The 1,153,433-nt window shown below is 40.5% G+C and overlaps 5 protein-coding genes across 24 annotated transcripts; 2 read left to right on the top strand and 3 right to left on the bottom strand.

Annotated features, from left to right (window-relative positions):
• The first annotated feature begins 184,090 nt into the window (after positions 1-184,090).
• On the top strand, positions 184,091-317,665 carry slc7a11 (solute carrier family 7 member 11). The gene is made up of 12 exons (XM_052045151.1): positions 184,091-184,698; positions 200,167-200,293; positions 215,043-215,158; positions 233,486-233,611; positions 235,303-235,402; positions 239,993-240,037; positions 269,159-269,282; positions 277,341-277,444; positions 283,286-283,382; positions 286,546-286,695; positions 290,882-291,059; positions 315,271-317,665. Exons 1-12 carry the CDS (start codon positions 184,416-184,418, stop codon positions 315,333-315,335), a joined length of 1,515 nt encoding a protein of 504 aa, XP_051901111.1. The 5' UTR covers positions 184,091-184,415; the 3' UTR covers positions 315,336-317,665.
• A 144,189-nt stretch (positions 317,666-461,854) lies between these two features.
• Positions 461,855-925,034, top strand: LOC127567504 (nocturnin-like). 11 transcript variants are annotated; one of them, XM_052010476.1, is made up of 6 exons: positions 875,014-875,082; positions 894,613-894,758; positions 900,720-900,840; positions 902,011-902,128; positions 920,809-921,084; positions 922,480-925,034. In XM_052010476.1, coding segments are annotated over exons 4-6 (1,101 nt in total). In that variant the 5' UTR covers positions 875,014-875,082; positions 894,613-894,758; positions 900,720-900,840; positions 902,011-902,127; the 3' UTR covers positions 923,304-925,034. The 11 variants fall into 11 exon arrangements, with proteins under 11 accessions (XP_051866432.1, XP_051866439.1, XP_051866437.1 ...); XM_052010479.1 differs by lacking the exons at positions 875,014-875,082; positions 894,613-894,758 and adding an exon at positions 461,876-461,892; XM_052010477.1 differs by lacking the exon at positions 894,613-894,758 and having other exon boundaries at positions 875,002-875,082.
• An 8,159-nt stretch (positions 925,035-933,193) lies between these two features.
• On the bottom strand, positions 933,194-1,038,423 carry LOC127567011 (ETS-related transcription factor Elf-2-like). 10 transcript variants are annotated; one of them, XM_052009639.1, is made up of 10 exons: positions 1,037,360-1,037,839; positions 1,012,611-1,012,660; positions 995,497-995,853; positions 988,226-988,391; positions 966,252-966,365; positions 953,779-953,952; positions 951,916-952,002; positions 947,544-947,736; positions 944,504-944,881; positions 933,194-935,789 (listed from the first exon to the last, which is right to left on the bottom strand). In XM_052009639.1, exons 3-10 carry the CDS (start codon positions 995,572-995,574, stop codon positions 935,153-935,155), a joined length of 1,827 nt encoding a protein of 608 aa, XP_051865599.1. In that variant the 5' UTR covers positions 995,575-995,853; positions 1,012,611-1,012,660; positions 1,037,360-1,037,839; the 3' UTR covers positions 933,194-935,152. The 10 variants fall into 10 exon arrangements, with proteins under 10 accessions (XP_051865599.1, XP_051865607.1, XP_051865623.1 ...); XM_052009647.1 differs by lacking the exons at positions 1,012,611-1,012,660; positions 1,037,360-1,037,839 and adding an exon at positions 1,038,154-1,038,423; XM_052009663.1 differs by lacking the exon at positions 1,012,611-1,012,660 and having other exon boundaries at positions 933,194-935,786; positions 1,037,360-1,037,848.
• A 33,228-nt stretch (positions 1,038,424-1,071,651) lies between these two features.
• mgarpa (mitochondria localized glutamic acid rich protein a) lies at positions 1,071,652-1,101,607 on the bottom strand. Its single transcript, XM_052039792.1, has 6 exons — positions 1,101,265-1,101,607; positions 1,091,791-1,091,894; positions 1,090,835-1,090,940; positions 1,081,620-1,081,787; positions 1,077,246-1,077,449; positions 1,071,652-1,075,466 (listed from the first exon to the last, which is right to left on the bottom strand). Exons 1-5 carry the CDS (start codon positions 1,101,353-1,101,355, stop codon positions 1,077,268-1,077,270), a joined length of 651 nt encoding a protein of 216 aa, XP_051895752.1. The 5' UTR covers positions 1,101,356-1,101,607; the 3' UTR covers positions 1,071,652-1,075,466; positions 1,077,246-1,077,267.
• Positions 1,101,608-1,104,846: 3,239 nt separating this feature from the next.
• Positions 1,104,847-1,140,046, bottom strand: ndufc1 (NADH:ubiquinone oxidoreductase subunit C1). The gene is made up of 6 exons (XM_052040905.1): positions 1,139,916-1,140,046; positions 1,124,415-1,124,661; positions 1,118,302-1,118,692; positions 1,111,516-1,111,619; positions 1,107,363-1,107,447; positions 1,104,847-1,105,096 (listed from the first exon to the last, which is right to left on the bottom strand). The coding sequence occupies exons 1-5, from the start codon at positions 1,140,044-1,140,046 to the stop codon at positions 1,107,388-1,107,390; spliced, it is 933 nt and encodes a 310-aa protein (XP_051896865.1). The 3' UTR covers positions 1,104,847-1,105,096; positions 1,107,363-1,107,387.
• Positions 1,140,047-1,153,433: the final 13,387 nt, after the last annotated feature.

Genomic DNA, 1,153,433 nt, shown 5'->3' with positions numbered 1-1,153,433 from the left:
GATAATGTAATATCCCTTCAGGTCCTGCTTTGCAGGTCCATCTGCACTGGTTGTAGCACATAAATTAATGAATTTCTGATCCACTTACTGAAATGGATTGCTACAGCATTTCTCCATTTCCTGATGGCTGACACTTTGATTAAAGAGCTCTGATTTCTAGGCAAAATACATTTTCTTGCAATGATCTCAACTTTGTAAACAACATTGTACAGTTGACCTTGGCATACCATACGAGGACTTGAAATTCCTTTCACATTGCTCAATGATGTTAGGGATTCTCATCTCTGGAAGAGATTAGTGTAGACACCTCCTGCCAGGATCTTCTTACAGTGACCCTGGTGAGTCTCCTGCTCCCCAGGTCCTCACCACCTCCCTGGCAGGTATTTGTTGACCAGGGCTTGAACGTCCCTTTGAGTGTAAATGGGAGCTGTATCCTTGCAATCTCCATGACATCAAAAACTCTGTTGTTGATATGTGGCTGCACTGGGGAGTGTGCTAAAGATCTGACACTCTGCCTTTTATATTGGGCAGCAAATTATCTTGAGCTGCTCCTGTCTCACCAAGAATCATGCAAGTCACATTTTAGATCTTGTTTCTCAGTGTAAACCACCCTTATGCAATTTCATATCAAATTTTAGTCAATTTCTTGACTTCTTCCCTGGAGACTTGATTTGCCATTAGCATTAAATGCTACTACGTTTGACCATATCAAAAGTAGGTGCAGTTCAATTTTGAGGTAACATTGTCTTAATACAAGGATATGACATTTTTTAATGAAGAGCAAAGTACAAAATTCAAAATAATCCCATTTTAATAATCCCCATTGTATTTATTTTGACAAAACTTTAAAAATAGTTTCTCATTCTGCAGTACTCCTCTAGGTGACATTAATAGTCATGAGCACCTCAGTATGATGTTTCTAGCAGAAGATCCATAGGCACACCAATGGAAACTCAGAACTGGACAGAAGAAAATAATTAAAGCAGACCTTGGTGTAGGGATGTTCCCAGCAGTGAGGGCAAACCAAGAATGACTAAAAGGCACTGACCTGAGACCACTCTACTCTCAACAACAACATCGTCTTACTTCATCATCAAACAACCCAGCTCAATTTGTGAAAGGGTTGCAATGTCTGAGATTTGATTGTGTGAATGTTTTTAAGTTATGCTGCAGGATGCTGTTGCTTTTGGTACAAACTTTATAATCTCATCCTGCAGTACTCCTCCAGGTAACATGGACAGTCAGGAACACCTGAGTGCAAAGCAACATCAATGCAGAGACAGTCCTGACTTGGTACTGCTAATTTGAACACGTAAGCTACACTTTCCAAGACAAATAAGTTTGCTCGCTTATAGCTAAAATCATCAGTACATTGACACACTCTAATACTTAAATCCTGGACTTCATAGTACACTTTCAGAGGGGAACGATCAGGATGTCACAAGTAAATGGACCTCCTATTTTTATTATGGTTGCTTCTCACTGGGATCTTTCATTATATTCTCTTTCTGATGTGGCTGTATATTAATAGTTATAGAGCATGAAGAGTCCATGCATTTTTGAATATGGGGTCTTTAGTTGTCATAGCGCTATTCATTTCCTCATAGTTAAGACAAAGCAGTCCTATTGTGCAGTGATTTGATCCACACCACTGATGGAAAGACTCTTTATTAAGGCCTCTGATCAGGTCCACAAAAGAAATTTGGCCCTTTAACAGCCTGTCAGGGCAGCTTATAATTAAAATCTGATTAAGCTAACCCTGAACTGCACTCCTGATAAATTAAAAATGGCTTAATACTGCTCTTGGAGGCTATAGGATAACTATAATTACTTGTCGGTTTATTATTGCTCTGAGTTAGTCAGTCTAATGGTTCTTAAGATGTGCTGTACTGCAATGTGATATAGAAACAGCAGATGTTTTTTTTACCTAGGGATTTGTTCAAGAATTTCATATCTAGCTAACAAAGACTCAACCTGCAATTCAAATTAGTAAGGTCATTTTGACCGACTCAGAGATCAGCTGTATAAATGCATGAGGCAACCACAGAAAGATATGTTCATTGTCACTATTAGTGCATTTCTACTTTTATTTCCTAATGATGCATTCTCTGACTTGACCATATTGAATCATTTGAATATCACATTTCAGTCCCATCTCAGCCTCCCTGTTCATCTTCCAGCTCAATTTGTCAAAACCGTGAAGCTAGGCTATTTCTTTGTAGCTGGTACATTGCTTCTTGCCTTTCACCTCTATGTGTCAGATTCTGAGACCCTTCAATCTCTTCTCCCTTGTAGCTCATTATGCTTGCTGAATTTTCACTGGTTTTAGTCTTTTTAAGGGTGACTTTCTCTGGCAGGTCATGGTGATCAGGTACAGTCAGCCACAGCGTGGGAGATAACAGCGTGGGAGCAGGCTTGTCAATGTGGGACTCATCAACTCAAAATGACCTGCAGTAATAAAGGTCAATTTTGGGTGGCCAGTCTTACTCAAGGGATGGTTTCTTCAGGAAGTCAGTTACAGAAATATTTGCGATGGCAGCAGCAATACCAAGGCAAAATCTTTTTATTTTCAAAAATAGTTGCCTTAACAGTAATGTATGGTATTTATTTTGCATTGCATGACAATGGGCTACAATGCACAAATATATAAATTCAATGTCCTGAAGCTTTTTTTCTTATCATAATTTGTCCTTATTTATTTCTCTTGGCAGCACTGATATCCACTTAATTGATAAGAGTCCCCAGCAATAGCATTGTCTCAGAACAATGTCTCTTGGGAAATCACAGGACTGCAGAACAGCAAGTTGTCCTCAATGCATTTAAATGGATGGATGATCAAGGATTGTGAACCCACATTTTCCTGATCAGCGCAGGGAATGAGCACAGTTGCCTGCTAGAAACACTGGATCAGCAATGGGGTGTGGTAGATTTTACTCTCAAGTTGGCAGCAACATGATATCATTTCTAAGTAGTTTGTTACCATGAGTTGATCTGTAGAGGGAGCTTAATTATCTTTGTCTTAGGTGACCCCTCAGGATCTAGGTTTACTTGTTGTGCTAGGTGTAAGTTCTTGATCTTCAAATGGGCTCTGCCTAGGTACGGAAAGCATGGTGAATTTCATCATTGATGTCTGCCTTCACTGAGAGGTGTCTCCCAGAAAATCAGAAGCCTGATCTTGTCCTATATTATAGGAGCCATCACAGCTGAACATATCTGACCCTCATTGGATATGAGAATGCCTGCATTGCCAACACATGGTGATTAGAAATAGGAACCCCTCACTGATGTTTCTTTTCACTAAGATGCTGAACCAAATAAAAATGATCCTGCAGAGATCAGTTAGCTAGGTACACACTGGGTTTGTGCTACATCAAGCTCAATACCACACCAAGTAATGTACTTACACATCAAAAAGGTAGTCAAAGTAGATTTTCTCCTCCAGCAGTGATAGAAAACCGAGGACAGTGGAACAGCTGCCATTATGCATCCTGCCAAGATTATTCCCAGTGTCATGTGCCAGCCAGGGAATAGGAGGATAGGGCAAATGAATGTGACTGAAGAACTGGTACAAGCAGGAGGGCTTCAGCTATTTAGACCACTGGGATCTCTTCCAGAACAGACGTGATCAATACAAGAGGTACGGGTTACATCTGAACTGGAGGGGGACCAAAATCCTTGAGGGAGATTTACTTGAGCTACTCAGAAGGGTTTACACTAGTCTATTAGAGAGGTTGGACCCAAAGTAGCAGTGTAACAGATGAGAAAGTTGAGCAAGTATAGAGGTTAAAACAAGCAAGTCCAGTACAAAGACCAGGCAGGGGCAGGACAGAGAGCATGGAAGATCTGATAGGTTAACCTGCATTTACGCTAATGCGTGAAGTCTCACAAGTAAGGCAGATGAACTCAGAGTGTGGATTAATACATGGGACTGTGATATGATAGCTATTACAGAAACATGGTTGAAGGATGGGCAGGACTGGCACTTCATTGTTCTGGGTCTCAATGCTTCTGGCATGACAGAGGTGGAGGTGGAGGTAGGAGAGAAAGGGGAATTGCACTATTGATCAGGACAAACATCATTTTAGAGAGATATGTCCCGGGAGGAAGTAAGTGCTTGATGTGTCAGTAGGGGACCACTTTGGGAGTGTGACCATAATTATATTAGTTTCAAAATAGTTATGGAAAAAGATCCAACTGGTCCTCAAGTTAAAGTCTTAAACAAGGCTGTTTGCTGGTAAAGGGACACCTGGCAAGTGGAAAGTTTTTAAAAATAAGATAGGAAGAGTTCAGGCCGGCAGGTTCCTGTTACAGTAAAGGGCAAGGCTGGCAAGATAAGGGAATCTTCACTGAAGAGAGATATTGAGGGTCTGGTCTGGAAAAAGGAAGCATATGTCAGAGGTAGGCAGCTGAAATCAAACGAGTCCCTGGAGGAGCACAAGGGATGTACTAGAACACTGAAGAAGAAAATGAGGATGGCAAAATGAAGCCTTTGAGATATCCCTGGCAGACAAGATAAAGGAGAATCCTAAAAAATTCTATATGTTAAGCTCAAAAGGGTAGCTAGGGAGAGAGTAGATCCCTTTAAGGATCAGTGTGGTAATCTATGTGTGGAACCATGGGAAAGGGGGGGAGGCCTTAAATGAATATTTCTCATCTGTATTTACCATGGAGAAGGACATGGAAGCAAATGAGTTCAGAGGAGGGAACAGTGATATCCTGGAGCACATCGACATTACAAAAGGAGGTGGTATTGGAGGTCTTGAAATGCATAGGTAGATAAATCCCAGGACCTGAGAAGGTGTATCAGGGATATTATGGAAAGCAGGGGAGGAAATTGCTGAGGCCTTGGCAGAGATTTTAGTATCTTTGTTAGCCACAGGCAAGTTACCAGAAGACTGGAGAAGAGCTGATGTTGTACCCTTTTTTAAGAAAAGCAGCACGGATAAACAGGGCAGCTACTGGCTTGTGAGATTTACATTTGTGGTGGGAAATTTATTGGAAGGGATTCTGAGAGACAGGATTTATTTACGTTTGGAAAGGCAATGACTGAATAGGGATTGTCAGTATGGCTTTGTGAATGGGAAATCATGTCTCAAGAATTTGAGGGTTTTGTTTTGAAGAAGTGACCAAGAGGATCAATGAGGGCAGGGTAGTAGATGTTGTCTGCATGGACTTTAGCAAGGCCTTTGTCAAGGTTCTGCAGGGTAAGCTGGTCTGGAAGGTTAGAACACATGGGATCCAGGATGAACTAGCAAACTGGATACAAAACAGGTTTGGTGGTTGGAAGCAAAGAGTGGTAGTGAAGATGGTGGTGTGCCACAGGGATCAGTGCTGGATCCTCTGTTGTATGTCATATATATTAATGATTTTGTGAGAATGCAGGTGGCATGATTAGTAAGTTTGCAGATGATACCAAAATTGATGGTATAGTGGACAGTGAGGAAAGTTGTCTAATGTTACAATGGGAAATAGATCAACTGGGAAAGTGGGCAAGGAGATTGCAGGTGGAATTTTACTCAGACAAGTGTGAAGCTATGCATTTTGGGAAGTTAAGCCAGGGCAGGACATACACAATAAATGGCATGGCCCTGGGGAGTGTTGTTGAACAGAGCGACGTTGGGGTACAAGTACATAGTCCTTGAAAGTGCCAAGGCAGACAAGGTGATGAGGAAAGTGCATGGTGTGCTTGCCTTCATCACCTGAGCAGGGCTTGAGATACAAGGAGAGATTGGATAGGCTTGGTCAATTTTCACTGGAGCGAAAAAGGTCGAGAAGTGACAAGATAGATTATGAGAAGCATTGACAGGGTAGATTGCCAATGTCTGACTCCCATGGTAGTGGGGTCTAAAACTAGAAGGCAGAAGCTGAGAGGGGGGAGGTTTAAAGGGGATCCAAGGGGTAATTTATTTTCCACACAAAGAGAAGTTGGTATCTGGAATAAGCTGCCAGAGGTGCTGGAGGCAGGAACAGTAACAACATTTAAGAGGCATCTGGACAAGTCCACGAATGCAAGGCATAGAGAACTGTGGAATTATTGCAGGTGAGTGGGATGAGTATAGAAAAACATGATGGCAGGTGTAGATGCAGTGGACCAAAGGGCCCATTTCTATGCTGTACAACTCAATGATACGAAGTGAAAATCTACCCAGTTTTAGCATACCACATCTAAGCTGCATTGAAGATATAGCTTGATACAATCTCTATTTCATGTCTGAAAGCAATAAACTAAACTAAAATTCTGTCATTTGTGGGGTTAATATGAAAAAAGTCAGCTTATTATCTATTTATTGACATCACATTGGCAACATTTTAAGGTTGAGGTACAAACATATGATTTTGTTGCTCAGCACCCCAGTAACCACCGTTTTTAAAAGATTAACAAACAAAGGAATTCATCTCCAAGAAATTTCCTTGTAAATGGGATTGCACTTAATTGGATCCCTCTAATTTTAGATTAATACAACTTCCCTAGGTTCACCAAGAGAGAAAACATGATTTGACAATTTGTGTGCCGAGAAGGTCTGAAATTATATCCACACTGCTTCTGTCAGGGACACAGCTGAGATGTCCATCATAGGACTCGAGTCTTTCTGATCCTGGTGTTACTATTCACCAAGTAAACCAGTGACATTGTGCCCATCACTGAAAACTCTATGAATTTGGTGGCAAAATGAAAGCAAAAGATGCTTCTGTTAACATTTTATTTACAGTTAACAAGTGATTGATATAGATCAGGTTCTTATCCTAAAAAGAGAGAAAATTTGGGGTTCCCATAGCCATAACGAAACACACTGAAGATGGCTTAGAATGTTTAGCCAGAGAGACACAGCTTCATCTGTTTGTTATTTGTGAACAGATCAGTACGTATCAAAGAATGGGCAATAATGTCAATGATAGCACAGTGTATTTATCCGCATTTAATGTTATTCTGCTATCCATTGGCAACATTATCCAGAAGGATGGTGCAAGTTTCTATATGAACATAGTTACTCTAATTTTCCATCAATATTCCTAATTCCACAAAACCTTCTGTGTTGTTAAACACTTTTTCTGATGAAGAGTGGTGCACATTTAGACCATAAGATGGAGGAACAAAATTAGGCTATTCAGCTCATTGAGTCTGCTCTGCCATTCGATCAAGGCTAATTTATTTTTTCCTCTCAGCCCCATTTTCCTGCCTTCTCCCCATAACCTTTGACACCCTTACTAGTCAAGAACCCATCAACCTCTGCTATAAATCTAATTAAACTCGGATTAAGGAGTAGGATTGCCACCTGAGGTGCAATGACTGGTGGGAACAGACATTCATTTTCCCAGAACACACTATGCAAAAGATGCATTTCACTGTGTGTTTTGATGTACATGTGACTAATAAAGATATCTTCTCTTATCAAAGGATTTATGGATTGATGGCTTTCCAAAATATACAACAGTGACATACATTTCTCACCAACTTTTACAGATGCATCATAGAAAGCATCCCATCCTACCTGGATGTATCACAGCTTGGTACGGCAACTGCTCTGCCCAGGACCGCAAGAAACTGGAGAGTTGTGGACACAGCCCAGCACATTACGGACACCAGCCTTCCCTCCTTGGACTCTGTCTTTACCTCTCGTTGTCTTGGTGAAGCAGCCAACATAGTCAAAGACCCCACCCACCCGGGACATTCTCTCTTCTCTCCTCTTCCATTGGGTAGAAGGTACAGGAGCCTGAAGGCATGTACCACCAGACTTAAGGACAGCTTCTACTCCACTGTGATAAGACTATTGAACAGTTCCCTTATACAATGAGATGGACTCTGACCTCACGATCTACCTTGTTGTGACCTTGCACCTTATTGCACTGCACTTCCTCTGTAGCTGTGACACTTTACTCCGTACTGTTATTGTTTTTACCTGTACTACATCAATGCACTCTGTACTGACTCAATGTAACTGCACTGTGTAATGGATTGACCTGTACGATCGGTTTGTAGGACAAGCTTTTCACTGTACCTCTGTACAAGTGACAATAATAAACCAATACCAATACCAATTGAACCAGCCTGCAACAAAACTGCATATCCAAATAGGAAGAAGTGTCAGAGTGCTGATTCCTGTAGTGAGGAGCATTTGCAGAAAGCGTCTCAGCATATGACTGGCTGTGCACTGAGGTGTTATTTCTGAGACCATATCTTCACATTCAAAACATCAGTTATTTCATTCAAATGCAAATGCTGCAATACTATGATACATTTCAATTCACATTTCCCAGGGGCACATATCACTTTAATTTGAGGGTGTCAAACGCAACAAAATTCCTTGAAGGAGAATAAAGGGCATGCAGCTCTCTAAAGATACCATACTTATGCTGCAGCAAAACACGATGACTCTTCTGCACAAATCATGTTCCCTGACAGAGAACAGGCACAATGAAACATGAGGACAAACCACAGTCTTCATTCAGTAATATATGCACAATATTAGACTGATGCTTGACTTGAGCACTGGTAGAGCAGGAAGCTGATGATGCACAGCTTCTACCTACAGCAGAGCAAACCAGACAACTCCAAGAGAAGAGAGATGTGTCGTGGTCACACAGCCAGTTTTAGGCACTATTATTTCCCATCAAACAAATAAATGATTACAGAACCTTTTGTATACCTTGTGGTGAAAACTAAAATTGTAATTATGTATTGCTAGCTTTACTTTTAGGCAATTGACATTATCTTTTAGCACAGTGAAAGAACAACAGAAATACTCAAATTAATTAGACCACATCATGTTGGCAATTCTACCACCAAGAAGTGCAATATTACTTCCACCCTCACTGACTATAACTGCTGGCAAGAGTCAGCATGAGCATATATAGCCCACTGTCTACCCCTAAAGCTATATATCAAGACCAATAAAGCCTTTTGATTTTAGAGCTGTATTTATGCTGCCCAATGATAACATGTTTGGAATTAGCTTTGTTAAATATTCAAAATATGCTGCAGCAACAGGGGATCATCTACAAAAACCATAATACTAATAAAATTGTCATTGATTATCAAGAATCTTGTTTAATATCTAAAGTACAAAAGAAAGAGTATGGAATTGCAAATGTATTATTTAGAATGCTGAAAATAATTTTATTGCAGTGCGACGGCAGTGTTATATTTACTACTGTTATTGGTAGAGATGTATTCTCTTGTAACGTAGACCAGGTCAGCTATAGTTTGTCTATCTGTAATATTAATTCTTTTCTCACCATCTGATCTGCTGTGCATTTCCAACAGGTTTGACCTACATTTCACAGCTTTTACATGCCTTTTATCCATTTTCTCTTTTTTACTTCACTGTCAATTAGACAGCTTCATCAATAGCTTATCACCACAGCAATCCTGGCCCCACCTTTTCAGCAATATTACCTTTGTCCAGTTCATACCCCTTAGCTTTCTCTACAGCTTGATACTAACAGGTTTTCTCACTCTCTGTTCTGATGAAGGTTTTTCAACCAGAACTATTGATTTATGTTTCTTTTTTCATAGATGCTGCTTGATCTCATGAGTGTTTCCAGTTTTTTCCATATTTATTTCAAATTCCCAATATCTGCAGTTGTTTTTGTTAATTCTTTTCTCATATTTTTGAGTTTCACCTGTGCCCTGGATTTGGTGCTCCATAGTTGAAACAAAGCCACTTTATAATCCCTTCAAAGTTCACAAGTCTCAATTCTACTTTGAGTGCACTGTGCATAGCTATCACATAAACTATTTTTTGAACAAAATTAACTGCATTAATGTATAATTAATTAACTTTGTTCTACTTTTGATTAAGTTAAATATAAAGAGGACAGAACCTTGATTGCTCACAATTATTGCATGTGGAATGATTATTTTTTGTTGTTCAGGGAATCAAAAATGTATTAATAGTAAAAGCATAAAGGAAAGAGCTTTTCACAAAGCTTTAAAAGAAACATTTAAGATGTAATCAGATAAAACAAGAATCTGAACAAAGATGCAGAAATGAGATTACAATGTATAATTTCAATAAGAGAGCTAGCATAGCAGTATCAGCCAAATTTCCTTCTGCAACAAAGCTTCTATTGATCCTATGGGCCAGATTTTAACTACTGAAGGACCAATTGTGATCATGCACATAAAATCGCTTTTACTGCACATTGCCTGCACAGCTATCTGGACCTGTTAATGTAGGTATAGCCAACCACTCTTCCTACAGATATTGCTGCCATTGTTTCTTTCAAGCATGCTTTATAGCTCAGAATATTGGCATCAGACAGCATCTCACTTCCCTTTGAATTGTACCCTGAGATTTTTCATATATACTTTAACATGCAACATCTAACCAGTAATAAACACCTCAAACAATGAAACACTCAATCAGCATTAGATTGAACTGTTTGTCTGGGCTTTTTTCGTAAATCAGAGTGGAACTTTTTACCTGAGGAAGGAATGTTGTAATGAAAAGTGGTCCAGTTTCTCATAACTGAATTAATGTTCTTTGCACATTTCAGTAGCCTTGAAATCTTACAGAAATGGCCTAAAAAGGACATTTCCCTGCGTATAAATTAGGTCACATCTCAGTGCCTTTTTCACCCACCCCCTAGCCCTCATTTGACTGAATCCCACCCAACCACCAATCACGGGTCTACCACTCCCTGCTCATCAACATCTAACCCCTGCTCAGTCCTCATCCCTATCAGAGAAGGTAAAACTGATTCAGACACCTACGGCCTCAGGCAGGTTCAAAAGCAAACAACAGTCTTTGTCAAGTTGCGCAGCAACCGATTAACTAGTCTTCAGGCTCGTTGATAAATTTTGAGGCCATTTTCTACTGATAGCCTGATTTATGACTAATATATGTCTAACATTAATGCTTTGTTTTTGTTGTCCAAGTCCTTATTTATTAATGCTTACTGCTCCTTGTTCTCATGGAAAAGACAATTTCCCTAGTCAATAGATAAGTTGCAGAAACCAACTTTTTCAGCTTTCCACAGTGATTGCTTTACCTTAGGATTTCTGGAGCTTCCTGTGGGAACACAGTGTAGAGACACTCTAAGCCAAGATGCTTTTAACTTCCCATCTTGCCTTCGACATGATCCCTTTACTGGCTGCCTTAAGCTGGGTTGCCATGTGAAGTTTGCTTCTAATGACATTTCCCCCAGCTCCAACTGATTTATAAAGGCCAGCCAACTATACAAATTCTCAAGATGCTTAATTTACAAGCCTGTGGATCTGTTCCACCATGCAATAAATCATGGCTGATCGTTTACCTCAGCATCATTTTCCTGCAAACAGCATTTCTCTTGATTTCATTAATATATAAAATCTATCAAAGGTCTCAACAGATTTGTCAAACATGATTTCCCTATCATCTATACAGTACAAGTTGACTCTGCCCAGTCCTTATTTCTCTTTATACTTCCATGTTTTCTCTCTGGTTCCTTTCATAAATAGTGGAGTTATAATTTCTACAATTCAATATAGGAACACCATTCCAGAACGCATGGAACTTTGGGAGATGTCAACTAGTGCATGTACTGCCTGTGTAGGAACCTCCTTTAGAACCTTAGGACATCATATCCTGAGGATTTATTGCTGACAGTTCCATTAATTACTAAAGCTAATTTCTTTGAGTTTCTTATTCATTCTAGAACCGTTGTTATTATTGTTTCCAGGAGACTTTCTGTGATTTTTTTCTATAAAGACAGACACAAATATTTAATTTCTCTGCTGTATCCTTATTCCCCAGAATAATTTCTCCAGTCTCATTCTGTCAGGGGCCTGCATTAACTTTGGCTAATCTTTTCCTTTCTTATTGTCTATTTTTAAGTTTTTCCACAAAACTGCTCTGATATTCTACTTTCATGTTCCTTTCCCAATATTTTGGTTCTCATTTGCAAAATTCTGAAATGTTTCCAATCCTCAGATTTTTCAACACCATTGTAAGCCTTTTCCTCTGATCAAAAACTATCTTTAACTTTTCTTAATGGCGATGGCTGGACTACTTTTCTGTGTTTGTTTGCCTGAAGGGGAATACATATTGCTTGTAAACCATGAATTAATTATTTAAATGCTTGCCATTGTTTGTTTACTTTCATACATTTCAATGTAGTTTCTTAATCTGAGGTTGCCAGTTCAAGCCAAATGCCTTCATACTTTGTTTTTTTTCCCCGATTTAAGACTCTAGTTTCAGTTTGAACTAAATTACTTCCAGTATTTTTATAAAATTCTTGTCATATTATGACAATATTTCCTAAAGACTCTTAAATGACCAGATTATCAATCAACCCACTTTCATTATGCAACACAAGCTATACAAAAAAGGCAATTCCCTCACTAGTTCCTCAACATACTGATCTAGAAAACTCTCTCTTATACACTCTATGAATTCATTTTCCATTGTATTATTGTTAATTTGGTTTGGCCAGTCTATACATAGGTTATATCCTGCATGATTGTTGTATTGTTCTTGTTACATGCACATTATTTATACTTAATTTGCATTACCATTACTGTTTGGAGGCATATCTGCAACTTCCACCATTTTGTCAATCTCTTCCAAAAGTTATGCTTATCATGGAATATTTAATTCACAATCTTGGCCACCTTTCAACCATATCTCTGTATTGGCTATTAGAGCATACTCATTTATTTCTATTTGTGCCATTAATTCAACTTTATTACAAATGGTGTATACATTCAGATAAAGAGCCTTTAGATTTGTCTTTTTTAACCACATTTGTATTTTCTGTCCCTTCCTGACAGGCTCTTGGTATCATTATTCATTTTGTTACCCTGTACAATTGCTTATCCTTTCTCTTTAATTTTCTAAATTTCTCTTCACCAGAGGCCTACCGTTTAGTTTAAAGCTTCATCTCCACGGACCTATCCTTTGACTCACTAGAACACTGGTCCCAGCCCAATCAAGTGAAGCCCATCCCATCAGAACACCTTCCAATTTCTCCCACACTGATACATTCTTTTAAATCTCCATTCTGATTTACCCTAATGACATGTAGCTCAGATTATAATCCACAGATTATTTGTTTTTTTTCTCCCCCCCTTCAATTTGGATTACAGATGCTCAAACCCCTTTAGCAATGCTGGTTATCCAATTACCCAAGAGACTTGTTTCCAATTTGTATCACCACAATTTGAAACTTCATTTTAAGTGAATTTAACTGTAAAACTGTTTTAGCTAGGACCACACCTCTCTTTCACTGACAAATAATGGAAGGTGTGATTTTCTCTGTCATCTAATAATATCAGGTTGAAGGATAAGCCTTAACCAGAGAATGGAAAAGTTCATTGATTGCACCGTAATGAGCTGAACCTTTTGCTGGAAGTGAATCTGGGATTAAATTATTAATGAGCATATTTGTGCGTATACATAGAACAGTACAGCACAATACAGGCCCTTCAGCCCAAAATGTTGTTTCCTTTAAACCTCACCTCAGACTATCTAGACCCCTCCTCCCACATATCCCTCTACTTGAAATTCCTCCATAAGCTTATCTAGTACATACTTGTTTTTTTTTGTATGTAGAAGTGTACAGATAAAAATACCTTGTATTTAATCATAGATTAAAACACATTAAAAAATCTTTAATGCACACCACCATAATAGCTAACAGTTTGCCATTAAGATATCTTGCAGAACTTCACTGAATTCCCCAATGCATCAGAAATACCTGCTTAATTAATGACTATGTAATTAGTTCAGTAGAATTAAATATGACATTTTCTTAATCATACTGGAGTTCATCTTTGATTTATGATAGCAGTGACTAAAGAACTGTTGGTCCTTAATATCCTATCAGTGAAAGCATATGATCTACCTCAAATGAATCAGGTCTGCAGTGAGTAAAAGAACAAAGGTAAATTGCAGCAATTGAAATTTACTGCAGAAATTGTAACCTAACTGCTTCCTAGGGATGGAAGTATTTATTTTATTATGAAAGAGAAGTCTAAAAATGGTAATATAAACAATTTGATCCAGCCAGTAACTTTACTGTATTTGTAAATCAATTTACAGTCAAGTATAGCATATACCATCTCTGGTAATACAAAAACAGGTCTGTCCCTTCACACAAGTGTAAATTCAGCTGTATTTTATAGAAACAGACCAGTGACTGTCACAACGGCAAGCAAAGAACAAGTTTGCAGAGAACCCAAATGCAGCACACTGGTACAAGACTGGAGTCAGGATGCTTCCTCAGAACCAAACACAGATGACAACCAGAAGGAATCTTGCCTCAGGGCTCCAAGGTGGAGTCCAACACAGAAACTAGATGTCCTAAAAGGAACAGTGAAACCAGGACAGCTTTAAGCAGCCAGGAACCAAAGTATGCCCAAAAATTGACCACTACTCTAGCAACTAGTACTAGTGGAACTAGGGTTCTTATGCTAGTCTCCTGATGGGGCTCAGGTGTGTGTCATTATGTGATTATTAGTGCATGGAATCCATGTGCTGCACAATGAGGCACCATCAATGGAGCCGAATCGAGGGCCAGCAGAACCATGACAGTGACAGACACTGTTTAAAATGAGGATCACTCAAAATTCACATCAGAGTAAATATCTTCTGTAATTGCAAGACAAAAGTGGGTGTTATTTGATTGGCAACATATTTTTCATCTTGGTTTCTTTTTCAATGACTTAGAATAGCAAATGAGGTGATATGTGTTATGGTTTGCCAATTTGCTATCATCTGTTCTTTTGTCTGATGATAAAAGTTAAAGCTACCTCTGTCATAATTGAATCAAGAATTCAATTAATGTCAATAAAGTACAAACATCAGGATTTTGTTCAGCAGGATCTTGCACACTACTGAGAAATAGTATTGAACTAAGGCTTGCTAATATATTTTGTAGAAGGTAAATCTTGCTATTAATTTTGATAGAATACCTTTGAGGAAATAGCAAAGTGCACAGAATGCTAAATAGTGGTAGCATGAGGGTTGTGGAAAAAAAATAAAGTGACACAGTGATTGAGGGAATGCAATAGAATTGGTTAGAAAGCCGCTTCTGAAACAGAGAGCAGAGTTGATCAGTAACTAGCTAGAAGAATGTAAATTGAATTAAAATCATTTAGCAAATAATTGTGTTATCTTATTCTTTATTACAAGAGAATTTGAGTACAAGAGGAAATATATCATATCATAATTACACAGGCTCTGGTGAGGCTGTACCTGAATATTTCTGTACAAGTCGATTCACCCTAATCAAAGAAAGATGTACTTGCAACAGAGGAACACAGCAGAGGTTCACCAGATTAAAACCTGGGATGGGATAATTACCCCAAGAGGAGAGATAAAACAGACTAGAGTTCAGAAGAATGAGAGTAATTTCACTGAAAGAAACAAACTTCTTTTGAAGGGCTTGACAAGGTTAACACAGGTTTGATATTTCTGCTGGTTTAGGTGAAGGAAACCAGGGTAACCCTCTCAAATTCACAGGCCGGCCATTCAGGAGAGTGATGACAAGAAATTCCTTCATCAAGGGGATAATGAATAGTTTGGAATTCTTTGCAAAGATGGCTGGGAGACTCAATTCTTTACCAAAGATGGCTGGAGAGACTCAGTCACTTTTAGGTATTAAGAGAATCAGGGGATGTTGTTTTAATGCAGGAAAATGCTGCTGGGGTAAAATTCAACTATGATTCCTGAATGGCAGAGTGGGCACACAGACAGTAGAGGGACACTTTTTATTATTTATTCTTTGTTTCAGATCTGAGCATTGGAGGCAAGTTCAGCATTTGTTGCCCATTCCTAATTACACTTAAAAGTGGTGAACCACTTTATTGAACCACTGCAGTCCTTCTGATAAGGGTACTCCCATATTGCCGTTGGCTAGTAAGATCCATGATTTAGACCCAGCGGCTATAAAAAACTGGTAGTGTATTTCCAAGTCAAGATGGTGGGGAACCTGCAGGCAGTGATGTGCTTGAAGCCTTATTGTTGGTAGTGGTGACAGGTTTGGGAGATCCTATTGGAGTAGCCAAGGTGAGTAATGTGCTTTTTGCAGATTGTACACACTTCTACTAGTGTACACTGATGATGAATGTTTAAGGAGGTTGCTGGGGAATCATCAAGTTGTTTGCTGTGTTAGATAGTGTTGAACATATTGAGTGCTATTGGAGCTACACACATCCAGGCAACGGAAGTATTCCATCACACTCCTGACTTGTTGCTTTGTAAATGTGGAAAGACTTTGTGGTATCAGGAAGTGAGTCATTTGCCTCAGCACATCCAGCCTCTGACCTGCTTTAATGGCCATGGTATTTACGTGGCTGGTCCAGATGAACTTCTGTTTAAAGGCAATGCTCAGGATATTGATGGTAAGGGACTGGATGATTGTAATGCAGTTGATTGTCAAAGGTGGTTGATTAGACCCTCTTGTTGGAGATGGTGATTGCCTGACACCTTTGTAGCATAAATGTCAAAGTCAAAGTGGAGTTTATTGTCATATGCACAAGTGCATGTATGCACAGGTGCAATGACAGACTTACTTGCTGCAGCATCACAGGCACACAGCATCAGATACACAGCATTCACAGGAAAAACAGAAATTATACATAATTTTTACAAGAAAGACCCCAATTAGAAAATAAAACAAAGTCCATTGTAGTTCAAAGTGATCATAGTGTTGCTATTCTGAGGTAGTGACTCGGGTTGTGCAGGTTGGTTCAAGAACTGAATGATTGCAGGGAAGTAGCTGTTCTTGAACCTGGTGGTGTGAGACTTCAGGCTTCTGTACCTCCTGCCCAATGGTAGCTGCAAGAAGATGGCATGGCCCAGATGGTGGGATCTTTGATGACAGATTTTGCCTTCTTGAGACAATGCCTCATGTAGATCCTACTGATGGTGGGGAGGGATATGCCTGTGATGTATCGGGCTGAGTCTAGTGCTCTCTGCATCTTCATACATTCCTGTGCAATTGAATTGCCTTACTAAATGTATGAATGTTATTTGTTACTTAATAGTCAACTCTGGATGTTGTCTAGGACTTGGTGCATGCAACATGGTCAGTTTCATTTCCTAAAATGTTGTGAATGGAATTTAGTATTATGGCATCATCTGAGAACATTCCCATCTCTGACTTTATGATGCAAGGAAGGGCATTGATGAAGTAACTGAAGATGAGCCTGGAACATTTCCTTAAGGAACCCCTCCAGTGATGTCCTGTGGCTGGGATAATTGACAAACAGCCAAACCCATCTTCCTTTGTGCAAGTACTTTCATCTTGATGTCCATAATTTTCAGTGTTATCAGACCTCTTTGACCTGAAACGTTAACTTTGTTTTTTTCTCTCCACAGATGCTACCTGACTTGCTGAGTATTTCCAGCATTTTCTGCTTTTATTTTTAATTTAAACTTATTTTGTTTTGGGATGAGAGAAGTTATTTCCTGGAATTGATTTTTTTCCCTTTCTTAAAGGCTAACAGTATCACATCCATTTTCAGTAGAATAGATGTTAATCTGTTCCTTTGTAGTGGCTAGCTACACTACTATAGAATAAAAGCATGGAGTCTGTTGCTTGGAGTGAGAAGTCGATTGCTTGACAGGGGTGTGGTGCGCCTTTTAATACCGAAACTCTTCCCGCGCTTCAGTTCCCCCGCTGACGTCACGCGCAGGTCACCTGACCTTCCCGCACGCGGGCTTTCCTAGTCCAACGATAGAGAAGAAGGAGGGCCCCGTGCCATCTTGGGTCGGGGGCTCCGACAACGCTCGCGATCTCGGAAGCCGGTTTGATACCGGTAAGGTGAGTCGCCACACCTTAAACATCATTGTTGTTTTGATTGGTGCACTGAAATTAGCCACTAGGGGGTGTGCAAATGTAACCATGATGGCTTGCTCATCATTCCTGTGGTGAAAATGCCTGATCTCCTCCTCCTTTTGAGGCAGTCCCTCAGGATCAAGGATGACTTGTATGTTTTGGTTCTGAGGTGAATAATGAGGCCAATGTGGCAACCACAGAATCTTCTGGGGTTGCCTGAAGAACAGGCAGGTGGTTAGTTTGTAAGGTGATGTGCTCTTTCTGCTCTTTATAGAGGGTTTCTGTGTTTTCCTGACACAGGGGCTCAAGATTCTCAATACACCTTGAGCAGCCATGGGATTCACATTTTTCGAGGAGGCTTTGAGTGCATCCTTGAGTGTTTTCCTCTGTCCACCTCCTCATTTCTTCCTGTGACAGCACTCATAGAGTATCTTTTTTGTTGGAGTCTCTGTCAGGTATGTGAACAATGTGGCCTGGCCAATGAAAGTGGCTGAGTGTAACGACAGACTCAGGCTGGAAGAAGACACTGACATGGTTTCACTAATCCATCCAGTAAATTTAAAAAACAATTGCAGAGACAATGTTGGTGATATCTTTCAAGTGCCTTCTATAGGTAGTCCAGGTCTCAGAAGCTTATAGGAAGGCAGGGATCAATGGTGCCTGGTAGATCATAAGTTTTTTTGCCACATCTGAGGTCTTGATCCTTATCTTCAAACACCCTTTTCCTCAAAGACTTTCCTTGCACGGCAAAGGCAGTAGTAAGTTTCATCATCAAAGTCTACCTTCAACTGAAAGTTGGCTCCTGAGATACAGGAAGTGATCCACATTTTCCAGTGTCTCAGAGTGACTCAGAGGGAAGTGTCACATGTCAGTGGCAGGTCGGTAGAGGATGCGGATGTTGAGTTTGAGGCCCATTCTCCTGTATACCTCTGTGAATGAGTCAACAGTGGCTTGGAGCATGGCCTCTGAGTACACACAAACATAAGTATCATCTGCATACTACAGCTCAACTATTGTGGAGTGGATGACCTCGGTTCTAGAGTGTAGTCAATGTCAGTCAAACAGCTTCCCACCAGCTCTGCTGATGAGTTTCACTCCCATGAGAAGTTTGTTGGTGAGATGCAAAAGATCAAATCATCATCTTACTGCTGCAATAGGATTGAATCAAGAAAATTTAGGATTTAAAAAATAATCTCACATTAATATTTTGCCTTGAAGCTTTAATGTGCTCTACTGCCATGTAAAGACATCCTGAGCCTAGGACTAGAGGGCACAGCCTCAGAATAGAAGGACGTCCCTTTAGAACAGAGATGAGGAGGAATTTCTTAGGCAATGAATTCCCAGAGGGTGGTGAATCTGTGGAATTCATTGCCACAGATGCCTGTGGAGGCCAAGTCATTGGGTATATTTAAAGTGGAAATTAATAGGTTCTTGATTAATATGGGCATCAAAGGTTATGGGGAGAAGACAAGAGAATGGGGTTGAGAGGGAAAAGTAAATCAGCCATGATCAAATGGCTCAGAGGGCTGAATGGCCTAATTCTGCTCCTATATCTTATGGTCCTATGCTGCAGGTATCAACATCTAATTGAAATTAATATATAAAAATATTTCTATGCATAAGATTATTTGGTAACCAAATTATAAAAAGAAATATTATTGTAGTTTTCAGCTTTTATGCTGAAGTCTATAGAACTGCTAATGTAGAATTTGACACTGATATCAGATGTTCACAGACTTTTTGACATGAGCAAATATGTAGAGGACAGTATAGGAATGCTTATCTGAACGGGCATTTCCAATGAGGTTGACACCTAATTCTACTCGCTTGGTTTAAGCTGAACAAAAAGTCTTGTCCAATTTAAAAAGATAAAATGCTGATAAGAGTTGGACTTGGAGCATCCATTGAAAGACAAATAAGATAACATTTCAGATCAATCTCCTTTCATTAGAACTACAGAAAAAAAGTTAAGACGAAATGGCCTGATAGTTCTGGAAAAACACCACCAAGATCAACACTCCTGTCTATGTGTGTTTGAATGGGACAGTCCTAAACTTGCTGACATTTATTAACCAGAGTTTTCCTGACTATGTCCTGATGATAGACTCCTCATGGAACCAGGTGATGAAGTGCAAAGCTTAGGCAATTCACCAGCACTTATGGAAAGAATCTGCCCATCAACCTGTGCCACATTAAAATTGGTGTAGGAACAGCATCTCCATTCATTTGTGTCATTGTTCATTCCATTTCCTAATTTTGCAACAGTTTTTAAACTTCAGGAAGCATTTCATTGGCTGTAAAGCATTTGAATTGACATGAAATTAAATAACTATAAGCCTTGCTTTGTTCTTTTATTTTGTCAAAACAATAACAATACAATACCACAAGGAATGCAAAAATATCTTATCTTGACATTTGTACTTATAACACGCCTACTTTCCCCAGTGTAAGCTATAATGTTTGCCCAGGCCCCCTCTATAGCACTTAGTTGACAAGCTCAGAAATTACTTCAGGTACTTGAAGAATGATTAACAGTGGACTTGGCAGCAGAGACCAAAGTAAACATAGGAACCAACAATCTTCCAGAATATTAAATATTTTAAATTGCACTTGACTATTTTTTTTGTAAATAGTCTTCAATCACTCCAGCTATTAATCATTCTAAGAGTAAATAAGTATTTCCTGATTCCTGTAGCCTACATGGTTTTATACTTCTGCACCCAGTCTGATTCCATCCTTCAATAAAGAAGCAAATCTGGCTTATTTTCTTTACTCGGCTTTACTAGCCAGACACATTTCCTTGTGAGTCACATCCAACAGAACAACCTTTGTTGATATTTAAAATTTATTCCAAATGTGTATGAGAGGCAGAGCTCTGTTCTTTTCTTTGTAGTTACAGTTTATAATTTCTAACAGATATTTCAGCTGTGAAAACTAAAACTTCTAATTTTCCTAAGTGAGTGTTTCTATGCTGGGAGGCTTTCTTTGTTACATTACAGCCTGTAATATTAGCATTGTTCCAGCTCACAGATTAAGTAACCAGAACCAGACTGGTGACTCATATCAGTTCCTACTGATCTTGCATTATCTTTGGATTAAAATATGTGACTTTCAGTTTTTATGCATATAAATATTGTCACACTGTTTTCAAGATGAAAAAGTGATACCATGGTGACAGACAGATTGTCTCCTAGCTATATGCTTGCTGGCATTTATCAATTTGCATTACTTGACAGCACACAACTATCTGTATATCAGAGTGAACCACAGATAACAAGACCAAAAGTACAAGATCTATTGCAAAATCTTATGTTAATTATGTTCTTGACATATAAAACAAAAATAAAATTGCAATTTTATCTCTCTCAAATATGTTAAGGCACTTCAAGGAAATTTAGTTTAACACAAATTAAAACAGCATGGCAATGTCGCAACAATGTCATTAGTTCCAAGTGATTTTAATCCCACAATAAAAAAGAAACACATAAGCACTGATATTTTTCAAAAGACCATTACAACAAAGTTGCATTACCCATTTTAAAATACATCTTGACAATAAACTACAATGTTGTGTTTAATTCATGGACACAACAGCCCCTATGCTATTGCATGCAGCTTTGTTCCAGAGCAATTCAGTTGGTAAATTAAAGATTTTTGTCACATTAGTGACATTTCCACTTAGTCTTACAGTGATATAATGGCAGACAGATCACCTCATTAAAGAGATCCTAGATATGTTAGATTAATCCAAGTAATATTTAAATATGTCTGTATTTAATTTGCAAATTATTATATACTTTCCTACCTGCAAATAGACTGATAAGTACTCGTGTAGTTTTTTAGAACCATTAATTAATAAGTCACAAACACTGCCGCACAAAACACTGGCTTCTCTGGTGAGAAGCCACAACATAGCAGACTTAATTTCTCCACAATGAGACAATCTACAGTCTGAACAGGATAGAGGACTGTCAAACTTTATCATATTTTTTAAAACAGGAGGTTGTTCTCATTTTAAAGAGTGATTAAATAGCAATAATGGACTTTCCACATACTGTCTTGGTGAGCAGAAGATAAACCAGCAGACTGATGGACTCAGCCTTCATCCTCATCCTTCAATCAGCTGGGCTATATCCTCTGTTAAACAGCAGTACCACACATTCATCTTTCATTGCCCTATTATATCTTTATTGGGAGTAAATGGCTGACCTCTGTATCCCTCAGCCTGCAACCAATAGAATTTCGTCAGGGAAAGATAAAGCAACAGACTGAGTTCACTTGTGCCTGTCACTTTTATTAAAATATTATCCCTGAGTTATGTTAAATTGGCAAAAAATGTACTCGCTGCTTAGGCAATGAAAATAAATTCCGATCACAACTTATGTCCGCTGTACATTAATTACTCATGCAGCAATGGTGGAAGACTGTGGATAAGGGAAATTGGTGGTTGGTTGAGAGCTCCACATCTTCTTTTAGAAGTTCTTTTAAATTAATCTTATGAACTCTATTTATTAAATTCTGACTGAGGTTTGAGATTGTGAATATTCAGGGGTCTATGGGATTGGATATTTCTGCTCCTCTATAAGATTCTTAGTAGGTTATCATGTCGGTGGAAATATAGGCGGCACGGTAGCGTAGCGATTAGCGCAACGCTATTACAGCGCCAGCAATCGGGGTTAAATTCCGGTCGCTGTCTGTAAGGAGTTTGTGCATTCTCCCGTGTTTGCGTGTGTTTCCTCCGGGTGCTTCGGTTTCCTCCCACATTCTAAAGATGTACAGGTAGGTTAATTTGGGGGTTTAAAATGGGCAGCGCAGACTCGTTGGGCCGGAAGGGCCTGTTATCACGCTGTAAGTAAAATTTTAAAAATTTATAGTGGATGAGATTTCCACAAAAAAAACGTCAGAGCAGACATTGATACTGTCCTACAGTAACTCACAAGGATATCGTCATTACATAAAGATAGCAGATGTCAACGCCATTTACAGTGCTCCTGAGAAGTTACCTCAAGTCAAGTCAAGTCGAGATTACTACTGTGTGCACAAGTACGGTGAGGTTACAGGTACATTGCAGCAGCATTACAGGCACGTAGTTATAGACAACACACAGAATATAAATTATACAAGACAATGAAGAGAGAGCAAAAAACAACTATGCAAAAACAAGACCTTAGTTCAAAAAAATTGAACCTTGCTGGGGTGTGCAAAAACATTGGAGCTACACCTTGCAACTTCATTAAGGTGATCACTCCATTGTCATGAAAACCAAAGGAGGTACTTGTGCTCTTGATTGAGCAATCTGAAGCAGAGTTCCTAGCAGCAGCCAAGCATTCATAATATTAGTTGCCATTAGGTTATAACACTATGGGTCTGTAGTATTTATATATGACTTCCACACCTTTTACATTGGATATTAGGCTGAGGTTCACAGACTTAATTGCACTTTGACAGAATTCCTCAGGTGTACCATCTGTCAAACGGATTATCATTTTTTCATTACTAGTAATCAGATTAAACAAGAAACACAGCTAGACATGTCCTGGAATCTGTAACTTCTCAGGATGATTTAACCAATGATTATTTGAAGTCTGATTCTTGAGACACCTTCCTTCCATTGAACCAGAAATTATCTCAAGACACTACAAATCTGTTTAACTTACTTACTGCAACCCAAGATTGTCCTCAATTACCAACTGCCTTTGTCAAAAAATAATATTTGTTTATATTCTTGTTTCTTGGATTGCAGTTTAATGTGGTTTAGCCATTATTGTTTTTCGTATATTAAATATCATTTAAATTTCTAGTCTCCACAGAATTTTGCCCTGCATTTAATTTCTTGTTAAGAATGTTTAAAATAATTTATTTTCCTTCAGGCCTTGCATACAGCTGCTCCTTGCCTAGTTTTAGGAATCATGATACCTTCTTACTTGAGCTGCTTTTTGTGTTGTCACCAGAGAGGGAGAGGTTTGAGCTGTTGGAGAGGTGAAGGTTGTGGGGAATGAGTAGGCGTTCTGCATGAGTATTGGTTGATCGGCAGAAGAAACACTAAAACTAGCTGCAGTATATGGTTTCTCTGTTTTACTACAATACAAAGTTTTGGTCAAATTCACCAAGGTTCAGGAACTCCAACACACAATGCTGTTTATTCCAACAAGCAATATCACAAACCAAAGAGCAGTAACCCACCTGACACTATTTAAAGAGATAGCTGCCTTAAAACAACAACTTCTCTTTTATAGCCAATACTACATTGATTTCTTGTGACATTTCAGATAATGCCCAAAATTGCAAAAAAGATTTGAATAAGATCTTATCCAAATCAATGTACAATCTTTATGATGGAATAGCGATTATTTGTTTCAATGTTGTTGTTCTTTGTTCTGTAGCCTATTATAATTACCTAGAAAAAATAACTCCTGTTACTTCAACAAATTTCCTCTTTAATAATGTGTAAAATGTCTCAGACAGACATCCTACTGATAGACAAAGGAAATTAGCAGGAATGACGAATACTGTTGTTCACACAACTCATAGAAGCTCTATGAATTAATCAGTGAACTGAATCTTCCCCATATGTTATAAATCTTTGTATCAAACCAAGACAACAAACTTATTATTGTTGCAGAATTTATGTCTGGCTGTTTCTGATGAAAGTCTCACACGCATGCTTGTATTGTGCTGGGTATTGACTGTAGTTCCACCAAGAACTGTCATTATTTCCCAGCACAAGTAGCACAGAGTTTTGGGACTCATGCACAGATGTGGAAATGTTGAAATTCCTGCCAGCGAATTCCCAGCTGTCAGTCACACAAAGTCCAATGGCAGAGCAGGAGCTTCCTGAGATTCATCGGCACTTAGGGTAGGGAAGCTGCTCTTGATCCAGTGCCTGCACATTACTGTAACCTTTTCACTCAACACAGTCTAGGTGCAGTAGTCTCAGCAAGTTAAACTAGTATGCACTAATTGTTTTCGGTTTACATTCTTTTTCTGTCATCCTGACCTCACATGCTTCATCCAGGGCCTCCTTCACAGCAAGAGGCTCCTATAGGAAAACAGAGATCAGAGAACAATTGCTCTAATTATGTTACATCCGGCACACCCATTATTCCCAGGGATCAGTTTAGAAACTGGCACTCCTTGTGGGCCAGATAACAAGCTAAAGGTGGCTACACCTGGGAAACTGCCAAAGCCTGAAGGCAACAGCGATTAGCAATGGACAAAAACAGAAAAGAAGGATTGACTCTTCTATCGGTTTGGCAAAGTATTAGAAAACACGCCTCTATGGATGAGATTGATCCTTATCCATCCTGTGTTGCATGGCAGCAGCACTCTTCTGTCTTACCTAAATAATTTTATCACTTTTTTAGTGAAATATAACCAATATCTCAATGCAGGATTTGCATAAGTTACATTGGTGGAAGCCCACACTACCTCAGGGTTCAGAGATAATGGATCAAATAGACAGGTGAATTGAAAGTACTGGAATCCTTTGCAATCTGTCCTCATACAGATCACCACTATTGATTAATTCCAGTAAACCCACCACCACCCACCCAAGAATCACAAGAGTACAGCATGTCTGCACCCCATGCACCCTTCCTTTATGGAGAGGAGGTCTGCCAGTATTACCAGGCTTACTGTGAGGACCATTTTGTAATCACTGAGCTATAGTCTCAGCCCTGACATCTCTGGCAGCAGGTGTTGTGGTCCTCCTTCCGTGATTGCTTTTTCCTTCTCTCATTGATTTTTCAACTGCACAAGGAAGGTCATAAAGATTTTAGCAGCAGAGTTCTTCTCCTTCTCTGTGGGTGGAGAACAGCAGAAGAAGCATGAAGGAGATTTTCCAGCAAAGGAGAATTCCCAATGGTCTAAAGAGTCATTGATCGCACCCATACTGAATTTAAGAGTCCATACTAGAAGTGAAGTAGGGATCCAGCTCTCAGTGTACAGCTCACTGTACTTATAGCCAGATGATAACAATAGCTAACAATTAATATCTGGGGAAAGAGCTGATATCTTACAATCTGTTCTCACCCATAGTATTAACCCAAATGGTGGTAACTTGGGGAGAACAGATATCTTCTATCCTGCTCTTGCCCAAATGAAGCCCATACACAAGAGAGAGGTAGAAATATATTGAAAGCCATGTTGCCACATGCAAGATGATTAATTGAACAAACTGTGCCCAGAAACAATCTGTTCACTGCCTGGACCAGTTAAGAGATGTGTTGTTGGACAGCATAGAGCAGGTGATCCAACCTTTTCTAGTCTGTTGCATATTCCATAATTTGCAGATAATATTGTTGGGGGAGCAGAAAGTGGTGGAGAAGAAGGAAAAGGTCAAGGGAGGATGAGGTGGAAAATGACAATGGGAGCACTTTTCTGGCTGAATTGCCAGGAATGATCTATTAACATCACTCTTATAGTGAAGAGAAGCCTAAGTAGAATATGCCAGAGGTAGTAAAAAGACCTGGGCAACCTTTAGAAATGGGATGAGAAGTGGCAAGCAGCATTAATCCCACCTAAATGCCACTCTCTTGCTATCTCCAACAAGAGAGAAAGCAATTACCACAGTCCACATTATCAAAATTTATCAAAAATGTCACGGAAAAGATAGTATTTGCAACTATAACAACAGACTAGAGGGTGGATATCAGGTAACTCAGCTCCTCCTTATATCTTCATTCCTCTCTTTTGTGTGTAGGCATCACATGGTATGTGGGGCTGAGTGTTGAGAGGACATCCCTCATCTCCTCTGACTCCTAAAACCTTTCTGCTGTCAACCAGGCAAAACTCTGGAACGTGATCGAATTCTCACCACGTATGGGGATGAACACAGCTCCTACAAAGCTCATGAAGATTAATACCATACAGGATAATCCAGCTTGCTTGATTTATTTCCCATCCACCATCCTGATCTCCCTTTCCAACAACTGGTGGTACACAATAATCCCATTTATAAACAACACTGCAGCAACTCATCAGAATATTTAACAAATCAAAAACTTCTCATGATTTTTCACAAGAAAGTTCAACAAAAGTTCAATCAACAGAAAGTTCACACAACCTCTACAAAGGGGAATGATTATGACAGCAAATATTCAGAAAAAGAAAAGTAACACCTCTCTGTTCCTTCTCTGCAGCTGGGTCAAAATCCTGGAACTCTCAGCCTGTGAGTAGTTGATAAACCCTACAAATAGCATTGATAGAGTGAGAGGGGAGTGGATGCTGTTGGTTGGGAGTGGTGGGGATTGGATTGTTTCTCCTGCTGAATCCAGCTTCAGCAATATATGTTGAAGGGAGGATTTTGACTTGATTACAAACCTGCAAAATGCACCACCATTGTCAATTTTTTTAGCAAGTGTTCTGTGAAGTCCTGTTAATGCTCTCGCCAACATAATGTTGAACACCATCCATTCTCTAAGTGTCTGCATGCACTATTAATGCCACATGGTACCCAAAGAGCACCCATGCACAAAATAATTGGCATTGCCATTTTGAATTCTGAGCTAATCCATGTGTAAATCCATTGCATTGACATAAAATTATCCTGTCATTTGTCAAGAATGGAGCAACCATGCAGAGGATAAGTTTAGAACAATGGACAAAAGATAGAGCAGACTTGTTTTCCTGAGAAACTACAGTCTTGTCTGTAGTCACTTGATGAATTTGCTGTAGGAAATACGGAGGTTTGATAAAAATAAATTTACTCTAAAACTGTGCGGAATACTATCAAGGGTATGCTTGGCATCATTGTTTCTCATTCTCGTGTACATCCCGGTAATCTTTTGATGATGATACCAGCAGACATAAGGTGACTTAATCAGCGCTGGCAGATATGGACAGAATGAACAAACTTTGTTGTGATGTAAAGACCAAGTCAACAACTGTGTTGAGAAATGTACATCACAATGTTGCTCACTCATCTCCAATTCCAATACATATGTCTAGTATGGCAATCAAAATTGATTTACAAGTAGAAACAAAAAAAAAACTTGATAGAGTTGGTTGTAAAAACTGTCAGAAGGATTTTCAAAAGGTAGTAACTGAAAATTGCTACAGGAAGCAATGTCCATGCTCTTCAAAGTGTAAATCCACTCAGTAATCATTCTGTGTTCATACTTTGTTCCTTTACTCATAGCCATTAAAATTACGAGACTGGCTAAGATTGGCTCAAACCAATGACAACAAATCCCATGTAGACAGTTCTCCATGAGATAGTAACTGACCCAGCATCACAAGGTACATCAGGCATTGTCAAATTTCTTGTATATCAGGAACATTGCAGTTGTCAATATTTTGTATCATTTCAATAAAACTTGTTTAGAATTTCTGTTTAGGGTATTAATGTCACAATTTTATGTCACACTTTTCCCACTGTGGTTTTTCTTGTGGCTCTTATCACTTCTACGTAATGTATGATGAACCTTGTTTTTTTTTGTTGTTCAGCACCACTTAGTTTCTGTCCTCTAAAACCCACATCCAGGTAACCATGTATTCTCCGACCAAGCTATCTGTTCTGTGTTTCATCTCACATGCAAAGATGTTGAAACAGTCTATGTTGTTACAGTAATAATAATGTTCAGGTGTTTAATTACTGCAATAGTAGCAGTGCACAACCAAAGCAGCACAATTATGCATCCGAGATTTTCTGAAAAATATCTAGTAGTATGAAATTTGGAAAGATTGGAGATTTATGCAAGTTTTGTTTTGAGCCATTGTGCTGTTAATAACAAAGCAGCTTTTCATAGATGCTTACATAAAATTTGTTTTAATTTCTAATTCAATCATGAAATAATCTTGAAATGTAGCATATCCACATTACAAACTCCATTTCCTTAAGAACCTGTAGGTATTGATGTTTACAACATTGCACCAGTTGAAAATACCCTTAATAGCTATGGAAAAGCACAAAGCCCACAAGCTTAAAAGGTATTTTAATTTAAATATGTTATTTTATATTTTGTATGAAACTCTGCAAAGCATGAAGTACATTAATTTCATTGATCTGAATAGTCAGAACATATTTGCTTTTCTGTAGCAAGTTATGTTATTTGAACCCTTCAATTATACCATTGAATACCTTCAGGTATTCAGTAAACTCTGTACATTGAATGCCGAATATGGGCAAACTGATTGAATCTGCAGTTAGTCAGCCATGCTCTGGTCAAATAGAATCACCCTATCCACATTGTAATTCAGCCTCTGGAATCAAGAATTCTTTTGTTTCATAACAAAGTGGATGATGTAATCAATGAATCATACAGAACTTTTAATTTGAAAAAGCTGGAAGCTAATATGACTAATCCAATTGGCTCATGACAGGATGTGTTATTAGAATGTGATACAATAGATTTAACATTTGAAGTAAACAATTTTCTAAGTGTGGTAGTAAGTTTGCTTATAGTTCTAGACAAGCAACTCTGCATAACCATTAGTAAATATGTCATAAAATATAAGGTTAAATAAACATGGAGCTCTGAATTAATTTGAATCCTTTGTTTTCTCAGGAAAAATGATACTGCCTTTCTGTTGTTTTGCTGTTTTCCACAACTTGGCAAGACTTTAATCTCTTCAAATAATGAACTTTACCTCAGCCATTTGATGATAATGAATAATGCCATAATGTAATTGCAGCATCACATTGACTTTAAAACATTGTTAATAATGGAAGATTTTCCATTCAAAGTAAAATGTAGGTTGAATGGAGGTGTTTGAGGATCATGTGACAGTAACAAATGGTAGATTGGGATGTCACTGTGTGTTGTGTATTACCACTGCTGACATATGTGAATGGGTCATGTGAAATATATTGAAAGATAAAAATTGAACATGCAAAATTCCTTCCCTGTGGCTGGAAGCAATACAAAGATGGACCAAAATATTTCCATCAGGATTCTGACTGTGGAGAAATCATCTGAAAAATTGGGGTGCTGTTGGCAGATCTATTTTGGGGGTTTGTATATTAAGTAATACAGAGTGGTGGTTTTTCCTTCCTCGTTTGGCACCTTCTTAGTATGTCTCCAATAGGCTATTTAGAATCTATGCTTGATGGGGGCAAACGTATCCATTTTAAATCAACTCAAAAAAGCCCGGAAAAGAAGAGGGTGCAGGCAAATCTGGAAATGTATTGATTAGCTCATAGTTTATTTGGAGAGCAGCAGAGTCAGGCTGTTTTTTTCCAACAGTGCTCTTTCCAGAGTTCACAATCTGCAGCTGAACACCAGTGTAAACACTCCTACATTTGGAGCAGGTGCCACTGATGCATATTTACTGTACATGTATGATACCTGACCATACACCCTTTGACAAGCTGAAATTCAAATGCATAGTTATAATGAAGTGCGTGGGCAAAGGAAATGATTTTTCCAGAAACAATTGTTAAAATTGTTGAATAAATCCTGGCTCGTCTTCATAGAAATCCAAACCCTATGTAAGACCATAAGATATAGGAGAAGAATTGGGTCATTCAGCCCATTGAGTCTGCTCCACCATTCAATCATGGCTGATTTTATTTCCAACCCCATTCTCCCGTCTCCTCCCCGTAGCCCTTAACCCCCTTACCAATCAAGAACCTATCAATCTCTGCTTTAAATACACCCTTATATGTTGGAAAAGAGTTGCGGTTAAAGTTGTTTTGTTTTAGTTCAAGAGTTGTCATTGTAAGAGGGATGAAGAGCTCATAATAGAAAAGGAAGCAAAAGATTGACTCGCATAACACAGTTTAATCTAAAAATTTATAAAATGTTGTCTAATTCCCTGAAGTAACACATTCAGGAATATAGTACAATTATGCTAAACTTGTAAATATGAGCTTTGCCAATCAAAATATACCATCGGTTTTCTTATATTTGAAGGTCCAAATATACCATAAACCTTTCCTTCTCTTAGAATTTGTGAAAGAATTTGATTTGATTCGTAGATCCTCTATAAATGTATATTGACTGTTCTTCTACTATGAATATGCATTTGTTGTCAAAATCACTTCTGTCACTCCTGTGGTGGTCGGAGTGTCTCACTTTTGTGAGTTGACTCACTTTGATATGTTTATTTGTATGATATCAGAAGCCAGAATGTATAAAAAGAAAGCCTGTTATTTCTAAACTAGATCTCCAACCATTTGAACGCATCTATCTTCAATTTCTCATGAAAAGCAGATGGTACAACAGTAGACGAAGTTAGGGATAGTTTAAGTCAGGAAGTTGCTTTAGTTTACATTAACATAAATTTACAAGCCGATATTTATAATCATATTCAGTTTGTTTCAGCACATCAGCAGATTGTCTTGTGTGACTTAAAACAGGCTAATTCTTCTGTACTACAGTACCTAGAGTATGCTTTTTGTAGAGAGATTCTTTCTTGGAACTTCCAATGCAAGATTCAAACATTTCTTAGATTTTTGAAACTTTTAAGAAAACATTCAAGATTTGAAATGTAGCTCACTGTCTATCCTTGGCAAAATCAACATTTTTGTTTTCTAACATTCAGGAGGCAGTGATCCATTACTGCTGGGAAAAGGATTTGTTATAGTGATTCTGTCTTGAGCAAACCCCACCATGCAATGCTCCCTTGGAGCTGCAAAGTATTTGGGAGAAGGCACATTGAAGGCATGTTTGGTATTTTGTCTGGGAAATTTGATTATAAGTATTTAAGTAAAGGGCATTTCCAATCAATCACCCAGCATTTGAAATATAGGAATATCTAACCATCTGGAGAACGATTGCAGTGACTACATCAATTTTCATATTTATTATGATGTAGAAGGAGACGATTGATGGTGGAGCTCACATAAGGTTTATGAGCAGGTTCGTTTATGACTAGGTTCATTATTTGCCCCACTCTATTTCCCTGTAATCTATTCACTCGCACGTGCCCATCAATTCCCCCCAGGTGCCCCTACCACCCAACTACATTAGGGTAATTTACAGTCACCAATTAACCCGACCAACCAGTCCATCTTTGGGATGTGGGATGAACTTGGAGCCCCTGTTGGGATGCCCACACAGTCACAGGGAGAATTCAAGGTCAGGATTGAAACCCGGTCATTAGAGCTGTGTGGAAGCAACACTAACTGCTGTGGCGCCTTTGAACCACTAATAATGAGCCAACACAATATAGTCCCAAAGTCAGAGGGCAGATACCATCTTACAGAAACTAATGATTTTGCCTCATTAAAACATTATGTCCTGACATGATTCTTTACCAGTATTAAGTTATCTTCCTACAGAACATCACATCCAACAGGAACAGTAAAATCTCATACATAAAATTGCTACAGAAGACTACCTGGAAAAATCAACGTGAGCAAAGAATAAACCTACTCAATGCACGTAAACATTATGTGGGCTGCTCCATTAATGAGAGATCCCAACACAGGGAGGAACATTGCATTCTGGAATCTTACAACACAGAAAAAGTCATTCAACCCATACTGGCTCTTTGATGAAATGTTCAATTAAGTCTAACATTCACAGATGTTTAAAAGTTATTAAATAAAACATGCTACTAAGTTTAAACAAAAGTTCTATTATTTAAAAAATTACAAAAACTTACAAATACTTAAAACAATCAAATACATTTAAATTCCCAATTGATTGATAATAAAACCAAATTACCCAAAACCTACCTTTGTCTCACAGGTGTTTCGAGCCAATAATGTTCTTCAGTGATCCTCATCCATTAATTGATAATAAATCAAGGTTCATCACAGATTCAGCTATATTCTTAAATGTAGGACAAATTTCTCTGACTACTGCAATATTGTGTATATCAATTATATGTTCATTATGCTACACTGTCAGTAAGAAGGCATTTGCTTTTGTTTTGGTGTCAGTACTAAGACTGACAAGACAAGTTGAAATTAACAAGCGTGAGATGAGTGGGACACTTAGAAATATAACAGGTCCTCATACTATTCCCATGTTTTAAAAGCATTCTCAGTAGATGACAAGATGTATTGTAATTCAGATACAGACTGAATATGAGTTGTCACAGTCTTCAGGAGCCTATAAAGTGTAGTTGAATTGAAGGACGATATTGCAAATGTGCCTGCCGTGGATTAAAATATTGACTGAAAAATGTCAATAGGTAGTGTGGCATAAATTTGATACAGTTTGCATATTGTATGGAACATTCATTAGGGTTGAATGATAACAACTAATCAAAATTCAGTTCATTAATCAGACAAGGACCAAACTTTAGGCTTGAATAAACTTAGACATCTTTTAAGATCAGTAAAATTGACAGATGTTTAATGCAAATTGATCCTCCTACAAAAATAATGCAAGTAAATGTCACTAAACCAATCATTTGGGACTTGTGCTACATTTATGTGGGGTCAGCTTGCAAAGTGCACAACACATTTATTTGGAAGAATGGAACATTTTGAGCTGTGCCATGTGGAGATGTAATTAAATTTAGTGCTCTCACCAGTAAAAGTGTGAACAATTTCTGAAAAAAATGTAAAACAAATACCAACACTGATGTAATGATGTTTAACTCTATGTGTAGCAAATGATCCCACACAAATGCAGGCACATTGTGCATAGGAAGAATAAAATAGAAATGTTAATTTGAGTCCCATATGGATTGAGGTAATGTAAATTATTTGGCCAAAAAGGAAGTGACAGTTATTAAACAAATATTTTGTTCCTGCTTTGATAAAAGTCACAGAAAACACTATAGATAGTGAAGAACTGCAGATCTAGAGGCAATGAGAAGCTAAAAGAAATAAGCACTAGTTAAAAAAATGTATTGAAGAAATTAATGGGACTGAAAGCTGATAGATCTCCAGAACCTGATGATCAGCTTCCCAAGGTTTTGAAAAAGAAATGGCAATGGAGATAATGGATGTACTGGTTGTTATCTTCCAGAATTCAACAGATTCCAGAATGGCTCTCATAGATTTGAAGATAACAAATGTAACCTCATATTTAAGAAAGAAGGAAGAAAGAAAATGGGGACTTCAGACCAGTTAGCCTAACATTACTCATAGGGAGAACACTAGACTCTATTACTACTGAAGTGTTAAGAGTGTTCTTTAAAAATAATAATAGGATTGGACAGAGTGAACATGGATTTATGAAAGAGTAATCATGGTTGAGAAATCTGAGGTTGCACCAAACAGAATAGATAAGGGAGAACCAGTAGATGTATTTATTTGGGCTTCCAGAAGGCCTTTGATAAGGTGAAACACATGAGGTTATTAAACAAAATTAGAGCTCATGGGATTGTGGGTAATATACTGCCATGGACTGGTCAATGAACAGCAGACAGAGAGCATGAATAAACTGGACATTCTCAAATTGGGACACTGTGATGTAGTGGAGTACTATAGGGATTGATACTGGGCACCAGATGTTCGCAGCCTATATCATCAGTTTGAATGAAGGCATGGAGAATAACATATACAATTTGTTGATGACAGGTGGTTGTGTGGGCTGTGAAGAGATGCAGAGAGACTTTCGGAAGATATAGACAGGCTAAGTGAATGAGTGAGAACATGGCAAATGGAATGTATTGTGGAAAGTTGTGACATTATCCACAGTGGTAAAAAAAAATAGAAAAGCAGAGTATCTGAATGGGGAAAGATTCACAGGAATTAATATTCAAAGAGACATATGTGTCCTGTTCACAAAGCGCTTAAGAGTTAACAAGTGGGAAAGCTGGAAATATGTTGGTCTTTATTACAGAGGGATCTCAGCTCAAGAGTAAAGGCATCTCACTGAAATTATACAGAGTCCTGGTAAGACTATGTCAGAAATATTGTGTATAGGTCTGATCGCTCTACCCAAGGAAGGCGAGAGTTGTGATAAAGTGAATAGGATTGGGCATTTTATGAGGGATAGTTTCTTGAATTTAGAAGACTGAGAGATGATCTTATTGAATCATAAAATATTTTTGTGGGGCTTCACAGGGTAGATGCAGGGATGATATTTCCTCTGGCTGGAGTGTGCAGAACCAAGGGTTGGAGTTTCAAAGTAAAGGAATCAATCATTTAGGACTCAGATCAGAAGGGAATTTCTTCACACAGAGTGCAGAGAATATTTGCAATTCTCTGCCCATGAAAGCTGTAGAGACTCAACCACTGAGTTTATTCAAGACAAAGTGAGATAGATTTTTGGATATTATGGGATATGTTATTAATGCAGGACAGTGGTACTGAGGTTAAAGATCAACCAGTCTTCCTTGTGAACAGCTGAATAGACACACGGGGCTGAATGGCCTACTCCTGATTCTATTTCTTATGTTCATATTTGCAATATTCTGCATTACATATTGGAATATTTCACAGGCCAAAAGCAGAATAGCCCAGATAAGAGTTAACACCATTTAAAATCATATCTGCTTCTTGCACATTATTTTCTGTATTCATTCCAAATGGACTATGTCCCAGATAAGAGTGAATTATCTTTTAAGCATGTTTCCAAGTTCTGTTTCTAAGGTTGGACTGTAGGTAAAGACTGTAATTGTTCACTATTTCACAGATTTCATGGTAGCTTACAGAGTTACAATGCTCTTGCTTATAACTTCCTGCATTTAAAAGATGTCAAGGTAGATTGGCTTTGGTCACAGTTGGCAACCCAGGCAAAAATTGCTCTCAAAATTAACCCGTTTTCCAATTTGAACTGATAATTTGTTTCTATTCAAATTCAGTTACAAACATGATACAATTATGTAAACTTGTAAACCTCAGGATACAGCTATTATTTAGAGCGTGGCGACTCACCTTCGACGCAAGCGAACTGGCTCCGAAGTTGGCCCGCATGTCGGCAGTCAGCCCAGCCACAAAATGGCTCTTGGCCTCCTTCTCCAACAGCAAAGGGAGAAAGCTCGCGCATGGGAAGGAGTTTGGTTGGCGCACCTCTGATGTCATCGCCGCGCGTTGAGCGCAGGAACTTAACTGTTTAAAAGCCAGCGTGGCAAGGTTCGAATAAACCAGTCTCGAGTTCAACCCACCGACTACGCATTGTTATTCCTAGCTCAATGCATAGCGCTTCACTACAAGAGTATATTTAGGAACAGTAACCAAATGCAGATTTATTAGTATGAATAGGTATTTTCCATGATCTTCAAGTAACTGAGTTCAGATGAAGGGGCTCAACTCAAAATATCGACTGTCCCATTTCCCTCCGCAGATGCTACCTGACCCATTGAGTTCCTCCAGCACTTTGTATGTTGCTCCAGATTCCAGCATTAGCCATCTCTTGCATCTGTGTATGATAAAGTTTTTTCTAATTATTGATTATTCTTTAAGGTACAGTCATTAGTTTCTTGGTGAACTAAATATAAATTAATACTTAAAATAATTTAAAATTTGCCTATTAGTGAAATTGTATTTCTCCTTTGTCACTAGATGTGTGCAAGAGCAGTGGTGGTCTGGAGAATGATCACTTTTGTAAATGAGAACACCTTCCAGAAATCAACCCAAAAATTGCAAAAGATCAACTTGCTTTGCACTTGCTTTTGGTTTCTTGATATTTTTCACAGGATTTAAATGAATTTCACTGGAAAGACTCGTGCAACTTAATGTAAGCTTAACATCTTGTTTGGAGATTATTAATTTTGAAATTTAAATATGGTTCTGAGAACTTTCTTACCCTATTATTGACCAGCCTTGGGTAGGATCCCCCTCTTGACTGCAGTACCTAGAGCTTCATGATGAGAGTGTCTGCTGAACCTTCTTGAACTTTATCAGCTAGCCTGCCTCAGATGGATGTTCCAGGATCATAGAGAATAAATCTTGCCATTTAAGGTCCCAAACACCAGAAGTATTGCTTCATGGATAATGCATTGTTTGTTAATTGACATTCAGCAGTTCCTGGGCAATGCACAATGTTCTTTCAAATGTTAAAGGATCCCTCCAAAAGAAATCTAACATTAATTTTCACAAAACTAAAACTTCTGGAAGTACCTAGCAATTTAGACAGACATAGAAAAAGAAAGCAGCCCATTGATAATTCAAGTCTTGAGACCCATCAGGACTGGGAGATACTTTACAAAGACTGACACTTATAAATGGAGTTGATAGATATTGAGAAATTATTTCATTGAGCTGGAGAGTCTGGGATAAGGGGTCATGGCATCAGGATAAGTAGCCGACCATTTTGGATGGAGAGAAGAAAGACAAAAATCATCATTTTAAGAATGTGAATTTTTGGAGTTTTCTGCTCCAGGGCCCATGAATGTTCAGGCAAGGAAATCAATAGTGGTTCCAACAATAAAACAGTTGTACAAGACGTTGGTGAGGCCGCACTTGGAACACTATGTACAGTTTTGGTCACTGTGTTATAAGAAAGATGTCATTAAGCTGGAAAGAGTGCAGAAAAGATTTACAAGAATGTTGCCAGGACTTGAGGGCCCAAGAAAGGGAGAGGTGGGGCAGACAGAGATTTTATTCCTTGGAATATAGGGGACTGAGGGATGAATTTATAGAGGTGTATAAAATCATGTGGGGCATAGATAGGGTGAATGTACACAGTATTTTTCCCAGCGAAAAGGGACCAAAAACCAGAGGACATAGGTTTAAGGTGAGAGGAGAAAAATTTAAAAGGGACCTGAGGGGCAACTTCTTCACGCAGAGGGTGGTACATATATAGAATGAGATGACAGAGAAAATAGTTGAGGCAGGTAAATTAACAACATTTAAAAGATGTTTGGATAAGTACATGGGTAGGAAAGATTTAGCGGGATGTAGGCCAAATGCAGGCAAATGAAACTAGCTTAGGTGGGCATCTTGGTTGGCATGAACGAGTTAGGCTAAGGGGCCTGTTTCAATGCTATATTGCCCTATGACTCAATGACTTTCTAATAAGGGAATCAGAGGGTATGGGGATGGGCTAGGAACATGAAGCTGAGATAAAGGATCCAACCAAATCTTACTGAATGACAGAGCAGGCTCAAAAAGATGAATGATAAATGTTTAGAGGTGGGGGGAAGTGATATCACACAGGAAAAGAAACAGAATGGCCTAGTAGTGCTTGAATGTGCTTTAGTGATGAAAGAAGGAAATATTGTAGTGTGAATCAAAAACGATGGATAAAGAGAGAAAAACAGATAAAGGTGTAAATGAGACAAAAGGCAAAGGAGCTGAAGACTGGATAGAATAATACCCACTCAGTAGCAGGAATCGGGTGCTGTTACACCATGCAATGGCATACTCAAGACTGAAACTGTCCTGGGAGTCTCACCGCTGTGACCATCTAGTCCATTCATTCGAATAAATCTGCACTTGTAGTTCAGAGAATACTGCTCTCCTGAGCCAATCAATAACTGTCCCTAAAGCATGCACTCATACTTCTCAGATGTAGATTTCTCTCGTTCCACCTCATTTACATGGCACCAAGGTCTCTCTGGATAAATTTTCCATCTGACTGACATCATTCTAGAATTCCTTGTTCAATGGTGAAAGTTTCCTTGATATGTAACTTAAGATTTCTCGATTCATGTCAAAGAGTAACCTATTAAGCCTTTATCCTTGATTTACATGGCCATCGTCATCAATCTTTCTAACCCTCCAATCTAACATGTACTATTACTTTTTGCTCCCTGTACCTCAACCTCGCTGCCCCCCCCCCACCAGCCCCCATTTTTCCATTGTGTAGGTAAGGAGTATCATCTGGGAGCAGTTGATGAGAATGTGGAGAATTAAAAAAATGGGATTAACGTTGGATTAGTGTAATTGATTGGTTAATGGTTGGCTAAAGGGCCTGTCTCTGTGCTGTATCTCTCTATGACTTTATCAAGCTGAAAACTTAACTCTTAACTGCTGAATGTTTCCAATATTTTTGTTTATTTGAGGTATGTTGGATTGATGCTTCACTCATTTTAGTTCATGAATGAATTGTTTGTGTTAGCTTCAGAATGTTAAGTAATCTGGAGAAACTCCATGATAATGGGTAGGCTTTCACTGAAGGCTGACTGGTGGGTCCACAGAGAACAGATTGCTCCTTGCACTATGCACACTGCTGCACAAACATGTGGAATATGCTAGAGGTCAGATGTGGGTGTATCAGACTTCACTCTATCCCTGGATTCACAACTGAGTCCAGTAGTGTTACATAATGGCCTTAGCTGAGGGATCAGATGCACTTTGTGTCTGGCTGCTCAGGTTTTGCCAGTTGGAGCTAACACATCTCACACAGAATGGGGCCACCAATCTTCATTAAAAAAGTAAATGAAAATAATTTTTAAATTTTATTTAATCTTAATTATTATTAATGTTTCAATTAATTGATGTTAGATAGTTGTGTTTTAAGTGAGTTTATTAGTTAGCACATTTTTAATTCTTCTTAAGCATCTCTGATCATTGGAGACATTTGGAAAAAGTGTAAAGTCCTCACAATAGTCATTGTCAAAAAGCGATCAGAGCAATCTTTGGGCAGGACCTCAGTTTGTGTTGCCTGAGTGCTGGTCGCTGTTTATGGCCTTCACTGCCTCAGGGAACGGCCATGGCAAATTGACCTCAATGTGCCTGGGATTGTGCATTTGCAAAAAATCACTGTTGATCAAAGAGATAGTGCGGCAAATTGTACTCAACACATTGATTGGAATGCCCCTTCCCATAGTTAGTTCTGTATAAACATTTGTATTGTGTTTTTCCTAATTCATGTATTTTCAATTTGAGAATGTCAGGAATAAACCTGTAATTATTGCAGAGTAAGGAAATTATTGAGTGAAGTATGAAAATGGGTCTCCAATGTATCTTATCAATTCAGCCAGAGGGCCAAGTCATTTGTAAATCTTGCAAGGGTGCAAAGAGTTAACATCAGACCTGAAAGCCCAATGTTATTATATTTAAATAATTATACTAAGTACATGTATTTATTAGCTTAATTGATAACAATGTTGGAAAATCACTGTAAGTTTTAGCAATATTCAAATTTCACATTCTGATCATTTTAATAGTGATCAGATTTCCTTTGGGTTTCAATATGGCTGAAATAAATAATGTTCATTAAGGTAATTGTAGTTAACTTAGTTAGGCTTATGATCCTTGATTTCTGATGTATTAAATCTGTAAAAAAGGGGTTTTAAATAAATCATTTTAGCCTAGGTAAAACTATGGTAGTTGTTTCATTAGTTAAGGTATTAATACCAATCTCTTTAGCAGCTTATAAAGCCCACCAGATCAAAGTGTGACCTGAATTTACATGTTCTAAATTGAAATTATGTATTAGATTTTGAAGTTTTCTTGCAGTGGACTAGACAATTTCTTATTGTATACATAATTAATGGTGCTCAGCTGAGAAATATGGAACAAGAGGCCATTCCTCTTATTGGAGTTTGCATTAAATCAGTAGCCTTTTTTAAAACTTTGTATGAATTAATAGATTTTGTAAAGCAAGCTGTGATTTTGGGGAAAGAAATTAAAATAAATTACTGAACTTTTATTTCAAGCTTCAGGATAGGACATGGAATTATAGCAGAGGCTCTTCGTACCACAATTATCTCTGCCAACCATGATGCCAAGTTAAGATAATCCCATCTGTTGCCTGTTCATGTGCCTGTCTAAATGCCTCTTAAATGTTGCTATTGTGTCTGCTTCCACCACTTCCTCTTGCAGTGGATTCCAGGCACCTACCATTCTCTGTGTAAAAAAAACTTACTTTGCACTTCTTGTTTAAACTTTTCCCCTCCCGCCTTAAAGCTATGCCCTCTAACATTTGACATTTCTATGCTGGAAGAAAGACTAACTATCTACCCTATCTATGCCTCTCATAATTTTATGTACATCTATCAGGTCCCCCATCAGCCTCCAAAGAAAACAATCCAAGGTTATAGCTGACACTTTCTAATCCAGGCAACATCCTGGTGAACCTCTTCTGCACCCTCACAAATACCTCCACATCCTACCTGTAAAGCGGCTATCAGAACAGGGCGCAATACTCCAGGTGTGGTCTAACCAAAGTTTTTGTACAGCTGCAACATGACTTCCCTACTTTTATACTCAACATCCAGACTGAAGTAGGCAAGCATGCTATGCAACTTCTTTACCGCCCTATCCACTTGTGTTGCCATTTTCAGGGAGCTATGGACTTGTATCCCAAGATCCCTCTGTACATCAATGCTCCAAGGGTAGCTATCAGAAAAAAACTTTAATTTAATATTGGCATCTTTTGATCCCAATTTATAGCGGCTGTTTTCACTACTTTGTTTACTGCAATTTTGAATCTTTGACTATTAGTTTCAATGACTGATTTCTTTTAGTTGTTTACAGTTCTTAATAACTTAGTGATATGAATCATCTTCATGTATATAGCAAGATTATTAAGACTATGTACGCAACTTTGTAGATATCTTTCACCCATGTTGAAAAAAAACAAAGCTGGGGTTATTTTTTGGCTTACTTGCAGGCGCCTCGTTGATCTGACAAAGGCATAGAATAATCAATACCAAAAAGAACACAAAGTGTGAGAACATAGCCTGATCCAAGGTAATGAAATGAAATTGAGTTCAATACTGTTCATGACAAATATCCATAGTGTACAAAAAGGCCATGACCTCTCACCATTTGAGCGGCGACAATGTGAGAGAGATTTATGTTTGGTGCAATATCTTGTGTACTTTGATACAAAATAGGTTTTCATCATGTAGCTCATATTCCATTGTACATAAACTTTATCCACAAGTACTATTGAACTTGAACAAAGTCTGTCACACAAAGTACCAGAAGTGTGCATGTTTTGGGAATTCTGTTTTTTAAAGATGTAGAATGATAATGGTTATTCATATTTTTGTATATAATACTATGGCAATTAGGAGGGCAGTTTAGCTATCTCATAGCTAGTCTGTTTGGATTTGGTAACTGCTTACAATACCACTGAAGGTATTGGTTCATTTCCGTAGATTCTGGGTTAATTCTTTGGTTCTCAATACCTTTCATCCTGTTTTTATGGAATAATTTGGCTCATAATGTAATTTCTTTAAAAAATTTACATTATTTAGTTTCATTCAGTTGAAATCCTTATGGCCAAAATAAATATTGTGACCGATTGATCTCAAAACTGACATTACAAGCTTTTTTGTTTGTTTAGGGTATCGGGACCAAGGTGGATAAATGTCATTGAGATGCAGATCAGCCATGAACCAACTGAACTGAACAGGGAGGCAAATGGCTTATTGCTATTCTGAAATTCTATGGGAAAGCTCAAAAGCAAATACTTGTAATGCACATTTTTAAGATGAACAGACCAATGAACTTGAGTATCTGCAAACCTGATATGGACACCAGCTAGAATCCTCTCCCATTCACTTTGGCAGACCTCCCAGCATCAGATGGAGATGTTATATTTGGCACCATTCTAATGTCACTAGTGAGAAATCCCAGTTGGTTGCCGCTGCAGAGGAGCTCATACAATCTACAGTCCAAAGCCACACCACAATTTCCTGATGTAATCTGCAAACAAATGTTAAAGTTTGTAGATCCATTGACCTTCTTTATCAGGAAGTTGAAAGGAATAAATCAAATAAACGCAAAGAGGTTTTCACTAGAAGATTCAGATCTGAGTCTAGGCTTCGGCACCCAGGTGAATTTCATATCTGCCAGCTAATATCCCCCTGCATCCCAACCAGCCAGTGGATCTCAGCCTCGACTCAAGGAAAAAATTGACCAGGAATTGCTCAGCACCTGCCACTCCACCTCTCCCTTCAACCTTCCAATTCCCGAATGCAGAGAATGAAATTTAGGCAAACAGAAAGGTTTTCAGCAAATATAGTCCTCAGTTAATCTAAGACCTGTTACGTACCAGCAACAACAGAAACACAACGCGTCATGTTTAAATGTTAGAATCTATTTATTAATAACTACTTGTAATAATAAGAGAAATAAAAACATTAGATATCTGACATTGACCCCAAAATAAACCCAAAGTGTGTGTGTGGCAAGTTCCCAAACCCCAAGTCTAGGAACAGTTCTCAAAGTTCAGTTCAGCAAGTCACGGAGTAGAACGATGAGCAAAGGCTTTTGAAAACCACATTAGGATGTACAGAGAATGTAGAGAGAAGGTGTTTACTAATTCCACAAGTTCCACGATGGAACCAGTACGACACCTCAATCACCGAAGATCTCCATTGCTTTGTTCCGAAGTATCTGCCGCACCGAGGGCACTCGATACATGGCCACCCACAGATATACCTGCTTTCCAGTACAGGTTAACAACAAAGTGGACTCCACAGATTTCTCCAAAGATCCATACATGGATTTTAAAGTGACAGTCACAATGATTGTTCTTCATCCATAGATACAGAGACCGACAGTCAGTACTACCAGCTCTCTCTTTCTCTGTCTCCATCTGTCTGTGCAATTGCCAGCACGTTCCAGCTATAGTCATTTTTTATTCACTTGCAGTAGTCAGATAAAGCCACACACACTACCACTCAGGCATCTTAAAGGGACACTCATCAAGTAGCAACCTGGGCTTGTAATAGACCAAACTAAGATCTCATTTAATTCTGTGGTCCTCCCTCATGAAACATAGTCAGATTACACACAGATGTTGGGGCTAATGTGCTCTGATATCCTGTTGCTCATGATGTGGTTCATCCATCAGCAGTTTATGTCAAAGATGTAAGATTAAGTATAGGTTCTAAATACCTTGTAACTATTTCTAATGGGATTCAGGCGACTGTGCTGAATCTTGAATCTTGAATCTTGCCAGGGGTTATAGCTGCAGCTATTTCTCGATTTGCAAAAGGGATGTGTTCCTGTAAAATATTTCATTAAGCAAAATCTCATCAATTGAAAAGTGTGGACAATGCACTATGGGTAGCTCAGCAAAGTGTACTTCAATGATTGAAAGGTGGTGTGGCATTCATAATGGCAAAATATAGAATCACATGTTGAAGATGTGCACCAATGAGTCAATGCTGCTATACCAAAAACTTGTAAATAGAACATTTATAAATCAAGCGATACTTGTATTGAGGTAAGAATCCGTGATGCCAAGCAATCGTTTTGTCAGGATTTAATGGCTTTGTTAGCTTCTTCTGATTTTATACTTGAAGGACCTAGTCAAGACCCTTGTCTCAACACAAGGATGTATTTCATTTGCAAAAGCTAGAAATGTATAGTTTCACCTAAAATAGCACCTACCTGTGAATATCAGAGCAGGGCAAAATGTACTTTCAGCCTAGTGACCTAAGAACGCAAGAACTAGGAGTAGGAATGGGTCATTTGTCCCTTTGGGGATGCTCCACCATTAACCAAACTCTTGGTTAATCTCCTCCCTCAACACCATTTTCCTGCACAATCCTCATATCCTTTGATTAACAATATCCAGAAATCTATCAATCCCTACTTTGAATTAACATTCATTATGAGCCTCCACATCCCTCTGAGTTTGAGAGTTCCAAAGAATCATCACCTCTCCATGAACAAATTTCTCTTAATTTCCATCCAAAATGGCCAGCCACTTGTTCTGAGACTGGGGCCCCTAATTTTGGACACCTCAGACAGGGGAAACATCCTTTCAGCATCCAGCCCACAGAACTCCGTAAGAATTCTGGAAGTTTCAATGAGATCATGCATTCTTCTAAAATCTACGCAGTATAGCCCTAGACTATTGAATCTCCCTTCATGCAGCAAACCTCCACTCTTGGAACCAGTCTAGTGAGCCTTCACTGTGCTCAAATGCAAGCATATTCAAGGTAATAAAATAAGGAAACAAAACTGGACAAAATACTCCAGGTGCAATAATTCCATTCCTCTCAAGCCATCTCTGCTTCAGGCAAGTAAGTTTTTCAGGTGTCAAGTACTACAACCAACAATGCAAGCCATATGTCAATGTTTCTTTGTTCACAGAACATGAATGCTGCTGGCAACACCTGCATTTACTTTGTATCCCTAATTGTCCCTGAACTAAGCAGGAACTTAAAAATCAGCTACATAGATGGATCTGAAGCATTTGTAATAAGGTGGACAAATGAACAGAGCAAATAGATGTAAATAAATATATTTGCAGTTCTGGAGACATGGCTGCAGACTGATCAAGACTGGGAGCTGAATATCCAAGGGCATTTGATATTTAGAAAGGACAGACAAATAAGAAAAGGAGAGGGAATGGGGTTATTGAGAAAGGATATTGATTCAGAGTTAGTAAGAAAGGATGTAGGTTCAGAAAAGCAAGATGTAGCATCAGTCTGAGTGGAGCTAAGAAGCACCAAGTGGCAGAAAGCATTGGTGGGAATTGTCTATGGACCTTCAAACAGTGGTGGTAATCTAGGGACAGCCTCAAATGGGAAATTGGAGATGCATGTAACAAGAGTACTACAGTAATCATGGGTGACTTTAATCTACATACAGATGGGCAAAAACAAACTAGAGAAAATTTTGTGATGGATGAATCCCTAGATTGTGTCCAAGATGAGTTTTTTTAGACCAACAGGTTGAGAAACAGGTGGGGAACAGGCTATCCTAGACTGCACACTGTGCAATAAGAAAGAGTTAATTAATAATCCCGTGGAGGATCCTTGAGGAAAGAGTGATCATAATGTGATAGAATTCTTCATTGAGATAGAATGCGAAGTAGTTCAAATCCAAAACTGGGGTCCTAAGTTTAAAATAAAGGGGAATAAGGGACGCTGACCACCCGGGACATGCCCTTTTCACATTACTACCATTGGGGAGGAGATACAGGATCCTGACGACCCACACTCAACGATTCAGGAACAGCTTCTTCTGCTTCACCATCGAATTTTACTGTGTGTTTCGATGTACATGTGACTAATAAATAAATATCTTATCTTAGCTTTCTGAATGGTCCATGAACCCATGAACACTACCTCGTTATTCTTCTATTGCACTATTTATTTGTTTTTGTAACTTAAAGTAATTTTTATGTCTTTATGACTTTCACTGTACTGCTGCCACAAAACAACAAATTTCACAACATATGTCAGTGATAATAAAGCTGATTCTGATTCTAAAGGTATGAGGAATGAGATAGCTATGCTAGGTCGGGGAGCTTCATTAAAAGGGATGAGAAAAGCATTTAAGGAACAAACACTGGAACTGCAACAATTATACATTCCTTTCTGGAACAAAGTTACAAAAAGTAACAGGCCTGAGTTCAGAATACAGTTAAAAAAGGATCAAGGGTTTGATTGATAGGAAAAATAGACTATGAAAGTAAACTTACAATGAGCATAAAACTACTTTGTAAAACCTAAATGGGTGTAAAATAAAAAGATTAGTGAAGACAAATGTCGATTCCTTGCGGTTAGATATGAGAAAATTTATAATGAAGATCAAAGAAATGACAGAGAAATTAAGCACATTGGTTCTATCTTCACAGAAGATGATACAGGAAACTTCCCAGGAATGCAAGGAAGTAAGAGTCTAATAAAAAGGAAGAATTAAAGAAAATTAATGTTAGTAAGGAAAATAATGCTGAAGTAATTAACAGCACTGAAGGCCAATAAGTCCCCAGGCCTGATAGTCTGCGTGCCAGATTACCAAATGAGGAAGCCATTTAAATATTGAATGAATTTGTCATCATCTTCCAAATTCTGCAGATCAAAGGGTGACAAATTTAGCCTCACCATTTATAGAAGGAGGAAAAGAACAAACAAGGAACTACATCAGTAATACTCAGGGTTCGATTATGAAGGATGTGAAAACAGGACACCGAAACTATCAACGGGATTAGACAAGGTCAACATGAATAAATGAAAAGGAAATCACATCTGACAAACTCACTGGAGTTTTTTTTTGAGAATGTAATTGTTAGGATAGGCAGAGGAGACCCAGTGTTTTATTAGGTGTGAGATTAAAGCTATTGAGACTGGGAGTAATATTTACATCAGTCATTGAAAGCAGGTATCCAGATGGAGCTAACAGTTAAGAGGGTAAATCGTGTGGTACTTTATTGCATGAAGTTTTGAATACAGGAGCTTGGGTGTCTTGCTACAATTATACAGGGCCTTGGTGAGGCACAGCTGGAGTATTGTATGGGGAGGCTTGATTTTCTTGCCTAAGAAAGGATCTACTTGCTATAGAAGTAGTGCAGCAAAGGTTTACCATAGTGATTTCTGAGATAGCAGGACTGTAATACGTGGAGATATTCAGGACATCACAGTGACACTGCAGATGTTTCACAACTCCAGTGATCTGGGTTCAATTCTGACCTCCAGTGCTCTTGTGTGGAGTTTGCACATTTTTGCTGTGACCAGGTACTGTATGTTTCTCCTGAATACTCCAGTTTCCTCCCACATCCCAAAGACATGCTGATTGTTGGGTTAATCAGCAACTGTAATGTGCCCCTAGTGTAGTATGGTGGTATGAAAGTCAGTATTCTGCTAATGGGCATGTGAAAGAGATTTGGTTACAAGGAAAATAAGCAGGGCAAAGACATTGATGGGATTATTCTGAGAACTGGCATAGATTCAATGGGATCAATGAACTTCTCCTACAATGGTAAGGAAATATATGATTTAAAAAAGTCAACTAGACCTGTATTCACCAGAGGTCAGAAGAATGAGATGCATCTCATTGAAATATACAAAATTTTGACATGCCTATTCAGACTGGATGTGAGGAAGATGTTCCTCTGGCTGGGTGCTCCACACCAGGGGGGTCACAGTCTTAGAAGACATTTAGAACTGAGATGAGGAGAAATTTCTTCACGCAGAGGCTGGTGAACCTGTGGAAATCTCTACCATGGAAAGTGGTAAAGAACAAGTCACTGAATGTAACTCAGAAGCAGGTTGATAGATTTCTGGGCAGGAAGGACATCAAGCGGTATTAAATTAGATTAAATTAGTTTATTGTCACAATCACCAGGGTGCAATGAAATTCCTCGTTCGCATGAATCTCACATAGTAAACTGCATAAATGGTCATAATAAATACAAAAGTAAATACAACAATGAGCACAAAACAGGAGAACGGTACAAAGATTGTTGTGGGAGAGCAGGAATATGGTATAGAGATGGACAGTCAGCCATAATTGTATTGAATGGCAAGCAGACTCACAGAGTTAAACAGCCTACTCCCACTCTTATTTTCTATGTTTCTATTCTCATAAGTTTGCGAGAACTTATAATGCAGGAACTGTTAGCTCGACCAAAAATATCCAATTTTACAGAAGTTTGCTGTGTTTATTATTTTTCCCAGTGGTCTGTGTGTTTTTCACCCTGTTCTTTGACTTTTTTCTCTTTCTCTGCACTTCAATGGGCACCAAGTCCCTCACACGGAATGATATGGTGTTCAGCTCAACTGATTCACAAAGGTGTTTGTGCTCTATGTCTTTCCTCCAACCTGACTTCCCATCAGCATATCAAGAAGAATTGATGGAAAGGGAAATAGTTATGCCCAGAATTTCATTGCTGGGTGGTGGCACTAAATCTATTGTAGTTGCCAAGCCCCTTATTCTATTTCTGAAGTTCAGCTTCCTAAAGTTAATAGAAACAGAGGAGAACATCTCCACAGGTATCATCTAACCTGTTTGGTATTTCCAGCATCTTATGTTTAGATTTTAGATTTCCAGCATCCACAGTTTTATATTGCACTTTCTCCCTTATTTATCTAACTTCCTCTTAAATGCATCTATGAAACAGCTTCAAACATAACATTGAACGATGAGTTAACATGTAAGACAAGATTTGTATTGGAGTAAAACAAGCAACACCTAACGTGTTTAAACAGCAGCTGTGTTATAATCCCTGCTGGTCTGCAGCCTGGTAATTTCATAATTTCCATTCTCCACAAAATTGTTCATGTTGGTTTCACCTTTCTTACACACTGGTGAGCCAGCAATGTGGATTGTACCTGTAAAAACAGCATAGATAACAATGATATCCACCTTCATTACGGTGATGTTCAATTCATACCAAGACATAATGGATTGAAAGGCTGAGATTATATAATCAGTTCTGAGAATTAAGACACTTAAGTTTACCATCATCATTTCACTTCCCAGATAAATCAGTGCCTCTATTCACATTGAAGGGATGTTATTTTTATAACTAATCTTTCTCATAAACGTTAATCATATTCTATCTTATTTTAACTATCATAAGGGGCAATAATATATGTTAAACTCCAAGCTATGTGCAGGATTACTAATGTTATATGTTTGCAACACAATATCATAGCTCTATTGTTTATATTTTGCAAATGCATCATTTTTATTGGGACGCAATGCACCCATCTCTGCTCATTTCTATGCAAGCTTGTGAAACATAACATAATACATGCCATTTATGTTTGAATTGATAGATTTGCAGTCAAAGACAAACAATGAACACTTTAACAATAGATTAATTATCTCACGTTCACCTTTGCAAAGGTTAAGCTGTTAGCGGTTCAGCAAAATAGGTCAGTTTAATGCCTCATTACTCACTATTAAAACCCGTATAGAATGCATTTATTTACAGAGCATCCCAATTAGACTCAAAAGCCTGTTTGCAACACAGTCTTGCTCAAGGACAGCCAACAGGCTCAAAGAAGTTTAGTATTTATAATCATAACATACCTGTCTTTTCCTTCTCTTCCCTCATTCAAGGGTTTTGTCATCAGAATTCTTGCTGGGTGGCAGGTACTCTGAATATTTCCCAGCACACAGAACAAATTTTAGAAATTGCTGTCACTGGATACACTGAAAATAGTTGAAATGATATGTTCCAATATTGACCTGGTTGACATCCATTTTAAAGACTTAAATGGTTGCAACGATAACCAAATTAGCTGTACACAGATAATTGTCACTCTGTTTGGGATTTTGGATCACTATTAAACCACCAGGATCAATTTTGTTTTACATTATTGAAATGAGTTTTCTCCCAAGACAAACAAAAAACAATTCTGTCTCACTTAGGTCTTACATAAAATTATAGAAACAATTTTCAGAAGTGAACTTGTCTGTAGTTCGTGTGAATGCAGTAGAGAAAGATACTGGCTGTCCGTTTCCTTGATATTTTTTAAAGAAATGACATCCCAAGCTGAATATAGACTGTCTTACAATATGGTTTTTTTGAAACTTTCAAGAAACAAAACCACCTGAAAAAAAATCCACTTGAAGACCTATTAGTTAAACTGAAACAAAAAGGAATTCAAATTGCACTTCGTGAACGGGTAGAAAATTGACTGAGAGCACCACTGTATAATTTTGGCATTGTCCTGTATACCTTTTGAAGCCAACCTGAGCCAGTCTCAAGAGCTTTCTGGGGAAATTCCAGAACTTCACTCCCCTTTGTGGCAATATTTTGCTGACATCATTCTTGGATGCTTGAGCTCCAACTTGATGATTTTGTCTCCTAGTTCTGGATTCTTTAGTTGCAAAGTGGCTGCATTTGTATGTAACTGCACATTCAAAAGGACAATATATCTTGATTAAGTAGGTCAGGAATTACAAAATGATCTGGGCATATCTGCTAAGATCAATAGGAAAAGTTTGAAAACACATGAAAAGGAGTTGAATATTCAGTCACCAAACCTGCATTGTCATTCATTTAGATCACATATGAATATGTACCTTAACTCAATGTAGCCACCTAGCCAACAGTTTTTAGAGCAATGCATTGAAGAACCAACCAGGGAGCAAATTTAGATCTCGTATTATGTAATGAGGCAGAATTAATTAATGATCTCAAAATGAAGGATTTTTGAAAAAAGAATTATCATAGCATTGTAGAATTTCAGATTAAATTTGAGGATGAGAAATTTGGGTCTGCAATTTGTGTCCTAAACTCAAATAAAGGCAATGGCTACGGTACAAGGATAGAGTTGGCTAAGGTGAACTGGGGAAATATTTGGATGATTTATGAGCTAGAAAACTGCTTGGGATAGACAGGTTGTGGGCAGTTTCAGTGGATGCCAAATTGGATGCTGCTGTAACCATTGAATACCCAGAGCTACTTAATATATTTCTTAGGACAAAGGAGAAATCTAGATGCAGTAACTTCACTGGCCTGCCATCCAGCAATCATGTCAGTAAAAGGCACACTCTGTTTATGGACTTGCACACATAGTTCTTTGAGGATGCTTGGAAAGGAAGAACATCTTGTAACCCTTTTTTTGGGTGCTGCATCTTAGGGAGATTTGAAGTGCATGCTTGACGGGAGATAAGGAACATTGTCAATGACAGCAACAGATGCACCAACACCTAGCAGTGATTTAGCAAGAAATTCTAAAACATCTCCAGATCTCACCACTCTTACCACTGTCCAGTGGCCATTTTTCCCCCATAGTTGTGAAGTTGAATATGTTGTTCTTTGCACCTTAGAACTAATCAAGATGATGGAAAGTCAATCATGTTTCACCTGTATTATTTGAATATTGAATTTGAAAGTTCTAACAAATATTAGAAAACAGAGAAATTAGTCATTTGGATCAAGCATTGGAGTATCCTTCTATCTCTTCTTTTCCAACTCCTTATAAATATGACATTCTCTTGCATCCCTCATTGTGTGGTTAGCTGGCTCCTCTTCAATTGCACACCCTTTGATAGCACATTCTAGATTCTTAGCACTCTCTGAATAAAGACATTTCTTCTGAATTATCTATTTGATTTCTTAATTTCTGTCTTACATAAATCATAGATTCATAGAAAAGCAGAGAAACAGGCCCTATAGCCCATTATGTCCTTGATGACCATTAAGTAACTATCAATACTAATCTCATTTACCAGCCGTTAGTCCGTATCCTTTAATGCCTCAAGCAAGTGTACCTATCTCCACCGCCAGCTTAGCAGTGCATTCAAGACTCCAACCACCCTCTTGATGAAAGAGTTCTTCCTCAGATCCCCTCTAAATGTTTTACCTCTTACCCTCAACCTATGCCCTCTAGATCTAGATACCACTGTTTACTATCCACCCTGTTATGCCCCTCATAAGTTTGTGTATGTCTATCGGGTCCTCCCTCAGCCTCTTCAGCTCCAAAAAAATAAACGCAGCCTATCTAGTCCCTCCTCATAACTGAAACACAATCTCCCAGGCAACATTCTGCTGAATCTCCTTTGCACCATCTCCAGTGCAATCACTTTTTTCCCCACAATCTGGTGACCAAAACTATACACAGCACTCTAGATGTGGTCTGCCGAAAGGTCTCGACCCAAAACATCGACTATCCATTTCCCTTCACAGATGTTGCCTGACCCATTGAGTTCTTCCAGCAGCTTGTTTTTTGCTCAAGATTCCAGCATCTGCAGACTCTTGTGTCTCTATTTTACTGCCCTTTGCTTATAGGTCTACCTACATTTGGGCTCAAAAGTTTCTCCTGGTTGCACTTTAAAAATTTAACCCTATTAAATTGATCCCAGTTAACACTGGGGAAGTTGAAATCCCTTACGAGTTTAACATTATTTCTCTCACATCTCTCAGTGATTTGCCTACATATTTGTTCCTCTATCTGCTGCTCACTAAAGATTCCATACCCTGGAATGTTGAGTTTCTAGTTCTGTCCTTCTTTGAACCATGTCTCTTTGATAGTATGGAATGTGTCTCTGTGACTCTAAATTCATCTGTCTTACTACTCAGACTCCTTTCATTAAAATAGATGCAATTTAGCCTTCCATTCTACCCATGTGCCTTGTCATGCCATGTCTGCTCTGTCTACCAGAATGACTTAGTTTTCCTTCAATATATGACTCCACATTTCCCTCAATTGTGCATATACTCTGTATCCTCTGTGTCAAATTAGCTTAACTTCCCTGTAGGGATATTGGACTCATTCCAGTTCAGTGCAACCCATCCTGTTTTTACAGGTCCTACCTTCTCCAGAAATTGTCCCAGGGACCCAGAAGTCTAATGCCCTGCCAGCTACATAATCCTTTTAGCCTCACATACGTTTGACCTATTCTCCTACTCCATACACACTGGCAATGTGGCACCAGAAGTGAAAAAGAGCCTTCGAATTCCTGCTCTGTAATCTGCAACCTATCTCCCTAAATTCATTGTTGCAGGATCTCAGCCATCTTTTTACCTATGCAATTAAATGTGGACCATGACTTATGACTGTTTACTCTCCTCTTTTTGAATGCCCTGCAACCATTTTATGACATCCTTCACCCTGGCACAGGGGAGGCAACACCATCCTGGATTCTTGTCTGCAGCTGGAGAAGCACTTGTCTATTTCCCTCAGTATCAAGCCTCCTACCATAGTTTCCCTTGGACTCCCCCCTTGTGCAGCTGAGCCACCCAGGGTGCAGTGATCTTGGCTCTAGCTGGGCTCCTCAGAGATACATTCACCCCCACCATTTTCCAATGTGGTTAGATGGTTTAGCAGAGATTTGCACTCTTAGGGCTCCCACCTTCCCAAGCTCATTTCCTCTGCCTTATGGTCACCCATTCTACTTTGACTGCCTTACCATAAACTGTGGAGTGGCTGTCTCTAAAAATGGGCTATGCATGTAACTTTCAGCCTTGCAGATGCACTATAGTGCCTCCGGTTTGTGCTCAAGTTCCCAAACCCGGCACACAGGTAAGCTAAACAAGAGGCACTGAATTCATTTCCCATCAAGAATCTCAGTCACATTGCGTGCTTATGCTATAAAACAAAGCAAATTAGGAAGGAGAAAGTACATGTTAATTTACTTGCTAAACATTGACATAATACTAATTAAAGATTGTAAATATACAAAAGGCTAAAGCAGAAGCTGAAAGTACTACACATAAACAGTTTATAACATGAAAAAGCAAATTTCATTTACTCTAAAATCCATTGCATTTTGAAATTTTTTATGTAATGCAATTGTAATCTACATATACAAAATTATTTTCTGCGTGTAACTTAATACAACATTTTCAGCAAGACTAATCTGTAAAAATTTTAAAACCTCACCAAATCAACCAATGTCTCTTGACCCTGGAGGCAAAGGCTCCAGAAAACATAATCCTATGAAGGAGGGCATGACCACTGACAGCAGCCTTGGAATATCCAGAATAGACTTTGCATGCATGTAATACCCAAAGTTGTCAACTCCATGGTCTAAACAGGTTCATGGCTGAATACCAATAGTTTCAGTGTCCACATAATCTGGTCATTTATGTTTGGTGATATGAAAATGAGTTTTAGCAGAACCTTAAACAAAAAATTAACTTTCCAAAACCAGCCCAATTTTGAGCACAATTTCTACTTGTTTTGTTCATTGTGCTCAAAGTGGAAGCACTTGGGAAAATTATTTTGGAAAAAAGCTCTTGGAAAAAGTATTTGTAAAATTGTTAACTTCATTGAATTACATTAACTGTCTGACAACTGAGGACAAGTTTAGCCATTAAGGCATTGTGGAAATCTATGGGCCATCAATGAATATGCTTGGTGGAGCACCCTTGAACTGGCTTGGTACTTCAAGGATCGTGGGGCCTGTAAACTCTGCTGATATGGCCTCCCTTCCTGCTTGGAATTGTCACTTGTAGTCTGTGCCTGTACTAAGCCAGACTGGATGTGAAGGCCCATTTCATTGGCACTCCGCACCCTCCAGAAACCAGACAGAGACTTACAGAAAAATATAGAGACAATTAAAATTCAAGCAAATGAATTTTAAAAAAAAAACAAAACTGGTTAAAAATGTGAAAAACAAAGATAACTCAGAACACTGGGAGCAGCACAGAAATGAACACTACTGACTCACAGTTCCATGGACTTTGGTGTGAATCTGAATCTAGGAGGTATCTTTGTGAACTTTGTTCTTTCTTTCTGTGACTCCCGTGAGTGCTGCTTTCCTCCCACATCCAAAGATTTAATGGTTGTTAGTTAATATATTACTGTAAATTTCCCCCAGTGTAGGGGGATGACAGCAGAATCAGGGAGGCAACTGATGGGGATGCAAGAGGAGAAATGGGGTTATCGCAGATGGATGCTTGCTGGTCGCTGTGGATGTGCGACCAGCAAGCACCCATGCTGTATGACTCTATCATTTATAAATATGTATAAACATTAAAATAAAGCAAAATATTTCAGAAATGTAACTTTCCTTTCCCTTTGCCTCTTGAATTTTTGCCCTATAATTTCCATTGCATTCATTGAGGTCCCAGATCATTTGCCAGGTTTGTCCTGGCTCTGAATTTAGAATGTCGAACATAGAACACTGCAGCACACTACAGGCCCTTTGGCCCACAATGTTGTGCAAACATTTTATCCTGCTCTAAGATATAGCTAACCCTTCCCTCCCACATAGCCGCCCATTTCTCTATCATTCATGTGTCTATCTAGTAGTCTCTTAAATATCCCTAATGTATCTACCCCCACAACCTCTGCCGGCAGTGCGTTCCACGCACCCACCACTTTCTGTGTAAAAAACTTACCCCTGACATCCCCCTTATATCTTCCTCCAATCACCTTAAAATTATGTCCCCTCGTATTAGCCATTGTCACCCTGGGAAAAAGTCTCTGACTGTCCACTCAACCTGTGCCTCTTATCATCTTGTACACCTCTATCAAGTCACCTCCCGTCCGCCTTTGCTCCAAAGAGAAAAGCCCTAACTCACTCAACCTATCCTCATAAGACATGCTCTCCAGTCCAGGCAGCATCCAGGTAAATCTACTTTGCACCCTCTCTAAAGCTTCCACATCCTTCCTATAATGAGGTGACCAGAACTCCAAGTGTGGTCTAACCAGAGTTCTATAGAGCTGCAACATCACCTCGCGGCTCTTGAACTCAGTACCCCGACTAATGAAGGCCAACACACCATAGATCTTTTTAACAACCCTTCTTAACAATTTGAGAGGTGGCTTTCCACTATAACGTCTGGAGAACACCAAGCAAAACTTTTGCCTTTTACAGTACATACACAAAAGTTCAGGACTCACTACCACCTCAAGGGCAGCGCATCAGTGGTTCCAATTAGAACTGATGATAAAAGTCAGCCCAATATGTTCTACATTTAGCACAAGGTGCTCATATTTCTATTTCATATTTTACAATAACATAAAAGGAGGCCATTCAGCCCACTGGGTCCAACCTGGCTCAGAATAATCCCCATCACCACTTATTTCCTTGTAACGTATTCTCTCTCACCTATCATTGAAAATGTCCCTGGTTCCCCTACTGTCCTTCTACACTAGAAATAATTTACAGTAGTCAGTTAACCTACTAACCCACATGTCTTTGGGATATGGAAAGAAACTAGAGCACCCAGGGGGAGCCCTTCCATCACAGGGAGAATGTGCATACTCTACACAGACAGCAGCAGAAGTCAGGATCCAATCCAGTTTGCTCGAGTTGTGAGGCAGCAGCACTAACTTCTAAACCATTGTTCTGCCCCAAGCCAGACCGGCTTCAATGTTTGCAGATACCTCATTCACCATTTGAGGCACCGCATAGACTGCTGGACTAGAGAGGGAAAGTAGCTCAGAATCTTGCTCCTGTGCAACGTTCCACCACGTAGGATAGATAGTTTCACGCACAGCTGTCAGATTGTCTGGTAACATCTTGTGGTTGAAATTTGTCCTGGACTGATGGCACAAGACACAATATGATAGCCTTAGATAGGCACTAAATACTAGTTCTGAAAGTCAGTTGCCTTAATTCTGTTTAATGGAATGAATTTCTAACCCCGATTGTCCATATGATTGATAACTGCATGTAATAATTGTCAGAGTTGAAATTTGACTTTCTAGACATTCCATTTGGGTTGAAGATTGTTTGCTTCCACTCCAGTTCTATGGATTTTGAGATAACTGATAAAGCAAATGTTGGTGCTGCAGGCACTGTCAGAGGTGTTTGAGGAGGTGGTTGACAGAATGGGTAGTTAGTATAGGTGGTAGTGTACACTTTTTGCCATTTTCTCTGTGCTCCGTATATTACCAAGTTAAGTTTATTGTCATTTGTACAAGTACGGTGAAGTACATGTACAATGAAAACTTGCTTGCAGCATTATCACAGACATGTAGATTCAGACAACACACAGAACATAAATTTTACATAAATTATGCAAGACAGTGAAGAAAAACACTGTGCAAAACAAGATACTTGTGCAAAATAAAACACAATCATAAACAAGCCCATGGTAGTGCAAGAGGTGGTCCGTAGTGCCAAAGAAGAGACTCAAGGCTCTCTGCGTCATCCTGGATGCTTTTTCTCTATTTTGAATGGACACAGGCCATAGATTCTTACAAGTCAGTGAGGATGTTAATTTTTCTCAAGGAGGCAGTGAGGACACCTGCAAATCATCCCCGTCATCCTCCTAAAAATATATCTTGCCACAATGAAGCTCAAAATAGAGTGGATGTTTCAGGAATTGGTGTCCGGTATGCAAGCAATATTCCTCACCTATTGGTGATTCTTCATCAGCAACCAGTTTTGCATCTATTTCTATTACAACTTTAAATTAAGAATCAAATTGGTGATTGTAAAGCAGGGCACTAGTTCACTGTCAGTCCATTTTACATTATCACCAAAATACTCTTCCATACAGTCATATAACATAGAAATAGGCCTTCCAGCCTACCAGATCTATGCTGGCCATTAGGAACACATTATTCTCCCCACATTTTCATCAGCACCACCCAGATGCATCAATCACCTACACTCTACAGGGAATGTTACTATGGTCAGCTAAATGAGCAACGCGCACATCTTTGAGATTTGGGACAAAAGCAGAGAACCTGCAGAAACCCACACAGTTGAAGGGAAAATGTGCAAGCTCTGCACATCAGAGGTCAGAATTAAACCCAGGTCCTTGGAGTTGCAAGGCAGGAGCTCTACTGGCTGCATTACTTGCTGCCTTTGCTCAAGATCTAAAGAGAGAAGGCCAAAAAACTAAAGACACAAATATCAAAAGTTAGTCTGCTTACGTTACTACCTGTTTCAACTGATTGAAGAAAGCTGTCTTTAAAGGTGGTTCTCACATAATGCTGACAAAATTGATCTTGGAATCTAGAAATAAAAAAGAATATATGGAAATAATGTGCTGCAAAAGACTTTATGTCTAGATAAGCTGCCCGCATCAGCCATTATATCACTGTCACAGACAATGCAGGTTGAGTGATTCATGCCCAGCTATAAAATTGCAGAGTAGCTGAATGTAGTAAAAAAATTAACAAAGATTACCTTTAAAGCCAAGTCCAAAAATGATTAAAGATGTTTAGAGTTTGTCAAAATTGCACAGTCTGTCCTGCATGCCCCTCCCACTGGGTCCCCTCCCCCCATTGTTCCCATCTGCCCATCCCATCTCCCTTATTTGGTTCCTCTTCACCTTCCTTTCTTATCAGATTCCATCATCTGCAGCCCTTTATTGCCTCCACTATCACCTCCCAGCCTCTGCCTCCACCCTTTCCTCCCCCACCTGACTCCATCTGCCGATCAACTCTTCCTCATCTGGATCCACCTATCGCTTGCCAGCTCTTGTCTCACCCCTCCCCCTCACCTCTTTATACTGGCTGTCTCCCCTCTAGTCTTTCAATCCAGATGAAGGATCTTGACCTGAAGCATTGACTGTTTATTTTCCCCTACAGATGCTGCCTGACCCGTTGAGTTCCTCCAGCAGCTCTTTCTTTGATCCTAATGATATTTGCTCTCATTAATTTTCTTAATTGATCTCAAGGTGTTTGTACCTTTCCGCTGACTCTATGAAGTGAGCAGAGCAGGCCTTCCATGTGTGATCCTTCCGTAATTACCCTGAAACGAGGAGGTGATTTTTATTCAACAACTTTGGTGGGTCTAAAGTCACAGACCAGTTAAGGATGGTAGATTTCCCCTCTTAACTGACATTAATGAGCTAGATAAGTTTATACAAACATCCAGTGGTTTCATGGTTACTGTAACCAAGTCCAACTTTTAAATTCCAAACTTTGGTTGAATTTCATTTTCCCAGATATTGTGATGGAATTTCAACTTGCATCTCTGGATCGATGATCTGATAGTTTAGTAACTTTGAGAAGTTTGCTCTGTTTCTCTCTCTACTGATGCTCTCTTACTTGTCAAGTATTTCCAGTAGTTTGTATTTTTTTTAGATTTCCAGCAGCTGCAGTATTTAGCTTTTCAAATCCTTTTCTTATATGTTCCGTGGGCTGATGATGATGGTTCTGCTGATTGTCTTACTCTATGTAAATCAATACAGTAAGAATAGCACTCATGGCAAGCATTGATGGCTCTTTAGCATGAATAAGACAAAATGATCAGGAAAAAGTCATCTTCAAGCTTTAATTTCCTTTGGAAACCTACAATGCACAATTGAACATGTCCCTATGATGTGAATTACTACAGTACAATAAATATTGCTTTCAACACCCCTCTGAACTAGATTCAGAATGAGTAGGAATTCTATTTCCTGTTGAAATTGCACTCAGACCATAATGTTATCAGAGAGCCCCATCTTGCAGTATTCCATAGATGCCTGTGGCTTCTTTGCTGTCAATGAATACTTGTGGTTAAATTGACAATGCATGGGAATCAAACATGAATAAGGTGAAATGTATACCTATTTTTATTGTACATCTGTTCCATCGTGGCATTGTGTAGTTGAAATTCCTTCAAGAATAAAAGTGTTTTCAATTGTAGGGTTGTCAGTCGTTTACCAACTGTCCAACAACACTCATCTGATCCTTCATACATGAATATAATCAAGCTGGCAATTTCTCCTGACGGAAGTCACGTCAAAGCCAAGCTCGATACAGCTTTAATTAATGTCAAAGGACAGGCAACTTCAATATAGGTCACTGCATCTCTTTTGGATTTTCTCCCTCCGTATCTTAAGGCTCTGAGGCCGATTACAGCAAGTCTAAAGATGGCAGGCTGAGATCTGAAAATTCAACAAAGACTCAATATCAAACTTGTATTCTTGTACAAGTCTTGCATATTTACACCTACTTAGGGTTTCACTGAGGTTAATACACACAGAAAATAATTCATGTTTGATAAGAAGAGTATTCCCACCCCATCTCCAATTTACAGTGCAGCAATTCCACATCAATAAGTGGAGTAATGCAGGAGTCTGCAACAGATTACCAGAAGCCATAAAATGACTGTCAGAACACAGAGAAAAAGTTTAGAGTTCTAGTTGTGTTCACACAAAACTAACCATGATGGCAATTATGGTTCACTTCATCAGACTTAATGACTAAGGGCTATTTGAAACTACACAAAAATTGGTTCCAGGTGATGATTTTGTTGCTGCCTGACATATCCAATAGCCATACACAAGATTAGCTCTGCAACACATCCAGTTGAACAAATATCCTCAGCATTTAGGAAATGCAGTGGCTGAGTACAAAAGCATCCTTTGTAGGCATTGATTGAATGGTATTCCTTTTAAATTTATGGGATCAATGTTTTACAAAATAAACTCTGCTCAGCATCTCCCATGATTAGTTTTAAAGCCGGGCACACAGAGAGCTTGAATACCAGCCCAAAAATTTAGTTGAAGTTTAAGAAGGATATATTTTGTTTATTGAATCATACAACAGCTGGCTCAGAAACAAAGATAAAACAGGAATAACAGGCATGCATAATATATTTCAACCTTATTAAAATTAAACACATATGTCCTCTAACTACTCTACATACACTGACTGCGTTTGACACAGACAACATTTTGAGAGCCCAATCTGCCAATTGCAGATAAAGCTCAGCTCAGAGTATGCTTCTCCCCATGCCCCCACCCCCTTCCCCGTTAATGCGTGAGTTCTCCACTCCCTTCACCCTGGATGCTTCAGGTTCCAAAACCTGCCCCAATCCCGTTGCTGCCCCTCTGAGCCAAAGTAGAGAAGCAGAACTCTGTCCAGTGAAAAGGCATGCATGGTAGTATAGCAGTTAGCATAACGCTTTACAGCGCCAGCGACCCGGGATCAATTCCGGCCGCTGTCTGTAAGGAGTCTGTACATTCTCTTCATGGCTGTGTGAGTTTCCTCCGGGTGCTCCGGTTTCCTCCCACATTCCAAAGACATACGGGTTAGGAAGTTGTGGGCATGCTATGTTGGCGCCGGAAGGGTGGCGACACTTGCGGGCTGCCCGCAGAACACTCTATGCAAAGATGCATTTCACTGTGTGTTTCAATGTACATGTGACTAATAAAGAAATCTTAAATTCAAAAATTTCTTCCCTGTTGTGTATGGCTACCCAATCACTTTGGTTCATTGCTGCATTTTAGGATTGATCTCCAATGAGATTCTGAAATTGGGAATAGAGTGGCAACCTGAAGCTGCAAGGAGCATGTACAGGGACAAAAACAGAAAATGCTGGGAACACTGAGCAGGTCAGGCAGCATCTGTGGAAGAAGTAATAGTTAACATTTCAGGTCTGGGACTATTCGGTTTGGTGGTGGGTCAAGTCGAGTTTATTGTTATGTGCATAAGAACAGTGAGGTACCAGTACAATGAAAAACTTGCTAGCAGCAGCATCACAGGCACGTAGATTCAGGCAACACATAAAACATAAATTTCCAGCATGTATTCTAATGAAGCTCCACCCTGGGAATTGAAAATGATCAAATCCACCTTGTGGTCATGCCCAGAATGAGCTGATGGCTCCATAAGGAATAGCAGTGCATTCTAAATCTTTGCATTTGGCCCCTCAACTCCATCAGCCATGACTGATTCACATAGAGTGGCCCCATTCACCTCAATGACATCACAAAACTTAATTGAAAAAGTTTAGTTTGGCTAAGTTGCTTGTTTATTTACTTTATTTCTCTGTACTCTGCATATTTATGTTTTAATTAATTAAAAATTAGTCAAATATATTTTAAATAAATAGACTTGTTTAATTCTTCCAATTATTTATATCAATTATCAGGATTTATAAACAACAAAACCATTTTGTGTTTTTCTTTTCAATCTATCTATGGGCAGGGCCTTATTCCGACCAACAAGTGACCTAATTGCCACTAGGGGCCCACTGCACATTGCAGAAGGGCTGACATGGCAATTCTGGCTTCAACTTGAGGCCCTTCGTTCACTGTGACAATTAGCCGTCTTATCACCATGTCCTTCCTGATAAATTCACTGAAAGGCTCAATGCAATACACAAAGACAATGGAGAGAAGCAAGCCTTGACTGACTCCAGGGTTGATCAGGAAATATTCTGTTCCAACCTATTAATTAGAACTGTGCTACTGATGTCTGTCTAGACAAGTTCATCCAATTATAGATTCCCTTTACTAATCCCATTGTGCAGAGCATGTCCACCATATACCTGTACAATATTCTATCAATGGTCTTCACTTAGTCCAAGTTGACTTGGTAAGTGTTCAGACCCCTCATCCCACATGTAGGCAATCATATCCCTGACTAGTACAAGGCATTCAGTGACCTTCCTGTCAGATATGTCGCAGATCTGGTCCAGGTGAATCATTAACTTAACTGGTGATGGCTTTCAACAAAATCATATATCCACATCTAACAGTGAAATGGTTTGCCAATTCTGATCTCTGCAAAATTTTAGTCCATATATAGGACTACTTTGGGTGGTGACAATAGTGAGTTGGCCAAGAATCCTACCCCTTCCAGTGGAATTGAAGGAATTTAGGATGGTCATATAATTTTACTTACAAACTATGTCCCAGAACATTCTCTTTAATTACAGTCTATGACAATGTTTGAGGCTTTTGATCAGCTATCGACAATGCACTCAGTGAGAAAGTATGATTTCATAAAGTAAGATTGTGGGAATTTTGTTATGGTGCTGTCTAAATCATTTGTATGGGAAGCGTTGTCCTTTCAATGCTTCTTGTGATTCTTCTGGGTTGTAGCAGGAATACAGCCAAAGTTCTGGAGAGTACATTTTAAATTAGGACAAAGAGTGAAAACTCCCTGTGCAACCTCGTTGTAGCTGTGACCTGCTATGGTTCTTGAGCATAAACATCATTTAGCCATACCCACAGAGATGGTATCCAGAGTGCTTTATATGTAACCACAGCAAGACTGACTCACAGTGGCTCCACAAAATGTAAATATGTTATGAAGTATAAATAATAAACCAGTGAACAATTATAGAAACTGCTGCTTTCAGTGCAGTCCCATTTTTTAGTTTAAGATTTAACTCTCACTGGGGGATCTAGTTTGGCAAGAAAAGAGAAAAAAATGCTTCAAAGGAGTTTTATTCCTGGTGCACAACAAGAGCTGGTGATCAAAGCTAGTGTATTTTTTTCAAGGGATTATTCAAGTCACATTATTTAATAATCTGTTTACAGCTATTGCAGGCAGGGGACATGATAGGCGAGAAGCAACACAAGCACCACTGGTACTCTGAACGGTAACCTTGGAAAAGTCAAGTAGTGATGCATTTTCTTTTCTTAAATCAATACCATTGTTCATGTCAGGGGACAAAATAGATAAACACAAAATCAGAACAACGTCCAACTTTCCAGCCTGTCTGTAAATTGGCTCGAATCATTAATAATTTATTCTGTGTACTCACAGCCTATAAACTAAATGACTTGAATAACAAAGAAACAAATTATGTCCTACACTTTGCTGATTACCACTGACATTCTGGGATGGACAAATGGCTTCAGGGTTTGACTGCACTGCCTGAAGCAGGGCTCAGCGGCCAAACTACTGTTTGTAGATTGCGGCTCAAAATGCAGAGATTTTAAAACTATCAAAGGGGAAAAAAAATGAAATTCCAAGAAGGAGTTCTTGAATCTGCAGGTTGAGCATTGAGTTTTGTCTTTTTGAAAGTCCATACCAGGAACTTGGGAGCATGCCCTCATTAGGACATAAGAAAATAGGAGGAGCATTAAAAGCCACTTAACCCCTCAAGCCTGCCCTACCATTCAATATGAATGTGGGTGATCTGCCCCAGGTCTCATCTGCTCTTCTGTGCTCATTCCTCATAGCCTTTAATTCCCTGATATTTCAAAAATGTATCTCCTTCCTCTTTTAACACCTTCAATGACTTGTGGGGTATTCCTGAGGTTCACCCCTCTGAGCTAGAGAATTCCAGAGATTTATCACCCTCTGAGAGAAGAGGTTCTTAACATATTAGTTTTAAATTACTGCCTTCTAATCTTGTAAATATCATAACCTACTGGATGGAAAATCATGTCTGATTTACCTTCCTGAGATGGTTTCTTTGGTTGAGATTAATTCAGTGTGCCTCAGCCATGGCTTGTATGGCTCAGCTACCCATTGGATTTTGTAAATTAAACTATTGGAGGAGCATTGTCTAAATTGTAAGACTTCTGAACTCACTTGAAAATTGTTTTTGTTTTGAACCAGACACCTTAACTCAGTTAAAGCTGATTCACACTCAAGCTCACTCCTTCATCCAAACAGTTCTAACAATGGAATTGTGCCATGATAATGCCAGTGTCTAGCTGGATGGCCACTCAAATTCACATCTATCATGAAATAATAATATAACTGTGATGAAAAAATAAAGAAAAAAATAAATGAAGGAACAGAAGAAGAGTGCGTGGCTGAGAAATTGTTACGTGCTATGGCATTAAATCAGTATGTTGCATCACCAAAATGCTATTTGTGAAAGTTGCATCTTGACCCGAAATGTCAACTGTTTTTTTCCCTCCATAGATGATGCCTGACCTGCTGAGTTCCTCCAGCATTTTGTGTGTGTTGCATAAAGAGAAAGAACTCCATTTGTGAGGTTCACAGACTCCTTCTTCTTAACCCACCACTTGAGAACAACGTTATCTTGATTCTGCTCTGGTCTTGTGGGTGCAGATGCATGGAGAGATCTTGGGGTCCAAGTCCATAGCTCCCTGAAAGTGGCTGCACAAGTCGATAGGGTGGTAAAGAAGGTGTATGGTATGTTTGCCTTTATTAGTCAAGGCATTGAGTTCAAGAGTCAGGAGGTTATTTTGCAGCTTTATAAAACTCTGGTTAGGCCACATCTGGAGAATTGCATTCAATTCTAGTCACCCCATTATAGGAAGGATGTGGAAGCTTTGGAGATGATTCAGAAGAGGTTTACCAGAAGGCTGCCTGGATTAGAGGGCATGTGCTATAAGGAGAGGTTGGAGAAACTTGCCTTGTTTCCTTCGGAGTGGCAGAGGCTAAGGTGAAACTCGATAGAATTTATAAAATGATGAGAGGCATTGATATCTTTTACCGGCATTGATAGCCGGTATCTTTTTCCCAGGGTCGAAATGTCTAACACTAGAGGGCATGCATTTCAGGAGAGAGCGGGAAAGTTCGGAGGAGATATATGGGGCAAGTTTTTTTGCACAGAGAATAGTGGGTGTTGGAATGCACTGCCAGAGGTGCTGGTGAAGGCAGTTTAAAAAGAGGCATTTAAGAAGCTCTTAGATACCCACATGACTATGCAGAGAATGGACAGATATGGGCCATGTTCAGGCAAAAGGGATTAGTGTAATTTGGCATCATTAGCTTAATTAATTTGGCACAACATCGTGGACCAAAAGGCCTGTTTCTGTGCTGTAATGTTCTATGTTCTACGATGAGGCCAATGTGAGGACTGCAGACTCTTTCACAGATGGGGCAGGAGGTGCCTAATGGTTGGACAAGTATGAAATTTGTGAGGCGGCGTGCTTTTTATACCAATTATACCAGACTTCTATGTGCTCCCAATGTATGGATGCAAGATTATCAATGCCTTCCCAAATCTTCCTTCTCCATTTTGACTGATTATGGATCAAGGATTCCCAGGAGTCAGTGCGGATGATGTATTTTTTTCAAAGGGGCTTGCGCATGTTATTGAATGATTTCCTCTGTCCACCTGGTAATCTATTCATGTGACAGACATCAGAACATAATGTGTGTTTTGAGACACTAATGTCAGGCATGCGAGTGACATAACCTACCCAGAGGAGTCAACTGAGTGTAATTAGGACTTCAGTGCTGGGGATGTTGGCCTCAGAAAGAATGCTTCACTTCCCCTTCCAGTGGATTTGGAGGATTTTGCAGAGGTACTTGCTATGGGTAGTCCAAGTCTCTGAAGTATATAGTTGGGTGGGGTTCATTACTGCCCAGGAGACCATGAGTTTTGTGCCAGGTTTCAGTCCTTGATCTTTAGACACCCTCTTCCTCAGAAAGCCACTGGAGGTACTGATCTGCTGAAGCTGATGTGGGATTGCATCATCAATATCTGCTTTCACTGAGAAGTGGATGCTGAGATTTGGGAATTGGTCCATATTTTCCAGGGTTTCACCATGTTTCTTTATTGTCAGAGGGTGGTGTTATACAGGAGAGAGGGTTGGTAGAGCATGTTGAGTGTAAAGTCCATCCTCTTGTATGCTTCAGAGAGCAAGTCAATGGTGACTTGGAGTGTGGCCTTCGAGCATGAACAAATGCAAGTGTCTGCATACTGTAGCTCAATCACTGAGCTCTAGACAACTTTGGTTCTCCAGTTTTGCATTAGTTGTGCAGATTAGCTTCACTCTGGAAGGAAGCTTGTTCACAGAAAACACCACACTGAAATTGACATTGATGGTTTCAGTTTGATTTTACCTGTTGAAGCTTCTCACAGTTCACAGTATGTAGCACTGCAGGTGTAACCTCTGAAACTAGCTATTAAATGGACAAACTACATTATAAGCAACACTCTTCCAGCTACTGTTGTGTGTTACTACTGAATGAATATTTGCTGAAGTGATGGGAATAGGGTAGGAGGTTACAGAGTCATCAAGTAACAGAGTCATACCACAGAGAAACAGGCCTTTCTGTCTACCATGTCCATGCTGCCTATCAGGTACCACTATATTAGTCCCATTTACAAGAAATGGTCTGTAGCCTTCCATGTGTTGGTGATTCAAGTGCTTGTCGAGGTACTTATTAAATGTTGTGAGAGTAACCGATTCCACCAGCCACCTAGGCAGCGCACTTCAGTTTCCAACCACCCTCTAGGTAAAAAAGTTCTTCTTTAGATCCCTTCTAAACCTTTTATCCTTAACTGAAACCTATGTCCTCTAGTTTTAGATGCCACTGCAAATGAGAAGTTTCCTATTATCTACCCAATCTATGCTGCTCATAATTTTGTGCACCCCTATCAGCTCTCCCTCAGTCTCCTCCACTCCAAAGGAAACAAACCCAAACTATCCAGTCTCTCATTATAACTGAAACGCTCCATCCCAGGCAGCATCCCGGCGAATCTCCTCTGCACCCTCTCTAGTGCAATCATGCCCTTCCTTCATGTGCTGACTCAGAACCATGCACAGTACTCCAGCTGTGGCCTAATCAATGTTTTATAATATAAACTCCCTGCTCTTATTACCAACTAATCAAAGCAAGTATCCCATATGATTTCTTCACCACCTTACCTGCCACCTTCTGGGACCCTTGGACTTGTACACTGAGGTCTCTCTGTTCCTCAATACTCCTCAAGGCCCTACTATTCATTGTGTCTGTTCATCTCTTATAAATCCTCCCAAAGTGCAACATCTCACACTTAGCAGGATTAAATTCCATCTACCATTGCTCTTGCTCAGCTTACCAACAAATCAATATTATGCTATATCCTATGATTCTTATTTACACTTTCAACAACACCACCAATTTTCATGTCATATGCAAAATTACTAATCATACCTCCTGCATTCACATTCAAATTATTAATATGTATAACAAACAGGAAAGGTTCCAGCACTGATACCTGTGGTACTTCATTGGTCACCGGCTTCCAATCATAAAATCAACCCTCCATCATCTGGCTCCTATTAGTAAACCAATTTTGGATCCAATTTGCCAACTTGTCCTGGATACCATAGGCTCTAACTTTTGGGCCAAGCTCCCACGTGACACTTTGTCAAAGACCTTACTGAAATGACCTCAGAAGGTCAGAGGGATGTGGACGGGCTGATGAACACTAGCAGGATGTGTGGAATTTTTTGTATCTGGAGGGTTGTCTTAAAAACCTCCAGGGCTATAAACAGGTGTTCCTGACAAGATGTTGTCGGGCAACCTCTATGAGAATGTATTTAGGCCTGCACTCTGGGGAAGTTGCAATGCAGGCAAATGACTATGCCCAATCTACCTGCTCCTGTGGATTGAAGAAAAAGTTAATCCTTGACTATGGAGTTAGGTGGCCTCCCCAACTCAGCCAAGCAGCAAACTTTGAGATGTGGCAGACATCAGTAACAGCATCCTGGGGTGATTCTGAGGCAAGGAAGGTGATTTTCACTGCCAAAAAAAAGCAGTCTGTCTCACATTTAAGCTTGAATTTGAGGTCACAGGAGGTCACAAAACAAAGCAGCTGAATAATTGGCCCTCTAAAAAGCAAAGTTACAAGAGAAATGAGATTAGTAAAACCATAGAGATGTATAAGAATTGTCATTTTTCAGACCAATGAAGTCGAAAATCTCACTGCAGGTGTATTTTGTATGTTGTACTTCTGTTGAGATTTTTTGGTCCGTAAAACATTCTTGAGAGAATGAAAATTCCACCCAAAAATTAAGGAGATTTATTTCCTGACAGGCCATAAAGTCCCCAGGAGTGTGCATAAAATTGTTCTACTCCAGTTAACTCTACTTTAAGGAATACATCTTTTTGGAGTTTTGTGAACAAATTTCTAGGCCTGTGCCTTATTTACATTGATAATCAACTGGGTCAGTCAGACTATCCAAGGGTTCACAGACATAATGGACTAATAACTCGAGAATGCCAGTCTGGTAACGTTACAATGGTGATTTTGTTCCCAAGTTCACAAGATAATTGTGGACGAAGAAACATGTTCAGCTTTGTTCGCCTGTTCACATTATTCTCTGCTACATAAAATTACTCCTTAAACAAATCCAGAATGTTGCTCATGCTCATTCTGCCCAGAAGTTCATTTCGACTATTGATCACATTCTGCATGAAGAAGGACTTGGTTACTTAGGCCCATGTTACTTCTTATGAGTTTGAATATCTACCCACTTGTTTCTATATAAAGTGAATTGGAACAGATTTGTATCTTAGTTTTTGCATGTCTCTGTGTCAGAGGCTGGTAGGTGCAAGTCCAACATTGGAAAGTTAAATCTATAACCGAGTGCTTCACTGCCATACCGAGGGAGTACAGTAATGCTGGAAGTGCCTTTTTTGGATGGCCATTAAAATGAGGCTCCATGTGCCCCCACGGGTAACTGGAAAAGACACCACAGCACAGTGAAGACAAGGGTAGTTCTCCCAAATATTTATCCATGTATCAACAGACTATCTGGCATTAGCTCGTTGCTATTTATGGGATTTTGCATTCAAATTGCCTGCTACATTTCTTACACTTTATGGCATTGATGTGGTCATTGAAGGTGTTTAGTTTTCTGTAAAATCACCTGACAGACATCTCTTTTCCAGACTGCAAAGCACATCTTTCCCTGATCCTCACAGCTCAGGTCCCTGTCACTAGGGATCAAGCTTGTTACTTTGCACTATCTCCAGCATCTGCATCTTTCCATTGTTCCTTGGCAACCTGAATTCGGCAATAGAATGGTATGGTTTAATCCCCACTTCCACGAGACATAGGGTGGGATTTCCTCTTACCACTGGACTTACTTTGTTGCCTAAAACCCTGTCATACCCACAATGCATTTTCCTAACTTTGGGTTCATTAGGCATGCAGGGGGAGCTCATATTTAGATTCCCAACACAGAGGCAGACCTTTTAATGTGGCCTCCATTTGTGAACAAAGTTTTATGCACCTTTCACCCATTAACTCTTCTGATTTATTACGTTGAGTTTAAATGTTATTGGGCACTGGTGTCCCCTTTTGAAATACGATTTCTATTGGTACCCAGTTAAGCATTGCTTTCCCTTGGGAATCCTCTTTGTCAGGAGTTGCATGCAAGTTGGTTTCTCTTCCCTAATCTGCATTCAGCCATATTTTCTTTAAAATATATTTTTGCCCATGCAATCCTTTCAGCTGAATGACCTAGTTTGTTGCATACTTATGAATGTTAAACCTACACACAATTTCCAAAGCTTTACTGAATGAAGTGCTCTCACAATGAAATATTGCACCAATCTGCCACCAGCCTCGTATTAATCTGAAACTGATATTGATGGATCCTATGAGATTCTATTTGAGTACTCGAGAGCTATCAAACTCTGGTCAACAGGGAGTCTTCAGAGTCTTACAGTCCTTGAAATCCTTCAGCAAAGCACCTAAGCCTGCCAACCAGATAGTCTTCTTTATTTAATGTTACAACAAATTTCAGTGGAGCAGCAGCTGAGGGGAGGTGGAGGAGAAAAGAGAGGGGTGGTGAGGGAATAAACAAACTTGCTTTTGGGAAGGTAATGGTTACCCAAGGCCTCCTGCTGAAACATGTGGACTTTGAGTGAGGAAAGGATTAAATTTCATTGTGATAAACTCCACAGACAAATAGACGTTCTGTCCTTGTCTGCTTTGCTTGTACAAGAGGTATTGATCATTTGAGTGAGGCACAGAGTGGTTTCCTTCTTTATAACTGTACACCAGCTGGGGGCAGAATCTTCAGGATTGTCAAATGTGCCTCTTCATTAAGTACACTGCGTTCTTATACAATGTCCATTATATTAATAACAGAGTCATTTACTATACAATCATACAACCTAACATATTATTACTAGCAATCTTACCTGCAGTCACTATAAATAGCAACCAAGACCAAATTTGGCACAATGCCAAGGGTATGGTGAATTGACATTGGGATTGAATATTGTAAATTAACAATTAAATAAATTGCATCAAGGACTGAGGGTCAGAAAAGAATAATTCATTTTAATGAGTTATTCATAGGCTTATACATAAATGACAAATTGAGAATTGTGGTGCCTGACTTTAATCAAGAGAAGTGCAATACAGTAAATAAACTGTAGCATGATGTCAAACCAAATTCACCAAAGACAAATAAATTAAAAGTGGTGTTGGTGTCTTTGATAATAAATGTATTGTAAAATGTCGGAACTGTGGTAAATAAATCATTTGGAGGTGTTAGTCCATCTAACTCTCAAAGCCCACGGTTATAGATTTTACCTTGCAGCCTGATTCATCTTGGACTTCCTATCACCAGAAGTTTTCTGGAAATTCAGCTGCATGTAGAAATGGATTTTTTGCCACATTTTAGAAAAGGTCCAGTGATACGTCACCCAACAGGGAATTGTGGAGATGCTTGTTATGACTTGTCATAGTGGTGAAACAAAGCTCACCTTACTTTCTCAATGAAAAATGTAACGCAAACATATTTGTCAGCTTATCCTTCCTGCGCGTCTTCTTGTTTATTTACATTTTTGTGTTTAAGAGTCCTAAGGTCATACAACACAGAAACAGGCCCATTGGCCATGGCAACCCCCTTGGCCAACCACACTAATCCCATTTCCCCACATTGGATACATATCCTTCTGTGCCTTGTCTATTGAAGTGCCTGTCTAAATGTCTCTTAATCGTAGTGATTGTATCTGACTCCACCACTTCCTCTGACAATAAATTCCAAATATCAACCACTTTCTGCATAAAAAAACTTTCCCCTCAGATCTCCTTTAAAACTCCTTCCTCTCCCCTTAAATCTATGCATTCCTGTTTTTGATAAACCTGCAATAGGAAAAAAAGATTCTGTCTATCTATCCTATCTCTGCCTCTTGTAATTCTATATGCCTCTATCAGGTCACTCCTCAGTCTCCTTTGGTTCAGGGAAAACAAGCCCAACTTATCCAACTCTCCACACAACTAAAGTCCTCCACTCCAGGCAATATCCTAGTGAATCTTCTCTGTGCTCTCTCCAGAGCAACATATTCTTCCTACAGTGTGGTGACCAGAACTGCACACAAAACTCCAAGTGCAGTCTAATCAGTGTTTTGTAATGTTGCAACATAACATCCTGATATTTATATACTATGCTCTGACCTATGAAGGAAAGAATGCCATATGCCTTCTTCACCATCCTCTCTACCTGTGTTGCCATTTTCAAGGAACTATGTTCTTGAACCCCCAAAGCCCTGCTGTTCATCAATATTTCTTAGCACCCTACCATTTACTCTATATATTTGACTTCTCAAAGTGCACTTGTATTTGTTGGGATTAAATTCCATCTGCTAATGCTCTGCCCAACTTTCAATCTGATCTATATCCCCGCTTAGCCTTAAACAACCTTTCTCACTAACCACGACACCATCAATTTTTGTGTAATCCACAAACGTATGAATCATTCCTCCTGTAGTCATGTGTAAGTCATTAATATGGATCACAAACAACAATGGTCTCAGTTTGTGGCACACCACTGGTCAGAGACTTCCAATCAGCAAAGCAACTTTTCACCACCACCCTCTGTCTTCTGTCATGAAGCTGAGGAAAGCAAATGACCAGATCTAAAATCTCTAAGAGGAGAAAATATATTGTGTTGGGAATGTTTGTGCAATGCCATTTCTTTAGTGTTATATGATTAATATAGACATTTCCTGGAATGAATATGATGATGACAATTTCTGTGTAATTTTTCAATCATTCTGGAAATTCAGCCAGGAACTTTCAAGAATTAACTACACTTAAGAGATAAGATATAAGATAAAATATCTTTATTAGTCACATGTACATCGAGACACACAGTGAAATGCATCTTTTGCGTAGAGTGTTCTGGGGGCAGCCCGCAACTGTCACCACGCTTCTGGTGCCAACATAGCATGCCCACAACTTCCTAACCCATGTGTCTTTGGAATGTGGGAGGAAACCAGAGCACCCAGAGGAAACCCACGCAGACACAGGGAGAACTTACAAACTCTTTACAGGCAGTGGCCGGAATTGAACCTGGGTTGCTGGTGCTGTAATAGCGTTACGCTAACCGCTACACTACCATGCCTGTCCTTCTGTGTTTCCATTACCAGATGTGCTTGTAACGATGCCATGTAATACCAATTTTCAGTGTTTTAGGTGACATTCTAAAGCTGCCCTGTCATTGCTCACTCATGAACTAAAGAAGTTTTCATTGCAATGCATGCTTTGTACCTGTGTAATAGAAAGGGCTGCTCACATCTTCTGCAATTTCCAGCACAGTTCCCTGGAAGATAGCGATTCATTCTAAAACCTATTACTAATCACCAGTGGGACTTCTATTCACCTACCCTGTAATGTCAGAACTTGGGAGCTACTTTCTTTGGGCACCTGTTTAGTTTTATTATTTGGTTTTGAAACTGGAGCACAGGCATCATAGATCTCAGAGGAATGGACAGGTTTGCTGAGAGAAGAGGCAAAGAAGGCTTACTCTGCAGACTTTATATCCCTACCTCCTTCTCCCCAAGATCACGGGGACTCACACTCCTTTCTCAAGCTCAATGAGGAACAATGTGTTCTGTGGCTAGCTTTAACAAAATCGGTTATTCCAGACATCTGTGATCTCCTGTGGACTCAGCAAAAGGTTTGTACTTGTTCCTAGACTTCCCGGCCAACCAAGGCCAAAGTCACACTCAGCTTCCTAACCTCAGGTTCATTGTAGGCCATGCAGGTGACCTCCCAGTTTGTTGCTCATCAGTGAGATTATTAATGCTCCATTCTTTCAGAGAAGTGACTTTCTTTCACATAGAAGCTGAGGGAAAATGGGCATACAAATTTGTCCACTTGTCAGATCCTCAGGGGTTCAGGGCATCATAAGCTCCACTTATGTGGTGCTTCTGACCCTCATTCCAAATCCAGAGCTCTCCATGACCTGCAAACTTTGACACTCCCTCAATGTTCAGACTGTGGTCAACTATGAGAGAAAGAGCTTCATGATGTATGGGAGTTTGTATAACTCCTTCCTTCTGTTTACAATCTGTTAGGGGACACATTGCACTGATGATGGATATTGGGACAAAGGATTTATCTCCTGCTAACCTGTTTTCTACACATTCTCCAGGAACTTCAACTGAGTTACTCTATAATGAAAACCACAGCACATACCACAAGCTTAGTGGAGACTAGTTCCGGGTCTTCGAATTAGTCTACACCTCTCTTGAGATCCCTCCCCCTTCAGGAAAACCTTCCAGTATTCAGCAAATAGAGTTCCCTTCTTCATCATCATCACTGAACAACTTAGCAAAGAGATGGGCAGATTTATTTCCCAAAGATCTTCCATAAGAGAAGGAGAGAAAGGAAGAAGATGAGGAGGAAGAGGAAAGGAGCATGGAGGTGAAGGATGTTGAGGCTTTGGAAAGGGTGTGATTACAGGAAGGATGTGGAGGCTTTCGAGAAGGTCCAGAAGAGGTTTACCAGGGTGCTACCATGTGGTGACGTTGGACAAACTTTTATTGTTTTCTCTGGAACATTGGAGGCTGAGGGGAGACCTGATAGAAGTTTATAAAATTATAAGATGCATAGCTAGGGTTGACAGTCAGAATCTTTTCTTCTAGAGCAGAAATGTCAAATACTAGAAGACATGCTCTTAAGGTGAGAGGGCAAGTTTTTACACAGAGTGTGGTAAGTGCCTGGAGTGGGCTGGCAGGGGTAGTGATGGAGGCAGATACGATAGTGGCATTTAAGGGCCTTTTATATAGATATATGCATATGCAGGGAATGGAGGGATATGGGTCATGTGCAGGGAGAAAAGACTTAGTTTAATTTGGCATCGTGTTCAGTGCAGACTTCGTCAACTGAAGGACCTGTTCCTGTTCTATGTCGTATGCTCTATGAAGAGAAGGAGAGGAAGGAGAACAGAACCATCAAGAACCCCACCTCCTGCAGATACCAGCAGAAAGTACAAATGGCTCAGGAGGTAGGAGGGAAACCCAATCTGCACACACTGTCAAGGACATTGTATTAGCACTCAGGTTCTCATGATATATATAGTACAAGCAGTTCCAGCCCTCTTAGACATCTGCCAAAACAACTGTCATCTTTTGTCATTTATTGCATCCAGTGCTCCTGGTGCAGCCTCTTCTGCATCGGTGAGACCCGACGCAAATTGGGTGACCACTTTGCCGAGCACCTTCGCTCCGTCTGCCGCAACAGCCAGGATCTCCCGGTGTCCAGCAACTTCAATTCCACTTCCCATTCCCATACTGAAATGCCTATTCACGGCCTGCTCTACTGCTACATTGAGACCAGATGCAGGTTGGAGGATCAACACCTCATATTCTGGCTTTGTAGTCTCCAACCTGACAGCATCAACATCGATTTCTTTAACTACCAGTAACCCCTCCCTTCTGTTTTCCCCTTTTTACCCCCTGCTTTGTTTTCCCTCATTCCTGTGGCCCCCTTATGCCTCTTCTTTCCCCTCCCCTGCCCTCATAACCTGCCCATCACCTCCCTTTCATTCCTCACCTCCTTCCCTTTATTCCAAGGTCTATTGTCCTCTCCTATCAGATTCCTTCTTCTTCAGCCCTTTGTCTCTTCCACCTATCACCTCTCAGCTTCTTACATCATTCTCTTTCATCCCCCCGTCCCCCACCAACCTACCTTCCCCCTCTCACATGGACTCACCTATCACCTGCCAACTTGTGATCTTCCCCTTCCCTCCACCTTTTTATTCTGGCTTCTGCCCTCTTCCTTTCCAGTCCTGATGAAGGGTCTCGACCCGAAACATCAACTGTTTATTTCCCTCCATGGATGCTGCCTGACCTGCTGAGTTCCTCCAGCATTTTGTGTGTTTTCTTCCAGGTTCCAGTGTCAACAGAATCTCTTGTCCCAATTGTCATCTTTGATCCCGAATAAGAGGCTTGAGACATTTCTCTAAGAATTGGTAAGATTCTTTGATTCTCTATCAGTAGTTGACACGGAAGCACAAATTGCTGAATGATATTTTTAAGAAGGCAGAATGTATACAACCTAAATTCAAGATTTATCATTTCTTGTGCATGGCCTCTTTTACCAAACTCAAGATCATTGTGTCAGGCACAGATAACGCAAGTAGGTACACAATGGTTCCTTCACCTCATTACTATTTCAATGTATTATTTTTCCATTTGTGTTGGCTGCAGAGGTGGAATATCATACCTGCTGTTAATGAAATCATTCTGTGGACAACAAACAGTTCCTTTCATTAAGTGTCCTAGTAGGCTTCAGTAATTGACTGCTTAAAGAAGCTTTTAATCAATTGGCTTGACTGATGTGTTGCCAGGGTTGATTTAACAGGTCAAGTGCCAGTTAATATGATGTGTTGTAATGGTACTCATTAACTGTCTTGTTGATCCTTTTTAGAGTACAGGACTTAATCTCAATAACAACATGGAAATATGTAACATCAGAGGCAAATTCCTATGGCATTGATATATTGGCATCCTTTTTTAGAATTACACTTTCTGAGAGATAGCCAAATGAGCTCTTGCTCCAAGGCAGTCAAGGGAAATTAAAACAGAACCATGTGATCATTAAGGCTGCCTTTAAAGGTGGTTTTTCAATGGCTCTGGTGGTACAGAGGCACTGCTGACACTGATATCTGAGTGTCTTACTGTTGTCTAAGGAGCAGGCCCCATTTACAGAACTGTACTGGGATTGAAGTCATTGTGGTCCTGGATCATGTCTGTGAGGATTTGACCTCTGTAAACATATTTTCCAATGGTAAGGGGCCCCGAAAAGGAGACATGAGAGGAGACATAGCATGGATTTGCTCTTTATGAATGGCATGCTGAGACTAAACTTCATGTAATTCATGCTTCTGTATTAATTGTGGCTAAGACTGTTTCAACATTAATATATTGAGTTATTATTGCTGTAAGTGACCATTCCTAATGCATGCCTCTGTGTCCATCATGACAGAGGCTGAAGGTCAGGGATAGAAGCTTGCATTTCCCTCAAGTGTATTTAACCTTCTATCCCCTGATGGAATGGGAGACAATTATGTTTCCTCTCCTTAATGAGCACTGTGATTACATCAGCTACTGTGCAATCTTCAAGGCTGAGATACAGCATTATCTCTCATTATGTTGAAAGCAGACGACTTAGTGCCTGTGCTTCAATGATTAATCATCTCTCTCCAAGTTGCAAGGCATAAATCTATTGCTTTCGACTTGGACATGTTCTACAATGTATATTAGTCCACTCTGTTAAGTATATCTGAGCGCTGTTCTGCACAATACCTTTGGTTCACACGGAATTTAAAGCTTAAGCAAAAATGAGAACAAAATAAAACTTAATAATTGAACAAAATAGGCCATTCATTTAGGAGAATTTAGCAAAAATATAATAGTTAAGTAAAACTTATTGCAGAACTAACAAAATACTGGAGGAACTCAGTGGGCCAGGCAGCATCTGTGGAAGGAAATGGACAGTTGACTATTTGGCTCAAGACCCTGAGTCCAGTTGAAGGGTCTCAACCCTAAAAATCAACTGTCCACTTCCCTCCTCAGATGCTGCCTAACCCACTGAGTCCCTCCAGCATTTTGTTTGTTGCTCCAGATTCCAGCACCTGCAGTCTCTTGTGTTTCCAGAACTTTTTTGCACAATGACTATTATTTTGTAAACCCTTGTGCTGCCCCATTGTGCTAGTCTTCCATGTCAGTTCCAGAGCTCTGCCACTATGTTGCAGCATTTGGCAAAAAAAACATGCCCACACTGTTGTACCAGGATCATAACCAGAGATCTATAAAAATACAATGTTGTTTGAAGAATGAGTGGAGATCTGATTGAAACAAATAAAACTCGAAGGGAGTATGGCAGGGTAGATGATAAAACTAGTGGGAGAGTCATGAAAGAGGGTACGTAGTTACAAGATAAGGGGGTAATCACTGAAAACTGAGGTGTGTAGGAATTCCATCCTGCAGAGGGTGGTGAATCTCTGGAATTCTTGACCCCAGTGGGTTGTGGAGGCTCAAACAGTTAAGGTATTTAAAGATGAGATAGTCAATTTTTAAACTGCCGATTTTTGGGAACTGACACAGAAGAAGAAGCCTGTGACAGATCATTGATGATCAAAATGAATGGCATTTCAGGCTTAAGGGCCCAAATGGCCTATTCCTGCATTGATTTTCTTGTGTTCTTGTGTTAATGTCACTCCTTGGAGCAAATGAATTTCCCATACCATTCTCTTAACCAGAATTAATGAGTAAAGCCAATTATACTGCTTGTTGATTAGAACAACAGTGAAAAATCTGTGAAACTTATTGATTTAGCAAGCAAATCAGGATTGAGAAACATTGCACAGTGATATGAGATGACAAAGTATAATGTTGTAGAGCAATAAGACAAATGTTTGAATTGTTGAGAAACTGAGTCAGCATTGTACTTAACTAAGTGACTATTCTTTGTGTGCAAGCCCAGTCAAATAAGTCAGAATCTCAAACACTTAGTTATGCTTAAAAGTAATTCCGGCACAAATATCTGAGAGCTATGATTCCCAAGAAGCAAAGCTGCCTTTTAATTAAAACAATAAGAGAAATTACTTCTATATGTTTTCAGATGATGCAAAACTAAGTAGCAGTGTGATCTGTAAAGCAAATTCTGAGAGATTTCAAAAAGATATAGACAAGCTAAGTGAATGAATAATGTAAAGGCAGAAGGAATATAACGTAGAACAAAATGAGGCCATCTATTTTGGTAGAAAAGAAACAGAAAAGTGGTATAGTTTTTAAATGATGAGGGATTAAAAGGTGTTGGTGTTCAGAGGGACTTGGATATCTTTGCACATGAATCTCTGAAAGCAATTAGGAAGGCAAACAGTATGTTGGTCTTTGTTGCAAGATGATTTGAGTCTAAAAGTAGAGACATATTGATCTAATTATATAAACCATTGTAAGACCGCACTGGGTACATTGTGCACAGGTCTGGCCTCTCTACCTCAGACCATACTTAACATAAAGGGAATGCTGTGAAATGATTACCAGTCTATTATATGAGAAGTGATTAATCAGATTAGGTCTGTAATCTTTACAGTAGAAGTAGTGATAGTCTCATGAAATATACAAAACTCTTACTGGGTTTATAAAAGGGAAGATATGGGGTGTCTAGAAACAGGGGGTCATGTTCTCAAAATAAGGGAATGAGCCATCCAAGACAGACAGGAGAAGAAAAAATTGGTTATAGAGAGGGCAGTGAATCTTTGGAATTATCTACCCAAGGGAGCTGTGGAGGATTCTTCGGTGAGTATGTTCAAGATGGATTTTTAACGATAAAGAGAATCAAGGGATATGGAATTTGTGCAGGAAAGTGGCACTGAGGTAAAAGATCAGTCATGACCTTATTGAAGGCAGAGTAGCCCACTTCTGCTTTTACTTCTTATGTTCTTACTTTCAGAGTCTCTGAAGCCTGGCTGCATTTCATTGTAATCCCCAATTCATTACAGCCAATATAGCTTGTCTACTTAAAAATGTTTAGGACTCCCAAAAAGCTGTAAGATGTGGCAAGTGCACATCTTTTTGATGTATCCCTATTTTCCCATCTTCTTTCCATGTCTATGCTCTGTCCAGAAATACATCTGCTTGTCTTCTAAACCCTTTAATACCATATGCTTCAAAAACATTCTCTGGAAACTTTTACAAAAATCTATTACTATCTGTGTCTTTTATTAAAATTATGCCTGACTTCCTTTGATCCGTTTTATTTTTAATGTACCTCTTGCCATGTGCCATCATAATGACTACTTGTCTGGATCAACTTTGGCAATTCACTTCATCAGTTTGAAAATATTAGTTAACTTGCTGCACAATCCCTTCTTTACCAAAGCAAAAGTGTGCATTGTGACAACAACAGAAAATAACATATTTTGAGAAAACCTAAGGTATTAAACATTCATGGTTTAAACCCTCCAGAGAACCAACTAAATCTGGCAGGGATTGTGCTTCAGTATGGAGAGCCTCCTTAATGCTTACAGGTATTCTTTCTTCATTACAGCTATTGGACAAGATTTATTTAAACCATACATTACGAAGCAGGCTTCCAGGCAGAGAGCATTGAATTACACAAGAGAACCTCAAAACATCATATAGAAAAGCTCTGTGGATTCAATTTACCATTGACAAGGAAGTGGAAAATAGAATATGAGAATGATTCAATGCGAGACATTAAAATCAGACTGTGAAAAATGTTATAGCTACGCATTAGGGAAAAGATAAGCAGAAGTTAAAATGGCTCCCATACAGATTGAGATTTGAGAAATTACATCATGGAATAAGGAAATGGCAGAGAAGTTAAACTATTACTTTGTGTCTCCTCAACTAAATTCACAAAAAAATCTTCCAGACATAAAGGGAAACAATTAGTGTAGAAAGAATGAGGAGCTCAAAATACAAGCATTAGTAAAAATAAATGTATTGGAGACATTAATGGGACTGAAATCAGTTGAATCTCCAGGATCTGATGACTTGCTTTCAAAGGTGCTGAAGGAGGTGGAGGTATGCTAGTAATCTACTTAGTGCTAGACTACAGGCTGCTGATTTGTTATAGCAGTCTTGGTCCTCCAGTATGAACACTCACAGGTATATGTCCTCCTGTTTTTCAAAAAGGCAACTGCTTGGGCTGCACACTGCCATGCCAAGAATCTGCTATGCCACTGCCATCTTCCAAACTGCACATTGCTGTGCCAAGAAACCATTGCAAATACTCAATGAATCACCCTGCAGCTCAGAATGGAAAGGTTGCTTGGGAGGGCTGGTGTTGGACATGTTGGGGGCAAGTGGTACAGTTGTTCATCTTTGAGATATGGATTTAAGGAATGCAATCCAGAGATCCAATTTCAAATCCCACCATGGAATTCCACATGGAAATTTAGTTCAGATTAATCATCTGGAATTTGGAAAAGCAACAACTAGCCTCAGCAATAATCATCACAAAAACCACCAGAATGCTGCCAAAATTAATCTGGTTTACTAGTGCCATTTATCAGTAGAAATCTGCCATCCTTACCTGTTCTGGCCTATATGTGACTCCAGACCCATCCCCTGTAGTTGACTCTTATATCCCCTCTGAAATAGCCTCCCAAGCCACTCAGTTGTAGGTGACTCACCACCTTCTTAAGGCCAATTAGAGATGTGCAATAAGTTTGCAGTGATGCTATAAATATAAGATTTAAGGAAAGCTAGTAGAAGAGATGAGGGGAATCCCACTTGTGTAGTGTATTTGTCTTTGGATCTTCAGAAGGTCTTTCTAAAGGACACACAAACAAAGGGAATTAAATATAGTTAGAACATATGGGATTGGCTGGAATATATTGTCATTGATTGAGGATAGGTTAATGGATAAGAAAAAGAACGTAGGAATAAATGGGTTAACTTAAAGCTGTGAGCTTGTGAGTAGTTGTTTGCAATAATGATTTGGGTGAGGGAACAAAGTATAATATATTCCAAGTTTGCTCTTGATACACACTTAGGTGGTGATGTGGGTTTTGAGGAGGATATAGAGAAGAATCACAAGGATATGGACAGGCTCAGTGAATGGGTTAGAACATAACAGATGGAATACAATGTGAAAAAATGACAGATAGAATAACTATAAATCTAATATATTTTTTAAATGGCAAAATTTTGAAGGGTGTTGAAGTTCAGAGGAACTTCTGTTTCCTTGTCCATGAAACACAGAAAATCAATATTCACGTACCGCAAACAATCAGGAAAGGGAATGGTCTTTATTGTAAGGGGATTTGTGTTTAAGAGTAAAGACATTTTACTGGAATTATACTTGGAATAATGTGTGGAGATCTGTTCTAAGGAAGGATTACACTTGCAACAGAGAACATACAACAGAGGTTCTGCAGACTGAAACCTGGGATGGGGTTATCCTATGAGGATAGTTTAAATAGTCCAGGCTAAACTCTCTAGAGATTATAAAAATGATGAGTGATCTCATTGAAGCAAAATATTCTTTCAGGGATTGACAGGATAGATGCAGAGATGACGTTGCACTGTCCTGAATGGTGGCCATTCAGAAATGAAACAAGCAGAAAATTATTTCACTCAGAGGGTAGTGAATCTTTGAAATTCTTAACCCAAAAAGGCTCTGATAGCTCAATCATTGAGCATATTCAAAAGATTGCTAGATAGTTGGTTCCCTTAAACCAAAAGGTCTAAGTTTACTATGGAAAATAGAGCTGAGGTGAACTATCAGCCATGATCTTATTCAACAATAGAACAGGTGAGAAGGGCCAAACAGCTGAAATCCTGCTACGATTTCTTATGTTCTTATGTCCATAGACTGAAGCTGACAGAATTTTATATGAGAATATTGCTCTGCTTTCCAAATAAATTAATGCTTCAAATAGTTACAGAAACTAGAACTGACTAATTCCAGAAGCCACAAATTCTGTCTTCATTGTCAAGGAAACCATAAGCAGACCCAATTTTTAAAATGTAAGTAGGCAAAAGAAACAAAATGAGAAGTATTTACAGTTAAAGTAAGCATTTAATAATATTGCAGATTTGCAAGCTACTGTCTTGGTGATGTATTACATTTTGTGCAATTCTGCAACTGCATAGAAATGGAATGCCTAATTATAAGAAATTTAATTTAAATGTTAAAATATGGTGAAATGTATTTCATGAACAAATGTGTTTACCTTGATTATGGAAAAGGTTTGCTCATAAATGGGTGTTAACCATAAGCTCTTACTGAGAATGCTTGCAAAATGGAATTGAAACAATTCTGCAAACGTAATAGCATGGGTTACCAATGCATTTCCAATAAGATGAGTTTCCACCACAATGCAGTTTAATATTTCACTATAAAGGTTTGCTTATGCCAGGGAAATTTTTAATATTATGTTATTGAAGTTGACACCAAACTCAAACAATTTCAAATTTATAGATGACCATGCTAAACTTTCTTCCCACCACTATTTAGCCAAGGCTAATACTTATTTCTGATCCTTTCTTGAACTCCTGCAGTTTGCCTCATGGAAGTACGCACACAGTATTGATAAGTAAAGAGTTGGATCCAGCAATAATGATGGAATGTTGGTACATTTCCAAGTCAACATAAGTGCTCATTTTAATGGGATGGTATTCCTACATGTCCTTTCAACTTGTCTTTCTAGATAGTGGAGATTTTAGCTCAATATGTGCTGTTGAAGAAGTCCTGGCAAGTTGCTGCAGTGTATTTTATAGAAGCTTCACAATTCAGCCACAGTGAACTGATGCGGGAAGGAAGTGAATAGATGAGATGCCAATCATGTGGGTTGTTTTGTCCTGGGTGGTGCCAAGATTGTGGAGTGTTGTTGGAATTGTGTTCATGGATGCCTTGGAGATGGAATAATGGCATCAGGGATTCAAAATATTCAAATTAAATTGAATAATTCGAATATGATTAAAAATGGGCCCCACTCATTTGATTTCAAACTTTTAGATGAACAAAATTATTAAGGTTTTGTCCTATCCTAAATGGACGTAGTATCCTGGCATTACATCACAAATAACACATTTCAAAATTGCACACACGGTAAGATATTAATGTAATTCTTGCAATAATTTATGGATTAGCAATGAAACAGCACAAAATGCACCATTTGGATAATGATATAACAATTTTATAAGTTTGGCCTTGGATGATTGTGGCTGTAATCAACTTAGTTCGTGATGAGTAACAAAAGAAATAGATTAAAGCCCTATCCTCATTTTAATTACATGTCCTCAATGCAGAGGGTTTCCTTGTATATAAAATTCAGCAAGTCAGGCAGGATCTGTGGAAGAGAAAAAAAGTTAATATGTCAGGTCAAGAACCCTTCGAACTGAAACTTTGGCTCTATTTCGCTTTCCACAGATACTAACCATCTTGTTGAGCATTTCCAACACTCACTGTTTTTCTTCCAGATTTCTTGTATCTGCAGACACAAGGGACTGCAGATGCTGGAGTAAAAAACAACCTGCTGGAGGAACTCAGTAGGTCGAGCAGCATCTGTAGGGGGAAAGGAATTGGTGATGTTCCGGCCTGAATTGTCGACAATTCCTCGCCCTACCACAGATGCCACTCAATCGGCTGAGTTCCTGCAGCAGCTTGTTTTTTTTGCTTCTTGTATCTGCAATTTGATTTTCCTAAAATTTTGTTTGCAGTTTGAAATTCCTAAAAAGAAACACAAACTTTCTACCTGATATAGTTGGCAATTGCACAATCAATTATTTTTTTCCATATTTTTGTTTCTATTCAAACTCCTATTTTCATACAGCTTCTCTTGTTGCAGTGAATGATAGTTTAGGAGTTCAAGGATGGTGAAGATTAACAAAGAATATGATGACCTGTAAATACTTCACTGTGTCTTTGATCAGCACCAAAGCTCTCGAGCTACTTTATATACTACAGGCATACCAGAGTCAAATTGCACAACAGTCTTAGAACAGGCAAGATGGCCAAGTCCTTGAGACGCTCAGGTCCCATTGCCATTCTATTGTTGAACAGCTCTGAGAAGGTGATAACCTGCCTGTTGCTTAGCTGAACCGACCAACATTTTGTTGACAGGGGTGGTGAAAAAATGCACATCCCATGTTGGTGTTCTCCACCACCACATGACTTGTGCACTTGTGTTGAGGTGAACAGCAGGTGGGAAATTCCATCATCCAGTGTCAAAATCTCCATTAGAACTAATTAAAATATCTTAACAAGAATTAAATCTTAGCTAATGTAAGGAAAATGTTAATAAGCAAGGGGTTTGTCATAAGAGAATGTTTTAGTGGCAACATGGTTTGCAAAAATAAGTGAAGGATTTATACCTTTTTCATTTGATGTTAGTGCTAATTTTGGAAAGGGGTGGCACAATCGCTCAGTAGTTAGTGCTATGACCTCACAGCTCTGGGGACCAGGTTTGATCCTGACCTCGGGATCTGTGCAGAGTTCGCACATTCTCTGTGACTGAGCACCTCCTGATTTCCTTTCATCTCCAGAAATGTTGTTGCTAGTTTAATTGGCCACCAGAAATGATCCCTTAGTGTAGATTAATGACAAAAGAAGTCAAGCGGGAGTTGATGGGCATGTGACTGAGAGAGTAAGTTGCAGGGGAACATGGAAAAAAGGAAGTGGAGGACGGGACAAATAGAATTGCAAATACAGTATAGTGCTGAGGGATTACTGCACTGTTGAATGTGCTGTCTTTATAACGGGAAGCTAAATGGAGGCTTCTTTTGAACACAAAAATATTCTATGTCATGATTCATAGGTAATCAGGGGAATTCTGATGACTGGATTTGTAATTATCCCTCAAACAACATAACCAATAAAATGACCATTCATTTGATTGTGGTTGCTGGGATCTTGCTGTGTGCAAAATGGCTGCTGTGTTTTCTTGAAGAACAACCATGACTACAGTTCAAGATTAATTCACAGGTTGCCAAGCATCTCGAGTAGCCATACAACATGAAAGTTGCTAATAAGTGCTTTTAACAAATCAATCAGTCAGCTGTCCACAGATGCAAGTGCCATTGACAATGGATATGTGTGATGAATGAGATATTTTCTGAGATCCCGGGGCTGAATTTTTAACCTGAAGTATCTCTGAAATGTTAGTTTCAAGTCACTGAGGTTGTAGGCAGCAATCCTTTCCATTATTTAGCCAACAGCTTAGTACTTGTCTCAACAATAGTTATTTCAAACATTACTTCATATTCAAAAGTCACAATGCACATTCTCAAGTATTTTAGACCGTGATGAGAAGGTGGCCCCTTGCATTACTTGAGAATGAGGAAATTGGTTGTATTCACTTGAAACTTCACACTTTTTATTTATGAATTTAATAAACTGTGATCTTAACAGATTAATGGTTCAAACTTATATCTTGATACAATGTTACCTCAATCCACATTATGGGAAGTAATTTCATTGAGACATATAGGACATTGTTATAATCTTTGAATCATGCTATTATTTATCTAGATATTGAGTGAATTTTAAATCATAAGGAACATGTGATTCACTTTCAGGTGACCATTGAGATTCAACCAACAAGATTCTTCAGTATAAACATTCATAAGTTGTTGATCTTTGAAAATATGTTGTAATCGACTGTTTTATGTACCTTCTGTGGACTTTGCTTAGGCCCCACTAGAGTGTGAAATATCGAAGGAAAGACACGTTATTGAATATTGCAGGGAGTCTCAATATCATGAAGCAAAAAGCAAATCCTTACAGCAAATCCAAAGAAATTAGGCCCTGTGGTCTCTTTTATAAGAATGGGGGGGGGGTGCAATTTAAGTAAGTAAAAAATATAACATTAATTCAATCATCCTTGATTACATCAATTCATGTCTAATTTATGGGAAATATGTACTTTTGGATTAACTAGGAATCATTTTTGATTTTGCTTAGACTCTTATCACATGAGGATCCTTTCATCCAGTAGACTGCAAAACACTATCATAAGCCAGACCAACCAGGAATCACTGCGGTGTCTAATCTTTTGCACTGCCCACTGCCCAAATCCTTAATGACATCACCCTCTGTAAGTGTGACAATGAAGAGATGCAGTTTAGAAAATGTTCATTCCAACCAACTAGGACCACAAGGCTTGGAGAATGCAGAGCATGCCATCGGATTACTGGTGAGCCATTATTACTTTCTGGGAAAATAAAACCTGGAATGTACATAAGATTCCAAAAGTTAACTTTCAACTGTACAATACAAATGAAGGTTTTTAAAAGTCTATAAGAAATTTCTTTGAACAATGCCTTCCTAGCACTGTCATTAGGATTCATTAAGACCATTAGTGCTCATTGAGAAGAGACCTGTTTTACATTGCTAACAATCATATAATACTGGATCTTTCTCACCTCACACGATTATTGGCCAAATTCCAGCAGTAACAGCTGTGACTAAAAGCCTAGCTACATGAAGTGATTATTACCCTTTATTGGAAGGTCAGCACTGGTCATTTTACTGCTCTTACAAGCAATGTTTCAAACCCATGAAAATTCACAATTAGAATGCGCATGAGAAATCACAGGTTATGTGGAATTAGTCAGCACAAGACTGTTAGTGATGTATGTCCACAAGACAGTATAAGTGCTGCAATGTATACCGCTATTTGTCATGTTGTAATCCCTCCCATAAATAGCAATATGAGTTTCACTGCACTTAAGCAGAGCTTGAAGCAGTAAATTCACATTATTGCAACAGTTCTGGAATGATTTTGGTTAGTCATTAGACTCACTCCACAGGTCACAAAGCTACTAAATGTGCCACAAAGAATAGGGAAAATGAGGCAATTATGAAAGTCACAATGTAAAGCACATCCACAACAAAGTTAGACCAGTTAAAATTATTAATTCCATGACCACAACACCCCCCCATGACTTCCTTGTTAAATAGAAGGAAGCATATATTTAGAGAAGAAAATATACTCCTAAACAGAGAGATATTCAAGTGTGTGACTTACTGCTGAGAATTAGTGACTGAGGTATCAGATTTCACCTTCTTTTAGTGCGTAAAACATGAGCTACATAAGAGTGTGTGTGACCACTTGGATTCCCCCAAAAATATTCCAAAATTGGATGAAGTACATTAAAATTAGTGCTATGGTGTTTTGCAACCAGTTATTGCACCAAAACAAGACCTATGGTTCCCATTGGAATTGTACGCAGAGCGAGCAGCTGGCACCACATTGCCACACTGACTGCTGGGAATGAGGTCGAAGGAACTCTCTCAGACCAGCTGCAGAAAAGGCTACCATCAAGATGACGGAGAACATAAAGGAGGTGAGACCTATCATTTTCAGTGTATGCGGCCACCATCTCACGTGATTCAATGCCCCAATCAAGTCCCATGGTATGTGGCCCCCATGCTTGTGCAAGCTGATCATTGGACGCCTTTTCTTTCATGCCAATCCACTGCAGCATTTGTTTTATTTTTGTGTGACTGATAAATGAAAATTGTAAGTTCATTCAACAATTTATGTCAGTCATTATAGAAATTGTAGCTGCACATACAATGACATCATTAGGTGTGTGAATGATGCTAGGGAAGTGTCAGCTGTGCTAAGCTGATTCATAGTCAGTAACCTCCAAACCAATTTCCCAAGGAGTGCAAGTTGACCTGAAAATGATTACCAGTGCTATCTAAACTGAAGGGAAATAGCTCTTACGTCCACTTTGTGCATAGAAATATGTGCACAAATGGTTCAATTTCTCGGCTATAATTCCCTGATGATGTTTTATAAGTTTTTAACTCTACTATCTGGTTAGAAATCTGGCAGAGCAGATCATTATCCCTTTGTAAGGCCCACAGAATTCTAATTCCGCCCTATTTCAATGCAATAAAAATCTATAGTACAAGATGAGGGTCAATTCACTCTGCCAGATTACTATCAAAGTAATGATGATAGAAATCCAGCCTCTAGGTACAGATAGATAAAGCATAAAAAAAGAACAACAGGCATCTTGGGTTTTATAAATATGAACAGAGAAGATGAAATGAGTTTGAGCAGCAGTACAAATCTGGTGATAGCGCATTAAATTTTATTTTGCATTGGCTTTAGGAGCCCATAGAGTACTTGAGTAAAATGCAAAGTTTGAATAAAACAGTAGAGCATTGCTTGCAGTTATGCTTACTCCACTTTAGAAAAGACATTGAAGTTATCGAGACTCTTCAGTGTAGAATCACAGGAAAATTTCAGGGCTGGGCAAAAGTGGTTATGAAAAAACATGTTGAGATCTGATGCAGCATAAAGCCTCAGAGGATATTAATTAAAAGCTTTAAAAGTTAAAAAGGAATATTAGCACAATGTATACAGAAAAACTGGTTTGTCTGGTTGGGATATCCTTGAAGAGCAGGTCATCAATTTCAAATTGTTGCTCAAAGAATATGAGAGAAGTCTCACAAAAGTGTTTTTATGCAGAGGATTTTAAAGCACATGGATTATTTGCAGTAGGCCATATGGAATCTTTTAAAGGAAATTTGGTAAATATTTGAAGGAAAGAAACAGAGAGAGACAGAGACAGAGCTATTAGCAGATAATCAGACAATAGCATTTATGGATAACTCCTATATATATAAGAAAGTGGACAAAATCAAGCAGGTCAGGCAGCATCTATGGAAAGAGAAACAGAATTAATGTTTCAGGTCAAAAAGCTTTCCTCAGAACTGTGAAAGAGAGAAAACAAGAGACTGTAATGTTAATCCTCCCAGAATGGTTAAGAATGGGGCTGAATCATCAACAGCACAAAATAAACCAAAACCTACCTACATGCTGCTTTTGCTTTATTTCATCCTGATGGCCCACAGGGAGAGGTAGGACATTTTATTATTAAGTTTAAATCAGACTCTAATGTTGCATTTAAAAGTTTATTTTAAATACACTGCCGGTGTGCTGGTCTCCTCGGGACTGGGAAATCTGCCAATGCATGGGAGTCTAGAATTAGTGTCTTCATAAGTTAGCTTCTTATCCAGCATGTCTTCAGAACTAGGAAGATCAGAATTAGAACCAGAGAAAATTGACATAATGGAAGGAAGTTATTTGGTCCACTAGGCCTATGTCAGTTGAGAAAGTGCTCCACAGCTCAACGGTAGATTAGAACTTGATCCCAGCCCTACAATGTCTTGGCACTTCAAATACACATGGAAGTATTAGTTAAGTGTGATGAAGGTTTCTCCTTCTATCAATCTTTAGACTAAATGAGTTCCAGACCCCTACCATCCTGTAAGCAAAAAAGTTTTCTTCATGTCCTCTCTAATGTTTCTGTCAATTATTTTAGATCTATGCTGCTTGGTTCTTGACCCATCTGCTAAAGGATACAGCTCCTTCTTATTTACTTTATTTAGCACCCTCATAGTGTCATACAGTTAAGTCTCCTCTCCTCTCTGTTTGAATGGAAACAAGCCAAACTTAACCAGTCTTTTCTCACAGCTATCATTTTCCACTTGCAAGGGAGTCCAGAACTGGTATCTTCATAAGTTAACTTTTTGTTTTCTGCATACTACTGTGTACAGCAAAACTTTCACCTTCTGCAGTTAGATCTGCAAATGAAGCCGCAGACTTTGGCCTGGTGTTGCTTCTTTGGCTCAAAACATTCTAATGAAGTGTTATTTTCAATAACCTACTTAGCAAAAACTTAGCCTCTGATTATCTGAGTGTATTCTGCCACTGAGCATTTCCAGTGGGAACAACTCAACCCAATTGAAGATAGCTACTTGTCAATTTCAGGACTGTGTCCTTGTAAAACCTACTCCTGATATTTACCAAAGTGGCTGGTCCCATTTGATTGAATAATGTAACAAATGTTTAGAAATACAACATTTAATCAGTCCTCTCAAGTCCAATGAATCCCTTCACTTGTTTTCATTGTCACCAGTTCTCACACTGTTCTTCAGCATCCAAATATTTTCACTTCAGAGTATCACACCCTGTCAGCTATGTCATGAGGTTGTGGGTTCAAGTCCAACTCTAGAGCTAATATTTCCTTGTAACACGAAGGGAGTGCTGTATTGTCAGAAGTGCTCTCTTTGGGTGAAATCTTAAACCAAAGTTTTGCCTTCCCTCACGGTCCTATTTCAAAAAGAGCAGTGGAGTTATCCCTGGTATCCTAGCTAACTTGAGATGAATATTGGATTGGGTCCCTGTTTTATAATGCATTACTGCTCTGTTCAGAAGCATATATGATTTTGATCGGTCAAACCCATTGCACATTTTCACTATAACCTTTCTATCTTTGACCTCATTTGCTATTCCAGTGAAGCTCAAAGAAAATTTAAGCAGTACTAGGACAAATTTCATGAGTTTTTGTCCTTAATGTGTATTTAGTTCATTGGTAATTCTGGGATCTACACTATAGGCTGGAAAGAGATTGCATTATTTATTTCCCATTTGCAAACAGATGGTGCCCTTGTGTTTTTTTTCCTTGCAATTGAGGATAAATTTTACAAAAATACAATCTTGGCATGGAACCTTATCCACTTGAAGTAAATATTTAGAGTTTTATGTGCACACCATCCACAATTTTCCACGCATAAAATTAATGAATTGGAGATATTCAGAAACATGCAAATGACTACAATGAATGGATAAAAAATAATAGAGTGATTTGCATGGATTTTACTGATTTGAACTCTTGTACAATATTTGGATACACTGCCAACTTTAAAATCTTGGAATTTTTCCACTCCATGTTTTTTTTCATTATTCTTCACAGCTTCAATAAGTTAAATTGAACCACAGAAAAACTAAGAGTGAATGAGAGAGAGGGAAAGAAACTGAAAAAAAGAAGCACTGAATCATGGAATAACACAACTTAGGAGAGCATTCAAGCCATCAAATCCATGACTTGTTTTACAGTCATTTAGGATCACTTGGTCCATCCACTGTCAATTGTGAGTATTAAGTGTGTGCATTAATTTAGGTGTCTAATGGTTTCACCAAAAACAGACAGGTTGAATCATGTAAAGGAAATCAGGGTCCCATTATATTATTCAGACGTTGATGTTACTTTACCACGGAGAATCCCAGCACGTACAGGCAACCCCTGTATCGTGGCCAGTCCACAGGAAATTCGCCTTTATGAAATTCACAGATCACTACCTAAGAGTCCAAGACACGGAAAAAAATTCACTCTTATGGAATTTATGCGAGGAAAATATTAAATAAATAAACACAAAATATGAGAGAAACAAGTGTTGCCTAATTTTATTTTCTTCAACTTTCATTTCTTGATGCATGTGCAGATAATGTGGTTGTTTTTTTAGCACAGTAGTTTCATTTTGTTGTGAGTTACATCATTAAACTATCTTACCTATATTTGAGCAACAAGCAATCTGCTGGAAGAACTCAGTGGGTCAAGCATCATCTGCGGGACTAAAGGAACTGTCAACGTTTCCGGTAGAAACCCTGCATCAGGACTGAGAGTGGAGAGGGGAGATGGCCAGTATAAACAGGAGAAGAGGAGTGGTGAGACAGGAGCCTGAGGTGATTGGTGGACTGAGGAGCGGTGAAAGATGATAGGAAGGTTGTACCAAGTAGGGGAGGGAAGGGGGGTGGAGTTGGGAGACAGTGGCAAGTGAATGATAAATGGAGGCAGACAAAGAGAAAAATTGAAACAAAACATGAGAGGCAGATGGAGTGAGTTGGGTAGAGGGGACTGTGAAGGTTGGAGATAGCTGCTGGAGGGAGATAAGCAAGAACATCCATTACCTATATTTGATATGCATTTAAAAATGTATGTCTTTATTCAAACTGAAGGTTGTGGAGACACCTACCTCCACCCTCTTCTCCACCCACTGGGTCCATCTGCCCTTTCTTCACTCTCTCTTTATCTGTCACCACCTATCACCATCACCTTCCAGCCTTCAGTGAGTTTTTTGCTCCAGATTACAACATCTGCAGTCGCTTGTGTCTTCAAATGCAACTGATGGCCACTTAAGAGATTTGATTTGAAAACTGACAAGGCCTCCCACTGTGAACCAGCAGCTGTGGTACTGTCACAGCTGTTGAGAGAAAAAACATCGTGTAGGAACACCTCTATTTATAACATAGGATTCAATGGGAAATATGGTTTTGCATAACAGAAAATTGCAATACAGTTTTCTAGGAACACAATGTCTCCGTAATGTGGGGGAGGGGAGGGGTCACCTGTTCTGTACTAGACATGCATGTTAACATCTATTTAAGGGGTTGTTGAAATCAGTGCTGGCAACAATAAAAAATGTTAATTTGTGTATGTTTGGTATGACCTTGACTGTGTTTTACACACATCACAGTATCTTTAAACATTTTTTTCCCAGGCCACACAACCCAGGTGTCTTGTTATAGACCCCAATACTCTGAATGGACAGTCATATTTCCCAGTCCTCCCATTAACATTGGAAACTAGTAGGCATTTCAATGATCAAGTTGTCTCTGCCTCTTTCATGTGACATCAGATGGGCATTTCATTATTCGTTGTATCTCTATTGGTGTCCAATGCAAACTAAGATGTGGCTAGGAAAAACATGAAAATAGACACAATGACTACTGTATTTAACCCTGTAGTTTATTTATTGGATGCAGACCAGTGCTGAATTGTTCCCAGTAGTGCATGCTATTTATGCATGTCATTCACTGGTGAGGGCATTAGCACAAGCACCACTAATACCTGATGGAAGTATGCAGATTCGGCAGATTGTGATGTTAATTAGTGTTCTACTGATTTGGTACCATGCTGCCACTTTGAAGCTTAACACTACATCTGGCACTCGCTTGTAACCTCACACAGCAGAACACACATTCAACAGCTCATCAGCATCATTTAAAAGGATCGTCGACTACGTTCTCATTTGTTTTATTGATTTCTATAGCAGATCCATGCTCCATAGAGCCATTGACACTCCAGTGACAGTACCTTAGCAGTCCCAGTAATCTGTTGAAGAACAGATTGTCGAATGAATGTAACACTCCATTGATAAATGCCTACACAAATTAATAAATGCTCACTAGTCTGCATGTATCACGGCCCTGATGACAGCTTTCTGAGCTTCCTCAACAGCACTCAAAGATTTGGTGGCTAATGTTTCAGCTGCAAAGGAAGCTGACACTTCGGTATCATGGTTAGGTTGGCAGGTTCTGAAACTGTCTTGATCATGAATTCACATTGAGGAAAATGGGTTTCATGTAAAAATTAGAACTGGACTCCACCTGCACTGAGACTCATTGATATTTCACACATGCTTTCAGGCAGACATGCCAATGGATGAAACATATCATTGTGCAAATCCATTTCTCCACAGGGCATCCCATTAAAGTCCTCAGCTGGAGCAGAACCTGTGTGCAACCTTGACATCCATGGAGCTGGCGGCTAAGCTATCAATCAGCATTGATGCAAAAGTCGACTGGAGGTAAAAGATCAACCATGATATTCAATGGTGGAGTACGCTGACAGGAGCATATGGCCAATCCTGCTTCTAATTCTTATGTTCTCATAAGAATGTCCAGATTAGGTTGATTGAGGGATAGGTACTGGTCGGAACACCCTGTGTAAATTTGAAATAATATCTTGGGATCTTCTCCATTCATCTAAGTGGCCGATTGAAACTGCAGTCTAGTATTTGAGAAACAGTACCTTCCACAATAATCACTGGATTGGCATCCTATATTTTTGAACTCATTTTTCTAATGTGGGCTTAACCTCAAAATCTACAAGCACAGATATAAAGGTTCAGCCAACTAAGCAATGGCTAACATATCGTTAACCATCTCATCTACAAGACAATTACTTTTAAAGACCAAAGTATTGGGCTGGGTTGCACTGTCAGCCAGCCATTGGGTTGCAGTGAAACGCTGGCTAGCTGCAGTGCATGTGTCAGCATGTTCTCACATTCTCTGTCAGGCACTGCAGCAGGGAAGTATAACACACATTGGTAGTCAGATGGCCAAATATCTGTCCTTCAGTTCAGAACAGTTTTCTGATCCTGCTGAGCTTGGGGATAGATACACTTCATATCTAGTTCTTCAGTGTTTATACCAGCCATAACTCGTATATAAGGGATGGTTATTTATAAGTGACACATATAAAGTAAAGGAAGCTACATTGCTTGTTTTATTTTATTTTAAATAATATTAATGTTTATAACTATTTTACATAAATTGAATGCATTTTAAATAGGTACGTTTTTAAAATTTTTAATATCCTTTTTAATCATGTGTGGTTCCACTGTTTCTAAATATTTCATCGTCAGAGACAAGTAAAAAGAGTGGAAAGGGTCTTTTGATGACATGAGTTGAAGGCCATCAGGGTACTCCATGTAAATGGAATCAGTTAGTGCTGCCTGAAGCCTGCTCTCTGCTCATGGATCACCCTGCCTTGCAGAATTGTTGTAGCAGAAAGACCTTGAGGACAGCAGTAGCCATGGGGCAGTGAATAATAAATGCAACCACAGGCATCCCACAGGGGATGAACATGTCCCACAACTGGGTGAAGGGTGATCTGGAACGTCATTTCAACATTGGACCACAGCTTTACAAACATGGGGCTTTTTTTTCTGTGTTTGGACCCCCATTGGGTGTCGGTGAGGGTATGATGGTATCACCCTCACTTCTGATTCATATGATTGCATGTTTATAGCCCTGCTCCAGAATTTTGGAGAAAAGAACCTAGACTGACATTCCAATACAACACTGACTGAGGGCTGCATGACTACCCTTTGGATGAAATGTTAAACCAAGGTCTCGCCACTTCTTTCAGGTGGCATGAAAGGTCCCATGACATGGATTCAAAGAACAAAGGATTTACCTCTGGTTTCCTGGCCAATATTTATCCTTCAATCAATGTCACTCAGAAAAGCAGATCATGGCAGATCATCTGGTCATTTTCATATTGTTGCTTGTGGGAACTTGTTGAGCATGAATTGGATACCATGTTTCCCACATCAAACTGTGCCTATGTTGCAAATACTTCACTGGCTGTAAAACGTGTTGCAATGTTCTGAACCATGAAGGGTAGTAAGTAAATGCAAAGCTTCCCTTCTCTTCTGTCAGAAGTTTTCAAGACCTGATTTTGTTTGATGTTGTCTGGAACTCTTTATCTTATAGTGAGGAAAAAGTTAAACAGATTGCTTGGTTTTCCAGATGGAATATTGCTGTTAATTGCTCTTTATATCACAGGAATGTTAACATTTCACTTTTGTCTGGGAAAGAAATTATGTCAATTTAGATGCAGTGAGTACTCAATTCATAAATTAAAACTTAAATCTTACGCTCTTAATATATTGGCCAGCTCAGCTATAAAATTAAGAACAAAAGCAGAAAGTTTTAATTCGTTGATAGTGAGATGTAGAGAAGGGACCTTGTCCTTTTTAGTAGTTTGGAGGTTTATATGGAGTGGTTTGAAATTGTACTATTCCATACAAAAGGGACATGTTAGAAATGAACTTAGGAACAAGGCAGGAATAAAAGCTTTTTTCATTTCATTGAAAAGAAAAAAGCCTTGGATCTGGAAAGTTGAGGAGTGTGTGTCAAATAAAGAGAGTTAGCTTGAATTTACAGCCATAGTGACAGAGAAATCAGCATTGTATGATCATTATAGCTCTGAAAATGTAGAAGGAGTGAAAAAATTGAAAATAGAGTTCATTGGAACTGGTACTTTAGAACTTAACCAAGCTCTTCCTGCAAATTCAAGTTCAAAATTCAAAACAATTCAAAATTCAAGTTCAAAACATACCTGGGAACTCTGGCTTACAACTCGTAGGATTTTTATCATAAATGTTGCTGTTAAGTATGTGTTTGGCTATTGTGCATTATAATTATTGTACACAAAAAATCTGTGACATCTGATATCTGACATTCAGTACTAAGAACCAGATATAATCTTTGAAAAGCAAATTATAAAAGGAACATCTATTCTCCAACAGTGACCAAAATAAGAAGACATTTCACCATGATAACAAAATTCCTTTACAATATTTTCAAATTCTTTTGGATATGGCTAATTAACTATTGTGATGTTTTGTATTCATTTAGTTCTTCACAAAATGTTAATGTCTACATGACAAGAATGTACCAGTGGATCACACAGAACTTCTTGGCAACCCTTTCAATAAACCTAGATTTCCAGTTACTTTGACATACCATTTTTTAAAAATTACTTACCACCCTTCTCAAATCTAGAGCTGAGTTATAGCATTCTATATTTGGTGTACAATGACCAGCAATTTTTATTAAGAAAAGCAAATGGGAGCTCCAGTTGGCTGCTCAAATCTCTAGGTCAAGAATTGCCTCCTCCCCTGCACTTATAGATCAGTGATTTTATTGCCTGTAATTGCCCATAAGAAATTTACTGATGTGAAAAGCTGACCAAACTGTCTTGGAAAGTTAATTAAAAGCAGAAATTTAAGAAAAAGTCAATGAAATATCAGTGATGATATTTTATCATTGCATGTGAAATGGCTATAGTCAAATGCAGATCCACAGTACTAACATTACATAGTAAGAGGAATGTCAAATTCTTTGCAGAAATAGTACAGTAAAACTCTGATAATGCGTCATCCAATTGTTCAGAAATCCTAATGTTTCAACATCCAGCTCACTGGTTGCTGGTTCCTGCACTCCCCTTAAACTCACTGAGGCCCCACTTCCAATGCTCCCTTTAAACTCACCAGGACCCCAGTTTGTAAGGAGTTTGTACGTTCTCCCCATGTCTGCATGGCTTTCCTCTGGGTACTCTGGTTTCCTCCCACATTCCAAAGACATACGGGTTAGGAAGTTGTGGGCATGCTATATTGGCACCGGAAGTGTGGCAACTCTTGCGGGCTGGTCCCCAGAACACTCTACGCAAAAAAGATGCATTTCACTGTGTTTTTCGATGTACATGTGACTAATATCTTATCTTATCTTATCCCGCATGCCCACTGAACTCACTGGGACCCTATTTCCCACACTCCCTTTAAACTTAACATCTTCACTAGAAAATTGATTATACTACTCTACAACTCTACAAATGTGAATTACAAGTATATTAAGGTATGAATAGGAGTAGCATCCAATAGTCCAGAAAATCTGCCAGTCCAGCACCACCAAAGTCTCAAGGATGCTGGATTATCAGAACTATATATTACTGCAATGAGGCAGGTTGGTTAGTGCTCACAATATTAAATCATTTTAACTTTGGGAGATAGAGTCAGTAAAAAAAAATGCATTAATACTGCAATTTGCATGTCCCTTTCAACGAAGTCCTTTGAAGCACAGCCACTATTGTAAAGTAGGTAATATTCAGTTCGCAGCCCTTTAAGTAACACACCTGATTTTCCTTTCCAATTGAAGTTAATGGAAGGCGAAATCAAGCAAGGTGTATGAGAGCCAATTTAATACTGCCTGCTTAACAGTATTATCTGTAGGTTCAATTACTCCCATACCAATAGCAAATCCAGTATAGAAACATAGCAAATGCATCATTGAATAGAAATAATAGGTTTTTGTTCCAAAAAAAATTGAATAATCATCAAGTTGTTCAATTTGTCTTAAAATCAAAACATTTAAATTGGTCTTAATACACATAATTAATTAAACTTTACAAGGCAAATGTGTTTGAAAAAATGCCCATAAATTTTGAAAATGGCATTGTTTATAGAATTACAGATTTCTTGGGAATTCAAAACAAATGTACAGAAATATCATTGTAGTAAATCAATATGTTTATTTTTACTCTACTGTCTATTCAAGAACATTAAGTGACGATGCATATGAAACAGGGAGAAAATTATTTATAATTCAGACGTGGAAGGAAAGGCATTTTTGTTATTTACAGTTGCTCATTTACATAATATATTCAGCTATGGGGACTGGTTTAATGCAGTACTTCTGTAGGCAGGATAAATTATGGAGTGCTGCTGTATTGGGTCCCAAATAAAATTTTAGATAAATTTGCCCGCAGAAGCAATAAAAAACAGGTAGAAACATTGTCAGCAGACCAGCTGTGGTCCAGTATTAGAACACATGGTATTGCTGTTTCTACCTTTGTCCAGTAGACATTTGCTATAATTTTTTATCATTATATACTAACTTAACTATAGACACAACTTAATGGTTATTACCTTGCTTTGGTCTTTAACTGAGTTAATGCAATGTAGGCACATTTGGTAATGGAAAAATGGAGCACCTTTTAAATATTTACACATCTGTCATTTCATTTTTATTTATAGTATTGAGGGCAATGGGAAAGTTGCATCCAAAGGGTGTTCTTAGTCCACTCAGGTCTGGTGAAATACCTTGCTGCTTACTGATTGACAAAATACCCATCAGGAGTTTTGTTTTCTCTCACATGTTTCAGACATAAGCTGTTATTGGTCCTGAGAAGTTTCTCCTTAACCTTGCCCCTTTATAAACCATCAAACCTTTCTCAGTCCTTAAAAGGCAGAGCTTTTTACCACAACCTTGTGTATTTCCAAACTGTTGATTGGATGCACTGTGGTGATAAATGTCAGATGAAGAGCACTCCTTTGAGATTTTTATTTGAGTATCAAGGTTTTTCTGTTAAGGCAAGGCCAATGTGTTCTTACTGCCTTTCCATTGAATTCCGGAACATTCACCACTAACTTTTCTAAGAGTGTCTTTGAGTACCGTTCCGGCACTGTAATGGGTTGTCAGCAAGTAGAGGCATCAACAATTCTAGAGTGGAGTGAGAGCTTTAAGCAAAAAACAGTCTGCTGGGGGAACTTAGCAGGTCAAGCAGCACCTATGGGAGGAAAGGAATTGCCGACATTTTGGGTCGAAACCCTGCATCAGGAGAGCTTTAAGTTAGGCATACAAAGTCAGTCATAATGCATACACATCCTGGAAATGGGTCCCAAAAGGTAAAGTGGGATTTTCATTTTAACAAAGTGTGCAAAGTGCATTATACTGAATAAATCTCTTGCAATCACGGTGCATTTAGCGGTCTCAACACAATATTTTAAATCCATCCTCCAAGATTAATTAGTTGAAACTTATGTTGATAAAGCACTTAGGGCTTCCAAGTGAGCCAAAATAAATAAATATTCATAATATGCTTTGGTGGCTTCAACGACAAATTATTTTGTTGTTTGGTGCCCTCACAAAACAGCGGCAAGCAAACCAAAGTCAAACTTGTCAGCATAATCCTTGTGCTGCAAAATAAGGTTGCAGTATTAAAATACATTTAAATTTTAAAACATTTTACTGTCAAAATGAGTCAGACACATCCATTTTAATCGAGTTTAGTAATCAATTATTTACAAGTTTTGTTTGTGAAGCTAGTCTTAGCTCTGATTTTTAATTCAACGCTCAAATACTTTTCATGTATTTTCACTGTGGCACTTGAAGTCCTCCGGAAGATGTGACAGCTGCTTAAGGGATCGTTGCACAGTTGGAAATAAAGGTTCTTCAGACCATTTTGGAGAGCCAACTCCATTCAGCTTTTCTTTGACAAATTGAAAATACCCATTTATTTTTGTTGTTGTGCAGATTTTATGGCTAAAGATGTAAACAATTCACACAAACAACAATGGCATTTCTTGTACATATTTTTATGCAATTGAACTGATCATCTCTTGAAATAATGTCGTCTTTTGTGTGAGTGATAAAGAGAAACTCTAATGAAGGCCATGCGTTAGTGAGAACAATATTTCTTAGTGATGAAACTCCAAATACGAAAAGAACAATTCCTTGGAACATTTTTTAAAAATTGATACTGTTTAATACTTAATATTCAGGTGTATACAAACAATATTTCAGTTTTTGTTAACAAGTTATAATGGACAAGATTGCATCAAAGACTGACAGGCAGTTCTGCAGAGAAATGCCAGCCAGCTGAGGTCCATTTCTAGATTTCTGCACCTGTGCATTGCATCGTGGAAGGAAAACAAAATGTACTGGAGGTCAGGTGATGGTGCACCTGACCTCCCACTCAGCCTCTGAACTCGACTCTGAAATCCAGCACTGGCTCCATAATGCACAGAACTGAAGGACGGGATACATTTTGTAACTGGTCCTTTCACTTCATACCAGCCAAAGCAGATGCATCTAGCCTGTCTCCAGTCACCTGAAAGGGATCACCAACCTTCTGCAGAAAGGTAAGTGAACAAAGGCAATTTTTATTTTAATTAATGACAATGTACTTGTTAATTTACATAAGTTGAATGTGCTATCAAATGAATGCAATATTTTTTTAATTCCTTCACTGAAATGTTTATTTTTTTATTATTCAATGTTTCTTCAATTGTTTCTAATGCATCTGATCATCAGAGATACATAGAAAGTGTAAAAGTTGACCAGCAGCACTTTCTATGTACAGTATCTCTGATGATCAGATGCATTAGAAACAACTGAAGATATCAGAAAGCTCTTAGGACCCTCTGTGGGCAGAACCTGGTTACTACTTACCACTTGTTCGACCACATGGAATGGCTGCAACATTGAGACCAGCAAAGTGCTGGGAGCCACATGACCGCAAAGATTAAGTGCAAGCAGGGATATCCCGGGAGAGGCGAATACATGGGGCAGAGCAGATGCAACACAATCTGGAATATAAATTCCAAAAAGTCATTAAAACATTAATGTTAATTCAACAAAAACAGCACAAAAACACATAAAGAATTAGAGCTTAACGCTCCGTCCACGTGGATTTGTGCGGGGTGTGGGTAGTGAGTAAATAACCATGAGAGCTGGCTATCTAGAATGAGAGATCTAGGGCAAAGATCGGAAGTGGGCAGCTGGATAGGCACTGATATGGATGGTGTGGATTTTGCCTCTTTGGTTTAACATGCTCTTGAGGATCATTGGTTCAGCTATGGTGGACAACATTTGCCAGGGTGCAGATAACTTCACTGCAGCTGGAGCAGGCCAGATTGGCAAAGAAAATATCAAGCAAAGCCTAATATTTTCAAGGGCATAACAACTCAGATGTGCTTAATCTGCTTTTATCACCACAGAAATCAGGGCACTCCCAGCATATGATAACTAACACATCCAGCCCTCCTTAGCTATATAATTAATCATCAATACAATGTTATTTCTGCATTTCATTCTTAAAGGTATATCTTGCAAAGCTCTCCTTTCCCCCTCGAATCTCATCCTAAAGAGGATGTAACAACGAATACAAGGATCAATGTTTGACCTGTTGTGCTTCTGATTTTCATTTCATTTCATTAATATTCATTGGCTTAAGGCTGAGAATGCTACAAATTGATCATTAAGGAATATTTGCTCCCATTGAATGAGTCCCTGATAGAAGTGGATGTTGCAAACATTTACCTTTCAGTGTTCATTGTGACTCACTGTAAATACGTGAGGTAATCTCAAAGACAGAATCATTGCAGAGACAAAAAGGGGGCTGAGCTGGACTGGGAAATTTGGCAGGAACAGCACCAGCCAGTATGCATGATCATTTTTCAACCTCACTAAAGCCTTTGTCTTCATCAATTGGAATGACTTTCTCAAATTTAGCAGAAATCTACCGAAATTCATTTCCATTTTATGATTGCTCCATGATGATGTGCAAGCCATGATCCAAACTGATGGGTTTACAACAGAGACAATTTCAGTGAAGATCAGTTTCAGTCAAGTCTGTATCATTGCCCCACACATTTCTTGCACAAATGTTGCACCTCAGCTCCAAAAGTAGTGGAGCTAATCTTCAGAACTAATGGAAAACTGTTTAATCTACGATGACTACATTCCAAAACCAAGATTACCAGACATTCAGAAGTTGAGCTGCAGAATGCAGATGATGCTTGTGTTTGCACATGCTTGGAAATTGAACTCCTAGCCATCGTTAACAAATTCACAGAAGCATATGAGAAAATGGGCCTTATGTTCAGCATCCTGAAGATAATAGTGCCCTACCAACCTTCACCTACTGCCCTCCATAAATAAAGGTTCATAGTGAGACCCTGGAAAACATAAATCACTTCACATACCTCAGGAGCCACTTCTTGGAGAAGGCAGACATCAATAATGAACTTCACCACTGCCTACAATGGGTCAGTACAGCTTTTGGCTTTTGAAGGAAAGGATACTTAATGATTAAGTCTTCAAATCTGGTACAAAATTAATGATCTACGTGACAGAAGTGACCCCTGTGTTCCTAACTGAACTGACAAAATCTTGAAAGTCATTTGGTTTTTGGTTGCCTCATTTTCTTATATGGTTTGATGTCAAACTTTGTTAATGCTTCCGAGAAGATATACTATGAATTCAAGGTTTGCTGTTGCCATTTTTTTCTGCATTGGGCAACCTTTCCCTACTTAAATTCTAACAAATAAACATCTAAACTCTTCTATTCGCCCTATGACTACTGAGGCAGCATTAAAATCAGCCCTATCAATACCACAATGTGCCCGAAATTTTTTCAGTGTCTTATTCAAATATGTCCATGCCATTCATGGGTTACAAGTACATATATTTTTCCATCTTTGTCTGCATTCAATTTATTGGCTTCATTCTGATTGGCTACACATTTTTGAGCTCTCTTTGTACTTTCTGTCCTGCATTTTCTTCATCCACTGTCCTACCTTGTGTCCATTGTCATAATTTACAAATTGAATCAATTTACAGTGGGGATCTAAGTCAACTCATTGATGGAAATTAAAAATCAATGGCTGTTTTACAAATGATGGCTGGGACAATGATTGTTGAGTAAAATCCCTGATATAAAACCTCTACTTGGTACAGAGAGTCTTACATCGTTTCAACAGTTGCATTTGGGGTGAGGGAGACATGAGATAGTGGAATAATGCATTCTGTTAACATATGTTGGTATAAAATGGGGGCCTTGGATTTTTGCAAAGTAGTTAAGCCACGTACATATGATTGTAGAGAATTGAATGGAACAGACATTTAAAAATATTTTCTGTTTCTATCTGGCTTAAGACTTGATAAGCGTCAGCATTTCAGATATCGTAAGTAACTCCTAATTAGGTTCTGCCTGGTCGAGGCTGGTTCTATCTTCCAATTGATCCCCAATAAATCTGCTTGGAAATGAAAGTCAATTGAAATACAAAAGACAACATCATTCAAGCCTTTTTTTTTAAATAGTCTCTTAGGATCAAGGATGGTTTGCTTTCATTCTAGTTCTGTGGTTCTGGAGGTGGCTGATGAGGTCTTTATGGGATCTGCAGACATTGTAATTTGGGAAGTAGTGCTCTCCTTCTGTCATTTTTGTTCAGCTTCCATGTGCTCCCAGCGAATAGTCTCAGGATTCTTGGGGTTGTCCCTTACATTCCTTCTCCATTTTGATTGATCACAAGCCAGGAATTTGGTGAGGAATCTTTGAGAAATGTTTTATCTGTCCTCCTGGATATCTCTTGCTGTGATGGAGCTTGGAATTGTCATGCGATGAAGATCATGTCCATTGTATGATTTGATGGATGGAATTCACACTGCAATTCAGGGAGCAGTCACTGGAAGGAGAAGATTGAGGAGGACCCTCATGATGACCCCTTGGCAGGCAGCAGAGAGACCCCTTTAACACAATTCTTCAATACCATTATGTGCACTGAAATATGCCCCACTGCAGTTGACAATCTCAAAATCTACATTACAATCCAAATGATCAGTTTGTTAGAACTTTAACAGCTGTATCTTTCATTGTATCTCTGTTGTTATCAGGTCCATGTTTTTCTCAAAAGTTTCACAAATCACGAGGAGCATTGAACCCATAGCCACATTGATCTTGGCCCTTAAGATTTTGGTCACACCATCCTTCGTCATAAAGTAATTAGTACAGAAGTGAACAATTTTTACTTGACTACTGAATGTTATGGTGCATAACTCTGTGGCTCTTTCACGGAAAACTCACACGGTTTTGAAATAAAATCCTTCCTCATTCATGGGGAGGAAAATTCAGTTGTATACCTTCGTTTTGTTTAGTAATTCTCAATAAGAATCAATTAATGCTGAACACAACTGCGGCCCTTTCCAGGCCGAAGGGTGCCTGTCCAGACATGCACCCAGATTCATTTCTGGTTGTGAATCGCACCTGCACTGATGACGTCATTTACCCAAAAGTGTAGGATGTCCAGGAAACTAGATCACATCTTTCCAAAGTCTGCCTGTCATTAGGCACTTCTGGAACAAGCAACACAACTTAAAGGACTTTCCAAGAGCACGTCCCAGCTGGGAATCCAACTTAAGTGGAACCACTTTAATGTAATTGATATCCAGGCTCTTCCCAGGCTTTCCTCCATCTCTACACACCTCTCAACCACTATAAGAACTTCAACTCTCCTCCATTACAAAATAATCCTCACCTACCAAACAGCCCAAGACACCCTCTCCACTAATCTACCCAATTCCACGACCTCTTTTGACTCCGTTTGAACAACTAAATCTGCCCCAATATCATGAAAATCAGCAGATTTCCAATACAAGATCCCTCACCTTCAGACTCCAAATAAGCTTCTGATCCTCAACTACTGACCCGGTCTCCCCCATGCTTCCCCAGATGCCACACCATTCCCTAAGACTTTCCTTCACTTACACAATGTGCAGCACCTGTAGACAAGTGTGCGATGTCCAAGAACTGAAACCTCAGCTCTTACTGGAGAGTCACAAACAAGAGAACATGCCTGCAAAGTAAGGGGTTGGCCATTTAGAACTGAGATACATAAATATTTCTTTTCTCAGAAGGTAGTAAGTCTCTGGAATTTGCTCCCTCCAAAGGTGGCGGAGGCCAGGATATCAGATATATTTAAGATAGAGGTAGATAACTATTTGAAAGATTGAGGAATTAGGAGCTATGGGGAATTGGCACAGAAGAGGAGTTGAGGCCAGCATAGATCAGCCATAATCATTTTGAATAATGGGGCAGGCGTGAGAGACTTGGTGCCCTACCCCTATTTTCTTGTGTTCTTATGTATTGAATTTTGCTGATATGGGCCCAAATTCATGCCACAATATTTCTCATGCCTCCCTGGTGTGAGTACATTTCCATCTGATTTTATGTGTGGAGACATCTTTGGATACACATGTACCCATGTGGATTTTTTAATGGGGCCTGATAAAGAACACTGCTTGTCAGTTATTAGCTGGTTTCCTTTGTGAAATTAAAGAAATGCAAAGTAATATCCACCATTTACATATTGCAGCAGTGTACAACTCACTGGAAGATTTGACAGATTAGTTTCTGTTGTTGTTTTTAGTGGCAAAAAAATTCAAAACAACAGTCATTTTGAAGTTACTGATCATTGCTTTGCTTTCAGTTATTCCAGGAACAGGCTGATATGGCAAGTAAGATACTTGCTACAAATGTGCCAGACAACCACTATCTCGAACAAGATTATAACCACCTACCCCTAATATTCAATGGAATTACAATCACTGAGTGCCCACTATCAATACTAGAAGATTAGACAAGATCTGGTAGACTACATCAGATTAGAAACTTAACTCAATGAACCACAGGAATACTGGTCAGAAGCTGGATAACCTGTGACAAGTGACTGACTTCCTGACACTTCAATGTCCTTCTACCATCTACAAGGCACAAACCAGGAGCATGAATAAGTACTCTCCATTTGCTTGGATGAGAGCAGCTTTAAAAGACCTCGGGAAGCTACAGGAGAAAGTGACCCACCTAACTGGTACCCCATTCACCACTCTGAACCTTTATTCCCTCCATCACCAGGGCATCGTGGCTACTGTATGGGATATCTTCAACTGCAGTTATTCTCCTGGCCCATGTGACACCACTTCCCAAACCTGTGACCTTTACCATCAATAAATAAGAGAGAATGGGATTTATGGGATTGCTCTGAGAGCTGGCATGGACTTGATGGACTGAATGGCCACATTTCATGTTGTAAGAGAGTAAGAAGGATAATGTCAGCAGACATATGTGAACACCATCCTGGCTTGTAAATATATCATTGTTCCTTCATCCTTGGTGGGGTCCTGGAACTATTTCCCAGCAGCATTGTGGGAATACTTTCACCAGATTGTCTGCAGCAGTTCAGGAAGGTGACTCACCAATATCTTCTGAGGGCTATTAAGGATGGGTAACAAATGTTGTCTTTGCCAGCAATGCCTACATCCTGAAAAACTTGCAAATGAGATAAAAGCTAAATGTAAATACCCTCACAAAACAGTTTCCACATGCAAATCTCCTTAGACGTGTTCAGGGATCATTGCCTTGACCTATAAGCATAAGAGCAGCAATGCTTCAAGCACTTAATGTCAAAGCAACTCCGCACTTCGTGTTTCTGCTTCCAAGTGGCTCTCTGGAGAACCATAAGCACTCTAGAGGCTTGGCTGTCTTTTAAGTAAATTGATAAACCAAGGCCACGGCTGCCTTCAAAATAAAATTGAGATGGTTCAGTAAGAACATGAAGCGCATCAATTATCTGTTATGCCTTCTACATTACTACAGTACTTATTCATCAATGAAGTACTTCATTCACTGTATAGTGCCTTTGTATATACTCAGTTGGTGAAAAGTTGTACATAAGTGCAAGTCTGTTCCTTTCTTTCCCTCATTTCTAATTTGGTTGATGCCTGATTCATAAGGGAACAAGAAGCTGCAGAGTCTATTTTCTGTCCAGGGATCCCACCAAAATTAAAGAGCTCTACTATGCCTGCGGCAGAAAAATATCTCCAAATTCATTTGACAATTATCTAGCTCGAGATCCAGGTTTGGACCCCAGTGGGTGCTCCTCTGTCACCAAGAATACAAGAAAATAGGGGTAGGTCCAAGATGTGACCTAATTCCGAATCCTTCCTGTGCATCCTTGCCATACTTACAGTAGGAATGTACTAGAGGTGACTGGAGATTTTTGGTACAGCAGACTCTATGTTGATATCAATTAGTGAGAAATAGTCACCTCAATGCTGGAAAAGTTATTCATAAATAGAATCAAGATATTTTGGTCTCACTGTATTAAACATAGAGTTCAATGTGTAGCTTCACTTCATAGATTTCAGAGGTAACTTTCAGTGTGCACTATGTCAGGTAATCATTTAATATAATGTTGAGAATGTTACATTTGACCTCAGCTATTGCCATGTCAGGAAAGGGACAGGCAACCAGAGTCTTCATTTCTGTTGATAGACAGGTGCTGTAAAATGCATGTTTGAAATGGCAATGCCAATGAGGTTCTGATTGTGCATGGAAGTTACCTGATCAAAAGGCATATCAATATTCACCATAACCCATTAAGAAGACCCCTTGGGGTCAAGGCAGTGGAGGGTAATCAGTGCTTACTGAATGACTCTCTATTAGCGTCGCTGTAAAAGAAGCTGAATAAGTAGGGAGATCAAGTCATGTCCTCCTAAGTCCCACTATACACATGCAACATATCCACACATGAAAAAAGATGATATAATGTACATGATAATAGATTTACAACATATGTAATTGTATCATGAATATAATGAATGCTTCAGTACAGTTTACCCAAAACAGGTGCTGGCAAGTTGAATAAAGCATTAGGTTGCAGCAAGTATACCTGGCACACATATCTGGTGACGATTTATGGCAGGCCTTCTCTCTGAAGCAATAAATGGCTCTGATCTGAAAGATGAGAAACATCCTTTCAGCAAATAGGTTTTACTGTTCAGCTGAATTGGTAAAGATAAATTAATCCTTGGAACTCAACATTGGAGGAATATTCTGTGCATTAAGTTAGCCGTTATGCTTTAAATTGCTTGTGACTTTCCCTAGCTTGTGTCACTTTACATTAGTTAGATTTTTCTGGTCTAGTTTTTTTCTTAATCGTATGTTGAAAATGCACACACTGTATAAACATGTTCAGAATTAAATAATCGATTGTGTTCAAGCCCCTCTGCCTTTCTACACTCATTTTGAATGTCATGCATGGATTTGTAGAGGTTATGGTGGATGGGATTCATACAAGCATATTAAATGTGTCTCGATGGGAACCATTGTTGGAAGATCAGCATGTATAATCCAATGACTACATTTAATTCACAAATAAGCAGTTTGGAAGCACGGGACATTACACATAATAACATATGTCACTGCACACTTTAAGTTGGCACAGACATTATAAAATAATAATATGTTAAAAATGCTCCAAAATATTTTTCTCTATTTTGCAAACCACTTTTTTGCAATATATAACTTCTTAATCTGTCATTTAACATGGTAAATGTAATTTTTTTAAACATTATGTTGTTTTCTCTATTTTTTGCATACATATTGAATGTATTTAAATCCAGCTGTTTTAACTTTCTTAATGTGAATACCGTTTTAGTTAAAATAAAACAGGTGTTATTTACACATGGCATTATATTTAAAAAATAAAAATAGAAAAATCCTAGGGTGTATTTTTTTTCCCTTGGACTTGAACATAAGGGTGGAGTACAGATAAGAATATTAGACATGGTGGATCAGGGACCCACCAGATGTTCCACCATTTAATGTTCTCTGATTATCGTTGACAAGTTGATAACTTTCAAAATGGATTGGATGAATAGCTTCTTCTGTGCTGTAAGCCTCTATGACACTCTATGCCAGAGGAGTTCAGTGGGTCACGCAGCATCTGTAGTGGCAAATTATTTTACTGACATTGATGTTTCAGGTCGAGACCCTGCATGAGTCCTGGTGAGTTTCAACCCAAACCGTCAACCATTCCTTCGCCTCCACAGATGCTGTTTGACCTGCTGAGCTCCTCCAGCAGTTGCTTTTGCACCAGATTCTTGAATCTGTAGTCTCTCATGTCTCCTATGACACTCGATGGTCTGTGCTCCTGTGAACTTTATGCTCTTCGTCCTTATAAGCACCGTTTGCATTTTGCTTTTTCTCTTTCCCAGCTTTCTATTGCATTGAAATCAAGAGACACATAGTGCCTTGGTTCTGGCAATCAGCCTTTCTTTCAGAGGATCTCAGTACTGTGAGAAGTGTTATCCTATCTAACCTGCTGCAATGTATCAGCTTTTTAAACTTGAATTTCATATAAGCTAATCATTGCTTTTTGATCAAGCTCTCCCACCTACTTCTCTCTGACTCCTTTTGATTTTGCGATGTACACTGCTATGTGTCTTTTATCTTTTTCTCTTGCTATGAAAGAGCAGTCTCAGAGGAGTGAGGACAGTGGGAATATGGCTCTCAGCCAAACCTTAAACAATCGGTGGTGCATGGTCCATGAGCATCATCCTGCCCGATATCAGTGAACAGCTTTTCCCATGAAATGTCACACTGCCATTTTTTGTTTGGCTGATCAGCCACAAAATTAATGATGGAGAAAAGTTATGTTTAAAGTATTTTACTGACATTGATTTTCTGTTTTTATGGTTTTCTGCAGGCTTGATAAGTTGCACATCTCTGTTTTTCTGCATTCATATTCCTTTTTACCACAAATGTTTCCTCATCTCCTCTCTTGAAACTATTAACTGTTTGCTGGATTACTGTTCCTCCAGCAGTGGGCACATCTATTATCTCACAAAGTGATCATTATCCATGTCAGAGCTTTGGCAGACTTGGTAAGATCTTTAGAAGCCAACTTGACCACAGGAACATTCAAATTAATATCAATCCTGATCTCACTTCGACACTGGTTACTAATAACCTGGAGGGATTGACTGATAAGGCTGTATGGGTAGAATTTAGGAATAAGAAAGGGGTGGTTACTTTGATGGGGTTATACGATGGGCCTCCCTACAGTCAACGGGAATTATAAGAATAGATATGTAGGCAGCTCACACAAGGGTTGTAGTAGTAGGGGATTTTAAATTTCCCAATATTGACTGGGATTGTCTAAACGCAAGGGGATGGGGAGGAATTCATAAAATGCATTCATGGAACTTCTGGACAATGTGCACAAGGTAAGCTTCCTTCGCCCGCTCTGGCATCAGGTGATATCAATGTTCAAGCTCTGCCACTGTGCGTACTTCAGTCTTCGCCTCCGGGAAGAAGGGCTTATTCATTGCAATCTCCTTGAGCTGCTGCAAAGTGTCGATGAGGGTGGCGCTGAACAGCAGTTCTGAAGCAGTCTGTAGAGAGTCCTGCTAAGCAGGGACTGTACTTGATCTTATCTTTTATGAGAACAGACATGTGATTGAAGTGATTGAAGGTAAAAGGAACCCTTTGGGAACAGTGACCATTGTTTGGTAAGCTTCAAGATAGTCATGGAAAAAGATACAGTTGGTCCTTGACTTCGGATCCCCAACTGGGGTGGTGAATTTCAATAGTGTAAGACAGGACCTGCAAAAGCTGGATTGGGAGAAGCTGTTGGAGGGGAAAACATCTGATGAGTTAAAAATGAGAAAATAAGAGTTCTGAGTCAGCATGTCCCTGTTAGGTAAGAGGCAAAGCTGGTAAGTTTATGGAACCTTGGTTGACAAAGAAAATTGAAGGTTTGATCAGGGAAAAGAAGGAAGCATATGTCAGGTATAGGAAATTGGTTTCATACAAGTCACTTGAGATTCATAGGGGATATAGGAGAAAACTTAAGAAAAAAAATTATGAGGTCATATCAGGACAATGACATGACCTTGGCAAGCAGGATGAAGGCAAACCCTAAAACCTTTTAAGAGTATATTATAAGCAAGGGGTTAACTAAGGAATATCATGGAGCCAGTGGATATGAGCAAGATTGTAAATGAATACTTCTTTATCTGTGTTCACCGGGGAGAAGGAATGACAGACAAGGTTTAATATGAAGACAGAGTGAAAACCTTGATGTGGCATGAAGTACAAGTTTGGCTACAGAGACCAATGGAAATAATTGGTGAATACACAGTCAGAACAAAGAGCAGCAAAATGGTGCAATTTCAGGTTCTTTTCTCAGGCTGAGTATTGTAGGGTTGTTCAGTGTGTAGGAAAGCAGATGTGAGCATTCAGGCAAAAGCTTTTAATGAAGTTGACTTAAATAAAAACAAGAAATTCTGAAAACAATCAGCCAGTAACTGTGGAAATGGAAACAGAGTTAATGCTTCAGCTTGAAAACCATTCATCAGAACTGTCTATGGATGGCACAGTAGTAATTGGTAGAGCTCTGCTTCCCAGCTCCAGTGATGATCCAGGTTCATTGCTGACTTCGGTGTGCATGTTCTCTCTGTGACTTCCTGGATTTCCCCTGGGTGCTCTGGTTCCCTTCCACATCCCAAAGGCGTGTAGTTGTTCGATTAATTGTCTACTGTAAATTACTGTAAATTATTCTGAGTACGTACACGAAATGTAGAATATGGGGAGAGTTGATGAAAATGTGGGGCAAAATGTTTAAGGAGAAAATTGGTGGAAGGATGGGATTACTCTAAAAGACAGCATGGACTCAATGGGTCAAAATGACCCCTGCTATATCACAAGATGAAATATGGAAATATGGAATATGCTGTGCAACCGTCTGGAGCTGTGAGATAAAGAACAAATCAGGCTAAGGGTGCAGCGATTGAATACAGGCAGCTCTCCTTCTGAAAGCATGTATGGTAACCAAGGTGCAGGCAGTGATACACCTGTATCATTGCAGGTTCAACTTGATGACAGTCCATTTGACAAAGAATGTGCGGTTATGGCTGAAAAAAGAATGGAAATGCAAGACCTCTCTAGGAGAAGGTAGAGAGTAGTTGGACAAAGGATGCATACTAAGGAATGTCATGCAACATAGAGGCAAGGGCTGTGGTAATGAATGGGAATGTGGTATCTCAGAAGTAGGTTTGCAATGAGAAGGTAAAGGCATAAATTCAGAGATATAAAAAGCATGCTGAGGGCATTCTTCAAGAAACCTGGATTCATAGTGCTGACAGTGTGAGTGTTAGAGGGTAAGGGCTGTGCACATGTCTACATTACCATTAATCACCAAGTCAAGCAAGCATTGTATCATGTTGCTAGTGAAATACTGGGACAGAAGGTATTGATCACAGTTGCACCAGGGGAGGTAAACATATTGAGAAATTTATATGAAAGCAAATTAACATGCTGGTCAGAGAATTAGACAGGGTGTGGAGTCCCACAGGAAAAGATTTTCTGAGTCCAGAGTCCAGTGGAAAACTATCCATTTTGAGCAGCTACAGTCAAAGGCGTTACTCCCACAGTGACTTGTCTATTTCAGAACAGTGAGACTATTCACACACTTCAATGGCAGGCATTTCAGAGGATGAATCTCTGGTCTGTTTGAGAGAGCCATTTCACAGGAGATTGCGGATTACTGGAGTTCCAAAACAAAGTGAGAAACAAAAGGTTTAGCTTAAGGTGCTGAAATGAGGCAATATAGATTGAGTCTGGCTAAACTGATAAGAATAGAGAAGTTGCAACTGTGCGAGTTCTGGGGAAGAGTTCAGTGTCCGCAAGCCCCCTTCTGCTTCCAGAATTGCTGAATGGATGGAATCAAGTGCAGATTGAGTGTGCTGCTTCAAGACTGGACTTACCAAATGAAAGCAGATGGCAACTACAAATCCCCGAAGATCCTCTGTTGGATGTTACAGCTGATATGAACTTATTAATGTTGACCCAATACAGTGTAAACAGATGGTGATTCAGAATATGTAGTACAGCGCATTCAAAGTTATAAAGACAATCATGCTGAGACAATCACTGAAGGATGAGAGACCAGGTGTATATGAAGACTTCCTGGAACAATGACCCACTGCAATCACCACTGCCTGGAGTGGATACTCCAAGAATGTCAAGTGTATTTGCAGCGTAGAGTTCAGTAAATGAAGAGACCAGGAGATTGAGTGAAATAATGGTTTGTTTAACTGCAGCTGCATATTAATGTAAATGGTTAACTAATTGTATAAATTCAAGAGTGTTAACAGTTGATGGCTTGCATGGATTTGCTTTTTAGTATAAATGGCAAGCAATCTGGTAAACCTTGATACATTTTTGTGGCAGAACCTTGTTTAGTTAGGAGTCACTGTCTTCAATGAGAGATGTTCTGTTCATAGCTGTTTATGCTTATTTACTCATGCAAGCGGCAACACAAAGAAATCTACAGACACTACAATGAGGTGATGAAGGACACTCTAAAAATGTAAGTCTTTTTCCTTCTTTGATATGAAACTCATTTCATTTCTAGGTATCCAATTTCTTTTATAGTAAAACTGCAGGAACAAAATAACAGTTATTAATCTTTGACTACAAAATTGCATCAACCAATGTGAATGGAGGCTTATCAATCCTTGCAGGAAAACAGACCTCAAATTAAATATAATTTTCAAGGAAGGTAAAAAAAACTCCGCTAAACAGAGAAACGAGAACTCTTTCACTGTTCGTAATATTGCCTGTATTCACTGCACTTCTGAGTTAGGCCATTGCCTTTTTCACTCATTGGGAGTGCTAACTCATTTAGCTTTGCTAATACAAAGGCAGTCGGGACAATTGCAGTATTGCTGTCCAGATTAACTAACTTAGTGCAGTTTAAATATCAAAATCAGTACGGTTTTCCTTCTATAATTCAAAACCTTGGTACCATGACTCACTAAAGACATCATTTGGAGTCAAGCTATTTATTGATCTTACAATATAAAACATTTCAGATAGGCAGTAATTATTCTCATCATTCTTTTTCAATGATATTCAATAAAGCAAGTAGTGCTCTTTCCTCACAGTGTACAATACATTGCAGCCAGCTGAGCAGAACTTTTGAGCACATTCATGTAGCTACAAACACCCATGTGGGGCTAATGTCCATCTGTTGGAAACTATTTGTTTCTTTTCTATTGCTTTCCTCAAAAAAAAACAATTTTTACCTCTAAATACTGATATGAATCTAAGGCAGAAAATGTCGACCATTAGGGAGGTAGACTAGAAAAAAAATCATCAAATGCAAAGCCTAAATCAATGCCAATTTTCCATCAAACACAGCACATGGCAGTGATGCACAGAACATTGATGTTCATTGCTGCTCGTTCATTTCCTGAGCAGCATCTTACCTGTATTAAATAAAAGTCACAAGCCAAAAGCACCTTCTTTCATATTCATGTGTTCAGCCATTCAATGTATTTATTGTTGTTTGATGCTAGAAGATAGATCCACAATATTGATAAAGCCCTTGAGAGTTGTCCTGACTCCAAATGTGTGTTCAGTTTAATAGTTTTGTCAAACTAACTGAGGAATAAAGGATTGAGCCTATGGACTTTGGGCCTCAGTCAGGGTGTTGGTGAAATCAAGTTCAGGGAATTGGTGGAAAGGCAAGGGCCAAGGTCAATTGGGGTGCTCTGGGGTGAACAGGGAGTCAGGAATTTATCCTGTGCTAGTCAGAAGGTCGGGGTTGGGAATGGCCATGAGGGAGCATGGAACTATGGTAGTAAGGCATAAGGAAGGAGATAAATAATGGAACCTACCTGAATGGGGACCCAGTACAGAGAAGCAAAATCTAGTGCTTTGGGAGTGACGAACAATGGTTGTTCCTCAGAACAACACGCATTCATCTCCCTTGTTGTCCCGAGTGAAAGAGTCCCAAATGTGGGGATGTGGTTTCAAGATAAGAGGCCGGTCATTTCAAACCAAGGTACGTGGAAACTTTTTCACGCAGAGGGTAGTGAATCACTGGAATTCTTTTCCCTGGAGAGTGATGGAGGTCAGGTGATTAGAAGTATTTAAAGTGGAGGTAGATATATTTTTGAAAGATCGGGGGATTGAGTGTGGTAGGCATCTGGCACAGAGGAGGAATTGAAGCCTGGGGTAGATCAACTATTATCATATTGAATGGCGGTGCAGGCTTGAGGAGCCAGGTGTCCCACTCCTGCTCCTATTTCCTTGCGCCCTTGTGGTATAGCAGCATTTTTAAGGACTATGATACAAGACAGCTGCATCTGATGTGCAAGTGAAATTTGAAAATGGAAGGGTTCGGTTGAACTTCCAAAGCACTGTGATTTGACGTGGAAACAAGTATTCTGCTCTCATAAAAATTTGATTTCTGAATGCCTAACTCTGAAACAAATAGTTCTACATGTCTGAATTTCTAGGCACTTTCTTTTGCATAAGCATTTTACAGTCATCCTGCAAAACACCGAGTTCATTAACTTCAGGTCATGATAACTGCTCCCAGTTTTTTTGGACAGCAGCTGTTCATAATCTTTCTACTGTCAGTAATGATTGACATTTACATCTCCTGTCAACCCTTCTTTCTCTTACATTTTTTTTGTTAATGGCAGAATTGACATAATTGGCAAAAAATCTAAGGGAGAAATGAGAAGATTTTTTTTTATCTAGCAAGTTGTTACAATCTGCAACTCTGCTTGAAAGGAGGCAGATTCAATGGCAACATGTGAAAGAGAACTGGATATATGCATGTACTTAATAAGGAGAAATCCTCAGGAGTAAGGGGAGAGAGCAGTGACTGAGACTAATTAGATAGCTCTTTCGCAGAATCCCCAAAAGCTCACTGGACCTCCTGTGTTGTAATGTGTTACAATTCTTTGAGTGGAAATATGTTGATGTAGTAATGATATTCTGACATACAATTGCCATTGCAGACTGCAGAAGGGATCAATGCTTATATTTAAATAATTTGGCCCAAGACATAAGAAACTTTGAATTGTGGTGGATATAAATACATGGAACATAAGGAATAGGAGTGGGAGTAAACCATTCCTCCCCTTGAGCCTTCTCCAACATTCAACAAGTTCACGGGTGACTGTCTTCCTCAACATCTTGTTCCTGCCTTATCCCCAGACCTGATTCCTCCAATACCCAGAAATCTATTGATTTGTTGTGAATGCAATCATTGACTGAGACTACAGCCTTCCAGAGCAGTGAATTCCAAAGATATATTGCCCTCTGAGCAACAAAATTTAATTTCATTCCTAAGTGGCTACTCCTTTTGAGACTGTGAGCGTGAATGCCTTTAAGAATGGAGTGAATTATGCAGCAGGACTTTGATGAATTGTTCCAGATATTGCTGTTCAGTTGAGATGCCCTGTTCTCGCTCTACCTCTGTTTATTTGCTTATCCAAGCAACAAGACAAAGGATCCTAAAAGTACCACTGAAACTTAAGAACAGGATTAAACTTTTTATCACTTTGGGTCTGTTCTGTCAGACAATAAAGTTATGATATATCTAATTCTGTGACCCAACTCCTGAGCCCTTCATCACATTTTTAATATCATAAACAAAAACCCATCAAGCTCAGATTTAAAATTACCAATTGACCAACTTCAGCTATCTTTTGTGGAAAAGAGTTTCAAAGTCCTACCACCTTCTGCTTGTAGAAGTGTACCAAATTCACTTCTGAAAAACCTGGCAATAATTTTTAGACCCTAGACTCTGGTCCTAGACTTCAATCACTTAAAATAGCCACTCTCCATCTATCAATTCCCCTTAATACATTGAAAATTTGAATCAAATTACCACCTATTTACTTGTTACAGCAAAAAGGAGGACATTCAGCCCATCAGGTCCATGCCAGCTCCAAGCAGAGCATTCTCATCAGTCCCACTCCTTTTTCCCCTTCCAGCCCTGCAACTTATTCTCTCTCACACACCTATCAACTTCTTTTTGATTTGTTAGTGACAAACCTATGATGAGGGTCATCATATCTGTGGGATCTGCATACTACTGAGGTCAGCCCCAGAACCAATCTCGAATTGTTTCAGTGTGAGAATATGTACGGATATTTTCCTACAGATACATCTCCTATACCATCTGTACCATCTGGGTGTGAGCAATGGCATCCCATTGTCTTATTCAGTTTCACACACAGTTTGTTTTGGTAGACGTTGTGTTGCCTTTTGTAGCCTAGGTCCACTATTCTAAATTATTCTGATAGAAGTAGTGCATCTATATTTTATGTAGTTTTGTTAACCAATATCATTTGTAGAACGGAAAGACCTAGGAGTACAAGTATATAGTTTCCTGAAAGTGGCATCACAGGTAGGTAGGGTTGTGAAGAAGGCATTTGGCATACTGACCTTCATCATTCAGTACTTTGAGTATATAAGTTGGGACATTATGTTGCAATTGTACAAGATGTTGGTGAGGCCGCACCTGGAGTATTGTATACAGTTTTGGTTGCCCTGTTATAGGAAAGACATCAATAAACTGGAAAGAGTGCAAAGGTTTATGAGAATGTTGTCAGGACTCGAGGGCCTGAGTTATTGGGAGAGGTTAGACAGGCTAGGACTTTATTCCTTGGACCATAGGAGACTTAGGGGTAACCTTATAGAGATATATAAAATCATGTGGGGCACAGATACGGTAAATACACACAGTCTTTTTCCCAGAGTAGGGGAGTCCAAATCTAGAAGGCATGGGTTTAAAGTGAGAGGGGAAAGGTTTAAAAGGGACCTGAAGGGTGAACTTTTTCATTGCAGAGGGTGGTGCGTATATGGAACAAGCTGCCAGAGCAAGTGGTTGATGCAGGAACCATAACAACATTCAAAAGGCATTTTGGACAGGTAAATGGATAGGGAAGGCTTAGAGGGATGTGGCCAAATGGAGGCAAATGGGACTAGCTGAGTTGGGCCGAAGGGCCTGTTTATGTTCTGTTTTACTCCATGACTCTATTTCCTTTTGGGTAGTTAAATATTTTACCACATTTATAAAGCATGCTAATACTTTTAGAACAGTATAGGGCATATATATGTTTACTTGGAGGTGTACTGGGTACATGGGAAAGGGTCTCAGTGGCAGCAGCATTTTTAGTTATCCACGGGAAGTCCATTCTCCTGGATAATTATTCCCATGGATAATGAGAACCTATTATAGTCTCAGCATGAAATCCATTAACATTGGGTGGCACAGCGGTTCAGCCAGGAGAGCCACTGCCTCACAGACCCTGTACCCGGGTTCAATCCTTATCTCTGGGACTGTCTGTGTGGAGTTTGCACATTCTCTCTGTAACTGCATGGGTTTCCTCCAAGTGCACCGGTTTCTTCCCACATCCCACAAATGTGAGGTTTGTAGGTAAATTGGTCATTGCAAATTGCCCCTGATGTGTTTATGTGTGATAGAATCTGGGGAGAGTCAATGGGAATGTGGGGAGAATGAAATGGATTAAGGCAGGATTGGTTTAAAAATGGGTGCTTGATGGTTAATTCGGACTCAGAGGGCAGGAGGGCCTATTTCCATGCTTTATCTCTCTATGACTCTTTCAGGTAAATGGTCAATGTGTGGCGCACTGGCAACATTTTGGTTTTGAGACCATTGTTGTAAAATTCACCAAAGCCTAAGCCACAATGTATCAGAGTGGGACTTAAATTGTTTTTACCCTGTACTACCTCAATGCACCTTGTACTACCTCAATAAACTGTGTAATGAATTGATCTGTATGAATGGTATGCAAGGCTGTATCTCAGTACAAGTGACAATAATAAACCAATTCCAATACCAATACCAATACCAAAAAGTGAGTAAGGCCTTTCTTTACTTACCTAAGGGAAAAACAGATAAATACAGGACCTGGGCTGGGTAATCTGGGTCATGGGAGAGTGAAGTCCAGTGGTTGGGGGGAGGGGTGGCACAGTGGGGTGGATGGGGTGTTGTTGCATTTGAGGTCCAGGATAAACACACCATCAGATGATCAAGGCTTATAAGGACAATTGTGCTGAAAGACTGGGGCCTCAGAGGAGGTTATGCTTGAAAAATAAGGAGACTGTGAGGGATTGTCATGTGGGACGATCAGAGTTTGTGATCATTAGGTTGGGTTCTGGAAGAGGAGTTGCATTGGAAGATCTGGAACCTGGAAGGTGCTTGTGCCTTTGGACAGGGACCTGGTTGTGCGCAGGTAATGGGGAGGTGATGCAATAAAGGAGCAGGTCTGGGAGAATTGTCACATTGAAAGCTTAGGGCCTGGGATCATCTTACAGGTAATCAGGAGAGGAGTTGAATTGTTTGGGAGGATATAGGTATGAGGGGTGTGGGTCACTCAGATATCTCGGTCTTGAGGGTTGTCTAATCAGGATATGAGAGGGGTGGTGTTACATTGGAGGATTGGTGGCCCACATTGGCGGATTGGGGTGTGGGTTAGGTGGTCATCTGAGAGTCATGAACCTGGGAGGGATAATGGAAGCCATTTCAGATTTGGGAGAACACATTTCCATAGAAATGCTGTCATTGAACATTGGACAGAGAATGACCTCAATCTTGCTCACATCTGACAAGGAAATAATCAAAGTCCACGATCACTTTTCTGGAGTGTGCAGTTTGACCAGAAATTCCATTCTGGAAAAATCGACTTTCAATTGCAAAGCACTGAATAAGCAGCCCTATGCGTGCATATTTTTTTGGGATTTGTTCTATTACTTCTCAGCTTAAGATAGAAGACCTTACATTTTTCCACTCTTTGTTCAGGATGGGCTTAATGAATAAGGCAGACAAGCTGTAACCACCTGCCAATTGTCCTCAGGGAAGTCACCAGAACTGCAGTTTTGTAATCTAGGATGCTGCATAACCAATTGTTGATCTCAGGTAGGTGTTCAAAGATAAAGAAAGTTGGGGTGGGAAAGGGAGTGAGAAAGGGATGGAACTCAGACAGGGAAGGTGACAGAATGAGGGAAGGCCCAGGCTGGTGATCAAGGAAGATGACCTCAGTGGTGGCCATCACCAGCAACTGGTTTAATGTGAGGTTGGGTCACCTCCATAAACAGGGCAGTATTTTCACAACATACCATTTTGATGATGGCATCTAACAGACACTGAGTGACTGCCAATTTGGCTACATGAACATCACTTTTCATCCCTGGTCCTGCAAGCAAGCAAAACAGACATTACAACCCCTAATTTGCAAATGCAAAGCAAAGAGCTCCTATTTTCATTTCCACTACACTGGAGGCTTAATTGGACGTACATGCCTTAAAAATAAATTTGGTGCCATTGAACTTCTTACCTCAAATATCTCCAGCATAGAACCTGAGAAATATTAATTAAAAGCAGATGCAGGGAATCTGAAATAAAAACGGAAAAAACTGGAGAGAGGAAGAGAATTCAGATCAATGACCTTTCATAAAAGGATTGAGCTGAAACATTTAACTTTATTTATCTCCCTCTTCAGATGCTACCTGACCTGCTGAGTATTTTCAGCGATTTCTGTTTTTTTTAAAATTTTTTTTACATTGTAAATTAAATGTCAGTGACATCTAGTGGCAGACCTTTTATTTTATATCTTTGGATAAGGGTAAACAATATGCCAAATTTGCTGGAGCGGGGCATCTCACGATGTGCACTATTACTTCTCCTGCACCCTCTGCACAGAAGTGTTTTGCCCTGTAAGATGCTAACTGCATTGGACAGATAGTGAATAATAGAATTAACCATACGTCTCCTCAATCAATGAGTTTTAAGGATTGGGAATAAAAAAAAACAGAGGAGTGAAAAGTGGGTGACACAAAAGCAAAATGAGTACAGAAATGAAGAAAGGGGGGAAATGGATTAAGAAGGAGGAAAAAGCAACAGGAAAGAAAGTAAGAAAATGATTAAAAAGTGAACAAAAATAACTTTTAAAGTTTGCAACTACCATTGAATACCTCGAAGAATGAGCCATCTTATTTTAATTGAGTGCTTTCTGGCAGGGCAGGTTGATTAGTGACTGTTACCAATTTTCACAAAAGAGTATTTACAATAGTAATTATCTTACTTAACTTTCCATGACAGGTTTAAATGGCAATTAATATGCAAATACATCAAATCAGAGGGAGGTTAAAGGTAAGAAGATGTTTTCGTAAAATTAGTGGTGGAGTGGTACAAACTCTCCAGCTACTTTCAACCAATTGCAATTCACAGAGTATGTCTTTCTTGCTTCAAGTTGCTTTGTGTATTAACACTGGCATGAACTGTGGAAATCCAACAGCTCAATTATCTTTAGTAATTGTGTTTTCCTTTATTTAAAAGTCATGCTGTTAATAAGCATTTATATTTAATTGGAGTGGTTGCTACTAATGATACTTCTTGTTTCTGAATCCAAAGAAAAATAATTAGAATTTAGGAAATCAGTTGTATTTTAAAGCAACCTGACCTCATTAAGACTAAATGTCTGATTGGAGGAAGATATCTGATCTAATTAAGCTGAATAATATTTTAAGTGGCTTTCTTTAATTCTCCACCCTTTTATTTTCAATAGGTCAACATATTGCATCCTTCCCCTTAGTTCTACTCTGAACTACAAAGATGCTAAAACCTTCTGGGGGTAAATGATAGGCATTTACCATTGAGTTAGTAGAATGGCTATTTATTGCCTGTAGTCCATTAAGCTACCAAGTTGCAGTTTGGTTAAAATTATGTTATTTTGCCTATTTTGCTACAGATGCAGTACTTATCCTTCATTTGTGAGTTTGTCATAACAATGAAAATTACTTAAATGGGTTCCTTCAGAAGTAATTTTCCTCCATCTGGTGAATGGAAAAAAAATCTATGCTTAATTCCATCATAATTGGAATAAGCATGAATGACAAAGCTTCAATGTCAATGATGTAGGAGTGACAGACCATCAGCCCAGAATTTGATCACATCCACCCTAACCTTCCAACCTACAACTGCCCTTGGATGCTGGTGTTTAAGTTGTGGGTTCAAACTAAAATGGTTATGGGCACAATAACAGTTTAAAATGGAATACAGACGCCAAAGAATTTCATTAAGTTTTGTTTCCTTTGAAGAAATTATGATTTTGAGTTGACCTGGTTGGATTTTTCAGAATTATGAAGACTTGTAAATCAATCCAAAGAATTTGTTTACTATATGATTTACTTTTGGCAAAATAAAACAATTATACTGGCAGTTTCTTGTCAATAGAAATGCTCTTGAGGCTGATGATGTCACCAATCAAAATGACTGAGTGATCACTTTGTGTATGTGGCATGATTACAGCACAGTGCTTTATGGAAGATCCTGTCTAATGTCATTAGAATTCTTATGAACATTGACATTTAAGAGCTGCTGGAAAATGTAAAGTGGTTACTTGGAGGTCAAAGTGGCCACCAATGGCAGCCAGTCTCAACTCTTTGTAAAGACCTGAGAACAGATGAGAGAGAAATACATTAAAGAACCTGCTTAGGCAAGACATTGGCATGTGGGCCAGAGAATACCCAAAATTAAGAGGCAGATAATGAATGCATCTGGCACGTCTGGTTCACCCTGAAAAATAAGTTAATCTGCTGCTCACATATGTATCAGTTAAGTTCCTGATGCATCAGTTGCATGGCCACACCTTTTACCTTCTTTCTTACTGAAAGCATATAATGGCTGACAAATATGTCAGCATTGTTGTATCACAATCTACAGTAAATTGCACTGCAAGTGAAAATCCAGTAACTCATTGGAGTTACGTTTTATTTTAAGAGGATATACGCAGATGTACTAGTAACTTTACGTGGAATGTTTTTGGTCTGTGGGACAGCCAGTCCTTATTGCCTCTCCCCAGTTAGGTACTGGAATGGCACAAGAGTATGCGAGAGTGGCTGCTTCCCTCTCAGATTTGACCCCACAGTTACTCATCCAATATTTTGTGATTCTGTGAGTGGGATTAGTTGGATTGCTCTTATACAGAGTCAATACAGCTTCAAAAGGCCAAACGATTTCCTTCCATGCTGGAACCTTTCTGTGAATCTGTTTCTTCATCATTAGGTCACGATTGGTGGTAAAACACTGCACATAACAATAAAAATGTGTCAGTAAAACAAAGGGCTGTGCAATAAGCTAACTCTACATTTTCCACACAGCTTCTAGAAAGGAGGAAATTGAAGGATGAGTTGCCTTTTTCTTCGTCCACATTTTCTTACTTTCTTGGGTGTAATAGTTCCCTGCAAGTAAAACTTGTACTAAAATTATTCCATTCTTGCCTGTTATTACGGAAATGAGGAAAATACATCAGGTTGTCTCTTATTGTATTGCTGTTTACTTCAAATAGATCCCGTCATTTTGCTGCATTATGTATGGTAGACTTTAAGCAGGTTTCAGCATTAATTCAGTAATGTTGCCATTGATTTACATCATCCAGGTATAATCATTTTCCAGTTTGACTACAGTGGTAATCTGCTGACAATTTGTTTATCTCTCCAGCCAAGTTAAGGCTTAAATCATGCAAATGAATATGTTCAGCGACCTGAAAATGAGCTATTTGACCTTTGTCAATTCCCTCCACTACTTCCACTGGCAGTAAACACTCAGATATAATAGGAAACAAGGTGACTCAATATAGCTTCTCATTCAAGAGACAAAAAAAAATGTTATCCACTCTCCCTGAAAGGTCAGTGAGTGGCATGCACCAGGGAGAGTGATAACCTATAAAATGATTATAGATTTACAAAGCAATGGTAATAAATGTGGCAAGAATCTCTATGACATAACCGGCTTTATGAAAGGTACAATGAATATTGTGTCAACTGGACACATAATCCAGCAAAATGTGTGAAATTTAGTTACTTGAATACCAACATAAATGCAAATCTACCATAACCTCTATCCACCATCATTTTTGTCACACTTCTAACAACAATCAGAATCCCCAAGGATGCGGTCATTTAGCATTTCAAGAAAAAGCTTTCCTTTGTTGGCTATTTATAATTTTGTTTCAAATACTGGATGGCAGAAATATTCCCCATGGATATATCGATGCTAATGTAGCTTTTATAAAAAATACTGCAAGTTTGCGTTTTCTACGTTGTATTTACTTACCCTGCTTTAAATAATTGGTATAGAATGACTCATGCACCACCTCTACAAATAATTAATGGGCAAATCTGACCAAAATAAACCATGGATATAAGATATTTCACATTTTTTGTGTGTTTTGGACGTTTCACTCTAAGCCACCTTTTAAGTACCTACTTCATATACTATTTGATGAATATTTAGTCACAAATTGCATATCTATGTTTTGCAAACTATCAATCTCCTGTGATTTATGTGACCATAGGCACTCATTAATATTCCTTACGATGTTATTTCAGAGGAATAATTGGATTTCCAAACAATTTATTTTAAGTAACCAAACAGAATTACATTAGGGAGATAAATTAAAAGGTTGTCGATAAATACAAATTAAAATTGCAAACTGTCCAACTTTTGGAACTTGGTCTGGCTTGTGTCAAAGAACATCGAGTTTGTGTGTGTCTAATGAAGTGACTTGCCAGCTAAAATAAGACCATATAATTCCAAAACTTTCCAGTAAGTGAAACAGTCCTGTGGGATCAGTTCACAGTATATTATCAAATATCCATAAGTCACCAGATGCAGAAATATTTGGAAGTTCTTCAGTGACAGAAGGTACTTAAATTACTTGGTTCCTTTACACAGTAAATACTCTGATTTGCTTTATTGACTAAATAAATAAATGAGGCACATCAAGGTTTATGAAAAAAATATTACCTGGGGCAACTTCTTGGTGTCATGGGTTAAATGCTGGTCTGCCACTCTGTGGTCTAAGGTCGAATCCCCTGATATATATGTTAAGGTTCATAGTAACTTTAACAGCCAGAGGCAGTTCAATCCATGCTGGGCTGTAGTGCTGCAGCAGATAGCCAAGCTTAATGACAGCTCCTTTTGTGAAGTACAGGCACCTTATTCATGTCCATGAAGGAAAGTGCTCTTTGACAGCCTTCTGCAGGTTTGGCCTCGCATGCAATGACCTCTGCCTCGGTCTCCATCTCTGCCTCGTCCTACAACGCCTCTTCTCCTCCTGCTCCTCTCTTTTCAGAGTTGGTGTTTCTCTCCCGTCTTCCTTGTTGCTCCACTCATTTTCCAGCCACAAAGACCACCAAGAGGCCACCATGATTGTAGTGCAACTGTAGGAAGCACTAGCAAAAACTTTTCATTGGTCATAGTTAAGGTGCATTACTCAAAGTTAAAAGATGTCCACCTGTTAACCTGGAATCCTTGTTAATGATATCCACCCACCCAAAGTGTTCTCCAATCAGTGCATACAAAGCAAGTACTAAGGATCAAATTTCTAGGCTGCATTCTTTGTGTGGGGTTACAGTTATGTTACGGACTCAGTGAAAGTCCCTTTAAGATAGAGAGTGTGTGTGTATGTGTGTGTGGGGCGTGCTTACGTCAATAGAAGATAAAGGACGTAATGACGTTGTTGAAGAGGTCAGAAGAAGAAGAAGAGAGAGAGAGAAGGGAGAGAGACACCAGCCTGCTTGTTTTTCTCTATCGATGGATGAGAAACAATAACTGTGTTTACCACTGAAATCCATGTATGGAAAAGTTGGAAGTAATCCGGTGGAGTTCACTTTGTTGCTGACCTGTAGAAGGAAACAGGTATTTGTATGTGGACGACCACGGTTCAGATGCTTTTCGGGGTGAGGAAGTCACTACCGAGTAAACACTGAAGAGTCGTTTGGGTTCCATCGTGGAACATTTGGATTTCATATGTACTCTCTCTATGTTTTTCTACATCTACATCTTATCTTCAGACAACGGTGGTTGTTGAAGAAGCCCTTGCTCATATTTCACCTTATGGCTTGCGGAACTGAACTTTAAGAACCATTCAGGAACTGGGAGTTTTGGACTTTGTCACACACACACACGAAGAGTTTAGTTTTGGGGTTAACGTTCGAGGTTTAACATTTTTTGAATTCTAACATACTAACATTTTTACTTTTATTTTACGTATTATCATAAGTAGTGATTAATAAAATAGTTTTTAACACTAAATCATGCTCAGTGTGTTTCTTTTGTTGCTGGTTTGTGACAAAATTGGGGGCTCGTCCGGGATAGTTCCCAAGGTTAACGAGTGTCGTCTGGGATTGTACCCCAGATTGACGAGATTTGTTCGAGATTCAATCCAAAGATTTTTGAGGGAGGTCTGATAAATTCTTTTTAATTGGCTTGTGTGTGTGGAAACCAGCAGCAATGGATATTAAGGCATTTTTGGAGTCACCAACCCAAAAGGGATTGGAGGTGGCGAAAAAGGATGATTTGATAAAGATTGCTACAAGGCTAAACCTTACAGAAGTAAAGCAGTCTATGAGAAAGGCAGATATTCAGAGATTGATAGCTGGCCATTATGTGGAAAAGAAGGTGTTTGAGAAGGAAGTGTTAAAACAGTTTCCTGGCAGTGAAATAGCAATTTCTGAGGCACAGGTGCAGCTGGCAAAGATAGAAGCTGAACGAGAACAAACCCAGTTAAAGATAGAGGCTGAACGAGAGCAAAAGAGATTAGATGCCGAACAAAAGAGATTAGAAGCTGAACGAGAGCAAACCCAGTTAAAGATAGAGGCCGAACAAAAGCTAACTCAGATGAAGATAGAGGCTGATCTAGCAATGAAGCAGATGGAGCTGGATAACGAGGAGAAAAAGAGGCAGCATGAGTTACAAATGAAGCGTAGGAGTTCGGAATCTGATTCTGATGATGATTTTTCAGCCAGCAGGGAGGTTCGATTAGTCCCTCCGTTTGAAGAAGATCAGGTTGATCAGTATTTCCAACATTTTGAAAAGGTTGCTGTGAGTTCAAACTGGCCAAGGAAAGGATGGGCTCTTATGGTACAGAGTGTGATTAAAGGTAAAGCTCAAAAAGCTTATTCTGCTTTGTCTGTTGAGGATGCAGCTGATTATACCAAGGTAAAACAAGCTATATTGAAGGCCTATGAATTGGTCCCTGAGGCTTATAGACAAAAATTCAGAGACTTGAGGAAATCTGCAGATCAGACTTATATGGAATTTGCCAATGGAAAGAGAATATGTTTTGAACGATGGTGCCTGGCTAAAAATGTAGATGGGGATTACGATAAATTGACAGAATTGATACTGGTGGAAGACTTTAAAAGATGTGTTCCAGCTGAATTAACAACATATTTAAATGAAAAGGCAGTGGAAACTTTACAAGAAACTGCTAGGTTGGCAGATGATTATGCTTTAACCCATAAATCCAAATGGGGACAACCTAAAACCTTTCAAAGGAGTTACAAAGACAATCCAGGGAAACCAGAGATTAAATTAGGAGGTAATCAAAAAGGAAAAGATGAAAAGAAGCCAGGGCTGGAGAAACCTGTTGAGCGTACTTGTTATTACTGTAGGAAACCTGGCCATGTGATATCTAATTGTGCCCTTTTGAAGAAAAAGAAGGAAGCTGGGCCCAATGCTTGCTTTCAGGCAATTAAAAATCAAAAAGGTTTAGGAGATGCTGTTAAAGATCAGTCCTTGCAAGAGGTAAAAGCGGAAAAGTTGGAGGAGGTGAGAAAAGAATTCCGTTCATATGTATCAGAGGGTTTTGTTTCACTGAATGATGAGTCACCCCAGGTGCCAGTGAAAATTCTTAGAGATACTGGGGCTAGTCAATCTCTCTTGCTGGACAGTGTTTTAAATTTTGGTGAAGAAAGTGACACTGGTGAAGTAAATCTAGTACGAGGCGTTACAGGTGAGACCATGTCTGTCCCTTTTCACAGGGTGATTTTAAAGTCAAAGTTCGTAGAAGGACCAGTCGAGATAGGGATAAGACCTAGTTTGCCAGTGGAAGGAGTTTCTTTGTTATTGGGAAATGACCTTGCAAATGGAGAAAGTGATCCTGTGGTACGGTTAACAACCAAACCAAGGATTGATGAGTCTGAGGATGATTCAGATGTTTACCCATCATGTGCGGTGACTCGAGCTAGAGCTAGAGAATTAGCCAAGACAGACAGTCCGGTGCAGTCTGATGTGGTTCCTTGTGACAGTCCTAAACAGGAAGAAAATTTTGATGCCTTATCTGAGACTTTTCTGTCTTCACTGGAGGATCAACATCCTTATAGTGAGCCTGAATTTAAAGATTTGTCTTTGTCGAGGAAGGATTTTATGGTGGAACAGACAAAGGACCCTGAGTTGACAGAATTGAAAGAAAAAGCACTCTCATGTGAGGAGATTGAAAAGGTGCCAACTGGATACTATGTCAAAAATGGAGTGTTAATGAGGAAATGGAGACCTCCTCATGTTCCTGTTAATGAGGAATGGGAAGTTATTCATCAGGTTGTTGTTCCAAAAGTTTATAGGGATGAGATTTTAAACCTGGCCCATAGTATGCCTTTGGGTGGTCATTTTGGTGTGAATAAAACTGTGGGGAAGATCTTGAAACAATTCTATTGGCCTGGTTTGAGAAAAGATGTGGTGATGTTTTGTCGAACCTGCCACACATGTCAGATGGTAGGTAAACCAAATCAAAAACCCCCTGTGGCTCCTTTGAAACCAATTCCTGCTTTTGGTGAACCCTTTTCGAAGGTGATTGTGGACTGTGTTGGCCCCTTACCAAAGTCTAAGACTGGAAATCAGTATTTGTTAACCATCATGTGTGCCACTTCTAGATTTCCAGAGGCAATACCCCTTAGAAATATTAAGGCCAAGACGGTGTCAAAGGCTCTTGTAAATTTTTTTACCTTGTTTGGTTTGCCAAAAGAAATCCAATCTGATCAAGGTAGTAATTTTATGTCAAAAATTTTTCAACAAATAGTCTATGAGCTGGGAGCAAAGCAGATTGTATCATCTGCATATCACCCAGAATCTCAAGGAGCTCTGGAGAGATTTCATTCTACTCTCAAAAATATGCTGAAGACTTATTGCTTTGAAAACACCAAGGATTGGGACGAAGGTATCCATTTACTTTTGTTTGCCGTTAGAGAATCGATCCAGGAGTCAATCGGATTTAGTCCGTTTGAGCTTGTGTTTGGACATAGGGTGAGAGGACCTTTGGAGTTGTTAAGAGAGCAATGGGTTAATGAGGAAGTTCACTTGAGTCTGTTGGACTATGTCCAAAAATTTAAAACTCGGTTGGAGAGAGTCTGCCAGCTAGCGAGAGAGAATCTGAAAACAAGCCAGATAAGAATGAAGACATATTTTGATAGACGTGCTCGGCCTAGAACATTCGCAGTGGGGCAAAAGGTGTTGGTATTTTTCCCTAGCCAAAATAATCCCTTGCAAGCTCGTTTTTCTGGACCCTATGTTATTGAATCTCAAGTGACTGATCTAACATATATAATCAAAACACCAGATAGACGCAAGAAAACACAACTCTGTCATGTAAACATGCTAAAACCTTATTCTGAGAGGGATTCAGTTGTGGCTTTGGTGGATGATGCAAAGGTTGTTTCTAGAATGCCTGATGTTGATGTTGAGGAAGGCCAATTTAGACCAAATATTGTTCCATCGAAACTGAAAAACCAAAATATCCTGGAGAACCTTGAAACGAAGTTGGACCATTTACAAGTTTCACAAAAACAACAGATGAGAGAATTAATTTTAAAATTTAAAAATCTGTTCCCAGATGTTCCAAACAGAACATCGATAATTACCCATGATGTTGATGTTGGGGATGCAAAACCAATCAAACAACACCCATATCGAATGAATGTGGAAAAAAGTAAACTTGTTGATCAGGAAATCAAATACATGTTGGAAAATGATATTATTAGACATTCTACTTCAAATTGGAGTTCGCCCTGTGTTATTGTACCTAAACCTGATGGAACTGTTAGATTTTGCACAGATTACAGGAAAGTGAATGCTGTAACAAAGTCAGATGCTTACCCTATTCCTAGGGTGGATGATTGCATAGACAGAGTGGGAAAGGCAAAATTTCTTACAAAGATTGACCTATTAAAAGGGTACTGGTGTGTTCCATTAACAGATAGAGGAAGGGAGATTTCAGCCTTTGTAACCCCTTCTGGATTGTATGAATACAATGTTTTGCCATTTGGAATGAAAAATGCTCCGGCAACATTTCAAAGAATGATTAATTCAGTGATTCATGGGTTAAAACATACAGATGCCTACATTGACGACTTAGTGACTGGGAATGATACTTGGGAAGATCACATCTCTGCGTTAGAAAGGTTGTTTGAAAGACTTTCCAAGGCTAACCTTACAGTTAACTTGGCTAAAAGTGAATTTGGCCATGCCACTGTGACGTATCTTGGTTATGTTGTAGGTCAAGGCAAGCAAGCTCCTGTTCAGGCAAAAGTTCAAGCAATATCTGAGTTCCCTATTCCCACAGGTACGAGGACTGTTAGAAGATTTTTGGGAATGGTTGGATATTATCGAAAATTTTGTAAAAGTTTTGCTGATATTGCTCTTCCCCTAACTAATCTTCTGAAGAAGGGAGTAAAGTTTGTTTGGACAGATTCTTGTCAAGAAGCATTTGAGAAGCTGAAAGCCATTTTATGCTACCATCCTGTGCTCAGAACACCTGACTTTGAAAAGCCATTTTCATTAGCAGTAGATGCCAGTGATGAAGCTGCAGGAGCTGTGTTGTTGCAGAAGGGTGACCTTGATGATATTGACCATCCTGTAGCTTACTTTTCAAAGAAATTTAATGAGCATCAAAAGAATTATTCCACCATAGAGAAAGAATTACTGTCGCTTGTTTTAGCCTTGCAACATTTCAGTGTATATGTTTGCACCGCTCAGAAACCATTGACTGTGTATACAGATCATAACCCATTGGTGTTTCTGAGCCGAGTCAAAAACAAAAACAGAAGGCTGTTAAACTGGAGTTTAATTTTGCAAGAGTTTGATCTCATGATAACTCACATTAAAGGCAAAGATAATGTGATTGCTGATTGTCTTTCCCGATGTTAAATGGGAAACATGTATCTGTACTAATCTGATAGTCTGTAGTTGTGTAGCATGATAATTATTAACATTACTAACTGTATGCGCGGTTAAAATTTTCTTGGGAAATTTTTTTTTAGGTGGGAGGTGTTACGGACTCAGTGAAAGTCCCTTTAAGATAGAGAGTGTGTGTGTATGTGTGTGTGGGGCGTGCTTACGTCAATAGAAGATAAAGGACGTAATGACGTTGTTGAAGAGGTCAGAAGAAGAAGAAGAGAGAGAGAGAAGGGAGAGAGACACCAGCCTGCTTGTTTTTCTCTATCGATGGATGAGAAACAATAACTGTGTTTACCACTGAAATCCATGTATGGAAAAGTTGGAAGTAATCCGGTGGAGTTCACTTTGTTGCTGACCTGTAGAAGGAAACAGGTATTTGTATGTGGACGACCACGGTTCGGATGCTTTTCGGGGTGAGGAAGTCACTACCGAGTAAACACTGAAGAGTCGTTTGGGTTCCATCGTGGAACATTTGGATTTCGTATGTACTCTCTCTATGTTTTTCTACATCTACATCTTATCTTCAGACAACGGTGGTTGTTGAAGAAGCCCTTGCTCATATTTCACCTTATGGCTTGCGGAACTGAACTTTAAGAACCATTCAGGAACTGGGAGTTTTGGACTTTGTCACACACACACACGAAGAGTTTAGTTTTGGGGTTAACGTTCGAGGTTTAACATTTTTTGAATTCTAACATACGAACATTTTTACTTTTATTTTACGTATTATCATAAGTAGTGATTAATAAAATAGTTTTTAACACTAAATCATGCTCAGTGTGTTTCTTTTGTTGCTGGTTTGTGACAGTTATAGCCGCTGCTTATTCCCAATTAACTCCTTTCATTCAATCCTCTCAGAAGAACTATGACTGGGATGGCCCTCCTGGTTCAATTGTTTTTCTTTTGCAAGTTTCTTCTCTGGTTTTCCCATTAAAATAGTTTAGGAATAGTTGTGCAAGCAGTTGATTCCCACTTCCACCTTGCCCATAATGCTACTTTGCACATGCAGCATTGCAGGATATCTTTGACTATTTCCAATAGTGTAAAACTGTTGAGGGAAAATCAATGGTCCATGATACCGTCCTCCCGATTTTTATTTCCAGTGACTTCAATCTGTAAAGACTGATTTGCCAGCCATTATTTCACACACGTCCTCGTGTTAGTAAATAACATGACCCATCACTCACCAATAATCTGAGTGAATCTGTTAATTCTGAAGCTGCTGGTTGTTGGGCTAGGCCCTGAAGTTGTGAACAGCACCTTCTTGCACTCCTACTAAGGAATTAAAGAGCTTTAATTGACTAATGTTGCACTGGTAAATATGGCTGCACTGAAGCTTTTGAGTCAATCTTAACTCCATTGTATTATCTCACATATAATATGTTAAATAATTGCTAATGAGCCGCCATGCACTCAGAGATGCTTCATGATAGGAATGTGTAATCAACTTTCAGACAGTGGACAAAGTTTTCAGATGAAGTTCTTATGTTTAAATAATTTGCATTTAAAATATAAAGTAATATCAATATCAGATTCCTTACTATTCAGTTATTCTACCTTTCATATATGAAGGTCATTGTTAAATTCACTGAAGAGTTTATTTAACTATTCCTCACCCTAGGGACAAAAGCCTTTACTGTGTTTTATCCCTGGACTTATGATGATTTATGTTGATATGATACCGAAAGAGTATTAATGGAATTGATGTTTACTGCATGTTAATAAGGGACATGGATTCTCAAACTTACTGAATACAGTTCTCAAATATTTTCTCCCTCTTTCAAACTTTCTTCAAAATGTAACTCTTTGATGAAGCTTTTATGCTTCTCAGTATTATATCTATCCTGGAGATTACAAAAGGCTCAGGTGCAGCCCTTAAGAAGCAGAAGCTTCATTTCATAGGTGATTTTGTTTTGGTGAGGATTATCCTATGTGCACAAATAGATTCGGGAGTAGTGCCTGATGGCTGGAAAATTGCAAACGTTACACCTTTATTCCAAAAAGGATGCAGGGATAAAACCACAAACTACAGAGTACTTAGTTTTATTATGGTAATGGGGAAAGTTCCAGATTAATGATCAGGGGCAAAATTACCAGTCACTTGACAGAAATGGATTGAATAGTGGAAACCAGCATCGAATTGTTCAAGCCAAATTTTTTTGTAACTGGCTTGTTAAGATTTTTTGATGAAGTAACAGAAAGGTCCAAAGAGGGGAATGATTTGATCCAGTAAAAATGGACTTCCAAATGGCATATGAAAAGTGCCACATAATAAGCTTGTCATCAAAATTGAATGCCAATGAATAAAAGAGCTGTGTCAGCACAGAAAGAAAATTGACCTAGTAACAGGAAACAATGTAGTAACAAATGGTAGTTTTTCAGATAGAAAGTGTATTGTGCAGTTCTTTCTAGATTAGTACGAGGACCACCGTTTTTCATAACTTATATGAATGACTTGTATGTACAAGCATGACTTCCAAAATTGCAGGTGGCACAAAACTTGGAACTGGGAGGAGGATAGGAATGGACTTCAAGGAGAAGTGGTAAGCCAGTAGACTGGGTGGATAGGTGGCAGATGAAATTTAATGTTGATAATTGTGAATGATTGCAAGTTGCCAGGAAGAATGAGAGGCAATGTAGAATAAAAGGCATAATGCTGAAAGAGTTACAAGAACAGAGAGAGCTAAGGTATATTTACAAAGTTCATTGAAAGTGGCAGAAGCACAAAAGTGATAAAAGCACACAGGATTCTGGGTTTTATAAACACATTACACAGGATAGATGAGCAAGGGAATCAGAATGAAACTATTTTAAAACACTGGTTGGGCCACAACTGGATAATTGTGAGCAGCTCTGGGCATCATGCTTCAGTGATGATGTGAAGGCTTTGGTAAGGTTACTGATGGTATTTACCAATCTGAATCCAGGGATGAGGGATTTATGATATGGAGATAGAGTGGAGAAGTGGAGATTGCTTACCCTGGAACAGAGGAAGCTGCGATGAGAACTGATAGAGATTTCTCAAATCTTGAAGGCTGTAGACAGAGTGGACAGAAATAACCTGTTCTATTGACAGTGAGGTCAAGAACAAGGGGATATAGAATGATAGTGATTGGCAAGAGACTCAATTGTCACATGAGAATTTTTAGGTATGTACTGTGAGTGGTTAAGGTTAGAGCTTGAATGCACTGCCAGGGATAGTGGAAGCAATTCAATTGTGACATTCAAAAGGGAGCTGGATAAGGAAAGATCTTCCAGAACCATGGAGAGAGAGGAGATCAATGGGACCAGTTGAATTGCGCTCATATTGAATCAACATAAACTCAACAAGCCAAATAACCTCTTCCATGCTGTAACCACTCTGAAAGTCTGTGAAAAGTTGACTGATTGTTGCTTTTGTAAAACTTTCAGCTTTATCTGAAAATGTTTTAACATAGGAAGGTTGCAATCATCTAGTAAAAGTTCCAACAGCATCCAGTGAAAGTGCTGACTGAGTTAGTGGAGTTGCTAAACAACATTGTGCCTGACTACAAATGAAGAAGCAGCATTCTAGTCTGAGAAAAGATGAAGCTAAATGGTCAAGATTGTGCCCCAAAAAAGGTAAGCATGTGGCAGAGATCATAGTATGCGCTCCTGATGATGCTGTGCTGGCGGCATATCAGACATTGTGCATCCTCATCACCTTGAATCAAGTGTGCAGGTGTTAGAGGTATTTAATGTCTACAAGGCAGTCAGCATCTGAAAGGGAGAGTTGCATTTGACTGTAAGGTAAGATAAGATATGATATCTTTATTAGTCACATGTACATCGAAACACACAGTGAAATACGTCGCTTGCGTAGCTTCCGGCGCCAACATAGCATGCCCACAACTTCCCAACCTGTACGTCTTTGGAATGTGGGAGGAAACCGGAGCACCCAGAGGAAACCCACGCAGACACGGGGAGAACGTACAAACTCCTTACAGACAGTGGCCAGATTTGAACCCGCGTCGCTGGCACTGTAAAGCGTTACGCTAACCACTACACTACTGTGTCTGCCAGGCAACAGGGAACAATTTATAACAAGAGAAATGCCTGATGGAACTGTAGACTGCTTTCTAGGGATCTCCAGTGCTATTTTGGACTTCTTGGATTCAATCAATATGTTTGAGAAAATTGTTTTATTTTAGTTTGCAGCAAAGAAAAAGCGGTATGTACTGTTAAACTAAACACAGACTTCAGATCCCTTCTGCTATTGAAGACTCTGATGATAGCAAATGTAAGAGTCTTCAATAGCCCTTGACACCACACATGACCACAGTTCAAAGGGGAAGTCCGCTCAATTACTCCAAGAAATAAACAGTTCCTAAGAGAAAGCAAAACAGTGTTCTCACATCCCTTCTGCCTTTGTAGACCCCTGGTAACAATAGCTTTAAGATGATCTTCTCTGCTTATGGCCCTTGGCACCACTCACAACCCCAGTCCAAAGGGGAAGTCCACCCAGTCAGTGGAAAATCTCCTTTTATACACATGATCAAACCAATTCCTGTCATATAATAAGTATTTCCTGTCACACGACAGGTTAATATAATAACCAGCTTTAATCAAACTGCTTACCATATTGATATATTCACCATTAGCACACTAGTGGTTTTTACTACGTTAGTATCACAGTCACCTATCAATTTAGTACCTTAAAAGCAGATATTGCACAAATAGTGTTTTTCAATTTGCTCATACTTGGCTAAAGTTGCAACCTCCCAATACTCTGAAAAGAACTACTCCACACAACCATTACTCTGTTGTGAACAGTCCACTATTATTTTTAAGGAACATGATATGTTTTTCAGTTTTCACAGTATGGTCAACAGCTATAATTGCAAATGTTAGCCTTGAACGTAAATCCAGTGTTGTATTTCCTTCTGCAAAATATGCGCATCTCAATTAAAGGATCGTGGCTGCTTCACAGATATGGTATCCTGATGTGTGAGGATACTTCAATGGTTTTATAGAAAGCAAGGAATTGTGTGAATAAAGCATCTAACATATTTTCTAAACATCCCAAGTGCTGAACACATAACTGCTAATTTTAAATTGCACCCATTATTGTGGTGTGAGCAAATACAGCAGATGATTTGCAATGACCAAGATCCAAATTAATTCATATTAGAGCTGCCAGTTAAGGAATAAATCTTGTCAGGGCAATAGGAAAACACACCTAATATTTTTCCAACACACACAAAACACGGGAGGAACTCAGCAGGTCAGGCAGCATCTATAGAGGGAAATGAACAGTTGACATTTTGGATCAAGATGAAGGGTCTCAGCCTAAAAGGTCGACTGTTATTTCCCTCCATAGATGCTACCCTAACCTGCTGAGTTCCTTCAGCATTTTGTGCTTGTTGCTCCAGATTCCAGCATCTGTAGAATCTCTTGTATCTCTGATATTCTTCCAATTGTGTCATGTGATCCTCTAGCTCCAAAAGGCAGCACTCCCTCACTTCTGCACTGTCAAGCCAACATAGAATACTTGCATTTCTGGAAGCTGATTTCTGTATTAAAGACTATTACTGAGTAAGGTTGGGACAAGATCAACTGGTCATGTGAACATTAGTGAATTGCAGACCATGCCTTTTCATTGATGCTATGTGAATGATCAAGAAGAGCTCTGATGCTCCTATAAGTTTTTGTGTGACTCTTTGCATTCCTTGCCATCCAGTGAAAATTGTACAACTGATGCTCCCTTTCACAGGAAACATGCTGAATTCATTGCCTCTTGAAAACAAAGGAGTCTCTTGTATATTTGTTGTATAACGAAAGATTATTGTAAGAAGAGAAATTAAAGAGACACATCTCATATCCTTAGACGGGCATTCTTCCCTGCACAATCTCAGTCCTGATGCAGGGTCACCACCCAAAACACCGACCATCCTTTCACCTCCATGGATGCTGCTCCACCCGCTGAGTTTTTCCAGCAGTGTGTTTTTTGCAAGAGATGTGGATTTGGTGCAGGAATGTGATACTGAGCTACAAAATCAGCTAAGATATTATTGAATGGCAGAAAAAGCACTGTGGGGTCAAATGGCCTACACCTTGTTCTATTTCTTTTGTTTCTATGTGCACGCTGAAGACTATTTAATGTGGCAGAACTAATCCTGGGGTGGCTTGGAGAACGCTGGCAGCATGAAAGTGTCAAGTGGTAGTAACCATGACGACGGTGGAGAAATCATGTCTGATCCAGGAAAAGTGTGCAGATCATTGCATAAAGGCAAAACTATGAAGCAGGTATTGCTTAAAGTAACAGTAGCATATACAGGGCTCTGTCATGTGAATGATATCAGGTGTAGCCAAGGCACTTCAGAGGTCAGTATGCGACACTTATTGGTCCCACATAAAATCTACTTTCTCATTTCAATTATGTAAGTACCTCAAAATGGGTTTCCTTTTTCCACAGTGCCACATCAAAGAGAGACAAAATGAAAAATAATGAAGAAAAGTATTGCAAAATAAAAATACAGCAATGCAAAGAAATGTCTTCTGGGGTAATGCATGGATCGAAATGTAATCTAAAGAAAATCAGGGCCGCAGAAGAAAACCAAGTGGAACAAAAATGTCTCACCTCTGCTCAAAAGGATCCCTGGAGCATGTGTGTTCAAAACCAATCGTTTTTCAATGGATAATGGCAAAGTTGTAGCCAAAGACTGAGCTCAAATATGTAAAAGGGGATGTAGAAAGAACGGTTCATATATTTTGATGAACCTGTTCATACCCAAAGTCAGCCCCTCTATAAAATCATTAGGATATCGGGAATGCTGGTCCAGGGGATAAATTTACAAATAAAAACAGAAGATGCCAGAAATATCCAGCAGGTCAGTCAGCAGACAGACAGGTGAGAAGGATACAGAGTTAATGTTTCAGGTCAATGACTAGAACTGGATAAGCTTCTCAACGTAAGAGTGATTTTGGTCACTTGAAAGTGGTGGTGGGGGTGTCTGATTTGAGCCTCAGTTAAAGGAAGAATCCACTCTAGTGTTGGATGGAGGGATAGAGGGATTCGGTGTCCATGATGGAATGAAACTGGAAACTGACAGAGGGCATCAGGTGTAAGTGGGAGGAGAATGGACAAGGGAAGAAAGGACAAAGTTAAGGCAGGAAGAAGTAAATCCCATGGGACGAAGACACGTTGATATTATGGGTCTACCAGCACTGTACTGCTGTGGCTCTTGGGGAAGAGGTAGAAGTGGGCTATGAGAGGTCAGTAGGCTCTTTTAGTTTTTTTAAGGCAGTTCCTCTAGATCAAAAATGACCTGCATTCACTCAGCTCTTGTATATTCTGAGGCGACTGATGAGACCAATCCAGGAACTGCAGACTCTTCCATGAAGGACTCAGCAGCTGCCTGACAGAGGGAGTAGCTGGATACTTTATGGGAAGGTATGCTCCTTCCATAAGGCTGCTGTGTGCTCTCAATGTGTGCACTTGCAATTCTCAAAACCCTCCTGAATGTTCCTTTTCCATTTTGAGCAGTTATGGGCTCTTGAGATATGGGAATTGGCACATGGCTTCCAGGGTCTTGCTGCGAACCTTTATTGTCGAAGAACAGTATGGTGCAGTCATGGCAGGTTTGTAGTGGACCTTTGTCTTTTGGGTATTGAGTATAAGGCCCACGCTTTCATATGCTTCAGTGAATGAGCTGATGAATGCTTGGAGCTCAGCCTCTAAGCATGCACAAATGCAAGTGTCATTTGTATTCTGCAGCTCAGCTACTGAGGTTTGAGTATCCTTGGTGCTGGTGTTCAGTTGCTGTAAGTTGAACAGTTTCCTATTAGGTCCAAAGATTATCTCCTCACCTGCAGGAAGTTTTTGGAGGTGAGGTACAACGTTGCAGTGAGTGGTGTCGGGGCAATGATGCAGTCTCTCCTCATGAAACCTGTTGGTTAATGTCACAGATTGCATGACTTTGTGGACTAAACATAAGGTGGAGATGAGCTTCAATGAACAGCTGAATTTGGGGAGCTTTCCACAGTCCTTCCCAATTGATAGAGTCAAAGCCTTCAGTGAAGTTCAAAAGGAAAATGTGTGGCGCTATTCCCTGCACTTTTCTTGGAGTTATCAAGGGTGAAAGTCATGTCCATTGTGTCTCCAGATGAAGAAAAGCAATATTGTAATTTGAGGAGCAGTTTTTTAACCACTGAGAGGAGACCATTGAGAAGGACCCTGGTGGTTTGGAAGGTAGCAAGGAGACCCCTCTGTAATTACCATAGTCGGATGTCTCCTTTCTTGAACAAGGTTATGATTATGGTATCCCTGGAGGTCCCATGGTATATCCTCCTTTCCCTGATACAGATGTTGAGACTGTGGATTTGTGACTATCGCTCTACACTGCCAGGTTTCAGAATTTCAGCGAGAGTGCCATCAGCTGCCAAGGTCATTTTTTTTTAAATTGGGTTATGGCCTCCTTGACCTCTGTCAGTCAGGAATGGCATCAAGTCTGGATCATATACTGTAGATAGCTATGGGATGAAGTCCAGAGCAATCACACCAAGGACAGAGTCTGTGGTTGAGGAGTTTCAAAATCCTGCTTTTTAGTGGGCGTTGTCTGCCTCTGTCCCTGATGAATTCAACCCTGTTCTTGGCTCTCAGTGACTATGAGGCTAGAGCTATTAGAGGGAAGATCTCCTGAGTAAATGTGAATTTCTGAGACAATGGCTTGATACTCAGTGGCAAAGTCATGGTCCAGAGGGAGGTATGAGGAGATGCTGGAGAGTTGGTGATCAGCCTTTATGAGATTGTGGTCAGTTCACCAATAACAACCTTGTTGGTAGGTCTGATGAAAACGTCAGGATTGGTCTGTATTGAGTGGAGAACCGTAAGTTCAGAGGCGGGTCGATCAGTGAAAAAACAGAGACGGTCTATGTCACTTTGGCAATTAGTGATCTTTTGATCCAGAAACGATAAGAGACCTCCAAATTTATTACACTTATTGGATTTGCAGTGCAGTGAAGGGACACTTGGAGAATGGAACCTGCAAATTCAAAATGAAATCTGTGTCATTTTAATGAAGCAAACACTTTCATGATACTGTTATAAAGATGTTTGCTCAGGAAGGAAAGACGTAAGTCAATTTAGTTTTTATTTAAATTCATTACCTTCCTGAGGTCCTGAGGTGAATCCTCACTTAAAACAGTTGGTCAGCAAGAATTGCTCCCAATTTATATGCAGATTATTTACAGTTTAGGGAGTAGACAGTACAGTTGGGAGCAGGCAGTTTATTGGTGGGAGCAGACTGTTGATTTATTTGCCACAAAGCAAAAAAAAATCCTTAAATTTCCTTTTACTATGGAGAGCACCTGACCCTTTGGATGTATTTACCACTGACTCTGCTTCAATGGAGAGGGTTCTTTGAGTGCAATGATTTGACAATTTTAAGGTTCGAAGGATACTACCCTGGTGATGTAACCCACATGATTTTCTGCCCATTAAAATGGAAAGTGAATTGAGTGAGGCCTGTTAGTTGATGTCCTCTGGTTCTCCCTTTATTTAAGAACAATGACAGGAAATGTTTATATTTTCATTGTATACCCTGTATAATCCATCCTCCAACACCTTAGCAAAGATGCATAGGGACAAGTAGATGTCATCAGTAATCGACATTATTGTGGCCAAAATAATAGAAAACGCATCAGATTCTGTATAATCATTATCTGTGCATCACATCAGTACACCTACACCAGTTAGTATTCTTCAGCATTTATTGTTATCCCTTAGTCCACTCCAGCAATGACATAAGTATATAATGGGGCTTAATAATGCAGAATCAGACCTGAAAGAATCATGAAACAGATCTGTAGTATTGAAGAATATTTACTGCTGAACAGTGTATGAATGCTTGAAACCCTACATTATCCCAACGAAAGAACATAAGAAATAGGAGCAGAGAAAGTAGGCTATCAGGTCCTTTGATCCCACTCCAATATTCATTAAGATCCTGGCTGTTCTTCAACCTCTACTGCACTACCACCATTTCATTTTATTCATTTAATGACTGGAAATCTATTGATCTGTTTGGAATGAAGATAATGGCTAAGCCCTCATAGCCCTCCTGGGTAGAGATTTCCAAAAGTTCTCTACCCCCCACATGAAGATATTTTACCCAGTCTCAGTCTTAAATGGCCTCTGAGACTGTGTTCATTCTTTAATATTTCTAGCAGGTTTAGTTTATCTTCTTTTCTAATGCCAGACAGAAAATATTTCTTTAATTCTTCAGCCATTTCCTTACTTCCTATTATAAATTCTCCTATCTCCATCTATAACGTGCTCACACTTGTCCTCACCAGTCTTTTCTTTGTTTAGGCAAACATAAAAGCTTGCACCATCCTTCTTCTTAATGTTTCTTGCTTTTCCAGTTTGCTGGAAAACTCTTATTTTCCAGCTTCCCTTGATTTATCAATTTCTTGGTCCTTTTTTACTGATTTCTAAAATACTCCCAATCCTTAGGCCTACTGCCATTTCTGACAGCTTTATAAGCCTCTGCTTTGGATTTAGCACTGTCTTTGAGTTTTCCTGTCAGCCATGGATAAATCACTCTCCTAAGTAATATTTTTGCAACTTAGGCATTGCTTCTGTAAATATTAACCATCACCTGCCTACCATCATACCTCTCAATGTATTCTTCCAATCAACCACAGACAATATTCCTTTCATTCCTTCATAGATTGTTTACATTTAAAACTGTAGTTTTTCATTGAACTACATCACTTTCATACTCAATGTCAAGTTTATTATATTACGATCACCCTTCCCCAAAGGTCCCTTGAGAGCAAGATTATCAATTAACCTTTTCTCATGGCACAAAACAAAATCCAAAATCATCTCTCCCCAGTTGGTTCCTCAACATATCAATCTAGAAAAGCGGTGCATATACATTCCATGGATTCATCTTCCACTTTATTACAGCAAATTTGATTTGTCCATCCTATAAGTGAATTAAACTCTCCTATGTTTACTCATTAGCCTATTAAATGCACCTCTAATTTCCTGATTTATCGCAGACTCAATATTAGAACTGCTATTTGGTAGCCTGTAAATATTTCCTATTGATATTCCTGCCCTTTTCTATTTCTTTGCTCAAACCAAATTGATCCCAGTTCTACACTGTGACCTGTGAAGCCAAGATAATTTCTCACCACTGCACTCTCATTGATAAAACTACACCACTCACTTTTCTGTGTTTCCTGTTCTTAAAAGTAAATGCCCTGGAATATTTAGTTTCCAGCTTTTGTCACCCTCAGCCACATTTCTGTAATGCCAATTAGTTTTTTTCTATTTGTAATATTAATTCATCTACCTTGTTACAAATGTGGTGAGCATTCAGATACAGTGCCCTTAATTCTGTCATTTTCTGTCCTTTGACTCCCTTGGTTGGTTTACTTTGATGTTGCCATCTATGGAAAAGCAATAATCATTAGCAAGTAACAGAACAAGCACACAACAATTTAAATGGAAAATGTCACTATAGATCCAGCAAAATGAGAAGCTATACATAAATGTCCCTCAGTTGGCAACATTAGACACAGCTGCAGAACAAATCTTGCTCCTTTCAAAACAATGTCAGGCTCTTTCTGTAAACAAGAACAGTTTCTTCAAGAAGGCAACTGACAATAGTTAAAACATTAAAGATAAAGCTGTCTGGAATTTCTCCCAAAGTAAAAAAAATCCTTACATATCAATTTAACATCACAATGCATCAACAAATGGTAAAGCTGCTGCCACAGAAGTTATTCAGTGTTGCTAGTTGATGTTATCATACTGGTTTCTGCAACAGTAGATAAGACTGACCACAGCAAGATGGCGACTGGCATCTAAGCCATCATTCTTGGCCTAAATGCTTTCTGCTACAGTCGATAGCAATCCATCCTAACACCATTTCACCACACTCCTTCTCCTTCTTTGCCACTATCCCAGGATGTCAACCTAATATCAGCTTAAGTAATGTTCAAGCCTCACTGGTTACAATTGGCATTTCTAATGTCTCAGTAGCTAATATCAGACTCCCTGGACAAAGGCAATACATGGTGTATGACACAATAATGGTTACGTTGTTGCTTTAGTAGTCAGAAAATTATTAATTTGGAGGGTTGAGTTTGAATACCACTGCATGGCAGAATTTAAACGTAAATAACAAAACAAATCTCTCAAAGTGATCATGAAACTAGCATCTGGTACACCACTATTCTTTAAGGAACCTTACTTAGTCTGCTCTTTATGTGAACCACAGCAATGTTGCTGATTCTCACCTGCCTTCTTAAATAGCCAAAAAAAATACACATTCAAAGTCAAGGGCCATTAGGGATGGATAATAAATGTTGGACTAGCTGCAAAAACACACACACACAGTGTGATTGACTAAGTAATAAAAATAAAAATTAGCTTCCCTTTCAACCTGAACAATGCCTAATTTATCATTCCAATCACCATAAGAGCAGCAGGGGATTAAGGTTCCGCCACTGAACTGACGGTCTTTCATCAAACGTCCAATCTTTCATCAAACATCCACTCTTTCATCAAATGAAAAAGGGATTGCCCTTGAAGAAATCACAAAAAATGTATCCAATGGCAGGCGTGGGAATGTGACTACAGGGATTTGTTCCAATTACATTTTAGAAAGTGAAATAGCAGATGGAAAGCAAAATGAGAGCATTTTGTGGATTTAAGACATACCTCCCTGAAAATAGTTAACTGAAGTAAACTGGCTCAGGGGAATGGGTACGTCAATTAAATCCCTGGTTTGCATGAGTCATGCCACTAACCAGAAACATTAAAGCAAAGTGACAGAAAAAGGAAGAAATTGCAGATGGAAGAGCCACGATGAAGGAATTCAGAAAAAGTTCCAAGGCTTATCTGAAGATTTGAAGAGCAAACTGAACTCTGGCCTGCAACATAGCAAGCCAAATGCACAGTTCATTAAAATAAAAGAGGCAAAATACAAAGTTAAGCATATCTTGAACAGCTGAGATTGTTGAAGCATGTGTTCGGCTATAGGAAGAGACTGATTTGCACTTCCAGATTTCCAAATTCCAGTTCATTTTTTCCATGTGCTATTAATTCTCCTGAAACTTGGTGCTCAAAGGGGTAATAAGTCAAGTATGAAGTGACATCTGTTTTAGATTGGGTTCCGAGGGCTTTACCTGCATTTAAACATGTTCAAAGCGCTGCTAATCTGGTATTGTTTTATCAGTCTGTAATGCCATATAACGCTCTGCAAATGGTTGCTTTGCTGAATGCCCTGAATGCCATTTTTTTCTTTGAGTGAAATTAACCTCTGAAATTGTTCAGAGTTTCCAATCTAAGTTGGCTTCCTTCTGGAGAGGCATTACAATTTAGCTACAATGTCACAAGAAGTAGAAAACGTGCAAAGGACGCTTGAAATGTTCATGTTCACTGATGTAGCAAATGACTTCCCGTGTTATTCAAAAAATGATAGAATCCATATTACTCAATTGAATGATTCTTCACATTCAATATAGAAGTATTAATTTCAGGTAACTATATAACAAATATATTAAAATACTCAGAAACATGCATCCTTTCAAAGCATCTATGATTTCTCTCAGGATTCACTCATATTAGCATTGCAAGATCAAATTTTACCTTCCAGAAATACTAGGAAAACACAAGAGTTGGTAATCCTATGCTGGACAACCTTCACTTAACTTTGCATTCCCTGTGAAAGATGAAGTTATGCACTCAGTCGTTATGCCATTGATATCACCTTCCTAACATTCCGGCCTTTCTACTCCCCTCTCCTTCCTTAAAACACTCCAGAAGACTGACATATTTTTTACATTTCTCATGGCATAGAGCATTCAGCTCCTTGAGTCTATGCCAGCTCTTACAGCATCCCATCTCCCCATCTGTTCTCCTGCAACCATTCTCTGTCACATGCCCTTCAACTCCATCCTGATTATCTTAGCTCCCACCTACACTCGGGACATTTTACAGAAGCCAATCAAGTTACCAGCCTTTGGGTTGTGGGAATAAATTGGAGTGCCTATTGTTAAGAACCAGCAACAAAAGAAACACACCAAGTCATGTATAAGTGTTAAAAACTATTTTATTAACAACTACTTATGATAATAAGAAAAATAAAAGTAAAAATGTTAGAATGTTAGAAGTAAAAATGTTAGATCTTAAACATTAACCTCAAAAACTAAACTCGAAGTGTGTGTGTGGCAAATTCCCAAAGTCCAAGTCCAGGAATAGTTCTCAAAGTTCAGTTCAGCAAGACCTAAGGTGAAACGTGAGCAAAGGCTTCTGCAAAAGCACCATTGACTGAAGACTAGACGTAGAGAGAAAATAGAGAGTAATTACGAAATCCAAATGTTCCACGATGGAACCCATATGACACCTCAGTGTCTACTCAGCAGTGACTACTCCACCGCTTTGTTCCGAAGCATCTGCCACCTCGAAAGGCACTCGAATCGTGGCCATCCACACAAGTACCTGTTTCCTTCTACAGGTTACCGACAAAGTGGACTCCACTGGATTATTCCAAAAATCCATACATGGATTGTAGTGACAGACACAGTTATTGTTTTCCATCCATCGACAGAGAGACCAGTCTCTTTCTCTCTCTCTCTCTCTCTCCACTCTCTCTTCTGATTGATTCCGACTGACTGCTCCAAGAACGTCATTACGTTCTTATCTTCTGTTGTCGTCATCACGACACACACACAAACACACACACACACACACACACACACACACACACACACACACACACACACACACACACACACACACACACTACTGTGCTCTATCTTAAAGGGACATCCACCAATAGTAACCTAATCTGTAACACTATAGAAAACCCATACAATTGCAAGGAGAATGTGAAAACTCCACACAGACACCACTGGAGATCAGGATTAAATTTGGATCACTGGAGCTCTGAGGCAGCAGCACTACCTGTGTGCCACTCCTTTGATCAGACTTTGGGCATCTATCCTACAATCACTAACTATGTCTCAGAGACAATTTTAATTTGGTAATTCTCCTGTGAAATATTCTTCACCACTTTTAAGAGTGCTATGTAACTAGAAGTAGTAATTGCCTACAAGGCTGCGATGGGGAATATTGCACTGATTAATCATTATTTATTCCACAGACACACAAGTAACCAGTGTGCTCTTTGGTAAAACCTACAAGTCTGTCAATTCTGACACAGACAGCATCTACAATTCGAACAGCAGAAAGGTTTCTGCTTTTCCAGGTTTATCAAGTAAGTACTTTTACTTGTGACAACTTGCACCCTCTAGGAAGGTCACTATGTATAGAAATCAAAAGAGGTTTTTATTTGTTTAAAATATAGATAATATATGTGGACTTAGGATTGTGCATATTAGTGCCTATCCAAGAGTAAATCCTGTGGCATTGAATGAATAGGAGAGAAGACACAATGGGTGGCCCGAGATGACATATCCAATATATATGTCTGCACAGACGCATCATTATGCCTCCATATAATGTACATATTGGGGTTGCAATTTTGTCTTCTGGAATGTTTCAGCATCCATTCAATGTGGTGTCTAACCATTGTCTAACCCCATCATCCTCCTTCAGATTCCAACCACCCTCTTGATTAAAAAAGCATTCCTCCTCAGAGGGGGCCTAAGGAAGAATCTGCAGTCAGTCCAAAGTGACACAACTTCTGGTAACTGATCAGATCATCCCTCCCTGTCTGCAGTGGCCTGACCAGCTGTTATTAGTTGTAATTGGAGCTTCCCCTTTGATCTTACACTGAGTTTTGCACTCCCTCCTCTCCTGGCCGAAGCACACAGGAATTCTGGCCAGACTACTCCTTGCTTTTCTGTCTGGTATCTAAATCAGCTTTTAGATACAATTTTACTATGTTACAGAGTCACAACTTGAATTATGTTCCAGATGGTAAAACACTATTTCAGTGGTTATAAGATGGTAGCACTTATTTTTGTCATTAAAAGGGAATTACATATTTACAGTATAGTGAGGTTCCATTGTTGGTGGGAAGATACAACTACCATGATTGCTTTTTCCTTTTGATGTACTGTCTTTATGTTGTTTGTTGCAATTACCTGAGCTAACTGCATTATTGAAACATGTAAACAAACAGTTCTTGAGTCACAGTGGAGTTTCTATTGGACTGGTTTGGTATTTGTTTGCATATTGAAGTGCTTGCTTTATTTTTTTGAATGAATCAGCTTTTGACCATTAAAATTTCCCAAAATTTTTGGGCGTGGAACCAAACGTTTGGAGCCCTTGTTGTTACTGCCTTGTGAATTTCTCAATTTTGTGGACAGTCAAACAGCTGTGGACTGTCAAGATACTGTTAACCATCAGCAAATATATGACCTCTGTCTTGTTCTTCTTACAACTTGTACATTGATTGAAGCCATTGGTTCTCTTGTGGCATGCTTAGATATTGAAATTCTAGTTAATTTCTGGGTATGTAGCCACCGTGTCTTAATTATACAGCGACTAGGCCCTGTTAATGTAGGTTCAGTTTGTGACTCTTCTTGGTGGAGATATAGTTGCACATGACAATGCAACTATTGAGTGTGTTACAAAGTAGTTGAGAGAATCACATACTTATAAACATTCTGGTCTTCACCACTACTGGGACTGGCAATTATATGGATGGCATTCCAGTCTAATGTGTGAAGACTCTAATCTCGACACTTCTCTGTAAAGAATCGAGATAAAAGCATCTTATTGAACTGAATGATTCCTTTGTGTGTGCTGAGAAATCCTCATGAGCACAGCTACTAATGATAACGCTATCACTGTGATACCCCTCATTAACCCTGCACCTTTGGGATGGACTGACTAATTCAAGAAGAAACTCCTTTTCAAGGTGAGGAAGTCATTACTTACTCTATGTTGCTCGATTACTGAGGCACACACAGCCAATGAACGCTGTAGCCTTCAAAGGGAGCTGGTCTACTATCATGGTCGGCTCTCTACCAGCTTGCTTCAGGTTTCCCTGTGGACAAGGGTTCAGGTGAAGTTTACTGCAGCTGAAAGTTACACAGAATCCCATCAACATGGGATGTTGACAATTGAATACAATTGAATACATGAGAGTAGCCCACCATTTCTCTGTATCAACTGCTGAGAATGGGGCATTTATGGTAGAGTGATCAAGAAAATTTCCTGGCAATCAAATTGATCTTGACCCTGCATAAAAGGAGGGCCTTCCATTGTCATTGTCTCCTCCTCCCCTGCCACATTTTCCACCTCCTCATCCTCCTCCTCCTCTTCCAACTACTTCCAGAGTGACTCAGGCAAAAGTTCAGCGCTCTTGATGAAGAAATTATGTAGTAGCAGCAGGCAATGACAAAAATATTCAACCTTCTCTGGAGAGTACTGAATGGTTCTTGTGGAGCAGTGTAGGCATCAAAGTCTCATTGTGAGGATCCCATTGTCATTCTCCACTTGATTTCTGTTGCTACCTTGACAATCACTTTAACAGCTTTCTGCTGCACTTACTGGAACATGGACAACTGTGCAAACTCACAGGATACATGACTTTGACCATGAGAAGTTTCCTCTCATGGTTGACAGCAACTTGTATGCTCAGGGAGTTGCAGGTCTTATGATTCATGTAGATGGCAATTTCTAAGGTGGAGTCCAAATCATCAACTGAGTGCAACCTGATTATCTCTACTCAAGGAAGAAGAGACTGACTCCCTTTTCATTGAGTAGTGAGCATTATTTTTTTTAACTATTCCAAGATAACTTTTATTCATAATAAAAGACAAACTATATACAATTATAAAACAGTGCAAGCCTTTACATTCTTGTACAGATCATTCATTAGTGTTACCATTTTATACAAAAAAAGCACCAATGCCACACATGTGGCTCCCTGGGGGCTACCCAGTCCTGTATTTACAATATTTAGGGGTTTTCCAAAATGTTGCAGTGCAGAGTAAACTGTGAAATATGGTGTAGATCAGCCACTACTGCCCAGAACGATTTGAAAACTAATAAAGTCAGGGTGACAGTGACATTGGTGAATATTATAATATTGTTAATGCACAGAAGAAGCCGTTGTGTTCATTGACCTGCAGTGATTCATTGAAGTGCAATCCTATTCACCTTATTTCTCTGTTATTTCTCTATTGCTCTCTAATTTTTATTTCTCAATTGGCTATCCAATTTTCTTTTGAAATCCTTGACTGATTGTGATTGGTATTGGTTTATTATTGTCACTTGTACTAAGGTACAGTGAAAAACTTGTCTTGCATACCGTTCGTACAGATCAATTCATTACACAGTGCATTGAGGAAGTACAGGGTTAAAACAATAACAGAATACAGAGTAAAGTGTCACAGCTACAAGGAAGTGCATTGCAGGTAGACAATAAGATGCAAGGTCATAACAAGGTAGATTGTGAGATCAAGAGTCCATCTCATCATATGTTATCACAGTGGGATAGAAGCTGTCCATGAGCCTGGTGGTATGTGCTCTCGGGCTCCTGTATCTACTGCCTGATAGAAGAGGGGAGAAGAGAGCATGACCCAGGTGGGTGAGATCTTTGATTATGCTGGCTGCTTCACCAAGGCAGCAAGATGTATAGACAGAGTCCATGGAGGGGAGGCTGGTTTCTGTGATGTGCTGGACTGTGTCCACAACTCTCTGCAGTTTCTTGCAGTCCTGGGTAGAGCAGTTGCCATACCAAGCCGTGGTGCATCCAGATAGGATACTTCCTATGGTGCATCGATAGAATTTGGTTAGTGTCAAAGGGGAAATGCCGAATTTCCACCACCTTACAGCGGTGGATTCCAAATCATAATTACACACTGAGCAAAAGAAAGTCTTTCCCTCTATCCACTCTACATCTTTCAGCTAAAATTTTAAATCTGTGCCATTGATCCTTGAACCATTTACCAATGGGAACAGCTCCCTTCTCTTTAAGGAGTATAACTAGTTATGGTCTTGTCCATCTATAGCCAGTCTCCACCGGGCAAAGTGGACCAGGCCCCATGTCACCTGTCTATAGGCCACAGATCTCTGTCACCACTGATCAGAAAACAACCTCTGGATGCATTGCTGCTCAGAAAGCTGGAACCAGAAAGTGGTTTCCTGAAATCTCTTGGGCTCAAGGTTCAAGGATGAGTCCTTCTTTCCAGGTAACTATGCCCTGTCTCCAATGCTGGTCCTGCAATTCAACCTAATGCAATCCACCCAGCAAGACCTCAGAAGTACCCATGCCAATGAGGTTGTAAGTGGAGAAGAAGCAGTCTATCTCACCATTGTGCTTGAAAACATATGTGGTATGATCCAATTCTGAGATTTTTTAAAAAAATTTACCTGTACCTAAACAGCTTAATTTTGGCATTTTGTAATTTTATTTGATTTCATTTATCATGGACCTCCATTTGTGCATGATTTCAATCACAATTCACAGAAGGTATGTCAATGCATGACTGATGCAACTTGTAAGACTGAATTGGACTTCTATGATGCCTGTGGCCAAGGCTTGCATAGTCTACAAAAGTCATGCTAATTATCAAGCAATGGTCATTTGCTGCACGTTCTGTCAATTTGTTATACCTAGCACATTCTGCAAAAGGAATAAGATTTGAACATCAGGAAGGAGGGCCTCTGCAAGTTTTTAATTTCAGTGAGGCCCTGCTCCTCAGAGACTCTCTCCCTGTCCTTTCTGGACAGTTTGCCCCACACTTTCCCCGTCTCCCCTGAAACTCCACATTAATATTAATATTTATTTACATGTGCTTGGCAAGTTTTACTTTCATTTGTGTAAACATTCTCTGTCTTATAACTAAAGCTATGGAAACCGTTACCATTCTGCAAGTTCCTGAAGACATGCCATTTTGATTGTACACCCACAACACAGTTTCAGAGCTCAAAAGTCCTTAGGAAATTAATTTGTAAGTGATTTACTCATCAATTTCTTCAGGCACTAAATTTCTTCAGAATTTTGATCCATTCTATTTGGATGTTCACCAGAATATTTGGTAACTAATCCTCACACCTATGTGCTTAGAATTACCAAAAGGTTGTTCAGATACCCATAGGATTCACTGGAGTCTTTCAGCTGAGGAAATCTGCCACCCTTACCTGATGTGTGTGTATCTAGACTCACAGCAATGGGCTTGCCTCTGAAATGGCCTCAGGGCAATTAGGGATGGGCAATAAATGCTGGCCTTGCCAGTGTTGCCTCACACCCTGAAAACTGAATAGAATAAAATAAATGCTCGTGTAAGATCTTTCATCAGAATCATGAGATGTACATATTGAGCATCGCAGGTCAGATATTGAGATAACGGGGAACTTCAAACCATCACAATCAAGAGCATATTCTACTTTGGGAGCATAATAGCTGATGTCCATTAAGCTTAGGAAGTGGTTGAATGGATGAGTCTGACTGAGCCAAAAAACAGTGGTGTTCCCTGGAAGTCAGAATTATGACTCACTGCTGTTCATAATATATATGTTAATAACTTGGATTTGTGTGTTTGGAGTGCTGAGGTTGAAAAACATCATGTAGTCTGGAGCCATGGATATAACATGCCTTTATGCATCATAAGCAAACACACAAAGGAAAGCAAATGGAAATAACTCCTCACGATTCAAGTACATTGACTTTGATAATTGAGATACGATGACGATACATGACAGACATCAAATGTGACCATAACCATGTTTGGTGTACCTAGAGGGCAAAGTGACCAGGCTGGAACCTCCCCTGGTCCATGCATGAGTTGGAGGGACAGGGCCCATCCATTCTATTATTTCCCTCTATTTATATTTCAATAATGCAAAATACCTTAATTCCAAGATGTCCATGTCTAATGCCTGGTTCAGTGGTGCCAAACATCTTCACTGGTTTTAATGCCTGGACCTTTCATCCATTGTTTCCCTGTATTGATGGCTGTTCTCAGCTACCTGGTATATTTCCCACTTCTCTATAGTACATTAATGTCCCTTTACATGACCTTTTTGGCAGAGTCAGGTCATTCTCAATGTTGTCATGGTTTGCAAAACATCAATTTCTACCTATACTGACACAGATTGGAGCTGAAAATTACATTCTTATTTGAAGTAGGACCACGTCATGCCAGTTGTGGCCTACCTCACTATCGACCAGACTGGACAGCTTCTGAATCATAGCAGGCTGGTCAAACTCCTCCCAAACTGCACAAGGTATGCTTAAGCTAACAGTGTGTTCTCTCCAGCATTTAGCTGTTAAGATATTTCAATCCATGGGTCTCTGAGTAAGGACACCACTGGTGACAATCTATCACTGCAATCATCATTATAGCAATGACTAGTCACCTGAGATAAGCTGGGCATTAGCAAAGAGACTGCTCACACAAGCACTTTAGAAACACTGCATCTGAATTGCATCCAAGCTGTCATGATAAAGATATGTGACCTATTAAAGGAATTCCTTCAGCCATGCTCTCTTGCTTGGGACTGTTCTCTTCATGAAGGTCAAAGGCACATTGACTCTGAACTTGCTCGTCACCTTCTTCCAAGCAGCTGCAGAAGATCTCTACCCTGTCTCCCAATGTGTGATTCAGTGCAGCATCAGGGAGGTCCCTCGGGCAGAGCATTCATGAAGAGATCATTTCTTGTATTTTGATTTCAGAGAGGACCAGACAACATCTTGGGCATTGGGATTTTCCAGCATTGCTGGCTTCCTATGAGTGCAGACAGCAATTGACTGCATTTGTGTCTGGATCAGGGTTCTCGGGAAGAATGCAGACCTCTTCCTCAATTTGAAAGGTTTCCATTCTTTCAATGCACAGCTTGTTGAGGATCCTGAGAGGAATTTTCTCATGGTGAATGCCATGTTTCTAGTAATCCTCCTGCCTCCTTCATCCTGAGGGAAACAGCACTGCCAGATGTCTTCATCAACCAGTGCTGTTCAAGGTGATGCTCCTGGGGGATAAGGGCTACTATCTACTTCCCTGGGTCCTCACAATGCACTTTCCAACCACAGCTGCTAAGCACAAATGAAACAAGAATCACACAAGTACCAGGACAATAGTAGAAAATGCTATTGGTCATCTTAAGATGCGATCTCCTTGCTGTATCAGTTCAGGATTGTCCTGCTGTACATGACTAGCAGAGGCAAGGGTTTGACCATTGTGTTCTTCATACTGCACAATCTAGTAAACCATCCAAAGTAGCCCATCTCAGCGGAAGAGCAGCAAGGAGACCCAGAGCCTGATAAGCAGATTTATTATCACTGACATATGATGTGAAATTTGTTGTTTTGTGACAGCTGTACCAGACATAAAATCTATTAATTATAAAAATAAATAAATAGTGCAGAAGAAAAGGAGGTAGCGTTCATGGATTGTTCAGGAGCAGTCAGAGCAGGAGGACCAGGAGGGAGAATGCCACCAGGGAGGCGTTCTTGCTCAGCATCCACAACCTTAGCTCCCAGCTGGGTGGAGGAAGGAAACATGGTCAGCACAAGTGAGAAGGAACTTCCTCAGAGATGTTTTTCCTAAATAGTCTGTAAAATGACAGCTCTCATTGCAAGCCAATTGACCCTCTCACCACTCCAATCATTACCACCAACGTGGTATATCAATAACCAAGCAGGGGATCTCAGATGATGAATAAAAATTCTTTGCATCCTGCTGTGCAGATTCACCTGCACTGAATATAGCGCAAAAATAAAACAATCCCAGTTCTAATTACCTAAAAGGTGACTGCTTGCTTAAAGAACTTGGATCTTTGCATAAAGTGCCTTTACAAGTGAGGATCTTCACTCCTCGGATGTAGTCAATGATGTGTGCATCACCATGACAAATACTGTGGCTGCATGAAATTTCTTTCTGCATTACAATTCTCATTCCTTGGGATTCTCACTCCTGGAAGAGACCATATAGCAAACTCCTGTCAGACTCTTCATATGGGGAACCTTCCCTTTGGCATGTACCTTTTAACCAAGATTTCCATCTCTCTGTAAACGAATGTAGGGGCTGTCTCCCTCTCCTCTGCAGTTTCTGTGCCTCTATGAAAGCCATAGTGTGAAATTGCTGCTGTCTGGCTGCCTTGAAGACCTGAATCCCTTCTCTGGTTGCTGCACAGCATTGTGTCCAGTTTTTCATTAAACCGAGTGTGGTGCCATCAGGAATTGTACAAGTCCCATTTTAGCATTTGTTTCTTAGTATACACCATCTTTTCATTTCACTTGTATTTTGGGCAATTTTGATTTTTTTTTTGCAGAAAACCCAGTTTGCCATTTGTGCAATATCCAATCATGCTCTGGTGCACCAAAAATAGGTGAAATTCAATTCATAAACAATCATTAACTTGTTAGAGGATATTCAGTGATTTGTTAGTTGCTCTGCTTATTATGTTTTTAAACAAAGCAACAGAGATTTGCATACACTGATGAAATATCTACAGCATATAAGATCAATTTCAATGAATTTAAGATATCTTTATTAGTCACATGTACATCGAAACACACAGTGAAATGCATCTTTTGTATAGAGTGTTCTGGGGACAGCCCACAAGTGTTGCCACACTTCCGGCGCCAACATAGCATGCCCACAACTTCCTAACCCATACATCTTTGGAATGTGGGAGGAAACTGGAGCACCCAGAGGAAAGCCATGCAGACACAGGAAGAACGTACAAACTCCTTACAGACAGCGGCTGGAATTGAACCCAGATTGCTGGTGCTGTAATAGCATTATGCTAACCGCTACACTCGATTGAATACAGTCAATGCAGAAAGTGTTAGTTCAACTGTCACACTGATCAACTGTCCTGATGCAGGGTCACGACCCAAAATGTTGATGTACACCTTTTGCTGCCATACATGCTGCTTGACCTAAGTTATTCCAGTGTTCTGTTTTTGTCATGCAAGGTATTTCCTTTCACTGTAGTCCCTCTTAAGGTGGACTAGTTTGGGAGAGGACACCATTATCCCTTTCCCATTGCTGCAGAAAAACAGTGTGTACTTTACAGGGTATTGATGGCATTCATTGATATTACCTTATGTGACTGACTGCAACTTCAAGATTTCCACATAGTTTTCAATAGGTTCTTAATAGGTTTGAAATCATCTGAATCTGATCTGGCTAAGGCAATGGCTTTATCTGGCTGTTGTTTCTTCTCTTTTTTGGGGGTGAAGCTTTTTTTGGCTGTCTGATGTGATACCCTTAAGATGCAGAAGACTCTTTGGTTACACATGGCCCTGTCACTGGGGAGTTCTCCCTGCAGTCTCTGGAAATTCCTGTTAGGAGAATCACCAAAGACGCACACAGGTTTTATGACTGATGACAATGGTGAACTAGTGCTCAGCTACCAATGCTCATGTTGTTTGATAATCGTTTCCTGCCACTTCCCCTGTAGCATATTCCAATCAGATGTTCTGCAGACGTTGGTACAAATTAGCTATTAAAAGGTTTAGCCTAAATGATAGGCTTAATCAGTAATATCATCATTGAAGTGAATTCAGCCAACCAGCTGGTTGCCTGAATTTAGCAGCATTGTAATAATAAGAGCTGCACCGTGAAAGGGGCCATCTTTTGGGTGAGATTTTGATTCAGGCCCCTTCTGCCCTTTGATGTGGATGCAAAAGATTCCACCACACTTTTCAAAGAGCAATAGGACAGAGAGGTTCTCCTGACCTTCTGTCCATTATTAATCTAATCATCAACATCGCTAAACAGATTACCTGCTCTTCGTCACAATGGGGCTTTTGGTAGTTTTTTTTACACTCTGAGACTGTAACTTCCCTTCAAAATTATTTCATTTGTTGTAAACCCGTTGTAAACATCTTGAGGTTTTGAATGACATGATATAAATATAATAGGGCCATTCATTTTTTATTATAGCTAATAAAAAATAGAAGGTAGTGTAGCGGTGAGCATAACACTATTACAGCACCAGGGACCTGGGTTCAATTCCATCCACTGTCTGTAAGGAGTTTGTACGTCCTCCCCGTGTCTGTGTGGGTTTCCTCCGGGTGCTCCGATTTTCTCCCACATTCCAAAGGGTTAAGAAGTTGTGGGCGTGCTATGTTGGCTCCGGAAGCATGACGATACTTGCGGGCTGCCCCCAGAACACTTTACACAAAAGATGTATTTCCCTTATCTTATATGCATCATGGTCAAGCATTACCATGCCCTCTCATAACTGATGGCTTTACATGTACTTTTACAGTGAATGTCAAAGGAATTAGTATAAGTACCTTGAAATTGAAACCAAGGAAAGCGAAGATGCTTGAGTGACGAATGAATGCTTGAAGCACACTGACATTTCATTTGCGAACACCAAAACTTCAGTTTTATGGTAAGAAAGAAATATCTGTCAAGGCTTCCGGCCATGGTGTTATCTTGAACTCACATAACCGCAGCAGTTATTATTGCCAGATTTTCAATCTTCAAGACATAGACTGCTACACGAGCAAACTCTATTTTTTTTGTATGTTTCTGTAAGGTGGTGTTTAACTGCTCGCCTGCAAACCTAGCAATATTGTGGTTCTCAATTAATCCTAGCCCAATCATTATGTTCCAGGCAGTACATTAAATGTGTGCCCACCACTGCTTTAATTGATTATTGCATACAACTTGCGCTGTTTGCTGGCTACAGGCATAAGGAGGAAATATGATAAATGTGAGTTAGTTGTGAGTCTGCATCTCTGAAAGGAAAACTGTACTGCAACTATAAGAAGTACCAAGAGGCTTCCAGAATATACATCTGAACTGTGATTCTTGAAGAACATATGAGCATAAGAAGATTAAAAAATAATAGAAGTAGGAGTAGGTCATTCAGCCCCTCGTGCCTACTCTTGTCTTTCAATAGGCTGATCTTTCACCTCGGTGACACTTTTCTGCACAAGCTCCATGACCCCTTAATAATCAAAATTCTATCAAGTAATGAGTGAATATGCAAGAGAGCAAACACCATGGTTTTCCGACAATGGAGGTCTGGGTGCAAGGTGGTTACAGAGAGAAAGGTGCATCCTGCATCTGCAGGAGGACAAGGGGATCCTAGACCATGTGCTCAGAAGTTGATGCAAGAATTGATGGCAGAGGTCATAGCCAGGAGTTTTGTTTCAGGTGAAGTGCGGTGCAAGAAGATATTTAAAAATATGACATGAATTATTAAGGTGAGAGTGTTCAGCTTCAAATAGCATGTTCTGCCAATTCATACCATACCTTATTCTGTGGTATTCAGTACCATCCCCACTGTCCACCTACCTAAAATTTCTGCCAATCACCACTCACTCCTTCAGCTTGTATGCTTTACCTCACCCTTCTAAAATCAGTACCTTTGCAAGCCTTTCACCTGCACTTCAAACAGTGCAACGTTGGCTCTGATTCATCCAGACAGCCCATCACCCAAGCATATTGCATAACCCTCAATGAAGCTCTTCCCTCCTCTTTTCAAGAAAAGGTGAAGCTAAACAGAAGGCAGCAGTCATAAACTAAAGCAGGTCAAGTTCTGTCTGCAGGTTTTAACTCTCAAGGAATAGTCAGTGCTAGCCATCATGTTTATGGGTATCACTGAGGCTATAGCCAGAAGAGAGGTCAATGGTCAGAGCCAGCCAACCCTAACATATAGCTGAAGGTCTATTTGCATCTGGCTCTTCCCTTCAGCACTTAACGTCTCTGCGGTGAAACTAGTAACGGAGTAGATTGCACTGCCATGGACTTTGTTGTTTCAACATACACACGGAAGTCCTGGATATAATGAGCTACTGAAAGCTGATGGTTCCAAATGGAACTGTGATCTGCTGCACAATTTGGCCCAATAAATTTTACAGCTCCCTAATATTTTCCCGCAGGAGCTCACAACTTTGTTTACTCATATCATTAATAATCAGATGGAAAATGGCCTTGGGACTTTTGCCAAACCCTCTCAGAATGTTCTGCAATCACTTAATGGCATCCTTGACCTTAGTAGCAGAGAGGCAATGTACCAACCTGAATTATTAACGTGACAATAAAAATGCCTTTCTCCCCAATTAATTACTGCTTTTCTAGTGTACCTGCTTCTGGCTCTGCAACTTTACCACTCCTTATGCTTCACCAGTATTTGGAGCTAAATACTCATTAAAGATGAACAGGTTGTCTGACAGTCAATCATCCTACTCTTGTGTGTATATCATTAAGCTGTGGAGAAGTACTCTCCATGTCGCTCTGAGACATGTGCAACCATTGGAGTGATGTGAGTCACTTGTCCAGCTAAATCCTCTTCCCATACATGTGGTTGCCTGGAGCACAAGCAGGATATGGAATCCCCAAATGATATTGGATAAGATGCCCTGTCAAGTTACCAGTTATTGTTGTGTCCTTTCTTCCTTCCTCTTTCCCTTCTTATTTAATTAGTTTATTTAATTATGTTTTTATTCAATATTTTATTCTTTAAAAATAGTTTGTTAATTTAGTTTGCCAATAGTTTAATAGTAATAGGTGCCATTTTTGGCCCCAAATAAGTGATAAAATAAAAAGCTGTGAAAATGGCAAACAAACTGCCTATTTGTGACAACATCCCTTGATCGCCTCTGCTTTTCTTTGTAGCCAGATGTCCAATGGTGCTGTCTACTTATCTGCTCTCCTCCAGTCCCCAGTCAGATTCACTCCTCAGTCAATGCTCTTTACTACCTGCTCCACCTTCCAATCAAGTTCACTCCTGCATCTGCTCTAGCCAGAACTTCACCCAACAGAACCTGGCATTTTGTATTTTAGAGGCTACAGAGTAGGGTGCTACATGTGCTTAACTACCTGTACTTAATTCACTAAGTGAATGTGCACATATCTGTTTACCAATGATGTCCTATGCATTTCCCATTGGAAATGTGGGTAAGCTTCTCATCACCCATTTTTGATTATTAGGCAGCCAAATAGCATCAAAATTGGTCATGTCTTCTTCTTTTAAGTCTACAGGCAATGACCAACCAGATGGATTTGTGTTCTTCTATAACAGACAAATGATTGACGTTGAATGTGTACTCTGCATTGACACCGGAATTAATATTTACTCACTTAGTTTAGAACTCTTTAGTCCATCAAGTTATCCTATTACCATGGACTTGCCTCTCATTGTGCTTTTTTTTAACACTCATGTCTTGTTTTGCATAGTCTTTTTCTTCACTGTCTTGTATAATTTATTTCTAATTTATGCTCTGTGTGTTGTCCAAATCTTCGTGCCTGTGGTGCTGATGCAAACAATGTTTTCATTATACCTGTATCTTATTGTACTTGTGCATATGACAATAAACTCGGCTTGACTTAGCTTAGCTTGACTTGACCTTAAATATATTCAGTGAAACTCTCCGAAACCTTGTTGATATAATCTATTTTGTGGCGGGATTAATCCAGTTTAATTAATAGGACAATATTTGCAGAAAGTAAACAGCCTATGATCAGTACATAGAATAATTAATGTGCAAACCAACTGGATGAGAAAGGGATACCTGGTGAACCTACTGGACAACTTGTGTTGCTTTATCATCAGCCTTATGAAAATCACATTTCCCTCTTCACCTTTCTATGAGTAGTCCACATTTTAATTGTCCTTTCAACTCCTTGCAGAAATTTACCTCTAGTAATTAATAGTGAAAACGTTGTTTTAACATTGTGATAACTATTTTTATCAAAGTTTGATTGGCAATCAACCCCTTTGTCACAGAAAGTAATGAATTTAAAAGTACAGGGGCTCATTGCTTCAGGTAGTAAAATATCATTGGAGATTTAAAACATGTCTGATTTTAATTTATTTCTCTTTCTCTTGATGCATTTTTTTGTTCTTTCTGTACTTTTTCTACTTCTGCTTAATCCAATTATTTTCCTCTCTTACCTGGTTTTCTTTCTTTGTCAGTAGAGCTTCTGCCTCACCAGTGCCAGAGACCTGGCTACAATCTTAACCACAGGTGCTGTCTGTGTGGAATGTGCAGGTTCTACTCGTAACCTTATGAGTTTCCTCTGGGTTCTCTGATTTCCTCCCATATCCCAAAGACTTGTGGAGTGTTATGTTAATTAGCCACTATAAATCGTCTTTGGTGCGTAGGTCAAAGGTAGAATCTTTGGGGAGCTGATAGGCAACTGGGGAGAACAAGAAATGGGATTAATATAGGATTGGTGTAAATGGGTGGTTGGTGGTTGGGACAGACTCGGTGGGTTGACGTACCTGTTTCTATGCTTTATCTATGAATGTATTATTTGACTTTGAATTGGTGTGTGGTAATTCATGCTCCTTAATCAATCTACTGCTTGTTTCCCTACCCTTAATTATTACTGGTTTAAGCAATAACATTGCTGATCCATTCCTCACCATGATTCCAAATGTTCACAAAGAAAAACTTAAAGGGCAAACAAATATAAATTCAAATCTCATTAAAAGTCTATCTATTAGGCTAACAAAGTCCAGTTTGATAATCTTATCAAAAGTGGCACCAAACTGTACAAGTAGGTATTGTATGTGTCAGTAAAATCTAAATATCCTCAAGTCTTGAATGGTAGCTCTTTCGCAAGTGAATGTTTTCACCTTTGCATGCTTTTTGACCTCTTGACAACACAGAATAAGTGAAGATAGCTGAAAAAGTCTTCTACGTTCTTGGGATGTTCTTGCAGCTTCATTTATAGTGACAGCTCATTCTCCCCTTTCCTTATCCACTCACCAACCCCACCATACCCATTACTACCATTCCCCCCTTTCTTCTGTCTTACCCCTACCAGGAGGGAGACGTGAACTGGGGTGGTGCTTTAGCCAGGGCAGTGTCCCAGGATCTTATCGAGTGCCTGGAGGGGGCTATATGCACTTACACCAGGATGAACAATTAGTGCAGTCTTCTGGGAAATAATTTGCTGACATTGGTTTATGATAAGAAACCTTCTGATGGCGAGCAACATAAATTTGGACATGTGATTCTAATGGCAAACCGGATGTCTAAAAAATTATGGGCAGCCCACATGTAATTTTCTGGTATCTGTTCTCACAATGTTAATTTCCTTGCTGTGATAACAACAGGAAATAAGCAATATTGTTGAGACACAGCTGGAGCATCTCCTGTACCTCAGATGTAAATAGAGAAACATGGCTTTAAATGTGAGCAATTCTCCTGTAGCTGCTTTAATAATAATCTCAATTCCAGTGAGGCTGCTCACACAGGACAAAGTTTTCTTCAACAGGACTGCAAATCAAAGAAGCAGTGGATTCAGCCAACGTGCCTGACACAATGCAGATTTTAATTAATGGAAAATCAAGAGGGAGCTCCTGGAAATGACAGTGAAAGAAAAAGAGACAAACAAAAGTGAACTGCCATTATGTGCCTTGGTGTCAAATGTATGGGTAAGTTGCATGATCCCACTGAGAGAGTATTAACACTAGAAATGCAGTCCTGCTATCTTTGTAGAGCAGTGACATGAATGGTTGCATCTTTCTGATTTCCCATCAGTTTATATGGATGATTATAACCTTAAAAGAAGATGGATTTCCTCCAGCAGCTGGGAGTAACATATACAGCTTAAGGATTGAAGTGCAAATTCTTAATAGCTACCCACCCACTGATCCAAAGTTGATCCAAATTTTCTGGGGTTGTGTAAAGGACTTTTAACTCCTTTGGCACAAGGAAAGCAGAAAAGTTAAACTGTGATCCCATTCCTTAACTCTATCCAGTTCAGTGGATAATACATCTTTAATAAGTCAGATGAGAACAGAAAGGGATTAGACTATATGTCTCCTTCTCAGCATAAAGAAACTAACCACTTTGGCAATACTAGGACTAAAGCAGTCGACAATGTGTCACCTCTCATGGGAGAGAAGCAAAAAAGGCTGACCAGGAGAAAAGACTTATTCATGCGAATTTTACAACGGAAAACCCAAATTCGGCATTATTGTTTACTTTTGAATGGGGGGGTCCCAGAAGTCTGTGCTGTACACTTTATAACTTAAAACTTAGATTCAAAAGCTCAATGCACACTGATCAAGTACTACTGAGCTAAGAGTTGCAGAGGACAGCTCTCATTCATTAAATGAGTTGGAACAAGTATGAAAGAACATGGAAGAGCAGATGATGTGTGATATAGCTGTGCAGCAATATTCATTGGAAAGAAAAAATAATGACTAATATAAGTGTTCTACGAACATGAAATAATGTTGAAAGAATTGTGGTAAACAATGAGGAAATGTCATGGATTCTTGTAATCTGGAATAAAAATAGAAAATTCTGGGGATGTCCAGCAGATCAAGAAGTACTTGTGAATTTAACTGTTTAGGTCTATGATCTTTAAATTAATTCGGATGAAGGGCCAGTAACCTGTATGTTGGCTTTGATAATATCGGATTACCAGGAAGATGCTGGAGATGGCAGTGGGAGCAAAGCAATTGGGTCATTGGAATTGGAAGTTTAGTAGGTGGGAAATTCAGAAGCATGGATTTCCCAGAGACCCTGTGGAAATAATAAGGAAGGTGTTAGGGAGAAACAGTGATTGTCAAAATATTACGTTTAAAACCAGTAGCCGTTAATACAAACAAGCACCAGTGTTTGTGAACTATTTCAAAATGTAAACTACAACCGGTAATCATTCTTGAAATTAAAAGAACAGTTTTGTACACTATCTGCAGAATATATGCTACTGGCTCACAGCAGGAGGTTGCTTAAGAGATACTGTATGTTTTGTAAACCAACATGACCGTGAGACATTCTTGTATGCATTGTCCAAATGTACAGAGACTGAGGCTCTGTTAATCGGCCTACATCAAAACTGGCATTAGACATCTTCAGCTAAGCAGTCACTAATTGGGGTATCTGTGCAGCCAGAGAATCAGCCCTCACAACACTAATTTTGAGTGCCTGGGGTCTCTGTCCTCAGAAGCTTTTAAATCATCCATGCGAATTACTTTATCCCAACAAAGGTGTTTTATGACCTTGTCAGTTAAGATATGCTCTCATTGTAAATGTCTAATTTGATGGAACCAATTGCCTGCACACAAGACATTGAAGTAAGCTATGCAAGTATAACCAATGAAATTGTGTTCAATCCCTTGCTGTTTTTAGACGATAAAATCTCCATGTACTTTGAGTATAGGAAGATTCTTCCAGAATGCCTACATCTTGTACTGAGTAAAGACCTTCTATACATGCAGCTCTGTTCTCTGTATGGCTCATTCAAATTCACAACAGAGGGAATTTGTCTCTGAGGGAAGAGCAGATCACAACCATAGGATAGTTATATTATCAAGGTGCCAGTTAGATCACTGAGGGTCAGATCATTGCCAATGCATGCCAGATAATGGGGAGAGGTCAGGATGATTAGTCAGGGGGGTGTTCAAATGGTCACAAGGAGGTCAAATTGTGGGGATAGGCTGATTTGAGAGGGCTGGTCAGACACTGAGGCAAGTTCTTGCACTATTTTATAACCTTTATGACAGACTTCAATGTGATCTTTATTTTGGTTTTCCATCACCATGTCCTTTCCTCCAGCTTTCTGAAAGACTTAAAAATATACTGAAGACATTGATCCCTTCCATCTCGCTTCCTAAATGTTAATCAGCCTGAGTGACAAAGTGAAGGGACAAAGGCCATAGGGGAAATCCTTCTTGGGGCCCACCTATTGTGATTTTTAAGAAGGCCTTAATTTAGGTAGATTTTCTGCTCAAAACAGACAGGAGCTTAATAAATATTTGAAATAATGATACTTTGAGCTGATTAAAAAGTGGAAGTCATCACGTTGTAAGTCAGCACTGCCTCTCCTCACTCCAAAGCCACTTCTACCCCATAAAATCCTGGATGTATAAAGGGCAGGAAGTGGCCATTTATGATGATCTATAAAGGGACACTCACCTGCGGTAATTTAAATTTTACAAGTGCTTGTCAGGGATCTTAGTTGCATTTCCTTTTTCTATAAACTATTCAGTTTCTACTTGTAATGTCTAGACAGCCCTCAAGAAGTTTGATCCTGCTAGTTCCTCCTTTCTGAAAATGGCAATTGTTTGGGTCATTTAAGCACTTTCACAATACCCATGAAGGCCCTGAATTTTTTTAAAGCAGAAGCTCAGTCTTTGACTTATTTATGTTAGGACTGTCATTTTATCGGTAACTAAAATAATGCAAATTAACATATATATTTTTCATATATTAATCATGCATATTAACTTTTTGTAAAGTGGCTTAAAAATTAAAAGTAATAATCACTGCTCTACTTACCACCCCCATGTTGGAAGGAAAAGACACACACTCGCAGTCAACATTGAGGTGACTTCTAGCTTCAAATTCTTCTGATAAGGATTACTTCACTGCGGATTAGTAAATTCCACATGCCTCTGACTCTTAGTGTCATCTGGGCAGCAGGAGACTCTGAGGAGAGATGGGTGAAGCAATAAAGAGAGAGAGGGAGGGAAATATACAGAGGCAGGACATAGCAAAGATGTGATATCGCCTGGGCATGGGGATCACACATAATAGGCTCAGCTCTTTTGATCTTATTCACAAGAACACAGGAAAATCAGAGCAGGAGTAGGCCACTAGGCCTCTCAAGCCTGCCCCACCATTCAATGTGATCATGACTGATGGATGCTAGCCTCAACTCCTCCTCTGTGCCAGTTCCTTATAACCCTTAATTCTTCGATCTTTCAAATATTTATCTATTTCCACCTTAAGTGTATCTAATGATCTGGCTGAGAATTCCAAAAATTTACTACCTTGTGAGAGAAGAAATTTCTAGCACCTTACTTTTAAATGACTGGCCTCTTATCTTGTAAATATATTCCCCTGTTTGTGACTCTCCCACAAGTGGAAACGTCCCAACATCTACCTACCTTGACTATACCTCTTCCTACCTGTCACTTGTAGGGATGCTATTCCTTTCTCTCAGTTCGTCTGCCTCTGCCGCATCTGTTCTCATGATGAGGCTTTCCATTCCAGGACATCTGAGCTGTCCTCTTTTTTCAGTAAATGGGGTTTCCCTTCCACCACCATCAACGCAGCCCTCACCCACATCTCCTCTATTTTCTGCACATCTGCCCTCACCCTATTTCTAAGTCCCCCCCCCCCCACCTCCCCGGCATAACAGGGACAGGGTTCCTCTTGTCCTCACCCACCACCCCACCAGCTTCCGCATCCAACACATCAATCTCCACAACTTACACCATCTCCAACGGGATCCCACTGCCAGGCACATCTAAACCTCCTCCCACCACTGCTTTCCACAGGGATTGCTCTCTCCGCGACTCCCTTGTCCACTCATCCCTCCTCACCGATCACCCTCCTGGCACTTATCCCTACAACTGTGCAAAGTGCTACACCTGTCCCCACACCTCCTCCCTCACCACCATTAGGGGCCCTAGACAGTCCTTCCAGGTGAGGGAGCACGTCACCTGTGAATCTGAGGGTGTCATTTATTGCATCCAGTGCTCCTGGTGCAGCCTCCTCTACATTGGTGAGACCTGGCTCAGATTGGGTGACTGCTTCGTCAAGCGTATTCACTCCATCCGCTGCAACAGGCAGGATCTCCTGGTGGCCAGCCACTTCAATTCCACTTCTCATTCCCATACTGACATGTCTATCTACAGTCTCCTCTACTGCCACGTTGAGGCCAGATGCAGGTTTTTTTTAAACTTTATTTATACAGCGTGGCAACATGTCCTTCCAGCCCAATGAGCCCACGCCGCCCAATTACACCCACGTTAACCTACTAACCCGTATGTCTTTGCAATGTGGGAGGAAACCGGAGCATCCAGAGGAAACCCAGGCAGTCACGTGGAGAATGTACAAACTCCTTACAGACAGCGGCAGGAATTGAACTCCGATCGCTGGAGCTGTAATAGTGTTACGCTAACCACTATGGTACCGTGTTGCCCTTAATTGGTTGGAGGAGCAACACCTCATATCCCACCTTGGTAGTCTCTAACCTGATGGCCTCAACAACAATTTGTTACTTCCGGTAACCACTCCCCTCCGTTTTCCCCTTTTCCCCCTCCTTTGTTTTCCTTCATTCCTGTGGCCCCCTCACCCCTTCTTTTTCTCCTCCCCCACCCTCATGACCTGCCCATCACCTCCCTCTGGTTCCCCACCTCCTTCCCTTTATTCCATGGTCCACTGTCCTCTCCTATCAGATTCCTTCTTCTTCAGCCCTTTGCCTCTTCCACCTATCACCTCTCAGCTTCTCACATCATTCCCTTTCATCTCCCTCCCCCAGCAACCTACCGTCCCCCTCTCACCTGGACTCACCTATCACCAGCCAGCTTGTGGTCCTCCCACTACCCCAATTTCTTTTTTATTCTTGCTTCTGCCTTCTTTCTTTCCAGTCCTGATGAAGGGTCTCAACCTGAAATATTGACTGTTTATTTCCCTCCAGAGATGCTGCCTGGCCGGCTGAGTTCCTCCAGCATTTTGTGTGTGTTGCTCCAAGGTCTACCTTGTCAAGCCTCCTTAGGATCTTCTATGTTTGATCAGGTCACCCCTCATTCTTCTAAACTCCAAGGAATACAGATCCAAGCTGTCTATCCTCTCTTGATAAGGCAACCTTTTATCCCAGAAATTAGCCTGATGAATCTCCTATGAACTGCCTCCAATATTACTATTAGGGCAGGCATGGTAGTGTAGCGGTTAGCATAACACTATTACAGCACCAGCGATTAGGGTTCAATTCCGTCCACTGTTTGTAAGGAGTTTGTACGTCCTCCCCGTGTCTGTGTGGGTTTCCTCCAGGTGCTCCGGTTTCCTCCCACGTTCCAAAGACATATGGGTTAGGAAGTTGTGGGCATGCTATGTCGGCGCCGGAAGCGTTGAAACACTTTCCGGGCTGCCCCCAGAACACTCTATGCAAAAGATGCATTTTACTGTGTGTTTCGATGTACACGTGACTAATAAAGATATCTTAACTTATATCCTTTGTTAGGTAAGGAGATCAAAACTGTGTACAATATTCCAGGTCCAGACCAACACCCTATACAACTGTAGTAAAACTTGCTTATTTTTAAACTCCAACCCCTTTGCAATGAAGGCCAAAATGTTGTGTAACTTCCTAACCATTTCTTGGGCCTTCCTACTAACCTTTTTGATTCATGCACCAGAACTTCACTCATTTGCAGTCTCTCTCCATTTAGATAATAATCTGCCTTTCAATTCCTCTTATTGAAGTGCATGACCTCATTCTTCCATACATTAAATTACATTAGCCAGGCTTTTGCCCAGTCACTCAGTTTGTCTATATCCCATAACAGAATCATTATGTCCTCATCACAACATGCTCACCTACCTTATTTTTGTATCATTGGCAAACTTGGAAACCTTGCAGTCCTGATGAAGGGCCTCGACCCGAAACATCAACTGTTTATTTCTCTCCATAGATGCTGCCTGACCTGCTGTGTTCCTGCAGCATTTTGTGTGTGTTGCTCCAGATTCCAGCATCTGCAGCATCTCTTGTGGCTCAACCTTGCATATCATTCTCTTCTTCAGGGCATTAATGTAAATAATGTAATAATGTAATGTAGCTTCAAGTTCCCGGGCGCCAACATCTCGGAGGATCTATCCTGGGCCCAACACATTGATGCAATCACGAGGCTTTACTTTTTTAGGGGTTTGAGGAGAATCGGTACGTCACCAAAGACTCTTAAAAATTTCTATAGATGTATGGTGGAGAGCATTCTGACTGGTTGCATCACAGCCTGGCATGGAGGCTCCAATGTGCAGAATCGCAAGAGGCTGCAGAGGGTTGTAGACTCAGCCAGCTCCATCACGGGCACAACTCTCCTCAACATCAAGGACGTCTTCAAGTGGCGGTGCATCAAGAAGGTGGCATCCATTGCTAAGGACCCTCACCATCCGGGACATGCCCTCTTCTCATTGCTATCATTCGGAGGAGGTACAGGAGCCTGAAGACCCACACTCAATGATCCAGAAACTGCTTCTTCTCCTCTACCATCAGATTTCTGAATGGTCCATGAACCCATGAAAACTACCATGTTACTCCTTCTTTGTGTACTATTTACTTACTTCTGTAATTTGTAGTAATTTTATGTCTTTGCACTGTACTGCTGCAGCAAAATAACAAATGTCATGCCATTTAAGTGAGTGATAATAAATCTGATTCTGAAACAGTAAATAATTGAAGGCCAAGAAGTAATCCCTGGAATACTCATTAAATCCTTCCAGCCTGAAATAGACCCATTTGTTCCAATTCTCTGTTTTCAATGTGACAGCCACCTAGGAGGGCAGAACAGAAATCCAGGATGATTCTGCAATACCTGGAGTGGGAAAAACCCCTTTCACTGTCTGCAGCTCTATTCTGGAACTAATCCATCGTGACATGCATCCCTTATGACACCCTCACACTGATTCCACTTCCCCTCAACTGGGCTCACACATCAATAATGTGGGAAAGCGAGATGTGACCAAACCCGGTCTGGACCAAAATGCTGACCTGGATACACACTTGGACCCAGACACAGACCCAGACCTACCTACTAGACTTCTCAGTCATCTCGCAGGCTCCTTGTGCCTCTCTCCTTGCTTCATCTCATCCAAAAAAATCTCATTTTGTTTTGTAGGCCTAGCAATGAGTACAACCAAGTTATCTGATAATGGGCCATGTATTTCTCAATGGTGGGGAGAGGAATCAGGGATATTAAAGTAAGCATTATTGGAGGAACAGGGAGAACTGAGGGTTGTAGGATTTTCAGGATTTGTAGAGATCTGCAAGGTCAATCATGTGGAAGGAATTGAACACAAGAATTTAATTACATCATTAGATGTTATAAAGGTAAATCATTTTCTACTGAAACATTCAATTTGAAAAGTAAAACACTTGACATAGGACTGTTTGATAATACTATTGTTTAAAATTGTGATGAAAATTGTAATTATTCTTTTAACCACACAATTAATGACAAGTTCCAATCACTTGACAGCCTGAATTTTTGCCACCCTCAGTTTCTAAATCAAGTAAACTTGGTGCTGTCAGGTTGGAGGGAGTAAATATCTCTGTAGTCTCAGAAATGAGACTAAAACATTAGTGGAGGAATATCTCTGTAGACTTTTCCAATTGTCTACTATAATTGTAACAAGATTGGCAGAAACTCCGGAAAAAGGCAAAAAAACAATTGTTAGCTCTGTTTCTCCAAGAGGAATGCCTGTGGAAAATCCATTTTTAGTTCTCGAGTCCCCACCTTCTATGAATGAGGATTATTGTAAGTATGCAATTGTTGAATTTACTCCAACATAAAGAGAAATCAAAGAGCTAATTCCACCATTACCCATGTATAATTTTAAATATGCCTTTTGACAAAGGGGCTTTGACCTGAAACATTAACTCTTTTTCCCTTCCCACAGATGCAGCCTGACCTGCTGAGTATTTCCAGCATTTTTTGCTTTTTAATTTAGATTTGCAGCATCCGCAGTTTTTTTGATTCCCATAATCTTAATTGTAGTTATAGAAATCACACAATTTTTATTTCCTTTGAAATCTAACCTGATGTCTCATAATGTTTTCCTAGTATCTTCAAGTTAATGGCAGGCTTTATAGTTATATTGTTTGTTGTCTTAAGGTTGTGTTGTTCCAGGCATGCTTGATAATAGTTTATTAGGTCTCATAAAAACATATCAGCATTTTGACCAATTGTAGGGATAAATTTAATGTGTTGCAGCAGTTTACTGGAGAGCATCTAAACATTCTTTAACTTTACTCTGTTGCAAAAGGTTCTATGGCTGAACTTCAGACAATGTTTTTCTCATTTAACTTTAAAGTGGGCAACTTATTATTCATATTTCGTTGTTCTTTTTGGAGTGTAATCATTTGTAGCCAGGTTGGAAAATTGAATGTGCTGCTCTAAGTGGGTCAAGGCAAAAGCTGACATTGGTCCTTCAGACTGTTTCAATTATATTTCACATCAGTTGATGCTTGAGTGCAATATGGGAGCCTACAATAGAAAGTCCAAGATGAAGAAGGGTTAGGCTCAAACTGTCATTACAGCAGAACAAAATGGTCATCAGCAAAGTTTCTGTTGCAAATATTGTACAGAAAGAATAACACAACAATCTCGTGTTCTGGTTTGTAAAGTACCTTTAAATGAACATTCATATTGGATGGAATACAGGTAACTTTTACTTCCAACTATTCAATTATTGATGGTGGTTATTTTTATACCTTTGAGTTTGGACTGTTGTGGTTTAGGTGGCTCTCCTTTTGATTAATTGTTCAAAAGTAAATAGAAACCTTTTAAGAACATTTTCATTGTGCTTTTGACCCAACAAATTGATTCACAAGAGTACAATGTCGGTGCCCAAGAAGAGTAGGGTGACCGTAATGAAGTGCTTCGAGAGGTTGGTTATGGTTAGAATTAGCTCTTGCCTAAGCAAGGACCTGGACCCGCTGCAGTTTGCATACCACCACCACAGGTCTACAGCAGACGCAATCTCACTGGCTCTCCACTCTGCTTTGGAGCGGCTGGACAACTGCAAAACATATGGCAAGCTGCTGTTTATCAATTAAAGCTTGGTGTTCAACACCATCATCCCCTCAGTACTAATCACCAAGCTTCAAGACCTGGGCCTCTGTACCTCCCCTTGCAACTGGGTCCTTGACTTCCTTATCGGGAGACCACAGTCATTGCAGATCGATAATAACCTCCTCCTCGCTGACAATCAATGCAGAGACACCACAAGAATTCGTGCTTAGCCCACTGCTCTGCTGTCTCTGCACTCACGACTGTGTGGCTCAGCACAGTTCGAAAGCCATCTATAAATTCACCGATGACACCACTATTGTTGGTAGAATCTCAGATGGCGATGAAGAGGTGTACAGGAGTGAGACAGATTGGTTGGTTGAGAGGGTTCGCAACAGCTTTGCACTCAACATCAGCAAGACCAAGGAATTTATTGTGGACTTCAGGAAGGGGAAGTCGGGAGAACACACACACCAATCCTCATTGAAGGGTCAGCGGTGGAAAGGGTGAGCAGCTTCGAGTTCCTGGGTGTCAACATCTCGGAGGATCTATTCTGGGCCCAACACATTAATGCAATCATGAAGAAGGCACGCCAGCAGATCTCCTTCATTAGGAGTGTGAGGAGATTCGGTATGTCACCAAACACTCTGACAAATTGCTATAAATGTATAGTAGAGAGCATTCTGACTGGTTGCATCACAGCTTGGGATAGAGCCTCAGGATAGGATCACAGGAGGCTGCAGAGGGTTATAGACTCGCCAGCCCCATTATGGCATAACCCTCCCCACCATCATCTTCAGGCAGCAGAACCTCAAGAAGGTGGTGTCCATCACTAAGGACCCTCACCATCTGCGACATGCCTTTTCTCATTACTACCATCGGGGAGGAGATACAAGAGCCTAAAGACCCTCACTCAATGATTCAGAAACAGCATCACCTCTTCCGCCATCAGATTTCTGAATGCTCCATGAACCCATGAACACTAACTCATTATTCATTTTGTCTAGCACTATTTATTTATTTTTGTAATTTATCATAATTTTTTGCTTTGCACTGTACTACTACCGCAGAACAACAAGTTTCACGTCATCTGTGACAATAAACCTGATTCTGACAATCAGGCAACAATTGAGGTTTGGGAAGGGAAATCTGGATGGTAGTCCCTGAATGGCTGAAGACGTGACAACCAATGGTAGAGCAAAGAAAGCTGGGGACAGACTGTAAGGCAGTATTGGCACAATATAGCATTCTTGGAGATTTTGTGGCGTAGAGCGCAGAAACAGGAAGCTGCAGGACTTCAGGGGGATTGAAAAGGAAGATGAGAAATATGAGGAGCCACTGAAGGGCAGTGAGCATAGGGGTCCTGGGGAAATAGAATCCCAGTCATGGTAGGAATACTGGATGAATTCAAGTTTATGGAAGGTAGAAGAGGAAAGAAAAGGATTGATGGGAACATTAGCTACAGAGGGCTGAAGCAGAATGAACAGATAACGGAAGTGGAGGTAGGTAGTCTATATAATGGAGAAAATATTCTATTAGTTCAGGGTTATATTGAATAGTGAGTTTCTGAAACCTCTGATTCAGCCTAAGACAGCGGTCAGTGAGGGGAATGGGCCCAATGACAAGAAATAGTGTTGTGGCTGGTGATAAAGGTGAAGACTTTGGTCTTCTTGATGTGAAATTGGGAGGACATTCCTGCTCACCCAGAGCTGAATGTCAGCCAAGTAAGCTGACAGCATAGAAAGTGAAGAAGTTGAGCTGGTTATCTGTAGAGAGCATGCAAACCATGTACAATGAAAAGTTTGATGGACTGAGCATAGATTTTTAGGAGACTGCAGTGGTGACATTCCAGGGCAGGAGGAGAAGCCATCGTTGGTGATTACCTGGATACCATGGGGAGGTAAGAATAGAACCGAGTGACAAGACTCCTGCTCAATCTGAGAACGGAGAAGGATGGTCAGCTGAACAACGTCAAAGGCTGCAGACAGATCCAGAAGCATGAAAGATTGTCCAGCAGGGTAACAGTCACAAAGAATGTCATCTTTCATTTGAAATAGAACTGTGAAAGGGCTAGAAAACAGATGGGAAAGGTAGAAATATTATGCCGATGGAAAGGTGGGCACTTTGTAGGAGGTGACAATGCAATGAAGGACACTGAAGAAGAAAGGGAGGTTAGAGATGGAGTGAAAACAAGCGCTCAGTGAACAAGGTGAATGTTTTAAAGATGCAAGTTGATTAGGAGAGATTCAAAATATAGCAGGATGTCCAAGGGAGAGTGAACTTCTTGTAATAACAAAAAAAGGTAAACGTTACAAATGTACACACCTAACATGAAGTCTTCATTATAACTCAGAAACAAGGGGTATAGTGCCTTCTATTTCTTAATATATACTGCCGATGGGCAAAAACATTTTGTGTTTGACTCTTTATGCTATAAGTTCAGATGCAAATCTTCTATCAACGTTTTATAAAAACATATTTGTGTAATCCAGTCTAATTCCAAGTTGGCATGGTCCTCCAAAGAGGAAGGTACAAAATAAATTAACATTTATTTAGTATCACTTGAATATTCAGAACATCCAAAAGTCCTTTGAAACCTATAAGTTAATTTGAAATGTTTTCTTTCTAAACACGTAGCTCACAGTCACCACATGGCAAGAACCCACACAGACCATAGTGATAACTAAATGGCTGAACCTTTTTATAATGACATTCTTGGGAGATAAATTTCAAAAAGGATGCTGGGGGAGCCCCGTCACTCATTTTTGAAAAATTTAACATATAGTCTTTTATATCCACTGAGCAGGCCTTTGCTTAATATCTCATTCAACAGGTAGGACCTCTGGAAAAGCTGCACTCCTTCAGAACAATGCTGAAGTATCAGCCAATGTTAAATGCGCCAGTGTTTGGACTGCTGCTTAAATGCAACACTTTCTGACTCAAGAAATGGGAGCATAGCTGTCACAAAGCTTCAACAAGTTTATCATTGGAGGGGAATTAAACTGGCAATCCTACCAAGAACAATATGAGCCATATAGAATATTATCTGATATTTTAATTTGGATAAGTGCGAGATGTTGCATTTTGGGAAGACAAATCAGGGTAGGACATTCACAGTCAAGGGTAGGGCTTTGGGGAATTTTGCAGAACAGAGGGATCTAGGAGTACAAGCACATGGTTCTCTGAAAGTGGCAACACAGGTAGACAGGGTGGTGAAGAAGGCATTTGGCATGCCGGCCTTCATCAGTCAGGGCACTGAGTACAGAAGTTGGGATGTTATGTTGCAATTGTACAAGATGTTGGTGAGGCCGCATTTAGAATATTGTGTTCAGTTTTGGTCACACTAGTATAGGAAAGGTGTCAGTAAGCTGGAAAGAGTACAGAGGAGATTTACAAGGATGTTGTCGGGACTCGAGGGACTGAGTTATGGAGAGGGGTTGAGCAGGTTGGGACTGTTTTCATTGGAGCTAAGGAGAATGAGTAGTAATCTTATAGAGGTGCATAAAATCATGATGGGCATAGATAGGGTCAATGCACAGAGTCTTTTTCCCAGGGTTGGGGTATCAAGGAACTAGAAGTCATAGGTTTAAGGTAAGATGGTAGAGAAGTAGGAACCTGACGGGCAACTTTTTCACCCAGAAGGTGGTCAGTACATGGAATGAGCTGCCAGAGGAAGTGGTCGAGGCAGGTACATTCACAATGTATAAAAGATACTTTGACAGGTACATGGATAAGAAAGGTTTTGAGGGATATGGGCCAAATGTGGGCAAATGGGATGAACTTTGATTGGAATCTTGGTCGGCATGGACCAGTTGGGCCGAAGGACCCATTTCTGAGCTCTGTGACTCTATGACTTTATGAGTATCGGTGGTGTAGAAATGGAAAATGTTACCCAAATGTCAGTGAGAAAAGATGAGATAAGCTATCTTTATTAGTCACACGTACATTGAAACACACAGTGAAATGCATCTTTTGCGTAGATTATTCTGGGAGCAGCCTGCAAGTGTCGCCACGTTTCCAGCGCCAACATAGCATGCCCACAACTTCCTAACCTGTACATCTTTGGAATGTGGGAGGAAACTGGAGCACCCGGAAGAAACCCACGCAGACACGGGGAGAAAGTACAAACTCCTTACAGACAGTGGCCAGAATTGAACCCGGGTCGCTGGCGCTGTAAACCATTATGCTAACTGCTACACTACAGTGCCTGCATATTGTTGTTCAGAGGTTCCTGCTAAGGCACACCTTGGGCCAGACTATAGAATCTTTAGATTCTGTTTCTATTATAGAAACATTCCCACTCCAGAAACTCAAGGTGACTCTGCAGGAGTGAAAGTGAATTATCCCATTTGTAAGCTCTCTGGCTAATGCTGATTAGTGGCTTTGCCACTCTGCAACATAGTTTTCTTTGATGTTAGGGGATATCTAAATTTAAATTTTTTAATTTTATTTACAGCGTGGTAACAGGCCCTTCCGGCCCAACGAGTCCATGCTGCCCATTTTAAACCCAAATTAACCTACCCGTACGTCTTTTTTGGAATGTGGGAGGAAACTGGAGCACCCAGAGGAAACCCACACAGACATGGGAGAACATACAAACTCCTTACAGACAGCGATGGGAATCGAACCCCGATCGCTGTCGCTGTAATAGCGTCGTGCTAACCGCTACGCTACTGTGCCTATGATAAAGATGCTATATCTGTAAAACATCTTGTTGGCTTGGGTCACTGGGGTGAGATGTCACCCAATCCCCAGGCAGACATGTTGGGGTGATACTAATTTAAGTAGAGCCAAAGAGTAATTGTTTACATTTGACACCAAGCTTTGGGAAAAGCCTTGACAAAATGGAATTTAGCAAACAATAAACTGCTGGAGGAACTCAGCAGGTCAGGCAGCATCTGTAGAGGCAGAGGGATGAGATTGGGACTGAGAGTATACAGGGGAGATAGCCAAGTATAAAGCGGTGAGAGTGAGGGGTGAGGCAGGGGCTGGCAGGTGATAGGTGGAACAAGGTGAGGAAGGGGAGGGGTGGACTTGGGAGACAGAGGCTGATGGGTAATAGGTGGAAACAGATCGGAGAGATAAAACAGGAGCAGGTGGACTTAGTGGGAGGAGGGAAGGGTGGAGTACAGGCAGAAGCTGGAAGGTGATAGGTGGATACAAAAGAGGTTGCAGATACCAGAGTCTGATAAGTAAGGAAGGTGACATGAGGGCGGGTGGAACCATTTGGGAGAGGGAAATGAAACTGGGTAACAAGGGGGATATGGACAGTTGGAAAACAGGAGGTGAGAGAAGCTGTGTGGATCGGAAGGAGAGAGACAGGAATATAGGGGGTGGGAGGGGGTGTAGTTTACTTGAAATTTTATAAATCCAGTGTTCCTACCATTGGGTTGTAGGTTACCCAGGTGGGGTATGGGGTGTTGTTCTAGTGTGTGTTGGCCTCACCCTGGCAGCAAAGAAGGACGAAGACAGAGAGATTGGTGTGGGAATGGGAGGAGGAGTTTAAGCAGCTTGCACCTGTAAGCTCAAGATAGCCACTGCAGACAGAGGGAAGGTGCTCTGCCAAATGGTTGCCTGGTCCATGTCTGGTCTTGCCAGTGCAGAGGAGGCCACACTGAGAACACTGAACGCAGTATAGACAACGTTGGAGGAGGTGCATGTGAATCTTAGGCTGACCCGAAAGGGCTAATTAGGTTCCTAGAAGATGGTGAGGAAGGAGGTGTAGGGACAAACCTTGCACCTCCGATGGTTGCAGGGGAAAGTGTCGGGGGATGGGAAGGGGTGGGTGGGGAGGGATGACCAATCCACAGGGTTACAGAGAGAGTGGTCCTGATGAAAGCAGAGATGGGTGAGTGGGGAAGGTGTGACTGGTGGTCAGTCCTCTTTTACAACTGGTGGAAATTATGAAGGATGATATGCTGGATATGGAGGTTGGTTGGGTGAAAGGTGAGGACCAAGGAAACTCTATCTCTGTTCTGTCTGGGGGAAGGGGGTGGTCAAGCTGAAGTCCAGAAAATGGAGGAAATATGTGAGAGTGCACAATCAACTACAGTGAAGGGGAAGCCACATTTCCTGAGAAAGGAGAACATTTCAGAGGTCCTGGAATAAAAGGTCTCATCTTGAGAACAGGTGTAGCAGAGATAGAGAAACTGAGAGAAAGGGATGGTGTCCTTATAGGAGATGGGGCCGGAGGAGCTGTTGTTGAGGTAGCTGTGGGAGTCAGTGGGTTTATACTAAAGGTCATAGATAGTTTGTCTCCAGAGATGGAGACAGAGAGATCCAGAAAAGGGAGAGAGGTGTCAGAAATGGTCCAAGTGAATGTGAGAACGAGAGGGAAGTTAGTATCGAACGTGAGAGGAATGAAAAGAGAAGTTGTTCAGAGTAAAAACATTTGTCAGGCAGGTGAGCATGTAACTGGAGGGGTGCTGGTTGGATCTTTGTTCCAGAACAAAGCAGAGGGCGCTAAGGCCTTCCTGATGGGGGATGGAGATACATAAAGACTGGGCATCCAAGGTGAGATGAGGAAGTGGGGGACAGGGAACTGAAAGTTCTCAAAATGGAGGACAATATGTGAGGTGTGTCTGATGTAGGTGGGAAGGGACTAGACAAGGGGAAGCATCATTAATGAAAAGTTAGTTTCTTCAGAAAAAAATATTTTCTTCAAAGTTTTTACAATCTTGTGACCACATTGGTACTACCTGACTTGACCTGGAAATTTTAAAATTATTACCATGGGGCTTAAATCAGAAATTTTAACTTCCCTAAATTAATATATATCACCTGGTTTAGTTGAAAAATAATTGAAAAAAATAGTTCTTTCAACAGAATAATTTCAGGTTAGGTCTTCAATGGAGCAAATATCAGGAGGGGATTACAATGAATGGCTGATCCCCTTAGCAGTCATTTAATTCAGCCAATGATGAGTATCTACCCTATTTTATATCAAGTCAGTGGTGATGTTCTGAACTATGTTCTGTTTGGATCCCCAGGAGGGGAGTTAAGTCAGCCTGGGATGATTGTGCTGATAAAGTTTGACATGAAAATGATGGAATTCCAGAATATTCTTTTATCTCTTTTTAATTGCTCTCTGCAGTTCTCAAGTTACCTGCCTGAGGGGTTTATGACTCCATAAATGTTAGCCAATTATCAACAGCAGTTGCAGGAGGCACCTGTGCTACAGGACAAGACAAGACATGCCATAAGCAGGTATTCCAGATAATAAATGGTTTTCATCTGCCCAGTTGGTTTGGCATTTCATTCCAAATTATTGAAATGAATATTTCTTTTAGAAAAATTAATATCTTGGGATTAGATGGCCTCCAAAGAATTTTGTGTTACATAAGAGTGCTGCATTTACCCCTATTACTAACCTTGGGAACACCCCCATCTCTATTGTTAGGTTCACAAGCTGTTTTATATTAGACACTATTCCACAACGTCAGCGAAGATAAATACCAACATGGACGTTTTAATCCTAACAAATTTTGTGCTATATTTTCTGTGTAATGTTATGTAAATTAGAAGCACAAACACAGGTGAAGCACATTTAAGGAGAAGCATTATGCAGATGTGATGAAGAAAGCAAAAGAGGGATGCGGGGGAAGATGATAAGAAGTAATTAGAGAAAGATCAAATGACTACAGCTTTTAAGAAGAAGTCATGGAACAAATGAGGCCTTCCGCTCCGACACACAAGAGATTTGATGGCTCCCAGATTTTGCAGCTTTCATGAAGCCAGACGCAGACATCAATGAAAGGATTAAAGATAGACAGGATGATGATGAAAGCAAGTGCAGCAAATGTAGTTATACCAACAGAAAATAAAATTGGGCCAGTCATAACAGGCAGTGAATTCCAGGAATGCCCATGGAAAAATCGAGAGATAGTTTCAATGTAAAGTATCATTATGAGGCAAATTGCCCAGAGCAAAAGCACAGAGCCTTTGAAACGGCACATGAATGATTCTGAGGAAGGGGATGCAGATAATGGTTGAATATAAACAGAGTGTATTGGGTCACATGGGGTTTTAATCCTGTGATGAATGTATTAGTCGCGGATTCCTTTAAGGTCATGTAGTTTAACAGTATGCAGGATAGATAAGTTATAATGTTACAGGTTGTGTAATGCAGTAATAATGGACAAGGTTAAGAAATATAAAGGTTCTTCAAGTTCTGGGTTGAAGGTGGCAATACATTAAGGTTACTCAGTAGGTTGGTAATTTTGTGCAAAAAAGAGTAAGCTAATTTATAAGTACAGATGTTAATTTATAATGAGGTATCAATGTTTTTTGGTAAGACCATGAGAAAAGCAAAGATCTACCACAATGAGGCAACTATTCTGGGGATATCTGTTGATCCAGAGTTTAGACAACCAAGGCGTTATTACATTGCTTTAATAAAGCATGTTCCGCATGCATCACCTTATCTGCAAGCATTAATTATATCAGATAAGGTTAAGAGAGAAAAAAATAATCTTGCCTTACAACTATTAGCAACTTGCTCATCCTACATGTCAGCATTTAAAAATCTTATTGAACACTGTAGGTGTGGTTAATACAGAGAATATCAGTCAATAGAAGAAATCAGTGACAAATCTGCTGTAACAGGACAGCAGCATGTCTGAATGTAAGTGCTCAGGAAATATATATGTTACATGCATAAATCCTACATGGACCCTCACTTTTATTGCCGGTTTTCAGAAGAGTCATAGATTTGGTGGTTAAGGATTTTTTACTGTCTTTCAGTGATCTGCGATCTATTACAAGTGAAGCTCCAGCCACGTTCCTGACCCTGGATTCCTCTGCTCTGCCTTCTCTTCTTATCTGCTGGCAGGAGATTGTGTGGTGAAGGGACCTTCAGGATAGTGTCATGGAAGAGGTGATTGCAAGTCCAGAACAATGAATGCTGAACATTCTTACTATGGCTTTAGGGGTTGAACAGGCAAATTTTCAAATGATTACTGGAGGCTATTCAAACAGCTGAACAAACTGTTCCTCATTGAGGTTCCCCTTCCCTCCTCCACAACGATTTCATTCCTGCCTCTCAGCACTAACAAGCTAAGCTGGTTCAAGTCGACTGATTTTCCAACATAGAACCAGCAAGTCACACACCTGGCACTTGCAGCTTCCTGGAAACAAGTTAACGAGGACAACTTTAGTGCACACTATTATAATGGAAAAGGGGATGCTGCAGCTTTTGGGATATGCTCATGTGCAATTAAATGCAGGAAGTCAGAAGCTGCTGTCAGAGATTTCCTGTTCCTCCATAGGATGCAGTACTGCAATCTTCTCTAGTGTAATCTGCAGAACTGATGAGAACTCCAGACACAAGAGAGACTGCAGATGCTGTTCATTTCTCTCCATAGATGCTGCCTGACCTGCTGAGTTCCTCCAGCATTTGTGTGTGTTGATGAGAACTCCAGTTATTTATGAACTATCCTCATAGTGAAAGGGGCTAAAGTGTTATGCTTTGTTGCTTGAGGTGTAAATGAGTTTATAATGATGTCCAATGCCACAACTTTGATATAACAACCTCTGATACATTGAAAACTAACTTTGTATGTCCAGATTGTTATTGCCTCAAATATTTTATTGCCTCATTATTTTTTCAATATTCAACATACTCTGACATAAAAGTTGTTTTATTTTTAAAACTATGACAATATTTACTATTTTAACGTACCTTCATCACATATTTATGTTCCAGTATTTTTTTACAGCCTGTAAAATCCAAATAAGTTGAATTAAAAATTATGCTTTATACTTCCTGGTTGGCTCCCTGTGAGGACTCTGTAATGTGTTTGGCTGCTCAGTTGGTTTGATAACATCACTTATTGCTGGACACCAGAGATTCCCCAAGGATAGCACAACAATATAGATATTGTGAACAGCTATCTTCATGGTCAGCAGAAGTGCCCTTACTTTGCCATTGATTGCAAATCTGAGCCTACATCTGTGTGTAATACTGTAGATGCCTGTGTAAGACTGTATACCACTGGATGATTCAGCATTTTTGAAGCGGCATGATTCTGCTGAGTTGATGCATTGTTGGAAAAACATTAGTACTACACTTGATAATACCCCAAAAACTAGGGTTAGTGAATTTGCATAATGTGGATGTGATGCCATGCCACTGAATGAATGTGTTTGCTTTTTGAATGCTTGCCTCTGTTTATTGTGTAACAATAAGTGTTCTCGTGTATAGACGTGAGTGTTTAACTGTGGCTGTTTATAAGGTGATTGGATAGCTGTGTGTGTGTGTGTGTGTGTGTGTGTGTGTGTGTGTGTGTGTGTGTGTGTGTGTGTGTGTGCTTGTGCACACACATCTGAGCGTATGTGGACGAAAGGTCCAATGCCAACTTGTTCTTGCTGTACAACACCACCCTCCAACAATACAGGTTTGCAGTGAGACCCCAGTAAATGTAGACAACTTCCCATACCCAGGAACCAGCTCTCAGCAAAGGCATCTATCAATGTTGAAATTCACAATGCCTTCAATGCACACTTTGATCAATTGAGGAAAAATGTACTTGAAGATCAAGATAACAAACTTAGCACCAAGCTTACAGATCCACCAGGTAGCAATGACCCCTGCCCTCCTATATGCTTCTGAAAACTGGACTACCTCAGCTGTGCACCTCAAAGCTCTGGAAAGATACCACTAATCTCTTCAAAATCCTTCAAATCCACTCTAAGGATAAGTGGGCCAAAGTCAATGCCCTCTCTCATGCCGACATCCCTAGCACTGAGACCCAAATTACCGCCAATTGACATCCTTGGGCATGTCATTTGCATGTCTGACACCAGATTCCTAAAGCATTCTTCTCTGAATTCTGTTATGGGAAGTTATTACCTGATGGACATAGGAAAAGATTCAAGCTGGTGCTCAAAACCTCTGAAAAAAATACAACATTCCCACTGACTCTTGAGAATCCCTGGACTATGGTCACGCAAAATGGAGAAGGAGCATTCAGGATGGTACTGAAATCCTCAAATCCATGTATCAGGAGCACAAAGAAGACAGATACAGTAGAGACTGTAGATGCTGTAAACTGAAGCAAAAGTAAACTGCTGGAGGAACTCAGCAGGTCAGGCAGCATCTGTGAAGGCAAAGGGATGGTCAATGTTTCGGGCCACTCTGGGTGCAAGGTCTTGACCTGAAACATCAGGCATCACTTTGCTCCACAGATGCTGCCTGACATGCCGAGTTCCTCCAGCAGATTGATTTTGGAGCACAAAGAAGCCCTGCATAAATGGTGGAAGAAGCTAATCACCCCACAAGCTACATACCCATTAAACATGTCCTGCCCCATCTGTGGAAGAAACTGCAGTTCCCATTTAAGCCTTGCTATCCACCTCAGACCCCACAAACACAGAGTGGATGCCAGTCACCCTCGATTGTGAGAGACTGTCCAGGAAGAAGAGGATGTGTGAAATGATACATGACATATTTTGAGACAATAAACAACAATATGAAGCATCTGTAATATTATAAACAACCTTGAAGTGTAACCCTCCCCCCCCCAATATTGGCTATTGGCTATGTGGGAGGGAAGAGTTAGATAGATCTTAGAGCAGGATAAAATGTCAGCACAACTTTGTGGGCCGAAGGGCCTGTACTATGCTGTGTTCTATGTTCTATGTCAGACAAAAGAAAGGATAGTGAGCCCAAGGAAAAGGAAAATTGATCAAAATCTTGGTCAAAGAGTCTGTCTTTAAGGAAGGAACCTCAAGGAGGAGATTTGTAGAGGGCTTTTGGAGAGAGTGGGAAGTGATGGGGTTAAAGGAAAAGGTGCACAAAAATGACAGACTTGTAGGAACATAAAAATATGTGAGGGGGGAGGGGGAGGAGGGCGATTTTGAAACTGGAGTAAGTTATATCACAGGGAAAGTCAAGGGCTTGAAAAGATTTAAACAAGAGAATGAAAATTTTAAATTGGAGTTGGCAGGAGACTGAGAGCTAATGTAGGTCAATGAGAATTTGGAAATGCATGAGCAAGATTTGATGTGGGATAGCACGTGGGCAGCAGGATTTTGGAAGCAGTCCAGTTTATATAAGACAGAGATATGGGAAGAAAGGCTGGGCAAAACAAAGAATAATGTTGCTTGGAAGTAGTGCAAAAGGAAGTCATTTTGCCTTGAAGTAGTGCTAAGGGATTAGATGAGGCAGAATTTGTTAAGTGTGTCCAGGGAAGTTTTCTGAAGCAGTATGTAGATGGCCCTATGACAGAAGGGGCTAATCTCAACCTCCTCTTAGGAATGAGGCTGGAAAAGTGATTGAGTGACCATAATTTTATTACTGTCAAGATAGCCAGGGAATTTGTCATAAATGAATACTTCTCATCTTTATTTACCACAGAGAAAGACATGGAAGCTAGCGAGGTCAGAGAAGGGAACAGTGATATTCTGGAGCAAATCAACATTATGAAGAAGGTGTTTGAAGTCCTGAAATGCATAAATGTGGATAAATCCCTGGGATACCAGGTTTTCCCTAGGATGTTATGGGAAGCAAGGAAGGAGATTGCTGAGGCACTGCAAAGATTTTTGTAACTTCATTAGCCATGGGTGAGATACAAGAAGACTGGAGGAGAGCTAACACTTGCCTTTATTTAACAAGGATGGCAGGGATAAGAAGGAAACTATGGGCCAATGAGTTTTACATCAGTGGTGAGGGTGGGAAAGTTATTGGAAGGGATTCTGAGAGATGGGTCTTATTTGGATTTTGAAAAGGCAAGGACTGATTAGGGATAGTCAACATGGCTATGTGCATAGGAAATCATGCCTCATAAAGTGAATGGATTTTTGAAGAGGAGACCAAGAGGATGATGAGAGCAGGGCGGTAGACGTTGTCTACATGGACTTTAGCAAGGCCTTTGACAATGTCTCACATGATGAGCTGGTTTGGAAGGTAAGATCAGACGGGATCCAGAATGAACTAGCCAATTGGATATAAAATTAGTTTGGTGGTAAGAAGAAAAGAGTGGTAGTGGAGGGTTGCTCTTCAAATTGGAGGCCTGTGACTAGTGGTGTGCAATAGGGATCAGCACTGCATCCTCTGTTGCCTGATACATATGCATATTTATGATTTGGACAACAATGTAGCAGGCATGATTACTGAGCAGGTCAGACCAAAACTGATTGCATAGTGGACAGTGAAGAAGGTTGTCTAAGGTTACAACAGGATATAGATCAACTAGGAAATTGGGCAAAGGAATGGCAGATGGCATTTAATTCAAAGAAATGCATGGTGGGAAGTTAAACCAGGGCAGAACATACACAGTGAATGGCAGGGTGTTGGGGAGTGCTGTAGAACAGAGACACCTAGGGGCACAAATACATGTTTCCCTGAAAGTGGCAACACAGGTAGACAAGGTGGTTAAGAAGGCGTATGGCATGCTTGCCTTAACCAGTTAAGGCACTAAGTATCAGTGCTGGGTGTCATATTACAGTCGTACAAAACATTGGTTAGGCCACACTTGAAATATTGTGTTCAGTTCTGGTCACCACATTACAGGTAAGATATGATTAAGCTGGAGAGGGTACAGAAAGGTTCACAAGGGTGTTTGCCCAATTTGGAGTGTTTGCATTATAAGGAGAGGTTAGACAGGCTGGGTCTATTTTCCCTGGAACAAAGGAGGCTGAGAGATTACATAATACAGGTATATAAAATTATGAGAGGCATAGATAGGGTGAATAGCCAGAGACTGTTTTCCATGGTCTGGTGTCTAAAACTAGAGGGCATTGGTTTAAGGTGAGAGGGAAGAGGTTTAAAGGGGATCTGTGAGGTAAAGTTTTCACACAAAGAGTAATTGGCATCTGGAATGTGTTGCCAGAGGAGGTGATGCAGGCAGGAACAGTAACAACATTTAAGAGACATTTGGGCAGTTGCTTGAATTGAGGAAGGCATAAAGGGAAATGGAATTAAGGCAGGCATGAGATGGTCAGCATAGACGCGGTGGGCCAAAGAACCTGCTTCTATGCTTTGCAACTCTCTCATCCACTTCCACAGCAGAAGTGCTGCACCCAGTTGTACTTTATTGTGCACCTGAGTTATCATACCTACATAATCGTCCGTGAGACGATTTCGGACAGTTTATCCTGTGTGTGATAGTAATCCCGAGGGTCATAGTTCAAAAATAAAAAGAAATAAAATCTTTATAAACCGGAAACTTGTATCATTTTCTTAGAAAAAGGAATACCAGAAATATATAACCGTCAACATCTGCAAAGAACTAGAATAAGCACGGGGTAGGTTCTGATGACTAAACTATATTTGAAATTCTACTTGTATTACCTTACAAACGTGTGTGCGTGAGAGAGAGAGAGGGGGCGTGGGATTAAGTATACCTGTGTGAGAAAGAAAAAGGGGTAGAGATTTGGAGGAGTGCGAAGTGGGCGGGAGCATGTAATGGGGGCAGTCCAGATAGCCCAAGTAGCGTGGGCACAATAAAGTTCGGAGTCATTGTAACTCTTTGCCTTTTGGCTGATGCAACATATCCTGAATGGTGACATCAACCAAGTGTTTGTTTGCCCGGGAGCAAGCGGAAGCCAAAGTGTAGTTCTCAGGAGGCACACACAGATAACTGTACACATCGGCTGAGACATATACACACTTTGAGATGTACAGGCACTGAAACACGCATGCACATAGACGAACACACACAGGACGCGCAGATAATCAACATTAAAATGAACAACGTTAGCAAAAAGTCAATTTAAACCACGCACACCTGCCTTCACTGTCGTCCAGTATATCCAGTGTAAAAGGAGTTGCAGTGGGATCAGCGTTCAAGAGACCACAGAAGAGCCCGTTCGGTGAGTCAAGGTTGTTGAAAGATGTCCAATACTCCAATATCCACCGTCTGCAGCGGAGAGCACTTTAACCCGGACACCTGTGGATATGTGCCATCAAACACGGACTCACGACAACCAAGTAAAAGTGCTCAGGGAAAAGTGGTTTTAAAGAAGAAGGTGAATCTGTTGAGAGGTATATCGATTATAATCGGGACGATCATCGGCGCCGGTATCTTCATCTCTCCGAAGGGGATATTGCAGCACACCGGGACGGTGGGCATGGCCCTAGTAATGTGGACTGCGTGCGGTATCTTGTCGCTGTTCGGTGAGTCCTGCTCCTCTGTCCGAACTTTACAGCGCTTACCCTAAACTTCCTCGCTTGCTCTCGTTTGTTGACTCGAGAGGGCACGATCAGCATCACTACGCTGAGATGCGATAGGAAGATTCTGTAACACCAGAGCCCCCGAAAGTTTCGGTGTTTGAACTAACTGTGAACATTGTGCCGCGGTAGAGCGAACTGCAAAGCATTAGGCGCGAGGAATCTTTTGTTGTAAACCTGTGGCTCTCAACACTATAAAATAGGAAGAAAGTTAAATGTCTCTACGTAAAAATAAACATATCCGACAATAGGGCTGAATAGAATTCCAGTGATAAGGGCGCCAATCAAAGTAGTGCATTGTGTTCAGATTCTTAATCTGTATGCATTGTGCCACGATAAGTACTTCCATCACACAGTTTACCCGGGCTTGAAGATGCTGGCACTGTTTTGAGAGCTCAGCGGTGAGTGACATGTGCCTCAATGCCCAGCCTCCACACTGAGTTTCAGAACGCCAATTCCACTTACAATCACGCACCCAATTTTGCCCCATCACCGAAGGTGACTCGTGGTCTTGCTCCTAGGTCTATACTCCTCAGGCGTGAATCTTGCCGAGACTGGTATAGCTCCGCTCATGCAGCACATTATTGTCATACCTGGTGCTGAATGAGCCACAGGAGACAGGGATGTGTGCCCATAATTTGTCCTGTAATTTCGGGACCAAAGTTGTATCCATTGCCAAACCACCATGCACCCACCTCACTTTCTACCTAGTCTCCCCCAGCCAAGCCACTAAGAACTGTTTGACAATTTAGGAGGAAGCAGACATACAATCAAATTTTGTGAATCAACTTCGCAAACTTTTCCTGGCTTGACTCTACTGGTCGACTGTCGTTATTCTAATTGAGGTGACGGGTGAGCTCTAAGATTTATTGTCTGACTGAGTTTGCAAGTTTTTGTAAACATAATAATCAGTTGCAATCAAAAACATTCATTGACACATATTTCCAGACAATGCTGATCATGAAGATATTGCATGGTATAATCATCAATGCAAAAAGTAGTTATAATAGCTACCATTGGTCTTTATACAAACAGCAGCAAAATCAAGATGAACTGACTGGGTTGGGTAGGATTGCTGGCCAGGGTGACCAATTTTATTTTGAATCCTTTTGATTGCTTTTGTGAAGGCTTTGGTCAGCAGGAGTATGTGCATACTTGTGACCTGTTGAGAAAGGGAAGCACTGATTTGTGGGAAGGGATGTTGTTTAAAGTTTAATGTAGGTTTGACTGTTTGTCCACTGTAAATGCTGAAAGAACTGAAGGAAACTCAGAAAAAGTATTGCCCCATCATTTTTACTGCTTTTATATCTAACTGAGTGAGGTAGTTGTAACGTAGGAAACCCAGCAGTCAAATTAGGCATAACAAGATCCCATAAACAGCCGTACAATAATGATCATGGTGGAGACATAAGAGACTGCAGATGCTGGAATCTGGAGCAACAAACACCTGCTGGAAGAACTCAGTGGGTCGAACAGCATCTGTGGGAGGAAAGGAATTCCCCATCCCCCATTAGGAAGGTCTTAAAGCCCTCTGCTTCTTTCAGCAAAGATCCAACCAGTTTCCCTCTACCTGGCTGAACTTGTGCTTACCCTGAACAACTTCTCTTTTGACTCCTCTCAATTTCTACAAAAAGTCAGTCCTGATGTAGGGGTCCATCCTGAAATGTTGACAATTCCTTTCCTCCCACAGATGCTACTCTACCCACTGAGTTCTTCCAGCAGATTGAATAATGATCAAAGTTTCTGATTTTGACCTGGGCATTAGTAACTCTTTAATAACTAGTTCAAGTTGTGATGATGGTAGAGCTTAAACAATGAAGGAATAACTTGTGTGCTAGGGTGTCTGGAGGTTTTGAGAGATGTTACATAAGTAGTCACATGGCTTTGTAGAATAGTCAGCATGGCTTTGTCAAGGGCAGGTCCTGCCTTACGAGCTTGATTGAATTTTTTGAGGATGTGAGTCACATCGATGAAGGGAGAGTAGTAGATGTAGTGTATATGGATTTCAGCAAGGCATTTGATAAGGTACCCCATGCAAGGCTTATTGAGAAAGTAAGGAGGCATGGGATCCAAGGGGACATTGCAATGTGGATCCAGAACTGGCTGGCCCACAGAAGGCAAAGAGTAGTTGTTGAAGGGTTGTATCCTGCATGGAGGTCAGTGACCAGTGGTGTACCTCAGGGATCTGTTCTGGGACCCTTACTCTTTGTGATTTTTATAAACGACCTGGATGAGGAAGTGGAGGGATGGGTTAGTAAGTTTGCAGATGACACAAAGGTTGGAGGTGCTGTGGATAGTATAGAGGGCTGTCAGAGGTTACAGCGGGACATAGATAAGATGCAAAGTTGAGCTGAGAAGTGGCAGATGCAGTTCAACCCAGATAAGTGTGAAGTGGTTCATTTTGGTAGGTCAAATATGATAGCAGAATATAGTATTAATGGTAGGACTCTTGGCAGTGTGGAGGATCAGAGGGATCTTGGGGTCCAAGTCCATAGGACACTCAAAGCAGCTGCACAGGTTGACTCTGTGGTTAAGATGGCATATGGTGTATTGTCCTTCATCAATCGTGGAATTGAATTTAGGAGCTGAGAGGTATTGTTGCAGCTAAATAGGACCCTGGTCAGACCCCACAGTTCTGGTCACCTCACTACAGGAAGGATGTGAAAACCATAGAGAGGGTGCAGAGGAGATTTACAAGGATGCTGCCCAGAATGTGGAGCATGCCTTATGAAAGCAGGTTGAGGGAACTCGGCCTTTTCTCCTTGGAGCAATGGAGGATGAGGGGGGACCTGATAGAGGTATATAAGATGATGAGAGGCATTGATCAGGTAGATAGTCAGAGGCTTTTCCCCAGGGCTGAAATGGTGGCCACAAGAGGACATAGGTTTAAGGTTCTGAGGAGTAGGTATAGAGGAGATGTCGGGGGTAAGTTTTTTACTCAGAAAGTGGTGAGTGTGTGGAATGGGCTGCCGGCAATGGTGGTGGAAACTGATACGATAGGGTCTTTTCAGAGACTTTTGGATAGGTACATGGAGCCAAGAAAAATAGAGGGCTATGGGTAAGCCTAGTAATTTCTGAGATAGGGACATGTTCGGCACAGTTTTGTGGGCTGAAGGGCCTGAATTGTGCTCTAAGTTTTCTATGTTCTATGTTCCATAAATGCATTTTTTCCCTTTCCCATCAATCAGTTACCTCAGCACATTTGGATAAAATGGGAAATGCAGCTGTGTGCAGTTAAACGAAAATTGTATCTCTCATTGTGCAATATAAATAAGACATTTTAAGACATTTAAATAAATAATTTAATATCTTCAAATGTCTTGTGCATGTTTAAATCAGTTTGTTTCCATTATATTCTGCAGTTTCATGCCAATGATCCTGAATGTGTCAAATCACATTGCGTATTTGTTTTATACATCATATTTAATTAGGTTTTTTCATTGTTGTGTCGACCCAGCTAACTTAAATCAAAAGGTGTAGGAGTTTTAAATGTGCCTCAACAATAATTTTCAATTGGAATTCGAGTTTTGTCTGTAACAGAATGCATCCTGGTTTTTGCTTTAATTTTAATAGTGTGCCAATTTTCTTCACACTATGAATATTTGCTGGGGAAGAAAGTATGATGGGAACAAGGTCACCGTGATAACTCGAGGACTTGCTACCAGTCAAGGATAGTGCCAAAGGACATTCTGTACCAATGTTATTTCCAGAACCAACTAACTTTGTGGTGCTTTTGTCTTTAATTGTGATACCAGCCAATCCAAAGCAATTTTCCAATATCATTTGCAAGACTACCCAGTTTCTCTCTTACCTGATCCATATTCAATTCTATGGGTTAACCAATGCATTCAGCACTTTAGAACTTATGCAATTAATGTTTGCAGTTAAAATCTCCATACTTGTTCTTTCACAATAATCAAATGTTTTACCCTCATTATGTTACTGAAGAGGTTGAATTTAGATGTGAATGGCAGATGCACATCTAAATACACAAGAGAGAAAAAGGATGGTTATTAGGAAGTGCCTGCATTAATAATGTCTGTGCTCTACAATACATTGGATCTGAACTTGCATTGGGGACCATTTGGCTTTTCAATGTTCATGTCTGAATTGATTGTGATATCTATCTAAATGAATAGTATCAGTAGCAGTTCCTGTTAAGACAGTAAATTATTAATTTACCATTAGGCATAATCAACAGTCCACTGGGATTGTGAGCAAAATAGTCTTGCATTTTTGTAGTTGGAGACATGTAAAAAATTGAACATCATCTCTTTAAAGGAATTAGGAGCAACAAAACAAACATTTACATCTGAGTAAATTATGTTTTGTCTGCTGAAAATAATTACCATGGCTTCTACCTCATGTTTGGAAGACACCAATATTTTGTAGTGTCACTCATTTAATGCTCCTGAAGCAGCATATTATGCTTCTTTACAATCTCAATGTATCCTAATCAATCAGAGCTAATCACAAACAATGAAGTACTTCTGCATCTTAGAAAATATGATAGCCAATTTAGGCACAGCAAGTTCCAAGGAACAGCAATATGGACACTTTATCCCAAGCACAGTATTTCCAACAGTCCACCACCCTCTCAGTAATGCACTGAAGTTTCAGCCTAGATATTTGTGCTCAAGGCTCAAAAGTGGAATGTGAACCTGTAATATTCTGATTCCAAGGTCAGAGTGTTACAAATTGAACCACGACAGTATGAAGTGTGTCTTTCAACGGCGATGGATTTCAAGGCAAGAATCCAACTGAGCGTCTTAGCTGCGCAACAAAATTGAAAAAGTAAAGCTGGGAGGTAGTTGCTGCCCAGCTCACAGGTATGAATCACTGGCTGTCATCCAAGAGTTCTTTTTTAATATAGCGACAAATCTCATGTGATGTTATTCATCATGAGTCAGCAGTTTCACTTTCATAACAGGGTGTGACAGAGGAAGTATTCACAGGAAATGTTGGAACTGCATGCAGTTTTACCAGATGAACTGTTTTAGTTTTCTTAATGGTGGGATAAACATTGCCCTGAATACTGAGAATAACTCCCCTAATCCTTTTCAAAGCCATGTCAATGTCGTCATTTATATCTACCTGAGATAGCACACAGGACTTCGGCTTAACACCTCATTCAGAAAACAGCATCTGTGCTCATTCTGCACTTTCTCAGTACTGGGTTGAAGTATTAACCTAGATTTTGAGCTCAAGACTCTGACGTGGAGCTTGAAACTATAATCTTCTGGCTCTGAAGTGAGAGGTTTCCAAACGAGCCACCGAAGTATATGTACTTTCAATGATAAGACTCCAAAACTGTAAAGGTTGTAATTTGTTGGCTTCTGCATCTCAAGTATGTGTCAGCAACTGTCATTGCGAGTTTTGTTTTGTGTATGCAAATGAATCTCCAGCCATGTTACTTAACGTGAATCAGGAGATTATCAATTTGGATGACAAAATATGACAGAGGAAGTAGTCAAAGAAAACATGGTTTAGGTCATTTAATATAATGCAGATATATGTATTCTTCAATTTATAAGGAAGCTTTGTGAGTTGTCCCTTGGTAATATTTGAAAGCAAGAGCAAACTATTAATGTGTATGTGGTGACTGCCTTTTTATAGGACATAGAACAGTACAGCACAGGAACAGGCCCTTCAGCCCACAATGTCTGTGCTGAACGTGATGCCAAATTAAACTAATCCCTTCTACGTGTACATGATCCATATCACTCCATTCCCTGCATATTAATGTGTTTCTCTAAAAGCCTTTGAAATGCCACAATCATATCTGCTACCACCACTACCCCTGGCAGCATGTTCCAGGCACCAAGCACTCTCTGTTTAAAAAAAACTTTCCCCGCACGTCTCCTTTAAATTTTCTCCCTCTCACCTTAAATGTATGTCCTCTAGTATTTGATATTTCTAGCCTTGGAAAAAGATTCTACCTGTTTACCCTATCAATACCTCTCATAATTTTATAAACTTCTATCAGGTCTCCCCTTAACATCTGAAGCTCCAGAGAAAATAATCCAAATTTATCCAACCTCTACTTGTAGTTCATGCCCTCTAATCCAGATAGCATCCTGGATAAACCTCTTTTGTACCTTTTCCAAAGCCTCCACATCCTTCCTGTAATGAGGTGACCAGAGTAGCACGCAATACTCCCAAGTGTGGCCAAAGTTTTATTTTATTTATAACATGCACACTGAAGTAATTCGGAGCATTGAAACTACTGGAAATTAGGGTGTTAGTGTGAAATTAATGTATTTATGGATGTTGAATTGGATTAGAATTCATCCTTAAGTACAATAACTCATATTCCCTTAAGATGTGTTTCCAGCAAACTAGTTGTCTCAGTGACCTCATTGCAATCTACTTTATAGCTTTGTTCAGCTTACAAAACAGTTAATGATTTAGATCTTCTGTTATTTTTTGTGGGTAATTCAGAGAAATGCTTTGGTTATATATTGTATCTGGCAAGATGCAAATTCTGTGGGGTGGCCATTTCAACCTAAGGAATTGGTCTATTTTTCCAAATGATTAATATCTTTTTGAATTATTAAAAAGATATGCTCTTGGAATCACCATTTTGAAACAATGTATAGTGGTTATTCTGAAACTGGAGCTGATTTTGTGAACAACGTCATGGATTTAACTTCAGGTATCTCCAGCTGCAACTCTGCTATTGCAAGGTAGGGCCTTGTTTAATGTTCTTCCATTATAACTTCCAATTTACCCTTTATTGTCTTACTGTAGGGAGTCCAATTCTATCAAGTCTATGTTTGCCTCATCTTATACGTTCCTTTACATTAGAGGCTCAGATGGCAGCATGCTGTGGCAAAGGGGTGGATTGCTTGTAAATAGGAAAGGGAAAAAAGAGATTAGATCTGATCAAACACACTGTCATGGCAAAAAACTTGTTTCTTGTGGTAGCTAAGTTTGCATGTAAGCAGGGCCCTGGGAAGAACAGAGGCCTAAGGGTACAAGTACATAGTTCCCTGATAGTGGGAACACAGGTAGATGTGAAGAAGACATATGGCATACTTGCCTTCATTGGACGGGGAATTGAGTACAAGAGTTGGGACGTCATCTTACAGCTGTACCAGATACTGGTGAGACAACACCTGCTATAGTGTGTGCATTTCTGGTCACCATACTATAGGAAAGAGGTGATTAAGCTGAAGAGGGTGCAGAAAGAGTTTGCAATGATGTTGTCAGGCTTGAGTTAAAAGGAGAGACTGGATAGGCTGGAGTGAAGGAGCATGAGGGGTGACCTTGCAGAGGTTTATAAAATCAAAAGGGGCATAGATAAAGTGGATGACCACAGTCTTTTTCCCAAAGCAAGGGAGTCTAAAACTAGAGGGCATAGGATTAAGGTGATAGGGTAAAGATTTAAAGGGGACTGAGGGGCAAGCTTTTCACACAGAGGATGGTGGCTACTTGGAACAAGCTGCCAGAGGAAGTGGTAGAGATGGGTACAACTACGATGCTAAAAAGAAATTTGGACAGGTTCATGAAGGGGAAAGACTTAGAGGGATATGGGCCTAATGCAGGCAAATGGGACTAGCTCAGAAAGGCACCTTGATCAGCATGGATATGTAGGGCTGAATGTCCTCTTCCCATGCTGTTTAACTCTATGACTTTAATAGATCACAATTAAGTAGAGCAATTGCACAGGAAGTGGTTCGCTTTAAATGCCAGCAGACAAGGTTGTTAAAGAAAGAACTTGTAATAACATTGTAATCTATACTACCTTAGGATGTCCCAAAATGTTTCACGGCCAAAGAATTATGTTTTAATTGTAATGTAGAGAAACACAGCAGCCAATTTTTACACAGCAAGGTCCTGCAAACACCAATGAGATTAATGAACAGAAAATGGAGAGAGGTTACAGGTTCAAATGGGACTGGGAAATTAATTATATCGGATTGGACCATGTTAAGTGTACAAAAGTTGTGCAATTCAATGAGTAACTTATGTACAGTACACCCTTGCATTATGGAGGGGTTGTGTTCCTGGAAAACTGTCTGCATTGTGATTTTATCAAATCGTCGACAAAAATTGACAAAATCTGTTGTTTTTTTCGCATGTTGTGTTTAGTTAGTTACTTTTTCTCACATAAATTCCATTAGAGTAAATTTTTATTCCTTATATCACTTTTGGTAGCTGATTTTGAATTCCGTTAGGGTGAATTTTCTTTACCCAAACTGCCGTGGTGTGGGGGTACACTGTAGTACAAGCCATTTGCCATGCAAAAAACAAAATTAATGCTGACTCCTGAAACATTTACTTTGTTTCTCTTGTGATTGATGCAGACTGACCAGCTTTGTCTCTCAGTATCTCTCACTAAGATACTGGAAAATAATCAGCAATGCAAACTAAAAATAAAGTTACTTTATTAATTAAAAGTGTACATTCTTACCGTGGCATACTCTACAGAGGTAGACAGACTCTGTGGCATGGTCCATACTAAACAATGCACCAACAACATAGAGAGCAGTTCTTAAAATGAACAGTATCCACCTTTGAAGTTTTATGTTTCAGTGCATTGGTTGAGGGATAAATATTGGCCAGGACATTTGAAAAACATTGGAGAACTTCTCTCCTGTTCCTTGAACCATGGCATGGGATCTTTTATGCCCATCTGTGAGGGCAATTTATTATTATTTCTACTGAAGGATACCTCCTCCAAATCACATCACACCCTCTGTGTTACACTGGAGTGTCAGCCTAGATGACATTTTGAAGTAAAACTGAAGGAAAGCAGGGGAAAAAAACCAAACAAGCAAGAAACAAACTAATTTGCATATGCATTGCATCTTCGAACATTGCAGGAGATCCCAGAGGTGCTTTAGAGATAATAAACATTTTCTGTAGCACTGTAGAGTAAGGAAATGCAATCATTAATGTGTGCATCACAAGATCCTACAAGCAGCAATGTGATGGTAGCTGAGGTGTCAGTATTGGCTAGAACATGAGAAGATCTTCCTTGTTGTTCTTTATCCATTTGACCTTGACAAAATGCCTCATACAAATGACAGCACCTCTGGCAACCCAGTATTCTCTCTGAACATAAAGCAGTGAATATTTTCACAATGTCAAGATATGCCAAAGGATCCTGACAATTTTATTCACATTAGCAAGGCTTGAAGTGGCTATAAGTAAGCAGAAATCAGCATAAACATTCAGAAAGGAAAACAACTACCTATATCATATATTTCCTCCTTAAATATGAAAATATTAGATTTGGATCATTTAACCATCATTCATGCCATAGGAGTATGCAGGAGAATTTCAATCTGGCCACTTTTGAACGTGTCCTTAGTCTTACTGGAGGAGAGTGGAAGAAGAAATTAATGCAAATTTGTTTTGCATGGGCCTGCATGTAAGTTGTATTTTAATTGAGAGAATTCAGGCATGAGTCACTTCAGACGTTCCACTACAATATGCATATATCTCAGTGCTTTACTTCACAGCGTGGCATAACAGTCCATGCAGAGACGGAATCATGATGTTTCACAATGGACAAATTGGGAAAAAATGTTGTTGTGTTTAAGAGCAGAAGGAACATTTTCCTTCCTGCTCCACTTGATCAAACACAAGTAGAGTGAGGTGGAGGTGCAGTGAGGAGAGGGTGGTGGGAAAGAAGGTGATGGGGTAGTGGCTGGGAGGTTGATGAGACAGGTTTCCCACATGGATGCTCACTTGAACAAAAGGTTTGAAGAAGAATTGGGTCCTTTGTGATTGTACATAAACTTACACTCAAAAATCCACAACCTTTTACAAAGTGTCACATGGGCTCCACCTGTTTCTGTTCCAAGTACAAAAAAAAACCTTCTTAAGTAGTAATGGCAGAAAATTGCTCAGAGCTGCTCTTGTGCTATTGTTTCAGCTGAGGTGAAACAGAGCCTCCTTTTACATATTAACATTCACATTGCTGTCAGCAGATATCTTGTTGCACTTGTTATTAAATGACAGTGGCATAGAATTAGTGGCTTGGAGGTTTTTCCAAACTTAAATTACCAATTCAATAAACTGCTTAATTTGAAAACAAGTACATAAAGTGGAATGTTTGCTGCAATCTCAGAGAGGGCATCTCAGATCATAAAATATTTATTTTTCTTCCCCTATTTCTTGAAGTGGGATTGTAGTACTGGTGAACCCTACTATAGGTCCTCCCTAGCTTACGAACACCCAACTTATGTACAGCCCGTACATATGAAAATGCATTTGGGAGATGGGCAGTCTGGATTCTCCAGCTGCTGTGGTGCTTCAGGCATATTCTGCTGTGAGGGAACTCAGTTTGCAGCTGCATTTCCAACTTGTGAACTGTTTGGGTTACGTACAATGCACAGGAATGGAACCCTGTCATAACCTGGGGACAACTTGTCGTCACCCCTGCTGCATCACTACAGGTTTCCCTATGCTGGATCGAATGTCAAATGCCCCATGAATTTTATTTTGCTCACACCAGGAGAACATCAGCTACATACATTAAATAAGCTCAATAACACAATTAGCTCTAAACTTTTTCTTATGACAACAAAATCGAGAAAATGCTTTGGTAAAACAAACATGGCAAAATCAATGGAAATTAGCACTTGGAAGGATATAAAACAGCTAACAAATTATCATTATCACTCATTTCATGCCGTCACACCAAGTCGTGATCTATCTCATTTTACTTGATTGCTTTGCTTTGCCACTCTGAATTAGACTTGAAAAATAAAATGAATGATCCTAGTTCCTCTTAGTTATTCAGTTATAGATTGTTGGCATCACTGACATGGTCAGAAGTCAGTGCCCATCCTTAATTGTGCTTGAGAATGTGGTAGTAAGGCTTCTGAAGAAGGATGTGCATTTCTAACATAGACCTGTACTTTGAACATAGAACTGTCTCCTAATGGAGATAATGTGTTCTGTTTAGTTTTGTATTTATGACATTTGCATTTTTTCCAATAAATTGGCTGGTAAATTTGGAGAATTGGAGGGGAGAGAAAAGTGAACCCACCCCGCCTTTTTGTTTCCATTATTCATTGCCTCCACTGAGCCAAGTTGGGAGTAAGTTTTATGCAATGTCTAATCTTCAATCAGACTTTTAGTGTTTTGATGCTGGTCATTGTTGTGTTTTAGCTCTGTTTTTTGTGCCAATCATTTTTCCCTCATGGATTGCTTCCCACTCACTCCCAGGTTTAACTTATGCTTATTTTTCCGTAACCTTTTGACAAGATTCCTCAAGATCCCAGATTACAAGAAAGTAAAATCTGACTGAGTATGGCAGGAAACAAAGGGTAATTGTTGATGGGAGTTTTTGAGACCAGAAGGCTGTTGTCTGCAGGGTTCCACAGCTCAGTCTTCTGTTCCTTGCTACTTCTTATGTATGTTAATTATCTCAGTCTACATGTAGGAGGCAAGAGCGCCAAGTGGTTTACAATGGGAGAAAAGTTGCAAAAGACATCGGTGATCTGGCCAGTTGAGCAAAACAATGATAAATGGAATTTAATTGAGAGAAATGTGGAACTGTAAGATAATGTTTTTTGGGAGTTATAACATGGCAAGCGAAGACACAAAGGCTATTGAACATTGTGGAGGAACGGGGCACTTGGATTGTATGATCCTTAAAGATAGCAGGAGAGATCAATGACATGACTACAAAGTATAAGGCATACTGTCCTTTAACTGAGGCACAGGAGATTTTGGTGGAAAGCTGTTTGACACTGGTTGGGGCATATCTTGAGTTCTGCGCATAGTCCTGGTCACCTCATTTATAGGAAAAATGTAATCGCACAGGAGAGAGTGCAGAGGAAGCTATAAAACTGTAGTTGTGAGGAAAGATTGGATAAGCTAGGGTTTTTTGGAAAACGATGAGGGAAGACATATAATATTATGAGAAGACAAGTTGGAAAATGTACAAATGGATCAAAAATCAGGGGTCAGGGATTTAATGTATTTATAAAAGGATTACAATGGGATGAGGAAACTCTTTTCACCCAGAGAGTGGTAGGGACCTGGAACTCACTGCCTGGAGGAGTGGTGGAGTCAGAAACTCTCATCACATTTAAGCAATACTTGGATAAGTATTTAAAGAGCCATGGCCTGGTGGTTGTGAATGAAACACTACAAGGTGAGATTAGGTTAGGTTGCTCTTTTTCGACAGCACATTGCCTATAGAATATCATAAATTTCTATGATCCAATGAAATACGACATGCATAAGAAATGGATACTGCCATCTACCACCTTGGTTGAACACCTTCAACTGAGCAGTACCTTATGATAAAAAAAAATAAACTTTTCTGGCAAAACAAATTCTTATTAAATTGCTTTGATTTTCCATATGATCTTGATGGCTTGGATTTTGCAGAACAACCAGTGTGTAACTTCCTGCATTTTCACAACTCCCAACTGAATGTGCAGATTCTGAACTTACAGGCTGAGCTCACTCACACTTCGCTAGCTGTGTCTTCTGCTACATGCCATATGGAGTCCAACACTGGGACAGAAGTTTGCTGGAATTTTCTATTATTTAAGTAGAGGAAACTGCTCATGGACCCGGATCTGGATACATGACTTTATTCATTTGAATAGAAAATTTGTAGTTGCAAAGATGGAAGTACTTCCCCTGTCTTATTGAACTATTTGAGTTCAAAATAACATTTTGAATTAAGTGGACATATTTTTAAATGTTTTTAGATTATTTATATTTTTTCAGTTCATTTTGTCAATTTTTCAAAATTGCTTACTTATTATAGTTTTTTGAATGGTTCTGAATGTCCACTAGAAACCTTGATAACTTTGATAGGTGGCAAAGCTGGAGCCAGGGCTTCACCGTCAGTCAAAGATTTCTTTTGGGGTTCCATGGGCGGGTCTTGTTCTGGTCCACCCACATGATCTCTTGTTATGTTGTGCCTGTTGCTCAGCTCCAGCCAGCAAGATTACCTCTGGATGCAGACAAGGTAAGTTCATGATATTGACACGTTCCAACAAGTTTGTCAGCAGGGCTCACTCAGCAAAATTCAGGAGGGCAATTGAAAGCCTTAGTACTTTGAAAATACATCGTGAATCAACAAAAACCATTTCCATTACTGTAGAAAACTAGGTGCACACGGTAAAGCTTCTGATTCATTATGAGCCCATTTTATATGGCTGGTGTTGAAAAATTAACACCCTCCATATATTTTGAATTTTACAATACATTACCGACCAGATTGTTAGTTTTGTGGCTCATTACCCATTAATGTCGAGAAATGAAATCTAGTAAAATTCATCAGCCATCATAAATATTTGCAGAATCTGTGTATACAATTAGTAATACATTCCAATGGTGTTGCACCAGTATTCATTAGTGTGTCAGAAACCTGGATGTCATTTTTAGTTTTGGCTTCTGTCGGGGATACCTGGCAGAGCAGATCAGCCACTCATTATAGAACCTGACCAACTTTCATTACATTCATTTGAATTGAACAAAAATTGAGGTTATTTTTCAATAGCTTCTTCTATCAAAATGTGAAGTGGCTGTTGTAAGTACTGACATACTCTAACACAGCACACTCATAATGCAGCTGGCAAAAGTGTTTTCTCTCAGACACCAAGTATTATTCATTAATTAAAGTCTATCAATTTATGAATGTTTTGACTGCAATTTTATTTCCAATTTTCATCCCTCCATCTGTGTGTCTTAACAATGAATTTCAGTTAGTTATTTTACCATACAACATTATGGTCAAGTCTATTTCTATACCTACCCCAATATCCACAAGCCTATATATTTCCAGCAAGAATCACTGGATTGTGGCTTGGAATGATCATGATAAGTTAAATGTTGGAATGTGTTAAAGGGTCTGGAATATTACATTGTGAAATGTATCACCTTAGCTAATGGGAGCATTTTTGCCCCTGAATTTGTAGATAATGAGTTTAAGTCCCATTTCAGAACATGAGCTCATAATCTAGGCTGACACTGTAATGCAATATTGACTGGGCAATGGACTGCTGAAAGGATGCATGGCATATTAAATACAGGTCATCAGATGGACACAATAGATGCCATGGCACATTTTTGGATGAAGAGACTTTCCTGAGTCAATGCCCAACCCTCAACAAAAACAGATGAACTTTGTTCATCTCATTATTGTTCATGGGCATTTGCTGTGCACACATGGGCTGCAGGTAATTAATTAGAAAAAAGCCCTCTGAAAATTCCAGAGAATGAAAACAGTGCTGTTTTAATGCAAAATACGATGCGTTCTTGCAATAGTACAAGGTCCATTTCTGTATGCAACTGACTCCTGATGTCTGTCAGATGATATTAAAAATAAAATTAAATCCTTCCGCTTTTAGAAATTTTTTAAAAATGTGTAATGCGTATATTTTAGTGTAAAATTTAAGTCTGAAGATGCAGTCCCTGATGTTCCAATGGGAGAACTCTAGAAAAATTGCGAATGAATTGTGAATTGTGAATCTTGGGCCAAACATGGGCAAATGGGACAAACTTACTGGGCATCTTGGTTGGCATGAATGAGTTGGGCCAAAGGGCCTGTTTCCATACTGTATTACTCCATGACTCTATGTCTCGAATAGTGGCAAGTAGGCACTTATATTGCTTTGTAGGAGCTTGTACTACTCACATTTGACATAATGGGAGGATATCAAAGCCCCTTGAAAAATGCCTGGATCACAATGCTTTCTTAGGGCAGAAATATGTCTGATAATCCAGTGCAATGTTTTTTTCAGAAATAATGCTGTATATCTTTAAGTGCTATGTGAATTTGCACCCTCTCAGAGAAAGTAGAAATGAATTCTTGTTAAGCTGGTCAAGTGTAGCGGACTTGATTCTTACTTATACAGAAGGAGACCACTAGACCGACTGGGTTCTTGCCACTGTCAGCGGAACAACCCCATCAGCCCCATTCCTCATCTCTTATTTCCCTGCAACATGTTCTCTCTCACATGCCTATCAAATTTCCTTTGATCCTTTTCCCACATACTTGCATTAAGAGGTAATTTACAGTAGCCAATTAATGTACCAGCATGTCTTTAGTATGATGGAGGAAACCTGAGCACCCAGAGGTAACCCAGAGAGAGAACGTGCAAACTCCACAGAGACAGTACCCACAGTCAGGATTGAACCCAGGTCCTGGAGCTGTGAGGTAGCAGTGCTCCTCTGTTAAGCTATGACCCCGTCCCAACATCCAGCTAAACCCTAACTCACCTGTACTCCACCCCACTTCCAAGCATGGCAGAAATGTTGGAAGTTACTTTCATTGGAGAGACTAAGTAGTTTTAAGATCATTTTGTCTTCGTAACAAAGTACCAAATACCAGAAATGAATTTTTATTCATTTATAAATGTAATAAGGACGACTTGCTGGGAAGTCACTTAGTTTTTATCCCTCTTTTATCTGCTCTTTTTCTGTTGTCAGGAGCACTGTCATATGCTGAACTTGGAACAAGTATAAATAAATCGGGTGCCCATTACACGTACATCCTGGAAGCGTTTGGTCCACTGCCTGCTTTTGTTAGAGTCTGGGTGGAACTGATCATCATACGGTGAGTAGATTTCCAAAGTCTTAATGCCTACAGGCAGGGGAATTCCCATCTGTGTATCAACATGCTCTGTTGTTGCCTGTGTTTTCTTATGATGAAAAATACCCACATTTGATTGGAAATCTGAACCCATGACATGGAGACAGATTTCAAAGGTCCGTGATCACTTCAATGATTGACCTTTCATTTGAAAAAATGGCAGCAACAATATGAAGAATGGCTTTTTCTACTTTCTTCTTGATTTCTTGAATACATAATAATGTATAAATCTACTTTTGTACATTTCTGATTATGACAGTAAGAAATTATATGGTACCTTTACACAATTTCAAATATGCACTTTGGCCGTGATATTCCACATGATTCTCCTGTTTCTTGCTACCAACAGATTGATATAAGCACAGTTGAATTTCAAGGCCTTTGTTCAATAACACTGCTCATTTAAAGCTTATCTAGCTTCAGTCGCCTTTCAACTACAAGACTTTCAAAATGCTCTGGTTGATTTGCTGGATTATTGACCTATCCTTCCCACATCCGAGACAAGGTGCAAAGATTGTGGCATTAAGGTTAGAATCTAGATCACTACAATATAAATCTCAAAATATATCTCAACATTTCTAAGGCAAGTGGATGAGGCTTTGTCACATGCTGCAGAAGATGCCATTGAGGGAGGTGAACAAGGGTACTGAGGTCTAATGTCAGGTGGTCTGAAGGGACACAGTGCTATGATATGCTCCAAAGTCTTTCACACCAGATTGGGTGGGAATGTGAGGGAAGGCCAAAGGTTTATAGGTCCTTCCTCAATTTCATTGTTTACAAGCATCAGTAACAAGAAGATCCTAATCAAAGCAGCTTGGGACACAGCCATTGGTCCAGGAGGTTTACTGATGACCCTTACAGTTCTCCTTGCACTATTGATGCTAGGTCATGCTCTAGATTTTCTCCAGGGCTATTTATTGTCCTGGACAGGATATAGGGATGATCCCTAGGCCTGATAAGAGCAGGGTGACTGGTCAGAGGATCGGACAGACTTAAAAAGCAGCAGTGAATGATCAAAAGATTAATCGGGAAAAGTTGCCAGAAATATAAATACAGATAAGAACAATTACCACAGGTATATAAATAAAAGAAGAGTTAACAAAGTGAGTGTTAGATCTGTTGAAAGTGAGTGTGAGAAATTAATAATAGAAAAAAAGAAATGGCAAAAGAGTGAATGATATCTGGAACTCGCTGCCAGAGGAAGTGATGGAATCGGATACAATCACTATGTTCAAGGGAGATTTAGACAGGTACTTAAATAGGCAAGGCTTAGAAGGATATAGACCTAATCCAGGAAATAGGATTAATGTAAATGGACAAAAAGGTAGGCATGGACATGGTGGGCTGAAGGGCCCATTTCTGTGCTGTACAAATGTAGTTACTTTATTCAGAAAGGAAGACAGAAAGCAAGAAACTACCATTAGTTGAACATCTGTCATGGGGTAAATGTTAGATGGTATTACTGAAGTTCAAGAAAAAAGTGAAGGGCCCATAAACTATTCCGATGTGAGCTGGTGGTGTAGAGACATCAGATGTCCATTGTGAAGATGAGTCAAAATGGACGAGGAAACTGGAAACAGTAAAATTGGTGGAGGGCATCAGAAGTGTCACAGATCAAAGTGGGATGGGGTTGGATAAGGGGATAAAGAACAGAGTCAAGATAAGAAGAGATAAGCTGTGGAAGAAGAGCAGGCTGAACAATGGATCTGAACAGACAGCCCTGCTTACGATCATTTGGGCAGTCTGGACAGATCCATTGTTCAGCCTGTTCTTCTTCCACAGAACAGATATAGGCTGTGCAGTGTTTAGGCTGTGCAGTGTTTGGGCTGTGCAGTGTTTGGGGAATAAGAGGCTGGAAGCTATGAACCAAGGATCTCCTGAGGAAATGAGGTCAGTGAGTGTCTAGGAATAATAACCTGACATTCATTGGTGGGGACATGAGCAAGCATCTGAGAACTGATGTTCAGCTTGTGCAAGGTGGAAAACAAACCACAACAGAACTGTCCCTGTCAGCAAATAGAAACCATAAAGGGTGAGCATGGTTAAAGAGACAGATGGAAATCCTTTCAGTAAGAGGAGCAGAACTTCTTCAAGGTGGGCAGTCCTAGAAGGGAAATGGAAATGCATATCAATGAACTGTAGATGCTGGAATCCTGAAATAAAACCAAAGTGCTAGAAGTACTGAACAGGTCAGGCAGCATCAGTGAGAGCCAAAACAGAGTTGACATCATGGGTCAAGGACCCTTTATTAATATTGGAAAAGCAAGAAAACAAGTAGGTTTTAAGAGGGGGGAGGATGCAGAGAATAGAGGAAATGTATGTGATCGTATCCATGAGAGGGTGAAAACCAACAGTTGGAACAGAAAAGAAAAATGAAACAAGTTAAAACAGAAAGGTACAACCATAGCTGAGGAGAGAAATAAAAGGGGTTACCTTAAATTGTAAAAATCAATAATAGTGCCAATGGCTATAACAGTATCAGGTGAAAGATGAGGTGCTGTTCCTCAAACTTACACTGGGCATTTTTGGAGCAATGTAGGAGGCCAAAGGCTGAGGTCAGAGTGAGGGTAGGACAGAAATTAAAGTGAGATGAGACTGGAAGCTGGCAGTCACCCTTGGAGATTGAACAACGACCTTCTGCAAAGCAGTCACCCAGTGTGTATTCATCTTCTCCAGTGTGGAGGAGACCACGTCATGAGCATTGAAGGCAGGACACTAAATTGGAAAAAGTGCAGGTGAATTACTGCTTCACTTGGAAGGTTTATTTGGTTCCCTGGATTGTGGGAAAGGAAGAGGTAACAAAGTGTTACATCTCCCATGGTTTCATTGGGAAAGTGCTGTGAGAAAGAGGAGAGTTTGGTGGAGACAGAAAAGGGAGCAAGGAGTGACAGAAGGGACAGTTCCTGTCGAGTGCTAAAAGGGAAGGAAAGGGGATGATGTCTGGCAGTAGAACCCTATTGGACATAGTATAAATTATGGAAATTAGATAACCAGGTCTATTTAAATCATAAATTATTATTATGACAGGGCATAAAAGTAGGGCAGATAGTAAATGAATTTGAGATCCTGATTTCAAACACATTCACCACTCAATGACATCACAACCATGTTCAACAAATATTACCAGAAACAAACATCTTTTTCACTCCCTTATTGTAGATTTACCTGCTGGGAATTTGTTATATATTTCCAGTTTCTGTACAAAATCTAATCACTTTGGTTCAACCTGTAAGGACATTGAATAACAACAATTAATAACCTAGTTGCAGATTAAGCTTAGAATTACATTAGTTTTCCAAAACAAAGTAAAGTGTTTTCTTTCAAATGCATTTGGATAATGACAAATAAAAACAGCAAACCACAGCAATGGAGGTATGTTCCAGAATGTGATAGTATATTTTTTGATTTGCATTAAAAATTAAGCTTTAATATATTCAGGAGTTGTTCTCTGGTTTACTTTAATATATTAATATTGCTATAATATATTAATATAGCTAAAATGGGTTGATAACAAAAATAAATATTGTTAACAGGAATAACCAGATTTCAAAAAAGTGAAAAGGATTTTCAAATGCTACACTAAAATATTAACTAGTTTCTTTGATATGCAGTAGTTATTTTAAAAACATAAAAGCACAGAAAACAGAAAAGGAACAGGCCCTTTGGTCCGTAAAGCCTGATTCATCACCCAGGTCTATAGCCAATTCATTAGCTTTCTTTACGTCAGAACACCAAGCTCTAGAAATGGATTTACCTATGAAACCATATGTTAAAACGGCACTGTGAAGACATCTCCCACCAGCTGTTCACACATGATTTTCCAGTGCACACCTCATGCAAGGATTCATTAAATTCATTTTTTGGGATGCAGTATTGCCCATCCCTAATTGCCTTTGAGAAGGTGATGGTCAGCCACATTATTTAACTACTGTAGTCATTTTGATGAAGTTCCTTTCACAATCTGGTTGGGTAGGGAGTTCTAAGATTTAGACACCACAATTATGAAGGAGCAGAGGTATATTTCCAAACCACAATGGTATTTAATTTGGAAGGAAACTGCATGTGGTTGTGTCCCCATACACATGCAGTTCTTGCTCGTCTCAGCAAACAAGTCATAAGTTTAGGAGGTGCAGTCAGCGTAGACTAGGTGAGTAACTGCAGTGCATCTTGTAGATGGCACACTCTTCTATCATAGTGCTATGGTGTTGAAGGAAATGAATGTTCAGGGTAGTGGACGGGGTGCCAGACAAGTGTTTGCTCAGTCCCGGATAATGTTGAGAATCATGAGTGTTGTTGGATCTGCAAGGCATCACTGCAGCCACTGGAGTGTTTTCCTCTTTTGATTTTAATTTTACTACTGCTTCTTTTTCCAAAACACTGTCAAATACTACATTCATGTCAAAGGCAGTCACTCTCAACGCACCTCTGAACTCCAGGTCTTTGGTCTGTGTTTGGATGAAGGTTGTGAAGAGGTCTGGAGCGGAGTGGTTTTGGTGAAACCCAATCCAGGTGCCTATTGGTGAATAAGTTCCACTTGATAACACTCTCAACAACACTGTCTATCACTTTGCTGATGATTGAGAGGAGAACAATTAGGCAGACAGAACATTTTGGGCAATTTTTCACAATGTCAGGTAGTTGCCAGAGTTGCAGCTGGACTGGAACAGCTTGCTTGCACTACAACTATGATATTATTTGGCCTAATAACCATTGATATATCAGTGCTTTCAGCCATTTCTTGATATCACATGAAGTGTAGAGTTGGCTGAAGTCAGTGGGGATTACAGAAGGAAGCTGAGCTGATCATCCATATCATACTTCTGACTGAACATAGCCACAAATACTTCAGCCTTGCCTTTAGTACTCACATGTTAGAAGAGGTAACATTTGTCTGAGTGTCTAATGCCACCCATAACTAGGTAGCAGGACTGGAGAGCTTTGATCTGATCCACTGGTTGTAGGAGAGCTTAGCTCTGTCTGTTGTTTTGTTTGTCCTGGGTTTCAGTTTCACCAGGTTGTCACCTCATTTTTGTATGGCATTTTTGCATGTCATTTTTATTTGCACTCCTCATTGAACCAAAGTTAATTGTAACAAAAGAGTCATAGAGTATTACAGCATGGAAACAGGCCCTTCAACCCAACTCATCCCTGCCAACCAAGGTGCTTACCTAAGCTAGTCCCATTTGCCTGTGTTTGGTCCATATTCCTCTAACCATTTCCTATCCATTTACGTAGACAAATTTCTTTTAAATGTTGTTATCCTACCTGCCTCAACTACTTTCTCTTAGCTCATGCCATAAATGCATCACCTTCCGTGTGAAGAAGTTGCCCCTCAGGTCCCTTTTAAATCTTTCCCCTTTCACCTTTAACCTATGCCCTCTAATTTTTTGTTCTCTTTTCCTGGGAGACTCTGTGCATTTATCCTATCTATGCCCTTCATGATTTTATACACCTCTGTAAGGTCACCTCTCATTGTCCTATGCTTCATTAAATAAAGTCCTAGCCTGTTCAACCTCTCCCTATAACTCAGTCCCTCAAGTCCTGGCAATGTCCTCGTAAATCTTTTCTGCACTCTTTCCAACTTAATGGCATCTTTTCTAGCGCAGGGTGACCAAAACTGAACACAATATTCCAAATGCAGACTCACCAATGTCTTCTACAACTGCAACATAACATCCCAAGTTCTATACTCATTGCCCTGACTGATGAAGGCCAGTGTGTCAAAAGCCTTCTTCACCACTCCGTCCACCTGTGACCCCACTTTCAGGGAACAACATACTTGTACTCCTAGGTCCATGTTTTCCACAACACTCCCCAGGGCCCAACTGTTCACAGTGAAACTCCTACATTGGTTTGTCTTCCCAAAATGTAACACCTCGCACTTATCCGAACTAAACTCCATTTGCCATTCCTTGGCTCACTTCCTCAGCTGATCAAGATCCAGCTGTAATTCTTGATAATCATCTTCACTGTCTACAATACCACCTATTGTAGTATCATCTGCAAACTTACTAACCATGCTTGCACATTCCCATCCAAATTATTTATATAAATCACAAACAACAAAAGACCCAGCTCATATCCCTCAGAATGATACAGTTAGTGATGTTCATTTCCATTGCTGATGAAGGTCTACAGCACCTCATGCATGCATAATTTTGAGCTATCGTCTATCCTTTATCCATTCCAGTTTGTGCAATGGGTGGTGCTGTTCAACTTAATGGAGGGTACCTGGCAGGAAAGTGGGTCTTCATCTCCACAAGGACAGTGGGTGGTCACCTGTTACCAATGTTGTCATGGGTAGTTGTATTTCCAACTGGTAAATTGGTGAGCTCAAGGTCAGGTTGTATCCCTTATGTTTATTTGGGTACTTGCTGCCATAAACCCAGTCTGGCAGCTCGTTCTACAATGGTAGTGCCACCAAGCCACCGTTGGTGATGGAGTTCCCCACCCAGAGTAAATTCTGTGCCCTTGTTTCTCCCTGTGCTTCTCCCATGTGTTACTTAACATGAAGGAGTACAGGTTTGTCTTCTAAGAATGGATGATGAATAGGAGGAGATTTTCTTTCTCTTATTTGATCTGAAGTCAGTGTTGTGGACTTCCTTCTATATACCAGGAATATTCCTTCCCAATCTATATACCTTCTCTGATATGTTCTTCTGGTGGGACAGGATACGTATATGTAAGGATTGTGATGGAGGAGTTGGCACATCAACTGCAGGTACAATTATATTGTGATGTGGGACTGCTCTTCCTGTTTTGCCATCTCTAAATTTGGCGCCAGGTGGTCTGTCCATTTTTTCTCCTTTTTGCTGTTTTAACCTTTATAAAGGGTTATAAAGGCTATAAAGGTAACCTTTATAAATGGCTTGCTGGGCATTTCAGTGATCAGTTACAAATCAACCACATTACATTGAGCTGGAGTCACAAATAGAACACATCAGGTAGAGATGGTAGATTTCTTCCCCGCAAGACTTTCATGTGTGGACTTTTAAAAATAATATGATAGTTTCATATTCATCACATTCATTGCTAAGACAAGATTCTTTAAAAATTAAACTGAATTTAAATTCTACAGCTGCCATAGTGGGATTTGAACCCCCCTCTCTGGATTACTAATCCAGTAATATAATCACTGTACCATCATGCTTAAGCAGCTCCTTCTGCAATTATTTTGCATTAGCACATATTAACTACGGGTAATTCCAGGAACTGGATTCCAATTGAAAATAACCTGCAGTAATTGAGGTCATGGTGCATGTTTTAAAGATAAGATAATCAGTGTTTCCAACCACTGATGGAAGTCATTGTGACATTTATAAAGAGCTGTTTGGGGAAATGCTAAGAGAGACATTGAGAGCAGGCACCCAGCTTCACTGATGCAGACTTTGAAATCCTGGTCCGAGAGGCGGAGCTAAGAAAAGACATGCCGCATGCAGCATCAGTTTCCACATGTACTCTGATGGCCTCCAGCTCTACCTCATCACAACTTCTCTTGAGCCCTCGTTCATTCTCAATTATCAGAATGTTCTTCAGTTAAGCATTGGAAAGACTAAGTCATTGCTTTTGGTTCTTGTTACAAACTCCATTCCATAGTCACAGACTGTATCCCTCTCCCTTGCAACTTCCAGAGACTGAACCAGGCTGTTGGCAATCTTGGTGTTATATCTGGCCTTAAATCTGCTTCAGACCACATATCCATAGAATCATATCCATATCCATCGATTGCCCATTTCCACCTGTACTATCATGCTCTGAGCAGTTGAAACATATGCATCAATTGCCTATTTCCATCAGTTGAAACACCCAGCCATGTCTTTGCTACCTCCATTCATGGCTATTCCAGGTCTGTCTGTCTGTCTAACCATGCTAAACTCTGTGCAAACTTGTGATTGTTTGGTGTTCTGATCCTTGCGATTTAATTCAAACCAAATCCTCCTCACCCATTATCCTTGTGTGCACTGACCTGCGCTGGCTCCTGGTTAAACATCCTGACCTTAAAAATCCACTCTTGTTTGAAACTCTTCCCATGTCTTTTCTACTTCCAATCTCAGTAACCTCCTCCAGTCCTACAGTTCTCAAAGATACATGGACTTCCCCAAGTCTGGCCTTTTGTGCTTTCCCAATTTGAATCACTTTACCACAGGGACAATGCCTTCAATTGCCATTGGCTCTGTGTTCTGGGATTCCCTCCCCAAAATTCTCCGTTCTTTTTCCTGTTGCAAATTACTTTATTTGACGAGTTTTTGGCTCTAATATCTAACCTTCCTACTATTTCCTTAAGTGGCTTTGTTCAGTGATATTCCTTTGAAGTACTGAAGATCTTTTGTGCAAGTTCAAATTGTTATGCATTTGTTACAAGTGAGCCTTTACTAAAGCAACTTATAGAAGGAGACGTATTTGTCAAGTCGTCAGCATGATTTCCCAATTTTCCTGTTTCTGAGCATTTTCTCTTCATCAAAATGTTGTTTTTATATAAGTAAGAAATAGACAGAGTCCTTGAACCTGCCCCACCATGCAATAATATCACAACTTATCTGATTATCGACTCAACTTTTCTTTACTGCTCATTTCTAAAACCTTGATTAGTTAGTAGTTCATAAATTAATAAATTATTAACTTAGGATCACTCAAAACATTTAGTTGCTTGGTCAACTTTAAAGTTTAACTGCAGTGATTCCATACATCATACTGATGATTAAGAAAATCAATCAACTGGATAATTAATATCTTGAGCAGCAATGACCTCAGCAACCTGATACAGATGAAGTGAGTGTTCAGGTGTTGCATCATAATACCCTACAATATTGACCAAGTATGTGTTCATTCCATTGTTCTACATGACAATGTACCATTACATATTTGTACAAGTAAATTGTCCTGTGCTTTGATCAATATATTTCAAAAAGCTATTTCAACCAGCAAATTTGATTTCTCAAAAAATATGCAGAACTGTCAAATCTGTTCGTTGTCAAAGCAACAAGCATTTAATTGCTCAACATGATCTGGGTAATTAGCTCAAATTTGTGTTCAAGCTCGTACAAGAACAAGTTGAACGCGGGGATTACTCTTGGTCAGGCAAGGTGCTACCAATTGCTGGCTATGGAAATAGCAATTGTAAAATTATATTGTTAATCCCAAACATTATTCTTGGGAAGTATCAGTACTTAAATGAAATAACCAGGTTTCAATGGTATACCTATTCCAGATAGTACATTGTGGCCTCTTTAGCGTTACCTGCCTCGAAAGTACTGGGAGGTAGTCAAAGATAAGACAAAGGTACTTTGTCAAAGAACTCACAATGTACAAAACAGCATTTCTTACAGCAGATTTGTCTACCGGGAGCTTCTTGAAGGGCCTACAGGACCAGGAAGAATTTCTAGCATTCTTTTCACTTAAACTTGTGGAGGCTTGTCACATGCTGGAGTCCTTAAAATCATATCAATCTGTATTGCACATGTTACATTACCTGACTCTCCAACTCATTCTCAGCTAATTGATGTCAGTGCAAGATAAACACTTATTTTAACAAAATTGATATTAAACCTAGTCTCATAAACAGTAACCATGAAACTACTGAATTACTGTAAAAATCTCTTGTTCATTTACATCCTTCAATAAAGGACATCTGCCATCCTGACCTGGTTGGCAAATATATGACTCCAGACTCACCAATGTGATTGATTCCAAATGCTTCACAAAGGGGAGGAAGGAGACATGAGTCACTGGACAAGGGAGAGGTGGTAGGTGAATGGGAAGAGGAGAGAGGCAGCCTGAATCATTGATGGCTGTGGAACTTGCACTGGTTTGTGTGGACTGCCCCCGCTGTGACCACACAGATTTCTGCCAGGTGCTCTGGTTTCCTCCCTCATCTCAAAGACATGTTGATTGGTTGATTGCCTGCTGTAAGTTACTCATTGTGTGGGTAGATGGCAGAAGAATTAGAGGTGGCGGGGATGTTGTAGGGTATATGGGAGAAAATAGGTTGCAGAAAGATAAGTGGGGAAATGGCATTGATGGATATGGTCTAAGAATTGTTAATGATGGACCAAATGGCCTCCTTCTGTGTTTTAAGGAAACATGAGTATACAAGAACATAAGTTTCCATGGAACCTACACACACACACACACACACACACACACACACACACACACACACACACACACACACACACACACACACACACACACACACAGAGTGTATGGACAGAAGAGTCAGTTTCCTTCCCTTCAAGCTGCTTTAACCTTTGTGAAGACCAAAGAGTTGACTGGCCCACAACAAAGTAGAGCCAGTTTCCTCAATATGCAGAAACAACAGTTTCTGGTTGTCATATCAGGTGGTAGCAAATGTCAGGAGACTTGAGGTAAAAGACCTGCAGGTGGTCATGCATTACCAGTGGATGTCAACATTGCTATCACCCCTAAATGGGGCATGTAAGCAGGGACACAAGCTCTCCTAACAATTATCTGGAAAAGATATGTAAACCATGAGGTTATGGGTGCATGTACACGTATTCATTAGGAACTTTAAGAGTGCATATGCCTTCTCACCAAAAGCCAGCAATTTTAAATTCTTGTACCTGCCCTACAGTGCTAGGTGTGTGATGTACACATGAGTAGTGTACCTCTGTAGTTGGACAAGGTGGAATAAACAAGATGTTCATGTTTCATTATATTCCTGGCAGTCCATATGATTGGAATAAGAACATATACATGCATTAAAAATTGATGATGAAGATGTAAAGAGCAGACATCACTTGGAAAAAATCTTTGTGCAAAGCAATTAAATGTATCTGTTAGCCAACAGGGCTGGTAACCACACAGTTGAAGGCACTCGTGATATGTTGAGTATAGAGGACCAGCAAAGGGGGGCACAGGGGAGAATGCCAGCTAAAACTCTCACAAGAAGGAAGAGCAAGGCTTGAGAGGCTGCTGAAGGGTACTTTGGAGAAGGACAGACACAGTTCTTTCACAGAAGAGCAAAGCTAAACACATACAGTGCAGTTACCAGAACAATTTGGAGTGAGTGTATGGGTAACAGTGAATGACTTTAGGCCAGATGAAATGTCAAGCACATCCCAACTGACAGTAAGTAGAACTACTTGTAACTGATTGCACCAGTCGACCAACTTTAATGGCCAAAAATTGGCTCAGAAAATTGAAGCTTGACTGGAAAGGGGTGTTAAACATGGATGCTGCAAAATCATGCTTATTGTAGGTACTTGTACGGTCCTTACCCTGCCGCAGGGGTTAGTCTTGGTGTCTTTGTAGTACTCAAAGAGAAGCCTCATTCATAAATACAAAGCATGTTAAGTCAGATCCCAATGACGTTTTAGCCAAGGAAAGGAAGAGAAGAAAGCTGCTGTTTTATTGTGCCCACTTTTGTCTGAAAATTGAACTAATTATGGCATGGGTCTGAGTTTCTGGACTCTGCTCTCTCGACACACCTGATCCCATTCCCCACTCTGCTTTCTCCACACACCTGGTCCAATTCCCCATTCCTCTCTCTCCAGACACCCGGCCCCACTCCCCACTCTGCGATGTCCACACACCCGGCCCCACTCCCCACTCTGCGGTGTCCACACACCCGGCCCCACTCCCCAGTCCTCACTCCACAGACCCAGCCCCACTCCCCATTCCTCTCTCTCCCCACAGCCGGCCCCATTCCCCACTCTGCTCTGTCTGCACTCCCAGCTGCTTTCTACACAGCTCTCCATCTGCATGTTTGGACCTTCTCTCAGTCACACTCCATCCCCACAACTGCCCAGGTTCTCGGCCATACTCTGGCCCATTCCTCCTTTGGGAGCCACACCTAGGGTCTAAGACAGCAATTACTGACCCGGGGGCCTTGCAATGAAGGCCACTGATCTAAGTTATCAGTGTAGCTTCTAAACACTTGAGACTCCTGTACTGATTCCTCTGGCATCCTGCTAGTTACAGCTTGCCAAAATGAAAATGATCCATTAATCCCCATTCTCTGTTTCCTTTTCGATGCCATTTCGCTAAGTTGCTTCTTTAATGGGCTTCCAGACACTCCAGGCATTTGTTTTGGCACAGAAGGAAAACATCCGCTTCTTTGGAAGCCAGTGTCAGTCTAGAGATTGCCAGAGCTTTGTGTGATATTGGCAGCACACCTTTAGATGGAACAAGGCAAATCCTGGCAACATAAACAAGTTGTCCTCCATTTTCCCAAGATTATTCAAGATACATACCTCTGGCCTTAATACATTCACCTAAGTTACTGGTTGCCGGCTGGTGCTCAAGTTTCCAGTAACATTGTTGTATTGAGTTTGAACTAGGAAGAATGCCAAGTCTTCACCTGCTGCTGTGGCATTTTTCTGCAGTGGGATCAATCATTTCTTTTTAATTTTATCAGATAAATGAGAAATGACAGGTTCCCAATGAACTGCTTTTTCAGTAATTTCCCAATCTTTTGGGGAATTTTAATTTTCAAACATCATCCCTCTTAAATATTTAGTTGTAATGTTACATAAAAGTTAGTTTGTTTCACGTCACAGTATATATTATACAATAAAATCTGGTACAGATTAGGTGCTCAGGAACCAGGCAGACTTATCAGCTTGCACACTTTCTTTTATGTCTCTGAAATCACATTTACTTTTAAAAGATTGAGAGAATGGATTGTGCTCTAACAGGGGATATGGTTGGAGGATTTCATTTATTCTTTCAGGCAAACACTAAGACCTCACTCAGCTCGAGTAAGAAGGACCCACCCTGTCAGACCCCTCTTACATAGTTGGGCTCTCAATGCCACTGTACACAGGCCTTCAGGTGGCTGCTATCCATCCCCTTCAGGGGCATGTGTTTTGGCCAGAATATCTGGAAAAGAATGGAGTACTCTTTGCCAAGCTTCATTTGAACAGTTGCATAACACAGTACTGCTGCTGGAAGATTACCAAGTCAATGCCACATGCACTTTGGTTTGCCTGGAACCTACTAGTCTGTCAGTGTCAGGAGCCTTTGCAACTGAATGTTGCAGATTCCACATTCTGAGGTTAAGGACAACATGCTAAGGAATGCACTGAAACTCAGTGTCATTGTGGCATAGGCTCAGGGGGGAACGGCTACACTTTAGGATCCTTCTGCCACTGCACATTAAGAGGCTGAGCACTATATAAAAACCTTTTTGGACTTACTGCTCACGTGAAAGAAAATCTGAATTCATGCTGACATAATGTAAATGTAAGCAAATGGAACAAGGTGTCTCATGCTGTAAATGGGGACATTTGAATGTTCTGTATTTGCAATTTACTTTTGTTCATTTGGCGAGAGATCCTCTCCCTGTCAGATACTTCATGCGTGGTCACTGCACACTGCTCTCAAGCCAAATCTGGTAGGGTATCCATCGCGCAGCTCCTTTTGGTCTGTGCACTTGCCAAAGTCTGGAAAGGGATGAAGCGATTGTTTTCAGAATGTATCCCAAACAGCTGAATAACATGGGGCTCTTGAGTGTCAAGGGCTGTTCCTGGGGACAGACACTGAGACAAATAACAACTGCTGCTGGAAGGTCATCAGCTCATTGAAAGACATATTCTGGTCTGCCTGAAACCTGCTGGTCTTCCAGTGCATGATGATTTCCATGACTGAATGTTATAGACTGGCATATTCCGAGCTCCAGAACTACATGCTAGGAGATGTACTGAACTTCGGTGCAATGGCCATGAAGGCTGTATGAGGAAAGGCCGCAGTTTAAAGCCTTTCTACCTTGTGCAATGAGGGGTTAGAATCTTTGCAAAAATCCTTTGGACTTATGGAATGCATGTAAAGGAAGAAATACATTTCAGGCATATATTATTAATCTTCAAAGTAAAAGGACTGATATAATAATATGCCATGTACAATGAATGGTGAAAAATGAATGTATTGAGTGAGTGATTTGCACATTTTGTGAATAAAGTACCCTCAGGCAAAAAAATTTCTTCCAAATAAAGTAACCATGGAAGTTAATTAATATAGCTCGTAATTTTTGACATAATCATGGAGCTAGCATTCCTCATTTGTTTCTTTCCTGTTCAAGGGAGGAGTATGAAGGGGCAGGGTGTTTGAAAAAAAAAAGAGGTTTAATTGATCCTGGAGAAAAACAGTTATCACCCATTGAAAGGGAGATGAACTCTGGAGGTGGAGGACAAAAATACTTCTGAAAAATTTCACAAGAGGTTCTGAGGAAGCCTAATCTCTGAGACTTGGTTTAGGTAGTGAATATGAGGAGCAGGATGATCCTCCATCTGCCATAATGTTCTCCGTGCACCATCTCCATTGTACCAAGGAGACGAAATCAGACACAATGCAATGGAATTTCAAAATGCACATTCCCGTTAGTCAGCCTTTTCTGCCGGGCTCTCCTACAGAGAATTAAAAGACAGTTTGATTTCCCTTTGCTGGCTCAAGATAAAGATCGCAAAAGAAAAGTTTTAGAGAGTCCTTCCTCAGAACAATTGATGAGTTGGATATAATCAATGATGTGATAAGAATTTGCTAATGCACCAGGGTCTTTCTTTGTTTGTCCATCTTTATTTAATTCTATTAACTCTATGTTACCTCATATTTGATAATGTACTTCACTTTCAAGCAATCTTCTGTTCAAGAATTTCTGAACAAACAGCCATAGTACAAAAAGATCTTTTGATTGTTTTCAGGGTTAAGTTTTATTTGAGAAACCAACAATAATGTTATCCCATTGCTTTCCATATAGACCTGCCGCCACTGCTGTTATATCCTTGGCTTTTGGACAGTACATATTGCAGCCATTATTTATGCCATGTGGAGTCCCAGAACTTGCAGTCAAGATCACCACCACCATTGGAATCAGTAAGTTTCTTGCATTGTCATCTCTGAAGCTACATTTTTGTTTCTATTCTATAGCTTCTTTCAAGGACCAATATATCTAAACTGTCCAAGGACTAATTTCCATCTCCTAAGCACTTGATATGAGATGCTAACTTGCCAATAGAGATGGAAAAATCAGTTATAAAATACTGCTGCTTAAATTCCACCTCACTTATTCTTCTGGCCATGCCAGGGTTGGATACTAAAGCTCTAGCTGATGCAGGTGAAAGCTTCATTTAGCAATGTGCAAGGAAAAATGGAAAAGCATTTGGCTATTTTCAAATGGTAGGTACATAATCTATCCATTTGAACAGGAAAACTTGGGGTCAACCATCTGACATCGATTGAAAATAGTATGGGCTGGTCCATAAAGCAGGACCCAACTTAAACCAGTCCTGTTCCCAGCAGATGTGTTGCATTATGATTATATTTAACCACAGACACCTGAAGAATCCTGTCAGGTTGTCAGGATGGAAATTTGGGAAAATGGTAAAAGGCAATGTAAACTAGAGGGCAGAATTTTAAAAGGGTCCAGGAATAGAGAGTGCTGGGGGTTTTTGTGCATAAATCATTGTAAGTGGTAGGGCAGGTTGAGAAAATGTTTAAAACAGCATATGGTATCTGGGGTTTTATAAGTAGATGCATATAATACAAAGGCAAAGAAGTCGCGATGAACCATTATGAAACATTTGTTTGGCAAATCTAAATGGAGTATATAGAAAGACATTGTTGCCATTGCCAGCAGAGTCTAAGTGACTGGCAAAAGAATCAGGAATGGCATGAGGAAAAACTTTTTTGCATTGCGAGTGGTTAGGATCTGGACTGTAATTCCAGAGGGGGTAATGGATGCAGGTTCGAAGGGGAATTGGATAAGCACTAGAAAAGAAAACAATTGCAGGGCTATGGGGAGGTTATGGGTGACTGAGACCAGCTAGGTTGCTTTTGCATTGAGACATCATGGACTCAATGGACAGAATGGCTTCCTTCCCTGATGTATCCTTCTTGTAATTCTGTGATTTAAGTGAAAGTCACAAGCTTGTGGTTAATTCCAGTCTATTTCACTCCTCCTTATTAGGGGTCTTTCACCTACACTTATATTAATAGCAGTGACAACAACAATTCCTGAATCATCATCAGTGAAAACTCTGGTAATCAAAAGGAAAGCTTCAAGCAAAGGGAAAAACTTGACTTTATACATTGTAGTATCTTTCATGAAACAAATATTCTATCGCAATTTACAGTCAACAAAGTACTTTTGAATTGTAGTCACTGCTGTAATGATGGAAATGTGGTTGCTAATTTGGCGATGATTGACTAATAGTAAAAGGATGGGGCCAAAGAGCACACTTGTGTGATAACTGGCAAATGAACTGGAGTGGCCGTGGGGTGGACTGGTGGTACAGAGAGATGAAGGGATTTTTTAATATGGTAAATTGCTGCAATCTGGATTACACTAAATGACCATTACTTTTAGGTCAGCCTTAGTCCATTGGTTCTGTGGTCACTTCATTTAAATTGAATTATACTTAACAGGCAAAAACTAAAGGTTGCTTTTATTTCAATAAAAAGAATACCGAGCCTATTAGGAAGAGAATGGAAAATGCCTTTGTTTCTTTTCAAGTTAAAGACTGGATCATGCTGACAGCTAGCCAACAGTTACAAAGAGAAACACCAGCAATCCTCGTGCCACAGTGTAGAAGTATAGAAAGCGCTTCATCCACACCTGACTTCTGGCTCTGCAGCTGGACTCACAATGGTTCAGAGAATGATAGATGCAACCAAGCTTCCATCCATAAAGGACATAAAGTTCTGAGGGGCCTGCTTTTTTAATTTTGACCACTTCCTCCTTGTTTTTCTCCCTTTGTAGAGTGATCTTCAGGAAGACATTCCTTCCAAGTGTCAGAAAAACCCTGTGTGCCCTCTCTGACAAATCTGACATAATTCAGCATAATAGTTACAGCTTTCAAAGGCTTTCCCATGCTGCTGCCACAATCTCTAACCATCCTTGGGCTTTTAAATGCTGCTCTGTAGAGATGAAATCCAAAGCGAATTTTGTAAAGCAAAATGATCCATTTTAAGATCTGGGACAAGATTTTGCTCAATCTGACCCCCAAATTCTTCATAAGCAATCCAATAAAGATACCCTGAAAACTTCCAGCTCTGAGACAAGAGCTAATAAATGAGTTAACCTGTTATTATTTAGTAAATAATTAGCAAAGGTCTGAGCATCAAGCCTTGAAAAAACTTAAACAAGGAATAACAGAATGTTCTATAGTTATTCTTCCATGTCACTCACTAAAGTCACTCCAGATATGCTATTTCCATTAAAATAAACACTGAAAATATACAGCATCTGGGAGAAGAAAAACACAAGTCAATGCTTTGGGTGTAGATATTGCATAATTAGTTTGTTCACATCATGATTTTGTGAAAGTAAATCTTTCCCCTTCATTTCCAATTCCATTTTTTGTTCTATTCTTTCCCCCAATTCCAGTTCTAAGATTCAGGAAGTGATGATGTCAGGCTCTTAGCCTGCCATAATCATCATCAAAGGGACCTGCCATCCTTTGGGAAGAGGTATGAGAAGAATGGGCAAAGCTAAACCCTATTAGATTCAGCATTTGTTGGGCAGGCTTCGTCGATTTATTGAATTTTTGATTTGAGTTATAAGGTTGTGGCTTTAAGTTCTGTTCCAGACGCACAAGTACGAAACTTACTGTCAGAGGACAGTTTCAGAAGTGTGGCTTTTTACCTGAAATGCTAAATTGAGGTCTTGTCTGACCACTCTGATCTTATGGCACTGCTTTGAAGATCAGAACTGTTCTTCAGATCCAGACCAAGATTTAACCCTCAATAAATGTAACTATTAAATAGTGAAGGACTGTGGATACTGGAAATCTGAAATAATAACAAAAAAACTGGAAACATTCTCTTAATCATCATAACCTATCAAATACATTCTTATTGTTCTCTCCACTGGCAATTCCCCCTTCCCCACTCAACCTTTTTCAGTCTTTTAAGACATTTGATCATTTAATTTCTAAGTTTTCTCTGATCTGATGGAAGCTCTTTGTCTCTGTTTTTCTCTCCAAAATGATGCCTGGCCTGATGAGTATTATTTTCTGTTTTTCTTTTATAACTAATTAAGTTATTATAACATTGCTCTTTGTGAGATCTTGCTCTGCATGAATTAGCTGCTGTGTTTCCACTAGTATAAAACTGACTGCACTTCTAAGGTACTTTCATAGCTATAAAGTGCTTGGTATACTCAGAGGTCTTTGAGCCCACAGCCATATATATTTTATCTTTCTTTATAACAACTAAAAATGTGGAACAGATTATTGCTTCTGCACTTTCTTTCATTAAATCAGTTCAGTTTACATTATAAAATTTGTGAAGTGTTAAGTAACATACTTGTGGATTCCCTGAACAGTGAACACTATCAATCTTTTGCTCTTGTAATGTATGCCAGAGGCTAAATAATTTACTAAAGTGAAGAGATTTAAAGGCCTTGTTTCAGAGGCTTGTACTATTCCAAAACTATGGCCTACAAATTGGTTAACGTTACTGTAATGTAACCAAAGGTGGACTTTGGATAATGCTGGAGATCAGGTAGGTTCTACTTCCAATAATAGTTCCATAACATGGTAGCTTCAAGTAAGGGTGTATATTCTAATTTTAACAGCTTGGAACTCAAAACACATTTACTTTTTCTGTTTGTGATGGCATCACTTTGTGCTCTGACTATGTGACTTATTTACATAACATTGTGCAAATACCAAAATTGCATCCATATTTCAGGTGAAAACAGAGATCTTAATGCAGCAAGTGGCAAGCATATACTTCCTTTGCTGAATGTCGGTGCTGCTTTTTTGTTGAAGGCAGAGGAGATTTCCAGGGCACATGTCTCAAACTGCCATCATTTTCATGAGGCCTGGCAGAATCTGTGGACAGAAAATCTAAGCCAATATTTCAGGTCCAGAACTGGGAAAGAGAGATAAAAAATCTTCCAGGGAAAGTGGTGGGAGAAATGGATAGGGTAAACGGAATATCTGTGATAGGGTGAGACTAGTTAGAGGCCCCATTATTTTATGCCATGCCTCAGCAAATGCATTATCTTGAGCTCTCTTTGCAATTACATCAACTCACTCTATCTCAAAGCTTTCATGGTCTGCAGTTCTACTTTATTCTCTGACGCATTCATTCCTGCAACAGACAACATTTTTTCTTTCCTTCCTTTACCTCCAGCTGCTCCATTAACCCATTTGACCCGGTCTCATTGTTTCACAGATATTCCCTTTATCCTATCCATTCCTCTCACTCTTCAACTTAAAATTACCTTTTTATTTCTCCTGTGGTGAGGGGACTCTGACCTGAAGCATTAACTCTTTCCACAGATGTTGCCCGACCTGCTGAGTGTTTTGAGCATTTTCTGGTTTTATTTCAGATTTCCAGCATCTGTGACTTTTTGATTGTTAATCATCTTCACCAGTTGGACCAAGTGTCAAGAAAAGTTATTCGATATACAGTATATCTTCTTTGTCTCTGCCACAATACTCTAGGCCTAGAAATTTAGTTTTGCATGAAAACGTGCATTTAGATGGAGTTGTGTAGGAGATCTTCGCTTGCTTGTCCCTGTGCTGTTTGCATGAATTTTTTATGCTTATTAGGAGTTGCCAATGGCAACCCTTTTCTCACCAATACACACTAATTGCAAATAATTTCATGAGTCCCATTGAAACCAATCTGCATTAAATAAATTTATGTCTGCACCTCTTGAAAGAAAGGTAATCACTGTGTGTACCCTTTGGTGCATATCATTGTGTACCTTGGATGAATAGATTGATGATGTAGGCACAGAAGCAGGCACTTGCTTCACCAAAGAGGATATAGAGATGCTGGTGTAAGAAGTCGATCAAATAAAAGATGCTCAACATGCTTTGGGGCCCAGCAGATGATTAAAGTTGGAGGTGAAGTATCGGTGAAATGATCCATTCCAGAGTGCAGTCCCATGGACCTGAATCCTGTGCAAGAAAAAAAAATGTGATGTCTCACATACATGGTCAAGGTCAGTGTGAGCAATAAGAAAGCTCATCTGCCAGAAGCTGCACAACTGTACACTACTCCATGTATCTTACATTTAACTCTGACATAATAACAATTGCTAGTAATTACCATTCACATGCTCCAACATACTCTCCAAGACTTACAACCACTACAATACTCATACGCACATCTCATATCCTAAATGCATTTAAAGCATTGTGCACTTATCACAATTGATTATACTCGCCAACACTTTTAACCCCAAGGAGAAGGAAATGCACTACTGCCACTTATACAACAGACTAAAGGTTTGCCCTACTATGCCCAACGCTTAATCTTATTAATGACTCAAAAGTGTTTGTAACTGGCTGGCACAGAGCACTTGCCAAATGGAGCATCAGGGATAAAATAGCACCCTCAATTCTAAACTTCATTCCATATATCAACGGGTCACACCGCATGGAAACAGGTACTTCAGCCCACTGAGTCCACACCAACTATCAAGCACCCAAAACACTAATCCCACTCTATTCTCCCCACGTTCCCATCCACTCCCTCCAGATTTTACCCCTACCATGGGGCAATTCACCGTGGCCAATTAACCCACCAACCTGCACATCTTTGGGCTGTGGGAGGAAACTGGAGCACATGAAGGAAACCCACATGGTCACAGGGAGAATCTGTAAACTTCACATAGACAGCAGCAGAGGTCAGGATTGAACGTAGGTCCCTCAAGCTGCAAGGTAGCGACTCTACTACTTTAGCACTGTGCCATTTGTTCTTCATTGGCAATCCCTTTTGCCTTTTAGGTGCATATGGTTGAAAGATACCTCTTTTCCAGCCCCTACCGTGACCATACAACAGAACTTTCTATAGTTCAGACACCCCAAAAGATCACACTGACAAGCCATACCATATGAGTACATAGTGTCAGATGTGGAAAAAGATACCAAGTCACTCTACTGGATCTTGTATCAACCAGCTCAGAATCTGTCACCACACCAATGAGAGGATGATTAGTAGGTACAAATTAATGTGCAAAAGTCAAAGGGTGGAGGTAAGTGCTGACTCTCCCCCTGTAGTACAAGATTACCCACCAGCTCTGTCCTGGAACAGTTCATAGCTCATGACTGTTGTGATGCACATCCAGATGCTTGGGACATTGTCAGGTTGCTTGAAACTAAAAGCATTGTGGGAGAGCCTTTACCTGAAGGACTGCAGCAATCCAATAAGGTAACTCCTCACCACCTTTCCAAAGGCAATTAGGAATGGGCAATGAATGATGCCCTAATCCCATAAATACATTTTAAAATGTGTGCACAGATCTTGGCAGCATTCGGCACAGCTTGATAGCAGATATTGTCCAGATCTTGCTGGACCTAACCCACTGCCTGGAGTCACAGCCCATGGTTGCTGCCCACCAAAACTGTTCCAGATGTGGAGAGCTAATCTTGAATTAGAGTATCTCCACCTGTTTAGGACTTATTCCCATTGAATGGCTTATGAAGCCAATGGTTCCTTTCAAAACTGCTGACTATGGCCAGGAAGATCCACCCTAATATGTTGCAGGGATGGAGGAGGTAACATTGGGTGGATGGTGGGGGGGGGGGGGGGGGGGGGGGGGGGGGGGGTGGGTGGTGGGAGAAGGTAAAGCTCAGAAAGAAAGGAGTTGAGCACAAGACAAGAATTTTAAATTCAAGGCAAATCTTAGTGGTGAATCACAGCACAAATTCATCAACAATTTGCATTTTACCCTGAGAATACGAATTATTCAGTCATTTTATATCTGCCTAAATTTTCTGGATGACATTCTTTATCTTTTAGGAATTCTGATAACAGTGAAGATCAAACTTACTAATAAATTGAACGTACGGGATTTGTATCAAAGAAAATCCAACACCACTGTTAATGTATAATAATGTTTATTTTAGCGACTATTTCTTTTGCACATCTTTGCATTTAATTTCACACCTCAGAGGTTATTGGTGTGTTAAGTATAGCCATATTTACTTTATTCTTAAGAAAACTTCATGAATCCAGGGAACTGCTTAACAGCTGTCATTCACCCTCTCACATTTGCACAGAGATAAAGCACAGGCAGTACCCAGGTTACATAAGGATTCTGTTCCTGAGAACTGTCCATAAGCCGATTTCACCATAAATCAGAAACATCTGTATTCTATAACCACCTATAGCCTGTCACTGTACACACACTTGCCATAATTCGTTCAGTTCATTGAATAATCACCCCAATATTACCCACAATTGAACTAATGGAGTATATACTGTATCCAATCATTAATGAATACCATGAAATATTTTATTATTATTATCATTATTACCAGCTTGAAAAATGTTTTAAAAATGTATGGGAGAATTTGCATAAAGTCAGATTTCCATAAGTCAGGCCATCATAACCTGGGGAGCCCCTGTATAATGCTTCCATCTCACAAGGTGATTCGTTCATCTTCCGAACTTCAAAGTAGTCATTTCCTTTAACGTAACCTATTTTTTTTTCAAATTAACATGTCGTAGTTATTGCCTGAGGACTGCCAAATAGGCTAACAGATCAAGATTAATATTATGGCAAGAGATTTACTTGTAAATAAAAGGTGGATTCAACTTAGATAAGGAGCTTTTTGAAACATTGCAAAATTGTGGACAACTGCAGTCCCGAGTGGTTCCGCACACAGAGCTGCACTCGATGTGTTCTCTAAATGTTAGTGGAGAAATGAAGATATCAATGTGAGAGAATGTTCTAATTTTATTGTAACAAGAGGTTTTGCAGGTTCAGTTTTAGTAAGATTGTAGGCTTCTGTTGTTCTTTAAAATTAATTGTAGAAAAATAGATGACAAAAAAACTTTAGGGAACTGAAAAATGTAACTACAGGCCACCCAGGTAATGAACTGGTTCCATTTTTACATATATCTCTAAGTCAATTTTATCCATAGTCATAGAGTCATACAGCATAGAAACAGGCCCTTCGGCCTAATTGGTCCATGGCGACCAAGATGCCCCATCCAAGCTAGTCTCATTCGCCAGCATTTGGCCCAGAACCTTCCAAACTTTTTTAATTCATGTCCCTGTCCAACTGTCTTTTCGAAGTTGTTATTGTACCTGCCTCAACCACTCCCCCGGCAGCTCATTCCACATAGATACCACCCTTTATGTAAAAAAAATTGCCCCTCAAGTTCCTATTAAATCTTTCCTCTCTGACATTAAACCTATGCCCTGTAGTTCTTGATTCCCCAACCCTGGGAAAAAAAACTGAGTGCATTCAGCTATCTATGCCCTTCATGATTTTATACACCTCTATAAGATCACCTCTCAGTCTCCTAGGCTCCAAGGAATAAAGTCCTAGCCTGTCCAGCCTCTCCCTATAACTCAGTCCCTCAAGTCCAAACAACAGCCTTGTAAATCTTTTCTGCACTCTTGCCAGTTTAATAACATCTTTCCTATAGCAAGGTGACCAAAACTGAATACCATACTCCAAGTGAGGCCTCACCAGTGTCCTGTACAACCACACTATGACCTCCCAACTTTTATACTCAATGCACTGACTTATGAAGGCCAGCATGCGAAAAGCCTTCTTCACCATCCGATCTACCTGTGACTCCACTTTCAGGGAACTATTTGTTTGTACTCCAAGGTCCCTCTGTTCTACATCTCTCCAAGGTCCTGCCATTCACTGTGAAACTCTTACCTGGATTTGACTTTCCAAAATGGACCACCTCGCATTTATCCAAATTAAACTCCATTTACCATTCCTTGGCCCACTTACTCAGCTAATCAAGATCCCCCTGTAATTTTTGATAAACTTCTTCATTGTGCACTATAACCACCCATTTTAGTGTCATCTGCAAACTTACTAACCATGCCTTGTACATTCTTATCCAAATTGTTGATATAGATGACAACCAACAATGGGCCCAGCACCGATCCCTGAGGCACACCACTGTTCACAGGTCTCCAGTCCAAGAAACAATCTTCTACCATCACTCTCTGCTTTCTACCATCAAGCCAATTGTGTATCCAATTAGCTAGTTCTCCCTGGATTCCATGCAATCTAACTTTCCAGAGCAGCCTACTGTGTGGAACCTTATCAAAGGCCTTGCTGAACTCCACATTGACCACATCTACCACCCTGCCCTCATTGACTTTCGTGGTCACATCATCAAAAAACTCAATAGGTCAGAAAATACACAAAAATCACTCATTATGGTAACCATACTTCCACAGTACTGTCATGAATGGTATCAGAAGCACAAATGACTGATTTGAAAGAACAATTACTAAAAGTGGAGAGAAACTAGTTCTGCTGTTCATAGGAAGGAATATACAGTATGTACATACGTCGGACTTTTGAATTTACTAATATTATGGGAGCTCGTACACTCACATGGGTGTTTGTAACCCAGGGACAACCTGTATCTTTCTTCAATAAATGATTTTCCTTTTAAACAGGAATATTCATATGATTTTCCTCTTAAAAACAAACAACTTTGGAAGGAAGACAGGTAAAAATGTAAGGGACACAAAACTAAAATCTATTTGGTTGCGAATTAGCATGTTTTATTGTCAAGATTCATAAATTAGTGATCAAGAACTGTTCTCCGTTTTCTTCTGATTGCAACTGGCTGTAGATGTGCTTGTCTTCATGGTCACTTCTGCTTTCTTCTTCAAAGAGAATCTTAAATTAAAAGGGATGGGTAATTAGTGACTGATTCAGACTTCTCCATTTTATGTTATCATCGAACATCTAAAAAGTTTCCTTGATTTGGAGCCTGAACTCACAACTTTCCAGCTTAAAGGTAATACTGTCTTCAGTGAACTGTAGCTATTGTGGTACATGAAAACTGTACGGAGTTAAACAAAATAGATGATCCTGAATTCGCTTCAGCTGTAGAAAAAGAGGATGTATTTATTATACAGTGTCTATTCTAACTTCCTTTTGATTTGTAAAGCTGAATGTGTTCAGGTAAGATTGAATCACAGTAATATACCCATCTGAATCCCCACACAATACTGCATTAGGAGCAGCTTGGAATATTGAAGTACAATGAGATCTACAAATCAATTCAACAAGGATTGTCACCAATGTTTCAATTCCCTGTATGACTTCTAATGTTCATTACAGTTGAGGGCACCAGCAGTGAACAATTGACCCTCGGACTGTAATGACGACAGACACTGCATTCTAGATGAGCAGCCTTACCGTCATGGTGCACAACTGTTCCTGCAGAAAAATTGCTAGTGTGTACACTTTATACAAGCAAAGTGTCGGTCAAATAACACAGTTCAGTTATCAGGTACTGAGCGTAATGTAGCTGTGCAGAAGCAATGGAATAGGAAGCATTCATTTAATATGATAAAATGCTGAGCTCTCAACTTCCCTTCCTGCCTTTCATGCTAACAGGCTTTGTGAATGGTTTCTCCGTTCCATTCCCTTGTTTATCAGAACAATCATCTCACTCCTCAAAAAATCCACCTTGAGGTGATACACCATCTTTAACCCTGCATAAGCTTGAGTTCATCCAAAGTTTTGCTTCTATCCTAATATGCTAAGTCCAGGTCACCATCATCACCACATCTCCTTGCTTACTTTGACTTGCAGTCCACCAGTGCTTCAGTTTTAAAATGTTCACCTTTGCATTCAAATCCCTCCTCAGCTATGCCCCTTGAAATTTCTGTAACTATTTGCCAAATAGTATAGGTTTTGGAGAAAATTAACTTCCTTCGGACTTAGCCATTCCCACCCTCCTTATCCTGCTTCTGTCTTCAGCTATCAAGGTTCTGATCTCTTTAAATCTCTTAATCTCCTTGCTGCCTACCTCACTTTGTTATTGGAAAACAATCTCCAAAACATACCATGAAAACATTTTGAAGACTACTGCCCTCAAAATGTTTCTAAATGGAGGAGCAACCACATAAAAATATATATTGTCAATTATATATTTTAGCATAATAATGTGTAAAATCATTTAATCACTTTTGCAATATGGAGTAGATATTGATTGTTGGAACACGTGATTGATGATATAAAATGGATGGGATCAAAAAATCCCTTTTATGGGACATTGACATGTGAATGGATTTGGGAATCCCATAGACGTTGCATCTAATATTTTGTTGAATAACTCACAATATTTTTAAGCATGGTATTTAAAAAAAAGTGGAATAAGGTTGGCAATTAAAAATTATCTTATTCGTCTCAGCATTTCTAAGCTGGAATCCAGAATCCTGACCTTGATTGTAAACAAATATTTTAGAAAGTAGATATAAGTAAGTATCATATGAAGGCAGACTGAATACTAGTCGAATTGCCTTACAGCACTTGATGCAAATTCCATTGTGAAGTTTGTGGGACTTTAGTTCAGGAAGAATCAGTGACCTCAGGAGGGGAGAGAAGGGACAGGACTTTGAAGAGCTTTTTTATGCTCTTGTACTATATACATAATAAAGCTCCAGAAATATCATACATTTTCAAGACTTCCCATTTTAACTCCAGGAGGAAACCAGTGGAAACATCAGGAAGTAATCTAAGCTGCCATCCTTTGCCCTTGTTTGTCATTTCCCTAGAAGTCTTCCAGTTTCATGTTGGAATTATGAAACGAAACTAACTCATTGTGCACACGTGGAGATGCAAGAGACTGCAGATGCTGTAATCTGGAGCAAAAAACAAACAGCTGGAGGAACACAGTGGGTCAAGCAGCACCTATGGATGCAGGGTCTCGACCTGAATGTCTATGTTGCCTCCACAGATGCTGCCTGACCCACTAAGTTACTCCAGCAGTTTTTAACTCATTGGGTAATCTGGGGATCTAATAGTTTCAAAATTATCATAGAGTACTGGGTTGGATTGTACTCATCTTTAGCTGGGAGTTCCCTTGATGTCTGCAGACTCTATTATGCTCAGTCTTCAGCTTGTCCCTGACACAAAAGTCTAAGATGAATTGGGGATCAGATGCCACTGTGCCTGACTTCCTGCAGTGCTGTTAAACTCACAACTGAATCCAATGATGGAGTACAGACATACTGAGTAGAGTGGCTGGGTGCACTTTACATGAGGGATGGCTGGTGCAAGATGTGAGACATCATTCATTTGAAAGGAGTCACTTATCCTGAGTAAGGAGGTTCATGCAAATGAATGGTTCACTTATGTTACTTTATCGTAATATTTGAATTAATTTCTTGTACTTCAGCATATTTTTAACTTTTATGCCTTTTAAATTATATTTATTTCTTTGAATTATTCATACTGTATATACTGTATATTGAATATTTTTAAATGCATCAGAGGTATTTATAAAATAGTTCAAAGGTCTTTGACATTTGTAATCTGTCAACAGGCCATCAGGGCATAGCAGTGCCATTACCTTAGGATCCACCGCCTGAGGCTCAGTCACTGCTTATGGCCACATTCACCTCACTGGTTGTCTCTGGAGCTCAGTTAGCACTCCATATCTTTGGCAAATTCAAAGCCAGAAAATACTGGATAGAGAACCAGCGTTAACATTTCAGGTTGACGAACCTTCTTCAGAAATTTCCAGCATTATGTTTTTATTCTCAGATTTCTAGCCTCTGCAATTTTATTTTGATTTTCTTTAACAGGTTAGTGCAGGCAGGTGTGGTCCAAGGATAAGTGGGCAATGGTCTGGTCCAGGAAAATCTGGGCAAAGTGTAGGGGTTTCTGAAATAACAGCAATTGCGCTGCTAACATAGTTTGAAATATTCCTCACACTTTATAATTTGCTTAATAGATTAATGGAAGTTTTAATCACTTTCTCACTGACAACGTGCTTTTCTTTAAACTGATGTATTTTCCAATATTTCTTATCATTAACAAAAGTACAGTCAAGAAAATATTGTGCAGAGTACATCATGTAAAATTGAAATATTTGCCTGAAGTCCTGTCTCACATTACTTTAGCTGATTTATTTTAAGCAGTATAAGTTAAAGGAATTTCAGACCAATGTACTAAATATCAATACAATTTTTTTCCAGTGCTGTAATTTTGAGATCTATGTTACAAATTAATCTTTACCTGCATGCAGGAAGTTACAGAAAAGCAGATAAATTACTGGAGCCAAATTTAGTGAGACTGTACTTTTGCAAGCATTTTGATGAATGGGGGTTCTCAAGCAAGGAAACAAAATTACAGCATGAAGCTTGTGTCCTAAAGCGAGGTGTGTCATGTTTCTCCTCACTGATTTACACAGGGTGTCTGGAGGACAACTCAACACCAGGCAACACGTGTGTGAATTTTTTCACAAATCCAAAAGAGTTATAACTCGCAGAGAATGAAGTATAGCTTCTTTTTGTACAAGCAGAAGTCACCACATTTGGCTCTTGGTTGTGATTCCGGCTTACTCTTGTCACCTCTGCATTGCTTGAATCATATCTCTGGCTAAGATATTCATTATCTTTTTTGTCACCTCTTCAATTTTGCACTGAATTATTTGCTGCTCATGGAGGTCAGAAAGGTCAATGCTTGTTGACAGGCTTTTCTGCTTTTCGATCCAGTTCTTGGCTTTAAACAGTCCCTTCCTTGAAATAATAAAATGCAGGATAAATGTACTTGTATGAAATCTCATTAATTTCTCTTAATCCCACCTTAATATAAATTTAAACGTGTAATATCATTAAAATATATTCTGTGGTGTTTGTGGTGTGAATGTAATTTAAAGGCAACTTGTGCTGAGTTACTCTTCTTTACTGTGCATTTCTAACTTCTGAAAATTTGGTTGAAATGTTGAATTGGTTCATCATTCATTATATGTCAGAATCTGGTTGTCAAGTGAGAGGGGAGATTTCCTTGAAAGTGTAATCTGGACATGAACTTGAGAAAGGGGGGAAAGGGATCTGTCCTTGAATCAATTTATTCAGTGTGTGCTCAGTTCCAATAGAGTTGATTGAACTCTCTCTTCACGGGACCCTGGTATTTGTATGGAAGTACCAACATATCCAGTGTGACTCCAGACATATATGCATAGAAAGTAATGAATTCATCCACTACACTTAGCATTAATGTTAATGTGAAAATGCAATCAGATATGTGATTTGATCATCACAGAGCTTTTCTTTAACATACTCTGCTAGAATAAGTCTGTCAGCAACTTATAGCAATGTCCTATGGAGTCATAGAGCACTACAACACTGAAGCAGGCTCTTCGGCCTATCTAGTCCATGCTGCCTGATCTTCTGCCTAGTCCCATCTACCTGCACCAGACCATATCCCTCCAAACTCCTCCTATCCATGTACCTATCCAAACTTCTCTTAAATGTTACATTTGAACCTGCATCTACCACTTCCACTGGCAGCTCAGTCTACACTTGCACCACCATCTGAGTGAAGAAATTTTCCCTCAGATTCCCCTTAAATATTTCACCTATCACCCTAAACCTCAGTCCTCTAGTTCTAGTCTCACCCAAACTTAGGGAAAAAAACCTACATGCCTTCATCCTATCTATACCCTTCATAATTTTGTTTACTTCTATAAAGATCTCCCCTCATTATTCTGCAGTCCAGGGAATAAAGTCCTAACCTATTCAACCTTTCCCTATAACTCAGATCCTCAAGTCCCGGCAACATCCGTGTAAATTTCCTCTGCATTCTTTCAAGCTTATTGATATCTTTCCTGTAGGTGGGTGACCAGAACTGCACACAATACTCCAAATTTGGCCTCACCAACGTCTTGTACAGCTTCAGCATAACATCCCAACTTCCTGTACTCAATGCCCTGTTTATGAAGGCCAAGGTGCCAAAAGCTCTCTTTATGACCCCCACTTTCAAGGAACTATGGATCTGTGTTCCCAAGTCGCTTTGTTCTACTGCACATCTTCGAGCCCTACCATTCACAGGGTAAGTCTTACCCTGGTTTGTCCTCCCAAAGTGCAGCACCTCACACTTGTCTGCATTAAATTCCATCTGCCATTTTACAGCCCATTTACCTAGCTGGTCAAGATCATGCTGCAAACTTTGATAGCCTTCCTCGCTGTCCACTACACCCCTGTCCTGGCATCATCCACAAATTTGCTAAACCAGTTTACCACATTATCATCTAAATCATCCATATCGATGATTAACAACAACAGACCCAGCACTGATCCCTGCAGCACACCACTAGACACAGATCTCCAGTAAGAGAGACAACCATCTACTACCACTCTCTGGCTTCTCCCGCTAAGCCAATGTTGAATCCAGTTGACTACTTCACCCTGAATGCCAAGCGACTTAACCTTCTGCACCAGCCTCCTATGTGGGACTTTGTCAAATGCCTTGCTAAAGTCCAGGTAGACAAGGTCCACCCCCTTTCCCTCATCAACCTTCTTGGTAACCTCCTCAAAAATTTCTATAAGATCGGTTAGACGTGACCTACCACACACAAAGCCATGTTGACTGTCCCTAATCGGGCCCTGTCTATCCAAATACTTATATATCCTGTCCCTTAGAATACCTTCAATAATTTACCCATGACTGATGTAGGCTCGCTGACCTATAATTTCCTGGCTTATTCTTAGAGGCTTTCTTGAACAATGGAACAACATTAGCTATCCTCCAGTCCTCCGGCACCTCATCTGTGGCTAAGGATAATTTAAATATCTCTGTCAGGGCCCCTACAATTTCTGCACTAGCCTTGCACAAGGTCCGAGGGGATACCTTGTCAGGCCCTGGGGATTTATCCACCTTAATTCACCTCAAGACAGCCAGCACCTCCTCTTCCATAATCAGAATACGGTCCATGACCTCACTACTCTTTTACCTCAGTTCTATAGTCTCTGTGTCTGTCTTCAGAGTAAATACAGATACAAAAAATTCATTTAAGATCTATTTCCACTCCATGCATAGATGAACACGCTGATCTTCAAGACGACCAATTTTGCTCTTAATATAGCTATAGAAACCCTTGGGATTCTCTTTCACCCTGTCAGCCAGAGCAACCTCATGTCCTCTTTTTGTCCTCCTGATTTTTCTCTTGTGTTTTCTTGCATTTCTTATACTTCTCAAGTGCCTCTTTTGATCCTAACTGCCTATACCTGATATGCACCACCTTCTTTTTCTTTATCAGGGCCTCAATATCCCTCAGTAACCAAAGATCCTTAAACCTGCTAGCCTTGCCTTTTATTTTAACAGGAACATACACATTTTTTACTCTCAATATTTCTCTTTTGAAAGCCTCCCACTTCCAAGCATCTCTTTGCCAGAAACCAGCCTATCTCAATCCACACCTGCCTGATCCCTTCTGATGCCATCAAAATTGGCCTTACTCCAATTCAGAATCTCAACCTGAGGACCAGTCCTATCCTTCTCCATAATTATCTTGAAACTAATGGAATTATGATCACTAGATCCAAAGTGTTCCCTGCACACACTTCTGTCACCTGCCCTGTCTCATTCCCCAAGAAGAGATCCAGTATTGCATTCTGTCTAGTTGGGACCTCAACGTGTTGATTAATGAAACTTTCCTGAACACATTTGACATACACTGTCCCATCCAATCCCTTTACAGTATGGGAGTCCCAGTCAATATGTGGAAAGTTAAAATCACCAGAAAATCACAACCTTATTTTTCTTGCAACTGTCTGCTATCTCCCTACAAATTCTACTTGGGCAAAGTCTGAAAGGTCCAAGTTGTATCTACATCCATTGAACAATTCAAGGCTGACACACTTCTGAAGTGCACAAAAGATATTCAAGCACATTTCCTTGTCCTGGTGTGCTGTAGAAAACATTGATCTACAACTGGATTCTATTTATAGGATCTTCAGTCTTCTGATATCCACCCTCTAAAGGATAACTGTGTCATTTCTGTACTGTATCACACATTGAGAAAAATCATAACCACATGGTTTCCTGGTTAAAAATGCAACAATCACCAGATTCTTTCTAATCCAGCATTTTATTTTTTATTTCACCCTTTGGTACCATTCCCTTGCTTCAGAAACTTGTGGACTAATGAGTTGAACTAAGCTGATGTCATATTGAGATCAACAAATAATAAAATCTTGATGACACATAGTACAGAATTCATTGACAGTGCTGGGGTGGTTGGGTAGAACATGGGAGCTCAGGCCAGAGTGCCAGGGGACTGGAAATTAAGGTGCTCACAGCCTTTAAAGGACAACTACCACTTGTGGATTCTTTTTGGATAAGGAAGAATGGGTACTAAACAAGGATGTAGCACCAGGATGGTGAAAGAGTCCCTAGGCAGGTGGGGAGTCGTATTTTAATGATGCTGTCTATTCACCATCCATTCTCTCTCTGGACCAACCATAAGGTTTCTCAGAGCCTTAGTGATCCTTGTACCTTATTATGCACTGTCTCCCAATATCCATTGCCCATACCAGCCACACTGAAAGGGTATTACCTTCTGCTTCATATCCATGACTACCCTAAACTTATACATTTTTGCAATGCAGTCTCAGGTTTGCCTATATGTAGAAATCCTAGTGGCATGAATGGGTGCAGAGGACAACATAATCTGCTCTCTGTGTTTCTCTAAACTCTTTCTTCCCCGTGACACTTGAGAATTAAATGCTGTCTGGACACCACAAAAAGGAACACTGAGGCTTGGGTTCAAACCCTTTTATCCTTTTGTAGGGAAGTCCTTCTCCAGAAAGCTTAGTAATACTTACAATAAGATGAGGGATTTTAAATTGGTGGAATGCTACGTCTTTAGCAAATAACTTTGGTATTAGCCATTTCCTTTTGATGAAATTCTTCTTTCCCACATTATTTGTCCAATCCATTTTCTTCAGAAGTAGCAAATCACCTGCCACCAGGTTTTGTACTGATACCAGATCTGTGTCCAGCTTCTCAGAGATACATCAGCCCTGCTCTGGATAACTCACCCTTTGATTCAGCACTCCCTTGCTGTGAGACTATATTTAGTGTGTACCTTATTCTCAGCCCCAGCCTAGCAATATTTTCCCAAAATCAGCAAACCTGCATGTGAGAAAAATCACAATAACAATAGGCAGTTTCTGCATTCATTCCACATTGGTTCCAAATGGAAAGCAATTATAGCAAAGAATGTTGAGAGAGATGGATTTCTTTATTCATGTTGTCAATAGTTTAATCCTTTATTATGTATCAGCTGCTTTGAGGCCATTATGCTCCTCAGTCTGACAATAATGTGAAGAAAATTGTCGAGAGCTGGTTTTGAGCCAGTTGCTTGTCAGTGGTACCCTTCAATGTGACATTTTGCAGTGTGTTGTTACCTGAGGTAACAGTGTTCATTTTGTTTTGTCTTGTTTTCCAGCTGTGATAATGTACATTAACAGCATAAGTGTCAGCTGGACTGCGCGGCTACAGATCTTTCTGACATTCTGCAAACTTGCTGCCATTTTAATAATCGTCATCCCTGGAATGATGCAGTTATTCAAAGGTAAGCAGGCACAAAACACTTCACTGTTTTTAATAAGCTACAGTGCAACAGATTATAACAGAATGACAAAAGAGAAATAATATTTCTCTGTTGGTTTTTTTACTGTTGTTATGTTTGTTTTCTGTAATGAAAAAAATTTATTAGTTTTCCATATTTTATAGACAATAGACAATAGGAACAGAAGTAGACCATTTGGCCCTTCGAGTCTGCACCGCCATTTTGAGATCATGGCTGATCCTCAACAATCAATATCCTGTTCCTGCCTTGTCCCCATATCCCTTGATTCCCCTATCTATAAGAAACCTATCTAGCTCCTTCTTGAAAGTGCCCAGAGAATTGGCCTCCACTGCTCTCTGAGGCAGTGCATTCCACAAATTCACAACCATCTGGGAGAAGAAGTTTTTCCTCACCTCTGTCCTAAATGGCCTAGCCCTTATTCTTAAATCATGCCCCCTGGGCCTGGACTTCCCCAACATCTGGAACATATTTCCTGTCTCTATCTTGTCCAATCCCTTAATAATCCTGTATGTTTCAATCAGATCCCCTCTCAGTCTTCTCAATTCCAGCATGTACAATCCCAGTCTTTACTTTTATCTTGTATTGAAAAATGCTACTGCTTTGTGATGGGAATTCATGACAAGAAATCCCAGACTTCACTGCCCTCACTCAGCACTCTGATTCCCCACTCTCTCACTTATTGGATCTAGAAGATCAAACGTGTTGACCAAGAGCATCCTGAACCTGATCAGTGAGACTCCATGTGTGAGCAAGATATCATGAAACAAAATATTACTATGGGAACATCTAAGCACCACACGGGAAGACAGACTTGGACTTTGATTATTATCTCATTCAGATGTTAGCATCTCCAACAATTTGCTTCATCGTTGTCCTGCAGTGTCAGGTAGGCTGTGTACTCAGGTCCCTGGAGTAAGGCCTGAATCCACAACCTTATAGTTCAGAGGTAAATGTAAGGTGTGGCTGACAGCTTTTTTCTATCCCTCTGCACAGTTTCCCTTGTTACGAGGTCAGCTTCTAGATTCTTAGACGTAATGCAAAAAGTATATAAATTAGCCAAGAGGTCAGGGTTAATCCTGATACATTTACATAGAATACATCATGCTTCCAGACCCTTCAGCCAATCTGGACCATGCCAGTGCAAATGTTCCACAGGAGTCATCTTCTTTCCCTCTTCAATCTCCAACTTTAAATCCTATTCAATGTAACTTTCCATTCCTTTCTCCCTCATGTGTTTATCCTACCACTTTAAATGTATCTTTTTGACTAAAACTGTTCCATATTGTTATATTTTTTGACATTCTTATTATCCTTTGAAAACTCTCTTTTGTGTTAATTAGTAATGATGCCGAGTTTTCACACCTTTGAATGTAGTGAAGAGGATGGTAACTGCACCTCATCAATAATTGATTCTTGGACTCTAATTCCAGTGAAGGATAACACTGGAAGATTCTTTTTAATTATCAGTCAAACACTTCCTTCCCACACCTTTTGACTAATCTCATGGGTCTGTTCATGATCACTCCAAGTTTATTCATCTGATAAATCAATTTGAAGAAAGTATTTCATCAATAAGGACAGATAAGTTTGTTTAGTTAATCAAATTACTTGTTTCTGCCAGCCTCTGTAATAACATGATGCTTCTGCTTATTTCCCTTTCTCTCAAACCACAGGGGAAACACAACATTTTTCTCAACCCTTTCAACAAAAAGAAGTTAGTCTTATGGGACTTCCCCTCGCTTTTTATTCTGGAATGTATGCGTATGCAGGATGGTAAGTGCTCTCTCAGACATGAAAGTGCAAGGAAGGAAAGTGGCCCTAGCAGAAAATGTTCTTATAAAGGCTCTTATTAAAAGACAGGTGGTCCTTAATTTATGCATGTGATAAAATCAACAGCAATCTACCACTTTAAACCACAAAAGCAACTGTGTGGAATTATTTTGAGGACTTCTTTTTCACTCAAAACATAAAGATCAGCACAAAATCATGCAGTCAGTGTAGTATCCTGATGGGTCAGTCTGGACCAGAAACTTGTATCATATATCCAAACCATATCATACACGTACACAAACATTTCACAGTCCACTGAATACTTATTAGATACTAGCTATTTGCTTATCAGATTGCCTTGCAAACATTACACAGAGGAGTTCTGGTAATGTTAGAACAGAGGTTGTTTCAGAAATTGCCTACTTTCCACATCCTTTTGTCAAAAGAACTTGGTGCCTGGAATACTGTACTCCCTTTCTTTATGGGAACTTGGAAAAAGCAGAGCGCGACGGTAGGAAGAGAGCATACTACTGGGCTGTTTCAATGCTTCCACACCCACAATCAGGTGTCCTGCTTGCAGCGATTGCATCGTTGAAAAATGTCATGGCTGCAACCAACTCCTTAGCAAGCACTTGAAACCATGGAACTGATCTTTAAATACCAACATGTAGAAAGTGTCTTCTCAAATCAGACCCATTGCTTCATTTTTGGCCTGCTGTTAATTAGCTCAGTATCATTCCAATGGGATTGATCACTTCGATTTTAACTCATCAATCTTTTGAATATAAACTAGGCAGATTTCAAACCCCCTACTCTTTAAATGGAAGGGGTTTGGGAAGAATAAGATGTCAGAATTGAGCAATTTGATACTGCTTCTTTTAGAAATCCAAAACGAGGCCCCTGTGTAAAATAGGTGGGGCATAATAACCATTCAAAGTGACATCATTAGTCCTGCAATGCATGCATGACACTGGGTTGGGAGACAGCCATGTTGTCAGATGTCCACCAGCAGATCCAAGGCTGGGACCTGCCAACTACCTAAAAGTACTAAAACTTCTGCTCATGAAGCAGGAGTGCTACACAAGAAAGCTTTCAATAACCTCCCACTCCAATCAGGGCCCCAGTTACTCAACCTTACTGGGCCCAGCACCAATTATATTCTCAGTGACTGCTAAGGACCTCAACCTACATATTATTCCTATCCACTGTTCAAGTAATCATTCCGAATCCAAACGGCCAATTCACCATGGATCCCATGCATCTCAATCTTAATCGACTGAGTTAGTAAGACACGACTTGCCCAACACAAAGCCATGCTGACTGTCCCTAATTAGGCCATGGTTTTCCAAATGCTCACAAATCCTATCCCTAAGAATCCTCTCCAGTAACTTCCCGACCACTGATGTGAGACTCACTGGTCTGTAGTTTCCAGGATTATTCCTGTTTCCCTTCTTGAATAATGGAACAACATTAGCTACTCACCAATCCTCCGGGACCTCACCTGTGGCTAGAGAGCATACAGAGATATTGGTCAAGGCCCCAGCAATCTCATCTCTTGCCTCTCTCAATAACCTGGGATATATCCCATCAGGCCCTGGGGACCTATCCACCTTAAAGCTCTTTAAGAGACCCAACAATACCTCCTTCTTTATCTTGAAATGCCCCAGCAAATTAGTATGCTCCACACTGATCTCCCTATCCTTCGTCCTTCTCCTTGGTAAATACTGGTGCAAAGTACTCATTTAGGACCTCACCCACATCCTCCGCCTCCAAGCACATGTTCCCTCCTTTATACTTTAGTGGTCCTACCCGCTCCCTCGTTATCTTCTTGCTCTTGATGTGTTGATGTGTGTCTAGGATATGTTGGGATCCTCTTCAATTCTACTTGCCAAGGACTTTTTATGGCCCCTCCTGGCTTTCCTCATTCTCTTCTCGAGTTCTTTTCTGGCTTCTTTATAATCCTCAAGGGCTCGGTTTGATCTTAGCATCCGAAGCTTTACATATGTTTCCTTTTTCTTCTTGACTAAATTCACCACCTCTCTTGACATCCAAGGTTCCCTGACCTTGCCATCTCTGTCCTTCCTTCTTACTGGAACATACCTGTCCTGTACTCCGTGCAGTTGTTCTTTAAATGCCATCCACGTGTCAGATGTGGACTTGCCCAAAAACAGCTATTCCCAATTAACTCTCCTGAGTTCCTGCCCAATGCTCTCATAATTTGCCCTGCTTCAATTTAATACTCTCTCGCAAGGTCCATACTTATCATTATCGCTAGCTATCTTAAAACTTAAGGAGTTGTGATCACTGTTCCCTAACTGTTCTCCCACTGAAAGGTCAGTCACCTGGCCAGGCTCGTTGCCCAACACCAGGTCCGGTACAGCCCCTCCTCTTTTTAGACTATCTACATATTGATTTAAGATACCTTCTTGGATGCAACTAACAAATTCTGCCCCATCTAAATCTCTTGCACTCAGGAGGTCCCAGTTTCTTTAGGGAAGTTGAAGTCCCCCACAACAACAACCCTATTGTTTTTAACACCTTTCACTAATCTGCCTGCATATGTGTTCCTCAATGTCCTGGTTGCTACTGGGGAGTCTGTAGTATAATCAATGTCCCAGTGGCTATTGGGAGATCTGTAGTATAATCAGATTAAGATTTTGAAACCTTCAGAATTTCTTGATATATTTCTGGAAATTAGTGGAATCAAACATTAGCACAGGAAAGTGGTGCTGAGATAAAATATCAGCCATGAACCTATTGAATGGCAGAGCAGGCAAAAGGAACCAAAGAGCTTCACCTTGCTTTATTCATGAAGTGCTCACGTTCTTCTGTGGTGATGGGCTCCTCACATTCTCCATTAATATCTGGACCATGGCACCTACTATTTAATTCCCTGTTTGATATTACTGTGAAATTAGTTTCTATAGTTTCAATAAATCTTGCCAGTACACAGCAACCACACAGACAAAGGCAATTATGTAAAACCTCTGACATAGAAAAGCATCCCTAGAAGTGGTGTTATCAGACCACGTTCACACAAAGCCACAGGAAATGTTATTGGGACAGTGGTCAAGAGGATACCTCAGTGAGTGATGCCAGTTCCTCTTTTGGCTTGCATCTGGTTCATGGCAATCTTAGGTTTTACACAACCTGAATCTTTCTTCAGTGTTTCTCCGGAAGATCAGTAAGTGCTACCATCCACAATTAGGATGATTTGTTATCTTACTCCTGTTTGATAATGAGTAATGCATGCCTATCTGTTACAAGGACTGTTTCGTGGAGCAGGAACATTCCCCCAGGCGACACAGTAAACTGTGTTCACTGTGCTGAATGCTCCAGTTGCTGAGCCCTACCCCACCCAGCTTGACTCTGTAGCAATGATGATAGGCTTCCTGTCATTACAAATCTTGCTTGAAGTTTAAGGCAGGGAGTGTGTGAAATAGTCATGCTTTCACTTGGGTGAGGTGGGGTCACTGACTCTGGCAGGAGAATGGAATAACTTTTCTTAGGAAAGGACGGTATGAAAAAGATGTGTAGGAATGCAGAGGGAGCAAAAAACAAACTGCTGGAGGAACTCAGCGGGTCAGGCAACATCTGCAGAGGGAAATGGACAGTCGACGTTTTGGGTCAAGACCAGTCATCTGAAACGCAGTGGGAGGGCAGTTCGGCATCAGTTACTGCTCCATTAACACTTGGACAAAGGGAAAAGGTCTGAGAGTGAATCAATCTGAAGTATTTAGATTCTTCTGCATGGAATAATGTCGGACAACTCCCAATCCCACCCTGGATAAAACTACTCCACCATTTCTTCTGTTCCTTGTGAGAAATATTTACCACTTTCTCCTTCAATGATACCCCATGTAAAATCCAGGGGAATGCAGGAGCTGAAGCTGAGTCTTGATGCCCCAATAACTGAAAACATTTTAGCCCACTTTGTTGTAGTGGCAAGAGAAGGATAAGTCTGATAAAAAAAAGCAACAATAAGCAGTGCTTGATAGATGATATTTTTCAAAGACTGGCTATTTATCTCCATGGGATACTATTTCTTGAAGGCTTTTACATCTTAGGGAAACTGATTGTTGGCATTCCAAAATGTCATATAGATTTACTGCATATAACAGAAAGAAATGAATCACTAAGGAATGAGACGTGGAGGAATGAATTGCTGCCAGCGCAAATTGCAACTACAATAACAACTTGCCTTGTATGGCATCCTTAATGTACAAAAACATATAAGGTGCTTCGGAAAGGTGCAGTCAGAAATATGTGCAGTAGAAGAAGCCACCAGGAGGGGTCTGGGCATAGGGGTAGATGGTGAGTTCTGGAGGACTGGAAGGTTGTATCACATGGTAGGGGAGGTAGGTAGTAAGATAGAGGAAAGATCAGGAATTACAGAGTGTGGGGCCATAACAGCTAAAGGCATGACTGCCAAAGATGGTACAAAGGATGGACAATTGGATGATATGAAGTGAATTAAATATAATACTATAAAAGTAAACATTTTAATGGTAATACTAACAGTTTTGCTCACCTCCATGTATCCAAGAAGAGTTAAACAATCATGTTGTATATTTTTTCTGCTGTTTCATCCAGGTTTTACATGAATTTTGTCACAGAAGAAGTAGAAAATCCTGAAAAGTAAGTCTTTGAAATGGATTTTGAAATTGTTTAAAACAATTCTCTTTAGTAAAGGGCTGAAAACTATTTCAAATGCTTTAGAAAAATATCTTGCTACACTTGCGCTGAAACTTGATAAATCATGCTGGGCCAACGCAGTGAGGGGTGAAGAAAACTGAAAAAATTACATTGCCTAACACAGCATGAGAAAAAGCTTCTAAAGCCATAATTACTTCTAAGGGAGAAAAAAAATACATCAGTCTATAAAGTATTGAATGGTAGAGTGGATTAGCACATTGCAGGGGATATTGTAATTTCTACCAGAATATGTCTGCTGACCCTCCCCATGCTCACTGCTGACGTTGATGATTGGATGCCCAAATGATTTTGATTCTAGGGCCACAGCTTACTGGGCAAGGTGTGGGAAGGTAAAGGAAATCCTGAGAATATCAATGTGACTGGGCCAAAGTTCCTTTACAGAGTCAGAGTTGTACTGCTTGATCCTCCAGTCCCACCAAAAAAAGCATAAGCAGTTCCTGGGCCATCTTACGAGCCACCTGTATTGGCTCCCTTAAGAACTAGTTAAGCTGCCTGGTACAAATGGGCTGTGCATGTGCAGCACACAGCAGGTGCATTTCAGATCCAATACTTCAACTTTTAGCTCGCCATGACTGCTGTACATCACATAACCCTGTTCATTTGAATAGGGTCACCAACCTTGAATAAAAAGATGCAGGTAAGTGATTTATTTTTCTTTATTTCACTCTAGCTTTAACTGAATTCTTGTATTTTAAGCTGGTTTATTTTTGTTGTTAATTTTAGAATTGATTATACTTATTTGAATTATCTTAAATGCTTTTGAGGTCTAGAGACATTGAAAAGCAGTTAAAGAGCCCTTTGTTAAGCTGTAAAAAGGCTGTCATGGCATTTTGGACACAGGGTCCCAGAATCCTCCACTTGAGGCCTAATCTCCACTTGTGGCTCATTCTGCTTTGGAATGGAGACCAAGCTTCTGGATCATTCGATCCCAGAGAATTGTAAAAAGTTAGGTGTGGCCACAAGAGTACTGGAGGGGTGAGTTCAAGGGATGGCAGGCCAGATCAGACACTACCTGTCCCATTGTTGAAATGCTTATACCCTCCAAGGCAAAGCTGGAGGGGAAATTTATTCAGACCAGAAAGGCCCAATGTCCTTGATCAAGCCTGAGAAGCTCTAGGCTCAAGGCTCCTTTGAAAGTGGGCCCCAACTATATAGCCCTGGTGGATCCCAATATTCTGAGGGAGCAAATTGTTTTTTACTTGACCAGCTTGGATAGTTGTGAGCCAACACTGGCCTACCAGTAGTTACTGGAAATTGGAAGAAGTGAATGGCCAAGAATGGTGATGTAATAAGTGCAATTCTGCAACTTAACTCTCAACTCCACAATAAAGTAAATTATAAATGGCACATTTACCATTCTGTACGTGGCCTCCAGAAGTATTTTAGGAACATCTGGTTGGGTTGTAGAAGGAATTTGAGAAACCACAGGTGCCTGTACAACACAGTTTCTAGACAGTTTCATACTAGGAGGCTTTAAGCAGTCATTAGGCCGTTATTAGCATTATAAGCTTATCTCTTACATGGGACACGGTAGTGTAGCGGTTAGCATAACGCTATTACTGCGCCAGCGACCCGAGTTCAATTCTGCCGCTGTCTGTAAGGAGTTTGTACGTTCTTCCCGCGCCTGCATGTGTTTTCTCTGGGTGCTCCGGTTTCCTCCCACATTCCAAAGGTTAGGAGCTATGGGCATGCTATGTTGGCGCCGGAAGAGTGGCGACACTTGTGGGCTGCCCCCAGCACATTCTCAGTAATGCAAAAAGATGCACTTCACTGTGTTTCAATGTACATGTGATTAATAAATAAATATCTTAAAAGATATCTTAAATATCTTATCTTTATATCACTTCAGGGAAACAGAGTGTATCCCTGAAAATTGCTGTTATGTACTCAACGAAAGGGGAAAGTCTTACATCTTTCACTCCCATTTATTTAATCAGAGGCGATTTATGTCACTCAGGTCACTAATACAAAGAACTTCCAAATGCTTCCAAAAATTGAATATGGTAGCTGAGTGTGTCATCATTATTAAAAATAGCTTTTCAAAGCACTGAGATCTGTATGATCAGTGTGGATGATATTAAGCTATTGAGAGCTTCAAGTTCTCTGGTGTAAATATCACCAAAAATTTGTCCTGATCCAGCCATGTGGATGCTATGGCCAAGAAGCACACCAACACCTCTACTTCCTCAGAAGGCTAAGGAAATTTGGCATGTCCCCAATGACTCTCACCAATTTTTACAATTGCATCATAGAAAACATCTTATCTGGATGCATCACAGTTTGGTATGGCAACTGCTCTGCCAAGACCACGAGAAATTGCAGAGAGTCATGAACACAACCCAGTCCATCACACAAACCAGCCTCCCCTCCATTGCCTCCATCTACACTTCCCACTGCATCAGGAAAGCAGCCAACGTAATCAAGGACCCCTCTCACCCCTGTCATTCTCTCTTCTCCACTTGCTTGTCAGGCAAAAGATACAAAAACTTGAGAGCACGTATGAGCAGACTCAAAGACCATTGTCAGACTGTTGAATGAACCTCTCATATGGTAAAAGATGAACTCTTGAACTTTTGATCTCCCAATCTACCTCATTGTGGCCCTTGCACTTTATTAGTCTACCTGCACTCCACTTTCTCTGTAACACTATATTCTGCATTCTTTTTTTACTACATCAACATAATTATGTATGGAGTGATCTGTCTGGCTGGCACGCAAAGCAAAAGCTTTTCATTGTATCTCAGTACATGTGACAATAACAAAGCAATCTAATATTGGTTGTACTGCTTTTCAAGCCCTCAATTCACAATTGTGCTGGATTGACTTTTTCAGAAATTTTGAAGTCAGTTTGCAATGGGAACATACGGCCCAAAAAAATTGCATTATTATTAATGGAAAATCACAGATTGTGCCATCCTGAGCAAGTCTGGGTCAATTAATTAGATTTTCAGTTCATTAGGTTTACGGCGCAGGCCATTTCAAACCTCATTTGTACAAGACGTTGGTGAGACCATATTTGGAATATTGTGTTCATTTTTGGTCACCCTGTTATGGGAAACATGCCATTAAGCTGAAAAGAGTGTACAGGAGATTTACGAGGATGTTGTTGGGACTTGGGGGACTGAGGTATGGAGAGAGGTTGAGCAGGTTTGGATTTTTATCATTGGAGTGTAGGAGAATAAGGGGTGATCTTACAGAGGTGTATAAAATCAAGAGGGGCATAGAGAGGGTCAATGCGCACAAGTTTTTTCTCAGGGTTGGGGAAGCAAGAACTAGATGACTTAGGTTTAAGGTGAGGGGGGAGCAATTTAATAGGAACCTGAGGGGAAATTTTTTCACCCAGAGGGTGGTCAGTATATGGAATGAGCTGCCGGAGGAAGTGGTTGAGGCAGGTACATTAACAACATCTCGTAAACGGTACTTGGAAAAATGCATGGATAGGAAAGGTTTAGAAGATATGGGCCAAACACGGGTAAATGGGACTAGCTGAGATGGGAATCTTGGTCAGCATAGACCAGTTGGGCCGAAGGGCCCATTTCATGCTGTATCTATTGCTGGATATAAACTACCTCTGATAACATGGGATGGTCCAATGTTAAAATGCCCATATAAATATACCCAGAAGTACTAACTGAAACTTTAGTCTAAATCTGCTGGTTCAAGGCCAAATATTAATGTTAGAAGGCATTGGTCTGGAAATTCACTTGCATCGTGAAACCTTTTTATGCACTGAGCGATCGAATTTCACTGAAGCACAATCACTAACTGTAATTGAGTACTTTTACTAATGCAACTGCACACATGTTTAAATTGTAGTGGGGTCCTCAGTGTGTCAGATGCTTTCGGCATCATGCAGGTGTCAGACCCTCAAGAGCCCTCCGCGCGGAGCCACTTCGATGTGTGTGAACACCCATTGAAGAATTTCTAATCAGTTAAGTCTTACTTAGTCAAGGAAAAGAGTTATGTTGCGTGAAATAATAAGTGTTTGTCAGAGTGGGGAAGTAGCCAATTGGGGCATAGTTGAGAGGGCATTGCCCTGAATCTTTATCTGTGTGTCCTGCATCCATGAATGTTTAGCACTCACACAAGATAAGGAAAAAAATGGAAAACCAGTCATTTCCTTAGATTTCCTCATGACTGACAAAATGAAAGTGGAACCAAATTAAGACTCTTCCTTATAACAGTTGAAGATAGAATTAAAATATAACCCTTCAGTCTATCTGACTCACTCTGACAATGTAAATACAGGATGGTGACACAGCAGTTAGGGCTGCTGCCTCACAGCATCAGGGACCTGAGTGTGATCCTGACAGTGGGTGCTGTCTTCATGGATTTTGTGTGTTGAGCTTGTGGGTTTCCTTCAGGGTTCTCCCCACATCCCAAGGATGTGCTGATGGGCTCATTGACTTCCCCTTCAAGGAGGTAAATGGCAGAAGAATCAAAGGGGAGTTGATAGGCAGGTGAGAAGGAATAGACTGCAGAGAGGGGCAAAAGAACTACTATATCTGCTTTGGAACAATTATATTTGCTAAATAAACACTAATTGTTCTCTAAAATCTTAAGTGTTTCAAAAAAAATCTTTAACTTTATTTGTTAACGTCCCATTACTTATATTGATTTATTGTTTTATTTTTTGAAACAAAAACCTTCTAAATCAAGGGACAAAGTTATCACCAATGTACCCATGAACTTACAATAGTGAGAATGTTAATTTTGTCTCGAGCAAGTATAGAGGAAGGAATCTAATTCTGCAGCAAATGCTTCAATAGATTAAAATCCTTATATATCCATCTTACATTTATCTCACTGACAACAATGCAAGACAGTTTCAAAGATTATTTTGAATTACAGAATGACATCTGTAAATATTTGCTTAATCAAGGAGTGTAATATTTAAGAATTTTGTATAAGTAGACAGATGTTATATGTCAGTCTAGACTCTACAAAGTAGTTTCAATAATTCCTTGTTCATTCTGATTATTCATTTTACATGTTAGCAGGCACTATACAGGCTTTGAACTTATTTCACAATTCCTGTTATGCTTAATTTGATTATTAAAATAAGGTAGAAAAGTAAGTCTAAAAAGTGCCATTCGCTATTTGTCTAATAGTATACATTTACCATATTATGGCAAAACAATTAAAGAATAATTTATGGAATGTTTACATTTACTTGGAATTCAGCAAATTCTTCAGTATTCAGCAACTATGTAACAAATTACTAACTTAACTTACATTGAGATTTTTTTAAGGCAATTTAATTAGCCTGAAAATCTCTATGTATTCTTGGGTAGTTGCAATACCTTGCAGCTAACTTTTACCTTCACTTTTAAGTTAGATCTATTTGATTTAGAACATGTGTGAATCCCAAGGTGATTTTCAGATTGCATTCAATGCTCTGACTAAAATTCATTTGAATAATTACTCATAACTCTATATGCAGACTCAGACAAGGCTAGGAAATGCACACGTGGTGGAGAGCAATTTTGCAAGTGAGTGAACTCGAAAGGGATGGGGTCATTTAAAAGGGAAATCTCACAGTTGACAAGACAAATATTCTGGACAGTTTTCAGGAATCTCAAAATGTGGCACAACTTGATAGCAGTTTTTGCCAAGCTTGAAAGCACAGGGGACTGAAAACCATTCATCTAGGGATAGTTGAGATTCAGGGAGACTGGAGTGACAGAGCCAGTCAGCGTTCATTTGGTTAGATTGCTGCAGAGGTCATGGTAATGCTTCATATGGTGCTTGTAAGATGTAAGATGGTACCACTGGGTGGGCAGCGTCTACACTGATCAATATTGCAGCATGTTTATAATGAGGTGCAGCCAAATTTCAGGCCAAATCTAAACATTACACTCCCCATTTATCCCAGCCATATTTCCATAGCTATCCTTGTATCATATGCATTTCAGTCAGAACATAAGCTACCCATTCGAGATATATACACAGGATCTTGGTGGAATCTGAATGCCTTTTGTCAGTTGAAGAAGGAAAGACTGAGATTTATATGGTGTCTTTCAAAACCGCTGGATGTCCCAATATACTTTACAGCCAACTAAGTACTTTTGAAATATTAACATTTGCAGGAAATGCTATGTATATGGAATATGTACAAAACACAGGAGAATCATAGAATGATATAACATAGAAATGAGGTCAGTCAGCCTATCAGGCCTAAGCCAGAATTCTCATCCCAGAGTGTACCTCACCTCATTGTTTCTGGTAGTTGCACAGTAGCCATTGAACTAACATTTTCAATAACCATTTTCTTTGAGGTGCGACAGTATTCCTGGTTTACCAGTATCTGCTATCTGGACACTTCTTGGCACTTCCCAAACCCACTTGACCAAAGACCTGCTTGGCCACGGTCTGTGCTGCCCAAAGTGTGAGGGGTTCCTGAAATTTTTGCCTAGTGCTCTGATCCTTCCAAAATTACAGTCTCTCAATCCAACTGACTTGATCCAATCAATGCCCGTGATCCCTGGTGAACACCCATGGCTCATAACTATAGGAGTAACTGGATCCGTATTTCTTCACCAGTGACTTAATAGCTCAGCTGCCCCAGGGGATAGAAAACAACGGTGAAAGTGGAGTGTTGCTTTTGCAAATGATAGATGTGGCCAGTTGTGTGCCATATTGGAACCCTTGCTCTTTGTTATATACATTAACATTCCGGATGAGAATGTTAGGCACATGATTAGAAAGACACAAAGATTGTTAGTGTTGTGGATGGTGAAGAGGATAGCCTTCAGTTGTAGAGTGATATTGATCAGTTGGTAAGATGGACAGAGCAATGGCAGAAGGCTGAGGGGATATCTGATTGAGGTACACCAGGCTTTGAGGGACATAGGGTAGACAATGAAAAACATTTCCCCTCAGCAGAAGTATCCATATCCTGAAAGCACTGCTTTAAGATAAAGGACAAGAGATTTAAAAGGGATTCAGAAGGGAAATCTGGAAGACACTGCTTGGGGTGATGGAGGCAGGTAGTCTCGCAAGAATTAAGTGTTTAGCTGGGCACTTGAAACACCATGGCATAGAGGATAGGTGCCAAGTGCTGGAAAATAGGATAAGGGTACCTGATGGACACAGTGAGCTGAAAGGCTTTTTCTCTGCTGTGATTTTATAACACAGGGGATCTTTCCTGCAAATGTGCTCAAAAGAAAGGAAGTGGTTGAAGTATTTCAAGTGTACATCCTGGTATATGGAGTAGTGGGGCTTAGAGAGATATGGGCCAAACACAGGAAATTGGGACCAGCTGGGTGGGTACTGTGATCGGTATGGACTGGTTGGGCTGTAGGACATGTATCAATGCTGTGTTGCTCTGTGACTCTATTCCTGCTTCCACCTCTTCATTATCCAGTCCTACAGTGTTCATGTTTACATGTTAACCCAGAAGGACTATTCCACACCCTTGCCTATTTGTATCAGAAACAGAGAGTAACATCTTCATGACCACTTACTTTCTTCAGGGACTTTACTGCATGTAATGTGCCCTACATTGTGACAATTGTATCGCTGGCCCATTTGAACAGACATTCTGAAGATGTGGCTCCCTTGCCTTTTACTTCCTCATAATCTACAGCCTTTCCACCTTTGGTACCCCAATGACGAACTGGTTTCCTACTGAACTCACCTGCAGCATCCTCATGACTTATTCTTGAAGATGAGTTGGCCAATTTTGTGGGTTTTTTCCCTGCCTGCATCTCAGAATGATGTCCTGAGCAAAATCTCCTGCTTTATTTTGTGCTATTTCCACCTTGGCGGCTATTCTACCAGCTTCTTCAAACACTGAGTGCAGCGTCTTAAATAGTTTTACTTAAATTCTCTGATTCAACAGTCCCACATTAAATTATTCCACAAGTTCCAATCTAAAAAGATGTGGAAAACACAGCTTTTTGCCAGTGCCTTTGGCCTGAACATATATTCCCTGGCTACTTCGTGTGATGCCTCGTTGAACATGGCAAAAATTGTAACTCTTGAAAATCTCTGTTCACACTGGATTACTATGTTCTTTGAGAGTTTTCATTATGTCCTTATGTGAGACCACATCTGTCGCTGGTGGTGCTGGTAGATTCATCAACAGTATGTATGTCTCTGACCCTACCACGAGCAACAATATTGCCTTCCCTTTCTTCTGTATGGCTGTGTTTCCTTGTGTCCTCCCACAAGATTTCAACAATATCACTTGCCTTCAGGAACATTTCCACTCATTCTACATACAGGGCAAATGGCTAACTCCACTCGTACTTGTCGAGGTCACCAAAGTATCTGACAATATCTGCTGCTGCCTTCACAAAGCTCTACATCGAAAACCCTGTTCTCAATCTTCTTCAAATTAGGTCACTGACCTGCTTCTCCCTCCAACAAATCAAAATTATTGCCATTGTAATGTTTATAGTCTTTTATTTTGCCACTTAAAATGACAAATAACAGAAGTTGAGCAATCAACAAAACATCCTTTATTGAAGGCAAGGAATCTCAGCTAATAGCGGCATCTGGCACAGCGACATAGCAAAAGTCATACCGCAAGATATATTGAGTTCTTAAAGGTAGATTTATATTCATATATATGACATGGGCATTCACATCTCAAAGTTATGCCACGGAAAGCCTAACGGCAGAGTGAAGTACTTTCAACCCTTTATTTATTTAAGTTGGTATGGTTTCTGCGAAGAGGACAAAAAGCACTATTTGGACAACCTGGGCAGTCTAGGGTTTACCTGCAAATTCCTCTCAGTTGACCCCATCAAAGGGGATATCAGCAAATTCATCAGTGCGATCTTGACCTTTTATGCTGTCTTTGTAGTGTTTGCAGATTATTTCTGTGGCTGTGTGGATTTCTTATGGATACTTCTCTTTTTTCTCACATCTCAATGAGTGCTGGTGGGTTAATCGGCTACTGTAAGTTACTCTTTAGTAAAGTTTAAAGCCAAAAAATGAATCAAAGTGATGTTGATGGGTATGTCTGTGAGAGAATAATTTGCAAGGCTCATGGGAAATAAGAAAGGTAAAGGAATTAGTTACTCTCCTGGGAGTTCACATAGATCCAATGGGCTGACTGGCTTCCTTCAGTATTGTTATAAGTAAAAGCAAAATGGGACAGTATCCTTCTCTGTCCCTCTTTCTATGTTCTACTGTGGTATATCTACCAAGGATAATAACCTTCAGTACCTACACCAAGCCAAAGGAAATTGCCACAGGTCCAAAGCTTGGGGCAATCCAGCAGGATGCCTTCCTACAGAGAGCTATTCCCCCAGTTCTGTCTGTAAAGAAGTAGAAATGGGGGAAGAGAAAAAAAGGACTGCAGATGCTGGAATCCAGACGAAAAACATTATGATGCTGGAGGAACTCAGCAGGCCAGGCAGCAGCCGTGGTCAACATTTCAGGTCAGGACCCTCCTTCAGAACTGAAGATATGAAAAGGGGAAGCCCGATATATCAGAGGGAAAAGCAGAGCAGTGATAGGTGGACAAAAGAGGGGAGGCAGGATGGGGACAAGGTAGTGCTAGGTAGATGCCGGTAAGAGATAGTGATAGAAATGGGGGAAATCAGATACCAAAGGCAACCAGTCCATTTTTCAAGTTTTCTTTTCTAATATGCGCTCGTACAAAGCAATTACTTATCTATCTGTGATAAGTGCTGTTTTATATTTTTATGTGAAATGTCGGTTCCTCATTCCACCTGATCTTCAGAGCAGTGCTTAAATAGGATTTCTTTGTGTGTAGTGATCAGAATTCATCCCTTTCCCTGAAACAATTGATAGCCAGGCTTTCTGCAATAAACTGCAGCTCCCAAACCTATAACTGTTAGTAAGTCAGTTTAATTGGCCATGTGTTAAATACTGGAAAATGTAGAACATTCCTGCATCGCAACAGGTTTCAGTTTAACCACGAATGGGATCCACATAAAGCCAAGGACACTTCCTCTCAAAGTTTTTGGCAAGGTGGAATATTTCAAGTGACAGAAGAAGGCAACACTGAAACTAATAATCTCGCCTTTGTTTCAAAAGGAGTTCTTAATTAACTGCCAAATTCTTAAATAATCTAACTGATTTCTGCAAGATAACATTCACTTTGAGTAATATTGTTGCTCATTGTACATAGATTGTAGCAACTTTACCTCTGATCATATCTTTGGATTACTGTGCCACATTTTAGAGGTAAAGAAAACCATCAATTGGAAAAATATTTTAATACGAAAAATTTGCTTTCAAAACATTTACAAGGCGCTTAATTACAGTGTCAAATTACTCCTTACATTTCACTGCTGCTAATTTTCTCCATTTAATTATTTGAATTTCTTTTTCAGAACACTTTTAGTGAGGGTGGGTTGCCATAGCACACTTCTTCATGCTGGGAATTCAGAGAAAATTATGCTTTCAAGGGTGATATTTGTCAAAGCTGTGCTTAAATAAGGATTATATCTCAGAAGACAACTTTTACACAGAAACTACAAGATCTAATATCAAAATAGCTTCCAAGCTTACACAGATGGAATAAATAAGTGAGCACTGAGTGTTAAAATTTCTGAAATATGAAATATTCACGGCAGTTAAATTGAGCTGTATGGCACAATGATAGGGATTGGTTCACTGCTCATTTAGTCTGACTGTTGATCACTTTGGGTTTCAACCTCATCAGTAATGCATTTACTTAGGGCCTATAATGTAGTATAAACATCTCATGATGCTCTCCCTCAGCATTACCATATAAAATTTGACATTGAGTCACAAAAAATCAGTTAAGACAGTTGACTAAAAGCTTAGTTGAAAGAGTCGGTTTTAAGGAATGATTGAAAAAAGAGACGGAGATTTACAAAGGTAACTTCAGACCCTGCACTTGAGCAACAAAAGATGACCGGAGTAAAACTGTGGATACACAAGAGGCCAGAACTGCGTCACAGAGTCATAGAATCATTGAGTCACAGATGGATACAGCATAGAAACAGGCCCTTCTGTCCATTCAGACTGCACAGATCATCAACCACCCATTTGTACTAATTCTACATTAATTCCTTTTTTTTTGTCATTTTCTCCACATTCTCATCAACTCCCCCAGATTCAACTACTCAGTCATACACAGTTAGGGGCAGTTTTACTTTGGCCAAGTAACCTACCAACCTGTATGTCTCTGGGATATGGGAAAAAACTGGAGTAGCCAAAGGAAACCCACAGGAGAACGTGCAAACTCCACACAGACAGCGCCTGAGATCAGGATGAAATTCAGGTCTCTGAGGCAGCAGGTCTACTAACAGCACCACTCTGCTACCCTATAACTAGCATAGCAGTCTTGGAGGGAGGGGACGTGGGGTGATTGCAGGGGGAGTTTGTAGGGCTGGAGGGTGTTACAGGAACAGGCTGTATGGGGGAATCTGAACCCAAGGACTAAAATTTTAAAATCAAAACTATGCCAGACAATATCCAGTGCAGTTCAGTATATTGATCTTGCTGATGAATTTAAGTATAATAATTTATGACAAGATTAATAAAATAAAAAAACATTGTTCACAGGCTAACATCCATGAGCAAAGTATATCATGGATTAGATGGAGAATTTACTACACTTTACATAACCTCAACAATGGTCTCTATGCCATTTCATTTTTTCCGTATTTGTTCCCAGCGCAGATGATTGTCTTTTTGCAGATAAGCAATAATACATAGTGGGAGTAATACCAACTGAGGAAAGTAGATATAGTTCTCTTTCTCATAGGGATTCTTTGCACTTATTAAAATCATGAACCTTAGACAAAGAAAATGAAATTGCTTCTTATTGTAGAGAGCCAGAAACATGAGAAGCAACACCTAAAAGTGATAAAACTCACTGATCCGCCAAGAGAGCCCATATAATTCTGATACATAATAGAAAAGTCCTCTTGAAGAATAAAGCTACCTTTGCTATGTCCTCAAATTTGCTTTAACTTCCAACTTTCCAATCCTTGCTTAAAATTACATCTGAAGGAGTGTGACAGCATTGCATTAATGTAATAGAACAGCAAATATTTTGCTGCAGGAGGAACAATGTCATCACATGCATCTCTGATGGCAAAGTTGCATTGGGGTCATAAGGGTGATTCACAATAAGAAATGTTGGGTCAAATTTCATGATTAGCATGAGTTGACCATGAATTGGTGCTAAAGCAACTTGTTCCAGACCAATCAAGTCTTAAAAAAACTGTGCTATATGATTCAATTACTAGGCACTGACTTTCTTTTCATTATTCTAATACTGTCATAATGCACAAAATCCATTAGAAATTAAAAAAGAATAAAAATGATTCCAATTTAATTTTAATATTTTCTTCTTCCATTTGGATTCTCAGATGAATTTATTGGGAATTCAATTCAACTTTGAGTGCCCTTGCTTTGTGGTAATGGGTTCAGTAGTTTACCAGCCCATTAATTTATGCAGTGTAGTAGGCTTCATTATAAAGGGGTCAGCTCCTACGCATCCAAAATATCTGGCTGATTCAGACTACACATTCCTTTTAATACTAAAATCCAGACTTTCACTCTGATAGACCTTATGAACACAAATAATAGAATCAGTGTTGGTCACGTCTCTCAAGCCTCTCCACCATTCAATGAGATCAAGACGGCCTCAAGTCTACTTTTCTGCCCAGTCTCCATATCCCTTGATTTCCTGACTATTCAGAAATATATCTTCAACTACTGAGCTTCCATATCTCTATGAGAAAAGGAATGCCAAAGATTTACAATCATGAGCGGAGAAGTTTCTCCCATCTCTTAAATGGCTTACACTTTTGGCTGAAAAAAACAATCTGCTGGAGGAATTCAGCAGGTCAAGCAGCATCTGTGGGGGGAAAGGAATTGTCAATGTTTCAGGTCAAAACCATGCACCAGTCCTGGTGTTCTTTCCATTGATACTACTGACCTGATCAGTGTTTCTAGCATTTTCCATTTTTACTTCAACTGAATTCAGTACTGTGGGGAAAAGTTGCTTCGGGAGAAGAAATTGCAACTGAAAATTCTCCTACCCCAGAGAAACTTAGACAGCAATTACTAAAATCAAATCTCTATCTTTTGAGGAACCTATTTATTCTAGCTTAAGAAGTCTTGTGCAAGTGCACCATTCGAGGCTTTGAGTACAAAATGCCCTCCTAAGTGATAAACCCATGCATTTGTTTACAGCCAGCAGCTTCTGTGGTAAGTCAAAATTTGCAAAGTTCCTATCCATTGACACCCATCTCAAATATTGCAGTGCAATTTAGAATATTGCAACCTACGAGCCTTCAGGTGCAACGTTTGGGTTTCTAGCAACAGATTTTCTTCAGGAAAAAAAGATTTATGTTACCTTTTTCTTCAACTATCTTCCAGTTTCACAACGTAGATTTTTTTTAAAGATTGACCTTCCCCTTTAAGTTGACAAAATTGTTTCTACTTCCATTCATGTGATAGTTGGACATACAATTTTGCTCTTCTACCCTGTAATTACTTACTTCAAATATGTGTACAATTTAAGGCAGATGGTGTATCTACCTTTCTAATAAAAAAGCCACAAGATCCAGCTTTGAAGCCGAAACAGCCATGCTCAGATCTCCTGAGATGGCAAATCATCATATTTGGCTGGGTGTTAGGTGAGGTGCCATGCTGTTGTGAGAGAGGAAAGTTGGCAGAGGGTCCCAACTTGGATTGCAGTCTAGTGAGGAATTGGCCCCGTCATCGCACAATACTCTCAATGTGAGTCCTCATCTGGGAGTCAAGGACAAAATTGAAAATGCCTTTCTTTTCAATGTTTTTGTACAGCTCGATTTTTAATAAACAAAAGGCTTGATTTTTTTTCTCTTTGACTTTTTGCTGTGTTGAAATGTCACACTAGTGAATCTGTTCTCCAAAAGACTGGACTCAGGCCAGACAATCTCAGCAGAAACAAAACATTATTGTATAATTTTCAATCAAAGACACAGTGCTTAGTGAATTCTTTTGTAACAGTGTGCTATGTTTTGATTTGCAAAAAACACTTCTTTGCAACGAGAATTCAACTCTTTGTGCTGCAGAAGATTTGTGACCCTTCAACATCTTGGTCACTGTGGCAGTCATGCCTGCCAGATTTCCTTGCTCAGTACATCCGACAGACAATCCGGCATTTTCCCAAATTACAGAGTCTGTTGGATTGAAATTTCATAATTAGTTAAGATGTAAATGAGATAGTTTAGTAGAAGTGATTGAAGAAATAGTCTAGCCCACCTAATTGCGCATCAGAGTTACTTGTTGTCTTCTTTTACTAATTCCATGAATTTAACTTGCTCTTTGGAGCAGGAAGGAAGACAAGGCAATGGAAGAAGAACTTGCATCCATACAGATCATTTTACAATGTCCAAAGACCCTTTACAGACAATGGACTAAATTTTGAAATATTGTCATGCTCCCAAAGCATCAATGTGATAATGACCAGATAAACTGTTAGAGTGATGTGGTTTGAAGGAGGATTAAACAACTTTAATAGTCCTATGACTTCTCCCAATCTGGGGAAAAAAAATCATAGGACCATTAAAATTATAAAATAGCAATATTTTTTAAACTGAACAAGGTGATTGGAGACAGCTGGTTATGTGAAGAAAGCTTCTAAGTTATAAGGCTGGTCCCACTTTCTCTGATTTTCAGTTTGGTTTGCGAGGTTTCACCATGACCGGCTCATGGGTATATATAGGAACTCCCACTCCGTGCAACCGTTTGGTGAGATCGGTTTCCCAGAGTGGGATCTCCTGCTTATTAACCTTAATTAAATCTGTACTGTAGTGCTGGCTTAGAGAATGCTCCATGGGATATGTTACTATGTAAACATAAATTGTGGTTGTTGTGGGATTAAGTGATTCTGCCTTCAAATTTTATAGAGAAATCTCAGTTCTGATAAATCTGTGCCTCTCCTACTCAAGCCTTCTCCCAAGTTACATTTGGAATATATTGAAAAGGCCATGGATTTTTGGCCACATGTCTGATCTTAGATGTCAAAACATGGCATGTCTAAAGGACAAGAGCATATTCACTCTACCCAAAGAATGAATTTGCACATTTTTTAATTGTTACAGATTCTGCTGTACAGTATCAACATTAGTCATGCAAGCTCTGTAGCTAGCTGATTTGTAAAACATAAATTCGAGGTTTCCTAGAAAATCTCACAACTATTCACCAAATAACTCATTTCATTTGTCAACTTGTTAATTTAATGTCGTGTTTATGTATTCAACACAACATAAGCTGAATTTGCAGCACTTTACTCATTCAGCTTCTGTCTGTGACCACTGTTGAGGTATCAGTTCAAGCCAAATACAGATGCCAGCTCTGAGGCTCAGTTTCCAGCAGAGTTGTTTGTACAGACCTACTGAGTAACCCAGATGGTGTCAAAACTGTGGCCAACCAAGCCAGATCTGAAGATTTCAAAGACCCAATTAATCTTATTTTATTTCTTTAGAAGGTCTTATTGTATCTGCAGCTGCACAATAATGAAGGGTTCTGTTGAGATTGACCAAGCAAACTAAAATGTTAATCTTTGCTATTTGAAGCTTTTGGAGTCTTTATCAAGACTGTTTCCTCACCCTCAATGTTCAGATACTGAACCTAAAGACTGAAACCAAAACAAAAGTGCTGGAAAGACTTAGGGAATGAAAGAAAATTAATGATTTTAACTGTAGTCAGGGTGAGAGGTTAAAGCATTAGAGATGGGAAATTGTCCAGTTATGACATTTACCAGTTACAATTTTTTTTAACAGTGCGTTTGAATGCATGTGTGGAAAGGTTGGAAATTTAATTAACATGTTTTAATCAGGCTCCCACAGTGCAATTGGAAGCATTCTTTATAATTCACAGCTGCTGCATGGGTTTCTCAACGGGTTAGGAAACCTGGCAATGAAAGTAAGTAAATAAGATAAGTAAATATCACAGTTTCTGCTTGAGCAATATCCAGTAAAGAAGTTCTGTGAAATACAAAAAGACTTGCATAATATAGTCCCATTGACATCCCAAAGCAGTTCACTAATAGCGAACCACTCCTAAATTAATCTGGAATAGGACATGAATCAAAAAACTTTTGGAAAATTCTAATGCAATCCCTTAAGGCAATTGAAAGCATCTCAAGAGACTGCACTATCCATGTTCAACATTAACAAGTACCTAACTGTTCCACGAGGTAATGTCCATCATGCCAAAAATGGTTGAGGTTTTATTTAAAGAGATTTAACAAAACTGTGTGTAATACAAACAACTTAATGTCTTTGAAGCATAAAAGTAAATGAAGTAAATATTTTTTTAACAGAACAAACATCTACAGTTGGACATTTTTAGATGGATACTGCATGGGACTATCTCAGCCTTATTCTGTCACACATTTCCTTTAAATTTATCATGGAACAATTCCAGCATGGAATTCATGAAATTTAAGTGAAAAATAATGCATTATTTACACATTCAAAAAATATTTACTTATATTGAAAAGAAAACAGAACAGCTAGACTGGCAGACAAATCAGTTCCAGAATCTCAAATATACACTTTGGAATAATGAAGAAGAGAAGATATGAAACTTCAAAAAGAAAAATTAGGTTATTGTCAACAGAGATTCTGCTAGTTTACATATAATCCTAATCAAAGGCATTTTCATTTAGATAGTGATTTGGGTCAAAAGATTGTTTGAAATATTAGGTATAACTGAAGTGGGAAAAGATGTCGGATTCACAAAGACAATAGGATAAACTGACAGCACAGACAGCTTGCAGAAACAGGACAGAAGATAAACAAAAGATAAGAATTTATAGCAAGCATTCCACAGAGCATGTACAGTAAGATCTGGAGGTGACAATTAGTATGCATTAACATAAGACAAAATGAGTTGCTACAATTTGTCCAGGGATCTTAAAATTGATTAATGCTTTTCTGTTAATGTGAAAATGTAATGTTCACTAAATGGAAATTGGCTGCCACATTTGCCTGTATAACAAAAATGACTACACTTCAGAAAACTAGTTGAGGTGCTTTGGGACATTAGTGCCACATGAAAAGCATTATATCGATCTTTCTCCTTTCAAAAGATGAATTAAAGTCTTTTATAAAATCAAGGAGCATAAATTCATAGAAAAATGTTAGAAATAAACAACAAAGCCATCAACACCTGTATAAGTTTGCATTAGCTGTCATTCCCATTTTCAGATGGTGACAGATTGCTGTCATTTGCTGTTATTTTAATTTTTATTTTCAGCATTTTTGGTTTTATTTTATATACATATGTTTGAACTCAGATTGTAGGAATCACTGAATTCTCACAGCTTCTTGACCTAAATTTGCCAGTTAGACCACCAGTCAAATTCTGTGGGTGTGAGGTAAATTGACCCAATGTCGGCTGCACCAATTGAGCGTGGCTTGGATATCAGTTTCAATGTTTGAGATGAATTGCCTGTGCACCTCCAGCAGAGAGACAGAAGGCTTGAATATATGCAGATAAAATCAAAAGAAATGAAGTCCTCGCGTTGTTTTCAATTGTTTGACAACTCTCAGTTTTCATCCTGTCCCCAAATTTGGAGCTGCAAATCATTATAACTGCTTCCATTCATTATGAAAGGGCTCTGCTGTCAGGCAAAGCTGGCTGGAGCTTTTGAGGAGAAATTTCAATCAGTTTTTGTACATTAATGGAACTCCAGTATTACTGTGGGCCCAGCACACATGCTGCCTATGGCTCAACCTCATAGCACAAGCTTGATTCCAATGCTATAAATCAGTCAGCTCCTACACTCACTTTTCTGTGACACAGCCGCATATGCTCTGCCTGCAGCCCACCTATTAAACACGTGTGTGCCAAAATCATTGTCTTCTTATTCCTCAATAGCAAGGAAAAGTGATTCAGAACCACTAGTTTCAGATCTAACATTCAATGAGATAGCTTCAGCACCTCACTGTTGGAATGTTCTCTTTCTCTCAAAGCAGAGCAAGAAGGGAAGTGCCCAATTCCAGTTAAAATACCTGTGATTTTCAAGCTATAGACAGAGGAGCTGGTCAGTTAAGAGCTACAGTTAGAAGAGAGGCAGGCTGCAATGGTATCCATTGCGGTAGTAGAACATCAAGAATCAATTTAAACTAATAAACCGCTTACAACTGAACCACTGGAAAAAATAGATGAGATTCAGAATTACATTGAAATCATGAAAGAGGATTTTACTTTATCTGTATTAAAAATAAAGGCCTGAAATTCCACTGTGGCCACACTGGGATTGCACTCTCTGATGCCATCTAACATTGACTGGCAGCCGGGGTCCCAGGATCACCAGAAGAAGGCAGACAGGGGAAGTGCCGCTCTGGTTATACGTTGTACAATGCCAGAGAAATGAACTATTGTATCCAATAGTTATGGTCTCTCTAGTTTCCCTGGAAGTCTAGAAGTTCAAGTGGAAGATTGGATTATCCCTCAAAGAATTTCACAACCATCATAATCTTGAAAAACCTGCAGATCAGGATCTCCTGGGAGGTGTGCAGTGGTTTAGATCATCAAATTTGTAAGTTCCTTCTCCAGAAAAAGGGGACATGTCACCATTATTTTGTGTGTTGTAACATTCATTTCCAATGAGAAATCTTTGGTAGAAGAAAGTCACAGTCTTACTGCAAGTGCCACAATGTGCACAGTTTTCCTTCTGGGTCTGTTGGGCATCTGAGGCATTAATGCACAGAAGAACTTGATCACGAATATTGGCATCAAATGCTGTGCATTGCATGCCACTATGGCTCACAGAGAGCTTAGCCTTCTCAGATGTAAACAGGTCTTCACAGTACTTGTGAGTCCTGCTTCAGCAGATTTTAAAGGAGACTTGCATGAACAGGACCCAGGCTGTTGAGTCCATCAGCAGAACCCATCTCAGGTATGTCCCCTTTACATTACTTACCAACCTGTTGCAATTGCTCCATCAGAAATTCCCCACCACATCCCCAAGCCAAACATGAGCTGGCATCCTCAAACCCCCAAATCCCCAAAATGCAAGTTAATATAAAGTAACATACCATTATGTATTTTGTTGGTATGTCATGTTTTCAGGAGGAAATAAAGGAATTTATTTGAATCTTATATCCTTCACCCTAATCCAGATTCATCTGCAAAGGGGTTGCAGTTGGATGATGGTGCCTCACCCTTCCCTTAAAAATCTGATAAGGTAATAGATGCATACCCATTCACCTAATAGTGGTAACAGTGAATACACATGCCTTTCAAAAGCTGGCACATCTAATGTCCTGCACATGCCCCTGCCTTGGACTTTGAAATCTAATGTGGAAGCTGTAAGATTCAAACAGTGGTGTAAGTTCTGTACCACTGGGAACACTATCATTTCAGGTCTACCAGTGCTACACACAGACACGTACACACAGACACACACAGTCACACACACACACACACACACAGAGTCACACACACACACACACACACACACAGAGTCACACACACACACAGTCACTCACACACACACACACACACACACACAGTCACTCATATACACACAAAGTCACTCTCACACACACACAGTCTCTCACACACACACAGTCAGATCCATTTGATTGCCTCAGTTGACAATTTCAGCATGACAAAATGTGGTGACTTAGAAGGCTTATTTATGAATGTAAAGGTAATGCCTATTTCAGCCATGAACACTGAACCATAGTTCATTCTTCATTCTCAATATGCTGCACAGTGCACCCTTGACAAATGGACAGTTACTAGTGCAATTTACAGATCATGGTCTTTTAGGTAGGGTATTGCATTCTCCAGTCTACTAAACTAAATAACCATTTGTTGATTTTGCCCATGAGGCTACAAAGGAAATTCAAATGTACCAGGGATATTGGACAAAGGTATATGTGCTGAGGGAGTTCTAGTGAAGAATAATATACAAAAAGCGTACCTATGAACTACAGTGGCAGACAAATGGCTTTTAGCAAAGGCCCTTCACACATTGAGGAACAATATAATTGTTCTTTCCCCTTGAATAACATTGAAGATGATTTAATCAATTGTTTATTTTTCTGGTTAAAGCAAAATTTATCTGTGGAAATCGCAAGGGAGGGGGTTTACCCTGTTAAGTTCCTGCAATCTAATAAATCACCACAATTATCTTCTCTTACATGTTACTGGACATTCTGTCTCTAAATATTTGACTGAGTAAATTTCTCAACTTGGGAATAACCAGTGAACTAGCATCTCCAGGTTACACATTCAAATGATTACATAATGCCCAAGGTGTTAACTGAATTAATACTTGCTTGTTGTCAGGAGAGTTCTAGTTTAAATGGTCATATATATTGGACTAGCAAGCAGATGAATTCTGTCCATATCCAAATGTTCACCTGCTAGGCTGGAACCACAAGGGCCTGAACAACAATTATAAGAATAGAGAGTTCCCACCAGTGACAATGGCATTCTAATTTTGATTATATTATGACCTGATGATTTTATTGTAAATGGGCTAGACTTTATGATGTTTCCTTTATATAAAATGCACAACATTACAAATTGTTTGATACACCTGTGATTAAACTGACTCTCAAGATTAGCATTGGTTTAATCAAGGAATCTCCCCAGCTTTAGTCCAACTATCTGAAAAGCAAGATAAAAGGGATCCATTATATTCAAAAACAGAACTGCTGGAAGAATTCATCTAGTAAAGTAGCCTATGTGGAAAGAGAAGCCAATCAATGTTTCGGGTCAGGGACCCTTCCTGTCCCCTGAACTCATTGACCTATTCTTCCTTAAAGCAGGTATCATGTTTGCAATTGTCACAAACTGAACAGCAGACCTAAGATCAACTCAAGAATTTTGCAAATAATACTTTGCTCTCCATTGTTTGTCTTTAATTAGATTCATTGTTAATTGTTTTTTACTTTCAAAAGTGCTTCTACGATGCTTTTTGTTTCTTGAGTGTACCAGTTATGTTAACTCTTGGAGTGACTCAAATAGAACAGATACAAAGTACAACTATAATAGGCAATAGAAGTATGGATATTTAAGAATACTGTAACATAGCCAATGTAAACAGGGAGTTCTGCTGGTATCCTACTGCAATTAGCACCCATGATAACAGCTTAACCAGTTAATTTATCTCACTGCTGCTTGAAGATGTTATTTTCATAGAGTAGCAGTCTAGGTCAGAACTCAATACACCTTGGAAAAAGAATTCACTCTTTGTGATGCAGCTTCAGTTGTTCCAGCTTGTACTTATATAACACTTTTATGCTCCAAGTTGCTTTAGCACTAGCAATTAGGTGTAAGTGTGAAACTGGAGTGGTGACAGATGGCAACTTTCAAGAAGAATACTGAAGCAGTTTTAAAAGAAAACTCTGAAAGATCGGATGGATTTGGGGAAAGAATTACAGACCGAAGGCTGTGCAACTGATGGAATGGCAGAGAGAAAAAAGACTTCAATAAAGGATAAGGCTGGAGAATCATGCAATGTTGTGGTGCTGAGATTGTAAAGACTGGGGAAAGCAAGGCCAGGGAGAGCTTAATTTTTGAGGATTTCAATGCATTAAGTTTCAAAGCAAGGTTGTGAGCATAAACAATCCAACCATTTTTATTAACTTTATGTGCAACTTTGAAATTCATTCTATATAATTGCTGTAATGGGATAGTAGTGCAGATTTTCTTGTTCCTATACCTGATACTCATTGGATTCATTATGCAAGGTCAATAGAGGAAAATAGGTTGGGGCCTCTAAGGAGCTTGCCTTGGTTTCTATCAGCATAAATGCTAGTAAACTGTGTAGACTCTTGTATGGATACTGGTTCTTCCCACCATAGTCCATGTGTTGCAACCAGGCAAACAAGAATAGAATTCATTTCTTAATATTTGTAACTTCAGTTTGAAATCCATACATCCTTACTTCCATACTTCCTTTTGACATTGAAGGAGGCCATTCAGCCAGTAGAGTTGGTTCAGGTTAAACTCAGAAACTCACATAGCTCAAATCTTAATAGAAATATCAGCAACAACAAATTGTGCACTGGCCTTTTAATGGAAGAAAATGTCCCAAAGATCTTTTAAAAATCAATTAAAAGGCAACAGTCACCAAGTCCAAAGATCAATTGGTTGACAAAAGTGACCTTCAGAAGATCTCCAAAGGCGGTGATTAAAAGGAAGAACTCAGCTAGTCAAGAAACCTCTGTCTAAAGAGAAATCAATCAATGTTTCAGGTCAGTGACCCATCCTGTCCCTTGAACTCACTGACCTGTCCTTCCCTGGATCAGGTACTTTGTTTGTAATTATCACAAACTGAACAACAGGCAGTTGAAAAAAGGTTTATCATTGGAGTAGAACAACATTGTCTCCATTTCCAGCCCCTTAGCACTCAGCAAAAAAATCAAGCCCAGCTTACCATTGGGACTTTTGATGGCACACAAAACCTTTTCCAGCATAAATCTTCCCCAAATTATGTCAACAATAATGCAATGCTCAAAATTCATCTCCAGTGTGATTTTCAAACCCAATGGTCTGAAAAATTACATTTATTTACTCATAGAGGAACCAACTTTTACGAACCCTATTTCCCTTGAAATGCAACAGAGAGCTGATTCATTCTCGCAATCATCGACCTCCATTCCAGCACTCACAGACATGTACTCTATTTGCACTTGAAGAAAGGACATCGTCTCATGCTGCATGTTCCTGTGCCATGGACCTGGCATGAAGCCCTGCCCTACCCACTGCTGTGTGCCGTTGTGACAGGAACTGAGAGTGAATCCCTTCCCTTTATTGGTACCCTCGCAGCAATGAACCACCCTCAGCTCAATGTGGAGTGGCTGCCTGTGAGGGCTGGTGTTGGAGAGGCGGAGCAGGAGATGATACATGGGGCTCAGGGCTGCAACCAAGCCAGCATGGTGTATTGGGGCCATTTCTGGGAACTGGTAGCACTGAGTCCATGTTTTGACAGAACGCTTGAATCCTACAGTCTCTCTCATCACCACCTGTTGATCATCTCCTGTTGAACATGATGGAAGTTGGAGTCTTAACTTCTCTTTGATTGGCTGCATGGTTCTGCCCAGCCTGTCTTCCACAGCAGCACCCAGCAGGAAAGAAGGCAGAGATTCACCCTAGGCTTCCGGCGCAGTAGTGCTGTCAGTAACACAGCTCTCTCTCTCTCTCTCTCTCTCTCTCTCTCTCTCTCTCTCTCTCTCTCTCTCTCTCTCTCTCTCTCTATCTCTATCTCTCTCTCTCTCTCTCTCTCTCTCTCTCTCGAAACACTGAACACAAACCAAAACACCAAAGTATCTGAAAGGTTAGTGCTCACTGCACTCTTTGTCCTCACTGAGATTTGTGACCTTGTGCAACTTGAAATCCAGGCTCATCGGTGTACCTGCCGAGACATCTGGGTCATGGTCACTTTCAGCTTCTTAGCTTTTGGGTCATTCCAGTTTGCTGATGGTCTCTGCCACAGTTTGATGGTTCCTGCTGAATTAGAGAGGTCATGGAAACTCCATACACAAGGTAGGAGGGAAGGCTTAGATTGATCGTGGGGTAGGGTAGGTCTATATAGGTCGGCCATACTGTGCTGTATTGTTCTATGTATGATTGAAGACTTCATCTACTTTTCCTTCATCCCACACAGTAGGCACTTGCCTGCATTAAAGGTTTCCACAATGTGCAGGCCTTCGTAGACTTTTGTGGAAATCTATCTGGCAATTACTGCCATCTAACTCCCTGGGAGCACACTTCCACCTTTGTCTCATCATTACAGCTTCCACTCTTTAAGCAGCAGTATTCTCTATTAGCTGGGAGAGCACCGCTTGTATTATGTTGCCTCTTGAGGTTGCAACTGCTAACCCACAGAATCTATTTGAAGATCTCACCAGCAGATGCAAGGTCTTCACATATTTTCAGTGGGTTAGTATAGGCTGAAACTGATGCAATGCAGGGTTATTTGGGGAAGCTTGATAACTCTATCCTGGGAACGTTGAAATTGAGAATTGCAAAGTTAATGGGACATTTGAAGACAACAGGGGGCTAACAAACAACTGTGTTTTTCATGCCATTAAAACAGAACAGCAATTTCTAGGCCATGGTGTGTACATAGTTTTCAAGGATTAGGATCAAGGCAACTGAGAGCTCTGGGCATCCGTAAGTGGAGATGCATGGAAGACTGGAGGAGTAGGTGAGATGGATTATTTGAAAAGGATGTGGGGTTGAAGGATATTGCAAAACTATGGTAAGCAAAGCCAGGGAAGATTTATAGACAGAAATACAAGGATTTTAAATCTGATAGAACAGAGCACCTGGAGCAGTGTAGATTGTGGTAATCAAGGAGAAAGACAATACAGTATTGGATGCTTGAATTGGTTTTGAATGAATTGCAACTTATGGAAGGTGGAAGAGAGATTAAGGCTGGTTTTCAGAAGCATGTCAGCTTGGATAAGCAGAGAGAGCCAGGTGACATTTATGTTACCAAAGTGTCAAAAAATGACCATCTCCAACATGAGAGTCCAACCACATACCATTGACATTCAATGACCTTGCTATAATTGAGACACCCACCATTAACATTGTTAAGATCACCATTGACCAGAAATTCAACTGAACCAGTCATGTGAATATTATGGTTACGAGAAGTCAAAGGCTGGGTATCCTCTGGCGAGTAACTCACCTCCTAGCATACCAAAGCTTCTGCTCCATCTACAGAGCACAAGTCAGGAACACAATGGAATACATTTCTGGATGAGTGCAGCTCCAAGAATACACAAGAAAACCAACACAATCCAGGACAAAGCAGTTTGTTTAGTTAGTAATCCATTAACCATCCTAACCATTCATTCCCTATCCCCCGCCCAACCCACCTCACCCCACCCCTCCACCCTGCTCGGCACACTGCATTTAGCCAGCCAGACTACTCTAAGATCACCTGCCAAACCTGTGAGCTCTATCACCATGAAGAACAAAGGCTTTAGGTACCTAGGAACACCACCATCTTCTCCAAGTCAAACACCATCCTGATTTGGAAATATATCACCATTCCCTCATCATTGCTGATCCTAAATCTCAAAACTTCCTGCCCAACAGGTAGAGAAGGACCTACACCAGAAGGACTACAGCAGTTCAAGAAGCTGGCTCACAAAGGCATTAGGGATGGGTTCTTCTGCCCACTGTATCTATGCCAACCATAATATTCCCATTTCCTGCATTAATTCCATTTCCCTTTATGCCTTGCTCATTCAAATACTCATCCAGATGCCTCTTAAATGTTGTTACAAATCCTGACTCTACCACCTCCTCTAGCAGCTCATTCCAGCTCATTGTGTGAAAAACTAAACCCTCAGATCCCCTTTCAACCTACTCCCTCTCACCTTAAACCTATACCCTCTAGTTTTAAGTACTCTACCATGGGAAACAGACTCTGGCTTCCAACCCTATCTATGTCTCTCATAATTTTACATACCTCGATCATGTCACCTCTCAGCCTCCTTCACTCCAAGGAAAACAGACTTAGCCTATGCAGTCTCTCCTGATAACTCAAGCCCTCTAATCCATGTAGCATCCTTGTGAATCTTTTCTGCACCTTCTCCAGCTTAATCACGACTTTCCCATAGCTTGGTGACCAGAACTGCATGTAAAACTCAAAGTGTGGCCTAACATGACGTAACATGATTTCCTAACTCTTCTACTTGATGCCTCCACCGATGAAGGCAGGCATGCCCTACACCTTCCTCACCACCCTGACTACTTGTGTTGCCACTTTCAGGGAACTATGTACTTGAATCCCTATGTTTCTCTGTTCAACAACACTTCCCAGTACCTTCACTGTATGTGTCCTGCCCTGGTTTAACTTTCCAAACTGCATCACATCGCACTTGTCCAAGTTAATTTCCATCTGCAGTTTCCTTGCCCACTTTTCCTGTTGATCTATATCCTGTTGTGGTCTTTGACAGCCTTCTTCACTGTCCACCACGCCACCAATTTTGGTGTCATCTGCTTACTTACTGATCACACCACCTACATTCTCATCCAAATCATTGATATACATGACAAACAACAAAGGGCCCAGAACCGATCCCTGCACCACTCCACTGGTCGTGGGCTTCCAATCTGAAAAACAACCTTCAACTACCACTCTTTGCTTCCTACCACCTTAAGCCAATCTTGCATCCAGTTTGCTAACTCACCCTGGATCCCACGTTTTCTAACCTTTTATCATAAATAATGCCTTGAAGAATTATGGTTTGGGCCTGATTCAAAATACATCAGTTTGGTTTCAGGCCACCTTTAATCAGGCCCTGCTATAAGTTGCAGGAAACCCACTCTTCTGAGTTTCCACTGTGGTAAGTTTCCCTTTCCCCTCATGTTTATTACTATGGTCCATTTTAGAGCTGACCTTACCCAAAAGGACAAGCATGGCTTGTCTCTTTGCTGGCAGTCAAGAAGAAAAGGCAAAATGTGGTAGCTACTTGAAATCCAAAACAAAAATATAGAGCTGTAAACACTCAGCAGATTTGTCAGTATCTGTGAGGAAAACAAAAATGTTAAAAGTTCAAGAGGGATATTTCCTCATCTCTTTTACTCTCCCTTGTTCTATCCCAAGCTGTGCAACTGTAACTTCCTCTGGCATTTTAACAGGCACTTCAGTACAAAACTGTTCACTTTGATTAACATTAATGGAAGGGATGGTGTGTTTTTCCTTCAAACAGAAGCCCGAACAATAGATTTGATCAGAGTTTGTACTTGTGACGTATTGTGATTGTGCCTGATACATTTGCAATGAAATTTTAAAGAGCTGGCTGTCATGACAACCTTGAATATAATTATCTATATATGCCACAGAATAATTCATGCAGTGGGAGTGTTTGTTGCAACTTAATTGTTGACATTTAGATAATGAAGAATTCATTTGGAGCTTGGAAAATACAGTTATTGAATTGGAACCATATGTGATTAATTGTCAATTAGTTAAGGCTCTACGGGGAATATTGTACACCTTGTCATCTTTTGCCAGCAGGTCTATGTGTGCCCTTTAGATTTCACAGACTGAAAATCTACAGCTGTTTCTTTTTCTGCATCTTCCCAGCAGGCAGCTAACCACACAATTCAGCCTTAACCTTTGTGATGGATTATGGAGTAAGATCTTGGGAGAAATATAATTGGACTAGAGACCATAGGAATTAGTGATAGGCTGGTAACTGTCATTTTCTGATGGTAGGGGAGCAGCGGAGAGAAGTTTCATTCTCTGCTACCATCCTTTATTGAGGAGTTATGTCAGGGGTAGGGGTTTAGGCTGCCACAGTGTCCTGCTTAGTGTTTTTTTATAAGACCGCAAGATTTCTCACCAACTGAGAGCTTTGCAAAGGCACCAACCCTTACCTACACTGAAGAGCTGACCCCATAAGTTATCTGAGAAGCAAAGAGTGACATTATCATTTTAGCTTCAGTGTGATGATTTTGTTTGAATCACCCTGATTGTCAAAGTGATGGTCATTTATGTGTGTCTGCAGTCATGCCGCAGTAATCCTGCGTATGCATCGCAAACTACATATGACTTGGGACAAGGTCTGGAGCTCTGTGGAACTCTTCCATGAATAGGCCTCTTTTGTAGATGCGAAAATAAAAGACGTCAGAAATCATGCATGCCCTTTGCATTCAGCCCTCAGCTTTATGCCAGGGCTGGCTGACATACAGACAACAACTGTGTGTTAACCAACCACTGTATAGTAGACGATGAACCAACATTCTTAAATATATATTTTTCTTTTTAATATTATTTTTAATTAGTTAAATCTATTTAAATTATGTACAGTATCTGATCATCAAACACATTTGAAAATAGTTCACAGGCCTTTGATGGGACCAAATGGTTGAAGGTTGACAGGGTTTTCCAGGGACAGAGGTCTGAGGTCTGAGGTCTGAGGTCTTATCACTACTTTGCTTTCTGCGATGTCCCTCAGCTGTAGGGGGTTATCTTAATTGACCTGTGCATCCAGAAACATTTAAATCCAATGGAACAATTGAATCCTGGCAGGGGCTTGGTTCTGGGTCAATCTAGCCAACTAATTTGAACTTCAGAATTGTGCATTATTTGTCACTTATGGAAATCTTTAAGCTGAACATCTAAAGTCTTTACAGTTTGAGTGGCAATTCTGATGTCCAGTCACTGAAATATTGTGCACTATCGAAACAATGTTGCAGCATATGCCTACATTAAATAAAAGATGGAATTTGCTGAAATGGATTGCCAATTACTCAGGATAATAGATCTCAGTTGTACCTCATTCACTGAGGGAACGGTTGTTCCATGGGAATCATCATCCACTGGGATACACAGAGAAGCAATGTTATATTTTGTGTTGGAGAAAACTCTAATCAGGTCACTTCAGTGGGACATACATCTTTGGAGTATTGAGCTAGCCGAACAAGGAAGTCAATTTACTCATTGTCTCCTAGCAAAATACAAGCCAACAGAAGGAAATAAATTAGCATGCTGGATACTGCTACTGGTAAACAAGCATTTGATTAAACTAAACCTATCAATAACATGATAAAATCATTGTTTATAAATATCCATGACAATGATGGCAATGCAGGGCAACAGATATAACTGAATAAAACCAAACACACATAATGATTACAGAGCAATAGAATGCATGTATTGTACAATTGAATAAGCTTAAAGTATACAAAGTCATAAAAATGAAAATACAAATGAGCAAAATTATGAGTGTACAATTGAAATCACATAATGATTATGTAAATGAACAAATAATATGATTATGGAACAACTGAACACACTAATTACAGCATTTCTGAAAACTATAATTATAATACAATTGAAGAAAAAATAATAATGATAGGACAGAACAATCATTCCAATATAAAACAAGATCATGAATACAATATAATCAACATGAATTAATTACAGTTAGCTATTGTGTGCAGGATATTAAATTATATGCATTATTAAAATACTGGCTTCTGCAAAAAATAACTCAGTGCGACAATGTTTGCTTGAGAAAGCATATTCCTTACATAATAAGACTTCAGAGTATTCAGTTAAAAATATGTCAAACTGTATTTTTCTTCCAGAAATATACCTCTTGCTATCTGCATTTCAATGATGGTTGTCACAGTTGGCTATGTATTAACGAATGTAGCCTATTTTACCGTAATGAGTCCCGAAGAGCTTTTGGCCTCTGAAGCAGTAGCTGTGGTAAGTAATACAAACATTAACTAATTAAATTTATGCAAAAAGAAACAAAGATATTTTCAAATACAAGGTCCATTACAGTTACAAATGGCTGCAAATAAATTGCATTGTCTGTACTCACCTGAAGTTCTGCTTAAGCAGATACACGTGGAAGCCTGGCTCACTAAAATGGGGCTTTATTTGAAAACATCATTGATATGTATTTTCTTGTATTTTACCAAAAGTACCATGTGAAAAAATAGAAGGGAATATGAAGTGTTGGTTTATTGACAGTAGGGTTGACAAGATTTGGAAGATCAAAACCTGTGTCCATTGCAATAGAAAATCCATGAAATTCAGTTTTGGTTAACAAAGCTGGAGGGAGTCATACATCGAACTGGATATCTCAATGGTTGATGCCCAGTGTGATGTTGGAGTACCTTCAGCTATTGCTGAACTTTAAACACAAAGTCTTCAGCCCAATATCTTGTCCAATCCTACCACTGCAGACAGCAAGTACAAAGGATATCGCAGCATGCAATAAAGTTGGTGAGAATTCTTGCAGCCTGATAAGAAAACAGTAAGCAGGACATTGTGGCAGCCTAAACCCCTACCCCTGACATAAGTCCTCAATAAGGGATAGTAGCAGAGAATGAGCCTTCTCTCTGCTGCTTCATGACCCTGTAACTTACATGCAATTAAAACACTGTTCGGGCATTTGGAATGAAGAGTAGGTCAGTTTGGAGAAAAAAAATTGCAGGCTGATAGGCTCCACTTATGTCCCAGGGATCCTCAAATATTTTCCTTTGACCTTATGTCTGTGTTCCTACCACTCCCAATAACCCTAAAATCTTCCTGGCATGCTTCATATAGTGGTCCTACTCTACAATTATGCACTGAGGGGTTTTTTCTACTAAGATCAATTCCTAGACTTTGAACAATCTGCAGAACCTATGTGGTGTCTGTATGGTTATAAAGCAACCTTTCCGAGCTCCCATATCCAAGACTGTCATTATTAAAGAGCAGTGCCAAGTTGAAGAAAACCAAAAGAAAAATCACCACAGTAGTCTTTGTAGACAATTGATTTCAGAGTGCTCTGCTGATATTCAGACAACTGCTCACTCCAGCAGAAAAATGTACAGACAGGCTAAAAGAGAGAAGGGGAATACATTTTAACCTTTTGCCTCACCTACCAAAACAATTCTGTTCAACTATTTCATTTGTATTTTATTTTGGTAGGAAGATTTTTTTTGCATGTATGCATGAATGCTGTACTCATCAAAGTGAAAGATGTGAATTTGTACCTAGTGTCAGCATTGAAAATCCCCAGGTCAGGTACATTGTGGATTAGAAACAGAATAAATTTCCTCATCCCTGCTCTATGTATGAATTTTAGCTGCAATCTGAAGAAGCACCTAATGGATCAACATGACCTTTTCCATTTTTCATATTACTTATCCCTATACACTCCCAAACTGAGATTGCTAGTTACAGGCTGCTGAAATGCAAACCATTTTGATTGTGCTCTCAGGCATACTTGAGATTACTTTTAAACTGCCCAGATATTGCCATTGTCGAACTGAAACATTATCAATTATGGCTCAATTGGTAACACCCATACTTCTGGCTCAGGAAGTTTCTGATTCAAGCCCGACTCCAGAAATCCAGCACTGAAATCCAATGCAGTATTGAGGGAGTGGTGCACTGTTATCCCATGGCATTATTTTGAAGAAGAGCTTGAGATTCATCCCTGGTGTCCTGGTCAATGTTCATCCCTCACTCAACATTGCTGATAAACAGATTATCTGGTCTTTGTCACACAGCTTGATTCTTGTACTTTCCACAGCATGCAAATTGCAGCACTGTCAATGTTTTACATCCAATGAAGAATCTGTAGTTTGGGATCTCCAAAAAGGCATTGTGCAAATTCATATCACCGTTTCCCTTAAAACGAATTTGGCATATTTGTTGCACTCCTCGAGTAGACTGACACTTGATCACAGAAAAGTTGGGCCATTTGACCACCCGCTCAGAGAAGAACTTTAATATTCTGTGGTGCAGTTGACAAGGTTCCAACTCAAAAATATTAACTTCTCAATTTATGATGAGGTAATATGTCTACTTTGGATGAGCACATTCTTGTGAAACTAACACTTTGTCCTTGCTAAGTGGGATCTCCATGAGGGAAAAGAAAATATTCTATATAAATAGAATATTGGTAGGTTCACAGGTTAATTGACTGCCGTAAATTTGTCCCAGTTTGTAGGTGAGTGGCAGCATCTGGGGGAGTTGATAGGAATGTGGGGAAAATAAAATGAGATTCCAGTAAATGTAATGGTCAGCACAGACTCAATAGGCTGAAGAGTTTGTTTCCATCCTGTATGACTCTGAGGTGCTGATTCTAAATATCATGAGGTGAATGTTCTGTAGATAACTTCCAAATACAGAATTTGTTGCACTTACGAAGAACGTTGGAATAAATCGCTTGGAAGTTCATCGTATAATGTTGGATGGCACAATTGTGCTGCAGATAATGCTGGTGTCTCACAGCTCCAGCGACTCAGGTTTGAGTCTGACATCTGGTGCTGTCTGTCTGGAGTTTGCTGATTCTCCCAGTGTGATCCTGTGAGTTTCCCCCAGGTACTCTGGATTTCTTCCACATCCCAAAGAATTTCTGGTTGTTCAGTCCCGGTGGACTGGAAGACAGCAAATGTCACACCACTGTTTAAAAAAGGATGTAGGCAAAAGGAGGATAACTATAGGCTAGTTAGCTTAATATCTACAGTTGGGAAAATGATTGAAGCTATCATTACGGAAGAAATAGCGAGACATCTGGATAGAAGTGGTTCCTTCAGGCAGACACAGCATGGATTCAAGAAGGGCAGGTCCTGTCTGACAAATTTACTGGAATTCTTTGAAGATATGAGGAGCGCAGTGGATAAAGGGGAACAGGTGGTGTTGTATACTTGGATTTCCAGAAGGCGTTTGATAAGGTGCCACATAAAAGACTTACCCATAAGATAAGGATGCATGGAATTGGAAGTAATGTATTGGCATGGATAGAGGATTGGTTAACTAATAGAAGGCAGAGAGTTAGGATAAATGGGTATTTCTCTGGTCGGCAATCAGTGGTGAGCAGGGTGCCTCGGGTCGGTGCTAGGTCTGCAACTGTTCACGATATGCATTAACGATTTGGAAGAGGGAACTGATGGTAGCATATCTAAGTTTGCTGATGACACTAGATTGAGTGGAAAAGCACATTGTGCAGAGGATGTGGAGAGTCTGCAGAGAGATAGAGATACATTAAGTGAGTGGGCAAGGGTCTGGCAGATGGAGTATGACGTTGGCAAATGTGAGGTCATCCATATCAGATAAAAGATCAGATTATTATTTAAATGGTGAAAGATTGCAACATGCTGTTGTGCAGAGGGACTTGGGAGTGCTTGTGCATGAATCGCAAAAGGTTGGTTTGAAGGTGCAACAGGTTATCAAGAAGGCAAATGGAATGTTGGCCTTCATTGCCAGAGGGATGAACTTAAGAGCAGGGAGGTTATGCTACAACTGTATGGGGTACTGGTGAGGCCACACTTGGACTCCTTATTTGAGGAAAGGTATAGTGGCTTTGGAGGCGGTGCAGAGGAGGTTCACTGGGTTGATTCCGGAGATGAGGGGGTTAGCCTATGAAGAGAGATTGAGTCTCCTGGGACTATACTCACTGGAATTCAGAAGAATGAGAAGGGATCTTATAGAAACATATAAAATTATGAAAGGGATAGATAAGATAGAAGCAGAAAAGTTGGTAGGTGAGACTAGAACTAGGGGACATAGTCTCGAGATTCAGGGGAGTAGATTTAGGGCAGAGATGAGGAGGAACTGCTTTTCCCAGAGAATAGTGAATCTGTGGAATTCTTTGCCCAGGGAAGCAGCAGAGGCTACCTCATTAAATATATTTAAGACATAGTTAGATGGTTGTATAGTAGGGGAGTTAAGGGTTATGAGGAAAAGGCAGGTAGGTGGATCTGAGTCCACAGCCAAATCAGCCATGATCTTATTGAATGGCGGAGCAGGCTCGATGGGCCAGATGTCCTCCTCCTTCTTATGTCCTTATGTTAATTGACGAGTGTAAATTGTCCCTGGTGTCGGTTAGTGGTAAGAGAATCAGGGGTATGTTCATGGGCGTGTGTAAGGGAAATAAGACAGAGAATGGGACTGATGGGAATGCTCTGAGAGCCAGCATAGATTCACTAGGCCAAGTGGCTTCCATCTATGTTGTAAGGAGATTTCTCAACTAATTAGGCCTTCTTTCCCCACTGAATCAATTTCTTGCAGTGCCTAACAGACTTTTACGAAGGTGTTTACATACTTATAACAGGGATTGCCAGCTTTGAGTAAAGCCTATCAAATTTGTCAGTGTGGTTCAAGTATTAAAATGAGCAGCCAACAGACAAATCTCATCAGTGGTCTAAAGCTTTTGGCCGCTGAGTAGCTGAACAAACAGATTGAAATCAGCTTTGATCTTTAGTTCATGTTGAGCTGGATGATTTCAGCCATGACTCTTTGGTTCACTTGACCACGGTGCTTCAGGGAATTCAGTCAAGTTTCTCAGTCCTACCTACCCTTGTTTTTGAATGCATAATGGGCATCATGTAAAAGGAAGAGCATGTTTTGCTGTGAATATTATTGAATAGACAGTAAACACTTATTTTCAAGTATCATACATGAAAAATGGTACTGTGTGAGATATCAGAGGGGTATTCTGTCCCATGGGACCATGGGACCTATTATTACCTTTAGAAGAGGGAGGGGAAGGGAGATAACCTACAAAAGAAATATAGTGGCCTAACATTTATAAAGATAAAGGTAAGCTAATTGGTCCATGGTTTATGTGATTATTTCAATGTTTTATTAACTTATAAGATGTAAAGACCAGTATTTTTTACCCATTCATACCTGCTCTCACAAAGTTGGTGATGAGCTAGCTTTTTGAACCAGAACTGAACAGAGCCTCTTTGAGGATATTCTGATAGTGCTGTTGGTTAAGGCACCCTATCTGCTTATTCTCAGTGATCAACAAACAGATGAAAGGTGTTGCCAACAACAATATCAAACAGCACCTACTCACCACTTCCCTGTTTGTGATGCTCAGTTCGAGAAAAGCTTGGGCATGCAGATTTCATTACAGACTTGGTCAAAAAATGGGCAAAAGAACTGAATCCCAGGGGTGAGGTGAGAGTGAATCCCATTGGCACAGTGACAATGTTCAACTTATTGTGGCATAAAGATGCCCAAGTAAGAAACTGAAGTCAGTGGGAAGCAGAGGAATCTCTTCCAGAGTCTTACATAATACAAAGGAAGTTCACTGTGTTCATTGGAAGATATTCATTTAAGCTCCAGGATGTCAGTTTAGGAATACAACGCAACAGTGTCCTTGGCTCAATCCTCTTCACTTGCTTCACAAGATCACAAGACAAGGGAGCAGAAGTAGGCCATTCGGCCCATCGAGTCTGCTCAAAGGAAAAGGGAAAAAAGAAAAAGAAATGAGAAATTGGGGGGTGGGGGGGGCAGGTGCAAAAATAAAAAACACACACTATTCTAACCCCAGTCTCCAGCTTTATTCCCATATCCCTTGATACCCCGACTATTTAGATATATGTCTATCTGTTCCTTAAATGCCTCCAATGATCTGGCCTCCACTGCTGTACCTGGCAAGGAATTCTACAAATTCACCACCCTCTGGCTAAAGAAATTTCTCCTCATCTCTGTTTTAAACCTGTACCCTCTAATTCTAAGATTGTGCCCTCTGGTCCTGGACTCACCCATCAAGGGAAACAGCCTAGCCACATCTACTCTGTCCAGTCCTTTCAACATTTTAACTGTCTCTATGAGGTCCCCTCTCATTCTTCTGTACTCCAGTGAGTACAGCCCAAGAGCCGACAAACGCTCATCATACGTAAGCCCTTTCATTCCGGGAATCATCCTCGTAAATCTCCTCTGAACCCTCTCCAACATCAGCACATCCTTCCTAAGATATGGGGCCCAAAACTGTGCACAGTATTCCAAATGAGGCCTCACTAGTGCCCCGTAGATCCTCATCAACACTTCCTTACTTTTATACACTATACCTCTTGAAATGAATGCCAACATAGCATTCGCTTTCTTTACCACCGATCCGACCTGGTGGTTAACCTTTAAGGTATCCTGCACAAGTACCCCCAAGTCCCTTTGTACTTCTGTACTTTGAATTTTCTCTCCTTCTAGATAATAATCTGCCCTTTTATTTCTGTTCCCAAAGTGTACAACTGCACATTTCTCAACATTGAATCTCATCTGCCATTTCCTTGCCCATTCTCCTAAACTATCTAGGTCTCTCTGCAACCTTCCTGTCTCCTCAATACTCCCTACTCCTCCACCTATCTTGGTGTCATCCGCAAACTTAGCCACAAAACCATTTACTCCATCATCCAAATCGTTAATGTACAAGGTGAAAAGAAGCGGCCCCAACACCGACCCCTGCAGAACACCACTAGTAACCGGTAGCCAACCAGAACAAGATCCTTTTATTCCCATCCTTAGCTTCCTGCCAATGTTCCACCCATTCTGTTATCCTACCTGTAATTCCATGACCTCTCATCTTATTAATCAGTCTCTTATGCTTTGTAATGACTTTCCCGTACTGATAAGGCCAGCAATGGGGATGTTTGATGATGATTGCCCAATGTTCAGTTCCATTTGCAATTCTTCAGATAATGAAGCATTCCATGTCTGGATGAAACAAGACCCGGGCAACAGTGAAGCATAGGGCAATAAATGCCAAATAACACTGGCACCACACAAGTGCCAAGCAAGGATCATCTTCAACAAGAGCGAGTCTAATCACTTACACTTGATATTCAATGGCATTACTGTCATCAAATTTCCCATTGTCAACATCCTGGAGGGTTCTATTGCCCAGAAACTGAACTGAATGAATTATTATAATACCGTGGCTAAAAGGAACAAGTTGGAGGGCCATTAGGAGGTGAGTAGCTCGCTTCTTGATTCCCCAGAACCTTTCCACAAGGTACAAGCAAGGAGTCTGATAGAATACTCTCCACTTTGTTCTACATAATACTATTGAAGCCGGACATCATGCAGAACAAAAAAACTTGTTTGATTGGCAACACCGCCACACCTCCACCCCTCCCCCACCCCGCCACAACCTATAAGACACAATGCAGCAACTTGCCAAGAATTCTTAACCAGGAACTATACTGCCTGAGCCACATCATCACGGAGTCAAAATCCTGCCTCACAGCATTGGGGTTCAATCTTGTGGGTCGTGAGAATCTTCTCAAGGAGAATTATGGTTGTATAGTAAATCCTGGTCTTGCAACTGATGCCAATTTCTGCAAAAGAACACAGAACGGTGTATATTTGTTATGAGCATTCAGCTGCTAATTGTTACTTGTTGAGACTGCACGCTTATTGCACCCCTCAGATCAGTTTATTAACTTTTATTTAGGTTTAAGCTTTTCTTTTGCTTCTAAACTTTTTATGGTTCCTTCACAAGATGTGGAAGAGCAGAGGGGTAGGAATTCCTATCTTTCCTGCTTTTCATCTCAGGAATAGGGATTATTAAAATACTCATTGCCCACCCATGTACTGGCTCAACTGATATCCACACCCCACTAAAGCATGAGTGAACAAAGAAGTCCCCTCCCCACCCCCAACCTCTCCCACCCCCAGTATTCTAAAATGACTCACACAGCCTGAAGTGAGTCACAGAAGACTGATTACAAAATCAAAATTGATTCATCTTTGGGGAAGATAGAGACACTGCATTAAAGGTGTTCAGTCACTCGGGCTTTGACCATTTTTTAGGGGGGTTACACTTGTGTCCTGCCAGAGTTCCTGTGGGAGATTGGAGGCTTCTGCAAACAATTTCAAGACCACTATGTTTTATCTTACATTTTGTTTGCATTTCATTTTTTTCTTCTTTCTCATTATATGAAAACAAAATAATTCAATTGCCACTGTGATTGTTAGCATAATTAAAGTAATTAACTGTGCAAAATTGATTTTAACAGCAGTCTGATTGATTAGACCTTTGCAGAGCATCTGATGGGCAAATTTTCTGTGGCAGTGCCAATTTTTGTGGCTCTTTCCTGCTTTGGCTCGATGAATGGAGGTGTCTTTGCAGTTGCCAGGTAAGAACTTAGTCATTTTTCTTTAGCTTGATAGCACCAATGAATCCCACTAACATGGGAATGAGGACATTTTTATGTTCGCAAACACATGTCCCACTTCACAAAACATATAATGCATCCTTTAAGATAACAGGGATCAATGCATGTTGTACAGTAACATAGCTGGAAAATAATGAGCCAGATTGGGTGACTGAGATCCCCACTCCTAGAATCAGTGCAGATGATGACTCCATCTCCCCCCACCCTGCTCATTCTCAGCTGGTTCAAACGCAGATGCCGCCATGTTAGCCTGAAGCATTCCAAACTCCAGCACCATGGTCTTAGGGGCAGCAGGTCCTCTATGGGCATTGTAAGGAAACCCTGCCTTGAAATAAGAGTCATAGAGTCAAAGAGTAATACAGCACGGAAACAGGCCCTTCATTCCCAACTCGTCAGTGCCGTCCAAGATGCCCATCTAAACTCTATTTCAAGGCAGGGGTTCCTTACAATGTCAATAGAGAACCTGCTGCCACTAAGACCACGGTGCTGGAGTTTGGAATGCTTCAGGCTAGCACGACGGCCATCTGCATTTGCCCAGATTTGGCCAGTATCCTTCTAAACCTTTCCTATTCATGTATCTATCCAAGTGTCTTTTAAATGTTGTTAATGTACCTGCCTCAACCACTTCCTCTTTTTTTTTATTCAAAATAAATCTTATTCATAATAAAAGACAAACTATATACAATTACAAAACAGTGCAAGCCTTTACATTCTTGTACAGATCATTCATTAGTGTTACCTTTTTATATATATAAAAAAAACAGCACCGATGCCACACGTGGCTCCCTGGAAGCTACCAGGCCCCATATTTATAATATTTCGGGGCTTCCTCGCCTGTCCCTGCCCCTCCCTCTCCAGTGGCAGAAGAACCCTAAACTGTAGCCCTTCCCCATCAAGCCTGCGTTGGCTGCACCCAGCTTCAGTGCGTCCCTCAGCACGTACTCCTGCAGCCTGGAATGTGCCAGCCGGCAGCATTCCCCTACGGACATCTCGCAGTGCTGGAAGACCAACAAATTTCGGGCAGACCAAAGAACGTCTTTCACCGAGTTGATGACCTTCCAGCAGCAGTTGATGTCAGTCTCTGTGTGTGTCCCTGGGAACAGCCCGTAGATCAGAGAATCCTCTGTTACGCTGCTGCTGGGGATGAACCGTGACAAGGACCACTGCATCTTTCGCCACACCCTCCTCGCAAACCTGCAGCCTGCAAAGAGGTTGGCGACCGTCTCGTCCCCAGCGCAGTCCTCCCGGGGGCAGCACGCGCTGGGAGTGAGGTTCCAACCATACAGGAAGGATCTGACTGGCGTTTCATTCTCTATACGCACCACCCTCTGCGTGAAGAAGTTGCCAGTCAGGTCCTCTTTAAATCTCTCCCCTCTCACCTTAAACTTATGCCGTCTAGTTTTTGATTCCCTTTCACTGGGAAAAAGACTGTGTGCTTTCACTCTGTCTATGTCCCTCATGATTTTATACACCTCTGTAAGGTTGCCCCTCAGTCTACTGCACTCCATGGGTTAAAGACCTAGCCTGCCCATCCTCTCCCAATAACTCAGACCCTTGAGTGCTGGCAACATTCTCGTAATTCTTCTTTACACTCTTTCCAGCTTAATGATGTCATTCCTATAACAGGGTAATGAAAATTGAACACATGATTCCAGGTGTGGCCTCACCACCATCTTGAAAACCTGAAAACAGCGTTGCTGGCTGTAAAAGCTCTGAGTGATTTTTCATCATTTTTAAAAGACGTCATTTCACAACTGAAATAAATAATTGAAAACACTAAAAGCCTTTATAAATAAACAGTTAAAACATATAAGGATAAGTAATTGAAAACATTAAAGCAAATATTCACTTTTGTTTTCTAACCTACAGAATTACAAACCTCATTGAAATCAATGGTGTTTTCAGTCCTTTAGCTGATCCAACCCGGAGGGGATTCTCCAACGTAATGGTAGAGGCTAAAATGCCAGGCAAAGCTTCAGCAAAAAATCATGATTAAATTGATTAGCATGATGATCAAAACTAAATGGCTCACAGTTTGTGTTTAAATTGTAATATTCGCTGTCTATTATGAGCCCAATAACAGTTAATTGCAATGTTTCCGCACTGCCAGTGCTGGTCGATTTGTTTTTAAAGCAGTGGTTCCATTGAACACCAAGGTCATAACATTTTAAGCAAATACTGGGCTTGAACTTCTTGCCAAAAACTGACAGTTCTGTTCCAAACCACTGGAAGTTAGCAATTCTAACATCAATAAGTCCAGGACCTCCACACATGTACTGTCAAACACAGAGTCTTGGACTTCATTGGAAAGCCAAATCTGTCAGTTTTGTTTTGGAGTCTGTCAGTAACTCCAAGGCTTCCAGATCCAGGGCCCCCACACGTGTACTACCTTGGGCTTACTGATAGATTCTGAAACCAAACCAACAGATTTGATTTTCCCATGAAGTCCAAGACTCCATGTTTGACGGTACATGTGTGCAGCTCCTGGACTTATCTATATTTAAGTAGCTAATTTCCAGCAGTTTCAGACAAACCCTTTGTGTTATTATGTAGTTATAATAAAGAACTACAGTTCCCAGTAGGCAATGCAAGGGGGTCACATGGGGGAACAGGAAGTGGCTGTAAAACGAGAGGGAAAGCAAGCCAGTCTGCTGTTGTTGGTCAATAAAATGTACAGATGTTAAACCCACGCGAAAGTTTGTCTCTTGATGAAGAACAAACATAACACCCTTACCCCCTGAACTCATGTAAAACACCATTCTGAGATAAGGTATTGTACCCTCTCCCATGTTATGATGATTCCCCACTCCTGCTTGAATTTTGCCATCTATGTACAGGCTGTCCCTGGGTTAAGAATGTCCGACTTATGGGCATCATTACATACAAACATGCTCCCATATTATTATCAAATACATATGTTTGTTACCCAAGGACAGCCTGTAACAAGCCCAATGTGGGTTATGTTCCAATTCTATCTCTATCTGCATGTGGAATTATCTGATAAGCTATGCCTTTCAGTTACGGCAGTTGTCAAGTTCAGGAAGCTTTAACAGAAGGAAACAATTAACAGGGACCTATGCTTTATTACATCATGACCTTGCGCAAACTTCTAATAAACTCGGTCTTGAATTTTTTTAAAGAACAATTTGGTAATGTGATGATGTGTTCACATTATTGACCTCTCTTGAAAGCATAATTTATATATTGAATACTTTAGAATAAAAATCTATATTAAAATCAGGGAACCATGATTCCAGGGAGCCGAGGCTAACTTGTCCTCAGCACACTGAGTCAGGAGATAGGGATAAAGGGAACTTGGTGACTTCTCTTAAAACTAGACTAGATATGAAGATGCTGGGTGGTCTGGTTTTCTCATTGTAACAATATATAGAATGAACAAGATAAGAAGTTTTGGAAGGGTAAACACAAATAAAATCTTACTTTGTTACATAGTTCCGTTTTATACTGATAAGTAATGATCAACCTGTTGGTTTATAGTCACACTGCCAATTTAAAAATAAGTACGAGTTTGGCAAATGGCATACTTGTAAATTTATTACTGTCACCATGTTTCGTAGATTGCTTGCAGTTTTGATGTGAAATTTAATTTTTCTGAACAAGGATGAAGAAAAGCCCATCCAATAGCTAAAGGTTTCAAATAGTGTTTAATCTTTCAATGCTCATGAGTTGTACTTGCACTGGGCCAAATTATTATGCAAAGGTATGCAAATGTGTTCCTATAATGGTACAATCTAGATTCTGAGTGAGTATCCAAGCAATTTTACAACAGATTTTTGTGCTGACTCCATAATAATCTAATGCATATTAGACAGTAAAGTATTCAGACTAGTTAAATATACAGTCAGTGCAAGGGTGATACGGTGATATAACCATCATTTTGCTGAGAAAGAATTTAAAATTTCAATGACAAGTCCATGTCGTTTCATTGTCGGTAGTTTATTATTCTTTAATTTATTAATTTATTATTCAGACTAGTTGAATATACAGTCAGTGCAAGGGTGATACGGTGATATAACCATCATTTTGCTGAGAAAGAATTTAAAATTTCAATGACAAGTCCATGTCGTTTCATTGTCGGCAGTTTATTTTAGTAAAGGTTAATTTCCTTCAAGATGAATCAGTTTGTGTATGGAGGTCCTAGACTTGGAAGCTTTGGACATGCTGACAGACTCCAAAACCAAACTAACAGATTTGGCTTTCCCATGGAGTCCAGGACTCTGTACTTGACATACTTGGATGTTCTGGACTTACTGATGTTAAAATAACTAAATAGTTTAATTGTAGATTAACATTTTAGAGAACATAGACTTATCAATTGCATTGTCCCCGAACTAAAATAAAAAAGTAACATATATTATCTTGTTTACATTTTTATGAATTAAATTATCATTAAGCACATATAGACAACGGTTGACATTAAATGACAATAACCCCAGCTACTTCTCTGTGAAAAATGTATCTACCGCTTCACAAATTTTCTAATTCGACTTGTAATAAAAGGATGAACAGCCTGTTATTGTAGTGCAGAATCTGTTATACAAGGAACCATTACTTACCAAGAATAATGAATTGAAACCAAGGAATCAATTTTTATATTTCAGTGCATGTGATTTATCTGCATATCAATTACCTCACCTAGCTAACAATCTAAAGCTAACAAACTATTTCTTCATAAGCATCTTCACGGTATGTTTTTGTTTTGGCCTCCTGACCTCAGAGTTCTCATACAGAAAGGAAACCTATTTCCTAGCCTGTGCTAAACTGGCACATCTCAGCCAGGGTTATCTTTTATCCTAATCATTTGTTTGCGGGATGTGGGCATTATGACCATCCTTGGACCAAAGAGTTTACTAGACCATTTCAGAAAACAGTTAAGGATCAGCAACATCAGTGGCTCCGAAGTTTCAATGAGGCTTGACACTTAAGGATGGAACATTTCTGTTCCTGAAGGGAAAAAGAACAAATCCAGTAGTTTTACCACTACTAATCCTAGCATTTTGATTCCAAATTTACTTGGTTGTTTAAATTTAAATCCTCAACTACCATGGTGGAATGCAAACTCACGTTGCCAAATCAATAATTAATAACTCTGGATCCTCGTCCAGGAATTTAATCTCCCATAGGAATACAATTAGCCTCCAATCCCATTTTAAAATCAGTCTTAAAAATGTAACCAGGTACTTTAAATAACCTTCTGAATTAAAACCTGAAAAGTTTCACTACTGCGCTTCTGAATTCCTTTTCCTCCTGAGATCCAGGTCAGATTCTCATCCATATTAATCTGACCGAATAAAATTTGCTATTAAATCCATTGCACTTTGAACATCTGCTATTTTTATGCTCATACAGACATGTGAGAAAACCTCTTCTTTTAATAACATCTGATAATGTTATAGAAATAGCTGTAGAACTAAAGTGAAATCAATTGTTCTTCCGAGTGGAGGCAGTCAAATTACGTTAGAATTTTTCCTGTTGTACAAAATAAAATTCTTCATTTGAGTAGGTGAAAAAAATATGATCAAATGTGATTTTATTGCAGTCTGAGTCATTTGTTGTATTTTATCCAGAATTTAGTGAGGTAGCTGAGGTGAAGAAGATTGCAAGTGACTTATTTAATATATAAAATCTGAGGTGAAATGATAGTTTTAAAAAGAGATCTTAGATTATCACTGATTTCCAACAAACTGCATGAACTCATGGATATTACATTGCATCTTCCGTTTAATGGCAAGCCTGCAAGAAACCTGTTTCATAATCTGTTTTATCTCTTCCACCAAATAGAATGTTTTTTGTTGCTTCACGAGAAGGTCACCTTCCAGAAATTCTGTCCATGATCCATGTTCGTAAACACACACCTGTTCCCGCTGTTATTGTGTTGGTAAGAAAAGATCTACAGTACATATTTAACTGCATATTCAATACCTAATATTGGTGCATAAATTTCATGTCCTGCCTGGGTATTAACTTTCTCTTTGGAATAGTGGATTATCGTTTTTTACTGAATTCTCGCATATTTTGTCATTTGATTAGACAAGGTTAAGCAAGAGAGAAAAAAAATTGGAAATCTTACCTAACTAAGTTGCTTGCAATGGGGAAAAGTCCATATTCAGCAACTGTAGGACAATACCATTGGCTTTTATAATTTTTTAATAATCAGAGAGAGGGATAAATCTAAAGAGGAACAGAAGAAGTCTGTTGTGGTCTGACTCAAAATAGCTGATCTCTTGATGGGTATCATCAACAGTCGGTTTGCTTAGTTATGGCAATGCTTCTTGTCGGAGAAACCCAATGAAACCTCTCTCCAGGAGGATTTCACTGTCTTAAATAGTACTAGGAACCTTAGGGGGAATACTAAGCTATATTATGTAAACGCATGATGGGATTCTGAGAGAACACTAATTTACATTAGCTGTATTTATAGGCATTATTGTTTGGAGTAAAGTGCTATTTAACTCTGAGAACGTCTTTTACTATTTTCACAATGCTTCATTTTATTTGTGTATGCAAAAGTTGAAATTAAGTATTAACTTAAAACAAAAGATGTTGGAAACTCTTAATCAGTAGTCGGCATCTCTGGAGAGAGGAATAGTTAATGTTTCAGGGTGATGAACTTTCATCAAAATTTGTGTAATTCGAAATTACATAAATGCCCATTCTTACAGATTTGAGAACAATTCTAAACAATCGCCCAATAAACCAATAAAATCAATCTACACTAAACTCTCTTCTGCGACAGTTGATTCCCTCCCCCTGGACATTTGAATTTTCGGGAAACACCTTTCATAGGTTTGAAATACTCCAAGCAATGGGTTAATAATTTTTAAAAAAACCAATTCAAGTTTTGAAATCCTCTTAATTCCATCAATATGGTGTTGTTTTATGCTTTAATATTTATTGATTCAAGTAAAATTTAGTAAAATATGAAAATACAGGTGTCAATATGTAATGCTTTGAAATATAGACTCCATATTCTAACACATTTAATTTTATTGGATGAATATACCAGTGTGTTTGTGACACCAGCATACAAATTGCAGCCTCTTCCAATCAACATTTTTTGACAAAAGTACTCAGGAATTTATACAGCAGGTTTTATAATAACTTATATTGTAAGAATATGAACAAGATATGGTGTGATGGGTCAGATGATCATCTATCACTTCTGTGCCTAATTTGAACATAATCTGGATTGAAATGCTTTGGTCTCAGCTGGCTGAAATTGAAGTGAGATAGTGTCAACCTAGTTCTGAGAAGACCTAAATTTGTAGAAAATTCTTGTATCAGGAACCGATACCAATACCAATAGTAGGAAACACTTTTTCACACAAAGATATTTGATATAGGAACCTGATTTTCCAAAAGGCTGCAGATAATTGGAGCTTTCAAGATCGTGATAAAATCTGTCAAGTAGGAGTATTGGGGGATATGGAGTGGTGTGTATTAGTCAGGATTTAACTGTATTGTGGAGCAAACTCAAGAGGCTGAATGACCTGTACCTGATACTCCAAGGTTCCTTGATGTCACAGAATTTTTGCTACAAGAACGAAAGTGTGGCACAATGATGCAGCAGACAATGATGTGGCAAAGGAGCTTCAGGTGTCTGGTTGAGCAACATAGAACCGTACAGCACAGGAACAGGCCCTTTGGCTCACAATGTCTGTGCAACCATGATACCAACATAAGGTAGGTGCAAGCAAAGAGATAGTGATAGAGCAAAGGAGACGCCAAACAAATTGTGGATATCCTCTGATGAAGAGGGACATAAAGGGCTTAATGGTTGACTTCATATTGACCAAACATGCATAACTCGATATAATTCAGTAATGCAGACTTTCAGCATCTGCAGTATTCTGCTTTTGAAAGTGAATTTCAGTTGTTGATGACGACTCAACAGGAAATGGAACAATCAAACCTTTCTTTATTATCGGGAATTGTCAAGAAGCCACAAGATTATGGTTGTGCTGGAAGCCCCATCCTTAAATTGTTCTTCTATATACCAGTATCCTTGTAAAATGTTGAAAAGAAAACATTTTGCAAACTGAAGCAATTCTAAATAAAAGTGTTTATTCTTACTCATGATAGAGTAAGCTACATGGCATATGCTAGTTGGTAGGATAATTACCCCTGCTGCAGGTAGGTGGCAGGAGAATCAGGGCAGAGTTGCCGAGCATGTGAGAGAGAATGGATTATAGGAGTAAGTAGAAGAATGGAATTGTTGGAATTGCTCTGAGAGCTGACATGGACTCGATGGGCCAACTGACCTCCTTCTATGTTGTATGAAAACATGAAAGTGGAATAGCAGACTGACCAGAGTGTAGAAATTCCAGTGAATAATTTGAAGGTTGTAAATGCTACTAACTGATGGTTCTCTCCTCTTCCTGAATTAATGACATAGTTTTCCACAACTGGATAGTTGGCCTTGTTTTTATATATGCTCTGGAGATCAGAAACTCACCTTCTGACAACCCTTTTCAGGAAATGTCTGCCTGCAGTTTTCCAATGTGCACTGGGGTTAGGGGGCTTTGCTGCAGCCAATGTACTTAAAAAATCAAGGTCTCTGAGTTAGACTTCTTTGCCTATTATTTGGTTGAAGTGGACACTTAAGATGTGGTAATATGATTGCTTTTCACAATAGGTAGTCAGGCATTCAGGGAGAACTGACCTCTTGGGGAAGAAAGATTCAAAAAACCTATTAACAGTTGGATGTCATCCTTAGAAAAACAGGGCTCATGAGTGAATGATGAGAAGGAGAGTTAGAAGTAAACAATGCAATCAATTATTTACTCAATCCTCAGAACTTATGATGTGTACTGCTGAACAACTCTCGACACCTCAACTTCTACAAGCTGAGTATACAATTCGTGTTTGTATTTTACATTGGATATATTTTTGCTAAGCAGTTTTTTGGCATGAATGGACAATAGGAATGTATTAGCACCAGAATAAGATCTTGCAATAAATATATTAATGTACGTCTTATTTCACTTTACATCCCACTAAATCTATTTGAACCATTATTTTTTTAATTCCATCTCTTACAGTATCCTCTGACGGTCTTCATGTTGTTTATAAGTGATATCTACAGTCTGTTAAACTTTCTGAGCTTTGCTCGATGGCTCTTCATTGGGCTGGCAGTGGCTGGTCTGATCTACATGCGGCACAAGCGTCCTGACATGCCACGCCCATTTAAGGTAATGTTCACCATATGTAAGTACTGCAGGTTGGCACTTAGCTGCAGATCATTAAAGGCTGAAAATTCAAATGTCTTGCCTTCCTTGTCCTTTCATATTTAAAATGTGACGTACAGCTTTGTGTAATGTTTCTGTTTAGTTCCCTTAAAATTTCAAAAATTGTGTGGTATTGTTGCTGAACAGCTATTAATTTGTTGACATACTTGTTTGAAGATCCCAACAATTGCAAAGAAAATACACTGGACACAATTTTATAACCTAGTTTAGCATATTTTCATTGGGGTTTTTTCCCAGTTCACTACCCTCTTCTGCTTCACCTTTGCTCTTGTACAGGTTTTCCTCAGGATCATCTACATGAATGAGTCTTCGAATATTGAATAATTGGAGATAAAATTGATGAAATCTATGTAATCCTTAATTGACACTCACAAATACCAGCAGAAGTCAATGGGTTGTGATGATCACATGGTTCATCTTTGCATTCTCCATGCTCAAAATGCATTAAGCAACATTTAACTGCCACCTCAGCTGATGTCACTTAACTCAGCCTTCTTCATCTTCTGGCAAAAAAAACTGTTCACAAATGTATAGAGCCAAAGTATGTTTCTTAACAATAGAGCAGAGATTTCCATCATACTGGACCAAGCTGTTTCGTAAGTTTTTTAACTTGCACAATTTGTTCCTGCTTTAGAGTCTTATATCACAACGACTAAATTACGCAAGTCAGAATCAACATTATTCCTGTAATATTACTCTGTTATATAAATAAGAACAAAATAAAACACTTTGATCGCCATTATTGTTATCCTCTTCTCCATCTCTCTTTTCCATTCCCTCACTAACCTGCATTATTTTCAACCAAATCTAACTTTATTTTTTATTTAGCTTCTTTCTAATTTAAAAGTGAATTTTAAACATTATGTTCTTCTCTTTTTTTATACATCTTGGCAATGAAATAATTTACACATTTTTTTTAATTGTGTATGTCAAGTACTAAAGATCAGAAGCAGTTATATTAAGTAAACTCAGTGCCAGAATTGTTAAAAGAATCAGTCGTGGAAACAGACTGATTTATAGCTTTCCGAAGGGAATTGGAGAAGCATTTTGAGGGAATAGAGTTTGCATGGCTGAAGAGAAATAGCAGGCAAATGGTACCGACAAGCTTGCTCTTCAAGGAACCAGCAAAACCTAATGGAGTAAATGGCCTTCTTCTAAGTCATAATAATTCTATCATTCTGTTACATTTAAGAGGGTGTGCAACAATAAATGTTAAGTGGAACATATTGAAATGGCTTAGAATCGGATAATCATATCACTGTTTCATTGCGACCTCATAATAGTAGAGACAGAACCTAATAAGCCACCTCATAACACTTGAAGTAATATCACCAAATATTATTTTGCAAGAGTATTTATTTTAAGCACAAATTAGTGCGTGCTCACAGTCCAATTAATTTTACAGATTCCTTTTCCTGCCAGAAATTTATCTCACTGAGATGTTTCAGGAGTAAGTCTGTTGACAGAAGACAATTCCTTCAATCAAATAATTCTTATTATATTTTTGAGTGGAAAGAAAAATAGAAAAATCAATTTTCTAAACATAATGTGAAATGCCTATTATTTCCAGTTGACATTTTTTTGGTATGTAGGTGAGGTAATGAAAGTCTTGTGGTCAATGCCAGGGAATAAGTGGAGAAAAACTACATTTGGAACAAGTTTATCTAAACACAAGAGTGTTGATGGTGTTTGACCTGGTGACCATGAACGATGGCGGCCTCATTCCTTCCAGAGCCCTAAGTAAAGCTCAGTGAAACTATTATTGGGATAATCAGTCATTCCAATGAACAAAAGCAGCATTCATCCGGGGCCACACACTTTTCACATACCTAAGATTGACAGAATTCCTAGGAAAACATTCTTTTCCCAAAACGACCTCATGAAATAGCAGAGGACCAATTTGCCTGATTGCAGTAAGAGTCTACGTATTTTTTTAAAAATTCAAATGTCACTCATTTACAATTTGCGTGTCTGAACTTTGCCCTGTGATTGTGAGCACAGCTGAAACCTCACAAAAGCTCCCTTCACATTACACTAAAATGATCAATGTTTGAGGTCATTTACTATTGCTACCACAGACTGGTTATGAATCTGGAATATTAGGTATCTAGGAATAAATTGCAAGGAAGGAGGATGTCAAGCAGTTCGGATGACATCATGAACTTTGAGTGCAAAATTCAGGGAGTTTATTGCTCTTGTATGAACCACAAGATGTATTATTTTATCAAGTTAGCCTCATTTACCTATTCTTTACTGACTACATGTTGTATTTCCCTCTGATCCCACCATTGGGAGGGTGCTACCACAATGTGAGCCACATTATGGACAATACCCTCAGGTCCCATTGTACATTTTCACTGTATGTTTACTTGTGTTAAAAATCAGTTGAAAGCATGGTGTATCAAGATCGACAAGTTTAAAACTATGGTTTGGCCTCAAAGTGTCAAACAACAAAGAGAGAAATATGGATGATGACTGCATTTGGGTCAGCTGGAATTTGGGACGGAACCCAGATACATCAAGACTGCATCTTTTCAGCTCCATTACAAACCAATGTATTTTTAGAGTCTATAACTTCCCAGTACTCAACACTGTTAAACTCATAAGCGGTAATATAAATAAGCTGCCATTCTGGATGTACCAACACATTGGAGCAATTTATATAAATATCAAACACAACATAATAGAAGACATAAGTTAATTAAATTACCATTATCCCTACAGAACATTGCACCTACTAAAAACAGAGGCAAAAGTCTACCCTCAACTGAAGTTCATGCAGTTTGCTGGAGTTATGTGGATAAAGAGCTGCTCCTAGCATTTAAATTACATTGAGTCCATGATTCCCTACAGGTTCGGGAACATTAGTAATGGGAAAACTGATGTTTATCCCTATATTAGTGCTCCCTGCCGCAAAAATTCTGAGACCTTTAGCCTTAGTTACATATGTTTCTGTCTCCTGCTTTCTCATGTACTACCTCACCACCTTTTCCATCTCATTCACATTCCCTGTATTTCACACTTTTTTATCATATGACTTTCTTCAGGAGCACAAACTCATCCATGTGGAAGAGTCAGCTCACAACATAAATGGGTATTGCACCTCACTTCAGAAATTCGGTTGTGTTGACATCACTGGAGCATGATTTTAGATGTGGTGCCTTATTGTATGTAGAGAGCATGTGGCCAAAGAAGATTTTATAACCTTTGAGGTTCATGATCAATTTCCCATTCTCACTTGCACACAAGCTACATTTTGATTTTGTGAGTTCGCGTAAAATAGGTGTTAGTTTAAATCATTGAAGTACTAACTTTAAAATTAAGAATGAGAAATTGAGGTGCTGACTCACTGTTGTGCAAAGTCAAAATCTGCTTTATACTTCCCGACCACACAGTTTCTTTCTCCCCTTCCGTCACTTGCCCACTGTCTTATTAAAGGCCTTTATTTCTGTTTCATGTCTCGTGGTGTTAAACGTTTGGGCCATGGATGCAGAACTGTATGCAAACACAAAGTGAAGAATAGGTTTACTTACAGTTGTGAGCTGGCATGGTGATTATTTCCTCTCAACCTTTCCCTCATCTTACCCTTCTCTCAACATTATAAAAGCTCTTTCAAGTTATTTAATTCACTTCTATATCACTCACACTCTTCCACTACACCACTCACAGATTATCTCTTTGTGCCTTCCTCCTCTATTCAATTAATTTCTCCTCTTTTCACTCATTAACTCTTGCATTTTACATAGCCCGATTGGAAAAAAAAATTGGCAATTTGTCATCTTAAAAGCAAAGAATAAATAGAACTATACAAAGTTAAAAATAAAGTCACAAGGATCTCACTCCTAAATTCCTCATATTTGATCCAAGTCACCAAAAATCCAAGCTCGCTAAATAATTGCTTAAAATGATCTGCATAGTACCATAACAATAATGATGAAACAGCTGAGATTTTACAAATACTCTCCTTAATATCTGGTTAGATGAAAGGTCAGTATTCATTTTCAGTTCCTGAGTAATAATCTAAAAAGAGCTTTTTTTAACACACCTCATTTTCCTTCCACTGGAACTCATAATAATTTGAACTTATTAACACCAAATGTGTTTCAATAACTTATCTTTGCTGTTGCAGGTGCCTCTGTTCATCCCAGTTTTCTTTGCCTTAACCTGTCTTTTCATCGTTGCACTGTCACTCTACTCTGACCCCATCAATACTGGCATTGGATTTGCCATCACTCTGACTGGTATCCCTGCCTACTATCTGTTTGTGGTGTGGGACAGCAAGCCAAAGTGGTTCAGAAGACTGATGGGTAAGTGAAGGATTGAGCTCATTACTCTAATGCACATGATAAACCTTTGTGTCTATTTTGTTTTCACCAAATTGCTTCTTTCATGTGGGCAATTTCACTGTAGAATAACAGCAATAATTTTACTTTTAGGTTTTGAAGCTAAATAATTGTGTCAGAGTGTTACACTACAATACCTTTTTCATTTGTGGATCAGGCAATGAGTTGCTACATGTTCCAAAGACTGCTTTTGAACACCAGTCCATCACACATGTCCATCAAGTATCAACATCTGCCCATGTCGATGTGCATAGTTGAGAATCCATAATATGCTGTCTGACCTGCTAAGATTCTCCAGTATTTTCTAATTTTATTTCAGAATTGACCCTTGCTATAAACTGTCAACCACAGTTTTGGATTTCCAGCTATGACTGAACAGGTGTGGACTGTGAAAGGTTCCTTCCTGTAAAGATACTACCTTGAAAGACACAGGTGATACCCAGCCTTGTGTCATGATGTAAACTGCACATACTGAAAGTCATAGATTAAAAACTGAACATGATAGAGATTTACCAACAATCACAAAGACAGTTTAATATTTCAGGTGGGGTTAGTCACCAGAACTAGTTCATCATGTCCTCTTCTTTCAGATATTCACCTGTGCACTTTCAGTTATTAGGTATTTCTGTTCACTGACACAATGATCGATAATTCATAAGTATTAAACAAAAAGCAATTTTCACATCTGTGCAATATTGAGCTGCCACTGCCACCTACTTGATATGAGCAGCTCACTCAAGCAAAAATACTAAATCAACCGAAATCAAAAATATTTAATTGACTTAAAATTTGGTTCAGTTGTGGATACAGTACAAAAATTGGTGGAGTTGTGGAAAGCGGAGAAGATTGTCTAAAGGATATATCGGGATATAGATCAGTTGGAGATATGGGCAGAGAAATGCAGATGGAGTGTGAGGGAAGTCAAATGTACTTTGGGAGGTCAAATGTAAGAGAGTAGTGTACAATAAATTGCGGGACCCTTAGGAACATTGATGTAAAGATAGATCTTGAGGTCCAACTCCATAGCTCCCTGAAAGTGGCAACAGAAGCAGGTAGGATGATAGAGAAGGCATACCGCATGCGAACCTTCATCATTCAGGGCATTGAGTACAAAAGTCAGGAAGTTATGTTGCAGCTGTACAAAACTTCAATAAGGCCACATTTGGAGCATTGTGTGACTTCCGGCTGCTGCATTACAGGAAGGATGTGGAGGCTTTGGAGACAGTGCAGAAGTGGTTCACGCAAACGTTGCCTGAAATTTACTGAAAACTCATAATATAAAATCAGCAGATAATAAAATTTATTCAGATAAACAGTGACTGTTATAATGAATATCTATCAGTTTTACTTTAGAATTTAAGTGATTATCACAAAGTCTTAAAAATACTTTCTGTTATTATTCCCATGAGTAACTGAAAATTCCAAAGTATTAAATACACAAACAAAATTTACACATTTGGACTATTGTAATTAAATTGTCTGTTACCTTGTGTGTGCTCAATATCTTCCAAAAGTCTTGAAAATATCTTTATCTAGTGCAGTGACCTTATGAAAGAAAAGTGATTTATGCAGTTTTATCAGGTAGAGTTTACGTAATTTCCTCAAAATGAATCAGTACTGTTTCGAAGGCTCTAGCCTTGGCACATTCTGCAAGATAGCCTTTCTTCAAATAATTTTGAAGAAACAACCAGCAAGGTTCAGAATGTTTTACTATGACAAAATTTATATTTCTTGAATAAATAATCCATTGATGTTGAATGTGTGAACAAAAACAAAAGGCAGTGATGTGGTGAAACACATGCCTTCAAATTCAGTCCCAATCAATAGCACTTGACAGTGTATTGCAGCATCAGCACGTTGTGCACTGCCCTGAAATTCATGCCATTTAAATCAATAGAATGAATTTCTGATGCAGAGCATGGCAAGTTGATGCAACTGACCAGGGATGGATTTCGAGGCATTCACCTTTTGATTTATTTACCTTAAACTTTAAACAAACTCATTCAACTCACAGAGGGAGAGAGAGAGAGAGAGAGAGAGAGAGAGAGAGAGAAAGAAATACCATGTAGGACTTTTGATCGAATGCCCAGTACTGGTTATCAGCCAATGAAATACTTTAATATACAATCATAGTTGTAATATAGGCAATCATCAAGAGTTATTTTCTACTCAGCCATGTCCTGCAAAGAGCAAAACGATAAATGCCCAAAAAGTTGATGAATAATCGTTGATAAAGCCAATCTGAGGTCTTTCCTGTTGTGCTTTAAAAATCCTATATAATTTTTTTTCAATCACTTGAAAGAATAGTTCCAAGTGTTACACAAAAGGCAACATCTCTGACATGATAACAAGGTGAAATGCTGCTACTGAGTCATGGGCCATGAAGGGAGAATTTGGGATGGTGGTGGTAGGAAATGTAGGAAAAAGGGAGAAGAAATAGGAAAGGTCGACTTTTGCTTTTCCCTCTGCTCTAACATATTAACAGGTGCCCCAGTTGACTCAGGATTGAGCCTCATTTAATCAAAGCTGATGAGCTGACAATATTAACTGTACAATTCAATATCACCTTGGCTTTCAAAAGAAACAGGAAATCTTCTGTATAGAGACTGAAGCAGCACTTAAAAAGGAGGAAATAAAGTCTGGAGATGAATGGATCAAAAGAACCAGAAAAACACAACAAAAAGCAAGGAGCTGAAGTTATGTGAACACTTGCATTTAAAAATCCTCAAAATAATGAAAGAAATTTAATTGCCCATTCTACTTACTCACTTAAAATTTGAAGAAAGGAGACACAAGCTGAACTGTTAATAGTTAATCTTTCATAGAACTGTATCATTCATACTATAATATTCAAAACAATATTGAATGCAAGACATCTGTAGTTTATATTCCGCGTATAATCAAGCAACCTCGATGAAACTGTGATAATAAATGCCAAGCCAAGTGTTAATCCAGATGACTAAAATAAATATAAAAAACAACAAAAGGACACAATAAAAATAATAGTAGTCATAAAGGGAAAACAAACAAGTCTCAAGGTTATATGAAGGCTAACAATTTTTATAACTATATCACAGCCTGCATTTTACAGTAGTAATGAAGGAAAAGCAGTGGTGTTTACTGTTGTTCTTTGAAAGTGGTAGCAACATAAAATAATTTTTCAAAACCTTTTAAAAGGCTTGTTAATCTAAAAAGACATTTTAACTCAATCTTCTCAATTCTTAATTGAAAAAAAACTACTTAAGGTCTTTCCAAGATTTTTTTTAAACATTCTCTCCAATGGCTTGTTAATTTAGATTTTTTAATGTTTTAAAAGTTTCTGTGAGTTGTTAGAATTTCAAATACTTCAAAATCTGGGTATATATCTTCCACCCTGCTCAGATTTCTTCTGACTCTCTGAGTGCAGCTCATCTTGACCATATCCATTTTAATGGCTTCACATAAGCAATATAGAAAGAGAAGTCATGGAATAATCTGGCAGCAGTTCATTCAAGTTAAGTGCACACTTTTAATTGAGATCAACAGTGAGCATTATTGGCTTGCTGCCCACTGCAAAATCCAGGTCTACATTAAAAGATTAACATGGAGATTAAAGGCAGATGATAATGTATTAGTTCGTAAGACATTGGCAGATATGTTAAATAGTACTTTGTGTCTATTTTTACGATCAAGGTAGAAGATAAGGTACCAATGATAAGAAGACTAAAATTGAATCAGAGAGGAACTTAATCATTATAGGTAACAAAACAACAAAAATAAGATGGATAATTTCCCAGACCTGATGCATTCCATCCCACAATATAAAAATAAAAAAACCTTTCAAAGTGAGGAGCTGTCCTATTCAACTGTAACCATTCCATTCTTAAGAGGGGTGCAAGAAAGAAATCATGAAACTACAAAGGTTTCAGTTAAATGTCAGTAGTGGGGAATCCACAAGAACCTGTCATTAGACTTACAACAGATAGTTTGAATAAATTTAAGCCAATTAGAGAATACCGATATGGCTTTATAAAGGGCCATGTACAAAAAAATACATTAAAGTTTGTGAAATTGGAATTGGTTTATTATTGTCACATGTACCGAGATACAGTGAAAAACTTGCCTTGCATACAGTTTATACAGATCAATTCATTACACAGTGCATTGAGGTAGTACAAGGGAAAACAATAACAGAATGCAGAATAAAGTGTAACAGTTACAGAAAAAGTGCAGTGCAGACAGACAATAAGGTGCAAGGTCATAACAAGGAAGATTATGAGGTCAAGAGTCCATCTTATTGTAATAGGGAACCATTCAATAGTCTTATAACAGCGGGATAGAAGCTGTCCTTGGGCCTGGTGGTATGTGCTTTCAGGCTTTTGAATCTTCTGCCTGATGGGAGAATGGAGAAGAGACAGTCTCCCGGGTGGGTGGGGTCTTTGATTATGCTGGCTCCTTTACCAAGGCAGCGAGAAGTGTAGACAGAGTCCATGGAGGGGAGGCTGACTTCCGTGATGTGTTGAGCTGTGTCCACAAATCTCTTCAGTTTTTTCCAGCCACAGGCAGAGCAGTTGCCATACCAAGCCATGATGCATCCAGATAGGATGCTTTCTATGGTGGATCTATAAAAATTAGTGAGAGTCAAAGGGGACATGCCAAATTTCTTTAGCCTCCTGAGGAAGTAGAGGCGCTGGTGAGCTTTCTTGGCCGTGGCATCTACATGGTTGAACCAGGACAGGCTATTGGTAATGTTCACTCCTAGGAACCTGAAGCTCTCAACCCTCTTGACCTCAGCACCATTGATGTAGACAGGAGCATGTGCACCGCCCCCCTTCCTGAAGTCAGTGACCAGCCCTTTTGTTTTGCTGACACTGAGGGAAAGGTTGTTGCCATTACACCATGTTATTAAGCTCTCTGTCTCCTTCCTATACTCCGACTCATCATTATTTGCAATACGGCCCACTATGGTGATATCATCTACAAACTTGTAGATGGAGTTAGAGCAGAATCTGGCCACACAGTCGTGAGTGTATAGGGAGTAGAACAGGGATCTGAGGATGCAGCCTTTTGGGGCACTAGTGTTGAGAATAATCGTAGTGGAGGTGTTACTGCCTATCCTCACTGATTGCAGTCTGTTGGTCAGGAAGTCAAAGATCCAATTGCAAAGGGAGGTGTTGAGTCCCAGGTCTTGGAGTTTGGTGATCTGTTTACTTGGAATTATAGTATTGAAGGCAAAGCTGTAGTCAATAAACAATAGCCTAACATAGGTGTCTTTACTGTCCAGAGGCTCCAGAGATGAGTGTAGCGCCAGGGAGATGGCGTCCACTTTAGACCTGTTTCCGAGGTAGGTGAATTACAGTGGGTCGAGGTTGTCTGGGAAGCTGGAGTTAATACATGCCATGACCAGCTTCTCGAAGCACTTCATGATGGTGGATGTCAGAGCCACTGGGAGGTAGTCATTGGGCATTAAGGCATGGGATGATAGTGGTCTTCTTAAGGCAGGTGGTGAAGCAGGGAGAGGTTAAAAATATCTGCAAATACCTCCGCCAGCTGATCTGCACGGGATCTGAGGACACAGCCAGGGACACCATCTGGGCCAGATGCTTTCCGCGGGTTCACTCTCCGGAAGATTAATCTTATAAGACGATGGGTTCAGGTGCATTGGAGGCTGTCAGAGTGGGTGGTGACATTCCAGTCTCCTTCGGTTCAAAATGTGCATGGGATGTGTTAAGCTCATTGGGAAGGGATGTGCTGTTGTCGGCGATGCTGCCCAACTTTGTTTTGCAGCCCATTATAGCATGTAAGCCCTGCCATAACTGACGGCTTCTCTGGGACTCTGTTTTGAACTGGTATTGTCTCTTGGCATCTCTGATAGCTTTACGGAGGTCGTATCTCAATTTCTTGTAAAGGTCAGGGTCACCTGATTTGAATGCTGCAGTCCTAGAGACTTCAGTAGGGAGTGGACCTCCTGGTTCATCCATGGTTTCTGGTTCAGGAACACTCAGATTGTCCTCTTTGGTACACAGTCCTCAACACACTTGCTGATAAAGGAGTATTAATAAGCTAGATATGGGAGTGTCTGTGCGTGATATTGACCAATAAGATTCTAAGGCAGATAATATCTTTAAGACCGACAATGCACGAAATTAGAAATAGTCTTTGACTTGGCTTGAAAATTAGCTGGCAGATGGAAAAGAGGCAGAAGGATAGAAATCTGTTCTTGGTCACTTACATTAAATTGATATGTATCGCAACATCTCCACAGTCTATTTCAGAAGTTCAGTTCTTTTGAAGTCAAATGAACCAAATTTCAGAAGCAGTGTGCACAACAAACATCAGCCTAGAAATGCAGATGCATCCTGCTGCTTACTAAGTGCTGCACATGTAAGTATTGAGCAATGTTTTTTTAAGATCAGTGTTGAGGAATTTGCCCTGATGGGTGCTCACCTTTGAGATTTAAAGGGAATCTCTCTGCAAAGGACAATGCTTCGTACTGGGGTCTTGAATCGGGTATGCCCCCTATAATTTACTTATTTACCTTCACACCACAACTCTTCACTATTCCCATCCCTATACCCCACCAGCTCATAGCTCTCGGGCAGCCTCCACACCCTCCAGTCTCCTGAACACCAGACAGCAATCCATGATCCCTCTCAATCACTTGACCCCAATCTGATGATCCCTCTTGTCTCCCCAGACTTTGATGTGATGACACTCTACATCCAAAGGTTAGGTCTGTCACCCCACAATGCCCTGAACCCCATCCTACTCTGGGATTTATCTACTATCTTCTATCACATACTCAACAATTCATTAGCCTGCCCCAGTAAGTGGAAGTTGCAAACATCACCTGGTGATCCAGACGCCAAATCATTGGGAATTCTGAATGGTTGGATTGCAGATTATCAGAGCTTTACTGTATTTCTTAAATACTGTAGGCCACCAGTACTGGCAAAGATGTATACCGCCATGATCTATAACATCATGGTACAGAATATCTTTCAATCTACCACTCCCATCAAACCAGGGGCCAACCGGGTAAAGAATGTAGTAGAGTTTGGTTGGAACCATGGTGAGCATATCCACAGAAAAGGCACTGGCCTGCCAGTGGATGCTAAATAGCAGAACTGCCATACTTCTGACAAAACTAAGTTGTACCATAGCGAATGGACCAGACTCAGGATTGGCAAATCTGCTACAGAAGAATCCAGAATTGTTGTAGAAAATTAAAGACTAATGGGAGGAAGAGGATCCATGCACGTTCACACTTTCAATGATGGTGGAGCCTAGTCCATTAGACCAGGAGGCAAAGCAGTTTAGAAGGAAACCATGCAGAGCTTCTTCCTCTCCACTCACATCACACATGCAGCCGTCAACAGTCCCATCTTCATTATACTATGTCATTTCACCTCCCAACCCCAGCCTGAAGGAAAAAAGAGAAAGATACAAAGAGATTTGCTAATGAAACAGTGAGTAAGATTTCAGGGATGGTTAATAGTGAATAAGCCAGGCACCAGTTCCAGTTTTTATTGCAGTCCCAGAGCACTTAGCACATCCTCACTGAACATTAAATAGGTCTACTTTGGTAAAAGAGACATATTACAGAGCAACTAATATTTTATGACTGATTATGCCTGCTGAAGAAACAACATTCATTTGATTCTACCTGTGCTCCCATGGTCTGCAGTTACAATAAAGACACATTTTCCAACCTGACATTTAATCCATTGATACAAATCACCTCAGAGACACATTGCTGTAAGCTTGTTCTTCTCATGTGGGTCTAGTACAGTTAACACAGCATCACTCATACTGGAACAGTGCCTTTCTATTAAATTTTACCCCTCTTACTGCTAGAACATTTATTCAATAGCTGAGGAAATTTCTAATCAATTGATTGACTGCCTTCCATTCCATAGATAATTTAGTAGCAGTGACAGCTGAAGAGGAGGTAGTGAACTGTGCAACTGCACTTGTACATTTGCATGTAAAACACTCTTTGCTCAGGTGCAGCAGCACCCAACAGACTCAGGGCTCTCAGAAAGAAAAAACTGCCATCCAATGAAATAAATTCTGATCTGCAACTTGATACTATTTACCTGTCTTTTCCTCATTTCTTTTACCACCTCCATTTAATTAAAATATACTTTTGCTCACAATAATTATGCAGCATGCTGATTTTACACCATATGTTTCACCCATATGATTCCTTATGCCGTGCACTGTTAATAGAGAATTCTGGCCTGACTCTATTGACATAGGTCTTATTTACAGCAGGCACAAAGTCAGTAAGGTACTGGGGAATTGGGATAGATATCATATAAGTAAATTGCAAATTAGGATATGCACTTGACCTTTACAGTAACTCACAATGATAGATACACAGCTGTTGAGAAACCCATTAAGTTCCTGGAATCATAAACATCACAAGTTTTAGCTTTTCAGTTTGACTTCCTTCTATCCTTTTCAAATGGTTCGCCCTATTTTAATATTACTCCTTTCTCAGTATTCTTTTACATTCTTCCTTTTCAAATACTTGTCGAAGATCTATTTAACTCAAATTATAGTTTGAGTTGAATAGATATCAGACAAGTATTTCCATGCTCTAGTAATCTTCCATGTGAAAAATGCTTCTTTGTTTTAGAAACATCAAAGTCACAGTCACCTGTAACTGATCTATCAATCTCTAAAAACTAGTTAACTTTTCAATATTTTTCAAAATTTAAATTCTCGTCTTTCTATTCTTGGAAAATATTACCCCATTTTTCAAGCATTTCTTCATAGCAATAACCCTTAATCATTCTTTGTACCCCTTCCATGGGTCCACTTAGCTTCCAATGTTGAGACAGAGAGAACTGGTTTTCTATTATAGCTTAGTTAGAACAATGTATAGGTTCAGCGTAACCTTCTTGCATATATGTTTAATTAGAAAATGAGTAAAGCACAGTTAGCTTTTTTTGATGTCTTTCTTGCTTCACCTTTAAAGATCATTCTTTTATAGCTCATTTAAGGGGGAGGATAAGCAACCAGAAGTCGTAGCACACATTGGTACCAATGACATAGGTAGGAAAAGGGATGAGGTCGTGAAGAAGGAATATAGGGAGTTAGGAAGGAAGCTAAAAAGCAGGACCTCAAGGGTGGTAATCTCTAGATTGCTGCCTGTGCCATGTGCAGCGAGGGTACGAATAGGAAGATATGGCAGACGAATGTGTGGCTGAAGAGTTGGTGCAGGGGGCAGGGTTTCAGATTTATGGATCACTGGGATCTCTTCTGGGGAAGGTATGACCTGTACAAAAGGGACGGGTTACACCTGAACTCAAGAGGGACCAATGTCCTTGTGGGCAGGTTTGCTACAACTGTTGGGGAGGGTTTAAACTAGGTTGGCAGGGGGATGGGAACCAGAGTGTCAGGTCAGAAAATGGAGCGGTTGGTGTAAAGGTAGATGCATTGTGCTGCGAGACTGTGAGAAGGATAGGCAGGGGATGGAGTATAAACACAGTCAGTTGGATGGGTTGAAATGTGTTTACTTTAATGCAAGAAGAATTAAAAATAAGACTTATGAACTTAGAGCATGGATCAGTATTTGGAATTATGGCGTTATGGCCATTACAGAGACTTGGCTGTCGCAGCGGCAAAATTGGCTGCTTGATGGTTTTCGGGATTCAGATGTTTCAAAAGGGATAGGGAGGGAGGTAAAAGAGACTGGGGGTGGCATTGCTAATCAGGGATAACATCATAGCAGCAGAAAGGGAGGACGTGATGGAGGGATCATCTACTGAGTCAGTGTGCGTAGAAGTCAGAAACAGGAAGGAAGCATCACTCTATCAGCAGTATTCTATAGGCCCCCCAGTAGCCACCAGGACACTGAGGAGCAGATAAGTAGGCAGATTTATGAAAGGTGCAAAAATAACAGGGTTGTTGTCTTGGGAGACTTCAACTTCTCTAATATTGATTGGCACCTCCTTAGTACAAAAGGTTTAGATGGAACAAAATTAATTAGGTGTGTCCAGGAAAGATTCCTGACACAGTATGTGGACAGGCCGACTAGAGGAGACACCATACTGGATCGAGTACTAAGCAATGAACCTGGTCAGGTGACAGATCTCTTGGTCAGTGAGTATTTCAGAGATAGCGACCACAACTCCCTGACCTTTAGCAAAGCCATGGCAGGGATAAGAGCAGACGATATGGGAAAGTTTTTAACTGAGGGAGGGCTAATTACAACGGCATTAGGCAGGAACTTGGGAGCGTAAATTGAGAACAGAAGTTCTCAGGGAAATGCACAGAAGAAATGTGGAGGCTATTTAGGGAACACTTGCATGGGGTTCTGGGTAGGTTTGTCCTACTGAGACAAGGAAAGGATAGTAGGGTAAAGGAACCATAGTTGACAAGAGAGGTGAAGCATAGTCAAGAGGAAGAAGGAAGCATAAGGTTTAGGAAGCAAAGATCAGGCAGGGCTCTTGAGAATCATAAGGTAGCCAGGAAGGAACTTACAAAGGGACTTAGGAGAGCTGGAAGGGGACATGAGAAAGCCTTGGCGAGTAGAATTAAGGAAAACCCCAAGGTGTTCTACATGTACGTAAAGAACAGGAGGATGACCATAGTGAGGATAGAACCGCTCAGAGATAAAGGGGGAAACGTGTGCCTGGAGGCGGATGAGGTAGGGGAGGTCCTTAGTGAATACTTTGCTTCAGTGTTCACAAGAGAGAGGGACTTTGACGAATGTGAGGTCAGCGTAAAACAGGCAAATGTGCTGGAGCAGGTTGAGGTAGCTAAAGAGGTCGCAAGTGTTCTGAAAAACACTGGGATAGATAAGTCCCTGTGTTGTCTCGAAATTAAGTTCTCACTTCTGTCTGCTGTAAAGTAACACAGTGCCATGAGGTCACTTCGATAAAATGCGTTTATTAGCAGTGCACCGCTAAGGAGAGGTCTCTTCAGCACTCGTTAAGAGTTGCTTCCCGAGTTCTCCCCATACAAAGGAGCAGACAGAAATTTATACAGATATTGTCACGCACACTTAATGCATGCGGCGCCGTGAGTTTCGGTCAAGCCACAGAGATCCCGAGACGGACATCGCACTTATTGTCCAGCATAATTGAGTTATAATCAAGAAATTCAAAGACAGGTATCACCCCTCATTGTTTAGGACAAGCTTCCACCTCATTGTTTATTGCACCCAGTACTCCTATTGTCTAGCATTATGGGACTGACCAAGGTCCCGGACAAAGTAATTAACACCTTATCCATTGAGTCAGCAGCTTGCGTGCTGTTGCTTGAGAGGTATTTTTTCTATCAGCTATAGGTATGGTTACGGTTTTTAACCCTTTACTTCCTCATTCCCTCCTTTTTGTCATTACATGATAACCTAGAGTGGCACCGAGAACAGGGCTGAGAGTTTATTAATAAGGACCTTGCAACAGGTATTTAGACAGGCCAGCACCACACAGCATACTATTATAATAACGATTAGCCCCACTGCTCCATGCAACAGGTATGATGCCCACGATCCTCCTAGAAGCCACCCCAACCAACCCGTTCCTCCTGTAGTTCCCTGCCTAAAGCTATCCACTTGCTTCTGAATGTCCTGAATGGCATGGGAAATGTTGTAGGACTCATCTCTCACATTGGTGACACATTTGTCCCCTACTATAGCACCTACTCCTCCTTGCTGAGCCAACTGGTAGTCCACAGCATACCGGGTCTGCTGGGCATAAAGTCAAAGCTCCGCCAGTTCCCGGTTCATTGCCTTCAGGCCCTTCATAGTACTGTTACCCAGCGCGGCCAGTCCACAGACAAGGTCGTTCCGGTTTTTTGCGGCTATAGTTCCTGCCGAACCCCCCAGAAAGAGAGTGCTCAGAAATCCATAGCCTAATGACGATAAGGGAGATCCCAACGTAATAGGATCCCTCCAGTCCTCACAGAACTCCTCACTAACTGACTGCACCACAAGTCTTCGTCAGACATGAGCCTTCTGGGGGCAGGGGACTGTGACCGGCCCGATCGTTCCCATTGCAAACCAGACTGGCAGAGTTGGGGTGGCGATAGTGAAAGTACCATTAAAAAGGAACACATACCCTTCCTTAGCCCGGTAACAGGTTACATTACCCGATTTCTGTGGACTGGGCATTTGAGAATACCAAGAGATTCCAACAACATTTGTCCCATGCTCTCTTAGATAGTTCTCCCTGGTTAGCCATTCTAAAGAGACATTAGACAATTTCACATGGGTTCCGTTCCCTTCCCCACAAACCCATCGCTCCCCTGCAAGTCACATAACACACCTAGTGGCAGCGCACTCACACCTAAACCATGCCCCCTTAAATCCACATTTTCTCTCTGTACAATTAGTGGTGGCACATGATATCGTGTGTTGTACGATGGCTATCCCACAACCCCATCCTTTACCGGTGAAACAGCGGGAGAAGGACTGGTGGTTGGCTGTGCTACTGGGACCTGTTACTGTTCCTTGCAAGCATTTACCCGGCAGCACCTTCCCGTAAGTTCCCGTCTGCCCAATACACTTTGTTTTTGAGTGTTCATACTTTAAGAGCGCCCTGGGGCTCCAGCTTGGTGTGGCTACAAAAAGGCCTTCCACTGATTCTGCCAAGGGGTAACAAATGGTGCAATTCCCACGTAGCTGCACGTGTACTTTGTAAAACAAATTATCCTCTAATGCCCACGCAAGAGTACTAGTAATGGTAAGGAGTCCAAATCTAAGAAATATCATCTTTCTTCCGGCGGCCATCGTTTACAGTCACTCAGATGAATCCAGCATTCCTGACCCTGTACTTTCACGGCTGTAGGAGTTTGGAGTAGTATCTGGAGGGGCCCTTCCACCAAGGTCTGAGTTTAGGGCACTCCCAATCTCGTATCAATACCGAATCTCCGATTACCAGGTCAGGCAGTTCCGCATTCTGTCCTTCTAGTGGTTTAAAGGCACTCTCCATCTGTGAATGAAGAAACTTTAAAGACGACGTAAGTTGTCTGAAATACCTTTGTAGTTCATCCCCCATGATATTAAGGTCAACCTGAGTGGGGGGCTGGGGGGCTGGGTGTCAGCGTCCCATGGGGTTCTTCCCGGACGTCCATAGACGATTTCGGCAGCCGATAACCCAGTGGCCGAGTGGGGGGTAATTCTCATGTGGTATGATGCTAAGGGGAGAACTTTCAGCCAATTTAGACCCGTCTCTGATACTAATTTAGTTAGTTTATTCTTCAGGGTGCTGTTAGCTCATTCTACTATACCCGCTAACTGAGGGTGGTAAGTGTAGTGGAACTGCTGTTCGATATGCAGTGCCTCACACAATTCCTTATTTATTTTCCCTATGAAGTGGGGACCATTGTCTGAACTTATCTGTCGGGGTACCCCAAACCTTGGTATAACCTCCATAAGCAATAACTTCACCACTGTTGAGGCCTTATTGTTAGTGGTTGGAAAAGCTTCAATCCATCTACTAAATACATCAACAATAACAAGACAGTACTTATAACAATGTACATGCTGTAATTCAATAAAGTCGAGTTGTATACATTCAAAAGGACCACCTGGCAAGGGGGTTTTTCCGGGGGTGCACCTCACCCCTTTCCCAGCATTGGTTTGTTGGCATATCAAACACAATCGTATTTTGCCTTGTGCTGCTTCCTCCAATCTGGGATGCCACCAGGTAAGTAGTAAAATGTTACTCATTCCCTCCTTGCCAAGGTGGGTGTCAGAATGTAGGCAGTCAATAAGCACTGGTAACAAAGAATCAGGTATACATACTTGACCGACTGGAGTAATCCAGAGACCGTGTGGCGCAGAGTGCGTACACCCGTGCGCCTTCCACATTTGTTTTTCTGAGTCAGGGGCATCCCCCTGTAAGTGCTGCACAGTGACCATGTCTGGGGTGCCCTGCATTGTTATCTTTGGCTTGCGAGCAACTGCCTGTTCTTCCGCAGTCAAAACAATTTTAGACCCCTGGTGTGCTGCCAATTTAGCCTCTGTGTCTGCCCTGTTATTGCCCTGTGTTACTAGGGAGGCATCTGAAAAGTGAGCCGAGCATTTAATGATGGCCAATTTGTTAGGGAGGAGGACGGCCTGAAGGAGGTTCTTTGCATAAGCCGCATTCTGTATGGGGCTACCTGTAGAGGTCAAAAATCCCCTGTGCACCCAGAGTTGGCCAAAATCATAGGCAACTCCAAAAGCATAGCGGGAATCAGTGAAGATGTTAGCTACTTTGTCCTTGGCTAAAATACAAGCACTGGTCAGGGCAAAGAGTTCCGCTTTTTGGGCAGAGACTGGGGCCTGCAAAGATGCAGACTCCACAACATGGGAGTCGTTTACTAATGCATAGCCGCAAAGGCAGGTTCCCTGTTCGGAAACAGAAGAACTACCGTCGGCATACAAGTTTAAGTCTGCTGACTGGAAGGCCTTATCCGAAAGGTCCGGACGGGGTGCAGTCAAAAAGTGGTTACACATTAAACAGTCATGTGGTGGATCTGCAAGATCCACCGGTGGGGCCTCTAGAAAGGTGGCAGGGTTAATGGTGGTGCAGTAGGCAAAAGTGAGGAGTGGGTTATTCAGGAGCGCTACCTCATATCTGTTTAAAAGGGCCTGGGTAAGGTGTTGTGTCTGATGAGAGGTTAGGAGTGCCGTTACGGTATGGGAGGAATAAACAACTACTGACTGTTGCAGGGTTATATTGGAGGCTGCTGTTACTAGGGAATAGATGGCTGGAAGCATCTGTGAGCATGGCGGGAGCCCCTAAGAAACTGGGTCCAGCCGAGTGGAGTAATATGCCACCGGTCTTCTTCTATCCCCATGGGTTTGAGTAAGGACGGCTGTAGCGCAGTCTTCCAGGACATTCACAAAAAGCTGAAATGGGCAGTCATATAGAGGGTGTCCCAGGGCCAGGGCGCTGGCAAGGGCCTGTTTGAGCTTATCAAAGGACTCCTTTTGTTCCTCCGTAAGTTCAAAAGGTCCCATGGACTGGCTTGAAGTCAGGGGTGTGAGGTGCTTAGTAAGGAGGGCCACGTTAGGTAGCCACTGCCTGCAGAAATTTACTAAACCTAAGAAGGCGCGCATACCCTTCGGGGTAGCTGGCGGTCAGGTAGCAATGATGGGTACAATACAGTCAGGAGTGAGCCGGCGCTCTGTAGCACTTAAGAGGGTGCCCATAAATTTCACCTGACGCTGGGTTCGTTTTACTTTCTGTGGAGGTATTACATATCCCCAAGAGTGGAGTGCGTTAAGTAGTCTATTGGTTTCCAGCGATGTTGGCGGGCTCTGAGGGGCTTGCCATTAAAAGGTCATCGACATACTGGACAATGGTGGATTTGTCAGAAAGTTGCAACCCTTGGAGTTGTTTATGCAAAACTTGGGAAAAAATAGTCGAGGAGTGTATAAAACCTTGCGGGAGGCACGTCCAGGTGTATTGCTGACCTTGGAAGGTGAAAACAAACAGGTACTGTGAGTCGGGAGATGGGGGAATTGCAAAAAATGTATGCTGGAGGTCCACAATAGTAAAAATACAGGAGTCGGCAGGGATGCTGCTGAGAATGGTGGCTGGGTTCAGGACCACGGGATGTAGTGGCTCCCCTATCCCATTGACCTTACACAGGTCTTGTACAAGGCGCCATTCCATCTGTCCAGGTTTGGGGATGGGTAAAATGGGGGTGTTGCAAGGTGATTGGCAAGGAATCAGAATGGCCTGTTTGCTGAATGAATCTATTAAATGGGTTATTCCGTCAACTGCCTCTGTCCGAAGGGGTTACTGTGGGATGGAAGGCAGTTGTGCTCCCGGTCTTATACGGATTTGGACTGGGGTCACTGGGGTGAATCCTACCTCAGCTTTCGACGCAGCCCATAAATCAGGGGTTGGCTAATCCAAAGGGAGTTGGTGGGGCTGATGGTGGCGTAAACAGCCTGTCACCGAGAAAGGGGTGAGGTAATAAGTCAGGGCCCCTTCTTGCAGAGTCTGGGGAACCCCGTAAAGGCCTGTGTCTGCCTGTACCTCAAGCCGGTGGGCTAGGAATCCCAGCTCCTTCGGTTTATGACCCTCATTAATTGACAGGGTAATGTGAGGGGACATCAAGCCTGACTGATTCCACAATTCATTAGGCATTGAACTAAAAGTGCTGCCCCCTCCTTACCCACTACTTCCCCTAAAATAGTAACAGTCACCATGCTACCCAGGTAGGGAGCATACAACCCTTCTAGCGCTCTTGAGACCCCTGTGGGGTCATAAGCTAGCGTCACATGTGGGTCAGTGGTTTTCAAGGGTGGGTCAAAATCTCCGTTCGTGAAGTCCACTGTCCACCACTGAAGAGGCTGGTGAATCCAGAGGATCCTATGGGGTTTAGGGCCAGTAATGGTAATTCCTTCATCCAGGCATTGTCTTTTGAGTCAGAGGAAGCAGAGCAGGTCCCTCCCGGCCAAGTTAACCCCTAGGTTTGGGATTACTGCGAATTGGATCAGACATTCCCGATCTCCAAATTTCACTTGTAAAGGTTCAGTTAAGGGGAAGGATCTTTCCTGTCCCTCCAGCCCGCTCAATGGAACTGAGGCAGTGGACAGTTTAAAATCATGCTGGGCGATACAAGGAGCTTCGAGGGTCGAGGTATTTGCCCCTGTCTCTATCATAAAGGGGATCGGCTTTCCCTCAGCTAAGAAGTTGACAATGGGCTCATCGTCTGGGTTATCGGTGAGGTTAGGGTACATGGAATGGCTACTCTCCACAGCTAATCAGGCAGAAAACAGGTTGTTAGTTGAAAAAGGTTGTCATCTACCAGGGGATCTAGTCTGCCGATGGCGGTAGTGGGGGCAGTCCCGCCGCCACTGGTCAGGTGCCCCACAAAGGTAGCATCCTGTCTACCTAACACTCGCTGGTGCAGGTTGTTGAGGTCCCCGGGTCCTGGGTAATTACGAGAGGGTGGTGGTGGCTCACAAGGGGGCCCGTACACTGGGGCTCTTGCTTCGTTGGGGTACAGTGGATATCCTTTACCAGGCCGGTCAACCCCTCCTGGAACCCAAAACCGCCATTCAACTTGATATCCCGTATTATCGGAGTAGGGAGGTCGGGGCCGAGGGGGTCTCTGGACCATTTCCTATTTTACCTTTGTGACTTTAGAATCGCGACCATTACTCCAGAAGTGGACTGGGGCCCTCCCCATGGCTTGTCGTGTATGGTCAGGCCAATTCGTGTTATTAGTGCGGATAGCTGACGCCGCTCCCTCAGGAATACATTGTAATAGGAGGGCGTTAAACTGGGGGGAGGCATTGCCTCTGTTGTAGGCATCGTCCCCTGCATAGGTACCGTAAAGTGAACAGAAATGGTCCCAAAAATCCGAGCCGTCCTCACCCTGTTTCGGTCAGCATTCTAAAACCTTAGTTATGTCAATAGGCTGTTGGAGGGTTTTGCGAAGGGCAGTTCTAATGGTGGTCACCTGGTCCTGAGGCCAGACGGCCACCTCAAAGGCTGTCCAGTCCGCATAGTTTCCCAGGTGTTCTTTCCACCTTTCCGCCTCATTAGTTGTAAGGGCCATGCAACAAAGACTGAAAAGGTCTTGGGGGGTGGCCTGGTACATCTGAATTGTTCCGATCATATAATCTATGAAATCCTCGGGGTTGGTTTTACGGTTGGGTGCCTGACTCATGATTAGGCACATCTCCTGAGGCTTCCAAGGGGTGTAGATTTGGATCGTGGGATTAGCACTTGTTTGGGTTGGATCGGGATCGGGAACACTCTTGTTGGGGAATTATTTTTTAACCTTGGCTCCCTTTGCCTTATTCAACATAGGTGGTGGGCCGGGATCTTTAGGGTCGTCATAATCAGGGGTAGAATCGGAGTCATAATCGGTGTCTGTCTGAGAATCTACTAAAGGTCTGTCCCCTACCAAAAAGTTCTGTCGCTTGTCTGTGGCCTTAGAGCCATTCGTATGCGGTCTTTCTCTCCGTCTAAGCTGATTCCTGGTTTGGGACACAATAGTGCCATGGAATTGTCCTTGGGACAGGACTTGGCTAGCAGTCGTTGGTGGTGAGGGCGGAACAGTTTGTGGACTAATTGCATTATATGCGGGCGGCAGTGAAACGGGGCTGTGGGTCGGACCATCTAATCTTCCTCATTTTCATTCATATCATTACTTTGGAACAACAGGGGCACACCAGACATGTCGGGAGGTACCTCCACTTTATCCTTATTTCTTTTATTTTTATTCCTATGTTTTTCCTTATTCTCCTGATCTACCCCTTCTCTCTCCCTTCTGTTCCTCTCAGCATCGTGGTCTCCGCACTGAGACACCAGGACTTCCCAACTCTTAGGATTTCCCTTTTCATCACACACACACTAATTCCCCTTCTGCGTGCATTATGTTCCCAACTATTCTGTTTAGATTTATTTGTTAGGTCTTTGGCTGTTTTTCTCCAAGTAGACATTAATATTTTCCATTTTTCCCCCATATTCCACTCCCAAATCACCCTTTCTGCTTTTAGGCACTTATCCACATCCCAAGTTCCCCCCAGTGGCCATATTTCATTTCCCAATTTTTTATTGAGGCATGCCGATAATTTACAGAAGTTACTCTCATTCTTCGGATTGTCTTTACATAACTTAGATAGTGGGGTTTTGGACCCAGACTTATCGAGAGTTTGTCCCATTTTGTTTTCTTCCCAATCGTACGGTACAAATCGCTGTGATTATCTATAAGATCGGTCACTTTCCTTCACCCACTTCAGGTTCCTGACCTTTCCGTGGGGGATTTCCCCTCTTAAGAACTGGTCTAAGGCAGGGTGGTCGTACCAGAGAACCGATCTCAAAACTTAGAGCACAAATCCTTGAAATTCACAAACTTAAAACCCAAACCTGGGGACTCGAACCCCAAACCCAAAACTGGGGACTCGAACCCCGAACACAAAATTAACTTAACTGGGGACTCGAACCTCTCTTACTTGTGGCACTTGGACAGGTTTGCGAGGAGTCCGTCAGAGGATATTCAACAAGCAAAGCGATCAATCAGGTGTCCAACTCCCTGAGAGGGATCAAGGTGAATCGTACCTTGTGGGCCCTTCCGTCTCATGTAGTCGTTATCCCTGTCGATCGCTCACACCGCTTCCGAAACCTCGTCTTGGACTCCTGGCTGGCTCGCCAAATTGTTGTCTCGAAATTAAGTTCTCACTTCTGTCTGCTGTAAAGTAACACAGTGCCACGAGGTCGCTTGGATAAAACACATTTATTAGCAGTGCACCACTTAGGAGAGGTCTCTTCAGCACTCGTTAAGAGTCGCTTCCCAAGTTCTCCCCGTACAAAGGAGCAGACAGAAATTTATACAGATATTGTCACGCACACTTAATGCATGCGGCGCCGCGAGTTTCGGTCAAGCCACAGAGATCCCGAGACAGACATCACACCTATTGTCCAGCATAATTCAAGAAATTCAAAGATAGGTATCACCCCTCATCGTTTAGGACAAGCTTCCCACTTGTTGTTTATTGCACCCAGTACTCCTATTGTCTAGCATAACGGGACTGAAACCAAGGTCCCAGACAAAGTAATTAACACCTTATCCATTGAGTCAGCAGTTTGCGTGCTGTTGCCTGCGAGGTATTTTTTCTATCAGCTTTAAGTATGGTTACAGTTTTTAACCCTTTACTTCCTCACCTGGGGCCGGACAGAATATACCCCAGGTTACTACTGGAGGTGAGGGAAGAGATTGCTGGGGCATTGACGATGATATTTGTGTCCTCCCTGGCCAGAGGAGTGGTACCAGAGGATTGGAGGATGGCAAATGTTATTCTGTTGTTCAAGAAAGGTAATAAAGGATAATCCTGGGAATTATAGACCAGTGAGTCTTATGTCAGTGGTGGGCAAGCTATTGGAGAGGATTCTTAGGGACAGGATCTACGAGCATTTGGAGAAGCATAGTCTTATTCGGGATAGTCAGCATGGGTTTCTGAGGGGCAGGTTGTGCCTCACGAGCCTAACTGAGTTTTTTGAGGAGGTGACAAAACAAATTGATAAGATAAGATAACGTAAGATATGTTTATTAGTCAAATGTACATCGAAACACACAGTGAAATGCATCTTTTTGCGTAGAGTGTTCTGAGGGCAGCCCGCAAGTGTCACCACGATTCCGGTGCCAACATAGCATGCCCACAACTTCTTAACCCGTCTGTCTTTGGAATGTAAAAGGAAACCAGAGCACCCGGAGGAAACCCAAGCTGACATGGGGAGAACGTCCAAACTCCTTGCAGACAGAGGCCAGAATTGAACCTGGGTCGCTGGCACTATAATAGCATTACGCTAACCACTACACTACCATGTATACCGGTGTATACCGATGGATGTGGTGTATATGGACTTTAGTAAGGCATTCGACAAGGTTCCCCATGGTAGGCTCATCCAGAAAGTCATGAGGTACGGGATCCATGGAGACTTGGCTGCATGGATTCGGAATTGGCTTGCCCACAGAAGGCAGAGGGTGGTAGTAAATGGAGAGTATTCTGCCTGGAGGATGGTGACTTGTGGTGTTTCACAGGGATCTGTCTGGGACCCCTGCTCTTTATGATTTTTATAAATGACTTGAGTAAGTAAGTGGAGGGATGGGTTGGTAAGTTTGCAGGTGACACAAAGGTTGGAGGTGTTGTGGATAGTGAAGAAGGTTGTTAGAGGTTACAATTGGATATAGACAGGATGCAGAGTTGGGTAGGGAAGTGGCAAATGGAGTTCAATCTGGAAAAGTGTGAAGTGATACACTTGGGAAGAACAAACTTGAAGGTGGAGTATAAGGTTAATGGTAGGATTCTTAGCAGTGTGGAGGAACAGAGGAATCTTGGGGTCCAAGTCCATAGATCCCTCAAAGTTGCCACGCAAGTTGATTAGGTGGTTAAGAAGGCATCTGGTGTGCTGGCCTTTATTAGTTGGAAGATTGAGTTCAAGAGCCACAAGGTAATGTTGCAGGTCTGTAAAACTCTGGTTAGACCACACTTAGAGTATTGTGTTCAGTTCTGGTTCCCTCATTATAAGAAGGACGTGGAAGCTTTGGAAAGAGTGCAGAGGAGATTTATCAGGATGCTGCCTGGATTAGAGAACATGTTTTATGAGGAAAGGTTGAACGAGCTAGGGCATTTCTCTTTGGAGCGACGCAGGATGAGAGGCGACTTGATAGAGGTGTATAAGATTATGAGGGGCATAGACAGAGTGGATAGCCAGCACCTATTCCGCAGGGTGGCAGTGGCCAATACCAGGGGACATCAATTTAAGGCCAAAGGAGGAAAGTTTAGGGGAGATGTCAGGGATAGGTTTTTTACACAGAAAGTGGTGGGTGCCTGGAATGCACTCCCGGGGGATGGTGGTAGAGGCTGACACAATAGGGACATTTAAAAGACTCTTAGATAGGCACATGGAAGAAAGTAAAATGGAGGGTTATGAGCTGTGTAGGAGAGAAGGATTAGATTGATCAGGGTACCGGTGTTTATATAGGTTGGCACAACATCGTGGGCAACAGGGCCTGTACTGTGCTGTACTGTTCTATGTTCTATGTTCTGTTTCTTGCACTTTACAGAGCCTTAGTACTAAAGGTATAATTACTTCCACTGATTTTTGTCAGGGAATGAATTTTTCCATTTTCCTGCCTTCACCTCCATCTGCCTTCAATATCCCACACCAACTTGGCTGAATCTTTCTGCTTTATTTCTCTCAACATGACTTCTGAATTGTTTGATAGAAACCAGGTTTGATTTTGTTTTCCCTGTGTGTCTGCGCAAATTATTTTGCAAAATGGAAAACAGAAAAGGCTCTTGCAGAATTCCTTTGAGCATACTGTTACCAATGTCTTACCAACCTGAAAAACTTGAATGACACCCTATGTCTTCTACCTATCGCTACATCTATTTGGTCATGTCATGACTTTAATGTCATGCCTTTTAATTTTATATTGATTCTGCTGCATGAAGCTTATCAAGCATCCTCAGAAAATGCACTTATACAAGATCTATTGAATTCCTTTTATCTCTTCCGTTCGTAAATATGTTAATAGAATCTTACAAAGGGCACGGAAACTACTGAGTTTATTGTACCTGTGTCAATTTGTTGAAAAAATCCATCCATAATCCCACAATTGTTTTCTCTTTCATAAGTAAATACAATTGCCTTTTCAAATTTATGATTGAATCTGCATTGACAATCTTATCAGAAGTGTGTTCCAGATCATAGCAACTCTATTATGACACATTTCCCCTCATCCTCCGCTCTACCTTTGTTCTCAAATTTCCAATAGAATTAGTCTTGATGGTATAAAATGGTGATATTGGATCAGCTACATTGATGAAAATGTAAGTTTGGCAAAACACTGCAATATCATCCAACTTGCACAATTCTCCAAACTCAGAAGTATCCTCCCTATTCCTCCCAATCTCCCTATGTATCTGTGTGGGCCATTCTTAGGTATTCTTAGGCCATTTCTTCCATCAGACAAGCTTCTTCTGATATTTGATGCCCCCAGTTCTTCATCAAATAATCTGAACTAAGTCTCCTTTCATGCTATCAAAGTAGGTTAATTTCCAGTCCCATTAAAATTAACATATACTTCAGTTTGTCTTTGCTTATTTTCAAAGTGAATGTAATTAGAGTTAGGTCACTATTTCCTACATGTTGTCCTACTTGCAGCTTGCTTACGTGTCCTACTTCATTACCTAGAACGAGATCTGGCACTGCATCTGTCCTTGTTTTACATTTTTAATGTAATGTTTAATGTAATATTGTTTCACATTTTCTTCCATTCCTCTATTTAAATATAGATTAATTTATAGGATGTGTTCTTTACAACTGCCAACAAATCTCACCTGCAATTTCTCTTCCACTGTCAAGGCTGAGCTCTGTTCCCATAATGGGAACAGATAGTTTTTTTTTATTCTATCCAGATCAATGAGAGTCAGCTTATAGGTATCATTGAGGACGTACAATGTGGATGTACTAGTGCCAGCAGACTAGAAAAGAATATGGATTTGAAATTTTAACTATACCGTTACTGAACTGTCCATGAATCACACTAATCATAGGAATTCATTATTATCTAACCACTAAAATATTTATTTCATTGCAATATTTCATAATTTATCATAAAATAATTAGCACTGTGAAGGCTTGCTTCTATATGAGCTGCCTGCACTGTCTGTGCGTCATTCATGTGTGAGAAAATTATGGAAGTGGGGTCATATACACCAGTGCGCATGTATGGGCTTCTCCAGGTGTAGAGGACCCGAATGGAAAATCATGACTTTATAATCTAAGTCTTGCTTTTTTTATTAAATATTTTTTACAGAGGAATTTTTTTACTTAGAGCACATAAACGAGGTTAGAATCAGTAAATTACTAGGAACTTACACAGGTTAATATATTGGCATAAAAAATGGATGGCTTAGTAGAAGCAGCAGCCAAATGGATGGTAGTTTATCACAGGAAACTGAGCCAATCAATAATAAATTATAAAAGTGAAAGGCAAACACATTCTTTACACAACATTTCTTGTAATTGTTCCAAGAGAAATTAACAATTAAGAGTATTCAATCATGTGAAGTGAATGTTTGCTTAAAGTCAGATGTTCACAAGTTATATCCATTCATATTATTTGCAATCGCCTGTACTTTTGAGAGATCATCTCTGATAAGATGTATTAAAGTTACCAAAAATGGCAAGCTGATGGATGATGGTGGTGCCATTCTAGTTCAGTGGTCAATGTTTAGAAAATAATCATATATTTGATCCAAGCTATTCCTGAGAGGGGATCCAATTCCTCTTCCAGATGAAGTTGGAAAAATATTGCATTCCTTAACATGGTCATATTCCCAATTTAATGTGATCCACGTGCAAATAAGATAACAGATCACTGGCTCATTTATAATTGATGAAAATTTGCACTGCATTGTATTAATAGCTGACCACAAGGGTGACAAAATGTCCTGATTCCCAGGAATAAAACCGAAAATACTGGAAATGTGGAATATAGAGAAATACATGTTAACATAAAGAAATATGGTAAAGTAGCTTGGCAGTATCATCCTTCTCATGAAAGTCCAGGTCTGAAATGTTAACTGCAATTCAGTTGAAGATACTGATTGCTGTGCATATTTAAAATTACTGTGCTTTTATTTCACAGTCACAGCACTTTTATTCCTGGGGGACAAAATGTTTGCAGATTTGTAATCTTTTGTTTTCTGTTACAGGTTCAGTGACCAAGACACTCCAGATCATTCTGGAGGTTGTGCCATCTGAACAACATAAAGACTGAGTTCCCTTGGTGACATGGGCTGCAGAGTGTTTAGAATACGGAGACTGCAAACTTCAAAGAAATGTCAGCCATTTCAACAAAGCCATTCAAACAGAATTCTAAATTCTTCCCAAAGTTTCATCAAATTATTGGGTCATTCTGTGGCCCCAAAATCCTGTGCAGGACAGTCTCTTGCCAGTTGTGAACAGTTCTTTGTGCCATTTCTCTCAGGAGTGGGTTGGGGGGTATTGCTAATCTTACAGCACAGTTATGGAAAGAGACCAAAAGAACCAACCCATTGCACCCATCCACAATCCCCAGCTCATACAGTACAACAGGTACTGCGTAATTGGTCTACTTTTCTATAGTTAATGCCCTTTGCCTATATTCATAATAATGGGCTGAAAACCTGTATTTATTAATATGATATCCTTTTTGTAGAAGCATAAAGTCAAAGTTTGTACATAAAGCAGTGCAGCAATGCTGGAAACATGGATGTGCTTATTGTACTGTTAGTAAACATGGAGACCATGTGATCACATACTATTGATACTTCTCTGAAGGCCTCACTAAGACATGCATAGCTGTGTCTCAGAAACTGATTATATTTATGATGAGCTGCTGGAATTTACTGTGATTATCAGAATCTATTTTTTAAGATTTGTCTTAAGGAAACTTTAAAATTCCTATATTTCATATTTCAGCTCAATTTGCTTTCTGTGGGGACATCAGTTATTTCAGAAGAAATTGCACTTTCTGGCCCTGAAGTTCTGGCATTACCAGTCCCCAGTGATATTTAAGGCAGGAAACACACAGGAGCCCAAACGGAAATGGGCAAACGATTGGAAACAGGCATTTGTACCATTTTCCTGGGAGTTCCTCCAGCTTCCCACTAGAAAAGTCCTCTCAGAAATGCAGGACATATTTGTTTCCTTGTTAAGCGCACAAATTGCCATTAGAACTTTCTGGCCTTCAAACTGCACTGTGAGTCACAGTTGTACAAGCAATGATGGGTCCACTGGAAAGACCTGCCTTTGCTGCTTGAGTGAAACTGATCCTCTACGGTAGCAGATGGTGTGACTCCAAACAGTGGCCTGCTTTACACTCTGTTCAGATTTACTTCTGTCGACTTCAAAAACTTTAACCAAATGGACTAAGTGTTTTAATCGTATTATCTCTTAATATAATTTCAAGGCTGTGACGTATAATTTGTTTCTCCAGATTTTTAAGAATAAAGGGAGTTCTACTCCCGATGTCTCGGCTCTGACCCAGTTCCTTCCCCTCTCTTCCCCCAAACATTTATACTTTACTAATAGCCCAGCTACAGTCTTGTTCTATCCTTTGGCTTCCCACTGGTTGTCCTAGGCAGTGTGTTCTCCTGAATCTTCTTTCACTCTCTTTTTGCAAACTGTCATGTCATCTTATGCTTGCTAGGAAAAAAATACAAAACTAACCTCAGTAAGGGCTGATAACTAGGTAACAGAATGCAGTAGGAATTTGGGGATGGTAGTGCGAGGTGCTAAGAAGTAGGTAGCAATTGCTTCACTAATTGTAGTGAGAAAATAGACAAGTATTGCAATTGAATATATTCATGCCTTTTTATAAAATAAGGTAGGCCAGGAATATTACCATTCAGAGATAAGTGATACACTAATAGACAACTTGTGAAACATAGAAAGCAGATAAGTGAGGAAAAATTAACATGGCTTTGAATGAAACAAAAATTGTCAACATCAAAATGAGTATTTGGCAAACGATAAGGCATTCTGCTGCTAGGACTGGACTTTTTTTTAGTATCACATGACTACAAGTTTTCTTTGAAAAATTAACACTGTTGGTGATCTTTTTGTCAAAAGTGGATTATTATTGTATTGGATAAAACTTCTTTATTACATTTAGCTGTTTATATAAAGTTGTACCTAATGTTGTACAAAATCACAGAAATATCATAGAGCACCACAATAATTACAAAGACAATTGAGGAAGGTTTTAATTTAAATTATGGTGAGGTACATGAGAACAACCTCAGGAATTATATTGAAGAGATGCAGCTTGCCTGATGTTTTATTTTCAATTCATGGTGAAGAGATTGCACCAAATGTTTTTTGCAATCAAAATATATAACTTATTTTCCATCTTTTGTAAAAACTTTAACAGGAATTTCTGATCAGAGCAGTAAGAAGATTATTTTACACAAATGCAAATATTGATTTGTTTTGAATAAAGGGTACAACAATGTATTTACAGATGTTTCCTCACTTCTGTCATGTGTTATAGAAAAATACTGCAATGATTTCCCAAAGACGGGGAGAGGAGAATGGGATGAATTAAATAAACTAATTAATTCAAGTAACAATTCTTTTGTTTCTGTTAATTAAAAAATAACATTCAAATATTTCTAGTACCCAGTGGCTACTATATTGGAGATACAACCACTTCTTCAATTTCTCCAAGAGCAGGAATAACCCTACAGAGAAGTCCTTCAATCTGCTCATTGGGTGAAGAGATATTACATAGAAGATGAAGCACATTCAATCCACAACATTTGCTTGTGTTCATCCTGTATTCAAAAATATTTCCACCTGTTTTAAATATGCATAATTGTTGGAAGATGCTTCCAAAAATTTATGTTGCAGACTTTTCAGATAGTGTAACACTTCACGTTCCAGAAAGAATAGTAAGACTCTGGAAACAGTGCACAGGAGACTCATGAAAAGGATTTCCAAAGAATACAGGATTTAGAGAGACTCAGGACACGGATTGTTCGTACAGCACAGAGATTAAGGGAAAGCATAAAAGACGTATTCAAAGACATGCAGTATTTTGATGGAGTAGTAATGAGAAACTTCTGCTGGAAGGAGGATCATAAACCAAACGGCACAGACTTATGAAAATTGACAAAAGATTGAGAGATGAGAAGAACTTTTTCAAATGCAGGAAGTTACTATGATTTGGAAGGCACTGTCTGAAAGTGTGAGAGAGGTAGATTCAGTAGTAACTTCAAAAGGCAAATGAATCGTTATTTTAAAAGTGAAAAATTTAAAGGCTATGACAAAAAAGCAAGCGAGTGGGACTAATTATATTCTTTAAAAATGCAGACACAGTGAGCATCTGGTATTATACAAAATCTTTGACAAATGACCTTATTATGGCTAACTTGTAATCTGTAGCCTATGAAAGCTCAGAGTGGATTTTCACAATAATGAAGCAATGTTGCAGTGATTCTAACAACATATCTCAAGATGCCCACAGGTCCCAAAATGGTCAAGTGATCCTGCCATCATGAACAAGTTTATTCAATAATTCATCACCCTCATTATGCACGAGAGCTTTCAACTTCTGTCCTATGCCAGGTAGGAAGCCTTAGTGCAGAGAACCCCAAGCAAGTCAGATCATAAAATCTTTCAACTGAAAATGTCATAATGGTAAACTGGTTTATTATTGTTGCATGTACTGAGATACAGTGAAGAACTTTGATTTGCATGCCATCCATACAGATCATTTCATTACATCAGTGCGTTGAAGTAGTACAAGGTAATACAATAACAGAATGCAGAATAAAGTGTTACAATTACAGAGAAAGTGCAGTGCAGACAGACAATCAGGTGCAAGGGCATAACGAGGTAGATTGTGAGGTCAAAGGTCCACCTTGTCATACTAGGGGAATTTTCAATAGTCTTATAACAGCGGGATAGAAGCTGTCCTTGAGCCTAGTGGTATCATGCTTTCACGCATTTGTATCTTCTGCCTGATATGAGGGGGGAGATGAGAGAATATCCAGGGTGGGTGGGGTTTTTGATTATGTTGGCTGTTTTACCGAGGCAATGAGAAGTATAAACAGAGTCCATGGAGGGGAGGCTGGTTTCTGTGATGTGCTGAGCTGTGTCCACAGCTCTCTGCAGTCTCTTGTGGTCACAGGCAGAGCAGTTGCCATACCAAGCTATGATACATCCAGATAGGATGCTTTCTATGGTGCATCGGTAAAAGTTGGTGAGGGTCAATGGAAACCTGCCAAATTTCTTTAATCTCCTCAGGAAGTAGAGACACTGGTGAGCTTTCTTGGCCATGGTGACTATGTGGTTGGACCAGGACAGGCTATTGGTGATGTTCACTCCCAGGAACTTGAAGCTTTCAACCCTCTCGACCTCTCGACCTAATGGAAGATAAGAGTGAGAAAATGAATGGTGCCCAGCAATAGAGAACTGAACAGCTTTTTCTGTGCATTGTGGAGTAGCGCAAAGGAACTTATTTTAATAGCTGTAATGCTATCAAAAACATTGGTATTAATTAGAGCATTTCCATTAATAACTACTTGGCAAAGTGTACAAATTAAAAGTCATCCTAACATAAATTGCAACGCATTTTGGAAATAGATCTGGCAAAGGTGAGTAAGAAATTTGGGATTTTTTTTTCATTCAGCATTTCACTCTGCACAGTTTGAGCAATTCTGTTCGAGGAGGCTGTCTCATGGTGTTGCAAACGGAGGCAGAACTGGCAGGATTCAGGCTCCTCAGGGGGTTTGTCACATGGATATAGAACATAGAATATAGAACAGTACAGCACAGGAACAGGACCTTTGGCCCACAGTGATGTGCCAAACTAATTAAGCTAATGACGCCTAATTAAACTTATCCCCTCTGCCTGCACATCGTCCATATCCCTCTATTCTCTGCATAGTCATGTGCTTCTCTGAGAGCCTCTTAAGTGTTTCTGTAGTATCTGCCTCCACCACCATCCCTGGCAATGCATTTCAGGCACCCACCACTCTGTGTGAAAAAATTGCCCTGTACATCTCCTTCGAACTTATCCCCTCTCACCTTAAATGCATGCCCTCTAGTATAAGACATTTTGACTCTGGGATAAAGATACCGTCTGCCTACTCTGTCAATGCCTCTCATAAACTTCTATCAGATCTCCCCTCAGCTTCAGCTGCTCCAAAGAAGACAACCGTAGTTTGTCCAACCTCTCCTTATAGCACGTGCCCTCTAATCCAGGCAGCTTCCTGGCAAATCTCTTCTGCGCCCTCTCCAAAGCCTGCATATCCTTCCTGTAATGGAGCAACCAAAATTGAATGCAATGCTCCAGATGCAGCCTAACCAGAGTTTTATAAAGCTGTAATATAACTTCCTGACTTTTGAACTCAGTGCCTCAATAAATAAAGGCAAACGTGCCATATACCTTCTTTACCACCTTATCAACTTGTGCAGCCACTTTCATGGAACTATGGACTTGGATCCCAAGTTCATTCTGTACATCAATGCTGTTAAGGGTCCTGCCATCAACTATGTACTTTCCCCTTACATTTGATCTCCCAAAGTGCAAGGCCATTCCTTTGCCCATATCTGCAACTGATCTACATCCCATGTATCCTTTGGCAGTCTTCTACACTATCCACAATACCACCAATCTTTGTGTCATTGCAAAATTACTAACCCACCCATTCACATTTCATCCACGGGTCAAGTGTATACATATGTATGTGCGTGTGTGTGTGTGTGTGTGTGTATTTATGTGTGGGTATATATGCATATATATATAAAATATATATATATAGTCACATAAATACACACACACACACACACACACACACACACACACACACACACACACAGATATACATACATATATACAACAAAGGTCCCAGTATATGGATCCCTGTGGAACACCACTAGTCACGAACCTCCAGCCAGAATAAGACCTATTGACCACTACACCCACTACCCTCTGTCTTCTATGGGCAATTCAAGTCACCATGGATACCATGCATCTTAATCTCCTGGATGAGCCTACCATGACCTTATCGAATACCTTACTAAAATCCATGCAACAACATCCAATAATTCCACATGCTTCAACGACCAATGAGAACCCTCAATGGAAATTCAGAACACAAGCTAGAGTCCTGTGGATTCCTTGGGAAGGTTGGAAGGACATTCTTACTCTTCCTGGCCACAAAGAATAGGAACAGTTCAAGAAGGAGTTTATCTCAAAACATCTTGTTAACTCTTTGAGTTTGGACCAAAGGAAGATCTATCCTACTGTTTCTGAAATGTGAAAATGTAAGAACCTCAGCGGAGCAACAAGATATAAAGATCCACATGTAGAAATCAGTAAAACCTTTTACCAGGTCCAAAACTAATGCAGTGGGATGTTGATTTTTATCTCAATGGGACTGGAATGCAAAGGGGTACAAGTTATATTGTAGTTATAAAACTTGGTTCAACTCCAACTGGAGTTTTACAGACTCAATCTCTCCTCATAGGCTAACCTCCTCATCTCCAGAATCAACTTGGTGAACCTCATCTGCACCACCTCCAAAGCCAGTATATCTTTCCTCAAGTAAGGAGACCAGAACTGCACGCAGTACTCCAGGTGCGGCCTCACCAGTACCTTGTACAGTTGCAGCAAACCAACCTTCTGCGATTCATGCACAAGCACTCCCGAGTCCCTCTGCAGTCTTTCACCATTTAAATAATAATCTGATCTTCTATTTTTCCTTCCAAAGTTATAGACCTTGCATTTACCAACATTGTACTCCATCTGCCAGGCCCACTCACTTAACCTATCTATATCTCCCCGCAGACTCTCCGCATCCTCTACTACATCTGTTTCTTGGTTTATTGCCTGTGCCACTGTAATGTTATTATTTGGTGGCCTATAGACAACTCCCACCAGTTATTTTCTCCCTTTACTATTCTTAAGGGCAGGCACGGTAGTGTAGCGGTTAGCGTAACACTATTACAGCACCAGAGACCTGGGTACAATTCCGGCCACCGTCTGTAAGGAGTTTGTACGTTCTCCCTGTGACTGTGTGGGTTCCCTCTGGGTGCTCCGGTTTCCTCCCACATTCCAAAGACATACGGGTTTGGAAGTTGTGGGCATGCTATGTTGGTGCTGGAAGTGTGGCGACACTTGCGGGCTGCCCCCAGAACACTCTACACAAAAGGTGTATTTCACTGTGTGTTTCAATGTACATGTGACAAATAAAGATGTCTTGTCTTGTTGTCTTGGTTATGTAAGATACACAGCACAAACACATGCCACTCAGCCCAACCAATCCATGACAGAGTTTATGCTCGACTCATGTCTTCTCCCATTTTTCATCAGCTAATTCTGCCAATGTTAACCTCTGCTCCCTTTTCTATCATATGTTTCTCTATCCTCCCTTTAAATGCATCTATGTAACTTACTTTTCCCTTCATCATCTTGTATAATTTATGTATAAGTTATATTCTACTATTGTCTGAACACTACTGCATGTGACACTACTACAAACAAGGTTGTCATTGTACCTGTTCCTCACCGTACTTGTGCACATGACAATAAACTCAACTTGACTTGACTTGACTTGATTTGCTCCAACTACTTCCTGTGATGCACATCTCATATACTCACTGTTCTTTGGGTAAAAAATTTCTTTTGAAGTTCCCCATTGGATTCTTGATGACCATTTAGTGGTGGCCTCTAGTTATACTTTTCCCCATAAGTGAAAGAAATCTTTCTGTTTCCACTCGATTGAAGCCCTTCATAATTTTAAAGACGTCTATTAGTTCATCTATCTGCTTTCATTTTACAAGGGAAAAGGCACTCAGTCCTTTTACCTTTTCCTGATACGTACACCTTTCCATCTCTAGAATCATCATTTAAATCTTCTCCAATGCATCTATGTACTTCTAATAAGATGGTTACTAAACCTGAATGTAGAACTATAGGTGTGGACCATGGTTCCTGAAAGGTTTGGCATAAACTTCCCCCTTTCCAATTCTATCCTTCTAAAAATAAACGTAGGGTTTGGATTTGCTTCTTTTTATGTTCTTGCTAATCTGTAGTACCACCTTCAGTGATCTGTGTATCAATAATATTCATAATATGCCTTTGTTTCTCGACCCCTTGAAGCCTCATATCTTCCACATTCTTCCTGCTAAAATGTACTACCTTGCATTTATCTGTGTTGAAATTCACTTCCCAAGTATTTGCCATTCTGCTGGTTTATTACGGTCCTCCTGTAATTAATTCCAGTGTTCACCATCACTTCTAATTTTGAATCATCCACAAATGTGGACATTGTATTTTTGATTCCAGAGTCTAAGAACCATGAAGGGGCAGGAAAATTTAAAGGTCCACACATAGAAATCATTAAAACCAATTAGCAGAATTAGTGTAAAATGTGAATGATTCTGGCCCCAGATCAGTTCCTTGTGAACTTCACTACTCATCTTTTTCCATTTCTAAAAGCTTCCTTTCATTCCCACTACCTTTTGTCCTGAAGACAATTTGTAACCCATTCTGATACTTGTCCCTGTCTCCACATTCCCTGACATAACCATATCAAGGGGAAACCTCATCAAAGACTTTTTGAAAATCCAGAGAAATTACTTCTACTGCATTACTGCTTTTTGTTACCTCTTGAAAAAGGTTCAATCAGATTGGTCAAGCACGATTTTCCCTTTGGAAATCCATGATGATTATTCATTATTATTGTTTTCTAAACCTGCTTCGATTCTTACCTTTAAGAGAGATTCTGTTATTTTTTCTGCTGATTTTATTAACCAACTGATCTATAATTCCCTGGACATATTCAATCCCACTTCTTAAATACAGACATTACATTAGCTGCCTGCTGGTCCTCTCATACTACACCTTTTTCCTAATGAATTATTAAATATGTGAAGTAATGGCTCTGCTATCTCTTGTGGTTCGTGCTGCACCTCAAGAAGCATATATTGGCCTTGCAGTCAGTACAGATTCATCAGGGGCCAACAGGATTAAATTATGAAAACTGGTTGCATGAATTAGATTTGACTTCCCCTGAGTTTAGAAGTTGAGAGTTGCTCCAACAGAGTTGTTTAAAATTTTTAAAATTAATAACTTATTTACAAGTAAAGATATTTCCTCTGGTAATAAAGGCCAGAGCAGGGAGGCATAATTTTAAAGTTATATTATTACTCAGTTCAGTGGTGATTTTCTTCACAAAAAAGGACCAAGAAAATATAGAGATCCCATCGCCAGAAAAATATTGAGTCTGATCTGCTGAAAATTTCAAAACTGAAATTAGTAGAGATTTTGAATGGCAAAGATGTTAAAGGTTACAAAACCAAGGCAGGGAGAATTCTAAGATATATATCACCCATTCATTGAAGGATGAAAGAAATGAAAGCACTCTGACTGGTTGCATCATGGCCTGGTACGGAAACTCCAATGCACAGGAATGCAAGAGGGTACAGGGAGTAGCGGACTCAGCCAGTTCCATTACAGCTCTCCCCACTACTGAGAACATCTACAAGAGGGAATGTCTCAGGAAGGCGACATCCATCATTAGGGACCCCCACTATCCGGGCCATGTCCTCTTCTCAATGTTGCCATTGTTGGTATTGGTATTGGTTTATTATCGTCACTTGTAAGATAAGATAAGACAAGATCTTTATTAGTCACATGTACATCGAAATACACAGTGAAATACATCTTTTTGTGTGGAGAGTGTACTGAGGTAGAGTGAAAAACTTGTCTTGCATACTGTTCGTACAGATCAATTCATTATACAGTGCAGATACATTGAGTTAGTACAGAGTGCATTAAGGTAGTACAGGTAAAGAAAAAACAATAACAGAGTACGGAGTGAAGTGTCACAGCTACAGGGAAGTGCAGTGCAAGTAGACAATAAGGTGCAAGGTCACAACAAGGTAGATTGTGAGGTCAAGAGTCCATCTCATCGTATAAAGGAACCGTTCAATAGACTTATCACAGTGGGATAGAAGCTGTCCTTGAGCCTGGTGGTATGTGTCCTCAGGTATCTTCTGCCTGATGGGAGAGGAGAGAAGAGAGAATGACCTGGGTGGGTGAAGCTGGCTGCTTCACCAAGGCAGCGAGAGGTATAGACAGAGTTCATGGAGGGAAATAGGCAGGAGGTACAGGAGCTTGAAGACAAAAACCTCAAGGTTCAACAGCAGCTTCTTCACCACTACCACCAGGTTCTTGAATCTACCTGAAAAAACTTAACACTACTTTGGATGACATTTTTTTTCCTCAACTTGCACTAATGTTATGTTTATTTTGTTTATTTTGTCATATAAGTTATGTATAATTTATGTTAGTTTGTTTATGTTAACTTACCTTTGTCATGTTTATAATGTACTGTACTATTGCTGCAAAAAGCTAGTTTTCATGGCATTTCTACCCTGTGAACGTATGCCTATGACAGTAAACTTGAACTTGTACTTGGGTAGAGCAGTCAAATGTGTCACTGGCCTATTCTTGTTTCTCTGCCCCTTCCTAATCACTTACTAAACTGGACTTATTCTCACCAGTGTTGCACCTTCTGGCAAATTTGGCTGACAATATCAAAGTGTCCTAATTTAGGCCTTCAAGCCAACTTCCGAATTAGATCTCCCCCAAAAAAAACAAAAGCACCAGTTTATTCCATACAAGCATCCACACCATGCAACACTAACTTTCTATTAAGTCCAAGTGTGCCTAATACTTGAGTACTGCTCCTCTGGTGAAACTTACAATTATCTGCAGAGGATACAGGGAAAGAAAACTGTGGTTTGATGATGGATACATCTTTCCATTTTAACTCTTCCCTCTTGCTTTCAATAACCCTGTCACCATTGAGGTTTTTCTTAGTCTCTCTTTCATCATTGATATTATATTCAGTGTATTTTGTTCTAAAGTGCAACTCTGTCTCTCTTCTTATTGATCTATAAAATCATGATTCAGTGAACATCACCTGATCTCCCAGGACCTCCCCACTTCATACAGAAATGAGAAATGGGCATTTAGCCTTTTAAGCCTGCTGGCAGTCAATAGGATTATGGCTGATTCCTGACAATTCCATTTTACTGCTCAATCCACATATCCCTTGATTCCCTTCGAATGCAAAAAAACCTATCAGCATTGGCTTTGAATGAGTGCAGCTGCGAAGAATGAAAACCCATTCTTTAGAGAATTCTACAGGTTTATAACCTTCCAAGTACAGTCGCGAAGTGAAAGGTCATCAGGTACCTTTGATCATCAAGATGTGAACGCTACATCCCCTGCCCTGGCCCTCCACATCAGTGGCATTGTTTGGGGTGACAAAAGTGACTAAAACAAAGCCACAGGAAACTTCGGGACAAGATCAGGAACCTGCCATATGTCAGCCCTTGGCCTATTTTAATCCTCAACTGGACCTTCCAATGCAAGATTGTGCCAGAAGGATTTACTGGCCCTTTTAGTTACTCTTGTTTCCCTGTGTGCAATGTCATGGGAACATGACAATATATTGTTTTATATATGTGTGTATATTGCATAAAAAATAACTCTTTGAAAAGATTAAGGCTGATTTTTGTATTCATAGTTAATTCCCTGGTCAGCCGGGAACTGTTCATTTTCCCAGACAGACTGCTAATTGTGTCTAATTAGCAGGTGGTGTGAAAACAAAGGCAAAAGCTTTGGAAGTCAACAGAATCCAAATTGCCCTGGGCATAGACTCGCAATGGTACTAATTTTGCTGGCAAAATCAACAATCGATTTTAACTCTAAATGCTGCATTTATATTGTGGGTTCTTCACATTATGGTCGTGCGACAGCAGCTGCAGTTCCTGGTGCTGCAACTACCATTTCTTTCGCATGTCTGAGCAGTTGCTACAGCACCTGATGCTTAGTTCTCTTGCCAGTTTTCTCTTTGTATATTCCAATCCAGAAATTGAGCAAAAACTGAGCAAGATCAAACTGCAGACACTGAAATGCAAACAACTCAAAAGCTGGTCTTTAACATGCAATGATTTATAATTTTTTTTGATTAAAGATTTCCAGGCCTTTTATGGGGATCTTGGGATATCCCACTTTGCAAATTGATCATTCTTTTTGAAAACACTTTCCAACCTAGTCTACAATTATCATAGAATTGCAATGAAGGAGAGTGAGGTGATTCGGCCCATCAAGTTTGTGTCAGCTCCTAGAAATGCTATCCCCTCAATCCTATTTCCCTACTTTGTACAAGTTGTTACACAGGGCATATGAGATGTATGTGCTTCATACAACAACTGTAAATGTATTTAATATTTATGACGATCAATTGTATTGTAAGGGGAAATTAAAAGTATCTTTGTGTTGGCAGATGAAGCAAAAATTTTAAAAAAACAATCTAATTCCATGAATGACTGAAGTCTCAGGCAGTAAGCAAGCAAAGATAGAATGTACAGTCATGTAAAGAGGATTATACTAAATGGACAAACAGTTTTTTTCAACATTCCTGATTCTTATGTCCACTGAATTCAATGCTTTCACATTATCACCTGTGCTACCCTACAGTATTAAGTCAAGCTCTACACCCAATGAGACAAATCAGCATAAAATTATTTTTGACACAATGATGCATCACTGCAACTATTTTAAGATTAACATTTCTGTTGGTTACATTGCCCAAGTGGGTATGAAACACTAGGTTTGCATGTTCACTAAAATGACTAATGTGACAGCTAAAAGATTAACCTGACCACAAACTGGCTAAATAGAGAGACTGCGAGACATAAATCTTTTCCATGTCTAGTGCAGTAGTAATTGCTTGCAAAGTCAAGTGCTTTATGGTTGCTCGTAGGTACATGGCCAATGTGACAGTGAGAAGTATACACCCTAAAATAAAAACATGAGATGGTGAAATAGTCAGCAGGTCAGGGAGTAGAGTTATAGAGTCATAGAGTCATAGAGCAAGACAGCACTGAAACAGGTCCTTCAGCCCGACATGTCCAAGCCGATGAAGATGCCCATCTAAGCTAGTCCTACTTGCCTCCATTTGGCCCATATCCCTCTAACCCTTTCCTATCCATGTACCTGTTCAAGTGTCTTTTAAATGTTGTTATTGTATCTGTCTCAACTACTTCCTCTGGCAGCTCGTTCCATATACGCACCACCCTCTGCGTGGAGAAGTTGTCCCTCAGGTCACTTTCAAATCTTTCCCCTCTTACCTTAAACCTATGCCCTCTAGTTCTTGACTCCCATTTCCTGGGAAAAAGACTGTGTGCATTCACTCTATCTGTGCCCCTCATGATCTTATACACCTCTATCAGTCTCCTAAGCTCCAAGGAATAAAGTTCTAGCCTGCCCAACCTCTCCCTATAACTCAGTCCCTTGAGTCCTGGCAACATTCTCATAAGTCTTCTTTGCCCTCTTTCCAACTTAACGACATCTTTTCCATAGCGGTAACCAAAACTGCACACAGTACTCCAATTGCGGCTTCACCAACGTCTCGTACAACTTCAACATAATGTCCCAACTCCTGTACTCATTGCCCTGACTGATGAAGGCCAGCATGCCAAGCGCCTTCTTCACCACCCCGTCTATCTATAACACCACTTTCAAGAAACCATGTACTTGTACTCGTACGTCCCTCTGTTTGACAACACTCCCCAGGGTCCTGCCATTTACTGTGAAAGTCCTACTATGGTTAGCCGAATTGAAATCCATTTGCTATTCCTCGGCCCACTTACCCAGGTAATCAAGATCCCCCTGTAATTTTTGATAAACCTCTTCACCGTCTATGATACCACCTATTTTAATGTCATCTGCAAACTTAGTAACCATTCCTTATACATTCTCATCCAAACCATTTACTATATGTAAAAAATGAACAACAATGGACATGTGCTCATGGACAAATGAAACAGACTTTTACTGACAAAGTAAGAGATAAAAAAGGTTTAACATTGCAGAGAAAAGAGGAAGGCAGAGAGACAAAAAGTTCACAAGAAGAAAAAGGATGACACAAACGGTGTGATTAAAGCTGTGTTGATGGTGATATAAACAGGAGATAAATAAAATCTGAACTTGTCAGCAAAGAGAGGGAAATTTGCGTGCTATTTTTTTCATTCGTTTTTAAGGATCTGGTTATCACTGGCAAGGCCAGCATTTATTGCTCATCCCTAATTGCCCTTGAATTGAATGGTTTGCTAAGTCATTTAAGAGGCAACCACATTGGTTGGATCTGGAGTCACATGAAGGGCCAAACTGGGTAAGAACAACTGTTACATACCAGCAACAAAAGAAACACACCGAGTCATGTATAAGTGTTAAAACTATTTTATTAATAACTACTTATGATAATAAGAAAAATTAAAGTAAAAATGTTAGAATGTTAGAAGTAAAAATGTTAGATCTTAAACATTAACCCCAGAAACTAAACTCAAAGTGTGTGTGTGTGGCAAATTGCCAAACTCCAAGTCCAGGAATAGTTCTCAAAGTTCAGTTCAGCAAGCCGTAAGGTGAAACGTGAGCAAAAGCTTCTTCAACAACCACCGTTGACTGAAGGCAAAATGTAGTGAGAAAATAGAGAGTAATTACGAAATCCAGATGTTCCACTTTGGAACTCATACGACACCTCAGTGTCTACTCAGCGGTGACTACTCCACCGCTTTGTTCCGAAGCATCTGCCACCCCAAAAGGCACTCGAATCGTAGCCGTCCGCACAAGTACCTGTTTCCTTCTACAGGTTAATGACAAAGTGGACTCCACTGTTTTGTTCCGAAGTATCTGCCACCCCGAGAGGCATTCGAATCGTGGCCGTCCACACAAATACCTGTTTCCCACTACAGGTTAATGACAAAGTGGACTTCACTGGATTATTCCAAAAATCCATATGTGGATTGTAGTAACAGACACAGTTACTGTTTTTCATCCATCGATAAAGACTAGCAGGCTGGTCTCTCTCTCCCCCTCTCTCTCTCTCTGTCTCTCTCTCCTCCTCTGACTGACTCCAACTGTCTGCTCCAAAAACGTCATTATGTCCTTATCTTCTGTTGTCGTCATCATGCCACACACACACACACACACACACACACACACACACACACACACACACACACACACACACACACACACACACACACACCACTGTGCTCTATCTTAAAGGGACATGCACCAATAGTAACCTAGTCCGTAACACAACAGGTTTCCTCCCCTGAAGGGCATTAGAGAACTGAATGCTCTTTTTATAGTAATCCAGTAGTTTTTTTGCAATCATCATTGCCAAGCCTGGTTGATTTTTGTTTTCCCAAATTTAAGATAATGAATTGAATTTAAAGTGCACAGCTGCTTCGATAAGATTTGAACGTGGGTCTCTGGAATGTTAGTCCAGGCCTCTGATTTACTAGTCCAGAACATAGAACATAGAACATTACAGTACAGTACAGGCCCTTCAGCCCACGATGTTGTGCCGACGTCTTATCCTGCTCTAAGGTCTATCTAACCCTTCCCTCCAACAGAGCCCTCCATTTTTCTAATATTCATGTGCCTATCTAAGAGTCTCTTAAATGTCCCTAATGTACCTGCCTCCACTACTTCTGTTGGCAGTGCATTCCACACACCCACCACTCTCTGTATATAAAACTTACCTTTGACATCCCCCCATGTCTTCCTCCAATCACCTTAAAATTATGCCCCCTTATGTTAGCCATTGTCGCCCTGGGAAAATGTCTTTGACTGTCCACTTGATGTATGCTTCTTATCATCTTGTGCACCTCTATCAAGTCACCTCTCATCCTCCTTCACTCCAAAGAGAAAAACCCCAGCTCACTATCCTAATAAGAGACATTCTCCAATCCAGGCAGCATCCTGGTAAATCTCCTCTGCACCGTCTCTGAAGCTTCCACATCCTTGCTATAATGAGGCGAACAGAACTGAACACAATACTCTGGTCTAACCAGAGTTTTATAGAGCTGCAGCATTTCCACACAGCTCTTTCACTCAATACCCGGACTAATGAAGGCCAACACACTATACACCTTGTTAACAACCCTATCAACCTGTGGGGCAACCTTGAAGGATCTATGGATGTCAACCACAAGATCCCTCTGTTCCTCCACACTGCTAAGAATCCTGCCATTAACCTTGTATTCTGCCTTCAAATTCAATCTTCCGAAGTGTATCACTTCACACTCTTCCGGGTTGAACTCCATCTGCCACTTCTCAGCCCAGCTCTGTCCTGTTGTAACCTACAGCAACCTTCTACACTATCCACAACACCACCAACCTTTGAGCCATCTGCAAACTTACTAACTGACCCTTCCACATCCTCATCCAAGTCATTTATAAAAATCACAAAGAGCAGGGGTCCCAGACAGATCCCTGTGGAACACCACTGGTTACTTACATCCAGGCAGAAAATGCTCCATCTGATCATTTAACTATTTCATTGCCCTAATCTGGGATACAAGAGAAGAATAACTGCTTATCTCAAGGTCAATGTATAGTCTGGAAGGTTGCAAGGTGCCTAGTCAGATGGTGAGGTCAAGTTCCCTGAGGTTATGATGTGGATTGGGACAGTGTTAGAGACCAAAAACTAAGAGGTCAAAGTAGTGTCGAATGGAAGGTAAATGTAACAGACAACAAGAAGCTCAGGGTCATCCTTATGGGCTGTACAAAGGTGTTCTACAAAACAGGACTATTCAGTTACAAAATCATACTAACCAGTTGTTAAGTTGCACAGGAAGATGGCAGATAGAATTTTACTCTGAAAAAATGTGAGGTGTTATATTTCGAGCAGATGAAAAAGGCTAGGATTTTCACAATTGTTGGACCTGAGGAAATACAAAGCAAATTGGTATTGTATCGGTATTGCTTTATTATTGTCACTTGTACCGAGGTAGTGAAAAACTTGCCTTGCATACCATTGGTAGAGATCAATTCATTACACAGTACAATAAAATGAATTGGAAAATGTTGCGGGACTCTAACAGAAGCCAAGGTAAGAAATTGCTGTGACAGAATTTTTTATATCTTCTCTGGCCATAGAAGATGTGACGGATAATTGGAGTACACCAAATGTCCCATCATTCAAGAAAGACAGCAGAGTTAAGTCAAGTAATTATAGGCCAGTGAGTCAAACATCAGTGGTACATACATTATGAAAAAGTTGGAGGGACAGGATAAATTTGCACATGGAGAAGCAAGGATTGATGAAGTATCATCAGCAAGGCTTTGTTAAGGGGAGGTCCTGTCTGATTAATTGAGATTTCTGAGGTGATTAAATCTGTCAGTGGTGGCAGTATGGTTAATGTAGCCTATGTGGTCTTTAGTAAGTCCTTTGACAAGACCCCGCATGGGAAGCTAGTCCAATAAGTAAGGGCCCATAGTATTCAGGACAATTTGGTAAATTGGAGTGAAAATTGACTTGGTGATAGGACCCAGAGGAGATGATGGAGACTTGTTCTTTTGTGATTGGAAGCCTGTACCCAATCATGTTCCACATGGATTAATTCTGGGTCCCTTGCTCTTTGTTATCCACATTAATGATTTGGATGTGAACGTAGGAGGTATGATTAGTAAATCTGCAGATGACACAAAAATTAGTGTTCTTGTTGATAGTAAGGAGGGTAGTCTTCAGCTACAGAATAGCATCAATCAGTTATAATATTGATTGGCTGCAAAACAATATATTTCCCAACATATGTCAATGATGATAAACCTGATTCTGATTCTGATTCAGAAGATGAGTTGAGAAACGGCATCTGGGAATTTAATCCTGAAAAATATGAGGTGTTACATTTTGCGCAGACAAATAAGGCTGGGATATATACAATGAATGTTAGGACCCTAGGAAGTATGGAGGAACAGAAGAATCTTGCTCACATGTCCAAAGATCCCTGAATGCAGCAGCACATGTAGATAAGCTGGCTAAAGAAAGTATAAGGGATACTTGCTTTCATTGGCCTGCTTATAGAGTACAAGTGCAGGGAGATTATGGTAGAACAACATAACTCATTGGTTAGGGCATAGCTGAAATGCCTTATGCAATATGGTTTGCCATATTATAGGAAGAATGTGATTCTACTGCAGAGGTGCAGAGGAGACTCTGTGATGGAATATTCCAGTCATGAGGAGAGGCTGGAACAGATGGGTTAGTTTTCTTTGGAGTAGAGGAAACTGAGGGGGAACCTGACTGAGGCATACAAAATTCTGTGGGGCATGGAAAGACTATATAGAGAGAAACACTTCCCTTTTAGCAGAGGATAAAGGTTTAATGTAATAGACAGGTGTATGATTATCCGAAGGGCTTATTTCTGTGCTTCCTGTTACTGTGAATTGTTGCTTCACCTTGTACCCTGGACAGTGGAAAGAGTGGAGTTAAAATGTAGATGTTGCATTTCCTACAGTTACACAAGTAGCTGCCATAAGAAAGGGAGTGTGTACTGGTGGAAGTAGAAGAGTAAATGTCCTCCCTAAGGTCAACCTGTCCTTGCACCACTGAGCTTATTTCTTTCTACCTCTGAACTCCTTTCATTCAGACTCTTCTCACCTACATCTGCAATGTTTTAATGCCCTCCAGTAATTTAATAGATTTCAGTTTTCTGGTACCAACCAGCTCATTTTTAACCATAGATGCTCAATGCCTCCATTCCACACCAGGATAACCTGAGGGCTTTTCATTTCTTCCTTGAATAGAGACCCAACCAGAACCCCTCCACCACTCTCTTTCAGCTGCCTGAACTTGTTCTCACATTGAACAACTTCTCCTTTAACTCCAGTCACATTCTCCAGATAAATGGTAACCAGATGGATCCTAGCTCTATGTGTCTCCCTGTTTCAGAACTACTCAGGCTCTCCCCTTCACTCTTTTTGCATTACATTAATTAATATAGGGTTGTTGCGTTCCACTTTCAAATATAGCTCAAAAGCTTCATCACTTTTCCTGCATCTGGAGTATTTTGCTTATGAAGTGTCAAACTTGTGCTGATTTTTATCTGACATATTTTACCTTAAAAATGTGTGAAATGCTATCTGATAGGAGCAATGGTTTCCTTTTCCATGCTATTAAATACATTGACACCATAATGGGCTCAGTCCTGCAGAAAAAATTCATTGCTTCACTCATTCAACTCATGTGCTTGACAATGAACGTTGATTTACTCTTCAACTGTGGCAAGAATCACAGCTTTATCTGATTGTTTTTTCTCTAGACAAGCACAAGAACAATTCTGTGCTCGGGGAAAAAACTGAGAAATGTACTGGGACAAAAGTAAACTTGAATAGTTTAGATCCTCAGTTCACTGTGACCAGCATTAAATTGTTAAATCATATCCGTAAGTAACAACTATCCCACACAATTTCACCACAATTACAACAACTGCTGGTGAAACATACCAGCATTATAAGTACTCTATAGTTTTGTTAACATACTCTGAGATACCAAGGCCAAAACTGCAAGGACTTTTCTCCAAATAAATGGGTAATTTTACCAAGAAGCAATCTCTTTAAAAAAACTACAGTTCCAAGAAGTGATACATGCTTGATCACCATGGTGTGAAGAAGAATAACATGCTAAGCAATTAATAATTATCTTTCACACAAAATTTTACAGTGGAAATGTAAGGCCCATGTATTATGTTCATTGGTCCACTCCAGAGTAAATGGTATACAACCACAGTACAAAATGCAAGCTGAAGCTTATGATCAGCTTAAGCTGCAAAAAGCATCACTAAACAGTGGCTAATGAATAATACAACAAATAAATAAATAAATAAATACTGAACTTAAAAATAAAAAATAAACATACAAAATCTTTTTTTTAAATTGTCATGTCACTTTTGATTCTGTTGCTGATCACCTTCATTCTGGGTCCCTTGACTCTTGACCCATTCATCAGTAGGAATCATTCTTTTTCGAGTTTGACTAGACCCTTCATGATTTTAAATGTCTTCATCAGAATCCACTTTCAACATCCTCTGTTCCAAGAAGGACAACCCCAGCTTCTCCAGCCTATCTAAATAAATAGAGCTCCTCATCTCTCAAATGATTTTAGTAAATACCTTCTATATCCTCTTGAAACCTTTTATATCTTTCCTAAAATATGACACCTAGAGAAAACTTGGGAGAAAACATTCCAAGTTTGCCCAACCTCTCCTTATAGCTAATACTCTCCAACCCAAGCAGCATCCTGGTGAAAGTCTGTTGTACCTTCTCCAAAGCCTCCACTTCCTTCTTGTAATGGGTCAACCAGAACTGCACACAATACTCCAAATGTGGCCTAAACAAAGTTTTATATAGCTGCAACATGACTTCCTAACTCTTATACTCAATGTCGTGACTGATGAAGGCAAGCATGCCTTCTTTATCACCTTATTCACTTGTGTTGTCACTTTCAGGGAGGTATTGACTTGGACCCCAACAGCCATCTGTACATCAATGCTCCTGAGGGTCCTGCCATTTACTGTATACTTTCCTCTTACATTTGACCTTGCAAAGTGCAACACCTCTCTTTCCACCCATATCTGCAGCTGATTTTGTACCCTGCTGTTTCCTTTGACAACCCTCTTCACGATCCACAACTCCACCAGTCTTTGAGTCATCTGCAAACTTACTAATTAGCCCATCTACATTTTCATCCAAGTCATTTATATATATCACAAACAACAGATGTCCCAGAACTGATCTCTGCAGAACATCACTGGTCACAGACCACCAGTCAGAATAACACCCCTCAACCGCTACCCTCTGTCTTTTTTGGCTAAGGCAATTTTGAATCCAATCTACCAAATGACCATGGATCCCATGCTTCTTAATCTTATGGATCAGCCAACCATGAGGGACATTGTCAAATGCCTTACTAAAGGGGAGATTTAATATACATGTAGATGTTCCAAATTATGAGGTTTTGATAATGTAAGTAAACTGATAGTGTAAGGTTCTGAAACAAGAGGACAAAGGCTTAAACCAACTGACTAAAGATCTTGAGGAGAAATTAGGAGATTTCTTTCAATACCGCAATTCTACATGGTTGAAACAAATTCAGCACAGCATAATAAAAAAAAATTTCCATCCATTGTGTCTGTACCTTCTCATACCAGTTATAAGTGAGTGCAGTCGTTAAAAAAATGAGGTGAAATTACAGAGAATGGAACAGGACCTACAGCCTTTCCATTGCAGGTAAGTGCAATAAATCATCCAGTCTTAGCTTTAAAAAGCACACAGCAATGATAAAATAGTTTGAACGCCACTTTACCGTTCAACTTACTCCATTTCTCGTCTCAAATGGTGGCAGGAAGGATTCACAAAGACTGTTAAAACTGTTTTAGGGATCCTTGCAGTAGAGCACAAGAATAACAACCTAATGCCAATATTATATAAGTAGCTGATTAGGCTTCACCTGGTATATTGATTCCATTTCTGGATACCAAGCTGAAGGAAGCATGTCAAAGTATTGGAGTGCACACAGAGGAGATTTACTGGAATGATTTTCCTGGGATAAGGAATTTCAGTTTTGTAAAGAAATTGGAGAGTTAGAATTATTCCTGCAGGAGACAAAATTATGGGAATTGGAGTGAATAAGGAGGAACTGTTTCCAGTTGCAGAACAGGAGTAATCAGAAGACAGACTTACAGAAATTATCAGAAGACCCGGAGGGAATATTTTGAAGTAATGCACTTCTCAAATTGGTGGTGAAAGTTTCAATAGTAACTTTCAAAAGAGAATTGGACAAATGTTTAACAGTGGAAAAAACTTGCAGTGAACTGGAGGAAGAGGAGATACTGAGGCTCATTGGATCGGTCTTTCAAAAAGACAGCACAAGCTTTCTTTGTTTTATCAGATTCTGTGATTTAACAAATATTCATTGTCAATGCATATTCAGGATGTGCTTTCAAATTGCTTTATGTTTGAATTCATTTTTCAAATGTAGGAGCAGATACATGGACTTTGGTGTACCATTTTCTCTAATAACCTATCCATTGAATGTTCCCATGGTTTCTCTTTGTTCATTCCATTTGAAGGAGGGATACCAGAAAAATGATGCCAGGTTGTTTCATAGAAGTCTTAGGCCAATTGCTATCATTTTCCCAATTGTACACCTTGTCTTAGCTCTGTACTTGGTTGATATTGTTCACTTGGTGCAAGAGGTAATAGAAACTCAAGGGAGACACAAGAGTCCTGATGCATTTTCTTGACCCGAGACAACAACAATTCCTTTCCCCCAATAGATGCTGCTCGATCCAGTTTCCTCCAGCAGTTTATTTTTTGCTAATAATTTGCTAATTGCTATTAAGCTTATTGGAATGTATATTATTAAGGCAACCTGCCCAGTATTTCAGTTTTTGCTGGGCTCAGTTATCAAATGCTCTGGGTGCAAAGCCAAAAATCTCCTCTGATGACTTGCTTTTCAAGAAAATCCAATTCATCAGCCTTGACTTTTGCTTCAGTAACCATTCTTGGGGCCATGGAATCTGTTGCCCTATTAAAAATGATCAAACCATTCCAGTGTAACTCACTTATTTCCTGACCTGGTTTATGTTTCATTGACCACAATCCCACTGGAGTTATGGCAAGGTGGTCAGCAATTCCAGAACGACTAAAGTGCAAGCAATATTACCTTCAGTGAGATCACTGTGTACTGCAATTTACCAACAATGTGTTTTCCTTCAGAGACGGTGCATGAGTGTATTTGCAGGATATGAGTGTGTCATGCCTGAAATGGATCCTGGCTATAACAGAAAGGTGCTGCAAATTTTCTGACCAGTTCACTGAATTTATTATGGGATAATTTCAAAGGTTACCAGCAACTGCAAAATTCCTGACCCATACACTGAATTAGTGATGGGATGATTGCAAAGGTTACCAGCATCTAATGGCTTCCCTCAACAGGTGTCAGATCAGCCTGAGGCCTAAGTAAAGTGGACTAACGAGAACAAAAAAATCTTAAAATCCCTACTTCTCTCTTTTGGCTATAGTTCATAGCATCAGATTATTTCAGCAGACACACCGCCAGCAAGCAGATACAAAAAGCAAAGGAGGCAGGAGTCTCCCCCCACCCTCCTTTTTTTTGTTCAGGCACAGGTCCAGATGTGAAAATTTTAAAAAAACGTCAGACCCTGGAAATCTGAAATATAAACAGAAAATACTGGGAACACGCAGCAGGTCAGGTAGCATCTACAGAGAAAGAAAAACAGAGTTCATGTTTCAGGTCAAAGACCCTTCATCAGAACTGGAAAAGTGAGAAAACAAGTGTTGTAAGTTGCAGAGACTGGGGTGAAATTTTAAAGTTATTCTTGGGTAGGAAGTGTGATGGCTTGGGGCAGCCCAGGATACCTTACAGTAGCAGCAGTGTGACAACAAAGATCAGCATGATGGATATTGATCCTATTTCCTTGTACAGAGGGAGTGGCAGGAGGTGCCAGGTGGATTCTGAGCCAGCAACAAGAACCATGCTCCCGAGTATCTCTGCATGGGCCTGGCCCATTACACATAGTTTTGGCAAGAACATTAACTGTAACTTAAGTCACAATTAACTGTGCTTTTTTTATTATTTACAGCATGGTAACAGGCCCTTCCGGCCCAATGAGTCCGTGCCACCCATTTTAAACTCAATTAACCTACCTGTATGTCTTTGCAATGTGGGAGGAAACCGGAGCACCCGGAGGAAACCTACGCAGACACGGGAGAACGTACAAACTCCTTACAGACAGTGACGGGAATCGAACCCTGATCGCTGGCGCTGTAATAGCGTTGCACTAACCGCTACATTTTTTCCATGTCTCTGGGTTTTTGGTAAATTCCCCAGAATAAAATTGCAGTAATTTATCTCAAATTAAATTTAACTCATTAGAGATTATATCTATTCATCTGTCAAATGGCTCCAAGGTTTTTGTTGACATGTTAATTTCTAGCCCTCTATATTAGTTAGATAATTGCACTGGAATTTTTTTTTTGCAATTGATTACATTTGTTGGATTGGGCTGTTTTAAGTAGTTTTTTTTAACATGTATAGTGTTTAATACACCTCAAGTGGCTGCACAAAGAATGGCTGCTTCCTAGTTTATTGGTTCGTCCATCAGGTGAATATGTGTTTACTCATTGGTTGGCTTTGCTACAGGTATCTAATAGGTTTTCTGATTGGACTACTGTTTGCTAAGGAGTACCTCTTATCTCAGGTATAAAAGGTTAGTCACCCTCTTGCCTCCATCTCTCTCTTGCTTATCTTTCTTGCTCTCTTACCTCGCTTCCCACCCCCCCCACCCCTGGCCCTAGCTCATCTTTAGTTCCTGTTGTCTCGGCTCATCTCCCAGTAGTAAAGCTAGTGCCATGTGCTCTGTGACTGTTTCTTTGTTTTAAACTTTTCCAATAAAACTTTGTGAAGCACCAAGTTGTTTTCAACCCATTCTTGGACTCCTGAAAGAACCTGAGGATTCAAAAATAACCGTGTCTGACACATCAACAGCTTTTCGTTTTTGCTATTGTTCAATAGTTAACCATATTAGAATCTGGGGGTGTGTCCTGCAAGGCTACTCTGTGAAGGCAGTTTTCACTGTCTTTATCTGCGACCAGCACACATGGTTGGGTTACAATAAAGGATTGGCAAGTGTTAAAATTTGTAAATCCAAAATGGGATATTGCTGCAAGTATTTGGGCTAGACTGCCCTGATAAGGTCAAGTATTGAATTGCAACAATTGACTTGTCAGATGTGTCACTGCACAAGGCAGGTTAGATATACATTATAAGACTAAAAGAAGGCACATCTTAAGAGAAAGACGTGAGGGATTTAAAAGGACACCAGGGGCAGCTTCTTCATGCAAAGAATGATGCGTACTTGGAATGAGCTGCCACAGATAGTGGTTGAAACAGGCACATTAGCAACATTTAAAAGTCATTTACATAAGTACTTAAAGAGGAGAGGCTTAGGGCTATGGGCCAAATGCAGATGGGACTTGCTCGCTGGGCAACACAGTCGACATGGACCAGTTGGGCCGAAGGGTTTGTTTCTGTGCTGTGTTCTGACTCTAATTAGTATTTAGTCAACATTTCCAAGACTTTTCCCCCTGTGAACTGAACCAGATGTTCAAAGTTTAGTTGAACTAAATGTATGGCTGGCATCCACATTCTACAGTTTACATTTAGGAATTTGGATATGTAGCACTGTTTTATTCAGAATTACTCATCTGAAAATCAACATTTTTGTTGGAGTGCTTCGGGATTGAAGTCTAAAATTCTCTCAAGCACCTCAGGGTGAAAATCACCTTTGTTTCTCCAGTGTGATGTGCCAGACAGGGGGACAAAGACATTGCTGATGTCTGGAGTCAAGGATCCTCAATCTGAACCAAGAAGGTGAAAAGGCAAACATGCGGACAAAGTTGACATGAAGAGAACTGAGGGAATGTCCGTGATAGGGTGTAGACCAAAATTGTCAAAAAAACAATTATTCTAAAAAACTAGTGGTTAGAACAAAGTGATACAGATACAACTTGAAACAATTGAAACAGAAAGGTTTCAGCCATATCAGTGAAGAGTTTTCCTGAAATTGTAAAACTTAAGACCCCAGGGTTGTAATGGTCCTTGTCAGAGGGTAAGATAATGTTCCTTGTACTGGGATCATTGGAGCGACATAGGAGGCCAGTGACAGTGAGTTGAGAGTGAGAGTAGATGGACAATTAAAGTGATTGGTACTTAAGCAACAAGAACAGGAAAAGAACAAGGTTGCTCTTCAAAAGTCTGTTAATCTCACCAGCATTAAAACTTCCATTAAATCATCCAACTACTGGTATTAAAGTATTCATTACCTTGATAATTTTGGCCTGCAGCCTGTCACAGATACTCTATTCTTTCCAACTTCTCTTTGCAATTTAGGTCACACTTGTCTTCTCACTTTTCCAGTTCTGATGAAAGGTCCTTGACCCAAAACATCAACACTGTTTCTTTGCTCACTGATGTTGCCTGACCTGTTAAGCACTTACAGCATTCTCTGTTTCTGAAAAGAAATATTTTATCTTCTACAGCTATCTGCATATGTGCACTCAAAACTGTCTCCTTTCCACCCAAATAATGGTGAAGGCTGCCTGCCTCTATTATTTTGACAACATGATCAGGTGCGTTAAGCCTCCAGACTCTGATGTAAAAATAATTTTAAAAGTATTTTGTTTGCCATAATAAAAATAATTGAGTATGAAGGAAAATTATTTCAGTAATTTCTGCCTGTGAGCTGCCTTCCTGTCCAGCACTATGGGGGAATCATCTTGCCAGTTTTCCACAAAAGCAGCATTATGCATTTATTTGAATATGCGTGAGTTTATAAATCAGGCCTGGGGCAATCAATGCCTTTCATGCAGCCCTCTCTATGGTTTCTCAAGCTCCTTGTTGACATGAGCTGTTGACAAGGCTGCAAGAGTCAGTGTTAATTCGATGATGCTTGCATGAAATTATTCCCCAAATTGCTGTTAAACTGAAACTGAGTAACTCAGATACATTTAGAAGCATGAGACTTTGATTGTGTTAAATCTGTAGTTCTATTTTACTCCTCACACTCAAATTCAAATTTGGCTTATGTAGAGAGTCTGATCTTAACTTTAAAGAGGAAAACTCAATGCAAGGGAAATTGACACTTTCCCAGAGTCAATATTTATTCTGCACAGAAAGGCAGAATATCAACAAAGTGTGTGCTCCTTATTCCTCTCCCTCTTCACAGCATTATCCTGTTCTATACAGAGAGCTAGTACTCATTTGAGCATTACACTTCCAAAATAAATGATGTGTGTCTGCTAGGGTTATAAAGTATAAACTCAGACAATGTCTCTTTCTGTGGGAGGATGTCCGAGATGCCTGTCATACTTGTGTGGACATGGACACATAAAATTATGAAGGGAGATGTCACTTATTAAGATGCTGCTTCTTGACGTAGGGCACTTCATCTCCATGCCCCACACAAAGAAACCCGAGACTTGTTAATTCAAAGTAGGTGGAGTCAGGGTGCAGTAATCAAAACTACTTGGTCGAGGTGGCTTAACATAAATTGCATCACTGAATGGGAGCTATTTATTTGTCATGGGCTTGACTATACACAAGGTTGAAGAAATAATCCACATCATAAAAAGGATAGTAATTCAACTAATGAAAGAAAAGCATATTTTGAAGTAAATAACCCTTTGCATTATATAATTTTAGAAAAACAGCCCTGCATTGTTCAAACATATGAAAACATTGTGATTCTACCATAACATTGCTGTGTTGCAGCGATGGGAAAAAGGCTACTGAACATAAAGATCTGGCTTGACTTGATAGACTGAATCCAGGACAAATTACTCAAGTAATATTACAATGCAAGCTGGCATGGTGATGTCAATACTGAGACTGAATATCTGAAGTGGAAAACTGTTCCAATTTGCAACCTGGACAAAGATTAATTCAACAAGTGTTACAAATAGAACATAAAGATTAAAAAGAAAATGTAAATATAATACTTTATATTATAGTATTATGATGCTGAATATTGATGGACTCAAGATTTCTAGTACTCACAGAATGAGAACTACATAACAATATGGCAGGAGAATCAGTAACCAGAAGACACAAATTGAGTGTAATTGGCAAAAGAGCCAATAGTAAGATAAGAAGATTTGATAACACAACATGTTATTAGGATCTGGAATGCAGAACCTGATGCATTCAATGGTAGCTTTAGTATGGTAATGATAACAATGCTAGATGCAAACTCAATGGTAACTTTCAAAAGAAAACTAAGTAAACACTTGAAAAGGGGAAAAAAAGGTGTAGAGCTATGAGAAATCTTACAGGTGAATGGAACAGACTGAACAGCTCTTTCGAAGAGACAGCATGGGCTTATTATCAGATGAATACCTTGTGTAGAGTTTGATTCTTTGGTACTTGGTGTATATATTGGATCAGCATGTTCCCTGGTTGCTGCGTAGTTTTCCGTAAGTATGATTTAAAAGTCACCTTAAAATATTAATTAATAAATGAACTTTGCTGAACAGGTCCATTTTGGGTGGATAGGCAAAATACTCCATTGCAGAGCAGTTTTTAAGAAAATCAAAGTATTAATCACAATCTGGGTTTAATTCATCTACATGTCCAATATTTATATTCCATGTTCTTCCTCTTCTGTAAGCTTCCTCCGATCTTTCCATACAACAGGTTCCTTCCGATCGTGTACCTATTTCCCACAACATCTTCAATATACGTGACAAAGGAGCTGAAAAAAAACAGTCCTCCAGAGCATTGTAAAGCCTTGATTTAACCCTTTAAGATTTGTCTGAATGTGTTCTGTTCAATATATCCCAGCATTCTTTTAGAGATATTTGGTTGTTTCACCATCTTATCTGTCCAATATTTGGCATTAACAAAGTTAATTTAATACTTTGATTTTCTTAAAAACTGCTCTGCGATGGAGTATTTTGCCTATCCACAGACTTGGGAAAACTTGTGCTGCATGGTTCACCTTTAAAATAGTTGTTCTGTTGTTCATTCAATTCCCACCTGTCACACTTAGATAGCAAATGTGGCCACTTGGCTGAGGCAGGACCTTCATTTGTAAATGTACTTCAGAGTCCTACAATACCACAAAGATCCTGAGTGTATTTTAGTACTGTCATGAATGATTTGTTCATCACGGGTATTCTGCTCAGTAATACCTGATGGAGAAAGAGAGGGATGCAGTACATCAGAAACATGTCTTAATGAGTACAGAGGAAGCAGAACTGTCCCACAAGGAAAACCTGGGCCTCTGTGTACCCATCTCAAACAGTTCCTATTCTCTCAATAGCTCATTTTAATGGCAGGGAGTGTCTCCAACATCCCGTGATTTTAGCTAACCTGGTCAAAAATCTCCTTGCACTGGTTACCAGACTGCAAAAATAACCTAGCATGGGACTTAAACTACTGACACCAGGCAGATTTGAATCTTGCAGCTCCATCCTCCACTTTCTGTTCAGAACTCACTCACAGTAAAACTACCCAAGACATCAATACTGGCCAATTCTCCACTGAATATAATGTGACTCACATCCTGAATACAGTGCAATATTATCCTTTTGGGTTCCTACACAAGAAGAACATCTCAGAGCTGTTTTCAGGTGCTTTCTTACATTTAAAATTCATAATTACAATACATGTCGCCATAATTTACAACTTCATGGCTTGTTGCATGCCTGAATTTGTAGCACAGCTGTGTGTGTATAAGTGTTGATTTAAAAATTTTATGCAGCAAATAAAATGTTAATGGAATTATTGATATGCTGAATATTGAATTGATGGGTCTCTGAACTGTAACTGCTGTATTAATGTGTTCTTGTAGATTTGCTCTTTGCATTTACCTTTGGTGCACTGCAATCTATGAAACCTGATTTGAATTTACAACAAGACCTTTCATGTCATAAATATTAATAAAACAAGTTTGTTTTTAACTTAGTTTCTGTTGCTAAGACACAACGATAACCAGAACAAATTTTGTTTTAAAACTACAAAAAGATCCCAGGGCATTGGTGCTGGACTGGAATCAAACAAAAGCCCACAAATCAAATTGGTCCCTATACTCCATTAAGAAGAAAAACCTGCTTTTATATAGCACCATTAATAGTGCTTACAGTGTATCACACCCAATGAAGTTTTTCTTATTGTGCAGTCAATGCAGCAAAGTGAGAACACAGCAGACCATCTGCACAAAACTTGAAGCTCCCAGAGACAGAATTGTGACATTGGGCCAAAATGCTATTGCTCAGAAGAAAACCATTGGCTAAGTGTTCTTCATGGATCTTCGTGTTCCTGACTTCTGCATCTGCACATTGCAGCCGGGAAGTAGACAATGCACTGTCACATCAGTGCACTAGTTCTGCCATTGAACTCAGCAGTGGCCACAAGCTGCATTAGATTCAAGAGGCTATATGAGGACACTGTAGGACCATGGATCACATGAAGGTGGGATTTGCTGGAAATCAATTGTGTGATATAGGCTACTTTCGGCTAGAGGCTATAGTGTTTATTTTAGTGATTGACTTGGGGAAAATATTGGCCAGGACATTAAGAATAACTGCCCTGCATCTACTCGAAAAATCTCCCTCAGTACAGCACTGGAATGTTAGACTAAATTTTCGCAAGGATGCCTCCAGAGGGAGTCATGACCCACAGCCATCTGATTCAGAGTCAACAGTATTATCAATTGATCCACAGTTGAAACACATGCAATCAGCAAGCAGCAATAATTCCCAGAACTCTCGTAGTCCATGTAGTGGACTCTGCCCAATACATTATGGGCACATCCTTCCCCACTATTGGTAGTATCTACAGGAGGCGCTGCCTCAAGAAGGCAACATCCATCATCGAAGATCCCCACCATCCAGGCCATGCCATCTTTTTGCAGCTACCATCGGGCAGGAGGTACAGAACCCCAAAGTCCCACACCAACAGCTACTTCCCTTCAACCATGCGGTTCTTGAACCAACCGGCAAATCCCCGATCACTACAGTTTAGCAACACTATAAACACTTTGATCACTTTGCATTAAAATGGATTTTTTTGTTCTAATTGTGTTCTTTCTTGTAAAAATTGTGTATAATTTATGTTTAATTTATGTTTTCCTTGTGAATGCTGCTTATATGATGTTCTGTGCCTGTGATGCTGCTGCAAGTAAGTTTTTCATTATACCTGTGCATACATGTACTTGCGCACATGACAATAAACTTGACTTAGACTTTGAACTTCACAGAAAACATTCCTATATTAAACCAATACAAACCACTACCAGTCAGTTTTCAGTGACTCATCCAGACAGAAGTTAAAAAAGAAAGTTAATCCAATTGCTGTTATTATGTAAGGGTGGTGTTGAAGGGGAATTGTAATCATCTTGACAAATTGGTGATTAAAAAAATAACTGAATGGATATGATGTTCGATAAACTTTGAAGCAATTGCTAGTCTGTGGTGTAGAAGTCTGGACAACCATTAGTTTAGCCACAATTAAGTGGCTGGAGAGAGTGACATTTTGAGGTATATTGGCACTGATGAGAAGCGGTTCCATAATATTATCAAAGCTAAACACAATTCTGGAGACATAAAATCTCATCTTTCAAGGTGCCTTTACTTAAGCTGGAGGCAGGCTGCCATATCATCACTTTATCAGCCTCATCAAGAGACCAAAATGTCATTCTTACACTTAGGTCAAATCTGGAACCAGCAAATATGATTTGTAAGAACTGCACATGCATAATTTTATATTGTATGGCTCCGATTTAAGACTGTTAGCCCTGGTGCTCCAAACAAGGTGAACTAAATGCACTAATTCAAGTAGAACTGATTTTGCACCATAATCGGATTATACAGTGTACAAAGGTCAGTTTTCCAGGCAACAACACTGCTTGCAGAGAATTACATGGAGGGAAGAGGTGGTTCATTTAATGCTCTGATGGATTTAGGGGTGAACTCAGTGAGAATTTAAACCAGGAAGAATTTTCCACCCATTCCTGCAGATCCACCCTGTTCCCAAATCCATGAGATATATTAGGTACATTCCACCTGTACAGTGGGTGCCTGGCAGTATTTCGACTGACAATGGGGAGCCTTCCAGGCTGAGGGTAGAAAATTCTCAATTGTGCTGCTGCAAGGAGCCACTGGAGCAATAGAGAAAGGTAATGAAGGAGTTAAAATGCCCCCAAAATGGTAGCAAGACTCCCACTGAAGACCTTGGTCATGATCAAAACCTTCAGAAGCGAAATGCCAGGCTTGAGTGGAGAGAATGGAAAGTGACAACAAGGATTAAGGTGGGCTTTGGGTCTTTAACGACTTAGTCCTTAGGACTACCACCTACTTCTACATGGCAGAGGATATAAATGGGATGAATAAAATGTACACCAATGGAACCTGGACATTAACCCCACTCCACCAATATTTCAATTTACAATAGGGAGGGAAGTGCTTTTTACATCATTTGGATGTGCCATTTGTTGGAACAGTAACAAGTCAGCAGAAGAACTGAAAACATAAGAAACCATCGTCCCTTAGAAGTTAGACTCAACATTATGAATTAAGGCCTTCTCTGTAATTATGTGCAATGAATATTCCAGCATGCTTTGAACAGAGAACTTATTAAGGCTTTGATTAAAGCTCATGTTCTCATTAACATTCTATTCCCTGCTCCAGCATAAAATAAGTTACAGTGGCCATTACAACTGCTGTCTGGCAGGTCTCCTTCCAGATTGATTTTTAAGCTACTGGTGTATAAGCTTTGTTTGTTATGGTATTATTATATGGTGTACTATTGACATAGGTTTCGGGGCAGCCAAGAAAACAGAACAACATCAAATCCAGTGGAATCCAATGAACTTCTATAATGGGGTTCCTCTAATGTGTGCAATGAATGATTTTCTCTATGCTATTTCACACATCAAAGGGGTGTAGCTGGGCAGGTTCCAAGGTTTCTCTGAGACATTCACCCCAGACTAACAGCAGGTCAGCCCAATGGCTCTTGCAACTGCAAACCCTTCTAAAGAACACAAGGTGGAGAGGGACTCTTATATTCCAGCCCAAAAGGAGAAATAACCTTCTGGAGATAGCCAGCCAATTTCTTTTGGAGTTGTGCTGATCTGTGTTTGAGGCATCATTATTTTAAAGTAAATGTAGGTCAGGTGCTATTAAAGTAACTTGGAGTGGGTTTATAGTGTATAGTGTGGCCCCTGTCTCAGTCGTGCACCCATAGATAAATAATGTTTTCATTGGTTTACATTTATTTAGGTCTGTCGTCATTATTGATTTGTCAAAGTGTGTTTTCTTTTCCAGTTTTGAATGTAACCTGAGAGAGAAATAAGGGAACTGAAGCCTTATTTGGTCTTAGGTAGGAGTAACACATTGAAAACTTCAATACCTGTGGTGATACTTATGGAGTAAGAGTAAATATCTGAAGTATACAGAACATTGTTTTCATTTTCAGTGAATATATACATATATAAGGCAATCTCCAGTTATGTTGTATGCGGTCAGTCATAACTACTTTAGATCTTTTGGTTTGTAGAAGAATATGAAAAAGGGGGAAGTGGAAGAGTGGGAAGGAGAGGAGAGGAAGGAAAACATTGGAGGCTGCATGGGGGGGCAGTGAAAGAAGGAGAGGAGAAGGGGAGAAAAAAACATATTCAGTGGACGGGAGGGAAAAGAGATAGAGGAAAGAGATATTGGAAACTGGAGGGGAGATGGAAAGGTGTAGGAGAGGAAAGGCGAGGGTGCAGGAGGGGAATAAAAGGGAAGAGAAGAAGGGACCAAGGGAGAAGAGGTCAGCAGAGTTGAGGAGAATGAGGCATGTAACAGCCAACCTTTAGAGAAGGAAGTGCAGTGAGCTGAGGGGCAGGTCAGTTAGGAATTAGGGGAACACAGCAAAAATTGCTCAGTGTGTTAGGATCATAATCCTGACCTTTTGGCTGAATCAATGAGAGGTCTCATAATTCTGATTGGTGGATAAGGTCAGATTTCTGCCTGGATTGGATTGTTAAGTAATTGGTGATGTTTGAGGGCCAAATGCTCTTGAGGTAGGCTCGTGCTCAGTGGTTGTGGTGCACTACAAGTATAAATCCTGAAATCTTGGTTTTAAGACTCCAGTGAGGTCAAAGCTAGTGGAAAACTCACTTTATGCCTTTGTCAGGTTTTGAGAGTTGCTAAGGACACATTTGGAAAAGCTAGTTAAGTTGTAGATAGATGCATAAATAGAGGCATATTATTCAGCAAGGAAAAATCAATGCATTGGCCGAGAATTTACCATCAACATCGAGTGACTAATGGCACTGCCCTAAAAGGATTCAGAACTACTTAGCACACTTCCCCCAGTGGGAACTTGCATTCAGAAGCTGCCTACATATATTGTGCCAATAGTCAGTGCATTGACAGTATCTGGCAAGTACTGACTCACATGGCCCCAACAAATATCAGCCACAGTGGCTGAAAATACTTTGAATGCAGTTATGGCAGGCCCTCTCGTTTACCCACTCTATTGTCAAAAGGTGTCACAGACCTTGATTTCAAAATCTATATCTATCAAAAATATTAAAAAATATTTTAAAAGTCTACAACATAAAACACTTAAGAAACCTATAATCATTTAAATAAACTCAAGTGAAATAAATCTAAATTAATTGATATCTACCTTACTTTTTTGCAGTCATTCTCCTTGAAATGAATGGAGAAGCAGTTCCCATGTATGCAAATACCTGCAGTTAAGTAGGGAACGTTTACCCCCAAAGATCCATGCCATTATATTCCTCATTGATTCAAGTGGGAAGGAAACACATGGCCTTGGCTTACTGACTTACTGAAGGGTACCAACCTGATGTATGGGATTCATACAGGCCTGTGGAATCTTCACATGAATCAAGGACTAATCTTTTGATATCTGACTGGCGCAGGTTCATCAGTGCAGATGAGTGCTAGTTTTCTTGTCAGCTCACTAAATGCCTGCATCTTCACACTGTCTGTCATTCAAGGTGCTGCTTAAGGAGCTCTCACTAGCTACTGCTGGCATGATTAATAGCACAGTCAATCAGAAAGGTTCAAAGTTTTTAACCATTTTGACAGCCAAAGGACATGACTTAGACCACTGTTTAGTGGGCAGAGCTTGTTTATTGCTCTCCCTATTGCTTCTCCAACCCACCCTTCTCCTGTAATCATGCCACTAACATCCACATTGGACAGAAGCTCAACTTGATTGAGCAAGTAAATGCTGTGGATACTAGAACAAATTAAAGGCTGAATGTTATGTTCACATACCAAACTCCCCAGATCTTCCCACCACCCACAGAAATGTCAAGCGTGCGATGGAATGTTATCTTCTTGTCTGGATGGATTTAGTTCAGCCTTACTAAAGAAGCTTACTATATCAGTACATCAGCTACCAGCCTGTTGAGGTTGCTGAGTGTACCATGATGAACAGAAGTAATACAGCAGTGTCCAAGGCTATTCAAGCAGCACCACCCAAACTTGCAAACTCCATCACCTAGAAGGACAAGGGCAGCATATGCATGGAAGTGCCATCATCTCCATGTTCCCCTCCATCCTGACAGAGATGCATATTGCCAACACTTCATCACTACTGGGTGAAGATGCAAAAACAAGTTAACTAGGAGAATGAGGCCACATTGATGGCAGCAGTTCAAAAGGAGGCCCTCCTACCATTTCATCAAATCATTGAGAAATAAGTGCTACTTGGTCAGCAATGTTGCCACCCTGAAAATGAACTTTTTTTATATGTCCAACATTTATTATTTCATATTTTCAATTTAATATTGTTTTTGCACAGCCTAAACTGCAACTTAGAATTATTTAATTTCCCACCATGATAATGATATTAATAGAGAGTATAATAGTGACTATTAGGAAAAGTGAAGAGTATGAAAAGTGATCATTTATGAATAGGAATAACTATTGAGAATCACTCTCAAATCTGAATGCATTATGGTAACACATAACCATAGTGTGCTATTGTTTTTATATTGGGGACTTAGATTACAAATTATACAACTCTGTATATTAAGTATTATATGTTACATATTTATCTTTGACAGTGACAGCAGCTTTCTCCAATATGGTTCTGATGAATTGTTGTGGGGTGAATTGTTTACATTCTATTTCCACGTTCTCTGGTTAATCACAAACTCATACCATGTAATTCTTTCATTCAGAGATTCCTACACATTACTCACTAAACAAGCCTTAAATAAACCAATGAGGCCTGGACCGTGTGAAAGTGTAAGAGGTTAAATTAATTGACGCAGAGATTATGAAACCAAACCACAGATTTAAAAAAACTTTAAAGTTCAATGTGGTATTATATTTTCTCTCTTCCTTTCAGCTCTGTGTTGCTGATCCATACTGTGTGATGCTAATCCTTACCATAGGTATTCAAGTGTTTAAAGACTAAATTTATTAGCCAAAACATAACCCTGATCACTGGGACTTTGAATCCCAGCACAGTATGGAGCGAAGGAAACAGTCCTAACTTTACAACCTAGCGCATTCTGTTCAATATGTTGAGACAGCTGTGCAAATACTAAAACTAGGCCAATTTAATGACCAGGGTTGTGTTATTTATTTACTATACAATTAAATCACCTTAGGCCCACAGCAGTGAGTTACACTTAAAGACAGACATCTTTAATCAATTTACAAGGTTTGCCCATATTTGCAAAATCTAGTCAAGTCAGAAAACTTTTGTGGTATAGTGGCCATATTGGCACTCTGTGTGCAGGTAGAGAAGTAGCAAAGCAAGAGTACTTGTAAAGGTAATCAATTTTTACAGACACCTCTCTGGCAACTTATTTTCCTGAGTGCCTGTTGCACAAAGAAGCTGCCCGCTGCATGCCTCTTCAGAAGCCTATGCAGGCTCCGCTGCCCCCTTGGGAGGACTCTGCACCACTTTCCTCATCATTCTTTTAATCAGTTTTCAATGCATCTTAATGTTTCAATGCTAACAGATATGACAAGGTCCTGGTGCTTCAGTGAAAACAGCGATAATCAAAACAGAGATGAAATGAGGAGCCTTTCACTTAAGTAATATGTGAAAGTCAGTGTGACACCAAAGGCTTTAAAATGGATTTCAATCCCTCAGAGCCAGTACTATGCACATGAGACCAAATCTATTTCTTAATATTGTACAGGGGCCCAGAAATGTTTCTGTGGTATTTATTTAGTGTTTAAGTGGCCTTAGCAATCTCCCTGTTACCGAAAGCTCTTAAAAACAAATTTCAAAACTTGTTAGCACTTGCTTCAAAACAGTGCTAATGGGCTCCCTTGTGTAACCCTGCTCTCTCAGGAGCAGAGGGCATTAGGAGTTGAATTTCTCCCATTGGTAGCGCCTTTCCTCACAACTTTGTCTTCAGGAAGGAACTCTTAAATGGTCAGAGCATAATACAAGAACTCTTTCAGCTGGTGGAGAATGTTGGCAAGTGATTGATGGGGAGGTGGTGAGGTGAGGGGTGGTGATGGCTAAGTCCTCCCAATGGAACAGAGGACCTTGGATAAGGTTATGGAGAACAATGCACAGAGAAGGCAGTCTCATTTGTATGGACACTTGTGAAAAATACCTTGAAGGACATGATGTTCTCAAAGTTTTGGAGCACTGCATTGCAATCAAATCTCCTTTCACAAGTTGAATGCAAAAGTCAGATTTATCAAAAATTGAAGGTTCCCCACTTTGCCAATGGACCTTATTTGTCTTTTACAAGCTGCATTGAGCAGCAAAGTATTAGGGAAATGAGCAATTGAGTTTTTTGAGGAAATCTCAGGTAGGGTGGATAAGGGAGAGGTTGTGGATGTTGTGTATTTAGACTTTCAAAAGGCCTTCGACAAGGTGCTGCACAAGAGGCTGATTAATAAGATGAGAGCTCATGGGATTACAGGTAGGATATTGGAATGTGTGGAGCATTGGCTGGTAGGCAGAAAGCAAAGGGTGGGAATAAAGGGATCCTGTTCTGGTTGGCTACTGGTTACTAGTGGTGTTCTGCAGGGGTCGGTGTTAGGCTGATTCTTTTTACTTTGTATATTAATGATTTGGATGATGGAGTAAATGGTTTTGTGACTAAGTTTGCTGATGACACCAAGATAGGTGGAGGAGTAGGGAGTATTGAAGAAATAGGAAGGTTGCAGAGAGACTTAGATAGTTTAGGAGAATGGGCAAAGAAATGGCAGATGCGATTCAATGTTGAGAAATGTGCAGTTGTACACATTGGAAAAAGAAATAAACGGGCAGATTATTATCTAGGTGGGGAGAAAATTCAAAGTACAGAAGTACAAAGAGCCTTGGGGGTACTCGTGCAGGTTAACCACCAGGTCGGATCGGTGGTAAAGAAAGTGAATGCTATGTTAGCATTCATCTTGAGAGGTATAAAGTATAAAAGTAAGGAAGTGTTAATGAGGCTCAATGGGGCACTGGTGAGACCTCATTTGGAGTACTGTGCGCAGTTTTGGGCCCCTTATCTTAGAAAGGATGTACTGATGTTGGTGAGGGTTCAGAAAAGATTTACGAGGATGATTCTCGGAATGAAAGGGCTTACTTATGATGAGTGTTTGTCAGCTCTTGGACTGTACTCACTGGAGTACAGAAGAATGAGAGGGGACCTTATAGAAACATTTAGAATGTTGAAAGGACTGGACAGAGTAGATGTGGTTAAGCTGTTTCCCTTGGTGGGTGAGTCCAGGACTAGAGGTCACAATCTTAGAATTAGAGGGTACCGGTTTAAAACAGAAATGAAGAGAAATTTCTTTAGCCAGAGGGTAGTGAAATTATGGAATTCTTTGCCACATACAGCTGTGGAGGCCCAATCATTGTGGGTGTTTAAAGAGGAGATTGATAGGTATCTAATTAGTCAAGGTATCAAGGGATATGGGGATAAGGCCAGAAATTGGGGCTAGATAGGAATAGTATTAGTTTAGCTCATGGAGCAGACTCGATGGGCCGAATGGCTTACTTCTGCTCTTTTGTCTTGTGATCTTGTGATATCCTTCAGTAACATAATTCTGTTTTGGTTCCCCTCATTGATTGGGAGCATTGCAATACCTTTGGGAATGTGAACAAAGTAGCAAGGGATGGTGTTATCAAAGTAGGAGTAAAGCACACGTAGAGTTTGAGCACTGGCGTTTCCATCCACCCATTATATCCGTGCACACCTACACGCCCATCATGTGTCTCTGGTGTACGCATGCTCACTGGAGGTGTGCAATTGATCCACAAAAGATGTACCCATTGGGTCTCCTTGCTTTCAGTTCAAAACACATTCAATGCACGACGAATCGGTGGAATGGTTCACACATACTCCTTGGATAAGACCTGAAAAACCTTAACACTACCTCGGACTTTTTATTTCTCTCTCAATCTTGCACTAGTGTCGTTATGTTTAGTTTGTTGTTTAATTTGCATAGGTGTATGTATAATTTATGTTAAATTAAGTTTGTGTTAACTGATGTTTGTCCTTGTATTGTAATATACTGTGCTACTGCTGCAAAGAGTTAAATTTCATGGCATTTATACCCTGTGTATGTATGCCTATGACAACAATAAACTACAGTCTGAGCTATGTATTAGAGTGGGTTTGATCTCAATGCTAGTCTTTCCTTCCGGGTACACATTCCTCATCAGTTATGTTATACAATGCTCCATTATGCATATCGTCCATTCTTTTCATCTTTGCACCGATCCATGGGAAATCCATTTGAGTTTCCTCATCACTTGATTCCAAAAGTTTGGGCAGCAGCATCATGATGGCCACAGCAAGGATGGCCTTTTCATCTCGGCTTGTGATCCCTGCAAGCTGAAACAAAGGGAAGAGAGGACCTGGTCATAGTGAGGTAATTAGATTGTAGCTGCACAGTTCATCGCCGGTATGGACTAAATGCTCCTGCAAATAATGGTTATTCAGATTAATTTCTGTTTTAAACTCACACCATTTCTACTTCTATAAAATTGTGCATGGCAGCTTGGTGGTGTCTGTTGTTGGCCAGTCACCCATTGAATAATAATGCATAAACCTACTGCTAATAATACTATCCTTTCCATATATCAATACAAGCACAAGTGTCACTTGTCATATGGTCCTATGCCTCTTGGGGAAAATCCCATCTCTTCAGGGCTGAGTCAGACGAGGACTCTCTCCCCCATGTGAGGTATCGGTTTATTGATATTGAAGTACCCACTGAGTTCTAGATCTTGTACTGTCTGTTGGGCCTGCATTCCCTGATGCAGCTCCTTCAAATGTTGAAGTAGCTGAGTCACATGCTGTTTAATCTGATCTCGGTGAGGACCCACATCATCCCCACCTTTTCTGTCACATTCACACATGTATTTGTGTCTTTTGTCATCAACATCTCAGAGGCGCTCTTACCAACACTTCCCTTGCCCTGGGAGCTATCAACTATGGTTCTAAATCTCCTTCCTTCCTACTTTTACTAATTGCTTCACACTTTCAGATACTTGCATAATTCCGTCAATTATTATTTCTTCTTAGTCCTCATTTGTGTCTGTTCTAAAACCTTTTATTTGAATAGTTTTCTCTCTCACGTTATTCAAAAATTGCTCAGCTTAATGCAACATGTGGAAACTCACTGAGCATTAACAGAGCATTCACACATTTTAAACAAAATATGACTTAAGATAAACACAAAGCAGTGTCAAACACAGTCACTCACTCACATCAAGGAAAGCTCTCAAACCTTTAAGGCTTTAATACAAAAGAATGTTGGAAGGCATTGATCAAAATTGTGTCCAAAGATATACAAACATACTCCTCACACACTTCAACCAAAAGTGCAGCAGCCTCAGATTCCTTGTAGAAGGTCAAAAATCAGTTCCATTTCATTGGTTAAAATACAACACCTGCATCTAAAATTTTAATCAGTAATTTACTTCAAAATTCCTTCTTAAGACTTGATTTACAAAGCCAGAGAGATCACCTAACCAACAGTCAAGACCACAAATGGATAACAACATGTAACTGATGCTGAAGACAAACTGTGGATACCTTTTAAAGACATGCTCCTACACAACGATTTAACCAAGCAAACATTCAAACACATTTTCAGACACTGATTTCCATGATTCTTTACTTGACCTCTCGTCTGACACAAATATATCCTATCAGCTGTACCGAATTAGTATCTTTTTTTATATGTTTCTACCAGAATTCAGTATTCCTGTTTGACTTTTACAGTGGTCATCTCCTTCAGGAGAACCTGTTCCCACCTGGGAGTGAAGTATGATCACGCAATGGTTCCTTAGAATTCAGCCAAGACAAGATTGTCCTCACCTCACTATCCAGGGCAGGCAGAACTATCTGACTGGACAGGACTGCATCCATTTGCCAATCTGACATTGGTTAGGAAAATCAGAACTCAGCCTCTGTCTTTCTCATCCCTTTCCTCCTCCTGCCACTGCTCCTTCAGTTTCTGGGGAAGATTGTAGGTATTTCAACCTAACAATCACCTTATCGATTTTTCTTTGCTGGATGATATGCCAGGAAGCACTCTGGTCCCCACTCTAGCTCTATCTTATTCCTGACCATACTCTGGCACAGAGTAGCTCACCAGGGGACCACTGCCTATTCCAACTAGTGTGGGTGCTACCTCCCCTGACGTACTGGTGGTAGGTGACCAGAGGACCACTGGCTATTCCACCCAATGTGACTGGTAGCCCCCCAGATGCACCAGCAGTAGTTCACAACAAGACCACTGTTCAACACGACTGACAATTCATCCCTCTGACTCACTCTCCGCGGCCATCACCGAACATCTACCAGATCACATTAGCTACTACATGATAAGCTTTTCATGTTACCAGATCACAATTAGTCACAACATAGCACCTTCCATAGCATGCTGACATATCTGACGGTGGAACTAATTTGAGTTCCTCTTACTTTTTGACAGTTGATTTGGACCGTATGAGGGGAAGATGGATTACCATCTTTACTCATCCCATAACTGGGAATATCACCATACTCACATTACACATATGTGTGAATCCATCCTGACCACAGATACTGCCAACCATGCCAAACTATTAGTGGAAAACAGAGACTGAAGCATCACACAGGATCCAGGTCCATTTCAAGTGCCAAAGGAACCGTCAAAAACCTTAGGCAACCAACTCCACAGAACAAAAGGAAAAAATCCATTGTTATACTTTTTTTATTTCTTCCTAGTGGATTACAAACCAGTACTATTAACAATTGATTACATACAGTATATACATACCCAACCAGATGTTTTACAAATATCAGGGGATGGTTCAGCTAATGAACAGCTAATAGACAGATATTGTGCCTCTCCCTGATGTGAACAGGTACGCTGTTCTCTGTCCCTGAATAAGAATGATAACCCTATATTCTAAGAACCTTGTTTATCCACTTTAAACTGCCTCAGTTCTGATAAGGAAGGCCTAGTTGGTCATTTCTCTCTGTGACACCATAGAAATAGAAAGTGGTCAAGTCCCACAATGCCTAGTCAGTTCTCCATTTTGTTATGTCATATATGACTATCTTCCATTTTGTAACATCCATTTCTGCATTACACCTTGACTAACTCTTGCAATGCAACTTTCACCTTGACCATCTCTAACAAAAGTATTTTAAGTGGCCTGCTTCATTAAACAATGCAGATAAGGATCCCAGAGTGAAAAGTGGGATTGATTACAACTTCTATTGTGAAAGCATTTCCCTCTGTTTGGTACTTGAGATTTGGTTGGTATAAAGTTCAGGGACATTATGTTGTAATTTTACAAAACATTGGACAGGATGTTGTGTTGCAACTCTGCAACTTCACAAAACACTGCACTTGGAGTATTATGTGCAGTTCTGGTTGCCACACTATAGAAAGGATATGATGGTGCTAGAAAGAGTACAGAAGAGATTCCCCAGGTTGTTGCCTGAATTGGAGGGCATTGGTTATGGGGAGAGATTGGATAGGCTAGGCTTGATTTTCCTGGAGTGAAGGAGGCTAAGGAGTGACTTTATATACTTAAGATTTGAGAGGCATATATAGGTATCAAAAACAAGAGGCATAGGTTCAAGGTGAGAGGAAGGACTCTTAAAGGTGATCTAAGGGGTAAGATTTTTACACAGAGAGTGGTTGATACCTGGAACCCACTGCCAGAGGAGGTAGTAGTCATCTTTTCTCTTCTGTTCTTACTTTGGTGCTATGCAAAATGAGTTTGGGGCAGACTTAAGATGCGGACAACTCCTGATGTCCTGATGCAGGGTTTTGACCCAAAACGTTGACAATTTCTGTCCCTCTACAGATGCTTCTTGACCTGCTGATTTCCTCCAGCAGATTATTTGGCAGACTCAATCCAGTTCTCCAGAGCCCAAGCCCATATTACAGAACTTTCCCCAGGTTGGAACTTGATCTTCACATTTCATTCCACATTGCATGGGCATTTTACACCGCTGAAGGGAACTCTCTGGATGTTGTAAGATTGTTCACTAGCAAATAGGTGCTACTCAGCCAGTGTGTTATGTTTGGCTCTGTGGGAGTACAAAAGGTGAGATTTCCATGGTAGCTTCTTGAGACAAAGGGAAGCAAACTGTATTTGCACTTCCACTGGAACACAAGCACTTTTGGGATCCAAAATGAACAAGATTCAAATTTTCAGCATTAATCTTTTAATCTATTGCACATTCACAAAAAGCCCTCAAATATTGAAAACAGCACGCAGCAGATTGAACAGACGTTTCAGTGGACAATGTGACAAAAGAGACGGAAATGCTTCAGTACTTTCAGTACTCATTGTTCACCTTTCTTCAATACTCTTCACTCTTCCCACATTATCTCTGTGTTAAAATACATGATCTGGTACCATAGTTCTTGAATAAATTGTAGAACTCCTTACATCTCTCACCCAAAATGTATAAAAAGCCAAGCTGATATGAGGTAATCATTACCCAGTAATATACCTCATCATTGTCTCCTCTTATTTTCTAACTCTAGTAGTGTCCATCTCATGGAACTTGGTTAGTAAAACACTTAAAAAGCCTGTATGATGTGATTGCTATAGACATCTTCCCACATTTCATTTGAGCTATGCACAAGTCAGCGTAGGAGGTAGATTTATCCAGGTGGTAATTTTTGTACATCATATAGCCCCCGATACAGGAACTGCTTAAAGCTGAGAACAACATAAAGAAAACACAGGGGAATTCAGCAAAACTTTGATGCCATTTACTTGCTTGTTAAATGATTTGTACTTGCCTGCTGCAGAATTAGCGGTGACAGAATGATCTGTCTCTGCTATTGCTTTCTTGTTATACAGAAACCATATAAATCATACAGCTATGTGAAACATTTTCCACATTGACATTTCCAGTCTCATCGACTTCCCAATAAGATTTGAATCCCTAGATGTTTTGGAATCATTAATAATATTGTCATTTTTATCTCCCACAGAAACAAGAGCAGAATTACGTGTCAAATCAGATAGAATGCTCAGTTTTCTTGCAAGAATTGTGAGGTGAAAAAATTATTAAGCAAACATTTGCAACTGAATATGCTGAATCTAAGCCAAATATTTGCATGTACTGGTGAGTTACAATAAAAACCTGCATGAATTGATTTTCAATAATAAACAGAAAGATCCATTGGCTTTGCCAACACCAAATCCTTCAAGGGGTTCATTCAAAAACATTGCTTGCTTCAGCACTGATGATTGACATTTTCTGCAATCAGTTATGTCCATATTGTAAATCAAAAGTACTTGATTTTTTTGTTTCCTCTGCATACAGGTTTAAAGCCCCTAGAGGGCTACATATGACAGCTTCAGTGATAAAATCTCTGTTGTTTCATTGGCCTAGTATAGTTTGCTGAAGAAATGACTTGGTTCAAATGCAGACAGGGACACAAATGCATATTGTCTGCTTGCACTAGGTCATTCCATCAGGGAAGAAGAACATTACCGAGAGGTCACATACAATAGTGAATTAGAGCTTCCACAGAGGGTCTAAACTTTTTAATGTGGTCATTATCTACCATACACAGGCTGATGAATCTTTAAAGACCCCCAGATTAGAATATTGTTCTTTGCTGATTGGATTACTATACACTGGAGACCCCTAGTTTAGATAAGAAAGCTTAAATAAATACATAAACCAATTTTGTGCAAAATCCACACAAGTCTCCATTGGATGCAGACTTTGCCTATGTTTTCATGAGTGTTGGCAGCCCCCTTACTTTAAAGGACATGAAGGGGGAGATGCTGAATTGATGATCCAGACTGCCAATAGAAAAGTAGGAAAAATCATTGAATGTGTCATAATGTCAGAAGAAAATTGTAAATTTGAGCAGATTTGATGATAAAATGTTCCCTAAAGTGCATTTAGATGTTGTCCCTATTTAACCTTAACTTACTTCTTTATCAGCATCAAATGCATTACATCATGTCATGTTTACTGACACAGTTTTCTGACTGATGAGTAGGAAAACAAATGATCTAAGGGTTTTAATTCACTTACACTTAAATTACATGGGGAAATTGGCTTCATAAAGTTGTTCAGAGGTTTGGTATGCCAAAAAATTTAGTATTTATTTCTGTTAAAGGCTACAAGACTTGCTTGTAAGATTTTTTTTCCAAAATTGACTTAAGACAATGATACTCATACAAAGAATTCATGTACAATGAACAAGAATTCATTGGACTTTTTGTATGATAGAAAAGAATTAACACAGGACAGAAACTGGCTGAGTATCTTACCTAAGGAAGACAGTTGATCAGATCCATTACAGAAGAATCAAGGGTAAAATGAGGGATTATGGGCACGGATTGTGTGTGGTTAGTCTGAAGACAGAGGGGAAAAAAATCAGGTACCAGACGTACTGTAATTCCTTTTGTTAATTTCTGCCTATATTGTCCACACATTGTCCACACCCAACTCTATCCCACCACTCTCTCTCAACCTTTCCACCCTCCACAAATTGCATGAATAGTTGCCAATTTTCCAGTACCGAGGAAACAGAGATTTCCTGAATGAATTAAGCCTGTATTTATAGTCATTGGAAAAATCTCTGCTCCCTGGCCACTGACTTCACTCCCTAGCAGCTATTTGAGGATAAATCAGATGATATGTAATGTTGATGCCATTTGTGACCCTGAGGTTGCCTCATTTTTTTTATATTCATTTTCAGAATCTGACCATTGCTACCTAGACCTGTATGTATTGTCCATCTCGAAATGTCTTTGAGAAGGTAGCGCCATGCCGGTTTCTTGAACCACTGCTGACCTTCTGGTGAACATATTCCCACAATGCTGTTGAGTATGGAGTTCCAGGACGCAGACCCTGCCGTGATGAAAGATTAGTGATTTTGTAAGTAGTACACACTCGAGCCATTGTGTGCCGGTGATAGAGGGAAGAAATGTTTAGTGTGATAGATGATGTACAAATCTAGTGGGCTGCTTTGTCCTGGATGGTATCAAGCTCTGTAACAGTTTTTTCCACTGCACATACACAGGCAAATGGTGGACATTCTGTAAACGCACCTGACACATGCTTTGTTAGTGGTGGCAAGGCCTTGGGGTGTCAGGATGTGAGTCACTCAAAGCTGCACTCCTTCCTGACTTGGGAATATGTTGGATTCCTTCATCATCACTGGGCCTAAATTCTGGAACTCCCTACCCTATGACACGAGAGAAACAAAAGACTACAGATGCTGGAATCTAGATGAAACACAATGATGCTGGAGGAACTCAGCAGGCCAGGCAGCATCCATAGAGAAAAGCAGGCGGTCAACGTTTTGGGCCTCCTCTACATTGGTGAGACCAAAGACAGACTAGGTGACCATTTCGCAGAACGCCTGCACTCTGTCTGTAACCGCGACCTGCATCTTCCCATTGCCAGTCATTTCAACTCCCCCTCCCACACTGTCACTGATATGTCAGTCCTCAGCCTCCTCCGCTGCCAGGAGAATTCCAAGTGCAAACCAGAGGAACAGCACCTCATTTTCCGTCTTGGAACATTGCAGCCCAATGGCATGAATATTGAATTATCCCACTTTAGGTAATCCCCACCCCCCCTTCCCCACAAACCCCCCCACCCGCCCCCCCACCATGCTTCTTCTCTTCTTTCCTTTCCTAGCCTCTTTTAATTTCTCTCTTTTTTTCTCTTCTTACTTTTGACCCTTCCCCCCAGCAGATCTGCTCTCCCCTACTCCCCCATACCTGCCTATCACTATCCCTTACCTGCATCTACCTATCACCACTTTGTGCCCACCCCGTCTCCCCTCTTTTGTCCACCTATCACTGCTCTGCTTTTCCCTCCTATATATTGGGCTTCTCCTTTTCCTATCTTCAGTCCTGAAGAAGGGTCCTGACCCGAAACATTGACCGCCTGCTTTTCTCTATGGATGCTGCCTGGCCTGCTGAGTTCCTCCAGCATCATCATGTTGCATTTACCCTATTACGCAGTGAGAACTGTGGGTGGATCTTCAGCAAAGTTATTGCAGGAGTTCGAATGATGCCTGACCATCTTCTTAGCAGCAATTAGAAATCAACAATAAATTGTGAATGAATAAAAGATTATTCAGCCATAATGGCAATAGTCTGACCTTGTGCAACAACACACAGGTATTGGGTAGATTTATCATGTACTACAATGAGTGATAGTCATACAGCCCTGTGGCTCACCGTGTCCATGTTGGCTATCAAGCACCATTCTGCACTAATTCCACATGAATCCCATTTTGTTCTCCCCAGATTTCCTTCAACTCCTCCAAGAATCTACCACTTGTCTACACACTAGGGGCAATTTGTCATGACAATAAACCTACCAACTTACACATCTTTCAGATGTGGAAGAAAACTGGAACACTTGGAGGAAAGCCAGATGGTCACAGGGACAACATGCAAACTACACGAAGAACAGGACCAGAGGCCAGGATGGAACCCGGCACACTGGAACTGTGAGGCAGCAGCTCTGCTTGCTGTGCTATTTGCTAAGCTATCTGCTATTTAGTACTGGTTGGATCACCAGAGCACTAACGATGAGTACTTTCCACATTTGTGCAAGGTGGGTGCTGGACTTCTCATGCTCCTTGATTTAGTCCATGGGCTTTATGGAAGACCTGTCAAAGACACAAGCATTTCGTTGTGAATGCCCATCAGACTTGTTCCATAGGCTGCCCTGACTCCTTAGGCCCAGTGATGATAAGGTATCCATAAGCTGCCCTGGTCCTCTGACTCTCCTTTGCAGAGCTAGCACCTATCCTGCCCTTCTCCTCTGCTCTGGCTGTGGGGCATTCATGCTGGTGACATAGCAAGTGCAGTAGCTGCCCCAAGAAAAACTCCAATCTGTTTCTTGGCTGCTGGCTGGAAGTATTAAATCAAATGATGGGTCTGATCATTTTCCGTTTCATCTTGATTATCTACCGCCAGGTGTTGGGGTTGCAATTCTTGTTTATTTGAAAAGAGGAAGGCACAAAGTTGATTGTGTATCAGCAAGGAAAGTTGGGAAGCCTTCACCATCTGAAGATTGTTAATCAGAAGTGATTGTGAGGTGACAGGCAAGGAAGATGTGAGATGAAGGCTAGTGATGTAGTGCCATCATATAGAGTTCATGGTCATCCCAGGCAACAGACTCACTCATGACCATCTTACAACAGTAAAATGCATTGCCTGATAGGGCGGTGGAGGCAAATTCATTGGGGGCTTTTAAGCAGGGATTGGATGGGCACATGAATGAGAGGAAAATAGAGGGATATGGGCATTCTGCAGGTAGGAGGGAATAGCTATGTTGGCACAACATTGTGGGCCGAAGGGCCTATTCTGTGCTGTACTGTTCTATGTTCCATGTTCTATGACTGCTGTTTCCTTCTCTTTCCTTATCTCTCTGTTGCCATTTAGCTGCTCCTGCCTCCTGCTCTGCATCACCATGTCCTACAAAAGAGACAAAGAAATGTGCCAGTGTGTGCAGTTGAGCATATGTTCAGCATGTGATTCAGTGACTGTTGGTAGATTGTTGATTAGATGGGATGCATAGAGCAGTCTATGAAGCTGGTACTGCCATTGGCATATACATAGAACATAGAACATATGCAATTGGCATATACATTTTTAACTGATCTTAACATATGTTGTAAAGTCATTGAAATTTTTTAAACATCAGATTTAGGAGAGGGGTTGAGGCTTGGAATAGAAGGAGGTCCTGGTGGAAACTAAACACTACCATTACATAATTGGGTTAAATTAACTCTTTTCTGTGGTATATGTTCTATGAAATTCTATGCAAAGTATTGTAAAATGCATAAATGTCCTTACCAGTATGTAACCAGCATTGAGAAATCATTAATAGCATTGAACCTCTGTAAGAGGAGTCCTTGTTATATTAATAGCTTGCAAGTTATAAGCAAAATAAAACTTTTCACAGTTGAATGTAATGCTGACCTTCATTATATGTGGAACAGAAAGTAGGTTCCGCTTATTCTTTTTCTTGTAATTAATATCAGTATTGCCAGTCTTCTTGCAATCAAAATTATGCTTCTAATACTTCTAGTAGTATTTCTGCCCTTCTCCACTTACTTTCCCCGGGGAAAAGCTGTTCTACTGGGGTAGCCCACAGATTTCCAGTGATGAATTGGAAAAAGTGCAAAGGTTTCCATTGAGCCAGATCGTAGCTGAGGATTAAAGCAGAAATATTGTCAAAACCCTGAGTAGCCTGAATTTTCTCCTTCAAAGGACACTTTCTCCCTCTATCTTTTGTTGCACACTCTGGGTTGTGAAATATCTCTGTGTGGACTGCTGTGAGTTTCAGAGCAAGCTTCTGATTTAGTTTTGGAAGAGGAAAAACGGTATTGCAGATCTCATTTATCTCTCACTAAAGCTCCGAAAACTTACAAGCATCTGTGCTGCTACAATATTTTCATTCTGCAAATCTTTCTAACACAAACCATTCATTATCAGTTAACACAGTGATGACAGTCTATCACACTTCCAATTTGTCAATTAGTAGATATTTATGACTATCTTCATTATTGTTCCTGGCTCAAATATATAAAGCTCGAAGGTATCTGGGAAGATTGTAATAAATCAGTCTTAATACTGCTCTTATCTTGATCCATGTCATTTCCAATGTTTTTTCTTTAAGTAAGAACAGAGGAATGTTTATGGAATTCAGAATAAGACCAACAACCTTGTCCATTTTCCCATCAGCCAAATTCAGCTTTCATGCATTCAGTTAATCATTGAACCCAGTCAGAAAGTTCACTCAATATATCTGAGGTGTAACTCACTTGCCAACAATATTGCTCTTTGAGTAAAAAGCTCCCTTTTACTCTCTTTTATTATTTTTACCTTGTATTGAAGTTTGCACTGCAGTAACTCAGTAAACCTGGTTTGTGTTCCTCGATTCTCTTTCTGCAGCTCCCTGACGTTTCCCCTTCTGTAATTCCTGACCAAAATGCTGTCGAATGGATATATTTGGGTTGGTGTTTTCCACAGTCAAATATAAATAATGTAAGCTATTGTGAGGGTCATAGTGCATAGTGGCTTTATCTTTTTCCTTCCTCAAGAACACCAATATGAATGCAAAAAAAAGTATCTTGAGAAATAAAACACCCCATCCAACAAAGCTTACATTATAAGATATAGTGCATCATATTGTTGTACAGCTAATCGTGTCTTATTTTCTATGACTGAGCAATGGGGTGGGTGGAATAAAAATCAAAGAGTGATTCTAGCCTAAAACTTATTGCCTTTATGGACCCTGACTTCAAAATAATTAGAAGGAAAATTGTTTGGTCAGATTCTGCATTTCCCCACAACCAAATATAAAATATATATGTAGCTAAAAACAAAGCTCTGGAAGAGCTCAGCACGTCAAGCTGCATCTATGGAGGCAAAGAGACAGTCAACATTGACTATCCCTTTGCCTACACAGATGCTGTTTGACCCATTGAGTTTCTCCAGCAGTTTGTTTTTTGCTCCAGGTTCCAGCATCTACAGTCTCTTGTGTTTCAATAATAGGTATATTTGTTAGAATCTGAAGGAAGGTAGATGAGGGGCAATTAATTTACACGCTGTCCTGTTCGAATCCATGAACTTGTAGTGCCTGAACTGCAGCAAATAGTGGTCAGTGACCATGTCTCATATGGTCAGATACAGGCTGGACAATTTGGTTGTCAGTTTGCCAATCTTCCTCAGTTCTCCCATTTTATTTCTTATCTTCTTCTGTTGATCTAGTAACACCGACAGACCTAATTAACTTTCCAGCTCATATTTATCTCTTTGCTACTCATGGGATGTTTTTTCGGTTCATTTGCTGTACCTGACACTGCATTTACAATACCACCAGTCTTTCAATCTCCATTCTGTCAAGAAACCAAAACGTGACTGCAAATTTTGATTCAGTTTCCTCTTTAAAAGTGAGCAGTGGACACTGGCTAACTGCATTTCTAATCTTGTATTCAGTGCTCACCCTGTGTCTAAGCCGACTTCTAATGTATTTTGGAATTAAGAATTTGATAGGGTCGGTGTACATGGGAAATACATGTTAATTGAAAAGAGATTAAATGAATAAAGGAACATTAACATGCACTGAGGTCATTAAAAGTGGTGACACGAGTAAATAAGGTCATAAAAATGAAGTGTTGGTTGACAAAAATAAATTGGACCTTACCAAGGTTGAATGTCATGTTCAGTTTTGGATTGTCCATTATAGGGGAAACATTAAAGCAAAAGGTAAAGGTACAATGATAATAAACATAGAGCTGATGGGCTGCCACTAGGAAGGGTGTTGGGAAAATTCTTTTACACAGCTTTGAAGGACAAGGGTTAAGTTGAAAAGTATTCAAAAAACTGATAAGGAAATACTGAAAAGAGGGTGAGTAGGACAAGAAATTCTGTGCTGCAAACCATAAAGAAGCTGATTTTTTTTAGGAAAGGGAATCACCTAGTTAAGTGTAAGGAATACAAAAGGATAATGCAAGCAAGCAAGCAAAACTAAATTTAATAACTCATTGATCAAGCAACGATCAATATTGCTGTGCAATAGAATTCTATGATTCTATTATTAGAATTGTAATTACCAAGAGCTAAGCTCATTTAATAACACATTTAGTTTCTGTAATAAAATATATATGGAATCCCAAACTGATGTCAATATATATTCCTATATCTGTGTATGATGCATTTGTAATCAGATCTCTAAGCTAGGTTTCCACATTATGTATACCCATTTGCAGTATTTAGTATTGCACATAAAGTATCACAGAATCATTAATCAGAGAAAGAGGCTGCAACCCATTGTACTTTATCTTTGATTAACAATCAAAGCAGCTCCTCTGTCCATAGAGTTTCAGTTCATTCCTTTCAGGCATGTACCCAATTCCTGTTTGAAATTGACTGTTGAATCTGAAACCAACATCTTTTCTGGCAGCGGGGAAAATAAATCTCTTCATTTCATCCCTTATTGTTTTGCCAGCTAACTGAAACCTGCAAACTTCAGCTCAGGGCCCCCTGCCAAAAGGAACAGTTTTCCTCAATTTATTCTATGAAAACCTTCTAATGTTTTTGAAAGCAATTATTAAACATCACTAGAACATTTGTTTTAAAGAGGACAATCCCAGCTTCTCTTGCTAATTATTTCAAAAATAAATTTTATTCATAAAAGAATACAAAGAAAAGTGCAAAAACAGTATATGGCTTTCTTTATGTTCATAGTGTTGTTCAGTTTATACATTCATTGTGTTACCAGGTCTATACATTGGTAGTGTTAGCACATTCTATATACAAGACATCATTGCCACTCATGTGACTTCCTTGGTCAATACAAACTTGTTTGAGTTTGAGAGGCCTTTAGCCAGGGCTTAGCCCTTCAATGTCTAGTGGCAGCAGGACCTTAGACTGCAGTCCTTCCCCACAAAGCTTTTGCACTGGCTACACAAAGCTTTGCTGCATTACATAACGTGTACTCCTGCAGCCTAGAATGTGCCAGGCAGCAGCATTTCCTTTTGGACATCTCATTGTCTTGTCTTTTCACAAAACCAATCCTACATGCCCTGTAGTATTCTAACAAATCTCCCCTGCACTCTTTCTAAGACCTTGACACCTTTCTTAACAGAATTCAGCATAATAATCTACCTGAGGCCTAACCGGAAATTTATAAAGATTTAACTGAGTTTCCTTCCTTTAGCATTTCATGACCCTCTTTATAAATCCAAGGATAGCCTGTGTATGTTTCAACAGCTTAATTGACTTGTATAGTCATCATCAAATACTTCAAAGGTAGCATAGTAACACAACTGGTAGAGCTGCTGCCTCACAGCTCCAGCAACCCGGGTTCAACCCTGACCTTGGGTGCTCTGGTTTCCTCCCACATCCCAAAGACATGCAAATTGGAAGGAAGATGGCCAATGTAAATTGGCCCTTGTCTATATAGGTGAATGGTAGAATCTCAGGGGAGCTGATGGGAATGTAGGAAGAATAAAAGATGAGTATAGGATCAATGTAGGTTGGTGCTTGGTGACCAATGTGGACTTAGTGGGTCTGTTTCTGTGCTGTACGAATTTATGATTCTATTACTTGTGTAAATAAAACTCCAAAGTTTTGCAACTCCTTGAAAATAGCGCTGGTTTATACTGATACTTCTCATTCTAATTCTCATTAATTCAGAATGAGGAGAAATCTGGGGCAGGGATCCAAGGAATACTGGAGGGCTTGGGTGGGGGGAGGGGAGTGGGTTTGGGATGGGGTTGGGAGGATGTATCCCATCTCCTTCCGGCCCACAATGATTCTAGATAACGTTTTTGCTCCCAAACTTCTTTTGGTCACTTCTGGCCTCTTCATGGATCGCCACAATGGTTTAGATGTCAGTATCAGGCCCTAGTTGAGATTCTGAATGTCGAGGATAAAAAATGTTGCAGTGATACAAATAGAGCACATAATGCATGACTTTAAGATTTAAATTAGGCAGAATCAATGCAATTAACAGGCATGGAATATTTTAAACAGGCTGAAACAATAATTTTGTTGATCAAGGAGTCTTAAAATTAACATGTTGCTTCTCTACCATCACCAAAATCAGTAATGACATTATAGTCCAAATCCCATTCCCTAAACCCAGGACTAACTAGATTGATTAGGATTGCCTAAGGTCATTTGTTACAAGACTCATACAAACAGCCAGCTGTGGAGACATATTCCCATTGAACTTGGCTGGGCCACAAAGCCAGATGCTGGTATGAAAGGACAGTCACCACATAAGCATTCAATAGTAAAGCAGTTCCACAGCTTGTCCCCTGTATCATGATTTTGTTAATCACAATTAGTCTTTCACAATTCTGACCAGGAAAAAATAATAAAAGTGAAACAGTAAAGATCAAAGCCAATAAAATCAAAATGTACATACCAATGTTAAAATGTAAAATAGAGGCCTTTTTAGAATGATCCTGGTATAGTGAAATGTAATGTCAGAACCCTAATGCACATAACACTATGGGAATTGCGAAGCACAATGGCTGTATGCAGAATCCGTTTGTGTTTGTCATGAGCACTATATGTTCCACTCTATGGCCCATAAGGTAGGCATAACATCAAATCCCACATTGCACTAAAGAAGACTTTTGGCCCTAGCCCAGTATTTTATAATGTTCTTATGCTGGCTGCTGCTAGCATGAAATTATGTTCTCATCCATTACATCTATCAATATGACACCTTTGGTTACAGGCATAAGTCAGGCTTTCTTCCACAGTTACAATGAAAAGTTTTTTTAAAATCTCAAGTCGGGCTCTGGACTGAGCCAGAAATTCTGTGCTTAAGAATGAATAAACAGGCCATGGAAAGTTTAAAGGAGCATGGAATTTCCTTTTAATAAAAAAAGAATCATGCTGGAGCCACACAGGACTGTTCGCACAGAGGTAAGAGCTGAGATTTAGAGCAACATATAGAAGCAATTATTTTGAAACCTGTTTTATGTCTGAAGTAATTTTATTAGCAACACCCAGGCTCCCTACTCCCCATCCTCTGGGCATTACACAGGATTGGAATTTTCCTTTTTCTTCAGGGGGTACAACAAACAGAGATATGCTCCATGTGTTCTTCATTGCATGCCAATTATCAGAAAGAGTACGTTATACAAAGTCCTGCAAGTTGCTTTAGGCATTAAGGTTAATGCCCTTTTATAAAACTTGTCTCACCTATCATAACATCTGCCATTAATTAAAATTTCCATCAGTTTGCTGCTGATATCAATGGCATTATGTTCTGTCAACAGACAGGATAAGGAGGGAGGTGGCAGGTTGACAGGAATTTTAATAGCTCGGCAGAAATTTGTCCTTACTTGCTTTTGTTAATATAAGATGAGCAGTCTTCCAAAATGTGGTTTAATTGACCATAATCCATTAACTTAGGCACATCTAAATAGGACAGAATATTTTTAAAGCATTGACAAGGACAGGATCAATTTATTGTACTAATTGTAATAAGAGTGTTTGTGGTGCAGAATTTTTTTTCAGGTGACACTGAACATGAAGGTTTACTTAAAATAAACATAGACAAAGTGTAATGAAAGTTCTAATGAAAGGTTATTGGTCTGAAATGTTAACTCTGTTTCTCTCTTCACAGATGCTGTCTGACAAGCTGATTATTTCTTGCATGCTGCTTTTATTTCGGATTAGATACCTTATTAATATTTTGTCATGGAGATCTGAAATGCATATAAATATCAAACATGCTTGTTGCACTAGCAAACATGCATGCATGTATATGTCTAAATGTACAAGTATGTGGGTAACAATAGCACCTTCACCCACCTTCTTAAATATATCAAATACTGTTCCATCTTCTGTGGGAATGCAACAGAGGGTACTCACAGTGACAATTCCATGAAGGGATTTCACCCAGATTTCAATCATCACATCAGCTGATTTGTTAGATTTTCCCAAATTAATTTAGTTCACATTTTCTAAATCATGTGGTTCCTGATCATAACAAAAAAGAATGGGTGGTAGCTAGCTTATTAACAACCATCAGTAACATGTTAACACACAGGCAGAATGAAATCTAAAGCAAGGCCATTTGTGAAATTAGCATTTCTTTCAGTTCCTGAGGGTGAAAGATTGGCTCTGACTTAGTTGAAAATGTTGTCCGTTTCCCATGGAGATTGACAAAAATTTACCCAAGCAACTTTGGTATTTCCATACACAGGTTGAAAATTGTGACAGAGACACTAGAGATTGCAGATGCTGGAGACAAACAAGGAGCTAGAGGAACTCAAGGGTCAGGCAGCACCTGTGCAGGGAAATGGACAGTCCATGTTTTGGGTCGAGACCCTTCATCTGGTTCACAGTACGCAGTTCACAGTAATTTTGTCAATGCTATTCAGTACTGGCCTTTCCACAAAGGGTTGCAAAGATGCATCAGCTCCCATCGTTGGTGGCAGGGAAACCACTCAAACTAGCCCGCTCCAATTGGTCCTGGTTTGCGACAGCTTTTCAGCTCAATTCTATGAAAAAAGAAGGCTGTGAGGGTCCAAGTAAGAAGATAAAACCTTTCTATTAAATTCTCAATCTTTTTAATTTCTTTCAATAGTTTTTAAGTTATTTTGATATTGAAACATTATAAACAACTTTTAAAATATATTAATTGTTTTCAATAGTCTCTGAATATCAGAAACATTGACTATTACTCACAGTCAGCTTAGGCAGGGTGCTTAGCCTTGCAGTTTTACGTCTTCTTCAGCTGTTTTGTGGGGTGAGCTTGCTCTATGCCTTCCACATTACATGATGGTCTTATGCCACGGAAGGCTATGCCAGTGCAGTTGACAGAACCAAATCCTCCCTACAAATCCCTGATGAGAAAACCACAAGCCAAGTCTGCTTTGTGACGGGGGGGGGGGTTAAAGAGCATGGGCAGTTCACCATAACCACAAGTTCTGGATTGTTCCATTACCAGCTGCTTCTGAATAACCAAGGAGGAACCAAGCCTGCTGTTGGCTTCACCTTATGTCATTGGGACTGGTTTTGGTGTTGGACCTGGAGTTTTGTGTGAAGAAATGAGGTACTTCTGTTAAAATGGCCATAAAATGGCCAGCTGGCACTCCTGGACCAACTGGATAAGTATGCATCAGGAAATCATGGGCACATTCACAGTTTCCTGAGATTCCATCTCCACACACGCCATTCCACACTGGAAGATTTGCAAGGCACAATCACCCAATGAATTCCATACCTTTGCATTTTCTACAACAGCATTCAATATACTGAAATATCATTTGTCACTTCTTTACTATTGGCCCACGATATCCACTAATCATTGGGATTTGACTTCACCTCCACCATCTTGCCTCCTCTAACAAGCACACACTGATAAGTTTCTGATCTGCATACTTTTAAACTCAGATGACTTATATTCTCTTACCCATTCCACAAGTTGATCACAGTGCCCAAGCAAAGGCCAATAAAATATTTTCATTCTTCAGAATTTACATTCTGATGTTTACAATCCAGAATTCAGAGTGGGAAAAGGTCCTTTGTGTTGGAGGGTAAGGAGAGAAATCTATTGTAAATATAATGGATTTTCAGTCTAAATTTAATTTGCATCCTGCCCTATGATGATAAGCAACTTAACTAAACTTACAGCTCCCACCCTTCAGCTGTATTCTTTCTGCAGTGTCACCAAACAAAACCTGAGACCCTGTGGCCCATGCTGCCACCTAGAGCTTTTAGATTTTAATATTTTGCATTGCAGTCATTTTACAGTGTACAATGCTTCTAACTAACTCTATCCTGTACAACCTTCACAATTGTGGAATGATTTTGCTGATTCTTGGAAATATTTTTTTCAAAAATCTGAATTGGTTCCATGTGCTTTGAGCATGTCAACATTGCTAGTGGCACAATTAAGGGGGAATCTTCTGAAGAACTAATAATGGCAGGGCTAATGTGTTTCCATCCTTTGTTTTTATGTATTACCTGGGAAAACATATGGTGCAGATAATAAAGAAAGCAAAATATCTAAGGGAATTGGCTTTGGTGATTACTTGAACATTTACCAGAGGCCAGGTATCCTGCACTGAGAGAGTCATGTTCCAACTCTCCAAAGTTTACCACCATCAACAAGACAGATAAGCAGTTTGATGGAATACTTTCCACTTGCCTTGATGAATGCAGCTTCAACATGTTTAAAGAAGCTCAACACCAATATCCTGATGTCCTGATGAAGGGAGTCGGCCCAAAACGTAAACTGTTCATTTCCCTCTATTGATGCTGCCTGACCTGCTGAGTTCCTCCAGCATTTTGTGTGTGTTACTCCAGATTCCCAGCATCTGCAGTCTCTCTTGTGTCAATACTAATCTTGCTTAATTGGGACCAGCCCACCATCCTAAGCATTAATTTCCTCTACCCTTGGAGCACTGCAGAGCAGTGTGTGACATCCACAAAATGTACTCCAGTTACTTGGCAAGGCCACCGTGACAATTCCTCTTAACCCTAAACCTCTACCACCAAGAAGGCCAAGGACAATATATGAGAACATCACCACCTACGAGTCACACAACATTCTGACTTGGAAATATATCATTGTTCTTTCATTGTCACTGTAATAAGTCCTGAAACTTCCTCTCCCACAGCAGTGGGTGGGCACCTTCAGCAGATGGACTGCAGCAGTTCAAAAAGTTAAATCAATATTACCTTCCCAATGGTAACTAGAGATATGTAATGAGTTCTGGCTTTGCTGGTAAGGCCCTCTTTATGCAATTGAATATAAAAATTGGCAAGGAGAGCCTGTACCAGTCTATCAAAGAAAGAAAGGCTTACATTTATATTGTGTTTGTCTCAACCTCAGAATCTCTGAAAGCCCTTTACAACCAATGATGTACCTATGAAGTGCAGTTAAAACAGTCCAGATCACGCTTCCTACTCCTCCAACTCACCCCATCCTGCTGTGTTTTCCCTGCTTTTAATTTGTGTGCCCCAGTGAGATGAATTGAGCTTGAGACCTCGTCTGCCACGAACTTCCTGCCAGAAGGAACATGTCATGAGAGGCAACCAAGCCTCAAGCAGTGGATCCTGGGGCTCTGCTGCTGGGTTCCCTGACAGCTCACTCTGAGATCTCTGACAACAGACATACAAAAACATTTCAAATAGATTTAGATAATTAAAAAATTTGAAAATAATTTAAAACAGAAAGTAAATGAAAACCTACTAAAACATTTTGAACAAAATTAATTATCAACAAAAGATAGAGTAAAACTAATTAAAAAAGAACACTTATCTGCACTTAACTTTTCCAACTCCATTCAAATGAATGGGGTTGTGCTGCCTTCACCAGGCATCCCTGGAATAAACCTGAGGCACTGGATGGAAAGTACATCTGGTTCCTCGGCTCAGGACGATTGTGCTCCACCCTTGGACTCAGTGTAGAGCAGAACAGATTCGCTGCCATATGACCTCCAGCTCACTTCTGACTTCCACATTGCCATGGCTCCACCGGCTAAAGGTGAGTACTTTTAGGCCCATTGTTTGAGGAATAAACGTTGGCGAACACATGTGGAAAATTATGGACTAGACATAGATTTCCTGTAATTTAATGCATTATCTCATTTCTTAATGCATAAATGTAGATCAATGTGCATTATGGGTTCATAAAGCATAAAGATATTTCATGGAAAACCCAGATAAATAAGTGATAGAATATTTTTGATGAAAGTGGCAAAGCTCTGAGTGACAACATTAAGAGACAGTTTGACAGACATGAGAAGCAGTCTCTGACTGTTCATTGCTGGCAGTCTTTGTGGACGTTTTGAATTGATGCAGAATGCTGAGGTGCAGCTGTAACAGCTTAACTATTAGTAAGCCTTGGGGCAGTGCTGTGGTCATGATCCCGAGGAACTCTTAACAACCCTCCATCAGCTCTCTACAAGGAAATGACTCTGAGGCATGCACATTTTATTAAGTCCACTGATCTGCAAGGCCTGAACTAGACTGATTTCAAGCTTGGAAACTGCGAGTCATCTTACCTCTGCAGTCTGATGACAGTGCTACATTGTCCAGTCAACAGATATATGGTTTGAGGAACACCTGCTCATGAAATTTCTGTAGGGTACAATGGAGGGAATGTGTGTTCTCCAATCTCTTACTGCAACTTTAGCAGATAGCAGCAACCCTCAGAGCAATGACATATACAGCCATTTCACTATTGCTTAGATTTTGTGCTTGTTACTGACCTGAGAAAAGTAGTTTGCAAATAGTTAGCCTTCTTTGTGGCATGGATTTCAACCTTTACAACACTGGATCTGTCTGGAGGTCTCTGGGATCAGCCAAAATGATATCATCAAGTACACTGAGCAACCAATCACATTGAATAACGCTTAGAGTAAGCAGATTTGTAAGTAAAAAAACAGTTGTTAACTAATATTCTTAAAAAGTTAGACACAAAATAAAGATTGGAAATGCAAACTAAAGCAAAACGTAAGCTGAAATTTCATTAAAAAACTTTGAACTTATATTTTTTTTATCTGCAACTAGTATGAAACGTTGAAATATCTATCCAAGGATTATAACTCACATGCATGAATGGATGCTATGGTAATGGTGCTATTTAAATACTACATTTTTGGCAATAAGGACAGATCTTTTGCCTGCCCTTGGACCGTATGATTATTAGTTGGTATAGCTAGGATATTAGGCAATGCACCAGTTATATTTAAACTATCAGTATTGATTTTCTGATGTTTGTGAAACAAATCTGAATGTCATTATTTTTACTTTGTGTTATCAGTGCATCTTCAGTGAGATTCTATTGATCTCCAGTTATTTAATATGAGTTATTCCCACTACTAGTTTCTCTCCCTTGAATCCCAAGCCTTTTATTTCCCCTCTGGATCCAGAGTCATAGAGTCAAAGAATCATACAGCGCAGAATCAGGCCCTTTGGCTCACCATCCTCACCTATCTATACCAATCCCATTTGTCTGCATTAGGTCCGTAGTCTTCTAAGTCTTTGTGATTCAAGTACTTGTCTCGATGCTTCTTAAATGTCATGTGAGTATCTGCGTCCACCACCTCTTCAGGTTATGCATTCCAGACCCCAACCACTCTGCATGAAAAAAAATCCCTCTGAGATCTGCTCTAAACTTCCTACCTCTCATCTTAAACCTATGCCCTCTTGTCTTAGATGGTCCCACCATAGGAAAAAGATTTCACATACCTCTCTTGATTTCCCTTCCTTGTCTGCTGCTGGGTGATCTCCTGCTTCCTTAAATTTCTTTCATAACAGCAGTAGGATTAAAACATGGGACAATAACATTTAAGTTAGTTTACTCTGAAATCAGGGTCTTAAATCTAAACAAAACAAACATTGAACATATGAGGCTGGTGATGTCTATTGAATATTGTGAAACTACATTGAAATGTATGATGGTAAGTGAGCAATGGTTAATATTTAAATACATTGTTTACAACAAATAGCTATTCCTGTCAGACAGAAAAACCCAGCAGGGAAAGTGATCCATCCATGACTAATAATAGAAGTTAAAGATATCAGCAGATCTCAGGAAAAGTTTTACGTAATGTTGCCAAAATGAACAGGAAGCCTGATGAATAGGAAAATTTCAATGGAGAACCAAGAATTTGATAAGGATAGGGAAAATACAAGAGGAGTCTAGCGATGAACATTAATTGAAATTGCAAATGATTTATTGTTGTCACGTGTACCAAGATACAATGAAAAGCCTTTTTTGCGTGCCATCCAGCCAGATCATTCTACACATAAGTACATCCAAAACAAATGAAAAACCTTTATGTGTATGCACAAGGGAAAATACTTACAAATGTTAATGTGGGATAGGTGAAATTATATTGCGGAATAAGGAAATGGCAGAGAAATTAAACAAATCTTTAGTGTTTGTTTTTATGGAAGCACAGAAAAGTTCCTGAAAATAATGAGGAATATCAGGTCTAGACTGAATGAAGAGCTGAAAGAAATTAATGTAGGTTTGAAAAAAATTGGACAGATCTGGGCCTGAAAGCTGATAAATCCCTTGGACCTGATGAGCTGCATCCCAAGGTATTGAAAAAAGATGGTTATGGAGATAACAGATACACTGGCAGTCAGCTTCCAAAATTCCATAGAATCTAGAAATGCTCCAACAGATTGAAAGAACACAAGAAAATATGAGCAGAAGTGGACCACTAGGCCCCTCAAGCCTGCACTGCCATTCAATATGATCATGGCTGATCTATGCTGGCCTCAACTCCTCTTCTGTGCCAGATCCTTACAACCCCCACTTCCTCAATCTTTCAGATAGTTATCTATCTCCACCTTACATATATCTATTGATCTGGACTCCACCACCCTCAGGTACAGGGATTTCCCAGAGATCCACTAACCTCTGAGAGATGAAATGTCCGTGTACCTCAGTTTTAAATGACCGCTCCTTCTTTTGTAGCTATGTCTCCTTGTTTAGGACTCTCCCACTGGTGGAAACATCTCAACATCTGCCCCATCAAGCCCGCTTAGGATATCATATGTTTGATTAAGGTCACCCCTCATTCGTCTGAACTCCAAGGATTACAAACCTAAACTGTCTAGCCTCTCTTGATGGGTTAACCCTCTAAAACCAGGAATTTGCCTGGTGAATCTCCTTTGCACTGCCTCCAATGCTCCTGTATCCTTTTTTAGGTAAGGGGACCAAATCTGCGCACAGTATTCAAGGTGTGGCAACACCCTGAACAACTGTGACAAAAACCTCCCCATTCTTAAGCACCAACCAGTTTACAATGAAGACCAACAAGCTGCCTTCTCAACTACGTCTGGCTAATTTCTTAACATTGACAAACTTGGAAACCTTACATTTCATTCCCTCCTCCAGATCAGTAATGTAAGTAGGAAGCAAACGAGGGCCAAGAACCCATTCCAGGGGTCCTCCAGACAGATAAGGACTCATTTATTCTAACTGTCTGTTTTCTATGTTACAGCCAGTTTCCAATCTATGTTAACACACTTGGGTTCTTAACTTATGCATTTAGCCTTTTATGTGGCACCTTCTCAAATGTTTTTTAGAAATCTGAATACACTACACCTACAGGTTCTCCTTTGTCAACTGTACCTGTCACATCTTCAAAGAGTTCTAGCAAATTTGTCAAATATGAGTTAACTTTCATAAAACCATATTGACTAGATTTGATTATATGTAGTTTCCCTGAATAATGGCTATTTCCTCTTTGATTATTGACCCTGGTGTCTTACCAACTATAAAGATTAAACTAATTGGTCTATAGTTTCCCACCTTCTGTGTTCCTCCCTTTATGGACAAGGGAGTCACACTGACTGTTTTCCAATCTTCTGGTATGCTGCCAGAATTTAACAAGTTTTGAAAAATTTCAGCCAATGGGTCCACTAACTCTGCAGCCAAATCCTTTCAAACCCTTGCATGCAGCCCTTCAATCCTGGTGATTTGTCTGCCCTTAGCGCAGGTGCGTGACATCAGCAGGTAGCGCGTGGGCAGTTTAAAAAGCATGTGAAAAAAAAAGCTTCGGAGGTTTCGTTGGTTTCATTTCGGCAGGCTTCAAGACTTCAGAACAGCTAAGTATTTTTTATAATTCTCATCAGAAATAGTGGAGCAGGACTGCACAGGCTCGTGACGTCAGCAGGTAGCGCAAGGGCCGTTTAAAAAGTGGACAGTCATATCCAGCGGGCAGCGTTCGGAGCAGGCAGCGGAGTGAGAGGGAGCAGAGTGATTGGGCTTTGGCTCAACGGGCTTAGGCGTTAAAGGGGTGAGAAAAGGTAGGTGACTTGAGTAAAGGAAGGAGTACGAGTGCAGTTTTCTGTGTTCGGTGTCAGATGTGGGAGTTTCCAGAGTCTTCCTGCCTCCGGGAAGGCTACATCTGCACCTGGTGTGTCGAGCTGCATCTCCTAAGGGACCGGGTTAGGGAACTGGAGATGCAGCTCGATGACCTTCGTCTGGTCAGGGAGGATGAGGAAGTGATAGAAAGGAGTTATAGGCAGGTGGTCACACCGGGACGACGGGAATCAGGCAAGTGGATCACAGTCAGGAAGGGGAAGGGGAATAGTCAGGTACTAGAGAGTACCCCTGTGGCTGTACCCCTTGACAATAAGTACTCCTGCTTGAGACAGCCTACGTGGGGGAAGAGACAGTGGCAGTCTCTCTGGCACAGAGTCCAGCCCTGTGGCTCAGAAGGGTAGGGAATGAGAGAGGAGGGCAGTAGTCATAGGAGACTCAAAAGTTAGATGGGCAGACAGGCGATTCTGTGGACGCAGGAACGAAACTTGGAAGGTAGTTTGCCTCCCAGGTGCCAGGGTCTGGGATGTTTCAGATCACGTCCAAGGTATCCTGCAAAGGGAGACAGAACAGCCAGAGGTCGTGGTACATATTGGTACCAACGACATAAGTAGGAAAAGGGATGAGGTCCTGAAAAAAGACTATAAGGAGTTAGGAAGGAAGTTGAGAAGCAGGACCTCAAAGGTGCTAATTTCAGGATTACTGCCTGTGCCACGTGACAGTGAGTATAGGAATAGAATGAGGTTAAATGCGTGGCTGATGGATTGGAGTAAGGGGCAGGGATTCAGATTTCTGGATCATTGGGGCCTCTTTTGGGGCAGGTATGAACTGTACAAAGAGGACGGGTTGCACTTGAATCCCAGGGGGACCAATATCCTGGCAGGGAGGTTTGCTAAGGCTACTGGGGGGAGTTTAAACTAGAATTGTTGGGGGGTGGGATTCGAACTGGAGAGACTGGGGAAGAGGTGTTTGGCTCTCAAATAGAGAAAGCTAGTAGTAGGTACGAGAGGGAGGATAGGCAGGTGATAGAGAAGGGACGTGCTCAGACGGGTTTGAGATGTGTCTATTTTAACGCAAGGAGTATTGTGAACAAGGCGGATGAGCTTAGAGCTTGGATAAGTACTTGGAGCTACGACGTGGTGGCCATTACAGAGACTTGGATGGCTCAGGGACTGGAATGGTTATTTCAAATGCCGGTGTTAGATGTTCCAGAAGGGACAGGGAGGGAAGCAAAAGAGGTGGGGGAGTGGCACTGTTGATCAGAGATAGTGTCACAGCTGCAGAAAAGGTGGACGTCATGGAGGGACTGTCTACAGAATCTCTGTGGGTGGAGGTTAGAAATAGGAAGGGTTCATAGGCCGCCCAATAGTAACAGGGATATCGAGGAGCAGATAGGGAAGCAGATCCTAGAAAGGTGTAAGAATAACGGAGTTGTTGTGATGGGAGATTTTAACTTCCCAAACATTGATTGGCATCTCCATACAGTGAGGGGTTTAGATGGGGTGGAGTTTGTTAAGTGTGTTCAGGAAGGATTCTTGACACAATATGTAGATAAGCCTACAAGAGGAGAGGCTGTGCTTGATTTGGTATTGGGAAATGAACCTGGTCAGGTGTCAGATCTCTCAGTGGGAGAGCATTTTGGAGATAGTGATCATAATTCTATCTCCTTTACAATAGCATTGGAGAGAGATAGAAACAGACAGACTAGAAAGGCGTTTACTTGGAGTAAAGGGAATTATGAGGCTCTCAGGCAGGAAATTGGAAACTTAAATTGGGAACAGATGTTCTCAGGGAAAAGTACGGAAGAAGTATGGAAAATATTCAGGGGATATTTATATGGAGTTCTGCATAGGCATGTTCCAATGAGACAGGGGAGTAACTAGAGGATACAGGAACCGTGGTGTACAAAGGCTATAATAAATCTAGTCAAAAGGAAGGAAAAGCTTACAAAAGGTACAGAGAGCTAGGAAATGTTAGAGATCTGGAAGAGTATAAGGCTAACAGGAAGGAGCTTAAGAAGGAAATTAGGAGAGCCAGAAGGGGACATGAGAAGGCCTTGGTGGGCAGGATTAAGGAAAGCCCAAGGCATTCTACACGTATGTGAAGAGCAAGAGGATAAGATGCGAAAGAATAGGGCCTATCAAGTGCAGCAGTGGGAAAGTGTGTATGGATCCGGAAGAAATAGCAGAGGTACTTAATGAATACTTTACATCAGTATTCACTACGGAAAAGGATCTGGGTGATTGTAGTGAGGACTTGCAGAAGGCTGAAAAGCTTGAGCACATAGATATTAGGAAAGAGGAGGTGCTGAAACTTTTGGAGAGCATCAAGTTGGATAAGTCACCAGTACCAGATGAGATGTACCCCAGGCTGCTGTGGGAGGTGAGGGAGGAGATTGCAGAGCCTCTGACGATGATCTTTGCATCATCGACGGAGATGGGAGAGGTTCCAGACGATTTGAGGGTTGCAGATGTTGTTCCCTTATTCAAGAAATGGAGTGGAGATAGCTCAGGAAATTATAGACCAGTGAGTCTTACCTCAGTGGTTGGTAAGCTAATGGAGAAGATCCTGAGAGGCAGGATTTATGAACATTTGGGGAGGTATAATATGATTAGGAATAGTCAGCATGGCTTTGTCAAGGGCAGGTCCTGCCTTACAAGCCTGATTGAATTTTTTGAGGACGTGACTAAACACATCGATGAAGGGAGAGCAGTAGATGTAGTGTATATGGATTTCAGCAAGGCATTTGATAAGGTACCCCATGCAAGGCTTATTGAAAAAGTAAGGAGGCATGGGATCCAAGGGGACATTGCAATGTTGATCCAGAACTGGCTGGCCTACAGAAGGCAAAGAGTAGTTGTTGAAGGGTTGTATTCTGCATGGAGGTGGGTGACCAGTGGTGTACCTCAGGGATCTGTACTGGGACCCTTACTCTTTGTGATTTTTATAAACAACCTGGATGAGGAAGTGGAGGGATGGGTAAGTAAGTCTGCAGATGACACAAAGGTTGGAGGTGTTGTGGATAGTATAGAGGGCTGTCGGAGGTTACAGCGGGACATAGATAGGATGCAAAGTTGAGCTGAGAAGTGGCAGATGCAGTTCAACCCAGATAAGTGTGAAGTGGTTCATTTTGGTAGGTCAAATATGATGGCAGAATATAGTATTAATGGTAGGACTCTTGGTAGTGTGGAGAATCAGAGGGATCTTGGAGTCTGAGTCCATAGGACGCTCAAAGCAGCTGCATAGGTTGACTCTGTGATTAAGATGGCATATGGTGTATTGTCCTTCATCAATCGGGGAATTGAATTTAGGAGTTGAGAGGTATTGTTGCAGCTAAATAGGACCCTGGTCAGACCCCACTTGGGGTACCGTGCCCAGTTCTGGTTACCTCACTACAGTAAGGATGTGGAAGACATAGAATGGGTGCAGAGGAGATTTACAAGGATGCTGCTTGGAATGTGGAGCATGCCTTATGAAAGCAGGTTGAGGGAACTCGGCCTTTTCTCCTTGGAGTGATGGAGGATGAGGGGGGACCTGATAGAGGTATATAAGATGATGAGAGGCATTGATCGGGTAGATAGTCAAAGGCTTTTCCCCAGGGCTGAAATGGTGGCCACAAGAGGACATAGGTTTAAGGTGCTGGGGAGTAGGTATAGAGGAAATGATATGGGTAAATTTTTTACTCAGAGAGTGGTGAGTGCGTGGAATGGGCTGCCGGCAACAGTGGTGGAGGCGGATACGAGAGGGTCTTTTAAGAGACTTTTGGACAGGTACATGGAGCTGAGAAAAATAGAGGACTATGGGTAAGTCTAGTAATTTCTAAGGTAGGGACATGTTCGGCACAGCTTTGTGGGCCAAAGGGCCTGAATTGTGCTGTAGGTTTTCTATGTTTCTATGTTTAGCCCCTTGATTTTCTCTAAAGTTTTGTGATTGGGATTTTTACAAGTTCCTCCCTATTATTTGGAATTAGCCCATCTGTTTTATTTTTGGGATATTTGCAATATCTTCCAAGGTGAAGACTGATGCAAAAAATTGATTTAACACATATGCCATTTCTTTGTTTCCTGTTATTAATTCATGAGCCCTTGTTCTCCAGAGGTCCTGCATGGACCTCAGCCACCTTCTTTCTATTTATATATCCATAGAAACTCTTTCTGTTTGTTTTGATATTACACACACATTTCATCTCAAAATCAATTTTCTACTTTCTTATGAACTTCTTAATCTTTCACTGCTGGATCATAAAACCTTCCCAGTTGTCTGACCTGCCACTAGCCCTAGCCATTTTGAATACCCTACTTTTCAATCTAAAATTATCCTTAAACTCCTTTTTTACCACAAATTCTGCTGCTTTCTCATGGAACCTCTCTTTCTAATTGGGATAAATTCCAGCTGTTTGAATATTTGCCACTGCCCTGACCTGTCTCTTACCTTATTTTTCCAGTGCCCCTTAAACAACTCCCTCTTCATACCAATGTTATTGCTCTTATTTAAATTGAAGACAGTGGTTACAGTCCTGTGTTGTTCACCCTCAAGCTGCAGCTGAAATTCTCTCATGTTGTGGTTACCAACTCCTTGGGGATCTCTATACACAAGAGCTCTTTTTAATCCTTCCTCATTACTCATGACCACATCTAGAATAGCCTGTTCCCAAGTAGGTTCTATACTGTTCTAAGAAGCAAACCCTGACACATTCCACAAATTCTTTTCCTTTGAAAGAGGAGACAGAAGAGACTGCAGATACCGGAATCTGGAACAAAAAAATAAACTGTTGGAAGAACTCAGCGGGTCCTGTGGAGGCAAAGGAACACTCAATGTTTTGGGTCAAGACCCTGCATCAGGACTGAGAGTGTAGAGGGAAGCTAGCCAGTATGTAGAAGTGAAAGGGAGGGGTGAGACAGAGGCTGGTAGGTGATAGGTAAAGAGGGGAGTAGGGGGGCAATGGGCTGTGAAGCCAGGTGGAAGAGGGGGAAGAGGAGTGTTGAGACAAGCGGCTGGTAGGTGATAGGTGGAAACATAAGGAATGAAAAAAAAGGTAGATGGAGCCAAATGAGAGAGGGGAAGAAGAAGGGTAGAGACAGAGCAACAAACAATCTGCTGGAGGGACTTAGCGGGTTGAGCTGTTTCTGTGGGAGGAAAGGAATTGTCGACGTTTTGGATTGAGAATTCCTTTCTACCCACAGATGCTGATTGACCCATGGAGTTCCTCCAGCAGATTGTTTGTTCCTCCATATTCCGGCATCTGCAGTCTCGTGCGTCTCCAGATTCGAGACAGAGACGGATAAATGATAGGTGGAACCAGATAATGGAAGGATATGGAGCAGATGGAACCAGGTTGGAATATTTGGAATATTGTGAGCAATTTTGGGCCCCACATCTAAGGAAAGGTGGACTGGCCCTGGAGAAGGTCCAGAGGATGTTCACAAGAATGATCCTAGGAATGAAAGGCTTAATGTATGAGGAGCATTTGATGTCTCTGGGCCTGTACATGATGGTGTTCAAGGAGGATCTCATCCCCTGGAAGGCATGGATAGAGTGGATATAGAGAGGATGTTTCCATTATTAGGAGAGTCTAGGATCTGAGGGTGCAGCCTCAGCATAAAGGGATGCCCCTTTAAAACTGAGATGAGGAGGAATTTCTTCAGCGAGAGGGTGGTGAATCTGTGGAATGCATTGCCACAGAGGGCTATGGAGGCCAAGTCATTGGGTGGTATTCAAGGCAGAGATTGATAGGTTCTGATTGGTAAGGAGATTAAGGATTACAGGGAGAAGGCGAGAGGATGGGGTTGCAAACAAAATCAGCCATGATTGAATGGTAGAGCAGGCTTGATGGGTCAAATGGCCCAACTCTGCTCCTATGGTCTTATGGGTTGGGGACGTTAGTGAGTCCAGTTAATGGAGAAGATCAGCAATATCATTCACAGATGGGTGAAGTCATTGATACAGTGTTCACACCTTCTTCACTTTCCCTATGGGAAGCAATTGTAAATCTTTAGTATCCACAAAGGTAACCTTGCAGTCCTCTTCACACAATGTAATGGGTTCTTGAACCATTTCTATCAATGTGTATGTGGTCGTGGAGCAGCAACACATGATGATGTTAATGGATGCCTTAGGGGCATAGTACCTTCACAATACCCCGGGCTTTCTGGCACTTCTCTTGAATGAGCATAATGCAAAGTAATTTGAATGGTATGTAATAAAAGACGGCATCCAATCTTCTGTGCTAGTAGTTCAGGGGCATCCAAAAGTGGGAAGTGGGCTTAGGTTGTCTTATGGTCAGATTGGTGGATTTATGATCGCCTTAAATGTGGAACAGAGCCACCAAGCTTTCAAGGTTATTGTTCACTGATGAATGTTGTGCAACTCACCGATCTGCAGAGATGAAGCCATTGAGAATTGGAAGAGGTGGTATTTTATCCAGAATAACTCAAACATTTAAGACAATGAGGGAAAGGAGAGCTGTGACACAGATCCACCCCCACAGAAACACTTTTGCAGCCAAGAAGAGTTATAAAGCAGACTATGTTAAAGTGCACCCATCATCTTCTTGCCAAATTCATCAAAACCACAATAGTCCTGTTCACATGTGAAGAATGCTTGGTCTACCTTTGTAAGCATTACCCCTGAACTAAATTCCAAAAGCAATATACTTCAGATTTACATATTTCCTTATGGCATAGAATGAGAGCATTGGGCACGGCAAGGTTATGTCAGCTCACAAAGTTATTTCATTTGCATTCCCTCAACTCATTTTCCTTGTAACCTATTCTCCCACATTCCTATTGATTCCTCCATGCACCTACACAGTGGGGACAAGTTATAGTGGCCAATTAGCTGCATGTCTTTGGAATGTGAGAGAAAATCAGAGAAGCAGAAGTAATCCACAAATTCACTAGTAGAATGTCCAAACTCCACACGGACAGCACCATGCAACAGGATTGAACCCAGGTCACTGGAGCTGTGAGACAACAGATCTATTAGCTGCACCACTGTGCCACAGGAAATCTGAAATAGAAACAGAAAGGACTGAAAATATTCAGCAGGTCAGGCAGTGTCTGTGGTGAGAGAAATAAAGTTAATCTTTCAGTTGAGAAAGAGAAAGGTCATTAGTCTGAAATATTTACTCTTTTTTTCTTTCCCCACAATGCTTCCTGACCAACTGTGTATTTTCAGAATTTTTTTATGTCCCCTGTCTTAACTTAATTCCCATCTTTGTCCATCCAAAAATCAGCTGGCCCCTTTTCTGTATCCACAGTAGAAAAACCTTTGGTACAAATTGGAGTAAAGAGTAATATAATTAAAGTTAGTGATGGAATAGTTTACATTTGCATGTGCCTTATTTAGTCATTCATCAAATACATATTCTAGAACCCCATCTAGTGGTTCATGCCTGCATTTTCCCAATGTAAATTGTTTACCAGTCCAGATTAGCATGAAAAAAAGGCAAACCTTTTCTTTCATGTCCTTGTGACATCAGTGGATTCAAAAAGATTTTACAGCCAGTGATGTGTAGTCACAGCTGTAAGGTCAGAGATATGCAAAGTCAATTTGCAATTAGACTAGTTAACAATTAAATCAATAACAGTTTCGTTTGGTTTAGGTGTTGTTTAAGAAGCATGAGTGGAAAATATCACAGGGCTTCTCTGGACAAAATTGAGAAATCTTTTATTTTGATTTGGTTTAAAAGCTTACCTAAACAAATGCATTTACGTAGAGCCTTTTCAACAACTTAAGGCACCCGAAGTGCTTTGCAAGAATGAAGAATTTCTGAACAGCAATCACTTTTGTAAAGCTGCTAATGTGGATACAGTAAGTTCCTCAAACAACAGTAAAAATGAATAAATATTCTGTTTTGGTGATGTCGATTGAGGATTAGTGTTGGCCAGACATTTGGATGAACTCACTTATTCTCCTTCAATGAAATGCCAGCTAAAAAATTTACACTTATGTGAGAGCTGAAAACATTACACTTTTGATTGTGCAGAATATTATCCTTTATTAAAACTGTACCATATTGGAAAGGCTGCCACCACTAAAGGATATGTCTAAGATCCCTCAGAAATTGGGACATACTCTTTGGTAGATGGTAATTCCAAAAAGGCATCATGTTTAACAGCATTGGTAAAGGTGGTGGATTCTTGCATAGTTCTGCTGAACTCTATATTCTACATTGCACCTCTAAGTGGTGAATATTAAGGGTCTGGAGAACAGCAGAGGAGAAAGGGCATTAGATAGGCTTGTCCAGCTGGTGTTCCCTTATTCACAGACATCAGATCATGACCTTTCTTAAACCAGGTTTCTGATACCTTTGAGGAGATAGTTTCTTGTCCTTGTAATGTTGGGAATGCCCAAGAGCATGAACGTGAACATGAAAACTCACCAAAGTAAAACAAAGAAACAAAACTGTGCACAATGCAGAATTCATTTTCAAAAGCAGTTAACTAATTGTAATGGATGTTAAAAAAGTACTTGAGTCCTGCTGGAACATTCACAGTTGTAATGGTGATGGAACAGTGATTTGCATGGTTAAGGCAATACAATATGTTCAATTAATGGATGAGGTATGTGACTTCAGTCCAATCTTGTAACTAACAAATTGTCTTTCATTGTATTTTTAAGTGTAGAAATTGCTGCTGGTGATATTAGCAAATGAAAGCTTAATGTGTTCACCTGTCATTACTTTGTTATCTTAATGGAGGTGTGTTCATCTAGTTATTTAAATGGATTAAATTTCTGCTAAAATAGTGAATGGAGTAATGGTTATATTAATGTAGTAAGCACTTGTTAACATGGTAAATGCTTATTTTCTCATTTATATAGCCTTGTAATCCCATTCCACATGTCCATTATTATTAAGCCTTTGCTGAAGAGAAGTGTAGACTTTCCAAAAGGATATGTGCCTAGAGTACAAAATTGTCATGATGTAACATTACTATAAAAGTTCAGGAATTTTTATTCAAAGAAGCAGAGTGTGGAACATTATTTCAGTGTGGTAATAGGGACATGGATTCGAAGGTGTTGAGGTGCTACTGTCAGATAAAATAGGGGAAGTTTTGTCTTGAATTTTTATCTCTGTCATCGTCACCAGGGAGTGCACGATACCATCACCGAGACTTCCATTGCCCTGGTCTCTCATCTCTCACCTGAATGTGCGTGCATGCATTTTTCAGTGTTATGCACTTCTGAGCTCGCCTCAAGGGTGGGAAAGCAGCTATTTCAAGGGCATGCAAGAAGTCGTGACAGATCATATACAACAAGAATGAACATGAAACCTGACTTGTTTTATAAAACAGAAAAAAATCTGCTATATCTCACTGCTGTGAATTTATACAACATACCAAAAATGTTTCTATGGAGAACCTCACGGTGCTTTAATTAAACTCTTGCATTCATTAATCTTTGGATGGAGTACTTATATGATTCTGACCTTCTTGTTTAGGTGCAATCTTCATTTTTCATGACTGTACAAGTATAACACTATATTCTCAGAGCCTGAAGAATTCTGCCTGCAGAAGGAAGGGAACAGCATGTCACTTGCAAAAACAAGGTCCTGCATACTCTAAGGACTAGGCTTGGAAGCTGAATATTAAAACCAGAGGAATACCGTGATCGTACATCTCCACACTGGAAATGCATTCCCCAGAGAGTGCTGTCTGGAAGCTGTATCTCTTACGGCGCATGAAGATTGAAAGCCCATAGCTCCATGAAGCCAAGGGGGCAGGAGAAATGCTCCAATAGTCAACTGCAAATATAATAATAACATTATTTTGAAGGACATTATCATCATTACTAGACCTAATAACTGTCTGCGGCCCAAGAATGAACATAATGTTCCAGCAAAATGGTAACTATTTCTACTATCATCAATCTAAGCTCAGTTTTTTAAAGCAATCTTCATGGTTTGTTTCTAATTTTCTGTTTTCCTTCAGTAATGTGTTTGCAATTGCCCCTTGAGCTAGTTGTGCCTGATAGTAAAGCAGCGCAGCATGGTGTTGGGGTGTCACACCACTGAACGGTGGGATGTGTGCCCATGTACACAAACCTTTGTGTGACAAGTTGCCCTTGGGCAATTTCTCCAAATGGAACGGAGTGGGAAGTCAGGGAAGAAGTCACAAGTAAAACTCAAAGGAGAAGTAGCTAGCGGTAATAGTAATTTTGCTTAAATTGTTTCTCTTGTTCTGTCCAATGACCCATGATTGTGGACCTGCATCCAATGGGAAGGGAGGTTCTAGGTTCATTCCTTGGTCTCTATCAGCTTAGTTGATCATAAATGAGGCTAGGAGAGAGCACTAGACTGGACATCACTACATTGCCCTCCTAAGTAAAGCAAATTGGAAGCCTGCACACTGGTTGGATTTGCAAGTGCATCAGAAAAACAATGGGAAGCTATGGAACTGACGCTACAAATCTGAATGCTTAACAAAGTCATGACTCTGTAGTGCATTCTGCATATTGTGAACCTTTGGATCACACACTGCCATGCAGATAACTCGTATACATTCTAAAGATATTAAGCATATTGCAGAGACATTAATCATGCGTAACCTAGGCTTGATGCTGCTGCTGTCACACTGTATTATGCTTATGCCATAAACAAAATGTTGGCCACACACAAAGAAGTACGCTCTACTGCAAGGAAACTGCCCCACAAGATTTTAGGGCATATACCAATATTCACATCATTGTTGAGGATTCTATTGCAGAAATCATCAAGCCATAGAGTCATATAGCATGGAAACAGGCCCTTCAGCCCAACTCGTCCATGCTGACCATGATGTTTATCTGAGCTAGTCCCATTTGCCTACGTTTTGCCTATATCCCTTTAAGCCTTTTCTATCCATGTAACTGTCCAAATGTCTTTTAAACATTGCTATTGTACCCACTGCCCCCTGTGTGAAAAAGTTGCACCTCATGCCCTTTATAAATCTTTCCCGTCATCTTAAAGTTATGCCCTCTAGTTTTAGACTCCCCTACCATGAGGAAGAGACTGTGACCATCAACCTTATCTATGCCTTTATGATTGCTTAAACTTCTATCAGGTCACCCCTCAACCTCTGACATTCCAAGGAAAAATGTCATGGCCTATCCAGCCTCTCCTTATAACTCAAACTCTCCAGTCCCGTCAACATCCTCGTGATTCTTTTATTCAGCCTTTTCAGCTTAATGACAGCCTTCCTATAGCTGAATGACCAGAACTGCACACAGTACTCCAAGTGTAGTCTCACCAACGACTTGTACAGTTGTAACATTACATCCCAACCCCTGTACTCAATGCCCAGGCTAATGAAAGCAAGTGTGCCAAATGCTTTCTTCACCGTCCTGTCTCCATTTTCAGGGAACTATATACCTGTACCCCTACATCTCTCTGTTCTACAATGCTCTCCAGAGCTCAGCCAGTCAGTTGTAATGATGGAAAAGATTTCTATTTGCTCAGGTGAGGCCTTCTATATTTTTCTGGGCCACCAAGGCTGCAGTCCATTTCTGCAGGTGACTCCTCTGCCACCACAATTTATGAACCACGATCAGAGAAGTAGGGTGGCTGCTTCCTTGTCTATCTCAGCACAATTCCAATCAATCCAGCCAGCATTGGATGAAGCTGAACACCACCACTTTAAGAGGTCCAGCAGCCAAAGAATCGCACAATGCAGACTTGTTCAGAGTTAATATGTTCAACCATACTAAAGATCATGTTGCTTGCCAACATGAAGCTTTATACAACAAGTGCCAATGAAAAGCATTCCTCACTGGTACCAGAGAAAACTGCCTTGAATTCTCCATTTTAACACATATTTAACCATGTATTTCTAGGCCAGCACTTGAAGAAAGGATTCTTCTTTGGTTACAGAACAAGATTTGGGAGAAATTGCAGGGAGTCAAGCCAGTCTTTGTGTTTAGCAGTGATGCCATCAGACTGGATGACTGTAAATATTACATTCTTATTTAAAGGAGGGCACTAATCTCTAAATTGATTGTCATTTGGGAAACCGTGGACTAATAAATGAAAGTCAGCAAAGATTAATTAAAGGCAAATCGTGTTTGTTTAATTTGATTGAGTTCTTTGATAAAGTAATGGGGAGAATTGATAAAGTGCAGTTAATGGACTTTCAAAACTGTCTGGAAAAGTAACACGATGATAGACTTGTTAGCAAAATGATAGCTTGTGGGAATAAAATTAACTATGGTAGTATGATTACAAAATGGTCAGAAAGCAAAGTATGGTTGCCTTTTAGACTGGAGAGTATACAGTGGTGTTCCCTCGAGATCACTATTAGTTTCTCAGCTCTGTTTAGTCTTCATTAATCATAGATTCAGAGCAATAGAAGGTGCCCTTCATCCCATTCACTTCATGATGGCCATAAATAGAGCTACTTGGATTAACGTCACATTATGGTTCTTCATCTACAGCATATCCCTTTAGGCTACAGCATATCAAACCCTCATTCGGTTCTTTATAAGTGTGGTAAGGGTTTTAGCTCCCATCATCTTTTCATCCTGTGAGTTGTAGACTCCACCATTGGTGAGGTGAAAACATTTTTTTCAACTCTCATACATGATTTGGGGATACAGGACACAATTTGAAAGTCTGTAAATGTCGCAAAACTTGGAAATGTAGAAAACAGGAGAATAACAACATCATTTGGAAGAACACAGACAAATGAGCAGATTTGTAGAAATGTAATGAATGGAAGTGATAGATTTTGATAAGAGGAATAACTCAAGGTAGAATGAACTAAATGATATAACTTTAAAGGATATGCTGGAGAATAGAGAGTTGTGTGTGCCAAATCTTTAGAGGTAGTTTGGCAAGTTGAAAAAGCTGCTAATAAAGAATATATAATCTTCTGCTATTTTAAAAGAGGAATAGAGTAAGAAAAAGCCAGGAAGTTAAGTTAACCCTTTATGAAATAAACAACCAGAAGCTAGTTTGACTCTTTGTAAAACACTGGGTAGGGATCAACTGGAGTCCAGGGTGGACATTTCTGCATACCAGACTTTAGTAAGGGCATCAAGACTGGGAGAAAGTACAGCAGAGATTTACTAGCTAACAGGGATAAGTCATGTGGAGAGGCAGGGAGAAGCTGAATTCTGTTCAAGATCATGAATAGTTTTGATGAGGTAAAGAGGGAGAAATTATTTCAATTGCAGAAAGATAAATAATCAGCAAAGACAAATTTAAAGCGATTGGCAAAAATCCAGGGACATATTTTGCACTACAATTTGCGTTTTGGAATGCATTGTCTCAAAAACTGGTGAAGCAGATTCAATAGCAATATTCAGAAGAGGATGCTGTCTATAATCAGACCAATTGCTTCTGATCACTTGAGTGATGTAGTACTACAAAGTAAGCACAAGAGCCAATATTTATGATTAATTCAAATGAATTGGTATGGCCTTAAAAGGCATTCTTGGGAAAAGCACGTAAAAGAATTTTATTTGTGACTGAGCTCCAGATAGTTTAGTAACAGTTCAGGAAATAGAGACATTAAAATGGCATTAGACTGGACAGAAAGTTTTTGGAAACAATACTGAAAGAGCGGTGGATATTGAAGGCCTTCAGTGTTGCAGTGCCAAGTAAAATAGTGAAGTATTATCCATCTTCATTTGGTACGCTGATCTCTATAACGAATTCTTTAATCAATACTTCTGCTAAGCAAGCTTTCATAGCCATTTTGTGTCTAACAGGTAGCACTGGGGCTGAAAACTTGTGGGCTTTGAATCTTGGCAGCCAGTGACCAATGGTCAAGCTGGAGTTTTCATTAGAAAGTCTCCGAATCAAAATTTGGAAACTGTTTGCTACCTACAGAAATACCTGGGGTGTCAACTTTTTCAAACCCTTCCCAATACTCCAAAGGGTTGTGAAGAGTCCATCCATAGATGTCAGTTACTAAGCCCTTTATTGTCCATGGGACTGATGATATAACCTTCGAGAAAAGACGTTCAACCATTTTTAGAAGTCCAGGCTGTTTCCTTGCGGTTCAGAAATTTTCTTCTTCCAACAGGAGAGAGAAATTCAACCTATTACCCACCAGAGAAAAACATAGGTTCTCCTATAGATTTCCCAGTATAAGATGCCTCCACCTTCCTCCTTTGAAACTCACATTCTAACATGGTTGGCCTTTCAATGAACCAGGATTGTTATTCTTTGCTCATAGATTTTTAACATTAGTTTAATTTAAATGAACTAACTTAGAGTACATAAAAGGCAATAACTGGAGCTTGGGAGCTGATAGTTCCCATTCTCTGATAACCTCAGTTACACTATATACTGGGAAATCACACTGATTCTGGAGAAAGAAGGGCACCTATGATGCACTTTAGAGACTGGATGGCTGTCCCATATTAATTAGTGACCTTGCATCTGAACCCTCAAATCCCAATAGGATAACTACTGGAAATCACCTCTGAGTGCAATCCCAGCATAAATATCTTGACTGCAGTTTGTGGAAATTGAGCCCCCAGTGTTATTTTGCTGCACCATCTGGGCTCTGACTTTTGTCTATGCTTTTCACAGTAGGGATCCAACAGAATGATTGAGAAATCATGTTGCTATTGTCACTACAAAATGAAATCACATTTATACTATATACTGTCGTCATTATTTCAGATGAATGTGACATTAAGTAACAAAGAGAGGATCCATAGTGAAAGATATTCATCCCAATTCTAACTCCTTACTAGTTAAGAGTACATTATTCAACCAGGAGCCTCAGTGGGTTCATTCAAAGCTGGAAGATTATGCATAATGTCAAAATGGTTTGCATGTCAGAAATACTTTTAATCATATGGGGATAGTCAATGATTAAGCTGTCTTATGGAATACAGCTGAATTTGGTTGAACTGCATATTATAGATGACACACACCATAGTAAAATTTTGCTGTCTTTTCTCTTGATAGTATGCCAACAATCCACTCTAGAGGAATCTCAACTATCACACAAGAAGACTAATTACTGATCACTAGAGATTGTATCAAAATGCAATTATGCCAGTATCCATATCAGAGGTAAGCAAATATCAGAAATTAATGCCCCCAGAATTTTTAGTTTTGGAGTGAGGTTTGCAGGATAAGCAGTGATACGTGCAGTGAGTGATAAAGATCAGGTACACTCTCCTGCAAATGGCAATTGATGCTTAGTCAGTTCTTAATTTTAAAGCCAAAGCTGGAAGATTTTGTTTCATCAACAGTATTGAGAACATGGGGAAAAGATTAGTTTTTGGAAGTAGCTCACATGACAGCCATGGTTAAAAGGCTAAACAGCTGACCTTCTGTTCCTATGTTTATCTCAGCAAGATGCACAATTAGCTTATACTGGTTTGAATCAAGGACATTGCCCTTCAGAATCATTTCAGTAGTTGAACCTCATCAGCTAGCTTTGAAGTGAAGGATGATGCATACATAAACAAGTGAAGAATCATCATTTGTATCCACATGCAATAGAGTGAAAGGCGGGAAGTTGACCATTCAAAGAGCTAAACCAAGATTTAGTTATCTGGAGAATGAATTACCCCAGTTTAAGCCTAATATAGGACTTGAATACCCATTGCAATCAGCAAATGCAGTCGAATCTTCAGCGAAGCTGCAAGAATGCACAGTACAAACCTGGCACCAAGGTTTATAGTCCATAACAATTTCAAAACTGGCTTCAAGATGAAAATAGATTCAAATAACTTTGAATTAGGAAATCAGGAACTATTTTGCAATGTAATTTCCTATGTTCACATCTCTGCCACCAGAATACTTATAGCAAGAAACACCTATTTTTATAAATGCAGAGTAGAAAAATACAGTTCTCTCTTACCAAATTAGTAGGATTTTTTCTCTTTCGGTATTGTTTCCCTCAATATTGCGTTGGCCCAGTCATTTACTGTCTACCTTTAATTGTCTTCCACACTAATGAGTTACAGAGTCATCCACACTGGTTGATCTGGAAGCAAATCTAGGCCAGACAAGGTAAGGGTAGATGTCTTTCCCTGAAGGACGTTAGTGAAACAGATGGGTTTTATGACAATTTAGTAATTTCACAGTTACCATTACTGATACTAAATTTTTATTCCCAATATATTTAATTACAAGAATTTAAATTCCCCAGCTGCCGTGGTTCATTTGAAATTATGCTTCCCAATTAGTAGTCTACGCTTCTGGATACGAGCTCAGTAATGATTGTGTTAGCCTACCCAATGCAGTTATGTCTTAATACAGGGCCCATGAGGTTACCAGGTAGAGAGGCCAGTAGTGGGATGGTGATCAGTGATTGGAGCGTGGGGTCTGGCTGAGGATCAGATGTCGGCAATCAGCGGTACTGGTGGGGAATTGTCAGTAAGCCAAGTGCATATAACCAGCAGGAAGGGGTTGCCTGTCAGTGGAGTGGTGTGTCAGTTTGGATTGGGTATTGGGGGAATGTGGTGTGTCAGTTGATTGGATCTTGAGTCAGATCCCAATGTTGGGCTAAATTCTAAATATGACCTAATTTCTCCAGCAACACACTGAACAAATGGACTCAAACTGTCTTTACAAGTGCAGCAGAAATTCACTTGCACTTCTTCCAATATAGCATACTGTTTTAGAGAAGCCAGGCCCATTTTGCAGAATACGTATACTCAGTCCAGTTCCCTCCCACTTTAATCCTTCATCATATTCCCATCTATCTGTCTGTGGCCTCCTGCACTGTTATAACGAGACACAAATGTTAGCATGAGGAGCAGTACTTCATCTTCTGTCTGGGCACGTTGTTGCATTGCAGACTGAATATTGCATTCTACAACTTCAAGTAACTTGCCTTCTCTCTTTATATCAGAACTGGCCATTTCTGCTGTATATCATGCATCTGTGATATTGTGTCTCAGATTTTCTCTCCATTAGAGCAGTGTGACCTGCACGGCATGTCTTGCAGACCTGCACGGCATGTCTTGCAACCCTGCACTTTGCAACTTTTATACCCCTTTGTGTTCTCATTCTCTAATCACCCTCATTTCATAGCTTTTGTTCATCTCTCTCTCTCTAACTATTGGTATTGGTATTGGTTTATTATTGTCACTTGTACCGAGGTACAGTGAAAAACTTGTCTTGCATGCCGATCGTACAGGTCAATTCATTACACATTGCAGTTACATTGAGTTAGTACAGAGTCCATTGATGTAGTACAGGTAAAAACAATAACAGTACAGAGTAAACTGCCTCCATTAATCCATCAGCTAGGTGATCCCTTCAACATCCCCACAGCAACTCTGCCTCACCTTATCATAGATATTCCTCTTATCCTATCCATCCTTCCATACTTTCTCTGCAACTAAAAACTAGATTGTTTACTCCCTTTCCCAGTTCTGATGAACGGTCTTCAACCTTAAATATTAACTCTGGTTTTCTTTCCACAGATGCTGCCTAACCTGTTGAGTATTTCCAGTGGTGTCTGGTTTTATTTCAGAATTCCAGTATCTGCATTTTGTTGTAGATTTTTCACTTATAACTTCAAGCTTTGACAATCAAAGTCAAAGTCAAGTTTATTGTCATATGCACAGGTGCAATGAAAAACTTACTTGCAGCAATATCACAGGCACAGTGTATCAGATAAGTAGTATTCACAAGAAAAACACAAATTAAACATAAAGCATACACAACTTTTACAAGAACACAATTAGAACAAAAAAAAATCAAAATCATAAGTGTTGCTACACTGTAGTGATTAGGGTTGTGCTGGTTGGATTAAGAATCGAATGGTTGAAGAGAAGTAGCTGTTCTTGAACCTGGTGATGTGGGACTTCAGGTTTCTGTACCTCCTGCCTGATTGTAGCTGTGAGAAGATGGCATGGTCCGGATGGTGAGGATCTTTGATGAGAGATGTTGCCTTCTTGAGGTAGCACTTCATGTAGATACTACCGATGGTGGGGAAGGATGTGCCCGTGATGTATTGGGCTGCATGATTTTAATTCTGTCAATTTATTTTAGGGGGTTCTTTCTTTAGCCAAGAAGCACCAATTAGCTGAGTGGGAATATTAAGTTTTTCCGTGCCTTACCTCTGAAAAATGACCTAAAAACCAACATAGGGCATAAAGCACCCAGGGATTTATCATGGATTATCACATTGACCACAATCTCAGCAAGCATTCTGAAAGACACAGATAAGGCACGTTATTTCATTACACATTTCATTCAGTACATGTCTGAAGTTATCAACAAGGCAAAAGGCAGCTGTATGAAAAGTATCAAAATGAGTCAGAATGAAGGTTTATCTGTCTATCATGCAAATATAAAATACAAGATAGCAATCTGTTTAGATAAATCTCTAAGTGGCCACCACAGGAGCTTGTTGTCCAGAACTTGATGGCAGTGATGAGCTGTCTTCTTAAGTGTAGAGATTTTAGGGCACCCTCTGCTCTTGACTTGCTGGGTAAGGTTTGTATCCAAAATGACGAGACCATGCATAGTTTTAGGCCTTACACAAGGTGATGTGATCGTGTGCACAGCCCTGCCTGTGAAATGGTTGAAAAACTCTGGCACTAAACCCTGCCCCCAGGCTGAGAAAGCTGGCAAGGACTGGCAGTGCTTCTGAATGTTTTTGTTGATTAAAATTCAACTGAACAATGCTAACAAATTAAACATATTGTAATTTGTATGTTTTATAACACAGAAGTGCTTAAAAACATTTTAAGATATTAAAATATAGAGGCAAGCTTAATTAATAAAAACAGAAAATGCTGGAAATACTTCAATGTTTTTTTTCCTTTAGCAATGAAGCCAAGAGTGAATATTATTCTTTTTCCACACCATACCTTACAGTATTTTCTGCTTTCTAATTTCAGATTTCTAGTAACTGCAGTTCATTGTATTTTAACTACTATGGGAATATAAATTACATATTTACCTTCTCCCCATCTCTCTCCATACAAATGAATAGGCTTGCAGATGCTGCACCAGATCTAACATGGCATAGGTTCAGTGAGCAGATTCTCCAGCATAAGTGCTGGGAATTCAGTAATTTCATGCTCCTCTGATTGGAACATGCCTGGAAATTATCAATGGTGCTCGGTCAAGAAATCCTGGTCTTCTTCAGTCACATGTGACACCCACTCCCGTGGTGGGTAAATGCTGGCAGTTCAGTGCTGAATTGCTTGCATTCCCAGTGTTGGGAGAAGGCTGTTTTGCAACAACGAGAGCACCAGCATTGTATTCTTCAGATGCCTGCCTCCTACTGGTGGTTTCTGCCATTTGCCAGTCTTTCACAGCCAAAACCCTGGATAAAGCTCATAAGACATTTGCAGTTCTAAACAACAAGCAATTATCATTTACAAACTCACTCACGATGCTATGCAAATCTCTTAGCCCCCAACAGCCCAAGCATCTGCAGGAGGCCCATAAACCTTGTAAAGCTGCATGGAATCAAATTTCTGAAAAGGGGAACATAAGAATGCTTCCACTGCCCTTCCATTTCCACCCTGACTTACTGCATTTCCTGCGTTGGGATTCTCACAAAGTGCAGGTCAAGCATCTGGAAAGGATCATTCCCTAATCCAGTAATCCCAACAGGTGGAAGAGCAGGATCCCAGTGGCACTCTAGCTGGAACACCTCTGTGCCGTTAGGGATCGCATAGTGGTGAAGGTAGGAGAGCAGCTGCTTCACAGCTCCAGCAACCCGGCTACTGAGCTCTAATGCTGACTGTGTGGATTTTACATGTCTTCCCTGTGATTGTCTGGGTTTCCTCTGGGTGCTCTGGTTTCCTCCCACATTCCAAAGACTTTTCAGCTGGTAGGTTAATTGCCCACTGTAAATTGCCCCTCTGCAGAGGTAAGATAAGATAAGATATCTTTACCAGTCACATGTACATCAAAACACAGAGTGAAGTACATCTTTTGTGTAGTGTTCTGGGGGCAGCCCATAAGTGCCGCCATGCTTCCAGTGCCAACATATCATGCCCACAACTTCCTAACCCGTACGTCTTTGGAATGTGGGAGGAAACCGGAGCACCCAGAGGAAACCCACACAGACATGGGGAGAAGAGTTGATGGGAATGTGGGGAGAATACAATGGGACCAGTGTAGGGTGTGTGAAGGCATACTTGGTGGTTGGCACTGACTCTGTGGACTGAAGGACATGTTTCTGTGCTGTGTGACCCTATGAATGGTAGTGATTAGAGACCTGGAATTGGTAGAAATATCCTAAAGGTCAGGACAAAGTCTCCCACTGAAGATCTCAACTGAGACTCAAACCTTTGACAGCTTTGTGTTTGAGGACATGGACTGTCACGAGGCCATCAGAGGGAACGAAGACTGCTACAAGGTAAAGCCCTGTATTTGGATTCCGGGTTTTCACTGCTATAATTCAAGTGCCTTCATTTAAAGAACAAAACTCAATGCCAAGGAAATTTCCTGGGAATGACAATTTTGAACTCTTCCATACCTGTGTTTTTAATCATAGTGTTGGACTGGAAACACACCGATGAAGTCCAATATTTAAATTCTACTCTTCAGCCTTCGCCTACAATGCTACCAAATATCTGCCCCTCCACCCTCTCACCTGTGAATCCCTCAGTGGCACTGGTTCTGATTGTTCCAGTCCAGTTGAAGGGTAAGCCAATTGTGATTTTCCACATAGTGACCCCTGAAAGCAGTGACAAGAGAAGAAGGAAGAAGAAATATCTACCAAGAACATTGTCCACTCTCTGCCCACTGCCTCTTCCAGTGCATTGGATTGAAATGACCATCTACTGGTCAGTGTTGTGGAGGGAAATCCTGCTTGAGACAGTCAATCAGACTATCATTCATTGTTATTATTTTGCTCGATTCTCCACTGTGAGCCTTTTTGATTTCAGAAAAGACTTTCTGTGTAATCTAAAATGCCTCAGCGAGCAAATTGCATCACATATCTTGTCAAAGTTTGCATTAACTTGAATAAATACAGTTTGGCAATCAATGTAAATCAGATTTGAGCATTTAGACCAGGAACTACTTAAAAATTTAAGTGACTTGAGAATTCTCTTGTTTCTCTTATGGCCTTGGAATTGTAATGCAGTCTCATTTGCAGCATGATGCATTGTGATTGTTCCAATCATGACCCCCTGCCGGCAAACTTGTCAAGCTTCTGAACTGGTATAACATGTTTTTTTCTTGCATGCTGCAGAATCTATGAAGGAAAATATGTTGTCTAACATAGAAGTCAGATGGGCGTTCAGAGAGGCCATGTAGTCTGTTGGGGCCTGGGTTGGTCAGGCTGGTGAGTCCAGCCAGCCATCAGAATGGGTTGGAGCAAAGTCGAAGATCTAGGTGATCGGAAGGTCAGGTGATTGTGGCCACAGGGGGATGGGAGCCATGAGGGGAAGTTGAGGTTCCAGTGCATTGGGGCACCAGTGGGGTTTGGACACAGCAACTTAACATCTGTACCAATGGGATTTCCTGTCACAACGGTCCCCACTCTACATCACCTCTCCTTTCCCACCTTATCTATGCCATCAGGTTACTGCAAGGTTGTGTTATCAGGGATTTGATAGATCAGAGGTTTGGAGCCTCAGAGGATTCCAACGTCAGTGGCACTGAGGTCAGAACTATCAGGGCATCAAGTAATCAGATTGGGACTATCAGAACCATGAGCTCTGGGATGGTCTGAATGATCAGGGAATCATGATCAGGAAACACAAGAGATTGCAGATGCTGGCATCTGGAGCAAAATACAAACTGCTGGAGGGACTCAGCAAGTCAGGCAGCACCTGTGGAGGCAATTGGACAGTTGACCTTTTGGGTTGAGACCCTTCATCTGGACTGGAACAATCAGGACCAACGCAACTCAGGAATTCACAGGTGCGAGGGTGGAGGGGCAGATATTTGGTAGCATTGTGGGCGAAGGCTAAAGAGGAGAATTTAAATATTGGACTTCATCGGTGCGTTTCTAATCCAATACTGTGATTAAAGTCACAGCTGTGGAAGAGTTCAGAATTGTCATTCCCAGGTAATTTCCTTGGCATTGAGTTTTGTTCATGAAATGAAGTCACTTGAATTGCAAGTTTGGCTTTCAGCAGGATCTACCCAGTAAAACTTCTGATGTGACTGGCCATTATTGGATTTCATTCTACCTAAAGTGTATTTTCAATCACATGAAATAAGCAGTGCAAGGCAATCTAATTTCTTGGCTATTGTATGGTGCCACATGTTGCATTTATATTACAAGGGCAAGTTCATAATCTTGTACTCTCATTGGTGAGCTGTACTTATAGAGTCTTCTTTCATATAGCAAGGGTAAGCATGGGGTTAAGTGGTGCATGGTGAAGGTAAATGCCAGGTAGATCTAATAAGTGGATTGCTTCATGACAGGCAAGTTCAGGGCAGAAGTCTACAATGCGATGCGTAGATTGCACCTGTTTCGTGAGTCTGCGATTCCACATTATGTTTAATAAATAGACACACCTTACTGGTACTGAATGAATGCAATTTAACACAGCCCAGTGTTTACCTTACAGGTGGTAACCTGGAAGCTTGATGGTGTATGAATCAGAGATGGATCTATAACATTCCATCTCCAGTCCCTGGGCCTGCTTTCTCTGGAAATAAAAGTACTTGGAAGAACTACTTTGTGTGGTTATAACATGGAGATGAAACAATTCCACTTCACATCAGCATTAAGTTTCAACATATATATTCAGCCTTAAGATCTGACCTAACTTGATGTCTTCATTATGGTGGTTAATTTTTACAGGGATCTGTTGCTGTAACTTTAGCAGAAATTCAACAGGAACTCTGAGAGAAGCTTTGTTTTGATTATGGGTATTTTGGTGTTTACATTGTTTCTCCAAATATCTCACAGGAGAATCACTGGAGCAATTCCAGACAGGCATTTTTTTTAGTGTAATCCTAAGTGACACCATTTTGCATTGTTGTTATCATTTACCGTGAAAATGAAGTCTCAGTTATTTTTGTGAGATTTGGTGTTTTCTGTTCAAACAAGTGCTCATTCTCATGTTTATATGTATATAGGTCTCCAAAGAACTGCTTCACAATGATTTGCCTAATTCTATGATTCACTACACCATTCCCTTACAGTCTTGGATGCACCTCTGCAAGTGATGCCAAGAGGTGTATTTGAAGGATAAGGAGACCCTAGGGCATGATGAGCCTTCACTGTTTGCAAATTTCCCAGTAGCCAGCTCAGAGGAAACATAGGCAACAGCCTGGGGTTAACTCAATCATGCCTACTCTCTCCAGAGAAAGGTGGTTATGAGGGCTAGGGGAGACTAAAAAGTGTAACATAAAATTGATTTTTGTATTGCTCTTTTAAAATAAGCAATTACAAATTAAAATATTTATTAAATACATGTGAGAATGAATGCTTTATTGTGCCAGATGTTTGACAGTTGCTTCACAAATGTTTAATGATACAGCTGGTTATGCAATGCTTCAGTGCTGTGAGACCTTACAAAACAAAATGAAGCCTGCAAAATAGGTCTGGGAGGGAGGACCGCTACTGTGTACAGATTATTCTCTCAGTCAAAAGACAGAAGTGATTTTTCAAGATTGAACTACTGAGCAATTGTTAAGAGATCTGTAAAACATCAACCAAGGTTAAAGTAGTTTATAAGCATAATTTGAATTGGGAGATTGCATAACAGCTTGAAATATATTCCTTCCTTATAAAAAAATACTGCTGTGAATACGTTTTCCAAGATTATTTGTTCATTTTTCAGGCATTAATAATTAAATGCTAACAATATTTGTTGTTTAACTATATTCAGGTAACCTTGATAATTCTGTTGAGGTGGGAAAGGAAAGTAGATGTAGAGTGGGGGCCATTGTGACAGGAAATCCCATTGGTACAGATGTTGCAGAGATCCTCCATTTAGGGGCAAGAGATCATTTGAGCATTTTGCTTTTTTCCCTGTTTGTCCAAGTCCACCACCATCCAAACCGAGAAGGTAGAAACAGAGCTAACATTTCAGGTTGATGACCTCCATCAATCTGAATAATTTCTCTCTCAGAAGTTGCCTGACCTATTGAGAACTTCCAGCATTTTCTGTTTTTATTTCAATTTTCCAGAATCTGCAGTTTCTTGAGCTTTGTTTATTGGAAAGATGGACATGGGGGGTAAGAACAGCATAGGAAGAGACTATGGCTGGGAATGAAGTCACTTTTGGTTGGTGGGGAGATCACTGGTGTAATGCAGTGCCAACCTGGGAAATGGGGAGGAGGTGTGTGGAGAAGTAGAAATTTCAGATGTTTTTCTTTGTGATTGAGAGATAAATATTGACTGGATGCTGAGGAAGACTGGTTTGCCCTTCTTTATAATAGTGCCAAGGGATCTCATACATCTGGAGGGTAAGTGTAGCCTCAGTTTAATGCCTTTCCTGAAAACTTTCACCTCCAACTTTACAGCACTTAAGGTATTTCATACACCAGTGCAGTGCCCACCTAACTTTTTGTCCTTGAGTTTCTGGAGTATGACTTAGCTGGAATTATACTGAATTATAGAGTTGCATAGTTAATTATTCTGAAACATACACCCACATTTTTTAATTGAAACTCACAAGACTGGATAAATTCAAAAATATTTTGGGATTTAGGGTTTATCTGGATCCAGCAGCTTTATTCAGCTTTCAGATATTCGCTTGATATGCAGTTATTGGTTACAAGCATCATGGTTCAATGAAATACTTACTTAAGGGAATGATGTAGTTTAGAACCTAACTGGTGTGTTGAAACTTATGAAGTGTCGAAGCATCTGCAGCTGGCTAACCATGATGGAGTGAGAGCAATTTGCCCCTTGTTGTGTTGTGATCAACTGTATACCCTGAAGTGATGTTTCATGCAAGTCTTTCAAGGGAATTAACATGCTTTCATTTTACAATTAATTATTAAAATATAAAGAGTTAATTTTGCAGTAGTGAAAACTGGTACAAGATACATATGGTGAACTAGTGGCCTGTTATTGGAATTATTGAATGCTTGCCACCTTTCCTTGAAGGAAGGTGTACGAAGTATACATACATTAACTCTTCCTTTGTAGGTCTCTCACATCTTGGGAATACTGAAACAAATGCAGTGCATTCTTGTTGACTTCCACAATCAGTATGTATGAAATTGCACAAGCTATATTGTGGAATTGTGAAGGAAATTTCACCATGGGGTGTCAAATATGTGCTGTTATGAAATGTAATTTATTTCTCTGGGTATGAAGAACATGAACAGGAACAGAATACAAAAATAGTAAGTGAAAACCCTCAGTATATTGGTGTCTGCTTTCATTTAATTCCAAACATGCAAATAAAATATAGTTTTGATTACTAGTCAAAATATAACAATGTCTTCCTTACCTTGTTATCTTCTCTTAATTACTGGTGAAAATTATTTCAATAACAAGGTAATAAGAAAGAGTGCAGAAGGCAAAGATATGATGGTAAAGACAGTGGTAGATAGAAGAGTGGATGGAGGAGCTGAGAGCTGTAAGTAGCTGGAGAACAGATTGAGATTGAAATTTAAAAGGCACTGTAGGAGAGACAGGATAGAAAGATTGAGACCCAGAAAGAGCAGTACTGATATAGACCAGGATCAAAAAATGCTAGTTTGGAAAACCAGGGACAAAACTAATATCAAAGATTTGGGAACTATACTCCATTAAACAGGACTCAGAAATAACAGGGTGGTCAAAAGGTAACCACATCAGAAAAGCAGAGGATTAAATCAAGGTATGTGTCTCTTTCCTCTTCAGTTTTCATCACTAGATTCAATGATGTATGGGAAGTAGTATGGAGGGCCTAAAAGCACACGGCATTATTGAAATTAATGCAGTGTGAATACATTGCCTGTTGAAATTTGTGCCGAATGTTAGTTTTACCAGCTTTTCATGAATTATAAACATTGTATAACATTTACACGAACACAATAAATTAAGAAAACTTTCATTTTTGACAGTCAACCTTTGACTAATCAGCAGCTGAATTATTAACCAACTCCAAAGAAAGAGATGCAATTATTTTCTCCAGTCTTAACCTATTGTCTCATTTGGAGTTTCTGTCTTATTAATTGTTCTGATGATGCAAGACACAGAATACATAAAACTAGCAATACATCTGTGATTTGATTTAAAGATAAAAGAACTGCCAGCAGATAATCTAAAGCAAGCAGTAAAAAACAACCTGAACACAGCTTCAAATAGTTTTTGATCTACAGAATAATTTCCTTTTAACTTTTTTTTGTTTTTCCCTTCTTTATTTTTCTTTAATAGCAACTTTTGCCATATCACTTTATTATGGATCAATGCAAGAATCTATATATACTTCTACTTGCAGAGTCATTGGGCTGAGGTGGGGGGGGGGGGGGGAAGCGGGTCAAGTTACCACGGTGATAATAATTTAACATTGGATCTAAGGTTCCACTGTCAACCTTTAGACTCCCAGCAATCCAGAGAATTTCATCATTTTTTGGCCAGTCCTTCTTTATTTTAAGGTTTTCAGATTGTGCACTTGTTGCTAAAGCATTTAAAATTTTCAGTTTTCTCCATTCTCTTTTCTCTTCCATTCTCTGCCTTTTATTTTTTCTGCCATTGTTTATATCAAACATCTATTAATCAACTCAGTATTTAGAACATGTGAGGGAAATGTTCAAAATCTTATATTAACCTTGTCTTCTCCAGGGTGCTGGAGCTGGGGCATTTTAAATTTGGGGCTGGGGCATTTTAAAATTGGGATGACTGAAAATTAATTCTTGAGGTACTTTATGCCAAATTCCTGAGGATTTTGATATAAGGGTAAGTCTGATAAGCACATTCAGCCTCTCGATACATAGAAACAGGCATGATTTTGTAATATTAACTATATTCACCTTTTGTGAATAAATTGTCATTTCTACAGCTCAAGCTACCTAATCATCTCAAAATAATATGAATTATTCATAGCACATCAAAGGCTAATCTAAACTAAGGTCAAATGGAGTGATTTGTATATTTTACAATAATTGGTTATGCAGTGGGTTTCATTTAAACTTTAATTAATATATAATACAACTTATGTGACCATAATTTATCTGTAACATATGACACACATTTATTGTAAATGTCGTACATATATATATTCCTGAAACATTTGAAACATTTTCCTTGCAAATACTTTGATAAGAGCTTCAAAATCCAGCAAAACTGAATTGGTGGGAACCAATTAATCAAAAGCAAAAGAAATGACCAGAAACAGTCAATAGGAATGCACTGCAGACTGTAGAAAATGCCCAAACTTAAACTTGGCGATTAATAAAAAATAAACCAACAAAATAACATGTGTCACTTTTTTAAAAATCTGGTTAATTTTTTGAAATGCTGAATAATTTAAAATTCTGGGCAGAGAGATGGGCAAATTACATGTAACATATCTTTTTTGATTTAATTGAGTCAATTTACCTATATTTAATTGTTTCAGTGTTCCAATGTTTTTCATTATTTTTAATCACTGTAGTGGTATCTTTGTTATCATGTCTTGAATGTTTGTGAAGATCAGTAAGCTTTCAAGCCATTTGCCAATTTTGACAGATGATTCAGCCTCAGGATAAGCTTAACCGGTTCTCAAAGCACTCCAGTAGGACTGACAGTTGGTGAGATGTTGCACAGCTTAGCTCAGATTTGTCATAGAGTCATAAAGTCATTGAGCAAAACAGCATGGATACAGGCCCTTTGGCTCAACGAGTCCATGCTGACCACGGTGTCCACCCAGCTAGTCCCAATTTCCTGCATTCATCCTTATCCCCTAAGCCCTGCCCCTTCATGTACCTATCCAAGTCCTTCTTAAATGATACTATTGTACCTGTCTCAACCACTTCCTCTGGCAACTCATTCATATACTCACCACACTCAGCATGAAAAAGTTGCCCCTCAGGTCCATTTTAAATCTTTCCGCTTTCACCCTAAATCTATGCCGCCTAGTTTTGGACTCTCCTACCCTGGGGAAAAGACTGCTACTATCCACCTTATCTACACCCCTCATGATTTTATAAACATCTATAAGATCACCCGTCATTCTCCTACGCTCCAAGGAATAAAAACCTAGTCTGGCCAACCTTTCCCTATTACTCAGGCCCTCCAGTCCTGGCAACATCCTCATAAATCTTTTCTGAGCTCTTTCCAGTTTAAACAGGTCCTTCCTATAACACGATGACCAAAACTGTACACAGTACTCCAAGTACGTCCTCATCAACGATTTATACAACTACAACATAATGTCCCAACTCCTATACTCAGTGCCCTGACTGATGCAGGCCAACGTGGTAAATGCTTTTTTCACCACCCTGTCTACCTGTGATGCCACTTTCAATGAACTATGCACTTGTACTCCTAGGTCTTCTGTTCCATTACATGCCCTAGTGCCCTACCTTTCATAGTATAAGTCCTACACTGGTCTGACTTTCCAAAATGCATCACCTCAAACTTATTTCTATTGAAATCCATTTGCCACTCCTCGACCCGCTTCCCTAACTGATCAAGATCCCCCTGCAATCAATGATAATTTTCTTCATGATCAACAACACCTCCTAATTTTGTGTCATCTACAAACTTACTGATCAAGCCTTGTGCATTCACATCCAGATCATTTATATAAATAAAGAATATCAAGGGTCCCAGCACCAATCCCTGTGGCACACCACTAGTCACTGGCCTCCATTTTGAGAAACATCCTTCAACCACCACCCTCTGCTTCCTACCTCCCAGCCAATTTTGAATCCAGCAAACTAGCTCTCCCTGGATTCCATGGGACCTAACCTCCCAGACCAGCTGACCATGCGGGACCTTGTTGAAGACTTTGCTAAAGTCCAAATAGACAACATCCACTGCCCTCCCTTCATCTTCCTTTTTGGTTACCTCTTCAAAAAGCTCCAATAGGTTCATCAAGCATGACTTTCCACTCACAAAGACATGCTGACTCCTCCTAATCAGACTCTGTCTATCCAAGACTTTGAAGAAAACATTGGTCTTCTTCGTTATAAGTTGCACTAGGAAACTTGTGCCAAGTAAAGACAGATTTACCAGGCAGATGACCAGTGACATCGTGCACAAGAAAATTCTGAGCCAATATTTTAGTTTTGTTTTGTGGAAGTTTGACTTGAGTATAAGTTGAAATGTAAATTGGAAGATAATTTGAGTAGTTTTCCAAATAAAAGTAGCAGCTGAAATTATTTTACTTTCCAGTCCTAAAACAGAGAGAAAATATAACAGAAGAACAGAGTCACCACAGAAAGTGGGGTGGGGGGGTCATTAGGGAAGGGAGAGAAAGAGAGGGGGGGACAGAAGGAGAGAGAGAGAGATGATTTGAAAGTGACATCGGACATCCAACAAAGACATATGAACAGAAATATCGCAATAAAATATTGATTATTATATATCCTGCTGTATTTTTGTGTCAATTACTACAAAGGCAAAATACCCTGGTTCACCCGTGACGTAAAAGAGGTTAAAAAGGCTGCATGTCAACTGAGAAACAAAAAGCCTCAGGAGTGCAAAACTCCTTCTGAAGTTCAAAAGCTTGGTGTAGAGGAACTGCAGGCACATATTCACAAGCTCAACTCTCACATTTAGGAAAAGGAGACTATATTGGGGGTGCTCAGAGGTGCAGGAATTTTGGCCAGCTTGAGGAAAGGAATTAAATCCAGTTGTGGACATTTCAGAGGGGACTTCCTGTTGTCTGCCCCAGGGAAAGTCAGCACCAGGGTCCATCTCCTCTTCTCATTGACCAGTCTGGTGCTCTCCAAATCACAGTATGGATTTCATCCAGCTAGACACACAATGGATATGATTTTCACCATGCAGTAGATCCAAGGGAAATGTAGGGAGCAGCATCAACTACTATACATGGACTCCTTGACTTCATAAAAGCATTTGACTCTGTCATTCAAGAGGGGTTGTGGACCATTCTTCTCAAATTTGACTGCCATAGAAATTTATCTCCATCTGCTTTATAATGCCATGCAAGTTGTGATCATAACCAGTGGGGCCATAACCAACCCAATCTCAGGGCAGAATGGCGTCAAGAAAGACTGGATTATCAATCCCTTACATTTCTCAGTCATTCTCATTGCAATCATCAGTGTATTTTCATCATTTCCTGCTGGGAAGAAGCTAATTTTCAAGACAAATGAAAATCTGTTCAACTGATGTCGTCTCCACTCCAGGACCAAGGTCACCGACTTCAATCGTGGAGATGCAGTGTGCAAACAATGCTTATTTATGCATACATTTGGAAGCTGAAGTCCAAGCCATCAATGTCTTAATCATTGAAGTAGATGAAAGAATGAGCCTTACACTTTGCACCTATCAAACAAAAGTCTAGCATTAACCTGCTCCTACAGCACAACACCACTCTCTGACAATTAAAGTCCATAATGGGACTCTGGTAAACTTAAACCACTTCCCTTATCTCAGCAGTCACCTCTCAGTGAAAGTAGATGGCAATTGTAGCTGAGTCAAGATGTCAAGTATCCCATCAGGCTTTGAAAGGACACTCTGACTGGAAAGAGATGCTGGGAACTACAGAAGAAAGAACACAGTGAAGAAAAGAAGTCCCGACTCACAAATTTTCACCACCAATCCATCAATCAGACAAAGAGTTTAACAATGAATTCATTAGGTTTAAAAGAAGACAGAAAACAAAAGGAATTGTATTAGATGAGTTTTGTTGCCAGTCAGACCAGGAGAGAAGTTCTAACATCCATGCTGCTCTTTTCATAATCAGTAAAGTGTACATTAATGATATATTGGTCTAAGAAAATGCACTGTCTCCAGCTCTTTCCTTGAGACCACTTCAGATGATATGATGGGTCCCCTGATTAGACTGCAAATAGGGGCCCACATCATTAGGGGCTCACATAGTGTTTTGTATGAAACAATTTCCAATATAAATGGAGACTGAAGGAAAGGAAAGGGGGATTAAGGTTTCTGAGGGAATGTTTATCCCAATCTTCCATCCCTTGCTTTAACGTACTATTGAAGCAATAGAAAACATCATTCATGGTCTATCAGTTATTGGTTGAATTCTTCCCTCATTCACAGTATGTTATAACATCAGGAAAGCACAGAAAGTTTCTTTCATAGTACCTACCTAAGAGTCAGCAGAAGTTGTAAGCAGCAGAATAAACAAATATTTTATTCTGTTCTACAGAGCTTCGCAGAGGGAAGAACATTACTGACAGGACACATGTACCAATTCATGAACAGAATCACAAGCCTGTGTTTTGCAAGGATTCATCTGAAGAATGTACTAAAGGTAGATATCTACTGTTATGGAGCACACAGATAATGGTCAGGTGTCCTCAGCTGTAGCCATTCTATAATTGTTTGGAAGTTGGGTAACTTTTGGAAAATCAAGAAAAGCCCTTGAAATTTATCCCTCGTCGCATGCACCCCACACACACACAGAAACACACACACACACACACACACACACACACACACACACACACACACACACACACACACACACACACACGGAGAGAGTTGCATTATGCATGGTTGTTTGTTTCTGAAATTCAGTTCAATTAACTTTTGGAAAAGTTCAATGCTAAAATGTGACCAAGGACTAATTTCTACAGTATAATCCTGTTACACTACTGTGTCATCTTCGATAAAATAGTGAAGCAATTTTCTGAATAAATACAGTCAGTGAACAGATAATTAGCATTCTGAAGCCATGGTGATTAGACAGCATAACAATTCAAGCAATGCTGCAATAGTTTTTAACTTGTGTTCACAGTAAAATAGGCAATTTCCATAAACAGATTGAGCCTCTCATGCATGAATTGTGCCATAGGACTAGCAATTATCTTATCATGAAGAAAGCAATATAGACTAGATCAATTTGTGAGATTTAACATCCTTTTTTGGAAGGATTTCATATAAGGCAAATATCCACATGATTGAAGCAAATGTTAATGCTTTTGCTGTTTCTTTCATTTTCAAGGACATTTTTGGAAATCTGAATTCAGTGGCAAAATGTCATGGCCAAAAATAGTGCATGTCCTTTTCAACACATTCTGACTTTCCTCACCTGCGTCTTGTTCTTTACTTTCAAATCCATGATCATGATCTTTGTTTAAGGGAACTGTTGTCCCTTTAAATAATGTTGTACTTCATCAGGACGCCAAAGAAATTTGGCAGGTCCTCACTGACCCTCACCAATTTTTATAGATACACCATAGAAAGCCTCCTATCTGGATGCATCACAGTTTGATATGGAAACTGTTCTGCCCAGGACCGCAAAAAACTGCAGAGTTGTGGGCACAGCTCACAGAAACCAGCCTCCCCTCCATGGACTCTGTCTACACTTCTTGATGGCTTGGTAAAGCAGCCAACATTATCAAAAACGCCACCCATCCTGGACATTCTCTCTTCTCCCCCCACCCCCACCCCATCGAGCAGAAGATACAAAAGCCTGAAAGCAGGTACCACCAGGCTTAATGACAACTTCTATCCCACTGTTATAAGACTATTGAACTGTTCCCAGTATGATAAGTTAGACTCTTGACCTCACAATCTACCTCATTATGGCCTTGCATCTTATTATCTGCCTGAACTGCACTTTCTCTGTAACTGTAACACTTTATTCTGCATTCTGTCATTGTTTTCCCTTGTACTATCTCAATGCACTGGTGTGATAAAATGATCTGTATGGAAGGCATAAAAAAACAAAGTTTTGCACTGAACCTCAGTACATCTGACAATAATAAACCAATTTACCAATTTGCTTTTGTTAGAAATGTATCACATTGACCTTACTTATTAACAGAAGGCAAAACTGATCATTCAAAGTCATGATATAAATCCCCAATGAGTGAGTCTTCCCATTAGTAAACTTGTCAAAGAGATACCAACATGTAGAACAGCATTGGATGCAAAAACAGAATGTAATAAAACTAAGCTCTCTTGATGAAAAAGAAGTGAACTTCCCTCAGATATCTCATGTATGGATCCCAGTAGTTACATTGCTACAACCCAACATAGAACTATCCTTCAAGCCCTTCCAGCTGAGTGAAAGGAGTCACCAGATCAGCAACCATTTCTCGTCATTAATACACCATAAACTGTCATACAAAATGGAGATGACTGCAGTCACGGCTGGTGTGATATTGAGTGCTGGGTGAATTGTGTAAGGTCTGGTGAAATTGGTTTCCATTTTATTTCTTATCTACTTTATTAAATAGGAGTCCTAATGAGAAACCTCATTTAGATATTCACATAAATATTGCAATAGCTATCACAATTGCAAATAAATGATTGTGGGTAGGATTCTTTAGCAGTAGGTTGAGAGTTCTTCAGAACAGGCATACGAAAGCCAACACATAGACTTCCCTTAACAACCCCATGATTGGTCTCATCGATTGACCTTTCTAAATAATGATTTACACTTTCCCTCTGAATTCTTTTCAACACCAAAGTTAGCCTAAAGGTGTTATAATTACTCTGCCTTTCCCTTTCACCCATGTTCCCAGTCCTCCAGTACTCTGATGCCCTACCTGTAACCATTCTAGATGGGAAAGCAATGGTGAGAGCTCTTTTATTTCCTTCTTTTCTTCATAGCCTGGAATATTTTTCAACTGGGCCAGCCATTTCAACTGTTTTTAGAGATATTGGACTCCTTAATATTTCCTCTATAACTACACTTACTCCATCCCATACTTCAATTTCCTCCTCCTGAAATACACTGCCTGCATCATCCCCCACTTTAGTTAAAACTGACATAACATTTTCATTAAGGATTATATGTTCAACTTTTGCAAAAACTGCTTTTTATCTCAATAGGCTCTAGGTTTCACTTGTTCTGTATGTATTTTTAAAACATCTTTGAATTTCCTTGATTTTACTTACAATATTTCCTCTCCTTGGTATCATGCTCTCCTTTTATTCTTACCCCTCTGATTTTCATATTCATCTAGGCCTTTAATAGTCTTGGTTTCACAGTATCTGGATTAAGCTTCCCTTTGTTTTACCCTATCTTGCATTCTCCTTGACATCCAGAGGCTCCAGATTTGGGCATTGCACCCTTTTCACTTGGGGGAACATTACTCTTCTGAATCCTCAGTAACACTGCCTTTGTTTTTTTTCATTGTTTTGACATGAATTTACCACCAAGTAGCTACTTCCAGCCAGTTTTTGCTATATTACTTCTCGCCGAACTCTGTCTCAGTCCCATTCAGACACTTTCATTACTAAGAGAATTCAACAGCTGTTGAGGCTGGATGCTACTCTTCCTGCTCCATTGAAATGGCCATTACTTTCATGCTACAAGAACATGTAGCATCTCCACTGGGCACACTTGGATTTTTAGGCAAGGAGACTTGAAATTCATTGTCATTACTACTAGTGTTATTACTACGAATATCACTCTACAATTAAAATTACAGCCCTATTACTATTATATTTGCTACCGCAATTCTCAGAAATATGCCCACATATTTATCCCCCTTTGAAAGTTTGGGATCTGTAGTAGAGTCCAGACAGAACAATTTCCCTCTTTTTCTTCTTCTTTTCACCTTATATGGTCTCACTTGATGACCCTATTGGAACATCATTCCTTCTCACAGCAGTCGTTGTTTATTTAAACAATAATTTATATCCATTCATCTTCAATTCCTGCTTTTTCTTTATCTCTCTACCTCACCTGGAAATCCTGTAACCAGGAGCTAGCTTTGTGCCCTCATGTAAACCAGAGAGCTTAAAGACAATTTGAAAAGAAATCTCTTAATTCCTCCTTGATATGCAAGAATATTTATAATGCTACACTGCCACATTAATACGTTTACTTGTTTATTCACCAGAATTAATTTTAGGAGTGTGAACAATGCTTATCATCTTTTTCATTCATATTATATCACTTCAGTAATGGCTTTGCATGCTGTCGCTCTTGAGAGCAGAAGATATACGCCCGAAGAATTTAATACATTGCTTGGATTGAACCACTACAAAAGAAGAATTTATTAATCACAACATATGTAGGATTATTTTCAACACGTGATCATGTATGGTAATACAGCAATATCTTGATGAGTAGATAAATTCAGCTGAAAAATTAAGAAACAAAATAATTTGTGTTGGGCGTGGGGATGGGGTAGGGTCTCAATTTTGTTTGTGAATGGTCAAACTTATCCACCCATGTTTCTGGCGGTCTCAATGCTCAGAAGATTTACAGGCTTATAGTACAATCACTGCTGTAGATCTTCCCATGAGCCGTATTCTTCACTTTAAATGCACTGCCGTTCACAGTAACATGCTCACCTCAAGGCAGTAGCCAATACACCAGCTCTAAGTAAAAATTTTCATTAGAAAAATCAAAGTTATTCTCTAATTTTTTTATGTGATGTTCACACAACATGCTAGAATTCCGTCAGTATATAAATCAGAATAAGGGCTTGCATCCTTTACAACTGATAAACAACATTTCACAATAATCAAAAAACTGCAGCCGCTGGAAATCTGAAAACAGAAAATGCTGGAAACACTCAGGAGGTCAGGTCTCATCTGTGGGAAGAGAAATAAAGTTAATGTTTCAAACACCTTTCGTCAGAACTGAGAAAGAGAGAAAATAGGTGAGTTTTAAAATGAAGAGGAAGGGGAAGGGGATGGATATGACAATGAAAATGTCTCAGGTAGACTCAGGGTTGCCATGGATATAAACTGATTATGATGTAAGCTGGTTAATGGGTTGATGAGAGCAGCTATAGAGAAATAACATGAACAAAGAAACTTAAAAGTTGTCAATGAGGGCAGTGAGAGGGGAAAAAGATCATAGACAAAGGAAAAGGCTGTGAAATGCAGAGTTCAGGAAATGCCCAGCAGGTCAGATCATGATACGGAAGGGAGAAGAACTGATCCACCATTACATGTGGATAACCTATGGCAGAACTTGCCAATTCTGAAACAAACAGAAACCAAAATGCCTGAAGCTGTTGAAATCAATACTGAGTTGGAAGCCAACAACTTATCCAGACGGAGGATGAGATAATGTTCCTCAAGCTTATGTTTGGTCCTGTTATCACTTGCAGGAAGCCACAGACAGGTAGTTAGAGTGGTAGTGGGATGTAAAATTAAAGTGGCAGGCAACAAGAAACAGGATTGGCCCAGCGAATGAATCCAGGAGCTCCACAAAGCAGTCACCCAATCTGTGTCTGGTTTCTCCAGTGTAGAAGAGACCACATCGTGAGCGTAGGACACTAGATTGGAAGAAATACAAGTGAATTGCTGCTTCACCTGGAAGGACTATTTGCATCCCTGGATGGTAAGAAGGACTGATGTAAAAGGACAGGTGTTGCATCTCCTGCAGTTGCATGAGGAAGTGCTGTGAGAAGGGGAATGTTTGGTGAAGGTGGAAGAATGGAGCAGGGAGTCACGAGGGAATAGTCAGTTTGAAATGCTGACAGGGAAGGAAAGGGGAAAATGTGTCTGCTGGTGGAATCTCATTCTACCATCTTCAATGTGAGTTAAACTGTGCTCCAAAAGAAAGGAAATACGTTGGATTTAACAATTGTGTAATTAATGGATTTTACACCAGCACGAGTGCTAGTTGTCACAGCTGTATTTTTAAATGACTTTAAGCCAACATTTTCTGTCTTTTCGGATGAACCTAAAAGTTCCTAACAATGGAGAGGAGTTCTCCCAGTATTCTGGCATAACTGCCTCCCTTACTGTCCTCTGTCAAAAGTACATTAACTGGTCATTTACTTGTGTAACCTTGCTCTGTGCAAACTGGATATTTCAATTTCTTACATCGTACTGGCAGTGCATCAATGGTGAATTAGTTTGGTATATTTGGAAAATATGATGAGGGTTACATACATAAATGACCTTTGAATTCCAGTACCTGGAAGAACAAGCACTAGGAAACATGAACACTCCCAAGTTTCTCATAAATCATCCTGACTTGGAAAAATATCATAATTTCTTCAAATCCTCAGGTCGAAGGCTAAGAACGCCCTACTAACAGTACAATGGGAATCCCCCCATCTTGAAAGGGGTAATGGTTCAAAAGGTAGCTCATCACCACATTCTCGAGGGGTAATGGTAATGAACAATAAATACTTGCCTTGTTAATAACACCCACAGCCCGAGTACAAAAATAGTAAAAGTTATTTTTTTAACTTTAAATAATGTTGTTTTAAGTAATTAACCAATCAGTATTTTCATCTCCTCTTAACTCTTTTACTTACAATATGGCAATGCATATTCTTTACATTTTACCAAAATGCATCATCTGAAATATCATACTTATTTTCCCATTTCTCACTCCATGGAGGGAAATCACATAATTTATGTACTGTCATAACTAAGACATGGGTCAAAATAATCTGCTGTGGTTTATTTTGCATAGAATTGTTCCAGCATCATAAATTGTAATGGAGACAAATCTGTGCATTTCAGGAACCCCATGAGTAGCACAGTCTTCACCATCTGTTATTCTCTGTATGCAACAGACCATTTTGTAACACTGCAGTTTGAATCAGATGCTCCTGTAAACCTTCGGTTCTGAATGTTGCAGTGATTCAAAATTACTGACATCACTGCCCCCAATAATTATAGGGGGATTGCAGGGGAGTGCATTAATTGTGGACAAGCCAAGAAATGCCAAAGGCACAGAGGTCCTGCCAACCAGAATTTCATTGAATGGTGGAAATAAATAAAAGGTCAGGCAGCATCTGTGGAAAGAGAAACAGAGTTAACATTTCAGATCCATAAGCAATCATCAGAAAAGTTAGGAATTGTTTTAAATGGCAGAAAAAGGAGAGAGATAAAGAACAAAGGACACCTTTGTTAGGATGGACACCAGAAGAGAATTAATAAAGCAAATGTACTTGTCTTCTAACTTCTCCCAGTTCTAATGAAAGGTCATTGACTTGAAACATGAATTTTGTTTGTCCTCCCACAAATACTCACTGACCTGCTGAGTTATTCCAGAATTTTCTGTTTTTATTTCAGATTTCTGGTATCTCTGGTTTTCACTTTCCTGTAATATTTTCTTCTGTTGCCTGTGGGTTGCCAGCTGGAAAACAACAGAAAAGACATTACTGGAAAGTCACTGACAGGAAGACAAAGCCAAGTCAATCTACAGTAATGGGAAAAGGTATGGGGATGGTTTGAGGTTTTGCTGGTAAGTCAGAGAATGGCAAGGGAGGAAACAAGAGATTGTCTAATGCAGTTGAAGAAGGGAATAGAGTGGTTTAAATGTTTGCTTAAGGGGGTGAATTAGCATTACTACTCTCCTTGGTCAACTTGGAAGGTGATTAAAAAAACACACAAAACCTTTGGACCCAGCAGTTCCCACCTTCGTTTAAAAACAGCAAGATGCTGGAGGAACTGAGCAGGCCAGGCAGCATCCTCAGAGAAAAACAGACGGTCAACGTTTTGGGTCAGGGCCCTTCTTCAGGACTGAAGATAGGAAGAGGGAAAGCCCAATATATAGGGGGGAGAAACAGAGCAGTGATAGGTGGACAAAAGAGGGGAGGTGGGGTGGGCACCAAGTGGAGATAGGTAGATGTAGGTAAGAGATAGTGATAGGCAGGTGTGGGGGAGGAGGGGAGAGCGGATCCCCCGGGGGATGGGTCAAAGGTATGGAGGCAGGTGCCCCATAGGGGGAGGGGAGGAGAGACAAAAATAGAAATAAGTGAGGAAAGAAAAGGGAGACAGGCTAGTAAAGGGAAGAAATGAAAAGAAGAGCTATGGTGGGGTGGGGGGGTTGGTTTACTTAAAGTGGGAGAATTAGATGTTCATGCCATTAGGCTGGGAGGTCCCAAGACAGACAATGAGGTGCTGTTCCTCCAGTTTGAGTTTGGACTTCTCCTGGCAGTAAAGGAGGCCAAGGACTGACATATCAGTGATGGAGTGGGAAGGGGAGTTGAAGTGATTGGCACCAGGGAGATATAGATCATGGTTACGGATGGAGCGTGGGTGTTCTACGGAATGGTCACCTAGTCAGCATTTGGTCTCGCCAGTATAGAGGAGACCACACTTGGAGCTTGCCAATGTAGAGGAGGCTACCTCGCCAATGTAGAGGAGACCACCAGTATGTAATGCAGAGAAGCCCTCGATTTTCATCTCTCTAATACAGATGGCTGTGTCTTCCACTATCAAGGCAACAAGCTATGGAATTTCCTTCCTGGCCCTTTCTGCCGTGCTATCTCTCCTTATGCTTATCAGCTCTAAAGAATGTAAATGTTGCTTGGTGTCAAACTTCATTAAAGTTGAGGTACAAATGCAAGTCCCTGTGTTGTTTTTTTTTGCATTCACCTTTTCGGTATTTTAATATCTGATAAATAACTTTGACATATCTGATCAGAAATCCCAAATTTAATTATCAAGTATCAAAAGCTTTATCAGAGCACATGAGCAAAGTAATCCAATCCTGTTTGGAAGGAAGGTTGCAAAGCATTTAACATTGCTATTTCTCTTTAAGTTTTCCATGATGTGATCATTTTGGTAGGGTGGGTTATGAATATGCGTGAAAGTGTAAGATGCCCAATCTTTAACCAGCTGCCAGTTTTACATATCTCCTGACTTTAATTCCATTGGCTTTGCTTTTGTCCAATTTACAGTCTCCCACAATGTTGAGATATACCTCTGAGTCTTGCACTATGTGTAAAGATCTGAGATCTCTCCTGGGTCACTTTAATATGTGCTGTATTATAAACAGAAGAAGGCTTCAGGCCTCTATGTTCAGTAATATGGAGCTGTGATGCTCCAATAGTATTATTAGTCCCAAATGTCCTTCAGTATTTCTTATCAGATAGGTAAACTGTGATGTCAATAACAATGAGCCTGTCTTTACAACAGATCATTTCAGCAGCTGACCAATAAAAGCCAACATCGTTCACACACTGGGAAGCCTGACTATTAAACCTGGACCATGTTAGAGAATGATTATCCTTTGTGTAAACAGGCAATGTCAACTCCAACAGCAAATCCAGCATCTAAAAATGTGATATAATAACTGGACTTTCTCAAGGTGCCATGACATTGACAAATTATTAGCTAGTGGTGGAGAAGGGATGTCTGTCAGATCCATTACTTCTGCTAGAAACCTGAATTTCAGAAAATGACTGGCACCTCGTTGGCTGCCATTTCCAATAAATGTAAATGCTGGTTGTTTACTGTGTCATTCACTTGTATGAGTCAGTCACTCTTCTATCTCCAGATCATCATTTGTTTGTGTGTCATTGCATTTCTGTAACTTTCAAGCGAAAAATCCTATCAATTATCAGTACCTTAACATGAAATACCGGCAAATATTGGGAGTTTCTACTGTAATCCCAATAATACATACCAGATTAATCATCAATAATTTTCACTGCAGCTTCCCTCTGCAGTTGTTCTGATTAAAAGTACATATTATATATATCAATAATTTTCACTGCAGCTTCCCTCTGCAGTTGTTCTGATTAAAAGTACATATTATATATACCCACAGAATTTTAAAAGAGTGCTGCATATAATTTGTTTTATTTAGCATTCCTTGTTGATTAATGATCCTCAGAACTGCCCTGAAATTTGCAGAGGTAGCCTATTCATTAAAGAGCATGAGTACTTCCATTGCAATTTGAGCTAACTGTCTACAACATCCATCAAGAAACAGCACATTGCAGGTGTTAGATGTAGAAATGGTGTCCTGTACATCTAAAGTCATAAAACTTAAACACTTTTTTTAAAATCCATCTACAAAGTGATTATTATGCTAATTTTCAAACTCTTGAGCAAGGTATGACTCCCGTGATTCCCATTTTGACTCAAATTTCTGCTTGAGAGAATCATTATTGCAGATTGAGTGATCTGTGCTTGGACCATGGGGAATTATGGCATAAGTTTTAGTTTTGGGGTTCTTTTGGGTAATTGTGTAAAGCAGGTATTATCTATTCAGTCTCTACTAAACAATCCTTGCATTGAAGTGTGTAGAATTGAAAATCAAACAGTTGTCTAATAAATGGATGAACTGATATCTGCACAAATATCCAGTGACAAAATTATCGCCAGTGTTCTTCCACAGTGCACAGTCAGCACAACAGTTCATGTTATTTCCGGTTCTTCTATATTTGTTACATTGTGCATTTAAAAATAATACATTATGTGTTATAATTGGAGCTTGCTAATAGGAATCAGATTCGATGGAGATAATCCATGCATGTTATTATCAAAATATCATATTCCATCCATGTGAGAGAATTGTCCATGATAAGAATAGTTGTATATGAGGAGACTGTCAATTGCTAACAGTAATAAGTAATTACCAAAGCCTCACTGAACTCCTCTCAATCAACTATAGTAAAAAAATGTGCAAAACACTTTTGCGTTTCTAGAACCTATTTCCAAAATCCTGCCTCCAACCCTCTTGAGAGAACTGAAACCCCTGCAATAACCCTCATTGCTAAATATAATTGGAACAGATGGAAAGTAGAAGAGAAATAAAGAAGCAATAGCATTAGTCACCCAATGAATAAATAATTATTTAATCAACTCATTTCAACTTTCTGGTGAGAATAATTTCCGGAATCAATAGTGATTTCTACATGAGGTAGAGCTATTAAAATAGGGTCCTGGTAACAATAATTACATGGGCAATAAAAGTCACAATGAACAGTCGAAATTTATCTTTGTCTTTTTATTAGCAAAACAGACTGAGGAGGCTTGATCCCTCCTGGAGTAAATGAATGCTCTTCTGTTACTATTGTGCTGGTTAATTATGAGAGAATGAATTGCCAAACTCAGAGTTGGCTCAAGTCTTTAATCAAGTTTCGACACCTTGCCCTGCTCTTATATTAAGATGGAGTGCTTGCTGTTTAAGTGAAGTTATGTACTCTTGTTGGTCCCATTTCCACCTGTGGAAATCCCAAGGTGATTAATTGCTGATTTTTGTTTTGAATATGTAAAGACAATTTAGGCATAGCTGCCTGTTATTTTTGATATATATACACTATATATGTATTGATTTATGTTTGTATGAATTAATAGATATACACATTTAGACCACCCTAGATAAATTATAAATGTAAGGTTGTTAAATGTGATGAGAAGCAAATGCTGTAGTTGTAGAAAGATTTGATAGCCTGAAAATAGGTGTGAGGATTATGATGCAGGATTAACATGTGCCCATGGTTCTTATGCAGGCAACACTCTAACTTCATGCTGTGTGATAATTAGTATGATTGCAACTTACCCAGTATTAACCATGCTGTTGTGTGGTTACATGTCTCATCAGGGGTCCCAAAGCATATTGGAACCAAAGTAGCTTTATACTGGCCAAAAATAGACAGTGAGGATTTGAATTTTGCACCCAATATGTTTGCTTGAAATCATGCAGTCCGTATCTGTTAACGTCACCCTCTGAATTAAGTACCAAATCAATATATTTCATTTTCCTAGTTACCCTTTTCTGAGCTTTATGCAAAAGAATTCACCCTCGGGTCTTTTGCATCATTCATTTTAACAAATTAGTACTTGAAAACATTTCCTTCTGCTACAGTAAATTATCAACAAAAGACTGCCACGGACTTTGCAATAATCTTGATCTTTCTATGAAAGATTTAATATATATATTGAGCTTCTATACAAGGCTTGTACTTAATAATTCATATTGTTGACATAATTGTTAATTGTAACAATCAATTGTGGTAATGTCACCTTGTGTACAATTTTTCAGAATTGAACTCACTCCCCATTTTCCTATTTGATGATCCACTATGGATTGTCCAGGATGTTATACAACACAGTTTGTTTATGTATTGCAGAGATAAAAATTCAGAAAGCATGGAATGGTGAGGGAGACAATGGTAATGGATCAGAGTTTTATCTGGTGGGATCAGAGCTGTCAATTCTCTGACAGGCATTTCAACATGGAGAAAGCCTTGCAAGGATTCATTTATAAGCAAATTAATTCTTGGCATGATTGTGGAATTTCACAGCTAGGTTAGAAATAAAGACAAGGAAAATAAAATGCATGAAGTTAGTGAAGTGATTGGAAATGAATAGCAAGGTTCTGAGCTGGGTTGCTTCTGTTTGTAAAGGGTTTAAAAACTGGATTAAGAGAGGAGTTTCAAAATTTCCAGGAATATTAAAGCAAAAGGCATTGCAAATGATGTTGATCAAAGGAAAATGCAAGGAAATATTGAGAGGAGAGTAAGATAGGCAAAAAAAGTGGCAGGCATGATTAATTGATAGTAAACATAGGATGCTTCATTTTGATTAAATAAAATTTATACTTATATCGAAGGAAGACAGGGCAGTATGTAAAAGCAGAGGGATTTCATCTTGCAAGGCATTAAAAGAAGCATCTCAAATGGATATGACCGCAACAAAGCTAATAGAATACTGATAAAAGGTATTACATATCAAAATGAAATAGCAATTATAAGGCTATGTATAACCTTAGCAAAAATGCAGTTCAAGGACTGACCTAAATTACATAACTCTGGAAGTACAATGACATAGTGGACAACATAGATTCCCTTGGATGCTGCAGAAAAGAAGAAATAGAAGTATCGTCTGAAATGTAGGAACTGTTTCCATTAGGGCAAGGAAACTATGTTGTAATTTGATAGAAGTGTTTAAAATTATGAAGGCATAAAACAGAGCTGATGGAGACAAACTGTTTACAGCAACTAAATAATATGGAATGAGTGGACAAAGACCTTGATAAAATCTAAAATATTTTGGTTAGAAAGCAGGAGAAGCATTTTTTATATAAGGTGACTTGTGGCTTTATAAGGTGCCTTGTGGAATTCGCAGAGTGTTTGATGGAGGAGATACATTAATGTTTAAGGACAAGATAAATAAGTGTTTGTACGAAAGTGGATAAAGGGATATGAGAACAGTGCGTGCACGAGGGATTAGATAAATGCATGGATGAATTGGGCCAGACATTCTGCTTTAGTGCTATAATTTCTACAAAATACTATGCAGTTTGCAAATTTATAATTAGTGTCAAATCTTATGACAAAGAATCACCACAAAACTATTTTGAAAACAATAGCACTAAGGAAGCCCAACACCTGGAATAAAGGCTGAAAGCACACTAAAGTAATAGGCACAATTCTAAATCCAACACAGGCTGAAGAAAATCCACGGTGCATTTTTTAAATTTCATTCTTAAATTTGGATTGCACAATGACACAACCAGCAGAGCTGCTGTCTCACAGCTCTAACAACCCAAGTTCAATCCTGACCTCTGGTTCTGTCTGTGTGGAGTTTGCAAATTCTCCATGTGACTGCAGGGGTTTCCTCCGGGTGCTCTGGTTTCCTCCCACATCTCAAAAATGTGTGGGTTAATAGGCTAATCAGATACTGTAATTGGCCCTTGGTGTGCAGGTAAATGAAAGAATCTGGGGGAGTCAATAGTATTGAGAAGAGAATAAAAGTTCAAGGGAGATATCAGAGGGATGTTTTTCACCCAGAGCATGGTTGGTGCATGGAATGCGCTGCCTGGGGTATTGGTGGAGGCAGGTACGTTGGTTGAGTTCAAGAGACTGTTAGATAAGCATATGGAGGAATTTAAACTAGGGGGATATGTAGGAGGAAGGGGTTAGATAGTCTTAGGAGTGGTTTAAAGGTCAGCACAACATGGTGGGCCGAAGGGCCTGTATTATGCTGTATTGTTCTAAGGTTAAAAAGAAGTGGATTAGTGTACGATTGGTGTGAATGGATGCATGATAGTCATGGTGGACTCAAAGGGCCGAAGGGCCTGTTTCCGTGCTGTAAAACTCTCTAACTCTCTAACACACTATGACTAAAATTATAGAGACGAAGAAAATTATACTTACATTTATCTGGATTATCTATCTTTAGAACTGATCTAATATGACTGGCCTATAATACCGAGAGAGGTTGTGTATTAACATATATAGTCTTCCCAGAAGCAGCTTTTTTTTGCCTTGAATGGAAATAATAATATCTCGTCAAATTTGAGTTTATTGTCATGGGCATACATACCTAGGTATAAGTGCCATGAAAATGAGCTTTTTGCAGCAGCAGCGCAGTACATAACAAACATAAGTTAACATAAACTTAAATTAACATAAAAATACACAACTCACATGACATAATGGTAGTAGTGCAAGTTGGGAGAGAGAAAAAGAAATCATTTGAGGTAGTGTAAGGGTTTTACAGGTTGGATCAAGAACCTGATGGCAGTGGGGAAGAAGCTGTTGTTGAAAGCATTAACATATATCAATATAAATCCAAGAATGAGAAATTAATTCTGTGGTATTTAAGACAAATGAACTGAGTACTAGTATCACAAACACCAAAAGGCAGCAATCCTCAATCAACAACAACTGAATAATTATGATGTGAAAAATATTTAAGATATGTTGGGAAGCAGTATTTGTATTACAGAGGTAACAGCATTGGTATATTGAATAGATGTTACATTTATATGGAGGAAAGACATTCAACCAAACAAAATAAGGCCAGATGGCACTCCTAAAGCAACACGGATTCCTTTCTGTTTACTAAATTTAAAAAAAACATTTACAAGCCTTCTGATCCATCAGGCAATACTTTGAATCAACTCCACTGACGGTTCCAAAATGGACTTTGACACTGTGACTGAGGTAAAAAGAAATATTAAATATTTGGATTATGCAACATTAGCTCAGCTGACCCAGCGGTGATGAAATGAAAAGCAGTCAACAGATAATTGCTTACATTATTGAATCAGTCTCTTGTTGAACTTTTGCATTGAAATGCAGCAGTCATTATCAACCCATCTCATCTTCAAATGTATAATACAATCAAAGTTCACAGTGTTAAAAGGATTTCTGCAAGCTTTGGCTTTTAACTGAATAACCACTTGTCATCATTCAGGATAAAGCTATTAACATTGCAGCTCTTTTGGCAAAAGGCATACTGTTCACCAGATCATTCCACTTTTAGGGGAAATGAAGAGATGTAGATCAAAGAGATTTTATCATTATAAATGTTACTCAAAGCTACCCAGTTCTAATGAAGACCAGACTTTAACCTTCATGGGTCACATCACTGTTTCCTGCAGGTCCTGCAGAACTATAATATTAACAAACATAGTAAATATTAACCCAGCAGGAGTAGCCATCATTAATTTAAGGCATAATAAATATGTTGAAGGTGATACCTGGGCATCATCATGTACTAATTACATTAAAAATTGTAGGTTCTTGAATAAATCCAGTTTAATGAAAAAGGCTGACAGAACACTAGAGCACAAAAACACAAGAAAATAGGAGCAGGAGTCGGCCACTTGGTTCCTCAAGCCTGCCCGCCATTCAATATGATCATGGCTGATCTATGCTGACCTCTACCTCTCTTCTGCACCATTTCCCCATAACTCTCAATTCCTCGATATTTCAAATAGTTATCTATCTCCACCTTACATATATCTAGTTTTCTGTCCTCCACTACCCTCAGAGGTAGAGAATTCCAGCGAGTTCTCACTACTTTCTGAGAGGAGAAGTTTCTATGCACCTCAGATATGAATGACGGTCTCCTTATTTTGTAGCTATGTTTCCTTGTTCATGACTCTACCACTCGTGAAAACATCTCAACATTTATCCTGCCAAGCCCCCTTTGGATTTTATATGTTTGAATAAGGTCAACTTTCACTCTTTTGAACTACAAGGACTACAAATCCAAACTGTCTCACCTTTCTTAATAGGATAATCTTCTCATCCCAGGAATTAGTCTGATGAATCTCCTTTGGATTGCTTCCAGTACTACCTGCCATGGGAGTTCACTTCAGCTATCCTGACGGCAGTCTACATTCCACCACAAGCAGACGTGAAGCCTGCACTCAATGAACTATACTTTGTGATCAACAGCCTTGAAATGGGATACCCTGAGGCCCTGTTCATCATTGCCGGTGAATTCAACCAAGCCAACTTCAAGAATGTGTTCAAGTTCCAAGGTGTAAATATCACCAACAATTTGTCCTGGTCCAACCACATAGATGCCATGGCCAAGAAAACACACCAGTCCCTCTACTTCTTCAGGAGGCTAAGGAAATTCGGCATGTCCCCGCTGACCCTCACCAATTTTTATAGAGGGACCATAGAAAGCATCCTATCTGGATGCGTCGTGACTTGGTATGGCAACTGCTCTGCCCAAGACCACAAGAAACTGCAGAGAGTTAACACAACTCACCACATCATGAAAACCAGCCTCCCCTCCATGACCTACACTTCTCAATGCCTCAGTAAAGCAGCCAACATAATCAAAGACCACTCCCACCCCAGGCATTCTTTCTTCTCCCCCCTCCCATCATGCAGAAAATATAAAAGCCTGAAAGCACGTACCACTAGGTTCATGGACAGCTTCTATCCCATTGTTATATGACTACTGAACGGACCTCTTGTATGATAAGATGGACTCTTGACCTCACAATCTACCTTGTCATGGCCTTGAACCTTATTATTGGCCTGCACTGAACTTTCTCTGTAACTTTAACACTATATTCTGCATTCTGTTATTGCTTTTCCCTTGTACTACCTCAATGTACTGATGTGATGAAATGATCTGTATGCATGGCATGCAAAACCAAGTTTTTCACTGTACCTCAGTGCATGTGACAATAATAATAATAAACCAAATAAACCACTACTATATCCTTTTCTCAGGGAGGGAAACAAACCAATGCACAGTATACCAGGTGTGGCCTCACCAACACCCTGTACAACTGTAAAAAAACTACCCTATCCTTCAACCCCTTTGCAATAAAAACCAACATGCCGTTTGTCTTCTTAACTACTTGTTGGACCTGCCTGCTAACTTTTTGTGATTCATTCTTTAGAATACCTTGATCCCTTTGAATTTCACTCATTTTCAGTCTGTCTCCATTTAGAAAACAAATCCGCCTTTAGATTCCCCTTACTGAAGTGCATGAGCTCACACTTCCCCACACTTGTCAATTTTTTACCCAGTCACTCAATCTATCCATATCCCATTGTAGAATCACAACATGCATTTCCACCAATTTTCATGGAATAGAAGAGTACCTTTATCATGATGAACTATTATTACCTCGAAATTTTGTTAACTGAACTTCCTGAGAGATCAAGTAAAATTCATTGTGTTGATATAGATACAAATACTTTCAAGCATTATTACAGCAAAGGGACACAAATAGTTTCAATTGAGGTAGACATTCTTCAGAGTTATGTCTCCCACAATTAAAACCTTTTGTGCTAACTTTAGCTCAGTTGATTCCATTGAAGGTGTGCAGAAAAGTGCCTTTTGGAATCCAACTACCTATTTTGTTTTCTTGTGTGATTTTGATTGCACCTTATTTGCTCTTTGCTTCCTTTAGGCTTCTCACATTTGAAAGAAACATCTCTGAAATTCCAATACTTTTTAGGTATTTTTATCCCAAAGTTCTCAAAGAATGCAGACCTTGTGGAAAAAAAATTTAAAGGTGAGAATTTGACTTAACAAAGTTTTATGGTATTTGCATAAAATACATCAATTATAGAAAAAGGTCCTAAAATACATCATATGTTGTACATTGAACTTTCATGTTATTATGGAAAGCCATCACAAAGGTTATTCCAGTATTACAATAATACTCTACAAACATTTTGACTGTGAAATAATTGACTGGTGTAATAATGCTTGAAAATATTTGTATCTGTATCAATACAATGTATTTTACTTAAACTCTCAGGAATTTCAGTTTACAAATTCAGCAGGCAATTTTTTAATATCCTTGTACAAAATTCCTCTATCAACCATTATAACTGTGCAGGATCGAAAGAGGCTGCAGAGGGTTGTCGACTCAGCCAGCTCCATCACGGGCACAACCCTCCCCGCCATCGGGGACATCTTCAAGAGGCCATGACTCAAGAAGGCAGCATCCATCATTAAGGAACCTCACCACCCGAGACATGCCCTCTTCACATTACTACCACCAGGGAAGAGGTACAGGAGCCTGTAGACCCACATTCATCATTCCAGGAACAGCTTCTTCCCTTCTGTTATCAGATTTCTGAATGGTCCACGAACCCATGAACAGTACCTTGTTATTCCTCTTTTGCACTATTTATTTATTTTTGTAAATTATAGTAATTTTTATGTCTATATGTCTTGCACTGTACTGCTGCCACAAAACAACAAATTTCATGACATATTTCAGTGATAATAAACCTGATTTTGATTCTAACACAGGCATTAATGCATTTATTTTAAGTGGGCCATTAATGTCCAGGGTAAAGATATAACATGTTCATCTGCTAATATCACCAACACTAAAATCTAGGTTACAAGCATTTAAGTGGTAGCTGATAGTTTTATCTGGCATCATTTGAAGTGACAGGTTGAAGTATGCACTGTGGCACTCAACAGAATCAATGAGGTGTTAAGTCTACACTCCACAAGCATAACAATTTTTTTAATCAATATATTTTCATTCATTAATGTACAACCCAGCATCTGAGGTTTTTAGCAACTGCCTCATGGAGACTATTACTGCTATCAACCTTTCTATTTCTAAAATTTAAAATTCAGATTCTCAGGGATTTGAAATCAATCTCCAGACTACAACCATAACTGTAAAGTATGCTTGTTAAAAGAACATGGGTAAATGCAATATGTAGTATGTATATACACCTTTAAGAACTATCTACACTAAGTGATATGATTTTTGATATATTGTTGTTCAACCAAAGATGTTTGCTTAGAAACTCTGTTACTTGCTTTACTGATCAGTAATATCGAAGAACCCACAAACACAACAGTATGTGAAACAGGCAGACAATCTGCTGGCCCCAGCCTCACTCCCAATGATCCTGGCACTGCCTACTAGTAGTGCAGTGATGCAGCTAATCGAGCTGCTGCCTCACAGCTCCAGTGACCTGGGTTCAGTCCTGGCCTCCGGTGCTTTCTCTGTGTGGATATTGTACATTCTCCCTGTGACCTGTGGGTTTCCTTCGGGCACTCCAGTTTCTTCCCATGTTCCAAAGTTGTATGGCTTAGCAGCTTAACTGGCCACTATCAATTGTCCCTCGTATGTAGAGGAGTTAGAGAATATGGGGGAAATTGATGGGGATGTGGGGAGAATAAAGATGGGATTAGTGCAGGATGAGTGCAAATGGGTGCTTGATGGCTGGTGAGGGCTCAGTTGACTGAAGTTCCTGTTTCCATGCTGTATGACTCTCTTTTGAATACTTGTGTCCAATGATCTATTTCACTTCAGGTTCCAATTTGTTGATGGTTGGTTGCGTTTCCTTTCTTCTCCCAACCTCTCTCCAATCTTTAGCCTCGAATTTGAACCTTTTTCATGAAGATATTTTATTCACAAATTGTGTTTAAAATGGATTTCTGTGAGTTAAATTGCACAAGCAATCATTTCCAGGTCAATTAGTATCAATCGGGAAAGTGGCCCAGGAACTTCTGTGTTCAATTCCCTTGGTGTGGTTGACGTTTACCCAGCATTAGTCATGCAGCTAATGATAACATTAGGTGCTCAGCAGCCATTTCCATGATTACTGAATGAAATGAATGCATAAATGTACATTTTATGATCTACATTTACTAGGTCCATGAAAATAAAGGAGCAATCCCTCCAATAGATTAACAAAGGGAAGTGAATTAAAGGGCCCCTGATGTGACACTGATTTCTCACTCATAGCCTCTGCCATGCTCACTTTTTATTGTTCAGTATATACGCAGAAGCAATACTGTACATCTCAACAAGCACAGCATTTCAATGTTAAACACCTCAGTGCAGGCTGTCTGATAAACTGATCAGCCCACACCATACAATGGTGTGTGAACCCCTCACCCCCAGTGCATTGGATAGTATTAGGGATGACAGTATACACTGAAGACTGCCTCCCACCCTCCAGTGCTCCAGATTTTCCCTTGCCTTCATGGCTCCTTTGCAGCAATTGCTGCAAAATGACATGAAGTGGACGTGGGCTGAAGATCAAGGAAAGGCTTATGTGCATTTCAAAGAATTGCTAGTCTGCTGATGTTCTAGTCCAATGCTCGACAGACAGCTAATCTTGTCTTGTGATGCATCAGCATACAGAGTTTGTCCCATCGGGTGGAAGATGGTTCTGAAAAAAATGAAGTTTATTTCCAGAATGCTGACAGTGGCACAAAGAAAGTACTCTCAGCTGGATAAAGAGGTTTAGCTGTCTTGTTTGGAGTGCAGTAGTTCCATAAGGACATTTATGGATATTACTTCACCATTTACACAGATCACAAATCTCTGATTTCCCTGGAATATGAAATGAAACCAGTATCTCAAGTGGTTTCCCCTCAAGATGGGCTTTGACTTTAAAAGCATATGAATATATTATTGTTTTCAAGGAAGGGAAATACCATGAAAATGGAAATGCTGTTCGTTGTCTTCTGGTTGCTAAGACAACTGCTGATGATGGATCCTCTGGCCAAGGCCTATGAGGACTGTCCAAACAGACAGTGGAAAGTAAATGATCCTATACTACCTCAAATTGAAGTCAAATGGTCTCCAAGAATGAGATCCCAAACGTATTTGAAAGATTTTGTTAAATAATGTTGAATAGGCTTGCGACTAAGGCCATGTGGTAATGCACATAATATCCGTGACAATGTATATAATTCAAGTACGTAGTTATCCTCCAAACCAGCAAGAATTAGGGTGATTTTAGCTGCTCATCTTGTGTCACTGTTTTGTTCTTTGACATTTTAGTTGATCTGTGGAAGGTCGCACAGAGCGTCAGAGTCGTACAGTATAGAAACAGGCCTTTCAGCCTGATGCATCTATACTAACTGAGATGCCTATCTGCATTAATTCCATCTTCCTGCATTTGGCCCATATCCCTCTATTCTTTTCCTGTGGAAAGGAATTCCTGCAGCTACAACCTCCTCTGGCAGCTTGTTCCATATACCCACCACACTCTGTGAAAAACTTATCCTTCAGATCTCCTTAAAATATTTCCCCTTTCACCTTAAACTATGTCCTCTAGTTTTAAATTCTCCTTCCCTTGGAAAAAGACTGTGACAATCTACCCTATTTATGTGCCTCATAATCTTATAAACTTCAGTAAGGTCACCTCTCAGCCTCCTGCACTCTAGTAAGAACAATCCCAGTCTATCCAATCTCTCCTTGTAATTAAAGTCTTCCATTCCGAGCAACATCCTGGTGAATCTCTTCTGCACTCTTTCTAGCACCACCACATTCTTTCTATAGTGTGGTGATCAGAAATGCACACATTATTCCAAGTCTAGCAGTGTCTTGTACAGCTGCAGCATGATGTCCCAATTCTTATACCCAATACTCCTGCTTATGAAGGTAAACAAGCTAAATGCTTTCTTCATTACTCTTTCCACTTGTGTCAGAATTTTCAGGGAGCTATGAGTTTGCACGCCAAGGTCTCTCTGTAAATCAACGCTTCTAACGTCCCTGTCTACTGCCCTACCTTCATCAATTTTCTTAGTAACCTCCAAAAACTCAATCAGATTTGTGAGGAAGGATTTCATATACGTAAAACCTTGCTGACTCCCCCTAATCAGTCTCTGCCTTTATAAGTGATCATATATCCTATCCCTAAGGATTTTTTCCAACAGTTTTCCTATTAGTGATGAAAGGGTTACTAGCCTGTAGTTTCCTGGCTTATCCCTGCTGCCCTTCTTGAACATGGGAACAACATTAATGACCCTCCAGTTTTCTGGTACTTCACCCATGACTAAAGGGTATGCAAAAATCGCTGTCAGAGCCTCAGCTATCTTGTCCCTTGCTTCCCATACCACCCTGGGATAGATTTCATCAGGTCCTGGGGATTTGTCCACCTTAATGTGTATCAATATCTCTAAAACTTCCTCTTTCCTGATACATACATGTTCCAGACTATCAGTGTACACCTCTCCTGACTCTCCATCCTCTCTATCTTTATCCCCAGTTAATGCTGATGTGAAGTATTCATTCACAACACCACACATATCCTTGGCTCCAACAAAAACTTCCCTTTTGGCCCCTGAGGAGGTCTACTCTTTCTTTAGCTAACCTTTTGTTTCTAATATATTTATAAAAGGTTTTGGAATTCATTTAATTCTGTTGCCAGGGTCATTTCATATCCCCTTTTTGCCCTCTTAACTGCTTTCTTAAGGTCTCTGGTATATCTTCTATAAATCTCAAAGGACTCACTTAATAACAATTTCCTATATATGACATACACTTCCTTCTTTTTCCTGATCAAGCTCTCCATTTTCTTTGTTAACCAAGATTCACTAATCTTACTATTTTTGCATCTTAACCTCACAGGGACAAGCTGGCTTTGAACTCTTACTATTTTGCTTTTAAATGCCTCCCACTTTCCGGATGTTGATTTTCCCACTAACAGCTGCTCCCAATCTACTTTTGCCAGGTACTGGCTTATACAATTGAAGCCAGCCCTCTCCCCAATTTAATACAGAACTCTGGGTCCAACCTTATCCTTTTACACAACTACTTTAAGGCCTACCGAATTATGTTCACAAAGGGTTCCTCCTCATTCCCTAAAATAAGGTTGTGTACAGCTCTCTCCTGGGTAGGACTCTCTGCATACTTCATTATAAAGCCTTCCTGGATGCATTTAACAAATTCCACCCCATCTTGGCCCCTTTCACTGAGGCAATCTCAGTCAATATTGGGAAAGTTAAATTCACTCACTGCTACAAACCTTTTGCTTTTACACCCTACTGCTATTTTCCTACACATTTGTTCTTCCAAATCCCACCCCTTTATTATTTCTAATTCCAATCCATATAGCCTCATTTTCTGATCCTTCCAGAATATCCTCCCTAAGTGCTGCTGTAATGTTCTCCCTGATATGTAGTGCAACATATTCTCCGCTTTTGAAACCCCACTCCCCATGTCATGCCTGAAAATATTATACCCAGGAATATTGAGCTACGATTCCTCCCTTTCCCTCAGCCACGTTTTTGTGATTGCCACAATATCAACATCCCATGTGCTGATCCAAGCTCTCAGTTCACCTGTTTTACCTGTAAATCTCCCTGCATTAAAGTAAACACATTTAAGCCTATCAGCTCTCTCAAGCTCCGCAGCCATCTCTGGCTACACTACCCACTGTAGTTGCCTGCTCTATTTACTACATATGCTTCTCTCTCTGCTCCTGCCACACTGTCATTTTGGGTCCCACCCCCATCCCCCCACCCCTCCATGTCACTAGTTTAAACCATCCTGAGTCACACTGGTAAACCTGCCTGCCAGGATATTGGACCCCCTCCAGTTAAGGAGCAACCCATCCCTTTGTACAGGTCACCCTGCCCCAGAAGAGAATCCAATTATCCAAATACCTGAAGCCCTGCCCCTTGCACCAGTTGTGTTTGCAGACATACACTAAGCAGACTTTACGAAAATAAATAAACTTCCTGAAGGACTAAACTCATCCCCCACCTTTTTTGCACACCAAGGTGTAACACTGCCTCCTCTCTTCCCAGCTTCTTGTGCGTGCCTCATTTTAATACTGGCAGCCCTACCTCACTTGCCCAGACATGAACTCCCACACGACTTGTTAAAACATTCTATCTCCCTTTCAACAGGTTCCTTAGCACTTACAGCTTTGCCCAGGCATTTGGTCTACCCGTGTCAGTCAGTAGTGAATGCAGTTTGATATCACTCCTCTGATAAATAGCGCAGTAAAGGTGCCACATAAACACAAGCTGTAATGTTAGCTGGCTGCTCCTTTGTAAAAGGAATGTTAGCGTGTGGCTGTTATAAAAGGCCATGCAGCTGTATGAAGCCACTGCATACAGTATTCTTGCTGTGAGCAAGCAGCAGCAAGTTGTGAACGAGATAGGGGGGTGGTCATATTGGAGAAAGTGGCCGCTGTGCAAAATGAGAAGGCGCACAGCAGAGGAGTGAAATGCTTTTTTGTACCACCAGGTGAAAGTGAAATGCCATTAGTTTCCATTGTGAGGGAAGCAGCAGGCCAACATGTGATTAGAGTGAAGAGAGTTAATGCAATGTCCCATTGTCACTGGAGCAGAAGCATGTTGAGATGGGGAGGGGATTGCTTGGAATGCTGGGAGTGGGGTGTGGGAGGGCTGGGAGCACAGGCTGTGGATATTGGAATGAAATGAGTGATGTGACCAGGCACAATCCAGACAGCAATTCATAATTCTTTGCTTCCAAGTCCAGGTGTTTGAGGTAGTTCTGGTGCTGAATCCATGTCTTGGGGGCGATGGTCCATGTATTTGCCACCTCTCCATCCTAATCTACTGCAAAGTCTGCGCTATCATTCACAAGAAAAAAGGCATCCAAGAGAAAGTCTGCATTCCTAGCTTATTCCATGGAGAAAGCACCACTGAGCTGCCAAATTCCGATGCTTCTGACTGTGACATTCCGTGGCTCAGAACATCAAACATTTCAGTAATAACTCCAGGAGAGTGAAAGGGCACTTCTCTTTAAGAAGTGCAAACATGCGTTAAATTAGCTTCTGGCTCAGGCCAGTACAGTTCTCCAGTTGGACAGCCAGCCTCCCCATCTCGGATGGAAACACTTGAGCATACCAAAAATTAAATATAATCCAACATGAACAGTGTGAATATAGTTTCAGACTTTATGATATCCAAACGCCCCAGTCTCCTGAATAAAAGCTGCCCTAAGTCAATATGTGATGGACACTCTTCAAGCAAATGTGCATTTTCAAGGACATTGTAACAATCTGAAAAGCTTCCAACCCTCCTTTATCAAAGATACTAATGGCCTCTTTCAATTTCGTAAAGAAGACTTGCAATATCTGGGGGGTCCCATCCTCCCCCCTCACATGAGCAGATACACACAGTCCTTACTGTTATTCAGTATAAAATTTCACTAATCATCACACAAAAGAAAGATGGGGAGGCATGAACTGTGTATAATGGGATCACGAATGGAGTAGCTCATGATAATCATAGCTCAAGGGTCAGCCTACAGGACCATAAATGCCTCAATGACTAGCTCGACATGTTGAAAGTTGGAGGAAGTCAGACTACTTTATATCTACCAAAAAATTGAGGGCTTGAGGGAAATGAAAACATTTTGTTCTCATCACCTGAGGGAACAAAATCAGTTCTCAACAATTTTCATCCAAAGTTTCTTGCCAGCAAGCAGTTTGTTGCTGCTCCTTCTAAAAGTCAAAATATTTACTCTTGTGTAAACCTCAAGAAATTAATGTTTTAACTTGTTTCTTTATGAAATTAAAATCAGTACTGAGATAAAGATGATACCACTGTTGTGGTAATTAATAAAACTTTCAAAATGCATATGTATTTAGGAGATGCCCGTGATCAGAGACAAATCAAGCAACAGAGGGCAGCAATCCAGGCAATAATGCCTTAATTGTCCCTGCACCAGCTCAGCTGGAGATTATTGCAGAGTCAATAAGAGAGTATGTGACTCACAGTGCGTTTCTTCCTTATTTGGCCAGAAAATCCAGCACCTTCATGTCACAGATGGGAAGATCCTTTGCTCACCCAAAACAACATTGTACTCTCCTAAATCCCTTGCAGAAGAGTCAGTACAATTTTTAAAGGATGATAAATTACTAGAGGCGTCCTGTTTTCTTCACTGCCTTGAACATCATTGGGTCTGGTCAGTGTGCACGTGGAGGCAGATGTGCTCCAATCCATCTTGGCCTACCAGGTTCCCAGGAGTGCATCATAGGGATCTCTTCTTCTGGGCTAGGTATGACCTGCACAAAGAGGACAGGTTACACCTGAACTGGGGAGGGACCAATGTCCTTGCGGGCAGGTTTGCTAGAGCTGTTGGGGAGGGTTTAAACTGACTTGGCAGGGAACAGGAACCGGAGTGTCAGATTAGAAGATGGATCATTCAGTGTAGAAGTAGTTGCGATGTGTACAGAGAATGTGAGGAAAGAAAGGCAGGGGATAGGGAGTAAATGCAGTCAGTTAGATGGGTTGAAATGTGCTTACTTTAATTCGAGAAGTGTTAAGAATAAGGGCGATGAACTTAGAGCATGATTCAGTATATAGAGTTACGATATTGTGACCAATACAGAGACTTGGCTACCACAAGGGCAGGATTGGCTGCTTGAGGTTCTGGGGTAGGGGGGGAGGTATAAGGGGTGGGGGGTGGCATTGCTAATCAGGGATAGTGTCACAGCTATAGGAAGGGAGGACATCATAGAAGGATCATCTATTGAGTCAGTGTGGGTGGAAGTCAGAAACAGAAAGGGAGCAATCACTCTATTGGGAGTATTCTATAGGCCCCCCAGTAGCCACCGGGACACCGAGGAGCAGATAAATAGGCAGATTTTGGAAAGGTGCAAAAATAACAGGGTTGTTGTCATGGGTGATTTCAAATTCCCTAATATTGATTGGCACCTCCTTAGTGCAAAAGGTTCAGATGGGGCAGAATTTGTTAGGTGTGTACATAGTATGTAGACAGGCCGACTAGAGGAGAGGCCATGCTGGATCTGGTATTAGTCAATGAACCTAGTCAGGTGACAGACCTCTCAGTGGACAAGCATTTCGGGGATAGTGACCACAACTCCCTGACCTTTAGCATAGCCATCAACAAAGATAGGAGCAGACATTATGGGAAAGTACTTAATTGGGGGAGGGCAAATTACGATGGTATTAAGCAGGAACTTGGGAGTGTAAATTGGGAACAAATGATCTCTGGTAAATGCACCACAGAAACGTGGAGAATGTTTAGGGACAATTTACATGAGGTTCTAGATAGGTTTGTCCTGCTGAGGCAAGGAAAGGATGAGGGCGAAGGGACCATAGTTAACAAGAGAGGTGGAAGGTGTAGTCAAGAGGAAGAAGGAAGTATATTTAAGGTTTAGGAAGCAAAAATCAGATAGGGCTCTTGAGAGCTATAAGGTAGCCAGGAAGGAGCTTAAGAAGGGACTTAGGAGAGCTAGAAGGGGACATGAGAAGACCTTGGCAAGTAGGGTTAAGGAAACCTCTGAGGCATTCTACATGTATATGAGGAACAAGAGGATGACTAGGGTAAGGGTGGGACTGCTCAGGGATAAGGGGGGAAAAATGTGTCTGGAGGTGAAGAAGGTAGGGGACATCCTAAATGAATAGTTTGCTTCAGTGAGAGGGACTTAGAAAAATGTAAGATTAGCATAGAACAGGAAAATGTGTTGGAGCATGTCGAGGTTAAGAAAGAAGCAGTGTTGGAGCTCCTAAAAAGCATTAAGATAGATAAATCCCGGGGTCGGACAGAAAATCTCCCAGGTTACTATGGGAAGCGAGGGAAGAGATTACTGGAGTGTTAACTATGTTCTTTGAGTCCTTGCTGGCCATAGGAGTGGTACCAGAAGATTGGAGGATGGCAAATATTGTTCCATTGTTCAAGAAAGGTAAAAGGGATAATCCCAGGAATTATAGACCAGTGACTCTTACATCAGTGAAGGGCAAACTATTGGAGAGGATTCTTAGGGACAGGACTTATGAGCATTTGGAGAAACATAGTCTTATTAGGGATAGTCAACATGGCTTTGTGAAGGGCTGGTTGTGCCTCACGAGCCTAGTAGATTTTTTTTGAGGAAGTGACAAGACAAACTAATGAAGGTAGTGCGGTGGATGTGGTATACTGTATATGGATTTCAGCAAGGCATTTGACAGTGTTCCCCATGGTAGGCTCACCCAGAAAGTCATGAGGCATGGGATCCATGGAAAATTGGCTGTGTGGATTCGAAATTGGCTTGCCCACAGAAGACAGAGTGTGGTTGTAGAAGGGGAGTATTTGACCTGGAGGTCAATGACTAGTGGTGTTCCACAGGGATCTGTACTGGGACCCCTGCTGTTTGTGATTTTTATAAATGACTTGGATGAAGAAGTGGAAGGATGGGTTAGTAAGTTTGCAGATGACACAAAGGTTGGTGGTGTAGTAGATAGTGCAGAAGGTTGTCGTAGGTTACAATGGAATTTAGACAGGATGCAGAGCTGGGTGTAGAAATGGCAGATGGAGTTCAATCCAGAGAAGTGCGAAGTGATACACTTTGGAAGATAGAACTTGAATGCAGAATACATGGTTAATGGCAGGATTCTTAGCAGTGTGGAAGAACAGAGAGGTCTTGGGGTCAAAGTACCTAGATCCCTCAAAGTTACCACAGAAGTTGATAGGGTGGTTAAGAAGGCATATGGTGTGCTGGCCTTCATTAGCTGGGGGATTAAGTTCAAGAGCCGAGAGGTAATGTTGCAGCTCTATAAGACTTTGGTTAGACCACAATTGGAATATTGTGTTCAGTTCTGGTCGCCACATTATAGGAAGGACGTGGAAGCTTTAGAGAGGGTGCAGAGGAGATTTACAAGGATGCTAGCTGGATTGGAGAGCATGTCTTATGAGGAGAGGCTGAACAAGTTTGGGTTTTTCTCCTTGGAGTGACAGAGGATGAGAGGTGACTTGATATAAGTACATAAGACAATGAGAGGCATAGACAGAGTGGACACCCAGCATCTTTTCTCCAGGGCAGTAACAGCCAATACTAGAGGTCACCCGTTTAAGGTGTGTGGAGGAAAGTTCAGTGGAGATGTCAGAGATAGGTTTTTTTCTCTTTTTCAATCTTTTTATTAGTCTCCAAATTAATACAGATTAATATATAACATCAATGATTGTACAAGTAATACAATGAGATCAAGAGAACAATCATGACATAGATAATCATAAAGAATAATAAAATATAAAAAAACTTTAGATCTCACGATCTCTTAATATATGAATATAGTATAAAAGAAAAGAAAAAGATTTATTGTGTATATAAAATAAAATAAAAAAAAATCCACACATCAATAAAAAATTGTAAATAATATATCAAACCAAACTAAAAGAAAATTTCAAAAAAAAAGACAAAAAAAAGAAAAAAAAAACTGGACTGAAATTTCTCAATAGAAACAGAGCAATATTATGTCATTGTGGCGACTCACCGTCTAGTCGGGCGAACCGGCTCGGCAGTCGGGTCGCGCGGCGTCGGAGCGACGAGGCCCAAGATGGCGGCGGGCCTCGTCTTTCCGAGCGACGGGGAGAACCCGCGCGCATGAAAGTCCTGATGACGTAGGACTTACGTCATTGCCGGTTTTTTTGGGCGGGAGTTTTTCTCCCTTAAAGGGCCCGCACAAGGCGGGAAAATAAACCAGTTCTGTTTGGCAATCCTCCGAGTAGAGTCTTGTTTTATTCCGCGGTAGCAACCGCTACATTGGTGACCCCGACGGTCCAAACGGCTTTTGGACCCGCGAAATGGACGACAGTGCAGCAGCCAACGCAGTGGCCCTCAAGCTGCCCACCTTTTGGACACTTCGGCCCAGCGTCTGGTTTGACCAGGCTGAAGCGCAATTCCACCTTCGGCAGATCACCTCCGACTCCACGAAGTACTACCATGTGGTTAGCTCTCTGGACCAGGAGACAGCCGCCCAGGTTGGAGACTTCATCCAGTCGCCTCCGGAGGAAGATAAGTACCCGGCTTTCAAAGATCTTTTGATCCGGACCTTCGGCCTCTCCCGTCGTGAGCGCGCCGCCCGCCTGCTTCATCTGGATGGCCTGGGGGACAGATCCCCATCCGCCCTAATGAATGAGATGCTGGCATTGGCCGAGGGACACAAGCCATGCCTGATGTTCGAACAGGCCTTCCTCGAACAGCTCCCCGATGACATCCACTTGTTGTTAGCTGATGCCGACTTCAGCAACCCCCGTGAGGTGGCCGCCCAGGCAGATGTCCTGTGGAGGGCCAAGCGCGAGAGCGGTTCGTCCGTCAGTCAAATCACCAGGCCGCGAGCCCAACGCCTGCCTCGCCCGGCCCCAGCAACCGAGCAGCCACGCCCCAGGAACGCAGACGACGACACGGGTGACCAGCTGTGCTTCTACCATCAGAGGTGGGGTGCGGAGGCCCGTCGATGCCGCCCACCCTGCAAGTTTCAGGGAAACGCCAGGGCCAGCCGCCGCTGATGGCTACGGCGGCTGGCCGCCGACAGAGCCTCCTCTTCGTTCAGGACAAGAAATCTGGACGGCATTTCCTCGTTGATACTGGAGCGGAGGTCAGTATTTTGCCCCCGACAGGCCGCGACACTCGTGACAGGCCACCAGGTCCTCTACTCAATGCCGCCAACGGTACAACGATATGGTCTTTCGGCACCCGTACCCTTCAATTACACTTTGGCGGCAGCCGTTTTACCTGGACCTTTACCCTTGCCACCGTCGCCCGACCACTCCTAGGCGCCGATTTCCTTCAGGCCCACAACCTGTTAGTCGACCTGCGAAGGAAGCGGTTAGTCCACTCTAGCACTCTCCGGACCTATCCCCTGGGAGAAATCAGCCCACCAGCCCCGCGCCTGGACTCCATTACCCTTTCTGGCGACGATTTCGCCAAGCTCCTAGCCGAATTCCCATCGATTTTGGCACCTTCGTTTACAAATTCTCGGCCCACACATGGGGTACGACACCACATCATTACCACAGGGCCACCCCTTCATGCCCGAGCACGATGATTACCTCCAGACAAGCTCCGCCTGGCAAAGGAAGAGTTCCATCACATGGAGGAGCTGGGGATTGTTCGCAGGTCAGACAGCCCCTGGGCCTCCCCCCTGCACATGGTCCCCAAAGCCACCGGAGGGTGGAGGCCCTGCGGCGACTACCGCAGGCTGAATGACGCCACCACCCCGGACCGCTATCCCATCCCTCACATCCAGGACTTCGCAGTGAACTTACACGGGGCCCGCATCTTTTCCAAAGTGGACCTCGTTAGGGGATACCACCAAATCCCGGTCCATCCGGATGACGTCCCCAAAACTGCGATTATCACCCCATTCGGCCTGTTCGAATTCCTTCGGATGCCGTTCGGCCTTAAGAACGCCGCGCAGACCTTCCAGCGGCTGATGGACGCGGTAGGCCGAGACCTGGACTTCGTGTTCATTTACTTGGACGACATACTGATCGCCAGCCGTAACCGCCAGGAACACCTTTCCCACCTCCGCCAGCTGTATTCCCGCCTCCGCGATTTCGGCCTCACGATCAACCCGTCCAAGTGCCAATTCGGACTTGACTCTATCGATTTCCTCGGCCACAAAATCACCAGCGACGGGGCAACACCCCTACCCGCCAAGGTGGATGCTATCCGCCATTTTGCCCGCCCCGACACAGTCAAAGGCCTACAGGAATTCCTTGGGATGGTCAACTTTTACCATCGTTTCATCCCTGCAGCAGCCCATATCATGCGCCCTCTGTTCTCGCTGCTGGCTGGTAAGGGCAAGGACATCACCTGGACTGACGAGGCTGCGGCTGCTTTCGTTAAGGCCAAAGACACCCTGGCAGACGCCACGATGCTGGTACACCCTAGGACTGACGTCCCGACTGCCCTCACGGTAGACGCGTCCAACACCGCGGTGGGTGGGGTACTGGAACAGCTACTCGAAGGCCGCTGGCAACCCTTGGCATTTTTCAGCAAACACCTTAGACCGCCCGAACTGAAGTACAGCGCTTTTGATTGGGAACTTCTAGCGCTGTATCTGGCGGTCCGGCATTTCCGATACTTTCTAGAAGGCAGGCCTTTCACCGCTTTCACCGATCATAAGCCTCTGTCCTTTGCCTTCTCCAAAGTCTCCGATCCCTGGTCAGCTCGTCAGCAGAGACATTTATCCTACATTTCCGAGTTCACAACTGACATCCAACATGTCTCCGGAAAGGATAATGTCGTTGCTGATGCACTTTCCAGACCAACCATCCACAACCTATCCTTGGGTGTCGACTACACGGCCCTGGCTGACGCACAGCAAGCCGACGACGAACTGCCCAGCTACAGAACCGCAGTCTCGGGTCTGCAGCTCCAAGATTTCTTGGTTGGTCCAGGTCAGCGGACCCTACTTTGCGACGTTGCGACTGGTCAGCCCCGCCCTATAGTCCCTGCAGCCTGGCGGAGACGCGTTTTTGACTCGGTACATGGGTTGGCGCACCCATCCATCAGATCTACTGTCCGACTGGTCGCCAGCAAGTTTGTCTGGCATGGCCTGCGCAAACAGGTCAGTGAGTGGGCCAGGACTTGTCTGCACTGCCAGACGTCAAAAATCCAGCGACACACCAAGGTCCCACCACAGCAGTTCGAGCCTACCCGTAGGAGGTTCGACCACATACACGTCGACCTCGTGGGCCCTCTGCCGGTTTCAAGAGGAGCCCGGTACCTCCTTACCATCGTGGACCGGTTCACGAGGTGGCCTGAGGCAACCCCCCTGACTGACATCACAACTGATTCCTGCGCCCGAGCGCTGCTCACAACTTGGGTCTCACGTTTTGGCGTTCCGGCCCACATCACTTCAGACAGAGGCACCCAATTCACTTCCAGTCTCTGGGCTGCATTAGCGAACCTGCTAGGGACGCAGCTGCACACCACCACAGCCTACCATCCTCAATCAAACGGGTTGGTGGAACGTTTTCACCGCCATCTAAAGTCGGCCTTGATGGCCCGCCTGAAGGGTCCTAACTGGGTTGACGAGCTGCCTTGGGTCCTGCTCGGCATACGCACTGCCCCCAAAGAAGACCTCCGCACTTCGTCAGCTGAGCTTGTATACGGGGCGCCACTAGTTGTCCCCGGGGATTTCATACCTGCCCTTCAGGACCAAGGGGAACAACCCCCAGCAGTTCTACAAAGACTGCGCGAGAAGCTCGGCGCCTTGGCCCCGATTCCCACCTCATGGCACGGTCAAGCCCCATCCTGCCAGCCCAAGGAACTACGGGACTGTAAGTTTGTTTTCGTTCGCAGGGGCACACCTCGGGCGCCATTGCAACGACCATATGAGGGACCGTTCCGAGTCATACGGAATAACGGATCCACTTTTATTTTGGACATTGGAGGCAGGGAACAGGTTTTCACGGCGGACCGCCTCAAACCGGCCCATTTGGATCTGCAACAGCCTGTCGAGGTTGCCACGCCACGACGCAGAGGCCGCCCCCCTAAGCGGCAGCTGGCACAGCCCACGGACCTTGGGGACTGTCTCGCCGGTTCTGGGGGGGGTTGTGTGGCGACTCACCGTCTAGTCGGGCGAACCGGCTCGGCAGTCGGGTCGCGCGGCGTCGGAGCGACGAGGCCCAAGATGGCGGCGGGCCTCGTCTTTCCGAGCAACGGGGAGAACCCGCGCGCGGGAAAGTCCTGATGACGTAGGACTTACGTCATTGCCGGTTTTTTTGGGCGGGAGTTTTTCTCCCTTAAAGGGCCCGCACAAGGCGGGAAAATAAACCAGTTCTGTTTGGCAATCCTCCGAGTAGAGTCTTGTTTTATTCCGCGGTAGCAACCGCTACATCATCAACTCCGTTCCTCTAAATTGAAAAGTTATTGAAAAGGGATCTATATCATATGAAAGTATTGAATAAATGGACTCCAAATATCTTCAAATTTAAGTGAAGGATCAACAGTGCCACTCCTAATTTTTTCCAAGTTTAAACATGATATAGTTTGAGAGAACCATTGAAAAGTAGTAGGGGGTATTGGATCCTTCCATTTAAGCAAAATGGATCGTTTGGCCATTAATGTGACAAAGGCAATCATACGGTTAGCGGAAGCAGATAAATGGCCAGACTCTATCCTTGGTAATCCAAAAATTGCAGTGATAGGGTGAGGTTGTAAATCAATATTCAATATAGTTGAAATAATGTTAAAAATGTCTTTCCAATATTTTTCCAAAAGAGGACAGGACCAAAACATATGTGTCAGAGAAGCCACATTCAATTTACATCTGCCACATATAGGATTTATATGGTGATAAAAACGGGCTAGCTTATCTTTTGACATACGGGTCCTGTGAACTACCTTAAACTGTATCAACGAGTGTCTGGCACACATTGAAGATGTATTAACTAAATGAAGAATTTTCTTTCATGTCTCTGTAGGTAAGGTTTTTTACACAGAGAGTAGCGGGTGCCTGGAATGCTCTGCTGGGGGTGGGGGTAGGTGCCGATACAATAGGGTCATTTACGAGACTATTAGAAAGGCACATGGATGAAAGAAAAATAGAGGGTTATGGGAGGTGAAGTAGAGAGGGGGATAGTTTCAATATGCATAAGGTTAATATAGGTCAGCACAACATCGTGGGCCAAAGGGCCTGCACTGTGCTGTACTGTTCTATGTTCAATGTTCCGTGAGTTCTGGGCCCAGCTCCCAGAAGACTGGTTTTGCCTGCTGGCCTCTAAGGTGCCACCAGCCTCACATAATACTCTTTGCAAATGTAACCCTAAAGGCACCCAAGAAAACTTCTGTCAAGTAAGACCCGGAAATAGCTTCCATTTCTCCCACCAGCACCTCACCCAATCAACAATATGTATGCCAGCATTACCTCACACCTCTATGGATTTCAAAATCTGCTCGCTTTGGAGAATTCCTCCTCTGCCTAAGGCAAGCAAGCTCATAGTGAACAGAAATTATTTGTTCCATTACATGATCAAACATGATACTGACACTGGGCATGATGTAAACATTAGCTTAGAGACAGGACCTGCATGTGTTGAGCACTATGCACAAGTAGGATAAACCACAGAGGGTGGTATCACACACAGGTTCTGCCTCAGAAAATTCAGATGAAGACTTTAGTGCGGGTGCCTACAGAAGCAAGCCAGTGAGGATACACAATGAGATACTCAAGTCAGTGACTGACCTCCCAATGAGAAAGCTTTGCTCCAAACCTGCAAAGGTCTTTGTGCAGAGGTTGGAGCACATCCTTTTTAGCAGTGAGGTAGCACACATGCCCACTTCAATGCAAGCGATGCAAGTTATCATACTAGGTCCAACAGTCAGTACCTTAGCATCCTTCAGCATAATCAGAAGCTACTTAATATCTGGGTGTTGCAGGGGAGACTGTTCTTATCACAGGCATCACTGTTGAATGAGACCCTTAGGGTATTACAACTGTCCATCAATCTGTTTTTAACAAATCAGAATTCCCGATGGTTGACAATTGAATTAGGAATCAGAGGCCTCCTCTCCTCTTTCATCCTTGCATGCCAGTTCCTTTTCTGTTACCAGAATACTGCTGCTCCTAATGAGAGGATTCAGTTCGAAGTTTTGGCCTTTGAGTCCCAGAGTTGCTTGAGGTCAGCCTTCTCGGCCATTTATAGCTTCCATTGCTGAGAGTCAGCAGCTTTTCGCCAGTTTTTCTCCAGTTTGTATCAGCAATGCACAAAGTATGAGCCAATGGCACACAGAAGGCAGGCACTAAGGAGATGCACAAGGGTGAAAGTTGATGGATTTATTTTGTTTAGTCTGCGGTGAATGTAAATAGGAAAACTTCTTGAGTTGCATGTGTGATGTGATTCAATGTTTCCATTGAAGAGATATTGATTGTCAGGTAAATTGAATCCCACAGCAGATGTGGTCATCAAAAAATTTCGGATGATTTCCAAAAAGGATGAAGACATGTTCCTCCACTTTCCTGCTTTCTTTCTTACCTTTTTCTGTCTCCTCTTCTCTTCCTCATCCGCATTCTCTCCCCTTTCCATCTCCTTCTGCTGTGGCTCAGCGGCTGGAGGTGGCTGAGTTCACATTTTGGAGACTGCAGATACTGGAATCTGGAGCAACACAAAAAACACTGGAGGAACTCAGCGGGTCAGGAGGCATCCTTCTTTACTTGATAATGAGGTCACATTTTTATTTGATAATGCAGAATGAAACAAAAGCCACTCCAAACCTGGAGATCCTTTTGGGATTATTTTGGAGTGTGCCTGTAGCTCTGTCCAAGCAGTGGAACCACTGCTTCAGGATATTTATTGCATGCTTCCAGTGTGGTGAAGGCCAGATTATTAGATATGTTTGAGGTGGAGATAGATAAATATTTGAAAGATTACGGGTTATGGGAAACTGGCACAGAAGTGGAGTTGAGGCCTACATAGATCAGTCATGATCATATTGAATAGCAGGGCAGGTTTGAGGTGCCTGGTGGCCCACTCCTGTTCCCATTTTCTTGTGTTCTTGTGTTTTCTATGATGATACAAGTGGTAACGTGTCTCTCACTATATGCCCACTCATTCTTGGTTCCAGATGGGGGTAACAGTATTGTAGCCATGAAAGTAAGTCCTGTCACCAAACATCCAGTCCCAATTCTTGGATAAAGCAGAGAAAATGTCCACGGTGTTTCACCCACACCCCACTAACCAACACCACCTCTCTATCCTCATGACATCCACTGCAACTCTTAAATTTCATTCCCCAGTTTTGACCTTCGATGGCAAAGGTATCCTTCATTATTTTTGAAACTCACACACAGTCCTCCTCATTGCCCTTCACCCTATTAATGATAGTCAGCCAAAAACTGGACCCACAGCTGGTTCCACTTCACAACCCTGGCAGGCTTTTCAACTGATGATCCTGCCACCAACATTCACCAAGTAAATAAATAACATTGTGCTAACCAATGGAGTGATCTATGAATTCTGTTTATAAGCATGAGAAAAAGAACAAGAATCCAATGTTTTTCATCACTATTCTTTCACTTTGGAAGCATGAATGCCTTTTATGTATGACTTAGTAATAGAGTGCTTCACCCATGTGGCACCCACCCAGGAATGGATCAGAAGGATGACAGCTGTGTCCCACTGCCAGACTGTAGTAACTTAGGTGACCATTGGCATTTGTGAACTCATATGACAATTGGCTCAATGGTGTGGAGGCATCCTGCTCCCTGTTTACAGACTCTTGCACATCAAGTCAGGAACTCTCAAAGGATTTGTGACTTCTCAGTTTCTCCTTGAGGTTTTTTTCAAGAATCTCATTCTCAGAAGAGGAAGAAAGAGTTAGCAGTGCTACAACAAAGGATGTACGTATGTTTGGAGAAGCCCTTCCTTTCCCAGCAGAGCCCAGGGGAACATGCCCGTGCTCTCTGAAGTCAAAGCATCAGAAAGCTTTGATTTTCAGCGTATGTGGTGCAGAACTGTGTTACATGCTCCAGGAAGCTCTGAAGTTATTGAGTCATGTAGGCTGATGTTTTATTGTTTACGAGATGTGTGAATTGTTGGCTAGGCCAGAATTTCATCCACATCCCCGGTTGTTGATGAATTGAATGACTTGATAACTCATTTCAGTGTGCATTTAAGTGAATGCCACATTGATGTAAGTCTGGATTCACCTGTGGGACACACAAGATAAGGACAGAGCTTTTCGTTCCCTGGTGGACATTTGCAATACAGGTGTTTTTTTTATGTCAACCTGGCAATTTTTTGGTCACCATTATTGATTCTAGCTTTTTATTCCAGGTGTATTTATTTAATTGCCTTCAAACTTCCCAGCTGCTGTGGTGGGATTTGAACTCAACCGTCCAAGCCAATGTGTACCAAACCAGTCATTTGGTGAGGGGTGTGTGTCCACTGATAGCTTGGTTACTTGATGACAATGTCAGTCATTCTGAGAAATAAGGCAAATTTCATCGACCAGGTGATCAATGCCAGCACCTGCCTTCATCCTTGGAGACAGAAGATGACCCCATTCACCAGAACCGAGAGGCTATAGGGCTAGAACTTGCAAGTGTGAATTGGAATGACATTTTTGAAGGGAAATGTACTATGGAGATGTAGTCGTTGTTTAGGGATCTCTTGCAGGATGTTAGGGATAAATTTGTCCCGGTGAGGCAGAGAAGGAATGGCAGGGTGAAGGAACCATGGGTGACAAGAGAGGTGGAACAACTAGTTAGGAAGAAGGCGGCATCATACATAAGGTTTAGGAAGCAAGGATCAGAGAAGTCTTTTGCTGAATATAAGGTAGCAAGGAAGGAACTTAAGAAGGAGCTGAGGAGAGCAAGAAGGGGACATGAAAAGGCCTTGGCGAGTAGGACTAAGGAAAATCCCAAGGCTTTTTTTCACTTACGTGAAGAGCAGAAGGATGACGAGAGTGAAGGTAGGACCGATTAGAGACAAAGGTGGGAAGATGTGCCTGGAAGCTGTGGAATTGGGTGAGGTCTTCAATGAATACTTCTCTTCAGTATTCACCAAGGAGAGGGGACTTGATGACGCTGAGGACAGTGTTGGAAAGGTTAATGTTCTGGAGCATGTAGATATCAAGAGGGAGGATGTGTTGGAGCTGTTAGAAAATATTAGGACAGATAAGTCCCAAGGGCCTGATGGAATATTCCCCAGGCTGCTTCGTGAGGCGAGGGAAGAGATTGCTGGACCGTTGGCTAGGATCTTTGAGTCCTCGTTGTCCACGGGAATGGTACAGGAGGATTGGAGGGTGGCAAATGTTGTCCCTATATTCAAAAAAGGAAGTAGGGATAACCCAGGAAATTATAGACCAGTGAGCCTTACGTCTGTGGTGGGCAAGCTGTTGGAAAAGATTCTTAGAGATAGGATCTATGGACATTTAGAGAATCATGGTCTGATCAGAGACAGCCAGCATGGCTTTGTGAAGGGCAGATCATGTCTCACAAGCCTGATAGGGTTCTTTGAGGAGGTGACCAGGAAGATTGATGAAGGTAGTGTGGTAGGTGTGGTCTACATGGATTTTAGTAAGGCATTTGACAAGGTTCCACATGGGAGGCTTCTTCAGAAGGTCAGAAGGCATGGGATCCAGGGAAGCTTGGCCGTGTGGATTTAGAATTGGCTTGCCTGTAGAAAGCAGAGGGTTGTGGTGGAGGGAGTGCATTCAGATTGGAGGGCTGTGACTAACAGTGTCCCACAAGGATCGGTTCTGGGACCTCTACTTTTCGTGATTTTTATTAATGACTTGGATGAGGAGGTAGAAGGGTGGGTTGGCAAGTTTGCAGACGACACAAAGGTTGGTGGTGTTGTGGATGGTGTGGAGGACTGTCGAAAATTGCAGAGGGACATTGATAGGATGCAGAGCTGGGCTGAGAGGTGGCAGATGGAGTTCAATCTGGAGAAGTGTGAGGTGGTACACTTTGGAAGGACAAACTTCAAGGCAGAGTACAAAGTTAATGGCAGGATTCTGGGTAGTGTGGAGGAGCAGAAGGATCTGGGGGTTCATATCCACAGATCCCTGAAAGTTGCCTCACAGGTGGATAGGGTAGTTAAGAAAGATTATAGGATGTTAGCATTCATAAGTCGTGGGATCGAGTTTAAGAGCCATGAGGTAATGATGCAGCTCTACAAAACTCTGGTTAGACCAAACTTAGAGTACTATGTCCAGTTCTGGTCGCCTCATTATAGGAAGGATGTGGAAGCATTGGACAGGGTGCAGAGGAGATTTACCAGGATGCTGCCTGGTTTAGAGAGGATGCATTATGAGGAGAGACTAAAGGAGCTAGGGCTTTACTCTTTGGAGAGAAGGAGGATGAGAGGAGACATGACAGAGGTATACAAAATATTAGGAGGAATAGATAGAGTAGACAGCCAGCGCCTCTTTCCCAGGGCACCAATGCATGGCTTTAAAGTAATGGGTGGGAAGTTCAAGGGAGATATCAGAGGGAGGTTTTTTTACCCAGAGAGTGGTTGGGGCATGGAATGCGCTGCCTGGGGTAGTGATGGAGGCAGGTACATTAGTCAAATTTAAGAGATTGCTAGATAAGCATGTGGAGGAATTTAAAATAGAGGGATATGTGAGAGGAAGGGGTTAGATAGTCGTAGGCGAGGTTTAAAGGTCAGCACAACATTGTGGGCTGAAGGGCCTGTATTGTGCTGTACTTTCTATGATTCTATGATTCTATGAAGGAAGGAAATGGAATAATAACCCCTCAATAAGAACACCCCTTCTACTTTCATCATTTCTGTGTAACCCTTTGTTGAATGTTTGCTGCCTGTTCTTCAGGTGAAATTATTTCATCAAAGGCAGTAAGTCCATCTTCAACACAAGTAGCCTGCTTTCTGTTTAATACTTTGCTTAGTTGCTGAGAAACACCTTCGTGGATATATGCAGCATGTTTTTGTTTTGCATTTAGTATAAGAAACTAAAGGAAGTGTGGCAATAAGCTACTATTGTTTCATCCATTACATCCTAACGAGGATATGTGCAATTTCTCTGACTTTTAATCAGAGATGGATTGCTATGTGCGTATGAAGAGAGAAAAACACAAGTGTGCTATCAAAGGAGGAACAAGCTATCTTACATGTGCATAAAGTGTCACATTTAATTCATCCCTCTTAATGGGGTTATTAAACATTTTCTGCCACTGAATCTGAATTGTTGGAATGGTGCTTATTGCTGCTGCCTCCTCTTGTCATGTTTTGCTTGTTTTCATCTTCAGATCATTCTTTCCATGATGGGAAAGTAGGTCATCATTGCTACACGAGCTGTTCAATGATCTCGTCATCAGAACCGCATGGCCTTTGACACTTGTACCAGCACTCTGAATGGTTTGATGCTACTTTTCAATATCATCCTATAAGTTATTCCCTTATAATGTGAGGGCCTACAAAATGTTCAGATGTCTACTAAGCTGTTCTCCCAGGCTTGTCGGTCACTGCTTCTCTCATTGTCTCTCGCAAGGCCCTTCAACGGGATTCTGGAATTTTCAGAAATTAAAGATTAATTTTCTGGGCACGATTTCCCAGGAAGAAAAGTGATGGGACATAAATTATTTTTGGACTTACTTTGAACCCTTTAATTTAATAGTTATAGAATTCTTAAAGATAGTAAAAGGCCATTTGCCTCTCAGTGAAGAATCATCCAATTGGTTTGAGTGTCAGCACCCTTTCCAATTAGCCTGAGGATGGTTGTGCTGAATGAACAAGAGGAGTGTGAGGCCAGGAATGTTCTGTGACAATTTCTTCAGGAATATTCCCAGGAGAGTTGGCATCCCAACACTTTAAAGTTTTCTCTTTCATATTTATTATCTGGCCAGGATGACTCGGGAGACCATCCTATGTAGTGCCAACAAATTGGGAACAAGATGAGATCTCTGCACATAATTCTGATCTCCAACAAAATGTGATTCCTTCCACGCACTGGCTGAACATTACAATCATTTCCATGGAACAAGGAAAATCAGAAAAATTTCCTCTGACAATTTAAAATGCATCAGCTGGAAAGGACATGATCTTTTTATATGTTTAAAGGCTCTTTGTTATGAAATGAGGGAAGAAATGAAACTGAACACCATTCTCTCATCATTCATTTTTAACTGATTAAAACATTCTGAGCAATAATATAAGTGCACTTCCTGCTGCTCCTCTAACGTCAACATAATTAAATTAAAACCATTTCTCTATGGAAGGCTGTCTGCTGTATGTTTTATTTGTGGCATCCCTGTGGATACATAAATTCACCTTTGTGATTCCAGAGGGCACAGTCTGTTTCAATGTGCTCCATTGCTTCAGATTAAATTACCCAAGCACTTTCATTTTTCACTGTCACAGTGGGAACAATAAAGTTCCAGCAGGTCAAAACACAATGGGACATCTGAGGACCCAAAATCCACTTCATAAATGCAGTGTCATTTGACAAAAAGAAGAAAAACACAGAACAAAAAGGAAGCAGACTGTTACAGCAGACTGTGTGATGAAGGGGGAGGGGTGGTGGGAGGGCAGGTTTTGCATGAGTAATGGCTCTGGGAATAAGTAGCCAAACTACACAAAAGAGTCACCAAAGAAAAAGAAATCTGCAGTCTTTACGATTACTTTCTGCAAAAGATAACTAATTATCCCCAAATTCATAACAAATCCCCATATAGTTAACTGTGTTCAATTTCAACAAGGTGAAAATGAACCAGTTTGACAAAAAGCATAACCAATACTGGCAGTTCCCAGCACAGGAAAGCAGAGCAATAATCCTGTCACTGATGGTGGCTGCATTGTTCTTCATGTATCTTTGTGTTGTAAGGCACAACATAGGTTGTAAGGCACAACCTATGATAACATAGGTGAGAAAAGGTGTTTCTGCATTGGCTTTTTACACCTTTTCCAGTAGAGTCAAACATTCAGCCTGGATTTAATGCAGGATCTTTTTTTTCAGATGAAAGCTGGCTCCATTTCCATTTCAAGACAAATATTCAAGGTTAATTATTGAACCAGCACCAACCTACTTTGTGCCTAATTTTATGTTAAAACATGGAAATTATAGGCCATGGTATCACATCGTGATTGATTAAATATTCATTGCCAATTATTGTTCTGTTTACTGTCCAGTGTTTTTATTAGAACAGTTTATAATGATGAAAGTAGGTAATAACAGATGAGATGAAGACAAAATAGATTGCAGATACTGAATTTCGCTTCAATGAAAGAAGTGCTACTTTAGTATCGATATATTCCAAATAATCAAGTCAATCTTTGTGTGATAAATCAATGAGAAGTGTAAAGTTTTGACATTATGTCAAATGTGAATGGGATATATTTATTGTAACACTGTTTCTATATTTATATTCAATTGAAGCAGTGAGTTAGAAAGTTTTGATTTTGATGTACTGGGGGTTTGAGGATTGGGAAGGAGCTGAGCTTTCTAAAATTCTAAAACATTGACCTCAATCATGACTGCTCCGAGATTCTTGAGCATGTGGTGGCAAAAGTTTCGAAAGCTGTACAGTTTTAACTCCAGAGTGCACGTCTTTTTCTTTACCAGGGCTTCACACATGAGCCAGCCTGATTGAGACAGGCGTAGAATATTGCAGAGGAGGAAGTATTCTGCTGCTATGTTAGAAATCACAGTGGAAAGCAGCAGTAGTAGATACAGCATGACGTGAAGTGCCACTGAGTGATTGTGGGTGATCAGAAACTGACCAGGGAAAGAGAAAGTGAGTGAACTTGGTGATTGTGACCATGAATGGATCAGGGGAGGGGGTAGGAAGGTGACTGGTGGATGCTGGTGGCATGGAGCGGTTTGATCAATAACAGCAGGGTTAGCTCTATAAGGCATGGGGATGCAATGGTGGGATCAAGTTAGTTTTAGGAAGCAGGATGTCCATAAGCAGTGCCGCAAGAGGTCTCCAACAGAGTGACCCTCATTTCCTCATAGCTTCTGGATTTCTCCAGGCACAGAACACACAGTCAATTAAATCTGGAAGACAGATGAAATATTTGGAACGCAACCTCAATGAAATATTTACATTTCTAGAACCGGTATCTTCTCCCACTGACCCATGTTTACAACGGGCCAGTGATTGTACCACAACTAGCTCTGCAGGAGTTCTGATTAAGATAACTGGGAAATGAAAAAAGAGTGAACTGCTTATTATGTGATAAAACACCTTAACGTGAGTTTGGGAGACTCTCTCAAGTAATTTTAATGTAAACTAAGATAGTAAGATACCCATTACTAAGTCGCTAAGATACCTTTCCCTTTCTCTCTACCCATCGGTGCTTTCAGCTGAACCCTGTGGGGGTGGAGGAGGAGGTCAATCCACTGATAATCCAATGTGCCACAGTATATGGGACTGACCAGATTACCCTTCTTGAGTGCAGCACACTTGTACTTTGAAGATAAAATCTTGCAATCCTTATTTAATTGTAGTTCCACATCCCCCTTTGATCTGAGACTGAGTTTCACACACCTCCTCACCTCCTAGTTTGAACAGGTAAACTTATATCTCTCTCCCTCCCCCTTATCTGGCATCTGAATCAGTTGTTTGATACAATTTTTAACATGTTACAAAGTCAATTCTGAGTTACATTCCAGCTGGTCAAACACAATTTGAATATTTACAATGGGGTTATTTCACTTCATTTCTATCACATCAGAAAACAGTTTCAGTGGCTTTCAGCACTCTTTCTAAGCCCTTTTAGTTTACTCAGTTTTTGACTATTAATATGTCTGATAGTTCTAGGCAGAACTCCAGACATGGAACCTCCCTTCTAGGATAGTATTGTGAATATTATTGTGCTGGGGACTGTCAAAAACCACAGAGGGTTAGATGCATATCTCACTCTCTCTCACTATCTCTGACTGGCTTTGCAGCTTATACCTTCACAGAGCCTTGGTTGTCTCAGGGCATACTGGCATATTAAACTGGTCAATTTCTGCATTTGTGGGCTCTTGTATTGTTCAGCCACCCAGCCCCATTAATGTAGACACAGGTAACAACTTACCATTCTTTCATTTGTCCAATGAGAAAATTATTTTAAAAAGCCTGGAGCATTATGTCACTAAGACCTAGTTTTGGATGTGCAATGATGCAAAACAAACAATATAAGTTTGAGGTCAAAGCAGTAATTTAGAGAAACATTCAGTGAGACTATTTTACAATGGTTAGGTTCTGCATTGGATGTCCTCAGCTATAGAAAGAGAAGTAATGCACATATATAACACTTTTCATGATCTTAAGGCATTTTAACCAAGTTATACAATTTTCTATAAGCAGTTCCTGCTGTAACCTGGGAAATATAGGAGTCACTGAGGTTTTTGAACTCAGTATAAGAAGCAACCACTGAAGTAACTTGGACTGATTAAAGCCACAACTTAACATAATCCCTTTAGTCTGCCTACTTTCCAGTGAGTTCTCAAAAATGCTCCTCCTATCTGTACTCTTAAAAGATCAAAAATTAGCTTGCTAGAAATGGAGCTTCAAAGTGACATGCAGTTAAGAATATAACCCAGATGTACTGGCTGATGACTGTAGTGCATTGTTTTTCTATAGTCTTCCCTTTTCTATACAAGACAAATCAACATTTAAAGTCAAAGTCGAGCCTATTGTCATATGCACAAATACATGTATGCACAGGTGCAACGAAAAGCTTACTTGCAGCAGCATCACACGCACATAGCATCAGATACACAATATTCACAAAAAACATAAATTAAGCATAAATTATACACAATTTTTACAAGAAATAACACAAGTAGAACTAAAGAAAACAAAGTCCATTGTAGTGCAAAGTGGTCAAAGTGGTCATCGTGTTGCTATACTGAGGTAGTGATTAGGGTTGTGCAGGTTGGTTCAAGAACCGAATGATTGAAGAGAAGTTGCTGTTCTTGAACCTGGTGATGTGGAACTTCAGACTTCTGTACCTCCTGCCTGATGGTAGGTCCAAGAAGATGGCTTGGCCTGGACGGTGAGGATCTTTGATGATAGATGTTGCAGTAAAGGAAGAGATGGCCTTTCAAGGTCCTGATGGACACGTGTTATTAACCAAATCCTGATTAGAATCATAAAATATAGAAAGTGGACATTATGCCCATTGTGTGTGTTGGTTCCTCAGAACAGGTTTCCAGTTAGTCCAAGTTAATAATAGAAGACAAAAAAAGTCAAAAGACAAAAAAAAGGTTTAGAATGCCTGCACAAAAACAAACATAAAGTGTGGTGAATAAGGATGATAAGATGCAACAGCAAATAGCCATGTGGGATTCTGTTGGGGTAGCTGTGAAAACTGAAAATTACACAAGATAGGGCAGGAATGGGCACTAAATATTTCAGGATACAAAGTGTTTCAAAAAAAATAAGGAAAGAAAGAAGTGACAGTAATAATAAGGGAAAATACTATAGTAATAGAGCCTGAAGATGTCTTTGAGAGGTCAAGCAAGGAATTCATTTGATTAAGCTTGAAACATAAGGAGAGAGCAATCATACTACTGAAGATACTCTGTGGATGACCATTTAATGAGAGGTAGATAAAGGAGCACTTCGCAAAAATAGTTAAGAATTGTTGAGTGGTGATTTTGAGTGATTTCAGTCACTGCAGTATTGATTGGAACTGTATTAAAGGGCAAAGAAAGGGAAAACTTTCTGAAATATGTTCGAAGATCTCTTTTGTTGACATCAATAGGTTTCAACCCAGTGACGAATGAGGCATTATTGGATCTGGTTCCAAAAAAAGAGATAGACCAAGTGCCAGTGGGAGAATACAAGAAGTGGTGACCATTGGATCTTAAGGTTTAGATTAATAGTAGAAAGAGGCAATAACTTCTAAATTGGTGTACGGCTAAATTCAAAGGAACGAGAAGGGACCTGTCTAGGAACAACATATTGGGAGATAAAACCATTGTGGACAAATGGGTGACCTTTAAAGAACATATGTTTCAGATATAGGCTAAGTACATTCTTGCAAGGGGAAATGGGAAGGGAACCAAAGCCAGGTCTCTTTGACTAAAGTGAGAAAGAAAAGAGATCATAACAACAAAAAGAAAGTTGCATGGCTCATGACAAATGCATAATTACTTTGAGGACTTGGTTGAATATGGTAAACTGAGAGGGGAAGTCCAAACCAAAATAAGATGAGCAAAGTGAGAGGATGAGAAGAGAATAACAATTAAGATGAAAGGGAGTCCAAAAGTATATTTGTACTGGGTGCTATTTACATGCATTTCTTCCTTTAAACTTTTTAGATCTCTGATCATCTTTAAAATCCCTGAAATCAACATTGTTGCTTAAGTGAGTGGCATTATCTTAAGCCTTAATTCTGCGAGTTATGTACTTGCTTCATAAAAGAGCAACAAAATACATCAATCTCAGTCGGGAACTCAACAAATAGTGCATAGGTGAACAGTACATCATTTGTTCATATGTGAGCTGTTTGGGAATGATGAAATGGAAACACTTACTTCGCCTTCTACAATAATCTCTCTGAAATTAATTTCTGAAGTTTGACAATTCTGTAGTTTATAAATACACCCTGTGAATTGCAGTCAAAAAGCAACAGTATTGAGACATCTTGAAAGTAAATACTAGATGTCCAGATACCAGATCCTGCTTTTTATAATTTATGCTTTTGACATATGGTAACAAGATGGATAAACATTATCCAGGGCAAGCATTAATTTGTTGCTGAACAGATATTTGTTCAGTTAATTTAGAGGCAGGAGGGATCACATCTGCAGTTTATTTCCATGAGTGCCTCTTCACTGCGTGGCTTTCATAAATGTTTCCTCCTCAGTTGAATTTTCCCATTTCCTTAGAAGGTAACCAAGACTAAACACATGCTTTTAGTGCTATTACTGGTACTTTTCATCTGTATTGTTTATAGACTCACATATGCAACCCTTCAAAACAAATGCTCAAACCAAGTCATTTATCCCTCTATAAATGGTAGAATTGACTTTTTAACACAAAATTCCATTCTCCCATTCCAGTAAACTTCAGAGACAACAGGAAAAGATAAATCATAAAACTCAGAAATCCTACACATCATAATTAAGACTAGGATGCATTCACAGCAGGTCTGTCAAATCTGAAAAAGAAAAAAATGAATAGTGAGGGATCTTTCATTTGAGTTCCAATAAAGCATCTCTCATCCTCTGCTGCACCATCACCTTCAGTTGCTTGAGCTCTAAACTTTGGAACTCACTGACTAAACCTCTCCATTTTTCCTACTTTAGGATACTCTTTAAAACTTACCTCATTAATCAAGCTTTCAATTCCTTGTCACCTCCATGTTTAACTTACTATCACTTTAATGCAATTATGCTTCCTTCAAGCTATATTAATGTTGCTATAGAAATAAAGTTTTTGTTATTTTAAAGTGTTACAATACAACATTAATAGTTACTCTCTTTTAGATGCTGACTAATTTAAATTCCCTCCAACTTCAGATAGTTATTTTCTTGTTATTTCTGTTGTTTACGTTCTCCTTTTTGTTAGAGTTGCCACAATCAATGAAAAGGACAGGCAGCTGATCCACTCCCAGGTGTCTGCTATTGCCACTCAGGAAAATGTACTCCTCTGTTTTCCCTTCCATCAACGTGGGAAACTGATGCCCACATTTATCACCTGTTGCTGACAGCCCATTCAGATTGTGAATTCTTCAGATGAGAAACAAGAGGCAGAAAATGCCCCACACCCCGACAATCCCCTGTACATTGTCAAGATGATAATACATACCTGTTAGTGCACTTATTTATGAAATGCAACATCTGTTAATCTATAGTTTAACAAATATGCTTTATTAAACAAAAATACTCATTCAATTTTGTTTCTTTTTGATTTAAATAATCCCCAGGAATCATACTGTGAAATTTTTTTTTAATGTACTAAAGTTGTACAAGACTTCTTTCAGGGAAAACCTTTTTGCTATCAGTTGCTGTTAGCATATATTTCTGTTTCTTTATACAATGTAAGTAGAGTAATGTCATTGTTGACATCACTGCACTTTTAAATTAATCAGCTAATGCACAAAGCATATGATGCAAAATAACACAGCAGTAGAAGAACTTTTATGACCCTCCTACCCAACCCTAGCAATGGATTCAAGAAACCAGTATGATATTAAAAACTTCATGTAAGATTGATTGCCATCCCTTAGGACTCATGTAATCTTATGAGGCCCACAAACAACAGAAACTAATTTATATCATGAAGGGATTCATGATGGGCAATTTCTAATGCAAAACGCGTAACAGTTATAGGGAACCTTTTTTTAACATACACCCTGGGTGTAGTATTAAATCACAGCAAACAGAATTAGGTCAAAATCCTCCTTAGGCAGGTATCATTCTCCAAAAGGTAACACGTTCTGTGGAAATAACGGTAAACACAACGTGTAGGTCAGGAGTCGAGATCCGAGCAATGCTCATGGCCAGAAACTTTGCAAGAGAATGACAAGAATAATCTGGTGCTCTAATTTTCATACCAAATACATATTCAAAAGTTTATCTTGCTCCTGGAAAAACCACCCTTCCAGGACCCAATAATGAGTTTGATGAATTCTGAGTTTTAAAGGAGATGAGAAGACTCCCAAAGCATTCGTACTGAGTGCAAAAATAAGTGAGATATAACTTATTTAAGTATTATTATTGCTCAGGAGGCTAATTAAGATTCTGTGACTGACTGCCGATTAGGACATCACAGCAAAGACAGACAGCTAGGCTGGTATCATCTGATAGATATAAACAGTTGCATTTTTTTGCCTTCCTTTCCTTAGGCAAGTCTTTTTTCTGACCTTCTTTATATACATGTCCTAACATGTCTGCTTCCTCCCTGAAGCAAAGCAATTATTGTTGTTTGCTGAATATAAAATTTGAAAACAAATATGCCAACATTTGAAACTACTGAGTAAGAAGGTAAAAAAAAATAACAGATTTTTCAAGAAAGATATTCATGGTGACTTTGTCTTGTGGATTTCAATGCCAGACAAGGAAATCATTGAATTATTTTTGCCCCATATTCAATATTAAATTTCACTGAGCAAACATGAAATAGTGCAATTATGATTGCTCAACATACATTGAGTGAATAATGGTTAACAACCATCTGACAACACAAGCTATTGTTCAAAATTGGCAATACTTTCTCAGGCAGGTTGATGAATCAGCTCCCAGCATATTTTGATCTGACCTCCTTTGGGTGGACCCACAATCAGGTTTATAGTAATAGATGAATAAAAAAAGACATTGCTCATGAGTTTGCTCATGATCCCAATAATACTATGATAATATGGATGGTTCTATCCATATCCCCCAAAGAGGAAAATCTTTAGTGTAATGCTATTACAGTGCCAACCACCCGGGTTCAATCCTGCCTCTATCCATAAGGAGTTTGTATGTTCTCTCTGTGTCTGCGTGGGTTTCCTCCTGGTGCTCCGCTTTCCTCCCTCATCCCAAAGACGTACAGGTTAGGAGCTGTGGGGATGTTATGTTGGCGCCGGAAGCGTGGCGACACTTGCGGGCTGGCCCCAACATGTTCCCAGTAAAGCAACAAGACACATTTCACTGTGTGTTTCAATATACATGTGACCAATAAATAAATATTAGTTAATCTTATCTTGAATGATATACAGATTGCAGTGTATCTCAGGTCTGTGCGTCATACATTACAATCTGCAAGAAGTCTTTGGTAGGTGTAATGGTGATAGTCTTGAAGTATCATCCCACAGAAGTATTTCAATTACATCTTAAGTGTTTCATAATTACATTTACCAATTTTTCTTCCAAGAAATTGTATTTAAAATTGGGATCTTCTTTAGAAACATTATTTTATGAGAAACAAGGGACCAATAAAGCTTTGCAATATTTTATCAATTGCCAAACATCTGTTTTAAGGCAGCAGATTTCAGTTGATCAGAGTCAAGGACCAAAGGAACAAACTGAATTTGCATAAAGTAAGGATTGATTGTGCATTTTCTGTGAGAGGTTCTCAACAGTCAAATGGGCATATCAGAAATTCATGTGTGAACAAATAATTCAGACAAATATCAGAAGAATGTGACTATACATGCACAATGTGACTACTTTTCTATAAAAGTGCTCTCATTAAGGAAGGCCTCCTGTGGGAATGCTTTAACAGAATTATCCCTCCTCTGTCAACAGGAATTTTTCATGTTTGCCTTTGGTTTTTGCATGAAGAATTATCCCATAATTCATGATTGACATAATCTTAAGCCTCAAACAAAGCCAAGTGATAGAGGCAGGTACAATTACAATGTTTAAAAGATGCTTGGATAGGGATATGGAGAGGAAAGGTTCAGAGAGATATATGCCAAACACAGGCAAACGTGATTAGTGTAGGTAGGCATCTTAGTCAGCATGTACAAGGTGGGTCGAGGGACTTGTTTCTGAGCTGCATAACTCTAAGAATTTAAAATTGCCTTATTGGTTCTAAAGGAAATTCCTTGTCAAAAGCGTTCCAGCTTTGATCCAGTTCTGCATTGGGCTGAGCTGAAAGGAAACTGGCTTGTTAGATTTATTCCTGGAAGCCAATTATGTGACTTTTAATCATGTGACTTTTGATCCCAGTTTGCTGATGTTATTGCTAAGGTTAGGTTAGGGGGTCTTTGCTCATGGTTTTGTATTAGCAGTTGTCACAGTTCTGTTAGTAAGAAGCTTAGACTAAACCTTTGTTTGTAAAATGTATGGGTATACTGCTCGAAAATAACAAGGTCCTGGAAAATAACTTGCATGGGAGACCTGGTGAAGAGGTTGCCTTTCAGTCCAAGGGGGAAAACAGAACTCACGTCAACAAGAGTTGCTAAATGAGGAAAACTTCAACAACAGTGATGGAGCCAGGTCTAGGAATAAATCAAATCATTGAGTCCTCAGAATCTATGAGTCTAAAAGTAGGGCTATTTGAGTCAACAAGCAAATATTTCAGAATTTCCTGTTACTATGAACTTATATATTGCTATTGCTTATGAACATAGCTCTTTCTTGGCTAAGTGTTCTTCTGATTTTGCAGCCGTGAATCATAGCCAATACTTTATAAATAGAAAAAAAACAGCAAGGCAACCACAGTACCCTGTGTTGCTGAATCTGCTCTGTGGTTTGAGAGGAGTGAGCATCTGTACTCCCGTGGGAGAGAAGAGCAAACTTTGGCAGCCATTGGGCAATCAGTTCTCAATGCTGTGTGATTCCCAAACAATCCAGGAAGGTTGGCAAACTTACCTCTGACTTGAGCCTCTGCAATTAGATCCCAGATATTTCATGAGAACCTCAAAGCCTTAGTTAAAAAGAAATTGGCAAAAAACTTCGTGTGGAAGTTCTTGTCATCTGTTCAGGAAAAGCAAGTGAAAATCAGAACCCATCAGCTTTTGATGGCTACTGAACAGATAACATTGGCAATTTTAACTCCCTTCTGTACCCTTTATATCAGGGTGTCAGGATTTAAATTTCCCACACAAAATAAATTTCATTGACAAGTATTCTCCACTAATTATGTAAAATAGATCTGTGAGTTACTGACGTTATATTAGTTGAAATAACTTAGCTTTATAACTTTCACCTATTTTTTTCTGACGGGTCAGTTCAGCAAATCACATGGAAAAGTTGTTTAAAAGTTTTTCACTCTGCTTGTCTAGCTTAATTTGAATGATCAGCTGATATTTAGAGTCCTCGTGAGTTTATGTCCCTGAACCTTCCATTTTCTGTTCTGGCAGACAGAGACAGAATGGGTAGGAAGTGACTCCAGGCAGTGGAATAGAAAATATAGCAACAAGGGAACGATCAAGCCAGTAGAGTGGAAAATCAACCAAAGAGGGAATAATTGAAGATAACAGGTTATTTGAAGAGGCAACCTGCACATCAATTTAAATCTCCCAGCTGCATTGTGAAACTTTCTTGCAAATACCACATGCACCCATTCTAACAGACAACTGAATGATTTTTTAAAGGACGATAATATAATGCAACATGCCATTCGTGTTCACAGGTTTAAATTAAATAAGCCTCAAGGGCAATTTTCCAACTCCTGGTTTCTGGCATGGAACCTCACCTGCAGGAATTTGTTATTAGAAATTCAGGCACAAGCTGATGTGATTTTATGACCAATTGGTCAGGAAATTGTGTAAAACACATGCCTGGATTTCCAAAACCTTTGACAGCTAGTGAAGTTTCCTGTGCAATGTTGGAAAATGACTACACCTACATTCAATTACAACTGTAGGATTCATTTTTTAAATGTGATGTCAAATAATAATTTGTAATGTTCCTTTTTAAATATGAAATGATGACAAATCGAACAATCTCACTGCTCTGTTGGGAAGTCTGAGGTATAAAAAGTATTTGCATTCTTAAATTAGAATTTCTGAAAACATGATTTTTAAGGTGAAGCCATTTTTAAAAAAACTAATTATTATTTCAAAAATTGCCAATACTTTATGTTAAATAAATGATAAATGTTAAATAAACAAATTTAAAAAACCCAACCAAAGGATTAAGCCAATAATTTAACATACTGTAGCGGTTGCTACCGCGGAATAAAACAAGACTCTACTCGGAGGATTGCCAAACAGAACTGGTTTTTTTTCCCGCCTTGTGCGGGCCCTTTAAGGGAGAAAAACTCCCGCCCAAAAAAAAAACCGGCAATGATGTAAGTCCTACATCATCAGGACTTTCCCGCGCGCGGGTTCTCCCTGTCGCTCGGAAAGACGAGGCCCGCCGCCATCTTGGGCCTCGTCGCTCCGACGCCGCGCGACCCGACTGCCGAGCCGGTTCGCCCGACTAGACGGTGAGTCGCCACAATACAGCAATAGTTAAAGTGTAAATAATATTTGAATGTCAATTATTGCAGTATCCCTAATCTCCTCTTCCAAGGAAAGCAGTGAGTCTGTAAGAGAAATTGTAAGAATCCAATGGAACAGAACCAAATAGCCACCAAGTAGTTACATCTCAAGTGGTAAAGAAAGGAATCCATAACCTGGAGCTTACCTCTACTGAGTAAGGAAAACAGTGTATATTGTCCACAATAAAGGCACAATATATAGAATTATATAAACTGACCAGAGCTGACCCCTCCCCAATAACTAGCTCTTATGAATAACTTATAATTGTAAACTGCCGAATAGCACCAATAGAATCCAAAGTACCCTTATCATATTGCCATCCCATCCTCCACCTTAAGTATTTGCATTCTGCTCCCTACCACTGTGACAGCACTATATATCATCTTCAAAATGCACAGCAGTCATCGAGTTTATAGTCATGTGCACAAGTACGATGAGGTACAGGTACAATGACAATCTTGCTTGCAGCAGCATCACAGGCAAGTACCTCACAAACCTATGACTGCCATCTAAAAGGGTACATGGAACAACCATCACCTACAGTTTCCCCTTCAAGTCATACAGCACTTTTATTTGGAAATACATCTGTGATGATGGAGTGACAATATAAGATTTTGGCCTTTTCCAAAGACTACAGGTTACCCAGAAGGATAAGAAACAACTCAGTTTATCAGTTCATAGATAAATGAGAGTTGCCTTCAATATCAGGACAATATATGCACAGACTCTGTGACAGATGAAACAGGAAAGATACCAAGCAGTGGGCCAAATCACTTTTGGCAGCCCCTTACTTTACTCCCTATACATTCATGACTATGTGGCCAAACTCTGTTCTAACTCCATTTACAAGTTTCCAGATGACACCACCATAATGGGGCAGATCTCAAACAATAACGAGACAGAGTAGAGGAAGGAGATAGAGAGCTCAGTGGCAAGCTATCAAGACAACAACCTTTCCTTCAATGTCAGCAAAACAAAACAGCTGGTCATTGACTTCAGGAAGTGGGATGGAGTACATGTCCCTGTCTGTATCAATGGTGTTGAGGTGGTGACTAAGAGCTTTAAACTCCTAGGTGTAAACATCACCATCAACCTGTCCTGGTCCAGCCACGTAGACACTATGGCCAAGAAAGCACACCAATGCCTATATTTCCTCAGAAGGCTAAGGGTTTCAACATGTTCCCGATAACTCTCACCAAATTTTACAGATGCACCATAGAATCAGCTGCATCTAACCACATATCCAGCTGCATCACAACTTGGTATGGCAACTGCCCTGCCCACGACCACAACAAATTGCAGAGTTCTGAGCACAGCCCAGTCCATCATGCAAACCAGCCTCCCCTCCATTGACTCTGTGCACACTTCCCACTGCCTCGGGAAAGCAGCCAATATAGTAAAAGACCCCTCCCACACCAGTTATTCTCTCTGCTCCCCCCTCCCATCAGCAGAAGATACAAAAGTTTGACAACAGATACCACCAGGCTCAAGGACAGCCTCTACCTCACTGTTATAAGACTCCTGAACAGACCTTTTATATATTAAAGCTGAACTATTGATCTCCCAATCTATCTCATTATGTCCCTTGCACTTTATCTGTCTACCTGCACTGCACATCCCCTTTAACTTTTGCAACATTATATTCTGCGTTCTGTTTTTTTTTCTCTTTTGTACTACCTCAATATACCTATGTATGTAATGATCTGTCTAGATGGCATGCAAAGAAAACTGTATCTCGGTACATGTGACAATAGTAAAGCAATCACCAATTACCAGTAGTAGTTTTCTTCTTAGTCATTTTCATGAGTTGTTCAAGATGTTAAGCCAAGGTTCACATGCATCTACCTGAAGAAGCTGTCCCTCTTCTCTTCCTTTTTCTCCTAGATTGTGTTCTGCACTGTCCACCTTCTTGGTTAAATTTAGGACAGGATAACCCCAAAATCAATTGTTGATTGAGATGCACCCCTCAACGTACTTATTCAATATAAAGACAGATAGAAGGATGAATTTCTCTCAGCTGTGGGACCCGCCCCAAAAATGTTATCTGCTTATTTAGTTGTCTGAATAATTTCTGAAGACCAGTTAATTTAACAGAAAGGCTTCAGCTCCAAAACTTTATCAATCCTGCTGTGTCTTCTAGTCCAGTCCATGATCACTGATAACATCTGCTAAGAATTAGCATGGTACCTTCCAAAGCAATGTTGACATTACTTACATTACTGATCAACACAGATTGTACTCTGTGTGTGGGGAAATGTGTGGAAGAGTATTGACTTCTTCATAAACCATGAACACTAAACGGGCATCTAATGTATTTGCAAGTTCAATTGATTATAAACGGATTCATCTTTTTTTGCTATAATGCTAGTTCTCACACTGGTTCTGAACACCCCACCCAACAGTAGTGTGGGAGTATCTTCACTGGAAGCAGTACATCAGTTCAAGAACCTCCTCCAGGATAATGAGGCAATAAATAGCTGACCTTGCCCACAATACGCACTTCCCAGAAATATTTTAAAAAATCATGGATATGATCTGTTTGATGGTAAGTGGGTGTGATGGTTACTGACACTCCAAATAACTGCAGCATGACTCTGCATTGTAACAGCTCCAAGACTGCACAAAGCAATTTGTTTCCCTCAGTATTATGCTTTTTAGTGAAAGGCAATGGTTATGGTCAGGAAGATGACATAGTTTCCTCTTTTTGAATCCAAAAACAACATCATGTGCTCCCAGGGCAGGTGATCTTTTCTTTTATTCATTTCATGAAATGCAGACTTTATTGTCTTTTATTGCCCATTGCCATTTACTCTTGCAGAGGTATAAGTGAGCCACCTTCCTGAAGAACTGCAGCCCTCTTAGTGGTGATACCCCCATAGGTGAAGAGTTCAAGGTTCCAGGTCCAGCACTGATGAAAGATAATACTGCCTTTATAATCCATGCTGCAGCCTCACAGCTATTGTGATCTGGGTTTAATTCTGACCTCTGGTATTGTCTGTGTGGAGTTTGCATGTTCTCCCTGTGACTGTACAAGTTTACTTTGGTTGCCTAACAAATTCTAAAGATGTGTGGGCTCATAGGTCAAATGGCCACTGTAACTTTCTCCTAGTGTGTCAGTGAGTGGAAGAATCTGGGGAAAGTTGATGGGGATGTGGGGAGTATGCAATGGAATTAACGTAGGACGAAAGTAAGTGGGTGTTTGACGGTCGCCACAAACTTGGTGGTCTGAAGGGCTTGTTTCCGTGCTGTGTGACTCCATTTGGAGATTATCCCTACAGCAGTTCTATGATTTTTTCCATTCCCAGATACTTTCTGAGGGACGGTACAAATTCTGCTGAGTGACAGACACTTTGGTAGTTGGTTTTGCACTCACTACCAATTCAGCTGAGACTACTCAAACCCTGTTTTCTGCTAATCTCTTACAGAAAAGATATTAAAAACAACCTCCTCTTTGTTTAGCCTGCCTACATTGCAAATTCAGCTCATGACATATTTTCCGGGTTTAAACAGCTGCAATTAATTTTCTAGTTACGTCCAAATTCCAGTCAAAGTCCTGTTCTTCTGGGAAACCAGCAGTTTCTTTACCCACCTCAACCCTCCACCCCCACCCCCAATCAGAGAGGTCACCAAAATTATCCTAAAGGGGGAAAGGCTTAAAACACCAATCCCAATGAGTCAGAAGATTGTAGAGTTAGGTTTCTCTGGGATTAGACTTTAACTTCAGAGGATCACAGTAAACAAAATGTAGTGCTGTGGTCTTTCGTTCTTTTTTAAATGTTTAACCCTTTCAACTGACCTCCATTGGTCTGATTAGATTGTCTTTGTCTTGAGGTAATGTAGAAATTGATTAAGTATTTGTACAATTGTATGGTGTCTGAAAGCAACCTTAAGTTTACAAGCATAATCCACAAAACAGAACAAAAAACAATGTACTGGGGACAACTTGCAGTGATGGAGTAATTGGTAATTGGTTTATTGTTATCAGATGTAGCTTTGTTTTGCATGCCATCCAGACAGATCATGATAAACATATGTACATCGATATAGTACAAATAGTATCATGTCACAGTTACAGAGAGAGTGCAGTGCAGGTAGACAAGTAAAGTGCAAGGGCCACGACAAGGTAGATTGGCAGATCAAGAGTTCATCTTTATCATACAAGAGTTCCATTCAACAGTCTTATAACAACAGGGAAGAAGCTGTCCTTGAGCCTGGTGATATGAGTTTTCAAGCTTTTACATTCTCTGCCTGATGGGAGGGTGGAGAAGAGAAAATAACCAGGGTGGGAAGGGTCTTTGATTGTGTTGACTGCTTTTCTGAGGTAGAGGGAAATGTAGACAGAGTCAACAGAGAGGATGCTGGTTCTTGTGATAGACTGGGCTGCGTTCACAACTCTGTGTAATATCTTGTGCTCTAAGGCATCCTATCTGGATGCATCACAGCTTAGTATGGCAAGTTGCCACACCAAGGTCTGATGCATCCAGATAGGATGCTTTCTATAGTGCATCTGTAAAAATTGGTGAGAATCATCGGGAACATAGAGCCATGCCGAAATCCTTAGCCTTTTGAGGAAGTAGAGGCACTGGTATGCTTTCTTGGCCATAGGGTCTATGTGTTTGGACCAGAACAAATTGTTGGTGATACTTATACCTACGAACTTGAAGTTCTCAACCATCTCCACCCCAGCATCATTGATACATACAGACAGGGGCGTGTACTCCATCCCACTTCTTGAAGTCCTTGACCAGCTCTTTTGTTTTGCTGATATTGAAGGAAAGGTTGATGTTTTGACACCATGTTACTTGGTTCTCTATCTCCATCCTGTACTCTGTCTCATGTTGTTTGAGATCTGGCCCTTTACAGTGATGTCATCTGCAAACTTGCCACGCAGTTGTGAGTGTGTAGGGAGTAAAGGGTTGGGGATGCAGCCTTGCCAGGCACCAGCGTTGTGGACAATCGTGGTGGAGGTGTTTCTGCATATCTTTACTGATTGCAGTCTAAAATTGATTGCGGAGTAAAATACCTACAATTTTACTCACCCCCTGCTTGAAGTCATTGGAAGTGAAAATCAAGAGAGATAACAGGCTATGTCTTATCACCCATCTACACCAAATCCATATGGTAAGAGTATACTCTGTATTTCCTTCTAATTGTTATAATTTCCTGAGATTTGAGGAATATTCTAAAATCTGCCTACAGTCTATAAAGGAGCTGTGGGACCTGCACCAAAACTGTTATCTTCTTAAGTTATCTGACTAATTTCTGAAGACCAGTTAATTTAACAAAGTTATGAAAGGCTCCAGCTCCAAAGATTTATCAATCCTGTTGTGTTTTCTAGTCTAGTCCATGTTTACCGATAACTTCAGCTAAGAATTTTCATGGTATCTTGTAATGAAATGTTGACATTGATAGCTGGTCAACACAGATAGTACTCTCTGCGTGGGGAAGTGTGTGAAAAAGAATTGGCTGCTTCATAAATCATAATCTTAAGATGTAAACCATCTTCATATTCAAGTGCAGGTTCATTGTAAGCCACATTGCATGTCGGGAGTCTGGAGTTTTTAAATCAATATTTAGAGCATTTCTTTCTGAAGTTCCTTTGGTCTTTCTGTGAAAACTAATGGCCATGCTGAAGATGTTACCTCGGGTTCTGCAAATCAATTCTCCCAGAATATAAATGCATATGAACCTCATTGAGAATTTCAGCAGTTAGATGACAACATGATGAGCTGCAAGTGTGCAGAAGAAGACAAATATTGAACTACTGTAATGTGCCTTTGATAGAAACACTTATCCATTAACAACCTGGCCTTGAGTAAACATTTTAATAAATGGTAGCAGGCTTAAACTCTGGACATAATGGATATATTTTATGTGACTAACTGTGCAAAACAGGGAATTTGATCAGTAAATATAATGACCTGTCAACAGATGGTGAATCAATGGGCAATTTGCCAGCCAATCATAATTTTTGTTTTCCACTAACAACCTTGGATAAACAATTATGTAGCATTTTTAACTCAGCCAGACATTCCAAGGTGGTTCAAAACTGACTGTTGGACCCAAGTATAAATAGGAGGAGGGAGATTAAGGGAGGTGGCTAAAAAGATGAGATTTAAAGTGGCAGTGAAGGATGTAGCAAAATAGGAGAGGAAATTAAATGCAACAGGTGAGAACAAGATAGTCCAAGGCCATGAGTGACAGAACGGAGGGAGTGGAGAACCAACAAGTGAGTAGAGTGAAGAGAATAGGGAGGGATTTATGTATGAGAAGTGGACATATTAAAGTTTATTAAAGTTTTGGAGGGAATTGGAAGGTGAGAATAAAGAGAAGCCAATGGTGGTGAACAAAGGTAGCAATCAATGGTCAAATATAACAACAGGATTCTGAGAGAAGATGCAGGAGACCTCAGATGCTGGAATCTGGAGCAAAAAAAAACTGCTGAGGAACTCAGCAGATCAGGTAGCATCTGTGAAGGCAAAGCGATGGTTGATACGTCAGGTCATGACCCTGCATCAAGACAGTGTAGAAGGGAGACAGCCAGTTTACAGGTGAGAGGGAGAGGTGAGACAGAGTCTGGTAGGTGATTGGTGGAACCAGCTGAGGTAGAGCATGATGGGCAGATGGTACTAGGTGGAAGATGGGAGGGGGGAGTCCATCCCATCTCCATTGAGTCTAATCATGAAGGAAGCGAGTCAGTCACTCTGCAATCTTGAAAAGCCTTTGATAACCATGATATTTTCTAATCTAGGTGGGGTTCTTCCAGTGTCTGCCCTAAACCAGCCAGCCTCAATTCTCACCTCAGTTATGCTGATAAGGAGTTTGTTTTCTGCCTACCTCAAATAGCTGGCACACGGATGAAGATGAGATCCTCTTATCAGAGTGGGCTAACTACAATTTACCACTTCTGAGCATATCATTGAATGGATATTTGCCCACTCGGCATAGCGATTGGAAATTAACCTGGGAGGCATTACCTCATCTTTCCCACCACATATGAACAACTTTTCAAACTTTATGGTTGGAGTTAGAGTAATATAGTCCAGAGTTATACAGCATGAAACCAGGCCCTTTGGCCCAACTCATCCATGCTGACCAAATTGTGTATCTGAGCTTGTCCCATTTGCCTTTGTTTGACTCAATCCCTCCACATTCCGGGCAATGCAAGGACATCAACTTCGTTTTTTTTTATTTTGAAGACAAAAGAGACTGCAGGTGCTGGAATCTAGAACAAAAAACAGAACGCTGAAAGAACTCAATGGGTCAAGCAGCATCTGTGGAAGCAAAAGGTGAAAGTTGATGTTTCAGTTCGAGACCCTGCATCATTTTTATTTTGCACTACACAGAAACTAACCCATTTTTCTGAGAAGGTAAAGCAAAACAGACACTGAGAAGGTTTTAGGTTGAAAATAGATTGTTTTGGACTTGGATGTGGGCTTAAAGGCCACTCTCGGCTTTAGCTGGTGCTTGGAGCTGCTGGGAGCAACCAGTGTGACTCCAGGTTTGCCAGCATTCAGCAGCTGAACAAATATGCATTGAGACATATTTGGGCAATTTAATCTTGGGTTAACAAATTTGAACATAGGATCAAACAGTCTTTGAACCAGCAAGCAAAAACATTCTTTCAGCCAATTAACAGGGAAAATACAATTGCATTTAGCTAACAGTAAATACCAAATCTTATGTACTATTCTGTTCAGGAGCTATAGATCATATTAAATCTATATCAAGTAACTTAAATTGGTCAGACAGAAGCATCCTTTCTTGTTAATAATTGTCAGGACATATTAGCTAATCATTGATCTAGGTAGAATCATCATGAATAAATACTGAAAAACTTTGTGTAGACTGGTGCTAGTTACAATATGTACAACAAAACCGATTTATGTTTTATCATGTTAATTATGTTCAATCTGGAAATTGATATAAATGCAGCATTCATATAGAGAAAATATTATTTTCTGTTCAAGTTGGCACAAGTACAGTGCTCACAATGATATCAATGGCATTTGGATCAATGAAATAAAAGCAAAGCACCACCTGGCAGAACATTCTGGATACTTGATGAGCTCAGGATCTTCACCACCAGTTGTCTCCTCTTTACTACAGTCCTACAGTCCTCCGCAGTGATCACGCGGTATTCATTTTCTTCTTCATACCCCATCAATCCTCATCAACCACAACCATCCACTGCTTGAACAGTCTTTCAGTTCTGCTTATTTCCTCCAGTTGACAGGTTTTCCCTTGAGAACCCAAATGAGTCTCTAACTGTGCTGGTCTCACTTGCAGTAATTATCATGATCACCAAAGCAATTAGCCAAGAACTGCAAGCAACGCCAGTCGATCAAAAGCAGGGTTGCAGTCTAACTGTCTTTTCATGTCTGTAATTTAAGACTATCAATCCTTTCTCAATTTATTTTGCTGTATGATTTTACACAATCCCCTTCTATTATTCTATTGGTAACCACTACTTGATAAAATAATGAAAATATGTAGTAAGAAAACAACACTTAATATTTACTGAGCAACTATAAGTTATCGGAATCTGGATATCAAAGCAACAGCAAAATATGAGAAAGCAATATGAGAAGAGAAATTATACATGGTATGGAAACACATACTAAAATAAGATTTTCATGCACACGTCATACAAGGCATTGTGTGTGTGAGCAGTGCACTTCCTGCAACATTAGTCTGTTTACACACAGCAACCTTGATAATTTCAGGAATCATGTCCAATGTGTGAACTTACCCGTGTGGGTCCCACCATGGCTGGGGATCTTCCAGTTCTCATCTGCCACTGCTGCAGGAATTAATGGAACCAAGACAGAAAGGAGAAAGGATCCCATTTCTGCAAAAGTCAAATGGACTTTGTAATATTGGAGTGGACACCCAAGGAGAAGTTTGGAGCATTTTGGGTCCCCTTCCCAGATAGAGTAGAAGACCAAAGAGCTAAAAGATTTGTTCTATCAGTGTATCAAGAAAGAAATCTTCCACGGAAAATTGTGTGGCAGCATTTCAGTTATGGACATCCCTTTTAAAGAGCAGTTGAATAGCATCCATTACTTCCATGTGTTCTGAATTCCCTGGTCAAGGCTTGCAATTTTCCTTTACTTCACATACTCATCCCATGTCAATTAATGTTGCTATTATATACTCATTAACCTCCATGTTTAGGCACATCATATGCAAGAAAGTCTACAATTCATGGTTGCATTATATGTTTTGCACACTGACAAGTGCTGATGAATCTTAGTGTTCAATGTGAACTTCAGTTCACCCTTACAGTGAATAAAAATATATGCTAGGCAATTGATTTTCTGGACCAGCAGGTAGAAGACTTTTTTTTTTAAGATCCTAGAAAATTTTGTATGTATTACAGAAGTATTTTTGAAGAATATGACCGAACACGTTTACAATGATTGTGACATAATGATTACTGCAGCACTTAAGATAATATTACATATCAATAGCTAGTAGCACTCTAGACACTGAGATGATCTCCCAGTGGGAGGTAAAGGACCTAGAAGAGACCAAGAGATATATTGAAGAGGTTTTGAATCTCTCCTTATGGTTCAGATTGAAATATAAAATACTCAAAAATCAGTAACATCAATCATCTCCATTATTTTTCATATCACACCAACAAGACCTTAAAAATGCCATGGCTTTGAAACATGATTTGCATTAGTAGAATGACCTAGAGCTGTATACTTTAATCTTATCCATATGCATACTTTTATCTTATTTTGGTCCTTAATCAGCTTCAACTTGCACATTGCCTTATATTTCCTGTATCATTATAGACTGCCTAAACAGTTCCTGGTCCCCAGTAATTTCATTAAATTATTAAAAAGACTTTAAAAAGCTTTGCTTCTCTGATAAATGTTAGCAGATCTATAGCTGCTCAGGATGATAAGTTTTTTTGGTAATAAGTTGATAAAGGAATCAAAGATACTGCAATGAGGTTCAAACTAGGTTCCAATGTTCCTCTAACTTGTATACTGTGTCAGTTAGCCAACACTCAGTTTTACCTCCTTTCTCTCACCATTCTTTTCATTTCACCATTGAAGATCTAGCATCCAAACCAAACATCATGCCATGATATTTCTGAAATGTTCGCAGTTTGAAACAATTTCATGCTCATCCAGTTGTTCCACAGAATTCATTTTCACTATTGCAATGTTAACCTTCATGTCGCCCTTCTATACCAATAACTCCCCCACTACCCCTCCCCCCCCCCACACACACATGCACACACAGAAATTTAGAAAATATACATAGCACTGGAAGCATCTCTTTAATTTGCAACACATTGTACGAACATTAGGCAGATGTTTTTTTATTAATGCCATCACCAAAGTGATGTAATGTACTTTTAAAATCTCTAATGGCACATTGTTAAAGTGCACTGTGGGTATTTAGCAAACTACTTTTCAGTTTAGACTTCAACTTTTCAATAATTGTCTCTATTTCTAAAATATATTCTCCATTAAATATAATGGACTCAATAGGAGTCTTGTGCTCCCAGTGTGAATGGCTTTAAGTAATCAGGGAAGGAAGTTATAAGAAATCAAAAAGCAAATGAGAGCATAGGACATACCAAACTAATGAGAGATGATAAATGGATTAGGAATAATTAGTAGCATCATGGGAAAATAGTATAAAAAGATAATTAAACATAAACTGGGATGAACATCTATTGGAACACAAACTATCAATGCAGCAAAGTAGACCTATCCATAATAAACCAGGGTAACTTAGGGAATGATAACGGGAGGAATCAATTATTATATTGAGATAGTGAAAATCAGTATCAGGAATTAAGCATTACAGAGTACAATATACTAAGAAAATATAAGAGAGGAATGCTGAAAGGAGGAGTAGATGGACTTATTAGAGATAACATAATTGCAGCAGGAAAAAGTGATGCACTTACCATTAAGACAGAATCCTGTGGTTACTGAAAAATTATAACAAAGGATCAATGAAAATTATAGGGGTAGTTTACAGTCCACCTAATGGTGGGAAGGAGATTGAGGAAGAAACATACAAACAATTAAAAGAAATTCCCAAATAATTATCAGGGATGTTATCCATTCTAAAAATAAGAAGCAAAAGGGATGATAGAATAAAGTTCCTAAAATGTGCACAGGACCTCTTTCTAACCCATGTAAAAAGCCAAGCAAGGGAAGGTTTGGAATCACATAAATCAGAATATTTTACCTTTAAGATAATAATTAAGCACATCAGTTTTCATAAAACTCTGGCAATAACCTGGATAAGAACTGATTTTGAGGGATTAAATGTAGAATCTAAGGAGGAAATTAAATAGACAACAATGCTAGGAAGCATATGTAGAACAGTAAAATGGGAAATATTTTAAGTGATTCTCAACAAAATCCAAGAAAAGATACTCTATTAGATAAACAAGAATAAACAAAGGACAAATGAAACACCAAAAAAATCCATCCTCAGCAGTTCAGCAAACAATTCAGTAGCAGCTTCACATTACATGCTATTGAAATCCATGGATGCAACTTTTGAAAGTGGAGTACATGAGAACTATATTATGCTAACAATTGAATTTCTATCTCTATGGATGAATAAAGGCAAAAGGGAAAAATTACAAGAAGTGACAAAAACCAGCCACATATATAATAGGCATGACAGCAGATAGTATAAAAAGGTGAGGAAAGAAGTCAAATCGGGATGGAAAACTGACATTAACTTATCAAAGAACATTAAACAAGACAGTGCAATATTCTAGAAGCACATAAATAAAAAAGTAAAGATGGGATGGGATTAGGAGAGAACTCAAATCACACTCAGTAAAATTGAAATGGCAAAAATATTGGCCCAGATTTTCCTGGCAAATGCTGGAACTGTCCTAAGTAACTGTCAAAGAATACAGGTCTCCAGCAAAAGTATTTGAGAAAGTAGAAGCCCCAAATTTCCTGAGCAATCCCCACCTCTGTTATTCCTACTGCACTTCATGCATTTCAATGGAGAGGAACAGCTGCAAGAGAGAGGCAATTTGCAAGTAATTTAGTTGATTGAATAAAATTGAATGTAATTAATTATTTTTCTGTTTCTGCTATTTTTCTGTTCTCATCTTTTTATTCCATAAAACTTTAAATAGCATATTTTAAAATATGGTTTTAAAATAGGTTTTGTGTATTTGTGAACTTCAGAGATATTTACAAGTTTTTCAAATTTTTGACAGCTTTGACAGCTGCCACGCCTGGGTCCAACTACCAAAGCATTTCAGTGGGTGGGCCACGCTATTTACAAATGAAGAAAGTCGCTGGCAAAGAGGAAGCATGAAATTAAGCAATCAAGGGATACAAAACAACATAATAACTTACTCCAAGGGACAATTAGCCATATGACAATTGTTCATGCTTTCTAATGACTGGTTCTAGAGCAATAGGGGAAAGGTTCATGACTAGTTAACAGGAAAACAACTAGACACACGAGTTAAGGCCTATTGTAAAATTCTAAAACAAAATGCTGCGCTGTTGAAAATAGGCTTACGCAGTGTAGTGCAATGCGGCAAACATTGCTGCAATTATGGAAGGCTATACTGGAGTACTATGAGCAGTTTTGGTTCCCTTCCTTGTCATGGATGAAGTGAAACAAAAGTTTATCAGACTGATTCCTGGGTTGATGGAATTGTCATCCGAGGAGAGATTGGGTTGACTGGACCTGTATTCACTAGAATTCAGGAAAATGAGAGATCTCATTAAAACATACAAAATTCTGGCAGGAAGGATAGTTCCCTGGTTGTGGATCTGGACTGAGAGGTTACAGTTTCAAGATCTGAGATGAGACTTTTAGGACTGAGATAAGGAGAAATTTCTTTTCTCAGAGGATAGAGAACCTTTGGAATTCTCTCCTACTGAAACCTGTAGAGGTCAAGTCACTGAATCTATCTAAGGATATAGATAGATTGATTCTGAGACACAAAGGGTATAAAGGGGCATGGGAAGATTGTGAGTACGTGGTATTGAGATAGACAAAAGGCCATGATCATATTAAATAGCCTATGTCTCTATTTCTGGACATCTAAAAGCCCTTTAGGAAATTTGATCCTTGATTTTTTGGGAGGATTTTCACTTGTGCTAGCACCTTTATCCTGGTTCATACTTATTCACCAAACAATGGGTTTTACTAACATTTCTCCTGAAATGTGCTATGTAAACAGTTAGCATTCACCCTCTATTTGTCCCCACTGAGATCTTGGACCTCCTGTGACCTCAAAGGCACTTATGGGCTGGTCTGCTTTGTGCATGGAGTCATCCTTAGCACCCTAATCTCTAGATTATTCCAGGCCACAGCTCAGAATTTGGTATTCATTATTACTTCAGGAAACTTACTCAAACTTTATATCAAGTATCTTCCAAATTCAATGGAAGGATAAATGAAGCAATGTCAGAGATTACCAAGTGGACAGAGAAAACAATTCAACAATGAGTTCAAATCTTTTTGAAAAAATGGAACATCCCCACTGCCTCAAAGATGTTCTCAAAGCCTCCTTCAAAAGATATGTTACATCAACAGCAACCCATGAGTATCTCTGTCCCAAGATTGCTCATATTGCAAAGAGGCATATGGGAAAGCACTGAGGACGTTGACCATTTTCAATAGGAACATGTAAATGAAAACCACAGAAGAAAGCAATACTCCAAACAAACCATCCACTCATCCAATGAAGTTCCATCTGCCTTACCTGTGGCAAAGTCTGCAGATACCACATAGGACTCATTAGTCACCTCAGAACCCACAGAATTATACTGGAAGCAAATCATTCTTGACCCCAAGAGGCTGCTGAGAAGGAAAAATTATCTAAACCAAAAATCAGCTAAATCTATTTATTGATTTACAGAATGATCATTGTAAGCTCTAACAAACTCGTTCTAATTATACCAATAATTCTTACGGTCATGGAATTGATTTGCTTTGAAGTTGGTTGCACCACACAACGAATCAAATTTCTGTTTTAAACCTAGCAATAATAATGCTTGCTGCTTTGACTTTCCACTGATATCCTTAGCTATTCATATATGCAAATAACATTTTCTCGATCATTCCACATTTCCAGCTGCGTGTGAATGCAACAAGTAAAGTTCCTCAAGAACAAAAGTTGGGGCTGGAATCAAACAAGTCTGCCTTGGGCTCTGTGCCAGAACTTAAAACAAAATGTAAAATGGTGTCTAAATTACTGTGGTTTTCACAATGTTATTTTGTGCTATTATACTTAAAAACTGCATAGTTTTTGTTTGCTTCTGGCAAGGAGAAAAATGATATCAGTTGTGCACCAATTCTGGTTGTTGATATGGTAGTACATTTAGTTTCAGTAAAGTTTGCAATAAACCGATTGTGGCTGCCATGAATTTACAGTAGACACTATTTTAAATCATGGCAGACTAAATTTGTCTACTTCGGTCTTTACTGGGAAAAAAACATGTTTTGTGTCAAAATCTGGGATGTGTATGGTAGCATCTGACAACTCAAAGTATCATAGCGGTTAGCGTGATGCTATTACAGCGCCAGCGATCGGGGTTCGATTCCCATCACTGTCTGTAAGGAGTTTGTACGTTCTCCAATGTCTGCGTGGGTTTCCTCCGGGTGCTCCAGTTTCCTCCCACATTGCAAAGACGTACGGGTAGGTTAATTTGGATTTAAAATGGGCGGCACAGACTCGTTGGGCCGGAAGGGCCTGTAACCATGCTGTAAATAAAATTTTTAAAAAATTTAAAGTAGCTTGAAGTGGTTTTTTTTCTTAAAACATCTTCTCTTTCAAATGTTTGCGATTTGACCTTTGAAGATTTACTGAGATCTCTGCTTCAGACTATACTGTGTCAAAGGTAATGTGTTGTAATACAACATTAAGTCAAGTCACCTGTTATATAAATCATTGGCACAGACCAGGAGCACAGTTACTAAAGTGCAATGCAAGCCTAAAGCAGCAACTACCTGAATTAGAATCTGCATTCTCATAAAAACAAGATCTATCAATTGGTTTGCGTTTCTTAGCAACCTCAATATTGCTATAATACAAATGTTATAGCTTCCCCCTGCCCCTCAGCAAACACAGAAAAGAAATGAAGGGTATAGCACTTGAATGCAAACCCACTTTCTGACGGCTATAGTGACACACTCATTAAAACTTGCTTTCACTTCCAAGGTTTCTATTTTATGCTGAAGGTCCTCTTCAAATTTGTTCCCGATTCTCATAAATTTGAAGAAATGTGCAAGCATCAACAGGAAGAAATTATTCATTCATAATTGAAACTGTAGTCTGTTAACTTCCGATGCCATAGAAAGACATGAGAGAGCCTCCATACTTGCCCATGTTTGGCCTGAAGGCATGAGATTTAACAACTTCAAAGTCACAGCCATTCAGTAGATTACTGTAGTATCCATACCATTGATAAGCTTCTAGTTGAGGGACAGCACATTCTGGGACATTGGCTGAGAGGTATATAGATTCCACCATGTAGGAACATAATGCAACAGCTTGCTTTTGTAAAGTATCTTTTAATCTATTCCATTTATTCATTCATGTGATGAGACAAATATTTATTGCCCATCTCTAATTTTCCCTGAGAAGGAGGTTGATAATGCCTTCTTAACCCGCTGCAGTTCTGAAGGGAACAGTACTTGCAAAATGCCAATAGGTAGAGAGCTGCAGGATTATGAAGGGGAACTTGGAATGACAAATGTGTGCTCTATCTTCATCAGGGATACCCATTATCTTTGTTCTTTTAGGTGATAGACATTATTGATGTTGTATGAGCCTTAGAAAGTTGCAACAGTGCATTTATAAATGCTACACACTGTAGCAATGGCACAATTATGCTGGAGAAAGGGGATAATTAAGCTGGTGGATGGAGTTACAGGTGAGCAGTATGCCTTTTTCTAGATGTAAGACTGTTGCAATTGAATTCATCAGATGTGTAACCTCAGATTGGTGCCCTGTATATGGTGGAGTGGCTTTCAAGAGTCAGGAGGTAAGCCCTATGCTACACAACACCAAATCTCTGACCACCTCTATAGCCTTGCTATGACCAAGTTAGGTTTCTGAAGAATCCTGCCTTCACCTCTCTCATCCCAACCATGCCAAGTTGTTGACAGTGGAGGATTTGGCAATGACATTGCCATTAAATGGTCAAGATGTAAATGGAACTAAACACTGTGCAACACTCAGTGAACATCCCTACTTTAGATCTTATGATAGAGGGAAGCTCATTAATGATCGTGGAAATGATACTGGCCTAAGAGCCTTTAATAACAAGGTCCTGGGACTGAGGTGTTTGGCCTCCACAACCACCACCATTTTTCTTTGTATTTAGTCTGACACCAACCAGCAGAAAGCTTTCACTATGGTTCTCCTTCAAGAATAATGCAATTTTGGGGGATAAATTAGGGTTTTATGTGGACAGGACATTTGAGCAAATTTCCAATTTTTCCAGTTAAGTGCCAGTGTTATAGCTGTACTAGAATAGTTTGGTAAAAGGTGAAATTAGTTCAAAAAACATGTCATCAGTACTACAGCTGAGATATTACCCAGGCCTGCAACCTTTGCTGCATTCAGTGCTCACAGCCATTTCTTGAATCACTTGAAGTGGACTGAATTAGCTGAAGATGGTTTCTACAATAGTGAGAACTTCAGGATATGTCCATCAATATAATTTTTAAAATTTGTTCCCATTCTGTGGACAATCCAGGCATGGCTCATACTTAGTGTATCCTGATAAGCAGCTTCCATTTCCATCACACTCATATTTTAATGTATCAAGACTGTCCAGGGCACTTTACTGAACTGTTAAGGACATTTCAGCCTGAGTCATGTAAGCAGCCAAAAAATGCCTTCACCTTGAATCAGAGCTATCCACATGGCTATGTTTTATTTACTACTACCGTAAAAAGCCAAGGATAAAGATTTAAAAATCTTTCAGCTGCTTTGGAATTAGTTTGAAATGGCAACAAACTCAAATCTGTTATTCATATTTTCATCATTGAATTCTCTTAAACCAAAGTCTTCATCATCAGAATCCCAAATGAAACAGTTTTAATACATGGTCAATGGTTGCTAGAGCCTCACACTTTCCACTACAGGCATCTGATGTCCATTTTGCAATAGTTTAGTTGTGTCCTCCTTTAGCAAATCTTCTTCAGAGATTCTTCCTCCCTTGTGGAAAGAAGTGGGACATTATAGTATGTCATATTAATTAAATCTACACAAGATAATGTTCCAAATCACACAGTCATATAGTCTCACTGACCAATAGATGTATAATTTAGATCTCTTACTGTTCAAAGGTTCTAAAAGCTAGTTTTAGATTTCTTTGTTAATTTATATATGATCTGGCTTCAGTCAGGGTATACCTTAATAAGTCTGTTTCATGTTTTCACCACAACACTTTGTTTCCTGGCAGAGAGCTCACATGCCCTCAAAAGCATCCGCTGAGTTCAATCACAAGCACACAAGGGTTTATTATTCTCAGCACATTGGATGAGGAGATTTGCCCTTAAGCTGAAGACTGTCAAAGGACCCCCAGGAGGGCCGTGGTGTGCCAGACCCCTTGATATAGCAGACGGCCACACCACAAGGGAACAGCAAAAAAAAACTTCAAAAGGTTAAAGTGCCGGTGGGTTCTTTTTAAGATTAAAAAGTGATGAGTTAATACTGTCAAGATCAAGGAAGTAACAGTGCAGACAGATCAGTTCAAAATGACTGTGTTAGCTGCAGGATTCCTGTAAGTGAAATAATACAGACACTGTTCACTGAAGGAACATAGTGCAATCTTACTTAATCAGTGTAAAGGTCTTCATTTAACATAAACTGCAGATTTCATCCATGGACAATGTCCTTCTACTGTTCCACTGAAGGTTATTCTGCCTGGGTACTAAAGGATCCATTGTGGCTGTAAAATCAAGTCAATTAAAGGGTAACTAATGTACAGCATGGATAACTCAGAGGTTAGTTCAAAAGCACACTTATACTTTGTCACAGAGCCAGAGTATTAGATGTTTGTCAAAAGAAGATAAATTGCTTTATAGTAAAGGTGCTTTCATGGCAACCTGCCTGTGGACAGCATTGTTAAAGCAGTGTATCATGCAATTATCAGACAGCACACCTATTCCTGCACACTACAGAAAATGTTCATCCAGTGTCATTCCAATGAAAAAGGGATTTATGGCAAACAATGATGTCAGAAGATGTTTTCAAACAGCTGAGAAAATTCCTGAGATAATCATAATCACTTCAATTATTGTTGGAAATTAATAGTTACATCTCCCCCCCCCCCCAAATTTACATATTTGATCTGTGCTCGATGTCACAAGTTACATCTCACTTAGTGGCACTAACCTGTCACTATGAAGTTACTTTGCTCCTAGAATACAAAAAGAACAATTTGCTTTTTACTTAGTATTTCCATAGTCTCAGAATGCTTCAAAGAGATTTCCAGCAATGAAGTTCTTTTCAAATGTGGTCACTGTCCTAAGGTAGGGAATGTAAATAAAATTGAGTCTCATGGCTTTGTCATGCATCCTCTATATTGTAAAGTGTTACAGAAATCTGTTTTCATCTTCCCTTTTCACTTATTCCTATAAGATGGTTTCTTGGGAGATGGTCACAATTCTATACATGCAGGTGGAGATTATCCTTGTGAGTTTTGACATTTGAGTCTTGGCAGGCAATTTAAAAAGAGGGAGAGAAAACAGGGAGCTACCAATCCATTAGCCTAATGTCAATAGGAGAGAAAATGCTGGAATCTATAATGAAAAATCTAATAACAGAATACCTTGAAAAGAACAATAAGATTAAGCAGAGTCAGCATGGATTTATGAAAGGAAAATCATGTTTGACTAATCTACTGGAGTTCTTGGGGGATGTGACTTGTAAGGGGGAACCAGTGGTTGTGGTGTATTTAGATTTTCACATCAGGTCCCATATAGGAGGTTGGTCAACAAGGCTGGTGCACACAGGGTTAGGAGTAATGTACTGGAGTGAATTGAAGAGTGAAATAAACAGAGGGATTGGTGATTGGGCCTCAGCTGTTCATGATCTATTTCAAGAATTTTCATGGGGGAGTAAATGTCATATTTCCAAGTTTGCTGATAATACCAAATTAGTTGGAATTGTAAGTAGGGACCAGTGCACAAAGAGGTTTCAAGGAGACATTGAAAAACCTGAGTGAGCAGGCATGAATATGATGGATGCAACATAATGTGGAAAAATATGAAGTTGTCCACTTTGCTGCACAAACCAGAAAAGCAAAGTATGTTTTGAATGAGAAATTGGGAAACGATATTCAAAGGAATCTGCATGGAGATGCATTCAGAACAGATTGATGGATCTCTGGATATTCAGAAAATCAAATGATATGGGGATAATGTAGGAAAATGGTGCTGAGGTAAAAAAAAAATCAGCCATGATCTTGATGAAGAGAAGAACAAGTTCAAAGGGTTAACTCCATCTATTTCCTATTTTCTTGTTTTATTTGGCTGGAAGTAGTAAAAAAAAAAAATTCAACTTCAAGCATTTCCTCACTCTAGGTCCATATAAGCATGCTTATAACGAGGACCACTGGGTAACAGTTCAAGTATTATTGTCATGCTTTTTAACATCTTCAGGCTATCTCTAGTGTTTTACACCTACTAAGGTGAAAGCTAGTTGCTGCAATATGCCAGTTAAATCACATCCAGGTATTTTTGACCAGAAGATATTGCAGAATAAAATTTGTATTTTAGTACTATGGCTTCACTGAGAAGCCAACCAGAGCCTCAATTTACAACCTAATTCAAAAGGTAGTTGTCTTTTATACTTCCACAGTCCTGTACAAAGCCAAAGAACATGAGGCTTCAGTGATTCTACTGGTGAGCTAGTTGGTTCTCACAATAAGCTGGCACAGATATTCTGATTGAGTGAAAATTAACTGGTTTATTGAATTCAATTTAGCTGCTATCATAGAACAATGAGGGCTCTACATCTGAGTTACAAGTTCCATTACCAATACATCATTCCTACCATATCCCTGATGACTATTGGTATCTTCATATACAAGTACTTAACTGAAAGTGTGTGAACATTGCCAACTCCACAGCATGATCAAAGTTCTTCTGAGCTTTTCCCATCCCATTGCTCAGTGGAACTTCAGGTATTTATATTGTTAAATATTGTCTGTGGGTCAGGATGTTTGCATGGTGTCATGGTAAGGGCTTCAATTTACTATTCCATTAGAACAATAGTACCAGAATCCATTCTAGCTATTACTCCAGTAAACTTTTCCTGAACTGTTTCCAATGCATTTACAAACTTCCTTGAACAAAGGCCAATGTGAACAAACATTAACAAACATTCAACAGGAGCAAAAATAGGCCACTTGCTCCTTTGAGACTACTCTTATTTAGTAAGATCATGCTGATCTGAATGCAACTTCAATGCTAGTCCCACCTACACAGTAACTTTTCAACCACTTGTTTATCAAATGTCTATCTTCCTCTGCATAGAAAATATTCAACTCTTGGGAAAGAAGGTTCCAAAGGCACATGACCTTCTGAGCAAAATAAAAAAGACACCTTATCCCCATCTTAAATGGGTGCCCTTTATCTTCAAAGAGTGATTCTAGTTCTAGATTCTCCCATTACAGGAAATATCTCCACATCCACCTTGAAAAGACTTCAGAATATTATGTTACAATCAAGACACCTCATTCTTCAAACTCTAGCAGTTGCAAACTTAAGTCTGTCCAAACTTTCCTCAATGCAACCCATGTGTTTCAGATCTTAATCCAGTAAATTGCTTCCAACACATTAATAAGACCATAAAATATAGGAGCAGAATTAGGCCATTTAGCCCATTGAGTCTTCTCCACCATTGAATCATGGCAGATTTTTTAAAAACCCATTCTCCCACCTTCTCCCCATAACCCTTAACCCCCAAACCAATCAATCTGTCTTAAATACACCTAGTGACTTGGCCACCACAGCCATCTGTAGCAACAAATTCACAGATTCACCACACTCTGGCTGAAGAAATTCCTCCTCATCTCAGAGAATAAAGGGATATCCTTTATTCTGAGGCTGTGCCTCAGATCCTAGACTCTCCTAATGAAAACATCCTCTCCACATCCACTATCCAGGGCTTTCAGTATCCAGCAGGTTTCAATGAAATTTCCCCACCCCATCCTTCTGAACTCCATAGAGTACATGTCAATTCATCAAATGCTCCTCATTCTTGAGAGCTTTCTCCAAAGCCAGCACATCCTTCCTTTGAAATGGGGCCCAAAATTGGGCACAATATTTCAAATACAGTCTGACCATTAACTTATAAAGCCTCAGCATTACATGCTTGTTTTTATATTCAAGTCCTCTTGAAGTGAATGCTAACATGACATTTGTTTTCTTTACTACCATCTCAACCTGCAAGTTAACCTTGAATCCTGAACTAAGACTCCCAAGTCCCTTCACACCTGATTTAGAAAATAATCTTTATTCTTCCTACCAAAGTGGATAACCCCAGATTTCCCTATGTTGTATTCAATCTGCTACTTTTCCCACTAACCTGTCCAAGTCCTTCTGCAGACTCCCTGCCTCTCTGTGATACTACCTGTTCCTCCACCTGCAAACAAATAGTCTGTAAACTTGGCCACAATGCTATCAATTCCTTCATCAGATCATTAATGTATAAAATGAAAAGTTGTGGTCCCACCACTGACCTCTGTGGAACTCCACCAGTCACCAGCAGCCATCCTGAAAAGGACTCCTTTATCCCTAGTCTGACTTCTGCCAGAGAGCCATTCTTCTATCCATGCAAGTGCCTTGCCTCCAACATCATGGACTTATCTTGTTTAGCAGCCTTGTGTATGGTATCTTCTTTAAATATGGACACCAGTACTGTGGTTTCACCAATGTCTGAAATATAATGTCCTTACTTTCATATTCAATTCCCCTAGCAGTAAACAAAACCATTCTGTTGGCTTTTCTACATTCTTGCTTATGTAGAGCTTGTGATTCATGAAACAAACTTATACCATCATACCTCATTCAAATCCTCACATTCTGAGCACCACTCATTAACCTTTGTTGTTATCTTTATACAGTTTCATGCCTTTTTCAATTATTTCACTTATCAAATACAATAAACTTTTGGCTCCTACTGGAGATGATTACATTTCTCCTCATCTGAGATCCAGTCTAAGGCAGCTGAAGTATCTCTTAAGTTGTTGTGATTCAAAGCACATAGAAAGTAAAAGTACTGTGATCAATAGTTTTCCACTAGCAGTTAAGAAAGCAGTTAGAACCATAGAACACTACAGCACAAAAACAGGCCATTCAGCTCTTCTAGTCTGTGCCAAAACATTATTCCACTAGACCCACTTACCTGCACCCAGTCCATAACCCTCCAGACCTCTCCCATCCATGTATCTATACAATTTATTCTTAAAACTCGAGTGAGCCCACATTTACTACAGATGGCAGCCCATTCTATACTCCCACTTTGAGTGAAGTTCCCCCTAAACCTTCCCCCTAAAGCCATGTCCTCATACTTATCTCTTCTAATCTAGGTGGAAAGAGCCTGCTCACACTAACTGTCTATACCCCTCAATTTTGTAAACCTCTATCAAATCTCCACTCATTCTTCTACACACCAAGGAATGAAGTCCTAACCTGTTCAATCTTTCCCTGTAACTCAACTCCTGAAGACCCAGCAACATTCTAGTAAATCTTCTCTGCACTCTTTCAATCTTACAAATATCCTTCCTATAGTTAGGTGACCAGAACTGCACACAATACTCCAAATTTGGCCTCACCGATGTCTTATACAACCTCACCATAACATCCCAACTCCTATACTCAGTACTTTGATTTATGAATGCCAAGATGCCAAAAGCCTTCTTTACAACCTTTTCTACCTGTGACACCACTTTCAGGGAATTACGTATCAGAACTCCCAGATCCCTTTGTTCCTCCACACTCCTCAATGCCCTACCATTTACTGTGTATGTTCTACTTTGATTTGCTCTTTCAAAATGCAACACCTCACTTGCCTGCATTAAATTCCATCTGCCATTTTCTGGCCCATTCTTCCAGTTGGTTCAGATCCCTCTGCAAGCTTTGAAAGCCTTCCTCGCTGTCCACTACACCTCCAATCTTAGTGTCATCAGCAAACTTGCTGATCCAATTTACCACCTTATCATCTAGATCATTGATATAGACAACAAACAACAATGGTCCCAGCACAGATCCAAGGCACACCACTAGTTACAGGCCTCCAGTCTGAGAAAATCATCCACTACCACTGTCTTCTCCCACAGAGAATTTCAAATCCAGTTTACAACCTTTCCAATGGATACCTAGTGTCTGAACCTTCTGAACTAACCTCCCATGTGGGACCTTGTTAAAGGCCTTACTAAAGTCCATGTAGACAACATCCACTGTCACTATGTTGATGTTGAACAAAGAGCAAGCTCAGATAACCCAAATGCAGCACACTGGTACAAGACTGAAGTCAGGATCCTTTCTCAGAACCAAACACAGGTAGCAACTGGAAGGAATCTTGCCTCAGAGATGGAGTCCCAACACAGAAACTGGATATCCTAAGAGGAACAGTGAAACCAGGACTGCTCTAGAGCTGACAACCTTAAGCAGCCAGGAGACAAAGTATACCCAAAGGTTAACCAATACTCTGACAACTAGTACTAGAGAAACCCAGGTACTTATGCTAGGCACCTGATGGGGCTCAGGTGTGTGTCATCATGCAATTAGTCATGCAGGGAATCCATGTGCTGCCCAACAAGGCATCATCAATGGAGCCGAATCGCGGCCAGTACTCGGAACCATGACATTCACAGTCTTTCCTTCATCTACTTTCTTGGTAACCTCCTCAAAAAACTCTACAAGATTCACTAAACACGATCTACCATGCACAAAGCCATGCTGACTATCCTTAATCAGCCCTTGGTTGTCCAAATACTTGTATATCCGATCTCTCAGAACACCTTTCAATAATTTACCCACTACTGATGTCAGGTTCACTGGCCTGTGATTACCTGGTTTACTTTTAGATCCTTTTTTAAACAACGGAACAACATGAGCTACCCTCCAGTCCTCCAGCACCACACCTGTGGCTAAGGACATTTTAAGTATATCTGCCAGGGCCCCTGCAATTTCTACACTATCAGTTGTGATAAGAGTATCTTTTGCAGTTCATCTGTGAGTTTTTATCAGCACCTTCAATTCTGATTATATTTATTTTAAATAGCACTTGTGAATTTTCTGCCATTTATGCATATAAAGATTATATGATGCAACACACACAAAAAGTGCTGAAGAAACTCAGCAGGTCAGGCAGCGTCTATGGAGAGAAATAAACAGTCGACGCTTCGGGTCGAGGACCTTCATCAGGACATATGACATCAGGGCAAGATCATGTGATCATGTGACATTTCAGATGAGTACACTTTCCTCTCAAAAGGGAAGAAAAGACTAATAGTTTCCAAATAAGCATCACTTACTTTTAATCTTAAATATTATAACTTAATATCAAAATGTCCAAGTGTGTGTCCAAAATACAGGGGTATCTTGCAACATTCTGGACTAGCTGCATCAGTCAACTATTTCCACCATGATTCTGCTGGGATCTTGCATTGCTTTCAATTGAGAGCTTCAGAGAGTCCAGAAGACCCTCGAACATGATTTTAAACTTAAAACTGTGTTGACTTATCAATTAATTTGAATGATTATTGTTTATTAACAAACAATCCCCTCTCCCAATGGGGCTGTGTAAGACCAGACTGATACACTTGAATCAATGAACTGTGCAACCAAGTTTTGGCAAACTGAATACTCTGCTTGCACCAAAACCCACTCAAGTTAGAAATCTCTATCCCTCCCCTCCATCTCCCATCTCCTCCCTATTAACTAGTTTCTAGTTCTGAGGAAATTCCTGCCCAACTGCTATTCATAATGTTGAGGGTCTAAATGCAAAGTGTTATGATCCTCAGATAATGACCTGAAAATGAGAGCAAAATTCCACAGGTAAAATAAAAATGGAAGATGTTGGAAATACTCAACCATTCAGGCAGCTTCTGCGGACAGAGTTTTGACCAGGAAAGCCAAACTGAATTTGCATGAGAAAGAGAACAATATATTAGATGGAAAAAGATGTCCAGAGATTTCCTGGTCTGGGGAGAGAGGCAAAGAATCAGAATTGTCACTTTACTCATATCCATTCTAAAATCTATATGGTGATACAGATAGATTCAGACTTACCTGTTATTTCTCCCTTGCCCTTTCCTGTTGTTAAGTGCCCCATTTATGACCATTGCCCAGGTTTATATATGAGAAGCAACCAGGAAAATAAGCACTGATCCTGCATACCTATCCCAGAGGAAAGGCAGAGGCAGAAAAGCTGACAGAAAAGGATAAAAATTAAATTAAAATGCAAGACAAAGTTGCTTTACATTTCAGAGTGAAGAAGATCAGAGTCTAGCTTTCACAAAAGATGCTGGGCTTCTGTCGAGTGTCAGATTCTCTGCACTATTCTCTTAATCCAGTCTATGACTTTTCCAAGCATCTTAGTGTAAACACAGTAGTAGAATGGAGAACGGCTCCATCCCTCTCCAGAGAAACAACGTAAATATTTGCTCTTGGCCATTTCCAACATTTCTAAAACCCTAGAGAGTTGAAACTTGATAGTGTACACTTAAAACACTTTGAATAAGCACATAGAGCAATTCAAAGCATTCATTATACATTTGGGGAGTCTTTCCTCCTATAAATTGATTCCAAAGTTCACATTGGTACTGCCCCCCATGTGAGGGTAGAGAGCCAGGAGGCATAGAATGGAAGTGATGAACAAAAGGAGAAAAAGAGACATGCGAAAAAATGTGTTTACACTGTGACTGGTTGGGATCTGAAATGCACTGACAAGGAGGTTAGTAGAGATAGACTTAATCATGGCATTCAAAAGGGAACTAGATGAGTACCTAAAAGGAGAACAGTTTCACAGCTGTGAGGAGAAGCGAGGAGAATCAGACTATCTTGCACAGAGCTGGCACAGACTCAATGAGCTGAATGGCCTCTATTCCTGTTGTAAACCTTCTGTATTTCTGTAATTCTGTGAATGAGCATAAGTGCCATACTTAGATTTATGGAAACAGTAATATTCATGCACATTGCAATGATGCAACAGTCATCTTAAAGTTCAAATATCATTTTGAACTTCAAATGAAAAACCACCTTCACCACTGGAGCATTTGTCATGCTGATCATATCCCCTGCATTTGCTAAATCATTTTGTATCAGAAAGTCACAGTCATTGATCTTTATTATGATTTTATATATATATATAATTAAATTTCACTCTTTATTTTCTTTTATAGACTGACATTACCTGTGAAGAACTGACAGTTATAATTGAATTTTCACTTTAGTTTTCCTACCAAATTTTAATTGAGATTCAAGGCTCCTTCACATATTAGTTCCCAGATCTTATTTCAGATGTGCCAGTAATATTTTCTTCTGATCAGACAGCTATGGTATAAATGTCAGCATTCTCAATATAATTATACCACTACCTAAACTCCCAGCATTAAACCAATTGTAGGGGCACATATTTGGAACATTTCCCAGTGCTTCACAAGCTATCCTTGTGTTGAAGCTCACACTTCTGCTTGTGTAGCATGCAATTGCATTAGTTTATACAGATAGTAATCTGTCCATTAGCCTAAACTAGAATCCAGTTTACCAACACAGCTGTTGCAAGTGGCATGATACTGGCTGCTGCAAGGACTGATATTAAAACTTCAAGAGGTCACCAATAGTTTATAATACGTTATGACATACGATGTTTTTTTCTTGACATTGATTTTTTTTATTGTAAATGAAACACAATAAAACCCTAACAAATGAATAAAAACAACAAAATAAAAAAGTCAACATATCCTAATCTCCAGGCTGGGAAAATGCATTGATGTGAAAGGATCCTCTGATCCAACGTCAGGTCTGGCTGGAGTGGGATTAGAGGAACAGATTCCCCGATGTCATGCTGGAGGATCCCAGCACATCCCAGCTCTGCCATGGAGTCAACAATGGAGCAGAGTGACAGTGATGAGCATCTGTCACTCAGCGCATGCCAGTGTAACAGCAGGTCTGTGTCAGCCCATGACTTATTAGGGAGTGGCTAAACGCCACTTTAGGAATGATCAGCATGGCCCATTGTTTAATTCTCACCGCAGCAGCTCAACAAAAGGTGGATAATCCTGTTTAACTGTTCCACATGCAGTTGCATGGATTGGATTCCTGTGGTTTTAGTTCACATAATTTTAACTCAGTATATATGGGTGAATTAAATTAAGACAAATGAGGAGACTCCAACAGCTAATGAAAATCAAAAAATAGCTGCAGACTCTGGAAATCTGAAATAAAAACTCATATTCAAATTCCCTCATATTAAGTTTCTAATAAGCTGTCCACACACAGTTAACATAAATATACTGTGATCTTCAGGTAGAAAAAAATAGGTGGAATATTTTTTAAATGCTGGGAGATTGAAAGGTTTTGGTCTTCACAGGGACCTGTGCATTCTTGTTTACAAATTGTTGAAAGTTAACATAATGGTGCAGCAAGAAAATTGGAAGGCAAATGATATGTTGGCCTTTATTTCAAAAGGATTTGAGCATAAGAATGGGGACGCATTTGTCCAATTATATAGAGAGCTGGGAAACTGCATCTAGAAAATTAGGTACAGATCTGGTCTCCCTATCAAAGGAAGGATATACTTTTGAAAGAGATTGTGCAGTGAAAGGTCACCAGAACTGATTCCTGGGTAGTCAGGTTTGTTTTATGAATGAATATTAAGCAGACTGGACCCATAGTCTCTTAAGTTAAAAGGAAAGAGAGATGATCTCACTGAAACATACAAAATTCTTACGGGGTTTGACAGAGGAGATGCAGAGTTGATGTTCCCTTTGGCTTGGCTGTCTAGAACTAAGCATCACTGTCTCTTCAAAAGGGGCATATCATTCAGGACAGAACTGGGAAGACACAGAGGACAGTGAATCTTTGGAATTCTCTACCCAAGAGGGCTGTGGATGCTCAGTCACAGTGACAACAGAGTTCAACAGATTTGTAGGGATTAGTGCAGGGAAATCGTCCTGAGGTAAAAGATCAACCATGATTTTATGAAATGACAGAGAGGACATGAGGGCCAAATGTCCTACTTCTTCTTTCATTTCTTTACATTCTTACATTCCAAGGACCCATCACCCATCATGTTTGCATTTCACAAGTTATCTCAAGATATAGACTTGTAGCTAGACAATTTGAAATACCTTCTGCAGCTACTTACTGAAAGAGATCTTGTCTGCTGTCCGTGTGCATGAAAGTTTATATTACTCATTTAGCAAGCAGTACAATGCTAATTTAACTTAGGAACTCCCTGCATGTCCATTATAACTTTAACGACCCCCATTAATTGTTGAACTCTACTAATTAAATAATGGAAGCTCGCTAGATCTATCATTGGACTAATTAATAGCCTTATAAAGGTTCCAGATACAAAAACAGACCCGATAATGTTACAGACTGGGGAATCTAGACCTTGGGGATAAGGCCAAAAATTCAGCGACAGGCCTTTGGATTTAAGTTAGAAAAAGATTCAAAAGTTAAAGTATGGAAGAAATTTTGACACACATGTAACTGATTGTAAGTCAAACAGTAATTTTAAATCTGTCATTAATTGTTTTTAATGATAAAGAATATGGGATAAAAGGAATTAGCTCACAGATCAACTGCAGACTCACTGGGTGCTAAAACAACTACTAAATTGGTCAAGAATGAATAAAGGGTGTTCAACATCTATCTACTCACATGGCCTTTTGTATTGTGAATCTTTCTAATCGAGACCCTCTAAAATCTGTCAGCAAAAAAAAATCAACACTAATGCTCAGCAACCAGACTGAAGAATACTCACATGAAGGAAAGAAATTTAACCTCAAAAAACTGGCAGTTTTGGATCAGGTAGGAAGCAAAAATATTAAAAAATCTCGGTCCAAATCCTAATCTGTAACTAACCTGCCCAATTCCAGTCTTAACAGAGACAGTACTTGGACTGAATAACCAATGCACATGTTGGAAGAGAGATCATGATTTAAATATAATAATAAGGCTGCATTAACCACTATTTTAATTTTGACCTTTTCAGATGGATTTTGTGATCCTTGGGAAGTCTAAAAGCTGAAATTATTGAGTGAGAATTATTGAATCCAGGATGTAAATAACTTTCTGCTTCCTTAACCCTTCTTCTCTTTCCCCTCTCCTCATGACTCTCATGACTGAACATCTTGCCCCTCTTCAAAAACCCCGACCTCTGATCTTGCCCAAACCCAGCCTCCAAAGATTCTTGGTTTCTGATTTCCTATAAAGTCATAGAGTCGATGCTCCAGACTCCAATCACTACCTGAAGTTGACCTCCAAAGCCTCCAAACCTGTCCCAAGTTTTTTGACACATCTGTGTAACCTCTGCAATTGTAGTCTGGTACTAAAGGCAAAGCTACACGAAAGACAACCTACTCCCTGATCTGCAGCCTGGAACTGCAGACAAAATAACATGGTAATTAGGCCCTGCTGATTAATTTGGCAGGACCAGCGCAGAACCTATTCCTCCAGAGCCCTTTGCAGTCTCCCCACACTCTTTCATGCAGAATCTAATTCAGAAAGTATGAAGGATGAAATATAAATGAGATTTAAACCATATTCAGAAAGCAAGATAGAGAATGAGAAAGACAGGTGGAATTGTGAGAGACAAAAGGAACAAAAAAAGTAGAATAAATCTATTTTAAATTTCCAGCACTAATTAACATTGGAGGATAGAGACACCACACTGGAAAATTAAATGTTCAGGGTGAGAAAGGCTATCTGACATTAAAAGTTAAAAATTAACTTACTTTTGAATGCAGCAACCTTAACTTTTTCTGCCACTGGTTAGTGGGGATTGAGCAAATTGATTGTATTGCCAGTGCTATCAGCATTGAAAGTTATAGAAGAAGTATGTCTGGAAACAACTTCTGCATGTCAATGTTTAACAGTTTGACTTGGGCACCAGAGCATGGTATGTGATCTGTTCAATTATAACTGCAAGGACTGAAGATTTCAGTATTATTACTTTCACAAAATTGGAACCAATAAAGCAAAGAAGAAATAATCATTATCTCCCCATGTGAAGAATAGGAGGATGACTAGAGTGAGGGTAAGACCGATCAGGGATAAAAGAGGAAACAGGTGCTTGGAGTCTGAAGAGATAGAGAAGGTCCTTAATGAGTACTTTGCTTTAGTATTCGCCAGTGAGAGAAACCTTGACGTTTGTGAGGATGACGTACAACAGACTGATATGCTAGGGCATGTCAATGTGAGGAACGAGGATGTGCTGGAACTTTTGAAAAACATTAGGATAGGTAAGTCACCAGGGCTATACAGGATATATCCGAAGTTATTACAGGTAGCTAGGGAAGAGATTGCTGCATTTTTTGCGATGATCTCTGCGTCCTCACTGGCCACAGAAGTAGTGCCAGATGATTAGAGGGTGGCAAATGTTGCTCCTTTGTTTAAGAAAGGGAGTAGGGATGACCCTGGGAATTACAGTCCAATGGGTCTTACTTCAGTGGTGGGCAAATTACTGGAGAAGATTCTTAGAGACAGAATTTATGGGCATTTGGAGAAGCACAGGCTGATAAGGGACAGTCAACATGGCTTTGTGAGGGGCAGGTCGTGCCTTACAAGCCTAATTGAATTCTTTGAGGATGTGACAAAACACATTGATGAAGGTAAAGCAGTGGATGTGGTGTACATGGATTTTAGTAAGGCATTTGATAAGGTTCCTCATGGAAGGCTTATTCAGAAAGTCAGGAGGCATGGGATCCAGGAAAACTTGGCTGGTGTGGATTCAGAATTGGCTCACCCATAGAAGACAGAAGGTGGTGGTAGATGGAGCATATTCTTCCTGGAGGTTGGTGACCAGTGGTGTTCCGCAGGGATCTGTTCTGGGACCCCTGCTCTTTGTGATTTTTATAAATGACTTGGATAAGGATGTGGAAGGGCAGGTTAGTAAGTTTGCAGATGATACAAAGGTTGGTAGTGTTGTGGATAGAGTAGAAGGTTGCTGTAGATTACAAAAAAACATTGGTAGGATGCAGAGCTGGGCTGAGAAGTGGCAGATGAAGTTCAACCTGGAAAAGTGTGAAGTGATACACTTCGGGAGATTAAATTCGAAGGCAGAACACAAGGTTAATGGCAGGACTCTCAGCAGTGTGGAGGAACAGACTCCACATCCATAGATCCCTCAAGGTTGCCACAAAGGTCGATAGGGTTGTTAGGAAGGCGTATAGAGTGTTGTCCTTCATTAGTCGAGGTATTGAGTTCAAGAGCCTTGAGGTAATGCTGCAGCTCTATAAAACTCTGGCCAGACCACACTTGGAGTATTGTGTTCAGTTCTGGTCGCCTCATTATAAGAAGGATGTGGAAGCTTTAGAGAGGGTGCAGAGGAGATTTGCCAGGATGTTGCCTGGATTGGAGATCATGTCTTATGAGGATAGGTTGAGTGAGCTAGGGCTTTTCTCTTTGGAGAGAAGGAGGATGAGAGGTGACTTGATAGAGGTGTTCAAGATGATAAGAGGCATAGATCGAATGGGCAGTCAGAGACTTTTTCCCAGGGTGAAAATGGTTAACAGAAAGGGGTACAATTTTAAGGTGATTGGAGGAAGACATAAGGGGGATGTCAGAGGTAAGTTTTTACACAGAGAATGGTGGGTGTGTGGAACACACTGCCGGCAGAGGTTGTGGATGCAGATACATTAGGGACATTTAAGAGACTCTTAGATAGCCGCATGAATGATGGAGAAATGAAGGGCTATGTGGGAGGGAAGGGTTAGACAGATTTTAGAGCAGGATAAAATGTCGGCAGAACATCGTGGGCCGAAGGGCCTGTACTGTGCTGTAATGTTCTGTGCTCTATGTTCATTCTTACAGCCCAGTACCTGAGTAACATAAAGACAAAAGATACTGGAACATGGAACAAAAAAAAGAATGCTGGAAGAACTCATCAGCTCAAGCAGCATCTGTGGAGGCAAATGGTATATGTCAACACTCTGCCCACAATACCCAACTCAAGCTTACAGTGCATGTCATTTTAACTCTCTTTCCCACTCCCACACTGACATATCTGTCCTTAGCCTTCTCCATCGCTACAGAGAGGCTAAACACAAATTGGAAGAAGCACATCTCATATTCCACTTGAGTAGATTGCAACCCAATGTTATGAACAATGAATTTTCCAGTTTCAGGTAAACCACACCCTCAGTTTTTATTCCTAGGTACACTTACCTGCACACCTAGTTTTCTCCGCGTTTTGTTCCCATTCCCACCCACCCACCACCACATCTGCTTCCATTTGCCCATCATCCCCTCTCCATCTGGTTCCATCTGTCACCTCTTAACCTCTGTCCCAACTCTCTCTGCTATATACTAGCATTCTTTCCTCTTTGCTCTCAGTCTTGATGTAGGGTCGCAGCTTGAAATATTGACATGCACCTTTTGCCTCCACAGATGCTGCTTGACCCCCTGAGTTCTTCCAGCATTAGTAACATATTTTGAACAACAATTTTAGTTAAGCTTGAAGGTTTGCTGTATCCTTCCATTGTTGTTTGTAAGGTGGGACTTGCTCAGTTTAGACAAGGGAGAGAGGAATGTGGGTGATGGTTGTGGTTGCTAGCAGTGGCATGGACATCCCAACAAATAATGATTTAATGTATTCTGGACACATTCATATGAGCCTGTATGTATGTGTGTCTGTTTAACATGGTCCTCCAAAAGTGATTAAACTTAAATCCCTGCACCTAAGATACCAATCAGAAAAAAAAAACAAAATTTAAACCCCAGTTTGGGTCTTTGAACCTCCATATAGGAGATAGATTTCTACCACTAAGCCACTGATAATTTTAAGCTTCACTCGTTCATAGAAAACATAAGTTTCATGCCAAAACTGACTTACTGCACTGAACATGAATTAATAAAAATGGGAAAGTACCTGTTTTGTAGTTTATCCAAAACAACTTGACCCTATTAACATATAGTACATCTCAGCTGTGCACAGAACCATGTGATCTGTAGCATAACAAAGCATCCAAGCATCAAAAGTGTGTCAAAAGGAAAACAATTTGCTTCTGAACTTTATAATGACTGATATCATCTGTTGCTCACTTGTGAGGATTGCTCTTTACACTAAAATCCTGAGCAGCAATTTTAATAAATTGCTGGAGATAAACACTGGGCAACACATAGTAATTGTACAGATATCTTGCGTTTCTTATAACACTGTGGAGCACTGAAGAAGAATCTCTTCCTTATTAAAACAAGCTCTTTCAGAACTATGATAAACCTGACAGCTGTGTGCTAAGGGTTTCTAACCTAATGCTCACCACATTTTTAACTGTGATACCACTCAGCAGTTTGTTGACAGGGTTTATCTTCCAGTGTCTAGCTAACATTGCAGAAATTTAACTGGATGGCAGGACTACTGTGCTGACCAGTTCACTGGAAGGCAAAGCCCGACTCTCAGAGGGAATATCTTTTTTGTTGTTGTTGCTGTAGCAATGGGACCCCAGAATTGAAAAAGTAGAGAAAACAAATCCATTTTAAGACCAGTTGCTCCCAACTACGACAAGAATCATTGCTGTGAAAACTGAAATTTTGTAACATGCTTTTCAAACTAAAGATTGGGTGCTCAAAAAGGTGATTTTCTCAGCTTATTTCCCATGAAATGTGACAAATGAATAAAGGTTAGACAAAAATGATAAGAAGCAGCAAGATATTCTCTTTTATTGGGGTATCTTTTCCATTTGCTCTATGGTACTAATTCCACTGAAAACCAGAGGTCTGATTAAATCACTCCACTCCAAGAGACCGACCCTATGGCATGTTACATAATGCACCTCAACGTGTTTTCAGGAAAATGAAAATTTCAAGGGATGATACAAAGTGACATTGTTAGATGAAAACTGCCAGAGATTACAGAGCAAATGTGGCTGTCAGAATCTGTTATAAAATTCAGGCAGTTAATATATATTAAAAAAAACTGTGTCTTTCTTTTGGTTCCTATGCTTTTCTGAATTTTGTACAAGTACTTTTATTGAAACAGTACTGCTCAAATAATCAGGAGAAGTTGCTGGGGAAAGTTATTGAAATCCTTTCAATGTCAAAGATCTGATTTAATATTATGAGAAATTTAATCAGCATTCTAGGTGTTTCAGCAGTCATCTCATTTCAACTCTGTGTGTTAATCTCCCTCTCAGTACTGAGCTCAGCGACTGCCAAGTCAGTAATAATGTCATCAGTATTCCCTATCTGGACAAAATATCCAAGAAATAAAAATGAAAGCTGCTGATTATTTAACTGAATTGTGAGAGAGGTGTTCATGGTGTTGGGCCCTCTGATATTTTCCAAAGAAAACTTGTGAAGTAGTTTAACCAATGTCATATTAAAGGACATAAAGGGAATAAAGGGACAAGAGGAGTGCTGGAAAATAGTGTTGAGGTAGAACATTCAAGGTGTGATGGCCTACTTCTACCCCGGTTTCTTATGCTCTTGGTCTTTCAGATATTAACAGTAATTCTCAGGCAAGTATCGTAACCAATCCAGACTAGTCAGTAAGAACCAAATCAATTCAAAATGATGTAATTCCTGTTACCTTTGTTTTGCAGATTATGACATTTTTAAAGGATTCAAAAACATAAATAAATTGGTAAATTGGTTCATTTTTGTCACATGTAATGAGGTACAGTGAGAAACTTGTCTTGCATACCGGCCATACAGATCAATTCATTACCACAGTGCATTGAGGTAGTACGAAGTAAAATAATAAGTGCAGAATAAAATGTTACAGTACAGAAGTATGAATATTAACATAAAGAAAACACATATAAATGTTGTACTTGTCATGTGGTCTCAGAGATTTCACCCTTTCTGAATTACTACAAATAAAAACAGGATGTGATGTTTGCTGTGATGCAAAAACCAGAGGGTGGAAATTCGTTCTAGTTGTATGCACTGAATGCACAATGTAGTACAGTATGTACATGGAACTCTGCTTCTGAAATGCTGTGCCTCTGATTACAAGGCAACTGAATTTCAGAAGCAGGGTTTACACATTACTGTTTTGAGTGCTTACCATACAGGGTATGGTAGTGGCACAGAAATTGAGTTACCAGCACTAGTGATCCAGAGACTTAGACTAACAATATAGAGACCTGAGTTAAGATTCTATCATCTCATCCGGTTAATTGAATGGATTTATTGAAACAAAAATTTAGTCATGAGTAATGATGACCACAAAGCTACCAGATTGTTGTAAAAACATTATATTTACCATGCCCTTCAGAGAAGGAAATCTCTCATCCTTATCTTCCCATGACTCCAGACTCCATCAGCGTGATTGACTCTGAAATAGCCCATAGATCCTGTTGAAGAGGATGAAAAAGGAAGTGGGTTAGTTGGGCTTTGGATATTTGATGTGGCTCGTGCACAGACATGGACGTTGATTCTTGTTGCCTTCGATATTGCAGCACAACCACTTGTGCAGCATGGTATTGGATTTTGTCATTTCTTGCCCATCATTTAGCTCCTGATGAATTGTCTGATGCTTAATTATTGGATCTGGATTGTTGCCTTACATAGTATATACATCCAATCCACAAACATTGCTGCTTCTAGATGCTTGCTATTGTACTTATGTAAGCATTTATCATTAAATTGCATTGTTAATATTCCCAATCAATTTTGCCATGTCAAATATTGTATCACCTGAAGCTTTGACCACTTGTGTGAGAATTTGTAAAATCTCTCAATTGTGTTGCCAATTTGTAAACTGAAGGTAAGTAAGCAGTGGGCTATCTCCATCTGCCCACCTATTACTTTATCAAGGTGCTCTGCTCAGTTCACTTACATCCTATCCATTTAGCACAGATAAAACTCAATGGCCAAATCATTGTGTCCATGGGTGGTGGTTCCAAAGGAAACCAGTCATCCAGCTACTCCCAGATAAATAACTCCTGGGCTTTACACATTCCTTCCATCATGAGGAATTTGCCTCTGTGATGCATGCCAATCAGACCAAACAATGGATCGCAGCCTTGTTTATTTGAATGGGTTTCCTGACTTGCTGATTAGGAGGAAAAGCATGTTAACATATTTGGTTTTTACTCATCTTAATATTTTTAATAATTTCTTGGTGTTTTAATGTATTTATTTTTTAATTTTTAAAAAAAATTATATTTTAAAATTATTAATTTGAATTTTAATACTTAATAAATGTCCCAGAATTTTGGTTAGAAATTTGGGCGAAGAAATGGCAGATGGAGTTTAATTTGGGCAAGTGTTAGGTGGTGCATTTTGGGAGGCCGGCTGCAAAAGGAAAGTATACAGTAAAAGGCAGGAACCTTGGGAGCACTGATACACAGAGGCATCTTAAGGAGCAAGTCCATAGCTCCCTAACAGTGGCAACACAAGAGAAAAGGATAATAAAGAAGGCTTACGGCATGCTTGCCTTCATCAGTTGGAGAACTGAGTGTAAAAGATGGCAAGTCATGTCGCAGCTGTATAAAACTTTGGTTAGACCATATTTGGAGTATTAGTTACAATGAGAGGTTGGACAAACTTGAATTGTTTTTGCTGGAGCGTCAGAGGCTGAAGGTTGACTTACTAGAAGTTTATAAAATTATACGGGACATAGATAAGGTAGATAATCAAAGTTTTTTTTCCCAGGATGAAAATGTCAAATACTAGAGGGCATAGGTTTAAGGTGAGAGGGGAAAAGTTTAAAGAAGATTTATGAGACAAGTTTTTTTTATACAAAGGGTGTTAGGTGCCTAGAACATGCTACCAGGGGAAGTGGTACAAGTAGGTATGATGGCAATCTTTAAGAAGCATTTAGACAGACACATGAACAGACAGGGAAAAGAGGTGTATAGACCTTGTGCTGACAGATGGGATGAGTTTAGATTGGCATCATGGTCGGTGCAGACATCGTGGCCAAAGGCCTGTTCCTGTGTTGTACTATTCTAATATCAGGCATTTAAAAATCATTAAAAGTGCCCAGATGTGACAGGATATGGTGTTCCACCCCAACCTCACTGTCAAAGGCTGTGAGAACATTTTAAGGGAAGCTTATGGTGCATATAACTGTAAGGATATCTTTAACATTTAATGTACTTGGTGATCAGCGTTTACTACCACCAACAAAGGATGCTCATTTGGTCGTTTAACATCTGTTATCTGCCTTTTTGAGCAGCAACACTAAAGAGCCTAAAGAAACTAGAATGTGAGACAAGTTGCCACTGAAGCCTAGTTATGCCTGATCGCCCAACTCCGTGAGGACAGGGTCAGTTCATTGGCCCTCCACATCTGGACCAGGTAAGTGCAGGTGGGAAGTCCAGGAGCACTGAGTCCTGTCAGTATACCAAATCCAACTTGATTCAGCTCAGTCACATATATATAGCAACATCAGGGGCAGCACCACACCTCGGAATCAGAGGCACACCATTTCAGTTCCCAGTGCAGAGATCTGAGCAACAAAATCCAACCTCACATCCTGGTTCAATATTGAAGGAGGGCTGCACAGTCTGAAGTACTGTCTTTCAGCTGGAATGTTAAAGCAGAATATTAAAGGTTGCCATCTGACTTATCTGACCGGTGTTAAAATCCCCTGGCTCTGTTTTAAATAAGAGCAAAGGAGCTGTCTCAGTGTCCTCTCTAACTTTAATCTCTCCGCAAACTCAGCTAAAATCAGTTCTCTGATTGATTGATTTCTGTTATTGGTGTTTACAAGAGCTTGTGTGCAAGATGGCAGCTACATTTCCTGTTACAAATTGACCACACTACAAAATATGCACTGTCATCAGAAAAATACTTTGTGATGAGCAGAGGTCATGAAAGGTGTTGTATAAACACCATTCTTCTTTCTTTTACAGCAAAGTCCCAGTTACACACTATCAGAGCAGCATTGACTGGGAGGTGCAGGTTCTGGCTTTTTCTCTTCACCTTACTACCATTGGGGAGGAGGTACAGGAGCCTGAAGACCCACACTCAACGATTCAGGAACAGCTTCTTCCCCTCTGCCATCAGATTTCTGAACCATCCATGAACCTATGAACACTACCTTGTTATTCCTCTTTTGCACTATTTACTTATTTTTGTGACTTACAGTAATTTTTATGTCTTTATGTCTTGCACTGTACTGCTGCCACAAAACAACATATTTCACGATATGTGAATGATATTAAACCTGATTCTGATTCTTTTGTGGACAAGGAGGGAAAACTGCAGAGATGAGTCACACTGCCTGCCCAAAGACCAGAGCTAGCAGCCTGCAGCAAGTCCTCTTTCAGTCCTCACACAGTGCAGCCAGGCTAAGAAAAGTAACTACTGTTGGCCTGACATGGTTAATCCACTCTCCTGGGCCCAGACTGCAATGTAAAGACGTGGTGACTTGTTCTCCCTGCACCAGGGATGCTGTGAACAGACAAACGAAAATGAGGTGATATAGACCAGAAGAAAATATAGTATTGCCTAAGGCAAGTAAATACAATTACAAGTTTGAAATTTGATTTGATAAATCAAGTTTGAAACCTGAAAGTTTGGAAATTTGATTTGGTAAATTACTGAACCTGTGAATTGTGTGAACTGCTTTATGAAGTTTCCCATGTATCAAGCCACAGTATAAAAAGCAGCAGATTTTTGAAGATATTGTAATCATATCATATTTCAGTAACACAATTCAAGTGGAAGGTGAAAGAAATTAATTAGAGAGGAGGTACTGAATGTTCATGAGCTTCAACTTGTTGGGGACTCTGTGACTGGAACCATGCTTTCAGTTAGGCTGGTTGGTCTCTGCTGGGTTATATTTACTGTTACTATTGCATTAAGTTTAGCTTTAGATAAAATGCTAACAGGGTGAATTGCTGTCATCTTTGTGAAAAAGTCACAGTTGAACAATTTTAAATGTTATTTAATCTGCAAGTGTTTAAACTGAATAAAAAAAACATGTGAAATTGCCACCTTAGATGATTCCACTGTCGCCTTTGATGTCTAGTATTGATGAAAGCAGGATGACCTAACAGCATTCAGCCTCAAGCACAACTTAATGAAACAGTGGAAATAACTATAGTCCAGCAGAGAACCTTAATAAACCAAAAAACCCATTGTGCCAAAAACCCATCAACAAACAAAATAGGTGATGAAGAAACCCAAAATAACATCAAACTTAGATTATTAAAACTTTAGGATTGATTAAAGGGAGTAACATTGAGGATGGTAAGGAATTCCATAATTTTCTATGAAGGGAATATTTAAGAGCAGAAGTCATATAACTAAGAGATGAATTGTGATTTTATTAGCTGTAAGACTCTCAGAAAGAGGAAGATCAATCAAGATGATAGATTTTGCAAACAAAAGTAATATTAATTATAGTTTGCCTGAGGAAAGTTGGCAATGTAGAAGACCACAGGAATTTGGAAGTTTAGGTTCACAACAGATTTAAAAAACAGCCTCAAATGGACATGGCTATAAAATAAAGCAGAGGGAAAACCAAGTTTTATGACAAAATGTGTAGAATTTTACGGTCAAAGAATCTCAGTGGAGCTTTATAAAAACTCACGAAGACCGTGGCTAATGTACTGAATGTTCAGAGCACAACATTATAGGAAGAATATTGAACCAGCTGAAAAGGCAAAGTGCAGATTCACAAGGATGCTGCCTGGCATGATGAAATACAAGAAAGAATTGCAGCAGATGTTAACATAACCAAAGAGTTTATGGGGTAAATTGAAAGTTGTTTAAGTGTAAATTAAATGCAGACAGACATAATATATAAAATGAGGAGTAATTGGTAAAAGATTCAGGGCAGAGAACAGGAGAACTTCTTTTACGTGTGATTTGTAACATTGTGGAATTACAACACTCGAGTTAATGGCTGAAGTAGAGGCCACATCAAGCCTTGTACATCAGCTGATGGGTGGTCAGTGGAAAAAAGGATAAGGAAATTCAGAGAAACAGCAGACAGGTAGGATTAAATCCCTTGCATATTTTGGGTACTGGTGAAGTTACTGGACCAATATCTTAGAGGCTTAGACCACTGATTTAGAAACATCAAAGCAACTGGGGAATTTAAATTCAAGTAATTAAATAAATCCTTAATTAAAATAAGTATCAGCAATGGTAAAGAAAACTACTGGATTGTTGTAAAAACCTATCTGGTTCTCTACTTTCCATCAAGGAAGGAAATCTGTCATCCCTTACACAGTTTGAATCATATGTGATACCCTATCCACCAATGGGCTTGACTCCAAGTTTCCTTCTCAGGTCTGAGGCAAGTAGGGATGGACAATAAGTGCTAGCATTTCTGATGACTTCCACATCCTGTGAACAGATAAAAATGTTATGGTCGGACCAAACAGCCTGATTCAGTTTTGCAATGTCTATCTAAAGGTCATATTTACACCCTTGCATGAGAAAGAAATGAATAACACTATCCTGATACAATTAAAGATAAGAAAGATTAGGGAACAAGAAAATGAAAGAAGAGTAAATGGAGCATTAGCTACAATATAGCAGGTAAATGTTATGAGAATGCATTATTTATTGTAACCTAATGAAGAACGCTCCTCAGTGTTGTTAGTTATGCTTCAGTAAATGGTGCTCTGGTTAACAGGTTGTGAGTGTGCTGCACTACGGCAGGGGTTTTCTCCTAAAGCTCAGCCTGCCCTCTGAGATGAATGCATTAGATTTCATGCTTCTCCTTTCATAAAGATCATTTTTCCTTAGTATCCCTCTACTAATCTCACCAAAAAAAGGAATTATTGGGTTGCTATTTTCATGCAAAAATTGCCTATTACATTTCCAACATTGCAACTCAATTATCCGTAAAACATTTGTGTATATTCTGAGGACATGCAAGAGTTACTAAAACTGTAAGCAAAACATAGAATTGCAGTCAGAATGGGAAATATGACAAGGCTGTAAAGTTCAACTGATGTGGTAAAGTATAAATGCAAACCTTGAATGTTTTGCAAGTATTACTTAATATCTTTATATAACATGCTTCCATCATCTGCAGTCTAGAAATCAGAAGAGATATGAGAGGGAGGATATCGTCATCATTCAAAAAGCACAGTCCTGAAACTGGGCAAGGCCTCAGTCACAGCCAGTTGAATTAAGAACAGCACTACATACTCTGTGGGGGTGAGGTAGTGCAATTGGTTGGATATGATACACTGACCACCTTGATTGTTGTCATTGAACTTCTTGCTGAATCACATCTAGGGCCTTATTATTTGGCTTTAGATATTCATATCCTAAACTGGCCTCTCCGAATGTGGGCTTGGAGAAACTTGTGGCCTTCTGTGGATAGAGGACCTCTCTAATCTTTTCCACCTTCACAATTAATCCTTCTAGTATAGCACTGTAAGGAAATAAAGCCCATCTTCAACTTCATGGGTTTATATGGTGCAGATTAGATGGCCATTTCAATATCAATATGCACAATGGATATCCATCCAATTTCAAGTACCTAAAGAATTTTTAAATTTTTTTAAAAAATTTTAAGTTATAGTTACAGCGTGGTAACAGGCCCTTCCGGCCCAACGAGTCCGCGCCGCCCATTTTAAACCCAAATTAACCTACCCGTACGTCTTTGGAATGTGGGACGAAACCAGAGCACCCGGAGGAAACCCACGCAGACACAGCAGAACGTAAAAACTCCTTACAGGCAGCGACAGGAATCGAACCCCGATCGCTGGTGCTGTAATGGCGTCGCACTAACCGCTACGTTACCATGCCGGCCAACACATAGCCACAGAGCTACAGTCCATATGGAGGATAAATCATGCCTCTGCACCTCTTAAATCACTTCATCTCACCACAAGTTTCCATGAAGCAGCCTCTCTTGAGAAGGTCATGTTTTAAACATTTTAATGTTTCTATGTTTCCTTTGCTAGGTGACTCTGGGGATGATATAATAGTGCAGCTAGTAGTGCCACTGCCTCCCAGCTCCAGCAACCTCGGTTCAATCTTGACCTCCGGTGTTTGCACATTCTCCCTGTGACCATATGGATTCCCCCAGATGCTCTGGTTTCATCCCATATCCCAAAGACATGAGGGTTGGTAGGTTAATTGCCCACTGTAAATTGCTCCTAGTGTAGATGGATGGTAAAATCTGAGGAGAGCTGATGAGGAGAATAGGTAATAAGGAAAATTAGTGGGGGATTGTTCTGCATGCTGGCATTGACGATGGGTCAATTGTGATGAGGAGGCGTACAGGAGTGTGGTAGGTTGGCTGGTTGAGTGGTATCGCAACAACAACCTTGCACTCAGCGTAGCAAGACCTAGGAATTTATTGTGGACTTCAGGAAGGGGAAGTCGGAGGAACACACACCAGTCTTCATTGAGGGGTCAGCAGTGGAAAAGATGAGCATCTTCAAGTTCCTGAGCGTCAACATCTCAGAGGATCTATTTTGGGCCCAACACTTTTATACAACCACGAAGAAGGTACACCAGCAGCTCTACTTCATTAGGAGTTTGAGGAGATTTGGTATATCACCAAAGACCCTTGCAAATTTCTACAAATGTACGGTGGAGAGCATTCTGACTGGTTGCATTACTGCCTAGTATTAAGGCTCCAATACACAGGATCGAAAGATGGTGCAGAGGGTTGTAGACTCAGTCTACCATCTAGGACAATGTGTAATGACTTGTAACAAGCCTGTTGACTCAACTTCAGAAACATCACAATTCAGTCTTTGAAACCAATATAGCTGGAATAACTGTGATATTGCATGTTAACAGGCACTCTCACAATGTTTTAAGTTCTAAAGAAGTTAGATATTTCCACAGGTCCCACTGAAAACGTGATGGGCTGAAAAAGGAAAGATATTGATGAGCTTTGTTGAAGAGTGATGAGAAATTCCAGTTTTAATGAAACTTCAGGATGAGACTGGACATTCAGGGCACTGGCTTTGCAGACACAGGAGACTGCAGATGCTGGAATCTGGAGCAACACAAAAAGTACTGAAGGAACTCAACGGGTCAGGCAGCATCTATGGAGGGAAACGGACAGGCGACGTTTCAGGCTGAGACCCTTCATCTGGACTGGATTTACAGGTTCTGGGTCGAGGCAGTGTCAAGAGAGGGGTTAGCATTCCTTGGCAGTGGTTTGAATTACTTGGATTGGATGAAATTGTGACTGTCAGGAATTAATTTCCATAATTTGCACACATATTGTATCAAACAACAGAAGTTAAAACATTTGTATTCTGTAAGCCAAAAATCCAATGCAGCCACCAGGCATTTGCACCTCTAAGAACTGTATCCAAAGCATGCAAAAAACTAACAAAATCCTAAAGGTAAATTAAATTCTGTTCAACAAATTCAGGTAAAATTAAATCAAATACACTTGGAATGTCTGAAAATTGACCTACGTGGGCTTGCAGATGAAATAGAAGATTATATTTGATGTTAACTTGGCAGCTATACTGTCTGGGCATTCACTGTGCAGAAGCTAGGCCTGTAAGCAGAAAAGCATACTGTTAAGACAATGGGCCAGAATATATTGAATTTTAGCCAGCACTTCTGTGGAGAAGTGTTGGCTAACAGCAGTGAATGAGTCAGCACATTCTTGACTTCTGCACCTGTAAATGCAAGGTCAAGAAAGAATTGGAGATTAGCTGCTGTGCATCAGATGTACATGCAGATATATGAACAAACAAACTAGGAGCAGGAATAAGCCATTTGGCTCTGAAGCCTTCTCTATCATCTAATAAAGTCATGGTTGATCAGACCATAAACTTAAGTCTGAATTCCCATCTTCCCTCAGTAATATTTCACCCAATCTGCATATCCAGTGCTTATCTACCAGAGCCTTGGAAATATTTAGCTCCCATTGCACAATGAAAAAGAGGGTTCCAAAAACTAATGAGAGGGAAAAAAGTTGTCTCCCCCTCCACTGCTGGACTCTGCATCTAAGAGTGAGGCACAAATGTTCTGAGCTGAAGAGACAAAAGTTAGTTACATTCAATTCCTCAGTTCTATGTTACACTATGCACGATGTACTACCTCAGTACTTTTGAACAGTTTTCAAGTGACTGAAATCATTAGAGTCATTTACAGCTTGTTCAAAGGCCTTTGAAAGCAACAAGCAACAAGGGACTACAGCAACAGGGACTCAGCATCTGCCACCTGGGACTACTCCATCTCATGAGATGGATGTGGCAACCAGACTTCAAGAACAATTAGACCTATCGGGCTGCAAGATGGGAAAAGATCAATGTGGGGAAGGAAAGGGTTGTGTGCTCACCTGCAGAAGGCCAGAGTGAGCCCATTCAGAGCAATACCATGAAGAGGCGCTAGTACCAGTAGAAAATACGAGAAAACAGTTTCAAATTGTTATCTCATCAGCATGATCTATCAAGTGTCATTGGCATGAGGAGTTTCTACCTTGTAAGTTAAACTTCATAAAATTAAAACAGATAATGCTGGAAATTCTCATTGAGTCAGGCTGCACTTGTGCAGAAGAAACATTCTAAACCCACAAAAGAACATGTTCAGCACAATTAGAAACAGTGGATGCATGCTTACAATGTAGAACACAGCCATTTGTATCTGATGCAGTGTCAGGACTCAAAACATCAACCATCTCTTTGCCTCCACAGATGCTGCTTGACCAGCTGAGCTCCTCCAGCAGTTTGTTATTTGCATCTATGTTTGTGCTAGATGCTCGTTAGAGCAAATGCTCCCTGCAATGTTTAGAATTTCAGCAAATACATGGTTAAGTAATCCAGCATTCAACATTGTCCCCTTAGTTTTTCTATTTATACTCTATCAAAGCATGCAAATTTCAATGGCTAAGATGTTATATTATTTCCTTTGAGCCTTCACTGCTTGAGTGGAAATATTCCAAAATCTCAAGGCTCACTTTGTAGCTAAAGCTTTTCTATGCATCATTATTCCATTGGGCCTGCATTACCATGGTTGTTGTGTCCTTTCCATAATGAAATGTCAAAGTTTGCACAAACAATTCACAACCGATGTCTGATTGTAGCCTAGTTTCTTCTGTCCAATTTGTCACGATTAAAAAAAACCTGCAACAGTACAGCTTTTATATTGTTTCATCTGCAAAGCACTCTGTCTCTTTATTCTTCTCTTCACTGTCTTGTATAACTTATGCATATTTTGTATTCTGTGTGTTGTCTGTACCTACGTGTCTGTGATGTTGCTGCAAGCAAGTTTTTCATTGTACCTGTACTTCACCGTACTTGTGTACATGACGATAAACTCGACTTGACTTGAACCAGATCCCTGAATTCACTCGTTCAGCACTGTGCGGACTAAGTATGCTGAGACTAAAGTAAGCATTAGTCCAGAGAAATGAATAAGCCTTCTAAATACTCTAGAGAACAGTTAAGATCAAACTGCATTGTCACAAATAACCAGGCAAGATAAGTTGGCCGAACACTTTTTTCTAATTGGTGTGAGTTGAGCCAGGTGGATCTTATAGTTTCACGATCTCCATTAATGATACAACCTATTTATTCCAGATTCTGTTAACTTTTGCTTGATAATGTTCTTTCTTTGCAAAGTATTCAATCTCTATTGATAAGACTATGGTGCTAATATTCTTTGCAAGAAGAAATACCTTGACTGCATTTAGCCCATCAAATTCCTTTATCGTCTAAAGACATCAGGCAAATCACAATTCAACTGTCAAGGGAATACAAGCCAAGGCTTTATTATCATTCATCGTATTTTAATACTTTAAGCAAAGGCCTAATTGTGGTGAATCTGTCCAATACTTACTCCAAGGCCAATATGCCCTACCTTAGGTCTGTGCCTCTAAGATTAGTGCAGATTGAGTTGGACCAAATCCCTGTACAATTGATGCAACATTTCTTCTCTTGTGAGCTGTAGTCAGTTTGAATAAGGCCCAACATCCTGCTCGACACTTCTTTACCTTTTGTCCCTGTGCACTAAATTTTCATGATTTATAAACTAGAAAAGCAACTCCCTTTATCCTGCTTTGGCTCTTGTTCTTTCACATTTAGAAAATATACTGATTTTTCTTTCATGATTCTGCAAAGGATGATCTCATATCTTCCCTTCATGAACCTCACACCTTCACCAATCATTTAATTTATCTATGTCCTGTTGTAACTGCCAGCTTTTATCTGCACATTTCACTGTGTCTAAACATAGTGTCATCTGCTAGCTTCAACATACTAGCCATTGTTATATACAGTTAACTGAAGTCCCAGTATGCACTCATAAGTGGCTTGAGACTGCGTGAAGTATAAACATTTGGATGATCTCTGTGGAACTGAAACCTGCTGCATCGGCTGCTGCCCCATGGCGGTATCAGTGCCATCTGACACCGAGGTATACACTACATTCAGAAAGGAAATGGTACACTCCTGGCTCCACATAAACTGCTGCGAGGGGTTGGGGACAGATATTCCCATGCTCCATGATATCCTGCACCAACATTTCCACATGCATTCAACCCAGCCTTCCAATGTATGATCCCCTTTTGTGGCCCTCATCCAGGCACTGCAGGGCAATATTGATTTTGAAGACTCTCCCTCCATGGAGATGTTGTCCCAGAATCCCTGTCTCTCCAGCCTAAATGTAGCCTTTAGTGCTGTTCATATATCCATGTGAGACAATCTAATCTGTTCAACACTCACAGTGTCAGAATCTGAGCTGGTACTAGACGTCCTCACAATATCTTCCTCCTTCTTCGCAATATAATGGTGCTCCTTCTTTGGATATCTACTGAGTCACTATAATGATAAGGACAAAAAGAAGACTGTGTTAAAGGCAAGCACAGTTGGGTGGATTGGCCAAAACACATGTCAGAACCTACAGACAGAACATTCTTAGTTCTGAGCGAAAGAGGCATGATAAAATTCCAGTAAATATTTGCATAAATTTTATACACATTAAGTTCTCAGTTCCAGCAGATCATGTCCTAAGTTACCCCATTGTATTGAAAAAGCACCTCCTGCTCCAGTCCTGTGAGCTTTTCACAGATTCGCTGCAAGCTATAGCTAAGATGGAGGACCTCTGGCTCATCAACTCTGTAACAGCTCTACATAAGAGCAATCTAACCCATTCTCTCTCTCCCCCAGTCCCAGCGGCCTGCAAATTCCTACCTTTCAGAAACTCCTCTACCTCATTTTTGATCATGGCATTGAATCTGCCCCCTCCACTATCTGGGGGCAGTGTATTCCAGATCCCCCCAACTCACTGTGTAAAAAAGATCTTCCTCATGTCACTTACAGTTCCTTTGTCAACCACCTTCATTCTATGTGTGTTGGTTCCTGACCCCTTGGCCAATGCATACAATTTCTCTCTATTTACTCTGTCTGTAGCTTTCATAATTTTAAGTATCTCTCTCATATTCTCTTGCAACGTCCTCAATTCTAAAGAGAAAATCCTCATCTTACCCAATGTATCCCCTAACTAAAGTCCCTCATCTCTTTGAAACCTTCTTTAAAGTCTTTGGCATTTTCCTGAAGTATGGCATCCAGACCTGGACACAATTCTCCAATTGTGGCAGTATAGATGTTTTATAAAAGTTCATTGCTGATTATTGTCTTTTGATTTGTGCCAATAACAGAAGTTAAATAGACTGGCATCTAATTATTGGGTTCATCCCTGCATCCTTCTTTTGAACAAAAATATAATATTTGCAATTTACCAGTCTTCAAGCATCATGTTGAACCAATAGATAGTTGAAAGATTATCTGGACTTTCCTATTTCATTTTCCTATTTCATTTTCTTCAGCAACCAAGAATGCATCCCATCTGAACCTTATTATTTATCCACTTTAAATGCAGCTTACCTTTCTCATAACACTACTATCAATTTTTAGCCCACCCAGAATTTCAACTACATCTTCCTTCACTGAGATTCCAACAGAAATTTATTCCTTCTAAGAGCTGGGGAAATGTGTACATTTTCATGGTAGGCTCATCCAGAAAGACATGAGGCATGAGATCCATGGAAACTTGACCATGTGGATTCAGAATTGGCTTGCCCACAGAAGGTAGAGGGTGGTAGTAGATGGAGTTTATTCTGCCTGGAGGTCGGTGACTAGTGGTGTTCCACAGGGATCTGTTCTGGGACCCCTGCTCTTTGTGATTTTTATAAATCACTTGGATGAGGAAGTGGAGGGGTGGGTTAGTAAGTCTGCAGATGACACGAAGGTGGGAGGTGTTGTGGATAGTGCAGAAGGTTGTCATAGGTTACAATGGGATATAGACAGGATGCAGAGTTGGGTAGAGAAATGACAGATGGAGTTCAATCCAGAAAAGTATGAAGTGATACACTTTGGAAAATCAAACTTGAAGGCAGAGTACAAGGTTAATGACAGGATTCTTAACAGTGTGGAGGAACAGAGGGATCTTGGGGTTCAAGTACCTAGATCCTTCAAAGTTGTGGTGGTTAAGAAGGCATATGGTGCACTGGCCTTCATTAATTGGGGGATTGAGTTCAAGAGTCATGAGGTAATGTTGCAGCTCTATAAAACTCTGGTTAGACCACACTTAGAGTATTTTGTTCAGTTCTGGTCACCTCATTATAGGAAAGATGTGGAAGCTTTAGAGAAGGTGAAGAGGAGATTTACCAGGATGTTGCCTGGATTAGAGAACATGTCTTATGAGGAAAGGTTGAGTGAGCTTGGGCTTTTCTCTTAGGAGTGACACAGGATGAGAGGTGACTTGATAGAGGTGTATAAGATTATGAGGGGCATAGATAGAGTGGATAGCCAGCCCCACTTTCCCAGGGCCAATACCAGAGGATATTCATTTAAGGTGAGAGGAGGAAAGTTTAGGGGAGATGTCAGAAGTAGGTCTTTCATACAGAGAGTAGTGGGTGCCTGGAACACGCTGCCGGGGGGGGGGTGGTGGTAGAGGCTGATACAATAGGGACATTTAAGAGACTCTCGGGCAGGCACATGGATGTAAGAAAAATGGAGGGTTATGGGCTGTGTAGGAGGGAAGGTTTAGATTGATCATGGAGTAGGTATATATAAGTCTGCCCAACATCGTGGGCTGAAGGGCCTGTACTGTGCTGTACTGTTCTATGTTCTACTTAGCATTTCAGCCATGCCCTCTACCTTTGTGAGTAGATTTCCTTTTCGGTCTCTGAGCAGCCCACACTTTCCTCCTACAACCCTATTCACCAATAGAATAATTTTGGATTCATTTTTATATTTGCTGCCAGTTTTTCTCCTATGCCTTTCTTTCTTTTCCCCTTTGCTACTGAATTTCTTATAGTTATCCTTGTGTTAGTAGCCTGGCATCTTTATTCTCTGCTGTTTTATCCTCTATCTTTTTGGATATCCAGGGAGCTCTTGTTTTAATTTCCCCAGCTTCACTTATGGGAATATATAACTCTACATCCATTAATGTCGGGGCTATGAGCTCTTCACTTGCCAGAATATTCCCCTAATTGTAGGCACAGAAATCCCTCAACTTCCACAGGGATTGCTTTGGATGGTGAGAAAAGAAGTCAGAAGCTAGTCAATTTCCTTCCTCTAAGGATGCAGTAAATAAAAAAACAAACCACACTTGCTTTCAAAACTAAGACATACAAGCTGAAGCTTCCATGCCATTCATCGATTCCAATTATTGCCAGTTGGAAAAGCTCAGGTGCTCTAGAGAGATTCACCACCCCCCCCCCACCTCTATTTTAACTAGCATGCCTATTAAAAGATTTCTTTCCACTGACCCAATCAAAAAAACTGTTAAATATTACTGGTCCTCAAGATAAGATATCTTTATTAGTCACACGTACATCAAAACACACAGTGAAATGCATCTTTTGCCTAGAGTGTTCCGGGGGCAGCCCACAAGCATTGCCACTCCTCCCGCGCCAACATAGCATGTCCACAACTTCCTAACCCGTACGTCTTTGGAATGTGGGAGGAAACCAGAGCACCTGGAGGAAACCTACACAGCCAAGGGGAGAATGTACAAACTCCTTACAGACAGTGGCCGGAATTGAACCTGGGTCACTGGCGCTGTAATAGCGTTACGCTAGCCGCTACACTACCGTGCTTGCCCTTACTCCCGTGCTAGCGTGCTTAAAGATCTGTGTTCAAAAGACAGTCTCCAAATGCAATTCTTTCCCTTCTTTGCAGTGATTGAAATACTTGCTAAGCAAGAAGTTAACTTAAATTGAAGCCCATGTATTGGTATTGGTTTATTATTGTCACTTGTACCAAGGTACAGTGAAAAGCTTGTCTTACAAACCGATCGTACAGGTCAAATCATTACACAGTGCAGTTACATTGAGTTAGTACAAAGTTCATTGATGTAGCACAGGTAAAAACAGTGACAGTACAGAGTAAAGTGTCACAGCTACAGAGAAAGTGCAGTGCAATAAGGTGCAAGGTCACAACGAGGTAGATCGTGAGGTCAGAGTCCATCTCATTGTATAAGGGAACCGTTCAATAGTCTTATCACAGTGGGGTAGAAGCTGTCCTTAAGTCTGGTGGTACGTGCCCTCAGGCACCTGTATCTTCTACCCGATGGAAGAGGAGAGAAGAGAGAACGTCCGTGTTGTAGCAAAGATTCATTAAGTATATATTCACTCACGTGGGGAGAGCTGAAGCTAGACTGTAGCGAAAACATCTCTACCTTCCATTGTTCAACGCAGGATCAGGAAGTTACCTCTCCAATTTAACAGTGAATGAAAATCAAAAACCTGCAGATGCTGGAAATCTGAAATGAAACAGAAACGATGGAAATACTCAGCAGGTCAGACAGCATCTGTGGAAAGAGAAGCAGAGATGGTGTTTCAGGTCTGAGACAAAGACAATTCTTATGAAGGAGCTTGGACCTGAAACACTAACTCAGCATCAATGGAAAGAGAAACTGAGTTAATGTTTCAAGTCTGAGCTCCTTCATAAGAATTGTCTTTGTCTCAGACCAGAAACACCATCTCTGCTTCTCTTTCCACAGATGCTGTCTGACCTGCTGAGTGCTTCTTTCATTTTCTGTTTTTACCTCTCCGATTACTGCTGCTTGTGTTGCTGTCTTTTGTAAGCACGGTAGCATGGTAGTAAGGCAAGCATGGTAGTGTAGCGGTTAGGGTAACACTATTACAGCACCAGCAACCCGGGTTCAATTCTGGCCACTGTCTGTAAGGAGTTTGTACCTTGTCTGCGTGACTGCTTCCTTCATTTTCTGTTTTTACATCTCCAATTGTTGCTGTTGGTGCAAGTAAATTATTCAGCAAAACAAAGGGCAAAATTACTTTCAGATGGAATAACATGCTTCTCAATGTTGAAATATTGTGAGTCTTTGTGAAGTAAGCTTTGAATTGTGTCTCTTATGAAGAAACACTGAAGCAGCATTGAGTGTAAAAGGGCAGCTGAAAAGATGGCTATCATAGTGGGCTGTGTCTGTGTGAGTGGGCCCATGTGTGTGGGTCTGCATGTGTTGATTTATGTGTGTACACAGTATATGTATACATGCTGGGAAATATTTCCGTTGCTGAGAATGGGTAAAGCAATGAAAAGAATAAAAGTCAGTTAAACCAATAGCTGCCAAAGAGTTATGGAGATCTGTGTGTATGATTTGAGGTCTGACGGGAATGCGGTTTGGTTATGTTTGAAGGAGCCTAAGTGAGGTACAGTTCAAAGTGTCTGTGCACCTACTATGAGCATGTAAGGTCAAGGAATTCTTTGCAATGTGGCTCCTGAATCCAGGGAGACTCATTCCTGGAGCTGATCTCTGCTTCCACCTCCCAACACACTCGAACTATATCTCCATTCTGCAGATGCTCCTGGCATCCTTCAAGGAGAGGACATGGTTCCTGTGATCCACTTCATCAACTAAGATTTGGAGATAAGAATCTGAAAAGCTGGGGCCATGCTCCCTGTCCAGTAGAAGCTGCTTGTAGCTGAATCAGCACTTATGAACAAACTTCTAGTAATGCTGTGACTTGGTGGAGATGCCTCCATGACATAGATGCGTGCAGGACAGTGTCAGTAGTTGTGCAGTGTTGAGGCCATAATCGCAAATTTAGTGCTCCGATTTGGGAGCAATCTAATTTCCAGGCAAAGGATTTCTGATGGAAATCCTTTTCTGTTTGCAAATGGAGTTTCTGCCAAAGTTATGACATTTAAGCAGGAGATTCATCTGAAAAGTTTGATCTAATTTAGAATTTTGTCTTTGAAAAAATAGTATTAGTGTCAACATATATTAATAGTCAAACACATGGATGCTGTCATGGTAAAGAATGCTTGGTGCACATTTCTCACTACCAAACTGTTTCAATATTTTACATTCAGTTGGTGTAGCAATGTAATTGCTACATTATTCTCTTGATATATTAGCTAATACCAAGAGGAGACCCAGGAACATATGTTTTAGCCTTCTTGTTCCCACTATTCAATTAAAAATATTGAAGTACAATATATACCATAATAGTAAAAGCTACAACCAGAAAGGTAGCTGTTTTCCTCAAAAGGTAAAATATAATGAAGACAGAAAATATAAAGTGCTAACGCGCAACATTGGAGAGAATTTTCTTTGACAGCAATCAAATTTTTCCCTTGAGTGAGATGTTCTCAGTGTACAATATGTCAATTATCAGTCCTGTGTATTTTATTATATTATGCAAGCCATTATGGCAGCAAATTTTAGATTCTCACTGTCAGTGAATAGCATTGCTATTGGTGAACACATGTTGGAAATTGAAATTATGATGTTGCAATTCTACCTCCACCCCTTTATGCCACTGTTGAAGCTCAATGGCAGGAACAGTGCTTTGCAAATAATTTCCCTACACTACTCAATCACAATAAAACTCACATCATTTCCATTTGCATCACATCTGCAAAAGAGCACAACTCACTATTTTGCCAGTCAGTTCATTTCCTCTAAATTTCTTTTGTCAGATAATTATCTCATTTTTTTATTATTGCATGGAATAAGAAAAATGACCAAGTGCTTTATAAAACAGGCACATATTTAAATTTTGTCAATAAATCTCGAAATCGAAGCACTTGTGGTTTATGACATAATTTGACCTCCTTGTAACACAATCCTAGTCATCATTTATTCGCTGTGGAATACCTATTCAATGTGTCTGCTGCTGTGCTGAATATTGAGTCTGCATTTTGATGAATCTAATGCTGGTTTTATTATTGCAAGGAACCTAGGAAAGGATATGCACACCATGCCCAGATGTTCTTCAAGTATATATATATTTTAATTTTGTGGCATTAATGCAATAAATGAATATCTGACAACAAAAACAAGAGAAAGAGAATAGAAAGAGAATAAGTAAGTAGCCAGACATGATGTGAATGAGTTTTATTAGGATAAAGTTAATGATTTCAGACACTAATTTTACCGATTCACATTCAGTATCTGTACACAATTAGATCTTTCTGAATTAGTTTGGTGGGCATGAGTGTAACCAAAATGGCTCAATCTAAAGAAAACAATTTCACACCACCTCAGGTGTAGATTGTTAAAAAGATTGAGGTGAATTACTTTGTGCCTGAGATGCTTATAAATGAAACTGATTCAGATTAATGAAAAACAATGACATAAAAAAATCTCCTTTAACCACTTAAATAAGGGTGTCCAAATCCTCCCCCCACCCCCCCCACCCCATTACATGAGGTCCCCTGGTATCCAGAAAATGCATTCAGTCTTGAACCTCAGAAGTGAAAGTAGCATCAAGTCTTCAAAGTAATGAGCCATCGCCTAAGGGGCTGCTAAGATTGTCCAAACGTTGGTAGTGTTCCGAATTTAAACTTGAGGCTCCATTGTATAATCAGTTAGTGGGAAAAGTAAGATTTCTTTCTATTCAGCAGATTAGAGCACAAAGCTATTTTCCAGTCATTTTGCAGAGGAATAACATTTACTTCCTAGCAACAATGAAATTTGAAAGCTACAGATTTTCTGAAAATACAAAAGTAAAATGATCTGTGCTCATTTTTGGTGCTTTATGATTGGGGACAGAGAAAGACATAGAGACCCTGTGCATCTCATTAACCAGTCAAACGTTTCACTTTTTGATCCTTCTTTGAAACAGCATGCTAATATAAGATCTAATCCTGTGATCTAGCACTCTCAGTGGGGAGTCCTGCTTGCAAAGCATGCATTGTGGGAAATTGTGAACACATAGCCTGTCATTTGGCAACTATTAGTGTTAATGGAACAAAAATTGCAGGCTGCATACCCATAAGTTCCCAATATGCACTCCTTTAGAGCTCAGCATGAAGGAAACAATTTTATACCTCACAGTTCTGTATCATTTATTTCCTACAATTTTTATGTTGGCTCTAATTTTTATTTATTGAACTTTTAATTACATCATTAACTATACCCTGGAAATGTTTTTTTTGTGGACCACAAAAAGGCCATAGTTGATAAACACTTTTAAACACATGGAACTGTGCTTATTTTGAAGAATGTTATCAAAATTTGAGTGGATAATTGTCTCTCCTTATGCCTCTAGTGCATTATCCATCACATCATTGCAGCCTCATCTATTAACAAAGCAGACAAATCATCTTTAAGATCTGACAGCACCGTTTCTTTAAGTACTGCAATTACCACACCATTTTGAATCACTATCAATGCTCATGCTTTGCTTTTCTGTGGTTTAGCCTTAAAACTGCTTTTCTACGCTTATAATTGTGCACAGTTATAACTGGTTTAAAATGGTGATAGTAGATTTCTGTTTACTCACCCTGCAGAATTTTCCTTTCCATTTAAATAGAGTTGTTGAAAATACTGTAAGGCAGCCAAGAAGAAAGCTTAAGATGTTATTCCACAATTCTACGATTGTGATTTGTGTTAACTGACCCCCCCCCCCACCTGTGCAAATTTCTTTGAAAGGGCAATCATATTGTACTCAATGAGTTCGTTCACCATTTTTCATTTCTGACTGCTAAGGCAAAAACCTCTTCTCTGTCAGTTAAAGGTAATTAGTTTGCCAATCACAATTCATTGTCTAACATGTTCATTCCTCCAAATTGCACATCACCCACCACAAGTGAGACAAACTGGCAAATTCACTGACAGAGGCACATGAATCACAGGCACTGGAAATGAAACAAAAAAACACACTGGCTTATTAACTGGTGTCCTGAGGTTAGGCCAAAATCATGCAATGCTTAACACTGACAGTGTCTACACAGAGATATAAGATGTGTTCTAATTTCCATTTCTGAAGTACCTCAGCCTGACATGCACAGACATTCACCAGAAGGTACAAAATTAGTAAAAGAAATGAAGCATTAAGATTGCATAAGGAATATATTTCTGGACTTTGTCCTGTCTACTGTTAGCCCACGTGAGGAGGACGGGCACGTGATTTTTTTTTGTCCTGAGGAAGTCCCAAGTAAAGCCTCCTTCTGCAGTATGATTTATACCAGTCTCTGCATTAACAGCTACTGAGGGCTAAGATACAGCAGCACAACTGACTTTATAAGCATAGTCTGAGGAAGTCACACTCTTGACAATCAGAGAGATTCCTTGACTGATTTCCCTGTATACACTCCCAGGATCTGAGGATCTGCTCTGGGAATGTGCTTAATTGGTGTATAAATCAATAAAATAATATAAACCTAGCATTGATTCACAGCAATAATCTTATCTTAGAAATCCTGTGGCAGTTGTAATTTACTTCTGTTCCACTCCCAAGGTTTATAACATAATCTGAAATTATTCAACAAAATTATTGTCCTGTATTCTCTCTGAAGAATTCAGTATTCAGGTTCTAATTGCACAGTACTCATAAAACTCTCAAAAGTGGTGATTTTTTTTTACTTTGTCATTGCAAGTCTTCTTGCCACAAACTGGTACAAAAATCAGTATTGACGCGAGAAGATGAGAACATTTGTGAAGCACTAAGCTGGACTGCACCATGTAAAAGAAACACAAATAAACCAGGATTAATGAAAGGTTGCATCTGTCTCTTTAAATTACACTTTTGACAGTCTGCACCAATCTTTTGCTTGGCTCAGAATGTACCCTATACGTCCTCAGGTGGGGTTGGGGGGGGAGATTTGTTGGAATTTGTCTTTGGTTGCTATAGCTAAATGCAAGTTTTGGCCATTGCTCGTAATCACCTCTTGAAGTCAATGAGAAAGGTTTAAGCAAAGACCAAGTTGAAGAAAGGATGGGTGCCCTTTTCCAACCACCAGCCACCAGGGAAAACAGTCCCAGCCTATCCAGTCTCTCTTTATAACTCAAGCCCTCCAGTCCTGCCCACATCAAAGTGAATCTTTAATGCACCCTCTCTAGTTTGATCATATCCTTCCAATAGCATTGGCAACCAGCACTGCACACCATATTCCAGGTGCAGTCTCATCAACGTCTGGTACAGCTGTAACGTGACATCCCACTCTCTTACTCAGTGTCCCGACCAATCAAAGCAAGTGTGCTATATGTCTTCTTCACCACCCTGTCTAACTGTGTCACCACTTCCAGGGAATAACGTCCTTGCACCCCAGGTTTCTCTTTTCTACAACACTCCCCATGGCCCTGTCATTCACTGTATTTGTCCTGCCCTGGTTTAACTTTCCAAAATGCATTAATTTGCATCCGTCTGAATTAATTCCACCTGCCATTTACTTACCCATGTTTCCATTTGATCTAGCTCCTGTTGTAACCTTAGTAGGCACTTTGAACAATATTCAGGGATAGATATTGAGTGGATCTGGCACATCATGAATGTAAGGGTACATTCACAACGTCTGTCCTGACCTACCAGCAAGAATGTCAGAGACAATCTGAGGGTGGTGGGCAGTCCCAGTTAGGAAATATCGTTCAGTTCATCTGCTCTCAGGAAACCAAATGTGCCCTTTCTCTCGGTAAAACTTTGAAGACTTTTTCCATTCTCATCTTTTGAGTTCATGCTGAAATCTACAAATAATGAGGAGGGCACGGTTTCCTCAGAGGAGCAGACGGTTTCCTCGGAAGAGCGGGGAGCAGTAAGGAGGACTGCAAGTGCCTCCCTCTAAGATTTCAAGGACTTTCTCTTAAAGGAACAAATCCTTTCCCTAACTCAGTTATGGTACCTCAAAATGATCCTCCTCCAGGTGAAAGATAGGTTTTCCATGTCTCTGATCTGCAAAGTGTGGGTTCAGATGGTCCATGTAAAATTAGTCTTTGACAGCAAGTGCATTTTCCAATTATCAGTCAATGAAGTGAAACAAATGTTTATTTTCAATTACAATTTTATTACTAATTTATTCATTTGCTAAGCAGTGGCATAGAGGAGGCCAGAACCCACACTCAGCACACATACATGAGAACACGGATCAGAATTGGATCCTGAAGTTACCTAATATGTTTTTTTCAATTATTCAGATAATAGCATTTCAGCTACATTAACTTATTTTATGATGGAATCGCTTCCTCATCTAGTGTGAGTTTTGTGCCTTGCACTAATGCATTAGTGTTACTTGAGGCAGCACTTTGATAACCAAAAAATCCTAATTGGATTTCAATGCTTGCTGCATACTTTATTAACAAATCTGGTTTAATTTGTCAAAACTACTGAAAATTACCAAAATTCTATCCATTTTTTTCCATTGCTGCATTCTACTTTGATATCATTTGCATATTTGATCAACTAACATTCTTGGTCCCAATATCAAATCCAGGGGTATCACACACAATACTTCTCCTGGATGATTTAACTGTTCTACCAATTATCTCCCTCCCTTCCACTAACTGCTTAAACATTCCTGTAGAAAGGAAATAACAAGACAATACTTGAGTTAAACATTTCAATGACTGGCCTCTCAAGCAGGACAACTAATGGAAAAATAGATCTGTTGAGGCTTTTCCTGAATGACTCCAGCTAATACTTTGAGAGGCGCTGGAATGGGTAGGATTATTCACCTGGGCAAAAAATGAAAGCATGCTAGGCCTTTCTAGTGACAGACAGTGAACTCTATTTTAAACATAGAAATAATCTACCTGTCCAGTTTTCTCAATGGTTTGATCTGGAGGTTTTTAACATGTGGGTACTGTGTCTTCATACATGTTTTATATCAGGTGTCCACTTCGATTTGGTTGCTTGTCTGTACCTGAAACAGTATCTATGTTCCAACAAAAAGCTACTCCAAGGCTAATTTCACCCTCCTAACCACTCTCAAGGTCAAGATCAACTAACTAGACCAAGGACTGAAACCCAAGATATCGATTGTTTTCATAGCTTATTCACTTGCCTGATCTTAATTCATATCCAACTTATATACCTTCAAGTGAAACATTAAAGAATTTAACAGGCCTCTATTTACAGGGTAGTTGAAACCTCTAATATTGATTGGGTGATGGATTAATATTGTACAGTGTCATTCCGACAAGAATAGATAACACCACTACCTTCAAAACCCTAACTTCATCGGTTGGCAAGATGCAGAATTACAGGAAAATGATCTGCTGATTAAATTAAAAATTGCCCAATAACATTATTCAAGGGCTGGATTTTAACAAAGTAGCCTAATTAGCAGACTGCACAAAAGTTAATACTGATCAGCAACTTAGGGCTAGATTTCCTCAGACTGTTGTGGAATGCAAAAAAAATTGCAAAACAAGTGAAAGTTACAACCAGAACTAAAGAAAGTCAAAAGTTGGACTATTTTTCTTTTCAAGTCCCTCTTTATTTAAAAATTAAAATTTGGCCAAGCCAATCCTCATTCACTTAAATTAGGTACAGCAGACCAGAAACGTCTTTACTACCTCTTAATGCCATTAAAACAGCATTGCAAGTCACTCTCATGCTATTTTTAATAGTCCCAAAAGTTACAGTCTTCAGATGTTGTTTCAGTTTTGGTGCATGCTACCCCAATAACCCATACAAGATCTTGTTTATACCAGCACCGGGCCTCGTAACTGTGACTTCAGCACCCATCCCTTAAAGGAACACTACATAATACATCTAGTACTCTTTCAGTGTCTGAGGAATGATGATCCTTAAAGAATGGATGCTGTGATGTTGGGAGAAGGAAGGGAGGGTGCTCAAAGGGACTTGGAGAGGCTACTGAAGAACAGCAACCTCAGTAAACATGCTTTTTAAACAAGGAGGGGTAAGAAGATCCTCAGGTCTACAGTCAGATGTTTTCTATGCAGACTTTGCCTGTTACTAGCACTGAAGGAAAAGTAGGTGAAGTCTTCTCTGCTTGAATGTGGAGCCCAAGTGATGCCAATGAGCAGCAAATTGTGAGATGTGGCAGAGATCAGCAGCAGCAGCCTGGAATGATCCTAATGCCAGGAGGCTGAGCATGAATGTCACTTTGATCTTCCCAGACACATGTGCAAGTCTGACTTCACAGTCTCACAAGGTCACAGGTCTCTGGACAAAGAATGTAGGTTGAGTGTTGGTCTTTTATATTACACCATTTCAGAGGAAGAACTCTCATAGAACGTAGAACAGTACAGCACAGGAACAGGCCCTTCGGCCCACAATGTCTGATGCCAAATTTAAAATGCACATGGTCCATATCCTTCAATTCCCTGTCTGTTCATGTGTCTGTCTAATTGCCTCTTAAACATTGTTATTGCATACACTTCTACCACTTCCCCTGGCAGCACCTTCCAGGCACCTACCACTCTCTGTGTAAAAAAACCTGCATTGTAAATCTCCTTTAAACTTTCCCCCTCTCACCTTAAAGCTATGCCGTCTATTATTTGACATTTCTACCCTGGGAAAGAGACTCTAACTATCTATCCTGTCCATGCCTCCCATAATTTTATATACCTCTATCAGGTCACCCTTCAGACTCTGATGCTCCAGAGAAAACAGCCCAAGTTTGTCCAATTTCTGCTTATAGCTAATACTTTCTAATCCAAGCAACATCCTGGTGAACCTCTTCTGCGCCTTCTCCAAAGCCTCCACACCCTGCTTGTAATACAGTGACGAATATTCTAAATGTGTGTAGTTTTAAACAGCTCAATGTGACTTCATGACTTTCATACTCAACACCCAAACTGTTGAAGGCAAGTACACTGCATGCCTTCTTTACCACCTTATCTGCTTATGTTGTCACTTTCAGGGAGCTATGGACTTGTACCTCAAGATCCATTTATCAATAAGGCTTAAAATCATGTTGGAGACCATTTTCAGGCATTGCAGTATTGTTGTCATCATTTAGGGGAGTTATAAACTGAAGAAAGAGTTTCTAGTGGTAATGAAAACCCCACTGGAAAGTCAGGGTTCAAATTTCCCACCGGACACTTAGATGCATGGAAGTAAGTGTAATATTGCTCTACTCCAGATAAGGCTATTTTCAACAACTTTTATTCAGAGTTGTGTGAAGTAATTTTCTAAGCCGGCATCTTTAAGGAAATAGAATCTTTCTTTTCATATGTATTGCAATCAAATTAATGAAAAGGATCAGAAACTAAAAGAATAGATTTTGCACTCATCTGCAAATTCTGTGGCACTTGTGATTGACCAATGTGAGAGCTTCTTACAAATACCTAAGAGGGACTACAGAAGCTGTAGTCTGTACCAAAGGAACAAACTGCTGGAGGAACTCAACAATTCAAGCAGCATCTGTGGAGGTAAAGGGATAGTCAATGTTTTGGATCGAGACCCTCCCTCAGGACTATCCCTTTGCCTCTGCAGATGTTGCTTGGCTCATTGAATTCCTCCAGCAGTTTGGTTTTTGCTCACAATATCTCGGGATCTCTTTAATGGATTTCCCCTTTTTTAATTTCTTTCTGAAACAAGTTGAAGGGCATCTTTGCTGCTCAGGAATAATTTTTGTCATCATTGCCATTGGGCAGAAGATACAAAACCCTGAAACCACCAGGCTCAAAGATAGCTTCTGTCCCACTGTTATAAGACTATTGAATGGTCCCCTAATATGATAGATGGACTCTTGACCTCACAATCTACCTCATTATGACCTTTCACCTTATTGTCTGCCTACACTGTACTTCCTCTGTAGCTGTAACACTTATTTCTGCATTCTATTATTGTTTTCCCTTGTTCTACCTCAATGTACTGTTGTAATGAAATGATCTGTATGGAAGACATGCAAAACAAGTTTTTCACTGTACCTCAGTACATGTGACAATAAAAATAAACCAATTCCAAAATTGTCCTTTGACATAAAGAAAAATTTGAGGCAGAATTGTGTGGTAGTGAAACAGTTGAAAACAACCATTATAGAACAGAAGGATAGACAGATTTCAGTTGGAATTAACATTTGGAGGCTGTCACATACAAGGATAGGTAATGGTCTACAAAGTTCTCTGAGAATGCTAAGAAATTACCAGCAAGTAACTGATAATGGAAGATGACTATAGGAATGTAACATCCAATAAAACTAGGGGTGAACTATTGATACGATATCATCGTATTAGAGGAGGACATAAGGGGTAAGAAGGAAATGGATCTTGGAAACAGGGTTTCAACTCCTTACCAAATCCTGGAACTTGATATGTGAGAACCTAGGACCAACACACTCAGAAGACAGAGACCCAAGTCTGAGACTCAGAGAATAAAGGAACCAGAAGTGCAGGACTAATCACCTCATGCCTTAACAGGTAGCATACAATGCAAGTTGTGAGTGCTTGTACTTTGTCTTTGCAAATAAGTATTTGAATAAAGCTAAGTTTATCTTTTACCAGTTGTCAGTAGTGTCTCTAATATCATTATTAGGCACAATTTCAAGTATCACTAACAAAATTTAAAAACAATAATAATAAAAAAGAACTTTGAAATATTCTCAGGAAATTATCTTCCACACAGTTAATTTTCAAGGCTAGAGAGGTATTTAACAACAGCTATGATTCTGAATGCCATTAGAAGCTCAGTAACACCTTATAAAATAAGACATAATATTTTAAAGATATTTTACAATGAAAATAGTTTAATAAAGGTTTAAGTTATCATCAATTTAGTGACTTCTAAATGGTTTCCATCTGCAAGCATTTCAATAGGAATCCAGGAGCAGAAGCTGGTTGGAACCAAGGGTAATGTCTTGTCTTTCCACTATTTAACTGTGCATGCATGTCTCCGGACTTGCTATCAATTTCACAGTGTAATGTCAATGAATGCTGACAGCTTCACCATCACTACAACCATAAAATCTGATTCATAGTATTCATCTCAGGGAGGAGAAAGAAATTTAATAAAATTGAAAAAGAATAGAATTGCTATAAACACTAGAAGTATAATTGAGTCTGACTGTGCCTAATATTTTTAGTGTAACATTGCAGCTGCTCAGAATTGGTGTAAATGCAGGAAATTCACATTTTCCAGTGTTTTGGCCAGGGTGTGAACTGCATAAGTGAGTAGAAAATAGTTTCATAGAGATTTCACTGAATTACAGCTATATACTCCGGAAACAAGCATAGCATAAAAAAGAGGTGTTAGTAATTTATCCTTAATTTTCCTTATTCATTTGGGTTGATATTTCACATCATGGTCTTAAGTTTTTGCACTTACGTTGGCGCAAATTTCCAGAAAAATCTGGACCAAGGATCCCATTAGATTTTATAACTTTTTCACCAAAAGGTAAGAAGGGAACGTATCAGTAAGTTTCAGATTGCTTGCTTCCAATTACACTGACTGTGGCCGCACACAAAAGAATAAATAAAACAAACATTTTATGCTTGCTCGTAGAACGAACTATATATTCACCCAACCTCTCAAAGCAATTCATCTTAAAAGGAAAGTGTTTTCAAAATAATGAGCAGGAAATCCCAAGCTAAGATTGAACATGGTTAATTAAAGTACATTTAATGTGGTCATTCTACAGCCTAACATTTGTAATTCTGAAGTTACAGAAACAATCAAGCAAATTACAAAACATTAAGCAAAGTCTAAAAGAAAATCAATGTAAAATGAATACCTAACTTGTATAAATGTGACTAGCAGCAGTTGCAGCTTTTGATTTCCCTTGCGATTTTTTATGTGCGATTGCATTTTGAATCAATTCTGTTTAATGCATTCTTCAATTCATTGTACTTAATGGCTTTGCTGTGCAAGTATGCCCCTCTCTTCCCACTCATGTCCTGAATGTTGAACCATTAGCTAAAAGTACTTACCTGAAATCCTTAATCATCACCAGATACTGTGTATTAAAGAGGAATTAGTTGAATCCAACTATTAATGGTTATTGATGAGGTACCAGAATCAAAAACGTCAGGCAGCTCTGAAAGTTTTAGGTGTGTACTGCAATTAGAAACAGAAGCAATTAAGAAGGCTTTAATTTTTCACAAGAAAATAATAATGATGGTGAATGTAACTAGTTAACTTGTTAATACAAAATACTTTTAATTAATTCAATCCCCGTACTTTATATGATTCTTGCACATTATTGATTCAGCAGTGCCCGATTAAACATTTGAAGGACTATATCCACATGTTCTGAATATCTAATGTAGTCTCAAGCTTGGTATTGAAGACATTCAAAGATTCACAATTTCAATATTTATAGGAAATGATAATGATTTTGCAAAAAAAAATCAAATATTGCATCTTTGTTCATTTGATCTTACTTTTCAGCCTGTAGTTTCAAAGGCGCTGTTCTATATAGGAGTGTATATCTGAGTGAATCATCATTCATCGTGACTTTCATTTATTGTACTACTATTAACATAAGTGCGCTAATCCTGACAATGCTGTTAAACCAATCACTTTAACATCACACAGTCATTAACACTGTCATTCCAATCTCAGACTGTCTGTAATGAAGTTGCATTATAACTACAATGCCAGTAACTATCACACAAATCTCAGTAAAACAATCATTCCAGTCTCATAGTTCCAAGAATACAGTCACTGTACTTTTCAGTTCCATTCGCACAGAGCTAGAAATTGTATTGTGTAGCATTATATTTCTGTGGGTTACACTATGGCAGATTCCAAAGAGTCAATCTGGTCACTTGTATGTCCAATACCATCTGCACAGAGGCTACTGCATTTGTACCATGACATCAAAAGGCATGGAGCACTCATTTTGACATGACTTGGGTGAAATTTCACCAGTCATATAAGCCCTGTGAATGCAGCAGTCCATGCACACAAACAAATTTTAACCAATGGGTTATTGCCCATTTTGGAAATACTAAAAGGGCTTGATCTTATCTAGGTTGTTTAAGTGAGTCTAACATGTTCATCTTCCAAATATGTTCTGGACTAATTTCTCAGTGCTCATATCGCTCTGCACCTCCTCCGCTCTGTGCTTTTATCCTCAAGAATTCTATCGAGTCCACAATGACCTCCATTTTCATGATATACTTGGACCCCAATCAAAGACTTGACTAACCCTCTTCTTGTACCCTCAACCACCCTAATTACTTCCAGAGCAACTACCCCACAATAAAATTCTCTCATCTCATCTGGTCTTCCCCAGCCCAAAGGACCTACGTCCCCATGATCCTCTCCCTATCCACCTCAATGTTACAACATGATCTTCCCTACACTCTCCCTCTCTGAACATAAATCCTTCGTAAACTGCACCATCTGCAAAGGTGAGAAATCAGTAAAGCACATTAAGTTGACACCTTTGCCATTTTGCCTAACACAATATAGCTGACAGCCTTGGGTAAAATGCTGTGGAACACTCATGTAGTACTGCATTAATATTTAATTACAATTTTTTGTTCATTGTCCTTTCAATTTCCCATCCTGCAATCCAATTCCTTCATGATCCCACCCCCATCCCTACAGCACCCGAATCCCAACCATCCCTTTAACTCTCTTCTCCTAATCTGTCCTGTCTTCAGCCCCATCCTACCCTCACGATCTCATTCCACTCCCAAATTCACTTCCTCTGTGACAGTAATTGCGTCCATCCTCCTCGTCTTCCTCGGACCCAAAAATTATCTGATTCATTATGGGCTCAAACCTATTTCAGGTGCTCTGGATGTGAGGAACACAGCACACAGAATTGTTAATTTAACCTTTAACCTTCCCCTTGCCCCTGAAAAAATACAGGAAGAGGTTTTCAGTCTGAGTTTCATCCCTAGAGATTCCAGCAACCGTGCCAATTACTTCATGAATTCTTTGGATTATTAATTTAAACACATTAAAATATGTACAGTGAGAAGTTATTAATGTCAAACCAAACATTAGTAAATAATAAATATATTACATACACTTCTTTCAATTATGCAACATATCTTAAGGATGGATTTAACCTAAAAAAAGATACTTTTTTTGTAAACACAATCTTGCATTTTAAGCTCAGTTACTCCAAGATTTTATGCTATAAATCTCCCAGGGATTGAAAATACGTATCACTATGTTCACAGCGGAAAATGCTATTTTTCTATCAATAATTGGAACAATCTATATAGATGTAAAACTTGGGTTTAAACACAGGGTTCATAGAGTTCAACTAAAATAAAGTAGCTGCCAGCAAATACTATTATGTTCTGTTAACTGATGCAAAGACAATTACCCATCTGAGTGTTTGTTTAAAATGAATATCCTATTTATGTTTAACAGCAAAAAGAAAAAAATTAGTTTTTCAAAAACCAGAGGTACAATCCACCAGTCTTCAGGGAAAAGAATTTTCTCTTTTCCCTCCTGGATCTTCTCTGATATTTTTTGGCTCTTGTTTAAATATTTCCTTCGTTCCCGAGAATGAAAATTTGCTTTGTCTACTCTTTCCTCTTTTTTTGTCTCTAGAGTCCAACTACAGCTTCATTCTACTGGAGAGTAAGTTTACCAGATATCATTGGTGCTATAACATCCTAGAATGGTAGTTATAGTGGTTAAGTCACAGGACTAGCAGTCAGAGTTCCAGCCCATTGTAGCAGAGATGAGTTTCAATCCCACCAAGAGATCTGGGGAATGTATTTATTTCTTTAGAACAAAAAGCTGGTTGCAGTAATGTATCCATTTAACTATGAATTGTCATAAAAACCCATTTAATTTACTGATGTCCTTCAGGGAAGGTAATTTGCCAACCTTACTCAGACTTGCTTATTTGCGACTCCAGAATCTCCAATGCAATCAGTCCTTAATTGCCTCACCTTTTCCAAGATATAGGAATAGACAACAAATACCAGCATTGTCGGTGACATACACTTTAATTCTCCATCCCTCTGTAATGTTAATGTCTGTGGCCTCCTGTTCTGTTTCAGTGAGGGCCAACATATACTTGAGGGATATCACGTCATCTTCTCTCTGGGCATACAACAGCCAATCAGTCTCAACATCAAATTCAACAATTTTAGATAACTTGCTTTCTCTGTTTTTATCAGAACTGGCCAATTCTGCTGTAAGGTGATCCACCTGAGATATTAACCATTTTTTCTTCTCCATGGTCTCTGTTTAATATACTGGCCATTTCGTTTTGATTTTGGATTCAACAGCTCTGACCTGCATTTCACATCTTTACATATCCTGCTGTTTGTTTTCATTCTCTCTCTCTTTCTATTTGCCCTTGTAAACCGTTAAGCAGCTCCATAAACAATGGAATGACCTTGGAAACTGTGACTTCACTCAGTCAGAGCTGTTGAATCCGAAATCAAAAGGAAATGGCCAGTATATCATCAGAGATATTCCCTTTGCTCTCTGCAACTTCAAACTGATGTTTTTATCTCAGTTTTCCAAATCTGATGAAGGACCTTTGAACTGAAATGTTAACTACGTTTCTTTCTCCATGGATACTGAGTATTTCCAGCTTTTTCTATAAGGAAATAATGACTGCATTTTTTTTAAATTAAAACAGAAAATGCTGCAAACACTCAGCAGGTCAGGTAACATCTGTAGAAAAAGAAAGTGAGTTAATGTTCCAGATCTAAGACCCTTTATCGGAACAGCATTTTGTGCAGATTTCCAGCACCTGCAGCATTTGATTTTCATTTTCAGGTTGGTGAGATAATTAGTGGTAAACAAATTCTACACCTGAAATTGAAAAACTACAGATTCAAGAAATCTGAAATATAAACACTCAGCAGTTCAGGCAGCATCTGTTGAAAGAAAAACTGAGTTAATATTTCAGGTCAAAGATCAAAAACTCTCCTTTGGAACCCTGAAGGTTCCTAACATTTTCTGTATTTTTTTTAACTTCAAATTCTGAATTTGCACCTTTGCAGTGACCCTTGACCTGTATCAAACCTTCATGTGAGAGCACACCTGCTCAGATCATAATGAAACATCATTAGATTTAATCTTATTGGCTAATCCAAGGCTTCAAGTAAGTTGACAATGATCCCAAGTTTCAAGCAGAACAATCTTACAAAATTGGCAAAAAAAATTTCAGTAAAGTTGCCCTCCAACAAAGGACAAATATTATCTAAAATCACGCTCAAACAAAGTGAACCAATGTTTATTAGAAGTAAACATGGGGCAAAATTATCACAAGGAGTTATGAAAATGTTCAGAGGAAAATTTGATAGAACTCATAATTTTACATAGATAAAGCCTTAAGTCAGAGGGGAAGAAAAGGAAAAGTATCACATGTTCTTGATGGTGAATAAACCAGCCAGGATAGTCATCAGGAGACCTCTGAAAAAGAAGATCCATTTTATGGTTGTAACAGTAAAAGATGAAACTATGAAATGTCAGGAGATATAGAACAAATGGGATATCACAAATACACTAAAACTGATTCCAGGCAATTGTAGAGTTGCTCAATGACTAATTTCTATCAATCTATGCTCCTGCACACAATGTTTATATACAGAGGGAGCCTAAACAGCCATGTGACTCTCATTAACAAAATCAAAGGGCTAATGTTAATTTTAGGGTGAAATATCTAAAAAAAAATCCTGGAATCATTGTAAGCTGAAACCTATTTCAGGTAACCCCCATGTGCAAGAAACAGCACATGGACCTCCTACTTCTACACTCTGCCCCTTAAAAAACAAGAAGAGAGTTTCTGGGCTGAATTCCTTCCCTCGAGATTCTAGATGGCAAACTAATTTTCTCATGATTTAATTTGACAATTAATTTAAGCATTTTGAAATTTTTACACTATAGATCTATTAATGACAAATTAAACATATGCCAATGTATTAAAGAGTAAGTATATGATGAGCAGTTCTTTCAGATTTTGTCAACCTTTATGAAATCCCTGAGAAATTTAAGTCAAGGATAGATTGAACCCAAGAATATATCTTTTAATGAAAAACTTTCATTTTCAACTCAAGTCACACCCAAAATTTTACACCATAAATCTCACGGGAATAGAAAATGTATGTTACAGAAATATTAGCAGTGGATTTTTTCTCTTTCTCTGTCAGTATTTGCACAATTTATATGGACAGCAAACTAGGATTAAACAAGGGTTCACCTAGTTCAAATGAAATAAAGCAACAGCCAGTAAATACCGTACGTTCTCATAATTGTTGTGAAGATCATTACCAATCTGTGTCTTTGTTTAAATTGGGTATCCTGTTGATCTTTAATTGCAAAATCCATAGCAGTGTATGAGAAACTACAGTGCTTTTCAACTCCATAACAAAATATAACCAATGTCTTTAGACCACTGAATCAAAAGGATAGATCACTAGACAAATGCAATGGCAAATTTGGTTTACGTAGCTCAAATTGGTCTTATAATTTCATAACATCATCAGAATGATTAGTCTGGAAAAAAACTTCAGTTTAATCTGTATTTGGAAAGATATAAGTGAGTTTTAAGAATTGTAAAGCAAAAGAAAAAACAGGCAGATGCTGGAAATCTGAAATTAAAACAGAAAATGCTGGAAATGTTCAGCAGATCAGGCAGCAAATGTGGAGAGAAAAACAGTTTCAAGTCAATGATCCTTCATCAGAACTGGTTCAACAATGTGAAAGGTCACCAATCTGAAATGTCATCTCCCCATATCTCCACAGGTGTTGCCTGATCTGCTGAGCAGTTCCAGCACATCGTTTCTATGATTGCTAATTTTAGGAGGCTAAAAATTTATTCAATGCATTTCACATAATCTCACAAATGGAATAGCTAAAACAGCCACTGTTGTCTTGATGGAATAAAACTGTCTGCCTGCAGAAATACTTCTGGATAATGTTCATTTGTAACAGTATTGTTTTTTCTGGTAGTAACTCCCAGTTTAATTTAATTTAATTTAATTAAAGCAGAATCACATCAATAGCAACCATTACAAGTTACTCCAATGAATTAGTGGCCAATGATTAAATTTTAATTTGAAACATGAATTAAACTTGTTATTAATAGTTCATTTTGACTTGCATTAACCAATGTGGCATTTTTCCCATCTTTTCTGTCAATAATGTGTGCATTTAAGGACTATGGAAAAATGGAAGCAAACAAGAAAGAACTAAAGTAAGGAAGGGAGGAAAGAGGCAAGGAATGCACAGACTAATGTCCTGAACAGTGGTAGCAGCATGCGATAGTCAGACCTGGAATTGATTCCACAACCTATGGATCAGATCAGTCCTGTCACATTCAGCCATGAATTGGACACACACAATGAAAAGTAGGGCTTTACTCAAGAAATTGCTGGTTGAGAACATAAATAAATTATTTTTGAAAATTCTTTCAGTGTAAATTTTTTAGTGTGTTATTAGGAATAGATTTAATATTTCATCACATGTTCTCATACATAAGTATTTCAAATAGTGAAAAAATGTTGTTTTAATTAATTATTCACTTACTTTCTAAAAAAAACATCCCGATGTTTTAGATACCCAATTTTAAGAATGAGATATGTAAGTGAGAAATAATTGTTCATAGGGTCAGCTTTTGGGTGGAATGGCATAACATTTGCAAGCACACTCAAAGAATATCCTGACAATTTTATCATTTGTCCATTGAAGGAAATCAGGAAACTCTGGCTGCTTCCATCTATGGTAACTGGGTAGACAAAGGTATCAGTTTGTGACCAGAGCAGTCAACATTGGCAGCACCACCAATTGCTTGTTTAACTGGATTTAGTCAATTTACTAAATACATATGTTGCTGTGCAGTTAGTACAAAGGACAAACTCCAAGATTCTTCCAGCACCCCAGGGCATCAAGCATTTCATGTTTCCTCTCAACTTCAGGAATTTGACCCGTAGGTAAACAGGACATGATGTGCTTATCACATATGTAAGTGATTTTTTGATAAAGTAATATCAAGAAGGAATGGTTGTCCTGGGAAAGGAGAAAGCATCAAGGTAGCACTTGCAATGTTTTCTGCAATGGGAAAATGGTTGATAAAGCTGCTTCAAATTGCTCATTGCAGCAAGAGGGATTTAAATGCTTGGTGATAAATTATACTTCTGTGGATTTAGCTTTTTCCCTTGGTGTTCCTTTATAACACTTCTATATCAATTCCTACCTATTTTAGTTTAACATAACCATTAGCCAATTTAAAATAAACTGATTAATAACCTATTTAAATATAACAGACAACAATTTATATAAATCCATTAACTAATGGAAAAATTAAACTCGAATGGTTATGACAGAACATCATTTTTTAGCAAAGGCTAATAGTCTTGTGGAGAACATTGATGAAAGTGTGAATTTATTAACTTTAACTAGTACTCTTATTGCTTAAATATGACTACAGTGAATCTGGGCATTTCCCAGAGGAGGAGGAAATGAGCTTAGAGCCTAGACTGAATGCTTGTAGTGTGCTTCACAAAATGTAACGTGTCAGGTGAAAGCACAATGTATAATGTATTAACGGTTTAAATTACTAGAATCCAATCACAAAATTTCTTGCTATTGTCAGAGATTGGTTATCCATCTATTATTAATCGTGGAATTGCAGTCTGGGACATTCCAAGTTCATGTTCAGGCATGTCAGTTTGTTCCAGATCTCCTTGTCATATATCAATGAATTGGTCCCAACACACAAGAGGGCACATTAATCCTTTGCACACAGGTATGAGCCTACTGCTTAATAATTCAGTAACACCTGACACTCCAGCCTTGGGTGCTATTGAATAGCCCTGCATACTTTGCTTTGCTCCATCATTGCAGATCAGGGAAAAGGAGAATAGTAATTAATTGTGGGAACTCTGCCAAAAATGAGATGAGGGTTGAAGGGGAGAGGTTTCAGATGTTCATGGTCATGGATTGAAGCCTGGAGGTGGCTGGAAGGTTTGTGGATCAGGACCAGGTTGGTTTGTACCCACTGGAGTTTAGAAGGGTTATTGAAATATATAAGATCCTGAAGGGTCTTAACCAGGTGGATGTTTCCTCTGGTGACGGAATGAGAGGTCATTGTTTACAAATAAGGGGACATACATTTAAGATAAGATAAGATATCTTTATTAGTCATATGTACATTGAAACACACAGTGAAGTGCAGCTTTTGCGTAGAGTGTTCTGGGGGCAGCCCGCAGGTGTTGCCACACTTCCGGCGCCAACATAGCATGCCCACAACTTCCTAACCTGTACGTCTTTGAAATGGAACACCCTGAGGAAACCCACACAGACACATGGAGAACATACAAACTCCTTACAGACAGCGGCTGGAAATGAACCTGGGTCACTGGCGCTGTAATAGTGTTACACTAACCGCTACACTGCCATGCCTGCCCATGACACAGATGAGGCCTTTTTTTTCTCTCTCTTAGAGGGTTGTGTGTCTTTGGAACTCTCTTGCTCAAAGGGGTGTGAAAGCAATGTCTTTGAATATTTTTAAGGCTTCGAGGCTTGAATCTTAATAAGCAAGGAGGTAACAGTTTACCAGGGATAGAAGTGAATGCAGACTTGAGATTACAATCAGATTAATCATGATCTTATTAAATGACAAAACGGGCTTAAGGGGTCAAGGGGCTACTCCTGCTCAAAACTCACATATCCATCTGTTAATAATTTCATAGATCTAAATTCTTACAACTGCAGTGGAATTGATTTTGGAGATATCCACGATGTTTGAAAAATTATGATGTGCATAGCAATAACCTTAAACACCCTTGGCATACCAGCTGGAATTCATTTTTTTGAATCTTCCATAAGACCTATACCTGTCATGCAGTGGCAGGTCACTCATTCCAAGGGGGTAGAGTTGCAGAAGTCCTGCCGACTGGGCATCAGCTTGAAGACTCACATTTCAGTTGGTCCTATAAGATGGTTGGGTATTCACTTAAGTCACACATCACAAGTGAGCAAGAGCAGATAGTGAAGACAGAAGCATGAGTAGAAAGATTGTGTCAGAGAGCTGTGGACACTCCATCCTCTGTTCGAGGAGATGGCTCACTGTAGTTCAGTGGTTATTGGCAAGCAGATTGCATCCAGAGTAGCAGCAGAGAATTTTGGACAAGTGGGCAGGCATTTCAACCACACTATGCATACACGATGATTTATCTCTACTCACTTGAGGTGTCTTTGGTAGGTAGTCTAAGTCTCAGAAGCATTTAGAAGAGTATATGGTAGACCATGTGCTCTGTGCTGGCTCTGAGATCTTGATCTTCAAACACTCTTGTCCTCAAACATCCAGAGGCTGTGCCAACACAGTGAAAGTAATGGTACATTATCAAATAGAGCCATTAACTTATTGGAATTGATAACCTATCTCTGCTGGCAGAACTGTACACACATAGCCTTCTGTGCTCCAGTTAAATATGGAAGTCGATGTACAGAGCCATTGTTCCAATTTCAGCACATTAATACCCCCACCTGCTCACAAACTCATGTCCTCACAAGAGTTAAGATTTAGTCCATTTAATGTGTTCAACTGACAGGTTGATTTGCATTGAAGACCAATATATTTAAAGTTATTTTCTACAAATTAAATTTTCAAAAAAAATAAGACGGATTTTATAAATTGCATGCTAGCAGGTTTTTTTCCCAGTGTTTCAACTTGTCCTGTGCCCATTTTGTCTCTTTGAAGTTATGAGAGAAGAATGGAAATATCAGAAAAACTGTGTGTAGTGAACAGCAAATCAATGTATACATTTAGCATTCAGAGACCATTCTTGAATCATGTCCAGTTCAAACATCAAATATGATGATTTATTATTTTCTAACTTCCAGAGCAAGATAATTAAGCCACTAACATTAAATCTATTGTGTACTGTTGCCTTTATTTACTGAGCTATTCACTGTTTTGCAATAGTTTACAGCCTGGGTCCATCCTTAATGCTATTCTAGTTTGATATTATGTAATCCAGATTGCAGAGGAGCACGTGGTCTCATCATAAGACAAAGAAACAATGATATTAGGCTGAATCTTAACCACTTCCTCTGCCCAACAAATCCTGAAAAAGATAGGTGGATTGGGATTGGGTGAGATGTAAGGGCTTTAAAACACTCACATTCAAGCCCAAGCTGCTCTAAATCACATACCTCTGATGTAATGGAACCACAACAAGAGGCAGGCAGCCAGCCATTTCCAGGGAGAGGTGTTTACTGATTAAAGATATAAAACTGGTGACCTCTTGCATCCCACTTCTCCCCCACTACATGCCCTGCCCCCACCCCACTACCCCCCCCCACACACTCACACACACACACACACACACACACACACACACACACACACACACACACACACCACACACACACACACACGTCAAGATTGATTGACACTGCATCTGAAGATGACTTGTATATTGGGCACATTCCAGATTGTGCAAAGTCAGGACTCGATGCTAGGAGTTTCTGAGTCACCTATTACACAACGGCATTTATTTGGAACAAAATTACAGAAGTGTAACCTTGATACATCAGGTTTTGTGCTGTCATAGCATTCAGTATCAGAATGTGAATCCGACTCTGATTCAGAGGCAACACATCACTGTGTCTTACAGATTAATCATTGGACTTGCAAGGTATTGAGCTGCAGAGCAGGAATGAATGCCAAAGAAGACCAGGTTGTTGCTGAGAAGTTACCATTGCCAAGCAGTGCTCCCTCAGGTGCATTAGACTTGGACTAGCTTGGGAGCACCTTAGATAGTTTCTCAAATGGGATGAACAAGGTTGTTCTGGCTATAGAGCTGTCTCCATGTGCAATCAATGCTTTTCCTTGATAAGTTAAAAAATGTCACAAACCGAATCAGGAAAATTCAAGTCTCATTCTCAGTTCTTCTGAGATGGAGTGCCTAGCTGTCACTGAATTCTCCATCAGATGATGTTTAAGAAAGAATGAAACCCACTAAAGAAAAATAGTGTGAATGACAAACGATTTAAAGTCATAACATTTTTGCTGCTAGCCGGTAACTGAAATGTTTGAGGCTGTAATGTGACCCTGCTTTGTAAGTTTGTTTCTTCATTCACAGATCTTTTTGTGATTAATCTTGTGAGCCAAACTACCCCGTTGGCAAAGGAACCATATATCCAATTCTTCTTCATCATTTTAATATAAATGTCAGAGTTGTTATTTAATGGAAACTACATTTCTTTGCTGCAGGTCACTAAATAAATGCAGTACCTAAAAGGCGACTATTGCATTATTGATACAATTGGATTGTAAGTCAGGCTGTGTTCATTTCCATTCTTTTTCACAAAGAATATCTGTGACAGAGATCGACACCGTTTCACATTTACTGCATTGCAGGGTCAGTCTTCAGTAAGATAAATATACATTAAGCACAGTAGAACTGTTTAAAAACACTTAATGCAGGAACAGCCTCCAGTGAGGTCTCTCTGCTGGAATCTGTACCCTTTCCCCAGTACACTTCAAAATTAATAACACCATGAAAGTCAACAGCACTAGAGTATTACAAATGAATATATTGGAAAAAGGTTTGAGTATTGTGCTATGGCGGGATTGGTTTCCTTCCCCATGGGATGAATGCATACTATTTCGATTTTATGAGTTTCAGAGCCACTTTCAGCACTTTCCAAAAGAATCGTTGTCATTGACATTCCATCCTCAGAGAAACCAAAGGCCATCCTGATGATCTTCTCTACACTGCAATTTGGACGCTCTGAGACTCCCTTTCAAACTGGGAAAATGAGAACTTGCAGAGATTAAGATGGCATAAGACATCTACAATTCCCAAGGCCGTAAGCATGGTGACTACAGCTGTGGAGCAATATCTCCTGCCCTCAGACATTATGGTGAATAACTAAGGACTGCATTGAGTCAGCTCCCGTTTAAAATTCATTTGCACAGATTCAGGGGAGGGAGGAGGTGGTGTATTGGTGTTGGTGGTATGGCATTTAGCCTTGAAGTTTATATGGAAGCAATAATGTTTTGTGGATCATTGTCCATTCAAAATTATCTCTGTGAAGACTGTTCAGAATTAACTACAATACTTCAGTCACTTCAGTTGTCACAGTCCAATTAAACAAAAAAAACATTTTATTTTTGAAAAGATTGACGCATGGTTAAAGAGCATTTTCTTTTGAAGTTTGGGTAATCTATTTGGGATTTAAATATGCCTCAGTGATATCTCAGGCCAGAATAAGTGAGTCATTGAATTTTTTTGGTACTATTGGCAAGAGAAGCATCTAGTTTCATTACAATCCACTAACAGGTCAATAATCAAGTAAAGATCATTCTATTACTACTTTAGAATATGAGCAAATTATTTACAGTGTATTGATGTAATACAAAATGACGATGGCCAGAATCCTACAAAACTGTCTGAATAATTCCACAGGTAATCACTTTTTGTGGTTCCCTTCAATATGAAATGTACTGTTAATGGACAAGAGGATATAGTTTGTGTTCCCAGTCAATGGGCAATTTATCAATGTGGTGATGAAATTATTTTTCTCAGAACTCCATACCCTCATAGATTAAGATTGTGCCAGGTCCATTGTTTATTGCTGTGAGTGTGGTTTAAAGAACAACATGGCATCTGATGCAATTTAATTGAATGTGCCGCTGTACGTAATCACAACAATGGGTCAGAGTACAGGAAGGAGATGGAGAGCTTAGTGACATGGTGTCATGATAACAACCTTTCCCTTGATGTCAGCAAAACAAAAGAGCTGGTCATTGACTTCAGGAAGGGGGACGGTGCACATGCTCCTGTTTACATCAATGGTGCTGAGGTCGAGAGGGTTGAGAGCTTTAAGTTCTGAGAAGTGAACGTCACCAATAGCCTGTCCTGGTCCAACCACGTAGACACCATAGCCAAGAAAGCTCACCAGCACCCCTGCTTCCTCAGGAGGCTAAAGAAATTTGGCATGTTCCCATTGACTCTCACCAATTTTTATTGATGCACCATAGGAAGCATCCTATCTGGATGCACCACGGCTTGGTATGGCAACTGCTCTGCCAGTGACCACAAGAAACTGCAGAGGGTTGTGGACACAGCTCAGTATATCATGGAAACCAGCCTCCCCGCCATGGACTCTGTCTACACTTCCCTCTGCCTCAGTAAAGCAGCCAGCATAATCAAAGACGCCACCCATCCTGGACATTCTCTCTTCTCATCCCTCCCATTGGGCAGAAGATACAACATCTTGAAAGCATGTACCACCAGGCTCAAGGACAGCTTCTATCCCGCTTGTTATAAGACTATTGAACGGTTCCCTAGTACGATAAGATGGACCCTTGACCTCAGAATCTCCTTCGTTATGACCTTGCACCTTATTGTCTACCTGCACTGCACTTTCTCTGTAACTGTAACACTTTATTCTGCACTCTGTTATTGTTTTACCCTGTACTACCTCAATGCACTGGGTAATGAATTGATCCATGTGAACTGTATGCAAGACAAGTTTTTCACTGTACCTCAGTACATGTGACAATAATAAACCAATTTACCAATTTTATTTACAATTTATTTACCACCCACCAAAAGTATTCAGGTCCTGACATCAGTTTGCAACACAGTTTTGATATTAACACACCCAGCACTCAAGGTTCCAGTTTATGACTTGTCTTAATCTCAAACTGATGAATGTGCCTTAAGGAGCACTCAGAACAACTCACCTACACAATTCAACTAACTCCTGATTAGTTCCTGGTTGAATTCTTCTGGCTTTTGGCTCAATTGTACAAGTGTCTGATACCTCACCCAGCAATATCAAGGCTCAAAACTTGTGGATGTGTTAACTTAAGATGTTCTGCACAGACTGTTACCAAGTATGGATGCATTATCGGGCAATTGTCTTATAATTAAGCGTCTTTGGAAAATAAATATGGAGTACATAGAGCTGGACAACCCACTGAACAAGAAAAAAGACAAGGAGAGTCTCCAATGCAAGACTATTCCTACTCATGATTCCTGCTCAATTCTCCTACTGAGCCTAAACAAGGACCACACTATCTGCACTTTAAGGACATTCTCACTGAAACGTGCTGCAACCACAACTGCACCCTTAGAGCAGGGCAAGGACTACATTTCCAGTCAACAGAGACATATAAATATATACATATGAGGCATGCTACCTCAAGACATGTGACAGAACTGACAATGAGTTTGGCAAAATAATCTCTCCACCATGTGGGTCAGTCTAGAGGAGGTGTTAAAGTATATGGGTCTTGCAACATTCAACACAGCTTCCCTATCATAAGGGCCAACTCTTCCCCATAGACGTTTATCAATCATCTAAGAAGAATAAGGGAGTGACAAGAGGAGGGAGATCATTCTGCCTCCTGTGACAAATCTAAAGAAAGAGAAGCAATCAAAAATAAAATCAATTCTGCCAAGAAACACTTCAATTCAGGGTTTATGCAGGATATAGTACCATACCTCAGTGTATTATTTGGCACCATTCAATGACAAGACAAAAAGAGAAGAAAGTTCTGGGGGATACTAGGACCAATCCCAAATTGGAATTATCCAAGCAACTTTTGCATACTCGATTCTCTCAGTCTAAAATTTGCAGGAGAATATCTTTGTCTGAAATAGTATACTGCCTTTTGAGAAAAACAGTTCTCTATAAAGTAAACTGAGAGCTGGTAAATTGAAGGAAGCCATGTAGGGAAGCCCTGGTACTATTGTGCAGCTCATAGTGCATGTTATTACATTCTCATAGAGCACCGAGGGCAATGAGCAATGGATCACATGAGGCTTAGCCATTGCAAGTAATAGCTGGGATTGGCAGGAATGATCATAAAGTATGCTGAAACTGAAAATTGATTTCTGTGATTCTGACAGAACTTTTGGAATGCTTTTGTTTGGGTGTTTTATCTGAAGAGAACTGATTTAATTCTAACTGCCCACAGAAATGTGATGATTTAGAATATTGTTTTCCTCCACTTACAATGAAGACTTTCAAAGACCTAGCTTGAGAATCCCGATGACACTCCTTTGAGAATCGGAGGAAGCTAAAGAAAGGGAGGGTTAAGCAGCAGAAGTAAAGGATATTCCTGTTTGATGCAAGTTTCTTCCCAAGAATTCACATAGAGTCTATGAAAATGTTAATGCCATTCTGAATTAGAAAGCCTATGTTTCATAAAAGGGGTAACATTAGCAGTCATCCCAATTATAATATAGTGCCTACATGCCACAATAATCTCTTGGTAGGTGATAAGGACCATTTTTTTGTTACATCATCATTTCAAGCGGGGACAATGTGCCACATCAAGTCGATTCCAAGAAAGCTGGGGAAGGCACCTTAACAATAGCCTAAAGGAAGACAAAGTCATACTTTTTTATAATATAAATTAAAAATATAAAATTCTGGAAACACTCAACTGGCCAGGCAACATCTGTGGAAAAAGAAAGAGTCTTCAACCTGAAAATATAATTGCTAAGTGTTTCCAACATTTTCTGTTTTTATTTTGGGTTTCCAACATTGCACTTTTTTTATATTCATTTCTCATAACATATTTGATAGCCACATACATTTTGAGTCTTTCAATGAAAAGAATCGTATTATTAAGGCTTGTGGGAGGTAGTTATCACTGCCCATGCCTTGAACAATAAGTCACCCAATAGTTGCCAGAATTACAAGTGAGGAATTTTACAATGAGGCCCATGCTTTTCAGAATGTTTATCATTCATTCTGATTTTAAGAATAGCTTTTGTTATCTTGATAGGTCTGGAAGAAATCCACAGATTCTGCCTCATACATTATTGCTTTCTCTTGTCCTGGAGACAGAAAAAAACGGAAGAAAGCTGCACAAAGGACTTCTCAGTAATTGCTGTAGTTATCAGAGCTCAAGATTTGATTTAACAACATATACATTCGTCACCACTGGCATAAATCCTTCTCATTATCCACAAATAATGAGAAATCTTTTGATATTGTTGCATCCTATAACATCAAATTAAACATAGAAACATGGAAAACAGGAGTAGGAATTAACATTCAGCCCTTCAAATGTACTTCATCATTCAATACCATCATCACTGATCACCTATCTCAGTATCAAATTCCTGTGCTCCCCTCATTCCTTTAATGCCTTTTGCAACAAGAAATGTATCTATCTCCTTAAAAGTATTCAACACCTTGGCCTCTACAGCCCTCTATGAGAGCAAGTTCTACACCCTCTGAGTGAATTCATCACCCTCTGAGTGAAGTTTTTCCTCATCTCAGCCATAAATGTCTTGCCCTGTAACCTTAGACTGTGACTTCTTGTCTAAGACACCTCAGCAAGGGAAATGGCTCCTTTCCATTGTTAGGGATTCAGGAGTTATGGAACTATGTGAATAGAAGCCTGACGTCCCACACCACCAGGTTCAAGAACAGCAACTTCCCTTCAACCATTTGGTTCTTGAACCAATTGGCAAAACCCTAATCGCCACTACAGTTTAGCAACACTATGATCACTCTGATCACTTAGCATGGAAATGGACTTTTTTTTGTTCTAGTTGTGGGTTTTTTCTTGTAAAAGTTGTGTATAATTTATGTTTTTCTTGTGAATGCTGCTTATATGATGCTACGTGCCTGTGGTGCTGCTGCAAGTCAGTTTTTCATTGCACATGTACATACATGTCCTTCTGCATATGACAATAAACTCCTCGACTTCAACACACTACTGACCCATGGAAGGAGCTGTCTGCTCAAGAGATATAGTTTGTAAAGTGAAGCGAAACGTCAGCCAAATGTAAGACAACAGAGGTATTTAATTGGCCTACATCAAACCAGGAAACTATGCATAAGTTATTTTGCACCATTGTGACTGAATTCATGGAAGCTTGCAGACCAAACTGATGTTGTCACTTTGCACATCAAACATGGTCACAGGCATATTTTCTCTATCAATAGTTGGGATATTTGTGTACTCAGAGAGTCAGCCCTCACATTAGTTTTGGGTGTCTGGGTTCTCTGTCATCTGCTGTTTTAAGACTTCTTTTGTGAATAACTTTGTCCCAACAAAGGTGTTTGAACATTCAGAGGTGTCTCCCATTGTAGATATGCAACTCAATGGAAGCATCGTCTGACTCAAAATATTGAAGTAAACAATGTTGGAGGGAACTGGAGATGCAGCTGGATGACCCTTGGCTCCTACGGGAGAACGAGGAGTTCATACATAAGAGCCACAGTGAGGGAGTCACTCCTAAGATGCAGGAGGCTGTTAGCTGGGTGACCGTCAGGAGAAGGAAGGAGAATAGGCAGGTATTGCAGAGTACCCCTATGGCTGTTCCCCTCAGTAACAGGTATACCCCTTTGGATACTGTTGGGGGGGGGGGGGACAACCTACCCGGGGAAAGCTGCAGTGACCAGGTCTCTGGCACTGAGCTTGGTTATGTGGCACAGAAGGGAAGGGTGGAGAAGAGGAGAGTGGTAGTGATAGTGGATTCCACAGTAAGGGGAGCAGACAGGAGATTCTGTGGACGTGAAAGAAACTCCCAGATGGTATGTTGCCTCCCGGGTGCCAGGCTCAGGGACGTCTCGGATCAGGTCCACGGCATTCTGAAGGGGTAGGGCAAACAGCCAGAATTCATGGTACATATTGGTACCAATGACATAGGTAGGAAAAGAGATATTGGTACCAATGACATAGGTAGGAAAGGTCCTGAAGAGAGAATATAGGGAGGTAGGGAGGAAGCTGAAAAGCAGGACCTCAAGGTTAGCAATCTCTGGATTGCTGCCTGTGCCACAGGCCAGTGAGGGTAAGAATAGAATGATTTGGCAGATGAATGCGTGGCTGAGGAGTTGGTGCAGGGGGCAGGGTTTCAGATTTGTGGATCATTGGGATCTCTTCTGGGGAAGGTACGACCTGTACACCTGAACTGGAGGGGACCAATATTCTTGCAGGCAGGTTTGCTAGAGCTGTTGGGGAGGGATTAAATTAGTTTGGCAAGGAGATTGGAACCAGATTGATAGGTCAGAGGTTGCTGCATTTAGTGTACAAGTAGATGCAGAGTATAGAAAGACTGTGAGGAAGGATAGGCTGTTGAAAAGGCGAAATTGCAATCAGTTGAATGGGCTGAAGTGCGTCTACTTTAATGCAAGGAGTATCAGGAACAAGGGTGATGAACTTAGAGTATGGGTAAGTACATGGAACTATGACGTGATGGCCAGTACAGAGACTTGACTGTCGCAAGGGCAGGAATGGCTTTTCTGGAGTTTGGATGTTTCAAAAGGGGCAGGGACAGAGCTAAGAGAGGTGGGAGAGTGGCTTTGCTGATAAGGGATAGTATCACAGCTGTGGAAAGGGAGGTTATCCTGGAGGGATCGTCCACTGAGTCAGTGTGGATGGAAGTTCGAAACAGAAAGGGAGCAATCACTCTATTGGTGGTATTCGACAGAACTCCCAATAGCAGCAGAGACACTTAGGAGTAGATCAGGAGGCAGATTTTGGAAAGGTGCAAAAATAACAGGGTTGTTGTCATGGGTGATTTCAACTTCCCTAATATTGATTGGCACCTCCTTAGTGTACAGGGGATAGATGGGGCAGAGTTTGTTAGTTGTGTACAGGAAGGATTCCTGACACAGTATGTGGACAGGCCGACTAGAGAAGAGGCCATATTGGACCTGGTACTAGGCAATGAGCCTGATCAGGTTTCAGATCTCTCAGTGGGAGAGTATTTTGGAGCCAGTTACCATAATTCCTTGACCTTTGCCGTAGCCTTGGAGAGGGATAGGAGCAGATGATATGGGAAAGTATTTAACTGGGGGAGGGGGAATTATGACGTTATTAGGCAGGAACTTGGGAGCGTAAATTGGGAACAGATGTTCTTGGGGAAGTGCAGAACGGAAATGTGGAGGTTGTTTAGGGAGGACTTGCGTGGAATTCCGGATAGGTTTGTCCAGTTGAGGCAGGGTAAGGATGGCAGAGTGAAGGAACCGTTGTTGACAAGAGACGTAGAATATCTTGTCAAGAGGAAGAATAAACTTACCTAAGGTTTAGAAAGCAAGGATCATACAGGGCTCTGGAGAGTTACAGGGTAGCCAGGAGGGAGCTTAAGAATGTATTTAGGAGAGCTAGAAGGGGGCATGAGAAAGCCTTGGTTAATAGGATTAAGGAAAACCTCAAGGCATTCTACACATATGTGAAGAATAGGAGAATGACTAGAGTAAGGGTAGGACCAATCAAGGATAAAAGAGAAAACATGTGCCTGGAGTCGGAAGAGGTAGGGGAGGTCTTTAATGAGTACTTTGCTTCAGTACTCACCAGCGAGGGAGACCTTGATGTTTGTGAGGATGGTGTACAACAGGCTGATACACTAGGGCATGTCGACGTGAGGAAAGAGGATGTGCTGGAACTTTTGAAAAACGTTAGGATAGTTGAGTCACCAGGGCTGGACGGGATACATCCAAGGTTATTATGGGAAGTGAGGGAAGAGATTGCTGTGCCTTTGGCAATGATCTTTGCATCCTCACTGGTCACAGGAGTAGTACCAGATGATTAGATGGTGGCAAATGTTGTTCTTTTGTTTAAGAAAGGGAGTAGAGATAACCCTGGGAGTTACAGACCAGTGAGTCTTACTTCAATGGTGGGCAAATTACTGGAGAAGATTCTTAGAGACAGGATTCATGGGCATTTGGACAAGCATAGGCTGATTAGGGACAGCCAGCATGGTTTTGTGAGGGGCAGGTCATGCTTCACAAGCCTGTTTGAATTCTTTGAGGATGTGACAAAACACATTGATGAAGGTAGAGCAGTGGATGTGGTGTACATGGATTTTAGTAAGGCATTTGATAAGGTTCCTCATGGAAGGCTTATTCAGAAAGTCAGGAGGTATGGGATCCAGGGAAACTTGGCTGTGTGGATTCAGAATTGGCTCATCCATAGAAGACAGAGGGTGGTGGTAGATGGAGCGTATTCTGCCTGGAGGTTGGTGACCAGTGGTATTCTGCAGGGATCTGTTCTGGAACCCCTGCTCTTTGTGATTTTTATAAATGTGGAAGGGATGAGGATGTGGAAGGGTCAGTTAGTAAGTTTGCAGATGACATGAAGGTTGGTGGTGTTGTAGATAGAGTAGAAGGTTGCTATAGATTACAACAGGACATTGATAGGATGCAGAGCTGGGCTGAGAAATGGCAGAGTGAGTTCAACCTGGAAAAGTGTGAAGTGATACACTTTGGAAGATCAAACTTGAAGGCAGAATACAAGGTTAATGGCAGGACTCTTAGCAGTGTGGAGGAACAGAAGGATCTTGTGGTCCACGTCGATAGATCCCTCAAGGTTGCCATGCAGATTGATAGGGTTGATAAGAAGGCATATGGTGTGTTGGCCTTCATTAGTCAGGGTATGTAGCCCAGGGCTGCATGCTCAGTCCACTGTTGTTCATACTGCTGACCCATGACTGTTCTGCCAACTCAAGCTCCAACCATATCATCAAGTTTGCTGATGATACAACAGTGGTGGGCCTCATCAGCAGGAACAATGAAACAGCTTACAGAGAGGAGGTGGAGAGGCTGGCGGATTGGTTCTCAGTCAACAATCTCTCCTTGAATGTGGACAAAACAAGGGAGTTGATTGTAGATTTTAGAAAGGCCCAGGCTGACCACTCACCCCTGTGCATTAATGGCATCATTGTACAGAGAGTCAGCTGTTATAAGTTCTTGGGAATACATATAGCAGACGACCTGTCCTGGTTGATCAACACCTCCTCGCTCGCCAAGAAGGCACAGCTGTGTCTCCACTTTTTACAGTAGCTGAGGAGAGCAAACCTGCTCTCCCCCACCCTCATCACATTCTACAAGAGTACCATTGAGAGTGTCCTGACCAGCTGCATCTCTGCCTGGTACAGTAACTGTAACATCTCTGACTGTAAGACTTTGCAGAGAATTGTGAGTACAGCTGGAAAGATCATTGGAGTACCTCTTCCCTCCATCCTGGATATCTTCAACACACAATGCACTCGCAAGGCCTGCAGAATCATAGATGACCCTTCTCATCCCTCCTATGACCTATTTGTCCCACTGCCGTCTGGCAAGCGGTACCAGAGCATCCGGGCCGGAACTACTAGACTGTACAACCTGGAGGCGTTTCAGACAAATCCCGCGTCAAAATCCCTGGTTTGCACAACGGCGTATAAGAACATTGGCTGCTGCTGAACATGTTTATACATTTAGTGCAACACACTGAGTTCTGTATTTTCTTCGTCCAACTCGGTTTTGCACTAACCCTGCACTAATTTTGTATTCTGTATATACCGTTTTTTGCACTATTTGTACTTGCACAATTTTTTTGTCTGCGTTTATTGTATGTCCTCTGTTCTATGTATGTCCTCTGTTCCATGTATGTCCTCTGTTGTGTGAGTCTGGGGTAAAAGACATTTTGTTCCTCCATGTGTTTTTACAGCATGTGGGTGAATGACAATAAGCTATAACTTGAACTTGTATTGAGTTCAAGAGCCACAGGGTAATGCTGCAGCTCTATAAAACTCTGGTTAGACCACACCTAGAGTATTGTGTTCAGTTCTGCTCGCCTCATTATAGCAAGGATGTGGAAGCTTTAGAGAGGGTGCAGAGGAGGATGTTGCCTGGATTGGAGAGCATGTCTTATGAGGATAGGTTGAGCAAGCTAGGGTTTTTCTCTTTGGAGCAAAGGAGGATGAGATGTTACTTGATAGAGGTGTACAAGATGATGAGGCATAGGTCGAGTGGACATTCAGAGACTTTTTCCCAGGGCGGAAATGGCTAACATGAGGGGGCATAATTTTAAGGTGATTGGAGGAAAGTATGGGGGGATGACAGAGGTAAGTTTTTTTACACAGAGAGTGATGGGTGTGTGGAATGCACAGCCAGCAGAGGTTGTGGGGGCAGATACGTTAGGGACATTTAAGAGACTCCAATAGGCACATGAATGATCAAAAAATGGAGGGCTATGTAGGAGGGAAGGGTTAGATATCTCTTAGAGCAAGATAAAATGTTGGCACAACATTGTGGACCAAAGGGCCTGTACTATGCTGTAATGTTCTATGTCATTGTAGCGATTGAAATTGTAGTGAATCACCTATTGTAAACTTTGTTCTTCAGGGTATAAACATCTGATGTACTTTGAGTTTGGGAGACTCTACCAAGGGGGTCTCCAGGAGAATGCCTGCTTGTCGTGGTGAATAAAGATCATTTATATCAACTGGCTTCAGTGTCTCCAGTGACTCAGTTCACAGTCACATCACCCACATCCAGTCTGTCTAGATCTGTCAGACAATTATATCCCCTCTCATTCTTCTAACCTCTTACCTTAGGTCAAGCTTCTTTGGTCCTATATAACCCTCCAATACCTCTGCAAGAATGCACCTTTTCATTTCTCGGTTACAACCTGAAATAAATACACGTTCTTCTTCAGTTCAATCTTAGCAAAATTTCTTCTTCTCTTTTTAGTCTGCTTCTTCTAGTCTTTTAACCTTATGCTTCTTTCTAACATTTGAGCACTATTCCTTGCTACAACCTGAGTTCCTGTATCATCAAAAAGTTGAAAATCAAAAATCAACTGCATAAACTGGAAATCTAAAATAAAAACAGAAAAAGCTGGAATTATTCAGCTGGTCAGGTGAAGGGTCTTTGACTTGAAATGTTATCTCTGTTTCTCTTCCCACAAGTGTGGCCTGACCTGCTGTGTATTTACAGCATCTTCTGCTTTCATCATAAGAAAAGTTGTTGGCTGTAACAGGATCATGAGACTCTCCTCTGCTGGAGAGAGCAAAACATTCCTGCATCACCTGAACTTCTTCTCCAACTGCTTAAAGAAGTCTCTTCTTGCTTGCTGCTCCAAGAGTCAATCAGTGCATTCAACACTATCAATAGATTTTTTGTTCAGCAAAGGAATGTGAGGTTCTGGGAATGATTGGGAAAGTGAACTTGGGACAAAATATCGGTCATAATGTTGAATGGTGGATCAGGCTCAAGAGGTCATATTGGCCTGCTATTAAACAAGGTCTGCTGTCTCTGCAATATCTATGGCTTATTGAATTAGTCAACCTTCCAGAAAGCTTTTGCAACATGTCAGAGATTATCATAAAGCATCCATCACTAAGGACCATCTGGGACATGCCCTCTTCTCATTACTACCATTGGGGAGGAGGTACAGGAGCCTGAAGACCCACACTCAATGATTCTGGAACAGCTTCTTCCCCTCTGCCATTAGATTTCTGAATGTCCCATGAACCCATGAACACTACCTTGCTATTCCTTTTTTATTGCACTATTTATTTAGTTTTGTAATTTGCATAATCTTATGTCTTTGCACTGTACTGTTGCTGCAAAACAACAAATTTCAAGTCATACAAGTCAGTGGTAATAAATTTGATTCTGATTCTAATTCTGATTCTGATTCTATGGAGGACACCATCACTAATTTGGGTGAGTTGCTGGCACATGGCATGAACATTCTGATCAACATTTTCCACTCTTTTGAACCTGATTCTGATTCTGATTCTGAACCACATAGTGTATGCTTACCTCAATGCTGCTGGTCCTGGATTATTACTTAGACTTTTTCTCTGCCTTAAACAAGTTGAGTGACTAAATATATAGGATTTAAAGGCTAACTAAAATCTTCTTTCTGTCGAGTAAATAGGAACTTTTGGTGACTGCTTGGCTCCCAACAATCTTCAAGCCTCGTTACTGCAGCTGTTCCACAATGTGAGGAAAGCTGCAAGTGTTGGCGAGGCCACAGGCAGCAGAATGAAGGTGTTGCCTCAGAGACATTCAGAAACAGCTCAAAAATGATAGTAACTTTAAACAGTAAAAATTAATAAACACTTAAGAAGCAATAAATTTATTTAAAACCACATTCAACTTATATAAACTAATTTAAATATTAATATTTACTAAAATAAAGTAAAAAACATCAAATCACTTACCTTCACTTTTTGTGAAGGTTGGTGGTCTCACTCTAATGAATGTGACATTGTATGAAATAGTGCTGTTGTAAAGTTGAGGGGCCAGATACAGAGACACCAGCATCTGATCTACAACATGTTCCACATTTCTGTGTTTCGGTGTGAAGGTGCGGAAGTATGGAATACACTGTCGTCCACACAGCAGATAGCCAGCATTTCTCTATGGAACCAGTGGCTAGCCATTAGCATGATCAATTCCAATCTCTCTCTGCTTGACAGCACATTCCGACCCTTGTGATCTGTTGAACACATGCACACTCTTGGTGCTAAAAAGCCAAATCTCCCCGTGTTGCTGCTTCTCAGTCATAAATTGTTAGAGGTTGTTAATCATAAAAACCTCAACAGGCCTTAAATGAGTCCTAGCAGGTTTGGACATCTCACGCTGAGTGTGAGAATGTGCCATGACCTCGTGTAGAAGCAGAAGGTAGGCACTAAAGGCTCATTATCGTGAAAAATGGTGTGCGGACATTTTTGTAAGCCAATAACTGATAAATCATTTTGGAATTTTACTTGCAATGTCTTCTTGTAATAGCTGATGATGTTGGAACAATAGAAAATGTGGCGATTAATGTTGATTGTTAGGCATTTGCAGTTTACTGGAGAGTTGAAGGACTGACATCAATTGAAATGCCCTTCAATGAACTGCAATCAAAGAATTCTGAGCGTAGAAAACAACTGGATCTCTTCCATTTCTTCTCCAGTCTCTATGACAACAATGTCATGAGCTTCACCATGCTGAAGGTCCAATGCTGGCTCCATATGTTGTCTCTGTTGTGGGAAAACACTCACCTTGCCCCTGCTTCAGAATCATTAATGGAGCGTCCCTTTGTTTCCACTGAGAATCACAACTAGTCTGTGAATCTGACTATAGTATAGTTCAGCTGACAAGCATAGGTTTCTGAGAGGAATCATGAGTACTTATTTTGCCTCAAACCAGTTACTCTCTTGCTGACTAACTGGAGCATCCTCACAAAGTAAAAGATTCATAACAAATCCTAAGAAAAAGGACATAAAATGCTCTCCTGGTGACCAAACACCAGTGGTTTGTCAACGGAATGAAAGCCCTGATAGTCCATATAGGCAGATATCTAATAGGAAGTTAATCACGGACTGAACTTGGGGAAACTTGCAAACTGTCCAAAATCTGGTACATACTGCAGCATCCTATGCCTTTAAAGCAAGTAATTTCATCATTTTCTCTACCAAACGTCGTTGGATGTAAGCATGTTCAGTGAACTGACTGTTATTACTTACATCACTCCATGCAGCCCTGCAGGTACCAGAGGCAAAAAAAAAGTGGAAGTTTGACTCAATAGGAATGCTTTACCACCTATGGTAGTTCACTTCAGGTCAAGATAAAAAGGCAACACAACTCTGTGATTGCCTCTCTGGAGAGGTCAAATCTCCTGATACAATATTCCTTAGAGAGCTTCCAGAATGTTGCCCTTGTACTATAGACTTTGTTAGAAGAAATCCTTCTTATTGATGTCTTGAGTGCTCAGCTTTTACCTGTTTCTAAAGCCTCCTCTCCTTTTGCTGGAATGAAGAATAAAAAGATCATTTCCAAAACCCAAAGTAATACAAATAAAATATGATCCCATCTTTTCCATCCTATTGAAAAATCAAAAAAAAACTGCAGATGCTGGAAATCTGAAAAATCAGAAAATGCTGGAAATACTTAGCAGGTCAGACAGCATCTGTGGAAAGAGAAACAGAGTTAAAATCTCAGTAAAATGTGGCCTTGACAATCTCTTTGACTGGCACCAAGTCATCAGCAAAAATCTACAATTAAAAAGTGCTCTGCTTAAAATCGTTATCTCCACATAAGACAGATGTGACTTTCTGCTTTGATGTGTAGGACACAATAGTGCAGTCCAGCTCTGACAAAAGCATGGAACATCCCTGCAATCATGCATTGCCTGAATGATTGACTTTGCCCCCCAGCAATTGATGGCCCATAACCAGACTGAAATGGCTACTAGCTAGGAACGTCTGCTATCAATTACTTCCAAAAATGGTGCTAAATAGGATCAAAAATAGGATCTGTTTTTCAGTCTGCATGTGGTTTTCTCACTGGAGGCGAGAATGGAGAAAGCATATCCAATTAGTAGTTGATGGCCTGATTCTATTTTGTGAATAATAATTGCATCTACTCCACAGCTGGAATACAAAACATTTGTAATAGTTTTGCCAGTCACAATGGAAAAGGAAAGATATATTTCTAAATACTCTTCTGCAAAGCTTATATGCCCTCCCCGGTTCTTTGCCCCAAAACCAAGATTTCCCTTTGTGTAATAACTTGTGAAGGGGACTCAATGGAAACTGTGATTACACCAAGAACAAAGCTTGGCCACATTAGTTGTCTCTCTTAAGCCCAACACTGCCACCATTTCCTGGGCAGATCTCTGCCCACTCTTGGCAATGCTGGATCCCAGTTTAATGATTTTGGGCTACAGAAATGCACACACAGAAGTGTATGATCATACTGAAGGAAAAGATTCTGCAAGCCCTCTGGCATAGTGACAACGCAATGGTCAGTGCCCAGTCAAATTGCAGTGCTTGTACCAGTCCCTCCTCAGCAGTACTAACAGACTAACAGTCTTATACAAGCAATCTGCTAGAGGAACTCAGCAGGTGGAGCAGAATCTGTGGGGTGGGGGGGGGGGGTTGGTAAAGAATTGTCGATGTTTCGGGTTGAAACCCTGCATCGGCACTGAGAGTGGAGAGGGAAATAGCAATGTCTACAACCTGCCATTATCACTACTCTAATCATGGAACCTCTTTCTCTGCTTCCCTCACACTAAATTATTGTCCTGTTACTCCTCCAATTAAGCAACATCCCAAACCAAACACCATTATGGTGTCTGGACTTCTTAGAGATGCCACAATCATAAGCAAGCTATAAAGAGAACATCCTTTATTGATGTGAGCAATGTATCAACGTCATATTATGTGGTACACTCAGTTCTTAACAACACATTACACTTTAATCCACTAAGCTGTATATTTATATAACCAATACATACGGAGGAGAATCTAGTTCTGCAGACGGTTACAAGTCATAGATACAGACCATGGAAGCATTAGGATAAAACTGAATTGTAACTGAACTGAATTTGTTAACAGCCTCACATTTTGCTGAAGCAATTAAAGATTGGATAAGATTTCTCCACTGGGGACTCTGAATGTTGCTGACTAGGTCCTAAGTAAATTTATAGCAGGTGTATTAATCAAAAAAGGGAGTAAAATTCTAAATTTGTAGCTCTTTCTTATAAAATGTTAATTGCTAAGGTGGGATTGAATCAAAAGAATCATGGCAACTTTCTTTTTCAATCTTTTTATTAATTTTCAAATTAATACAGAATAATACATATAACATCGGTAATTATACACGTAATACAAAGAGATCGGGAGGACAATCATGACATATATAGACATAAAGAATAAAAAAAAGATATATTGTAAGCCCCACGGTTTCTTAGTAAATGAATATATTACAAAAAAAATCAAAACGAGAAAGAAAAAGATTTATTATATAAAAAAAACCAAATTGAAAAAAAGATTATGAGTAATAAAACGAAACAAACTAGAAATAAATTTCAGAAGAAAAAAAACTGGACTGACATTTCTCGATAAACAAAAAGCATTATTATGTCATCAACTCCGCTCCTCTCAGGTCAAATATTATTGAAAAGGGATCTATATCATATGAAAATATTGAATGAATGGACTCCAAACTTCCTCAAATTTAAGCGAAGAATCCACAGTGCCACTCCTAATTTTTTCTAAGTTTAAACATGACATAGTTTGAGAAAACCATTGAAAAGTCGTGGGAGGTACTAGATCCTTCCATTTAAACAAAATGGATCGCTTGCTCATTAATGTAACAAAGGCAATCAGACAACAAGCAGCAGCAGATAAGTGGCCAGATTCCATTATTGGTAGCCCAAAAATTGCAGTGATTGGGTGAGGTTGTAAATCAGTATTCAATACAGTTGAAATAATATTAAAAATGTCTTTCCAATATTTTTCCAAAAGAGGACAGGACCAGAACATATGTGTCAGGGAAGCCACCTCCGAATTACATCTCTCACATATAGGATTTATATGGTGATAAAAACGGGTTAACTTGTCCTTCGACATATGGGTCCTGTGAACCACCTTAAATTGTATCAAAGAGTGTCTGGCACACATTGAAGATGTATTAACTAATTGAAGAATTTTCTTCCATGTCTCTGTGGGTAAAAGTATCTGGAGTTCTCTTTCCCATTCATTCTTAATTTTATCAAGTGTCTCTGGACGTATTTTCATAATTAGATCATAAATTATTGCTATCAAGCCCTTCTGATAGGGATTAAAACCTAAAATTTTTTCTATAATTTCAATTTTATATGGAGTCGGGAAAGAAGGTATAGTAACTTTTTAAAAATTTCTAATCTGTAAGTATCAAAAAAAGTGTGATCTAGGCAAATTGTATTTATTACACAACTGTTCGAAAGATAAAAAACAGTTATCAATGAATAAATCTTGAAAAAATGTTATTCCCTTCATTTTCCATAAAGAAAAAGCTGAATCAATTCTGGATGGTTGAAAGAAAAAATTAGATTGAATGGGGCTTCATAAGCTAAATTTATTCAATCCAAAGAATTTACGGAATTGAAACCATATTCGTATAGTGTGTTTAACAGTTGGGTTAGTTATATGTTTACTCAATTTAGTAAGTGCAAAAGGGAGTGGGGCTCCTAAAATAGAAACTAATGAAAATCCTTGCACTGATTCATACTCAAGGTATACCCATTTGGGACATTGAATTACATCTAAATCTTGAGCCCAAAAAATTAAATATTTGATATTAATTGCCCAGTAATATAATCTAAGGTTAGGCAAAGTCATGCCACCATCCTTTTTCAATTTTTGTAAATATTTCTTACTTAACCTTGGGTTTTTATTCTGCCATATATATGAAAGAATTTTTGAATCAGTAGTGTCAAAAAAGGACTTCGGGATGAAAGTTGGAATCGCCTGAAATAGATATAAAAATTTTGGTAAAATATTCATCTTAACCACATTAATTCAGCCTATCAATGATAGGGATAATGGGGACCATTTCATAAATAATTGTTTAACATGATCAATTAAAGGTAGCAAGTTAACTTTAAACAGGTCCTTATGCTTCTTGGTAATTTTACCGCCCAAATACATAAAATGGTCTGTTACTAATCTAAATGGTAATTGCCTATAAATTGGGGTTTGCATATTTAATGGAAAGAGTTCACTCTTATTAAGATTTAATCTATAACCAGAAAAAAACACTAAGCTGAGCAAGCAGTGATAATACTGCAGGGATGGATTCCTCCGGGTTAGAAATATAAAGTAACAAGTCATCTGCATATAGAGATACCTTATGAATTCATAAGGTATCTCTATATGCAGATGGCAACTTTCATCACATCATTTGGAAGATATCAGCCTTGTCACTTTTAATGTACAGTTAGTCTTCAGAGGATTAAGCTAGCTGTCATCTGCATTATTATTAGAACATAGAACACTACAGCACAGTACAGGCCCTTCAGCCCACAATGTTGTGCTGACATCTTATCCTGCTCTAAGGTCTATCTAACCCTTCCCTCACACATAGCCCTCCATTTTTCTATCATTCATGAGCCCTCCCTGATTTTACACATTGTCCGGGAGTGTTGGTTTACATTGGGGGAGGAGATCCATTTAACTTAACTGTAGCAAGTGACATCAGCTTTAGATCCTTTTGTTTTAACTAGCAGAAATAACCTGCTCACAAATTGTATTCCTCGATTTACAAAAGGACTGCTTTCCTGGAAAATACTTTGAAAATTCAAAAATTGAAAAGGTTTTCCCATTGTAAAAACTCTGGTTGCATTCCAGAACTTAAAAATACAACAACATAAGTATTTGAAATAATAAAATCTCATTTTGTTAAGAATTAAATCTGAAATCTCACTACCTCGGTAAAGCAGCAAACATAATCAAAGACCCCTCCCACTCTGGACATTCTCTCTTCTCACGCCTCCCATCGGGCAGAAGATACAAAAGCTTGAAAGTACATACAAGCAGACTCAAGGACAGCTTCTATCCCGCTGTTATAAGACTATTGAACAGACCTCTTGAACAATTAAGGTAGACTCTTAACCTCACAATCTACCTCATCATGGCCTTGAATCTTATTGTCTGTTTGCACTGCACTTTCTCTGTAACTGTAACACTATATTCTGCATTCTGCTATTTCTTTTCCCTTGTACTACCTTGATGTATTGATGTGATGAAAAGGTCTGTATGGATGGCATGCAAAACAAAGTTTTTCACTGTACCTCGGTTCATGTGTCAATAATAAACCAATTTACAATTTACCAATTAAATAACAACATACATGATATGTCTTTACAGAGTACTCACCAAGTGAAACATATGAGATCCTGAGCAGAATTGACAGGGTAAGTGAGGAGAGAATGGCTCCTCTTTTGGGAGAATCTGGAACTAGAGATGATTGTCACAAAATATGTGCCTCCCAAGTAAGAGAGGGTTGAGGCAATTTTTTTCCTCCCAGAAGGAAAAGAGTTGTTGGAAGTTTTCTCCTCAAGGGCCAGTGGAAGCAGAACCTTCTTTGAGTCAGATTCTTGAAAAGTAAGGGGTTGGAGTAGGCAGGGATGTCAGGCTCAAGTTGCAATCAAATCACCTATGATCTTATTAAATGATGGAATAGGCTTGAGGGACCAAGTTGTCTACTCCTACTCCTAATTCACATCTTTGTTTTTCTGTGGTGGTGATTGATTTAGATGTCAAAGTAGTGGTGGGTGAGGTGAGAGGCAGAGTTATCATTGGTGTTTGGATAATGGTGGTGGAGATGGTGAATCTGAGCTTGTGGGAGTTTGTGACATTAATGGTGAAGGTTCTACCTGTGACTATTCCTGTATACCTGATGAAAGAGGCTTAAAGGACGTGTCAATGGAAGTGGAAATCTGGACAACTCTCTTCATCTGATTAAGTTCCTTATAGCAAAACATGTCTTTTTCTATCTTGCAGCCACATCTAATTCTGCTTCCCATATTGGGATCAATCTCCTTGAAGGCAGCTAATATTTTCTCAATGTGGATGAATACCTCTGAAAGCCTTTTCATAATGAGCCCTTTTGACAATGGTGGCTATGCTATATTAGTGGTTCCTTCTTCCTTTTGTGTCTACTGTTACTCAGGTTGTAACAGATCCTCATTTGTGAGCTCTTTGCCACAAGATTCCAACAATTCTTCTACATCTTACTGGTCTATTTCATCAAACCCAAGCTCATTTGCCAACTTGACATATCTTCTAGGAGAATTTTCAAGTTCGTAAGCCTATGGGATTCATGTACATAGTCAGGTCATATTTGTTTCTATATGCCATTCATTGTTACTTGGGATAGGTCATCCAAGAGGCAGTGATGTAGTCTGTCGCTATTTTGATATTGTACCCCAGATTTCTTTACTGGGTTTGTCACTGCTACTCAGCTCCAAAATGATATGCTTCATTACTACGCACCTTACATACTTCCAAATGTTGCCAAAACAAAACTTTTTTCCTGGCTCATCATCAAACTCAGAGGCACATGCTGTTGATTCTGATTTTCTAACCAGATGCTTAACCCATTTTTTCATTCCCCCCCTCAACATTATAACACCTCTGCCCTTCATAACACTTCGTACAATTCTGGGATAATGTATTGTGCACTAACTTTTCATGGTCACTTTCATGGATGCTTCAAGATTTAACAAAAGGCTGATGTTCAACATCCAGTTTGGTTTAATGCATATAATATGCTGTGATTTCTCAGAGGAGGTGCAATTCTCAGAAATGTAGGTTTTTTTGAAGCCACTGTAAAAAAAAATGTACAGAATAAATTAGGATGAATCCTGAAAACAGGCAGAGCTCTGTGTCCTCAGCAATGTCAACAAAGACAAAATGATGGAAGAGGAAATACAAAATGCATTATGGATGGAGATTGGTGTACTTTTCATTATAGTGAATCAGAATCAGGTTTATTATCACTGACAATGTCGTGAAATTTGTTGTTTTGCAGCAACAGTACAAATCAAGAACACATAACCTAGAGAGTCAATGACATTATAGCAAAAGTTTATAATTAAACATTTGTAATTTGAGGAACACCAGTATTTCTTTCTTTTTCAATATTTTTATTAATTCCAAATAGAAAATAAAAAGTACATGAAACAAAAGAAAAGACAAAATGTTACAAAATACATTGTATTGAATCACACTTAAAATCACAATACTTCATAATGATAAACAGAAATGATAACTAATTAATATTACTAAATTGGAATAATTTTATTTTAAAAAATCTAACCCCACTTCCAAAACCAAAGCTGTTTGGTAAGAAAAAAGACAAAAAAAAAATCCTAAAGACATAATTGTATTGGCCAATATCTGTACTTTAAGCACCAAATCAGTGGTTTTAAAAGTAGTTCAAAAAAGGTCCCCATAATATTTGAAAGTTCAGAATAGATCCAGAAATAGAACAAAGGATCTTCTCTAAATTTAGATATGACATAACATCCCGTAACCATTGAACATGAGTGGGGGGAGTAACTTCCTTCCATTTAAACAACACAGCCCTCCTGGCTATAAGAAAAATAAAGGCCAATATGTGTAAGTCGGAAGTGTCCAGAATTATATCTTTTTCTCCAACAATCCCAAATAATGCAGTTAAAGGATTTGGCTTAAAAGTTATTTTAAAAAGCACAGAAAACTTTTGAAATACCTCTATCCAGTATTTTTCCAGACTTGGAGATGACCAAAACATATGAATTAAAGAAGCCTCTCCATTATTACATTTATCACAATAAGGAGATATATCTGAATAGAAACGCGATAACTTGGCTTTGGACAGGTGAGCTCTATGGACCACTATAAATTGAAGGAGGGAGTGACGTACACATAATGATGAAGTATTAACCAATTTAAAAATTTTATTCCAAGTTTCCTCAGAAATTGAAATCTGCAGATCATGTTCCCAAGCATTTTTACTTTTGTCTTAAGGAACCTTATCCGTTCCTGATAACCTGCCATAAATCTTGGATATTGAACCATCATAAAAAGGCTTCAAATTAAAAATTACATCTAGTAAGTTCTTGTCAGGACTTATAGGGAACGTATGTACTTGAGATCGGAGAAAATCTCTAATTTGCAAATATCAAAAAAAGTGAGTTTTTGGTAAATTATATTTAGCTGACAATTGTTCAAATGTTGCTAAATTTCCTCCAACAAATAGATCCTGAAAACAAGTAATACCCAATCTATCCCATTCTTTAAAAACTACGTCAGTCATGGAAGGTTTAAAAAAACAAATAGCAAAAATGGGACTAGACAAAGAAAATCTCAATAAACCAAAATATTTTCTAAATTGTAACCAAATTCTCAAAGCACGTTTAACTACAAGATTACCAGTTAATTTATTTATTGATAAAGAAAGTGAAGAGCCAAGCAAAGAAATAATAGAACATTTTTTAACAGAATTAGCTTCCAAAGAAACCCATACTGGACAGGCCTCATGATTAATATAATGTAACCAAAATGTAAGATTTCGTATATTGACTGCCCAGTAATAAAACCTAAAGTTGAGTAAGGCAAAGCCTCCATTATTTTTAGTTTTCTGAAAGTGAACTTTATTTAATCTAGGATGTTTATTTTTCCATATGTAAGAACATATAATTGAGTCAATTAAATAATTGAGTAAAATATTCATTTTAGTAGAATTAATGTGGCCAATCAACAATGTAGAGAGGGGTGACCAGTTTGATAAGACCCTTTTTACATAATTCAGTAAAGCAAGAAATTTCTCTTTAAATAAATATTTATAATTTTCAGTAATTGTTATACCCAAATAAGTAAAATGATTTCTTACAATTTTAAAAGGAAGGTTAATATCGAATGACATCAGATTGTTCAAAGGGAAAAGTTCGCTCTTGTGTAAATTCAACTTATATCCTGAGAATCGGCTAAAACGGGAAAGTAGAGAAAGCATAGAAGGTAATGAAGTCTTGACATTAGAAATGAAGAGCAGTAAATCATCAGCACAGAGTGAAACTTTGTGGGTAATACCTCTCCTAAAGATACCGGCAATACCGGCCAATATTTCAAACAACTTTTCATAAACTATAGGTTTCCTATACATTTCTAGCAGATTGCTCTGAGCCTAAAACTTCTAATAGTCCAGGAACCACACCTCCCCAAGAGATCCCATAGCCGAGGCTACAGAGACTACCGACCCAGATTGGACCGAGAGCAGGAATGGATGCAGAATTACCTGAGGCTAATCCAGGAGAGATGGCAGTTTTAGGAGAAGTGGGTGGAGAAAGAGACATAGAGAAAGAGAAAGGGAGAGAAAGAGAGGTTGTGGGAAGGGAGAAAGAATTGGGGGAAGAGAGAGTGAAATGGGAGGAGAGAATAAGGATAAGAGTGAGTGGGAGGAGAGAGAGATGGGGGTTGGAGGAGAGAGAATAGATGGGGAGAGGACAGAGGGAGTAGGCAGTAGCAAGTGAGAAAGTGGGGATTGGCAAGAGAGAGTATGGGGTTTCCTGATGCCATAATAACTTTAACTTTATGGATGAATCACAAAAAGTGAAGTCTCAATGATCAGAAATCTTTGGAAAGGCACATTTAACAGCAGTATGTTACAGTCAACCTGCAACACAGAGAAACAGTGTTTGAACTTGTATAAATGGAGATTTTTCATTCAAAACTGAATAATTATGAATCAGGCTCAGATGGACAACTATCCAAGATGACAGTGGTGGGAGAGTTAGGAAAATGACTAGGACGGAGGAGGTTACAATCAACCCCAGGGAAGAATTATTTTGAAATTTATCCCTAAACCTAAAATAACAAGGTTATATTTGAAAGAAGAATGACCGATTAACAAGTCTCTTCCATACATTGGATCCCTATTGGCAACCATAGCAATGATGGCACTGTGGATAATGACAAGGAGCCTATGACGAAGACCCCTGCTGGGGTGATTTACCTGCCTTGTAGAGAATGGCCATAACTCATCTGTCATGGAATATTTCAAGAAAGGAAAATTTAAATATTCACTGAACTTGAAACTAACAGCATTCAAGTTTCATAGCCCCATCTAGTGCCCAACACATTCTCTGGATTTTGAGTTCTTTCTCTGCTCAAGACCTAACAGTCTTAGTGGGAGCTCCAAATACCTGTTTCTTTTTCATTTTCGTTTACTGACCATATCTTAACATAAAGCAGATCTCATTAGTCCTTAGGTCTTGGATCTATTATACTATACCTATATTGGCATTTAATCTGGCAAAATTAAATTTTAATATTCTCATCTATTTTTTTAAATCCCATTCATCCATACATCTGTGACCTGCATACTTACAAAGCTCTAAGATCTTGTTTTCCCAAGTCTATCATTGGCTTGCCTAAGCCCTATGTTCTGAAATCCCTTCTCTAGGCATCTCTATCTTGCTCACCTCCTTTTTGAACAACATTAAACCTATCTTTTGTGGTCAAAATTTTGATCATCATCCTACAATCTCCTTATCTGCTTGTGTGTCAAATTTTATTTGACTATATTCCTGTGAAATAGATTGGGTGCTTTTATTTTACATCAAAGATTTTACTTGATCTAATAAAGCTAGCAAAGCAAATGAACACAAAGTACCATGAGGCAATGAAGATGGAGCAAACAAGGTTTTAAAGTATGTTAATTAGGTTTAATTATTTTATATGATTGTTTTGTAATGCAATCAATGCAATCAAAGAATCATAGAAGTTAATAATACAGAACACAACGCACAAGAATACAAGAAGGAATCTACTCGGCTCATTATGGCTATGCCAGCCAACTGTACAACTGTTAACTAGGATCTAAGTTACTCCCAGATCCTATCCCTTGGTCTATAGCCTTGTAGGTTGTGGCTCTAGGGGCTCGTGGTATCTTTTAAATGTGATTAAGGTTTCTGCCTCTCCCATCTTTCAGGTACTGAGTTACTTATAGAGTCATAGAATCATACAGCATAAGAGGAGGACCTTCAGCCTACTGAATCTGTACCAACAATCAAGCACCCATTTGCACTAACCCTATCCTGATCCCATTTTATGTTCCTCACATTCTCCTCAACTGCCGACAGGTTCTACCGCTCACCTACACACTAGGTGCAATATACAGTTGCTGATAAACCTACCAATCCACACATCTTTGGGATGTTGAAGAAAATTAGAACACCTGCAAGAAACACATGCTATCACAGGAAGAACATGCAAACTCCACATAGACAGTATGGGAGGTCAGAATTGAACTTGGATTGCTGGAGCTATGCAAGTACTCCACTATTTGTACCACCAGATCCTTCCTGAGTATTGGGTGAAACATTTTTCCTCAATTCCCTTTGATTCCTTCTACCAATTAAATTAAATGTATGTTCCCTGATTATCAGCTTCTGTGCCAAGGGAAATAGGCGCTTCCTGTTCAGTGGGTTTTGACGTCTTGCAATTTTATACAACTAAATTAAACCTATCTTCATTCTCCTTTGTTCTAAAGGAAATAACCCTCACCTAGTTTGTCTTTCTTTGCAACCATAATTTTCAGCCATGGTATCATCCTTATAAATCTTCACTGTCCCTTATCAGATGCTATTGCATCCTTCCTGTAATATGGTACCCAGAACTGTACATAGTACTCTAGTTGTGGCCTAATCAGAATCAGAATCAGGTTTATTATCACTAACTAGTGATTTATACAGTTCTGGAATAGTCTCCCTATTCATGTACTATATCTCTCAAACAATAAAGACAAGTACCCAAAACCTTTCTTAAATACCATATCTACCTGTCCTGCTACTTTCAGGGAACTATAAACATGCACAACAAGATTCCTCTGGACTTCTACAGATCTTAGTATCCTACCATACATCATGTATTCCTTTCTTTAAATGTATAACTTCATAATTTTCTGAATTGAGTACCATTTTCTACTTATGTGCCAACATAACAAATCCATTGACAAATTGTTGGAGTCTAAAACATTCTTCCTCACTATCAACTCCCCTGCCAATGTTGGTATTTCCTCCCAAGCTTCATTTAAGAGACTGAGATAGATTTTATCTAGGTCTCGCATTTTATCCACTTGTAAAGATGCTTGACCTCTTAATATGTCCTCTCTGTATATGTTTATTATTTCTAAAGATTATCTTTTTTCTCCCCAATATATCATTCCTCTCTTCTTTGAAGACAGACACAAAGTATCTCCATGTTTTCCACATCCATATACAGGCTACTGTTTGGCATTTAATAGGTCCTATTCTTTCCTTTATGTCCTTCTTTCCTTTCATATATTTATAGAAAGGATTTTAACTACCAATAATTTCTCACATACCCACTCTTTGCTTTATTAATTTCTTTTTAAATGTACTTTCTATGATAGTCTTGGCTTTCCATAGTGTTAAGCTCTCAATGTTTATCATGAGCTTCTTTTTTTTTTGTCATGTTAGATGTGAAAGTTTCATGACATCCATGGGACTCTAGATTTTGAAGTTCCCATTTTCTTTTGTTGGGAACACATTTGCTTTGATGCTTCACTATCTCCTTGAATGCTTCCCACCACATTGAAATTGATTTACTTTTAAGAAGCTGTTTCCAGTTTACTTTTGCTAAATCTTATCTAATTCTGGCAAAATGACTCATGCTCCAGTTTGAAACTTTTACTCTTGAACTGTCTCTGTCCTTTCTCATAACTTTGCAAAATTTAAACTGCAAACTTGGTTCGTAGATGAATTCTTGACCTCACAATCTACCTTATCGTGGCCTTGCACCTATTGTCTACCTGCACTGCACTTTCTCTGTAACTGGAATTTAACATTATATTCTCCATTCTGTAATTGTTTTCCCTTGTGCCACCTCAATGTACTTATGTTTTGAAATGATCTGGATGGATGGCTTGCAAAACTAAGTTTTTCACTGCATCTCAGTACATGTGACCAGGATAAACCAAACAGTGGTTCAGAATAATTACTGGTTATTCAGAGGAGGCATATATTTAGTTCAATAAGTTTAAGTAATTATTTGCTGGATGTTCATCAATTTGCAGAATCTTAGACATACGTAGGCCCTGATGGTAAGTTTAATGCATCTTCATCCCCAAGTACAGATGTATTTGACTGGGCTATAGTCACAGAATGTAGCCCAATCAAGCAGCAATACTGCTAACCCAATTTACTGACCCTCACACACTTCAAATGCAGTTAGTCTTTCTTTGGGAGAATAGAATTTAACTTTACATCAATTGTTCTGTTAAGTAAAGCTCAATTTTTCCCAAATTGCCTAATTAATCAAAATCTAGATAGAAGGCCATTTATATTTTTCCACATTGAACTACATAAAACTGAATCACTTAAATGAATAAATGCTCACAGTTCACATTACAAATAACCTTTTGGCTCAGTGCAACTTGTAATATTACACTGTTTTTTTTTCCTACTGATTAGGGGAGGTAGAAAATGGAATAAATCTGAATATAAATACCTATAGATTTAAGTTTAATTTAATGTAATTTTGAACCAAATTTAATAATTTGTTTTAAATACCAATTTGTGCATACTCCACCAAGTTTCTCTTGCCCCAAATCTCCTATTAAAGATATCCTGGGATTACTTGGTAAGGGATTGAAATGAATTCAAACCCAAGCTATTTATTATGTGGTGGCATATTGGCACATTCCATGCCCCTATAACAACATGCCAGGTAGTGATACAAGCTGTTGGAAGAACTGTCAGGACAGCTTTACTCATTTCCATAAAGCTTATTTTTTTCTTCTCCAACGTCAAGACGTATAAAGACAAATTAGCATGCCAACAATGATTTAATGGACAAATCCACTTTAATTAAAATTTCTGAATTAACTCAAAGGTCACTAAGCATTACAGCAGAGAATTCTGTCCAACCAAGAAAACCTGCTGGACCTGCTGACTGATTTATTGGGACTGTTTTTTTTACCATTTTCTCTCTCTCTTACTAATGCCGGCACAGCAGGTTTGCTGCATCAACTCCGATTTCACAACAAAACCAATTAAAGCCCCTGGATTATTTTTGCCTCCTGATACACATTTGAAATATTAGGTATTATTCTTTCACGCTCAAACACAATAATAGTTAGACTGGGACTCCACTTCAATTGGAAGGCATTTAGATTTTACCTCACCGTATTCTAAAGTGTTCATCATCTACCAAATTCATAGCAAGACACACAAAGTCTCGTCTATAGTGTGGAACCCTAACCTAAAAATTAGACATTTACTGAGTATGGTGAACAGGAAGCACCCACACTTTTTGTTTGTTTGCAGGGTGTGGCCTTTGAAAGCAAGGCCTATATTTATTGCCCACACCGAGATGCTCCTGAGTAGCTTGCTAAGTCATTTGAGAGGACAATTAAGAGTCAACCACATTGCCATCGGTCTGGATTCACTTACAGACCAGACTAGGTAAGGGCAATAGATTTCCTTCCTGAAAGGACATTAACGAACCAAATGGGTTTTTACTGCAATCTTGTGGTTTCATGAGAACCATTGTATTCTTTTTATTCCAAATTTATTTAATTACTTGAATTTAAATTCCCCAGCTCCCATTGTGGGATTTGAACTTACATTTCCAGATCAATAGTCTGAGCCTTTGGATTCCAGTCAAGCAACTCAGTCACTGTGCTATCACATTCTACTTCCAGCTGGAAGAACAGCCCCACAACTGGGATTTGATAGGAGATTACACTGGGGGCAGGAGTACACACAAGTAACATTCAAAGTGAAGGATAATTTATTTAAATTAGGGTTGTGCTTCTTCCAAGATCTTTGTAAAATTTTGGAGGAATAGATAACACTCACCAGAAAATTGCCTTTACAACAGAGCTATTTAAAGGGATCATGTAGTTCTTGCAGGTTAGTTGCATGATTACCACTTCTGCCTTGGCTGATGGGCAGTATATTTTTTTAGCGAGCAACAGGCCTGTGGAATCTTCACATTTTCTGCATAGAAAGTGATTTCTCATCACTTCAGAAATTATTTGGCTGTAGACATTGATGGTCTCATTGGCTTTATCAGGCATAGAGGAAGAGGCAGAGCAGCAAGGAAACAAACTGCTGGTAGATGGAAGGAAGAGATTGCATGGAAGACCACTCTTACAGAAGATCTTCAGGGAGCAACTTCCATCCACAGCTCTGCTCAGAATCTATACTTAAAATGCCTTAAACACAAGAGATGTTGGAATTTGGAGCAACACACAAAGTGATGGAGGGATCAAGATGCCTCATCTTCACCAAAGGGGATGTTATTGCATCAACCCTATTATTAGACTTCTCTTCATGTTGCTGTTGGGTTGAGGAGATAGGCTCCAGCTATTGTTCCTCATTGAGCTTCCTTTCCCCACTCTATGTTTGACTTTCCTAAAGAGCTCTCTACCTCAGAGGTGAGGAGGCACTAGCAATTCCCTTCTTCGGATGACCACCTATACCAAGGCTCCCAAAGTCACATCAGGGGGACCTAACTGCAGCTCTTCTGCTTAAGTCACTCAGTTTCAATCTGCTGGTTGCAGCTGTGAGAAGTACTGGTTGCAAATTTCTCACACTCTTCCACCCACAACACACAAGTGTGCTGCTAATAGGTAGCATAGGTAACACTGGCTGCACACCTATGTCATATGAAATGAGTCCCAACTCCATGCCTACCTATTTACATCATGATTTGCTTGCACTGGCCACTGTCAATAAAATATCATACATGGAGTATGTTCATCTTTACCTTCTGGGCAGTTCTGGGCGGAATGGATGGCCTGAACATGGTAGAACCCAGTTGATTTTTATCCAAAGTGAAATGTAAGTATGGTGGGTTCTCAGACAGGCAATCAATCAATTTTGACAGCCTGTCCCCGAGCCAGTGAAGGTGAAAATTACCCCCACTGTTATCTCTTCATCTATTATTAGAAATAGAGTTTACTTGCAAAACATTTTGTCACAAAACAAGAAGGCAAATAAGTGCTACGTTTAACAGATATACTATATTTTCTTTGGTATTCACACCAGAATAATGCAAGGCACCATTAATCCTCTTAATACTGCACCATTAAATATTAATCTTATGTTGCTTAGCAGCAAAAATATAAACATCATGGACAATAGTTATTCACCTGAAGGCAAATAAATAGTCGAATAATGTGCTTAATATTTTTCATGTTGTTTTTCACAATTTATTTTACAGGCAATAAAGCTCGTCAACAATTTGATTTGGCTGGTGGTAAGAAATATCACATTTGTGTATAATTTGTCCATTAGGGCAAAATCATGAAGATATTCACATACCGTCTAGCAGCTATGAGAGGATCCTATATTCTAGAGAGAAATTTCTGTTCTCTGCTCACTCTTCATCCTTGCTTCCAAGTTCCCCCTCCAAATTACACACTGCCCTGACTAGGAGGTATATCACTCCAATTCTTCATCCAAAATCCAGGAAAAACCACTTCCAAACAGCACTGCAGGTGTGCCTTGAACATGTATACAACAGCAATTCACAAAAGTCACTCAATATCAATCTTTTGAGGGAAGTTAAGGACAATCAATAAACATTGGCCTTGCCAGAACTTGTGCATTTTAAGTGGATATTTTTAAAAGTCTGTTGCATTCAAAGTGTGACAGACCAAGCACACGCAAGTTGACACACTCAACTATAAGTGGAAGAGTCACATCATTTCTTCTAACACCAGTCTTCTTTCCTGAAATGGTGCAGTGAAAGGCATTTCTTTTCCTCACGAAGTTGTTACTTTAGCACTTGAAGCCCGATCATCTTGTTCTGGAGAGAAAACAAGTTACTATTTCTGAATGAATTTAATAAATGCTGCAAACATGTTTACTCTGTGCTTCCCTACTTTGCACCATTCTTTTCTTAGAACCATAGAACACTACAGCACAGAAAACAGGCCATTCGACCCTTCTAGTCTGTGCCGAAATATTATTCTGCTAGTTCCACTTACCTGCACCCAGTCCATAACCCTCCAGACCTCTCCCGTCCATGTATCTATCCAATTTATTCTTAAAACTTAAAAGTGAGCCTGCATTTACTACATCAGATGGCAGCCCGTTCCCCCTAATGTTCCCCCTAAACCTTTCCCCTTTCACCCTAAAGCCATGTCCTCTCATACTTATCTCTCCTAATCTAGGTGGAAAGAGACTACTCGCATTAACTCTGTCTGTGCCCCTCAATTTTTTAAACCTCTATCAAATCTCCACTCATTCTTCTGAACTCTAAGGAATAAAGTCCTAACCTGTTCAGTCTTTCCCTGTAACTCAACTCCTGAAGACCCAGCAACATTCTAGTAAATCTTCTCTGCACTCTTTCAATCTTACAAATATCCTTCCTATAGTTAGGTGACCAGAACTGCACACAATACTCCAAATTTGGCCTCACCAATGTCTTATGCAACCTCATCATAACATCCCAACTCCTATACTCAATACTTTAATTTATGAATGCCAGGATGCCAAAAGCCTTCTTTACAACCCTGTCTACTTGTGATGCCACTTTCAGGGAATTATGTATCTGAACTCCCAGATCCCTTTGTTCCTCTGCACTCCTCAGTGCCCTAACATTTACTGTGTATGTCCTACCTTGATTTGTCCTTCCAAAATGCAACACCTCACACTTGCCTGCATTAAATTCCATCTGCCATTTTCTGGCCCATTCTTCCAGTTGGTTCAGATCCCTCTGCAAGCTTTGAAAGCCTTCCTCGCTGTCCACTACACCTCCAATCTTAGTGTCATCAGCAAACTTGCTGATCCAATTTACCACCTTATCATCTAGATCATTGATATAGACAACAAACAACAATGGCCCCAGCACAGATCCCTGAGGCACACCACTAGTCACAGGCCTCCAGTCTGAGAAACAATCATCTACTACCACACTCTGTCTTCTCCCACACAGCCAATTTCGAATCCAGTTTACAACTTTTCCATGGATACCTAGTGACTGAACCTTCTGAACTAACCTCCCATGTGGGACCTTGTCAAAGGCCTTACTAAAGTCCATGTAGACAACATCCACAGCCTTACCTTCATCTACTTTCTTGGTAACCTCCTCAAAAAACTCTACAAGATCCGTTAAACACAATCTACCATGCACAAAGCCATGCTGACTATCCTTAATCAGGCCTTGGCTGTCCAAATACTTGTATATCCGATCTCTCAGAACACCTTCCAATAATTTACCTACTACTGATGTCAGGCTCACCTGGTTTACTTTTAGAGCCTTTTTTAAACAACCGAACAACATGAGCTACCTTCCAGTCCTCTGGCACCACACCCGTGGCTAAGGACATTTTAAATATATCTGCCAGGGCCCCTGCAATTTCTACACTAGTCTCTCTCAAGGTCCGAGGAAATATCTTGTCAGGCCCGGGGGATTTATCTACCTTTATTCGCTGTAAAGCAGCAAGCACCTCTTCCTTTTTAATTTCTATATGTTCCATGATCCTACTGCTTGTTTCCCTTCCTTCCATATCTTCTATGCCCATTTCCTGAGTAAATACTGATGCAAAAAAACTGTTTAAGATCTCCCCCATCTCTTGAGGTTCCACACGTAGACGTCCACTCTGATCTTCTAGGGGACCAATTTTGTCCCTTACTATCCTTTTACTCTTCATATACTTGTAAAAACCCTTTGGGTTTACCTTCACATCATCTGCCAAAGCAGCCTCATGTCATCTTTTTGCCTTCCTGATTACCTTTTTTAGTATTTTCTTACATTTTCTATACTCTTCAGGTACTTCATTTGTTCCTAGTTGCCTATACCTGCTATACACCTACCTCTTTTTCTTAACCAGAGCACCAATATCTTTTGGAAACCAAGGTTCCCTATGCTTGTTAACTTTGCCTTTAATCCTGGCAGGAATATGCAAACTCTGCACTCTCAAAATTTCACCTTTGAAGGCCTTCCACTTACTAAACACATCCTTGCCAGAAAGCAATTTATCCCAATCCACTTTTCCTAGATCTTTTCTCATTTCCACAAAATTGGCCTTTCTCCAATTTAGAACCTCAACTCGAGGACCAGACCTATCCTTATCCATAATTAACTTGTAACTAATGACATTATGGTTGCTGGACCCAAAATGCTCACCTATGCATACTTCTGTCACCTGACCTGTCTGGTTCCCTAACAGGAGATCAAGTATTGCATTCTCTCTCATTGGTACTTCTATATGTTGATTTAGAAAACTTTCCTGAACACATTTGACAAATTCTAAGCCATCCAGCCCTTTCACAGTGTGGGAGTCCCAGTCAATATGTGGAAAGTTAAAATCCCCCACTATGACTACTTTCTGTTTCTTACGTCAGTCTGCTATCTCACTACAGATTTGTTCCTCCAGTTCTCTCTGACTATTGGGCGGTCTATAATACAACCCTATTAGTGTGGCCACACCTTCCCTGTTCCTCAGCTCCACCCATATGGCCTCTGTAGACGAGCCCTCTGGGCTGTCCTGTCTCCACACAGCTGTGATATTTTCCCTGACTAGTAATGCCACTCCTCCCCCTTGCATCCCTCCCCATCTATCACGTCTGAAACAACGGAATCCCAGAGCATTAAACTGCCAGTCCTGCCCCTCCTGCAACCAGGTCTCACTAATAGCAATAACGTCGTAATCCCACGTGCCAATCCACGCCCTAAACTCATCTGCCTTACCTACAATACTTCTTGTATTGAAATAGATGCACCTGAGAACATTTCTATCACGTACAAACCTTTGATTTCTGTCGATACCTGCAGTCCTCGCATGACCTTTATCCTCCTCCACCTCACTATCTGCTCTAACACTCTGGTTCCCCTCCCCCTGCAAATCTAGTTTAAACCCCCCAGAGCAGCACTAGCAAACCTACCTGCAAGTATGTTAGTCCTCCTCCAGTTCAGGTGCAAACCATCCTGTCGGAACAGGTCCCACCTTCCCTGGAACAAGGCCCAATTGTCTAGGAACATGAAGCCCTGCCTCCTGCACCATCTCCTTAGCCACGTATTTAGCTGCATGATCCTCCTATTTCTAGTCTCACTAGCACGTGGCATGGGTAGCAGTCCTGAGTTTGCAACCTTGGAGGTCCTGTCCTTCAACTTTGCACCTAGTTCTTTGCAGGACCTCCTCCTCCTTCCTGTCCACGTCATTGGTCCCTACATGGACCACGACATCTGGCTGTTCACCCTCCCTCCTAAGAATATCAAGAACTCGATCCAAGATATCGCAGACCCTGGCACCAGGGAGGCAACAGACCATCCGGGATTCTCGATCTCTCCCACAGAACCTCCTATCTGTCCCCCTAACTATCGAATCCCCTATCACTACTGCTCTCCTCTTTTCCCTCCTTCCTTTCTGAGCTGAGGGTACCACCTCAGTGCCAGAGATGTGACCACTACAACTTGTCCCCAGTAGGTCGTCCCCACCAGCAGTATCCAAAATGGTATACTTATTGTTGATGGGAACGGCCACAGGGGTGCTCTGCTCTTTCTGTCTATACCCCTTCCCTTCCTAACAGTCACCCAGCTACCTTCGTCCTGACTTTTAGGGGTGACTATCTCCCTGAAACTCCTGTCCATGTCTGCCTCTGCCTCACGAATGATCCAAAGTTCATCCAGCTCCAGCTCCAGTTCCCTAACTCGGTTTGTCAGGAGCTGTAGCTGGATGAACCCTTTACAGGTGTAGTCATCAGGGACGAGTGTGCTGTCCCTGACTTCCCACATACTGCAAACGAAGCACACAACTGCCCTAACTGCTGCCATCACTACCTACTTCTAAGTATTTAAAATAAAGGAACTTACCCGGCCTTACCTCTCTGGTGCAAGCTCTTCCTCTGCCTCCGCTCGCCGAAGCCTCTTGAGCCAAAGCCTCAAGCTCCACTCCTACCCCGAGCCACTCAAACACTGGCCGCTCCTCTTCAGTTACCCCTCCTTATATTTGTCCCTGTCAATACACCCGTACCTGCTAGAGACCCGCTGCTCCAACAGCTCCCGGGCCGATCCTGTAAGGGAAAAGCCCGGGCAAAAACTGTTCAAATAATCAGCCCCTACCTGCTAGAGACATGCTGCTCCAACAGCTCCCGGTCCGATCCTTAATCGCAGTAAGTAAGGGGGTCTTACTTATTGATTGGTAGGTAACTTGCTAAGGTAAATTGGCCCCAAGTGTAGATTGGTGGTTGGAGAATCGGGTTTAGTTCATAGGTATGTGAAAGAGAATAGGTTACAGGGAAAACATGCAGAAATGGAATTGATGAGATTGCTCTGAGAGAAGACATAGATTTGAAGGGCCAAAGGGCTTCTTTTTATGTTGTAAGATAAAAATGATAAATAGGAGAATCTATATCAATTATATAGTATATATTAAAAACCAATGCATGGTAACACCATTCCACTTTAAATTTCCATGAAAGCTTCTACAGCAGTCTGTGTCCCTGAGAAAAGAATTTTAAAAGCATCAACATCTGCATTCAGTCTCTGTTATACTGGAGGTTGAATTGCTCACCTTATGCCTAATTATAGTGTAAACTAATTGATAGAGATTGATTGCCATCATTAGTCCAACAACTCCACTTGTGTTGTATCTGCTGCTATGTGGATGGTTTTGCTGTTGCTATTGGGAGGGTGAAAGCTTCAGCACAGAGAAGTGACCACCAACTTTGTGAAATTATGTCACCCCTCCCCAGGGAACTGATCTGATTGACAGACAAGATACTCACTTTACCAAGGAGAACAGCAGCCTCGCTCTTTACAAGAGAAATTGCACAACTAGCCAAAGCAACAGCATCCATTTGTCCCATTCTTTAGTGTCAGTGCCAGTGCACTCAGTTTCCTTTATTCAGTGCTAGCTTTGGTCTCTGCCATGTACTAAATCTGATACAAAACATTAATTTGAATTAGCTTCTGAAAACTGGGCATTTTACTCCACTCTCCAACCATCTGGTAACTCTGAAAAAAAATACTATCAATGAAACAAAATATTTTATTAAACACTGCTTCTGTGATTTTTACCTTGTTTGTTTCTTCACGGTGCTTTGTTTCCTCAGAGAAATAATTATGTAAGGTCAATGTTAGTTCATTAATCACCTTAAGAGAAGAAAATCAGGGTCTCATAACAACTCCGCACCCATTCGGACCCAAGATCCACTCCTGATATCTCACAAACAGAAGTGTAAGTACAATTTTACTGCCACCCAGACCTACTGTTTGAAAACCCTAAAAGGTAATACTAATGACATCACCAAAAATCACACCCGCCACACTCCCAGCAGAAAGTCTTTGTCAGTTTTTAATATAAGATAAGGTTTCTTTATTAGTCACATGTACTTTGAAACACACAGTGAAATGCATCTTTTGCATAGAGTATTCTGGGGGCAGCCCGCAAGTGTCACCACACTTCCGGCACCAACATAGCATGCCCACAACTTCCTAACCCGTACATCTTTGGAATGTGGGAGGAAACTGGAGCACCCGGAAGAAAACAACACAGACACACGGAGAACATACAGACTCCTTACAGACAGTGGCTGGAATTGAACCTGGGTCACTGGCACTGTAATAGGATTACGCTAACCCAATTGGGGAAGCTGGAATTTGCTAGATGCCAGAAGACTCAGAAGGTTGTAAAATGGAGGATATCACAGAGGTAAGCCGGAGGTGTCACAGAGGTAAGACAATGGAGGGATTTCAAAATAAGGATGAGAATTGTTAAGTGGTTGTCAGATGATCATGGATCAAAGCGTAACCCATAGATTAGCCTTCTTTATTCTTAGAAAGAAGAGCTCCCATGGGCATTTAGATGAGAACTTAAGGAAGCACTTCAGAAAACTTAAGTGGGTAAGAAAAATCAATCAAAAATATAATCCATATGAGAAATAAAGGTTGAGAGTTATTTGATGGAAGTGTTCAAAATCCATCAAGGGTCTCAACAAACTGAATAAAAACAAACTGTTTAGGCTCAGAGGGGAAAGATTAAATAAATCCCTGGTTCATTTACTAATGTAATTACTTAGTGATGCTATAAAATATACCATTGAAAGTAATATGCCAGTACAGTAATAATTTAATAATGTAATGTAATAATGTAATATTTTCTCAAAGCAAGATGACATGATCTAGTGTTCACTGCCTGAAAGGCTGTTGGAAGCAGATTCCGTCATAGTTTTGAGTAGATACTTAGGAAACAAGGAGTAGGGAAATGAGAATGACGAGGCTGGTCTTGTGGAGAGACAGTCTCAGTAAGCCAAATGGTCTCCTTGTACCCTGTAATAATTCTTAATATTTACTGATACTCCCTCAGGTCAGCCAGGAGCTGGAATTTGCTTCCACATCTAACAGTCTAACTTCATTTACCAGCTGCACGTGACATAGTTACAAACATACAACTTCATTGGTTCAGTTATTTTGGCTAGGTGTGTCCAACTATGGATTCAGTTCTTCTCTTTTCGCAGCTACATCCCACCCTCCCTGTCTACGCACAAACACACATGCATATTTGAAAAACCATGTGAAATTTCCCCCGTACCTTGAACTCTAAATAATGGCAACTAAACTGTTTGGCACCTAATTTCTGACTAATTAGCTGGGCTCCAAATAAAGAATACACACCATGAACTAATTCAATTTAATAATATTTCTTTCTGAGTTCAGCCGAGATATAATTTTTTAAAAAATCAAGTTTGTTTCTTACAGCATTATAATTAATTTGGATATTCTTGAATCTGTTGAAACATTATTGTTTTGTTATTTTTATTGTATTTTACAGCTAACAGCATGTGTTTTATATATATTTTTTACTGAACTTACTATTTCCAATGATCTGTGTATTACATGAATACAGGCTCTTTCACTAAGCTTGAATACGTTTTTCATTTTTTTACAAAGGCTGATTACTAAGGCAGGGATAAACAACACAGTCTTAGGCAGTGGCTCAAATTAACTCTTAATTGTGCTGTGTTTATTTTATTTGAGTTTGGTGTTTGATCAAATAAATTAGACCTTTGGTATAATGATAAATACTTAAATTAACTGGTAAAGCACAAAGGAAGTTTTGGCTTGTAAAGCGTACATCTGTGTAACCTAATTACAGCGATTGTTAAAGGTTTCAATGAATGTAAATTGTGTCTGGTTCACACGGCAGCAATGCACACTGCATGGTGGGACAGGGCTTTTCGGGTCACGCTTGCTTTGGCTCACATTCACATTCACACAGTTATTAGCATAGGCTCCATCTGGTCCATAGTACCTGCAGCCAGACACACCATAAAGTAGCAGAATAAAGAGGGGCCAGGCAGATGAACAGAAGTGACTAACACAGCTAAAAGTGTGGCCTGTAAAAGCAGAAGAGGGATTTGTTTTCTTGTTGGAACTTATTCAGTACAAGTGAATAAACAGTGTGCCTGAATTGAATGGAATACTCAGTGCCACTGTAAAGGAGTTGACACAGAGGGATGCCACTGATTTACTCCCTCATAATGTATTGTTGTAATGCAGACCACTTCTAACATACAGATCACAACAAAAACATTGATTTTAATTGTGTCTTCTTATACCTACGATTGAAAATAATGAAGGCAAAAATTCTTTCTGTTTTTGTGTTGTATTTATATCAAAAGTCCAGAAACTGGGTTGATCCAGATTTGATTAAGTGCACAAAATCAATTTTACCCAGAGAACGATGTACTAACAATTATTTTTGGGTGAGATCGCAACCATTGTGATGATAGACTGGATACTTCTGATTGCAATCCATGCTGACGCATTTGTTTTTCCAAGCATCAAATGCACAACTAATAACCTCACCACTCATCAATGCACACTTCCATGCTTCTCAGCATTAGTTGGAACTAAAATCTGCAACTGCAACCATTTTAGAACGGTCTCAGAAAGCTAGGAGCACAACCTGCAAGTTTGTTGCTTTTCTCGCTGTTAAAAGGGGCGTCCTGATGGCACTAGGAGAGCTGACTGGACAGTTTCAGAACTCCCTCTAAGCTTCTCTTGGACTTGCCAAAGTCTGCAGAGTTTCTTAAACAAGTAGAGAGTGTTTACGCCAGGATTTAGCCACTGAGCTACAATCGCATTTGGTGTTTCAGTAATGACATGGCTGGACTGCTCTCTCTGTAGAGTCCAAGGTCACATTAACTCTTTCCAAGCAACAACAGCAATATCTGTCATGTCTTCCAATATGATGCTCACCACAGCATCAGAGAGGTTACCCAAAACAAAAACAGAAAATACTTGAAATACTCAGCAGGTCAGGCCACATCTGTGGGACGACAAACAGAGGCAACGTTTCAGGTCGGAGACCCTTTGCCACAACTGTAAAGGATACAAACGAATCTCGTAAAGCTGCAGGGTTTGTTGGGGAGGAGGATATCTCTGATAGGGTAAAACCAGGGTGACCATAAGGATAGGTTGTAAACAAGGTTATCTGGCCACTGAGTGAATGAGAAAAGTGAGAGAATGAGAACATAGACAAAAGACCATAGATAAAAGAATGTGGGAGTGGTAGAATAAAGAGCAGCAGGTCAGGTGAGGCTTGTCCTCAACTCCCAGAGAGAGAGAAAAAAGCAAGTTGAACTAATATTGCACATGGACTACTGATACAGACTGTGAAATCAAGTTACCTGAAATTGTAGAATTCAGTGTTAAGTCCAGAAGGTCTTACATGCCCAGACTGAAAATGAGGTGTTGTTCCTCAAGTTTGCTTTGGGCTGCTCTGTGACTGTACAGGAGGCCACAGACTGATAGATTAGAATGGGAGTGCAATGGGGAATTAAAGATGCAGGGATCAGGAAGCTCATGGTCACCCCTGCAGACTGAACCCAGGTGCCCGAAACTTGTCGGTCTTACAGCACAGCGAGATGTCGGTAGGGGAATGCTGCAGCATGGCACATTCCAGGCTGCAGGACTACATGCTGAGGGATGCACGAAAGCTCAGTGCAATCAATGCCCAGTCTCCATGGGGAAGGACCACAGTATAGGATCCTTCTGCTACCGCACATGGAGGGGCGGATTTAGGCGGGGAAGCCCCTCGAACAATGAAAGTGGTATCACCTCAGGGAGCCACCTGAGTGGCAATGGTGTTCCGTTTGCTTATGTTTTTTTCTTTAAAAGTTTACATTACTGAATGTAACCAACATGAATGTAAAAGTTTTTTTGCACTGTTTCTTCCTTTCTATATATATTTTTGTTATGAATAAGGTCTATTTTTTAAATTAAAAAAAGGCTGAATGCAGGTACTCCACAAAGTGATCACCCAGTCTGTGTTTGGTTTCTCCGGTGTAGAGGACACAACATCGGGAACGTTGAATGCAGCACACTAGATTGGAAGAGTACAAGCGAATTACCTGGAAAAACTGTTTGGTTCCCTGCATGATGGGAAGGGAAGAGGTGAAAGGACAAGTGTTGTAGGGGCAAGTGCCATAAGAAGGGGGTGGTGTGGGGGGGGGGGGCTGCGGGCACTGATGGGAACAGAAGAATGGACCAGGGAGTCTTGAAGGGAATGATCCCTATGAAATGCTGCAAAGCGAGAAGAAGAGATAATGTGTCTGGTGGTGGAATCTCTTTGAAGATAGCAAAAATTGATCTGTTGAATACAGAGGCTGGTCGGGTGGAAGGTGAGGACCAAAGGAACTATGTGCTTGTTTTGTCCTGGAGGGTAGGGGATGTCAGCAGAGGATGAGATACAGTTAAGGGCTTTGTTAACAATGGCAGAGTTAAAGCCACAGTTCAGGAAGAAATAAGACATTTCAGAGGCACCAATACGGAAAGTCTCATCGTCAGAGCAAATACAATGGAGAATGGAAGAGTCTCTACAGGAAGCAGGTTGGGACAAAAAGTAGTTGAGATAAAAAAGTGGGCTTATAATGGATGTTATTAGCTAGCCTATCTCAGCAAGGTTAGCCACCCACTGTATCTGTGGAGTCATTATTTCAGCTATTTTGATTTCACTGAGAGTTAGGTGGTATATTGGACAGTGGGATTTGCCACCAGTTCAGGCAACTATTGATTGCAGTCATGTATCCAATGGGGGAGGGCACAGGGGCTGGGAAAGGTGGGGCAGAAGGGTGGTCCCATTAAAATCTTGGACTTTTTCATCATCAGCAAACATTTCCACTCTCTTAGTGTTCGGTTGGGTATGGATGTTCAGAAGAATTCCCTGATGATCAATGCCATGTTTCTGGGAAGTGCACACGACTGTTTTATCCTCATGGAGTCTGCACTACTGGACAATTTCAGTAGCATCACTGTCTTAGAGATGGATCCCAGGAAATAAAGGATGTCCTCTGTTTCTCACAACAATTTGTATTCATGCAGCTGATACAATGAGAGCTATTCAAATACCAGAATCATTTGTGGAAAATATTACTGGTCTTCTAAAGATTGAATGTCATTGCCTGCCCTAGTCCAGGGGCACTCTTGATGGAGGTCTACAAGATGATAAGAGGCATAGATCGAGTGGACAGTCAGAGACTTTTTCCCAGGGCAACAATGGCTAACACGAGGGGGCATAATTTTAAGGTGATTGGAGGAAGGTATAAGGGGGATGTCAGTTTTTTAAAAAGAGAGTGGTGGGTGCGTGGAACGCACTGCCAGCAGAGATTGTGGGAGCAGGTACATTAGAGACATTTAAGAGACTCTTAGATAGCCACATGAATGATAGAAAAATGGAGGGCTATGTGGGAGGGAAGGGTTAGATAGATCTTAGAACAGGATAAAATGTCGGCACAATATTGTGGGCTGAAGGGCCTGCACTGTGCTGTAATGTTCTATGTATGCTTAGCAGCTGCAAAGGCTTCATTGTTGTGTGCTGCACAAACTAGCCAACCAATGGCATATGCTGGAGGGAAACCAGTGCGTAGAGCCAGAATCTGAGGAACAGAGCCCAAAGAGCAGCAAGAGCAAGAGGAGCAGGAAGGCTACCAGGAAAAGTCTCAGCTAAATAGCAACAGCCTCATCCCAGCAATATGGAGGAGGCATGAATGCAAGGGATATGAAGGGGCTCTCTCACAAAGAGACCCTTCCTATAAATGGCATGTTAAGTGAGAGCTGTAAATGCAGACCAAATGAGCATCCACATGCTCCCATCCTTAACGTCAATATAGTTCACCAGTAAGCAGCAGGGGGAATCTTGGGGGCTCGCAATATTTCCCCACACCTTCCTCTGTAGGAATGAGGTCTACAAAATCTCTGTTTCCTGATGAGTTGCATCAAGTTTAAGAACTCTGAGCTCAGTACAAAATGTACTTTTCTTGTCTCAGCTACTTCTTGTTCAAATTCTTGACCCCTTTGGACTGTAGCTCAACACCAATGTCAGCATTGTACCTGGGAGATTTGAAGATAATTACAGATCAGACAAGTGGTGATGTACTGAGCGGATAAAATTTCAAGCCAATGAAGTCCTAAATTATGTTACACGAGACATCCCACATGGGACTCCATTTGAAGTTCATTTTAAACCACTGCACCAATTGACCATTTTAAGGTATACAACAGGGCACAACTGAAAAAATGTCAGCAGAAGAAGGGCAATGTTCAGTTCACAAAATTTGGATCCGAATGTTGTAAAGTCATGCTTTTCTGCATATGCAATCACTTTTCACTAACGTTTTTGTACCTGTTCCTGTTACCCTCAATGCATTGTATGAGGAGGAGCTCCTGGAGAAGAAGCACCATTGAGATATCTAATACCGGCAACCTCCTTCATACTTCACTGCCTTTCTTAAGAGTCATTGCCTCAGAGATGGCCAAGGTAAGTATTGTGAGAGTAAAACAATGCAGCAAGATCTGTGAGACTGTAATCTACCTGTTTAAGAGCAGTGTTCTGATTATTTTGGATGGGGGATGAAATGTACAAGGGGCAGAGGAGAGCTCATTTCCTCCATCCCATGTCTTTTTTCCCATAGGAGCAATCTGTTCATGTATGACATCTCCTTAGTCATATAGGAGAGCTATCTCTTGACGTGCAGCATTCCTACGCTGCTATGAACCTTATGATATTTATGGGTTGTATGTCTGTGCCTGCTGGAGCAGAAATTTACTCAACCAAGGCACCTCTCACAAGTGGCATCACTTTGGTCAGTGACGGAATTAAACAGCTCCCTTGTGGCATTTTGCTGCTCATTTAGAGCTCCAAGCTGCTCCTATGTGACAGAGTGCAAACATCTAGCTGAATCAAGGTGAAACTGCATAGAAGCAGGAAGACGTTGTGTGGCCTGTGTCTGTGCCTCATGCACCTGAGCCAACAGACACTGTGACAGGATTGTCACCAATTGCCAGCAAAGAAATATGCTTGACTTCCAGAGAGCATATCAAGATCTCTTTTCTCTTCACCCCTCCTGTGGGAGGTTGGAGATGGACTTCTCCATGCTTGTTGTTATCTCTCACATTCATTCAGGCATGCCTGACAACTCACAAGTTATATTGCGTGCATTGGGATCTGATTTGTCATGGTTCATGACAAGGTCCATGGTTCATGAGTCATGGTTCCCCACACCAGTTACCCTGCACCTACTCTCAGACTTCAGCCTGTTAGAACCTGGCCTATTTCCCTTAAGTCTCTCTAAACTATTAGAGGCATAGAGTCATAGAGCACTACAGCATAGAAACAGGCCCTCCGACCCATCTAGTCCAAGCCAGCCTGGTTTTCTGCCTAGTCCCATCTACCTGCACACGGACCATAGCCTTCCATACCGCTCTCATCCATGCACCTATCCAAACTTCTCTTAAATGTTACATTCCAAAGACATATGGGTTAGGAAGTTGTGGGCATGCTGTGTTGGTGCCGGAAGTGTGCTGACACTTGCTGGCTGCCCCCAGAACACTCTACGCAAAAGATGCATTTCATTGTGTGTTTCGACGTACATGTGACTAATGAAGATGTCTTGTATTAAAAAAAATTGAACCCGCATCTCCCACTTCTGCTGGCAGCTCGTTCCACACTCACACCATCCCTCTGATTTGAAGTAGTTCCTCCTCAGGTTCCCCTTAAATATTTCACCTTTCACCCTAAACCTATGACCTCTAGTTCTAATCTCACTCAACCTGAGGGGAAAAAGCCTGTTCATTTCACATGGTGAAAGTCACAGAGGTGAAGCTATGGGTTATCAGGTGCATGGTACACTGTGGCTATCATTTTTTCATCATCCACCTCACCCTCCCTCCAGTTTTCCATCCTGCTCATTTTGCTGGGTTTCCTCATGTTTTGGGAATAGGAAACAAGGGCCTCTCCCGGTATCCTGCACAGAGCAAAGAAAAGTTTGTTGTATTTGTAAGTTGTGCCCAAAACATATTTATGATGATGTAGAGATAATACAGAGGATGTCTCCTGTTGATAAAATCAAAGATAATGTAGTTATCACAATGAACTATTGATAGTGAGCTTACCTGGCAGATTCTGTATAGGCAGTAGATGAGGAGTTGTCTATGCTTAATGACCTCTCTATCAATCAGGAGGAAGATTGTCTCCTCAAAGCTGGTGATGCACAAATGTATTAGTGCACCTCTCCTATGCTGGTCAAATCCCTCCTATTCCTTGCTGTCTTTGTCTAGATGGAGGAGGTGAAGGATACTGAACAACCCTTTATTATTATTGTCCCTTTGTCAATAATTTGTCCCCTTGCCCCAAAGTTGAAGTCAAAGTCAAGTTTATTGTCATATGCACAAGTACATGTATGCACAGGTGCAATGAAAAACTTGCTTACAGCGGCATCAGAGGCACATAGCATCAGATACACAACATTCACAAGAAAAACATAAATTAAGCATAAATTATATAGAATTTTTACAAGAAAGAACATAATTAGAACAAAAAAAGTGACATCTGTTTGAGAGATAGAGAGGGTGGAATATCAATGGTGGATTGAGGGTGGTGTAGCAGAGCATGAAGTGATTGGGGGTGTGGATGAAGTAATAGATTGGATGACATTTAACATGTTGCATTTGTCCATCTGTCTGAATAAGTGTTTGTAGATTAACAGATAAATGGAAAGTGGCATTTTTAATGGTGTGCAAATAACCTTGGCATATATTGTGAGATCACTAAATTTCTTTCAGCATTTCTACTTGGTCTAATGATTCTTACTCCTGGAGGAGACAATTTGAGCCACCTCCTGCCAGTCTCTTTAATGGTGTCCATGCTAGGATTCCTAATTCCCCCCCAACCAGCACATGACACTTCCCACATGACACGTCATGGCACACATCAACTCCAGCCTCCCAGACAATCTTGACCCACTACAACTCGCCTATCGCCGAAACAGGTCTACAGCGGATGCCATCTCCCTGGTCCTACACTCAGCTCTGGAGCATCTGGACAGTAAAGGCACCTACGTTAGACTATTGTTTATTGACTACAGCTCTGCCTTCAATACAATAATCCCAAGCAAGCTTGTCACCAAACTCCGAGACCTAGGACTCAACACCTCCCTCTGTAACTGGATCCTTGACTTTCTAACCAACAGACCGCAATCAATGAGGATAGGCAGAAATACCCCTGCACGATTATTCACAACACTGGTGCCCCACAAGGCTGCATCCTCAGCCCTCTACTCTACTCCCTATACAGTCTTGACTGTGTAGCCAGATTCTGCTCTAACTCCATCTACAAGTTTGCAGATGATACCACCATGGTAGGCCGTATCTCAAAAAGCGATGAGTGGGAGTACAGGAAGGAGAGAGAGAGTTTAGTGGAATGGTGTCATGACAACAACCTTTCCCTCAATGTCAGCAAAACAAAACAGCTGGTCATTGACTTCAGGAAAGGGGGCAGTGTAGATGCACCTGTCTACATCAATGGTGCTGAGGTTGAGATGGTTGACAGCTTCAAGTTCCTGGGAGTGAACATCACCAACAGCCTGTCCTGGTCAAATCACGGTGATGCCACAGCCAAGAAAGCTCACCAGCGTCTCTACTTCCTCAGGAGGCTAAAGAAATTTGGTTTGTCCCCTTTGACTCTCACCAACTTTTACCGATGCACCATAGAAAGCATCCTATCTGGATGTGTCATGGCTTGGTACGGCAACTGCTCTGCCCAGGACCGCAAGAAACTGCAGAGAGTTGTGGACACAGCCCAGAGCATCACGGACACCAGCCTCCCCTCCTTGGACTCTGTCTTTACCTCTCATTGTCTTGGTGAAGCAGCCAACATAATCAAAGACCCCACCCACCTGAGACATTCTCTCTTCTCTCTTCTTCCATCGGGTAGAAGATACAGGAGTCTGAGGGCATGTACCACCAGACTTAAGGACAGCTTCTACTCCACAGTGATAAGACTATCGAACAGTTTCCTTATATGATGAGATGGACTATGACCTCATAATCTACTTTGTTGTGACCTTGCACCTTATTGCACTGCACTTTCTCTGTAGCTGTGACACTTTACTCCATACTGTTATTGTTTTTACCTGTACTATAGCAATGGACTCTGTACTAAATCAATGTAACTGCACTGTGTAATGAATTGACCTGTACGATCGGTTTGTAAGACAAGTTTTTCACTGTACCGTGGTACAAGTGACAATAATAAACCAAAACCAATACCAATACCTTTCATCATGCATTTCATTTACTAGGATTTCTGCTGCATATCCCTTTCAGAAAATTTTGAGTCTCTCTCTCTCTCTCTTTCCCCTGCAGTTTCTCTGTGCTCCATAACAACCAAAGTGTGTGTTGCTTCTGTCTGACTGTCATGGGGAGTGTGTCTTTAAGAGCCATTGAAACCCACCCCCCCCCACAACCCCGCCCATAACTAATGACAACAAAGTATCGGCAAATGCAGTGGATCAAGTGTGGGCATGTGGGGAGTCTCACAGGTTCTGTTACAGTGTTCCTTTCTGGCCAATTTGGAAGTGTTTGTGAAGAAGCCTCAAATAGAGCCATAGAGTCATTGAGCCATGCAGCACGCAAACTGGCCCTTCTTGCAACTGGTCCATGCTGACCAAGATGCCCATCTAAGCTAGTCCCATTTGCCAGCATTTGGCCCATATCCCTCGAAATACAATTACAATTTCATGCACCAGAAATAGGTGAAACTACTTTCTGGGAACTAGAGGATTTTTCTCCCTTATGAATTTTTAAGAACAAATTGACAGATTAAATCCCAAGGCTTTATTTCAAAAAAAAGGCAGGGCAACTATTCCCATTGTTCTGACTAGTCATCTGAAAGTGTTGAATTCATTGTTGAATCCAACAATTTCAGAAAGCCATCCTTTCCAATTTGTGTTACTGGTGTAAGAGAGTGAATGCTCAGTGGGGTCGACACCATTGTTGGGGTTGAAGGTGGCAGGATTATCATTTTGGATTAATAACTTCTCATGGTTGAGGATTTATCAGCCTGGACTCTCTTTCTTTCTCTTTAAGGACACTGACTGGCCTGTTCAGTATTGCCTGAATTTTCCATTTTTGTTTCAGATTTCCAGTATCTGCCATTGTTTTGCCTTTCAATGTTTGGCCAGTTCTGTTGTAACTCAGTAACTCCACCTGTTGGGCCTTCCCAGAATTCTTCTCTATTTCAGGTTTCCAACAAATCGAGTTCTATATCTCACAGTTCCAGCAGATTTTTTTCCTTTTTCTATTTATACGTCCATCAAACCAATTTGTTTCCATTAAAAAGCTTTCATCGCCTTTTCCTAATCTGCATCAATCTGTGTCACCCATCTTGTGGACACGCCTGAAAACTCACAAGTTATATTGTGTGCATCTGGATCTGCTTTGGCATGAATCATGGTTCCCCACAGCTGTTACCCTACACTAGGTCCCAGACTGCAACCTGCTAGAGCCTGCGGTTCTTTCCAATTGATTTTTCCATTCCTCCCTCTTCTCCGCAAGTTTAAACATGCCTTTTTTTTCTAACTGTTTCCCAGTTCTAAGTAAAGATCACCTACCTGAAATGTTGGCTTTGTTTCTCTCTCCACAGATGCTGCCTGTCCTGTTGAGTATTTCTAGCATTTTCTGTTTTTATTTCAGATTTCCAGCATCTGCGGTTTTCGCATTTCAAGAGTAGGGACAGTTTGATTTCTGACTGGCAGAATATGATAAGCTGATGATGTTGGACTTGAGTCTCATCTTATTACATATAACTTAGTTGAAGGAGTAAGGAGCTCTACATCTACAACTGTAAATGACTCCAAGGTGGAGAAGAATAGGAGCAATAATCAAACTTTAAAGAAGGAAATCATTTCCCTCAATTTGTGAATTTATTTAGAAGTGGAATTAAATGGCATCTTTTTTTAAGAAAATCCACCCACTTTCTTTGCTTTGTGAGTTTTCCAGTTAATCTCCATTCATGCATATTATCTCTTGGAACCTTCAGGTACAGGTTTTCATATGCAATGTAATACTGCAATCCTTTATGTATAAAGTATCTGATTATTTTATCGAACCCTTTATATGTATTTAATGTCATCTGCAGCTTGCAACACACACACACACACACAAACTGCCTTGTTTTATCTATGATGGCACAGCAGTTTCCATATTTATATTGAATACATTAGAAGACAAGCAGAACTGCTGTGCAACATCAATTTTAGGGTTCCAGCGACAGACAGCGTTAGCACCATATTCACGGTGTTTTTCATTATTTTGCAGTACTCTAAAACTGTGTCATACTTTAAAGATCTAGTCAGAGGTGAGGCAGAATCTCTGCACTCTGTCACTAGAAAAGGACGTGGGCTGGAAGAACTTTATTAATGCAGTATGCAGAGTGGCTTCTCAGTGACACACTGTGACATCTGTATAATCAACTCAAAGGTGAAACAGCAGCAGCACAGCATAACAAGATCTGGAAGACAAAAAGTAGTTTTATTATTATGACTGCATTTATTATTATTTTTACATCTTTTAATATCCCACACCTTGCAGAATCGTCAGTCCCATTGTACTGTCACAATTTTAGTTTAGGTGCATGGTGAAATATATGTAAATTAGCCTACAGGAACATGTAATAAAAATAGATTTTCAGCACTCAAGGCTGTGCTTAGAAGTAATGTTAGTGCAATGCAAACAGCATAAATCAAGTATTGTTATATATCAAGATAAGAAATAAATACTGTCTCAATGTTAAAGAAATTGCTTTCCATTATACCTCTAAGAACCACTTCATTGATGAATTTACAGTTGGTGATATTGAAATGCTTTTCATTTGCATAAACTAAAAGAATTTACCTTGGTATAATGCCATCTTCTACCTTCACAATCCAATGAAGCAGCTTGATTTATACTTCTTCTACCTTCTTGGTCTAGCATCAATGTAAGCATGACTTTGGCAACAGAGAAGACAATAAAAAAATCCAAAATACAACTGAAGAGAGAGTTTCTCTGGGCATTACAACCTCTTCCCATTGAGGGAGGGGAGAGGCAATCACATTGCAGGCTACAAGTAAGGCAATTTTCATTTAATGGCTTGTACATGCCTCTTTAAGCACCCTAAAAGCCATTCCATTGATTTTATAATTGTCAGCAAGTTGAATATCAACCCAAATTCTGTAATAGAATTATAGAATTGTCATAGTGCAGAAAGAGTTTGTTCAGCCCCTTGCGTCTATCCTGGCTCCTGGTACAGCTGTCTTATCTATCCCAACTCTTCTGAGAATTGTTCTCTCTCAAATGCCTATCAAATTCCCTTTTGAAAGTACTGACTAATTCTGCTTCTACCGCCCCAATAGGCAGTGTTCCAGAACTACTATCTGAATAAACATGTTCTTCCTCACATCTGCCTTGCATCTTTTTCATAGCACTTTAACTCTTCTTGGACCTGATAATAAGGATACTTTTCCTCTATTTACCGGGCCTAAACCAGCCATTCAAATCTCTTTTCAATTTTCTTTTCTTCAAGTGAAACAACTCCAGTTTCTCATCTAACCTTGTAGCTGAAATTCTTCATCCCTGGAACCCTTATAGTAATTGTTTAATTATCCTGTCTAGGACCTTTACATCCTTCTTAAATTGAAGCCTCTAAAATTTGACCTAACCAATATTTTATATGGGTGTGATCTAACTTCCCTGCTTCTGAACTCTCGGCCCCCATGTCTTATTCCTATGATGTTGTTATCTTTACTAACCGTTCCCTCAACATGTCCTGCCACTTTCAAAGACTTATGCACATGTACATCCAGGTTCCTTCTCCCTCCACAACCTTTGAAACGGTACCATTTAGACTTTGCCCTTCTTATTCTCACTTCATATTAATCTGTACTAAATTCTATCTGCCACTTGTCTGCCTGTTCAGCCCTATCTATATCTTTGTGCAGTCTATCACTATCTTTCTCACTGATGCCACACTTTCACATATTTCTTCACCTGCAAAATTAGGAATGTAGCCATTCACACCCATACATAAGAGAGTAATAACGCAACACAAGAAGTAATGGTTCTGACACTAACACTTGGGAACACCACTATCTTCCAACCTCCAGTCTGAAAGACAATCATTTACCACTATTCTCTAAAAGGCAGAAAAGGTTTTCCTTCCCAAGTTGCTTTGGCTCTGTAACTTCAAAGTGCCCAATTTTGCCATCAATCTTTTTGAGTGGGACGAACGCATTCAATATATTTTATTGAGGAAATTTCACAAATACTTAACAGATCGGGCAGCATTTACAGAGAAAGGAACAGAGTTGATGTTGATGTTGATATTCATGATCTTTCATCCTAACCAGAAATGAAACAGGTTTTAAATCACAGAGAAAGAAGAGAGAAGGAAAGACGAGAGTTGTGACTGAGTGGGTATCAGGAGACATTAAATGATCCAAGTGATGGTGGTGCTGGCTGAAGCAGGTTAGTGAATAATGATGTGCCAAAGGTTAGTGAATAATGATGTGAACATCTTGAAGTGGTGTCAACTGAAGAAGAGAAAATCACAGAAAAAGAGTGAAAAAAAATACTGGATAAATGACTGGAATGGCTGATTATGTGAAATTGTTCAACTGTTTGTTGAGTCCTGAAGCAGAACTGGAAGGTGAGATGCTGTTCCTCAAGTTGACATTAAGCTCTATTGGAACTGTGTAGAAGGCCAAACACAGAGAGGTCAGTGTGGGTGTGGGATGGAAAACTGAAGTGATAGGTAACTGGAAACTTATTATCACCTTGACTGAACAGAGGTGCTCTACAAAGCAGTCACCAAATTTACGTCTGGTTTTCTCACGAGTTGAAATTATGAAGACAGGGTACAGTATAATGAACAAGAAGAGGCATTAAGTAAATCATTGTTTCACCTGGAAGGAATGTTTTGGACCTTGGAAGCCAGGAAGGAAGAAGGTAAAAGGCCAGTTTTGCATTTCCTGCTGTTGCATGTGAAGGTGCTCTGAGGAGAGGAATGGGTATTGGTGATCAAAGCTCTGTAGAGCTCCCTATGAAATGCTGGTGGCAGTAAAAGCTATTGTGGTGAAAGGTAAGGACAAGGGGGAACCCTACCTTTGCTCTGATTGAGAGGAGATAATAACAGTAGAAGTGTGGGAGGTGGAACAGACATGGTTGAAGTGAGATATGGTGGAGGGAAAACCATTGCTGAAGAGAAAGGAAGACAGATTGGAAGCATTGATGTGAATAGTGGCACTGAAGCTGTTCTGTTGCATAACTGAGATAATGGAAGAAATATTAGGTAAGTAGACAATGGATACATACGGTTTCCTATTATTGGGCCTGAGTCTTTTGTTGGTTCACGTCTATAAGCATAACTTTAATGCACTACAAATGAAAACAGCAATGCATCTACAAAAGACTTGCAGGGATGTTTAAGCGACCTTGATGAGAGCTGCAAGAAATCAATAATACAAGCTCCTTAGGTTATTTGAATGTTTATTGAGGTGTTATATAATTTACAAGATATTAAAACAGTTGTTTCTTCTTTATACCACATTTATTGTGCAGCAGGTTTTGTTTGAACTTGTTTTAATTATTTCAGTCATACAAAGTGTTGATTAGGCCCAAAGGAACCACTTTGTGCACCATTGTGCTTTGCAAAAAGGAACCAGATGTTGATCAATCAACCCTTTGAGGGCCACCGAAGGAAGTTCATGCCATAAAAGGATTTACAAGTTGCTTCTATGCAATTTAGATATTTCAAAGATAGTTCTATTAGTGAGCCCAGTAGTGCTGTATTGGCTGAGTATTAAATGCAAGTATTGGCAGGAGGCCAATTTTCTTTTCCTTTTTTTTTGCAAACAATAATTTCACAGTCTGATCTGAATCATCAGCAAAAGGCATCTAAAAGCTGGGAAGCACTTTCCACAAAAATTGGATGCAAATTGACTCCAACACCTCCTATTAATTGGCTATATTGTCATTGTTAGGGATACTGGATCAGGTCACATCTGTATCAAGGAAAGACTTCTATAAAGATCAAGTTATACTTTGAGAAAACCTATCATGGTAAATTTGCAATTTAATCTACCCTCTTGGAACCGGCACATACACTGGTCAAAAAACTTAGGTTAAAATATGGGAGGATGAATCTAAATTGAAAGCACATATTATCACATACTTCCTTAATATTGGTGATGATTACCCTCAGGTCTATGTTTATATAGTTTTATTCATGGTTTTACTATGTAGGGTCCTTTCCTCTCTTGTCTGTGCTACGTCCCCTCCCATTCTTCTCCCACCCTAGCTTCCTGGATTGGAGTTGGGGAAGGGGCAACGTAGCACAGACTATGACAAAGTTATTAACCTCTATCAGTAGCAGTCTGGCAGCCATAATTCAAGCAATTTTGCTAAGTTAAAACATTTTTGCACCATGTCTTTGGGGCATGCATTTAAAGTGAGAGGGGGTAGGTTCAGAACAGACATGAGGGGTAAGTTTTTTACTCAGAGAGTGGGGGATGCCTGGAATGCATTGCCTGATAGGGTGGTGGAGGCAAATTCATTGGGGGCTTTAGCGAGGGGCTTGGATGGGCACATGAATGAGAGGAAAATGGAGGGATATTGGCATTCTGCAGGTAGGAGGGATTAGATGTGTCAGCACAACATTGTGGGCCTGTTCTGTGCTATACTGTTCTATGTTCTATGTTCTTTGAGGAGAAAAACAAACACTTTGAAAAGCCCATTCAAAAGTCTATGGGTTCCATGTTGTTTTACTAGAATTAGATGCAGGGATCTCATACAAAAAAATCAGATACAAGCTCAAAACAATTGGAGCCAAACAACATCAAAGAAATACTAAGATAATAAGGAGTCAAATTTTGATGAGTTGGAGTGAGAGGTTCTGAATTCAGGTGGCTACCTGGACCAACTTTGGAGGGAAACTTATAAGATAATAATAAAACAGGGAAAATGCTGGAAGTACTCAGTTGGTTATCTGCGGGAAAGTGAAACAGAGTTAATGTTTTAGTTCAGTTTTATTTCAGATTTCCAAGATCCACAGTACTTTGCTGTTGGAGAAGGCAAGCCTGGAAGTTCATCTCTGTAATATTCAATAATCTGGGAATGCACAAATGGATATCACGTTAATGTGGCACTAACATCTTATGTACATTTGTATGAGTCAACATCAGTCATAATGGGATAAAATCTGTGATACAAGAAATTCATGCCTTCTAGTGATGTATTATGGCACTTAGTTTACACAAATGATGTCAATAATAATTTAAAGTGCAAGGTTAATTTCTGAAGAGACTTTCTAACACATTGATTTGAATCAGAACTGGCACTGTTCTCTTGCAATCAAAAACAACTCATAATAACACAGAAAGCTGCAACTGAACAAGTTAGGCACATCTCTCTTACAGTCATAGGCAGGGTGCTAAACAATCTCAACTGATCCAAACTGGAACGCCTAATGGTTTCAGCAAGTTCATCCCAAAATCAAGTGGCATCCAAAGGGATTCCATTATCTACAAGGCAAAAGTCAGGAATGTGATGGAATACTCTCCACATGCCTGGATCAGTGCATATCCAACAACTGTCAAGGAGCTTAGCACACTTCCCACATTAAACACTATGGTCAGTCTTTTGCCCACTCACTCAATCTATCTATATCCTTTTTGCGGAATCACAGTATCCTCATTACAACATGCCTTTTCATCTATTTTCATATCATCAGCAAATTTGGAAATCTTACATACTTTTCCTTCCTCCAGGTCATTAATGCTAATAGTGAACAATTGCAGGTCAAGAATTAATCCCTGCAATATTCCACTAATTATCTCCTTTCAGTCTGAAAACACCCCCCAGTTGTTCCAAGTCTCTGTTTTCTATAAGAAAATCAGTTTTCAATCCATTCTAATACATTTCCTCTGATACCCTGGACTTTCAGTTTATTCACCAGCCTCTTATGAGGCACCTTGTCAAATGTTGTTTGGAAATCTAATTACACTGCATCTACAGGTTCCCCTCTATCAACTCTCCCTGTCAAGTCCTCTAAGAATTCAAGCAAATTTGTCAAACATGATTCACCTTTCATAAAACCATGTTGACTAGGTTTGGTTATATTCATCTTTCCTAAATGATTAGCTATTTCCTCTTTGATTATTGACTCCAGCAACTTGCCAATAATAGCTGTTAAACTAACCAGGCTCTAGTTCCCTGCCATCTGCCTTTCTTCTTTTTTAACAAATGAGTTACATGGGCTGTTTTCAAATCTTCTGGTAACCTCCCAGAATTTAGCAATTTATGAAGATTTTCATCCAATGAGTCCACTATATCTGCAACCACTTCCTTTAAAACCCCAGTGTTCAGTCTGTTGGGTCTTGTTTGCCTTTCGCTCCTGAGTTTCTCCAGTACTTTATACCTTCTAATTGCGATTTTTTGTAAATTCTACCATTTTATTTGAAATTCTTCGACCTTTAAAACATCACCCAACCCTGTCACCTTCTCAGTTCATCTCCTGCTGCAACATTCATCCATGATTCTGAACATGCTTATTCCAATATTCTCCCTGCTTCTACCCTACATTGATTGTGTTCATACAAAACTCCTCCGCCAATATCTAAGCTCACATCAAGTCTCATCTTATCTCACTTGTATTGGTTGACCTGCACTAACTTCTCTGTAGCCTCTGTTTTAAATCTGTCATTTCTGTATTCAAGCTCATCCATGAAGCTAACCCCTAGTGTCTCCCCAGTCACAATCTCCGCAACTGTTTCCTGCTATACAAGCCATTTTGAACATCTTCATTCTTCCAATACAAAAGCATACAATGCTGAAAACACTCAACAGATCAGGCAGCATCTGAGGAAGAAGAAAGAAAAAGAAGTTGCCTGATTTGCTGATTCTTTATAGCATTTTCTGTGTTTTGTTTCAGATTTCCAACATCTGCATTTTTTAAAATTTAATTTCCTCCTCTAATTCTGGCCAGTTGTGACGACTTGATATTAATCACTCCATCATTGGCAGCTGTGCATTCAACTTGCTTGGATTCTGTGCGAAGTATAGTCATAGAGTTAAACAGGCCTTTCGACCCAACGCCTCCATGTCAACCAAGATATCTATCCAAGCTAGTCCTATTTGCCTGCATTTGGCCCAAATTCCTCTAAACCTTTTCTATCCATGTACCTGTCTAAGGGTCTTTTAAAAAAACCTCTACAGCTTTCTCTGGTAGTTCGTTCCATAAATCCACCAAGCTCCATGTGAAAAAGTTTCCTTTCAGGTCTGTTGTAAATCTTTTCCCTCTCACATTAAATCTATGTTTTCTAGTTTTAGACCTCCCTATCCTGGGAAAAAGGCTGTGACCATCAACCTAATCAATGCCCCTCAAGATTTTATGCAGTGAATATTCTTCTGCATACTGCATACTTATACCTTATCACGGTATAAAGGTGTTAGTGTATCAATTACTGAAGATCATCAATAAGAGGGCATTTTGCAACAAGCTGATTATCTTCTCTTTCATCATTAGGCTGATGTGGTACAGTTGGAATTTAGGTTTCAGTGCTGAAGGGAGCAAAGCAATTTACAATGGCTAACTGCATTTCAAAATGATACAGATACAATATTCTTTATATTCAAAGATCTAATATTCAAAGACAATATTCAAAGACCTAAAAACTGCACCTGATGAAACAATGAATCAAGGAAGGGGTGGGAACATTGCATTGCACCAAATAAGATATAAGATATCTTTATTAGTCACATGTACATCGAAACACAAAGCGAAATGCATCTTTTGTGTAGAGTGTTCTGGGGGGCAGCCCGCAAGTGTTGCCATGCTTCCAGCGCCAACATAGCATGCCCACAACTTCCTAACTCGTACGTCTTTGGAATGTGGGAGGATACCAGAGCACCCAGAGGAAACCCACACAGACACGGGGAGAACATACAAACTCCTTACAGACAGTGGCCGGAACTAAACCCAGGTCTCTGGCGTTGTAAAGCATTATGCTAACCAAAATATTTGTGCACTTCATGATTTAATATCAAGAAAGATCATTTATGAAGGAAAATCTTGGAGTTGTTGTAAATTCCATGGAGCTTGCAACTCCTTCTGAGTCCTCTGTGAGTCTGTCATGTGAGAACTGGCAGGTGCCCAACTATGTGTAATGCATGCCTAGATGCTACTTCTGGAATATTGATCTGCCTGGCCTGGGCTGCAAGTGGCAAAGGGCACCTATGCAGGAACAACACACTGCAGTATTTTTGAGGCTAGCTTCAGTATTACAATCGTGCCCCCACTTAAAGCCCACTCAACTCCCTAACCCTACCCAACTACAATTCTGCCACCCAGCACCTCTTCCAACCTGAACATTATTCAACCCAGTTCTCCTCAGCCACTAATCAGATGCCCAACACTACTTCCACCACAGACTTCTTTGGCTGACCCTCACCATGAACCAGTGAGGGCTTATTCAGTAATACACAAGAAAGTCCTTTCACAAGGAAGTCCTTATACACAAGGAAGTTCATTTGCCATGAAGGGCCCATTCAGGAATGCACAAGGAAGACCTATGACAATTTAAGGCCTGTTAAATAACACACAAGGAAGGCCTTTCACTGTTCAGTAACACAAATGGAAGACCTAATATGGTTCAGTTCAGTCGTGTACATGCCACAGGCACTGAATTTTGCAGAGTCATGCCCTGCAGAAAACACTTATCGTTCCATGATGCATTGCCTAATTAATATCCCTTAAGTAGTGTCATCTAATTTATTGTCTTAATTATTTCTGAATGAAAGAAGTACAGGCCTATACCAAAATAATTCAAGTGATAGTTGTGATTCAAAATAATTAATTATGAAGAACTTTTTTATCTGAGTCATGATTTATTGCTTAGTTTTATTGGGATACATAAAATAGGAGACACAACAGAATGCAGATGCTGAAATCTGGAGCAACAAACAATCTGCTGGAATCCTGATGCAGGGTTTTGACCCAAAACAACAACAGTTCCTTTGCTCCCACAGATGCTGCTTGACCCATTGAGCTCTTCCAGCAGATTGTTTGCTGCTACATAAAATAGGACTTTATCTGGAGTTCGGCTTTGTAATTCCTTCATACTTCGACCCCTGCACACACAATGTTTAGATTAATGTGATCAGGAAGTTGTGATTTTCTTAATTATTATAACTTTGAATTGGAAATTAATAATTTCAGTAAACATAATAGATTTAAAGGTACCTTATTAAATAGGTTTGATGGGATTAGGACTTCTAATTGGTGTGTGGGGCCCAACTAAAGGGATTACTGCAAGGCTCTCGCCTTCCACTGAGAAGACTCAAGGCAATCTGCTGTCCCTTCTTAAAGGATAACTTCTACCTTCCAAGTGTAGTCTTGTGAGGTGGATAGCAAGAACAGCAATCCTCAAGGAACCAGTACACTAGTAGCACTATTATGGATGGGGGAAGAGATTTCCCAGTAAGTGCAACATTAAAACAGTATAACCCAATATATGGCCCCAAGAAAATTATATCTCAAGAGGATTTGACATGAGATACTGTTTTATCATCATCATCTTGTAAAATGTAGGAATCCCAGTCCTGACTTTTGTACAGGGCTCAGCGAAGTAAACATCACCCCAGCTCCACCACTGTCTTTCATTGTAATCAGAGGTATGCCTGAACAAAATAGCCAAGCTACCTCTCCTTTATCCAAAATCATTTTCACCTTTTTATCCCACCTATTGCAATAAAGAGAATTCTTATAACCCAAATGACTAGCAAATGTTACACTACTGGGCTGGCACGGTAGTGCAGTGGTTAGCGTAACGCTTTACAGCGCCAGCAACCCGGGTTCAATTCCGGCTGCTGTCTGTAAGGAGTTTGTATGTTCTCCCCGCGTCTGAGTGAGTTTCCTCCGGGTGCTCCAGTTTCCTCCCACATTCCAAAGACGTACAGGTTAGGAAGTTGTGGGCATGCTATGTTGGTGCCAGAAGTGTGGCGACACTTGCGGGCTGCCCCCAGAACACTCTACACAAAAGATGCATTTCACTGTGCGTTGCGATGTACATGTGACTAATAAAGATATCTTATTTTATATTATCTTAAGGAACTTGGTAATTTCCCTGCTGTTCTCAGCTTTGGTACATCTTGAAACAGGAATGGGGGTGTAGTAATCATGGGAGTTTCCACTGTTCACCATCTGTTTCATAATGTTTACAATCTAAATTTCGTTTTACGTTTCCATGTTCACTCAAAGGAACAGATAGGCCTACTGTTGGTATATGTGCCTTCTGATGGAATAGAGCTCATTCTATTGTAAAACCAGCATTGATGTCCTTGCTCCTGGTAACAGCTGTGCACCACTGTAATAGTTTTGGCAGGAACACCAAAGGCTGTAAAGGAGATATGTTCTCTGTCACATTTACTTTGAAAGCTAACATTTAATAGTGCAAAATTTCCTGACATGTAATGGTGTACCAATCCTCTACAGCATTGGGAGAGTTCTTGTAAAACTGCAGCAAATAAAAATACTAGATTGTGAGCATCTGTCAGACCAAATAATTCAAACGTACTTAGCCACTGGCTTCATGTTCACACTAATACTGCCATGTCTAACATTACTAATCAAACCAGCATGAACTCTGCACAGCTTTGTGTGGTGGGTAATCCTAGATTGGATAGCACAATGTCGCAGCTGTATTAAAACCTACCCTCGTTTTATTTTGGAGAGTGGTGGGTGGCGGGTGGGTGTGGGGTGTGAAAGTGAAATGGGAGTGTGAAGTGAAGGAAGGAGAGAGTTCTGGTAATTAAAAGGAAATTCTGATAGCTATCAAAGGTCAAAGTCCTGTTTGGCCTGTATCCAAAGCAGGACACCCAAGGCACAAAGACAATTCTTTCTAACCCATAACATTTCTCACTCCACACAATTCTTACTTGGGGCACCAGGGACAAAATTAACATAATCACTAGTTCGAATAGTACCAATAGAGGTTATTTGCTGCACAAGAGGGATGTGGATAAGGTCACATGGCAGGTATTGAATAGAGGCTTTTATCTTCCCCATCCATGTCATGAAACAAAGGTATTAAGGTGCAACACCCAAGATGCTGGAGGAACTCAACAGCTCAGGCAGCACCTGTGGAGGGAAAAGGACAGCTGACATTCCTTCATCAGTCCAAATGAAGGGTCTCGACCTGAAACGTTGAATGTCCATTTCCCACCATGGATGCTGCCTAACACACTGAGTTCCTCCAGCAGTTTGTGTGTTGCTCCAGATTCCAGCATCTGCAGTCTCTTGTATCTCCAAAGGTATTGTTGGATTCGACTGTTTTAATTAGTTTTTAACATGTATAGTGTTTAATACACCTCCAGTGGCTGCACAAGGAATGGCCACTAGCTAGCTTATTGGTTCGTCCATCAGGCGAATATGTGGTTTTTTCATTGGTTGCTTTGGCCACAAGTATCTAATAGGTTTCCTGACTGGACTATTGTTAGCTAAGGAGCATCTCTTATCCCAGGTATAAAAGGTGTCACTTTTTGTTAATCTCTCTCTTGCTCTTCCTCTCCCCTGGCCTGAGCTTTTCTTCGTTCCCTTTGCCTCGGCTCAACAAAGCTAGTGCCATGTGCTCTATGACTGTTTCTTTGTTTTAAACTTTCCAATAAAACTTTGTGAAGCTCCAAGTTGTTTCAACTCATTCCTGGACTCCCGAAAGAACCTGTGGATTCGAAAATAACCGGATCCGACAGTATCAAGGTAACAAATAATAGTAAGAGGCCAGTAACCATGAAATAGAAAAAAATCTGATGAAGGGTCATTGACCTGAAACTATAACTCAGTTTTTCTATCTCCACAGATGCTACCTGGCCTGTTGCATATTTCTGCCATTTTCTGTTATGTCATAGAGATATTCTCCTTAGAGTGTTGGGGGTAGAGGGGAGACCTGATAGAGGTTTTTTTTAAGTTATGAGAGGCATTCATAGGGTAGGCAGCCAGAATCTTTTCCCCAGGGTAGAAATGTCAAACACCAGTGGACATGTTTGTCAGGTTAGAGGGAGGATGTTTAAGTGCGATGTGAGGGGCAAGTTTTTTTACGCAGAGAGTGGTAGGTGGCTGGAATGGGTTACCAGGGGTAGTCGTGGAAGCAGGCAGTTTGGTTGATTTTAAGAGGCATTTAGATAAACACATGAATATGAAGGGAATGGAAGGATATGGATGATACACAGGAGGAGGACATTTAGTATAAATTGGCATCACGATCGGCACAACATTGTGGGCCGAAAGGCCTGTCCGGTGCTGTACTGTTCTATGTTCTTATAGAAACAGGCTTCCCTGGACCAGATACAGCAGAATTAAGGAGAGAAGGTAGCTAAAAAAAATGGTAGATAAAGGCGAAGAATGTAAAAATGTCTGAAAATGATTAATAAACCAGATTAATTTGTTGGGCAAGGTCTCAAATTCTTTAGGAGTCATTATTCAGTGCTGGTAAGAGGTTTTTTTTATTCTCTGTCTCAAGTCAGGTGGAATGAGCCAGAAGCCCAGAAACAACAAATATGTCAAATCATTAAATGATGCCTGAATAAGACATCAGACTGGCCTGGAGAGCTGAACTTCAAAACCAGAAAAATAATCAGTGAAGCCAACTGATGAGCACTGCAAATAGCTGCCAGTTTAAATTGATGTAGCCTCCTATTGAACAGATTCACGAGATGGAAAGGATTCACTATGTTTTTCCAGTGTAGCGGCAAAAAAATATTTACATTACTACTTTTAGTAAATGTGATGGGAATTATATTAACTTCTGTTTTTCACCTTTATCTCTCTGATTTCTGCATTCAAAATCCATCTTCTCAAAAATGTTCCTGATCATCCAACCCTGGGTTTAGCTATACATAAAATAAATTGCTACATTATCATTTAAAAATAAATCTTCCTGATTTATTTTTGTTACTCGTTTCCTTCACTTGCGTCCTCACATATTTATCTACAAGATTGAGCTACCATGCCACCCTATAATTGACCTTAAAAGTTGTGAGAGCTGAACTTCAAAACCAGAAAAATAATGAGGGAAGCCAACTGATGAGCATTAATCCACCCAATGACCTCATCTGCATCTCTGTAGTGTAGCAACTAACCACTATTTAGTGTTATTCAGACTCCACCCCCCAGCTCACCTCAGCCAATGCCTGCATCCCATTTGTCTCTCTAAGCTCCAGACCATACTGCATTAGAAAATTCCAGACATGACATTTTCAGAGAGGCAGCCTACTGATGAACCCAGAAATGGAGCAAAGATCCATCAGTTATGGAAGAATTAATTGCCTGGGATATTGGGAATGAAATGCTCATCCTCTTCAAGGTAAACGATGTCAATGCTGGAGAGCAGAGGTCAACGTCAATAAGACACACTTTCATCTCCAGGGACCTAGGTTCAGTCCTGAACTCAGGTGCTGTTCATATGGAGTGTGTGTGTTCTCTGTTTGGATTTCCCCTGGGTACTCCTCCCACATCCCAAAAATATGCTGGTAGGTTAAATGGCAATTCTAAATTGCCCCTCGTATAGTTGGGTGGTAGGAGAATCATGGGGGAGTTGATGTGTATGTGAGAGAGAACAGATTGCTGAGAAAAAAAGTGGGGAAATGAGATTGATGAGGTTGCTCTAAAAGCTGCATAGACTCGATGGACTGAACGCCCTCCTTCCATGTAATGAAGAAAAATAAATCCTAGGGATGGGTCATAAAATTCCTCGGAGCCACTCACACTCAATTGGTATTATTTCACCTGAAATCCTATTCACTTTATTTGTTTTTTCCACTGCAGTTCCAGCAGAGTAATGAGAACAAACTGGATGCATTTTCCAAGGAAATTCTCAGTCAATGACTCTCACTAAAGCCCTCCTACTGGGCCGATATTAATTTTTCCTCTTGCATCCGTTAAAAAGTTGCACCTTTCAATGAGGACTATTTGAGACTGGTCACATAAATTTTACATGGCAATATTATGGTGGACAATGAGAAGAGATTTTGATCCTATTGATCTGAGTTATATTGATAAACCAACATTGAAAAGGTTGTATTCCAGTGATCTGGCATTACTTATGAGCCTATTCTCTGCATTCATTTATTCAAGCGTGAAGATAGCATTGGCTGGAGCTGGGAGGCATCCTAAGGTACTAACATTCACCAGGCTGGAGCTTCCACTAACATTACTGGGTAAAATCTAATGGAGTATGAGGATGAATTCAGTCTCACCAACTGTGGCGAATTGCCCTCATTGAGACCGCCAACACTTCACTGTTTTCAGAAGTAGCCATGTGAATAGATGAAGGATCTCGACCCGAAAGATCAACTGTCCATTTCCCTCTGCAGATATTGCCTGACCCACTGAGTTCCTCCAGCAGCTCGTTTTTTTGTCCCAATGTGGATGTTGGCCATCAACTCTAAGGAGGAGTGGGTAAAGGGCCCAAGGTAAATGAATGTAGGTCCTTTGAGCTGATGGATGCCTCTTTTGCACTAGAAATCCTACCAGGATCTTACTGGTACACAGTGAATGACTTCAGCCAAGGGAAATGCATTAAAGCCAGGGCAGATTGAAGGAGTAAGCAGAATCATGCAACAAAAGAAGCTTACAGCTCAGGAGGCCCAGCACCTCTACCTTGAACCTTTGGAAGACCCAATGAATTTGTCCAAAAGTTTGGCCTTTTTCAGACTTGCTGTATTAAAATGTCTCCACATTTTCCCTCTGAAGTTTCACCTGAATATTTTAGATATCCCTTACAGTATTTCTAATCATCCTGATGGTGGAAAGAGTTTTCCATTATCTACTCTCTCAAAACCTTTCATAACTTGGAACATGTCTACTAAATCTCCTCCAACTTCCTCTGTTCTAAGAAGAGCAATACCAGCTTCTCAAAAAACACATTCCCTCATGTCTGACAGCATCCTAGGTGACCTTCTCTGCATTCTCTCCCAGGCAAGTCCTGCCCTAGCAGAACTTCACCCAAAAGCAGCAAATTCAGCACACTGGGTGAAGAGCAGCCACATGTTGATTCCTTTGTCTATATATAAATGGCAGGTACACAGATGCATCCAAGGCACCCACTTGCTGAAGACGACCCATCCTATCATCCTGTCTGACAAGGCATTAGGAAGCTATCCACCCGGAAAGATTATTTTCTGCTTCGACTGACAGAGGTTATTAATATTTGTTTTCACAGACAAATAACCTTTCTGATTGCAAACCAAACCTCTCTCAACGAGGCTCAACTCCTTCCAAGGAAGAGGCTGGTTTGCCTTCTTTCACCATGCCTACCAATTGCCAAGAATCCATTGTGTCAGAGGGAGGTCAGAGATACTGTAGCTCCTGAAGCCTAGGCTTCTTCCACATTGATGGCTTGGGGTGGCTCCTACTCCAATAGATAGCTTGCGAGTACTGACTTAAGGCTACACACCAGGATTAACACGGATGCACCAGAAGAATCAAGGAGCTTAGCCTCTGTTGACTTATGGGCCAAAGTAGCCCCATCCTATTTTCAGGCAAAGAAGCAGATCAGTGAAAATATGTAACTCATTCAGTTAAGTCCACCACAATTTAAGATTCAATAGAACACAGGTAGATTTGTACCACAAGGTGACATTCTGAAGACTTCTGAGGAAAACAAAACTACGATGATTCAAGTAGTATGCACCATATTAACTGCTTATGGATGATGCTGTAAATGGATCAAATGTAAATCATTCACTCTATTGTGATAAAATATTCCATAAGCAACAGAATGAAAACACTTTTGTCTTAAAGTTTTGCCTCAATGGAAGCAGGTTGCAAATGCAATGTGAATGAACAACTCATCTACATAATTCTTGATTCTTTTACATGTTTTACCATACAATTTATTGTTATTTATCCCTCATTCCACTCCTTTTTTACTTAAACTGCTGTGTGTGATTGAAAGGATGTTCAAATGTCCTCCTTGCAGATATCTATCATCTTTCACAGTATGTGAAGGGAAGAATGCAATGGGTTCAAAATTGTACACTGCCTGAAGGACCTGTTAAAGCAAAGCAGCACGCCAGGTGGAGGTGGAGGAGTTAGGTGTTTGGCATTGTAGTCCAAACTGCATCCTCACTGAGGATGACAGACCATGTCTTCTTTCATTTAAAGGACACAAAGACCATTCGTTCACAAGTTCCCTCTCCTATGGAGCTCATGGAGGAAATCAGTTGGAAAAAGGAGCTATGGAAGATTAGGGTGGTGAGGATAGAGACTCGGTGAGTGGAGAGAATAACGTGTAGAGAGGATACTGGGTATGGGAATTTGTAGAGATGATCAGACAGTGGGGAGGGAAGGGAAGAAAGGATCTGACAATAAGATTGGGGGCTTGTGAGAGATTGGTGCGGGACAATTTTAGGGTGATGTTTGGAGGCTGGTTAGATGGGAGATAGAATTTATCGTTGAGACAAATGGGATGCCAGACTCAGTGTAGGGCTAATTGGGGAAGAGGTATGAGTAGACAATTACAGGGTCTGAGAACATCAGCAGCAAAATGAGGCACTGCAATGATGGTGGAAGCAACCAGTAAGAAAACCAGTTACAGCAGAACCTACTTGGAGAAAGGTGAATGTCTCAAACTCCCTCCATCCCACTCCCACCCCAGTGCCCCAGCTCAATACAGCCTCCATTAAATGATTCCAAAGTAGGTCTCAAACTGTTGGCCCTGGCTTTGGTGTGCAGGCCTGCACCTCACCTGCATGCCTCATCTGGACAAAACAAATGTACGCTGCGTACCATGTGACAGTGCAGGTCTTGCCTGGTAATCTCTACATAAAGCAAAAATCTGTAGGTGAGCCACTGGCTTCCTAAGTATCAAATCACGTTCAACCATTCGGTTCTTAATAAAACTCCTTTGCACTTCACACGAGAATTTTGAGATGTGAGATAGAATTTCTAGAGCAATTTTTCTTTTGTTTTCTTTTACTGAGAGTAATGTGAAGTACATTGCTTTCTTGGAGTGCACTTTCCCAGAAATAGGGAATCGTAGATACATGTTTAGTTACAAGGAATATATGTTTTAAAATACTTTTCATGTTCCTGTATACTCTTATTTTTAAGTCTGCAATCCTTAGGTCTAGACACCCCAGTGAGGGCAAACATCATTGCTGCATCTGCCCTCTCAAGCCCGATAAGAATTTTGTATGTTTTGATGAGGTCACACCTCATTCTTATAAACTCTAGGAAATATGCTGTTCATCTGCTTAAGCTCATCTCAAGGGACATTCCCCCATCCCAGGAATCAATCGAGTGTACCTACAGTATGTTGCACTTCTCAATCACAAGTATATGCTTCCTTGGGTAGGCAGACTAGACTTGTACACAATATCCCCAAATCCAGTCTTGCTAAGATCCTCTTTAAATGCAGTAAGAAATAATTACTTTTGTAATCAAATCTTCCTGCAATAAAGGTTAACATACAGTTTGCCTTCGTAATTGCATGCTGTACCTGCATTCTAACATTTGTCAATACAAAGGTACAAAGACATCCAGGTCCCTTTGAACATCAATACTTATCAATCTCTAACCATTTAAAAATACTCTGCTTTACTATTTTTTCAACCAAAGTGGATGACCTCACGTTTTTCCTTGCTATATTCCATCTGCCCTGTCCTCACACAGCCACTTAGCCAGTCTATATCGTCTTGAAGCCTCCCTTCATTCTCCTCACACCTCACACTGGCAGCCAGCTTTGTATCATTAGCTGTTACCATTACTGTTTGGTACAGTTACAAAAAGTAATAAGGTATTTCAAAGCTGTCATTTAAAAGTTTTCCTTCTCCTTATCTTCTCCTCACCAAGTTTCTCCTCTTGAGTTAAATGGACATTAATTTTTTTCAGTACAAAGTCACCAGGGGTGAAAAGTTTAATTTTAACCTCGTGTTTCATTTTTCCTTTTCATTGGCCAAACATTAGCACACAGTCTGTTCAAAATATCCTTCAGGGAAGGAAATCTACCATCCTTACCCAGTGTGGTTTATGTGAGACTGCAATATGATTGACTCTTGACTCCCCTCCTAAAAGCGCTAGCAAGCCGTTCAATTCAGGGACAATTAGAGATGGGCCATAAATGCTGACCTAGCCAGTGACCCCCACATTCCATGAATGAATAAAAATGGTGCAAAAAGTTTCAAAAATATATTTAAAATAATGCTTATTTTTTTGCAGACAAAGCACAAAACTGCAACATCAAAAGGTAACTGGTTTGTATACACTGAAGAATAAAATGCAAAATGCATGTAACATTTTGAATGCGCATTGCCAGCTTATTGAAAAAGCACATGGGAAATCACTTAATTATTCTTTGGAATTCCCTACAAACATAGGCATGGAAAACAAAGTCTCTAGGAGAAAATTATACTCATCATTACAATATGATCTGCTGAATAACAATAGGCTCAGTTAAAAAGAGGTGCTAAAATAGCAGGTTTTAAAAACAAAATTTCTGAATGGTTATAGGTTCATTTATTTGATACAGTATAGTCTAAATTCATTTAAAATTATCTTAAACTGCTAACATTTCACTCTTTCCCCTACACTTGCAGCAGCTAGTGTCTTACATATGAGTCATCAGTAAAGAACAATAGCATGTCACAGCTAATTGCAGTCAATGATATCAGTTAATTTGAATCCAATTGAAGTTTCCAGTGATACAAACATCGATGACTTACTTTTGTCTCACTGCGTGCCTCCAGAACAGCTGCCACGTTCTGCACAATAACATCTTACGTTTAGACAAAGCTAATGAGGCGAGCAGAACAAACCGTTGCCAAAGAAACCATGCCAGCATAGGACAGTGGGCATCATTCTTCTCATTGTCCATCTGAAAGGGGCTTGTCACTTCCTGTCCTTCTCCCTATGTGGACAAAATTGGCTGACCCTCCCAGGTCCTGACCTCAACCAGCAGCCAGATGTCTAGCAGCTTCAGAGGCCTAAGCAAAGATGTGGTCACACGAATGATGAGGTCAAAAGTCAATACTTTTCACAAGTTGCTGTTGGAAGGGAGAGACAGGAGTTTATTTCACTTTTTTTCTTAACATATTACCATTTAGGATGCAATAATAATAGAAATTTCAGAAATGATAACCCTTATCTTTATACTATCTAAAATTTAATCCCAAAATATCCAGTGCTCAAAGTTTTTATTCAGAATTGATATTCTTGCTGCACAGGCCAAATTGTGTGACACACACTTCGAAAGCTGCATTACGTTACTGTTTATTACCATAGTGCTTTGTAGACTATCATTTGCAAATACATTTACAATGCGAGCTTTCAAGATTGTATAGGAATGCTAACAATAGAGAAAGAAAGAATGAGAGAAGCTTTTTGTGTGTTTGGTAGAGCTACCCCTCAGCTTTTTACTGGATGGAGGTGAAAATTTGTTCCTGAATAGGGAATGTATATACAGAATAATGGATAGGCAGAGACACGTAATGAAGGTTGTTTTTGGTGGCTTGCAGCAAACATGCAGATAAAATGAGATAGTCTCAGTACAGTCTTAAACTTAGTATGAGGTCCATGTAAGTGAAAAGGAAAACTTGGAATCTAAAATAAACAAAACAGTTGATAAATTGATCAGCATTGTTACGTTCAACCTTGATACTTTCTCTCAGCGACTAGTTAACCTACTCTGCATTTCCAGCACTTCTTTGCTTCTTCAGATGACATACAGCAGTTTGTTTTCGAAAATACTGATTAACATAATCAAGATTTTCTCCTTCCCAAAGCACGTAGTCCCAAATGGGGATTTTAAAAATCTGGGAGGGCAAGTGTCATATTTCAGAATTGCTAACCATATTTTTCTACGCAAGGAGGATTTTGGATCTGAGATGTGTTTAAGTATTGTGTTTGAAACAAAGTGAATTGGCACGGGTTTTAAAAATCGACATCCACAGACTGCAGGCATGAAAGCCATCTGTTGAAACCAGATGGGCCAGTATGTGAAATGCAATAGCTTACCGTCTAGTTCAGAAATGGAGTTCTGGAAGTGATGGACACCAATTTGAGGGACAAGGTCCAGAATCTTTGAGTGGAATAGGGGATTGAAGGTGGGTGCAGTATGTTAGGGCACAAGGATCAAGCAAGTGTTTGTTATTTGAGGAGGGAAGTAATAAAGGCAGGTTTAAAAGCTATCCAGACAATACCAGAAGAGAGGAGAATCATGATTAAAACCAGCTACAGTGAAAGCCAAAAACAGTTTAGCAGTTTGCCGGGAATAAGTCTGATGGACAAAGATAGCTGGAGAGGACAGGGAGGAAATAAGAAGTGATAGGTGCAAGAACGGGGCTAGGGCAAGGGAACCTCAAGGGAGTTTGACAGTGAAGGAAGGTAAAGAACCAATGAGATAGATGAGCAGATGCTCTCAGTATTAACTGCAAAAGAGGTCCTGATCTCTGCACTTGTTAAGGGTGAAGGGGCACTGGAGAGGCCTTTAGGTCAGCTGTTTGTGGTGGAGAACGAATTACTTTGCATTCCAGTACTTTCTCATAGATACAATATATACATTTTCTTTATTTGGACTCAATAATTAGATATTAATGTAAAGGTAATGTTTCTTTAAAATGTGCATTCCAAGGGATACATAAAGATAGTGCAGATTTATTGACATAGCTACTCTTGAAGTACTGGGGAGCAGAAAACATTGGGGGTGAAATGGTCTACAGGGTACAGCAAAACAGGTGATGGCAAATTAACAACACATTTTACATTGGAAAATTGACTAGGTTATAATACTTAATGTCTCATTAAGGACCCCCAGTGCAATTGGTATCAATAGTGATCAGTGAAAAATACTCAAGTGGATAGATTCATATTGGGCACAAAGGAAGAAGTCTGTGTTTGTTGCAAGTCACATCATCTCCACCTCAAACACTGTTGTAAGACTTCTTAATGGCAGAATCATAGGCCCACCCATTCATGTTCATGTCTGTCGTCACCTAACGACAGAGAGCAAAAGAGGAAAGTAGCAGAGAACTGTCCATGTCCATAGCTGCTAAAGCACTCAGGAAGGTTGACACCATCAAGGTAAAGTAATTAGCTTAGTAAATATTTCATTTAAACTACTGTTTCCACCAATAGGATCCACAGGTGCATCTCCCAAATCCACAAACAACCTCTATCATCCTGAAGGACAAGGTGATTGGGTGGATGGGACCTAAATTTCTCCTTAACTCACACAGTCTCCTGGCCTTGACAAATCCATCATCACTGTTGTGCTGAAATGCTGCAATTCTCTTGCTGAGGAAATTGAAGCACAGAATGCACATTCGCAGTTCAAAAACGTGGCCCATCAATATTTCCTCCAGGGCTACTAGAGATGGTTGCAAGTGCAGGTTTTTGCCAGTGGCACTATATCGCAGTAAAGAATGTATGTTAAAGAAAATCATGTCTCTGGGCTTAGGGCTCCACTCTAATTCTATACAATACACAGACTATTCCAGACCGGGCTAAAACCAGCTGAAGGAGAGAAGCATGACATGTTATTTTTGATTTGATACTTTTGGCAGGGTGCCTTTTCCCTCAGTAGCACAAATTGGTAATTTGGCCTAGCACTGAATATAAATTTCTGTCTAATAGCGGTTGAAAATCTGCACAGCAGTCACTCATATTCCCAAAACACGGTCCTGCAGGGAAGATCCTGCACTGAGGAAGCAAAGTCATGCCTGAAATTAACAGGCAGTGAGTCTGTAACTTCCCACCTTCACCTCGATCTCATGGAAATCACCCAAAGCTGCAGGAAACCTATGCCCTCCTCTATCCCAGGGCCCCTCACTTCCCTCTCTCAAATTCTGACCTCTTGAAGCTGTTAAATATTTAGGACTTTAAGCCATTTTGCACCTTGGTATTGCCATACATAAAAATATCACTCTCAACAAAGTCCAATTATTCAAATATTTTCTTTTATTCTTTCATTAGTATTTTGTACATAACTGTAAAAGTTAAATAACTATTTGGAGTAGTGAAGAAACACCTATCCTTTAGCAAAACAGCACTGCAATGTTTCTATTTTTTTCAGTTGTGTTTTGCTTTTGACAATACATGTAAAACTGCAAATGAATGTTTAACATCACGTGTAAATGTATGGAGGAACATTTTAATGAAGTCCATCAATGTGTGGAACATTGCAGATAGCAGCCATGAATCTCCACCTACAACCCAAAGGAAAATAAGCAAGGCTCATAGTTTCAGTCAGAATGGGAAATCAGAGCCAAAAAGCATGAAATGGCAGTAATGGAATTTATGATCAATTATTATGCTGTTTCCTCAGGATAAAATACTTAAGATCAAGCACTATAGAATAGAATTTTTCTTTTCACTGTGTCTACGATTAGAACATTGTGATGACTTTTATTATACTATTCCTGTCTGGGGAAAAGAACGTGAGCAAAATTGATTTGGTTTAAAAAAAACTAAAGTTACAACTTCACCGTATCAAGAACAAGATCAGAATTCACCAGTGGCAACGTGCCAACACACCTGTATTAATAAAGTATTACGATGTGAAGCAAGGAATGATGTACAGAGTTGATGCTGGAATATACAGGAGTACGGTGCCAGCTGGGAGGAATAGCAATATATGCAGACACTGGAAAAGAATTAAGCACTAAACAGAGAACCTGGAGGAAGTGGCTTGAGATTCCTTTCCCAGTTTCTAGGTTGCTTCTCATTAGCATAAGTGTGGCAAGCGACCAGCATGGAGCAAGGTCAACACATGTGGTTTGTACATTAGGGGGCAGGGCCTTGGCTCCCAAGAACCTGCAGCAGTTTGAAGGAAAGAGATTTGGCTTTATAGACAAATCACAGAAGGAGGAGCATAAGGCTGCTAGAACAAATTTTAAAAAAGGAACAAATTGATGAAAGAACATTATGAAAAGCCTGCAACAGAGGCATGGGAGCATTTTTCCAAGTCCTGGCTACAGCACAGAAAGAAAGTTAAAGGGCGTGTTATTCATTCAGGCCAGTGACAGCCCAAGGAAAGTAGGTAGCTCATTTTATATTGAAGATGATTTTCTTTTTCATTGATGTTAACAGCCTACAACTTTACAAGGAAATCATTTCCCTTTACTGGTGTAAAACAAATTCACTCCTCCTGAACTCCCCAGGTGCCGATACATTACTCATTGACAAGACAGAAGCCCACCTTCACTTCTGCACAACTGTCTTCTCTTCCACTTTGTTTGTCTTGCATAGGTCCTTTCTGCTTGAATCACACACAATGTTCTCTATGGTCATATCACAAGCACATCCACATGTTAAACACTAACCCAATCTTTACCACAGTAGGCTCACTGGAGCAAGGTCCATGCCACCTCCTCAGAGCCACCTAACCACCCTCACCACATACCTGCCCAAGAGGAGGATCCATCATGCAAGCCTGGAAGATGAGCAGTTGGAGAAGAATGAAGAATCGTCCATAAATTGCTGCAGCCATCACTGGCAGCTCAGAGAGTGGCATTGTGTGCTACTTAGGACTTACGATAGACTCTTTCTCAAAGACCCAGAAGCCAGACCAGATAGAAGACACAATAGGTGCCATCTTGCTAGTGAGTGTGATGGTTTCTTAATTCTGGTACAGAGTAGCCAGATAAGAACCTTGCAGGGCTAGGCTAGAGGAGGTTGATGAGTGCAGCAAACAATTGCTGGAGGCAATAACTAGCCTTCCCGAAAACTATTGAGCCAAGGCTGGAGGAAAAGAAGAGAGAGCCTTCAGCTTGGATTATGACTTGATTGAGAGTCTGGAATCATCCTCACAGAGGCATGGGAGCATTTTTCCAAGTCCTAGCTACAGCACAGAAAGAAAGTTAAAGGGTGTATTATTCATTCAAGCCAGTGACAGCCCAAGGAAAATAGTAACCACTCCCACCAACTGACGAATATCATGCAATAGCTTGTATCTGAGAACATAACTCCCACAGAGTCAAAGAAATATCCATACCTTGTCAAACATCTTCCTTGGAATAGCAAACAGATTCCTAGGAATGAACAACAGTGCAATAATAAAGCTTCAAACATTCGTTTTTGTTCTTCTAAAGCTTTCTGTTGAATGACAATGCTGCAGTAGAAACTGAGGTAAATGACATGGTGACTCTTGACTTGTTGATTGATAGCACCTTGCAGAGAGCCTCAGCTACACAGAGATTTGTCTCCTGGCCCCGATCCCACATCCACCAGTCCGCCATTTCCCCTGTTGTTACTATTGGTCAGGCAACTCAGACTGAGCATCCATGGTAAGATTGGAATAAATCAAAGGAAGTTGACAGAACTGTATGACATTGATATGAAAACCTTAGTTTTCCACGAAAGCCAACAGAGACCTCTGAGCCATGGCCAAAAATCTCCAAAAATCACTTAAAAGGAGTGACTTGCGTACCCTGACAATCTTGAGGAGCACTGTGGCTGAAGGCTCAGGAAAGGACTCAACTCCCCTACTTTCTGCCCAGTCTCCAGGTCCCAACAAAGCCAGGCCCAGCTCCTAAATGAGGACCCACCAGGTCTGTACACTAAGGACCAAACTGGGTCTAGGCAGGTCTCTCTGGCACTAACTACAATTTCATATTAAATGCTGTCACAGACAATAGGCTGTAAGATTATCTGAATTATCATCCCTGCCTCAGCGTTTCTCACAAATTTTACTCTTGTAGAGACAGGCAAAATGTTCCAGGTAAATGCAATGCTGTGATAGACAGTGACGTTTGAGGGTGGGCAAGGAGAAAAAGTATCTGGCTTCCTGATCTACAGGATGGGAAAATATATGCCCTCAAAGATTAAAATTGTAACTGCTAGCTTTTAGAAGAACAGATTTTGGTTTTATGTATATGTATCTGTATTGCCAACAGCACCTTGAGTGTTTAATGATCAGATTTCAGAAATGGGCATCATTTCCCCCCACCACCATCTGGATCCAGTTCCACCTATCACCTACCAACCTCTGTCCCAGCCCTCCCTCACACTGCCATACATTGGCAGCCTTTCCTCTTCTCTCTCAGTCCTGATGCAGGTTCTTGAGTTCTTCCAGCATTCTGTTTTTTGTTCCACATTCCAGCATCTGTGGGCTTTTTTGTCTTCAGAAATGGTAACCAGGAAATTCTCTTTTTTAATTAATTTTATGCAATATCCATAGTTTGGCCCATTGAGCTTGTAGTGCTCCTGTTATACAATGGGATTTGTTATGATCCTGCTCACCGCATCCCCCACCCACAAATCTACCTATAACAATCTCACTCTCAACCTGTCATTTACTCATTGTTGTTGTAAGACAATGTTGGTAACCTTAGTCAATGAGGACTGATGATAATGTGACCAGTCTACCTGAACTTCAACTAAGCTTTTGACAAGGTCCCACATTTTAGGCTGGTCAATAATGTAAAGTCCATGGGATCCAAGGGAGAGTGGCAATTGGATCCAAATCTACCTCAGTGGCAGGAAGCAAAGAATGATAGTTGATGGGTAGTTTTCTGACTGGAACACTGCTACAAGCAGGCTCAGTACGCAGTCCCTTGCTTTTTGTATTATACAGTGGCAAGCAAAAGTTTAGGCTCCCCTGGTCAAAATTTCTGTTACTGTGAATAGTTAAGTGAGTAGAAGATGAACTGATCTCCAAAAGTCATAAAGTTAAAGACGAAACATTCTTTTCAACATTTTAAGCAAGATTAGTGTATTATTTTTGTTTTGTACAATTTTAGAGTGAAAAAAGGAAAGGAGCACCATGCAGAAGTTTGGGCACCCCAAGAGATTTGAGCTCTCAGATAACTTTTACCAAGGTCTCAGACCTTCTTTAGCTTGGTAGGGCTATGGCTTGTTCACAGTCATTGTGAGGAAAGGCCAGGTGATGCAAATTTCAAAGCTTTATAAATACCCTGACTCCTCAAACCTTGTCCCAATAATCAGCAGCCATGGGCTCCTCTAAGCAGCTGCCTAGCACTCTGAAAATTAAAATAAATGCCCACAAAGCAGGAGAAGGCTATAAGAAGATAGCAAAGCATTTTCAGGTAGCCATTTCCTCAGTTCCTGATGTAATTAAGAAATGGCAGTTAACAGGAACGGCAGAGGTCAAGTTGAGGTCTGGAAGACCAAGAAAACTTACCGAGAGAACTGCTCGTAGGATTGCTAGAAAGGCAAAGCAAAACCCCCGTTTGACTGCAAAAGACCTTCAGGAAGATTTAGCAGCCTCTGGAGTGGTGGTGCACTGTTCTACTGTGCAGTGACACCTGCACAAATATGACCTTCATGGAAGAGTCATCAGAAGAAAACCTTTCCTGCGTCTTCACCACAAAATTCAGCGTCAGGAGTTTGCAAAGGAACATCTAAACAAGCCTGATGCATTTTGGAAACAAGTCCTGTGGACTGATGAAGTTAAAATAGAACTCTTTGGCTGCAATGAGCAAAGGTATGTTTGGAGAAAAAAGGGTGCAGAATTTCATGAAAAGAACACCTCTCCAACTGTTAAGCATGGGGGTGGATCGATCATGCTTTGGGCTTGTGTTGCAGCCAGTGGCACGGGGAACATTTCACTGGTAGAGGGAAGAATGAATTCAATTAAATACCAGCAAATTCTGGAAGCAAACATCACACCGTCTGCAAAAAAGCTGAAGCTGAAAAGAGGATGGCTTCTACAACAGGATGACGATCCTAAACACACCTCAAAATCCACAATGGACTACCTCAAGAGGCACAAGCTGAAGGTTTTGCCATGGCCCTCACAGTCCCCCAACCTAAACATCGTCAAAAATCTGTGGATAGACCTCAAAAGAGCAGTGCATGCAAGACGGCCCAAGAATCTCACAGAACTAGAAGGCTTTTGCAAGGAAGGATGGGCGAAAATCCCCCAAACAAGAATTGAAAGACTCTTAGCTGGCTACAGAAAGCGTTTACAAGCTGTGATACTTGCCAAAGGGGATGTTACTAAGTACTGACCATGAAGAGTGCCCAAACTTTTGCTTCAGGCCCTTCTTCTTTTTTGTTATTTTTAAACTGTAAAAGATAGAAATAAAAAAGTAATCCTGCTTAAAATATTAAAGAAATGTGTCATCTTTAACTTCATGCCTTTTGGAAATCAGGTCATCTTTTACTCGCTTAGCTATTCACAGTAACAGGAAATTTGACCAGGGGTGCCCAAACTTTTGCATGCCACTGCATATCAGTTTTAAATGTAGGGGGCAGAATAAAGAAGTTGGCAGATGCCATAAAAATTAGCTGTGTGGTTGATAGAGGGAAGGAAAGCTTTAGATGTAGGAAGATACAGATGTCTGCTCAGTGGGGGTAGAAAAGAGATAAATCGCAGTTAATCAAGTGTGAGGAGCAGTAAAACAAAGGAATGGGCAATAACTGGGAAGGTATTGAGTGACCTGGGGAACAAGAGGGGCTTTGGAGTGTATGTTCACAGATCTTTAAGGGCAGCAGGACAGGTCAATAAGGTGGTAAAAAAGGCATATGGTATCCTTTCCTTCTTTCAGTAGAAATGTTTACAATCTTAGTTAGACCACAGCTTGAGTACTGTTCTGGTAACCATATTGTCAGCAAGATGTGATTCCACCTGACAAAATGCAGAGGAGGGCTAGAAGGATGTATTGACCATGAGATTACTAGTGCAGACAATTAGTCATGAGATGACTCATCAGGTATACTTGTACGTACATAGTTCCAATTTGCTTACACTGTTTAAAGCCAGAAACCTTCGTATATTTTAACTATTATAGTCTTAGTTATGCTTTCTTAAACTGATGATAATTGATTACATTTTATATGTGCATAATTTGCAAGATGATAACAGGTTACCATGTCATTTCATTATGTTACCCTTTCAAATAATATTCACAATACTGTTATATTCAGTCATCTTCTCAACCTCTGGTTCAGGGCTAGGAGGTACCTGGGACTAATTTGCTTGGGTACCATAGACTCTAATTGACTTCAATATTGGCAAACGCGGGGTCACAAACTGTTGAGCTGATTCATTCTTCTTTCGCACAAGGTGCCATCTCGGAAAAAGAGTTTGAACATGTTCTATGGTGACCCTATGGATGTAAGAGGCTTTGAATTAATTCTCAAGATTGGATAAGCTAGGACAGCTTTCTTTACAACAGGGAAGGCTGAGAGAAGCCAACTGACCTGAAAAAATGATGGTAGAGTAAATAGGACTGAGCTCGTTCCTTCAACAGATGGGTCAAAAACTCAGGACATATAGATTTAAAGCAATTGGTAGAAGGATTAGAGGGAAGGTGAGCATTTTTTCCACAGAAGCTGGTAGGCATCTGGAACTCACTGACTGAAAGGATAATAGAAACAAAAATCCTTGTCACATTTAAAGATCACTAGAATGAACTATGGTGTGGAAGGTATGGTTAGGCTGTGTAATTTTTTTTCTGATTGGCACTCATAAGATGGGCCAAATGACCTCCTTCTGTGTGGTGAATTTTCTATCCTTCCAATACTTCCAGCCCATGCTGAGATCACCCAGTATGGGAGGGGCCATCATGATCCATAGCCTCTCAGGGGCATTACAGGGAAGCATTTAGACTGCCCTCCTCACATTCTGAGCAGACATCCAAGCACCAAGCTAAACAAGAGCAATTATCTGGTAGTCACCAACAGTTAGGTCCTAGGGTGGAACAATTAGCCTTTATTTCCTCCATTAGAAAAGGTTGTAAGGATTGAGTGTTAATGAAAAACTTCTTGACGCCTCCTCAATCATGGGAAGTATAGGTACAGTGCTGCAGGTTCTCATGATGGAAATCATCCGTTGAAGCACTACAGTAGAACTCCAGTAATCCATTATCCGATCTTTTGAAAATCCCGATGTGTTGGAATCTGGCTCAGCAGGTGATGTTTGCACATTTCACTTACCCGGACCCCAGTTCCCATGCTCTCTTCCAGTCACATGGTCCTCAGTTACTACATTCCCAGACATTCATGGAGGCCACAGTTTCAACACTCCCCAACCACTCACTGATGCCTCAGTCCCTGCACTCCCCAACCACTCACTGATGCCTCAGTCCCTGCACTCCCCAACCACTCACTGGTGCCTCAGTCCCTGCACTCCCCAACCACTCACTGGTGCCTCAGTTCCTGCAATCCCCAACCACTCACTGGTGCCTCAGTCCCTGCACTCCCCAACCACTCATTGGTGCCTCAGTCCCTGCACTCCCCAACCACTCACTGGTGCCTCAGTCCCTGCACTCCCCAACCATTCACTGATGCCTCAGTCCCTGCACTCCCCAACCACTCACTGGTGCCTCAGTCCCTGCACTCCCCAGCCACTCACTGGTGCCTCAGTCCCTGCACTCCCCAACCACTCACTGGTGCCTCAGTCCCTGCACTCCCCAACCACTCACTGGTGCCTCAGTCCCTGCACTCCCCAACCACTCACTGGTGCCTCAGTCCCTGCACTCCCCAACCACTCACTGGTGCCTCAGTCCCTGCACTCCCCAACCACTCACTGGTGCCTCAGTCCCTGCACTCCCCAACCACTCACTGGTGCCTCAGTCCCTGCACTCCCCAACCACTCACTGGTGCCTCAGTCCCTGCACTCCCCAACCACTCACTGGTGCCTCAGTCCCTGCACTCCCCAACCACTCACTGGTGCCTCAGTCCCTGCACTCCCCAACCACTCACTGGTGCCTCAGTCCCTGCACTCCCCAACCACTCACTGAGGCCTCAGTCCCTGCACTCCCCAACCATTCACTGATGCCTCAGTCCCTGCACTCCCCAACCACTCACTGGTGCCTCAGTCCCTGCACTCCCCAACCACTCACTGGTGCCTCAGTCCCTGCACTCCCCAACCACTCACTGGTGCCTCAGTCCCTGCACTCCCCAACCACTCACTGGTGCCTCAGTCCCTGCACTCCCCAACCACTCACTGGTGCCTCAGTCCCTGCACTCCCCAACCACTCACTGGTGCCTCAGTCCCTGCACTCCCCAACCACTCACTGATGCCTCAGTCCCTGCACTCCCCAACCACTCACTGATGCCTCAGTCCCTGCACTCCCCAACCACTCACTGGTGCCTCAGTCCCTGCACTCCCCAACCACTCACTGGTGCCTCAGTCCCTGCACTCCCCAACCACTCACTGAGGCCTCAGTCCCTGCACTCCCCAACCACTCACTGGTGCCTCAATCCCTGCACTCCCCAACCATTCACCGGTGCCTCATTTCCAGCAGTCCCCAACCACTCACTGGTGCCCTGGTTCCTGCAATCCCATCCATTCACGGAGGCCCTGTTCCTGAGCTCACTTTAAGTCACCTGGTTCTGTTGGCCGCCCTTCCTTGAAATTTATCTTGTTCTGTTGCCCACACTCCCATGAAAGTTACCAGGTTCACTGAAATGTTTCTGTGTGACATCTTTTAAATACATGAATTGGAACTGTATTGGAGCTACGGTTTGGTAGATCTTCTGCTCTGGCACCACCAGAGTCCCAAGTGTACTGGATTACCAGATCTCTAACCAGATGGTGCTAAGCAACCTCCCAGCTGTAAGCTGTTTACTTACAACCCTATAGATTCCTCAACCTTTTCATCTTCTATGCTCCTGTCCTCCTAGTCCTCAACCTCCTCTTCTTTAATGTCCATTCCTCATCATCCTCTATTTATTTGACCTTCTGCAAGATAACGATGGTAACGGCGAGTGTCTCATCATTCACAGACTGTGGACCATACAATAAGTCAGCAGGAATCTGGAGCCTGTCCATTTCTCCTCTAGGAGTCAGTACTATTCTTCCTAGCCTTATTTCCTCCTTCCATTCCTTCTTCAGACCAAGAAGGCTCCTAACAAGATCCTCACGACCAGGTAATCTGGTACCTTCTTTAAAATCTCTAAAAAGGTCTAGCAGGTTGTTCGCGATAGTCTTGAGGTGAAGTTGTTAGAACATTTCCAAAACAAGAATTGATAGTGATGACTGGCATTGTTGAAAATCTCCCAATGTTCTGCAAGAAAATCCTTGCCAAATGCAATGTTATCAGTCAATTTCCAGGAGCTAGTGAACAGTGAAAACTTAGCATGATTCTTGGAATATTCACCAAAGACCTGTTTACTCCTACTGCTATTGGAAGAAGTTGTTAACTGCAATGTTTTAAAGCAAAATGGCAGGAAAGCTTACTACTGAGAATTGAGGGACAATTCATTTGGGGTGAGTAGTCATAATACATGCTTAAATTAATTGACCAAAATGACATCTTACACTAAAGGAGAAGTAATCCAGTACAGCAGCTCAAGACCCACCTTGACCAATGTGGCAGCTCTTAAGAGTATAAAATATCATAGAACATAGAATATTACAGCACAGTACAAGCCCTTCGGCCCACAATGTTGTGCCGACATTTTATCCTGCTCTAAGATCTATCTAACCCTTACCTCCCACATAGCCCTCCATTTCTCTATCATTCATGTGTCTGTCTAAGAGTCTCTTAAGTGTCCCTACTGTATCTGCCCCAACAACCTCTGTCGACAGTACGTTCCATGCACCCACCATTCTCTGTGTAAAAAAACTTACCTCTGACATCCCCCTTATATCTTCCTCCAATCACCTTAAAATTATACCCCCTCATGTTAGCCATTGTCACCCTGGGAAAAAGTCTCTGACTGTCCATTCAATCTATGTCTCTTATCATCTTGTACACCTCTATCAAGTCACCTCTCATCCTCCTTCTCTCCAAAGAGAAAAGCCCTAGCTCACTGAACCTATCCTCATAAGACATGATCACTCATCCAGGTAGCATCCTGGTAAATCTCCTCTGTACCCTCTCTAAAGATTCCACATCCTTCCCATAATGAGGCAACCAGAACTGAAAACAATACTCCAAGTGTGGTCTAACCAGAGTTCTATAGAGCTGCAACATTACCTCATGGTTCTTGAACTCAATACTCCGACTAATAAAGGCCAACACACCATAGGCCTTCTTAACAACCCTATCAACCTGCACGGAAACCTTGAGGGATCTATGGACGTGGACCCCAAGATCCCTCTGTTCCTCCACACTGCTAAGAGTCCTGCCATTAACCTTGTATTCTGCCTTCAAATTCGATCTCCCGAAGAGTATCACTTCACACTTTTTAGGGTTGAACTCCATCTGCCACTCCTCAGCCCAGCTCTGCATTCTATCAATATCCTGTCGTAATCTACAGCAACCCTCTATACTATCCACAACACCACCAACCTTTGTATCATCAGCAAACTTACTCACCCACCCTTCCACATCCTCATCCAAGTCACTTATAAAAATTACAAAGAGCAGGGGTTCCAGAACAGATCCTTGTGGAACACCATTGGTCACCGACCTCCAGGCAGAATACGCTCCATCTATCACCACCCTCTGTCTTCTACGAGCGAGCCAATTCTGAATCCCCACTGCTAAGTTTCCCTGGATCCCATATCTCCAAACTTTCTGAATGAGCCTTCCATGAGGAACCTTATCAAAAGCCTTACTAAAATCCATGTTCACCACATCCACTGCTCTACCTTCATCAATGTGCTTTGTCACATCCTCAAAGAATTCAATCAGGCTCGTGAGGCACAACTTGCCCCTCGCAAAGCCATGCTGACTGTTCCTAATCAGCCTATGCTTCTCCAAATGCCCATAAATCCTGTCTCTAAGAATCTTCTCCAGTAATTTGCCCATCACTGAAGTAAGACTCACTGGTCTGTAATTCCCAGGGTTATCCCTACTCCCTTTCTTAAACAAAGGAACATTTGCCACCCTCCAATCATCTGGCACTACTCCTGTGGCCAGTGAGGATGCAAAGATCATCGCCAAAGGCGCAGCAATCTCTTCCCTCGCTTCCCATAATAACCTTGGATATATCGCGTCCAGCCCTGGTGGCTTATCTATCCTAAAGTTTTTCAAAAGTTCCAGCACATCCTCTTTTCTCACGTCAATATGCCCTAGCATATCAGCCATCCTCACAAATGTCAAGGTCTCTCTCTCTCTCTCTGGTGAATACTGAAGCAAAGTATTCATTAAGGACCTCCCCTACCTCTTCAGAATCCAGGCACATGTTTCCTCTTTCATCCCTGATCGGTCCTACCTTCACTTTAGTCATCCTCCTATTCTTCACATACGTGTAGAATGCCCTGGGGTTTTCCTTGATCCTATTTGCCAAGGACTTCTCATGCCCCCTTCTAGCTCTCCTAAGAATTCTTAAGCTCCCTCCTGGCTACCTTGTAACTCTCCAGAGCCCCGTCTGTTCCATGCTTTCTGAACTTCAGGTAAGGTTCTTTCTTCCTCTTGACAAGATATTCTGCATTTCTTGTCAACCATGGTTCCTTCACTCTACCATCCTTACCCTGCCTCGATGGGACAAACCTATCCAGAACTCCATGCAAGTACTCCCTAAACAACCTCCACATTTCTACTGTGCACTTCCTCAAGAACATCTGTTCCTAATTTACGCTTCCAAGTTCCTACCTAATAGCATCATAATTCCCCCTCCTCCAGTTAAATACTTTCCCATATCGTCTGCTCCTATCCCTCTCCAAGGCTATAGTAAAGGTCAAGGAGTAATGGTCACTATCTCCAAAATGCTCTCCCATTGAGAGATCTGAAACCTGATCAGGTTCATTGCCTAGTACCAGGTCTACAATAGTCTCTCCTCTAGTCGGCCTGTCCACATACTGTGTCAGTAATCCTTCAACACACCCAGCAAACTCCACCCCATCTATCCACTTTACACTAAAGAGGTGCCAATCAATATTAGGGAAGTTGAAATCACCCATGACAACAACCCTGTTATTTTTGCACCTCCCCAAAATCTGCCTCCTGATCTGCTCCTCAGCTCTTCTGCTGCTATTGGAGGTTCTGTAGAATACTCCCAATAGAATGATTGCTCCCTTCCTGTTTCTGACTTCCACCCACACTGACTTAATAGACAATCCCTACATGACATCCTCCCTTTCTACAGCTGTGACTCTGTCCCTAACCAGCAAAGCCACTCCCCCACCTATTTTACCTCCATCCCTGTCCCTTTTGAAACATCTAAACCCCAGAATATCCAGCAGCCATTCCTGCCCTTATGACAGCCAAGTCTCTGTATTGGCCACCACATCATAGTTCCACCTGCTTACCCATGCTCTAAGTTCATCAGCCTTGTTCCTGATACTTCTCACATTAAAGTAGACACACCTCAGCCAATCCAACTGACTGCAATTTTGCCCTTTCAAATGCCTATCCTTCCTCACAGTCTTTCTACACCCTGCAGCTAATTGTACATTAAATGCACCAACCCCTGACCTACCACTCTGGTTCCCATCCCCCTGCCAAACTAGTTTAAACCCTCCCCAACAGTTCCAGCAAACCTGCCTACAAGAATATGCAAGGATAATAGCTCCTGTAGGTTTCAGGACCTGGACCAATGGGTATGAACATGATCTAAATTTAACAGCATTATGATTACTATTTGAGAAGACAAGATAATGGTATAATTTGCAAGGTGACCTGAGCTTAACATGTTACGTATTCATTAAAAATAACCAGTTATCATTAGGTTAGTTGGCCTATAAAAGATACAATGCATAAAAACTCAGTGGGATTTGAACTTTGGACTTCAACCAGTGTAAATAGATTGGATCCACATGTCTTTATGTACTCCTGAGGAGTTCTCTCATGAGCAATTGCACTAGTAATATCATGGTAACTGCATAATTGTAGATTGTGGCAGATGAATAAAATGCATTAAATAGGCATGGTATTATTTCTTGTATTTCAAGTTTGCCTAAAATGTTCTGGGCATATGTCATCCTTTAAATATACTGTGCATATTTTGTAAATGAGGAGGGAAAACCAACAAAACTGTTCCAGAGAAGTTTGCAGACTTAACTCTTATAATTCTGCTTCATGAGTTCAGTCACAAACTCACCAGCCACATGAGCACACCAATCTGTTGTGGCTTTGAGCTGCAGTTGTTCTGCCAGTGCTCAACTTCAAAGCACCTTCTTATTCTTTGTCTCTCCTTCTCTCTCCATTTTCAGGTGAATTAGAAAACTCGGACATTAGTCCCAACTGATTCATGATGAAAACTTGGATAATGATGCACCATCAGCTATTCTACTCTGTCAAGCTCCAGCAAAGAAATTGGACTCCTTGTCATTCAGAGCCTACAAGCACTTTGACAAACTTTAGGATCAAACAATTCACCAGCTTTTACAAGAAAATTGTCTTCAAAAGCTCCATTACCATTAACTGAAGAGAAGCTGTGAATCCTTTTAGCATTTGAAGTCAAACCACAACTACTTGCTGGATTTGAGGATTCTATTAAAATTAAGCTGTTTTTTTATGTGGAGAGGAATTAACAGTCATATTACTAAAAACATATTATACAGTCATGTATTAAAACCTTACAAGTGAAACTAGTAAATGGTTTCAAGTAGTTTCATAAAGATTTTTAAAACTGGATTACTCACCTATAGTGGACCGGATACTTTTGTTCAAAATTCTCAATTTTTGTGAAAAACCTACTTTCACTCTGTTAGCAGAACTGCACCAGGTTATCATACTTAGAATATCTTTTTTTTCCAATTCATATATTCTAAAATGCTGCCTAATTGTGTTGGTTCAAACATGGGTTTATTTATGTGACTTTGTAAATGGGTTTGAGATAAACTCTGCACCATCAAATCAAATAAAATCTCAGTTTTGTCAATTGTGCCTAAAAGGAAACTTTATCTCTGGTTTGTATGAATGATGGTAACAAACAAATATATAAAATCAGGTCTTCTTAATCCTCTTAACCTCCTTTAGTAGAAGTTCCAACTGTCTTCGTGACCCAACAACTTTATTTACAGTGATGTTTTGCAGGTAATAACATTTCCCTTTTTAACAAAACCTTCCTGCAAGATATTAGTTCAACAATACATTCTTTTTCTGTTTGTCTTCATTTTTACATTAAGTATATTGCACAATCAGTTTGCAGAATAGCATTCTGGAAGAATTAATGAGGGGTGCTATTGTACTTGACAAAGTAAGAAGTGCAATATGCCCTACATGGGGCCTTTTGTGCAATCTTTTGTTGTTAGCTGCCACTGAAAATGATATATATTGTTCTATAGAGAGCAGATTCATTTACTGTCTGTGATAAACTATACTACTCAATTGACAATCAGCCATGATGATCATGATTCAGCTTCTTAACCAGCAGGAAAATGTCATTGTGACTTCCATATGATATATTTAGATATGCAGAATAGGAAGTTACAACATAATGGTGCAGAAATTGTATCGATCAGCTGTTATTAGAGGAGATATTGGCCAGAACCCACAGATGTACAGCTGATGGGTTCATCAACAACCATGGGCTATCTACAGTGCACTCATCCACACCTTCCAACATGAAGTGGGAAACATGCTGGAGGTCAGATATGCTCACATCTGACCTCCCACTCCACTCCTAGAGTCAGCATTGAGTCTGGGAACACCCTGTAAGTTGGTGATCTGAGGGGTTCGATATAAGTTACAGCTTCATGGCAGGCATAGCTGGCACATCCAGTGAGGCTTCATTCATTTGGCCATCATTACAAAGGTAAGATAAGGAAGGTTTGTTTATTTTTCTTTAGTTGACTGGATATTTGTGTGTTAATTAATAAATATCAGTTTAATGTGTTCCTAAGTAAAATTATTTTTCTAATTTATTTTATTTAATAATTCCTACTTTTTTTCCCCGATTGTTTCCAAGTGTCTCTGATGCTCAGAGATGTGGCAAGAGTGGAATTGCCTTCTAACAGCACATGCTATCAGAAGACAGTTTGCCTCATGGAACTGCGAAGGTAGCAAGGCCTCAACACTATGAGGAACAGCAAGGCTTAATTTAATCAAGGAGCTGGAACAGGAAACAATAGGAGGTCATTGGCTGGGTCCAGCACAATCCAACCCATTGCTGTGCATGATAACTATTGTGGTATGCAATGAAGAGTCCAATGATTCAGGGATCAGCACAAACCCCTTAGCCAAAGGCAGACTCCAAATCCTCTTGCTCAACAGACAGTTAGACGTGCTCTCAGTCAATAGATGTTGTTGACTTCAATCTGTTATAAGGGGCACTTTGAACTGGTGAAGTAGTTCACTCATTGGAAGGAAAAAGTGACAAACAGAATGGTTTTTTTATTGCATTGTTGGATGACAGTGAATAACACAATCACTGGCTGTGGAGAAACAGCAACACAACACAACTGAATATTGGCCTCCAGCACTTCATTATTAACATGGTTCTGTTATGAACACACACTTCATACACAGCTGAACTTTCATGTCCAGTAGCTGCAAAACAATTTTTCCCAAGCAAGTTAGATCGAGAAAAGCAAATGGCAATATCACAGTAAACGTTGAGATCACGTTGCTTTTGTATAGCTGAAGCATAACCATACCATCAACAGCTCAATTCACACTCACTAATCTACACTGATGCCGATAAAACAACCATGTTTTCTCTTCTTCAACTACAAAATGTGAAAATATCAGGACTGAAATGCCAGCTAGAATAGTGGGCATTGCAGCTACTAAGTGGCTGAAATCTGGAGTCAAACACAAATGTACCATCCTGATTAACAATTATCTTAATTCCATATTATGGAAGAGAGCTCACGAGTCTTCACCCTACCCTTCCCCACATTAAAGGAGCTTTTCTGAGGAAAGACCTGGGTCATCATGAGATATTTTTCATTAGGACTCAACTGGAATTTTAGCAAGGCTTTTCACCGTCCCTCAAAGCAAACTGGTCAGCAAAATGAAAGTTTCATAGAGTCCAAGGGAAAGTAACAAGTTGGATTCTAAATTGATTCAACAGAAATAAGCAAAGGGTAAGTTTCAACAGTTGTCTTTGTCATTGGAGGCCTGTTTTCAGTGGAATTTTCCAGGTTCAGTACCAGATTGCATCACTTTTAGGGTACATATCATTGATTTAGACAAATATAGGCAACACTTTTAAGAAGGTTCTAGATGATATAATTTAATGCAGGCAAATGGGATTAATATAGATGGACAGGAAGGTTAGCATGGACATGGTGGGCCAAAGGGTCCCTTCTATGCTGTACAAAAATTAACCATGTCACTGACAGTGTGGAAGAAACCTGCATATGCCAAGAAGTGGATTTGAAGGACCTATTCCCCACAGGTCAAAAACAAGGGGAAAAGAGTTAAATTAATTGATTGGGGCTTTATGCAGATGTTGAGCACTTTTTCCACCCAGAAGTTGGTTGGTGTCTGAGAGTGTGATATATGCAAAACTCTCTGTACATTTAGATGAACATTTGAAAATGCTGTTCAATATTAACTATGAATGATTTAATGCACTTTGTAAATATATGTTTGCATTTCTTTCTTTGTAACTGCTTAAATAGTACCAAAAGAAGTTGTAATTCAGTTTCTGTAGTTCATTCGAATTCATAATGTTAGTGGATATCCTGCCAACTAAAGTACAGGTTAGCCTTTGACTCTCTAACATCAACAAGATTCCCAGCTGGATGCCAGCACAATAGCTTGTATGGTGAAAGACACAATAAAACAAGATTCATTCTTATTCTGAAAATACTCCTCGTCACATTTTGAATGGAGGATGACTAACTGTAGATCCAATTATTGGCCAGTCATGTTTCTGTAATCTCCTAGGACAGAAATGCCATTAACTGCAAGTGTCTTCAGAATAGGAGAGCAGATTCTCGGTCACTCTTCTGACAATAGCCCCTGTTTTCTTTCATTTTCAGGTACCTGCTTAGCAGCAGTTTGAACATACCTCCTGCTGCTAGCATTCTGTGCCTAATACATTTCCCTAAAAAGGTTCAGGGATGGTCTGGCAGGCCTTCACTGACTGATGTAACAACAGTGATCGAATATCTGAAACAGCAGCTTAATATTTGTGTCCTGCAATTCAAAGGCACCAAAACATTTAGCAAAGCAATCCAATGGTAAAACTGCTCAGCCATAATGCTTTCTTATTTTCTATTGATCTCCTCAAGCATGATAACTTTAATAACTAAAATGCTTTTTGTACGTTTGTGTGTGTGTTGGTATGAAAGTGAGTGCGTGATTGTTTCAAATTATAGGTTTCACACTAACTCCATGCTCCATTGCTTGGTGTGTTACTTTAACCCTGCTGTGTGGGATAAATTTACAATAGATGCAGCTGTTCACAACTGACAACGCATATAGCACTCTGGGCAATTCTGAGCAGCTGATTATGTTCAAAAGCAACACACAAGATGCTGGGAGAACTCAGTGGGTCAGGCAACATCTATGGACGGAAATGGACAGTCCAAGATGAAGGGTCCAGATGAAGGGTCTCAACCCAAAATGTTGACTGCCCAGTTCCCTCCAGAGATGCTGCCTGACCCACTAAGTTCCTCTAGCTGTGTGTAGCTCCAGATTCCAGTGTCTGTAGTCTATTGTGTCTCCATGTCCAAAAACAATCTGAAACCACATGGGCTGAAATATATGTCATTCCTCCATCAGCATCAAGCCAAATGAACAAACCTAGTCCAGTGAGATAGGTACATTCCTGCTGATGAGTTTACACCTCTGCAGTCCTGAAATGGAAGGCAGGAATTGTGGTGAGCAACTACTGATGGGAGAAAGACTCCATATAATATTGGTGAATTACAACACATGAGTGAAGAGATTAAAGGATGAAGTGTATACTAACCAGCCAAAAGTGTCACATGGATAATCTGTCTTAGCCTCTACCTGAGATTCCCACAACTTATGTTCAGGCCAATTTTCAGGTCATTTTATTCACTCTTCTCGCTGTAATTATTAGCTTAAAAGAGATCTCCACAGTGCTCTTCCCAACGAGAACCTGCTTGACAATGCTCATTTTGTTTTTTGCCAAACCACTCAGTTCTAGACTTCTTTACAACCTCGATCCAAACGCATTCAATCCAAGAAGAAAATACAGCATACCTATCACAAAAAAAACAACAGGAAATATTCAGCAGATCTGACCAAAGCTCATCAACCTGGAAGACTTAACTGTTTCCCTGTCCACTTTAATTCCAGAGTTGAGGAAGAAGCAGCTGCTTTTGATATCAAGGGGATATTTGGCCAGGTGCAACAACAAGAAGCTGATGGGTTGTGGCTCCAATAACATTAGACTCAATGCCCACCTGTTATGAGAAAGGTTCTTTTGGATCTCAAAGGTAGAGGTATCTGGACACACAGTCTTTGTACTTTAAAAAGGAGAATTTTATTTACAAAGACAGAGGCGGGCACAGAATGGGAAGGAACAAATGCACACTTGCACTCGGGTGATCACGAAACATGAGGGGAGTGGCAACAAGGGTGAAGTGCACACACACGCACAACGAACTAGTACAAATGATCAGGGAACGAACAAATACATTGTCTGAACCCCCTGAAACTGGACAAACACTGGCTCTAGGCTACTGGGAATCTACTTAGGATGCTCCTAGACCCCTGTGGAAGTGTACCCTCTCACCTGTGGTCTCAACCCCGGCAGCAATCGGAAAAGAGAAAGATCTGCCCACGTGTACCATCTTTTATAGGGCTGGAGCTGGGTGGAGCCCGCTCAGGTAATTCAAACAAGCCAATGATTCAGGGTCAAGAACAAAGGTGTGTTACAAAGCCAATCCTTAGGTGTGCTCTTAATGGCTGGGGTGGAGCCGAACCCTTGATTGACAGTGGTGTCGCTTCCAACCCAATGGGCAATGCTATCATCCAACCATGGGGGTTAGTAGTGTTGTCACTGTCATCTGACAGCCATGGCCTTTCATACTACACCACCATAAATGTATTATAGCTGCAATGCATGGTATCTACACAATGAACTGTAGTAACAGGCTAAACATTGGTCATCTACATTCCTCATCCAGTAGGTCAGAGTTAGTGGCATAAGAACATCAGAAAAGCATACACCATCCTGATATGGAAGCCGGAAATCAGTCTTCTGCCATACTCAGAGCAAAGTTATGGGAGGAAAGCGAGAGCTCCAAAGAAATGCAGCAATAGAATGCAAGGAAAATGCACAATAGGTAAAGCACTCGTTCAGCTAGTTCATTAGTAATTCAAAGTTGAATTCTAACCATTTACTCAGTTTGATTTTGTTTGGCTTTTGAGTATTTTTGATACATGGTACTTATTTTTAAATTGACTCATTTTGAATGTGGACCCTGAATGTATTTTCACTTACCCATTGGTTATTTTCTAGTACTTTTTATTAACAATCACTGTGTGTCCTTCTGTACGAAAGGTGTAGGTGGTGTCAAAGTGAGATTAAAATGAATTCCAGTGAGATGCCTGCAGCAATAATAAGGAAGATTATTATACTGAACAGTAGACAGGGACAAAATGCACCCAAGTACCATTACCACCAAATCTTTCAGCCAATAATCCTGGAATTGTATAACATCTACACATTAATATATAAGAAAATTGGCTGGGGTTGTAAGAGTTCAAAAGCTCTCCACAAGTGTGAAGGCATGGTCAAAGAAACCTGAGGAAATGACTAGTCTTGTGATGCTTCAGGGATGTTGGAAATCTGTTTTAGTGATGTGTCCTCCTACAATAATAAGCAGCAACAAATTTGATTGACTAAAGCCCACAGCTAATCTATCCAGAATGTGGAAGAAGTAGAAGATAAACACAGCAGTCAACTTCATGAGTGCCCCCATTAGTATTGAAATAGAATTATACAGAATTTATTCAATAACAATGTGTGTCAGGCTAACTTTATAGAACAACCTGTAAATTTTGAAGGATGCCATTTTATCTACAATCATCACACAAATGATTGGCATCTGATAGCATCAAAGCAACTTTGGAACAGCAACCATTTTAACTCTGCACTACAATCTACTCCAATCCAAAGCAGTATGGAAGTTTCAGAAAGAGATTATATCAGAATACTACACTTATACAAGAAATATATACAAAAATGCCCGAATATATAAACAAAAACTGAACAGTGCACCAACTTTTCCAAGTCATTGTGAGATTATAATTGTCATTTTAAAAATGACCAGAGTTAAGAAGGCAGATTAGGACAAGTTATTTTGCTCAATGTTTTCATGAAAGAAAGCTTTATGTGTGGCACACTGTGAGTTACCATGAGAAAGGCAATTATCTAAGGTCCTAAGACAGAGATTCAAAATTGTACCAGTTAGAGCAGGCCACCAGTTTAAGCATGGCATACATTCCATGGGGTGAAAACAGGTAATAAATGGGCAGTATACTCATAAAACTGTCCTGTTTGAAAGAATAACTTTCAGAATCAGAATCAGATTTATTATCACTGAGTTAAATGATGCGAAATTTGTTGTTTTGTGGCAGCTGTACAGTGCAAAGACAGAATTACTATAAATTACAAAAACAAATAAACAGTGCAAAAAGGAGGGATCACGAGGTAGCATTCATAGGTTCATAAACTGATGACAGAGGAGAAGAAGCTGTTTCTGAATCATTAAGTGTGGGTCTTCAGGCTCTTGGACCTCCTCCCAATGGTAGTAACAAGAAGATGGCATGACCCGGATGGAGAGGGTCCTCAGTGATGGATGCTGCCTTCTTGAGGCACCGCCCCTTGAAGATGTCCTCGGTGGGGAGAGTTGTGCCCTTGATGAAGCTGGCTGAGTCTACAACCTTCCGCAGTCTCCTGTGATCCTGTGTATTGGAGGTTCCAAATCAGGCTGTGATGCAACCTGTCATAACGGTCTTCACTGTACATCTACAGAAACATGTAAGAGTCATAGACTCATAGAGAAATACCTTTGGTGACATTCCAAATCTCCACAAACTCCTAACGAAATAAAGCCGCTGATGTGCCTTCTTCATGATTGCATCAATGTGTTGAGCCCAGGATAGATCCTCTGAGATGTTGATGCCCAGGAACTTGAAGCTGCTCACCCTTTCCATCGCTGACCCCTCAATGAGGACTGGTGTGTGTTCTCCCATTTTCCCCTTCCTGAAGTCCACAATCAATTCCTTAGTCTTGCAGACATTGAGTGCCAAGTTGTTGTTGCAACACCACTCAACCAGCCAATCTATCTCACTCCTGTATGTATTAAAATTATCATTTTAATACATAATTTAGGCCTTATTTGCTGATTAACATTGCTTGAACTTGCCTAGACATACTTAAATGGACATCTGCAGGTTTAGCTCTCAAGCATTAATTAGAAGCAATTTTCATGTGTGCATTTCAAATGTGGAATTTCTACAGCTACTTTCACCAAAGTATTGGTATTGGTTTATTATTGTCACTTGTACCGAGGTACAGTGAAAAACTTGTCTTGCATACCGATTGTACAGGTCAATTCATTACCCAGTGCAGTTACATTGAGTTAGCACAGAGCGCATTGAGGTAGTACAGGTAAAAACAATAACAGTACAGAGTAAAGTGTCACAGCTACAGAGAAAGTGCAGGTAGACAATAAGGTGCAAGGTCACAAGGTAGATTGTGAGGTCAGAGTCCATCTCATCGTATAAGGGAACCGTTCAATAGTCTTATCACAGTGGGATAGAAGCTGTCCTTAAGCCTGGTGGTATGTGCCCTCAGGCTCCTGTATCTTCTACCTGATGGAAGAGGAGAGAAGAGAGAATGACCTGGGTGGGTGGGGTCTTTGATTATGCTGGCTGCTTCGCCAAGACAGCGAGAGGTAAAGACAGGGTCCAAAAAGGGGAGGCTGTTTTCCATGATGCGCTGGGCTGTATCCACAACTCTCTGCAGTTTCTTGCGGTCCTGGGAAGAGCAGTTCCCTACCAAGCCCTGATGCATCCCGATAGGATGATTTCTATGGTGCATTGATAAAAATTGGTGAGTGTCAAAGGGGACATACCAAATTTCTTTAGCCATGAAGTTACAGCTTTTGAGATGGCCCAGTGATTAAGAGAGAGAATACACAGACATTGACATATGGCATTGGAGGTCCTGGTAGAGGGGTGCACAACAACATATATTTCTTTTCTGCTGGGTGTATCTTCTGGGACATTGGTTATGCCTTACCCGGGATGTGAAATACAGATTTTGATGCCAAAGTTTCTGCAAGTTATCCAAACCTCAGGGAAAAATAGCAGTGGAAAACTGATGCAACTCACTAGAGAAAACATGCAAGTGATTGAAGAATGGCCATTTCTCATTTGTTGTGAATCCCAGTAGAGTTTACTGTAAACCATGGCTGCTCTATTGTGTGCAATTCTGGCACCCCATTACACAAAGGATGTGGAGGCTTTGAAATGAGTGTAGAAGAGGTTTACCAGGATGCTGCCTGGATAAGAAGGAATGAGCTATAAGGAGAGGTTGGACAAAGTTGTGTTGTTTTCTCTAAAGTGTCAGAAGCTGAGGGGAGACCGAAAAGAAGTTTATAAAATTATGAGAGGCATGGATAGGGTAGACAGTCAGAATCTTTCTGCCAGGGTGGAAATGTCAGATACTAGAGGACATGCAGTTAAGGTGAGATGGGGAAAGTTTAAAGCAGATGTGCAGGGCAAGTTTTTTTTTTACACAGAGAGTGATAGGTGCCCAGAATAGGCTGCCAGGGGTAGTGTTGGAGGCAGACATGATAGTGACATTTAAGAGGGTTTTAGATAGAATATGCAGGGAATGGAGGGATATGGATCGTGTGCAGGCAGAAGAGATTTATTTTAATTTGGCATCATGTTCAGCGTAGGCATCATATTCAGAGCAGACACAGTGGGCTAAAGAGCCTGTTCCTATGCTGTGCTGTACTGTTCTATGTTCTATGTTCCAACATCCTAGTCTGGCAGCCATTTAACTACCATTTTATAGCATCAATCATTTGGGATGCTCAAGGCAAGGTTAACATTATGAGCTTGCAGACAGGGAACTTGCATGGGGCATTTGGGTGAACAATTCTGCCAACAGAGAGAAGCTGCAGAAAGTTTGAGGGAGAATATAATTATGTTTCCAATATGCCTCCAGGCCAGGAATGTAAACATATAATTAGCCCTTAACTGGTTACTTTTGCTAAAGTACAGACCCCACGGATGCAGAAGCTGATCAACTATTTAATAAAACTTATTTAAGCTTAAAAACACTTTGTTACACTGTTCCTAAATTATTGTCCCCAACAAGCCATAGAGGTTAACATGATTTGTCCCCATCCCTACAGCATGACATCAAATAAACCTTCAGAGAAAAAGCATAACAGCCTATTTTCAGCCATTCCACCTATCTCCCACTGAAGCTACAACAATTTTTTAAAAAATATCTGAAAGTGAGTGCCAGAAATATGAAATGAAGGTGGAAGATTCCTGAAAACACTCAGTAGGTGAAGCAGAATCTCTTGAGAAATATAATCCATGGTTCAGCTTGATAACCTATTGTCAGAAAAAAATGTTAGCCCAGAATTTTCTTAGAGTGGCAAGTTTCTTCTTGCCCAACTATTAAACTCATTCTTACCTTGAGCTGTTTTCCAAAAGGACCTTCGCCAACATACTTGACTCTGATCTGATCAGTGAGTCATTACAGAGTTTTCAGAAATGCTTTAATAGCTAATGAGGCAAGTATCCACTCCAAGTTAGCAAACAAGTTAGTAAGTTAGCATCCAAGTTAGTAAATGGCTTAATATATCACAAACATTAAAGAATCAAAAAGAATTCTGATTCAAACAAACTGGTAGATTGTTCTTAAGTTATTTAATAAAATCAATTAAAAACACAAGAATAGCAGAAAACACTAAAAAACAATTTAAAAAATTAAATTAACTCAATTCAAAAAATGTAAAATTACCCCTCTTCCTCACAGTCATTTTGCTTTATTGAAATGAATGGAATCATTGAATCTGTTCCAGAATTTGTGGACTTGCCGCAGTCATTATTCTCATGGAAGTTCAAGACTTCCACATTTGCACACGCTTGTAAATGAGATTTGAACTTACACAAAGTTACAAAGTGCCGGTTGTACTGTGTGGAAAATTTGGACCACTATGTTGCTTGGGTGCAGTGACCTTTGACTTCTGAGTAAAATGGCACCAAAATTTCTGCCTGCATTTTTCATGCTTAGAGGCTTTGAATTTAATAACAATAGTTTGGGAGTCAAAATGTCAAAATTTCACCCAAAGCAAGAATGAAAGTGTGAAATATCTCAAATAAATAATGACTAGTGCATGCTCAACTTTTTAAACAGATTTTCCACTGCAGTTGTCAAGGAAGAGGATTGTGTTATTATTCCTGATCTCACGGACGAGATAGCAGAGACATTAGGTATGTATAAGATATTAGTGTTGGAAGAGTTATTATAAATACAGAAATTCAAGCACTGAGAGTTGATAAAGCACTGGGATCTGAAGTAGAAGCAATATTCAAGTGCTGATTGATAACCAGGGCCTTACCTGACTACTGGTTGTTGGCATTTCATCTACCAGTATTTAAATCAGGATAGATGAAGAGCCAACCTAATAGTATGGGCGGTCACCAAACAACTAGAGAAGTTAGGGATGTACTCAATATACCTAGTATAAGTAAGAAAAAATGAAAACCCATTTTGCTTTGCAAGTATGATACTAGCCATCAATCACCCACTGATGGAAACTCAACAGGAAGTTATATTTCTGATTACTCATGTAGAGTACAAAACAAGGAAGTTAGGCCAAGTTTTTATAAAACACTCACTAAACTTCAGTTGGAATTTTGTTTATAATTCCAAACTCCATACTTTAAGAATGGTGTCAAAAGTATATTAAAATGGCATCAGAAATTAGGAATATTGGTTGTGCAGAGAGATTGGAAAAGATGAGATTGTTCTCTTTAGATCAGAGAAGGTTAAGAGAAGATTAAAGAGAGGTGCTCAAAATCACAAAGAGATTTGATGACATGAATAAGGGAAATCTGCTACTGTTGGCAGCAAGGGCCAGTTACCAAAGGAAACAGATTTAACGTGACAGCAAAGGAGCCAGAGGAGATGCAGGAAACATATTTTAGTGAGGAAATGTGGAAATATGGAAACATGACAAGTCATAGTCTGGAATGCACAGCCTGCAAGCTGGTGGAAGAGGATTCAATAATAACATTCAAAAGAGCAAAGTGTAAATATTTGAAGTGGAAAAAAATGAGAGGCTATAGGGAGGGAGCAGGAATAATTCCAAAGAGCCTGCAAGGACAGAATATTTGCTTTTTTTTTATTCTATAGTTCTATGGAAGTAGAACTGGATACAAGCTAAGGCTTCCTGATACTGAGATTTTACTAGTGTCTCAGCAGATGCAGGAAGAAAGCAGATCTCTTGTTTTGGTCCATGTCACTACCACCATCACAAGAACAAAGCCAAGCGGAGTAAGGTTTACCCGCTCCACAAACAGGAAGCTGTGCTCAGGTTTAGTCCAATTTTTGCTCTCGTCTGCAGCTATATACAGAAGAGTAGTTAAAGATAAGTGTCAGGATATTGATTAGATTATTTAATGCCTTGTTATAATCGATTGTTTAATGCACTAAATAAGCAGCCCTGCAAACTATTCACCACTACAGCAGAGACCATGGGCCCTGCTAGCCCTATTTACTGCAATCCACTTCCCCCTAATCTGACCTCAGTTTTTTCCTGCAGCAGCAGCTTTAGAAGATTAGGAGCTTCACTCTGACCACTTCAGCTCTCCAGCTAATGACAACAGAAAAATCCAAATATAAATAAACCCAAGAAGCATTTTGAGACATGTAGCTCCTTCCCCAGAGGTATAGCACTTATGACAGCAGGAACTAAAAGCTGTTGGCAGGGCAACAGTCATTGATGGCCCTCTGAAGAATCATCCATGACCCTGAGCTAGACTGCATACAGCAGAATTAGTCAAGTGAAGACTGATGGCAGGTGATTTGGTACCCCACATAATACATAAAGCAAAATGACAAGGGAAGTAGGAATGTCTCAGCAGTCAGGTTAACGATTTTCAAATGGAATTCATCAATGTGAATAAATAGAACTGAGAAAAATATTTTCCTGGCATTCTTCAATTTATTTGTTTCAATTTATCTTCTGTTCAACACATGTCTCTATATTTGGATATTATACTTAGAACTGATTTAGAGCTACATTGTATCTCATCATCAGACTGTTGAAAATAATATCAGTTTGCACACTAATTATCCCTCTTACTCAATTCCACTTCAAAATCAAATCTAACATTATTTAGCACTGCAGCATTTCACATTTGAAATGTAATGCCTATTTCATTATAATGAGGGGATTGACCAAATTTGGTTGCTAATTATACACATGTAATTGAATAAATACTGCTAGCCCAGTGTAAATTCTGACCCACGAACAGATCCACACACATTTCAATCCCAGAAATAATCTGGTTTCAATAAGATGATGCAAAATTGTTCATGAGACCTCTGCTCCAGAGTATGGTCTCAGTGAACAATGTTTAAGGTTACTGCCCATCCAAAAGGAATGTTGTGGCGTGGGCTCATTCAGCCATTGGTGCACCCATTCTATTAAACAGTTGCATGTTGACCCATCTATTTCATTGTATTCTCAAGCTCCACTACAGTGGCTGCTCATCCATCCATGAAGCTCCAGCCCAATAGCCATTTCAAGGAAATTGTAATTTAACTCTGTCTAAGTAAACTGACAGGTAATCATTTCCTATCTGTTGCTTTGTAGGAGGGCAGCAAAGAATTGGAAGAGGCATACAGTGCCAGACTGCCTTGACCTCTAAAACAATTGCAGCTCTCAGCAACAACCTTGCTCTTCTGTGAGCCATTACCATGAACCATGTTCAGAAGGCGAGCCTGCCTCCAACAGTGACAGAAGAAAAACTGGCCATCAGCAACCTTGTGCGAGTGTGTGGATGTGGAGTCCACGGGTGCTTGCTGTTCATTGTGCAGTTAGTAAATTTCATGAATCACAGTGACAGTTAATTGAAATGGCAGCAATGCAGAATGCACTACTGGAACATGGGGATGCACCTGGAAAGTACTTACCAGAGTGTCATGCATTCTCCCTCTGTGCTTCTCCTCCAAACTCACATTAAAACATTCTGCATTTATATAGCAACTTTCAAAATTTAAGATCTCTCAAGGTACAGTACAGCCAATGAAGCACTAATGAATTGTAAAAGCTGTTCTAATATAGGAATATGGCAGCTAACCTGTCCACAACAAGGTTCTACAATATGGTGAAGATGAACAGATAATCTGTATTAATGGTGTTGACTGAGGAAGAAATATTGACCAGTACAACAGGGAGGAATTCTCTCTTCTTCCTTGAAATAATGCCATATTCTCTTCTGCATCCACTTCAGAGAGCAGATAGAGCCTTAGTTTGATATCACAGAGAAGTGATGACACTTTCAGCAGTGCAGCACTCCCATAGCACTGCACTGGAATGTCAGCCTGAACCAGATGCTCAAGTCTCACGATGAGAACTGGAGCTACAATATTCTAATGCAGGTGAAAGCATCTGGTGGAGTCAATGCTGAAACACTATGATGATACACCGAGATGTTACAATGTAAGGTTGAGCAAAGCAGGAGAGATCTTACACTGACAATTTTTTTTAAGATCAACATGTTTCTCCTTTGCGTTCTCTTTGCATCTGACCAAAACTGAGATAGTGTCCATCTTGTTTTCCTGCTTCCAGCCAGGATTTTCTCATACCGCTCTTCAGAGAAAAATACCTCTCTGCTTCAAAAGAACACTATTCTTCTCTCCAGTACCTCCTGCGGTAGAACCTCCCATGTTGTACCGTGGAACCTTGCAATGCATCAAACTGATCTTTGTTGTGATCACTTTACAGCTCAGTAGCAGTGTAACTTTAAGGTTGCCTGCAGGTACGGTAGTGTAGTGGTTGGCATAATGCTATTGTAGCACCACATTCTCCCCGTGACTGCGTGGGTTTCCTCCAGGTGCTCCAGTTTCCTCCCACATTCCAATGGCATACGGGTTAGGAAGTTGTGGGCATGCTATGTTGGTGCTGGAAGCGTGGTGACATTTACGGGCAGCCCCCAGAACACGCTACACAAAAAATGCATTTCACTGTGTGTTTCGAGGTACATGTGAGTAATAAAAAAACCTTAATCTTAATCTTAAAAGCCACTGGTAGCAAACAAATACCTCTCTCTTTCACATTATCTTCCATATTACAGCAGATCTGGCAAACTTAAGAGCAGTGTTCCCTCACTAAAACTGCATAGTCATCCCTTGTTGCCTCGTTGTTAGGGTGGTTTGTGAACCTCAAGTCTGTGCATTGGGAGCACACAGAAGCACTGCACAAACTGCAGAAGGGCACTATACTAACTACTCACCAACCCATCCAGTCAGACACCTCCTGTTCCAACAATTCCCACATTGGTCTCACCAGTCAGTTCAGAATCCACAAAATCAGAATGAAAACCAGTCTTCCTCAATCGCAAAGGCCTGCTTTAGAAGAATGTACCATGAATATATTTTGTTAATTTACCATTGCTTTTTTTGCCAATGTGATCAGCCTATTTCTGGCCCTTTCACAGATCAAGGCGTGGCTCAGGGATCTGGCATTCACCCTGCTAGTCATCCCTGACTGACGTGATGCCTCCCACTTTTGAAGCTGTTAAAATTTCCCTGATATGAAATGAGACTTTACACTGTCCAGAAGTTCAAAGTGCTGTCCGACAGATAAGTTTTCTGTGTGTGTGGCCAGAACAACTACAGCTTTCTTAATGTTCTTTGGTGCTAGATACACAAGGTAAATGACTGTTAAAACACCTCAGATGTGCAAAAATAGCACCATCAGAGGTAATTTAAGATTGGACAGATTCCCAGCATTAACACCAGTATAGCTGTGAAAGACTGCTGCTAATGGATTTTGCACTGAGGAATGTTAGCATTAATAAATAGGGATATTAGCATTCTGAGGACTCTGAGCAAAACATACCTATCTGCTGCAGAAAACCTATTATGTTGAGAAAAATTGCTGGTAGATAAGGATTTTAAAAAAAGCTAACAGAAATAACAGTTAATGAACTCTAAATAATGCGCATGGACAATTTATACAGATAACTTCATCTGGGGGCGGACACTGCTGAAAGATTGTTCCATGGTTCTATAAAGGTCACCGTTTGATGGAATACAATAGGATGACAGGATTACGGTTTAGCCAAGCCTCCATTATATCACAAACAGATGAATGCTGACAAATCCGACATACATCTTCCAAGTGTTCTTAATTTTTCTTATACCAACCCACAAAAAAATGCTAAAACATTAAAGTTTTTTTTGATCAATGACAACCACATTTTTCCAGCTCTTCTGTAATAAATCGGTTTCCAAAGTTTGATGCCTTTTTAGATGGGCTAGTTCACCTCAAGATCTAAGGGCGACGCAGGGGTGCATCCGGTAGAGCCAATGCCTCCCAGTTCCAGCACCAACGTTCAATCCTGACTTCCTGTGCCATCTGTGTGGAGTTTGCACATTCTCCCTATGACCATGTGGGTTTCCTCTCAGTAACCCACTTTCCTCCCACATCTCAAAATTTACAGCTTGGTAATTTAATGTAACTTGCTGCGAGGTGAGTGGTGGAGTCTGGGGGGTGGGGGAGTTGATGGGAATGTTGGGACCATTGATGCAAAAATGGGTGCTTGGTCAGTGAGGACTTGGTAAACCTGTTTCTATGCTGTATCTCTCTATCTTGTTACTTTTTTTCCAAAATCTCCATGTCGTTTACCTGATTATTTTGAACAGGGAAGGTATCTCTTTTGAGCAGCACCCAGATATGTATGATGTCCATTGAAATGCCTCAGCTACATCTTGCAAGGGACAAACCAATTCTTCTGTGTTTAACACCTTAACAAGCAGTGTTAAATAAAATTAGGATGCATAAACCAGATCAGTTTTAGCTTACAAAATCAATATCAAAGCTATGATAACACCCAGTGGCTGCTGTAGTTAAATGGTGAAAGAAAATCTCACTGGTCAACATTCAGGCTGTACTCAATTTCCCAGCGTACTATGAGGTGAATTCTGACCTTCATGGCGTCTATGCGGTGCTCCTGTATTCTGCTAGTGACTCTATCAAGTGCTCCAGTTTCCTCCCACATCCCAAAGATATACTGACAGGTTAAATGACTTTTGTTAATTAACCTTTAGTGCAAGTAAGGGGTCAAAGAACAAAAGGAATTGATGGATATGTGACAGAAAAAAGGTGCAAGTCACAGGGAAATAAGGAAAGGGGAATGGGACTGCTGGGAGCCAGCATGGATATGATGGGCTGAGTGTCCTCCACTGTGTCATAGTAAGCAACAATTATACTTCTACAACCAATACAACATATTTTACATGTATATAATGATTACTTAGATCATTGTTATGTTACAATTCACACCTTTAAACTCTTGCCATCTTCAACCATCCTGCAGGGGGTGATCTGTGCAGTCGTGTTGACTCCTGTGGGGAAGTCACTCCATCTGAGTCCACCATCAAAGAACATGTAGGTCATGCACTAGGTGAGACACCCACACTTCAGCAGAACCGGTGAAGAGGTAGTGGGGTTTTCACTAAGTGATCCACACATCATGAGTCTACAGGATCCTGAGCTCTACTAATTTGGACACAGATGCTACAATCCATGAGGGTTTGTGGTGAGGTGGTGCAGAGAAGTGGGGGCTGGGCTCAAAGAACTTTCACCTCCCATCCATTGCCCCACCACAGTCCCTGCTTCAAATATTGTTTCTTACCCCAATGATCAAAACTTGCCCTGGATAGGAGCACGTAGAACAATTCTTGGCTAGACCCTAGCTGGCCCTGAAGCCCAGAGGACACCAGCCAAGGACATCTCAGCTATCATCAGGTCCACACATATGCCTTTGGATGCAAATAACATGTCTGGATACCACTTCTTACACGTGACCTGCGAATTGTACAGGTGATTCACTTGGAAGCAGGCTTTCCAGATGCGTGTAGGCCAACATCAGCATTTCTCAAAGATGACCTGCCTGAGTAAGATTCAGGCAATGGAGCCCATTGCCGGGAGATCCTTAGGTAAAATACTTATCATCTTGCAGCTCTCCCTTGAGTACCCAAGCACCCCCATCCCTTAGTAATACCCCAAACTTTTCAACAGCTACCCCAACCCTTATCCAGCCTCCTTTCACCAACCTCCAACATGAATAACCTCCACAGAAAGCTCTATCAACCCCTCTCCCCTCAGCCAACCCTGCAGTTTTGAGGTCCAGTATTGCCAAACACTAGCCCATGGATCACCTCCCCAACCATTGTAAACCCCAGTCTCCACCCACATATCCTTGAGGTATCAAACTTCCACAAATTCCTCAACATCCTCCCTGCACCACTCCCCACCATTCCAAATCGTTCTCCCCCTCATTCGCTTTCCTGACCCCTGACTCCAACCTGCGTCCCTCACAATAAAGCAGTCTTCCCAGCCTTACTGGGCAGCAAAGTGTTAATGCATTACAACATCACTTTCCTCCTCTTCCTTGGAACCATCAGAAGAGGCACTTGGTCCTCCTACAGTACCAATCACCAACTGACATCACCAGTTGTAATGTTGTGCAGCACATGACAAACATTCTGCCAGTGGGTCCTCCAGATCTACCCAGACACTGAAGGGCACTTTCACTATGTCAATGGTTCATCCAGCGACACATTTGATTGATATATGGCTTACATTAGATCTCTCCTGTGCCTCATCTCTTGTGCCTTTCATGGTGGTATTATCATCCACGTTTTAAAGAGGGCTGTCCCTTGACTCTGAGTAGCCAGCCAGTGGATCTGTATTGCAGGGCAAGGAGAAAGCAAGAATAGACAGCATTGGTTGAAAGCATAATGCCAGATGCCCAAAGATCCTTATTTGATTGCATGGCAGCTGCATATTGGAATGGAAAGTCTTGTGGTTGATGAATATGCCTGGCTGATCCAGGATGCTTTAAATTGCATGTAGTCAATAATGCCCTAAAGCTGTAAGAACATCTCTAAAGCTGGAAATCCGAGTGCATGTTCACTGCAATTGGTGTCACAGCAGGGAAAGAGACATAATGGATTGGTCTGGTCAACAATCCATCAGTCATTTTTTTCAACATTTGTGGCCCTAGATTTCAGAATATTACTATGTCCCTGGCGGAAACCTGGCAAAATCCAGGGATGTAGAACCTGACACCGGACCTGAACCTGGTATTCTGACATGTTAAGGAAGCTTGAACTCTGACTGCGGATCATGTGCACTGAGTGTGACATCCTGCTAGCTGCACTGTGCTGCCAATGCCCTACTCCCTGAAGTTTTGCAGGATTGTGAGCAGCAGGCTCCTGCTCCTGCTGGTGTTGCTACTCCCTCTGCTCCTGCAGACAGTGTTGCAAATCCTGTTCTTGTTGCTGGGCTGCTCCTGGTCCTGCTGATGAATTTTGCTCTCCGTCCAAGGCCTAAGTTAACACAGCATAATCGGCACCAGTGCCGATCTAATAGACTTGAGCTCCAAAGTGAAATCAGACTTATACTCCAAAGTTGTCAAAGTAACATCCAGAATTTGTCAAAGCAAAGTGTCTACATAAATACTTTGAACAAGGCCTTTCATAAAAGTAGGCAAGAAAGCAGCTGTGAAATGTCAGTTCATTGGCATAGTTCCTGTCATGTCTTCAGCTCCCAACTGTGTTCTTGCATTGCATTCACTGACATGCTATAGAGAGCCTGGGAAACCCCTGCATCCAGAGCTGAATTGCAAAAGCCATGCTAATATTGCTATAACAGAGTAATTAACATACTGTGATTGACAACTCACCTCTCTCCGGGGGATGGCTCACTCACAGCCTACCATGCTACCGTTAAATGCATAAAATGACATGCTCGAGCAGCTTTCTGATGCTCTGAGTTGTCCAGTTTTAATAATGGACCCCACCCATTCTGAAAAGCTGCAAATTAAATTTTAGTCCTCACTGATTTCTGCCTTCTGTTCAAAGTGATGGCTTAGTTTCATCTTCTTTGCTTAGTCAATGTTTTCTCTGCTTTGTCAAAGATACCTTTAAAAGTTGCTGCAATTTCCTCTTCATTCATCAGAAAGTTATGCCAGGAGTCACTTCATAACCTGTAGTTCTGAGGTGACAGGGCTATTGCTGTTGTGTGCAACCAGCAGCAAACAAGATGACCTCACTCCTCCATACATTGTTCTGCAACATTACTGACCAGAAAGTTGACAGAAGAACCACGTCATTTAATGGATATTATTGTCAACCTGGCTTCAATCACTTAGAAATCCTCGGTACTGTGCAAGTAGCCAGTTTAGATTTGTAGGAATAACATTTTCACAAGGCAAACAGGTCAACATGATGTCAAAGTTTTTAAGGGTTTTCCCAAAATCTCCAGAAAAAACAACTCAAGGAATATTTTAAATATTCCCATTGGACAGAAGGATAATTTCATAATTTGTGAGACCCTGAAACAAATATTACCAACCTGACATTTAATGAAATACTTCTTAGAGATGCTATAAATGTCACTGCTTTTATAGTACCATGGTAAATTAGAGGGTCCCTAAGCACAGATGAAGTACCAATCATTTATTTTATGCAGGTTTTGCTCTTTCCCCTATGGGATCAGGGAAATTATTAGATATTAGCATTCAGAATGAAAGGAAGTACCTTTAGTGCCACCACCTCTGCAACCACAAAATATTGACTGAATTTTCACTGCACTTTCCTTGGAAATTGACTGGTCTTCTCATTTTAATTACATTATACTAAAGGCAATTCTAATGCCTCGGAACTCACTGGAGACCTTAAGAATATACTGTGGGAGATTGTAATTTCCCTGCTTTGTATTCTGAGGGAAGAAAGTAGAATTTCAATATTTGAACAGGGAAGTCTAAGAAAGAGCACGTTCTTTGTAGCACACCAACATTAATTCCTATTTTAGCTGAAAAAAACACAGAAATTGCCTAGTTGAGAAATAGAGCATATTTTTCACATTTTCCCTAAATGCCTGGTTAGATGCAGCAGACAATGTTGTTAGCACTAATTTTCCAGTCAGTACTTAAGGGACCATAAAAACATATCAAGATGTAATAGCATAGATTTGCTTAACATTTAAGGAATAAGAACACTGTGGTATATGCATGCGGTTGCATTCCACAGATCTTTCAACAGCCAGCACAATATTTTTCAGGACTCCAAAAATAATTTCCAGTCCAAGTAATCAACTATTCGATCAAAAAGGCAGGCCTGCACAGTCAATGTTAATAAATAGGAGTGCATCTTATCAATGAATGTGAACTAAAGCAAAGCTCTAATGAGTGTGAAAGATCCCATCACTCATGCATGCTGCAGATACAACCCATCAGTCAGTATACTGTAGGCACAAGTGAATGATGGGGTTTTACATGAAAGAACTGCAGTAACTCTCCATCACTGATGAAATATTACATTCCTCCAAAGTGCATTGACAAATAATTGCTGTATGAACTGAATTTAAACTTGCATATCGCTCTGCTCAATGCTTGCATACATCAGATAGACAATGCTTCATTTCTTGGAAGTAAATGTATAGAAAAGGCCTCACCACTTCTTCCCATTTTGCTTCATTTGGCACTCACGCATATTCACATTTCCATGCTGCCTGTTCATTTTTACTGGAACAATAAGACAACTGTGAGGTTAATATATTAATAAACTCAAATGTTAAGCCTTGAACCTGAGAGAACTTCAGCTATTAAAATTGAATTTCTTTCACCTGATATTAATTTTTACAAACAAAAAGTAGACAAGTAAATAGAGAAGCAAGGTGCATACAGAATTATGACATATTTTGGCTTAACTTTTCCACTGGCAACTATTTATTCCAGTAACATTAATTGAGTGGTCAGTGATGATATGGACAGGAGTCTCATACTTGTGGAACCTCACTAAATTTGTATCCAATCTACTTCCCAAGGGAGTGCTCACCTCAAGCATGTGATGTGGATATTCAGTGTTGACAGACAGCAGCTAGTAAACAGAAGGTTTGATCGGAACAGCACAGCAATGGTAAATATAACTCCAAAAAACTGCAAATGCGGGAAATATAAAAAGAACAGAAGGGCAAGGGTTTCTGATGGAGGGCTTTCAGCGTGATAGGTTAGCTCTGTTTCTCTTTTCTCAGATGTTGCCAGACCTGATCAGTGCTTCCGGCATTTTCTGATCTTTGTTATGTTAACTATATTCCAGCCATTCCCAAATTATCATTATTTTTCTCCTGAGCCTCTGTGACAATCGCACTGAAATTATTTATTTATCACAAGTGAGATTCCAATGGTGCTTGTGAAAAAGAGGACCAATAGAGAGAGATGTGTTCTGCGTTCACCCACTGACACCAATGCACTGACAAGGTGTTAAAAAAAGGGACATTGCTTTACTTTGACAGATAATGTCTGCGTGCAGTACATCCCAATTCCATTCTCAAAGGTGGAAATACTTGATGTATCATGAAGATATACGACTGCCATGATTTTTAATTTCCTCAAATGCATGTCAATCATTTCAAGATTTTCATAATAATGCAGGTAAAAAAGGATGTTGGAGAGATCAAATGCCAGAACAGCCTGACTGGCATGACCTGGCCAGACAGCACTGACCATTTATCCTGGACCTGGCTTCTCTATCTAACACTGGCAATGGAAATATGCCTTCCTAGGGCTTTGTTCAACAAAGGGGAAAATGCTGACCTGATCTGTGCTGATTGATGTAAAGTCTCCTTAAATTACTATACAGCAGAGGTCTGTCAAATGATGGTTACTTTCGGTCTGAAACTTGGCCATATCTCCTTGGAGACATGCAGCAAATTTATGGGAAGACAACTGTGGAATGACACAGAGAGCCAACCTCCTCACATGTACCTTTCACAGCATCATTGCTATAAAGAAGTGGTTAATCCTTAATATTACCTTCTCGCCTTTGACTGTTAAATAATTTTAAGTTAAAAGGATGGTTTAAGTTAAAAGGTATTCCAGTCAGGGACCTTTTCTGATAACAAGTTATTCCACAGACACAGAACAAGCAAGGACTATTTTTGATGATAAGAGTTTAGACAGAGGCAATGAAACGACTTTATTAACCTTGGCCTTTAAATGCTACATACATCTGGAAAGTTTCGGTTTGTGAGTCAAGCTATAGAAGTTATTCATGTAAAACCTGAAGTCCAGCTAAATGATGTTATACTTTGAAACATATGGATTCACACATTGGCAGAATAGAAATGGATGTTAGAGTAGCAATGTCAAATTTTTGATGCTGTGGCGACTCACCGTCTAGTCGGGCGAACCGGCTCGGCAGTCGGGTCGCGCGGTGTCGGAGCAACGAGGCCCAAGATGGCGGCGGTCCTCGTCTTTCCGAGCAACGGGGAGAACCCGCGCGCGGGAAAGTCCTGATGACGTAGGACTTACGTCATTGCCGGTTTTTTGGGCGGGAGTTTTCTCCCTTAAAGGGCCCGCGCAAGGCGGGAAAATAAACCAGTTCTGTTTGGCAATCCTCCGAGTGAGTCTTGTTTTATTCCGCGGTAGCAACCGCTACATTGGTGACCCCGACGGTCCAAACGGCTTTTGGACCCGCGAAATGGACGACAGCGCAGCAGCCAACGCAGTGGCCCTCAAGCTGCCCACCTTTTGGACACTTCGGCCTAGCGTCTGGTTTGACCAGGCCGAAGCGCAATTCCACCTTCGGCAGATCACCTCCGACTCCACGAAGTACTACCATGTGGTTAGCTCTCTGGACCAAGAGACAGCTGCCCAGGTTGGAGACTTCATCCAGTCGCCTCCGGAGGAAGATAAGTACCCGGCTTTCAAAGACCTTTTGATCTGGAACTTCGGCCTCTCCCATCGTGAGCGCGCCGCCCGCCTGCTTCATCTGGACGGCCTGGGGGACAGATCCCCATCCGCCCTAATGAATGAGATGCTGGCATTGGCCGAGGGACACAAGCCATGCCTGATGTTCGAACAGGCCTTCCTCGAACAGCTCCCCGATGACATCCACTTATTGTTAGCTGACGCCGACTTCAGCAACCCCCGTGAGGTGACCGCCCGGGCAGATGTCCTGTGGAGGGCCAAGCGCGAGAGCGGTTCGTCCGTCAGTCAAATCACCAGGCCGCGAGCCCAACGCCCGCCTCGCCCGGCCCCAGCAACCGAGCAGCCACGCCCCAGGAACGCAGACGACGACACGGGTGACCAGCTGTGCTTCTACCATCAGAGGTGGGGTGCAGAGGCCCGTTGATGCCGCCCACCCTGCAAGTTTCAGGGAAACGCCAGGGCCAGCCGCCGCTGATGGCTACGGCGGCTGGCCGCCGACAGAGCCTCCTCTTCATTCAGGACAAGAAATCTGGACGGCGTTTCCTCGTTGATACTGGAGCGGAGGTCAGTATTTTGCCCCCGACAGGCCACGACACTCGTGACAGGCCACCAGGTCCTCTACTCAATGCCGCCAACGGTACAACGATACGGTCTTTCGGCACCCGTACCCTTCAATTACACTTTGGCAGCAGCCGTTTTACCTGGACCTTTACCCTTGCCACCGTCGCCCGACCACTCCTAGGAGCCGATTTCCTTCGGGCCCACAACCTGTTAGTCAACCTGTGAAGGAAGCGGTTAGTTCACTCTAGCACTCTCCGGACCTATCCCCTGGGAGAAATCAGCCCACCAGCCCCGCGCCTGGACTCCATTTCCCTTTCTGGCAACGATTTCGCCAAGCTCCTAGCCAAATTCCCATCGATTTTGGCACCTTCGTTTACAAATTCTAGGCCCACACATGGGGTACGACACCACATCATTACCACAGGGCCACCCCTTCATGCCCGAGCACGGCGATTACCTCCAGACAAGCTCCGCCTGGCAAAGGAAGAGTTCTGTCACATGGAGGAGCTGGGGATTGTTCGCAGGTCAGACAGCCCCTGGGCCTCCCCCCTGCACATGGTCCCCAAAGCCACCGGAGGGTGGAGGCCCTGCAGCGACTACCGCAGGCTGAATGACGCCACCACCCCGGACTGCTATCCCATCCCTCACATCCAGGACTTCGCAGCGAACTTACACGGGGCCCGCATCTTTTCCAAAGTGGACCTCGTTAGGGGATACCACCAAATCCCGGTCCATCCGGATGACGTCCCCAAAACTGCGATTATCACCCCATTCGGCCTGTTCGAATTCCTTCGGATGCCGTTCGGCCTTAAGAACGCCACGCAGACCTTCCAGCGGCTGATGGACGCGGTAGGCCGAGACCTGGACTTGGTGTTCATTTACTTGGACGACATACTGATCGCCAGCCGTAACCGCCAGGAACACCTTTCCCACCTCCGCCAGCTGTATTCCCGCCTCCGCGATTTCGGCCTCACGATCAACCCGTCCAAGTGCCAATTCAGACTTGACTCTATCGATTTCCTCGGCCACAAAATCACCAGCGACGGGGCAACACCCCTACCTGCCAAGGTGGATGCTATCCGCCATTTTGCCCGCCCCGACACAGTCAAAGGCCTACAGGAATTCCTTGGGATGGTCAACTTTTACCATCGTTTCATCCCTGCAGCAGCCCGTATCATGCGCCCTCTGTTCTCGCTGCTGGCTGGTAAGGGCAAGGACATCATCTGGACTGACGAGGCTGCGGCTGCTTTCGTTAAGGCCAAAGACGCCCTGGCAGATGCCACGATGCTGGTACACCCCAGGACTGACGTCCCGACTGCCCTCATGGTAGACGCGTCCACCACCGCGGTGGGTGGGGTACTGGAACAGCTACGCGAAGGCCGCTGGCAACCCTTGGCATTTTTCAGCAAACACCTTAGACCGCCCGAACTGAAGTACAGCGCTTTTGATCGGGAACTTCTAGCGCTGTATCTGGCGGTCTGGCATTTCCGATACTTTCTAGAAGGCAGGCCTTTCACTGCTTTCACCGATCATAAGCCTCTGTCCTTTGCCTTCTCCAAAGTCTCCGATCCCTGGTCAGCTCATCAGCAGAGACAATTATCCTACATTTCCGAGTTCACAACTGACATCCAACATGTCTCCGGAAAGTATAATGTTGTTGCTGATGCACTTTCCAGACCAACCATCCACAACCTATCCTTGGGTGTCGACTACATGGCCCTGGCTGACGCACAGCAAGCCGACGACGAACTGCCCAGCTACAGAACTGCAGTCTCGGGTCTACAGCTCCGAGATTTCTTGGTTGGTCCAGGTCAGCGGACCCTACTTTGCGACGTTGCGACTGGTCAGCCCCGCCCTATAGTCCCTGCAGCCTGGCGGAGACGCGTTTTTGACTCGGTACATGGGTTGGCGCACCCGTCCATCAGATCTACTGTCCGACTGGTCGCCAGCAAGTTTGTCTGGCATGGCCTGCGCAAACAGGTCAGTGAGTGGGCCAGGACTTGTCCGCACTGCCAGACGTCAAAAATCCGGCGACACACCAAGGTCCCACCACAGCAGTTCGAGCCTACCCGTAGGAGGTTCGACCACATACACGTCGACCTCGTGGGCCCTCTGCTGGTTTCAAGAGGAGCCCGGTACCTCCTTACTATCGTGGACCGGTTCACGAGGTGGCCTGAGGCAACCCCCCTGACTGACATCACAACTGATTCCTGCGCCCGAGTGCTGCTCACAACTTGGGTCTCACGTTTTGGCGTTCCGGCCCACATCACTTCAGACAGAGGCACCCAATTCACTTCCAGTCTCTGGGCTGCATTAGCGAACCTGCTAGGGACGCAGCTGCACACCACCACGGCCTACCATCCTCAATCAAACGGTTGGTGGAACGTTTTCACCGCCATCTAAAATCGGCCTTGATGGCCCGCCTGAAGGGTCCTAACTGGGTTGACGAGCTACCTTGGGTCCTGCTCGGCATACGCACTGCCCCCAAAGAAGACCTCCACACTTCGTCAGCTGAGCTTGTATACGGGGCGCCACTAGTTGTCCCCGGGGATTTCATACCTGCCCTTCGGGACCAAGGGGAACAACCCCCAGCAGTCCTACAAAGACTGCGCGAGAAGCTTGGCGCCTTGGCCCCGATTCCCACCTCATGGCACGGTCAAGCCCCATCCTGCCAGCCCAAGGAACTACGGGACTGTAAGTTGGTTTTCGTTCGCAGGGGCACACCTTGGGCGCCATTGCAACGACCATATGAGGGACCGTTCCGAGTCATACGGAATAACGGATCCACTTTTATTTTGGACATTGGAGGCAGGGAACAGGTTTTCACGGCGGACCGCCTCAAACCGGCCCATTTGGATCTGCAACAGCCTGTCGAGGTTGCCACGCCGCGACGCAGAGGCCACCCCCCTAAGCGGCAGCTGGCACAGCCCACGGACCTTGGGGACTGTCTCGCCGGTTCTGGGGGGGGGTTGTGTGGCGACTCACCGTCTAGTCGGGTGAACCGGCTCGGCAGTCGGGTCGCGCAGTGTCGGAGCGACGAGGCCCAAGATGGCGGCGGGCCTCGTCTTTCCGAGCGACGGGGAGAACCCGCGCGCGGGAAAGTCCTGATGACGTAGGACTTACGTCATTGCCGGTTTTTTGGGCGGGAGTTTTCTCCCTTAAAGGGCCCGTGCAAGGCGGGAAAATAAACCAGTTCTGTTTGGCAATCCTCCGAGTGAGTCTTGTTTTACTCCGCGGTAGCAACCGCTACAATGCTTTTATTTAGCCATTACCCTTCAGCTTGAAATCTAAGGTATGATTAAATCTCCAGCAATTTATTTGTATCACATGAACATATTTGTAGTAGTTTGCAATAACTGTTGCAATAATAATTATAACAGATTATAATATTAATAATTAGATATTTATCCTATTGATAGTTTAATTCCTCTGAAAACGAATGAATGCCTTTGATCCCTATTATCTTGAGTAATAATCTCTACATTTATAACCAAGGGCATCCATTCCCAAACATTTTGTGCTCAATAACCACCAAAAGACATTAGTCACTAAATTCCTCCAGCATTCATCTGCAGATATTTCATTTTGTACTGTCTCATTTTTTGGTCAATAGCAAAGAAAACTAATGGTTAGGACACTTTTTGAAGGTGCCTAAAGGCTTTCAGAATTTTGTTGGCCTATCATGAGATTTCCCTTTAAGTGTACCCACCTCTTTATAATTGATTTGTACAATATTTTCTCTCTCATCACTTGTTTCCCTCTGAGACTTTAAAACTGTGTTTCATTTCTGCTTGATCTTATGTTTTATTTCAGAGCATCATGATTAATTAATTTTATTTTTTGTTAGGTGGGGGGCAGTTGCTACTGTGATCAAAGCTGATTTTGATCAATGAGACCATTTCCCAAAGTCTTGCTTTTTAAAGCTTTCTTTCTCACTCCACAAATGTAACTCTTTTAATTAGCCATTTTGATAAAATTGCATTCTGAACTGTCTAACTTGATTATTGTAGTTTTTAGATTAACCTACTTCATTCTTGCTACTCTTTCCTAATTCTGTTGTTTAGCAGCAGTCAAAATTAAAAAGACCTGGTGACTTCCCAAACAGTGTCCAGAAATTTCCCAAAAGTGACATCACAAGTAGACAGGATGATAAAGAACGCATTTGGCATTTGGTATGCTGGCCTCCATCAGTCAGGGCATTGAGTATTTTATGTTGGGACATTATGTTGCAGTTATATAAAATGTTGATGATGCTGCACCTGGAGTATTGTGTACAGTAGCAGGAAGATTTACAAAAATGTTGCCAGGACTCGAGGGCCTGAGTAATAAAGAGAGGCCCTCAAGTCCTGGCTAGGACTTTATTCCTTGCAGCATAGGAGACTGAGGGATGACCTTATAGAGATGCATAAATTTATGAGGTGCACAGATAGGGTGAATGTGCACAGTCTTTTGCCCAGGGAAAGAGAATCAAAAACTAGAGGACATAGGTTTAAGGTGAGAGGGGAAAAATTTAAAAGGGACCTGAGGGGCAACTTCTTCGTGCAGAGGGTGGTGAGTATATGGAACGAGCTTCCAGAGGAAGTGGTTGAGGCAGGCACAATAACAACATTTAAAAGACGCTTGGAAGCACTTTCAATCAATTGTAATGAAGTGCTTTGAAGGGTTGGTTATAGCGCAAATCAACTCCTGCCTCAGAGATGACCTGGATCCGCTTCAATTTGCCTACCGCCACAACAGGTCAAAAGCAGATGCAATTTCTTTGACTTTACACTTTACTCTGGATCATCTGAACAACAAGAACTTGTACATCAAGCTGCTGTTCATCGACTACAGCTCAGTGTTCAACACAATCACCCCATCCAAACTAATCATCAAGCCTCAAGACCTGGGACTCTGTACCTCCCTCTGCAACTGGATCCTCAACTTCCTCATCGGCAGACGTCAATCAGTGAGGATTGGTAACAACATCTCCTCCTCGCTGATCATTAACACAGGTGCACCTCAAGGCTGGTTGCTTAGCCCCCTCCTCTACTCTCTATACACAATGTGACTGTGTGGCTAAGCACAGCTTCAATGCCATCTTCAAATTCGCCGACAACACTGCTGTTGTTGGATGAATCACAGGTGGTGAAGAGTCAACTTACCAGAGCGAGGTAGGACACCTGGTTGAGTGATGCTGCAACAACAACCTCTCGCTCAACGTCAGCAAAACTAAAGAGCTCATTGTTGACTTCAGGAAAGGGAAGCAGGGCGAACATGCGCCAGTCTACACTGGGCGATCAGCGGTGGAGAAAGTCAGCAGCTTTAAATTCCTGGGTATTAACATATCGGTTGACCTGTCCTGGGCCCAGCACATAAATGCAACCATAAGGAAAGTGTACCACATCTTTACTTTCTTAGGAGGTTAAGGAGATTCGGCTTGTCACCAAACACTCAAACTAACTTCTACAGATGTACTGTTGAAATTATCCTGACTAGTTGTATTATAGTCTGGTACAGCAATTCAAATGCACTGGAACACAAGAAGCTGCAGAGACAAGTGGACTCTGCCCAATACATCAGAGGCACATCCCTCCCCACCATCGGTAGTATCTACAGGAGGCGCTGCCTCAAGAAGGTAATATCATCAAAGATCCCCACTATCCAGACCATACCACCTTCTCACAGCTGCCACTGGGCAGGAGGTACAGAAGCCTGAAGTCCCACACCACCAGGTTCAAGAACAGTTACTTCCCTTCAACCATTTGGCAACTGGCATAACCGCAATCACTAAAGTTTAGCAACACTATGACCACTTTGATCACTATGTGCTAAAATTACTTTGTTTTATTTAGTTCCAATTATGTTCTTTCTTGTAAAAGTTGTGTTTAATTTATATTTTTCTTGTGAATGCTGCTTACATGATGCTATGTGCCTGTGATGCTGCTGCAAGTAAGTTTTTCATTGCACCTGTGCATATATATACTTGTGCATATGACAATAAACATAATTTTGACTTTGACTTTGAATGGTACATGGATAGGAAAGATTTTGAGGGATATGGTCCAAATGTAGGCAAATGGGACTAGCTTAGATGTGCATCTTGGTCAGCATGGACGAGTTGGGCCGAAGAGCCTGTATCCGTCATGTGTTACTCTGTGACTCGAAATGATTAATTAAGAGAGTTACGTACTGCTGATGCAGAACATTCCTCTTCCCTGGACCTTTTGACCAGGACATCTGACATTGAATTCAAGAAATTTTGTCCCCTTACTCAGTCAATGAACCGTCAGCAATGTTCTACTATCAGCTGAGCACTCCACACGTTTAGCATAAACTGATGTGTGGAACCCACATGAAAGTTGCAGCTCTTCAGCAATTATGCATTAATAATTTTCAAAAAAATGTGAGTGTGAAGGTGACTTTTTTTTCAAACAGGTGTCTCAAACATTTGCATCATGTATGCCACTCAGCATTAGGTGATATCTTGTGAGCAAAGACTGTTAAAAATTCATAGTAAATTGTAACAGATGACATTCACTGAATAACTTAGGTACTAAAGGCGGCCAAGTCAATGTTATGAGCTGAAATGTCAGTTTAGTTCATATTAGAAGACCTCATCTTGGTAAAGGAGTTGAAGCCAAGAACAGCAGTCCAGATGATAATCAGTCAGCTGCTTGTCATTTAAATTACATGTTGATGCACATTAAAGAAGCTGGACAGCATTTTTGTGGCTAGAACTCATCCTCACACCTTCTTCTAATAAGTAAATAAGTAAATAAGGCACCGTTGTGAATATGGAGCAGTATTTTAAAGGATATTCATTGCTTCATTTTTACTTGCTGCTGAAGTTATAAAGGCAACTTCTGATAGACTTCAGGAAATTTTCTGGGACACTTTGACAAGTCTTTATTGTTACACAAGTAAGATTCATTCCAAAAATTTTCTAAGAACTTGTTCTTAAATGTGTGAGTGCTGTGCTATCAATACCTTGGGAGACTGTGCAGGAATCACCAGGAGAAAGGCAAGGACTAACCATTGATATCAGGTGAGCAGTCCCTTTGATATGGAAGAGAAATGGTAGGCAGACATGAAAACAGGCAAAAGTGTATGAGCTGTTCCCAGATGAGAGGGACAGAGTGGTTAGGAAGATGAAGTGACATCCTTCAGCATTCTTCCCCCACAGCAGATGCTGAATACTACTCTGGACCTCCAGCATTGTTTGCAAGAACCTTGTTGCCCCGCCTCTTGTTATGTAGAGGGGCAGGCATGGAAGTGTAGCGGATAACGTAACGCTATTACAGCGCCACTGACCTGGGTTCAATTCTAGGTACTGTCTGTAAGGAGCTTGTACGTTCTCCCCGTGTCTGCGTGGGTTTGTTCCGGGTGCTCCAGTTTCCTCCCGCATTCCAAAGGCGTACGGGTTAGGAAATTGTGGGCATGCTATGTTGGGGCTGGAAGCACGGCAACACTTGCGGGCTGCCCCGAGAACACTCTACGCAAAAGATGCATTTCACTGTGTGTTTCAATGTACATGTGACTAATAAAGATATCTTATCTTATCCTGAACCATCCTGCAAAGTGCTGATGTATAGTTAGTAGAGCATTTCACGCATGCATTGGAAGTTGGTGGGCGGACCCTGCATATATTGTGCAGTGAAAGTTGCAGCTTATCAGCACTTAAGCTTTGAGTTTGTTGGTTTCCAGGTTGACACATCCAGGCAAGTTCAGCTTATGGTAAGCACCCATTTGTACCAAAATGTGTTCCAAATCTGGTCCTTCAAATAGATACTGCACCCATTTAGTGCCAGTTTTAACCCTCTGGCCAGTGACTGCAAAAATATTTTAAGGAAAGAATCTATGAAGGAACAGGAAGAGACTGAACCAGATGAAAACCCTGAAAACCTTTAAATAAATTATGCAGATCATGAAATGCACTACTCCTGAGGAAGCAGTACAGAGAGGTATGCCAACTGTTGTATTCCAACTTTATGATAACTTAGGATTTATGAGACCAATAATATAAACAGCTGATTGCAGGAACTTTAAAAGGCAACAGTGAGTTGCCAAAATGTGCCAATGTAATCATCAGTTTACCTTCAGCTTTCCTTATAGGTGACAGTTCAAATGATTGTCAGCACAGCAGATCAGAATATCCAGCATCAGCAATTACAATTATACTGGGTTTTTGACCACAAACCAGGATTTATGGACAGTCAGTTTCAAGAAGGAGCACCAGATGTTCTGCGCACCAGATGTTCTGCACACCATGATGGGGAAGGTAAAGAAAGCACTAGGTGTTTATGGCTCAAGTTTTCTTTGCCTAGGATGCTTCAGTAGGAATGTTTAGGCACTGTTGATTCTAAAAACAGCTGCTTGAACAGAAGTGGCATGATTTCTTCGTATACTGGGTTCACAAAGTCATAAACGTATTATTAAATTTTGTCATTTTGATGCACTGCAGAAATTGTTCCCTGATGATTGCATTGGAAAGTCTTTGATATTTTTCTTCACGAAGGTTATACATGGGCTGTTTGACATTAAATCTTCTATGGCTGAGGTACCAGCAAGATTTGGGACTGTAGTGGCTTCACAGTGGCTCACAACATGGAAGCCATCAAAAGGAACTGTCTGACAGCATTTAACTGAACTTACAAGACGCATCTTTTCCTTTCGCTGGCAGGTAAGTGTGCCTCTTGAGAGGAGACCCATTGGCAGTAGCCTGCGGGGACTGGCATAGAAACAAAGAAAGTGACTGAAATATCAGCACAAGTTCTGTGCTAACAATCTTGACACTTGGGCAGTAAAGCCATGTTTTAGTGCATTGAACAGCCTGGTGCATTCCTGATTACACGAAAGATAATAGCTTGGCTGAAAGGCGTGAATTGAGTGGCAAGTGAAACACTGATGTGGGATGAATGATTACATTACAAATTTAATTTTTCATTTTCATATTCCCAGTGGCAAAGCCTTACCTGGCAGGAGCACACATTGGAAATTTGGGCAAGCATCACTCACAGCTACCAGATCATTATTTTAAACGATTGAAAGATCATGCATAAGGCATACAAGTTTCAGAAATGCACTCCCACATGGAAATTATCAGTTGCAGGTCCTTCCCTGTTACTTTCAGGAAAGAGAAGACTCTGGCAGAGGCACTCAATCAGACTCATTCCCCTTGCCTTTGTATACAATCTTTTAAGATTATGGAGCATGATTTTGTGTGTGTCTTTGACATGAGATCTTGTGAAAGCAAGCAATGAAAACTTACTTGGCCAACAGTGTGCTCCCAGCTGGAGTTTGCTTCATATGCATCTTTCTTTGCTGGAGAGTGGCTGGTGTTCATGAAAAAAAATACATTAGCAGCTCATGCTTTATCCAAGTGAGCTCCAGCTCCACTGTACTAAAAGAAAGAGTAAGGTCAAGGAATTCTAATGTGCCAAAAAGGCTCCCTTCTTGGGCATTGAGACAGGAAGTCCACAACACTTCCAGTCATGGGTCTATGCTGTAAGTTTCAGTTGCACTCATAGTACAAGGACTTGGGTACAAATGTACGGATGTTTCATTTTGGGAATGAGAATGTGTCATCTGATATTCTGGTCCACCTTAGGCCTGTTGGGCCAATCCTATGGTCAGCACGGTGAGGTCAGGGAAAGCGCAAAGGATCAGAGCCTCGTGCTGGTCAGAGGGTGGCAGTGGGGAAGTAAGGACTGGGGATTGGACTGTGGTCAGTCAACAGGGTGGAGAGAAGAATTGAGGATTAGCTAATGAGGTAGGTGGCCAGAGCTGGAGATGGTGATTGAGCTGGAATTGGTCTCCATCAGAGCCTTCAAAAAAGAGTGGAATTGAAATATCAGTGGCTCAGGAACCAAGTTTTGGGAATCAGGTGTGATACCATGGACACTGTACATGGTGGTGGTTAGTGCAGTGCAGGGACTTGAATGTTTTCAGAAGGTTGAAAAGTAGGTAAAAGGCTTAACTGAGGTCCCAGTCCTACATAGCACTGGGTGTGCCCAATGTCCAAGTTTGCCCACACTACTCCAAGAGGCATGTTGAATGGGGAATGATATAGAACAAACACAGACAGTACAGCACAGGAACAGGGCCTTCAGCCCATGATGTTGTGCCAAATCAATTACATTAGTAATAAAATGCCCAATTAAACTAATCCCTTCTGCCTGCACAGTGTCCATATCCTACCACTTCCCACACATTCACATGCCTATCTAAGAGCCTCTTGAATGCCCCATCATATTTGCCTCCGCCACCACCCCAGGCAGCACATTCCAGGCACCCACCACTCTATGTGTAAAAAAAACTTGCCCTGCACATCTCCTTTGAACTTACCCCCTCTCACCTTAAATGCATGCCATCTGGTATTAGACACTTCAACGCTGGGAAAAAGGTACTGGCTGTCTACTCTATCTGTGCCTCTCATAATTTTATAAACGTCTATTAGATCTCCCCTCAGACTTCTGCCGCTCCAGAGAAAACAACCCAAGTTTGTCCAACCTCTCCTTATTGCACATGCCCTTTAATCCAGGCAACATCCTGGTAAACCTCTTCTGCCCCCTCTCCAAAGCCTCAACATCCTTTCTATAATGGGGCAACCAGAAGGAAACATGGGACATCATCCCATGTGTCCTTCACCAGGGAATCGTGCAATTTTATTTCTAGTTGCATGCAGTTACTCACACCCTTTCATGACTTCTGGGCATACCAAGTCGCTTTACAGCCAATGAACTACTTAAGTTTTGACGATGGAGGTTATGTCTGACAGATGGAGCAATGAGTGAATGTGAATGGTCAGGAAGGTCAGAAAATAATAGCAGGGTGATCAGCAGCAACCTCTGAAATAGAGCTACCGTCATCCATTGAGACTTGAATAACTTCACCTCTATAGTTTAATAGCTGGGTTGTTTTGAATTATTTCAAAGTTGGAGAAGTTGGGAAGGTTGAACATGCACATTATGGATATTGTAACTGCTTGTTAAAGTTGCCAACAAATTGATTTGCTGCTTTTGTTATTTCTGCATCACCATACTGGCAGAGAAAGAACAGTACCTTTAGGCAATGTTAACACCTTTCAAAAGCAATTTAACAATATCAGCATTGCTTGTCTTTTTACACCCTGTCCTTTTCAGTGATTTTTTTGCATCGTGATGAAAAGAAATGTGGTTGTTTGGACAAGCAGAATCTTACATTGCACTTGCCACATTTGTTACAATTGCAAGCCCTAATTATTCTATTTCCCAGTTTCCACTTTCAGTATCAATCTTAAGTATATTTTAATTCTGAAAGATACAAGGAATGAATCAACAATTGTACTGTTAGTAAACAGGAATGTGATACTCCAATCCCAATGGGTATAAATAAGCACCAATTTCCATTTGAAAGGATATTTGTGCTAAAATGTCAGAGGCGAAAATAGTTACAATATGTAAAGGTACTATTTTCCAGGTCATTTTTAAGCAAGTTCACAAATGTAATACAGTATTGATGTCATAAGTTAGAGTACAGTTCAATTTGCTGAATCTGGATGTCTGCCAGGCTCATAATTTGAATGTAAATGATAGGCCAACTGTTTCTCCAGAGAAAGAAAAGAAAATCCAAGGGAGTTATTTTCACTTTGTATTTTATGTCAAACCCAAGGCTCTGAATATGGTCCTGAACCACTGATATCTTGGGCCTTGGGGCTGAGGAATCAGGAATGACATCAAGAGTGCTGTATGTGGTAATGGTCTGTGCAGTGCAGGGAGTTGAAGGCTCTGATGCAGTCTGAATATGGTCCAGGCAACTAAGAGCGATGCAGAAGAAGAAACGCAATGCTCAGGGGTAAGTTTATAAGATTGTGAGGCATAGATAGACAGCTGGTATCATTTTTCCCAGGGTGAAAATGTCTAATACTAGAGGGCATGCATTTAAGGTAAATTCATAGGAGATGTGGGGGTGTGGGGGTGCCTGGAATGCACTGCCAGGGGTGGTAGTGGAGGTAAATATGATAGAACCATTTAAGATGCTCTTAGATAGGCATATGTATGTGTAGAGAATGAAGGGAAATGGACATTCTGAAGGTAGAAGGATTAATTTAGTTAGGCGTTTAATTACTGGATTAATTAGTTCGGCATAACATTGTGGACGGAAGTGCCTGTTCCTGAGCTTGTACTGTTCTATGTCTATGTCTATGTGTACATTCAGCCAGTGCTAGACAAAATGCATGATAGTTTAACCCAGCATGATGGAGTTCCCATCCACTTATGGTAGGTTTGCCAATGATAAGGGGAAAGGTCGGTCAAGTCATTTCATTTTTAGAGAACTACTTTGAGCGTAAAGGACTGAAGAGCAAATTACGTGTTTAATTGTGGATTATTGCTATTTTAATGTTGATCACTCCAAAACATCTGAGTGTTACGTGATGAGCTGAATCGAAAGTTCATCGAGGAGAAATTCATGAATATTTATGGTGATTCAGAATGGTTATACCCATTCCAGCAGGGAGCTGTTAATTCAAACCAATTGCACAATTTACAGCTGTAATGTAATGGGGTTCAACGTTGCTTTCACTTCAATGATTCATTGTGTTGATCATGCACATGGCGAATTTTGATTTTATTTGACTTTTGCAAAAAAATTTCCTTATTGAAATTCAAATGTTTTTCATACTTTTTTTTAACAAAATACCTTGCAGATGTGAAATCTGCATTGGCAGCAAAATAAAAAATAGAAAAATACTGATTGACTTCATCTGAACAGCATTCTGGTTACATTTATAGATTTCAGCTGGGGATGGTTTTCACTCTGGGCCTGGACTAAAAGAGTGTTTTTAATTCTTAAGTGTCCATGGTATGCTTGCTACAATCCATATGGACTACTGCACCCCCATGTAATATAAAATTCCGTCTACAAACCTTCCCTTTCATTTGCATTTAGTCATTACAGTGTATATATCTTTGTCCTAAGGCTTATGTTCCTGGACCTGTATGCTGCAAGGTTTGCACATAGCTGATAGAAGGTCAATCCAGCTCCATTAAATTCTCTATTGCTATCCCCAAGTAGTTATGTAAAGTGGATAGTCCTTGCCAAAGTGCTGGGTAAGAACAGCTAAGTTCTCAAAGCACATTAAAAGTGGAGGTGACTTTTTTCAACAAAATGATCCTTAAGGCAGCAAATCCTTGCAAAAGAATGGCTTGCAAATAACCCAACCATTCCAGAATGGTGTGCATACTGGCACTGAATGCAAGTGTGATTAGCCCTTTAAATAACATTACCTGTGAGCATCACCATCAGTAAAATTTGGTTCTTCTGTGAGTGAACAGTGTCTGTTGACTTTCAAACCAATGTGATTGGAAAATCTTGCTCCTGGTGAATTTTGGGTTTTGCAGTGACCATTGACATCCGTTGGGTGTGTCTGATATTGGAAAAACAGTGCTAACAAACAAGAAAATGTTACCCAAAAATAGGCAGATTGTATCAGAGACTGATGCAAAATTCTTCACAATGTGCTGATGTCATCTTCAAATAAGCAACATAATTTTTTGGCAATGTGCAAATGAATTTCTAAGATTCATAACCCAGAGATTATTGGATCCAGGTTTGCTGATGATACAAAGCTGGACAGGACACTGAGCTAGATGAAAAAATGCAAGTCTGCAAATGGGTGTTAACAAATTAAGCTGGTAGATAACGAGGTTCAATGAAGTATAATGTGGAAAAGTTATGGTGTTATGCACATCAATAGCAAAAATAGAAAAATACTTTTTAATTGTTGAACACTGGTAAATAGTGGTTTACAAAGGGATTGTAGCTTACAAATTTGTGACATGCCATAAACGAACATGCAAATGAGGCAAGAATTAAGGCAATTAGTGGGTTTACTGGAGGATTGCTGTACAGGAGCAAGGGAGTTTTGCTGAGATTCTGTAGACCTTGGTGTAACTTATTTTGAGGTAATACCTCAGAGGGTTGTGAATGCTCAGTCACTGAGTACACTCAAGGCTGAGATTAATAATATCTTAGACACTAGTAGAGTCATGAGATGAGAAAGTAAATGTGACACAGGATCAGCCATGATCTTACTGACTGCCAAAGGACAATGTGACTGACTCGCATTTCTATTTCTTGAGTTTTTATGTTCTTATAGGAATAAAACTCAAAAACGTTCAATTACTCACTTTTGGTGTTCATTCAGCCACAATAGTACAGTGCATACTATATTATCACAATCAGTATTTAAAAGGAGGTTTTGCAGGCAGTATTCTAAGGTGAACTCCTTTTTTGTTTCTGTGGAAATAATAGAAGGGCCTGATAACAATCCAAAAGAAAATAGCAGCTCATAGCATGCAGAGTAATTCACTTCACTTGGTGCCTGTATCAGCACAGATGTATTTACAAGGGGACTTAGATAGTCTGTTTGAGGAAGGACTGAGCAGAAGCATGTGCGCTGTGGAACATACTGTTTACCATTATCCTTACAGTTCTCCACAAATCACACTTCATTCAGATAGTGCATGGTCACAATGGAGCACATAACACCTCCAGAGGCTTCTGCAGTCACAATCCTAATACAAAATTATTCACACATTAGGACTATTTATCATGGCTTCTTACATTGCTGGTATGAAAACCTTGGATTCTGATAGGCTTTACAGTCAATATGCTGATGAATTGAGGGATATTTTATGCAGAATTTTACAAACCAGAAGCCTGCTCACATACAGGTGGGTGAACATGGAAATGCAGCACCCAACAGCGGAGTAGACTCAAATGAACTCATTGTCACTCAGAACAATGACTTATCTATTGTAGTTGCCTTGCCCCACAGGATTTTCAAAAATTCCAGAAAGCCACTGTTGCAATGGAAAAGGCCAGTCCATAAACCAGCACAAGGTGACACAGATCCAATTTGATCCTAAGAGACTTCCAATGATATCCAGCAGCCAATAACCTCTATTTACATCTACTTGTGGAAACACAGATAGGAAAAGCATGAGATTAGATTCAAGAATTAAAACCTAACCAAGGGACTTGACCTGGCTAAGATCAGTTGATATGTAGATTTATCATCTCAAGGAAAATAAAATAAGGTTATTTAATTGGTGTAACATAAGATAGTAGCAAGTTAAAGAGTGAGCACCCATAGTAGTTGAGATAATGCCTAGGCACTTTTAGTAAAGGCACTCTTGTTGACTACAAACTGGACATGGCCTTGTTTGGTGAATTAACTGAATTTGGCACCATGGTTTGAATCTATGATAGCAAGCCTCCTCATGCTGAAAAAGCATTTTATTAAAATTATCTTTCAAACCTTTATGAATATCCTGCTCTGGACAGACCTGCATATAGCTCTCTTCCTCCTTCTATTCCAAGAATGGCAAAATTGTACATCATGCAGCACGCAGGATTCTTCATCATTTTGGCAGGCTAATATATTATACCTGACCTGACCAAGCAATGGCAACACTTCAGGATATCAACTTGCATGCTACAGCTTCTGCTTTTAGCCAGTGGCCCTGCCTGTTACAAGAGAGTCATATGCTAGTCATTAAATCAGTTCTTCTCCCTTCACAATGCTATCCAATTTCTTGACTATCTCCAACATTCTCCTATACTTCAAATTTCTATCAATTGCACTGTTTTGTACCTCAGACCTTCAGCACTTGCTTTCTCATCTGTTCTTATCAATTCTTTTCTGCTTACACCTTCCCCAGACAGACCAACTGCTATTAACAGGTCTTCGCCAGCCTCCCTCAACTGGCACCACCACCACATGTGTCATTCAGTCTCTCTTGGTCTCCATCCCATCGTACTCATTCCCTTTGTTGTCTCCATCCCTCTCCCTTCTCTGCAACTTAAAGCATTTTTAATTTCCATCTTTTCCTAATCCTGATAAAGGATCATCAACTTAAACCATTAACTGCTTTTCTCTCTCTACAAATGCAGCCTGACCTGCTAAGTCTCTCCAGAATTTTCTGTTTTTTTTTGTGTGATACACTAAGGGCTTGTTTTCATCTCATAGAAATCACCTCTGTTTCATTTCTCCTTCAAGTAACCACAGTGTAAGGAATTTTCCTAACAACAGAAATAGTGCTGTCTAGAAAATAGATATTTAATAATTGCAATTTGCAATGGAATGGAAACCTTTGTAAGACATAAAAGCATAAGAGTCCAAATAATTTAGCAGATGTCACAAGTAATAGCCTAAACTTTGGGGAAACTTCCTAAGTGAAAAAAATACAATACCCTTTTGTTTGCAGTTAGTTTTCTTTGGAGATTATGTTGGCTTTAATAAACAATATCTCTCTCTTAAAGTTCCAGCAAGTTTACTCAGAAGTCCCACAAAAAGGAGATGGGCTTTCTTAACATGGCAATGTCAAGGCCTTATAATATAATCAGCACTACAAATTATATTTAATAATTCATGGGTAGAAGGATCAATCCCTCAAAATTATGTCCAGAAGATGTCCCTCATATGTATTTTTGGCATAGGAGATGCCAGAGAGAAACCTGTAGACCATTCGGTTTAATGCTCGGTTCACATCTGGATTTCATCTCCTTTGCTTGCTTCTTTAGAGCAATGAAAGAAACTACCAACAAGATTCCCAACTCTTGGAAAGAGCGGGATATTTTGACTCCCTTTCACCAGTTACTATATTCTAATTGTTTTGGTGAAGGTTTAGTTTAGTCCCTTCTTTCTCTTCCTTGCCCCATTCCCACCTTACTGTGACATCCATCTTTTCCTGCCTCAGGAATTTAAAGGCCTTAATTTCAAAATGAATAATCTTCTGGAAAAAATGTATGCACCAGCAGCAAAGAATACAATCATGCTTTTTTGTCAGGAAGTACTCTGTGTTGGCCAATGTTTAATGTCAGTAATTTTTATCTGTACCTAGCATTTTCCAAAGTGAATACTTCAGAAACCCAACCACATGTCAAATTGTACTGAACTTTGGTACACATAAGGCAAGGCTTTTTATTGGAGAGGCGTTTTGTGGTAGTTCTCCAGAAACATAGTTTATCCAAGGGTTCTGGTTAATTTAACTCATCACAATTTTGAATGGATTCTTATCAGCAAGAAAACAGCTTGTTATTATTTAAACAGACTTGTATTTTTAAGATGGAAAAATATTTAACCTACAAAAGCTACTTTTATGAGTTACACTGCTATATATTTTGAAAGTACACAATACCTATAATGAATCAAAATCAACCCAATATATTTTTTATTCCCATTATTTGCTACTAATTAAATGTCAGTTCTTCATCAATCTTCAATGAATATGGCATTGTAGTTACTCACATAGTGTAGATTCTAATAAAAATAGCAAGCCAAAGCAAACCAGGCCACTGGACCTGCTTGGAAGGAATGATGGAGCAGTCCCGTATTTTGGGAAAGAAGACATACATATAATGAGGAAGAAACATTGGAATGTGATCTCAGGCCTTGCATCTTAATGGCCTGGGTTCTGACCCGCCATTTTTTATGCTTGTGCACGCTTTGTAACTGGGTTGCTTTAAAACTCAGATTTGATGAGTAACAAATCAAGCATACTTTGGTGGTGCTACATTTTTTGTAACATGATCTTTTTTGGTTCGTAATTGGCCATACCATTCTGTTTATTTCTCGCTCATTTCCAAAAGCCAATTTTCTCGACATCTAATCTTTTCCCATAATGTTTACTCTTGTAAAGTACACATGCTCAATGGTTCTTAACCTCTGGTTAAACTCCATTGCAGAATGTACAAACTTACATACATGAGGCAAGAGGAACTCAAAAAACAAAGTATGTATAATTCATCAAAGGCTCTTCACTGTGTCTGAAACATTCTCAGAATATTGTTGCAACCCAGAGAGCAGTTAGTCACAAGACATAATCAATAAAGGAGTAACAATCTTTGTCACAATCAGCATTACATATACCAGACCTCCTTTATTTTTAATTTTCTTCTACTTTTTGTATTTTAGTTCTTCAATACATCATTGAAAATGTTTATCAAATGTCTCGTTTTTCTATTTCATTGTAATATCCTCACCAATTATTTTCCCCTCATGAAAATGTGTCAAATCTTAATGCTAACTATTGGCTCCTTAAAAGCTGTCCATTGCTCATTTCATTTTACCTGACAACCTTTGTTCCCAGTTGACCTGCACCTATATGCCCCCACAATCTATTGAAATTGGCCTTCACCCAATTGAATATTTTCACATCTTGTCATCTTGCTACCTTGTGCTCCTTGACAACACCTCTAAATGCAACCACTTTTTTCTGCATGCTTTCCCTCAGAAGTATTGCTTCCTTCCTTGCACAGCAGGAAACACATTAATTAAAAAAGCTTTCTTTCTCAAGGTTCATAAATCCTTTCCCCTTAGAGAAGTCAGGAGTGGAAAGGGTGAGCAGCTTCAAGTTCCTGGGCGTCAACACCTGAAAGGATCCATCCTGGGCCCAACCTATTGATGCAATCACGAAGAAGGCATGCCAGCGGCTCTACTTCATTAGGCATTTGAGGAAATTTGGTATGTCACCGAAGACTCTTACAGATTTCGATAGATGTACAGTGGAGAGCATTCTGACTGGTTGTATCACAGCCTGATTTGGAGCCTCCAATGCACAGGGTCACAAGGGATTGCAGAGAGTTATAGATTCAGCCAGCTCCATCATGGACACAACCCTCCCCACCATCAAGGACATCTTCAAGAGGCGGTGCATCAAGAAGGCAGCATCCATCATTAAGGACCCTCACCATCTAAGACATGCCCTCTTCTCATTACTATCATCAGAGAGGAGCTACAGGAGCCCAAAGACCCAAATTCTATGATTCAGGAACAGCTTCATCCCTTCCGCGATCAGATTTCTGAACGATCCATGAACTCATGAACACCACCTCATCATTCCTTTTTTGTGTTATTTATTTATTTTTGTAATTTATAGATTTTTATGTCTTTGCATTGTACATTGCTACAGCAAAACAACAAATTTCACATCACATGTCAGTAATAATTCTGATTCTTTCTCCATCAGCATATCTACTAGATAATTGATATCGCTGTTGTAACTAGTCCATAATTCTAGCACCTTTCTAATATGTTCCTGCTAATTTCATGCTTTCACTACCTCCTTCTATTTGGAGGCCTCTAGCATATTCCCAGCAGCAAATGATTCCTCTATCATTCCTTAATTCAAATCATGCAGATTCCTGTCTTTAAACTGACAAGCACATCATTCCTTTTCAGTGGTGTAAGTGCGATTCACTCTTCCACCTTTTTCTCCTTCTTACCTTTATTGAATACTTTGCAGCAGGAATACTAAAATCCTAATCTTCCCTTTATTTTGAGCAGGGCTTCATTACTAATATTATGTCGTAATCTCCAGTGGCAATTTGTGCCACCCTTATTCCCTGGATTGTACATTTGCTCACCTGAACTTCAATGCCCACCTACTCGATCATAGTTCCCTCCTATTTCTGAAAGACCCTTTATTTTTTCAGCAGACTTTAACATATTTACCTGCCAATATCCAAGACAATTAGCTTTGATTTCTCTGGTCAGCAAAGTACCTTTTTACCTCCTATAATGATGATACCTGCAAATCAACCCACAACTTCAGGACAAAATTGCCAGTGATTGTCAAGTGCTGTCCTCATTTGTTATGGCAATGACTTATTCAAAGCAAGTCCTGCAATATCAGGCAATCTGCTACCCATACATATGGATCAAAACAATAACCGATGCATTTGTCTCCATGGACAGCACCTTCATTTTCTTTCACATTGAACAGCAGGATTTCTCCAGCAATATCAATGAACACTCATAAAGCTGCAAGCACTTCTCCCAGAATAAAATCATTATATACTATTCTGAAGTAGCTAAGTGTATTCATCTTAGCAAATATTTCTTCACAAGTTCTGGGGAAAGAAGAGGAACATCACAAGAAGAAGGTAAAGCAGGTGTGTTTTTGTTGCTGATTATCTGTCCCTAAACCACCCAACATGTTTACCGATCTGAACATTTAAAACTTGAACCCATTGAATCAAAACCTGAGAAGAAGCAGTAAATGAATTTTGCACACTTCTCCACTAGACGTGCAGGCAGTCATTTTAACCATTTGCAATCAAGATGCAGTGGTTGCACGGACTTTACAAGGGACTTCTTCAAAGCACCAGCAGGAAACATCCTTCAAATCAACAAACTGCTACACCCACAACATAATTCTACCTTGCAGGTAGAAGCTTCACCAGGACACCAGGAAAAGCAAGTGGTTACATGAAACTGTTCCTGCTGCTCAATGTTTACCTCGATTCCAGAACAGAATTCATGGACACAAGGTTCTTCCAACTGCCCCACCTCATTCATGAACAGGAAAGTGTTTTGCTTATTTGATATATATCAGGTCTAGTGTGGACAAGGCAGAATACACAACAGACTGTCTACTTAACTGCAAATAAATCCCTAGCTCTGAGCCAACAAACTTTCTATTTAAACATTGCACTAGAACAATCTACAAGAGGCTCTACAACCTGGGAGAAACAGAACTCATGATGCAAACTAGAGGAACATTCACCAAAAAAGCAAGTGAATAGGAAGAGAGTTTACATACAATCAGTGAACGAGCATGTAACCGAGTAATTGAGTCAGTGGGAGAAGAAGCAAGAGAAAAGGAAAGTACATGAAAGTGCTAGCCTCCTCCTTGGGAAAATCCTTTGAACACTCATACTGGATTTTTTTTCTTACTAAGAGGCAAGGATCACAGTTTAAGCATCCAATCCATCAACCCCTACTCTCTAGCCCCACCACTTTAGTCTCCTGACTGCAAGTGCTGGTGAGGAAAGGAATAGAAGGGAGACTAGACACTGAATGTGCAATCTGCCAGATGGTCTATGGTACCCAAGTGCCCAGACCAGCAAGCATTTAACTGACCCAGTGATTGTGCTAACAATCTGCTTGGTGTTTGTTGCTTGTCACATGTAATAGAGAACAAGAGGAAATGTATCGTCATGGTTGCAATCCAGCATGCTCTTTTAATACTTGGGCCTAACTATGCACTTGGGGAATATGTAAACATTTCCTACAGTCCTGGGCATTATACCTCTGTGATAGTGCATTGATCCTACCAAAAAATGTTGTTTGAGATGCATCTTAAGCCAACAATGAAAAAACACATTGTCAACAGTACTTATCTAGACTGCTTTCTTAAGAGCAGTAAATGTTTCCTTCATCTGTTCCCAGATTCAAAACAATCTTTGGATTCTTTGGATCATCTTTGCTCAGACTACTGATTTAGACTGGAGGGTACTGTCCACCCACCCCTAGCACCAATCCCTATGACACCCCACTAGTTAATCGCCCAACCTGAAAAATGATCCATTTATTTCTCTCTCTGTTCTCTCTTTGTTAACCAATCCACAGGTCACACCAGCACATTAACCCAAATATTGCACACTTTACTTCCATTTATTAATCTCTTGTGCAATATCTCCTCACAGGCCTTCAGATGGTCTAAATACAAAACAACAACTGGTTTGTCCTTATCTCTTCTACTAGTCGCAATTTCAAGCAAAAGCCTAATAATTTGTCAAACATGGTTTCTCTTTCATAACTCTGTGCTGATTCTGCCCAATCCCATTATTATTTTGAAAGGGCACTTCTATCACTGTGGTCTCTTCTATAATAATAGATTCCAGCAGTTTCCCTGCTATTGATGTCAGGCTAACTGGTTTATTGTTCCCGATAATCACTAGATCCCTTTTCTTAAAAAGTGAGCTACATTTGCAACCTTCTAATCTCTGGGAACCATCCTAAATTCTATGGAACTTCGGAAAGAGACAACCAGTGCATCCATTATCTCCATAGCCACCTGCCTCAAACATTAGGTCACAGGTTACTAGGTCCCGAGGATTTAATGCCTGTCAGTTCCATTAATTTCCATTAACAGTAATATTTTATTATTGCTAATCCCTTTGACCTCCCCTTCCATTCTAGACCTTTAGTTCTCCACTATTTCCAAGAGGTTTTCCGTGTCTTCTTCTGTGAAGACCAAGAAAAAAATATTTGTTTGACCAGAGCAGACAAATGCAAAAAAACATTATTTTATCTCATTGGGGATGAGAGGAGAGGATTGTACCACACCATGAACTCTCAACTGATCCTGCAGGACATCCTGGATGCATTACAAGCACATTACACTTAACCTTGAAATGAAATACATCACCATGATCATTATTTTTAACCAAGAGAAGGTAACATCCTTTGATAATTTTATAACAAACTGTTAGCATATAATTCTAACTTTACAGATTTGAAGCATTCCCTTGCAGAGGTCAGATTACTCAGTATCCATCTTGGTGTGTGTTGAGAATCAGCCTGGACCCAGGAAATCATAAAGGATCTAAAAGAGGTGCAACTAACCTGTTGATGCAGGTGGTTTGCCAGATCCAAACAGAGTAAACATTTTCAATGTACTGGAAGCAAATAATGGGTTCTGCTCTGTAGAGCTTGATGAGGAGAGCTCATATCTAACTTGTTTTAACACACCATTTGGTAGATACCTTTCAAGAAGAACGTCTTTTGAAATTAACACAATGCAAGTGGAATTTTAATGAAGACTGGAAGCTGCACTTGAAGATCTCACAGGCTAAATACCATAGCAAATCACATTGGAGAAGGAAGAACAGTGAAAGAGCTGGAAGCTATGAGCCCAGTGACTGGAAGCTATAAGCCAATGACAAATTGATGCAGGGAGAAGAGACTGAAGAAGAATGAGCAAAAATCAGTTAAAATGAAGGAAGTCTCCTTTATAGTCACGATCACCAGAGAGTCTCTGAAGCCAGACCCAGCCAAAGTCCCTACACCACCTCTCTCACCACTATCCAGGGTCCTGGTGAGTGCATTCACATGCAAATCCTCCAGCCTTATTATTGCTTCAGTTGTTCCTGATGTGGCTTCCTCTACGTCTGTGAGACCAGATGCAAACTGGGTGATCGCTTCACTGAGTACGTGCGCTCTGTCCACCGTGGCTGTCTGGATCTCCCGGTTACTAGCCATTGTAATTCTCCTCCCCATTCCCATACCAACATGTCTGTCCTCAGCCTCCTCTACTGCCAGGGTGAGATCAAATGCAAGCCAGAGGAATAGCACCTCATATTCCGCCTGGGTAGTCTACAACCTGATGGCATGAGCATTAAATTCTCCAACTTCCAGTAAACTGATCCCTCTCTGTCCCTTTTCACTCTCCTCCTGATCTACTCAGTTCTTCCTACATTCAGGCCAGCCCCTATCATCGTGTTTCTTTCCCCTCCTCCACCCTCTCTACCTGTCCATTGCCCACACACTCCTCGCACTGGTTCCTCCCTACTCTTACTATTCCCATCTGCCATCCCCACCTCCATCCCTTGATTCCATGTTCCACCTTCCTCTCCTATCAGATTCCATCATCTTCAGCTCTCTGTCGCTTCCTTCCACCTATCACCTCCCAGCTTCTGGCATTATTTCCACTCTCTCCTCCTCCATCCACCTACCACCCACCTCACCTGGATCCACCTATCACCAGTCAGCTCCTGCTCCACCCCTTCCCTCCACCTTTTTATCCTGGCTGCCTCTCCTCTATATTTCATTCCAGATGAGGGGTCTCAACCTGAAACGTCAACTGTCCATTTCCCTCCACAGAGCCTGACCCATCGAGTTCCTCCAGCTTTTTGTGTGTTGTTCCAGATTCCAGCATCTGCAGTCTCTCGTGTCTCCAGCCAAGGTCAAGGGAGTAAAGGAGGTGCCAGCCACCCTGGCTGTTGCAAGAGTACAACAGTTTCTGGAGTTCATCAGCTACCTGAGCAAGTTCCTACCCCATCTGAGTGGGATGTTTCAGCCACTCTGATAGTTTGCCAAGACAGATGTGAAATTCGGTTGATTCAACATTCATGAGTGAGCAGTCAAACAAGCAAAGGAGATAGTTACAACAGAACTTTCTTGTGATAGGCTGATGGCAAGAAGTAGCTGAAATTACAGAGAGCCACCTCAAAAATGGATCAGAGCAATGACCTTCAGGAGGGTCAGGCAGTAGCATGTACAAGCAGAATTCTGACAAGCTTTGCAGATGCAAAATTAAGAAGGAGCTATTTGCTGTGATCTTTGGACTGGAGAAGATTCACATACAGGAGAACTGTTGATGTGCATATGCACAGTGATCACAAGTCACTCAAGATCTGTGCTGTTAAGCACCTCCCAAAGAATGTTTGCGAGAATGCAGACATACAAGGCAATGATTTGGCACTGTCCAGGTAAAGACATATATGAGGCTAATATATTTTCCAGACCTACTCAAGGGTACAAGATATCGCAAGGCTACGGAGCTTGAGACAATCAAAATAGTCACAGATATTCCCTGTACCAGTCATTGCTGCAGCAGCTTGACGAGGCTAACAGATAGATGACACAACACCTAAGACAACAGATTCACACAGGATGGAAAGATACACAGTGTGAAACCTGTTCTCAAACCACACTTCCATGTGAGAAATGAACTGGACACTTAAGATGACTTGATCCTCAGAAGAAAAAAATGTATTTGCTCCCAAACTAAGGGGGAATGATGCCATCAAATATGTTCACTGCTCACATCCAGGAATGATTGTCTTCATGGCCCTAGAGGAAGTTTCTACTGGGCGGAGTTGGATGGGGAGATCAGGGACCATCAAGTGCCAGACAAACACTGTGTAAAAGTCAAGGCAGTTCTGTTTCACTCACAGAGGAAAGTATAGATCTGGGAAGGTTTGATTATTTTTCACAGTTTTGAGTGACAAACTTCATAAAGAACACCCATTCCCAAGGTCAGAGGACAGTTTGCCAGACATGCTGTCATTGAAGTGGTGATCAGAGATAATGGGTCTCAGTACACCGCAGATAATATTGTAAAGTTCTCATAGGACTGGCAGTTGTAGGAAGTTGTAGGAAGTTGTGGGCATGCTATGTTGGCGCTGGAAATGTGGCAACACTTGTGGGCTGCCCCCAGAACACTCTATGCAAAAGACGAATTTTGTTGTGTGTTTCGATGTACATGTGACTAATAAAGATATCTTATCTTATCAGACATCTCCCCACATTTCATAGTGTGACAGAGAGGCAAAGAATGCTGCAAAGATGGCCAAGGAATTACTGAAGACAAAGTCATCACAGTCAGACCCCTACCTGAGCATTCTAATCTTCCACAACACCCCGATCCCAGCAGTTCTGTGCAGAAATTTGTGAGTAGACAAATGAGAACACTATGCCCAGCAAAAAGATGGCTAGAACCAGAATTGCAAAGTGTAGCAAGACACTGGAGACAGCCAAAAGAAGACAGACACATGACCACAACAGATCTGCCAAAACCCTTCCACCTTAAGAGTGTGAAACACAATGGGAATGAAGTCCACATCCGATGAATGCCAGATGTGACTCCACCCACACCAAACCCCAGATCAAATAAGTTCTTGACAGAGGAGAGTGTGCCACATCAATGGAACAGATCCCATCTCAAGAAGACACCAAGGAAACTTGCGTGATGGAAGAAGATATGGAAATACCAAAGGATGCACCACTCACCTACAGAGTGGGAACACCACAACTAGAAAACAATCCCTGGGAGACCTGCAGTCAGTTCAAACCAGATCTGGAAGGAGTCTGTTGACCCAAACATCTGGAGGACTTTAATGCACATAGAGACTGGACAGTTATTTTGAATGTTTGACACAAGAAAGACCACAATTGCTGGAAATCTGGAGCAACGCACACAAAATGCTGGAGGAACTCAGCAGGTCAGGCAGCATCTATGAAGGGAAATGAACAGTTGATGTTTCAGGCCAAGACCCTTCATGACCCTTCGGGACCCTTCAAAGACATTCACAAACATTCAATCATGATTAAGGGTCTCGACCCAATATGTTGTCTGTTCATTTCCCTCCATAGATGCTGCCTGACCCGTTGAATTTCTCCAGCATTTGTGTGCATTATTTTGAATGTGTGTTTATTCTTATGTTTTTCTTTAAAGACATTAATGGTTAATAATCATTGTTCTTTTAAAGTTATACCACTTTAAATATTGTGTCATGTGATCGTTGTCTGGGTTGTGACATTGTTTAGTATCCACCTGCCACTGTGGAGAAAACTACAGCAAGAATGCCATCTTGACAGGCTTTAACCTCCTATCAGTGGGGAAGTGTATCTCCCTGAGAGAACCTGTAGCTCCCAGCATCACATCCAGGGCATTATAGTTAAATGTGACATTTCTTCAAGCAAAGACTATACAGCTTTTGCATTTCTTTTCTCAGAAGGCCGTGAATGCTCAATTGTTGGTTTTATTCAAGACAGAGAATGTTAGATTTTTCTACACTGAGGGATTCCAAGGGTGTGTAGATAGGTCAGGTAAGTGGAATTGAGGTGCAAGATGAACTGTGATTTTACTGTATGGGAGGGTAGGACAGAGCAGACTTGTGGCCTAATCCTATTCCTATTTTCTATGGGACAATCCTCTGCCATGAGGCAAACAGAACTGCTGGCAGGTATGCATGTAATTGGGCAATTCCTGAGCAGAGTAATAATGCAGATTCCCTCTCAGTAGAGTTTGAGCTGGGGTCATCCATGTTGCCTTGTTGGGTACTTTGTGTCTAACCTGGCCAATGTAGAAAAGGCCCATTGAAGTGAATGGAAAAAAAAAGATTTAATTATATTTTATTTAATTAAGTTTGTTTGAATATCTTATTGTTTCTAATTTGTTTTTGTGTGTATGCTTTTAGTCTTTTCATATATTTTTTCTTAACAATTCTATTTTTCTTAATATTATTTTTATGATTTAACAGGTCCTGAGTGTCAAAGACATTCACAAACATTGAATCTCATGGCAGCTTTGATGGCTTGTGAGCTTAGTAGGGCCTAAACAGTTCTGGTCACTTGCACTGGGTCTTGACAATAAGCTGAGAGCTGGCTATTATTGGAAGTCTGTATACAGGTACACATCGGAGGAAAGGGCACAGGAAACCAGAGACCTCACGACAGTAGAAAATCTATCCCAAATGTTCTTTGGTTACACCCACTGCAAAGTATCACCTAGATTTGATGCATGTGTCGATCAAAAGATCACTTTCTGTGGTTGGAGACACAGGAGAATGCAGATGCTGGAACCTGGAGCAAAAAGCAAACTTCTGGAAGAACTCGGCAGGTCAAGCAGCATCTGTGGAGGCAAGGGGCTGGTTGACATTTCAGGTCGATACCCTGTATCAGGACTGATACATTTTCTGTGCTTTTTTGATTTGCAATCACATTAAACCAAATGATGGTATAGTTAAGTACTTCATCCAATCAAAGTTCCCTGCCAACGCTGCACCCTCCGTCCATTCTACTTTCACAGCTTCCCAAACAGTAATTTTCTTTCAAAAAATGATACATTTTCAATGCAGAGAATAATATCTACATAAATTTTCAGAGAAACTTGAAATATTTTAGATTTATCTGCACAACAAAATATCATGAAGTAGAAAACAGTGCTCTTTTAGAAAGGATTTTGTGCTAATATTTATATTTTTCAAATTCATTGCATGTACTTTTTTCATTTAATTGGAACTCAATGAGATTGACACAATCCTTATCAAAAATTACATCCATGTAAAACATAATTACTAAAATTGCTCATCATTGATTTGAATGGGATTATGTCTTTATTAACACAGTTCCTCGTGGGTTCTCTGTTAAATGATTGAAACATCTGGAGCAGAAGTGCAAAAGATGCAAAATAGCTAAGGATTAATTAATAAACACCCAATAACAGGGATGTAACAAGGCTTGAAACCAATAGCTTCAGTTTTTTTTACCAGTTCCTGCTCTGCACGTATTTTGTAAACAATGGGCAAAGTAATCGGATCATGCTGAAAAATAATGCATTTTTAGGGAGTGGACACCCTGTCAAAGCAATAGCCAATATAAGTTTTGTTGGATGAAGACTTGGATAGTTAGTAAAATAATAAACACGTTTTCATTCAGAGTATAACTAGCAGAGTAGACATTTGGGGATGTCAGTCCCTGTGGAACTTTACACCAGTCAGCCAAATCAGGCTCCAACAATCCAGCTGAAACTATGGATTAATCAAGCATAGAATACCTGAAATTTAGTTGAAGGGAGAATTCCCAAACCCACCTGTGGCCCCTGTACTCATTGTCAATAACTTGCAAATTTGTAATTTATTAGTGAATGACTTAAGAGCTCTGGCCATTGGAGAGACGGGGGTTAATTTCCTGAAGTGAGGAGGCAAATTCTGTTACCTCTGCGGAATGGTGCTGGCAGAGGTCAGCTAGAATCACGAGTCATCTTTCTGCTTTTGATTGGTACAAATGGGTGCTCTGCAGCTGCTCCGCTGGGACTCCCAAGAGAAAGGAAGAAGGCAAGGGAGGAGGAGGAGAGCTGGGAAAGCTGCCAGAAGAGATGAGAACAGGAAGGGGAAAGGCTCTGACCAGATGGACTACCCCGGAAGAGCCATTGGGGAGCATATGTCCAAACTATATCGATCCAAGGGGCCTTAGATTTTGCCAGATACCATCTAAAGGACCCCAACACCCAATGTGCAACTGTATCAGAACCACACAAGATTTTATTTTCTAAACATTCAATAAAACATAACCAAAAAATAGTTACACCAGCCACACAGAGAACTCACGCATTGTATTTGTCTTACTATATTCAACCATATGCATTATATTGCAACCACCACAATAAGTCACTGCTGGGCTGTGCTCCATATAGATGGTTCTTCACTCCAGTCAATGCTCCACTCACAACAGCCAAACAGTCTTGTTATGATGGACTTCCAGCCATTCGTAATGTTGCTAAAATGCCATTGATGTATTTAAGCAAAAAGGGTATACAGCATGGCGTAAAAACAAAAAATGCGAGTAATAGTCAACAGGTAAGGCAGCATCGGTGGCAAGAAAAACAAAATCAATATTTCATCTCAACAGCCTTTCATCAAAATAGAGCGTGAAACATAGGGTACTACTTGAGACTAGTAATGTAATAAGTTTTCATGATATCTTTACTGACCTTTTACTACAGGTGTGAAGTCATTGAACTTTGCAGCATTACATCCATGTTATTGGACCTTCATTACTGGTACTGGCCTGAAGTGTGACCTCCTCTGCCTGCCATTTGACTACTGAGCTTGAGCGTCTTCTAGGTCCCTTGGGATAGAGTACCTCCTCTCCACCTTATTCACCAGGGCATTCAGAGCACTGTTGGAAGATTGAGCTGCCCGATGATTGCTGTGCTCTCCCAACCTTCCAATGTCTATGGAATGGGTTCCATCTTCGGTTACAAGAAATTCAGACCTTCCCTGGTAAATCAGCACCAGCTCCCTTCAAACAGTGCTCATCAATCAAAAGTTTGAACTCCATGGATGTATGGAAAAGCAATAAATTTATGCATGTAGCATTGCCTGGACATTAGAAATTACTGTAATGAACAGAGAAATATAATGAATAGGTGTGGGTTAATTACACTTTTTTCAGCACTGCCCTCATAATGATTTATGAATATTCTCAATTGCCAGTGTAATTATTCCTTGGTTATAGAATACGATTTATACAGGATAGAAATTTGTCCTCAATCACATGCTAAATGCATGATAAACAAGTGCATGTGCTTTATACCTTGTTCTGAAATTTGGTTTCACTGAAGTAAATAGAACCTAATTTTGGAAGCAGAATACAATGCACATATGTGAACATATATTTAATGTTGAATGCATCCAACCAAGAACTATGTCCCACCCTGCAAACATTAAATAGAATATGGGATGTTTTTCTATAATACTAGAACGTCATTTTTTATTAAATAAACCAACTGAATCCCTCAAGAAAGCTTGTGCTTAGGAAGTACTCCAATGTATTAAGTAAAAAGAGGATTTTTTAATCTTCCCTGTAACTCCGGCAGAGTATATTCCTGGTGGTTTTAATGCATGATCACTGACTCCATCCAGTTAAACAATCTCTGAAGTGAGGAGGCAAGTTTCCCATCTTCAAGATTTGTATAACTGATAGATAAAAGAATCAAAGAAAATGAAAAATAAAATTATTTTAATGACCTCTGCTTTTTCTCATTCATAGAGACATCCAAGAGACTAACTTTCAAATGGCCAAGGCTCCATAACAAACTTGGTGGGATGGCAACCCATTGTGACAAAATGTTTCCTGCATTTGCCTACCTAACCCAGGCATATAACGTCAAATTCATTTATTATTTGCAAATTGTGAAAGTGGTGAAAATAGCTGGAAAAGTGAAAGCCACATGGAAGTGGGGTGTGGTAGTTTATTGTTTGCAAATCACTTGTTTCTGCGTGAAATGTTAGATGAGTGTGTTATATTAGTAAAGCTCTTTGCATAGCCATGCAAAGCTTGTATTGCAGTTATTAACTCAATTTCGCTATTTTGTTACTTTACATATTTTATTAATTTTATTCAATGTTATATGGTTAGTCTGCTACTTCGTTGCAATTAATAACTGACTTAAATATTTTGGTTTTCACTTTTCATTAATTTTGGGCATGCTGTTTGAGTTTTAGTCAGTATTGGCAAAATCAGACAATTTTAGTTATTAGTAAACTTCCACAAGAAATGCATTAACTTTCAGTCTCTAGAAAGTACAGTAAAATCAAAACTTCCCAAGTTCTACCTTTTTGTTCCCACCATGGCCCTCAATGCCTTTGCTTCCTGAATAATTCTATCTCTTAAATGCCTCAATTAGCTTTACGGTTATGATCTATCACAATGGAGCCTACATCCTCACAACCCATTGCCCAAAGATTTTCCTGGACCTAGTCCAAATTTGAAGATTTTGTCCTTTTTTTGTATAAACTGCTAAGGTTGCTGTTATGGTCTGGTTAGGAAAAAAACAGGTTTGAATTTGTATGAAACAAGATATCTGCTTTGAATACATATATAAGTAACTGTTCAACAAAACTTCAGAATATTTTTTTGATTAGCCTGTCCTGTGAATGAAAGCCAGGGTCACAGTCTGAGGTAAGTTGATTAGAAGGATTCATAGATGGAGTTGAGTTCCTACAGTCTACAAAACAAAACTCTGAAATACTGCTGTAAGTGATTTTAGAAGGTCTGCTGAAAGGCATGAGATGAAATAGTAGAGTTTGATTGACAGAATGGTGTAATGAATAAATATGAATGCCTTTATTTAACTCAGGAGGACCCAGGAGTACAGCTTTATCTATGCTTCTGTCTTCTCTATCACTCTTGTTATAAGATAGGTAAGAGTAGTTATAGTAAATCAATTTGTTTGCAGGTGTTACTGCTTATGAAATGCATACTTATCTGATTTAAACTTTGTTGTGAGGAACGTAATAAAGTAGGCTTAGCTATGTAGTCTGTAAAAAAATTCTAGGCCAACTCAGTCCTGCTAGATGATGTTGGCATTTTTCTGTGTTTTGGCATCTGGTTTTGTTATTCAATTATACTCTAAACTCTGCGGAAGTTTGCACCCTTAAAAAACTCAGACAGTAAAGACACAGAAGCCCATTATATAATGATATTTCAAACCTAAAGCATGAACTTTCAAACTGGGGTCCTGTGGGCTTTGGGAGTTTTCAAAAGGCAATATTTATACATGTGAATCCTGAACATGCTGCTTTAATTTTAATATAGTTTGGTAGAACAAAGGTCAGTTAAAATGCAAATATATTATGAGTAGTTTATATGGGCAATTAATTTATGATAAGATGCAATAAATTGTAGAAATATAAAGCAATTTGAACAGTTCACATTTCTCTGCTCACTGTGTTAAACTGGGCATATATCCTGTTTGCAGCCATCAGGCTAGGCTTCAATGAACCCACAAGGTCAGGTATTTATATATTATAAGACAAGTAAATAGAGAGGTGTAACTGATATCTTTTACTGGCTTTGTTTAGCAATCTTACAACAATACAATCATTTAAATCATCATACAGAATAAAGTTTATTGTTATTCTCAATGATCAATGGTTTGAACATGAATGTTTGAAATATATTCACTAAACACTTCCATAAGAACTTAAGAAATAGGAAGAAAAGTAGGCCAGCCAGCCCTTTGAGCCAGCTCTGCTATTCATCAAGATCATGTCTGATCCGCTGTCTTCGCTCCATTTTCCTGCACTTTCCCCATATCACTTGATTCCTTTAATATCCAGAAAAGGAAGATCCCGAGGGGTCTTGACAGATGGGGGTGGGGGGTGCAGAATGAGGTCACCATTTAAAAATAGGAAGTTGCGAATTTTTGACAGAGATGAGATAAATTTGGTTCTCTCAGAGAGTTGTGAGTCTCTCAAACTCTCTTCCTCAAAGGGCAATAGAAGCAAAATCTTTGAATATTTTTTTAAGGCAGAGATAGATAGAGTCTGGATAAGCTAGGAGATGGAAGGTTACTACAGGTTGGCTAGAGGCAGAATTGAGATCACAAGTAGATCAACCATGATCTTATTGATTGGCAAAGCCAGCTTGAGGAGCCAAATCTTCTTCCCCCACCCCTAATTGATGTGTATGCATCTATAAATCTCTATTTTAAGCTACTGATAGATTTTGGAATATATAAAAAGTATCAAATATCATTGGGTACAGGCCTCCAAATAAAGCCTTAAAATGATATTCTGAAATTTATCAGGACTTTAGTCATTTTCATGGTTTCGATTAATTCTAACAATTTCCACTAAGAATGTCAAGTATTTTCCACATTATTCTCCCCCAGTGAAGAACACTTTTTACTGCATGTTGGTGTTGTTTCCATTTCCAATAAATTTCTAGTGGCCTCTGTGAATGAGTTTTTCCAGTTATCATTGACGGTGCTCTGTGCAAATCCTAGATAAAAGCAGTCTCACTTGAAAAATTATATCGAATTATACAATAAAATGGAATGTCACTACCCGCCCCAACAGCCCCCAGTGCACAGGTACCCATAGTCAGATGTCAGCTCGGTCTTCCAGAGAGTGAACCCACGGAAAGCATCTGGCCCAGATGGAGTCCCCGACCGTGTCCTTAGATCCTGTGCAAATCAGCTGGTGAAGGTATTTGCAGACATTTTTAACCTCTCCCTACTTCAATCTGAGGTTCCCACCTGCTTTAGGAAGACAACTATCCAAATAAAAATAAGGTAACATGCCTGAATGACTCTTGCCCAATGGCTCTGACATCCATCATCATTGAAGTGCTTCGAGAGGCTGGTCATGGCTTGCATTAACTCCAGCCTCCCAGGCAAACTCAACTCACTGCAATTTGCCTACCGCTGAAACAGGGCCATCTCCCTGGCCCTACACTCATCTCTGGAGCATCTAGATAGTAAAGGCAACTATGTCAGACTACTATTTATTGACTACAGCTCCGCCTTCAATACCATAATTCCAAACAAACTCATCTCCAGATTCCTAGACCTGGGACTCAACACTTCCCTTTGCAACTGGATCCTTGCCTTCCTGACCCAAAGTAAGGATAGGTAGCAACACCTCCGCCATGATTATCAATGTTGATGTCCCACAAGGCTGCATCTTCAGCCCCCTTCTCTACTCCCTATACACTCATGACTGTGTGGCCAGATCCTGCTCTAACTCCATCCACAAGTTTGCAGATGATATCACCGTAGTGGGCTGAGCATCAAATAACAATGAGTCAGAGTACAGGAAGGAGATAGAGAGCCTAGTGACATGGTGTCATGACAACAACCTTTCCCTCAATGTCAGCAAAACAAAAGAGCTGGTCATTGACTTCAGGAAGCAGGACATTGCACATGACCAATGAAGCTCACCAGCAGCTCTACTTCCTCAGGAGGCTAAAGAAATTTGGCATGTCCCCATTGACCCTCACCAACTTTTATAGATGCACCATAGAAAACACTGTATTGTGGAGGTCGTGGCTGTCACATGACAACACTGCCCCCACCTGGTCGGATGACAGCACTGCCCCTATCTGGTCGGAAGACACACCACTGTCAATCAAGGCCCGGTTCCACAACACCCATCAAGTGCACACCTGACAATTGGTCTCTTAAGCACTTTTGTACCTGGCATACTCGGGCGATTGGCCTGTTTGAACTACCTGGGCTGGACCACCCAGCCCTCCAGCAGTATAAAGGGTGCCACATGCTTGGTTCTGCCTCTTTGTTGTCTCCGAGGGATGCCGAGGTAAGCTGTGCACTGCTTAAGAGAAACTAGTTGGAATATCCCTCTAGCATAGAGCCGTGCTTGCACTGAGATCAAGGGGTGGCAGGCATCGTATTGTTTCTTCCTTGATGGGTTTGTACCCAGTTTGGTGTGTGTGTGTGTGTTGCCCCCATTATCTTTTCCCGTGTTTGTCTTTGTAAATAAAATCCTTCCTTGCCAGACTGTGTTCAGAGTCCTTTACTTTTGAGACCTTTCGAATCTGTCTCACAACAAGCATCCTACCCGGATGCATCACAATTTGGTACGGCAACTGCTCTGCCCAAGACCGCAAGGAACTGCAGAGAGTTGTGGACACAGCTCAGCACATCACAGAAACCAGCCTCTCCTCCATGGACTCTGTCTGCAATTCTCACTGACTTGGTAAAGCAGCCAACATAATCAAAGACTCCTCCCACCCTGCACATTCTCTCTTCTGCCCCCCTCCCATCAAGCAGAAGATACAAAAGTCTGAAAGCATGTACCACCAGGCTCAAGGACAGCTTCTATCCTGCTGTTATAAAACTATTGGACAGACCTCTTGTATGATAAAATGGTCTCTTGACCTACAATCTACCTCATCATGCCCTTGCACTTTATTGTCTGCCTGCACCACACTTTCTCTGTAACTGTAACACTATTCTGCATTCTGTTATTACTTTTCCCTTGTACGACCTCAATGCACTGATGTGATGAAATGATCTGTATGGATGGCATGCAAAACAAAGTCTTTCTCTGTACCTCGATACATGTGACAATTAATACCAATCACCAATAAACAACTAACTAGAAGGAACCTCAGGGTTAAAAATAAAATTCAATCACTTCAATGGCATATCCACAAGGTGAAATTCACCTTCAAAAATAAGATGTGTGCACTAGAAACTTGCACTGAAGTGGTGCAGCCCTGTAAACCCATGCTAGTTCCTCGCTGGGCTTTTGATGGAAGTGGGGGAATTTTTTTATAAGCTGAACATGGAAGAAATAATGCACCAGAGTGAGGCAGAGCCCAGTCATTGAGCATGGTTCCTCCTCTTCTTGGATAGGCAACCAAACACCGTAGCGCTGGAAACGGGTTCCCAAGGGAAGCATTAGAGCAATCATGACTCCCACCCCTAAAGAAAACTGAAACCTACCTGGAATGCAAGGGTGAGTCTAGTAGCTAAATTAAGAATAGTATCTCTAGCTCATGCTGAAGCAGGTCTTCAGCCTTCCATTAAGGGCAGCTTTTAAATTCAAGGTCCACACCACTACCTCAGCCTTCAATATTGCAAGAAACACATCCAATGTTCTCTGCAGGCTAACTGACTTCACTGCTCTTGCTTCCATTTGTAGGCATATCATGTGGATGAAAGCCAGCAACTTAGTTTCACGTGGTATCCTATATGTGTGTTGGAGTGCCAATCACAGCTTGCCATCAATTTTGCACATCTATTCAATCAATTTAATTGCACCATGCATAAATAAAGCATGCACTACACTGTTCAATTATTAGGCCTGGAAATCAATCTAATATGGGCTAAATTCTCAGGTAAAATACTTTTGAAACATTGCCCCCTATTAATGACTGATAAGTATCATTAAACAGTGAATATTCAACATTTTGGTTCTATAGATAATCCCATTACTAGGTGCATACACAAAAATTCATTTGCAGCCATTTACACTAAAACTGTATGTATAACAGTGACATTACATTGTATTCTACTACTACACATTGAAGTCAATGGAACTAACTTTTTGAATGGAAGAACAACATGTCCTGTACCACATGCTGAGCTGGTGCAATTCAGGAAATCTAACATCCTTCAAAAATAGTAAACATTCATATGTAGTAGTGCCTACAAGTTATACTCTGGTTCTGAAATTCAGTTCCATAGAATTTATTAGGACCAAATTTCAGAGAGTGGCTTAACATGCTGATAGACATGCATGTTTAAAGCTTCTGGTGGAGGGTAAAGTTCTCCTCCAAAGATTTCTGTGATTATTCTTTTAATTCTGTGCCATTTGGATAACCAGCTTAATCCTTGATCAGCCATTATGTTTTTGTACAGTTCCATCTCACATTTCCATTGAGCAGACTTGCACATCCCTCCAGAAATACTCTTAAGCTTTTTACACCCGTGTATTTAAAGCATGCCAAAATATTTCAGGGACTTAATAACAACCAATTTGCTTTCTACGTATGACAAGCTGAAAAGCATTTTGGCTGAGATTCATCATTTTAGTAAAGCCATAAGAGTGAGACTGAAGAAGATGGGTTTATATGTATATATGAATGATTGAGACAAAAGATGCAACACTAGAAAGGTCAAGCTTGTAATAGAAATAGTATAACATCAAGTGTTTGAACCCATGAAGGGGACAGAGCTGAAGTACAAATTTTCAAACCATATAGATAATGACAGACACACTTGTCAAGTCATGCACATCTTCTATGAGCACACACTTTGTTGTTGCAAACTAATACATTTCTTTATGAGTTCAGCAAATACTGATTGGATTGATTGAAAGAAAGTCAGTGTCTGTCACCCGCGTTTTTAAAGAACATCATACTTGGTTATAAAAGTAACGAGTCCTCTCCACCCTTCTGTATGATAAAGTAGCTGGTAAGAAATGAAATATATATGCAATATATACCCATAAGATTTGCAAATGATAGAAATATATCAGAGGCTATTGCAGGAATTTAAATTTATTCACTTTTGGAGGAACATTTTAAAAGCATGTTACGCTCAAATGAACATAAATGTGCTTTCTTAACATGCTTAAGGATCATCAGAAGGGATGTTTCCCCCTTATTGGCACCCATCGTCATCTTCTCTGACGATATCCAAGCTTTTTGATAATGCAAAAAGAAACTTGGAGTCAATTACTATCTATCAATTGAACACCTTACCTTGAATGTGATGATGTATGAAGGTAATCTTAATGCATTGCATCAGCTTACAAGGGTTGCAAATATATTTATACATACTTGAGTTTAATATTCAAATTGACCACAAAGACTCATGAGCTTGTGCACATCTGACCAGAGGGATTAAATTCAAGTTTTCCATTACTCTCAGTCCCCATTTATCTTAAAATTGGAATATCTATGGAGCACAGTGGGAACAGAATGATCAGAGATCAAAAACATTAACTGTTTTATTTGACTATAGCTTTGTTGAACTGTTAGAAACATAAAAAATAGAAAAATATGGTATGCATCCAAAAGAATACTTAATTACTAGTATAAAGCAGCCTTCCCTATGATAGTCTAACGTTTGTAAATAAAGTGAACAAGGACTGATTAGTGATATTGCCCGGTGTGAAGGGCAAATTCTGTAAAGCCACTGGCTTCTCTCTGCAGATTACAGACCACTTGATAGCAGTGGTCCTTCTTTTCCTCAACACAAGATCAGCATTTCTATTTCACCGGCAATACACAAAACGTTGTGTGGCTCTTTCAGCTACATTCAATGCAAGAAAAAGATCAAGAGTAGACTGAACTCTTGAAGAGCATTCAACAATTTTATTGAACCGGTTCAACTCCTGCCATTTCCTCACAATAAAACTCATGAAGCATTTGAGGACTGAAGACTGTTTTTTACTGTTGGCATTGAAGAAATTATTAATTAGGAAATACTTCGCTGTGTATGGTAAAGTCAAAAATGTGGTTAGAGTTTCACTGCAGAGGAAACCTATCCTTGTCATTTTTATATGTTTCCTCATTTTGAAAAAGGGAATTAGATCTTTACCTAAAAAGGAAAAATGTGCAAGAACATGTAAGGAAGGCCAAGAGAGTGGAACTAATTGGACAGCTCTTTGCATGATTCTATGAATATGAGTGACAAACAGTGTGATTCATTGCTACTCCTTCCAATGTAAATTGAATCGAGGCTTCACCAATGCACTAAAAATATCATACAAGCCCAACTGTTCGAGGACCCAATGTATTATGTGATACATGTTCAGTTCTTACAAAAGTTCTCCTTCGTCCAGACAGCCTTTAACTGATTTCCCTCAAGTTCTCCTGTAAGTTACACACAGCCTGCCAGGAAATATTTCATCTTTCTTTCACCAATATTGGAATTCCTCATCTACTAACACAACAGGATTTCTTTCATTATGAGGACCGCAGTGGTTTAATGCTTCCTGCCTCAAGGACAATTAGAGATAGACAATGCTAGACAATGCAATAAAATGCTAGACTTGCCAATGATATTCATATCCTGTGAAAGTATATTAAAAAAAGGAAACAAGTGAATTTGTAGCCTCTAAATCTTTAATACCATACCACCCAACCAACCACTCCATCCCACAAAACATTGTCTTCCCTGCTAATTAACTACTTGTTGGTTAACGTGCTTATTGCTAACCAACAACTACTTCTTACTCATTTTAGCTTAGCAGCTGATAAAGACAAAGAGTTATACAGCATAGAACAGGCCCTTCAGCCCACTGCATCTATGCTGACCATCATGCCTATCCATACTAATCCCACTTGCCTGCATTAATTCCATATCCTTTATGCCCTGCTTATTGAAGTACAAGGTGCCTCTTAAGTGTTGTTACTGTTCCTGCCTCCACCTCCTCCTCTGGTAGTTCATTCCAGATACCAAGTAGTCTTCGATTGAAAAATTTACCCTTCAGATCTCCTTTAAACTTCCTCCTTTGTACCTTAAACCTATGCTCTCTAGTTTTTGACATCCCTACTGTGGGAAATAGACTCTGGCTAGCTACCCTATCTATGCTTCTGTGGATTGGACTCGGGATTTAAAGTATCCAGGTCCCTAACTTTTATTCCATTTACTGAAAGTCCACCACAGCTTAACATTATTCTATAGGCAGATGGTGATGCAAGTAGACTTTCTTTCAGCTTAAGGTAGTCATGACATCCTGGAGCAATGGAAATTCAGAACCATGTTCATCCTTAATGTTAGTCTTGAGGATCTGATACCCAAAATAGGCAGATCCATGATGCCGTTGGAAACTTTAGATAATTAACTAGCTGCCTAGAGTTGGTAAGCCAAAGAGTTAGATCTGTTTGAGTTTGACATTGTTCATATTCAGCTGGAATTACTCCGTCTAAGCCAAGATCCTAATTTACAGGTTGGTACTGGCTGAACATGAAAGAGAAAACATACTGGGATCTGAGCAGGTACAAAGAACATAGGGCAGCACAGCACATGAACAAGCCCTTCAGACCACGATGTCTGTGCCGACCATGATGCCAATTTAAACTATTCCCATCTGCCTGTACATGGTCTTTATCCCTTCATCCCCTGCCTGTTCATGTGCCTATCCGAATGCTTCTTAAACTTTGCTATCGTTTCTGCTTCTACCATCTCCCCTTGCAGCATGTTCCAGGCACCTACCACTCTCTGCGTAAAAAAAACTCGTAAATCTCCCAACTTTCCCCACTCACCTTAAATCTATGCCCTCTCATATTTGACACTTCTACCCTGGGGAAAAGACTCTGACCTTCTCTATGCCTCTTTTAATTTTATATTCTTCTATCAGGTTGCCCCTCAGCCTCCAATGCTCCTGAGAAATCAATCCAAGTTTGTCCAGCCTCTCTTTATAGCTAATACTCTCTAATACAGGCAACTTTCTGGTGAATTTCTGCACCTCTCCAAAGCCTCCACAACCTCCCAGTAATGCGGTGACCAGAACTGCACACAATACTCCAAATGCAGCCTAACCATCATTTTATTTAGCTGCAATATGACATCCCAAATTTTATACTCAATGACCCTACTGATAAAGGCGTTGAGTATAAAAGTTGGGAAATCATATTGCAGCTATATAAAACGTCTCCTTTTCCACCCAATCTACTTGTGTTACCACTTTCAGGGAACTATAGACTTGCACCCCAACATCCCTCTACAATCTAAAGGATCTTGACATTTACTGTACACTTTCCTCTTGCATTTGACTTCCCACAGTGCAAAACCTCACACTTGTCCGGATTAAACTCCAACTGCCATTTCTCTGTCCATATGTCCAACTGATCTATATCCTCCTGTATCCTACGTTTACATCCAAATCATTTATATATATCACAAACAATAGAGGTCCCAGCACTGATCTGCAGAACACCACTGGTCATGGACTTCCAGTCAGAATAACACCCCACCACCAGTACCCTCAGTCTTCTATGACCAAGCCAATTTTGAATCCAATCTACCAAGTATCCATGGATCCAGTGTGCCTTAATCTTCTGGATCAGCCTACCTGTAGGGACAAAATAAATTTTGTGATTTGTTTTTAGCTGATGAATTCAAAAGGAAACTTGTGAAGACTTGGCCCACTGCTAACCCGTGTCTATACTTTCTGGATAGAAGGGCATGAGATATGCTCCATAGGGATGGTTGCAAATTATAGTGCCAGTGACCCTGGTTCAATTCTTGCTGCTGTCTGTAAGGAGTTTGTACGTTTCCCCGTATCTGCGCAGGTTTCCTCTGGGTGCTCCGGTTTCCTCCCACATTCCAAAGATGTACAGGTTAGGAAGTTGTGGGCATGCTATGTTGGCGCCAGAAGTGTGGCGACACTTGCGGGCTGCCCCCAGAACACTCTACACAAAAGATGCATTTCACTGTGTGTTTCAATGTACATGTGACTAATAAAGACATCTTATCTTAAACTCTAGTTTCAGATTTCTTTGACAGCAGACAATTACCTGATCAATAAAAATCATGAGGATTTTTCCACTGAAGTTGCACATACCGAGCACTTGCATCTGTGTGTGAGATAACATGATAACTGGTTAAAGAATAAACTTCTGGGATCAGACTTTGTCTTGCATTGGCCTTAAGTCTTAAGGAAAGTCGTTTTTTTGGAACTTGACAGCTATGTAAACAAAGTTGTCATACTGCCAAAATTCAAGACCATATGACAATGCTATTTAGACTACTCAAACTTGGTGAGCTTTTTTCTGCTGTAATTTAGATTGAATTGTGGGGTGAATTGGATGGCACAATCAAGCTGCTCCACAGCTCCAGTGACCCAGGTTCAATCCTGATCTCTGGTGCTGTCCATGTAGAGTTTGCACATTCTCCCGGTGACTGTGAGGGTTTCCTCTGAGTAGTCCAATGTCTTCCCACACCCCAAGGATGTGCAGATTGATAAATTTGTTGGTCATTATAAATTGGCCCTAGTATGTAGGTGAGTGGTAGGATCTGGGAGGAGTTGATGACAATGTGGAGAGAATAGGTTGCACTGTGAAAATTAATTCGAAGTGGACCCATGGGCCAAAATCACCTACTTCTATATCATAGGGGAATATAATATTGTAAATATGGTATATGGTTGATTAAACAGGCTTCAGAGCAAACTTATTAAAATGAGTCACTTTATCGAGATTTCAAAGAAATCATGAATTAGGCATACTCAAAATCCCTTCATCCCATAGCAAGTTATTTACACATCTGTCAAGACTCATCACATACTCACTGCTCTGAACGTGGAAAGCATTTGCGAGTTTTGGATGTCAGCCCAAGTATATGGCTCACCCCTTGGTGCGTCAGGACCCTGTGACATAACACCTGAAACCCTCCATGTCCTGATTTCCACATTATCAACATTTTATTCACCACATAAACTAAATTTTGTAACAGTACTGGAGGTATATCATAAATTATCACTGGCATGAGTGAGTAGCCTTCAGGACGAACAATACAGGAATACTAATCACTTCCAACAGGCCTCCTACTCACTATACTCATGTCAAGGAGGCATTGCTGTTGGTTCAGATGGAGATTATGGACTCACAGTAAGTTTCTTTTTGAACACAGAAATACCTTAATAAGAGCTCAGACGCCAACTTTTACCATCCACTGTGTTTCCCAATAGGTTACATTTCAATCTTGATTTACAAAGAAACTATGAAACTGAATTGCAGACTTGCTTAAAACTGATACTTGCACAGCAGGAGGCAGTTCTTTCAAGTCTCACTGAAAATGGTTGCAATCTAGATAATGCATCCTTCAGCTACCCTGGGGCCCTTTCTCTTTTGTAAGGCTGCCTATAGAGAACCAGCTTCAGTCACTTCTGCCATGCTCTGTATGCGTCAATGAAATCTTAAACTCTGCAAGTAAATAAAGTTAAATAAAACAGAATGTGGAGTTGTTTATATTGTTTAGTTTTAAAACACTTACCTTTTTTATTTTTGTTTTAAATAACTTGTCATTGCCTGGTAGTCACAACATTGCCTCTAGAACTCGGGGAGAAACAGGCACAGCTCCTGGTTGACTATGCACTGAAGCTTCAAAATCCCCTGAGCTCATGTGCTGAGCCCCTCAGTTGCATATGTCAAGGGGTAAACACCCGTTTCAGGCAACCACCAGGAACCCTGAAATATGGCCTGATCCAATATCAAGATGGACATCCTTTGGGCTTGGGACACAGGTCTCCTAAGTTGGCCTTTATTGCTCCCATTTAAATCCCATGAATAATTTTTGATACATAAACTGGACTAGGCAGGTTAGTCTGCATCCATTGTGTTATTCTCTCTGCTTTTTGACATGACTGGAGAATACAATGGGCATATTATGCAATAGCTTATTACAATTGGAGGTTAATTTATAAACCTAGACATGCTATTTTATACAAATCAGAAAATAAAGACACGGGAACTAAAAATGAATGCTGCATTCTAGCCAAAAATACATGTTGGGAAAGAGCCCAGTTGTAATTACGATCTCTCAAAATAAGAACAATAATTTAGAACTAATCTGTGCTCAACTCTGGATGGTTTTGTGTTGTGGAGCTGTAGCTGCTTAGGAACAAAGACGACATGACTAAATTTCTTAAAAGATTCTTACAGCAGGCAGAGAACAAAGACTTTGCTCTTATCAGACTGGACAAGATTTAAAGACCTGTCTCAGAGGTATTGTTAGTGGCACACAATCTTCTTGTATATGAGACAAAATCAAAAAGTGTTAAGGTATCTATTCAAATATTTCAAATGCAATTGGAAAGTGTGATATGTTATGAATCTCTTTTGGCTATTACAGTGTCATCAGAGAAAATTTCGCTTAAACTGTCAAAGTCATCACAATCTTTAAAGGTCCAATTATAACAAACAACTAAAATGTTACAAATCACTTAGTATAGTCTGGAGCTTACATGCAAAGTTACACCCATTAATATTCCCTTTTCTCCTATTTGCACCTCAATTACCTATTGATGGGTAAAATAAACAGAAGGTGGTGGCTTGGTGGTGGCTTGGTGGTGGCTTGATTTGGGCTTCAAAAAAAACACCAAACTCATATGAATTTTAAGTATGAAAACTGGAGTCCAAACTACTTAATCATGGACACTGCAGGGAGAATATTACTATAAAATATCACATTAGGTGACATGACAGGCAATATATGTTTGGTACACATGAAACGGCTTTCCCAATTTTTGATTCCGTCAAAGTCTGTGGGAATAACAATATTTAACAGGAATCCAAACTGGTGTAATCTGTTTTATACTATTACCCAAAATCAAAATATGTTTCAGAACTTGCAATTATGGAAGTTTTGAAGCTTTGAGCTTTTTAATGCAAATTATACCAATACCATAAAAAAAATGCATCCAAAAAACAGAAAATACAGATTGGAACATAAAAATTTATCCTTGGTTGCTTGCACCAAATGACCTTGTATAATAGTAGCTACAGCATGTTATAATTTTCTGAAATTCAGTTCCATTAAAATCTATACAGAGCCACAACTATATATCTATGTGTACCATATGAAAGTGAGGTCAAATTTCAACAGCCAGGTCTCGATGAGTAACCACAAAATAAAATGGTTCAAAAATCATGATAAAATACCAGAAAAATGATTTTGTTTCTCACTTTTTAAAATTTTGGGTTTAATTTTACACCCATTTTAAACCCTTATACTTGCAGAAAATTCATGCATAATGTTTATTAGCCTGAGACCGGAATCTATATAATGAATCAAGTTGTGTTTTCAAGCTGGGATCAATAGATAGACATGAAAAAGTCAAGATATTTCAGTAGTTAAGTATTTAGATGTGTGACATCCTTACTTTGAAGTTTCCTTAATAATAGCCTAGACATAGAAAAGATAATTGAACTGAGATATTATGTGCATCAGCCTATCTACAGAGCACTAAGTATGTAAGTTAAAATGCTGTACCAAAACTAGTGATGGCTCTGTGATGCCCCTAAGCTTGATGAAGTAAATAATTTGAAGAAAAACAAGGTTTTGTACTTGTCAGCCTGGAATAGAGTTTATTGAATATCTTTGTCTGCATGACACCCCATGATAAAAACAGAAAATGTTCGGAATGGGCACCAGATCAGGCAGCATCTGCATTCAAAGATCTTCTATCCAAACTGAAAGGAGAAGGAATTGCAGGAGGTACTGCATTTAGGAAGTGCAGAACCAGGCAAGAATGAGTAGGAAAAAGGGAGGTGGTGGAGGGTGGGAGGGATTAAATGGCACAAAAAAATGTTGCAAGACAGAAGTTTTTGTCAATTATATGGCCATAGAAAAAACAGTTCAGTCCAGGCAAACCACCACATCCAAGAAGCATACAGAAAATCTGAATGGCTAGGCTAGATTGCAGCAACCAACAGGTGGGTTTAGGGCTAGATATTAAAATTATCAAAGCCTCAAACACAGCTGCATCTGTTCCTCTTGAACCTGACCATGTCTGAGCTTAGCAGTGAAGAGGTGGGAGAGGAGGCAAAGCTCAAACAGTCTACAAGCTCTCAGGAGGTGGGTTAGTGAGTTAAGTATTTCAATGAAGCTGGCAGCTTCTGATTCAATCTGATTTGCAGGTCTAAGTGTGGCCAGCTGAGCTTTATGAAACCAGAACAGAGATGAGGATAACTTCAGGGAGAATGCAAGTGTCTCTAAATTAATGCTGTGAAGAGTAGAAGCAGGAGTGTTTCTTCCAGTGTTCACCCCATCAGAGTCTCCTACCTCCACCATTACCATTCATGCTCCCCACACACAGAGCCAGGGACTGTAACTTCCTTGGACCAGACACATTCACTCAGGTGTTGCTTGACTTGGTGCCCGTTTCCAGAATGCTCTGTTTCATTTTCAGAGTGTTATGAAGAGTAAGGTATGCAATCAACCTGAATCTAAGTTGGCATCAATAATACCCTGTTAGTACAAATTTTCCTAAGATTCTTTCCTTCACTCCATAAAGGTCAGAACCTCCAGATCCAAGGATTGGTCCCACCCTGTAATCAGTCTTCCTGGGTTTGGAATACCCTTCCTACATCTCTTATCACGGCATCATGGGTTAGACCTCCTTTGTTGTCTGACCTGCTCATGATCCTGCCTGCCCACCAGGAAGCCAAGCTAATAAATCAAAGTGATTTCTGCGCAGGGAACCTTTTACGGACCTATACTGTAAAGTGAAAAACCCAGAGTATGAGGTGAAGCACAGAATTCAAGGTCCACTGACATAATTTGTTCTTGTTAATTAGGCCATTAATTCTGCTTCTCTCTCCATGGATGCTGCTTGGCTTGAGTTTCTGTTAATATTGTAGATTCCCAACATCTGCTATTGCAAGATAGGCTGCAAGATTTTGTGTCTGCCATATCAGTCCACAAAGTTACATGTGGGTCACTTAGTTTCAGGAAAAAGATCCATTTGTGCCATTCTGCTCATGCCTGAAGCAGCTGTACATTCTCGTCTTAATTTCCCATTGTTCCTCAAGTCTTTCAACTGTGAAGTCTCTTCAAGGTATGCCAACTTTGAAGTTTTCCTCCTCCCTCCGAAGCATGGTTTTGACCTGATATGTTGATGATTCCTTTCCTCCCACAGATGCTGCTCATCTGCTGAGTTCCTCCAGCAGATTGTTTGTTGCTTCAAATTCCAGCATCTGCAGTCTCTTGTGTCTTCAATGTTTTTTATTCAAATATTCATCTTATTCCAACCTAAATATCATAATTGACTGTTTCAATACCATACCATGCAGGATCTAGTCAAATAATGCTTTATATGAAAGAATGCCATCAAACAGAACCCAGACATACAGGAAAACAAGAAACCTCATGCCACTGTTTCTACCAACACCCCGCCCCACACAAACACACACACACACACACACACACACACACACACACACACACACACACACACACACACACACACACACACACACACACACAACCATATGCCCATTAAATCAAGTTTCTTATATTTCTTTTGATATTGATGATATATGGCATTACTCAAAGAGCTCAGTGCATGAAAGCAAGCCTGGTGTTTGGCCATTTGATTTTGGAAGTATAAAGTCTGCTGTCATTTAATAGAAAAATTCAGAAGTATGAATGATATAGGTTGGGAGAAATGGTTTTCATTCCAGAAAGACCAGTAACCAGAGACCATTGATTTATCATTATTGCCAAACTAGCTAGATGGAAGACAAGGAGATTTTGTTCTACAAGTGGTGAGATTTTATGCTGCTCTGAAACATATGGCCAGAAAAGATAGTGGATAGGGTTTTCAATAGATATGGAAAAAAATTGCAGTGGCATGGGGAAAGATCAAACCAAGTTTGGGACCAATTAGATGGCTCCTTCAAAGAGCTAACACAGATACCATGACATAAGTAGCCACTTTCTATTCTCAAGCATTGTATTATTCTGTGATAATATATGACTCCAGTGAAAATTGTTCATTTTTGCTCCCTTTTTACTAATTCGCAATGCAGATAGGTTTTCCTCATACAATATTTTAATGCAAAGAATCTGTCTAAGAAGAGGATTTAAGTGAAGAAGATGGAGTGAACATAACGAACCCCACCATTTAAGTTGGACAGGTAAATCAGGAGCACTCCATTGCATCTGATGCTGCCTGTCTGATGTAATAAGAAATTTTTCCCCAAGCATCATTTACCACTGTGCCCTTTCAATCTTTTCAAAATTCTAAGCAATTCTATTTTGTTCTTTCTTAATCTTCTTTCTTCCATTAAAAACAGCCCAACTTTTTTCAAGTTTCTTATTAAATTGTAAACTTTTATCCCTGATGTCGTCCATTAGAATCTTCACTCCCTCAGTCATGGATCCAGCATCAAATTACATGTAATACTCCAGCTTCGGTCTAATTTGAATCTGCAGTTTCATCACCTCCATTTTTATTTTTATATTCAGTGTCATTGTAAAGAAAAGCCAGGATCCTATCTTTCCCTGACAATGATTTGTTTTTAGCGGCAATGCAAAGACTGCTTTACTCTCACTTTCTTTTCCACTGAGAATTTTAACAGTTAGGTTGCATTTCCATTTCTGTTTTCCTTTCTATATATATTGCTTCATATTTATGAACGTTCAGTTACATACACCAATTCTCCTAACATCTATGCTGCAGTCCTTACCAGAGTTTCCCAGTCCCCCTGTTTAGGTATCTTGACAACTAGAGTAAATTGTGTAACTTCACACACATTGCTCATATCATTCTGCCCTGTTAGTTTGCATGAGATTGCACAATCCTGTGAATCTGAAAGCTGTGTCCTCTGCCATTTGCACTTTAAGTCATCTATGAGGAACATTGGATCAATAAAGCCTGTTAAAATATTTCTTGCCGTCATCCCCCTTCCTCTTAATTTGAGAAACTGCATTTACCAAATTGATGGATTTATTCCAAGGCAGCTCTTCTAGGTCTTGGGTTCACAGATTTGGCTTATTCCCAAAAATAGCATTTTAATTTGTCAGCACAGCACTTTAGGATCATGACGTGGTTTCCTTGAGTTTTTTGGAGTCTCATATTTTACACGTATTACTGCCAGCGTTAAAATCACCAGATCCATTTATAAAGATCAAGTGGCTAATTTCTGGTTCATTAAGCTAATTAATTTGGATTATCACAGTATGTACTTGATTGGGTAGATAAATTTACTGTTGATGATTTCAGTAGAGAGAAGGCTGTATATTCAGCGTCAGCATTATTGTGGGATGTCTCTATTAATGTAGTCAATTTAATGCTCAAATGCTATTTAAAACGGCAATTGTGTAATCTAGTCTATAACATTGAGTAATATGGTGTAGGTAGGGACAGCATAGGTCAAATGACCTGCAATAATTTGCACTTGATTCAGCAATTTCCCAAATATTCCAGGTCTCTGAATCAATTTATCTGTGTGTGCATGCTCAAAACACTACAATGTCAAAGATATGCATGGGAATTAACTGGGTCCAAACTGGAACATTTTTTCAAACCGATTTGTAAATCGGGCCACAAGTTTCAACCTGTGAAAGATGAATTGAGAAATCATATCAAGAAGATTATCCATGTACAAAGAATGGGAAAGTAACAGAAAGAACCTCTAGTAGTATAAAGTAAAAATCCAGGAACTGTTCAAAACAATCAGATCCCATGACCTGCAGAGTTTTTCTGGAGAGGTGGTGAGTTAATAACAGACCCCTTCTGTAAATATTTTATAATTTATTTGTCTTTTACATTAACTGCATTTTCAAAGTATTTGCTAATCTTCATTTCTACCATTCCCTGGTCTTAGCCTTTAACCCGGGGATGTTTGCAACCTCCGCATGGAATTACCAATATTAACACCAGGAGCCCAGATACCACATCTTCAAGGTTTGGTAACTGCTCCTGTGCCAGTACTAATATATGTCCTGGTTGTCTAATTTGTGTATTGAAGGCAAAAATAGTTTTTGACTATAATTTTGCCCATTCTCTAGTACTGTTACCTTTTGGTACCTTCTGATTCCAGTGTTGTACTGGTTGGCCTCCCATTCTCCCCTGTGAGATTCAGATAATTTAAAATACTACTATTGATAACCCAACCCACAGTTAGATGCACTCATTCATAATCTTCATGTCTATTGATCTATACTGCCTCCCAGACCCCAACAGCTCCAATATAAAATCTTATCCAAGTCCTTTCAAGTCCTCGCCCTCCCATCACTGGAACACTGGACTCTTCCACCGCTGATCTCTTATGCTCTGTTTACACAAACAATGAAGACTGTGCTGAAGTCCAGCTATGCTTGATAAACATCAGAACTCTTTCAGAAGAAGACAGATACATCAGGTTGGGAAAGTGCATTTGATGCAGTAAGTTTGCACCAGGAAATCCTTTGATAAGAGGACAACATAAGAAAATGTTAGCGATTAAGGAATTAAGGGGAAGATAAAAAGATGGATTAAAATAATTAGATGGGAAAAATAAAGAATAGGTCAGTTTTTCTGGAGTTGTTGAACTGAGACATCAGTGTCACAAAAGGTTCAGTTCTGGGGCCACACCCATTTACTGTTCTGTACTCGAGTTAAAGAGCTAGATCTTCCTGATATAATAATTCAATTCATCTTTTCCTGGTTTAAACTTTTGCTCCCCTTTTCTTTCATGGATGTAGGACTAGAGGGAATGATGTAAACATTTGAAGGTCATATCAAAATCGAAGTTAGTTATTTCCTGGGAAGACCAAATGAAGACACAAATTGATATTGATGATACTGGGAGATGGTCTAAAATTTAGCAGATGAGATTCAATGTCAGATGGTGTGAAGTGGTGCATTTAGTAACAACAAGATACAAGTGATTTTATATACTGAAAGAATGTAGCTCAGTGCCACAAGGACAGGATATAGGACCATAGGATTGATGGACGTTAAAAGTATACTTCATGTCGATAAAGCTATAACAAAAAGCTAACACAATGCTAGTTTTAATCTCAAGAAAAGTGGCAAATAAAAATCCAGAGAGTGTGATAAGTCTACATAAAACCTCCTTAAGAGCTCAGTTAGGACATTCTGTGCAGGAATTGACTCCAGTCTATTGAGGCTTCAGAAAGGGAACAATTTGGATTAACTAGGATGCTGCTTCGCATGAAAAAAATACAAACCTGAAGAAAGATTTGTAAAATTGGGTCTTCTTTCTTCAGAACAGTACAGATGATGGGCTGATATAATGGAATATTTAAAATTTGGGAAAATGGGACAGGAGAGAAAGAGGGGAAGAGTCATCACAGATAGTTGAGTAGACACAAATGAGAGCTTAAATGATTAGATTAAATGAAAAATGAAGAAATAAAGGAAAATACAAAGATTTAAGGTAAATATTGGTCCATTATTGGATGGGACTGGAGAACTAATGATGGGAAATAAGGAAATGGCAGAGACTTTGTCTCTGTGTTCACGGTAGAAAATTGAGTGGAGGTCACTTAATTCTACTTCTCTTGGTTATTTTGTTGACACTTTAGCATTTCTTTTTACACTACTTCAGACTGCACTACTATCTTTGCACCGTTCTGTTGTATTTTGTACTGTTCTGTTGTTTTGTGCTCATTGCTATATTTATTGTTGTATTTAATATTACCGTGTGTAGTGTTTACTCTGTGAGCTTCACATGAGCAAGGAATTTCATTGCACCCTGGCGTATATGACAATAAGCTAATCTGAATCGGAATCTGATACTGACTAGCTAACTAACAGAAAAGTCTGTAACTAGCAGGTGCTGTAGAGAGAAGAATTAAGAGACCTCCACTCAAGCCATATATGACCCCAATATCAAGAAATCTTCCCTTGCATGGTAACGATATATGTCTTCCAGAAATCTAAATGCACTGCATTCACTGGTTCCTCTTCACCCACCCTGCTTATTACACCTTCAAGGAACTAATAAATTTCTCAAACACAATTTGTCTTTCATAAAAAACAATGTTGACTCCATCTCATTATATTATGATGCTCACCGCAGTCTGTAAGGAGTTTGCACATTCTCCCCATGTCTGCTTGGGTTTCCTCCGGGTGCTCCAGTTTCCTCCCACTTTCCAACGACGTATGGGTTAGGAAGTTGTGGGCATGCTACGTTGGCGCTGGAAGCGCGGCGACACTTGCTGGCTGCCCCCAGAACATTCCATGCAAAGATGCATTTCACTGTGTATTTCGATGTACATGTGACTAATCTTATCTTATCTTATCTTAATAATGGATTCCAGATATCAAGCTAACAGGCTTATAGTTTCTCACTTTCTGCATTCAGGAAAGGAGGGAAACCATAAGCTTGTTAGCCTAATATCTGTTATATGTGCAGTTTTCCAAACCACTGAAAGGTTTCCAGTATCCAGCAAACTTTGAAAGATTAGGGCCACTCCTTCAACTGTCTCTGCAGCTACTTCTATTAAGATCTAGGACACAGGCTTTAAAAGGCCTTATCAGTTTTGGGGGATTACCAGTCTTTAGTCCTGATAGTTCACCTAGTAACTCTTCTCTGCTGTAGAGAAAAGTGCTGGGGCTACAAGTGTTCACAATCTGTATTAATGACATAGATGAAGCAACTGATCATAATGTAACAAAGTTTGCTGATGATACAGAGGGAGATATGAAAACAAGTTGTGAAGAAGACAGTAAATCTGCAAAGACAGGGAGCGGTTAAGAAGTAGCAAGCATATGGCTGGTACAATGGACTGTGGAGAAATGCAATGTAAGCTACTTTGGTAACAAGAATAGTAAAATCAAAATATTTTTATATGGAGAGAGTACAGAAAGCTGCATAAAAATTTGGTCTCCTCATTTAAGAAGTAAGTTCAGAGAAGATTCATTAGGTTGATTACTGTGATGGAGGAAAACTGCAACTGTCCATTTCCCACCGGACCCTGCTTGCTCAACCTGAATCTGATGGAACACAACTATATACTTCAGTCATGGGTTGGATTCAGCTTGGCAGTGGTCAAGTTGGGTTTGGGTCAAGTTTTATTTTTATGTCCAAGTAGATCTCTACCATAGTGCCTTGTGAGGGGGGAACATCAATATCCTGAACCCACACACCAGCTTACCAAAGGTGTAGTGGTTTACTGGCACCCAGACTGCTCCGCCATTGTTTCAAACTCCAGACCTGGAGCTAACCTGCCCAAGTCTGTGCCTACTTCTCTCATTTTCCTCCACAGATTCAGCTCTCTGTGCAATGTGAGCAGGACTCTGCTCATTATGAAGGGTGTGGGTGAGGGGAGAGTGAGGCAGGAAATGCTACAGCTCCTGCTGTAGAACAATGAGTTCCAACATGCTGTATCTCTGCTCCTGTAGGAAGATTATATCTGCACACACACAGAATCTCTCTGCTTGCAGCATCTCTCTGTAGAGAGCAGTTAGCTGCCCACGTGTAGCAGCCCTTTGCTCTTGTAGGACTACAAGCTGGTCATGAGTACAAAGCCTGCGTCAATTAAGAGCAGCAATCTGCTGTCTAAATAGCTGCTTAATGAGAACAGCAATGGTCTCAAGAGTGGCACCTCTCGGATCACTGAGGACATGAAGCTGTTCCCTGAAGGCATGTTGTTGTTTATTCAGAGCTTCAAGCTGCTCTTGTGTGACAGTGGCCCGACCTCCAGCTGGATCAGGGTGAGATGGAATGGAAGTAGCCATTCCCTGTCAAGCCTTCGTATGTAGCTGTCAACTGAATCAATTTCATGCAGTTTTTCTGTGGGATTTGGTGGGGAGGTAGTGCCAAGTGTAGCTCATGTTCAGATCACCAAAAAAGGGTGAATCCAATATCTATGCACATATTCCTTAAAGGTGATTGGAAGTCAGCCTTGTAAAGGAATCAATCACAGAAATATTATCTAGAAACTAGATTGCCTCGTATAATATATAATCTAATTTCAGTATTAAAACAAACGTAATTGAAAATCCGGCATTTCAAACCACTTGGATGAGTCCATGATTTTATTTCTAGCTCCTCCCTGCCTCTGACAAGTAAACATCTGGAGTACCATTGATGCGTACAGAATCTTCTGATGGCAATCAATAGATGCCACTTCTGAAGTTTACATTCACATATGCATGTGTGTGCTGTCCCTGAGGCACTCTTGTAGAGTTATACAGCAAGGAAACAGGCCCTTCAGCCCAACTCATTCATGCTGAGCAAGTTGTTTGCCTACGTTTTGCCACATATCCCTCTAAACCTTTCCTATCCATGCACTTGTCTCAATGTTGTTTAAACATTGCAATTGTACCTACCTCTATCACTTCCTCTGGCAGCTCGGTCCACATACCCACCACCCTCTGTGTGAAAATGTTGCCCTTTAAATCTTTCCCCTCTCACCTTAAATCTATTTGCCCTAGTTTTAGGCTCCACTACCCTGGGAAAAAGACAGTGAACATTCAGTTTATCTATTCCCCTCATGATTTTATAAACCTCTATCAGGTCACCCTCAGCCTCCTATGCTCCAGGGAAAAAAGCCCCAGCCTATCCAGTTTCTCCTTATAACTCAAGCCCTCCAGCCCCGTAACATCCTCGTGAATCGTTCCTGCACCCTTTCCAGCTTAATGGCACCCTTCCTATAGCTATGCGACCAGAACTGCACATAATACTCTCACCAATGTCTTGTACAGTTGTAACATGAAGACATGAAGCTGTTCCCTGGGGAACAGACTAGAAGTAGACTTTCCCATCACCTAAGCAGATTCCATGGGAACCAAGCTCAAGTGGGACTCCATCATGGCTGTGTGATTTACCATGCATTCTCCAGTTCTAAAGCAAAGTGCCATTGTCATTAATTCACTCATTTTGACACAGAGCATCAAGTGGACACAACTGTTCATTGTGACTGTCTTCAATAGAACTGCCATCATGGTGCAATGTACAAAAAACAACTATGTAACACAGTCTTTAAGACAACCTGAAGGTGGTATTCTCCTTAGCATCTGTCCGATATACACAAAGTAGGTATTTAACAGGCTCTTCCTTGTGCTCCTCCCAACCAGGATTGGCCACCACAACAGCACACCACCCAAAGCACATGACACTCACTCAATCTCTCCCCATCCACTGATCTGCCAAAGTAACCTGACATTCCTACCTACCAATCTGTCCACCTGATCCACCAACCCTCTAACCATCAACCACCACCCCTCTAACTCCCCCAACCTCCCAATTAGCAAGCCCACCCTCACTAATTCCTGGCAGCTGATTCTTACTCCAACCCTTCGATCCATTAATTGGCCCTAAATACCCTTGCAACACCTAAATCTGTCCACTTTCCCCTGGCACTGCTGTGCTACTGAATTTCCCAGTGAAAGACCTTCATGTACAATGTTGTCAGGCTTGCCATCATATAACTGCTTGGCATTCCTTTACAAGTGCCAATCCATTCCTAGACAAAGGTTCTTTGATGAAAGAGTGTGCAGATTGCAAAAGAATCAACTTCTATTCAGAGTGCTTGTAAAAGAGCAATTTAACAAAGTACAAGAAGAAAGCAGAGGAGAGGAATTAAATTATGTAGCACATATAGAGAAAAATATGGCATTAATCAGAAAGCCCAGTAAGCTTGTTTGTACATTGCATCATCCTAAAATTCACAGCAGGAGTCACAGGCTATTTACTTTATCCTGCAAGCATTCCATTTAAGGTAAAGGTTTCATTATAGGGTGAAAGTGGATTATGTCCAGCACTTTAGCATGAATTAGTAACCACACATTAATTCAATCACCTCTGTTCCATTGAGACAGATAAATTTTGATTTCCTGTATCCCAAGCTGAAGTTCAAATAACATGAGAGGGGTTTATTGGACAGCAGCTCTTCACTTCCTTTTCAAACCATCTGCGGAGAGACTGGAAATTCTGAAGGAGTTATAGGCCAGACCCGGGTAACGAACAGCTTCTGTTTTTACAGACGTCCATGAGTCAATTTTGTCTGTAAGTCGGAAAATACACAAAAATCACTCAATGTGGTAACAAAACCCCCATAGTATTGTAATGAATGGCATCAAAAACACATACAACTGATAAAAAAGAACAATTACTAAAAGTGGAGAGAGAAAGGAAACTAGTTCAGCTGTTCATAAGAACGAATGTAGGTACATGCGTCGAGCTTTCAAATTTAATAATATTATGGGAGCTTGTTCTTATGTAGGGGTGTCCATAAGTCAGGCATTCTTAACCCAGGGACGTTCTCAAATTCTGAAATATTCTCAAGTTCTCAAATATTAGTTTCACTTCACAGAGTTGAAACAAAGTTAACCAGAAGCTAATCTAAAATTTGTTATACAGATTTTTCACTATTGCTAAGGTATTGCTTTTAATAAACTTCACTTGCTGTTGATATCCTAACCGGAAAGCTTGAGTGTTTATTTACTTGTTTCCAAAGAAAAAAAACAGAAATGCATACGAATTACCATAACAAGGGTATTGCTTTTACCTCCTGGCCTTATGTGCCAAAAGGTTTCATTTCTCTTCAATGTGGAGAAAGATTAAGCTCATGGGAGTGCTCTTTGATATGAAGCATGAAAAAATATCCAATGAAAATGTGACAATTTCCAGTCTTGAGGGAACAATTATTTATATAGCATTTGCATGCAGAGCTGGGAAACTCCTGTGGTCATCTTTTCACATTTCTTTCCTTTTCAACTGTAAGCATTTTGAGAATTCAAAGAATAACAGGCAACTACCTGATCTTGTAATTGAATACTACTTGGAAAACTTTTTGGTTTACTTTGGGCAGAACATTATGCAATGGGACCAAATCTCTGCATCTATGCTGTCAAGCTCCTTTACAATTTTGTGTGCTTCAGTGAGATTTCTCATCCTTCTGGACTTACAAGAGTATACACTTCATTTTTCCTCATGCCATCACCCCAAGAGTCAATCTGGTGAACTTTCACTGCATCCTCTCCTTTGCAAGTACATCTCCCTTGTGTTGGGAGACCAGACCAGCACAAAATAGTGATGTGCCCTCGCCAAAGCCCAATCTATTCGAATAGAACCTGCAACTCTTGCACTCAAATCCTCTTATGATTATGCTAATTCTTCTGTTTTGCCTTCTTAATGGCCTGCTGTACCAGTACGTTAATGTTCAGTGATTCACGTGCAAGGCCAGCTTGGTCTTTCTGAACAGGCACATCTTTCATTCTCTTACTGTATAAAAAAATACACCTCTTATTTTTTTCTACTAAAATTTTATTTCTATATTTGCTCACAGCATAGGAACTTATTGACTCTATGCCTGCTCACAGAACTGTTCCATTATCATTCCCCCTCCAATTTTCCCTCTATCTTATTTTCATCAACACCACCAAGATTCTACCATTCACCTAGACTGGGGGCAATTTACACTGGCCAATTAACTTATCAATCCACAACTCTATTTTGGGATGTGGGAGGAAAACAGAGCATCATGAGGAAACTCATACAGTCACTGGGAGAATGTGCAAACTCCACACAGACAGCAGCTGATGTCAAGACATAGGTCACTGGAGTTGTGAGGCAGCAGCTCTACTACCTGCACCAATGTGATACATCTTACCAAGTGGCCAAGTGGATGACCTAACATTTTTCTACATAATATTCCATCTGCCATGTCATGGTTCATTCATTTAACCTGCTTTAATATCTCCCTGGAACCCCTCTGTATCCTCCTTCTAGCCCACATTGGCACCCAGCTTTGCACCATCAGCAAACTTGGATATCATCCAAATTGCTGAGAGGGAGAGGGAGGTAGGTAATTGTGAATAAGCTGACTGATGTTGCAAAGAGCTAGCAACGTGGACTCAACAGGCTGAATGGCCTCCTTCCATGCTGTCACCATTCTGTGACTGGCAACTTTCAGGCTGCCAATTGACCTAGAGATTTACGTTTCCCCTTCAGCAAGCTACTACTGTCAAAGTTGCTGAGCAAAGCAGCTGTAATTTTCCTGAACAAAAATACAGATATTTCTGAGTGAAAGCCACCTGACATGGTGCAAGGAGCTGATGTGTAAATATTAAAGATATGTTTGCTTAGACCCTTATTGACAATGTACTGTGAATTTTTAACCATTCCTGAGACCATCATGATGGAGATGGCACTGTTCTAACACCACTAATATTAAATCACATGGTGGGCTTTGGACTTTACTGGGAAGACCAGCACTTACTGCCCTCCCTAATTGCTCTTGAGGAGGTGGTGGTGAGTCACTTTCTTGAACCACTGCAGTCCTGCTAATCACATAGCCAGGTCGGTTGGAGGGTTCCAGGATTTAGACCCAGACGCAACGAAGGAACGGTGATACATATCTGAATCAGATTAGTACGTGACTTAGAGAGGACCTACAGGTAATGGTGTTCCCTAGCAAAATGCTGGTTATAACTTCAGAGCATCTTATAGTTGGTAGAGCAGGCAGCCAGCAAGCATCAATGGTAGAGGCAACAAATATTTCAAGTGGTGGATAGGGTGCCAGTTGAGCAGGAAACTTTGTCCTGGATGGTGTCAAACCTGTTGAGTGTGCAACCACCAGGCACAGAGAACATTTTGGATTACTTAATTAACTGAACTAAAACTCCATAACTGCGATGGTGGAATTTGAACACATATTTCTGAAAATGCTGGTCTATGACTTTTGACATTGTACATTTTCCAAAACATTTCTTCCACAAAGTCTCTTTTCTTTCATTCTATGGATCCTTTGGGTCCTGATGTCACTAATCCATTCATACAGAAAACACCCATGATCCTGTCAGCTATTAAATTTAATTAACTTCCTGAGCTGCTGCAAATTGTCTTAACTGTACTGTCACGGTACAATGCAAATTGGCTTGTGAAGAGTTAAAATGAGAAATAATTAATATTGTTTTGTAATTTGCCATAATGTATCAGGTAAGTTTCAAACTTATTTTAAGTAACCAATTCTCTCTGGAATTGGGAAATGGGACAGTTAATGCATTTTAACTCAAGTGTGGCAGTGGCAATAAAGCCACACTAAGAGTCACTTATAGTGCATAAGGGATTCAATGTAGCAGAACATGGTGCACTTAATTAGTTTGGATCCACCCACTGAAATGGGTCTAATTGACATTTCAGTCCACTAGCTGTAAGCATAGTGCTGAATGAATTCCATATTTATAAAGCCTATGACGTTACAACTGTCATGTGTGTTTTAAAGCAAAGAATGCTATTTTCCACTTGCTACGATGTTACTACAAGCTTTACTGTCAGTTAAGAAGACAGGAGCCTTAATATTATGAGTAGTGTTAACCCATTGATAGGTAGTGGCATTATTCATTTCTTAGTAGGTGACATTGTCTCCATAGGTTTTTGGTCAGAGAGAATCATTGATAAAATTATTGATAAATTCATTGCTAACATCTAACATTTGAATGACTCCCATCCAGAGTTGGTATTAATTTTAAAAAGTTAAGCAAAATTTTAGTATGTGCACTCTGAGATAGCAGTGTATGAACTTGGAAGTGAAACTAGAACATACTGGGTACTGATATATTCTACAAAGCAACAAAGTATTGTTATAGGTTAATTGTTAAACATGGATATTCAGGTTTGAAGTTAAGAGATTTACTTATAGAAACTACAATCTGGCAGTAAATACAAAAGCAGATAATAAAGAAAAGCCAAATTGTACCATAATTGTTACTGTTGGTACAGAGATCAATTTTACAGAATGACATAATGCATGAATGGCCATTCATATGTTCTTTGAATAGAGGAAAAGATCATTACTTTTCAGAAAATGGAAGAGTCGTGAATCAGTATCATACTAACAGCAACCGCAACAAGGGAATGACAAAGTATCAATTTAACCTAAGATAGAACTAACGCAGAAAATTCTGCTCCAGAATAAGACAGAACATTGTTTATATCGTACATACAAAATACATCACATTATGACCTTCTTTTACATGGTCATTTAAATAACATTTGCTCCGATTTTGTTTTCAACTATGCATACTCACGAGGAGGGGAATTTGTAAGACTGAGTAGAAGGAGGACCAATTGTGTTATTGCTTATGACACTGGTATTTATAACACAGTGCAGTTGCCACCTGCCCTTCAGCTATGTCTCTTGGCAGACTTGCTACTCGACAATCAAGAGAAAACCATTAGGAAGCCAGCAAACCTGGAGCAAGTGAAAGGGCTATCAACTCTATTATATTTTCTTTTTCTGAAAGAAAATACCTGGGCCTCAACTGGTGATTGGCCTTTGTGACATGATTGAAATCAAAAATCCATCATGTGGTTTAATTTGCTCTGTGCATTAGAGCTAGTGCATGGTTTATTGTACAAGAAAGGGTATAACTTTGTGATTTGGCAATAACTGAGTGATCATTATATTTTCCCCACACTTCTAAACCTGCTTCTTACTGATATTAATTCTTATAATATTGGATTGGTTGTTACCATTTATTTGCTTGTTAATTTCCTTTAAAACATTAAATAAGGTGGAACATGCATATGATTTTCTCGATTGGAACATCAGTTTAATTTACTCCATTTAAACCAAGAGTTAAAACTCTGAACCAAGCCAGTGAATTTTCAGACCAGGAACTGATCAGGATAATTGGTTAAAGCTGGAATTTTTCACTAAATTCTGTAGTATCGAGTTAATCATTGGTTGAAACCCAAGAGAAAAAGGAACATAAATACTTAGAAGTGTGGCCTTGGAGTTTTGAGAGTGAAGGACAAAAATTCTTTTGAGTAAGATGAATGTGAAAGTCATTTGTCACAGTGAAAAAATGAGATTATTCTTACAGAAGCAAGGATCACAGTCACCTCCACAAACCTCACTATTCCCACTGCAAGGGTTGACTTCCCAGCATGTGATCTCCATAATACCCTATTCTGCACAACTAATGGTTTTATCTGCTTCATGTCACAACCATTTAAAGGTGACACTGGTTGATGGTTCCCTCCTTCTCCTGAGGAAGGACAGATGTATTGCTTGAGATACAATTTTGCAGAGGCAAGTAAAGGATGCATAGGTAGAATATAACAAAATGAAATATGGAACATCTTCCTAGTTCATTACAAAAAGCCAGAGTGATTGTTTTTAAGTAGTCCTAACTGCGCCAAAAAGTGGTTGATGTGCAATCTTTCTTTGGTTGTTAATAAACATGCCTCTACTTTCTAGTTATGTTGGGCCAAAGTATGCTTGACTTGATTCTCCGCCAGTGGTGTTCCCACACCTGCTTTGTATGCATGCATAGGTCCAATTGTCCTGAGCTTCCCAATCTTGCAGTTGGGAGGCCTCAAAAGTCTCTCTGTTCAGCTGTGAGGCAATCAGGCCTTGCACAGGGTGGCGTCTAAGGTAATAGAAGTCGTAAATATTTTAACATGTCTCTGAGAAGCATTAAAATCACATTAAATGTATTTAAAAATTAAAAGACCATTTTATTTTAAAAATGAAGGACATATTAAAACACTAATAACTAATTAAAAACCAAAACAAGATAAGTAAAATAAATAACTGAACAACTAATATTCTTTCCTAATATTCTTCAAGTTCTAAGTTCAGTTGTGTTTTTTTCAAATGAAATGTGATCCCAATCCTTTGCCTGACGTGGCCAGTGTAGGATTGCAGAGGCTGATTCCCCACATTAATGCTGGCAAATCCCAGCACAATCCAGCTCCCCCACTGGACTACACAGAGTTCAGTGATGGAGTGGAGGGACAGGTGTGACATTACCATTGCTCAGCTTGTCCTGATCCTTTGGTGGGGCTGTGTAAGGCTGAGATGTACTAACCAACAAGCAACTGAATGCTGGCAGTTCCTTTTGAAACTGCTAGCCACAGCCAAGTTATTCAAGCCAAACATAGTAATTAGCTGCCTTTTATTCTCCTGCTATTACAGAAAATCTGTCTAGATTTTGGCCATTGATGAAACTACTCAGACAAATATTGCTGTATCTATTCTCATCTTGAATAAGCATTTCTGCCAATCTCAGGTAATTACTGCTTGTATAATATAATATTAAATATTTAGTAATCATCACAATATACAACTGTATGGCACTTTAATTGCTTAGTGTTACACTTTGACCAGCAATCATTTTGCATCATGAGTATTTTTAAATTTTTTTTAAACTTTCTACTTAGCTAAAACCTGACCTTCCAATTCAGTGGGAAATTTAACTATTCACTCATTCTTCCCTTTACAAGCTACTGGTCTTTCTCAGTAAAACATTACTCTCTCTGGCTTATAGCTTCCGAAGTTGTTTCAGTTTTCGCACTATCCATGTTATTCACAAGTCTAATGTACCCGCTTTCTACAAACCCACGGCGTGAACATTGAATTCTCCAATTTCAGGTAAGCTGCTCCCTCTCTGTCCTTCGTCTCTCTCTCTCTCCTCCTGATCTATCCAGTTCTTCATCACCCTGTTTCTTTCCCCTCCTCCTACTCTTCCCATCTGCCTACCCCATCAACATTTGATTCCATGTTCCACCTTCCTTTCCTGTCAGATTTCATCATCTACAGTCCTTTGTCACCTCCACCTACCACCCCCCGGCCTCTGTTGCTATTTCCATTCTTAGCTCCTCCATCTGCCTATCACCTCTCCTCACCTGGATCCATCTATCGCTTGCCAGCTCTTGCTCCACCCCTTCCCCTCTTTATACTGGCTGTCTCCCTCCAGTTTTCAGTCCAGATTAAGGGCCTCAACCCAAAACATCGACTGTCCATTTCCCTCCATAGATGCTGCCTGACTCACCGAGTTCCTCCAGCACTTTGTGTCTTCCTCCAGCATCTTGTTTGTTGCTCCATATTCCAGCAGCTGCAGTCTCTTGTACAACCACTTTTGTACTTGGCTGACTTAGTTCTTTTCCACCTGTCAATATTCCTGGATCCTTAGACTTTAAACAGAGCTCTCACAGCTCTTCTATTGCCAAAAATACCATCCAGTAGGAGTCTACTCAGAATCATAGCAGGACTCTACTATGCACAAATTAGCCGCCACATTTTTTATTTTACAAATACAATCAATAATATTTAATTTGTTGTAAAATTTTGGAGACACCCTGATGTTATGAAGTGTGCTCTAAAAATACCTTTTTTTTCTCTAATTTTGTTTAAACTTGTACACCTACTTCTGTGTCTGAAAACAGGAAAGAGGCCATACAGATGGCTAAATGTGAGAGTCAGTTGGGTGGCAAAATACTGAATAACATAGAAATTAATTATAAAATGCTTGAAATAGAACATATGGCTGCAAATTTGGAGCCATCATTTCACAATGAAGTACTTTGAAGTATCAGTGAGGGTGGCAATGAACCAGACAGTGTTCAGTTATGGAATCCTTAATGAAGAAGTTTATTACACAGTATTGAGTACTATAAAAGCAAAATGCACAGATCTAAATTAACTAAGTATGTCCTGCAGGTTGGGATCCTCTTTTGTTACTGGTGCATATTGGAAGACCACAGGCACAGCCTTATGATTTCCCACAAGTGCTGGCAGTGGGTAATATTCCATGCTGCTAGATAAATTGACTGAATTAGCCTACATGTAGCAAAGCTCTATGTGGGAAATTTCAACATGAAGACATTTAAAAATACATTACCTTGACAATTTTTTAAAATATCTGGCCTTACCTATCAGTAATTAGAAATGTTTTATCACAACATTTAACTATCAAATGCTAACAGACCAGTTGTTCTTTGCCAGACAGCAACTCTTACAATTGAAAACTGACCTTACCATCCTCAGTTCATTTTCGTCTTGGTCACCTGTCTTGCAATCTCACCCAGCATCTACACTCCCATGGTCTTGAATACAGGCATGGTCATCACCAATCCCACCCTTGTATCCTTCACAACCCCACATTCCCTTGATCCCACTCTGATCCCCCTTCTAGAGAAATAAAAGACTGCAGATGCTGGAATCTAGATGAAAAACACTATGATGCTGGAGAAACTCAGTAGGCCAGGCAGCCTCCGTGGGTTCCTCTAGCATCATAGTGTTTCTGATCCCCTTTCTGCCTATCGGACCTGCAATAAACTCTCCTCCAGTCCCTTACAACAATTTCAAACCCTCATTTGTCTTTGTCCTTCTATTTGCCTTGATATCAACAGGTGACCTGCTGAATCAGTTTTGCATTTTGTGTCTGTGCCTATTCTGGTTATTTTTACTAACATGGACAACACCTTTACCCTTTCAGATCCAAGGCTATACATTTGAACTTACGTGATGTAAATAAAAGAAATTGGGTTATTATTGTCACTTGTACAGAGGCACGGTTTTGCATGCCATACAGATCATTTCATCACATCAGTACATCGAGGTAGTACAAGGGAAAAGCAATATCAGAATGCAGAATAAAGTGTTACAGTTATAGAGAAAGTACAATGCAGGCAGACAATAAGGTGCAAGGCCATGACCAGGTAGATTGTGACATCAAGAGTCCATCTTATCATACTAGGAGACCATTCAATAGTCTTATTACAACAGGATAGAAGCTGTCCTTGAGCCTGGTGGTACGTGCTTTCAGGCTTTTACATCTTCTCTCTGATGGGAGAGGGGAGAAGAGAGAATGTCCGGGGTGGGTGGTGTCTTTGATTATGTTGTCTGTTTTACTGAAGCAGTGAGAAGTGTAGACAGAGTTCATGGAGGGGAGCCTGGTTTCCATGATGTGCTGAGCTGTGTCCACAACCCTCTGCAGTTTCTTACAGTCTTGGGCGCACAGTTGCTGTACCATGCCGTGACGCATCCAGATAGGACACTAATAAAAACTGGTGAGTGTCAAAGGGGACGTGCCAAATTTCTTCAGTTTTCTGATGAAGTAGAGATTCTGGTGCACTTTCTTGGCCATGATGTCTATGTGACTTGACCAGTACAGGCTATTGGTGATGTTTACTCCCAAGAACTTGAAACTCTCAACCTTACCACCATTGGTGTAAACAGGAGCATGCGCGCTACCCCACTTCCTGAAGTCAATGACAAGCTCTTTTGTTTTGCTAACATTGAGGGACAGATTGTTATCATGACACCAATCTCTCTATCTCCTTCCTATACTCCAAGTCATCGTTATTTGAGATTTGGCCCCCTATGGTGGTATCATCTGCAAACTTGTAGATGGAGTTAGAGCAGAATCTGGCCACATAGTCATGAGTGTTTGGGAGTAGAGTATGAGGCTGAGGATGCAGCATTGTGAGACACCACTGTTGAGGATAATCGGGGAGGAAGTGTTGCTGCCTATCCTTACTGATTGAGGTCCGTTGATCAGGAAGTCAAGGTGTTGAGTTCCAGGTCTAAGAGTTTAGAGTTGAGTTTGTTTGGGATTATGGTACTGAAAGCAGAGCTGTAGTCAATGAATAGTAGTCTGGCGTAGGAGTCTTTATTATCCAGATGTTCCAGAGATAAGTGTAGGGCCAGGTAGATAGCATCTACCGTGGACTTGTTTCAGAGTCAAGATCGCCTGGGAGGCTGGAGTTAATGTCTGCCATGACCAGCCTCTCGAAGCACTTCATGATGGTGGATGTCAGAGCCAATGGCCGATAGTCATTAAGGCACATTACCTTATTTTTCTTTGGTACTGGGTTGATAGTGGTCTTCTTGAAGCCGGTGGAAACCTCAGATTGAAGTAGCAAGAGGTTAAAGATGTCTGCAAATACCCCCGTCAGTTGATCTGCGCAAGGTTTAAGGACAAGGCCAGGGACTCCATGCGGGGAAGATGCCTTCCACGGGTTCATCCTCCAGAAGAATGAGCTGATGTGCAGATGGTTTTATCATGTGTCATCCCATGCAATAAACCACAGTACAATCATTCATCTAACTTCTTAGTATCTTCAGATGAGAATTGAAGAAAAATAAGCTCACCATGTTAGTTTATTACCAATGCATTCATTCAGAAACATCCTGCAGATCTTTTCATGCAGCGAGTTGAATTCCTTATTATATTTAATGGTGAAATCTGAAATCGATTAATTTTACAAAGGCTCCCTCCCAACTACCATGGAGTCTGGAATTTTTAATGGAAATGTCTGCAGGGATAGAATGTGCCATTTTCTTTTTATAACATGTACTGATGTTTTTCCTGGAGTTCCCGAAAGTCCTAAAGATTTGGCCACTCAAGAGTTAATTGGACAAAATACCTTTGGGGTTTTAAAGGAGTTTTAAAGAATTGCTGATGATGAATAATTCAAAGCCTCAAGAACTGATGAAGAATAATAATGTTCTTTCTCAGTGTGTAGGCTGTATTTTCATGTATGGCAGCTGATAAAACAGCTGAAAGTGTTTTTCCTTTGCACAGGCGACATAAATCTGACAGCTGATCATTCGGTTCTCCACAAAAGGAAAGCAATAATAAGAGAAATTAATGTACTTAATGGTGCCATAGTCTGCAGGAAACAGTATTACTCTATCAGGCATTGGGTTTATTGACCTTACAATAGCTAAAGATATTATGCTATGCTAATGAATCTATTGTAGCTAGAACACTTTGATATTTAACATGATGCATGTAGGTTACATTTTTACTGATGTTAAAATACTAAATATGTTAATATTAATAGTTCCATCAGTAAAATACAGTAAAGACCATGCTGCAGATTAAGCTAAGTAAGCTGTTAGTATAGATGTGTAAAGAAAATAATGTCAGATCCGATTAGAATAGCACCAATGACACTTTTTAAAGGTAGAGGTGGATATTTTTAGATTTCTTGTTTCTCTACGCCACGTGTCATTATCTATTCATAAGCAGGAAATAGTGACCTTACCCAGCCCTCTGCCATTTCTACTTTTATAGCCAACAGGTAGGTGGTATGTGAGAGCCGTCCAAGGTGACACTTCCTCAAAACTACCTTCCCTTTTCCTGTGTTATGCACTAGGCTCATGGAATGAGAATTCCTTGTATGCAAATTCATAAATGTGAATGCAGGTCTTACCAGTGTGGAGCTTAAGTGTGCAGACCCCAGAATTCCACAGGCAGTGATCTCAAAAAGTATTTCAGAGTCATGCCCAGCAGTCCTTTCCATTGAAATTTGTGAGGCACTCCATTCAGATAGGTCAGGGAATTTTTCAAGTCTACCTTTGGTACCCACCTGGTTCAATGACCTGCTATGGGAGCTAATCACCAAGGATAACTCATCCATTTTTTTAATTATTTGTTCCAGTGCACTTGTCAAGCCTTAGTCACACTGGTGATGCCCATCTGCATTTCTCATGAGAAAACCAATAATACTTAGGTCTCTATAGAGGCCAATACTAAACCACCATCCTTGTATCTATTTCCCTCTGTAATGAGGACCATAAATCCCATTCCCGTCTCTGGCCAATCATTTACCTTGTAATGAAAGCCAGAACCACCACTACAAATCATGGATCATTCCCAATCACAGTTATGGAGGACATTATTGACGCCACTGAGAAAGTTAAGACCAAATGCACCATTGTGCTGCCACTAATTTGTCACTATTTGCACCAAAGTGCATACACTTTGCTGAAAGATTGGTGCTCTGAAGAAACAATGTTGAAAAATTATTTTCACCCACAGAGAATCAATCCTCAGGCAATGGCAGTAAGGATAGAAACAGTATAGGTTTGAGTTCTTTGGTTAGGTTTCTCCATTTGTGGGAGTTATGCAAACGTTAGTTGTTAGCACTATCAAAGCTATTTAACTATACAGAGCTTAGTAAACCTAATGCAGAGTGAACCAAATGGCACACGCACAAATGACCAAGTCCTAAGAAATATGAAGAATTTTCCCCCTCAGACTGATTGATTAATATAGAGTACATACACATCAAGCAGATGAGCCTGAATTTTTGATCTCTCATTCCTTAAAGGTCAAACTAGGTTTTTACCTACTGGACCAAAACCAAATAAACTCATCTCACAAGTCATTGTGCATGAGACAAAGGCTGCTGGATGAATTTCTACTGGGGCACATCACCTTTCCAAAAATATTTACATTGCTGCAGCCAGAGAGCTACAGCAATAAATTATATTGAAGTATCCTGAAGTAGGTATGGAAACATGTTACAATGCAAGGATTACAATGCACCAAAGGCCGGGACAAGAGAGTGGATAAAAGTTTAATGAAAAAGACAAGTTTTAAGGAATGTCTTAAAAAAGGAAAGATGCTGGAGAGGTTTGGGCAGGGAATTTCTGAGATTAGGACCTAAATTATTGAAGCCCAGCAGTCATTAGTGAGGGGAAGGAAGTCAGGGATGCACAAAAGTCCAAACAAGAAAGAAACAGCATTAGCCTTGACCTTGAAAACAGGCCCTAATAAAATGAGGCAAGCACTCTACAAAGCTACTTAGAGAGAACAGTGTCAGTTGTGATTGATTCAGCTCTGATGTAACACAGGGCCAGCTTTTTAAGTGTTATTTGGATGAGACCTTTGCATTTTGAGGGGGTGGATGGGCTGTTCACTTTATGGTTATCCACCACTGACACCATAACCTCCATTCCTGCAAAAAGAAGCTGAGTGTGCACTCCCAAACACATTTTCTCCCTCCGTCTCTCTCTCCCCCACACCTCCCTTTCTCTCTCCCTTGTATCCAACTGAGATATGATTTAATATCCTATCAAAATGGTGGCATCTCCATTACTGCATCACTCCCTCTCTTAATTTTTTGTCTTCAGATCTCAGAGGCAAGATTACAAGGGCCTGAGCAACAGCTGATGACCAGTAATTTTCCCCTGGAGTGTGGCCAGTTTTGTGGGCAAGTCCTGCTCCTAGAAATATAGATTCTTCAGCTGAGCTGAAATTCCACATCTTTCCCACCAGATACGTCAACATCAGGGAAATTGAGCTGAGAAAATTGAACAGAAATTCCTGGCCTAAGTGTTCAAGAAAATATTGAAAATCATCTAGAATAAGAAAGGATTAGAAGAATTTTACATAAAATTACAGCAAAATTTCGTTAATCTAGCATGCTTGGGACTTTAGAGGTTCCGGACTTGCAGAATTTCCAGATTTTTGGATGTTATTCCAATTAATGCTCCAATGCACTTTTAATTTACTTCTTTTAGATTTTACACAGCAGTGTAATGAGTTTCAAGGGAGTTAGGGAATCAACGCCTGGTGAGCCAGATGCCAAACCATTGGGACTTCTAAACATTCAGGTAATGAGTTTTACTGTATAAACTGATGCAAATTGGTTCACTAACATGCAAATAGCAAATCTCAATAAGGAGTATGGAATATTGATTGAATTATTAAACAATTATTAAATGTATTCATCTAATGCAAGCTTATTTTCATTAAAACTGATGTTGTACTGGAAGGTCCCAACAACAGATGATGGGATTATGCTGAAACAAGTCATTTTGCTAGATTTGGAACATTGCAAACTTTCAGGAGTTTAGGCGAGCTGACTCTGTCTTAGAAATGGTCAACACACTCCAAAGCTGTGCTAGCTTTCTGAAAGGCCAAGCCTATAAATTTGTTCAATTGAGGAAGTTGCCTCCTCTGTTCTTGCCTTGGCCCCTCCAGGGTTTTACTTGATGAAGTTGCTGCCAGAAACAAAGGCCACAGTAATCTTTAATGTAAGACCTGGACCTCCAACCTGACCTTTGCACTGGACTTTCACTGTAAGTCTTTTGAGACACACCAGAAAGATATCAATATTTCAACCCCTGAAATCAACAGAAGTAAGATCATTCCTTCAGAGGATAAGGAAGGGAAAAGATATGATCCAAACGATGGGCTTCATGGCATAGGATGATGTTACCAATACAAATAAGAACCAAACTGTACCCTCATTAATCGCTAAACTCCTGGATGTGTGGCCCATTATTGGTTTCAAACTCTGAATTTACCCAATAATTACTGACACATAGGAAGTGATAAGGAAGCTCAAACCAAAAACTGCTTTCACTACTGGGATTAGGTGTTATCACTTCCAGGCAAGCTGCCAAGTCAAACTCTGTTGAATTGTGGAAGCTGTTGTCTGCAGAAGGCAAGAAAACGTTTGCTGTTATACTTCTTAAAGCTGCAGTGCACAGCATAGCAAAATCTTCTCTTCCAGTTCACTCAAACACCTCTGACATAGCAATAGACGGAAGGTCAGACTGGTTCTCTCAACTTCCTACCAGATGAATGCTAAACCTTAACACTCCAAGCTCACTAACTAAAAATCATCTGTCTTTCTATATAATTTGACCACCCTCTATAAACACAGCTATGGAACAAATCCTATGATTAACTAAATCTACCATCTATCGGCCTGCAATAAATGCGATAAAAACAAAAATTGCTAAAAATACTCAGCAGGCCAGGCAACGTCTGCACACTTAGAATTCACAACTAGGAAAAGTTAGCAAATGAACATGCTTTAAGTTGCAGAGAAAGGGAAGGGTTGGAGAGAATAAAGAGAATGTCTATGAGAGGGCGGAGAGAAAAGAGAAACTGAATGGCACATTAGGTGCTGGCTGAGAGAGGGTGGTGAGCAGCATGTTCATTGTATCTGTCTGGAGGAGATGCAACTGAAGATGACGGAGATCAGGGAAGAATTGAATTCAATACTGGAAGGGGACCACTGCAGTGAGTCAAGATGGAAGATGAGATGCCGTCACCCAATGTAAACTCAAGGAACATTTCAATTTCTAACTAGTATGTTAGAGTCCTCACATGGACCATTGAATTCCATTGATGAAAGGTCATCAATCTGTAAAATTAACCCATTTTGTATTTTCTCCACAGATGCTGTCTAATCTGTTGAGTATTCCATTATTTCCTTTTACTTCAGATTTCCAGCAACTGTAGTGTTCTGTATCTCACAGTTTCAGCATTGTTTCTCTCTCCCCTCTATCCTCCATCATCTCCTGCTATTTATATCTCCTCCAGACAGATCAACCTGTGATTCACAAGCCTTCATTGCTCTCTCTCAGCCAGCACCGGTACCCCTTGTGTCATCAGTCTCTCTCAGGTTCCATCCAATGACAAATATTCCCTTTGTTCTCTCCACCCCTCCTCCTCTTCTGCAATTTAAAACATGAACAAATTCTAACTCTTTCTTGTTCTGACAGGTCCTTAACCTAAAGCATTACTTCTGCTTCTTTTTCCATGTTACTGCCTGGCCTGCTGAGTATTTCCAATTTTTTTCTGTTTTTATTTCTATTTCTGTCATCTGCATTTTTCTTTGCTTTTTAGCATTTTTTTAGTGCAGCTTGGAAGAGCTGAGAACCACTCCAGGCAATACAGCTTCAATAGTCAGTAATGAAGAGGTGTTTGAAACTTCATCCACATCACCTGAAATTAGTAGCAATAGATTAACAGCATTTGCTGCCATGCATAGGTTCAGCATATTGTCTCAGCAAACACTGTAGGGCTAGTCAGCATACAATTTGTCGGACCCATTTCCAGAGTAGCATGGTGGAGATTGGAATAGACAAGATCATTCCCTGAAACACAGGAAATATATGGGTGCTAATCTTGGGTCAGAGCCAATGGTGATCAGATGAATGGACTTTTGGACAATTGCACATGTATAGAGAGGTGAAAACAAATTAAAATTAACAAAATATTCTCTCTATTCTCTGCCCCCACATTCCCTGCGTTGTTTCTGAGGCATTACCTGTGGTGGTCTTCTGGGCCATGGTTTTGATGCTGTAGATCAGTATTTCCATGGGGTAGTTACAACACATAGAGATGACTTTTCCAATCAACTGCTGAAGAAACACCATTTATGCCATTTACGGTGTATCCAGGGAGGAATCTGCTGGAAATACCCTGTCTATTTCTATGAAAGGAGTTCCATCAATTTCCAAAGTAAGTTGCCTTTCCTTCCAATGGATCTGGTGCTCAGCCAGAGTAAGATGTTTGATTTTAGTGCCTGTTCTGTGCTGATTTGGTTGTCCTCATCATTTCTGTACTGTTTTTTGTAAACTCATTTGACTAAGATTTGAAAATGTAAACTGTAAATTGACAGGTCCAAGGTTGGGGGTGAGGGAAAATGGCTCGTACAATACATTAATGGTCAAAAATTTGGAAGTTTCAGACATTTGAAACTTGCCTTAGAAATTTTTTTTTAAAAATGATCATAGATTCATTGTTATCAGCAAGATAGGTAGCTAAAGATCCAAAGCAAATTTAATCAAGTACAGCATTGGGGGTGGAGAATTTGTATTATTTTAACAATTAAAGTTTCATTTGTAAAGCAAGTACACTAAAATCAATAATGCAATATTGTTTTTCTATGGATCGAAACTCTTACTGAGATTTCAGGACTGCAAAATGGCTGAAAATAACTTCAAAGCACAATCATAAATCTCTTCTTTTTATAAATATTGAATTCTTTATAGGCTTGTAGTTATTTGGTAGCAACCTCAACGGTATCTCATCTGCTAATAAATTTTACTATTTATACCTTCACATGTGTGAAAAGCTTCAAACTTAGGGATCGGTTCTGGGACCTCTACTTTTTGTGATATTTATTAATGACTTAGATGAGGGGGTGGAAGGCTGGGTTAGCAAGTTTGCAGATGACACAAAGATCGGTGGTGTTGTGGATAGTGTGGAGGGCTGTCGAAGCTTACAAAGGGATATTGATAGGATGCAGAGCTGGGCTGAGAAGTGGCAGATGGAGTTCAATCCAGAGAAGTGTGAGGTAGTAGACTTTGGAAGGACAAACTCCAAGGCAGAGTACAAGGTAAATGGCAGGATCCTGGGCAGTTAGAGGAGCAGAGGGATCTGGGGGTTCATATCCACAGATCGCTGAAAGTCGCCTCACAGGTAGATATTGTAGTTAAGAAAGCTTATGGGATGTTAGCTTTCATAAGTCGTGGGATCGAGTTTAAGAGCCGCGAAGTAACGATGCAGCTTTACAAAACTCTGGTTAGGCCACACTTAGAGTACTGTGTCCATTTCTGGTCACCTCATTATAGGAAGGATGTGGAGGTGTTGGAAAGGGTGAAGAGGAGATTTACCAGGATGCTGCCTGGATTAGAGAGTATGGATTATGAGGAGAGACTAAAGGAGCTAGGGCTTTACTCATTGGAGAGAAGGAGGATGAGGGGAGACATGATAGAGGTATACAAGATATTGAAAGGAATAGATAGAGTGGACAGCCAGCACCTCTTTTCCAGGGCACCAATGCTCAAAACAAGAGGACATGGCTTTAAGGTAATGAGTGGGAAGTTCAAGGGAGATGACAGAGGGAGGTTTTTCACCCAGAGAGTGGTTGGTGCATGGAATGCGCTGCCAGGGGTGGTGGTGGAGGCTGATATGTTGGTCAAGTTCAAGAGATTGTTAGGTAAGCATATGGAGGAATTTAAGATAGAGGGATATGTGGGAGGAAGGGGTTAGATAGTCTTAAGAGTGGTTTGAAGGGCGGCACAACATGGTGGGCCAAAGGGCCTGTATTGTGCTGTATTGTTCTATGGTTCTATGGTTAAAGCGACCAGCCATAAAAATGCCAAAATTCAACAGAGCTGTATTGGATGGGGGAGATGGTGGGTGTAGGAAGTGGGTAAACAAGCCATCCCAGCAGGAAAATCACTTTTTATTTATTTATATTTCCCTTATTTCTTTCTTCTAGCTTTAAACACTGGTTGTTTGGTTTTCTTGGGCCTCAGGATGTGAGGTAATGACTGCGGCATGAAGCAGGTGTTACCAGCACTTCTTGTGAACTAGAACTGCTCTTTCGTAACCCATGAAAAATACCCATTAACCTTCCAAGCAACTAATCCTCTATCCCCCAGGTCATGATCTGATGTCTTCCTAATATCTCCAATACCAGTAATCTCTCCCTCATTGAATCATAAAGTCATTCACCATAGAAGCAAGCCCTTGGCCCCACCAAATCCATGATGACTATCGAGCACCCATTTACACCAATCCCTTGCTAATCTCACTTTATTCTCCCCACATTCCCATCACCTCCCCTCATATTCTACCACTCATCTACATGCTATGGATAATTTACCTATCAACCAGAGCACCTGATACCACAGGGAGAATGTGCAAGAACCACACAGACAGGATCCAAGGTCAGGATTGAACCCAGGCTGCTGGTGAGGTGAGACAGTAGCTCTACTAGCTAGGCCACTGTTCCTGATGTACGTATCTCCTCTGCAGGACCCCTACCAATTTATCTCCTCATGTCCATATTCCTGCAAATCCCCATCAATGGCCCCTTACCCTAATCAATCCAGCAACCCCACCATCATTATTCTCCTTCAGCCCCGATTACTTCTCCCTCAGTTCTCTCCATCCTCTGAATATGGCAGCCAATGGCACCCTCCTCAGGAAATGTAATCCAGAGAGAGTAATCCACAGAGAGATAGTCAGAGAGAATGATGTCTCAAATTATTGAGGGGATGAAAGCAGGTTCAGAAAACTGTTATATCAGGCTCGATGAACCTTTGCATCATTGTGCATGTGTGTCTTTGAGTGTGTGCATGTCTCCAAGTGTGCGTGCACGTGTGAGGACATGATTACTGGAGCACTCAGTCATTTTTCAGCTTCTAATTTACTCAAGTATTGAAAGTCCTTCTTTGCCAACCATCTTTAGTGTTTTGAATTGCGTATTTTTTCTATGCCAAAAATCTTGGCAATGCAGTTGTAAGACTCAGAGTGGGAGCTTTGAGGCTGTATCACTGAAAACATAAGCAGCAAATCAGAAATAATTGCCACCTGTGTTTTAGACCATCAAGCTCCTCAAATACAATTTGTACCTAAGAAGTGGAAGAGTAGTATCCAACTGTGAAGATGAGTGAAACACAGAAACAGCTATTAAACTAAGATTTTTTTCTTACATTGTTGTCCTATTACTTGTAATTCATAAAGACATTCATAAAGAGACAAGGTAGGTCAACTGAGCAACTAAGGCAGCATTTCAATTGAAATAACTACACTTCAATCACTACACAAGATTGATGAGGGTAGGGCAGTTGTCTACATGGACTCTAGTAAAGCATTTGATGAGGTCCTCCATGATAGATCGGTCCAGAAAATTAAGTCTATGGTGAGTTGGTAAGTTGCATACAACATTGGCTTGGTCATAGAAGGCAGTGAGAGGGGTATAATTCTGACTGGAAGTCTGTGCTCAGTGGTGTTCCACAAGGATCGGTGCTGGGACCTCTGTTGGATGAAAATGTTGGTGGTCTGATCAGTAAGTTTGTAGATGATATAAAAATTGGTGGAATTGTGAATAATAAGGAAGGTTTTCAAAGGATACTTCGGGATATGGATCTGTTGGAAATTTGGGCAGAAAAATGGCAGAAGGAGTCAAGTGTAAGGTGATGCACTTTGGGAAGTCAAATACAAGAGGAAAGTATGCAGTAAAAGGCAGGACCCTCAGGATCATTAATGTATGGAGAGATCTTGAGGTCCAAGTTCATAGCTCCCTGAAAGTGGCAACACAAGTGGATAGGGTGGTAAAGAAGGGTTACAACATGGTTACCTTCATCAATCGTATATAAAACTTTGTTTAGGCCACATTTGGAGTATTGTGTGCAGTCGTTGTTGCCACATTACAGGAAGGATGTGGAAGCTTTGGAGAGGGTGCAGAAGTGGTTCAGTAGGATACTGTCTGAATTAGAGTGCATTAGCTATAAGGAGAGGTTCAACAAACTTAGATTGTTTTCTCTGTAGCGTCAGATGCTAAGGGACAACCTGATGGACATATATAAAATTATGAGACACATAGTGTAGATAGTCATAGCCTTTTCCGCAGGGTGGAAATGTCAAATGCTAGAGGGCGTAGGTTTAAAGGTGAGAGGGGGAAAGGTTAGCGCAGATGTGTGAGGCAAGTTGTTTTGTTTTTATGCAGCGAGTGGTAGGAGCCTGGAATGCACTACAAGGGGAAGTGGTAGAAACAGATACAATAGCACTGTTAAAGGGGCATTTAGACAGACACATGAACAGGCAGGGAATAAAGGAAACCAGACCATGTGCAGGCAGATGGGGTTAGTTAGATTGGCGCAGACATGGAGAACTGAAAGGTCTGTTCCTGTGCTGTACTGTTCTCTGTTTGATGTTCTATGTTCTACCTTCAAACTTGGGCTGCTTATTGATGCAAGACACAAATACAAGTAGTTAAGGGATATGCATTATAATTTTTACTAGTATGGGCTAGGTGATGATGTATAATTGTAGATTCCAACTGAGCTTCAATCATTATCCTGTCAGAAGAAAAGTGTTCTTCACCATTGTAACTTCACTCTGTCATTTTCACTTTCACCTCTATGAGATGTGATAATACTGGAAGGTACCATCCTATAATTTATTCTGTTTAAGTAACTTCAAACTATAAAAACTGTTGGGCAAGTAGTATTTTTGGAAAACTGCATTTGGCATCAATTATCACAGCAAAATTCAGCATCAAAATGTTTAACCCATGTTAATTTCCAACAGACTACATTGACTAGCAAAGAGTGAAAGGTGACAAACACAAAGAGAGCCACCTGGATCTAAAACGTGGGATTCTAACTTTGCTTGTTGCCTGAATGAATCAGAGAGGAATTTCCCAGAGTTTCCCTGAAACATCCACGTTCTTCCTCTGTTGTTTTGCATCTCTATTAAATTATTCTGAGGCCTATTCCACATTGTCCATGCAGATGCTGACATATCACAGTTATGCAGTGCAGTGTACAATGGAACAGAGAAGAGTTGTGCTTGGTGAAGCGCAAGGATGCTACAAAGAGGAAGACAGCAGATAAAGTGGATGGATAATTTCTGCAGCAGGCTTGGGATGCAGTTGGTGATGGATCAACATGAAGAGTAGTCCACTGAATCACCGGAAGCTGGCAGTCACTTCATGACACCTGACCTGATTAGCAATAGCACATCAAGGGGAATGGGTCAACAGTGTAAGTGCCTACGGAGGGATTGATGGGCCTAAATAGCTTTTTTTAGTGTTTTCTTTTCATGTTTGATTGCCAGTAAGATTCACATTTAAGCATAGCAATACAAGCACTCTGCAGGTTATGGCAGGGTTCCTAAGAACTGTTCATAACCTGAACAGTTCATAAGTCAGAAATGAACAAAAACTGTGTGTGGGAAAGGATCATAGAAGCAGCTGTGATGGGAGAATGAGCAGGCGTGGGAAGAGCGGCCGCTGATTGACCTCACTGACAGTGAGTGAGCGAGAGAGCCTGCTCAGCGCTCCCAGCTCTGCTCGGCTCCACCCAGCCCCTGATTGTTGTGGCTCAGGCTGGGGGTGGATGGGGAGTGAAGGCACATGGAAATGCCCCATTCCCACCCTGCAGGAGATGCCTGCAGCCCCACAGCAGCCAGAAAATCCATCACCGTCCATCCCGCCGGTCTCCCAAACTTTCAATCATATGTAGGGGCTGTCCACAAGTCAGGCATTCGTAACCTGGGGAGGTCTTGTAGTGGCTTTAGAAACCAAAGGTGTGCTAAAAGTCTTGGATACAATGGCAGCTTCTTCACCGAATTCTTAAGGTGACAGAAAGAATCAATTCCTTTGGATAAAGAAAATTCTTGTATCTCTTGGAGGTGGACATGATGAGCTGCTGTGGGACCCAACTGAAGCCTAAGTGGGAAGGAAGAGAGAGGATCAGGACAAGAGGATTTAAGGATTTAGTTCAGCCCCTTCTATCGCCAAAGATTCTGAACTAAGAATATTTAATAAAGCTCTTTGCTTCGCTTCTTCTGGCTACATTGCTGCAACCTGCCAGGTTTGGAACAGGACTCTCTTGGTCAGCAGAGATAAACCAATAGTTATTTTAAACGAGTCATGCCTGTCGTACATTGAACAATGTGAGTTAGTTCCTGCTGATCATAACTTATTATTTTACCGTGTGGGCCCCCATTTGTACTGCTATAAAGATCGTATGCAGCACGTTTAGCACAGGATTCTCCTGGTCGGTGGAGATGAACCAATGGTTATTTAATATGAGCCCATGGTGGCGGAAAATCATGCCTGTCACGCATTGAACCTTTTGAGTTTGCTCCTGCTGATCATAACTTATTTTACGATGTGGCGCACCATTTGTGCTACTATAAAAGTCATGCTACAGCACTGATCACAGTTAAATCAGGCCCTCACTTATCTGCAAAAGGAGCCTCAACGAAATCAAACTTGCCCAAGGTATCTCCCAGGAAGAAAGGTGTGGCCTCAGGCTAACAAGTGGAACTGTCATAAAGTCACAGAGTAATAGAGTCTTACAGCATGGAAACAGGCCCTTCGGCCCACCATGCTGACCATCAAGTATCCATCTATATTAATCCCAATTACCAGAACTTAGTTTGGTATCTTCTATGCAACTCAATGCTTGTCTAGACATTTCTTAAATGTTGTGAGTGTACCTGTCTCCACCATCACCTCAGGTAGTGCATTCCAGATTCCAACAACCCTCTGGTCAAAACAAATTCTTCCTCAAGCTTTTATCCCCTACCCTAAGTCCATGCCCTCTAGGTTTAGACAGCTCTACTCTGGGAAAAAGTTTCCCATCTACCCTATCTATTCTTTTCATAATTTTATATACTTCTGTCAAGTCCTCCCTCAAGCCTCCTCTGCTCCAAGGAAAACAAACTCAGACTATCCATTCTCTTGTCTGTCTTTGTCCTTTCCCACACCAAAGCTTCTTGGGTGATTGGAGATTACAATTGACTTGATGATTCAATGATCTCAGTCAAAAAGAAAGGGCACAGAGACTCTTCTGGGTATAGATAAGAACACAGATGTTCTACCAAGAAAAACTCAGTTTTCAAGCATAAAGAAAAGAAATAGTGGTGGAAACCTTCTTTCTGCTCAAAAGGACTCCTCCAAGTGACACACCTTTGCTTGCACTTGCAAGAGCAAGTGTAGATCAAAGGCACCTCGCCTTTCTCCAGCTTCACCATCAATTTTCAAGGATACTTGAAGCAACCATAATTGGCCCCTGGATTCCCTCAGATTAGAGGATCCAAGACCTAGAGGCTTGGTTCTAGAAGCTCTGTCTTCTATTTTCCAAGAGCAGTCAGAAAGCCCCCTGGCATCAGCTTGCTCCACTCCTTCTCAAACCTATAGTTATGTACATGCTCCCTCTCCACTTCAACATGAAAGGCATTGAGAGGTGGCATTCATAGAATAGAGTATGATCACTTCATGCAAGTTACGCAGCTCCCCAAACTAGGAAACTGATCCAATCCAGAGAAAGACAGAGAGGGAGGGACAGGCAGGGGAATCAATGCTGCAATGTGTTAAAAAGCAACAAACCTTGCAAGAAATGCGCTGAAGAGAACAAGCATGTAGAGGTTATGAGGCATTTATGCCGGCTGACTCCAGGAATATAAAATTCATCAACCAACAAATCTGCTCAGAGACCGAAGAAGCTTTGTTCATGAATATATTTAAGTTTTGTTAAGACTTTTTTCACATTTCAAGAACAGAGAGCTTAACTTGTCAATAATGTGACTGCAGATTTGTCAATGCAATCCCTGGTAATTGAAGCAACTCTGCATCAGAGATCTAATTGCATGTCATGTTTTTTAAAATAATAATAAATGGCAAGTATTAGAGTGCTATAATAATTGCATTTCACAGTTTGCTGCAAATGATTGCAAATTCATTGGCAACCGGCAAGCCACCACCTATCTGCCAAAACATTACAAACTGAGGCCAGAAGAATAAAGCAAGGCAATATATACAAGAATGCCTCAGGAAGTGACTGCACTTTGTAGAGTGAGCGGCAAAGGAAACTAACTTTTTGCCTTTTTGATGATTTATAATTGACTACACTTGGAGGGAGACTAGACTGGATAAGGAAGTTTAACAACAATTTTTAACCCTACCCACCTAACACAATTGGTTAAAATGATGAAGGTGATTCACCTTCAGCTTCGCCGAGTTTCAAGTGAGCCTGATTTTAACCTGCTCAGAAGCCAGTGAGGTCCTGCTTTAAGTATGCAGATAGGGGTCCAATTACGTCATTGGTCTCCGAAAGCAACTCTAACACTGACCGGATTGAGGCACATGCTCCATCCTTCCTGCCAAGTGAAGACAATGAAAAGAAGACTAGATATGAAAAGAGGTCATTTAACCTGTTTGTGCACCCATGAGAAATGTCCTAGACAATCCTGGCCCTGGGCTTCTCCCCTCCAAACTCTTCTTGATGGCAGGCCTTCACAACAGCAAGGACCTCCTACAGACTAAACATTCCTTCTGCTTTTCAGTCAACTGTCACTTTCTTCCATTTGGGACAGGCAACTGACTATTATGTTGATGAAACCTGCCAACTAAAGTTGCCTGGGCCTGTTTATGTTGCATATGGAATGCCATGAGCATTAGGTCTAATAGTCCATATTGATGAGCGATGAAGGGAAAGGTTAAAGAGAAACACAAATGTAATAGAGCATAGAACATTACAGCACAGTACAGGCCCTTCGGCCCACGATGTTGTGCCGACCTATTAACCTTCTGAGATCAAACTAACCATTCCTTCCTACATATCCCTCCATTTTTCAATCATCGATGTGTCTATCTAAGAGTCTCTTAAATATCCCCAATGTATCTGCTTCTACCTGCACCCCCAGCAGCTCGTTCCATGCATCCACCACTCCCTGTGGGAAAAACTTACCTCTGATATCCACCCCTCCCCGTACTTTCCTCCAATCACCTTAAAATTATGCCCCCTCACGTTAGCCATTTCCTCCCTGGGGAAAAGTCTCTGGCTGTCCATTCGATCTATGCCTCTTATCATCTTGTACACCCCTGACAGGTCACTTCTCATGCTCCTTCGCTCCAAAGAGAAAAGCCCTAGCTCGCTCAACCTATCCTGATAAGACATACTCTGCAATCCAAGTAGCATCCTGGTAAATCTTCTCTGCACCCTTTCTATAGCTTCCACATCCTTCCTATAGTGAGGCAACCAGAACTGAACACAATATTCTAAGTGTGGTCTAGCCAGGGTTTTATAGAGGTGCAACATTTTCTCGTGGCTCTTGAACTCAATCCCCTGGCTAATGAAGGCCAACACTCCATATGCCTTCCTAACGACCCTATCAATGGACTTGGACCCCTAGATCCCTCTGTTCCTCCACTCTGCTAAGAATCCTGCCATTAACCTTGTATTCTGCCTTCAAATTTGACCTTCCAAAGTGAATCACTTCACACTCTTCCGGGTTGAACTCCATAGCAGGGAAAGAAACTGTGAAAAAGGATCAAGTTTAATACAAAAAGATAAATAAATTGCAAGGAAGGAGAAAGAGCGAACAAAGAGAAAGAAAAAGGCAGAAAGGAAAAAGAGGGAACATTCATCGGAGTTAGATTTAGGAAGTTTTGGAAGGGTGTGATTTGCTGGAGTGGATGCAAAGGCAATTCATCAGGATGTTGCCTAGACTGAAGGACTTTAGTTGTAAGGAGAAACTAGATAGGATGAATTTGTTTTCCCTGGAGCTAAGGAGGTTGAGGGGATGACCTGACAGAGGTATACAAAATTATGAGAGTGTAGCGGCCCATACACACAGGACTCGAACTGCCATCGGCGGCCGCAGGCGGACGCGCAGGAGCGCGTCGTGATCGAACCGCGGGGTGGGCCTTCCAGCAGGAACCTTATGTCACATCCACCTCACGTGGACCAGAGAGGCTCTTGGGTACTTTGGCCCGCACGTTTTGTCTGAGGGAGTAAAGTGTGCTTTAAATTCAACCTCCTCGTCTCCGAGCTTTTCCTTCGGAAACGTGCCGCGTCCGGCTACATTTGGTGACCCCGACGCTTCCATATGGCATCTGGAACCCGCGACATGCATTCCAACGACTTGCACAACGCAGTCACACTCAAGCTCCCGACTTTCTGGGCCACGCAGCCCCATGTTTGGTTTGAGCAGGCTGAGGCCCAGTTCAGTCTCAGAAACATTACAGCCGACGCCACACGGTACTACTACGTGGTCAGCATGCTCGACCAGGACACGGCAGGCCGGATTATTGACTTCCTGCACCAGCCACCAATAGAGGACAGGTACACTAAGATCAAGGCGCTCCTAACCCATACTTTCGGACTCTCCCGCCACGAGTGAGCCGCTCGTCTCCTGCGCATAGACAGCCTGGGCGACCGCAAGCCATCCAAGCTGATGAACGATATGCTTGCGCTCGTGGACGGCCATAAGCCGTGCCTTCTATTCGAACAGTTGTTCCTCGAGCAACTGCCAGAGGACATTCATTTCCTCCTCGCGGGTGAGGATTTCAGCGACCCACACAGGCTCGCAGCCAGGGCAGACATTCTGTGGCAGAGTAAACAGCGGGGAGCGGCCTCCATCTGCCTAACCACGACCACACAGCTCAAGGCCAAGACCCCACAACCGAAGCCGCTGAGACTCACAGGGGACAAGGACGAGGGTTCGGACCACTGGTGTTTTTATCACTAGAGATGGGGTTCGAACGCGCGCCGCTGCCGCCCACCATGTGCCTTCCCAGGAAACGCCGGGGCCGGCCGTTGCTAGTGGCTTCGACGGCTGGCCATCATGACAGCCTCCTATTCCTCTGGGACTGACACTCCGGGCGACATTTCCTGGTAGACACCAGGGCCAAAATCAGCGTTCTTCCCCCCTCCAACATGGACACCCGTAACGCCACCCCAGGTCCCAATCTCACTGCTGCCAACGGCACCACCATCCGAACGTATGGCTCACGAACCATCCTGCTACATTTCAGGCCCAGCCGTTTCACTTGGACCTTCACAGTGGCAGCGGTATCACGGCCATTACTGGGGGCGGATTTCCTACGGGCCAACCGACTTCTGGTCGACCTGAAGGGCCGGCGTTTGGTCCATGCCGAGACGTTCCAGACCTTCCAGCTCGGGGAAGCCCAGCTACCGGCCCTCCACCTAGACTCTGTCACACTCTCGGGTGACAACTTCACCAGGGTGCTGGCAGATTTCCCCTCCATCATCACCCCGCAGTTCTCCACAACCGATGCCAAGCACAGCGTGCAGAACCACATTCCTACACAAGGACCACCGCTGCACGCCCAAGCCCGTAGGCTCCCACCCGACAAGCTCCATCTCGCCAAGGAGGAGTTCCGGAAGATGGAGAAGATGGGGATCATCCGCCACTCGGACAGCCCATGGGTATCTCCGCTGCACATGGTGCCCAAGTCCTCAGGAGGTCGGAGGCCCTGCGGGGACTACAGAAGGCTCAGTGATGCCACATATCCAGGATTTCACAGCGAACCTACACGGGGTGACCATCTTTTTGAAAATCGATCTGGTCCGGGGGTACCATCAGATCCCCGTGCACCCCAATGATGTGCCCAAGACAGCCCTTATCACCCCCTTCGGGTTGTTCGAATTCCTGAGGATGCCTTTCGGCCTCAAGAACACCACCCAGACTTTCCAGAGGCTCATGGACTCGGTGGGGCGAGGCCTGGATTTCATCTTCATCTACTTGGGCGATATCCTGGTGGCCAGCAAGTCACACCAAGAGCACGTGGCACATTTGCCCTAACTCTGCCAATGCCTGAGCGACCACAGACTGGCAATCAACCCGGCGAAGTTCCAGTTCGGGCGGACGGAGGTCGACTTCTTGGGCCACAGATTCAACTGGTGTGGCACCGCCCCTCTACTGGACAAGGTCCAGGCTATCCTCCAGTTTCCCAAACCCAGCACGGTCAGGGGCCTGCAGGAATTCGTGGGGATGGTAAACTTCTACCATCGTTTCGTGCCGGTGGCAGCACACATCATGAGGCCCTTGTTTGGTCTAATGGCCAGCAAGGCCAAAGAGGTGGCATGGGAAGCAGAGTCCACGGAGGCTTTTGAGTGGGTTAAAGAGGCAGTGGCCAAGGCGACCCTCCTGGTACACCCTAGAGTCGATGTACCCACGGCACTCACAGTCGACGTTTCTGACACAGCGATCGGCGGAGTCCTGGAGCAGCTCGTCGAGGGCCAGTGGCGACCACTCGCCTTTTTCAGCCGACACCTGCAACCGCCAGAGGTTAAGTACAGCGCTTTCAACAAGGAGTTGTTAGCGCTCTACCTGGCTATCCGGCACTTCCGGTATTTCCTCGAAGGAAGGGATTTCACCATGTGTACAGACCACAAGCCCCTCACCTTCGCCCTTGCCAAGGTATCAGACTCATGGTCAGCTCGGCAGCAGAGGCACCTCTCCTTTATTTCTGAATTCACCACAGACGTCCGCCACATGGCAAGGAAGAACAACGTGGTCGCCGACACGCTGTCCCACCCCCACATTCACTCAGCGACCACCTCGTCCCCAGGGATCAACTACACGGCACTGGCGAAGGCACAACAGGCGGACACCAAGATCCCGGCTTCCCGCACTGCCATTTCGGGACTCCAGTTGGAGGACGTCCCTGTCGGCCTGACAGCGGCTCGGCTCCTGTGCAACACGTCTACCTGCAAACCCTGGCCTATGGTACCAGCAGCATGGAGGCGTTGGGTGTTTATCACACTACGTGGCCTGGCCCACCCGTCCATCCGGGCGTCCATCAAATTGGTAGCAGACAAAATTGTCTAGCATGGTTTGCACAAGCAGGTCAGGCACTGAGCCAGGACCTGCGTACACTGCCAGACCGCCAAAGTCCAGCAGCACGTGAAGGCCCCCCTCCAGCAGTTCCAGCCTACGCTCGGGAGGTTTCAACACATCCATGTGGACATTGTTGGCCCCCTGCCTGTCTCCTGGGGCACCAGGTATATCTTTACCATGGTCGACAGGTTCACCAGATGGCCGGAGGCCGTGCCGCTGGCAGACACGTCCACCGAATCTTGTGCCAAGACGCTCATCGCAAACTGGATCCCCAGGTTCGGACTCCCAGCAGACATCACCTCCGACAGAGGGGCACAGTTCACGTCAGGTTTGTGGACAGCACTGGCGCAGTTCCTGAGCACCTGGTTACATCACACCACGGCGTACCACCCACAGTCCAACGGTTTGGTCAAGCGGTTCCACAGGCACCTCAAGTCAGCCCTGATGGCGTGCCTCAGAGGGCCCAACTGGACAGACGAGCTCCCCTGGGTCTTACTGGGCATCCACACAGCCCCCAGGGAGGACCCGGGCACCTCTTCGGCAGAGTTGGTCTAAGGCACCCCCCTGACAGTCCCGGGTGAGTTCGTGCCAGAGGCCCGAGGTCCAGCAGGGATGCCGGCAGAGGTGCTGACAAAGCTGCAGGACAAGATAGGGACCCTGGCACCGGTTCCGACCTCCAGACGTGGCACTACGCCGTCCTTTATCCCTAAGGACCTCCGGGATTGCGAGTATATTTTCATTCGCAGGAGCATGCACAAGTCACCCCTACAGTGGCCGTACAAAGGACCCTTCAAAGTGATCCAGCACAACGGGTCTATGTGTGTCGTGGAGGTGGGTGGCCGTGAGGAGACTTTTACAGTGGATAGCCTCAAACCAGCGCATTTGGACATTGAGCAACCGGTGAGGGTACCCGCACCACGCCAGTGAGGCAGGCCACCCAAGCGGGACACACAGACTGGGGGCCCCACGCCCCCGATGGATGTTTCTGGGGGGAGTGGTGTAGCAGCCCATACACACGGGACTCGAACCACCATCGGTGGCCACGGGCGGACCCACAGGAGCACATCGTGAATGAACCGCGAGGCAGGTCTTCCGGCTGGAACCTTATGTCACATCTGCCCACGTGGACCGGAGAGGCTCTCAGGTACTTTGGCGCACACGTTTTGTCTGAGGGAGTAAAGTGTGCTTTGAATTCAACCTCCTCGTCTCAGAGTCTTTCCTTCGGAAACGCGCCGAGTCCGGCTACAAGAGGATAAAACAAGAGGGCATAGGTTTAAGATGAGAGGGAGGAGGCTCAGAGGGGATCAGAGGGGAAAGGCTTTTCAGACAGAAGGTTGTTGATATCTGGAGCATGCTGTCAGAGGAGGTGGTGGAAGCAGATGCAATGACAAGAGGCATCTAGACAGGCACTTGAATAGGCAAAATATAGAAGACTACTGACCTAATGCAGGCAAATAGGATTAGTAGTTATAATGTTCAATATGGATGTGGTGGTGTGAAGGGCCTATTTCTGTGCAGGAGAAGTTAAAGTGTGAATGGTGTTGTTTTTGGGAAGTGTACCAGAATGCTCTATCCAATAGACATAAAATCAGCAATCCCTTCCAATGAGATAAGAAACAATGCAAGTGTTTTCATGAGATTATAGGAACCTTTAGTTGAAAACAAGCCCACTGTTCACACAGTTCTTTATATCGCCCAATTGCACAATACAGCAATAATTGAGCTGTTGACTAATCATAGCAAATAATTACTAACAAATGGTTTACAGTGGGGACAGATACATAATAAAAACTCCAGAAATGGAGAGTTATAGATCCTATTTATTTGTTTCCTCCCAACTAAGCCACACTTATCAAGTTACTCATATGTCGTAACCAAAACTTATTATCTGAAAGAAATAATTCAAATCTGCATTTAAGACTGTCAGTATAACTTTGCCCCATCAAATTAATTGGCTTCCAATGCTAACAGAATGTTTCCAGAGATAAGGGACTTTAGTTGTGTGGAGACACTGAGGAAGCTAAGGTTGGTCTTCTCAGAATACAAAAGCTTAAGGCCTAATAGAAATAAGGTATTCAAAATTTGATGAAGGAAATATGGAGAATCTATTCCGCAAAGCTGGTTCAGTAACCACAGGTCACAGATGTAAAATAATTTGCAAAAGAACTTAAGGGAAATGGGGACAATTTTCACCCCACACAGTGTTTTTATGATCTCGAACACAGTATCTGATGGACTGCATATAAACTTAAAGAAAGCAGCTGGGCTTTGCAGTATCTGTAAGCTCTTTTGTGTTGCTGCTTTCAAAGGCAAATAGTAGAAGAAGAGCTATCAACAGAACATCTTTTATTGAAGGCAATAACTCTAAACAAACCAGCAGTGTCTGATACCACAATGTATCAGTCATACTGTGAGCTGAACTTATTTCTTAAAGACACACTTAAATACGCAATAGACATACATTTGGAGAAGACTAATTTTCAGAATCATGGAGAAAAAGTTGGGATTAAATGGAACAACTCCTTTAAAAATCCGCGTGAGTACATGTGACCCATTTCTGTCCTTTAAACCTTTATAATTCTTTAAACAGAAAAAGGGATGTCAAAACCAGCACAGAATCCAGCCAATGAGAAATTTTTAAAGACTTCTAAGAGCAATTCACTGCTTGCTGAAGTGAGACATCACCATTTAACTGCTCTTTTTCTGGGCCTTCAAAACTATGACTGAACCATTAATCATGTTATCAATAGTTTCTTTATGATATGAATTATCAGCCCTAAATGGTAGCAGAGAGATGATGCAATAATGGCATACGTCAAGCAATCTCACGATATCCAATTTATTTCAGCGGGAGGCTTCTGCTGAAGTTGCATTTTCTAAAAACTTGTTCAGCAGTAATGGCACAACCAATTATTGAATAATTTGTGGTCCATCAGAACGCATGACACATCTCCTCTTTGCCATAAATGATTGGCCTATTTACAAACTAACATTAATAAGTGCTATTAATTCACCATTATTTTTCCCACAGTTTCTTTCTCAATCAATGATGATGCTTTTAAAACATGATGTGCATTGTCATCATTCAGTCAAAGCACATTGTGTTTAGTTTGGTCATGGTTGTTGCCAAAATCCCAATAGAAGGCATTATTATTGCAGAAAGGCATCTTTGATCAATTAGCATAGAATGTTCCAGAATCATACCCAGATTAATCTTTCTTCTTCATCAGCATTTCACCAAGTTGTCTTCAGTTCTCACCACAATAGCACAGCCACAGTTTAAGATACAGATTTCTTGCTGGATCTCATCCAGGGAGGAACTTCTTTATGGTGTCATTATAACAAAAACTTCTTCCAAAATCTATGCCAAGAACTTACTACAGAATGAGCTTCAGAAAAAAAATATTGCATTGGCCATTAAGGTTTCAAAGCTTTGTCTCATTAACTCCCAGAAGACAGGCTATTTGACAATTCCCAATATAGAGTCTGAACTAGCAACAACATTAAACTGTGTAGAAGAGGGTAGCTATTTTCAGTTGATTGAAGTAAAATTAGGTTCCATGCTTCTGCCTAGGCACTTTGTATCCTTCTGGACTTAACACTGAATTTTCCTAGAGACACAAGATACTACAGATGCTGGAATCTGGAGCAACAGACAAGATGCTGGAGGAAATCAGCAGGTCAGGCAGCATCTGTGGAGGGAAATGGACAGTCGACATTTCAGGTCGAGACCCTTCACCTAAACTGAAAGACAGTGGGGAGATAACCTGTATAAAGAGGTGAAAGGAAGGGATGGAGCAAGAGCTGGCGAGCGATAAGTAGATCCAGGTGAGGAGGGGTGATAGATAAATGGAGGATGGAAGAATGGAAATAGCGAAGGAAGCTGGGAGGTGATAGGTGGAGGCGACAAAATGCTGCAGATGATGGAGTCTAATAGGTAAGGAAGGTGGAGCATGGAATCAAGGGAGAAGGGGTGGGCAGATGGGAATATGGGGGGACCCAGTGGAAACTCATTGCTCATCGAGTTTCCCTACTTCAGGTAAACTGCTCTCTTCTTGTATTCCATTACCATACTAAATGCCCCTTTCTCACCTGTTCTATAAAATGCCTCCCTAACAGTCAGTAACTGTGCTCCTTATCACCTCATCCATCTTAACCAATCTCCATATAAACTTCTTTCTATCTTATACCTCAATCCCCTCTCCAAGCTCTCTTTTGAAAACTGTAACCCCTGCACTCTTCCCCCATTTCAGAGGAAGGGTTCCTGACCCGAAACATCAACTGATTTCTCTTTCCACAGATGCTGCTTGACTGGCTGAGTTCTTCCAGCATTTCTGCTTTTGTTTCAGATTCCAGCATCTGTGTTTTTTTGTTTTCCAGGTCCTATGATGAACACTTCACTAGCACAGTGGTGTAGCGGTTAGCGTAATGCTATTACAGCGCCAGCAACCCAGGTTCAATTCCCACCGCTGTCTGTAAGGACTTTGTACATTCTCCCTGCGTCTGCGTGAGTTTCCTCCAGGTGCTCCGGTTTCCTCCCACATTCCAAAGATGTAGAGGTTAGGAAGTTGTGGGCATGCTATGTTGGCACCGGAAACGTAGCGGACTGCTGCCAGAACATTCTACGCAAAGATGTATTTCACTGTGTGTTTCGATGTACATGTGACTAATAAAGAAATCTTATCTTACTGCTCTACTGATAAAGGTGAGAACTTCCTCAGTATCTTTAGTGTGAATTCATAACTGGTTCATGGCTACAGTGATATATTCTGTTCTGACTCTTGTTGTCTGATATGGTGATGTTCAAGCATCATCACCTAACAATTGTGGCTGATGGGTCCATTTCATGTAGTTGCTTAGATAAGTGCAATCTTCTGCCAGCTTGTTTTGTGAAGGGTCTGAACTGATGTGACAAGTCTCCGGTCTTTTGTCCCAGTTGAGTTTTGCCCTGCAGCTGTTGGTTGTTTTGGATTGTCAGATTACGTTTGCCTCAGTTTCTCCAAATCATCCAAATTGCCCTCCTATTTGCTTCAACATCCATATTGAATTTATTTTCATGACATAGTTGCTTTTATGAACAGTAAATAACATGCAAGAAAATAACTCATCAGGATCCTGTGGACATGGCCTCCATTCTTAAAAAGACTTATATAATCCTTATAAATCTGATCTTGCATAACTTTGCAGGATAACCCAGGAGTCTATATTTTAATGTGTAGATGTGAAGACACACACACAGTTGTAATGATTTAAAATATCTGTTACCTGCTGCTCTAAATTGCTGATAACAGTCATTTTATTCCCTCAGGCTTTATTATCAAGCATTCTTCAATTTTAGTCTTATAATTATATATAATATCCCAATGCCCAAGAAAGGCAAAGGAGGAAGGTGCAAGGTCCAAATCAATCCTGCAATGCAAGGCTACATATTCAGGTCTCCCAAATAACATTTCAAGCTATGTAGTCAGTCACATCTTTAGCTTTCACAACTCAATTATGCTGATGCAAATTATCAATTCAGCAGGAGAGCACTTGCACTCCACCTCCATATCAGATAATGATTAAACTGAACAAGACAAATTCAACACTTTTATTACAGTGACATGTATAACTGTTTTATTATCACAATATACAACTTCATTATAAAACAAAATGCTTGGCTGAATAAATCGTTCACCCTGTCTCCTGCCAGCTCATTCCTCACCCCTCCATACTGACCATCTCCCCTCTACTCTTTCAGTCCAGATGAAGGGTCTCAACCCAAAAAGTTGACTGTTCATTTCCCTACACTGAAGCTGCCAGACCCATTGAGTTCCTCTAGCCATTTGTTTTTCGCTCCAGATTCCAGCATCTGCAGTCTATTATATCTCCAAAATCTTCACCCATTGTCTCATACTGGCTGTTTGTTGGCCAATATATACTTCAAAAGGAATATAAAAGCTTTCGAACAGGTGCAGAAAAGATTTACCAAATGATACCAGGGATGAAGGACTTTCCTTATGTGGAAAGACTCACGCAACTGTAACACTGTGGGAGAATTTGTCTCCTTGAATTGAGGACATCCCAACTATCTCACTTAGGATTCTTGTCCAATTTGGCCTGCAAGTTACAGACTCATTCGATAATCAAGTCAGAGAGTGTAATGAGTGTTACAAAGATATCCAGAGTCAATACACAAAGTTAATAGGTACACAGAAAGACTGGCTTTTATGGTTCCTGCTTTCAAGTTCCCTGGAGCACAGTCTTTGTTCATTTGTTGCAACATTCTGCTAACCTTAGTCTGTTTTCAGCCTCTATATACCCTTCTGGTCCCACATTCCTCTCCAACTGCCTTTGGGAGGTTAGTGCCCTGCCATACAAGGCCATGGATTGTAGTGGCTGAAGATGGTTAGCTAGTAGTCATCTTTTGCTCACCCACACCTTCCTGAAGGCTCAGCATTCACAACACACCAATATATTGTCAGTCCTTCAAATTAGCACAATCATACATTGGCCATTTTAGTGAAGATTTTCCATTAGGCCTTGTGTTTACAGTTTGAATCTTAACACGTTAAGAATGAACACAAAATCACAATTACCAGATTAATATTAAACAACATATTTGAATCTAACAGTCTTAACACTGGGGAAGTTGGAATTGTTCTCCTTGGAACAGAGGAAATTACAAGGACATCTAATAGAAATATTTAAAATTTTGAATGGTACTGACAGAGAGAAACTGTTCTAATTGGTGAAACAGTCAAGAGCAAAGAGACGTAGAATGAAGGTGATTGGCAAAAGAACCAGAAAAGTGATAAGGATTTTTGATTTTGTCTGTGAGTGGTTAAGGACTAGAATGCATTTGTGAGGGTGGTAGTGGAAGATTATTGAAAAAAGGCATCAGGATAAGTATCTGAAAGGAAAAAAATTTGCAGGACTATTGGACAAGGGTAGGGGTGTTAGAGTATCTGGATTCCTCTTATAGTATATTAAGCTGATATGAACTCAACGGGCTGAATGGCCTCCTTCCATGTTGTAATCTTTCTGTGATTCTATACTTATACCAAAATTTAATTCCACTGTTCAGCACAATAACTATTGCCCCTTCAAAAGAGAAAAAATGCATAGCAACTCACTAATCAGCCACCTTCCTATAGCTACTGATGTTGCAAATTAGTCTTGTCAGCATGCAAAAGATATTTTCACATATATTTACATTAACAATGGAAAAGGAATCAAACATCCATAGCTAAAAGGACAACTGCAAATATTGAAACTGGCAAAAAAAACAAATATGAACATACCAAATATGTATAAATATAATTTGTTAATTTCAAAGTACCCGTCATTTATTGAGATTTATTGTATTAAATTTTCCAGTCATAGAGAACTACTAGCAAACTACAGTTGCTTCACTGACTCTTACATCAGTGTATAATGTTAAAGTCCCCAGTTATTGAACTATATTATCACAATCCTTTCACTCTGGATTCTACAGTACCAGCTGGGAACTCTGGCAGGGATCCTACATTTTCACCATGCATTTACAATATCCGTCTTCTTAAAACTGCCTTAGTACCAGAATGACATCTCATACTATAGCTAAAAATGTCTAAAGATCACCTCTGTGTCAATAACATTACTAACCACTACTGCATATATTTTTAGTTTTATAAATGAGGTATGCTTTGTGATTCAGGGTGTCAGATAAGCCAACCTCCTGAATCAAACAGATGAATGAAAAATCAATGAAATATTTTATTTCTCTTCAATGTTACATTCACATTCTCTAAAAGAATTAATATATCCTCTTATTTTACCTTCACACTTTCTTTCACTTTGCATTGCAAAAGTGGTTTTCCCTCAAATGTTGAAAAGTAATAACTTGAAGATTCATGCATGTGGAAATGTAGTTGATTGGTGAGTTACCATGTATTTGTTTCTATTGAAGGGAGATTGTTAATTCACTGAGAAATGGGATTATTTTTTTTAATAAGTACATTTGGTTTGTAAACATTCATGTGGCAAGACAGGTAAAAGATCAGCCCAGAACAAGCATTTTGCTTTCTGATGTTTGTCTACAGGTTACCATTAGATAACTAGTACAGGCTACTACCCTAAGTGAACTGCCACACGACATGCATTATAATCCTCTGGTAGGATCTCTGTCAAAGAGGACAACATCCAATCAGTGACCATTTCCCATCTCAAAGACTTCAGGCATCATTTTCAGGGAATCCCGCTGTGTTTTTTTTGAAATTCATATCAAGTGGGATGGGACCAATATTGAAGATATACTGAAACAAAGGGTTGTATTTCCCCAACATTGCTAAATAGAGTGTTAATCTTTGACAGTGGCAAAGCTGCCTTTTCTCTTTTTCACTCTACCTGCAGTACCTGAACTTGTGTCTCTGTACCTAGCCTGCATTAATGCACACAAATATATTTGTTTCAAAGAGACCACCACCTAATGCATACAAATTTACCTTAGGTTGCTGCATGAAGCATGTATTATATTCCCCTTGCTGATCTTAGCAGTGAGCTGTCCTTTAGTATTAAAGCAATACAAATTAAATATTCAACAGAGACAAAATGTCCAGGATTGCACTTAATGCTTGAAGCAAGGTGAAGGATGACCACCTGGATGACAGTGAAAAACGTTATGATGGATGCCTGGTGACATGAACTGCATTACAAAGGGTTTAAATAAGAGACAGACTTATGGAAATGCAAATGGATTACACAGGACCTTCACAAAAGGGGTCAAAGGCACTTCGGTTTCATTCACTTGTCTGCCCTGGTCCATCTCAAGAAGATTGCTAGACCCTCCCCTCAATACTGGCAGATCCTGGCAAGCCATTGATACAGCACAAATCCTACGATCTTCTCCCAGTCACACCGATTCCTGGGCTTTACCCAATGGTGCCAGATTTCCTCTCCATAGTATTATTCTCCCACTGCTCTCAGACCTCAGGATCCCATCAAAATCCTAGTGGGTCCGTGACATCTCATCCCAGTTCCTCGAGATGCCAAGTCAACATTGCAATGTTCCCAGATACAAGGTCAGACCTGAAAGCTGAATAAGTAGAGATCTTTAATAAAGTTGATCATTTATATCCTTAATCTCTTCCAACCCCTGAGCATTTCTCTTTACCCATTCTGAATGTTGAACACCTAGTCCACCCAATTAGTATTCTCCTTCATTTCATACTGTGTGTTCCATTGCTGGTTAGTTTAATTTGAAAATTATCTGGGTATAAATAGAAAATCATTTTCATAAAAGAAATTATTCCCAGATTGTATGTGTCAAACTACTTCTAAATTAAAAAATAAAGACTAATCAAAAAAAAATCAAAACTACATGTTGTTTATATTAACAGCAAACATCAATGTCCAGACCTTAAGGTGCTTAGATGGCTCATTTCACCAAGTGCCCAAGAGATGTAGGGTTTCATTGGAATTACAACAGTACCATCTAGTGGAAATACAATAGAATTGGTCAATCCCTCTCAAATAGTCTGATAATTTTCTTGTCCTTGTTAAATCTCTCTCATTCCAACTCATTTCTAGCACGAGAGGAATGCAAACAGAAGTGGTGAAAAGCTTAAGAATGAGAGCACATTCCAAAGAACCATAGAAAAATACAGCACAATACAGGCCCTTCGGCCCACCATGTTGTGCCGACCTTCTAACCACACCTCAGACTATCTAACCCCTTCCTCCCACATATTTTAAATTCCTCCATATGCTTCTCTAACAATCTCTTGAACTTGACCAACGTATCAGCCTCCACCACCACCCCAGGCAGCGCATTCCATTCCCTGTGATAAAAACAGAAAATGTCAGGAACACTCAAGGTCAGATAACATATGTGAAAAGAGAAAAAGAGTTAATGTTTCAGGTCCAAAACTCTTCAAAGACAAAACCCTTTCCACAGATGCGTTTCAGTTTTCCAGCATCCGCAGATTTTTTTTTCATTTACATGCTCTGTGATATTGTTTACAAATGCTTGAGAAAACTTCAACAATGGAGTTCCATGTACATTACTGATGTCACTGCTTTGTTTGTCTTCTTGAAGATCTTTCTGTGATCACCTCAGGGATTCTTCATCCTTTGAGCTAACATGGTGAAAGTCAGCCATGGACTCAATAAACTGATATCATGTTGTTTTTAATGATGAAGTACCCTTTGCTTTCCAAGTAATGAACATTCAAGTATTGCTGTGGCTTGTCAGTCTGTAAACCGAACACTTAGCAGCCCTCGCAAGAACTATCTCCCTCTTTCTCCTCATAAATTACTCTGCATCGCCATTCCTCACTATAACACTCATTCCCTCTCGGGATTAACATCACTCTCTTATCACCTCAGAAAGCTTAAGTAAAGGAAGAGAGGAGTAAAGGCCCCAACACTAAGTGAAAGTCTGTTCTGATAGAGCTAACAATTGTTTCTTCAAAAACCTGTCAAAATGTCCAATTTCAATTTGCTTTTTTACTTCCACACTTCAATTCCAACAAGTATGTACGTGATCAGCACCTGCTAACTCAATCTCAACTCAATGATTTTAAGGAATAATGCAAAAATGGAGAAACTCCAAGTTTTAGAGGATTTGACCAATACTGGGATCCAATCCCACTTCCCATGACTTACTGCCACAGTTGCTAATTCACTTACATTCTGCCGTATACAACTGCTCAGCACACACACCCAATCTTACTCCATTGCATTGAACCACAAGCTCATTTAAGTTCCAACAGTACAGTTCCTTCACTCTCTATTCCCTCAACATTTCAATTTCCTTTCTGCTACTGCCGCCCAACCCAGTCTTGAGAAATGTGATGCAACCATCTGATACTCACCATCACTGAATCTGTTCAATCCATCAGGTAAATGCATGACCTTCAGTCACTCACAGGTCTATTCTTTTGCTAGTTATGGAAGAGAGTGCAAGGGTTAAAGAAGGTGGAGAGGACAGGAGAAAATCCACTGAAAATGGTGTAGCTCGCAGGTGCAGAGAAGGAAGCCATGGAAAAAGAATGACACATCTGTGAATCAGAAATGGAGATTCTATTAATCACTAGTGTCTAAAAACATTCATTATGCATACTGTCTATTGGCTTTATTTCATTAGTGACAGAACTTTGAGAAGTTTGGGTATGGTAATTCTCAAGAAACTGGCTTTGCCAGAACTAATTCTTATATTTTGCAGTGCAAAACAACAGCCTGATAATGATGCCTCAGAGACCTCAGTCCTTCAGAGGTTGCGATGTCACCAGCAATGCAACAGAAGAAATCCACACATTTCAAAGGGTCCACTCAATTAGTGACTCAAAATTGTTAAGCAAGGATGAGGCAGTCACTGGAGGTTGTGACAGTTGTGGAGAGTCCGTATTTTGAGACACAGCGCTCAACTAGGAACAGATCTTGTACACTGATGAAAGGAAAATAGTAGAGGCAATCTTGTGAGGAACGGACAAAAGTACAATACATACTCTTTATGATAGCAGAGAGACCAAATGCAAACAATAATGGATTGGTAGTTCAGCTAACTGCAAGAATGTCTGCTATTGCAACAGGAACCAACATATGTGATCGAGTGGAAAATGTACAGTGAAAGGATGCTTGGCTGAAGGAATGTCTTGTGCAAAGAGTGAAAGAATTGTAGTGGTAATGGGAACATGCCAGATGATTTCATTTTATTATTTCTCTGGCACAGGCCACCAACTAAGCTTTTAAGCTATTGAGATATCCCAAGCAGATTTATGCAAACCTGTTCCGATGATGAATGGCCCAGTTTCCTATTGCTCATCATTTTCGACATCCTTCTTGCCCTAATTGTGAGATTAGATTAGTTAGATTAGTTTATTATCATATACACCAGGGTGCAATGAAATTCCTTGCTTATATAAAACTCACAGTAAATAGTATACATGGTAATAATAAATCTAACATTAAATACAATGACGAGAGCAAAGCAACAGAATGGTGCAAAGGTTATCGTGCAGTCTGAAGTAGTGCAAATAGAAATGGTGAATTGATAATAATGTAATAACCAAGAGAGGTAGAATTTAGAGTATGAGAATGTGGCAGCACCACCGAGAAGGGGGAATATGAAAGAGGTGATTGCTTCGGAAGTCTGATAGCTGTGGGGAAGAATCTGTTCTTAAGTCTGGATGTCTGGGCTTTCAAGCTCATTTATCTTCTCCCAGAAGGGAGAAGAGAGAAAAGGGAATGGCCAGAGTGGCTAGCATCCTTGACGATCCTGCTAACCTTCCTGAAGCAATGCACCGTGAAGGTGGACTGGTTGGGAGGAAGTGACAAACCTGTGATGGACTGGCCTGTGTTTACCACTCTCCGCAGCTTCTGCCGGTCAGGAGCAGAGCAATTGCCATTCCAGGCTGAGATGCAACCTGTCAGGGTACTTTCTATAGTGCATCTGTAGAAATTCAAGAGAATCCTTGTTAACATGCCAAATCTTCTCAGAAGCTAAGAAAGTAAAAACATTGATGTGCCTTCTTGATCACCGGATCAGTGTGAAGGGACCTAGTGAGGTTGCAGGTGATATGGATCCCAAGGAACTTGTAGCTGTCAATCATTTCTATTGCAGCTCCATTGAGGACAGGGTTGTGTTCAACACCGACCCCCACCCCACCCCCACCCCCACCCCCACCACCCCCCAACTCCTACCTCATTGATCATTGGTGCAATCTCACTCATCTTCCAGCTCTAGTCCCCTCTGGTACAGAGTACAGTGTAAGATATACCACACCACTATCTAGAAGCCCTTGCTGAGTACTGAAGGACACCTCCTTGAGAAGCTTGTTCAGGTATCTGATGCATTATCCTCAATGCACTGATTGCTTCTCTGATGATATACTCTTCTTTATGCAGGTCGAACTTTTGTGTACTTGGACCTCATTGGTGGACTCCTTGCAGGAGTCACGAGCCAATTGCGTTCAGAGTATCCAAATGAGCCATTCCTTGATTCCACTTCTTGACATAAATAAATGAGAATGTCGAGGTACCACAGTACAAGAGCAATGTGATGGTCTCTGTGAATTTGCTCCATACTTGCATGAATTTCTTCTTGTGGTTCCATACCAGGTGCACATTGATGGAATAAAATTCTTAGTGATTAATAAAAACATTTTTTCATCTGGTGGTCCATGTGTATGCACGCATGGACCACCAGATGAACCATATGCCTCTGGGCACACAGGGAAACAAAACAAGCAACTCCACATGTTGGCTATTGTCATCACAAGGCAAGTTTAGAAAGCTAATCTTGTTGTTCTTTTGAAAACAAACAGATTAATAACCAGTCTTTGATGTCAGTGCGCAGTTGACTGGGAGATCCTTGCGATATCTCTGGTGATGCATACAGGAACGATCCAGAGGCAAAGAAAAGGAAAACAGTGGTGATTTTCACCACAATGGACAATGCCTGACCACCAAGTCCAACAGGAAATGTTAGTCTTGGAAGAAGCTGAAGTTTTTTGCATCATTCTGAAATTCTTGAATATTAGCCCATCTACAGACCCTTTTATGTGGTCAGTGCTTCCTGAGATCAAGGTCTCCCTGTTCTCCTCTCTGCCATTTTCCATAATGTTGTCCACCCTGTTCTTCAAATCTATATTGTCCACGTTTGTGTTGTTCATCTCCTTCCATTGTCCACATCTCCTGCATCATTTATTTTCTTGAGCACCTCTTCCTTCTCTAGATATCCATGCTGCTAATGTGCTTGGGGATTTTCTTCCTTATCTGTTTACTTGCTGAATGTTGCCATCCTACTATGGTCTATCTGAAACCCTGAACATGTTCTGTGATCACAACAATTCAAAACAAATTATTTACCACTGGGACCTGAGAGATTAGTTGTGAGCATTGAAACTTTAATCAGCACTCCAAGTTCAGATCCTTATGGAACAAACAGGTCACACAAACACAGCTAACCATGGTTCCATAAAAGAAATAGGCATATAGGGGCTGAGAGGTCAGATTGGAGAATTTTCTATTTTTGCTTTTCTACCTCGTGTCTACTCTCATTTGTTTTTGCATTTAAAATTCCTCCCATTGTGTGAGAAAACTAGAGCAAAATTTGTAAAGTGCCACATCAGATAAAACAAAAATCACCAATAATCTTGTTCACATTCTATTTACTTATATTTCAGCAAACCAACAACAGTACAACACAGGAGCAGGCCCTTCAGCCCACAATGTTGTGCCAAAATAATTAAGCTAATGATAGCTAATCCCTTCTGCCTGCACGTTGTCCATATCCCTCCATTCTCTGCATATTCCTGTGCCTATCTAAAAGCCTCTTAAATGTATCTGCCTCCACCTCCACCCCAGGCAGCCCATTCCAGGCACCCACCACTCTCCGTGTAAAAAAACCTGCCCCACATTATCTCCTTGAACTTTCCTCCTCACACCTTAAATGCATACCCTCTAGTATTAGACATTTCAACCTGGAAAAAAGATACCAGCTGTCTACTCTGTCTATGGCTCCCATAATTTTATAAACTTCTATCAGGTCCTCAACCTCCTCTGCTCCAGAGAAAACAACCCTAGTTTGTCCAACCTCTCCTTATAGCACAGACCCTCTAGTCCAGGCAGGATCCTGGTAAACCTCTTCTGCACCCTTTCCATAACCCCCACATCCTTCCGATTATGGAACAACCAGAACTAATGTTCTACTACTCAAAATATAAATGATATCTTCTGTGCTTTTCTTTAACCTGTCCTGCAGCTTGTTAAAAGTATAAGCAGAGTATCTAAATCACCTAATGAATTTTACTGATTAAAAGTTAAATATCCATGAGGGAGGAAACAGGAGTGTAAAACAATCATACAGTGGTTACTACATACCCCTGTCAATAGACCTTCCAGCTTTCAAATCCAGATGCCACTGCTGCATTGAGAGTACTATCCCTCTCTGCTTATGGAAGATATGAACTGTGTTGCTTCTTCAGAAACATTTTTTACAGTGAAATGCTTGTATCAAATTCACTATTAATCATCTATCAGTCCTCTTAAGTTATGGTGGGGCTAGAATACCAGAGTGAAAAGGGATAAGTAACAACTGTCAATTAAAAATAATGCTCTTTTATGAGATGATTTGGCATCACCCAACAATGGCAAAATCAAGTAATTTCAGTTATAAACTATTGACAATTTGGTTCTTTTACCCATTAGTAAAAATATTAGATCCATTCACAGAAATAAACGTAAATCTAAGTTTTAATTGTATGCATGTCTGGCTAGCAGTTCCATGAATTTAAGCAACACGCGGATTAAAAATTACCCATTTCATTATCCACTGAAGAATATTTCTCTACCACCCCCCCATAAAACTATCTGAACCCAACAGAATGGGGGCAGATACAGCACAGAAGCCTTAAACTCTAAAATGCTGAAGATTCTCCATAGGTCAGAAAGTACCTGCAGAGAGAGTAACAGAGCTGAATGGAATAGTGGCACAGAGATCCAGGTTTGATTCTGACCTTAGGTGCTGTCTGTGTGGATTTTGCACATCCTCCCTCTTTCAAGAATTGATATTTAAACCAGTAACATTGCTACTGTTTTACTTGTTAAATGAATACATTTGTTTGGTGCCTTATTGGTGAGGTAGATAAATCCTTGATAAACAAGAGAATGAAAGTTTACCTTGAATAGTTAATCACGTGGATTGAGATTACAAAAGCATTGATCCTGTTGAATGACAGAGCAGGTTTTGAGGGTTCAGGTGGTTTACTCCTGCTCGTTATTTATATGTACGTAGTTTATACCCTATTTATTCTGCAGGCATCACTCACATTGTCATCATTTACTGCCCTCACTAAATGGCCTACTAGCTTGCTTTAGAGGACCTTCAAGAATCAACCATTCTGGTGTGGAATGCAGGGTAAGCTAACACCAGCAAGTTTTCTTCCCTAAAGATTTAGTGAACCAGTTGGCATCTTACAACAATCCAATAGTTCTACAATAACTTTAGAACAGGCATAGCCCTATCAGTCCCTCAATGCTGTTCCAACATTTTATTAGATCATGGCTGGTCTTTATCTTAACTGTAATCACCTTATTTCTGTAACCTTTAACAAAAATCTATCTCAATTGTCAAATTTTCCATTTACCTACCTTCAACAGATGTTTGATTCCAACTGTTCTTTGTATGATGAAGCGTATTCCAATGTCAACCTGCTTCTAATTGTAAGGTTCTTCTGGACTCCTCTACCAGAGGAAGCTGTTTGTCTCCATCAATTCCTTTATGCATCATAAACACCCTAATTAACATCCCATCACCCTTGTTAATCTTTTATATTACTTTCAAATAGCTTTCCTTAATTAAATTTAAATTCTCAAAGTACCAGAGTGGAGGGTATTTGAACTTGTGTTTTCTGGATTATCAGTCTCTTGAGTTGCAAAGCAGTAACACAACCGTGATGCCAACATCTCATGCTTTAAAAAATGACATAATAGGCTGAGGAATCCAAAATTCAATGAATAAGATTCACCGAGTTGTCTTTAGCAGTGCTACAAATTGCCTAATTTTTGAACTAGTAAAGCCAGAAACAGAGGAGCAAGAGCTTGCATAACATGCTGTTCCTGAGAAACTCCAGATACATTACACTATTAATATATTTCACAAGTCTATAACTTTTGTTAATTTATGAAGTTTCCCACCGGTACTAATTACAAGTAATTTGAAAATGGTCCTTTGATATTTTAAGTGAAGTATTTCCATTACATCAGCGCAATACATTTTGTATTTTTGTTTTCCCACCATGCTTGTAGTATTATAATTAGTAACAAAGCTTAGCCTTACATTCTTCAAAGGTTTAACCTTTTGTAAGCATGAAGCAAAAATGATAAAGAGTCTTGCTTGGAAACATCTGGGTTGTCTTTTGGCCAAAAGATTGCTGGATAAAACTAAATATTAGATTCTGCCAAACTTCAAACAAAACCTCAAATTAATTGTGATGTGTGACAAGAGTCTCTGAGTCTAAACAACGTTCAATCCTCAGCCAAGCGTACAGCCCCTCGAGCTGCAGCTCAGTGGAGATTTCAAGTTGTTGGTAGAATCTTTGGAATATGCAGCATATGTACTCCTTAACCCAGACTTAATTTCCGTGTTCCAATTCTACATAATTGGAAATTCCCTAAGGATCACTTTCCAATTCATCATTTTTCCAAGAATAACAACAGTGCTGTATGTATGATTCTTGGCAGTCCATTGCATTCTTTATAGAACAGCATTTATTTTATGTCTCATATTTCCATATGACATTGAAGGGGACCTTGTGGCCTTGTGGTATATGCCAGCTCTGAGAGCAATTCCATCAATCCTATTCTTTACTCATTTCTCTATAACCTATTCTCTTTCGCTTCCCCATCAACTCCTGACCCAACATACTAGGGATAGTTTACAGTGGCAAATTAACCTACCAACTAGCATGTTTTTGGTATGTGGAAGGAAACCAGAGCACCAGAGGAAACCCATATGGTCACAGGGAGAACGTGCAAACTCCGCACAGACAGCAGCAGAGAATGGAAACTGGTCACTAGAGCTGTAAGGGAGCACTGCTCCTTGCTGTACCATTTTGCTATTTTCATGCTGTGACTGTGACTTGCTTAGTAATAGCACAGAGAGTGAGATAAACTAGGACTGTGTTAAAATCAGAATGGAATTAAACTGTAATCCACGTTATATCTGTCCTCATCAATTTTGCGCTCAAGGTTTCTGATTAGTGTTTATTTATCTTTTAGTTATTAAAGATTTTGTGGAAAAACTTGGATGATGTCTTTGCGGAAACCTTATTGATTGCACCTGACTGGATCACTATGACATGGGATCGTAGAGAGAAATTCTTTATCAGTCATTCAGAAATGCAAATGTCACTAAATCATTAAAGCCCTTAAGTGAACAAACCTGCATTTATGTAGCACTTTTCATGACCTCCAGATGCCTCAAGCTGTTCATGTGAAATATTATTGAAGTATGGATCCTGTTGCAATGTAGGCAAACACAAGCAAAACCACGTACAGCAAAGTTCCACAAAATGGAACAAGCTGAATGAGCATTTGAACCAAAAAAAAGCGGAGGATGGAAAATTGAAACAAATACAAAAAAGGCAGAAACCACTCAAAGGCAACATCGGTGAGGAAAGCAAAAGAGTCAGTGTTTTAGGCTGTGGACCCTGCATCAGCATTGGAAAGGTGAGGAAACAATCCACTTTTATATTGCTGAGGGGGTAAGGGTGGAAAAAACAGAGAGAATGACTGTGGTAAGGTGCAGGTAAAAGTTGGTCAAGGCAACAATTTAATGACCAAAGAGAAAAAAGAAACAAATTGAAAAAGAAAAGTATAACCACAATGTGGTGAGGAAAATAAAAGGTGGTTACTCAAAATTGTTAAATTCAGCATTAAGTCCAGAGGGCTGCAATATGCCCAGTGGAAGATGAGGTGCTGTTCTTTGAGCTTACAAAGGAGACCATTGGAGTTATATAGCAGGTTGAACACATACAGCTCAGAGTGGGTATAGAACCGAGAATTAAAATGACTGGTGACTGGAAGCTCAGGGTCACCCTTGAAAACTGAACAGAGGTGCTCAGCAAAGCAGTCACTCAATCTGCTTAAAGTTTCTTCAAGGTAGAGAACACCACATTGTGAATACCAAGTGCAACGCATTGAATTGGAAGGAGTGAAAATGTGTTACTGCTTCACCTAGAAGAACTGTTTGCATCCTTGACTGGTCTTGGAAGTGATCTTGTAGATGTGGGGTTCTGATGTGCCTGCTGTGATTATTCTTGTGGTGGAGGTTGTGGGTTTGGGAGGTGCTGTTGAAGAAGCCTATGTGAGAAATTACAGCACATTTTGTCAATGATGCACACTACAGCCATTGTGTGCCATGGTAAAGGGCATGAATGTTTAGAGTGATTGATAAGATGTCAATCAAAAGTTCTGCTTTGTCTTAGACATGCACCTTGAAAGTTGTTGAAGTGAGCAGTATTGCATAACAGTCCTGGTTTGTGCTTTACGGATGAAGGAAAGGCCCTGGGGTGTCAGAATGTGAGTCACTCACCACAGGATGCCTAGATTCTGATTCACTCTTCTGACCACATTTTAGTGACTGGTCCAGTTGGCTTTCCATACAGTGGTGACTTCCAGGATATTGATGGTGGGGTCTTGGTGATGATAATGTCATTCAATGTCAAGAGATGCAGGTATGCCAATTAGACTCTTCCTTGTTGCAGATGTAAATTGCTAAGCACTTTTATGGTCTGAATATCACTTACCACTTATAAGCACATGCCTAAGTATTGTCTATGTCTTGCTGCATGCTGGCATGGGCTGCTCCATTGCTGAGGAGTTGCAAATGAAATTGAATATTGTGATTTATCAGTGAAAATCCCCGTTTTTGACCTCATGATGGAAGGAAGGTCATTGAGGAAGCAGCTGACCATGGACTAGGTCACTACCCTGAGGAACTCCTGCAGTCTAATCCTTATGTTAGAGTGATTGCTCTCAACCACCATTATCCTTTGTACAAGGTATGACTCCAACCATTGGAGTGTTTTCCCTTTGGTGCCCAGTGACTTCAGTTTTACACATGATCAAATGCTGCCTTGATGTCAAGCTGATATCATCTCATATCTGGAATTCAGTTCTTTGATCCATGGATGCACCAATGCTATACTGAGGTGTAGAGCAGAGCAGTCCTGCCAAATCCCAAAATGGGCATTGGTGACCAGATTATTAGTGAATAAATGCTACTTAAGCGCACTGTCAATAACACCATGTATCACTTTTCTAATGGTTGAGAGTAGAATAATAAGGCAGTAATTAGCCAGACTGAATTTGTCCTGCTTTTTGTGAATGGGATATATCTGGGCAATTTTCTACATTGTCAGGTAGATGCCAATACTGTAATTTTATTAGAACAGCTTGCCTAAAGGCACAGCTATCTTTGGAACACCGTTTTTCAGTACTGCAGCTGGGAGATGTCTGGTCCCATAGTCTTTGCTGTATTCATTGCACTCAGCATTCTTGATGGCACGTGGAGTGAGTCACATTAGCTGTGATGGTGAGGATCTTAACAGGAAGCTAAGATGAATCATCTATTTAATACTTGTGGCTGAACGAGACTGTGAATGGTTCTATCTTATTTATAGGATTCACATGCTGCAACTCGCCATCATTGGGGATAAGGCTCCCTTCCCCTGTTAGCTGTTTAATTGCCCACCATGATTCACAACTAACTGTGACAAAACTACAGGTCTTTGATATGATCAAGTGGTTGTGAGATCATTTACCTTATCCAATGCAAGCTGTTTTTTCTGTTTGCCATGCATGATGTAGCTTCATTAGATTGGTACTTCTTCATTTTTGAGTATGCTTGGTTCAGCTCCTGACATGCCCTTCTCCTGCCTTGACATTAATAGTAAAAAGAGAGAAATACTGGGCTATGAAGTTACAGATTGTGGCAGTGTACATTTTCTGCTTCTGCTTATGGTTGACAGTACTTCATGAACTGTCAGACCTGTCCTGAGTCTGTCCCATTGTCAAGCTACACAATACAATGGAAGATACACTAGGTGTCAAGTTGGGACTTTGTCTCAAGATAGATTGTGCCGTGGTCACTTTGAACAATACTATCATGGGCAGATGTAGTTGCCACAAGAAGGTTGACTAGGACAAGTTTATCCCACATATTCATCTATTCACTACCTGCTGTAGGCTTAGTTTGGCTGCTATGTCCTCTAGGACTTGGTCATCTCAATCACTAATGGTGCCATAAAACCATTTTGCTGATGAATGTTGAAGTTCCCCCATTCTGAGTACATGCCCCCACCCTTGCTACTCTTAGTGCTTCTTCCAAGTGCTATTCAACATGGAGGAACACATATACTTCTGGAAGTAAATGTATGCTTAATCCCACACTGACAAGTAAAATAAAAGAATTTATCTTTAATCAGTCCACCTGTCCTTTAAATATCAAATACATATCACAGGTTGGCAAGAACAGCTGCAGACATACTCAAAGTCAACCAGATTTCAGATCCATATTCCTTTGCCCCTTTACCCTATTCTGGCCCAAAACTTCCAGAAATAATTAGGACAATTTTACCTCATTTATTAATAAGGATCATTAGCCTCATTAACAGTTGCCAATGTGGGTCACATGACATGGAGGTGGGTGCATATCTCCCGGGAAAGAATGTGGAATAAGGTTTGATATATCCCACCAGAGACAGTAATGCAAAGGATTTTTGATTAGTTCTGGGAAATTGAGTTGTTAATTTCCTTTTACTGCTGCAGGCAGATAAATAAAAGTGTTTTTTTCTGATGCTGCATTTACATAAATAAAGGCACTTTGGTATTGCTGTCCATCTGTTGAGAGATGGGTCAAATATAGATTAAAGCAATCTTCATTTCCTTCTTTATCAAACATCTCTGCAATAGTCCCTGATGATGGAACAATAGAGCTAAACATTTAAATTCACTTTTATTTAGATGCCCTCTAGAAAAAAATAATTAATGATACAGTCATCTAGTTACTGTTTCTACTGAGAATTCAGTAGAATAATTTCAGACACATTAAATTAAAAAAGTGCAGCTGTTGCAGCTATTAACAATACATTAAGTGGAATTTTGCATAGATTATAATGGTTTGGCTAACAGGACTCACTGTTATTATGGAGTAAATCAGGCAGCAACTTCTGCTATCCCACATATGGAGTCAAACATGGAAATCCAGATGTCCTTGCCAAGAAACTCAAGACCAAATTCAACGCTATGGCATAACGTTGCAGTATTTGTCAAGTGATTCCCATCAGAGATAATGGAATATGTTAGAGCTGGTGTATTCAGAATTCTCCATCCCACTCAAAATCTGACCTACCTGTCTGTGGCCTGCTGCCCTGTTACAATGAGGAACAATACCTCATCTACCATCTGGGCACTTTGCAGCATTTTGGACTTGATATCAAATTTCCATCTTCAGGTAACTTGCTTTTTTTCCTTTCTGTATAAGAACCGGCTATATCTGCCAATCATTCATCTGTAATTTTGGCTCAGTTTTTCCCTCTCCGTTAGTATAGCCTAACCTCCTGACACATTCAATAACCCTGTTATTAGAAACAAATTACACAGACAAAGAAACATAATATGCATCGAACTGCCGCATTAACTTATTAGTCTCATCCTATCACAGATATTGCCTTTGTTCTATTCAACTCTCCCCCACCTTCTTGCAAATGAAAACTGAGTTTGTTTTTTTTCAACAGAATCAAAAAAAAATGCAGATGCTGTAAATCTGAAGTAAAACAGAAAATGCTGAAACACTTAGCGGGCCGTTGACATCTGTTGTTCTGATGAATAGTCTCATACCTGAAATTTCAACTCTATTTCTCTTTCCACAACTGCTGCCTGACCCGCTGAGTGTTTCCAATATCTTCTTTCTTTATTTCAAATTTCCAGCATCTGCATCTTTTTTTTAATTTCAAGTGATAATTATTGTCTACCCCCACAGCCCTTGATCCTGAATATTTCATTCTAGAAGTTTAGTCTCATTCCTTCAGAAGGTAAATGGTGTAGTAGATATTTCAAAAAAATTAAGAAGTTAACATAATTTCTTTTTAACTTTTACAGTCTTTCTCTTTAACCTCTCTTTCTTAAGCTTTTCTGTATTTGCAAATCTTTATTTTATGATTTATACATAATTTAAATCTAATTTACACAATACAAAATACAAAAGCCTGATGCAAAAGCCTGTGAGCACATACTACCAGGCTCAAGGACAGCTTCTTATAAGACTATTGAACAGTCCCCTGGTATAATAAGATGGACTCTTGACCTCACAGTCTACCTCGTTATGGCCTTGCAGCTTATTGTGTAGTTGCACTACACTTTCTCTGTCACTGTAACACTTTATTCTGCATTGTTATCATTTTCCCTTGTACTAACTCAATGCACTGTTGCAATGAAATGATCTGTACAGATGGCATGCAAAACAAAGTTCTTCACTGTACTTCAGTACATGTGACAATAATAAACCAATTTACCAAATAAGCTAATTTATATTTATTGTTTCATACTTCATGGTTTTAAGCTCTGTAGAACAGAAATTTGTCCTCAGTCATTGGTGTCGCATGTAACAGAGAGTATCCACTGCATTATTTCCAAAATGTAGTTCTGAACTTTAGAAGTAGAGGATAAAACAGAGCCATTATTTTGTTATGCATTTAGTGCAAGCAACTAGGCACACTTTTCTATTCTTGTGTATTTCCTTGAAGACTTCTCAGTCTGACTGGTCAAAAAGCCTTGCTGCTTGCTGACTTGGTCACTTGCCTTGCAAACTCTATAGAGAGGGCTGTGCCAAATAAAATGACTGAGTAGAGCAAGCTTCTGCCCAAAGCCTGAACAATTTTGTGGGAACCAGTCAGCATAATGAGAATCCAGTACTGTTTCTACGTCACTGAATGGAAGAAATAACAACATTATAAAATATAAAGACTAGGGCCAGAGATTTCACAAATCAGCTTCCACTGCATCGCAGTAACTTCATGAGAGTCATTATGGAACACTGATTTTATACGTATAAATAAGGCATCTGTTACACATATTCTGAAAGATACAACAGCAGATTGGAAATAACTCTAAGGAAATTCTTGGTCCAACTCTTGTATTTCATACTTTGACATAGAGAAAGGCCATTTGGGCCATGGAATCCATGCCAGCTCACAGAGAAATCCCATTATCCCACTTAATTCCCTGTTATCCATTCTCTTTCATGTGTTTATCAACTCCACACTGACTCCTATGCTAGGAGCAATTTACAGTAATCATTTAACCTACCAACTTGCATTTCTTTGGGACATGGGAGGAAACGTGAGCACCAAGGAAGGGACTCTGTACGGTCATAACAAGCTTCACCCAGATAGAACCAGAGGTCAGGATTACACCTGGGTCTACCTGCTGAATGACCATGCACCTCTCAAATCCCATAGTCTTCTGCTGGTGCACTGGGAGAATCTGGAAAACTCCAACTCAGTTCAAGGGTCCAAATGTTCCTTTTCAGATTTCCCTCCTACCTCTTTCAAAGCCTAACAATCTCCACATGCATCAAGTGGGAGGTAGATAGTTTTCAACAGTACTGGAGAACATGGGGGTTTTGCAGCATCAAGAAAAAGAATGATCAATTCTTTGGGAAGCAGTGTCTTAGGTTAATCTAGAGCAGAGGCCCTGCTCTTTGAAAGCATTGCAATAGAGGTAATAATGTTTTTTATGTGAAACATTTTTGTAAGTCAAAATGAATAAATCACAGTTACATCTCTTGAATTCCCTTCCCACTACAACCAAAGAAAGCAAAACAAGCCAGCTGTTGCATCATTTTGTAGGCTGCATAGACTTGCTTAGACTTTTCTTGAATCAGGTCACTCAGCCCAATAGGTCTTAACAGGTGTTCATGCTCCACATGAGCTTTTCCCCACCATACTTCATCTCAGCTCATCATCGTAGAAAATGCATTATGGCTAGTTGGTTCAACTAATCTAAGTGATAGCAAGTTCCTTGGTTTCAGAAGTCCCTGACAAAAGAGGGTTTTTTTTCCCAAATCATATATCAAATTATTAGTGACAATTTTGTATTTGTGGAATCTAATTTTGGACTCTCCACACATGAAAATATTAAGATAGAAATTTGCCCTCAGCTGTATGTGCTATATGCATGATTTAATAATGAATGTGCATTTTGCAGATCTGGTATCATTCTTCTAATTTTTGTTTGCATCTTTTTCAATACATCCACTTTCTGTAGTATGGAAATCACAAGAGTGCGTAACTGTCTAAGTATGATCCAGAGAAAATTCTGAATAAAATTAACAACCCCAGTGCATTGTTGCCTTGCTTCATAGTTTCGTTAACATATTTCACTACTATCAATGATTTGTGACCCTTTTGCAGCTCTGCCCCATTTAGATACTAATTTTCTAAGGAATAAAATGCCCCACTTATTCCTGCTGACAAAATGTGTCACCATACACTGTGCTGTATTGAAATTAATTTCCATTTATACCCCCACTCTGCACGTCTCCAAACATCTTCTTGTCATACACAGTATTAACAATACCTGTCCAAATTGATCTATACATTTTGATATTCTGCTTAAAAGAAATCCAAAGTATTTATGTAAATAATGAGCTACATTGGTCCTAGCATCAAACCTGGTGAAATGTCATTTCCTATCTTCCATTAAAAGAAATTATAGCCACTATCCCCTGTTTTCTACTTAAAAGACTACTTGTTATCCATTCTGCTAATGGTCCCCTGACTACATATGCTCTCACCTTAGTCATGGAGGTAATATGTTGCATTTTATCAAAGCCCTTTTGAACATTCAAGATGAAATACAGCCCCGGTATTATCCTTATCTATATTTTCAGCTACTACTTCAAAGAATTTGACAGGATTGGTCAAACAGCATGTCTTTGGGATGTGGGAGGAAGCTGGAGCACCTTCCTTTTGAAATCCATGTCATCTATACTTTCTTATATTTTCAGTTGTCGGATATTTTTCTGTTGTATCTTTGAGTAGAGGTTCTAATATCTTTCCTACCACCAAGGTTAAAGCTAAGTGGTTCATAGTTCCCTGGATTTGTTATCTATTGCTTTTTGAATATAGGAATAATACTAGTTATATGCCAGCCCTCTAGCATTTCTATTTCTATTGAATTGCCAGATATCTAATAATTCTTCTGTTATCTTTTCTGCAAGCAATCTTCCCTAGCCCACAGTTTTATCCTCTTTTCAGTTGTCTAGTTTATCAATTATTCTCCTCCTACCTATCTCTAATATCTTCATATCTTTTTTATTTCTTCTACTAGAATTGCTTTTTTCTAAAAAAAAGAGTTGAAGCATTATCAAAGCACAGTTTGTTTAATTAAAATTTCTCTCTTACTCACTGTCTCAAGTGAAATAAGTCACTCAGGGACAGTTTTCATATGTATCTTCGAACCTGAAGTATTAAGAAAGTACACAGAGGAAAAGAAATGTTCTGTCGGCAACCGTAATTCTCCATTTTTAAGTATTTTCTATAAAAACAATAGCTCCAGGTATTCACAGGAAAACAGAACTTATGCAAGTGTGAAGAAAACTCAGCAAGGCCAGGGAAACAGGGGTCCTGTCAAATGTAAAACAGAGGACTTTTTTTCTCACACTGCAATCAACCAAATTGAAAGGCAGATTAGACGCAAGGCTGTGCACAGTCTGAGGCTGCAAGCAGCAACTTTAGGAACGAGCCCTGAACAGCAGGCTGTGTTTCAGGTGGGGAGGTCTCTGATCATGGCAGGGTGAGGGAGAAACCATAGGCAGCAGAGGGAAGCCGAAAGCCCCTATGAGTAATCCTAAACCAGCAGCTCTCAACTCCTTATTCTTGTGCTCCCCAAGATTTGGAAAAACCCAGCCAATAGGATATTTCCACAGAGGGGAGCTTCCTAAGGAAGGACACTTGCATACCCCGCTGCCACAAGCATTAAAACAGGTTAGAGATTGGTATTTTAGGATTTAAACCACACTGTCCTCCACCAATCCACCCCAACTTCTCTCTCCTACTTGTTTCCCACTCCTATTGTTGAAAATGTTAATATCAAAGCCAATATTTGTATTGAATTCTAGCTACAAAAAGGCTTACAATGTCTTTATTGACTGTTTTAATAGACTTCTATAGCTCCAATCACCCTAACTCTGACGTGTGTCTGCAGAATGTTTTTCAGCCTCAAGAAAAAGGCAACATCTCTGACATGCCCCCAGGGCGCAACCTCCCACTGATCCTGCATACTCCAGCAGGGCCAATGATAAAGGTGATGGGCAGGCACAATCCTTGTGTCGTGACAATGCCAAACATCTTCTGGTGATGTAACCTGCAATCTCCCATCCAGAGCACCAGTTTATTCCCATGATTACTTACAGCTCCAAGGGCAAATTCAGACATATTCAGGAATGAAATCATTAAAGGAAAACTGTGTGTTGGTTCAAAGGGATGGGCATAATTAAATATGACTTCTGCAAGGAGTTGACAACAACTCAGAATATTTCTAAAGAGCCTTAAAGGACATTTCAATTAGTTATAAATCCTTGTCAAAAGACATCAGCCTATGAAGTGGCAGGCAAGATGGCCAGAGAGGAACCTGAATATGCGGGAATGAGTCTGCAGAAAAACAGCAACATTACTGTGCATTTCACCTCCCCAATACTGGTTGCTGCCTGAAAATGATTTTGACTGCTTTCTCCTGGCATTAACATTGTAAACTATCCAGTCAAATGCCTCAGTAATGAGAGGGTTTGCTGAATCCTTCAGGCCGGGGTGGGTGTTTGATTGTTTGTCATTGACTCATTCCCTTTCACCTCGAATTTCCCTCGACCAGTTTCATCTGCTTCAGTTATCAGCCTAGTAGATTCCATTTTATGGTTCTGAGCTTCAGATTTTACCTTTTTCAGTGTCAATATTTCATTATTACATAATCAAACCATTCAAAGAACTTGCATGATGCTTTCAACACTAAAATGCACAGAATCCTTTTGATATTTGGTTAGTTGGCTAATTGGGACTGTTGGAAAATTGAGCTGCTGGAGGAATTCAAGCAAGTCAGGCAACATCTGATGAGGAAAACAGACAGTCAACATATAGTGTCAAGACCCTTCATCTGGACTGAAAGAGTAGACAAGAGATAACCAGCATAAAGAGGTGAGAGAGGCGGATGAGGGAAGAGCTGGCAAGTGATAGGTGGATGCAGGTGAGGAGGGGTATTAGTAGTTGAGACATTCATGCAGGTGCATCCTCGTCCATCCAAGATTTCAGAAAGCACATCTGCTGGGAATTTCCTTGCTTTCTGTTCTTCTTAATATTAGGTTTAACCGCAGCAGCTTATCAACAGGAGCTACTAAAATATACACAAAAAGGGTTTCCACTGATTTTCCACCAAAATTACTGGCGTCAACTGGGAGGGCATTTGGGGAAATTTAGACAGAAGGAGTAAAGTTAAACATCCACTTTGTTCACAAAGAAAATGGATTGTTAGTCCTATTCAATGTGATGCCATGTAATAAAAATAATTTCAGCACTCAGTAGCTTATTGAACAATTTCCTAGTTCAAGACATATAATGTAGTTGCTTTCCCCAGGCTGACTCAGAGATGAGATTGTCACCACTGAGTCAGGAAGTTCAAGGCCCACTCTAAAGACTGAAGTAAATCATGTCAGCTGATGGACCAATGTTGCACTGTTGGAGGGGTCTTCCTTCAGATAAGATTATAAATCAAAGTCCTGTCTACCCTGTCATGTAAGTGTAAAATATTCCACATTCTGTTTCAAAAAAGAGCAGAGGAGTTCTTCCAGCATCCGAGCTGATCTACAGTCCTCAAGTATCCCCATCAAAATTAGTTTGTCTGGTCATTGCCTCATTGCTATTTATGGAACCTTGCTGTATACAATTTGGCTGTTGCAGTTCCCTGCTTTACAAAAGGATAAGATAAGATGAAAAGAAAAGAAAAGAAGATAAGATAGTGAAATGCATCTTTTGCGTAGAATATTCTGGGGGCAGCCCGCAAGTGTCACCACGTTTCTGGTGCCAACATAGCATGCCCACAACTTCCTAACCTGTACGTCTTTTGGAATGTGGGAGGAAACTGCAGCCCCCGGGGGAAACCCATGCAGACACGGGGAGAACGTACCATCTCCTCACAGACACTGGTGGGAATTGGACCCGGGTAGCTGGTGCTGTAATAACATTACGCTAACCACTACACTACCGTGCCTGCCCAAAATGACCACCGTAAAGGAACCTGGGGTATGCAAAGGCCATGAAAGGCACTACATATGTTACATATGTTCAGTTTTTTTTTCTTTGTTCCTTTATGCTTATAGCCAAGTCTTCAATCTGCTTTATATTTATTTTCACCTTCCCGTCATCGCCACCTCCTCTCAGTCTTCTGTCTCTTTCACACTCTTAAGTACTTCATTATTCATCCTGTTTCACACAGCATATATTTTGCTTCCTAGCTCATTTTTCCAACCTCTCCTGCATAAACACCCTCTGTTCCATAGCACAGCTCACTTTATCTTTTGTTTCTCAGTTATGTTGGAAGAATATAATTTCTTTGCGCTCGCATGTTTCAATCTGGTATTTTAGCTCCGTGTTTGATATTATTTTTCAACAGCTTTTGGGCTGTTGCCCAGAAGTTGGTAGTTTTAACTGAGGCAATATCTTGACCTTCATACTCATGCAAAGCAAACTAAATAAAAACCAACAACATTAGGTAGCCCAGTAGCCTAAATGGTTGAGTGCTTAATGCCCAAGGAGGAGGTCATAAGGTTTAATCCCAAGCTGATCCAATGCTCAAGTTTAGCTGTGTCAGTTGGGTGATCTTTGTTCATTCATGGTTGGATTGGTAGATAGAGCACCAGTAAGCGTGGCATTCTGCCTTTGGCAAAAATAAAATCCTTGACCTTTCCAGGACCTATATAAATAATTGACTTCTGACTCTTACTGAATAATAATAGTTGTACAGCAAATTCATTGGAAGTTGGAATTCTGGTCTTATTCTTCTGCAAATGAAAATTCACCATCAATTCATTGTGAGGGGAAAGTTTGTTTTAGAAAATAGTTTCTTTAGAAATAACAGAAATGTTTGCTCTTTCCAATCTAAAACCAGAATAATTGCACATCAGAGTCAATAGCAATGAGAAAATACCCTCTCACAAATGCCCTTTCATGGTGTGTTGAATGGTTTAATCAAAATTTAGTCAGCCTAGCACAAAACAGCATTAGTTCATAGTTACCAAGTATGTGTAGATTCCATTTTATTCCCAAACTAAATGTTTGACCTTGTTGTGCAGATGTTGTTATATTATTTAATTCCATTTTAAATTTCTATTCATTCTTCAGTCCCAGAGAATGTCAGCAGGCTGTCTGACTGCAGAGTGCATCACCACCAAGAAATACTTTTTTCCTGACCATTCAGGTCATCCTTCTCGCCTGGGATCATTAGGTAATGGTCAAGAACAAGAATCCTGAAAAACAGCACTTGTTTAAAAATAAAGCATGAAAATGCAGGAATCACCTGAAGGTCAGCAGTATCTTTTCAGACGATAGATGTTAGACATTTCAGTTATAGAAACTGTGCCAAAACTGCAAAAGATCAGCACCCAAGAGGATTTCTTCCCTCTTTCTAGCCCACATGCCATGAGGCAATTTTAAAATCTCCACCTTCATTACACCAGTTGAAATGAGTTAACTCAACATAGATTGTCCTGATTTGTTTTGTTTAAATACAAAGCACATATTCAATATCTACCAAGCTATTAGATATTACATTGAAACATTGTCATTGTAGTTTACTTTCAAGATAATATACACCATCTTTCTTCTCTATTCCTCTTCCAGGATTATAGAATTTCCACCTAAAATGCAAATAAAAATCCAGATGTAAGATTTCTAAGGAAAAGTCATGGTCCAAGTTTCTGATCCACCTTCATTTGAAGATTGGCCAATGTTTTATAATTTAATTGTTTACATTTTCTCTTCCACTTAAAATGTTTGTTGATATACTTAAGAGACGTAATGCAACTGAAAATAAGTTTATCGAAAAATAAGCGCTTTTAATAGTACTGACTAGCTCAACATCTATGTATGACCCAATTTTAGATGACTTTAAAATATCTGTACAGACTTAGTTTCATCGATGTATACCAGTTATTTTTAAACAAATACATAATTTAATATTTAGTAATCTTTTATATGCATAATAATGCCCCATAACAAAACAAAATCCTCACTCTATGAGCACCTTCAGAAATCCACAAAATGAACGGAGGTAGTGAAAACTTGCCAAAGTTCCTTAGACTAATAACCTTACTGCATAATTTCCCAACATGCAGATTCTATTTTATTCTCAAGTTGAATGGTTGATCTTGCCGAGCAGATGTTGTTAACATACTGGCTGGGATAGAGGCAATGACGGATCAACAGAAATCAGCAAAGCTGTTCACAAAGACACACACCGTTCTAGGTTTTTATTTTCAGCCGTCACCTCTTCTGAACATATCCCCGTTAAAGTCATTTAAAACAAGCCTCATTAGTGAAGGAAAATAATTCTGAAGAACAATAATAACTTGATTGCTTCTCTATCCTTAATCCAATGTTTTCAGCACTCCTGTGAGTTCCCCAACAGAACAGATCTGCAAGGGTTGTAGGAAGTGGGCACTTCACAAACACAGATTTAGATCAGTGTGTATGACATTTTGAGAGAGCATCCTTAGGCTATTTCTGAACCTTTTCAATCTTGCTTGCTTTGTTGTCTACCTTATTGGGTCATTATTGGGATATTGCCATTTTCTGCTGCAAACCATTTACTGGTATAGTCAAACTGCAGCAAAGGGTTCTATCCCCACCTGTAAATCCCTTCACATCTATAACTATACTCCAAGATGTATAAAGTTTTGTGTGAAAAAAGAAACGAGAGGTTTTGAGGTGCAACACTGCTACTGAGACTTGGGCGCCACATGGTCGAAGCTGACCTTCTGCACCAGCACAGTATGTCAATAGCTGTGAAGTTCAAATCCACACTTTGGAAAAATTCAAGCCTACCATTGCAGGTATCAACAAACACAGCCAATCAACTAATACAAGGGCCCAACATTCATTTGCTGAGGTGAGCTGTAGTCTTATTTCTGTTGGAGAATTACTGGCAACTTGAGGAGGCCATACTATTTTACACAATTACAGACCAACAATTGCCAAGGGAGTTAGAGAATGTGCACTCATGACCACAATGTTTCTTTGCTCATCAATGGTACTGCTCCCATCCCCACCAATTGCGACACCCCTCATCCCCTCCCCTCCCCAAAATACAAACAGCAAATGCTCATGGCCTAACTTCTACCCTCAAATCCTGATCACTAACATCTGGCATAATCTCCAGCACACTGTAGCCACTAATTCTCTCCCCAAGCTGCCCAATTGTTCCTTTCTAGACAGTAGTTTTCACACTTTATTCATTTAGTTGCGTATCGGGTACGTCTTTACTAACCCAGCAACATCTTCCCGACAGAGCTCCTTACCGTTCGTTAAATCTAATGAGATGGTTCATGCAGATGGCCAACTGATGGCTTCGGGTCGTAATGAGCTAAGGCCCGATACTCTGGGTATTTGACCCATCAGTTTTACACCAGCAGCAGTTGGCATATCTAGCACAGACACCATTGATTTCAATGTGATCACCAACCTTCATTAAATAGGTAACATCATGTGATTTGCTTTCTTATCCTTTATCTTAATTTTTTTTTAATTTTATTTACAGCGTGGTAACAGGCTCTTTCAGCCCAATGAGTCCGTGTCGCCCATTTTAAACTCCAAATTAACCTACCCATACGTCTTTAGAATGTGGGAGGAAACCGGAGCACCCGGAGGAAACCCACGCAGACAAAGGAGAACGTACAAATTCCTTACAGACAGCGACGGGAATCGAACCCCGATCACTGGCTCTGTAATGGCGTCACGCTAACCGCTACGCTACCATGCCACCCCTCAATTTCCAATGAATTTACACAAGCTGGGTACGTTTTAAACACAAGAGGTTCTGCAGATGCTGGAATCTGGAGCAACACACACAAAATGCTGGAGGAACTCAGCAGGTCATTTCTATGGAGAGAAATAAACAGTCAACGTTTCGGGTCGAGACCCTTCATCAGGACTGGAAAGGAAGAGGGCAGAAGTCGGAATAAGAAGGTTGGGGGAGGGGTAGAAGTACATGCAGGTAGGTGATAGGTGAGTTCAGGTGAGGGGGGAAGGTAGGATGGTAGGGGTGGGGGGGAGAAGTAAGAAGCTGAGAGGTGATAGGTAGGCCTAAATTATTCCTAGAGTAACCTCATTATCCCTGACAGTCTATCACCTTATTTTTTTTCCCTGAGTAATCATAAGGCTTCTGCCTCAACTATTTTATACGGATGCTTATAATTATATTAACCTCTTTTAGCACATAAAAGAAATGTTTGAAAATAATTCTAAATTTTCCTTAACAAGTTTGAATCCAGCATCCTGCATCCTATTCCCACAATCTAGCTTGAAGTAACGTTCCAGAATTACACTTCCCATATGGGTTATAATTGGATTAACCACTTTAAGTTCACTTTCCAAGGCTAAAACATCTGAAAGATAGAGATCTGTCACATTAAGTTTCTCCAGCAAATAAGTTGTTAAATGATTTAATGGCTGGATGGGGAAAATTTATATCTTCTTTCTTTTAATACACTTTTTGAGATGCAACATCACTGACAAGGCCAACATTTGTTGCCCATCCCTGACTGCTCTTGAGAAGGTGGTGTGGAACAGCCTTCCTGAATTTCTGTAGTCCTATTTTTCAAGGTGTTCCCACAATGCTCCTCAGTAGGAAGATCAAAGATTTGGACCCAGCAACAATGAAGAAATGGCAATATACTTTCAAGTCAAGTTAGTATGTGAATTGGTTGTCATGTTCTGTCCACCTACTGCTCTTATCCTTCTTGGTGGTAGAGATTGTGGGTGTGGGAGGTATCCTGGAGTGGCCAAGGTAGTAATTACTGTGCAGTTTGAAGCCACAATGCACTGATGATGGGGAAAATGAAGATGTAGAGTGGTGGTTACAGTCCCTCCCAACAGGCTGTTTTATCCTGAATGGTATCAAGCTTCTTGAATGCTGTTGGAGCTACACCTATCCAGGTCATTGGAAAGTATTGCATCACACTCCCGACTTGTGCCTTGTGAATGGTGTCAGTAGGTGAGTCGCTTCATGCAGGATTTCTCCTGCTCATGCAGCCAAAATATGCATATGGTTGGTCCAGCTGAGTTTCTGCTTGATGGTGTCCCCCAACCCTCAATGAACTTTAGGTTCTCTCTTATTTTACACATTCATTGCTTGGCACTTCTGTGGCATGAATGTTACTTGCCACATATCAGCCTATGCCTGAATGTTATCACGGTCTTGCTGCATGCTGGCATAAGCTGCTTCATTTGCTGAGGAATTGCAAATAGAATTCTCAGCAAGCTGATGATGAAGTAACCTGAGGTAGTCGGGTTTAGGACACTGCCCTGCAGTAATGTCCTGGGGCTGGGATTATTGACTTCCAACAACCACAGCCACCTTTCTTTGTATGAGCTATGACTAAAATCATTGGACTGTGTCCCCCTTGATATGCTTTGGTTTCAGTTTTATCAGGGTTCCTTAATGCCACACTCTGTCAAATATTACCTTGATGATAAGGGCAGTCACTCTCACCTCACCCCTGGAGTGCTTTGGTTCTTTTAGTTCTAACTGCTGCAGCAATTCTGAGTCCTTACCCTAGTAACAGATTGAGCCCCATAAATCTACAAGTTGTGGACTCACAACTCATGCCCAAGTCCGAGGTTTGCTTTATTCATATGGCTGGGTGTTGGCATTTCCCTATGAAATGACCATCCACACCAGGAAGATTCAGCCGTATATAATGTCTGTTACCTTTCTGAGAGTAAATAGAACATAGAATATAGAACATTACAGCACAGTACAGGCCCTTTGGCCCACAATGTTTTGCTGACATTTTATCCGGCTCTAATTTCTATCTAACCCTTCCCTCCCACATAGCCCACCAATACTATACTTTTCTTCCTTAAATTAGTGTGCTCTACACTGTAGTTAAAAAAAATTGTATCTTATAACGCATTCCATAAAGCAATACTTGTTCAACTCCTCATATTTAGACATGTGATGCACATGATTTTCAGACCGCTTCCATTTTCAGACCTTTAATTGAATAGACGATTGAAATGTCAGGCTCAGAGGAGCACAAATTTATGGTTTCATTTGTCAGTGTGAAGGATTCATGCCCTGACACAAAGTTCAAAAAACCACTCCATGGATGTACTACATTCGGGAATGGGCCACAATTCACGTGTAGTATTAATGTACAAATATTTGATGCATTTATGTGATATTACCTCATTCACTAGCTAAAATAAATAATTAATCTTACTAGATATTGGAGATGCAGTATTTATTGGCTCAGCTACCCATTACATATCATTTCACAATGGAACTGAAAATAGGCAGAGATTTAGAATGGGCCACTGATCCAATATTACTTAATTTACACAACCATAAAGGACAACAATATTTACAGTGTGTGAAAGGAATCATTGCTTGTGCCATGGACTGCCAACTCTAGTAATTTAGCAAGCAGAGGTGCTGTCCGTGTTAAAACGATGTCACTTATAAGCTGCCAATGACTGTGCAGTGGAGAGGAGGCTGTGAAACTGTGAACCTGTGTTACGAAGAGGCGGCTGTATTTAGTGTGATGGTGTTGTGCCATTGGCTGTGTTAGGGAAATGGAGCTGGTTGTGAAATATTGGACTGTCATTGGGTGTGTTGCAAAGAGCTGCCTCTGACTGCGTGAGAGTGGGGCATTATTTATGTGTTACAGTACGAGCTACATGAAGGAAAGGCAGCACCTATCATCTAATGGAGTGACTTATGGAGAGGTAGAACTGATGATTTGATATAGATGAATTGCAGAAAAAACAAACACCAGTTGTGCATTAAAGAGGTATTATACTTATAACCTGTTTTTCAATAACTTGTTTCATTTTGTTCATGTTTTGCATTAATCTCACCCAGCTGATTAACTGATCAATGTTCAATATTTCTCAATTGCTTTGTCTTCATTCAGAGTAGGTTGTGGCAAACCCTGAACAACATCTTGCAATACTTTGCATTTATGACTTTCATTGTGTTATTTTATAGATGTGTTACATCCAAAACAATTCTAACAAGATACAGCTGCTTAGAGCCCTTCTTAACAATAAGGTGCACGTACATCAATTCCTCACATCCATTCATACCCCATCATTACCCTTCCCACAGCACTAGCTCTTTCCCTTTGTCAATAGTCCGATTAATCAGCTCCTCAATACACCCAAAGGTATCTGCCATTGAATCATCGGGGGAATGGATATATAAGAATATCTTATATTGTATAGATGACACGACCTTGCATTCATCCCATGCATATCAGAAAAATGGCTGACACATTGCCCATCAATAAAAATGTACAGCCACTCTGGCTGCAAGGCTCAGGCAACAGTGTGGCAGTCCTTGAAAATATATCCATAGATGTACAAATATCAATCACCAGCACATTTTCAACAATCAGACCTTGTCTGCAAGCCAAAAATATTAGAAAAGGTTGTAGTATGAAGACAAAAGAGACTACAGATGCTGGAATCTGGAACAAAAAAAAAACAGGACACTGAAAGAACTCAGTGAGTCAAGCAGAATCTGTGGAGGTAATAGGTGAAGTCAAAGTTTTGGATCAAGACCCTGCATCAGGGTTGTATACATTACATCTTTATAATAAATGAATGTGCTGTGGTAACTAAAATTATTAAATTCACTAAAATAATTAACCATATGGAAAATAGGTCAGATGGGATCCAAGTTCCTGTAAAATAAGGACATCTCTGCCATTTCCAGTTAACCTGTGATAAGGGTGTTCCTGACTGAAAAGATGTTCTGATGCTTGAAGAGCAGACTTATAAGCAAGTATGAATGAGGGTTACAAACAAAGATTGTGTTGATATGATGTTGCTAACAGTGCTGCCAAGAAACATAAAATGAGATAAGGAAGAAAAATAGACCCCCAGATGTCTGACCTTATGCTCCAAAGATGTATAAAAATATCATGGGAACTTTTTGCTGCAAGCTTATTGCAAAAAACAACAAAATAGAACAAATTGCATTTATGTAGTGCTTGCAATGACCTCAGCATGCACTTAAAATCACATAAATGGATACAGCACAAAAGGAAGTCATTCACCCTATTAGCTCTGTATGGACTCAACATAAGAGCAATCCAGCTAGTCTTATTCCCCCATTCTCTCCCCTTGGCCTTGCATTTTCTTTCCTTCCAAATACTTAGCCAGCTTCCTTTAGCATGTTACATTTGATCTGCCTCCACTTCAATGCCCAGCAATGCGTTCTGGACCCTTAACTACTTGCCATGTAAAAATGTTTTCCCTCATATCCCTTGGTTTTTGACCCCACTGCCAATGGAAGGATTAAGAACCAGGGAACATAAGATGAAGATTGGTGATTGAACAGTTTATCTCTATCTACTTCATCTTTAGCCTTCATGATTTTAAATACCTCCATCAGATACCCTGCAACTTCCACTGTACCAAGAAGTACAACCTCGTTTTTTCTAGTCATTCCAAATAATTGAAATCCTTCATCTCTGGAATCATTTTGGTAGATCTTTTCTGCACCCTCTGTACAGGATGGTGCCTGGAAATGGACAGAGAAATCCAGTTGCAATGAAGCTCGTGTTTTGTAAGGGTACATCCAACTTGAAGTCTTTGCTATTGTACTTTCAAAGTTACAAGGATTCCAAATGCTTTATTAAACATTGTCTTAACTTGCCCTGCCAGTTTCAACAAAGCTTATATATCCCCAGATCTTCCTGTTTTGCTTTGCTTTTTAGAATTGTACCTCCTAGTTTTCATTCTACCTATAAAAAAATGTAACATATTGCATTTCTCAGCATTAAATTTCATCTGCCCATCCCATCTGTCAATATCTCTTTCAAGCCTATTACCATATTGCACAATTCACCAGGTCTCCAGGCTTTATGTTACGTGGTTGGACGCACAGGGTACAATTAGCATACATTATTAAAAGCTGTGATCCTGGGAAATTCCACTGTACTTCCCTTCAGTCTGATAAACAATCTTTCACTATTAAGGTAAGATTTCTTTATTAGTCACATGTACATTGAAACACACAATGAAATGCATCTTTGCTTAGAACGCTCCAGGGGCAGCCTGCAAGTGTTGCCATGCTTCTGGTGCCAACATAGCATGCCCACAACTTCCTAACCCATACATCTTTGGAATGTGGGAGGAAACTGGAGCACCCGGAGGAAACCCATGCAGACACAGGGAGACCATACAAACTCCTTACAGACAGGGGCTGGAATTGAACCCAGGTTGCTGGCACTGTAATAGCATTTCGCTAACCACTACATTACCGTTCCTGCCAACACACGACCATGCCTGCCCAGTTACTTAGCTAATGTTTTATCCATGTCGCCTTAATTCCATGGCTTTAATCTTGGAATACTAGAATGAAGAACCACTGAAGTGTAGTTACTGTTATTATGTAGGAAATGCAGCAAACAATTGAGTTTGCCCATTCCAGGAAAATCATGCAGCCAGTTAGATACCATCATATCCAATATGTGTATGGACCACTCCAGTCCTATGAGAAATTGTGCTTCCAAATACTAAGGCCTAACTTTACAAAGTATTCAGTTGTGAGAACCACACCTCAGGAAAGTTATGTTAACCTTAGAGGTGGGTACAATGTGGACTTGATCGAATGATACTTGGGTTTAAAGGGATAAATTGTGAAAACATGTTTGTGTCCCCTGTGTTTAGAAAACTATTATGGGATTTAATCAAGGTTTTCAAATATTATGCTGTAGATACAAACAAAGCATTTCCTCTGTGGCCATCCTTAATGACAAGATGTAATCTTAAAATTAGAGTTACATTTATTGGAATGAAACCATAAAACATTCTTGCACACAAGCAGAGGTGGAAATTCTTTTTTCCAAAGATTTATGGATACTGGGAAATTGAAATTCTCAATGCTGATATTAGTGGGTTTGTGTTGGACAAAGTATTAAGGGAATTGAGCTAAGGCAGGCATAAAAGTGCATTACTAGGAATTTCCCAAGGGAGAAGGCTTGAATGGAATAACCAGGAGAAAATAGAACAAGAAAATAGTACAAGAGAAGTTTAGAGGTGAGGGGAAGAATGATCCTCGACAGTGGGCCATATCTGTCCAGGGTATTCAGGGTACGGTTCTCCTGCTTCATTTGCATGCAAGGCACAACGTACGGGATGTATGTCCCTGGATCCATCAATGTAAAGGTTTGCAACATCTCACAGTTTTCCATCCACCACATCAAGTAGGTCATTAAGGTTCCCCATTTAAAAAAAATAATTATATCCCTTCCTGTTTTGTTGAAGGAGCAAGTGGTAAGAACGACCTAATGGTTTTGCTCTGATTGGAGGCTGCCATTGACATCATGCACATCACTTTACAGCCACACTACAACATTTCATATGCATGAAATCTGGAGGAATATCAAGAGGTATGGACAAATGTTAAAACATTTTTTGTTCACTATCCACATTATGTGTGTGCTCATACATTATAAATATATATCATACCTTTACATAAACTACATTTTCAGAAAGAGTCATGTATTCACTTTATTTAAGATTTAACTCATTCACAGGTTTTCTCCTCAAAGAAATGCGCATCATTTTTATTTTATACACAGTCGTGCCTGTAATAGAACCACTAGCTCACAGCACCAGAGACCTGGGTTCAATCCTGACCTCAAGTGCTGTATGCATGGAATTTGCACATTCTCCTTGTGACCACGTTGGCAACCTCTGTGCACTCTGGTTTCCTCCCACATCCCAAAGACATGCGGGTTGGTAGGAAAATTGGCCATTCTAAATTGCCCCTAGGGTGCAGATGATTACAAAGTACATGTTTGTCAGATCTTGCAACAGTACTAATATCATTGCAATATTTACTGAAGAAACAAAAAAGTGGAATTGCACCAAGAACAGAAAGTGTTGCAAGACTTACATAAAATCTTACATCAATTGAATCTTTGCTAATTCACTACAATGCAACATGCACATTTATGTATTTACGCTCATGTGTGATGCTTTGTATTTTAGAAAAGGAGGTGTAATCAGTCATGTAATGCATAATGGTGAAGTAAAACAACTGTGTTACGTTGACAAAGAATGCAAGGAGAGCAACAGAAAATAGGAGCAAGAGTCAACCATCAGGCCCTTCAAGCCTGCCCCACCATTTATTATGCTCATGACTGATCTATGCTGGCCTCAATTCCTCTTCTGTTTCATCTCTCCATACCTCTCTATTCCTCGGTCTATCAAATACTTATCCACTCCACTTTAAATGCTTCTAATGATCCAGCTTCCACCTCCTGCCAGGGCAGAAAATTCCAGAATTCGCCGCCTCAGTGAGAAGAAATTTCCATGTACCTGTCTTAAATGACCAGCCCCTTGTCTTGTAGTTATGTCCCCTTGTTCGAGATTCTCCCACTAGTGAAAACATCCCAAAATTTTACCCTGTCCTGAAGCCCCTTGAAGATCTTATATGTTTGAATATGGTTACCCTTCATTCTTCTAACTCCAAGGAATACCGGCTCATATTATTTAGTGTTTCTTGGTCTCTGGTTTATGTAGTGTCTCTTTAATGTCTTCTTTGGACTGCCTTGAATGCTACTATATCCTTTTTTAGGTAAGGAGACCAAACCTGTATGCAGTATTCTAGGTTGTCTTCACCAACACCCTGCACAATTGCAACAAAACCTTCCTATTTTTAAACTCCAATCCCTTTGCAATGAAGACCAAAATGTTGTTTATCTTCTTTGCTACTTGTTGGACCTGCCAGCTAGCTTTTCGTGCTAGTGAGAGACACAATGTTCAAAGCTGAGAAAGCATCATCAGAGATAGTTTTTTGGAGTGAAAAAGTTCATCACCTCCGATTGGGTAGACCTCTCACTAAGGTCACAGATCATAAATCCTTATGAGTGATTTGTGGTTCTACATTAGCAATATCAACAATAAATGTTATACAAATACATAAGTCAGCTTTGCTCTTTTCTTGTACATAAATAGAGGGGAAATTCTTTTTTCCTAAGATTTATGGATACTAGGAAATTGATGGATACTGGGAAATTCTTTGCTCATTCATAATGAATGCAGGATTAAATATAAAAGTTCAAAACAAAATGCAGTTTTGGTGTATTATCGAGACTACCAAATGAGAATCCAGATTTAAGAAGTGAAAGCATTCATGTCTACATATTAAAATCAGCAGATGACCCTGGTTACAACAATGAGAGGACACAAAAAGGTATCATTATAAAAGAAGCATATGGAAGCACTTTAAACAGGATGACTGAATCAGACATATATCCAGATAAGTGAGAGACCGCACTGTAACAAACAATACAAGTTGTCAATGGAACAAGGTTGTGTCAAGTTGGGACACAGGATTGTCTTACCAAGTGTGCTGAGCAGGTTAATTTTGGAAGAGTGTCACATTGAGTATTCTGGTATCTTGAGCAGGAAAACACTTGGAGAAGTTTTCTTTCTTGACCTGGATTCAATAAAGGTCCTGAGGAGCTTAATGAATAATTATAGTACCTGTTATGATTGTAAAGCCAAGCCAGTGAGAACACCTACACAGAGTTGGAAATGACCAGTGAGATTTTCCCAAAGACATTAATCATTTGAGAACAACTTTAATAACTTTAGTTTTTTTTTCCTTTTGGCAATCTGCTCATTGCTGCCAAGGCCAGAATTTATTGCACATTGCTAATTGCCCTTTGAGTAGGTGATGACAGTGATTGACCTGCTAAGCCATTTCAGAGCCAAAACATGGGATGGGTCTGGAGCCAAATAGAGCAGACCTGCTAAGGGCAGCTGATCTCCTACCCTGAAGGACGTAACAGCAATCTAATAGTTCTTGAGATCATGATTACTCAGACTAATTGTTGTTCTTCTTCTTCTTCCAAATTATTAACTGAATTTAAGTTCCTTATGTGTCATGGTGAGACTTAAACACTCTAGATTGGTGCTGGCCTCTTGGTTGCTCGTCTGGTAACTGTTTTACCGCCACCATTCTCTTATGCAATGACTAGGAAGATCCCCACGATCTGGGCCATGCCATCTTCTCGCAGCTACCCTCGGGCAGGAGGTTCAGAAGCCTGAAGTCCCACACCACCAGGTTCAAGAACAGCTACTTCCCTTCAACCATTCAGTTCTTGAACCAACTGGCAAAACCCATATCACTACAGTTTAGCAACACTATGACCACTTTGCACTAAAATGTACTTTGTTTTTTTTGTTCTAATTGTGTTGTCTTGTAAAAATTATATATCGTTTATGTTAAATTAAACATGTTTTTCTTCTGAATGCTGCTTATATGATGCTATGTGCCTGTGATGCTGCTGCAAGTAAGTTTTTCATTGCACCTGTGCATACATGTACTTGTGCATATGACAATAAACTCAACTTTGACTTTGACTTTGACTTTGAAATAGATCAAAGTCAACTGTACTACAACTAATCATATTGTTGAAGAATTGAGAACCATTTTCTCATGTCAAATGTGACCAGAAGAATTAGTTTTGGATAGCAGTCCTCAGTTTTGTTTATTTTTATTTGAACACTTTGTGAAATAAAATGGTATTGAACATGATTATTTTACCATATCATCCAGTATCAACTGGTCTGGCTGAGAGATCAGTGAAGGTTATCAAAGAAGCATTGAATAATGTGAAGAGCTGAATCAGTCTTTCTTTTCAGAAAGGATAAAGCACTCTAGGGTCTATTTGCAGAAGAGTCATTGGATGTATTATGTATATGTATAATGTATGAGAACATGCAGAGTGTAGGTAGAGAATGGAACATGTTTTAGTAGTTCTCTGTGTCCCTTCATGTCTCTCCATATACTCTGCATAAGGAAAATGTACAAACATGACCATGTGGATGAATTGAGACCTTCTTGAGTTGGTGAATAGAAAACTGTTGCCAACACCTCCAACTCCACCATGGAAGAAGCCAGGGGCATACACTGTCATTGCCCTGCACATAGGTTACAGCTGTGGCTGCAGCTAGTGATGGATTTTAGGTCTAGTGGATATGCAGACATCTCATGTTCTGTTCCTTGCCCTCCTGAACAAGATCAGGGGGCAATCATTTAAAATGAGGTGCACTGGAACCTCTTCTTGCAGAGGGTGGTGAAGATCTCTACCCTGGAGAGTTGTGGAAGCTGAATCATTGGGGATATTTAAAAAGGAAGTGGATAAATTTTTGGAAGATCAGGGAAATGAGAGCTATCGAGAACTGGAACAGATCTGCTGTGATTGGGTTTAATGGTGGGACAGGCGAGAGGCTGAGTGGCCTACTCCAGCTCCTATTTTCTTATGTTCTTTGTTCCTAGGCAAAAGAACCATGCCATGAATGGCCCGATTCTGAGAATCCTTCTGCCTCCCACTCTTTCTCCCTCTTTCAGCAGCTTGCCCTTCTCGACATTTCTCCTGCTTAATCCATTCAAGCCTTCTCCCTAGGGACATGTCTACAAATGCAACCTTATGCCTGCATTAGCTCAATTCCCTTGAAACCTTTGTTCAACACAAATCTACTAGTATCAGTGTAGGTAATTTCAGTTTCCCAGTATCTATAAATCTTTGGAAAAGTGAACTCTCAATTTCCATTTCCATTTGTGCGCAAAAGTGTTTTGGATTTCATTCCAATAAACCTAACTCTAATTTTGAGGTTACGTCCTGTCTTTAAGGACAGTCACAAGGGAAATATTTTGTATATATCTACAGTGTAGGATTTGAAAACCTTGATAAGGTCCTTTAAACCCAGGTATCATTCTGGAAAATCCACAATGTACTTATTCTCAGGTCAATACAGATTTCCTGAGGAGCAGTTCACAAAACCAAATACATTATAAAGTTGCCTGAGCTGCATTATTAGAACGCCTCAGCATTTGAAGACACTGCACCAGGACTGGTGTTATTAGTGCTACAAATATTGGGCATGATAGTATCTGATAGGTTGTGTTCTCAGCCATACTACCTGACTATACTGGCCTGGATAAACTCAACTACTTACTGCATTCCCTGCATTACAACAGTATTTCAAAGTACTTCACTGGCTTTTGTTCCAAGATCGAATTCATTCAAATCAGGGGACTGTAGTTAGCATGGTTAGAACATTGGCTAGGTAATAAGAAAGAGAATATTGTGACAGATTGATTTTCAGACTGGAGGGAACTGTACAGTGGAGTTCCCCAGAACCACGTTTTTTCTTAATATGCTGAACTGGGGTGTTCAGGGCACAACTTCCAATGCTACAGATAACACAAAAATTAGAAACGTGGGAATTGTGTGGTAATAGACCTCAAGCAGATGTAAACAGACAAGTAGTTTGGGTGGATAAATGGCAGATACTGAGAAATATGATGTTATATTTTAGTTGGAAGAATGAAAAGAAGCAATGTAAACTAGAAGGCACAATTCTATAGAGTACCAGAACAAAGAAATCTGCTGGAATGCAGAGTTCATAGATTACTGAAAGTGTCTGAGTAAGTTTTTGTAGTGTTTAAAAAAAATAGGTGACCCTGGTCCTTAAAGGAGATTACAGTTCAATAACAGGAAAGTCATGAACTTTATTTGAGTCTGGTTTGGCTAATAGTCTTTGTCCATTTCCATGGTATTTGTACTTCTACATGTCTGTGTTAGTGCAATGTTGTCCTGATGGTTGCTGCATAGCTGGCTGATGGCAAGAGATTTTAGAATGCTTTGGTAGACAGATTTGAGGTGCTCTGGCTGGGACACATGGGAACAACTTTCCGTAGCCAGTTAATGTCTGCTTTATCCAGACATGTCACAGTGTATCCTACAACAGAGAGAGCAGTACATCGCCTGTTTGAGTGGTTTGTCTATTGCAGTTGAACAGCCGTCATGGTTTGTAGGCTCTGATGCAAGTGTGTGACTTGCAATAGAGTTGTGTGCGTGAGGGCCCAGTGAACCATTTAAATGTTAAATATGGGCTGTGAGTCACAGAGACTTTTAGTAAATAAAAAATGGGAAGGGGAGCTGATAGCAGGGGAGGGGGGTGTGGCAGGCAATTGCAATGAATTGAATATTCCACAAGGCCAGTGATAGATCTACAAGGATACTTTCATATGCTATCCTTATATTAGGTCATCATACTTCTTCTGTACTGCATTCAGTTTCTCAAAGCTGGAGTTTAGGATTGTAGTCCACAGCTGCCTGCATACTCTCCCTTCTGAGCATTTGCCTAGAAGGCCTTGTGACTCCTTGTGGACGCAGCATATCTTTCCTACTTCTTCCAGCAAGGCTTTTTTGCAACCATCTGAAAGTCTTCAACCTGTCAGCTCATGTTGTGTCATTCTCCATTTGTTCCTGACATCAGATTCAACTTCTGCATGATAACAGTCCAATTGATTTGCACTTCCCCTTTCAGAATTATAAACTATCTTTGACTGGAACTAGCCCTTATCATTTTGGAGTCATAGTCATAGAGACATACAGAGTCATACAGCACAGAATAGTCTACCATGTCCATGCCGACTTTTTACCCACATTAGGTCCATAGCCTTCTATGCCTTGGCAATTCAAGGGCTTGTCTTCTCAAACTTCATGTAAGTATCTGCCTCCACCCTCTCTTTGGTCAACACATTCCAGACTCCAATGTGTGAAAGCATTCCCTCTCAGATCCTCTCTAACCTCCTGACATCACATTAAACCTATGCCCTCTTGTCTTAGACACCCCAACATGGGAAAAATACTTTTACTATTTATCACCCTCATAATTTTTTATACATCCATCAGATTACCCTTCAGCCTCCTCCACTCCAGGGAAAACAAATCCAACCTACCTCTTTGGAACTAAAATGCTCCAATCTAAGCAACATCCTGGTGAATCTCCTGTGAACTCTCTTCAATGCAATCACTTCCTTCCTGTAGTGTGGTGACCAGAATTGCACAAGTGCAGCCTAACCAGTGCTTCATAAAGTTGTAATATGATGTCTCACCTCTTATTTTCTGTGTTGATCCTTTGTTGTTGCAACCAGCCAATCAAGAGCACAATTATCGCTGATGGACTCCAAAGTTATTGAAACAGACAGCAAAAAGTTTGTGTGCCATCTGCACAGTAATCATCACCCATGGGTTAATCATGTATCACCATCTCTGCACCTGTTTATAGAAATTACTGAATGTTGCACCCAGTGCAGTTTAAACAGGCCACATGACAATAAACTACAGGTGACTACACATTTTTGTGATACAAAATGGGAGGAATGGTGACAACCAATTTTGTTATGGCTACAAATACATCATCCTTGAAAGTGTTGAGACAGGTAGACAAGGCGGTGAAGAAGGCATGTGGCATGCTTGCTTTCATGGGATGGGGCACTGTCCAAGAGCTGGGACATTGTGTCACAGCAGTACATGATGTTGGTGAGAGCGCTACTGAAATATTGTCTGCAATTCTGGTTGCCATACTATAGGAAGGATGCGATTAAGCTAGAGAGGGTGCAGAAAACATTCATAAGGATGTTTCTAGAACTGGAAGACTTGAGTTATGAGGATAGACTGGATAAGCTGGGATTATTTTCCCTGGAGCGAGGGAGGCTGAGGAGTGAACTTACACAACTTCATAAAATCATGAGTGACACACATAAGATAGATTGTCACAGTCTTTTACCCAGGATAGGGGAATCTAAAACCAGAGGGCACAGGTTTAAGGTGAGAAGGAAAAGATTTAAAGAGGACCTAAGAGGCACATTTTTTTACTCGGAGGGTGGTGGGTGTATGGAACGAGCTTCCAGAATGGCAGAGACAGGTATGATTAAAATATTTAAAAGGCATTTGGACAAGAGACCCCAGGGACTATGTTTTGAACTGAAAAGTTTGACAGCTCAGCAGCACAAAGGGGATGGAAGCAAGTCGTCCACCAAATAATCTTGGGGAGTGGGGGGGGGGGGCTGTAAAATACAAACTGAAGGGGTTAAAGAAGGTCCAGCAAGCCAATCATACTCAAGGACTCAAAGAAAGGCAGGAAGAAAGACACCACTCACAATCTAAATTTAAAAAGACATCAATCTCTGGAGGATGCAGGGGCACCCCCCAGCTTCTTATACAACATTTCATTGCTTTAATGCACAGTTTGTAAAGAATAGAAAACAAAATACCAGCTAAAATGTTGGCTCCAAAGCAGTGAATAGAGTATTCACACATCTAACAGTTCCAACCCAAAGCGACAATAGAGATCAAGAAACAAACTGCTGGAGGAACTCAGCGGATCAAACAGCATCTGTGGAGGGAAATAGACAGTCAACGTTTCAGGTTGAGACGCTTCATCTGGACTGAACAATAGGTATCTTTGAAAACTGATTTGCATGCCCAAAGAGCCAACTGCCTGAGATATGTTTTGTTAGAGCTAAAGAGGATTCTCCACAATTATAAGTGTGCTATCACCCCATTAACGAGGTAAAATTGATCTCATTGAAACATGTGCTCCAAGCTTCAATGTTTTACATTGCGTTGCAACTAAAGCAGTAAAGTAGCATAAAATATAAGATAAAGTAAGATTTCTTTATTAGTCACATGTACATCGAAACACACAGTGAAAAGCATCTTTTGCGTAGAGTGTTCTGGGGGCAGCCCTCAATTGTCGCCACACTTCCGGCACCAACATAGCATGCCCACAACTTCCTAACCTGTACATCTTTAAAATGTGGGAGGAAACCGGAGCACCCGGAGGAAACCCACACAGACACGGGGAGAACGTACAAACTCCTTACAGACAGTGGCCGGAATTGAACCTGGGTCCCTGGCACTGTAAAGCGTTACGCTAACCACTACACTATCGTGCCTGCCCATAGATGAAGTACCTGAGAAATCTTATGTGAAAGCAGACCTATTCCTGATTAGCAACTAAATCTTAAATAAAAACTGTAAATGCTGGAAATATTCAGCAGGTCAGATCACCTTTGAGAGGAGGCAAGGCTAGGGGCAGAACGTAGCCTTCTCTCTCCACAGATACTGCCTGATCTGCTGAGTATCTCTTGCATTTTCTGTTTTTGTTTCAGATTCCCAGCATCTGCAGTTGTTTGTTTTTCAAATAGAAGTCTTATGTTGGTCCAAGATGTTTTATCAAGGGTCAAGGTTGAAATAATACTTGAAGAGGAGCCAGTTGACCCAATTATATTCTTCCATCGACCACGCATTGCTACTTTGTGTTTTACCTTTCATCACCTCAGTTTATTTGTTGCCTTCTCTGACTAATGCTGTCACCTCTACTGTCTGTCGTTTTCACATCCTTTGTAATCACCTCAACCGACATTGTCACCTCAGCTCCGTCCTGTATCCCCTTGGTACCTCATTATTCACCCTACTTCACACATCATCTCATTTACTCTTTAACCTTTCCTCTCACCTATATTACTCTGCAACATGCTTCATATCTCAGTTCACTCTTCAGCCCTTTCAAAGAAGTGCCATTTGAAAAGTAACTCATGCTTGAAACATCCTTCTGACCTTTCTTCCTCTTTGCTGACTGCTTTAAAATCATGATGTGTTACCATTGGCAGCATCCACATTGACCCTGCACCCTTCTTTGCATTTCAATAGCTCTATTATATGTACGTAAGGTGATAATTAAGTAAAACAGTGGGGTTCCATAAACAGGAAGGAAAAATTGATGAGCTTTTTTTTGGAGAACCACAGGTACACAACCAAATACTGGAAATGACTCTTCTACAAAGACACAGTGGTAGATTTCCGTCTTCACTACCCGACTGTTAATACCAGACAAGGCAGCCACAGTTTGACATGAAAGAATGCACAGTAGTCTCAGGATCCTGCTGATTTTTTTTTTTGCTTTGAAATGAATGGAAGTAAAATCTGTCAGCTTCTTACACAACATTTCATTGTTTTAATGCACAGTTTGCAAAGAATAGAAAAACAGTACAACTATTAATGGTAAGTCATCATCGTTACTCAGGTAGACAAATGCTGTCTGGTATGATAACAAAAAATACTGGAAATACTCAACAGGTCAGGCAACAGCTGGGCAGAAAGAAACGTTGAGTAATTCACATCTATGACATTTCATAAGAAATGAGAAAAGCAAAAGAGAAAAAAATTTTAAGATACTGAAAAAAGTGGAAGGGAGGAGAGAAAATTCACAAGCGACACACAAATGCTGGAAGAACTCAAGCAGATCAGGCAGCATCTATGGAAGGAAATGGACAGTCAACATTTCAGGTCGAGATCCTTCCTCAGGACTGGAGAGAAAGAGAGGAGATAGCCAGTATAAAAGGGTGGGCGGAGGGGTAGAGTGAGAGCTGGAAGTGATAGATGGATTCAGGTGAGAGAGGAAAGATAGCAGGTGAGGGAGGGGAGAGTGAGAATAATGTAAGAAGCTGGGAGGTGATAGATGGAAGTGACAAAGGGCTAAAGAAGATGGAATCTGATAGGAGAGGACAGTGGACCATGGAATAAAGGTAAGGAGGTGAGGAGGGGGACTGGAGGGAGGAATGTATGGATGATGGGCAGATCAAGAGGATGGAGGAAGGGAAGAGAAGGGATATTGGGGCCGGTGGGATAAGGGAAAATAAAGGGGTGAAAAGGGACTGGTTACTGGAAGTTGGTGAAATCAATGTTCATGCTGTCAGGTTGGAGACTACCAAGGCGGAATATGAGGTGCTGTTCCTCTAATCACCGTCTGGCCTCAACTTGTCAGTAGAGAAGGCCATGGACAGACATGTTAGTGTGGGAATGGGAAGTGGAATTAAAATGGCTGGCCACCAGGAGATCTTGGCTGTTATGTCAGACACAGCAAAGGTGTTCGTTGAAGCGATTCCCCAATCTGCGTCAGGTCTTATCGATATAGAGGAGGCCACACCAGGAGCACCAGACACCAATATTGACACAAAATTTCACAAGTTCTGATGAAAGCTTATCAGCCTAAAATATTAGCTAATTCTGTCATCAGAGATGTTGCCTGACCAGTGGAGCATATCCAGGTTCTGTAGAACAACTCCAGGGGAATTTGAGCAATATCAGGCTCTGCTGTTGGAGTATCATAGATCCACCTATGAAGCAGAGTGATGGACATGACTGAACACCAACAGTTCTCAGCAGAACAGCTGGTTGGAGCCAGCATGATTTGCTCCACTGGAAACCAAATAGAACTGTAAATGATGGAATCTAAAACAAAAGCAAAATGCTGGGAGAACTCAGCCAGTCAAACAGCATCTGAGGAGAGAGAACTGGTGAAGACTCCTCGATCTGAAAAATTAACTGGTTTATCTCTCCATAGATACTGCACGGCAGGCTGAGTTCTGTTTTAATTTGTTCCATTGTTCAACTGACTGGGACCTACTTATGTGAAAAGAGTAATTCAGGAATGTAACAACACTTGCTCCCTTGTGTTCCAAATTGGATATTCAGAACTTTTGAATAATTCTCCAATCTGATACATTTTCTTCTGCTTATAAATACATATATGGAAACAATGCTAAGATAATGGGGGACTAAAAGTCCCTGTTGTAAATGACTAACATATTGACCAATATTAATAAAATCTACTTAGCCCTTGGTCATTAACATCAATTGTATGTAAATTGCTAAGACTCCAGCACTGATCCTCGAAGTACCCACTAACAACAGCCTGCTGACCTGAAAATTATCCATATAAATCTATTTTCTTGTTTTCTGTCAGTTGACCAATGTAGACAGGCTGGGACGGTTTTCCCCGGAGCCGAAGAGGCCGAGGAGTGATCTTGTAGAGGTTTATAAAATTGTGAGAGGCATAGATAGGGTGGATGGTTATTGTCTTTTTCCCTCTCAGTAGGGGAGTCTAAAACCAGAGGGCATAGGTTTAAGGTGAAAAGGGAAAGGTTTAAAGGGGACCTGAGGGGCAAGTTTTTCACACAAGAGGATGCTGGGTATGTGGAATGAGCTGCCAGAGGAAGTAGTAGAGGCATGTACAATTACAATTACAACATTTAAAAGGCATTATCTATGTGTGCTGCCACCTTCAAAGATCTTTGGTCAAGTACACCAAGGTCATTCTGTTCCTCAGTACTCGCTAAGACTCTACCATTCATGGTGTATGTCCTAGCCTCATTAGTATTCGCCAAAATGCATCACCTCACATTTATCTGGATTAAACTCCATCTGCCATTTCTCAGCCCATTTCACCAACACGTTGACATCGCCCTGAAGCCTAAGACTACCCTACACACTATCAACAATTGCATCAATCTTCGTGTCATCTGGAAATTTACTGATTGCGCCTCCTACATTCACATCCAAATCATCCGCATATATTACAAATACCACTAGTCACAGGCATCCAATCACAAAAAACCCCTATCATCACCCTCTGTCTTATATCACCAAACCAATTTTGGATCCAATTTACCAACATGCCCTGAACCCCATGGGCCCTAACCTTTAGGATCAGTTTCCCTTGTGGGACCTTGTCATATGCCTTACTGAAGTCTATGTAAATCACACCTGTTGCACTGCCATCATCAATACACTTTGTTACTTCTTAAAAAAATTAATTCAGATTCAGCAGACAGGATCTGCCCTTGACAAAGCCATGCTGGCTATCTCTCATTAGACCTTGCCTTTCTAAGTGATCATTAATCCTGTCCCTCAGAACTTTTTCCTATTGCTTCTGTACTACTGATGTTAGGCTCACAGGTCTGCAATTGCCAGGCTTTTTCCTGCTGCTCTTCTTGAAAAAGGGAACCACTGTTGCCATCCTACAGTCATTTAGTACCTCACTTGTGGCCAGTGAAGATTTAAAAATCTTAGTCAGAGCCCCAGCAATCTTTTCCCTTGCCTCCCATAGCAACCTGGATAAATCTCATCCAGCCTGGAGATTTATCCAACTTTAAGCCACTAAGTCATCACCTCTTTATATTTGGAGACCTGTATTAGAATTTCACCTTCCGCTTCACTGAATCCTCCAACTATAAAGTCCATTTCCTTTATGAATACCAATGCAAGGTATCCATTTAATTCCTCACTTATACCTTCTGGCTCCATGCACAAATTTCCACTATTGTCCCTAATGGGTCCTACTCCTTCCCTGATTATTCTTTTTTCTTTTACCCTTAATATACTTATAAACTGTCCTCCAATTTACCTTAATCCTGTCTGCCAGTGATATTTTGCCTCTTTGCCTTCCTAATTTATTTTTAAGCACCTCCCTACACTTTTCATACCTTGACGGGCCTCCCCTGTCTTTAGTTCTCTCTATCTGCCATATGTTTCCTTTTTTCTCTTTATCCAACCCCCAACTTTCCTTTATCTACTAATTAATTTAGTAAATATAATTTCACTTTCATAAAGGGCATATTATCTCTGCCCTAATCATGTTATGGTTAAGGCCTAATCACATTGTTTCCATTAAAGTGAACATCAGGAGGGAGGGCATAAACAGTCACTATTATATGCCTTATTTAGCACTCACATCAAAGGCAAATCTCTGCTCTATTGTCTCATTGTAAATGGTTTTATAATGAGGGCACAGGAACTGCACAATGTTTCTGAGAGATAATAATGTGGTGCCTATCAGAAAAAGGGTACACATTCCCCTAAAGCTTTGTGGTTTAAGAAATAGCTAAGCCTATTTGTACAATTGGCAAATTGAAATTAAGTTCAGTGTTTGGTTCACCCACAATATTCAAGAAACTTTCTTTATCCCAAATGTCTTTTTCCCTCTTACATACATGGACTCATCCAGGGCACCTTTGCATAGACTTCCAGTCCTCAAGCACAACTCTGAACATGGTAAGTTGTTGCTGTAATTGACATTATATTTGTGCATAAACCTTCTATCACACACAAAGGTAAATTCCACAGTCCTACAGGTGTAGCTCGATTGGTTGCAGTCTGGGTTCAAGCTTGGAAGTTCTGGGGTCAATCTTTCCTCTCGTAAATTTGACACAAAAATCTAGCTTGAATATCCAGTGAAGTATTGAGGGAATGCTTCAATGGTGAAGATCCTACGTTTTTGATAAGGTACTAACCATCATTAAACTATCTGAGTGATCATCTGCCCTTTCAAGTGCATGTAAAAGAAATAATATGATACTATTTCAAAGAACAGGTATCCCTCAAGCCTGGTGTCCCAACAAATAGTTATCCCTCAGTCAATATTTCAAGAACCGTTGGTGCTTTTGAGAGCTAGCTTTGCACAAATTTCTCATGTATCAACTACATTTAAACCTACTTCATTATATATTTCTGGATGTCCTGAAAAAGACATTTGAAGTGATATACACAGAGAAAAAAGCATTACATTTATGCATTTGAAGGAAACACAATTTACACACCAGACCATTGATTGTTCAAGCCTCAATCTCCTCATAAGTCTGTGGATTCACACATGTTTTTCCTAAATACTTACAAGTACAGGTAACCAGTAGATAGTAATCCACCAAATTCTTGTATTTGCTTCCCACTTCTTAACCCAAGGACATTTTGGTTGATTGTAAGCTATTTCACAGACCAAGGATCAAACTTGAAACTTCCCAATTCATGTCAGTCTGTTGACACCACCACTCTACCTTTTATCAGAATTGGGAAAAATTAAAAATAAAACAAGTTTTAAGTTGCAAAAAATACGGAAAGGTAGAAGAGAACAAAGGAAAGACTGTGACAGGCTGGAGACAAGGAAATATTGAATAATCCAGGTGGTGATGGTGGTAACCAAAAGAGGTGAAAAAAGTTAGTGAATAAATAAAGGTCAATCTGGAGGAGGTGTAAATAGAAGATCAGAAGAAGGTTAATGTGATATAAAATAGCAGAAGAGGATAAAGAAAATAAAGTCATCAGCTGAAACATTTGGCTTTGCATCCCATGATACTGCTGATGCTACCTGATCTACGCAGTACTTCCAGCATTTTCTATTTTTATTTTGTATTTACAATACCTGGAGTACTTTGTTCATGAAGTCCTTTTATCGTTGAGTCTCTTGTTGTCAAGCAAGGCTTTTTTTAAACTGATTGCACAATTTTTTTAAACTGTCTGTCAATGTCTACCATCCGCAATAGAACTACAATTTTTTCATTTAACCACTTATAGAACTACAATTTCTTGCAGTTTAACCACTTAAATAGAATTCAGTAACAATCCATTGTATGCAGGGAAATTGACCAGAGGGACACAACAGTTCACAGGTCACAATGTTGTCAGTGACCTTCAGATCTAATATGTTTCAGTGGGAATGTACCCAATTTACAAACAGTGAACAGTTTCACCAATCCAAACCATCCCATGCTGTCTGAAATTCTTTCACCTGACAGAGAAACTTTTTTACTATCCTTTTGAGCTCCTCTATCAAGAAGTCCAATAATTTTATTGGTTACCCCTGGCCTAGATTTTCATGTTAGGTTTCATTCAGTTCTGAACATCTGACTGGACATAACAAAGATCAACATAACCTTCAGCATAGCACAGTGCTCTTGTGTTGTGGAGTTTGCACCTACCTTCAGTCCTTGTGTAGCAATGGCAATGTAAAGGAGCATTACAAAGCCATGTGAGAAATCCCAGCCCCTAGTGATTTCTGAGCCCTTCCATTGTTCTACGTTCCGAGTTAAGCAGTAGTCTGTTGGAATGACCATGGAAATGATCTCCACCCTCTCACTAATGTGACCACATTCTCGTAAAATCCAAAGGACAGTGCAAACTATCCAGTGACAAAAACATTCTGTGTGCATGGACAGAGACAGGGGTAACTTAATGCTGACTCTGACAATAAAGTTCAGGAATCTTTTACTGATGGACACAAGTTTAATGACTTCCACAGAATATTCAGGACCCCCTTGCCGGCTCACTGGTACCCAAAGGTCCCATCCCAAAAATTATCAGCAAGTTTATTATGATTCAAGAACTCTATTGCAGTTTCTCTAAAGATCTAAAAAGTTCATTGCTTATTTACAATAAGGCAGATTTCTCATCTTTACACCCATCCCAATGTATCTGCCTTAACATGAAAGCATTAGGAAGTCCATAGCATACAGACCACAACTTTCTGTTCATTGATTTGAAGGTACATTGCCAAGGAGATGAGTCAATCTTCTTTCAATAGAAAGTAATGAAGTTTTATCAGAAGAAATCTATATTGTGATTACTTAGGTAAAACATAATCACATACAAGATATATATTCTTTTAAATATAGATTAAAAAAGGCTTATAAATTCATTAGCACAAAAATCTTTATCAGCTTTAAAAAATTCCATTTGCTTTCTTTCACATAAGCTGATTTGCTGCAAACTTGTACAAGTGCTATAAAAAGGAAATTGGAGAAATATTGTATATAGATCCAAAAACAAATAATACTGCATTGCAAGCAGCTAGTTCATTTTCAGTATAGAGATCCTGCTGCTCTGATCATAACGTTAGGAATCAAGTTCTTGTTTGTGATGAGCACTTCTCAGCTCTGGTCCTTTTTACTTCTCTCTGTATCAAGTAATAAGAAGCAAAGGTAGACTGAATAGGAAAGCAGAAACATCTGATGCCTTCCCATTGAAAAATAAATTTTGTGAAAGTAATGCAAGGTCTGTTCATCCTGTGCAAAAATCTGCTTGAATTGTACATTCACTGACAAAACAAATGGTGTATTATCAATACTTGAACAATGTACAGCTCAATTTTTTTCCATAACATGACTTAATACCTTTGAAAAAGCTCCACATGGATTTTCCTGACCGGGTACAATTTGTGACTTAGTGCAGAGTTTCAGACAGAATTTTCATCAAACAAAAGAATCATGAACTGTTGCTTAACCACATGAGAAGTGACATTGAAAACAAAATTTACTTTAGATCAACCAGTTGAATAAAAATGGTATCTTTATAAAACGACTGGGTAGCTTAACTTCAGTTGAGCAGAACAAGACAGTACAAAGGATCACTGGTTAGCATTCTTCATTCATTAATTTTTAAAGATATGTGTAATCTACTGTAACACCTCAGTTCTAGTTCAGTATCCTGTGTTATTCATGAAAGGTGAAACTGTATCGATTTCCTGAACACGTGTGGATCTAGGCAGCAATGTACCTCATAAATGCAGCCTTATTGAAACTGAAGGTACACATCAAACACAGAGGATCTAAGGTAGCTGGTCAACATCAAGGTTGTAACCAGCCCTGATCCGTATTGAATGATGACAAGTCAGTTCAGCTGAACAGAGACTGAAGTGGTTGACAGAACAGGGAGGTAAAGAGAGGTCAAGTGAGTGCAAAAAGAAGGTCACATATGCAGTTTAGCGCAGGGCAAGGGATGGACAGGGTACAGGAGGGAGGATATAGAATGAACATATTCATTTGTAAATATGTTTATAAAACAGTGAGAATCAATTGACCACCTGGACTATCTCTTAAACTCTTAAGAGGCAATAAATTTCAATGCCCAGTAATAAAATGCATCAAAGGCCCGGTCTAGATGAAGGGTCTCGACCTGAAACGTCAACTGTCCATTTCCCTCCACCAATGTTGCCTGACGTGCTGATTTCCTCCAGTAGTTTGTTTATGGTCCACCACACAGGGTGTGTGGCTGTATGTTCTCTATAAAAGCCATGACAACTAGAAACTTGGTGGAAAAATCTGTGAGCTGTTTTCTAGCCTGCATGTGAATAAACCACTTGCACTTTGACACTGGACTGCTGGCAGTTTCTTAACACTGTCAGTTTAGTTCAACAGCATGAAACGACAGGGAAACGGCTACCAGCCATCTCATTTGTGCAGGAGCAAGGACATGGGAAAGCAGAGGAGGAAAGGTGGGGGTGGATCAGGGGCTATCCTTGCCAGGGGAGGTTTAAAACTTCCTTATCACACTTGGCCCATATTTTCCCACACAGAGCTGAGATTACTCAGGAGAGCTAGCAGGGAAGTCACAGAGAATGAATAAATAGAGTGGTGAGAACCACCTGGAGGAAGCTGGCAGTGGCTTTGATCCAGAATGTGTTTTTGATGCCAGGAAAAACTTAATGGATTTGCTCAAAACCAAGAAAAGAAAAAGCAATCAGGGCCCACAAGCAAAGTGAAAAATACACTGAAGAGACATTTCTTTGGACCCTGTCCCTGACTCTTCTCCCTGCTAGCTTGTGTTAGCAGGTTGGATGCAATGGTTTCCTCATTCATGTCCATGATTAAAATTACCATCAGACCAAGTGTAATCTGCACATTTGGGGGAGGATCCTGTCACCTTTTGATCCTGTCACCCTTCCCACCTGATCAGAAGAGCAAATTAAAACTGAACACAGTACGAAGGGAGCAAGAAGCTCTGATAAATCCCTTATTGCCCCTAATCATGCTAACACATTACTCAGATCCCGCTTTAAATGTCAAGTCGCTTCAGTACACTCACCTGCTATATGCACCATGTTCTGACAGCACTTAACATGTGTTCCCACATTGCTCTCATACTTGCTCTGCTGCTTTGCTGTTCAAATGCAGTTACGTTCACAGATGCACAGTTGTGTACTGTTACATTCTGCTGAGCAAATTAACTGAGCATTCTCCAGGGGAGCATATCTGCCATCCAAGGTTTGCACTGCTCCATGGTTATAATCAATCTGATCCCTATTAAGCCAGCTCTCTGTTGTGTCTACAGCACAGTCTTTAAGCTAAAGTGGATTGAGCATTGGTCCGGACAAATTCTCATTTAATTTCAAGGGGCGTACAATGGCTTCTATATCGGCCCTATAGGGAAAAAAGGTGTTTTTGGAAAAGTTTGAAACTCATTAGGAGTAGCATCTTCTACGGTGCAAATCTCTGCAGAAAAGCTTGACTAAAATGTAGCAGTTGAGTAGACAGTGAGTTCACTGAAGATCTGTCCGGGCCACTTTTTATTGTTGCAAATTGGGTGCCTCTTAATGTGAAAAACTCAGAGGTTAGTTTTAATGTAACAGGAAGCTGTCAGCAATGGATCAGCAGTCATTTTATACCACACTTGTTTTCCTCTTCATGAACTTCAACCACAAATTACAATTGGTCTCATGGCTCTGTTCATAATAATAAACAATTCCTCTGATTTCTGTCTTTTCTTGAGCAGATGGTGTTATGTTTTGATCCTAACTTGATAAAAAGGTCCCTCTCCGTCCAAGTTGTGTCTCCCATCCTAAGCTGAGCCTCTTATGTTTATATTGTATATTTACAGCCAGTAGAATTTGTCAGAGGATATCCCAAGCTGGTTTCATTTGCCTCCTGACCTTTTATCTTAAAGGAAAATTTCCTTAGATTTGAAGTGACTGTGAATATCGCAAATCATGCTACTGAGAGCATTTTCTCAGAGGCAAATAGTGGAGTTTAGAACATAGAACATAGAACACTACAGCACAGTACAGGCCCTTCGGCCCACAATGTTGTGCTGACATTTTATCCTGCTCTAAGATCTATCTAACCCTTCCCTCCCACATAGCTCCCCCATCTCTCTATCATTCATGTTGTTGAGCCTTTCTAGCTTTCTAGCCTTTAGCCTTCTAGCTTCTTCCCGGATCACAGTAGGATACTGCAGCGGTGTACCTGTGGTCAAATACCTCTCAAACCTCAAATGAATAGTATATCCTTTCTCTTCATGATGTCATGGAGTTGACATTAGGCATTAATGCCCATATCTAGTTATCCTTGGACTCGCAATATTCCCTCCCTCCATCATCAATATTTTTCCAACTTATCCTTACCAAACCAATCCCATCACACTCCCACATTTCACCCCCCACCAACCCCTCATTTTTCTTCAGGCAGATATTTCTGGTTCCCAATACATACAACATCTTAGCATTTGCAAATCTTTCAATTATGAAGGGGATCTCACCCATATCTTACAACTCACAGCAGAATTATACAACCGTAATGCCTTAACAACGGATTAGAGGAGATCTATTTGCTTTCATTTCTTTACACATGGACAATGCATTTGATCAAAAGCATCTTTTGCACTGTTTGCATACAATTCCTGGTGAAATCCTGCCTGTTGGAAAATTGGACTGGGCATTTTCTGGGGTAATTCAACCCAATGCCAATGTGATTTCCATGTCATATTTTGCACTCATAGTGACACTCACAGTGCATTCTATTCAGTTAATGGCAGAAATTGTTTAAAAAATCCAAGATTTATGACCTATATCATTAATGTCATTAGTACACTGTTCAACAAGGAATACATCACACCAGTCATAGTAAAACCTGGCATCAACTATATATTTTATAAAGCAATCACTGTTTCAACTGCTTTATATTACTATCCACAACATGGAATGAGAGGAACTTATTCCCAGGTTTACCCAACCTAATCAGGAATACTCTTTATTTTCACTCAACCCCATGGCAGCCAGCTTGGCACAGATAGGTGGTACCACATGTCACTGCACAAGTGTCATTGCTCCTGTGAGTCAAGCAAAAGGGTTTATTGTCTCTCAAAACATGCAAATAACACTAATGCTTTCTTAAAGTAAGGATGTCCCAATTACCCATCTTTTATTGGTTGACTTCAAATTTGTTGTTTGTGCTAACGTTAGCACACCAGAAGTGTGTCCCATCCCATTTCTAGGCATGAGACCTTAGTGCAAAGCAAAATAGCTCAGATACTGACAAATTTGAAATAAAAATGGGAAATGCTGGAAACTGCAACTGATCAGAAAGAAACCAAGTTAATGTATTGCTGAGTTAATGTCATTTACCTAAAACACAGTCTGAAGGTAATCCAAAGCCTTCCAGACCCATCATTGAGTTCAGTGTTTACAGATTATAATAATGACAACAATTTTTCAAACATATATTGGATTTACACCTCCTCTGGACCCACTTTCTGTTTTCTTACTTGTCCCATTATCTCATCTCATTATGCCATCCCTTTTGACATTGGAATCACTTCTGCTTTCCACATCTCACAAAGCTTCCTTTTGTTCTATCCTTGCTCCTGTATTGCTGAAGTGCTGTCAGCCCCACAACACTTTTTGAGTTCCTACAAAGGATCACTAACCTGAACCATTGTCTCTGCCTGATCTGCTGAATATTTCCATCATTTTCTGTTTGCATTTCAGATTTCCAGAAATATGACTTTTATATCAGCACAGATCAGAGCCTGTTGACTCAATGCCACTCTCTGCATTATGTCTACCATTGGACTATTTGGACAACATCTCATATAAAGTTTGCAAAGCTTTCCTTTTCTTTTAAAAAAGAAGGCAATAAACTATGCTTATTCAAAAACAGGACTTTCCTTCAGCTGTGAATTCTATAGTGTTAGAAATGTATCCCTGGCACATGCTCTGACAAGCAATATGGCTGCTGTACTTTATCACTGAAATTCACTTCAAGAAAATCAAATTGCAGAAATGAAGCTCAACGTCCAAATGCTACTGTGTTGTGGATTTAGTCTAAACAAATAAGAACAGATTTCGGGTTTTTTTTGTTCCTAGATTGTCCTGGATGTTTCAGAACCAGAACGGAAAAAGCCAGCTCTGGATATGTACAAATATACATAAGCAACAACAAATCTGCGCTTAACATAGCTAAGGGAGTTGCTGCACACAATGAGGTTCTGTGCACTAATCGCCATTCAAGTCAAAAAAAGCAACTGCAAGACAGAAACTGACACAACAAGGCTGGCTGCTGATAATTCTCGGGTTAATTTATAATTACAGTCCTTGGTCACTCATCAGCTACGTAAGTAATTTCTCAAGGCAGATACTAATTGCAAACATCTGCAAATTACCAGTGGGAGCTAGTTGGATAGGAACAAACTAGAAATTAAAGTAATTATATGAACAAAGTGATATCAGGCAACAAAAAATTTCTCATGGACAACAAGACACTCTCAATTAATCCTGGGCTCTACAGCTGAGCACTCAATCATCTCTTTTCTACATACTTAAGGGAATTTATTAAGTAAATGCAACCTTGAAATAGAAAGGAGCTAATACAAAAAAGCAGCTTGTGTGCAAAGTTTTTGTTAAATTTGAAAAACATACGTCAGAGCCAGGAATTCACAAATAAAGATGAAGGGTATTTTACCTGTATTATCATAAAGTAATTAAGTCATCAAATCATGTTGTGCTGCATGATTTTTACCAGTGCTAAGTGGTTTCCTACTGCACACATTCATTGGTATACTTTGACATAATTGTGCTTTTGTGCTTCAAATTTATGCAAGATAAAGTCACATAGTATTTTGATCTTAAATTGGAGCAGATTTTGCTATATTTGAATTGACCTCCAAGTTTGCAGTTTTGAAGCTTATAATTTAATTATCATTTTTTATAACTTAAGTAAAAAAAGTGAAAAAAACTTTCCTCCCCCCACCCTCGTCCTTTCAATCAGGACTGCATACAGGTCTTGCTCAGGCAATTTTCATTTCCCCCCACCCCTGCTGGGAAAACAAGGTCATATGTCTCTACTTGTTATTGAATTGAAATTTGTATTTGGAATCCAACAGCTTGCTCTAAACACACTAGGGGCAATTTTCAGTTCCAGCACTTGACAAATGGAGTGATTGCAGTGGCTGTGAGTATAGTGAGAGGCCCAAACCATTTCCACAGCTGAGGAGCCTTTGAAATTGATCAACAAGCTACTGGTGTCAAAACCACAGCGTGGAAGCTTGATGTCTGTGGCTTGGTGGGACAAAGGACAAGAAATCCATCATCTCTGCAGAGACAAGCTTAAAGTACTCAGTAGGACAGGGAGGCAGCTGTGAGGTGAGAGGCCATGAGTCAGAACATTATTGTGGTGCCAGGACAAATTGTAATGATGCTGTGTGGCAATAATCAGATACTCTATTTTCAGTCAGATTAATTAAGGGATAAGTATTGGTCAGCACTTCCCTGCTCTTCTTCAAAATATTGTCACAGGATCTTTACTCCTACCTGAGGGAGCAGGAAGAACCTTAAATGAATATCTCACCCAAAAGGTAACAGCTCCAACAGTGCTGCACTCCCTTGGGGCCTCAGCCTAGACATTTGTCCTTAAGTCCCTGGTAGGATTTGAACCCCAAACCATCTGATCTCAAGGTAAGAGTGTACTACCAACTGCAGTACCGTCAGCAAGTTCAACTCAGCTGACTACCTATCATGACTTTTATCTAAAGATAAAAGCACCAAAGCAATAGCAGCACCATTTCCAGATGTCCAGCAGTTACAAGCTTTCATGAGAGGTCCCTTTATGAGTTCCAACAGCAGCAGACTAATCCTTGCTACAGAGATGATCCAGGCACAAAGTCTGATTTCTTTTAAAACCTGCCCTGCTTCTCTATTAAATTCATTTTCTCAGGCCTGCCTCTTCTAAGATGTTACCTAAATAATCAACATTGTTCTCTTGTAGTCTGTGGGCATAAGAAGTTGAGAACTTCACCACTGGGTCCTTCACCACTGGGTCCTTACGTTGACGTGCAGAGCTGTCAAATAATATCACTCCTGACTTCTGGTTGACACTCCCATGAAATAGTTCTTTCTGTGGATCCTCAATTCAATTCTTCCCAAAATCTCAGGTTACCAGTCACCATATTTACTGAGTTCTGGTGAATGGTCAATAACCCAAAACATTTTCTCTCCATCTTCCTATTTCTCTCTCTCCCTCAAATATTGGTCAAAATATTAGTCATTTACAACAGGGATTTTGTTTTGTCAGCTGTTATTTTGGTTTTGTTTCCATATTTGGATTTATAATAAGGCACCTAATGTTTTCAACAATTCTCATTAAATTTCAGTAATATTCATTAATTTACCAATGCTCCCCTCATTCTAAAAGGTCCATCATGAGGTTATACTGTGGAATTGGCTCCATGTGAACAAGATTTAACTTGATGTCAATACTTCAGCATAAATTATTGGAGTACCTATTGACCACACTGTGTCAGCTAATAAGTAGTAGGCCAGGTTGGGGGGGGAGAGTGTGAGAAAGCAGGGTAAATGTACCGGCGCTAAACAGTTAATTGTACTGCAAACAGTGTCAATTTATTCAGAAACCTGTCAATTTAGAGACCAGAGAAAGCAAAATTTATGAAGTTATCAGCAGGAATCTTTCCCAATAAAAATAAGGTAATTTCAACAGAAAAATACAGTAAGTGCAGGATAGTTACATTCAAAAGTTTGTTGTAACCACACTGGGGTCTTGGGATGGGAGGTTATGTGGAATTTTTATAAAACACTGGTTAGGCCACAACCATAGTATAGCATTTAATTCTGGTTAACAGGCTTTAGGAAGGACATGAAGAACACAGAGAGGGTGCAGGAAGATCCACCAGAATGGTTAGAGATGAGGGATGTCAGCTGCAAGGTTAAACTGGAGAAGTTAGAGTAGATCTTCTTAGAGAAAAGATTTGTTAGATGTCTGCAAGATCTTGATGTGTCAGACAGAGTAAGCAGAAAGGAGCAGAGCAATGTGTAAAGGATACAGGGAGGGTGTGAGAAAGACTTTTCCATACACAGAGTAGTGACAATTTGCAATTCACTGCCTGTAAGGAAATAGCATCAACCAGGGCTTTCAAAAGTAATTAGATACAAAATTGAGGAGAAATAATTTGCAGGGTTACAGGGAAAGTGCATTGAATTAATACTGACTGGATTGCCTTACAAAGAATTAGCATAGGTTCAATGGGCTGAATGGGACATTCTATGTAGTAACAATTCTATGGTTCTTTGTGCTTCAGTTTAATCTCAGCCACTTACAGTGATGCACTCTCCAGGCATCGGTGACACTGGCAATCGGTGACACTGGCAATCATCCCAAATCTGTCTTGGGATAGTATTGTCATTCGACAAACTATTCCCAATCCCCTTCCGTGATAAGATGGTTGGAAATTCCAAAATGCAACACATTTGTTAAGTTGTCTGGGTCTTGAGGTTATGCATCTCACACATAACTTCATGAAGTAACGCAGCGGCAGATTATATGCTTATACACTGAGATACTTCGGGATCCAATCAAAGTGCACTCTGCACGGACAGGTAGATGCCAAACACGGAGGCCCAAAAATCAGTTTCACCAAATTGTCATGAAACGGTAGAAAATTAAGGGAACACTTGTGAAAAATTGACCCAAAATTCTGTTTCTCTCTCCACTGATGTGACCTGATCTGCTGCTTCCAGACTTTTGCTTTTATTTCCAATTACTAGCAATGGCAGTTCTTTTTTGCTTTTTGATTACTGTGGAAATTCAGACTCCATACATGAAATGGATACTCTTACCTAATATCTTAATAAATGTTGTAACAGTGACCAACTACAAAAATGCTGTGACTGTTTCATTAATTGTGAAACACTTTGTGGTGTTATGGGTTTGTGAAAGGTATCTAAAAACAAGTTCTTTCTTTTTTGAAACATTCTAATAGAACCACTTTGCTCAACCAAAAAATTATCTTTTTCAAAACATATTGCTATAATTTTATTGCAAAAAATATATAAATGAAATAGCAATGTACCTTACCTTTATTTTCTTTCCATTCATTGTACCATGATTATTCTTTCTTGCTCAATATACTTCCCAACCTTGCATTATCAGCTATAAAACTTGTATTTCTGAAAGAAAAGGCAACCTTTAATTAATGCTTAGGCATTCAGGGGTTATAGTATATAATGTTTCTTTTGAAGTGGTTTGTCAGTGCAATATGCCAATTCACTGACAAGTGGAGATATAGTATGAAGAAGTCTGTGGCTCTGCCCTGTGAATGTAACTGCTGAGAGGTGGCCTAAATATCCCACAATGAGGAGCAGAGGGCAGTCAGTTGATGTGATCTCTGTTAGGGAGAGACCTGTCCTTGCCAAGACTTGTGTATTCTATTCTATTTTTAAACAATAGGTGAGAATTTGCTTTGCCTCTTCACAGTTTCCCTCTGGCACTTTTCACATATTCTGAAATATAATCATCACACATGCAACGATGATAGTCAAAGAAAATGTAAGTTTTTTTTACAAAGGGTACAGCTTTTGCATCTTATTATGTTAACCTGTGATGTATCCATTAGAAATCTGTGAGGGCAATTTTAACCAAACACCATCCCCTCAATACTTGTTAGGACTGGGTGGTTTGCAGTTTTACACACATTTTGTTTTGTTCTCTGTTGCCATGAATGGACAGGGTCTAAAACAAATGGCCAAACTAATTCCACTGCTTTCCCACTTGTATTTAAATTGTTATTGCTCTGTCTAGCAACAATTCTGTGTAATGCAAGTTAAACCCACTTGCAAAGATGGAGGTGAGCCATTTTCTTGAATGACAGCAGCCTTTGCGGTGAAGGTTTCCCCACAGGGTTGTTAGGTAGGAAGTTCTGAGACCCAGTGACAATGAAGGAATGGCAATGTACTTCCACACCAGGATGAGCATGGCACAGAAGTGTTCCCATGTATCTGCTACATTTGCCCTTTCTAGTGGAAGTCACAGGTTTGGGAGATGCTGTTAGAGGAGCTTCGTCAAATAACTGCAGTGCATTTTGTAAATGGTACCCAATGCAGCTACAGAGCGCCAGAGGCCTCAATCTTTATGTGGCTGGTCCAGTTGAGGTTCTACTCAATGATAACCCCCAGAATGTGGATGATGTACTTGTACTGCCATTGAATGTTAAGGGTAGATAGTCAGATTCTCTCTTATAATAAAAGAAAGGAGATTGATGAAGCAGCTGCAGTTGGTCTGAGTACACCACCCTGAAGAACGCCTACCATGTTATCCTTGGGCTGAGGTGACTGACCTGCAACAATCATCACCCGTTTTCTTTGTGCAAGATATTACACCAACCAATGGAGACTTTCCCCCGATGCCCATAGTGTTCAGTTTTCCAGCTGTCATTGATGCCACTCAGACAAGTACAGCCCTGATATCAAGGGCAGCCATTTGCACTTCACCACTGGATCTCAAGTCCTTGGTTGATGCATGGACCAAGGTTGAAATGAGGTCTGGAGCTAGGTAGTGTTGGTGAAACCCACTCTCACTCATTGGCTCAGTTTTAGTGTTTATTGTCCTGGGTCATCAAATTTGTGGATTCATAAACCACTTTGGAATTTTAGTATTAAGACCTACTGACTGGGTGCTACCTGTTTTTAGACATCTTTCAATGTGTTTTTAAACAAAAAGGGCGTGGTGATGAGGGGTGATGTGAGTTCCATAAAAGATCTAATGGTTGCATACAGAAAAGAACAAGGGGTTTTCTGGTGTTCCAGATTACAATCATCCCAAAAACAATGCTGCAAATATATATTCAATGAACATTTGACCAATAGTGATTTAGCTGGATTATGAACTTCCTTTTGCCTGGTATGCACTGCCAAAACCATCTCATCCCCAAAGAAATCTGGTTTACTTTCCACAACAGGGGGACAAAATGGTATTGATACCTCAATGAATTGTTATAATCCTGTCTAAAAGGGCATAAACATTTGAGCTTCCGTTTGTAATGTAGACAGAGTGCTTCAGTTTATTTGAATATAGCTTTAACCCTAAGTCTTTCAGAGCAACAACACTATAATGAAATTGAAATAGTTTTAAAAGAGGTGAAAATTAGTCATCATGTTGCTTGATCTACTTAGGGCAATTATTCTTCTTTATAAAAAATGATCAAAATCAAATTAATTAACTATCCACCTCTTCCCGTATATCTGCCAGCAGATTTTGAACTCAACATAAGGTCCATGCTGAATATCAGGTCTATGCATGTACTGTATTCATTGATTCATGCAATACCACACACCTTGACTTCAGTTCAAGAAGAAATTCTCCCTAAAACAACATTAGCAGATTGTATAATCATTAGGTTATTTCTTCCTTATGACAGTCGTCCTGCCAGAACAGCCAATCTTTTGAGTGAGACTAACAATTTGGTATTAAATATTAATAAATTACAAATATGTGTCGTGGTTCTCATTTTGTCAGGATATGGATGAAACAAACCAGATTTATCTCATTTGAGATCCAGATGCCCAGCACAATTTAACAAAACCATGCCTTGTTACATGACAATTGAAGCCTATTTGTTCCATTTTGATATAGCAGTGTTTTATAGAGTTGTCAGCCCAAGACTTTGACTTAGGGCCTACCATTGTAGAAGAACATATTAGGGAACCAGTAGTAGAAAAAGATGTTCTGTTCTACTGTTCTACAGGAGTTCTGTTCTACTGAAAGTTCCATCCACTCTTCTTACCTTTTCTAATAACTTCATCAGCTGGAGGGATGGTGGAGCTCATCAAACCATCAATAAATAAGGTAGAGATGAGGTGATAATATCACCAAAGTAACATCAGGGTACTAAAGCCATTTGTTCACTGTTGTACTGACCACTGTATTTGCAATAGCACCAACTAGTGTGTGGAGGCCTACTCATATAGAATAATTAAATGAATGGCTACTGTCATTGTTCATACGTGTTGGACCATGTCACAATGAACTGGGACTTTCCAATGTTTCTTCCTCTGTTGGATCAGTTAACTAGTGCTTTTATGCTAATCACATATCCCAAAAGTAATCCACTCACCTTCATTAAGCTGTCATTAAAAGATATGTGGGAGTGATTTTAAAGGGGTGAGCAGATGTTTGGTAGGATTTCTACAATCTGTTACCTCAAAGGGTGGGGAAGATGAATGACAGTGGGCAGTTCACCTACTCAGTAGTGGATAGTCTGGTTTCCATTTACTCAATGTAGTTGGGAAGTCCAGAGACACTGGAGCCCCACCACTATCATAACAGGACCGAGCTTAAATCAAACTTCCCAGAGTCCTGTCTATTATGCAACTTCATAAGTGTGTATGCTTATTGAATGCGCTTCAAGCATCTGGATCATTATGGGGCAGTCTCATTCTTTGCTCTAGAATTGATTTCAATGATTAAGGATAATGTTTGGCCTGCTCCTAAGTAGTGCCGTACAAAGAAAACAATAGAAAGTCTTCTTAGGATCCAGAGGAAAGTTAATTGCCAAAAGGCATTCTCATAAATAAACCTTTTCTGCATCTGGCTGGAGCAAAAACTGCTTTCCCTTTATCCTTTTCTCTTTCCTCCACAGTGTTGTTTTATTTTCCAGTTACCATCCCAGGCTCTTGTGCCTTTGTAAGGCACAACTTATTACACTTCCATCCTTCTCCCCTGACAAAAGCAACTTTCATTTATTTCCCAAGAAGTATTTACTCAACCATGTTAGTACCAGCATTTTGTTGTCAACACACACCACTCTCTCTTTGGCTATATGTTCCAGCGCATCCTAATGTAACAAGAATGGGCCACTGACTACTTCTGTTAAGGAACCGTAACTGCAACCTTCAGTAACCACTGAGGTACAAGTATTCAAGGAAACTTAACACCTTTGCCAGCTGACTTAAACCCGGGCTTATAGTCCAAGGGTTTTTCAGCCCTTTCTTGGGATGTATTCTGGCCTATCCGTGAGCCACATTTCATTGCGTAGGCCTTACTGCCAATCTGAGCTTCACCATGTAAGAATTCAGGCTCTACTTTCAATAAGTTTTCATTGGGAGATCAAATGTTCTCCACGTCGGCAGGAAGCACAGGTAGTTTGCAGTTGTAAGAAGCTCTGGCCCAAAGCTTCCATTTGAGCATAATCCTGCCTACCCCTTTAAAATTACCACTGATTTAATCAGTAATCTGCAGAAAAACAGAGCTGATAGTACCAATGAGAGAGTAAAGACCATCTCAGAGTTGTCTGCCAAGGTTGTTGAAGATGGAAGACAAATGACTTGTGGTATGTAGGAAGGAAGAACAGACTTCCTCTAAAGATCCTGTCAAATGAACCTCAGCAGTTGATGCATCTTCTTTCCTTTATTGGATTATAATTGATTTCCCTGTTCTATCTCCTATTTCCCATTACTGATACACGTTTTTTCCTTGCTCCAGTTCATTCCCCAGAACCAACTCAAGGGCTGCATCCTTCCTTCTTGGAACAGTAATATATGGACTGAGAAAAAAAAAGCTTTGAACACAGTTTTAAATAAAAACCTTCCCCATTCTCATACTATACTTTTCAATAATTAGAATCTCCTATAGTATTACTGTCATTAGTACAGGCCTCTCTGATGAAGCTATGTTTCTATTTCGATTTCTTTCTGTGGTTCGACAGTTTACAATAAGCTCCCAGTAATGAGATTAATCCCAACTCTGTTGAAAGGGATTCTATTATGAAAATTTCTCTATTTGAATTCTTATATTCTATTTGCTGTAATATTCATTTGAATAAATATCACTACCTTTGCCCTTCTTTCCCTATCCTTCCTGAAGATTGTAAAAATGAAATATTTAATTCTCAATGTGTAGCCAGTTTTCAGTTATTTCTGTTATCATGATTTTTCATTTTAATTAATGATACTAATTTCCAAACATTATTGCTTATGTTCATGGTTTTGTCATACATATATCAGAGTAGATACCCTTAATATGACAATTTACTTTCATTGCATTCCAATATTTTCTTTTTATATCTCCTTGAAACTTCCCATTACTTTATTGCATGTAAACTGTTTAAGTTACATGTATCTTCAATACACCCCCACCTCATCCATATTGGTTTAAACTCACTCTGAATTGATGGGCTGAATTATGCTCATTTCAGTCTATTGTCTGCACTTACAAGGTCCACCCTGTGCTCTCCCCAAGTTCATACTAACCTTGTACAGATATGTGTATCCATTCATCATTGTAGCAACGTATATAATTTAAATAATAATTTATATAAAATTGGATGTACATAGTTGATAGTTGTTCTTCTCCTAGCCAGTAGGGACATGGTGTTTTGAGGGCTCCTCGTGTGTTTGATCTTTGGCAGACACCATTTTGGTTGACCTCTTCAAGGGCTGTGTTTGCAGACATGTGCACGCAGCAGGTTTGAAGAAAATAAATAACATTCTAATGGAAAAGATTCAACATTAATGGAAGGCAGTCAGTTATATAAATAAATCCATTTCACTTTTCATTGATTCAAAGCCAAGGTTCTTCACTGTTAATTTTACACCTGGCCAATAATTTGAAATACACATATTTCTCACCATGATTTAACAGAGGAGAATTCTAGGTTTATTCCAAGTTCTAGTGGTTAAAAAAATTGTTATGCTAGTTCACTGTATCACATGGTAGTCCCAATACATCTTGTATAATTTCACTAACAAAAATGTGCATATTGTAAGCTTGCAAATAATAATAGTCAAAGGTTACAGCATTGGGTCACGTATTCCTTTTAGCAACAGAGATGAATGAAACATCTTTCAGCTTCAATTAACACCAGCTGTTTTTCCAGCAGCATGTACACAACTTTGTGATATGCCAGCTGTTAAGCTTCTCCCCTTACTGGACCTATTCTAGTTTATCTCATTCCTGGGAATAGTATCTTCTTCTATTTACTAATATTAGTGAAACATTATTGACTTGTTGAAATAAGAAGTATCATGTTGCACTCTTCCTCAAGAAGAGTGAAAGAGGATAATTTCAACTGTATGGTAGTATAAATGGGTGATATTGAATTGGCAGACCATTTTATTTGTGCAATGATATGTGTTCTGTGCATAATATATAACTGTGTCCGGATTTTCCACCCAGCTTCCCTACCAAGCTCTCACCAACTCTTACCAGCTTGATGGTGAATGATGCCAGAATTGTGAGCATTCCAAACTTAATGGCTCCACACTTACAGTATAACCTGTACATTCAGCTTCAAGGTTCTAAGCTCAGGAATTCATTGCTTAAATCTGTCCCCCTCTCTACTTCTCCCTCTCCCTCCTCCTTTAAGATGTTTCTTAAAATCTATCCCATTGAACAAGCTTTTGGTTCCCTGCCCTAATATCTCCCCATGAGGTTCAGTGATTACTTTATGCTTCATACATCTCCTGTGAGTCAGCTTAAGACAATTTTGCTGCCTTAAAGGCATTATGTACATGGATGCTATTTTCTAATTATGCTCGACTTTTCATGTGTCTTGCCCCTCACCATCCAGATGAAAGGATTGTTCCCCAGACCATCAACTCTTACCCCCAACCTGACACATAACCAAAATTGGATCCACACCATTGTTTTTTAAAAGTATTTGTACCAATTGCTTTTACTGTTTTAGCCTGCACTGCAAGAGGCTCTCACAGATTTCTTAATGGCTTTCCCAATCTGTTTCCTATTGGAAGTGCCACTGTATATGATGACTAGAAGAAAAGGAGGATCTACAGAGGAATGCCAGAAAAACCAGGCTTCATAACAGATGTCTGTGTACACACGCAACTGTATTTCCAATTAAGATAATCGTCCCAAGAATGTTTATGGATAGATAGATTCCTGATGCTTTTGTTAAAGACAACATTTCATAAGAAAGTGTTGAGAACATTCAGAAAAGGAAACCAGCCTCAGCAGAGTGGTATCAAGATGGCTGTTAAACCATGAACAATATGTGCAGCTGGCAGTACTCCTTCTGCTTACTAGTAAAATCAATTACCATTGTTCTGACAGTTTTACTAGGATAGACCTAAGCTAATTAGAACATCTAGCCAAACTGAAACTCATGGGTATCTAACAGGACATGTGCTACAGAGATTCTTCCAAACAAAAAACACCTCTCATTCTTATCCTTCTCTCTTTCATTCTGCACTGAAGGCTGAAAATTTAAAAGCTCAGTAAAGCACAACGATGTCAGTACATCCATTCATATGTCAGCATCTTACCAACTGCTACACTTTAATGCAGAGAGGATTTACTCTGAAATCCAAATGACAGGTTACCAATATTTGTTAATGATTTTCGCACCTCAAAACCAGAGGAAGCCCTGTACTTCTACCTGATTTTTTTCTTTTAACTGCAAGATTACAATTGGGTTTGGATTACTATAGCATGGAGCTTTCTCACCTCTCAGATTTTTCTCTAAAGTGGCTGTCAGATCCTGCAAGGTTTATTTTCCTTGTTTTATTTTCTTGATCTCTGGTGTGGGCTCTTCCATGGAGGTTTTCCAAAAGGGGAGTGATTGATGAGACACTCCCCTGCTATGTTCCCTGGATGGCCTTGGATCAATCTGGTTATCTGTTACTCCGCCAGGTCTGACAATGATGAACGCAGCAAAGACAGCTGTTGACATGCCTATTCATAAAATAAATCAGTGCTCTCAACATTCAAAGATCCTCACTGATCCTTACCTTCCTTATTACTCCTGTTTGGAAGGGAAAATATTCTTTTAATAAATAGGAATATTTCTGAGTAGAAGGTTTAAAATGGATTTTAATCTGGTGACGAAATAAGCATTCATCTACCTTTCCATTGATTTATATTCTGGCCCATGATGTAGGTTATTTTGTTTGGAAATAATCTGAGTTGTTCAGAACATTTCAGAAACCAGACACAACTGGAAACTATTTATTTCTACTTCTGAACTTTGTCAAAGATGATTGAAGTTCATTATTCCTCCTAAACCTGATTCATCCAAACTATTTTTGCAATCAACTACAAATAACTCCTCTGGTTTTTCTGTGGAATTGAATGAGATGGGCCACATAATCTGGTTCCAAATGACTGCGAAGGATCAGCTTCAGGGAAGGTGTCTCCCATTCTCTGCTCAATGGAGTCTTCGGTCAATCAGTGGAAGTGTTGCTTGTCAAAAGGGTGGGCAGGTTAACATACCAATGTCCAATTAAACTGGCAGAAGCCAAAGAGGAGATTACCATTTCTGTCCATCAGGGAGAAAATTGGGAAGTGTGAGATATCTGCAGACAAACAGCTGCAGAAGTGTAAGCAGAGATTCTCCATACAGTTAAATTGATGTGCAACACCATAAATATATACAAACTATCAAATAAATAGAAGCAGTTCATTTAATGATAATTAATAATTGTCAATCTCATTATTAAATAACTACGTGTCTCATTATAATCTTCTCATCCTGTTTTTATTATATGTGGTTTTCCACTTCATTTCACACTTCACAAGTTAAACAATGTTAATTGATGATCCAGTATCACCAATGATTAGTGTGTGAAATGCAGTTATTTAGATGACAGGTTAATATCTTGTCTGGAAAATTTCATAAATTTCTGGCCTTGTGTTGGCCAAGTCAGCAAATAGCATTTTGCTATATTAATTTCCTTTCAAGAATGAGTCAAAAGGCACATAGTGTGCATTAAAGAGGATTTGATGTGACATAATTGGCTAATTTTCCTTTTCTGTGTTCCCACTATGCCAATGTACTATGTGGGCTATGAATGTTTTTCTAATCTCAACAGATATTCTGCCAGACACTAAACAGTTAAGGATTTCCCCAAGTGGTTTTAATTTGAAAAAAATCACAGGAAATCTACTCTAATGTAGGATCTTCTTCTGGTGTGGTACTGAGCTGTATTTCCAAAGCTAAAACAAAAGCAACTCAATATTTATAAAATAGCAATAAATAAGCAATGCATTCCTGTTTGCACAGTAACCTCATATTTTTATTCCATTCTGTGGTTTTAGTGGACCTTCCTCTCTATTGGAAATGTCTGCTATACCTTGAGAATATCAAATCTGATAATTATTCATTCTGAGCTATGGGATACGGATTCAGGCCTTTTCATTTAAATTATTAGCAGCAAGCATGTGGTACATGGAGCTCATGTCTCAGAAAGAAAACACTTGGCAATGAGGTTTTACATGGGGTCTTAATGAACTATCACCATTATTACTGTTAAAGTGTTAAGAGACTGAAATGAGGATTTGTTTAGAGTTAAGTGCTACACCTGATGTGTCAGGACCCATATTAGAGAAGGCAGTGAATGGTTGCATTCATGACAGGATAATAGCTTCCTCATCTCAAAGGAAAAAGAAGTGTTCATCAGCAGCTGTTCAATTAGTGTCTGAAATTAAACAATTGGAACATAAGGATTGTAGAATCTGCTAATTGCCTTTTCTAAACTCAGATAAAATTTTCAAAAATATGAGTTGAAGTGGCACAGTGCCATGTTGCGATGTGTCACATGGCAACAGGATCACCCATAGGACACATATCCCTCATCTTGGTGCTGTTACAAGCATGCCCAGAGCAGAGAGTTGGTCACAGGGAGGTGATGGAGGGAAGGATGAGTCACTCTACACACTCCCTGTATTCCTTCAAACTGGGTCCTGAGAGAACAATAAGAAGGGAATATATTTAATATCAATATATAATGATGGGTCAGGAATATGTGGTACAGGTACTGCCAAACTCCTCTCCTTCAATGTGGAACATGCAATGCACAGGACAACAACGACCTCTCACTCAGCGTCAGCAAAGCTAAAGAGCTGATTGTTGACTGAAGGGGAAGGAGGGTGAACGTGTGCCAGTCTACATTGGGGAATATGCAGTGGAGAGAGTCAGCAGCTTTAAATTCCTGGGCATTAACATGTGGGATGAACTGTCCTGAGGCCAGCACATAGATGCAATCATAAAGAAAGCGCACCAGTGTCTTTACTTTCTTAGGAGGTCAAGGAGGTTCAGCTTGTTATCAAACACTCTAACAAACTTCTACAGATGTACTGTTGAATGTATCCTGACTAGTTGCATCATGGTCTGGTACAGCAATTCAAATGCGCAGGAACGTAAGAAACTGAAGAGAGTAGTGGGCTCTGCCCAATACATCAAGGGCACATCCCTCCCCAATATTGGTAGTATCTGCAGGAGGCGCTGCCTCAAGAAGGCAACATAGTCATCAAAGATCCCCACCATCCAGGTCATGCCAACTTTGCACAGCTGCCATCGGGAAGGAGATACAGAAGCCTGAAGTCCCACACCACCAGCTTCAAGAACAGCTACTTCCCTTCAACCATTTGGTTCTTGAACCAACTGATAAAACCCTAATCACTACAGTTTAGCAGCACCATGACCACTTTGATCACTTTGCACTAAAATGGACGTTTTTTTTGTTCTCATTGTGTTCTTTCTTGTAAAAATTTTGTATAATTTATGCTTAATTTATGTTTTTCTTGTGAACACTGTATATATGATGTTATGTGCCTGTGATGCTGCTGCAATTAAGTTTTTCATTGCACCTGTGCATACCTGTACATGTAGTTGTGCACATGACAATAACTCAACTTTGACTTTGACTTTGACTTTGAGGATAAAATGACAGTGCTTATGTAAAGGTTCTGGAAATTTGAGGTGAAAAAAAGAAAATGCTATTTCTTGCTCCACAGATGTCATGATCATATTGAATGGTGGGGCAGGTTTGAGAGGCCCATTTTTGTTCCTATTGTCTTGTGTTCTCAGCAGGGCAGGAAACGTCTGTGGAGAGAGACACTGAGTTAACACTTCAGGTCAAAGATTCTTCATCAAATAGAGAAAGAGAGTAAAGGAATATCTCTGACAGGGTGAGGTCAGTGTTGCTCTGGTGATAAGCTGTTCATGAAGCAATCTAGTTGATAGGTTAATGAAGAAGTGTTAGAGAGAGAAAAAAAATAGCAAAGGAACATGTAAAACCTGTGAAATACCAGTCAGAGCTGTAGGAAATGCCCATCATATCAGGTGGTTTTAGTGGACAGAAAATAAAATTTTATTTGTATATCTACAGTAGAGCTTGACCAGTTCTGATACATACAAAGAAAACAAGTTACCTAAAATTGTTCCATTTGACAATGGGAGTGGAAGGCTGAAACATATCCAGATGGAAGATGAGATGTTGTTATTCAAGCTTACATTGGGCACCATTAGCACAGTGCAGGAGGCCGCCGACAGATAGGTCGGTAGGATGAGAATTAAAGTGACTCAAAGCTCAGGGTCATCCCTGTAGGCTGAATGCAAATGTTCTGCAAAGCAAACAACTAATCTTCTTCTGTATTCTCCAATGTAGAGGGGACCATATTGTGAGCATCAAATGCAATATGCTGGATTGGAAGAAGCCCAAGATATTATTTGCTTCATCTGAAAGTACTGTTTGGGTCCTTGGATGGTATGAAGGGAAGAGATAAGAGGATAGATGATACATCTCTTGTGGTTACAAGGGAAAATGCCATGAGAAGGCAAATGGTTGGTGATGATAGAAGAGCAGATCAGGGAATATTGTAAGGAACAGTCCCTTCAGAATGTGGAAAGTTGAGAGGAAGGGAAGATGTGTGCACTGGGTTAATCTTGTTGAAGATTGAGGGAGGGAGAGGAGAAAAAGTTGAGGAAGGGGGCCTAATTAGAACTGAAACAAAGATTTTGTCATGTATCACACAAAAAGACGGGCATCGATTGGGCCTATGTGAGTTCTCACCCCTGCAGCTTTGATCTGGAGAAAAAGACCGAAGAAATTGCTCAATGCAAGAATGAGCTCAGTCAGCTCATGAGTGTGTAGGTGGAGGGAAATTGGTTGGGCTTCCATTCAAGGAAGAAGCTGAAGGCCCTAAGTAGGTAGGACATGTAGAGGATTATAAGGATGAGCCATTTGAAACCAGGGAATTGGAAACTGTTGAAGTGGTGCAGAGCATTGAAGGTGTTGTGGATGTAAGTGGGCAGAGACTGAACTAAGGGAGGAAGGATTGAGTTAAGGTAGGAAGAAATAAGATGGTGGAGCAAGAGCAGGCTGAAATAAAAGGTCTGCACAGACAGTCCTGCTTGAGGACCTTCGGGAGAAGATAGAAGTTGGCTATGCAGGATTAGGTGACTATAAGGCTGGAGGCAGTGGAGGGAAGATCTCCAGAGGAAAGGAGGTTATTGGTTACTTGGAGACAATGGCCTGATGCTGTGGCAGGGTCACGGTCCAGAGGGAGGTATGAAGAGGTGTCTGAGGACTGACATTTGGCCTCTACAAGATGTAGGTTATTTCACCAAACCACGGCAAGTTCCACCCTTGTCAGTGGGTTTGATGGTGGTTTCAAGGTTGCTCCTTGCTGAAAAGATTGCTGCAATTTCAAGAGGGAATAAGTTAGAGTGAGTAAGTGGAGCAGGGGAAGAAAAATCAAAATGGTAATTAATGCCTTGATAATTAGTAATGAAGGGATGTAGACAGGGTAAGACAAGACAAGACAAGACAAGATAAGATATTATTAGTCACATGTGTATTGAAACACACAGTGAAATGCATCTTTTTGCATAGTTTTCTGGGGGCAGCCCGCAAGTGTCACCACTTCTCCGATGCCAACATAGCATGCCCACAATTTCCTAACCTGTACGTCTTTGGAATGTGGGAGGAAACCAGAGCACCCAGAGGAAACCCATGCAGATACGGGGGGAACGTACAAACTCCTTACAGACAGTGGCCGGATTTGAACCCAGGTCACTGGCACCGTAAAGCGTTATGCTAACTGCTACACTACCGTGCCTGCCCTACACTACCGTGCCTGCCCTATACTGGATGAAGTGATTCAGATGAATTGGTAATTCTGAGATGGGAAAAAGGATCCACAGTTTGCAGTAAAGACTCCTGCCAAAGAGATGGGCATGGAGGGCTGAGGCAGCAGAAGAAGAGTTCAATACCTGGCTCAGAATTCATCAAGATGGTGATGGTGAGAGAGACCTGTCTGAGGAGGAATTTTGGGACTGATAGAGTTTTGGCAGGAGCCCCTGTCCATAAAGAGTTTTCCAGGAACGGTTCTCCTTTCTGCACCTCAAAGAGAAGCAATGTTTGAGCTGAAACACTTCTGCCAATAGAGATAAGTGACATCCCACAGCTACAACTGCAGCTAGACAGTAGGCCCAGAACCATCTTGCCAGTGACTGTAAATTCACAGCATGCTTCTATACCTGCCTGCTGCAGAGAATGTCCACAACCTCTCCCAGTTCCCAGCACAACTTGGCTTTCTTCTCTTCTCCAGGAGAGCAGAATCTGCTTAATTCTCTTTTGATAGAGGGCAACAGGGCAGCAAGGCCAAATGGCTTCTTGAAGATTGTTAGTTTTCCTATGGTGCAGAGTGCCACAGACTGCTTGCAAGTGGCATTAGTTAGAAGAGATTGCGTGATGGTAGGGAAGTGAGACATGAGAACGTCGATCAGGTATCATCATGCCATCATTTTCAATAGTCTCCGTTTTGCCAGTGCCCACAAACTCTACGGATTGGCCAATATCATCTCCTCCAACGGAGTAGGGCAGAGGTGTGAACTGTAGTAGACTCACATGTCCCATATGGGTTTACAGTTGCTGCTGCTGGTTATCTATGGTCTTGTCCCTCAAGAGGAAGGATGTGTCATACAATGTGACTGGGTGATGGGCAATGCAGTAGGAGGGAGATCGCAGTTAAAAATTTACCAACCTTTACCAGGTATTATGTAGTCTCTGAACATTTTCCTGTATTGGAGCCATGTCCTTGAGGACCTGATGCCTTGCATTCATCTTCTCCTCTCACTGCCCTGCTTGGAGGCTTTCCTGGCCCCTTTTGGATGGAAGATCCTGTTCCTCTCCATCTCATCAACCTCCAGGGTCACGTCATAGTTTCTAGACGCTCTCTCTCGCCCTTGATCATTCCTGACTCCCAGCAAGCTCCAATGACCTTGGGATTGATCCAGCCCAGTTTCCAGCTACAAATCATCTTCTCTCTAAGTGATGCAGGTCAGCATTAGCAGCTTGAACTGATGCCAGCACTTAAAAAATTACTTTGTGTTTTGATGTCCTGGTACAAGTACAAATTGGTTGCTGACATTAAGGCAACAAGGTACAAATTTTGTGTAAGTCCTGCACTGCGTCAAGCAGCTGCAGGTTAGTTCTTCAAGTGGTGGTACCAGGACCCAATTTCTAACTGCCTTTCCACCAGATCAGAACTTGGCTCCTTAAAAATCTATTGCCATAATGACCACTGATTGTCCCATCACTTACCCTTCCACGTGGCCTGGCCAAACATACCTTGCAGCCATTTACCAACTCAGTACCATTTTGTCCATCTTATTGACCTTTAGATATCTGTAATTTATTGAATCAGCCAATACATATTGCATTGCTTTATCTTTGTTGTTCAGACATGGGTGATGCTGGTTAGTTATGTTTATTGATTAGAAGCAAGTAGGTGGATCTCCTCCTTGATCTGCTGCATTTCTTGCGATGATGGTGCTCCTACAATGGTCTGTGGCAGCAAATTCCAGGAACCAAGTCCAGTGAAATGAAGGAGCAATGATTTATGTCCAAGCCAGGATAGTGTGTGACTTTCTAAGGAACTTGAGGGTGGTGGTTTGAAGCCTTTATTTTTCTCAATGATTGCAGTGGATTAAATTTCTGCCAAAGTTAGCTTGGCACAATATTTTCTGTAAATTATATATTCTAAAAGCATAGTACATCCATGGCTGAGAGGCTCCTTAAGAACATCTGATAAAACAAACTGCTCCATCCTGAACAGCACTATATATTTTTTTACATATTGTTGTGACTGGGTAGCAGTGACTCCTGCCCTGATGTATGTTTCTGAGACCTGACCTTCTAGATACTAGAAAGATACCACTAATGCTGTGTCTGCAAAATCCTCCAAATTCACTGGAAGAATAAGCAAGCCAGCATCAATAGGCTCCAATGGACAGGGTGCACCAGACATCTTATACAGATACTCTATTCCAATTTACTTCATACAAAGAGATTGCCAGGCAGACAAAGGCAATGATTCAAAGATATTCTTGAAGCCTTCTTAAAAAAATACAATAACCCCATTGAGTCTTGGCAATTGCTCAAAGTGGAGGAGGATTGAGAACCTCAAGTCCATGCATCAGGAGCACACAGACGACTTGTGTAAACACCAAATAGAGCACATTACCTCACAATCTACCTACCCATCCATCTAATCAGGCACTTCCTGCCCTTTCTGTGGAAGAGTCTGCAGTTCCCACAGAAGAAAACTCATCTGAGCAGATTGTAGAAGTTCCATTAGACACTGATTTAAAAATAGTGGAGAACCTTTGAGAAGTTAGGAGACTGTTCACAAACTACTCCACTTCCATCCCATTCTTGCAGGCACTGTGTTTGTATTCTTGAGCTAGCTTAGACTCTGGTCAAACATGAGCTCCCCAAAATGGTGAATTCACACTGAAAAATAAATCTCAAAACATTTATAGCTAGAGTACACCCAAAAATAGTAAATGTGGTGAGGGAGGGAGAGAGAGAGATAACTGCCTAAATCATCAAGGCAATGACACGTAGCTAATAGATTTTGAAACAGTCAAGACAGAGTAAAACACATTGATATCTTTTAAAGAGATTAAATTAAAACTGATGTAGGAGCATACAACAATGAAATTATAAAAATAGAATTAAGGAAATTGATGCCAACCAAAACTTGCATGAAGTTAAAAGGTAAACTGAAGGAATTTTATCTCCTCCACTGTTTGATTATATTGAAATGATTCTGACTCCAATACCTTCCAACAACAATACATATTTGGAATAAAAATATAGTGATAATTAAAGGACAGAATTTAATTAAGTCTAGGGATATTCCAATATTTTTGTTATCAATTAAAGCCCAGAATCTAATTGGGTCTCTACAGATGCACATTCTTGCATATGCCCTTTAAAATGTGGCCAATGAGTTTTAATAGGCAATGATTCCCCTCTCTATATCATGTCTGCTCAAGTCACATAGTGTTCAGACACTAGTGCGGCCCCACAAGTTAAAGGGACTTAATGTGCTGTTGCCAACCTATCATGGTGACAATATTTGCCCCACTGTTGATCCCGTCTCTTTTCACTCTGGACTAACTACATGCAGTTTTCAAGAAAGATGAGTTAAGGTTATGTAATTATTTGTGCAACATTGACTAAACGTCTCCTCATATTCTTGGGTCCAAATACATTCACACATCATGGTAATAAAATACTGATTATGCATTTATAAAGGTAATACTAATAGCACGAATGTGGTAAGTCATTCAATTAGAAGGGAAAACTAGCTAACAGGCAGATCAGCTAAAAATAATGAGTTTAATAAAACAAAATGTGAGGGACTGTAGGAATATAGTTCCAAGGTAAAATGGAATGCTGGGAGAAAGGACTAACACTGAAGGGTTGAGTGAAATCCCGAAATGGCTGAAGAGATTGTGGAAAAATACATTCTCCATGCCAACCCACAGATAAGGAAATGATTTCAATGACTGGAGGCAGTTGCAGAAAGCATTGTATGCTCACCATTAGTCTGATAGCTCTGAGGCAAAAAAACATGTTTGCCACAATAATATGTTTATTTCAGGATGAAAATTTAATAATTATTAACAGCAAAATTATAGTTTCTTGGTTGCTGAGGCATGAATAACCACCTGATAGCTTCAAGAAGGATCAATTCAGGCTGAAAGACTCTTTCAGATGGAACCAAAGTGAGGCCTTCATTGGGATATATTCGGATATATTCAGCAACTTGATCTTGATAAACTCTGCTGATATATGTTCTTTCTGCCTGGCATTGGGAATAGGTGGTGCAGCCCAAAACCTATTTCAGTTCTGACAACTAACACCCTAATACAAGTGTATTTAACTTTGCACTGATAAATAAAACTAGCTGCTCTTAACCATATTGGTGTCAGGTTGAATAAATCTTACAGCCGCTATCGAAGGCGGAGAAAAGATGGCAAATTTTTCTCTTAATATAGAGGTCATTATTTAGGTGGCACAGATGGTGGGTGCTACTTGTCAACCCAACCCTGGATGTTATCCAGGTGTTGTTGTGGGCCCAGATGAAGGGTCTCAACCCAAAATGTCAACTGCCCATTTTCCTCCATGGATGCTACCTAACCAGCTGAGTTCCTCCAGCGTTTTGCATGTTGCTCCAGATTCCACCATCTTCAGTCTCTTGAGTCTCCATTGTTGCAGACTGGCATGGGCTATTTCATCATTAGACGCCAGTCTGGATAACATCCAGGGTTGGGATAACAAGTGGCATTCACCATTTATGCCACTTAAGTAATGACCTCTAGGCCAAGAGAAAGTTTATCCATCTTTTCTTGCAAATGGACCTGAGCACCATGCAGAAATCAGTAAGCAGGTTCAGCTTTGAAGCTGTGATAGTGGGAAGTTCGCCAATAAAGTACCTGCAGATGCTTAAGCCAAGCTGAGAGTGAGATCTCCAGACTCATCAGTTGTTTTCTTTTCCTTAATCTCTTTAATATATGGATGAAAAAGAGTGGCCGATCTCCAACAATGTTGACAGGGGCTCCTAGGAGATTGTAAACGGTGAAATAGGAAGGCTAAAATGTAATGCAAAGTAATTATGATCTTACAGAAAATGTACACAGGTGGTAATGCATGTGCTGACTAGTCTGTTGCATTGTCAATGATTATTTCCATGGCTGAATTAGATGTTTGCTCAGATGCAAAAGTTTGTTTCAATCTTCCCTTTAAGTAAAGTAAATAGGCAAAAGCTTTTAGACTTCCAAGCCTTAAAGGCACCATTTAAACACCTTGTGTTTTCAGTTGTCATGGCTGAATCCTCACTTTTAGGAATAACAGCTCTGAAGTATCTTTACATTAAATCTCAATGAAGGTAACATGCTTTAGGATTCTTTACCAATTTATCAGATAAATTGGCAATGCCAATTTTGAAATTATCCCTAAATTTCTTGACAGGAACTCAGCTGGGACTTGTCTTGAATCACAGAAAATGTGGTGGAGTGGAGTTCCTGCCTTTCTATGTGATGCCAAGGATCAATTGCATTTACTGGAGCAGGTTTGAGGATGAGGGGAAGATATGAGGAGGAAATCCTACTGTTGAATGGTTTTCTGCTACTGTGAGGTAAATGCCGTGTAGCTTTAACAAAAAACACAGTACCAGTAAAGGACCATAAGGCAACCAGGTATAAAGGACACAAAGTCAGCAAGAGCACAGTGAGAGAAGAATGGCAAAAGGTAGGTTAGCATCAGGAGTCATTGTCAAGGTCCCCAAAGATTCTTAGAACTTCAATAGAGGGAATGCTAACAGTGATAAGTGTAAGTGACATGCATTGCTTGTTCTCACTGTGACCATGTGGGTTTCCCCAGGGTACTCCAGTTCCCTCTAACATCCCAAAGACGTGTGTACTTAATTTTTAATCAATTACTGCAAATTATCTGTAGTATAGGTAGGTGGTAGGAGAATAGTGGAGGAGTATCTGAAATAAGTGGAGAAATGGGATTGCCCTGAGAGCTAGTATAGACCCAATGGGCTCAATGGCCTCCTTCTCCTCCAGAGAAAATTCAAAGTACAGAAGTTCAAAGGGACTTGGGGGTACTTGTGCAGGATACCTTAAAGGTTAACCACCAGGTCGGATCGGTGGTAAAGAAAGCGAATGCTATGTTGGTATTCATTTCAAGAGGTATAGTGTATAAAAGTAAGGAAGTACACAGTTTTGGGCCCCATATCTTAGGAAAGATGTGCTGATGTTGGAGAGGGTTCAGAGGAGATTTACGTGGATGATTCCCAGAAAGAAAGGCCTTACATATGATGAGTGTTTGTCAGTTCTTGGACTGTGCTCACTGGAGTACAGAAAAATGAGAGGGGACCTCATAGAAACATTTAAAATGTTGAAAGGACTGGACAGAGTAGATGTGGTCAAGCTGTTTCCCTTGGTGGGTGAGTCCAGGACCAGAGGGCACGATCTTAGAGGGTACAGGTTTAAAACAGAGATGAGGAGAAATTTCCTTAGCCAGAGGGTGGTGAATTTGTGGACTTCCTTGCCACGTACAGCTGTGGAGGCCAGATCATTGGAGGCTTTTAAGAAAGAGATAGATAGATATCTAAATAGTTGGGGTATCAAGGAATATGGGGATAAGGCCGGAAATTGGGGGGTTTTTTTGCCCCCCCCCCCCAATTTCTCATTTCTTTCTCTTTTTTCCCTTTTCTTTGGAGCGGACTCGATGGGCTGAGTGACCTGCTTCTGCTCCCTTGTCTTGTGATCTTCTACTGCACAAGAAAATATTTGTCTCAGAAAAGGATGATGTGGTTAATATGGATGGAGATGGCATATGGGTGCCTGCAGACATCTGGGTGGAATTAATTTTTTGAATTAATTACTAATACTGTATTTCTAAATCTTCATTTTGCTTGCAAAGGAATAGATTATCTACAACTGCCAGCTTCTTAGTCAAGCAACTGCCCAGATACATCTGATCAGGAATGTGCAAGTAATGAGATAAGAGATTAAATCAGAGAGTGAAACAGAGTATCATTGAGCAGAATGAATTAAGAGGAAATGATGAACATGGCAGAGAAGACATCTCTGATTGTCTGAGGCATCCAGGGATCTGAATCCCCAGGGCTCAATATTCAAAACAAATGATTCACCAACATAAACCTCATCTATATGGGAAGGAAGTCTTTTCCTTTTATGGTGGCAACAGGATAAAAGCTGAGAAAGTCCATTTGAAACACAGTACAGGAGCTACATCAAAATTACAGCACAGAAGATTTCTGCAACTGCAAAACAATTGAGAGGTTAATTCTTCAAGAATTTATGGAATTATCCTCCTCAAGGCAAATGGTTAAACAAAGAAATAAGGATTCTCAAACTGAAATATAGCTGTGGACAATTAATAGGCAAGAATCTTAGATGGTTTTGTGTTATATCAAGAAGAAGTAACTCCTAATTGACAAAGAACAATTCAGGCTACTAAACCTGGACTTATCGAATACCAAACTATACATCAAAGCTAACAGCCTAGATCTATGTGACATGAAAACAACAAAGAGATCCTCTAATTAGTACATTAGAAAATACTAGCAATGTTGACAATCACTAATCATGTAGCTGATCATGCACCAACACCAATGGGCAATTAGGATAAAGAACGGAAGGTATGAACATTGGTACTGCAGCCAGAAGAGGCATCGGTTGAGTTAGTCAACTCAAGAATGCACATTTGGCCCAGAATGGCTCTCAAAGAAAGAGTCATGTACAGCAACTATCAACTAACTTGGGGATCTGTGTATGGAATATTGAATATTTGTAAAAGGTATGACACACAACTTAAATAAAGTCATTTGGTTAAGCAATCCTAATTGTCTATCTTCCTGTAAATCACAAAGTTGCACTTCTTTAAAGAGACAAAAAGATTGGTTTACTGTTCCTACAAAGTAGAGGGAGTTATTACCAAAATCAGCCAAGGAGGATCCTAGTATAACTCTTTAGCACATGGTTGAACTCTGCCTAGTGCAAGAAATAGCTGAAAATTTTCTCATGATTTTGGCAACGTGGCTGCATCTATCCAACCTCTTCCATGTCAAAAAGGAGGGTCCATCCTGAACCCAGGAGTCACTAGTTTGTAAATAATGTACCATCAAACTGCCAACCTCCATCCTCATTGATCTAACAGCCTGTACAAGTCAAAGGTTAGGTTCACATGTTTTAGGCAGAAGAGGTAGAAAAGACAATAAGATTAATTAAAAGCATGTAATGAAGAGGCAGTCAGTGAATTTAGAAATCGTGGATTAAATTCTGTGTTTATTAGGTTGCTATTTAGTTTTCTTCTTATTTGATGAACTACTGAGGGTCCTTTCCCAAAAAAGATGTAGGATGTATTTCAGATCTGATTTGTGATTATTTATGTGAACTAGGAAGACTGCCCCAATACAATTATTGGTTGCATCCCTCTTTACTGGAAAGTTGCTGATAATTTCCTGCCATATGTCAGAGACTGTTGGAAATTGGATGCTCTGCCCAGATGCCTCTACCTCACCTGAGGAGACGGGTGATGGGCATTTCCTTCTTCATCATCTCCTGTAGATGGAGTCCCCTTCTATCTGCATAATTATGCAACATACAATTGTCGTTGTTGACGTTCTTACTGTAGAATTGTCAAACTATATGGGCAACGGAAGCAGGATATTATGGCACTCTTGTTTTGCATAGTAATGATGAATTAGCACATATCACTCACATATCACTCATCAGCCTTGATTAAAGTAGGTAAACTAATGTTTCCAAGCAGCCATCCAAACACATGGTCCTGACACATTGCAAATATCACAGGATGCACATTGACACGATAAAAATCCGAACCGCAGATGAGAAATTCAGAAACTGTTGAATCAAGGCCTTTAATTCTGCATGGATGGCCTTAATTGCCACTGCATCTGGAGGAATCCTACTACACAATAACATTTCAGTAAATATTGATTCCAGTTTGATGGATCCAATGGGAAGGATACAAAGTCTAGGATCACAATAGACTATGCATTTGTCCCCTGTTTAATGCTGTGGTGCTTTATAGATTGGATCATGTGACTAAGGCTAAATAGAAGTATGTAGCATAAAATGAGAGTATTACAGTGGCACAGCTAGTGCAGCTGCTGCCTCAGAGTTCCAGCTACCCTGGTCTGTGTGGAGTTTGCATATTCTCCCTGTGATCACAAAGACTTTATTTGGTTGCTCTGATTTCCTCCCACATCCCAAAGATGTGCAAGTTGAACATTAATTGGCCACTGTAAATTGGCCCTTGTGTGTAGGTGAGAGGTAGAACCTGGGGGAGTTCATGGGAACATAAAATGAGTTTAGTGCAGGAGTAGTGTAACTTGACGCTTGAGCCAAAGGGCCTGTTTCCATGCTGTGTTACTCTTTGACTCTATAAAATGTCAGAATTATTGTCATCTTTACCACCACTGACAAAGCTGTTCATCCAATTGAAAGACATCCTACACCAGTAACATCCTTAATGGTTCTGCAGGACGTTGTAACTTTCATACATACTGTGGAGGAAATCCAGAAGTGATCACCTTGGTCCACAAACTAACTGGAATGGATGTCCATATGTCAGATGGCATCCACCTCATTATAATGATCAATGGGGATTAATGCAAGACCTCGCTGCCTTTCTCCTCAAAGCAAAATTATTCATATGATTTAGAAAAAGCATCGATCCTTCTAAATTCTTTGTTGTGGTCTACCAAAGCCAAAGTGGAGTTTATTGTCATATGCACAAGTACATGTATGCACAGGTGCAATGTAAAACTTACTGCAGCAGCATCACTTTTCACAAAGTCTGCAGCCATGCTGAATTCAGTGATGGTGGGTGCTATGCTTTCTCAGCATTGGAGGATAATACCACAGCACCAGTAGCACTTTGATGTGGGAATTGAACAAAAGATAAATCCTAGAATCACAAAGTCAATCTCACCAACAGGCTGAGGGAAATTACAGCAATTTCAGAAGAAAATAGTAATCACATATTAATGCAAAGTATTGAACAAATGCATCACTCTCCCTTTTTGCATTCCAGACTGTGCCTGCAAATTGTAATTGGTTTGTCCAGGAAATTCCAGAGCTTAACCTCCTCCTCCCATTATTTTTTTTTGCTCTGTGGCAGAAAACCTAATGAAGGTTTGCTGCCTAATTAATTATCTTTCATAACTAGGTCTTGTCAAGGAGTCTGCAAAACTGCAGGGCTTGAAATTGTTCTCCATGGGATTACTTGACCTCCAACAAAGGAAAATTTGACTCAGTTGGCAAGTTTTCTCTGAAATCCCAGTAAGCAGTATACCCTGAGTTTACACTCAGTGGGCATTTTCATTAATTTCAGTCAATGCAAACATCAAGACAGACTCCCTGATGATTTGAATCTGACTTCTTCTACTCCATAGGTAATCAATAACTCTGGAAAACAGAGCCTAATAAACATCAGAGCCATTTTAAAAGATTTATTGATAAAAACCTATTTTATATTACAATATTATCACTTTTCATGCAGTTTTTAACTAATGAAGGTTGATGACTCTCCCAGGGCTCTGGATAAACTAGGGTAAGTGATTTGAGTTATTACTGTGACTGACCCTCATTAGGTAAACTTTCAATCACCTCTTTGTAGGACTAATATGCTGCCTTTTAAGATTTGGTATTTTTAAATTATCTTTCTATAGGAAGGAAAGGAAATGAAAGGAAAAGAAGGAAGGAAAGAATTATGGTTACAGAGCTCCATTCATAACCTCAGACAATACCAAAGCTCTTCCTAGTCAATGAAGTACTGTTAAAATTTAGGCATTGGTATAATGTAAAACTTGCTGAAATCATCAGGCACTAAAATTCACATTGGACTGAGCATTCCAAACTTTACATTAACGTTACAGTGGCACATTCATAATACTCGGAATCAAGTCATTGGGCTAAATCGTGATATTCTCCACATATTAAGTTCTGAATTTCAATAGCATCACTGGAATTAATGAATCAGTGTTCACATTTCCACACAATCCAGCACTACTCTCAGGGAGCGTTAGAAACCTCACATTTACTGCAACCTATATTGGAACTTGTTTTGTTTCTATTATCTGAAAGTAACACCAATTCACTTAATTTCTTTGGAAAATTGAAACATTGCAGAATCTGCAAATTTTGAAAAAAAAACAAACTGGAAACATTCAGCAGATCAAGCAGCATCTGTGGAAAGAGAAACAGAATCCCAACAGCAATTTTCACTGATATATTTTGACAGCAACTTTAGGGCCCATTTGATTTTAAGAGATAGTAAATAAAAAATAGCTAATGGGAATATTTATTTTCAGTTTCTACTAGAAGAAACTATAAAAATCATGAGATTGAACTTACAGATTTGTGGCTGCAAGATAGCTGCACTTAAGCACAAACCAAGCCAGACCTCTCTGATCTACTGCCTGGTACCATGTAAAACATTACAGCCTGCCATTTGTCAGTGACTAAACCATCAGCCCCTCCTAGTTAGCCTTGTTTATGAAATTTCATTGAAAAACAACACACTTCAACACACTTCTGAGTGTTTCCAGCATTTTCTGTTTTAGTTTCTTTTATTTTTTGGCTCTTTTCTAATGGATTCATTTTTGGTCTTCACAGTTCTGCAGGAATGCTGCATTCAGTGACCCTACTGACTTGGAGTAATGCTGTATTTTGGAATGATTACCCACATTTTCATGGAATAGGTCTGACATCATAAATTGCAAGGAAGGGGAAGTTTTGCATATTTTTAATTACTTGCACTATCCTGCTACTTCATGATTAAGTCAAATGTGATTTTGCTTTAATTTTGTCCATTACATTCTGCACTTTTATCTAGCATAAATTTTCCAGAAATTTCATTGAAAAACAGTACACTGAGGACAATTTCAGACATTGGTATTAGTTAGGTGGACATGTTTTGTTAGATAGGATGGAGAAGAGAGTATTGAAGTCTCATGTAAAATGACCAGTAATTTTATTGCAATTCATCCTGAAAGTTCTGACATTGCCAGCATGAATTATTAGAGTCAATAAAACCCTAGGCTTTATTGGTGGCAGCATGTGAGGTTTTATGGTGATCAAATATTTACTGTAGCATTGTCAGTCTTGAGGCTGCTCTCCAAAGTTGTGATCGAGACGCCTTAGATAATGCAATGACCCTTCTCCACAAGGAAGAAGTCATTGTTGACCAAGGCCTCAATTGATCCAGTATGTGGTCAGTTGCTTTACATTATAAGTTATTCCTCAGGCAGAGAGACCTGATGGTGCCGTCTACAATCAGATTTCTTTCCAACAGGGTGCTGACAGATCCTCCTTACCCAAGGCTAGACCAGCATGGGTTAATGGTTTAGTCACCAACAAATGAATCAGAGAACAGGCTCTACTGGTTTACATGGTGCGAAGCATCAGACCAAGAGAGATCTAGCTTGACCTGTTGCACATAATTACAGCTATCTATTATGGATATAAATTAATCTTGTGATTTTTGTAGCAGATTATCTAGTAGAAATTGAAAATAAATACTCCTGTGAAATATGCTTTTTCTTTACTATGTTCCAAAATCCAATGGGCCCTAAATTTGCTGTCAAAATATATCAGTGAAAATTGCTGTTAGCTACTTAAAGGAATGTCGGGTAAGAGCAGATACTCAATTAAAGCATAGACATTGTTGTTCAAGATGTGATCCTCCACAACGAGCTTTGTGAAAATAGGATCTTGCTGTCTGGTTCCCTATTCAAATCATTGAGTGGTGTAAAGTTCATGTTCTTAATGGTAAACTCAACAAATTAAATACTACCAAGTCAATTTAAGTCTATGTATATCTTGAACAATATGATATGGATTAATTATTGTCAATCAACTATCCATAAGTTCATACCTAGTCAGTGGCACTAAATTTTTCACCTAGTACTTTCTTTCCACAATAGAGCTCAGAAAATAGTGCCTGTTTTGGGAGTCTGACATTAGACACTCCAGCAACGTGGCCTGCCTAATATAGAGGGCCTCAACACTGTGGATGCTTCCTGGGAGAAGACACTGACATTGATTCACTTATCCTACCAGTAAATTTGGAGGATTTTACAGAGACAGTGGTGGTAGTATCTTTTTCACTGGCATTGGAATGCCTCCCGTGGGTATCTTACATCTCAGAAGCCTATAGGGTCACTGCTGCCAAGTACAGCAAACATAAGATGATGACACATTTCCATGGACAACTAAATTTGAGGTAATAGTTAACAGAGTTATAAAGTTTTTAATGAGGCCGTGTATAGTGGCTGGTGCTGCTCACTGCATTTTTCTTGGAGTTGAAGATCATGTCTGCCTTGCCTCTGGATGGATGGAATCCACGCTGTGATTCAGGGAGCAGCTCTTTGACCAAGGAGAGGAGATGCCTGGGGAGGAGCTTGGTGATGACCTTCCCTGTGCAGGAAGGCAGGGAGCCCCTCCACATTTGGACTTGTCTCCTTTCTTGAAGATGAACATGGGTAATGACTGAATCTCTTCATCGCTGAATTTTAAGATTTTAGGATACCATATGCTCCCATGGCCTTCTTATTTGTTAAATGGGATATGGCCTTCTGATTTCTTGTTGGTCAGCAGAGATTGCAAGTCTGGACCAGATAGGCTGCTACTGGAGGAAGTTTTTTGAGGATGTAACAAGTAGAATAGATAAGGGATAGTCAGTGAATGTGGTGTATTTGGACTTTTGATAAAGTCCCACATATGAGGATACTGTGCAAAATTAAAGAACATGGAATTGGGGGTAGTATACTGGCATGCATTGAGAATTGGTTGACAGGAATCAGAGAGTCGGAATAAATGGGACATTTTCTGGATGGCAGGCAGGGACTAGTGGGTTGCCGTGGAAATCAGTGCTTCTGTCCTACTTGTTCATAGTATATATTAATAATTTGGATGAGGGAATTAAATGTAACATCTCCAAATTTGCAGATACAAAGTTGGGGGATTGGGCAAAGGAGAGAATCTGAACTGTGAGGAGGTGGCAAAGAGACTTCAATGTTGCTCCAGATTCCAGCAGCTGCAGAATCTCTTATTGTCTCCAATGTCATTAGAAAATTCGGCAGGTGGGCAAATGCATGGTAGGTGACATATAATATGGGTGATTTCAGGATATCCACTTTGATTTGATAGAGGTGTACAAGATGATAAGAGGCATAGATCGAATGGACAGTCAGAGACTTTTTCCCAGTGCGACAATGGCTAACACGAGAGGACATAATTTTAAGGTGATTGGAGGAAGATATAAGGGGGATGTCAGGGGTAAGTTCTTTACACAGAGAGTGGTGGGTGCATGGAACACACTGCCGGCAGAGGTTGTGGGGGCAGATACATTAGGGACATTTAAGAGACTCTTAGATAGACACATGAATGATAGAGAAATGGGGGCTATGTGGGAGGGAAGGATTAGGTAGATCTTAGAGCAGGATAAAATGTCGGCCCAATATTGTGGGCCGAAGGGCCTGAACTGTGCTGTAATGTTCTATGTTCTATGATTCTAAAAACAGAATGACAGATTATTATCTGGATGTTGATAGATTAGAAAGAGAGAAACTGCAGTGAGACGTGGGTGTTCTTGTACACTAGTCACTGAAAGCAAGTACATAGATGCAGCAAGCAGTTAGGAAGGCAAATTATGTATTGCTTTTTGTTGCCAAAGGATTTGAGCACAGGATATCTTGCTGCATCTGTACAGGGTTTTGTGAGACCCCATCTGGGGTTTTCTGTGCTGATGTCCTTATCTGAGGAAGGATGTTCTTGCCATGTAGGGAGTGTAGCAAAGATTTACTGGATTGATTCCTGGAATGAGCCATATCAGAAGAGATTGGGTCAATTAAGTTTATATTCACTGGAGTTTAGAAAAATTAGAAGAGATTTCATAGAAACCAACGAAATTCTAACAGATCAGATACAGGAAGGATGTTCCAAATAAATGGAGAGTCAAAATTTGGTGTCACAGCCTCAAGATACAGGCTATAGAATTGAGTTCATGAGAAGTTTCTTCAGCCAGAGCACAGTGAAGCAGTAGAATTCTCTACTACAGAGGGCTAAGTCTTTAAATATATTTAAGAAGGAGGTAAGCGTATATCTTAATGCCAAAGGGATCAAGGGACACAAGGAGAAGATGGAAACAGTACTGAAGTGAATGATCAGCCATGGTCATGTTGAATGGTGGAGAAGGCCTAAGTGTCAAGTGGCCTACTCCTGTTCCTATTTTCTGTTTTAACGTCTTGTATTTATACTGGGATGTAGCACCCCACCCATCCCCTCCTCCAGCCACACCAACCTCCACAGATATTTATTCACATTGACTAACAACTCCAGATAGTAAACATTTGCTCTGTTTTCTAATCAAGAAATATCAGATCTTTATGAATTATTGGTGAAAGGCAAGTTCAAGGTTGGAATATATTACTCTGCGAGCTTTATTTGAGCAAGGAATTCCATTGCACCCTGGTGTATCTGATAATAAACTAATCTGAATCTGTTATTAACATTTTCTTTCATGTGCTTTCTTTTTGTAATTTTTTTCCTTGAACCCTCTTAATACAGCAATTCACTCCCCTGCACATCTCCTCCAGCAGAGCATTGATCTTTCATCTCCCCAATCATCCCGTAAGCAGTTTTATTTTGTCAGAAAGCGCATCTCTGATGGAGTATTGTAAACAGGTCATGTTTCTTGTGACTTCGCCTTAGACTGACCACAAACATTTCTACTGTCTTTGGGGAATTCTGTTTTGATGATATATTTTAAAGGCATCTTCTCACATTCTTGAAATATGAGATATCAGAATTCAGATGGCGCTTAAGGATATTTTAAAAACCATGACTTGCAGTTTATAATTCAATTCAAAATGTCCATGGAACAAATCGAACAATATAATGTATTCAGAAAAGTAAATCTAAATGACTTCATAACAAACCACATAAGTACAGCAGCACTTAGCCTAGACACAAGATCCATTTGGGATTTCAATTGTTTTTTTCCAATTGACCTGAATTTAAGTCCAATTAATATACTTAATTAATACTTGCAATCCATTTGGTTAATGAATAAGTTTTCAAAGTTTCACAAAGATTTATGGCTGTGCTTCTACAAAAAGCACTTTTTAACAACTAATTTCCATATGAAACATCAGTATTATTAGCATAGTTAATAATAAGTTCAAACACAATTTAATGTTTTGTGAAGAGTGTGCCCTTGGTATGAAATGACAAGGCTGCATGTAACAAGCACAGCAGCCTGAGGACATTATGAAATTGGGTCTTGGGGCACACTTGCATGAAATCAGCGATCTGCAACTGCAAGTACATTGCATTCACTAGGATCCCATGGTTTTTGGACCACTAGCCAGTCAGTAAGTTAGTCCTTGAAGGGTGAGGAGACAAGGACAAATGAGGCTGGAGTATATTTTGCAAGGCCAGGAAAAACATTCTTTTTCTTCCTGGGAATTAAACTGTTAGAAAACTTTCTTGCCATTTTGTTGACACCCTTCAGCAGCGCCTTTAAGTTTGCTGATGTGATCGTGTGCATGGCACACAGGCAACATCTACTTCCTGATCAGTTTTGATCAGTATCCTGCAACCAGCTTAAGGACTGCTCTTTGCATCGAAGTATCATTTCCAATGGGTATCCTTCACACCTGGAACTGGTCAGTTTCTGATGTGACATCACAACCCAAATATTGTACCTCCAATTTCAATATTTTACCCAGGAATTGAACATAATAAGGTTGAATTTGTGCCCCAAATACACAACTATTTACTCTTGACAAAGCCATTGCCGCAGTAAATAAGTAATGTGTCACTGCTATACCTTTCCTTACATTGTAAAGTGATCTGGAAGTGAATATTGCATGTAATTCAGTAGTATCATTTAACTCGATGCAGAAAGCTCTTCCACATTCACATCACTAACCATCTGTTTTAAAAGCAGGAGCACAAGAGAAAGATATTAAACAGCAACACACTAGTCAATGTGCTGCTCAAATAGTTCTGACTGAGAACTATTGCAATCACTTCTATTTATGAATCGAAGCAGGAAAAGTCTTGCTGAGAAATCGAGCCATAAATTATTCATGATACGAAACATATATTTACTTTCTTTAATGAAGTGAGGAAAGAGTCTTGATTCAGAATCATTCAGAGAAGAATATCAAGCAACATTTATTTTATTTGATGGTATTATGCATAACATCTTTGAATGTAATTGTGTTCCATTGCATTAATGTTCCTGTTTGCTGTGCAGCATTTGTGATGAGGGGCTATTTCTCCAGCTTCTTTGCTCTTCAACCAACGCCTCATGAAAATAACATATTTGATTCCTCCTCAAATTTCACTTCCATCCTTCTGGAAAGGTATCTTACTCATCTTTCCACTAAAGTACTGGCAAAAATCATATATTCCATATTTCTAATGTTTTCTTACAAGTGAGAAGGAGGCCATTTGGCCCAGTGAGTCCATACTGTCTCTCAGAGCTCATGATGCATGGAGAATCTATGTTGCAATCTGCAATGACACCAGTAGCCTCCACAATAGATCATTAATATACTTGTTTGCTTACAGAACCATAAAGGAAGGTCCCTTTAATTTAGCTGCTCTACGCAGTGTAATATACATTGATCCAACTGTTCTGTATTCATGAAATATAACCTTGTTACAACCTTGACACTGATTTCAGCTGATAATGGACATTCTTCAAGCAGACAAAAATTATGTTAAAAGTTTAAAAAAAATCAAGGTGTCACTTTAGTTGAAGACCATCCATTAATAACAAGCCGGTAAGATCAACTGTCAAAACAATTCGAGGCTGCTAAAGTGCCTTGCTCCAATTTGTCCATAGAATTTTATTTAGATAAATATTTGCTTCTTTCTCTCTAAAGGATATCTACTTCGTGCCACTATTTAGGGGCATGAATCATAAGGTTCTTGATCATTTACAAATCATACTGTGGTCATTTTCTGAACTCGAATGTAAGAATGACAAAAGAAAACAGCCAATCTTCACATGGTTGTAATAATCTTCACTTTTCATAAGAAGCTAAATAGACAGGTAAACGGGATAAAGGGCAGATACTCCAAGAATCGAGTTGTGCAAAACTCAGGTGAAATGATCCAGTAAAAGTTCTGCAGAGACACAAGAGACAGCAGATGCTGCAGTCTGGAGCAAAAAACAAGCTCCTGGAGGGACTCAGTGGGTCAGGCAGCATCTGTGGAGGCAAAGGGAGGGTCAACACTTTGGGTGGAGACCCTGCATCAGGACTGAAAGTGCAGAGGGGAGGGAGCCAGTATAAAAAGGTTGGGGGCGGTTGGTTATAGAGAGCAGGGGCTGGCAGGCAATGGATGGAACTAGGTGAGGAGGGAGATGATGGGCAGATAGAGCCAGGTGGAGTTGGGAGACAGTGGCTGGTGGGTGAAAGGTAGCAACAGATAAGGAGAGAGGTAAAAAGGACAGATGGAGCCAGGTGGGGGAGGGAAGTGGGAGGTAAAGACTGGAAGGTAGGCTGGAAGGTCATCAGTTGAGACAAAGGAGGCTGCATACGCTGGAATCTGATAAGTAAAGAAGGTGATATGTGGAAACAAATAAGGGAGGGTTGATGGACAGTGGAATCAGTTGGGAAAGGGGATAGAGGACTCAGTAGGTATAATGTGTGGATGATAGGCAGCTGGGGCCAGGTGGGGGAGCAAAGAACCTGGGTGGATCAGGAGAAAGGAGCGCAGGAAGTGTGGGTTATCTGAAGTTGGAAAGTTCACTGTTCATGCCAAGTGTTATTCTTGATTCTGCAGAACCTCGTTATCAGACCAAAGTTGAGGCATCCAGGAGCGTGGCTTGTCCAGTGGCCTGTCCCAATCCAACTACTGTGGCAGCCCAACCTGTCCAACTCCGCTTTCCTCAACAAACACAAATATTATTGTCAATTCCTACTTCCAAATGGATAAACTTGAGGTTTGCTTTCCCATCTGTGTGCAGGGATTTTGAAGCAGCACCTAGTGTTTTTGGTATGGCAGACAATCATGTGGACATATTCACCCAAAGATCCCTCAGAGATATGCACAGGGAAAAGTCTGTGCATGAAGCAGTTGTAGCAAGTGCAACATGGGTCATGGTCTCTATGAGACACAAATGGTTCCACTTAGGCAACTTGTTTAGTCCCTTAGTCCATGTATAATGAAGGCTGCCTCTGAAGCTGGAGGATACATCAGACCCCGATGGTATCTCCCTCTGATTGTTATTCTTCCAGTACTGGTTAGTGAAATTTAGAAAATCAGTTCACTGTAGCATTGCCAAGTCTACTCATATTTTCAACCATCTTGCAAGAGGGATTAGTCAGTGCTCAGGAGCATCAGTCCCAGTCGCTCTAATCCAAGGAAACAAATGTCAATTATACCACTTTTCTTGCTGCTTAGGCTAACTCAGCATTGGTCACGAATTGAGGCTGGGTCTCTTTGATCTGTGTCCCTCCATTCCAGAGTAAACTGGCCAATTACTCAGCGAATGACCAACCGCTTTGATTTCTGATTGTTCGTTTTAGATTCCCCATTGCACAGACATTGAAATTATTATCTTCAGCATGCAGTTTACACAAATTGTCAAGAATAAATGTGCAGTAGGAAGGTTCTTTGCATGGAGGCAGTTTCAGATGCTAAATATTTTCTGTTAAGCAGCATCACCCAAATAATTGCAGTGAATCAAATCTAGCTGCTTCTTTTGCATGGTTCATTATTAGCTTCCTATCAATTTTTACTGAGGTTCCTGTAGTGAGTATCAGTGGGGGAGACCAAGGGCAAGTGTAGTACAAGGAGATTGCTAATTACTCATTAAGTAATTATGTTTCGTTTACTACAGGAGAGTTCAGTAATTCCTCCTTTGCATTGAACAGCTAATGAAATCTTCGTCTGGAGCTAGAATTGACTGTAAGGCTGGGGTTTTCCTTCCTGCAGTTTCTGTATGCACTGAGACATCAGTCTTCAATGATGTGCATTTTACCTCAGAAGGGACAACAACTGCAGCCTTTACTCTGTGTTATGGGACTCCAGGGAACACAGCAATGGAGGTGATCACTCCTCAGGTAACCTCAGGAGAGATTTCCAAACAAGAGAGCTGAGGTTTTCTTATTGCTTTTCACTTCTGGGACAAGACAGTACGGAGGACAATCACCAAAATAAGAGCTGCTCAACTTTCCAACACTGTCATCACTCATCTGTCCTACAGAGAGTACAGAAATAAGTTATGTTCTTCTCAATCACAGACTTATCTGTCAGTACTAACTTAATGTAGTATTTGCTACAAATTGTGCCCAGGAGTGAAAGAGCAAGAAAGCATTTCTAACATCATTGTTGCAATTTATTATCAAAGAAGAAAGTATTATTAACCATATTTTTAAACCAGAATAATTAAATGTATTTAAAGCCCATAGCAATGTGTTTGGGCCAGTTTTCCAAAAGTTTAGTTGTCTCCAGATTTGTGAAGAATATCATACTGGCATCAGCAAAGATGATGAAGAGAACTTCAGTTTGGACTTCAGTGCACTGGCATAGGGTTCAGGGATAAGGAGTTACATGCACAAAATAATGGAGCAAAGCAATTGAACATTTTCTGATTTAATTTATTCATGCTGGAAGACTAACATTTATTGCCCATCTCCAATTGCCCTTGAGAAGGTGGTGGCAAGGCTACCTTCTTAAACTGTTGTTGTACATCTGATGAAGATACTCCCAGAATGCTCTTAAGGAGAGAGTTTCAGGATTTTAATTCAATAACAATGAAGAAACAGTGACGTACTTCCAAATAAGGATAACCTTTGCTTTAGGGAGAAATATCTAGGTGATGGTAATCCTATGTGCACATTGCCCTTTCCTTCTTCCTGGGTAGAAGCCATAAGTTCAAGATATACTGTCAAAGAAATGTATTGAGGTCCTGCAGAGTAAATTGTAGTTGACTCACAGTGGGATCATAGTATGCCACTGATGGAGGGAATAAGTGTTTAAGGTGGTGGGTGAAGTGCCAATCAAGCACATTATCTTCTCACGGGTGACATCAACATTCTTAAGTGTTGTTGGAGTTGCAACCATCCAGGCAAGGAAGAAGTTTCCTGGCACATTCCTGGCATGCTGGAGTGGAAAGGCTTTGGGAAAATCAGGTCATTTGCCACAGAATATCCAGCTCCTGATCTGTTCTTGTTGCCGTGGTAATGGTGTGGCTGGTCCAGTTAAGTTTCTAATCAAAGGTGAGCCCAAGTGTTGATTGTGGGTGATATAATGATGGCAATGCCACTGGAGATCAAGGAGAGGCAGCCACAGTTATTCTTGCTGGAAGAGTGTATTACAAGGCTCCTATCTGCTGCTATTTACCAGCCATTGAGTGATGTCCAGGTCTTAATGCACGCAAGGTATCTTCATTTTCGATTTTTGCCTACATTGGAGAGAAGGTCATTGATGAAGCACTTGAAGATTGGGCAGTGAAGACTTCCCTCAGGAAGTCCTGGATCAATATCCTAACAATGAGAAGAATGGCATCCAAAAACACAACTCTGGCAAGTATACCTTCAGGCAGTGTATCTTGTTTCTTATAAACTTCAATGTTATCACGAATCCTTGAAGCCACACTCAGAGAAATGCCTCCTTGATTTAAATGGCAACTAGTTTCACCTCACCTCTGAAATTATGCTTCTCCATGGCTATATTGAGGTATGAAGTCGAGAGGTCATCTAAACCCCATGCTCAGCATCGATCAGCTATTTTTCTGTGGCAGCACATTCCTGGAGAATTGTTCACTTTGTTGAGTAGATGCCATTGCTGCAGCTGCAAATAAACAGCTTGACAATCACCGCCTGCTGTTTTTAAAAATTATTTTTAAATGGTGCTATGTTTACTTACAGCATGCTGGATAGAATTTTAGTCAATTTTTGATCAATTCTGATCAAACAGGAGTTGAATACCTGTCTTCCTAAAGGTACTGCCTGCAGGACACTCACAAAGAAATTGGTCACTTGGCCTGCATTCTTCAGTTCAATAGCTCAGATGGTGTCAGGTCACATTACCTTTGCTATTCAGTAAAACTCTACTAATCCAATATCCAATTGTTCGGAAATCCCAGTGGTTGAACATCTGGCTCACTGTGATGTTTCCAATACAACTTTAAGTTCACCTGGTGCTGTTTCCTGTGTTCCCTTTAAACTCACCCTGTTTCCCAGTGGGGCCTTTCTCACACACTCTGCTTAAAGCCACCGGGGCCCCATTTCTTGTGCTCTCTTCAAACTAACTGGGCTCTGTTTCCAACACTCTGTTTAAACTCACTGGGGCCCGGATTCCCAAGCTCCCTTTAAACTCACCAGGGTTCTGTTTTCCACACTCCCTTAAATACACCAGGACCCTGTTTCTTACATTCTTTTAAATTTACCAAGTTTACAGAAAAAAACTATTATGCTACTACGTAATATCTCCCAAAAAAAATGAACGGAATGTTGAGATTTTAATAGCATCCAATAGTCAGGAAAATCTTCCAGTCAGGCACCACCAGAGTCCTGAGTGTGCCAAATTATTGGAATTTATATACTGACAATTCTTGATTTCAAATGCAATGAATCAAATTGGCTAAAGACTGATTCTTACAATGGTGGGAAGAATCCGAGATTGTTCTTCAATTCAGAAATTATATTTCAATGTGGTTGCAAACTCTTCAGCCTCATCCCATGCTTTCTTGTGCTTTTTTGCCGTTGTCCAGGATGGGAATTGATGGAATATTCCTGAACCCTCCTTTCATTAATTATGTAATGTTCCACCACCATGTGGGATTGGATGGAGGATGACGGCAGAGTTTTCACCTGTTTGTTTAGTTCTGTTCTGTGTTGTAGCTTCACCCAGCAGGAACTTAATTTAAAAAAAACAGGAAATGATGGAAACACTCAGCAGGTCAGGCAGCACCTGTGGAAAGAGAAACAGTTATTGATTCGGGTCTGGAAGCCTTCGTCAGAGCTTCATCAAAACTGAACATGTGCCTGCTACCACAGATACTGATGGCCTTGCTGTTTTTCCAGTCCTTTCTGTTTTATTTCAGCTTTCCAGCATCTGCAGGTTCTTTTTATTTTCATTTACTGTTTTTGGACATTGTTTTAGAATGTTTGTCATGCAAAACTGTATTATAATCAATGAAGTGATGCTCATCCTTGTTCTAGAATGCTAGGTGATACAGTCTGCCAATTATCACCAATATGACAAAGATAAACTATACCTCATGTGTTAATCCTTATCCATAAAATAGTAAGGCCAAATTGCATCTACCCACTTGGCACCTATATTGCAGGGAGATGACCCATGTTGATTCTGTAGATGAAAGGAAAATGGATGGAAAACCCAAAGGAGAGATTAGGAATAATTAGCAAGACCTTGGTCAAGAAATTGAATTCAAATAGGATCTTACAGGAGACAATGAGTTTATAGAGGTATGAGGAACAGATAGTGGCTGAAACACAGAATCCAAATCTACAGTGAAAGATTAAGAAGGTTCACAAGACTGGGGTACAGCGTATTATAGCCCTGGAGAACATAGAACAGAACAATACAGCAATAGGAACAGGCCCTTCAGCAAGAAGGTTAGAGAGATATGGAGTAAGGGAAGGCAATAGGAAGATTGAAACAGAAGGATGTAAATTTTTTAATTTAAGATTATATCAGTTGTAATGTTGGGATGTAATAGATGGTTTGGAGTGCGATTTAAGCATTTTAAGGAGTTGAGGCTAGAGATGGTGTCTGACCAGAAGATCATGGGAATAATTGAGTCTGGGGATCATAAAAGCATGAATGGGAGATTCAGCAGCCTAGATGGTAAAGATGGAACTGAGCAATGTTGCAGAACTGGAAGTAGGCATTAAGTTCCTAAGGTAACGTTATGATACAACACTTAGTTCAGATTGTTCAAGTATGGTTGTTCCTAAATTGCATTGCTAAATAGCATAGAGCCTTGTGACTAAGTATAAAGTTTATATATACAGTCCCTTCAAATAGTACTAATTCAAAGTTGCTGATGGCAACAGATCTTGGTTTACTGGTTTTAAATCTACCTATTAATGAAATAAAAGTGGTATGAAAGGTTTTAACCAATTTCATGATTCAACAGAATTCTGGGATGAACCACAGATACAAGTGAAACAATTCAATATGCTTCTAGGTCAAATTGGCTTAGAGGTCAGGTCAGGATTTCCTGGCCCTGTTTTCTAGCTTCTCAAATTATTCTGAAAACACAAACAAATATTTATTTCTTCTTTCATCTTAGGAATTCGGTGTTTTTTTGAGTGCTGCACTCAGGTATAAGATTGGCTAAGTAATATTACATATAATCACACATAATTTACAGCACAGATGTAGATAAAGACATTCACATCTAAGCTGGTAGTATGCTCAACATGCCTCTCCTCCTCCAATCACGTTGGAACACCTTTCTATTCCATTCCCACTCATGCACATATCGAGTTTCTCATTAAATACATCTGACATGAAACAGGCTGTGACCAGGAGTAGTTAATTTTTCATTCATCTTCACAATCCAAAGAATGCAACTTATAGCATTTAATTTACTCCAAGTTGTCCAGAGACAGCATGTGTGCAACGTGTAAAACTGTACAGAGTTTCTGCATGCCATGAGGAGGTGCAAGACTTCCAACGAGCCAAATGCCAATAGTTCACTTGATTCACTTTGCCCACAAACTGCATTATTTTTTCTTGTTGGACACAAATTTAGATTTTCCTGTGATTTATGCATTTTATCCTGAACTCCTCAGAATCTTTTCCATTCCCTACCAAACACCTTATTCAAAGAATGCATGGTTGTCATAACAACAGAAAAAATTTGTGAACGAGAAAAGGCTACTGGCCATATTTAGTTGATTATAATGATGCATCACAGCTTGGTAGGCAACTGCTCTGCCCAGGACCGCAAGAAACTGCAGAGACTTGTGGACGCAACCCAGCATGTCATGGAAACCAGCCTCCCCTCCTTGGACTCTGTCTTTACCTCTCGCTGTCTTGGTGTAGCAACCAGCATAATCAAAGGCCCCACCCACCAGGGTCATTCTTTCTTCTCTCCTCTTCCATCAGGTAGAAGATACAGAAGCCTGAAGGCACGTACCACCAGACTTAAGGACAGCTTCTACCCCACTGTGATAAGACTATTGAACAGTTCCCTTATATGATGAGATGGTCTCTGACCTCACGATCTATCTTGTGAACTTGCACATTATTGCACAGCACTTTCTCTGTAGCTGTTACACTTTACTCTGTACTGTTATTGTTTTTACCTGTACTACATCAATGCACTCTGTACTAACTCAATGTAACTGCACCATGTAATGAATTGACCTGTATGATCGGTATGCAAGACAAGTTTTTCACGGTACCTCAGTACAAGTGACAATAATAAACCAATACCAATACCAATCATTTTTACTCCATTGTTGGCATGTGTAGCTAGTGCTACCTTATAAACTGGTTGGACTCTAAGGTAGAACACAATTTATAACCATGACTGAGACCCCAATGCAATTCACCCTTCCGACTCTTCTGAATCAGAATTAGTGATTCACTTCATTCCAAGCCTAAATGAGAAGTTTTCTATTTGAGCTGTTGATCCTTAAGTTATATTCACAAATTCAGCTTTACAACCAAACAAAAATATCAATATAAAAACCAACAGAAAATGACCAGTCCATGAAAAGAGAAACAACATTAACACAGCAGGTTAAAGACCCTTCATCAGAACTGAGAAAGAGAGGAAATAAGTTAGCTTTAAATTTCAGACAGACAGCACCGGAGGTCGGGATTGAACCCAGATCACTTGAGCTGTAAGTCAGCATGTCTACTACCTAAGCCATTGTTTCAGAATTCCAGCAACTGCAGCTTTTGAATACTAGAAAATGACCAATGGCTTACTAAAAGAATGGACATTTATTTGCCAAAAGAATTAAATTCCTCCTACTACCCTACAATGATGCTGTTGTCTATTCACACCACCCAGCCCCACCTGTCCCACTCCCCCACACAACCTACCCACCATTTCCTGTCATGACATCAGAAAGTTCTGATTTTCAACATATTAGGGATAGAATTTCGGTCAACACAAACAAAATGCTGGAGGAACTCAGCAGGTCAGGCAGCATCTATGGAGGGAAACAAACAGTCGACGTTTTGGGTTGAGACCCTTCATCAGGACTGGCCCTTTTTTTGTACTTGGTAATAAGGATTTGACAGAAAAGATACAGAGAGGATTATACAAGTGAAATGAGTCCTGGCTTTCTATCTATTTAAATAAATGGAATAGATATTCATCCTCTGTTTTTGTACATTATGGACAATGCATTGACATAAGTGCATTCACCTCCACTTCTGAGATTTGATTTCCTTGAACTCAAGCTGGGCTTTTTCTCCTAGAAGGGATAGAGATACTCTAAACATATCTGGGTAGGAATGCATGGACATGGCTACAATTTTTCAAGCTTAAGCCCAAATAAATTGCTTAATCCCCTCTATTAACATACGTGGAGGAGCATCAATTGAATTTGTTCATTTTCCATTGGCCCAGACAGCAATTTCCTCAGACATAAGTGCAAAATATTTTCAATGCTGGAAAGCTGAAATAAAAGCTGAAAATACTGAAAGCTCACAGCATGTTAGGGAGCAGCTGTGGAGAAGAAAAACAGAGTTAACATTTCAAGTTGCTGAACTTTCATCAGAATTGGGACCTGATTACTGGGTCACATTTACAGTCATTTTTAGCCTATTTTACCCAAATCAACAATACCAGAAGTTTAATGTTCTTCAAATCATCACACGCTGCAAGCATCAAAAGAAAGTAAAATGAGATTCGCAAGAACAGCCATGTGGCACTGAATTATGTATGTTTAAGAAGCCTGCAGTTTGTGAGCTGTATTATTCTTTCTGATTGCCCTTGTCACTCTCTCATTTTCTACAATTTCATATGGATGTTGGATGCTCTGATATGGCCAGTGTGGGCTCTCTCCATAGTTAGCTCACAGGAATAAAGAGATCTCGGCTGTGCATGCATAAATACTCTTTCTTCTCACTTTGTTTTATTTTATGTACTAAATGCAGTTTTGTAAGTCACAGAACATAGCCCTACATAGGAATGTGCACACAAATAAGAAAACTGTCCAAAATATAAAAAGATCCATGTAATTTAATGAAACACTGGAGGCTCATTACCCCTCCATCTGTACTCCCTATCATTTCCAAACCCTGGTAGCTGTACAATTGCATCGATGAGTATGCTCAACCACAGACAATTAATGCACTCTCACCAGAAAGCATCCTCCTCATCTTAAATGGCTCTCTGTAAACAGTCTTGAAGATAATGAACTTCCTAATAAAACAGATATGAACCAGAAAGTTCTTCTTAGGAAAATGGAAACATTTAGAAGTTTGATTTTAGCATTTTATTTCTTCTTTGGGATGAATACATTTGTAACTCTCAGAACCCATTAGCTCACTTTAAAATCTTGCTGATTCAGATTTTGCATAGGAATAGTGGATTGAACCATTGAACCTGTACTGCCATTCCATTAGACCACGGCTAATATGTGTCTTCAATTACATCATGCTTGAGCTGCATATGGATTCCAATTGCTTTCCTTGGACAAAATCCAACATTGGAGCTACAGAAAAATGTTTTCCTTCTTCCTGCCTCAAACTGCTCCCAGGGTACCAGCTTCATCCGTCCCATTGGCAGCTGCCTAAGGCAGAACTGGGCTCTTCACAATTGCCATCATTTTCATCAACAAGGTGAACATCCCATCATATTCCTGTGCAACTACTAAGTCTGCTTATTTCTATCTCTGTAAAATTGCCCAACTGGGCCCCTGCTTTACCTAGTCTGTTGCTGAAATCGTCATCCACCTCTTTGTTACACCCAGATTTGGACATCCTAAACTACTCCTGTCCATTTGCTTATGTTCCCCCCACCATATGGAGGTTCTCCATGAATGAGACCATCTACAACTCAGCTACCTGTCTTCTACATTGCACCAAATTCCTTTCACCTATTATTCTTGTGCTTGCTAACCCACATTGTCTCCTTTTATTTTTTTCTCAAACCTGTGCATGTGCCCAAAACTCTTCCCAATCTCTGTAACCTTTCCCAACCCCATGGCTCACTGAGATATATATGGTCCTCCAATTCTGTTCTTGTGATTATCACTGATAGCAGCACTGCCTTCAGCTGCCAATACCCAAAGCTTGACATTGATCTCTCTCTTCTCCTTTACATCCTGCCTTAAAACCTACCTTTTTGACCAAGCCTTAAATTATTTGTCTTAATATCTCTTTATCAGATTTTTTCTTGAGAACGTCCCTGCAATGTATTTTGAGACCTTTCAGTAGGTTAACAACAAGTCGTTGTTGTTATTACTGCTTCGATTCCATATTCCCTAATGCCTTTAGATAACAAAACCCTAGTAAGCATAGAAATGTCGCAGAAGCAAGCAACATGTGGCAATATAATATTGCCATGGGACATTTAGATATATGGCAGTCAATTGTGGATTACATGCTGGGAATTGGGAATTACTGATGCAGGGAAGTGTGAACAAGAAAAATTATCGTTAAGATATTAATTACTGTTATAATTACAAATATTTGGGGGAATATTTTATAGTTGATGTGCTGGCAATCCCTCTGAAGTTCCCTGTGGACATGAGTCATTAGTAAGAACTATGCCATGTGTAGAATTTCATTCAGCGATCAAAGATCTAAAGTGGGCTCCTCTGAGGTGGTGGGAGGGGTCAAAGTATAACACAGAGTGAGAAACGTTCCTTTCCCAATGCTGTTATTTCTTATCTTGCTGAGCTCAGGAGGTATAATCCCTTTATTTACAAATTCAAATTACAGTGAAATCCTAATGTATACAAATCTGGAGCCTGCAAAAATGATGTGTCTAACTGAATCCATCACGATCAGAGGAGTCAGCATGATACCAATTGAAAACTGCAGGTGAAAATGTGCAAGAGCCATGTTAAGGGAATAAAAATCAGGGTCAATAAATGGTTATCATTGCATTCACATCTTTCTTCACACAGCTGGGTTGTATTTTCACACATCTTCCATTTAAAGTCCTGATATATCTTATGCAAGAATGACCAACCAGAAGGTGTTAATCCCAAAAGCCCATATTGCAAGGAAGTTTTTATTAAATTGAGAAACACATATGAAACTCCAAACCCATAGTACAGGATAATACCAAGGTCAAAAAGTATGGGAGATACAATAAATTAGAAAGGTGGGATTATGAAAGCAGTTTCATTTTGAATGTTGTATTATGGTTGGAGAGTGTACTCCATTCATTCACTGATCAGTGACCATTGAATGATCACCATGTGATCATTGACGAATCATATAGCAGAATAGTGGACTCAAGCTGATAAATATATGATGTTATTATCAATTTGCTGTCCATTTCCCCAACTTATTAGAGGACTGAACTTGCTGGAGTCTGGATTACAGCTACAGTAGGTCTGTACTCAACAAGCCAATTTACCAGACTCACATGTCACATCTTTGTGTGGAAATCTGTATATTCTCTCGAACAAATAGAATACAGTTAGTAAACCCCTGTTGCTCTACCTGAGGCATACAGCATAATAATGTTTGCCTTTCAGATCCTTTGATTTATATTTGTGTCAACATTACCTTCTGCTAATGCACAGTTTTGTAATTAATCTACCCTGTTTCAGATGACTACAAAAACTGAGCAAGATGGCAGTTTTCATCAGCAGCTCCTTTTTTATATATATCAGGTTATTTTGTGTGAGTTTATCCGTAACTGAAAGATCTAAAGCCTGTTGTTTGTGTGATTTTCTTTTTCAAGGAACATTACATGACCCTCGGAAATCTAAGAATACATTCGAGGCCCCAGATAGATAGGTTAGTTTAACTCATTCCTCAAAAGAGGAATGAGGCATATTAAGTGCATGTTCCAGAATATTTCCCAGCTAGATTGTCTATTTTTAAATTACCTTTTATAGCCATTTAATATTTTTCTGATAATGTATAAATGACAAAAATTTTGTAAGCTTTCCTCACTTCAGTCCATCACTATGTGAACCAATTCCTACAGTGTAAGAGAAACTGTTTCTTTAATGTTCAGTTCAGAATACAAACAGCCAGCACTGGCACTGCTTGCAAAGACAGAATGAAGTTGAATTTTAGTATAAACTACTCAATATCATCTGCATATTAATAACCATAATTAGTCATGTTTAGTCAAAGGATGAGCTGTCCAGTTCAAAACCTCTTTGGAATAATCTAGCTTTGTGTATACAAGAAAGGTTGTGTTGATGCTGCTGGCAGATCTCTGCTGCCACCTATTGGCTTCAGTTTGTCCACAAACTGTAAGCAGATCTGCAGCGACACAAAGGTCAAACTTCAATAGGAATCATTTCCTGGAGTGAAGTGATAGGCACATTCAGAAGATAGTGGTGGGTGGTCAGCAGCAAAATCAGCATCAGACTCCACCTGGATCACACCAACAAACTATAGATGCCAATTAAGGAGCTCTCTGCTTGGGTTCCTACGAACTTTGCCTGGTTCTGATGAAGGGGAGAGGTTATTTAGAGTGGATGGGCCCAAACCAACAGCATATGGCAGTTCTCTTATTCTGAAGCCAACAACATGCACTCTTTTGTTGGGCAGAGTCCCAGTCCTGATGCAGGGTCTCGACCCAAAACACCAACAATTCCTCTGCTTCCACAGATGCTGCCTGACCCAATGAGTTCCACCAGCAGTTTTTTTTGTCCCTTTAAGGATGACTGGTCAGGCTGCTGAAGACTCAGAACAAATGTCGTGATTAATTTTACATCAGACCTCTTCAACCTTGGAAAATCAATATGGCAACCAGTGGGAACTCAGAGCCAGCTTTACAAAACTTACTCCCCCATCCTCTCAACCCATTTATTGACTATTTGCACAAAACAAAGGCAATAATGTCTAAAGTATCCCCTCAGCATGTTATCCGATAAACTGCACTGTAATATACTTGTTTATTTCAATCACAAATTTATTAAATTACCTTCATCTAAATTTATAGTCATTTTAAATGATGGCCAGTTTTAGATTGTTGCAGGGTTTGCCATGTGTAGTATCAGGCTTCATTACATATGTTTCACTTCAAAATAACAGGGTTTAAAGGGATTTCTGCCATGTTGTTTTTAAATGTCTGCTTTTGAATTAGACAATGTGATCTTTTGAAGTCAAGCTGACCGAAGAAGTGAGCTTATTCTTTTGATATTGAGAGTGAATTGCACCAAGGTGGAGACAGGTTTGGGGAAGTTGGAATATTTGCCACTACTGAAACAAAAAAAATCATTTAGATTGGATATAAAATGAAAAATGAAAGCAGTTGTCATAAAATATTGCACAAATTCACAACAAAAGGTACGTTGATTCCCTTAATGATTATAATCTCAGGCCCAAAAGTTAGTGTCTTAAGAAATGAACACAAATAAAATGACCACCTTCTTCCCAGAACCATGGCCTCCATCACCAAGTAGCTGTTGCATTGGAACACCATCACCTTCACGTCTCCTTCCAAGTCATTCACCAACCCACTTTGGACACTTATCACCCATTCTTCATCAGTACCCGGTCCAGATCCTAGAAGTCTTCACTGAACAGCACTGAGGGAGTTCCTTCACCACGTGGACCGCTGCAGTGCAAGAAGCAGGCTCGCAATGGAATTAGGGCTGGGATATAAATGTTGTCAGTCATATCCATTCCCCCGGAATGAATACAGTTAAGGTAGATGGATCTGTGTGTACTCACAGAATATTCAGTTCTCATTTCACTGCTTAATTTCTCCACATAAACAAAGCATGAATTATAGAATGGTAATACATTTAAGTCCTGGTTCAAGTTTGATATTTTTTAAACAATAATTCAAAATAAATATCCAAACAAGAATGTATGCTTTTGGCAGACACAGTCCTGCACCAGGACTATAGAAAATTTAAAATCTATAGATACATATACAAAGAAGGGAGCATCACAGGCAGCCAATAGTACAGGGCCAGTTTAGCTCTACTCCAGCACACCACAGACCTTCATCTAAAAACTGGTCAGTTCATCCAATGCTCATTTACCCAGAGACTGTGGGATGACCTAAAGGTTCATGTTTCCATCTGGAAATCACTGGACCTCCACACCAGACTGCATCTCTAGACAAGATAATGAGACTATCAGCAGGCATGCTTCACCAGATGATCACTGGAAACGTATATTGGGCAAAATCTACTCCAATTCATTGTGAGGGCGATTGTTCCCTTATCCCAAACTAAGCTTAGCTAATTTCAATCAGCAAGTACATTACCAATGACCTTATTGATGTTGAACTACAGAGAAGCAAAAATTAGCCAGTGTTCTCCCTTCTGTACATTGTTCACTAGCTTCTATGGTGCATGTGTATGTGTGGGTATCAGGTAAAGATGCACAGCAATTTTTCCTACCAGTGCTTGATCAGTGCTCACCATACAAATGAAGCAAGATTATTGGGCCAGATACCAGCAGGCAAGGCTCTCCATTTATCTGGAAGTGGTTCTTAGATTTGGGGAGGGAGGAAAAGAGGGTGATCTGTATCTGTGCTCTCGGAAGAGAGGGTATGTTATGTGAATTGATCCTCTGAGTCTAGAGATGGGACACAACACCATAAAATCCTCAAAAATACACCTAAATTCACTCACTTGAATCCAGACTGAGCAAGTATTCCCTTCATTTTCAAACAAAAGAAAAATATTGAAATTGCTGGAGTAAGAACAAAAATAGCTCAAAACACACAGCAGGTCGGGCAGCATCCGTGGAGAGTAAAACAGTTACCATTCCACTTTCTACAGATGCAAAGTCGTTAAAGTGTTTTTTTTTGTCACATAGTACATAGAACAGTACAGCACGGAACAGGCCCTTTGGCGCACAATGTTGTGCCAATCTAATTAAATTAGTAATCAAATGCCCAACTAAACTAATCCCTTCCACCTAAATATCCATATCCTTACATTTCCCGCACATTCACATTGCCTATCTAAGAGCCTGTTGAATGCCTCTATCATATTTGTCTCCACCACCACCCCAGGCAGTGCATTCCATTTAATTACCTCGATTCTACATTAAATTGGAAAGCTAATTGAGTGAGGAGGCAGGAAAACTGGCTGATGAAGGAATTGGAATTACACTATTCAGGGAAGCTAATTGTTGGTTACATCTGAAACTGTAATACAAACAAACTTTTCAGGAATTGTTACTCAGAATCTCAATTCAGAACACTGAAAAGGTATTTAAATTTTGACCCATCGCTCTCAAAAGCAAAGTTACCAACAATAGGAAAAAATGTAATCCTTTAATCCTGACCATTGGGATGCAAGTATTTCACTGCTGGCTATCAGAGTCCTATATGAATTAAATTTAAATTTTATTCCTGGTAGCAACGGACCCAGAACACAAAACTGCTCCTAGTTGGGCACTAAATTAGCAATTTTTCTCTGAGAAGCTATTGGATGGTTTCTGTGAGAAACAGAAAATGTTATGCATAGAAGTTGTCAAAGTTTGAGGCCCAGGCATGTTGTCCACTTGAACTGCCTTTTTGACTACAAAATACAGAATACTCAGCTTTAAAGAAAAAGAATAGAACCTACCTAGTGGTGAGCTGTGTGCAAGCATTTTTTTTTGCACAAAGTTCTGCTTCTGTCGGTATAACTCCGCTTGTTTACTCTTCACATGCTGGAACACTCAGCATTTCTTTTCTCTCTGGTGCTTTGATAAAATGTTTGCCAGCTGTTAAGTACTGTGATGGATGGACATATGGTAATATGCTGTCGTTGTTCTAGGCCTCACATTTCTGGTACTGGTATCTGTCAAATTATCAGTCTAATGCTCTGGAGAAATAGGGAATTAGAGTGCACTTAGTGATTGACTGCACCAGACGGTTTAGATCATGCACAGAAGAATGAGAAAGAGGACCTCTGGATATGTATTGCAAAGACTGGGGCTCTTTCCGTCCTAGAGTAGACCATTTCATCTCTTGTAAGGTGCAAAAATAATTGCAAAAGCCAATTTTCATGTTGAGTTTAAGTATTTGTCATAAAATGCTCAACTGATTGAGATAATTTGTTATTCATTCAGAATATGTGGATGTTGCAGGCAAAGCTAGCAACTATTACCATTGCTAGTTGCCTTTGACCTCAAAGTGTTGATAAGTTGTTAAGAGGCTACAAGACCAATGAAAATTTCTCTATTTAAAGAATTCTGGATTAAATCCATCAAATATTAATCCCATTACATCTTTAATAATATAATAATGCTACTGTATATGCCCAGCAGTTACCAAATATCAGCCAGACCTCATCTTGCACGGTTTGGGGGAAGATGGAGAGAATTAAGGCATTTTGCAACAAGGATCTGTGGAAGGATGTGGATAAAGACCAACATTCTACATCAAGGATCAATAGAAGGGCATAAGGACATAGAGGATTGACAGGAGTGGGTAGGCCTGCCATTTTCTGTGGGGAGGGGTCTAATTTAGGGAGGGATCAGGGAAAGCATAGTCTGGTAGGGTAATTTGAATGCGCAAGAATGTAAGAAGCTGCAGAGGGTAGTGGATTCAGCCCGATACATCACGGGCACATCCCTCCCTACCATTGGCAGTATCTACTTGAAGCGCTGCCTCAAGATCTACCATCAAAGATCCCCACCATCCAGGCCATGCCAACTTCTCACAGCTACCATCGGGAAGGAGATACAGAAGCCTGAAGTCCCACACCACCACATTCAAGAACAGCTACTTCATTTCAACCATTCAGCTCTTGAACCAACCGGCACAACCCTAATCACTACCTCAGTATAACAATACTATGACCACTCTGCACTACAATGGACTGTTCTTTTTTGTTCTAATTATGTTCTTTCTTGTAAAAATTGTGTATAGTTTATGTTCAATTTATGTTTTTCTTGTGAATGTGTATCTGATACTGTGTGCCTGTGATGCTGCTGCAAGTATGTTTTTCATTGCACCTGTGCATACATGTACTTGTGCATGTGAAGATAAACTCAACTTTGACTTTGATCACGGGGTTGGGGGATACAGATGGGAGGGTTGAGGATACATTGGAAATTGGGATTGTTGGGGCTCAGCATGCTACAATGAGGGCCTCCCAGCTTTCGCTGCTGGATTAAGAACATGTCATCCCAGAGTGCCAAATGACAGGTTCCCTCAAGATAAGGTAGTGTAGTGATGCAGCTCGTAGAGCTGCCGCCTCACAGTTCCAGCGACCCAGGTTCAATCCTGACCTCCAGTGCTGCCTGTGTGGAGAATCCACATTTTCCCTGTGACCGCATGGGTTTCCTTGGAATCGTTCAGTTTCCTCCCACATCCCAAATACGTGCAGGTTCATAGGTTAATTTACCAATGTAAATTGCCCCTGGAAAATAGATGACTGGAGGAATTGATGGGAATGTGGGAAGAATAAAATGGGATTAGTGTAAAAAATGGATACTTGACAGTCAGTGTGGACTCAGTGCTGTATCTCTCTATGACTATGACATAATCCATGTTCCCCTACAATGCTCCACTAAGTAAGTGTCAGGAAGTGCCTTGTCATATTTTATGAGGTGCATGAATTACCCCGGAAATGGTCATTTTCATGTTTCACTCTGGGGAAAAACAAAATCAATGTTTAATTGCATAACACTGAAGAAGAAGTACTATAAAATCCAGGCAATGATATCTTGACATCAGGAGCAGGGTCTATGCTGGAATCTATTTTTGAGAAAATAGCAACAGGACACTTGGAAAATAATAACAGGATTGGGCAGAGTCAGCGTGGATTTATGAAAGGGAAATCTTGTTTGACAAAGCACTTGGAAACCTTTGAGGAACAGATAAGGGTGAACCAGAAGATGTGGTATATTTGGACATTCAGTGGGCCTTTGTTAAGATGCCACTCAGGAGACCGTTAGCAAAAGTTGGAGTGCACAATAATGATGTAAGACACTGGCATGGATCGAAAATTGTTTAATGGGCAGGAAGCAGGGTAGGAATTTGCCAGATTCACCAGGATGTTGCCTGGAATGGAAGGTTGTAATTATAAAGAGAGATTGGATAGGCTGGGCTTATTCTCAGAGGAACGTAGGAGACTGAGGGGTGACCTTATAGAGGTTTACAAAATTATGAGGAGCATAGGTAGGATAGATATTCAGAGTCTTTATCTTAGGGCAAGGGAGTCTAGAACTAGCGGGTACAGGTTTAAGGTGAGAGGGGAGAAATTTAAAGGAGATTTGAGGGGTAAATTTTTCACACAGAATGTGGTGAGTATTTGGAAGGAGTGGCCAGAGGGGATAGTGGAGGCAGATACTATTACCATGTTTAAAAGGCATTTGGACAAGTGCTTAGATAGGGAAGGAGTGGAGGGATATGGGTCTAACATGGGCATGGATGAGGCAGGCTGTAAGGGCCGATATCTGTGCTGTATGTTTCTATGATTTAATGATCCTATGAATAAACAAGTCATTTTCAGGTTGGGAGACTATGACCAGTGGGGTACAACAATTGTTAGTGCTGGGGCCCCAGCACCAATTCCTGGAACATTCTACTGATCATAGTCTACCAGCATGAAAATGACCTGTTCATTTCTCCTTGCCATTTTCTCTCCATTAACCAGTCCTTAATCCATGCCTCTATATTCCCTCAACCCCATGTGCTCTAGTTTGTATGACATCTTATCAAAGGCCTTCCCAAAGTCTTAATACATCACATCCACTGGTACCCCCTTATCTATTTTACTAGTTACAATCTCTAAAAACTCTACAATGGCATCCCTTTACTCTGCCCACTCTTCTTATTTTCTAAGTGTCTTGTTACAACTTCGAAGATAATTGATTCTAGCTTTTCCCATATTACTGATGTCAAGTAAACTAGTCAGTAGATCATGATTTTTCTCTCCCTCCTTTCTTGGATAGTGGGGTCACATCTGTTGGTGCCCAATCCATGGAAACTATTGTCAGATCTATGGAATTTTGGAAGATAACATTCTGTGTATTCATTATCTTGCTGCCTCTTCCAAAATCGTGTGATGCAGGTTTTCAGGTCCTAGGATGTATTGGCTTTTAGACGCATTAATGCTCATTCCTGAAAGCTTCTCATTCACTTTACTGTTTACTTTACTCATTCACTGTTGTGTTTTACAGTTTTTGGGAGTGTTATTGTGTTTTCAGCCTTGAAGACAGATGCAAAATATTAGGTTAATTCCTCTGCTATTTTCTTATTCCCTAATATAATTTTCCTGTCTCAATTTCAATGGAACTGTATTAATATTTAGTCTTTTATGCCAATGGAAGATTTTACAGTCTATCTTTATGCTTCTACCCTGATCCATATTCTACTTTCCTTTTCCTTCTCAAAGTTGTGGTCCTCCCTTTCTGAATTATGAAATGCTCCCAATCCTTAGGCTTACTGCTTTTAATGGCAATATGAAAAGTCCTATTTTTTCATCTATTGCTTTCTGTAACTTGTCAACCTCAGTTGGACCACTTTACCTGCACTGTAAACCAGGCAATATCCTTTAAATATTAGCCATTGCTTGCTTACTTTTTAATGTAGTTTTGCAATCTGCCATAGTTAACTCAAGCTTCATACCCTTTGCTCTGTTATATTGTAGACTGTGGTTTCAGATTACCATTGACTTTGCTTACTTAGGCTGTGTGTACTTCCAATGCATCCTTCAAAACTGAAGACGTTTTGCAGATAAATTTGCCAGAATTCTCCATAACTAAAGTTTAATCTTCAGGATTAATTCTGCAATTAACCCAAAGGGAAATTTGTTAAAGGATCAATGGGCAAGATTATGTCAGCCAAGGAGTTAGAGACACAAGTCTGGGTTCGCTGCAAACTGCTTATTGCACAGCAAACAAAGTTGATTTACTAAAAGAAATGGAGTTTATTTAAAGAACAAAGGAAGCAGGAGCTTTGACAGAAATGACAGCAACCTCATGATAAAAAGGAGTAAGCTTGCCAGAAAATAACAGTGAGTGGAGGACAGTTATATACAAACTAACTGCATGATCAATCACACACACTTACAGCAGTGCAAATCATCAGACTTGATTGGCAAGGGAACTGACCAACTATTTCCACTCTGGCAAGGAATAACACTGTCTATATATTGTATTAACATTTTTAAGTTCATATGAATAAATTTGTTTATCAGTTATAAAAATTGTCAGAGATAATATGAATGGTAACTCGCCCAAATGGCTAAGTTATTCACCTTCCAATTGATAGGAGCCCCATACACTTACAACAGGTGACCATTTATGGAAGCTAGGGGGTGGGGTGGTTGGAGACAAGAGATAATTTGTTGAGTCCTCCATTAATACATTCACTCGGATTTGGGAATGCTTTTTGCAGATTTATTGATGAAAACATATCTTTGCTTAAAAGGAAAAAGTGAGGGAAAAATTGAAATACTGGAAACATGGGCCAATGTCTGTTTAATTGTAACAATACAGCAATTTGCTTTCCATGAAGAACAGAGTGGATTTAATGGAGACAAAAGAGACTGCAGATGCTGGAATCTGGAGTAAAAAAACAAACTAGTGGAGAAACCCAGTGAGTCAGTCAGCATCTGTAGAAGGAAATGGATGATTGATGTTTCAGGTCAAGACCCTTTGTCTAGACTGAAAGACTAGAGTGGAAATAACCAGCATAAAAAGGTGAGGGGAAGGTGTGGGGCAAGAGCTGGCAAGTGATAGGTGGATCCAGGTGAGGAGGGGTGATTGGCAGATGGAGGAGTGGAACCAGCGACAGGGGCTGGAGGCAATAAAGGGCTGCAGATGGCGGAATCAGATCGGAAGGGAAAGTGGAGCACGGCAGCAAACAAGGGTGGGCAGATGGGAACAGTCGGGGATCCAGTGGAGGCGGGTGTGTGGGTGATAAAGCAGATGGAGTAGGTGAAGGAGAGGAAAGAAATAGGGTGATCGGGGGCTGGAGGAGGGCATTATTGGGAGTGTGTAGGAGGAACTGGGTGGACCAGGGAGAAAGGGATAGAGGGGAAGCAGGTTACCTGGAACTGGAGAATATAATGTTCAACTTTCAATTCAATGTTCAGAGTGAAATTATTGGTAGCCATACACCAGAGAACTTCATTAACTGCATCAGTTTTTCCTCTGGCTGTTTTATAATTAACTATTAGTTGTATATTACCAGACTTCTCTCCTGCAATCCAAACACATATTTGCTCTGTTATCCTGCAGTGTAAGTCATAGGTTCATAGAGTTATACAGCACAGAAGTAGGTCCTTCAGGCCAACTCGTTCATGCTGGCCAAGCTGCCTGTCTTTGCTAATCACATTTGCCTGCATTTGCCCCATATCCCTCTAAATCTTTCCTATTCATGTACCTGACCAAATGTCTTTTAAACGTTACATTTATACCCACTTCTATCACCTCCTCTGGCAGCAAGTTCCATATGCCCATCACCATCTGTGTGGAAATACTTGCCCCCTCAGATCTCCTTTAAATCTTTCCCCTCACACCTGAAACCTATGCCCTCTAGTTTTAGACTCCACTAACCCTTAGAAAAAGACTGTGACTATCTGCCCTATCTGTGACCCTCATAATTTTATAAACCTCTATAAGGTCAATGAGGACCCAAGTAAAGCACTGCCAGTAATGGATGGCCAGGTAACAAAATTGTGTATTTGATAAATAATAATCTGCATTTAAGAACTTCTGCAAAATCTACCATGCTGTTGGTAAGTAGAGGAGTGTTGTGTATTGCAATAGAAAACTTCAGACAAGTGCATATTTGATACCATTTGCATGTGGGTACAAAAGAAACACAGAATAGTCCATGGCAAAGTTTGGGAATAAAGTCCTTTTCCTTTAGTAAATTATTTGAGGGGAATTTAAGCATCATTCATCTTTTTTAAGAGCTGCTGTGCTTGCAAACTGATATGATCACTGGTGGTTTGTACACACTTCAATTCATTGAGGATGGGTGTACTTGGTTCTGTTACAGTAGTCTTGGTACCACTTGAAAATAATAGGCTGGAGTCCTGGTGCTGGAATGATTTATTACTGCATTCCTGTCTTATAGTCACAAGTTCAAGGAGAATGCCCACCATCTTGTCAAGGAAACAAAGGATGGGAACTTATCGTGGTCTTGGCAATATTGCCTGCATCTCAGGAACAAATTAAAGCAAGGGGTTAGATTTTCCCTGAGCTCCAGTCACATTTTTGCCATTGCAATCTGCTGGGACAGGAGTAGAAATTATGTCAGTGCTGATTCAGATATGTGGGAGTGAACTGGTCAGCACTATTTCTGGAAAACTTGTGCATTCACACAACACATTTCACACTACACATTTTCCCCAAAGTGGGAAGCCTCTCAGCTATCTCTGTGCTATAGTCAGAACAAAACCATTTATTTAAGCAGCAGCATTATAGAGCAGAACCTTATTTTTTTTTCACTGAACACACAAAAGATGATGTTGGGGACATGCAAATTGTGTAGATGAGTTGTAGAATCTAGGGGGGAGTCGTCGGGAATGTGGAGAGAATAAAATGGCTAAGGGTAGGATTAGTGTAAAAATGGATGCCTGATGGTCAATGCGGACAATGTAGGTTGAAGGTCCTGTGTCTGTGGCATATCTCTCTATGACCCTGTGAGATGCCCAAAACCTTTATAGAAGTGGCTATAATGAGTGCCTTTGAGGAAAATTGGATAGAGATGAAGAGAATCACAGAGCTTAAGCCCTTGACAGCTGAAAGGACAAATGCCAATAGTGGAGAAACTAAAACTGGGGATGCACTAAAGGCTAAAATGATAGAAGCATATTTTAGAGGTTATATGGCTATATGGCTAGAGGTTACAGAGATGTGGTATCCACATAACATTTATTCTTCAATAAACATCAGTAAATCAGATTGACATCTCATTATCATATAGATGTTTTGGGGAATTCGCCAAACCCAAATTGACTTCCATGTTTAATACAGTACCACAGTGACAAAGAATGTACAAAGGGTGTGAAAGGCACTATGTAAGGTGTAAGTCATTCTCTTAACATCCTTGCTTTCTTGCATTATTTGCAGAATTACTGCAACTCAAATTAAATACCTGCAGATAAAAATCAGATGATACCTTAACCAAATTCCCAAAACTAATAACTCAGAGGGAAACCTAATAATGACAGAAACCATAGATGTATTATTTTAATCTTCAAGATGTGACATTTAATTAGATACTTAAACATTTACCTAATGTTTCACCTTCAGGGATTTTAAGTGATTTTTAATGCCATGTTAAATTTAGCTTTCCTATTAAATATGAAACCTGCTTTAATCCAAAAAGCTTGTCACAACACCCAGCAATAAAATAAAATGCAACTTCACCAAAAATTATTAGAATAGAATGATGCAAGCAACAATGAAAGGTGTGAGTAATGGCCACATAATGTGATGTCGATTGGAATATATGAGTTAACAAGCTCAAAAAATACTCTGTACTTGCTAATTACAATACATGATTTTTATCTGCCTTACATACAATCGCTACAAATCTGGTGATAACAATGGAGCAGAGTATAAGAGGGTGACATATACCAGTGTGACTTACATAACACATGGAAGTAGTGCAATGATTCATCCTCTGAGCTTTGTAGGATCTTAGACCACGTATAATCCATCTTGCTAATGATATAATCACACTGTCAAATCCAGTCTGAAAGATTAACAAAAGCTAAAGAAGCCTCCAACATAATGGGCAAAGATTTTCTGGAGCAAGGCATCTCCTCCTGAATGAACAAGTTGGATTTTTTTTATCTCACCTTTCAGCTCCAATTATTTTTTCACTGCAAATTGCAGGAAGTTTCAGCTGATAATGCCACAAGGAGATCAACAAGGCAATTGGGACCTCGGTAAATGACAGGACCATTAGTCTGTCCCCTTAGCCAATAAAATTTAAAGACGGAAAAAAACAGACCAATCAATAGAGAAATAAGAAGGCAGAATTAAACCTCAAATTAGATGCACAGGGAAAAATAGAGAAGGAAGTACACTGTCCTTATTATATGGTGACTTATCCATGGATCTGTGAATCAGCAAGGTCGGCCGTGTATTACTGGAAGCATGGGTAAATATAGCACTTTCCTCCAGAGTCCTTTCCTGTGGTGTCCAGTGAATCCTGTTTGCCATGAGATGGATTGCATTGATGTCTTACGTTGGCAAGTAGTGAAATAGCAATGTTCAGTGTGCAGCTGGAGCTGGATTTGGAGTTGGCCAAAGATCAGGAACACCCTGAGTCAGAAATGTGGGTAAGTTTACAGGCAGACCCAGGGTCTGTGGAGTTTGATTTGACAAGCTGAAACTTACAAGCTGAAACTTACATGGAAGTTGTTATATCCTTGGAGGGTTGACCACTGTATGTCATTGTAGTCTTAGTGTCATTCCTAGCTATCATAGTGGTACTCACATTTTTTGTTATCCACAGGAAGTCCATGTCCCTATCCTTCGTTAGCATTGAGGACTTAATGTGTTGCATTGAGAGAGACACAGAAAAAGTAAGAAAATAAATGAACTTCTAGAACTGTTTACTTCTAGAACAACTCACTACCTATTGTGTCAATGGTTCCCCTTCTGGGCCCTCAATATTGAATGAATCATAGACTCATAGAATCATACAGCATGGAAACAGACCGTTCAGCTCACTCCAGGGAGAAAAGACTTGGTTTCTACACTCTCTCCTCGTAAATGAACTGCTCTATCCCAGTCAATATCCTGGCAAATCTCCTCTGCATCCTCTCCAGTGGTATCACCAAAGTGATACCTTGGTGACCAGAACTACTTGCAGTACTCCAGCAGATGTCTGACCAACATCTTATAAAGTTGGAGCATAACCACCCTACTTCTGCATTCAATGCCCTAACTAATGAAGGCAGGTAGCCCGTATGCCTTCCTAACCACGTTGTCTACCTGCATTGCCACCTTCAAGAAGCTATAGACTTGTACTCCGAGGTCCCTCAATACAGGCAGTCCCAGAGTTCTGTTCCTGAGAACTGTCTATAAACTGACTTTTCGTTAGTCAGAAGTGAACAATTTCAATGAGGGTCAATTAACATGAACATTTATTTCTTGCCTTCCCCTGTGTAGTTACAACGGTATGGAATCAGAATGACCCACATCTAATGGCTCATTTCAATGGCTTTAAAGTGCCAATGGATTGTACATTGTTGAATAAAGTTTTTCTTACAAGTGTCAATAGACGAGATTTGCCTTGTCAGTTTCCAAAAGTAGGGCTGTGGGGAGTGCTGTAGAACAGACAGAACTAGGGGTGCAGGTACATAGTTCCTCGAAAGTGGCAGCACAGATAGACAGGGTGGTGAAGAAGGCCTTTGACATGCATGTCTTCATCAATCGGAATATTGAGTACAGGAGTTGGGACGTCATGTTACAGCTGTACAAGATGTTGGTAAAGCCCCATTTGGAGTACTATGTGCAGTTCTGGTCGCTGAGCTATTGGAAGGATGTCATTAAACTGCAGAGGGTGCAAAAAAAGATTTATGAGGTTGTTAGCTTTGGTTATAAGGGGAGGTTGGATAGGCTAGGAGCTTTTGCCCTGGACCATAGGAGGCTGAGTGGTGAATGGAACTATGGGAATCAGATAGGCAAATGGGACTAGTCAGTTAGGCAACTTGGTTGGCACGGTCAAGTTGGGCCAAAGGGCCTGTTTCCATGCTGTATAGCTCTATGACTCTTTGGCTCAATGACTCCTAAGCGGCCTCCCATTGTGAACAGGCAGCTGCATTCTTAAGGACAATGGCGTCTGCCTGATTACTGCAGGGAGGTTACATGTAAAGAATTTTTTTGAAGACTGATTGTCCTTTGAATTAACTAGCTGCTACCCCTATTCCATAGTCCTGTCATGAAAAATTGTTTTAAAGATTTATTGAAGAATTCATGCGAAGTTAGATTTCTGCAAGTCAGGTCCTCCATGACCCAGGGAGCCCCTGTACTCCCTTAGACCCCACCATTCAACGTGTACATCCCAGACTCACTAGTGCTCCTGAAATGCATCACCTCACATTTGTCTAGATTAAACTCCATCTGTCATCACCAAAACATTGATATCTGTCTGCAGTTTAAGATTACCTTCCACACTACATCCACATGTAAGTCATTCACATATACAATATTACAAACAACAAGGGTCCCAGCACTGATCCTTGTGGGACACCATCAGTCATAGTGGCATTGCAAGAATATATAAGTCCTCTCACTGGTAGGGTCTTTGTGTTATTGAATGTCAGTCTTAACTTTCTGCATTAAAGTAATTGGAAATTTATTGTGCGCTGCACTCCAGCATTTTCTTAAAACTCATGGGAGAGTTGATGATGAGATTAAACCTAGAGGGACATCCATAATTCAGCACCTTACAATGATCTGTTAATCATGACATCTTTTCCTTCCTATAAATTGCTGAATTATTATATAAACTAATAATAATGTGTGACATAAACTTACCATTATTTTTCCAGAAAATTTTCACCTAAATTATGGTCTCAAGCAACTTCAACAAATCCTCAGCTCCAATATCATACATTTTAAGAAGAGTAAAATTGAATATAAAGATGAAAATCCTAACCGATAAATACATACAGGGATTCAAAAATGTACTTTATGTGCTGTTCTATGGAAAAAGCATGCTTGTCAGATTTGCACAGTGATGCTTGAACAGAATTCTGTGATTTTACTGTTCTCAATCTGGACACCTGTTCAAACGATGTTTCAGTGTTACAATGAGGGAGCAATAAGACTTGGGTTTGCAGTTCTAATCTTTGCACAAACTGCCTGCTTACAACTTGGTAATATGCTTGAGTCAGCAGAATAAATATATCCAGGCTAGACTGTCAATGGGCACATAACACATAACAAAGATCACCAGCGATTTTTCCTGTACAGAGCCAACATAACAAATCCTGGTGACTAAGATGCTTCGACAGTGATGCCAAGTCAGAGATTTTCTCAAATTCTCAAGTGAAGTGAGGGACTTCTTTGTTTTAAGCACGAGAAGGTATCAAGTTAACTACCTCCAGTGAGGCCATCAGGGGGAATATGTACTGTCCAAGCTATTTCCTTCAGGGAAGGAAAAAAAGAGTAACAGTCCCTAAAATCACTCATAAGGGCTGAAGAGCAACATTGAAAAGACCCAAGAGCAGCCTACATACCTTCTTTGCCAAAGAATGATGAATGACATTGGAAAACCTAGTGAAATGAGACATGGATCATTAAAGATTGTGAGGAAATCCTTACGGTAATATGTTCAAATCAAATATAAAGAAAACTTGTATTGATTTGATTCTTATTTCAAATACTATTTGTTCAGTAGGGCAAACTTGCCATTAGTTAATATAACAGGGCTTATTCTAGCACTCAGCAACAACTTTGAGATTACTCGATATAATATGATATTCAAAGTAGGTCTCCTCTGAACCAAAAAAAGATCAAAACCAGGATGAGAGGCTACTGTACCATTTCTCACCTATGGCAGCCTTGTAGACCATCCAAGTGCAATCATATTAGTTCCAATAGTACTACAGCACATCTTCTTGATAACTGATCAGACTGAAAACCAATTCAGCTTGTTGGACAAGTTCGCCAGATAGCACATAGTTCTCCACCAAAGTGAGTGAACAGATTTTAAAAGAGGACCTTCTGCAATCTGTTCCAAGGAAGTGACCCGTGATAGTTATTCTACTTTGTGAGAAGCACCTTCCTTCTGTCAACAGACCAGCAACTTCGAGAAATCAGAAATGTCAAAACAAAGGTATTGAGATAGCACCATGAATGCCATCTTTTTCAGATCAGAAATACAAGGGTCTTTATGGTGATAATTTGCTTAAACCAGGCTTGTATAGCCTAGAATATAGAAGCACATTTGTGATGAAGATGATTAAAGAATTTGATAGAAGAATATTTCCTCTGATGAGGGCTCCCAGAACAAGGGAGAATAACTTTAAAATTTTACTTAGTCCACTCGACGATGATATCAGGAAGCACTTCTTCACGTGAGAGGTTAATTGGAACTCTCTTCCTAAAACAAAGATGCATACTTTAGGGCCAGGTCAATTGAACACATCAAAACTGAAATTCACAAGGCTGTATTGAAAGACTGGGATTAAGGGATATTGAACCAAGGTGAGTGAATGAGTTGATTTAGAGATTAGGCATCATCTAATTGAATGGAGAAGCAGGCCCAGGGGGCTACAAGACCTTATATTTTCTTCTGCTATCCATGTCTATCAAAATAAATTGACTAGCTGGTCTACTAAATAGATAGTGGGAGTACTTTTAGCAAACACTTGAATGTTGCTATGTTGTGGCTAATTTTGAAACCAAATGCTAGGAAACTGAATTCCCCATTTAAGGTGTGCTATAATATAGCTGTGTTCAACCCTCGCACCCCAATCAAATCTCTTCAAACAACTGATGCCTCTGCTTAAAGAATTGCAACAGAGGCCAAATATTCATGAATTGACAATTTCCACAAAATTGGAATTTAGGTGGAGCTTTAACCATGGGGAAATTCTTCTTCTGATCTGTAACGACTTTCTCACTATGGAAGTGGAAAGAGTTCATTAAAAATTGGTCGAATGGCCTTGGTAGAATGCAGAAAATTCTCTGACTCTCTAATTCTCCAAGAGTAGGTACATAGGCATCACTTTACTCTGTGGTTACTAACCCACCCAGGAAAGCTAGCCAAGGTCGTCATGGTGGCTCCAGTAATGGAATGCTGCCAATGATATTGCCATTAACAACTATATCTGCCTCTAACTTGCCCCTGTTATTTGCTACACAATCTGTGGTGTTTGAGCAGCCTGCTGTCACATCCAAAGGTGCACAATCAATGTCAGCCAGGGGTGTCTTTGAATAACAAAAATAAATGTTCTAGTTCTATTGACACTATTCCTCGGTCTGGAGCTTTCTTCTCCTATTTACGTCAGTACAGGTGAAGCATGTGTCACACAAGTAATAACATCATTTGGCATGCATTTGACACTGGGAAAACATCAGGCAACGCTGGGAATAGAACAGAGAAATGCCCAGCCCAATCTCACCAGAAATGATCTTCAATGCAATCAAGGTAAAGTCAAAACTGGCCCCAATACTATCTAAAAATTGGGCACAGCCTGATTCAATTTCTGTGCTAAAGAAGTTTGAGAAAGTTTGAACACTAATCTTTATTGATACTTTATTGATAGTTGATATGTTGAGAAATATTTGATTTTAGAACCGATTTTAGTGGAAGCTACATAAACACATGAGGGATAAAAGAATAAAAGATTGAGTTAGATAATGAAAAGTGATCAGTGGCTTGAGTGAAGTATAAAAATCTGCATGGACCATTTAGGTCACATGGCCTAACACTTACTTCTGTGTAACCCTATTGCCTAGAAAATGAGTCCATCATTCTGCTTTTTTCGGTATAATTGCATCTAAGCTTGATCAGTGAGTGACAAAATGTCAGTTACAGTGTTTTTTTGTCACTTTTAACACTGTATGAGAAAGTCAACAGGGTAATTCTGGCCAAGTTCATCTCTTATGTTGGTCTTGTGATCAGTGTAGGTCAAGAACACAGTTTTACATGCAACATTCCACATTGCATGGTAAGTTTAATTAAGTTGTTCCGGGAGTGACTGTTAATTCGTGATCAGCGTCACTAATATTCATGCTGCACTGGAAGGGACTCCCATATAGGATAAGTCCCTCTACTTCCTTGGTATCCAGGCACAACCTTGCAAAGAAACAAACCTCTGATAGCATCCACCTTTCCCCTCACCCTTTTATTCCTGGCCCCCAAACCCCACCATTCCTGACTGACAACCTCACACCCTCACTATCAACCCCATTCTCTCACTATCAATCCCACACCCCCCTATGGGTTTTGATCATACACTTCAGAATCCTCATTGCCCAAAGTCTGACCCACATCTGCTCCTCCCAGACACTGATTCCTCCCCAATCCAAAGAGAAATTTGTCCATCCCACAGCATTAATACCAGTTGATATTGTTGATATATGTTCCATAAACCAACAGGAGCCATGGTGATGAAACTGGGAATCCTCAGGACAGCTATAACTTTTTAAAATGAGTAATCAGTGGTGTCACCACCGTGTACACACTGAAACCCAGTCCTATGTGGTCACCGGGAGGAGTGCTGTGAAGGTTTTAGCTGAAAGTCTCAAATAAAGAACTCAATCCTCCCTGCTGTATCTCCAGTCGCCTTGGCCTGCACATAGCCAAACATGTATCCTGGGGGCCCAGCTGATGTTCGACCCAGGGTCCCTGGGAACATGCAATGCCAATCCTGGGACTTTAGGTTTCAGCCAATGTCACTGCGTCTGGCAAGTGGCCTCCATGAAAACATAGGACTTTTAAACAGAGAGCCAGGATTGATTTTCTGCAAGTGCACACAAAGCACCCAATCATGATTAGCAATCAGATTTTAGTGAAAATTCTTTCACAAAAACATTTTGCAGTATGAGTGGGTTTCTAAACCAACACCTTTTTGTTATTTTTGGTCTTATTCTGGTTGGGACAAAGTGGAAGTAGTGCTGATGGGTTGAACAACAGCACTGTCTAACATTGTGTTATCAAAATGTTAATGAACGCCTTATGTAAAGGATCTACTGGATCTTTCCCAGAAATATCATCCAGGTTCCTGCTTACAGAGTGCACGCATTCTCAGGCACATCTTACCAGAGATTAAAAAGCTTAGAATCACTCCAGAAGGACTGATTTTTACAAATTGTCAATCCACATTTCTGGGAAACTAGTGGGAGCAGATGGTTGACTTAATTACTCTGCTGTTAAACAGCTCACTTTAATCCTGAGTTCCTTGACCTCATCAGAATCAGAATCAGAATCAGGTTTGTTTTCACTGAAATATGTCATGAAATTTGTTGTTTTGCAGCAGCAGTACAGTGCAAGACATAAAAATTACTGTAAGTTACAAAAATAAATAAATAGTGCAAAAGAGGAATAATGAGGTAGTCTTCATGGGTTCATAGACCGTTCAGAAATCTGATGGCGGAGGGGAAGAAACTGTTCCTGAAACGTTGACTGTGAGTCTTCAGGCTCCTGTACCTCCTCCCAATGGTAGTAACATGAAGCGGGCATGTCCCGGGTGGTGAGGGTCCTTAATGATGGATGCTGCCTTCTTGAGGCACCGCCTCCTGAAGATGTCCTCAATGGTGAGGAGGGTTGTGCTCATGATGGCGCTGGCTGAGTCTACAACCCTCTGCAGCCTCTTTCAATCCTGCACATTGGAGCCTCCATACCAGGCAGTGATGCAACCAGTCAGAATGCTCTCCACCGTACATCTGTAGAAATTTGCAAGAGTCTTTGGTGAAGTACAATCTTCCATTCCGCATTTCAGATGCAGTCTCATGAGCAATAGTTCTCCATTTTGCTGATTATTGATTTCAATCATGTTGGCAACGTCTTTGTTACTCTCAGAGTATCCTACTTTCATTCATGCATGTCAATAAAGGGAATGAGCTCTGTCACACCCAAACAGAACTTGGACAGCCAATAAATCTTTGGATTCTCAGAGCAGGCGCTACATTCACACGTTGCTCACTGGTGTCTCTCTTTCTTAATTTAACATTGGTCTCTGGTATACTTTATCTATTTCATTCTATTCAACTGTCTTTTTAAACTAGGCCATGCAGCTTGTTTATTTTAACATCCCCTTTCACTTTGAAAAGGATTTGGTTTCCCAGATCTATGAAGAGCCTTGTATTTTACAGGAAAATTGATTAATTGATTTACAGAGAGACATACTTTATCCTTTCAAAAGTGAACGAGACAGAGAAAAAAATCACAGATGAAGAAATCTTCCTATAAACTACTGTCTTCATTCACAATGTCAAGAGATGGAACTTTGTGATATTATAAAGGATGTTCTGCACTAAATGTCTGTTTTGCCATCACTGCAAAAGCACAAAACAGAGAAACGAACATTGAATTAAAGACATAGAGAAAAAGGAGGCATGCCTTCTGATTTTATATTTAAGTCTACTAAGCAATTATTTGGAATGAACTGAGCTGGGTTGGGTAGCTGCAGGGAACAGGTGCAGGCAACACAATGCACAATTAACCCTTGCCCATTGATTGCAATGTAGGCAGCAGTCCAACTTCATGCTGCCTGCTCATTTGACTAGTTTCTGCAGCGCACCAGCTAACAGTGCTGTTGATCAGCTGCTTGCAACAGCAGGGGAACAACTGACTAACACTAATTAAAGTGAGCCTACACCTGCTTAAAGTTAGCCTGCACCTCTTTGCACAAGATGCAGTGCCACTGGAGCAGGTTCTGGTGGTCATGTAGGCGCAACATGGGGGAACCAGGGATCCAGGATGACTGGATATTACACTGGAGGCTGGGGTGATGAAGCTGGAGATTGAGATGTGCTTGCACCCGCTGTGGGGTTGGAGGCTCTTCTAAGATAAGATAAGATTTTTTTATTAGTCATGTGTACATCGAAACATACAGTGAAATGCATCTTTTGCGTAGAATGTCCTAGGGGCAGCCCACAGATGTCACCACATTTCCAGCACCAACACAGCATCCTAACCTGTACGTCTTTGGAATGTGGGAGGAAACCGGAGCACCTGGAGGGAACCCACGCAGACACGGGGAAAACGTACAAACTCACAAATGTACAGACAGCGGCCGGAATTGAACCTGGGTCACTAGCGCTGTAATAGTGTTATGCTAACCACTACACTACCATGCCACCCTACTTCAAATGTATAGGTGAAGTAAATAGCCATGGAGATCAATGTTAGGAATCAAGCTACAAGGACTTAGATCTAGTGCTACAAGAACTTCAATGACTCCTCACATATGGCTGAGGTTAGAAAATGCCAACTTCAAAAGCCAAATTACTCTAACTGCACTACTAGTTCACACTATTTAATTTACCATAGCTCCACCAGTCATCTACCAGCTACTGCTATTGCTCAGGACTTTGACTAATATTCCATAACCTCCCACTGCTGCGGGACAGACATCTACATCTCAGACCTTGGATGCGCTGCTTGTAATTCAGCCTTGACAGCCAGACCAACAAACTCATTGGCGCTCTCTTCCAGGACAGGGTGTAACTCAGCCAGAAGCCACAGGTAATGACTAGTGTAGAACAGACCTGTCTGTGTGTTCATAAGAGGAGTTTGTGCTAGTCATTATCAGAATGACCAACCATGGAGACACCACGGCCAAGAAAGCTCACCAGCACCACTACTTCCTCAGGAGGCTAAAGAAATTTGGCATATCCCCTTTGACACTCACCAATTTTTATCGATGCACCATAGAAAGTATCCTGTCCGGATGCACCACAGCTTGGTATGGCAGCTGCTTTGCCCAGGACCGCAAGAAACTGCAGAGAGGTGTGTACACAGCCAAGCGCGTCATGGAAACCAGCCTCCCCTCCACGGACTCTATGTCTTTACCTCTCACTGCCTTGGTGAAGCAGCCAGCAAAATCAAAGACCCCACCCACCCAGGTCATTCTCTCTCCTCTCCTCTCCCATCAGGCAGAAGATACAGGAGCCTGAGGGCACAAAACACCAGCCTCAAGGACAGCTTCTATCCTATGGTGACAAGAGTATTGAACGGTTCCCTTATCCAATATGGACTCTTGACCTCACAATCTACTTTGTTGTGACCTTGCATCTTATTATCTACCTGCACTTCCCTGTAGCTGTGCAATGCACTCCCCTGTAGCTGTGACACTTTACTCTGTATTCTGTTATTGCTTTTACCCTGTACTATGTCAGTGCACAGTGTACTAACTCAATGTATCTGCACTGTGTAATGAATTGATCTGTACAAACTGTATGCAAGACAAGTATTTCACTGTACCTCAGTACAAGTGACAATAATAAACCAACACCAGTACCATGGCCAAGCCAATAGCCAATCTATCAACTGAAGATGACTGTGCCCTCTCACTAATCTTCCAACTCACAACCCAGTCCCTCCTCATCTCTTCCAATTTATAAATGGCAAACGGCAAGAGCATGCACCTCCTAACCCAGCGCAGAAACCAGTGCTTGATTTTTTCTCCCTTCAGATGCTCAAAGATTGAAATCTGCCCCGTGATGGAAAGTGGGAGAAAACTGAATATAAAGACGCAACATCATTCAATTTAACATTTCGAGCCACTCAGATAATGACAATGATTATTCAGAAGAAAATTAAATAAAATGCAGATGCTGGAAATCTGAAACAAAAACAGAAAATGCTGGGAAGACTCAGGTCAGGCAGCATCTGTGGAAAAAGGAGTCAACATTTTGAGTCTGCAACCCTTCGTCAGAACTGGGAAAGAGGGAGATGCGAGTTAGTTTTATTATCTCACTATTATTTAGAAATTGGCTGAGAAGCAGGATCTGCACATGGTGAGACACGGTGCACAAATTACATACAACCAGGACAGCAGGCAGAGGTAGCATACCTCTCCAAATATAAAAACTGCACATGCATTCTGCAGGGGACACAGATGAGGAATTTAATGACACATTCTAGGGCAGAAGGCTGACAAGTATGCACAACAAATTGCTTTATGCTTTGGAACTCCTGCCAGAAGGGAGTCCAACACTGACCTGGCACACACCATAGCACAGAGCTTGGAAGCCACCTTTGTTAACAGGAAGGAGTTGCCAACTCACTTAGCACAAGTGCACTTATTCATGAGCAATATTTGGTCACCAATATCCCGGCTTCCATTGAGCACAAACAGAAATCACTGGGTGATGTTCATTGACTACAGCTCTGCTTTCAATACTATAACCCCAAGCAAATTTGTCACCAAACTCCAAGACCTAGGACTCAACATCTCCCTCTGTAACTGGATCCTTAACTTTCTAACCAACAGACCACAAACAGTGAGGATAGGCAACAATACTTCCAGCATGATTATTCTCAACACTGGTGCCCCTCAGCCCTCTACTCTACTCCCTATACACTCATGACTGTGTGGCCAGATTCTGCTCTAACTCCATCTGCAAGTTTACAGACGATACCACCGTTGTAGGCCGTATCTCAAACAGCGATGAGTCAGAGTACAGGAAGGAGATAGAGAGCTTAGTCGCATGGTGTCATGACAACAACCTTTCCCTCAATGTCAACGAAACAAAAGAGCTGGTCATTGACTTCAGGAAAGGGGGTGGTGTACATGCACCTGTCTACATCAATGGTGCTGAGGTTGAGAGGGTCGAGAGCTTCAAGTTCCTGGAAGTGAACATCACCAATAGCCTGTCCTGGTCAAATCACATAGATGCCACAGCCAAGAAAGCTCACCAGCACCTCTACTTCCTCAGGAGGCTAAAAAAATTTGGTTTGTCCCCTTTGACACTCACCAACTTTTACTTATGCACCATAGAAAGCATCCTATTTGGATGCATCATGGCTTGGTACGGCAACTGCTCTGCCCAGGACTGCAAGAAACTGCAGAGAGTTGTGGACACAGCCCAGCGTGTCATGGAAACCAGCCTCCCCTCCTTGGACTCTGTCTTTACCTCTCGCTGCCTTGGCAAAGCAGCCAGCATAATCAAAGACCCCACCCACCCAGGTCATTCTCTCTTCTCTCCTCTTCCATCAGGCAGAAGATACAGGAGCCTGAGGGCACGTACCACCAGACTTAAGGACAGCTTCTACCCCACTGTGATAAGACTATTGAATGGTTCCCTTATACGATGAGATGGACTCTGACCTCACAACCTACTTTGTTGTGACCTTGCACATTATTGCACTGCACTTTCTCTGTAGCTGTGACACTTTACTCTGTACTGTTATTGTTTTACCTGTACTACCTCAATGCACTCTGTACTAACTCAATGTAATAAACCAATACCAATACCAAATGCAATGAAAGCCCATGTAAGGTCACCTTGTGGCAATGGATGATCATTGTGCTGCATTCATGGCTGTGGATTACACTGTACGAAGGAGCTTGCACAATGTCATAACAATGTTTCCTTCATCACAATCACTTGGGCCGTCGTGGCTGCACCTCTGGGGAGTGGCCACAGTTCTTATGAAGACAGCAATTTCCTCCCAGCTCTGCCATTCCATCCTTGCACGGATTGACAGCCACTCAGGCTAGAGTCCAGCCACCAAGGCACGGCACCGTTGTCCACAACCAGGTCATCACAGCCCAGAGCAAGTGGAGACTGTCCTCCAAAGCTATCTACGGTATCCAGAGCTGAGTCAGCAGCCTTCCAACATTTGGAGACACAAGAGAGTCAGTACCTCATTCATCAACATTTGAATCACTCTTTGTATCGGTGTATCTACTTTAACATTGTGCTTTAAAATCCAAACATTTAATTTAAATGGAGACACAAGAGACTGCAGATGCTGGAATCTGGCGCAACAGACATTTTACTAGAGGAAGTCAGTGAGTCTCAACCAAAACATTAACTGTCCATTTCCTTCCACAAATGCTGCCTGACTCGCTGAGTTCCTCCAGCATCTTGTTTATTGCCTTCCGACATTTACTCTGCAGACAAAATACATGGAAGACAGGCACTGAGGAATGGGCAAAAAATGAGTTGCAAGAGGAACTCATCAGGTTGGGCAGCATTTGTGGACAGTCAACATTTTAGGTGGACACCCTTCATCTGGTCCAGAAGATCAGCTGTCCGTTTCCCTCTACAGATGCTGCCTGACCTATTGACTTCCTCTAGCAGTTTGTTTTTTGCTCTGGATTCCAACATCTGCAGTCCCTTGTGTCTCCACCAAGGGAAGGGAAATTAGTTGATATTTATATGCTAAATGGCATGATGCAATTAATAAATTTCATTTGGAATGTTTATTTTTCATTGTTTTTTCCTCTTGTATTGTGTCCAAGATAGTCAGTGACTGATAGAAACAAGGTATGGAGCTATTAATGAATAAGGAATTGGGATTGTGTTTACTTGTAGCAGAGTTAGATGAATTGCTCGAGGGCATTCTGGAACAAAAGAATTATCTCCTATCTTCCTCATCTTCCTTATGTTTCTGGTCCTCAGCTAGTCATTATATAGCTGTTCTCCCCTCATGATTATCTGTTCAATTACACTGGTAAGTGTGTGCTTGAAAGTCAAATAACCCACCATTCAACCTTTAAGCCAAGAGAGGAAAAGTACATTTTACAAATGGACACTTCATGAATTCACATCCCTTCCTCTGGAAACGTGATTCCTCACGTTGTTCCAGACCCCTCTACCAATGTGCTGCCATTATTTATTGGCAAATAATAACATTTGGCATATAATAACATTTGGCAAATTCCTGGTTGTGGTTATTTATACACATTGCCAGTTTAACTTTTACACTGACAAAACTTTATTAGGCACAATATCCACCTTATGGCACAATGGCCATCTCCAATGGTATTTAAGTAATGTTATCCAAACCTGAAGCATAATATTCAGCATGCGCTGAAGTTAAGCTTCCACCATTCATAGTTGAATTGCAAATAAGTCAGCAGTTTCACAATTTAATACCATCTCCTTGGAATCAACAACATATTATGAGCTCAAAAATGGTTGTTGTTTATATTAGTAAATAAAAGATTATGTATTCATCTTTTCTATTAATTTAGCAGACATTTACTCATTTAAACATGCAATTCACCTTAAAATATTAACACAAACATACAACCTACTAAAATTGTTGATACTTTCAGAGTTATAGAACTTTAAAGAAATTGCAATAAATATTACAGATTATGGAATTGTGCACAGTTCATCGTTTGATTTTTCAAACTGGTGCTGCAGCAATTTCACTTTTATGTAAATCCTTTGTAAAGTGAATCACGTAATTTACTCAATGTTATTTAATGCATTACACAAAGCAGTTGAGCCTTAGTGGAAGAGCGAATTAACTGAACAAACACTGGGGGAAGAGAAGAGCTGAAAATTTTCAGTGAGCTGCTTAAACCATCTTGTAACTGGACCTCCTACTGGCAGAATACAAAAATTCTGAAAGGGTATCAGTTTATATCAAAGATGAGAATGAAGGAAGAAATCAACATTACATGCAACCTTCATGAAACAGTGTGATGATTCCTAACCATTCCTGATAGTGAGAATCAAAGAAGGAGCAACTTAATGTTCAAACTGACAGGTGTCCATCAGATTTTGTGATTAATGCAGTATAGTGTGGTGCCGATTAGTGTAGTGCTTAAATAAGAGTTCCTTTTTCTAAACACTTAAAACGTCGAGGATACTTTAGCTACCTTTGAAATCTTCTAGTATTCCATCAAACAATTAAATTCACAATCACCAGCTGTGCCTTAACAAAGGGAATAAGTCTAATGTTTCACTGGGTGGGTCACCAATGACAATTCCAGTTGTGGCCTCTTGGCTTCAAAGTCAGTAGCTCCTGAGTCGATGTGTTTCATTATGTGTTCAATGGGAAATTTTAAGTGTGATGTTTTCAGGATATCTCCAGCACTTGTTGCCCCCTGAACAGAGTGGCTTACTAGGTCACTTATGAGTCCATTTTGAGAGGCTGTCCCATTGGTGGGTAGGTCAGCCAGGGCAGGTGTGGTGGGTGAGCAGAATTTCAGGCTAGACTGGGGTTGGGAAGCAAGGTTTTAGTGAAGGTAAAGTTTACAGCTCGAGGAATTGCAATACTCAAGTCTGGATGTACATGCAGAAATGGAGGAAAGTTTCAGCAGCTGGGTTGCATTACAGTGCTCTATCTATGACGCCAACTTCCTGGGTGACTCTAAACAAGTGAGTATTAGGACACTCTATTCATACCTAACGCTTCTCTCACCCACTTGAGAGAAATCCTTGGATACACAAGAGACTGCAGATGCTGGATTCTAGTCCTGATGCAGAATCTCGACTCAAAACGTCGACAATTCCTTTCTCTCCACAGATGCTGCTCGACTCACTTAGTTCCTCCAGCAGTTTGTTTTTTTACTTTGAGAGAAATTCTTTTGAAGGTAACCAATAGGTTTTTACCTGCTCAGTTAACTTTAAAAAGCTGCCATCATTACAAATGGTCACACTGATAATACATTCTGTATGTTCCATTGGGCATTCCTGAGGCTGATATTTTGGAATTCCACTGTACATGTTTGCAATCATAGAGTCATAGAGTCCTACAGCACAGAAAAAGATCCTTTGGCCCAGTTGGTCCATGCCAACCGAGATTCCCACCTAAGCTGGTCCCATCTGCCTGCACTTAGCCTATATCCCTCTAAACCTTTCCCATCCAAGTACCTTTTAAGTGTTGTTAATGTACCTGACTCAGTCACTTCCTCTGGCAGCTCATTCCATATATTGGCCACTCTCTGGACGAAAAAGTTGCCCCTCAGGTTCCTACTTAATCTCTCCCCTCTCACCTTAAACCTATGCCCTTCTTGCTTCCCCAACCTTGGGAAAAAGACTGTGTGCATTCACCCTATCTACACCCCTCGTAATATTATGATCATTCGATGAATTGAGTATATTCTGTCACATCTACACTGGTTTGGCTGTTTTTTGTTTTAAATAGTAGGTATATTGGAAAGAGACTGAGGCACATGAATAATACCACAAAGCATTCCAGTTTCATGTGATTTGTCTGGATGTCCATGAAGGAAATGCAATCCAATCAAAATGAGTATCCTTTTTTTGAAAAATACACTTTGCTATACATATAATTAAATGTTATAATCCAAATTCCGCTCAAAATTGTGCAGTTAATGGAAATGTAAACGTTTTCAGTGAATCAGTCAATCCCACCTTTCGTCCATTTGTTTTCCCATATATCCTGAATGATGCTACAAAGGGCTTTGGCTCCCTCTGCTGACCGAAGTGTAATATGCTTCCTAAGTTGAAGGCCAGATCATGAAAGGCTGTCAAACAACTTCTTTCCCAATAGAGAAGAGCAATTCCATTAAAATGAATAATTAATGCTTTTCTAATTGTTTATTGACTATATTTCCCCTTAATTACTCCTCAGCTAGTTTAAAAATGCATTATCAAGCGACTCCATGGCGCAACTGTCAAATCTTCACCTTTTGCCACACCTACAGAATCCAAATGTTACTGTAAGTCAAGGTTAAAATGTGAATTATAAATATAAAGGATTAGCCAAATTTCCATGTTCGGTTTTATATTTCAACAAATAGGTCACCTTGATGTTAAATTGGCAGCTTGAGCTTTTCTAATGGAGAATGAAGATTACTCCACCTCTTGATTATAAGAACAGTGGGACATTTTAGCAAGAAAGGACCCTAGAATAGAAACATAGTATTTGTGACCTGCATATCAGGTTATAGCCCAAGTTTTCCTGAAAGTCTGTGAACAACAGATCCAGGGAAGAAGCTGAGATGGTCTGTGCTGGGGTGTTGATCTAAATGGCAATAGGAATGAGTGACACAATTGTGCAGGCAAAGGGGAATCAACTCGCTAATTTGGAAGGGGATGGTGAATTGCAGAATCAGAATCAGGTTTATTATCACTGACATATGTTGTGAAATTTGTTGTTTTGTGGTAGCAGTACAGTGCAAGACATCAAAATTACTATTAGTTACAAAATAAATAAATAGTCCACAAAAAGAAATAACAAAATAGTGTTCATGGGTTCATGGACCGTTCAGAAGTCTGATGGCGGAGGGGAAAAAGCTGTTCCTAAGTCGTTGTGTGTGGGTCTTCAGGCTCCTGTACCTTCTCCCCGATGCATGGGCATTGATGGTGCTGGATTGTGATGATGCCGGTCAAGTAGTCTGTTGATTAATATGTAACAATTTATAGCTAATACAGCACCTTATGTGCTGAATCATTAAGTACACACAGAGGGAGAGAGATGTATTTTTGGACAACAGGGGAATCAAGGGTTAAAGGGATCAGGCAAGGAATTGGAGCTAAGGCCAAAGATCAGATCATCCATTAAAAAGTTTACCAGGCTCAAGGAACTATATGGCCTAACCTTGCTCCTATTTCTGTATCTTTTATTTTGGTTAAGTTGAATTATTTCCTTTAACGGGGTAAGGAAAAACATTAAATAAAAAAATTGATTCTACAGTTACTTGTGACCCTGTGGTACAGTCATTCGTGGGTAAGAATATAAATGAATATTTTTTTTTCTTTTCAACTTTTGACAGAAAGGAAAATGAGTGCATTTATATGGTGCTTTCTGTGGCCTTAGGACATTGCTAAGGTGAATGGCAGCCAATTTGCACACAGCAAGATTCGACATGAGAAAACAACCAGATATCTGCTTTAATAATGTTAGCTCAGGCAAATGGAGGCCAAGATACCTAGAACATCTCATTGGAAGAATACAGGAGGATCAGCCCATATTATGTGCTGAGGTTGTGGTGTGGGACTTGAGCCTACTAAGAATGGTTGAGGCTGACAATAAATGTTGCCTTTCTATCCATTTACGGACTAAAGCCCAATCCAAACAGTCCCACTAAAATCCACAGAATGTACTTGCAACAGAATTAACTGGAGAAGCCACAAGAGGTGGGAATCACTGAAAATCTTTCCCTTCCCTGAAACAGCGTTACACAGAACACAGAACAGTACAGCACAGGAACAGGCCTTTTGGCCCACGACGTTGTGCCAAACTAATCAAACACCTAACTAAACTAATCCCTTCTGCCGATACAGTGTCCATATCCTTCCATTCTCTGCACATTCATGGGCCTCTCTAAGAGCCCCTTAAATACTTCTATTGTATTTGCCTCCACTACCACCCCTGGCAGCACATTCCAGGCACCCACCACTCTCTGTGTAAATTGGACAGTGTTACGTCCAGTTATAGCATCCTCCACTAGTGTTACCCAACATCATTAACCAATGTTCAAATTTGGAATCCCTCTGCCAAAATGCTTTGATATTCTGTCCAGTATCTCTATAGCACTGCCATGAAACTATTGTGATGTTTTCAATGCTGTGTAAGATTTTTGGCAAATTAGATATTTTACAAGCAAAACAAGGATCAAACATTTTTATGTATAAACTAATGTATGCATCAAAAGTTGATAGCAGCAGCGGTCTTGAATCTAATAAATGTGTATTGATTGCTGTAAAAATAATCCAGGTGACCTTCCAGTGTTCCATAAAATTGTACCTTTGCAGTTAATTATAAATCTTGCCAACAAGTTTACAACTTGAGCCAAAACTCAATTAATAAGTGAAATATAATTATTAAAAAGTGCAATTCTCAGCACATATTTTCAGTACCAAAATATTCAACTCTCCAAACCTGTAAGGGTTTAACATTCTAATTTCCATGCTAATTACATTTTTTCTTAAATTCATAACCTGGAGGATAGAAAGAAAGTAATGTAATACAATCACAAAATTGTAACAATACACACTGGAGCAATTGCAATCACCAGTCATGTTGTGTTTTGTAAGGATAATATTAGAAAATTATGGTTGATCTGATATTACCCTCTTTAGAGCATGATCCGGTGACTGCATGACTTTAAGAAATAGAAGCACAAGTAGGCCTTTCAACCCCTCAAACCCACTTCAGTCAAATCTAATCCTACTTACTTTCCAGCCAAGTCCCCATGTCCCTTAATATTCAAAATTCTATTGACCTTAGCCTTGAATATGTTTTACATCCACAGCTTTCTGGGATATTACATTCCAAGACTTACAAGTAAGTAAATTTCTCTCTGTTATTCCATTGTCTGTGATTATTCCCCTAAGTAGAGAACCTCCATCCTGAGGAAACAATCTCCCAGCATCTCTCCTATCCATCAGTCTCCGAATCTTGTATGTCACTCTGAGATCATTTATCATTCCAAATTCCAGTGAATAGACATCAATCTTAGGGGGAAATCATTATTAAAAAATAATTGGAAACAGATACAAAGATATCAATGGAACAAAACGCGGTGTTCACAGTCATTTGGAACATTGATATTTCACCTCTTCACATTTGTCTTACAGCATCCAGTTCCTAATCGATTTGACTCCATTGAACAATTGCCACCAGAATTATCGGGATTGTCACCAAGCTGACAACCAGCTCCCTCTTAAAGATATCTAAACTGTGCACCTCAACCACTCTATAATCCTAACAGATCCTGAATTTTAAAGCAAAGGTGATGGAGCAGTGGTTAAATTACAGACTAGTAACTCAGAGATCTGTGTTCAAGTCCCACCAAAGCAGCTAATAATCTGGAATTTGGAATAACTAATATAATTAATGATGACCACAAAAACTACTGGCTGTTGTAAAGACCTATCTGGCTCACTGATGTCCTTCAGGGAAGGAAATCTGCCCACTCCTTCTCTAATTGGCTTATATAAACTCTAGATCCACCCCATGTGGTTGATTTAAATACTTTATGAAATGATCAAACAGAGAAAGAATAAAGTCAGAAGGACTATCTGGCATCAACCTATTACCCAATCCAGATAAAGCAAAGTTGTTCTCAATATCTAAAGTTGGGGAGCTGTCCCACAGATGAGTCAAAAAAAGGGAAGGTAACCTCTTCCTGATTACCACCTACCATCATCCTATTTCAGTGGTGAATTGGTGCTCCTCCATGCTGAATAACACTTAGAAGAAGCACTGAAGGTGACTTGGGTACAAAACGTAGTCTGGTGAGAGACTTCAGTGTTAATTAAGGTTGGCTTGGTAGCACCAATATGACAAAGCTGGTGACACCTAAAGAACATAGCTGCTAGAGTGGTAGGTAGTGTGTAAACCAACATGAGGGATAACCTTACTTTGCCTTGTCCGCACGATACTACCTACGAGAGATGCATCTGTCCGAGACAGCATTGGTGAAAGTGACCATCACACAGTCTTTGTGGAGACAAAGTCCCATCCTCACACCACGGGCACCCTCCATCGTGTTGCATGGCACAGCAAATGTCCTAAATGAGATGGTCTGAGGACAGAGGTGACAACCCAAAACTGGGCATCCATGAGGTGCTGTGTTCCAACAGCAGCTACAGAAATGTACGGCATCATAATCTGTAAACTGGCATACTCCTCACTTTACAATTGCTATCAAGCCTGCCACTTTTCTGTCTTCAGGACAGTGCTTCCTTTATATTTTAATAATTTAAAAGGTAACTACAGACCAAAATTTGACCAGTTCAATCAGTTTAAAAAATGATTGCTAATCAGCTCAGCTCAGGTTGGGCTGCTCCGACTTAAAAGGCAGAAGAGATATTTTACATGGCTCATATCTTTTTATACAGAGCACCATTCTTTACCAAAGGATCATACCAATCCTTCCTTTTTTGTTTGCTCATATAACAGTGACAGCATTCACCCTGGAGTTCAGTGCGGATACCTTTATAGTTCAGCAGCATTGTCACTCCTGTCAACAGTTTAACTATTTTGTTTTTATAGGGAGGTTTGTTGGGAGGATTCACATTTTTCACTTCCTACTTTTACAATACCACACCTAGGCATTGACGTCTCTTGCACTAAAGTCTCTTCAGACTCTCCTAAAGAGGACACAGCAAAGGCTTGATAAGACAAAGAAAGCTACGGCTCATTAAGCTGCGATTTTGATATTTCCACAATAAAGACTCATTAAGTATAATCTGTACTTCATGGCTTCACATAAGAATACAAAGTAAGGAGCATGCATTTCCAACCTTACTGCCTCAGTATGAAATCTTGCAATTTTCTCTTGAATTGAATGGGTAACTGTAGCTACATTAACGGGGTGGGTGGCTGCACTATAAGAGAGAGTTTCTAGTCACAAATCCAGAGAAAGAGAGACAAAGGGAGAGAGAAGTGCCTGATCTCTAGTGTTTTGGATTGCCATAGCATCTATAATATTGTGGTAAGATAATGTCTCAATGTCTGATAGAAATTTTAGAAATAACGACGTGTAGGCATTTACGTTCATACGCTGTATGAGGTGAACTTGGTTCAACAACACTGAGTAGATGCTGGGAAGTTTTTAATTTTGTTTTAATTTCCCCAGCTACCATGTATCCTGCAGCAAGTGTGCAATTCACTTAAAATGGCTTCATTCACAACATTTTACTGAGGTGAAGTGCAACTGGTGTAATTCAAAATTGTGACTTTTAACAAAAAAAATCATATCAAGCAGCTGACCGGACAGCAGACAAGAGAGAAGGAGGGAGCAGGAACACTGTTTGCCCAGGACAGAGGGAAGGGGAGTGCGAAATTGGAAATTGCAGTTTCTATTGTTCATTGCTTAACCATTGGACCTCTCAGCCACAGAGATGCTACAGTCAGAGAAAAGTGATTTGGTCAGTGAATGGAAGATGCGTCTTATTGGATTGTTGGTGCGTTGACCCCTGGGAGAGTCATGATATGCACAGGATTCAGGTCATTGCAAGGAGGATTGGAGAGAAGAGGAAGAATGTCACGGTTGGAGCAAAAAACTGCAGATGCTAGAAATCTGCAACAAAAACAGAAAATGCTGGATGCGCTCAGCAGGTCAGGCAGTGTCCGTGGGAAGCAGAACAGAGTTAGTGCAACAGGTTAGGGACCCTTGATCTGAACTGGAAAAGTCAAAAAACAAGTGTATTTTAAATCATAGAGGAGGGATGGAGAGAACAGAGGAGTTGTCTGTGATAGAGTAGAGACCATAATTATTAAGGTAACAATTACATTAAAAATCAGCAGCTAGGTACAGAAGGGAAACGTAGTGTAGCGGTTAGTGTAACACCTTACAGCGCCAGCGACCCGGGTTCAATTCTGGCCGCTGTCTGCAAGGAGTTTGTTCGTTCTCCCTGTGTCTGCATGGGTTTCCTCCGGGTGCTCCGGTTTCCTCCCACATTCCAAAGACGTACGGGTTAGGAAGTTGTGGACATGCTATGTTGGTGCAGGAAGCGTGGCGACAATTGCGGGCTGCCCCCAGAACACTCTATGCAAAAGATGCATTTCACTGTGTGTTTCGATGTACTTGTGACTAATAAAGAAATCTTATTTAACAGAGAGGTACAGTCACTCTGTGGAGGGAGAGAAGCAAATGGAATGGTTACCTGAAATATTGAGTTCCATGGGCTACATTGTGCCCAGGCAGAAGATGGGTGCCATTCTTCATTGGAGCAATACAGCACATTGAGACACAGAGCAGTCAGAATTGGGAAGGGATGGAGAATGATAAATAGCTGACTGGAAATTCTTGTGGACTGAACAACTTGCCTTGAGAACTGACCAGCCTGCTTTTGGTTTCTCCAACGTCGGGGAGACCACGTTTTGAGCACCAACTGCAAAGCACTGAATGCAATAAATTACTGGTATCCTAGAATAAGCTGTCATCTTAAAATTACCATATTCTCTCAACCTCAAGTAAAGGCATTTCACTACAGAATGAGGAGTTCTGTTTTGTCATTTACCAAAAATTCCTAGTCAAGACATATTCATAAAATTCAAAATATTAATTGCATGTATGCCAATATTGGCATCTTAATGTGTCCACTCAGGAGAAAAGTCTTCACCCTAAACAAAGGGGCAACAATTATCCTGCGAAACGGATTTTACTGATGTTAGCAGAATATCATCAGTTTTGTAGGATCCAGTGAAAGACACCAAGTTGGAACAAGTGACCAGATACTGATGTGGAGGAGGCTTAGTCATTGGCCAAAAAGCATGGATTGAGCCACTGAATTACCTCCAAATTAGTCAAAATTTTACTCCTCTACTTAATTAGATATGCATTTTTGTTTTGTGTAAGATTGGTCAAATTGCAGAAACAGGTGATATTTGAGTAAATTGCAGAAAGAAGAAATTTGAATCAAAGTCTGAAATTTAAAACTCCAGATATTTGTTTCTGCATTTTGGCTCCTTCGCACTACTCTCAGAATGAAGAGAGCTGGGTGGCCCAGTGGTGCAGCTAGGGAGAGCTGCTGCCTTAGAGCACCAACAGCTCAGGTTCAATCTCGATTGCCAGTGCTGCCTTAATGGAGATTGTGCATTCTTCCCGTGACCATGTGGATTTCCTTCAGGGTGTTCCAGTTTCCTCCCAAGTGTAGGTTGGTAGATTAGCAGGCTACTGTAAAATGCCGCTAGCGTGTAGGTGAGTGGTAGAATCTGAGGGGGATCAATGGGAATGTGGGGAGAATTAAAATAATGGGATTTCTGTAAATAGATACTTGGTGGTTGGCATGGATTTGATGGCCCAAAGGGGCCTGTGTCTCTCCTCTATGACTGTATTAAGTTGTTAACATATTATGCTAGTTTTAAGTATAATCTCATCCCCTTTCCTATCAACACAACATATAGGTTCAGAATCATGCAGACTGTGTAATTGATTAGATGATTTAGGAAAACTGAAAGTATATAAGAGTAGCAACGAACCATGTCATGTGAAGTAAATCTAAAACTGGTTGTAGTCAATGATCTATATTAGCTAAGAGACATGGGTTTAAAAACAGGTATTGATTACCCCATTAACCTGGAATAGGTAGTTATTAACCCATTCACCCATGTCAGAATGTTTCAAAATAAGTGTCAAAGAAGCTGCCACATGGGAATTAGTCAAGTCCTGTGGCTGTCAGCAGGATACTAATACCATAATTATTATAACAGTGCACAAGGGCCAGGTTTGGCTGGACACAGCGAACTGTCGGTGGGGGAATGTGGACTGGTGAACAAGGAAAGGAATTGTTAGGCTATCTTGGTTAATATCTTTGTCTAGTGTTGAGTGGAGGCATAACTTTGGAGAAATCATGGATGACAATGCATTGAATATGGAGGCTGGAGGAAGGCGAGAATAAGGAAAACCCTATCCTTGGTTCATTGTGAGAAAAAGTTCAGAGAGACAAAGAACATTGATCATGAAGGAAGACTGGTCAGGCCTCTGTTCAAGGAAGGAACAGTCAATCAGGTGTGAAGGGGAGAGTAAAAGGATGGGATATCTATGGTGAGAATAAGTTGGTTTGGACTAGGGAGCTATCAAAGTAGCTGAAGGCATCAGAAGTATAATGGATAAAGGTAGGCATAGACTTGACATGGGGACATAGACAAGAATAAGGGTAGGAAGACATGGATTTTGTGAGACAAGAACCAGCTGAAACAATGGGTATGCCAGGACAGTCCTGCTTGTGGATCTTAGGAATTGGGCTTGTAGACTGTGAAGGGAAGATCCCCAGAGGAAATGAGGTCAGTAATTATCTGGGAAACAATGGCCTGATATTCTGTGGTAGAGTCACTGACCAGAGGAGGAAATGAGAGAATGTCAGAGGGTTGTCCATCAGCCTCTGAAAGGTAAAAATTCAACAATAGCATGGCTCTTATCACCAGGTTCTATGTCAATGGTGACACTAGTCATTCGTGAGTAGGGTGCTGCAATTTTGGAGAAGGGTAGGTTGGAGTGAGCAAGTAGAGCAAAAAATTGAGACTATCAGTGTCACACCAGCAGTTTGCCAAGAGTAGATTGAGAGAGAGTAAGACACCAGAGAGAGGAATCCAGGTAGATCAAGAACTCAGAAGAGAGGTCAACATCATGCAAAGCTCAGAATTCATTGAGATGGGCACATTAGGGGATAGAATTAAGGCCTCTACTGAGAACTGATCATGAAAAATAGACCATCACCACCTTGTCTGACTGAACTTGTTCTCATACTGAAAAGCTTTTCCTGTATGTCCACACACATCCTTCTTTTCAAAGATGCAGCCATGGGAATCCATACAGGTCCAACTATTATTGGAGAAATTAGGATCATCATGTATTCTAGCATGTTACACTATAAAAAAAACTCCCTGTTACTCAGTTCATATCTATTTCAGCCAATCTGGATCACGACTTACATTACAGGATAATAGCTGTGAAATCTAGATGTACTATTAGCAGTACAGTAAGGTGGAGTAACTTTTATTTTGATAATATAGTTATTCATCTTCTCTATTGAAATATGTACATACAACTGGCAGAATCAGAGTCAGGTTTATTACCACTGACTTATATGACGTGAAATGTGTTGTTTTGCAGCAGCAGTACAGCGCAAAGACATAAAAATTACCATAAATTACAAAAATAAATAAATAGTGCAAAAAAAGGAATGTCAAGGTAGTGTTCATGGCAGCTAGCAGTGAATAAATTGTAAGACTATAATTTATCAGCAGATAACAACAAAATCCCTATGAATGATGTGCAATTATTTTGATTGCATTGCAGCCTTGTGACTTGATGCTGAAGATTTATTATCACACCCAATACCTATTCTGTTTTGTTTTCACAATTGCACAGTGGGCATTAATACCAGCTGCACCATTGGCAGAAAAAATGATGATGAGGTTGACTGTGACTCATTATCTGTAAACAACTGAAGGAAAATTGCTCCGGATGCTGTGATACAATGGAACCATAGAGTTTACGGCATAAGAGACCATTCAGTTATTATTCCAGTGTGAGCTCTTTTTAAGAGTTATAGAGAAAGTTCTAATCTGGACTCTTTCCTCGTAGCCCTGTTTCCTCTTCAAATATTTACTGAATTAACTTTTAAAACTCAGCATTGAACCTGATTCCATCAGCCAGTTTATTCCAGAACGTAACAATTGTCAGCGTAAAAAATTCTCCTGGTTTTGTATCTAGTCATTTCCCATGATTTTGAACAATTCTATTAAATTTCCCCTTAATCTTTTCTGCCATTAGAACAACCATTACTCTCTAGTGTCTCAACATTCTTAGTATAAACTTAATAAGTCTCCACCGTACCATCTCAAAGACAACATCCTTTGTAAAGTGCCCAGTATTGGAAGCAGTACACATATTAGGGACTCCTGTGACTTATAAAGGCTTAACATAATTTTTTGCTTCATACTCAATGATTCCATTTATAAAGCCAAATCACATCTGTATTTTCGGAGCTTTTGTATTGCCCTCGCACATTCGACATTAGTGCAGATACAAACCTATAAATCTCTCTTCCATTAAAACTATACCATGTTTATTGATTTCTCTTCACCTTTCTCTGCCATGCATCTGCCCATTTCACCAGTGTCTATCTCCTCCTACTGACTGTTACTAAATATTTCAATGTCCACCACTTTTCATATCAGCTGCGAACTTTGCAATGAAGTCCCATATACTCAGGTCCACATCATTAATATGTATAAAAAGGGCCAGTGATCCCAACAGTGACATGTCGATTTATTGTGTTGCCTGCAATGTTTCAAAAGAAAATAGGTTAATTTTGCAACATGATGCCCAAAGTGAAGCTTTGGTTGTTTTCCTTTTTCTTTTTGGGTAATGCATCTGATCTTTATGCATACTTTCCTCTCTTTGAAGGCCCACCTTGGATCCTTTACTGTTTTATCTGCCAATCTTTGGTTCCAATACAGCTGGGCAGATTCTCATTCAATTGACTAAAATTATCTCTTTAACTGAGTACTTTCATTCACAATGTGGGACAAAACCCATTCTCTTTGATTCATTCCACATTTTGTGCAGAGGATATCTTCACCATAATATCATGTGCTGATTTAAATATTGTGAAATTTGATCAGCAATAAATTGAAGTGAATAAAGATATGATACATATATATGATTTCTGAGACAAAATTAATTGTAACACATGATACAAGATTTTTTAGGCACTCAATTATTATCTAATTTTAAAATGTATTAGTTCTTAAAGAAACTGTGGTAAATTGGCAAGCAAGTCTTGCAATTTGGTAAATACTGAATTGATGTAATTGGTCACACGGTGATATCATTGTGCAATGGATTGCATCAGTCATTACATTTGTAAGGTTATTGAAAAACATTTTGTTCTACAAGCACTGACATTCCAATCTGTATTATTACTATCTCTATTTTAACAGAGGTATTATCCCTTCTAAACTGCAGAAAACAATCGCATCAGGTATTTGTCCACCAGTGTTTAATAACGTCATTCCATGGGTCATATATTTGAAATTTCAAAGGTCAAGTGTTTTGAATGTTTTGCAGATCCATTTCCTGACTATTCTGCGAGGATTGGAAATTAATATAATGTTATCAAACATCCAGGGATTGCAGCATTTTTGTTTTTGCTGCTGAGCCTTGGGACCAGGGAAGGAGAATGTAGCCTGAGCAGTCACAGGCTACAGGCAAATGAATGAATATACTAGGGTTTACTTGCTCACTGTTGTGGCTCAGAAAATATGTACACAGTACTCTTCTTCGGGAGATTAAATGCATAGACTAGACTCCATGATATGATAGACTTTGCATGATGATCCCCTAAAATCACAATATAGGGGCTGTGGAGTTGGTGGAGCGTTTCCCACCTCGACGAAAAAGCTATTCTTTCAATGAACTAAATCTTACCATTTTGTGCAGCTGTAACTTAGGATGCAACAGCTGTTGCAAAATCCTGAGCAGACCAAGCCCTGCACTTGCCCCTTTCAGGAAACAGATTTCCCAGAGGAGCCGCAGCTTCTGACAGGTATAGCAAAGACTGATACAGCAGTTGCTCTTTGTAAGGAGGAACAATTTTGTTGGAGAGACTAATGAAATCTATTTCATTATCCTCTGTATTATTCCTCTCGCTACTTGTCAGAAACTGAGGTCACCAAGCTTTCTCCATATGTCTTTGAGGTAATTTTGGCATCTTTTGACTGCATAATGAGATTTCATGTAAACTCGCAGATGTCCCAGAGTCACTAGGTTACCCATCATCTCCAATTTTATTGGGAATGATCAGCTTGCAATCGATTGCATTCATTTATCCCACATTTCAATTTTTGATTTTAAGCAACTTTTTTGCTGACAGTTTCACATACAAAAACAACACAAAACCCATATCTGTGGAGTTGTGGAGTACTTAGCTGTAAAGGTTGGGAATTGGTTTCAAGTATACTTGCTCTCTTTTTTTGTATCATCTCATAAACTATTCCAGTATATTCAGTTATTTTTGACAGGAACCACGCATAGTAATTATGAATAAATTCTACCTTTAATAACAAAAACATCCTTCAAAATTTACAAATATTCTTTATCTTTCATCCATTTTAACTAATCACTTGTAAGCATTCCAAAGAGGTTCTCCTGGTGAAAAGGAATTGTTAGGGAACTTGTGTTCATGGAATTACAGAAAATTTGTAAAACCAAATCAGGCTATTCAGTTCATCACACTTATGGCGGTCAAAAAAGAGTTATCCAACTTAGTCACACCTTCCAGTCCTATGTCTGTGCCCCCTAGAGGTCATGGTTTTTCAAGTATATGTCTGAGTATTATTCAACTAAGTTATGCCTCTTAAGGGAGGAGTAGACAAATAATTTTTATTCAAAGTTTATTATTAGAGTGGTACATGAGGAAAGTGCTCAGAAAAGTAAAATCTCTCTGAAGTGTAATGCAGCAGAAAGATTTCAGTACACCTTCATCAGAACCATAAACAATTCCTGTAAAACTCCCACCAGACATGAAAGCCTTTCCATCATCTGCCAGCATTCAGCTCTATGTTTCTAGCTTTTTCTGTTTTAATTTCAGTTTTGTTTTACACCCACAAATAAGCTCAGTTTCTGTTAACTTGACTGGATCCAGTTTCTCCAGAATGAACTGCATATTATTTATTTTCAAGCTGCAGTGTAATACAATATCCATGGGTGGGCAGTGATTTATATCACACTGCTCTCACCTGCCAATTTACCATGGAAACCCAGAACAAACTGAACAGGAAGTCAATTGGAAACAGTCACAATCACCAATACTATAAAAGTACAAAAAAAAATCAATGATATATTACTTCAAAAGAAACACAAAATAAAACAAACAAGGTTTTATAAAGAGACCTGTATTTATTCAAGAGTCAGCTATAAATAGAAATGGAATCAACATACAAACAAAAGTGTTGGTTACTATGCAGCCACCTTGATTAATCACAACTCTCAAAAACACTTCAATGAATTACTTTGAAGATTAGTGATTGTTTTTATGTATGCAACCATTTTACAGAGAGCTATTCCCATAAAAATCAAAGGGACCTATATTTCTGTCCAAAGGAACAGTGCTGGTAGCTATTTCTGTTATTAATGCAAACATGGTATTGTGATTTCAGTTAAGTAGCAAATGAGTGATTAAGTCCAAAAATCTAGGGAAAGTGTTCAAATTTTGCCACTCCTTAACTTTGGAAAAATGTTTTCCAACTAATTGGCCCACCATTGAAATGCACTGAATGGAATTAAGTTCATGTAGCGGTTGCTACCGCGGAATAAAACAAGACTCACTCGGAGGATTCCCAAACAGAACTGGTTTATTTTCCCACCTTGCGCGGGCCCTTTAAGGGAGAAAACTCCCGCCCAAAAAACCGGCAATGACGTAAGTCATCAGGACTTTCCCCGTCAGAAAAGACGAGGCCCGCCGCCATCATGGGCCTCGTCGCTCCGACACCGCGCGACCCGACTGCCGAGCCGGTTCGCCCGACTAGACGGTGAGTCGCCACATTCACATGTTTAAAAAGCAGATTTGAATTAAACTTACCACAGAAGGTTAAGACTTGTTCATTTCAAGTCTAGGAACCCTCTTAATTGTGCAATGTTTTAATTACTGTCAATCAGCATCTTAGAACTGAAAATTAACTATTACAATTATAGAGCCTCATCCCTGAAAGTTTTAATTACTGTTATCAGTTTAAAAAATCTAGCACTAAAAAACACTGTGGTTCATTTTTTTCTTAATCCTTTATTTTTCACGATTCCGCTTCTATTTTTCCTCTGACCTGACTGACACTAAATTCATCCACTCAAACTGGTATTTCTTTCTCTGTCCTTTTGCTGTTAATTTCACAATTCTTCAATTTGAATTTTCATTACTTATTCACTCTCTGGATCTGCATATCACTGGTAAGGCCAGCATTTGTTGTCTATCTCTAATTGCCCTCAAAGTGGTGGTGGTGAACCACTTCTTGAACTATTGTAGCCTTTCTGAGGAGGGTATTCCAAGAGTGCTATTGGGTAGGGAGTTCCAGGATTTGGACCCAGCATAGATGAAGGAGTGGCAGTACACTTCCAAATCAGGATGGTGTGCAACTTGGAGGGGAATCTACAGGTGGTAGTACTCCAACAAGCCTACTGCCCTTGTCCTAATTGATAGAGATCATGGATTTGAGCGTTGATGTTGAAGTAACATAGGTTAGTAACTGCAGGTCACTTCTATCAATACCTTCATGTTCAATGCATCTGCCTAAAGTAATTTTGTGAGGATGAAAGCAATTAAGTTTATCCCTTGTTTTCATTCCTTCACTGCCTGCCACAGACCCAATCTGGCAGCTGTGTCCTTCACAACCTGGCCAGTGGTGGTGCTACCAAGCCACTCAGAGAGATGGAGGTTCAAGTCTTGCTCTGCTGTTGCCAACTTCATAAAAGAAAATTTCAAACTGACCTGAACCTGCCCTTAGCACAGGTCATAGCAAAGAAATGGGCCCTTCAGCCCATCATGTCCATGCCAACCTTTTTGCCCATCTATAGTAATCCCATTTGCCTGCATTAGGACTGTATCCTTCTATGGTTTGTCTATTTAAGTGTCTGTCTAAATTCCTCTTAAACATAGTAATTGTATCTGATTCCACCACTTCCTCTGGCAGCACGTTCCAGATATCAACCATTCTCTGTGTAAAAAAAACTTTCCCCTCAAATCACCTTTAAAACTCCTTCCTCTCACCTTAAGCCCATGCCCTCCTGTTTTTGATACCTCTACCATGGGAAGGAGATTCTGATTATCTACCCTATCAATGCCTCTCATAATCTTCTATCAGATCACCTATTAGCCTCCTTCTCTTCAGGGAAAAAAAGAGCCCAGTCCATCTAATCTCTTCCCGTAACTCCAGTCCAGGCAACATCTGGTTCTGGACTAGTTCAGTGAATCCCCTCTGCACTCTCTCCAGAGCAATCACATCTTTCCTACAGTGTGACAACCAGAACTGCACACAATACTCCACATTCAGCCCAAACAGTGTTTCATAAAGCTGCCACATCACATCTCAACTCATATTCTATGCCCCAACCTATGAAAGGAAGCATGACACATGCCTTCTTCCCCAACCTATTGACCCGCCTTGCCACTTTCAGGGACTTATGGAGTTGGACCCCTAGGTCTCTCTGTTTATCATCATTCCTTTGTGCCCTACCATTTACTGTATATGTCCTACCCCTGTTTGGCTTCCCGAATTGCATCACGTCACACTTACTGGGATTATATTCCAGTACATGCTGTGCCCTCAACATGGAGGAGCACTGAATCATCATTCTGAGGGAGGATGGTAGGTGCTTACAGGAGGAGGTTTCCTCACCTGTATTTGATAATGCCGTGGGACTTGTTTGGAATTGGGACTCCACTGGCTACTCCTTCCCTTTGGGAGATTTACAATTGTTTTCTCTGTTCACTCAGATCGTTCTTTGTTCCATTATCCACTCACATTTTCAGCAACTTACTATCCAAAAAAATTTTTAAAGCTTAGACAAGCACGGTTGAGCATAACCATTAGATGCAGTGATAGAGAAAAATTATGGTCCATTGACTCTGGTTCAGCATTTGAAAATGAGCCATTGTATGGAACACAAAGGGAAGTTCTTATTCATCTTTGAAAATCACCTTGGGATTCTTTTCTGAAACAGAAAGAAAAGAGGTTGTTACAAAGCTGTAATTATATAGTTACAATATCATTGAAGCCTATTATTGAGCATGTAATTCAGTACCACTCATCAGTTTGAATTGTGCCAAGTGCAGTTAATAAAGCGTTGCCTCACTGAATCCAGAACTAAGGTAAGAATTTTAGCATCCAGGTGGGAAAGCTCATTTGCAAGTCAGCAATTAAGTTTGGTGGTTGGATCTCACTGAAGAAAAGAAAAATTGGCAGGGTACAGCATGGAGTTATGGAGCCTGGAAACCACCCTTCAAGTCCAAGATAAATGGAGGGCCAGGGAAGCTGGGATAACAGTGCACTTGTGGGCTGTTCCCAACTCCAAAAATGAAAGCTTCAAACTGATCTGGACAAGCCTCTTCAGCTTTCAACTGAAGCTGTCCAGCTGTTCAGCTGTTTTAGCTGTCCAGGTGACTGCGGCTTCTATTGACATAATATGATTCCAGTTTGGAATAAATCAATGGAGATAACGTCCAGCTTACTTATTTAATTTGAATGCCAAAAAAACAAGTATTTTAAAAGCAAAATGGTTGAGAGACATTGCAAATTTCACCCATTCCATTTTAATTCTCCACCAACTCGGATGAGGCAAATTTAAAAATTCTCTCTAAACTGATGGAATTTAATGGAATAGTCGTGTGGCCATTTCCCTAAAGACTGAAAAATATACAGCCAATTAGTTTTTTTTAACATGAGGCACCAGGAATTTCAACCTGTTGAAATCCCAGACTGTGAAGCTAAATTGCCAGAAACTCCGTCAATACACTTCTAATACCAGATTGTATTATTTCACCCTCAGAGAGATGAGATTAAAATTTAATCAATTCTGCCATCTGCATCCTGAACCTGTGAGACAAACTAGAAGAAGATGTTTTATGAGCAGCTGTGCACCCGTCCTTGTCCAATTGCACTTATTGTTCATAACAGATCCTGTTTGGTTTCCATTAGAAATGCTAAAAAGATTATTGTTTTATCAAGGGAGAACATCACATCCATCCAAAACAAGAAGAATTCTAAATTATACCTTGTAATACGAACAATGTGAGATGTTTGCTTCTCTATTATTATATTTTTAAATATCTGTTCTTGGGATCTGCACATCGCTAGTAGATCTAGTTGTCATTACCAATCCCTAGTTGCCTTTTAGAATGAGCTGGTAAAGGCAATTACTTATGTGGAACTCCAGATTTGTTTGATGCTTGATCTGCATTGAATTAGCCAGTCTTAATTGGAGCAGCACAATTGCCACTAAGTAGGGCAGAATAAAGAAATCAGTCAAGAGTATCCAGTCCTCTATGTCATGCAAAGTGAACACCTATAGAAGGAAGAGAACTAGACTGGGTTCACCCATTGTGACTCCCCGTGCTGCTTCACCTCCTCCCACTAGGTCGATAGCCTGTTGGTATTCACCATTTTAGCTCTTGATATCCCTATCACATTGGAGAATTCTTAAATCATTTTCCATTCGAAGAATGTGGCAAGTTGTTTAAATTAAATGTTTGGATTTTAAAGCACAAGGTTAAAGTAGAAAAATAGATACAAGAGTGATTTAAATGCTGATGAGAGAGGCACTGAAACTGCTTCTCCAAAGATTGAAACAATAACCCTTCCATGGATGAACATCACACCCATAGCAATGAGAATTTGGGGTCTTTGGCATACAAGAATTGTCAGGCAAAGGCTGTAAACATAAGTCTGCTGCGGGAGTTTTCAAGCACACAGAATCAGACAGCTTTCATACAGAGTGGAGCACATGTAGTTATGATTGATTGTATTTATATTAAGCATGCTACCTCACTGATATTTATTACATCTATTAAGTTGCATTGGATGCAAAGACAAGATGTGCATGTAAACTTGATTTGATCACAACTGTTGTTTGGTGTACTGTCTGAGAATTGAAGTGCTTAATATATTGATAAAAGCTCATCCAACCAAAGCATAAATAAAACTCTGCCCGTAGAAGCATTGGAATAGTATTGGAACGCATGTGTCTACAAAAGATAAGCTCCCTCAGCTCTAAGTAATTGAAAACTGAAACTAAACTAACCAGAGCAAATCATGTTTAACACCATAAGAAATATGCATGATATGCAGAAACAGGTCACTCAACCCCACACGCTTCCATTCAATAATGTCATGGCTGACCTTTTACCTCAGTGCCACTTTCCTGCACTATCTTCATATCCATTGAATCCCTTAAAATCTAAAGATCCACCAGTCTCTGCTTGTGGTCATCTCCAAGTTGAAGCACACTAATTAGAAAATACAGCAGTGTTAGACCATAAGATCACAAGATCACAAGATAAGGGAGCAGAAGCAGGCCATTCGGCCCATCGAGTCTGCTCCAAGGAAAAGGGAAAAAGAAATGGGGTGGGAAAAAAAGAAGAGAAAAAAAAAACTATTCTAATCCCATTTGCCAGCCTTATCCCCATATCCCTTGATACCCTGACTATTTAGATATCTGTCTATCTCCTCCTTGAATACCCCCACTGATCTGGCCTCCACTGCTGTGCGTGGCAAGGAGTTCCACAATTTCACCACCCTCTGGGTAAAGAAACTTCTCCTCATCTCTGTCTTGAAACTGTACCCGCTAATTCTAAGATTGTGCCCTCTGGTCCTGGACATGCCCACCAAGGGAAACAGCCTAGCCACATCTACTCTATCCTTACCTGTCAACATTTTAAATGTCGCTACGAGGTCCCCTCTCATCCTTCTGTACTCCAGCGAGTACAGTCCAAGAGCCGACAAACGCTCATCATACTGAAGCCCTTTCATTCCTGGAATCATTCTCGTAAATCTCCTCTGAACCCTCTCCAACGTCAGCACATCCTTCCTAAGATGTGGGGCCCAAAACTGCGCACAGTATTCCAAATGAGGCCTCACTAGCGCCCCGTAGAGCCTCATCAACACTTCCTTACTTTTATACACTATACCTCTCGAGATGAATGCCAACATAGCATTCGCTTTCTTAACCACCGATCCAACCTGGTGGTTAACTTTTAAGGTATCTTGTATGAGTACCCCCAAGTCCCTTTGTACTACCGCACTATCAATCTTCTCTCCTTCTAGATAATAATCTACCCGCTTATTTCTACTTCCAAAGTGTACAACTGCACATTTCTCAACATTGAATCTCATCTGCCATTTCCTTGCCTATTCTCCTAAACTGTCTAGGTCCCTCTGCATTTTTTCTATTTCCTCTATGCTCCCTACTCCTCCACTTATCTTGGTGTCATCCGCAAACTTAGCCACACAACCATTTATTCCATCATCCAAATCATTGATGTACAAGGTAAAAAGGAGAGGCCCCAACACCGACCCCTGCGGCACACCACTAGTAACCGGTAACCAACCAGAATGAGATCCTTTTATTTCCACCCTTTGCTTCCTGCCAACCAGCCAATTCTCCACCCATTTTGCTACCCTGCCCATAATTCCATGACCTCTCATCTTATAGAGGTCATGGAATTATGGACATAGGAACAGAATTAGGCCATTTGGCCCAGACTAGAATATAAAGTATAAATAGAAATATTCGACTAGAATATAAGAGCAAGGATGTAATGCTGAGGCTTTATAAGGCATTGGTCAGACCACATTTGGAGTATTGTGAGCAGCTTTGGGCCCATATCTAAGGAAGGACATGCTGGCATTGGAGAGGGTCCAGAGTAGGTATACTAGAATGATCCCGGGAATGAAAGGATTAATGTATGAGGAGCGTTTGATGGCTCTGAGCCTGTACTCGCTGGAGTTTAGATGGATGAAGGGGGATCTCATTGAAACCTGGATAGAGTGGATGTGGAGAGGATATTTCCAGTAGTGCAAGAGTCTAGAACCAGAGGGCACAGCCTCAGAATAGAAGGACATCCCTTTAGAACAGAGATGAGGAGGAATTCCTTTAGCCAGAGGGTGGTGAATCTGTGGAAATCATTGCCACAGATGGCTGTGGAGGCCAAGTCATTGGGTATATTTAAAGTGGAAGTTGATAGGTTCTTGATTAGTAAGGGCATCAAAGGTTATGGGGAGAAGGCAGGAGAATGGGGTTGAGAAGGAAAAATAAATCAGCCATGATCGAATGGTGGAGCAGACTCGATGGGCCGAATGGCTTAATTCTGCTCTGATGTCTTCTGGTCTTTTGGTTTTGTCCTCTTGGGCCAAATGAAGGAAGCCTGCAGATGTGAAAACTGAGTTAAATTCTGGGATCACCCCACACTGCAATGCCTCACAGCATCAGAGACCCTGGTTTAATCATGATCTCAGGGGCTGTCTTTGTGGAGTTTACATGTTCTCCATGTCTGCGTGAGTTCTTCTGCATCCTCTGGTGTCCTCCTGCATCCTAAAGATGTGTGGATCAGTCGATTAATTGGCCAGTACAAATTGCCCCTTCTGTGTAGGTGAATGATAGAATCTTGGAGGATCTGATCGAATGGAGGGAGAATGGGATTAATACAGGATTGGTGTAACTGGGTGGGGCGAAGGACCTGTTTCTGTGTTGTGTCTCTCTGTGACGCTCTGACCCTATATTAACATTTGACTGAAGGGACCGAATATCATATTTCCAAGTTTATTGACAATACTAAACAAGGTGGGATTGTGAGTAGGGAGGAGGATAAAGACACTTCAGTGGGATGGGTGAGAACATGACAGACAGAAGCACGGTAGTGTAGCTAGCAGGCACGATAGTGTAGCAGTTAGCATAACGCTATTATAGCGCCAGAGACCTGGGTTCAATTCCGGCCACTGCCTGTAAGGAGTTTGTACGTTCTCCCCGTGTCTGCATGGGCTTCCTCCGAGTGCCCCTGTTTCCTCCCACATTCCAAAGGCGTACGGGTTAGAAAGTTGTGGGCATGTTATGTTGGTGCTGGAAGCGTGGCGACACTTGTGGGCTGCCCCCAGAACACTCTACACAAAAGATTCATTTCACTGTGCGTTTCGATGTATATGTGACTAATAAAGATATCTTATCTTATATAATTGTGAGATTATACACTTTGGTGCACATAACTGTAAAACAAAGTATTTGTTAAGTGGTGAGAGATTGGGTAGTGATGACATTCAAAGGAACCAATGTGTACTTGGACACAAGTCAACATTGCTGAAAGCCAACAAGCAGGTGCCAAATGTGATTAAGAGAGCAAATGGCATATAAGCCTTTATTATGAAAAGAGGAATAAAGAAGTCTCATTACAATTGTGTAGGGCCTTAGTGAGACTATGCTTGTGGTATTATGTACAGTTTTTGACTCCTTACCTAAGAAAGGATGCACTTGTCATGGGGGAGAACAGCGAAGATTCGTTAGACTGTTTCCAGGGATGGCGGGTTTGCTGATTGAGGATTGAGTAGACTGGGACTATATTCACTAAAGTTTATAAGAATGAAAGGAGATCTCTTGAAGCACATAAAATTCTTAAAGAACTTGACAGGCTGGATCAGGAGTCCAGGATCAGGAGGTTTCAGAATAAGGAATAGGCCATTTAGGACGAAGATGAGGCAAAGTTTCCTCAATCACAGGGGCTGAACTTTTGAAATTCTCTACCCTGGAGAGCTGTGAGGGCTCAGTTGTTACACTCATTCAAAACACAGATCAATAGATTTCTGGACATTAAAGGAATCAAAGGTTATAAGGATAGTACTGGAAAATGGTGGTGAGGTAGAAGATGAGCTAGGAAATTAATGGATGGCGGAGCAGGCTCAAAGGGCCAGATAGACTACTCTTTCTCCTATTTCTTACATTATAATGTTCTTGCAGATTGGCGCAAACATGATTTGGTATTTGGTATTGGTTTATTATTGTCACTTGTACCAAGGTACAGTGAAAAACTTGTCTTGCATACCGATCGTACAGGTCAGTTCATTACACAGTGCAGTTACATTATAACAGATGGTCAGGGTAGAGGGATAACACTGTAATGATACTCTACAACAACAATGTCATACATCACTTTGAGATAAGTGGAAGGATCTCAGCAAAGCATTTCCAGCTTTATTTAAACTACAGCCAATTCTTAGTACAAACTGTAACTCTGCACCATGTAGAGTGGATGAGAAAAACCTAAATATATAAAACAGTAATTAAAGTCAATATTGAGTGGTGCGGAGAAGCAAAGAGACCTTTAAAAGTGGTAGAACAAGTCAATAAAGTCATTAAAGGGCACAGGGGATGCTTTCCTTTATTAGCCAAGACGGAATACAAGAGCAGGGAGGATACGGTGAGTGTATCAACACTGGTTAGGCCACAGCTTGAGTACAGTATCCAATTCTGGACATCATACCACAGTAAAGATGTAGTTGCACTGAAGAAACGGCAGAGGAGATTTACAAGTATCTGGAAAATTATAGCAGTGAGGAAAGAATGGATGAGCTATAATTCTTTGGAACAGAGGAGGCTGAGGGGAGATTGAACTGGTGTATCAAATAATGAAGGACCCAGATAGGAAGGACCTTTTTCCCTTAGCAGTAGGGCCAATTCCCCCCAACCCTCCTTCTGATCCTCCAGTCCTCCCATTTTTGTCCCCTTTCCCACCCTCCCCCCAGCCCCTTTTCACCCATCTTCATCCTCTTCTCTCTCCTGGCTCCATCCACCCACTTCACACACAGGTTTTCACCCCCCACCCCCCCCATCTGGTTCCAACATCCATTCACCTCTCCCCCAATGGTTACCATTCTCACCTCCTTTACTTGTCCAAATCCAGCATTGGTAGTGCTTTGTGTTGCTGCTTATCTCCCCCCAGCTGCCGTCTCCCATCTTCACACTAACCCCCAACCCCAGCTTCTTCCATCTGTTGTTTTATTCTCTCTCCCTTTTTCTGCCTCCATCTATCATTCATCTGCCACAGTCTTCCAACTCCACCCTCACTACCTTCCCTACCTCATCTTACACCCCTCCTCAGTCCACCAATCGTCTCAGAATCCTTCCTTGCCACTCCCCTCCTCCTATCTATGCTGGCCACCTCGCCCCTCCACTCTCAGTCCTGCTGCAGGATTTCAACCCAAAACATTGACAATTCCTTTCCTCCCACAGAGCTGCTCGACCCGCTGAGTTCCTCCAGCAGATTGTTTGTTGCTCCAGGTCCCAGCATCTGCAGTCTCTTGTGTCTCAAGTGTAGATTTAAAGTGGCTAGTAGAAGAATTGGAGGGAAGGGGAGGATTTTATTTTTGCTCAGAGACTGATCTAGGCCTGAAACCCACTGCCTGAAAGGATGGTAGAGCGAGAAATATTGAAAGAGTACCTGAGTGTGTACTTGAAGAGCAGAGCTATGGATCAAGTGTGGGAAGATGAGATTTTTCAACTGGTACAGACACAAAGGGGTGAAACAGTCTGCTTTGTTGTAAATTTTCTATGATTCTGCAATAACAGGGCATTATTAACTTGTACTTACGTTAGCAAGTGAGAAGTAGTGAGTAAGCATTCAAAATAAATGGAGCATTAAAGATAATTGGCAGCTTAGAAGTTGACAATAATTGACCGTTTTAAATGTATAGTTATTAACGCTGGGATTGTAAGTGGGATGGAAGCAACATTTCAGAACTCTGAATTTACGTACAAATAAATGTAAAAATCAGATAATCACCCAAAGGCAGAACAATGGCCACACTGTGTAGGGAGGGTATTAATGTCACTGGACATGGCAGTATCCCCTAGGAGAATGTGATAAACCTACAACTCCCTGAGTAATCGGTTCTTGAACTCAAATGTGCTATCAATGAAAGGCACCTCATCAGAAGCAAGAGAGAGAATTAATTTAAACCAACTGTGATGGAAACCTGGGAGCAGATTGCTTTGCTCATCTTCTGATTCAAAGAATGTCCACATTGGACAAAGTTGAAACCAATTCCTCAATTATTTTTTTACCACAAGGCACACATGACATTTTCTTTCCCTCTCTCATAGACCTTGAACTCTTTGCCCAATCTCCATTCACAACAATAACATCAGTTTCTCCCTTTCCCTGAGCGATGAGAGCAGGTTGATAACCACAATACTAGAAACAACCTTTTGTTTTCAACTTGTTAACATTAACTTTTCATCCATCACAGTAGGAAAATTAATTGGAATACATCCTCAATATGACAGAGTGCATCAGTTGCAACAGACCATGAAGGTCCTAATGTAGAAACGTGCAATGAGGACAGAAGTAGAATGATAAGGCTGTTGACCTCCATTAACGGTTCTCTTTTGTTTTTCCTATTGCCCTTCCCTTTTCATGAAGGTGAACACATTTTCCTGGGATACGCTACACTGTTCCCCCTCACTCCCTGATATATTGCAGAAATCCCCATAAATATTGATGCTGAGTGGCTAAGATTGACAAACCCAATATTTTCATCATCAAACATTCACACACCTCCACTTTCACCAAGGTTTGCTGGATAAAATAGATAAGATAGAAAAGAGGTGAGTCTCTGTGCCTGAGCTGGTGAGTTTCACTTGCAGAGTTGGGAGTTGGAGCAAGATTTGGAGCAGGACCTTTGCAAAGAGGTGAGTCTCTGTGCCTGAGCTGGTGAGTTTCACCTTGCAAGAGTCTAAACAAGGCACATTTGCAAATTGTTACCTGCTGACTGGCTTATCAACAGAGGCAAATAAAGGTAAGGCAAGTATGAGTAGAGTGGCCATTGTTGGAGCGGGGGAGCTGAGGCTTTGATTCAAGAGGCCAGTATTGGAGTGGGGAACCACAGAACCATACAGCACAAAACAGGCCCTTCGGCCCACCATGTTGTGCTGTCCATCAAACCACCCTCACACTACCTAACCCTTTCCTCCTGCATATCCCTCTATCTCACATTCCTCCATGTGCCTATCCAACAAACTCTTGAACCTGTCCAATGTGTCTGCCTCCACCACCACCCCAGGCAGTGCCTTCTACGCACCAACCGCTCTCTGGGTGAAAAACCTCCCCCTGACATCTCCCCTGAACCTCCCACCCATAACCTTAAAGCCATGCCACCTTGTCTTGAGCATTGGTGCCCTGGAAAGGGAGCTGAGGCTTTGGGGAGAAGAGGTGAAGGTAAGTCTCTGGTAAGTTTCTTTCTTTGATTTGGTGTTCCCTGTAGTGCAGAGTAGTGAGAATGGCCCCAGGGTCAGTGCTGTGTCCAGCTTGTGAGATGTGGGAGTAGTAGGAGACATCCAGTCTCCCTGATAACTACACCTGCATGAGGTGCATCCAGCTGCAGCTTCTTACAGACTGTGTTAGGAAACTGGAGCTGCAGCTGGATGACCTTTGCTCCTATGGGATACTATGGGACAAGAGCTACAGGGAGGCAGTCACTCTGAAGCTGCAGGTAGCTGGGTGACTCAGGAGCAGGAAGGAGAATAGGCAGGTAGTGCAGAGTACCCCTGTGGCTGTTACCATCAATAACAAGTATACTGCTTTGGATACTGTTGGGGGGGATGGCCTACCAGAGGAAAGCTGCAGTGACTGTGTCTCTGGCACTGAGCCTGGTTGTGTGATGCAGAAGGGAAGGTGGGAGAAGAGAAGGGTGGTAGTGATAGGGGATTCCATAGTAAGGGGGGCAGACAGGAGATACTGTGGACATGAAAAAGACTCCTGGATGGTATGTTGCCTCCCTGGTGCCAGGGTCAGGGATGTCTCAGATCGGGTCCACAGCATTTTGAAGGGGGAGGGTGAACAGCCAGAAGTCGTGGTACATATTGGTACCAATGACATAAGAAAAGAGATGAGGTCCTGAAGAGGGAATATAGGGAGTTAGGTAGGAAGCTGAAAAGCAGGACCTCAAGGGTAGTAATCTCTGGATTGCTGCCTGTGCCATGTGCCAGTGAGGTTAAGAATAGGATGATTTGGCAGATGAATGCATGGCTTAGAAATTGGCACAGGGGGCAGGGTTTCAGATTTGTTGATTATTGGGATCTCTTCTGGGAAAGGTATGACCTGTACAAAAGGGATGGGTTACACCTGAACTGGAGGGGGATTAATATTCTTGCAGGTAGGTTTGCTAGAACTGTTGGAGAGGATTTAAACTGGTTTGGTAGGGGGATGGGAACCAGAGTGATAGGTCAGAGCTTGGTTCATTTACTGTGCAAGTAGATGCAGAATGTAGAAAGACTGAGGAAGGATAAGCAGTTGAAAGAGCAAAATTGCAGTCAGTTGAATGGGCTGAAGTGTGTCTACTTTAATGCAAGAAGTATCAGGAACAAGGCTGATGAATTTAGAGTGTGGGCAAGTACATGGAACTATGATGTGGTGGCCATTACAGAGACTTGGCTGTCACAAGGGGCTGCTGAATATTCTGTGGTTTAGACTTTTCAAAAGGGACAGGGGCGGAGGTAAAAGTGGTAGGGGAGCGGCTTTGCTGATCAGGGACAGTGTCACAGCTGTAGAAAGGGAGGATGTCCTGGTGAAATTGTCCAGAGTCAGTGTGGGTGGAAGTCAGAAACAGAAAGGGAGCAATCAGTCTATTTGGAGTATTCTACAGACACCTTCCCCACCTTCTACACCCCCCCCCCCTCCCCCATAGCAGCAGAGATGCTGAGGAGCAGACCGGAAGGCAGATTTTGGAGAAGTGCGAAAATAACAGGGTTGTTGTCATGGGTGATTTCAACCTCCCTAATATTGATTGGCACCTCCTTAGTGTAAAGGGGATAGATGGGGCAGAGTTGGTTCAGTGTGTACAGGAAGGATTCCTGACACAGTATGTGGACAGGCTGACTAGACGAGAGGCCATACTGGACCTGGTACTAGGCAATGAGCTTGATCAGGTTTCAGATCTCTCGGTGGGAGAGCATTTTGGAGATAGCGACTATAACTCCTTGACCTTTACCATAGCCTTGGAGAGGGATAGGAGCAGACAATACGGGAAAGTATTTAACTGGGGAAGGGGGAATTATGATGCTGTTAGGCAGGAACTTGGGAGCGTAAATTGGGAACAGATGTTCTTGGGGGGGAAGTGCACAGTGGAAATGTGGAGGTTGTTTAAGCAATACTTGCATTGGGCTCTGGATAAGTTTGTCCCATTGAGGCAGGGTAAGGATGGCAGAGTGAAGGAACAGTGGTTGACACAAGATATAGATTATCTTGTCAAGAGGAAGAAAGAAGCTTACCTAAGGTTTAGAAATCATGTATCAGACAGGGCTCTGGAGGGTTACAAGGTAGCCAGGAGGGAGCTTAAGAATGGACTTCGGAGAGCTAGAAGGGGGCATGAGAAGTCCTTAGCGAGTAGGATCAAGGAAAACCCCAGGGTGTTCTACACATGTGAAGAATAGGAGGATGACTAGAGTGAGGGTAGGACCGATCAGGGACAAAAGGGGAAACACGTGCCTGGAATCGGAAGAGGTAGGGGAGGACCTTAATGAATACTTTTCTTGGTTATTTGCCAGAGAGAGACCTTGACATTTGTGAGGATGGCATACAATAGACTGATATGCTAGGGCATGTTGATGTGAGGAAAGAGGATGTGTTGGAACTTTTGACAAACACTAGGATAGATAAGTCATCATGGCCGGACAGGGTATATCCAAGGTTATTACAGGAAGCTAGGGAAGAGATTGCTGCGCCTTTGGCGACGATCTTTGTGTCCTCACTGGCTACAGGAGTAGTGCCAGATGATTGGAGGGTGGCAAATGTCCTCTCCTTTGTTTAAGAAAGGAAGTAGGGATAACCCTGGGAATTATAGACCAGTGAATCTTACTTCAGTGGTGGGCAAATTACTGGAGAAGGTTCTTAGAGACAGGATTTATGGGCATTTAGAGAAGCAGAGGCTGATTAGGGACAGTCAGCATGCCTTTGTGAGGGGCAGGTCATGCCTCATGAGCCTGATTGAATTCTTTGGGGATGTGACAAAATACATTGATGTTAGAGCAGTGGATGTGGTGTACATGGATTCTAGCAAGGCATTTGATAAGGTTCCTCATGGAAGGCTTATTCATAAAGTCAGGATACATGGGATCCAGGTAAAAACTTGCTTGTGTGGATTCAAAATTGGCTCACCCATAGAAGATAGGGTGGTAGTAGATGGAATGTATTCTGCCCGGAGGTCGGTGACCAGTGGTGGTCCGCAGGGATCTGTTCTGGGACCCCTGCTCTTTGTGATTTTTTTTAATATAAGTGACTTGGATGAGGATGTGGAAGGGTGGGTGAGCAAGTTTGCTGATGATACAAAGGTTGGTGGTGTTGTGGATGGTGTAGAAGTTTGCTGTAGATTACAACAGGATATTGATAGAATGCAGAGCTGGGCTGAGAAGTGGCAGATGGAGTTCAACCCAGATAAGTGTGATGTGATATACTTCAGGAGATCGAATTCAAAGGCAGAATACAAGGTTAATGGCAGGACTCTTAGCAGTGTGGAGGGACAGAGGGATCTTGGGGTCCACGTCCATAGATGCCTCAAGGTTGCCATGCAGGTCGATAGGGTTGTTAAGAAGGCATATGGAGTGTTGGTCTTCATTAGTTGGGGTATTGAGTTCAAGAGCTGTGAGGTGATGTTGCAGCTCTAGAGATCTCTGGTCAGACCACACTTGGAGTATTGTGTTCAGTTCTGGTCGCCTCATTATAGGAAGGATGTGGAAGCTTTAGAGAGAGTGCAGACGAGATTTACCAGGATGTTGCCTGGATTGGAGAGCATGTCTTGTGAGGATAGGTTGAGTGAACGAGGGCTTCTCTCTTTGGAGAGGAGGATGAGATGACTTGATAGAGGTGTACAAGATAAGAGGCATAGATTGAGTGGACAGTCAGACTTTTTTCCCCAGAGTGACAATGACTAACACAAGGGGACATAATTTTAAGGTGATTGGAGGAATGTATAAGGGGGATGTCAGGGGTAAGTTTTTTAGTGTGGTGGGTGTGTGGAATGCACTGCTGGCAGATATTGTGGGGGTAGTTACATTAGGGACATTTAAGACTCTTAGATAGCCCCTTATTTTTCTATCATTCATGTGGCTATGTGGGAGGAAAGGGTTAGATAGATCTTAGAGCAGGATAAAATGTTGGCACAACATTGTGGGCCAAAGGACCTGTACTGTGCTGTAGTGTTCTATGTTCTAAAATCAGGAGTTGGCACTCAAACTCAGACAATGAAGCCAATTGTAGATACATGCCACAATTCTCCACCCCCCACTGAAATCAACTAACTCTGCACAGGCACGGAATTCAACTTCTGAACTTCCCTTTTTAACGTTGTTCACCTCTCTATTCACCAACTTTGCTTGGAGAATGCAGATTCAAGTTTTAAATTCAAAGGCCATGAAGTACAATTTTGAACAAAACACAGAAGAATCTAATCAAAAATCTGATGTTATACATGAGTTTATGCATGGGTCACATGAGTTGCTAAATTTGTCCTGAGTCCTTTATAATTACACATACATTCTGGTGACACATATTCGGGACTTTCTGGTCCCTAAGTTTCACTTAGCAGGAGCCAGGACTTGACGTGAGAGTTTAAAAGAGGTAGGTCTCATGACTTGCTGGTGAGTTTGACTTAACAGGTGCCTAAAAGAGGCTTATTTGCAACTTGTTAACAGTTGATTGGCTAATTAGCTAATTGACAGAAGCCAATAAAAAGTTACGGTCAAGCAGAATGGCCATTTTTGGAGTGGGCCAGTGTAAGAGTGGAGAGCTGAGGCTTTGGCTCAAGAGGCTTCAGTGTGAAGGGGCAGACTAAGTGGCCCAGGTGTTGGGCGTGAGAGCAGCTCTTTGAAAAGGCTTCAGTGAGAAGGCACAGGTAAGGTTTTATTTGGTTGTTGATCCTTAGTCCTTGGTTCAGTGTAGGCAGAATGGCAGTTAGGACAGTGGAATGCTCCTCCTGCAAGATGTGGGAAGTCAAGGAACCTCACACTCTACCTGATGAGTACATCTGTGGGAAGTCACCCAGATGCAGCTCCTAACAGACTAGGTCAAGGAACTAGAGGTGCAGTTGGATGTACTCAGGACCATCTGAGATGCTGAGGGATTCGTAGATGAGAGTTTTAGTGAGGTAAATACACCCAAGGTACAGGCTTCAGATAGATGGGTGACCACCAGGAGAAGTAAGGGCAGTAGGCAGTCAGTGCGCTGTTGCCCTGTGGCCTTTCCCCTCACTAACAGGTATACCTCTTTGGATACTGAGGGGGATGTTCTTTCAGGGACTATCAACAGTAGTCATGTCTCTGGTACTGTCACTGGCTCTGAGGCTCAGAGGGGAAGGGTGCAGTGATAGGAGACTCAGTAGTGAGGAGGACAGACAGGAGATTCTGTAGTTGCAGAAGAGATGCCAGGATGGTGTTGCCTCCTGGGTGCCAGGGTCAAGGATGTCTCTGAGCAGCTGCAGAAAATCCTCAAGGGGGAGGGTGATCAGCCAGATGTTGGTACAAATGATATTGGCAGAACAAGGGATTAGGTCCTGCGGAATGAGTATAGGGAGTTAGATAAGAAATTAAAATCCAGGACCTCAATGGTAGTTATCTCTGGATTACTCCCAGTGCCATGTGCTAGTGAGTCCAGGACTAGAAAGGTTGACCAGATGAATGCATGGCTGAAGAGCTGGTGCAGGGAGTCAGGTTCTTGGATCTCTTCTGGGGTAGAGGCAAACTGTACAAGAGGGACAAGTTGCACTTGAACCAGAGGGGGCCCAATATCCTGGCAGGGAAATTTGCTTTTGCCACCAGGGAGGGTTTAAACCATATTGGCAGCAGGGTGGGAGTCAAGAGAGTGAAGTCAGTGAGAAGATGGGTAAGTGCAGCAACTAAAGTGTGTAAGCCTAGCAATCAGGATAGTCATGTATACAGTAAAAGGGCACATAGGACCGCTGCTTTAAATTGCATCTATTTCAATGCATGTAGCTTAACAGGTAAGGCAGACGAACTAAGGGTGTGGATTGCCTCTCGGAACTGCATATTGTAGCCATAACAGAAATGTGACAGAGAAAGGCAGGACTGGCAGCTCAATGTCCCAGGATACCGATGCTTTAGGTGTAACAGAGGAACAGGTAAGAGTGGAGGGGGTGTTGCCTTTTTGATAAGGGAGGACATAACAGCAGTGCTTACAGAGGATATTTTTGAGGGATCATCTAATGAGGCCATTTGGGTAGAACTTAGAAATAAGAAGGGGATGGTCACCTTGGCAGGGCTATATTATAGACCACCACCCCGCCCCCCCCCCCCCCCCCCCCCCCCCCCCCCAGTAGTCACCGGGAACTTGAGGAACAGGAGTGTCGAGAAATTGCACTTAGTTGTGAGAATAGTGGGGTAATGCTAGTGGGAGATTTCCCAGTATCGACCAGGCCACCCAGAGTGCAAAGGGCCTGGACAGGGTGAAATTTGTGTGGTGCATCCAAGGCAGTTTCCTCACAATATATTGAGTTTTGGCCACTGTTATAAGAAAGACATTATCAAGCTGGAGAAGGTGCAGAAGAGATTTATGTGGATGCCACCTGGACTAGAGGGCCTGAGCTCAGGGAGAGGTTGGCCATGCTGGATCTTTATTCCTTGGAGCATAGGAGAATAAGGGATGATCTCTCAGAAGTTTATAAAATCATAAGGGGTATGGATAAGGTGGACAGTCAGTCTTTTCCCCAGGGCTGGGGAGTCTAAAACTAGAGGGCACGGATACAAGATGAGAGGGGAGAGATTTAAGAGGCCTGAGGGGTAACTTCTTTACACAGAGGGCAGTGAGTACCTGGAATGAGATCCCAGAGGAAGTGGTCGAGATGGTACAATTGCAACATTTAAGAGGCATTTGGATAGGTGCTTGGAGGGTTATGGACAGAACATGGCCAACTGGGACTAGCAGGGAGGATGCTGTGGTCAGCATAGACCATTGGGGTGATGGGCCTGTTTCTGTGCTGTATTACTCTGACTCTGTATGCACAGAGACTCTCTGAACATGTGCAGTGACATCAAACAGTGTGGGATGCATGTTTTGGATCCCAGCCCAATGTCATCCCTAACCACTTGTCTCCCCCCAGACACTAGATTGCAACCTCCTTGATGCCTGACCTTCAAATTCCTGATTCCCTCACGCCAACTAAAGGTTCAGTTTCCCTAAATACCAGGGCCCCTCTCAACTCCACCCTCCACCCAACCACAATAGCAGAATTAGCAGAAGAAAGTGTTTGTGAGCACTTCCACATTATGCCATGGGCTTCCTCCAGGACGGAGTATTGTCACACATGAAACGGACATGATACAGCCACAGATATAGTTAACCACAGATTTGCCACATTGCTGAGTAATGGCTACTGTGCAGAATGAGCACACAGGCCCAGCAGTAACAGGATACGTTAGTAAGCTTAATTTGCAGATATTGCAAGCAATTTACCCAAGTAATCCTAATTAAACATGGTTCTCAATTTGTATTTAAAAAGAAATCATAATAATCAGGCTGTAGGAGATGATCATTCCCAGATAAATTCAACTGACAGTAAAGTCTTTGATATAAAATCTTTAAAGTGGATTTTCTCTGAGAATTAAATCTAATACACCCCCTCTATATTCAGTGCTGTAATATTGACTTTAATAAACTGTTCACACTCCACATTAATGGCATTATCATTTAACTAACATTCAATGGTGTATCTACAAAATCTCAGTTTTGCTTTGAATCTTCTCATTATTTTCTTTTGAAAGGACAGGCATACTTAAACCTGTTCCTGCCACGATCGTATTGATCCTGGCTGTAAAATGTAACCAAACTTTAATGTTGCAATTAAGATAAGAATTCAGTCCAGTTTGTACATTGTAATGAAAGAGCTTGCTTGGATATTTTAATTTGTTGTGTTGAAAAATGCATCAATGAGGGTTAATTAAATCTTCCAGCATGCAAGTATAAAGGAAAACAATTCACAACTAATGATTTTTCCCTGGTGGGTTTTTGAGACCCATTACCCTGACTTCTACCCTTTGTTTTTCAAATGTAATGTCACTTTATTCAGGTTAGTGAAGCAATGATGTGATCTGTCAGCATGTAGTTTCACTTTGGGATGGAGAAGTTTGTGGCAGTTCCTCTAAGGAATGTTTGTTAGGCCAATCAATACCTTACACCTACAAGCATGAACAATCTGTCCATTAGTACCTTAAAGTGGCATGAGAAGACCAAGATTATATCAGTTCCACAAGTTTCATACTGAAAATAAAAAGTTCCAAAATCTGTAAACTAATTGGTTTCCTCAAATGATGTGCGATTTGTTTTCTTTTCCAAGAAGTGAGTTGCACCTTGAATGTTTCAGTCCCAGAAATATAAGTTCTAATCACAGTTGAAATCTCCCACAACTTCCAAAAGCTCCTCAATGCACTCTGTACTAACCCAATGTAACTGCACTGTGTAATGTATTAAATAAAATTAATTTACATAAAGAGAAGACATGACAAAATCTAATCTTCTGAAAGAGAAGCAGGAAGCCATAAAGGGAGAAGAACAAAGAAAATAAGGACCATGAAAAGAGACATGGAAAAGGACAAGTACAGGAACAGCAACGGGGATGAGACATCTGCATTAGTTCTGACGTACACAAAACACTCCCTCAGGAGATCATCATGAGTAAGTGAATAAATGAAAAATCATTACACTTCCTCTTTACATGGTTTCTCTTTCAGTCTTGCTGTTCTATAAATCAATCTAATTCATGTATCTTGATTATACCATAATTTGATTTAAATCTGCATAATCAAATAACTTATTCATATTGAAGATTTCACCATGGAGTTATGCAGAAAGACTAGAAGTATTACAGTTGTGGAATTCAATTAGCACGAATTTTGTAAGAATTCACTCCTAACAAATGTAATCCTATGAAGAAAAATTCTGAGTGCTGAACTCTGAACGTAATCAAATGAGGCCGCAAAATATTAATCTCTCATAAATTATTTGTTGAATATACAACTTAGAATCTTTGGTCTTTATTCTAATTATACAGTACATGTAGCAAAGTTCTTTTTCTGATTAAAATTAAACACAATTAACTATTTCTACTAAAATCTGTTTTATGTTTCCTTTATTCAGAGTGAGGGAGGAGGAAAAGAATATTTTACCATATCTATTTTGCTTCATGATTGTTAACTTTCATCTCCCAAGTCAGACTTCACAGTGCACATGAATATGTACAAGATAAAACAAACAAGTCAATTGGCCTGACAAGTCTGTGCAGTTGTTTACCCTTCATATAAGCAAATAGTGAGTCACATTTATCTATCCTGTTCCCATGACCCATACCCTTTCATCTACCTACATTCACTGCAATTCCTTAATTTACCTCAAAGAATTTGATAAATTTTGTCAAGCTCAATCAACCCATTAGAAACCTGTGCAGCCCTAATAACTATTTTCCTTCAATTTAGAAACATGGCAATATCATCTATAATTACAGTTCTAGCTCAACCTGCTGTGAACTTTCTCACATGCCTGTAACCATTGGTATTGGTTTATTTCACTTGTACTGAGGTACAGTGAAAAACTTGTCTTGCATACCCATCGTACAGGTCAATTCATTACACAGTGCAGTTACATTGGGTTAGTACAGAGTGCATTGATGTAGTACAGGTAAAAACAATAACGCTACAGAATAAAGTGCCACAGCTACAGAGGAAGTGCAGTGTAATAAGGTGCAAGGTCACAACAAGGTAGATCATGAGGTCAGAGCCCATCTCATTGTATAAGAGAACCATTCAATAGTCTCTTTACAGTGGGGTAGAAGCTGTCCTTAAGTCTGGTGGTACGTGCCCTCAGGCTCCTGTATCTTCTACCTGATGGAAGAGAATTTTGATTATGCTGGCTGCTTCGCCAAGACAGCAAGAAGTAAAGACACAGTCCAAGGAGGGGAGGCTGGTGTCCATGATGCACTGGGCTGTGTCCACAACTCTCTGCAGTTTCTTGAGGTCCTGGGCAGAGCAGTTGCCATACCAAGCTGTGATACATCCAGATAGGATGCTTTCTATGGAATTACTGGTCTTCCTTTGGAAAAAGTTCTTACAATATTGGCCATTCTCCAGTCTCCCTGCACACATGAACATTTTACAGAACCAGCATTTCTGGAACCTTAGGTCATTCTCTCCCTTAGGAAATCCTGATTGACCCTGTAATAAAGACAGAAAATTCTGAAAACACTCAGCAGGTTAACAGCATCTGTGGAAAGAAAAACAGTTATAGTTTCAGAGCTGGGAAACAGAGAAACAAGTTCATTTTCAGTAGCAGAAGGGGTGGGTGAGTGAGGAGTAGAACAAAGGGAATCTCTGATAGGACAAGATAAAATGTGTAGTAACACTTAAAACCATATTATGCTGCTTTGTCTGCTTAATGCATTGTTAATAGCAAGCTGCAGGACATGCTCAGTTGGCCAGAATATTACCAGTACAAAAAGAAAAGATATCTTTAGTAGTCACATGTACATCAAAACACACAGTGAAATGAATCTTTTGTGTAGTGTTCTGGGGGCAGCCCGCAAGTGTCGCCACGCTTCTGGCGCCAACATAGCATGCCCACAACTTCCTAATCTGTACATCTTTGGAATGTGGAAGGAAACCGGAGCACCGGAGGAAACCAACGCAGACATGGGGAGAATGTACAAACTCCTTACAGACAGTGGCCAAAATTGAACCCTGGTTGCTGGCGTTGTAATAGTGTTATGCTAACCACTACACTACCGGGTTTGCCTGCCAAAACGGAGCCAGGCAGAAACAGTCAATTGTGATACAGACAAAGAAAGAATGAGACCTAAAGCTGGAGAATTTGATGGAGTCTTGAAGACTGCAACATGCTCAGATGGAAGGTGAGGTGTTGTGCCTCAAACTTGTGTTGGCCTCATGGTAACAGTGCAGGAGGCCCCACAGAGGGAGTGGGATAGTGAATTAAAGAGGCAGGCAACTGAAAGCTCCTGCAGACTGAACATAGGTGTGTCATAAAGTGGATGCCAAATCTGTGTTTAGTTTCTGTAAAGGAGACCACATAGTGAACGTTAAAGTCAGCAAGCACATGTGAATCACTGCTTCAGCTGGAAAGACTAGGTCACTAGATGGTGGGAAGGGAAGGAAAACTAGATGTTGCAAGTCCTACTGAGAGCAGTTCAGGAGGTTCTGATGAAGGAACTTGTTTCTCTCTGTTTCCCAGCTCTGAAACTATAGCTGTTCTTCTTTCCACAGATGAAGGATCCCAGACCTAAAATGTTAACTGTTTCTCCTTCCACAGATGCTGAGTGTTTCCAGTGTTTTCTGTTTTTATTTCAGATTCCCAGCATGTGTATTTTTTTTTATTTTCACTGATTGATCCTTGTTTTGTCTTCCTTTAGCCTCACTAACTTATGTCAACATTTCCTTTAATACATCACTTTATTGCTCACCTCAGTCTCAATCACTTGAACATTCTTCCTGCTCTTCAATTTGCTTCTCAACAAAAGTGAATTATAAGTACTTTTCAAATATCTCTACCCCTTTTCATCAGTCTTTCCAAATGGGTTGCACTTAATTTTAATGATTCCCTTTGCTCTTAATAAATCTATAAATATTCTTTTTTTGATATTTTTCTCTATCTCATAATTGCTCTTTTTATATGCTCTGTTAGTTTTCTTCTATGTTATTTCTATTGATCTCTTCTTCAATCTTAATTAATTTCTAGCCTCAATATTTTGTCACAGAATCCTAAAGTGAATAGTATATTGATTCCCCTGTTTTTCTTGTTCGGTTTATTGTATTGCTAATTTCTATCAGCTTCAACATCTTTAAATGTGAACATGCACTGAAGTGAAAATTTTCATTCAGCTTTGACTGGTGTTACCAAATCTGTGTGCATTTCAAATGCTGTCAATGAATTGAGGTTAATTCATAATGAAAGCTACCCTAGCTGCATGCCACACTAAAATAACTTCAATTAAATTATCGAAATCTTGGGAGTTCATGAATTGAAATCTGAGATCCGATGCATGGCATGGATAATATCATTGCTACATTCCACAGAAAACAGTTGACATCATGCCTGTGGGCAGGGAAATGTAAATCTCTCAGCAATTTCTTGATTGTCTTTAAAACGATTGCTCAGATTCATGCTGAAATCCAAAAGGAAAAAGAAATTTTTTTTAATATAAAACTGAAAGAACAAAGTCTCTGAGTGCCCTCATGGCACTTGATGAATGGAGTAGCTGAGCTGTATTTTCAGAATTACATCAGGAGCCACAAACTTAAATCTGTATCTGTTCAACTTAAATTAGAGTTATCAATCAAATAAATTCAAAGACTGTATTGAATTGAAGGTCTTCCCTAAACGCCAGTCACAGGTTTAACACTTGTTCTGGGCTGTAGATTGAAACAATTGAGGCCATCTTCTGTAAATGATACTGGTATATAATCCTATCCATAGCACAAAAGGAGCAAACAACATTGTCAAAATTAGCTTTCATTAGAAGTAGTTTTCCTTTTGTTGGCCTTCCTCGCCTTTAATATGCCCTCTTCATCATTTTGCTCTTACTCTTGGTTTCCGTTAGATTCTTTTTCATTTCCCCCCCTCTCCCCCACTACCCCGCCCCCTTCCCTACTTTTGTCTGTGGTTCTCTTTCATGCTCTTACTTTTCGTCGTTCTCTCTTCTCAATAAGAGGAAACAAACAAGGGCAGTGGAACTTTGACAACCTAATTCCAATGAATCGTTTAAGAAAACTGTATCAAGCCCACATTTTATTCCTTGTATCTATTGCATGATTGGTTAATTTTGCCAGTGAGGTAAAGTCTGTATACTTTCAGTGAAGTAACCTCAACCTTAAATCATCCAAGAATGTTTTCAGCAAATAATCTTTTTGCATTACGTGGCTAAATGCCATGTAACTGTTTACATTCTCCACCACTTACCACAATATTTTTCAATTATCCTTCAACCTATTCTTATTGCTAGTTATCTTAGTGTACCAATGCTCTCTGTGTAACCTTAGTGTTCAGTCATTAGCAGTGAATCTTACTTTACATTATCATGAGTTGATCTTCTGTGCTCTTCCACAGGTATTCTTCGGGTAAAATGGAGTGAGGAAGTGAGAGATAACTGGACATGCAACTGTAAACCCCATTTTAAAGTTGTATATTCTGGCCTTACTTTTAATTCCCTCACAACCCTAAGTCCATGTTCGTAATGCAAATATGGGAAACTATAACTGAGTTCATTTCTCCAATCTCAATGTCCCTTCACACTATCAATCAGTTGGGCCAGATAGGGACTAAGTCATTGTCAGAGCAAGCAGAATGGAGGTTGTCCTTATGACAAGAGCTTTGGATCATTTATACTGACAAAGATTAAATCCCCACAGCAGAACTTTGAGCTGATCTGTTGGTTGTGGTATCACCTAGCTTTTACATGCTGATTTTGCTCTTTAGGCTGCATGGAGTCTTGATTTGCAACCAAGGTCAGTACTAAATTTTTATGCATGCGTGTTGCTGCTTCCAACTTTTAGTGCTTTCAATTGATTTTCAGATTTTTTAAAATAATAGTCATTGAACGTTACAGTGTGAAAACAGGCCTGTTTGGCCCAACAAGTCCACACCAACCATCAAGCACCCATTTACACTAATCCCACACTAATCCAATGCTGTTAAGCTTCTTGAGAGAGTTGGTGGTGCCACTCATCCAGGCAAATGGAGAGCATTCCATCACTCTCCTGACTTGTCTTGCAGATGGTGGAAAACATATGACATGTCATGAGGTAAATTACTCACCATAGGATACCCAGCCTCTCATAAGATATTGTAGTCACAAAGCCACTTAGCTCAGAATTTTCATAGCTTTCTCTAGAGGTAATTGGTTTATTATTTTCACATATACTGAGTTACAGTGAAAAGCTTTTGTTTGCATGCTATCCGGACAGATCATTCCACTCATAAGTACATCGAGGTGATACAACAGAAAAAAAAACACAATGCAGAATATCGTGTTACAGTTACAGACAAAGTGCAGTGCAGGTAGATAAATAAAGTGCAAGGGCCATGACATGGTAGATTGAGAGATCAAGAGTTTATCATATAAGAGGTCCTTTCAAGAGCCTTACAACAGCAGGATAGAAGCTGTTCTTGAGCCTGGTGGTACGTGTTCTCAAGCTTTTGTATCTTCTGCTCGATGGGAGGGGGGAGAAGAGAGAATGACTGGGGTGGGAGGATCGTTGATTATGTTGGTTGTTTTCCCAAGGCAGCAAGACATGTCAATGGAGGGGAGGCTGGTTTTTGTGATAGACTGGGCTGTGTTCACAACTCTGCAATTACTTGCAATGAACTTGTGCTAAAATTGAGCCTTGGAAAAACAGATTTAACAATGAGAATGTGCAAGTCCTGGTTTCTTGGGCTTTAAAACATAAGATGGTACTGCATTACTTAAGAATAAACAAGCTGCACTGTGTCAGAGCTAGGAGAGTTGTTGCCACACAGCTCCAGTGACCCAGGTTCAATCTTGACCTATGGTGCTGTCTATGTAGTTTGTTCATTTTTTTTGTGACCTAGGCTCAACTGCCTTTGATTCATTAGTGATCTTCCTTCCATCATCAGATCAGAAGTGGGGATACTTGTCGATGATGCACAATGTTAAGCCCCATTTGCAACTCTTCAGAAAATGAAGATGTCTGTGCCTACATATACTAAAACCTAGACAACATTTAGGCATGGACTGGTAAGTGGCAAATAACATTCATATGACTGAAGTCCTATGCAATGACCATCCTCATGTGGGTTCAATCACATATCCTCAACATTCAATGGCATTTCCATCACCACATTCCCTTGAACAGTGATATATCAATGGCTACAATGTGTGTGATATACAAAATACAATTGGATTTCTTGCTATTGCTGCTTGAATCACACCTCCCAAACCTGCAACCTCTACCACTAAGATGTGGCAAGGACAAGCAGGTGCATTTTGAACACCATTTTTGCAGGTTATCCTCCAAGTTGCACACTATACTGACTTGAAAATATCCACCAATACCCACCACCATCCCCAATACTCTCTCTCTTCCAAACAACCCAACATCCACCCACAGCCTCCTTGATTTCTTGTGGTTTACTGCTATTCTAAATCTGGGTTTTATAAATGTGCACCAAATTCTTGTGAAATTTCTCCACATTATTCTATTTTTATTCATACGTCAAGATCTAGGTATCCCAGGCAGGGCCAGCATTTATTGCCCATCCTTAATTGCGCTTGAGAAAGTGGTGGTGAGCCACCTTTTTGAACCGCTGTGCAGTACTTCCATAATGAATTGAAAGATTGACAATGTATTTCCAAATCAGGATAGTGCGCACCTTAAAACTGCAGGTGGTGGTATTGATATAGAAAAATAATAAACACAGTACAAAGTTCTTTACTTTCTCAGTAGCATTTGGTCAATACGTTCAGTGTCTACACTTCCCGCTGTCTCGGGAAAGCAGCCTACATAATCAATGACCCTCCCACCCCAGTCATTCTCTCTTCTTCCCCCTCCCCCCCCCCACCCCCCACCCCCCACCTTCCGTTGAGCAGAAGATACAAAAGCTTGAAAACATGCACCACCAGGCTCAAGGACAGCTTCTATCCCACTGTTACAAGACTCTTGTACAATAAAGATGAACTCTTGACCAACCTACCTCATTATGGCCCTTGCACCTTCTTGTCTACCTGCTCTGCACTTTCTCTGTAACTGTAACACTATATTCCACATTCTGTTATTGCTTGTCCCTTTGTGCTACCTCAATGTACTTATGTTTTGAAATGATCTGTATGGATGGCATGCAGAAGTTTTTCACTGTATCTCGATATGTGACCATAACAAAATAATTACCAATGATCTTTCTTTTACAGAGCACTATTGCCACTCATTGGGCCCTCTGGGCTGATACCTCCTACCAGATTCAGCCCCTCTACCTCCAGTAGCCGAAGGACCCTTCCCCACAGAGCCTTGTGTTATGTGCTGCTGCAAGTAAGCTTTTCACTGCACCTGTGCATACTATGCACTTATGACAATAAAACTTGACTTCTGACTTTGCATTGGCTGCACCAAACCTCAGCGCATCGCCGGCTTTTTCTTTATATCCCAAAATAAACTTTATTCATCATAAAAAAAACAAACTATATACAACAATAAAACAGTGCAAACCGTTACATTCGTGTACAGATCAATCATTAGTGTTACCCTTCTATATAAAAAAAACACAGCACCGATGCCACTCCTGTGGCTCTCCCGGGGTAAATATTGTAATCCAGTATTTACAATATTTTAAGGGCTTTCTTGCCTGACCCCCGGCCCCTCCAGTGGTAGAAGAACCCTAAACTCTAGTCTTTCCCCGCTACTGTTACCCTGCGACAGCTTCACTCACTCCGATTCAACTTCAACACAGATACTTGGAGTGTCACGATATCAGGTAGGGTACCACCACCCAACCACGGTAGGAGAGGTGGGTTCTGCTCAGTGATGATGTTATTAATCTGAAGCATGCTGCATGAGGTTCCAAGGTATGAACTAGGCATTGTTAGAGTGATGCATAGAGGCTGTGCGTTCAGCGTTACGGTGTTGTGTGGGTGCATTGAGATGTCAGTGTTGACGTGACTCTGCATCCGCCCCTGCCTGTTGTGTGAGGGTGCGGCGGCGGCGCTGCTGCGTCACTGGGCCGGAGGCGCTGTCGTTGCGGCGGGGCAGGGCTGGTGAGGCGAGGCGGGGCCGTGAGAGTCCCAGTCTTGGTCCGACTCCGGCGGGCGTGTGGTGGGGGAGAAAAGCTCGGAGGTTGGCGGCGGTGATGTATCAGGTACCGGCGCGGCTGTGCGCGACCTTACTCCAGCGGGACCTTCTGCAGCTCATGTCCGGCTCTTCCCCCGCGTTCCGGCGCAGGCCCCCGCTGCGGAAAACCGAACCTGCCGTGGGTGCTTCCGACACCGCGGCTCCCGAGGCGGAGGCGGCGGCGACCGGAGGAGGCGGGGGGGGCCGGAGTGTCCGTCAGTGCAGCGGCCGGTGAGTGGGGAGGGGAGAGAGGGTTCCGGGGGCAGAACCGGCCGGGGGGAGGTCTGGGCACAGAACCGGCCGGGGTGGAGGAGGAGGAGGATGGCAATGGCGGCTCCTGATAGAGGCCGGGGTGGAGGGCACCGTGTGAGCGCCGTTAGGCCACGTTTTGTCTCTGCTCCGTGCGGGGGAGGTAGGGAGCTCCGATCCTCCATTCATTGCCGCGACCGCCAATAGTTTCACCGATACTGGAAGCCGTCGCCTTGAGTGGAAACTTTGAACCCTTTCCAAGGGATGTGGAGGTTGCCATGTGACTATCAACCGTGTTTGTGCTGTTGAGACAACTGACTAGTTTCTGGGTGGAGTTGAGGTAATGATTCCAAACTTGGGGGCACTTGGATCCAAATTTATTTCCCCACCAGCGTATCATGGACTTTGACCTGTCTGATCTGTTGGGTCTTCTCCAGGATTTCGATGAGGTGTGCTTGTACGTTCTGCAACTAAGAGTGCAAGCTTTCATTACCGCACACAAGGTGTTCCAGGGGCTGGGTGAGATCGTAAATTCTCCGTTTCTGGAAACGCGAGAAACTGCAGATGCTGGAATCTGGAGCAGCGCAGATAACGCTGGGGGGGCGCAGGAGGTCAGGCAGCATCCATGGAGGGAAATGGACAGTCGATGTTTCAGGAAGAGACCCGAAACGGCGACTGTCCGTTTCCCTCTATAGATGCTGTCTGACTCGCTGAGTTCCTATAGCATTTTGTGTGTTGCTCACGGTTTGTGGATGAGCTAATACAACTTCTCTTGTGTTGTGTGCTGCAGTAGGAAAACTTTCTCTGAACCTATTTACTACCTTCCCCTACTGATCTCCCTGTTGGATAGTGTACCTGGTATGTGTTTTGGAAGAGAGTGGCGGCATATTGTCCACCCTTATTTACAGGGAAATATTGGACTCACACTTGCAACATTTAAGAGGACCACAGGAGGTCAATCTGCCCTTTCTGTTCCTAGATGCTTCCAGAGCTGGAAAATTTCTGCAATCTAATCTGACTTTCCAACTCTTTGTCAATGCCCTTAAGGATAGTTCCCATCAGAACTATAAAGCCTGTATATCCTTAATTCACCCACCATCCCTCTGGTTGAAGATTCCTTCTCTCTTCCTGCCTTCTTCACTCTCCTTCTCCCCCCCCCCCCCCCCCCCCCCCCCCAATTCACCTTGCTGTTACTATAAATCTTTGCTCCTCATTATTGACCTTTCTACCAAGGGAAATTTATCTTTCCTGCACGTCTACATTTTGACTTAAAATAATTCTAAGTGTACAAGTTAAATCTATGTTCCCAAGAAAATGACTAAATTATTGATTAAAATTTTCCAGTTCTGGCAGCATCTTTGTAAATGTTTATTTTATTCTGCCATCACATCCTGCAATGTTCCCATGATTGTACATAGTTTTTTGATGAAATAGTAGTCATTGTGGGTAATGGGATTTGATGTGGTATATATAGAATTGCATGAAGCATTTGAGAAGATGACATACAATAGGCTTGTCATCATGATGAAAGGCAATGGAAAAAGAGCCTTGGCAGCATCATTAGAAAATTGGTTAAGTAACAATTAGCAGAGGTGAAAAGTTGTTTTCTGGACTGGAGGCGAGTGTACACTGGAGCCTTCCAGAATTTTTTACCAGTACCACTGCTTTTCTAATTAATATTTTTGAATTGGGTGTACAGTGCACAATTTCCTAAGCTGCAGATGATACAAAACTTGGAGGTATAGTGAACTACGAGAAGGATAGTAATTGATTTCAGGGAGATAGAGAAGGGTTAATACAATGGGCAGTAAAGTGGCAGGTGAAATTTAATACTGACAAATGTGAAGTGCTACATTTTGGTATGAAAAACGAGAAGCAGCAATATGAACTAGAGGGTACAATTCCAAATGTAGATACAAGAATAGGGAGTGCCTGTTTAATTAAAAGTGGCAGGATAGGCTGTGAGAGAGGTTAAAGTTGAATGTGAGATCCTGGGTATTTAAGTAGAAACAAAGTATGAGAACATGGAAGCCATGATGAACATTTTTAAACATTGGTGTAGCCAAATCTGGGGTATTGCCTAAATCTAGGGGGCAAATCTAGCAAGGCATTAGAGAGGTGGCAGAAGAGATTTACCAAGATGATTTCAGATATGAGGGACTTTAATTCTGGGGATAGATCAGCAAAGCTGGAGTAGTTCTGTTTGGAACACAACAGATTGAGGACATTTGGATATATAAAATTATAAAGGACATAGAGTAGATAGATGCAGTTTCTATTGGTGGGTGGAGGGAAAGTCAAAAATTACAGAACATAGAATGGAAGGAAATTAGCAAAAAAAAACAAAAAATGACATGAGGAATACTTTTTTTTTCAGTAGGGGTGGTTAGGTCTGGGAATGAACCACCAGGGTAATGGTGGAGGACGATTCAGTGGCAGCATTTAAAAGGAGCTGTGTGTGTACCTGAAAGGAATGAATTTCCGTAGCTTTGGGGAGAAGGAGGGGGAGTGGGACCAGCTGGATTGCTTTTACATATTGACCTGACTGGCCAACTGGCCACGAGTGCTATAAGCATTCTGTGATCAGCCTGTTGCTAGAACATTGACGAACATTTTATGGTTAACTAGCATGACCTCCTTGTTCTTGTGTTCTGAGCTTTAGCCAAAAAAGGAAAGAATCCTATACATTTTTCTAACTAGCTGTCCAGTCACTAAAGCACCCATCAACCTTCACCCTTTGCTTCCTACCACCAAATGAATTTTGGACTCGCTTACTAATTTCTCTTACTATTCTGATCAGTCGGTGCTGTTGGACTTTGTCATAAGCCTTGCTAAAATTTGTGGTAGGGACAACTAACACACTGCACTCATCAACCTATTATAGTGCAGAGTATAATAGTTGCTTTTGAAAAGTCAACTTTATCAGTAAGAAGTCAGTACCCAGTTTTGCTGGGAATGCCAAGTAACCGGGTGCTTGAAATGTAACCAACTGTTTTTATTTGATTGTTCTGTCATGAAAACTGTTTCACTTTTCTGAATTGGTTATTCAAAAGAACTATAATGAAAGTAATACAATGAAATAACATGGAACAAAACTGAAAAGGAACTAGCAGAATTAATGGAACATTTAGTTATGACGTCAATGAATGTGTGTCTGGCAGGACATCCTTTTGAGTGATGATGCATAGGTTTTCACTTCCCAGAAGAGATTTTAACTGGTCAAGTAGGTATTATCATAGTTTTAAAATCAATCCATAGCCTTATTTCATGCAGATCCAATTGAAATTCAAGTACTGATCTCTAAAGCAGAATTAAGCCGAAAAGTGTTCCTGTTCAAAATTCAGAGCTTCTCATTTGCCCATTAAGATTATAGGTCCACTTTTGAAAGCCTCAAAATGTATTGTTAAACCTGAAAACTAGGAGCTCTTGTGGGTATTTTTTTTTCAAAGTTAGTATTGGAAACTATGCACGTCAAATATGGGGTGCACAGTGATGCTGAAGATAGTGTAGCTGTCTTGCACCCCCAAGCAACCTGGGTTCAATTCTGACCTCTGGTGCTGTCTGGATGGAGTTTGCATGTCCTTCCTGCGTCTGCATGGGTTTCCTCCATGTGCTCTACGTTGCACACGTTTCCCAAAGACGTACCATTCAGTAAGTTAATTTGCTGCTACAGATTACCCTTGGTGTAAGTCGATCCTACAATAATCGGTGAAGTTGATGGGCATGTGCAAGGGAATAGACTACAGGGAAATAAGTGGGGATGGGGATTGCACTATGAGCCAGGATAGACTTGATGGGGTGAATGGCTTTCTATGTTATAAGGAAATCTGAAGATATCCCAGATATTATTGTTAATCCTGTAGTAATGAGTTATCTTTTTGCTGTCATCTGGAATGGTAATTAATTCTGGAAGCCTGACAGTGGGATCTGGTGCTGTGTTCTGTTTATATTTTTCAGTTTATTTCCATTGAGGGACGGATGTCCTGGTTAAAAATGACAACATCAACAGCCTACACAAAACAAGGTTGATGGCGTGCTACCTGGGAAATCCCAGGCAAACTGCAGGTAACTGATGTCCTGCAGAGCCTCAAATCTGCGATGCTCTCCATGTGCTCCAGCTCTAACTGTTTGAAGAGCTTGGCAGAGGGTCGGAGGCTGTTAGCGACTGATCAGCATCTTGTGTGCTGTAACAGTCGGTAATTACTGATTTACTTTTCCCCTCATTTTATCCCACTTCCCATGTGCTCTGGTTTGGATTTTGAGATCAGCTGGCCTGTTACAGTTGTTGCCTTCAATGTGACTGGAGTTTTCCTCGGTAACTGATTTTCCATTCTGCACCTCTGCTCTGCACTTGATACATTATTAATTTAGAGATGCCTAATATTTTAAAGGAATGGGAAAGAAAATGGAATCCCCTATTCAGTCAGTTTGAGCACTACTGTTTCTTCAGGGTTGCATCTCTGGTTGGAAGCATCTTTTTGAAGGTTTGACCACATGACTTGCAGCTCTGCGTTCCCTGCAGTTGGCTATTTTTACTATTGGTTTCACCTTAGCAGCTGTAATGTGAGAAGTCCATAATAAGTAAGCAGAACTGGAAATTGCAATTACAGAACAGGAGCACTTCAGCCCCCAACTCAAGCACTCTGTCCGGTGACTCCATCATAGAAACTCATTCCTGTATCTGTACAATAGCCATGTGTGGTGAAGCATCCTACAGTTAATGGTGTATAAATCTTCCTCCTCTGTCCCTCCTTTAGTTTGCTTTGGTCCTGGTTTCTACAGCTCCTGACTCTACAAATGTTGATGATGACCCTGTCTCCAACCTCTTTCTCCCATGGCTCATCTCTATCATTTCTGTCCTTTGCTCCAATTTCTCCCCACTGGTTACTTAGATTGTCCCACTTTAGGGACTTGGCTGAATGGGGTCTTGACTCTGTACCCCACTTTTGACCAGTGATGGTCAGGTGGTGCAATTGAGTGCTAGGATGTATGTGGGAAATCTAAAAAAAAATCTAATAATCTTTCATTGAATTCTTCAAGGTTTTTTTTCAGGGGCCAGGGGCATTACTATTAAGACTGGCATTTGCCCATCCTTGGAAAAGAACAACTTACTAGATACTTTCTGGGGGCATTTGTTGTGTGTCTGCAGTCACATGTGGGCCACAATAAGTAGAATGGATTTTAAGATTGAATAAAAGTTACTTTTCATTACTAGTCCTCATTTCTTTACTGCATGTCTGATGTTATAAATTCAAATACAACATTTTTCTTCAAAGGTACAATTTGAAGTTTGTGGTTGTTCCTGGTTTCAAGCTTGTATCCATCGTTATACAAGTTATTTGGGACTGCAGGTACCTGTGTGATTTTTGGCGGTAGGATCCGAGCACATGGTGTCAAAATGTCCAGGTATTATTGTATTTGTGAACCAGCCTGTTTTAGATGGTACAGTGGTGCCACATTTAGTGTTGCTGCCTCACAGCTCCAGGGACCTGGGTTTGATCCTGACCTTGGGTGCTGTCTGAGTTTGCACATTTTCTCAGTGAATGTGTGCATTTCCTCTGGGTGCTCCAGTCCCCTTCCATATCCAAAAGGGGAGATTGATGGCCATGTGTGAGAGAATAAGCTGCAGGTGCATGGGGGAAATGAAGAGAAGGGGAATGAGACTAATGGGATTGGTAAATCTGAAACAAAACAGAAAATGCTGCAAAAACTTGGCCATTCAGGCAGCGCAGGAAGTTCTGACAAAGGGTTGCAGACCCAAAACATTGACTTTCCACAGATGCTGCCTGACCTGAATTTTCCAACATTTTCTGTTTCTGTAATGGGGTTAGTACTTGGAATCGGCATGGACCCGAGTGTCATCTGACCTCCTATGTTGTTATAAGTATAAGGTAGGCTGATGATATTTGAACACCAACAACTATTTGGACAATTATTTAACCCACTGCACTGATTTAATAGCATATTAATATAGATCGACCAGTGCACAGGGTCATAGTCTGATGCAGGTCCTCTCTTGCTCAGGTGTAGCTTTTTGGCTCTGGTGATTGATTGTTTAGGCTCAACAGACATGTGCATCGCTTGCTTGGAATGCATTATTATGTTGGACTTCTCAACAGATTGGTACTGTCCATTTCAGTTGTGATGGATGCAAGACCTAATTTTTGCAATAGATGCAAGTAGTCACATTAATCAACTGGTACATGGACTTTGCTTCATGGGTGTGACACAGGTCTGTAATATGTCAAATATTTTCAGTTAAAACAACTTTCAAGTTTTGAACTGGTATTTTCCTGCCCTAGTTCGATGAAGGTGCAAGTTCCTGGTATGGAGATAAAATGAGAGCCATTGGAATCGAGCTGTGTTTTATTGTGTAGATATTGTGAGCGTATTTCTTTTATGAAATCTCAAAATGTGATGTTGCAATGTTGTAAAGGTAACTCTTCCAAAATGAATTTTGGAGATCTGTGACATGTGAGAAATATCCTGACATCTGAACTTTCCTCCTTTTCTGTGTTTGGCCCTGGGTGAAGATTTCCTATTCTTCAAAATATGAATGAAAGGCATGAAAGCCTTTCATGGCCTCAGGACATCCCAATTTTACAGCCAATGAAGTACTTGTTGAACTGTGATCACTGTTGTAATGTAGGAATGCTGGCCACCATTTTGCCACAACAAGACCCCACATATAACTGTAATAATGATCAGCTATTTGTGATAAAATCAGAGCCCAGCTTTTATTAAAACTAATGTTATTTCAGCATGATTACATTCATGTGCAGTGGAGCCAAATCTGGATATGGGTAAGCTTGCCTCAAATTGGTTTGTGTGAATGACTGTACAGGATGCTTTGCAAGCATTTAGTAAGGTCCATCCACCATGGCCTTCTGGAGCTCCTGGTTGCTAGCCATTTAAATTCCTCTCCGCATTCCCACACCAACAGTCTGTCCTTGTCCTCCTCCACTGCCAGGGTGAGGCTGAATGCAAACTAGGGGAATACATCCTCATACTCTGCCTGGGTAGCCGACGACCTTACGGCATGAACAGTGAATTCAGGTAACCTGCTGCCCCTCTGTCACTTTTCTCTTCCCTGATCTACACATTTCCTCCTACACCACCTCCCGAGCCCTCTTTCTTCCTGTTTCTTTCCCCTCCTCCACCCACTCCATCTGCCCACAATCCACTGGGTCTCCTCCCCCTACTGTTCCCATCTGTCCACCTCACCTCCCTAATTTGATACCATGCTCCTCCTTCCTTTACTATCAGATTCCATCATTTGTTGCCTCCATCTATCACCTCACAGCCTCAGTTGCTATTTCCACTCTTCCCTCCATCTGCCTATTGCCCTTCTTGGATCCACCTATTGCTTACCAGCTCTTGCCCCACCCCTTCCCTTCACCTCTTTATACTGGCTGTCCCCCCTCTATAACTCAGTCCAGGTGAAGGGTCTCAACCCAAAATGTCAACTGTCCATTTCCTTCCAGATGCTGTCTGACCCACTGAATTCCTCCAGAGGTTTGTTTTTTGAAAGCATTTTTCTTAGTGCCGGTGAGAATTCGTAATTGAACCTAGTGGTAGAGTTATATTGTTCAGTTGTTAGATTTTTTTTAATATCTGTGGTATTTTTGGAAACTATTTGAGAAAGAAACTGGAATTTAGTTACTACAGTTCTGCAGCACAAAAGAAAATAGTTTTTTGGATTACATTGAACATACTTGTACTACAAGATGGAAATCAGTTGCTCTGCTCACCCCAGGTGTGCTGGTGTTTTGACAGGGACCACACATTCCACTAACACCTGTAAAGTTGAAAACTTGTTCATTCAAGATTAAGTGAAATTTTATGATGTAATAACTCTTAATTACCACAAAACACAGTCTGTCTCTGAAAATGAATGTTTGCAAATATAAAGTGTCATTTATTTCATGTTGGAGATTTAAAGAAGTAAAAAAAAACTCACTTTTTCTGTCTCAATTCTATTTCATTTATTGTAACCAATTTGACCTTGGTTTACCTTACTTGTAGATCGTGGTTTGCTCTTTGTGCCTCAGTAAAGATTTTTCATTGTAACTGGTTAAGGAGACATGCCAATGGTTTTACTTTTGGCAAATACACATTTTTTAAATTTCTAATGTTTAGAATTTTCAGATAATAGTTTAGTTATCATAGCCTGGAGACTTGAATGATATATTAATAACAGTGCCTTGATTGAGGCAGGAGATGGCCAGCTTTGGTGTTGGGGAGTGGGGAAGGGAAGGAAAGGAAAGGAATGGCCTGTTTCCCAGAAGGAGATAAACTCTCAAAAAGATGCAAACTCTGACAAGGTAAGATTGATGTGGAGTCTGTAGCGAATGCCAACTCTAATTGACTCCACCTCCAGACCAAATGCTTGGAAGAGGGTCTTGTCATAATCAGCACCTTGTTTTAGTGGAAACAAGCATAAAATCTCATGCAAACATCCCTAATCCAGGCACTGGCACTTGTCGGATTATATGATCATCCAAGTGAAAGATTACAAGGATGTGACGGATATATTTTAACTGATGTTTGTGTTGATCTTCTAACCCATCTGGCTTTATGAAGCCCATTTGTTATTTAATCTGTTTTCATGCCCAGATTCTGGTGGTATTCTCCTATATCAGAGTTCGCATGCTGCAGGACTCTTGGTGAGTGGGGGGAGGGGCAAGGAGGGTAAGAGGGAGAAGGATGGGAAGGAATGATGGTCTTAACACGTCCTCTGGAGAACATCAGTGTTCTCATTTGTAAACACTCCTGTGTTCCATCATTGTCACATTCTACATAGCCCCATTCCTTTCCATTTATAATTTTTTTATTAGTTAGGGATAGTTTATCAATTGCCTTTTCAAATTCAATAAAGATAGTATTGGCTGTGTTTTCTTTATCAGTGCATTCAGTGCTTCCTCAAATGAGTGCTCAGTTGTGTCTAGTGTTGTTAGATTTTACTGATCTAATATATTCTGGTTACTCTTAAATAACCTAGGACTTCTGAGTGTTAATTTTGTCTCCTGTAATGGTCTCTGAAAGCTCACCCACCACTTAGGATATTTCAGTCTGCTTAACACTTTGCCTTTGAGCAGAGATGTTGGCAGTTCATAGAATTGTAGAAATTTGAAGTATAGGTGCATTTTCAGCACTTCATACCTGGATGGCCTTTGATCAGAACTGATAAGGTCTTTTTGTCCCTCAACCATATCTTGTGCTGCTGGACTTCAACTTCCATTGCAAAGAGTCTTTTCAACATTACTCAGTACTTCTAAATTCCTCTTGGCACTTTGGAAAGTATGCCCTCGAGTAGAGCTTTCAGTAACTTTTTTTTTAAGTACTGCTGTAACCGTAGTCATGTAACTTTTGCTGCTGTGGCATTACTCCTATCACGTTCTCACTATCATGCTTGTGTTCATGGTGCAACAGCTGGCTTGTACTGGTTGAATTTGGGGTGTGGCATGGATGAGGATAGAAGGCCCAGAGTGTTCAGGTATGCTCCATTCTTCAGTCTGTGGGTTATAATGTCTGCTCTTGTACTACAAAAATGTGTTTGCTTTTTCCACTAAACTATAGATGAGGATACCTCTGACATGGGAGTTGCTTCCTGTCACTTATCTTATGCTATCCTTGTTTGGAGCACTAAAATCTCTGCTCTAAACAAGACTCTCAAACTGGAGAAGTTTAGGGTTCAGGGTATTGGAATACTGTGACAGGATAAGTGTGAGCTGGTCTCAGTAAAATATTACTGCTGATTTTGATTTGTTCATCTGAAGATGAAGGTTTTCTCTTGACTGAAAAGTGGCAGAAAAATTAAAGGGGTCTTTGTATTGTACTGTTATCAGAGTGTAAATGTGGCTGATTATGCAGTGCAGGTAATAAGGTGCACCAGCAAAAAAGCTTTACATAGTGACTTTAAATTATAACTAAATGATAATCTTAAAATGTAACGATATGAGGCTTGGTGGTCACAGCCGGCTGATTTTGCAGCATAGGGATATCTCCAGTTTCCACATGTTTAGAAGTCTTGACACTAAATTGAGAGTAGAGGGCACTGAGTTCATGGTGGTAATGTTGTGCAGATTATTTAACTAACTCATTCAAATCATGCAGATCATTGTGTGGTAAACTGTTTCTTGGTATCCAATGAAGATGCTTAGCATTAGACATTCTTCTCGTGAGACCAATTATCATAGAGATGACTAAATGTTGATGCCTGGCTTAACTTCTTTGCAAAGCAGCTCTGACTTGAATGGTTTTGTTTTAGAATCTACTTTTAAAAATCAGAATGAATTGCATGTAAAAGTTAGATTCAATGTTTTTTCCACATGATGTTGCAAAATACTTTTGACAGGAAATTCTATTCGTGGTTACATTTAATTGCCTAATACACTCGTGCTACATTCAGTTGTATGCTAGTTTTCCATACATATATCTCATTTAATTCAAATAGCTGCTGTAATAAGACATTCAGAAATATAGCATACATGTTTATCATGTGAATGTGGATTGATTTGAAATTTATACATTCCACTTTAGCTGTGTATTGGTTCAGTACCTCTATGTAGTTCTATGGAAAACTGATCTCCCTCCACACTTAATATAGATGTGTGCCTACTGATCAGCTTGGATATGGTGAGTTAAATGACCTGCTTCCATGCTGTATGACTCTGACTTGTGCACAAGTACTAGACCAACTGATGTATGCTGTACTGACGAGGAACTGAGTTATTGCATAAGAATTACAAAGGTAAGTATAATTATAGAGAGTCATACAATTCTTTTGACTCATTTCATGGAATCCTATGATCAGTATCACTCCCATTATAGCAGCATGCAATTAGTTGAACAACTTAAATTTGGATGAGTAAGACAATGTGCTGTTAATGTGTAAATCAGGATCATAATGGATTTTTGTATTTGAAGAAACTCATGAATCCATTTGGCTTTGCTTGTTTAATTTCAGATAGACTAGAACTGGGTCTTTTCCCTCCCTTAGTATAATCTGGGTTATTTCTATGGTTGTTACACCTCAAAAGTCACAAAGTTGGGAGGGTGGTCATTGTTGAAAAAACTTTGGAGTAAGCATTTTGTGATTATTCCAGCAAGCTTTTATTAAGAGAAGTTTATGCAGTTTAGATCCAAATTCCATTTGCTATAATGGGGATTCTTTTCAAATAGACTCCATAAAAGGGCTTGCTGTCGGCTGAATGAAGATTGATGTAAAATAAATTGCTTGCCCTGAGTCCTGCCTTGTGTTCCACCTTCAACTCATCACCTCTAGCAGTGGTATCAATAATTGCTCTTAATTTCAGTCATAGATCCTTGATTTAGAATGTTTGACAAATTGAAAATGAGAGGTGGTTCTAGAATGGTGCAGTAATACTGTTACAAATATAATTTCATCGTATTACTTGTGAAAATGTTTTGTCTACAGGCAGTCCAGGGGTTATGTCAGGATTCAGTTCTTGGAAACTGTAAGGCGATTTCTCCATAAGTCAGAAAAGCTCATTTTCGATATTGTATTACTATATAGGCTGTCCCTGGGTTACGGACACCAGACCTATGGACGTATGTACACTTGAGTGAGCCTCCTTAATATTAAATTCAAGTCCAATAGACTTGCATAGATCCATTTCTACCAATGACAAAACTGGTTTCCTTTTTCTCACCTTTTACAAACTGTTCTTATCAGTCTTGTGTGCTTTTGATGCCATTCATCACAATACTGTGGAGTTATGGTTACCCTATCAAGTGATTTTTGTGTATTTTATGAATTGCGGACAAAATTGACTTGTGGACGTCCGTAAAAACGGAACCCATTCATTACCTGAGGACAGCCTGTGTATACACTTGCTATAATTTCATTCAATAATCCCCTAATTAATGGACTATATACTGTATCCTGTTATTAATGAATACTATTAAATGTTATTATTACTAGCTTGAAAATGCTTTAAGTTTATGGGAGAATTAATGTAAAGTCAAATTTCCATAAGTCAGGTCATTCATAACTCAGGGAGCACGTGTACTTCACCTCTCGTTGTCTTGGTGTAGCAGCCAGCATAATCAAAGACTCCATCCACCCGGGACATTCTCTCTTCTCTCCTCTTCCATCGGGTAGAAGATACAGGAGCCAGAAGGCACGTACCACCAGACTTAAGGACAGCTTCTACCCCACTGTGATAAGACTATTGGAACAGTTCCCTTATACAATGAGATGGACTCTGACCTCATGATCTACTTTGTTGTGACCTTGCACCTTATTGCACTGCACTTTCTCTGTAGCTGTGACACTTTACTCTGTACTGTTATTATTTTTACCTGTACTACATCAATGGACTCTATACTAAATCACTGTAACTGCACTGTGTAATGAATTGACCTGTACGATTGGTATGCAAGACAAGCTTTTCACTGTACCTCGGTACAAGTGACAATAATAAAGCAATACCAATACTTTTGGAAATACTGTATTTTGTTATATGGGGTAAATGGAATACGAAACTGGAGGAGCTGATGTTTTGTCCATCTAACTTGTTAAGGCAAAAAACGTGCAGAGCACAAAGTTTTTTTCACCTATTAGAGTGCCACGTGCTCTATGGGGAAGGGTGTAAAACTCAACTTACAAACCAAAGGTTTGGCAACATATTTTTGCACAATTCCAGAATACTTTAACTTCAACATTTCAGTGGGGGGTTGGGGGGGCAGTGGCGGGTGAATGAAAGAGGTTTGTTGCTTAAATAAGTTATGCATATTTCTTGATGCTTTAAGCATGCATTTCTGTAGGATATGAACATTGCTTTCACCAGCTCTAGACCCCATAGAGTACTGATTGCAGTAATGATGTATTTTTTACATGAAGGTATCAAAATAATGATGCCTGAAATACCTTGTGCTAATTTCATTGGGGTAGGTATTAATTTTCCAAATATATGCGCTTGTTTTAGTTAATAAAACTTGTTTAAATAGGTGATATGTTCAGTTAGCTGTTCTCCATCAGATTTAAAATGCATTTCATGGTTACAGAGGAATTCTGTTGTTGGCAGGTTGAAAATGTAGTGAAATTCACTTCAGGTCCCATGGTTGCAGTGCTGTATTCTTGCTAAGTTAGATTAAAGGAAATGGCATGAAATAAATGCATTACATCATCATTGTATTGGCTAAATGGAACAGAACTAATTTTGTTCACCCTGGTGAGGGTTGGGGAGCTGCAGTTGCGAAAGAAAGGGATAGAATTTAAAACTGGCAATGAAAGCCTTGATTTTGTTCATGCACTGAAATGAGAATAGAATTAGTGCTATGTAACGTAGCAGGCAATGAATAATTAATACACTAATAAATGTATCACTAAAGATGTTGGTCATGGAATAGGTATGCCTTAAATTGTCCTTATTGCTTGATTCAGTGTCCCTACCTTTCCTGCTACCATGTAATGACCTGTGCGTAATGTCCAAAACGTGCACTTTGTGCCCTAGAAATATTTACATACTGACTGTTTTTATTTTTTTTGTAGTGAGCGATCCAACGTTTGGGTCTCTGTTCTGCACAATGAATCACCACTAGATGGAGCAGCTCCACTGATTATGTCCTTGTACAGTTTGTCTTTGAAGCTAAATCTCTAATGTGGAGCCTTCCATCTTTGATCATTCTGTGTTTTTATTTCCTTTTGTTGTCAGACAGACCATCCAACCTGCTGTCTGTGCTGGTGCAGTTTGCACTTGGGCATTAACTGTATTCCTGAATGTTATTACTAAGTGAGGTGGGAGTGGTTGACAGGGCAAGGAAATGCTGTTCTCTGATATTACTGTTGCTTGAAGTGATTAAATCATATGATGAGCAATAAGCCTGGTGATTACATTTTTCAATATATATTTTCCTTTTCTGATTACTTGCATGGGGAGTGGCTTTCATTATGAAGCATTATTAACAGGGTCCAAGAATAGGTTGGCTTTCAATTACATGCAGTTGATAATCAAATGGTGGTAATGAAATTTATAGTTTAAATGAACAAATTCCCTTGCATCTGGATTTCTGGGTTATGTAATGTAAAGGCAAATTATTGTGCAGAATTTATACTGCATATTAGCACTCGGCAACCTCTGCCCAGAATTCCAAAACATGCTGATGGCAGTCTTGCAGGAAACAGTGTACTGGATCTGGAAAAATGCTGGTATTTCAACATTTGCTCTGCATATACCCAAATTTGCTCTGCATATACTACATCCCTTCTCTAGCAGGTCATGTAGGATCCAGAGACTGGTTCACCTTTGTGCTTTCCTTAATTGCCTTTCCCATGAAAGAGCTTCCTGTTCTTTGAGGGAGTACAGTGCTAGTTTAAAACAAAGTTATCAGGACCAAAACTAGGCTGGTTAGGCACAACTCTCGTACGTGTTTACATCTTCATTGGGATTTGGTATCAAAAAAGCTGTAGGTCAGAAGCTGTCAATTACAATCTATGTTCAATTTCAAAGCCAAATTCTAAGATTTTCATAGCTTAGAAATAATGTACCATTTAAATTTAAGGACATTAAGTTTTGTCACAAGTACAGCTAATACACAAAACAAAATGCCCAGAAAATAAAATCGTGGATACCTTTACAGTTGACAGTTTTATTAAAAAAAACACTCAATTGTTGGGTATTGAAGGATTCCGTATTTAGTTTTTGGTCAGTGTCAAATTAGCTGGTCATGGTTGTAGTAACAGAAGGAGTGTTATGAACCAGTAAATCCCCATCCATGCAAGAGAGTGGAATATTTGATAGACTATTTTGAACTATAGAAGTTTACAACAGAGTAGGAAGCTCTTCAGCTTGTCATTTCCTGTGTTACAAGACTAATCCAACACTCTTCAGTGCGTGAAAACGTTCCGTGAAAAGTTGAGGTTCCTGAAAGGGATACTGACATAATATTTGTAACCTGGTTTTCCTCCTGGTTACTGGTTGTTCCACCAACAGGAACTTTTCCTATTCTCTAGCTCCCTCATAATTTTATACTTATTAACTGAATGTCTGGCCTCCTGATAAAGAAAAACAACACCAGCTTAACCTGCCACCCCTTAAAAAAAAGACCAATTCGTCAGTTCCTCCTTCATCCTTTTTCCGATAATGTGGTGACAAGAACAGGTCAGAGAACTTTATTGGTGATCCGGTGACTTGTACAGTTGTAGCTTGACTCTTCTGCTCTTATCCTTACTGCCTGAACCAATAAAGGAAAGCATCTAGTCACCATGTGTTTATAGAAACTGTAGTCTTTCTGTAATCTTCCTGCCTAGATAACTTCAGTGATCTGAGGACCAGAACGTAGTGGTCCTTCTGTTCTAAGTTTCTCAATAAACGTACGTTTATTGTATATTTTCTTCCTCACCATCAAAAACATCTGTGAAATTTTAATCATACCTCTCTCACCTGATTGCACACACTAACATAAATGCACATAATAACAATTTAACCAGTCCCTCAATTTTTTTCCCCAATAACTTTCCCACACAGTTAGGCTGACTAACCTGTAATTACGCATTGTATTCCTTTCATCCTTTATAAACAATAGTATCATGTTGAAAGTCTTCCAGTCCTCCAACATTGTGCCTCTAACTATAAGAGGATCAGAAAATGATTACCTTCCCTAAAACCAACTCCAAATTGGTATTACATATTGGAGGGGGAAAAGAAAGTCAGGCTAACACTGGGTTACACCATTTCCAATTTTAGCCCAAATGATGTGTAGCTTCCACAATATTAATTTTGTTCCAATTTTTCTAGCAACATTAATGAGATTCTTTATAAAGGGCTTCTAGAAACACATATTCTTTATTGCATGGGTCATTTCAAAACATTCCTTTACATCCTTTATCAACATATACATTTCTGGATATTTATTAATAAGGCTTTGTATTAAGAACCTGTACCTATTTGTCAACACTTTATGCCAAGAATTACTGGATTGAGCTGCTTCCCATTCATGTGTGCTCAGACTTTAGCTGAGAATTAACTTTCAACATGAAAGCTAAGAGATTTAGCACTTAGTACAATAATGTCAAACTTGGTGCAGTTTCTCTGTGAAGGATTTATAATTATCATTGCAAAAATCTTGTAGGGGATTTGAACTTTGATGTTTTCATGTTACAGTCCAAATCTGTTGACCGTTCCTTGTTAACTTCAGGGAATCATTCATTGTGATAATCACATCACAGCTCAGTTCCACTACATTTTAGTAGAGCAGTCTGTCAGCGTAGCTCCCTGCAGAGATTGTAGTGAAGTGGGCTTTTCAATACTCCCACCTCCATTTTCAGAATTTGCCCCGTTTAGTGGAGATATTTTGACATTCTCTTGCTGATTTGGTGATAGTAAATGAGGTATTGCAACTGAATAGGATTAGCTGTGAGAAACCTATTAGACTAAATGTCTGTGTCTGAAAACACAGGATCTTACTCAGGCCCTCCAAGCTGCTCATGTGCTAAGTTGCTTTGTCTACCATGCATGTTTTAAGTAACTGAAAAATGAAGGGTTTGCCTTTTGGGATAAGGTCAGCAAACCATGAACCTTCCACAATGGATTACCCAAAGAAAGTATCCAAGCTCCTATCCCTTTCAAAACCTATGCAAACACTATGCCTGTAACAGTTGAGGAAGTTTGCCTACACTGCTGGGGTAGTTCTTCCACCACAAAAACCTTCAGGGACTTGGAGAACACTCCCGATGGTGGACCTAACTGCAGTGACTGAATTTCTCAAATTCCCTTGTGGGAGTTTAGTCAATAAGTACAGTACTTGGGTACGTTCACAGAATTGGGCTTAGTCCCTGAAGTGGAAAATAGTTCTGAAACGAGAACTGATTCTCTGCAGTGCTTATTTCCTTTCCCCCTTATCCCCTGTTCCAAGTATGGGGACACTGCAGTTTCTGAAGATAACTGGGGTACCAATGTGAATGGTGGATTTCACTGCATTGTTTCAGTACAGTGCTACAATACATAAATGAATCGTAGCCTAATGCAATTATTATCTTAGTTAAAGACAATGTTGAGATTTAAGGCAGTCATATTGACCCCACTCATGTGGTTTGCTAAACAGGAGAAGCAAAATGTAGTGCTGTCTTTATGTTTGAGGCAGCTCCTTGAGTGAGTTATTTCCTCCAGGGACAATTGTTACATTTCAAGCAGAGAAAATGCCAGAATAGCAACAGTTGAACAGCTGTTAGGTCATTGCTACGGTTGACCTTGGTGTCCATTGGCAAGGGGAAAGGAAACTCATCCACTTGTGTTCTTCCCTGTACATGTGATGTTGAATAATGATATAATCTGCTTTGTCTGTGGAACCCATCTAAACTCATAGCCCTAGCATATTAAAAATACCTACCTAGTTGAGGTGAGCTGCCAACAAGTGTCAGTATCTTCAGCAGAGGAAACTCCTCTCGACGCTGATATGATTTGGTCTCTTGAAACCCAAAAGTAAATGCAAAATTTATAAAGGCATAAAAAGTGCAAGTAATAGTAGCCCATAAGGTCCCTTGGACCTGGGTGTGCTGGACAATAAGATCATAGTCGTACAAAATATTAAACTGTATTCTATATATAAGGTATAAGAGATTGGGTGCTTCAGGTATATAACATTGTCATTTTTCTTTCCTCCTCCCTTAGTGTGCTCCATGGGAACCAGTGCCACCAGATTGTACAGTACTCTGGCTCCAACTATAACTGATAATGGTATTCCACAGTCACAGGAGGAGTATGTTGTAGAGACGGGCTTGGAACCAGTCGATCCAACAGACCCAAATGACCTCCTCAAAGAATGTCAGAGGGTCCTTGAAAACCGACCACCCAGACTTCAGCGGGATTTTCTCCATCTAAAGAAAAGTAAAAATGCTGGTGACTGTCGTCCGATCAAAGTCCTTCAATGGAACATTCTAGCACAAGGTCTGTCCTGTAGGAAGCAATTTGAAAATGGTGGTTTTCTGATCTCTTTTTTGCCTGATCTCCACATGAATTTTTCAGCAGGGTGATCAAGAATGTGAACTCTAGTTGTTTAATTTCCTTCACCCAGGGATGCTGAGGCAACTGGTTGGTAGTACACTATACATGGACTGGAAGTACAGATGATCTTTTTTGCTCTTCCCCTATCCTCTCACCAAATGATTGATTCTTTAAGGACAGCTCAACCTCTGAAATCTCGCCCACTGGGCCATTCTTCATGCCTAAGCCTACAAAATGAACACCATAAGGCTATTTCATATGAAGGTGCTAAAGCTGAGTCTGATCTTAACTTTACTGCAATGTCTACGAGCTGCTGATTTTCACTCCTTTCTCTCTTTCTTTTCCTCCCACAATAGTAAAGTTGTGGGCTATTGCATAATACTTTGCAACATTTGTAAAATATCAACTGCTGTTTAACCATTTCTGACTTCTGACCATACTGTGCATCATTTTATAAAAATATTTGCATTAAAAATTGAATCAAGCCTTTTCTAGTCAGCTGTAGATCTTCTACTGCATTGGTGTGTGGGTGGGAGCAGGAGCACAGACATTCCTATCATTAGTTGCAGCAACATTACAAATGAGCCATGCTCCATGTCTTTGCCGGATGTCCATAGCTTGCCCTAAAATTAATGAATCACTGTTAGTGGAAAGCATCCACCTTGTTGTATTATTAGTTGACCCATCAGCAGAGGCTTGCTGGTGAGTTTCAAAAAGAGCAGTGCTGACCTGAATCTCTGCTTGTTTCTGCTCTGCAGTGACAATATTAAAAAAAAAATGCAGGAATGCCCAAATGATGTGGATAAAAAAGGCACACGCTCCATCTTTGCTGTGGTACTTAAAATGTGATTTTTAAATGAGTGTTGTTAGATTTTAACTGGTTGTAATTCAAACATAAATCTAATTTAAGCCTAAACCATGACAGCCATTAGGCACTTTAACTATTCCAGTGAAATAACCAGGACTATTGACTGGAGATCAATACTCCGCATATTGCACACAAATTTTAAAAAGTGCATGAAGGGTTTCAGTTCATTAGAATACCCTGCTTGAGCCACTATCTGGGTAAAATGCCCCTTTTGTTAAATACAATGTCTTTTTTTCAAATGTTGTACCAGTCAATTCATTGCCTTTTGCTGTGGCCCTGATACTTTATTGTTGTCCTGCCTCAAAGGCCTACCTATGTTTACAACATTTTGGCAGCACTTTGCCCCAAATACAAATTGTATATGTATGCTATTTTTTCTTCCTATGCTGTCCTTGATGTTCATTAAATGAAATGTGTTCTTTACATTTCATTGATATATTTTGATTTAACTTCTTCTAATTCTGCTGCAGCTCTTGGAGAATGGAAGGATAACTTCATCAAATGTCCAAGAGAAGCTTTGAACTGGTCAGAGCGTAAATACCTTATCCTAGAGGAGATTCTGACCTACCGTCCAGATATCCTGTGTCTGCAAGAAGTGGATCATTACTTTGACACCTTCCAGCCTGTTCTCAGTGGGTTAGGCTATCATTCGACCTTCTTTCCTAAACCATCATCTCCTTGTTTGGATGTAGAACATAACAACGGACCAGATGGATGTGCTTTGTTTTTTCTTCGAGAGAGGTTTGAATTGATTGACAGTGTCACGTTAAGACTGGTGGCCAAGATGTTGCAGACCAATCAAGTGGCCATTGTACAAACCCTCCGGTGTATTGAAACCGGCAGAATGTTTTGTGTTGCGGTTACACACCTGAAAGCCTGCAGCGGCTGGGAGCGATTCCGTTCATCACAGGGCTGTGACCTGCTTCAGAACTTGGAAAACATAACAGGGACTGGTATTCCCCTTATTGTGTGCGGAGACTTTAATGCAGAGCCCACTGAGGATGTTTACAAACAATTTACAAAGTCCAGTCTCAATCTCAACAGTGCCTATAAACTGTTGAGTGAGGATGGGCAATCAGAACCTCCCTTCACCACATGGAAAATACGACCCTCTGGTGAGAGCTGCCATACATTGGATTACATTTGGTATTCCCAGCATGCATTTGCTGTGAATAGATTACTCAATTTGCCCACAGAGGAACAGATCGGCCCTAATCGGTTACCATCATTTCATTACCCTTCTGATCATTTGTCACTTGTTTGTGAATTTAGCTTTCTTGATCAACTTGATTGATGACTCATTTCAACCTGTTGCTGGAAGTGATATTAAAGTTTAATCAGTTGATTAGTTGAGTCTTTCACCTCGCCCACCATTCACATCCACACCCTCATTTAATCATTGATTTTGCAGTATTAAGAATTCCAACAGATGCCCTTTTCAGATTAGGATTTAAATGAGAATACCACACTCTCAGGTGCAACCAGTTACAAACCCTGATTAAAGTACCAGTAAAGTTCCATTTCTTTAAAGCAATTACATTACTCTTGGTGTTAAATTTGTCTTAATTTATAGTCCGTAATCCTTGGTTAGCATTTTGGTTGTGCAAAATAAAAATGGCTAGCTTTGCTGCTTTACACAATTATTACGGCTTAACTGCAGTTCTTCCCTTCCTCTGTTGCTGCCTGTGTGGAGTTTGCACATTCTTCCTGTGACTGAGTGGGTTTCCTTCTGGGTGCTCTTGTTCCCCCCACCCCCAACAGACCAGAGACATGCAGGTTGATAGGATAATTGGCCACTAAGTGTGTGGTAGAATCTGGGAAGAATAAACAAAGGAATTATTATAGGGTTAGTACAAATGGTCAGCGTGGATTGAAGGGCCTGTTTCCCTGCTGAATAAATGCGAATTCTATGTGCATGGTAACAGCACACTGTCACTTGCTGCAAATCTGATTTGTTTTCCCATTTCCCTATCATCTGCTTTTTGAGTTAAGGGTGGTTTATTGAGGTTATTGGAATTCAGTGTAGATATACACTACCCCTGTAGTCAGCAGTCAAGGAAAGTTCTTAACAGGAAAGGTTTTTTTTGTTAACCTTGTTCCTGAGCTGAAAGGTCGTTCAACCCAATGTGGCAAGCCTTTTTTAAAAATAAACAGGTTCAATGTCTGTGCTAAAATAGTGAGTATGGGAATTTTATTTCTTTGCTGGTACTGCCAATAGTGATATTTGGACTTGTGTGGTGGCAGTCTACTGGAAATACTTGAAACATCTGAACTGGATACAGGAAATAACTATGTTGCAGATATTCAGTCCTAACTTACTAAATCCAATAATATAAAATGTTGACCACTATTATACAATAGGCTGAAGGTTTCCCTTGTGTACTTTTTCACAAACTCTGTGCACTTCAAGATAAGGTCTGGTGTCTTAAGCACAAAGAACTTCATTTATTTTTTTAATAAATCTTAATTTTAGTGTTGTTCTGAACCCAATAAATTTTAATTGTCTAACCAGTGTTTTGTGTGTTGTGAAAGGTGTAAATGATCATTTGCTGCATTGTACAGCCAGGTATTTTGTTCTGTTTTTACCATTATGGTCAAAGTTATTTAATGCTCCAGTTGTGTCACAAAATGGAATGTATAATATTGCACCATTTTAGGATCTTTGAATTACAGTATTCAGGGATAAGTCATAAGTCTGTTTGAAAATCTACTGCACTCCAGGCTAAATTACAGTGAATACATAAAGATAATTTATTTTAACTTAAATGCAGGTATTTATTTTTGTTGTCAGTGCCAATAATTATGTATAGGTATGCGTGAAGGAAGTTTAAAAATGCCAATCTGGAACTTGTAATCATGTAGTTGGCTTCTTTCAAACATACTATGCACAGAAACCAATCAATCAAATTTTACGTTGTCAGGCTCAATAATAAGACCTAAACGCTTTAGCTTTGAGCTGGTAACTAATCAAAGGCTTGTAATTCCAAATTGTTATGAAATAAATCCAAACTCTGCTATTAATGAATTTGATGTTTTTGAGTTTCTTGTTCTTAAAATGACTTCATTGTACTCAATAGCACTGGTGGTGCATTAATACTGAGTGCTCTGGGTCCCTCATTGTTTTTAACAATCAGTATATACAAGGAAAGAGAGCAATCAATCAGGTCAGTTTTCAGTGATTGATTGGCTGATTTTTTTTTCCCTGCAAGTTTGACTCCCTGCCAGTGATGGGAGGAACCTGATAGAAATTAGAAGCCCGTGGTAGATAGAATAGTATAAAAGTTGAAACAAGACAGAACTCATGGGAGGATTGAAAGCTTGTGGGGTAAATGGAATTGTCATTTAGTATTTTTTGATCTTGACTTCCAAGCTGCAGTAGTAATCAGAACAGAGACTAATCACATGGAGACATAAAAGAGACTGCAGATGCTGTAATCTGGAGCAACTCTGGGTCGAGCAGCACCTGTGGGAGGAAAGAAACTGTCAACGTTACAGGTTGAAACCTCAACCCAAACCATCAACAGTTTCTTTCCTCCCACAGATGCTGCTGAACCTGCTGAGTTCCTCCAGCAGATTGAGCTCTATGATCACGTGGATAGCCTCCATTTTCTCAAATGAGACACTCAAAATGGATGTCTGCCCCCATACATGCAATCATCAGCATAACCTGTAATCTCAGCCCAGCATATCCCTCATTTTACCAAACCAGGACCTCGAGATTGGGTCAGTGAGATTTGAAGAGCATGCTGGGAGCAGGATTAGACATGCCTAAAATTGAGACAACATGGCCTAAACAGCATGCAAAAGCCAGCTAAGTTAACTTGCAACCTATAGATCAAAGCTCTACAATCATGAATGGTGATAGAGAGTTAAACAGCCTACAGGAGTTAGAGGTATTAAGAACATCTCCATCCTCAAATGGTGAAGCCTAACCTTCAAATACTAAAGACAAGGCAAAAGCATTTAAAACCTCTGAATTCAGCCAGAAGTGCAGAATGTATGATCCATCTCTGCTTCCTCCTAAGTTCTGCACCAAGATAGAAACCACTCTTGAGCTAATCTAATTAACTCCACACCACATCATCCAAGGGGTAAGAGCACTGAATACAGTGAAGGCAAAGGAACTGGACAATATGTTGTAGATTTGCAGATCAGAACTAGCAGTGCCTCAGGCCAAACTGTTTGTGTGATTACAACACACTATGCAAAACTGTCCAATATATATTAACAAAAAGCAAGACAAAACCAATCAACCTAATCCTAATCTCAAAATGAATGACAAGTGTCAACACTTGTCATTAACTGCCATTTATTCTTTACCAGGACAACTCAAATCCAGCCCTCACTACACTCATGGTCTAAACATGGACCAAAAAAAGTTAAATTCCAGGGATGAGGTCAGACTGACCATTCTTAACAAAATAGCACCATATGACTAAGGGTGGCATCAAGGAGTCGAGGTAAAATTACACCAATGAGCAAAGGGAAAAACTGGCAATGGAGTTATGGAGACACAAGAGCCTGCAGATGCTGTAATCTAGAGCTAAATACAGGTGCTGAAAGAATTCAGCAGCTCAGGCAGCAAAGGAGGAGGGAGCAAAGAGATGGTCGATGTCTTGGGTTGAGACCCTGCAGCCCCTGCCTCATCCCTCCCTCTCACGTCTTTATACTGGCCATCTCCCCTCTACACTCAGTCCTGATGTGGGGTCTTGACTCAAAACGTCAACCATCCCTCGGCCTCCACAGATGCTGCCTGACCCAGCTGGAATTATGTGTTGCATTGAGGAAGACAATTGTAGTTGGAGGAGATCAATTATCCCAGCCCCAGTACAGAACTCAGAGTTGTGTTTAAAGATCCAACTACTTGACAATTCCTTCATCAATGATCTTCCAAAAAAAAGGGACATTCATCAATATTCAATTCTATTCACAACTCCTCAGCATGGATAAGTGGCAAGTATCTTTCATGCCACAAGTGCCTGACAATAACCCTCTACTATCACCGAGCCCTCCACCGTAAACACCCTGGAGGTTACTATTAACCAGAAACTCAACCAGGTAAATACTGTGACTTCAAAAGTAGTCAGACTGAGTATTCTTTGGTGAGTGACTCACCTCCTGTCACCCTGTACCGCCATCTGCAAGGCACGAGCTAGGAAGATGATGTAATTCTCTCCCATTTACCTGGATGCATGCAACTCCCAACATCATGCGAGCAACTCAACATCATCTTGGACTAAGTAGCCTGCTTGGTTGGCACACCAACCACCAATGCTGCACCGTGCACCACGCGCACCAACTGCAAAAGGCACTGCAGGTAGTCAATTAGGCCTCTTCAACAGCACCTCCAAACATACAACCTCTAATACAAAGAGAGCAACAGGTGCAGGGAACTACCATTACTTGCAGTTTCCTCTCCAACTTGTGTACCATCCACATTTGGAAGTACTGTGCCACTGGGTCCAAATCCTGGATCTTATATTAAGGATAGGCAATAAACAACATCCTTGCCAATAACACCCTCCTCCTCAGAAAAGAGAGGGAGGGGGAGAGATTGAGTCAAATAAAATAAAATAAAATAGCACAGTTAGAGATTAAACACCTCTACAGGTGAACATTTGAAAAAACGATGATTTAACATTAGCCCTGAATCTTTGCAGGGACAACAACAAATTCCTAGGACACACAAGAAATCCAGAGTATAATATGTAAGCAAATAGTTCCATTCAATTTAGATTGGATGAGTTTGGTCAAAATTTTGTGCACTATCTTTTTATCAATCATAAAACATATTCTACTTATGATATTTCCCTTCACTCTCTGCCCAGCTTGGAAGATATCCACATTCGGTAACTTTCATTATCGTTGATCAATGTATCTGTTCCAACTATTATTTTTAAGTTTGATTAAAATTCTTTTTATCCCCCTGCACTTATGAAGCTATTTGTTGATGGTACAGTTAATTTCCATTTTGATGTCTTTTCCATACTGAAATAAAGATTATTACATACAGAAAGGAATGTACTATGATGTACTTGGATTTTCAGAAAGCCTTTGATAAAGTAACACATAAAATTAAAGCATATTCTATTGGCATACATCGAAAATTGCTGGACAGACAGGAATAATTTTGTCTTTTTCAGTGCACGAGTGGTAACTAGTGGTGTAACACAGGAATTGATGCTTAGGCCTCAGTAGCTTGTACTAAACATCAATCATTTGGATGAGGGGAAAACGTAATATTTCTCTGTTTGCCAATGACACTGGGTGGGATTGTGAATTACAAGGAATATGCAACAAGACTTAAAGGTGACGGACAATGAAGCAAATGGACAAAAATGTGGCAGCTGCAGCATACAGGCAACCCCTACGTTACAGCTGTTTGGGTAATGGAAATTCACCCTTAAGGAATCCACAAATTACTACCCAAAAATTAGAGAGATGGAATAAAATTCACTTGCTAAATTTATGTGAATAAATGCAACTTTTATTTTTTTTCTAACTTGCGTTTCTTGACATATGCGCAGATGATGTGGCTTCACGTTAAGGAAAATTGCCATATAGACCATTTTCTAGGAATCTGGGGTGCGAGGTTCCTGGAAAATGGTTGCCTGTAATGTGGTTAAATGTGAAGTTATCCTCCTGAGGATGGAAAGCAGAAAAGTAGCATATTATTTAAATGGTGTCAGATTGGGAAGTGCTGATGGATAAAGAGACTTGAGTATTCTTGTAGACTAGTCACTGAAAGCAAACAGGCTGATGTAGCAAGCTGTTAAGGCAGCAAAAGTATGTTAATCTTTATAGCAAGAGAAGTTGAGAATAAGGGCAAGGATGTCTTGCTACAATTATATGGGGCCTTGGTGGGACTACACCTGGAGTATTAAGAAAGGATATACAGTGGCATGCAAAAGTTTGGGCACCCCTGGTCAAAATTTCTGTTACTGTGAATAGTTAAGTGAGTAGAAGATGAACTGATCTCCAAAAGTCATAAAAGTTAAAGATGAAACATTCTTTTCAACATTTTAAGCAATTATTTCTGTTCTGTACAATTTTAGAGTGAAAAAAGGAAAGGAGCACCATGCAAAAGCTTGGGCACCCCAAGAGATTTGAGCTCTCAGATAACCTTTACCTAGGTTTCAGACCTTCTTTAGCTTGTTAGGGCTATGGCTTGTTCACAGTTCATCATTAGGAAAGGCCAGGTGATGCAAATTTCAAAGCTTTATAAATACTCTGACTCCTCAAACCTTGTCCCAACAATCAGCAGCCATGGGCTCCTCTAAGCAGCTGCCTAGCACTCTGAAAATTAAAATAATGATGCCCACAAAGCAGGAGAAGGCTATAAGAAGATAACAAAGCATTTTCAGGTGGTCGTTTCCTCAGTTCCTAATGTAATTAAGAAATGGCAGTTAACAAGAAGGGTGGAGGTCAAGTTGAGGTCTGGAAGACCAAAACTTACCGAGAGAACTGCTCGTAGGATTGCTAGAAAGGCAAATCAAAACCCCCGTTTGACTGCAGAAGACCTTCAGGAAGATTTAGCAGACTCTGGAGTGTTCTACTGTGCAGCGACACCTGCACAAATATGACCTTCATGGAAGAGTCATCAGAAGAAAACCTTTCCTGTGTCACCACCACAAAATTCAGCGTCAGAAACATCTAAACAAGCCTGATGCATTTTGGAAACAAGTCCTGTGGACCGATGAGAAGCTAAAATAGAACTCATTGGCCGCAATGAGCAAAGGTATGTTTGGAGAAAAAAGGGTGCAGAATTTCATGAAAAGAACACCTCTCCAACTGTTAAGCACGGGGGTGGATTGATCATGCTTTGGGCTTGTGTTGCAGCTAGTGGCACGGGGAACATTTCACTGGTAGAGGGACAAATAAATTCAATTAAATACCAGCAAATTCTGGAAGCAAACATCACACCATTTGCAAAAAAGCTGCAGCTTAAAAGAGGATGGCTTCTACAACAGGATAACGATCCTAAACACACCTCAAAATCCACAATGGACTACCTCAAGAGGCACAAGCTGAAGGTTTCTCCATGGCCCTCGCAGTCCCCCGACCTAAACATCACTGAAAATCTGTGGATAGATCTCAAAAGAGCAGTGCATGCAAGACGGCCCAAGAATCTCACAGAACTAGAAGCCTTTTGCAAGGAAGAATGGGTGAAAATCCCCCAAACAAGAATTGAAAGACTCTTAGCTGGCTGCAGGAAGCGTTTACAAGCTGTGATACTTACCAAAGGGGGTGTTACTAAGTACTGACCGTGCAGAGAGCCCAAACTTTTGCTTTGGGCCCTTTTCCTTTTTTGTTATTTTGAAACTGTAAAAGACGGAAATAAAAAAGTAATCTTGCTTAAAATATTAAAGAAATGTGTCATCTTTAACTTTATGCTTTTTGGAAATCAGGTCATCTTTTACTCGCTTAGCTATTCACAGTAACAGAAATTTTGACCAGGGGTGCCCAAACTTTTGCATGCCACTGTATTTGCCCTAGAGGGAGGGTAACAAAAGTTCACCATGGCATGGCAAGACTACCGTAGGAGAGATTAGCCAATGCAAACAGTGTTGTTGTCTTGATGCTGACAAGAATGAGAAAGGGTCTCAGTGAAACTTAATTCTGACAGGCTAAACAGACGCATGTAGAAAGGATGTTTTCCCCCAGGTGGGATGTCCAGACAAGGAGTCACAGTTAAGGTTACTGGGCAGATTTAGGACTTAAAATGAGAAATACCTTCACTCAGAGGGCAGTGAACCTGTGGAATTCACTATCAGCAGACTGTAGCGGCCAAGTCACTGATAAGGAGGTGGACAAATTGAAGATATAGGGAGGGAGCAAGAACATGGTATTAAGATAATATGATCATGGATGATCATCTAAGTGGCAGAGCAGACTCAAGGAGCAGAATGGGCTACTCCTCTTGTGCACTGTGTAACCAGGGGCTGATAAAACATTGAAAAATGCAGCAAAATTGAGAGGCAATTACTTAGTGGTATCTCCCTCCCTGTCACTACTGATACCATGGGCAAATATCGGCAGAAGCTTTCTCTCTATTTTCCCTTCAGTACTTACCTGCTGAAGGCCTCCATCTTCAAACCTCATCCTGTGCCCCATTGACACATCATGAGAAATCCCTCAGGGCTCTTACCTTAAATGCTTAGGAAGTGTTGAGATCAAATGATTGGAAGTCGGAAATTCATCCCCGAGTGTGAATCATCCAATAAATTTTTTTTAATGTATTTTTAAACTCTTGCACTGGATATAATGATAGATGGAACTACTAATCATAGCTGGAAAACAATGCAAAATATGTATAGCAAGTATAGAGAAAATTTACAGGACTGTTACATGCGTTTTTCATGGGTAGCTTTCTCAACTGAATCAAGTCTCAATTTAAAGACGAGCATAGAAGTCTAGGCCGACAATCCACTGTAGCACCAAGAGTGATGCACTGGCAGAGATGCCACCTTTTGGGCAAAACATTAAACTGCATTCCCATCAATTCTCAGAACAAGGACTCTAGGTTTACTAGGGGAGCAATCCCTGATAAGTCATCCCTCTATTTACGTTCTACAACAGATTAATAGCAGCTTGCTATGTTCAAATTAGCTGCCGTGTGTGCTATAACACTATACAAACTATTTCCTTAGTTGTATAAGCACTCTGGAACATTCTGAAAAGCAGGTGGAAATCTGGCTTTTTAGCTCTGCACCAGCACACCATTCTGGATCGTCGCATTTGTCTTCAGATTCCCCAAAATACATCCTTTGCTCCAATTTAGAATAACTTTCATTTTCCCACCATAAGTTCAGCTGTGCCTCCAGCAATGCTACCATTTTAAAATGTTTTGTACAGAGATACCATGAGGCCTGCAAACTTTCAGGACAACTGGACTAATCAAGAAAATTGTAGTTTCATTATTAATGTCCAGTTCACCCTATTTTGATGTCCCAGTAAAACACTGATATTTAAACTACTGTTGAACCACCTCATCTGCAACCTCTCGGAGTTGAGGAGGATCCATCTCGTAACTTTTTTTCAAAAAAAGGTATTTGGGGAGTCAGATTCCTGCAGCACGGACAGGTTGGAAGGCAGTACAGCTGCTCTTAGAAGCCAGGGTTAGTCCACAATTGCTACGAGTCCTTTCTGCTACTTATCTATAATCAGGACAAGACAATTTTCCTCAAAAATTCTGGGCTACTGCCTCCCTCAGTGGGGTGTCGATGCTGCATGTCAATGTTTATCTTGAAGGTGTCACTTTTGACCTAAATGTTTCCTTGCTCCATTGGCAAGTTGGACTCCACCTCAATTCACACAGGCACGTCAGGCCTCAACACTAAAGATTATGGCCTCCAGGAGAGCATCTATGATGGTGCAACAATCCTAGTTTGAGAATCTTCCAAAGACTGTGCTGACATTCCAGGTTTTTTTTTCACGAGTTTTCCCTTAATCTCCAAGTCTCACACTGGATGAGGCAAATTGAGATTACCATGGCTTTGTGATATGTGCCTGATATGTGTTCTCATGTTTGATTATCGAACTCCCAGCAAGAGAGTCTGCTGAAGGCTGCGTCAATATATTCACTACAGAATCTTGACATCTTGATTTGCCCTCTGGGAATGATGGCTGCTGGGGCAGGCGAAATGTTTCCAGGTTGTCCTTGTTTAAGGAGCATTAGATTAAATGAACCATATAACTGTTATATTAAAAAACACAAATGTTACTTCTAATTCCCAAGCAAAACACTTGAAAACTGCCTTAATCATTCTTTTACTTTTCCATTTTGTGTTATATTTCCTCACAACAGGAGTCAGCCACTCAACCCTTCAGGTCTCCAAGCATTCCCCATCCATCCCATTTATTTCCCAGTAACCTTCCTGCTGCCAGCTCAACATGAAGGGGTAATTTAGAACAGCCAATTCACCTACCAACTGTGGGATGTGGGAGGAAACCAGAGCCCTGGGAGAAACTCGTGCAGTCACCAGGAGAACGTGCAAACTCAAGACAGTTCCCCAAGGTCAGAATTGAAGCTGAAACTGCGGAAGCAGCACTACCTGTTGCAACATTGGGTTGCCTGGTTCTAAAAGGTGGCGCATTCAGCCTTTTCTGATTCGGGGACACTTAAGATACAAAATTTTTGTCTTTTACACATGGCCTTTAAAGAAGATGCATAGACACTCGATATACTTTGTATTTCTTTACCAAAACACAATCAAAACAGGATTCACTGTTAAAGTTTGGTAAAATCTACTTGAATACACTTTGAAACAAGAGTACAACAAAATAGAATATACTTCAAATGTTGAAACTGTACAAACATCTTCAGTCAGAACACTGGTAATCTCCCCAATCAACCATTAAGGAGGGAGTTTCAATACCAGAATCCAGTTTTAAAAAGCAGGTGGTTATGAAGGGTTTAACATCATTTTGTTTTGGTCCATTTGTTTCAGGTTTTTGAATACATTTGAACAGTGAGCACTGGTGAAATCCAAAGGCAGTACCAGGGTAAAAGGGAGAGAGTCACCATGGAGGAGCTGAATAGCAAGAGTTGGACATTAACTGCATATGGTACCTCAACTATCCAAACTGATACAATTCTCCCCTCCCAGAAACATCACAGTTCATCTTCACCGCATAAATAAAAATTGATAAAATGGATGGACAAAAGGATGTTAATTATAATTTCATGTAACAGTTTTCTTTTTAAAATATTTGGGTCCTGATGGCGAGACTTCCTCTTTAATTGAAGTCAGCAGGTTTAGAACTACCTGAAAAGGAACAGCTCATTGCACAAAGCTAGACTGAACATGACCTTTAAGTGGCAGGAAAATAAAAGCAAAATGTTTATACATACACCAAGGCAAAGTGACACAGGCATTATTTTAAAAAAAGGTTATAGCCAAAGGTCGGTCACTTAACTTGACCAGAATCTATGTGTCTGGCAGGTTCTAACTACCATAAAATAACATGTTACTCCATAACAATACTGTGCTTCGTGTAAGATTAAAAAGAGCTTTTAACAAAAAGCTAGTTCGTACGTAGCTTATTTTTTTTAAAATGGAAAAACTCAAATTGTCATTTAACATTGCTCACTAAATGTAATTATACAAATCCTGAAAATACACCAAACCTCCTCCAAATAAAAGCAGTAACTTCCATTTCAACTTAATCCTTCACATTCCATACGGTTTGTAGAGAATTCACTTAGCACCAGTAGAAGGAAAAGTACTGTGTGCACACAGTGTTATTTAAACAAATGTTGGTATTCCTTTGAAATGCAATAGGCAGCATTCAGTTTTAAAGAACCAGTGTTACCAGGAACTTGCTTGCAAGCATCCAACTCTGCAACAAGCTCTTACATGCACAGAGTGACGGGGTGTGAGTTGTTACAATTCTATGATCCTTCAAATAAAGAACCATTGTGCTAATTAATGTTGTAATTCCAGGGAAGACCAATGAGGCCATTTTGTTTTAAAGGTGGAGGGTGTGGGACATGGTGGGAGGGGCTTGTTAATTGAAATTTAGGGGACATTTTAATCTGAGAAAATGGGACGTCTTAAAACTAGACAGATTCATGTTAGTGAACAAGACACAGGACTACTGCTTTTCTATTTATTAAAACATAAACTGATGGGAGGATTGGAATGTTAAAAAGGAGACAATAGTCCTCTGCTTAAAACATTTAAGCTACAGCTGGTGTGAACTGTGCCTTTGCCACATCACTAATGACAAGTCACATTCCAGCTCAGCACCTTCACTGCAAAGTAATGCACAGCCAGACCTTATAATGAAGATGACTGCCGGGAGTTGAAGTAAAATTCCTGATACCACTTGTGCTTTAAAATTTATGCAGTCTTCAGAGAAACATTCCAAACCAATCACCAAAATATTAGTGTTTCAGAAGTTCTTAGTATAGACTTAAAATGTAGTGAAACACATGGTCCCTTTTTTTTGGATCAATATGCAATCAATTGCATTTGAATTCATTGAAATCTCATTTGTTCCTATTTGAAAAAGTTTCTTTGTCAGCATTTGATGATGTGGCTCAAATCCCACTGCAAAGTATGGGATGGAAAAAGTTTGCTACTTGCTGGAAACATTCCTTTGAAAGTCCCATTGCAACCTCTCTTAACAGTTGCACTATTATTTTTCAGCTGTCACCGTGGCTTCTGCATCTGTTTTCATTGTCAAAGGAAGGGCGATAGCTGAGGGTGCACTGACAACCACCCAACGAGTCACTGTCTTGCTACCCTCCACTGACCGCTCTTCCTTAATCATGGGCATACTGTGGACATCGGCTCCCACCTTTGCAGCCATGCCTTCCTGCTTGCCGTCTGCTCCTTTGATAACCGCAGTAATAACTCGTGCAGGACTCTGGCCGGTAGATTGCTGAGCAGGCACTGCTAGTCTCATCACAGGTGTCCCTCCTGCTATGGGCATCGGAGAAAGAGCTCGAATGGCCGCCTGTGCTCCAACTATGTTAATGCTGCCAGTTGTAGCCAAGCCCGCCTTTGTCTGTAAGTGACACTGGGTTATCTGTGTTGCAGGGATGGTAATGATTTTTGTAGGCTGCATGGTGATCTTGTCTCCATTCTCTGCCGTAGAAGGAGGCACCATTGTTGGGATGGTTTGGATGAGAACCTTTGGAGTAGAGATGGTCGTGTTTGTGCTGGTTATTACTGTTGACACAGGATTCACTGACTGAACCGCCACCGTTGAAATCTTCTGGCCCGAAGAGGTCATTACAACAGGCACCTGCATCGCCACACGGACGGTTCTGCTGTAGGCAAACAAGCACAAAGTATGAGGAACGTAGAACTACTTTTAGGCTCCATTCTTACCATATGTTCTGCACCTGACAGCGATCGATTTCTTTTTAGAAAGCACTAGAGTCATACAGCACTGAGACAGGCCCTTCAGCCCAACTGGTCCATGCCAACCAAGACTCTCATCTAAGCTAGTCCCTTTTGCCTGCGTTTGGCCCATATCCCCTCTAAATCTTTCCTGTCCATGTACCCGTCCAAGTACCTTTTAAATGTTGTTAATGTACCTGCCTCAACCACTTCCTCTGGCAGCACGTTCCATATACTGACCACCCTCTGGGTAAAAAAGTTGCCCCTCGGGTTCCTACTAAATCACTCCCCTCTCACCTTAAACTTACAGTTCTTGATTCCCCAACCCTGGGAAAGAGACTGTGCACATTCACTCAATCCATGCCCCTCATAATTTTATACACCTCTGAGATCACCCCCCATTCTCCTATGCTCCAATCAATAAAGTCCAAAACCTGCTCAACCTCTCTCTGTAACTCAGTCCCTCAAGTCCTGGCAACATCCTCGTAAATCTTCTCTGCACTTGTTCCAGCTTAATGGCATCGTTCCTGTAGCAGAGTGACCAACACTGAACACACCAACATCTCATACAACTGCAACATAACATCCTAACTTCTATACTCAGTGCCCTGACTGAGCAAGGCCAATGTGCCATAAGCCTTCTTCACCACTCTGTCTACCTGCGACGCCACTTTCAGGGAACCATGTACCTGTACTCCTAGGTCCCCCTGTTCTACAACACTCCCCAGGACCCTACCATTCACTGTGAAAGTCCTATCCTCATTTATCTTCCCGTTACTACATTATTTCCCTATCACTACTACATAAATTATATGTAATCATTAAAATATCTTTATCCGTCATTGTCAACACTGAGAAGCAAACATTTTATCTTTTTCTGGGCTACAAAATATATCAATTGTACCTCTGAAACAATCTTCTACAATTTTGTTACAGCATCATAAAACACTTTGGTGATGAAAACTACAATACATTTAAATCTCTACTTTCTTTAACACCATTTCAGAATGAGTAGGGATGGATGCAAAAACTAGGAGCAGAGCCCCAAACCCCAAAACCAAATGTTTGTCTAGTTTTTCCTTTTTGGCATCTGTTTCTTTCCAGCTTTTATTTAGCGTGATTTGTTGGAATTATCTCCAGGCATCCAAAAGATGCATCCAACAATGGGAGAATCTGGCAACCTCTTCTCTGCATTCTCCTTATTACAGACACCCATTAAAAACACCTCCACCCTGGCATAAAATCCTTGCAATCCATGTGTTTGTTGATAGGTTCATGAATATAATCTTTTTATATGGATACTTCCCAAAGAATAGACTATGCCTCTCCCCCTTCACTCAAAACATGTACCACAAATGGCAAGCATCTACCACAAACACTGTGAAGCCATTACAGATCAGAAAGCAATTTTGAAATGTTAGTTAGACGGCTTGGTATCACAAGTGCTTTAGAATGAAAATGACATGATAGAATGCACTCTTCCCAGAAAGTGCCCAACCATTTGAAAGAATAAACATTCTCACATTCAATATATTGCTTTAAACTTTTTTTTTCCATACTTTGATCCCCAATATCTATACCACATCTTACACAGGGATATTTAAAACCAAAATCTTGCTGTCTGTATTCTGTAGCCCATGCACTGAACAAAATCAATGCAACAAACCCTTGAAAATGATTCAGGATTTAAACAACATACCGTTTCCTGAACACTGGCTGTTTAGAAACTTTGTACGCAGATCATGCACTTAGCGTGCCAAAATCAGATGTATTACAATTGTGCGTGCACTTGCTTGTAACACTTCTTGCAATATATTAAGACCTGTCAAATCACACTCGCATCATTCCACTTTGTAACCCTGTGGCTTTGGTCCTTTGGTAGATCCCATGTCTCTGGATCGTTTTTCCTTCCCTCCATCTGAACAGCAGACATGAACGTACAAGTTAAGAACAGGGTAGCTCATTCTGCCCCCTCAAGCCTCCTCATCCGATTGTGATCTCAACTCTGCAGTCCTGCCTATCCTTTCACTCCATTGCGTAGCACAAGTGTACCAGCTGTACGTTAAAAAAATTCAAGCACACTCCAGTTACATCAACAGGTCAACTGTACTTCAAATCTTATTGAACTTTGTATGATGTCTGTTTTTGGAATAATTCTAATCTGTTTCTAGTCTGCAACTTCAACTCCCTTACTTACTTCCCTTCCTTAGACCACACTTAGGAGTATTGTGTTCAGTTCTGGTCGCCACATTACAGGAGGGATGTGGTATCAATAAAGAGCGCTGAAGAGATTCACCGGGCTGTAGTTATAAAGAGAGGTTGGAGAGACTTTGTTGGGAAATATTCTTGAGTTATTAATTTATGCATAGCAGATATTAATTAAAATGAGAATCAGTCTTCAGGAAATAAAACCTGTTCACAATTTAACTTCAACTGATACTTTGAGGCTATTGAAACAAATCATTAGGTGTGGGACATTCTCATTCTGTCCCATTGACACTACGCAGGGGAAGACAATAGATGAATGTTCATGTTAATTGGTACTCATTGAAAACTTCAGGATGAGATCAAGGAAGGTGTTAAGTGGCTGATCCTGTATTAACACATTGTTAAAGACATATCCCTGCCACTTAATGCACAGTTCAGGACAGGTCTGTTTTGTCACTTAACATTGTGGCTAGTTATATATTCAGGGAAGGGTCTTGGCCCGAAACGTCGACTGTTTATTTCCCTCCATGGATGCTGCCTGACCTACTGAGTTCCTCCAGCATTTGTTGTTGTATTGCTTCAGCTACATCCAGCATCGGAAGAATTTATTGTGTCTCAGTATATTCAGGAGCCATTCCTCAACACGTAACAAATGGGGTATACTTTTGGTGTCTGGAGTTTGTGTTCAGAGGCTTTTGGAACCGACACCAGTCTTGAATATCCAAAGGGGTTCTGCTGGTTGGGATGTGCTCCCATTGTAAGTATGTAATTCTGCAATGAAAAACACTACGATGCTGGAGGAACTCAGCAGGCCAGGCAGCATCCATGGAGAAAAGTAGGCGGTCAATGTTTCGGGTCAGGACCCTTCTTCGGCATTGAAGATAGGAAAAAGGGGAAGCCCAATATACTGTCCTTTCAGGTGAGGCAGAGATTTACCCTAATATCATCAACTGCATTCGGTGCTCCAAGAGTGGCCTCCTCTACATTGGTGAGACCAAACGCAGACTAGGTGACCGTTTTGTAGAACACCTGCGTTCTGTCTGTAACCGCGATCTGCATCTCCCCACTGCCAGTCACTTTAACTCCCCCTCCCACTCCATCACTGATATGTCAGTCCTCAGCCTCCTCCACTGCCAACAGTCCAAACGCAAACTGAAGGAACAACACCTCATTTTCCAGAGAAACAAAAGATTGCAAATGCTGGAATCTAGATGAAAAACACTATGATGCTGGAGAACTTTGCAACCTAATAGCATGAACATTGAATTCTCCCACTTTAAGTAATCCCCACACCCCTTCTCCACCCCCACACCCCTCAACCATGCCTCTTCTTTTCTTCCCTTTCTTAGCCTCTCTTTTTTCCACCCCTTTTTTTTCCCTCTCCTTACCTTTAACCCATCCCCTGGTGGATCTGCTCTCCTCTCCTCCCCCACACCTGCCTATCACTATCTCTTACCTACATCTACCTATCACCACCTTGTGCCCACCCTGCCTCCCCTCTTTTGTCCACCCATCACTGCTCTGCTTTTCCCTCCTATATATTAGGCTTCCCCTTTTGCTGTCTTCAGTCCTGAAGAAGGGTCCTGACCCGTAACGTTGACCATCTGCTTTTCTCCATGGATGCTGCCTGACCTGCTGAGTTCCTCTAGCATCTTTTAGTTAATAGTTTATTCTTATCTTTGTGTTTAAACTGTATAAAACATCATGTCAGGACAGTGAGATTCTCTTTGGCTCTCTCTCTCCAGAAGATCTGCTGTGTGAATAAACTATATCTCCTAGTTACAGCTCCCGTGTGGCTCAAGTTTAGTCATTCACAACAGGCTGGGTTTATTCTCACTGAAACATAGGAGGCTGAGGGGTGACCTTACAAAGGTTTATAAAATTATGAGTAGCATTGATAGGATAGATATTCAAAATCTTTTCCCCAGGGCAGGAGAGTCTACAACTAGGGGGTAAAGGTTTAAGGTGAGGAGAGAGAAATTTAAAAGGAAATCTGAGGGATAAGTTTTTCCACGCAGAGGTTGGTGAATATCTGGAACACACTGCCAGACCAGGTGGTGGAGGCAGATACAACCACAATGTTTAAGAGATATTTGGACAGTTACTTGGATTGGAAAGGCTTAGAGGGATTCAAGCCTAATACAGGCAAATGGGATTAGCATAGATGGGCATCACAGTTGGCATGGACAAGGTGTGCCAAGAGAGCCCCTCTCTGGGCGGTAGATTTCTATGTTTCTACAGTTCTATGAGATTGCGGCTGTAGGTGGTCTCACCCTTCAATTACGGGCACATGTTGAGATAGGTCACTAATTACTGGCTATATTCTAATGCTTTTTAAGTTTTCATGCAAGTTTGTTCCAAAATTGTGCCTTTGTTTACTGTGCAAAGAATTTCAATTCAAAATTAAAAAGTCCCACCAACTGTAACACTGTGGGATTGACTTTTAAACATAATCACATTTTTCCCATTCAAGAAAACTTGCTGTTTTACCTCAGAGTAAAAACAGCACAGAAACAGGCCCTTTGATCCATCTAGTCCATGCTGACCTGATCTTCTGCCTAGTCCCATCTACCTGCACCCAGATCACATCCCTCCAAACCCCTCCCATCCATTCACCTATCCAAACTTCTCTTAAATGTTACAATTGAACCCACATCCACCATATTATCCCTAATATATCTATTAAAAAGTAAAATGCTCCTTTCAAGCTAAACTATTCTCATATCTGATCAGTAAACCTTGTGACCTTTTATATTTAGTTACTACCACTGGTTTGTTACATTACTTAGTTTTGTAATCTTATTTACTTAGAGTTCCAAATGCCTGGATCAGTTTAGAGCAGTTAACTCTGCCACATAGGGTAGAAAGCTGCTACACTAGACAGTACTATTAATTAATGTTGCTGGGGGAATAATTGAGATTTGTCAAGCTGGAAGAGGGGACTTGCAGTATATGTAAGTATAGTTATTTAACCTAATGAATTTAATGGAATTTGATGTACAAGTGTAGGCAAGATAAATTAATTCTTTAAGAATCACAGATTCATAAATGTAATTCCTTTTTGGTATTAAGTCAATGAATTCTGATCTGAAATTGAGCAACCAGAATGAAAGTGGTGTTTAACTAGGTTTGTTAATTATTTTTCAATGTTCACATTAAATCTGAGGAGAAAACTAATACAATCAAACACTGAGCTCATCTATTCACTTTGCAGAATATACCCGTACAGAATTTATTCTAACCTTACTGACAACTACAAAATTTTGACAGCTTGTATTTATTCATGGGATTTGATAATTCACCTCCACTAAAACCAAATGAGTTTTGACAAGTGTATTAATGCCACAAGGTCTATCCTGAATTATTTGTTTACTCTCACTTCTGGGTGTGTGACATGATAGGAACACTAGGTGGCAGCATCAGCGATAACTGTGCCGTGACCTCAATCGACTGCAGATCATGATTCTCTCAAAAAAGAGCTGAAGGATTAGTTAAGCATTAATGACAGACAGGATGGCTATGCTATTACTTTCTTCTCAAAACGAAAGGAACATTAGTTTGTTCGTGCATGTTTGGATAATTTCCTTAAGTTCCTGCATCTTAAACAGCAGTTGAAGCAGAAATGTGTAACTGCAACACAAACTATATATAAATGAAGTTTCCTGAACAATGTGGTGGGATTCAGAGGAATTTTATTCCATAATGGTGCCATTAACTCATCTTGAGGAAAGAAAATCAATGTTACACATAGCATGAGTTACCCAGCACTGTGATAACCTGCAGACTAAGCACAAGTTGAGAAACATTCCAGAAAACTAATTCAGTAAATGCTAACCCCTGACCACAAGTTGCTTTCCTACAAGCATGAAATCCCCAACTGCATTTTCTGTACCAGCTACCCCACAGTCACACTGACATTGATCATTGCAGACAACTCTGCTGAGTGTGAACTTGTCCAGCTAATGTACTTATACATTATCAACACTGGATATGAAGAGCCAAATAAGATTTAAAGATTGTTATAGTATGTTATTGCTTCTTTCAAGGTTGTTGTACATGCAATCCATCAAATTGAAAGTGGTTCTCTCTCTCTCGCCACAGATGCTGCCTGACCTGCTGAGTGCTTCCAACATTTTCTGTTTCATTGCAGATTCCCAGCTTCAGCAGTAAGTTGTTAAGGTTCAGCTATTGATATTACTATGGTCAGAGCCAACAGCTGTTTTGACCCAGTGTCTCAAAAGAGCAACCTGCAGTTAGGTACCCTTCTAGCTTAGGATGTCCCACTGCACCCTTCAGATGTGTAATCAGAAACTAAGGAAGGGATGACCAATACAATTGATCAATGAGGTGGGTTTTTAGTGAGGGTCTTAAAAAAGGGATAAGAATTTGGAGAGGTTGAGAGAGGAAGTTCCAGGGTGAATTCTGTCAGTTTAAGGTGCTAAAGAACCACTAAAAGGAATTGCAGCAAAGGCCAGAAAACAGAGGAGCAGAACATTGAGGGGGCATTTGTAGGGCTGTTGTGGAATGGACAAGATATGAAGGAACTTAAGCGACAAGATGAAAATTTTCACTCTGTGGATTTGGGAGACCACGAGCCAACATAGATCACTGAGAATGAGCCAGCGCATCAGTCTTAGGAGCGGGATGAGAAGCAACCACTGGAAAATGCCTGGATACAGTGTGGACAGTGCCCCTGAGCTGGACAAGGGACATCAGAGGGAGGAGTAGTCACATCAATGGCTGCAGAGTTCAGGGCTGCTCAAGGAGGGACAATGCACCGATTAGAGTGGATATCATTTGGGACTGTGATTAGCATTGTTCTCGTGCTGCAGAGGCAGAACCCTGCCTGAAGAAATTCAAACACAGCTTTAAAAGAGACGGGCAGAGATTTGGGGCACAGCAGCATGCTCAAGAACTTTGAAGAGGAAAGTGCTGTTGGAAATGGGGCAGAGTTTGCAAGGATCGAGATTGGGGGGTGGTGGGGAGAGGAGGATAGACAACAGGAGTTTTTAAAGGAAGGAGAACAGCAGGCAAGAAAGAACCATTTACAGCATCAATTAGCAGAGCGTTGGGCTGTAAGCAGTTTAGTGGATCAGCTTCAGAAGGCGGGCACTGGGACTCAGGAACAGGGTGAGCTTGATGAAGGTACAAGGGAATATGGGAGAGAAAACACACAGAGATTTGTGATCAGAACTAGGAAAGCAGGTAGGTAGGTCAGAAGCAGCAAAAGGGGAGACTAACCTCAATGACAAACAACCCCATGACATTATTATGCCTTTCGGGCAAGGATGCTGAGAACAACCAAGAGTGGTTTCAGGGAAGGCTTTTATTACCATGTTCTCAGACTTCTCAATTCTATGAGGAACAGTAATTGATATATAGAAAATATAGAAACCACTACTAGGTTCCATAAATAACAATATGATAATGACCAGGTGATATTACTTGTATAAAAAGCAGGCATGGTATTGTAGTGGTTAGCGTAACACCATTACAGCTCAAGCGACCCGGGTTCAATTCTGGCCACTGTCTGTAAGAAGTTTGTACATTCTCCCCGTGTCTGCGTGGGTTTCCTCCAGGTGCTCTGGTTCCCTCCCACATTCCAAAGACATACAGGTTAGGAAGTTGTGGGCGTGCTATGTTGGCGCCGGAAGCGTGGCGACACTTGCGGGCTGCCCCCAGAACATTCTACGCAAAAGATGTATTTCACTGTGTTTTGATGTACATGTGACTAATAAAGATATCTTATCTTATCAAAACTATTGTGGCATTATGCTCTTTAGGGGATTGGTTACAGTGGAGAACAGAGGTTCTGCTCCCCAAATGATTCTGAAGCAGGGGACAGTTTTACCAGAAGAGCACAAGATGTGACGGTCCTTGACGTGGACCTGAAGCTGTAATAGGTCACTAAGCCAGTTTTACATCAGATATAACTGGGTGAGTGCCAGATATTTTAAGTGCTCATAACCTAAGAAGTGGAGGGCTTAGAGGTGAAAGCAACATTGAGGGAGTGTGGTATTAAAGAGATAGATTAAATGAGGACATGTGATCAATTAGTTCCCAAAAGAGAAAGAACAAGGGGATTGAGTTTCAGATAGAAAAGAATCAGTTCCGATGAAGGGTCTTTGACCTCAAACATTAACACTGTTGCTCGTTCCACAAAGTCTGCCTGACCTGCTGAGCGTTTCCAGCAATTTCTGTTTTAATTATTTTTGCATAGTGGTCAAGAGAAGGGTGGAAGCAGCATGCAAACAGGTTCCATCTGTAGAGTTGTTCAACAATTACTGTAACTTCTCCTTCAAGAGCTAACTTTTGTTCCTTTTGGTGAAATCAATCAAGCAACCCATTGCACTTCGCTGCCTCTGGTTTCAAACAAGGGATCGTAAACAAACTCCCACAACACATGCAACCATTTAGAGTAGAACCTACTAACCTTGGAACCGATGTGGTTACTACTGGTAGGGAGGTTGTAGGCACCGGAGATAGGATTCCACTGTGACTAGCCGACGAGACCTTCACCGTTGCAGCCCTCCCCAGCTTCACAACACTCTGTGGTGCTGAACTCCTCGCTCCTCGGGAAGCTACCACAGATTTTGAGGAAATGTGAGAAGAGATATTTTCTAAAGATGGAGAAATTCCTTCAGATAAGTGGCCAACTACATCGGTCCGTATTTCAGGTGGATACGATCCCTCGCTATTGGCATCAGTTTTGTCTTCATCAATAATTACCAAGTTCTTGGGCATTTCTTTAAACTGATAGACCAGGCGTTGCCCTTCCACCTTGGCCAGGATCCCTCTTTGGTAGTAGTACCTAAAGAAAGAAAAAAAAGATATTTTTAATATAATGCCTCTCACAACCCCAAGGTATCCCAACATATACTTTCACTGAACTGGTTCAAAGTGTGAAAATCAAAAGAAAACTACTGGAAATCTGAAATAAAAACAGAAAATGCAGCAAAGGTCCCTGGAGTTTCTCTAAATCCCTTCAGTACAAAGAAAACGATATGAATTTCAACAAATCTGAAGGTTACTACTATCACGGTAGACTTCAACATAATGGAACTGAAAATTTTTTTGTGCAATTTATACCAGGAAAATCAGACGAGTACCTTGCCCTGATCCTTGCACACGTGGTGACACTAATGACTAGAGACTGAACCAAAGTGGTGGCAACCTCTGCATCCCATCCTGTTCACCATACAGAATGCCCAACACCACTTCTGTGACATCACCCACCTTCACCCCTGCTTCAGGTCATCTGCGGTGGAAAGAAAGCCTCATCCAGGCATTTATTACCACCAGAGTCAACAATTGCAATACTCTCTTGGAAGGTGGAAGGTCATCCACATTCTGCAAATTTTGGGTTAACCAAAGGTTTGTGGCCTTTATCCCAACTCCCAGGTGATTCTGACCTTCATTCAGTCATCATCCTGTATTCAATCAGTGCCTATAATTTAAAATTCTCACTCTTCTCTATTATCCCTCATGCTGGTGACCATCCCTATGCTTGCAACTCTATAAAAATTTTGCTTTGCGCCAATTCCATCTTTTGGATTTTTTGATTCCTTTGCCGTCCATCAGTGGCCTTGTCTTCAGCTGCCTGTCCTAAGCGCTACAATTCTTTTTGTGAACTTTTCCTCCTCTAAGATGGGTGGTAGAGATAACAGAGTGGTTCAGGAAATGGTCAGTCCAATAGTCATTGATACGGTCATGACACAGATGATGCAGACATCCTTGCTATCTCTCATTTGAACAATTCATTTGGATCAGGGATGATGCCATGAGGTCTTATCAGAGTTATTATAACACAGGAGGCTGCCATTCAGCCCATTCATTCCATTCTGGCTCCAAGCAGAACAATCCCATCAGTCTAATTCCCCTTTGCCTTATTCCCCTGCAACTCATTCTCTGATGTGTGCAAAGTAATTTCCCCTTTTGATTCTCCTGCCACTTGCCTACAACAATAGACAATGTACAGTGATTAGTTACCTACCAACACATCATTGGGATATGGGAGGAAACCAGAGCACCCAGAGGAGACCCACATGCTCTTGTGCTCTTCTCACAGGCGAGACAGGGGGAGCTGGTTGTAACAAGATCTTGCTCCAAGCATTTTGTCTGGGGAATTTCATTGGAATTAGTTTTCCCTATTCCTTCCTTGCCAGAGTATTGCATCTTTTCCAACCCTGGCATTGAATTCACCCAGAAAGATCACTTTGGCTCTTCCTGGGAATGAGGCCAGGGGTTTTTCCAAGGTTGGAGTAGAAGTTCTCCTTGGCCACATCCATAGCTTGCAGGGTTGGGGCGTATTTGATGATGACTGTTGTGTTCAAGTTCCATGTTCGGATAAGCCAGAGGGTCATGAGATATTCACTATTCCCCAAGGGGGAGTTGATGAGATGCCAGGCAAGCTCATTCAAAGCATGGCAAAGCTCAGTGCATGAAGCAGTGTTCCCTTCCAGTTTGCCTTTCCAGATGAAGGTGTCCCCACTACTTTGTTCTTTAAACTGTCCATCTCCTGCCCATTCTGCCTCACTCAAGGCAGTCACCTCAATGTCAAAGCATCTGAATCCCTGGCCTGTGATAGCTAAACAATATTCAGGTCTGTCACTGTTGGGGGCTATCCACAGGGTTGCTAGCTTTCTAGATCCAAACTCAAAGAGTAGAGTACAAATTCTAAAGTGGGATAGATGCTGTACATCAGCTACCACACTAACAGAGCAAGGCCCTGAGCCAATGGCAAAGTGTTCCAAGATGACTGTGTATGCTTCCATCTATGTACGACAGTCAATGACCAGGCTCTGTAACATGCATACTAACACTGGCACATCGGCGGACATACACAAAGGAACATCTCAGGTCATTCACACATGTACCAATGCGCACACATGCACACATAAACTCTGGCACAATGTCCTCGTCCACTTCCTCCCTAATTTCCCCATTTCCCACCCCCGCCCACCACCCTTCCCTAATGTCTTTCACCCCAACCCTAACACTGTCCTCAAATCTCTCCCCACCCCCTAAGACAAACTCCTCACGCCCCTCCCTCCACCTTTACCCACCACCCACCCTCTTGAATCCCTTGGCCAATTACGTGTGCTGAGTGACCCTACCCCGCTTTCCACAGCCCTCAACGCTCCTCCACCCACACCCTGCTTTGCTCTCCAGCCAGAGAATCCACCCCCCACACTACTCCGCTGAGCACTGCTCCCTTAACAGTGTGCCAGGCCAGCAGATGGCAATCACATTCCTGGCAATGTACCAGCTCCGTCTCCTCATTCCTTCTGCATTCACTCATTGGTAAAGCTCATGACATAAACGCCATCTTTAGAATTACCTGAAAGGCAAATCAAAAGACTAAATCATTCTTCACTTTGTCCATTTGTTTCAAAGAAACAGGCAATTCTGATCAAAAAGCTCCAAATACAATAATAAGAGCTCAAGAATTATTAATTTGAGCTGGCCTTTACCTTAGTGCCCTACCCATTGTCTCATAATTCATGTCTGGCTTGTTCTTGTGTTTCCCCCAAAGCTTAGACACTGCCTTAGAGTCAACCAGTTTGAAGATGCCCTTCTCCCGCTGAGTCCACTTGATGTAGCGGGGGCAAGTGTTTTTGTCTTGTAGTAAGTCGAGAAGGAACTCCCAGAGGTATGTAGTGTTCCCTGGCGAAGAAAAACATAAGATGGATGACACAACGTGAGACAAAATGTAGAATTTAGAAAAAGTCTCAAGTTTGAGTCATGATTTTGAACAGTTTTTGAACAGTTCTCAGAAGCAGTACAACACAAAGTACAATTAAAGCAGTGGGGCATATGTTTAATATCCTCTCTTCTTTCTCCAAATACACCTCCACCAAGTTCTCAATATCTACTACACGACAGAGAAAGTACTACTGTACGGCTGTCACTCTACTGCCAACTACAGGCCAAAAGGCATTGGTGCAGCAGTGCTTGACCAAAGATATGCAAGAGGGCAAAAGCTACACAAGGAGAGAAGGAACCACAAACTGAAATGGCATGGCCATCTGTACAGGCTTGCTGGAAATTATCAGGTCATGTGGTACGAGAATGTGTAAATGACTTTCTGCCAAATGTTATTTAAATAGCAATGCCGAAAAAAAAGTTACAGAGTTTGCTAATGACCTTTGTAGAATCAACCACTTGTCTCAGGATGGTGGGAAAAATTATCCTTGTGCAGTGAATTGTTAAAAGCTCCTGCAATACAAATCAAGAAATGATCTGCTTAAGTTTCAACTTCTCTCCCTTTCTCAGAAGCATCCACTCCTTGCTGAGGTAGGGCTGTACAGGCATCTGTCATCCTCAGGTACTTAGTGTGTGCACCTACAAGGTGACTAGCAAGAACTCTGTTGTGGAGGACAGCTGCTAGACCCAACCTGGAGCTGGTGGTGAGTGAACCAGCACCAGAGAAGAAATCACGTCCTCACTAATCTGGTTCTTAACAGATGCATCTGTCCATGACGGGATTGGTAGGAGTAATCACAGCGTTTGTGGACACCAAGTCCTATGTTAACACAAAAGACATCACAGCATTGAGGTGCTATAACTGTACTGAATGGGATAAACATAGCAGCTCAAAACTGGACATTCCAGTGGTTGTGGATCATCATCATCATCATCTGTAACATCACAGCCAAGCATACTCCTCACTCCACTATTACCATCCATGAAAACTATGAGGCATGCCATGTGGAGCTTCGGATGTCATCATGGAAATGTTATAATACAGGACAGGATACATGTCACACAGAGCCAAGAAATCCCACAACCAATAATCAGATCACAGCTCTGCAATCAAGCCACATTTGGTTGTAAATGGTGGGACTCAGTTAAGTAACAAACAAGAGGCAGCTCCAGAAATAACAGCACCTTCAATTCCAGCGAGACTGAGCATTTGTAATTTCCTGCACCATCACAATAGCCAAATTAAATAATTTCATGTGAACAAGAAACACCAGGCACATTGATACAGAAAAGGTCATGGGTTCCAATAATTCACGCCCGCAGTGCTCAAGACCTGTGCTCCAGAACATGCTGCAGTTAACTCTGCAGTTATAACACTTACACTAATAAGCAGTGTGGATTCTGCCAGGACCACTCAGGTCCAGACGTTGTTATAACCACACACACACACACACACACACACACACACACACACACACACACACACACACACACACACACACACACACACACACACACACACACACACACACACACACACACACACACACGAATTGAATTCCAAGATTAGGTGAATGACTGCCTTCGACGTTGAGGCAACATGATCAAATGTGACATCAGGGAGCTCAGAATCAAGGCAAAAACTCTCCACGACTGGAATCATATTTGCACCACAGATGACTGTTGGTGTTGGAAACCCCAGGACATCATTGCAGGAAATCCTTCTGTATCCTAATCCCGAGCACTTTCAATGGCATCAAACATGGAGATGCTGACTGATTGATTTGCAGCTCCTCAGATCATGAAACTGTCTGTGCAGGATATGAATAACCATGAATCTTGGGCAGATAACTGACAAATAACATTCACACCACATATCAGGCAATGACCATCAGTTTAACCATTTACCCTTCACTTGTCATGACATTACCAATCCCGAATTCCCCCACCAGCAATATCTTGGAATTTACCACTGACCAGAAACTCCTCTGAACCCACCACATAACCACCAGAAGTACAAGAACCGGTTAGAAGGTTGAGTATTTTCCAGTGCATACTTCACCTTCTTACTCCCCAAAATCTCACCCACAAGGTACAAGACAGGGACAAAAGAGAACATTCTACACTCATCTGGTGTGCAAATCAGACAATACTCTGGAAGCCTGGCAGCACCTAAAACAGAGCAGCTTGCTTAAATACTCACTCCTTCCACCACTGGCACAGCATGGCTGAAGTATCCACCAAATGCACAACTCCAGCTCGCCACAGCTGCCGAAGGTGGCACTTCACAAACCTCTGGCCTTCTTTACCCAAAAGGACTGGTCAGGAGGTACAGGGATCACTACCAGTTACAGGTTTCCCTCCAAATCCCATTACAACCTCACTTGGAAAAATTCATCATCTCATCTCCCTATTGCTGCTGGTTCAGCGCAGACATCGTGGGCTGTGCTGAACACGATGCCAACTGAACTAATCCTACCTGCCTGCACATAGTTGTATCCCTCTATTCCCTGCCTGTTCACACATCTCCCTAAATGCCTCTTAAATGTTGCTACTGTATCTGCCTCCACCACTTCCCCTGGCAGCGTGTTCCAGCCACCTACCGCTCTCTGTGTAAAACAAAACTTGCCTTGCAGACCTCCTTTAAACTTTCCCCCTCTCACCTTAAACTTATGCCCTTGAGTATTTGACATTTCTGCCCTGGGAAAAAGACTGACTACTTACCCTATCTATATCACTCATAATTTTATAAACTTCTATCAGGTCTCCCCTCAGCCTCTGATGCTTCAAAGAAAACAATCCAAGTTTCTCGACCCGAAACGTTGACTGTCCATTCCTCTCTATAGATGCAGCCTGACCTGCTGAGTTCCTCCAGCATTTTGTGTGTTGGTCCAAGTTTGTCCAATCCCTCCTTATAGCTAATATACTCCAATCCAAGCAACATCCTGGTGGATCTCTTCCACACCCTCTCCAAAGCCTCCACATCCTTCCTGTAGTGTGGTGACCAGAAATGCACACAATACTTCTTAAGTTTTATGCAGCTGCAACGTGACTTCCCAACTTTTACACTCACTGCCCCAACTGAAGAAGACCAGCATGCCCTATGCCTACTTTACCACCCTATCTACTTGTGTTGCCAATTTCAGAGAGCTATGGACTTGCACCCCAAGATCCCTTTGTGCAACAATGCTGCTAAGGAGACCCCTCCCTCATAGCACTGTGGGAGTATTTTAAACTCTCACAATGCTGCAGTTCACAGCCACAGCTCACCACTACATTCTCAAGGGTATTTAGGAATGGGAAATAGTTTCTGACATTGGCAACAACACACAAACACACAACCTCAAAGTAATTCCTTAGCGGGGGGGCAGGCACGGTAGTGTAGCAGTTTGCGTAATGCTATTACAGCACCAGTGACCCAGGTTCAATTCTGACCACCGTCTGTAAGGAGTTTGTACGTTTTCCCCGTGTTTGCGTGGGTTTCCTCTGGGTGCTCCGGTTTCGTCCCATATTCCAAAGACGTACGGGTTAGGAAGTTGTGGGCATGCTATGTTGGCGCTGGAAGTGTGGCGACACTTGCGGGCTGCCCCCAGAACACTCTACGCAAAAGATGCATTTCACTGTGTGTTTCGATGTAGATGTGACTAATAAAGATACCTTATCTTTTATTTTTCAAATCTTTTTATTGAATATCAAATTAATTCAAATTAATATACATAACATTAATAATTATACATACGGTGCAAAGAGATTGGGATAACAATAATAACAGTTAATATTCACACTCACAAGGAGAATATATAATCTGGACCTCCCGCTCTCTTGCTAAGTGAGCGTGACACAAAAAAGAAATTGAAAGTAAATTTGATTATATGAAAAGGAAACCCCCAAATCAAAAAAAAGTATAATAATAAACAAAAGCAAACCAAAAACTTCCAAAAAAAACTGGACTGATATTTCTTCAGTTAAAAAAAAATTATGTCGCTAGCTCCACTCCTCTATATTCAAAGGTTATTGAAAGGGATTCGAGAAAGGTCTGCTTATATCATATGGGAAGGTATCTCATCTTTTCATGCCCTCCCTCTCGTTCCATCAGTTATCTTGTTAATGTGGGAATTTGCCTTTGACAGCTACACTTACCTTTCCCTTCTCTAGCCTTCTTTTTCACAGACAGATCCGATGCACTATTAGGCAACCCAGACTGCTGGCTCTTTGGCTTTCGACCAGCTGTAAGACACATTGGAACGTTCGCTTACTACAGATCTCACCAAGATATAGAAAAGGGCACTCTGACCCTGACTAAGTTAAACGGTTGAAATGCACCAAAGGGAGGGAAGAAGGCTACAGTGTACCCTTATTTTTAAAGCTGCTTATTAGATGATGTTCAACAAAAACAGACCATAGTAAAAGCTTGGTAGTGCAGCACTATGCTAACTGGCACACTCCAGTAACCGGGTGGTAAATGGACAGTGCCAAGGGATGCAGTGGTCAGGCTGATGGAAGGAATGTGCCGAGGGGAAGGCTGAGACAACAGAGGGAGGGTCTCAAGGGGGCAGAAGGGCCAAAATTGGGATAACAGGCATATTTGCTTAACCAGCACTTATCAAGCCTGATACATGCTAGATAAACAAGCTTTTATTGTATATCAATGTGAATATGGCAATTCTTATTTACCCAAAATTAATGCTGGCTTCAGAATTTTGTACAGAGTCGCAAATAGTTAAAATCAATCAAAGTTTAAGACGATAAACTTCTCTCTAAAATGAAATAAACTAATGTCAGACCCTCTTAACTTCGGGCATCTTATTTCCACTCCTCCCAATGTTTTATTTGTTCAAAAACAAAAAAAAATCTCTTCAAAGGGTACAATGAAGGAATGCAAGTAGTCCTCCATCACCTCACCCAACAGGCTGATCCTCATGCATAAATATGTTGGCAAGCTATTCAACATGGAGGGCATTACAGCAGAGTAATCTGTATCAAATAGTGTCTACATAGAACATAGAACACTACAGAACAGTACGGGCCCTTTGACCCACAATGTTATGCCGACCTTTTATCCTGCTCTAAGATCTATCTAATCATTCCCTCCTACATAGCCCCCTATTTTTCTATTATTCATGTGTCTATCTAGGGGTCTCTTAAATGTCCCTAATGTGTCTGCCTCCACAACCTACGAGAATACACCTTTTATCAGAGACACTCAACAGTTGTATTTCTCTCCCCACCCTCAGTGTTACCCTCCCAAAGGCCAACAGGTAGATCCCAGCTCCTAGGCTGGATGAAGCTAGCACAGATTAGAGAGTAAACCAGAGATCCTCTGATTTATTCAGCTCAGTACTAGCCTTTACAGTGAATTGGAGAATGCGGTCAGGAGCTTGAGAATAATGGATGGATGGGCAGTCTATATTAATTTAAGCCACATGACAGTCAATCACATCACACTGAAACTCTAACCACCAATGGAACTGTATTAAGCATCACTGTGGTTGACAATGATTTGGTGATTAACAGCCCTTCATAGCAATAAGATTTAAAAGCTAAATATACACTTATAACGATGCATTTATTGAATTTCTGCATCCAGAGTGAAAAAAGTGTCAGGCATCAAAACGCTTTCATTTTTTGCAAACAATCCCAGAAATTAGCTCATAACGCTGCTCTCTCAAGACTGACACTTCATTCTCTGCATTGGGTGAAATTACCAATTGAGGGTCAAATGACAGGGACAGTTTAATATCATGGTGTGCATCAAGTATTGAACCTGGTTGAGGAAATACAAAGTCCTTTCCGTTTTGTACCTTCCAATAAAGGCGGCAGCCTTTCATCCTGTTAAATGTCACTGAATCATCACCCAAATACAAAAGGTGAAACAACAGCATGCAAACCTGCATCCCAGCTTAAAATTCTTGAAGGGGAAATTTAACAAGAAACAGGGCACAATGTTCCCTCATTCTAAAAATGCCATTTCCCTTACATGCAGAAAGGAAATATATTTTGTACCTTTCTTTTTTTTGGTTGGCTCAGGGGTTTCAAGTATTGGCACAGCAGGGGAGGTGTCCATGGGCTCTGGCTCCTCCGTTGACACTTCCACTACTGTCTCGGTAATCACATCAGGTCTCATGGCAGCATGGACAAATTCTGGGGTCGATACACAGGGCGGTACAAATACCTGGACTATTTAAAATGGAAAGAAATAAATAATTAAACTTTGCAAAATAATCACTTCGCCATTTACTTCCTCCTCATACTCTTGAAATAAAAGCTCATTTCATGCTTAGTAGAAAGGGGCTTCCATTTTGCATTCAATTTAACAGAGTTACATCTTCCACAATTGTCATTTTAACTGGTTAATGATCAAATGATCATTATCCAATGATCTGCCCCAAAATTGTGACACTTTAGGAAAAGGCTCTGCTCATGCGCCTTCCCCACTTCAAATACAAGCTGCTTCAGGTGGATGAAGAGAGTGAACAGAATCGCAGAATTTTATCCCACCCAAGTCTTTACATGAAAAGTAGAATCGAGCAAAAATGTGGCAAAAATCATGCAACCAAATCCTGAAAGAGTAGGAATAGCAACGAAGAACATAAATCTAAATCAAGTCAATTAAGCAAATTAGAAGGAAATTTGCAATGTTGTTGATCAAGCAGAGATGTATAATTTTGTAGACTTTGTGTAGATCACTGGGCAAGGACTCTCAAAAATCTAGGAGACTGGATACGCTGAATGTGTAATGTCTGACAGCCCTTTACGTTCAACGAGAATTACTGTCTGCCATTTTATGTAGTGTGATTTGGACATATAACTATAAAAGGTTCACATTGGCTGGTATAAAAAAAAAGAAATGCTGGAAACATTCAACAGATCAGGCAGCATCTGCGCAGAGGGAAACAGATAAAAAAGATCACTGATCTGAAACTCTCTCCACAGGCCTGTTGACTATTTCCAGCATTCTTAATTTTACCTGACATTTTCGGCATCTACCTTTTGATCACATTTGATGGTGTTCAGCTTTACAAAGACCTACTAAGTATCTGCAAGAGAATATATGAACTAAGGAAAATAATCATCAGAGAAACGGTAAGTAGAAGTTGAGAAAAGAGAAATTTGTATTTTTATGGTACTCAGGAAAGGCCAAACCACAAGGTGCACAAAAATTTAAAATCCTGTGGCTGCAGTATATAAATGAACACATATAAAGAAGGGTTCCAGAGATCGATAAGAGGGATGACCAGTTAATCTTTTATGTTACTCGTTATGGGATGAATGTTGAGGACACCGCTACACTACTGGGCAAGCGCGGTAGTGTAGCAGTTAGCGTAACGCTATTATAGTGCCAGCGACCCGGGTTCAATTCCCGCCGCTGTCTGTAAGGAGTCTGTACGTTCTCCTTGTGTCTGTGTGGGTTTCCTCCAGGTGCTCTGGTTTCCTCCCACATTCCAAAGACGTACAGGTTAGGAAGTTGTGGGCATGCTATGTTGGCGCTGGAAGCATGGCAACACTTGGGAGCTGCCCCCAGAACACCTACGCAAAAAGATGCATTTCACTGTGTGTTTCCATGTACATGTGACTAATAAAGATATCTTAAGAATTCTGCCCTTAAGCAAAAAGTGTTGAGAAACTTTAACAACTGGCTGAACAGGAACTGTGGCTTTGACTCAATGGGCCACATCTAACATGCATAGACCCTCTGTCCAAAATCAAACCAAGCCTGCACTAGCCTGGTCCAGATGTGGAAGGCCTTTCCAGATGTTGTCTGCGCATTGTATCAGCCCAAGAGCAGAGCTTATGATAACATTCAACTCCAAAGTACTACCAGCTGAGACAGATGCAAAACCAATTTTAAAACGGTAGAATGAACCTTAACACCTCTGCAAAAAATCTTCTACCGGCTCATAAAGTAAGCCTCAAAAATGGTCAAGGTTTTCCTACTTGCAGGTTTGTATTTCTTGCATAGCTTTTTCCAGTTTAAATTTCATGGACCTGAAATTTTGGAAAGGGTTGTGGTCATCACTGCTGCCTAGATGATAACACTTGCACATTAATAGAACACTAATTTAAAAGTTTGCACAACCTCTCATGTCTAATTGCTGTGTAGCATCAGAACAGCCCATGCACATAAAAAGTTGAACTCTTCTACTGTAGCTGATTGACTTGAAAGCAATAATTTTCACCGATATCTTATATGCAATTAAACCTACAACATGAGAAACAATTTAATCTCTGATTCTGAAGGGTTCATTGCCTGCCAAACAAAGAGAACATTGAAAATACTCGACTGGACAATTTGTGAAATTACTTTCGCAGAAATCTCAAGGAAAACCAACAAATCTGGATCAAAAGATTAACGAGGAGCCTTTAAATTTTGACCATCAAAACTAAGCAAGTTCATAATAATAGATAATTTCACCCGTTATGACAGATTTGATAACAATGAAATAATAAGTTATTGATCTTACTGACAAAGATTAATTGTGTTTCTTTTAACTACATAGGAGGCAATGAAAAAGAATGCTCCAAACCAACTACTCTTCCCTCTTACCTTTTCTCACATCCCTCCTCATCTCTCTCTTGCCTAGCGAGAAACAGGATAGAGCTTCTTACACCTGCTGCAGTTCCTGTAACACGAACTAGATGTAATAACCTATTTGGATTCACTGTGTGATGCTGTTTATGTACAACACTCAGAGTGGAAATTAGTGTACTCGATGAATTTGAGCACATCCCTCAAGAGTAAAATTTCAATCATAAATTATCCACCACTTAAAAAAGCGATCAACACAGAGCACCAAAATTAGTTGTTATTTATTTGACACCAATTAACTTCTTCTACGACTGACAATTAAAGTTTCAAGAGGGTTCAGAAGGTTGTTGGTTGAGTTCACTGTGTAGACCAGCCACCACAATAATTCTAAGGCCACCACAAAATAACAGGGATTTGCACCTTTGTTTGAAACATTAAGCAAAGCTCTCCTGATTCAGGTAGCTTAAAAGATCCTGAGAAGTGATTCAAAATGGAACAGAGAGCTCAGCCAGCACACTTTTTTCAGCCTACACTTGCATAAACAATTAACTGGTCATTTAGCTCAATGATGTTGGTGGGAATTTCCTCGGGCAAAAAGTTAAGATTACTCTCAGTCATCCAACACTGAACACCCATTGGATGCGAAGTGACTTGGCACAGTGAGGGATAAAAAGCTATACAAGTGTTACTTCTTACTTTCCAAAGAGGTTTCAATCTTCAAAAGAGTTGCAAACAGAAATATCGTAATACTCAAAAGTAGCTCTGCTCTCAAATAAAGAACACTGCACCATGAACAGTATCAATTGACAGTTAAAAGTAAAAAGTAACCATTGTCAAGATTAAACAAGAAGCCATCCTCCAATGCCTCTCTCCATCCACCAGTTAAGCCCTACAGTCTGAGCCTGGTTCCACTTCTAACCATGCAAGTGTGGCCAAAGCAACTCCAACAATGGCTTCTCATTTCTCATCTCCAGGGAACCTTAAAATTGCCTTTATCATCGAAAAAATCCCCTCTAATTAAGTCTCACTCCAAAGGCTGAACCACGACTGATAAGTCAAGGCCCTCACTGCCTTGAAGGAAGAAGGAGAAAGGGGTGGGGGCGGCGGCAATGGTGGCGAGTGAGACAAGAGAAAGGTGACGAGGCTGTTACAAGAAGACAGACATCTTAGCCATCAACAATATCATAGGAAGAAGCTTCCAGCATTCCACGGATGATAGAGGATCCACAACTTTTAACAAATTTATCCTCTAACACAAGAATCTCTCAGGAGATCCAATAACTTATCAGAAGGTCTCCCCTGTGTAGTGGTTAGCATAACACTATTACAGCGCCAGCGACCCGGGCTCAATTCCGGCCACTGTCTGTAAGGAGTTTATACGTTCTACCCGTGTCTGTGTGGGTTTCCTCCAGGTGCTCCGGTGTCCTCCCACATTCGAAAGACGTATGGGTTAGGAAGTTGTGGGCATGCTATGTTGGTGCTGGAAGTGTGGCGACACTTGTGGGCTGCCCCCAGAACACTCTACGCAAAAGATGCATTTCACTGTGTGTTTCGATGTACATGTGACTAATAAAGATACCTTGTCTTTATGATTCACTATTCACTGACTGTTGCTCGATAGAGTAGCCCCATCAATATTCCAACCTCAAGAAGAACAGTATGGTGACACACTGGCACAACAGATAGAGCTGCTGCCTCACAGCTCCAGCGACCTAGGTTCAGTCCTGATTACCGGTGATGTCTCTGTGGAGTTTGCGTGTTCTCCCTGTGTTCAAGTGGGTTTCTCCTGGGTTCTCCAGTTCCTTCCCACCTCCCAAAGTTGTGCAGGTTGGTAGGTTAATTGACCACTGCAAAGTGCCCTGAGTGGAGATGGGTGGTGCAATTGATGGGAATGTGGAGAGATTAAGTTACAGGGAAAATTGATGAGGTAATGGGATTGCTCTATGAGCTAGCATAGATTTATTGGGCTAAAAGCAACAATGAAGATTCATGGCAATCTAAATGAAGTGCAAGTAAACACATCCTACCAAGTAATGCATAAGGCACAAATCAAGTTATGGTTAAATTGGCTTTTCTTCATTAATTCCACAACATAATTGACACAAATCACAGGGATTCTAATTCTTAGTTTAAAATTTTGATAATAAGCTTTCAGGTACAATGAGAAACACCAAACGTTTCAAGGTTTTAGTTTCAAATCGTGTATCAATGCCTGAAGTGTGGTGTGTGATTATCAACATTTCATAGTTTATTGGAAGCTTTCTAACTTAATGCAGATCTAATCTTACATTTCTCTATTACTAATCCATTACAGTTTGAATAGTACCACTAGACAGTGGCAAAGTGAATCACTTCTGTAAACATTTATATGCAGAAGTGTTTGCTCTTGGTGACATTAAATGCATTTTTCCAACAATCCTCCACAGTAAGATAAACTTACAAAACCAAACACCTACTTAACAATACAAAGAATTCAGATGACCTATATACAGAACTTTAAATCGTGACAAGTTTAAACAGAAAACGTGTGTTCAGCTTCTACAGTACATTGGTAAAACACAGTATGTAAAAAGTAATTAGAACTGTGGTAGGGAAAGGTTCCTCATGAGGCACTGGCTCACTGAACACAAGGCTGATGTGAGATTGGATACAGGCCTAAATTTTGAAAACATTATAATCAAAAATGATCAGCAGTGATGCCATGATTGTCCATCACCTTGTAAAAGAATGACTAATCCTCAAGAACATGGAAGTAATTTAAGCACAGAGTCTTGACATATTTTCCCAACTATTCATTTTAATAGTGAGAAAACTCTAGATAGTGCGCACCTAGATTTCTGATTTGCCTCATCAGCAAAGTTTAAAAAAAACATTGTGTATGCAGACAATTAAACGTTTGTGGCTGCTGGCATGAATCAGTTCAGAAACAAAGTCCCATCTCCACAACTATTAAAATGGTGTGTCATTACAGACACCTTGCCATCAAGGTGGTCATTCTGAAGAGCAGACATTTAGCCAGGATCATCTATAACACCGTAAACCAATTAGATAGCATTTATAATTGTTCAACTTAACATTTTCAAGGGATACTATATTCAAAAAATCCAGAACTACCTTGTGAACTTTAATCTGAAATAATTAGGCTACATTGGAGAAATCACTACCATGGTATTAAAATGCAGGTGCTTTGCTGAAACTTTTGAATGGAAACACTTTTTAAAGATGTATTCTGTATAAATAATTCCAATCAATGTGTAACAAAGATAACTGGAGAAACAGCAGTGAAGCACAGTTTAAAAACCACACTTGGTTAACTTAGAAGCACTTACTGTGATTTAGGAGTAATTTCTAATGGTTCAAAACTTGCAGGAAAATAATACATTAATAGGACTTGCCATTAATAGTTTGGAAACAACCCAGCAATTTGCATTGCAGGAGGTAACACACCAGAAATTGTTGGATTATTTACACTGTTTTGCCAAAAGTCTTGGTGAAGCCCAAAAATTGCAACCTCAAAGCGTAACGCTATTACAGCACCAGCGACCCGGGTTCAATTCCACCGCTGTCTGTAAGGAGTTTGTACATTCTCCCTGTGTCTGTGTGGGTTTCCTCCGGGTGCTCCGGTTTCCTCCCACGTTCCAAAAACGTATGGGTTAGGAAGTTGTGGGCATACTATGTCGGTGCTGGAAGAGTGACGACACTTGTAGGCTGCCCCCATTGTTAAACGCAAAAACAGCATTTCACTGTGTGTTTTGATGTACATGTGGCTAATAAATATTAATATTTAAAAAATTAATTGCAAGTCATATTTGCAGCACTAATGAATATTAATGTCAGTGTAGCCATTAAAGCTTAGCAATTTACATCCTCAAGATGCTGTCAAGAAACAATTTATGGCTCTGACATGACACTCAACCTTAAAGAGGCCCAAACAAGGGAAATGGAACAGTGGAATATCATATGGGAATATAATGAGGATTTTTAAACATTTATTTCACCTTCCCAGAATTTTTATCCCTGCATTTTCTCTGAAATGTCAGAGTCTGAGGGGGCGACCTGATAGAAGTATATAAAATTATATGAGAGGCATGGATAGGGTAGATAATCAGTCTTTATCCCAGGGTGCAAATGTCAAATACTAGAGGGCAGAGGTTTAAGGTGAGAGGGCGAAGCTTTAAAAGAGATTTACACAGAGAGCTGTAGGTGCCTGGAACATGCTGCCAGGGGAAGTGGTGGAAGCAGATACAATCGCAATGTTTAAGAGGCATTTAGACAGGCACATGAACAGGCAGGGATGGAGGGATATAAACCATGGGCAGGAAGATGTGCAGTTTAAATTGGCATCATGGTCAGCACAGACATTGTGGACTGAAGGGCCTGTTCCTGTGTTGTACTGTTCTGTGTTCTTTGACATCCAGTGTCACAGGTAGTCATTTTCAGAATGCAAAACTGTTTTAACATTCAAATGTAAATAAGAAGGATTTATTTCAGAAAATAATTTCAGGATTCAGCACAGGAATGGCTTGAGACACAATGTGGTTAGAAAAGATGATCTGGGAAGCCATAGCTCCAAACAAAATGTAGATCTGCTATATTTACCAGAGACAAGTCTTTTAGCTGTTATATATTGCAATGGAAATTTTTAGGCATCACACATTCAGTTTTGAGATGCTAACATTTGATCATCAACCACCAGATGGCCCCAACATGAGGATTTCCCATCGTAAAAAGAGCAGCTAGAAGTTGGCATGCTTCCAACCCTGCCAGCAACCCCACAGCATTTAAACAGCTTATGGTCCTGCTAAGTCTCAGGAAGCAGCCTGCATTCCAAACACCCTCAACAAATCGAGGTTGGTTAAACGTTTATATACATAACATTTTCACTTTTTACAAATGCGCCCGACCTCCACTTCCCAGACTCCATTCCCACTTCCACATATTCGGGACCTAGACCCTGATTGTCCTATCAATCCTACCAGTTTTGACAGCATTTCTCAAAATTAAGCAATATCTAAATTGCTGGAAACCAGTCGAAAACACTAATGTATGCTGGAAAAAAAATACTCCACATATAACAACTTTCACTTACTGAAGCAAAAGTGGTTTAAGTCATTGAAGTATATTGATCACATCTATTAATGTCCTTACTTACTGTGAAAGACAACATGGAAACAGGCCCTTCAGCCTGACGCGTCCATGCCAACCAAGATGTCTATCTATGCTACACGGTAGTCTAGCGGTTAGCACAACGCTTTACAGCACCAGCGACACGGGTTCAAATCCGGCCACTGTCTGTAAGGAGTTGGTACATTCTCCCTGTGTCTGTGTGGGTTTCCTCTGGGTGCTCCAGTTTCCTCCCACATTCCAAAGACGTACAGGTTAGGAAGTTGTGGGCATGCTATGTTGGCGCCGGAAACGTGGCGACACTTGTGAGCTGCCCCCAGAACACTCTACACAAAAGATGTATTTCACTGTGTGTTTCGATGTACATGTGACTAATAAAGATATCTTATCTTATCCAACACCGTGGGTGTAGCTTCGGCAGACTGCACCAATTTGCCAAGGGCAATTTGCAAATTAGTGTACAATTCTAGCTCTGTCAGCTACCCACCTCATCCTGGAATGAATAGAAGCAAAAGTGCAGTCAATCACAAAACTGAAGACAAACGGAGTTAAAAGTAGGAAGAGGTAACATGTGTCCCAAAGGCAGGTGATGGGACAACTGCTGCTTCCCACTGTAAACAATCTGACTTGAGAGTGGAAATAAACTATCAAAGTTTACATGTGGCATCAAACTTGGAGAAGGGGCAAGTAAACACAAAAGAAATTTTCCATGTGAACAAGTGCAAGGTGGTTCGTTTTTGGTGAGGAGGAAAATAAGATTAAAGAGGTAGAAAATCACAATTACAAGTTCCAATGCCGGTTATTTGGGCCATAAGCTTCACAAAATATGTGTTCATTTCTAGAAGCAAAAAGCAGAAGTTACATTAAACTAATATAGAACTTTGGTTAGGCCACATTTACCCAAGTACTGTGCAGATTACTTGTCCCCTTACTTCAAGAGAAAGCAGAGACGCAGGAGAAGGTGTAAAAGATTTACAAGATCAGAACGGAGAGGTTTGCATCACAAGAACTGGACAGTCTGGGACTCTCTTCCCTTGCAAAAGCAAGGCTGAGGGGTACCGAATAGAGGCATCTTGAAAACATGACAGGGTCTGAGAGGGTAACAATACAGAAAACAAGCGAAGCACTGAGGAGCTGGGGTACGTTCGATACTGGGGTCGTAAATACAGGACGGTCACTAATAAATCCAATAAGGAATTCAAGAGAAACTTCACAACTCAGAATGCGGCTGGAACATGAAACTTGCTGCTACATGTAGTATTTGAGGCAATTAGTGTTAATCTTTTTAAGAGGAAGAGCACTTGGAGTGAAAGGAATAGGATGTACTGATAGGATGCTACTAAATAGGATGGGAAGGGACACGTGTGGAGCATAAACATTAGCAAAGCTGCTTCTAAACTCCAATTACCACGTACAAATTCAGCTCACAGCAGTACGGGGGGGGGGGGGGGGGGGGGGGGGGGGTGGGGGGGGGGGAGGCAGAATGGTGAACAAATTCAGGTCAAAGACCAGAGATCTTCAAATGTAACTACTTATAAAATTAAAAGGCACAAAGCAATTCAATAGATAAATTTATTGTTGTGAAACAGTTACATTTTTGACTTTTCTCAAATGCTTTAGACAGTGAAAATAATTGACAAAAAAAGGTAAAAGTTACTTATGTTCTCAAAATCCTTTGGCCAGGCTGCAACAAACCACAGGTACTAAATTAAATTGGTGCATCTACCACGACTGCTGCCAAAGAACCTTCTGTGAAGCGACTGATTTAGGTGATTTTCAGTATTGCCTGTGAACACTACTTCCATGTTAACTGTGAGAAGTACACCTGTCTCCCAAGAGGAATTTGGACACAAGAAAATATCTCCAGCGGGCTAACATATGCAGTCAGCAACGAGCTGCCTGTGCTTGCCACTGTCCAAGGGAAGCAGTCCACACTGCCTCGTGCAGTTCAAGTGGGGCCAACCTGCATTTACAAGGCTGCATGATCCTTAATAGCCACAAGGCAGTGCCTTTTGCATCATAAAGTATCACAGTGGGGAAGGGAGGGGAGGGGCAGGACTCAAAACAAACCCCAATCATAAAGCAGCTTTATAAAGTGATAACATGCTAACCATGTCCAGTCTAAGCCAACTGCCAAAATACTGTTTTTGAATATTTGACATACAAAAACTATTAGCTATATTAAATAAAACTAAAAACTTAATCACAAGAACAGTTAAACAAATTGCCTTTAAAATATGTAGATTAACGACGAGTATAATCCTTCAAAGCTGTTCCCCTCCTCATAAATCAATGGAAACCCGGTCCTAGTGCCAGGATGAATAGGCTGTTCAGTTAGCAGTACAAGCGCTACCTGAAGTGCTAACACATTATGTTCCCATCTTGCACTCTGTAAAGAGTCCAAGTTAAAGTCTATTAAAGAAAAATATCACTAACCGCTGACCAACGAACAAGTAACTGTGACACTTTCCTGCAAACCAAGTCTAAAACTAGAGGGCAGAGGTTTAAGGTGAGAAGGGAAAGATTTAAAGGGAATCCAAGGGGGACAAGTTTTTCACACGGAGGATGGCTTGAGCTGCCAGACGAAGTGGCAGAGGCAGGTACAATTACAATGTTTAAAAGACATTTGGATAGGTTCATGGATGGGAAAGGTTTAGAGGGATAAGGGCCAAATGTAGGAAAATGGGATTAGCATTTGGTCGGCATGGACAAGTTGGGCTGAAGGACCTGTTTCCATAAGACCGTAAGATATAGGAGCAGAATCAGGCCATTCAGCCTATCAAGTCTGCTCTGCCATTCAATTTTTCTGAACCCCATTCTCTCACCTTCTCCCTGTAACCCTTACCCCCTTTACCAATCAGGAACCTATCAATTTCTGCCTTAAATATACCCAATGACTTGGCCTCCACCACCCTCTGTGGCAACAAATTCCACAGATTCACCACCTTCTGGCCGAAGAAATTTCTCCTCATGTCAGTTTTAAAGGGACGTCCCTTTATTCTGAGACTGTGCCCTCAGAGCCTAGACTCTCCTAATGGAAACACCCTCTCCACATCCACTCTATCCAAGCCTTTCAGTGTTCAATAGGTTTCAATGAGATCCCCCCCTCATCCTTCTAAACTCCATCAAGTACAGATCCAGAGCCGTCAAACACTCCTCAGACATTAAGCCTTTCATTCCTGGGCTAACCATGCTGGTTGGCTCTATGAATCTAAAAAACCTCAGCCACTAATTCCGTGGAATTAGTGGACAAACATTTTCAAACACCGTATCCAAATAAATTTCAAATGCTTGCCGAGAGTTTCAGTCCTACTGCCAAACTTCATGCTTCTTTTAAAAGATAGGTAGAGAAGTCCAACCAAAAACACTCAAACCTTGACTGTGAAAGGTATGAATTCTACTTTAGTTGTAATTAATTTGTGAATGTGGCCCGCAAATTAATAATTTGCAGAATGTGCAAGGACTTCCTAAATTTGACACATCAATATTTTTCTCTTTACCTTGATCACACAGCCCCTAATACAAGAATCTCTCTCTTCACTCTATTTTTGTGCCTCATTCAAATGCAAGTGTGCTTTTAAGCTTAAACAGCTCAATATGCCTAAGAAAATGACAGCAATGCACAGGTGACTCTGGATGTCAAATCATCTCAAGACCAAGCCTACTATGAAACATCCCCTTCTCAACTATGAAGTAACTGAGGGCAAGTGCCACCTTGTAACCCTGGAAGAGATTAGTGAATGGCAAATGTACTCTCCCTGGCTCAACTAATGTTAACTTTGGATTTAATAGGCCAGAAGAGACAAAGCCTTTTTTGTAAATATTAGAGCCTAATAAAAACTATAAACACCTTTAAAATATAGGGTCCATAGGAGATTTAAAGCAAGCAGAAAAATGTCATTGATTTTGATCAAAATTGCAGAGGGATGGCACAGAGGCACAGCTAGTAGGGCTCCTACCTCACAGAGCCAGACACCCAGGTTCAATCCTGATCTTGGGTGCTGTGTGGAGTTGGCACATTCTCCCTGTGACATGTGTGGTTCCCCTGGGTGCTCCGTTTTTCTCCCACATCCCAAAGACGTGCAGGTTGGTATGTTAATTGGCCGCTACTAATTGCCCCTATTGTGTGAGGGTAGACTCTGTGGGGGGGTGGACAGAGTTGATGAGAATGTGGGGAGAATAAAAAGAAATGTATTAGAGTAGGATTAGTGTAAATGGGTGGTTGATGGTCAGCATGGACTTGGTGGGCCAAGGGCCTGTTACTTTGCTGTCTCCCTATATGACTCAGTATTTCTGACCCCAACAGAAACTGAATCCATTGAAAGCTCGTATAGTCAACATTCCCTACAGAACCACAAAACCTCTCTATCGATAGTCCAAACTCACCAGTATTTACTGCAGATCTGAGCACGAGGCCTCTGGGAGAGGATGCGCGCGCACGTACACACACACACACACACACACACACACACACACACACACACACACACAGTTTCCAGACACGCAGAATTCCAGTTCTGCAATCCATGCCATGACCTTCTGGACCACATTCCGCAAATTAATTACAACCAAAGTAGAATTCAAGAGAGGCACTTTACGTTTTATCTAACGTTAGGGCAGAGTATTTCAGCAAAGCAAACATACCCGTTGAAAACAATTCATGGTCCATAGAATACCCATAAAAAGTGTTAACTTTTAAATAGGTCAGTTATAAATTACATTCAATAATAGTGAACCTTTGACAAACAGGGATGAGCTGTACAGAATAAGACTTAATTTTCACATCCAAGTCCAAAGATTTCAACTTTCAAAGAGGATTACCTACCGCTGTTCTTATCATCCCTCAGGCTGGTTGGAGAATCCATGTGGAGCAGGGCTTCAGCTGCCTCAATGGTCTTATCCGTGCAATGGACATGACTGCTATGGACAGATGCTTCCACTGTGAAAAGAGAGCAACAGAATTTGTAAGACAAAATACCAATGGTTGCAGACAGTGCACTATCTGAATGCAACAGGATCATAAATCAAAGACCGAACTTGCAGTACAATTTCGTTAATGGTCTAATTTCTCAATGTATACCATTTCTATCGAACTGTTAATACTACAATCCTCCAAAATTCCCTTCCGTTCCTACAACTTCTAACATGGTCTCAGTTCAACTGCAAATTCCTGCCTACTTGCAGTCTGTCCCTGTTTCGGTTTCTTCCTGGTGGACAACAGTACTGTCCACCACTGTCCAACTCCAACAGATCTGGGAGGAGACGGGACATCTTGGTAGGAAGCTTAGTAATCCACAACAACAACTTTAGTTTTTTTAAATATTTTTGATGGGGGTGAGTGGCTGTAAAATATTAACTGCAGAATATTAAATGGCACATTATACAGTTAAACATACAAATTCTAGGAATGTCTAATCTTCTGGTAACCAGACTAGAATCCTGTCTAAACAAGCATCTTCCTTGTTTCAGACCTTTAAGAGCACTCTGAAATTAGGTAGCACCTGACAAGCGTAAACTACAGAGAAAAAAAAATCTCAATGTCCACCAGGAATAAACCGAAACAGGGACAGACTGCAAGTAGGCAGGAATTTGCAGTTGAATTTAGACCACGTTAGAAGTTGTAGGAAGAAAGGGAATTTTGGAGCATTTTAGTATAAACTTCAATTGTCGTACTCATTTGTCAAGCTGCACAAATGGCTGACAGTATTAAAGGAAGGAAAAAAGACACACATACACTACATGGAGACATGAGTATTAAAAAACTGCTTCTTTTCGACACTGGATGGCAGAAGCAGAGAAGTGATGAACTTTGCAGCACTCTCTTTAAATCCAATGGAAAACTAAATTGAAAGAACACTAATGAGACTTAGTCTTAAACAAGCAAAAGAGAGAGAATACCAGCTCTTTCAAACCAAAGCTATTATGCTCAAATCTTAAGCAATTTCCCTGGTTGGAACAAAGCAATTACATATATGTAAGTGTAAAACTGTAACACAAATAACAAGCATACAAAATGTGATATTATGTTCTAAGAAAAATATCACAAAATGTTGCAAATGGCACCGTTTACACTCCATCCCATGCACTGTGAATTGGTCACCTGTTGACCAAACAACTGCAAAGGAAACCACAACACTTACACTTGGAACTTGAGAAAAATCACAGTTTTGCACTAGAAGCACACTGTCAATAAAATAATTCATACAGACATATGTTAAAAGAAAATGCGTAAGGAAAAAAATCATATTACTTTTATTTAATTATGTCAAACTCCTCAATGACAACCATAAACAAGGCAGGCCTTCAAGATCATTTTACTTACAACTGAATAAACAATCTTGATAGAAAACATACTAATTTGCACATTTAAACTCTTAAAAGGAGATGCACTTCTTGAGAAGTGGTAGTGTCACTGAGGGAGCACATTCTACTATAACTCTAACATACATAATTGAAAAGACATTTACTATAGGGAGTACAACATTCCTGCCAAGACCATTATCAAGGGCAAATAAACCAAATATGCATTTGCCCACCTACAGTCTGACTTTAATTTCCCCAGAGATGAATCAAGTTTGAAAAGGAATGTAGTTCCAACCCTTGTTTTGATGAAAAAAAACTATGCACTGCAGATTTAGATTTCAAGACAACAGAGACATCAGTGTATGCTTAAAAAGTTTAGTGATCTATTAAAATTTCCATTATGCCGGCATCAAATTTAGACAATAGCTTTAAAAGGTGACATGTTCTGTTTTGTTCTGTTTTCACACTATAACACTGACAGTACAGCCTATATCTAACTTTAAAAAATAATGAAAATGTCCCTCTTCACAAAGTACAAAAAAAATTAATCTCTTTAAAAGGTGACTTAAAACATGAAAAATAGAGACGAAATAATTATTTATTTTCCAACCAGAATCAGAAGCAGAATTACGTAGTGTTGTTAACTTTTAAATCAAATTGGGTAGAAACATATTAAATAAACAAATGGAAAAAAAGCTATTACATATATACATGTTTCAAAAGGTCACAAAGTGAAACAATTTAAAGGAAGACTACTCAGAAGTGCTGATAAATTGCACTTGCTGCATTTTGCTTCCACACAATGTAACACAAGAGCTTCAAACATATCAAAGTTATTCCTAAGTGAAACAAAAGCAACTGCACATCTTATTTACACACCTCTACCATAAGACAAAACAGCATCAACTGGTGAAGGGTTGGAGGAGTTGATGGGATCATGGAGTGGAAAAGTTGGAGGTGGTGGTGAAGGGACTATTAATTAATTCCCCAGCACGGATGTTGGAGGTCAATCATTCCAACCTCACGACATCACCGCCCACGAGTTCCTCAAGGCAGTGGTATAGGCCCAATCACCTTCAGCTACTTCATCAATAACCTTCCTTCCATCGGTAGGTCAGAAGTGGGGATATTCACACAATACTTAATTCCATTTGCAGTGCCTCAGTAAAAAATGTCCACACCTGGGACGAAGCAAGACCTGAACACATTCAAGCAGGAACCCGACAAGAGACAAGCAAAATACGTACCGCAAATGTGTCAGGCCATGACCATCACCAACAAAAAAAGAATCTAACCACCTTCCCTTGACATTCAGTGGCATTAGTATCATTCGATCCCTCACCAGCAACATCCTGGGGGAATACAGTTACTATTGACCAGAAATGCAACTAGACCTGTGACTACCAGAGGTGATCAGGGGCTAGGTTTCCGCTGCCAGGTAATTCACCTCCTGACACCCACTTGCAAAGGATATTTTGACAGCACTTCACAAAGCTGCAACCTCCAGCACAGAGGAGGGCGAGTGCAGGATGCACGAGGCCACCACCTCCTCCAGGTTTCCCTCCAAAATCACACACCATTCTGAATGACTGCCTTTCTCCCATCATCATTGTTCAAACCAGAGGACATCAGGCCAACGCCAGAGAACAGGACAGCAGTTTAAGGTCAGAGGAGGAAAGTTTAGGGGAGATGTCAGAGGTAGGTTTTGTTTTAAATGCACAGAGAGTGGTGGTGGTAGAGGCTGATGTAATGGGGACATTTAAAAGACTCTTAGATAGGCACATGGATGTAAGAAAAATGGAGGGAAGGGTTAGATTGATCGGGGAATAAGTTTATATAGGTCAGCACAACATCGTGGGCTGAAGGGCCCGTACTATGCTGTACTGTTCTATGTTCTAAACCCTGGAATGCTCCATGCAATAGCATTGAGGGAGCACCTTCACCAGTAAGGTGGCGACAGTTCTAAAATTCAGCTCACTAGCACCTCCTCACAGGCAAGAAGGGATGGGAGTAAACCAGGGATGGGCCTTGGCAGCAAATGTCCACATCCTGAAAAATGAATTAATTAAGTGAAAGCACTGACAAGGAGGTGCAACCGTGCCAAAATCAGGACAAAGTTCACGAGGTAGGAGAAGGCAGCCTCCGTGGCCAACTTAGTGAGAGGCTGACAGCTCATTTGAGGGAAATGACAAGGTTGTAGACCACTGAGTTCAGATGGTTCATGGGGGCCCCCTTGCCTTCTGCACCGTGGAGTACCGATGTTACACTTTGAAATCCAAGAGTGACAGCTACATTAAGAGTCATTCCAGTTGGTTCATCGCTAACATTAGTTATCTCAAAATCAATATCCAGCCAGCAGTGCCATTACCGCTGTGCTCAAGTCGGACAGCACTTTCCAGCATCCGTGCAAGTGCAATTCTGCCATTTCTTGATTTACCAACTCCCACTACACCATTCACTCTCTGAAGCACAAGTCCTCGATTTACAAAGCAATTGCAAAGTATGACAAACATCGTACCGCTCTCTGTGAGCAGGATTACACTGGATCAGAAGACCCTAAATGCACTTTCCTCAGCCTTCTTGATTTATGAAATTTTGCTTCAGAAGTTCTTTTCCTGGAATGCATCCCTTTCACGTATCAAGAAATCACTCAGCACAGAAAGCAGGAAGGTGATGCCAAAACAAAAACAGAGAATGCTGGAAATTCTCAGCAGGTGGCAGATGCTGCCCAATCTGTTGAGCCTTTCCAGCTTTTTCTGTTTTTATTTCAGATTTCCAGCATCTGCAGCACTTCAATTTTGGAAGCTGCTGCCCAAATTGCCCTTTTTATAGAAAAAAGAGCAACATGATTGCTGCATTGGTTGTCCTGCTGAGACACTGAATGCTCAAGTATAGGAAGAGCGTGAACTTTCTCTACTTGCCCACTGGGTAGTGACCAATATAGCCACCATATGTTGGGGCTTGCCCATTCAAGTGCAAGTGAAATGTTACTATGTGTAGTCTTCATTGCTGATAAACCACCTTTCCGGCACTTAAAATCAACTTTTATATCTATGCCACCTCATCCTTTCAGATTCTAATTATTGGATATGTATGTTTTAAGCATGAGTCAAATCCTTTGCCTCTCCAATCTTTGTTTTCCACTCTACTTCATCTCCTGCACATTTTTGAATTAAGATTCCACACAGAAAATTACTAGCCCACTTTGAGATTCAGACTCTGCATCCACTGTAGTGACGTTTCGACATGACTTGTAAAAGAGACACCCTGTTGCCTGCACTGTTCAGACAGGGACCCTGCTTGAGACTTATAACCAATAGCTTCTGTGCAAAGGCTAAGGAAGGCAACTGTGAATCCTATAAAGAACAAGTGGCATTTGTAAGCACTGACCACCAAATCCAGGCCAGCCAAAATTTTACCAAAAACTGGATGCCAAGCAACCACAGGTCACCTGGATTTTTAAGCACATGTACAAGACTTCCCAGTGCATCAGATGAATACTCTCCGAAAGCTGACAACAGCGCAAAACCAGTGAAGCACACCTGAACCCCAAGCTCCCACCAGTACAACTGGACCAGTGTGGTTAGATCAGAACTGTGATGTTGCTCTGTATATGATGCTTTTGGATGACATGCAGGCATAACATCATATAGTGTTGACAAGAGCTGTAAGCAAATTACACTGCTAAAGAAGCGGTTGACAGCATCCGAGTGATTTGCACATCTTTCAAAGCATGCAAAAAGAAAAATCACCCTTTCTCACAACAGCCAAACAAGTAAAAAAACATCAGATCAATTTGAAGTCCTTTAGCTGTTCTCTATCAGAGAACTAATCCCGTCCGTCAACGCCCAGGGAAGGGTTGGGGAAGAAGTCAACTAAAAATTCAATCATACTGCACCACCACACAAAAAAGTAGGCATGCAAACCTTGAGTAAAACACAAGTTCTAGTGTAATGTCTCCAAGCGTGGAATAATCTGTAGATATGCATCGTCTGAATATTACATATGAAGAATGACTTGAGTGAGGCAGAGAATAACAGCACCTGGACCCCAACAATGGTCATAAAAATGACACAAATAATTCAGGTCATCTCTGAACGACTTACCAGGCACTTCAATTAAAATATGATGCATTGTTCAACTGGCTATATCCAAATCTGCAAATTATGGCTTTAATAATCTAGGATTCTGATAACCAATTGCAGAGGTGATTTTCTATACTGCATTTAACCCCACCTGATAAACATGTATTAAATGCTGTCTGGAAAAATGGGAGGCTGATACATTTAACTGTGAAGAGGCCAAAATCAGTTTGAAGGGCAGCTATAAATACACAGTCATGTAGTTTGAGATAAATTTGGGTTCCCGCGTGGCCCTGGAGTTTTAGGTTTCACACAGTCTGACATTAGGTCAGTAGTCTGTTGCTCTCTCACATACATATACACGGCCTCAAGCTCATATATCAGTGCCACCTGTTAGAGATCAACGCAACTTTCACCAAGGTAGCCCGCTCTCGGTTGTTTCCATTTATGGAAATGTGTTGGATGCCTGATCTTGGTAAGGAATCAGCCGTGCGAGTAATTATATTTGGAGTCTGAACTCAGCTCAAGTTGCCCATCGCCGCCGCTGCCAAAGGCAGAGCAGCAGGCACCCAGGAAATCCTTCACCTCGGGAGGAAACGGGAGGCTGGCTGCCTGGCAGGTTGGCCCTGCCCCACGAAGAAAACGTGTTTGTCGACACTATTCCATTTGCAAATTCACAATCAATCCCCAGGTCACACAAAACCAGGCTGGACACTTCCACTAACTTTTCTTATTAAAATGAAGCATCACGATTGCTTGGATAACCGGTCAATAAAATTTGAATCGTGCGTTGCAAGTGCAGGGAGGAGACCAAATGGGAGTTTAGATTCCTCGTCCCGAGTATGTCTGAAATTGAATGCGCATTTTGGTTCGATTTCCAAACCCAAGCAGCAGGCGAATTATACGTGCAGTTGCCTCAAAACAAGGCCATGTGGCAAACGTCCAGTGCTTTCAGACAAGACACTCAGCACAACCCCGAAAGGCGGGAGTATTACCTCCAGTGCAACCATACGGTTCCTTAACAAAAACGGAGGTTCTCCCGTTTCCGACAAACAGGCAAATCTTGGGGTTTCCGAGGTGATTTTGCAAGATCCCTTCCACAAATGCTGGAATATGGTGCCAACTTGAAAATTATTTGCTTCCTCTTTTTTTTCCCTCATTAGAACGGTTACTAAGTGTGTGTTTTTATGCTTTCGAGAAATGGTTTTCATCACCACTTAACTCAAGTAAATTGAAACAATTGCCTACCGAGGGCCTCTCGTAACCAGCACACGTTTCAGAATGCACAGGTTTCTTCCTAAATGTGTGTGTTCTGGCAGTTTTTATAAGGAAGCAGGAGGGGCGGAGCCTGAAACGATTTTTAAATAACATATTGCACATATTTCGATTGTCTTTATAATAAACACTGTCCGCATAGATATGTAGTTTATCTGTACTGACCTGAATTGCTTTTGAATTGAAGTGTTTTACAGTAAATAAGATGTGATTGCATTGTTAAACTCTGATTAGGTCATAACTGCGCCAAATAAGTGTGCGTGGAGCAAACGTTCGCAATACCCTCTCCTGACCTAAGTTTAGAGCACCGACCCCCCAATAAGCTAAGGGATTTATCCAGGTATCAGGGTTCACCATTCTGTTGGCCTAAAAAGTAACTGCACGGGAAAGATCCCACTGGATAACGGGAGTCGTGCATTTTTGCAGCCGCCCCTTCCCCGAGCAACCTTCAGTGATAAAATCCCGCGCTTCCTCGGCGAGTTTAAGAGCGAAGAGGGACAGAGCGGTGTGTGTGGGGCAGCCGCTCACTTCCGTGTTTACAGACCCTCCCCCTCGCCGCGCTCCTTGTTCCCCCCCCCCACCTCCCCCCAAGGGGGGCTGCAACCTAACTTGATGGCAGTCAGGTTCCATTCGAACCCGCCGGCGCAAAGCGTTCCACTTCCGAACGTTCGCTCGCCCACTCCCCATTGTCCTTCCCTCCCGGGCCGCGTTCCAATTGGGCGCGCGACTCCGGGCCCAAACGTTACTTCTCCCAATCCCCTCCCACCCAGCCCAGGCAACGCTGCACGTCAATCACCCGCCACCGAGCGGCGGCGCTTCCGCCATCAAGATTGGTTGTGGCGGCGCAGCTACAAGATGAATGATTTCAATATAAGAATACACCAAGCCCGCCCCCCCTCCCCAAAAACATCCTGCAAACCTCGTCTAAAAGTGCGAGCTCTTCCTCACTGGTAAAGTTACGTAAATGCATGATTCGGGAGCATCAACTATTGATTTAAAGACTCAAGTATTAGTAAAGCAAGACAGCGTGGCAAGACGTCGGAAAGACAACAATCCACCACACTTCCTGGTTCCGTAGCTATTAATATAAACTAACGGCAAACGCGCACACAGTCAAATAGCGCTCTGGTATTAGACGCATTCCTGCAAATGAAATTCCACTAGATCACCAAATCCTCCAAGTATTATTTTTTATACATTGCGTCATAGCAAAATGAAAAATCATGTTTTGTTATCCCCCTCTCTTCAAAAATCATCAGGAAGAGCTCATCTCGCCATGCAGGTTGTTAACAAGGTGATCACTTCCTGATCAACCCCCCCCCCCCCCTCCCTTCCTTATAGTAACGGGACTTAAGCAGAGCGCAGACAGTCAGATACCGCTGACATTCGCCGCGCAGCTCCCGCCGGCATGCGTGGGCCGCAAAGTTCTTGCGGGTGAGTTTTACCGGCTTGGATGAGTAGATCCAGCTGATTTTTCCGACCCTCGTGAAGTGAAGTCGCCATCTTCTCTGCAAACAGCAGCAGCAGCAGCAGCTTCCCAGAGAGTCAGAGAGTGCTGCTGATGGTATCACTGCGCAGCGACAGGAAATCTTTACACACGCACATAGCCGTATCCGTCCGCACAGCCACACACTAAACCGCAACTCAGAACAAATCTGAGCAGAGACCCGAGCCAGCAGCAGGAAGTAAAATAACCAAACACCCCGCGGGAAAAAAAACTCAGTGCAAATTGACCCTTTCCGCGTTGTTTTTTTTATTTTGCAATCTCGGTAATGATTGATTTCTCCAAGTATGCTCGCAGGCTAAAAAAAAAGGGAATCGTACAGGCAAGGGTTGCTTCTGCCCACATTTAAGGGTGAGAAAGAGATCCAGAGCCACAGACCCCATCCCGCTATTGTTTCAGCTGCAAAACGCGCGCTCCGCTTTATAGCCGGTGTTAAGTGCGAGGGCAGGTCCACAGGGGGAGGATGTGGTCTCCTCGCCTTTCCCCCCTAAACCGAATCACTTTACCAATATTTTCTTCCACACACACACACACAATGTATTGCAATAACCCACATGGTTTTGTTGTTGGGTCAATTTCAAAGTCTCAGCTCAAGGAGTGAGAACAGCTGGACAAAGTCCTGTTTAAAAAAAAACAGGACCCCATTCGGATTTCCGACCTAGTGGCAGTTACACCGCACAATACAGTGATTCTAAGTCTAACTCGAGTAATAAGATACATCGGGAGACATTTCAGGTTATTCAGTAAATGAAACTGCTAGCAACCCCCAATCAATAAGTTTGTAAAAGTTTTACAAATCTGATCAAAACAACCTAAGCTTGGTAGTTGCAAGTTGATTAATTTTATGTAAAATATGTTGCAGCTCCAGGTTCCAAGTCTAGTTGTACATTTCAGGTATCTTCACGAACCAGGCTTGCAACAGCTAATTAATCTGGAGCACCGAAAGTCGAAAAATTCGTGGTGATACCTGTTGCCCTAAAACGTAGTTATTCTGCTCCTATCGCACAAGAACACAAGAAATGTGTTAGAGTTAACTTGTATCTAGGCCCACTACGCCCACCTTCTGCGAGTCTATTAATAAAGGCATTATGCTGTTACAAAATAATTGCAGAATCCATTTCCAGGCCAATATTCCTACTCTTCATTCACTAAACGCACTTGACCTCAAACCGAAATAACCACTTCCTTTAAATAATTTGAAATGTAGAGTACTAAGAGAAAATACTAAAATTGTGGGGTATGGAAGTTCATAACATTTAGTAAATATGATGCAACTATTACAAGCAGATGAAGGTAAAAAGAACACGGATTTTTTTTCTAAAAAGTTGAACTGCAGTATATCTTCGAGTACTTTATGGCTATAAAGGCCAGTGGACGCGAATGGCGCTGCATATGTATTTTTTAAAACTACCTTTTATTTAAAACATGCCATTGGACTAGAACTTCAGAAACACTGCAGCCGACCACAGATAAACAAACAATTACTTCGTACAAGGTATAGATGTAGGAATGCTGATCCTTTCTCCTGTATTCTATTCTCCTGCAGAGGTAAAAACTTTCAGAATGCTGTTTCACCAAGATTGTACAAGCTCCGCAAACTGTATTTATTGTTGATAACATTTAACAAACAAAATCAGGGATTGAAGCTGCAGTCTGACTTATAACTGAGTTAGCATCACTTTCAAGAATCCACCACAATAAATGGGGATGCAACTGTTGAACCACAAGCCATATCAGAGGGGATTCACTGGCAACAGGTTAACAGACTTCCCAGGCATGCATTTGTTGTAAAAATGTGACTTTAGTCAAAATTATAATTTTCCAATTTTATTCTTACTCTTTCATTTATGTCAGGATGATTCAAATGCACACATGTTCACTAACCTCTAGTTTCCCTTGAGCTGCAGCTTATCAGTATGGTCAAAATAAACTCAAAGCAAATAAAGAGCTCCAAGTACATGGCGTTCAAAGTTACAAATAATTCTTAAAGCAATTGCTTTAAAATCTCCTGCACTCTCCTTTCTTCCATGCAAATGTGAATATTAAAATGGCTGTTCATCTTTCATCATGACTCATTTGAGCAATTGAAATGTTCCACACTTTATAACTTCTGGCCATTTTGAATTAAATCCAAGATTTCAGATCTGCAACCGAATCTGAAACTCACCCTGACTGATTTCATAAATTCAGATCCCTAAAATAACCAATAACTATATTCTAGTTTATGTTCCTGTCCTTTATGGGGACAGCATTTCATCTCACAGTGATCAGCATCATAGAACATTCACTTATAGTTTACAAAGTACAAGTAACTCGAAAATGAATGGAAAATTGCTTATTGAGATGTTACGTGACTGCAGTTGTGGGTTCTAGGCACAAGATGGTGCTACAGAGCAGTTTTTAAACATTTTGAAGGTCGAGCATTTGCCCCATGCATATTCCGTTTTTACAGGAAGTAACAAAGCAAGAACTTAGTTGTTCTCTTTTCCATGAACCACGTAATTTTTGTCCTTTTTCCAAACGATTTCCCAACTATTACACAATCACCTATATTGGGCAAAAGGCATTAACCATTTGTTATTGCTATCGAGTGTCAATTGGAAAGGTGCATTCCACATGCAGACAATTCAGTATTTATCATAGCTTGAAACTTTAACTAATCTTAGCCAATCAGGATCAAAATACAAAAGAAAAGTTAAGACCAAAAGTTATCGCTAATTTAAACTGAGGCCCCACATATTGTATTAGACCTTGCTTTGTATTTTAAATGGGCTGCCTGCCTGACAATGCAGCTGCTCCAACAACTGGAATGCAGCAGAAAGTTACTCCTCACCAGTATCGAAACATTAGCCTCCAGTTGCAGCCAGGCAGGAGGCACCGATATACAGCCCAGCATATTTCTATGTTTGCCACAGGAGGCTGCCTATACAAAATAAACGGTTGCATCACATCAATCATTAAAAACTCTTACAATGCTTTTATATCAAAGCAATCAAAACTTATGGTGCTAACATTTCGAAGTTGATTTCTGGTCCTTTTCGAACAAATTTAATCTGGCTGTGTGGTGAAGCAAAAACTTACTGCAACTAATGCAAATTAAGTCACAGATAGAACCTTGCAGCATGGAAATGGGCCCTTCAGCCCATCTAGTCTGTGCCAACCATCAAGCATCCATTTACACTAATCCTGCACTAAACCCATTTAATTTTCCTCAGAACCACCAACTCCCCTCAGATTCTACCACTCACCTACAATCTAGGAACAATTTACATTGGCCACTTCAGCTACTAACCTACGTCTTGGGGGCTTGGGAAGAAATAGGAACACCCAGAGGAAAGCTATGTGATCACGGGAAAAGCTTGCAAACACCAAACAGACAGCACCCGAGGTCAGGACTGAACTTGGGTTGCTGGAGCTGTGAGGCAGCAGCTCTACTCGCTGTACCACTGTGCTGTCCTTGTATCCATTGCATTTACTCATTTTGGTTTTAGGAGAGCAAAAGGCTAGCAAAACTAATCCAAATGTTTAAATCCTTACCCTGTCACTTTTATGAAATGAATTTGAATTACTAGTAAGCTTTTTACAACTTAGAAGATGCTTTAAACATACACAATTAACAATACCTCTATTTAAGTTGCCTTTTAAATTGCTCATGTAGATTTGAGTAGTTTCCCTCCCACCCCAAAGGCCTAGGCATCAGGTTTAAATTATTGGTTTGGTAGTGCAGCAGTTAGCATAACGCTTTACAGGGCCAGTGACCCGGGTTCAATTCCCACCAATGTCTGTAAGGAGTTTGTACGTTCTCCCTGTGTCCGCGTGAGTTTCCTCCGGGTGCTCTGGTTTCCTCCCACATTCCAAAGACATACAGGTTAGGAAGTTGTGGGCATGCTATGTTGGCGCCGGAAGCATGGCGACACTTGCAGGCTGCCCCCAGAACACTATGCAAGAAGATACATTTCACTGTGTGTTTCGATGTACATGTGACTAATAAAGAAAGCTCATCAGTTTGGACGATTAAGTGCAAGTTGCATCATAGAAGATCCTGCAGTGTAAACCTGTGTAGCAATCACAATTTCACTACCATACATCAGCAGGATTTTCCACAATGCTCTGTGTCATGGAATGTACATGGACTGATTCCCTTCTTCCACAATTCCAGTGCAGTTCCCAAGATCCTCCTCAGCTGTGGTTTCAGCTGAATCAAACAGCTTGATCTGAGAAAAAGCCAGGTGGCAAATAGGTTGTTTGCATTTATAACCCAAACGCAGAAATTCTCTTGCCTCCTTCACAATGGATCATAAACCCTTGCTTTACCACCACTCTACCTGACCAGTCAGCTCTGCTGTGAACAACCCAGGGGTTGTTTTCCCCAGAAGGCAACTCCTCATGAGGTTTGAGGAGGATTATTGTCTCCCTTGGCTGGGGCTGTTTAGAATCAGGGAATAGTCTGGAAATGAGAGGTTGGCCACATAAGACAGATGCAGAGACATTTCTTCACCCAGAAAGTCTCTGGGATTCCAAAAGGCTGTGAAGGCTCAATTACATTCAAGGCTTATCCTTAGATTTTTGGATATTAGGGAAATCTATGGATATGGGGTTGCTGGGTTAAAAAGAAGCCATGACCTTACTAATGATGAAGCAGGTGCAAGGATCCTAACCTGAAGGGAACTTGAAGCAACAAAAAAAAACTTTTCATTACATCAGTGAATACATCAGCTTTCCCACTGGTTATTTTAGCTCCTTCCCAGTATTTTTCCAAGGACATTCCTTTTCTTTTATATCTGCCTGCATTCAGTCATTCAAACACAAGTACCCAACTTGCATGCACTTGCTGAGGGTCTGGGACTCGTTGACAGATGTGGGCAGCAGGGGAACAGGAGGGGAAGAGAGAATTTGTCTGTTTACTCTCCATTGGAGTTGCCTCTCTGATTGGATCTGGTGCAGGATACAAAATCCAATTGAGTTCAATGAGAATGTTAAGTCTGCAAACTAGAAAAGTTTTTTTTCTGCCTTCATTTAAGTTTTTCAATTACGCTTTATTTTTAATTATTAACTTCAATTTTAAAAGCTTGTAAGTTTCTAGATCAGAAACATTTAAAAGCCATTAAAATTACTTATCAGGTGCCATAACTGGCAAAGCCCCACCCCAAGCATTGCAGTTATTTTTGGTTCATGCCTCCGCTCAACACCTCCCAACACCCAGTTACCATTCGGATTTCATTGCTGGACTCAAAGGGCATGAGTCTTGGGAAAATAGGGCCCTCACACCTGACCCAGAAAAACATGGACATGCAGCAACCATGGTCACTGATTGGGGCCAGCAGTATTTATTCAACATGATCTGGCCTAATATTCAAACCATGTTAAAAACCAAAACTGAATAAACTACATTTGGTACATTTTCATGAATGCAGAATGTACAACTTAGCCTTCACACTTCATCTTAAAGAGTAAAATATTTATTTTACAGAAGTCCAGATTAATGTGCAATAAATGTTTCCTTTTGCTCAAAACAACATTTGGCTTAATATTTATCATAGGATAAAAGTAAACAATATTAATACAATACATACACATTGGCACAAGGAACATGCATATGTATGTATATACACACACTCAACTTATGCACATCATACACCAGATCAGCTTTCATGAAGGTCACGTAAGTGCTACTAATTTTTGCTATTTATACACCATACATCAATTTTCATGCCTTTGCTTTCAAGTTCAAAACTGGAGCACACTAACTTTAAAGCCAGGAACTGATGACAGTTCCAAGTAAACAAACTGCTCAGAAGCAGTTCACTTCGTTCTTCAGGAGTAATCGGAAAATCATATTTAATTATAAATTGGTTCATATAATTACTTAACACAGCAATTCACCACCTGATTTATGCACCTTTACTTAGTTTGCCCTGGTTTCCTTGAAAATATTACCACTAAATGGTTAGGTCAAATTTTATGGGTTTGTGGTCAAATCTTATCTGAAAGTACTTCCATGACCATAAAACTGAAATGCAAACCACTGGGAGGGTTAAAGTTAGCAATGTACTGCACACAGGATTAACAAAGACTTCCTTTGTCATCAATTAAGGAAACATGTTTTCCGTTGCGGTATTATGACGCTGCATTAGTTGCTCTAATGTCCAGATACAGCAGCTCTAGAAATAGCAGCTACAAAAACAGACTACCTTAGAATGATATCCTGGGGCAGAAATCAATTACAGGTCAAACTCAGCTGAGAAACAGAACACATTAATAAAGTTAAACAAACAGTGTTATCAGGGGGAAAAAAATCAAAATAATCTAATGCTATGTGGAATAGAACATTTACACTGTACCTCTGAGGAAATTTATCAATTTGCAGTACACCTTTCATTACATGGCAAGAGAAATCAGCCAGTGGTAGAAAGCTTTAAACCATCTAATGATTTTATTGACTGAAGAAAAGCCAAGAGTCACATTTGTAGATTGACAAAGGATAAACAGGAGTGTTCTGCCTTATTGAACTGACATAGCCTCAAATCACTTGACCTTAAACCATGCCCACTGCTGCAAAGCAACTATCTTCTATGCCTCTAAGCAAAGGCAAAGTTTGTACAGTCTGAGATTTAAGTATTTCCCTGAGTCAAATAGTTTAATGTAATTTTCTAGATTTACCTTTTTAAATATAGTTATATAAACTATATGGGAAAAGTCATCCCTCAAATACTTTCTTTCAAGGTTAAGTCAGTCAAACTTTTCTCAAAACCCTGATCATTAAATGAGCTTCACAGCATTGTCTCAACACCCTGAACACTTCCCTTGTGTTTTGATGGACCAAGGTACAGTATGAGGTGAAGCAAGCTTCAAAGATATATGCACACCTGCCTCTTGTTGGTACTTCTGCATTCAAATGATATAATTGTCCTTGATTGTTTCGCAGTTACCCATCACTTACCAGACTCGCCCTCCAAAAATACAACTTCCATTTCTGGTGGCTTGTTCCATATACTCAGTCACGGAATCATATAGCATGGAAACAGGCCATTCACCCCAATTCATCTACACCAACAGTGGGCACCCATCCATATTAATCCCGTCTCCCAGCACTTGGTCCATAGCCTTCTAGGACCAGACCATTCAAGTGGTTCTCCAGACATTTCTTAACTGCCATCAATGAATCAGCTTCAACCACTCTCTCAGGCAGTATATTCCAGGTACTTACCACTCTCTGGGTGAAGAGGTGCCCCTCATATTCCCCCACCCCCCCCAAGTCTCTTACCCTTTACCCATATCCTCTAGTTTTATCTACCTCTGATACGAGGAAAGGTTTCTGGCAGTGTATCTCATCTATATCCCTCATAATTTTATGTACCTCAATCATGTCCCCTCTTAACCTCCTCCACTTCAGGGAGAACAGACCCAGCTTCTCAAGCCTCTCATCATAACTGAACTGCTCCATCCCAGACTACATCCTGCAGAATCTCTTCTGCTTGTTCTGCAGCACTGTCACATCCTTCCAATAGCATGGTGGCCAGAACTCCATGCAGTACTCCAGCAGAGGTCTAAGGTTTTATAAAGTTGGAGCATAACTTCCCGAATTTTGCATTCAATGTCCTGACTAATGAAGGTCGGTATCCCATATGCCTTCATAACCATGTTATCTACTTGCACTGCCACCTTCAAGGATCTATGGACTTGTACTCAAAGGTCCCTCTGTTCCTCAATACTTACCAAAACCCAACCATTCATGGTGTATGTCCTAGCCTCATGAGTGCTCCCAAAATACATCACCTCACATTTGTCTGGATTAAACCCCATCTGCCACTTTTCATCACACTTCACCAAAACGTTGATCTCGCTGCAGCCCAAGATGCACTTCCACACCATCAACAATTCCACCAATCTTCATGTCATCCACTAACTTACTGATTGTGCCTCCCATATCCAAATCATTCACACATAATACAAACAAAGGGTCCCTGCTCCGATCCTTGTGGGACACCACTAGTGACAGACATTCAATCACAAAAACAACCCTCGTTCATCACCCTCTGTCTCCTACTGCCAATCCAATTTTGGATCCAGTTTACCAACTTGCCCCAGATCGCAAGGGCCCAAACCTTATGAACCAGTCTCCCATGTGGGACCTTGTCAAAGGTCTTAAAGTCCATCTACTGCCCTGCCCAATACACTTCATTCTCTCTACAAAAATTTCAATCAAATTGGTCAGACAGGATCTGACAAAGACTAAGCCATGTTGACTGTCTCTGATTAGTCCCCATCTTTCTAAGTGATCATTAGTCCTCTCCCTCAGAATTTTTTCCAATATCTTCCCTACCACTGATGTCAGGCTCACAGGTCTATAGTTACCAGACATTTCCCTGCTGCCTTACTTTAAATGGGGAACCACATATACCATCCTCCAGTCATCTGGTACCTGACTTGTGTCCAGTGAAGATTTAAAAATCTCAAGCAGAGCCCCAGCAACATCTTCCCTGGCCTCTGTAACAGCCTCAGATAAATCCCATCCAATCTTGGGGATCTATCCACCTTTAAGACCACTAAGAAATCAAGTAGTTCCTCTTTATTGACAGAGACCTGCTCTAGACTTTCACCAACCCTTTCACTGGGTTCTCCAACTACAGAGTCCATTTTCTCTCTGAATACCAATAAAAAGTATTCATTTAGTATCTCACCTATACCTTCTCGCTCCATGCACAGATTGCCCATGTTGTCCCTAATGGGCCCGTTTATCCCCCCGGTTATTCTTTTACCCTAAATATACTTACAGAATGCCTTCAGATTTACCCTAATCCTGCCAGCCAGTGATTTTTCGTGACCCCTCTTAGCCTTCCTAATTTCCTTTTTAAGCACCTCCCAACACTTTTTATACCCTTAACGGGCCTCCCCCATCATTGGTTCCCAATACATGTCATATGCTTCCTTTTAATCCCCCTTATTAACTAACCTCAATATTAAGGGTACCCTATACTTGTTACCCCTGGCTCTTAACCTTACAGGATCTTGGAGGTAAATATTGTCACCTTTTGTGGATTTCCTTACACAAGGGATTGAGAAGTGCATTATATTGACCAAGTCTGACTTAAAACCAGTTGGGATTTCCAAGTAAATGCAAAAAAGCAGTTGCTGGAAATCCAAAATGAAGACAGAAAATGCTGGCAACATTCAGCAGGTCAAACAGCATTTCTCTCTCCACAGATAGCTGCCAGGCCAAGTGAGTGCTTCCAGCACTTTGCTTTTATTTGGGGTTTCCCAATTTGCATTTGCTCATTGAAAATATCCGTTAAATAGATTGTGTCCTCTCATTCAGTAAGTTGTCTTTTTTTATGCTCAGATAATCATCTGTAGCATGCACACTGTCAGCTTGTTCTTTTTAAATATAAAACACATTATGGCATCTAAACAAATAGTTAATTATGTGGCACTCCATCTCACAGCTTCCTAAATGTTCAAACACAAGTCCAAATGCTTAATATAGTTGTTACTGTTTTGATACTCCTACGCTACAGTTTCCCAATTGCCATATCAACCGCCCATTTCAAAATCTTATTTTCAAAATTCTTTCATATATTTAATTGCAGATCTGCCACCTTTTGGATTCATTTGTTTCTTCATCTTTAATTTATGAATGCTTTCGAGTTTGCATCAAATGCTATTTGTTGATTACATTCCACCTTGTGTTACATTTGATATCCAATCTAAATGATTCATAATAGCTGCTCTATGTTCAATGCAAGATCATTATTTTTTGCTTGGTTTGGGGAGCTACACTATATTTTTGGATTCTGAACATCAACCCCATAGCTATAAAAATACTATAACCAATTAACAATAACGAATTTACTATCTTGAATAATTAAATAAACTTTTCTTACTCAAGCAACTGGGAAATTATACTTTACAGCCACTGTCTTTCAAGTGAGAGACTTCTTATTCCTAAGACTTTAATTCAAAAGTCTGTGATTTCTATCCTTGCTATTCAGCCTCTAAGGTAGACCACCAGCATTGGATGCCCAGCTCTCAGTATTGCTTCTTAGTTTTCCTCACTACTTCTTACCTCAGCTCCAGAGAGCGAGTTAACATCCTGCTCGAAAAACACGATGATGCTGGAGGAACTCAGCAGACCAACATCCTGCTTTCCTGAGCTGCCAACTCAGTGACTGTATTTCTCTCCTGCTGAACTTTGTCCGTGCTATTGCCTTCTACTTGCTGCTATTTCACCTTCAACGATCTCTTTCTTCTCTGTGCATTGTTGGCCAATAACCAAGATTGACTAGTTATCCATAATTACCAATTTGTAGCCCTTTGTGGTTTTTTTTGTAAGTAAACCACAAAGGGCTACAAATTTATCCAAATCAGACATCTTAAGTTTCCTCAACATTTGTTTCCAAATCCTGACAGTACCTCAGGTTGTTAATAGAATTAGCATTGATACTAAATAGAGCTGTTAATTAATCATTATTAATTTGCATTCATTTTAATAGTTTTTCAATGTATTAATCACACACTACAGTAAACAGTTGACGCTTCAGGACAAGACCCTTCATCAGGGCTAGAAGAGGGCAGAACACAATAAAAAGGTTGGGGGATAGGGAGGAGCACAAGCTAGCAGATGACAGGTGAGTCCAGGTGAGAGGGGGAAGGTAGGTGGGTGGGAGAGGGGGGACAAAAGGGAGTGACGCAAGAAGCTGAGAGGTGATAGGTGGTAGAGGCAAGGGGCTGAAGGAGGAATCTAGTCGGAGAGGACAGTAGATCATGGACTAAAGAGGAGGTGGTGGGAAATAGTTGGGCAGGTCATAAGGGTGGGGGAGGGGAAAGAAGGGGTAAGGGGGCCACAGGAATGAGGGAAAACAAAGTGGGGGGGAGGGAGAAAGGAGTGAAAAAAAAGCTGGGGGAGGTGAAGAGGGAAGCGGTTACCGGAAGTTAGAGAAATTGATGTTGAGGCCATCAGGTTGGATTCTACCAAGGCGGAATATGAGATGTTATTCATCCAACCTGCATTTATAAAACCCAGCAGCTTAGGACAGGCAACTTTGTGGTTGAACGAAGCCATCTGCTTGCTCATGTGCACTGAACTCTGACCTCCCATGGGGATGTGCGAGGCTCTGAGGAACAGGTAGTTGGAGCTCTCTCAATTCTCTGCCTCATACAGAACCTACGGCAGGACTCCATGAAGCCGGAGAATAGCAGTTGACCAATTCACTGCACAACCACGCAACTGTGCTCCTTTTCCTGATTCAGAGATTGCTGATAGAACCTCCCTTGGTTGCAACAGGCATCCAATTTTCCTCGCTGCCTTTGCTAATCCCATTCACTACTCACACAACAGCACTTCATCCGTCCCTTATACCTGAAGGTAAAACTCCATGGTTGAACCTTCAGTGTGGAGTGCTCCATCACAAATGCTTTAAGTTCAGTTACAAACAATAGCAAACTTCTGGCAACATGGCCTAACCTGGTTCACCTGTCATATCCTGGTGTTTTGTACTTGGCAACAAATCTGTACAGTATCCAGACATCAGACACCTTGAAGTCTCTCATCCAAACAAAAAATTATTATTGCACAAGCTTTGCACGTGAATGTAATCGAGCTATTTGATAACGGACCACACAGTTATCAATGGTGGGGCAAAGAAAAACTAGGTCATGCAAAAGTATTAGAAGAATGCAGTGACCTAGAGTTGTAAAACTGGAGAAGGTTACAGGGATAATGAGAGACGAGCCTGTGAGGGATTTGAATCATAGGATAATTTTAATGTTGCATCAAGAGGTTATAAAGCCAAAGCATTTTCCAACAGACCATCCAAAAATATTGGGATTCCATTATAGTTTAACAATGTAATCAACTTGCAATTAATATTTTTGATACTTCAATGGCCCTAATAATACCAATCCAAATAGAAAGAGGACATTTTTTTATATAACTGTACCAATGAATGTAAAGTTGTATCTGAAAAAGAAAATGTTAATAGGAAAAACTTAATACAGTTGCCAAGATAGTAGATACAGCACTGTAGCTACGATGGTAAATAATTTGGGAACAAATGGAATATTTCATTGGAGGTAAATCAATGAAAAGGGTTAATATTGAGCAGAAAGAGGCCAAATGGCAGATTACGTGTACTGGCAAATATCACATTTTGTTAGGTGTCTTAGCAATTTACAACTAATTCATGTCAGTATAGTATGCATCGGGAATCCATGCATCAGTAATCTTTACAAGGCTACTTAAATAGTTCCAGCTCAATATCTCCCGGCTGTGAAACAACGATGATTACAATGTTGATCTGGTGATTCACTCTGTAAAGTGCACTATAGTGTTTCTGCTGTATTATGTTAAAGCTCAGTGGAGGTGCATTCCACACTGATGTAACCTTCTGACCTTTCAAAGATCGAATTCACTTTCCTGGGTCCCAGTACAAAAAGCAGACAATTATAGCAAGCAAGGGACACCTTGTTAAGTGGGGGAAGGAGAAAACACAAACATAGTACAGTGAAACTCTGATAATCCAACACCCATTGGACTTTGGTGGTGCCGGACCAGAAGATTTACCAGAATATTGGATGTTACCCAAACATGATAAATTTTCCAGTAAATCCCATGAGTTTAAATGTACAAGCACTCCAGGACCCTGCTTCTGGCTGCATATTTACCCACATCCCTGACTGTGGTGTTCTGGACCTCATCCCCGGCTGCAGCCACATCCGGGCCCGTGGTCTGGAGCCCAGCCCCCGTCACACTCCAGACCAGCAGTTCCGGACTGACATCCCACCTGAACCCTGGCTCACATTCCTGACTAATAAGCAAATCAGAGTTTTACTGCACATTGAGATCCCACAAGATGGCAGCTTGTAGCCTCACTCCTGTACAGCAACTCTCAACATAACTTAATATTGATCATTGATCTCAGCATTCTCTGTGGAAGCAAATAGACAAAGGAAGCTGTTCACCCAGATGGAGGGAGAAGTTTGAAAAGAAACATTGAGCTCCTCATTCACTTACCTTCTACCAGGCAATTACAGGGCAGCATTGGCAGTCCAGCACACTACCACCCCCTTTTAACACTCAGGAATTTAGCAAAACAATTTAAGATTTGTCGAGATTCAGGTGACGTCATGACACAGCAAGCAGTGCTGAGGCCTCACAACTCCAGTGACCTCATGGGTTTCCTTCTGGGTGACCCCAAAGATGTGCTGCTGGGTAGGTTAACTGGTTGCTATAAATTATTATTAAAGTGCAGGTAGGTGGCAGGAGAGTCAGAGTGGAGTTGATGGGCAATAAGCTAAGTGACAGAAAATAGGCTACGGGAAAATAAATGGGGGGGGGGGGATGGAAATGGGATTGCTCCAAGAGCTGGTGTACATTCAATGGGCTGAATGGCCTTCTATGTTGTATGGAAGTGGAACAGAAAATACAATGTTTCTAAACATTAAATTGTTTAGTATGTGCAGTTGTACATCATTTTCTTATCAACAATTTCCAACCATCTGCTATTAAAACCTGTGTAAACTTTCCAACTTACTTTCCCTCCAGCTGTTGTGCTGGAGTGGATTTCTGGGATGGATCACACTGTATTTCCATCACTTCCCCCCACTCCCCCTTCCCAGCACAGTCAGTACAGCTCTTACCCGTTTCTGCAGAATCCGTCTCAATCTCCTGTTCCTCAGCAACATCTTGCATCAAGTAAGTTTCATCATCGTAGACCAGTATCTGTGCCGCATAGCCCTGGTCGAACCTGGCACTGGGAACTGGTTCTACTATCACTGCAGGGTACCCTGGACCCTTTTCTGCATCCTGCAGGACAAGGTAGTAGAAAACATAAGCAGAATTGTAAAAAGGCACCATTAAGGTACACTTCTCAGCACAGTATTTTTTTTAATGGCTCTGATCATTTGCATTCAGTCATTCACTTTGTCATATCCGTCATCAAAAACACTGCTAATTTGTTTATCTTAGTGCAATAGTACCACAAGCAAAGGAGGCAGAGTCAAAAAGAGTGCCAGTCTCAATTTCTCTCTTCACTGTTCCTGACTCTTCGGAACTGGATCCAGTGGGGAGAAACAATAAGGATAATCTGGATTTATATATGATATGGCTAATTTGATGGGCTGAATGATCTTTGGTTGTTTTATCTCAGCTCTAGTCTTTGAATAGAATTAAACCTAGCAGAACTCATTGACACCAACAACTAAATATAAAACAAAGCAATATCTTGCAAAATATACAAGATTAATTATGGAAATTGGAACCATAAGATCCTTATCCAGTGATTTATTTAAAAACTAAATGCACTTAAGGGTTAAGGCTTGGAAGAGGCAAGTGCTTAAGCAGATAAAGGGTGTGATCTCATCCAATGTCAAATTGGTTTGAATGTCAAATGCCTCAAATGAATCACACAACACGTAAGTGGAACAACTTTACATCTAAAATCTGGAATAGGAGAAAAGAAATCTTCACTGTAGCCACACATTTCCTACACTTTCAAATGGGTTTTCTTGTATTCATTTTAGCTGCTTAAATGAGATTTTCTACAGCAGATGCTAAATGGTCTTTAACTTCTCCTGTAAGTCACAAAAGCTAAAATAGACCTCAACAATGTAAGCAGAGAAATTAGAATGGAAGCAAATAAGTTCAGAATCCTCAATTCCACACACCATCCAAACCCTTCAATAAGGGTGAGGCACCAGACAAGGACACCTTGTGCGATAGGCACCAGACAAGGACAGAATTGAACCAGCTCCTCCAGCTTAATAGCTGGGCAACATTCACACGCTGCGTGAATGCTACCACTGGCCACCGTGGTTCGGCAAACCTTGTCGAGACCGAAACCAGTCTCAACTCCTAGCGTGGTGTTTCAAAAGTGTCTGCAACTGAAGAGGTGAAAAAACAAGCTCCGAAAGAAAAATTGTATTATATCATTGACCGGTTACAAAAGAACAGAGGTTTGTTAGAAGAGCAGTGGCAGCAGCAACAATGGGTTTTGAGAGCGCAGTCTCAGCAATACAACTAGTGGGTCTTCTCCTAGGTTTGCCACTGTTACATGCTAATGCTCAGTTGGTTTTTAAAAACAAATGTCATATTCTTTGGAATAAATAATTTCCAATACAATTATAACTTATTTTCTTAAAATCAAGTGGTCCTGAAGTAAATATTTAGAATGGAACCGTGTTACAAGAACCTCACAAAAAGTATTTAAAAACAACTTGCAGGTTTGCAATACAATTTGATATTTTTGGTCCAAATCTCCATTAAGCAGTATACAGGACAGATTTTTAATCTCCCTGCTGCATGCGATACGATCTCTGCTATGTCAAATGGGAACAAGCAACAGCAGGGTTGAAGCAGAAACCATTCGTTACACAAACCAACATTCTACTTCTCCTAACATCAAAGCACGACAAACCAGGGTCTCCGCTGCTGTGTGGCCGTGGCAGAAAATAAACTGTTACACATCCTCTCAGTACTTCCCTACATTGTTACAAAAACAAAATGCTGCAGATGATGGAAATCTGAAATAAAAACAGCAAATGCTAGAAATACTTGGCAAATCAGGAACCAAGCGTGGAGGAAAAAAAACCAGAATAACTGTTACTCTGTCCACAATTAGCTAGCTTCCTAGGTGACACATCATTTAATGTGTGATACTAATAATCGACAGACACCAAGCTAACTAATGGTGTGAGAAAAGCATAGGTTTATTGCACAAGGGGTTTGGCATCAGGGCTTCTCATCCTGGATCAGGACTACATCATATCAATGGATGCCATAACTGAACTAATTAATATTCGTACATAAAAAGTGAACGGTGACCATGCAAACAAAAATGGAAATCATTTGTACTCAGGTGCACCGGAAAATTATGCAGTACTGACGGTAAAGTGTAATTGAATTGTGGATAATTTAAAAAAAATCTGAAGACCATCAAGTTCATAAATTGTTTTGTATTTCATATTTTTTTTTAAAAAAACACCTACACATTCCAATAAGATTGTGTTGGCAGTACTATATACTGTCAACCATGTATTCTACTTTAAGAACGCAGCCTTTAAAATGTGGATAGCGTGTACAGACTATTAGCCAATCACATGTTTGTGGATGTGTGTCATATACACTAGTCGGTGTCATGACCAAGCTATTTCTGCAGTCAAATACCCAGACTAGTACAACTGTGGGCAGTAATGGGCATCTCTGAATGTTCAGTAACATCATGAACAACTTGGTTGCAATTATTGAACTCAAAAGTTGGTGCATGTGCCTGAAAATATACAATTTTGCCAAATGATCACCAAAAAGATATCCCATAACAAAACCCAAAATGAAACCAGAAACCGACTCCCAAACATTCTGTATAAACAGTTAACACAAACTGTTTATCAGCTTCTATAACAGTGGATCATGGCAAACTAAAACTGGTGGTATTAAAAATTCATTACAAATGCACCACTTATTAGAGAGAGAGAATATTTAGTTATATGATACCTTTGATGCCTTCAAGCAGTAATGCAGACACTACTGTATACTTACAATGCTCAACTGATGAAATAATATCAATTCCTAATTATATGCAATAAATTCTGTATTCAGAGATTTAAAAAAACAACAAAAATGCACAGGTATTGAATATGCAGACTTAGCTTAAAATAAAAGTCAGTCAGCAAGGCTACTCACCTGCTTCTGAGTACATAGTTTCATAGCAAAATTGTACCAGTAAAAATAAGCATTCCCACATTTCATAGAAATATCTATTTAACCAGAATATAAAAATCAAAAACATTAACATTCATTCACAAGGAACGGAAAACAAACAGAATAACAACATAGCAGTATTATTAAAAATTATTATTTTTGTAGATGAGATTTCTTCTTGGAAAAAAAATTAAACATACCAGAAGTCTGTTTATATTTTGAGCTCCATCAAGGTGCTCCTAGAGTAACTGCTTGTGATGCCGCATGAACAACTGATTGAATGCTTAGTATCTTCTCAATGTACCTTAGGCATTTCATTAGTTGCATACATATAACCCACAAAGTCAATTCTGTTTAAATTATAGGATCCAAAGAGTCATTTACTACCAAGATTCATTAGAGCATAATAAAACCTGGGTTGTTAATTCATAAATACAGAATATCAGTACATTTTATGTGATAGTATACGGTACAAAATGTGTACCAGCTGAGCAGTCTTGCACACTGAAAATAGTGAACAGGACTCTCAAGGGAACTGCGGTTCAGATGAGAGGGAAGTCATTGGTCAAGTTTGTCGGAAATGAGGGAAGTTATTTGGAAGCTGTGCTTGTACCGCCTCTTAAAAGGAAGCAAGACTGGATGAGACCAAATCTCAACCCAGGTTTTTGTCTGGAGAGGGGAAGTGATTTATCAGTTTTGATTAAAAACTTCATGTTTTTCTGTTTTAGTAATAACAACCCACTGCTGAAGGTCACAGTTCAACATTGCAGGGAGTCCTATATCTTCAAACAAAAACACAAGACGCCAAGAAGGAAGTTTTTGATCACTGGACTTTGAAATTTTCTCAAATTCCCTATCAAGCAGAAGTCATCTTTCAACAAAAATCACATTACTTACCCTCACAGCAAAAACAAAATAATTGGTGGAGAAATTGTTCAAGTGTTAAAATCTCAGCTCTTTTGATTTGTTTAGTTTTTGTGATAATTATTCATCTGTTATCAATTTTCACTTAGAATCCAACCAATTTACTAAAATATTCAAAACACCAAGTTATCTGTGATGCATACAAAAACAGTTCTGTGGATCCTTCCCAATTCCCATTATTTTGGTTGATGGGGAAAGGTGTGTCAGGGTTCTGGGAGAAGTAAAGGAAAAAAATCTCACATGTATCTGCCCATCACTGTCATTAACCATCAAACTATTTTGACTAAGTGCCTCTCTCCTTTCTCCACCCCCCCCCCCCCCCACTACTGCTGAACATCTGCTGACAAAAATACTAAAGACTCTTAAATTCTCTTTTGAAAAAGAGAATTCCACTGACCAGTACAGAATAGCAAAAGCTCAGTGTTAATATTGATTTGAAAAAACACATGCATACATTAGTGACAAAACACAAATTAGCAAAACTCACAGGACACAATGACTGAATCTAACTCGGTCAATAGTTAGAGAATTTTAAAGCAGCATCCTGTCCTCTCCATCATATTACAATTACTGCAAAATATATTTCCAAATGATTTGTGAAAAATCCAAAAAGACTTAACAGTTTCTGTAACACAGTTCAAAAGCATAGTAATGAATTGAGAATTCTGCCATTCTCCATTGGGTATCCTCTCGTAACATCTCAGCCACTGTCCACAATGAAATGTTTGTTTGTCTTGCTCATATAAAACAAGTTGGGAGCTGATGCTAGCAGAGTCAGCAGCTTTGGGTGCTCGTACAGCATCTCCCTGTTGAATGTGGGTCAGACCGGGACTGAACAAGACAATTTTACCCTGCCTGGCAGTTTCTGGCCAGTCTGCTAAAGTTCAGTCACTGCTTCTACAACTGAAAACATTCACTTCACCAGCAACTGGATATAAACAGAGCTTTCATCTCCCTGATGGCACAGTGATAAGATACCCCAAGGCTCTTATAGTAGGCCTATCTAATAAAACACACACATTAAGTGAGAGCAGGAACAAGCTCAGCTATAAACTCTACATCCCAATTCTCCTTGTAAAATAAGAGGTTCTCAATTGAATAATCAGGCAACAGAAACGGCCTTAGATATTTGTACTTGTGGCAGGAACTTACTTACACTCAAAAATATCTCATTGGAAATCTCCTAAAGTTAAAACATATTTTATTTTTATCCCACACGCTCATGCACAAGCATGCATCACACACTCCCACACAGCATCTCATATCCCTGACCAGTGAGGAAGATTTGATAATGTCACAACAAATCTTCCTTTCATTACATTAAATCATTAATTGTGGATGAACATGAATAAAAAGCCTCATTAAATCTCTCATCAACATCTAACTTGCACCATAATATAATACGTATCACCAAAATGTAATCTCCGTTGTCTGTTGCCACAGAGGCATCTCTCTCCCTCATCCATACCCCCAGTGAATAATAAAGACTGACAATTGAATGTACTCACACCACTTAAGCAATAGAACATAGGACAGTACAGCACAGGAAGACACCCTTCAGCCCAAGATGTTGTGCTGAACAAATTATCTTCTAAAAACTGAAAAATAGACACTTTGCAATAGGTTTTGCACACAATTAAAGTAAAATAATAACCAGATAACTTTTCATTTTGTGGTATTGATTGAGAGGGCATGCTGACCAGGAAACATGCCTACTTGGTTCTGTCATGAAATCTTTGCCTTCTCATCTGAATGCAGGTATCTCAAAAGGCAGCAAGCTCAAAATGCAGTTCTCCCTCAGCATTTAAAACAGGGAAGACTAGACTACAAGCTCAAGTCCTGCAATGTGACAACTGCCCACTTGTAGATGGTGGCAGTGATGGTCTGCTTGAACAAACTGTTGCAGTCCATGTGGCAAAGGTGTTGCCAATAACTGGGTCAGCAATGATGAAGGAACACTGATGCATTTTCATGTTGGGTGCTGTGCAGGAGAACATGGCTGATGGTGTACCCATGCATCTGCCACCGTATTCCTTCTCAGGAGTAGTAAGTGTAGATTTTGGGTGGGGAAATGCCTTGAAGAATTTAGATTACCTTAAAGTTTTTTTGCACGGCCAAAAGAGAAGCATTGTAATGGTTGTAACGGTGACAGCACTATCCCCCGAGAGAACTGATAGAGTCAATCGTGTCTGATGACCACATGGCTGTAAAGTGACTGAGCCCGATTTCATACGTGTAATTTGTACACAACTATCCTCACTTTGCTGAATCTGTCTGAAAAATTACCCTGCTTTTATTGGGAGAAGTTGCTCCAGTTTCTGTCTTAAGTTCCATTTCTTCCATTCTTTAAATACACAATTCATTCTGCATAACCCAATATTGTTGTATAATCAACTTGCTTGCTGTCACAACACTATCAACAGGTAATTTTATTTCTTACACTTAATGTGAAATATCCCCAAAATGCTTACAGTTACAAGATTTTAGTTCATCTGAAGCCCTTGCCTCTTGTTGGCCTCAAATTTAAACAAAGTTGAAGCAAGTAATAAACCAGAGGAGTTGGCCTCTTTGACCAAGAATCCAGTGCCAGAGCAAAATCAATTAAAACATTTAATCAGTTTGTAAAAATTAAGCATCAACTTCCACAAAATTGCTGGTGGTTAATTGCATGCATTAAATGGATACGGTGGCAAAGTGGTTAAATTATTGGACTGGTATCCCAAGTTCCGAACCAATGATCTGGAAACTTGGGTTCAAGTCCCACCATAGCGGCTGGGAATTCAAATTCAAGCAATTCAAAACAATGTCTGAAAGTCAGTTTCATGATCATCATTACTATCATACTGTTGCAAATATCTATCTTGTTTGATAAAGTCCATCAGAGAAGGCAATCTCCCATCCTTACCCAGCCTGGCCTATACGTGACTCCAGACCCACCAATGTGGCAACTCTTAACTGCCTTCTCAGTTCAGGGTAATTATAAAAGGCTGGCAACGTCCATATCCCATGAATAAATGAGTCTTCACTTTACATTTCTGCATATTAGTAGTAATAAATGATTAGAGTTAGCAGTCACACCATCAGTGTTGAAAAAAGTGCAGAAAAGCACGCAGATTATGTTCTAAAGACTCAAAAAGTATTCCAGAGTCTGAAGGCATTCAATGTGCCAGCAAAGGTTATTCGTTGTATAACAAAGTCAGACAAGGGAGCATATGCATAAAAGTTAAATAGGACAGAAGCATAGTTATTTTGCAAAGGAGAGGGTAGGCGGAAATGCCCCTTCGCTGACCTGCTGCTGATGGTTCTCCATTCCATTACTGGCAAAGTCAAACACCAGGCTTCCACAGTCCACCACTGCTGATGTCATAGCACATTCCCTGGGACTTCAAGAGCAACTGGGAAAAAAACCTTCCTCTCACATCAGGGGGCTGCACTGAGCCCGTCCCGAAATCAAAATGACCCTTTCCTTTTGGGCACATGCAGAACCATACAGCACTTGAGAGGTGTTGTTCAAAACATAACACAATAAAAATGGTGCAGCACAGGAATAAAGTCCCCCTGAGGCATGTATCCTTTCTGGCTCCACTTCCTCAGTTTAGGAAATGTCATTCCAGTAAAACGTTGCTTCTGTAAGAGGTTAGTGTACCTGCAAAAAGGGAAAGAAAAGCAGGTAAATTTATTGGCTTTTAACACAAAAGAGAAAGATAACACCAAAATAAAACTTCATTTCAGATTTTTTTGTAATTGCCACTTGGCTTAACCAGCCTGGAAACACCCATAAGCTGGACCTTTTCCAACTCAAGCCTATCTGCACATCAATGAATTAGACTTGTTGAAACTTCATGCCAAGGATGCAGAAACAGCCTTTCTCTTTAAAAAAAAGAGCAACAGAGGGCACCAGTGAGCAGGTCACAGCAAGATCAACTAAACTCTGCATTGATGTAGCAACAACTTACTTAGGATCAGGTAGCTGACACGAGTTGTGCCACATGTTATTTAACACAAGCTTCAGGCTATTTTCCATAAAAGCTTGAGACTGCTATTTTCATGGTTTCTTTAAAAAAGTCCTTAAAATAATTTCGCGAGAAGCTGCGTTAGCTACGTGTACTTTTTTTCTTGCTTTGTGATCACAGAAATACCATAAAAAGGGTCAAGACAAGGAGACAAAGTTCAATTATTTCTTTTGCATGGTTGAATTCTATTCAGCAATCCTACCAACACAACTGGTATTGCCCTCACTGTACATGTAACACTGGCTTGACCACCTCCAGGCTTACCTGGGTATTATCTGTAGCATTTACACTTGATGTGACAAGTGGCAAATGATAAATGTCACAGTTTCTTGATTGCAGATCAAAAACTAAAGTACCATGAAAGGTTATAGCACATAGCAGAACGCTACAGGTAATTGTTAGCTACCTTAATTGGAAACGTTACACAAAAGAGGTAAATAAAAAGTGAAATTTACTACGATGCTGGAGGAACTCGCAGGCCAGGCAGCATCAGTGGAGAAAAGCAGGAAGGGTCCTGACCCGAAATGTTGACCATCTGCTATTCTCCGCAGATGCAGCCTGGCCTGCTGAGTTCCTCCAGCATCATAGTATTTTTCATCTAGATTCCCGCATCTGCAGTCCTTTGTTTCTCTAAAAGTGAAATATAATCTCATTGCAGGGTTAAAATCATGCGCCCCAACTGTGATAATTTTAGAAATATCCAATATTCACCACTGGCCTCAAGTATGGAATGTAATATAATTTTAAACTGTGGGCTTGTGTTTTTTTTAAAAAAAGAAACAAAAAATGCAGGAATTGCTACACCCATTCCTGCTTAGTCACAAGGAACTTTATTTGAGACCACTTTGAACACCCAGCCCCAACAATGTTCAATTCCAAGAAGCCCATTTAAAATTAGAAAGGGATGTAGTTAAAAGCAGATAAACATAGTTACAGGAGCAATCAAATTGTCCATAAATTGACAGTGATATTCCAACGATTGAACAACAGTTATTAGAAACCAGCTGACTGCCTCCACTACGATCACTACAAGCATCCTAACCAAAAAATTCAAGAACAAACCCTTTGACATTTAAAAACATTGGCAATACATTGCTGACTTATGCTCAACGTCCTCTCAGGTCCCTTATTTTAAACTGGATGAACCCCAACAGTTGCTCCTCAGATAAGATGAGATTTCTTTATTAGTCATACGCACATCAAAACACACAGTGAAATGCATCTTTTGCATAGTGTTCTGGGGGCAGCCTGCAAGTGTCACCACGCTTCTGGCACCAACATAGCATGCCTGCAACTTCCAAACCCGTACTTCTTTGGAATGTGGGAGGAAACTCACAGACACGGGGAGAACATACGAACTCCTTACAGACAGTGGTCGGAATTGAACCCATGTCGCCGGCGCTGTAATAGTGTTACGCTAACCACTACACTACCGTGCCTGCCCTATCCTTCAAAGAGCTTATGGACTCGCTCGCTTTCTGAAACTTCTCTTCACTGGGTTCTTCAATGATCCAAGCTGACACCACCTTTTCTGCAATTTGGCTTCATCCCACATCAAGTCACGTTTTAACGCTGGGCTCTTTCAAATTATCTCCTCTCTATTTATTCTCAGTTATAGTCCGTTGAGATATAGGACAACTTGGTGCATCCAGGTCGGTATGATCTGAGGTGACTGACAAGGTCAATGTGGGAACCTTGTACTCTTCCAATACGCCTGGATGGGACGGGCAGTTGGGTAGTTTGTGAGCCATGTCCTCCTTCCATTGTTTGTGCTGTTTTACTATCAGGGCACAAGTTCCCAACCTTCTTCACGAGCCTCTGACTCAAATTTCCTCAGTGTCAATTCATATGCAGATATGGGCTTCCAGTTAAGACCACAGCCCATTTGTTTCTTAAAACCCTCCTGGGCCACTCTCTCGTCTCCTTCCTTTCCTGCTGGCCAATCACGTTAGTTCCTCCACTCCTCAATCCTTCCCCTAACACCCACTGACAACAGACCTCCTTTCTGTCCCACTTTGTCAAGAGAGCAGCAATTACCGTCACATTCTGAATTTCCCTTCAGAATGCCCTTTTTCTTCTCAACAACAGTCAAGGAGACTTCCCTGTATTCCCCACCCCCCAGCTCCTCTGACACACTTTCTTTGCTGCCCACCCAGCATAAACTCCCTTAACTGTTTATCCTTTGACTGCAGCTGAAGCACTCTCTCACCTTGGATGCTCCCATCTCAGCAAAACCTTTGCTGTAATTAGCCCCCATAGTCACTGCCTCAAGTTCAGGACAGAATGCTCAAAATTCCCTAGTTCAGTAATCCAGGTCTTCGATCTTTTAACAAAACCACTCATGACCCAAGAATCATCCAAGAAAGCAAAAATAACTGGCAACTTCTTTTCTCCACAGCCATCTGCCTCCTTCAACCCTCTGCTTCTCACTCCAGCCTCTCCTCCAACGTGCTGCAAAATGATTTGTCACTCAAAAATGAAAGCCGTTTGTCTAGTTACCTCTATGGCAGCAGTTCCTTCCTTGCCCATCAGGTCAATTCTTCCCCCCCAGAAAAACCCTCCCCACACCTCAGACCCTGCCCCAGCCACACTCTAGACACCTGGCCATTGATGCTCACCCCTCTCGCATCCTGGACCCCAGCTCACACTCCGAACTAATGAGCAAGTCAGATGCTGAACTACCTTGATTTATGAACAATAGGATGCAGGATTATCTGATTTTTACTGTATTGGCTGAAATCATCATTACTGTTAAAAGACACCAGAACAACCATTAATCAAGAAACCCCTTGGGTAGTGGGTACTGCTCCTCATTCATAGCACCGATAAGTAACATAGTGGGTTACAGACGGCATTTCAAGCAGCTAGTGTCTGACCTTGAGGTTAAACTAACCCAGGTACAGACCGTCAGCAAAATGGGTGAGCCAAAAGGTGTGGTGATTTTAAATAAGTATTTGGTCTTCCATTATTTTTCCATATATAAACAAATACTTTCGATTCATTGTTTCTCAGTTGCATGGGCATTGAGGAGAAGGGGTGCTGGGGGTATTTCCCTGAAAGAAGTGGACACAGAATGAAGAGCTTGGAAATCACTGATTTAAGCAAAGCAGTTCAGAAGGTATAGCAACTGTGACTGTGACTATCACTTTGTGTCTATGATCACGGAAAACTCGGGCATGTGCTACACAAGAGCTCTCTGCATGAGCTCACTAACTGGCACTAGAAAGACAGGAGTGCTAAGCATTTTGAAAGACTAACATACAGTTTACACAGAACATTGCCCAATGTGATAAAACAGTACATACAGGAATGCAAGACAGCAAGATCAACACATTCAATGCACTCCATCTGTCCAAAGCACAAAAACTTCAATGGATTCACAGGGCTGGGCAATTTTCAACTTCAAAATCAAATTATTTTTTCAACAGTTATCAGGCACTGTTCCATTCCAATAAGTTTTCCAGATACCTGGACGAATGATCCAGAGTCACAAGTTCAAATTCACCAGTCTTGAACTGTCATTCCCCAGGAGTGCCATCTTGAACTCTAACACCTTCGCAGAATCCAGCCAATTTGATTCACTCTATGTGATATCAAGCGTAAGATGCAAAACGCAATGAAGATTGACAACTTCAACTCCTGAACCACATGCAACTCTAGCCAGCTGTTCCAGTTCAGCTGCAACATTGACATCCAACCGCTAATGTAGAAAATTGCCCCCTTCACAAAGAGGACAATTCCAACCTAGCCAATTAAAATCTGACACATTTCATCAACAACTTGAAAGGTGATGCCATCGACAGTGTCATCAAGTGACCCTGACCAATAACATGCACACTGGTGCTCAGCTTGGATCCTGTCAGCAACACTCAGTTCCAAACCTCACTACAGCCTGGTCCAAATGTGGACCTCCAGAGGCAAGGTGTTCTTGACATCAGAGCATCATTTGACTGAGTGCAAAGGAGCCCTGATAAAATTGCAGTAAATGAATATCAATGGATAATGCAGGTTCCTAGGTGTAAACATCACCAGCAATTTGTCCTGATCCAACCACGTAGATGTTATGGCCAAGAAAGCACACCAGCAACTCTACTTCCTCAGAAGGCAAAGGAAATTCAGCACATCCCCGTTGACCTTCACCAATTTTTACAGATGCACCATAGAAAGCACCTGATCTGTATGCATCACAGCTTGGTATGGCAACTGCTCTGCCCAATACAGCAAAAAATTGCAGAGTTGTGAACACAGCACAGTCCATCACAAAAACTAGCCTCCCCTCCATTGACTCTGTCTACACTTCCTGCTGCTTCGGGAAAGCGGCTAACATAATTAAAGACCCCTCCCACCCCAGACATTCTCTCCTCTCCCCCCTTCCATGGGGCAGAAGATACAAAAGCTTAAAAATTCATACCAGCAGGAACAAGGACAGTTTCTATCCTGCTGTTACAAGATTCTTGAATGAACCTCTTGTACGATAAAGAGGAACTTTTGATCTCACAATCTACTTCGTAATGGCCCTTGCACCTTATCTGCCTACCTGTACTGTACTTTCTCTGTAACTGTAACACTATATTCTGCATTCTATTATTCTTTTTTCTTGGTACTACCTCAGTTTATTTACATATGGAATGATGTCTTGAGAGTATGCAAAACAAAGCTTTTGGTATTGGTTTTACTATTGTCACTTGTACCAAGGTACAGTGAAAATCTTGTCTTGCATACCGATCGTACAGGTCAATTCATTACACAGTGCAGTTACATTGAGTTAGTACAGAGTGCATTGAGATAGTACAGGTAAAAGCAATAACAGTACAGAGTAAAGTGTCACAGCTACAGAGAAAGTGCAGTGCAATAAGGTGCAAGGTCACAACAAGGTAGATCGTGAGGTCATAGTCCATCTCATTGTATAAGGGAACCGTTCAATAGTCTTATCACAGTGGGGTAGAAGCTCTCCTTAGGTCTGGTGGTACGTGCCCTCAGGCTCCTGTATCTTCTACCCGATGGAAGAGGAGAGAAGAGAGAATGTCCTGGGTGGGAGGAGTCTTTGATTATGCTGGCTGCTTCACCAAGACAACGAGAGGTAAAGACAGAGTCCAAGGAGGGGAGGTTGGAGTTCATGATGTGCTGGGCTGTGTCCACAACTCTCTGCAGCTTCTTGCGGTCCTGGGCAGAGCAGATGCCACACCAAGCCATGATACATCCAGATAGGATGCTTTCTATGATTCATTGATAAAAGTTGGTAAGAGTCAAAGGGGACAAACCGAATTTCTTTAGCCTCCCGAGGAAGTAGAGGTGCTGGTGAGCTTTCTTGGCCGTGGCATCTACATGATTTGACCAGGACAGGCTGTTGGTGATGTTCACTCCCAGGAACTTGAAGCTCTCAACCTTCTCGACCTCAGCACCGTTGATGTAGACAGGTGCATGTACACCGCCCCCTTTCCTGAAGTCAATGACCAGCTCTTTTGGTTTGTTGACATTGAGGGAAAGGTTGTTATCATGACACCATGCCACTAAGCTCTCTATCTCCTTCTTGTACTCCGACTCATCGCTGTTTGAGATACGGCCTACCACGGTGGTATCATCTGCAAACTTGTAGATGGGGTTAGAGCAGAATCTGGCCACACAGTCATGAATGTATAGGGAGTAGAGTAGAGGGCTGAGGACAGAGCCTCGTGGGGCACCAGTGTTGAGAATAATCGTGCCAGAGGTATTGCTGCCTATTCTCACTGATTGCGGTCTGTTGGTTAGAAAGTCAAGGATCCAGTTACAGAGGGAGGTGTTGAGTCCTAGGTCTCAGAGTTTGGTGACAAGCTTGCTTGGGATTATTGTATTGAAGACAGAGCCGTAGTCAATAAACAATAGTCTAATGTAGGTGTCTTTACTGTCTAGATGCTCCAGAGCTGAGTGTAGGGCCAGAGAGATGGCATCCACTGTAGACCTGTTTCAGCGATAGGCGAATTGCAGTGGGTCAAGATTGTCTGGGAGGCTGGAGTTGATGCGTGCCATGACCAACCTCTCAAAGCACTTCATGATGGTGGATGTCAGAGCCACTGAGGCATGTAACCTTGCTTTTCTTTGGTACTGGGATGATAGTGGTCTTCTTAAAACAGGTGGGAACCTGAGATTGAAGCAGGGAGAGGTTAAATATGTCCACAAATACTTCTGCCAGCTGATCAGCACAAGATCCGACCATTGAGGGAAAAGATTCTTGTTTCACTGTATTTCAGTGCACGTGACAATAATAAACCAACTCTCCACTCAGAAATTACACCTAGCAGAAAAAAAGATGGCAATTTAGAATGTGCGAGCTAGCGATCTCAGTCAGGATTTCACTGCAGGAACACCTCAGGGCAGAAGCCCAGCCATCTACGGCTGCCACATCAATACATCCCCTCCCTTGGCCAAACAAACAGGATGTTCACATGAACGCAAGGATACAGCAGCGGAAGTGGGCCAACTAGTCCCACCATTCACTTTGATAATGGCTAATCTGCCCCAAGCCTCAACTCCTCTTCTCTGCCAGTTCCCCACAGCCCGCAATTCCCCGATCTTCCACTCATCTGCCTCTTCTTTAAATACTAATGATCTAGATTCTACAATCCTCAAGAATTCCAGACATTCACCACGTTCTGCAAGAAGACATTCCTACATACTTCAGTTTTAGTTTTCCAATGATTGCAGTGTTCACTTCCAGGCACTCACCAACTTTTCTCAAAACGCTCTCCCATCATCCAAGAAAGCAACCATGCAGTAAAGGATTTCTCCAATGCTGCTCCAAATCAGCAACACCTAGCATCCTTAACATAAAATCTCAAAGCATTTCACAGAAACAGTACCAGGCAAAATACAGCACCAAGCTACACAAGGAGATATTAGGACAGGTGACCAAAAGCTTGGTCCAAGAGGTATAAGGAAAGCAACAGCTAATCACTCTTCTATCCTGCAACAAGACAAGCCAACTCTTTCAGATAAGCTAGGACAAACCAAGCTACCTCAAGAGTGAGAATAGAAGCCAATGATTGTAGCTGATGTTGGGCTGCTATAGCTGGCAAATTACCAAACTGAATTTGCTTTATTAACTACAGATATTTAGTTATTAGACAATAGCTGTGGTAGTGCATTAAGTGACCACGAAGTGCACCCCATACTGGAGATAGGCAGATATCCTACCCAAGGAGAATAACTTATCAAAGAAGCTTAATGGTGATAAAAGTCATTTCCTATTTTGAAGTGCAATCTTAGAGAAGTGGACTTCCCTGACAGCTCTGCAAGTCAGTTCACTTGTCACCTTTGTAACAGTTGTAAATGTAAATGCAATCCCACTCAAAGGAATTTTAGACAAACTCCATTATAGGACTTAAATCGGTCCACATCTGCTTTCCTGCACCCCAAATTAATGTTGAAAAAAAAACACCATAAATACTCAAGTCAAACAGCATCTGTGGAGTGAGAAACAGTGGAAATAAAGCCATTTCCCTCTCCAGTGATGCCCTGAGTATTTCCAGCATTTTCTGCTATTTCAAATTTCCAGCATCTGTAATTTTTTACCTTTCAAGTTAGTGATCCACTTTAAACCAGTAATACTTCAATATTGTCCAGCTGACCTAAAATTAGGAAACTTAAACTACAACTTAAATAACAAAAGCTTTTGATAACCATATACATTAAGCATTATTCAGTAACACTGTTGAGAGTGAAATACATACCAGTTTACATTTGAAATTTTACAGCATATGCAATTCAGTTATTTAGCCAGAAATATGAAATGACTGCTTAAACACTGAAACTGCCATTCCACTGAAGAAATCAATGGCCCATATCTCTAGAGTCAGTATTATATATCATTCTGTACACAGTACCAGCAGACAAGGCAGCGATAATGGCAAATAAAATGTCATGCATGTAACCACATTTAAACCAAAAAAAGGATATTCAGCTCCCTTCACTTGGAACCTCAACAATCCACATAAAGTGCTTTCTATATTGCAGACAATTAAATACTTTGTTCAAGTGTAGTTGGTTTGCAAAGTGCTCAGAAGCATCCCAAGGTCATGAAAGCCTCTATATAAAAACAAGTCCTTTTTTCCCCCTGAGTGATAGCAGCCAACGGTTCTTCGCTGGCTATCTGCCACAGTCGTCGAGCCCAATTAGCCTCTATGGCCTTTGGATGAAGAGAGGGTCACAGACAACAAATGGAACATGGATATATACATATCCCCTAACAAAGCAAAATGATGCAAGACATTTCATAGATTGCACTCTGACCATACTTAATATCAAACCAGAGACAAAGATGTTATTGGATTGTGATCAGAGAGACAGACAAGATCAGCCTTGTATGTGGGGCTTCTCCCACGTCAGAATTTACCAGTTTAAAGAGAACAAAAAAAAAAGGAAGAAAAGTATGGAAACATAGAAAGTAAGAGCAGGAATAAGCCATACAGCCTTTCAAGCTTACTCCACTATTCAATGTGATCACAGCTTCCTATCCCCAATTTCCTCCTGGATCTCATGATCTCTTTTACTCATTTGTACACCACCTAACTCTGTCTTTAATGATTTATTCTCACTTGTGGTAGGGAATTCCACAAAGTCATCACTCTTTGGGTGAAAAAAAATTCTCCTCACCTCAGTCCTAAATGGCTTACATTGTAACCTTAGGCTTTAGCCAGTTTCTCAACTTCCTTATTGTTACGAACATCTCTCCTGCATCTAATCTGTCCAGTCTCATCAGGATTTTATAATGTTCAACAAGGGACTCTGTCAATTCTCTAAACTTTAGTGAATAAGATTAATTGTCCCATTCTTTCTTCACATCCATCCTACTGTCCCAGGAATCAGCCTGGTGAAATTTCACTGTACTCTATCCATAGGTAAGGAGACCAAAACTGCATGCAGTACTCAAGGTGTGGTCTTACCACCAAGGCCCTGTATAATGACAGTAAGATGTCCCTCCTGCTTATTCAATTTCTCTCACAGTGAGGGCAACGTATCATTTGCCGTCTTAACTGACTGCTGTCATTGGTGCATAAGGACACCAGGTTTCACTGCATCTCCACTTTCCCTAATCTCTTGACTTTTCGGTAATAATCTGATTTCCCGTTTTTCCCACCAGTGGATAACTACATTTATTTGCATTGTACTGCATCTACCATATTTTTGCTCACTCACTCCATCTATCCAGATTACTCTGCAACCTTTCTGCATCCTCCTCAGGGCTCTCATTCCCACCCAGTTTTGTGGGATATGTATTTAACTCCCTCATCCAAATCATTAATAACATATCGTAAATAGCTGGGGTCCAAGCACCGAGCCCTGCAGTCCAGCCTTTAGTCACCATCTGCCACTCGCAATCGGATGCATTTATTCCTATTCCTCGTCTCCCATTTGGCAACTAGTTCTCTTTCCACAGTAGTATATCATCCACAATCCTGTGCTTTAATTCTATACACATTCTCTTATGTGGGACCTTGTCAAAAGCCTTTTCAAACTCCAAATACACCACATCCACTGGCCTTCCCCATCCACTCAATGAGTTACATGCTCAACAAAATCCATTAAAATTTGTCAAGTGCAATCTCCCTTTTGTAAATCCATGCCGACTTTGATGAATCCTGTCACTGTTTTCCAAATTGTTTCTATTTATAATTAACTATTACATCATTAACCCTAGCATTTTCCCCAATACCGATGTCAGACTAACCAGACTCAATTCCCTGTTTTACCTCTCCCTCCTTTTTTCAAATAATTAAGTTACATCAGCCACTACCCAATCGAAGAGAAATAATACAGACTCCAAAGAACATTAGAAAATAACCACATCCACTATTCCCAGGCCAGTTTATGTATTCTGGGATGCAGACTACCTGGCCCTGGAGATTTATTGAACTTCAATCCCATCAATTCTCCCCAAACCACCTCTCCACCAATACTGATTTCTTGTAGTTCCTTCCTCTCACTAGTCCCTGGGTTACTTAACATTTCTGGGAGGTTATTTCCAGCACCCTCTGTGGAGATGGACCCAAAGTATTTGGTCTACCATTTCTTTATTCTCCATTATAAGTTCCATTATTGACTTTAAGGGGCCTAAATTTATCTTCACTGTTCATTTTTTTGCTTTACATATCTATTTACTATCAGTTTTTACTTTTCAGTAATCTTACTCTTATACTCTCTTTCCTCCCTTTAATTAAACCCTTTGTCCTCCTCTGCTCTGTTCTAAACTGTTCCCAGACCTTGTGTTTGCTGCTTTTTTCAGGAGGCAGGGGGAGGTTTGATCTCAGAAGTTCATAAAATTAGGAGATGTGTGGATGTGGTAGATAGTTATGAATCTTTCTCCTAGAGTGGGGAACTCTAAAAAGCAGATGACATAAGTTTAAGATGACGGGAGAAATTTAAAGCAAGGAGATAGTTCTTCCATACAGAGGGAGGTGACCAGAGGCAGATACAATTAGTGTTTAAACGGCATTTGGTTAGATACGTAGATACTTGGACAGGAAAGGTGCAGAAGAATATGGGCCAAATGTGGGGAAAATGGGATTAGTGTAGATAGGCATCATAGTCAGCATGAAAAAGTTGGGCCAAAAGGCTCATTTCTGTGCTGTACAGCTCTGTGACTCTCTGACCTATGTGTGTCTCCTCCTTGTATCTTAATACCACCCAAGATTTCCCTTGCTGGAAGTGACTCAACAATTTAGTTGAGCCATGCTCCATCTTATTTTTGTCCCATATAGGAATGCACATTTGTTGCCGTTCATTCACATGCTCCTTAAATGTTTGCCACTGCCAATCCACTGTCAACCCCATAAGTAACATTCCCCAATCCTCCTTAGCCAAGTTTCACCTCATACCATTCTAATTCCTGTATTTAGACTCAGGACCCTTGTGGCAGAATCAACTATTTCATTGTTCATCTTAAAGAAGAATTTAATGCATGCTTAGTCCTTCCTTTCCAAGGGGCCTTGCACAGTAAGATTACTGCTTCATCCTCTCTCATTACACAGTACACACTGTAGTATGGCCTGCTCTCTCATGGGTTTCATCCTATATCAGTCTTAAAACCATTCCATATACACTCCAGGAATTCCTTCTTCACAGTATTGTTACTAATTTGATTAGTCCAATCTAATGTGCAAGTTAATGCCACCCATGATTACAGTTATACCCTTAGTGTATGCATCTCCAGTTCCTCATTTAATGCCATGCCCAACATCACCACTACTGTTGGGGAGGGGTTGGCAGAGGTCTGTACACACCTCCCACTAATGCTTTCTGCCCCTTGGTACTCAGTTCCACCCATACACAATGCACATCAGAGCTAATACCCCCCTCATTATTGCATTAATCTAACAAATATTACCCCACACCCCTTTCCTTTTTGCCTTCTTAAATATTATTATCCTTTAGCTTCAGCTCCCTTTTGTTCCTGCTGCAACCACATCTCAATAATCCCATTAATTCATCCACTTTATGGTGAATGGTCCATACATCAAGACACAAAACCTTTAGGTTCATCTCTTTTTAACACAACAACCTTGTTTCTTTCTCATCCTCAATTGCTCTTCTATCCCTTGCTTCACCTTCCTTTTGTCTCCTTACATAGATACCCAACCCCCTGCCAAATTAGTTTAAACCCTTCCCAACAGAGCTTTACCCAGGATATCATTCCCAGGTGCAGCTCATCCAATTTGAACTGGTCCCACCTCCCTCAAAACCAGTTCCAGTGTCCCAGGAATTGGAATCCCTTCCCCTTACACCAATCCTACAGCCACATATTCATTGATATATCCTATTATTTCTACTCTGACTAGCACTTGACACTGGCAGTAATCCTCAGATTACTACCTTCGATGTCTCAGTTTTTCCAATTTTTTCCCTAGATCCATATGTTTAGCTTGTAGAAACTCCTTTTTTAATCTGTCATTGGTACCAATATGGACCATGACATCCCAATGCCCAGCAGCTGCAATGGCTTAATAGCAACACCCTCTCAAACCCAAGCATAATACTCAAAGGAGTTTAGCTAAAAACCTTCAGAACAATATCAAGTATTTGCACATTGTTCTTCTTACATGGCAAAGCATCTCAAAGCCCATCACACATGGTTTGGCACTTAAGACACATTTAGAAAGATGTTAAAGTAGATAACCAAAGTGTATCATAAGTTATAGGAGCATCTTGAGGAATGAAAAAGAGGCAAGATGCAGAAAGTTAAGGGAGAAAATTTTCAGAGCTTGGGACCCTGGCAACTAAAGAGCTGGTGGCTAATGGTGGACAACCAAAAGGCCATCACTGAACTGTCAAAGATAATTGAAGTGATTGACTGCTAGAGACAATGAGTGGCAAAGCCACAGAAGGATTTGTAAACAAGAATGAAATTTTTAAAATTAAGCCATTGCCTAACCAAAACCCAAGGTAGATCAAGTGAGTGAAAGGCAAGTGGGGTTTGGTGCACATTAAGTTTCACGGAGCTCAAACGCTCTTGTGCTTTTGGGAAACCAGCCAGAAATAAGGTCAAAAGAAAAATGCTTTCATTACACGAGATCAGCCCGACCTGCTGTAAGCTAACAATTTCATTGTTGTTTGTTAAACTCTGAAGTTTTGACATCTCCCACTCATGAAGTCTCTAAGCCACCAATACACTTCAATATTCTTGTTTTGAAGCCCAAAGCAAAAAATGTTTCTCCCTTTCCAGCATAACCCATCTATATATTTTTAGTTTGGCCCTACAAGAGCTTACTTTATATTTGAGGTATTCATTTCCAACCTGCCTTTTTCTCAGTGTGCACACTTTTCATTTGTCACTGTGCAGTGTGGTAAATGCAGCAGCAAACTTGCCCACAGCAAAATCCCAGAAGCAGCAATGACCAGTTAATCACTGATTGGTCAATGCTGGTTGAGAAATAAATATTGATCAGATCTCTGGTGCTATGAAATAACGTTGTAGAATCTTTCACACCTACCCTAGGGAGTACATTCAAAGTAGCACCTCCAATGATGCGATGCACAACTGCCACAGTACTGTAGTGCCAAGTCAAACAGGATTGCATGCTCAGATCTCCGAATCCGTGACCTTTCTGAATCTGAGCCGAGGTTGACAATACAAAATGATCTTTAAAAATTGTTAACACAGCATCTTTCGTGACCTCAGGACTTTAAAACCGCTTTAACTATTTTTGACCTGTAATCACCAGTGCAATGCAAGAAACATCAATACTGTTGCACAGCCAGGTCTTACGAACAGAAATGTGACAATGATCGGATAACCCAAGTTTCTGAAGATATTAGCTAAGAAGCAAGAAGTACCCTGGACAATGAGGAGAGCTCTCCTACTCTTCATCAGGGAGTGACATTTTTCTGAGCTGATAGGCCTCAGTTAAATGCCTCCTCTGAGACAGCACCACTCCCTCTGCACTGAACACAAATGCCTGATTTTCTGCTCGTCGAAGTGGGGGTTGAAGACTCTTGCGTTCTGACGAAGTAGGGAAAAAAATAACCTAAGCGAGGATTAATGGTTAAAAAAAACTGCACTGTGACCAATGAAGTGAGCAAGTTCCCATTCAAACATCTATGTGCCTTAAGGAGTAAATTAACAAACTATGCAAACAAGGTAACCTCACAGTCAATCCATGCACCAAACTAGCTCCAAAGCTCAGCTGACAATTTAGTACTAGCAGGAAGTGAGGTACCTACTCCTGACTGCTGTCCACAGATCACTGCTAAAATAAAGTGCATGTGGAGACTGACCAACACCAGGATCAGTCCCAGCTCCATTTCCCCTTGTTGCTGAAAAGCACAGTGACGGTCACTGTAACCTAATATTCACATACAACATTGGAGGTTACTGCCCATCAAGTTTATGCCAGTTCTCAGACCACCCTATCAGTCCCATTTCCCTGTAACAGATTCTCTTTTGCATGCCCAAAAACTCCAGCCTGATTTCCCCATCACCCATCTACAATTACATACGACGATTTAAACAAATGACAGCATCACACCCACAGAAGAGGGGAGAGAAGGGGAGGAGCGGATGAGAGTGTGGGAGAACTGTACAGAGTTCACATAACTGAAAATAGATTCCACGTCACATTCCAATCTTTGAGAACAAGAACACATTCCAATGCCGATGCTCTGAATAAGTCACAAAACACAATAGCAACTCTACCAAAGTCTGTCATTAACCTTCAAATACTTGTTTGCCAACGTTGCCTGATCCAATCTGTTCCGTCAGCGATCACGCACGTGCACTTAGTTTATCACTGCCAGGCTTATCACAAAGCACCTGCACACCTCCAGCTGCAGTCCTCATTTAACACTGCTTTCTTCTGTTGATTTGGGTTTATTTTTCCTTTCCCTTCACATCCATACTTTGCATTCCCTTCAAAGTAGCATGCAGCTGATCTCCTTTATGGCTCCACGTCCCCGAAGACACCAGAAAAATACTCAGATGGAAACCAGCATCAGTCATTCCCTCTTTCGACCTCTCCCAAATCTCAAGGACATGGCTACATTCTCCCTGGCAGCTCACAAACCAAACTCAATGGGAAATATCCAGAGGGTGGAGAAGGAGAAGAAATAATAGTGACTTATTTTATACAGAGAAGTGAAGTATTTGATTTACCTTCAAATAACCTACAGTAAATGTTTTAAGCTGCTGTGGGATCTCGTATTATAGTGACGGGCTTGTAAACCCTCAGATCTATAAATGAGAAATTGAACAGAACCATGTGGTATTTAAATTTGATTCAGATATGGTGCTCGTCATTAGACTTCAACATCTCAAAGCCATTAAGAGGAACATTTTCAAATCAGACTTCTCTTAATTCTTCAGTAGAGCTGTCCTCCCACTCACAGCCTCTCCTCCTCATAATCATCAGACTGCTCTCTTCTACACCAATTTGCACCATGCATTCTTTTCACAGCTCCATACAATAAGGTTGTGTTGGAAGCATTTAATACCTTGCAGCATCTCATCTCTGTTTGGCTGAAGGTTTTGTTCCATTGTATCATTATCACCCCAGGATTGAGATTTCTCCAGCCCTTTATCTTACTGAAGAGAAACAATACAACAGTAGTATTAACTTCAGTGCAGTCAGTCATTCAAAGTCCCAGCATCGAGAATTACAACACAAAGGGGAAAAAAAGACCAACAATTTTCTTTTACAATTAAAATATCTCCTCACATTCCTTCAATATTATCTACACCCTTGTGGAAATGCATCAAGCAAACACCAGGCGTTCACAGGGAGAGTGTAAACAAAGATTGGTAGCTTGATAACTCTCACTCTACTCATTTTAAAGCAACGTTTGCAGAAGTGTAGGCTCAGCTCATCTCTCAGGCAATGTGGGCCAGACCGACAACTTCTAAATAAGATACACTCACTGACGAAAAGGTTTTGCTTCAGCATTATGCAATTTTCAGATTTAAAGCCATTACCTTAGAGAGCAAAAACCAAGTGTCCCTCCAACTTTTAAAAATGAATTCCACTGTAAGTCATCTGCCCTATTGCTCCACTCAATTGTCCTGAATTTTAGTAGCTTTGAGACATTCTTATTGCAAAATTGCCCAAAGGCTTTCCTTAAATGAATGGGAACTATACTATTCTTTTGTGTAATTTTTTTAGAAATAAGCATCATATCAATACACGAACAAAATTTACAGCAAAGTGCACAGGGAACAACCAGATAGATTTTCAACAAGTAAATGCAGAATACTTATTCCCTTTAGCTGAGGAATCAAAGACCAGAGAGGGACGAAGAACTAAAGGAATTGGTTGAAGGGTTAGATAGCAAAATGAGACAAAGATCTTTTCATTGAGAGGATGGCAGGGGCTGGAACTCACTGCGTGAAAGGCTGGGTGAGGTAAAATGACTCACATTTAATAAGTCCCTGGATGTATATTTGAAGAGCCATGACCTGCAAGGCTATGGATCAAGTTCTCCAGAATAATTCCATCTACCAGCACAGACACAATGGGCCAAATGGTCTCCTGTGTCATAAACCTTCCACGATCTGATCACAAGCTACAGATTTGAACAGATTGTTATAGGATTTAAAGCAATTACAGTTTTGAGAGAACTGCAGCAGTTCATTTGAATTGTGCCTCTGCTCACAATGGGTCAGCATCAGGCTGGGAGCTCAGCACAAATCTCATTACAAACTGCACAGAGTGGAAACTATTCAGTGCAGCTGAGTTAAGCATTGCTAACAACTTAGAGCAGCATGGTAGAATTATAAAACAGGAATGGAAAAAAGTGACCAACAACCGGAAGTTTTAAATGAGCAACTTTCTACATTACTGCAAAACAAAACAAAAAATTACCAACTTAATGTTATAATACAATCAAAGCTTACAGGTGAATTGAGGATACAGTCCATCAACAAACTTACCCTTCACCTCTTAAATTTAACTCAGGGTTAAAGGACGAAGATCTTGTCTCCTTTGGGCAAAAGGCAAATAGACAGTTACAAAACAGATATTGGAAAACAGCATTTCAGCTTAAAACTAGTCTCATTTTGGGAATGAAGGTTGATGTGGGAACTTTCAATGGCCATATCTGTATAGAGGATACATGGAAAAAAGAAATCAATCTTCATGTAACCATTCCCCCATTTAGAAAAAATTTAATGTCCTAGCCACAAAGCACCTTCAGAAAAACAAAGTTCATCTTGTTAAAATGTTTAAGGTAAAGAAATAGATCCAGCTAATCTAATGCCCAAATTCTGCAATTTTATTTGGTACATTATCTCTTAATTTTCCAAAACAGTTAATTTCCTCAGCAATGCGTAGGGTCCCTACATCTGTTGTCTTCACCATGTAGGAATACAGGATTGAGATCTGAAAGACAATCCTGTTCCAGTCAGTGGAATGTGGACATCTGTATCAGCTCATTGTAAAAGCAGTCTAGCTGATACCACTCACCCACCCTCTTCCTACAGCCTTGTGAATTCCTTCTTCGTGGATACTTAACCAGCTCCCTTCTGAACATTGCAATTGAATGTTCAGCAGGCACGGTAGTGTAGCGGTTAGCGTAACGCTTTACAGCGCCAGCAATCCGGGTTCAATTCAGGCCGCTGTCTGTAAGGAGTTTGTATGTTCTCCCCGTGTCTGCATGGGTTTCCTCCGGGTGCTCTGGTTTCCTCCCACGTTCCAAAGACATACGGGTCAGGAAGTTGTGGGCATGCTATGTTGGCGCCAAAAGCGTGGCGACACTTGCGGGCTGCCCCCAGAACACTACACAAAAGATGCATTTCACTGTGTTTTGATGCACATGTGACTAATAAAGATATCTTAAAATCCACCTCCAGGATTACTGCTGACAGTGCATTTCAGATCTTAATCAATTGCTGTGTAAAAAAAGATTTTTTCTCATGTCACTTTTGGTTCTTTCATCACTGTTGGTTTTGTTGCCTTCTAATTCTTGACCCCTCTGCCACTGATAACTACTTTTTCTCTATCTACACCCTTCATGATTTTAAACACCTTTATATGGTCTCCTCCCAATTTTCCCAGTCCTAGGGGGAAACAAACCCAGCTTCTCCACATAACTCAAGTTCCTCATCCCAAGAATCATTTTGAGAAATCCCTTCTTCACCCCCTCTGAAACCTTAATCTCTTCAGCTAACTTTGCGTCACTGTGATTGGTTAATTAGCTTCTGTAAATTACCCCATTATGTAGCTAGGCGGCAGAAGGATCAAAGGTTAACTTATGTTCATGTGAGGTAGAATAACCTGCAGGGGTACAGAGAAATAAGGAGGAAAAATGGAACTGATGAGAATGCATTTTTGGGACCTGATTGGCCAAATGGCCTCCACCTTCGTTGTAATAAGTAAACAAAGCTGGATTTAAAGGGCAACACAGCGAGGCAGCAGTTAGTGCCACTGCCTCGCAGTTCCAGGAACCTGGGTTCAATCCTAACCACAGGAGTTGCCTGTGCAAAATTAGCACATTTTCTCCGTGACTGTATGGGTTTCCTCAGGGTGCTCTGGTTTCCTCCCTTATCCCTAACTGGAGCTGGTAGGTTAATTGATTGCTATAAATTACCGCTTAGTGAAAGTTAATGGTGAAAAAGATCAAAGGAGAGATCATGGGCTTGTGTGAGGGAGAATAAATTACAGGGAAATAAGAGGAAATAGATTAATGGGATTGCTCCCTAGGGAGTCAACATGGTCAAATGTACTGAACAGCCTCCTCCTGCAGTTGTCAGAAAATCAAGATACATGGACAAACAGCAAAAACGGACATCAGAACTCTATGTGGACACACAGAAGTGCAAGCTCACATCCTCTGATGTGCTGTTACAATGCATTAAACACCCAGCATCTGTTAGCTCAGCTTCACTATGTACCTAGTAAAGTTTTTAAAATTAACAAAGCCCCTCACCGACTAAAATTTGGGAAGATTTAGAAGAGCCACATCCATAAGCTTAACAAGAAAGACACTTTACCGTACATCCACAATGATGTACAGCCTTTAAAGAATATTTCTTGAATGCTACTCTAACAAAAGTAATGGTTTTCATAATGTTAAAAACATTTGTCTTCCAGCTTCATGAACCCTTTCTCCTCCTCTCTGTCACAGTCTAAAGTAAAAACACAAAGTCATTTTCCGTTGCCTGGTTAGAATTAACAGGCATATCTTGTTTCCCCTCCCCCCCCCAAAAAAAAAGTGCTCTCTAGGAAATGTTCCTTTCCTCAAAGCCAGGATTTATTTCATTGTCCTCACTTTGCTCTCTGATCTGGACAAACTTATCCTTGAGGCAGATGAGCATGGAATTCTGGTCAAGTTGAGTAATAGCTGCTGACCTGCCTTTAATCATGCACTAAATGTGTAATGTTTTAAACTTTAGAGCTTTCAAACACAATTAAAGCCAAATCACTGTGCAGTGAGAAGCCAATCCTGATATAGAAAGAGAAATAAATGGCAGCCTGGTATAAATTATCACCATTACATGCTAGAGAGAACAAAAATGATCCATAAACAAAAACATGTGTCACTAGTTATAGAGAGTTTGTTGTTTATTTCCAAATTAAGCTTGAAACAGACTTGCAATGAATGACAAAGCCACATTGTCTCTATTAAGTTGTGCTCAGGATGACGAGAGGTTATGGTTCCGAAAAGCTCTAGTGATACTCCTGTTTACATGTGCATTTTCCGAAAGTGGTCATTGAATTTAAGCAATGGAGCCACAATCAGCTGTTATACCCACTGGTCAACCAACTACAAAAGCAAAATAATGCAGATACTGGAGATATCAGGAATGAAAACAGAAAATGGTAAACATACTCAACAAGTTAGGCAGCATCTGTGGGGAGAGAAGAGGAGGGAGGTTAGACATACACAGGTTTACCTGAAATGTTAGCTAATTTTCCCCCTCTCCACAGATGCTGACTGATATGCTGAGCAGTTCCAGAATTGTGTGTTTTTATTGTTAACCAACTAGTAGAGAAAAGGTTAAATCAAACATTCCAGAACAGCCATTTTTCTAAAGTGCTGAGTTAGGAATTATATAGAAACAAAGGCAGATGAAATAGTGGTGTATAAAATTGGAGTTTACAACATAAACCTCAATCTAACCAGCAAAGACCTTCAGGTTATCGTATTTCCATTCTCTCTTTTCTTTGTTTACAGGATTAGGTCTGTTGTTACACAATTTAGTCTACCATTAATAGGTAAAATAAGCATGCACCCTGAGAAATGGATTGCCTTACAAGTACACAATTTATAGTGACCAATTAGCATATCAAGCCACACGTCTTTGGGATGAGGGAGGAAACTGGAGCGCCTGGAGTAAGTCCATGCTGTCACAGAGAAAATAACGCAAACTCCTCACAGACAGCACAGAGGATCAGGATTCAACCTGGGTTGCAGGAGCTGCAAGGTAATACATAAGATTACTTCCACATATGTCTTATCTAGCAGACAACCAAAACATTTGCAAAGGATAAAAAGTACATAACTTAACATATCCCACTAAAGGCTGCCAAGCCCAATTGATAACGTGGATTATGCAGCCTGCTTGAACAACTAAAATGAACAAGTTAGATAAGCCCATATTTATAATCCCCAAGTAGGATGCAATTTTAAATAACCATATCATTTTTGGCGATATACTATCTTGGGTCACAGTGTGCAATTTGTGATATTTTCCAAGATTACTCCTGTTTGAACAATAAACTGCAAAACTCACCAAGGTGATCTCCAGAAACAGACCTTTGCTTTGTCTCTTCTCTCATAGAAGGTGGGATTTCAGACCAATGGGAAATTGGCAGATAGTATCCCTGTACAGAAGCCAATATCAAGTTCCCTGCCAGACTCACCAACTATTTATTTAATTCAAAGATCTGTTAATCTACATGGCTTTTGCTGATTTTGCACAGGACCAGTTACTTCAGACCTTTCTGTATACTCGTTATCCCAAGTTAAGTTCCCACTCCTGCCTGCTGCAAAATTACGCGGTGCCACGGATTCATTCTGTTAAATCGCATTTACTAGCAGTATACTACCAGGGAGAAGTCTCGTTAACACTCATTCAGAGTCGTTATCGGAGGTCTCCGCAATACAAAGGAGCAGACATTAATTTGTACAGTCCTTGTCACGCACACTTAGTCAATGTGGCTATACAAGTTTCGATCAGGCACCTAAGATACAAAGACAAACATCACACTCATTGTTTAGTATAATTGGTTTACAATCAAGTTCCGGGACACAGTAATTACCACCTGGTCTTGAGTCAGGGGCTAGCGTGCTTTTTTTACACTAGTTATATGTACGGTCACAATTTCTTAACCCTTTACTTCCTCACACTCACGGTCTCTAGGTTTCTTTAGTATCTGGTGTCTAGGATATTGGAAAGAAAAGCAATATGTACATTGCAGTATGATGTAAACATCAGGTAGTGCCTTACTAACTGAAGCAGGGAAAGGAAACAATCAACACATTCTGATAACAGCTCAGAGTTGTATAGCATAGAAAGAGGCCCTCCAAGCTCACTGTGTTAATTCTGAACATTCCCACCTAGAGCAATCCCGCTGCCTGCATTAATTCCATATCCCTCTATTCCCTGCTCATTCAAGTACCTGTCCAGATGCCTCTTAAAATGTTGTTCCTGCCTCCACCACCTCCTCTGGCAGCTCATTCCAGATATCAACGACTGTGTGGAAAAAATTACCCCTCAATTTCCCTTTAAACCTCCTTCCTCTCACCTTAAGCCTACACCTTCTGGTTTTAGACACCCCTACTAAGGGAAACAGACTCTGGCTATCTACCCTATATACATATATCATGTCACCTCTCAGTATCCTTCATTTCAAGGATGACAGACCCAGTTTATCCAGTCTCCTGATAACTCAAGCCTTCCATTCCAGGCAACATTCTTGTGAATCTTTTCTGCACCCTCACCAGCTTAATCACGTCCTTGCTGTAGTTTGGTGACCAGAACTGCACACAATACTCATCACATATAATAGTTTTACAAAATACAACTGTAATAAGGTCCCAACTCTTGGACTAAATATCTCGTCCAATGAAGGCAAGCAGACAGTCTGCCTTCCTCGCACCCAGGGTGTTCCTTGTGTTCCCATTTTCAGGGAACTATGTACTTGTACTCCAAGGTGTCTCTGTTCAACAGCACTCCCCGGGACCCTGCCATTTACTGTGCATTTCCTGCCCTGGTTTAACTTCCTAAAATATATCACTTCACACTTGTCCAAGTTAGCTTCCATCTGCAATTTCTTGCCCACTTTCCCAGTTGATCTATATCCCATTGTAACCTTAGACAACCTTCTTCACTGTCCACTATACCACCAATTTTAGTGTCATCTGCAAACTTACTAATCACACCACATATACATATATCTATATATACACACACACATATATACACACACACACACACACAGACATACACACACAGACATCCCAGGATACACCTGGTCAGGACCTAGGGAATTATCCACCTTTCTCTCTTTCAAGACCTCCAACATCTCCTCCATAGTAATGGTGACTATATCACTATACCCTCCCCTGAACTCATTAGCTTCCATGTCCTTCTCCAAAGTAAATACAGACAAGAAATATTCATTTAAGTCATCAACGCATTAACTCGGTTTCTCCCTCTGCTGATACTGCCTGACTTGCTGAGCATTTAAAGGATCTACAGTTGTTTTTCCTTTTGGACAAATCAATATTTATTTCCAAGAATTTAAAATTTGAAAAATATTCCCCAATTATTAAAGTAAGAGAGTGGAGGCCTTACAATTCAGCAAGTGATGTGGCTTGGCGGATTAATACATTGTACATGAACACATGCAGTAAAAACGTCCTGAGGTTTGAACCCTGATCTGTGATAGGTTAAGCAACCAATTTTAGCACTGACACCATGACTGGTCTCAGATTCCCTGGTTGAAAGAAGAAAAAAAAACTCCTGACAATCTCATGGATTAGTTAGTAGCACTCTTGCCCATCGGAAGGCTGAGGAGTCAAACCCCTCAAGGTACAAGTGTGTAATTGAGCTTGACAGTTCAGTGCAATGCTAAAGGAATGCTACATTATCAACAATCTTTTGAATAAATGACAGTGAGCCTGCTCAAGTGAATATACAAAATCCCACGACACCACTGGAAGCATTAGAGTTTTTCCAGATTCCAGCCAATGTATTTCCTTCATAACACTCACAACCAGAAAAACAGCCTCACTTGCATGCCTTCTGTCAAATATATACTTGGGCTTAAAGCGACACAAGCTTTTCTTAAATTACTAGCCAACTACTACCTTATAAAACAAGACAAGTTTCAATCAAGTTTTCCTCCACCTCAATTCATCCAATTCCAATAATTGGAAAAGTTGCCCCTTCTGTCCAAGCACAAGGATATCTAGGACTTTACAAAATGGACTTCTTCACTAAAATGATATTGTAGCAAACTCCAGGCAACCCAATAACAAAAAATCTGATTGAGCACTTGACTGTTCATTGATCAAAAAAACATTTAGCCTGATAAATATCTGCTAACGTATACTGTTGTGCGCTGCCAACTTTACTAAAAGGTAAAACAACTCTGCTTGGAACAGTATTAACATCAGGACTGTGCACATTACATTCCAACATTGCCATTAATGTACACTGCAGCATTGAGACCTCTTGTACACAGAATACGGCAACACAACAAAAAGGCTTCACATCATCTCCGCAAATGTTATTACGACGATCTCTGATCAAAAGACAAAGGCACGGGGCAAAATCTAGATTGACAAGAGAGCAAAAGGGCAATGCAAATCAAGAAATGGTAATCAAGAAGTTACAGTGCTAAGGTTTTAACTGACCTTTAGCAGGAGGAGGAGCTGAGAATGTGCGTCTGGAAATCATATTACCATGATCGTTATACATTTTGTTACCACGTGGTCTACTTTCACGTTCTTTCCTGCTGTCTCCTTTTTATTTCAACCTTACAATCATACAGCATAGAAACAGGTCCTTCAGTCTGACTCATCCACGCCAACTGAGATGCCCATCTACACTAGTTCCATTTTCCTGCATTTGGCCCATATCCCTCTATTCCTTTCCTATCCATGTACCTGTCCAAATGCTTTTAAACCTTCTGCTGCTTCTTGCCTTTCTCCCTCTTTTTCTGAGGAAAAGGCACCAAAACCCAAAGCTGGGAGCTAAAAAAGCAGGAATCACCCTTCCCTGCACATTTCTTCCTGAGACTTTAAGATAAGATTTCTTTATTAGTCACATGTACATCGAAACACATGGTGAAATGCATCTTTTTGCACAGTGCTCTGGAGCAGCCCGCAAGTGTCGCCATACTTCCAGTGCCAACATAGCATGCCCACAATTTCCTAATCCGTACGTCTTTGGAATGTGGGAGAAAACTGGAGCACCCGGAGGAAACCCACGCAGACACAGGGAGAACGTACAAACTCCTTACAGACAGAAGCCAGAATTGAACCCAGGTCAGGTGCTCTGCACAACCCCAGTTAGTTACTGTCTGGCACCCAGGGACGGGTGTGAAACAAAGCAGCATTTGGCTTGTTGAGCTATTTCCCCCTCCCTCAGTTCTATGGCACTGAATCATTTGGGAGAATAGTCCTACAAGTAGCCAACTGCAGTTTATCATTGGACCAGGAGCTGAAATAGAACATTAGTGGCCTATTGGATATACAAACACGGTAAGAATATACATACCCCTGCTTACCTTATCACCCAAAGCTAACTCAAGTGCATAATACGAATCAAACAGTAGAATTAACACTGACAATACTTGTGAATAAATTGAACTATTACCATTTCAACAGTATCTAAAATGTCAAAATCAACGTTAGTTATGCACACTTGGCAACATTATACAGTGCACAACTTCAGTTGACTTTTTCCTACTTCTAATCCGAGTTGCTGGATTCCGTCTACTATTTAGGCGGTCCCATGGGATGGAGAATGACTTGGTACCACTTGAATTCTAAAGGACGAGGCCAATGTGGGAACTGCAGACTTTAACAAAGGAGGGATTGGAGATGCCTCATTGGCTGGACGGGGTGGGGGTGATCTTTGAGGTGCTGCCTTTGTTTCTACACAGGGCTCCCAACACTCGAGATTCTCTAAGCCATGCTGAATACTGCTATTCCTCTTTGGGAGGTCGAGGGCAGGAATTCCCATGAGTTAGTGAGGAAGTTTCATTTCTACAAGGAGGTTTTAAGACCATCCTTGACTATTTTCTTCTATCCACCCGGAACTCTCTTCCCATGACAAGGCTTGGGGATAGAAATCCATTTCAGGATGTGGTGTTGAACATGCAAGCGACATGGCCTGCCCAACAGAGCAAAATGACTATAATTAGGTACGCAAGTGCCGGGGATGTTGACCTGGAAGAGGACACCCACGTTGGCAACAGTGTCCTCTCACTTGGTTCCAGACTAGCATTTGCTGAAGACACAGTTTAACTCTTTCATAAGAAATAACTGTGCAGCAACGACATTAATGCTGGAAAAAAAACTAGGCAAATGCCTTTATTATATGTCAGGGATTTTCTTTTAAACAAAATGCTTATTTTTGTTCCTAGTTGCAACTAATCTCAAAAAAATGCCAGTCCCAAAATAAACTCTGCCAGGAGTACGTGGTCGTAACCAGAGAAGGATCTAAAATTTTACTTGCAAAAAATTGTTTGTTGCCTTACTTTTGAGTCTGGAAATATTTTGCTTACGGAGTCAAAAAAAAACAAACTCCTGGAGGAACTCAGCAGCTTGGGCACTGGTTGTCGACATTTTGGGTCAAGACCCTGCATCAGGACTGAAACGTCAACTATTCCCTCCCGCTGCCCCTCCCACAGATGCTGCTCAACCCACTGAGTTCCTCCAGCAATTTGTTTTCTCGGTCCAGATTCCAGCATCTGCAGAGTCCTGTCTCCCTCCCCTCTGGCTTGTGCAGTCGGAGGGTGAGAGTTCATAAAACCAAAGGAAGATGCCAGTAGGTTTTGTTTATGAAACAAAAACTTGCAGAGAATTTGAAAGGGCTTTTATTATCATACTGAAAGTTCAACAGGTAGAGCCTTTCATGTTGGAGAAAAGGAGCCTAAAAAGGTAAAACCTAACATGAAAAACAAATATTTCACTGTTTTTTCTTTAAATGACAGTGGAATTGAGATCACGGAAGGATATCCTAGAGAAGAACATGTAACAAGTTAGAGCTAATTGTAGAAAGAAAAAGATTCTGGTGATACTCAAGGACAAGTTTGCTCCCCGTGGAAAAATCAAGAACAGAAGGCAGAGGATTTGGCCACAGATTTTCAATCCTTAAGAGTCAGTTACATCATATGGTAGCAAAGTATCCAAAGTATGACCCTTGTTTAAGAATGCAAAATGGGAAAACCAGTAATTATGGACCAGTTAGCCTGATTGAAAAACTCTTACAACCCATTAGTTCACGTTAGCAAATACTCAAATACTTTTGCTGTTCAAAACCTGTACACATTTGTTTAAAACAAATAGTATTTTTATTTTAAATGATTATATAGAGGGAATTGCAATTGCAGATGCCCACAGGTAGGAGGATAGAAAAAAAATCAAACTGTCAGACCCAATGATACTTTACTGTCTCTGGGCTAACAGGCTACTAAGGCAGAGACAAAAGGAAAGAAAACATGAAAGGGGTGAACTCCAGCTGGTAACAATGACCCAGGTGAATTCTGAGAAGACCCAGTGTGTTCAAGGGTGAATCCAGTTGAAAAGCAAAGACCGAAGAAACCCACTTTGGGCCTTACTACAAAACTAAACCTAAATTTAAAAATTAAGAATCTCTATTCCAAAACAGGATCCAAGAATATGCCTTTTTTCAAACCCATACTCAGAATGAAAGCAAATTATTACTTCTTTCTCATCCTACCTGCCGAATTCACTACCGACCAACAAATGAGAGTCCAATCATATTTTTAAAAACCTCAAGATCTGAAGTGATTTCGGCATGGAACTGTGGAAACAGGCAGCAAACCCCAAACACAGAAGCTGATCCTCTTTAGCCAACTGTCATGTCAGAGTAGGAAAATGCAGCCAAATGATCCACATCAACACACTATTTTTAGCCTGGTTACAGCTATTGCCATGTCATACAACTACTGCCACAATTAATCATAGCTGCCGCTCAAACCTTCCTCTCATGGCACATGACTCCTTCCCCAGCTCACTGCAGTACTTCCATATCAGTTATATTTAGAGAACTTGCTCTGTACACACCCTTAAGTAAACCACATCACAACAGGCACCGTTGGACTTCTTCACAGTACAGTCTTAGAAATACCATCAGGACAACAACTCTGTTTACATTTCCAGCTCAACTGTTCATTAGAGATCCCTCGGGATTCCGAGAACAAGATCACTGGGTTCTTCTGTACTGCTTTTTTTAAAAACAAAGTGAAATTGCACTATTTATACGGACTGTGCTAAAAATATTTGAAAGGCATTGGCTCCATGAAGCAATTCAGTTGCACAATATATAGTTTTCAAACCAACTAATGCCAGGTGACTTTGCAAGTTGTTCTTCTCCATTTCAAAATTGCCATAATCAACGAGGTCCTTAAGTTTTAAAAAAAACACCCTTAACCCTTGTGTCCTTGCATACTTCTGTCCTCTAACAACCTTGCCTCCAATACACAGCATCACTCCATGATCATCTTTCAAGCAACTCTGCTTAGATTTCTCAAGTTTCCAAACCTTCTCCAGCTAAAAAAAAACTGCCTTATCCAAACTCACAGAGATTCTCAGTGTGTTGCATTATCCATTCCCTCCAATTTTGAAAAGGTCATTTACACCATGCTTGTAAAAGGCCTCTTTCCATTATACAGCACTGAGACTATCTACACTCAACTCATCCCTTGCCTGTCCAAGTATTATCCAAGCTTCTAAAACAAAAGAAGCTTCAAGAATACAGCCTTGCCCCCTAAACTACACTCTGGCCTATAGCAACATTACCCAATAATTCAGGGTCCACTTTCATGTGTGCTGATGACATCCAGTAGCAACTTCCCTTCCTCTGTCTTGACCACTTCACTCCCTTCTTTGCCAGCCTGCTTGCCCTAACATCCAATTTCACAGAGGCACACAAACACCAGGAAGACAAAAGCCATCATTTTCAGTTCTATCACAAACACCACACCATTGCTAAAGAATCAATTCCCCTCATCAGTGTTCAGCCAAACCTTGGTAGCTCATCTGACCAGAAATGAACATCACATTCCGTAACCTTTCCATCGAACTGTGCCTAATTCCACCTCCCTAACGCTGTCTCAGCTTACCTCAACTCATCTGCTGTTGATTTGCTCATCCAAAATTATCATCTCCAGACTCTACTATTCGCATGGATGCTGCCTGGCCTGCTGAGTTCCTCCAGCATCATCGTGTTTTTCATCTAGATTCCAGCATCTGCAGTCCTTTGTTTCTCCACTATTCCAATACTTTCCTGGCCGACTCCCCATTCTCCATCAACCAGGTCATCAAAAACTCTACTACCCACATCCTACCCTGCCTGAAATTCCTCTTCACCTCTTCTGAAATACTCACTCCCAATACTTGGTGTTAAATTCTCACCTTCATATTTAAATCCCTTTGTAAACTCAGTCTGAAGCCCAATATCCCCTCATCCCTTAACATCCTTATTCCTCTGACCTGGCCTTCTGTACCACGTTTGACAGCCAGATGCCTTTATCTATTCAACTACTGTATTCCGCAATTCCCAAAATGAATTGCTTCCCCTCTCCAATCTGGTTTAAGCCCCTCCTTAAAATTAAGTTTTGACCAATCTAATAGTTACCACTTCTTTGGATTGACAAAACAGCTTAAAAGGCATTCATAGACTATTGGTCTATTAATACAAGCTGTTGTTATAACAATATTATTCAGACAAATGTACATCCTGAGATCAGATTACATATCATACTACACTAGGACCAGCAAATCAAGTCCCTTACATTATCATGCCACATTATGGTTAGAAGAACTCAATGACATACTTGTGAATAAAATGTCAAATGACCCAGATATTAAAGCAAAAATAAATGCAGAAGATGAGCAAATGAGTTGTTTCGACTTCTCTTGCCCCATTGTGGGCTCCAGTCCACCTTCTTAATCTCACAAAGCAATACTTGCATAATGTAATTCTGATCAAAGGTCACCACAAAAATTTAAAATAGTCATCTTAACACCTTTAGTAAACAAATGCATCCAGTTTATTGAGCAACAAATAATCTGCTGGAGAAACTCAGCAGGTCAAGCAGCATCTATGGGAAGAAAGGAAAACCCTGCATCAGGACCACTGTGCATCCGGTTTATATCTGTCTCACCTTCTTTACTGTCATTGACACAAGAAATGTTTCCCTGTGGAAGAAATAGCTCAAAGAATTCTCCTCAGATCTCCACAAGCTCCAGTACATTTCCTCACAATTACACCAGATTCACAAATGAAAATAAAATATGTTGGAGATGCTCAGGAGGTCAGGCAACATCTGTGGGGAGAGAAACAGTCAGTTTCAGGTTGATGACTTTTCATCAGAATTTACCAGTGTCAGCTCACTTTAGAATATACTATTTTAGAAATGGCTGTGTTACAATCACTTGGTACAAAAGTTCCACATTTTACACCATACAATGTAGTATAACAGTGAACAAGAGTAAACACAATAGCTCCTCATGACAAGCAATTTACAGTAATCCCTGTGATCTGAAAAACAGCCAAGAGAAATGACTCAACAAAATGATAAAGAACAATGAGTTGTGATACAACCATAGAAACAGGCAACTGCAGAGCTGTACCATGATCCCTGGTCTCATTTGGAAAGCTTCCAAAAAAAAAGCATAGAATTCTCATTCTTGATTAATTTCTGCAAACTCGTGTGCATGTGTGGGAAACAGTAGATAAATACAACATCAGCCTTGGTTTGTCATCAGACTCAATAACCTGCCAACTGTGCCTAGGAAAACAGCTATGAGTCATAGACCAAAAGGTATCAAGAACAAGCAATAACCACAAACCTTGACATATCTAAGAAGGGAGGGGAGGTTAACCCTTGACACATTTTTCCTGCTTTAAGAATCTTTTGGGCCTAAATGGAACCAAGGGTTTAAAAAAAAAGATCAGAGCTCTGAATTGATTTAAAGAGCAGGGGTAAATCAAACAGACTATGTGTGTACCGCCTTCAAATCAGTTACAAATCAATGGTAAGAACAATGAATTTTCCAATTCCAGGGAACCCCCACACCGTGTTCTCCTCCCACACATACAGTCACCTGTCCACCAAGGTTTCTTCTCCCTTCGTTCACCTTTCCTATCCCCTCCTGCCCATCATCCCCCCCCCCCCCCCCCCCCCCCCCGCCTTTTCTGGTTCCACCTATCAATCTCTTGCCCACCACTCCCTCGGAATGCTTATCTTCCCTCTCAGTCCTGAATGTTATGAAGAATCTTGCCTGTAACATCAATATACACCTTTTGCCTCCACAGGTGCTGCTTGACCCACTAACTTCTTCCAGCATTGTGGTTTCAATTTCAAGTTGTATTAACAAAGGCCCAACAGCAAGATCCCAGTCTTGCATACAACACAGACATGTTCTCACAGAATGAAAGGCAGGAGAAATGAAACAGTTCTCACAACTTTATTACTGCTGGAGCCAAAATTTTGCAATGTGTCTAGGCTTTGTATTCTATACAGTTTGTGAAATATGAATTAATATGTTTAATTGATAGTATTTAGCTTCAGTTTTAATGAGAATATCATTAAAACAATTCTACTGTTCTGCAGCACTTATATCTAGATTTTCTCCAGCTCACCAATATGTTCAATTTGATGTTCAGGCGGCAGATTACACTCAATTTTAAAAAGGTTCTATATTTACTATACCTCTTGTAATATTTTATCTGGAGTTTCAGAATTCCAGTATGATTGGTACAAATACCTTGTTTCCAGAATGCATCAACACAAGCCGCAACCCAAGTACGTCATTTCCAACCGTCTCGTCCAACCTGTAACCTTGCCATGTTAAAACTCTGATCCATGCAAACCTCAGCAATTTGGAAAAGTGCTTATCAAAAGTGCACTCTAAGCAGATTTTAGCAGCTACTTTTCTACAAAACAAACCTATATATTTTTGACAAATCCCTAAATTTATATGCAAATCCAGCTAATCATACGAAGGAAACAATCCTTCTTGCACCGTTCTCAATGATCATGGGAAGGTGAGGGGCTGGGGAAAATACACTCTGTAAAGATTGCCAGTGAAGTGATGGGAGACACAGGGACCTGCTGATCCAGACCTTATCCACCTCCCACTCAAGCAGCTGACACTACTGCACTCATCACCAGCATGCTACAAATATAGACAAGGCAAGACAACTATACATCAGCCATGCAGCAATTAAGACCAAAGGCTGAGCTTCTTGGCCAAAGCAACAATACTTATCATGAGAGGGGTTTCCTTATCCCAAGAATGTGCACATCACTGTGCTAGAATTAACCTCACAGTTTTAGTTTTGTCTAGTCCTGTAGGTACCCATTTGACACTGGTACCATGATCGTCTATGTGTTAGCTGAGATATTATTGCTCTGGGCATAAAATGCCATGCTTAACAACAGAACAGATCAAAATGGCAATTCTCTGATCAGCGGCCCATTTACACACCCTCTCAATTTTCCTCCTGTCATCTCAATTAGCCACAGTGCAACAGAATTTCTGACAAGCCATAGGTGTGGCTACTCCAAAACAGATTCTAATAGAAAACTTCTTTGGTGTACTCCACTCGCACAATGCAGATAGGCACAACTCAAAATGCTTCTAATTATTTCCAATTTCCATAACCGCTTCAGTAGTCAAGAAAATAAAGAACCTAATCAAAATAAAAACAGTTGTCTATTTATTGTCATATTTAACATATGAAAAGATCGACTCCATGTGCCAAGCAAATATGAGCATTCATATCACATGCACATAAAAGATTGGAGTGCTTATGAATATCAAATCCTGCTACAGGATTTAGCAGGTGTGTAAATTTCAACCTTTGTATTTTAATGGCTGAAGGAATGAAGTTTCCTGGTGTCCAATCCTTGCCTGTACCAAGAGGAAGAAATATACCACCAGCCCTTTAGGTTTTAGTTCAAAATGCATCTGGGTCATAAACCAAGAGATAAACATCACTTCATCTCTCTCTGCTGTTCTGTGGCTAGGGATGGTGGGAAGGTGGGTGGTTTGCTTTTCTATTGAACAACTCTACATCTAAAGTATGTGGTACTAAATCCAGCCAATATAATTGGGGGATTTCTCCCACAGTGTGGCTATTATATCTTGTCCAGGTTAGATACAAAAAGCAGTTTCTAATCTCCAGTTTGTTTTGCAGTTTAAATCTTGGCCCATTCTAGCATATCAACCTCTCTTAACAATTTGTACTAAGATATCTTTATAAGTCACACGTACATTGAAACACAGTGAAATACATCCTTTGCGTAGAGTGTTCTGGGGGCAGCCTGCAAGTATCACCATGCTTCCGGCGCCAACATAGTATACCCGCAACTTCCTAACCCATACGTCTTTGGAACGTGGGAGGAAACTGGAGCACCCGGAGGAAACACACGCAGACATGGGGAGAACGAACGTACAAACTCCTTACAGACAGCGGCTGGAATTGAACCCGGGTCGCTGGCGCTGTAATAGCATTACACTAACCTCTACACTACCGTGCCTGCCATTTATCTAATCTTCAAATGGAACCCATTGCACGAAGCTATGGATGAACCACAACATAAACTGGTCTTCCATAGCATCTGTATATCAGCTATAGAGTTAAAGCCTCTTGCCTTTTAAGGTCTCCTCCAACTCATATGACGTCAATGTGAGATGGGGGTAAGAGACAACCACTGGGGAGGGACAACCACTGGGGGAGTATCCTGCTGGATGTCAACTAAGAATTCAGAACTAGAATATGGATCGTCATTCTTCCAGAATGCCCAGAGTGGGGCATCAACCTTCAAACTCAGATGGGAGGTGTATCACTAAGCCAAGGCTTGCTCCAGAATTCAGTGCTGGAAAGAAAGCCTTGCATTTCTATAGCACCTTTTACAATCTCAAAATGTCTCAACTTACTTTGTAACAAATACCAACAGGTTATTCCCTGGTGAGAAATGTAAACTTCACCATAAACTCTGCAGTGTAAATCCACTGTCTCCTTAAGTCTGTCAGCTGGATTTTCTGAAGGGAACAGGAACTGGGTGAAATGCATGGCCCACACAAGCTGGCCTAATGCCATCTTCATATTAACACTGCAGTAATAAAAATGTCCATTTTAGGTTAGAAAAGCAAGTCAGAAATCCAGCTGGATACTGGTAACTGGGACTAGTCTCACTCAGGAGGGGAATTTGTTAGATTATCTAACAAGAGATTGTTAGATAAGCATATGGAGGAATTTAAAATAGAGGGATATGTGGGAGGAAGGGGGTTAGATAGTCTTGGGCGTGGTTTAAAGGTCGGCACAACATGGTGGGCCGAAGGGCCTGTATTGTGCTGTACTGTTCTACGGTTCTATTAATATTTGTTTAAAAAAATTCAGAAATTTGTAACATTCAGAAACACAATTATCTGTATTTGTATTCCCAGTCACCCACACTATTACATTGAGCATTGCTGGTGTAACAGTGGACTGATCTGTTATGGCTGTTTATGCCTATATTCAAATATTAAAGTTCAATTTATGGCAACTAAGAATGGTGTGGACTGTGGGGGTGGGAAGAAGACAATCTTGAATTTGAGGGGTTCAATACAAAAACTCTCCAATCCTCCTGGCTACAATAAAGTGAACGAGCAAGCCAAATCCAAATTCCAGAATGCACCGACACTGACTCAAAGGAATGGCTTTGAGTTCAGAACTCCATTTCTGAAGCATAATCTTATTCACTACGATCTGGAATGCATTTCAAAATTATATGTGCATTCTTCATTTTAGCCAAGTCAAAATAATATAGGATTTCTAAAGAATTCCACCCCCCTCCCCAGAGCAAAGGCTCCTCTTTAGAGATCAGGACAGTCACTATCTAATGAAAGATAATACAATTCTTTAGAGTTTAAAACAATTACTCCTCCTGCAGCATCAGCCATGTGTTATAAAGGAATGAAGGCTTCAGTTTGCACAAGCAATGAATACCTTATGGCCACAGAATTGGAGACTAGAGATCAATTCAGCCTTTTCTGTTTCATACAATGAAAAAAAAATTACAAAATAGAACACATTGCCATGACTCCAGTGGAATACATTGCAGCTCTGGCCTTGATCTGCTCTCTGCTAAAGAGATCAAATGAAGCACAGTTCTAACATGAACATTAGAACACAGCTTAAGCTTTAAAGCTAGTTCCCAAGATCACTGCTACAGAACATTTCTTTGGTTCTGTTCTTTAATGCTATTTACTTACTATGTATATGGTTCAGTTAGGTTCAATCACACACTTCTAATAAAGCAGCAAAGTGCATATAATTCTACAACTCTTGGTACTTTGAGTTTTGTCGCAAGTCCATTCAAAGTACCACAGATCCCCCCCCCCCCCACCCCACCATCACACAAATCTCTGAATTTACAAATCTTCCCTCCAATCCCTGCCCCCACCCCACCAATTCCAACAAGTTTTGTTCTGGAAAATATACAGGGAACAATAAATCAGTGGAAGAACCAAAAATAACAGATCAAAAATAAAATTCATTTACTCTTTTGAACATAATTCTCAAAATGAAATTGATGATAGCAAAACCTCATTATCCATGGTCACTCCAAGCAGCATCTCCTTGAGAATGATAGCCTGGTTACCTGCCCAGACCACAATCTGACCTGATTATATTTTTTGTATATTCTTTCTTTTCAATATCTCGGTGCTGCTACCAAGGCCAGCATTTAATGTACATCCCTAATTGCTGACAAACTGAGTGGACTCTTTAAAAAGTACTTAAAGAGTCAAACTCATTGGTGGGGACAAGAAGTTCTGGTCAAGTCAGATGTACATTCTGATAAAACATTCGGGTTCAGGTCAGGTTGGACCACATTGTGCTGGCCCAACTCAGTGCTTTGTGCAGGTTACGGCAATTGGTTTATCAATACCGCACACGGTTATATTTATTGCAATAGTGCGACAATGGCTAACACAAGGGGACATAGTTTTAAGGTGATTGGAGGAAGGTATAAGCGGGATGTCAGGGGTAAGTTTTTGTTTTACACACAGAGTGGTGGGTGCGTGGAACGCACTGCCTGCAGAGGTTGTGGGGGCAGATACATTAGGGACATTTAAGAGACGCCTAGATAGACACATGAATGATAGAAAAATAGGGGGCTCTGTAGGAGGGAAGGGATAGATGGATCTTAGAGCAGGATAAAATGTCGGCACAACATTGTGGGCCAAAGGGCCTGTACTGTGCTGTAGTGTTCTATGCTCTAATAGTTAAGTCAGGAATGGAAAAAGTTTAAGCCATGTCCCATTTACAAAAACAGAACAAAATGAATCTGGCCAGTTGTTACGACATCAGTCTACTTTCAGTCAGTGATGGAAGCTTTGTTGACAATGCAATCAAGCAGCCATTACTACATATCACCTGGCCACTAAAGATCGGCTTGGGTGTGAAAGTCGACCCGCACTGTAGTAAAGCAAACAACAGCAGAACCAAGGAACTTAGAATTAATGCTTTATTAGTTTAACGCTAGCGGGAGTGAGGGATACAGAGAAAGAATAAACAGTGTAACCCGAGCTCTGTATTAGACTCACTCAAAGATTCACATCCCAGGGTCTCTCTTTTATACTTAAAGCAAAGAAGCCTACATGCTAAGTTCCACATACCAAGCTATCCTAACGATTTATTTTTTTGCTTAATTATAATGATCTACTCTTTGCTCATATCCGTTACTTTCTTATCTTTAAGCACTCTGTAACTCAGCAGCAGTTCATCATGTTACAATCTGAAGTCACAGACAGCTCCAGGCTCCAAGGATAACCGCTTATCGCGAGGACAGGATACCCCTTTAACTAACTTCTTCTTTGATTTACACAAGACACCTGGACATCATGCATCTCTACTATAGTCACACCGTGGTTAGGCCACAACAAGCTGAACAACATTAACCCTTACATTCACAGTTACTTTTACATGGGTTTTGCCAGGATCATTCAGCTGCAACCTCATCGGTCTTGGTCCAAACACTGGAATTCAGTTTTATTTCCATGAAACAAGTTGAGAGTGACTGCCCAATAGATCAAGGCAACATTTGAATGGCATATAGAAGCCCCACTAAAACTGAGGTCAATGAAAATCAAGGGATTACTCTCCAGTGGCTCCATTAACTCTCAAGTAGTTAACATGATCCAAAACAAAGCAGCCTGCTTGATTGACAACCCATCCAGTACTTCAGTATTCACTCTGTCCACCACCAAAGGCAAGCACAGCACATCTCCTCTACAAAGTACATTTCAGCAACTCATTTAAGTTTTTTTTCAACAACACCTTGAAAATTTAACCCTTCTACTCCAAGAATGGCAAGGGCAGCAGCAGGTACTTGGAAAGACAAGTCACTCACTATTCTGATTTGCCATTCTTTCATTTTGTTTTTAGGTCTAAATACTGGAGCTCCCAATCCAAAATCACTGTGGGAGTACCTTCACCTTAGAGGCTACAGCAATTCGAGGAGGCAGCTTACTTCTCAAGAGTAGTTAAACATAGTCAATAAATGCTAATTTAGTCTTTGACATCCAAATGCCATGAATAAACAATAAGCGGAAATTAACAAATGGTGTTAAACTGGGATAAAAAAACCTCAACACTTTCACAGCCTTTATACAACTATAGGTGACATACAGGAACCACCCACGGACAGGCAGCAGGGAATGGAGTGTAAACCACTCCCCAGTACAATTTACCACCTGCACTTAAATTTAATTCCTGATCAACCATGCAATAATGTGGATTAGCCTAGTCCAGCCTACTGAATAATCTGGAACAGACCATCACATTTCTTTACAATTCTTTTGCATACTTGGGTTTCAAATGGTATTAAGAACAACACTTCCCCTAAACCTACAGAGTTTTACAGGAATTTTAGCAGAATGCTGCAAATAAAACCCTCCCATTATGCACTACTATGATTAGCTCTAAGAACATGGGAAAGTCACATGACATGATTTTCTTCAAATATCAAACAGATGTTGTTTACTGTGTGCCCACTTCTTTCTGCTGATGTCATGACCAAAATTTGCCCCATCCAAAATATACTCTGTATGCATCAAGCCTCAAGTTTCCATCTGCAAGGCCCATAGTAGGTATTTAAATCTTACAAGTCATTGGAAATTATAGTAGATTGTACAGAGCCCTCTGAAAAATTGGCTTCAAATCCAGTAGATATGATATGCCGATTTAGTAGATTTTTCTCTCCGCCAGTCATAACCTGAACTGGGTTGTGAATCCAAACATGGGCCAAGTGGGCTGTATCCCACCAATAAATCAGCCACCTTTGGAGGGCTTTTCAATGAAAAAGGAAAAGGTCACAATTCTCAAATTAGGTCAAATTAGACAAACACAGAGAGCGGACTTGAAGAGTGACTATCACTTAGCTGCTGGCACCAGGTGCCAAAAATGAAAAGTCATTCCACAATCAGCATTTCTTATCAACTACAAAATCACTCCCTTTGGGAGAGAAAAAAATATGCAGACCCACAAAATCCACACAAATAAACAACATTTAAAAAGTGGCTGCATTTCTTCCTTCTGACGACTGGATCACAAAATTTCCAATTTAATTTTTACCCAGATATCCGAATACAATTTACAAAAAAATACGGAATTTAAAAATCACACAACTTGGATTGGACAATCTATCTGGAGAACAAAGCCTTATTCTTACAGGATCAGCAGCTAAACCATCACCACATCTATACACTCCAATCCATAGTTGGTCTCTCAGCTCCGCCAAGCACATCAGCAACTGCACCTAGTCTCCAAACTACAAAGTAAGAGGAAGGATCCTACTGACATAAGCTACAATAAATCATGAAGTAATATCCTTCACCAGATTGTTCATTATTAATTATTGGCAAAATACCCAGAATTTTGAGTACTCCCCCCCCCTCCACCAAAATATATTGAGGTTCCACAGACCTTATTCTCACCACAGACCTTATGGGTTTTCTACAATGGGCCAAAACGCACAATTGTCGACTAAGTTCTGCAAACTATTTCTGTATTGACACACAGTGTCTAATTCAAGCTTCTGGAACTAATGAAAGGGATTACAGAAGTCCATGCCTATGCAGTTTTACCAATATATTCCCAACATATTTGTTAAGTCACACTTCACAAACAACTCAGAAACCTAAATACAAATGGGCAATTCAGGGCTGCTGGGAACTGGGACAGAAGAGGAGTTGAGGCTTGGGGCACATCCGTCATCATCATAGTGGATGGTGCAGCAGGCTTGATGTGCGGCAGGCTTGATGAACCAAGTGACCAACTCCTGCTCCTACTTTCTCATCTTCTTGTGTACCCTGCATAGATTGAAGGATGCAATCAAAACAACTCCAAAGCAACATCTCTGTCATAGCCACTTAACGGTTCAAACATCTTTAACATTAATATTTTACTCTATAATGAATGCCAAGACAATTTCCACCTTGCAGTTATTGAGAGCATTTCCTTGAGAACAATCTGCCAATACCAATTGCATAGGACTACACCAGATATACATTCTGCAGTGTGAATGTACTACTTCAAAAAAAATTGTAACCAGTACAAGTGGTCCTACTTTGAAACCAATAATAGCTTTTACCTTAGTTCAGTGGATCTTTATATTAAAAAAAATTATCTGATGAGACATAGGCAAAAGCATAAGAACAGAAGTACACCCTTCCGCTTCTCAAGCCTGTTCTTCCATTCAGTGGGATTAAACACAGAACGATCTGTGGCTTAATTGCACAAACCCATCTTTACTCCATACACCTCATTGCCTTTAATAACAAAAAAGCTAACTGACCTACTATCAGTTGACAGTTAAGAAAGAGTTACAAAATCTCTATCAACATCTGCCTTATTTCTATGCTGAAAAGTCTGGCTCTAATTTGTAGCATATTCCTCAGTCCATGAACAAGAGAAATGGTTTGCTTCTACCCAAATTCTGCATTCTCTCTTCGTAACTTAACCCCTTGGAGACATGCTTATCAATGTGCATTGCACTTCCAAGGTCAATACATCCTTCCAGATAAAAAGGTAATTGAATCAACATATTAGATATATTTTGCTCTCTGCAGATGCTGCTCAACTTAAATGTTTCTGACTTTGTGTTTTTATCTCAGATTTCCAGTATCAGCAGCATTTTGCTTTTGCACCCAAGATATGGAGCCCAAATCTGCTCACAATATTCTGAGTGAGATCACATACAGCTTTGTATAGCTATAGCCTTCCTGATCAATCTAGATATCAAATAATAATGTTCAATCAGTCTTTTGTTTATTTCTGTACATACTTAGAATACTTCAATGATAACATGGACCCACCCCCAAAGTAATCCCTCACCAATCCACACCCTCTCCCAAGTCTTTTCAGACCTCGTATAAAATGAAACTGAAGTATTGACAGTGAAGATAAACAATTTTAACCAAACAACCATTTAACATCCAACAACAAAACCCAGATTCCAGCAATTTGCAGTCTCTTCTATCTCTATTTTACTACACCACTTGCTCCACCTGAATGGAGCTTCAGAACCAATGGATTCAAACAGTAGAACATTACAGCACAGTACAGGCCCTTCGGCCCACAACGTCGTGCTGACATTTTAACCTGCTCTAAGATCTATCTAACCCTTCTGTCCCACATAGCCCCCCATTTCTCTATCCAGTCTATTTTGGATATTCAAGCAAGCATTCAAATATCATGTCTGATACTTTCAATGAGCAAACAACTCTCCCAATACACTTTCCTTGGCCAAAACTAATATAACATTAGTTGGTTTTACAGCATTTGTGGAATAAAACAGTGTCCCATCTTAACAAAATACAAGTACCCTTTAATATCTTTGATAACCAGTCTCAGATTTGAAATTAACCTTTACACAATGCACCACACTCCAAAAAAGTTAATCGTATGTGTTGCAATCCTCAAGCAATCTAATAAAAAAAGCTATGTAAATACAACCTTTATATTTCTTTGGGATGCAAAGAATACAATGTTAAGAAGATGCCTGTTAAGATCATTTTAAGTCAGTTCTGTATTAAGATGTGAATACTGCAGTTATTGTACATAAATTGCACAACATATCTGATGGGTGGAAGCCAAAGAAAGATCAGTACGGTCTTTCTTTCTTGAACCCTTTCAGTTAATCTGCAACTGACCTTATCTAGTGTTGGGAATTAAATGCTGTTGCTTGACAGAACAACTCATAATTGCTTTGATTTCTGTTTCAAAGAAACTTACTTGAGCTCATAAAAGCTTCCAGCACTAAATATTTCATTGAACTGGTTTCAGAATACATCTGACTACATTGCAATCAACTGGATGTTTAAAAACATAACATAGACATGCATTATTTTCCATAGCCTCGTTGTAGCACGTCACTGAGCCAATCATACTCCAACATTAGTTTCCAATAAAACACTAAAATACTCTTAATACACCAAGATGATTGACTTAGGTATAAACAATATTAGCATTCAATAGCTAAAGTATATCCCTACCGTTGGATTAGAACAGCGCAGCCAAGCTCAGAAACTCCAACAATTACATTTTAAAATTTTTTAAATATATTGAATGCCATTCTAAAAATAACCTCATTTCTTCCCTTTAAATAAAATTAGGAACATACTAGATTTACTGGTTTTTCAGGAGTGGTCTGCTTAATAGCATTCCTTCTAGATCTGTTCCATCATTTACCATAGAAAGCATTCCAAAAATCAGTTGCTCGATCCCGTTCTAGTAGGCAATTGTGCATTATTTACAATGCGCCCAAATGAAAACAAACAGCAACCTCAAATTAAAAGTGAACGACTACACAACAAAGCCCGACAAAAAGGCAGAAGTTACAAATGTTCTGTTAGGGCTATTTCACAAATTGGAGGCCAGATCAGAAAGGCAAATCTCTGCCACCATAACAAACTCTTCGGGTTTCAAAGGGGCTGTCATTTTCCCTTTTAAAATATTAACTGTACTGCAGCAACTTTAAAAGTCCTGTTGCACTGACATTCAGGTTTCGAAACAAATTTATATACACCCACAGAAATATATGTTTAAAATTTTTCAAAGGTTGTTGGGTGGGGGGGGGGTGTGAGTGGTAACTTTCATTTTCACCACGTTGTCCGCCGGTTGAAGATCCGAAGGGGTGGGGGAGATCATCTTTCTCCCTAGGCCTTGGTTATAAATAAAACCGAATTACAACAGCTCATTGCAAGCAAAACTCAGTAGACAGTATTCAACTGAATCGAAACCAAAGCCCGGGCAACTTCCGAATACAAAACTTCATAATGTTTCAAATCTATAAACAGCCCGAAATGTTCACTTAACTTTAGAGTAGAAACAAGTTATACATAAGCTGATCACATTCGGTCAATTCCCCAAAACTGTGCGGAGTGTGTAAGTGAAACGAGCTGAAGCCGCTTTCTTACCTCTCACAGGGCTTTCAAAACAGAGTCAAATCCAGTTGGAAAAGGGCTGTGTTGTGTTGTACTGCGGTGACTCCAGGTTGTGGGTCTGTATACGTACCGTGTGAAGGTTCAACTATGCACGGCCTGGGTTGTTGCCGATTCCCTAGTTCCCCAGACAAGCCTGAGGTTTCGGTTTACACAGAGAGAATGAAGCACACTTAATGCTGCCTGTCCTCCCACCCTCTGCTTCTCTCCCTCTCTCTCTCTCTCTCTCTTCCACTGGCTTGATAGGCTAAATCCAGGTCACAGCTCCCAGATTCTCACACAGCAACACAACGTCAAACCAACCAAAAAAAAATCCCCTTTCCCAGAAATTATTCCACTGGCTGAGAGGCGAAATGGGAAAAACAATCAGCTGATTTGCATCACCCACCAACCACATTTCGAAATTCTACTCAACGTCATCTGATTTTCTCGCGGGTCGTTTTCCAATGTTATTATAAAAAGGCGCGGAAATTTTGCAAACAAAATATCAGAATTAATCCAATCGACGATTTTAAGTGAAATGTTACCAATTTCCCTTGAAATGGACAATTATTTAACTAACACATTTATCAGCTGGAAATAAAGCAGCGATTTGCCTCTTCAGAACAACTTTGTTTACAACCTCTTCCCCAACCTCTTTTTTTTAAAAAATACAACAGGAAGAAATATAATTCGTGGATGTCACGGGATTGTATAAACTAATTAATTGTTCAAAAAGATGACAAGGTTTAGGGACGGATTTCTTTCCTCGTGATCGGCAACAATATTACCTTAACGTTAAAACAGTAGGACGGGCAGCAGTTTCAGAGACCACAACCCCAACATCGGCCCTCAGTGCTGTCGAAGGATTTGCTCCAGTCCAACGTTCGAAAATAGAACGACATCGCTAATTTAACGTTCTTAACTAGAACCTTGCCGACCCCGGCGTTCTATTTTGGAACGTCCACTTTCGAGATCTGTTTCCGTTTGATGAAAACTTGTTTTGTTTCTCTCTCTCTGGGAAATTGGGTGTTCGCTTTATGTGCTCTTTTTTTTTCATAAAACAGCCTTCCACCCCACACACTCTACTAAAATTTATCCGTGAACCTGCAATTCAAAGCAGCAGGATTGGGTTGCTTTTCGTAGATCAATCTAAATGGACAACAGGAGGTCCCTCCTCCGACGCGGCAACAATTGACGCTTGTGTTACTCCAACCGTTTCATTGGATTGAAATAGATGATGTAATTTAAATTTGTGGGCTGGTTGGCTACGATGGTAATCACAATTGTTGCCGCGGACAGAATTATTTCTTGGAGGGGGACAGTGGTAGTGTATTTGATCCCATGCAAGGAGGTAAATGAAATATGTGCGCGGTCTGAGTGCTCCAAAGTGAATTATTCAACAGATTGGAATTGACCCTGAGGATTGACTTGAATGTTTCCAGAACTGAAACTTAATCCTGAGAATATCTTGGAGAAAAACAATTGGAGCACCAAAAAGTTTATTTTCTGTATCTTTTTTAGCACTTGAGTGTACACAGTTCTGGAAGAACGTCATAGCTCGAGAGAGAGAGAGAGTGCAAGGGAGGTCCACCAGGATGTTTCCAAGGCTGAAGAATTATGTCATAGAGAGATACAGCATGGAAACAGGCCCTTCGTCTCACCAACAATCAACCACCTATGCTCATCCTACACTAATCCCATTTTATTTATTCTCCCCAAGTTCTCATTAACTCCCCCCAGATTTTTTTATTCACCTACAAACTGGGAGCAATTTCCAGTGGAAAAGTCGTTGACCCGAAACATTAACTGGTTTCTCTTTCCACAGATGCTGCTTGACTGGCTGAGTTCTTCCAGCATTTCTAATTTTCTTTCAGATTCTAGCATCTGCAGTTTTATTTTTTTTAATAATTTGCTGTCGGACTATTCTGAAATCCTGATGGTTTGACATCTGGTTTACTGAGTAAATTTGCACTGCTCCCATTCCACTCACTGGGTGCTTCTTTCCACTCACCTGGGCTCTGGTTCCCACCTTCCCTTTCAATTTACCTAGTTTACTGGAAAATTTATTATCATTACTGTGTTACATCTAAAAATAGTGAATTTAAAAAGTTATTAATAGGAATAACATCTAATAATCTGTAAAATCTGCTTGATTGGCATCACCAAAATCATGAGCATGTTAGATTATTAGTTTTACTGTACATGTAATCAGAGTTGGCAACTGTGGATTGAGCTGGCCTGTGGCAGATTTAATATTCCACTAAATTCCACTAAATATATTGTGAGCAATTTCAAGGAGCATGGATAGAGTGCACAGCCAGCAGCTTTTCCCCAGGGCGGCAATGGCCAATACCAAAAGGTATCAGTTTAAGGTCAGAGAAGGAAAATTTATGGGAGATGTTTTTTACACAGAGAGTGGTGGGTGCCTGGGGGTGGCGGTCGAGGAATACAATAGGGACATTTAAAATACTCTTAGGCACATAGATGTAAGAAAACTGGAAGATTATGGGCTGTGTAGGAGGGAAGGGTTGGATTGATCATGGAGTAGGAGTTTATATAGGTTGGCACAACATCGTGGGCCGAAGGGCCTGTACTGTGTTGTACTGTTCTATGTTCTAAATATTTCACTCTTCCCTTAGGCATAGATAGGATGGATAGAGTCTTTTCCCCAGTTTGGAAATGTCAAATACTAGAGGGCATAGATTTAAGGTGAGAGGGGGGAAGTGTAAAGGAGAGGTGTAAATTTTTCCACAGAGAGAAGCAGGTGCCTGGAACGCGCTGCCAGGGGAAGTGGTGGAAGCAGACACGATAGTGGCATTTAAGAGGCATTTAGACACATGAACAGGCAGGGAATGGAGGGATACAGACCATGTGCAGGCAGGTGGGATTAGTTAGATTGGCATGAAGGTCTGCACAGATGTTGTGGGCTTAAGGGCCTGTTCCTGTGCTGTACTGTTCTATGTTCACTAGCTGGGAAATGCAGGAATGGATTACAGAGTGCTAATCAGCCAACTTGGTATATCGTAAGAGCTGGACTGGACGGTGGGATGTCTGACTAAGGAAAATAGTTTACCTTCCATAATGTACCTGTGTGGCTTTCCCAACAAAACTGAGCTACCTGAGTGCTTACCTCATTAATGCTTTTATGTACTGTTTTTTCTCCATTACTCCAATGGTCTTCTGCTTGACCTCCTATCTTCAACGTCCATAAATTTCAACTCAGTTGTCTGGATGTTTGACAAACATTTAAACCAGAAGGGAGTAAAAGGGAATAGAGAGAGAGTGGGAAAGTAATGAACGAGGCCAATCAGCTATGATCTTGTTGAATGGTGGTGCAGGCTCAAAGAGACAATTGGCCCACTACTGCACTCGTCACGTGTGGTGAATCCTATCTCCTACCAAGCCGTTCCTACCCTCAGTCATTTGTATTGGCTCCCGGTCTCCTGACATATCCAAATTAAAATTATCACCATTGTGTTTGAACCCCAACATGACCTCACTTCTCCTTCACTGAAACCTCCTCCAGTGTTACAACCTCCTTTTTCCGTAACCTCTTCATTCATCTGATCTGTCCTTTTGTAGCTACCCCTCCTTTTGCCCTAATATTATCTGTTCCTTCACATCACCAGGCCACATGCTCTGAAATTTCTCCCTATAAAGCCGTCTGGCTCTCTGCCTTGCCCCTTTGACCAAGCTTTTGGTCACTTCTCCTAATATGTCCATTACTTGAAAGCCAGCTTTTCTTGGCACTGCTGCAAAGCTGTTTGGATTGTTTATCTACATTCTGGATGCTATGTGCACACAAGTTGTTGCTGTGTCTAATTCTGAGTTTGGCGGGGTCAGGATGTGGATGTTACAAGTAATCAACAGTTTTGTCAGATGCTAGACAATGGTTAATAATTGTCGTAGAGGGCTTCCAGCAAATCATGATGGATCTTAGAAGTTTTACACTGTGACTTGGAGAATGTAGAAATACGGATTTGTGATCTGTAAAGTTTAGCAAATGACTGCAACAGGTAGAGTTGATTGTCTTGTTCATTTTTACGTCAGTAGAGCTTATACTTCTATTAGGGTTCTAACTATGTTATTACTACACCATATTATTACTATACTAAAGCCATTTTCCCACTGCCTGCCTAATTCCAGTTCTTCTCCACCCATCATCAATGAGCAGTGGAAATCCTGAGACAGCCTTTCTAAGAACCATTTAAAGCAATTTCCTGTTGTTCATAAGAAAAACTGTGGAGAATTTTGGCAAATATTTTCTTTGCACAAGTGTTTGAGTTTACAAGCCTTAAAGAATTCAAAAATAATTGTAACCTAAAACATAAGTTCTGATCTTCTGTGAGCACAACAGTTTCAACATGTATGCTGACAGTACTCAGCTCTTCATCGTGATCACATCTCTCAACCACTGCATCGCCTATGCAAAATCTGATTACCTCTGATATCAAGTGAAGGAGTACAGTAATAGACTTCAAGAAGACATGGATAGGTAGCAAATGAAATTTAATCCAGAAAACTGCAAAATGATCTCTTTTGGTTAGAAGGACGAGGGGAAGCAAATGTAATGCAAGAGAAAAATTCTAAATGATCGGACCTGAACACAAAATTTAGATTGAAACAACAGTTCAATACTGAGGGAACAATACACTGACAGACATGCCATCTTTCTGCGGATGCTAGAATGAGGCCCCATCTACCGTCTCGGGTGAATGGAAAATGTCCCATGAATTTATTTGGAAGTGGAGACTGTGGTGGCAGATGCTTACAAACATTAACTATTGGAAACAAATCTACACACAAAGCCACCACAGATAATTCTTCCCATATTTCTTTCAACATGTAGACTCTGGCACAATAGTGCAGCAAGTAGACCTCCTGCCTCACAGCTCCAGAGACCTGCGTTCAATCCTGACCTCGAACGCTGTCTGTGTGGAGTTTGCTCGTTCTCCTTGTGACTGCACGGGTGTCTCCTGGATACTCCAGTTTCCTCCCACATCCCAAACATGTGCAATCCCTCGTGTGTAGGTGAGGAGTAGAACGTGGGAGCAATTGATGGGAATGTGGAGAGAGTAACATGGCATTAGTATAGGATTTGTGTAAATGAATGCATGGTGGTTGGCGCAAACTCTGTGGGCCGAAAGACCTTTTACCATGTTGTATGATAAACTGACTAACATCAAGTCCAGTTCCACTAAATATCCAGGCTGGATTCCTGTTTCATGCATGCCTGCACGATATAGCAAAGGGCTGAAATGAATATTGGTAAATTGGTTTATTATTGTCACATGTACTGAGGTACAGTGAAAAACTTTGTTTTGCATGCTATCCATACAGGTCATTTCATCACAACAGTGCATTGAGGTAGTACAAGGGAAAACAATAACAGAATACAGAATAAACTGTTACAGTTACAGAGAAAGTGCAGGCAGACAATAAGATGCATGGCCCTAATAAAGAGCCACCATTGAGTTTTGCAGAAGAATTTTTCCAAATATCTTGCCCAATATTAATCCGTCAGCCTGAAGGCTAAATAGAAAATCAAAATCATGCAGATGTTGGACATTTGGAATAAAAACAGAAAATGCTAGGAACACTCAGCAAGTCAGGCAGCATTTATGCAAAGTGAAACAGAATTAACATTTCAGGTTGATGACCCTGTATCGGAACCTTAGGCTAAATAGATTATCTGGTCTTTATCACATTGCTGTTTGCGAGGTGCTGTTATACACAAATCATGTGCTTCCTTTTTTTTGTTACATTCCAACAAGATTGCCCTGGAATAGGTCCTATGGTGTACCTTCCATGTGGCTCCACAAGAAGAAGAAATTCAACTCAATGTCAAGTGTTAGTCCTGGTTGAGTGATAGCCTGAGCTACAATAACTGCACTTCACAAGTACTTAATTGTCCGTAAGGTGCTTTGGGACGTCAAGAAAGGCACTATAGAAAGGCAAATGTTTCTTTTCTTTCAATGGTTATCCCTGGTGCCGTGGGATCTAAGTGTATTCAGATATGGAGAGTCATGTGCTCTCAGGATCAAGAGTTGAGATTAGGAAAATAGGGAGGGGGAAGCCAGTGGTAACCTTGAATAACATCAGCCAAAACTGATACTGCAAAAGAAATGGTGAAAAGAAAGAAAATAAAAGCAAATTAAAAATGAACTTTTATGATTCAGTTTGAGGAAACATGAGTGAGTGTAACTAATATTTTAAATAAATCTATTGATGTGGTGTTTAGACATAAATGCCAGAACTCTTTACAGTTTGTGAATTCTCAGCAGTAAACATGAAGAATGAACAATCACAAGGTTACTGAACCAGTGTTTTTTTTGTTTCATGAGGTTAGAAATCACAAGGTTACTCTGACCTCTGGATGTAAAACTCATTTTGAATCAAAATTGTAACTAAGTATGTGCCTGTGACACTCCGTTGTTAATCGATAATAATGCACCCCCGCAGTGGCAGAGTTAACACTGCATCTTCAAAGTGACATTTTATCAATATCACTAATTCAAATTCGATCAGAGACATCTGTCTGCAAACTGACCAATTTCAATACATTCATTCAAAATAGCCCCATTAGCAAATGATTGGCTAAATGGGCCTTACTTTCAATGAATATTTCAGGCGTGAGAATGTGGACCAAGTGATTGAAAGAAAGGAAATCAGCAAAATTATGCCGTTGTCTTGAAACAAAAACTAGGCCAATGGTTACATGGTTAGTCAATTCAAACTGTAGGAGGGAGGAATAGGGACAATCAATAAATCGCAATAAAACACAAACATTAACTGCAGAAGAGGGTGAGAGTAAAGGGGAAATTTTCAGGCAAGCTTATTTCACAGAAGAGCTGCATTTTGTGCTGCAGGAACCTGCCCAGAGCTGCACTTTATCTGCCCTGGAAAGCTCATCGTGGACCAGTAATAGTCACTGGAAGGTCAGTAGTGGGGGGGAGTGGGGCGGTGGGGATTCATGACCTCCCCAATGACTTGAGATCAGCCAGTTGTGGCTAAAACTGATTGCAAATAACATTCCTCACTTTAGAAATCACAACTGCAATTAGTTGTCTTTTTAAAATGTGATGTGAACAGCAAGGATGCGTTTAGAGGATATTGCACTATGCAAAGTTGTGCACTGTGTTGTAGCACTATGCAAGTGTCTACTTAAAGTCACTCCACCTTTTCATTTAAGGGAGAGGTTTATTATGAAATGGGTTTTTGTTGGGGAGAGAAGATAACTGTTTGTGTATGTATGTAAAGGAGAGGAGATATCAGTTTTCCACCCTTTTCCTCCTGCAGGCATTGAGATAATTGTTGTCTTCATTTCCTAGTTGGCAATCTGGTGATGCAGCTTGTTGTCATATTGTAGGGCCCACCCAATGATCATTTTATAGATTTCAAGGGTAGGAATGGCAGGATGGGGACACAAGAGACTGCAGATACTGGAATCTGGAGCAAAACACAAAACACTGGAGGAACTCAGCAGGTCAGGCAGCATTCGTGGAGGGAAATGGACAGTTAATGTTTCGGGTGAAGACCCTTTATCTGGAATGAATTAGGGGGGGGGGGGTTCCCAGTATAAACCAGTGGAGTGAAGGGGTGGAGCAAGAGCTGGCAGGCGATATGTACAAGAGACTGCAGATGCTGGAACCTGGAAATGGCAGGAGTTGGGTTGCGGATACAGAGGTGAAGTTAGTCAGCAAAGTCTATTTTCACCTCACCATCCTGAACTGAAGGTACTTCCTATTGTCCTTACCTAATTTGTTGTTAGTCGTTCTACACAATACCCACTGCATTAAAATCCAGCATTTGGTGTTCAGCAGCCTTCTTCGATGTGGAGAACATCACCATAGAGTGTAATCCTGTCTTTATGAACAGTCCACACACAATTTTCAGCACAACTCGAGAGCAGGAAACCTGAGCAATTGGTCCTTCCCTGGATTCGACCAAATGCTACCCAAAATGCTATCCGTTAGGATAGCACAGCTGGGAGAGCTGCTGCCGCACAGTCCAATGATCTGGATTGAATCCTGATCTCCAATGCTGTCTGTGTGGAGTTTGCAAGATCTCCCTGTGATCACGTGGGTTTCCTCTGAGTGCTCTGGCCTCCTCCCACATCCTGAAAATGTGTGGGTTGGTAGGTTAATTAGCGACTCTAAGTGTATAGGTGACCGCTAGAAGCTGGGAGAAGTTGATAGGAATGTAGGGAGAATAAAATGGATTAGTATAGTATTAGTTTAGAAATTGGGGGTTGATGATCAGTGCAAGCCCAGTGGGCCAAAGGCCTTATTTCCATGCTGTACCTCTCCATGACAAAAATATGGATTACTTGTTCTTCTCCTGCTCCTATTTTCTTATGTTCAGTTTGAATAATGAAAAAAAAACATTGGTGGCAATTTTGACTTTATTTGAATGCTTCTCTATTTACACACCCATTAAAGCAATGTTTACTTTAGTAAGCTGATATTGCCCTTCTTAGCCTGCATCATAGTATTTTCCATCAAAACATATTTCTAATTCAAATAAGGTTTATATAACAATTTATTTATTTAGATATAATAAACAAAGAATTAGCATTGTTGATATTCAATGATGTTCTAAATTTTACCATATGTTTCTCCTCATGTTCCTCATCTGGCCTTCAATTTCCCTCCTTTAGACCCTGATCTCAACCCTTCATGTTGAGCCATTTAGGGAATCATAAATTAGAGAGCTCTGCTCCTCTAGTTTATGAAGTCATCAGACTCTACAGTTAAATCACCTCTTTACACTCAGCACAAGGCAGCTATTATCCTATAAGTACTTACAGACCATGTGACTCTGCAAGCCTTAGATTCCAAGCAGCTTTTAATGATCAGAGAAAGGAAGAAGGTGTGAATAACAAGTTTAAACATGGCTGGGTAATTAGTGACATGGAATCATTTCAGTAAAATTCCAGTGGCGACAAAACACCCACATCATTTTCAAATTAAAACTTCAACCACAGTCCCATCAGATTATAAAATATGAAATCAAAATTTTAATTACTTTTCATTATATTTTGTTTTAGTGCATTGCGTAATTACAAATGTAAATTGCAAAATTAAAATTATCCACTATTATTGTTTGAAGAAAAAACTGCAGATGCTGGAAATCTGTTATTGTTTGAAGGCTATCATTTGTTTGTCTTGCATCAACCCAGCCAAAGTCAAAGCTTCTACAGATGCCTCGTATTTTATCTATTTAAATATGCTTTTATATTTCCAATCCTGAAGAAGGATCTCGATCCGAAACATCGACTGTCCATTTCCCTCCATAGATGCTGCCTGACCCATCGAGTTCCTCCAGCATTTCGTGTGTTGTTCCAGATTTCCAGCATCTGCAGTTCTCTTGTGTCTTCATCATGCATTTATATTTAATATGTGTTTTGATAAACATAGTTCTGTTTCTTTTCTGAGTCATTGTTGATTGAAGATGGAGGACAGGTGGAGGTACTCAAGATTATTGCTGTTTATGAAGAGTAGTAGGTTTTTTTTCCATTGATTGGCTAAACAATAAGGGGCAAAACTGTACCCCAGAGTTGTACAAACAATAAGAGTGAAATAATGACATAATACTTGGAGTATAATTTAGAGGTGAAACATCTTCACTTTGTAGATAACTTTAAATGAAGTTGTGCTTCTGGAAAGAAATTGGCACTTTTTCATCCTGTCACAATAACAGAACCCCCAGTTCTTTGGCTGCACATGAGATGTTGCTCAACAAAGTAGAGCATAGGCAGATTCCATTCTGAATCTAGTGAAGGGTCCAACATTTACAATTGCAATGAGAATTGATTCAAGAAGGAATGATCGTCTCAACTAACTGACTCTTGGAGGCTGTTCCAAATCTGAAGACTCCACCTTTCAGAGTAGCTGGACCCTCTATTTTACAATGGACCAGAGCAATTAGGCAAGTTGGATCTAAAATTAGATCAAAATGACAAGAGGCAGAAGGTGATGGTCAAGGGTTGCTTTTGAGATTGGAAGCCTGTGACCAATGGTGTACCACAGGGATTGCTGCTGGGATCCTTTCTGTTCGTTATTACATTAACAATCTGGATGTGAATGTAGGACTTATGATTGAAGTCTGCAGATAAATGAAAAATGATGGTGGTATTGAGAGTGAGGAGGGTAGTGTTCGGCTCTAGAATGACATTGATGATTTGCCAAGATGGGCAGATCAATAGCAGATGCAATTTAATCCTGGAAAATTGTGAGGTGATGAATTTTTGGAGGACTGATAAGTTTGGGACATATTCAATGAGTAGTAGGACCCTAGGGAGTATAGAAGAACAGAAGGACTTTGGTGTACATGTCCAAAGATCCTTGCAGGCAGTAGATAAGGTGGTTAAGCATACAAGAAACTTGCCTTCATTAGCTGGGGCATAGAATACAAGAACAGGAAGGCTATAGTACACCGATATAAACCATTAGGTAGGATTTAGCTGGGTTAATATATGTAATTCCAGTCACCATACTATAGAAGGACATGATGGCACTGGAGGGGGTGCAGAAGAGATTCACTAGGATTTTGCCTGGGAGGGAGCATTTCAGCATCTGAATAGGCTGTGATTGTTCTCCTTGGAGCAGAGAAGGTTTAATTTAGGATATTCAAAATTATGAAGAGCTTAGATCATGAGAAACTTTTTCCCTTAGCATAGGTTTAAGGTCAGAAGTAGGGGATTTGCCTGATGGGGTAGTAGAGGCAGGACTCTCACAGCATTTACATATTAAGATGAACAGTAGAAATGCCAAGGCAAAGAAGGCTGCAGGATGAATGCTAGAAAATTGGGATATATAGATAAGTACCTGATGGCTGACATAGGTGTAGTGGGCCAAAAGGCCTGTTTCTATGTCATATAATTCTGTTGCTCCTTGAAAATAGTCTATTGGGCCGCACTGGAAAAATATCATCAACAGTTCCTTCACAAAATCCTCTGAAATCACTGGAAAATAAGAAAACCAATTTCTTATCTCTCTCAGGTCAAAATCCCTATCATTAAAGCCCTAGTTTCACACAGTCAGCTATGTTGGGCAAGCCACACCATTTGCATGGCTAACGCCTTGCTCCCAGAGCAGACATTTTGTTCTGATTCTGACATCAGAGAATACTGCGTGTTCAGAGGAAAAGAGTCAAGGATGCCTCCTTGAAGAAATGCAACATCCCCACTGACTCCTGGGAATCTCTGGCCCAAGACCTCTCAAAGTGGCGAAGGAAAATTTGGGATGGTATTGAGAACCTTGAGACCATGCATTGGAAGCACACAGAGACCCTTCATCCATGGTGGAATGAGCAAACCATGTCACAAACTACCCCACCACCTACTCCATCTGCAGAAGCGTCTGTGGCTCCCGCAATGGCCTCACTTGCCACTTAAGAACCCACAAAACCAAAGTGGAGGCAAGTCATCCTTATCAGCCTAAGTAGGAGAGTGCAAAGTTATTTTTAAATTCTTTTTTCCTTCATTTATAGATTGAGTTGCCCTTTTATTAATGTTTGTAATAATTTATTAATTGTTATCTTAAATTTTGTAAATTTAGTAATAAATATAAATACATCCAGGTAATTTTATCATCTTTCAAGTTATAGTACAATGCACACACTGGATTGGTGTGTATATCAGAAGTCACTGCAGGATATTTGACTGACTAAAGAGTGTTGTAAAAAGGATTGTGAAGCAATGGTAAGAATGGCTTTGATGATGAGAAAAATCGTGTTTAAAAACTGCACACAAATTGCATATTTTGTCCACAATTTGACAATACAGATATCTGATATTTGATGGTCTTAAGTGCTCATGCCAACTAAATGCATGCCATTTAATTCAAATCAAAGAGCATTGCATGGTGTGTGTTCCCTTGCACTCATTTCCAAGATTATTCTTTACATCACCTTCTTTCAAAGATAAGGGGCTCATCTTTTTCTTCCCCTATATCAATTTGGGATATTTTATATTTTCAAAAAAGTTTAGCATTGGTTGTTATTTCCGTAAATCTGAAAGAAAAAACAGTGGATAACTATCCATTTTGGAAATTGACACGGGTTAATGAGGAGAAATTGACGTGACTGGTGTTGCGTAAAAATCATTCATTGGCTGCACTACTGCAGTTATGAACTCAAGGAAGACAGCTGGTCAAGGAAGTGATCATGTGAAACATGGTGTGCTTCTGTTAGCTGTTGTCAGTGAGGTGTTAGTGAATGGAGGCAGGAATTGGGAAGGGGATGGTGTGGATGAATTAGTGCTGCCTGGTGTTGGCAAATCATAGTCTGCTGGTGCTCAGGCAAGAAGCCACAGGATGTGAATTCATTTGCTACCATGGCAGCCTTTAAATGCAAGGGCGACTGTCCAGAGCCCTGTATTTAAATTTAGAGGCCCTCTGTCCACAAAGCTCTTCCTAAACCTATGGGGCTTCTGGCTCCTACACTGTTCCTAACTCTACAAGGCTTCTGTCTCCTGCACTGCCTTTTATGACTGACAAAATGCCTGAAATACATTCTTAGTAACCAACATCCTGCTTCATCAGAGGGATAAGTACAAAACCTCATTGCAGCCAGGCACATGCACATGTTAGATTATGTCATTGTCCAAACAAGAGACTGCAAGGAATTCAGCAATACTCATGTCTTGACAGCTACAGGTTACTGTTGGACTGAACGCCACCTGAACTACTCTGTTATATCCATCAACCTGGCCTCTAAATAAAACAGGCAATAAAAACATTGTACAAGAAAGCCAATGTTGAAGGTGTCAAGAAACCTGCAAAGAAAGCTCTTCTCAGACAGTGTCTCACAGACAGCTCAGTGATCCTCAACCAACAGGAGCTGCACAATGTCCACAGTTTTAGCACTTGATCAGTGCTAGCACCTTTGTGCGTTTTTTTTCTTTATTTTATACAAGATTGATTTGGTTATGGGAATGCAGGCTAAATTTTCAAAATTTGCAGCTAATAACTGAGAGGAGGATGTTATAGTCTGCAAAAGGGTATGACAGGTTGGCAAAATGGGAAGTTAAGTGACAGGATGATATCTCATACAGTGAGGTGTGAAATGATACCTTGTGGCAAGAGGAACAGTCAGACAATGGAGAGAAAATGGCACATTCCAAAGGTTGTGCAAGAACCGAGGTATCTGGATGTACATGTGCAGAAGTCTTTCAAAGTTATTAGAACATAGTTAAAATATATAGGATCCTGGTCTTCAGAAATAGAGGCATTAAGTACAATAGCAGGAAGGTTATGTTTATAAAACATTGATAAGACCAGAAGGGAGGATGTGTCCAATTCTGGTCACCACACTTTAGGAAGGAAGCAAAGGTCTTAGTAAGGATATAGAGAAGATTAGCCAGAAAAGTTTCAAGGATGGGGAACTTCACAACAAGGTTAGACTGGTAAAGCTGAGATTGTTCTCCTCGGAGCAGAGAAGATTGAGAGGGAATCTGATAAAAGTGTACAAGATCTTAATACTTTTATTTTAAGCAGTTTTCTTAAATGTTTGTGACTGTCTTTGTCACGTTAAGCTATTGTATTAAGAACAACGAACAAGATGCTGAAGGAACTCAGCGGTTCAGGCAGCATCTATGGAGGGAAATGGACAGTCGACGTTTCAGTCCAGATGAAGGGTCTCGACCCAAAACATCAACTGTCTATTTCCCTTCATAGATGCTGCCTGACCCACTGAGTTCTTCCAGCATCTTGTGTGTTGAAAATCTCATTGTTCTGAAGACCAAATGCACATTAACTGCACCGTTATTCTAAGTGCAGTTCCTTTCCAGCACACAGTATTTTACCACTTATTTTTAGTAGAGATCATCTCCCCATTTCTACTTCATTGGCTTGTAAATAAAAGAATTAGTGTTTAAAATGAACTTACTGTGGTTATTATTTTTCTAACCAGTTTGAACAGGTGCATTTGAAACAATGAGGATGGCCCATTCACGCATATCCCACATTTTAACCTACTGAACAACAGAACTAAGACCATACCTGCATCTTGAAACAACCAAACAGCTTTCCTTTTGAGTGTGGGTCAGTGTACTTACAACTGATTAAAACCGTTTAGTCAACATTGCAAGTGCAACAACTTGCAGAGTGAGCTTCCCAGTAGTGTAGCAAATAACAACATGATGTAGCTGTGTGTAACTCACTGGTACTGCTCACCATTTAGGACTCTGTGACTCTACCCTCCCATCAGGTATTGCAAGGATAGGAACACTTAGGAGAAAAAGATTTCTTGGATTTGTATGGCTAAAGAACACCATATACAAAGCAAAACAGGGAAATTTAGGATCCTGTCCAACTATCATGAGGGAAATTTTCACCAGATTATTTTTCTGTGTTTACACACTATTCTTGTCAAAAAGATATTTGTCTAGATAAAGACACAGAGGGGATAAATTAGATTAATGGTAAAACTGTGATATTGGATAAGCCTACCTTGGAAGGACTGCCATCTAATGTTGGTTAAGGGTACTCACTTTCTCCTGATTCATTCTCTCTCACAGGAGACCAGCAGGCAATGTGAAGATTGCAGGCTGCTTCAGCTTGCCAAATTCCCCTGAGCCTATGTGCATATCAGTTCCATCCTATATTGAAACCAAAAATATTTCCACTCCCTCAATGTCTGCCGGATGTACAGCCATGGACAGCAAATCAATCTAGGTCAATGCCCAGTTTCCTGGTGACAGCCACGATGCTGTAATTCTGCTGCAGTCTGCTGTGCCAACTGCATCTGAGCCATCTTGGCAATCCAAAGGTTGGCAACTGGCCAACAGGAGCAATCTGCTGAATAAAATGGCTGATGAATCTAGCCTGCAACCCAATGGCAACAGGTTTACAACAAAAAGCCTGCTGCTTCATAGTATGTGATCAGTAGATCACTGGTATGTTGAGGGAATGCTTCCATTTCCTGGACTGCTCTGAAGGAACACAGAAGCACAGGGCAGAGTACGTGTGAAGAATGGCGGCGCTCTGCTTTACGCTGTACAATGTTATCGTGAGGGCTCAGATTTTGTCACCGGCCAGATAATGAACAGCTGTGGAAGAGAGAAGGATAGAAATGGAGGAAGTGGAGCTGGGGGGGAGGGGGGAAGAAGAACCAACCCAAATAGCTGTTCAATCAGGCTGCTTAGTGATGAGCACATTTGTGTGATTCCAGTAACTAAGGCCTTGATTTCCCCTCCTCAACTATCCCATTCTGTCACTGATGACGATAGCATCCAATGGATTGCAATGCAAAAACAAAAGCCATCACAAAATAAACATGACAAACCAAATGACATCATGCCCTATTTCACAGAAGGTCCATTAATCACCTCTGCACATTCCTCATTGCCAACCAATGTCTTTATGTGCCCAAGTACCATCATGCAGAGCCACTCCAGAGGCTGTAACGTGGGTGGCCGAGGCTGTTGACTTTCACGTGAGCAGATTCAAGGTGACTTGGGACAACAAGCGTGAGTGGCTCTGAGCCTACCGCAGATTGAACCATTTTGGCAAAGGCAACAGCAATCCAGGCTACCTGGCTCTCAAAAATGCGGGCACTGCCAGAGAGAGAGGGATGGGAGAACTAATGCTGTCTTACAGTGAGAATTTGGCAGGTTTGTGCCCCACACAGCCACAGCCACTCCCCCAGGGAGGTGTCTCAGCAATGCTCATTATCTGTTAGGGAACAGATACTTGGACTGTCAGTTCCTTTATGCCCTGTTATGCACAGTGATAATGGCAGCAAACTGAGTTTGCAACATCAACTTCCACTGCAGAACTCAGATATCTTTTGGCTGCTGCTCATGAAATGTGGAGGTATCACGGAATCACAGAATAGTTATACCAGAAAAGGAGGCAATTCAGTCCATTGAAGCCATACTATCTCTCATTAAAAGCAATCCAGCTAGTCCCACACCTCTGCCTTCTCTTCATAGCCCTGCAAATTCTTTCCTTTCAGATATTTATTCAATTTCCCTTTGAATGCTACAACTGAATCTGCCTCTCGTACAATTCCCAGTAGTGCATTCTAGATCCAAATTACTCACTGCATAGAACATTTTTCTCTTATGTTGTTTTTGGTTCTTTTGCTACCTAACTCCTCATAGTTCCTGGCCCCTCTGTCAACGGGAACTGTTTCTTTCCATCTACTAGAACTCTCATGATTTTCAATACCTTCGTTAGATCTCCTCACAACCTTTTCTCTTCCAAGGTTGACAATGCCAGCTTCTTCAATCTATCAACATAACTGAAGATCATCATCCCTGGAATCATTTTAGTAAATCTCTTCTGAATACAAGAACGGAAGAAAGTCAGAGAAAGAATAGGTCGCCAGACCCCTCAAGTCTGCCCCACTATTCAATATGATTGTGGCTGATCAATGCTGGCCTCAACTCCTCTTCTGTACCAGTTCCCCATAACCCTCAATTCCTCGATTGCTCAAATATTTATATATGTCCACCTTAAGTATATCCAATGATCTGCATCCATTACCCTCAAGAGCAGAGAATTCCACAGATTCACTAACCTCTGAGAAAAGAAATACCTCAGTTTTAAATGACTGGCCCCTTATTGAGCAGCTATGCCTCCTTGTTCATAACTCTTCTACTAGTAGAAATATATCAATATCTACCCTGTCAAGCCCCTTTAGGATCTTATATGTTTGAATAAGGTCACCCCACATTCTTCTAAACTCCAAGGATTATGAACCCAAACTGTCCAGCCTCTCTTGATAAAACAGTCTTCTCATCCCAGGAGTTAGCCTGGTGAGTCTCCTAAGGACTGCCTCCAATTTTCCTATATCATCATTTTGGGCAAGGGGACCAACACTGTGCACAGTATTCCAGGTGTGGCCTCAACAACACCGTGCACAACTGTAACAAAACCTTCATATTCTTAAATACCAACCACTTAGCAATAAAGGTCAATATGCCATTTGCCTTCTTGACTACTTGTTGGACTTGCCTGATAGCTTTTTGTGATTCACACACCAGAACTTCACTCATTTGTAGTCTCTCTCCATTTAGATAATAATCTACATTTTGATTCCTTTTACCGAAGTATATGACCTCATACTTCACCACATTAAACTCCAATTTCCAGGATTTTGCCCAATCATACAATCTATCTATATCCTGTTGCAGAATCACAAGGTCTTCACCACAACATGCCCTTCCACCTACATTCATATCATCAGCAGACTTGGAAACCTTACAGTTAATTCCCTCCTCAAGATCATTAATGTAAGTAGGAAACAATTGAGGACCATGAATCAATCCCTGGGGTACTACACCGGTTACGTCCTTCCAGCCTGAACAGGACCCATTTATTTCAACTGTCTGCTTTCTATGTGAAAGCCACTTTCCAATCCATGCAAACACACTTCCTCCAATACCTTGAGCTCTCCAGTACCTTAATTATGCACCAGCCTCTAATGTGGCAGCTTGTCAAATGCCTTTTGGAAATCTAAATACACTACATGTACTGGTTCCCCTCTATCAACTCTCCCTATCGCACCCTCAAAGAATTTGAGTAGATTTGTCGAATATGATTTACCTTTTGTAAATCTATGTTGACTATGTTTGATTAAATTCAGCTTTCCTAAATGATGAGGAAATTTTCTCCCTTTTTATGAGTTTTCTTTATCTTTCGCTGCTGGATCATAAAATCTTCCCAGTCCTCTAGCCTATCACCAGCACTTCCCATTTTATACGCCCTTCTTTTCAATTTAACATTATCCTTGATCTCCTTAGTTTACCACAACCCCCAGGGATTATGCCTCTTTATCATAGAACACCTCTTCTAATTGGGATAAGCTCCTGCTGAGTGTTATGGACCAGCTCTTTGAATATTCACCTACTGACCTGTCTCCTAACTTATTTTCCCAGTCCCCCTTAAACATCTCCATCTTCAAACCATTATAAGTGACATAATTTAGTACAGTGGTTATGGTCCTCTGGTGTTCAGTCTTAAGCTTCACCTGGAATTCTATCATATTGTGGTCACTACCTCCCAGGGGATCTTTAACCACGGATCTCTTATTAATCCTTACTCATTACTCATGGCCAAATCTAAGTTAACTTGTTCCTGAGTTCTTTAACAAAGTGTTCTCAGAAGTAATCCCTGATGAACTCCACAAATTCTTCTTTTATGGTACCCTCACCAGTTTGGTTCATCCAATCAATATATAGATTACAATCTCTCATGGCAACTGCAGTTCACTTCAAACATGCCCTCGATATTTCCCCATTTATATTCTGCCCTATCAAGATGTCAACTTTTGGAAGCTATAGACCACTCCCACCCGTGTCTTCTTTCCCCCGCTTTTCATGATTTGAACCCAAACCAATTCTGTATTGCTATCTACGGTCTTTATATCACATCTCAACATCACTCTGAAACCTTCCTTGATTAACAGCTCTACCCCACCTCTTTTCCTCCTTGGCCTGTTTTGGAAAATCATGTAACTGGAATATTGAGCACCAGTCCTGGTCACCCTGCACCCGTGTCTCCATATTCTACTAGATCATATTCATATGTTGTTATCTGTGCTGTCAACCCAACTACCTTATTGCAATTGTTACATATATTCAAATAAAGACCACTAAGCTTTGATTTTGTACGGTTTTTACTAACTCTGGATCTGCTCTGTGCTGCATCCTTTTGTTTACATCTTCTGTCCCACTTTGCTTGCCAATTTCCCCCTCACTATGCCATACCACCGCTCTCACATTTCCTCCTGATGCACTAAACATCCCGACTTGGAGCCCTCCCACCTCCTACTCTGCACTCTCTCCAAAACTCACACCTTCATTTGACCGTGAGCATTTGGCAGAAGTGTTTTCCTTCACAACCGATGATCGTGGCTCTTCAAAATCCTCCTGATCTTCAAGAAGCCACAATTAGAAACCTCATCTCAAGTGAATAAGGGGCTGAGTTAACCCCAAAAACCTTAATTGGTGCACAATGGCTGTTGGTGCTGAGTGTCTAATAAGAGCATTGCCCACTGACTAACACTGCACAATGCAAAGGGGTTGACACATCATGTTGTTTAATGGTGACAGAATGGATGATGTTGATGTTCAAAGAGAATTGGGTGTCCTTGTACACAAGTCACTGAAAACTAACATGAAACTCCAGGAAGTATTTAGGAAGGCAAGAGTAAAGGTGTATTATTCTAATTAGGTGGTAGTGTAGTGGTTAAATTACCAGACTGCTAGTCCAGAGACCCAGACCAACAATCCAAAGACCTGAGTTCAAGTCCCACCACAGCAACTGTGGAATTTAAATTCATTTAATAATCTGGAATTTAGTGGAAGGGGGAAGAAAACATCAACTAGTCTTAGTAACGCTGTGTCTCTAATGCTATGTGCCTGTGATGCTGCTGCAAGTAAGTTTTTCATTGCACCTGTGCATACAACAATAAACTCGACTTTGCCTTTGACCAAGGACACTACCAGATGGCCATAAAAACCCATCTGGTTCACGTACGCCCTTCAGGCAAAGAAATCTGTCATCCTTACCCAGTTAGGCCCCCATGCCCCATGTGGCTGACTCTAAAATGCCTTCTGAACTGGTCCAGCAAGACATTCAGTTGTACCAGTGCTGCTACTTCTAAATAGAGAAGGAATAAAACTGGACTGACTGCCTAACATTGACGAAGGACCCAGTTAACATCACAAAGTCCTCCTCACCAACATCTGGGAATTTATGTCTAAACAGGGAGGGCTGTCCCGTAGACAATTCAAGCAACAGCCTGACATAGCCATACTCACAGAATCATATCTCACAGACAACGTGCCAGACTACTCCACCCCAATCTTGTTCTACCAGCAGGACAGACCTACCAGAGGTGGTGCCACAGTGGTGTAGATGCAGCCCTTGGAATCCTTACCCTCAACTCCAGGCCCCATGAAGTCTCATGGCATCGGGCCAAATATGGGCAAGAAGATCTCCTTCTGATTATCACCTACCATTCTCCTTCAGCTGATGAATCAATACTCCTCTATGTTGAACAACACTTGGAGGAGACATTGAAATTTAAAAGGAAACAAAACAAAAGGAAATTTAAAAGGAAAAGAATGGTGGACTTCATTGTTCTTCACCAGGAGTGAGCTGGTAACACATTGCAGACTGAACTGATCAAGTCCTCAGTGACATTGCTGCCAGACCTCATCTGCCGAAAGTAACAAGTAAACTAACATGAGGGAGAAACCTACTTGACCTCATCCTCACCGTGTATCTTCCCATGATAGAAGTGACCACTGCTCAGTCCTTCTGGAGACAAAGTCCTTTCTTCACATCAAGCCTACCCTCCACTGTGTTCTGTGGCATTATAGATATGCAAAATGAATCGTCCCAAAACAAATCTGGCAGCTCAAAATTGGACATCCATAAGGTATTATGGACCATCAGCAACAGAAATGTGCACTACCACAATCAGTAACTTCATGGCTTGGAATATCCCACAGTCTACCTTTACTATTAAAGCTGGTGACCAAAGCTGATTCAATGAGGAATACAAAGAGCATGCCACGAGCAGTACCAGGCATACCTAAAAATGATAAGGTGTCAGCAGAATGAAGCTGCAATAAAATAATACTTATATGCTAAATAAAAAAGACAATACAATAGAGAGAGCAAAGCACTGTGCAATAAGCACTAATTAGCTGATTAGCTAAGCATTAATCATTGTACTAATCAATAAAATGGACTCTTGACCTCTCAATCCACCTTGTCATGGCCTTGCACCTTATTGTCTGCCTGCACTGCACTTTCTCTGTAACTGTAACACTATATTGCTTTTCCCTAGTACTATCTTGATGTACTGATGTGATGAAATGATCTGTATGGATGGCATGCAAAACAAAGTTTTTCACTGTACCTCGGGACATGTGACAATAATAAACCAATTTACCAGCAGTCTCAAAACCAATGGATCAGATTAAAACTTTTCAGTCCTACCACATCTCATGGTGGACAATTATACAGCTAATGGGAGTAGGAGGCTCCAAGAACATCCCCATCCTCAGCAATGACAGGGCTGAAGCATTCATAATCATGCTCATCCCTAAATGTCAAATAGGTGATACACCTCGGCTTCCACCAGAGACCCCACCATCACACCTGTCTCCAGCTGATCAGATTCACTCCACAAGGTATCAAGAAAAGGCTGAGAGAAATGGATACAGCAAAGGCCATAAGACCAGACAAAATCACTGCTGTAGTACTGAAGATTTGCACTCCAGAACTACAGCATCTCCAACCAAGCTGTTCCAGTTCATTTACAACATTGGTATCTACCCAAAACTTGGAAAATTGTCCAGGTATGTCCCATTTGCAAAAAGCTGGTAAAATCCAATCCAGCTAATTACCACCCAATCAGTCCACTCTCTGCAAAGTGAAGGAAAATGTTGTCAACAATGAAATCAGGGGCACTTACTCACCAATAAAGTACTCACCGATACACAATTTGGGTTTCATCAGGACCACTCCGCCCCAGACCCCATCACATCCTTGATACAAAAGTGGATCAAAGAGCTGAATTCCAGAGGCGAGTGAGACAGTTGCTTTTGTCGTCATGGTTGCATTTGACTGAGTGAAGCATCAAGGAGCCTCAGTGAAACTAGAGTCAATGGGCACCAAGGGGAAAACTATTCAATGGCCTGAGTCATATCTCATACAAAGAAAAATGGTTGTGGTTGCTGAGGTCAATCAGCCCAGCCCTAGGGCAGTGTCCTAGACCCAGCCACCTTTAGCTCTTTCATCAATGATCTTCCTTCCATCACTATATCAGGGGTGGGGATGTTTGCTGATGGTTGTGCAATATTAAATTCCATTTGCAACTCCTCAGCCAACAAAGCAACCCATGTCTGCGTTCAGCACAACCTAGACAACATTCAGACATGGACCAATAAGTGAAAAGTAACATTCGCACCACAAAAGTGCAAGGCAATGAAAATATCCAACAAGAGAGAATTTAACCACTTACCCTTGACACTCAATGGCGTTACTATCACCGGGTCCCCAACCATCAATATCCTTGGGGTCACCATTGATTGGAAACTCAGTTGGACCAGCCACCTAAATACCATGGCTACAAGAGCAGATCAGAGGCTTGGTATTCGGTGATGAGTGACTCAGCTCCTGACACCCTAGGGCCTTTCCACCATCTACAAGGTACACGACAGGAGTGTGATGGAATACTCTCCACTTAGCTGGATAAGCGAAGCTCAACAACATCCACGCCAAAGCAGCCCACATGAATGGCATCCCAACAATCACCTTAAGCATTCATAGCCTTCACCGCTGGCACACAATGGACACAGTGTGTACCATCTATAAAATGCCCTGCAGTTATTTGTCCTGGCACCTCCCAAACCTGTGATCTCTACCACCAAGAAAGGCAAAGGCAGCAAACACATGGAACACCACCACCTGGAAGCTCCCCTCCAAAGTGGCAAAGCCTGGCATGGGAATATATTACTTCATCTTCATGGTCGTCAGGTATTAATCCTGGAACTGCCTGTCCAACAGAACTGTTGGAGTACCTTCCAGAATGACTGCAGTGATTTAAGGTGACTCACCATCACCTTCTCAAGGGCAATTAGAGGTAAAAAATAAATGTTAGCCTTGCAGATCCCAAGAATGAATAAAAAATATGTCAGGTCTAGATGAGACAACACCTCGAGTATTACAATCTCCTACCCGAAACAAAGGATGTAGCTTCCTTAGGGGGAGTGCAGCAAAGATTCACCAGTCTTGTTCCCGGATGGCTGATCTGATACATGAGAAGAGATTAAGGAGGCTGGATGTCTATTCTCTTGTATGTAGAAGAATGAGAGGTGAACTCATTGAAACACGTCATCCTCTTGGTGCAAGAAGAATGTCTCCTCTGGCTAGGGAGCCTAGAACTTGTCTGGAAAATAGGGAGTAGGCCATTCAGACTGAGATGAGGAGAAAGTTCTTCACTTAGAGGGTGGTCAATCTTTGGAATTCTCTACCAAGAGGTCTATGGAGGCTCAATCATTCTGCATTCAAAGCAAAAGTTGTTAGATTTCTGGATATTAAATGTATCAAAGGACATGGAGATTAGGCAGGAACATGGTGCTTGAGGGAGAAGATCAGCCATGAACTTATTGAAAAGTGGGGCAGGCTCAAGGGGGCAAATGGCCTACTCCGTTTCTCATTTCTTGTGTCCTTATGCTTCTGGGATCAGTCCACAAGTGTACACAGGGAGCTGGCCATCACTTTTCCCTGGAAAGACTAGGCTCCAATCTCTGTGCATGGCTCCACATTAAGTTGTTGCTGGATTCTACCATGGTCTTTGACAACTGAACATGCCTTGAGCAGAAGAGTGTGAGATGACACATTGTTAGTATTTCAATGCTTGTCCTGCACGGTGTGGTCAGGCTGCAGCTCTTGAATATCTGAAGTGAAAAAGGAACAAGGGTGAGAATATAGTGTGGGTTTGGAGAGAAATAAGGGAAGTATGCTTCTGACATCTGCATGGTATAAATCATAAGAGTGTTGTGTGAGTGGGAGGTTGGATGGGTGGGGCACTTGTAGGAGTGTTGAGTATGTGAGGGTGTGGTGGAGTTTATGAATGCTAGGTGTGTCCTAAATGATGGTGATTGTTGGTAGATTAATAATGGGGATGTGGTGAACTAAGCATAGCCTAAGGTGACTGGTGTAATGGGTAGCTTATGTCATTTGATTATGCACATTAACCTTTAGCATAAGTGGAGATCATTGAGCTTCTTGCAGTGCTGCATCTTAGACCTCAAGGCTTGACCCATGGCATTAACTGCAAGGCTATTTGGTCTTCCTACACTCCTGGTGTGTGTTTGATGGTCTCCTGGCCCTCTGTGGACATCCTACTGTCCACCTGTGTGATGTGGGCCTCCGGTGCAGCATCCGAAAACCAGGCAGCCCAGTTACTAACATATTGCGCCATAGTTTACATTTTTTCAAGTGTGACTTTAGTTGTAAAGTGCCTGTTCCAAGCACAATGCACCTCCCATTTCCATGGGTGCAAGCTGGTTGAACTAGTGCCTGCACTCATAGTACTAGCCCAGTGAAGTGTCTGACCAATGAGCAATCTCGGAAATGAGCAGGCAGTAAAAGTTGGAGTGTAGCCTATATTGCAGTGAACTATTAATTCCTCATTGCAGTTCCAGAGGTCATCAAATTTAGCTTCCTTAATGTTTCCTTTTGTAACTTGCCTTCATTAAAGGATTGCAGAATCTGCCCCTTACAACTGGAGGACCAAGAGTCAATGCCTCAGGGACTATGTGTGACACTGTGAAGCCCAGAAAAATGCACGCTAACTTAAGAAGCTGAAAACCCCTTGGGAAACAATTAGCTGCCCATGTTACAGGGAGAAAAATTGAAAAACTGTGGATTTTTAAGATCCGAATTTTGCAGATCTGCATAGGGTCAAATTAGTGACAGCAATTTGCATTATGTAGTTCCTTTAATACGTTGTTTAAGGCAGTAAAAGCTTTTACTGAATGGCTGCATATTCAAATTGTAAAATTTGCTTTGGTCAGCTCTGTGTACTTTGCTGGATGCAACTCTGTAGCCCTACCCTTCAAATGAATCTACATAGAACAGCAAATTAATCCCTGGGGCACTTTAATTCTGATTAGCTCTGCATTATCTTAAGAGCACAGTTGCCACAACCCTTAACAGCTTTGATACAAGCTTCTTATTTTTAACATACAGTTGAAACATAAGCAAAGAACACTTGGAGATCTCAATCACTTTTCTTTAAATACCACTACAGCACATGAACAAATTGACATCCTTAGTGAATTCATGCCAACTCCAAATGTAGGTATCTATAGCACACACATATCTGTCTCCTAGGAAGTTATGTCAGCTTGTGAAGCACTAAATGGATACAGGGAACTGTCAGTTGCCCAGGTATCAGGTCTTAGAGGCCTTCTCCAAGATAGTGGTGGTAAGACATCAGCCTCAACAAGGAGCTTGTCCAACTGCATAATTGAATTCCACTGACAGAAGCCTTAGGTGAGACCCTGGTGCTGGTAAATGCATGGTGCTGGACTTGCATTTAAATGCTGCCTTTCATGACCACAAGATATCACCAGAGAAATGATGATTAATGACATATTTTTAAAGTGGTGAAAACAAAGTAGCTAATGGGTGCAGGCAAGATAAGGTCAGCAATGGAAGCAAAAAACGGAGGATGCTGGAAGTCCAACACATAAACTGAAATTGCTGGAAGCACTCAGCCAGTCAAGCAGCATCAGCGGGGAGAGAAACAGAGTCGACGTTTCAGCTTAAGGACTCTTCATCAGAACTGGAAAAGTGAGAAAACGGGGGTGTTTTAAGCTGCAGAGGGGTCAAATGAAGAGAACATACATGTGTCTGTTGGGGTACAGACCAAAGTTGTCAAGGTAACTATAGTTTTAAAAATTTGCAGTTATGGGACAGAAAATTAAAACAAAAAACAGATTGAAACAGAAAGGTGCCATCACTTCTAAGGAGAAAACACAGGGTTATTATCTGAAATTGTTAAATTCAATATTAAATCCTAAGGGCTTCAATGTAGCCAGATGGGAGAGCTGTCATGGTTCAGAGTGCTGGCCCTCGATTCAGCCCCATTGATGGTGCCTTGTTGTGCAGCACATAGTTTCCATGCACTACTAATTGCATAATGACACACACCTGAATTCCATCAGGAGACTAGTATAAGAACCCTGGCTTCACTAGCTCTAGTTGCCAGAGTATTGGTTAATCTTTTGGTATATGGTGTCTCCTGGCTGCTTAGAGCTGTCAACTCTAGAGCAGTCCTGGTTTTGCTGTTTTTCCTAGTATATCCTGTTTTTGTGTTGGGACTCTGCCTCAGAGCCCCGAGGCAAGATTCCTCCTGGTTGCTGCCTGTGGTCGGTTCTGAGGAAGCATCCTGACTCCAGTCTCGTCCTGGTGTTCTGCATTTGGGTTCTCTGCGATCTCGCTCTTCATTTGACATTGTGACAAGAGGAGGTATTAGAACATTGAACGGTACAGCACAGGAACAGGCCCTTTGGCCCACAATGTCTGTGCTAAAGCAGTGCCAAATTAAACTAAATCTCTTCTGCCTGCACATGATCCATATCCCTTCATTCTCTGCATATTCATATGCCTATCTAAAAGCCTCATAAACACCACTATCGTATTTGCTTCCACTGCTACCCCTGACAGCCCATTCCAGGCATCTATTGTTCCTCAAGCTTACTTTGGGCCTTGTTAGAGCAATGTATGAGGTCAAGGATGGAGAGGGGGAGCAGAGGAGAGAATAAGTGACAGGCAACAAGGATGTGTTCCCAAAACAAAAGCAGAAAATGTTGAAAGCCTCAGAGTAAGGGCTACCTTAATCTTCCAATCAGCTGCTACTTATTTTCTGCACCACTCCCACTCTGACCTCTCTGTCTTTGATCTTCCCACGTTGTACCAATGATGCCCAAAGCAAGCTCGAGTACTGTCTATGGTTCTCATCACAGCATTTAAGGAAAAGTGTGGTAAGAATAGTAAGAGTACAGAGAAGATTTACAAAGATGCTGTCAGGGCTGGAGGATTATAATCATGAGGAAAATCTCTCTGGCTGGAGTTATTTCCTTTAGAAATTGGAGGCTGAGGGGAGAATAAAATAAGGTGGATAAATCATGAGATGCTTACTTACAATGGATAGGAAAGACTATTTCCTTTTGAAGACAGTGAAGATCACTTTATCAGATTGGAGTCTATGGGCTGAATGGGTTTCTTCTTTACTTTGATATCTTTGCCTCTATGATTTACAGGGGCTATAGTTAATGAATAGCTTATATTTCTGCAGTCTACTGACTCACCTTTATTCTGTTGGAGAAGGCAGTAAAAGAATGCAGTCTGTGAAGGAGGACTATATCACTGAAAGCAAGTTCAAGACCTCTGGGTTAAACATTACCCGCACAGAAATCCTAAAGTTTCACAGCTCACAGTGTAATTGCGGTAAGCAGCAATACTTACTGTGACATTACTTTTGCTGAATTCAGTCCATTTCTCCCAGATGAAGGCAACACAGGAAAACATAAGCTTACTTATTTTGGTAGGAAGAATAGAAAAGCAGAGCCTAGAAGTTTGATCTTGATCAGTCGTGCTAACTGAGTATTAGCAGCAGCTTTGTATTCTGATCGTGGAATTTTCAAGTTCAGAATTGGAGTTGAACAAGTAGCTGGCTCTATCTGCGGCATCCAATCTCACTGACCAGGAATGAGTTTCTTGGCAAGAGTATTATGAACGGAATTAATATTAAGTTTTATCATAAGACTGAATGTTGTAAAACAAAGCCATTGAGAACACCAGGTTGGAAACTTGGGGGGAAAAATGTCTTTGGTCACTCTCACTAAACTACACGAATGTTAGAAGAATAAGGGGCTAAGTGAGAGAGAAAGGTTAGATAGATCTTAGAGCAGGCTAAAATGTCAGCACAACATTGTGGGCCAAAGGGCCTGTACTGTGCTGTAGTGTTCTATGTACTTCAGTGGATCCAGATTTTAGAAGCAGGTACAACGAGTAGCTGCTACACAAACAAATGTTTAGCAGAGATTGAATGTCTACCCCCAAACACTCATCTCCACCCCTATCCTCAGCATCCCACCTCAAATGAATGTGTAACAGAAGGGCTGGGAGGAAAAGAAAGAAGATAGAATCTCAGAACAAAATTTAAACTTGCTGTGAGAAAGAAAGTGGGTTCAGTTTAGTGTCTGTTCCTCTTTAAAAAGGAAATAGCTGCTGAATTTTAGTTCTACATTGTGTGTGTGTGCATGTGTGTCAATGTGCGGGTGTTTGTGTGTGCATGTGTGTACATATGTGCATTTGTGTGTGTGTGAACATATGTGTGTGAACATGTGTGTATAGGTATCTACCTAACAATGGCATGAACATTGAAATCTCCCACTTTAAATAATCCCCACAAATCCCCCCAACACTCACCCCCAACCATGCCTCTTCTTTTCTTCCCTTTCCCAGCCTATCTCTCTTTTTTCTACCCTCTTTTTTTCCTTTACCTTTGACCCATCCCCCAGTGGATCTGCTCTCCCCTCCTCCCCAGCACCTGCCTATCACCACCTTGTGTCCACCCAGCCTCCCCTCTTTTGTCCACCTAGCACTGCTCTGCTTTTCCCTCCTATATTATTGGGCTTCCCCTTTTCCTATCTTCAATCCTGAAGAAGGGTCCTGACCCGAAACATTGACCACCTGCTTTTCTCCACAGATGCTGCCCGGCCTGCTGAGCTCCTCCAGCATCAGAGTGTTTTTCATCTAGATTCCAGCATCTGCAGTCCTTTGTTTCTCATGTGATTTTTAAAGTGCATCAACAAAAGAATCATTGTTTTTGCTCATTTCAATTTAATATTGTCTACCCTGAGTTTCACAAACTTTGAATTCCATACTAAAATAAAAACATCAGTGCAGAATTGAGTTGACTGAAGCTAATTTGTGCAGCAGTGAAAGGCACTTAGATCAATTTGAACATTTCAGGGCACGTTGTTTTAATTGGTTTACACTTAACATCGTTGATGTTTTATCCATTTAAATTAAAAACCTTACCTGGAAATTCAGTAGGATAGCGCTATCTTTTTCAGTGCCATACAATGAAAGCAAAAGTTTTCAGACTTCATCATCATTACTCAGTTTTCCGGGTCACATCATGCCACTCTGGAAATCTGAACTGGCATTTCCCATCCTGAATTGTGGTTGTGCAGATGAGCCATTTTCCTTAACAGGCACACAAGTAATGAGGTCATTCTTAGTGCAACACTCAACTTGAGTGTTGCCATGTGAAATTAGGTCGCTGATCCAAAGCACATCTGTTGTTGTTCACTCACAACCCAAACAGATTTTCCTACCACCGCTAGCTCTGCAGTGGCACAGCTTAAAGAGGGCCTCCCTGATCAGGCTTGTACCTAACACTGAGAATACTTTAACTTATTTACCCATTGGCTCCACTGCAGGGTACCCACCAGTACAGTACCAATTCTTATCACCCCCAAACTCACAATACTTGTCCAATACCCACCCACCACTGAGCTTACTGCCCCACTCAACAATATCCCAGTGGTCCCCCATAAACGGATCACCCCACTGCAAAATACCCAGATTTTGGCAGCAGCCCTCTGATCAACAATCACTTTCCCCATCCCATTCACCCCTGATGCAGGTCTCACCACTATTGACCCTCGATCTGACCTCCCTTCATATCCACGATCCTTTCTCAAAACCCAAACCCAACCCTTGTTCCCTCTCCCTCACAACTCCCAGCTACAGCCCTATCTTCTTTGTATGAAGAAACTTCCCTCCAGTAATGCCAGTTCAGAGTACTGATGTATTAGACCTCAGGCGCTATTGAAGTTCTCTGGTACAGACCCACGACCAGAAACAGTTGCTTTCCCACCACCACAGTAACTGATTGAGGTGACTCTCAGTGTACCAAGGAAATTCCAGTCACCTGCATTTTCATTTTAAATTAATTTGTATTCTGCACACTGAATGCAATGATAATTAGGCCACTGCAAATCTGACCTTCCACTTTGGGTCACCTCCTCTGTAGTTCTGAAAGAAGGAAGTGGACAGAAGTTGTAAATTTGGTTGAAAATAAACACACTAAATTAACCTATGATGGAATAAAGGGAAAACCTTTTCTTTCCCCTGTTTAAAGGCTGCAAGATTTTATCATGTTGCCCTTTTAAAAAAACTACATAACTGTTTGGGGGCCCTTTTTTTCCCTTTTAGTCTATAAACAATGAAGCTTTTGTTTCACTGAAAACTAATTTTTTCAATTATGTTCAGTATTTTTCAGACATTTGTAATGAGGTAATTTACTTGGTTTCAGTAAGCGCATGCTTCTTTGATTATTTTTCCTTTTCTGTATTAGTTGATAAAATTTTTGCCTGGATTTAAATTGGAAATGTTAAAACTTAACTGACCTACTAAACTGTATAAAGGTGACTTACATGGAAACCACAGCGAAACTTTAATTGTGGTTAATCGTGAGAAAGTCTCCATGCCAGGCGATTACATAAAAGACTGGTGTTTTTAATCAATGCCAGTGAGTTGAGGTGATTTAGATGATTTGATGATTTTGTTGGTTCTGATATAGGTGACCAGTGAAAACAAGAGAAATACTACTACTATTGCATCCAGGTGGCATGTTGATAGTGTGAACACATCTTGATGTTGGATTACACTGCAAAATTGTTTCACAGAAATATCTAAAATTATTAGTGATGCTGTTAATGGTTTCTGTTGAATTTAGCTGATATTTATTTCTGAGGAGCATTTAAATCAGTATAATTCACATCTTTGTGGCTCACTATTGGAAAATTGAAGTAAAAGAGGAGTTACATTTAATTGTGCATGTTTAAAAGGGTAAAAAGACTTACAAAGGTAACACCATCAGTTCTTTTATTGTTTGGGAAAGTTTTATTAGAGTTTACACGAAAGATGCCAGAAGCTGGGAGGCAGAGGTTCATCTTCTTCTGCTCTGTGAAGAAGTTAACTCTTGCTATCAGCAGTGTGCTTTAGGCTTCTAGCATCAGATTATCCCTGGTTCTCAGTCACGAAGCAACAACTGTTGCATTGATAAATCTAAGTTTATACAATGAGCTTTATCAGTTTTTAAAAATTTGAGTAGAATATTTCCCTATGGTAACAGAAGAAAATTATGAATTGACAAAATGGACTCTCAAATAGAATCACCATGGATTCTGTTCCTTTTTGTTTTGAGGCAAGGATCATGACTTTCCGGACAGTATGAATACCGATAATGCAGCAATAGGTTCATGCTGACAAAATCTCCAGAAAATGCCAGTAATAATGGCAGTGTGTTCTAATCTTTTTCCCAAATTCTATTTAAATGGAATTGAATCTTGGAGGCATTGTGCAATGTGCTACTATTGCCATATTAGACATTTAGCATTATGTCTAGGGATGAATTTTTAGGCATCAGTGTGTTTAAGAATTAAAGCAGGCATCAGCTGTCATCAAATGATTTGGACTTGTATTCTGTATTCAAATTCAGTTACACAATTCATGGTCTCTTTTTACCAACAAGAGTGGGACGATCATGGACAGAAACTCAGAAGTAATTGCAATTATATCTGAATCTGTAATGTAAAATAACTGTGTTAAACTGTCACTTAAGAAGGAAAAATTTACCTTAAGTTTACAAAAATAATTAAAGAGAGGTATGACAAAATAAACCCTGATCTAAAATATTGAGCAACACACAAAGGAGGTGGAGGAACTCAGCAGGTCAGGCAGCATGTATGGAGGGAAATGAACAGTCAATATTTTGGGTCAGGACCCTTCCTCAAGACGAAGAATTTTCCAACATCTGCAGTCTCTTGTGTCTCCCTAAAATATTGACTTGTTCTGGAAAATAAAATGTCCTCCAAGATAACCAAATAAACTGTTAATACTTTGGACATTTGTTTTCTACTTTTAATATTAAAAGTATAAGGTCCCTCCAGGGCTGATAAATGAGAGAGATCAGCAATTAATGATGGCCCATTTAGGTATGTAACATAGAAAGTGGAAACCTACACCTCTAAATGGGATCTCTCGTAAAATAACTTTTTTATTCTTGGGTGAATTGGAATAAATTACCTGGGTGCAATTCACGAAATATCAATCAAGTGACATTCTGGTGAGTGTCAGGAAAATATAAATGAGAATTGTGACTCAAAGCTTTCCTCTGGAAATATTTGCCTATATTTAAAAGAAATACATTTGATAGCCTGGCCAAAGCAATGGCATGGAGAGATGAGTAAAGATCCCTAAACCCTGACCAGATCTGCTGATGATATCAATGAAAGCCCAGAGATTATATCAGCTGTTGCTTGCACTATTATAATGGATGGTGTCCAATATGTGATTGATTTGTTATATGTGGGCAAATGGCCAAGAAATGCACAGAGAAATTTCCCTTGGAGATGCCATTTATTTGACAAGAGCATGAAATGAAATGGTTAACGTAATTCAGGACAGTGAGAGAGCTCTTCAAATTATCAATGCGCTGAAAAACATTCTCTCAATAAACTGACTAATTCATAAAATAATCAGGATGGCTTGGAAATCTTACACCTATCAGAGGAATTAAAATTGAACTTGAAATGGAGAATGACATAAGATTTTGACGTGCTTGAAAATGTGAAATTGACTGGTGCACCGGCAAATTTAAATTTGTGTGCCTCCTGCAGAAGGCTAAGAAATAAGACTTAGTGAAGAGCAGGAGCTTGATTCTCTGGCCTCAAGGCAGAGGCTGAAGGAATGTCAACTTGGGATAATATTTAGAGGGCCTGAGCTTGAAAGGGTTAAACAGCCAAAGCTTCCTTGGAATTGGTGTTCTGTAAAAGTGGATTGCCTCTAGGCCTTCAGACCAATAATGAGCAGGTGTAGAGAAATCAATGGTTGCAAGGGAGGGAAAACCAGTTTGAGACATAATGACTTGTCTGAACCAGTCTGAAATATGAACTATTGTCTTCTATCACTCCCTGCATGTAGTCATGCATACTAAAACACCTTGATATTTGTTGAAATATAATCAAATATACTTCCCTTTTCCAGCATTACTTTCAGTAGGTTTGCTGGATTAGAGATTTATTTCTCTCAGGAAACAGTTGGGATTTCCTTGCAGCTTGACGAGTCATTGGTTTGGAGCATACTGTTAACTCTCACTCTGGGAGATCTGTCTACTGAACCTGTACCAGGTTAACTGAGAGCAAGTGCAGCAAGCTTATTAAGAAGAATGGGAGAGATTATCTTCTTCATTTAATTAATTTGCATTTTTAAATTATGTGTGTTATATTTAGTAAAAACTTTTAATCTAATTACTTAATTTTAACAGTTCCACGTGACTTTGCACAGTGACAGGTTTGACAACCGATGAAACTGTGGAGCAGGGTCACTGGCTGTCAAAGGCACTCTATCAGTACCGCCAGCTACTCCTCCCACTGGGAGGGACCCTGCACTTCACAATGTTTCCATGGGCCCAGCCAATGTACTGAGGACTAGGTTTCAAGTGGAAAATTGTGTCCAGAACGCCTTGGAAGGAACAGTGTGGTCCAGGCACAGACAGCCAGTGGTCTTGGGCAGCAGAACATCTGTGCTGTCAAGAATGTTACAGAGGCGGCAGGGAATTTGTAAGGGCAGTCACACATGATGAACCTGAGTTCTTTGAAAAGATAACTGATGTGACAGGTTATTTATATCACCTCCCAGAAGACTTTTCATTTAAAAAAACCCTCACAGGAAACTACTGCTGATGTTGAAGCACAAAAAATTGAAGATAAATTATTGAACATTTCTGGCAACAGAGGGTGGATTCAATGAAAAAGTATTCTAATGGTACTCACAGAGTTACACAAAGATCTGTGTTGGTGTTGCAACTATTCACTGCACTTAAAAATGATTGGATGATAGAATGGAAAGTTACACATCCAGATTTAACAATGACGGGAAGGAGCCAGCGGAGGCAGTATTTCCGGAGACATAAACTTACATCTAAATTCAGTGAAAGGGCAAAACAATGGCAAACAGACTTCAAAGTAGGCAAAGGTCTACTTTGAACCTAACAGAAAAGATGAATAGAACAGAGAAATCTCTTCTAAAAAGAACAGTTTGTCCAATGATAATGGTTAATCATTCCTCTAAGATTGATAGATCCAAACCTTGCTCACTGCCCCACTACCCCAAGCACAGGTCCAATCCTTTCGGACCATATGCATCATGACTCTGACCCAAGGATCATCATTCTCCAGTTTCCACTCATCCCTTGCATACTCTGCATTCTCCAACTAACTTGCCCCTCCCCCACAAAAGCCAGCCTGAGTCCAAGGAATTGCACACTTCATTACAAAAATGTGCAATATTCATTCAGTTGTGCCAATACCTTGAGTCCTGGGTGCAACTGAAGTTTAGTTTCACAACCAAAATGGTCATTCGTGCCCCATTTGGGTTCACTGGAATTTCAAAAAAGTTAGGTGATTATAAAAGGAAAGTGAAATCAGAGGTATGAGAGTGAAACACTGAGAGGAAAATGTTTATGTTTGTACAAATACACAAAGGGACAAATTGAACTGCGAATGCAAATTCACCCTGGGGAGTACAACATGGTGACTGTTGCTGAGCCATGCTTGCAAGATGATTGTGACTAAACACATCAGGGTACATTAGGCCTGATTGTTCTTTGGCCAGTACTTCCATTGCACATTGTTGGCTACCTGGAGTTTGCTGTTCAGCTTGTCTCCATTTACTTGCCTCTGTGGTAAAACACTGATATCAGAACCAGGCTGGAAGTCAGACGTCAGTGCTTCTGACCTCCCGTTCTGGAACTGTCCAGTAACAGAGCTCAAACATAATGAAGAGAGGGACTGGTGATAGCGGACAAAAGAAGCAAACACCATTGATTTGAGTGAGGCACCCATCTTGAGTTAAATGGTAAGTGCAGGCATGTAATTTCTGTTATTTTAACATTCCCAATTAATTTCTCGTACTTTAAGGTGTTGTAAAGTTTTATTGCCAATTTTATTAAGAAATACTTAAGTCTATTTGACTTTTTAAATGTCTCTGTCTTTTGGTAGACTGTTATTTCGCACTCAGTAACAAAGCAATAATGCCGACTACCAAACTCAAAAACTGTTGACAAAGATATTGCAATCTCTGACTCACAGACTTCTCTTTTTCCAACAACAGTTCTTGTCAGGTTTCAGGTTCAAAGGACCTCTGGCGCCCAGCAGTCAAGACATCATCAAACTGGCTGAACAATCACATTAAAGAATTCTCACAGATGCCAAGCCAGTAAGAAAAAAGTATCATTTTTAGATGATATTTGAAATATTTTATAGCCCATTAAATAAATGTCAATGCACAAACAGTATAAAGACTGAGACTAAAATATCTTTTTTTATAATAAAATTCATGTTGATTATTTCAAATTACATTTTTAAACATCAATGTGAAGGATTTACAATTCACATTCAAATTTTTATAAACCAAAGGAATTTGCTAATTATGGCTTGGAAGCTCTTAAAATTCATTCTCGTGTGTCCAAACTTCACATTTTGTGTGTTTTGAGGAGAATTTGCAATTGCTTGAATTTTTCATTAGTTCAACTGATTTCCCTTTATTGTGGTGAAAATTTTGGAGAATCACTGACAGCAAACTTGGGATTTCTGCGGTAAACTGAGTATGTGGGGAAAATTCCTAAATTACTGTTAATTTCATGGTGTAGTAACAGCAATTGTATTAGTCTCACCCTTATTATTGCTGGAAAAGGAGGGCTATTGAGTTAATTCATGATGGTTTTCTGCTGTAATATATCCCAGAACTAACAAGTATTAGATTTGGGATTGAGCAATGATCCAGATTTAGTTAGCAGCCTAACAGTGCAGTAATATTTATCTAACAGTAATCACAAAATGATTGACTTCAATGTTGTAGCTGACTGGGAGAATCGTGTAAGAGCTATAAAGGTACCAGACTGAGATTAGGAGACACAAGAGACTGCAGATGCTGGAACCTGGAGCAATACATGAGATGCTGGGGGAACTCAATGGGTCAGGCAGTATCAATGGAGGGAAATGGACAGTCAACATTTTGGGTCAAGACCCTTCATCTCGACAGATTAAAATTAGGCTGGCTTCAGCACTATGCAACCAATAAACCTGTTATTGGAAAAAAAAATTCAGATGTAGGTTCTTGTAAAATAACTAGATGTGATATGGAACTGTTTTATGATCCAAAGGGACAAGGGTTCCAACCACCAAACAAAGCAGCCACAGATGACCAGAGAAGAAAGGGAAAGCATAAGACTAAAATATAACATGTACAAAATAGACTAAAAATAACTAGACTGGGAGAGATTCAAAAAACAACAAAAAGTGACAAAGGAAATATAAGAGTTACATAAAAAGGGTGAATTGAAAGAAACTGGAAATATCCAAATTAATATTAAAAAAATAATTGCAACTGTATTCGGGAAAAGGAGTGGTCAGGAGCAGTGTGGACCCCTAAAAAACTAAGAACACTGGCATTGTAAATGAAAACAAAGAAATGGAAGATATGCTGAATATTATCAATATTTCCCATCGTGGAAGAGAACTGCATGCGAGATATCCCTTGGAAACTAGTAACGAATCAGGGATTTAGATCACCCAAGTTAATGTAACTTAACACTAATGAAGAAATTAATATCACTGAGAAGTGCCTAATCCCCCAGAATCAGATGATTTTCATCCCAGGGATCAAAAGGAAATTGGGGGGGGAGGGCGCGGGAGTGTAGGTTGGACTATAACCTACTTGTAAATTTAAGAAGCTACTTGATAGAGAGGTAAACATATTGAGGGAATCTGATAGGATAGAAAAATGGTAATTATTTTTGCTGGTTAGAAAGCTGGGAGGAGGAACCATTTTTATAGTGGAAGTACTGAAAGCTTTTTATCATTAAGCCAATTTGACAGCAATCATTTTGTACCAGGTGTGCTTCAGCATTTACCACTCTTGAAAAGGGAAGAAACTAGACTCGGCCCTTTCAGGAGTGAAGTTGGAGAACAATCCTATGGCCAAAGGCTGATAATTTAAAATTTGTTGATCAATGATATGAAGGGATATGGACAAAAATTAGATATGAAGTTATGGATCAGTCGATGTTGTCTTTGAATCAAGGAAGAGGCTGGGAGGGGCTGAATGGCTCAGTTTTAATTCTAGATTTGCTTATACTGCTAGGTTCAGGTCTCTTTTCCAAGCAGATAATTTGTGATTAACATTGATTTAGTGGTACAGGTACCATTAGATGGCTCACAGAAATTCCAAGAAGTTGAACCAAAGCATCTATAGAAATTGTAATACCCACATTTATTCTTCCTCTAAAAACCAATTTTTATCCACACTTTTAGTGCGAGTATTAGATAAATAGCAAACCACGACTGAGCTTGAGCCAATTGCCGGAGGAACTCAGCAGGTTGAGCAGCATCTGTGGGGGGGGAAGGAATTGTTAACATTCTGGGTCGATACCCTGCGTCAGGACTGAGAGTGGAGAAGGAAGGTAACCAGTATAAAGAGGAGGGGGTAGGGGTAAGAAAGGGCCGGTAGGCGATAGGTTGACTGACGAGGGGTGAGGGATTTTGGTGGGGGAGATGGAGGGGTGGAGTTGGAGGACAGAGGCAGGTGGGTGATAGGTGGAAGCAGACAAGGAAAAAAAGGCAGTTGGAGCCAAATGGGGGGACAGGAGGGTGAAGATGGAGACAGAGGCTGGAGGGTAATAAGTGGGCACATCAAGGTACACGTGCTGGAATCTGATAAGTAAAAAAGGTGATAATGGGAAGCATTAATGGAGAGAAGAAGGGCAGGTGGAACTAGAGGGGAGAGGGGATCTGGTGGGTGAAGTGTGTGGATGGATAGAACCAGGAGGGGGATTGGGAGGGGGAGGCTGCTCGACCCACTGAGTTCCTCCAGCAGTTTGTTTTTTCCAGTATCTGCAGTCTCTTGTATCTCCACTACTGAGTTTGATCTTGAGGATATAACGATTCACGTTGGCATAAGGTAGAAAAACTTGATCTGTATTGTTTTTTTCATTCCTTTTCTGAGCATCGATAAACATCATCTTAAGTAAAACATTAGCCTCAACTGAAGGAACGAATCAACATAGTTCAAACATCTCCTATAACTGCCCTCCCTCTTTGAGTCTCGCTTCTCTGCAATGTATTTTTCCTTTATTGCTATATTCCATCTTCTTCTGTAGTGTTACAGAAACGCTTATTTAAATTTGGAATTAGTTATTTATCAATAATATTAATGTCTATTTAGAAATCCAAAGAGTATGTAAGTACAATTGCAGAGCTAATAGTTACATAATCCTAATCTTATGGCTTAATGCCGATCTCTTTTAGCTGAAATAATACATTTGCACTAGAGTATACATTGTAAAGTAAGAAATAAATTACTTTTAGAACTATTCCTCAATCATAGACATTGCAGGTTTTCTGTGCATCATCTTTGCTGCACGTTATAACTCTTTGTAAGGTCCAAACAATCAAGTTGGCAAATGTGAAAAATCGGCTCATCTGTAACAGAGATGGAGCAAATATAGCTTTACCATTATTGATTTTCTTTGAGATGTTCTCATTATTCTACTGCAATTCACAATCTATTTGCAGCATTCTCTTTTTATTTTCCCTGGAACAAAGCCTTCACTGACTATCATTTACCATTTTAATACATACCATCTTTTGCTACTGGTACCAGGTATTTCAACCTGGTAGACTTTGGGTGGCTATCTTTCTAACAAATTACGTGCTGCTAATTTGACATTAAGTCTCCAGTGTGCCATCAGACGGACACTTTGTTATCAGCATCCATTCAACCATTGTCCTGTTGACCTCTGATTTTCTGGGCAACCATATTTGAATAATATGGATTTCGGAAGAAAAATACTTCTCTTATATCCAGAGGCTATTATTATTATTAATGTATTTCTTGAGATACTTGGGTAACAAAATCCCAAGCAAATTCCAATAGCAGGTAATAATACGTTGACTGAAAAGCAAGAATATAATTTTAACTCCCACATCCATGTCCTGTGAATGGAAGAGAACCAGAGAGAGCTGAGGTTGAAATGTGAAATCCAATCAAAGCCCACAATGAAGACACCAACATCCAGTTTAACTACTGCATGAAATCCACTCCATGGAGGAGGCATTTTTGTTTTAGAATCCATTTGAAGTTAGGATACAATAGGCAAGTATTTTAAATCAATGCTTAGGAGCAAGGGAGGATAGCACTGCTTCACCCTGCCCCCAACCTACATTCCACAACAAGCTTCCGCTCCCTGCAACTGTCTTCTTTTAGCTATCTTCAAATATCCCCTTGATTTTTTAACTCCCCCACCCCCACATGATTTCTCCCTTACCTGACCCTTGCTGTGACCTCTCTTTCCCTTCTTTCTACTGCATTCCCTGTTCAGGTAGGTTGCTGTCAGATGTGCCAGCCTCATGCACTACAGTTTCCTGGTGTCTATCCTATTGATATCAGCCTAAATACCTCAACCAGATCACCTAATGCTTCTAAGCTTACATAATCTATCCTTGCTATTTAACCCTCTGAGATATAAATAATAATCAGGTAGTGAGGCGAGGACGGGATAGTTAGGGGCAAAAATGGGAAACCATGCAGAGAGAGTAACTTAAGTACATTTCATCTGCCCTTATTGAGGAAGAAATTGCTGCTAAAATCATGGTAAAAGAGGAGGTAATTGAGATAGCGGAGAAGCTAAACTTTGATAAACTTATATACTAGGATGTTGGCCATATCCTAGGCAGATAAATAATCAGGTCCAGATGGGATGCTGAGGGCAGAGTCACAAATGTGGCATTAATGATATAATCATTTAATCCTCTATGGACAACTTAAGACATGAAGGGTGAGGGCTGTCCCAGGGAAGTCCAGTGTAGGAGATAGACAGATAGAGAACATCGTTCAGCCTGGGGTGAGAGTGTGTTCGAGAAGACTGACAGTGGCAGAGCTACCATGGTGAACAAGGGACCAAATGATAGACATTAGCATCCTTGGAAAAGGAAAGTGGGGTTGATTGAGGATATAGAGGGATATAAAAAAGTGATCAGAAATGGTTGTGGCTGTCATTGAGACAATGGGAATTGGTAGAGTGTGCAAGATCAAGGGGTGGCCATATAGAGCAGAGCAAGCAGGGAAGGGATAAGAGAGGACAGGTGGGTGGTGACCTCAGATGGGAGGACAAGGTTAATTGAGAAGGAGATTAATATCAAGCTGTATGTTTATATATTTTAACAGAAATATGTAATTATTTTCAGAAAGGATTAAGTAACCTTTAATTTGTTCCGGTTATAGCTATTGAGCTTTTGCAGCCGGTGTCACGGCCTCTTCTTCGGATGGTATCTCGTGGGGTTCCACAGCTGTTGGAAGATTTTCTGTCTGCTCAACACCGTCAGCCACAGGGACTTCCACCTCCACTGCTACCATCTCCAAGGCCTCATCACCAGCTTCAACTGCTTCAGGAGTCTGGGAATCATCTGGTTTGAATGAGAGTTCAAGATAGCACATCAAAACATATCCAGATATTGTATTAATATTTACTTAAGGAGAATCTGCACCCCAAATGTAGAGCTGCTTGCAGAGTCGACTGTAGCACAAGGGTACAGATGTTAATTTTGTAATGTAGGTTTTGATTTTACCCAAAGGTGAACAATTATTGAGAGCTAATGACCATTTTTAGTTCCATTGATTTTTAATTCTGTTGAAGTCAAAGGATTGTTGTAAAACAGACTCACTGTCATCAATTTTACAGTATTGCACAAAATATATGCCAACAATGTTTAGCACAGTCTGGTGCTAGACTAGTGATCCCAGACTGGGCTGTTTTCTAATTTTAGTTAAACCAGCAGTTAGATGAAAAAATTAATTTCAATACCACTGGGGGTTTCATTCTTATTCATTATCCAATGAAGGTTACTGAGAACTGAAAGTATGTACCTTTCAGAACACCACATGATCGTAATCACCAGGGATGCTCACTGCAGTCTAATGGACCATCAATATCCAGTCTACACTATACAAGAAGAATATTCACTTTGCAAGAAGTCAAAGGAAACAGGGGACAGTCACTTGAAACCTAGAAAATCAGGAGGTTAAGGCTTTGAGGAAATGGGATCATTGGTACTAGTATTGGTATTGGTTTATTATTGTCACTTGTACTGAGGTACAGTGAAAAACTTGTATACCGATCGTACAGGTCAATTCATTACACAGTGAAGTTACATTGAGTTAGTATAGAGTGCATTGAGGTGGTACAGGTAAAACAATAACAGTACAGAGTAAAGTGTCACAGCTACAGAGGAAGTGCAGTGCAGGTAGACAATAAGGTGCAAGGTCACAACAAGGTAGATTGTGAGGTCAGAGTCCATCTCATTGTATATGGGAACCGTTCAATAGTCTCATCATCATAATCAGAGAATCTGGGAATCAAGGCCATTTGGTTGTAAAAGTCTCATGGAATTGGAGAGGCAAGAGATCAGCAATGTTGAGGGATTGGAGCTATTGGGGCATGAAAGGGTCAGAGCTACTGGGGCAGCAGGGGATCAGAGGGTAGTTGATCAGGTGGTCTGAGCCATCGGAATTTCGGGAATCAGATAATTGGTAGATGAGGGATTGGGGCCTGGGCACATCGGGAGTGAGATTAGAGCGTGGGGTGAGTCAGTACTCTGAGAGGGACAAATTTTGTGATCTTGTCGGGACCAAGCCCATAACTTCACAATGAAAACTCAATTGTCCCACAATTGTCTCAGGAGTGACTAACGGTGATCAGTTTCAGGCCACTTCTCCAGCTTTGTTCCACAGGAAAAGACATCATAAAGTGTATCACACACTGAAATCACCTTTGTTTATTTGCAGCATTGACAGATCTTTTGACCAAATACTTTTGACCAAGCCTAGGATGTCTTCATTTAACACTCGTAAGTGATTGCTGGAAACAATCAGGACTGGTGACCATGGACCATTTCTCCAGCCTAGTGCTGAAGACTTCTTTAGACTTCTGCTGCATTCTGAATAAAATCAACTCCTACAGTATTTTCATAGGATCACACAGCACAGAGGAAGGCCGTTCAGCCCATTGTGACTATGCTACAAAAGAGATATCCTAACTAGTCCCACTTGCCTCTTGTCACCCGAAAGCTATGCAGTTTTTAACTCTTTGTGTGTTTGGTTCTACCAGCCTTCAAGGTTCCAAATCAATACAACTGAATGTCTAAAAAAATTCTGCTCCTTGGTTCTTTTGCTAATTATCTTAAATCTGTTTATTGAGTCCTCTACCATTCTAAACAATCCCTCCCAATATATACCATCAAAGCCACACAGAATTTTTAATATGTATATTAATTTTTCTGGTAACCTAATCTGTTTAATGGAGTTCAATCCCAACACCTCATGTTCTGTCACCCCCACCACTTAACTAAAATCCTTCAACCTTTGTGCTATTCTGGTAAATCTCCTTTGGACCCTCTCCTATTCCTTGATATAGTTCCTAAAAACGTCTGGTGTTTTGGACTGGGAACAATATTTTGGGTGAAGCTGAATAGATGAACTATGAAAATTTCACATTTAAGGTCTTATTGTTTGCACTGAGGCGTATTCTGATGTGTAGATCATCTAATAGTTTCCACCATGATGAGGCAAGTTGTTAAAAATGGCACAGTGATGCCACCTGAGGCTCATGGAAATAGAGAAAACATCTGTGCATCTCTTAATCATTCAGACTGAACTATAGTATAATGAACAGCGTGATAACCGAGAAAAAAGTATAGAGTGAATGAATTCAATGCCAAGAGGAAGAGAGAAAGAATGATTGGATTATGGGACAAGATAAAAAAGGCAGAAAGGAAAAGGCAAAGTTTTTATTTTGAAAAGTCATTACTTAATGATCTTTAAATAATTAAAATCTGCAGGAATTGGAGTCCACACTTGTGGTTCAATTTCAATGCTGGGGGTTGCTTTAGGATGAAGTTACATTTATAGGTTAAAAGTGATTTAGATTGGAAAGAGGAATGAACTTCCTGAAGTTAATTTACTTCATATCTACCATGCACATGGAGCACTCATGGCATTCAATGTCTTTCAACGCTGAGCCACAACTACAGTTGGTGGAACGCAAATGATGGATGAACACAATTGGCTCATCAACTCTTAATAATCTCAACCTGATAATCTCATACCACTTTTACACAGTGAACAGAACAGGCCAGTTTTCTCACCAATACTTTGAAGGCAACATTTGGCTATCCATTGTTCTCCACATAACTATGTAGCTACATTTTAACAATTTAAAATCTACTATATTTAAGAGCCATGAAACTCCATTCACTGGCACATGTTGGTAAGCATTCCAATCACCCAATAGCATTTCCATGGGCCAGGAAGTCTTGCAATATGCTCTGCATAAATTTAGTATTTGATATTTGTTACAAAAATAAAAAAATTAGAATTTAAAAAATAATATTAAATGGGTTTAAAGACGATAAAGGAGGGCACATTATCACATATGCAAGGTGGTTCATATTTCCCATAGAAAAGTCTTTTCACATGCCAACCCTCAAACTCACAGAAACAGCTTGTTGAAAATGCTTGGTGTGTTAATGTACATACTTAATCTGATCCTTATTAATCAGTTATTATGGAAGCACGCTAGCTAGGGAAATCTTCTGAGAAAGCAAGTTAAAATAAATGACTGTTTTCCCATTGTCAGCTTGCAATGGTTCCATTGGCAGTTTTTAAACAAAAATCCACACAAGGTGGCAATTTGTCTTTTGTTACCTGAAAGGGTGCTGGAATTGGCTGCCCGTTGTATCCCCTTTAGTGCCAATGACTAAAGCTGACATTTTACACCCCACAGTTTATCACATAATTGAAAAAACTCTTGCTTTATAAATAATTTTTAAATTATGAAAATATACTGGTTTCATTTTGTATAGTTCGTAAAATACAGGTGTTCCCTGGGTTACAGAAGGCCTGACTTACAGAAATCTGACCATGCAGATTCTCCCATAAACTTTTAAAGAATTTTTCAAGATGGTAATAATAAACATAGTAAAGATAAAATGTTTTGTGGTGTTCATTAACAACTGGGTGCAGTATATTAGCATCAGTTTAAGTTTGGGTAGTGTTAGGATGAATATTTGGTGAAATGAAAGAATTACAGGAAATGTGTGCAGGGTGATATGATATGGGTGGCTTTAGAAAATTGATGTTTCGGACTTACGGAAAAATTGGCTTACGGACTGTTCTCAGGAATAGAAGCCTTAGGTAACCCGGGGACTGCCTGTTCATTCAAATATGATAAATGGATGAGATATTTGTCTGCATTTATAACTGCATTCGAAACAATGGCTGAAACCATTCCAATATATCCTGACCATTGACTACTGAGTCACTTTAGCTTATGGATACTCTTTCATCTCAGCTTGAGCCAAAGGCATATCCACTACTTCTTTTGCTTCATTTATTAAGGACATCATAATATTTTGTTAAGAATCTGAAATATGTGAAAGAACATGTGGCTTTAGCTTACGCTTTAGGTAAAATCAACCTACATAAGCTGATAAAGGGAATATCCATCTACCGAAAAATAGATAAGGCTGTGATATACTTCTACTGCAGTGTATGATTTCTGGCTGGAGAGGCTAGTTAACCTTTAGTTGAAGTAGATGGTGGCAGAACTTTAATCACTTCTTCTTCCACTATTGATTTTTCCTCGCTGGGTTCAATTGATGAAGGACTTTCAGGTTGCTCAACATTTTCGGCTGCAGAGACCTCTTCACCAGCTTCTACCACTTCAGGAGATTGCACTTCATCTGAATCTATTGGAAGTTTAACAGAGCCACAGGAAATTATATGCAGACACAATATGAGCCATGCCGAACAAGTAACTTTGCAACAGACTGATGCAGGGCTGCTTGCAGAATTTAGTGCAAAACACACAATACATTCAAAGGAATGAGGAGGGCATACTCTATGGTCTGGTGTTAAACCACTCAGACCTTAGATCCTAAATTGAAACCTAAGTCAAAGCAGGAGCTAGACACCAAAACTGGACTCAGCACCAATGAGAAGGAGGAATAACTAAGCTGGTATTCCAATCCCAGTTAACATATGGTAAATCGTGCTGAGACCTGAGTTAGTGTGGGTGTCAGTTAGCCCAGGATCATAATTAGCAGGGATTCCCTCAATAGTTCAGCAGACTATTAATATCCTGCCTACAATCTCACAGCAGAATGGCCACACTGATATGCTAAGCCAGGAAAACAGATGTGAACAGAGCCATGTCCTAGCATGATTCAACACTTGGAAATGATAAGGGGTGGCAGGAGGAAATTGGAGAGAATGAGGTAATTTTTGTCATTATAAACTATCAACATTTGGAGGAACTGTTGTGCAATACAATTTGGAATGCCACACCAGAAATCTCCAAGGCAAACAGCACTGCATCACCTGCAAAGCCTCTCAATAATGAAGCCCGTTAAGCTAACCCATGATGACAGCTGAAGTGATGTTTCCCATCAAAACCAAAATCACAAAGGTATCACTTATAAGCTTTTGCAACATGCAAAAAGCAATTCGTTTTTTTTTAAAATGCAATAGACAGTCATTAGCCGAAATGAAAAATAGAGAAGGAAAAGACAGGCAACGACACTGACAGACAGTAATTCCCCTCTTTATAAAGTGTTCTTGCAAGTTACATGAAGAATATTATAGTTCGGGGTATGTTAATATGACTGTATTTTATAGAAATTCAACATCAGTGAGGAAACAAGTAATAGTGCATGATGCTTTATCAGTTGGCTTGAAAGGGATTACTGAATTAGAGTACATAGCAGGTGGATAAACACATAAACAGGTATGGAAAATATGCTCAGCTTTCAAATAAACTGAATAAATGCAAAATTTTATAAGGATGTGCTTTAATGATGTACTTTCATTTCCAAGCTCTACCTCTTGCATAAATTAATAATGTTTTAAAGCAATGTTGGCAATAAGTAAGCAGTCATTCAATTCAAATAAATTTCTGTGGGAATGAGAAAAAAATACAAGGAATCTACCCCCGGTGTCCAATTATACATCCACATTTTAGACAGTTGTGTTCTTGGCATTTTATTCTGGAAAGTGCACAATAAAGAAGACAATCAAAAAAATGTTGAACAGTAAGTCACAGTTCCATGCTTATGATTACTTATCGTATTCCTGTAATACCATAGACTGAGATAGGCACATTTTGTGGCAAAGGTTAAGATCAAGGATGGAAAATTGATTGTAGCAAATACTGCTTAACATGAACACAGAGAACACAGAATATAGGCAACTGCCATGTATTGATAACAGAAATTTCCCCTCATAGTATTCACAAATCACGACCAAAAAATCTGAGATACAGAATAAAAATTCGCTCTCATGAAATTTATGTGAGAAAAAGTAAATAAATAAACACATAATTTAATTTTTCAACTCGCATTTTTTGATACATGCACAGATGATGTGGCTTTGCATTAGAGAAAATCACAATACGGACACGGACTGTTTTCTACAAACATAACCGCCCCTCCCCCATAACACGTAGATCGCCTGCAAAGCTGAGAGGGAAAAACAAGAAGGATTTATCCTCAAAATTAACCCCTTAAAACGTAGAACATAGAAAAGTACAGCACAGGAGAAGGCCTTTAGGTCCATAATGTCATGCCAACCATGATGCCAATTTAAACTGCATATCTGCCTGCACATGGTCTATATCCCTCCATTCCCTACCTGTCATAGAGTCACACAGCATGGAAGCAGGCCCTTAGACCCAAATCGTCCATGCCAACCAAGATTCCCATCTAAGCTAGTCCCATTTGCCTGCACAGGACCCATATCCCTCTAAACCTTTCCTATCCATGTACCCATCACTAACTAACAGCTTACCATAGATACTTGGAAGCTGGGAAAGAATAAATCTAACAAAAACAAATCTTCCAGTTCAAGAAGAATGGAAGATCTTTACTGCCGTTTCTCTCTTTTAAGTATTAAGGTGCAGTCTGTAACATTATTGATCTGATTTTTAAAATATGTTTACAGAACTTAATATGTTCATTCCATTAGACTTAAAATACTTTTACCTCTCAATGTTTGAAAGGTTATTTTTATGTAATGTTGGATTCGACTGTTTTAAGTAGTTTTTTTTAACATGTATAGTGTTTAATACACCTCAAGTGGGTGTACAAGGAATGGTCGCTTCCTAGCTTATTGGTTTGCCCATCAGGTGAATACGTGTTTTCTCATTGGTTGGTTTTGCCACAGGCATCTAATAGGTTTCCTGGTTGGACTATTGTTAGCTAAGGAGTACCACTTATATCAGGTATAAAAGGTGTTGTTTTTTTGGTTAATGACTCTCTTGCTTATCTCTCTCTCTTGCCTCACTTTCCCCCCTGGACCTAGCTCATCTTTAGTTCCTTTTGTCTCAGCTCATCTCCTAGTAGTAAAGCTAGTGCCATGTGCTCTGTGACTGTTTCTTTGTTTTAAACTTCTCCAATAAAACTTTGTGAAGCATCAAGTTGCTTGGACTCCTGAAAGAACCTGCGAATTTGAAAATAACCAGATCCAACAATAACCATGGGTAAAAATGTCAGTAGAATGTTGGAGAGTCCATTTTTACTTCCCCAAGCAATAATGGGGCTCTTGGGTTTAGAATTTAATGAGCATGTTTATATCGAGTTTTGTATGTATGCACACATTTGTGTTGGTATGTTATGCTTTATTCATAATCTCATATGTGTGTGCTTTTTTTTATAATTTGATTTTTAAAACATTGTGATCTAAAAATATCCATAATCTTTCGGTGGCATTTGGGAGTTAAATGAGGAACGAAGGGGCAGGGTTTGCTGTGGAACCCAGGTACACTGGGATCCCAAGTTTGTTACGAGATGGGGACAGAGTTTTGCATGGTTACATCCTCTCTCTTGTACTCCCACTGTCAGGTAAGTCTGAGAGAGGAAGGTGAGAAATACTTCAGAGCAATAGGAGTAGGCCTCATGTTAACAGGCTGCTTTAGGGGAAGTAACCTTCTTAGAATCCCATATATTTTGGTATACTTCTTGCATCTTTTACCAGGTATGTGGACAGAATTGGATTTTTTCTCAATGCAAATTCCTTAGCCCAGGAATTTTGATTGAGTCATGGATGGTAGAAGTGAAGTCTTGCTCCATTGGCTTCCACTGTGGATTGCTGGATTTTGGGGCCAAAGTGAGACTGTGAGGACTTGAGTTCCAAATCACGGAAATGAATGTAATAAATTATATTTATCCCAAGAATGTTGGAAGTGATGAAAATAATGCATATTAGTGCCATTTAACTTTTGTTTAAGTGAAATGTGTCTATTAGGGTTTTGATATGCATTCATAAAAATCTTACTTGTGTGGAGTACATTGTGCATTTACAGATGTACTACCTCTTAAAAAACCTCAGTACTTATGCTAGTTTTGACTAGTGTTACCTACAGCATTTAAGTTTTCAGCACATCTCAAAGTAAAACTACCCACATACTGTATAAGCCAAAGATTGCATTAAATAGACCCAAATGCAATTAACTGCATATTAGTAAGCAAATCTTAAACTAACCATGCCTTAACACTTAGCTGTATTAGCATCTTCAGTCATGCATGGTTTTAAGTCAGCATTTCTACAAACATTTAAGAATGTAAATTGTAGTTGCTCCAGGCAATTCACTACTTATTACATATCGGTAATATTAAGGTCTAATGATTATTGTGTACTCACCAGCTTTCTCTGTAAATGTAAGTAGGAGAAACAAAGAATAAAGAATTTGTTAAAACACAGATGGTATCAGGATCTTTTTGTTAAAGACAGAAAATGCTGTCAAGTTCCCTCGATGGCCTTGAAGTTAGAACATCAGTCACTACAGAATTCAAAAATGGAATGTCCCAGGGAGGATTCCAGCTCTGTGTGAAGTTTGCTCAGGCAAGCAGCAACTGGGGTATGGCAATTGATCTTTGGATCTCTGAACTAATGAAGAGTAAAAATTAGCATAGCTCCTGCCCCTGATACTTCATTGGTGCAGATCCTGGCTACATGTGGATACATACTGAAGGCAGGATTTACTTCAACCCCACAATACCCTGCAGTGCGGATATTTCTCCACACACAGGCTCATGAGAACTACTAGTTGGGGAAAAAAAAAGTGGATAACAGCCTAAAGAGCTGGATCCCCACATGAATCAGCACCTTCAGGAGAGGAAGGGAGAAGATTGGGAAATAAGCAGAAGAAATGAATGGAAGTTTGTTAATCGTGTCATGTCACAGTCAATTAAATTGCATTATGAAGCATCACTGTGTTAAAATCTACAATTACTCCAAGTAATAGAAAGGGAAAAAAATAGTGAAAATTTTGGAACTGACAATATGACAATGAAGGCTCCTAAGATGAGAAGCCTCCAAGAACAGATTTTAAAGGGCATTGTAGATGATTTAAAGAGTTATTTTGAATAGATCTTCACTATAGAGGATATGAGCAATATCCCAGAATTAGCTGTAAATTGGGAATTGGAAGGGAGGGAGGAACTTGGGGAAAAACAGAGAAGGGGTAATGAGCAAAATTCTGGAAGTGCAGGCTGACAAGTCTCCAGGTCCTGACTCCTGATAACTCGGAACTTTTGCATGAAAAGGATGGAATTAAGGAAAATCAATAGCCCAAAGAAGTGGAATTTTGATGTAAAAAATAATTGAGTTACTGGATAATTTGGATTAAGGAACTTTGTTTTATAAGGATGCTAGTTCATTCTGCATTGAATCACACTGTGAAACTAATTGCCATGTAATCCCTATTTGTATTCATGGATTTAGGTTCCTGCTATGAGTTCCTGCTTTGTGGTTTACAATACCTGCCCTAGAAGGTTCCTTTCATAAGATCACAAGACTGAAACATATGAGAAAGCTGTTGTGCTCATCAAAGTTCAACACTATTACAGCGCCAGTGACCCAGGTTCAATTCCAGCTGCTGTCTGTAAGGAGTTTGTACATTCTCCCCGTGTCTGCATGTGTTTCCTCCGGGTGCTCCGGTTTCCTCCCACATTCCAAAGACATACGGGTTAAGAAGTTGTGGGCATGCTATGTTGGCGCCGGAAGCGTGGCAACACTTGTGGGCTGCCCCTAGAACACTCTACGCAAAAGATGCATTTCACTGTGTGTTTCGATGTACATGTGACTAATAAAGATATCTTATATCTTATCTTATAATTTTCAGGAAAATCCAAAATATCAACGCCACAGCAAACTGTAACAAAAAACATGAATCATGACCACTGTCTGGATGCCAAGCACTGACTAATGGGATACATCATCCAGATACCAAGGGAGTAGAATCCCTTCCAATTTTAGTACATCTATGAATAAAAAGTGCAAAATGAGTGCAGTCAATGGCATAGTCCACTAAGTCTAAATCCTAGCAGAGTCAATATAAACTGAACCATTTAGACCCAATTTGGTGGCATGGCTTTGAATTAGGATAGTATGAGGATTGACATCATGATGACTTTTCTCTGTGCACACATATCACAAACCATTTAGTGCCAATTACTTTCAAAGCCAAATTTTGCAGCCATTATCTCAAGTTAAGAGGTCAGCTGTATACAACTGAACAGCAGAGAAATTTCTTCACAATGAATTTTATGAATCCTTGGAATTCTTGATCCCACAGAGCTACAGATGCTCAGTTTATAAGTATATGCAAGGCTGAGGTCAACCTAATATCAGCTACTATGTGAAACCAGGGATATAGACTAGGGCAGGAAATGGATTTAATGTAGAAGTGCAGCCAAGGTCTTACTGAGTGGTTGAACAAACATGAGATATCTCATGGTCTATTCCAGTTCATTTCATGTTCTCAAGGCTTTGTCTGCACTCCAAAGTTTTACAGAATTATAAGAACTGGAGGAAGTCCCCAGGTTACGACAGAGCTTTGATCCTGAGAACTGTTCATAACCTGAACTGTTTGTAAGTTGTAAATGGCAAAAACAGTGTGTGGGAGAGGATCACAGCAACGTGGGATAGTAAGCAGGCACAGGAAGAGCAGCCACCAGCCAGTCTCACTCACTGAGTGAGTGAGTCTGCTCAGCACTCCTGGCTCTGCTTGGCTCGACCCAGCCCCTTATAGTTGGGGATTGGGGGTTTGGGGAGGGGGGTGTGCAAGAGGGAGAGAAGCCAGGTGGAAGTGCCTCATTCCCACCCAGCAGGAGGTGCCTGTGGCCTGGCAGCAGCCAGCAAATCCATCCCTATCCATCCCGCCAGTCACCCGAACGTTTGTCATAAGTACGAGCTGTCCATAGGTCAGGTGTTCATAACCTAGGGAGCACCTGTATTGAAAAAAATATTAACACTCCCACTGAGAAGAATTCCTGATAATTCTGCTATTTTCTCATTTGCATCATCCAGTATTTGTGGAATCCCAACTTGACACTTGAATCATGTCAGTTTACAGATAAAATCTGTTGGCCCTGCTGTGTGCATTGCACGTCCAATCTCTTGCATTATTAATCAACCACAACATTATTTAATGTTGTCACATCTTAACATCATAACATTTAATTCTTTCTGCCGTCACACCAAGCAAGATGTATGCTTCAACATCCTTCTAAAAATATCGACTTCAAATCCATGGGTAATTTTATTAATTCAGAAAATGTTGCCGGGGCAAAATGAGAAAAACATCCCATTTCATTGCTAGCAAATTTCACCCCACTAAATCCCACCAAACTCCCATTCCCCTAATAACAAAACAAAGTACAACGCCAAGAAATGTTCTCTCCTCATTCGGAGGCTAGATCAATACTTCCCAGGTCCAATATTCTGCTGTCATTTTAACTTTATGTTGAGCTTCCTTTAAAACTCTGAATGCATTCTTCTTACCCGCTGTTCTGGCACCAGATCTCTTTCAAGTGCTTTTCCTGGTCTATTAAAGCTTAACTACTGGAACACGGCAATATTAGAATAACTAAAATTGTACATAGGTACATATTTATTTCAATAACAACAGGAAATGAACTGGATTTGCACCATTTTTCACTCTAAGGATGAATAGAGAATATGCAATTCTGAAACTTTAATGACTTTCTCGCCATTAGCTCTGATATCCAACCCGTTATTATTGTTATAACACATTTGTTGAATGCGTTTATAGCACATTTTACTTAAATGATACTGCTGCTTATTTTACATTTTTCCCAGAGACCAATTTTACCCCGTGTGTCTTTATTTCTCTGCCTGATTCATAATGTTCACCCTCTCTCCCCGTCAGTTTTTATAATGCAGGATTTAAAAAGCTGAATCGATAAATTTCTCAGCCTGATTCTTAATGTTCACCCTCTCTCCCTGTCAGTTTTCATAAAGCAGGACTTAAAAAGCTGAATGGATAAGTAAATATAATATAATTATTTGCTTGGTAACCTTTCCCCAATTATCTATTCAGATTTATATTCAAGTCAGTATGTGTTTTGTTCTTTGCAATGTTTTAATAGCAGACTTGATGGACATTATTTCTGATTTGATGATTTGTGCCTAATTACACTGTGAGATATTATAGTGCTAAATTAGTGACATTATTCCATTAATATAGTTCCTGAGTTATCTAAAAGAGATATAGTAGGAGCTATTTTGAGTTTCCCACCTTTTGGAAGTCAGCAGACCCTTACAGTAATAAGTATGACACAAGTGTTTTTGATTCTACTTTAATATGAATTTCTTTCATTCTTAAAAGAAAATTAAATGGTGGTATATGTGCTGCTCATTAATTGCTGCTTATTTCACAGTTCTCCCAAAGACCAATTTCACCCCGTGTGTCTTTATTTCTTGGCCTGATTCATAACGTTCACCCTCTCTCCCTGTCAGTTTTCATAAAACAGAACTTAAAACGCTGAATGGATAAATAAATATAATATAATTATTTGCTTGGCAATCTTTCCCCAATTATTTATTCAGATTTATCTTCAAGTCATTATGTGTTCTGTTCTTTGCAATGCTTCAATAGTGCTCTGCATTGTCAAAGCTGAATATGTGTTATAGCAACTGCAGGGTTGCTTTTCCTTCAACCCCCTTCACTGTCCCAATAGGAAGGAACCTGGATTATATTTGGCAAATCCTTTGAAAATGGAACTTGGGAAGTTCATGAGAGAAAACACTGTCAGATATGATGCCTGTGACAAGAATAAACTGATTCTCCTCATCCTTCTTGGCTTGTCTGTAGGTTTTGCCATGGGGAACCACAACAACTTCCTCCAGGGTCTCTCCTCCATTGTCCAGAACTGCTCTCATCTGATTCCATAATAATCTATCATCTTATCCAGACTATTGTCTTCAATGACACTTTTCCCATACCTATGCCTGTAAGTTTCCCCCAGGATACATCCTTGATTCTTTCATAGTCCTTCATGAAATCATCTGAAAAAACATCAGATCCCATATGTGTGCCAATAATACCAAGCTCAACCTCACCACCAGCTCTCAGCATTTTTCCACTGTCTCTAGTCAGAGTGCTATATGGCATCCAGCACTGTTTATGCTGTGATTTTTGTAAACTAAATCATGGCATGTCTGAAGCCAAGTACAATTCTTGGGGACTTCAGTCCAGGTTACATTTATAATCCTCTAATTTTCTTTTGTAGAAAGCACTTACATTCCAGATTGCTGCCCCTTATGTTTACTTCTACATTAGTCACAACAATTCAATCCCTAGTAAAGCCTGAATTTTCCAAACGGTTATATTTCCAGGCCATTATTGCAAGCACTGACAAACATTCCAGCTGAGCCTAGCACAACAAGTACGTCAGGATCTGAGACACCTGAAACTTTGCATAAAAGTAAAACTTACTCTTGGATTGCAGTTCCTTAGGTTTCCACTCATTCTTCGAATGTTGCATTATCTCTGCAATTCTGTCGTTGTATCTGGCTTTATCAGCGTGGAGAACTTTGTATGTCTGGAGAAACACAATCCAACATTAATGACCTATTCTAAAAAAAACTGCAGTCAACTGAAAATTTTATGTGACTTCTGCATACAATTGAGAATCATTTATTTCTATCCTTTTTGCATTCTCTTATTCCAGATACTGCCCTCTGCCTGGTAGGTCAGAAGTCAATCAATGGGTGAATCTTTTCCAGCGGTGCTTGAAGAAAGGATATCTTAAATTAGCAATCTCCAAATTTAAGATGGAAGCAGAAAGATTTGCATTTCTAAAGCATCTTACACCATTTTTAAGCCAATGAAGTACTTTATGAATTGTATTCACTGTTATAAGGCAGTGTAATCATTCACAAATGTATGAAGAAAATCTCCTACAAGGAGCAATGCCTGATGATTGGTTTTACTGATGATGTTTTGACAGATAAATACTGGCCCAGGACATCAGAGATAATCTCTTTATTTATTTTCTAAATAGTGTCATGTGATCTTTCACACCCAACTGAGAGACCAACACCACATCTAAAAGATTTAACCTGCAGTAAAATAGCCTTCACTCAATGCCCCACCAGAATATCAGCCTGGACTCAGCCTGGGATATCAGCTCATCCCTGGACCCACAATCCACAACCTTCCCAGTCAGAGGAGAAAGTCCTAACAGCTAAATCATGGTGAGTGTTAAAATTTTACTCAGCATTCCTCCTGGGAGCAGTTCACCACCGTTCACTAACCAAACTGAGCTTGGCGTGCAGGAAGTCTCAGTCATGAGCTTGAAGGTGAGAGACAGTACATTATGCCAAGCAGAAGAATACAGCCTGAATCTGATATACTGTAGGTCTCAATATGTTAATTGAACTGGCTCTTACATAAAGGCCTGCGCCTGCAAACACTCCACCGACCATCAGAACGTATAACATGTTCTCGCCTGAGGAACCTCCATGACCACCAGAAGATATCTGGCGGATCGATCCTGTGAAGCAAAGCAAAATCATGAGCGTAAGAAGGTAGGGAATCATATAAAGTTAAACTGTGATCTGGTCACAGCTGTCAACACTGATGGGATGACTTGGCTGTAAACGGTTTCTGCATTCCAGCCCAAAAATGAAACCACCTGGTCCTGAGTTGCAGGAGAGAACCAGGAACGTTGTTACTCAGGTCTGAATAGGACAGAGCAGCTGTGGACATTGGATACAAAAATAGTGGTTAGGGAGTGCCATGGGATGAAGGTGGGGCACTGTGATAAAACTTTGAGCACAGGACAATATAAATTTGATGGTGGCTTTACTGAGAAGAACTCTCTCTCCCCAAGAACATTAGACTGATGTATTAACCTCAAACTGAACAGAGTCATAGTTCCGAGCCATGCAAGAAAAAGGGCTTTAATTAGAGCTACTTGGTTGCCATAGCGGTGTCAGGGACCCGAGTGGCAGAATGTAAACCAGAAGCCCTGGTAGGATGGCCACAAGTATGGGAAGCTACAGCACATTCAAAGACATTGGTAAATTGATTTATTATTGTCGCATGTGTTACGGACTTGGTGAACGTCCCTTTAAGATAGAGTTAGTAGTGTGTGTGTGTGTGTGTGTGTGTGTGTGTGTGTGTGTGTGTGTGTGTGTGTGTGTGTGTGTGTGTGTGTGTGTGTGTGTGTGTGTGTGTGTGTGGCGTGCTTACGTCAACAGAAGATAAAGGACGTAATGACGTTGTCAGAGAGGCAGTCGAAGTCAGTCGAAGAGAGAGAGAGAGAGAAAAGGGAGAGAGACACCAGCCTGCTAGTTTCTCTATCGATGGATGAGAAACAATAACTGTGTCTGTCACTGCAATCCACGTATGGAAATTGGAAGTAATCTGATGGAGTTCACTTTGTGGATGACCTGTAGAAGGAAATAGGTACTTGTGTGGACGACCACGAGTCGGATGCTTTTCGGGGTGAGGAAGTCACTACCGAGTAAACACTAAGGTGTCGTTTGGGTTCCATCGTGAAACATTTGGATTTCGTGATTACTCTCTCTATGTTCTCTACATCTACGTCTTATCTTCAGACAACTGTGGTTGTTGAAAAAGCTTTTGCTCACGTTTCACCTTATGGCTTGCGGAACTGCACTTTAAGAACCATTCCTGGACTTGGAGTTTGGGACTTTGCCACACACACACGATGAGTTTAGTTTTGGGGTTAATGTTCAAGGTTTAACATTTTTACTTCTAAAGTACTAACATTTTTACTTTTATTTTTCTTATTATCATAAGTAGTGATTAATAAAATAGTTTTTAACACTGAATCATGACTCAGTGTGTTTCTTTTGTTGCTGGTTCGTAACACATGTACCAAGGTACAGTGAAAAACTTTGTTTTGCATGCCATCCATACAGATCATTTCATTACAATGTGCATTGAGGTAGTACAAGGGAAAACAATAACAGAATGCAGAATAAAGTGTTACAGTTACAGAGAAAGTGCGGTGCAGGCAGACAATAAGGGGCAAGGCCATAATGAGGTAGATTGTGAGGCCAAGAGTCCATCTTATCATACTAGGGGATCATTCAATAGTCTTATAGCAGTGGGATAAAAGCTGTCCTCAAGCCTGGTGGTATGTGCTTTCAGGCTTTTGTATCTTCTGCCTGTTGGGAGGGGAGAGAAGAGAGAATGTTCGGTGGGGTGGGGTCTTTGACTATTTTGGCTGCTTTACCGAGGCAGTGAGAAATGTCGACAGAGTCCACGGGCTGGCTTCCATGATGTGCTGAGCTGTATCCATAACCCTCTGCAGTTTATTGCAGTCTCGGGCAGAGCAGTTGCCATACCAAGCCATGATGCATCCAGATAGGATGCTTTCTATGGTGCTTGATAAAAATTGGTGAGGGTCAAAGGGGATATGCCAAATTTCTTTAGCCTCCTGAGGAAGTAGAGGCACTGGTGAGCTTTCTTGGTGTCTGCGTGGTTGGGACAGGACAGGCTACTGGTGATGTTCATTCCTAAGAACTTGAAGCTTTCAACCCTTTTGACCTCAGCACTGTTGATGTAAACAGAAGCATGTACACTACCCCCCTTCCTGAGGTCAATGACCAGCTCTTTTGTTTTGCTGATATTCAGGGAGATTGCCATGTTGGAGGTTGGTTTATGAGGAAGAGAATCCCTGAGGAGGGAGAACCATTAACTTGGGGGCCAGAAAGGGAAGTTATGGGTCCGCAGCTTAGTAGGAACAGGGTTGATGGAGCAGAAGAGTGGACTTCATGGACAGGAAGTGTTCAGAAATGGAATGGAGTGGAGAGAAACTGGAGAATGCTGCTCGTTCAGGACTACGGCAAGGGTGACCACTGGACATTAGGCCCAATGGGCTAGGGTTAGGGAGGGAAGTGACAAAATCAGCCGGGCAAATGGTCTCAGTCTTTTGATGGAAAAGTGCTTGAGCTACCACGGTTGTTGCTGGAGGTGAAAGTTAGAAGAGAAGGGAGCTTGCAGAAGATGGCTGGAGTCAGCAAGAGGAGCCAGCAGTCTATCATTGCTCTTCTGGGTGTTGCTTAAAGAGGTGGAGAACACCTGCTGTCTAGGTACAGTCTGGCCGTTCTGTCACAAAGGAGTAAACATGGTCAGGAATTTAGCTGTGACATTGACTCTATTGTAATGTTATTCTCCTTCACAAAGGTATGGCACATGTGAAAAATGGCACATCTCACAAAGTACATTGCAAATCAGTCCAGAGATAGATACATTTTTGGAGATTAGGTCAGGAAAGCAACTCTGAGGTAAAAGATCAGCCATGATCTTATTGAACAGCACAGCAGGCAGGAATGTCCAAATTGTTTACTCCTGCTGCTATTTCTTACAGCCTTATCTTCATCCTAAACTCTGCCAACAAAGCTTTACTAACACATTCCCAAATAATCATTATAATTTATAATATATTTAACCTAACTTTATAATGATGGCTCTAATAATCCAAAGTTCGGCGCATGTTATGAAACAATAACTCAGAGGTTGAAATCATGTTAAAAAGCGCAAAGACAAAGTTTATGTTATTTATTAAGATCTGAAAACTGGGTTCATTAGTTCCTGAAGTGTAATCCAGTTTATTATTATTATAAGTAGTCAACTGAGCTCTACTTTAACAGGTTTACTGGTATCATGGCAGGCAGTAGTGGTCAGACAACATCACTGATTGAACTCCAAAATGCCTACTAATATCATACTTTGTTTCTGTATATCTTACATACATGGCATACTGCTAACAAAACATGCTACTTATGCCTTTGTATCAGGATCCGTCCTCCTTTGAGATATTGCTGTCACTTGGTCTGCCAAGATCGTCCAGCCCATCTAACAGCACGTGGAGATGTGGAAAGGCAGAGGGCTTCTATCCCCAACCTCCAGCAGATCATTATGTGAAGCTAAGAGCACATCCATTCCAACTGGGAAACAATTGGTACCTCAGTATCAACCAGTGTTGACATTCCCATGGTGGTGATGAAGTACATTGAGGCACAGAGAGAGACCATCCAAAATCCTTATGCCTCAGGTAAAGTGATCGTAGTCACTATCTTTGCCAATTATTCAAGTAATTTTGTTGTCTGTATCAATGGACTTTTTTCCTCTATTATTTTAAGGGCAAAAGGGAAGCATGTTCTGTATGATCTTCCCTTGGACCTACACTTTCAGGGAAACTTTCTTGGAGAGTTGGGTGAAGACAGTAAGGGAATGGAGTTGTAGAGATGCAGGCAGTCAGATAGCTATGTAACCAGCCACAACGAGCACAGAGCTGAAGCACTTGGAAGAGTAGGTCAGTGTACTCGCTCAAGTTATGCCCAAGTGCATTAACTGTACACTGTCCTCCCAGTTATACGTTGCCTATTCTTTTTGGTGACCTTCATAAAATCGCTATTAATGATCATTCAACTAGGAGAAGCAATGAAGCCTTCTTTGTTGGAATTAATGGGAGGAAAACAGACCGAATAATATATTGGCAAGAAGGAAGAAAACAATTGATTACAAGTGGGGAGAAAGTGATTAGAAAATTGGGTGATATCATAGTGGAGATTATAATTGGCCCAAAGAAAATTGCAACCAGTGACATGCAAATTTGCCAGAATCTTGCAGCATCTCTACAGTGCATGTCACTTCAATTTCCAGGAAATTAGGGCATGAGGGACTCAGGCTATGCTTTATGCAATGCCAGTTTCCAGGGATTATCTTTGGTTTGAACTTTGTAAAAATTACAGAAATTTAATAGTCAGAGTCCTATTTCCTAAAACAATAATAGTGATGTACCATTTGGTCAACTAACTGCTTTGATCAGTTCTGCCACTTCAGTGTAATCTGATTGTTGCCTGATTTATTGCTCAAAGTTTGATTAGTCTCAGACAAAGGTGTCCTTTCGGGAATCATTGAAAATTTATTACATGCAAAAATAATGATCTTTTGCTGGCTATAATAATTTTAGCTGAAAATAATGTCGCTGGCTATAAAACTTACTGTTCAAGAAACAGACATGGCATTTCCTTACCAAATATTTTTACTTAAAAATGTGAATTGAGGTATTATTTACTTTAAAAATACAAACAGTTTTATATAATGTTTGTACCTTAATTTTTAAATGGTCATAGGAAAATAAATTGCATCAGTACTTTATTCTGCCAAGTTTACTTCTGGTAACTTTGCTTCTTCAACATTGTTAAGATTTTTATTTAATGATTTTCAAACAATTTTTGTTAGTGTTCACAATAAATGCCTCTTCCTGCAATGGTAGATGTGTGAACACTTCAAAAATCAGCTGCAGAGCCCTCTGAAACAGCCTGAAGTTGTGAATTCCTCCCTTCCTTTAGCCTCCAAGATGTTCAGAAATGATAAGCAACAAGAGGCCCTTCTCAGAAACCCCTTGAGAGCTCTGCTCGCGGGCAAGTTCCAATCCCCTTCCAAGTAGTGGAGAGGATATCTCACGTATTTCAATACTTAAACTATTGATATCAGGGCATATGGTTGATTATTTAACATGACACAACCTTTTCCATCCCTGGATCTGACTGCTAATGGATGCAATCTTTATTCTATAACAGTTAAGTAACATAGGGCTCTGTTACAGTTTAGAATGACCCAAAGTCACGGAACACTATGGTTTATTAGGAGTCCATTGAAAATTGTAACACTGGAACTGTTGGCTATTTGCACCTCAGCCATGCTGTTTCTTCTGGCATGATCCAGGATTAGTCTTCAGCTCCAAAGTTACCACACAATTTATCAGCTAAACTCAGGACAGCATGGGTGTCTGGCAGCTGGTGTTCTGCTTCAAAAGGCTGTGCTGTAGTCTTTGCTCTGGTATAGCCCAACCACAGGTACATCTGCTGATGGCTTCAAGGAGGTCTCAGCAGATGATTTGCCTGTATGTCCTGGTTTGAACTTAGGCACAAATTAAAGCAGAGTTGGGTTGCAATTTGAAGGGAGTAAAGACATTGAAAGCAATTCTTGTTTTCTTGGAAGGTAGTTCTTACGGAGATAAGTTTGGAACAGGAGCAATCCACTCAAGTTCCCAAAATTGCTTGCTATTCTATGAGTACAACTGCTCTGTACTTTATTGAAATGTCTGTGCTTCACAATCCTTGACATTCTTGCCTAATAAAAATCTATCAAAGTCAATTGTGAATTCAATCATCTTTATATTGAAAATCTTCAGAAGAGACTTCCAAATATCCACTGCTCTTTCTATGAAAAAGTGCTCCTGATATCTTCTAAACTGGTTTAATAATAAGATTATGTCCCTTTTCTCTGCATTCACCCAGAAACAGGCCTGGCATTTCTGTACCAAATATTTTTACTTAAAAATGTGAATTGGGGCATTATTTGCTTTTGGTTAAAATACTAACAGTTTTATATGATGCTAATGTTTACTATCTGCTGTTTGTGTGACTATATATTTTATAGATTAATCGACTTCTGCAAAATTGCAAACCAACCAAATATTTAAAACCTTTGAATTTTTTACTTGGATGGTTAATTTTACAGTTTGTTATTTAGTTTTGAGAACGTATTCATTTATCTGAAATTGCAATGGAACAGTAAGAATTAATTTTTAAAAATTCAGTACTTCTAACTGAAAATGTATCACCTTATGACTCTAAAACCTAGAGGTTGTCCAGATACAATAAGCTTCTTGAAGGATGAACCATGACAGTGGTCTGTTTCTCTGACCACAGATGCTGCTTGACATGCTGAATGTTTTCAGCATATTTTGTTTTTACTTCAGGTGTCAGTAGATCTGTGTCCTGGCATGACTCAGTATGGAGGAGATGAGAGGAGTGAGCAAACAGGGGAGGTGGATACATTGGATTGTCATCTAAAAGCTTTTGCCAAATAGATTTTCTAGTTTTCCCCCTGTAAGTGGGTGCTTTGAATCTGTCTTCACTGGTGAAAAGAGTGCTTCCAAAGTATTAATGGAGAGATTAGTTGAGACACTGGAAATGTTGTAAAATTAATAGAATGGAGGTGGCTGAACCTAAAGTGGGTTAGTAACGAGGACCAGACGGGAGAAGAGTAATGCAATTGTTGTGATGCACATGGCCGTCTAGAAGGTATTGGATAAGGTGCCACATAACCCACATCAGCAAAATTAAACCTCATGACATAGAAGTGACATTGATTGCATGGATATGAAGTTTGCTAAATAACAGACAGCAGAGTGTTATAGTGAACGATTGTTTTTCAGCCAAGAGGAAAGTGAAGAATTGCATTCCCTGGAGGTCAATATTAGGTCCATTGCTTTTTTTGATCTACATTAGGTTTGGGAGTGCAAACCCCAATCTCTACATTTGTGGATGACACAAAATTTGGCAGTGTGTGAACTGCAGGGAGGACAGGGACAATTTGCAGCAGGATATAAACAGGTTGGTGGCATGGGCAGACACATGGTAGATGAAGTTTAATGTTGAGAATTGTGAGGCAATGCATTTCGGAAGGAGGAATGAGGAGAAGCAATATAGAATAAAGCATACAATTCTGGAAGGAGTACTAGGGCAGAGGGACCTAAGCGGATGGGTGCATAATTCATTGAAAGCAGCAGGGCTGGTTGAGGAACTGCTTAGTAGGCAAACACAATTATGGGCTTTATCATTAGAGACATAAAGAATAAAGCCAGCGAAGTTAAGCTGAACCTTTATAAAACACTGGTCCAGCCTCAACTGGAAAATTGTGCTCAATTCTGTCACTACATTGTAAAAGGACTGTGAAGGCATTAGGGAGGGTCCAGAAAGTACTTATGAAAATGATTTCTGGTATGAGTGATTACAATTACAAAGATAGATTCGAGAGGCTGGGACTTTTTTTAAAAGAAAGATGAGAGAGATCTTATAAAGGTGTATGAAATAATGAGGGAGGTGAACAGGATAGATGGTAGGAGGACAAGATATCACGGGCAGCAAATAAAGGGAGAGAGAATTAAGAGAGGGACAAGGAAAACTTTCTGTTTACACTGCATGTGGCTGGAATGTAGAGTGCTCTGAACATGATGGAGGTTGGTTCCATTGTGTGTTCCAGAAGGAATTGGATAGGTATATGGTTGAAAAAAAATTGCAAGGCTTCAAACAAAGAGCCAGTGGGACTAGAGAGTTACCAGGGTAGTGAGCTGGTGCAGACATGATGGACCGAATGGCCTCCCACACTTATTCTCCAATTCTATGTTATTATACACCAGACCAGATGCTGTGTATCTTGTATAAATATCAGGAATTAGCACCATTACAATATTTCCATTGGCCGAATACAAGACTCAGTCAAGCAATTTTGTTTTTCATATTGAACCATATTTTTCACTTTTAGTTACCTTTCCAACAAGTTGCCAACCTTACAAGAAGAATTCAACACATTGCAAACAGAATGTGTGGTTTTCACAAATTAAGATCGGTTGATGTTCTTTGAAAAATTCTATTGCAATTCAATCTTAAATCCACACCTAAAATGCAGCTTTGTTGATGGACACCTTTTAGTCATTCCTCGCGTTATTACTAGACCCGAAATGCTCCTAATCTGCTGACGCCAAATTAGCCCTAAATTTCCTGTCAATCTTACAAGAAGATGCCAGTTGGAATATGGGCAAAACGAGTTCTAATTCTTAAACAAACCGCGCCTCCTGAAAGTGCCGAAACTGCACCACATGTTTTCTGTTTCTTCTGCATGAACACCTGACACAGAATGCTGGTGAAACCGCAAGAAGGAAAACTTGCCCATTGATACTCAGGCGATTTTGTTTTGTGAACTGCAGTTAAAACGCCAGTAAAATTGCTGCCTTCCCCACTGTGCCTAATCACCGAAAGTATGTGAAACACAGGACAGGGTTATGTAATCTGGGGGCAGGACTATAATGTAGGAGGGGATATATTCAGACGGTGGATCGACCGTCGACAGAAAATATCGAGGGGGTTTGCACGCTTTTTACTTGCTCGAACTTGATTGGCATAAAAAAATGAGATGTTTTTGGCAGCGTGTATTATTGGCACCTCTCTGGGGCAGATGAGGAGGACATTTCTGGCTTTTGTGCTGTTGATCTACGTGTGACCTAGATTTTTAAATACCATATACTGGGAGCTTCTGAGAAAAGATAATATGGAGAATGTACTTGATTGATTTGGAGCTACGAATTCTTGGCAAACGGGCTTCCGAAATCAGAGAGAAGCCAGTGTCAATGTGGGCAGCGTTGCCATTCTATTTACGGGACCGCTCTCCATTTCACCACTAATTGAACATTTGCAAGGCCCAAGTAATAAATTTCTAGAAATAATCATTCGGTCGCTGCAGGTGTGATAATCTGAGGTTAAGAGATACCCAAATGATCGTTGTAACACTTCGGATCAACGCTGTACGTGGATTTTAACAGCTGTCAGCAGAGATGAAGCGGGGTAGTGCCTTGCTTCAGCAAGACATCATAAAACGCTTGAGGCTGAATGCTTTCATAACCAGCTTTATAAAAAAAACTGCATCTCTTCTGCCATTAAGCCCGCAGAGAAATATTTTCGATTTTTTTCCAAAATACATCCCGTGTTCTGAATAAGGATCAGGTTTTAGGGCGAAGCGACTGACCTTGGGATCTCGTTTTTCTGCAGGGCAGAGTTCATTGCAACATGACTAACCCAACAGTTTTAAGCAGCCCTTCTTGTTCACAAAAGCAAAACAACTTTTATTTCTTTACAACGTGCACTTTCCTAAATCGTTGAAGCTTCTGAGCTGAAGCGGCGGAGTTATGATACAACTATTCGTGTCGCCAGATCCGTACGTGTGGTTCAGACGCGAGAGACGAGTCCTCTCTGGGACTCCGTCTAAAGTAATCGAATCTATGGTTTCAGGGGACCCAGCACCTGTGTAATACTCACCATATCTGTACACGTTCCTAAGTAATCCGGAGGAAAACGAGATCTTCGCCACGGGCGCCAGGTTGTGATAGGCGACCCTGCAGAGATACATTGTGCCTATTTGGTAATCCGAGTCACGACACCTTCTGTGGACAATACCGGCAGCGCTCGGCTTCTGCAGACCACAGTGGCGATTCCGTTTTCTCTCTCTCTCTCCCAATCCGTCGCTGTCTGACCCAACCACTAACAGCGTCACGTCCACAGCAAGCGTAAAATGTGCAGGCAAACAGAGCCCTGAGGTCGCTCCTGCCGTGTGGACCAGTGCTAACCCGCCCACACTGAATAATTATTAAACAACTAAAGTCAGAGGCTGCTTTTCCACAATGTTAGGTGTCGTGCAGAAAGATACCTGAGGAAGCACTGGTTAACGGGGATTGTCCTGATGCAAGAAATTGGAGAGATTTTTCATCCAATAAAATCGCCCTTAAAAAAATTAAAATGAAACTTGAGGAATTTAAGTTAGAGGGACATGTGGGAGGAACGGGTTAGATAGTAATGGGTGTGGTTTGAAGGGCGGCACAACATGGTGGACCGAAGGGCCTGTATTGTGCCGTATTGTTCTACCGTAATTCTATGGTAAACTGGGCTGTGGTCATTACACGATGTCCCCTGAGTGCAACAAAGTGCTGCAGGAATTTCATACAGAAACTTTTTTAATATGGCAAGAGAAGCAAGTAAAACATGGAAATCGATTTAATCACACTATTGTAGCGATAGTGAATAAATTGTGGCTTTAAAGAAGCAAAAAAAGTCAGCGTTTTTCCCAAGTTCAACTCCTCTTCCCAAGAACAAGTCAATGGTTTAGTTCAATAATAGTAAAAAAAACTGCAGATGCTAGAAATCTGATATAAAAACAGAAAAAGCTGGAAACCCACAGCAGATCAACCACAGAACCCAACAGTACAGCACAGGAACAGACCCTGCAGCCCACGATATCTGTGCCGAGCATGATGCCAAATTAATTCCTTCTGCCTGCACTCTATTCATTATCGCTCCATTTCTTGCATATTCATGTCCCTACCTAAAAGCCTCTTTGAAAGCCACCATTTTATCTGCTCCAGAAAAAACAATCCAAGTTTATCCAACCTCTCCTTACAGCATCTGCCCTCTAATCCAGGCAGCATCCTGGTAAACCTCTTCTGAACCTTCTCCACATCCTTCCTGTAATGGGGTGACCATACTCCAAGTGTGGCATGACCAAAGTTTTATACAACTGCAACATGACTTCCTGACTCTTATACTCTATAACTGTAGCGAAGAAAAAAAGCAGGCCATATGCCTTTTTTTTACCACTCTCTCCACTTGCATTGCCACTTGCAAGGTGGTAATGGACTTGGACCTCAAGATCCCTCTGTGCATCAATGATATTAAGGGTCCTGCCATTAACTGTATACTTTCCTTTTACATTTGACCTCTCAAAGTGCAACACCTCACACTTGCCCAGATTAAGCTCCATCTGCCATTTCTCTGCCCCTTATCTGCAACTGATCTGTATCCTTTGACAAACTTCTTCACTGTCCACAACTCCACCAATGTTTGTGTTGTCTGCAAACTTACTAACCTACTCACCAAGCAGAACTTTAATTCAGTTCCTCTTTCTACAAATGCACTGCCTGACCTACTGTGTGTTTCCAGCATCTTGAGTTTTTATTTATTTCAGCCTTCTCATTTTGTGGCATTCATTTTTTTAATCAAAATGCACTGTATGCCACATTTCACCAATATTTGAGATAATGCACTTTTTTATGCAGCTAAATTCACAATGCACGTGCTAGGAATTGTGTCATAGTTTTTCTTGTGATTAATTTCCTCTTAAAGCATTAACTAGCGACAGGTTTCCTAAGCCACAAAGACTTGTACTTATATCTCCAGTGAATGACTGGTAGTAAATTCAACCGTTTTTCCTTTAAATTATATGAACTTTAAGTTACTGATGAAAGCAAATCTTGGTGGTTGAATATACCTGTGGACTTTACCTGTGGACATTATAAGAGCAACCTAATTTAAATCTCAGCAGTTCAGGCAGCATTCTCAGGGAGAGAAACACATTCCGCTGGACCTGCTGAGTATTTCCAGCACTTTGTTTTTGCACACGTTTTCCAGCTTTCACTTTTTTTTATTTCCAATTCAAATCTCCCTGGCTCAAGGTTCAAGTAGGAGAAACAAGCAAACTCAAACAGGACTGAGGAGCTTTGGCTGCAATAGAATGAGCTCAGGATATAGGACAGGAGGGGGACACTTAGTATAGTTTTAACATCTTGTGTGAAACTTAAACATTGGCATGCTTTTGAGCCAATGAGGGACCAGAGCCTGGTGTTAACCTCCAGCAGGAATCAAAGTTGCAGCAATGGGTTTGGACAACTGAGGAAAAGGTTAGAGTCAACTACATTTGTTGGCTGGAGTCACATATAGGACAAACTAGATAAATACTACAGATTTCCTTCCCCTGAAGGACATTAGTGAACCAGGAAAGTTTTCACAACAATTTGGTAGTTTTGCTGCTTCTAAGAGGAGTGTTTTTATTTTAATTTCTAGCATTAGTTTAATTACTTTAGTTTAAAATTCCCAGGTGTCATATTGGGATTTAAATTCTGGCAGCTGGTCTCGTAAAATGATTACACTATGGTAGCCTAGTTTTTTTTATGTGCTAGAAGAGAAATACAAACCTTTGATCAGGCTCAGCTTTATTTGGTATTGAGTAAAAGTTCGTACATGGTCAACCAGTACTTTTACTCAAAATCTGTTTTTTCCTCTGGTGATTATCGTGAATTAATGGCTCCAAATCATAAAAGCTTCCAGTGGGGTTGAAAGTCAAAGCCATGATCTTAACCCTGAATTAGCTGACTCAGCCAAACCATGACACAGTGACATCAAATGCAACGGGAAAGAGCTTCAGTTACAAATATTTGAGTCAGAGATAAAATATGATGTTTAATGTGTGTTTTGAATTACTGGAGGCTCAGGGTAGAACAGGAGGTGATGGAGAACAAATATGCATACAATTACCTCCAACATTCAAAGGAGGTCTGGTTTCAACCAATGCACTTTTGAGACAAGGAACTTGCATTGCAATTAAAAGACATGGCCAGAACTAATTTAAATGGGGAGTAAAAGTAAAAGAGGTCACCTTTCCTGTTCGATTGTATAATATATACTGGATGCATTCCTGGCAACGAGGGTGCTATTTGAATCAGTTCCAACGGTGGTATTTATGTACTGCACTCTGACTGGCTAATGCACTATCATCAGACAAATGAATCGGCTGCAATTGGCAGACTGTCCTAATGCATTTGACAACCTTGTAAAGTTTTGTTGATTTTGTTTTGTTTTCTAGCATTTTTTAGAAAAATATTTTTCTCTCCAGCTAAGAGTTCTATCATGGATAAGCACTCTGCGAGGTAACAAAAAATAGTACCAGTTGATCCTATATAGGAGAGGCCAAGGAGATCAAGACAGGAGAGAAAAGAGATGGTCAAATAAGCCCAAGGGCCTGCATCTACAAATAAAACTAGTTTATGGAGTTAAATCAGGTATAACACTGAATTAGATCTTCTATTGCATTTATTTACCACAGGAACATTTCATTTCACAACACAGGGCTTCATCGCCATTTTACATAACTTATTTTAATGTTGATCATGTGTGAAGCAAAAACAAACAGACTTTCTTCGCTTAATCCAGAATGAATCACCATTCAGGTTGCTTTGTTTGTTGAGCAGTTTGCATCCTCTTCCTGCTGATTTATTTCATTGACTCTGTTGTATCTCTAATGCACTCCTTTAATTTCCATGAACTGCAAAAAAGAAAATATGTAGTTTATAATTTTCCCTTTTAAATTTGAAGATTTATCTCAAAGACTCGATGGGTAGGTGACCATTGGGCGATCTATTCCAGGTGGCCATGACCCACATCCTATTACTGTTGTGCATTAAAAAAAATCTCCATTTTATTTCTTACTGTAAGTCAATCAAAGACATGAAAGCTTTTCAGCTTCACTGAAATATCAAACTAAAACAATGAGCAGTAATGTGAAGTTACTTAATCTGAACCACACAAGGACAGGATTAGGTTAAATTCCTGACGTATGTTCAAACGGTCCATTTAGTCATCATCCAGACTAAATCATGAACCCCTCTAGTCAAGGTACAAGAGAAGTTTTAGCACATCAACTACAAATCCAACATTGGCTCGGTATTTAACAAGCTGCAATATTCAGCAGCAAAGGGATAAAGGAGTTAAATTAGGCGAGAGAGAAAACTGGGCCTAAAGCTACAGGGCAATGAAGACACAAATTACTATTTAGCCTATCCTAATTTAATCAAAAACTGACTGGATACACATAGCAGGTAAATGAAAATAAGATAAAGATCTCCCATTATTTAATGGTAGAATAGACTCAAAGATTGTATGGCCTCTCTTGATTGTTATACAATATGGGGATGAACATTCTTAAATGGTTATTTTGGAGCCCAAGAGCTAATGTGCCTGTGGACAGTGATGTATGAACTGGACTTAATGAGAACTTGGATCTTTCGATCTCAAGTTCATAGCAAGCTAAAGCATGGACGAGGCTCTCAACAGTAGATAAATTGAGATAGAGACAAATGATGCAGATGTGGAGGAAGACATCTTTAGTGATAATATCAGTTCAGATTCCCAGCTGAGGGTCAAGTAGAATGCTGGAATTATAAGCCATGATTCATCTTAAGAGAACAACAAGAATGGGTCCAGAACGCTCACAGTTAAATCCAATCATTTGTGATGTGATTCTATGATTTTTGTCTCTATGGTACTTTGAGATTGGTCTTAAATTTCATTTCATTTATTTGAAGGCATGTTCACTTACATAACATTCAATTTCATTTGCATTAATATTCTCAATTCTCCTTTTTATGCCCCTTAATTAACTGAGTTTCAAGATAACCACATAAGTACCCTTCATTTCACACGGGATCAGCATGGTGAATCTTCTCCAGCAATTGAAGATCTTTTCCTTTTACCGAAGAGGTCACAGTAATATGTTCCCAGCAACTAGAAAAACAACTTGTATTTCTGCAGCATACTTAATGGTCTATTACATCCCAGGGTCGGGTGGAGAGAACAGTTTTTGCTGGGAACGGAAGGCAGTGCATTTGGTCTTCCCAGTATTTAACTTCTGTTCACCCATTTCTCAGTGTCAGGTGCAGTCTGATAATTCAAACATAGTGGAGGGGTTGAGAAAAGTAGCAGAGCGGTACAGGTGTCTAACCCAAGCTATATGTGGACAATGACATTGTTTTCAGATTACATCACTGAAGGCAGCATATAGGTGAGATAAAAGGAGGGCCAAAGGAAACATCCTTGGGAACATCAAAGGAATAGGTGCAGGAGCAACAAGAGTAGCCAATGTAGGCGATTCTAGTTACAACTCAATAGAAAAGTATGGAACCACACAAGTGCAGTTTCGGCCAGCGAGATCATGGTAGAGATGGATGAGAAGGGCACCTACATTAAAAGCTCCAGACAGGGAGAGACAGTGTCTCTTGTAACACTGGCAGGGGCAAAAACTGATATGGGGGATTTAATGGGGAGTTCTGGGAGAGACGAACAGAAGCACATTCAAAGAATTCAAGTTTGGAGATATTGTGCACTCAAATGGACTTTTTTTTTTGTCCAAGTTGTGTTCTTTCTTGTACAAAGTGTATAATTTATGCTTTTCTTGTGAATGCTGCTTATATGACGCTACGTTCCCGTGATGCTGCTGCAAGCAAGTTTTTCATTGCAACTGTGCATACGTGTACATGTGCATGTGACAATAAACTTGACTTTGACTTTTCAAGGACAGAGAGCATGAAGGTGATTTTATTCTATGGAGAGGATTAATAATTGCACAATTAAAGAAGAGGCACAGCACCTAACAATATCAACTAACATAGGAACCAGGAAGCAAAGTTGCAATATACAGTTTGATTATAGTTTCTTCAGTACAAGATTGCTCAAAGCAGCTTCTAAAACAATAATGTTGTTATATTCTTTGATGTGATATTCTAATTACAAAATAAGATTAAAATTATCCTTACTCATTGTAAGTGGGTAGACAGTCAATTATTGGATTCCATGATGTGCTTTGTATGCTTGAACATCCTGATCATGTTGCTTGAAGAGCTGAATATTTAACAGAATGAGCACAATAAACAACATATCTGTATGACATTTTATTGTATCTATCGTACAGCTGATTTACTGGATCCGCAATGAATAATCTCGCTGTTGGTATCATAAATAAGTTTTACTTCCTGTAAACGTATAATCACACTTTCAACTGTTTGTTTTGTCACCTGCAGAATTTGTGATCTCAGTGAATAAATGCACCAAATAATGTGACACTGAAGCACACAGAGAAGATTCCCAACATCAATCTCTGATCTGTATTATCAATCAAATCCTGCTACAGTAGCAGTCAGAGGGCTTTGATTTACTTCAATGCTCAGGACTAGGGATGGAAAAAAGGTTAGATGACCACTTCCAAACAATATCCTATGGTCCCTGCTGGACAACGTTGCTAGCTATAGGAGCATATCTCATCAGGAATTACAGCTTTTAATGCTACAGATTTCCAGAACGAAAGATATGGCTACACCTGAAATGGCAGAACAAACATAATGAAACTGAAAATACTGGAAACATCAGCAATACAAGCAACACTTCCAGCATCCTATGTTCTCATTTCACATTTACCACATCTGGAATTATTTTTAATTATTTCAGTTTTGAAATCTCTGGATCAATTAAAAAAAAATCACAACTTCTAGCTTAATTTTCACTAACTCAAGGTCAGGGGAGATTATATCACACTCTACTCACCTGACATCCTCACCAATACTGAAAAATCATTGGATATTTTTGGATCCTAGCTTTTCATAGAATTTGTTTGGGAGGGGTTACTGGTGGGGAAACTATGGTCCCATGATAGTGATTTCATGCATTATGACAGTTATAGAGGCCATGCATGGGATGGAGGTGGAAAGAGATGAGAAACTTTGAAGTAAATATTAAATGTCAGAGGACCAAATTGGTGGAGGTCAGAAAATGGACTGCATTGTTGAATGGTACAAGCTGAAGAGATTCTTCGTACTGTTTCTAAACTTCTGATCTAATAGTAAAAAAAAATTAAACCATTGGTAAAAGCCTGTTATTTTAAAAATCATATGGGCAGTGGTCATACATTATTACATTGAGGAACATAACCCATTACATTCTATCAGCTTTCTTCAACTTATTCAGAATAGGTCCAATCTAAATGAATTTTTAAAAAATTTTGCAGTCATTTCCTGTCCATGGCACTAACCAGAAAACAGTATGTTGTCTGTACTGGATTACATTTGTGAATTTATCTTAGGAAGTGTAATTTCCTCATTTACTAAAGAATAAAAGCCAGATTTGCCTGGAGGAAACAGCTACTGCTGAGAATAGACAGGATTTCTAGCTCATTAACTTATTGTTTTCTGTAATGTGAGTCTGCTTGAGGGTTGTGTGTTAAAAACAATCTAAGGAAGACCATTTAATAATCTAGACACTGCACTCTGGCTTTCAGGTCTCCACATACAGAAATAACATTGAAGTACCAGAAGGATAATCTTACTTTTCCTGACAGAAACAGACCTGCTTCATGTGGTAAATCAGGGAACTTAGAAGTTTAGAAGACTTCAGATAGACAAGGTTTCTTTTTGGGGGGAAATATTGCATTGGCCAGTAGCAAACCAAAAGGGACAATACCATATTGTTAGTACAAGCCTCCTCCTACTCTTATTTCTTACATTTTTGTTATCTTACGTGATCTTTATTTTTTCATAACTGCACTAAACCAAATTACTTACTCTTTAAACAACTGCACATATTTCAATTATTAGATAACAGCATAATTTTCAATGCCATTAAGTGTCAGAGTATAAGCTTATGGGAAAAGTGTCACACCACTGAAAAACGTTTTATTTATTCATTCACCAGATATGGCATCATTTATTACCCATGTCGATATGCCTTTAAAAAGTTGCTAGACTGCATTATCACAGAGGAAGATAATGCTCATGAAGCTGCCTCCTCCTGTTAAGTTGTTTAATAGTCCACTGCCATTCATGACTGGACACAGCAGGACTGCAGAAGTTGATGAGTTGGTTGTAGGATTTCTTAGTTCCATTGTAGATGACCACTTCTGTTGCTTGGTATGCATTTATTATGTCACACCTTCACCATATAGGGATCTTAATTTTTGGAACACTTCTTTAAAACAGAGTGATCTTTTGGCTTGATGGTTATGGCAGAGAGGGTTATGCCATGCCAGCATATTACAGATTGTGGTGAAACACATTTCTCCTACTGGGAGACCATAACAGCACATGGGTGCTCAGTATTGATCGTTCAGAGTGGTTCAGAACCCATATCACGTGGTATTTGTGCCACACAATAAATGAAGAGTGAAGAGAGGAAATGGTCTCCACAAGGTGTGTTGGTCACTCCTACTGATACAACCACGGTCAAATACATCAGGTAGACTAGTGAGGACGAGATCAAGAAGATTCTGCCTAAGAGAGGGGTCAGGAAAAGAGAGACAGACTTAGTGGGTATAAAGAGATTGTGTGGGAGATGGCAAAATATAGCTTTGGTCTTCCAGATATTTAGTTGGGGAAAATTTCAGTTCACCCATTACACTTTGTTGAACTAACAGTCTCACAGTTTAGGGAGACAGGTTGAAAGAGGTGGTTGAGAGGTGGTTGAGAGGTAGAGATAGGTATTGGCAGTGTACATTTGGAAACTAATGGTTTATTTTCAGATGATACCACCAAGGTGAGAAATAGGAGGAAGCCCCAAATATAGAATTTGAGAGGATAGCAGAAGTAAGTGCAGGAGCCCACAGAGCAACCACTGCAGGTGACTCTCGAGCTAAGACTGGTTAGAAAAGAATGGAACCATATGGGTGCAGTTACACTCAGCTGGACAATGGTGGGGAAGCATTAAGAATGGTATCATCAACTACGCCAGAAGCTGCAGGCGAGGATAGAGAGAGATGAATTACATTCAAAGTTGCGCACAATGTCATTAGTGACTTCCATAAGAATTCTTTCAACAAATTGACAAAAGTGCAAACTTTATTAGAGGGATTCAAAGATGAGTATTGTGAAAAATGGGTACAGATTTGGATGGCAATAGCATGCACAGAAATATGTCACAGGACATGGGGTAATTGTTCACAAGATTTTTTTTGAGATGATGATAGATGTTTGGACTGGTGGGCTCAGCAGAAGGAAGTAGAAGAGGCAAACCACTAGATGGTCTGCCTTAGTGATAATGATATCCCTACATTTGTTATTGAAGAGGGTGGAGGAGACAACAGAAAAAGATTTACCCCTTTTGCAGGTTCACTGTATGGAACAGAAGGATAATTGATGAGATAGCATTCTACCTAAATCATGGCTTACATAATTTGCAAATTTTCCACCAACAAAAAACTTCACGTACTTCTAAAAAGTGCTGTTTTTGCAATGAATACATATTGCGAGAGAGTGAATTTTTAAATAAAACAGAAAATGCTCAGAATACTCAGCAGATCAGATTGCATAGGGGGAGACAGAAACAGTATTAAAGTTTCAGATCAATGATCTTTCACCAGCTTCGTCACTGATCCAAAATACTAATTACTACTTCTCTCCACAGATGCTGTCCAACTTGCTGAGTATTCCTGTCATTTTTTGTTTTATTTTTGGGTTCCCAACATCTACAGTATTTTTGTCTCAGCTTATTTTAAAAAGAGCTTAATGGCCCTTTATTCATAGTCTATAATAACAGCTGACCAGGAGCACTGTAATTGTATCTGTGATAATTTCAGTCTGACAACTACAGACAGAAGATAAGCAATCATATCAAGTACTTGAAAGTTAATGTAAAACAAAATATTGAGTTTGTAAGGGGATAAATGATATGAAATTCAACAGATTAAAAAAAGTAAAGTCAAATTTTACATTTTACTAAAAGGACTACTGGCTGCAAAACTCATTCCTCAAGTTAAATTCCTTTGCTCATCTCACAACGGGAAGACAGTTTCCCCAAAATGCTGCAAAATATAATTCCATCTTTTCAGATTAACTCTTCATGTGGGCAATAATGCAAAGGCAAAGTGCCAACATTTGTAACAACTGACTCTGTATTTTTTTCCTTTACATCTACAGTATTACTTACCAGAGTCCACAGTGCTATTGTACTGCCAAATGCCAGGCCAACTCGTAGCCAATTTGGATTTGTGTAGTCAGGTTTCCTTGCAGTGAAAGCAGAGCGAGTCAGAACTGAAAACAGAAATGGTACTTAATCCTTTTTCTGCATGAAATGGCATTAATTTTACATTGTCACAGCAATCTCATATATGAAAATGCATCCAAATTCAGGGAAATATAAGCTAGCTATTTCTCCCGACTTCAATTCCTGTCCAATGAAGCTTATTGTAAAGAATGCACTTGGAAACATTAAGCTACAATGCCTAAAAGGTTGAATACACTGACAGGCCACTCATAAAAGTCATTTACCTGGGAAAGGGATCATGAATTCACAGCTCAACACGAGTTACAATCTTCAAGAAAGAATACTTATGGTTCTCAATTTTTTAAAAAAATACTTCACAGCTAGCCAACAGGTATTTATATTTCACAAGTGAAGATAACAAGTCATGGAAAAGTTGAACGAGAAATTGACTACTGTGGTTCTTTTATTGCTTTATGCATACTTTTTTTTGTTTCATTTTCAAATCTATTTTAGTTGAAAACAGAACATAGAACAGTACAGCACAGGAACAGGGCCTTCAGCCCTCGATGTCTGTGCCGACCACAATGCCAAATTAAAGTAAATCAATCTGCCTGCACGTGATCCATATCCCTTCATTCCTTGCAAGTTCATCTTCCTGTAAAAGGAGATAATGTAATTATCTTCCTGTAATATGCCTCTTAAATGCCCCTTTCGTGTCCTCTTGCACCACTGCCCTGGCAGCTTGTTCCAGGCATCTACCACTTTGTGTCAAAAAAACTTACCCCACACATCTCCTTTAAACTTTCTCCCTCTCACCTTAAAGCTATGTCCTCTAGTATTTGACATTTCTACCCTGGAGAAAAAGACTATCTAACATACCTATGCCTCTCAATTTTATAAACCTCATTTAGGTCTCCCCCCAGTTTCTTGAATGGCTCCTAAATTAAATGTGGGAACAAGAAGCATACACGACTTTTAAAGCTTCCTTGTATTTACTTGTATGAACTTCTATGAGAAAATGCCATAAATAATTCAATCTTATGTTTTCTTCTTAAAATACACTCCTCCATCACCTTCCACCTCAATTCCTCTATCCAGAGGTTCCAGACCTCCTCCAACTCTCCACCCCCTCAAACAAACTTTAGGATTCTGGAGGAATACCTTCCCCCATAAACAATCTCTCTCTCGTACTTATCCCCTTCCACTGGTTTCCTCTGAAACAGGTTTTCCATTTGTCAGTCTGAAATTGAGCGAGAGAGTTAAATTCTGCAGGACATTTTTCTTCTGAGTTTCCCGACCTCACAGGACATGAACACAGATTAAAAACCAGGCCAGCAACTACAGCAGAGATAACTAATGCAGAACAAGAATAAAAGTTGTTTGGATAGTTAACATATCATGTAAAGAAACAGAAAGTTTGCATGCAATGGTGTGGAGAATTAGAATAAAGGAGGCCAAGATAACTCAGTGTAGGGAGAGTCAGTGTAAATGTCAGTACAGACGATAACAATTGAATGATTCAGCAGCCTTAAGGATGAGTATTGATCAAACACTGGACATCTCCTTTCAATCTTGCACAGCATGTGACATCTGCTGAATATGTGTTAGTTGCAAATAAAGGAATAGCATTACTAAATGTGCTTCAAGACAAGTATAAATGTGCAATAAAAACTTTGTTAAAAAAGCATTGATTAGTGAGCTCCTAGCCCTGATAAATCCCCAATGACCAAGTACATAGTCAAGGAACTTGCTTTTATTGATCATATTGCTTCTCAATAAAATCCAAGTGAAGCCCACAGCTCGATATCCACTCGCACAATGTGGATCACTCAAATAATAAAGACATTTGTGATTGGTAGTCTACATATCCAAGAATTCAAAGCTTCAGCTTGCAATCCATATAGACAAATAGAAGATTTATTTTTCCCATCCAGTGAAGTCATTACCTCTGTATACAAGAGATGCTTCCCTCACACGGAGGAATTATGAATACTTTGTGCTGAAACTGTTACTGTATCAACACTTGAGTAAAGAGTAGTTCTCAATTAACATGACAGGGTTAAAGAAATTTCAGCAAGACATCAATAGCTTCTGAAAGCGTTCTATGATGAAATGCTGAGATAAATTTTATATTCATATGTTTAAATACAAAGAAATAATTACACCATAAAGCAATAGCTCATGCTGCCATCAAGATATGATATGCAGGCATCATCTATTTCCTGGCTTCCACAAGATAGTAGACTGAACATCTTCATGAAGGTATTGCTCTTTAGCAGAGGCATTTCATCCCACAAGCACTACACTTATCCCCAAATTTATTGTTTCAATATATTTAAGACTGGGGCAGGTTTTAAAACATTCCCATTGTCTTTGCATATCAACTGTCAAACATAAATCTATTTCTCAATTCAAATTACAATCTTATAATTTTCAGCAAGATTTTGACATTGAAAGTAAATTCTAACATACAACTTAATTTCAGAAGATTTTTTAAAAATTTGGTTCATAGCACACTTTTTCAGCAAAGACAGAAGAAACCTATGTAAACTGCTCCATGCCACCAGTATCTCTGCATCTTCACTAATAAAAGCAATTCTGCAAAATATTTTCAGCATTAATAACTGAAGCGCAATGTACAAACACACACCGACACATCTTTACCCATTTGATCACATTGCCGTGTGCCATTTTTCTGTAAGGGGAACAGAAATGCTATTTGTGACAGATACTAAAAAAACTTGCCACTTATACAGTTCCTTTAATATTGCAAAATTACATCCAGGTACTTCAAAGGAGTTTTTACGAAAGAAAAATTGATATTGTGTCACAGAGGGAGATACTAGGGCAGATAATCAAAGGCCTGATCAAAAAGGAATGCAAGAGAAAAGAAAAGAGCAACAGTTTTAAGAGTGAATTGTTCAGGCCCTTAATAGATGAAGGCACAATCATCAACAAAGCACAAGAATACAGAAATAGAACACAAATATTTCTGAAGGTTGTAGATCTGAAGGGCACAAGACAGGGAAAGGCAAGACAATGGAAAGATGTGAAAACATGAGATTTACTGAGGCATTTCCTTACAGGGAGCCAATGTGGATCAGCAGGCAGAGAGAGACAACGGATGAACAGGACAGATGTGAGTTAAGACACAAGCAGCAGTGTTAATGACCCAAAGTTTATAGAAAATAAAATAATTGAAGGGAAAAAAAACTATTAGTGTTTCCTTCAGAAAATAATCCAAACCTAAAAATTTTTTACAATTCTCTGAACATGACCTACATCAGCAAACACATGTTCCTACTTATGGCCAATTCACAATAAGCCAGTGGATGTGCTTTGCTCATCTTTATTTTAGGAGAATTAAACTCTGTGCTCAGAATATCATAGAATCTTTCAACATTCAAGAGAAACATCAAATATTTCAGTTCAGGGAGCTTAGAAGCTAACAATGATGTCATTTGGTCATACACATCAAAACCTGAACAAAATTTAGATGAGTTGATGAATCACAGGTAATGAACATCTTCAATAACAGAATATCTAACAACCTCCCCTTGACATTCACTGACATTAGCATTCTAGAATTCCCACACTTTCAACATCATAGAATTAAAAACAGAAAATGTGTATGTGAGCAGAAAGATGAAATTTAAAATGTTAACTACTGTGTATACGAAACAGAAAAACTGAACATACTATGTGGAAGTGGCTGAGAATCATACATTGATAAATTGCAGTCCATGTCGTTTCAATACTGCATTTTCTGTAGATGGCCCATACTGCCCTGAGATTCCTAAGCACTGTTGGAGCGGCACTAATCCATATAAGTGGAGAATACATCTTCTCATGATCTGTGCATTGAAGATCTTGCAAGCATTTTGAAAATAATAAGATGAGTCAGGAGTCGCATAATACTTGGCCTTCGATCTACTTTTGTAGACACAGTTAGTACTTCACTGGTCTGCTTACCCTTCTGTTCAATAGTAAGCTCTAGAATGTTGAATGCATTTGCAGGAAACACATTTATCAGACTTGAAACGTTAACTGTTTTTCTCTCTTTGTGGATGCCGCCTGACCTGCTGAGTATTTCTGGCATTTTCTTTTTATCCCAGGATTCTATGATGGTAACGTCAATGAATGTCAGAGCACGTGGCGAGATATTCACTTAATGACAATGGGACTGGCCCACCACCTATTAAAGTAAGTCTAATGTTGCTCATGTTTTGCTATATGTGTACAAAGGCTACTTCATTGTGAGAAATTTTGAAGAGAACGGAACTGATGACTATACAACCCTATTTCTGACTTGTAATGGAGGCAATACCACTAACAAAAGAACTAGTTTTTTGAGCCAATACATTTATCCAAGGAAATCAGGCAAGAATATCCTGTGTTTATGATCCAACAACTACAGACATCTGGCAGCACAGGAGATGGTGCTTTGAGATATAATCCAACAAATCACTTCTCTGCACTTTTCTTTTGCAGGTACTTATCCAAATCTCTTTTATAATTAACTACTGAATCTGCTTCTATCTTCCACACAGCGTCAAATTCCAGATAATTCACCGAGTAGGAACAAATCTCATCAGCCTTCTGGAGAACAAAGAAATAGCAGGAGCAGGCTACTTAGCTCCTCCATTCGACAGGACTGATCCGCTACCTCAACACAATTTTCCTGTCCTATCCCCAAATACCTTAATTCCTCAACTATCCAGAAATCTAGCAATCTCTGCCTTGAACACAAGGAATGACTGACCTTCCACTGTCCTCCAGGGTAAAAAAAACCAAAGATTCACCACCCTCCAAATGATGAAATTTCTCTGCATTTCAGCCTTATTTTGAGACTACGATCTCTTAGCTTAGACTCCTTAGTCAGGTGAAATATTCTCTCCAAGTCCTTGAAGAATTTTGTACATTTCAATGAGTTGTACATTTTAATTCTCATTCTTCTGAATTCTAGAGAATAGAAGCCTAGCCTATTCAATTTCTTATCATGTCACACATCCTGGATCCATCTATTTGCTTTCGATGATCTTTGTACAAGGATACTTGGGTCCCTTTGGACACTAAGGTTTCCCAGTCTTTCACCATTTAAGGTATACTCAGCAGTTGTTCTTTTTCTACTGAATTGGATAACTTCACATTTTTCTATATTGTGTTCCATCAGCCATGTTGTTTCAATATCCTCTTAAAGTCTCTTTGTATGCTCTTCACTGCTCTCTTTTACATTGTTTCAAATCATCAGCAAACTTGCAAATCTTACAATTGGTCCTCTCAGCCAAATTGTTGATATAAATTGTGAATAGTTAGGACCCAAGCACCAATCCCTGCACAGCCTGCAAACCTGGAAAGATATGTTCATTCCTCAACTTTGTTTCCTATCTGTTAACCAACTCTCAAGCCACACTGCTATATTACCTCCAATGCTGTGAGTGGTACCTTATCAAAAGACAATCCAAAAACACTCAATCCCTTCATCTTCTCCACTAAAAACACCCTCAAAGAACTCAAGGTGATTAGTCAATCATAATTTCTTTCATAAATCCAAATTAACTTTGCACAATCATATTACTTTCCAAGCATCTTGATATTACTTTCTTTATTACAGGTTCCAGTAAATTCCCACTACTGACAGCAGGATACCATTTTCTCTGCCTCCCATACCACTTCATTTCATTTTCCTCCAAGTGGCAGAAATCATTCCAGGGAGGGGAACATTATGAGCAAAATGCCAGAGTAGTAGAGTTGCTCCCTCACAGCTCCAGCAACCAAGGTTCTATTCTGACCTTGGGTGATATCTTGTGTGGAGTTTGCATGTTCTCCCTGTGCATGTGTGGGTTTGCCCCAGTGTTTCAGTTTCCTCCCACATCCCAAAAGCATAATGGTAGGCTAATTGGCTAGTATATATTACCATTAATGTACATGGGTGGTAGAAGAATCAAGATGGACTAGACAGGCATGTGAGGAAGAATGGGTTACAGCGAAATAAATGGGGGAATGGGAAAGACAGCATTGAGTTGGTGGACCAAACAGCCTCCTCCTTTGTCAGAAGAGAACGTGAATATGAGAAGACAGACAGGAATTATGTGTGGGAAGACGAACTGTAGAAAAATCACAAAGAGAACGCAGGTTGGCAATGACAAAAGGTCAACTTTAAACAGCAGCAGGAAGTTGTTCAGAGAGATTCCGAGACGTAGACAGAAGAGAGAGTCAATAAAAACGCAGTGAAATTACTGAAGCACCAGCAGGATTTTGCGATAGGTGGATGAGAAATGGGGTTTACACGAGTTGTGAGAGGCCAGAGGGCCTGCAGCATCTTTACCCCGAGCTGCTGCTCGGAGCACTGGGCAAGCTGATAGCCAACCTCAGGCCGTCATGTATCGGGCAACGGCTATACACCAACACCGTCCTCGGCCTCGGCCCCGGCCGAGGTCCGGGCCCACCTCAGGGGCAACATCACCCCCGGCCCAGGCCCGTCCACAAGGACGCCATCACCTCCGGGCCTGGGCCCGGTCACAGGGACATCACCACCGCCGGGCCTAGTCCGGGCCCACCTCGGGGGCAATATCACCCCCGGCCCAGGTCCGGGCCCACCTCGGGGGCAACATCACCCCCGGCCCAGGCCCACCTCGGGGGCAACATCACCCGCGGCCCAGGCCCGTCCACACAAGGACGGCGTCACCCCCGGGGCCCGCCGTTTCCTCACCGACGCGGGATCCTCACCTCGATAAACCCCGGACGAGCTCAGGAGAGCGCGACGACCCGACATCCCTCCACCACAACCGCTCCCAACCCCAACCCGACGCCGAGCGCACAGCCGAGCAATCGATGCATCGGTCGGCTGACGCCGGGTGGCCCGGTGGGCGGGGCTTCCGCAAGCCACTCGGCCGCCGGGTCTGCAGGGCTGGTGGAGGAGCGTCGCCTCAGGGGGCTGGTGCCAGGAATTTGCACCCAGTGGTAGTGCTATTGGAGATTCAGATTTCTTTTCATGACAGAATGCCTGGGCTGCAAGGCTGAACTGACCGAAGATGTGGAGAGCACTGATATTAATGTGGTCAAGATCAATAACAACCACCAGATGAAGTGGTGCAATTAGCTGGCAGTATTGTTTTACCTCCGACAGGAAAAGTCACGATGAGATCCTGGAAAACGTGGATCACTTCCTATATCTCAGGAGCCACCTCAGTGAAGGCAGATATGGATGGAATGTACCACCACTTTTGGTGGATTGAGGAAAAGGATTATTGGATGGTCAAGACCTCAGACCCATGGGCTTACAGGCAACTGTGATTTCTGCTCTCCTATATGCTTCTGAGACCTGAGCAACAAGCACCAGAAAGTAGTTGAAAGGTACCCAAATCCTTCCCCAAGAGACCAAACACCAGATACATTTAGAACGGTTATGCTTTGGGCCTGTACGTTACTAAGAAGGTCAGTTTCTGTAATATGCAGGTGGCGATGAGGAGGTGTACAGGAGTGAGATAGGTCAACTGGTTGAATGGTGTCGGAACAACAACCTCACACTCAATGTCAGCAAGACCAAGGAATTGATTGTGGACTTCAGGAAGGGGAAGTCGGGACAATACACACCAGTCTTCGTTGAGGGATCAGTGGTGGAAAGGGTGAGCAGCTTCAAGTTCCTGAGCATCAACGTCTCAGAGGATCTACCTTGGGGCTGACATATTGATGCAATCATGAAGAAGGCACGCTAGTGGCTCTACTTCATTAGGACTTTGAGGAGATTTGGTATGTCACCAAAGACTCTTGAAAATTTCTACAGACATACTGTGGAGAGCATTCTGACTGGTTGCATTACCAGCTGGTATGGAGGCTCCAATGCGCAGGATTAAAAGAGGCTGCAGAGGGTTGTAGACTCAGCCTGCTCCATCACGGACAGAACCCTCCCCACCATCAAGGACATCTTCAAGAGGTGGTGCCTCAAGAAGGTGGCATCCATCATTGAAGACCCTCACCACCCGGGACATGCCCTCTTCACGTTACTACCATTGGGGAGGAGGTATAGGACCCTGAAGACCCACACTCAACGTTTCAGGAACAACTTCTTCCCCTCCACCATGAATGGTCCATGAACTCATGAACACTACCTCGTTATTCCTCTTTTGCACTATTTATTTATTTTTGTAACTTATAGTAATATTTATGTCTTTATGTCTTGCACTGTACTGCTGCCACAAAACAACAAGTTTCACAACATATGTCAGTGATAATAAATCTGATTCTTATGCAAAGCTGGGAGGAATACATGGACCCCCTCTGAATCTCAGAGCTAAATGTGCCATAACACCAAAAATCATCAGGGATCTCATCGTAATCTGAAACATGATTGCTCTTTTAACAATGTTTACCTTGTTTTGGGAATCAGATATTCATCTTAAATCCTCCAACATAACTTCAGGCTAGAGTGGATAACAGCAAGTGAACTATGACAGAAGGCAATAAAGAGCTGGCAGTTACCAATGAAACTGAGGATTTTGGGAGACAAGAACAAAATAAATAAGAGGACTAATTGTCCTGCTACTTGCAAACTCAAATAATAACCAGCCCTACTTTAAAAAGATAGCCTGTAATTTCACTTCTGCTTTACCCAGTATACCTTCAGACACACCTCATTCTAATCACAGTTCCTCCACCCCCAGTCTTTGGTTCTGCAGCCACCCCTGACCCCTCTGCACCCAGGCAACCTCTTCACATCTCATCAGTTCATAAAATGATGCCAAGTAAAGGGGAATCTCTGCCTCATCAGTCAGATATTGTGATGATAGCCTCTATGCCCCAAAATTGGCATCCATGAAATTCCACTTCTATAAGTAATAAATCAATATGTAACATTAAGGCCTATTTGTTGACCAAAAAAATATTGAAGAAAAGAACAAAAATATATGTATTACGACAATTCTTCAACAGTGGGACAGTTGCTTTGTATGTAGCCAAATATAGGGTGGCATGGTGACACAGCAGTTAGTGATGCAGCCTCACAGCTCCAAGGACCCAGAGTAGACCCTGACCTTGGGTGCTGTTTGTGTGGAGTTTGCATATTATTCCTAAGCATGCAAGTTTCCACTGGTTACTTCTGTTTCTTCCTGTGTCCAAAGCCTTGTTGGTAGATTAATTAGGTGCTGCAAATTACCCTTGGGTGTAGCAAAAACAATCAAAGGGGAGTTGTTGGGAAGTGAGAGAGAATAGGACAAATGAAATCATTCCGTCAAGAGCTAGCATGGTCTCAATAGGCTAAATGGTCTCCTGTGTCATAATTAAATTAAGCAGATGTACAATGAGTGTTCTGCACTAGCAATGAACGTTACAGCTGGAGCTTCTGTTAAGTTTACTTTCTTGCCTGCTGAACCAGCTGATATGCAGAACAGTGGGACTAAGTGGATTAGGATGCATTTAAGATTAAAAAGATTTGGATACATTATTTTTCTCATCTTAAATATACATTTTTTTCAAACATGTACATCAGGGAAAGGACACAACATTTACTTCCTAGTTTGTGACTTTTTTGTTTTAATTACTTTAAGAATATTAATGTAATTCACATAAAATTGTCTTTTATCAACACTGTGCATCTGGAAATTAATTTTTTTTCAGGAATCAAATGTGATTGCAACTATTTCATAGTCAAATTGTGCCACTATAGAAACTTGTGTGCTTCTGTTTGCATTTCACCTTGTACATTTCATATGATCTATGGAGACACAAGAAACTGCACATGTTGGAATCTGAATGTTGGAAACAGTCTGCTGGAGGAACTCAGCAGGTCAAGCAGCATCTGTGGGAGCAAAGGAACTATCAATGTTTCATGTTGAAATCCTGCAACAGAACTCATATGATTTATGTCTTAGTCATAGAGTTATACAGCACAGAAACAGGCCCTTCGGCCCAACTTGTTCATGCCGACCAAGATTCCCATCTAAGCTAATTCCATTTGCCCATGTTTGGCCCATAAACCTCTGAACCTTTTCTGTCCACCATCATGAAGTGCTTCAAGAAGCTGGTCATGGCACACAGTCACCTTAACCCACTGTAATTCGCCTACCGCTGAAACAGGTCTACGGCAGATGCCATCTCCCTGGTCCTACACTTATCTCTGGAGCATCTGGACAGTAAAGACACCTATGTTAGACTATTGTTTATTGACTATAGCTCCACCTTCAATACTATAACTCAAAGCAAACTCATCACCAAACTCCAAGACCTGTGACTCATCACCTCCCTTTGCAACTGGATCCTTGACTTCCTCACCAACAGACCGCAACCAGTAAGGATAGGTAGCAACACCTCTGGTATGACTATTCCCAACACTGGTGCCCCACAAGGCTGCGTCCTCAGCCCCCTACTCTACTCCCTATACACTCACTCCCTATACACTCATGACTGCGTGGCCAGACTCTGCTCTAACTCCATCTACAAATTTTCAGCAGAGTAACCAAAACTGAACACAATATTCCAAATGCAAGAATTCCAAATTCTTGTTTTGTGCATCTAACCTGTGTGCAGAATTCGTCAATGTTGTCCTGGGAAGGCCAACCACCATACATCCCCTGCCCACAGATGCAGTCACCACCCCTCCACTTTCATACTCAATCAAGACCTCATTCACCAGGTAGACAGGATCATCCAACATCACCCTCCACTCCACACTGCAGTCACGCCTGGATTGCTATAGGAAAGATGCCATTAAGCTGGAAAGAGTGCAGAGGAGATTTACGAGGATGTTGCTGGGACTCAATGGGTAGGGAGAGGTTGGACAGGCTGGAACTTTTTCCCTTGGAGTGTAGAAGACCGAGAGGTGATCTTATAGAGGTGTATAAAATCATGGGGGGCATAGATAGGTTGAATGTACAAAGTCTTTTTCCCAGGGTTGGAGAATCAAGAACTAGAGGAGAGGGTAAGAGGGGAGAGATTTGAAAGGAACCTGAGGGGTAACTTTTTCACCCAGAGGGTGGTCAGTATATGGAATGAGCTGCCAGAGGAAGTGGCTGAGGCATATGGACAGGTGCATGGATTGGAATTGGTTTATTATTGTCACTTGTACCGAGGTACAGTGAAAAACTTGTCTTGTATACTGTTCATACAGATCAATTCATTACACAGTGCATTGAGGTAGTACAAGGTAAAACAATGCAGAATGCAGAATAAAGTGTAGCAGCTACAGAGAAAGTGCAGTGCAGGCAGACAATAAGGTGCTAGGTCATAACAAGGTAGATTATAAGGTCAAGAGTCCATCTTATAGCCTTATAACAGCGGGATAGAAGCTGTCCTTGAGCCTGGTGGTATGTGCTTTCAGGCTTTTGTATCTTCTGCCCAATGGTAGGGGGGAGAAGAGAGAATATCCAGGGTGTGGGGTCTTTGATTAAGTTGGCTGTTTTGCCAAGGCAGTGAGAAGTATAGACAGAATCCATGGAGGGGAGGCTGGTTTCCGTGATGTTCTGAGCTGTGTCCACAACTCTCTGCAGTTTCTTGCAGTCCTGGGCAGAGCAGTTGCCATACCAAGCCATGATGCACCCAGATAGGATGCTTTCTATGGTGCATCTATAAAAATTGGTGAGTGTCAAAGGGGACATGACAAATTTCTTTAGCCTCCTGAGGAAGTAGAGGCACTGGTGAGCTTTCTTGGTCATGCGTCAATGTGGTTGGACCAGGACAGGCTATTGGTGATGTTCACTCCCAGGAACTTGAAGCTCTCAACCCTCTCGACCTCAGCACTGTTGTTGTAGATCAGAGTATGTGCACTGCCCCCTTCCAGAAGTCAATGACCAGCTCTTTTGTTTTGCTGACATTGAGGAAAAGGTTGTTGTCACAATACCATGTCACTAAGCTCTCTATTTCCTTCCTGTACTCTGACGCATCATTATTGGAGATACAGCCCACGACAGTGGTATCAGGTGGTTTAGTGCTTGTTTGATGTCTCAGCCAATTTGCTGCCATTATTTTCCAGCAGATGGAAGAATTTTTTGGACAGGCACTGTCAAGTGAAACACTAATGATGTGTGACATTATCTTTCACTCCTACCTCAATTTCATTTAAGCAGTAATAATACCCATATTAAATTGGAATCTGGGAATAGCAGACTGTGGCAGAAAGTAAAAAGTAAAGTTAAAATACAGAAATTTCAAAACTTTGCTGAACCACTGATTTTGATACTTACTGATCCACATGTTCAAACGTTATGGGGAGGAGTTATGGATGGAAAACTCAATTGTGGGTAATAACTTAATTCTTTTCCCACCTGCCAGATCAGCCTGATTGATAGGTTGATGACTGTCAGGCAGAACACAGGAAGAACAGCAAAGTTTAACGATGAAGAATAGGTTGCATCGAGTACAAGGGGTGGGGTTGTGCACGGCGGTGATTCTGAGGAGTAATCTTTGTTGATGAGGCTGAAATGGTGTTAAAGGTGGGGGCAGCAAAGAACTTTGCTGGTGGCTGGGGTGGGGGCAGAGATGGTGTGAGGGGTGAGCTGGTGGTTGCAGGATGGGGTTGAGGTGGTGATTGTATGTTGGTGTATGTCACATGTAGTCAAAATTGTGGGAATTGAGAACATAGCCACAGAGGGGATTAAATTGTCTTGGAGACAGAGCCCCTAATAACTATCATGTAACTCACTGTTATTTAGTTCTCTTAAGTTAAAAGATGCAAGTATATTTGTTTTTCATCCATCAAAATCATTGTTTCTTATCTTACAAACATTTAGTTTTGATTTCTATGATTGCAATATTTGTCTGCACTGCAAGAACCTTATTTCATTTCTTTATCTTTGCTCATAAACCTTTTTTTTGGTTAGTTACATGATTAACAAAGATAATGGACTTACTTTCAACTGCCTTGAGATTGCTGGCTGCCTACTGCTGGCAGACAGCATGGTTCTGGATGCAGCCCCCTGTTGGGATAGGTAAGATCCAGCACAGGGCCTATCAGTATCAGTGACAGGCTGCACTGACAGAATGGCTTTGACAGCTGAGGAAGCTCCACCCTGGACCTGACTGATCGCCAAAGCTGTCACTGTTACTGATTGTTTGTGGAGTCTTTGACATTCAAAAATATTCAATATCAATCGGGACCTGTTTCAAAAACAAATGGTGTTAAAATAATTTAAATTACTTATTTTAAAATGGAGTTCTCAAAAAGATACACTTCAAAACATCAAAAATATTTAAACTATATTGAATAATATGAAATGCTCTGCCTACCTTTCTTCTGACAGCTGATTTCTCCCATTCATGTTAATGGGACCTGGCATGGGCTTGGCAGGCAGATTTCCCGGTCAGAAAGCTGGGACATCTGCAGAGGTTGGCACTACGCCGTCAGACTCTCTGAAACTGAATAGCCCAACTTATCTCTCAGCAGATCTAGATGGATCTGGGCAAAAGACCGCTCCATTTTTTCTCCTTTGCTTACTCTGCACTCTTGTTGAGGCTGTCATTGGTGTATTATTCCACACTGAGTATTTTTTTCAATCTCAAATTTCCATTGATCAGTAGCGATACAATTCACAGCTTATAGTCTGGAATGCTGATTGTCAAGGAGTGAAAGGCAGACATTCAAATGCTGGTACTGAAGCAAAGTATTTACCAGGATGAACAGTCCAAGAAATGAAAACATTTCAAATCTAAATCAAAATTGCTGGAAATAATCACCAATTCAATCAGCAACTGTGGAGAGAATTATCAAAAAGAGGTGGGTCTAAATCAGATGGGATATAAATAGCTCAGACCACAAATCTAACCAACTTTGAGCCACCCATTTTGGTTTTAATGCTTGGGAAGAGGGCTGAGTGTATCAGATTTTATTTGCATTTTAAATTTAAGGCTGGCCAACTGACATTTCATCAATATTTGAATGTAAGTGAATCTGGAATAAATTTAATGCTCTTATTTTTCCAGACTGGATTGTTCTTGATTGAAGTACCAAAAAGAGATCCAGCTATTTTTTGATCTTATGTTCCTCTTAAGCTCTTTGTTGGATGCATTTCAGCACTAAATTGACTAAATTAAAAGACTTGGAATGTTACAAAGTTGTACTTGCAGTAGACAACTTAAACAGCAGATGTCCATGACTTCACCTTTGCACTGGTGCTGGGATCTGCTATCATTGAGGATGGGGACATTCAAGGATCCTGTTAATTGTTTGCTTGTGGACCACAATTTGCAACTGGAAGAGGCTGGAGTGCATAGTTCTGAATTGCTATCACAGCTGTGGGATCTCCCCAGAGCAAGATATATATGCATTTCAGAATCACCAAAATGTATAGTATGGAAAAAAAAAGATTCAGTCGTTGTTAATAACCTAAAAATACTTCTTTTCTTCTTTAACTAACTGTATAATTTCCTTTTGAAATTAATTATGGAAATTGGTTTACACGATCTTTTCAGGTCAAAGATTCCAGACCCTGAGCAATCTCAAATAGAAAAAAAGTAATTTCCCCTATAGGTCTTTTGCCAAAGATTCATGATTTCTAGTTATTGATTAATTTAAATAACTGGATAAACAATAACACAGAATTTTTTCTCTCTTTCTACTTTATCAAAGCCCTTCATCATCTTGAAAACCTCTGTTAGTTAGGTCACCTTTCAATCTTTGCTGGTCCAAGGAAAAGAGTCGTAACATTTCCAGCTATCTCAGAATGAGGCATTTATAAACTTCAACATGATCTTCTTACTTGCATCTGCTATGCTCCTATTTATAAATCCAAGTAACTTAGATGCTTTATGTCCACCTCATCAACTCTATACAGTAAATACAAAGGTTCTTCATTCATGGACAAAGGAAAATATTCTCTGTGTCCAGTCTGATAAACAGTCTGAAGCTAAAGTTGTACATCATAGAATGTATCTCTTTCCTTACAGTTGAACTTTTAAAGATTACTGAACACCATTAAAGTACGATTGACAAAAGCATTCAATTTAATACAGTTTCACTTTTGACTATATTTAGAATGCATTTGTCACGTCTTGGTACCACATTTTAAGACCTGTCTGGTGCTGCTCCGATCATTCTCATCTACATTCATCGTTGAGTCATGTTTGACAGTCTGTTGCGAAGACCCTGGAGCAGTGAGAGGTATGCCAATGCAAGTAACTACAGATTGTGGCGGACACAATAATGCATCTAGTGATACCCCATTCTGCCTTGTGGGTTCATAGTTTAATTCCAGATTGTTGGATAAAGAGTGGAAAATTTGGTCAAAAGTACAGAGATAGCAGCATATTTTGCAGCCAAATGCAATGTCTGTGGATGGGGGTGAAACTTTTCTAAATACTATTTAGCCTTTCTAAGTGCTTGTTTTCTATGTCTAAGCAGTGACAAAGAGTCATGAGTGGAGGAGGACATAATGACAGGCCTCCTTAGATGAAATTTTACACTTAGCAGACACTGTGGAGGTGGAAGGAATTGGAAAGGTTAAAGGAGATCTGTCAGATTCCATGGTTCCCCTACATCATTTTGTGTGGTCACAGTCCTCAAGAATTCATATTAAATGAAACCCTTCATAACAATAATTAGCCACTACTTCTTTATCACATATAATTGCATCCTTCTAGTCTGACTGATCTTTTTATCCATAAGAGATGCTGAAACCTGTGAAGCAGCCTGTCAGATCTGCAGCATCTACTCCTGGACCTGATTCACAGGCCCTGAAATGGCGCCTTATCCATCCATACCCCAGCCCAGGCACAGCAGTTTGAGATGAAGACAAAACTGAGAAGAAGAGTGATGTACAGAATCAGTGGGGAGGATGACCAGGATGGAATAATAGTGAAATTGTAGCAACTCACCGTCCGGGCGAGCGAACCGGCTCGGCAGTCGGGTCGCACGGCGTCGGAGCGGGGGGGCCCAAGATGGTGGCGGTCCTTCGTCTTCCCCGAGCGATGGGGAGAACCCGCACGCGGGAAAGACTTGATGACGTAGCACATACGTCATTGCCGGTTGCATTGGGCGGGAACACTCTCCCTTAAAGGGCCCACGGAAGGCGGGAAAATAAACCAGTTCTTGTTTGGCAATCCTTCGACTAGTGTCTTGTGTTCATTCTGCGGTAGCAACTGCTACAAAATGAAAATTAAAACAACTGGTGATGCTGGAAATCTGAAATAAAAACAGAAAATGCTTGAAACATTTAACAGGAGAGGAAGCAGCTATGGAAAGCGAAATAATTAATGTTTCAGGTCTGGGATCCTTTGGCAGAACTGGGGATGAACTAACATGTTTTCTCTCTTTTCCAGTTTTGATGAAAGGTCCCGGACTTGAAACATTACAGTTTTTCTTTCCACAAATAATCAAATGATATTCTTCCAAGTGCAAATGGAACTAACCGGCCTTGGAAGCCTAATAACCCTACTTTCAAAAGGAGCTTGATTTGGGAGCACAGATGATTAATAGAGGAAATGAATGCAGTCTCTTCTCTTGCTGGAGAAAATGGATAAATTGGACTCCAAAATTTGCAGCTGCAGCATAATACAGAAAGTGTGTTATAAAGTGTGGAACACCTAGGTCAATTTGGCAATCCAAGGGATTTCTGCATAATCAACTATTAGGAGAAGATTCTGATTAAATGGCAACAATACTGCTCTTTCGATCTCTTCTGGACACCCTTAAAACTACCAAAGCCAAGAGCTTTGGTTTAATTGATAACACATCCTTCCTTAATCTAACTAGGCCGTGCACAGCAGCATCAGTCTAGTAACTCCAATTGACAACATCTTCTGGAATGGGCCAAGAAGGTATTGGGCACGGAAACAATTTGACACCACGAGCAGATTCCGCAGATCAGTATCCCTGAGCCAAGTGCACCGCAGATTGTGAGGGTTCTGTCAAACTAAATCCTTCTGAGAAAAAAATATAACACCACATGGAAGTAAGAGGCTAGGTTTATTTGTGAAAAGTTTTAGGCACAAGGACACGATCTGATGAGGAGAAAAGATTAAAAATATGATAATGAGACAATTTGTAGTGGATTGGTAAGTTTGTTGATTAATTTAATGAAAACCTCTTATGTAGTGACAATGGAATGACCTTAGATCATGGAGCGGTGCCATTACACTTGGCTGAAACAGCTACTTAGGTTGCCTATCAGCTATCTATGTGCATTGTTTCAGCTGAGCAATGCAAGTTTCCTGAATTTCCTTAAAACACAGGACTAATTTCTGCTTCCTGAGCAGCATGTAATGACTTTTCAAAAAAGGTAGTTTGAATCATTTACAGCCAGGCATTTTGTGAATGAAACATCTACTTGTCCTTGAATAAAATCAGTAAGTGCTGAAAACACTAAGCAGCTCTGGTAGCACCTGTAGAGGGAAAAACAAAGTTAATCTTTTAGGTGTGGCATCTCCCTTGTGTTGTATGGGAAAATGCAAAGAGAAGAGAAATGGGTGTGGGTGGAGGTGGCAGTATGAAGCAGGGAGCGGAAAGGGAAACACTCCCATAGGAATATTAGAAAGGGAAGGGAGAGGAAGATGCATCTACTTGTGGCATTGCATTGAAGGTAACAGAAATTATGAAGGTAATCAATTGAATGTAAGGATTGGTGGGGTGGAAGTAAGGAAAGGGAAACCTTTTGGGTAGATGGAGAGGGGTTGAGAACAAAAATACAGGAAATGGAGCAGATATAGTTGAAAGCCCTGTCAACTAAAATAGAAGGGAAAGAACAGTTAGGATAGACATCAACAGAGGCACAGGTGTGGAGAGTCTCAGAGCAGATGTAACAAAGCAGGAGGAACTGAAGAATGGAATGGATTCCTCAGTGGAAGCAGGGAGGGAGGAAGTGTAGTTAAGATTGCTGAGGGAATCTGTGAGCTTGAAATGGTTATTTGTCTTTAACCTATCCCATCAGACAGAGATAAAGAAACCAAGAAAGGGAAGGGAACAGTCATTGATGGACCATGCAGAAGTGTGAGCAGGGTGGAACTTGTTTTTGAAATTCTGGGTACTTAAAAATAGGATTTTATTGTCATGTAAGGCATCAATGGCAATATTGATTCTTGAAATAAAATGATTCCTTTCTCTGCCTTGGTGGCTAGCAAGAAAAGTAATAGTCCAGTTTAGTTTCAATCCAGTTTGTGCCCTTCAGTTTATTTTCAGTTTGCTGAGCTCCAGTTTCATTCACAGTCTTTACTTTTGAGCTTAAGAAGGCATTCTTCATTTATGAGACAAAATGACTATCAACACATTGGCAAAATCTGTGCCCATTTGATATTCATGGATGCTTTACCGTCATAGATTAGTGGACCTCTGAAAAGCTAAGACCTAGCTATGCCAGCCCATCTGTTCTTTCCACAGGTACACACAACATGCTGAGTGTTTCTGCGATTTGGCGTTTGTGTTTCCCATTTCCACTACCTCCTAACCCAGAGGAATTGGACAGACCCATGGTAGACTCTACTGAGAATAACTAATCCAGCACTGGCCTGTATTAAAGCATGGGAGCCTGCTCATCAGCAGGGTTTCGCAACACCTACCTAAGTTCATTTTTAATTAATTCATTCATAGGGTGTGGATATCACTGGTAAGGCACCATTTATTGCCCATCACAAATTTGTTTTTAAATGCTGGTAGTGACGCAGTTTTAATTGCTGGACTCTATCTGGTGACAGTTCCACGGTGTTGATTGGTGGGATATTGCAGGATTCTGGACCAATATATTTTCAAGTGTGTATTTTGCAAATGAATATGCAAGTGGCTGTGTTCCCACTCACTTGCTATCCTTGTCCTTAAAGATGGTAAAGTTTGTGGATTTGGAATGTGCTGTCCAAGAAGCATTGGCAATTTACAGCATTCATTCCATGAGTGTGGCTGACTTGTGTCTCATAGCTGATGGAAAACTTTGGAGAGTCATGTGATGAGTCATTTGCTACAGAATACCTGCATCTGGCACATTCATATATCCATTGATTTATGGGCTGTTAAGTTCAACCACATTGTTGCATAATATAAAAGGTACAGTTCTAAAAGGAGTGCAGAAACAGAGAAACCGTCATGTATGTGACCATAGATCACTGAAGGTTGCAGGGTAGATTTTTAAAAATATTTTTTAATATTAAAAATATTTTAAAAATATTTTCCATAGAGCAGCTAAGCTTGAAAGATGATTTGATTGAGGTGCTGATAATCAAGAAGGTCTAGAAAGCATGAAAAAAAAGAGAAACTGTACCAATTGACAGAAGGGTGAAGGATCAGAGAACATGGATTTAAAATGATTGCCAAAAGAGTCAGGTGTGACCTGAGGAAAAATTTTTTCACACAGCAAGTAATCATCTGAATTCACTGCCTGAAAGGGTTTTTGGGAATGGATTCAATTGTCAACTTCAGAAGGAAATCAGTTAGAAATTTGAGGAGAAAATGTTATGAAGGGATGGGGGAGAGGCAGAGAATGTAACTGACTAGATCACTCTTGCAGAGAGCTGACATAGGCTTGGTGGGCTTTTCATACTTTAACAGTTCGATGATGTATTTCTATTCTTTTCCACGAATCTGGTGCCTGGTGGCCTTCCAATTTCATTCTTAATTTAGATTTCCATAGTGGTTGGACACAGCTATGTGGGAAGTGAAGCCAGTTCACAGGACAGCTGTTGCAGATCTGGAGGCAAAAGTAGGTCAAATAGGATAAGGGTGGCAGGATTTTCTTCCTTAATGGGTGTTAGTGAACAATGTGTGTTCTTTATGATCCAGTGTTTATAAAATCACCACTACTGATACTAGTTTCTTATTCCAGATTTAATTCAATAACTGAATTAAACCTCCTGATGCCATAGGAGGATTTGAATTCATGGCTCTGCATTATTTATCTTGACCCTCTTATTTGTCCAGTCAAATAATCATTACGATACCATATTATATATATATTCAATACATTGGTAATGGCTTAAAATGCTCCATAGATTGTAGAATCTTTCTGTATATTACATAGTTATTCTTAACATTTGATCTAAATAAAAGTAGAAAGAATTGAATTAAACCAAAAATGCATGGGTGCAAGGAACAAAAGACTCTGCCTCTCTGAACTACAGTTGCTATTTATTACTTTTATTCACACAGCTGGCAAGTTTCATATTGATTGGGTACCACTTCAATTCAATTAATTAATTTAAATTTATCCAATTCCTAATCAAATTGGCATTCATCCCTCCTCTTAAAGAAATCTCTTGATATAACATTAAATACATTTGAAAGAAGACTGTGTTATGAAATAAATGGCCTCTTTCTCTGCTTAAGAGTTATGCATCTGTGTCATCCAATAAGGTGAATACAATCGGTTCTGTTTAAGCCCATATAATCTCTTCTTTCAGCAATTTGAATTATGTATCCTATTGTTCTGTTTCCTGTTATTATATCTTACACTCAATTTGGGTGGACTACAGATTTGACGACTCTGAAGGATAAAAAATACAGCAATATATTTGTTCTTGACACTCTCCTTTTGGTATTTGTTTCACTTACTATCTTCTTGCCATTATACTTTCCATTGGTATCAATGTGTTATATAAACTTTTAACTCCAATCCAATGCTCCTTCCAATAGCTACCTGAATCCAAGGATACCTGGCTGCCATATGTGAACATGAGTTTCTTGGGACTGAGGTAGCCCTGTATCAGTATACTCTTCTTTGAATGGAGACACAAGAGACTGCAGATGCTGGAATCTGGAGCAACAATCTGCTGGAGGAACTCAGCGGGTTGAGCAACATCTGTGGGTGGCAAGGAATTCCTATCCCCCACAGATGCTGCTCGACCCACTGAGTTCCTCCAGCAGATTGTCTGTTGCTCCTGCAGTTCTGATGCAGGGTTTCAACCTGAAACATCGATAATTTCTTTCCCCCCTCGGATGCTGCTCGACCCACTAAGTTCCTCCAGTTAGGAAGTTGTGGGCATGCTATGTTGGCACCGGAAGCGTGGCAACACTTGCGGGCTGCCCCCCGAACACTCTACACAAAAGATGCATCTCACTGTGTGTTTCGATGTACATGTGACTAATAAAGATATCTTATCTTAGATTGTTTGTTGTGCTTCATCACGGGCACAACCCTCCCCGCCACCGAGGACATCTTCAAGAGGTGGTGCCTCAAGAAGGCAGTATCCAACATTAAGGACCTTCACCACACGGGACATGCCCACTTCATGTTACTACCATCAGGGGGAGGTACGGAAGCCTGAAGACCCACACTCATCATTTCAGGAACAGGTGCTTCCCCTCTGCCATCAGATTTCTGAACGGTCCTTGAACCCATGAACACCTCCTCATTATTCTTCTTTTGCACTATTTATTTATTTTTGTAACTTATAGTGATTTTTATGTCTTTATGTCTTGCACTGTACTGCTACTGCAAAACAACAAATTTCACGACATATGTCAATGATAATAAACCTGATTCTGATCTGATTCTCTTCTCTGAAACTTTTTTAATGTATCAATATATTTCTGGAAACAGAAAATACTAATTGTTAACTATTCTAAATGATCAATATCAAACCAGATTTTCTTATATTTCAACTTTTAAAGGATGTTGGTATTGATTGATGTTTGATGACCAGATTCATGATGAATAAACGCTTGCAACAAATAGTGAATTAAACCTCCATGTTTATATTCCATATCTTTAGTTCTAATTTTGTCCTTTCCATTTATGTTAATGCTACTTCTTATTATTCTTCAGATACATGGAGAAAACTTTCCTTCCATCCACCCATTCTTTATACGCTATCCTCAGGCAGGTGAGTCTGTACTTAAGTTGCACCAGGCATGACTGAGTTTTTATTAGGCAGTGATGGTTTCCCACTGTTTTCATTTCTGAGTACCCTTCCAAGGTGTGCTGCAACTGAGATCAAAGAGTCCAATCCACCTCCACCGAGTGGAGTACTGGTGGGACCATCCACAGCTATCAAATGCTAGTAAGCCCACTGGGCATCAGACCAGCAGTTCAGACCTGATGCTCCATTCAGCTCAGTGAACACTCCTGGAGTGGGTGCTGCAATGAAAATTCTTCTGGATTGGACGCAGAAATACTATACCGAGCCAATGATCCCTCAATACTAATGTGAGTACTTCACAGGATGAAAGAGCAATACCAAGAGGTGCTACTCTAGATTTCTCACTGGGATTAACTGGAGTACAATGGATTTTTATAAAAGGCAAAGACAGCAATGGTCCTAATACCAACCCCTATGACAAAACTTCCCTTCTGTCCAAAGAGCAGCTGTTTCTGTCTGTTCCTTAACCCATTTTGTGTTCATGTTGCTACTGCTCCCTTAATCATTAGGGATTAAATTTTGCTATTGTCTATTATGAGTCTCATTATGAAAATGCCCTCAGAAAGTCCATCAACACATTATCAAAACCAAAGTCTAAAAGCAAAAACAAATGCAGATGCTGGAAATCCGAAATAAAAACACAAAATGCTGGAGATACTCAGCTGGTCAGAATAAATGCTTCATTGTTCGTCCCTTCATCAAAACTGTAAAAGTGAGAAACAAGCAAGTTTTTAATGTAATATAGCCAACTCTGATGCAAACAAGAAAAGTTTACCTGAAGTTGCTAAATTCAATACTAAGTTCCAAGGACTGTAGTAAGCTTACATTGGAATAATGCAGAAAGCCAAAGATTGTTAAAGTAATGGAGAATCAAAATGACAAGCAAATGGAAACTCAAGGTCACTCTTGTGGACCAAATGGCAGTGGTTTGCAAAGTAGTCACCTAATTTGCAAATGCAGTACAATAAATTAGGAAAAGTGCAATTGAATAGCTGCTTCATATGGCAGGACAGCTTTAATTCCCAGATGGTAGGAAGGGAATAAATAAAAGGGGAATGTTGCAAGTACTGCAGTTGCATGGGCAAATGCCGTAAATAGTGGAATGGTTATTGGCGGAGACAGAAGAATGAAACAGGGCACTGCATGCCAAAAAAAGGAGGGTAAGGTGTGCTTTTATGTGGTATCTCAGAGAAGGTGGCAGAATTTATATTATCTGATGATCTGTTGAATGTGGAGGCTGATAGAGCGCAAGTACCCTGGGTGGTAGGAGAAGGGTTGAGAGCAGAAATGTGAGATATGGAGCAAACACAGATGAGAGCCCTGTCAGCAATGGAAGCCAGAGTTGTGGAAATAAGATGACTTCTCAGAAGCGCTGTAGTGTGAAAAGTCATCGTCAGAACAGATATGACAGAGTCAAAGAAATTGAGAGAATGGAATAGAACTTAGAACAAAGAACAGTACAGCAAAAATAGGACCTTTGGCTCACAGTGTCTGTGCTGAACACAATGCTAAATTAAATTAAATTTCTTTTGCCTTCACATGATCCCCATCCCTCCGTTCTCTGCATATTCATGTATCTATCTAAAACGCCACTACCATATCTGCTTCCACTACTACCCCTGGCAGCCTGTTCCAGGCACCAGTCACTCTCTGTGTAAAAAAACTTGACCTTAAACTTTCCACCTCTCACATTAACATGGAGTGGAGTCATTCCTGCAGCTGTGCAGAACATTTCATCACCTGCTAATATCCACCCTGCTCTCACTTTCACATAGCCTATATCTGATTCTTTTCTTTCCTGAGCTTTCCAACTCCACCATAACCAACATTTATTACAAGCCCACAGAGTCCCACAGATATATTTATTACACTTCCTTGCCCATTGCTTCCTGTAAGGTCTCCATTGCATTCTCGCAGTTTCTCTGGCTCCCTTGTATCTGGTCTGATGATGAGACTTTCCATACCAGGGCGTGAGATGAATCCCTTTTTCCTTGACCATGGTTTCCCCTCTATCATAGTTGACAGGGTTCTCAAGCACATCTGCTCCATTTCTTGCCCTTCCAGAGCAAGGATAGGGATCCAAATGAAAATCAAAAGGACTGCAGATGCTGGGAATTTGAAACCAAAACAGAAAATACTGGAAATACTCATCGCCCGGCAGTGTCTGTGGAAAGAGACACAGTCAACATTTTAGTTCTACAACCTTTCGTCAGAACTGGATCCCTTAGTCTTCAGGATGGAGTACTCCCTGTATTCACCTTCCACCCCATCTGCCTTCACATTCAAGAATCATCTCCGTAACTTCTGCCAACTTCAACAAGGTGACAACACCAGGCACAGCTTCCCGTCCCCTCCCCTTTCAGCATTCTAAGGGACAGTTTGCTCCCAGGTATTCTCTTTCATCTCCACAAATAATCACTTTCCTTCTCATGATGCTTTCCCATACAACAGCAGGAGACGCTACGCCTCGCCTCTTACTCTTCCCTTCCCACCATGAAACAAGGATTCACTTTCACTTCTTCCAGGTTAATGCACTGCATTTGATGCTGATGGTCTGGTCTCCTCTAAATTGGAGAAACCAAACACAGATTGGATGACCAGTTTGCAGAACACTTTTGTTCTGTCCACAAGGGTTCTCCTGAGTCCCTATTTGCCATTTACTTTAATTATCTATTCCATTTCCACACCTACCTCTCACCTCTGACCTGCTGCACTGTTCCAGTAAAGCCCATATAAGTTCAAGAAACAGCATCCCATTTTCCTTGAAGGTATTTTGCAGTCAGTGGGACGTAATATTGAATTTAAAATTTCAAATCACCAGACTTCCTGGCCAGTTCTGATGCAAGGTCATCCTCATCTAATGTTAACTCAATTTTATTCTCCCCAAAGAAACAACCTGACCTGCTGAGTATTTCCAGCATTCTCTTTTATTTCACATTTCCACTGAATGCTGTGTTCTGCATCTCATCATTCTAGCATTGTCATTTTGTTTGTCCTCACTCATCTCCTTTTATTTGCACCATCTCCAGAAACATCAGCCCTGATCGCAAGCCTCACCACCTCCTCTGAGAAACCACCAACAGTATTTGTAGATTCTCTTGGTCTTCTCCTTATCACAGATATTCCCTTTGTTCTTCCCACCCTTACCCCTTATCTGCAATGTAAAACATGATTTTCTTCTCACTCTACAAGATCTGATGAAAGGTTATCGCCCTGAAACGTTAATACTACTTCTCTGCACAGATGCTGCCTTATCTGCTGACTATTTCCAGCATTTTTGATTTTGTATCAACACCAATATGGTGTATTCATTTTAAGATTATTCTGTGTGTATTCATTTCAGAGAATAAAATTATTTCACAATGAATGCACACAGAATCAGTATCTTTCTGTAGCCAGAGTAAATAAATTCTCTGCATATTAGAACTCACCTTGGTATGGATATAATGAGGTTCATGCAACTAACAGAGTAATGATTGAAGAGGTAAATTGGTATATTATTTTTCATGTAGCAAGGTACAGTGAAAAACTTGCCTTGCATACCGTTCATACAGATCAATTCATTACACAGTGCATTGAGGTAATACAAGGTAAAACAATGACAGAATGCAGAATAAAGTGATACAGTTACAGAGGAAGTGCAGTGCAGGTAGACAATAAGGTGCAAGGTCATAATAAGGTAGATTGTGAGGTCAAGAGTCCACCTTATCATACTAGCTGTCCTTGAGCCTGGTGATACGTGCTTTCAGGCTTTTGTATCTTCTGACTGATGGGAGAGGGGAGAGGAGAGAATGTCTGGGGTGGGTGAGGTCTTTGATTATGCTGGTTGCTTTACCAAGGCAGCAAGAAGTATAGACAGAGTCCATGGAGGGGAGGCTGGTTTCCGTGATGTGCTGAGCTGTGTCTACAACTCTCTGCAGTTTCTTGTGGTAACGCGCAGAGCAGTTGCCATACTAAGCCATGATGCATCCAGCTAGGATGCTTTCTATAGTGCATTGATAAAAATTGATGAGGGTCAAAGGAGGAGTCAACCTGAATGAGCTCTGTGTTGTGGTCAGCTTGGGTCCTAAGTATCATGGTTATATGTTGTCTATTACATAACTTTACATGATGAACAAGGCTTTATATAGGAGCTTCAGTAGAAGAAGGATAGGAAGATCTTTGACAAGAACACCAACAGACAAACTGCAGCAGCTATAAAGCAGGAAGTTGCCTCCTGATTTCTATATCTGACCAGAACATTGGTAGCTTCCCGCTTTATCATCTGCAATCCCTTTTGTGTGTTCAAAATCTTACTAAGCTCCCATTCAGCTAGGGCTTAGTGGAAGCCCTTTGACATCTGAGTCAGCAGATGGTGAGTTCACAGCCTGCTCCAACATTGCACCACTTAATCCAGGTTGACATTTTAGTGATGTTTTAAGAGACGTCTGCATTGTTGGATTTGTCATATTTCGGATGAGAAACTAAAATGAGGCCCTATCTGCTTAATCAGATGGACTTAAAAGATCACGCACCATTATCCAAAGAAAAGCATAAGAGTTATGCTGGTTTCCTGCCCAGAACTGATTCCCCAGCCAACACCACCAAATACCGATTAGCTGTTTGCTCATTTCTTTGTCGTTTCTGTGACCTTGCTATGACTGTCACATTGGCTAATTGCAATTCCCTGCCATGTTGTTGCCAGTTACCCTTAAAGAAATGGATAAAATTGTTTGCATTGTTAAGCAATGACTCTGTCATTTACTTAATGCATCTGAGCATAAGTGATAGAAAATTAATGAAATTTCTAGAATTGACTCAGCAATATGTAAGTTCAGTATAAAAAAAATGGAACTCTGGAAGAACTCAGTGGATCAAGCAGCATCTGTGGAGGCTGTTCTTTTGTTCCGGCTTCCAGCAGCTGCAGTTTCTTTTGTCTTCTGTAAGTTCTGGATATTTGTCCAGGCTTTATAGTCACTGCCAGAATGATGCATTTCTGAGGGCCCATGACAGGTCAGCTGTCAATAACGAAAGACAATTTCCCTTGTAAAGCAAAAACTGCTGCAATCCTTGCTGCTGGAACAGCTAGATGCTCTTCCATTCATGCATTTTTTGTTTCTACAGTAAATGGTGTTCTTGGTGAGTGGCTGTATGTGCTCTGATGTTATCTGGCAACCTTAGCATCATTTCATTGCTCCTTTTTGTACAGTTCCACCTCCTCGTGGTTCCTCCTGGGCAATGGCTTTGCTGCCTTAGTGGACCTGCTAGAAGTTGCTGGGTGAAGGCATTAAATAGACTAACCATAAGAAAGGGTTTGTGGATGGTCTCCCTGTGGAGCACTCATATCTAGGTAGGGTTGTTACTGAGTAAACAAAACCCCTGCAGCGGTCTCCACAGGGGCCTCTTGCAATAAAAGCATTCACTGTGGACAGACTGTCTTAAACTTAGTTAAGCTGGCTATAATCTTGGAACGCAAACTACCAAGAATGACGATTTTAATTGAAAAAACTTGAGGTCCCAGAGCTTTTCAGACACCTCCACCTGAGGGCACTGAGGCAAATGAGGGAACTGAAGATACGAGGGAAAAGAAATAGCTCTGGTTGAGCTTGACTATTTTTTAATTCTGAATTTGACATTTTAACCTTTTTGGATAGTCAGCCTTTGGATAATTTTAACATTTTAATTAAAGGTTGTAGCGGAACCCGACATGTTGCTGAAAGGAAAACTCAGAGACGTGGAGGCTGAACCGGAGCACACTTTACTGTAACAAGCAAAACGCGTGCGCGCAGAAGTACCCGAGAGCTTCTCCGGCGGACGTGACATAAGGTTCCTGCCGGAAGGCCCGCCCCACCTTTAGTCTACAACGCGCTCCTGCGCGTCTGCCTGCGGCTGCCGATGGCAGTTCAAGCCCCATGAGTACGGGCCGCTACACCCCCCACCCCCTCCAGAAACGTCCAGTGGGGGCATGGGACCCCCAGTCTGTGTGTCCCTCTTGGGTGGCCTACCCCGCCAGCGCGGTGAGGGTACCTTCACCAGCTGCTCAATGTCCAAATGCGCCAGTTTGAGGCGGTCCACTGTGAAAGTCTCTTCGCGGCCACCCACCTCCACGACACACGTAGATCTGTTGTGCCGGATCACTGAGGGGTCCTTCGTACAGCCTCTGCAGAGGTGACTTGTGCATGCCCCTGCGAATGAAAATGTACTCACAGTCCCGGAGGTCCCTAGGGATAAAGTACGGTGTAGTGCCACGTCTGGAGGTCGGAACCGGTGCCAGGGTCCCTACCTTGTCCCGCAGCCTCATCAGCACTTCCACCGGGGTCCCTGCTGGACCTTGGGCCTTTGGCACGAACTCACCCAGGACTGTCAGGGGGTGCTGTAAACCAACTCCGCCGAGAAGGTGCCCAGGTCCTCCTTGGGGGCTGTGCGGATGCCCAGTAACACCCAGGGGAGCTCATCTGTCCAGTTGGGACCCCTGAGGTGCGCCATCAGGGCTGACTTGAGGTGCCTGTGGAACCGCTCGACCAAACCGTTGGACTGTGGGTGGTACACCGTGGTGTGATGTAACTGGGTGCCCAGGAGCTGCGCCAGTGCTGTCCACAAACCTGACGTGAACTGTGCCCCTCCGTCGGAGGTGATGACTGCTGGAAGTCCGAATCTGGCGATCCAGTTTGCGATGAGCGTCCTGGAGCAGGATTAGGTGGACGTGTCTGCTAGCGGCACGGCCTCCAGCCATCTGGTGAACCTGGTATACCTGGTGCCCCGGGAGATGGGCAGGGGACCGACGATGTCCACGTGGATGTGCTGAAACCTCCTGAGCGTTGGCTGGAACTGCTGGAGGGGGGCCTTCACATGCCACTGGACTTTGGCAGTCTGGCAGTGTACGCAGGTCCTGGCCCAGTGTCCGAACTGCTTGCGCAAACCGTGCCAAAAGAATTTGTCCGCTACCAATCTGATAGACGCCTGGATGGACGGGTGGGCCAGGCCGTGTAGAGTGTCGAACACCCGTCGCCTCCATGCTGCTGGTACCACAGGCCAAGGTCTGCTGGTAGATGTGTTGCACAGGAGCCGAACCGCTGTCAGGCCGATGGGGACGTCCTCCAACTGGAGTCCCAAAATGGCGGTGCGGTAGGCCGGGATCTCGGTGTCTGCCTGTTGCGCCTGCGCCGGCGCCGTGTACTTGATCCCTGGGGCTGAGGTGGTCACTGAGTGGATGTGGGGGGCGGGACAGCGTGTCGGCGACCACATTGTTCTTCCCTGCGATGTGGCAGACATCTGTGGTGAAATCCGAAATAAAGGAGAGGTGCCTCTGCTGCCGAGCAGACCGTGGGTCTTATACCTTTGCAAGGGCGAAGGTGAGGGGCTTGTGGTCTGTATACATGGTGAAATCCCTTTCTTCGAGGAAATACCGGAAGTGCCGGATAGCCAGGTAGAGCACTAGCAACTCCCTGTTGAAAGCACTGTACTTAACCTCCGGTGGTCGCAGGTGTCGGCTGAAAAAGGCGAGCGGTCGCCATGGGCCCTCGACGACCTGCTCCAGGACTCCGCCGACCGGCGTGTTGGAAGTGTCGACTGTGAGTGCCGTGGGTACATCAACTTTCGGGTGTACTAGGAGGGCTGCCTTTGCCAGCGCCTCTTTGGCCCGCTCGAAAGCCTCCGTGGACTCCGCGTCCCATGCCACCTCTTTGGCCTTGCCGGCCATTAGACTGAACAAGGGTCTCATGATGCGCGCCGCCGACGGCACGAACCGATGGTAGAAATCTACCATCCCCACAAACTCTCGCAGGCCCTTGACCGTGCTGGGTTTGGGAAACTGGCGGATGGCCTGGACCTTGTCCGGCAGAGGGGCGGCTCCATGCTGGTGAACCCTGTGGCCCAAGAAGTCGATCTCCGTCAGCCCGAACTGGCACTTCGCCAGGTTGATTGCCAGTCCGCGGTTGCTCAGGCACTGGCAGAGTTGGCGCAAATGTGCCATGTGCTCCTTGCATGACTTGCTGGCCACCAGGATATCGTCTAGGTAGATGATGAAATCCAGGCCTCGGCCCACCGAGTCCATAAGCCTCTGGAAAGTCTGGGCGATGTTCTTGAGGCCGAAAGGCATCCTTAGGAATTTGAACAACCCGAAGGGGGTGATGAGGAGTGTCTTGGGCACATCGTCGGGGTGCACGGGGATCTGATGGTACCCCCAGACCAGACTGATTTTTGAAAAGATGGTCGCCCCGTGGAGGTTCGCCGTGAAATCCTGGATGTGGGGCACCAGGTATTGGTTGGCGGTTGTGGCGTCATTGAGTCTCCTGTAGTGCCCCCAGGGCCTCCAACCTCCTGCGGATTTGGGCACCATGTGCAGCGGAGATGCCCAAGGCCTGTCCGAGCGGCGGATGATCCTCATCTCCTCCATCTTCCGGAACTCCTCCTCGGCAAGGTGGAGCTTGTCGGGTGGGAGCCTACGGGCTCGGGCATGCAGCGGTGGTCCTTGTGTGGGGATGTGGTGCTGCACGCCGTGCTTGGGACCGGTAGTGGAGAACAGTGGGGTGATGATGGAGGGGAAATCCGCCAGCACCCTGGCGAACTCGTCACCCGAGAGTGTGACTGAGTCCAGGTGGACGGCTGGGAACTGGGCTTCTCTGAGCTGGAAGGTCTGGAACGTCTCGGCGTGGACCAAACGCCGGCCCTTCAGGTCGACCAGAAGACGGTTGGCCCGTAGGAAATCCGCCCCTAGTAATGGCCGTGACACCACTGCTACTGTGAAGGTCCAGGTAAAACAGCTGGGCCCGAAATGCAGCAGGATGGTACATGAGCTGTATGTCCGGATGGTGGTGCCGTTTGCAGCGGTGAGGTCGGGGCCTGGGGCCACGTTATGGGTATCCATGTTCGAGGGGGGAAGGACGCTGATTTCGGCCCCAGTGTCCACCAGGAAACGTCGCCCGAAGTGTCAGTCCCAAAGGAACAGGAGGCTGTCGCGATGGCCAGCCGTCGAAGCCACTAGCGACGGCAGGCCCCGGTGTTTCCCAGAAAGGCACACGGTGGACAGCAGCGGTGCATGTTTGACCCCCATCTCTGATGATAAAAGCACCATAGATCCGAACGCTCATCCTTGTCCCCCATGGGTCTCAGTGGCTTCGGGTGTGGGGTCTTGGCCTTGGGCTGCGCGGTCCTGGTTAGGCAGATGGAAGCCGCTCCCCGCTGCTTACCCTGCCACAAAATGTCCGCCCTGGCCACGAGGCTGCGCGGGTCGCTGAAATCTTCACCAGCAAGGAGGAGGCGAATGTCCTCTGGCAGTTGCTCAAGAAACAAATGCTCGAATAAAAGGCAGGGCTTATGGCCATCCATGAGTGCCAGCATGTCGTCCATCAGCTCGGATGGCTTGTGGTCGCCCAGGCCGTCCATGTGCAGAAGCCGTGCGGCTCGATCGCGGCGGGAGAGTCCAGAAGTGCGGATGAGGAGCGCCTTAATCTTATCGTACCTGTCCTCCGTTGGTGGCTGGTGCAGGAAGTCGATGATCCGGCCTGTCATGTCCTGGTCGAGCGCGCTGACCACGTTGTAGTACTGCGTGCCGTCAGCTGTAATGCCTCTGATACTGAACTGGGCCTCAGCCCACTGGAACCAAGCATGGGGCTGAGCAGCCCAGAAAGTCGGGAGCTTGAGCAAGACTGCGTTGTGCGAGTCGTTGAAGTTCACGTCGCGGGTTCCAGATGCCATCTGGAAGCGTCGGGGTCACCAAATGTAGCCGAACGCAACGCGTTGCTGAAAGGAAAACTCAGAGATGTGGAGGCTGAACTGGAGCACACTTTACTGTAAAAAGCAAAATGCGCGTGCGCGCTGAAGTACCCGAGAGCCTCTCCGGCGTCATGACATAAGGTTCCTCCCAGAAGGCCCGCCCCGTGGTTAGTCTACGACACGCCCCCGCGCGTCCGCCCGCGGCCGCCGATGGCGGTTCGAACCCCGTGAGTACGGGCCGCTACAAGGTCTTAAAATTTTAAACACATAAGTTTCAGATACTAGCTTTAATCAGGCTGTTTTACATCCACAGGTTTTAGACTCATTTTGCCCTATCTTAAATGTCAGGGTAGAGAAACGTGGTACAAAGGTGATGGGAAAACAAATGAAAATACTGTAAGAAAAAGCTGAGTCAGAAATAAAAAGAAATCTTTTAATCTAAGCAACCCTCCCACCTCTGCATCAGGCAGAATTGGATCCTACACACTGCCCAGCTTTCCCTTTCATTGAGAATATGAGTAAGGTATAAACTGATTGATCTGATCCTCAGCAATCGCTGCTGGTCACTTCCCTCTGACTTGTTTTTAGTATTGGCAGCTCTTTTCAATCAGAGAACAGGACTTTCAAATAGTAAGTCCCACCACACACTATAAGTGGTTTACTCTAAAACAAAATATAAAACCATAGATCATGCACACCCGTCCCATGCTGCAAACTGCAATCATTAAAATAAACCATTATATGGTGCACAGGGTACTTGCATGGAATAGCATTTGTGCATTCCTGAACTCCTGGTTGTAAGCCATTTTAATTCCCCTCCCCATTCCCACACTGACCTGTCTGTCCTCGGCCTCCTCCACTGCCAGGTTAAGGCCAAACGCAAACTCGAGGAACAGTACCTTAAATTCTGCCTGGGTAGTCTATATCCTGATGGCATGAACATTGAATTCTCCTTTTTCAGATAACCTGCTCCCCTTTGTCCTTTAATCTCTCTTCCTGATCTACCCAGTTCTTCCTTCACTCACCCCATTCCCCCCAGACCCCAATCACCTTGTTTTTTCCCCTCCTCTATCCACTACATGTACCCTTCACCAATACTCTCCACACACAGGGTCCCCTCCTCCCATTGTTCCCGACTGTCCACCCCACCTCCCTTATTTGATTCCATGCTCCATCTTCCTCTCCTATCAGATTCCATCATCTGCAGCCATTTGTTGCCTCCGTCCATCAATTCCCAGCCTCTGACACTACCTCTGCTCTTCCCTCCTCCACCTGCCTATCACCCCTCCTCACCTGTCACTTGCCAGTTCTTGCTCCTCCCCTTCCCCTCACCTCTTTACACTGGCTATCTCTCCTCTACCCTTTCAGTCCAGGTGAAGAGTCTTGACCTAAAATGTCAACTGTCCATTTCCTCCCCCGCAGATGCTGCCTGATCTGCTGAGTTCCTCCAGCAGTTTGTTTTTTGCTGACTATTCACCACCTGGATGAGCCACTGTCAGTGCGTTAAAGCTTGAACTTGTTATAGAGTCACAGAGTAATACAGCATGGAAACAGGCCCTTTGGCCCAACTCATCCATGCAAACCATGGTGCCCACCAAGCTAGTCCCATTTGCCTGTATTTGGTCCATATCCCTCTAAACCCTTCCAATTCATGTACTTATCCAAATATCTTTGGAACGTTGTTACTGTACCTGCCTCAACCACTTTCTCTGGCAGCTCATTACGTATATGCACTGTCCTCTGCGTGAAGAAGTTGCCCATTAGGTCCCTTTTAAATCTTTCCCCTCTCATCTTAAGCCTATGCCCTCTAGTTTTTAGTTCCCCTTCCCTGGGAAAAAGACTACTTGCATTCACCCTATCTATGCCCCTCATGATTTTATGCACCTCTATAACGTCACCCCTGAATCTCCTACACTCCAAGGAATAAAGTCCTAGCCTGCCCAACCTCTCCCCATGACTCAGGCCCTCAAGACCTGGCAGCATCCTTGTAAATCTTCTCTCCACTCTTTCCAGTTTAATGATGACTTACCTATAACAGGACAACCAAAACGATACACAGTACTCCAAGTGCAGTCTCACCAATATCTTGTACACATCTTGTAAAAGTTGAACTGAAATAAAAGAGGGATTAACCTCTGGAAAGATATGTTACCATGGTGTTTCAAACAGAGGAAGGACATGTGTGGGTATATTTGCTGACTTTGTTGTGAATTTTGTAATTCTTTGGATCTTTATTGTTCTTAGAAACTTTGTAGAAAATGTTGTAAAATCAGGCTACAGACAGGATATCTCATGTAGTCACCCACTTGGCAGCATAAGCCACAAAATCAGCTGTATACTGAGCATGATTTTTCAACCATTTAAACGATTTCTGTTGCTGGCTTGCAGTGCAAAGTCATTGAAAAAAAAGCTTGACAGCAGTCAAACAAACATTCAAGAATATTTAATTGGTTTCTCAGTTTCCTTTGATTATTTTCATTTGATGGCTGCCTGAATTTTGGTCCATGCCCATAGTTTAAAATACAGTCTTTTATGCACAAAGGAAAAATAGACTCTTCAGTCATAATGAAAAGCAAGTTCTGCATTTAAAGGAAATGTTGTTGCAGCTTAAGGCAATGCTGCTTCGCAGACTCCAGGCTAAATTTCACTTTCATGCACCAACTACGGCATGAGTGCCATTCTGTTATAAGTTCATTCCTGGATTTTGTGAAACATGAATGATTTGTTATTAGATGTAGACATTATGAGAAAACAGCATTGAAAAAAAATAGCAGTACTATTTTGTATCGCAAAAGACCTTCATCATATCCGACCTTCTTCAGCAAGCTACGGATCTGGTAAATGGGAAATGTTTCATTTTTATCTGTATTTTTTTCAGGAAGATTTGCCTGAAGAAGTATGCAATGTTGATCAGATTGATTGTGTCACCAATTACCTAAAAGTATGTACTTCTCAGAAGGATCCATTACAGAATTGATTTTTCCTCCTATCCAGCCTAGAACATTCAGATTAGTTGCACTACTTATAACCTTTGTTCATTGATATTTGTCTCAACCTTGCCTCAATGGTAATATTTTTGACACTCAGTCAAGAGGTAACCATTTCAAACATTTACTCCCACTCTGACCCCTCTGTCTGTGGCCTCCTGCACCATTACGATGAGGCCTGACGCAAGCTTGAGGAACCTCATCTTTCGTCTGGGCACACTGCAGACAGCAGCACTCAATATCGAATTCTCCAACTTCACATAACTCATTCTTCTCTCTGTTTATATCAGAACTTGCCATTTTTGCATGTCATTTTTCTCTTCCTTTCACTCTCTTTTGTATATTCTGGCATGTTAGTCTAGGTAGCAGAGAGGGTGGGGAAGGGTAATAGAGAGTTTTTCTGATAGAGTGAAAAGATGTGAACTTTAAAGGGCAGTGAAACTCCTTTTTCTGTGTAATATGTTGCTAATGTTGAAATGGCCAGAATATAAGAAGGATTTAGATGTTTAGGAGGCATTTAGACAGACACTTAACTAGATAATGCATAGAAGGATACAGTCCTAAAGTGGGCAAATGGGATTATAGTGTAGATGGGCAAAATGGTAGACATGGAGATGGTGGGCCAAAGGGCCCATTTCTGTACTGTATGACTCCATGACTCTATATGCATAAGCAATGCCATTGTGAACACTTCATCGACCTGCCTCAACGACTATCATCCGGTAGCGCTCACAAGAAGTGTTTCGAGAGGTTGGTTATGGCTTGAATCAACTCCTACCTCAGTGAGGACCCAGACCTACTTCAATTCTCTTATCGCCACAATAGATCAACAGTAGACACTATCTCACTGGCTCTCCACTCTGCTTGGACCACCTGGACAACCAGAACACATATGTCAGTCTGTTGTTTATTGACTATAGCTCGGCACTCAACACAATCATCCCCTCAAAATATATCATTAAGCTCCAAGACCTGGGCCCCTGTACCTCCCTCTGCAATTGGATCCTCAACTTCCTCACTGGGAGACCCACAATCAGTGTGGATCGGAAACCTCATCTCCTCCTGACTATCAATACAGGTGCACCTCAGGGCTGCATGCTTAGCTCCTGCTCTGCTCTCTCTATACCTATGATGATGTGGCTAAGCATAGCTTCAACACCATCTACAAATTTGCCAATGGCGCCACTGTTGCTGTCAGAATCATGGATGGTGACAAGGAGGTGTACAGGAGTGAGATAGGTCAGCGGGTCGACTAGTGTTGTAACAACAACCTTGCGCTCAGCGTTAATGAAACCAGGGAACTGATTGTGGACTTTAGGAAGGGGAAGTCAGGCAAACACACACCAGTCCTCATTGAAGTATCTGTGGTGGAAAGGGTGAGCAGCTTCAAGTTTCCTGGGTGTCCACCTCTCGGAGGATCTATCCTGCGCCCAGCACATAGATGCAACCTTGAAGAAGGCGTGTAAGTGTCTCTACTTTCAGTAGATGGGAGAGGTCTTAAATGAATTTTTTGTGTCTGCATTTACTTGAGAGACAGACGCAGAGTCTATAGAACTGAGAAAAAAGAGCAGTGAAGTCATGGACCATATCCAGATTACAGAAGAGGAGGTGCTGGCTGCCTTGAGGTGAATTAGGGTGGATAAATCCCCTGGGCCTAACGGGGTGTCCCCTTCAACCTTGTGGGAGGGTAGTGCAGAAATTGCAGGGGTCTTGGCAGAGATATTTAGAATGTTCTTAGCCACAGGTGAGGTGCCGGAGGACTGGAGGATAGCCAATGTTGTTCTGTTGTTTAAGAAAGGCTCTTAGAATGAGTTGGGAAAGTATAGGCCAGTGAGCCTAATGTCTGCCATGGGTAAATTATTGGAAAGTATTCTGAGGGACAGGATATATAAGAATTTGGATAGACAGGGCCTGATTAGGGATAGTCAACATGGCTTTGTGCATGGCAGGTCATGTTTAACCAATCTTATTGAGTTTGTCGAGATGGTTACCAGGAAGTTTGATCAAGGGAAGGCGGTGGACGTTATCTGCATGGGCTTTAGCAGGATTTTTGACAGTGTCCTGCATGGGAGGCTTGTCTAGAAGGTTAAGTCGTTCGGCATTCAGGATGAAGTAGTCAATTGGATTCAATGTTGACTTAGCAGGAAAAGCCAGAGAGTGATAGTGGATGGTTGTCTCTCTGATTGGAGGCCTGTGACTAGTGGTGTGCTGCAGGGATCAGTTCTGGGCCCATTGTTGTTTATCATCTATATTAATGATTTAGATGATAATGCGTTAAACTGGATCAGCAAATTTTTGGATGACACCAAGATTGGGGGTGTAGTGGACAGCGAGGAAGGCTATCAATGTTTGCAGAGTGATCTGGACCAGCTGGAAAAGTGGGCTGAAAAATGACAGATGGAATTTAATGCAGACGAGTGTGAGGTGATGCTCTTTGGGAGGACAAACCAGGGTGAATGGTAGGGCACTGAGGTGTGCAGTAGAACAAAAGAACCTGGGAATACATATCCATAATTCCTTGAAAGTGGCATCACAGGTAAATAGGGTTGTAAAGAGAGCTTTTGGCACATTGGCCTTCATAAATCAGGGCATTGAGTACAGTAGTTGGGATGTTATGTTGAAGTTGTATAAGACGTTGGTGAGGCCAAACTTCAGAGTATTGTGTGCAGTTCTGGTCACCTACCTACAGGAAAGATATCGATAAGCCTGAAAGAGTGCAGAGAAAATTTACACAGATGTTGACAGGACTTGAGGACTTGAGTTACAAGGATAGGTTGAATAGGTTAGGACTTTATTCCCTGGAGCGCAGGAGAATGAGGGGAGATCTTATAGAGGTATACAAAATTATGAGGGGTGTAGAGAGGGTGAATGCATGCAGGCTTTTTCCCCACAAGTTGGGTGAGATTAGAACCAGAGGACATAGTTTTAGGGTAAAAGGTGAAATAGCTAAGGGGAATCTGAGGGGGAACTACTTCACTCAGGGGGTGGTGCGAGTGTGGAATGAGCTGCCAACGGAAGTGGTGGATGTGGGTTCAACTGTAACATTTAAGAGAAGTTTGGATAGGTGCCTGGATGAGAGAGGTAAGAAGGGCAATGGTCCGGGTGCAGGTAGATGGGACTGGGCAGAAGATCAGGTTGGCATGGACTAGATGGGCTGAAGGGCCTGTTTCTGTGCTGTAGTTCTCTATGACTCTATGACTTCTTTAGTTTTTATGGAGGTTCAGCATGTCATCAAAGACTCTGACAAACTTTTACAGATGTACAGTGGAGAACATTCTGACTGGTTGCATCACTGCCTGGTATGGAGGCTCCGATGCACAGGAACGCAAGAGGCTGCAGAGTGGTGGTGAACTCAACCAGCTCCATCAAGGGTACAGCTCTCCCCACCATCGAGCACATCTACAAGAGGCAATGCCTCAGGTAGGCAACATCCAAAGTTAAGGACACCCACCACCTGGCCATGCCCTCTTCTCATTGCTGCCATCAGGCAGGAGGTACAGGAGCCTGAAGACTCACACCTCAAGCTTCATCAACAGATTCTTCTCCACTGCCATCAGGTTCTTGAACCAACCTGAAAAACCCTAATTCTACCTCGGTCTATATTTTTGTTAAACTTGCACTAACGTTGTTATGTTAATTTTTGTTTTATTTTGTCATGTAAGTTATGAATAATTTATGTTAATTTAAGCTTATGTAACTTATGTTTGTAATGTACTGTGCTGCTGTTGCAAAAAGCTTATTTTCATGTCATTTATACCCTAGATATGTATGCCCATGACAATAAACTTGAACTTGAACTGTAATATATTCTCTTTAAGGCATAACTTCAGTAGAAATTGTTACTGTTATTTTCTAATCCTGAGTCATTTGTGGTAACAGGACAAGATTAATCTGTAGCAACACACAAAAAGTGCTGGAGGAACTCAGCAGGTCAGGCAGCATCTATGGAAGGAAATGAACAATTGATGTGATGAAGGGTCTTGGACTCGAAACGTTGACGTTCATTTCCCTCTATAGATGCTGCCGACCTGTTGAGTTCCTCCAGCACCTTTTGTGTGTTGCCCTAAATTTCCAGCATCTGCAGTCTTTCTTGTGTTGCCAAGATTAATCTGTACTTGTGCTTGTACAATATTTAAATTTTAAGGCAGGGACTTCTGTCAGAAGTTACACCAGGCATAATCTCGATAGCTATATGTGTACATGGAGCAAACACAAGTCCAGCTTAAAAAATGTGGAACTTAAAATAACACCGATAATAAACATACATTCAATGGAATAACTTTGTACTGATTGTACAGATTCTGAACTTATATCTTTCCCTGTCGTAAATGTTGTCTCAGTATTATAAAACATAGAACATAGAACAGTACAGCATTGTTCTGTGATTCTCTTCTTGCTTCAGAGAAAACAAGTATTAGAGATCAAGCCTGATCATTACTTTATTGGAGAAGGTACCTTCTGGTAAAAATGTATTTTGTGGACAGCTTTAGCCATGTTCTACTGTAAAGTAAATTGGGTCATGGTTCATTCAGTTGCTAGAATAACATAGAGTTCATTATTTTTGTGGAATAAAAATGATCAGGAAAGTTTCCTTGCCAACTTGAGCCATCTTAGTGAATTATTGTAAATGTCTGTGCTGGAGCTGATTAGTGAAGCATAACAAAATACAAATAACAGCTTCTGTTATGTTCAAATGTAGAGTGAGCAATGTGGGAACCCTAAGGGAAGATACCATAGCTTCCTAAATAATCAGAATTTAAGTTGCTTTTTTAAAAATAACCACCAAGGTCTCAAATCAGCAACAGTACTGTGTTATATCATTTTTAGCTATTTGCAATTTGTTCCTACTCACTGGTTTACCTTTACCTCAGGGACACAATGTTTCATAAAAAATGGAATATATATGTAAATATGCAAAATTATCCTTCTTTATTTTCTTTTCAAGATTTTACATTTACAGGACATATAACACAATTTTCTCCCTTTTTTGTTTTGTATTTGTTTAACCTCTGAATGGGATACTATTTCAGATACATCACCCTCTGGTATCATTCTCAGATAGCTAATATGCATGTATGAACCTTAATGTTGTATGCTTGCAGGCTTACTGACTGCAGAGGACATCATAGCTGAGCTCAGGCATGTTCTCCTCCACTGTTCACCTTTAGGCACTGCTGGAGTATGGTGATCAAGAATTGGAGCCCTGGCTAACTGATACTAAACTTAGCACAGATTGATAACCCACCCTGCTTTATTTGGTTCAAGGATAAATGTTCACAGATACGAATTAACTTTTATTCACCATGGTGAAAATATTTTACTTCATGATGAAAAAGCTTGAGGGGAAATGTGCCTGAGCATTCAGTAGGAATTGCAGCCATGGCAAAGTTTTAGAACTTTGGGCCCAGAAGTACATTGATGCAGACATCAGAGCAGAAATAGGCCATTTGGCCCATCGAGTCTGCTCTGCCATTCGATCATGGCTGTTTTATTTTTTCCCTCTCAACCACATTCTCCTGTTCTCCTGCCTCCTCCCCGTAACCTTTGATGCCCTTACTAATCAAGTAGCTATCAACCTCCGCTTTAAATATATCCAATGACTTGGCCTCCACAGACATCTGTGGCAATGACTTCCACAGATTCACCACCCTCTGGCTAAAGAAATTCCTCTGCATCTCTGTTCTTAAGGGACATCCTTCTATTCTGAGACTGTGCCCTCTGGTCCTAGACTCTCCCACTACTGGAAACATCCTCTCCATGTCCATTCTGTCCATGCCTTTCAATATTCGGCAGGTTTCAATAAGATCTCCCCTCTCCTTCTAAACTCCAGTGAGTACAGGCCCAGAGCCATCAAATGCTCCTCATATATAGAATCTTTCATACCCAGGATCATTCTCCTAAACCTCCTCTGGACCCTCTCCAATGCCAGCACATCCTTCCTCAGATATGGGGCCCAAAACTGCTCACAATACTCCAAATGTGGTCTGACCAACGCCTTATAAAGCTTCAGCATTACATCCTTGCTTTTATATTCTATTCCTCTCGAAATGAATGCTAACATTGCATTTGCCTTCCTTACTACCGACTCAACCTGCAAGTTATCCTTTAGGGAATTTGCACTTGGACTCCCAAGTCCCTTTGCACTTCCAATTTCTGACTTTGCTCCCCATTTACAAAATAGTCTACACCTTTATTCCTTCTACCAAGGTGCATCACCATACACTTCCCTACGCTGTATTCCATCTGCCACTTCTTTGCCCATGCTCCCAACCTGTCCAAGTCCATCTGCAGATTCCCTGCTTCCTCAACACTACCTGCCCCTCCACCTATCTTTGTATCATCCGCAAACTTGGCCACAAAGCCATCAATTCCGACATCCAGATCATTAACATGTAACGTGAAAAGTAGCGGACCTAACACTGACCCCTGCGGAACACAACTAGTAACCACAGCCAACCAGAAAAGACCCCCTTTATTCCCACTCTTTGCCTTCTGCCAGTCAGCCAATCTTCTATCCATGCTAGTACCTTTCCTGTAATACCATGGGCTCTTATCTTGTTTAGCAGCCTCATGTGCAGCACCTTGTCAAAGGCCTTCTGAAAATCCAAGTAAATAGTATCCACTGACTGTCTATCCTGCTTGTTACTTCGTCAAAGAATTCCAACAGATTTGATGGCAAGATTTCCCCTTAAGGAAACCATGCTGACTTCAGCCTATTTTGTCATGTGCTTCCAACTACCCCGAAACCTCATTCTCAATAATGGACTCTAACACCTTACCACCACTGAAGTCAGGCTAACTGGCCTAAAATTTCCTGTCTTTTGCCTCCCTCCCTTCTTAAAGAGTGGAGTGACATTTGCAATTTTCCAGTCCTCTGGAACCATCCCTGAATCCAGTGATTCTTGAAAGATCACAACTAATGCCTCCACAATCTCTTCAGCAGTGGGTCCAGTATTGTGTGGGAAACTTAGAAGGAATTTTTGCACTTGACATCAGTGATGAGCATCTTCCAACTTCCCGGTTGCCCAATCATTGACCCATGTCTCATGGAATTCTTGGCCATGTGTCACTGTGTTTCCCTTCAGCACAGTGTGAAATATAATCATATGAAGAATGACATTACAACAATATGACCTTATCAGTACTAGCACTCTTTTTCTCTTTTTTCTCTTCATGTATACAGCAGTAGTAATGGGATGAACCCTCAAGGGAGCTGATTCCACCTGAAAGTGCTTTCTCACAATCACAACCCACCAGCACACTTACTTGCATTGAGGTAGGTAAAGTTACACAGATGGTTGGGGTTTTATAACTGATCAAGAGCAAACAATTGTCACAGGTACAACTGGAGAGAATGCCTTTCGGCAAGTTTAGATTTTTTTAAACTTTATACAGCTGCGCACAGCCGTCAATGGAAAC

The sequence above is a fragment of the Pristis pectinata genome, chromosome 2 (assembly GCF_009764475.1).
Source record: "Pristis pectinata isolate sPriPec2 chromosome 2, sPriPec2.1.pri, whole genome shotgun sequence".
In the NCBI taxonomy this organism is placed as follows: Eukaryota; Metazoa; Chordata; class Chondrichthyes; order Rhinopristiformes; family Pristidae; genus Pristis; species Pristis pectinata.
Note: the sequence above shows the minus strand (reverse complement) of the source record. Positions and strands in the feature narration are given on the sequence as shown.

What these genes read in the sequence shown, in the direction of transcription:
- LOC127567011 (XM_052009647.1), bottom strand. Translation starts at nt 995,574, where the DNA reads ATGACATCAGCAGTGGTGGACTGTGGAAGCCTGGTGTTTGACTTTGCC. An exon ending in GAGGGATGATAAGAACAGCG is followed by an intron (nt 953,953 to 966,251) that starts GTAGGTAATCCT and finishes CATTTTAAATAG; the next exon opens with TCCAGGTATTTGTACCGCCC. An exon ending in ACAATGGGTAGGGCACTAAG is followed by an intron (nt 944,882 to 947,543) that starts GTAAAGGCCAGC and finishes TTCTTTCTTTAG; the next exon opens with GTACTACTACCAAAGAGGGA.
- mgarpa (XM_052039792.1), bottom strand. Translation starts at nt 1,101,355, where the DNA reads ATGTATCTCTGCAGGGTCGCCTATCACAACCTGGCGCCCGTGGCGAAG. An exon ending in TAGGAACGTGTACAGATATG is followed by an intron (nt 1,091,895 to 1,101,264) that starts GTGAGTATTACA and finishes TTTGCTTCACAG; the next exon opens with GATCGATCCGCCAGATATCT. An exon ending in TTGCAGGCGCAGGCCTTTAT is followed by an intron (nt 1,090,941 to 1,091,790) that starts GTAAGAGCCAGT and finishes GTGTTTCTCCAG; the next exon opens with ACATACAAAGTTCTCCACGC.
- LOC127567504 (XM_052010469.1), top strand. Translation starts at nt 907,201, where the DNA reads ATGGCGTGCTACCTGGGAAATCCCAGGCAAACTGCAG. An exon ending in AAATCCCAGGCAAACTGCAG is followed by an intron (nt 907,238 to 920,808) that starts GTAACTGATGTC and finishes CTCCTCCCTTAG; the next exon opens with TGTGCTCCATGGGAACCAGT. An exon ending in ATGGAACATTCTAGCACAAG is followed by an intron (nt 921,085 to 922,479) that starts GTCTGTCCTGTA and finishes ATTCTGCTGCAG; the next exon opens with CTCTTGGAGAATGGAAGGAT.
- slc7a11 (XM_052045151.1), top strand. Translation starts at nt 184,416, where the DNA reads ATGTCCAATACTCCAATATCCACCGTCTGCAGCGGAGAGCACTTTAAC. An exon ending in CACCACCACCATTGGAATCA is followed by an intron (nt 215,159 to 233,485) that starts GTAAGTTTCTTG and finishes CTTGTTTTCCAG; the next exon opens with CTGTGATAATGTACATTAAC. An exon ending in ATGTATGCGTATGCAGGATG is followed by an intron (nt 235,403 to 239,992) that starts GTAAGTGCTCTC and finishes TGTTTCATCCAG; the next exon opens with GTTTTACATGAATTTTGTCA.
- ndufc1 (XM_052040905.1), bottom strand. Translation starts at nt 1,140,046, where the DNA reads ATGGCTGGAGGCCGTGCCGCTAGCAGACACGTCCACCTAATCCTGCTC. An exon ending in AGGGGCACAGTTCACGTCAG is followed by an intron (nt 1,124,662 to 1,139,915) that starts GTTTGTGGACAG and finishes TTTTTGAAACAG; the next exon opens with GTCCCGATTGATATTGAATA. An exon ending in CTCGTCCGGGGTTTATCGAG is followed by an intron (nt 1,111,620 to 1,118,301) that starts GTGAGGATCCCG and finishes TTCTGTTTTCAG; the next exon opens with TTCTGACTCGCTCTGCTTTC.